Source organism: Schistocerca americana, chromosome 3 (assembly GCF_021461395.2).
Source record: "Schistocerca americana isolate TAMUIC-IGC-003095 chromosome 3, iqSchAmer2.1, whole genome shotgun sequence".
Taxonomy (NCBI): domain Eukaryota; kingdom Metazoa; phylum Arthropoda; class Insecta; order Orthoptera; family Acrididae; genus Schistocerca; species Schistocerca americana.
Genome location: NC_060121.1, coordinates 686,434,692 through 687,519,543, shown reverse-complemented (window position 1 = coordinate 687,519,543; position 1,084,852 = coordinate 686,434,692). Strand labels below are relative to the sequence as shown.

Below are 1,084,852 nucleotides of genomic sequence, written 5' to 3'. Positions count from 1 at the left end.
CATGGATGTGTGTGATGTCCTTAGGTTAGTTAGGTTTAAGTAGTTCTAAGTTCTAGGGGACTGATGGCCTCAGAAGTTAAGTCCCATAGTGCTCAGAGCCATTTGAACCATTTGAACTCACTGCAAACTGCCAACATTCCCCGAACCATTCTTTTAAAATCCTTGACGATATTTCCAATTGAAGAGGTGCACGTTTAATCGGGCGCCACTGGGAATTTGTTGGGAAGGAGCCCAATGAATCTTTATAATATGGCACTATTTGAGAGCCATTCTGTCCGGATTTTAGTATCAAAGTTCTCCGGTTCTAACTTTGATTTATCGAGCTCCATGAAAGTTCACAGAAATATCTCCACGCGATTTTGAAGACAGTACGATAAAAGCTCAGAATGGCTCCACATGATTTTTGTATCCTTTGAGATTGAACACGAACGTTTCCCGGGACTGATTTAAACTTTAGTTCACTTTTGATAATATGAAATAGCCACTCGTATGAACAACACATGGTGTCTGCCCTAAAGTTTGTTCTAGACTGACTGATGAGTTAGCCTAACTGTTTGTGATTGGTTGGTTCAGTCCTCAGTGGTTTATAACGTTAAATGAAATCCTTAATTAAGCCTTCAGCGTGACTTCATAATTAGTGAAATCATCATTAGAAAGCCACCAATGTGGATAACCTCATCACTCTAGTTGGAACTCTGCACAAACATTTAAATATATGGCAGCAGACAGAGTAAGTATTAGATATATTCCACGCTACCAATGCCGCTCACGTCGGGGCCTATTAAAACCCTGTGAGTTCCCCTTGCCAACTGTGTAAATCCTATAGCCCTGTATGCCAAGGGAAGTGCGGTTATTATCTGAGGCGAAATTAGTTCTTAGAAGATGCCTAGCGCGTGTTGTAAAAATACTTACTCCAGTTTAAGATAGCTCTCATCGCAGTTTTATATATTTTGAACTGCATTTAATAATGTAGCGATCTGAGTTGCAATGTGATAAGAAAAGCCGGGTTCTGAATGAAGTCAATTTGCTGCAGTGGCTGTCTCTGGTTTAATTACATCCTTTTACTTTGTAATCAGCACTATTAGACAGTTTCGGTTGTGTAGCCATTTCGAAGTGAGTCTAAAATACATAACCTTGTAACATAGTTAAAATACAAAATATAAAACAATCATTTGTTCTTTTGTCGAAAGAATAAAAAAAATATGACAATGTATTTTCATAGCATAACCAATCAAACGGACAGTTTAAATGTTCATCTAGTCATACATTGTAAAAATGTAGTAGTTTGGCTTAGTACGAAAGAAACTTAAACACAAACAGATTTTTTAATGTTAAGCACTCAATGAGGCAGTATATCGTATAATAAAACATATTACCACATTAATGAACGTTAAAAACAAAAATATAACACCAAGTGTTTCCTAAATAGCAGTGGCGTAACATGACAATTAGAAGTCTAGCAGAGCACTGGGTTACGTATAGTGCTTGACATTAAACCAGGCCGTCAGCTGGCCACAGCAGAGACCAAGTCCCAGTCATTCATGGAAGATACCAATAAAACTGGTCGCCTCTCACAATTATAAGTCCGGTCATCTGCGCGATTTGGCAACACTGTATAATGCTTAAGGCGTTACCGTCTGCTTGACCTGTTCCTTCCTTTATTTCCTTCGAAACCGGTCGTGGTGTAAATGATGAAAATTCCTAGCAGCTGAAGCGGATTTTTATTCTATAAATATTTAATACTGCGCATTTCGTCTGTATGCTAAGAGTATCGATTTGATGGAACCTCAGAAGATAATTTACTCCACTTTCTAACGCACCAGTACTAGCAAAACCTTACAGAAACATTTCCGTTAAGGAGTATGTGGCTGCGTCAAAATCAATACATACGAGTTTCCTCGCCAGACAGCTGTCACCGGCCATCGGCTGCCTGACGCCAGCCGGCGTCCGCCCAAATGAACGCGATGCGATGCAACTTCCGGACGTTTGTGCTCTCCCATCCTTAAGCATGGAATAGCTTATTATCATCATTCAGTTTTCCGTACAAAGTAACTTCGATAAATCGAATGAACACTGTGCAGTTAAGCAACGTGTGTAGGTTGCTACGAGCCTGTTGTGTGTTTGTTAAATATCGTTTTTTTATTTGAAGTTCTAGTATTTGTCCCGTTGTTGCGTACTGGATTTCGCCACTTGAATCTCGTGAATTTTGTTCAAGCGTTATGAAACAGAGTCACAAGTAGAAAGAGGTCTAACGTTTCCGACATATTGTTTACCTTTGGTTTGATAGAGGGCTGAAGGCAGAGGGCACAGCTCGAGACATTTGTATTTGTGATAATGCATTTATTTAATTAGGGAATTAAGCTGTAAATAAAAATAAAAATAAACCGTGTGTCCTGATTTCCTGAGTGTGTCCGTGACGAGGGTGGGATGGAAATCACACAATATGGTTCACACTGTACAGAAATAATTATGGGCTAGGTTAATTTTAAGGCGACGTCTTTCATGCTGTAATTATGGCGGTTACCAGGTGCAGTAACGATTAGAGAAGTTCCATGGTTTAAACAAGACATTCAGGGAAGGTAGTTGGTGGGTAGGACCTGCCGGTAATGGCAGACTAACAGATCTGGCGAGATTCCTCACAGCTCGTTGCCGTTTAGGGCGTCAATAGAAAGTATTTAGTGCCTGGACTGACAGCCGTCTGCTTTCTTGCAAGGACCGAGTTTTTAAATAGGACCTAGCAGGATCACTCAAAAGTAGTTCAAGTGGCTCTGAGCACTATGGGACTCAACATCTGAGGTAAACAGTCACCTAGAACTTAGAACTACTTAAATCGAACTAACCTACGGACATCACACACATCCATGCCCGAGGCAGGATTCGAACCCGCGACCGTAGCGGTCGCGTGATTCCAGACTGAAGCGCCTAGAACCGCTCCGCCACACCGACCGGCACTCAGCTTCACTTTTGTCGGTGTTCTGGAGCAGTTAACACGTAACGATATGTATCCCAGAGGACCTCGTGGACAACCGCCTACCACAGCCGGTTCAACACGGCGAGATGCTATCGCGTACAGACCAGGTAACGCGCCATCGTGCTCCACTGTTGCTCTTCATTATTAGCGTTTCTCTGTTTCACTCGTCTCAGCCTTATAGGGGATTCATTAATTACATATTTGTAACTTTTATTTTAATTTCTGCTTGATAGTATCTGTATATGATAATGAACAAAGGTGAACTCTTCCCTTCCGGCTTCAGTGCTTAATAGTTTTCTGTTGCCTAGTAAATCTTGAATGTGGAACACATCCCAATTAAGGAGTAGAATTTGGGCTCTACCCGTTGCTATGACTATAGATCTGCCCCTCCTGTTCACCTACATTCTCACACCCCCTTGACTAGCTTCAGCTAATGAGTGTTCAAAGTAGGAACGAGTCAGTTGCTACGAAGGCTACACAATGTAGCATGAACTTCGTAGATTTTACCCCGGGGTGGGATAAAGGTAACATGAAGTATGACACAGTTACGTATGACCTGCACTTAATACCATAATCAACACAGGGCGAATAAGCGTCTTAGTTAATTGCAGGCATAAAGCATGCACTGAACCAAGAATCATGGCTCATCAGATATTCCATCCTGATCGCTGTCGCTAGTCAAATGGTTCAAATGCTCTGAGCACTATGGGACTTAACTTCTGAGGTCATCAGTCCCCCAGAACTTAGAACTACGTAAACCTAACTAACCTAAAGACATCACACACATCCATGCCCGAGGCAGGATTCGAACCTGCGACCGTAGTGGTCGCGCGGTTCAAGACTGTAGCGCCTAGAACCCTCGGCCACCCAAGCCGGCTTGACGCTAGTCAGAGAGTTTTCTCTCTGCGGCAGCCGTTGTCACAGGCGGGCTCCCACAGAACACTAGGGGAATAAATAGCCGGGGAGCGCTTCCTTTGCGATCGTCTTCACGCCTGTGTGCACGACCAACCGCACCATGGCCTGCTGCAAAGGCGCGGTTGGACCATTTCTTGTTGAACAGGGGGAAGGGCTCGATAACTTCGATCCCATTCCGTGGCATATAGATGCTATTCGTAGCAGTGCGGTGGAGGTCGGCGAGGTCGCCCGTAACGAGTAAGATCGATGATGAGTGTCGACGGAACGGCGCTAGAATGTGAGCGTGGCGAAGCGGCAGATGCGGTGACATCAGAATCCATAGGATTGGCTTCAAGCCATCGTGATGTCCTGGAGACCGTGATGGTGACGAAGTCTTCAGGCGAGAGTCATGATATGATTTCGGCTGTGTCCACGTCACTCAGCATTTTGTTAACTATGAGAGAAATGTCGGGTGATAAGTATGTTCACAACGTAACGTTCCTCTAACCACGAGGAAATCACTGACTAGTTTGACCTAAACGTGGACCAGCAGAAAGTGCTGTGCGTCTAGTTTGAACATGAAGGTATTGTCCGTGTTCGAACCGGGCGACGTGTTATCAGACTGAAGGGACCGAACGACCGCATCAATCCGAGTGGTTTATATGTCGTTGGTATGGGTGACGTCGCCTGAAGTCCAAGCTGGTTTTAAACAGTTGACCGCCACAGAGGTAGGCTTACCATGAAGCCGTATGTCGAAAGTGTTAATGGCTCGTCTGATGACTCCGCGAGGACTGGTATAATGCGGCTGTAGCGCAGGGCAGATAGTGTCATCCCAGGACACTAAATAGACGCAGCCTGATAGTGCCTTACGGACGAAAATTTTTGGAGAACTGTGCGGCTGTGGAGGCGGTATCCTAAGCCGTGTGGATGTGCTGTTTGAGTAGTGTGACGAGGTAGGGGAGTTCCGATGCAGAACAAAGGCTGCAGGCAGGGTGAATGACGCACCAGAGAACACTTATATAATTGCATAGGCTTCCACGGCCAGATAACATGACATAAAATAGTTCTAAATATTGTACTCCGTCATAATGTAAAAAACTATTCTGGATAAACCAGCGTTTTGGCCACAGTTATACTGGCCTTATTCTGAGCCTACGCCAGTAGCCCAGAAGAAGGCCCCAGTGGACCCAGAAGGAGGTCACTGTAACTGTGGCCGAAACGTTGGTTTTTCCTGTATAGTTTTTTTTTTTTTTCCATTATGACGCGTCACGGAACTCGGAAAACTTTTGTCATAGAGGAGTTCCGCGAGGGAGCTATGGACGTGGTCCTTGGGAGCGATGCATACAGCTAATAACACCCAAGGTAATGCCTCCGTCCAGTGGCCGCCGTGACACATAAGGGCGCTTTAAGTGTACAGTGCCATCTTTCCACGAGAGTGATGCTTTGTGGATGGTAGGCCGATGTCCGGAAACGTCATACACTGCAGAGGTTGCATAATTCGTTAAAAAGGACTGATCAGACTCGCTCACGATCAGCAGTTATAGGGCTCGGACAACGGAAACTCGATATCCATGTGTCGACAAATGCTCTTGCTGTTATCTGTATTGTAGTGTTCTTGAGGAGAATGGCTTCCACCAGCGTGTCACGCGGTAGATGACGGAGAGTGTATAACGATAAGGCTCAGGAAGAGAACCTGCCAGGTCTAGGTAGACATGTTGAAATCGAACTGACGGAATAAAAAACGACCCAGCGGCAGCTTTGCATGACGACTCACTTTGCTGTGTCGGGCAAGCCGCGCACATACGTGTCCAGTCTCGGCAATCCTTTCTGATGTTAAGCCTTACGGACTACGCTGCGACAAGTCGTGTAGACGGGATTATTCCAAGGAGCGATAGGTTGTGGAATTGGTCAAAAATGATCTTCCTCATTGAGGTGTAATTCTATTTTGCTAAACGTCACACAGTACCTCCTTACTGGGCCCAGGGTTGGATACCGTTATATACATAAGTTGACTGTAGAATCTTGAAGGAGCAGAGCGACGAATTTGGAGTGTCGTCCGAGAGGTGATCAGAATGCACTCAGTGATTGCGAACCACATAGCTGGGTGGTCCAGGTGGTATGGAGGCTGCTTAAATTGTGAACCAGTATCGACGGTGGAGTCGTCGGTGCTTGGGTGTGCTGATGGCTAAGACGATGTTCTGAAAAACACGACAGATGAGTTGGAGGGTCCTATGCCAGAGTGAACCAACTACAAATTACATGTTTCGCGATATTCAGCTCTAAAATTCAACTACAGAAAAAAAATCTGATAAGATATTGAGGGCAGTAAATGATCTTCAACAGATGGCTAACATATACTGAATCTTGTTTATTGGCTTTTCAATCAAAATGCACCTATTACAGGTCTGAAAAAATGATGGTGATTATAAAGAAGTGAAATAAAGTTTGAATAAGTATATTGTCTCAGCACAGATGTAACTATTAAAGCATTTTTGTTTCGTCACACATGTTATGTTTACAGCAGTCTTGTTTCATTCTTCAACAGAAAACGTCATATACTATAAAGAAACTGTGTCTGGTACATTTTATACAGAATTTTTGGGAATTTCATTCATCTCCAGATGACCCATCTTCACTGGAATTTCCAGCTATCTCTGCAGCACTTCTCAAGTTCTTGTAAAAATCATGGTAGATAGGGGGAATGAAGCACAGCATTGACTCAAGATCTTTCTTCTTTGCACTCGTAAGTGGTCTTCCTCTGGGATACTTGAGATTCAGTGCTATATTGTGAAGATTGGGTATCCGACCTCTAGCTCGTTTAGAGAAGCTAACTTCATAGTACTCCACATCATCATTGTGTGTGTACTTGAACTGCATTACGTTGGGGTGCTCTTTGCTTATTCTGATGCATCTTATTTTCATCCAAGCTACAGTTAGTCCATCAACTTTTTTCCTGTTTCTTAAAACTGACTTTCAGCTGTCAGAGCTGAAGAAATCATCACGTTTCATTTCCACCATACCGAACTTTTGTTTCTTGACTCTGCACGTTTTCATTATGTTCTGAATTTCAAGCATATGGTAAATGTTTTGGTTGCATCTCATCTTGTTCTCAATATGACTGTAATCAGTGTCGCTGGGTAGATAACTGTGGCCTGGGATTAAAAATTTTTGAATGATTTCTTTGACATGCTGAGCAGGATCTTGAACGATACGCATTAGTATTGTTACCAGTTTGAAATTTCTATTTTGGCCACCACATGAGTCTGACCAAAACACAACAGTTTCTTTCGTAGGATTAGCATTTAGGTGTTTCGTAAGACACGATCCTATCTCATCTGGTCCTCGACCTACTATTCCCTCATGCCAAAGGTGCATAGTTCCTTTGGATGTACCCATATCATGGATACCCAAATTGAAGCAAGAAAGTTGACGTTTGTAATACACAACACCAGTGGGAACTTTTGGGAGCGAAATTGTCTTTTGCAGATCAAACGCAAGGACTGTGCATTCACCATTTATTGCTTTCTCTTTGTCTTTTCGTAGTGTTGCCCTTGCAAGGTCAACCTGTCGATGATGTAGCTCTCTTTCCATGTTTACATCTCCAAGAGCTTTCACATTGTCAGAAGTGTTCTCTAGTGCTTTTAGAGAGTTGGTTTTAATTTGAAAGATATCACATTTTTTGCATGTGTCTTTGTGTGGCAATTTAAATGAGAGGTTGAACTTAGTTTTGAAAACTTTTTCATGCAACGATTGTGACAAAATGTCAGAAAAAAATGGCTCTGAGCACTATGGGACTCAACTGCTGAGGTCATTAGTCCCCTAGAACTTAGAACTAGTTAAACCTAACTAACCTAAGGACATCACAAACATCCATGCCCGAGGCAGGATTCGAACAAAATGTCAGACTCTGCATTTTCTGCTATCAGTTGCTCTTTATACAGCCTGTACATCAAGCTCAAATTGAGGTGACAGGAGAGATACTTCTTATCGGGACTATCCTTCCGACAATAGTAGCATGGAAATGAATTAATATGATCTCTGATGCGACGAATTCTTTCTTCAGCAAATTTATTATGCAGCTCATGTTTTCCTCTTCTGTCTTGTAGTTGACCAAACTTCCCTTTCAGAAGAGCTCTGTGAATCTTTGCACTGTTAACACAGAGTGTGTTTAGGAACATATTTTTGCAAACCTTCACATCACCTGATGTGGTAGGAATAAAGTAATGTCGAGTAAACGTTCTTAGGGGATCTTCAGCATTTGATCTTCTGTCCTTCACAATGAAGGACTTTACAGGCCGTCCAATCAAAGCTGTTTGTGTTTCATACCGTCCATCACTGTAATACATATCAAAAATTAACTGTCGATCCTGCAGTGAGACTTTTTCATAACATTTGCGACGACATGTACAGCGGTAGTCCTTTAACGTTTTTCCCATTACTGTTTGTCCCATCGATGATGTAAATGCGTTTCCATTGTTTTTGCGAGTCTTCCGAACATTCTTTTTCCAGTTACCTGGATTGCTTTTCTTGCGCTTCACCCTAATTGGTTCTTTGGATTCTGCACAAAATAAAAATGTTTCTTAATGTAAAACTATGGCGTACATGTTCTCCACTTATATCATTACGAATACAATTTAGCAAGTAAAATAGTTAAATAAAAGTTGACAACAGATGTGCAGTCAAAACGATGCGTTTTCGCATATTTCATTTGCCAAGGTGTACCAACTACGTTCCTAACCCTGACGGCGTTCTCGATGTTCAGCGACTGTAATAATCGATCAGGAACATGTCCCTATCGGTAGTTGTGAGTATTCCACCACGTAGTTCACAGTTTACTCCCTAGATGGTAGCACAGCACATCATCATGTAGTTAGTTCACTTTTGCATATGACAGTAGCCTTCAATAATCGCATGCAACGAAGTAATGTTGTACACCATTCTTAGCCAAATTTATGCACTTTTAAGTATAAAACATACCTCCACTACTTGATTGACGTGAGGATGGCACATATTCATCACTGGAACCACACTCAATGTCAACATTACTGTCATTTGACTCTTCTGAACTCCTGCATGCAACTTCGTCTGCCATCTTGTTACTGGATTTAGTTCACTCTGGCACCAGAGATAAATGTAGATCTGAGACACTCCAGAAGTGCCAACATAAAAAAAAATCGCCCAGTGTCCCTCAAGAGTCCTGGTTCGTTTTGCCATATGAATCTTCATAATTTTCTGCACCATTATCAATACCTAACCTAAAATGTCAAAATTTGTAGTTGGTTCACTCTGGCATAGGACCCTCCAGTTCACAGTATCAGTATGCGGTGCGGGCTTAAGTTCGGTGGCAATTTCCAAAAAATTTCCAACTAGTTGGACCACATCATACGACACAAACAGGTTGATCGAGGTTGTACACTGCACGGTAAGCACGTCTACATCGGTGAATATTTGAGAATTTGCATGTCCAACAAGCTGGAGTACTATATTCGAATGATAAGCAATGCAGAAGGGCTTCCCAGTGAAACTTCTGCAGCCTACTCGAAAAAACTTTGGCAACATCTCGGCGGGCATTATTCTGCAAAAGATTGATGTCGTTCGTCAACACCCTGGGCTTTTGAAGGCGCATTTCAGTTTTTGCAAAGAGTCCACGTACCATTTTGCATTAACTGTGGCGCCATGTTCCAGAAAGTCAATCATTTTTGACTACTCTGCAGAAGTTTCACTGATAAGCCCCTACACTTCTCCATACTGTCCCGAACACTCCCTATGCGATTTCCATACACTGGGAACGCTGAAGAAAAAAAATTTGTAGTCGTCGATTTTGCTTCGGGCGAAGAGATGCACGGCTTGGAACAGTCGTAAATCCGTAGGCAACCACAAACATATTTCCATGAAGGTATTGACCGTTTTGTCTCACAGTGGGATAAATGTATTAACAGGCGATTACTTTTGAAATATTAAAGTTTACTTATTTTTTCCATCTGTCTCATTTTTCTTTGACTGCCCCATATAATAAAGAAAGCAGTGCCATATTGAATCCTCCAATGACTTCCTATAGTGGCAAATTCAGTTACCATCCCGACATTGGCCTATTAAAACTGTTTTCTGTTAAAAGACTACTTGAAAAATTGACTATGATAAAATCCGCTACGAATGTACAAATTATTTATTTCTTAAAAGGAAAGCATTGCCCGGGTTTAGGACGTATGTCCCGTCTTCAGGAGCATCTGCAAAATTTTAAAAGAATAATAATACCTACCCACAAGGTTAATATAAACAAAGCTAAACAGAACAAACAAAAATTTTAAGGAAAAAACCTCACCATACGTACAAGGATGCTTACCTAAGGTTAAAATAGGACTCACACTTTTGATGTACGTATAGTGGGGGTTCTTTTTTAGGAATAAATAATTTGTACAGCTGTAGCGGATTTTATCATTGACAGCGAATAACAGTGTGGATGCCTCGTGTTTCGAAAAATGGAATCCGAGGTATGATTTGCACAGAACGAACTGAAAACATAAACGGTACACACTAACGCCATGTGGCTAGTTCACGAACCTGTGTCGACACCTCAGTAGATAATCTTGCCAAACCGTCAGTATTCGAACTCACACTCGCAGTACATATTGACAATATTGAGAATATTTTTGAGGTCATCAATACCTCTCGTTAATATTTCTCGTACTGAAAACACACCAATAAGCGCTCTCAGACAGTCAGTACAGAGACACTTTGACAATATTAGGGTACTGAACATGCGAGGGCCACCTGATTTGCCCCTCCAACCTGTACCTTTGCTGGTCCCAACTTTCAGTTGGTAAGATAAAATTTTCAAATGTGTGTGAATTCGGTCCGTAGGCTTACACACTACTTAAACTAACTTAAACTAACCTATGCTAAGAACAACACACACACACCCATGCCCGAGGGGGGACTCGAACCTCCGGCGGGAGGGGCCGCGCTTGGTAAGATACTGTAGTGTAAACAAAAAACAGTTAAAAGGTTAGCCTTCTGTGAATGATTAATAGTATTACGGAGATCGTTAGTCGTTGCGCATGTAGACAGTTATACTCTGTTCATCTAACAAAAAATTTTCAAATGTGTGTGAAGTCGCCGGCCGCGATGGTCTCGCGGTTCTAGGCGCTCAGTCCGGTGCTGCGCGACTGCTACTGTCGCAGGTTCGAATCCTGCCTCTGGCATGGATGTGTGTGACGTCCTTAGGTTAGTTAGGTTTAAGTAGTTCTAAGTTCTGGGGGACTTATGACCTAAGATGTTGAGTCCCATAGTGCTCAGAGCCATTTGAACCATTTTTTTGTTTGTAATTTTCGTCATTTCATGACTTATTTAGATGCTTGTTAATTCTCGTGCCTTTTTGTAATAAACTAAAGAGTTTACTAAAATCATGTCTTTGATTCAAGTAGTCTCTCCCTGGTTATGGATAATATTCTTCAATGATAAAATGCGTGTTCCGCACTAAGATTCGCTGCTAGGGCCACTACCCCTCAGAGCGTTAACCATTCCGTTGCGTACATTTGTTCCAGCGTTGTGTCTTAAGGGTGTGTCTGCATCACAATTAATTTTGATGCAGTTAACTTCACTCACTCATACACACACACACACACACACACACACACACACACACACGCACGCACACAAGCGCGCGCGCGCGCGCTTGGGGTTAAGCAAGATATCTCCAAAAAAATGGTTCAAATGGCTCTGAGCACTACGGGGCTTAACATCTATGGCCATCAGTCCCCTAGAACTTAGAACTACTTAAACCTAACTAACCTAAGGACAGCACACAACATCCAGTCATCACGAGGCAGAGAAAATCCCCAACCCCGTCGGGAAGATATCTCCCACTGAGTCCAGGACAGCTGGGCATCTCGTCCAGTCAACAAAATTATACGATTAAGAGACGAGACAAATTATCTATGTCCTGCTTGTTGAGAGACTGGTTCTAAGCGTGTGCAGGAATTTTGCGCCAAATTGCTTCTCTTTATAGTCTGCATTGTTACTTCTTGATTGGTGATCCACAAACTTCAGAAGATACATTACAAGAAAGCAAAGGATACAAGTTAGACATATATGGGGTGTGTTGTCTAGAGTGAAGCCATTTGTAAAACAAGACGTAAAAACAATTCAAACGATAGATAATGTGATCTAATTATAATGGCACATTTATAGGTTCAGTACACTTGTGCTGTTTTGTTGTGATTTTTGTTCATATAGTTATGCTGTTTGAAACCCATAAACATACACTGATGAGCAAAAGCTTTACGATTTTACTTAACAGTGTGTTGATCCATGCAGTAGAGTAACAATTGTGCGTGGCATGATTCTACAAATCTCTGGCACGTTTCCGGAGGTATGTGGCACCAGATAACGGGATGATGGTTTGTGTGTGTGAGCTAGTGGCTAATCGAGTCCCAGATATATTCCATTGGGTTCAGATCAGGGCCGTTTGGTGACTAAGACGCAAACGTGACTTCATTATCACGCTTCTCAAAGCACTGTAGCACAATTTTGGTCTTGTATGGTAACTGGAATTGGAGACGGCCAGGAGACGCCGACCAACTGGCCGAGGGCGTCGACGGTGAGTCGCCGAAAACTATAAAAGACAACAACAGGGATTGACGCACAATAAGACAATACGACAGAATGACCAGTCTGGAGTGTAAACCAAAACGTGAACCTAGACGTAGTAATATCTGGAACCAAGGCACACTGCGTACGAGGAACGATACAAGAGCGCAGAGGGAACACGAGAGAGATCAGGGGCCTTTTTAATTTATTTATTTTTGGTAGTTTGCGTTACAGCGTCACCGGTGTACAGTGGCCTAATTGTGTTGGTATAGATGTAAAACTTTTGTATCTTAGAATGACATCACTGTATTGCTCATTGAAGCATGTGTGGTGGTGGGACTTGAGGTCCTGTAAAACCCTCCGGTCAGAAGTGACACGACTGAATAGGTAGTTGTAGTGTTTGTCGTACCAGGGATTGTACATAATGAGTGGCCGTATCAAAACTGATGCCGCGGATATCGTTATCCATGGCCCGAATCTGAGTCCTCGAGGATAGTAAGAGGAACAGGATGGCAGTGCCAGAGAGTCATTGTGCCAATGTGTTAGAAGCTATTGACCATGCCACATAGGACATCCACGTTGTTGTAGAGTCGCCTTGCCTTCTCTTGAGTGGGCGTCTTCAGAAGGAACATGTTTGTCTTCTCATGTAGGTTAACAATGCTCATGAGTGGAGGGACATGCAGGTTCCACCGAAGCCCCTTATTCTAAAGACGCTGGGAGGGGGGGGGGGGGGGTGTCTACACCTGAGAGGCACTAATCGTGGCCCACACAGGGAGCCATAGACGAGGGAAGGGTGGACAACCATATAGTATCGTCAGAGCGTGGTGTCTAAGTTCAGTTCCCTGCTGTTTTAGAGCAGATGCAGTGCTTTTACCAGCTCCTGCTCCTTTTTCTTTTTGGGTGGCATATGTCGGTAGAAGAGCAGATTGTTATCGATCCAGACTCCTAGATGTTTTGTATCTGGGAACCATAGGACCTGGTAACCTGCAGTAGTAATGTTGTGGCGGAGGATAGGGCGCCATTTGGCGAAGTAGACAGGGGTAGTTTTGGCACCATTGAGGGCCATCTTGTTTGAACGACGCCAGGTGACTGATGCGTCCATCTGCCTCTGGAGAGGAGCAATGAGCTGGTCAGTGTTGCGGCCGGTCATATAGAGTCCTATCATGGCGGAAATCTCCACGATATTGATGTAGGTTTCTGGGGTGGTCGTCTGTGTCACCATTTTTGTCGTGGCAAATTCTGTCGTAATCGTTTTGCAGGTTCAGGAAAACCACTGCGTCGGCATGGTGGAGTTAAGCCGTCGATAACACGTTCTCTGATCCTAAGAACTTTAGAGGTATGAAGTGAAACCGAACTGTTCTGGATGGATAGTCCCAGCTGCTGCCAGAGGATGGCAATCAGTTTGACGTGCTTCCATTTTGGAGGGGGAGGGGGGGGGAGGTTATTTGTGAGACAGCGGTTCAGAATGTTTGTGAATAACACCAGTGACTTCCATGGGAGCTGACAGTGGTGTTCATTCCAGATACCATCCAATCTGGCAGCTGACTTTCCACACTTCCTCTGGAGGATCCGTTGGACTTTGGCCTTGGATGTAAGTTGAGGGGCACTAAGAGGTGGTCTGTTTCTGAAAGAAGTAATGGCTGGCAGAAAATCGAATTCATCCCGAAGTTCATCTGGCAGGAGGTCCTGGATGAGCAGCTAATTCTGGGCCTCAAATTCATTGGCCAAACTTTCCACCACACTGAGGGCACCAAAAGTTAAATCATCCATCGTGCAGATGGGATGGTTGGTACTCACCATGGAGCGCCTGAAGGCTTGGACAACAGCGTGTTCCGACTTACTTTGGAGGAGAAAGATGAACATCTTATCCTGTCATTGTTCCGTTTTCCAGTCGGCGAGGCAGTGGCAGAATTTACGTTGGAGACACCTCATGCAATGCTTATCCCAAGCGTCACAAAACTGCTTCCACTGTTTGCAGTAGCATTTCTTTTGGATTTTCAGTTCCCACAATAGGGGAGACAAGTCATCCAGTGGGGTTAAAGCCCTGGGTACAATGTTAGTAGAGGCCTTCACTCTTCCTGATTTTTTGTGGTTAGGTAATGGACGGTGCTGAGCAGACTGGCAGGCGTTGTCAGGTTGAAGTTTTACCAAGTGGTGTTGCAGAGGGCCCTGGCAAATTTGTTCCAGTCCCTGGTGGTCAAAGGAGAACGAATGTCAGGACAGAACTACATTGGTAAGGTGCAGGAGCACCAGGTGGTGCTTGTGATCAGATGCCAGTTCATGGAGCATTTCCAATCAAACTGCACCGTAATGTTCTTGAAAATGGCCACATCCAGAATGTCCACACTGGTAAATGTATGGGAGTGTGGGTCTCATAGACAGGCAGTGCCAGAGTATCTTAGAGTTCGAAGAGGAATCTGCCCTTGTGATTAGCGACACGAGAATGTCAAGCGAGATGCTTGGGACTGAGGTCAGCCCTAACAATGAGCCTGTTAAACGAAGTCAATGTGAGGAGTTCTGCTTCGAGAAGTGGCAGGTTAGGGCTCAAATACGCCGCAGCAGAAGTGATGGCTCCAAGGCAGGTAGACACAGTGACCACTATGGCTTCTATATGTTCTAGTGGTTGGACAGCCCTGTGATTGTGGACGAGTGTCTTATGTAGGAACTTTGCTGTGCTCCTATCATGGTGATGGAGCTGGTCTGTGTGATAACAAACCATGTTGCAAAGACGAAAATCGTCTGCCTGTTTGAGACGGAGTTTATGTAACAAGCAAAATGTCCACATAGTGGTTGTAGAGGAATATGTTCAATTCAGTCTTGATCTGTTTAATGCCATTAGCATTAAAAATACTGATGACTGTATCCCAAGAGTGCTAGTGGTTGTGTGGTGGGCGATTTTCCATTATAACAAAATCTGGCTAAGCCATTCAACCAAGTTCATTGTGAGCCCATCCTTCGACCGACGGATCTTCTGAACAGTTTTGTGAATGACAGCTGGGGCTGCGTGAACACGAAGATGACCTGGAAAATCTCTTGCATGTCACCCTGAAACGAAGCATCTGCCTCAATCACTGGGGGGGGGGGATATTCTAGATGGGCTGCTTGGCCCTTTCGTGGGCAATGGTGCATGTTGTGACAGGTGGAGAAGGTGCAGCAATGGAGGGTAGGGCGCTTCAACTGGTGGGCATGAGGAGGCTGCAGATGGCCTTTCTGTTTGGTGGGTGTCGGTATTCGTCACATGAGATGGATGAACAGGAGGAGACAGAGCTGCAGTGACAAAGGTAGTCATAGGGGATGGAGCTGGAGGAGGTCCCTGTGTCACAGATGTGTTGGGTGCTTGGGCATCTGCACTTTGATGATCGTTGTGTTGGCCCTGTAAGACAGAGAAAAGGGTGCAGTCCCATGGTGGCGGTTGCGGTCAGTTCGTCCTTAGTTTCCTTATTGGAGGGGAAAAACTTCACTGCCTTCTGGTATTTAGGAAAACCTTTCCAGGAGGCCAGATGGCGGAGGTCGTGAGAGGTCCCCAAGCATTGGGCGCATGTGAGTTTTTCTGAGGCTGGGAGTCTGCTGTCTTCTGATGCATGTGTGCCGGCACACTTGACACACTGCAAAGACATCTACATTTATACTCCGCAAGCCACCCAACGGTGTGTGGCGGAAGCCACTTTACGTGCCACTGTCATTACCTCCCTTTTCTGTTCCAGTCGCGTATGGTTCGCGGGAAGAACGACTGTCGGAAAGCCTCCATGCGCGCTCGAATCTCTCTAATTTTACATTCGTGATCTCCTTGGGAGGTATAAGTAGGGGTAAGCAATATATTCAATACCTCATCCAGAAACGCACCCTCTCGAAACCTTTACAGCAACCTACACCGCGATGCAGAGCGCCTCTCTTGCAGAGTCTGCCACTTGAGTTTGCTAAACATCTCCGTAACGCTATCACGGTTACCAAATAACCCTGTGACGAAACGCGCCGCTGTTCTTTGGATCTTCTCTGTCTCCTCCGTCAACCCGATCTGGTACGGATCCCACACTGATGAACAATACTCAAGTATAGGTCGAACGAGTGTTTTGTAAGCCACCTCCTTTGTTGATGGACTACATTTTCTAAGGACTCTCCCAATGAATCTCAACCTGGTACCCGCCTTACCAACAATTAATTTTATATGATCATTCCACTTCAAATCGTTCTGTACGCATACTCTCAGATATTTTACAGAAGTAACTGCTACCAGTGTTTGTTCCGCTATCATATAATCATACAATAAAGGATCCTTCTTTCTATGTATTCGCAATACATTACAGTTGTCTATGTTAAGGGTCAGTTGCCCCTCCCTGCACCAAGTGCCTATCCGCTGCAGATTTTCCTGCATTTCGCTACAATTTTCTAATGCTGCAACTTCTCTGTATACTACAGCATCATCTGCGAAAAGCCGCACGGAACTTCCGACACTATCTACTAGGCCATTTATATACACTCCTGGAAATGGAAAAAAGAACACATTGACACCGGTGTGTCAGACCCACCATACTTGCTCCCGACACTGCGAGAGGGCTGTACAAGCAATGATCACACGCACGGCACAGCGGACACACCAGGAACCGCGGTGTTGGCCGTCGAATGGCGCTAGCTGCGCAGCATTTGTGCACCGCCGCCGTCAGTGTCAGCCAGTTTGCCGTGGCATACGGAGCTCCATCGCAGCCTTTAACACTGGTAGCATGCCGCGACAGCGTGGACGTGAACCGTATGTGCAGTCGACGGACTTTGAGCTAGGGCGTATAGTGGGCATGCGGGAGGCCGGGTGGACGTGCCGCCGAATTGCTCAACACGTGGGGCGTGAGGTCTCCACAGTACATCGATGTTGTCGCCAGTGGTCGGCGGAAGGTGCACGTGCCCGTCGACCTGGGACCGGACCGCAGCGACGCACGGATGCACGCCAAGACCGTAGGATCCTACGCAGTGCCGTAGGGGACCGCACCGCCACTTCCCAGCAAATTAGGGACACTGTTGCTCCTGGGGTATCGGCGAGGACCATTCGCAACCGTCTCCATGAAGCTGGGCTACGGTCCCGCACGCCGTTAGGCCGTCTTCCGCTCACGCCCCAACATCGTGCAGCCCGCCTCCAGTGGTGTCGCGACAGGCGTGAATGGAGGGACGAATGGAGACGTGTCGTCTTCAGCGATGAGAGTCGCTTCTGCCTTGGTGCCAATGATGGTCGTATGCATGTTTGGCGCCGTGCAGGTGAGCGCCACAATCAGGACTGCATACGACCGAGGCACACAGGGCCAACACCCAGCATCATGGTGTGGGGAGCGATCTCCTACACTGGCCGTACACCACTGGTGATCGTCGAGGGGACACTGAATAGTGCACGGTACATCCAAACCGTCATCGAACCCATCGTTCTACCATTCCTAGACCGGCAAGGGAACTTGCTGTTCCAACAGGACAATGCACATCCGCATGTATCCCGTGCCACCCAACGTGCTCTGGAAGGTGTAAGTCAACTACCCTGGCCAGCAAGATCTCCGGATCTGTCCCCCATTGAGCATGTTTGGGACTGGATGAAGCGTCGTCTCACGCGGTCTGCACGTCCAGCACGAACGCTGGTCCAACTGAGGCGCCAGGTGGAAATGGCATGGCAAGCCGTTCCACAGGACTACATCCAGCATCTCTACGATCGCCTCCATGGGAGAATAGCAGCCTGCATTGCTGCGAAAGGTGGATATACACTGTACTAGTGCCGACATTGTGCATGCTCTGTTGCCTGTGTCTATGTGCCTGTGGTTCTGTCAGTGTGATCATGTGATGTATCTGACCCCAGGAATGTGTCAATAAAGTTTCCCCTTCCTGGGACAATGAATTCACGGTGTTCTTATTTCAATTTCCAGGAGTGTATATTGTGAAAAGCAGTGGTCCCATAACACTCCCCTGTGGCACGCCAGAGGTTACTTTAACGTCTGTAGATGTCTCTCCATTAAGAACAACATGCTGTGTTCTGTTTGCTAAAAACTTTTCAATCCAGCCACACAGCTGGTCTGATATGCCGTAGGCTCTTACTAGGTTTATCAGGCGACAGTGCGGAACTGTATCGAATGCCTTCCGGAAGTCAAGGAAAATAGCATCTACCCGGGAGCCTGTATCTAATATTTTCTGGGTCTCATGAACAAATAAAGCGAGTTGGGTCTCACACTGTGAGCAGTAATTACTGGAGTGTCGCACTCATTGACACCTACAGCACACGGATGGTCCACTGCAGCGTTCATATGATTCAGTACAGTTTTTGGTGCACAGGGCATATGTTCGATGTCTTCTCTCCAATTAAGGGAGACAACATGGATTGGTAAAGGAATTAACTTTTATGTCTTAGGATCCAGGAACTTGAGACAGGGTAATTCATGCCTGACATCTGTTTCTGTAACTTTGGAGGGAAGGTCTTTGATCATGATTTTTATTCTTCCATTGCCAGAACACTAATGTGTGTAGTAATTCGTGACCATCGACTTCATAAAGTTGATGACTATGAGGTAATCGTTCTTTGTGCCAAGCAGGTACTTGATGTGGTCTTTCTAGTAAACTGCCCACATTTGACCTGTAATAAGGTGTTGCAGTTCAGTGTTCATTTAATGTAATTCATGGGACTGTAAACAACAATAGGAGGTATCTTCTCCTTCTTCGGTGGTGTTGGCGACGGGTTCTGAGAAGTGAGGTCGGGATGGGAACCAATGTCCTGGTCCATGCCACCAACATATGCCCCTGGTAGGGAGGCGTCGGAATCCAAACCATAGCAACTGCAATGGGCACGAGTGGATGACCATTTGGATGTTCGGCCTTGGGGAGGGGGGGGGGGGGGGGCAACAGGGGCAGAGTCCCAAGAAGGCCCAGTGGGCTGACGAGATGCCGTAGACGTAACAACACTTGAGGGTGTGTCGACATGGTGGTTAGTTGCATCTGCTTTTGGTGCTGACATGGTATGACAGTCAATGGGTGAGATGTCTATCACCAGGCAGCCATGGAAGTCATCGGATATCGGATGACTAGGTGGAATATTTGTCCCTACTGGCTGTGGAGAAGGGTCGCGTGAATTGATGTCACTGTCAGTGGTTACTCGTGACTTGGGATGGGAGGCACAGCGCTCCATCATTAGCCCATTCTGTGGTGCAGATATCGGCGCCCCCGGCATCATGCCGTGATGGGCGTCATTGGTCAGGTGTCAGATTGCTGTGTGGAGGGACAGTGGAAGATTCGCCTAGCTGTGGATTCCTGTCCTTCTCCCTATTCACGTTTAGCCTCGACCTGACACATAGCCAGGGCTCCAGCCGACAAATACCCTAACTCCTATCATCTACAAACCCTAAGCAGTCTGGGACACTTACCAAAAACAACAGCACCTTAGAAGGCATGTCGCAGACTTCCTGGGATTTATAGGCGACAGGAGCTAGGGTATTTGTCGGCTGGGGACCTGGCTACGTCAGTAAGGCCGAGCAAAAAGTGAATAGGGCCAAGGTCAGGCGTCTCGTCAGGCTGGGATACCAGTCCTTATCGCATGGATAATTATCATGCTGCAAGGTGCCATCGCTGTCAAAGGAGACATTAAGCATGAAGGGATCCATATGGTCTGGAATAATTTTCCCATTGTCCATAGCTGCCATGGCGCTTTCGATTACAACCATAGGTCACGTGGGATGCCAGATGAATGTCTACAAAAGCATCTATCAGCCTGCAGCCGTGGTGTGGTGTATTTTGCAAGCAGGCATTTGCCTAGATGACAGCGTATCCAGGCATGACTATCAACCTGATGTAACAAGAAACGTGACTCATCTCATTGGCCGACATGTTTCCATTGATCCATAGTCCAATTTTAATTATCCCTCACCCACTACAATCGTAATTTACGCCGTTGGGTCAACATGGAAGAAAGTAGTAGTCATGTGGTGCAGAACCGCTTGTTCAACAATATGTGCTAAACAGTTTACTCTGAAACACTTTTTCCAGTATCAGCGTCTTGCTCTGTCGCCAGATTTGCCGCAGATCGCCGCCTATCATACTTAATGCACAAACCTCCGTTCCCAGGGTCTGTAAAGATGTGTAGACGACCAACACCTTGTTGCCCACATGTCATTTCACTGCCCTTCAATTAGTTTCCATAGACGCTCACCAGCGTAGCAATTGAAAAGCTGCCGTCTTCAGCGTTTCCGAGATGCTCGTTCCAAGACACGGGACCGTAACATTCTCCACTACATCGCTACTAGGCTGACCCCCATTCGTGTCTGGTCTGCTTATAAAGGGTGATCCTGTGATGATGTTATGAGTTCTGAGGAATGATGCTGAAGAGTAAATGTATCAATTTGAGGTAAAGGACCCTATTCCAGACTCGACTGAGTCGAAAGGTATAAGCTAAAATCCACTCCAGTTCCGCCTTAGCCTCGCACGGCGTTGAAGCTAAGGGGTCCATCTCCCGAATCCTGATCATGACGTAAAGAATTCCCGCTGTACACTACCCAATACTCTCAGATAATTTCCCCTGTTTATGGACTAGTAATGGCAAGTGTAACTTGATGTCAGAGAGACCGAAAATCATAAGTATACAGTATAGCAATAATGAATTAAATTTGTCTGCACAAGTTGCTAAATTTACTGCAGTTGTTCTAAATGGCGTCCCCCAGCGTAAACGTATGTATAGCATTGTCGCACGAAGTTCTGTCGTACCTATTTTAATGGCCCCAGAATCGTTTGAACTGTGTCACAATGAGAATTCTTGCCAGGAGATTCTTTTCAGCCTCGACAGGCATCTCGTACACAAGAACTTTTCACAGGGCCCCACAGGAAGTAATCAAGTGGGGTGAGATCAGATGAACGTGGTGGCCACGAAACAGGACCTCCTCTGAGTATCCATTTTCAAGGGAATGTCTGACCCAGGTGTTCGTGGATCCTCTGTACAAAGTGAGGTGGGGCTCCATCATGTTGTAACCGCACCCACTGACGAATAACAACAGGAATATGTTCCAGGAGCCTGCCCACGCGTTGACAGATAATTTGTGTTAATGCCTCGTCACAACTGTAGCGTGGGGATTCTCTTCGGTCCAGACATGATTATTGCGACTACTTAGCCCTCCATCTCTGATGATACACGCTTCATCCGCGACAAGTACATACGCAGGAAAGTGTGGATCGACTGTAAGCCGGTGCAAGAACCATTGGCTGAATACGACTCTCTGGTGATGGTAGGAATATAGCTGCATTTCCCGTAATATTCCTCACTCAGTACTCTGCGAAACATCCATTTTACTTGAAAATATTCGAGTACTGATCACAGGCGCCTCATCCACCTGAGCAAGCGCTGCATCTAATAAGTCTGGAGTCCGTGTAGTTCATCATTCCTTCTCGGTCGTTGTACTGTGGTGCCAATAGAAGCCCAATAGCCTACTTAATCGTTGGAGCAATCTTGGAATCATGGTGTGAGCCGAATGTCTTCTACACGATATTTGGGCTGGTACAACCTTTCCGCTTCTCTACTGCTTCCATTTGCTAGCCAACATATGAAAAACATGTCTGCAAGTTCCGTCTCTGGCTAAAAATCCGTTTCGTTATAGCTGATCGACGTTAGTACTTGTAAACACAGACTGCAGTCTATCACTGTACAGTAATTAAACCTTCACTACTTGAGCCACTATAGACGTAAAGCCATTTACCTTATGGGTTCCCAACTACCCAACTTAATAGGAATGATTTTTAAGACTGCGCCCCGCAGGATTTGCGTTGTTAGTAGTGTTAGTGTCATGATTTGTTATTAGGCGCCGCTAGTGGTACGGCGACGTAGGATTGAACGGCAAGCATCAATGTGCATTATAGTTGCAGTCAACGTGGGTCTGGACAAGTGAGCAGGGCTTTACCCGTAAAGCTGTTTTATCAAAACAAGAGCAGTACTGTTGCTGCTCTTCGCGAGTACTGACGCATTAAAGGAATACCTGCGTTGAAGAACACACTTCGGAAGATCGAATGAACTGGCGATTTGGGAACTGCTTGTGGGAGAGGGCGACGGCCAATTGCAAAATAAATTGATGATTGCTTAGCTGATGACCGAGAATGCTGGACGCAGTGTGCCATCTTCAAGCAGTGCACGAGCTGTGTCACGACAGCTGAACATTCCATAGTCCACCGTTCGAAAACTGCTGCGAATAGTTGTGAAATGGAACCTATAGTGCGGATCCAGGCTGTCGTGGATTGTGCGTAAATGCAACTCGTCCTCACATTGAGCAACATTTGTAATCTGGAATGTAAACTTGGTTCACAATTAACAAATGTTATCCTCTCATGTGGAAATGAAAACGTGTTTCTTTCAATGGTTTATTCGTTATTCCTCCTCCGAACATATCCTTAAAAATGTCTCCCGCAAAGTTTCATTGTCCTACGATCGCTCGTTCCCCATGGGAGCCCTCTCATGGAGCGAAAATTTAATTATAACCACACTGTACATCAGGATTGCTCATACCAGTAAACAGTACGCCCTTTGTATTGGATTTTTGAGTTCTGATCCCATCTACACCCAAGTGCTCGTCGGGGTTGCCTACCCTACAACTTAACCAACAAAAGTACCAGTACATACACTCCTGGAAATTGAAATAAGAACACCGTGAATTCATTGTCCCAGGAAGGGGAAACTTTATTGACACATTCCTGGGGTCAGATACATCACATGATCACACTGACAGAACCACAGGCACATAGACACAGGCAACAGAGCATGCACAATGTCGGCACTAGTACAGTGTATATCCACCTTTCGCAGCAATGCAGGCTGCTATTCTCCCATGGAGACGATCGTAGAGATGCTGGATGTAGTCCTGTGGAACGGCTTGCCATGCCATTTCCACCTGGCGCCTCAGTTGGACCAGCGTTCGTGCTGGACGTGCAGATCGCATGAGACGACGTTTCATCCAGTCCCAAACATGCTCAATGGGGGACAGATCCGGAGATCTTGCTGGCCAGGGTAGTTGACTTACACCGTCTAGAGCACGTTGGGTGGCATGTGATACATGCGGACGTGCATTGTCCTGTTGGAACAGCAAGTTCCCTTGCCGATCTAGGAATGGTAGAACGATGGGTTCGATGACGGTTTGGATGTACCGTGCACTATTCAGTGTCCCCTCGACGATCACCAGTGGTGTACGGCCAGTGTAGGAGATCGCTCCCCACACCATGATGCCGGGTGTTGGCCCTGTGTGCCTCGGTCATATGCAGTCCTGATTGTGGCGCTCACCTGCACGGCGCCAAACACGCATACGACCATCATTGGCACCAAGGCAGAAGCGACTCTCATCGCTGAAGACGACACGTCTCCATTCGTCCCTCCATTCACGCCTGTCGCGACACCACTGGAGGCGGGCTGCACGATGTTGGGGCGTGAGCGGAAGACGGCCTAACGGTGTGCGGGACCGTAGACCAGCTTCATGGAGACGGTTGCGAATGGTCCTCGCCGATACCCCAGGAGCAACAGTGTCCCTAATTTGCTGGGAAGTGGCGGTGCGGTCCCCTACGGCACTGCGTAGGATCCTACGGTCTTGGCGTGCATCTGTGCGTCGCTGCGGTCCGGTCCCAGGTCGACGGGCACGTGCACCTTCCGCCGACCACTGGCGACAACATCGATGTGCTGTGGACACCTCACGCCCCACGTGTTGAGCAATTCGGCGGTACGTCCACCCAGCCTCCCGCATGCCCACTATACGCCCTCGCTCAAAGTCCGTCAACTGCACATACGGTTCACGTCCACGCTGTCGCGGCATGCTACCAGTGTTAAAGACTGCGATGGAGCTCCGTATGCCACGGCAAACTGGCTGACACTGACGGCGGCGGTGCACAAATGCTGCGCAGCTAGCGCCATTCGACGGCCAACACCGCGGTTCCTGGTGTGTCCGCTGTGCCGTGCGTGTGATCATTGCTTGTACAGCCCTCTCGCAGTGTCCGGAGCAAGTATGGTGGGTCTGACACACCGGTGTCAATGTGTTCTTTTTTCCATTTCCAGGAGTGTATATTCCACGGTGAGAGGTATAAGAACGATTTTCGCTAATAACTGTCGACTCAGTCATTTTCGGATGGAAGACCCTTACCTCAAATTGATACACTTGCCCTTCTCCTTCATCCCAGAGAGTTTCTAACATCATCATGGAATCACGCATTATGTAATCGCAACGCCTTTGAATCTCATGGTGGGCTGTGGTCATAACGTTCCAGCTCGTCTGTCTTTTATCCGATGAAACAGTAATTTTATTTGCCTGCTTGACATAAACACGAAGTATTTTTTTCTCTCACATATGTCCAGGAAGGACCACGAAATATAGAGTTACACAAAATATAAATATGTAGTACAAGTGGTAACGGTCGAAATTCGTGGTGAATAACTATAATATTTACGAAATTAATTGTATTGTTCGCTTGTTTTACAGGGATCAATTATGAGGAAAGAGACGTCCTCGAATGGTTGGTCCGATACAGAAACTCGAGTGTTTTTGGTAAGTTTCTAATACTGAAATTTTCCATGATTCCTTTTTGTGGACAAGCTCTGGCGTTCGCAATTACTGGGAGCGCATATCCGTTCGGTATTGAGCGGTAATATTGCTCTGCTGACAGCTGAACGTGATTGAAACGTTCATAGACACAAAAAATTAAAGAGTATAGCTCGTCAGTATGTATTTATTGAATAGCTTTGATTTTAATGATCTCGGAATAATGGCGAGGGTATATTTTATGATATGGTGCTTACTTGCTTCCTTCGGTATCGACACTTTCGAGTCATGGGTCTTGGCCTCCCCCATCTTTCAGCATTCGTCTTTTGGTATGATTTTTAGGTTAACAGTTTTCGCATAACAACCATACCAAGCCACTCGCGGAAAATGTAGCTAACTGGGCAGACGAGTAGTTTTGCTAAAGAGACTATCGGTCATATGTTCACTTCGAATCCACAACTCTTATAGATATTGGCATCCTTCTCTGTAATATATAAATTACTATGAACTGTGCGGCAGCTGGTATTATTTTTATTATATAACGCTACACAAAGAAACGGCGGTCGACAACGCCTATATAAGACAGTAAGTGTCTGGCGCAGTTGTTAGATCGGTTACTGCTGCTACAGTGGCAAGTTATCAAGATTTAAGTGAGTTTGAAACTGGTGTTATAGTCGGCGCACGAGCGATGAGACACAGCATCTCCGAGGTAGTGTTGAAGTGGGGATTTTCCCGTACGACCATTTCACGAGTGCACTGTGAATATCAGGAATCCGGCAAAACATCAAATCTCCGACATCGCTGCGGCCGGAAAAAGAACCTGCAAGAACAGGATCAACGACGAGGATCTTTCAACGTGACAGATGTGCAACCCTTCGTCAAATTGCTGCAGATTTCAGTGCTGGGCCATCAACAAGTGTCAGCGTGCGAACCATTCAACAAAACATCATCGATATAGGCCTTTGGAACCGAAGGCCCATTTGTGTACCCTTGGTGACTGCACGACACAAAGCTTTACGCCTCACCTGGGCCCATAACGCCGACATTGGACTGTTGATGACTGGAAACATGTTGACTGGTCGGACGAGTCTCGTTTGAAATTGTATCGAGCGCATAGACATGTACGGGTATGGAGACAACCTCATGAATCCATGGATCCTCCATGTCAGCAGGGCACTGTTCAAGCTGGTGGAGGCTCTGTAATGCTGAGGGGCGAGTGCAGTTGGAGTGATATGGGACCTTGATATGTCTAGTCACGATTCTGGCAGGTATGGAAATGAGCGTTTGGCGTCCTTGGCCGGGAAGCCCCTTGCGGGTCAGGTCCGGCCGCCATGGTGCAGGTCCATTGTTCATTCCAACGGACTGAGGCAATTGCAGCAGGACAATGCGGCGCCACACACGTCCAGAATGGCTACAGAGTGGCTCCAGGAACACTCTTCTGAGTTTAAACACTTCCGCTGGCCACCAAACTCCCCAGAGCATATTTTGAATGCCTTGCAACGTGCTGTTCAGAAGAAATCTCCACCCCCTTGTACTTTTACCGATTTATGGACAGCCCTGAAGGATTCATGATGTCAATTCCCTCCAGCACTACTTCAGACATTAGTCGAGTCCATGCTACGTCGTGTTGAGGCACTTCTGCGTGCTCGCGAGACCCTACACGATATTAGGCAGGTGTACCGGTTTCTTTGGCTCTTTAGTGTACTATTATATTTTTTACTGAACGAATCTACGAGATGATACTGTTCTTGTGAGTCATTGACCTGTCATCCGACCATTGCTTCACTCACTAGCTGAGGCATCATTGAATCGCTGGATGCCAACTTCAGGGAATGACATGTAATCAGCACACCGTCGTGCTCGTCATTAATATCGGATTTCACTACAGAATCCTCTGCTCTTTCAGGTAGCTCTTTCTTTTACTTCTAAGGAAGTCCTCATTTGTCTTCACGGCACTAAATGGATCCCTTACCAGTCCTTGCAGCAAGGAAAAAACCATAACTACTTTAGGTAACAGCCCAGATCACGTAAGAAACAGATTGCCCGATCGCTTGGTCTAGCAGGCAACGCTTGTCAGGGAATGGCCACCAGGCGGCAACAGCGTCACACCCTTACTTGTGGAATCAACCACTAGATGGCACTCCGTTCTGTGAAATATGTGGCAACATCGGCCGAACGAATGCAGCTTTCCACTATTTGGCGTCTGTGAAGTACAGCTGTTTCTGACATACCGGTGGTACAATGTTACTAAATAATAAGGTTGGGCAGTAAGCGCTCTGCTCTGCCATTGGCTGGCCTAGTGGCGTCAGCGTGGAAGCAAGCGCTCACAAGCGGACGACACGCCATGCACGTTTACGTCAAGTTTTTGGCGGAAGATTTTGTTTATACCAGAATTGAGATGTCTAAACTGCTTTTCTGCTGCTAAAATATTACAGTTAAAACTGATGAGTTATATTCTTTCGCAGATTATGCCTTACACATCGGTAAAATATCGGATCACAACGACACTGACATATACTTGAAATTCGAAACCTCGGCTCCAATAAATCAGAAACTATTCATTTAATCGCATTGAAATGAATTTACTTAAGAGCTCGAAGTTGCACACACTTGTTTGTAAGAACAGCATTCCTTCTTTCTAATGCCGCTATAGTATTCATCAAAGTAACTTTATCTGTGCCTGAAAAAAAACTGTCATCTGTACATCTGCTCTTATTATGATGTTTCTTACTTGGTGACAGCTTTTCCATAGTTTCCGGAGATCTCTTATTTAGTTCTCGTTTCTTATACCGTTTGGTTCTGTCTCCTGTTGCGGGTGACACATTGACAGTCGCACTACTGCACGGCAAATTGCACGAAGGAACTGCACCTGGCTAGAGCATTCTTTCTCGGGGCAAATCAAGCAATTCAGACTGTAAATCCCTTAAGTAATCTGTTTCCGCGAAATGTCGAGAGCATATTCGTCCATGCGCAACATTTACACTGTCTTTCCTACAACATTTCGAAAACCATAGTTTTTATAATGTTTCATTACGCGGGAAACTGTGATACATTACGTCAGTTCCCTTTGCGCTCCGGTTGTAGGAAAAACAGCCCGTAACAGCACAGCCTGGCATTGTAAAAATTAATTTTCCCACTCACTTGTAGTTTCTCCAATAAGAATTTCACAGGACGAACCATAAACTATAGAGTTGGCGAGCACAATGTTGATCCCGCTGTCCACTATCGCTAACTATTTCAGTTCCGAATCAAATATCAATTACAGCAAAAACCGTAACACCCCCGAATTCCGAATGTTTCCGCTGTTGACTGAGTACCTAAGAAGAAAGAACTCAATCAAAAATACTCCTTCAAACACAACACAACAACTACAATCACACACTATTCGAACTGTGTACTGTTTGGCACAGCTGCTTCCATCGTTACGTCATGCGCACAACTGAGAAAACATGTTGCTTTCTGCGCATCGCTTTCTGCGCCCCCCTGTGGTGGTAGTGGATCGAGTCGTCATGCCGAGGGCCTGCGAGTATGTCAACTGCGAAAGGAGTAGACGAACAAATCCTGAACTAAAATTGTCCAGATTTCCCGCCAAAGATAAAGAAAGGTTACGCGAGTGGATTTTAAATTCAGGTAAATCAATAAATTAGTTACGAGTAAGAATTAATAAAGAGCCCTAAGCATTCGATCCTATCTAAATTTTGTCGATCTTATATTCTGATATAACGTGGCAGCCCTTCCTGTACAAGAATCATATCATATAATTTTTAAATGAAATCTTTGCTGAGATTTGGACTTTTTTAAACTGTTTATTCACTTCACTATCGTAATTTTGGCTGTAGAGACATTTTTGTGTGCAATGTGAAAACTGAAACCAATATAAGATATGGATAACAAAATGCAGAGCATACTGTGGTAACATTTGGTAAACAATTTAAGAAGCATTACCTTACAAGGCCTTTCCATTGGTACTTGAAAATGGCTCTAGAGCTGAAATCGCAACAGTGAAATAAATGAATAATAGCCGTCATCTAACTGCTAGGTCATCGGTCCCTCTAAATCTGGTAAATACTAGAGTGAACGAAGTGAACGAGTGTAAAACCTCGTTTACACTGCTGCAAATGAGTATTCATAAATAATTCGCCAATGTTCACTGCCATTCGTTTATACGTGTGAACAAGCGTTTATACTGGAATGAATGGAGGAGAATAGAAGAGAACGAGCATAGCATGCAAACTATAGACGCTGCCGATTTTAATTTTTTTTATCTGTGCGCTAATAATCCTCACACAGCTTTCACTCGAAAACAACACTACTTATAGTAACAGGTCTGCGCGAGTGCGGATATCCCCGGTAACATCTGTGTAGCAGATATAAGCGTACGTCTGTTGCGAATATTTGCGGGTTATCTTTAAACTATACAAAGTAAATTTTTAACATAATTATGGTTTGCCGTCTGTGACTCTTCAAAGTTGACACTGCCAAAATATGCTCGAAAAACACGCTTTCACTTGTATATTACCGCGTTTGCAGCCCCTTTCAACAACAATCCAAAATTCACCGTTTTGTGCCACTCTTATATCATTTACGATAAGTTACATACAAAGTAAAAGAATTTAAATTTGAAATGACTGTCACTGAAATATGTCAAGCCTTAATTCGCATCATAACCAAGTGCGGACATCAGCAGACAAAAATTCAGGCCAGGCACAAGTCTCTTTTCAAAGCAGTGGTGAGTTAAACTGCTTTACAAAACGTTAATGTCTCAGAATGCGGATAAGCAACTTGGCAGATGTGGATAATGATCCTGTGGATGCGGTGGACATACGGACGGCGGCATTTTTACTGTCCGCGCTGACTTCTAGTTACAGCTACGATGTACGAGGGCGGTTCAGAAAGTAACCTCCGATTGGTCACAGTGCGGGTTGTGGGGGGAGTAGCGACGCCATCTGTGCGTTCACGCACTCAACAGGTCAGTCGGCATCAAGCCGTGGTCGAGTGAACGTCGTACCTGCGCTAGTTTAGTTTTTGTGGCAGTTTGAAATGTGTGCTGCAATAGAAAATCCCGCCAAATGTGAAGTGCGTGCTGTCATAAGGTTTTTTACAGCCAAAGGATATTCTGCAGCAGCTATTCATCGTGAGCTTTGTGCCGTGTACGGACCAAGAGTTATGAGTGAAGGAGTTGTCCGTGAATGGGTTTAAAAGTGGACGAGAAAACGTTCATGATGAAGAGAGGAGTGGTAGACCATCATTGGTGACTGACGAACTCGTTCAGACAGTTGATGCAAAAGTTCGTGAAAATTGACGTTTCTCAATGTCGGAGTTGTCTACTGGTTTTCCACAGATTTCTAAGACTCTCTTGTATGAGATAGTGACAGCAAGATTGGGTTACCGTAAGTTCTGTGCACGATGGGTGCCCAAAATTCTTACCGACCACCACAAAACTCAAAGAATGGCCTCTGCATTAGACTTTCTGTCACGTTATGAGGACGAAGGAGAACCATTGTTAAACAGAATCGTGACCGGTGACGAAACCTGGATTCAGTACGTGAACCCTGAGACAAAAGAACAATCAAAGATGTGGGCACATTCAAATTCGCCTACCAAACCAAGAAAAGCCTCGCAAGATTTTTCTGCCAGAAAACTGATGGCAACGGTGTTTTGGGATGCCAAAGGGGTGTTGTTGGTTGAATTCATGGAATGTGGTACGACCATTAATCAAGACGTGTACTGTGAAACAATAAAAAAGTTACGACGGGCTATACAGAACAAACGCCGTGGTATGCTGACTTCCGGTATCGTTTTTTTGCACGATAATGCCCGTCCTCACTCTGCTCGCAGAACAACGGCCCTTCTTGAGTCCTTCAAGTGGGACGTTATCAACCATCCACCTTACAGCCCAGACCTGGTGCCAAGTGATTATCACCTCTTCATGCATTTGAAGAAATGGCTCGGGTCACAGCGGTTTGATGACGACGAAGAGCTCAAAGATGCGGTCACAGGCTGGCTCCAGGCACAAGCGGGTGATTTTTATGCAGAAGGAATTTCAAAGCTTGTGAAGAGACACGATACGTGCCTCAATTGCTATGGAGACTATGTAGAAAAATAGTGCAAAGATGTAGTTGTAAGATGTATATGTTAAAATATTTTTATTTAACTTGGTGTATTTTTTTAAATCAACCGGAGGTTACTTTCTGAACGGCCCTCGTAAATCTTTGATACTGATATAAGATCACTTTGCCCGCTTGTTTTGACAAAGCAAACAAAGTGGCGTAGGAAAATAAGTATGTTGGTGGCTTAATTTGTTACGTAGATGTGAAACACTTGGAAGTAGTGCCAGTGCACTTAACACTGAATTGCAGCTCCAGCCTTCTTTAGATTTATTCCAGAATTTTGCACGTATGTCGGCTGACGCCTTTCGCTGGCTCCTCATTACACTTGACGAGGAAATTTACTAGTAGCAACATAAAGCAGTTCGCACGAAGACGAGTACCCTCCGTGCTGGTAACGCCAAAGGGGAGACGATGCAAACTTTTTGCTCAAAAACCGACAGCCAGCTGAACACTAACGAACACTACCGAATGCGTACCTAAAAAGACTGAATGTTATTGTCTCGCAGTGGTGAATGGAATTGAACACTACAGAATCAGCATTTCATCAAGCAAACACTTGCAAACATTGATGTTATGCTTTCGCTACTTAATTGTTTCTCACTGTGAAAAGCTACGCACTAAAGGGGAAACAACATTATAGGCAATGTTTGTTTTAATTACGAAGCAAGTAATGTCACGCAGAAGAGATTAGAAATAACGTGTTTCTTAACTTTTGCAGGAACTTCAGAGGCACTGTAGGCACCGAGTAAAGTTTACGAACCAAACACGACTGAATGTCGTTTGCTCAAATTCGTCTACACATATGAGAATGTAGTTTTTCCTGTTTTAGTTCGCTCAGTGTCGACCAGGCTTAAAACGCCATAGGACCACATTCCCAGAATTTTAATCATAATATTTAAAGTTCAAAAAAGGTTGCACACAAAGATCTCCCTTAGCAAATACTTAATGAAAGATTCCTTTCTATCATGCTAATGTAGACTGAGCTACTAAATGTGTTAGTGGTATATACATATATTGTATTTTTCTGATAGTTATTGTTACAGGCAATGTCAAACTGCTGGATATGGACCCAGAAAAACTGCACAATAGACTGCTGTGTGACGTCCATTTTGATGAAAAGTCATTCATGAACAGTACGAAACAACGGCTTATACACACAGCCTGTAAAATTTACATCTGACACTGGTTCTTCAGCATTATGTCAGGGAACTAGTGATAAGAATAGTTCGTCATCACTTTAACGGAAAGTGAACATTCCAAGGAGAACATACAGTGCCGGCCGGTGTGGCCGTGCGGATCTAGGCGCTTCAGTCTGGAACCGCGTGACCGCTACGGTCGCAGGTTCGAATCCTGCCTCGGTCATGGATGTGTGTGATGTCCTTAGGTTAGTTAGGTTTAAGTAGTTCTAAGTTCTAGGGGACTGATGACCACAGATTTTAAGTCCCATAGTGCTCAGAGCCATTTGAACCATTTTTGAACATGCAGTGCAGCTAGTCACCTTCTGGTAGAAACAAATGCACCACAAAACTGTGAACCATTTCCAGACCTGAAAGACATCATAGAAATGCCTGCAAGACAAGTTGAAAGAAAACCCTGTGTGCTACGTCATGATGATGAGGATACTCCTAGGAAGCAAAAACTGAAACAGGAAATACATAATATGAACAGATCACTGAAAAACAGAACTTCCAACTTGTCAAAAGTTAAGAGTAGATTATTGCATTGTAGGAGCTCAAATAACATTGCCCATGTGTTCAGCAGTTTCTGCTTCCCATCTGATTACTCCAGGGCACTGGCTGCAATGCAGTGCAAGAGCAAAAAACGTGTGTGGTCTTCTATCGAGAAAAATCTCTCTCTGATGTTGTTTTACAAATCTCCTGCAGCATATAAATTTTTGCGAAAATTGGGCATCGTATTACCTGGACTGTCCACAATTAGACGATGGATTGGCGTTACAAAATTTCTACCAGGGTTTAACAAAAACCTTTTTGCTCAACTTAGCAAGAAATTTGAGGCACAAACTTTTTTAGAAAAGGCATGTGTAGTATCTTTTGATGAGATGTCGATAATGCGTCATCCGGAAAATGCAAAAGATCTCGATTTAGTAGAAGGTCTAGAAGATTTCGGTGATAGGGAAAGGAAACCACTTCCTGCAAATTATGCACTTGTTTTTTATGATTAGAGGCATCTACAGTAACTGGAAATTGCGTGTTTCATATTTTTCGTCTAATTCAGGAGTAAAACATGCGGACTTATTGGGACTATTACAGAAACTAATTATTTTATTGCAAAATGGAAACCTAGAGCCAAAATTAGTCGTTTGTGATCAGGGAGCTAGTAATCGAAGTGTTGTGAAGCATTTACATGTTACGCCTGAAAAACCTTATTTTATTTTAAATGGACAGAAATTGTTTTATGTTTATGATGTCCCACATTTATTCAAAAGCATACGAAATAATCTGCTTTGTGGCGACTTCATTTTCAACAATGCTGTTGTTTCTTTCGAAGATGTCAGGAAAACATATGACATTGATAAGAAGAACAAAAAAAGCAGAATGTTGGTAAAACTCACTGACAGTCATTTGCAACCTGATTCATTCCGGAAAATGAATGTAAAAATGGAAGTCTAGGTCATCAGCCACTCTGTTGCTGCAGCTATCAGAACTTGTGTAGCGACTAAATGGTTCAAATGGCTCTGAGCACTATGCGACTTAACTTCTGAGGTCATCAGTCGCCTAGAACGTAGAACTAATTAAACCTAATTAACCTAAGGACATCACACACATCCATGCCAGAGGCAGGATTCGAACCTGTAGCGACTAAAGAATTGCAGAGTGATACAGCAGGGAGCACAGCTACTTTTATAGAATTTATGAACAATTTGTTTGACGTTTTGAACAGCAGGACAGCATTGTCCTCTAATCCATATAGGTGTGCATTATCAGAACAATGCCCAGTAGTAATGGAAACGCTACAGAATGCAGAGGATGTCTTAAGTACCATAAATAAAATTGAAAAAAAGACAGATAAAATAACGACACCACCATGCATTACGGGTTTAATCCAGACTGTGAATGCTATTGCTCAGTTTTTTCTTGAGAAACAAACTGTCGGCATTAAATTTTTACTGACCAGAAGATTGAATCAAGATGCTCCTGAGAACTTATTTTCTGTGTACCGTCAGAAAGGAGGCTACAACCGTAATCCAACAGTTAGAACACTAAGGTGCTTGTTCCGAACAAGCACTATTAACTCACTAATGAAGCCTTCTGACGCTTCAGATTGTGAGAATGACACTGACAAGATGCTGTTACTGAACAACTGTGTGTTGCAAAAAGAAGTACGGATGAAGAAGGCAGTATCATCGAGGCCGACGAGTATTTGTCTTCCTCACAGCAAGACCTTTCCTCTGAACAGTGCTCAGTAGCATATTTTGCTGGCTACTTAGCACACATATGCATCGAAAGGTATGGTTATTTGAGATGTAAGGAGACACATGTAGCAGTGACCTTCAAGAGAAGAGGGAATTATTTATTCTCCATAAAAAAACGCAACGGGGAATTTGAGTTTAGCAACATTATTTAAATGTCTTTACAGGCATATGAGTCCTGTTTTTTACAGTTTATTTATAAGAGAAATATAAAGTTTAGGATTGTTGATTACATCAAATCAAAACTTGAAAACTTTCACTGGTTGGACGATGAGGAATGTGGAGAACACAGACTTTTCATTTTGAACCATCTTGTGAAATGCAAATTGTATTACAGTTGCAGAACAATGTTCAAAGACAAGTGTAGTAGAACTGTCTCCAAACTGAAAATTATAAAAAAATATGTAGTTTATTCATATTGTATTTAAGTACCAAATAAAGATTGTCTGTTAAACTGCACAAGTAAGTTTCGTTGCCTTTTCTTGATCACTCTACCACGTTTAACTAGAAAGAAGTAATGTGTTAAAACTGAGCAAAACAGTACTGCTTGTGACAATAGTAGATGTGCTGACTGCAAAGTTAAGATGTTTACCATCGCAGAATTTTTTTTTACTCACGATATTTAAAGTTTCACAATATTTATTTTTTTCGAAGATAGTCAGGTTAGTTGTTTACAACTAACAGTAATCAAATGCAAAATGTGGTTAGGCGTATACTTAAGAACGCTTACAGAAATACTTAGAAAGGAAGCAAAACCTGTTTATTAAACTTATTTACAGTCTCAATGTGAAAAATATATTGTCGTTATAACTCACCTAATCCCTATACATACTCTATGCAAAATAAATAATAATGTCGGTAATGTCAGGGCGCGAAACCCACTGCTCAGTGCAATATTTGTCAGTAAATTAACGGATTATATTTCAAAGACGTTGAGAAGATTTTGAAAACTTTCTAGTGTTGACCTGCACATGGAGATCTTTTTTACCACTATAATCCGTATCAGAAGAGCTGTATAACAAAGAGGAAATAGACGGCATGGAAGGCGAGTGTAAACCTATGCGACTGCAACACAGTCTGCATTTAAACAGTAACTCACGAGAAATATTTGTGTGTTACTTTTCATTTATTTCATTTCCCATATAAACTTGGTTTGTAGAATTACAGGAGCTAATCTACATTCTTCGATTGAAAACTCGGGAAAAAGCATGGCCAATCGTGGTCTACAGTCAACTGTGTGACGAATGCATTTCGAGGGCAGCGCTCTAGCCGAACACAAATCAGCATCATTCACGTCACCGAAGATACAGCGTTGCCAATTCCGCGACATGGACAGGTCAGTTAGCATTGTAGCGTCGCCTGCGACATCTGTTGATCCACGGGAAAACTGTTTTTACGGTTGCCTGTTCCGCCGTAAGGACGGTCAATCTGTTTCTTACGTGATCTGGGGTAACAAGTCGTCCGCCTGGCGGATAGGCGGTGTCCTAGGTAGGTAGGTGGACATTCTCACCTGTGTAAAATGTAAACTTTCGTGCTACAAATTTCACATTTATTACATCATTCCGGGCTATCTTCTCGTGGTTGGGTGAATTTCTTGTTGAAACCCTACGTTTCGGCCCCGTCAGTGGGAGACGTCTTCAAGGGAGGTTGTAATTTCTTCGAAGGTCCGATGAACACCCTGGCTAGCTACTAACTGCAGTAAAATTCCGTTTCCGCGTTCTCCCATATAGTGGGGTGACATATGTTTTGAAAACTCGAGCGCGATTGGCCGTTGTCGATTGCTGTCGCCCACTGTTCCTGTCATTTCATGGTGGTACAATGGTATACAGATTATTCAGCACCGGAATACACATACTACTTAATTTCACACACTCTCCCTTCTGATTAAAATTTCTACGGTGTTTAGTAAACTCTGTGGCTTCTCTGTATGGCTTTTTGTAGTGTGCACTAGTTAGCTGCCAGCATCTGATGCTTTGAGCCATATCAAATTGAATACGGTCGTCTCCTAGTTACAAAGCATGTGCCGCAACAGCTGATCAGTTTCTCCCTTCCCTTCTACAGTTTCTTTTGTGTTCTTGATCGCTCTCTTAGTACCCACGTGCGTATCTCCTTTTTTTTCTTTTTTCTTTTTTTTTTTAGACACGAAAAAAGCTTAGGGTTGTAAGGTGTCTGCAGAATTCAAGGTCTTGTACGCCCAAGTATCTGGTTTTTAAATTTTCATTAACCTACAGCCGCGCGGAGTGGCCGTGCGGTTTAAGGCACCTTGACACGGATTTCGCGGCCCCTCCCACCGGAGGTCCGAGTCCTCCCTCGGGCATGGATGTGTATGTTGTTCTTAGCATTAGTTAGTGTAAGTTAGTTTAAGTAGCGTAGCGTAGGGACCGATGGCCTCAGCAGTTTGGTCCCTTAGGAATTCATGTACATTTGAACACATTAACCTATAGCTGAACTGCACGAAGACAACATACAGTCATTTAAAAAAAATACCCTAGTGTGTCTTGTACATTATGATCCAAGATGTGGATGTTTCTGGCGTGAAAGGATTAGTCGTCGTTCTCAGAAGTTCCCCATGGTACGACCGTGTGCTTTTATTGTCCTGATCACAAGTCCTCACAATCTTCGGGAAGGCTTTTTTCCTGTACCCCAATATCGTCAGGTATCGATCGGGAACACTTGTAAAACGCAAAATATCTAGGGATGACTATTGATTGATATCTTACTTTCAGGAAGCGCTGCGTGTACTGCAAGTCAGAAGTTGCCACCAGGAACAATCGTCTGTAGAAACTGGCCGGATCACAGTGGGGTAGTCAACCTGAAACGCTGCAAACCTCTGCAATGGTACTATGCTATTCTGTGGTGGAGTATGCCAGTCCTCTGCGATATAATCTAACACAAGCCAAACAGGTGGACGTAGCTCTCAATGACACCTGCAGGATCATAACATGTTGCTTGAAATGCACTCAGGTCGAATGGCTTTACCACCCCGCTGGAATAACAACATCACTTCCTGTTTGAAGAGAAATAGGGGCGAATCAGGAAATAAAGGAAGTGGAGCAGGAGAGAACGCATCCTCTGATTGGGCACGAACCGCATCCACAACGACTGAAGTCAAGTAGGAATTTCCTTAGAACTTCGATTGCATTTAGAACCACTGCTGGAAAAGCTAGGTTGCAACTATGTATGACTACGACATGCCTCCTCCCCCTCCCCCCCCTTGGCTGGAAAAGTGTTTCAGAAACTCTATCTCCTGGATATGATGAGAAATGGGCGACTTGGAAGTCCCTGGATGGACTGAGGTTTGGAGTTGGCAGATCAAAGGTTAATTTGGGAAGGTGGGGCTACACTGATCAAGACGATATTCAGTGTGACTGTGGAGAAAACCAGACTGCTCAACATATGCTTCAAAGCCGAATGTGTCCACTCTCCTGCACAGAAGATGAACTTCATCAAGGAACAGAAAATGCCCTGGAACTGGCCAAGTTTTGGGCAAAGGTGTTATAGTCATAATTTTATACTATATGTATGTTTCTGACACGAGAATAAATAAGTTGTCGTTTGACAATGGTGTCACTCCAGGGTTAAACCTGAGATTAGTTTCGGGAATGAGCAGGTCACTCTTGACGTATGGTGCCCTCATGGTGCAGGTAGTTGGTCGTTATGATCCATCACATGAAACTCTAATCCACATCCCTATAGGCCGAAGTCATCACAGTACCCCTAGGAAACACAAAGCTCTTCGAAAATGATGCCGCTCTAGAAATAATCACCGAAGCCGCCAAGCACATAGCTTGTCAGTAGTATCGTATCCTTGGGATTCACCAGATGAATAGGCGAATCGTTCTCGAGGCTAAACTAAGACTCATCTGTGGCAGGATGATAATACTCTCTTCCTGATCAATTCACCAAGGGTTATGTCACAGTGCTGAGCCACTCTGTACCTTTTTGTGGGACGAATTCATTCAGAAAGTAGCCGAGCATGCAAAGCAACCTCTTGAATCCGACGATACACACTCTGGCATGAGATGTGTGACCAGCAGCTGCTGCTAGATCTCTTGGCCACAGCAAGGGCTATATTAGTAAGACGTTTTTAGGCACTTCCGGCAGCAGATGGTCGGGCATGTCCACACTGTTTTTCCTGCCTCCAGGTTTTCTCCACAGTCGTGAAAAAATTGGCGTGGGTGAGGTTCAACTAACGGACAACCCTGCTTTGACTTGGACTCTCCTCTAACGCAGCCACACGCAATGTCATCCAAGTGTGTTTGTTGTATCATTCTGTTTTCTTATCGTATAAAGTGTACGAAACACGAGCAGCACACTGTAAAACCAACAGTGCCCAAAATCTCTGTCCATACAAAGTTGTAGCGTCCTCACACTGGTGTGTGATATTTTTCACATGCTTCAATGTTGCGTCGCCAAATTTTAAGCCACACAGTGCTACCATGAAACTGTGTTTTTTTTTCATTCCGTAACTTACGGACGTGGATGTATAACGGGTTTTGTTTTCCTGGGAAGCATATGCCAGCAGTTTTTAATGTGGAACATGAAAATAATCAAAAGTAAAACAAGAGTAATGCAATGTAGTCCAATTAAATCAGGAGCTGCTGGAGGTCTTAGATTAGGAAGCGAGACACAGACAAAAGTAGTAGATAAGTATTGCTATTTAGGCACCAAATCAATTGACGGTGGACAATGCGCGAGCTGTGTGACACGTTGCTTTCTCCTTCTAGTAGATGCCATCGTGCCGAGGAAAACATACTGCATGAACAGGTGGACGTAGTCCCCAAGGATAGCTGCTTAGCTGTGTTGATTCAATGTGCCTTCCAGAATGAAGAGATCGCCCACGGAATGCCACGAAAACATTCCGCAGGTCATAGTGACCCTTCCTTGTTTGCTTTCAGACGTTTCACGCCGTATACACAAACGGCCATCCGTCCAATGGATCAGGAAACGTGATTCATATCAAAAGGCCACCTGTTGCCACTCAGTGGACGTCTAGTCGCGGAACTGCCATGCAAATTCCAGCCTTCGTCGCTGATGAACAGCAGTAGCATGGATGCATGAACCAGGTGCCTCCTGCTGCAGGGTCTCATACGTACCAACGCTCGCAGAACTGTCGTCAAGGAAACAATTTTGATACCCCTTGGCTCATCTGGACGGTCAGTTGCTCAACAGCTGCACCTCTATTCGTCCATACATATCTCCATAACCATCATTCACCCCTGTCATCTGTGCCCTATGGTGCACCGCAGTTCTGGATAGCACCATTTTGCCACGCTTGGTATACTTTAACCACGGTTGTGCGTGAACAGTCTACAAACTCAGCCGTTTCGAAAATGCTTCGACCCTTGGCCCGAAAGACTTTGATCGAGCCATTGTGGACGTCAGATGCATCGCCCTTTTTTCGTTTACGACAGCGACTGAACTGTTCGTCGCGTCACCCAGACACGCTTTATATTCCTTCTACTCCCAGTGCTGCCATCTACCAACTATGAGTGTTTATTGCACGTTGATGTCGAACGTAGGCGGTGGTCACACTGACTGGAACATGTAAAAGCCAAACTTGCAATAGGAAGAGAAACTCTCCTGAAAAAGAGAAATATGTATGGTGATATCTAAAATAAATTTGTTATGAAGTCTTGCGTGGTGGTATTTGTCTGGAAAGTAGTCTTGTGCGTATGTGAAACGTGATCGATATACAGTTCAGACAGAAAAGAAAGGAAGATTTTGAAATGTGGTGTTACAGAAGAATGTTGAAAATTAGGTGGATAGTTAGGATAATTAATGAGTAGGTACTGAATCGATTTGGTGAGGAAGGAAATTTCTGGAACAATGTGATCAAAAGTAGGAATCGGTTGTAGGATACATCCTGAAGCGTCAAGGAATCATCAGCTCCGTATAGGAGGTAAGAGGGAGAGCTGGATTACAGAGGAAGACCACGCTGTTATTACAATACTGTTAAGCAGGTTTAAATGGATGTAGGATGCAGCAGTTATACAGAGGTGAAGAGAATTGGGTAGGATAGTCTAGCATGGAGAGAATTGGGTAGGATAGCCTAGCATGGAGACTCTTCAGACTGAAGACCACGGCAACATCACATTTTTCTTTTGTCATACTGCAGACAGTCCGTATACATAGTTTCAGTTTCAGGTAGAAAGAAGGATCCTTTATTGTATGATTATATGATAGCGGAACAAACACTGGTAGCAGTTACTTCTGTAAAATATCTGGGGGTATGCGTGCGGAACGATTTGAAGTGGAATGATCATATAAAATTAATTGTTGGTAAGGCGGGTACCAGGTTGAGTTTCATTGGGAGAGTGCTTAGAAAATGTAGTCCATCAACAAAGGAGGTGGCTTACAAAACACTCGTTCGACCTATACTTGAGTATTGCTCATCAGTGTGGGATCCGTACCAGATCGGTTTGAAGGAGGAGATAGAGAAGATCCAAAGAAGAGCGGCGCGTTTCGTCACAGGGTTATTTGGTAACCGTGATAGCGTTACGGAGATGTTTAATAAACACAAGTGGCAGACTCTGCAAGAGAGGCGCTCTGCATTGCGGTGTAGCTTGCTCGCCAGGTTTCGAGAGGGTGCGTTTCTGGATGAGGTATCGAATATATTGCTTCCCCCTACTTATACCTCCCGAGGAGATCACGAATGTAAAATTAGAGAGATTAGAGCGCGCACGGAGGCTTTCAGACAGTCGTTCTTCCCGCGAACCATACGCGACTGGAACAGGAAAGGGAGGTAATGACAGTGGCACGTAAAGTGCCCTCCGCCACACACCGTTGGGTGGCTTGCGGAGTATAAATGTAGATGTAGATGTAGATGTAGTACGGGTATGGGAAGGGAGGCTGGCAAAGCTTATAGGTGACATTGTCGTGGGTGGTGGTGGGAACACTCATGGAAAAATTCCTGTAGTAGCTGGTGTTAGAGGTGCACCATTTTTAGGTTGAAGTCGGCTGATAGGTATACATGCTTAAAGGAAGTGCCTTTAACTATGGGCTCACCTTCAGAGGATGTTATGTTTCCAAGTAGAGAAGGAGTTAGCATATTTCATTAATATATAAGAGGAATTAGAGATAAAGTTAGTGAACTGCTTATAGACGTTGACTCTGAAATTATTGGTATGTCGGAGCACCACTTAAATCATTTGACAATTCAGGGGCTTCCTTTACCAGGATACGGATTAGATGGCTGTTTTTCAAAGAGTTCCTTGCGGGGTGGGGGAGTCGCTATGTACGTAAAAAACAGAGTCGATAGACGTATCACGGCACTGTACTGAACAGATATATGAATGTTGTGCAGGGGCAGTTGAATCTAATGAAACTAAATTTCTAATTGCAGTTCTTTATAGGTCCCCTAATTCTTGACTTCCGAGCATTTCTGCTCAAGCTAGAGAGGACTCTTGATTCACATTGTAGGAAGTACCAGAAATTAGTTATACATGGTGACTTCAATTTTAACTTTGTGTATGATGGTGCAACAAAAAGAATGTTGGAAGATCTCCTAAATTCATATGATCTGATGCAGACTGTGTTTTTACCAACTAGGGTGCAGGGGAATGGTAGCACAGCCATAGACAATATTTTAATTCATTCTTCATTACTACATGGGCATTCTGTTAGTAAAAGGGTGAATGGCCTTTCCGACCGTGATGCACAAATTTTAACAGTAAAAGGCTTTTGTACTAAAACAAATGTCACATGTAATTACAAACTATATAGGAAAGCTAATCCAACAGCAATATAGAATTTTTTAAACGTTGCCAAGGAACAAGAGTGGCAGGATGTTTATAGTGCCCATAACATAGATGATAAATGTAATGCTTTCCGTAACACATTTCTCACGCTCTTTGAGAGTTGCTTTCCATTTGAAGGTTCTAAACGGGGTACTAGCAGTAATAAGCAACCCGGGTGGCTGACTAGTGGGATAAATATATCATGTAGAGCGAAGCGGGAATGATATCAAAATGTTAGAAGTAGTCACAATCAGACTGCAGTAGCCCATTACAAACGGTATTGTAAGGTGTTTAAAAATGTTATTAGGAAGGCAAAGAGCATGTGGTATGCAAAAGAATAGCTAATTCACAGGATAAAATTAAAACCATATGATCAGTTGTGAAGGAAGCGTCTGGTCAGCAGCAGAAGGTCGACGATATAATATCAGTTCTAGTAAAAATATTTCTGTTGCTGATAAAGCAGATATATGTACAGTATTTAACAATCATTTTCTGAGCATTGCTGGTGAATTAAACAAAAATTTAGCTTCTATGGGGAACCATGTAGCTCTCTTGGCAAACGCCTTTTCGAGATTGATGTCTGAAATACTCCTCTGTGATACAGAAAGGGAGAAATTGAGTCAATAATTAAATCACTGAAGACTAAGGACTCTCATGGTTAGGATGGAGTGCCTAGCAGAATATTAAAATTACTGTGCTGCACATGTTAGCCCTGTATTTAGCCATATTTGCAATTTTTCCTTTAGGAGTGGTCAGTTTCCTGAACGATTAAAGCACTTAGTAGTAAAGCTGCTTAATAAAATGGGAGGAAGGGATAATGTAGACAATTTTAGACCTACTTCTATGCCATCAGTGTTTGCTAAAGTTATTGAAAAGGCCGTGTATGTAAGGATAATTGATCATTTTATATCACACAATTGCCATCAAATGTACAATTCGGCTTTAGAAGCTGTTTAACAACTGAAAATGCTATATTCTCTTTCCTCTGTGAGGAACTGAATGTGTTAAACAAAATGTTTCAAACGACTAGGCATATTTTTTTTTATTTAACTAAGGCGTTTGATTGTGTTGATCACAAAATATTGCTCCACAAGTTGGACCATTACGGAATACGGGGAGCAGCTCACAATTGGTTCACTCTTACTTTAGCAACAGACAGCCAAAGGTCTTTATTCACAGTGCTGAGAACGGATGTGATGTGGGGTCTGATTGGGGTACAGTCAAGTGGGGGGTGCCCCAGGAATCAGTGTTCGGGCCACTCCTGTTCCTTATTTATCTAGTATTACGGGTAACTCTAAAATAGTTGTGTTTGCTGATCACACTAGCTTGGTAGTAAAGGACGTTATGTGTAACATTGGCTCAGTTTCAAATAGTGCAGTTCATGACATAAGTTCATGCCTTGTAGAAAATAAACTAACGCTAAATCACATTTAGACTCAGTTTTTACACTTACTAACACACAATTCAACCAAAGCAGACGTTTTAATTGCACAGAACGGGCATGTGATTAGTGAAACTGAGCAGTTTAAATTTCTAGGTGTTCAGATAGATAGTAAACTGTCGTGGAAAGCCCACGTTCAGGATCTTGTTCAAAGACTTAATGCTGCCATTTTTACTATTCGAACGGTATCTGAAGTGAGTGATCATTCGACACGAAAATTAGTGCACTTTGCTTATTTCCAGTCGCTTATGTCGTATAATATTATGTTTTGGAGTAACTACCATTCTAAGAGGAGATTTTTGGCTCAGAAACGGGCTGTCAGGCAATAAGTGGTTTAAATTCACGAATCTCTTATTGACCCCTGTTCACGAGTCTGGGTATTTTGACATTAGCCTCTCATATATATATATATATATATATATATATATATATATATATATATATATATATTTTCCTTACTGTCATTTTTTGTTAACAGTATTAGCTTATTCCCAAGAATAAGCAGCTTTCACTCAGTTAATACTCGGCAGAAATCAAAACTGCATATGGATCGGACTTCCTTAATTCTTGTGCAGAAAGATGTGCATGCAGTATACTGCTGCATCCATTGTCAGTAAGCTACCACTCGAATTCAAAAATCGTAGCAGTAATCCACGTGCATTCAGATCGAAAATGAAGAGTTTCCTCATGGGTCACTCCTTCTATTCTGTCGAGGAGTTTCTTGAAAAAGTAAGCTGATTCTTGTTGTATTGTTGATTGACATTTTTCGGGTTCATAAACATTTTATTTTTATCTGTTATTACTTTTATGTTGTAATTTGATGTACTGACACGTTCCTTGACCTTGGAGATTTTCTCCGTAATTTGTCCCTACGGAACTTGACGTGTAAACAAAATAAAATAAAATAACGATGGGAGAACCAGACTGTGAAAAAATGTCTTCATTGGCCCTACCTTGTACAGACACTATAGGATTTACTGTGAGTATTTTTTGATAACTTACTTGTTGAAAGTATTATAAACAACAGGCTCCTCTGTTCCATGTGTGCTCTACAAAAAAGGGTAGGAAGATTCGGGTTTAACTTTCCGTCGACAATGAGCCCATTAGAGACGGAGCACAAGCTCGGTTGGGTGCAAGGAGTGGGGAAGGAAATAGGCACCGCCCTTTCAAAGGAACCATCCCAGCATTTGCCTGGACGATTCAGGGAAATCACGGAAAACGGAAATCCGGATGGCACGAAGCGGATTTGAAACGTCAGCCTTCCCGCCCGGATTCGAGTCCAGTCGCGTTAACCACTGCGCCACCGTGCTCGATATAAGAGCCACACGTATTGCTGTAATTGTAACACCAGTTGATCTAAATACTTCTAGGTGTTGACAAAAAGACGGTAAATAAAAGCTGACGAAGTACTTCTTATAGAAAGGCATCATGATTGCGCATTTCTTTGTGTTTCCCATGTGTAATTGATAGAACATGTACGGTAATTAACGATATCCAACCGATCAGCCAACCCGGCGCGCCAGAGGAACACGCCAAACAACACACGTCTTACTGTTTCAGCGGAAGCAGTATGACAATTGAGACCGTGAATTTGCACGTCGCATGACGGCGTTGCAGGCTCATGACGCGGTAAGGGAAGTACACAAAGCGGAGCAAAAACGACTAGGAAATCGTTCTCGCGACGCTACAGGTCGTAAATGGGAAAATCTGGCACAAGCGTCTTTGAGACAGGGCAAATTGCGATGGCCCAACGTCTGAGAACGGCCGCCTCGTAAATGCCGAAGTTGATCCTCTGTTCGCGTGGTACTGTCGTGAAAATCTGTGGCGAGTTGTCGGAGGACGATGACACCACCAGTACGAGGCAAGGTGTTGTATGTTATAACAATATGTTTACTTTTGTGCATTAACATACAGCTATAAACGGCGGTGGAAATATATTTGCAGAGAAAAGCTCATAATGATATACTGTACATTATACACTCCTGGAAATGGAAAAAAGAACACATTGACACCGGTGTGTCAGACCCACCATACTTGCTCCGGACACTGCGAGAGGGCTGTACAAGCAATGATCACACGCACGGCACAGCGGGCACACCAGGAACCGCGGTGTTGGCCGTCGAATGGCGCTAGCTGCGCAGCATTTGTGCACCGCCGCCGTCAGTGTCAGCCAGTTTGCCGTGGCATACGGAGCTCCATCGCAGTCTTTAACACTGGTAGCATGCCGCGACAGCGTGGACGTGAACCGTATGTGCAGTTGACGGACTTTGAGCGAGGGCGTATAGTGGGCATGCGGGAGGCCGGGTGGACGTACCGCCGAATTGCTCAACACGTGGGGCTTGAGGTCTCCACAGTACATCGATGTTGTCGCCAGTGGTCGGCGGAAGGTGCACGTGCCCGTCGACCTGGGACCGGACCGCAGCGACGCACGGATGCACGCCAAGACCGTAGGATCCTACGCAGTGCCGTAGGGGACCGCACCGCCACTTCCCAGCAAATTAGGGACACTGTTGCTCCCGGGGTATCGGCGAGGACCATTCGCAACCGTCTCCATGAAGCTGGGCTACGGTCCCGCACACCGTTAGGCCGTCTTCCGCTCACGCCCCAACATCGTGCAGCCCGCCTCCAGTGGTGTCGCGACAGGCGTGAATGGAGGGACGAATGGAGACGTGTCGTATTCAGCGATGAGAGTCGCTTCTGCCTTGGTGCCAATGATGGTCGTATGCGTGTTTGGCGCCGTGCAGGTGAGCGCCACAATCAGGACTGCATACGACCAAGGCACACAGGGCCAACACCCGGCATCATGGTGTGGGGAGCGATCTCCTACACTGGCCGTACACCACTGGTGATCGTCGAGGGGACACTGAATAGTGCACGGTACATCCAAACCGTCATCGAACCCATCGTTCTACCATTCCTAGACCGGCAAGGGAACTTGCTGTTCCAACAGGACAATGCACGTCCGCATGTATCCAGTGCCACCCAACGTGCTCTAGAAGGTGTAAGTCAACTACCCTGGCCAGCAAGATCTCCGAATCTGTCCCCCATTGAGCATGTTTGGGACTGGATGAAGCGTCGTCTCACGCGGTCTGCACGTCCAGCACGAACGCTGGTCCAACTGAGGCGCCAGGTGGAAATGGCATGGCAAGCCGTTCCACAGGACTACATCCAGCATCTCTACGATCGTCTCCATGGGAGAATAGCAGCCTGCATTGCTGCGAAAGGTGGATATACACTGCACTAGTGCCGACATTGTGCATGCTCTGTTGCCTGTGTCTATGTGCCTGTGGTTCTGTCAGTGTGATCATGTGATGTATCTGACCCCAGGAATGTGTCAATAAAGTTTCCCCTTCCTGGGACAATGAATTCACGGTGTTCTTATTTCAATTTCCAGGAGTGTATTTTAGGCCAATAGACATAACTAGTAGTGATTTTGAATACCTTAACTGGTCAGGAATTTTACGCCGACTGTGTGCGACTGTTTCTTGTTGAATCGTCTGATTAGTCGGAAGTTGCTTTGCAGCGGAGGGTAAACAACTATTGAAAATATAATTGTTTTTGGATAGCTCAACATGAATTTCCTAAGGGACCGAAGTTTATCATGCATTTACCAGTAGAATATGGTGCGGAGAAAATATTTCACCGTATGCAACTTCCGTCCGATTTCGACCAAACAATTCGTGACTGTGAACCATCAAACTTTGCAGAAACATAAAAGAAAATCGAATACATATGATCATGAAGTAGTGAGACATAGATTCTATACTAAATAAATAGTCCATACACAAGTTCCATTTAACTTTGAATTTATGACAATCAATAGACAACGAACTTAACAATGCTCTGAAGGATTTGACATGGGCCGGCCGGTGTGGCCGAGCGGTTCTAGGCGCTTCAGACCGGAACCGCGCGACTGCTACGGTCGCAGATTCGAATCCTGCCTCGGGCATGGATGTGTGTGATGTCATTAGGTTAGTTAGGTTTAAGTAGTTCTAAGTTCTAGGGGACTGATGACCTCAGATGTTAAGTCCCATAGCGCTCAGAGCCAAGCCATTTAACATGGATGCCGTTTCGCCTGGCACTTCTCATAATGAAAATAAATCCTTTGACATTTCCAGAAACACGTCGCACAATGTAGCTTCTCACATTAATCTACTCCTATGCAGTATTGCACTTCCACATTACACTAAAATAATATTGTTAAACAATATTAGTAGGTTGGCAAGACATGCGTGTGCGACACAAACTACAAGAGACAGAAGAGTGAGTAACTGTTCATCGGCAATATCTCATACTTGAAAAGAATGTGTAAAAGTGTTCTTCTTTTGCCCGTCTTTCGCGCAGTGGCTTTCAAAGTCATCTCTGACGGCGCTTCCACAATAAACACGTCGCGTCACAGGACGTTCGTTTTTTACATTCTCGCAACGTTATTTGTTAACTGAAGCTGTTGCCGAAAGGCTGCTCGGTTAGTGAATGATTTAAAAATGGTAGGGCAGTCACATAATGTTACATTGCCTTCCACGGGAATCTTGGAAATCAAGGAGATTACCAAGATTCACATGTCGCCGTTAACATTATGTGATTGAGTACTTTACGGATTTACATGGATCAAACATAGTATTTCTGTCATGTGACTATTAGGATTACACAAATATGGTGACCTCTCATTCTAAAACAAAAGACAATTCTTAAGGTAAAGATACACAGAAAAAATTTAAAAACTAAGGCAGTATATCTACAGAGTTTGCAATGGAGATTATAGGCTACATTATGCTCATTATATTCCTTTTACAGAGTTCATAAGGACCATCTTTGTGGCCTCAAGTTATTGCCCAGAGCGCATAGGCTCTTTGCTCCTGAAAGAAAACACATAGACATTCATCTTTTTTATACACATATAATTCTCAAACATGGAATTTCTCACACGTGTCCATCTTCCATTGCTCACTAGTTGTCATAATTCTTACGCTATCATTATTTGTGTATTTGACTGATAAGTTAAAATTGGTTCCTCTCCAGATGAAGCTTATCCCTTGAGAAGTTGGATCGCTACTTTGCGTTCTCCGAGAAGAAAACTTTTCATCAGCTCTGGTGGGCGAGTCTCGCTCGCACGTTAGGTACACACGTCACATGTAACAAAAAAATATAAATACCTGTTAGTGTAAGAACTAAGCTTAACTCTAATTTTAGGACTTGGGATTCATAGGAATCTGTCTTTGTCACTATTTGCGTGGGGTTTGGCTGTTCGCATTTCAGTATGTGATATGTTATGAACCCATATAAGACTCTTTTTTTTTTGGGGAGCGGCTTTCGTTGAACTACAGCGGAAGTGCTGTGCTGGTACATCACTTTAAATTTAACGCGTTAGTTGCGCCGATGGGCGTTGGCACAGGCAGATTGTTAGTGCGCTCACTAGCCGCTACGCTGTATTTCAGCTTTACCGCGCTCTGTTCAGTGAACAAGTTGCGTGTGATGGTGTTGTGGCACTTTGTGGCTTGCTGAGCTGGTGCGGAGAGACTACGATTACCAGGGCAGAGACTCAATTGAAACCATCCCTGTCTCCACATTTTCCAGCCTATTTTGAAGATTGTAGGGTAGGCTAGCGCTCGCACTTTGCAAAGCAGCTAACACTCACACGTGGGTGCCGATGCACTGCACTTAATCACATCACCGCCTTCGGTTACACAACCGGAGTGTCACTGTCCGTCGGCATATCTGCGCGTTTAACATTTATTATTTTCATCGTGGATGAAATTATCACTTATTTACAACAACGACGTATTGCTTCACGTCTGAGACAGACTTCCACAGCATTTTAAGCCTTCACTTATACACTACTATGTACACAATTTTTTTTTTAGATTTACAGTTTATAATCAAATAGTTTGTCTCACTTTGAAGCTTGCTAATTGAGAGCTTCGATTATCATGTCCATTTCAATTTCTGTTGCTTTGTTGGTAACCACCTTAAAATTTCGCTTTACATTATTCATCTTTTTCTAAGACTACGCTATCAATTTACAGTCACAATACATTAGTTTCTCCGATTTGTTAGCAATTATTTTTTTTATTCATTTGAATCGTTCTTCCTATTCATTACATTCATTAAAGTTATCACTGTCATTTCGATAAAAATTTCATTTTTGCTAGATGCGAGGATCAATCAGTCACACTTGATCGCCCTCTCACATGAGAACAGAACACCATTGAAGAAAATATTCAAATTCATTATCGCGATCGCGGTTTGCATCTCGGATTGACTTCAAAAGAAAAAGTAAAGACATTTCAAAACTAGCTTTCCCGGTTTCGAACACGCGTTTCCTTTTGAAAATCGTTTTGTCAAACCAACCTTCCACGTTAAACGCATTTCTCAGTCTGTGACGTTAAGTCTACGGGACGGGTTTAGGCGGGTTAGGATATTTACACTAATTCAGAAGAAAGACATAGATATAATAGTACATAGAAGAAGAAAGAGAACAAACGACTCCTTGTTCCTTATGATTTAGAAATTACATTTCTTTCCGTCGTACGCCTGCGTACGCGCTGTAATTAAGAACTACCTACTTTGTTTTACTGGCCGTTTTCATTGTCATTTTATTCTCGCTTTGACGCCTGCTTGCGTTGGCTCCATTGACCTCTATATATGACCTTAAGTCATCATTGCTTTCTCCTTGTCACTTACTGTCTTATGCTTGGCATTTTATTTCACTTATAGCGTTAAATGTACCTGACCTGCGTATTGCAAATACCATTAATGCTGCTCTGTTTATCTAGCTGAAGGATAGCGCTTCCGTTGTCATGTTGGTACTTACAAGTAACTCACATGCTTCGTAAGCATTACGTTATTTTAATGCAGAGATGAACTTGTTCCAGATTTCTATGTACATTAGAACTTAATCTAGACATCGCTGGCTTAGAAACTAGTTACTTATTTTCCTTTTTAGTGGCATCATGAACCATCAATTGTCAAGCGATCCTTGTCCTTGACGAAAATAAATTTCCTTTTTCGAACATTGCTCCTAGAAACTTACAAAAAAATTCTCACGTACTACGTTTTATTTTCATTTGTTTATCATTTCATATCGCAGTAGCCGGCTTGTTAGGCACATCCTTCGCTTCATATTTCATTTTTCTCTCATAAATATTACATGCTTAAAACTAAATCTTAAAAAAGTAGAGTTCTCGTAGTTGATCACTTTCTTTGTTAAACAAGAATATTTGATTAATTTGTTTGTACATAAATTATGGCTCAAGATAACATATTTTAAATTCTGTGCTGTACAGCAAGACGGGCTCACTGTCGTGTAGTTTATTCCAAGCATTTTAACGAAGTCAGATCAGTTTTCACTTAGTTACCAGCGGCTAACCTTCTCTTGCCATTAAAAGCTTTCTCTTAACTTATTCTAAGCATGATACTTTTTAAGATCAGAGTGATGGTATAATCCTTTTATTTTTCCATTTGCGGGATCAGAAATCAGGTAACAACCTGTGTGCGGTATACAAAGGATCTCGTAAGGTCCCTCAAAAAGACTTCCCCATTTTCGATTTTTGCGTAAGAGCAACGATGGTTTAAGGTGCGTTTTTAGCAAGACCTTTTCGCCTACTTTATAAGTTAACACGTTATTAATATGTTTGTCATACGCCTTCTTCCGTAAATTGGCTTGGATGGTCAATGTTGTTAGAGCTTGTCTTATTCTGACGTCTAAACTAGCGCTTATGTTGTTACACTTAGCAATTGAGCCATTCATTTTTTTCTTGGTCAGAAGACATCAACTCACTCTGAGTGAAACCAGTAGACAGGTGTGGTAGATTATTCACAATTTTCTCGAAAGGTGACACGAAGTCAACCCAGCGAGTCTGCTGATTTGGTACATAAGTACGAATGAAACGATTACACTCGTTTAGTGGGGGTTGGACTGGGGCCTAAATTTTGAGATAAGGATTTGCCTAATTTGATGACTAGCAAGGAAAAGTCTCCATCTTTTGCAAACAAAGTTAGACCCATTGTTTGAGAGAATTGATTCAGGTCTTCCGAATCTAGGAAAGTAGTCACGTTCTAAACGACTGATGATTGGTTAAGTGTTCGCAGATCTCATAGCGTACAATCTCAAATGGTTGGTAAATAGATCGATGACAGCTACAAGGTACCTTAGTCCTCCAAGACCTCATGGGAGTGGTCCTGCCAAATATATGCCTAGGATTTGTCTAGGTTTCTCTGTGATGATAGGATTCGAAGGCAGTATATTCGAAAGATTAAAAGGTTTTGCCTTTTGACAAATGACACAGTGTTTCAAGAGCTTGTGAATTCTGCTGTGAAGGGTGGGGATGTAGCAGTACTTGGTTATTTTACGCTTACAATTTTCTGGACCAATGTGTCCCCATGAAATATGTGTATACCAGAGTAAGTGTTCTACATATTCCTGTGGAATGCATACTAGCCAATTTTCTGATGATATGATGTTCGGTGGAAAAGAACTTGATTATGCAATTTGTAATATTTGCACTTGCGATGGGTAGTATTAGTTTCGAGGATCTGTTTCACACCTCTCCATTTTGGACCAGTTTCCTGCAATTGGACAATCTGGTTACAATGATCAAGAAAATATTTGCGATGTATCGGATCCTTCATCAGAAGAATTCTGTAATTTGACATTTATTCCAAAAGTTCAGTACTGTCAGAAGAGCCTTAGACATGCGAGATAGAGTATCTGCAATAATGTTATCTTAGCTTTTTATATAGATTATTTCGAAATCATATTCCTGCTAGAAAAGACACCACCTCGTTAAGCGAGGATGTAGGAGTTTACGCGTCAGAAGAAAACTAAGAGCCTGATGATCAGAGTAAACTTTGATTTTCTGGCCATTGATGTAGTAGTTGAAACTTTTGAAAGTCCAAACTACTGCAAGAGCTTCCAATTCAGTAACAGAATAGGATCGCTCAGTTTCTGTAAGAACCCTACTAGCAAAACTAATTACTCTGATTTCTTGTTTTCCATTGGCTTCATGTATCTGGAAGAGACAAGTACCTAATGGTACCTAATCCTTGAAAACTTGCGTCAGATGGCACACAAAATTCTTTTTCCATATCTGGATGATGAGTTTCGCTATTTAACAAAGCTTCTTTGATATCGAGGAATGCCTTTTGACAGTTGTCAGTCCAATGCCACGGAGTATTTTTCTTTAGCAATTTCAATAAATCACGGTTGTTCATTACTTGCTTTGGTAAGAATCTTTTGAAGAACGAAGTGAGTCCGAGATAACCTTTAAGTTGTCGTTTTTGATGTGTCGACAGAAGTGCCGACACAGTGTTATTTTGAGGGGGCCGATAGGCACGCTATCTAACGCAGACGGGCGTGAAGTCTGGAACAGGATAACTATTGAATGGTAGCAAGAAAAGTACGTAGCTGGAATATACTTAACTTTATTCACTCCTTGTGATACATCTCTCTTGACTATACAAATGAGACTCGTAAGATACATGCACTGTTACAATTGGCGCCTTGCTAGGTCGTAGCCATAGACTTAGCAGAAGGCTATTCTAACTGACTCTCGGCAAATGAGAGGAAGGCTTCGTCCGTATTGTCGCTAGCAATGTCGTCCGTACAACTGGGGCGAGTGCTCTATCGTATCTCGAGACCTGCCTTGTGGTGGCGCTAGGTCTGCGGTCTCACAGTGGCGACACGCGGGTCCGACATGTACTAATTGGACCGCGGCCGATTTAGGCTACCACCTAGCAAGTGTGGTGTCTGGCGGTGACACCACATTCCTCCCCCGCAAATCGGCGAACGGTCGTGTGATAAGGCTTCCGCCCGCCGTGGGGAGGACCCCATGTTGACGTATGCGATGAGGTGGGGAGCCTAACAACAGGCGAGGCTGTGCCACCCGCACCCGGCCATTCGGTCCGAGGGGATCTAGGAAACGCCTGAAAACCTAGTCCAGGGTGCACGTCAACATGCGGTGTATGCGCCCGTAATGAGACAGGAGGGGCCGAAGGGTCGACCTCCATTGCGTCGGGGTACCCAACGCGCGATGACGTCATGTGGTCCGGAGCGGGCAAGAGGTCCATGGCGGAGGACGGCTGGTCACGGGAAGCGATCGGCGGCGCGTGACCCAGGGAGGCGCTTGGCGGCTGCAGCGAAGCGTCGAATGCGGGCGGCGCCGGCGGGAGAACAGGCGGCGGCGGCTGCTGCGGCGGCGCGTCGCCATGGGGCAAAATGGAAGGCATCGTCGGTAACACCTGGGGATGAGGCGAGCCAGTAGATGGGTCCCCAGGGCGCTGACCGGACGGCACCGTCGCTGAAAGCAGACGGGGAGCGGCAGAATCCGTGCGACGACAGAGGCGCAGCTGATTGAGATGCCGACGCACCTCACCAGAGGCCCCCAAAACCAAATACATCGCGCGGCCGAGGCAGCGAAGAATGCGCCCTGCGAGCCAACGCCGTGAACCGCGATAGTTGCGATAAAATACAACGTCGCCTGGAGCAAAAGCAGGAGTCTGCCGCTGCACAGGAACCTGATGCGGCGGATGCAGCAAAGACATCAAGGTGCGATGAGGACGACCGTGGAGCAACTCAGCCGGCGAGCGACCATCTCGGGGCTGAGAGCGATACGAAGACAAAAAGAGCAACAATGCGTCCTCCCGAGAATGCGACTCTTTCAATTTCAACATCTGTGACTTGAAAGTCCGGACCAATCGTTCAGCGTCACCGTTTGACTGAGGCGAAAACGGCGCGGATGTCAGATGTTGAATACCGTTGGCCTGGCAGAATGACTGAAATTCTGCGGACATGAATTGTGGGCCATTGTCGGAAACAATAGTCTGCGGAAGACCTTCAATGCAAAAGATAGCAGACAACGCTTGGATGGTGGCGGAGGACGTCGTGGAAGACATCCGGACAACAAAAAGGAAAATTACTGAAGGCATCTACCAGAACCAACCATCAAGCATTCCAGAATGGACCAGCAAAATCAATGTGCAAGCGTTGCCAAGGGGAAGTGGCTTTTGGCCATGCAAAGACTTTCCGCGGCGGCGCGGATTGTTGTTCGGCACACGCCATGCAAGAAGAACACATATTCGTAATCGCAGCATCTATGCCGAACCAAGTACAGTGCTGACAAGCAAGTTGTTTCGTTCGCACTATACCCCAATGTCCTTGGTGAAGAAGCCGTAAAACAGAGGACTGTAACGAACGTGGGACCACGACTCCGGACTGATCATTATCAGAACGCAACAACAAAACACCACGTCGAACAAAAAGTCTCTCCTTGTGAGCAAAAAATCGGCGAACCAACGGATCCTCGATCCGAGACTTTGACAAAGGCCATTGCGTAGCAACAAAACGCAAAACAGTAGCAAGGACAGGGTCAGCAGCTGTGGCTGTAGCTACACGACGAAAATCAATCGGAAACGATTCGACCACTTCATCGGTTTCCGAATCAATGAACATGCAAGCAAGTTCGGAAGAATCGAATGCTTTATCCTCAGCAACAGGCAAACGGGACAACGCATCGACGTTTCCGTGCTTAGCAGTGGACCGATACAAGATATCGTAGCGGTACTGCGAGAGGAAAATAGACCAGCGAATGAATTTCTGCGCTGTACGTGGAGGTACAGGCTTGGTCGGATGAAAAAGCGATGTCAAAGGTTTGTGGTCCGTGATGATGGTGAAGTGACGACCATACAAGAAATCATGGAACTTAGTAACACCAAACACGAGAGCCAAAGCTTTCTCTATCTGGGAATAATTTCTTTGCGCAGACGAGAGCAATTTGGACGCAAAGGCAATAGGGCGATCATGGGAGCCAACTTTGTGCGCAAGCACAGCACCGATCCCGAAATCCGATGCATCTGCCATCAACAAAAGGGGTTTCTGGGGATCGAAAGGCGTGAGGCAAGTATTAGAAAGCAACGCCGATTTCAACTGGCGAAAGGCGCGTTCGCATTCCGTCGTCCAGACGAACGGAACACCTTTACGGCGTAAGCGATGAAGCGGAGCTGAAATGGAAGAGGCATTGCGCACATATTTATGATAATAGTTAATTTTACCCAACACACTCTGTAGCTGTTTCACATTGTGAGGGGAAGGCAATTCTTGTATGGCACGGAGGTGCTCTGGACTCGGATGTATGCCTTGGGCATTAATGACATGTCCCAGGTATGGTAAGTCACGAGCAAAAAACACACATTTGTCCTTCCTCAAGCGAAGACCATTTTGTCGCAAGACCTGAAATAATGTTCGTAGGTTCGCAAGATGATCTTCTTCTGTCTGTCCGGAGATCACTATATCGTCCAGATAGTTTGCTGCAGTAGGGACCGACGCACAAATAGTTTGTAAATATTGCTGAAACAATGCAGGGGCGGATGCACACCCGAATGGCAGTCTTTTGAACCTGTACAATCCAAGATGCGTGTTAACCACCAATACGCGCTGGGATTCGTCGTCCACCGGTATTTGCAAGTACGCATCGGCTAGGTCCAACTTTGAAAAATATTTTCCCGGGCACAGTTTAGCAAAAAGATCTTCCGGGCGGGGCAAAGGAAAAGTAGCAGTCACTAGTTGTGGATTCACTGTGGCCTTGAAGTCCACACAAAGTCTCAATTTTCCGGAAGGTTTTGGCAAAATTACTAAGGGTGAGGCCCAGAGAGAAACTTGCACACGTTCAATTACACCCTGTGATTCTAGATCGTTTAATGTTCTTGCGACCTCATCACGCAATGCGTGGGGAACATTGCGCGCTCTGAAAAATTTCGGTTGCGTGTTTACTTTCAGTTCCAAATGTGCTTCATAGTTTTTAGCGCAGCCTAAGCCCGGTGCAAAAATGTCTGCAAATTCGTCACATAGACGAGAAACACTGTCTGTAGGCACAGTCTGATTCACTGATAGGACCTGATTTACAATAGACATGTTAAACAACTGAAATAAATCTAAACCAAACAAGTTCACTGCAGCAGAAGAACGAAGAACGTAAAATGACTTAAGTTTTGCTTGTCCCTTGTATGTGGCAAGAAGGCTGCACTGTCCTAACACAGGAATGAGCTGTCCTGAATAACTTTTTAGCGTAACATTTGCGGCACGCAACGGAGGTGCGCCCAGTTGTTTGTACATGTCGTGATTGAGCAATGAAACTGCAGCTCCGGTATCGAGATGGAATGGTATGATCTTGCCATTAAAGTCCAAATCTACTAAAAGTTTATTGTCCTGTTGACGACAAGAGCAACTGTTTTGTTCAATTTGAACAGACACTTGTACAGAATCACTTGCTAATTGACGTGATTTCCGGCGACGTCGACGCACAGTTTTTGTGGGACGAACACAGTCACTGTTAGAGAAAGTGTCACTGGACGAAGTGGAATTAACTACATGAATGTCCATGGGCGAAGGTCCACGAGCCTGAGTGTCCTTGGTTCTATTCCGGCGCGAAGCGAAGGGCCTGGAATGACTGTGATTGTCTGATCTGAGCTTTTTCTGGCAAACACTTTGAACATGTCCTTTCCTATTGCAGAAAAGCAAATAGCTTGGCGTGACGGGCAATGTTCACGCGAATGTCTAGTAGCACACCACGGGCATGATTTCACTGCATTTGTGTGCTGGCGCGGCACACCTGGCTTAGAGCGCGGCGGCAGCTGGGTCGAAGTGCGCGAGGCCCGGTGTCCAGCGGGCCGGTTAATGTTACACACGGCTGGCGAAGTTTCAAAAGATTCCTGAGCACAGTCAAGTGTGTCTTGTCTATCCAATATGTCTATCACTTGTTGAAGGGAGGGATTAACTAGTTTCAAAATTTGCTCCCGTATGCGAACATCAGAAACGTTCTGTGCAATTGCATCACGCACCATTGTATCTGAATAAGAAAGGCCACAGTCACAGTCAAAAGAACACTCCCTAGTAAGTCCTTGCAATGTTGCTATCCACTCCCTATTAGTTTGACCGGCCGTACGTTTTGTACGAAAGAACGTATACCTTTTTGCAACCACATTAACGGTTTCTTTGAAATAGGCATCTAAAGCAGACAAAATTTCCTCGTAGGACAGAGTTGCTACGTCGCGTCGGGGAAGCAATTTCACTATCACACGGTAGGTGGACACACCGACACAAGAAAGCAAAAACGGCTGCCGCTCATTACCTTGAATTCTGTAGGCGGCGAGGTGAAAGGCAAACTGGCGGGACCATTCCTGCCAAGTCTCGTGGGTTTGGTCAAACTGGCGAAACTGCGGTGCAACTGCATGTTGTGGCTGCGGTAGCGGTGAAGCGGCGGCTGCCGCATCGTGTTACAGTGCACGTTGACCCTGGACGAGCTATCCAAGGGCATCCAATAACGCCTGCGTCTGCTGATTCTGCAAGCGATAAAATTCGGACAGTACATCTGGAGATTGTGGCGAAGCCATGACACAAATAAATGTAAGCAATCAGAAAGAACTCTTTACTCGTCGCCATATGATGTGTCGACAGAAGTGCCGACACAGTGTTATTTTGAGGGGGCCGATAGGCACGTTATCTAACGCAGACGGGCGTGAAGTCTGGAACAGGATAACTATTGAATGGTAGCAAGAAAAGTACGTAGCTGGAATATACTTAACTTTATTCACTCCTTGTGATACATCTCTCTTGACTATACGAATGAGACTCGTAAGATACATACACTGTTACAATTGGCGCCTTGCTAGGTCGTAGCCATGGACTTAGCAGAAGGCTATTCTAACTGACTCTCGGCAAATGAGAGGAAGGCTTCGTCCGTATTGTCGCTAGCAATGTCGTCCGTACAACTGGGGCGAGTGCTCTATCGTATCTCGAGACCTGCCTTGTGGTGGTGCTAGGTCTGCGGTCTCACAGTGGCGACGCGCGGGTCCGACATGTACTAATTGGACCGCGGCCGATTTAAGCTACCACCTAGCAAGTGTGGTGTCTGGCGGTGACACCACAGTTTTGAAGATGGGATAGGAAAATTTTTAATTGCGCTTAGCTTAGTCGGATCAGGACGGATTCCGTCAGATGAAATGACGTGTCCTAATAATTTTATTTCGGCTCATCCAAAGTGTGACTTTTGCAGGTTGGCAGTGACTCCGTATTCCAGTAATCGCTGAAATACTTTCTGAATTAGTTCAACGTGGTATTCCCAGGTTTTATTAGCAATTAAAAGATCATCAACGTAGAGAGTGACTTCATCAAGAAGATCTGGACCAAGAACATGATCTAGGGTAGAGATGAATACTCCAGAACTAACATTTAATCCAAAAGGCATGACCTGATATTGATAAGCTCTGCCGGCGAAGATCAGTGCCGTATACTTTCATGAGTTAGAACTTAGTCTCACTTGCCAGTATTACATCTTCAAATCTATGCTACTCAAATATGTAACTCTGTAAAATCTCTGCAGGTGTTCTTCAATCGCTTCTGGTCTCGTTCGTACTGGTACAATAATTTTATTTATGTTTCGCGGGTCAACTACGAGTCGTATTGTGTTATCCTGTTCCAAAATCGTCAACAAGGGGCTGCTATATGGCGAATTAGAATGCTCTATGACTTTCCATCTCAACATCATAATTTCATTGCCAACTGCTTCCCTTCTTGCATACGGTATGGGGTATGTCGTGCGACAGAAAGTTTGGTGCGGCACCACTTCCATAGTATATTCATAGTCCTTTATAATACCAGGTCGTTTGGAAAATACGTCGATATATTGTGGCAACAAATTGAATAATTCCTGTCGCTGAGGTTCGGATAACTCTGTTGATTCTGAGGTCTTATTGGTTATTTCCTGCGGAGAGGGTAAGTCACTGACTGTTATGGTATATTAAATGTATCGCAGTTACCATAGAACAAATTGAAATGATTAAGACAAGGTGGTCTTCTGCCTATCCTTTGTAATCTAATGCTATTACAAGTTCCAAAGTTTTTTACTCTTTCTTTCACTAACTCCAGTGCTATTTCTGTCTGCTGTACTAAGAGTGTGCAAATGCCAGTGTAAAGGTCTATTCGGGCAATATATCGTCTTAGAAAATCGATTCCTATGAGACATGGCACTGCCAAATTCTTGACAACGCGGAAAATACATTTAATGGGTACTGATTGAATCTCCAGTGGTACCCAAGCTTGTATACTGACCTTTTGTGTCTGGGAGCCTATGGCTCATGCTATTGAACATCCTTGGACGGGTAATGTTGGAATTTTAAGTAATGTACTAATTTGCTTATAGAAAAATAAGGACGTAGCATTAATATTTGCACCTTTATCTAGGATTACAGTCGTCAAAATTCCTACTGTAGTCAGTTTTGTCATAGCTTGCACTTGGTCATCCATCGGTTCGTCACCGTCAGTCGTCTGTTCCTCTTGTAATAATTCTCCTCTCATGCCAATTCCGTCATGTATCTCAGTACAATTACATCATGGTTAGTCTCTTTGTCGAAGTTGTCGCCCCCATTCTTTCTCACAGGGAGCTTTCAGATGCTGAAATTAGTTTTCCTGTTTGCGTGGTTTTGATTGGCCTTCATTATTAGGAAGTTCGACCAATCTGACATTATGAGAACACTGAGGAACAAAATTACTATTATGTACAAACCTCGTGTCAAAGTGTTGTAGCGTTTGTTCTGGTGTCCAATATGTGTTACTGTCTTCCACGTTCGTGAGAAATACAGGAGGATTGTACTGCCTTCGCGGGATCTGATGATTTTTATTACCATTATGATTTCCGGAAATGTTACGGTGAAATTCACCTTCACACTGTGGCTTGCCGTTAAACTGTGTGTTTCTATACATTCCCTGCGCTTGATTTTTACTAGGTGCGAAGGTGTGTTGGTATGAGTGGACGTTACGAGCTGTTTGTTGCTGCCCGTTAAGTGTTGGCCGTGCGAGTAGGGTGCATTCCATTGGAATCCGCTCTGCTGTTTCCAAACCTTTCGACTGAAACCATTTCCAAACTTCCGCTTCTACGGTTGAGTGCCGTACTGGTTACCAGTTGTGTTATACACGGGATTGAATCGGTTGTGCTGATTTTGTCGATTCCTTTTGTACAGATACCCATTGCCTGTACTTCCGTTTTGCCAATCGTTACTATTTTTGTAACCATTCCCTGGCCTTTCATGGCCGTTACTCTCATAATGTTGTGGCCAAGAATTGTGTGGAGTGTTCCGCGGTTTGTTAGCTCTCATGTTCTCGTAAATCAGGTCTAGGGAATCTAATATAGACACAAAGGTATCTGGATCATCATCTGGTATGGCTACCAACTTTTCACGAATTGGTATGGGTAATTTAGACTTGAGGATCATAATTACACCTTTACTATTAATAGGGGTATCCCAGTACCGGATTTTGCCAAGATATTTTTCGAAGTACTTTCTCCGGCTGCTATTCCTGGGGTCAAATTGTTCTACGTTATAAACGTAGGCGCTTTTGAACACCTTCGCTCGAAAATTTGCTCAGGAAACAGTGCTCAAACTCCTCATATGTTCGACACTTATCAACCATTTCGGTTCCCCATATTGCCGATTCGCCACCTATATAAATTTGATACGCTGTCTATCGGTCCACGAATTTGGAAAAATGCCAGAGAATCCACGAAGAAACACAATTGGGTGTATATTTCGTTTTTCCGGGTTAAAGGCTTGAAAAATACGATGTTTTCTCATGCTTTCTTCCTCCATAATTTGCACTACTGAGTCAGATTCTTGGTTTCGGTGACTAACTGAAATATGTGATGGTGAAATGTGTTCATTAGATACAACAGGTATTCGGAATTGCCGAAATAATTCATCTTCTTCCTCTGAGGCTAAAGAGGTAGGATAATTCGGTCTCTGTATTCGGGAACTACTACTCACTTGTGCTTTCAAGTTATTTAGTTGTTCCGTTACCTCTCGCTTCCAATTTGGTAATTCTTTCTGAAAGGTACGCCTAATGCTACCGAGTTGAGACAGTACGGTATCTCCGGAGTGTCCAGGAGCTGCCAAGATACTAAGAGTGGTTGCTTTCACAGTCTCTACTAAGTCTTCGTTAATTTTATTTTCGACAAATTTGTCCTTTCCAGCAATCCAGTTCACATACTTTTCTCTAAATTCTCTCTCATGACTGTCTAGCCTCTCTCTTACTTTTGTTTCAGTTTCCAGAGTCAAATTTGACATTCCCTCGGTTAGTTTTTCTATATGCGTAGTTACTCTGTGTAATCTATGATTAACCGTGGTTACAGAGGAGTCAAGATTCTTGGTTATGTCTCGGATGTCAGCTGTCTCCCTCTGCATAGTAGCTAAAGTGTCATTCAGTTCGCAAATTATTCCACTTTACGTTTGAGAAACTGCATCCTTAACTAGATTTGCTACTTCGTTGGCTACGCCTTCTCTAAAAGTTTTTATTTCTTCGCTTACTGTGGAAAGTTTTATCTTCGAGCGAGCCTAACATTTGTCTATTTTCCTCCATCAAATCTTCTCTCATTTGACGGTTTTCGTCTTTCAAATCATTTTGAATGGAACTCACCATTTGGCGATTTTCTTCTTTTAAATTTTTTTAATGGAATTCACCATTTGTCGATTTTCTTCTTTTAAATAATTTTTAATGGAAGTCACCATTTGGCGATTTTCCTCTTTTATTTGGCGATTTCCGTCCTGCATCATTTGACTTACTTGATTCAGTAGATATTTCAATACATCGTCTGTCACTACCCCTGAATTACTTTCAGCTACCTCCCTTGTACCTGGTATATGGTGAGGAATACTTATGGCAGAAACTGTGCTGACATTGTCTAGTTCAGTAACATTATGGTGTGAGGCACCAAAGTCCATAATATTTCCTACTTCACTTTCTATAGTTGTTTCGATTGGTATCTCAGCCTTACTATTTATCCTGTGGGACCGTAAGCGACGCGACACTTCACTCGTTTGAAACTAGAGGCGACAATTCATAGTCTACCACAGCTCACTTATTTACAAACAGTAAGTCGATGAAGTTTGTTTGAGCCACGGCCGTCAGCTGTCGACAGATGTAATTTACTGGTAGCGAGTCGGTTGTCACTGCTACGTCACAAGATCGATGTCGGGAGCGCCCGGGTTCCCGGGTTCGATTACCGGCGGGGTCAAGGATTTTCTCTGCCTCGTGATGACTGGGTGTTGTGTGATGTCCTTAGATTAGTTAGGTTTAAGTAGTTCTAAGTTCTAGGGGACTGATGACCATAGATGTTAAGTCCCTTAGTGCTCAGAGCCATTTTTGATGTCGGGAGTTGCACATCACGAGAAAAGGTGGTTATTCTGGACCGTAAAGAAAGTATGGCTGCACACGGATCAAAATAAATGAAAACTAATACTGGTCAGCTCCGTGAACAGGCAGCGGACATTTAAAAACAACTGATACACAATAAACAACAATGTAATTTAAGCAATAGTTAAAGAAATGGCCACTCTACCAAATGCAAACTACTGGATTTGAAGCAAATTTTCCACTGCAACTACTAAAGATCGTCACAAATTGATTAATGAAGGCTGAAACTAAGGAAGCTTGGCTACGGCTGACAAAATTTTAACTTACGTTGCTGATGGCTGCCTTCGACGAAGCAACAAGATTTTCCCGCAAAATCTGTTCCCAAATATTTCTTTTCCGTAATTTTCTCTAATTGCCTTATCTCGTTTATTCGCTCGATTGAAATTTAGTTGGATGGTGTTTGATGCATGTAACAAATCGATAGCACAAGATAAGCTACAATTCTTTATGAAAATTTCCACAATGCGTATCTTACTAAAAAATTTTTAATCCTTTGATCAGTACACGAGTTTTTTAATTCATGTCCCTGTTCGGAGGCGCCAATTATAACAATATGTTTACTTTTGTGCATTACCACACAGCTATAATCGGCGGTGGAAATACACTCCTGGAAATGGAAAAAAGAACACATTGACACCGGTGTGTCAGACCCACCATACTTGCTCCGGACACTGCGAGAGGGCTGTACAAGCAATGATCACACGCACGGCACAGCGGACACACCAGGAACCGCGGTGTTGGCCGTCGAATGGCGCTAGCTGCGCAGCATTTGTGCACCGCCGCCGTCAGTGTCAGCCAGTTTGCCGTGGCATACGGAGCTCCATCGCAGTCTTTAACACTGGTAGCATGCCGCGACAGCGTGGACGTGAACCGTATGTGCAGTTGACGGACTTTGAGCGAGGGCGTATAGTGGGCATGCGGGAGGCCGGGTGGACGTACCGCCGAATTGCTCAACACGTGGGGCGTGAGGTCTCCACAGTACATCGATGTTGTCGCCAGTGGTCGGCGGAAGGTGCACGTGCCCGTCGACCTGGGACCGGACCGCAGCGACGCACGGATGCACGCCAAGACCGTAGGATCCTACGCAGTGCCGTAGGGGACCGCACCGCCACTTCCCAGCAAATTAGGGACACTGTTGCTCCTGGGGTATCGGCGAGGACCATTCGCAACCGTCTCCATGAAGCTGGGCTACGGTCCCGCACACCGTTAGGCCGTCTTCCGCTCACGCCCCAACATCGTGCAGCCCGCCTCCAGTGGTGTCGCGACAGGCGTGAATGGAGGGACGAATGGAGACGTGTCGTCTTCAGCGATGAGAGTCGCTTCTGCCTTGGTGCCAATGATGGTCGTATGCGTGTTTGGCGCCGTGCAGGTGAGCGCCACAATCAGGACTGCATACGACCGAGGCACACAGGGCCAACACCCGGCATCATGGTGTGGGGAGCGATCTCCTACACTGGCCGTACACCACTGGTGATCGTCGAGAGGACACTGAATAGTGCACGGTACATCCAAACCGTCATCGAACCCATCGTTCTACCATTCCTAGACCGGCAAGGGAACTTGCTGTTCCAACAGGACAATGCACGTCCGCATGTACCCCGTGCCACCCAACGTGCTCTAGAAGGTGTACGTCAACTACCCTGGCCAGCAAGATCTCCGGATCTGTCCCCCATTGAGCGTGTTTGGGACTGGATGAAGCGTCGTCTCACGCGGTCTGCACGTCCAGCACGAACGCTGGTCCAACTGAGGCGCCAGGTGGAAATGGCATGGCAAGCCGTTCCACAGGACTACATCCAGCATCTCTACGATCGTCTCCATGGGAGAATAGCAGCCTGCATTGCTGCGAAAGGTGGATATACACTGTACTAGTGCCGACATTGTGCATGCTCTGTTGCCTGTGTCTATGTGCCTGTGTTTCTGTCAGTGTGATCATGTGATGTATCTGACCCCAGGAATGTGTCAATAAAGTTTCCCCTTCCTGGGACAATGAATTCACGGTGTTCTTATTTCAATTTCCAGGAGTGTATATTTGTAGAGAAAAGCGCATAATGATGTACTGTATATTCTATTTTAGGCCAATAGACATAACTAGTTATTGTAGTGCTTTTGAATACCTTTACTGGTCAGGAATTTTACGCCGACTGTGTGCGACTGTTTCTTGTTGAATCGTCTGATCAGTCAGAAGTTGCTTTGCAGAGGAGGGTAAATGACTATTGAAAATATAATTGTTTTTGGATAGCTTAACATGAATTTACTAAGGGACCGAAGTTTATCTTGCATTTACCAGTAGAATAAGGTGCGGACAAAATATTTCGCCGTATTCAACTTCCGTCCGATTTCGACCAAACAATTCGTGACTGTGAACCATCAAACTTTGCAGAAACATAGAAGAAAATCGAATACATATGGTCACGAAGTAGTGAGACATAGATTCTATACTAAATAAGTAGTCCATACACAAGTTACATTTAACTTTGAATTTATGGCAGTCAATAGATAACGAACTTACAATGCTCTGAAGAATTTAACATGGATGCCGTTTCGACTGGCACTTATCTTCTCATAATGAAAATTAATTCTTTGACATTTCCAGAAACACGTCACAAAATCTAGCTTCTCACATAAATCTACTGCTATACAGTATGGCACTTCCACGTTACACTAAAATAATATTTTTAACAATAATAATACGTTGGCAAGACATGCATGTCCGACACAGAGTACAAGAGACAGAAGAGAGAGTAACTGTTCTTCGAGAATATCTCGTACGTCAAAATAATGTGTAAAAGTGTTCTTCTTTTGTCTGCCTTTCGCGCAGCGGCTTTCAAAGTCAATAGCTCACTGCATTTCTGACGGCGCTTCCACAATAAACACGTCACGTCACAGGACGGAATATCAGACCAGCTGTGTGGCTGGATTGAAGAGTTTTTAGCAAACAGAACACAGCATGTAGTTCTCAGTGGAGAGACGTCTACAGACGTTAAAGTAACCTCTGGCCTGCCACGGGGGAGTGTTATGGGAGACATTACTTTTCGCAATGTATATAAATGACCTAGTAGATAGTGTCGGAAGTTCCATGCGGCTTTTCGCGGATGATGCTGTATTATGCAGAGAAGTTGCAGCATTAGAAAATTGCAGCGAATGCAGGAAGATCTGCAGCGGATAGGCACTTGGTGCAGGGAGTGGCAACTGACCCTTAACATAGACAAATGTAATGTATTGCGAATACATAGAAAGAAGGATCCTTTGTTGTATGATTATATGATAGCGGAACAAACACTGGTAGCAGTTACTTCTGTAAAATATCTGGGAGTATGCGTATGGAACGATTTGAGGTGGAATGATCAAATAAAATTAATTGTTGGTAAGGCGGATGCCAGGTTGAGATTCATTGGGAGAGTGCTTAGAAAATGTAGTCCATCAACAAAGGAGGTGGCTTACAAAGCACTCGTTCGACCAATATTGAGTACTGCTCATCAATGTGGGATCCGTACCAGATCGGGTTGACGGAGGAGATAGAGAAGATCCAAAGAAGAGCGGCGCGTTTCGTCACAGGGTTATTTGGTAACCGTGATAGCGTTACGGAGATGTTTAGCAAACTCAAGTGGCAGACTCTGCAAGAGAGGCACTCTGCATCGCGGTGTAGGTAGCTGTAAAGGTTTCGAGAGGGTGCGTTTCTGGATGAGGTATCGAATATATTGCTTCCCTCTACTTATAACTCCCGAGGAGATCACGACTGTAAAATTAGAGAGATTCGAGCGCTCACGGAGGCTTTCCGGCAGTCGTTCTTCCCGCGAACCATACGCGACTGGAACAGGAAAGGGAGGTAATGGCAGTGGCACGTAAAGTGCCATCCGCCACACACCGTTGGGTGGCTTGCGGAGTATAAATGTAGATGTAGATGTTCGTTTTTTACATTCTCGCAACGTTATTTGTTAACTGTGGCTGTTGCCGAGCGACTGCTCGGTTAGTGAATGATCGAAAAATGGTAGGGCAATCACGTAATGTTACAATGTCAACGCCTCATCATAGAATATAGATGTCTCAGGGTTCCCCGTTTGGTAAAGCAGGATTGGTGGCGAACAGTGCGATCAGTGGGAGGTCTGACAGACTGCAATGCTATTGCAGGCACAAGTGTTTCGGAGCACACCGTCCAGTGCACAATGCTGAACATGGGGCTCTGCAGCAAACGGGCCCTGCGTGTTCCCAAGCCGACCCAGTGATATCGTCCATTGCCGGTACTATTCCAGTCGGCACGGGATCATCGAGAATGGACAGTGGATCAATGGAAACATGTCGTCTAGTCGGACGAATTACGTTTCTCGTTACACCGGGTCGATAGCCGTGTCTCGACTCGATGTCATCCATGCGAACCGGTGCTCGGAACGTACACCGTGCCACGGAAGCAGGCCGTTTGGGGCGGTGTTATGCTATTGGGGACATTCGTCTAGGATTACAATTACCCTAAGGTAGTAATCGAAGGCACGATGACAGCTGTGGACCATGTGAACATTATTGCGGACCACATGCATCCTTTCATGCTTGATGTCTTCCCCGATGGGGGTGGCATCTTCCTGTGGGTATTTCTCCGCCTCGAGGCCAGAATTGTGCTACACCATCAAATTCTCCCCATCTGAACCCGACGGAACACATCTGGGACGCCATCGGGTGCAAGCTCCGCACTCGCAAACCACCAGCCCGTAATTTACGGGAACTGGGTGTCCTGCGTATTGACATCTGGTGCCAGATGCCTCCGGAAACCAGATAGAGACTTTTTAAATGCATGCCATACAGAATCTGTGCAGTACTGCTTTCCAAAGATGGACAAATACGCTATAAAACAGCTTGTCATATTGTTTTGTCTCGTCAGTGTAGAGCTTTCAACTTATATGGACACTTGGAGATGTGCCTTGATCAGTATCTTATCTCGTGTGGTATTTAATACCACTAAAGTCACCCATACACCATAATTTAAAATGATAATTTGGAACATGCAGATTAGTTTCATGCGCTTAAACTCAATTTAATTCAGTACAGTTGCTTATAACACTTTTTCAACATTATTGACTGTTGAGCCTTGTAAAGGGACAAACGAACGAAAAAATGAATGGATAACAAAAAGAACATGCGTTTTAGTGATGTAACTTTCAGGGTAATACAGCTGTTTAATAAAACGATCCGGTTCTATTTTGAATAACAATACAGAAACAAAGTCATGTTATAGAAACACGACTGATGAGTTAACAGCTCGATTTAAAGGATATTTAATAGTTTATGAATAACGCAGCCAGCCACAAGTAATTTTAAAATGCTTCATTTTATTGCCATAACTGGTTTCAGTCTACCTTGTCCATCCTCAGATGGATAACATTTCCAACTTCATTGATGTTTTGGTAAGCAGCATATCGTAATAGTAGTAGTGAAACGTCCCCTTTGAACAATTATACATGACTGTGCTTAAACTGACACACAATATTTTGTTAGCGCAACGCAATCTGACTTTCAAAATTCCCTACAAAAGAATGGCCCTGACTAACATTAAACTATACCTTTCACAAATCACTTACCTCACAAAAATCTTCGCTGCTCAAGCTACTGCAATACAGCGAGCGCCACTACTGCCAGCTAAATAATAGATTCAAACTATGGAAGGCACTAACTACTGATAGGGGTAGTTAGCAAATGAAAGATATTAATAGAGAACAAACAATTTATTTACCTTGATATCATCATATATAAATATAGCAGTTCATGACAAATTTCAAAACTCCGCCATCTCTCTCCCCACATCCACCACTGCTGGCGGCTCACCTCCAACTGCGCAACGCTACGCGCTGTTCACAGCCAGCTGCCTAACACTACAATGGCGAGTATTACAACAATGCAAAGCAGCCACAGACTGCACACAGCACAGCCAGTGATTTTCATATTGAGCGCTATGTAACGTTGCCAATAAGAAAACATAAACAGCCTACTTACATAGCCCCCATGCTCCCCACAAAAAATTTTACAAATTTTTTTTTTGGGCAGTGGCCAATAATGATTTGATAAAATTTTTCATAATTACAATAACAAAGAAATCAAATGCACACACTTATTGATACAATGTTGGTCAAAAGCTAAAATTTTCTCACAGTCCATAAAGACAGTCCTCATCATTCGTCACAGTAAAATTGCAGTGTTTTTCTCAAAGTCTGAGCAGTAAAAGAAAATGCACACAGAAGTAGTGGATTTCCATGCAGTCTTGAAGAAGTAGTGTTGTCCTTCCAACGGAAAGACAGTGCTGACTCTTGACATGCATACAGGTAATGGGCCACAACAGAGCAAACCCACAGCAGAGTCAGTCGAAATTTTGAAGAGTATTGGTAGGTAGGTCATCACAGAGCAGACCCACTGTAGTCCTGGTAGAGATTACGGTATTGGTGGGCCACCAGAGGTGCAGACCCACTGCAGTCCTTGTAGAAATAATGGTATTGATGGATCATCGAAGATGTAGACTCACTGTAGTCCTTGTAGAGATAGCCAGCAGCCATCTGTTGTGACTGTGCAGGTGCACAATCACCATTGAAGAGTCTTGCGGATAATATAGCAAGTCCATAAACCACCACTTGTGCACTCACAAAGTTTTCGGAACTGTCCTTAGAACCAACAATGCTGTTATCCAGTCCCTTGCTGAATTATTAACACACGTGCAAACACTAACAGTCCCTACTTCTCACATATTGTCCATATACTATGACCAACAGAAATGTGTGCAGTGAAATGTAACTTAATTTGAAGAACTGGTGTCTATACGATTATAAATTTACAACATAAGAATACAATAACAAAGGTACAATATACATCATTAAAAACATAACAATACAGATAACATTTGTAGTACAGCCTTTACAAAAGAATAGAAATAGACATATACATCAATGTTACAGGAATTATGACATAAGTAAATATATAAAAGATCAGAATAACTTTTGAAACATCAACTTCAAACATGAGCATTAAAACAAAACAGAATAAATAATGTCTAAACATCTTTACAAAGAAAATAACATATTATAAATGCAAATTATGTTTGAGGATAACAGTATTCCTCATCATAGTGAATGTAGCTTAGTATTAGAAAAATTCTACAACATAAGTCTTATCAGATAAACATATAACTACAGGAAAAACATAAATACCCAAGGGTACACAAACATATAGCGGAATAATACAAGGAAAGGACAGGGTTTGTTTTACTGCAGTGTTTTGTGAACAAAACTTTCTTTACTTCTTGGAGATCTCCCTTCATTCATCATTATTCCCAAAAGGTCCTATCTATACCTCCTTCCCGTACTTTTCTCGTATAGCCTCTCAGTGCATTTCTTCAAATTCATCGCAACTCATTCTCTTATAGGGTACCCCCTCTTAAGCTAACTTAAATCTACTGAGCTCAGATGCTAAACTAAGGGATGAGGCAATGCAGCAGCACATAAAACAATTAATATAAACAGCAATGAAAAAAAAAATGGAAAATCGCAAAGCAAGCTACAGTAAATCTAAATTACCAAGCAATTCAACATTACAACTAATATGAGGCAATGCGCAGCAAACAAAAAAATAAATCTGGCTTAGCAGAGTAACACAAATTAAAGTTCAGTAGCACTATGCCTGGCAAACAGCAGCTTATATCTAAACATGACATAGCTCAAGCAGAAAAAATAGTACACTAAAGATAACAATGCAGATAAGGGAAATGTATAATCACATCTTAATGTCTAAGTAATTAAAGTGGTGCACCACAACAACTTATTGTAAAAGAAATATTACCATGTACTTGAAAAGAATGTTATGTATGCAGTTACTGTTACTAGTCCCTTCTTATTGTTCTTTCCTTTCCAAGTGCTCCTTTTTTGAAGAATGTGGATCACAAAATTATTATTTAATTGATCTGTTGACATTAGCAAATACATTTAATTTTATTTTATGAAACCAATGCTGCAACACAGCTGGAAAACAGATGTCAAATGAAATAAGCAATTACGCAAACCAAAGCATAAAAACATCATTCAATAGCTATGTGGCATTTCGTAAGTCAGTAGCTCTCAACTCTCGTAGAAAGACACTTGTCATTATCGTGTCGTTTTTGCGATGCTTTCTACAAAGGAACGTCAATAGCGAGGATAATGGCCTCCCCCTTTTTTTTCTACCTGTGGCGCTGAAAGGCTAATGGCTTTTTTTTCGGGCGGCTGTCGCCCAGGTGGGTGCCCGCGACGCATTACGTGCAGGTGGTCACTTAACTTTCTTACGGAAATATTTACGACAGCAGTTTCCGCTACAGTGACAGTCTCACATAAAAATATTTCACAGGTCAAGAATTAGCGTTGCAAATCTGTAGAAAGGAAATCCTATAAATATAAGTGTCCAAATAAAATATTCGTCAGCATTGTGATACAGTCACGCATTTACGCACATTTCATAACTCTTAAAGTACGATTCTTGGTTTCCAACATACTTCTTATTCCTCATATGCAGTAGCATCATCTTATTGATCATAAACATATCTCAACAGCATAGTACACATCGCCGTCGTAATAATAACATCATAACACCTCAGTCAAATCTCAAAAACGTCGTAGCTTTCTGCAATAATTTCAAAACCTAAAAAAAAATTCTCTGCTCATTTCACTAGTGTCATCTACCTCAAACGTACTTTAAAAATCATGATCCCATAACAAATACGACATTCAAAGCTCTCATAGTATCACAATGGTTCCGAAAAAATATGAACATTTCACAAAGTACTGACAAAATACAATTTCATAAGTGTGAAGTTATCCAACTGTGTAATTACTTAAACATCTGTCACTGATGTAGTAAAAAAAAGTTTCTTTCTCTGTTAAATGATCAGATAGCTGTGTAATTTGTGTGTTAGAGAAATATGGTACCGATGTGTAAAGTTGTATAACCAAATACCATATTAGCTAGGGTTCCTTGTGGTTGCCACACACATGGTACACAAAGTAAGCGTGTACCCCCTGAGGATTAATGTAATTATACCCTCAGGTGTTACAGATTACAGCAATTGAATGAAATGTATCACGGAAAACTTTCTTTGTAATTCAAAAATCTTTAAAAATAAATGTTTTAAGTACAAAATTAATCACTCAAATACGTGTACTGTAGCGCTAAATGTGCGTCTTGTTGCAACATAATCTGTGTGGAAGTGTCGTAGTTATCGTCCTCCGAAAGCTAAGTTCTGCAGAAGTCAATGTACTTACCTCATGATACACAAAAGTGAAATGCTTTGCGTATAAATGTCTTAGTTATTACGCTTATTGCCGTGATGAGGAAAGTACTGTGCTGTAACGTATTGTTGTGCTACAGAAAAGGCAGTCTCATTGTAGCTATACCACAAAAGTTACTACTAAAACCTGTTTTACTTTCCAGAATAAAACAGAAAACTGTGCAGATATAAAACAGAAACACTGCAAAAGCAACATTGTAAATTGTCACTCATTAGTAGCGTCGTGATAAAATCGTGTAGCTGTCACATAAACTAACCACTGAGCCATCTGGTATCTCACTGAAAGTACTTTAAATCCAGAATATATTTTCAAGTAAACCACAATGTTGCATTAAAATCTCATTAGCAGTACTGGCAAATGTTCTAAGTATGTAAGCCTTATAGTCGTTCCATAATCGTGCAACTAACAAGCAAGAATGCACACACACAATAACACTGTGACGTCTGTTCACTATAACAATGCATTCGTCATTTCTGTTTCAATAAGTTCTCTTGGTTCTTGACTGGATATTTAACTTCAAACATTGTTGCATGTTAACAGATTCTAAGTCTGACAAGCATACTAGTAATGTAAAGTGAAAAATTTGTGGGAAAGACAAAGTTAAAAGGCAGATTATCTTTCAATAAACGGTTTTACATGTGAAATGTGGTACAATCTTTTACTCTTCAAAGTACTCAGAATTTCAGCTTGAACGCAATTATCATGCAGTATACGTCAATAAAGAATACTGGAATTTTTCACAAGGTTAGCGTCTATGTTATTTTTCTCTGAGCCACCTGGCGCACGCGGCTGCCTGCGGTGCGAGTCATTGTCTGTTCCTTTGTTGGCGCGCGCCATTATTGGGATTAGGAGACCGAACTTCTACAAATTCACCTTGACGAGAAGGCTCTGCCCTGTTTGAAGCTCGCCAGTTCTGATGGAATTCAGGTCTGTCGTTTTGTCGGTAGTTTACATAGTTTCTTGTTTGTCGGTCATGTGGTGGAGAATTTCTCCGTGAATCGTAACTGCGCGCTGAACTGTTGCGTCTGAAGTTATTCTGTCTCCCTTGATAGTAATAGTTCTGGTTACCATATTGTCTGTTTCTATGATTGTCTCTGTCATATTCATTACTACGGAAATGCGATCTTTCCCTGTAGTTATTACTACTCTGCCAACGGTTGTCATACGGGTGGTGTCTGTTTTGGTCACGATTTGTGTTGTGAGAATAGCCTTGTCGTGTCAAGTTATTACTTCTTTCATCGCGGAATTGCGACGGATGTGACCTGTAATTGCTGTGTTCCTGGTTTCGCGTTCCGCAATTGTCAGTGTCAATTTCTAATTCTTGTAAGAGTCCCTGAAATGCTTCAATGTCGTCTTTGCAACGTCCTGCCAAAATAATATGTCGTAAATGTTCAGGCAGTTTGATTAAGCAAATGCGGATGAGTTCTGAGGGGCTGTATGGGTTTGAAAGATACTGATTCTTATGCAACATGTCTTCAAAATATTTCATAAGACTGGAAAGTTCAGATTGTTCGAAACGTTTCATCATTATGATGCTATGTTTTACTCGGTCTTGTGTAGTTTGAGACCAATATGCTGAGAGGAAGGCATGGTAAAATTCTCCTTCACTGTGGCAATCGTGAATTACCGATCGCATTCTTACAGCTGGTTCATTCTCCAAGTAGCCACACATAAATTCTAATCTGTGTTCTAACGACCAGTTGGGAGGAAAACAATGCGAGAATTGATGGAGCCATGCTTGTGGGTGAATGTCGTTGCCAGAATTCTTAAATGTTTTGTATTTACGTGTAGTAATGAATAGCTTATAGTCAAAATCATCATGTCGGCGAGTCGCATATCGGTCATTGTTAGGTCGTGTCGGCCGTTCCATCTCAAAATTCGGTGCACATTGCCAATTTCTTTCATAACTTCCGAAATTCCCTGTGTTATTATTTTGTGGCTGTTCCGTATTTCTGTGTCCCTCTTCCCGTACTGGGGCGCGAGTATCCTCTGAAATACGTAATTCTTGTATTACCTGTGTCAGCTGATCTTGTACTTCCCGGATTTCTCTTTTGTACTGTGTATTGATTTGATTTTGATTCTGTTTGAATTTTCTAATTTGTTCATACTCTTCTGTGTCAGTGAAGGCTACAGGTCTTGTGTCATTCAGATCATCATCTACCTTTGTAGATAAGTTAGTGACCTGATCCGAAAGTTCGGCTACTTTCTCCGATAGTGAACACATTTCCTCAGTGTGTTTTTCTGAACCAAGTTTCAGAGTGTCCATTTGTGTTGAAATCGAATCTACTGTGTCCCTCAAGTTTTCCTGAGTTTTTGCAAGTTGCGTAACTGAATCGGTAGATGCAACTGAGTCAATTTTAGCCCACAAGGTCTCATGATTTTCATGAACAATGGCTTGCAGTTCTTTTATGGCTGCTTCGTGATTCTGTAATGCATTTTCATGCCGCGAAAAAATAGGTTGAAAATGCTCACAAATTTGTGTTTTTACGTCATTACAGACTTTTTGACATTTCGATTCAATGTTATGTAACTCAGTAGTTAAATCTTCACGTGTTTGTTCAAGTGTGGTGTCTAACTTTTGAAGATTTTGTTTCATTGTGTCTAACTGTTGCTGTGTTTGTCTCTGGTGTTGTTCCATTGTGTCTAACTTTTTAAGATTTTGTTCCACTGTGTCTAACTTTTTAAGATTTTGTTCCACTGTGTCTAACTTTTTAAGATTTTCTCCCATTTGTCTCTGATTTTGTTCCATTTGTTGCATTAATTGTAATAATAATGTATTAGTGTCTGGAATCTGTTTCTCTACGCTTTTTGGCAGTGCATTTGCACCGGCAACATTCACATTTTGACAAGCAGAAAATGTGTCTTGACTTATTTGAGAAAACGGTGATGACCCAAAACCTGAATCTACAGTATTTGCGAAATTGTGTCCTGTCATTTCGGATTCCTGAGGCGAGCTGTTGCCGACCGATCGATCGATAATGCTTCCCTGTTCACTACCTGTTTCAATGTCTACACCATTGTTTGCAGCCCGCTCCATTTCCCTATGCACAATTACCAAATTACTACTTTGAACATCAGTTAATTCATTACTCGGTGGCGCTAACACACTGCTTTCATTTTCACTGTCATTTCTCAGTTTACTTTGGAGCCTAGTATTACGTTTTTCACACGCCATTATTGTCACAGTATTTCACACGACAACACAGAAAAACACAATTTGAAGATCAAAAATAAGAGAACACATTAACATAGCACTGAAAATAATATCTAGTTAATTGCAGCTGCGAAATACTTGGTGCAAATCTACATGCATGCCACAACTGTTTTACTGTACAACAATGAAAGACTGCAACTACAAAGGAGATTTTCTCTACAATTACGTGCTAGCAATAAACAATAGCTACACTAATTACACAAACTACAAGAAAAAAATCAGAAGATTCCAGTGAGGTATCCTAGGCTAAGGGTCGACATATGAAACGTCCCCTTTGAACAATTATACATGACTGTGCTTAAACTGACACACAATATTTTGTTAGTCTAACGCAATCTGACTTTCAAAAATCCCTACAAAAGAATGGCCCTGACTAACATTAAACTATACCTTTCACAAATCACTTACCTCACAAAAATCTTCGCTGCTCAAGCTACTGCAATACAGCGAGCGCCACTACTGCCAGCTAAATAAAAGATTCAAACTATGGAAGGCACTAACTACTGATAGGGACAGTTAGCAAATGAAAGATATTAATAGAGAACAAACAATGTATTTACCTTGATATCATCATATATAAATATAGCAGTTCATGACAAATTTCAAAACTCCGCCATCTCTCTCCCCACATCCACCACTGCTGGCAGCTCACCTCCAACTGCGCAACGCTACGCGCTGTTCACAGCCAGCTGCCTAACACTACAATGGCGAGTATTACAACAATGCAAAGCAGCCACAGACTGCACACAGCACAGCCAGTGATTTTAATATTGAGCGCTACGTAACGTTGCCAATAAGAAAACATAAACAGCCTACTTACAGTAGTAATAATAGTAGTAGGAGTTTTATTCATCCGTAGACCCTTTTTACGAGGATATTGCATATGTCGCCCTGCTCCTGCACTGCTTTAGAAAATTGCAATATTAAGAGCCACTATATGCTGTTTCATTAACAAAACCATGCTAATGTGCCTGTATTTATTTAGATGCAAGGTGGAAAAGTTGTATACACTCAACCTACATATGTTACAGTGGAGGCGATTTGTTTTATTGTGGTTCTTATGTCTTTACAGGTCGATGTATAAGCTGTTGCGTTGCAAATTGTAAATAAATCATTGGCACACTTCATAATATTCTTAATGGTATTTAGGGAGTCACACATGTGTTTTACAGTCGAAGCCTTTGTTTAAGATACGAAGGCTATATGTTACATCTACATATACATGATTACTTTGCTTTTCACACTTAAATGCCTAGCAGAGGGTTCATAGAACCACCTTCAAGCTTTTTCTCTATCGTCCACTCTCGAACAGCGCGCAAGAAACACGAACACTAAAACCTTCTTTGGGAGCTCTGATTTCTATTATTTTATTGTAATGACCCTTTTTCCCTATGTAGTTGGGCGCCAACAAAATATTTTCTCATTCTGAGGAGAAAGTTGGTGATCGAAACGTCACGAGAAGATCCTACCGCAAAGAAAAACGCCTTAGCTTTAATGACTGCCACGCCAATTCGCGTGTACCATACCCGTGGCACTCTCTCCCCTATTTCGTGATAATACAAAACACTCTTTCGGTGTCTTTCGTCAATCCTATTTGATGCAGATCCCACACTGCATAGCAATATTTCAGAAGAGGACAGATATTGTAGGGATTCTCTTTAGCAAACCTGTTGCATTTTCTAAGCGTTCTGTCAATAAATCGCAGTCTTCGATTCGCTTTTCCCACAACATTATCTGTGTGATCGTTCCAGTTTAAGTTATTCGTAATTATAATCCCTAAGTACTTAGTTGAATTCACAATTTTTTAAATTTGTGCGATTTATTGCGTAACCGCAATTTAGCGGATTTCCTTTAGTACACATTTGGATGATTTATTACTTTTCATTGTTTAGGTTCTAAGTGCCACTTCTCGCACCAAACATATAGCTTATCTAAACTGTTTTGCAAATGGTTTTGATCATTTGATGACAATACAAGACAGTAAATGTCAGCATCATCTGTAAACAGTCTAAAAGGACTGCTCGGATTGTTTCCCAAACCGTTTACATAGATCAGCAACAGCAGAGCGCCTATAACAATTCCTTGGGGAACGCCAGATGTTACCTCCGTTTTCCTCGTTGACTTTCCACCAGTTACTACGAACTGTGACCTTTGTGATGGGAAATCACGAATTCAGTCCCATAAATGAGATGACACTTCATAGTCATGCAATTTGACTAGAAGTCGCTTGTGAGGAACGTTGTCAAAAACCTTTTGGATATCTCAAAACTGAAATCACTTTGACAACCGCTTTCGATAGCGTTCATTACACTGTGAGAATAAAGAGCTAGTTATGTTTCACAAGAACGATATTTTATGAATCCCTTTTGGCTATTTTTCAATAAATCGTTTTCTTCGATGTGATTCATAATGTTCGAACACAATATATGTTCCAAAATCCTACAGCAAATCGATGTTAGCGACATGGGTCTGTAATTCAACGGATTAATCCTATTTCCTTTCGTGAGTATTGGTGTGATATGTGCAACCTTCCAGTCCTTAGATTTAGATCATCCGATGAGCGAGTGGTTGCAAATGATTGCTAATGATGGAGCTATTGTATCAACACACACTGAAATGAACCTGATTGATATACAATCTTGCCTTCATTAAGTGATTTAAGCTGCTGCGCTAGCCTATACCGAGGATATATACGTCTAAGTTACACATGTTGGGAGTTGTTCTTGATTCGAATTGTGCAACGTTTACTTCATCTTCCTTGATGAAGGAATTTCGGAAAACCGTGTTTAGTAGCTTTGCTTTAGTGCCACTGTCATTGGTATCGCGCAGTGAAAGTATTGATTACGTCTTGCGTCTAGTGTACTTTACAAACGACCAGGATCTCTTTTAGTTTTCTGCCAAATTTAGAGTCAGAGTTTCGTTGTGGAAGCTGTTAAAAGAGTCTCGCATTGAAGTTATTACTAAATTTCGAGCTTCTGTAAAATGTCGCCAATCTGGGGGATTTTGCTTTCTTTTAAATTTGACAAGCGTTTTTCGTTGTGTCTGCAATAGTAATCCGACCTGTTTTATGTACCAGGGGGTCAGTACCATCTCTTATTAATTTCTTAGGTGTATATCTCTTGAATGACGTCCATACTATTTCTCTGGATTTAAACCACTTCTGATCTACGCTTGCATAGTTAAATGGGAATGAGTAGCGGCTGCCTCTCAGGCAGTCGTCAAGCGACTTTTCATGTTTTTTTCAACAGATCTATTTTGCATTAAGCAGATATATAAACGTATCATTCGTTTTCTATTGAGAAAAGACGTAAACAGAGCAAGTAATATACGTGGAATGTGCAAATGTTAGTAACAGAAAAATGCTTTTATTCTCTGAGTGAACTTATTATTAGTGGACTATATGACAAGTTGTTTTAGCAGGATTTTTCGCAGGAACAGAGAAACGAAATTTTAACGAAATTTTATAAAACCAGCAAATTGTATACTATAATGTGTAGACTTGATTATATATACACAACTTTTGATGATCGTTACAAGTTATAATTTAGCTACAGGTAATACAAAATTTAAAAAGTTAATTATTGGATGAGGGCAACACATTTGCTCAACATTAGAGTTTAAATTTAAGTAACTTAATACTAGTATCATTAACAGGTTACTTAAAATATAAGTATATGCAACTTACATTGCAGCATGTTTCACGAAATGTTAGAAATTAAAAGATTTGTATCAGGCTGCTCTGAGTTTGTTGATTTTGGTGTCTATTCCATTTCTTTTGTAATAGTCGTTAGGATATAACGTAGCGCGTGTGTGGAAATTCTTGTACAGTTTTCTGACTGTTGGGGGTCCATGTTCTGTTTAATTTGCGTGAACAGCCAAAGAAAATATATAGCAATTGTTTGTTAACTAGCTGCACTTTCTTATTTGGAATGCATAGGGGTAGTCCATTTTCCTGCCTTTGTTAGTAGGAGGAAATATCTGTTTTGTTAGTTGTGTGTAATATCCGTAAGTTAACTTTGAAGTTGGAAACAGTGTGTCCATGCTGATCTACGTGAGTGGCTATGACAGATTTATTTAAAACTTTTAGTCTAAAGGCATCCATGCGTTCCCAGTATCTTTTAGTGAAGAACCTTGCGGTCTGGGCAAGATCAAAGCTGAGGTAGTTGTCACAAACAATCTTGTAAATTCGGGTGTAAAACACATCCGTGACTCTCTGTCATTACGAGTATTACGAAGTGTGTCACTGTGATTTACTTACAATATGTGTCTGTTTGCAACGCAACATGTTATACATCGACCTGGAAAGACCTAAAGGACCATAACAAAACAAATCGCCATCCACTGCAACATATGTAGGGTAAGGGTACACAACTTTTTCACCTTGTATCCAAATAAATGCACGCAGGTTACCATGTTTTTACGAATGAAACAACGTATAAAATGGCTCTAAATATTGCACTATTGTTAGGCAGTGAAGGAGCAGACGACATGTCTAATACCCTTGTAAAAAAGATCTACAGATTAGAACTACTACTACTACTACTACTACTACTACTACTATTACTACATGCTGCTGACCAAAACATCAATGCAGCTGGAAATGTTATCCATGTGCAGATGGACATGGTAGCCCAAAACCGGTTATGACTTTGAAATAAAGTATTTTAAATGATTTGTGACTGGTTGCGTTATTCAGCAACGGTATTAACATTCTGCATCTTCAGTCTCCATGTCTACATATTTATTTCTCAACAGAGTCACCTTAGCAACATACACATTTCTCCCAGTGAGAGGTTAATTTGATGAAACCGTCACTGTAGAATGTTTGTTGACAGACCACAACATTGCCTCTGTTTTCATCACTTCTTCACTATGAGAATGAAGTCCTTGAAGACGTTCCTTAAGTTTTGGAAACAGATGAAAATCTGATGGAGCAAGTCGATGACTTTCCATCAGTGTTCTCTGCTTCAACTCCTGTATTTTGTACATGTATGCATATTTATCAGTCCATCTTTAGTATGGATAGGAACTGTGACCGTTGCATTCAGATGCGAGAAGAGTTGATGACCCCTTGCTCACAGCTCCAGGTGGTGTTGGCTTCAGTCACGCAGTTACGAGGCTGTTGCTAATGGACATCACTGTGTGTTGGTGGGGGGGGGACAGGGCGATCCGAGGGACATCCAGTACGACCCATGTGTCCACTGATCGGTCCACTACTGTGGCCACCCTAGATACTGACCACATGGAGACTGATCTCTCACCTGTGGTCGAGTGGGAGGTCGTTCAAAGATGTGGCCAGCAGCGAAAGACTTTCCAAGGGGTTGATCAGAGTGCCTTCCCAGTTCATCTGACGAACAGGTATCGGACACTATCAGTGGCTGACAAAGTGACAGTCAGATGAATTCTCTCAGTCTGCAGGGTCTGTTCATTGACAAACTGTGGGATTACTGGTAGTTGGGAGCTCCAATGTTAGGCGCATAATGGGAAGGAATCCAGTGTGCACTTTGTGTGTATACCGAGACGTGTCATTCCAGATGTGGAACGGGTACTTCTGGGTGCCTTGAAGAGCTCAAGGTGCAGCCAACTGTAGGTGGTGGTCGCTTTGGATCAGAAGAGATTCTCCCTGGTTTCGGGCGGCTGTCTGAAGTAGTAAAGACTGCCAGTCTTGCTTGTGGGATGAAGGTGAAGCTCACCATCTGTATCATTGTCGACAGAAGCGACGGTGGTTCTTTAGTATAGAACTGAGTGGAAGATCTGAATCAGAAGATCAGAGGGTTCTGCGACGTTGTAGATTGCAGATTCCTCGTCTTGTGCCATAGGCTGGTGGGTTTCCAGATTCAGCTAAATATGTCAGGAGTTCAATACACGTAGAAAGCGACTACACGGATAGCGGGGGACATAGGAGCAATCAATACTGTAGTTGTAAACTGTCGTAGCCGTGTTGGAAAAGAACCAGAGCGCCAAGCGCTGACAGAAAGCACTGAATCTCAAATAGTTATAGGTACGCAAAGCTGGCTAAATCCGGAAATAAGTTCAGCCGAAATTTTTACAAAGGACCTAACCGTTTTCGGAAAGGACAGATTAAATATACGGTAGTTGTTGGTGGAGAGTGTATTGCTGCCAGAAGTAGATACTATTGTAGTGAAATCGAAGTAGATAGGTTCTGTGATTTAGTATGGGCCGAGGTTATATTAGACAACGGAATACATTAATAATTAATTACTTTTACCGACCCCTCGACTCAGATGATACAGTTGCTGAACAGTTCAAAGAAAACTTGAGTGTCATTTCAGATAGGTGTCCACTAATATAATTATAGTTAGTGGTGACTTCAATCTTTACCTTCGATATGTTGGCAAAAATACATGTTTAAAGTCACAAAAACATCGTCCGAAATCGTAATGAATGCCTTCTCAGAAAATTATTGTGAGCCACTAGTTCAGGAGCCCATTCGAAATGCAAATGGTTGCGAAAACCATCAAGAATAAACTCAAAATATATTTACTTAAAAAAGCAGATAAAAATTCGCTTGACACCTTCTTAAGAGATAGTCTCCACTCCTTTTAATCTACGAGTATGGCAACTGAGAGATATGTGCCAGATAAATTAACAAGAGATGGTACAGATCCCCCACGGCACACAAAACGGGTCAGGACACGGTTGCAGAAGCAACGGAAAAACATGCCAAATTTAAAAGAAAAATAAATCCTCCAGATTGGCGAAGTTTTACAGAAGCTCAAAATTTAGCGCCAACTTCATTGCGAGGTGTTTTTAATAGTTCCCACAACGAAACTCTGACTCGAAATGTGACAGAAAACCCAGAGAGATTCTAGTCGTATGTAAAGTACACCAGTGGCAACACGCAATCAATACCTTCACTGCGTGAAAACAATGTTGATGTTATTGATTACGGTGTCGCAAAAGTAGAGTTATTAAACACGGTTTTTCGATATTCCTTTACAAAAGATGATGAAGCAAATGCCCCAGAATTCGAATCAAGTGAGAAACTTAGACGTAGATGTCGTCGGTGTAGCGAAGCAGCTTAAAACACTTAAGAACGGCAAGGCGTGTGGTCCAGATCGTATACCAGTCAGGTTCCTTTCAGAGTGTGCTGAAACAATAACTCCGTACTTGAGAGTGATACACGACGGCTCGCTCGTCGGGAGATCCAAAGCTAAAGACTGGAAAGTTGCATAGGTCACATCAGTACTCGAGGCAGGAAATAGGAGTAATCCGATAAATTGCAGAGCCATGTCACTAAAGTCGATTTGTGGTAGGATTCTGGGACATATGCTGTGGTCGAACATTGTGAATCACCTAGAAGAAAACGGTTCATTGACAAATTGCCCTCGTATTTGTGGTTTGATGCGTTATTCATCCAAATTCGTGACCGGCTGCGTAGTTCACAAGATCCATCATGGATAAAGTGATAGTGGATATTCAGTAGTTGTTAGAGTCACGCGGTGCCATAGCAGCTTTCATTTTTCACGTGACCAACACTATACGAAAGTAATGCAACCTCCAAATTGTACTTCTAGAGTTGGTAATTGTTAGGTTGGTGCATACGTTTGTAGCGTTTTTGTTCTAACATTTTGGTATTCGGGTCGCTATGGTTTTTTTTGTCGATTGTCATTTTTTATTTGTAGCTCACTGTTGCTATTTGAGTTTACAGATTGTCATTTTGTCATTTGGAGATAGTGAGTGGTGCCATGGACGCTAGAAAACGAAGTGACAACTGGAGAAACCGGAACGTTTCCGACAAATTTTTCTGTTTGAGTCCAATAGAGGAATAACAGCAGCGGAATCAGCCGGAAACGTTTACGTCATACATGGGGATTACGGCAAGGAAATGGTTTCCTCGTTTTAAGCAGTATAGTTTTGACATTCGTAGCTCTTCTCATTCAGTAAGATCTTCGGCATTTGATGAAGATCGTTTAAACACATAAATCCACAATGATCCACTCCCGTGTACTCGATAACTGGCAAATGTGATGAACTGTGATCATTCCACCATCGTGCGACATTTGCATGCATTGGGGAAGAATAAAAAAGCGGCTACACGGTTACTGCATGCTCTAAGAAAGACTTCTTGCTCCACGATATAACACCCGCCCGCGTTCTTTTAGACTGACAAAAAACGCTGTACCGGGCAGCTGGGTTGGGGAGCTTCCATATTCCGCACCCACATTATTCACCTCATCGTATTGTGTTGTGTTTCGCATCGAACAACCTTCAAGGAGCATACTTTCCGGATGAAAATGCGCTCTGAATACGGCTCCACAAGTTCTTCGCCTCAAAACCAGGAGATTTCTAGAGTCGCAGAATCGAAAAGTTGCAGCAGCGCTGGCAGACTGTTGTAAATGGTGAAGGTATATCTATTATTGATGACTAAAGGGAAAGCAGAAAGGTGGAAGGAGTATATAGAGGGTCTATACAAGGGCAATGTACTTGAGGACAATATTATGGAAATGGAAGAGGATGTAGATGAAGATGAAATGGGAGACACGATACTGCGTGAAGAGTTTGACAGAGCACTGAAATACCTGAGTCGAAACAAGGCGCCGGGAGTAGACAACATTTCATTAGAACTACTGACGGCTTTGGGAGAGCCATTCCTGACAAAACTCTACCATGTGGTGAGCAAGATGTGTGAGACAGGCGAAATTCCCTCAGACTTCAAGAAGAATATAATAATTCCAATCCTAAAGAAAGCAGGTGTTGACAGATGTGAAAATTACCGAACTATCAGTTTAATAAGTCACAGCTGCAAAATACTAACGCGAATTCTTTACAGACGAATGGAAAAACTGGTAGAAGCTGACCTCGGGGATTCCGTAGAAATATTGGAACACGTGAGGCAATGGTGACTCTACGACTTATCTTAGAAGAAAGATTAAGGAAAGGCAAACTTACGTTTCTAGCGTTTGTAGACTTAGAGAAAGCTGTTGATAATGTTGACTGGAATACTGTCTTTCAAATTCTAAAGGTGGCAGGGGTAAAATACAGGGATCGAAAGGCTGGACGATAAACAGTTTGGACAAGAAGAGAATAGAAGCTTTCGAAATGTGGTGCTACAGAAGAATGCTGAAGATTAGATGGGTAGATCACATGACTAATGAGGAGGTACTGAATAGAATTGGGGAGAAGAGAGGTTTGTGGCACAACTTGACAAGAAGAAGGGACCGGGTGGTAGGACATGTTCTGAGGCATCAAGGGATCACAAATTTAGCATTGGAGGGCAGCGTGGAGGGAAAAAATCGTAGAGGGAGACCAAAATATGAATACACTAAGCAGACTCAGAAGGATGTAGGTTGCAGTACGTACTGGGAGATGAAGAAGCTTGCACAGGATAGAATAGCATGGAGAGCTGCATCAAACCAATCTCAGGACTGAAGACCACAACAACAACAACAAAATGTCTGTTATGCGTCTGTGTTGTGTTTATTAAACTTATGGATAAACGCTACGGATTTATGCACCAACCTAAGCTCTCTTTCTTACAACACGGACCATTGTGTTAACGCTCGGAACTGAGCTTGTTCATTGCGGTAGAGTCATACAGCTTTCAGCACACGCGTACCTCTAGCCTCGCGCGCTTGCATTGCGGGAGGGTGAGCATCGCGGCCGTGTGGCCAGGATGATACTTCGAGGGGTAGGCGGGCAAAGGCGGCTATCGATCGCGCGAGTTGGAAGGGGGCGGAGGGCGGACTTCGATCCGTGCTCCAACATGTGCCGCGTGCGTATAACAGCTGCAGGCCTCGGCGCCAGGCCGTCTGACGCGAGTGCGCCCTCGTGCCAGAGCCAATGCCACAGTCTAAAGTGACAGTAGCGACTCTCCGTCTCGCCTTTGTTACTCACTACGATAGCAGCGCGCCAAGTATCCAGTAAGTGACACTTCTCAGTAGGATATCGGATGAGTGCGAATACTGTCTTTTATATTGATTTGTAACATAGTTTCTACAATGGGGAGCGTATGTAGTGCCATAAAAATCGACAATAACTAAAAAATGACACCTTATTTGCCTTTCTTTAGTTTCCTAAGCATCCTAGGACATACAGGACAGTTTATTTACGATTCTCTTGTAACATACAGATATTTACTGTCGAAAGTTGTACTCTTTTGAGAAAAAAAAAGCTAGTACACAGCAGAAGAGCTGTCCTTTTGCAGAAACATGTCGTATATCTATCCTAAAACGCTAAGTTTTGTTCGCTACACTTACAGCCAAATTAGTGAAGGGGGCACGCACGAAACCTGTAAGGAATGTAACACCTGCATTCTTTAACGTACCAAAGAAGCCATCACGACTATTGCTAAAAGAAAAACCACACAGACGTGATAATAAAACGTCAAAAGCAAGAAAACTGTTCCCCAACACAGAAGAAACCAATTCCACAATTTGTGCTAAATCTGACCTACAAACTTAGTATTAAGAGAACAGTCTTAATCGCGTTTCTTATTTATTTAGTGCCGACCGGTTTCAGCCCATCGCAGCGGCCATCTTCAGGCCGAACATATGGCCGACTGCTGGTGGCTTCACTTCTACCAAGGTGTGGCACACCTTGGTAGAAGTGAAGCCACCAGCAGTCGACCATATGTTCGGCCTGAAGATGGCCGCTGCGATGGGCTGGAACCGGTCTGCACTAAATAAATAAAAAACGCGATTAAGACTGTTTTCTTAATACTAAGTTAATTTATATCAATCGCTGCTACTCCACAACCATGTTGTCCAAACATCTGAGCAACAAACGACAAGAAGTAGGGCTGTTGATAAAATATCGATATATAGACATTTTTTCCAAAAGATATCGATGTACATCGGCGATACCTATTCCACCGATACATCGATATCGAAATGACAATAGCGAGTGGCAGTATGTTAATTTTATATTTTTTCGCAATTTTCGATAAATATTTGAAGCTGTTCTTTTCAATTTGTAATAGAACATAATTTTAACTGGGTGAAAAAGTCTTACTACTTTTTGAGCTTTCATCACGTCCAGTCTTTCTCCTTGTGTGGAACAAGTACTTGTATATATGGCAACAAGAAGCTGTCTGATTACCTTGAGGCTGGCGGTGTGAATGGAATAACAAGATATCCGATGTGGAAAAACTGCACACTAGTGTGCTGTTACTTCACATCGCTGTTCTTCAAAAACAATTGTTAAACTGATGAACAAAAATCTAAATGACAAGATTGGTCTTCGCGATGAGCAGAGACGTGTGAGGGGGAGTGCTGACGTAATCGTCGCTCGGTGTCACCATCAGGGAGTGCAACGTTTAACATCACCACGCAATTTTGACACTGCAACTGCTACGTCACTGGCGTTTACAGAAATGAAAAAAACATGGAAGGTGACATGAACTATCCAGACAATTCGATATGTAACAAAACCGAACGACGGACCCACCGGACACCTTTCTTGCATCACTTACGTGCAGTTACCATTGTTAGCAAAGTGGTTATCGCCAATCGTGAACGTGCATCGCTTTCCTTTCAATTCTTGTTCGAAGGAGGATAAGCAGGCTGCTAGTTCCTTGATGTACAGAATATCTAATAATAAATAAATACGTAGATAGTACAGCTCTAAACCTGGCAGTATATTTACAATGTGCAGCAGATATTTTTGTTTTGGTCCATACGTCGAAATTCGAGGGCCGATTTTGTTATTTATTTTAAATATCGATGTATCGGACTTTAACACGGCCACTTTTGAAGTAGAAGAGTTTACATTCACGAAAGTATTCATGTATTAGGAATTCAAGTGAAACATAAGAATAGGTGAATCATTAAAGTTCATAAAAAATTTTTACATGTCAAGGAAAGTGCCTCTCATAATAAGAACAGACAACAACAAAAAATTCTCTTCTCATGCTTGAAATATGTGTTTTTATTCTCTTGCTGTCAGCGGTATAAGCTCCAATTGCACACGTCTTCGAAAATATTTCTTCATAAATAACTTGTGGCTTATGTCACTGAAGCAGTGAGATGTGGCCGTTTCTATACTGCTTATATCACGTAGGTATATCAAGTAGGTAAAAAGGCGAGGGCTTGGGTAACAGAAGATATATTGAATTTAATTGATGAAAGGAGAAAATATAAAAATGCAGTAAATGAAGCAGGCAAAAAGGAATACAAACGTCTCAAAAATGAGATCGACAGGAAGTGCAAAATGGCTAAGCAGGGATGGCTAGAGGACAAATGTAAGGATGTAGAGGCTTATCTCACTAGGGGTAAGGTAGATACTGCCTACAGGAAAATTGAAGAGACCTTTGGAGAAAGGAGAACCACTTGCATGAATATCAAGAGCTTTGATGGAAACCCAGTTCTAACCAAAGAAGGGAAAGAAGGAAGATGGAAGGAGTATATAGAGGGTCTATACAAGGGCGATGTACTTGAGGACAATATTATAGAAATGGAAGAGAATGTAGATGAAGATGAAATGGGAGATGCGATACTACGTGAAGAGTTTGACAGAGCACTGAAAGACCTGAGCCGAAACAAGGCCCCGGGAGTAGACAACATTCCATTAGAACGGCTGACGGCCTTGGGAGAGCCAGTCCTGACAAAACTCTACCATCTGGTGAGGAAGATGTTTGAGACAGGCGAAGTACCCTCAGACTTCAAGAAGAATATAATAATTCCAATCCCAAAGAAAGCAGATGTTGACAGATGTGAAAATTACCGAACTATCAGTTTAATAAGTCACAGCTGCAAAATACTAACACGAATTCTTTACAGACGAATGGAAAAACTGGTAGAAGCCGACATCGGGGAAGATCAGTTTGGATTCCTAGAAATATTGGAATACGTGAGGCAATACTGACCTTACGACTTATCTTAGAAGAAAGATTAAGGAAAGGCAAACCTACGTTTCTAGCATTTGTAGAGTTAGAGAAAGCTTTTGACAATGTTGACTGGAATACTCTCTTCCAAATTCTAAAGGTGGCAGGGGTAAAATACAGGGAGCGAAAGGCTATTTACAATTTGTACAGAAACCAGATGGCAGTTATAAGAGTCGAGGGGCATGAAAGGGAAGCAGTGGTTGGGAAGGGAGTGAGACAGACTTGTAGCCTCTCCCCAATGTTATTCAATCTGTATATTGAGCAAGCAGTAAAGGAAACAAAAGAAAAATTCGGAGTAGGTATTAAAATCCATGGAGAAGAAATAAAAACTTTGAGGTTCGCCGATGACATTGTAATTCTGTCAGAGACAGCAAGGGCAGTTGAATGGAATGGACAGTATCTTGAAAGGAGGATATAAGATGAACATCGACAGAAGCAAAACGAGGATAATGGAATGTAGTCGGGTGATGCTGAGGGAATTAGATTAGGAAATGAGACACTTAAAGTAGTAAAGGAGTTTTGCTATTTGGGGAGCAAAATAACTGATGATGGTCGAAGTAGAGAAGATATAAAATGTAGACCGGCAATGGCAAGGAAAGCGTTTCTGAAGAAGAGAAATTAGTTAACATCGAGTATAGATTTAAGTGTCAGGAAGTCGTTTCTGAAAGTATTTGTATGGAGTGTAGCCATGTATGGAAGTGAAACATGGACGATAAATAATTTAGACAAGAAGAGAATAGAAGCTTTCGAAATGTGGTGCTACAGAAGAATGCTGAAGATTAGATGGGTAGATCACATAACTAATGAGGTATTGGATACAATTGGGGAGAAGAGGAATTTGTGGCACAACTTGACGAGAAGAAGGGACCGGTTGGTAGGACATGTTCTGAGGCATCAAGGGATCACAAATTTAGCATTGGAGGGCAGCGTGGAGGGTAAAAATTGTAGAGGGAGACCAAGAGATGAATACACTAAGCAGATTCAGAAGGATGTAGGTTGCAGTAGGTACTGGGAGATGAAGAAACTTGCACAGGATAGGGTAGCATGGAGAGCTGCATCAAACCAGTCTCAGGACTGAAGACCACAACAACAACAATATATGACGATAATTCATGTCTCTTCGTAATTTCTAATGCATGGAATGCAAAAGTATAACAAGAATTTCGTTAATTAAGTTTATCGTAACCTTCACTCATCTCAAATTTTCCATAAAAGACTTTGCTTATTGTGGAGAATAACTGGAATTAGGAAGGAGGGGGAAGATTACAAGTTCCAGTATCTCCAACTGTACGGCTGCTGTATCGTTAATATTTCGTAGTGAAACGGGGTAGCTGTCTTCCACAACATCATCAAGGTAAGGATTTTCCAAGAATGAAAATAATGGTTTAAGTGCCCTCAATTCATTAAATCTGACATTTATTTCTTCAGCAAGGGCAGACATTGTTGTTAAATAGTCTTGTATTTGCACTTGAACTAAAGGTAGACATTCAGTAATTATCTTCAAGCATATGGATTGAAAAAATGGTTTCTAAATCAGAAATAGGTATATCTCTTTCCCGTAATTACGTGTTTAGTGTTTGTAAATGCTGAACATCAACAAAAAGGCCATATCTAACAGCAGCTGTGGATCCAGTAACTGAAAAAATCTGCCTAGAACATTACCTACTGATAGCCATGTTACTAAACAATAGCAAAACACATCATCACGGAGGTCATCATTGCTGATTTCCTCTTTGAAGGATTTGAAGTGAGAGTGAGTTTTGACATTTGGGCGAATGTAGCTCACAATTTTAGCACCACCTCGTACTGTGTGAATAGCGAAAACATTTCGAAGCTAAATTTTCTATATTGATGGTGCAGTGGACAGATAGGAATTTAGAGCACGAAGTGTCAGCGTTTAAGCCCCACAAGGCCTTGGTTTCCGCCTGTCATAGATGGTGCATCAACGGTAGCAATACTGACAATGTTCCCAGTAGGCATTGAATATATCACTAAAACATCATCCAGGGCTTCTTTTATGTCACAACACCGAGCAGTATCCTTCAATGTAACAAAGTGTAAGAGCTCTTCCACCATCTCCAAGTCATTTGATGCGTATCTGTTTGTCTTGGATATCTGTAGAGGCATCCAAAGATAGACTCATTGCAAGTTACTTACAACATCATCACTAACAGCAGAAACTCGCCTCTTTATTATACGTCTAGAAGCGAGCATTTGGTCACCTAGTTTGTGTAGTTCCTTTTTTTCGGGGACCGAAATAAACAACAACTCGTGCAATAACGACGTTTACAAACTCGCCTTCTCTGTAAGGGTTCTTTGATTTTGCAGTATTAAAAGCCAAGCCAAACCTGTTACTCTGGTAAACATGGTCATAACCGTGATCTGCTCTTGAAGTGTTTCATTTAACGACCACAATTTACCTTTCCTTAACTGAGAACCAAGAGGAAAGTCTTTCCTGAAACGACTGTGGTACGTGTCATGATGGCGTATGAGATCGCTGGCCTTGTACTGTGACAATGTTATTTGACACAAAAGACATTAGTTTACCGTTCTTCTGCAAAAAGGAATTTATCCTCACACTCTTTATTAAACACTCTGTTCTTTTCTTCGTATTTTCGCTTCTTAGATAACACTGCAACTGTTAGAATACCAGCCAGTAATCACAAGTTTACTTAATGTCGCTGCACAGAGAAAAGTAACCAAGTTATTAGCTACGAACGTGACAAGCTACTGGTTGCTGCACTTCTATCCGCCCATGGACGGCGCGGTGCGGCGTAGCGTTATCAGATCGCCAAGAAGGTTGTACAGTTGAGAGGTTAAGCGTGGAGTCACTTTTGTACTAACTACAGGCTAAGCGCAAATCGAGAACGTATAGCACGTGCGACGTAACACGACACTACAGCGCTACACGCACGTTCCACACATGCCGCGCTGGTCCTGCACATATTGCGACGCGTACAGATACTTCGCACGCGTCGACTGCCGACGCTTTGCGCTGACAGAGCCAAAGCACGCCCACTCTGTTGTCTTTCTCAAACAATTTTACAGAAACTATTCACTGAAAATATTTGATTTTTGCCTTACTTGTAGCGTTATATGTCAGCTTCGTGACGAAGTGCCCATCATCTCGCTAATGGTCATGCTTATTGTGATGTACACCTTTTAGTAAGACACTACGCAAAACTCAAAAAGTTTGCAATGAAAATTAGGGGTCGCTGTGATTTTGCGTTTGGTGCATATTACACAATATGTTGCTACGTATGAAATTTAGCTAGCATATTGAATTTTTGCTTAGACTTGGTAGGAGATCTCTCTCTGTCCCCGATCTCAAGAAAATGGATCCAATGTAGCGCATTCACTCCCGATCTCATGCCCACGCGAATGAAATATTCTTACATCCCTCATATCTCCTAAAACGCTCGAGACATCGAAACGAGATTTTGGCGAATGATGATACACAATGTGGAAAGTTCTTTCCCAGTTCGTAAACACACTGAACTTTCTTATCTATAACGATATATCAGAAGCTGTACTTTCTATTTTGTGTTTTTCATTCCATTGACTGTAATACTTTAAGAGTTATCGACACCTAGTGATACAAGAGTTTCCTAGTATGAGAACAAAAATGAAATTTCTTCTCTTATGTTACCACAAACCGACACAATGAGGTTTTTCGTAAGCTATTGTGCTCTCTGGTCGCCAGTTACTCGTTTAATGAGACACTGTGTTTCAGAATTCTGCCGCAATAGCTGCTGCAAAAATGAGTTTGTGCAAATTATATTGTGTTTTGGCAAAAGAAGTACTATCAAAGCTGTCAACAAGAGAAATGTGGCCGTTACTCATAAATAGTGATGCTTCTTCGAATGAGAAAAGGTTAACAATTCACAATATCAGTTCAATAAATCGCCAATTCTGTTAGAATTTTGGTTGAATCCCATAACCCATGATATTTTGAACACTGAGCGATTGGAATGGAAACTTACCAAACGATTTTATTCCTGAAACTTCTGGCAGATTAAAACTGTATGCCCGACCGAGATTCGAACTCGGGACACTTGCCCGCGAAAGGCAAAGGTCCCGAGTTCGAGTGTCGGTCGGGCACACAGTTTTAATCTGCCAGGAAGTTTCATATCAGCGCACACTCCGCTGCAGAGTGAAAATCTCATTCTGGAAACATCCCCCAGGCTGTGGCTAAGACATGTCTCCGTAATATCCTTTCTTTCAGGAGTGCTAGTTCTGCAAGGTTCGCAGGAGATCTTCCGTAAAGTTTGGAAGGTAGGAGGCGAGATACTGGCGACAGTAAAGCTGTGAGTACCGGGCGTGAGTCGTGCTTCGATAGCTCAGATGGTAGAGCACTTGCCTGCGAAAGGCAAAGGTCCCGAGTTCGAGTCTTGGTCGGGCACACGGTTTTAATCTGCCAGGAAGCTTCGTATCAGCGCACACTCCGCTGCAGAGTGAAAATCTCATTCTGATTTTATTCCTTTTCTTCATCTGAGCAGTATTAAAGTAATGACCAGTATACCCTTCAGGCGGAATGACACGCACATGCCTGAAGCTGGGTTCTCACCTCCGCGTTGCCAAACTGACAATGCGTGATTCGTGAAAAAAATAGTTGTTATTGATAGAAGTAAACAATTGATACGTGGCACAACACAACGGTCAGAGTATCGTCAGCAGCCGAGAATAAAGCGCCCGACAGGAATGCGGAAGCTAGCCAAGTGTGCTTTGTGAGAGGAAGAGTTCACGTCGTTTGAAAAACATTGTCATGAAAGTAGATCTGCCTTTGTCAGCAATACGTTTCAACAAATTAAATATATCAAATAACCACACTCTTTCACGATACTCACTCTTTCGTAATAATACCATACACTACTTCATTTGTGCAGCCTGTTATATAATTAGTTTATTAATGCTGACAGTGTGTAAGCGACCACTGAAATGCTTTTTCTCGGCGCGACGATCCGATTAAAACATTGTTATTCATGAGGACTTCTCGGCTGTTTCTAGCTTGCAGTGGAACTCTGATGTCCACATGCACGTAGCATAATGTCTCTTATTACATCCATATCCAAATAATGATAGTGACACTTATGTGCTTCATATCTCGGACGCTTTTTACCAGGAGCAAAAAGGGAACGTATTTGTGGAAATTACGCCTTTTCGACTTTTTGTAACAGATTGTAGAGATACGCTAGCAGAACAGGCAGCGAGTATATAACCTTGTTTTACTTACCTGCCTTGCTTCTAGATCACATGATTTTATAATATTCCTTACTTCCTTATTCACTACCCTCACGATGAATCGTTTGCCCATTCTTACGATCTGATAACATTGTGGAGGCAGGAGGTACTCTTCCAGTAGCTAATGTTCACCAGTTATTGAGCTGTGCGTTGTTCTTGACAAAAGAATAAACAAAACAAAAAGTATACTGATATATGTAACTGAAAACTATTATGAATTAACGAAAAGAAAGGGAGCGATTAAACGGCGGAAAACGAAACACTACTTCAGGAGCTCTGCGCAAAAACGGATAAATTCCGCGCAGTGTCGGCACATCAGGGGAAATGGTTCGCTGGTGCGCAACTCTGACGGCATTTTCCGTTTCCCATTTTTAATAACGTCCGCGCGCATACCCACAGGAACATTGCTGCGTGTACATACTAGTATACAAATCGGGAGAATTTATATCAAGACAGTGTCTCCTGTTATTCTCATTGTGACGTGGGAAAGCTTCGTAGTTTTTTTTTATTATTTTTGTTCTGTAGGCTTTGCAACCGTGCAAGACTCTTTTGTGTACAAAAAAAAATGTGGGAAGACTAATAAAAGAAGTTTGTAAATTTCCCGTGCTTTACAAGCAGCCTCCAGAAAGTGTCGTTTTTACCCAATTTTGGTTGTAGTTTGATTAAAAGTTGACAGAAGGTATGCTCCGTCATCTTAAAATATTAATAAGACTTTGTTTCACCATCCGTGACATGAGGAAATAATATTCAAAACTCTCCCTGTACTGATCATGTTTTCCAAACAATATGGAACCACATTTTTTTTCTTCTTCCTATAAAGCAAGTGCTATAAGCCCCAATTCACTATTACGAAAATTAGCGGATATATTTACAACTTTTACAAACAGAAACACAGACCACCGTTTCCGAGTCACTACTAGGAAAAACAGACATGCGGACGAGCCATGGTTAATCGAGAAAGTGTTGCAGCTTACAGAGGATTTTCACACGGCATCATGTCTGTTTCACATGGCACCATGTTTGTGGGAAGTTAGTAACCTCTCTATGCGAAAGGAAATGTCCAGTGTGACAAACTGACTGATTCTCAACGCCCAGCCCAAACCGCTAAGGGTAGAAACTGGAAATGTGGAGAGGGTAAGGAGTCGTGTAAGAAGAAATTTTTCGAAATTACATCCCTAGGGCGTGGGGAGACGAAACTGGAAATCAAAGTTCTTTGTTATTGTAAAAAATAGTTAAAGCTGTATCTATGAAAACTGTTGTTTGACATCTAAGGAAATATATACTAGAAAAACAAATAAAATATTTACAGACCATACAGACTGTGCGAGGAAAGCAGCAGGTGCTGCGCTAGTTCCGAATACAAAAGTCACAACAAGAAATTGGCTAAAAATATTACATTTCAATGAATGATGTTGAAAAAATCATGCTATTTTACCTTCAGCGCCATAAATAAATTACAGCCAAAACGAGGACCTTCCACAAACAACTTTCCACCACCGTCTCCTCTTCCGATTTCTCTCACTGTCCATTATATCATTGCACAAGCCGCGATCCCAGCAAGGTCAGCAATATTGACAAATTTTGGGGTACAACGCATTCAGATGTGTGCACGAGACAAAGTATCTAGACTACCTGTGTACAATGTGTGTCTATGGATAGTCCCTCTGCTCTGTCTGCAGACAATCGCTCGATTTTGTGTACAACTTGTTCTTAACCTACAGACAGCTCCAAAGTGCGCTGCTTTGCTCCGGTCAGTGCTGCACTGCGCTGCGCATTTTTCTTCTTCTTTTTTACTTTTTTAAATTTTATTATTTTTGTACGTTATTTATTTACATACTTTATTTCAAGAGCAGCATTACACTGAAGCAAGAGCCGCATGCGGCTTGCGAGCCTCGTTGTGGCCGGTCCTGCTGTACAGTAATGATCTTGGAGACAATATTCCTAGTAACCTAAGGTTCTTTTACACATGATGCATTTATTTATAATGAAGTACTGACTGGAATAATATTCAGTCAGATCTTGATAAGATTTCAAAGTGGTGCGAATATTGGCAACTAGCTTTAAATGCACATAAATCTCAAATCATGCACTATAAAAAACGAAACATCGTATGACTGCAGTGCACATGACGTAATGCACATTTAAAATCAGTCAACTCATACAATACCTAATTTGTAGGGAGGGATACGAAACGTGTTATGAACTTGTCTCAAAGACTAAGTCGCTGGTAAGACTGGTTGCAGACATCGGCTCACTGGAAGGATACTGGGAAAATAAAGTCAATCTACAAAGGAGACTACTTGCAAATGAGTTGTGCGTCCCATTTTGGAATATTGTTCAGGTATGTGGGACCCGTATCAGATAGGACTAACAGGGGATATTGGACATAACGATATACTAACAAGGGAACCTCCCCATCGCACCCCCCTCAGATTTAGTTATAAGTTGGCACAGTGGAAAGGCCTCGAAAAACTGAACACAGATCAATCGAGAAAACAGGAAGAAGTTGTGTGGAACTATGAAAAAATAAGCAAAATATACAAACTGAGTAGTTCATGCGCAGGATAGGCAACATCAACGATAATGTGAGGCTAGGAGCGCCGTGGTCCCGTGGTTAGCGTGAGCACCTACAGAACGAGAGGTACTTGGTTCAAATCTACCCTCGAATGAAAAGTTTAATTTTTTGTTTTCAGATAATTATCAAAGTTCAGGCACTCACACATAATCAACTTCGCTCTCCAAAATTCCAGGACATGTTCAGATTTGCTTGCACATATGCAAGATTTGACGGTCTACACACGGAAAATTTTGAAAACGTTAGAAGCATATGTTTTGACAGAGCACAGGGAAAACTGCGACTGTGAAACTGTTGCATTCATTTGTTGCAGTTTACGCGACAAACTCTTATGTTTTCATCACTTTTTGGGAGTGATTATTACATCCACAAGAAAACCTAAATCGGGCAAGGTAGAAGAATCTTTTTACCCATTCGCCAAGTGTACAAGTTACGTGGGTCGACAACATATTCCTGTCATGTGAAGCGCATGCCGTCACCAGTGTCGTATAGAATATATCAGACGAGTTTTCCTGTGGAGGAATCGGTCGACCTATGACCTTGCGATCAAATGTTTTCGGTTCCCATTGGAGAGGCACGTCCTTTCGTCTACTAATCGCACGGTTTTGGGTGCGGTCGCGAAAACACAGACACTAAACTTATTACAGTGAACAGAGACGTCAATGAACGAACGGACAGATCATAACTTTACGAAAATAAAGAATTAAAATTTTCACTTGAGGGAAGACTTGAACCAACAAGGACCTCTCGTTCCGCTGGTGCTCACACTAACCACAGGACCACGACGCTCCTGCGCTAAAAATTAGCCTTGATGTTGCTTATGTTGCACATGGACTACTCAGTTTGTATATTTTGCTTTTTTTCATAGTTCCACACAACTTCTTCCTGTTTTCTCGATTGATCTGTGTTCAATTTTTCAAGACCTATCCACTGTGCCAACTTATAACTAAATCTGAGGGGGGTGCGATGGGGAGGTTCCCTTGTAAGAAGGAAAGCGCAAATGGTCGCAAGTTTGACGCGCAGAGGAGCGTCACGGAAATCAAAAAACTGAACTAGCAAATTATTAAAGACGACTTAAATTCTCCCACGAAAGTCTACCTACAGCATTTCAGGTGAAGAATTTAAGTAAAGAATCTAGAGACTTTCTTGAGCCCCCTACGTATTCCTGCCGTAGGGACTGTGTGAGCCTCGGAAACAAAATTAGACAAATAGCAGCATCCAAAAAAGAGGCTACCAGCGTATTTTCCATAAAAAGCATTACCGGAGTGTGCGGAGGGGGCGGGGGGTGGGGGGGGTGGGAGGGGGGGGGGGGCAGTGTACTTTACGCCCACACAAACAAAAAGGAATATGCATAAGATTCGATGGCGCATTACATTTAGTTATTGTTCCTTACGTTCCAACGCATTGCTGTAATTCTGAACTTCGTTACATTATTGTTGGCCTGTTACTGGATAGTATGTTTGCATTAAGGTGGTCTGGTCACACTAGGATGTCCATTCGTCCCGCTTTTCCCGGGACAGTCCCGTTTTTTTACCAAAATGTCCCGCTATCCCGAAAGTTTTTTTGGGGCCCCTCAAATGTCCTGTTTTTTCATGATTCCGCTTGGCTAGAGTATTTTACGCTACTGGTTGTTTGACTTGCTATTAACTGCGCAATTATTTACGCTAGGAAGCGTGTGATGACTTTCAGCATACCCCAAACATGCACCGAACTGTGAAAAATCGCAAGTAATTTTAAACCCACTATAGGTTACGAATAACAAAGAAGATTCTTCTCTTCTAAATCGATCCACTGAATCCGTCTTTTCGGTCCAGAATACTCTACACCACTGATACTTGCTCTCTGGCTTTCGTCACCACACTGTTAATGTTTTGCATTGTGCGATCACTGTTTCATTATGCCAAAATGAAAGTGTAATTTTAACAGCAATATTAAAAGCAAGTTTCCTCTATCACTGGTAGTGGAGAAACTGTAAAGTGTTCGTTGTGCAGATCAAAATTTGCTATTGGTCATGGTGGAAGATCTGACATTGTGAATCACATTAAGACGAAGAAACATCACATGAGTGATCAAACAAAAACAGCAAATAAATGCGTGGGTGACTACTATGTAAGCTTAAAATCAGTAACAGTAATGGATAGGCAGTTGGCAGCACAAGAAGCTACGTTTGCATAGCACAATGCAGTGCATAACCATAGCTTTAAGACAATGGACTGTACTACAGCAGTTGTTAAAAAACTTTTCGATCCTAACTTCACATGTGGACACACAAAATGTAATGCAATCATTTCAAATGTTATTGCACCGTATGCAACTCAGCAGGTTTTAAATGAACTGAAAAGTACTCGATTCATTTCTGTAACGATTGATACATCGAATCATCTGGATTTGAAGTTGGTTCCTCTCCTTATCAGGTATTTTCACCCTGAAAATGGCATCACGGTGAAAGTGCTCGAATTGGTTAATTTAGATGGAGAAACTTCAGATGTACTTCAGAATTATGTGCTAGAGGTTTTAAAGAAATATGATCTTGAGGGAAAGGTCATTGCAGTTTCTGCAGACAACACTAACACCAATTTTGGTAGTAAGCAGAGGGAAGGAAAAAACAATTTGTTCTATAAACTGCAACAGAACACAGTGAATAATATAGTAGGTGTTGGCTGTCCAGCACATGTGGTGCACAGTTCCTTTCAGACTGGCTCAGATTGCCTACCCATCGATTGCCAGTTAATTGTAAACAAAATCTACCAGCATTTCCACATATATACAGTAAGGGTTGAATCTCTGAAGTCATTCTGTAAGTTTACTGAAATTGAATACAAAACTGTACTTGGGCACAGCAAGACAAGGTGGCTTTCCAGTATTGGAAATAATTGTAGCGATATTTCCTGCATTGAAATCATATTTCATTTCTCTTGATAAGTGTCCTGTTTTCCTTAAACAATTCTTTGATAACCCTGTGTCTATTGTTCTTCTACATTTTCTTGTTAGCCAGCTAAAACCTTTCTCCACAACAATTAAATGTATTGAGAAACAAGAAATCACAATAGTGGAAGTTTATCAAGAGACAAACAAATTATTGGGTAAATTACAATGTAGAAAATCTGAAAGATTACTCACATCCTTTGTACATGAGACTCTAAGAAAGCTGGAAGAAGAGGGTGAAATTACAGTAGAACAATTTCATATTTATGCTGACATCTTCTATGTCTCTTGCACTGAATATATTAAAGAATGGTGTTTACCATTTCTCACACCTTTTAAAGCATTTGACTGGGTTAATACTGAAAAGGGGCAGCTACAATGGAAGGATGTTCAGGACTGTTGTGTTTTTGTTAAAAGCATTGTACCAAATTTTCCTGTTGATGAAGACGAACTGTTCGATAAATTTTCATGTGCACAGAACTTCATAAAAAGTGAAGAAGGAGACAAAGAAAGTGTTAGTGCAACGTGGTGTAAAATATTTGCTTATTTCAAAAGTAAAAACATTAACATGAGAAACATGATTCATTTGGTGGAGTTTTGTCTGGCAGTTCCTGGATCAAATGCTGCCATGTAACGTGTGTTTTCGATAGTGAACGCATTGTGGTCAGATGAAAAAAACAGAATGAAAGTTGAAACAGTGAGGGCCTTGCTCATTGTCAAAACACAGTTTAATGGTGTATCGTGTACTGACTTTTATGATAGAATTTCAAACGAAAATGCACTTCTTGATAAAGTACATAAAAGTGAAAAGTACGGTGGTAGTGTGGCAGAATAATTGTAAAAAGTGATTTGGGATCATCTGAGTGCACGTTGTAAAGGTAAACTTGTATGTGTATTAAATTTAGTCAATACAATATTTATGTCCTGTTTTTTTTCTTCATTGTCCCAGATTTTTCTCTAATGTATTTTAAATGTCTCCGTTTTCAATGAAAATGAAATGGACACCCTAGGTCACACATGTCCGGGCCGTGTGAAGACCAAGCTTCGGACAAATGACGCCAGTGCTCCGGCCTGTTCCTCTAGGAAACACACATAACCGAGACTCGTCCGCATGTCTGTTGCTCCTAGTAGTGACTCGGGAATGGTGGTCTGTTTCTGTTTGTAAAAGTTGTAAATATATCCGCTAATTTTCGTAATAGTGAATTGGGGCTTATAACACTTGCTTTATAGGAAGAGGAAAAAAAAGTGAGTCCATATTGTCTGGAAAACAAGACCAGTACAGGGAGAATTTTGAATATTATTTCCTAATCTCATGGATGGTGAAACAAAGTCTTTTGAATATTTTAAGATGACGCAGCACAACTTCTGTCAACTTTTAAACAAACTATAACCAAAATTGGGAAAAAACGACACTTTCTGGAGGCTGCTTGTAAAGCACAGGAAATTTACAAACTTATTTCATTAGTGTTTCCACTTTTTTTGTGCACAAAACAGTCTTGCACGGTTGCAAAGTCTACAGAACAATTCTAACATGGCGTCGTCCGTCACGTAAAAATTGAAACAGAACAAATTCCACCCGGCACGCTCTCGGCTCCTTGACGTTCCTCGAACACAGTCCGGTCATATCTGGACCGCTACATTTATTGTAATGGTATTTCGTCCTCCGGGTGACGGCAGATACTCGGACGTGTGTCGCCACGGACATGGCCCGGACGCGTGTGACTGGACCCTTAGGTCATATACTTTGGCGGATAAGACGACCTTCGGATAAGACGAAGTACAAATTTTCGTCAAAGATATGTGGTTTTGCTGTATGCCCGTCCTATAAGACTATCCCCAAGCTACCAACGGCCAGAAAATTTAGTTTAGAACAGTGTTCATCTGGATAATAATACACGCACTGAGTTGGGTAATAAACCTTGTTATTTATAAAAGCGTCAGTCAGGTATATAATAGTGTTTTCAATCATCATCCAGTCTGGGGTTTCAGATAGCGTAATCCAATCAAATACTTGATATTTTAAAAGAAATAGCCGATTTCTCTAAGTGCTAAAATCCTATGGCATAGAAAGCCATTGTCTCTTCCTCAAATTTCAAAATCAAATTAATTATTTCTTGATTAGTGCTCTAATTCTTTAATTTGTTCAAATTCATCTTGGTTTGCATGCCAATAAAATTGGCAGTCTCCCTTTCACTCAGACTTCTGTGAGTGTCGATTAATATATTTCTTATTTCAATTTTCGAGACTTTATTCGTCTCCATGCCTCTTATATTTATTTTCAAACATAGCCGAGTTTGACTGTAGAAACAAGATCGAACTACTGAAGAAACTTGAAATTATTTTAGGTGGCCTGTCTTCGGCGTCAAAAATTGTTTTTATCGCATCCAAAGCTCAAATTCTCTTCAACCTTTCTATAGAGAAAGTGATTCGAGAGAGTAAGTTATAGCTATAAAATGGTCTCCGACACGAACACAGTGAAATAAAACTCCTGGAATACGCAGGTAATCTAGTGTTACTCAATAAAACAGAAGAAGAGCTGAGGGACACGTACAGATCTCTCAGGCACAGTGCCAACAAAATGCAACTTTTGATAAGCCAAGAGAAAACGGAATATATGGAAATAGGTCGAGTCATAAACCCAAATCCTCACTTTGAAACTGACCACCATTCTAGATTCAGAGAAGTTCATCAGTTTAAATACCTTGGATCGCGCTTCAGCAGTAAAAATATCGTAACACTCATAACACTGGATATAAATGACAGAATAGTTCAAATGGCTCTGAGCACTATGGGACTTAACTGCTGAGGTCATCAGTCCCCTAGAACTTAGAACTACTTAAACCTAACTAACCTAAGGCCATCACACACATCCATGCCCGAGGCAGGATTCGAACCTGCGACCGTAGCGGTCGCGCGGTTCCAGACTGTAGCGCCTAGAACCGCTCGGCCACTCTGGCTGGCAAATGACAGAAGAGCCTCAAGGTCAAGATGTCTGTACGCTCTAAGCAGCTCAGTTAAAAGTAAGATATATAACATATCGTCTGCCCAGTAGTACTATATGGTTTGGAAAGCTGGACACTTACCAAGAAAGAAAGAGAAAAACTGAATATTTTCGAAAGAAAAGTGATGAGAAAAATCTGGGGACCTGTGTTGGAGAATTACATCTGGAGAGTTCGAAAGAACACTGAAATTTATCAGTTAATGAAGCAACCAAGTAGGAGGCTGCAGTTGCCTGACCATGCAGCTCGAATGGAAACCAGCTCAATTCTTAAGAAGGCATTGGGGGGCACTGTCCAAGCAACAAGATCATTGGGCCGATCTCGCACACGGATTATTTATAACGTGTGACGAGAGCCTCCCGTCGGGTAGACCGCTCGCCTGGTGCAAGTCTTTCTATTTGACGCCACTTCGGCGACTTGCGCGTCGATGGGTATGAAATGATGATGATTAGGACAACACAACAACCAGTCCCTGAGCGGAGAGAATCTCCGACCCAGCCGGGAATCGAACCCGGGCCCTTAGGATTGACAGTCGCGCGCTGACCACTCAGCTACCATTTTGTTTTTGAGTGAGGTGGAAGCGTCTGATGATATACATCAACGTATAAGCAGAACTCTCTCAGTTTCTCTATCCTTACCGTGTATATTGAAAGATAATTAAATATTTTCGTGGTGATTATTTCAAGCCGACAGTTAAGACTCCAGCAGCGTTTGATATAGCATCGGGGAGAATGTGAATAAGGTACTCAATTCCTTCTACATGTTTTCCTAGTTCGTCTTTAATTTGGTGAAACACATTCCCCTGGCTGCGTCGAAGAAGCCTTCCGTTCGGTTAGTATTGGTACCGGCTCCACAAAAAGCGACTAATTTATCTAATGAAATTTGCAGTTCTCATGAGTTTCTGTTGGATTCCATCAGTTTCAGTAAAGTATTAAACAACTAAAGGAAACACCTTTTCATGCTTTTAGTTCGATGCATTGGTGCCTATGCCGTAAAATGAAACTTCTTGCAATTGTTTTATGCATTCGGACACGAGTGTGGTGTGAGATTATTTTTAATAATCGCTGTCTCAGGTAGCACCTGAAGAAGACAGCGAGGCACGCTGTTGAAATATCTTGCAGAACGACGCGAACATCCCGCTGGATTCCCGAATATCCAAGACGCCAACAGATCGCCGGGAAAGCATGAAGAATTACAGCTTTATAAGCTGTCATTAGTTAAGCAGCAGCAACGAGCAGTTCTTCCTGGGTATCTTCTTTAATCATGAATGTCGAAATAGGCTTTGTTGTCGATGCTACCGCTAATCTGTTTGTATGGTTTCTTGTAGAAGTGCGATGCCCCACATCTACCTTACCTCCGCGCGTTACTGAGATGAAACAGCTACAAATCTCACACAGCGAGCCCTGATCCGTACGTCCTTTCTTAGCAAAAGACCACAGACCACTGTCTCTTTTGATACTCAGGCATTTTCGTAAGCTATGATTTGATAAATCCATTAGACGCAAACAGTCGCCGATATCGCTTTAGTCATCAAAGTACACGTCACTCACTACACTTGACTCTCTAAATACCTGCAGTGAACAGACTTCAAACATTATATTAACTTGCACTCGTTCGTAGTACGTTTAGAAAGAATCATCTTATCACATTGCTACTCAAATGGGAACTGCCCGATTCTTCCGTGTGGCCCTTCAGCACAGTCCTTGAAGTATGGTATTTTCTCGAATAATGGCGCTACACCTAGGAGATACGTGCATTGTGGATACAATATGCCCAACATGCAACGCCGTCAGTGAGACATTGTCAACATACACTTGTTGACATAAATAAAACTAACTGTGGAAAAAATTGGGTCTTGTCGGGACAAGAAAGTCTATAACGGTGATAGCTCCCATATTTCGGGACAATCGGCAACCCTATGAGAATAACAAAAATCACATAGCACGAAGCAGTACTAAGACTGCTGTTTTATCGGGGTAGTTTGACTTCGATGCTACAACCTTTTGACGTCCCTCTGAATAAACCATTCAAAGACCACATGTTGATCGATGGCAAAAGTCGTTTACGAAAGGTGGAGCTATGCTGGCGGCATCACTTGATATTTTGTGTGATTTCGTGATCAGATCACGGAAAAAGCGAAGGTGGAAGCAGTGATCAAACCATTCAAGAAGTGTGGGATATCCAAGGCTATGGATGGCACTAAGGACGATTTGTTATGGGATATTATAGACGAAGCGGAAATCGATTCACAAGGTGCCGAATGGGCCCCAAATGCCGGGCTTCTTAAAAAAGTAATTGAGGATGTACTTGAGGAGCTGCTTTCCTTCGATGTCGAATTGTATTTTGCAGCGTTTTGAATCAATTGGTGTATGTTTTATTTAATTCTACAATGGTTTTAATTTATATAAATTTCAATCTATATTTTACGTCTGTTGTAAGACGACCCCGATTTTGGGTGCATTTTTTTATGCTGCAACTATCGTCTTAGCAGCTGAAATATGCGGTAGTCACGAAACAGAAAGCAAGCAGAGAACATCGTATGATGCTAGTTTCAAGCGCAAAGTAATTCTTTTTACTGAAAAATACAGTAACAGGAGAACGGGACGAAATTTATGTTTAGCTGAGAATAACGTTCGCTTGTGGAAGAAACAGAAATTGACATCATTTGCAACTACCGCTACTAGAAAAAAATTCACTGGTCCTTGCAAAGGAAGACGTCCTAACGTTGAAGTAAAAGTTTTGGAGTCTGTCCGTGAAAGGAGCAAGAATGGGCAATCTGTGATTTGTGACACCATAGAAACAAAGCGAAAGAGATGGCAGAAGTTATTAATATACCGAGGCAAGAGTTTTCAAGGCTAGCCGCGGATGGGTTGATCCCTTTATGAAACGTCGGCCTTATCTCCACGACGCCGTACAACAGTATGCCAAAAGCTACCATACGATTTTGAGAAAAAACTTTGAGAGTTTCAGCGGTATGTCATCACACTTCGTAAAGAGTAGAATTTTTCGATGGGCCGAATACGCAACGCTGATGAGACTCCAATTTAGTGTGACGTGCCATGTAATTACATGATTGACGAAAGGGAGCAAAAGAAGTTACCAGTAAAATATCAGGTGTGAAAACCAGGGCATAACTGTAATATTGGCAATTACAGCAGATGGACGCAAATTTCGACCTTTCTCAATCTTTAAGCGGAAAACAAGCCCCAAGACCCGTAAAAAATTAATAGTTATTCCCATACGACGTTAACATTCTAAATCAAGAGAAGGGATGTTCAAATGTGTCTGAATTCGTAAAGGACCAAATTGCTTAGGTCATCGGTAACTAAACTTTCACACTACGTAAAATAACAAAAACTAAGTTATTCTAAGAACAACACACACATATGCATAAAGTACGAAGAAGAGCAGATAGAAGAGGTTGACAGTCTTAAATTCCTGGGATTACAACTTGATAATAAATTCAGTTGGGAGGAGCACACCACAGAACTGCAGAAATGCCTTAACAAATATGTATTTGCAATTCGAGTGTTAGCAGACATAGGCGACATAAAAGTGAAAAAACTTGCATACTTTGCCTACTTTCATTCCATAATGTCATATGGTATAATATTTTGGGGTAACTCTTCAAGTCAAACAAAAGTTTTCAGAGTCCAAAAGCGTGTAATACGTATTATTTGTGGAGTAAACTCACAGACATCTTGTAGACTTCTTCAAAGAACTGGGTATACTAACTACTGCCTCTCAGTATATTTACTCCTTAATGAAATTTGTCCTAAATAATATATCTCTTTTTCTAACAAACAGCTCAGTTCATACATACAATACCAGGAACAAAAATGATCTGTACAAGGACTTAAAAGCACTTACTTTAGTTTCATGTATGACTAAAAATGTGTGACTTAAAAGTTGTTGTTTTGATAAATCATTGTTGTGGAAAATAAATGTAGCCTATCAGTAACGCACCAACAAAATCTTTTTTTCCTGATTTTAATTTTTAAAATTGAGGTGCACATTACACTCGATGACACATTAGAATCACCTAAAGTAGTAGTATAGATGTGCGGGTTCGGTTAGTGGCAATATTAATATTCCTGTGCTTTGGTGCAGGAGGGACGAAGTTGTGGTGCCTTGATCATTTTTAAGACCATACCTTTAAGAAAGTTCCAGATAAATCATCATTTGCTTTTCTCTTGAACGTAGAGTCCTAACTGCTGCAGGAACATCCGCTGTATGGTCTGGGTGTGGAAGAGACGTTCTTTAATCTATTCTTTGTACAACACCATCTGCCTGAGTAACATGAAATAAATTTCTTATCATACCGCATAGTTGTTTCTGGTCTCTCAAAACTTAAAGTTACGATCATATTATCTGCGCGAACAAGTTCTTATTTGCAGACTCATAGATTCATCCATGTCTCTAGTCACTGCAATGATTAGAACACTGGTATACGTGTTTATTTTCAGTCGCTACGATTTAAAGTCGTTACTTACCTGACAATGAAAGAAAACTGCCACAGTTGTGGAAACGCACCAAAATGTAAAATACGAACAGCAGTCACACAACGTAAATACCAGAGAGGTGTCTGCAAATCTAGAAGGACCCCTTGTTTTTTAAACAGTGAAAAACTTTGTTTTACTGCGGAGTGAATAAGGAATTACATGAAGTGAATGTGGAAAGGAAAGTTTTATGCAGAATTTGGCAAACATCTTTCAGTGGTGATGACTCGTGCAAAAGGACAAATGAGCAAGAGGAATCGTCTCTCATTGCTGTGAAGCAGGAATAGACATTGTTAACAACTTACAATTAGTATCAGAATATAGTGGCAGTAGTTCTCATAAAGTGTTGTGATAATATAGTGACTCTGATCACTTCATAGAGGTAGCAGGTATAGTTTTTGGATCATACTTGCTGCCAGTAACTTAATTTGTCTGGTATGGGGGTGGATGCTAATGCAGTGTGATCTTTATACACAAATTCGTATTTAGAGAAATTACAAAAACAGTTTTAAATTGCACTGTGAAATCTATTTTATAGTAACTGGACTCAATATTGGCTATAGTTTTCTGTATGACATTACTAATCCATTGTAACAGTGGTATCAGGCATGAGGTTTTGGCACTCACAACAGGAATAAATGAATGCGGGAGCCTATATCAAAACAATGAATTAAACCTGTAGTACAGGTATATTTACAGTACAGAACAACCATCTTGTAAAGAATTAATGTATATTAGTTGATCATAATATTATTATAGTCATTATTTATTCATCTGTTTTCATTTATTACATACTTTAATAGCAGGACCTTTATTGATTATAGGACAAGTCCGGTTTAAAATGTTAGACATTGATGTTTGTTGTATACTGTTAAAAGAATGTGTGCCACTTCTTTTCGCATTTCGTGTGATCTGGCTTTCTCCTACGTTCCTTCCTATTTCTCGTCCCCCCCCCCCTCCCCCCTCCCCCCTGTCTTTTTTTGTTAAATGTTGCAAAATTACAGTTACATTATGTTGAAGGTGGAGAATTCAAATTGACTAGGTCTGTGTATAAAGTGGCTCAAGCAACACAAGTGGCCACTTAGGGCACCAAGCTGAGAGGAGCACCTGTATTACCTCTAGCACAAAACTTATGCACAGGGTTTACTGTAATTAGTAGTGATAACAGCCAATTTCTGAACTCACTAGATTAGATTTTTAAAGATCTTACCAAGAGCCCAAGGAATGGTACCTAATGTGTGAGGGAAGAGAGGGGTGGCAAATGATACTTCACATGCTTGGAAAAGTGCCAAATGATGTGTTGCATGTGTGGGAAAGTGTTGTCAAACCAGCTGTGTATGTGTATCATCTGTTGGTAGATTTTGTTACTGAACAAGATATAATCTACAAATTAAAGAAGAATAATTGGATCAGTAAATTTACAATGTGCAGGTGTTAAAACCTCACAGTTTTAAACTAAGGCTCTTTCATAATGCAGTTTTCTTATGATCACTTTTATTTATTTGTAAGATCACTATGTTAACACATTAGTGGATTGCAAGCTTTGGCAATATAAATTGCCATTTCAAGTCTATAAAAGAAAATATGGTCTGGTTACAGACTTGAAGCAATATAAAAGCGCAGTAGGGCATTCATGAAAACTCAAAGTGAGAAAATTACTTACCCATAAAACTGCCCAGTGCAAGTTGCATTGTAAAATGATTTGAACCACATCATCACAAAAAGAACATACAATGTGCTGTCAGATAATAAGTCTCATAAAATTCTGTTGATATGCACAGATGCAATCCAAAGTTCAAAATACAACAATAAATACACCGAATAAGTAAAATTAAATAAAAACATGCTATTATAAAGTAAAAGCATTACAGCAATATGCCAGATGTGCAACCATAATGTATGTACAACTTCGAATTTGTAGAACATGAACAAAATAGATACATGGCATATAATGTTGTTTCATGGGTTTGATGCTATGTTGACTATAACAGAAGAACTGAGGTCCATATGAACAGAGTTTTATGGGATTATTATCTTACAGCACAGTGTGTGTTCTTCTTGTAATGGAGTGATTTAAATTATTGTGTGATGTAACTACCACTGCCTGGTTTTATGGGTACATAATTTTTTGTCATTGAGTTTTCGTGTATGCCCTATTGTGTTTTAATACTGGTTTAAGCTTGTAGCCTTGGCATATTTCCTTTTACTAGTAGTCCACTAATGTGTTAATGTAGCAATCTCGGCAAATAAATAAAAGATTTCATAAGAAGATTCTTAAGATTTATGGATTGTCTCCTGCACAAACTGATTATGTCACGTAACCACAGTACAGGGCTGTTCCATTTGTGGTACACACACATGTGCAAAACCTAGTCAGTGTTGTTAATCCCCATCCTGCTAATCATAAAATTAATTAACTCTAAGTTTATTGATTTAGGTTTTCTGTGGTTTCCCTGTGTCACCCCAGGCAAATTCTGGAATAGTTCCTACTATAATGTCATGGCCAAGTATCTATCCCATCCTTCCCAGACTATGACCTGTATCTAGTATGTAAATGCTTGTATATGTGAATGATGTCTTATGTTAAACTGTAATACCATAACATGTCCAATAAAAACTGCCTCTGCTAGGTAAATGACATTATTCGTTGTTGATTTATGTCTGTAATAAAGGAGGCCTCAAAATAATACCCTACTCATACATTTTGTTACTCCTTATGAAGAATTTGTAAGGAAGTTTGGACAGATAATGAGTAAATGGTCATTTAATTAACTCACCTGCAACTCAGTTTTTATTTGTGGATTGGTTTCTGATTTCCAAAGAAATTAGTATAAGACAGTCAACTTCAATTAGAGAATAGAGGATAATTAATTTGATGGACTCCCATGAGGCATGAACAAATATAATCTGAAAAGGAACTGCTTAAGTTCCTGGTAACTGCCTTTACTTTCTCTTTGTCATGAATACTTTTCTGTAATTATCCTAAAAATGTTTTACTATCTGATAAGATTCATTCTCATTACTCTTAATGAATAATTATTACTGTAGTAATATTATAAGTGACTACAAATAACAATTTATTCATTTTACTATGGCATTTATATATAAGAAATGCTCTCGAATTGTACCTGGCTTTAGTTCTACAATATTTTCCTTAATTTACCTCAGTTTACATTTTCAATACTGTTTAACACATTGTTATGTGATGAGATTATAAATAAGTTGCTTTGTTTTTAAAAATGTAAGTCAGATGTGGTGTGTGCAGTGGATCAGTATTTCAGCATGCAAGAGAGCTGCAAGCAGAAGCTACCAGATGGCAGCATACATTCCAGCCCCAGATTGTATTGATTGGTGGATAAAGGAGCAGGCTCAGAAATGGGTCAACTCCCTGATGCCTCCAGTGGCTCTCGGGCACTAGGAAGGTTGTCATGTCTCCTGGTATTTTATCCGCAAGACACATATGCCTACCTCTTCTTTTGTACAATTGTACTTATCTTTCTCCATAGTTTTGCATTCATAGAGAGAGTGAAACATTTATATAATCTTATCTCAATTGAAAGAAAATTCTCTTTGAAATTTTAGTGGAAACCTATGTGTAAGTATTAAGAATCTTTTACTGTGCTGCAGAAATAACTATAAATTGTGCTAGAACTCAAATGTGTAGTCATGTATATTGCAAGGTTGCTGTATTAGCTGTTGACTGTGTTCTGGGAATTTAAACATAAAATTAGTGCAGACATAAATAGAATATTTTTTTCCCATTTGTGATGTGGTTTTTTTCCTCCTTTGGCTTAATTTTTTTTCTGTTTGATCAATTTATTTCTAGTTTCGCTACTTTTTTTTGCATTCTCATTTCAGTAAGATTTTTTATGTGGTGTTTTGTGGGTCACATGATGCCAGTAACTTTCTAAAATTTGTATGGTGCTTTAGTTATTTGTAAATGTACCATATTTATCAATTAAATAATGTATTAAATAATTATCTTAAAAGTGGTACTCATTATTGTGCTTTATACTTATTGGTTTGACTTTCTTAGTACTTATATGGTACACAGATGATTTTCTCCGTCATTGGATGGCTAGGGATTCAGCTGACTCCCTCATTAACTGGAGGATTTACCAGTTGTTGGACGTTTTGTTGCCTTTCCTTGAACTGGCTAACTATGTGTTTTCCGATACCTTAAAATGTATGTGTTGTGAATGTTTCCAATTAATTCATGCAGCCCTGATTCTGTAAGATTTTTCTTGGCATTTTCAGAAACAGTAGCAGTACATGAAATATCAGTTCATAGCATCAGCAGTGTTACTGAGCTACTTCATTTCTCTTGGAAAGGGAGTTTTTGAAATGATGGTCTGCCATATTAATGAACATAACTAATCCAGCAAAGAAATACTTGAAATATAAATAACAGACACTCAAATTAGGGACTAACCACAGCTGCATTTCTCCTTTTCCCTCTCTCCCATCCCATCTTTCATAAATAAGATACATAAATCCAATAGAAATAGGGAACATGAAGTTAGAGTGAGATAGTTTGGTGGTGCCATAGAGAGAGAGGGAGGGATGGGTGAGGGGGGAGTGATTCTGTTTATAAATTACCCAATTAAATTTTATTTTCAACTTTTTAGTGTCACACCGCTGTTCACAAAAAAATCTTTTACAGTAAGTCTGTGTGCTAGAATCCCCAAAAAGATCTAACTTATTCCTTACAGTTTTTTGTTTTTTTCATCCATTGTGTCTGCTATATCTAATTTACGTTTATACCATTTTGGACAGCTGCAATTAACAGATTGTGTTCCCTAATACATAACGTGGAGGTTGATGCTTCATGTAGAGTGAGAGTCTTTGTTTTAAATATGGAAATTTTAATGCAAAATAAAATTTGGATTAATTTGGTACAAAGAATTGTGCAATCTATAATATCTTGTGACATGCTTTTAAGACCAATCTTTGCAAACTGCATGAACATTTGAAGCTTATGTTTAAACCAAACCATTACCTGATAATTCCAGGTCCAAATATTTTCCTATTTCCAATAAAGTGCTTCTATGTTGCTTAGTTTGCAAATGTATGGCAGTTGCAAATTCCAAATATATCTGGACTAGTTGTCTGTAGACAGTTGTGAATTCTTCTGCCATTATGTACTAAATTGATATATTAAAGACTTCAATACATGTTTGTGCTGGTAGTTGGGCATATTAGACATAATTGTGTAATTGGTGCAAAATTTCAGTTCTTTTGTGTTCCATTTCTTGTAATTTCCATCGAAGGAAATTATCCTTTGGATAATTGAAGACATTTTCACTGCTTTCTTTGGAAAGTAATTTGTAAGAGTTGAGCTCATTGCTCTGAGGTCCCTATTCTTAGGCATTAGAATGGATTCCTTGCTTTTGAACCACTATCACAAGAAAAACTAGCATAAGCTAAAGCTGGTCACTTCATAGTTGTGTACAAAGTTAAAGGAGTGGTATAATGGGCTCCCCACCATTTTCCAGGCATTAAGCTCATAATTATCAGTGACTTTTCTGTTTTGTTCATAATGTATGTGTTATTTTCATTCTGAGTAGATGTATAAAATTGAGTACTGTATAAATCAGTTAGTGTGTGTGTGTGTGTGTGTGTATGTAGCTTTATCATAGGCATACTGCAGTAACAAGAGCAAAGAACAATTAGAATTCTCCTTCGAGTTGCTCTTTGAGGTTACCTTTGCATCATTATTCTGGCACCAATCAATATATTTTTGTATCTAACTTATATTTTTCTCTCATAAAAATAACTTGATGCCAAAGACAAGGCAGTTAGGCAGGTTGAAGTTTATCAGTTTTTATAATAATATAAGAATTACCATGGTTTAGTAGTCACCATCAAATAATGGTGACAGACACTGGATTTCTACATGCAAGTTGCCCTGACATTGATGATTTATAAATTGTCCTGGGTACCTGTGCTCTTTTGGAAACCATTTTGGTGTTAGGACAGGAATATCTGTGTTTCCAACTTGTTCATTATCATGTCTTCAAATATCTCTCACAGAGGGATTCTGAGGGTAATATTAGGATAAATACTGCATGCACAGAGGCACTCAAGCAATCGTTCTTCCCACACTCCGTATGTGAATGGATCAGGAAGAAACCTTAATAACTAATACAATGGGATGTAGCCTCTGCCATGCACCTCACTGTGCTTTGCAGATTGTAGTTGTAGATGCAGATGTTTTACCAATGCAGGATGAAAGTGCTAGAAATTTACACAATTTTGTATGTTGTAGTTAGGTTTAGCAATTGTGATTTGTAAGGTCCACTCAGAAGTCTTCCTCTTTCATCAAAATACTAGTCATTCTTGTATGATGGGGACGAATTGTGTTTTGAATGATGAATGTTATCCACACTAGGCAATGTATTTGTAATTGTTTTCAGCAATTTCTGAATGCTTAAATTTTGATACAAAAAATTTATCAGATTTTTTTGACTTATACTAAATTTTTATATGCTTGGCAATATGAGATTGTCCACAAATTTTTCTAGCCAGCTATCACCAGCTGGTATCTGATTAGCTTCTAAGTACAAGAAACATCTTTTCATCTCCTTTGCACATTTACTTGCAACAGAAATTGAAATTCCTACCCAGTCCTGACAGAACTTCAGAACTGCTTACTACTTGTGTCTACTTCATATTTGTTCATGTATTTTGTTTCTTTCGGAAATCTGTAGTTTCTGAGTGCTAATCCCTAGCTTGCTATTGCTTTAAAGTAGCATAAATTACACCATCATGCCAAAGTGTCTTTATGAGTTAGTGTAATATATTGTACAACTCGTTGAATAGCATAGTTTTGTATTGACTAGAGTACTCACACTTTTTCTTGCACATTGCTGTGCACACTGCTACAATATCAATGCCTCTGTACAGCTTACATTCAACTGGCTTGTACTATAAGAAGGTTTCATTTTTTACAAACAAAGAAGTGCTGTAATTGAAGGTCTTCAGCTTTATTGACATCCTGCTTATTTGTAAAATTTAATATGATTCTTCAGTTTCTCCTGGTGTACTTGTTAATTGAAACACTCTTGAATGCACTGCCAGTTAATAGGACCTAACTGGTGCAATATTTCTGCAATTAGACGTGTCATCTTCGTCAGATGTGCTGATGAACTGTGCACCTGATGATAATGGTGACATGTCTGATCACCGAAATATTGTGCCTGTTGTATGCTATGACCTGGCAGTACACCCTTGGACTGTTTGATCATAAAAATTAATTGTTATAAAGTCTCAAGCAACTTTAGATCTAAAATACAACATATGAAGTGAGGAATATAGACTGCTAGAAATGAAGGCTGGCTTGCTGAAATTTGAGCACAACTTGATTATAGCACCTTGTGCCAATTTCAAAAATTTTATAGTATTTGTATTATTAGCTTCTCAGTGCTTCAGTTATATTTTCTAATTATTAATTAATCCATAAAAATGTAATTGCAAACTCCTTTCTGTTGTCTTTGGTAATAAATAAAAACACGTTTTTTAAATTTTTTTTACTTTTTTTTAATTTTTTTTTACAGTGGCATGAAAAAGATGGAACTGGCAACACTAGACATCATAATCAGCTGTCTGACTGAAGATTTTATGCACCAGTGCCATTAACAGCTCACTTTTGTGCTGTGAAATGAATCACAGTTGTGATTATCTAGTTCACAAAAGCTGCAGAATACTCAGTAAGAAAACACTTTGGATTTTAAACAATTTCTTGAGAACATTAAGATGACCAGGAAAAGTGGAGATTTAATGTTGCATATTAATTAACAATATCCTCTTGTAAATAATAGAATTAACACAACCATGTGCTCATCGCTGCACTGTGCTGTCATACAAGAGCTCCGTCATCAAAAATTTAGCCAACAAGTGACGTGACAAATTCTGTAGACAATGTGTGATATTCAAAAAAAGTTTCTCTGTCCCCGTTTGGTGGACTACCTCGCCATTGTGGGAGCACGCCCACCAGGTCCGGGACCAGGCTCAAGAGTGGGCTCCAGTGGCAGTACTCCTGCAGTGCAGACTCCAGAACTGTTGCGCAGGTATCCAATGGAAGACCACAAGGATTTCCCTTTGCCTCTTGACATGGTTTACTTTTGTCAGCCGGAAGGCTGTGTCTCTGTGGGACCACGCCGTACTGCTCTACGAGAAGCAACCTCTTTTGTCTTCACATTAACTGAGAAGGATTCAGGTCAGTATTAATCTCCTGGTAACATTATCAAGATTTAATTCCATGAGAGTAAAAAAAAAAAATGTTTTCACTTTGAAATTGTGTTGTAATTTCTATGTAATGTTAAAAAGGTGCTGTGAAATAAGTGGGATATAGATGAGTGAATTGATGTTTCCATTTTATCAAATTGGTTACTTGTCCATCAGTTTTAAAGTGCAGTTACAGGGCATATGTGTGGCAGAATACATACAATTATCTATTCTGTTGTATTGTTCTGAACATATTAATTAACCTCAACACTGAAGTTTAGCCTGTATGTTGCAAGCTGCGTGTGTTCTGAATATTAATAAACAATGGGCTTTTAAGAAATCTGCAACTTTCAGGAATAACCTGCTTCGACAACATTAACTATTTTTCGTTATTTTTCAAATTAGGGATTAAATCTTGAAAGATAATTTAAAAATGACAAATTTTGTTGATTATAACAATAATGGAAATTCTTGAATGGAACAAAATGTAAAAATAAGGGAAAGATAACTACCTATAGTGGACTGATGTGTAGAGCACAGAAACATGTAATAGAATAAGTATTCATGGTAGCTTTCAAGAACTTGCTCTGTTTCTAGTAAAAGTACACACATTCACAGAAAAAACCACACCAATACCCAATTGTGCACTCCCAGTGCCTGAAACAGAAATTCCCAAGAGTAATGTATAGCATATTGCCTTCAAATTGCATTTCAGTTAAGTATGTATTGTGGTGCACATTAACATAAAACAAGATCAACTGCTTCACTGTAAATTAGGCTGAAGCAAAAAGGTTGGCAATCTCTTTTATGTATTATTTTAAAGGATTTTGGGGCAGTATGTTATTACTAGCACATAAGAATCATAATACTTTTGATACAAAAAGAACTGAAGTTCTGAAATTGTTCATATAAATAATCAGGCTTTTTAAGGCTCAGGTTTTACAGATAAAATGGTTTTATGATTCTTTCAGGCTTCCATGTCAGTAATTACTAACATTTACCAGATGCTTATTTTCCATTTTTAATTTTCCCAGCATTTTTTAGGATGCCTGGCTGACAGGCCAACCACTAAATGGAATAATAATTATAAATTTAAAACTGTAACAATATTAGTGCCAGTCTGTGGGCAACACTAACCACAACTGTGAGTAAAATATGGAGAAACAGCTACGCTGGTTGCCTGACAGTAAACTGATTTGTAAGCTGCCAGTGTAAATGCTTTCACCTGCAGTGAGTGGTGAGGAGTTCTCATATAAATAGTCACATGGAACTTGATGATAGCACCCATTTTGATGCTGCAGTGTAATTAGGATCAGGTCATCTCTTCCAGTGGCATAATAGCATGAGAGCACTGGTCCATAGCTACTGCCTCTGATCTGACAGTCTAGTATGTGCTACCCAATGTCAGGTAATCAATTTGGCAAACCCAGTGCTCTTCTCTCAGCCTCGCAACACTAACCACCATTTTACTAGGGAATTTGTTGGTTTAGTTGTGACACACAATAATTTTTGCATCCAATACTTTCTCTTTTTCACAAAAATTTCTTTATAGTAAATTTTCCATATTTTATAAAAACCTGCATTGGTTGTAACATAAAAATATGTTTCTCAGTGAACTGATTTATTTAGTGGTGATTCTGACAAAAGTTTATGAAAACAATGTTGAGTCACTTATCAGTTGAGATTTCTTTTTAAACACTTTTATCAAATTAATTAGTGTTGCAGTTATTGTCAGACAGTGGTGAGCGAGAACAAGTAGAAGAAAACACTGGGGAGGGGGAAGAGATAGAAGGAGAGAATGAGAGGGAACTTCAGACCAATGTATCCTGATAGAATTTACATGACAGGCATCAGATTACCCAACATGGGAAGTATGTAATCCAAATTATTCTCAAATAAATTTTCTCTGATAATATATATTTTATTTGAAGGTAAGTGTTTACTTTAATCTGTATTGATCCATTACTTTTTATCAAATTGTACAATTTCTGGTATAGCAATTTTTTGATGAATTTTTATCAGCTTTGTGCATTTGATGCCATATAAACTTGTGTTGGACCGATAATAACATTTCTGTAGATTAAGTTTCAGATAAAGCCACTCTATCAGTAGTATGCTAGTAACAGACTACATTAAATACAATGTCACAGCTACTGATGCTCAATAGCTCCATCCTACCATTTATGCAAAATCACAGCAAATAAACTACTCAAAAGGTTCCTCATGATATTTAAAAATCATATTATGTATTATAAACAAGATATGGACATTCATCATTGATCCTTTTACTAATACAGGCAAGAGTCGATATGGAATCTGCGTTAATTTCTACCGCCCAATGGAACGTGTTGCACCACCTGCTGGACTTGGTGGATCTCGCCGAGACCGTCGCTCGTCAGCATTTAGAAGAGAATCCTGGAGAAAGAGTGTTGAGAAAAGCTCAGATTCAGCTTTTTCTAGGTGTGTATTGTCACCTTGTTGCATCTACGTTTTAATAAAGAATTTGTCATTTGTAACTGTAGGAGACATTTAACTAAAAGATGTTTTTTGTGTGTTGCTCACTGCAATAAGCATGTGTGAGTTATGAGCATGTTAGTTTTGGTATATGTGGTACAATAATGATGAAACTAAAATTTATGTTTCAAGCCATATTTTCCACGAGAAACAGCTTATTGACTTTATGTATGAATTACTTGGTACAGTCTTCAACAGATTTCTAAATTATTGTGCATAAAATAAACCTTTTCTGCACAGTACAAGTAGCAAGGGAAGGTAGTGCAGATCTTTCCACTTAATTATTTGTATAAAGATCCATAGGCCATGTGATTGACATTAATAGCTTAATTCAGTGTTTGGAGTGTATCTTCGATCATTGATTAGTAGAATTTCTCCATGAACTAGCAAACAATTTTTCTGTGTGTGCCACCATTATACACTTCAACGCAAACAACTTACTCTGAAAAAAAAAAAAAAAAAAAAAAAAAAAAAAAAAAAAAAAAAAAAAAAAAAAGTGTAATCACTGAACATACAAAAAATAATTGATGTGCTTGCACATTTGTAGCGATATCTGATGGTAATATTTTTGATAGTTTGCCAAGAGGACTCTTGTTTGATAAACCTATGCCCATCCTTAGTATAGCTTCTAATCATTTGCAACCAAATTATGTTTTTTGCATATTCCACAAAAATATGGTGTAACCATAAAATTTTGGGAGAACTGCTGGATGTCTTCAACTTGCTGTCATGATATTTCAGTGCAGAGTCTTCTGGCCACCTTCAGGTGAATACTGACAGTTAAGGCACTGAGCTTGTATATTTAAGACCCTGCCAGCACTTGCAGGTACCAGTGGGATCATAAATACGTGAGCTCAGTGCTTTCCCTGTCAGTATTCAACTGAAGAGGGCCAGAAGACTGTGCCAAAATATTGTGGCAGCAAACTGCAGACATCCAGCAGTTCTCCTGAAATTTTGTGGAACGATCTGTACACCAGGAAAGTTTTAAATCTCAAATGATGTAACCAGTTTCAAATCTTGTCTACCAATGCTACTTTCAGTGTTCCATTTCCTAATATAATTTCTTCAACATCACCAGATATGTTCTATTGCTTGTTTTTTACTTTTGTTGGAGTTCATATTATAATCACTTTTCAAGACACTATCCATTCCAGTCAATTGATCTTCCAAGTTCTTTGCTGTCTCTGGCTGAATTACAATGTGATCAGCAAACCTCAAAGTTTTTATTTCTATTCCCTGAACTTTAAATCTGTTTATAAGTTTCTCTTTGAGGTCCTTTACAGCTTGTTCAATGTACAAATTGAGTCAAATGGGTGGACAGGGTACTACCCTGTCTTAACTCCCTCACCAGCTACTGCTTCCCTGTTCTGTCCTTTCACTTAGTACAGGGGTCACCAAACTATGGCCTGTGAGCGGTATCCAGGCTGAAACAGCTTTTCATTCAGTTCCACCAATGGTACCTGAATTTGCTTGATAAAACATACAGAACATGAGACGTTTCTTTCATAGCACTGGTATTGCTAGGGCTATGAGCAGCACTGAATCCTAACAGTGGAGCTTCTGCAGCACAATGTGTGATGAACTACCCTTCGGTATTTTTGGGCAACAACTTATCTGCCCATCACATGAACCTTCAGGTCAAGAGTTCCATCTGTAACTTTTGCCTGTTGCCAGCATCCTGGCAGACAGAGCTGGATATCTTTGCGCACAAGAATCTACAGTCATGTTCGCATGTCTTGTTTCATACAGAACTGTCAAATCACCATTACAAATGTCATACAGGGGCTCTTGTCCTGTGTCTAATTCATTCAGTGACACACACTCATTCACCATCAGTGCCAGGGTTTCCTTGAAGAAATTGATTCTGAATTCTGTGACTTGGCTCATCACTCTGCAGTGAGGTGGCTTAGATGTGGTAAAGTCCTTCTTTTGTTCTGACAGTCTTTGAAATAAAACATATGTTTTTCTTGCCAGAAAAGAGAGCTGACCCACAACTGTCAAATCCTGCCTAGCTTTCAAAGGTGTCATTTTTGATTGACATCACGTCCCACCTGAATGAACTGAACTTGAAACTTCAGGGAAAGGATAACCTATTCTGTGACCTCTAAATGATGATCAAAGGATTTCGGTGAAAGCTGTCACCATTTAAAACACAACTGGGAGAAAACTTTTCTCATTTTCATTTCAGTCCCCAAAGATTTCAACTTTAATTTTCTAAAAAAAATTATCTGTGACTTGAAGAAGCATTTTTTCAAGAGATTTTCAAGTCTTGACAGAACGGAGAGTGACGTTCTTCTGTTCCACAACCCATATGGTTGTAACTTTGATGATGTGTCTGTTGAGCTACAGCTATAGCTCATTGATCCCCAATCACACGACTTGTTGAAAGAGAAGCACGGAGAATGAAAACTTCTTGAATTTTATTGGTGCTTATCTGATGTTGAGTTTCTGAATCTTTTGGCTCTGTTATAGGACTGGTATTTGTAACAACTTATGCCTATGAGCATACATTTTCAAGAACAAAGTATATGAAGTCAGCATAATGAATGAGTATGATCCCAGTCCGGCACAAATTTTCATTGTCGTCATTCCATTATACAGCTGATAGTTATCAATATTCTCAAGTGCGAATACATTTAATGTGTAACAATCAAGATTGACTGATGGACATTTGAAAGCAGTTCTCTTGACTGTATTCAGCAACTTCAAACCAAACATTGATGATATTTTGAGAGCTAAATGTCAATTTCACAAATCACACTAACACTGCTGCCTCATTTTTTGTGATTCAGCTGTGTAACTGTCTTTTTGTTAACATCACCTTCTTTGATAATGTTTTAGTAAATAAATGGGTTGGCTGTCATTGTTTTTTATGCTTTGCATGCCACTCATAACTGCAATGAGATATTTGTTTAAGTTGTAGATAACTTTTTGTTCCCTGTGTTTTTATCCCTGACACCTTCAGAATTTCAAAAAATATATTCCAATTAGCATCTTAAAAGGCTTTTTCTAACTCCACAAATGTAGGTTTTACATCTTTCAATTTATGTCTGAGGTGAATTGTTGCATCAATATTGCCTCAGGCATTCCTACTTTTCTTCAGAACCCAGACTAATCTTCTGTGAGATCTGCCTGTACCAGTTTTTCAATTCTCTGTGAGTAATTCATATCAGTATTTGCAACCATGACATATTAAGCAGAGAGTATTGTAATATTCAAACCTGTCAGCATCTGGGACTATTGAAATCTGAAGATATTTTACTTGCCTCTTATATCTTGCATATCTGGCAGAATAGTTTTGTCGTGGTTGGTGCTCCTAAGGTTCTCAATAATTTTGAGAGAATGTCTTGCATTTAAAGTGCAATGTTTAACATATGAGGAGTGATTGGAAAGTTTTAAGAAAGGGCTTGTAAGTGTACAATGGTGGTACTTACATGCTACTGTGTTGCATCTCCTTCAAAATAGTCCCCTTCTGACTGAACACATTGACTCCAATGGTGATTGCACTTTTGGAAACATTCCTGGAAATTCTTTTCCTGAAGTGTGTCAAGGATGCTCTCTGGATGTCTTCAATCGAGTCAAATCGCTTCCCTTCCAGTGAAAATTTCAATTAAGGAAATAGGTAGAAGTCCGCAGGGGCCCAATTAGGGGAATATGGCAGTTGTGGAAACACAGGAATTTAGAATTTGGTCAAAAGTTCAACAATGGAGAAGGCACAATGAGCCGCAGCATTGTCATGGTGTAGCACCCAACTCCTGTCTTTCCACAGTGCAGGCCTTTTCTTCAGTACCTTTTCGCACAAATGCTTGAGGATACATTTGTAGTATTCCTGGTTAATTGTCTGTCCTTCAGGGATAAATTCATCATGCACAACACTGGTGGTCTTGAAAAAAATCACCAACATCGTCTTCACCTTCAACCGACTTTGCCGTGCTTTTTTCAGTTGTGGTGAACCTGGAGTCTTCTACTGCGAAGACTGCACTTTGGTTTCAGGATCATATCCATATACCCATGATTCATCACATGTAATTACCCTATTTAACAAATCTGGTCATTTTTAGTCTGATTAATCAGTTCTTGGCACACTTCAAGTCAGTATTGTCTCTGATCACCTGACAAAACTTTTGGAATGAATTTTGTGGACACTTGACGAATTTTCAGATCTTCAGTTAAAATAGACTGAACCAAATAGAAACTTAAATTAAGCTCATCAGCCATCTCCCTAATAGTAAGTCTATGATCAGAGCGCACTAAGTCACAAACTTCCACAACATTTTCATTCGTTTTTGAAGTGGAAGGACAGCCAGACCATGGTTCGTCTTCAAATGATTCACGGTCATTTTTAAATCCATTGAATCAAGCAAAAATATTTGACTGTCTCATACAATTATCTCGAAAAGCTGTTTTTAATAATTCATAAGTATCAGAAGCTGATTTCCCGGTTTTAAAACAAAATTTCACGCAAACACATTGCTCCATTTTTACGTCCATTTTCATGCAGACAGAATCCGGCAACAAGCCCTAACAGACCTGCACTCAACCAGCTGCCACAACAAACTGAATGAAGGAAACAGCTTCCTGTCAGAGGGCATTCAAGGACAAGACAATGACTCACTCCCCACCCTCCATGTACCTGCCCACCAAACCAGTAAGCAGTAGCGTATCCATTCTTAAAACTTTCCAATCACACCTTGTAGGTGTTTCAGTGCCATGTTAGATTCTTCTCACAGTATCATATCCTCCATCTCATATTCATTTAATTCACCTACCCTTTCCATAATGTTATCTTTAAGTTGATTTTTGTTGAGTATACTCCTTCCACCTTTTAGCCTTCTCTTCTTTGCTTTGTAATGACTTGTTATCCAACCTACACACCTGTGGTCTAGGGGTAGTGTCTTTGATTAGCAGTCCTCTGTCCTGGGTTCTAAATCTGCCATTGCTTAAATTTTGATTAATAATCAACATTGGTGATCGAAGGCTTCCGTTATAAGAAGACATCCCATTCTGTGAACGACCTTGGAGGAGCGGACAGAGGTTGAGGGCACTCACTTGTCCTCAGGGTGGGAAACTGCCCCTAAAGCTGGAAGAATTAGCAATGATCGACTGCGTGAGGATGCAGAAGGCAATAGAAACAACCACTGGTTTAAAGACATGTAACATGATCCACAGGACATGTGGCCTTTAATTGAAAAAAGTGTCATGATGATCTCTCCATTGGCAAAAGATTCCAGAGTAGTACCCCATTCGGATCTCTGGGAGGGGACTGCCAATGGGGAGGTGACCATGGGAAAAAAACTGAATAACCAACAAGAGGACAACATTCTACAGGTTGGGGCATGAAATGTCAGAAGCTTGAACATGGTAGGCAAGCTACAAAATCTGAAAAGGGAAATGCAAGGGCTCAGTTTAGATATAGTAGGGTTCAGTGAAGTGAAATGAAAAGAAGACAAGGATTTCTGGTCAGATGAGTATAGGTTAATATCAACAGCAGCAGAAAATGGCATAACGGGAGTAGGACTCATTATGAGTAGAAAGATAAGACACAGAGTGTGTTACTGTGAACTGTTCACTGACAGGGTTGTTCTCATCAGAATCGACAGCAAACCAACACTGAAAATGATAGTTCAGGTATACATGCTGACATCACAAGCCAAAGATGAAGAGATAGAGAAAGTATTTGAGGATATTGAGAGGGTAATACAGTACATATATAGAGATGGAGAACTGGAATGAAGTTGTAGGGGAAGGAATAGAAGTAAAGGTTACAGGAGTATATGGGCTTTGGACAAGGAATGAGAGAGGAGAAAGACTAATTGAATTCTGTAATAAATTTCCGCTAGTAATAGCTCTATTCAAGAATAACAAGATGAGGAGATATGCTTGGAAAAGGCTGGGTGATATGGGAAGGTTTCAGTTAGATTAGATCATTGTCAGACAGAGATTTTGAAATCAGATACTGGGTTGTAAGGTGTGTCCATGAGCAGATATAGACTCAGATCAAAATGTAGTAGTGATGGACAGTATGCTGAAGTTTAAGAGATTAGTCAGGAAGAATCAATATGCAAAATAGATACAGTAGTAAGGAACAGCTCAGTAGGAAGTACAGTTGAAGATGAATGGACATCTCCAAAAAGGCCAATTACAGAAGTTGGAAAGAAAAATATAGGCACAGAGAACGTTACTGCGAAGAAACCATGGGTAACAGAAGAAATACTTCAGTTGATCAATGAAAGAAGGAAGTGTAAAAATGTTTAGGGAAATTCAGGAATACAGAAGTACATGTCACTGAGAAATGAAATAAATAGGAACTGCAGGGAATCTAGTAACTGGAATCTGACATGACCGTGAGATGCAGGGCGACCAGCCAAGGTCATCGATGATGAGTTGCTAAAACCACAGAAAGACAACAGCTATGGGCAACAGTGAAGACAACAATGACAGATATTGATGGATATGGCAGTCTGCAAGTCCAAAGTGTAACCCAAATCTAGAGGCCAGACATAGGAAGATCAGGAACCAACAACGATGTGTACGATAAAGAATACAATAGTGCAGTCGGGGCATGACTGACTGTTGAGCCCCCATGCTACCAGCTTTATAGGGCCCCTGTGAGTGCCGATAAGCTGTCATGGTGGGTGTGGCTCGTGCCCAGCGCTATGGAGGCGACAGCAGCACTCGCAGGTTATACGGGTGCCACCTAGCAGCTGTTATCTATGTCCATGCCTTCTGGCAGGTTGTCCAAGTTGTCAGAATGGGATACCAGAAGGAGTCTAAGACGAAATGGCTGCTTGAATAATATGAAAAAATTGGAAAAAATTATTGTTGGAAGGACTGATGCAGCATATAGGAAAGTCAAAATAACCTTAAGGTAAAATTAAAAACAAGTGTGGTAACATTAAGATTGCAACAGGAATTCCACTGTTAAATGTAGAGAAGAGAGGGGACAGGTAGAAAGAGTACATTGAAGGCTTCTGTCAGGGGAAGATTTGTGTGATGTGATAGAAGAAGAAACAAGAGGTGATTTAGAAGAGATAGGGGACCCAGTATTAGAATCAGAATTTGAGAGTGCTTTGGAGGACTTAAGGTCAAATAAGGCAGAAGGAATAAATAACATCACATCAGAATTTCTAAAATCATTGGAGGAAGTGGCAACAAAATGACTATTCATGTAAGTGTGTAGAATGTATGAGTCTAACGACATACCATCTGACTTTTGGAAAAATATCATCCACACTATCCTGAAGACTGCAAGAGCTGACAAGTATGAGAATTATAGCAAAATCAGCTCAGCAGCTCATGCATCCAAGATGCTGACAAGAATAACATACAGAAGAATAGAAAAGAAAATTGAAGATATGTTAGATGATAATCAGTTTTGCTTTACGAAAGGTAAAGGCATCAGACAGACAATTCTAATGTTGTGGCTGATAATGGAAACAAAATTAAAGAATAATCAAGACACGTTGATAGGACTTGTTGACTAGGAAAAAGTATTTGACAGTGTAAAATGATGCAAGATGTTTGAAATTCTGAGAAAAAGAGGGGTAAGTTATAGGGTGAGACGGGTAATACACAATATGTACAATAGCCAAGATGGAATATAATAGTGGATGACCAAGAATACAGTGCTCAGATAAAATAGGGTGTAAGACAGGAATGTAGTCTGTTCAATCTGCACATCAAAGAAGCAATGATGGAAATTAAAAAAAAAGGTTCAGGAGTGGAATTAAAATTCAAGGTGAAAGGGTATCAATGATAAGATTTGCTATCCTGAGTGAAAGTAAAGAAGATCTGTGAAATGGAATGAACAGGGTAATGAGTACAGAATATGAATTGAGAGTAAATCAAAGAAAGACAAAAGTAATGAGAAGAAGCAGAACTGAGAAGAACGAGAAACTTAACATCAGGTTTATGTTCATGAAGTAGATGAAGTTAAGGAATTCTGCTACCTAGCTAGTAAAATAACCAATTATAGGTGGAAAAAGTAGGACATCAAAAGCAGACTAGCAGTGGCAAAAAGGGCAATCCTGGCCAAGAGAAGTCTGCTAATATCAAGTATCAGCCTTAATTTGAGGAAGAAATTTCTGAATATGTGCTTTTGGAGCACCGCATTATATGGTAGTGAAACATGGACTATGGGAAAACTGGGTCAGAATAGAATTGAAGCATTTGAGATGTGGTACTACAGAAGAATGTTGAAAATAAATTGCACTGATAGGGTAAGGAATGAGGAGGCTGTGCACAGAATTGGAGAGGAAAGGTATATGTGGAAAACACAGACAAGGAGAAGGGACAGGATGTGACAGGACATCTGTTAAGACATCAGGGAATGACTTCCAGGTACTAGGGGGAACTGTAGAGGGCAGAAACTGCAGAGGAAGACAGAGACTGGAATGCATCCAGCAAATAATTGAGGATGTAGGTTGCAAGTTCTACTCTGAGATGAAGAGTTGCCACAGGAGAGTAATTTGTGCCAGGTTGCATCAAACCAGCTGGAAGACTGAAGACTCTCTCTTCTAGGAAATCTGGTAACATGATAGAAGAATCAGCAGGAGATGGAACAATCAATTGATGAAATGATGGTATTTTTATGACTTGCTTCATGATATCCGTAAGGGAATGCTGACCATCTTGTTGGAATAGGAGAAGTCTTTTGGAATTAAATACCACAGAAGTGAGGTCGTGATTGTTACAACTACAGAAAGGAGAAAAGTCTGACTTTATAATAGCAAGATGGGTAGACAATAAGGTTGTACACCTAGCTAGCTCATCCTGTGGCAATGAACCCATCAGTGCTGTGAAAAGATGGAAGTCTGTAGAGAAGAAAAAAACTGATGTTCCATGTCCCAGAATTGTAACACATTACAACAGATACATGGGTGGACTGAACTTAGTTGATGTGCTTATAGAACTGTACAGAACACCATTCAAATCAAAAGGCTGGTATCTGTGCCTTTTGGTTTGTGTTGGATCTTCATGTTATAAATGCTTGGCTTCTATATGTTGGCAAACTGGTGATGAGAACACATGTCTGAAGCTGTTCTGAGTAGATATTGTGGATGGTTTGATTCCAGTGGGAAAAGAAAGAATGATAGGCCATTACTGAATGCAACATGATCTGTTGAGAAGAAGAAAGAAAGAAACAGCTCCTTTACCTGCCTGTGACACTAAATATGACAATGTAGACCACTGTCCTCAATGTGGAGCTAAAGGGAGGTGCCAATTTTGTCAACATGGATATTCAACAGTGAGATGTGGTACATGTAATGTGTTATGGTTTGTTCCACAGCGAAATAGTTTTAAAGTTTTCCATGAGAAGCAGTGAAATATTTGTACAACAATGTAGGGAAAGACAGATTGCTACTTATCCTAAAGAAGACACGTCAGATTGCAGACAGGTGTGATTAAAAGACACTTACATAGTGAAATATTTATGAATTACAACGAAAAAGAATGGAATACAAATTTTTGTTGCAGTGGCTGTGTTGGTGAATACGCACCTCAAATTGGCAATGTTGCTTACAAGCAACAACTTGTATTTTCCAAAAATGAAAATAAAATCAGAAAAAATCATATCACATTGTTCATATAAATAATTTTTCCTGTAGGTGTTTTTGGTTTGCCAATTAGAGGATTAAACCAAGTGTTTGCAATGATTAAACTGTGGTGTGTACAAAATTTTACCAGATAGGTTCCCCTCTTTCCCCCAGTCCACATTCTCCTGTCCCTTTTCCGACTATAGAGTTCCAGTCCCCACCAAAATTAAAGTTTATCTTCCTGAACAAACTGATTAATTTCTTTCACCTCTTTATACATTTCTTTTTTAAATTTCGTCATCATTTGTGGAACTAGTAGACATATACGCTTGTACTTTTATAGCAGGTGTTGGCTTTGTGTTTGTCTTGGATATGATAATGCATTTACTACACTGTTCATCCCAATTCCCACTTTCCTATTCATTAGTAGACTGACTCCTGCATTAGCCCTATTTGATTTTGTGCTGCTTGCCTTGCACTTGACAGACCCGGAAACCTGTCTTCCTGCTGTCACACTTCAGTAATTCCCACAATATCCCTAACTTCAGTCTACCCGTTTCTCTTTGCAAATCTTTAACCTTCCTACCCACTCTAAAGTGGCCTAACATTTCACGTCTGCAGAATGCCAAATTTGGTTTTTCTTACTACAACATCCTCGTGAACAGTCCCTGCCCAGATATCTGAAGTGGGTTCTGTTTTATCTCCAGAATATTTTACTGAGGAATATACCATCATCATTAAGCCAGCAAAATGGAGCTACAAGTCATCTGGAAGTACAGTAGCATTAGTTTCACCTTGATTTTAGTCATCTGCTGTACCAACATAGGAGGCTAATGTTACAAGTGGCTAATGTTACAAGGAGAGATCAGTCATACATGCAGATTGTTATTCCTGCAACTACTGAAAGGCTGTTACCTCTCTTCAGAAGCTATATGTTAGTGTAGACCCTCCACAGATTCCTCTCTACTATGGTTGCACCTATTTGTATATTTGAGGCACCTGTATATGTTTGGTTGAGACATCATAAGTTGTTCATAAATGTTCATATCATTGTAAAAAATTTTGCTGAATCTAAATGAATTTTGCTATAAACTTTATAGATGCTGACTCTTTGCTATAGTCATTAATCTGAATTTTTCCCTAAGCATTTGAAAAGGTTCTTTCATTCCTTGAGGTCATTTCCAGTGATGCAACTATACTTAATTTGCAACAAATAGGAGGAGGATACAGATATTTTCATTTCTGACCCCTGTTCCACCACATCATTTTGTTGTCACCTTTCTTTACATGTTTAGAAAAGAATATTCTCTGTATGAACATGTGAACATGTCAGTCTGCTCTTGTTGACCTGAATGTCCCTGTAAAAATTCTTGTGGCCTTATGTAATGTCAGTTTTGTGACTGATGTTATAGATGTGGTGACAACAGCTCCCTAAATTTTTCTGGAAAACCTTTAGAAAAGTTGGCATTTCTCAATGTTTGTGATTTAGTGGTGCATCAGTAAGAAGCTACAATGATCTGTGGTTTATCTGTCTGTGTAAAAGGTAGAAAAGTAAAAACTAGAATTAATATTTCATGCTGAAGGATAATATTTATTGTTAAATAATTTTGTGAGAGATGAAAATTTTATACCGGTCTACACTTGATCCACACCCCTTCTTTTCATAGGTGTTCCTCTTACTGACTGAGTTACCCAGGCGTGTCCCATTACTCAAGTCAAAGCTTCAGTTTGTCAATACCACTTCTCTACTTTCCAGCCTCAAGAGATACTCTCCAGGGTGGTGATTCTTCTGGAAAACCTGGAATTCTCAGGGAATTACATTTTACCTGGAAAAATCAGGGAAATCTCAGGGAATTTCAGGAATTTCATAAAATCTCAGGGGATTCTGTGTTTAACCCAACATTGGAATTTAATTTTATTGAGCTTTATAAATCACAAATTGTAAAGTACTTAATATTTCAAAGTGTGTCACATATTTGAAAATTACTACATGTAAAGTATCTGTGTTTAAAAATTGCAGTTAAACTACAGCCAAGAAGAAAGAAAAGTAGTTATTGTGAGATGCTCAACACCATTCCCTCCCCCCTCCATTCACCATTAATTCTCAGGAGCTTCTTATGACATCACCTTCCTCCCCACATCTGGAATTCTCAGGGAATTTCCCACTCAGCTCTAATGTTCTCTATATCTTTCTGGACAAACAGGAAAGAGGGAGGCAATCGCAGGAAGACAATGGCTCTAAACCATGTCAGGAAATGTGTGTGGATAGTTCATTCATGAAGAGAGCAGCTTGTGAAAGATGAGGGCTCAGATTCAAGAACTGACCTGTCAGAAAATCTGAGTTTAAAATTTTTGATAGAAAGAAAACAAAATATTTGCATGTATCAAAAACACAGTTCGAATGCAGCCCAGAGCATTTTGGAAAATGAATATGTGAGATGGAGGGAGTACTGCAGTGTTCTGTAAATTCCACCCTGCAGAAGAGTTTTTCATCTGATACTACAGTGAAACCTCTTTACAACGTTCCTCCACATTATGTTTTCCTCTATGCTACAGCCATATTTTCCAGTCCTGACCAAAAGCACATATGCACAATGCTAAAGTTTCCTCTGTAGTATGTTTTTTCTATACAGTGATTTCCTCCATGTAACACTAATATTTTTGGGGCCCTAACCAGTTATTTATTTCCTTCTTTATAGCATTTAAGCCACTGCTGTAGATGCTTCATTTGCTGTTCTGTGCATCTGCACAGGCTCCAAAAGGCTGTGCTCAGCATGAGTCACATGTCAGTGTCAGTGCCCGAGTCAGGTGAGATGTGGTGCACATCGTGCTTGCCGTTTGTCTCGTTGGCACTATTTTCTTGTTTTTCACATGAGCAAATGGTGAACATCTGTACAGTGTGTTTAACACTGTGCCCCTATTACACAATACACTGAGGTGCATCCCAAGCTACATGTTTGAAACTGCAAACTGGTTCACGTTGACTGATTACATGGTTCACTTGGGATATCTGCGCATTCATGCTAGATGTCTACATCTACATCTACATCTACATTGATACTCCGCAAGCCACCCAACGGTGTGTGGCGGAGGGCACTTTACGTGCCACTGTCATTACCTCCCTTTCCTGTTCCAGTCGCGTATGGTTCGCGGGAAGAACGACTGTCTGAAAGCCTCCGTGCGCGCTCTAATCTCTCTAATTTTACATTCGTGATCTCCTCGGGAGGTATAAGTAGGGGGAAGCAATATATTCGATACCTCATCCAGAAACGCACCCTCTCGAAACCTGGCGAGCAAGCTACACCGCTATGCAGAGTGCCTCTCTTGCAGAGTTTGCCACTTGAGTTTGTTAAACATCTCCGTAACACTATCACGGTTACCAAATAACCCTGTGACGAAACGTGCCGCTCTTCTTTGGATCTTTTCTATCTCCTCCGTCAACCCGATCTGGTACGGATCCCACACTGATGAGCAATACTCAAGTATAGGCCGAACGAGTGCTTTGTAAGCCACCTCCTTTGTTGATGGACTACATTTTCTAAGGACTCTCCCAATGAATCTCAATCTGGTACCCGCCTTACCAACAATTAATTTTATATGATCATTCCACTTCAAATCGTTCCGCACGCATACTCCCAGATATTTTACAGAAGTAACTGCTACGAGTGTTTGTTCCGCTATCATATAATCATACAATAAAGGATCCTTCTTTCTATGTATTCGCAATGCATTACATTTGTCTATGTTAAGGGTCAGTTGCCACTCCCTGCACCAAGTGCCTATCCGCTGCAGATCTTCCTGCATTTCGCTACAATTTTCTAATGCTGCAACTTCTCTGTATACTACAGCATCATCCGCGAAAAGCCGCATGGAACTTCCGACACTATCTACTAAGTCATTTATATATATTGTGAAAAGCAATGGTCCCATAACACTCCCCTGTGGCACGCCAGAGGTTACTTTAACGTCTGTAGACGTCTCTCCATTGATAACAACATGCTGCGTTCTGTTTGCTAAAAACTCTTCAATCCAGCCACACAGCTGGTCTGATATTCCGTAGGCTCTTACTTTGTTTATCAGGCGACAGTGCAGAACTGTATCGAACGCCTTCCGGAAGTCAAGAAAGATAGCATCTACCTGGGAGCCTGTATCTAATATTTTCTGGGTCTCATGAACAAATAAGGCGAGCTAGGTCTCACACGATCGCTGTTTCCGGAATCCATGTTGATTCCTACATAGTAGATTCTGGGTTTCCAGAAATGACATGATACGCGAGCAAAAAACATGTTCTAAAATTCTACAAGAGATCGACGTAAGAGATATAGGTCTATAGTTTTGCGCATCTGCTCGATGACCCTTCTTGAAGACTGGGACTATCTGTGCTCTTTTCCAATCATTTGGAACCCTCCGTTCCTCTAGAGACTTGCGGTACACGGCTGTTAGAAGGGGGGCAAGTTCTTTCGCGTACTCTGTGTAGAATCGAATTGGTATCCCGCCAGGTCCAGTGGACTTTCCTCTATTGAGTGATTCCAGTTGCTTTTCTATTCCTTGGACACTTATTTCGATGTCAGCCATTTTTTCGTTTGTGCGAGGATTTAGAGAAGGAACTGCAGTGCGGTCTTCCTCTGTGAAACAGCTTTGGAAAAAGGTGTTTAGTATTTCAGCTTTACGTGTGTCATCCTCTGTTTCAATGCCATCATCATCCCGTAGTGTCTGGATATGCTGTTTCGAGCCACTTACTGATTTAACGTAAGACCAGAACTTCCTAGGATTTTCTGTCAAGTCGGTACATAGAATTTCACTTTCGAATTCAATGAACACTTCACGCATAGCCCTCCTTACGCTAACTTTGACATCGTTTAGCTTCTGTTTGTCTGAGAGGTTTTGGCTGCATTTAAACTTGCTCTCTTTGCTTTCGCAGTAGTTTCCTAACTTTGTTGTTGTACCACGGTGGGTTTTTCCCGCCCCCCACAGTTTTACTTGGCATGTACCTGTCTAAAACGCATTTTACGATTGCCTTGAACTTTTTCCATAAACACTCAACATTGTCAGTGTCGGAACAGAAATTTTCATTTTGATCTGTTAGGTAGTCTGAAATCTGCCTTCTATTACTCTTGCTAAACAGATAAACCTTCCCCCCTTTTTTTATATTCCTATTAACTTCCATATTCAGGGATGCTGCAACAGCCTTATGATCACTGATTCCCTGTTCTGTACATACAGAGTCGAAAAGTTCGGGTCTGTTTGTTATCAGTAGGTCCAAGATGTTATCTCCACGAGTCGGTTCTCTGTTTAATTGCTCGAGGTAATTTTCGGATAGTGCACTCAGTATAATGTCACTCGATGCTCTGTCCCTACCACCCGTCCTAAACATCTGAATGTCCCAGTCTATATAGATGGAATAATGCTTGAAAATCAAAGGGGAATGAGTGATATTTTGTAAAGTTGTTCATTTGAATTAAAAATTTCTGACTAGTGAGAGCTCAAGGCTCCTATTTTTTTTTTAATTTATTGTTGTTCTCTTATGTAGCCATCACAGGAGTCAGATATTACTGTTCTGAATGCTTATTTTGCATTATAACACTTGTTTGCTCAAGGATATTTCATGTAAATTTATAACAATAATGGAAATTCCAGGATGGAGCAATACATAAAATAAGGGAAAGGTAACTACTCACCTTATGTGTAACAGATTGACATGTGGAGCATAGAAACACTTAAAAGAAGCAGCATTCATGCTAGCTTTTGATTCTTTGTTCTTCTTCCAGCAGTAGTACACGAAACCACACAGATCCTAAATTTACATGCACACAGCATTTAGCAAATGGTGGACGTTATTGTTTTTTGAATATTTCCGTGGCAGAGCCTATAACCATTAGGATTAGGGCAGGATGACAGTGACAATGAATCACACTTGCAGCTCAACATTTTACAAGCTATGAATTTGATAATGTTTTCATGGAGGGAAGTGAGTGCTGAAACTATTAGAAACTGTTTGGAAAAAGCAGGATTCCATGAGATCACAACAGTTTCTCCTATGTAAAAAGCTGGATGTGAATTGCAGGAGTTCCATGAATTAGTAGGCAATAATTCTGTCACTTTTGAGGAGTTTGTGATCACAGATGATCATGTGGCAACTACAATGATGATGCGTATTGAGGAATTAACTGCTGAGAGAAGTGTTGTGGGTGGATGCCAGGAGATGCCATATTAAAACTTGGCGAAAACTTTCCAAAGGATTTATTTGTCTCCACTACACTGCTCCATTCACCTTGGTCTGCGTCACAGACCCTGCATTGCTGAGGTAGCACCCCAGTGACCTGTGCAATGCAACACTGTGTTGTGCCGGCCTTGTCCGCCAGCTGTAGAGTTTCGATTATGTCAGGAGGGCTGCGCCAGCACCTGACTCACCCACCACTGTCCTCATTGTCTCCACGCTGCTCCACTGGGACCTGTAGGCTGGCCCCGCTGCTGCTTCTTCCTCGCTGGTGTAGCTGAGAATGCCGCGGCAATGACCACCCCTGATCCAGCATCCAAATTGTGGCCCTCGCCTCATGAGTCTCCGGCATGTGTCGGGAGCCAAGGTGACTGCCCGTGGTAGTGAGCTGAAGAGGGGCCTGCCCTGGCTGGCTGCGGACCCTGTGTCGGCCTCAGAGGATCAAACCAACGACCCGTCGTGGACTGGGATGCTGGCACCCCATCTGTTGCTGCATGTAGCCTGCGGTGTGACACGCCTTGCTGTCCAGGAGAGCTGCCACACTTGAATGCCCCGCGTTGGCCTCAGAGCATCGAACCAGTGACCCGCCATGGACTGGAATGCTGGCACCCCATCTGCTCTGCCTGTAGCTGGTGGTACGACACGCCCCACCGTCCAGGAGAGCTGTCACACTTCAGTGAATCTCATTAGGAAATGGCACCTATTTATACTTGGCTGCATGCCTCTGTTTTGTTAACGTGCCGCTCCAAGTCACGTACACCCCACATCCCGGTTGCACCACTGGGCCCCTTCTGCCTATAGCTTGCGCCATGCGAACTGCTGCGTTTACTCTTTTCAGCAGTTCAATGGCCCTGTGGCCTTCATTCCACTTCGCAACCACTGGTCAGCGTAACTTACTGGAATCTGGCCTGCGCCTGGCTGTAACTCGTGCTCCAAATATCGCATAAAACTAACTTTCCCTATCCTAAATGTTGGTGTCGCTACAGAAGAATGGAACCTGGAAGTGAAAATGGAAGTGATAGTGAGGTGGAAGATGAACCTGTGCCCACATTTACAAAGGCAGCTGAAGGATCTGACACATTCAGAAGGTTAATGATGGCCCATAAACTTGAGGCTATAACAATAGCAGAACTTTCTCATTTGGTGCAAGAAATGGTTCTGATACAATTCAGAAGAAATAGAAGGCAAACATGTTTGCTTGACTACTTCAGAAAATTCTAGGTATGTGAAGTTCAAATTACGCCAGTTCATAGATTTTTATGAAAATTTGACTGAAGTTGTATTTTACATGTTTGTTATTAAAGTAATTGCTTACAATTAATTCTTTTTAATTTTTACCATTTACTGTTTTTTTCTTCCATATTTCCTCAGTAAAATTTGACTTAACTTTTATAATTATCAATTGGAAGTCTTCCTCTTTATAGTGTATTCGCTCATACAGAGTTCAGAATTTGTGGTCCCTCGAAAAACGTTGTATAGAGGTTTCACTGTACACAATAATTTTAATAATGAGATATGGCCAAGATAGAACATAAAGGGACTTATTTGTCATTGCAGTGGATCTTCAATAGTTTTTTTAGTCCATAATTTAGAATTGACATTTTCTAAATGTTCTTCAGTTGTTAAAAATAATTATTTGTCTCCTAAAGAACTTAGTTCAATGAAACTAAAATAACAAAACCATGAGAATGGCCAAGAGGTGCTTACATAGAATATTGCTAACAGTGTTACAGTTTTAAGTTCTGAGCATGGGAAGTCAGTGGTTTGAATTTTTGTGTTTCTGCCTGTTTTAGAATCAGACAGGGAGGGGGGAGTGAAAAGACAGGTACTTTTCAGTCTGGTGGGATATCAAGTGCTTTCTTTGCATTTGACAATAATTTTCTGTTGAAGTGACTTCTGTCTATACAACTGCATTATCTGCAAAGAGCCTCAGAAAGTTTTAGCAATAACAAATTATGGGCATCACTTTTTAAATTATTGGCAACACTTTTTGTAAAAAGCCAGTTTCTTGATGGGTAAAGCTGAAACAGAGCAAAGAAGCATCTTCTGTATGTTTGATATTAATCGTTTAGAGTTAGGAAATTATAACTGTTGGTCTCAATATTTTCATGGTACACTGAAATATTTTTCACTAGTCTGTTCATAAGAGCTGCAATGAGTGAGCATTGTAATAATTTTATAATACATCACAGCACAGGCATGTTATCTTAAATAATATACATAAAATGGTTTTCTCTTCATAGCAGTGATCTAGTCTGAAGTAGAAGGTAAATGTGCTATTAAAGGTTTGTCATTATGCAGTTATTTTATAGTAATTGATGTAAAAGACTAATGTTAAATATTTCAGGTCTTAAAACATATTGGATATAGTATCTGTATATATTGGGAAGATGGAGATTCGATTTAGTGTTACCTTGAAAATTAGTATGAGCACTAAGTACTTATATGGAAAATTGCAAAAAAATGAGCACTAAATACTGATTTGGGAGGGGAAAGAAAGCTCTGTGACATTGTAGAGTATAGAAGTGGAGTGCCTTCTTAGCAGGCTATGAATGAATCACAACTGGAGCATGGCTGACAGACGTATTCACTTCATGGGCAATTGAATTAGTTTAAATGTTTCCAAGACTAATGGAATAGCTGTGTGTGCTATATTAGCAGGATTTTGTCAGTCCTTGTCCTGGTCACTGATGTGATGGCGGATCGCCAAGACATGTGGTACCTATTTATTCGAACATTGCCAAATTGTGGGTGCCCAGTGTTTGTGTCACTACAACTCTTTTGTTATGCAGGCATTGGACTCTTCAAGTGACAATGGCGAGATAGTGCAATGTGTATCTCAGTTTGCAGAAAACCACTGCTGCCAGATCCAACTGCTCTCTGCAGTAAATTGCTAATGAAACAATGGAAACTCAAGGTTGGAATATCAACAATATAAGGAAAAGATAGATTGCTACTTACCTTAAAATGAAATGTTAAGTTTCAGACAGGCATATCGAAAAGACACTTACACATTATCGTTTGGCCGGAGCCTTTGTCTGAAAAGGAAACATATTCATTCACTCAAGCAGTGCCATTCTGGTCCATGTTGCCGAAGATGGCAGTTATGTCTTAGCAAGGTGTGTTTATTTGAGTGAATGAATTGCTAATGATAATGATTGCTGCTAACAGTCACAAGTTTTAACAGCAGACAAATGGGCACAATGCAGCAAACCACTTGCTAATTCAGTTCTAGATAATAGCAACTTGTGAGCAGCAAAACCATTCAGAACAATCTCCTTGATGTGGATACAGATTCCCCTTGTCCACCACCCACCTCCCCCTCAGTCATGTATCTGCTTTCATCACATTTCCTGGAACCAGAGCTCAGCATAGGCTCAGGAACATTACCACTGAATGCTCAAAGTTTGCAAAGAATGGAGGAAGATCACCTGAATTGATGACTTACAATATATGTTCATACCTCTGATGGTATGATATAAGTGGTGAAAACCAGAAGCCAAGAATCTTGCTTATCAACAGGATAATGTTTAAGCTGTCGGTGGAAGTAATCAAGTGTGAGACATATCGATATGGAGTGAAATGGGGTCCAAGATACATATGCTATTGTTTCTAATTGACAAATATATGGGATCCCACTATGTAAACGTGTGAATATGTTTGTTTGCCTACAGCAGGGCTTCTCAGACTTTTTTCTCATTGACCCCCTATCGTACAAGTGCATTTCTTTGAAACTCCCAGTCACTGTTATAAATGCTATTAGTCCTAACAGCTTATACAGACAACCAATAAACTACTTTACATGTGTATTTTTCTGCATGAACTCTGTCTCAATATCCCTCTTTATCGAGATCCTGATGGATAAAATTCTTATGTGAGAACTCTATTTGAGGAAAAAAAATTGAACTAAACAAATATGTCATTAAGGAACTACATTAAAATAGTGGATTGGACATCAATAATGAAATGAACAAAAAGAAGGACATAATAAAATTTAAAAAGACACTATTAATTAATTTATCATCTACAATTTTAACATAACATAAGATATTTTATAGAAGGCTGGAAAAAGATAAATTTACCTTTAACATGATGAATGTGACTGCTAACTCTGACACACCATCTTGAAATGTGACTTAATGTCCATCACTATTGGTCTCATGCCACTCTCAATGTTCTGAACACTTGAGCGATATTTTGAATTAATGACCATAATTATGAAAATTATTCACACAGATAAGTGGCAGAAGAATTGTGATTGCTACATCTGGCAGTACTCCAAATCCTACCTTAACACCAAGATAGATATTGTTCAACTGCATATTTGAAAATTAAGAGATGTTTCACCTGTTTCATTTGTATGGTGAAAGGATTTTGAATCCAATCTGGCTGAAGTACAGGTAGAAACTTATGTTCATGATTAAGCCCACCAGTCAGAACATTAGTCTCTCCTTTTGAAGAGCGCAGAGTGCGCTAGATGCTTTGGAACACTGTAGTTGTAGTACTGGTACTAGGTGGTCTTGTGCTTCTCCACCTTTGACATTAGTTGTGGGTGTGAAATGCTGTGTATTTGCCTGTTGGGTACATGGGATAAGCTCAGTAAGACGTGTTGCAGTGGAGACATCACAGAATGGCAGCCCTGTGAATGAAGTTGCCTAATATGTTGATATATTGAATGTGATCTGTTTTTTTTTTTAATTTTTTATTATTATTATTATTTAAAAAAAAAAAATAATAAAGGACCACCAGCAGGAATTCCTGCTGTCAGTGAATGCAGGTCCATCTACCAATTTCCAAGTGAACATTGACAATGCATGCAATGGACATTTGAAGTTTGGTACCTTGTAAAAGGCCATTGTTCACAGTGGCTCATAAAGCTACATGTTTCCAGTGGGAGAAACAATGCATAAATTGGACAGTAGCTTACTGGACATGTACTATTTTGCTTGCTTTTGAACAGTGCATCGGTAGCCCAATTAAGCACTTAATTGGTGTGTGAGAAGGGCGTAATTCAGGCGGGATATGGTACTTTGTTTTTTGGGACAGTTTTTACTACCATGACTTGGTGCTATTCAAACACACTACCAAAAACATTCTTGGTGATCAGGTGTTGCCTTTTCTTCTACACCTTCTTGATGAGTCTGCCATGGAGACTCCTGCCTTTCAGGATGACAACAGCCATTTTCATTTGGCAGTGCACATATGTTCTTGGATTAATGAATACACAGGCACTCTATCATGCATCAACTGTCGTGCTAAATCACCCATTCTCAATCCCATAGGATATGTTTTGGGCTACCTGGAACAGCTGAACAAATATACAGTCAAGATCACTGTAGTTTGGTAGTTCAAGGGGATTTAATCATCAGTGAATGGCTCCAGCTGGGTATGCCATATGAGTTCATTATCAAGGATAGAGTTGACATTACACAGTATTAGTGAGGTGCCTCTAGGCATTGTTTAATCTTTTGTCTGGTGTGCTGAGTTTACTGCATTTTACCAAATCAAAATCATACTTCTTTTCAACAATAAAGTCATCTGTACATAAAAACAATTCAAGCTATCTATTTTCTACCTTATACTTAAAATGAAATTTTTTCAAAAGTCTGAGTTTTATGTTTCATTGTAAACATATTTCTGCTTTTCCGTGTAGCTCATGAGTTCCTCAAATATATCTGATAAATGAAACTTCCTGGCCGATTAAAACTGTGTGCTGGACCGAGACTCGAACTCGGGACCTTTGCCTTTCGCGGGCAAGTGCTGTACCAACTGAGCTACCCAAGCACGACTCACACTCCATCCTCACAGATTTACTTCTGCCAGTACCTCGTCTCCTACCTTCCCAACTTTACAGAAGCTCTCCTGCGAACCTTGCAGAACTAGCACTCCTGAAAGAAAGGATATTACGGAAATATGGCTTAGCCACAGCCTGGGGGCATAGGTCCCAAGTTCGAGTCTCTGTCCGGCACACAGTTTTAATCTGCAGGAAGTTTCATATCAGTGCACACTCTGCTGCAGAGTGAAAATCTCATTCTGGAAACATCCCCCAGGCTGTGGCTAAGCCATGTCTCCACAATATCCTTTCTTTCAGGAGTGCTAGTTCTGCAAGATTCGCAGGAGAGCTTCTGTAAAGTTGGAAGGTAGGAGATGAGGTGCTGGCAGAAGTAAAGCTGTGAGGACGGGGCATGAGTCGTGCTTGGGTAGCTCAGTTGGTAGAGCACTTATCCGTGAAAGGCAAAGGTCCCGAGTTCGAGTCTCGGTCCGGCACACAGCGCACACTCCACTGCAGAGTGAAAACCTCATTCCTGATATCTGATAAATACCATGATTTGCACATACAATTTTACACATGGGAGAAATTGACATATTCAAATTTATTTAGAGACAAAAACAATATTACTTAATTTTTTGACCATAAGAACTGTTTCTGAGCTGGTCGCCTTTGTGGCCATCATACTCCGTACAATAAAAATTTACTGAACCTTGATTCCAGTTTATCACATTAATTTAGATAAAGATGACTAACAAGTGCTCAGATCCTGCATATGCTGTTACCTTGTTGGCATAATATGTGGCATACGTTGCCATTAGTTGCTGACAGTGGTCGCTGCTAATTTCCAGAATGTGTTTACCTACTGTTTCATTACACAGGAGTTTTTTTAAGTTATTTTGCAAAATGTGAGTAATTTCACTCATTCATATTGCTACAAATAAAATGAGGTCTTTGCTATAGTATATGATTTCATATCTTTTAAAATTAACTGGGAGGTTTAATAGCATGCTCGTATCAACCAATATATGGGATTAATGGACTCTTTTAAATTTCCAAGTATCCCAGTAGCCCTTTGAAATTAATTGGGAAGTTTAATAGCATGCTCTTATAATCAGTACATGAGATTGATAGACTTTTTTAGTCTTTAGAAGATCCCAGTATCCATTCAAGGTGTAGTGGAATAGGAAATATATTTTGCAAGTAGATGTCCTTTCAGTTTTTTGGGTTTCAGGTATTCACTTGCTAAGTGTTTATTATCCTTTGAGATTTAAGTGAGAAGTTTCATCGGATGATCTTATCAACAAATTTATGTGATTGATAGACATTTATTTAGATTTTTCATAATTCCATTAAATGTTTAAGAAACTTAACAGGTGTATTGCAATGGAAAACATGTTTTGTAAGTAGATGTCTTTTCAGTTTTGTAGGGTTCAAGCTTTTGCTTGCTAAGCATTCATTACAAATCAAACACATGCCTATGTCTTCAGTAATTGCAGAAATAGAAGTATCCATATTGCAGAACTGTTTCAGTGCATTTTCACTTTTTTGCCCGCAAAGGCACAATGTCTGCAGTTTCATCTATCTGCACATATAATTTATAGCTGTGTGATTCCAGTGCTGCAAGATCTGTAGCTTCAGTATCCATTGCCAAGATAGTTTGGATTATTTGTGGCTCTGAAACAATGCCAGCCTGTAGACTGATGTTATTCAGTTGCTTAGTTCCATCATTATATGCCAAAGTTGATAAAAACACTGGATTCTCTTGTATAGAATTCTATATGAATGCACTATACTTCTAAATAGATAAAGACTGAAACTGAGAAAATTGTTGGCTGATGGAACATAGCAGGTTACAAACTGTTCCTAACCAGTTGCACACCTGCTGTAAACTTCAGCACAGATACTCCACAATTGCAGTTGTTAGAACTGAATGGGATTTCTTCACACACTGGGAGTCAAATGTTCACCAGAGTAGAGGCAACAGGGTGGCCAAACACAACAACAAACGTATTTCAACATTTATCATTACTGCCAACAGTGACTCCATGCTATAAAATACGAAAATCTGTAACCAATATCTGTAACCAGTGAGTGATACAGTTCATGTTATACTACACAACGAACAGTGTCAACACTGTTATCTAAAGCAAGCGATACAATTAAAAATGAGGAAAAACTATTTTCCCCAGCTTATTAAACACTCCCAAAAATTATCACAGGTCCCCCAGGTGGTGCCTCCAAGAAAACAGTTTGCCGCCTAATCATTCATGAATTGTTTTATAAAGCTATGAGGAACTCTCCCCACACATACCCCTGAGTTACCTAACCCCTACTTAGTACACCTCAAATAGCATCAAGTGAGACAGTGAACCTCAGAGTCAGCTGCAATCAATGCCTGTGACCTGTGGAGAGTAGTTGAGTAGTCATAGCTGAGAGTGATTTCCCAACAATAATTTTGTTATCTTGTGGAGATCATGGTGTGCCTTGTCACTATTGACACTGGGGTTAAAGGGTTGCTGTATGCTATTTTGTTAGTGTCTCTAATTCATTTGCCCATGAATGTAAATAGAAAAGAAATATTCATTAAAATTCAGCTCTCTAGACTTCTAATCTCAGCTGTTACTGTAGTCAGTTCTTTCTGCATCTAATTTTATGCTTAATTTTGACTCCATAGCTGTGTATCCTTCCACCTGTCACCAATGTGTCTTCTCCACAACTTCTTCTGTTTCCTTCTTCCCTTAATAAAGAAATTGCCTAGAAATCTAATGATTAATTCATTTACTCCAGGAGGGTTTATGTTATGAGAATTGTATCTGTTTTGAGATTTTTCTGTTTGTGTCTTATCAGCCCTGCTCTGATTGTTCATACTGCTGCATATGACAAATGGGTATTCTGTACCTATCTCAAACAGTGTTGGTTTTCTTATTTCAGATTTCAAAACTGTAATCTTAATTTTTATCAGATATTAGGAGGATTATGTTTTTGAGGTAGTAACTTTCACCTAATTGTTTGTGCTGCTTGTTTCTCCATGACTCTTAATATCTTTTATTGATATTTTGGTTTAATATATGTATGTGTTGTTTCTATTCTAATGAGACACATTGTTTTTTTTAGTAACAATATTTCAGATATATTTCAAATAAATGATAAGTTTCACAAACGCAGTTATGGTTTACCAGCAACTTCATGGAGACACAAACATTCAGGTTAAATCACCAAGTCACTGCTCCACTTCTGAGCTAGTCCCCGTAGTAGTGTTCTATATCCTGCATTACAGTTTAATTCATCATCTTGAAAGTTGGCTTGCACTTCTTGTATGTCATAGCATTTTTGCACAAAATAACTGTGAAAATATGAGCCATGCCTGATGTCACCAGCTTGCTGAACTCAGCTGTATGGTTGGCCTGATGTTCCTGCATTTGTTTGCAAACCTGTCCTATTTCTGAAATGACAATAAAGATATTTTCCCATAATGTCTGAAATAAGGTTGCCATAACTTATATTAAATGGATAATGCTATCAGCCTAATTTCATTACTCTCTTCCAGTCTCTTTGTTAGCTGAAAAATTATGCTATATGTTTGTGTTATGAATAAATATGAACAGCTGTAACAGAAGAAGTTTATGTGAACTTTTGCCTGTGAAAAATATTTACATTATACACTGAAACACTACAAGAAAAAATTATTTTTAATTTCTGGTTTTAGAATAGTCATCAGCATGTCAAAATGGGAACAGTTGCTATTTTTATAGTTAAATATTCTGTTATTGGCTGCCCTTAAAGTTATAAGTTAAAATAAGGGTCAAGCCATAAGTTTCTTTGTCTACATGTTTATTAAGTAGCATGCACTAGTTGTTTGCATAGTGATGTAATTTTTATGTTCACCTTTTTCTTTCATAATTTTATTCTTGAATTCAGGTGACTGTTACCTATGTCGTTTTATAGTTTTTGAATATAATAGAGGTAAACATTCCACGTGGGAAAAATATATATAAAAAATAAAGATGCTGTAACTTATTATACGAGAAAGTGTTGGTCTGTTGATAGACACAATAAAAAACACACAAACACACACACACAAATTTCAAGCTTTCGCAACCCAAGGTTGCTTCATAAGGAAAGAGGGAAGGAGAGGGAAAGACGAAGGGGTGTGGGTTTTAAGGAAGAGGGTAAGGAGTCATTCCAATCCTGGGAGCAGAAAGACTTACCTTAGGGGGAAAAAAGGACAGGTATACACTCGCACACACACACACACACACACACACACACACACACACACACACACACACACACATCCATCTGCACATATACAGACACAGGCAGACATATGTAAATGCAAAGAGCTTTCGCATCGCGCAACTACCCTCCCGACCTGGTACAGAAACAAATAGCTAGAGCCACTTCTTCATCCCTTCAAACCCAGAACCTCCCACAGAAGAACCCCAAAAGTGCCCCACTTATGACAGGATACTTTCCGGGACTGGATCAGACTCTGAATGTGGCTCTCCAGCAGGGATACGACTTCCTCAAATCCTGCCCTGAAATGAGATCCATCCTTCATGAAATCCTCCCCCACTCCACCAAGAGTGTCTTTCCGCCATCCACCTAACCTTCATAACCTCTTGGTTCATCCCTATGAAATCCCCAAACCACCTTCCCTATCCTTTGGCTCCTACCCTTGTAACCGTCCCCAGTGTAAAACCTGCCCCATGCACCCTCTCACCATCACCTACTCCAGTCCTGTAACCTGGAAGGTGTATACGATCAAAGGCAGAGCCACGTGTGAAAGCACCCACGCAATTTACCAACTGACATGCCTACGCTGTGAAGCCTTCTATGTGGGAATGACCAGCAACAAACCGCCCATTGGCATGAACGGACACAGGCAGACAGTGTTTGTTGGTAATGAGGATCACCCTGTGGCTAAACATGCCTTGGTGCATGGCTAGCACATCTTGGAATAGTGTTACACTGTCTGGGTTATCTGGATACTTCCCACTGACACCAACCTATCAGAACTCCAGAGATGGGAACTTGCCCTTCAATATATTGTCTCTTCCTGTTACCCACCAGGCCTCAACCTCCACTAATTTCAAGTTGCCGCCACTTGTACCGCATCTGTCATTCAACAGCATCTTTGCCTCTGTACTTCTGCCTCGACTGATATCTCTGCCCAACCTCTTTGCATTTACATATGTCTGCCTGTGTCTGTATACGTGTGTGTGTGTGTGCGACTTTATACCTGTCCTTTTTTCTTCCTAAGGTAAGTCTTTCCACTACCAGGATTGGAATGAATCCTTACCCTCTCCCTTAAAACCCACATCCTTTTGTCTTTCCCTCTCCTTCCCTCTTTCCTGATGAAGCAACCTTGGGTTGGAAAAGCTTGAAATTTGTGTGTGTGTTTGTGTATTTTTTATTGTGTCTATCAACAGACCAACACTTTCTCATTTGGTAAGTTACAGCATCTTTGTTTTATATATATGTTTTATAGTTTTTGAAAACGTAAAAGTGGAAGATGAAATTAAAATCACTTTGGTTTCCTTGTGAGTAGTGAGTATTTCATATTTCCTTGGAGGATTAAGTACTACAGTAAACAGTTATTAGAGTTCACAGTCACATGAAAATAATGCAACCTGTTTTGTGTGTAAAATTCAACAATGGAAAATCCAGGATGGAATGTAACAATATTATGAAAAGGATAGTTGCTACTCACCATATAGCGGAGATGCTGAGTTCCAGATTGGCACAACAAAAAGCTTCCAGCTACAAGGCCTTTGTCGGCAATAGAACACACACACACACACACACACACACACACACACACACACACACACACGTGTGTGCAAACGCAACTCACACACACATGAACACGCTGTCTGCTGAGGCTTTGTTGGCCAAAAGCTCATTTTATGACAGTCTTTTTATTGTGCCTATCTTTCTTTGACTCAGAATCTCTGCTATGTGATGAGCAGCAACTATCCTTTGCATAATACCATTTTGTGTTTACACACTTTTGTAAAATGGAAGTCTTCTCATACAAATTATTACAGCAAAAGGCATGAGAGTTTTGAGAGCCCCTAGAGAAATAACTTGAGTTATTCTATGAAATGGAGAAATGACATATATTAACTAAAACTCACAACCGATGTTTCTCACTTCACTTGGAGTTTGCATAGATGCATATCTAGACAGAGTTGGGTTCCAGATATCTGTCTGTAAGTGTTGCTTAACTACTATAGTGCACAAACTACAAGTCAACTGACAACAATCAGAAAAGAGTGAATATACCAACCAAAATTCATTGATAACAAAATGGCAAAAGTAGTCAAGCCAATGCATCTCCTTTTAAGAAGAAAAATCATCAGAAAGTTCTGTACTTTCAGGCTACTAACAGTCATTTGTTAAACCACTTATAGTTATTCATGATATTTTACTGGCATGCACAAATTTACCACCAGGAAAACTAACTTGAAAATTAAAACTAACAGCATTTAATATATATAAAAATACCAAGTGTAAAAATTACAGTTTTTTCGTATCCTAATACAGATTTCACACCCATCTGATTTGTGATGACAGAAATACAGTTGTCTCTTTAAAGTACATGTATACTCAAATGAAGGTTACATAAGCGATTACCATATTGAACTAATTACTATCGACATCTTTACTGTCCATATTTGATCTACATCCACAAATTCTTCAATCCACTATACTGTGCCTGTTGAGGGAATTAGCTTAGTTGTTCCCTTTCCTATTCAAATCACAAATGGAGAGGTGGAAAATGAATGCCTGTAAGTCCCTAAATAAGCCCTTATCTCTCTTATTTTGTCTTCAACATTCCTTACATGAGCTGAATGATGGAGATAGTAAAATCATTTTGCAGTTTATTAAATACTGTTTCTCAAAACTTCTGGAACGGTATTTTGTGAAAAGGTTGCCTTCTCTTGGAGGATTCCCATCTGAGCTTGCAGAGCATTTACGTAGCTCCCTCATGTTGATCAATGTAACTAGAAAAATCTAATTGCAAGTCTCTGAATTGTTCTGTGTCTTCCTTTACCTAACATGGTGAGGATCACAAACACCCAAGCCATACTAAAGAATGGTTCTGAGTGTGATCTCCTTCATAGGTGCACTACACTTTCCTTGAACTCTCCCAATATATACACATCTTACTATCATGTTTTTTGCATGATTTTATGTATATCTGTTTATTATGTGGCTTGGACACTGCTTATACCCATTTGAAATTCAGAATAATGGCTCTATTTATGCCTATTTGCATTTGTAATATTTGCTTGAAAATTATGAGTGCCCAAAATTAAATCACAATAAACAATAATGTGTAACAGCCTCAGCTGGTAATTACCATGTTTAACTGTTAAAACTGTGTCCTGAGCAAGAAGTTAGATCTAGAATTTTGTATCTCGAGGACAATGCCCAAACATTGGAGCTCTTAGTATACATGAGAAAATGACTGACTCAGTATTTGCACCTACCAGTATAAAAAAGTACTGTGTTGTTGAAACTTTTGATGTAACTGTTTCAGTTATATGGGAGAATATTCCTTGTGAAAAGCAAGTTCTGATCCAGCATGCAGGTTATCTATAAGGATTACTAAACTTTTCTCTTCTTCCTGTTTTATTTCACTGTGGCTGTCCTTGTTATTTGTTTCTCCTATTTCTCTTAACTTTTCCCTCAAATAATGTTTGAAACTTCACAGTCAGTTGGCATCCTCCCTTAACAGGTACCCTACATTTTTTAATTATGAATAGTTGTATTCTAATTGTATGTATGCAAGTAGTTGTTGCTGATAGGAGAGTGCAATGATAGGTCATGAATTGAAGTGACATTCTATGACTATAAGTCATATCAGCATCTAATTTATTCTTTCTTGTTGTACTAATAGTTTTTAACTTTGTGGCTTTTCCTTGTGTCTTCTTTTCACAATAGTGTAGTGCACTTGGCTGAATTTTCACAGTTTAATAGAAATTTTGTTAAGTGTACGTAGAACAGTGGGAGGGGGTCATTTGTCCCCTGGCATAACTCCTTTTTAGAGTATAGTTGTTCTCATACACATAAACGTATTTGCATTGCATTTTGCTTTGATCAACAATCACTGCCTCGAATGATGATACATTGTTGGAAATGTTTACACTTAAGACACTGTAGTGTAATTTTTCAGTCATATTTCATTTGTTGCTGCAGTTACTTGCCTCGTCAGTTAGGTAGAAATTTTTTTTTCTTTTACATGCATTTACAGTTATGTCACATCAGTGTGGCCCTACTAATGAAGGGATTTGTGTATTCTGGAGAACTCAGAAGATATTGAGTCAGCAAATGACTTTTCAGGTTCAGACTGTGATTTTCTGCCACAGACAGCTGACAATGAAGCTAGTGAGAATGAGAAGAAGTTACTGTCAGTAAATGTCTACCCACCTCAGTTTTTTCCACCACTGTCTAAGGAGTCAACTGGCACAACAGTGAAGATATCAGCTCAAGATGGAACGGAAGATCGCTAAAACACCATCGCCTGGAAGAAGGGCTGCTTCGAAGATCCTGAAGGAGAGAGGACAACTCACTACAAATGCCTGCCACCAAGTGGCTGATTCCATCATCACTGCCGTATGACTTCTTTTTGATAATCACTGCTTGAAGTGAAATAAAAAACACCACTTGGACTGTATTGTTGGGGAAATTGAAAGCCAGTGATTAGTATTATGTACACCAGAAGTGTTTTGTGCTAAAAGTGTTTCCTTGGATGACCTTTGATTGGATTAGTTGCAGGTCTAATGTTAGCAGAGGTAAAATTACAAAAACAATTCTTCCACTTCGGTGACACATCATCTCAAGTTCAATGGAAATATGGAACTAAATCATGCAGAACTGCTTCCACTTTTACTGCAACTATGAAAATATTAGAATTTACGAACAGTTACTTGCGAGCAAAACAAGGTGCAGGAATACCCAGTTAATGTGAAATGAACCTCACAAATGTGGACTGAGGTTCTGGATAGTGCAGACATGGCTTCTTAGTTCATCTCCAGTGGCTTTCCATACCTTAACAATGAGGAAGGATGATCAGACAAACATCTATTGGGAAAGTGTGCCATACTTTGCCTGATGGAGCCATTCCTAAACCAAGGAAGTACAGTGACAACAGACAACTTCTTCACATCGCTTCAGCTTGCCAGGAAAATTCAACTGATGAAAATATCATTAGTGAGAACAATGAACAAGATTCACTGAGAAATCCCCAGCTGTGTGAAGAAGAACAATTCAGACTAACATTCCACCATCATCTTGAAAAAGACTGATTAGCCACAATACACCCTGACAGAGTACCAAGGGAAAAATAATAAGAATATCATTATTCTCAGTGTGCTACATCCAGGTGTACCACTGAATGAAGATGAAAAGAGGAAGCTAGAAACTGTTAGTTTCTTAATGCTGTGAAGTACAGAGTGGACATGACTGATCAGATGAGTGGTAAATATTCAGCTAAGGTTGCTTGCAGGAGATGGTCACTGCATTTCTTGTACAATAACCTAACAGATCAAGTAGAAATAAATGTGTGGATCATCTACAATCAAAATAACCAAGATTAACCTGGAGGGGATGGCATTCATTCTTTAGCTGAAAAATGAGAAACGAGAAAGAGCAGAACAGGTGTAAAAAAGCCAATAGAAAGAGGAAGCAGTCATAAGACTGGAGAAATTACAAAAGGAAAGAAATTACAACTTGGAACATGCAAAGGAAATGAGACCAGTGACATCTGTGAGAAATACAAGACAACTTCCAGAGAAAAAATGTGTACTGAAAGCTCCATTAATCTGCTCAAAGGGAGACTGTAATATTAAAAACAAAAAAATGAAGTAATTGAGAAATCCTAGGAACTTATGAACGAGGTCACATTTCTGGGTAGGCATGCAATGTTGTGTATCCAAAACAGTAGTGTTGCGAATTTGATGTATAACTTTGACTAAAATGTGTACATGATATAAACGTGAATGGAAAAAATTAACTCTTATTTAACTGTATTGTGAATTTTTAATGGTAATCTCATTAGGGTTCAAATGTTCCATTCCCACTGTTCTGGAGGTATCACATTTGCCGCTGTTCTGGTGTTAAAAATTTCTCAGTACTACGCTATGCCAGCCGACTATGTCAGTTAAGGATGTGTATCAGATCATTTAAATATTGATGCACCTTTGTAGAATTGAGTGTATCTCATTGGTTTTGCGCTTATGAAAACATTAAATGGGGAATGGTATGAACATACGTAATAGCATTATGTGCATATAGTAGAACAGTTCAGAGATGATGATTGTATTAGCTTAACAATGCACCAAGTCATAAATCAGCATCTTTGGGGCTGGCCTGCCCATAGTACAAACCTGAACAAAGTGAACACTTTTGGGATGTTTTAGCATGTTGCCATTACTCCAGAGCCCAGCATCCAACACTGCTACCTTTTCTGGCTTCAGCTTTTTAGTAAGAATGGGATTTCCTTCAATGTCATTCAGACACCTTATTGAAAGTCTTCCCAGCAGAGCTCAAACTGTCATAATGGTGTAGGGTAGGCACAGCCCATATCAGGGCCGGTCAGAAATTCTGCACGCGTGCGGTGCTCCTGCACATGTGCAACTTCCGGGTCACAGCGTGCACGCCGCAGCCATCAGTGTTCATGTAGTGAATGTTTCTACACACAGATGTCACTTTATCCACTTCCTGGGATACTCTGTACCAGCGCATTCTAGTGCTCTTTCCACAGCTTGCAAGCCAACCATGGGAAAGTATTTCGCGTATTAAACATTTCAAATACTGTCACAGTGTACTCATTGAGACGTCTACTTTTAAATTAACAGTTTAACCCAGTAAGACAAGTAATACAGTTAACAACCATGGGTTTTTATTAAGGCAGCTTGACTGACAGCACGTAAATACGCTTAATGTTTTTGATCTAGTATTTAAGAAAGAGAGCACTTAGCGACTTCCAACGAATCTTATTCATGATTTCAAATAACATTAAACTAATGCAAGGTTTCCTGTAACTAATTCTTGGTGTCCTCAGTTACACCCACATAATTTCTGTCTCACTGACCTCTGAACAGAATGATAACCTCAGACCTCTTGATGATCACCTGTTATTTCAATACCATTATTGCTATATCTTTCATTAGTTCCATCTGAAATCTGCATAATAACCGACAATTAGATGAATGTTATGTTTTATCGACTTCAGCTGTGCGTATCCCTTCACACATTTAAAAAAAAAAAAAAAACCCTAGATGTAAGTATACATTGGAACAGTCGGTTTAATGACCAATTTTCCTGATAATAACATAATATGGAGCAAAATGAGGCAATAATGCACAGTTAGTAAACAATAATTTTTAATTATGAAAGGAATAAATCCAAACACATTTATCACTGCTCATGAGAAATGATATAGTTAATATCGGGCACAAAAGCACAGCTCATTGACAAACGCAAGAAGTTGTGAAGATTTTCATCACTTATGCTTGATTGAAACCTTGATTTATTCATTTTCATCACCGAGAAAAATCTTTCACAAACGTATGTCAACCCGAACATGGACATAACTCTCGCGGCTTCTTGGTGCAGGCGTGGAAGTTCTTGTTGTGAAAAATTTTCATAGAATTCTTTTGTACTCTGCATTGCAAAGAACTTGTCCTTCAGTCTTGTATTGCACTGTAGGTCGATCAGTTCCATCTGTAGATCATTCGGAGCATATTCAACTGATGACGAGAATGGTCAAACAAAGAGGCGAATGACAGGGGGCAAACTCATAACATCTGCAAATCGTGCTCGAAATTGTTTCTTAATTTTTACAATTATTGACACGTATTCTTGAAATCTAGCACTTTCATGGACCAGTCCAAGAGTCGGGAAATGTGCAGTGTTTTCTGTCAATAGCAGGCTCTCCCAAAGCACAAGTTTCCTTTCAAAGGTATTTACTTTCTCCAACATGTCAGATATTAAATTATTTTCACCTTGCAAACTGATGTTCAGGATGTTCATGTGAGATGTAATGTCCACAAGAAATGCAAGGTATGATATCCAACAAGGATCTTCCAACATAGGTTCACTTTTTCCCTTCTCATGTAAGAATGTTACTATGACCAAACGTAAATAAAAAAATATTTTCAGTATTTTACCTCGATTGAGCCAGCGTACTTCAGTATAGTAAGGTATGTCGCCGTACTCCGCTCCTAATTCCTCCAAGAACCGCCGAAACTGGCGATGCGTAAGCCCATGTATCTTCATATAGTTTACAGTATGCACAACAATTTGCTTGATGTTTGCTAACGTTACTGATTTTGCACAAAGCTCCTCTCGATGCAGAATGCAGTGAATTCCATACGTCGTCTCATCTGTGCACCCTAGCTTTTTGCGCATCCATGCTCTGAGTCCTCTCTGATGGCCTTGCATTGATGGTGCTCCATCTGTGGTCACTGAGACTAACTGATTCCAGTCCATACTGACCCCATCAATCGCTTGCTCGACAGCTTGGAGTAAGTCCGCACCTGTAGTAGTCCCTTTCAAAAGTACTAAGTCCAAAACGTCGTCTGTTACGCAAAGTGCGTTATCGACACCTCGTTTGTATATCACAACCTGTGCTGTATCTGTAAGATCTGTTGCTTCATTGAGCGCAACAGAGAAAGCAACGAAGTTTTTAGCCTTATTTATTAGCTGCCTGTGCACATTGCTGGCCATAGCACTGATACGTCTTGTCACTGTTTGTTTGGATAGACTGATTTCTTGAAACCTGCTAATGTTCGTGGGACACACAAGTTCTGCAGCATCAATCAGACACTCTTTCACAAACTCCCCTTCGGAAAAGGGTTTCCCAGATTGCGCAATTCTTAATGCGATTTTAAAACTTGCTTGAAGTGAAGATTTAGTGTGGTTCTCATTCTGGAAAATTGAAAACAGTGCATTGTACACAGCATACAGTGAAATAGACATAAGTGTAACACAAGAAACTAAGAGTTCAAGAAGTATCAGTTACTTTGAGGTACAGTAAAATCGAGTTATTGTGTCTCATCCATTTTCTTAAGGACTAAGGACATTTAATTTTGCTTACCATTCTTCACTGTGGAGTACGCGACACTTGTCTTTGTGATATGTATTGTAGTGTCTTTCAATTGAAAACTTACGCTGGCCGCCTATTATTCGGTGGCACAGCAAACACTGTGAGTTTTTGCCAATGGCTACAAAAAAGCATTGCAGTTCCCAGTCATTTTTAAATGACTAAGAACATAGATCTCCTGTCCTTTACTTTTTCACAGTACCTGCCATTTCTCAGTACTTTGCTGCTAAGGTTACGGTCATAAGGGGTAAACGAGACATAAACAGGGACGTGGAGCTGCCGCCATTCATTTAGGACACATGTCTAATAACAGATGTCGCTGTCGCACACGTGCGCACATGTGCAGCACTTCCGCACGTCTGCACACTGTGCAGTGTTTGGCCGGCCCTGGCCCATATTAATGTCTGCTAATAGGTGTGCGAATACTTTTGAGCAGATAGTGTATGTAAACTAAGACAAGATGCAGCTTCAAAGTCTGTTAATAAAACTATTATAAAATGCCAAACACTATTTTATCTATGTAGGCTAGATTTAACAGAGTAAATTTAGCAGTAAAGCCACAACTTACAAAAATTAATACCACTATTGACTTGTATTAAATAGGTACTATTTATCTACTTCTGCTTGCATATTATTTATATTCTGACACTGATATTTATCAAGAATAACAAATACCTACATCCTCAAAGGGTAGAGGCCTATTCACAATAAACACTGCCTCTTGTTACGAAGCTAACAGGAATCATCAGTCTTTGAATCTATATAAATTGAATTAAATTGTTGAATGAGTGAAAAATCAAACAATGGAAAATCCAGAATGGAATGTAACAACATTATGAAGAGGATAGTCACTGCTCACCATATAGTGGAGATGCTGAGTCACAGATAGGCACAACAAAGAGATTGTCACAAAATGTGCATTCGGCCAACAAGGCCTTTGTCATAAAAGACAACAGACACACACACACACACACACACACACACACACACACACACATGCAAACACAACTCACACACACGTGACCACAGTCTCTGGCAGCTGAATCCTGACTACAAGCAGCAGAGCATAATGGGAGAGGCTTCATGTGCTGCTGCTCGTAGTCTGGCTTCAGCTGCCATAGACTGTGGTCATGTGTGTGTGAGTTGCATTTGCGTGAGTGTGTTTGTGAGTGTGTGTGTAGTCTTTTTTTGACAAAGCCCTTGTTGGCCGAAAGCTCATTCTGTGACAGTCTTTTTGTTGTGCCTATTTGTAGCTCAGCATCTCTGCTAAAAACTCTGTATCAGAAAGCAGAACTTCATCATATTCTTACATATGCTGCAAATTCCTTTGAAGTGTATGGGAAGAACTTCTTCCTATAGTACCATTTATTAGGTTTTCTACCTGATCCATTTGCATTTCACTTCTTCAGTGCCTCTGTGCACAGTGTAATGAGTCTATTGTTGTATTCTTGGTCCCTTTGGGAATGATATGTAAGGTTCTGTAATAGATACCTATATTGCTCACTTGATTTCAGTTCTTGGTAATCTGTAAGTAGGCTTATGAGGGTTAGTTGGCATCTGTCTTAAAGTGTCTGACAATTTGGGTTCTTCCTCATTTCTGTGACCCTTTCCCATGAGTCAAACAAACCTATCACCGTTTATGTCCCCTTCTTTGTATATGCTCAATATCTTCTGTTAGTCCTATTTGGAGAAGGAGGGAAAGGGGGAGGGGGGGAACTCCAGTTTCTTTTAAATCTGTCAGTGGCTTCATCCAAGATGACATGCTGCATCCTCCTTACCAAGATATCCTCAATCTGGTCACAAATTTCACTTGATACTGCGTACGATTTTACTTTCATTAATATGAATTGCTGTGGTACTGAGTTAAATGCTCTTCAGAAGTCAAGAAATACTGAATGTGCCTATTGCCTTGATCCCTGACTTTCTGAATGTCCATGTGAGAAAAGGACAAGTTGGGTTTTGTGTGACCATTGTTTTCGGAACCCATGCTGCTTTGTACAGTGATGTCACTATGTTTGAGCTCAGAATATATATGTTACTAAGCAACTAACCCGGAGCGTAGAAACCAGACTCCATTGGAGGTTGCCTGTCTAATGGCTTTGATTTTCAGTATTTCATAAACATGTGACCAAATTTAAAAAATTAAAATGCTGACATATTCTACTCATTAAGAGGTACAGTCTTATGTGAAAAGTTCAACACAGTAAGACAAGTATTACAGTTACAAGCTTTGTGTATGTCTTGAGGCAGTGTAACTCCCCATGTGCAAATACCCAGACTGTGTTTATCCAATAATTGAGAATGAGAGCACTTAGTCACCTACAGCAAACTATACACATAATTTCAAATGTTTGAAGCACTTTATCTTGCTGACCCCCCCCCCCCCCCCCCCAAAAAAAAAATGATGAAACCTAAAAATATTTATCGCTTATTATGTTTTTTTTTGTTCATGCAGTAGAACTGCCACATCAGGCATGACATTTTAATTTATTTCTTCTTTACTACTAATCGCAACACATTTTGTAGACATTACCCACTCATTCCAACTGAATGTACCTACAAAATTGTATCATTCTGTGACACAGAATTTAGGAGATATGATGTCATAAACATTGAGAGACTTGAAAAACTTGCTTTTGCGTAAAACAGAGCACAAATTACCCAGGATATACTCATACAATGTTTGATAATGAGAGTACTTAGTGGTTTACAATGAACTTTAAATATAATTTCAAATCTTTTCTAAACTTTTTCATGCTTAATGTCAAATATATTACGCATTAACACATTTGGAATGTAATCAGAAGTTGGAAGCCGTTTTAGAAGCTGTATTTGATTCTGTAAAGAACCAGTGTTTTACTGGTTTTATGAAATTCTACAACAGGTGGATGCCAAAGATATTGGATAGTAGTTAGTGGGCCACTTAATGCTACCCTTCTGACAGATGGATGTAACCTGTGCTGCCATCCAACTACTGAGCACAGCTTTTTTTCTCCCAGAGACCTAGTAGGATTAATAAAGGAGCTAACTCAGTTGAAAATTCTGTGTATAATCTGATACAGAATCCACCAGGTTCAATTTCAGCAATTTTTAACTATTTCTCAGTGCTACTGGCACTAATAGCTATGTGGCTTACCTGAACAATGGTGTAAAAATTAATTTTTAAAAGAACATTTGAAAACAGAGTTCAGCTTATCTGTTTTTGCTTCTCTACCCTCAAATGTAAGTTCATGTGCTCTCCATGAGTGTCTGGAGATGAATCGTGGTGCCACTGACAGCCTCTACATGAAACCAGAATGTTTTTTGTGTTTTGTTAGAGGTATTTCAATAAAGCTAGGCTTTGGTAGAAATTGAAGACTTCACACATTACTCTTTCTCAAGCCAAATCCTTCGTTTTTACCTGTTGTGCAGTAGTTACTGTTTCTTTTGAACTTTTTTGAAGAGACTATACTGTATGCTGGGGGTTCTCCCATCATTACATGTTGTGTGTGTGTGTGTGTGTGTGTGTGTGTGTGTGTGTGTGTGTGTGTGTGTCTATATATATATATATATATATATATATATATATATATATATATATATATATATATACTGCTTGATTAACTATTCTTCTAAGCCTTAGGCTACATACTCCCCCATTCTGAACACTGAAGAAAGAAGGCAGTATAAACATGGAACTAATATTTGTGTCTTTTATTGTGGTCTTATAAATCTCATTTCACCTACAACTCATTATAATCAGAAGTTAATACACTATGCAATGAGTGTAAGAATTCCATGGTAACTGAAGAGGCCTCTGCAAGGAGTGTGTTACTTATTTTACACTATTTTCTCACATTGCACATGTACTGAATTATTACTTTATTTGCTGTTGCTGTATTGTTTGAGAAGATTATTCATTAAGACAACAGCAAGTTTAAAGTATACTGACACCTTAAGGTCAAAACAATAAGAAATACTTCTAAAAACATGCCAAACTGAGCTTTTTGATTAGTTTCTCTGTGTTGATTTTATTTTAACTTGCTATCCAGCAGAAACACAGGAAGTTTTCTAATTGTGTCTCGATTATTGTTGTCGTTAGTGTCTACCTTATATACTGAAAGATCATTTTATTTGTTTGAAGTCATATAACATCAAGTCATACAACATCAGTATTTGTGGGATTAAGACTTGAACTGTTTGCTTTGAACTAGTTGTAGACCTATTCAGCTGTATTACTTGCTGTGTCTGGTATTGTTGGGTCTGAGACGTGATAAGTACTTTCGCCATCAGCAAGTATTAGTGTTTGTGAACTGTCCTTCAGAGTCACTGAAAGGTCAACTACTTATGTGGAATTAAGTAGCATATCTAGCACCAAGTGCTGTCGAACTTCATATATTATGTTTCCACATTCTGTGATTAGTTTTATTCCTGTAGTGCGATATGTCAATGTGACCCACTGCTTTGTTTTATGCAAGAGGTAAATAGTGAACCATTGCAATGATAATTCAGTGTGAGACTGATTTTGTGGTAACTATGCCCAGTTCACAAACCTGAACTTCTCAAGTCCCTAGAAAGAGTTTCATTAGTCAGCATTCTCTTCCACTGTTCTATTACTCTCTCCACTACCATTATTTTATGTGTCTCTAAATGTTATCCATTTGAGTACAGTTGTGTCTCATTTACAACTGTTACATTTGCTTGAGATTGCTACTAATTCCATGATAATACTGTTGTATACCATGGCTGTTCTTGGAAATTTTATTGTAATACAACAGTTGTGAAGCTCTATTTATGTCACCTAACTTTTCATTATGATGTAATAGTGGTGACTGTTGGTCTGATGGAAAAGAACAGCTCAGTCAGGAATTCCATGCAGAACCTTGAAGCTATACAATTAGAATTATTTGGTCATTACATCTTGAAAAAGTGCTTTTAATTTAGGTTATATTTTTGTTCTACATTAACATTTGTAGTTGAAATTCTAAGAACACTGAAACAAAACACATTTAACTGTGTGAAATATTTATAGTATTGTATCTGATTGTGTCTCAACCATATGCAACAATAATTATTCCGCATGCATGTGTTAAGTTGACAGACATACTGCATGAAACCTCAGAAGTTTTTAGAAGGCTGATTCACAAGAACTCAATTCATTGTTCCCCTGTTGGAAGTATTCTTGGAATAACGATAACTTAATATATGATTTGGAATTGCAACACATCCATGCTAATGAACATGTAGTAACAATTTTGCATTTATCTAATATTAGAATCTATGTGTTATTGAAACAGAAACCTTTAATTTACTAGCATTGTTGTTGTACATTCACTTTTTAGTGATTTTTTGTGTCTGAAATGTAATATTCAGTTACCAACTTATTAAAAAAAAGTGAGTAGAATTTTGCCTCTGGATGGGCCATGAAAATTCAGTTTACAGACACTTCTTATTTTTTTATTTAAAGGTTATGTAAGATATGGTGAAAAAATTATTGTATGCAATACATTGTGTAACTACTAGACACTTCAGGATAATCTTGGGTAAACACAGCATTTATGTCATCTACTGTTAACATTCTGTGTTGACTTATTCATCAGGCAATTAAAGTCACTGCACAAAAGTAGTTTGCATCCTTTGTATGGACCAGAATATATGATGATACCAGCCAAATTAAAGAAAATGACTGTGTATTTGTCTGATATATTGGATTTTTCTTGGACTGTAGTGCATGTCTGTGTTAACATGGATGTAATTGCTATGTGTAGAATATTATGCAGCTTCTTTTATCTGTGCATCTTTTTAAAAGAAGTTTCTCCCTTTGTGGAAACAGAAAAAAACCACTGCAGAAAATATGAATGAAACAGTTACACAATGAAATGTTATTCCAACTTTAAAAAGAACTTTCACATTTTTTGTTTGTCAGAGAGAACATACTTGGGTCAGAGAGAACATACTTAGATTTGCTGATGATGCAATAGTGCCACAATTTATCAAAATATTAGGTCCACTAACAAATGTTATCAGTAGTATGAGAAATAAGAGCGAAGATTTGCTTTGTTGCTAAAGTTATCACTTCTGACAGAAGTTTCATCATAGTGATATAGTGATAGTAAGGATAGTTCACATAGAAAACTAACCTGTCCAAAATTTCCTGTTGAAGATTACTGTCTGTATGTCTTCTCTTCCTCATTCTTCTTTCTTGGATGGGTCAATTAGGACTATGCAGTATCAACCTTTGTTGGTCTTCGTTTTGGCCCAGTATTGTTTTATGCACACTGAATGAGTGTGTTTCCATTACTCCGTCCAATCTATCATTTAGTCCTTCTGACTTCGTCCTCAAAAGCTTGTGTTTCTATGAGTGATTGCGCCTTGGTCTTGTAAATTTGGTGATCCTAATTTTATAACATCTTTTTCTGTTTGTACCAGTTGGATCTAGTAATCTTATTTTTCAAGACTGCATGAATCTAATTGATTAGCTCCTGTGGGTTGATTCTTTCTTCATGTCCCATGAATTGGATTCTTTTTATTCACACTGAAACCATAATTTTATAGATTAACCTGTACATCACTGCATGGAGTATTGGAAGGCATATTTCATCTTTTATTCTTCGTCCTAAGATTTTTCTCCTGAGTTTATGTTCTTTTGCTTCCAAATGCTTGGACAGTAAGGGCCTTTTATGTGTAGTGCTTCTGATTTGATCACAGTTGTATAACAGTGGAATTTATAGTTCCAGGAAAGGCATTTTTTGTGAACTGAAATATGGTTTCTGTTTTCTGAAGTCTCAGTTCTTTGGCTTTCTTTTTGTTACCATTTTCAGTGCTTAGTATTTAAATTCTTTAATATGGAATAGTCTGTTATTGTCAGGCTTTGTCACCATCAATTTTAATATTTGTTTGTCTATAATATTACAGTTTAGATTATATTTATTTCTTATTAGTGATGTCAAAATTAGTTATTTTGTGGGTATTACTTTGCCCTATGTAAAGAGCTGTGAAATGGAGGGAAAACAAGCAAACAGATAATTGAAACACATCAAAATATGTCCTGCGATGAAGAGAATGCACTCCTTATTTTCCTTGGTAGGTTGTAGTACTGCCACAGCATGGTGACCTACCCTGTATAATTGAGCCCTGTATTTCTCTTGAATTTTACCCAGGAATGTATTTGTGCCTCTGTATGTATGGGTGCATGGCATGCACCCTGACCTGAAGTGGAGAGCGCTGTGACAGTGGTGTTTGTTGATGACAGTGATTACCGGAGCAGTCAGGTGGCCCCTAGTGACTCTGACCGGGATTGTCCCAGCAGCAGCAGACGGGATTCTGACAGCCAGCATCCAGGTAGCCTGCGACTGGGGGTGGCCGGAGCTGGTGTACCTGGCGGGGGCAATGATTCGGAGAGTGGTGGTTCTCATTCCCCTTCACCTCGTGCCAGCCGTCGTGCGAGACAGGTACATTGCTGATCTCTCATTACTTTAGAGTTGTAAATTTCATTGTTGTACCTTCCAAATTATTTTATGTTTGTGTATTACTTCCTGTTCAGATACATTGGTAAAGCATTATTGTAGGCAGCACTGGGATAACATTGTTATAAATCATATAAGTGTTTGGAAATATAATTTTCTCACTCTGTTTTCGAATTCTTTGATGATCTTTACGTGTGATGAGGTCAGAACAGTACACTAGTGACAATGTAACATACTGTGATATTTTCCTTGAATCAAGATTTTTGTATATTGCTGCAACACAAACCAAACTTTCTTGGAAAATGTATAAAGTAATCCTTCATGAAGTTTTACTTTCTGAACCCTATTTCTATGGCCTGCAATTCTATGAGATTTCTTGTTATTGGGCTGTGCTCTCCTGTGCACTGTAATGTGATCTCTAAAATTTGTAATCTTTTTCCTGGTATGCATGGAAAATTATAATTCCCTGTTAATTACGTTTTCTCTGAAGGAAGTTGAATGAAATATATTAAAATGTTGCAGACGTTTATAAGTATCATATAGAAGCTTGAGAAACAGTCATTACTCTTGTGTCTCTTCTCAGTTTATTGCACCCCACAGACAACATTTTGCATGGGAGATTCTTTATATCATGTTTGAATACTCAAGTCACAGTCCTAGTTTTACTAATTTATTTTATAATACAAGTAGTCATGAAGTTTTAATTATCACCTTGGAAAGCTAAACTGTGACAATGAAGTTTGATGATAACATTTATAACTCTCTTCATTTTTACCCTTCACTCTTACACATTTTTCTCAATGGTGGATGACTTGATGGAGACATTGGCTATAGATACATGCAAATTTGTTGTGCAGTAAATATCCCACCTTGAAAATCAACTTGTCTTTATTCTGGAATGCCTGCTGTGCAATTTTTTCATCAAATGAGAAAAGAGCAAGAAGTCATTAGGGGCCATGTAAGGAAAACATGGAAGGGTGAGAGAAAATGATAGACCACAGAAGTAGCATGTGTGACTGACTGCCTCCTGCACATAATGAGTCGGGGTGCTGTCATGGGGAAAAAACACCCCCTTGGACATCTTCCCACGCCACATCATCTCGACAGCCTGTCATAACATCAACAGGTGTTTTCGGTAATATGCTCTTACGACAGTTTGCAAGCATGATAATTAAAACTTCATGACTGCTCCTCATATTTACTATTTCCCTCCTGAAAATTTTTTGTTCCATGGCAGAAGTGAAAGACAGATAATTAATTGAGAGAAGAATCCCTTAATTGTCAAAACTGGAAATATACATACCATTTTACACTTTTTTTTGTTAATATGATGCCTTGTGCATATAGCATAAGAAGTAAAATTCTTTTTGCTTCAAAGTTTTTTTGTTTTTAAAAGAAAAGCTCCACTCAAAAAATGAGCAATACATGTTTCAGACAAATAAAACTGTTCATGCTTTTACATATTGAAGTATATGTATTACTGTGTCTTTCTCTTATAAATTATACGTAACTGCCTGCCTGTGTTAACTTTTAGTATGCTTGTGGTTTGCAGTTTTTCCGAAGTTTGTTATACTGACATCAGTTCTTTGTGTACTGCGACATTATAGTTGTAACTTCATTTCATTTGGTGTTTGCATGTAAACCTGTGATATATTACTGGTCATACAATAGTTTGTTAATAATATGAGAATTCTGAAGCATTCCCATAATACAGCATGAAGCAAAAATGATCAATACCACAGGAGAGACAAGTTTATATTATCTATACATTGAAGTTTCTCACTAATAGTGAAGGGTGAAATGATTGAGGGAAGGTCACGAAGTATTTGATTTTAAGTTCTAATTGAGTCATCACAAGAAATGTAAAATTTATATAAACTCTTAATAATGCTTGATAATATTATTTAATCTTTGAAATAGTAGAAGTTTCAGTTACAAAGTTTCTTGCCAATGGTAATGTGAATCATAATGTAGAAAATCATAACTTATTGGTAACTGATTTAAGCTGTGTTGGAACAGTAAAAGAATGTAGTGCTATGGATATGAAACTTCATACAAATACAATAATACTTATTTCTTCTACAACTACGCTGGCTTTGAATGACTCTTCATCATGCAAAGATCTCAAGATTGATCAAAATATTTACCATTTGATCGCCACTGGTGATTTTAAAGCACAATTAGATGTTTTCTATTCTGTGTGGTGCACTGTTTGCATTTTGTGTAGGAATATTTCCACATGCCACTGACATTTTATACATACAGTGTACCATTTAAAATGTTTATGCTACAAACACTAATTGGTGACAGATATGTAGACAGGATCTTGACAACTTTGGTTGAGTGTTCTTTACTCTACTGCAGAGTTCCGCAGCATCTTATCAAAAGTATTTCAGCAGCTTTATGTATTTCAGAAATTAACTGCAGTTGCTTTATTAGAATCTGGGTCCTTCCTAGTGAATGATAATGGGCCATTCAGAATGCAGTAGGCAGCAAAATTGAAATATTTAATTCCAGTTGCGATACATGTCACAAGGATAGGCTGAACAGCAATGCTGGTGGCATATTTATTGCCATAAAGAAGCTGATTATCCCTAGTGAGGTTATTACAGATACCAAAAGTGAAATAATTTGGGGTGATGATAAGTGTGAAAATTGGATGGACATGGTAGTTGCATGCTTTTACAAACCTCTTTTCCCCAGAGAAGTCACGGAAGAATGGTTCACAGAAAAATTAGAGAATACCATGTATATATAACCTGATCATGCTATGGTAACAGAAGGAGTTTCAAACTTGCAATCTGCAGACTGGGAAACTCACATGTTTAAATCAGGTGTCAAGGACAAGTTTCCATGTGAGATTGCTGTAACTGTCTTTTGTAATAACTGCCTTGAGCAGTTAGTCAGAGAACAGAATATGTGAATGCAACATAGTAAATATCCTGATAACTGATGTAGCTGAAGATCCCAGTTCAGTTAATGTAAATGAGGAAGTCAGCGACTATAAGTTTGCTGTACTATAAATGATGACAGGTGTTAAGAAAGGTAGGAAAATATTTTTGCACATTTAAACACTGTCAAAACCATACTAATAAACAAAAGTTGATCAAAGGCAAAATGAAGTGGATTTAAAAAAAAGTAGGCCTAATTGATCTAACAGAAATTCCTACGAATTTTCAGGCTTAAATTCTGTAAATGGATCAAAATCATTTATATAATTGTGCACCTTCATATTTTTTTTAATTCTCTGACTGATAAATTAGATTTTAGATGTGTGGCTGCAGAAACTTCATTTCTTCAATTAATATTCTGGCCATATACAAGGTCCAATCCAAAATTTTCGGGACTGGTGCTGCCATATGGAAAGTAGGGGTAGTAGATCTTTGCACTGCTGGGTGGCGATAGCTGCATTTCTGATGAGTCAGTGTGTGGAGTAGCATTCAGCTGGGAGGACGTGTTGCATGTCCGCAGTGATTTCCATAATACTCTGTGTGTGGTGTGTGGCAATTTTATGATGGATCCATGAACAGAACAGCGCGTGTGTATCAAATTCTGTGCGAATCTCGGGAAAAGTTCTACGGAGACCCTTGCAATGATTCAACAAGTGTTTGGGGGACAGCTTGAGCCGTATGCGTGTGTTTGAGTGGCATGCTCAGTTCAGGGCCAGCTGTACAGATGTCGAAGATGATGCTCACACTGGAAGGCCCGTTAGCTGTACAACGCCAGACATTGTTGCCAAACTTCAACAATTGGTTCATGCAGATTGACGTCGAACCGTTCAAGACTTTGTGGATGAAGTGGGTATTGTTTATGGGACATGTCAACGAATGTTGACTGATGAATTGGGCATGCATCGTGTCACCGCAAAATTTGTGCCAAGGATCTAGACTGCCGATCAGAAGGCACAGCATGTTGAAGTGTGCATGGACCTTAATCGGACTGCATCTGATGATCCAACCTTCTTGTCATGGGTAATCACCAACAATAAGAGCTGGATTTATGGTTGTGACCCAGAGACAAAGCAACAATCGTCCCAGTGAAAGAGCCCGGGCTCTCCAAGACCCAAAAAAGCAAGATAGGTGAAGAGCAAAGTGAAGAGCATGATCATCATTTTCTTTGATACGAAGGGAACTGTACACAAAGAATTCGTCGCATCCAACCAGACAGTGAATTCTGTGTACTATTGTGACATTTTGCAACAGCTCCGTGAAAACATGTGGCGATGATGGCCCAAACTTTGGCATCAAGGGAACTGGCTGCTGCATCACGACAATGTGCCCTGTCACATGTCCTTGCTCACCAGGACCTTTTTGGCAAAAAACAACGTGGTGGTTGTACCCCACCCACCGTACTCACCAAATTTGGCACTTTGTGACTTCATGCTATTCCCAAAACTGAAACTCAAGTTGAAAGGCTCTTGGTTTGACACTCTAGAGAGGATTCAAGAAGCATCGCTGGTGATGATAAACAACCTCAAAGAACATGACTCCCAGAAAATGTTTGACCTGTGGCAGAAGTGCTGGGATCAGTGTGTACGTGCAGGTGGGAACTAGTTCGAGGGTGATGGTGACCATTAGTCTGAAGATAAGGTTTTCAACAGATGGCAGCACCAGTCCCGAAAATTTTGGACAGCACCCTCTCAGCCAGCTTCAGACTGAGCTAACATACTAAAGCTACAACACTCACATCCATTATGTTAAATGTGAGGGTATTATCACTGCACTTGTGGCCACAATACACAAGGACTAGAGATGTTGTTCAGCAACAAAAAGCTTTGTATGAGTGGGAAGACACTCAGTCTATACTGGGATACTGGTTCATCAATAGCATCTGCACTGTAGTGACCACTTTTCAAGTTGATCAAAGAAATTGCTTTGTCCAGGCTGTAACCCCTATCTCTGTGAGTCAAATTCTTTCCAACATGAATTTCCCTGCTTCTTTCAGCACCGAGTCCCAGAATGATGATGTCATTGCTAGAATTTTGACACTGTCATATAGCATAAAGTGACTACTGTTGATTCCATGCTTTGTCATAGCCAATTTATTTGTCTGTAAAAGCTGGGTGTACCTTTGGTGTTTCATGCACCTCTCATAGATTTTACATGTTGTCTTCCCTATGTATAAAAGGCCACATTTGTATGGTATCTTGCAAGCCTCAGCATTGCATAGGATCAATTCATTTTTGGCGGAACCCGGAAGTGCTGCTGCCTTTTGGTGGAGGAAGAAAGATCACTTTAACTTTATTCTTGGTGATGATATACAGAAAATGCTCCCATTGCTGATGTAGACATCTTATAAATTCTTCTTATTTTTTTCGTTTTTTGTAATGAAAGAATTACTTAAATTTTTTGTAGCCAAAGAGCTACAATTTTTAATTTATGTGTCAGCAGTGATGATTCCCCATTTGTCTCTGCGCTTCTTATATACTGTCCTTAGCACATCATTAAACCTCAATGATACTAGATGGCATTTAATCTCATGGTGTGCAGTGGAAATAATGTTTTAGCTCATCAGTGTGTATACAAGGGTTAGTATGAAGTTTTAAATTTCAGCCTACAGGTGGATGCCTGGAGTCCTGGAAAACATTGAAATCCATGGCCACAGTACTGTAGCAACTGCTACAGGAGCCAAAACAGCATAGCCCATTGATAAACTTGAGTATCATGTGGTAATTTGATTTTGCCAGCAGCGGAAATGTTGCAGCTCAGTGAAGCCAATCCAGACAGCTAAAAGGTCATCCGGATTGGTCTGACACAGTTACAAAATTTTGTTTTGGTTGTCGTAGCGGCATGCTATGGTACTGTGAGGTGAGAATGTTCGTGTGTACCAGGACTGTTAATAAATACCTACAAACAAATGAAAAATTATGTTGCACTAGAAAATTATCCCAGACCGCTTACCTTAGGGGATTTGTGTCACTCTGACATCAAGATCAAAGCTTCTGGTTTATATATTCTGTGCATAGTTTTAATTGTTTACTTATGAGTCACATACTTTCATGGCTTGGCTGTTCACACTTGTGCCTGCACCAAGTCTTGCTCCACTGGTTGATGTTGGTCACCATAATTGTAAACTATGCCATATCAGAGAATTTTACCTGCCCATGAGCTATTTGGGTGTCAATGTACCGCATCTGACAGTACTTACAACCCGGTCTTTGCTCACTTGCTAGGAGGGGGTGGTCTGTCCTAATCCCCTAGAACTATCATTGCCACCTTCCCCTGGAAGATTGTGTGGAAAATTTTAGTCTGCCCATGGCATGAGATCTGTCAACACCGCGTACACTACTGATATTATTCTGTAGCCAGCTACTTTATTTTTCCAAGAATGAAGAATAATACAATAATGTGGCTGCTTGGTCATTTTGTACACTTTGTGGCTGCTGTTGATGGGGAAGACAATCACCTGGCATTTCGCTAGTATATGCATTCTCCATACTGATGCAAGTGGCACCTGCCTTCCCTTCAGTACATCTTTGCCAACATGCTCACCCTTCGTTTTACCAGTAAAGTATTGGCTGATGCCAGATGTGAGTGCCAGAAACTTGGGATGGCATCTTATGTTGCATACATGCATAATACCATTCAAGTGAGAGAGCATGTGAGAGAGGCTAGACTTATATAATGGCTGTACAGAACTGAGGTTATGTTCCTAAATGTTGAAGGACTTTCTCATGAAAGTAATACAAATAAGTTGTTCAGTATAAAGAAAATAAGTCTGATCCTAGTTTGATAAGTGCAAGTATAGATTCTAGTCACACTTCACTCCTCCATTTTTAACAGACATGAACACATCTGCCTTCATCTCTCATAACACCAAGTGAAGAACGTCAGGTTGCACTGGAGTTAAGAAACTGTATTAAACGTCACATCCCTTCACTACCAACTGGGACAGAGCCAATTTAAGTTGGGCCACTACAGTGGGGGAGGGGTGGGGGTGGGGAGTTATAAAGGAGACCTGGGCTTGATTCGTGGTACTGCCAGGGATTTTTCCTTTTTGGGAAAACTGGTATTGGGCGTATTCAGCCTCTCAAGGCCAACTGAGGAGCTATGTGACATATTAGGAGCAGTTGAGAGGTCAAGAAACCCAACAACAACCAGGAGAGTGGCGTGCTGACCAGATGCCTCCCCATACCACATCCAATGACACCATTGACAAAGAGTGACAAGGTGGTCAGTCAGGCCTCATTGCCTCACCCACGGGCAGAAGCCACTTAAAAACTGTGGATTGCTTAGTCGACAACAGAGATACATGCTGACAATTACAGAAGAGAATGACAAACACACAAATAGATGAGAGAACAGTCTGGAATAGAGTGAAACTGCAATTATAATGAAAATGAAATGAAAGTAGGTGGTCACATAGCCAGAATGGTAGATGATAGATGGATCTAGGAAGTTCTTTCCTAACATAATGGAAAGTGAGTAGATGGCTTTACAGAGCATGCAGGAACACAGAAGCTGAAAACAATATTCAACTGGAAAGTCTATATAAGGCCTTTATCAAGCAACAGATGTCAAACTGCTGCAGCTGATCATGATGATCAAGATATCAATACACAAAAAAATGACACCTCTTCATATAGCACAACTGGCTTTTTGATGTTCAAATCTGTATTAAGAGAGAAACTAGCTACATTGTTTTCAGTACTGTTGCTCTATATGATTCATCTCCATGTTGCTATTCAATTATGTGTGTCTTCAAAAGTCAACTCAAGTTTAGTCTGATTGCCACATATTTCGTGACAGACATTAGGGAAATTAGATTATAAATCTCCATCTACATATACTCTGGAAGCCACATGATGGCACATGGTGGAGGGCACTTTGTATCATTAATAGTTATTGCCTTTCCTGTTCCACTCACAGATAGGGCAAGGGGAAGACGACTGATTATATGCTTCCATACATCTTATCTTGTCTCACAGTCCTTTTACGAGATGCAAGTTGGTGGCAGTAGAATCATTCCGCAGTCTGTTGAATGCCAGTTTTCTAACTTTTCCCAATAGTGATTCACAAAAAGAACATCATCTTCCTCCAACAGTTCCCATTTGAGTTCATGGAGCATTTCTGTAATACTCGCGTGTTGATTGAACCTACCAGAAACAAATCTAGCAGCACACCTCTGCACCGCTTTGGTATTTTCCTGTAATCTGACCTGGTTGACATCCCAAACTCTTGAGTAGTACTCAAGAATGGGTCACATAAGTATTGTGTATGTATGAATTACACTTTCCTTGAACTCTCGCATTAAACCAAAGTCAAACGTTTATCTTCCCTATTATCAACCTTACATGCTTCTTTCATTTCATGTTGCTTTACAGTGTTATGCATCGATATTTAATCAACATGACTGTGTCAAGCAGCACACTACTAATACTGTATTTGAGTATTACATGACTGTTTTCCTTCTCATCTGCAGTAACTTAGATTTTTTCCACATTTAAAGAAAGCTGTCATTCATTACCCCAATCACTTATCCTGTATCCTGCAGTCACTTAACTATGACATTTTCCCATACATTACAGTGTCATCCACAGACAGTCACAGATTGCTGCTCACCACATCCAGCAGATCATTCGTGTATACAGAAAAGAATAGTGGTCCTATTAGAGTTCTCTGGGGGACTTCCAACAGAATTTTTGTCTCGGATAAACATTCGCTTTCTAGGATAATGTACAGGGTTATATTATCTAAAAATTCTTTGAGCCACTCATATCTGAGGACCTATACCATGTGCTCGGACCTTCAGTAACAGTCCTCAATGTGACACTGTGCCAAATGATTTCTTGATATCTAGAACAATGTGACAAATTCTGAATTATGAGTTATGCTGAAGTAAAGCACATAAAGAGAGTATTCTTCTCTGGGGGAGAAAAGGAAAAAGAAGAAAAAGAGCTGTTACGATTTTGTGCACTCTCAATAAATATTTAACTCTCAATAAATACGTAACATTTCCATAAAAATCGCCCAGACAATTGCTGCAATTTCTTTGCCATCATCATAGACAGTGGGAATGATTATTCACTGTAAAATTCTCTACACAACACATAAGTATCCAAAGTACGAACTTTTCAGATAATTGTAACTTGGCACCATTTGTGATCCAGTATGGCCCCCTGGATTTTGTCAATTACAGTTTTCCAATTAAGTGTCATGATCGACAGTGGCCCCTGATGACATATGCTGGTCTATAGCAGTGACCCAGGAATAGAAATCTCATCGAAACCCCGAAGTGTAAGAATTTTACTTTTGCTCTCATTCAGCAGTGTACCAGAGATTCAACAATATTCATCTAACACCGCCTTTACAAGGGAAACTCCTCACTATGGCAGAGAAGAATCATAGTGTTGTCAGCATATACTGTAACCATGAGGGTCGTACTAGTCACAGCAAAACAACGGTTCCAGAGAGGGAACAAGTAAGAACATGGAAAGCGGGCTGCCCTGGGACACACCCAAACTAATCATGATCTGTGGCATCAGCTGACCATTAACAAGTATCTTTGCTGGAATGCCATGAAAATGTAGGAAAGAACTATAAGAACCACAGGAATGAAACTGAGTATCTCTAACACAAGGACCAAACAGCTATGAGAAACACACTCAAATGGCTTATTAAAATTGAGAAAATCAAGAATGCAGTGAACAGAATTGACTGAAGCACCTGAAATCACATCCTGGTACTTCACTGTTGGAGTCAAGTTGAGTGACCAGGAAGGCAACTTTGATGTTCTCCAATCACATTTACCAACAGAGAAGATAACCTGCTATTGATTGCCCTAACAGGAGTTTTATAATCAAAATTAAGCAAAGTGAGAAGGTATAGAGAATCTACAATGACACAGCCAGAGTCTTTCAGTATTAACACTATCTTTTCTTCCTCAAAGGCTGTGGGCACAGTTTTCCCCTGAATAAACTTGTTTAACATTGCTATAAGCATCACACTCACGAGGGACCAAAAGCAGATATAAAGCTCCTTATGGAGACCATCCATACCAGGCAATTTACAGGAGTGAGAACCAACAATAAGTCTAAAACTCCTCATTCATCTGAAAGGTGGTAAGAAATTCAACATTCTGAGCTGGCATGATCCTCCCACTTAGGATTCCATGGACATCATCGGGAAGGGGCCTCACATTTTCATTCACTGCATATAGTTCCATGTATTACTGGTAGAAAGCACAAACGACATCATGTTGTGCAGCCAGTTGGTGGCCTTCAGCATCTGTGAGAATCGTAATGAAGGAGTGACGACACCACGACTGATGGCAAAGCAGTTGATACAAGGATGTCAGTTCCCCTTCAACAAGTGACCAGGGTCTAGATTTGATGTGTAAACCCTCCACCTGGTGCTACTGGAGCTGCAGATGCTTTGTTTTAACACGACAAATGTTTTGGATCTGTAGAAGGATCCTTATTTTGCTGGGACAAAATCACACCTGACAAGGTCTGTAAAGCTGTTTCCAAATTGTCCAATTCCAAAAGTATGGACTGCTACTGGATGCCCATTTATGTTGTTAAAAGAGCAGTTCAGTTGATAAGTGAGCCACTATGCAAGGATTGTCTTAGAGAACACTGTCGTCCTCTTTTTACCAGATTAAGTTGCTTACAGTTTTGAACCTGGACGTCTATGTCTCTGTGCTCTTTTTCAAGATCAGCTTTAAGGAAGGGAAACAATACACAAACACGACACCAGAAATAAGGCAAATATTGACATTCCAAGGCACATGCTAGCTACAACAGGAAACGCCCATGAAGTAAATGCCCTCAAAATTTTTAACAAGCTGCCTCTCACTGCTCGATCCCTGCCATTCAAAAACTTCAAAATAAATTGTGTGACTGACTGACAAAAATCCCATTATATAATATGAAAGAGCTCTGTGATAAGGACAATATTGACATTAATATTTAAATTATAGCTGTGTATAAGATAGTTAATCTGTGCATGAATTGTAAATGTCAATGGTAATAATTTAAGTGCAACTGTAACTTCATATGATTAAGATATTACCTAATATTATTAAGAAAGCCTATTCTATTGAATGTGGTCAATGGCAATGAAAGATTCTGATGTTGATTCTGAGGGGTGAGTGGTGGTGGTTAGTGTTTAACGTCCCGTCGACATCGAGGTCATTAGAGATGGAGCGCAAGCTCGGGTTCGGGAAGGATTGGGATGGAAATCGGCCGTGCCCTTTCAAAGGAACCATCCCGGCATTTGCCTGAAACGATTTAGGGAAATCACGGAAAACCTAAATCAGGATGGCCGGAGACGGGATTGAACCGTCGTCCTCCCGAATGCGAGTCCAGTGTGCTAACCACTGCGCCACCTCACTCGGTCTGAGGGGAGACACTCACTTGTTTGTATAGTGCAGTTAAAATAGTGTTATAAAATACATAAGTTTTCCTGAAGTTCCTCGCTCAAGCAGCACAGAGTGGTATTAAGGACTGATGAAGCTACAGCTTTGCTAAATCTGTCCACCAATCCAAAAGCGAAGAGTAATGCACAGCAAAGTGGAGGCAATGCTTCCACACAATTCCAACCATTTCACCTAGTGCGCTATCCATGAGATAGGAGACATTCAGCATCCATTGAGTCTGAAACAGTTTTGTACATTGCTGTTCAAGGCTTACAGTGGCCCCCACAGCACAGTGGTCAGAAAAAGAAATGGGTATACTGTCAGCCACAAGAACCCTATCATGTTAACAATCAGATAATTAAAATCCATTGATATTCCTACAAGAGGTGGCAGTAAAAATGTATATGAAACCAAGGTGGATATTCCTGCTCCCACATGTCATACAAATGCATTGAATTAACCAATTCACTTAAATCACTACAAAAATTGTAATGTGGGTGCTGATTGCTAGTATGTAAAACACAATTAAAATTGTCACCTAACATGAGACACCGAGGACTCTTTCACAAAAGATAGACATACTCTTCTTTGTAAGACTGCAAATGCACCTCTGTATGACCCGAGCTAGATGATACATATAAGAAAAATAAGGTAAGGTAAAAAAGATGACGGCCCATCCGCCTTCCAGAATCATGCATTTCAATATCAGTAGTGGGAATACCCTCATGAGTGACAACATTAAAAATTGCCTAAAGTCCAGGGAGAGCAAACTGCTCTACAAAACTTATTATAAAAGTGCAATATTGGCACAAGAATCATAAATTAATTGATGTAATGAAGCAAAACATAGATCTGAGTCAGTTCTACTAACATTTAGGGTAATTAAGGTGTAACCTTGGGCTATCAAACAAAATAAGAAACAGATGAAAATGGCAAAAAAGAAACATGACTTATTCCAGCCCTTGACCATCACAATCCATCGGCACATCCATCAATGAATCTGAGGGAGAGCAGCTAGTGTTGCATTCTATCCAACCTTTATTATTATGTTTTGCAGCATGATGGAGATGGATTCATTATTTATACCAGCTGTGTGGCAAGTTATACACTGCCGCTTGTGAGGTGGGAGACTCATTCACCGCTTCCAAACCAATCATTGTCGGGCCTTAATTGGAATCTGTCTGCGCAGAAAGAACCCCCAGTGAAAGTGACTGATCCACATTGGGAGTACTCTACAAGGAAGTAGGGGGCTGCTGTGTTTCAATAGGTTGAATACATGGAACAGGCAACAGGGATATCGACACGAAGTGTTCTGACCATTGGTGAGGTTTCGAGTAAACACCTGCAGAAAGCGAGGGAGATCCAGAACACTCTGTCTCAACTCTTGGCTTATTAGTGCTGATTCCATCCTCACCATCTGTCCAGAGGATCAGCAGAAGCATAAGTTGTGGAGAGAGGGTGAGGGTTGCCAGACAGAGGGAACAGTATCAGCAGTATCCCCATCTCGTGTATGGCACCTATTATTTTCAATCACTTGAGCTTCTGTGTGTCCTCAGTCATAACAGCAGAAAATCATGCACAATGAAATTTAAACACATCCAGTGGTCATCATTAGCCCGTGATTTAGTGCCAGTGGGGGCAAGATCCACAACTGTTAACTTACGCCACTGTTCAGGGGAAGATCACAAACAAAAGCCCTTTACAGACACTGTTTGTAATGTGTATACAATAACCACAGACTTCTAAATAAGATGGAATATTCTGTTTCACCTGCATTTCTATGGAATGAATCCTGCTGTGCTGTCTGGACCATCATCAAGGGAAATGTTTGTGACCTCACCATACTTCAGCAAAGTGTGTTTAAGGTAAATGTTATCTACCTTGGGAGGCAGGTTGAATACATGAGCATTTGTGTATTCCATGTCAGTGTTTGCAAGTAGGACTGTAGTAATTGAGACATCTCTGTGAGAGACACTAACTTGAGAATCTAAGTAGTGATTTTTCGACCTGTGAGGGATTCACAAATTTAACAAAGAAAACATAGTGTTCGGTGTCGGAATAAACTGTACATACCTGATCAAACAGCAAATCAAAAGTATCCACCAACTAATCGTGGATTTCCGTGGAATAGACCTGGATGCCATGGGAAAAAAGAAGCAGACAAACTGCTGCCAAGAGAACACTTAAATGGACACAAAGACGAATTCAATGTAGTGAATCTTCTCACAAAACACAAAAGTCATAAAATATCAAACTTTGAATACGTGCACCACAGTGACGGAGTGCAAGTAAACAGCATCCTAATTGTACAGCATCATGAGCAGAACTGCTGCAGAGGCTGACTTATATACGAGTGCCGTTCAGAAAGTAACCTCCGGTTGATTTAAAAAAATACACCAAGTTAAATAAAAATATTTTAATATATACATCTTACAACTACATCTTTGCACTATTTTTCTACATAGTCTCCATAGCGATTGAGGCACTTATTGTATCTCTTCACAAGCTTTGAAATTCCTTCTGCATAAAAATCACCCGCTTGTGCCTGGAGCCAGCCTGTGACCGCATCTTTGAGCTCTTCGTCGTCATCAAACCGCTGTGACCCAAGCCATTTCTTCAAATGCATGAAGAGGTGATAATCACTTGGCGCCAGGTCTGGGCTGTAAGGTGGATGGTTGATAACGTCCCACTTGAAGGACTCAAGAAGGGCCGTTGTTCTGCAAGCAGAGTGAGGACGGGCGTTATCGTGCAAAAAAATGATACCGGAAGTCAGCATACCACGGCGTTTGTTCTGTATAGCCCGTCGTAACTTTTTTATTGTTTCACAGTACACGTCTTGATTAATGGTCATACCACGTTCCATGAATTCAACCAATAACACCCCTTTGGCATCCCAAAACACCGTTGCCATCAGTTTTCTGGCAGAAAAATCTTGCGAGGCTTTTCTTGGTTTGGTAGGCGAATTTGAATGTGCCCACATCTTTGATTGTTTTTTTTTCTCAGGGTTCACGTACTTAATCCAGGTTTCGTCACTGGTCACGATTCTGTTTAACAATGGTTCTCCTTCGTCCTCATAACGTGACAGAAAGTCTAATGCAGAGGCCATTCTTTGAGTTTTGTGGTGGTCGGTAAGAATTTTGGGCACCCATCGTGCACAGAACTTATGGTAACCCAATCTTGCTGTCACTATCTCGTACAAGAGAGTCTTAGAAATCTGTGGAAAACCAGTAGACAACTCCGACATTGAGAAACGTCGATTTTCACGAACTTTTGCATCAACTGTCTGAACAAGTTCGTCAGTCACCAATGATGGTCTACCACTCCTCTCTTCATCATGAACGTTTTCTCGTCCACTTTTAAATAAACGTACCCATTCACGGACAACTCCTTCACTCATAACTCTTGGTCCGTACACGGCACAAAGCTCACGATGAATAGCTGCTGCAGAATATCCTTTGGCTGTAAAAAACCTTATGACAGCACGCACTTCACATTTGGCGGGGTTTTCTATTGCAGCACACATTTCAAACTGCCACAAAAACTAAACTAGCGCAGGTACAACGTTCACTCGACCACGGCTTGATGCCAACTGACCTGTTGAGTGCGTGAACGCACAGATGGCGTCGCTACTCCCCCTACAACCCGCACTGTGACCAATCGGAGGTTACTTTCTGAACCGTCCTCGTATATAGAAAAATCACCTACACACCAAGCAGTGGCAGGAGAAAACACACAAAAAGATATGGAAATGCACACGTTTTTGGAGTCAGTGGCTCCTTCTTCTGGCAGAAGGTTTAAAGGGAAAGAAAAGAGGGAGGAAGGAAAAGGACTGGCGAAATTTGGGAAATGGGGAGAGTTATGGAAAAGTCACCCAGAACTCCAGGTCATGGAAGACTTAGAGGGTGGAATGATAGAGAAAGACTGAGTATTGGTGCTGGCACTGGACTAAGATTTGAAAACCTGAGAATTTAAAGGTGGAAGATAGAGTAGTAAGCAAGACAGATATAATTGAAAAAACATTGTGAAAGAGTAAATAACAGCGGAAAGACCTACCTTGTAGACTGGGGCAGGAGAAAGTAGACAGATGAAAAAATAAAAAATATAATAAAATAAAAGCAAGTGAAGAAAAGTTAGGGTTACTGAAAAGAAATACTGAGACTACAGAAATTAACATAAATTTAGGCAGGTGGTTGGTGAGAATCAAGCACATTTTGTAACGAAAGTTCCCACCTCCAGTTCTGAGAAACTTGTGTCAGGAGGGAGAAATCAGATGACACATTTGGTGAAATAGGCACTGAAGTCATGACTGTAATGTTGTGCAGCATGCATCGCAATCGGGTATTGTGTGTTACCAGTATACACCATGTGCCCTGCTCATTCGTTCTTACTGATAACTCGGAGGTATTCATACCGATGTAAAAGGCCAATTAGTGTTTGCGTAACAGCTGATACATGATATGTGTTGTTTCAGAGGGAGCTCTCCCTTTGATAGTATGGGTTTTCCAAGTTACAGGGCTGATATAGATGGTAGTAGGAGGGTGCATTGAGCAAGTCTTTCAGTGGGGACAATCACAGGAGTAGGTACCATAGGGCAGGGAAATGGATGCATAAAGAGTATAGGGTCTGATCAGGCTATTGCGGAGATTGTGGTGGGCTCAAAAAACTATTCTAGGTGAGGCTGGCAAAATGTCAGATGGAATGGACCACATTTCACTGCATGACGTAAGGAAGTCCTAACCTTGTCTAAGTTGCTGATTAATATTAGGTTGGTCCACAAGTTCGTAGTGCTTTTGTTTTACATGTTGTTCTGAATGCTATGGGTTTAATTACCAATTGTCATTTCTTATTTTTAGTTCGCTGTTGGTATTTGAGTTTACATATTGTCATTTTGTCATTTGGAGATAGTGAGTGGACCTGTGGATGCTAGAAAATGGCGTACCAAGTGGAGAAATTAGAATATTTCTGACGTATTCTTCTGTTTGTATTCAGTGGAAGGGTGACAACTGTGGAGGCAGCCAGAAACATTTGTGGCATGTTTATGGATAATGCCATTGGACTGAGCATGGCAAGAAAATGGTTTTCTCATTTTAAGGTTGATCATTTTGACTCTCCACATTCCGGAAGACTTTCGAGGTGTAATGAAGGTTGTTTAAACACATTAATCCACATCCAAAATGATGTATTGGAGAACCGGCATATATGATGAACTGTGGTCATTCAACCATTATGCGATATACACATGCAGTGGGGAATGTTGGAAAAATTGAGTGTATGGATACTGCACGCTCTATGCCAAAATCACAAAAATCAGATGGTGGCCATATGTGCATCTTTGCTTGCTCATCATCAATTGACTTGTGAACTACACAGACTATTCCTATTCTGTGTTGTTACTGATGATGAGAAATTGTGTCTTTACCTGCACAAAAGATAATGTTATGCATCTGGTGGAACAGTGACAGTGTGGTTTACTAAGAATTGCTTCCCAGAGTTGTGAGAGTTCTTACAGATGCAATGCAAAAACAATGACCAGGAAGACTGCATCAAGTGATGCTACTCCACGATAATGCCAACTGGCATTCTGTTAGACTGATATTAAACACTATACAGTAGTTGGATTGGGAAGTCATTCCATACACACCTTATTCACCTTATCTTGTGCTTTCAGACTTTCACCTTTTCCGCTCTCTATCAAACAAAAATCAAGGACCTTCCGTCCTGGATGAAAATGCATTCCAAACGTGGTTCAGTGGGTTATCTGTCTCAGAACCAGATGATTTCTACAGTATTTGAATCAAAAAGTTCCCCAAGTGTTGGCAGACTGTTGTAAGTAATGGGGAAGAATATATTATCCGTGACTGAAGTCTCTGTGGATCTGTTGGTTTATTAAATTTATGGAAAAATGCTACTTACTTATGCACCAACTTAGTATATTCAATCCCAGGACAGTCCTCAGTGACAAAATGTGTATTTCCTTGTTGTTTTTTGAAGAATCAGTAGTACTAGGATTGGATGTGATGGCCTGGGCAATCTGCTACTGAGCTAGGCTGTTGGGGTAATGGTATACAGTGAAGGCTGACGTACTGCTGTGAAGAGTCTGCATCCAAACAAATATATTTGGCTCAAATGCCAAGGCTGTATAGGTGGAAACATTTGATGTGAAAAAGATGGGAACTGTCAGAGTGTTAAAGTACTGTTGTTTGCTTGTAGCATTAATTTGAACGGAAGAGTGTAGCTGATCATCAGTGAGGATGTGGTTAACATCAAGGAAAGTGATGTGATGCTCAGAATAGGACTACATGACATTTAATTGGGGGAATGTATTTAGAGATTCCGAAGATTTTGACAGGGCAGTCTCACCATGAGTCCATATGGCAAAGATGTCATCATTGTATGTAAACCAAACCAGAGACTGAATGCTTATTGGTAAATGGAAAGCCCCCTCTAAGCAATCCAGGAAAAGGTTGACATGGGAGGACCATCATCCACACCATTGTAGGGAGGAGGTTCAGCATGGTGGACATTGAATTTTTGTACACTCTATGAAATGTATAACGAAATTACCTGATATCCACGTGATCATGTAGTATCATAGAGGGGCCTGATGGTGGTATATGATTGCAAGTAAGACCTAGAAATGCACCTGAAAGTGTCGTTCCTGCTGCATAAAGATATAATAACAGTCGTTATTTATCACACAAAGTTAAGTTGGATGTACGCAAATCGGGATATTTAATCTGACATATGTTTAGCTGGTGAGTCATAGTACTGTCCATTCTCCTAAAATGTATAAGGTGGTCTAGTCTCAGTAGAGGTATGGAAGAGGGCACCTAGCGATTCTAACCATACTAATCCTCTGGACTGTGTCTGTTCCATACGTGTTACTCTGGCCACTGAAGTGCAACATGATTTTAACCTCCAAGAAATATTTACTCTGCTGGAAGAAGCGTCATCCATACATAAAGTCGTTGTGTTGCAGCCTCTAATGTATATTTTCTTTGGGAGATAAAGAGGCCAAACTATATAGCACATCCAGAAAATAGTAACACAGCACAGCATATTGTTAAAGAGAGAATGGTAGACTAGTCAGAAAGGTCATAATGAATCTTTTATCCAACATATGAAGGAATGACTAATACACTCCTGGAAATGGAAAAAAGAACACATTGACACCGGTGTGTCAGACCCACCATACTTGCTCCGGACACTGCGAGAGGGCTGTACAAGCAATGATCACACGCACGGCACAGCGGACACACCAGGAACCGCGGTGTTGGCCGTCGAATGGGGCTAGCTGCGCAGCATTTGTGCACCGCCGCCGTCAGTGTCAGCCAGTTTGCCGTGGCATACGGAGCTCCATCGCAGTCTTTAACACTGGTAGCATGCCGCGACAGCGTGGACGTGAACCGTATGTGCAGTTGACGGACTTTGAGCGAGGGCGTATAGTGGGCATGCGGGAGGCCGGGTGGACGTACCGCCGAATTGCTCAACACGTGGGGCGTGAGGTCTCCACAGTACATCGATGTTGTCGCCAGTGGTCGGCGGAAGGTGCACGTGCCCGTCGACCTGGGACCGGACCGCAGCGACGCACGGAAGCACGCCAAGACCGTAGGATCCTACGCAGTGCCGTAGGGGACCGCACCGCCACTTCCCAGCAAATTAGGGACACTGTTGCGCCTGGGGTATCGGCGAGGACCATTCGCAACCGTCTCCATGAAGCTGGGCTACGGTCCCGCACACCGTTAGGCCGTCTTCCGCTCACGCCCCAACATCGTGCAGCCCGCCTCCAGTGGTGTCGCGACAGGCGTGAATGGAGGGACGAATGGAGACGTGTCGTCTTCAGCGATGAGAGTCGCTTCTGCCTTGGTGCCAATGATGGTCGTATGCGTGTTTGGCGCCGTGCAGGTGAGCGCCACAATCAGGACTGCATACGACCGAGGCACACAGGGCCAACACCCGGCATCATGGTGTGGGGAGCGATCTCCTACACTGGCCGTACACCACTGGTGATCGTCGAGGGGACACTGAATAGTGCACAGTACATCCAAACCGTCATCGAACCCATCGTTCTACCATTCCTAGACCGGCAAGGGAACTTGCTGTTCCAACAGGACAATGCACGTCCGCATGTATCCCGTGCCACCCAACGTGCTCTAGAAGGTGTAAGTCAACTACCCTGGCCAGCAAGATCTCCGGATCTGTCCCCCATTGAGCATGTTTGGGACTGGATGAAGCGTCGTCTCACGCGGTCTGCACGTCCAGCACGAACGCTGGTCCAACTCAGGCGCCAGGTGGAAATGGCATGGCAAGCCGTTCCACAGGACTACATCCAGCATCTCTACGATCGTCTCCATGGGAGAATAGCAGCCTGCATTGCTGCGAAAGGTGGATATACACTGTACTAGTGCCGACATTGTGCATGCTCTGTTGCCTGTGTCTATGTGCCTGTGGTTCTGTCAGTGTGATCATGTGATGTATCTGACCCCAGGAATGTGTCAATAAAGTTTCCCCGTCCTGGGACAATGAATTCACGGTGTTCTTATTTCAATTTCCAGGAGTGTATATAAAGCATTAATGAGATTGTTAAAATGGGTATAAAGACAAGTATTCAATTGAGTGGTGGCACAACGACTTGAGATGAGAAAAGCCCCAAAATGGCCCTGAAAACACGGCCAAACAAAGGAAGTTTACATGATGACAGAAGGTCACAAAAAAGTCTTACTTGATAGAACAAAAGCTTGTAAATTTACTCGAAGGTAGACTGTTGTTATTCTTTCCAATATTTGGCCAGCAGCCATTATAAGTATATCAAATGCATGACTAAAACCTTTTTTGTTTTAAATAAATATGAGGCAGAGGTCCAACTATTTGAATATTCAGTAAAAAGCTTTGCAGTCAAGTATTATTTACTTATCTGTGCAATGTTTCGTAAATTCATAATTGGACAGACATTTGCTGCTTGTCTGAATTTGCAGAAACAGTGTCTAACTACACTTAAATGATCTCAATAATGTGCAATATTTGTTTCTGTTCCTTTTGGGAAATAAAATCTTGCATAATTCAATTTATTTAAAAACTGAATGAGGTGATACACAGCGGACCATCAGTTTGATTGTGCTTTATAATTTCCTTTTATTTCTTATGTCATAACTTAATGACAAAAATCAATCATTTCTATGACTTCTTAGTCCCCATACATTACATTACAATATTACAGTCTTTAGTTTCATTTATTGTCACTGTGATTGATGTTTTGAAAAAGAAAGTTACTAATTCATATCTGGCTATTACCCATGCAAATTAGGGAATTTCAGGATTATACCCAAATTTGGTAAGTACCGGTGTTATGTGGTAGCTTTACAGAGAATGTTTCTGAGCACATTTAAAATATTATGCCGATGGCATATACATCTAGCAGTGTAAAGAGCTTATTTTGAATAACATCTTTGTTTTAGTGGTTATTAATGACCATATTTTACGGGTATTAAAGAATTTTCGTGGTCTTGTTTGTTTTGCATGCCTTGATAGCACTGATATTTCACTACTCATTACTCAGAAATTTTATTATGACCTTTGTTATGGGAACATTGCATTGATGTAATGCACTACACTTATCTACTATGGAATATAGCCTCTAATGCCTTCATTTGTGAAATTGAAAGAGATATTATAATATGTCGCAGAAGGAACAAGTAACAAATTGTAATTGTATGTAAGGCCTACTCTCAAGCAAATATTATTGCAGTTACAAAGTACATGATATGTAAAAATTAAGGACATCCCCCCATTTGCTCATAATATTTGATACATCAAAAATTGCAAGGTATTGTGCATGCATATGTCACAAGCTGTAACAGCTTATAAGAGCATAAGTATGCAGAAAGTATAATGTGAAGCAAAATTAAAAATGGATGACTGACAACTGTATCTTGGTATTTGAATGTGCAATATTTTGCACTATTACACTGTTGTGATATGACTTAGCTATGATTACATCAGTTCAGTTTTTTTTATGGAAGCCTAGAGACAGCAGTAAAATTTTGTTGTTCCATCACGTTGCTTTGTGGAATCATTTCTTTTTCTGGTTGGTTAGCAAAATCACAGCCATTGTGTTGTGCAAAACCATTATTTTTCATTTATTGGACTCCATGTGAATTGAATTTGGATCTTTTTGCGTCAAGAAGGATGGCTCATATAACTTGTTCTTACTATTGAGACTTTTCAGCCAGTGTGGCAGTGAGAGTTGAAGCTATAATTTGGCAGCACAATACCTTACTGTTTATCTTAAACATCAAAGCCTTGTTCACATGTGGATAAACAACATTTTTTGTTTGATTAGGAATGTGATGAAGTTTTATGGTGCAGTGTTACTAGAGCTTTATTACAGCATTTGAAGTTTGATGTGTGCATTCTCTAGGAATTAAAAGAAAATGTGTAACTCTAATTGTTAGCCAGTAATGAAACAAATCCAACAAGACCTTCAGGTATTGTTCATAAGTCATTGTGAAATTAAGAAAAAGGTCAAAGATAATAGATTTTTATTATTGTATTCATTAGCTGCTCATGCACTCCATAATGTTTGGCTGATTTCAGTTTCTGCCATTCTCTGATTCTCCCCACATTCATTTTTGAGTTAAGTGTCATATATTTGCTCAAGAGAGTGATAACATGGAGTAACAGGTGAAGAACATTTGTGTATAAATTCTGGTGTTACCATTTGGAGTATGAATTTCAAGTGTACAAGGAGATTAGAAATCGGTTACTAGCATACTAAAGCTATAGAAGCTCTTTCTTTTCATTTATTCACTTAAAATAAAAAAAAATAAAAAAAAACCATAGGTGCCATACAACTCAAAATTACAGGTGAATTGTGAAGTAGTGTCTTTTTTTAAAATCAAATACTTTGTTTTTAATTTGAATTGAAATCATAAATTTAGAGGCTGAAGTAGTGATTCCTTGATAAACAAGAGTGAGAACATTTCTGAACTTTCAGATCAGTCTTTCTTTGGAGCAACAGAATTTGAATTGAAAGCACAAATTTATAAGCTGAAGTAGTGATTCCTTGATAAACAAGTAAGAACATTGCTGAACTTTCAGATCAGTCTTTCTTTGGAGCAACAGAACGCACGTACAAATACACACATACACCTGCATGGCTACATTCTCCCAGATGATTACATTGCTGATTACACTGCAGTTTGACTAGTGTGCAGAGGGCAAGGGAAGAAATGAGAGGGGGAGCAAGAGAGAGCTTTGGGAGAGGGTGGCTGATGGCTGGGATGGAGAGGCAGCAGGTGCAAGGTGTAGGGATGTGGCAGCACAGCATTCTCAATACAGGCTGAGGGAGCAGTGGCCAGTTCACAATTTTTGTGGAGGAGTAGGCCTGGAGGAGTGGGGGAGGGCGAAGGGGGGTAGGGGGAGGGGCAGAGAGCACAAGAAGAAACAGACTGCAGAAAGGATGATGTAAGTGCAGATCTTCAAAGACAGTCATTTTTACTCAAGTAAATTCCATCTTCTCTTTAGTCATTTGGGAGCTATGTTTGTTAGCTTAAATCCTATTGGGCAGGATAAGTTAGTTTTAAGACAGACTAAGACACATTTTGAATTTACATATTTTGCTCAACAGCATGCTTCTAGTTTAAAGGGGCACAAACCAGTTGCACCCTGGTGTCAATTGATGTGAGATCAGTTCCTTCATATCTGCATATAGCAAGAAGTTTAAAGGTGTTGAGTTGGAAGACCATGCTGGCCATAAACAGAGTCCATTTTCTCTGTACAATACTTTCATTAGATATTTTCCAAATGTGCTCACATAACTTTGCTGAAACGCATTGTCATCTATGGTCCAGCACTGTAGGTATAAATGCAAACCAATTACAAGTGTATGTGCTATATGTCTTAAATGGAAACACAACAGCATGTTTCAGACAAACGTGAAAAATTCCATAGCAATACCCTGAAAGCCATGCATTACGTTACAAAAAATTCTCACATTTTCAATTCTACCATTGTGTGGACTTTGAACCAAATAAACACAAAAAGGATAGCTTGAGCTTCCTAAGTTACAGTAGACATAGGCAAACATAAGGAAAATGACAAAAACACTAACTTTCAGAAATAAAGACTCTTTCACCTACAGAGAGGGGAAATTATGTAGGGAAGTCATTCAGCTTATGAGAAGCACATCAGGACATAACTTGATGGAAACATATTGCTTTCTCAATTTGTTTTACATATCCTATGTTTTTCACTCATCTGCACTGTGTATGTGTGGGAAGAGAGCTAAATTACAAGTAGAAAACAAAGATTTGTTGGTCAGACAGAGATTACTAACAAAAATTTCAACAAAGTAATTGAGATTATTGCTTTGAGATATATAAAATAGGAATTGAAAATTAGAACTTAAATTGTTTTCCTTTTAATTTCAATCAAGATTATTATATAAGGGGCGTTCACAAAAAGAAATGAGCCGGAGTCCGGAATGTGCAAACCGGTGACTGGGGGATAATATCGTGGCATTTGTAATGAGGTATGGTTCTGACCAGAGCGTGGAAGTTCACAGCCCATTGCTAGAGGGCACGCGTGCACGTCACGTGACTATACAGAGCTAGCAGCAGCATGGATCAATTGTCCAACGCTGCCAGTCACAGGTTATGCTGATGTTCTTCTTTGACCAAGGTGGCCCCCTTCTCATTCACTCCCTGCAACATATGACAACAGTGAATGCCCAGCGTTACTTGCAAAACTTGCCCACCCCTTGTCAAGCGATCAAATCAAACCGACCAGGCAATCTCACCTGTGGGTTCATTCTGCTCCACGACAATGCAAAGTCTCATATGGCCAACACAGTCGCGGCACTCCAATAGAAATTCAAATGGGAGATTCTTGGCCACCCTACATACAGTCCAGACCTCTCTCCTTATGATTACACCATTTTTGGTTCCCTTAAAAAGGCTCTGAGGGGCAAACAATTCACCTCTGATGATGACGTCCAGCTGTACGTGCGGAAATGGTTGACATTGCAGCCGCAGGAATTTTATGAGACAGCCATTCTTCACCTTGTTTCACAGTGGGACAAGTGCCTCAACAGCCGGGGTCAGTACTTCTAACATACAGGTACTGGTTTCTGTAATTATGCCTCTGGCTCATTTATTTTTGAACGCCCCGTATAATAAATTATCTCTTTTTGATTCTACTTAACACTGGACATTAGTTTACACAGAATGAGGGTATTATAATGCATCATTAAATTTCACAGAAGGACAAATGCTGGCACTCTATTCCCAAATTGTATGCCAGCTGCATCCTAAGTGTTTCATATTGGCAATGTACATACTATAACTGTTAAGTAACTCTGACATTTAGCTCTTACATTCATTTTTGTATGGTTGCAAATAATTTATTGTGCTCTTGGGTGAATAAAATTGAGCTTGAAGATTGAAAAAAGGCTAATTGTCAGTTTGTGCAGGTACTGATATGAATCTTGTTAGACATATTGGATCATACTCTTGCCATCCAACATCTCCGTCTTGTTATAAGGTTCCACACTATGCACAAGTTTTCAGGTTTGGGGGCATTGCATTGTTGTTATCAAAGATATGATGTTGTGGCAAGTATCCTGCACATTAACAAGTGCTAGGAGTCATTCTGCAGTCTTCATGGGATATAAATATGTTTTCAGATAGCACTAGGCAAAGTTGAATTAAGTTTCACAGAGAAACTAACTGCAGCTAGAGTTAAAATGTGAGATGTATAGCATTTGGAGAACTATGCCTGTTTGAAACAGCAATCAGATAAGTACAAATTTCAGTACCATTCCTCCATTATTGAGGCTTGTGAAGAGCATGGATTGAAGAACAAGCATAATACATGAAGTTCGTAGAAGTATTTCATGATGAAAAACTCCAAAATTCGCCAAGTCAGTATTTTTCATGTAAGGGTCCATTGTTTGGAACATAATAAATACTTCCATTGAATTTAAAGAACCTTTTGTTATGTCCGTATCATGTGGAAGCTAATAACTGCACTTAAACTATGTATCAAGTATGCCACCTCCAACAATCTGTTGCCAATGTGTAATTAACAAAGAAAGGAGTGAGTGTTACAGTTGGTGACACTTGTCTTCACTCATTTTTACTGGCACATAGCAAGTTAGGTTAGAAAAAATTTATGGTTAGTGCAAGAAAATGACCCAGACTCTGAGCCAGCAGCACAATCTCACAATAAGGCAGTTATCTATGTCATAATTAGTAATCAAATAAGTGATTGGCAGGTGTCTGATTCAACTGTTGTGTTTAATGCATTTGAGATAGAGTGCTTACAATGTGTGCACATAATGTAGTAATTATTTCTGATTCTCTCACCACACACTATGTATCTCAATAACGACTGAAGTACAGTGATTAACCCTTGAGTGTATAAAGTGTGCTACTCACAAGTAACATTGTTTTGTACTGTTCCATTTTTGTTTTACAATTGTGAGCCCATCCCTTTTCCTTCGTTATTTCTGTGGATAACACAATAATAATTTGTGTTGTCATATGTACAAGTGAGCAGCAGTAATATAAACAGCAAGTTAGGTGAGAAAAAAATTATGGTTAGAACAAGAAAATGACCCAGACTCTGAGCTAGCAGCACAATCCCACAATAAGGCAGTTATCTACGTGATAATTAGTAATCAAATAAGTGATTGGCAGGTGTCTGATGCAACTGCGGTGTTTAATGCTTCAAGTCGGTCATTACTGTAGGGTAACACTTGTGTGTGGCAACAGAGTGATACAATGAAAGCTTTTTATTATTGTTTAATTAATCAGTGATTTAGCTCATATAACATTAGTTTATTTTATTGATGTTTAATTAAACTAAGAGTAAACTGTAATTTAGTTCATGCACGTTTACCTTTGTAACATAGAGATAGCTATTCCTTACACGAGTACAAAGTGCGCTGTGAACCCGCTCGTGTAATGAAAAATGGTGCACCAGCTTGAGGGTTAAATATTGTGTGATTCAGAAAGGTACTAATGTAAGAAGAGGTTACCCAACTTCAACTGAAATGTTTATTGCTTATTTTGAAGAATATATGCTGAACGGTTTTCTAAGTGTCATTTATATGACAATTAATGGCTTGGACACTTTCGGAGTTTCTCATTCTAAAATAGTTTTGAGAATATTTATGAAATGGTTCTACAGTCAGAGGATACTGAAAGTTAATACTGTTTTCATGCCTTAAAGATGGCAGCTTTGGCAACAAAATGTGGACTTATCTGCTTCCATCTTGAATAAAGCATAATTCACAAAATGTGACACTTCCCATCTGTAGATTTGCCATTTGTCTTCCTGATAGCTGGTGATTCCTCTACAAAATTCAGCTTTGATAACTTTCTTTACATTTCTCTAGTGCTGCCTGAAAACACACTGTCATTCTGTCATAACTGTTCAATGAATGCCCTGTGCGAGCTAGCTGTCACAATCCTGTATTGTTGGTAAAGCACCACAGTCCTCCCACAATCAAAAACTCGTGCACAGTGTGGAATATTTTAGGAAACAAGAGGTGCTGGCATATAAGATGTGATTCAGTATGTACAACAGGATTGAAAACAGTAGCCTTACAAGTTTCTCAGTGTAGTTGCACATTTTTATAAAATGGGCTTCTTACTAGTGCAGTAAATAGTTTGATTTTGATCTGATTGAGAGCTTCACTCAAACTTGAAATATAATGATGTATTTCTGGATAAAACACAGAACTGCAATTTCTAAACCCTATTTATGTAGGTGTGTAGACATTTTGAAACTCTGACACATCATGGGGTCCAAGAAAATACTAACAATGTTTAATATTGTACAACCATTCAATTGTAATTTATAATTAATCTCTATATTTGAAATAAAACTCTAAAAAGGTTCTTATTTAATTAAAGCATGTTTAATATATTATTTTAAATATGAGTAAGTTTATGCAGCACATCCTAATGACATTCAGGACTTGTTACACAATCATTTTTTCCTCTGCACTTTTCCAGCCTCTCAAAATTTATTAATCTTATTTCCTTGTGTGCTGTATGATATAAGCATTGCAAGATCCCATTTTTACATGATGTGTATGTTTATCGTAGTTTGCAACACCACCACCGTGTGTACTAAATGATAAAGTACTTCAGTAATTGCATGATTCATTGTTAATTTATTGATCTGTGTGACATGATGAAATATTTGGTTGTCGACTGACATTTCTTATTGGCACCTCTGTAAATGTATGAGCGGTTATACTGCAAGTATTGTATTGTTATTGCATGTTTATATGCACCAAAATTTCCAATTATTTGTAGTATCTTGTCATTTCATTACTTATTTATCAGAAAACATTGCTCTATTAAACTTGTTGAAATAGTACATTCTAACAGAAATCTGCATGTTTGTGAACAATGAGTTAATGTCTAAAAATTTAAAATTATCATTGTGAACAACAAGTGAATGTTGTAACATTTAGAAATTGCAATCACATTCCAGCTGAAATAATTTCCAAGGTTACATTTAATTTTCTTTAAAAATACAATGAATTATTTGTACTGTAATGTCACTGAACTGTTGTCCTCTTGAGGAAGATGGTTCAGTACTGTCGCCGACCATCCAGAGTTAAGTCTCCCGTTAGTTCCTGCTCTAGGCAAATGCTGGAATGGTTCCTTTGAAAAGAGCATGGATGATTTCCTTCCCAGTCCTTTCATAATCCGCCCTTGTGCTCTGTCTTTAATGACCCATTTTTGATATGATGTTAAACCCTGATCTTCCTTCATTCTTCCTTTTTTCATCCCATAGATAATCAGTGAAGTATTTGTTATGTAAGGAAAAAAGCAACTTTTAGATTTATTGCTTTATGCTCCTTCGTGTAATATGTCTGTTCTCTTGTTGGGATTAGAATCACACAGCACAGCATGATAATTTGTGCCTTTACATAATCAGATCATATATTGTTTCAGCTGAATTAAATAGAAATGATAGTTCTGAAGGAAGTAGAGGAACACTGAGATGTAATGGAAGTTCAGTAAAACATGTAATATAGAAAATAATATTAAAATGGATATCAACTTGTTGGGGGTGGGTGTGGGGCCATTGGGGAGGTGTGGAATGTGAGTGTACATGTAAATGCAAGCACTTTTGATGTGCTTTCTGTCATAATTCAAAATAAAGGGGAAGTCCCATTCCAAGCCACAGATTACCTGCTCATTCGCAAATCATACATTTTGTCATATGTGGTGTTCTGATAGTTGTAACCCAGAAGCACTAAACACTGACAGGTCTTTTCAGTGGAGAAGAAAGTTCCTATTATGAATGAATGATTTTTTTTCAGGTGTCAACAAGACCTGACGATAATGAATTAACGAGATGTAATTAATATCTCTGAACCTTTTGTATTCAACAGATAGGTAGCTGTATGCCTTACTTATTTTTGCCTCCAAATGTTCACATTAGAGTAATTGCTGGACTCATTTCTGCCTATAATCCGATCTTGGTCTAGTTGTATCATTATTTTTGTAAGTAATACACATATCATGAAGTTCTGAATCTCATTTGTCGTTATGGTAACTTTTATGTCAAAGAATATAAGTTTTTTACCTGGATATGCTGTGCTCTGTCTCATCTTTTTACTTTATCTTCTCCTTACATCGCTGTAATGCTTAAAGATTACTGATACCAAGAATCTTCTTTCCCTTTGTTATTGTTTTACAACATTTATATTAGTAAGTTGCATTTAAAATTCCATGTTAGCACTTAAAACCCTCCAAAATTAAGACAGTATTGAAATTCATGCAAATACAATGTGAAAATACACTCAACTATAACATGATGTTGAAATTGTATTTTCTTCAAACACCTAGTAAGTTGACTTTTTTAGAGACCTAAAACATTCAATACTCTCTTCAGCCATTGTTGAGATTTTCTTACTTTAGAGTACTTTTATGTATACATGAATTTGCAAAATGACTTTAAGTCCCTAAAGGTAAATTTTCAAAAACAACAAAGACTTGTTTATTATCTTACTGAAGTGAATAGTGCACTAAATTATTATATGATATGTGTAAGTAAATTACATAAAACTGTCTTTAAAGTACATAACCTTGGATCCCTTTATATGTTCAAAATTTTAAAAAAGGCAGGGCTTAAGCCATTTTTCAAATTAACCTAAGTCAAGCTTCTTATAAATAAATTTCTTTTATATAAATGGATAAGATACACATATTGCTTTTTTAAAAGTACATTCAGAATACACATAACAATAAAGCACTGGAGGATTTAAATACATAGAAAAAATTTCGAAAATTAAAATGCAATTTTACTCATTTATCATTGTTTCCAAAACTACAGTTTTTTCATAAATTTCAGTAGATTTGTCATTGTTTGGAATGTTTTTGAGGATTTTGGTTGTGGGTCTCTTTAACTTTGTTTCATTGATTGGACACATTGTTTAGTTAGGCGTGTCTGGTAGGTGGATCTGGGATATGTGTATATGTTGGCCTAAGGACAAGAGTATGTTGAATTCCTCCTGCAATGAGTGGTTTCTTCTGTTCAGTACCACAAAGTCACTATCCGGTTGCAGAAAGGAATTTCCTCTGATAGGGAAAAGAAGCCTGATGTTAAAAAAATGCATCTGAATGCATGTAGCCATTAAAAACCTGATTACAATGTTCTTATTCTGGCCCATCCAGCTGTCACCAGAGTTATTTAATAGTAGGTGAAACAGACATTAAAATAATGGAGGAGACAACTTCATACTTCATCTGGACTTTCTTTAGCTTGGCTCTCATGGTGGATATAGAAGGATGTTGTATTAGTTTTCTTATTATGCACAGAAAAAACTGCAACATTCAGTTGATGATAATAATGCATGTCCTAAACTGGTATCTGTTGGAACCATACATTTTGCGTGTAGTCAGATGTTACAGAAAGAAAATCCTCCCTCTCAATGTATAACTTTATTGCATCTTGCAGTGTTGTGTAGAATGTTGTGCTGCAACATTTATGAACTAGTAGTTCTGCTGCAGCTACACTTTTAGCATAACCATTACGTGAATTGCTTTTCACTTCATCATTCACTTCTTCACATGTAATGCATCTGTGTACACATGGCCTACCAAATCTTAAATATACATGGTTACTGTAATATCAGTGATAATAGTGGTAAGAAACATTGTTATTAGGTTATTTGTCAAGGAGCATGTATTTTTCTGCAGTTCACTGTTAAAATAGTAAATTTCAGGGTTTCCATATTGGGGTTTTTTAGTTGGAAATGAGACAGTATAAGCACATATAAAAGCAAGAGTATAAGCCTCTTTTGCATTCCCTGGTTTATGTTTTCTACACTGATCTCTTCACCATGGGTCTGGTAACTTCAACTTTTTATGACAGTGCTTACAGATTGCTGCTGTAAGAATGTGTGTTATTCATTCTGAGTTGTATGCTCATTCATGTAATTAACTGCTTCTAATAATGTGTTTTCAGTAATGAAGTTGAAACATTTTTTCCTTCATATGAAGAATAAGAAAATACATTATTAATGTCATTACTGGCATTAGTAAGCTAAAACAATGTGTAGCTCTTTTGCATTGTGAACTTTTTTAAATTCCTTTCTTTCTTTTTATCACAGTTTTCTTAATTTTCCGTAACACTAGTATGTAAATCACCACTGATAGGCACCATTGTCATTTTTAACTTACCTGTTGCAGCTCTACCACACAAAAAAGTAAGCTAGGCATTTTACCTACTTAAAGGTGTCCGTGAATACAGTAAAAATTATACTTACCTGACAAGCAAAACAACTTAAGTCCTGGACTAAGGTTGTGTAACTGATAAACATGAATATTGAGTTACTGGAAATACTGTACAGAAGATGTGGACTAAAAGTCTTTTTGATATTAAAAGCTGCAAGTTGGACATTCGAACGTGGCTGTAATGGTCCTCAAAAATTAATTTATATTGGCTGGTTAACAATAATAGTGAACTGCGTATCTAAGAATTATAACTGAAACAAGGGAAAATCCAGCATGGAATGTAACAATATTATGAGAATTAAAGTTGCCACTCACCATATAGCGAAAATGCTGAGACACATTTAGGCACAACAACAAGATTTTCACACTTAAGAGCATTCAGTGCAGTTTGTAAGACAACAAGAGAAACACAGGAAAGAAGAGAAAGAGGACAAACATAGAGTATAGTGATGCAAAGGAAAATAGTAACAAAGGAGAACAGCACTTGTCACCTTACAAACCGCACTGCATGCTCTAAGTGTGAAAATCTTTTTGTTGTGCCTATCTGCAACTCAGCATCTCCGCCATATGGTGAGTAGCAGTTTTCCTTCTCATAATAAGAGTTATACCTCAATTTCTGTTCCTATCTTGGAAGCTTCACATACTTTTGTCTTTCAGAATACTTAAAACTCATTCATTAATGACTTAAGTTGATTTACTTGTGTATAGCATCACACTCATTGGCAGAAGACTAATGTAGATTCCAGATTGTGGGTGTTAGATGTATTTAGAAATTTTCTCATGCAGAGGCATTTCTGTACCATCTGTGATGCACTCCCATAGCTGTCGCCAAGGGGATCTCTTTGTAGTCATTAACACATGCACATTTATGAAAATTGTAATTATTCATGTGTGGCATTGTCATTTTTACACATGCATGTATATATAATGATTTCTGCAGTGTATCCCAATGACTGAACAAATTTTTTCAGCCACTACAGCCTTGACTGTAAAGACTTTGCCCTCCACAGTGAATATGACAGTCACTCATAATTACCAACTAGCAGAATATTTAAATGCCTTTGGTATACTTGACCTGAAAATATTAGCTCAATTTGTTATGAGCCACTAAGTGGAAATAGCTTATGTTGTGGCATGCCAACTTGCAAACTGCTGATTTTAGATCCATTTTTATTGTCATTTAGACAAAACATGGAGAATTTAAATGCAGTGCCTTAATGTACATTTCTTAACATGAGTATTGTGATAATCACTGATGCCAGCTTTTGAGTACTTTGTTTGCTTCAGTTAATCTACCAACATCAGTAAATATAGACAGTACATAATGTATAACATACCGATAGACCAATGGGACCAAAATCTTTCATTCAATTTGGTAATGTAAACACTAGGTTTGGAATGCTGGTTGTAATAACTTTTTTTGACTGCTTTAATTACCTCATTTTACAATGACAACATAAAAAAGTCAATTACTGTCAGAGTATTTATGGGTATTTTGTATCATTTTTGTAGAGAAATGCAAATATTTCCGAACATGATGATGGAATGAATGGAGAGATGGCGTGACAATAGTAGCATTAAATATGTGTGAGACAACATATATGCACTGTTTCTGCTCATGCCCATAACAGTAGAAATGATGTGGTTGGTATTAAACATACAAATCAAATAAGAATGTCACCCGTAGTTGAGGAGACTAATATCTCTCTTTCGTAAGGGAATTAAGATTCTTTGTTCACCAGTTTTGAAAAATTGTCAGGTTTATTTACTTGTCTAACCAAATGGCCCTCAATCTGTAACCAACATTTTTAGTTTATGATGCCTGTGTGACTTACCCATCAGGTTTCTTATAGTAACCCAAAGCGAACCCAGGATCTGATCTGGGATGCGTGACAATTCAGTTCTGTGGATGGAGATGAGATGGAGAAAACAAATCATAATTTCTTATAAAATAAAACTCAAAACTGTTGAAAAATGGTGTTTTATAATCTCCAGACATGGTAGTGGAGCAATTTATAATAGGGATCTACTACCTACAATGTGCTTAACAGAATGAATGTAGGTTTCATATGATTTGTACATATTATTTTGCTGTCACCGAGTAACATTCAGATACATGCAAATACTATCAATATTCTCATTTTAATTAGTTTTTGACATTCATTAGTAACTCAAGAGGGGGACAATCGAAGTTACAGTGCTATTGGAAGCTTTTAGAATGTGGGGCCATCTGGCAATTTCAGGTTTAAGAAGAATAGTGGCAAACTGCAAAATAGTTTTGAAATTTAATGACAAGTGGTTCATGGTACCCCTAGTCAAAACTCCACCACATGTTCTAGCATTTTTCAGACTAATACCTGATTGGTACATCTGTCTGTGAGTCAGATAGGATGTGAGATTGGTTTAAGAAGAGAGGAGCAACCTCCCTTGCTTCTTACTAGATACATTCTTAATTGCAACCTTCTTGATAGATTATTCTAATGAGTACTTGTGCAGTGTTGTGATTATGTTGTAAATGTGATGATAGAAGAGAGAGATCGGAACCTCATGCTCCCAACTAATCCAATGGATGGATCATCAGCAATATAGTACAGCATGCCTTTCACTTTGTTGTAGTGCAGGACGCTAGTGTAAAATTTGGTGATCAGGAATTTTAAATGGCCACCCCTCATGCACCTGTCTGACAATACAGCCAAAAATTTTTTCACCACCAAGATTTAACGAGCTACAATACTGCGTTGAGTGTCTCCACATACACTGATCTGCTAGGCCATTGTTACCACATATCTAATAGCTGGTGTGCCCACTTTTGGCATAGATAACAGTGGCAGCAGGACATGGCATGGAAGCAGTGAGGCCTTAGTAGGTCGCTGGAGGGAGTTGGCACCACATCTACACACACAAGTCACCTAATTCCCGTATATTCTGTGGAGGGGGACGATGAGCTGTGATGTCACAATCAATCACATCCCAGATGTGTTCAATTGAGTTCAGATCTGGCGAGTTGAGGGGCCAGTACATCAAATGGAACTAGCCACTGAGTTTGTTAAATCACTCCATCACACTCCTGGCCTTGTGACATGGCGACATTATCTTGTTGAAAAATGCCACTGCCGTTGGAAAACATGATCATCTTGAAGTGGTGTACGTGGTCTGCAAACAGTGTACAATACTCCTTAGCCTGCATTGCACGAGCTCGACTGGACCCATGGATGCCCATGTGAATGTTCCCCAGAGCGTAATGAAGCTTGTCTCCATCCTGCAGTTGAAGTGTCAAGGAGCTGTTCCCCTGGAAGACAATAGATTATTGCCCTCCCTTCGGCATGATGAAGTTATCGGGACTCATCAGGCCATGCAGTGCCCTGCCACTGTGCCAACAGCCAGTGCCAATGGTCACATGCCCATCTCAGTAATAGTTGCCACATCATGGTGTCAACATTGGCACTTAAGTTTTTTGTCAGCTGTGGCACCCATCGTTAGTGGTGTTTGGTGCACTGTGTGTTCAGATGCACTTGTACTCTGCCCAGCATTAAAGTCTAATGTTAATCCACCACAATTTTCCGCCTGTCCTGTTTTACCAGTCTGCCCAGCATATGATGTCTAACATCTGTAAAGGATGGCTGCCCAAACCTATGATGTTTGGACATGGTTTCACCTTGTTTTCACCATGTGTTGAAGACACTCACCAAAGTACTCCTTGGACTCGTAACAAGTCATGCAGTTTCCAAAATGCTTGTGGTGCATCTCCGGGCCATCACAATCTGCCCTCAATTGAATTCAGATAGATTGTGCACCTTTTCCATTCTACACACAGACAGCACACTCTGATACTACATGCACCGTATGTGTGTCTGCCTAGTAGTCATTCCTCACCATGTGATGCTGCTGTTGTATGGCTGGGCCCGTATCCACAGTAGGTTGGTGATCATAATGTTCTGCCTCCTCCATGTACATGTATTATTGCAGTACTGAAATTTCCTTCCTGAAGAAAAGTACTGGCCTACAATTCTTTTTCACAGTGTTATAGTCTTCCTGAGTGATTTTCCATTTGATACAGTTAAATATATGGTTTCAGACTTCAAATTTGAAATGCAAGTATGTTGCATGAGCTCACAACTTTTGAAGAACTGAAAATTAATTTAAACAGAGGTGAAATATATATTTAAAAATTACTTGCATGATGGCCACTGGATTTGTGAATGGTGGTATGCGTAGTTTGTTAATGTTTGTTTTTGGATTCCCCTGTAGTGATAAGCATAGTTTGTTAATGTTTGTTTTTGGAAAGAACTTATGTCATCTTGTTTGCCAATTATGTAATTCATTTTGTGTGTTAACTGTGTTTTTTTTATATTCAAGAGATGAATTCTTTATCTGGAAATGAAAGTTTAAAGCTAGTGTAGTGTTACTCCAAATGTCTATGGCAAAAAAATGTGAAAACTTACATATGTTGGTTGGCTATCCACACATATGCTAATTTCCTGAATGACAGATTTCAATTTAAGCTGTCTATCATCTACAAAATGATTACTTGTCACTCATAGTTATGCCAGTAATTTAATGAATTATTTCAGCAACCAGAATAATCTGGAAAATATTGACATGATCTGTATTTCATTTGAAATCATTGGCTGTTTAAAAATTCAACACTTATCTTTCAGTTAGTTTTATTTGCTTAATGCTGTTTGTTTGTTTGTTTGTTTCAACAGAGGGTCCGGAATCATTCTCTGACTTCTTTGTGCCTCTTATCTCATCACCCATTTTTCTCAATATTTCGCGAATGTTTATTCATTCTCAAGAAACTCATAGATGCTTGCAATGAGAATACATCACCAAGACGTGTTGGGGCTTCCAGGCAAATTTCAAGGTACATTTGCAAGAAAAATTAGTTTCATAGTTGGTCATTGTATTTCATATGTTCCATATAATTAAACTGTGTCTCATTTCTGTAGTGGTTTCTGTAAACAAGAATAAAAAACTTGAAATATATGTTTGCAATGTGGCTCATCTAGGTAATTATGGCAAGTGAAAGCATTTTTTGTAAACATTGCATGTCATGTGGTATGAAGCACAACAGATTTTTTGGACAAATATGTAAAGTAAGGGAAAGGCAGATCAATGCATAGTGCACAAAAACACTAGCTATCAGGCACTCACTCTTTTTCTACAAAAAGTACACACATCCACGTGCATGTGTGCACATGCACACACACACACACACACACACACACACACACACACACACACAAACGCACACACACACACGAGCACAAGCACACAGACACCCAAAAACACAATCCCATGTCCATGACAAGTCTGATTATTGATACTTGATTATTGTTGCCTGAGCTGATGGAGATGGTGAGGGGTAGAGACCGATGCAAGGAGAGGATAGCGGCAAAGGGGCAGGTCTTTGGACAGATCATTATGCAGTTGGACAGTAAGATGAAAAGAGTACAGAGGGCAGGGCAAAAAGAGATGTAGGAAGAAAGAGAGGAAGGAAGGGGGGGAAGAGAGAGAAAGGTGAAGATGAAGGTGAAGTGAAGTTGAAAAGGATGAAGGGAGGGGAGAGAGAAGGGAGAGGGATTGAAAATGGGGGAGAAGTGGCAGAGGGAGAGGGAGAGGGAGAGAGAGAGAACCTGCATGGAGGGGGGGGGGGGGCAGTGGCTGGAGGAGGCAGTACACAGTTTGGACAGAGTGAGGCCATAGCAACAGGTTAATGGAGTTTGAGACAGGAGGATTATGAGAATGTAGGATATAATGGAGAGACAATTCCCACTGCATAGTTCAGAGAAATTTGCACTGGAATGGAATATTAAAATGGTCGGCATTCTGAAGCAGCAGTTGAAGTAATTTGTGTTGTAGCATATAACATGTTTGTCAAATGGATGATCATTTTTGAGGTTTGCCACAGTTCGATGGTGGCCATTCATATGAGTAGACAGTTGGTTACTTGTCATCTCCATGCAGAATGCTATACAGTGATTGTAGCATAACTATTATATAACATGCATGCTTTCACACATGGCCCTGCCTTTTATTGGGTATGAAATGCCTGTGAGTGAGTGGACTATGGTAGGAGTTAGTAGGACAGGTCTTGCAGCTGGTCTGACTAAAAGAGAATGACCCATGGGGTGCAGAATAGGGAATAAGATTGGAATGTGGATGGAGAAGAATATTCTGTAGATTGGGCGGATGGCAGAAAATTATTTTGGGGAATGTGGATAGGATTTTGGGTAGGATATCTCTCACCTCATGGCACAACAAGAGGTAGTCGATGCTCTGGTGGAGTATGTGGTTGAGTGCCCTGAGATGAAGGATATCCTACCCAAAATTCTAACTACATACTGCAAAGTAGTTTCCCACTGCCCACCCAACCTACAGAATATCCTTGTCCATCCATGTTCTGATCCTGCTCCTCGTCCTGCACCCCATGGGAAAAAATTGTGTTTCTCTGAATCTAAAACTATGTTGTGGTCAGCCCAGGTGCAAGACCTTGCACACCATATCTTACCACTCTCCACTCATAGGCATTTCCTATCCAATAAAAGGCAAGGTCACATGTGATAGCAGCCATGTTATGTAACAGTTATGCTGCATTACTACAAAGCTTTTTTTTCTTGTTTTGTGGCCATGGAGTCTTCTGACCAAAGACCTGTATCTTTCCTGCACTCATAGCCATTTCCTATCCAATAAAAGGCAGGGTCACATGTGAATGCAGCCATGTTATGTAACAGTTACGCTGCATTACTATAAAGCTTTTTTTCTTGTTTTGTGGCCATGGAGTCTTCTGACCAAAGACCTGTCTCTTTCCAGCTACCTCCCTCCTTGCATCTTTCCCTACCTCATCCCCACTTCCACTGACTTAGATAACTGCTTTCAATAATCAAGTACCAATAATCATTCTTGCCATGGACATATGAATGTGTGTTTGGGTGTTTCTGTAGTCATATGTATGTAGGTGTGTGTACTTTTGCTAGAAAATGAGTGAGTGCTCAAAAGCTAGTGTGAGTGCTGTTATCTGTTACATGTTTACATACTTCACCCATCAATATGCTGTAGGTACATGGCTATCTTTCCCTTATTTTATGCCGGCCGGAGTGGCCTTGCGGTTCTAGGTGCTACAGTCTGGAACCGCGTGGCCGCTACTGTCGCAGGTTCGAATCCTGCCTCGGGCATGGATGTGTGTGATGTCCTTAGGTTAGTTAGGTTTAAGTAGTTCTAAGTTGTAGGGGACTGATGACCTCAGAAGTTACGTCCCATAGTGCTCAGAGCCATTTGAACCATTTGAACCTTATTTTATGGTTCCCCCATCCAGGAATTTCCACTGATGTTATACGTCAAAGATTTTCTGGACACATGTTCACTGATTGTAAGACAGCTAATGAAGATAACTGTTGCTTCTTTGAAAGCTTAATCTGAATGTAAGTGTTATGAGTGAAAGCGGGAGTCAACAATAACACATAGTATGAGTTGTGGAGAGAAGCCAGCAGAATTTTGTAAAAGGAAGGGAAATTGTCACATAAAATGAATAATTAGATTATGGTGTATCTAGGTAGCAAAAATTGTGTTTCTCTGAATCTAAAACTATCTAGAAATTATGAACACAGATATTTCAGTAAAACTGTTTCACATTCCAGAAATAGCACTGTCCATAAAAGACTTATATGCAAGTTCAAATGTTAGTCTGACTCATAAATTTAAATTGTCATTAATGTTAAGTACAGTGTACACTATGCTAAGTGTAGGAAATCATATCACAACAAATATATTGATATAGAACACTCATCCTTACAGGTGGACCATAAAAATTAAGTTATTAATGGATTCTGATTCCAGAAATGAGCAATTTTTGTGTGTGTGTATGTGTGTGTGTGTGTGCGCATGTGTGTGTGTAAACAGGCATCCTCTGAAGAAGAATGGGAGTTTACTATCATACAGTCAACAAACTTTTCATGTGTCTGTCATATGTCCTCTTAAAGCTCAATGGTTATCTTTCCTGTGAGCTGTATTTATTTATGAGGGATAACTTTTTATAATTGACAAACTGAACTTAATGTTCACCTGACTCTGTTGTAAATTAATTAATACATCCAAGTAGTGCAGTTGTATCTTTTTTTACACATTGACGGGAAAGTCCAAAATAATTCGTTGCTCCCAGAAGTCTTGCTAAAGGGTTCATAAAGTTTAATTTGTTATCTTATTTGCAGCCTATTTACATAATTGAAACCTAATACAAATATTTCTGGTGGAAAAACAGAATTTCTGAGTTTTATCTTCGTTAGCATCTGTAGTAGGAAGTTCTGCTCAGATGCCAACAACATGACAACCTGTTATCAATGATCAGTCTCCTGCTTGTGTGTTCTGAGTTGTATTTGACAATAGGGTACTTGTCTTTTTGTAATTACATTAGTAGCTGTTCCGGTTTTAATTGATGTTTATCATTAATTGTGGCCAGTTTTACCTGGAATGTGTCTGATGTAGAATGTGAACACTTAGCTAACATTAATGAATCATAGTGAACTGAGTTCGTGGATGGTGTACGTGTCTATGAATCATCTTCTAGTGAGCATTATATTGAGGATTCATTCACAGATGAGGCAATGAAGATGGTAGTGATGTGTGCAGTTAAACATCCCAAGACCCACCAGTACTTGTATTCAATGAGAAGGAAGGGTAGAAATAAGATTTCAAAAATTGTGAACATTAATTGAAAGTTTCCACTGCCACACTGTGGCACCCTATTATGGGTAGGAATAAATTTCAGCTGTTGCTGAAATATCTTCACTTCTCAGACAAAACATTGCAACTGAATGACTGTATCTATGAAATTAGACCAGATGTTGACTGTTTCAATAGCAGTATGATACATAATTACATTTCATACAAGAATCTCTTCACTGACAAACTAAAAACTCTATATAAACTTTGTTAATCCAATTACTGAATATCTCCGAATCTAAGATTACTTTGAATGCAGGATGATCCCTTTTGTTTAACAAGCAATTACGGAAAAACATGTATACACGTACTAGGTATATTTGGAAAACTTACAAATGCTTATCTTATTTAAGTAACTGAAGGAGACAGTGAAAGTACCAATACACAGAAAATAAAATCATATAAAGGTCTTCTAGTCAGATACAGATGCGTCTTAGTCCTCCTCACTGGAATGGTCCACAGAATATGCAATGTCAGTGTCACTGCCATGGTTATTTTGCATTTCTTCCCAAAGCAGATCATCTTCATTCACATCTAATGCATTTGTTGCACAGTACTTCCTAAAACAAATTCACAATTCATGCACTGGATATGGGTGTCCAAGCAGTCTGGATCCATTATGCAATTAGAGATACTGAACCTTCATCAACTTCCTGGTAACCAACAGCTGCTTCAGATGGTCTTTCAATGGCTTCTTCACCACTCCATCTAACATTTTTAGTTGTGAAGTCACACATCCTGGAATGACGACAAGATCTGTGTTTAATTTCAAGATTTTTGCCTTCACTGCTAGTGTCAGATACCCCTTCAAAACGTCCAGGGTCAGAATTCCATGATTCTTTACAGGAGCACCTGGTCTCATGCTCCAGACTGTGTGGAGCCAATCTATAACAATCTATCCTTTTCAGTTGCAACAAAATATGGTACCAGGTGGCACTTTCCCTTTGGCATAATTTTACGATTGAGGGTGATACAGGGTCACATCTTTGTTACTTTGTGATGTCTCACTGTCCCTTCCTCTTCAACCTTGGTACTGGATCGCATACCAAAGTGAACAGGATTCTTGTCAGTGTTTCCAATTTGCCATAAGAGGTTCCAATTTGTCATAAGAGGTAAGCATGTTCTTTTCTCAATCTCCTAATGCATCACTGATATCAACTAACTTTTCTAGATGCGATGCTGGAAGATGCAGAGAAAGGGATGTTCAACATCACAGCACAAGTCCATTGTGTCGCATGATGCTTGTGCACCACTTAGTGCTGGCTTTAAGTTGGACACAATGTTCCTGTACCAATTCACATGCTTTATTTCGTATGACGTCATGGGGAACTGCTATTCCTTCTTTAAGTTTCTTGTACACAAATGCCACTACTTGCATTCAAGTATTTTTGAAACATCTACCATGTGGGCCACAGAAAGCATTCCTAATTGGCTTTGCATTTTTCAGATATCCTTTGTCCTTTCACCACCTCCAAACATTAGCTTCTGTGACCACCCAATTGTTTGTTGCTTTTGCATGCCAACAACCACAATTTTCAAATTTCTACCATAGTAATGCATGCATCATGTTGAAAAATTTGATGTTTAACTACAATGTTCCATTAAATATTTAACTACACATTTTAGAAGGGGGATCTCTGAAGTCAAACAGCAACAGATAAAAGAAAAAATTATTGTGACAAACACTTCCTGCTATTGAACAACAATGCTCAAAGCACACCATACGTTCACGGTTAAAGCAGTAGGTATGCCACAGAGTAGAGTTAAAGATTACTGAAAGCTTGAGGTTGTATTTGGTAAAGAAAAGAAAAATTCCGCATGATGTGCTGTGAATGTAAAATGACCCCCGACTTCTGGGCATGATAGTTTGGGGAAAAACCTCGTCTTGAATTCGGAGGTATACAGTATATGGAACTCAAAATAAAAATCAACTGTGGCAAGTCAGGGGAAAGGGCAGAGATGGGTGATGCATCTGGATTTTGTTTTACACCTGATTGAAACCTACTCGAACAAAGCATATGAGCATTTTCTATTACTTTGTAGCTGTGACAAAACTGTTTCTAAGTTATGGATTGTGATGTAACAATAGAAGATATAAACCAAAACTGTCAGTTATGTGGAAACTGAAGAAACGTAAAGTGGTATTTGAAAGAAACAGCTGTGTAGTTTTTTGCAACTGAATTGGCATAATAGAAGTCACTATTTCAAACATGTAAGTTGGTGAAATGTCAAGCTTTGCAGTCAGAGTCTAATAAAATCAGTGATTACCGTAATGGAAAGTCACACATTGATCACTCTGATCAAGTACTTTCCCATTGTTTAACTCTTTGAAAAACAATTATGACAGCCAAAAAAGATCATTCTAAAATTACAGTAATTGGCATGTTTTGTGGTTCATTTTCCCATTGGGGGTGATAGGAGTGGGCATTGAAACAGTCCAGTAGTTGATATGCAACTCTTGTAATTTACTGGATTTTCCAGTTCTCTTACGTTATCTGTTGGTCACTGTACAGTATCAGTGCTGTAAGGGTCCTGTTATGCAGTACCCTTGATCTGTGAACCAGCTTCTCCTCCATGGACTTCAATCCACAGCCTCAATGATGCTGAAAGAGACTTTTTTTATTGTCTAGTCAAATAACACACACAAGGAAATTCAACTTCATATTTCCTAGAACATACAATCCTAACTTCTTCTTATTGATAGACTACATAGGTGTAAAATCCCGGCTAGATGTTTGAACGAGCATGTCTCAGAAGAGACTCTGATCAATTTTATAGTAAAATCTGAACATCAGTTGTCTTTCAGCGATCATTTCTTTGATGTGATGGAGGTCACATGCACTACTTGCCTTTCACTTGTGGCCCCACAGAGGATACAACTCCACTGAGCAGGTAGAAGCGCCAGTCCAAAGCTGTCATCGCTGATAACGAAGGATTAATACAGCTCTGATCTGCACAAATTATCAGAAACCTGCGAAAAGTGGGTTGCTGCCTACTTACTAATTACCTTAACCCACAAATATCTTTCATCGGCCATTTGCAGTTCTACATCTACATCTACATTTATACTCCGCAAGCCACCCAACGGTGTGTGGCTGAGGGCACTTTACGTGCCACTGTCATTACCTCCCTTTCCTGTTCCAGTCGCGTATGGTTCGCGGGAAGAACGACTGTCTGAAAGCCTCTGTGTGTGCTCTAATCTCTCTAATTTTACATTCGCGATCTCCTCGGGAGGTATAAGTAGGGGGAAGCAATATATTCGATACCTCATCCAGAAACGCACCTTCTCGAAACCTGGCGAGCAAGCTACACCGCGATGCAGAGTGCCTCTCTTGCAAAGTCTGCCACTTGAGTTTGTTAAACATCTCCGTAACGCTATCACGGTTACCAAATAACCCTGTGACGAAACACACCGCTCTTCTTTGGATATTCTCTATCTCCTCCATCAACCCAATCTGGTACGGATCCCACACTGATGGACAATACTCAAGTATAGGTCGAACGAGTGTTTTGTAAGCCACCTCCTTTGTTGATGGACTACATTTTCTAAGGACTCTCCCAATGAATCTCAACCTGGTACCGGCCTTACCAACAATTAATTTTATATGATCATTCCACTTCAAATCGTTCCGCACGCATACTCCCAGATATGCCACTTATTACATGGAAAAAAAAAAAAAAAAAAAAAAGTACGGTTTGGGTAAGAATTCAGCCATCTCCTATTGGGGTGATAGTGATAAACATGGAGAGAGCAGGGGTTAGGAGATGGACAGACAGTGAGTGGGAAGGAGGAGATGGACACAGATAGGGTCTAGGAGGAGATGGACACAGATAAGGTGAAGGAGGACATGGATTCATTCTAAAAACGAGATGTTACACCTCAAAATGAGTTCACATAATGCACGTCTGTTTTACATTTAAGTAACTGGTAACTGTATGAAGTCTCTATCTGTTAGAGAAAAACTTATTCAGGCATGGATAAGGAGTAAGATGATAGAAACCTGGAATAAGTTTAGGATACAAGGTAGCTTTCATTATGTAGAGCTCTTACCTGCTATGGAGAAGAAAGCGTAAAATGTAAAATGTAATTTATTCATCACATTACATACAGTTTTCAAACATTTTGATTTGTGTGTATATATTCAATCTTCTCTGTGTCCATCTCCTCCTCCCCCTTCTCTGTGTACATCTCCTCGGCCCCCTCTCTCTGTCCATTTCCTCCTCCCCCATCTCTCCCTATCCATCTCATCCTCTTTTTCTTTCTCTTTCTCTTTCCATCTCCTCCTTTCCCCTTTCTCTGGCCATCTCTTCCCTTTCTCAGCCCATCTCTTCCTTTTATCTATCCATTTCCTCCTCCTCTTCTATCTGTCCACCTCTCCCTCCTGCCCTTCCTCTGTCCATTTCTTCTTCCTCCTCTTCTCTGTCTTTCTCCTCCTCTTTCATTTCTGTATCCATCCCTCCTGCCCCTCTCTCTGTCCATTTCTCTTTTCCTCTTTTTCTGTCCATCTCCTCCTTCACCTTATCTGTGTCCGTCTCCTCCTAGACCCTATCTGTGTCCATCTCCTCCTTCCCACTCACTGTCTGTCCATCTCCTAACCCCTGCTCTCCCCATGTTTATCACTATCACCCCAATAGGAGATGGATGAATTCTTACCCAAACCATATTTTTTTTTCCATGTAATAAGTGGCATATTGAGATAGATCCAGGGGTTTCGAGGGACTTTTTACCTGTGGCTTTGCTCTGTATGTGCACAAGTCACATGTATTTAAAATATGTTTAATCTATTTCACATATATTTGTGCACATAGTTCATGTGTATCTCTAGCAAATTTTGAACTGCAGTTTTGTTTTCACGCAGATCAATGTTGATGATATTGTACCTCCTGAACAATGTGCCATACAATGATAGAATTTTGTGTGCACATTTAGCAGTATATATGAATACTGTCTGTGAAATGTATCATGATTAGAGTTGTAAGAAAGGAGTAAAAACTTTAAACATCATGCATGATGCAGGAGTTTTTCATGTATCTCAGTGTTTATTACATCATACCTCTTGAAATATGTGTCACACTTACACATAATTTTGCTGATACATTCTACATCTACATTTATACTCCGCAAGCCACCCAACGGTGTGTGGCGGAGGGCACTTTACGTGCCACTGTCATTACCTCCCTTTCCTGTTCCAGTCGCATATGGTTCGCGGGAAGAACGACTGTCTGAAAGCCTCCGTGCGCGCTCTAATCTCTCTAATTTTACATTCGTGATCTCCTCGGGAGGTATAAGTAGGGGGAAGCAATATATTCGATACCTCATCCAGAAACGCACCCTCTCGAAACTTGGCGAGCAATCTACACCGCGATGCAGAGCATCTCTCTTGCAGAGTCTGACACTTGAGTTTATTAAACATCTCCGTAATGCTATCACGGTTACCAAATAACCCTGTGACGAAACGCGCCGCTCTTCTTTGGATCTTCTCTATCTCCTCCGTCAAAACGAGTGGTGTATGCCAATAGTCTGAAAAATGTGTTGTGATTACAGTTGGTAGTAAGGAATTAGATCAAAATGTCATGCCTGAACAGCAAAATTGTAGTAAACAATAAACATTTCTCCTTTCATTATTTTGTGGGACTTATTAGAAAGAAAGAGTTTTGTAACAGTTTGAAATAATGTGTAAAGGTTGTTGCAAGCCAGTAAGCATTCTCATTCTCAAATAATGCATGAATAAATTGTGCGTTATGGTCTGCACTTCTTTTGCAACTTGACATGCACCACTTCAATAGATATGTGTTTCTTACCCTCACAACAGCTCTTTCCTGACACTGAGTGATATGTGTACCAAGTTTGGTTGAAATCAGTCCAGCGGTGTAGAAGATGTGGAACATACACACATACACAATATACAGATACATACATACAAACATACATACATACATACGTACATTTATTATTACATCCATTTTTATAATGTGTGTGTTGTGTGTGTGTGTTTTCATATTGGGAAACCGTCCTCAACGGATTTTTCAACCGAATAATAATACGGTTCCACCAGAAGAGTAAAGAGCTATCTTTCAGTGAACTAAGCTCCATATTAAATATATATTATTGTCTGTTATTTTTAACCCATACCCTGTGGTGTGCAGTGTGTACACTTGACAGAGTAAATGTCATGAACATGCTACAACTATCTAAGTTGCGAGGTAGGCTTCAAGCTGTATCATCAGTAAAAATAAATTGAATTTTTATTACCATATGCTATACAATGTAACACTTTATGTCTAAAACTATATTACTCATATGAACTTTTGTATGTACTATTAACTCGCTTTTTGTCCAGCATGAAAATAATGATTATATTCCACATGTATAGACAGTTTATTATACCTGTTAGATGCCCACAACCAGTAATCACACTTACTTGCTACAAGCATTTCTACACCTGACTGTAGTTGGAAATGTGATTTATGTGACTTAATTTGTAGTTGATGTCAGCAGTTCGAACATCAATGACAAGATAACTGTTAGTTATATAGATCAAATTCCACTATCATAAATTTTGTCTATAATATCTAATTTCTTTAGGTTTGATTGAACTTGAAAGGGTTAGACAAGTTCAACAGCTTTTGGTGTAATTTGTTTGTTAGTCATTGTTTCTTTGGTAGGACCATATACTCTTTTCATTTTTACACTATAAAAACGAGTTCCCCCATAATGAAGTCTCATTCAAGACACATAATACAATTTTTAAATGAACTTGCAGTCCAATATTTTTTGGTCATCATGTAAAGATGACTATTCTGTGTTAATATATTTGGCCTTTGATTAGATTTTTTACACTTGGGATAGTGTATGCAGCATTCATCATTTATGAAAGTTTTGAATTGGGTTCAAAAAAGGATTTGAGCTCATAAAAGGTGTGTGAGAGAAGTAACGAGACTGAAACACCGCAAGTGATCTGGCAGCACTGTGTTGTTCTGATTACATAGACTGATGTGTTCATCTCCCATTTCCATCACAGAAGTTTTGACCTCAAAAGACATTGGTGTACCTGAGTCCTTGTGACTTTTTCCTTTTCCCAAAATTGAGAAATGTTTTAAAAGGATGTCATTTTGAGACCCTTGAGTACATTCAAAAGAATGTGGCTGACATGTTAAACGTCTTACCAGTTGAAGCTTTTCGGCACTGATACCAAGACTGGGAACAACGACTCTACCAGTGTATCGCTGCCGGAGGGAACTACTTTGAGAGGGACAATATTGTCGTTAAAAAAACTTTAGTAGACAAAAAGTCAGTTTCATTACTTTTCTCCTCCACCTAGATACCTATCTTTTATGACAGTGCAATTGGAAGTTTAGTGCCTCACCCCACACTTTCCATGAATTTCTAAATTGTAACTTTACATTAGCTTCTCTGTATTCTCTGTATATTTGTCAGTATCTCTCCTGTATTGCTGTGTGACCAGTACTTTCTGAGGAAAGTTTTAGCTGACTAAATTTTTTTATTCAGCTTGTATCTCTCTAAACAATAAGACATTTCTCTCAGTAATAATCTGTGGCTGTAATGACATCAAATTTTTATTTTGAGGGTTCCTCTCTCACAGCACTGTTTTACAGTCTGTCGAACTGGAAGGCCTAAAAAGTTAAAACAGGAAATTAATAACCAGATGACTGAAACTGTTTTACACTGTCTGCTCTTTTTACATTTGCTCATATTTCTGTTCCATTTGCCATAAGAACAATACTGTGACATATTTTGTAACATACACTAAGTAATTTGTCTTTGTCTATCATTATATTATTGTGCAGCTGCCCATTGTATGCCTATTTCGGGTGTATTATAGTATTTGAGAGTTGTAGCATCACGTTTTAGTACCTGAATAGTGTAAATTCGCTTAGTCGACAGTCATCTGTTTTTGTTTTGAATGGCCAGTGTCGGTCGGTCGCAACCAGAGAGCCCCCTGCTGCCATCACATAAGAAGCAGCCAGCAGCAAGTCGTACTCCTAGCTCATTTATTTGCTTCATAGTTTAATTCTTAATTTCTTTGCATGTTTTTGGGTACTTGCATAGTTTAATTCACAAATTTTGGGCGTATTATAGTATTTGAGAGTTGTAGCATCGCGTTTTAGTTCCCGTATGGTGTAAATTGCGTAGTCACCAGTCATCTTTTTGTTTTGAATGGCTTGTGAGATAAAAGAGACGAAAAAAATTGTTAGGGATGGATAGGGACTGCACCTGTGGTGTACAGATTCAGGGGGAATTGGCCACCATCCGTAAATAGCTGGAAGCTGTGATGGCCTTGGTCGACAGGCTCCAGGCTTTTGCCCTGGGCCACGGTAACATTTGGACACCCGAGGTGAGCACTGTGGTGCCTCTGGAACCTGTAGCATTGCCTGGCATCTCTGATGACACTGTGCCCTCGGATTCAGACATCCCTGCGGGTCGACACTTGCCTGATGGTGACTGGCTAACCATGGCGGGGTTGCGAATCCCTCGGTGGAATGCGAAAGTTGGTGCTGGCCACAAGGCTGTACCCTTACACCTTCGTAACAGGTTTGAGGTGCTGCCCACTGCTGAAAGTACTTCTGAGCCAGCAAGGGCAGCCTCTCCTGTTGCGGCAGTGGCCGGTCTTTCTGAGAGGTCCGGACAAGTGCAGAGGGTGGGATTACTTGTCATTGGGAGCATTAGGCAGGTGATGGAGCCCCTTAGGGATATGGCAGCTAAGGATGGGAAGAAAGCCAATGTTCACTCTGTGTGCATACCGAGGGGGGGGAGTCATCCAAGATGTGAGATGTGGAAAGGGTCCTTCCGGTTGCAGACCTTTGGTACAGAGCCGAGTGGAGGGTCTGAATCAAGGCTCAGACAGTTCTGCAATCGTGTAGGCTGCAGATTCTTCGACTTGTGCCGTAAGGTGGTGGGGTTTTGGGTTCCGCTAAATAGGTCAGGTGTCCACTACACACAGGAGGCTGCTACGGGGGTAGCAGGGACTGTGTGGCATGGACTGGGCGTTTTTTTAGGTTAAACAGTCTTGGGAAAGATCAAAAAAGGGCTCCAATCTCAAAGGGTACAGGGCAAAGAAACGATTAGATTCAACCAAGCAACAGTTGGTATTGTAGTTGTAAATTGTCGTAGCTGTGATGAAAAAGTACCAGAGCTTCAAGCGCTGATAGAAATCACTGAAGCTGAAATCGTTGTAGGAACAGAAAGCTGGCTAAAGCTGGAGATAATTTCTGCCGAAATTTGTACAGAGGCACAAACCGTGTTAAGAAAGGATAGATTAAATAAAGTAGGTGGTGGTGTGTTTGTGTTTGTTGGTAGTAGTTTATTTTGTAGTGAAGTTAAAGTAGAAAGTTCGTGCGAATTGCTATGGGTAGACATTATACTCAACAATCATGCCAAAATAATAATTGGCTCCTTCTACCGACCCCCGACTCAGATGATATAATAGCTGAACGCTTTAAAGAAAACTTGAATCTCATTACAAATAAGTACCCCACTCATACAGTTATAATTATTGGAGACTTCAATCTACCCTCGATTTGTTGGTGAAAATACATGTTCAAAGCTGGTGGTAGACAGAAAACATCTTTCGAAATTGTACTAAATGCTTTCTCTGAGAATTACTTTGAACAATTAGTTCATGAGCCCACACGAATTGTAATTAGTTGTGAAAACACACTTGACCTCTTAGCCACAAATAATCCTGATCTAATAGAGAGCGTCATGACAGATACAGGGATTAGTGAACACAATGTCATTGTAGCAAGGCTTAAAACCATATCAACCAAAACCACTAAAAATAAACACAAAATTCATCTATTTAAAACAGCAGATAAAAATTCGCTTGATGTCTTCTATTCCTTCCAAACTAATTATGTAAGTGTAGACCAGATATGGCTCAAATTCATAGATACAGTATTGACAGCAATTGATAAATTCATACCACATAAGTTAATAAGAGATGGGAATGATCCACCATGGTACATAAAACATGTCAGAACACTGTCACAGATGCAATGAAAGAAGCATGCCAAATTCAGAAGAAAGCAAAATCCTCTAGACTGGCTAAGTTTGAAGGAAGCTTGAAATTTAGTGTGGACGTCAATGCGAGATGCTTTTAATAGTTTTCACAATGAAATATTGTCTCAAAATATGGTAGAAAACCCAAAGAGATTCTGGTCATATGTAAAGTGCACCAGTGGCAAAAAAACTGTCAATACCATCATTGCGCGGTAGCGGTGGAAATGTTACCGATGATGGTGCCACAAATTCGGAGTTACTAAATACAGTTTTCCATAATTCCTTCACGAAAAAAGATGAAGTAAATATTCCAGAATTCGAAACCAGAACAGGCTGTTAGTATGAGTGACATAAAAGTAGATATCTTAGGTGTTGCGAAACAACTGAAATCACTTAAAAAAGGCAAGTCTTCCGGTCCAGATGGTGTACAAATCGGGTTCCTCTCAGAGTATGCAGACACAATAGCACCTTTCTTAGCAATAATTTACAACCGCTCACTTGACGAAAGATCTGTTCCTAAAGACTGGAAAGTAGCACAGGTCACACCAATATTCAAGAAAGGAATTAGGAGTAACCCACTGAATTACAGACCCATACCACTGACCTCAATTTGCGGTAGGATTTTGAAGCATATACTGTACTTGAATATTATGGATCACGTGGAAGAAAATGACTTATTGATACATAACCAACACGGATTCAGAAAATATCACTCTTGTGCTACACGGCTAGTTCTTTATTCCTATGAAGTAATGAGTGCTGTGGACAAGGGATCTCAGATCGATTCCATATTCCTAGATTTCCAGAAGGCTTTTGATACCGTTCCTCACAAGTGACTATTAATCAAATTGCGTGCATATGGGGTATCATCTCAGTTGTGTGACTGGATTCATGATTTCCTCTCAGAGAGGTCACAGTTCATAGTGGTAGACGGTAAATCATCGAGTAGAACAGAAGTGATATCTGGTGTTCCACAAGGTAGTACCATCGGCCCGCTGCTGTTCCTGATTTTTATAAATGATCTAGGTGATAATCTGAGCAGCCTCCTTAGGTTGTTTTCAGATGATGCTGTAATTTACCGTCTAGTAAAATCATCATATGATCAATTACAATTACAAAAAGATCTAGATAGAATTTTTGTATGGTGCAAAAAGTGGCAGTTGGCACTAAACAAAGAAAAGTGCGAGGTCATCCACATGGGTACTAAAACGAATCCAATAAATTTTGGGTATACGATAAATCGCACAAATCTAAGGGCTGTCAGTTCATCTAAATACCTAGGAATTACAATTACAGGCAACTTAAATTGGAAAGACCACATAGATAATATAGTGGGGAAGGCGAAAGAAAGACTGCGTTTTGTTGGCAGAACACTTAGAAGATGGGACAAACCCACTACAGAGACAGCCTACATTACACTTGTACGTCTTGTACTGGTATATTTCTGTGCAATATGGAATCCTTACCAGGTACAATTGACGGAGGACATCTAAAAAGTGCAAAGAAGCGCAGCTCATTTCGTGTTATCGCGCAATAGGGATGAGAGTGTCACTAATATGATACGTGAGTTGCAGTGGCACTCACTGAAACAAAGGTGGTTTTCTTTGTTGCGAGATCTATTTACAAAATTTCAATCACCAACTTTCTCTTCCAAATGTGTAAACATTTCGTTGACACCCACCTACGTAGGGAGAAATGATCATTATAATAAAATAAGAGAAATCAGAGCTCGAATGGAAAGATTTAGGTGTTCCTTTTTCCCAAGCGCCATTCGAGAGTTGAATGGTAGAAAAGTAGTATGAAAATGGTTCGCTGAACCCTCTGCCAGGCACATAAGTGTGAATTGCAGAGTAACCATGCAGATGTAGATATAGATATACAGAATTCATAATGGCATTCAGTAGTAGTAAAACATTATTTCTTTGTATTGTCTGGAGATGAAGCTGATTGCTAGAATAGTTACAGATGTTCTGTACTTACCAACAGCATTACACTTACCTTTCACTTTACCCTTTTTGACCATCTCATACTTTTACTTTTAAGTAAAAATTGAAACCTCTGCATAATTTGAATTGTCACATGGAAAATACATATCATATTGTGAAATAATAAAAATCTCATACCAATTTCCAGCACAGGAAGACCATGCATTGTCACTAACAGTGTTGCTGATTTTCACAGAGTGGAATTGAAAAATAAAGATAAAATAAAAACATTTGTATGCAGTGCTGAAACATGGTGGAGAAACTGATTATAATCTACATCTACATCTACACTCTGCAAACCACAATGAAGTGCGTGGCAGAGGGTACATCTCATGGTACCAGTTATTAGGGTTTCTTCCTGTTCCAGTCATGTGTGGAGAGCGTAGGAAGAATGATTGTTTGAATGCCTCTGTGTAATTATTCTAAACTTATCCTCATGACCGCTATGTGAACAATACGTAGCAGGTTGTAGTATATTCCGTGAGTAACCATTTAAAGCCTGTTCTTGAAACTTTGTTAATAGACTTTCTCAGGATACTTCACATCTATCTTCAAGAGTCTTCCAGTTCAGTTTCTTCAGTATCTCTATGACACTCTCCCATGGAAGAAAGAAACCTGTGACCATTCGTGCTGCACTTCTCTGAAAACGTTCAATATCCACTGTTAGTCCTATCTGGTACAGATCCCAAACACTTGATAGTATTATGGAACTGATCGTATGAGTGATTTGTAAGCAATCTCCTTTGTAGATTGGTTGCACTTCCCAATATCCTACCAATAAACCAAAGGCTGCCACCTGCTTTACCCATGACTGAACCTATGTGATCATTCCATTTCATATTTTTTGTTTTGTGAAGTGGACAATTGTGCATTTCTGAGCATTTAAAGTTGCCAATCTTTGCACCACTCTGAAATCCAGTCAAAATCTGACAATGTTTATGCAGCTTCTCTCAGGTAGTACTTCATTATAGATAACTGCATCATCTGCAAAAAGCCTCATTTTACTATTAATATTCTCTGCAAGATCATTAACACACAAGATGAGCAGCAATGGTCCCAACACACTTCCCTGGGTCACACCTGAAGTTATTTCTACATCTCATGATGACTCTCCATCCAAGATAACATGCTGTGTCCTCCCTACCAAAAATTCCCCAATCCAGTCACAAATTTCTCTTGATATCCCATATGATCATACTTTTGAAAATAAGCATAGGTGTGTTGCTGAGTCAAATGCTTGTTGGAAATCAAGAAATACAGCATCTACCTGATTGCCTTGATCCAAAGCTTTCAGTATGTCTTGTGAGAAAAGTGCGAGTTGGGTTTCACGTGATCAATGTTTTTGAAATCCATGCTGGTTGGATTTGAGGAGTTCATTCTGTTCGACATAGCTCATTATATTTTAGTTTCTGTGTGATAATTTTACATATGGTATTGGTTGTATTGTAGTGTATTGTATCATCTGTATAGTTCATTCATCAAACATGAAACTAGTGCATTTGGCTTCAGATGGGGTGAATTTATTTACTGTTGACAGTATGTCTCCATTTTCTTTATTTATAAAATTAAATAAATATTTCTAGTGACAGGATTTCAGGTACTGTATTTGATATGTCAACAATATTATGAAAAGGATAGACTGCTAATCACTGTAAAGATGACACTTTAAGTTTCAGACAGGCACAATGAAAACACTATTACATAGAAGCTTTTGTCCAAAATCTGTACGTAACAGTCTTTTTGTTGTGCCTGCAACTCACGCTGTCATCTTTACAGTGAGTAACAATTTGTCCTTTTCATAACATTGTTGATATTTGAAGCTGGGTTTTCTACTGTTTGTAGTTAAACTAGCTTACCTGATTTTCTGTTTCTTACTATAGGCTTATCCCTATTGTGTTAATTTGTGGATGAGATTTACTTACTTAGGACTTCAGAGGTTTATGTTGCCCATCACTCTGTATTAATTTCTCATTTATTATTTGAGCTATAATGATTCAAGACACTGCAGTTGTTTCATAAATATTGCTGAAGCAATGCTCAACCAGACACATTTTCTGAATAAATGGTTTATTTCACTGTGGAAAGAATGTGGTTGGTTGCAGTTTTTTCTTCAGTAATATTTAATTAGTATTATTTGTACATTTGTAAACTGTTTGCACCCATTCAGTATCTAAGCTGCAAGTGGATCATGGTAAATTTTTAGCTTTGATTTTTTAGCCTGACGTTCAGCTTTCAAACAACCACCATGATTCTTTCTTAGCCTGCTCTGTGTTGTAGCACATCATTTTATTCACTAACGTTGTTATGATTTTGGTAGGGATTCAGTGTGGAGTGTGCTGACTGGTAGGGCCTATGATGGTACACCATCTATTGTTTTACATGATGTACGTGAAATTGAAACATGGATCCTGCGGTTACTGAGTGCACCAGTTCCAGTGCCTGGGAAGACAAGAGTGGAGGTAAGCATGTACTATATTTATTTCAGATTAAATAAATAAATAAAACTAATGAAATACATGAGGGAGAGCTGTCTTAAAATCAGAAGCGGTGCAAAATGCAGTAGAAATATAAGATGCAAATTGGAAAGAGAAATAGAAATAAGTTTACTGACTAAAGAATCATACAATAAGGCATATGTTATTTCCCTGATTGATAAAGAGCTTATGGGCTTTAATATTCATATGTAAAGCATAAAAGTCATGGTTTGACATTATATTCAAATTGCATCCAATTTCTAATGTTCCCTTGCAAACAGGTGATATCATATTCAAATACTTTTTTCACTTAGTACTCCATTCATTATTTCAAGTGGTAAATGGACTTAGAGTTCCCAGTTACGTTATTTCTTTACTGTGCAAAAACTGTGTATAGAAGCAATACCATGCAGCTTAATAGGAAATGACAGAGAAGAATGAACTTGATGGATTTCTTGACCTGTATTTCCTGTTGTACATTAATTTAAGTGGGTATTTGCTTGATTTTCTTTGGCCTTAACTGTGAAGAAAATTATGTTTTGTGAAATGTGAGAGAATATGTCTGTCAGCTGACTTTCAGCTGTTGTACTGATGATAAAAATCAATGAAAAGAAATAGTACTACAGCTATTGAAAATATGTAAAAATCAGTAATACTGAGTCAGATCTTGGAATTTTCACACTGCTTCTGCTCCAGAATTTATTGTGATATTAGCTGCAATACTTAACATTGAAGTTGTTTTTGTGAACAGAAATTACACAAACATACAGTAAATATGCTGAAAAATGTAACAAAAATAACTTCTGTTTTTTTTTTTTGTGAGTTGAAGAAATTACTTTGTGTATGGAAACAGTATCACAACATATCAACAGAACCACAAAACCATTCTGGAAACACCAGAAAAATATCAATATACTTTGATTCCTTGTTTTTAAAAATTCTGACAAAATGAAGACTTGGGTAATCTTTATGGAGAGTCTCTTTGGAAAGGCACGCGTTGTAAACTTAAGGTCTGTAGGGAACACACTGAAAATTTCAGCTGGTGGGTTCTTTCCTCTGCCTGGGCAGACAGTGCCCTTGTTAATAAGATAAATATGCACACTTTTTCTAAGGTCAAATTCAGTCAATTACTTATTATGTTCAAGAAATCTCATCATGATGGAGAGAATTCAGGGATGTGGGATGAGTCAGACTATACATCAAGATAGAAGCAACTACTGCAGGCCACATCTGAAAAGTATGCTAACAATAAGTTACAACTAGTGCTAATCTGTTCACACTAATAATTATGAGAATCACTTCTGTATTACTTTCTGTAAGTATGGTAGGAAAAAAGCAACTGCATTGTTGGTAAAGGGGGCTGTTAAGATTGTACTACTCCTCTTAAACAATTTAGCTCCTGTTTTTTATCTTACACTTCAAACAGAGCGTATGTGAAAATTTATACAGAACACTGTCAGGGTTTATATTATGAAAATGCCAAATCTGTATAATACACATACTAGTTCCAGTGGAATTTACATCCTAGAGCCCAAATCTGACTGCCTTTTAAGAAGGTATATACGTGTGTTCAACAACTACTCCTGAGCTGCTGATTTCAGCCAAACTTTGTACACCTGTTACTTGCTATCTTGAAAGAAACATGGTTGGGATAAGAACCCCTACCTCCCACAGGGGTTGGGAGTAGAGATGAAAAAGAAGCATAACACAATGGTATGCAAATAAACAGACTGTATTCATCCAATATTTGAGAATAAGAGCACTTCGTTATTTGGAACAAACTTTAAATGTAATTTCAAAACTTTATGAGACTTTTTCTTGCTTATAGCACCCATAAAACGATGAAAGGAAAAAAGTTTACTGATTGCTACGTTTTCACTGTTTGTGCACTGAAACCGCTGCATCAGCCTTGATCTTATAATTTATTACTTCTTTACCAATAATTCTATTCCCAACAAATTTTGCATATGGTATTGCCATATACTGGTAAATGTATGAGCAAAATTGAGGACCATTTGTGCAAAACTCACTTCATGCAAAGAAATAAAATTTTACAGGAGACACATTTAGTTAAGAATCAAGTTAAGAGGGAAAAATTTTTTACATTTAGCAACTTTTGTACAGTTCTGAATATGTTTTAAGATAGTCTTTGCATATACACAAAGTTTTTATTGTTTATCAATTGCTGGGAGTGGAAAAACAGTCTTGTTTTTTAAAACTTGCTTTATGGTCAGACTAGATTAGTGATACTTGAATATTGAATGCCTGTTTTTTACATTAAAGTTTTAAGATAATATTTCTTTTTTCTCTTCTACACAACTTCAGGGATCCCTTCATCCTCATAAATACTCTGTGAAATGTCATGATCTTGATACTCTTCACCACTTGCAGAGAGTATATCACTGCAGAAACTTGCTACACCCTATGGAATAGTAAAGAAATGTATGACTTTCATTACATCCTTATTTTTTCTGCACTCACATGAGTTATCTCAGGAATAATAAGAGCACATTTCATGGGTTTGAATGGAGGACTGCTCTTCTTGGAACATCACAAAGTATTTCTGATGCATATAAATACGTCATTTTAACATCACCTTGACCCTTACCATTCTCTGTGGGTTACTGCTTGTACATACATCATTTTGTGCATAAAAGACTTCTCCAATAGAGAGCTTTTGCAGAGATTGACAATTTTTACAGTGTCTTCAGAGTAAATATTCAGGAATACCTCTAATGGCTTTGGGAAGCTAAGTTGTGTAAAGTGAATTTGTGTTGGATGATGATGATGATGATGATGATGATGATTATGAGAGAAGGGACAGGGTGATGCCCTGTGGCAGCCAGCACTTAGCCTACTCCACACAAGTAGCAGCAAGGGGGCTGCCAAGCTTAACAGTGTCATATGCCTTCACTTCATGACACATGGAATAGAGGTTTGGTACTTAAACAAGGATACTTGCACAAAGTCTGGTGATCAGGAACTTCATGCCACCACTTCTCCTCCCATTACTGGCCAAATACAGGCAGTGAAAATTTTTTCCACCACCAGAATTCCAACAGGCTTACCCCCAGGTCAAGTGCCACTGCACGAGCGAGCATTAGTGACATTAGCCACAGAGGCAGTTGAGAAGCATTTTAATTTATCAATTCTTTTGCACTAATACTTTTCACAACACATTTTGCAGACACTATACATATATACCACTGAATGTATCTGCTTATCATTGCATATGGTTCAGGAGATATGACATCAAGAGCACTGAGATGTGCGAAAAACTAGATTTTCTTAAAACGGAGTGCGAATTACCTGGACTGTACTCATTCAGTGTTTGAAAATGAGAGCAGTTAGTGACTTCCAAAAATTTTTATCATAATTTCAAACCTTTTATAAACTTTTTGTTGCTTACAGGCCTAACATTGAATATTTAACAAATTTACCCATTTGTAAAGTAATCAGAACTCTGGAACTGTTTTATACAGGATGGTTCAGTTCTTTAAAGAATTGGGTGATTACTGGCTACTTACAATCTGAAAAGAAGCACTCTGGGGTTAAGAATCACCTACATCCTGCAGGGATGGGAAGGAAGAAAGGGGATGACACGGAAGCACAACTCAGGAACTCCTAGAGCAATTCAACCAAATTTGCTGGGCACATGGCTTCTTATTTGCATAATAATACTGCTGGAGTAAGATTCTCCTTTATCACTAGGAATGGGATTGTGAATGAGAAGGCGTGATATAAAAATGTTTGAAATTTTCCTGTTGGTATTTATTTCGTGTGGTTAGTTGATATGGACTGCTTTCAAAAGTATGAAGTGCAATTTGTCTCTTGTTTGTGATGTTCACTGTATCAACCAAGTACAAGAATAAGCACCACAGCAAGCCAATAATTTTGTCAGCATGTTTTGTGACATAAGATCAAGCCATGTGGCTGAATAACACAGGTAAATTTAATGCCCTTTCTTGGTTGTGTGGTGTAAAGGAGCAGAGAATCAGACATATGTGTGCAATGCATATGTGACATACACATATGTTCAACCTCTCCTCATAAGCCCCTAGAACGATTTCATTCAAACTTTGTACACATGTTATTAACTATCTGGAAAGAAACACTATGGGGTTAGAACCGATCATCATCCTAAAGATGGTGTTGATGGATAGAGAGAGATGAAGCAGGAAGTGGGTAAAGAAAGGGGGAGAAAACATGGACAGAGAGAGGAGGGAGAAGGAGATGGACTACCCTGGGTTTCTCAGTTAGTATTTTCAGAAGTATGGGAGCAGCTGATAAGGTATTCTTGTACTTTGTTTGTGATTATCCTGGAATTCTCAGTTCTCTGCCTGTTGTCTATCAGCACCCTGTTACAGACTTTTGCACCCAAGTATAGAACTCATTTGAACTGGGCTATTTATTTTTTACAGGTATCAAACTACTATTTTCACATAGTAGTTGCATTATTATCTTAAGGCAATCCTGTAAATATCCCTGCACAGTGACTGCATGTTTAAGTACAGGAGCACAATTTAAGTAACCGGTACAGACACAAGTATTTCTCCAGCAAGAAAATCATGCATCCAAAAATTCACCAACATGTGTATTAAGTGCCCTAGACATGATTAAGTATAATGACTATTGTTCTACGCTAACACTTGCACCATTACTTGCATAAATCAAAATATCAAATGTAATCCCCAAAGCTTTCTGTGGAGCACCCAGTTCCTTGCAAGTGGGAAATGGTCCTACACTGATAGTGAAACTACATGGTAGAGATAACATGCAAGCATCCTCAAGAGACAGTGTGTCAAACACAGTGAGATTAACCTTGGCAACATGAATGCAACAAGGCATTTGCTTGATTAGTATCCAAGGTCTGTTTGGAGTTACAACCTATTACCTAGATAGATCATATGGTGTTTGCCCCTAAAGTTGTCTGTGGACTGCAGTGTTTCACACAAGGGTAGTGTGTGTACACCTTCAATATATACACTCCTGGAAATGGAAAAAAGAACACATTGACACCGGTGTGTCAGACCCACCATACTTGCTCCGGACACTGCGAGAGGGCTGTACAAGCAATGATCACACGCACGGCACAGCGGACACACCAGGAACCGCGGTGTTGGCCGTCGAATGGCGCTAGCTGCGCAGCATTTGTGCACCGCCGCCGTCAGTGTCAGCCAGTTTGCCGTGGCATACGGAGCTCCATCGCAGTCTTTAACACTGGTAGCATGCCGCGACAGCGTGGACGTGAACCGTATGTGCGGTTGACGGACTTTGAGCGAGGGCGTATAGTGGGCATGCGGGAGGCCGGGTGGACGTACCGCCGAATTGCTCAACACGTGGGGCGTGAGGTCTCCACAGTACATCGATATTGTCGCCAGTGGTCGGCGGAAGGTGCACGTGCCCGTCGACCTGGGACCGGACCGCAGCGACGCACGGATGCACGCCAAGACCGTAGGATCCTACGCAGTGCCGTAGGGGACCGCACCGCCACTTCCCAGCAAATTAGGGACACTGTTGCTCCTGGGGTATCGGCGAGGACCATTCGCAACCGTCTCCATGAAGCTGGGCTACGGTCCCGCACACCGTTAGGCCGTCTTCCGCTCACGCCCCAACATCGTGCAGCCCGCCTCCAGTGGTGTCGCAACAGGCGTGAATGGAGGGACGAATGGAGACGTGTCGTCTTCAGCGATGAGAGTCGCTTCTGCCTTGGTGCCAATGATGGTCGTATGCGTGTTTGGCGCCGTGCAGGTGAGCGCCACAATCAGGACTGCATACGACCGAGGCACACAGGGCCAACACCCGGCATCATGGTGTGGGGAGCGATCTCCTACACTGGCCGTACACCACTGGTGATCGTCGAGGGGACACTGAATAGTGCACGGTACATCCAAACCGTCATCGAACCCATCGTTCTACCATTCCTAGACCGGCAAGGGAACTTGCTGTTCCAACAGGACAATGCACGTCTGCATGTATCCCGTGCCACCCAACGTGCTCTAGAAGGTGTAAGTCAACTACCCTGGCCAGCAAGATCTCCGGATCTGTCCCCCATTGAGCATGTTTGGGACTGGATGAAGCGTCGTCTCACGCGGTCTGCACGTCCAGCACGAACGCTGGTCCAACTGAGGCGCCAGGTGGAAATGGCACGGCAAGCCGTTCCACAGGACTACATCCAGCATCTCTATGATCGTCTCCATGGGAGAATAGCAGCCTGCGTTGCTGCGAAAGGTGGATATACACTGTACTAGTGCCGACATTGTGCATGCTCTGTTGCCTGTGTCTACATGCCTGTGGTTCTGTCAGTGTGATCATGTGATGTATCTGACCCCAGGAATGTGTCAATAAAGTTTCCCCTTCCTGGGACAATGAATTCACGGTGTTCTTATTTCAATTTCCAGGAGTGTATGTGCTCTAGACTTAAGGCACTGATAAATTGAGTACTGGGTTTCAAACCTTCCTTGAATTGTATCCTCAATCCATGTTCATAAGCTTTTATGGCATCCATATTTTCATGGACTCCTTAATTATGTAGCCATAGAAACTTGGAGCATGTAAATCAAAATTGATCTTTGTGCAACTAATTTCAAGATTATACTCCACACAATACACAAATTATGGCTGAACTCTATAAAACAAAAGTGCATAAGACCACCTGAAGAAGATGCATGGACTAGTAATGAAAATAATGTGAACAGAACTTGTCAACACAGCAGAAAACTATGAAAATCAATGAGACTGTTAAACCATCAAAAGCCAGTATTTATGTTACTACCTAGTTGTAACTTACATGAGAATGCTGTATCATGATATGTTTTATTATGGCTAAGGCTGTGTTTGAACACAACCTGAACTGTTCAGGCAGTATACATCACAGTTCTGGAAATCTCAGTATGAACAGTTTATGTTACAGTTACGGAAGTCATGGGTTCTGTTTGAACTTATTCTCTTTTGTGAATATGGATACTCTTCAGACTCATAAGTCATAAGTATATTGACAGTATATTCTGCATTCTTTTAAGGTTAATTGTGTTTCTGAGAAGTTACTGTACTAAACACTAGAACAGTAATAATCCATAAGAAGCAGTCTGTTTTTGATGTAATACATGGCTTTTAAATAATTCATCTTTGTCCAAGATAAAAATGAGAGAAGTTGTTCTACTTACAATTTGTGGTGTTCCTGTCTGAGACACTAAACATGTAAACTGTTGTGTTATGTATGTTCTGTATGAGTGTGTAAAATGATAGTGATAGTGAGGAAGATAACTGATTTCACCTGATTACACACACAACTTTATTTCTCCTTTACTTCCATCAGTGCACTGAAATAATTACACATTGAGTAATGGTTATTCAAATGATTTTACTGACATACTGTCAACTACTGCAATTTCACATTAAATTTGTCAGATGCATTCTTTATATTGTTTTCACAGGTGGAAGTCTTGTCACCAAGTGTTCGTCCACCACTCGTATTTGCTCTTCCTGATCACACACGCTTTTCCTTGGTGGACTTTCCATTGCATTTGCCATTAGAATTATTGGGTGTTGATATATGTGTGAAAGTCCTTACACTCATACTTCTTGAGAATAAGGTAAGTTGCTGTGAAATATTAATGACAGTGCAACAGAATGTATCAATTTATAAGCACCATGCAATTGCACCTGAATAATTTCTACAAAGTTAACAAGCACCAGTCTAGAATAACTTTTTAGCTTTCATTTTCATCATTGTCTTGGCTGCAGTGGCTAACCTAAGGTACTTTCAGAACATGAAATGTACCCTGGGTGTCTATTCTGTTGATTAATGTTTCATTTCTGTCTCAAGGGTCTAATTTTTACTGGGGCTGTAAGAATTATGAATTCTATGATAATGTAGCTATACTTATTCGTTGTTTTGACAAACAATTTGTGGACAGTCTTAAGACGTTTTTCAGCTTATCTGTCCCAAAAGAAAATGTAATTACAAAAAATGCATATCTATTGAGTAATATTCTATGGAGGATAGATGTAGATTATAGTTGTATAAGCATTAGCTGAGTATCATACATAGTACATACAGGGTATTTAAAAAAAAGTGCCCCTTATTCTTACAGGAGATAGCAGAGATAGTACTGCTCACAAACTGAAAGAAAGATTCTCTAAATACGTGTTCATAAACAAATACATTTTTAAGATATGGATCATTTGATCCTATGATAGCCCCTGTTGACACTATAAGGAATGGTCAATGCAGTTACCCCTTTAGAATATGATTTGTGCTTCCACTTCTTCACACACTTGTTTCAGAATCATCTTTAACTCATTCTACCGTATCTAGTGTGTGACCTGAGTGAAGTCTACCATGATCCCCTGTCTTTGTTACAAATGCCCCTGTGCCTGTAAGTTTATAAGCACTGTATCTGCCACCCCTGTGCATGCAAGTTTATAAGTGCTTTGTCTGCCAACATCATCACACTCAGAGGATTAAATACAATCACAAACAAAAAATGAGCAATGAATGTCAGCAGAAAGATAGCTTCCACCATTTTGTACCAAATATTCTTGACGCAAGTATTGTGGTCCACATCTCAACAAGTATTTTTTTCCATACAAGTGTTTATGTGGCTCTTTTTGGGATTTTGTCCAGTATTCTCTCTTGTAAGAATATGGGTCTCTTCTTTTTAAGATGCCTTGTATTAAGCACTTTTCCCAGTGGAATTTTCTTTGGTGCTGATGATCATAAAACTGAGCAAAGTGCTTTTTAAAATAAAGAATAATGACAGGTTTGTAATTATATAATGCACTTTCTAAATTACTCAAAAGCTTTTCAACTGCACCTACATAAAATTTGTGAATTGTTAGTTGGGCTGTTTGTTTCTTACAAGGTACAACAGATTTTTATTTTTTTTTATTTTAACACATTTCATTCATTTCTCTTTCTGCTTCTGATTTTAGGTTTTTCCAGTGTAGGAAAATCTTGAATAGTTCTTGGGTATTAGATGACGTCATCTGACTGAATATCCGAGGACTATGCAGGATTTCTGTTTTCTATAACTTTGGTCACAAATCTATCTTTAGACTGTTTTGTTTCTGTAAACAACAAGAAGCATGGAATTAATGCAGTGTCAACATTGGGCAAGAAAAATACGTTTGCTGCATTTTGAAAGTAAATCATGTTGCAAATCTTTTTTCTTGCCTATTTTATGGCAGGTATTTATTCCCTGGATTCAGTAGTATCAAAGGAAACTTCTATCTAGAAAACTAATGTATATGAGACAGAACTGCTGGACAGTACTTACCTGTTGGAGGGTGAAATGTTTAGAACTACCAATAGACATCTGCAAAAGTAGAGCTGAAGACCTTATCCTAATTTTTGGAACTATTAGTTTCTTCATCATGGGGGAGAGGTGTAGAGGGGGGAAGTTTAAAGAGGATAGGCAGGTCACTTGGACCCCAGGATGAGAGGAACACATCTATAGTGAGAATGGAAGCCAATTATTGAGTATGGTTGCTGACCAGAGACTCTTCCCTGGTTATGTTCACTAAGAAGAGAGAGAGAGACAGGCAGAGAAAAGATTGAAAAAAGAGATGTTTCAGACCATAACAGAGACACTCAACAGATTCCTATAGGGGATTTTGCAAGAATGGCATTATATTCAAGAGAACCTTGCTCCCACAGTGTTCCAAGAACCCATGTTCAAGTGCAAGTCAAGAAGCAAAGGAGGAAAATGATTCTTGTAAATAGTGACTGCTTTACTATACGTCCTGCTGTGGCTTGTGGCAAGCAAAAGTAGTTATAAATGTTACCAGACTATGATCTTATATATCACACCTTTCCAAACAATGGAAAATTTAGGATGGAGTATTGACAGTATTATCAAAAAGATTGGTTGCTACTCACTGTGTAGGGGAAATGTTGAGTTGCAGATAGCCTGCTATTCCACTAACACTCCCTCAGTCTTTTTTCCCCCTCCTCTATTTCTCTCCTTTTCCACTCTGCTCCACCCCGTTCACCCCACCTCCTCCCATCTAGCCATCCGAATATACCTAGTTGCCCTGTCTGGTCCCCATTAGATCCCTGCGTGCTCCCACAAGCAACACCGTAGCCTCCCTGACCCTACCCTTCTATCCCTCCCCCTCCCTGCCTCAGCCTCCTCCTTACCCCCACCACCCAGATTGCTTCTCCCATCATGTGCAGTTGTTCACAGTCCATCCTCAGAGGCCGGAAACAGCATATGGCCTTTTGGCCGAAAGACCACATGTTTAGCAGTCTTTTGTTGTGCCTGTCTTTGACTCAGCATCTCTTCTACTTCTACATGGTGGGTATCAGCCTACACTTTTCATAATATTGTCATCATATCATGCCATCTGAAAGAATTCTGATGTTGTAAGGCTGGCATCTGTTATTGTGATTAAACTGCTTTGGCTTTAAAGCTATACTGAGCTATTGTTCGTATTTGTACTATTATTCTATTGTGTCTAATAGTTCCCCAATGGTAGATCATTTGGTAATCTAAATTTAGAACTGGTAATTGACCCTTGCACTCTCTCTACATGAAGAAAAAGAATATTGTTTTCTAACCAAAGAAAGCAATGCCTACAAATTTTTTATGTGAAAACTCTTAAAGCTTTTAAATAAAACAAACATTATTTACATTGTGTATCTTTATTCTTCATGTCTACATATCTGTTTCTCAACATAATCACTCTGGTGATGAACACATGTCTCCCAATGAGAGACCAGCTTGTTGATGTCGTCATTGTAGAATCTTTGACATCGTTGATGGAGCCACACCCTCACCTCTTCTTGCACAACTTTATCACTATCAAAGTGAAGTTCTCAAATGTGTTCTTTAAATTCTGAAAATTGGATGGGCCCAAGTCAGGATTGTATGGAGGATGATAGATGACAATGAACTCAAGGCATCAGATTTGTTGCTGAAGTCACAGCACTTAGGTGTCATGCTGAAGGAGAGTGTGCTCCATGTGTGGATGAACTCTTCAAATTCAAAACTTGATTACAGCTTGCTGTTTCTAATCCACTGACATAGTTACATTACACACCACCATGTTACATGCTTCAATTTGAAGTCCTCTAGTGGCAGAGGGCTGCAAATATGTAGATATGAAAAATAAAGATGTAGAATGTTAATAACATGTGTTATATTTAAAAAGCATTAAGAGTTTTCACATAAAAAAATTGAAGGCATTACTATTCAGCACACCATCACACAATACAGTGCTTTTAGGGATGCATCCTGTAGCAGCACATCAGATGTTAAATAACAGTAATTTAACTTGCAACTATGACCTTACATCTAAGAAATTACCAGACACATTGGAGGAAAGTGCATCAGTTGTAGCTTTTATTGTATATTCTGAAGCCCTGATTTTGAAATTAGGTATCAAGAAATGCAAATGCATAATAATAGCATTCTCTATCCTAATGTTGTTCCCTGTTTGTTTAATTTTAGTGATTTTTGTGAATATAATCTAATATTGGTTTTATCCTGCAGCTGGTGCTACAATCACGAGATTACAATGCCTTGTCCATGTCTGTGATGGCATTTGTAACAATGATTTACCCATTAGAGTATATGTTCCCTGTGATACCTCTCTTACCAACATGTATGAGCTGTGCTGAACAAGTAAGTTATAATCAAATGTTGTAGTAGTTTGATGCTTAGTCTCTTAACATATTCCTGTAGCTGACTCTGTACTGACTTATTTCAGCTATTACTTGCACCGACTCCTTTCGTCATTGGTATACCAGCCAGTTTTCTAATGTACAAAAAGAATTTTAGGTAAGTAGAAAACTTATGTTAAATACTCTTTGTGTTGAAATTTTATATACTGAGTGATCCCTGAATTTTTATCAGAGATTAACGAAGTGCCACCTTTCATTTTATTGTCTTGCCTACATCAACAGTCCTATTTGACACTGTTATAATGGTAGTTCCCTAGTAATCTTGTGGTATGTTCATCCAGGCTATGTAGAATGTGCCATTGATTATCATTGTGCAGACAGGGACTGCTTCAGTGGCAGGCTGAGGTGTTACACAGGATCTGATGAGTGCTGTTTGAGAGTGAGTTGGAAAGTTATAGGCTTGGAACACTGAGAAAGTGCATCATATAATACTGAGCAATTAGCCAGTGGAAGCTCTAAGATAGCTGATGACATAAGGTACGACAGAGAAGGATTTTGATATATTTTACATGTAGAATCATCTCCAAAATCATCTCCGACAAATATCTACAGCAAATGGATGCCACATTTAATAAATGATAATGGAACCCAACAGGAAAATAAATTTCAATTTTTGAAAGAATCGAACAGTTCTTATTCTCTAACTTGTTACTCTAAATCAGAAGTGGACTCCCCACCCCAAGTGAGAGATGAAAGAGCACTCAAATAATAATAATAATAATAATAATAATAATAATAATAATATTGTACTTCATCAGGAATTTGCATCTACTTACAAATGTGCACTGATAACAAGAAAACTAAGGGATCTGAAGTACAAATTGTTGGAGTATTCACTGTCTTCCCCATATCAGATATCCTTTGATTTCAACTTTTTCCCACATCTAATTAAATTTGTGATCAGAAAACATTTTGAGTTCAGTGAAAAGGTTGTGACATGGGTATTTTGTGGACCTTCCAGAACCACACTTGAAAAATGGGATCTGCTCACTGGAAAAAATTTTATGAAGTCTGTTGGCCTAGAAGGAAAGCACAGCCTCAAGGAAATAAATGTTTGTTTTTAATCAGAAAATACAGTTTTTCTCTACCAGATTGAGAATGTTTCACATTGTCCTTGTATATGACTGAAAATTGATTGATGGCTATGGGTACATGCAAGACAAATCTGATGACAAGATTCATTGTTGTATTGAAAGGTACAATTGTTATTTGGATCAAAGTCCTTAACTGCCAAATTAATCTGGTCCATAATGAAATCACAGGACCAGAGTACCAGTTACATGTTGTTCTGTATGCACCAGCGAACATCGCTCTTGCACACAGACACACTCGTGTGTGTGTGTGTGTGTGTGTGTGTGTGTGTGTGTGTGTGTGTGTATTTGCACATATATTATTCTTTTGGAGATTTTACTGATTGTGTCAAACAAGTTATAAAGTGTAATAATTCATTAATTTGTTTGTTCACACTATTTCCACCACATCAGTGTGACAAATGCCCAGCGTGTAGTAGGGGAAAACAATAGCGAGATATTGTAAGGTAAAGAAATTTATGATACTGAAACTATTACAAAATAAGATTAGCAGCTGATGATTAGAGAGTTGGTGTCATATGACGAATCATTTCGAGTAAAATACTCACAAATAATTCCTGAACTTCATGATTCTAAATTTATAAATAGTTTTCTCAAGTATCTCTGCAGTATACAGTGTGTAACGAAAACACAGAGGAATAAAATATGTTGAAATGGGTGTGGATCTGGAAATGCTTTAGTTCCATGTTAGAGTTCATTTTCTACTTCTCTTCATGATAGTCATTGTAGGCTTAAACTTATTTGTGTTCATTCAAAATTTTTGAAAACAGTAGGCCTATCATTGTTCAAAACAATCGTTCTCTGATTTCACTGTATAATAACATGAGATATATGTTATGTTTTAAAATTTTTAGATGTTTACAAATCTATATTTTTGAAAATTTTCATAAGTTATGAGTGTTGTGAATAACTCATTTCATAGCTAATCAATGTTTGTGACTCACAGTTACTGCTAATGAACAGATCAACCCAAATTTCATTGCATATCAACTCAAATAAATGTGCATTTTTGAGAATTTTCAGAGATTACCTTTGTTGTGTGCATTAGTCAGCAAGCTTAGTTTAAATTTACAGGGTGTATACGACCCGGAACAACCGGGAGATCTGGGAAAAACCCAGGAATTGTTTAGAATTCTGGGAATGTTTCATTGTTTTAGTTTCCAGTTAAATTTTTTTGATTTTGGCTGGTAGGAACCAATACTCCAAGAAAGGATATTACTGTATCCCACTATTGCAGAATAATACTGCAGCAACAAAACATGAATGAGAGGGGGGGAGGGGGAACAACTTAAGTTGCAAAGGAAATGCACCATATACAACAAGAAGACACAGTGCTCATACTAGCGTCTGCCAACACCAAAGTGTGTCAAAGGCTTTAGGAAGACTGTGCAATGCTTCATAACAGCAAATTACTCCAGTGAGCATGACGTGACAACTGTTTAAATTAGATTTGTTTGAGCAGTTGTGGGCAGGCTCTTGCGCATGCGCATTTGAGTTGAATATGAGTAGTACCTTCTTTCGCTTCTGGTTACAGAAGTATGGCTGGGCGCCACTACTTAATATTGCCCCGGTTCAGAAATATAGTAAATCTGGCGCTGATGCCCAGAGCAGTGTTTACGTTCAGTGATTTTGTTGTTTCCTCTTCGTTTATTGCTCTCACGTTAAATGATAACAAATAGATTTTTGCGGCCGGGAGTTATCAAATGAATTAAAATATGTTCGCATAATTACGGAAGGCTAAAATATGTTATTAGTTTTAGGTTTTATTTCCACCTTGCTGACAGTCAAACATTAATCGCCTTGCAGTGCAATGAAGCTATTTTTGTCGGTTTGCTAAAGAGATTTGGCTTTCATTAATCTTTTGTGCTTTATTTGAAACAATGTGTTTAATTTCACACTATTGACTAGTTTCAAATGTTTGTTGCATTTCAAGTGAATGTATGGCATTATGCTATAATAAAGAGCCAAACATGAGATAATACAGTACTGGTACGAATCTGGACATATGAATGTGCATTTTAATTCGAATTATGCATTTTAGTATGGTTCACAAAATTTCAATGCTCATGAAGTATCCTCTGATGTCTTGTTTCTTTTATGACATAATGTAAGATCCTGTAATGTTTTACATGTACGAACATATGGGCTTCCTGCGTCATTGTAGCTGCGTAAGCACGGTGACACCTATTATCTGGTGCTCTCTTCCAACTACTGAAACAAACCTATTTCTAACAGGTCGCAGGAAAATATTGCGAATGGTGGTTTGAAAAGTGTTACATTCAAACCAAATTTCCTTTTACGCAAGATGAACTATGTAGGAGAATGTATGATGAATTTCTTAAATCACTAAGCGTTTGACTCTCATTTAAAAATCAACTCTTTGAGGACGACCATTTAGAAGAATTTTGAGCCCAGAAGATCAGACATTTATGTCGTTATTAAAAATTTTACTGGCACATTTGTGTCATGTATCTTCAAGTGTAACACGCGCAAAAAAGATCAACATTATATGTGGAAGCTTAGCTTCTCCTCCAGCTTATTAATCTTCGAGACCAATATTATATGTGAATGCTATGTATATTAATTTAAACCATTAACTTTTCTTATTTGTGTGTTCACACTACTTAAGAGTGATCTTGCTATTGCCTGACTACATCACGTATCCTATGCTGCCATCAGCTGGCGAGATCACATGACGTGAGCTATGACTGGCTTACGCAATCTCAATTTCAATGCTTCAGAAAGTGACATGCGGTGTTTGGTGGCATTCAGATTTATACCTTTGTAATATGGAAGTATGCAGCGTACATGTTGCTGCACATCAAAGGTCTTTCAAAACGTGTTTTCCCCCCCTGAGTTTCGTTTTCTAAAGTGCAGGGAAATTCTACATCGGTATATAAAACCATAAACATTCAAAGAATTGATGAGTTTTACAGTGCCGAGGAAGAGTATACTGCCACTTAACATGGAAAAAGTGTATTTTCACCCAGGAGAAAGTGTGTTTTTAACCGGGAAATCTGGGAAAAATCCGGGAGTTTTTTTTCCGTGTTGACGTATACACCCTGACTTATCTCTTCACTGCCCTAAAAAACAGCACCACCCACAGTGCAGCCCCACTGTGAATGCTGTTCTTGAACATGGGATGAGTTACTTGATGTTCATAAGCAGGTGGAAATGCCACAGCTACTGCCAAACAGTTGGCAGCTGCTGCAAATTGATCTGTTGGAAGAGCTCCTGAGAGCCATGACCAGTACTCATGGTACCAAAGGCACTTTCCTCTGTGGGAAATATGGGACCTGTTATTACTCATCCACTTGACTGTGAGTGGCATGTCAGTGGTAGATCTAGGCATCCCTTAACTAACCAACAAGTTTGAGGTGCTGCCTATCAATGAAACTGAAACTGAACCAGTGGGATTAACTTCACATGTTTTGAGGAAACATGCTTTGAGGAAACATGCTTTGAGGAAACATGCTTTGTCCTGTGTCAAGAAGAGGCAAATGGAAAAGGTTGAGACTCTATTAATCATTAGCAGGTCAAAAGTACAGCAAATAATGGCACCACTTAGGTAAATGGCAGCAAGGGTGTATACCTTGGGTCCCCATTCGGCATGCTGAAGAGGCTATTCCAGCAATTGTTGACAAAACAGGGTGCAGCCAACTGCAGGTTGTGGTCCACGTGGGAACAAATGATGCCTGTGTTCTAGGCTCTGAGGTCATACTTTGAGTATTCCAGTGACTAGAAGAGAAGGTTGATCAGACCATGCTTGAACACAGAGTTTCAACAAAGCTCACATTTGGCAGCACTGTCCCAGAACTTCTTGTCACCACATGGTACTAAGTCAAGTGCAAGGGTTGATTCAATGACTTCAGAGGTTCTGTGACAAGCAAGGTTGCAACTTCCTGCACTTGAGCCTTAGGGAACTGTTATGTTCCCCTAAGTGGGTCAGGTGTGCAATACACATCAGATGCTGGAATGCAGGTAGCTGAGTGTATGTAGGGTGCACACAATGTAGGAGACCCAGAAGTATCAGTGTAAGGTCCAATAGAATGACCCTCACAGGTGAGAGTATTAAAATCCTAGTAGTAAACTTCCAGAGCATTCACAACAAAGTGCCAGAGTTTGAAGTGCTCCTGAAAAACAGTGAAGCTAACATAATACTATAGTCTGATCCACGAATGATGACAGGTCACATATGTTGAGGCACAGACACAGATTGCATTGTTGACAATTCCAAGCAGCAGTTGCGGTGTGCCCATGTGCATACTGTCAACTTGAAGAATGCATTTATTCTGCAAATTATCTCTCTCGCTTGCTTAGGCACTTACCACCACAATCAGCTATGACAGCTTGCAACAAATGGAATTGAAATTCACTAAACAACTTGCTGTGAACACGTCTGTTGCTCACATTAGCTATGGCAGTCACAACAGAGTGCTCAGAACATGCTGAAAGCTCATTGGCTGTCAGAGAATGCATGATGTAGGTGCACAGATCAAGCCTAAACTTGACCGTCATCATTCATGACTCCAACTATAGGTACAGAAAGCTGATTGAAACCTGAAATTAGTAGCAGTGTGATTTTTGGAAAAAATTTAAGCTTGTGTCAAAAAGTTAGGCTAAAGGGAAATGGAGGTGTATTTGTCACAGTAGATAAGAAACTGAAATCCACAAAGATAGAAACAGTAGCTGCATGCGAGATTGCGTGGGCAAGGCTAAGTATCAGAGGGAGGCATAAAGTGGTAACTGGATCCTTCTATTGCTCACCTGACTCACTTGCTGATGTAACTGAAAACTTGAGAGAAAACCTCTGTTTGCTTGTATGCAAGCTCCACAATCATACTATAATAATTGATGGAGACATTAATCATCCAACAATCAACTGGAAAAATTACATTTTTGTTAGTGATGGGCATGGTAAGATATCCTATGAAACATTTTTAAAAGCCTTCTCTGAAAACTACCAAGAACACATAATTTGGAACCCCACTCATGATGGAGATATATTAGATCTAATGGCAGCAAATAGACATGACCTCTTTGAGTATGTTCACATCAAAGCTGGTGTCAGTGACCATGATGCAGTTGTGGCAACAATTATTACCATAGTACAAAGGACAACTAAAACAAGTAGAAAGATACATACTGTATGTTCAGTAAATTCGATAAAATATCTGTAGAGTCATATCTCAGTGAGGAACTTGAAACTTTCAGCACAACACAGGAGTATGTAGAGGAACTATGGCTCAATTTCAGAAGAATAGTTGACTATGGTCTGAATAGGTGTGTATGACAGAAGGGAGGGACACTCTATGGTATACAGCCACTGTAAAGAAACTTCTAAATCAACAGAGACTACTCTGTGAAATTTGGCATCCAATCTTCGTCGTGTGTGGCAAATCCTCTCTTTCTTGGATGTGCTAGTTAGACGGAAGAGTGATGGCTCTCTGGGGCATTCGGTTTATTGAAAGCCCACACATACTGATTTGTATTTAAATTCGTCCAGCTGCCATCACCCATCGCAAACAATGAGTGTACTTAAAACACTTGTACACAGGGCTGATGCAGCCCTGGAGAAGGGCGTATTGTATCACAGCCGTCCACAATACGAGCACGAAGAGTCTCTACATTTGGTACCAGGGTTGCGTAGACAAGAGCTTTCAAATGCCCCCATAACTGAAAGTCAAGAGGGTTGAGGTCAGGAGAGCATGGAGGCCATGGAATTGGTCTGCCTCTACCAATCCATCAGTCACCAAATCTGTTGTTGAGAGGCGTATGAACACTTCGACTGAAATGTGCAGGAGCTCCATCGTGCATGAACCACATGTTGTGTCACACTTGTAAAGGCACATGTTCTAGCAGCACAGGTAGGGTATCCCGTATGAAATCATGATAATGTGCTCCATTGAGTGTAGGTGGAAGAACATGGGGCCCAATCAAGACATCACCAACAATGCCTGCCCAAACATTCACAGAAAATCTGTGTTGATGACGTGATTGCACAATTGTGTGCGGATTATTATCAGCCCACACATGTTGATTGTGAAAATTAACAATTTGATCACGTTGGAATGAAGCCTCATCCGTAAAGAGAACATTTGCACTGAAATGAGGATTGACACATTGTTGGATGAACCATTCACAGAAGTGTACCAGTGGAGGCCAATCAGCTGTTGATAGTGCCTGCACATGCTGTACGTGGTACGGGAACAACTGGTTCTCCCATAGCACTCTCCATACAGTGATGTGGTCAACATTACCTTGTACAGCAGCAACTTCTCTGACGCTGACATTAGGGTTATTGTCAACTGCACGAAGAATTGCCTCGTCCATTGCAAGTGTCCTCATTGTTCTAGGTCTTCCCCAGTCACAAGTCATAGGCTGGAATGTTCCGTGCTCCCTAAGATGCCGATCAATTGCTTCGAATGTCTTCCTGTCGGGACACCTTCATTTTGGAAATCTGTCTCGATACAAACGTACTGCACCACGGCTATTGCTCCATGCTAATCCATACATCAAATGGGCATCTGCCAACTCTGCATTTGTAAACATTGCACTGACTGCAAAACCACGTTCTTGATGAACACTAACCTGTTGATGCTATGTACTGATGTGCTTGATGCTAGTACTGTAGAGCAATGAATCGCATGTCAACACAAGCACCGAAGTCAACATTACCTCCCTTCAATTGGGCCAACTGGCGGTGAATCGAGGAAGTACAGTACATACTGACGAAACTAAAATGAGCTCTAACATGGAAAGTAAGCGTTTCCGGACATATGTCTACATAACATCTTTTCTTTATTTGTGTGTGAGGAATGTTTCCTGAAAGTTTGGCCGTACCTTTTTGTAACACCCTGTATATCCTGATTTCTGAAGAGCATTTGACTAAGTACCATATCCACACTTATTATGAAAACTACTATCATATGGGTATCAAGTGAAATTTATGGCTGGATTGAGGATTTGTTGGTAGGAAGTTTTCTTGGATGGAGAGCCAACAGCAGATTTATAAATAAATAACTTCAGATGTGCTCCAGAGAAGTGTGTTTAGTCCGTTGCAGTTCATGTTGCTTATCAAGAACCTTGTGGACAGTATTAATATTAACCTCAGACTTTTTGCAGATGATGCCATTATTGTCTGAAAGAAACTACATAAATTTTGTCAGATCTTGATAAGATTTCAAAGTGGTGCATAGATTGGCAACTTGCTTCAGTAATCTAAAATTATGCACTTCACAAAATGAAAAAAAAACACTTAGTTTCCTATGACTATAATATCCATGGGTCACAACATTTTGTTGGGATATGAACTGGAGTAATCACATATGTTCAGTATTTGGTAAAGCAGAGGGTAGACATTGATTTATTGGTAGAATACTGTGGGAAATACAATCAGTCTACAAAGGACATAGCTTACAAATCACTCATGTGACCCATTCCAGAATGTTGTTCAAGTGTGTGAGACCTGTGTCAAATGGGACGAACAGGGGTATTGGACATATACAGAGAAGGGCAGTATTGGACATCTACAGAGAAGGGCAGCACAAATGGTCACAGGATTGTTGGACCCATGGGAGAATGTCAAACAAATGCTGAAGAATGGAACTGGCAGACTCTTGAAATAGAAGTAAACTATCCTGAGGAAGCCTGCTTACAAAGTTTCAAGAACCAACTTAAAATGACTACTCTAGGCATGTTCTACAACCCACTATGTGTCACTCATATAGGGGTCGTTAGGACAAGAATTAATTAATTACAGTGTGCGCAGAGGCATTCTATCCATACTCTGTATGAGGACAGAACAGGAAGAAGCCCTAATAACTGGTACAATGGGATGTACCCTCTGTGATGCTAGTCATAGTGGTCTTCAGGTTATAAATGTAGATGTACATATAGGTTCGCATTAATTATGGGGAAACACAATTGATTTGAATCATTCTTAACAAAACGAATGCAGAGAGCTATGCTCACTAATTCAAATAAAGATGGAAGGAGAAAAATGTTTGTGATAAGGGCGAAATCACGAAGGGAATCCCACTAGCATCAGTTTTGGGTCCATTCCTATTCCTTATTAAGAGGTGTTAAGGACCCTCATGAAATTGTGCAGTCACATCATAGTGTCAACATTTGGGCCAGCATTCTTGCTGAGTGTTTGTTAGGGCCTTATGTTCTTCCACACAAGCTCAGAAGAGAAACTTACCATGTTTTCTTAGAGAATACTCTACATTGTCTGGTAGAACATGTGCCTTTAGAAGTGTAACAAAGTACAGTCCATGAATGGTGGAACTCCTCCTCATTTCAGTGTTAATGTTTGCAGGCATCTAAATAACAGATTCCATGACAGATGGATAGGGAGAAGTGGACAAATTCCTTGGCCTCCACGCTCTCTGGACCTATACCCACCAGACTTTTATTTGTACGAGCATTTGAGAGTTCTTGTGTACTGAACCCCAGTGCAAGACATACAGTGTTTTCATGCCCATATTGCAGAATACTGTGAAACAATACACATTCCTCCAGGGATACAATGCTGCATCAGGGATTCAATGGCAGGTTGATACATGTAACCATGCTAATGGAAGATATTCTGAACATTTCATCTGGGAAAGTGTTACATACTCTGATAGTATATTATTTTCCTATGTGTTTACCATGATTAATGTGTTTAAGAGTTGTAGAAGCTGACCTCTAACATGTACAATAAGTATTTCCAGACCAATGTCCACATATTTTGTTCCTCTACGTGTGAAGAATGTTTCCTGAAAGTTTGTGACCATATCTGTTGGTAACAACCTGTACCTACATTTCTATTTTTATGTCATGGCATGAATTACCAACACTCTAGAGCTATAAAAGCCACTAAGCAATCAAGAAATTTTCACCAGTTGCACTTATGGCAAGTATTTTTATTCACATATTTGTTTATTTGTAGAAATTTTGGACCAGTGTTTTTGCAGTATACAATGTCCCATATCAGTTGTTTTGTATTTCAGCAATTACAACTTTATCAGAGACATTTGTACAAACTCAATTCTGTCTCTAATAGTTATTTAGCCAATACTGACTGGACTTGCCATGACTTATATCCTATTCACAATCAGAGTCCGCTATCAAAGTGCACAACAAATGCAAGTTTCCACCTTGCTGGATTCCTGGAGATAATCGAAATTGTCATTGATAATCCATCCACAAGCTTAGTCCTGCTGGTATCCATGGAGTGAGCTGAACTGGTAGTTTGTGGTAAGGCAGTACTATTTACTTCTGATATCGCCCCTGATGTGTGGTGGAGATATCCTTGAAAGTAATGAATAAGGCCATCAAAAAATTAAATTTTGTAGTCTCAGTTGTTATGCCAGCAATATGAAATTGTGCTTCAGCTTGGAAAAATCAAATATAAGGTTTTGCTTCTAAAAGTACTGCTGGTTTAACACTGGCATTGCTCACTTCAATTTGATCTTTAGCAGTTTTGTTGGCAGTGTTCTGCTGTTTTACTTTTTCATCATTCCTTCGTGATCATGTTGGATTCGCCACTCAGTGCAATTATTTCTTATGTTTAGCAATCTGTTCTAAGTAATTTGATGAGGAAAACACCGTTCCTTAGCAACACTTTCCTATTTCATAGTAATATACAGTTGTTATTCTCATAAAACAAAATATAGACTAGGTAACACAATTTATGGATATTTGTTCTTTACAAGTTCATGTATAGCTTTTTGAAATTCATGAATAGGGATTGAATCTCCTCTTCTGGCACCATGTCTTAATTTTTAATCAGCCTAATTTATTTGAGGAACTTTAAAGTTTTTTCCAGCTATTGTTTCAACCAACTTGCCATACCCCTTGCTTCTACTGCTCAGTTAACTGTCTCATTTATAACCATCATGCACCTCACTTTTTGGTGTCTAAAATGATTGTTTACTAGCTGATATGCAGCATCTACATAGTCTGTTTCAGTTTTGTGTCTCATGTCAGATTTCCCTCCATCCTTTCTTCTTTAGCATTTCTATATGCCCAATTAACTTCATTTCTTGGTGACTAACATATTTACATTTCTGTTGTTTATTTATCAATCGTAATGAAGTACTAGTATGTTATCTGTTATCCAACACTGACTCCTTTTCTGCCATTTTGAATCTTACTTTGTTTTTATTACACCTTTTGTAAACCTACTACTTTAATTTTCTACAGCAATAACTTCTTGAAGTGTCATTATTTCTTTGTTACATATTCTTGCAAGGCATCCTGAGCCTGTAGATCCTTGAATTTATCTACATTCCAATGTTTTGGCTGCTTTCCCTTGAACTCTTTGAATTTAATTTGACATTTAATTAATATTAGGTTATGCACCCTGTAAATGTAAGCTTGTGGCAAACTCTCCTTAACTTGATTCCAGAATCTTTTTATTTCCCAAAGTATACACAACTGAGTATCATTCTTTGATCCCCTGACATCTTCTGTGTATTATTACTTCTCAAGGCATTCTTAAAAAGAATATTTGTAATGACTAACTAGTGCCAAATACTAACTTCTATTAATAATTCTCCATTCATGTCGCTTGGGGAGACCAATTTCTCCCTTCATTTTGTGCTTTCTACCTTTGCATTTCAGCCTCCCAATGGCCTTGCCGCAGTGGTAACACCAGTTCCCGTCAGAGCACCAAAGTTAAGCGCTGTCGGGCTGGACTAGCACTTGGATGGGTGACCATCGGGTCTGCTGAGCGCTGTTGGCAATTGGGGTACACTCAGGCCTTGCGAGGCACACTGAGGAGCTACTTGACCAAAAGGTAGCAGTTCTGGTCTCATAAACTGACATATGGTCAGGAGAGCGGTGTGCTGACCACATGCCCCTCCATATCCGCATCCAGTGACGCCTGTGGGCTGAGGATGACATGGCGGCTGGTCAGTACCACTGGGCCTTCCAAGGCCTCTTCGGACGGAGTTTAGTTTAGTTTTATTATGATTAAACCCTCACTACCATTGATATATTTCATGACACTGTTAATATTATCAAATTTTCTTTCAATTTCACTTCCATCAACTTCTATGGATGCCATATATAAGTAACTTTTAAAGTGTTTGTTGAACATCCATTCAGTTCCATTATCACTGTTCTTTCTGCTTATTGCTGATAATCTTTTGCTGTTCTCCCTATTCAGTACTACTACTCCTAATCTTGTTCTACCATTATCTGGTGAAGTATGGATAATGCTCTGATCTTCATTCAAAAAGCCCCTTTTCTGGCCTTTGCATCTCACTCTTCCCTAACAATATAATGCCATTTCATAATATTTTCACATTCCATCCTGGATTTTGCACTCTTTCCTAAAGTACCTCTATATATATCCTTTCCATTTCTACCATATTTTTTATGATTTTCTGCACTATATTACATTTATAGCATTCCACATGCACATCTTGATTATAACAATATTTTTGTATGATAGGACATCCTGCCCAGAGATCTAAGTGGAGAATAATTTCACTTATGGAATATTTTATCTACAAGGAAACCATCATGACTTTTTAACAGAGAACTTTATATGCTAGCAGCCATTGAAGTCATCTGAATGACGCCAGCAGGTAGCATAACACTAACTATACCAATCTTCCCTTGATGTCCACCAATGCTGTTACTAATGGATGGCTACATAATGAAGTTTCTCTGCATACTAGCTCCATCAGTGAAGGCTGCAGCTCTACTCTGTGAACCACATTGATGAGTGCCTGGGTCCATTTGCCTCACAGAGCATTGTAATCTTCACTGTAACTTTGTCAAGAGGCCCTCACAAGGTCTATAGGCTGTCTAATAGAGTGGTGTCAGCCAACCATACACCGTAATTACATGTGCCTTAGTTCAAATTATTCTTTATATAATTTTAAACTGAGCTGCAGACTAGTTTTATCCAAGATTAGCAATATTAGGAAAACTCAAACTATGGAAGCTCCAGGTAGGAATATCAACAATGCAGGAAAAGATTGATTGCTTCTTACCGTAAAGAACACAATTAAGTTGTAGACAGGTACAATTAAAAGACACCTACACAAAGCTTTAGGCCACAGCCTTCGTCAGCAGAGGAGAAACACACACCACTCTGAGTGCTGCTGGAGCTGGTGGCCCTAGGTGCATGAGGTGTGCTCACTTGTGTGTATGAATGGTGTGTGTTTCTCAGCCACTGATGAAAGCTGTGGCTGAAAGCTTTGTGTAAGTGTCATTTAATTAGGTCTGTCTGAAACTTAACATGTCTTCTTTGCAGTAAGTAGCAATATATCTTTTCACTGTGAAGGGGGAAAGTGTGCAGGGGCTAGATGGGGCAAGACAAGACTTCCAGACACATCATTGGGAGGTTATGAGGTTGTGAAGCAGCAATTGAAATCAAATCTTTTATGTTTAGCTGCTTGATGTGCCATTGGGTGGTCTACCATGGTCTTGACCACTGTTTGGTGGTGGCCGTTCATCCTTGTGGACAGCTGGTTGGTAGTTATACCAATATAAAAAGCTGCATAATGATTGCAGCAGAGGTAGTACATCACTTGGCTATTTTCACACGTGGCCCAACCTCTGATGGGGTAGGATAGGCCTGTGAGAGGACTGAAATAGGAAATGCTGGATGCGTGGTTTGGGCAGGTCATGCACTTGGGTCTTCCACAGGGATATGATCCCTGCAGTAAGGGGCCGGGATTGGGAGTGGCATAGGAATGGACTAGGATGTTGTGGAGGTTAGGTGGGTGATGGAACACCACTTTAGGAGGGATGGGAGGAACTTGGGTAGGATATCCCTAATTTCAGGGCATGATGATAGGCAACCAAAACACTGATGAAGCATTTGGTTCTGTTGTTCTTGTCCATGGTGGTACTGGGTAACGAAGGGGTCACTCCTTTATAGTATGTTCTTGGGGGTTGTGGGAGGATTGGGGGTATGAAGGGAAATAGCACATGAGGCCTGTTTGCTTACTAGATCTGGGGGATAGAGCCTGTCTGTAAAGACCTTCAGCATAATGGCAAGGGATTCCTTGTGACAGCAGATATGCCATCCCAGATGGCCAAGCTGTATGGCAGGGATTCTTTGGGGTGGAAGGGATGGCAGCTGTCAAAATACAGGTGCTGTTGATGGCTGGTGTACCGAATGTGGATGGAGCCATCAGAGATGAGGTCAGCATACAGGAATGTATGATACTAGGTTGAGGAGGACAAGGTGAAGCAGATGGGAGAGAAAGTTTTGAGGTTGTGAAGGAATGAGGAAAGGATGTTTTAGTCTTGAAACCATATCAAGAAGATATTAATGAACTGGACCAAATCGAGGGTTTGAGGTTTTGAAAGTTGAGGAAGGTTTCCTATAGATGGCCCATAAACAGGTTGACATAGCAGGGTTCATCCAGGCGTCTATGGCTGTGCTGCAGATTTGTTTGTATACTTACCCTTCAAAAGAGAAGTAGGTGTGTTAGGATTAAGTTTGTAAGGTGTATGAGAAAAGAGGTAGTGTGTTTGTAGTCAAGAGGACATTGGGAAAAGTAGTACTCGATAGCAGCAAGACCATGGGTATGAGAGATGTTGTGTCGTATAGGGAAGTGGCATCAACAGTGATGAGTACAGATCTGGGTGGTAAAGGGGTGGGGACGGTAGAGAGTCAATAAAGAAAGTGGTTGGTATCTTTGATGTGAGAGGCTATATTTCAGGCATTCGGTTGGACGTGGTGGTCAATGAGGGTTGAAATTCTTTTAGTGGGGCAAAATAACCATCTACAATAGGATGTCCAGAATTGTTGGGTTTGTGGATTTTGGGAGCATGTAGAAGGTGGGTTGCATGGTGTCATAGAGATGAGGAGGGAAATGGATCCAAGGGAGAGCTCTGGGAAGGGCCTAAGGCTCTAAACAGGGATTGGAGGTTATTTTGGGCTTGCGGGGTGGGATCACTCTGGCAGAATTTATAATTGGTAAGGTCTTATAGGACCAAACTGCTGAGATCATCGGTCCCTACAGAATTTATAGGCGGAGGAACTAGTTAATTGGCAGAGGCCTTCCACCAGGTAGTCATTTCAATTCATAATGACATGTCTGTGTGCAGGATGATTAAGTCAAGATTTGTTTTGAGGTTGTGCTGGCTGCCCTTTCTTCTGCTGAAAGGTTGGTGTTCTTAGGAAGGAACCTGCGGAAGGAAGAATGATAAGATGAAGTTGGAGATAAGGAATTCCTGGAAGAATACCAGCGGTTAGTTAAGTAGGAGGATGGGAGGTTAATGGTTGGATGGTCCTATGAACCGGGAGAGGCAGCGTTCAGTATTAGGGTTATGTTTGCTTTGCTTGGAGGGAGTGGTGGGAAAGAAGTGTTTCCATTCCAGGGATCGGAAGAAGGAGAGTAGGTCATTGATAAGTTCAGTGTGGTTAAATTTGGGTGTAGGTCTAAACGCGAGGCCTTTGGATAGGTCGGAAACTTCTGTGGGGCTGAGGAGTTTGGTGGAAAGGTTAACAACGGTGTTCCAGAAACTATGCATCAGACCTAGTTAGCAATCATCTCCCATGCCATTTTCCCACACACTCCCAATCCTCCCACCATCCCCAGGAACCAGCTTCAAAGGAGTGCCTGCCCCCATCATCACTCAGTACCACCCTGGACTGGAACAACTGAACCACATCCTTCATTCTTGAAATGAGGGACATCCTACCGAACAGCTTTCCTACTCCTCCTCAACTGGTATTCCATTGTCCACCCAAACTCAATAACATCCTGTGCCACTGCCAATCCCAACCCCTTGCCACAGGGATTTCTTTCTTTGTGGAATTCCAAGTTGTGTGACCTGCCCAACATACCCATGCAGCACTTCCTATTCCAGTCCTCTCCAGGCTTATCCTACCCCATCGGAGGCTGGGACACCTGTGAAAGCAGTCATGTCATATATCAGCTCTGCTGCACACATTGCAAGCTTTTTATACCGGTATTAGGAGGAAGTTGCCCAGCAGGATGAATGACCACCGCCAAACAGGGGCCAAGAGCATGGTAGACCACCCTGAGGTACAACATGCATTTGAACATAACACACTTGATTTCGTTGGCTGCTTCACAACCTGGGCTCCTCCCCTCCACCATCAGCTTTTCTGAACTGCATAGATGTGAGTTATCCTTACAACACAACCTTCATCCCCAAATTATGGTAACCTTTTGTCCCTGCACCCTCCACCCGACAGTTCCTGCCCCCTCTATCCTGTCACCTCTTCCCTGTTCACACCCCCTCATCCTCATTGTGTGCTCCCATCTGCCAATTCACTCATTCACCTTTTTCTTCCCTGCTCCTCTTCTTTCTCCTTCCCTGATCCTTGCCTTTCCACTCCACAGTCCCATCCTCCTTCCCCCTATCTCTCTGCTCCACTGTCTCCCAATCATGTGTCTGGCAGTCTTGTCATGCCTGATATAGTTCGTGCACCCTCTGACAGACAGTGCTCCTCCCTCCCCACCTTTACTCTGCTATCTCTCTCCCTTCTCCACCTAGCTCCAGATTGCTGCTTCTGCTGAATGTGACCATTGTATTCCGGTCTGAGCTGCTGGAGATGGTGATCATGTGTGCATGAGGTATGCTTGCTTGTGTGAATGTGTGTGTGTTTTTTTTTCATTTCCTGATATTCCATCCTGGAGTTTCCATTGTTTGATTTATCCAAGATTAAGTACCGGGTGATCAAAAAGTCAGTATAAATTTGAAAACTGAATAAATCATGGAATAATGTAGATAGAGAGGTACAAATTGACATATTTGCTTGGAATGACATGGGATTTTATTAGAACCAAAAAAATACAAACGTTAAAAAAATGTCCGACAGTTGGCGATTCATCTGATCAGAATAGCAATAATTAACATAACAAAGTAAGACAAAGAAAAGATGATGTTCTTTACACGAAATTCTCAAGATGTCCACCATCATTCCTCAACAATAGCTGTAGTCAGGGAATAATGTTGTGAACAGCACTGTAAAGCATGTCCGGAGTTATGGTGAGGCATTGGCGTCGGATGTTGTCTTTCAGCATCCCTAGAGATGTCAGTCGATCACAATACACTTGCGACTTCAGGTAACCCCAAAGCCAATAATCGCACGGACAGAGGTCTGGGGACCTGGGAGGCCAATCATAACGAAAGTGGCGGCTGAGCACGCAATCATCACCAAACAACGCGCGCAAGAGATCTTTCACGCGTCTAGCAGTACTTTGTTCTTTTTTTTGTGTTCTAATAAAACCCCATGTCATTCCAAGGATGTGTGTCAATTTTTACCTCTCTATCTACATTATTCTGTGGTTTATTAAGTTTTCAAATTTATACTGACTTTTTGATCACCCGGTATGTAATCTCTCACAGGTAGCCAGTTCTGTTGGTGTGCCAGTGTATGGCAATTGAACTGAGCTGACGTGAAGATAGGTGGGCTCAAAACATGCAAAAAAAAAATCACTAGAAAATAAAAATTGAGCTGAATGTTGTTATGGTGCACATCAAGCAACCACATTCAATTTGAGATGTATTAAACTTGAATCAGATATTGTCAATACAAAATATTTTGTTTGTAATTATTTTTTCAATTAACTGATATTAATTAAAACATTCTCTTATATGTGAAACTACATATATAAATCAAAGTATTAGAATATCCTGCTTTGATTGAGATATCTATTGTTTTTATTCATGCAAGAACAATATGGAAAGGATAAATTGCTACTCACTACCCCTGCATGGCGCTCTATGGCTGATGATGACATGGGACTGGTCAACATTGCTTGGGCCATCTGGGCCTGGACAAGGAGCTCATTTTCCATTTACTTTTGTCCCTTTCTCCCATAGCCTCCTAACACTGCACTTAGTAGCCCTATGCTCTCCCTATCATGCCCCTGTATGCTCCCACAGATAGCATCTTCCCCCACCCCTACCTGCTGTCCCTCCCTCTGCCCACCCCATGCCTCCTCCTTACATGCACCAATGCCCACAACTTATTGCTGCTTACAACAGATACAATCACAATTGGACCTCAGCAGCCAGAGACAGTAGAAATGTATGTGAGTTGCTGTTGTGTGAATGTATGAGTGTTCTACTTCTGAGAAGGCTTATGTATTTCTAGTATATTTTTCATTATATCTTTCTGTGAGTCAGTGTCTCCTCTATGTGGTGACTAGCAATCTATCCTTTCCATATTGTTGTTATTCCATCCTGGAGTTTCCATTATTCATCCATTTGAATCAGAAACAAATACATTACATTGTTATTACAATTAAAGGCAAATACTGTGAATCAGCCTGACCAGCCTTGCTTGTGATGTTAAATACCCTTGCTGAACAGATGGCCCCTGTAGGTCCAAAATAATAATGAAAATGTCCCATGTATGTTTAACTGAGAGAGTAACTGGCCAGTTTAGATGTCCTCATGTTGAAGATACATAAAAAAGCAGATAGTGTTGCAGAGTATCATCCCTTTAGACCTCAGGTGCCAGGGTACCCCTATAAAATGTATACATTATTTACATTTGGTTAACATGATATTGTTCAGGACAAGAAAACCGACATTGTTGTATCACTCCATTTCCATAATACTGGTATGGTTTTAACATCTCCTTAGGGCATTTCATGAATACAACACTATACAGGAAGTCTTTGTCCAAAGGAGCTGTTGAATTCATACTTAGCAGTTTCATAACAGCATGACACTTGCGAGGTTTATTCAAAAAATACCAATGGCATCCCTGTGTTTCATGTGTAACTACCGCAAGTTTCATTGTCATATGTCTGTTAATTATTGTTCAGTGCTGTATTGACTAGAACATTGGTTCACACATTTTGCAAATTTTGAGATGGCCTAGTTAGAGAAGCAACATGTCAGCATTAAATTTTGATTGAAACTCATGAAAACCATTACAGAGACACCCCAAATGATACAGGAAGCCTAAGGTGATGAGTGTGTATGCCATACTCAGTGTTGTTAATGGTTTACACAGTTTAAAAATGACCAGATGGAAGTTAAAGATGACCTTCCTTCAGGCTGCCCTTCAACATCTACTGACAATGCTCATGTCAGGAACGTTAATGAAATTGTGTGTGCCAATCGAAGACTTACCCTCTTAGTGACAGCAGAAGAATGTAACATTTCTGTTGGATTATGTCATGAAATTGTGACACAGCGTCATTGAATGCATCATGTTGCCATCAGTTTTGTCCCACAGTTTTTGAGTCAAGACTGGAAAGACCTTCACCTCACAATCTGTGAAAAGCTTTTGGTTTGCCTCAATCAGAACAAGATGTTCCATAAGAAAGTCATAATGTTGATGAGATCTGGGTCTATGGCTATGATGTTGAGACCAAGGCTCATTCTTTTCAATGGGTTGGGAAAGGTTGTCCATAGGCTATAAAAGCTCATCAGGTTAGGTCAAATGTCAAAGCCATGCTGATAGTTTTCTTTGACTTTGATGTATTAGTTTTTAATGAATTCACGACTCTCAGGACTGTGTCGTGATGCCTGCGAGAAAACGTGAGAAAGAAACAGCCTGAAATGTGACGAGACAGTTCATGGCTCTTGCATCATGATAATGTGTCTGTACATTCATCCCTGTTGGTGCATGACTCTTGCACAGAAAACAAAATCACTGTGCTGCCTCATCCTCCTTACTCTCCAGACTTTTTTTATTTATTTCCAAAACTGAAAACCCTGTTGAAAGGACAAAGATTTGCAGTAATAGATGAGGTAGTAAACAATTGACAGAGGCACTTCGTGCGATCAAGTAAGAGGCATATCAAGACTGTTTCCAGAAATATGAGACACTATTTTATGGCTGTGCTTAAAACATCTGAATTTTAGAACATGCAAACCATTCAGCATCCTTTTTTCTTTGTGCCGGGACATTTGATGTGAGCGACTGTAGTAACACTTTCTGGTGCATGAAGTTTTCATTTTGTGCCACCTATAAACTGTGGATTTTAATATCTTATACAGAATAAATCATGAAGCCTTTGGCTTTATAACAGGAACTTTTAAAGGAAACAATAAAACAGCATTTGTTGGGGGTTGGTCAGCCATAAATTTGTGCATAATTCAATAGATTTTAAAATCAAGTGCATTCCACATCTATATGCCATGTGGTGTGCATGAGTGTTTTCACATAGAGCAGGAGTACACCACCATCTGGTTACTCATAAATATAGATACAGTAGCACCTTAACTCTGTGTTATGCTTGTAAACAAATACCTTTCACTATTTTCCTGAACATTGTAATTGTGTTATTTCTGTTGCATTGATTGAACAAGATGGGGCACTGTTGTCAGCTGTGCCCTTTTCCTCTACAGTATCTTCAAAAGAAGTTACCAAATGAATGTATTGTATTTCAGACAAGGCTCTGAGCAATCCTTCAAGCACTAGAACAGAATGGACCATCTGCAATAGAAAATTTGTCACTTGTCAGACAACCATCATTTGTGCCCAGCTTGGAACGTTCACTGGCATAGCCTTGTTATTTTGTGAAAGCACATCATAGTAGTTATAGCAACACAGAGAAATATCAGCAAAAGATTAGCTTAGTATACCACTCTATTGATCATAGTTGTTTTCCATTTTATCAAAGTTATTGATGTAAATTGAAAGTGAACATAATTTAATAAAATCAAATACTCGACAGAAAAATCAGTTCTTTCAATGGCTAAGAATACATGAGATGATGCTAATTCTTCTCCTTATAGAACACTGCTATATTGTCGCATAGAGTCCAGGCTCTAGTATCAATTAAGATAGAAGGGTCATCAACAACAACTAACACTTCATACCAAAAGCATATTTATCAAGCACTCATGAAAATATAGATGGAGCTGAACTGCCTGCCACAGCACAGAGATTCTCTGAATTACACAGAGTGTCCATAATTAAAGTTCCAGTTTCAAAACACTGTAGAAAGAGAACCACTGCTCTGATTGATGTATAATTTAAACAGTGTATTATTGATGCACGAGAAAAGTCATGGATTTTTCTTTTTTAAGTAAACAAATATTTTGCCAATAGATTGTGCTGTAACCGTCTTAATGTAAATGGGGTCGGCTACAAATGACTAATGAATCACAATACAGCAGCTATGGTTTGAGTTGCACATTACACCATCTGTAAGATTCGATGTGCATGACTGCACAAATTTGGCAGTCAACAGTTTGTTGCACTATTAGTTAGTTAAGACCATCCACCATGGCAAGGTCATACCACATCGGATGAGAAAAATCGTTTTTTAATTGTCCTGAGGCAAAAAAATGCCTATTAAACAAAATGACATCAGTTTTTAATTGTCCTGGGGCCAAAAGCTGCATAAAAAGCAAAATGACATTGGTTTCTAACTGTCATGAGACTTGCTTGTGGCATGTTCATTATGCCCTCTACCATTTTCTGCCACAGGTTGAAATCGACGAACGGCGTATTCCACAATAGATTGGAGTGTTTCAGGGGTCTTTTTCAGAATGCGTTACACAGTGCACGCCTTCAATTCAGCTACTTTAATAACTGGAGCACTGAACACATCTTTCAGATGACCCCAGCCAGGAGCCACACGGATTAATATCAGGTGATATGGATGGCCAGACTGTGGGGAAATGATGGCTGATAATTCTAATATTTCTGAAATGCCTCTGCAGCAGCCACTTCACTGGATGTGTAATGTGCAGAGGAGCACCATCGTGCATAAAAATGATCCTATCCACACATCCATGGTGTTGAGGGGTTGGAATGATGCTGGTGTACAAAAGACTCTCATTGCATTTACCATGGCCGTTTAACAGGGCCTGGATGACTCATCTCCTTGAGAAAATATGGCCACACAATAAACAATACCATTAATCCACACCACACATTCATCTTTGTAGAATGAAGTGATATTGGTTGATGTGTGTGCAGATTTTCCATTATCCATATTCGGCAGTTCGACATATTGATATGTCCTTGGAGATGGAAATGGGCTTTGTCTGTCAACAGAATGTTCCATGGCCATTTATTGTCCACTCCCATGTGAGCAAGAAATTCCAGAGTCAACATTTGTCTTACTAGCCGGTCAGCAGAAAACAACTCCTGAACAAGGGTGATTTTGTATGCATAGCAATGCAGGTTGTTTCATAGGATTTTATGTGCTGTCTTGCAGGTATGTCCAGTGTTCAGGGAATGCCATGTGCACTGCATGTTTACACACAATCACTCAACCACTCCTGCAATGCTGTGGCCATATGTTCAACAGATTTCAGATCAGCTGCTTTCCTCTGTCTGCACATTACACTTCAAATGAACCTGTATCTTCGAATTTCATAATCATTTCCCCAGATCCTTAACCAACATTGGACCAGTGCCCTTCTTAAAACTGTTGAGTATTTGGAACTTCTGCAGAGCTACTGGTTCACTCACCATTCACCATTCTTGTAAAACAGCTTTACCAGTAGTGTGCAGTTCTTTAAGACAGCAACTATGTTGCTCATCTCGGACACATTTGTTGGTGAACATATTCCGACACTTACAGCACCCTCTATTGGTCAAATTTTTGTTATATGTTTTTCATTTCATCATGTTCCTCCTGTGTCAACAATATGATGTTCAAATTTGTCATCATTCTGAGCTGCAATTCTCTTTCTACAGCATTTAGAAACTGGAACTTTCATTACGAACTCCCTGTACATACACAGAATCTTCATTTTCTTTTTCTTTCGCTAGGGGACTGCTTTCCCAGTATTTGACCTTTTTTATTTGGCTATGTGGCCTATTATGAGGTGGAGGTTGAAGACCATCCCAACATTTGCCTAAATGAGTGTAGGAAATTGCCAAAAACTGACACTCACGTTGCCTGGTGAACCAATCTACAGTCCTTAATCTGGCCCACCTTCCTGTCTCATTAGTTAATATGCTGTGCATCACAGTATATGAGCAAGTTATTGTGCATACAAGGTCCATTCAAAAATAACCAGGAAAGTAATTAAAAAAGAAAACAACTGTAACAAAGTGTGTGCCTCTTTGTTATTTTTTGGTGTCATCCTAGAACTATTATCAGGTGGGGCTGGCATGCCTGCCTTGTGAATGAGATGCTGGGAATTGGTGAAACAAGATGGTACCCTTGCATGTTTGCACCAATACAGAGCAGCGGAGTATCATTAGGTTTCTTTTAGCTGAAGGGTTGATACCAATCAGAATTCACATTATAGTTCAGATCAGCCCACCATGTGTTGTTGTGGTCTTCAGTCCTGAGACTGGTTTGATGCAGCTTTCCATGCTACTCTATCCTGTGCAAGCTTCTTCATCTCCCAGTATGTACTGCAGCCTACATCCTTCTGAATCTGTTTAGTGTATTCATCTCTTGGTCTCCCTCTACGATTTTTACCCTCCACACTGCCCTCCAATACTAAATTGGTGATCCCTTGATGCCTCAGAACATGTCATACCAACCGATCCATTCTTCTTGTTAAGTTGTGCCACAAACTCCTCTTCTCCCCAATCCTATTCAATACTTCCTCATTAGTTATGTGATCTACCTATCTAATCTTCAGCATTCTTCTGTAGCACCACATTTCAAAGGCGTCTATTCTCTTCTTGTCCAAGCTATTTATCGTCCATGTTTCACTTCCATACATGGCTACGCTCCATACAAATACTTCCTGACATTTAAATCTATACTCGATGTTAACAAATTTCTCTTCTTCAGAAATGCTTTCCTTGCCATTGCCAGTCTACATTTTATATCCTCTCTACTTCGACCATCGTCAGTTACTTTGCTCCCCAAATAGCAAAACTCCTTTACTACTTTACGTGTCTCATTTCCAAATCTAATTCCCTCACCATCGCCCAACTTAATCTGACTACATTCCATTATCCTCGTTTTACTTTTGTTGATGTTTATCTTATATCCTCCCTTCAAGACACTGTCCATTCCTTTCAACTGGTCTGTCTCTGACAGAATTACAATGTCATCATCGAACCTTAAAGTTTTTATTTCTTCTCCATGGATTTTAATACCTACTCTGAATTTTTATTTTGTTTCCTTTACTGCTTGCTCACTACACAGATTGAACAACATCGGGGAGAGGCTACAACCCTGTCTTACTCCCTTCCCAACCACTGCTTCCCTTTCATGTCCCTCGACTCTTATAACTGCCATCTGGTTTCCGTACAAATTGTAAATAGCCTTTCGCTCCCTGTATTTCACCCCTGCCGCCTTCAGAATTTGAAAGAGATTATTCCAGTCAACATTGTCAAAAGCTTTCTCCAAGTCTACAAATTCTAGAAACGTAGGTTTGCCTTTTCTTAATCTAGCTTCTAAGATAAGTCGTAGGGTCAGTATTGCCTCACATGTTCCCATATTTCTACGGAATCCAAACTGATCTTCCCCGAGGTCGGCTTCTACCAGTTTTTCCATTCGTCTGTACAGAATTCACGTTAGTATTTTGCAGCCATGACTTATTAAACTGATAGTTCAGTAATTTTCACATCTGTCAACGCCTACTTTCTTTGGGATTGGAATTATTATATTCTTCTTGAAGTCTGAGGGTATTTTGCCTGTCTCATAGATTTTGCTCATCAGATGGTAGAGTTTTGTCAGGACCGGCTCTCCCAAGGCTGTCAGTAGTTCTAATGGAATGTTGTCTACTCCGGGGTCTTGTTTCGACTTAGGTCTTTCAGTGCTTTATCAAATTCTTCACGCAGTATCATATCTCCCATTTCCTCTTCATCTACATCCTCTTCCATTTCCATAATATTGTCCTCAAGAACATCGCCCTTGTATAGTCCCTCTGTATACTCCTTCCACCTTTCTGCTTTCCCTTCTTTGCTTAGAACTGGGTTTCCATCTGAGCCCTTGATAATCATACAAGTGATTCTCTTTTCTCCAAAGGTCTCTTTAATTTTCCTGTAGGCAGTATCTGTCTTACCTCTAGTGAGGTAAGCCTCTACATCCTTACATTTGTCCTCTAGCCATGCCTGATTAGCCATTTTGCACTTCCTGTCGATCTCATTTTTGAGACGTTTGTATTCCTTTTTGCCTGCTTCATTTACTGCATTTTTATATTTTCTCCTTTCATCAATTAAATTCAGTATTTCTTCTGTCACCCAAGGATTTCTACCAGCCCTCGTCTTTTTACCTACTTTATCCTCTGCTGCCTTCACCGCTTCATTCCTCAAAGCTATCCATTCTTCTTCTACTGTATTTCTTTCCCCCATTCTTGTCAATTGTTCCTTTATGCTCTTCCTGAAACTCTCTACAACGTCTGGTTCTTTCAGTTTATCCGGGTCCCATCTCCTTAAATTCCCACCTTTTTGCAGTTTCTTCAGTTTTAATCTACAGTTCATTACCAATAGATTGTGGTCAGAGTCCACATCTGTCCCTGGAAATGTCTTACATTTGAAAACCTGGTTCCTAAGTCTCTGTCTTACCATTATACAATCTATCTGATATCTTCTAGTATCTCCAGGGTTCTTCCATGTATACAACCTTCTTTCATGATTCTTGAACCAAGTGTTAGCTACGATGCTCTGCTCAAAATTCTACCAGGCAGCTTCCTCTTTCATTTCTTAGCCCCAATCCATATTCACCTACTGTGTTTCCTTCTCTCCCTTTTCCTACTCTTGAATTCCAGTCACCCATGACTATTAAATTTTCGTCTCCCTTCACTACCTGAATAATTTCTTTTATCTCATCATACATTTCATCAATTTCTTCATCATCTGCAGAGCTAGTTGGCATATAGACTTGCACTACTGTTGTAGGCGTGGGCTTCATGTCTATCTTGACCACAATAATATGTTCACTATGTTGTTTGTAGTAGCTTACCCAAACTCCTATTTTTTTATTCATTATTAAACCTACTCCTGCATTACCGCTATTTGATTTTGTATTTATAACCCTGTATTCACCTGACCAAAAGTCTTGTTCCTCCTGCCACCGAACTTCGCTAATTCTCACTATATCTAACTTTAACCTATCCATTTCCCTTTTTAAATTTTCTAATCTACCTGTCCGATACTGTCCATACTGTTCATGATGTTCTGATATTCAAGAAAGTTTGTGTGAGGTGGGTTCCAAAACATTTGACTCAGAAATGAAAGAAAGGTGCATGGATGTGTACAGGGAGACCTGAAGTTCATGTGCTTGCCCCAGCCCTTCCCCCAGTTCCCTGGATCTGGCATCATGATCAGATTATCATATTTTTAACCAAATGAAAGAAGCCGTTAGTGGTTCAGTGTTCACAGGTGATGAGAAACTCCAGGCAGTAGTACATGACCGGTTACATATGTGCTCCCAGGAATTTTTTGCACATGGAATATTGAAGCTAGTCTAGCACTGGCAAAGTGTGTAGTAAATTAAAATGTTCTGTAAGTGACAATGTCCTGGAACCTTCCAGAAGTTAATAGTCTCAAGTGATAAAGAATTACAGAATGCAGTAACACCACACATTTCCAGCTACAATTGCTACATCATGCAGATGATGTACAGCACGTACCACCAATTACCCTCCTCGCAAAAGAGCTTTGCTGTTTTGGAATGGAATACAGATTGCTGTATCTGGATCTCATCAGTAATCCTGTATGGTGGTGATCGTAGAGCCTCATGCTTTGGTTATGTTGTCGCATCTCATGGTCATTGCGATGTTCAAATGGGGAGACATCCATCACGACATTACAATTGTTGAACAGATAACTATGTTCCTTGTATCAGAAGCCCTTATCTTTGACCTGCCCCTCAGGAATATGAGTGGGATTCATGTGAAGTATGTAGATGATATCTCTGTGCTTTTGTCATTATCTTCATCTTCTTAACAAACACCTGACAAGCAACATATGATTTGATGTAGACCATATGATTTGATGTAGACCATAGTGTAACAGGGTGCATATGGCCCGAGAAAGCAGGAAATCTGGGAAAAACCCAGGAATTTTTTCATCCGGTTAAAACAGGGAAATCCTGGAAAATTTTTTTAGAATTCTGGGAATTTTTCATTGTGTTAGTTTTCAGTTCAATTTCTGTAATTTTAACTGGTAAGAACGGATACTCTAACAAAGAATTTCACTTTATCCCACTACTGCAAAATGAAACTGCAACAATAAAACATAAACGAAGGAAAGAAAACCAAAATAAACTTAAGTTGCAAAAAAAATGTGCCATTTCCAACATCAAAACACAGTGCACACACAAGTGTCTGCCAACACCAAAATGTGTCAAAGGCTTTAGGACAAAGACTATGCAATACATTATAACAACAAACTGATTCCTATGACTGCGACATCACAACGGTTTACATTAGGTTCATTTGATCAGTTGCCAGTGGGCGGTGCGCATGTACAGTTGAGTCGCATATGAGCAGTACCTGCTTCTGTCTATGACTACTTGAAGTACAGCTGTTAGTTGTATCAGCAGTAGTAACAAGCTGCCAGATTTGCGCATGTGCAGAGCAGTCTAAGTTGTAGAGGGCTTTAGTCTCCACAGGACCTGTGTTTAGGTTTAGTGATTTTCCTGTTTCTTCTTCATTTACAACTCTCACCTCAAATGAAAACAAAATGGATTTCTGTGGCCAAGAGCTAGCAAGTGAATTAAAATACATTCACACACTTACGGAAGGCTATAACTAGTTTGACAACGCATGAACCTGTGTTCAGTGTATGCCGCCTTTAGCATCTGAAGATGGTCATTATATGGCCGAAACCGGTTATGACTGTGTCATGTATGTGTTTGTGTCTATAAATAAACAAAAAATTTTAACAAGAGGATCAATCACACATTCCATAGACAAAATGTCATTTTTTCCAGAAAATATTCTGTCACTTAAGAAGGGAAAAGTGTATTTTCACCCAGGAAAAAGTGTACTGGTATTTTTAACCAAGACATCTGGGAAAAACCCAGGAATTTTTTTTCCTCGTCCATGGATACACCCTTTATAATTAAGTTGTATAATATCCAAATGTTATGTGTAAGTGTAAAAATTCATACTAGATCCCCTGGATTATAGGTTACAATTGAATGTTTGGCATTATATTGTTCACAGTTCTTATCCTGGGGGTGCAAGGTCTATATTTGTGTCAACTATCTTACTTCTTCAGGTGATGGACTGTTTTATGCAGTCATTCTAACAATGATCAGGCTGTAATGGAAACAAGGTATCTATCATTGTTTCAGTCTTTTTACTGCGTACTGAGAAAACTAATGTGAAACCTGTAGTATCAAGCTGTGCCCTATTGGATTTAAATGTGCTGAGAGCATGTCTTCCAGCATCTTATTAAAACTTCTATGGGACATTTTGCTTGCAGGTGAAAGTCATCCTGTAGATGATTTTGCATCATGAAGTTATTTCAAACAGCAGTCTTGCTTGAAACACATGTCCAAAATCAGAGATCATTACAGGTGGCTCTCCAAGCTTCAAAATGAACTTTAATACAAGACACCTGTTGATTTCCAGAGCTTTGGCTGTTGTTACAATCTTGATGATGACAGAGTAAGGCACAGCATAATCCAATTATTCTTCTCAGTTGACTTGGGTAACCATCCCAAAAGGTCAGCCCCCACCCAGTGAGATAGAGCAGCTGCAAGAAGTGTTACTACCAATTGTCTTGTTGGTAACTAAGGCACACACTTAACATCATTAACATTCCATACAATGACTTACATAATGTCTGACAGATCAGTAGAGACCTGCCCAGTGAAACTAGCTTCTGGTTTCATCAGAAGCCATTGCAGACCTCAGATGAGCTGATGTTGGAGCTTTGCAAAAACACTTCAGTAAATCTAACTGTAAATGAACTGGGATGACAAGAAATCATTTCCATCCAACTGGGTTGTGATACCTTTTTACAATGTTCCAGCTTTTAATCTGAATTTGCCGTGGACAGATTCTTCCTCATCTGAGGCCTTTGTGGTCTTCTGTAATACTGGCTTTTCCTTTTGTTAAGCTGCAATTTTTGTTGATGTAGAGATGACTGGGATCTTGCCAGTGTTTGTGATTGTGTCCAGTTTTCTATATTACTACACTATAATATTACTAAAGCTCTAAGGCAGTGTTCCATCATTGATATTCACACAACACAAGTTACTATTGGCTGGACGTATTGCAGCTTTCAGAACAGTGCTTTTAAATTTGTGAACATAATCTATTTTAGTTGACAGTGATAACCAGTGAAAGTTATGGCCCAGAATTTGCTCGTGCCTTGACAGGTTGGTCTTTGATAATGACGTCCATGTGTTTTCCCGACATTTCAGGAAATCTCATCCATGGAGGATTTTCATCTGTGATGACCTTACCTCCATAGATGGTCGTCTCATTTATTTTACTGATTTTGGCAGTTGCGTAAGCAGCTGAATCCTCTGTACTGTGACACTGAACAGCTGGAGAGCTACCTTGACCAGGGTATGGCAATGAGCTTCATCCAGCAGATCGGCTGTAGTCTTCTGCAATTACATGCTATACATAGAATTACCTTGTTGTTTGATGTCTTGTGGGACAACAATTGTTGAAAATTCTTCTTGTCTCTTTACAGTTGTATATAATGTACCCAGAGTGTATGCAGTGGAAAAATAATAGTGCATTTTCCACAACTCACCAAGTGTCCATTTCTCTGCATGGTGACTGAAGTGGTGTGGGTACCAGTTGCTTTTATGTTGTCGAGAACCTTGGATGTTGTATGACCACTGCAACATAAGTTACAGAGTTTCCAATTTCATTCCTCAGTGTTAGCATGTCTCGTAGATATTGATGCAGATGATCAACAAACCTCTTTTTGAATTAGTCCTGGATTATAATGGAGCTGTGCATGGGGCAACTGCCACACTTCTGCTTCATTCCCAGGTCCATTGTGGCCAGGAAACAGTGCGGCAGCAGGCAGGCAAACACACAAGCTTGCCAGTGTGCAGCATTTCTCAAACTTTTTAAAAGAAACTACTCAGTAAAAACAAGTTTATTCCCATGCATCACAAAGTTTTATTTTTCAGCTTCATGATGAACTGCTTATAGTTTCATTAATCAGCATAGTTATTGTGATATTTCAAAATTAAGCAAGCCACTTCAAAAAAATAAAATAGTTAGCAATGAGAAATAGAGATCACTATGAATTTTTGTTTGGTGCACATTAGGTCATATGTTGCTGCGTACCAGGTGCAGTTATCATTGAACTATTCTTTAAACTTGGGATGGGGTCTTTAACTCATTCCATTCTGAAGAAAATGGATTGTATATAGTGCACTTCATTCCACTCATGTGTCCATATGATAAAGCAAGAATGAAATATTCATAACATCCTTGTATCTCATAAATGGTTTGAGATATAGAAACAATATTTTGGCAAATGATAGCGTGCAAAGAGGAAGGTGGTTTGCATATGGTTACTGTGTGTAACTTCCTTACTAGTGCAATATAAGGTAACTACAGTACAGATTTTTTCAGCGTAATAATGTAATTTTTTAAGGGTCACCAACAGCTGATGAAATGAGAATTATTACAAGTTCATGGAAACCAGGAGAAGTTTTCAAGACTTGGCTGTGACATTCACAGTAGGATTTATAACCATTCTAAGAATTGTGAAGTTGTGGAGCCAACTTCCAAAGTATTGGGATCGCCTCTGGCCACAATACATGAACACCTTCTGAAGATGATTTTGTAATTACAGTAAATGTTGTATATAACATACAGAATTTTCCAAATGCAGTTGGTGATGTTGACAGAAAACACATTTGTCTAAAATGATCAGAAAATTCTGGTGAAATGATTATGAAACATTTTTATTGTGTGATCCTACATCAGTTGCAGGTCCTCACAGGAAACTCATTATAATTAATGTTGGGTGATATGGGAAGGAAAACGAAAGTGGTAGATTTCATTCTTATAGTGTATTTCAAGGCATTTTATCAACTCTTATAGTTGATGGGTTTTAGATCCAAGGAAAGAATATTTTGACGAAATCTTTTCTAGATTATGATGATTAATGGAATGTGCTTTAGGAATAATGACCCCTAACTGGAGCATATTTTGTAAGCCAAAACAAACTTTGCCAAAATTTGCAGACAATATTGTGAAATGTACATGTTCTCCACAACACTGTTATTGGCCTATAAGGATCCCTTAGCGTCAATAAGCGACATACAGTAGAATTTGAGTGTTTTATACAAGGCACTTAACGAACAATATGAGATTTCAACAGAGCTTCAAATGAAGCTGTCCACATAGGATAGTTTTGAAAACATTTTTCACACAATGAAACATGATTTTCAAGTATTTATCAGCTGTGCTACTTCAGTTTTATTATTGCCTATCATTTTAAGACAGTGAAAGAAATGAGAGAATACGGAAATGCATTCTGTACTTGTAGATTGTAGTACTGCTGTCACATGTAGATGTTTCTCTTGTTCCATAATAGACACTGAGTAGAAACAGCTGCTATTATGGCTGTTGCTGATACTACTTTCTTAAACAGTACAACAAAAGAAACACAAGCAGTAACAACACTAACAATAGTAGTGTCTGTGCTACCCGCTGCAACAGTGAAATGCTGCTAGCATTGCCTGAATGCAGCCGGAGTCACTCAAATGCTCTGGTCATCACGCTCAGAAACAATTTTTTTAGTCCGCACATAGCCTCTATGTGCCACTCCTCTCTGCGCAGTAGTGCTTGCAGCACCACTATAATCACATGCACTGAGCAGCACTGGTTTTGTTTACCAGTGCTGCTGTGGTCGCTGCACCATGCTGCTCTGATTGTGCCATGTGGCTCCACTATAACTGCAGCTTTAGTGATGCTACCGATCTGGCTGTGTTCAACAGTCAACACTGCTGCTTCTGGCAATGTAGTTTTGGTCTTAGAAGATTTCATAAAATTTCATATCTCTTCTCTCACTATTTGCCATATTGACAGTGCAAGTTCCTAAGAGTCTTCTATGATTGCCACCAGTACGATGCTCAGAAAATTGTAGAATACCTCTTGGTCTACTCTTTTTTTCTGCTGCAGTCCCTCAACATACAGGTGCTTCTTGGTGAAGTCCTCTGCCATGCCCTTCATTAGATGTGAAACTTTGACAGCTACCATCATACTCAGTTTCACTGTGTGACACAGATCTGGAAACTGTGTATGTGACTTCATCATTTCCCTCTGTCATTATGCTATGTTGTCCAGTTGTTTTCATGCTATGCAGATCTGCTGCTGGTTGTTACCAAATGTTTCTTTTATTTCTAGCTTTGATCACCTCTTGAACTTACCCTTGTTCTCAAGCCGCTGCTGGACTATATCACCCAAGTGAAAGTAGACACTGGCAAAACACATCATGTTAGTAACATGTTCGAATTCCTATAGTCATTTTGTTGGATTCTGGTCACCATGTACAAAAAATACAACTGAATGCCTGATGGGCCTCTGACTCAATTGGGCCTCTGACTCAATGATAATTTTTTATCCATTGATACCTTGATGATTCAGACCATAGGAGGAATTTACAGTTTTTTGCTTTATTTAATTTAATTCTCCCCTCCCTGGGTCACTGCCAATGAAGCTGACAACTTTCACATATTTTTATTGGAGCCATAGTAATGTTGATGTTAGGGCTACCTGGTGTCTTCAGCAAACTGTCAGATAGAATCTGGAATTGTGTTCAGCTAACACTTCAAACTGAAAGCATCTATTGCAAGCAAGCATGAAAGAACGGACAGCTGGAGTTAAGATTACTGACCTGGATTTTACCTTTGAAGTAGTGATGCTACACGTTAATTTCTTGCTTCTTGCTATAATTTTGTTTTAATGACCAGTTATTTAATGACAAACACAACACTATATCAGTTGTAATATTTTCGCATTTATTAATATCAATAAAACATAATTAATGAGTTTGCAAGTAATAGTTTTAGTAGCTCATGTATCACAGGTCAGCACTTGTACTATGAAATTCTTTGACAGAGTGGTGTAATTTTTACATTATACTTGACTGTCATAATTTTGCCTGACTCACAGATTAATTGTACATTTCGACCGAGAGATGATATCAATTAGATTACTTAGTACAGACTACCATAGCATTTTTCCTGCCCATCAGCTTACAGGTGAACAAGATAATAAAATTAAAAATTGTTGTTAAACTGATAGACAGTAAAATCAGTGTACAAAAATTATAATGAGCAGAAGAACTATTTCCTTTAACTAAGAGTTGGTTAATAGAAAAATTAACAAAAGTTTAGGAACTGGGTTGTAAAAACAATTTCTACCTCTTTGGGAATTACTGTAGCCCTTCAAAACTTGTTTAAAAAAGAAATTATCAAAATCAAATAATTAACAGACTAACAAGTTATTCTAGTGAAAGTGGACATTTTTAGAAGCAGAGATACAGGGCTAGAAAACTAAGGGACTGAATTTTGGGAACAATAACAAGTTAAGAATGAAACATTCTGGAACACAAAAACTTTAATTCTGAATAATTATTTAAATAGTAAGATGCTCATTGAGAAGAGGAAAATGAGGGATTTTCAATGAGCTGTATCAACTAACCTGAAAACATCTATTAAATCACTGCAGATTTCACCTGTATGTGTTCTTGACCAGCTTTAAATTATGACTGCTTCTATATGGCAGTTAAATCCAGCAAATTAACTTTATTTTTGTTGTTAATATTTAAGAAAATATGTCTTGAACAATTAATTCTGTGAAATAAGACCTGAGTATATAATATTTTGATAATATTATGAGAAGGATAGTTGCTACTCATCATATAGTGGAGATGCTGAGTTGCGGGTAAGCACAACAAAAAGACTGTCAAAAAGTAAACTTTTGGCCAAAAAGGCCTTCATTGGAATTAAACAACACACAGATATGCAAGTGCAACTCACCCACACATGACCACAGTCTCTGGCTGCCGAGGTTAGACTGCAAGCAGCAGTGAATGATGGAAGAAGAAGCAACTGGGTGATAGATGTAAGCAGGAGGCTGGGATGGGGAGGGGGATGTATAGCAGGGTGGGAGTGGGGGGCACTAGATTGGTGCTTGTGGGAACACACAAGGGACTGCTCCCAACCCCTTGCCACATGGGTCATAACCCTGTAATAGACCTAGATGCAAGACCTCTTACATACATCCTCCCACCCCCACCTATTTCAGTCTGGTCACAAGCATCACCTATCCCATCAAAGACAGGGAACCCTGTGAAACCAGTCATGTAATCTACAAGCTAAGTTTCAACCCATGTGCTGCATTTTATGTAGGCATGACAGTCAACAAGCTGTCTGCCTGCATGAATGGCCACCAACAAACTACAGCCGGGAAATAGCTGGGCCACCCAGTTGCTGAGCATACTGCCCAACATGACGTTCTCCACTTCAGGTTTCACAGCCTATGTCATGTGGATCCTTCCCACCAACACCAGCTTTCCTGAATTGTGCAGGTGGGAACTCTCCCTGCAATATATCCTATGCTCCTGTAACCCTCCTGGCCTCATCCTTAATTAGTCATTGTCCTTTACCCACCTACCCCCTTCCCTGTTCCAATTCCAGCACTACACAGTTCCCTGTTCCACACCCACATTCTTTTTACTTCTCTCCTTTTCCACTGCATTAACATCAAGATGGTTGAAAGAGCAAGGAAAAGGAAATAATACAATAAAAAACTGTCAATCAAATGGTGGGTCAATTAGTAGTTGCTTAAAATTATAAATCAAAATCTAGAAACAGGTTTTATAATTTGAATTTATTCTCAAATCAAATATTTGTTGCCACTCTTAACTTGGTTTGGTTAAACATTATGGAGAGCAATAGAATGACATGTTATGCACTTGGTTCTCATTATAAATTATTATTCCAATCTGAATATACTTTTAAATTGTTTATTGGTGCATGATCAATGATTGATTATAAAATAAAGTATTAATCATAAATGTCATAGCAGATTTAAAGACACATTTGACTTTATGAATTAAAGGCTTCCTGATGACATCTGGCTGGTCGACTTGGACTCAAATAAGATAACACCGCCATCTGGAGCAACAGATGAACTACCACCATTACCAGAACCTGAGGGGACAATTTTGAAAAACCATCTTAAACAGGTAAGAAACTGAGACAAATGTTAATGTTAACAGCTTTACACACACACAGCTTTGTACATATACTGACAAAAGAAAAGCTCATGAAGTGTGTAAATAATTAATGAAAAGCACATCAACACAACCATCCAATGTATTTGTGAACATTCAAGTATTGAAAAATACATGAATAAAGGTAAAACTGTGCTCCAGAGTAGCATGTACTGTTTTCAGGTTTTATTTGTACTTTATAATTGTGTTTTTCGTGCACAGAAAACTGTAATTAGGCTAGTGCATAATTGTAAGTTATTATTGTTGGTATACCCATAAACTCAACAATAGGCAGACCTTGCACAACAAGTTATGTTGAGTTAGTGTTTATAACTTGCTTCTACTCCTCGTGACAAAAGAACCCATTCAATTATTTCCTGCACCAAATAGTCTTAAAATTTAATCATTTTTGCTAACCAAAGGTATTATAATCAGCAGAATGGCAGCTGCATAAAGAAGTTGATGTTTTAATTTGAGCTCTCACGTATGAAGTATATCACTTCAGAATTTAAACTAGGTTAAGAAAAAAGAGTTTTTCAATATGACTTGAAGAAATGGCATTTAGAGGATGTAAGGGTAATCCAGCTGTGGAGAAATTACTCTCTGATTTTGAGTGGCAAATACAGTAACATATATCAAAGAAAAAAGTACTAGGAAAGACATACATAATGGTACTTCTTTACACATTAAGTGTAACTGATTGTGATACATATTTGAATTGACAATGTCTATTGTCTGGGCTCCAAGGTCATACTTAGAGTATTCCAATGGCTGGGAGAGAAGGTTGAGATCAGCCTTGCTCACAGAATGTAAATGAAGCTCACACTCTGGAGCACCATCCCTAGAATTGATATGGTTCCGAGCCAAACATTTAGTCCCCAAATGTTACTCCACATATTTTATAACCTTCTGAATACTAAAAGGCTGAGGTCTAGGTGTGTTACTGTTGAAAATGAAAAGGAAGTGAAGTGGGAAAAATTTACTGACATTTGACTCATGTTGCACAATATCCGTGAATGTATTCAGCAGTGCATCATCACTAATGGCTACCAGTGGAGTGACGTTATTGTTTAAAATTGGCTGAAAAAATATTATTACCACCAAAAACAGAAAATAGTTCTGTTTCTGTTTTGTATCTCCAGTCATTCCAAAAATTTGTAAGTAATTTCCAAACAAAAGAATTCTTCTTACCCAGCCATATACCAGGATGTCCCAAATTTCTAGGATACAAGTTATACAAATGGTAGAAAATCCTACACAAGTATTTTACAATGAGGAACTGTTGAACGTTCATCAGCCACTTACATTTTATAGCAGCAACTTAAGCTCAAAGCAGTTTTTCTGACTGATGATTACCAGTCTCTGGTTGTATTAAAATGGCCCGTATAATTTTGGTTTAAATGCTCACATATACCTGTTGTCTGCTGTACAATAAGACAAACCTCTGCTGGTTTTACTTGGTTTTCATGACATTCAACTTTTCATAACCAACAGGGGGAAAAAGCAACAGAAGTGAGGTACGACGATCATGTTGGCATCAGCCAAAAGCCACAGTATGGCTAATTGTTGTCAGACGCTCCCAAACATTAATAATAAAATGGCACAGTGTACTGCCATGTTGAAAACACTCTCTCTCATGGTCAAGAGATACAGTTCTCAACAGTTAAGCCCACACATCTGAAAGGAACATGAAGAATAGGTTGCACAAGATACGGTGGCCGAGGTGCAGTGACCAGTTTTTGTCCAAGGCTCTGGGTGAGTTCATTCGTTTGTTCAGAAGGGGAGGTTGACTAGCGTTTGCCATTGCTCGGCCTGTCGGCAGTGGCAGAAACGATGTACAAGCCCAACAGTCATACGATTTTACAGAAACTATTCGGTAGAAAATTTAAGTTTTGCTTTACTTGTTGCTTTATATGTCAGGTTTATTATGATGTGCCCATCATTTCATTGAAATTTTCATTAGACTTGGGTGGAGGTCTCTGTCACCAGTCTTGAGAAAATTGATCTGATGTAGCGCACTCATTAGCAAATGCACCACTCCAGCATAAAGCCAGAGTAAAATATCCCCAACATCCCTCATATTTCATACACAGTTTGAGGTATTGAAATGAGATTTTGGCAAATGATGGTACACAAAGGGACAGTATTTTGCAAAACTTCATTATCTACCTGTTATTCCCCAAACTACAGACTTTTCTGAGGAAAGAATGTGGTTTTTAGGGGCCATCAATACCTGGTGAAATGAGAAATGCTATGGGTTTTTTAACAACATACATGAAGTCATTACACATTTGTTTTGTACCAAGGATGTGCTTTTTCATAAAATGCTGACCTTACTTTTCCTCAGTTCCTCACTTAATAAAGTTAATAAACCACTATTTCAGAATTCTCATGTAATTGCATCTGCACACCATGTTAGTGAGGTGGGACTCTGGAGTGTAGGTTTTACTCAAAATTCCCTATTGTGACATTTCTCTGATAGTTACAAATGAGTGCCCTGCCATGTGTGCATCTGCCGGCCACAGTATTCTGCATGCGCTATAACATGCATAATTCAAGCCAGGTGAAAATAAATCACTGTTTTTGGCAGAATTCTGTTTAGATACTAACCAAAGAAGAGGTGACAGATATTTTTGAATGGTCACCATGCAAGTGTGGACATGAAGGGTCCCCATGTAAGATTTACAAAAAATGTGAATGTAAGCTTTAGTTTTACAATGGCACTTCCCCTCCTGGGCTCGGCATTTCCCCTATAGCATCTGCCCGCAGCCCCCACCACTACCACTCTCCCCATGAGTGCCCTGCCATGTGTGCATCTGCCGGCCACAGTATTCTGCATGCGCTATAACATGCATAATTCAAACAGTGTGGCAGCAAGTACAGTGATTTAAGTTCACAATGTACAATTACAGCCCACAGCTTGATGGAAAATCACTGCTGGTGAACTGAGATCTTTGTGGCACATGGATTTTCCTCACTCCAGATGTGACTATTGTATCAGTTAAAAAACTTGCTTCTGATTGAAAGAGGCCTCATCCCTGAGCTGCGTAAAATGTTTGAAGTTTGTTACTGTAGTACTGTGCTGGATAATCTATTATTGTAATGGATCTGTGGGTTCAGAAATATTTGGCCCATCATTGCCTGTATATGTTAAATATGATATTCATGTAATTATTGCTCCATTAGTACTCTCAACACCGTTTTCTTTTTTAATTGTGCATTTAATGGACAAGTTGATGAGTATTTATTGATGAATCTTCTCCCACATAGTGCAGCACCATATCTTCAAATTCTATTTTATTAACTATTCTTTGGTGAGGACTTTGGCCCTGTGTCTGTGGCTCATATTTCTATACATTGCAATTTTTTCCAAGTGTTGCAAAAGTTTTCTCTGTACATTTGTTGTCTTGCTGTGTATGGCGTCTTGTTGCCTTATACATTAAAATGGATGTCTATAAGCTCCTGTGATGAGTAATGCTCCCATCTTTTGTAAACAGTGATGACTGTGAGCAGTGGTAAAATCTATTGCGGACATGTTACAGACAATCTGTATTGCCTTTGATGGTAACATTACCAACAATGATGAAATAGGATATTGCTTGTTGTGAAACATAAGCATTTTACTCTGAAGCACCAAAGAAACTGGTATACGCATGCATATTCCAATACAGAGATATGGAAACAAGCAGAATAGGCACTGCAGACAGCAATGCCTGTATAAGACAACAAGTGTCTGGCACAGTTGTTAGATCAGTTACTGCTGATACAAGAGCAGATTATCAAGATTTAAGTTAGTTTTAACATTGTGTTCTAGTAGGTACCTGAGCGATGGGACAGAGCATCTCTGAGGTAGCGATGAAGTGAGGATTTTCCTGCATGACCGTTTCATGAGTGTACCATGAATATCAGGAATCTGATAAAACATCATGTCTCCTACATCGCTTCGGCCGGAAAAAGATCTTGCAAGCATAGGACCAACAACAACTGAAGTCTGAACATAGACAAGTGAAATGTATTGCAAATACATAGAAAGGAGGATCCTTTATTGTATGATTATATGATAGTGGAACAAACCCTGGTAGCAGTTACTTCTGTAAAATATCTGGGAGTATGCGTACGGAATGATTTGAAGTGGAATGATCATATAAAATTAATTGTTGGTAAGGCGGGTGCCAGGTTGAGATTCATTGGGAGAGTCCTTAGAAAATTTAGACCATCAACAAAGGAGGTGGCTTACAAAACACTCGTTCGACCTATACTTGAGTTTTGCTCATCAGTGTGGGATCCATACCAGGTCGGGTTGACAGAGGAGATAGAGAAGATCCAAAGAAGAGTGGCGCGTTTTGTCACAGGGTTATTTGGTAAGTGTGATAGCATTATGGAGATGTTTAGCAAACTCAAGTGGCAGACTCTGCAAGAGAGGTGCTCTGCATCGTGGTGTAGCTTGCTGTCCAGGTTTCGAGAGGGTGCGTTTCTGGATGAGGTATCGAATATATTGCTTCCCCCTACTTATACCTCCTGAGGAGATCATGATTGTAAAATTAGAGAGATTCGAGCGCGCATGGAGGCTTTCCGCCGGCAGTCGTTCTTCCCGCGAACCATACATGACTGTAATAGGAAAGGGAGGTAATGACAGTGACACATAAAGTGCCCTCTGCCACACACCATTGGGTGGCTTGTGGAGTATAAATGTAGATGTAGAAGAGAATCATTCAACATGACAGAAGTGTGACCCTTCTGCAAATTGGTGCAGATTTCAGTGCTGGGCCTCGACAAGTGTCAGCGTGTGAGCCATTCAATGAAACATCATTGATATGGGCTTTCAGAGCCAAAGGCCCACTTTTGTACCCTTGATGATAGCACAACAGAAAGCTTTACACCTTGCCTGGGCCCATCAACACCGACATTGGACTGTTGAGGACTGGAAGCAAGTTGCCCGGTCAAACAAGTCTCTTTTCAAATTGTGTCGAGCAGATGGATGTGTAAGGGTATGGAGAAAACCTCATGAATCCATGGACCCTGCATGTCAGCAGAGGACTGTTCAAGTTGGAGAGACTCTGTAATGGTGTTGGGTATGTGGAGTCGGAGTGATATGGGACTCCTGATATGCCTAGATATTACTCTGAGAAGTGACACTTATGTAAGCATCCTGTCTGATCACCTGCATCCATTCATCTTCATTGTGCTTTCTGACGGACTTGGGCAATTTCAGCAGGGCAGTGCAACACCCCACACATCCAGAACTGCTACAGAGTGGTCCTAGGAACACCTTTCTGAGTTTAAACACTTCCACTAGCCACAAAACTCCCCAGACATTAATATTGTTGAGCATATCTGGGATGCCTTGCAATGTGCTGTTCAGAAGAGATCTCCAGCCCCTCGCACTCTTACGGATTTATGGACGGCCCTGCAGGATTCATGATGTCAGTTCCCTCCACCACTACTTCAGACATTAGTCAAGTCCGTGCTGTGTTGTGTTGCGGCACTTCTGCGAGCTTGTGGGGGCCCTACACGATATTAGGCATGTATACCAGTTTCTTTGACTCTTCAGTGTACAAATATGTTCCTCATTTGTATAGCACTGCCTGAAATTACATTTCAAACCATCAGTTTCTTATTTAAAAATAGTCAGTTTAGGATCCACAAATGTCTTGATAATTTTTACACTAAAAATATAAACCAAAGGGGTCTATTGGTAACCAGCCATGCATTGTGCACAAAGAGGTAACAGAATTCTAAGAACAAAAAGAAAGACAACATGTATTAGAGGAAATAATATCATTCTTGAGTGGAGATAGTATAAAGTTACAAACATTTGAGATTACTGCGATGTACAGGAAAACTGGACAGGCAAAGTATGGGGCTGCAAGCCAATGTTTTATTTGAAAGATTATAGTGGAGAAGTATAGGGGAGACTGAAGAGAACAAGATGACAGGAATTGCTTTAAAAACTATGAATATCATTTAAGAATATATGTATGATGAACAAGAGTCATCTAAAGAGAGACTTGATATGCGTAGTGCCACTGCTTTGTTGCTGTGCATTGTGTAGCAGAATTATACCTTTTAGCTAAACTGGAGTGAACTAGAATTTCATAAGTTTGCAGAGCTGTTGGACAAATGTGCTGTTTGCCTTGCGTTCATCTCAGACTTCTGTATTATTGTTACAAGCAGTCAACTGTGTGGTCTTGTTCGCTTCCTGTGTCTTCTGGTCAGTTTCTTCTTCCTCATATGAGTATTATGTTCTTTTTATCATTTTTTTTTTCATATAGCTCTTGCTACTGAGTGCAAGAAAACCTTTATCATGGCTCAAATTAACAGATATCATACCATATGTAGAATCGCTTGATCAGAATACTTCTGCTTTATATCGGAGCACAGGTTTTTTTGAAACAGAACCGTGAACCTCATATGAATGTTTCCCCACCACTTCATTTCTGGGAATACATTGCACAAATCAAATCTGCAGAACAATAAATTAATTCCATCATCTGAAGGAAAATTCATGATAACAATGAGAAAAATAAAAAATAAAATAATTTTTTTTTAGTAGGTATACCCAAATGAAATGGCATAATTTCATTGTCGATAAAAATTATTTAACTATGATGAATTAAAATAATACATTGACATCTCATATAAAATTCTTGTGAACTATTGGAAAAGATAGCTTCGTAGATTTTTATTTATGTTGTAAGTAACTTAGGAGTAAATGTAACAGCTCACCGAGTAATAGAGGCACTGAGTTGTCAACAGGTACACAGAGAAGACTGAAAACTACACTACCTTGCAGACAAATCCTTATTTTGAGCTACAAAACACAAACACCCACACACAAACACACACACACACACACACACACACACACACACACACACACACACATGACATATCTGTGTATCTACATTGTGGTACAACTACGTTGTGCTACTGAATACACAATATTCATTGTTGATGTACAGGTGTTTGTGTTTGTATGTGTGTGTGTGTGTGTGTGTGTGTGTGTGTGTGTGTGTCAACACCTATAGTACTTATCGAGTTGCTACCTTTACTCCTAAATTATTTATGTAGTGCCAGAACTTTCAATTCCACCATATCATTTAAGTTATTTACTCACAATCAACAATTATTAATGTTCATAATAGAAAAATAATTTATCACATACGTATGAACATTGCTGATAAGTGAGTACTTGTTTGTTAAAATTTGACAGGTTCTTTCATGAAAAGAGAGTGAGACCTTGCTATAACTCTGTTACTTTCAACTGTAAATTTGTGAGGCATTATCAAGAAATGTATGAAGTGGCTCTAAGGGCAGATGAGGAACAATAGCTGAATTATTGTTTTACCAGAATCTCACTACCTACCCGGATAGTTCTGGTGTTCAACTGCCAGCATCCGGCACATGGGGAGGTGCGTCCATCCTGGATCGAATCCACTTTGCAGGTTAACAATTTGGGCCAGTTTTCTGACTAACCTGGATATGGTTTTTAGGCAGTTTTTCACATCAACCTATGTAAATATTGAGATGGTACCCAAATCTCACGTCAGATACTCAATGAGTAAACACTTCAAAAATGATGCACATTTGACAGTGCAATTGCACTAGATGCAGACACTTCTATACAGTTATGATCATTTCTCCATGAAACTGGAGAAGTTCCGTACCAGTCCAGTCCCAGTATTGGCAGAATACAGGTCACTGGGAAGGAAGGAAGTAATATCTCAGTAGAAATCACTGGCCACTGTAGCCACACTGAATCATTTTAAAGTGATAACTGTTATAAAAATTCCAATAAAATGATAAGATACAGAAAAGGTAAAAATGGAAGAAAATAGTAGAATTGATCATTTACCCTGTTTTAAGGAACAAGAAGTGAACATCTAAAGAAGCTCATGCAGTAGACTGTATTAAAGATAAATAGCATTGACAGAGGGACCAAACCAAAACAACATGAAATTTTAGAGATTTTGAAATCAAATGAGCTTCCTTCAGAGGCTAAGATAAAACAGGGTGATTTATATTAGATTAGATGTACTTTTCATTCCTATAGATCCATTGTGAAGAGATCCTCCAGGATGCAGAATATGCCAGAAAAACAGTAATACACAATTAATAATTACAAAGAAAAACAAATGTGCTAATGTGCCTTCTACAGATCCCAAGTGAAATGGTCCAAATAGTGAAAAAAAGCTTAATTTTTTAAAAAAATCATCAGTCTTCTGATGTTGGATGTATCCCAGTCTCTTGTCTTCATCTACAATTTTTACTACTTACTGCTCCCTCCAGTACCACACAGGTTATTTCCTGATGTCTTGACATGTGTCTGTCATCTCATCCCTTCTTCTTGTCATTGTTTTCCATGTGTTCCTTTCTTCCCCAGTTCTGCAGAGAACCTCCTCATTCCTCATTTTATAATTTCACCTATTTTTCAACATTCCTCCACAGCACCACATCTCTGACACTTCTGTTCCAGTTTTCCACTGTCCTTGATCTGTTACCATTTAGTACTGTGCTCCAAACATACACTCTCAGTAATTTATTCTTCAAAATAAGGCCTATGCTTGATACCAGTAAACTTCTCTTGGTCAAGAGTGCCCTCTTTGCCTGACTTTCTATGTTACCTTCGATTCACCCATCATGGGTTATTTTGCTTCCAAGGTAGAAAATTTTCTGAACTTTGTTTGATTCTTGACCATTAATTTTAATGTAAAGTTTCTTGCTATTCTTATTTCTGCTGCTTCTAGTTATCTTTGCTTTTTCTGGTTTATTTTCAATCCACATTCTGTACTCACTCTTTGCTTTATTCAGCAGGTCCTGTAATTCTTCTTCATTATCACTGAGGTTAGTAGTATCATCAGTGAATCATCATTGATAGCCTTTCACTCTGAATTTTAATTCCACTCTTGAACCTTTTTTTGTTTCCATCATTGCTTCTTTAGTGTATGGATTGAATAGGAGAGGAGAAAGACTGTGTACCTGTCTTACACCCTTTTTAATTCAACCACTTGATTCTTTGTCTTGTAATGTTATTGTTACCTCTTAGTTCCTGTACATATTGTATATTGTTCATCATTTCCTATAGCTTAATCCAATTTTTCTCAGCATTTCGAAAATCTTGCATTGTTTTACATTGTTGAACCCTTTTTCTAGGTTGGCAAATCCTATGAGTCTCTCTTGATTTTTCTTCAGTCTTGATTCCATTATCAAGTACAACATCAGAACTGCCTCTCTGTTGCCTTTATGTTTCTTAAAGCCAAACTGATTATCATCAAACAAATCTAAATCTTCTTTTCCATTCTTCTGTATATTATTCGTGTCAGCAGTTTGGATGCATTATCTGCCCTTGCTACATTAAGAAGGATGTAGATGATACTTTTCTGTACACCTGATAATACATCGTGAGTCTCATAGATTCTACATACCAACTCAAATAGTTTTGGTTGCCCCCCCCCCCTCCCCCCCCCCCCCCAATGATTTTATTTGATTGCATTTCTTCCAGAGCTGTTTTAAATTCTGACTCTAATACTGGATTCCGTATGTCTTCCATATCTTCTTCTACATGTAATCTCCCCCTCATAGGAGCCTTCAACATATTCTATCCAACTCCCCATTCTCTCTCCTCTGCATTTAATAGTGGAATTCCCTGAGCACTCTTAATGTTACCATCCTTGCTTTTACCTTCAAAAAATGTTGTTTTGACTGTTCTATATGTTGAGACTTCCTAATGATCATTTCTTTTTCAATTTCCTCACATATTTCCTACAACTGTTTCACCTTAGGAGGCATGAATTTCCTATTTATTTGTTTCCTAATGGACTTATATTACTGTATCCCTGTCTTTCCCTGAACATTTTTCTGCCTCATCCCTTTATTGATCAGTTTTGTTTAAAAGGTAATAAATAACTCGAGACAAGACATGTAAATGTTTAGTACACTGAGGTGCATATTATAATTCTTTGGCTATTGTATCCATGCATCGTTAACTAATCCAGCAAAATTTTTGTCAAGAAATAAAGTAGGGAACAATACAAAACCAGATCCATAATTTTATTATTTCGTTACTAACAAATTAAGTCATTGATTAATCATCCTTAAATGTTGGGAAGAAAAAGAAATTGTGAAGGAACATGAGTCAGTGGTAAAATATTGAACTTTTCTTTGGGATTAACTACCTAACTGCTGTGGTTTAGATTTGCTTTGAGACTTGAGACAATGACTTATTGCTGCCTTGGTTAGGCTAATACTGTTTCCTTCTTCAGTACCTGTGAAAGTTAAGCTAATGCTTTTAATAAAATGATTTTTTTGTTAGTAGTTGATCAGACAGTAGCCACAGGCTATCAGGAGAGAGGAAAAGACTGTGACTAAACAACTGGAATTCTGGAACACTGCAGAGACAAAGTTAGCAGATTTTTGTTGGTTAGCAACATCATCATTCAATTAACAGATGTCTAATGAGTACATGTGTCGGTAGACATTTAACATAATAAGGGAAGGTGATTATAGCACTGGAACTACAAAAAGTGATTGGTGCAATATAGGATGGCACCCAAAGAAAGGAGATACAATAGTTGGCCTTTCTTTATAATGTCAAAAGAAAGACTGTCCTCTAAAAGTGTAATACAAAGTAATAACTACATAGAAAATTACATATTGCCTATCATATACTGTTGTTTGTTGTTTGTTCTACTGGAGGTGTGTGTCTGATGTGTTTGAGGTAAGATTTAGTGTGGGAAATGAATTTACTCTGTCTTAAAATTCAGATTTAATTTACTCTATCTTAAAATTCAGATTTCTAAGTTGTAGCCATCAATTTTAATGAGTTCATATCATTATTATTTTCATTTGGTTGCATTTTTTCTACTTAAGTTTATTCTTACTGTTAATGTACCTGTTTATCTAATGTGTGTTTATTCGATAGAAAATACTTTGATATTGATAACTGTTTATCATCTGGTGATTAAAGAATGGAAATAATATGAAATTAATCACTTATTGTTTTATTCTATGAGATATAGAGATGTTTCAAACAATACATAGATTAGTATTTTCTTTTTGAATTAATGCAAAATGAAAAATTTTATCACTGAACTCCACCTGTCTTACCCTTGGCACAGTTTCTCTTTATCTCTTTCTTCTTTAATCTTAAAGGCTATGCAACTGATGGATCAAGTTGGCGCAGGCGTAAATATTCTGCTTATTTCATCTCTTGTTGCTTTTAAATTTCATTCATAATCACAATTTTTATAACTAAAGATGTAGTGAAGTGTCACTGTTTTACAACTTTACGAGTAGCAAAATTCCACTATTTTAAAATTTTAGGGCCACTGATAGTTTGAGATAGACAGAGTATTTTTTCTTATATGCTTGTAGACTTTGAATGAGTTACGTATATACTTATGTACATTTGGCTCTTTTTTATCATTAAAATTATTTTCCATATAGCATTTTGTATTACAGAAATTTGTTTCAACTATTTTTGCAATCCAGTGATGGCTTAAACATGCATGCTGTTGCTCGTCTCTAGAAAGAAATTGCCGTAGTGGATTCATAGGCATTTAATTAATGTCTTTCTCATAACAGTGTAGAATCTTATTTGAATTGTTTGTAAAACCTCATTTAGTTCCACATGGTTTTGCAAAGGGAATAATTTGTAGTTAATTTAGTGGTGACTAACTCAGAAATATTCTGTTTTTCCTATTATATAAATGTAACCAGCATGTTTTTGTTTTCTCATTAGAACTGTCATGACTGAGTTCTTTTATCCATGTCATTTGTTCTCCATATTCATGAAATAAAAAAAAAAAAAAACTTGTGTGGTTACCATACAAATCATGTCATCCATAATATTTCATTTGCTAAGATACAATGAAAGGCCAGTTAAAATATTGCCACTTCATTATTTTTATATACAGTTTTTTACCTTCATCATTCTGATGTTCACACAATAGTACTGAATTCTCATTCCAATTTTAAGTTTTACTATTCTTTCTGCAACTGGAAACATTGTTCATAATTCTGTGGTATTACTGAATTAATGTTTCACTTCACTTTATTTGAAACAGAGAAAGTCAAATGCCATAAGCCCTTACTGAAACTGTAACATTTGTCATAAGGAATTGTGCTATCGGAAGGAGGCGTAATGTTCTGTTTGATAACATTAAATAGATATGGATTGGAGAACATATGCTAAGACATTCAAGACTGGATTATTTGTCAAAGGAAGAAGCAATGAAAGTACACATTACAGAAGATGACAAAGACTAAAGTATGTTAATAGATGTTCAGCTATAGCAGATCAGCACAAATAATGTGACAGGTTCAGGATGTAAAAATGTATAATTCCATAAAATATTTACAGCACAGTTAAACTTACAACGCTATCATGAAATCTGGGATAATTTATGAGTAATAGGATATATTTGATGAATCATACATTTCCCTGAGTTGCAGCCAGAAGGGGTGCTTATTTGAAAATGATTAATGTGACTTATATATTTTTAGTTGTGTTGTGTATTTAAAATGATATGACTACACTGTGGCTCTTACAATTATCACTGCTTTGCATACCTACTACTGCCTTTCCTGCTACTCTTTCTCACACATTATTAAAAAAAAAACTGTGTATGGGAGGTGCTTTTGAAATTCATGCAACTCCATCAAATCACGCAAAATTTCAGAAATGTGATTCACACATTGTCCTCTGGTTCATCAGCCATAAAAATAAAATCTAGATTACCCAGCAAAAATGTAAGAGTAGTATATGATTATTTTAACCAAATTTTAGCAAAAATGTATCAGTTTGTTCTTTGACATGTAAAATTTGTGGTAATCCCAAAAGTAACACATAAAAATAAGAAGGTAGAGTTTCTTCCTTTTGGAACTTGTATATTCCTTATATTTCTTCCTCAGAAAGGAAGTGGAGATGTGTTTAGGGTAGGTGAGAGGAACACACCTTTTGTGAGAATGTCTTACAGTTAACACTCCTCTTTTTGCATGATATTTTATTCCTTTTACCTGAATTTTTAGTTTGCTCCATTTACTTCAGCTCCACAAATTTTTTGTCCTATGTATTATTGTTTCAAGTAGCTGCAACTATAGCAAATGTACATTATTATACTTCAGATTTAACAAATTGTGTTTAAAGCAATTGTTAGGTTCACTTATTTGCAGTGGATATGATTACAATGTTTGACATAACTTGCAGGAGCTGTAGACTGTCCAATTTCAATTCATCATGGGTATCATTTCATAGAGGTTAATTGCGAAAGCATATTTCATGCACAAAAAAACTAATCTGTTGTGATAATCAGAGACTCAGTCATGATGTAAACAAATTTTTTTCGCATTCCTGATTTTTTAGGTTGTGCAAGGAATTTGATTTGTACATTTGAAATTGTTGACACTTAATCCCACTCCCTGTCAGTATTTCATAACACCACCATCATCCGAACAGGCCTTAAAGGCTCAGTGGTACCGTCCAGCTACCATGTTGTCCTAGGTCCATAGGTGTCACCGGATGTGGATACTGAGGGGTATGTGGTCAGCACACCACTCTCCCAGCCTTTGTCTATTTTTGTGACGGGTGTCGCTACTTCTCAGTCAGGTAGTTCCTCAACTAGCCTCACAATTGCTGAGTGCACCCCGCTTGCCAACAGCACTTGGCAGACCTGGACGGTGACCCAACAAGTGCTAGCCAAGCCTGACAGTGCTTAACTTCGGCTATGTGAAGGGAACCATTGTTACCACTGTGGTAAGGCCATAGGTGGTATTTCATGATACAGGAAATTAAATCTACCTGAGATAACAGATATTTTACTCAAACTTCTCTCAATAAAAGGGGAGTAAGCAGAATTTGCTTTTGTCAGACTGGATCTGCTGGTATATGTTTCTCGCAGTCTACTGGGTTTTCAGGTTCTTTGCCTTTATGCATTTATAATGTGAGTAGTCCCTGCCTGTAAAGATAGGACTGTATTTGGAGTTTCTGAAACACATGACATACTTGACAAATAATATTCAGAAAACCACAATTTGCTTGTAAATAGATCAAGCCATGCATTCATTCAAATGAATACGCAGAACACCAACAGCACTTACATCACTTAATATATTATACTGAGGTGACAAAAGTAATGGGATAGTGATACGAACATATCCAGATGCCAGTAGTATGGCGCATACAAAGTATAAAAGAGCAGATCATTGACAGAGCTGTCATTTGTACTGAGGTGATTCATGTGAAAAGGTTTCCTATGTGATTATGGCTGCATGATAGAAATTAACAGACTTTGAACATGGAATGGTAGTTGGAGCTATACACATAGGACATTCCATTTTGGAAATTGTTAGGGAAGATCCACAGTGTCAGGAGTGTGCTGAGAATACCAAATTTCAGGCATCACTTCTTACCACTTTCAATCTAGTGGCTGACAGCCTTCAGTTAATGACTGAGAGCAGCGATGTTTATGTAGAGTTGTCAGTGCTAACAGACGAACAGCACTGCATGAAATAACCACAGAAATGAATGTGGGACATACAACAAATGTATCCATTAGGGCAGTGTGGCGAAATTTGTGTTAATGGGCCTTGTCAGCAGATGAATGATGCAAGTGCCTTTACTGACAGCACGACAACACCTGCAGCACCTCTACTGGGCTCGTGATCATATTGGTGAGACCCTAGATGGCTGGAAAACTATGGCCTGGACACATGAGTGCTGATTTCAGTTGCTAAGAGCTGATGGTAGGATGTGAGTTAGCACAGACCCCACGAAGCCATGTACCCAAGCTGTCAACAAGGCACTGTGCAAGCTTGTGGTGGCTCCATAATGGTGCAGACTGTGTTTACATGGTATGGACTAGGTCCTCTGCTTCAGCTGAACCAATTGTTGACTGGAAGTGGTTATGTTCGGCTACTTGGAAACACCATTTGCAGCCATTCATGGACTTCTTGTTGCAAAACAATGGTGGAATTTGTATGGATGACAATGTGCCATGTCACCAGGCCACAATTGTTCGCAATTCACATTCTCAACAGGCTGAGCAAATGATTTGGTCACCCAGGTCACCCAGCACTAATCCCATTGAACATTTACGGGGCGTAATCAAGAGGTTATTTCATGCACAAAATCCTGCACCTGCAACATTTCCACAGTTACGGATGGCTGTAGAGACAGCACAGCTGAATATTTATCCAGCGACTTGTTGAGTCCATGTTACATCAAGATGATGCCGTACATCAGGCAAATGGAAGTCTGACCCAATTTTAGGAGGTATCACATTACTTCTGTCACCCCAGTGTATGTTAATGGTAACAGTGGATACATTAATGGAAATATCTTCATATAGAAACCTTTATACAGCACTGAAATGCTAAATTTAAGTATCCCTTTGTCAAACATTTTATCTATTTTCTTCTCTTTTTTTCTTATCATGTTAAAGAAGAATTTGTGAAATCTATGCAAAACATTTATGCAGTGCTGAAATTTTCTGAGTCATGAGAGACAACATATAGCTGTTGAAGAATTGCAGTCCAGCTTTCTTTTGGTCCTTGTTGACAAATTACCATGAGTGTGATGAAATATTATTATTGTAAATGCAAATGTGAATACATGTTGGTATAATGTAACCTGAAACTTGAAGTAACTGCAGGACATTGTCATATAGGCTACTGTGGTTTTAATGAGTATGTTATGTGCAGGAATGCACGTTAGTTTAGAATTTCTCATATAGAGTCTTACTTTCCAGTTACTATGATAATATGAACATCTTTGAAAACTCAATATTTGAATTCAGCAGTATTTAATCTTCTGTGAGAGCATAAGTAGTTATTGGGATATAGAAGTAGTAATATATTTTTTACATTTAGTTTATTAGTTAGATTTGTGAGAAAATACATACAATACATGTTCAAGAATTTATAACTTTTTAATTACGGTATGTATAAAGTAACTTACATGAACATATACAGATGAGTGATCATATCCACTTATAGTGACATTTTAATGTAGAGAAACAATAGTCATCTTTCAGACCCACACATCTCATTTGTGCTCTAATGAAAGAAGGACAGGTAGATATTTGTAGAAATTATTGAATAAGGCACAAAGATCTCAGGGAACAATTAAGATGAATGTAGTACAGCTTACAAACTAATTACTGAAATGCTGCCATGACAAAGATGTAGTCTGAAAATTATTGTGTTCAAATAGCAGAAGGGGTAAAAATAACTCTCCCTTCCTCCTTGTCTTTCTCTCTAACACACACACACACACACACACACACACACACACACACACACACACATTCTTCATTGTGCAGAGAACTCTAATGATGTGCAATTAGTTTCTAGTTTCTCTTATTTGGAGATAAAAAAACTACTGCAATTCTGTCCCTGTGTTTGTGTTGTTGCAAAAAGAAGGATACAAAGTAACAGTAGAAGAATAAATTACTCAGAGTATGGAAAAACCGAACATAAATGAAAGACCCAAATACAGTGACCTGAAAACAAAGCAGTAATCAGAACTGAATCTCACATTAGTAGTGCATCAAGATGACACTTGTTACTTGGCTAAGACTTCATTAAACTTGAATCTGTGATGTGTGATAGCTTTAGTATGCAATACCAATAATGAGTCTCACTCCTCATGAGTCAATATCTGCTGTCTCATTCATGGAATCAATGTCTTACTGTGTCTTTTGATGTGTTGTTGTTGTGCGTCATAGTGCACCATAGCATTAAAAATATTTTTACATTTCCAGAGTGGGTCAAATTTTTTGTGTTAGGACTAATAAATCCCAGGAAATCACTCAGAAAAACAATGCTAGTTGGTAGGATGTTTATTTGTTGTAAATGTTCTTCCCTCTCTCTCTCTCTCTCTCTATCCTTTGATGATTTACTCTTCAGTTAAAAATTTAGGCTATGAACTCTCCATCAAGCTAAACATAATTAAATGTGAATATTTCTCAGCTGTATTTTGGTTATTTTTAGGCAAGATATTTGCATGATCCTTTTATATTTTAATCTCAGGTCCTTAATTTTTTTCCATCATTCATTTCATATTGTATATTAACTTTTTGCATAGATTCATCAACAGTTGATATATTTCTTTTGACAGGCACTGTCAAGTATGTCACTGGCAGCACCAACAGTAGTGGTTCCGAGAGAAGAATCCATAACCACAGAAGCACATCAGCAACATCCCTCTCAGGGCCAGTGGCAGGGTAGCTCTGCTGCACCACCCCAGCAGTATTATCAGCCTCACCAAGTTCAACAACATCATCAACAACCGCAGCAGCAACGGCAACTGCAACAGCAACAACAGCAGCAGCAGCAGCAGCAACAGCAGCAACAACAACAACAACAACAACAAATGAGCTCCATCCCTAGGCCAGGAATGGGAGCTCCTAGTGGCAGAAAAGAATCACATGTTCCAGAACCTTTACATGCTACAACAGGATTCAACCCATTCATATATGGAAATGATGTTGACTCTGTTGATGTTGCGACAAGAGTAGCAATGGTAAAGTAACAGTTACAATTCACTTCATATTAAAACAATTTAATACAGTTTTCAAAAGTATGTCCAACCATTTAGGCACTCCTCTTTTGACACACAATATTTCAGTGTGTGAGATAGCCCTCTTCATCAAGTGCTAATTGATGCTCCTAGATGTGATCACTGCCTAGACTACAGTCAGACTGCTTGATGTCCAGGCAACACATCTAAGACCTTAACTCTCAATACCACATGAAGGTCTCTCAGTCAGTTGTCAAAATATTGGACATAAAAATTAAATTGAGGCAGTAAGCACATATGAAGGGGTTTATGGCATAATGGTGGAAGTCCATTTTGCTCATTTTGAAAATTGAACATTTTGTAAAACATTGTACAGAAAAGTCAGAAAAACCTAAAATAAGTACATAGTCTGTCATATAAGGGATAGTACTAATACTGTAGTGTAAATTATGTGTAGCTGTATTAATATTGTTACCATAATTATTATATTTCCCTGAATTTCACTTTGAATTAACAATACTTGAGCACAATTTAGTGTAGTAATATTAATATTATCATCATAATTGTGTATAAATTGCATGACTTTCAGTTTGAATTAACACAAAAATGCAGCTCAGTCATCTTTGTCCTCAAAAGTTTCTATCAGAAAATGAGTTTAACATCTCCTTTTCCTTCAAATTACTGACTAGTTGTTTTTTACTGTATAGTGCATCCTGTTTTATAGTGTTGTCCTGGACTGGATGTCTCTTCTTTCCTCTTTGTATGACCAAGGTGAAAAACTTCACGTCAGCATTCATAGTTGTCTTGTAATGTATCTTCGTAGGTTCAGCTCTTCTGTGCTGCAACCACTGAATCTGTAGCCAAGATACTGGACACTTTAATTCATTAATTTTGCAGTAACTGTAGCCTTCTCCAAAGTTATTGTTGGTACAAATTATTCTTGCTTCACCTGTACTACTTTGTACTGTACTGTAAATAGCTACTTTCTTTGTGACTGAGCAATTATTTTTTAACAGTCTGATGGTGTGCAGATAGGTTTTCCGTTTACCTGAAGGTCCATGGAGTCAAAATCAGCATCATCTGGCAGAAAAACATGGTCAATAACATTGAAGTAGAGGACCTGTCATAAGTTTCAGACAGAAAAGTGCTATTTTAAAATTTATATTTTGCCCAGGTATCACAGTAAGTTATTATGTGTTTTCTTGTACTAGCGACTTCTGTTAAGTTTTTCACTGTGGATGATGAAATTTCATGTGATCCTCTCAAAGCTATAGTTTCATCCCATATATACATGAAAGCAGAGTCAGTTCTGAAGTAATGTCAGCCAAGATTATATCAATATACTGTAAGACCACAATAATCTGGCATTTGATAATCCAGCAGAACCAATAGTTTGGCACACATCAGAAATTTTCTCATATTTTTAGCTTGGTGTGGCAGTATAATTGGACACCTTTGAGGAACCTGAGAACTGGTTGGGGTGGTGCCTCGTCAGTAACAATTGTGTGCTTCACTGGTTGAAGAAGTTGAGATGGAAAATGACACAAATGATGATCACTCATCAACTGATTGCTGTAAAACTGTACCAGTGATAATTTTTGCAACCAATAATGAACTGAGCATTATTTTCAGCTGAAGAAGTTGACAAATGGATTGATATTGACAGAAATTCAGCTATCAAAAATAGCTGACTGGTGATGTGATGTTACAAAGTGTTTTCAACACACAGGAGTCACCAGAAGCTGAGAGTGAGGGAGAAGAAATTCCTGCAACTCACATCTCTTGGGTGGAGGATTCAGATGTGTTGAACACTTTTATGAAATTTGCTGAGATAGGCAACAATACAACACTTCTGAAGTTATTGATCTGCACATCATACAAAACAATTTTTGTCAAAAAAGTTTTCTATTCAGGATGCAAGTTAGCATTTCTGCAAAGTTTCAGACAGCTCATAATAAAACTTTGGCTTAACCATCAGTGGTAGACACCAGCCCAGATATTCCACACCATGAACAATGTCAGATATCTGTACTATTGCTGAAGACAGTGATTCCATTTAAGCTGCACAAAATTCTTGGTAGCAATTTTTATTCATTACCTTGTTCTTGGATCTTTTCAAGTCAGCTTGGTGCTTGTTTTATTTTGTAACAGGCCTATATAAAATTATTTGTGGGTACTGAACTTTATTGTGATCTCTCCTGTCAGCTACCTGATTTTGCACATTAAAACTACAGGTCTAACTTACAGCCCTGTTTTTAAACCAGGTTTTTAAAATGAAATTGATAATCTGGCATAATTGATAATATGGCATTGTCAGATCCCTGAGCATGCTACATTATCAAGGTCCTACTGTAATTCTGTTTATAATATGCTACTGAATACGTGAACTTTGGAAATGCCACAGCTTTTTCCAAATCAAATACAAAAGCATGAACGTCTTTAGATTTAGATTTTGGTACTTCCTTATGCACTTTTATCAAATTTCATGCAGATTCAGTTCTCCTTAAATGTAAGTCATGTTACACTTCTAATTTGTTTTTTCACCTTCAGCAACTGATAACAGTATCTGGTACTAACCACATATTGTGCACGTTTCTCTTCTTAGCAGATGGAAACAGATTGAAATTGCGATGGAAAATTGTCCTACACAAAGCTTCAGACACTGGTTTAGTATTATCTTCAACAACTTTTTCTTTATATAAATTGTACATAACCCTGATGTTAAATTCAGGACTCACGTAATGTCTCTTAGGGTTTCCTGATCAAGATAATGTGACTGATGACATGGAAAACTTTTAATACGGGAATAGATGTGACTAGCTGTACCTTCTCGAGCTTTATTGCTGACCTCGTAAGTTGCGTTCAGGCTCCTCTCCTTTCTTGAGTGACCCTGCCATCAGAAGTTTGAGAAGTTAAACAAAAATACTTTTTTCAGATTTTAACTGAACAGTTCTGAACATTAAATTGTATTTATTAATACAAGCCTTTGGAGGGTGAGGTTCTGATCATGGTCTTCTTGCTCCAGAGGATTCTGATTTGATTAGTCCATATAGATAGCCATTTTGAGAATTAAAAGGTTCCATTTGCCAAAAACTATTATGAATACCTTTGCTTTCTTCTTTAGTTATTTTTGAAGCACATTACATCCACAGTGGTTGAGCATCATTACAAAATATTTTAGTAGTAATGATTTTAACTTTTCTAATGCTGTATGTTTTACCTTGATTCCTATTCAGTTTCACCTCTTGTCTTCCATCTTCTCACTGTCATTTTCTTGTATGATTGCTGTTGCTCATCTTCTTCATTAGTCTCATGATATTCTGAAGCGCAATACAAAATTTTTCCCTCTTCATTCATGATTTCTCTAAGCCTCTCTGAATCAGTCATATTATCATAAACATAAGCTCATACAAACAGCAGTAACAACTGCCAAATAATTAAGCTAATTGTTTATACAACAATGAAATAATAAAATAGTATAAAACTTTTCTACATGAAAACAATTTGTTGGATGATGTTATAATACAAAACGTCACATGAAAACAGCTTTGGTAATTTTAAAATGAAAAACTTTTCTGCAAGTAGTTGTTAGTAATAATAATAATAATAATAATAATAATAATAATAATAATAATAATAAACAGGAAACTTCCCAGTGGTGGAACAAATGGTTCAAATGGCTCTGAGCACTATGCGACTTAACTTCTAAGGTCATCAGTCACCTAGAACTTAGAACTAATTAAACCTAACTAACTAAGGACATCACACACATCCATGCCTGAGGCAGGATTTGAACCTGCGACCGTAGCGGTCGCTCGGTTCCAGACTGTAGCGCCTAGAACTGCACGGCCACTCTGGCCGGCAAGTGGTGGAACAGAAAACTAATTTAGTTTCACAGCATTATGGTGTAAGTCAGATTTAATTCACTTTGCCATGAAATGTAAATAGAAAATCTAATTTTGTTTCATGGTGTTGTTGTGCATGTCGAACGGACTTCATTTTATCATAACATTTATCATGCAAACCATTTCACAGTAGAACTTGTGATGCCATCTGTGATGCTATTGCACATACAAAGACATGCATCACTATGCCATCCAAAAGAAAAAGGAGTACTTAACTCATTTTTGTCAATATGTGACTTATATCGTTATATTGTAAATCCCTTCACTGCTTCCAGCATCTGATGGAGATGATGAAGAGTGTTGTGTATAAGTATGAACTCATCACAAATATACCACCTGTTTTCTTACTTATTATTTATTAAATGTCTGTGTCCTCTTATAAAACCAATGAATCATGATTGGAATCCAGATGCATCATGCTGTCCAATTTTATATAATCACAAATCGATGCTCTAAAATTCTAATCCATCAGCATGACATTAAAAAAAAATGAGCATGTTAGTGTACATAAACATCTGTTGACAAAAGTGAAGAATGAAACCATGAGTGATAGAGTGTTAGACTGCAGCTGAATTACACCACTGCAATAAGTTTGAAGAAATGAAACCATGAGTGATAGAGTGTTAGACTGCAGCTGAATTACACCACTGCAATAAGTTTGAAAAATTAACTTTCATTACAATGACTATTCACAATATGAGTAGAGTTGACAATACCTCCAAAACTTCCAACCACCACTTGCTCATTTTTGTGTCTGCTGCTGCCCTTGGTTCCCCAGTTCTGCACAACAGTGGTTGTGCGGTGGTTGCTGTTGTGGTTGTGGAGATATGAGTGTTTGGTTGGGTTGACGTCATGTTATGGTGCTCACCAGGACTATTATGTCTCCTCTGCATCACAGTATTTTTCAGGGAAGAATTTGAGATATTATATGTTGTTCTTGAATGTTTAGGGATATTCTCAAATGTTCACAAATAGTCTAGAATATTGCCAAATGTTTTAGATGGAAACTGAGAAATGGCATATATCACATTGCTCCACAGTCTGCCAAAATCATCTTAACCTGGATCGTGCAACATAGTAAAGACAGAGAACCAATTCAACAAAAAAGTATTGCCACTGATGGATAAAAACTACATAAATGAAGAATGGTTATGCGACTAAACAGTTTTAACAAATGAAGTAATTCGATAAGCAAATCATCGAATGCAGAGTATGATTCCAGGGGAAGAAACACATTTAAATCCATTGATACAGCATTAACCAATGAAATTTACAAAAGAACTCTTACATTTGCACTATGTTCCTGATATGCCCGCACTAAACAGCTTCTAAATAATGTCATATAAGTGGAAATATGAACTAGAAAAGAAAATGGCAAGTCAGTATTCTTACCACGAATTCAGTTCATTTCATCTACCTTACAATTCACTTTTAAAATCTACCCATAAGATACTGATGGCCCCACCTTTGATGATCCTTGGGCATGGCCACCTTTTGTTTATCTGTTGTTTATGTGCCATTCAATAGACTTTGATTTGTTACTGAGACTTAATAAGTGTTGTACCTTTTTATTCCTGTGTCTGAATTTCGATTCCATGAACCCTAGTAGGTTACAGGCCTAGTTTATTCACAAAATTTCAACACAGAAGTTTATTATGTCTTTTATTTGATATGTGATTCAAGTTACCTCATGTGTCATTTTTTGTAGCATGTAGAATAAAGGAGTTTCAAGAAGCATTGTGAAATTTGATAGATCGAATTTCCAGTAATGGAAATATCAAATCTGGGCTTTGTTCAACACCTACAGCATTTGAGATGTGGTGGATGGTGAGAGAGCATAACCCAAGATTTGATGACATCTGCTGGAAAACTGTGGGTAAAAGACAGTGGTCATGCCATGTGTTGCATTTCACCTGTGATCGAGTACTTGCAACTCAAATTTTTGATAAGGTGCACTACTGCTTGCGAAATGTGGAAGAACAAACATCCAAAGTGAACAAACTCTGTGTTATGAAGAAGTTTCATGATTAGCAAATGAATGTGAGTGATTCATTATTGCGACATATCGCAAAAATCATGAACATTCTGAGCCATGTCAATTACTTAAAGGTGAAACTGTGTTGGACTTAGTGATCATGGCCAAGATCCTTGGAAGTCTTATGATGGAGTTTCATGCCATTGCCATGACCTGGGACAGTGTGTCCAGGGCTCAGCAAATGATTCTGAATCTCCAAGAGTGACTCATCCCTAAAGAAAAATGATTGAATGACTTGGAGGAGGCATCCATTATCCTGGCTGCAACTTCATTTCAAGGCTGGAAGGAAGAGCGTACAGATGTGAAGAAGAAGAACCTGAATCAGGCAGATTCAAGAGGAAAATTTACTTGCTAGACATTGGGGAAGGAAGGCCATCTGTAGAGAAATTGCCATTCTAAGAAGAAGAAAAATAGGGAGCAAAATAGAGGTGATGTAAATGCATTCATTGTTACTGACAGAGGATCATGCAAAACAGGTCTGCATGATAAAGTGGTTTGTGAGAGTATGTTGAGTGCTGATATGAGTGAAGTCTTGATTACTGACTGTGGGGGATCGTGGCACATCATTTTTCCATGAGAATGGTTCAGTGAAATTCATGAGTGTCAGAACATTGAAGTTTCAAGTGTAGATAATGGTAAATGGAAGTGAAGACAATCAGATCAATTAAAATAAAGAAATTCACAAATGAGTATGGAGAAGATGGACAAACTTATAATGCAGTCTACATCCTAAAAACGAGGAAGAATTTATTATCTGCCAGTATTTGCATGACAAAGGTTTTGGAGTGAGATTTGTAGCTAAGTTCTTTAACATTTCTTGAGAGGGGGATGTGTCATTATTGAAGGAATAAAACAAGGAAACTAAATTTGCAGAATTTTTTTGGTATCAAACACCCAATGTGATGTGAATTTATCATCCACAAATAACCTCAAAACTGACACAAAGGATTGGGTCTTGTAAATGTCAAACTGATTGTGAATTTGATCAGAACAGATCTTATCAATGGAATAAACATGTCTGATGCAGCATCATTCTTTTGTTAAGTGTGTAAATATGCAAAGTGTCATCGTTTATCTTTTAACAAGAAAATCAGAGCAAGACATTTGGGAATCAGCGATTTCATATACAGTGATGTGTGCAGACAAATGGTGACTGAATGAGGTCAGTGGTGCATACTATTTTGTAACATTTACAGATGATTCATCTGGTTTTTGTCATGTCTATTTCTTGAGAAATAAGTCTGATATTTTTATCATTTCAAGGAATTGGGATGACAATGTTGAACAGGCTGTCCAGAAGTGTGAAGACCCTGAAGATTGATTGAGGGATGGAATACTTGAACAAGAACATGAAGAGCTATCTCATTGAATGTGGGATAGAATTTGAGACAATGGAATCATATACTTCACAACAAAATGGGAAGGCAGAACACAAACACAGGACCATCATTGAGTCCACAAGGCCCATGCTCATTGGGACGAATGTTCTGAAAATTCTGTGGATGGAAATGGTTGACACCACTGTTTATATGTTAAATCAGACTTCAATCAAATAGGGAAGAAATGCGACACCATGTGAATTATGATCAGGGAAGTGAATTAAGATCAGGGAACCCCAAATCTCACAATGTAAACTTTCAGTGCAGAAGCATTTCTCTCTATTCCTAAATTTTTCTGCAAGAAGTTGGATTCGAAGGCCAAGAAAATGATTGTGGTTGAATATCAGGGAGGATCTTGCAGTTACAGACTTTTTTAATCCAGAAAACAATAAAATCATCAAATCCCAAGATTTGAATTATAGTAAGCATGCCCTGACCATCCATAAACCCATTTCAAAGCAGCATTTTCTCAGTTTATGTAATTTTGTTTGCTATTTGGTCTCCAAAACTGAAGAATCTGAAGATTAAGATGGAAAACACAATGTCAAGCCACCAGCTGAGGATGTGAGTAAACTACAAAAAGGTGTGCTCAAGATCCCGGACAACCACATGAAGATTAATAGCAGTCTTACAAGTTACCTGACATGAGCAAGATTTGACCTCCAGCCAGATATATTGCAAGCTATGTAGACTGTCTTGAGCCAAACACCTTTGAAGAGGCAGTCTTGGGTCTAGACAAAGGAAAATGTAAACAAGCAATTGAAGAGGAACATGAAACACGTCAAATGAATGAAACTTATGTCATCCTGCTATAAAAGGACCAATGGATGATAGATTCAAAGTGGGTTTTCAAAACTGAGCCACCAAAAATAAAAATTGCCCCTGGTACAACTGTAGACTTTTTGCTTGAGGCTTTACTCAAAGCTCTGGACTGTACTACTAGGAAACTTTGTTGCCTGTCCTGCGATACAACTCACTGCACACGGGGGAAGCTGCCAATTATCTGGACTTCTTGGATTTGTTTGTGGATGGTGGGCTGTTGATTAGAGAAAGCAAAGAATCTTTCAAGGTAATTGCAGATGGAATGAAAATGTATATAATAACTGTTTCTGAAGTGAAAGTCTTTTTCAGAATGGAAATTGAATGAAATAACAATTTAAAACATTGTTTGTCCACCAAAAAATGTATGCAATGCAAATCTTGAAATGTTTTGACTCAGAAAATTTGAATCCTGTATCTGTTCCAGTGGATCTAAATGTGAAATTGTGCTCAGCAGATGAAAATGTGCCAGTTGTAGTTAAATTTCCATTCCTGGAAGCAATTGATCCACTTTTATTTCTTGCAACTATTAGTCATACAGATCTGGCCTGCAGTGAGCAAATATGTAAACAGTTATGAAGACAGTCATTGTCAAGCCATCATACACATTTTCAGGTATGTGCAACGCACGAAGGATTTCAGTATATTGTACAGAAAGAGCAAAGAGAAGATGGTTCTGTTCAAGTGTAGCAACTTGGATTATGCAAGAGATATAGGAATAAGGTGGTTGACCTCCAGTTTTGTTATCCTGTTATCAAATTTACCTACAATGTTCCTCCCTGGGTCAAAGAATGGTAACTTTGCCTACCGCAGAAGTGGAATATGTGGCTGCCAGCATGCTGTAAATATGTGATATGGTGCAGAATCTGCAAAGTTATTTTGGAGAGCAATGCAGTCAAGCAACAAACCTCGTTATGGATAATCAGAGTGCGATAAGACTCATAAAAAATCCCAAACTTCATAAAAGATCAAAACATATTGATATCATTTCATAAGAGAAGAAGTATGAAGAGGGAGGAATCATTATCAAGTATGTTCCAAGTGAAAGGCAGTAAGCAGACATTTTAACAAAACACTTGACATTTTAACCAAATCCTTGAGACCCACTTCTATATCAACACTTACTTTGATTCTTTGGACTCTCAGAGATTGACATTTTAATTCTACCAGGATTTGGTACTATCTCACATATTGTATGCCAAGAAAGAGGGAAAATTGAATCATTTGGAATGTTAGGTGTTATTTATGCCATACTATCAGTTGGATTAATAGGATTTATTGTATGAGCACACCATGTATTCACAGTATGAATGGATGTTGATACATTGACATACTTCACATCAGCAACAACAATTACTGCCGTACCAACAGGTATTAAGGTATTCAAATGACTAGCTACATTATATGGAACTAAATTCAAGTTTAACCCGCCATTATAATGAGCTCTAAGATTTGTTTTGCTATTCACAATTGGCGGTTTAACAGGCCTAGTATTAGCAAACTCATCTCTTGATGTTCTACTCCATGATACATACTATGTAGTAGCACACTTCCACTATGTATTGTCCAAGGGGCAGAATTTGCAATTATAGGAGTTGTTGTTGTTGTGGTCTTCAGTCCTGAGACTGGTTTGATGCAGCTCTCCATGCTACTCTATCCTGTGCAAGCTTCTTCATCTCCCAGTACCTACTGCAACCTACATCCTTCTGAATCTGCTTAGTGTATTCATCTCTTGGTCTCCCTCTACGATTTTTACCCTCCACACTGCCCTCCAATACTACACTGGTATCCCTTGATGCCTCAGAACATGTCCTACCAACCGATCCCTTCTTCTAGTCAAGTTGTGCCACAAACTTCTCTTCACCCCAATCCTATTCAATACTTCCTCATTAGTTACGTGATCTACCCATATAATCTTCAGCATTCTTCTGTAGCACCACATTTCAAAAGCTTCTATTCTCTTCTTGTCCAAACTATTTATTGTCCATGTTTCACTTCCATACATGGCTACACTCCATACAAATACTTTCAGAAACGACTTCCTGACACTTAAACCTATACTCGATGATAACAAATTTCTCTTCTTCAGAAATGCTTTCCTTGCCATTGCCAGTCTACATTTGATATCCTCTCTACTTCGACCATCATCAGTTATTTTTCTACCCAAATAACAAAACTCCTTTACTACTTAGAGTGTCTCATTTCCTAATCTAATTCCCTCAGCGTCACCCGATTTAATTCGACTACATTCCATTATCCTTGTTTTGCTTTTGTTGATGTTCATCTTATATCCTCCTTTGAAGACACTATCCATTCCGTTCAACTGCTCTTCCAAGTCCTTTGCTGTCTCTGACATAATTACAATGTCATCGGCGAACCTCAAAGTTTTTATTTCTTCTCCATGGATTTTAATACCTACTCCAAATTTTTCTTTTGTTTCCTTCACTGTTTGCTCAATATAGAGATTGAATAACATCAGGGAGAGGCTACTACCATGTCTCACTCCCTTCCCAACCACTGCTTCCCTTTCATGCCCCTCGACTCTTATAACTGCCATCTGGTTTCTGTACAAATTGTAAATAGCCTTTCGCTCCCTGTATTTTACCCCTTCCACCTTCAGAATTTGAAGGGGGTATTCCAGTCAACATTGTCAAAAGCTTTCTCTAAGTCTACAAATGCTAGGAACGTAGGTTTGCCTTTCCTTAATCTAGCTTCTAAGATAAGTCGTACGGTCAGTATTGCCTCACGTGTTCCGATATTTCTACGGAATCCAAACTGATCTTCCCCGACATCAGCTTCTACTAGTTTTTCCATTCCTCTGTAAAGAATTCATGTTAGTATATTGCAGCCGTTACTTATTAAACTGATACTTCAGCAATTTTCACATCTGTCAATGCCTGCTTTCTTTGGGATTGGAATTATTATATTCTTCTTGAAGTATGAGGGTATTTCACCTGTTTCATACATCTTGCTCACCAGATGGTAGAGTTTTATCAGGAGTGGCTCTCCCAAGGCTGTCCGTAGTTCTAATGGAATGTTGTCTACTCCGGGGGCCTTGTTTCGACTTAGGTCTTTCAGTGCTTTATCAAATTCTTCACGCAGTATCATATCTCCCATTTCATCTTCATCTACATCCTCTTCCATTTCCATAAAATTGTCCTCAAGTACATCGCCCTTGTATAGACCCTCTATATACTCCTTCCACCTTTCTGCTTTCCCTTCTTTGCTTAGTACTGGGTTTCCATCTGAGCTCTTGATATTCATACAAGTGGTTCTCTTTTCTCCAAAGGTCTGTTTAATTTTCCTGTAGGCAGTATCTATCTGACCCCTAGTGAGATAAGCCTCTACATCCTTACATTTGTCCTCTAGCCATCCCTGCTTAGCCATTTTGCACTTCCTGTCGATCTCATTTTTGAGACATTTGTAATCCTTTTTGCCTGCTTCATTTACTGCATTTTTATATTTTCTCCTTTCATCAATTAAATTCAATATTTCTTCTGTTACCCAAGGATTTATACTAGTCCTCATCTTTTTAGCTACTTCATCCTCTGCTGCCATCACCACTTCATCCTTCGAAGCTACCCATTCTTCTTCAACTGTATTTCTTTCCCCCATTCCTGTCAATTGTTCCCTTATGCTCTCTCTGAAACTCTGTACAACCTCTGGTTTAGTCAGTTTATGCAGGTCCCATCTCCTTAAATTCCCACCTTTTTGCAGTTTCTTCAGTTTTAATCTACAGTTCATAACCAATAGATTGTGGTCAGAGTCCACATCTGCCCCTGGAAATGTCTTACAATTTAAAACCTGGTTCCTAAATCTCTGTCTTATCATTATATAATCTATCCGAAACCTGTCAGTATCTCCAGCTTCTTCCATGTATACAATCTTCTTTTATGATTCTTGAACCAAGTGTTAGCTATGATTAGGTTGTGCTCTGTCCAAAATTCTACCAGGCGGCTTCCTCTTTCATTTCTTACCCCCAATCCATATTCACCTACTACATTTCCTTCTCTCCCTTTTCCTACTGACGAATTCCAGTCACCCACGACTATTAAATTTTCGTCTCCCTTCACTATCTGCATAATTTCTTTTATTTCATCATACATTTCTTCAATTTCTTCATCATCTGCTGAGCTAGTATGCATACAAACTTGTACTACTGTGGTAGGCATGGGCTTCGTATCTATCTTGGCCACAATAATGCGTTCACTATGCTGTTTGTAGTAGCTTACCCACATTCCTATTTTCCTTTTCATTATTAAACCTACTCCTGCGTTAACCCTATTTGATTTTGTATTTATAACCCTGTAGTCACCTGACCAGAAGTCTTGTTCCTCCTGCCACCGAACTTCACTGATTCCCACTATATCTAACTTTAACCTATCCATTTCCCTTTTTAAATTTTCTAACCTACCTGCCCGATTAAGGTATCTGACATTCCACGCTCCGATCCGTAGAACGCCAGTTTTCTTTCTCCTGACAACGATGTCCTCTTGAGTAGTCCCCGCCTGGAGATCCTAATGGGGGACTATTTTACCTCCGGAATATTTTACCCAAGAGGACGCCATCAGCATTTAACCATACAGTAAAGCTGCATGCCCTTGGGAAAAATTACGGCCGTAGTTTCCCCTTGCTTTCAGCCGTTCACAGTACCAGCACAGCAAGGCCGTTTTGGTTAGTGTTACAAGGCCAGATCAGTCAATCATCCAGACTGTTGCCCCTGCAGCTACTGAAAAGGCTGCTGCCCCTCTTCAGGAACCACACGTTTGTCTGGCCTCTCAATAGATACCCCTCCGTTGTGGTTGGACCTACGGTATGGCTATCTGTATCGCTGAGGCACGCAAGCCTCCCCACGAACGGCAAGGTCCATGGTTCATAGGAGGTGTCATTCAATTGTACCCATTATTTACAGGATTAACCATAAACAATACATGGTTAAAAATTCAGTTTACAATTATATTTATTGGGATAAACTTAACATTTTTCCCTCAACACTTCCTAGGTCTAACAGGAATACCATGATGATATTCAGACTACCCAGACACATATACATTGTGAAATGTAGTATCAAGAATTGGATCAACAGCCTCTATTGTAGCATCATCATATTCATTGTAATTAGATGAGAAAGAATGGTTACAAATTGAGCAATTATATTCAGAGCTAATATAAGCAAATCAACAGAATGGTTACAAAATAATCCCCCTGCAGAACACAGCTTGAATGTTGTCAGAAATAGATTTTAAAATGCTCAAATAGTGGGAGTATTGAAATGTTATTTTTACTTTTAAAATCTCCCCATGTATGATACTGATTACATCACAGTTGTATTTATTTTGATGTTCCTTGGATGTAGCCCCCTTTTGTTTATTTGTTGTGTGTCTGCCCTTCAGTACGCTTTGCTTTGTATTAAGATGAAATAAAAGTTGTTCCTTTGTATTCCTGTGTCTGAATCTGAATTACATAAAACTCAATAATTCAGCTTTAAGAGACTCCACTATCCAGTAAGATAAACGTACAGTGTGACCATCAGTAAAGCATAAGGGCAAACATTCCAACTTGTCGAGTGAATTTAAAAGAATTGTGTTGTTTTGTATGGACAACTGTTGTTGTTGTTATTGTGGTCTTCAGTCCTGAGACTGGTTTGATGCAGCTCTCCATGCTACTCTATCCTGTGCAAGCTTCTTCATCTCCCAGTACCTACTGCAACCTACATCCTTCTGAATCTGTTTAGTGTATTCATCTCTTGGTCTCCCTCTATGATTTTTACTCTCCACACTGCCCTCCAATACTAAATTGGCGATCCCTTGATGCCTCAGAACATGTCCTATCAACCGATCCCTTCTTCTAGTCAAGTTGTGCCACAAACTTCTCTTCTCCCCAATCCTATTCAGTACCTCCTTATTAGTTATATGATCTACCCATCTAATCTTCAGCATTCTTCTGTAGCATCACATTTCGAAAGCTTCTATTCTCTTCTTGTCCAAACTATTTATCATCCATGTTTCACTTCCATACATGGCTACACTCCATACAAATACTTTCAGAAACGACTTCCTGACACTTAAATCTATACTCGATGTTAACAAATTTCTCTTCTTCAGAAACGCTTTCCTTGCCATTGCCAGTCTACATTTGATATTCTCTCTACTTCGACCATCATCAGTTATTTTGCTCCCCAAATAGCAAAACTCCTTTACTACTTAGAGTGTCTCATTTCCTAATCTAATTCCCTCAGCGTCACCCGACTTAATTTGACTACATTCCATTATCCTCATTTTGCTTTTGTTGATGTTCATCTTATACCCTCCTTTAAAGACACTATCCATTCTGTTCAACTGCTCTTCCAAGCCCTTTGCTGTCTCTGACAGCAAATGGACAACTATAAGTAGCTTATTGAGCAACAGTAAAACTTATTTAGCTTTGCAGCAAAAAACAAGGCATCAAATGTAGTTTATTATCATCCATTTTGAGTAAGTTAGATGCTAAACAGGTTAGGTGATCAACATCCCCATTTTTCCCAATTCTGTAAATGAATGGAAAAAATACCAAAGCAAAATTTGTCATTTTTGGATAGTGGATAATAAGCCCTGCATGAGTGAGTTTCTTTGATTAGCCATAAGAGGAAGCTACACATTTTGTATCAGATACAGAGTTTTGAAGTGAAGTATAATTGATGGGTGATAATTTTTCTACTATGTGCAGTGGCTAGAAACTTATGAGGCCACAAACCACATGCTAAACCAACCGTTTTTGTGAGTGGGCTTTTTATCATCATTAGACTAATTTTTGTGCATCAGTTTCATTTAATCTGTTGATTTGTGTTTGTGAAATGATCCAGTGGTCCTTCAGAAGCATTTTCCGTAATTAACCTAAGCTCAAACATATCTATTGTCATGGTCTTGATGGCTACGATAAGATGTGTTTTCAGTTTATCCAATGATTTTGGACATAGAGGAATGGAAATTCATTGGTGAAACCCTGCACCATGAAACAGCAAATTGAGATATATGATCAGAGCAGAAGGTGATGATTGCAGCAGAAGCATGACTGCTCTGTAGACTTGGCTGAAGTTGAAATCAAGAAGATTTTGAAAACTCCAATTCTCTTCTTGTTCGTGCTGCTAATTACCCAGGATTTACTTCCATGCAAGACCACACTCCAGACACTACTTCCTAATATCTCAGTTTATATTAGGTACTAAAACACTTCTCTTTTTTGGAAATGTGTTTCTCACCATCACCCTTTTGCATTTTATATCCCTTCTACTTTTCCCATCATTATTGATTTTCCTGCTCCAATAGCAAAAATTATATATGATTTTAAGTGTAAGAAATATTAGGAAGAATTTCCTGAAAGTATTTGTATGAAGTGCAGATTTGTGCAAAAGTAAAATGTAAATTATAGATAAACTCTACAGACAATAAGATAATAGAGGCTTTTGAAATGTGATTCTGCAGAAGGATGGAGACAATTAGATGGTAGATCACATAATTAATTATGCAAATTGACTGAAAGAAAGGCTAGGTTGATTTGACACATCCGGAAGCATCAAGGAATAGTTTTTCTGATTATCAGGGGAATGGGGTGGAGGGTATAAAAATTGTAGAGGGGAATGAAGGTTTGATTACATTAACCAGACACAAGTGAATTGTGACTGCAGTAGTTATGTAGAGATGATGAGGGTTTCACAGGATATTAATTTCATTCATCATGATTGATGTTTTTGGAAAGCTGGCAACTCTGTCACTAATGATTTAAATAATGAAACTCTGCAAGAGTTACGTATGTTTCCATCCTTAGCGCAATGCATTTTGAGACCTTATTCACATTTCCAAATGCAGTTATATACATGATTATTATATGAGGTGCTTGAATGTGTGTTTTCTCACCTTCCTTGGACTGTATTCACATTTTTGGAGTTATACTGCAATCAGAAAACTGAGCAATATAAATCTTGGAATTTGTGTTTATGTGTGGATGTCAAAAATAGCATATTTGTTTGCCTACTTTCAGACATTGTGCCTTATGCAGAATATCACGCACTTGCAATTCATCACTCGCTGTTTGATGTTTAAACAAAATATGTTGCAAAGAGATTGTGACAGTATGGTTCCAGAGGAAATTTGGATACAGAGGTGCTATATTTTCTGTGGATTACATTATTTATTTACTTAAAGTTGTCACTTATAAAATTATTTTACCAATACTGACGATTACTGACTTTTAATTTATAATTTGTTATTTATTATTAATTATTGACTATACTTTATGTTTTATTTTGTTGCAAATATTGAGTAAAGTCTCAGAATAAATGAGCACATTTATGGAATTTACTGTAGCTGTTACATAGAGGAGAAAACTTTTCAAAAATTAATTGATTCACTATCTAGCTTGTCCCTGAGAATTTTTTCCCCTTGATTTTGGCAGGGTACAAAAATTTTCAGCTCCTCCATTAAATACATTGTTTGCAATTTCTTGAAGTGATGGATTATCATAAGAGCTTCTTCTATGTTTTTCAATGGGTGGCCAGTGTTTGTGAATTGGTTATGTGTGTAACAGTTGATTTGTTCAGTATGTCCAGTATGAAAGTTCCTGCCAGTCTGTCCTTTGTGGTAGTTCATCAAGTCTTACATGTGATTTTGTATATTCCTGAGCCTTAGGCTTTATTTTAAAGTATAAACTAATTTCTGTTGTAGTTTGCTGAGAAACGATACCTTCATATGGTATGCTGGCCACACATTTGATTGTATTATTTGTGCCCTCTAAAGAGATAGGAACTTCTTTCTTTTCTGTTGCTTTTTCTGTGTTTTGTCTATCACTGTGCTGGGAAAGTCATTAGCCACTGCAGTTTTCTTAATGATGTCTAATTCCTTCTCACTGTTCTCTTTGTTTGGTGGAATTTTGTTTTCTCTGTATATCATTGTTTTGTAAGCAGGTTTTTTATATGTGGCAGGGATTATGGCGTTGGACGTTGTCTTTTCTCTATAGATCGTGAAATTGTGTCTGTTGTTTTGATCTCTTATGCACAAATGTAGGATATTACACACTATGCTATTGTACAACGTCTTCTTCAGAAAAGAAAGGAAAGCAAACACACATTCACACAAGCAGACAACACTTCCCACGCACGTGACCACTATCTCTGGCTGCTTTAACTGGATTGGCTAAAGCAGCTGGAGATAGCGGTCATGTATGCATGAAGTTTGCTTGCTTGGTTTGAATCTGTGTGTGTGTTTTCCTCCCTTTTCTGAAGAAGACTCTGGCTGAAAGCACACTGTGTAACAGTGTTTTCATTGTGCCTGTCTACAAGTCAGTGTGTGACCTTTACAGTGAATAGCAGTCGATCCTTTTCATAACCATTAAATATATGTTGGTGCTGTATCACCCATAATCACAATTTCTATTGTGATAGGCACTGAAATAAAAATTTTCTAATGATCCTTTTAATTACTTTGCAGGTGAGATTTTTCAACTCCCAGAATCTTCTAGCAAATTTTGCTGAACACACGAGAACACTGAGACTCTATCCAAGACCTGTTGTTGCATTCCAGATTAATAGCTTCTTGAGATCCAGGCCTCGAACAACACATTTTCTTAACCGCTTTGCTCGTACTCAGGTAACATGCCTTAACATTATACTGTTGTATGACTCAGATTTTCATGATTACCGTAATTTTTTTGAGTGAATACATGTGTTTAACAGTATTGTCATGTATATGTCAACTTATCATTTAAGTACAACATACTGCAAATATGCAAGTACATCTGAGGTGATTAGAACATTTTAGACTTTAAAATAGTGTGGTTGCTACACATGTTACGATAAAATATCCTTGTTTATATGCAGAGGGTCCCTCTCATCCTGAGATCTGTGTGACCCACCCTTCCTTTTTGACCTTCCATAAACTTTCCCTCTCTCCTCCTGGCAGTACTGACCAGCAATTCTGTCTCATAATTTATTAGTTTTCTTGCTTGAATATTCATTTTGATACAATTCACTACATTTTATCTCACTGCAAGAAATTAAGGGTATTGAAGTATTCATATGTATGAAGTTTGTTTTGTTTGAATAATTGAAGTTTATTTTGTTTGAATAATTGTATTTTCTTGGTGATTTATTTTCAGGCTGTGGAATTTCTGGCAGAATGGTCTCTAACTCCTAGCAATGTCGCATTCTTGCGTGTGCACACTGGGGTGTTTGATCCTACTCTTATTGGAGATAAATCCAAGTGGTATGCACATACTCTGGAACCCATTTACTTCAGTGTGTGGGATGAGAGCAGTTCACTGAGTGGGGCATTGCGATCATTACGTCAGCAGGAGCAACCAACAGGTTAGGAGTGTTACAGAAGTTAATACAAGGATAGTACTATACAACTATGTAGTAAGTAACCCTTGAGAGACTTTGTCAGAGTTTAAAACTTTCTTTGATATATTTCATTTTTCAAAAATGTTTAACTATTGGTATCAAGCCATCTTACCACTTTACACCTTTGCTATCATTAAGAGTAGCAGCATCCCTTAATATGAATTGCATGACTTGAGTTAGTTCCTGTCGTTCCCCCTGGAACATAGGGCCGTGATGAAATTCCTCCGCCTAGTACAATTTCTAGCAAGTCTCTTCACTTCACTCCAGATTTTCCCATCCTCTGCAGCTCCTCTCTCGATCATCCTTTTCCAGGTCTATTTGGGATGTCCACATTTTCTAACTCCTTGAGGGTTCCAATCCAATGCCACCCTTTCAACAGGTCCATCTGGTTTCCTCAATGTATACCCAACCCAGTTCCATTTTCTTTCCTTGATTTGTATATTGATTGGTTACTGATTTGTCTCCCTCCAAAGATCTTCATTTGTCATTGTATCTGGCCATCTCACATTTAAAATATGCCGTAGACAGCGGTTGATGAAACTTGTAGCTGGTTTTTGATGTGGTTAGTCACCTTCCAAGTTTCACAACCATACAACAGAACAGCCTTCACATTGCTATTGAAAAGCTGGAGTTTGGTCTTCTTTGAAATGTTCCTATTTCTCCAAACAGGGTACAGTTGTACAAACACACCATTTGCTTTGCAGATGTGACTACGGACATCTACCTCAGTGCCTCCTGTAGTCGTTACTATACTTCCAAGATAGAGGAAAGATTGGACCTGTTCTAAGTCCTCTCCATTAATGGCCAGCTATTTGTGATGGTCAAATTTATCCACATTTCTTTGGTTTTGCGAACATTTATCTTGAGGCCTGCAACTTCCGCCTCTCTCTGGAACCTGGCCAGTTTCACTTAGATGTCTTGATATTGTTGTGCCATTAAGCGGATGTCTGTGAAACTAGATCTTTGAGCCTATCCCGCATCCCCCATTGCACATCTCTCTTCCTTTCCCCCATCACTCTCTTCATCATGTGGTCCAACACCAAAAGAAATAGTGTTGGCGAAAGAATACACCCTTGTTGTACTCACAAATTGACTTGGAATGGCTCTGTTAGTACTTGGCACTCATAGTCTTCATACATCTCCTTGATGATGTTAATATTCTTCATTGGAATGCCATATTTTGCAAGTGTATCCCACATGACTCTTCGATTGACAGAGTCGAAAGCCTTTTCAAAGTCAATGAAGGTACAGTGGAGGGTGTGTTGCCACTCTGCACTTTGTTCCAGGATCATTCTGAGAGTATTGATAAGGTCCACACAGCTTCGATGTTTTCTTAAACTCACCTGTTCTCTCTTCAGTTGTGCTTCCACAGAATCCTTAATGTGGTTTAAAATGATCCTTGAAAGAACCTTACTTGGTACTAACAATAGGGTAATGCCCCACCAGTTGCTGCAATTAGTAACATCTCCTTTTTTGCATATTTTCATGATAATACCTCGTTTACAATCTGTTGGCAGTTTCTCCTCTCCCCATATCTTCTTTAAGAGGATGTACAATAGCTCGACAGTGGTGTCCAAGTGTGTTTTCAGCATCTCAGATGTTATATTATCTGGTCCTGGTGCCTTCCCATTCTTGATCTGCTGCAGTGCTATCCTACTTTCTGCTTTCGTGGGTGCATTTACACCAATGCTGGGCCGAGGATCATTGTATTCCATTTGTTCTTGTTCTCCTACCTCACCGCCAAGGTCTCTATTCAGAGTTTTGTTAAAGTGTTCTTTCCACCTATGTGATTGTTCTTCACATTTAGTTACTATCTCCTCTTTCTCATTCCTTACTGCTCGGTTCCTCTGGAAGCTTTTCTTTGAGAGCATCTTAGTGATATCATATAGTTCTTTTACATCCCCCCTCCATGCTGCCTGCTCTGCTCTATCAGTCTGTTCATCTATCCATCTTCTATGGTCTCTTCTCACACTCCTTTTCACTTCCTTATCTGCTGCTCTATAATCAGCTTGTGTCTGTGCTTTTTGTTGCCTGGTCCTGCTCTGATTTACTCTTCCCTTGGCCTCCTTTCTATGGGCGATCTTCCTCCAGGTATGTTAAGACATCCAATCTCTCCACAGGTGACTTTTAAAGCCAAGTTGTCTCTCACTTACTTGCACAAAAGTATTCTTAACTTCTGTCCACATTTCCTCCATGTCCTTATCCTCAGCGATCTCTTGTTCCAGGACCTGGAATCTATTCCAGAGTTCCAGCTGAAATCCCTCACTTATCTGTGGATCTTTCAGTTTACTATGTTGAATCTTCTTTCTGGAAACCACAATCTTCATTTGGAAACTGGCAGTAACAAGATGGTGGTCGCTACTTGCGTCTGCTCCTCTTCTATTCTGCACATCTTCCAGGCTCCTACTGAACTTCCTGGATACTGCGATGTGGTCAATTTGATTTTCTGTAATATGATCTGGAGACACCCACGTTATCTTATGACATCTCCAATGAGGAAACAAAGTCCCTCCTATTACAAGGTCATGGCTTGCGCAGAAGTCACTAAATCTTTCCCCCCTATCATTCATTTCACCCAACCCATGTACCCCAATTATCTGTTCAAAACCCTCATTGTTATCTCCCACCTTAGCATTAATGTCTCCCATAACAATGAGGATATCTTTCTTGGTTACTTTCCTTACAATTCTCATAGCAGGTAATAGAACTCCTCCTTCTTCTCAATGTCTGATGTCTCTGTGGGGGCATAGCATTGGATGAGCATCATGTTTCAGACCTTCATCTTAAATCTGTCAGTCCTGATCCTACTGAACACAGGTTTCCATTCTAGAAAGCTTTCCTTTGCTGCCTTGGTGAACAATAGCCCAACTCCATCCCAATGTTCCTCTTCCTCTTAACAAAAAATGGCTCTGAGCACTATGGGACTCAACTGCTGAGGTCATTAGTCCCCTAGAACTTAGAACTAGTTAAACCTAACTAACCTAAGGACATCACAAACATCCATGCCCGAGGCAGGATTCGAACCTGCGACCGTAGCGGTCTTGCGGTTCCAGACTGCAGCGCCTTTAACTGCAGGGTCCTCTTAACATCCTGAATATAAAAATTTAATTCCATCTGATGTCTGCATTTCACCAAACTCTGGCCACTTCACTTCACTCAATCCCAGGATATGAAGCGTATAGTTATTCATTTCCCTTGTCACTTGTTTCAGCTTGCTACTCTCCCTCAAGGTTCGTTTATTCCAAAAACCAATTTTCATTTTCCTTTTCATGCCAAAGGTTGTTACCAGTTTATCTATCTGGTTTTGTATTCTTGTCTCAGTTTCAGTAATCCTTGTCATCCAGGCACTGACGATTTGCCAGATGTTTGGCATAAGGTATTGGCATTTCGTCTGCACCCCTATCAATATTTTAATCGCCAGCATCAGTTAAGTGGGGGAGATGGGAAGGAAAAGAAAAAGATTGGGCTAGGGATAGGAAAAGGATAGGAGACAAGTTTTTGATAGGTCGTTGTGGGACACACTTGGTCTGGCCCCTCCCCTTTAGCCTGTCTGGCATAGGTGGCCCTGCTGGTAGCTACACTACCACTGGCATAGTCCTCTGGATCCAGAGCACGCAAACCTCCTCACCCGCACAGACAGTGCTACATTAAGGCGGTACCCCCTGAGGAGGATGAATTGCATGGCAACCAGGTAAACCAGTGAATCTGAACAAGTCTCTGTTAATATAAATTGTAAATGCAAGAAAAATCTTCACAAAATCAGATTTTATCTTGGAAAGCACCACAGTAAAAGAAAGGAAGACTGATGTAGGCAAACTGAAAATTTGTAAAATTACTCAGAATCAAAATCATTAGAGAGATGCTAGAAAGAGAGTGAGATGGAATATACCTGTGTAATTCTGCAGGCACTCTTCTGTCTTTATGGCCCTAATTTCCTTTTTGTCAGTGTTTCTTTTTTTGCTGTCTTCTGCCTTTTCTATGCTGGATATATAGTCTTTGTGAATTCTCTTTGTGAGTATGTGATATCAATCCCATCAGTTTTTTCCCAGAAAAATGTGAGTGTGTGTAAGACTATTCTAGTGTTGGGGAAATCAAATTAAGCTATTTTTTGCATACATAACAGATGTAGAAAAATTTTGATAATTGTTTTGGAGACAAAATAAATGCTGTATCCAAGGTTCTCAGGTGTCCAGCAGATCTGGTCGTCGAAGTTCCACAATATTTCGGCGAATAACCGTTCCCCCATCATCAGCTGGTGCTGATGGAATTCCATCAGCACCACCTGATGATAGTGGAACAGTTATTCACAGAAAATCGTGGAACTTTGACAGTTGGATCCGGCTGGACACTCGAGAACCTTGGATACAGCACATTCACCAGGAAAGCCTCAGATCACAAAATAAATGCTATTTTGCCTGCACCATACAGTTTTAAGAGTTTATCTGAAATGTACTGTTTGGAACAGAAGAAATGTTAACTGCAGTAGCAAAGCTATTGGACACATGTATGGAAACTAAGATATCAAGTCTTTAGACTGAAGTATAAATAAAAGAGTTGTTTTATCTTAATAGAACTCATTTATTGCAGTGGTAGGCAAAAAAATTTGAACACACACCTTATATTGTGCACGGCCAACTTTCATGTCAAAAACAAATTGAATTCTCCTGTAAATATATTCTTACAAATCCTGAATGGTTTTCAATGAGATTTTATATGAAGTATACTGGGCTATCAGTTACTTTTCCAATAAAGACCTGAATGGGTTGAGAATATTCAAACCCAATTATTGTGGGTGTCAGAGAAGACCTGTTGTTTCACACTCATATTCATAAAAATATTGTTGTTATTTACAGCCTTCAACATCACTGTCATTATGGAAGAGGTGGTCCATTGTTAGGAATAATTTCTTCAAAACTGAACAGAGTCTATCACTTACATTTCTTCTGTTCTGAGTGGTGTACATATAAACTGTTTATCCTCACTTGCTTTGGTGGGTATCCAAACCACCAGGAAATGAATACATGTTGCTATAAGTCTTCAATAGATGGACTTCATGAAGTGGAAGTCCAGGAGGTAGTGAAGTCTGTGTAGCAATACAACAATCCCAGACTAGTAAACACTCAAGACAGAAAGACAGCTAGAAAGTACAGCAAGTGGTGTGCTGTGCCATGAGTCCAGGGCACAGCCTCAGCAGCAAACAGTTGCTAGTGGGTGGCACCATGTGATGTGCTTATCTTGGTGGCAACTACACCCAATCGCTCCTATTGCTTCTCAGTACCTACTTCCCACCAATGCTTTGCACTGGGGCAAAGGGCAGAGGGGGAAGGAGGAGGCCCAGAGGCTGGTTTGGTTTTGGGATGAGTCCACCATTGCTGCCCCATCAGTGCCTGAGGAGGATTCAGGGGTGACATGTCACACTGTGGGTGGAGTTGATTGCAGTGGTGGACCAGCTGCTCCTGGCCGATCACCACCTTGAACATCTGTTGCCCCTACTGCAAATCACGATACCCTGGGTCCACCTGATATTTCGGCTAAACATCATGAGAGCCAGCATGGTAATACAGTGTGGTGCAGGAGGCATGGAGCCTACAGTGAGCATGCAGGAGGTCAAACAATGTACATGGTTGACACTCAAGCAGAATCTTGGCCGGGCTATGTCCATTGGCAAGGGTGAATCAGTACATGACCAGGTAGCTGTTGAGTTCATCCATTGAGTTCGCCAATGTCAAAATTTTTGTCATTTACAACTTGAACATTCTGACCAACCACTTGGTTTCTGAATTGGATGCTGAGTGAAGCAGGGAGGTGTCAGGTGCTCAAAACAATTTTGCCTTCAGAAATCCTGGAATGCCGAAGCCATAAATTGTGGTTCTCGTCAACAAAATACTAAATTCTGAAGCCTCAAATTGTGGGCCATTGTGAGAAACCAATGTAACTGGGCCCCCTTCTATAGCAAAGATTGTAGATAAGGCACAGGCCTTAACCCTGGAGGATGTTGACATTTGCACTACGAATGGGAAATCTGAAAGGGCTTGGGTGTCAGGATGGGGCTGTAAGCTAAAATGCTGTGCTGAGTTCAACACCTTGCAAATGCAATAGGTTGTTCACACTGTTAACAAATCTAAGTGACATGATGGGACCAACAACACAGTCAGACGCACCTGTGGCCAGTATTAATTGTTCGCCTGGTTGGAACGTTGCCAAAGAAGCGGCTTATCTAACACACTTTTTAAGTTTCACAAATGCTCTTGTACACTTTTCTGACCACACAAATGGAGCACCCTTTTTTACATAACTACTTAAGGATGTGGGAAATATGAGCAGCATTTGGAATGAACTTGGCATAATAATTGACTTTGCCCAGAAAACACTGCAATTCTTTTAAGATTCTTAGGCACTTGTAAAATAATAATGACAGTCACATGGTCATGTGTGGGTGTAAGCCTGTCCGTACTTAATAAATGGCCCAAATAGTTGCCAAGTAAAATAAAAATGGTAGTCTCATGAGCTTGTATGGGTGTAAGCCCATCTCCGCTTATTTTGTGGTGCAAATACTTGACTCTCGGCTGAAAGAAACTAAATTTGGTGAGACGACTGTGTAGGCCATTGGCTTGCAGCCACTCAAACAACACATGTAATTGCACAAGTGCTGCTCCCATGTGGCCCCATAACTAACAAATCACTCAAATAATTGTCACAATTAGGGATGCCCTGGATGAGCTGTTCTAGATACCTCTGAAAAATTGCAGAAGTACTAGTGACCCCAAATAACTATCTGTTATATCTGTACCTGCCGAATGTGGTATTAATCACCAGAAACTGTTTTGTAGACCCATAAACAGGTAACTGAATTTACACATCAGTGAGATCAACTTTTGAAAAATACTGACCTCCAAGCAATTTAGTTAAAAATACCTCTTGCCTAGGGACTGGTACAAATGGACATTTGTTTGGGCATTAATGGTACACTTAAAATAACCACAGGTCCAAAGTGATGCATTAGGCTTTTGTGCAATAACCATGGACATTGCCCATTAATTAGACAAGACAGGAGAGATAACACCTAGATGCTGCAGTCTGTCCAGTGCTGCCTTAACATGTTTGCACAAGGCAAACGGTATCAGATGAGCCCTACAGAACTTAGGTATTGCCAAATGGTTCAAAGAGATGTGTGCCTAAGGTAGGTCCAAATAGTTGTTGAAATTTTTGCACCATGCATCTAGCTTTGTTAATAGTATTGCATTAGAAATTAGATTTACCTGATTCTGAATTTGGCACCCAAAAAGTGTGAAAGTGTCAAGATAATAAATGTTAGTAGTCATCCAAGAATTAACTACAAGCAAGGTTAATTGCTGAGCTAAGTTTTTGTACTTAGCTTGCACCCTGATTTGATCCTGCAGTAGGACTGACTGGCTGTTGTACGTCAACACTTTGTGTGCTGGTCCACACAGCGGCAGGGAGCCTATGTGCCGGTAAGTATCCCCATTAATTAGGGACACAGCTGAGCTGGTGTCCAGCTGGAAGTCTGCCGTCACCCTACTGACATCCAGTTGCAACATGATATGCTGCATCCCATCAGCTGTTGTCCCTGGCAGTGGTGGGATAGCATGCAGCTTGCTAGTAGCCAAAGTTGACACCTGCTTGCTGAAGCAGACACTCGAAAGGTGTCCTGGCTGATGACAAACAACACAGATAATGTTACAGTACAGGCAGTGATGCTGTTGATGATGAAGGCCACACTCTGGACATGATTTTACAGCATGGCTTTTGCTGGAGTTCTCATACAATAACGGAGAGGAAACTTTGTCAGGAGCCACTGCTTGCTTTGCGACACATTGATGGTGAACAAATCACTTTCAGCTTTGCGCATTTACTGATGTGGAGGGTGAGGAAGCACCAACCACTGAATCTATTGGCATTAGGTGCACAAGAGCTTGGTGAACCAGATTATGGCCTTGACTGAGAGTCATTAGTTGAGTTACAAGTGCAATGGTGATTAGCTACTGAAGCCAGTGTCACCTGACTACTTGACGCTCAGATGATGACCTTGACTGGGAGTCATCAGGTGATCATTGGGTGTGATGACAATTAATACTCCTATCAATGTCGAAACCATAACAATCATCAAAAAGAGCTTGTGCCAAGACAGTAACTTTGGATGCCTTAGCAATTTTCAACACACCACTCGAAGTTGGATGTGAAGTTTCTAAAACCTTTACACTAACCCCATGATCTGGAACCTGGCAGATTATAAAGTCCCAAATTAACAAATGTATGTAAGATGTGTCACACTTGTGAGAGGCAAAATCACACTTGCAAGTGCCTTATAAATCAGCAGCCCATACCTTAGTTTCCTTAACACTGCGATTCAACCTGAACCTAGCTGCAATGAAGTGCATTTGGTGACTGTAGTATTCAGTCAGCAAACTACAAACTTCAGAAAACTTCAAAGTTTTGGGATCCAAGACTGTGTGTAATTTTTGCACCATTTCATACAATTTACTACTAGATCACAGTAACAGTACATTGTGGCGTGCAGGATCATAAGTTTGATTTGCCGTGCTGTGCAGTTCAAAACACTATTAACAGACCTCCCAACTCTCACTTACCTCATTGAAAGAAGTGAATGGTAGAAGGAGAGGTGCAGACACAGCAGCTGCCTTCTGTTGTTGATTCTAGAGAGACTGTAACAGCAGTGTGTGCTGTTCCTGCTGCTGCTGCTGCTGCTGCTGCTGCTACTACAACTTGACAAATTCAGGATCTGTGGTTCACTACACGAAATGGCATTGTGAAAAATTCCTCATTACTAGTTTTCTATCATGTGTGGTGTTGGTAGAAACATGTATATCGTCACTTGGTCTGGTGGGTAACAAACACACATTCCTATAACCCTGCAGTAGACTGAGTTCATGAAGTGAAGGAAACACTAACAAGACTGGGACATAGCAGAGTTGATGAATCAGTACAACAATTACAAATTAGTAACCGTTTGAGACCAGAAACAAGCTACATCAACTTGGCTGCGCAGTGGTGTGATACGAACAGCTACAAATACAGCAAGTAGTGAGGGAGCCATGAGCCTGGACACAGGCTCAGTGCCAAATGGTCGCTACCAGGTGGTGCCACTTGACACTCATATCTTGGCAGTGACTCCACTTATGGCAGCAGCCTGCAGCTGCTGATAAGTCCACATCTGTGCTAGGCAGGGAATCCAAATCACTGATGGTTACAAAAACATTGGTCTCATAAATGTTTCTAGGTAACTTTCATGTAATGTGATTGCAGGACTCAGTAAAAGCCTTAAAGAGGCTTAGTAGCAGGTGATGGCTAAAGTGAACAGTGGCTCTCTTCACATATTATTCCCAAACATTACTCAGATAGTTGTAGACTCTTGTTCTGAAATTACTGCAGCTGCCATCAGTGACCAGTTTACTCAGCACTGCATAGCATCTCTGGTTGGGGGTTGTTGACACACAATTATTTCACAATAATTGATCTTTTTCCTTCTTGTATCTACGTTGTTAAAATTGCTAAATCATGATGGTGGGGTGGTATTTACTTCTATCTCTACTTACATGTTTCACAACCCACCACACACACACACACACACACACACACACACACACACTTGCAGTATTTTATGACACTGACTTTTTGTACATCTAAGTCTAAGTCTTTGTAGGTTACAGTCACTTTGTAATGAAATTAATGATTTCTGGGCATGGTGTGGAGTAGAGTCTTGACTGTATGGCTCATGACTATCTGGCTTCAGTTCTGTATGACCTACTTCATTAACCCTTTAACTGCTCTGGACATGTTAACGTGCATGTCTTTGTACCTGTCCCTGTGTGCTCTGAACGTGTTTACACACGACACCAGTCCTTCTACCTAGCATACGTTCAGAGTACCAGGTAGAAGGACTGGTGACATGCATAAACCCATTCAGAGCACACAGGGACAGGTACAAAGGCGCGCACGTTAACACGTCCAGAGCAGGTAAAGGGTTAATATCATAATAATACTTTTCCATGATAAAATGAAGATTAATTTATTATACATGCTGTAATTTTCCAAAACTTTAGCAAGTGGCACCAGCTACAATGTTATGTGGCCTATCAAAATGTATTGTGCATCTTTCATGCTTGTACCACATCTGAAATCACAGCTGTAAGATTTTATTGCTACTGAATAAATTACCAGAACCACTCTTCAACAAATGATACGAGGGCAGTTCAGAAAGTAACCTCCGATTGGTCACAGTGCAGGTTGTGGGGGGAGTAGCGACGCCATCTGTGCGTTCACGCACTCAACAGGTCAGTCGGCATCAAGCCGTGGTCGAGTGAACGTCATACCTGCGCTAGTTTAGTTTTTGTGGCAGTTTGAAATGTGTGCTGCAATAGAAAACCCCGCCAAATGTGAAGTGCGTGCTGTCATAAGGTTTTTTACAGCCAAAGGATATTCTGCAGCAGCTATTCATTGTGAGCTTTGTGCCGTGTACGGACCAAGAGTTATGAGTGAAGGAGTTGTCCGTGAATGGGTACGTTTATTTAAAAGTGGATGAGAAAACGTTCATGATGAAGAGAGGAGTGGTAGACCATCATTGGTGACTGACGAACTCGTTCAGACAGTTGATGCAAAAGTTCGTGAAAATCGACGTTTCTCAATGTCGGAGTTGTCTACTGGTTTTCCACAGATTTCTAAGACTCTCTTGTACGAGATAGTGACAGCAAGATTGGGTTACCATAAGTTCTGTGCACGATGGGTGCCCAAAATTCTTACCGACCACCACAAAACTCAAAGAATGGCCTCTGCATTAGACTTTCTGTCACGTTATGAGGACAAAGGAGAACCATTGTTAAACAGAATCGTGACCGGTGACGAAACCTGGATTAAGTACGTGAACCCTGAGACAAAAGAACAATCAAAGATGTGGGCACATTCAAATTCGCCTACCAAACCAAGAAAAGCCTCGCAAGATTTTTCTGCCAGAAAACTGATGGCAACGGTGTTTTGGGATGCCAAAGGGATGTTGTTGGTTGAATTCATGGAACGTGGTACGACCATTAATCAAGACGTGTACTGTGAAACAATAAAAAAGTTACGATGGGCTATACAGAACAAACGCCGTGGTATGCTGACTTCCGGTATCGTTTTTTTGCACGATAATGCCTGTCCTCACTCTGCTCGCAGAACAACGGCCCTTCTTGAGTCCTTCAAGTGGGACATTATCAACCATCCACCTTACAGCCCAGACCTGGCGCCAAGTGATTATCACCTCTTCATGCATTTGAAGAAATGGCTTGGGTCACAGCGGTTTGATGACAACGAAGAGCTCAAAGATGCGGTCACAGGCTGGCTCCAGGCACAAGTGGGTGATTTTTATGCAGAAGGAATTTCAAAGCTTGTGAAGAGATACGATAAGTGCCTCAATCGCTATGGAGACTATGTAGAAAAATAGTGCAAAAAATGTAGTTGTAAGATGTATATATTAAAATATTTTTATTTAACTTGGTGTATTTTTTTAAATCAACCGGAGGTTACTTTCTGAACGGCCCTCGTACATGGAAGCCTTCTTCCAGCACTCACAACCAACAATGAACACACTTGGAGAGCGGCTCTGTTGGCAGCCCAGTGTTCTTTGTTTTGTTTTTGCTAATCAGACATTGAGAGTCTGTGTATTGTTAAATTGTTGTTTTGTGTTGTCCTTTGTGTTTTAGTTTTAATTAAAGAGCCAAAAAAAAAAAAAAAAAAAAAGCTTGTTGTGACTGTGTATCAGAAACTATGTGCTGTAATGAGACCAATTTCTGGGGTAGAACCGAAAACTTTTTCTTTGGAGTTAGGGCTAGGAAAAAGTGCTGTTTGGGACTGCGAGAAAGATGTAGCATAAATTGAGATATTGTGTGTTTCCCAAACTAGGAAGACAATGTTGAAAGGCAAGCATAAAGAAGCTTTGTTTTTGTGGCATGAATATTTAAGAGGAAAAGGTGTGCTCATTACTGGTCCAACATTGAAAAAAAAAAGGATAAAATAAAAAAAAAAATTGCAGTTTCAGTACCAAATAGAAGGAGAAAATTCAGAATTTACTGCCAGTGATGGATCGTTGGCTCCATGGTAAAAATAGTTACCATTATCTACTGACAAAGAGGCTATGCCATTCTTTACAGACAACCTTTTGAAGTTAATTGACAAAGGGGAATTACTGGCAAACAGATGTACAACTGAAATGAGACTAGTTTAAATTACAAGATGCTCCCTATGAAAACACTTGCTTCAGAAAAGGACACTGCAGCACCCAGATATGAGAAAAGTAAAAAACGGGCTACCATATTGGCTTGTAGTAATGCAACGGGCAACCACATACTTAAGCTTACATCAATAGGGAAATCACAGCAACCTAGTGCTTTCAAAAACCTGAAAAATCAGGAATCACTGCCCCTATGTTACATTCACCAAATGAAAGCATGGATGAATTCAGAAATATTTTATACTAGCTCTAAAGAAACATTTGAGAGACAACAGTTTACTGAGGAAAGATCTGTTGCTTTTTGATAATGTGCTATTGTGTCTTGCCAGTGACGAACTCAGAGCTGGAGATATCAAAGCATTATTTTATCATCAAATGTGACAGCTCTTTGTCAGCCAGTGTAACAGAGCATCCTTGAAATGCTAAAGAAGTAGTATCGCTGCCATCATACTAGTTTGCTGATATGAGCAATTGACAATAATAAAGACTGTGTAACCATTCTGGAGACGATTGACTGGCTAGACGTCCCCTAAGGTGGTTTGTCAAAGTGTGGGGAGAGATTCTCAACGTATCACTTTTAAGGTCCTGGAGAATTCTTTTAGATCATGAAGATGGACATTTTAACTTTGAATTCATGTGTGAAACTGAAATCAGAGATGGAAGTGATGGTACTTCATTGCTCAGAAGTGTACCAGACTGTCAGGATGTTGATGCAGATAACCTCACAGAATGGACAGCGACTGATGAAGTTGATGAACTAATTGGCAATGATATTGTAGAAACAGTGATGCAGAGGGGAGTTATTCATCAGGAAGAGGTAAACTTAGGTGACAGGAGAAATCCCATCCCAAATTCAGAAGGGTTCTAGACAATTGTGTTAGTGCTGCAGTACATTAGTGAACAGGAGGAATAATCGCCAGCTGATTACATCTTTTTGTGTATGTGGAGGGTTATTGCACCACAGAAGAAGGTTGAAGGAGGGAAACATTCATCTATCAAAGCCTCTCTCTCTCTCTCTCTCTCTCTCCTTTTTTTTTTCTTTAAAAAAAACCTGTAAGTTTCATCTTTTCTGTTTGGCTTGGCTTTTCACATATGTATGATCATACATTCATACTTGCAGATCATTTTATGTTTCCTATAATAATTTTTGAAGGGTGCAGTATGTACATAGCAAACATTGCTTGTACTATTATGCACTATTTTAGTTTTTGGATGTGTGCTTGCAAAGTTGTTTCATACACTTCATTGCCAGTTTGAGTGTCACAGCGAATTTATTGGCTTTCATAAGCGACTGTAGAAACAACTTGTTATTATACTACAATTAATTTTATTGAAATATTATCTGATATTATTCTCGGAGACAGCACAACATAAAAAACATAAAATAAAAACATAAAAAACTGTAATTATTTGATAGTTTAGTTGTGTCTTATTTGTGCTGAAACTGTTTGTTCCAGATGAAAGTGGTTCTGATTCAGAAGGAGCTGAGAGCACAAGCTCATCATACTCTTCTCTCAGTGACTTTGTATCAGAAATGGTATCATCCGACTTATCACCAAGTAAGTGTGTCACCAGTTAGGCAACATTCTATACTTTTCACAAGCTCTACTGTGCATTATAAGTTTTAAATAAAGTCAGTGAGTGTAGATTGTGAATTTGATTATAAGTGTATGTGAAAAATATGTGTTTCAGTATAACAGTTGAACATAATGCTCATCTACTTTCAAATCTAAACTATCATCCTTATGCAACAACCAATCCAGTGATTTATAAGCTATTTTCAGTCTCTATCTCTCTCTCTCTCTCTCTCTCTCTCTCTCTCTCATTTTTTCTCTTTTATGTACAATAGGGATTTATTTTTACTTTTAATTCAACAGTACATAGACAGCTTATCAAAAATCTCCAGTCATGGAACTCTACATATTTTATACATAGTACTCCTCAATCTACTCTTATTAAATTAACAAATTTGTAAATAAACGATAACTGAAGTAGTGAAACAGCAATGTATGTAAAAAGACCAATATACCTATTAATGATCAGATTATGGAGATGTTACTCTACTTACTTCAAAACAACTTCCAATATACAGCTTATATAACACCTCTTTCATTGCTCCCTTGTTGTCTTCTTTGTGTTTCTCCAGACTATTCTTCTTCCCATCACCAAAATCTACATGCTACTTCTTTCAATAGAGAGCATGCAAAAACATTGCACAAAAATCCCCATGCCCAATAGTCCTGTCATCCTTTAGTCAGTTAGTTATTTGCATGTTATTTGGATTTGACAACATGCTGACCAGTTACACAATTTAGTAAGGCTTTCTTTTCTCATTTTTGCCTGTGCATAACACTGCTTTATGTTTAACTGTGTTCAATGTCTCTCTCTTCATCTCTTAAAAAAAAAAACAACAAAAAAACACTCTTTTTGCACAAGACACATACACACACACACACACACACACACACACACACACACACACACACACACACACACACCAAACTAAACACGTTCAGAAATTATTCTGTAAAACAGAAGTACTTTTCAAGTGGATATGACTTCAGTTTGTGTTTCAAGTTAATTTTAGTATCAATTGCATTCTTTACATCACTCCATAGTTGGTCAAAGACTTTTACATTTGAATACCTCACTCCTTTCTATGCTGCACTAAGGCTGAGTCATGAACAGTGTAAATTGTTTCTCCTCTCAGGTTTATATTCAGAATGTTACTGTTTTTTCAAGTCTTTGGTTAATCATTGACAAGAAACTTCATAAGGGGCACTTGTCGGTATGCTCAACAGTGTAAAGAGCTTCTGCGAAACATACTCTCTAAGACACACCAGCTAAAAGTCTTTGATGAATAATATTACATCTACATATACATGGCTACTCTGCATTTCACACTTAAGTACCTCACAAAGGTTTCATCAAACCATTTTCATACTACTTCTCTACCATTCCACTCTCGAATGGTGCGTGGGAAAAAGGAACACCTAAATCTTTCCGTCTGAGCTCTGATTTCTCTTATTTTATTATGATGATCATTTATCCCTACGTAGGTGGGTGTCAACAAAATATTTTCGCATTCGGAAGAGAAAGTTGGTGATTGAAATTTCGGAAATAGATCTTGTCGCAAAGAAAACCACCTTTGTTTCAGTGACTGCCACCCCCAACTCGCGTATTGTATCAGTGACACTATCACCCCTATTGCCTGATAACACGAAACGTGCTGCCCTTCTCAGCACTTTCTCGATGTTCTCCGTCAATTGTACCAGGTAAGGATCCCATACAGCGCAGCAATATTCCAGCAGAGGATGTACAAGTGTAATGTAGGCTGTCTCTTTAGTGAGTTTGTCACATCATCTAAGTGTTCTGCCATCAAAGCGCAGTCTTTATTTCGCCTTCCTCACAATATTATCTATGTGGTCTTTCCAGTTTAAGTTGCTCATAATTGTAATTCCTAGGTATTTAGTTGAATTGGCAGCCCTTAGATTCGTGCGATTTATCTTATACCCAAAATTTATCGGATTTCTTTTAGTACCCATGTGGATGACCTTGCTCTTTTCTTTGTTTAGTGCCAGTTGCCACTTTTCACACTATATAGAAATTCTCTCTAGATCATTTCATAATTGGCATTGATCATCTGATTATTTTACTAGACAGTAAATTACAGCGTCATCTGCAAACAATCTAAGGGTGCTGCTCAGATTATCATGTAGATCATTTATGTAAATCAGGAACAGCAGAGAGCCTATGACGCTACCTTGCAGAATGCCAGATATCACTTCTGTTCTATTCAGTTGTTTACTGTCCATCACTACACTGTGACCCCCCTGAGTTTATCGCAACATAGAAAACATAAATGAAACACTACAAAAGAGGTGACTGCTATTTTTTGGACATTTATACAGAATGAACAGCAACAGGTTAACCAAAGGGACTTTTAAATATCTTTGGGACAAGAAGCCAACGATAGCCTGGATTCAAGAAGATAGGAAATATTTGCAAAGAAACAACCTAAGTGAAAAAGATGCAACAGAAAGAGAGATTTTCAAGAGGAAAGTGTTAAAAATGGAAGGATTTCAAGGCAAGAGAGAAGGAGAAGAAGACAGGCCCAAAACAGTCTGAGGAGAGACAAAGGATACATAGTGAAAAGATGAAACAATACTGGAGGAAAAAGAAAGAACAACAAAGATGGAAGCATTGAAATTTGTGCATCGTCCTTAAATGACCCAAACGAAGAAAGAAGAATAATAATTGGCAAGTTGTGAGTAGAACTCTTGCACTGAGGGTTCTGTACAAACTTAATTATGTATATAGACAGTTCATCCATTCCATCTCGACCATTGATACTTGGAAGATATTGGTCCCAGGGATTCTAAGATTTTCGAGAATGTTTTAATTTTTGCAATATATATGTAACATAAAGTCATGCAGGAGGCGGGTGACCATTATGATAATCAGTAGTTCTCCATTCAGGCTGACTGGGTTGCAATGGTAAAACTCATTTCCTGCCTGACGTTTGACTTTATTGCTCATATGATGCGTTTCAGGATTTATCCCTCATCAGATATCCAGTAGTGGTTAATGCATGTAGATATGGCATTTCAAGTTGTATATGAAACAAACATGCACAGACTTCACCATTGTGATCCTGTCAGTGTCAATGGAGAACTAATGATAGTTTTAATTTCAGTATGATGGCAGATAACAAATGAAAAAAGAAATATTTTTTCCTTGTGTTGTAATTAAAAGTTAACAGTTTTCAGATTTTTTTTCCATTACATGGACCATGAAACTTCACTTCTTGCCAAATTTCATCATTGTTGATCAACGGGAAGTATGGTATAGGTTTTGATGAGTGAGCTTCCGAGTATCAAAATATGTAACATAAATGGCCATACCTTTTGATTGCATTGACTTAGAAGCTAACATTTATTCTTCCGCCAAGGGACCATAAACATTAGCATATGGCATAAATTTCAACTTGATATATCTATCCTTTCCTGAGTGAAACAGGTCTTAACAGGTGGATGAACAGACAGACAGTCTGATAACAAATGACAATTTTTTTTCATGTGATATAATTACAGATTTACAGTTTTTGGAATTTTTTGCTTTGGTTGTACTGCAAAATCTTTCTTTGAGCCAAGTTTCATTATTTTAGGCTAATGAAAAGTATCCTATAGATTTTAATGAGTGAGTTTGCATGTATCAAAATATGTGACATAAATTGCCATATATTTTGAATGCATTGACTTAGGAGCTTCATTTTTTTACACTGCCAAGGAATCATATGCCTTAGTGTGTGGCATAAGTTTAAACTTGATTTGTGTATGACATAAATTTCAGCTTGATATGTTTACTCTTTCCTGAGGAAAAGGGATTTTTACAATCAGTCAGACAGGCAGACAGACAACAAAGCGATTCTATAAGGGCTCTGTTCTTATCTATTGAGGTACAGAACCCTAAACATGCACTTTTTTATGTAGCTCTGTTTTAGGTTGGTGCATTTTGTACAGAGTTTTTCCAGTATTCTATCACAGAATTGTCAGTCTGAAAAATCTATAAAATACACAGTTAATGCTGCCCTAACTACTTCTTTGGAAACAAAACATTGTCCTGCAATGAGTAACATTAGATGTGGCAATATGCCTACCAGATCTGGTGAAAAGATCATATTTTTCAATAATTTGTACTTCAATTCCCTCAGTTTTCCCCTTCTCAAAGCACCTTTGTGGAAAAGTTTATTGACCTGATAAATGTTGATCTTTTTTATACAAACAATTTTTTCTATCTAGTAAGCCCAAAAGACTTGTGTACTACTTGCCAAGTGTTGTTTTACCAATGAACAGTAATCCAAAAGAGCAGCCTCATTAGCATTCCTAAAAGTGACCATAACCTTTTTGGCAGATTAGATTGATTGTCCTTTGTTTTCTGCGGGGCAGCCAGCTTCTGCCAACGGATTTGGTTGTTGTTTCATTTCAGACTTGTGTCTGTGGACCCTTGTCTCATCCACAGTAACAAACAGGCACGAAAAAGCAGTTGAATTCAAATGGTCTGAACATAACTGATAAATTCATTGTTTCATTTGTTTGTTGTCGGCTTTCAGCTAAAGTGGCTATCATCTTCCATAAAACTGTCTCATATTTAATTCTTCATGTAAAAGGTGCCTTAGTCTTTTTTCTGTTACCATATGCCCTTGACATTATTCTGTACACATTTCATCACTGACTGTCAAAACTAACCAGGATTAGTTGCCCAGTTCTTATCAAATTTGAATGGGTTTATGGGTGTTAACCAGAAGAACACTGGAGTTAAATGCAAATGGCAGCTGTGTCAACATCAGAATCAACCATGATTGTACGCAGGGTGGCAGTAATCAGTAATCATACAGCTCGACAGAGGCCAAGGAGAATCCACAATAGTCACATTCCTTACATAGTAAAAGTTGAGACATTCAGGCATCAATATAAAGTGGCCAACCAAAACATTATGACCGCTGACCTACGATCGATATAAACCTGCCCAGGCAATAGCAACATCACCTGGTGAGGAACGACTGCTAGTCAGATACAAATGCGGTGCATGTTGTATCAGTGAGTGTGCTGTCCATGTGTACAATGGGGAAGGCGTGCAACCTATCTGAGTCTGACTGAGGGCAGATTGTGATGGCCTGGAGACTAGGCACAAGCATTTCAGAAACTGGACAACTTGTTGGGTTTTCGAGGAGTGCTGTGGTGACTGTCTTCAGCACATGGTAAAAGCAAGGTGAATCTATGTCCATACATCATGGGGTTGGGCAGCCATCCCTCACTGCAGATGTTGGATGTTGTAGGCTGGGCTGATTGGTAAAACAGAACAGGCAGCGAACTGTGGCAGTACTAACATCAGACATTAATGTTGGGCATGATACAAATGTGTCTGAACACACAGTGCACTGAACTCTTCAAACGATGGGCCTCCACTGCCAACGAGCCAGGAATATGCCAATGTTATCAACATGACATCAGCTACCGTGTCTGAAATGGGCACATGACCATCAGTACTGGACGTTGGTGCAGTGGCAGAGCATTGTATATTTGATGACTCCCAATAACATCTTCAACATGCCGATGGGAGAGCACTGATCCATCATCTTCCAGGGGAACACCTCCTTGACGCTTGTACTGTGGACAGAGACAAGCTGGCATTGGCACCATTATGCTGTGGGGAACATTCATGTGGGCATCCATGGGTCCAGTGGAGCTCTTACAAGGTGCCATGACAGCAAAGGAGTATTGTACACTGATTGCAGACCACATACACCCCTTCATAACAGTCATGTATCCTGATGGCAGTGGCATTTTCCAACAAGATAATATCACCATGTCACAAGGTCAGGAGTGTGGTTCGAGGAACACAGTGGCGAGGTCCAATTGATGTGCATGTCTTGCAACTCGCCAGATCCGAACCTGATTGAACATGTCTGGGATGTGACTGAACCTGGTCTCAGAGCTCGTCTGCCCCCTCCCCAAAATTTATGGGAATTTGGTGATTTTTGTATGCAGATGTGGTGCCAACTCCCACCAACAACTTACCAAGGTCTCATTACTTCCATGGCATGATGCATCACCACTGATATCCATGCCAAAGGTGGATACACTGGCTATTAGGTAGGTGGTCATAATGTTCCACCTGATCAGTGTATTTGATTGTGTAATTCATGAATCACATGATAAAAGTCATACTTACTCTTATGTTATTACTGAATGCAATACATTACCATATTTAGCTGTGTGTGTTGTGTTTTCCATTTTCTTTACTGATTTCATATGAACTGGTTCCTCGCCCTTACATCTTTCAGGATTTTAGTAATATTATTATGAAATAAATTGTATGTAACCCACATGACTGTAAAATAATTTATGTAACAGAGGATTGTGTATATGACAGAGTAATCTTCCATTCAGAATGGAATAATTCCTCTCCTTTCTTCTCTTTAAAGATTTTTTTCTGAGATCCAGAATCTCCTTCAAAATTACTATTGACTTTTCTCCCACAGAGATCTGTAAGCTCAATGTGTAAGCAGTCAGGTAAAAGGATAAACAGAATGCAGTAAATATACATGAAAAATTCTGAAAGTCTTAAATTTCTGAGTGAGACATTTCTTGTTCTGCTAGACAATTCCTCCTCTTGTAAAATCAGTGTAGTATACACACTTCCACTTATAAAATGTATCTTAATTAACTGGACTGATCTACATCTATCCAAATTTTCCTTTTTTGCTTGGATCTACAGAAGATAACGTGATGGTTGTGTTCATTTCAATGTGCATACTCAAGTATGTATCAGTGAAGTAAGTGATAAAATAATATTTAAAACAGTTCTGACTGAATTATTTGATTTTTATTGAAATTTCATACAACAAAATTGGAAGAAACATTTGTGCCACAGTTATTCCCTGTAACTCACATTAAGCACACATGATCTGTATTTACTATATACATCAGTCTCAGAGACATGCTGTATAAGATCAGTTTATATATTGATTGATTCATTTGCACATTTTGCCTCTTATTACTACAGGTTTCCCACCAACATCGGTTGATCGTACAGAGCCACCACCAGCTGCACTCACCATTCAGCCATTAGCTCTGTGTAGTGGCCTTGACCACCGCACTGTATATAATCCACCAAGCAGTCTGCAGTTTCCTGGTTCCATGATGCCTGCTGTCAGTGCTCCAGCAACATCACCTCCAGGCTCAACCTCTTCTAGCAGAAGTGATCTCAGCTCGCCTTCCCTGAATCGTGATTCTGAACTTGATTTTGCTGCAGCTGTTGCTGTTGCAAATAGTAGTCAGGAACAATTACCAGCTGAATCATTGCAACCTCAGCGACTGGGAACACTGGTGAGTAAAACATCTGGGACATTCAGTGGAGCATTTAATGGTAGGTGTACAGGCTCTGCATGTGGGGCCCCAACCACTGGGTGAGGAAATGAAATTTTACCAGTTTTGTTCAAGGGTGACTCCATGATAACATACATAACATTTGTACAATTGGCATTGAAGTATGAACATGAAAATAATAAAGATACGCCAGAATATGAACAACAGACAGCCGAAGTTTGATAAAGCAAGCTGTGTTCGCTTGCCTCTAAACAAATGAACAGGAAGTATTACAGACATAGCTGAACCTTCACTTTTCATAGAATAACTTTCAAATTTCTGGTTTAACTCAAATTCGACTAAACCACTTCCATGGCTTTCTCAGTGAGGCAGTGAGGCTGTCTTTTCCTTGCCACCTATGAGACTGCTCTTGACTGTGATTGTGTTTCTTACTGTAAAACAGTGCACTTTTTTTTACTCTGTCTTCAAACGCCACTGGTACATCATATCATAATGTTTGCATGAAAAAGCAGTGCAAAATATTGGAGAACACATGCATTTGTATTCCACAAACTTTGCAGAGGAGGGTAGTTGTGTACCATTTTCATTTTCCATCCTTTCCTGCTGAAGTCCTGAATGACCCAGGTGGTGGTAGTGGTAGTGGTGGTGGTGGTGGTGGTGGAGGGGGGGGGGGGGGGGCAGCAATCGACTTTTGGGGTGAGTCTTCAGATGAGTAAAAAGTGGTACTGGTGCCTTTTAATGAGGGTGGTAAATATGACTGTTATGAATGTATACATGGTCTTCAAGGGATGCTGTGAAGGGACTTCTCTTTCAGTGAAAGAATTCAGAAGACAGATTGTGAGAACATGCCTGAAGAAATGTCTTGAAATGAGGTTAGCTAGGGGGAGACCAACAAAACTCATCTCACCTTCCAGTAGTAATGTGCCAGATATATATGGTATGATCAGAAGCTACATGTCATCCAGAAGCATGAAAAGCAAAGGCAATGCCAGTATGAGAAATGCAAAGGAAAGCCGAGCACATATTGCGGGAAGTGTAAAGTTATGTCTGTATGGAATGCTTTCCCAAATATATCAGGCCTTAACGAAACTTCCATTTTGGAGAATTTTTAGGTTAAAAGGTTTGTAAATGTTTCTTATTGTAAAATAAATAATAGTTTTGAAAAGTTATTTTGAGTTTATTATCACCAATTTCTTTGTCCCTTGTCATTTTTCATAGTAAGCAGTGTAATGACGAAACAACTGCCAAGCACCCAGCATATTCAAATGAGAATGGCCAAAAATTTCACATTTAGGGAACAGATGATCAAAATTTCTTCACATTTCCATAAATGGGCTGCCATGACACAGTTTTCCAAAAATACAGAATAAATGTTAACTAAAAATAAATTGGGCATCAATGAGTTAACTGAATCAAAAGTTCAAGCTTGTTTATAACTAGATCTGAAGTATTACTCTGAGGAATTGGTCCTCTCAGTCACTATTCAATGTAATAAGATGTTAGAGCTATACCACACCAATTCTTGTTGCTTCCCTCCTGTCCTAATCATTTGAGTCTCCCTGGTAAGTTGAAATCTCCCCCCTGCTACTACAATAGGAAATTTATGTGCAGTCTTCTCCAAGTTTTCATGAAATGTTCCACCACTATGGCTCCTGAAGCATAGGGTTTATAAAAGGCTTCTGGTTATCAAATTTGGTCTACTTGTAACACTTACCTTCATTCAGATTATTTCACATTCAGAATCTGTACTATCCTCACTAAATTTTATCACAACAGTGGAAATTCCTGTACAGAATAGTACTTAAAATACATAGAAAGTGACCACTCACCTATACCAACTGATGTGTGGTGTGTAGAAACCCACAACAGAATACAGTACAGGGTGTTTCAAAAAGGACTTTACAACTTTAAAAATTCATATAAATTTATTGAAAGAAAGTATAGAGCTGGGTTTAGTGTTATTTTGTAGGGACACACATCAAATTTTTTCACCTTAAACTAAAGATGTTGTATGTGGCTTCCATTGGTTATCCTGCACACATCCCATCGGAAGTCAGTTTTTTCCCAAACTTGCTCTAGCATTGCAGATGTAACGTGCTCAGTGGCAGTGTAAATTGTTGTTGTAATTTCAGGTAGAGGAGCTGGCATGGGAGGTACAAACACGATATCCTTGATGAATCTCCATAAAAAAGAATCAAGTGGTGTCAAGTCTGGGGAACGTGGTGGGCATTCAATTGGAGCATCATGGCCAACCCATTGCCTTGGAAAGCAGTCACTGAGAAAATCCTGGACAGCAGCCAGGTAGTGGGATGGTGCATCATTTTGCTTGAACTAAACATTCATTCTTGGTCATCCTCATAGATCTGTGGCATCAAAAATTGTTGTAACATGTCCAGGTATACTATCCCGTTGATGGTTGTCTCACGGAAAAAAAAGGGGCCGTACATTTTGTTCTTGCTCAATGCACAAAAAACCTTCAGTTTAGGGGTATCACGAACATGTTCCAATGTTTGATGTGGATTTTCACTGCCCTAAATTGTGCTTAAGTGAAAAGTTGACTCCTCAGAGAAGATGACTAATTTGTCCAAGAAATGTTCATCCTCATGTAATTGATTTAACATATATGCACAGAAGTTCTTGTGAGCAAATTTAGCAGTGTCTTTTATTGCTCGTACAGTTGTCAATCTTTATGGTTTCAATTGCAAACAGTTTCTCAACACATGCCAAACAGTTGTATGTCAGATTTGCAGTTCACGAGGTGCACACTGGGTTGATTTATTCGGGCTATTGACAAAACGTTGTCTCACTCGCTCAACAGCGTCGTCAGATGTGCTTGGATGAACTGATGGTTTCCTGCATCTTACCGAACACCTTGTTTCTCCAAAACATTTATATCATTCATAACTTGTAGGCCTACTAGGAGCAGCTTTAGCATACTTGGTATGGAAATTACACTGAATTGTTGTCACTGACTTTGATTCTTCAAACCAAAACACACAGCTAGCACGCTCAGATCTAGTGAAGGCAGCCATCTTTAACGCAACTGCCACTAGTGCTCCTTATGGTGCAGTTTGGCACTAGCAAACTATGAGAGATGAAACTTGACATATTTCCCTACAAATTGACACTACAATCACCTCTGTAGGTACTATGAATTAATTTATACAAATTTTCAAAGTTGTAATGTACTCTTTGAAACAATCTGTATTTACACTCGTTTTTGAGCTCTTGCTCTTTCTCTAGCAAAAGTAAATACATTCATACATACAGCCACACAGATATCCAAATGCTCACACCTGCAGCTGTGGCAAGACTGCCTGTTTATCATTGATTATTGAGGGTAGTTGTCTGGGTCGATGGAGATGGGGAGGGGATAGAGAAGAATGCACAAAGCAAGGACCGGTTAGTGAGATGGTGTGAGGTAGATCTTTGAACAGATGAAACAGTGACAACACAACAAGATGAAAAAAGTTGAGAGTTTCGATCATATAAGTGATAGTGAAAGGGAGGGGGGCAAAAAGGAAGGGGAGGAAAGGTGATGAGGGTGGAGATGGAGGGAGAGAAAGGGAAGGGGAAAAATGGGGAGAGGGAGATAGGGAGATGGTGAGAGAGATAGAGATCAGAGGAATAGTACCTGAGAGAGAGAGAGAGAGCCTGCATGGTGGAAGGGGGAGGAAGGAGGTGGCAGCATGTGATCTGGACAGTGAAGGACAGAAAAGTGAAGGTAGAGTGTAATGTGAGGCAGTGGGAAACAGGTTAGTGGAGGTTTAGACCAGGAGGATTGTTAGAGTGCTGGAGAGACAATTCCCACCTGCATAGTTCAGTGAAACTAGTGCTGGAAAGGAACAGTAGATTCTCTGATCCCTTTGTGCCTCCTCGTCTTCCCCCCTCCTTTCTCACATTTTCCACAGCTCTCCCTTTCTCTCTTCCCTCCCTGTCTCTCCCTTCATCTTCACCTTTGCCTCCTCTCCTCCCCTTCCTTTCCGCTACCCTCCCTTCTCTCTCTTATATGCTCTACCCCCTGAACCCTTTTTGACTTGTTATGAAGCCCCTGATTCATCTGTTGAAAGACCTGACTCACACCATCCCACTACCCACTCCTCTATCATGTGCATCCTTCCCTACCTCCTCAGCACCACCATCGACTCAGGCAACTGCATTCATAAATCAAAAATCGAATCAGTCTCATGGTGGCTGTAGATGTGGGCATTTGGCTGTCTGTTTTGTTGTGTGTGTGAATGTGAATGTGTGTACTTTTGCTAGAGAAAGAGCAAGAGCTCAAAAGCTAATGTAAATACTGTATTCTGTTGAGTGTTCCTATGTGCCGCACAACAGTCAGTTATTGTTCTATGAAATTTTAGGAGAACTTCTGGATGTCAGTACCTTCCTGCCATCATATTTTGGTACAATGCCACCACAACATGAGCACTAGCTTGAAGCCAGTTGACTGTGGCTAAAGCTGCATCCTAGCTTTTCTGCACAGTGGCTAATTCCCTTTCCATCTGCACATAAGAGACCCCTTCCCTATCCACATTAGTAGTCCTTTTTATGCATGAGTCCATAGCATCAATAAATTTATCAAAATAAGTAATTTTCCTCTGTTGACATTTTAAATATTTTATGAAAAATACTTATTTTATTATTAGTGGTTAGCTGATTTCATCCCCAGTGCCATTATCAAGCTACTGCGATCCCCTTTGGCATTAAAAAGCTAAATACTGATCTACACAGCAGTATGGGGAAAAAGAGTTCAGCACTGTCATTATTGGTACTGACATAACTATCTCAAATGTGAATTGATAAGCAGAATGAACATTTTACATATGAATGTCATCATTGATAACTGTGCTTGTACCTTCCATGGTTCTGCTGAATTCATAAGATTAGTGAAACCACAAGTTGTTCTTTTTCACACGCTGCTGTGTGAATTATAAAATCTGTAAACATAACATAATTTTTGGTGTGATGTAGCTTGACAATTGCCAAGGGCACAAAATTAGCAAACTGCTAGACACAGTTAGAGTACTGCCGTTTTATTGCTCCTAGCTATCACTCACTTGTCCATCACTGGAGCACTATTGATTCTTGTCAGACACTGGAACACTACTGAATATTTGCTGTTCAAATTGAGTCACGTGACTGCGACGCATTTGTGTTGTGGAACTACAGTTCAAAGTCAGATAATGTCACAGTAATGCTCATAAAATACCCAAAAAGTTAGAGAAATGGGTACCACTACTCAGCCCAGCCAAGAAATAAATAGCTTCTGATCACTTCCAAGTTGAAGGAATAAAATGGCTGAATTGGCATTCTATGCAATGTAAGTACTGCTGTTGCAGGGTACTGCCTGCAAAAAGGACTATAGTACCACATTACTAAATCAGTTCATGAGATGCCAATGCAAAACATGCAAACTCTTGGATAAAAAATGGTATTTACTGATAGAGAGTTACTGTCCCCTTATTTTGCAGAATGGCATAAGGAAATGTCTAAATTAAAGGTTGCATACATTCTGGGTACAGCTCTGCTGATGACTGCTCACTGGTCTGTGACTGGACTAGTGCTGAATTGACAGTAGCTCCAAAGAATACACAGCAGCCTCTGTCCTTCTTAAACACTGAATGAATGTACCCTTCATTAAGTATTGTTTGAAAAATTCTCCAGTTACAGTAACAAGCTTTTGTAAATTTGACCTGACTGTGTGCTATATCTACACAGGAATAAAATGGGCTTAGGAACAGTATTTTGTTGTATATATTTGATTCTTAACTGCAGTCCTAATCTGCTTTTCTTCAGAGGTATGATAGATATTCTCATAAATGTTTCCTTCAGGGTCTGTGAGTGCAGAACATATGTCCTATGTACAGCCTGTGTGTGGATTCTGATTACGTGTTGGTAGCTTCCTTGGCTATCTTTATTACTGTATGTCCCTGCAGAAGATAAAAATGAAATTTTACTTCGCAAAGTGGCTACTTCATCAATATGGGTAATGAAATTCATACCATTAATGTAGTTATGATGACAATTTGTGTTTTATTCAATTTGATAACATTCCATCTATCAGTACACTACAATTTTTATGTATTTGACACCACTGGCAATCAAATTAACTACTGAGAACAATAAAAACTCCTAACATTACTATATTCTGTTTAAATGCACTTCTTGGAAATGCTGCCTCATGCCACCAGTCCAGCTTTGAAATGCTGAAATTAGTAAGAGAGTATTGTATGTCTTTTATAGCTCTTACTGCCCTTGATAGTTCAGTCATTTGTTTTATGATTTAAGCATTTTATTGTATGTGAGAGTTATCAATTTACAGAAATGTAATTGGAAAAGATTTCTCTTTGGTTCTTATCTTTGGCCTTTGATGCCTTTCATTAATATTTAACAGTCAACCTTCATAATCTTGGTACACAAATATAGGTTCCTACCCAAATGTTGAGAGTGAGCTTCAGTACATAAATGTCTGTAAAATATGAATCTGTCTCAAGAATGAACAACTCATTTTGTCAGAATTCTTTACTTTGCGATTTTTCTTCATGTTTTGGTAGCAGTTAAAAAGTTTTGAGGTGACAGTTCCAGATCTACTAGTCCATTGTCATGGTGAAAAAACAGGGCTGTATTTCTGAAAATTTCATGTCAGACTGGTCCAACATGTCATTGGAATATGGCCAGTGATCATTTAACCTTTTTCTAAGAACTCTTTGTGTGTAGCATCTTTGGGAAAAAAAATTACCTTTATTTTTCTGGCTATTGGGACTGTCTTTGCCTTTTGTGGAACAGAGTCACCTGAAGCAACCCATTGCTTAAATGTAGGTTGGTTTCTGGGGTAGCATGTTGAACTAGTTGTCATGGGCTAGATAACTTGGTGCAAAAAGGCCCTTGGAATTTAATTAAGTTGCTTAAATACAACTTTGAAATTGAAAGCAAAACCCACTTGTCAACTATTGTGGCACCCATTGAGCCAACAATTATTTCATTGCTAGCTTGCCATGTAAAATATTAATTGTCATTCCTGTTGACATACATGATCTGCTACTTAGCACAGTCAACAAGAATCGTGTCTTTGATGATATTCATCACCAACATATGTTTAAATTCATTCAATCAGTATCGACTATTGTCACTGATGACAAAAGTTCACCACAATCAACATCCAGTTTCAGTTCCATCTCTTCACACATTTTCCCATTGAAAAGTGGAGAGTGAATCACTGAATTGCACTGTACTTCTTCCATGTTGGTAAAATCCATTTAGTGCAACTAACTGGAATAGTTACCAAATTCAAACTATTGACACCACGTAATTCTTTTTAGCAGAAATGGAAAACAGTGTTAACATCACACTATCGACAACAAGTGTACATATTGAACCTCCCATATATGTATCAATTTGTGGACTACTATTCACACAGTATAGAGTTTTCCTACTATCCTTGCTTGAAGTTAGTGTAAGGTGTTATACTGTTTGCAGGAAACTTTCTCCCAAGGTAAGAATGACCAACTGCAAAGTTGAGATGTGTAAAATAATTTAATCTCCAACTCTAACCAAAGAACTAGAGGACCATCACTTCTCTTTCTTAAGCAACAACTTTCTGATTTCCAAATCTGTTATGACCCATTATCTCTTGTAATATTTAATAGAACTACAAATCACCATGAACATTATGAAAATCATTGTAAGATTTTTAAATAATACAGCTAATGCAGAAAGCCTGTTATCATCTGAGGAGGCAATTCAACATGAATTTTTCATGAAATCTTCTTTTAATTAATAAAATAGTTGTGGGTGCAATTTTCACCATTAATGACTACATCAGGTTCTTGTATTCTAGTCAAACTATGCAACAACATTTCATACACGCTAATTAGCTTTCCTCAGCTTAATCTATAGCCATCTATATAAGCCTAAGATTGTTGTTATCAAAGTTCAAATAATGCTTTGCTATCTATTAATAAAGAACATCCACTAAACTCATTATGTCAATAAAAAATACATTACTTGACACTGAGTTATCTGTAAATAGGTAAATTGGGAATCTCCTAAACATAAACTAGCAATTGGACCTTCTGCAACCAAGTTGCTATGGTCTTCAGTGACAGCAAGCAGGTTAACATGCTAGGAAAATATTCCCCAAATACTGTCAGTGTTATCTACTTCAAATATAGGATTTTCATTTGCCTGATAAGAAAAGTCTGATGCTGTTACGCACAGTGGATGGTGTAGTGTACTCATAATGACAACCAGAAAACATACCTGTCACTTTGCCATTCAGAAATAGGCAATCCTTATTGACTGTCCAATACTTCTTGGTAAAAGGAAACACATATAGCACTATGCTGTCCACTTGATTCATTTTCCCTCTGAAATACAAATAAAATGTTTCACTGGTGCTTACATTCAAGTGGGTTTCATTAAAATATTGAACAGTTTCATTTTTCACATCATTACAGTGGGTATCTAGTTCATTAAATGATTTCTTTTTACATATGGTGGAGGTATCATACACATACAAAACTACTTTAGAATTTTGAATGCAATGTTTTATGTCATTTACATAATCAATAACAGAAGAGCACCTGATACTGAGCCCTGGGCCACTCCATATTTTTATATAAGCATTTTTTTATTTGTGAATGCAACTTTTGGTTTTAAGTAGTACAAATGATTTTTGGTGACTCATGTAAGACTTTATTAGGTCATGAGCAGTGCCTCTTATGCCAGTGTTTGATAGCTTATCTAATAGGATAGTAGTGTTCACACAATCAAAAGCTTTTTTCAAGCTCTTGTAACATATTGCTTGTTTTCAATGCCATTATTACCTCTTCAATTAACTGGGTTGGTTTCCTTTTTAAGAATCCATTTTGATTTTCAAACATTAGGTTGTGTTTATTGAGGAAGTTTGATACTCTTTTATGTATGACTTTTTCAACTATTTTTGAAAAGACGGGACGTATTGAGATTGGTCTGTAGTTTTCAATTTTGAATTTGTCACCTTTTTTAAAGTTTTGTGTTACTTGGGCTATTTTTAGTCTGTCTGGTAAGGTGCTTGATTCTATTCTATTCTATTCTATTATTTACTGCTATAGACAGAGGTATAGACATTTTGTCTACGCACTTTTAATACATTAATATTGAAGCCATTTTGTCCTGCAGAACTGGAAGATTTTAAAGAGCTAATGATATTCATTATTTCTTTGCAGTTTGTGGAGGTTACATATATACTATGCTCAGATAGATTGCCTTTAAAATTATACTGCAAGTTATTATGTTTGATTCTTTAAAGTTGACCTATTTATGTTTGTGTCTGTTTTCTCTAAATCCATAACAAAACTGTTCTTTTCTTTCTGTAGGAGAAAGAAGACATAGCAAGCCCAGGTGGAGAATCAGATTCCAACTCAACGATGACAACAGCTACCCCTAAGACTGTACTAAGTCAACAGTCATCTATACCGCACCGATCTCCTACTCCCAGCCTTGGTAGTGAGGGCTCTGGTTCACTCTCACTAGGAGGTTCATCAGATAGAGAGAGAGATAGGCCTGGCACTCCAAGAGCACCTCATCGTCCACCACGGCCTGCCACACCAGTGAGTCAAATAATCTGTTAAATATGTAGCATTGTGGAATCTGAATTATTACATGCACTCAAAAGGTTATTGTGTCCTGTTTTGTAAGGTATAAATTTGTGAAATAATCAATTAAAAGCCTATTAGTTAGTTATGTTTCACACTGGTCTACAGTACAGTGTTTATTATTGATGTACAGTGCATCTTTTATTTTATAGAAGTGATTGTAAAGACACTCTTCTTAAGTGATTATCATTTACTAAGTTTGTTACGTATACACAACAGGAAAGTCAATTTTGGTCAAATGTAAAGTTGATTATTAATTTAACACCTTCACAACAGCAGACACACTTGTTAAGTGCAACAGCTGATGCAACTATTAGGTGCCACATTGAGTGCTGAGTTGTAATCACCTAACCAGGCTATCTCTGCTGAGTGTCTCGTATTGGGACTGCATTGAGTTTCATCACCAAAATATGACTACTGCAATTGTTTGAAACAGGTGCACAGTTGATGATTGTCTGTTAATTTTATTTATAAATGAACTAGCAGAGAAACCCTGTATTGCCCAGATATTTATTTATAGCTATGTATCCACACCTGTACCATGCAGCATCTGGCCTTGTGCTTAACGTTTATGACATTGTATCTCCCTAACTATATTTTGTGCAGTGATATAATTTTGTTGGTATATTCAGTGGTATATGTGGATACTGTCTGAAAAAGGTGTTGCATGTTGAGGTAGTAGCAATAGAGTAATAAATGCATGATGCAGCAGTTTTTCACACATCTGATTGTTTATGATGTCATATCTCCTGAACTTTGTGATGTACAGTGGTATAACTTTGCATTTACATTCAGTGGTATATATGCATACTGCATGCAAAGTATGCTGTGAATGTAGTTAGTAGTAAAAAAGTAATAAATTATAACGTCATGGCTTATGTGGTACTTATACTGCATGAACTGTGGAAAAGCGGTAAGCGATAAACATTTTTCCTTTCATTGTTTTGTAGGGATTGTCTGTGAGAATTTTTTTTTGTAATGGTTTAAAATTGTGTCTAAAGTTTTTTTACAAGTTGCTAAGTGCTCTCATTCTCAAATACTGGAAAGTTTGGAAATCCAACTCCACCCCTTTGATGGGTAGGTAGTTCTAGCACCCATAGAGATTATTGCCTGAAGTTAAGATATATGTGTACCAAGTTTGGTTGAAGTCAATCCACATGGTTTAGGAGGAAATGTGGAGTTTCTTACATTTTTATATAAAAGGCAGAAACATGAAAACAAGACAGATGGAAAATGTATGTAAACTGTTTAACAATGAAAAATTCAGGATGGAGTGTAACAATATTATTATAGACCTAGATGCAAGAGCTGTCCCACACATCCTTCCACCATCACCTATGCCAGTCTGGTCACAAACATCACCTATCCCATCAAAGGCAGGGCTACATGTGAAAACACTCACGTGATCTACAAGGTACGTTGCAACCATTGTGCTGCATTCTATGTGGGCATGACAACCAACAAGCTCTCTCTCCACATGAATTGCCACCGATAAACTGTGGCCAAGAAATAAGTGAACTACCCGGTTGCTAAGCATGCTGACAAACATGACATCCTTCATTTCAATGACTGCCTCACAGCCTGCACCATATGGATCCTACCCACCAATACCAGCTTTTCTGAATTGCACTTGTGGGAACTTACCCTGTAATGTATCCTACGTTCCCGTAGCCCTCCTGGCTTCAACCTTTGTTAGTCATTGCCCTCACCCAGCCAGCGTCCCTGTTCCTATTCCAACACTATACAGCCCTCATTGCACCCTCACACCCAGTCTTTTTTACTTCTCTCCATTTCTGCTACTCCGTCTTCCCACCTCTCCACTGCTCTCTGTCTGACCTCCTCACTGCACATAGCTGCCCTATCCTCTCCATCTCATCCCTGCATGATCCCCAGCAGCACTGCACTGTCCACCATCCCTATCCTACTATCCATCTCCCTCCCCACCTCAGCCTCCTCCTTACCTCCACACAGTCGCCACTCCCATCCTGTACTGGCGCTGCTGTTCACAGTGTGGCTACAGTTGCCTGAGACTGCAGTCATTTGTGTGTATGTGAGTTGTGTGTGTGTGTGTGTGTGTGTGTGTGTGTGTGTGTGTGTGTGTGTGTGTGTCTGTGTGTGAGTGTGTGTGTCTGTCTGTTGTCTGTTTTTGACAAAGGCCTTATGGCCCGAAAGCTTTATTTGTGACAGTCTTTTTGTTGTGCCTATCTGCAACTGGCATCTCTGCTATATGGTGAGTAGCAACTTTCCTTTTCATGATATTCTTAAGTAAATTGTTTATTATTTCAAAGGTAATTGCCATAACTGTAAATACATTTATCATACTGTGAGACTATTGTTGGTGCCTTCATGCGAAAATGTTTGAGGAACCATGATGGTACCCAGACATGAATCTCTTTGTCTGAAGCAAATAAGTGGGCATGAATGTCTTTTTTCAGTGCTCCAGAAATGTGTAAATTGCATGAGGAGAGATTGGGACTGTATGAAATGTGTAAGGGATTTCCAGCAAAACTTCTGCAGTCTAGTCAAAACAGCCTTGGAAACACGTGCAGGCCTATGTGTTAACAGTCATGGTGATTACTTTTGAAATAATAAACAGTTTAGTTACATTTTTCCATCTGACTCATTTTCATTTAACTGCCTCTTATATATATGAATAGGCAGTACTAAGAGTTTTGACTCCTGGAGGTAATACTGGGCAGCCATTCTGTCTCAGAACATTATTTTGTCAGTAAATGGTGTGTTCAAAAAAACGTATTGGGATCAAATATCACTCATTTTCAGCCTCTTTAGCTGATAAATGAGAAGAAAAATAGCAATGAACTGAAGAATTGCCTCATTTACTATCTCAGTTTATTTTGATTATCAGATATGTTTGTATGGATAAAAAATATACTCACCAAGAGACAGCAGGAGAACACACATATGAAAGTATTTAAATTTGCAAGCTTTTGGCACCAGTGCTACTTCTCCTGACAGAATGGCTGAAGGGGAGGTTTAGGAAATGGGGAGAGTTTGGAAAAGTCACTCTGGTCATGCGACTTATCAGATGGGATGAGAAGGAAAGACTAATTGTTGGGGACTGCACAAGACAAGACTGGAAAGTCTGGGAGCTTAAAGGTAGAAGATAAGATATGCTAGTCAGAGATTACTGACAAAACATCGTGCATGAGTTAATGTGAGTGGAAAGCTAAGTGCATTGTATGCAGTAAAGGTGAGGAGGTGGATAGGCAGGTCAGAAAATAAAAGATATAGGAAACTAAAAGGGAGTGAAGAAAGGAACAGCGACTGAGAAGAAATACTGAGACCGAAGAAATTAATGCTAAATAAGGTCAGATGGGTGTGCAAGAGCCAAGGAACTAAAGCCAACTTTTAAGCCAGTTCCCACCTACAGAGTTCTGAGAAACTGCTGTCTGAGAGAAGAACTCAGATGACACATGTGGCGAAAAAGCTTCTGAAGTCACAACTGTCATGTTGTAGAGCATGCTATGGAAGAGGATTTTGTCTGTTGCCAGTATGCACCCTCTGCCTATGCCCATACATCTTAACTGATAACTTGGTGGTAGTCATGCCAATGTAAAAGGCTGAACACTATTTACAAAACCATAGTACACAACATGTGTTGTTTTCCAGGTGACTCTCCCTTCGATTGTATATATTTTGCCAGTTACAGGGCTGGTATAGGTAGTGTTATGAGGGTACATAGGTCAAGTCTTGCAGTGGTGATGGTCACAGGGATAGGGGTCATAAGGTAAGGAAATGGGTGCAGAAAGAGCTTAGGGTCTGAAAGAGATGCTGTGGAGATTGAGAGGGCGACAACAAGCTATTCTAGGAGTTCTGGGCAAAATGTCTCATTTCAGGGCATGATTTTCGGATGTCATAGCCTTGTCAAACTAGCTGATTTATACGTTCAAGGCCAGGATAATACTGAGTGTCAAGAGATGTGCTCCTAAGTTGTTTCTGGAGAGATCAGCAGTGCCAGGATTTGATGTGATGTCCTGGAAAATCTGATTTTGGACTAGGATGGTGTGGTAATTATATCCAGTGCAGCTGAGATGTGGGAGTGGTGGAATATTGCCGTGAAGATTCTGCATCCAAACAAATACATGAATGACGAGGCTGCATGGGAAGGAACACTTTACATGGAAAGGATGGCAAATGCCAAACGTAAGTACTGTTGTTTGTTAGTAGGTTTAATGTGGATAGAAGACTGGCTGTCAGTGAGGATGATATCAACATCAAGAAAAGTGCTGTGAGATTGAGAATAGGACCATGTGAAGTTTAACTGGGAGAATGTATTGAGAGATTCTAAGAATTTTAACAGGTCAGCCTCAGAGTTGAAGAATTTTAACAGGTCAGCCTCACCAAGGGTCCATATTGCAAAGATGGCATCAATGTGTCTAAATGAAAGCAGGGGCTGAATGCTCGTGGATCCCAGGAAAGGCTTGTGCTTCCCAGGAAAGCCCCCTCAAAGTGACCCTTGAAAGATTAGCATAGGAATGAGCCATCCTGTTTCCCATGGGTGTGCCCCTGATATGTTTATATGTCTGCTCCTCAAAGGTAAAGTAGCTGTCGGTAAATATTAAGTTATATATGGTGAGCAGGAAGGACGTCATAGGTTTGTAATCAGGTGGGTACTGATTGAGGAAATTTTCAGCTGCAGATAGACCATGTACATTGTGTGTGTTGGTATAGAGGGAGTTGGCATCTGTGGTGACAAGCAGGAGTACGGTGTGAGTAGAATGGGCACATATTTCATACGATCTAGGAAGTGATTGGTTGATCAGAGTGGTTTGATGAAAAACAAGCATACATAAACATGAAAGAACTGTGTATAAGCAAGGTAAGTGGAGGGTGAGAAAGAAAATTGCTGTCAAATTTGCAAATAAATCAGCAGAAAACAGTCAGGAGAAGATTCTGTGGTGTAATGACCCGCAAACAAAATGTTAGATGCAAATTCATAAACAGCAGTGGACCCATCTATGTACACAGAAATCAGTACTAGGAAAGATGTGGGGGAGGATGTTGGTCAATACAATAAACAAGCAAACCAGCACATAAGCTAGAAAAGAGATGACAGTTTGAATAATATAGATGACAATAAAGACTGACAAAGAAGTTACATAAGAGGGAATGAGGCCACAAGGGCTAATATATCCATGAAAATAACCAATTTTTGAAAAAATAATGTAACTGGATAAATAAAAAATCTACTTACCAACTGGTGACAGGAGAACACAGATACAAAGATATTTAAATTTTCAAGCTTTTGGAGTCAGTGATTTCTTCTTCAGAAAGACTGAAGGGGAAGGAAGAGGGTGCAGGAATAGCACTGGTGACATGTAGAAAATGGGGAGTGTTGGGAAAAGTCACTCAAAATGCCATGTCAGGCGAGACTTATTGGATGGGATGAGATGCAAAGCCTGTTTGTTGGGGACTGTACTGGACAAGATTGGAAAACCTGAGAGCTTAAGGGTTGAAGATAAGTTAATGTGCAAGACCGAGATTACTGGTAAAACATCAGGCACAGATTGATAAGAGTGGAAAGCCAGGAGCACTGTATGTGATATAGATGAGGCAGGAGATAGATAGGTCAGAAAGTAAACGATATAGAAAACTAACAGTTACTGAGAAGAAATTCTGAGACTGAAGAAATTAATGTAAATTAAGGCCAAGCAAGTGACAAGAACCAGGGACATGTTGTAGTGCCTGTTCGCACCTCCTGAGTTCTGAAGAGTTGGCATCTGGATGAAGAATCCAGGTGGCACATTTGGTGAAACAGGCAGTGAGGTCAGGATGCTCTGCAACAGGATATTGTGTGTTGCCAACATACACCCCCTACCTCTGCCCATTCATCCTAACTGATAATTTGGTGGCAGTGGCTGATTAATACATTTGAGACCACAATAATACTGTGTGATGAAAGGTGTACTACTAATTTATTTTTTGGAGGATTCAGCAGTACCAGGATTGTATGTGATGGCCTAAGAAATATGCTTACATTAATTTCTTCAGTCTCAGGATTTCTTCTCAGTAAATCCTCTCTTTTAATTTTCTGTATCTTATATTCTCTGACCTGCCTGTTTTTCTCCTCTCCTATCATCCCACCTCAGCCATAAACAATGCTCTTAGCTTTCCACTCTTATTACTTCTTGCACGATGTTTTATTGACAACCTCTTTTTTGTGAATTACCCTATCTTCTGCCTTTACACTCTCAGGTTTTGCAATCTTGTCTGAAGCAGTCCCCAATTATCAGTCTTTGCATCTCATCCTCTCAGCTAAGCCTCCCTTGGTCTGGGGTTCTGGGCAACTTCTCTGTACTGACTCCATTTTGTAAACCTCACCAGCACTCTTCCTGGGGTTCTGGGCAACTTCTACGAGCTGACCCCTTTTCAGTAGCATTTTTCTGTCAACCCTGTTCCTTCCCCTTCAACCCTTCTGCCAGAAGAAGAAGCCTCTGGCTCTGAAAACTTGTAAAGTTAAATATATTTATATGTGTATTCTGCTGCTGCTGCTCAGTGAGTAGATTTTTATCTGTCTAATTACGTTTTATTTTCAGAAATTGATTTTTTTTTTGTAGATATGTTTTGATCATAATGGATTCACTAGTTTTGCACAGTTGCCATGGTGTGTGAATAACATGTATTAATTTGATTTGCTATAAATATCATCATATGTTGTATTAGAAATGACCTAATAGTTGACAGAATTCTTGTACCATTACCTAGTTGATACTTCTGCACTGAGACAAAATCATCTAATGCATATAGAAATGTATGAAAATTACCTTTTCCTCTCAGTTGTATGTGTCATAAAAGGCATGCTTTCTTCACAGGAGATTCACAATCTCTCTTAGATTTTCAGGAACGGTCAACTTGGTGTGTTTCCAGAATGAATTTTCACTCTGCAGTGGAGTGTGTGCTCATTTGAAACTTCTTGGCAGATTACAACTTGTTACTGGACTGGGGCGGGGGGGGGGGGGGGGGGGGGGGGGGGGATTCAGTCCCAAACCTTTGGATTTGTTGTCTGTTACTTAATGAATATCTATAAAGCCTTGCAGAGTAAAAGCAGTTTACATAATTCTGATTGACTTAAGTTCATATTATGAAGTCAAGATCTTCTTCCATTCTTCTTTCTGTGGCATTCATTTGTGTTCTTCTTTTTAGTCATATATTTGGTTATTAAATTCCATTATTGTGTTAACTGTAAAGTGGGATCTCATTAATTCATTTTAGAACTTCATTTGCATAGGTTCCTCCTTCAAGCCCAGGCCCACAGCGCCAAACAAGCTTGGGAAATGTCCTGGCACGTACTGCTAGTTTTGGTTCGGGAAGCAGCAGGGACAGTGGCAGTGGGAGTAGTGGTGTTCCACGACAGGGTAGCCAAACATCATTGCTGGAACAATTTGCTGTTTCTGCAAAGGAATTGGTGCGAGAAACTACGCGGCAGAGTAGTCAGGATGGACTCCTTGCACATATGGACAAGGTAAGCTTTGTCATTATTTGCTTATATTTCTGACAGGCAAGTAGTACACAGTTTTAACAGTGTGTTTAGATTTTCCATTATTTTAAGAATTTACCAGTGTGCTTCTGTCAGATGTAGATGTGGATTTGATTATGTACATACAGAGTGTTACATGCAGTATATTCCATAAACTGGGAGTTAATTATAACATCCAGAAAAATAGGAACAATTGTCATAATATCCTTGTATCAAACATTGGGGAGTTAGGTTGGAATAACAATATCAAACGGATAGATTTCTGATTACAGCTTAGAGAAGGCATTGGTTTGTAGACTGGTACAATGAAAAGCTTGCTAGAAATCTTCAGCTTTCAAATTACATCTTTTGCCACAAGTAGAAAACACACATTCACAAGAGCACATCTCACTCAGACATGGCCACACCAATCTCCAGGTGCTAAGACCAGACTTCTGCTGTGTCTGATGTGAACAGAAATCTAGCAGGGATAGGCAGTGGGGCCATGGAAGAGACATGGGTGGGGAGGAAAGGGATAGCACGATCAGAAAATTGTAGTTCTCCCTGAAGTAGAGTCAGAGACATGGTGGGGCAGGATATGGTTCCTAGGTGTAACATTGTGATGCTTTGCTGCCAGAGGGTAGAGGGAGGGGGCGAAATAGAGAAGGAGAAGGGACTACATACATACATTGATGGGATAGAAAGTGTGTGAGTACTGGTGAGTACTGGTGTGGGAGCAGGAGGGGTGGAGGGATGGCAGTTAGAGGACAGGGACTAGCAATGGCTGTGGCAAGGGGGGAGGGGGGGGGGGGCGGCTTACAAGAACAAAGGATACATTGCAGGGAGATTTCACAACTATGCAATTCAGAAAAAAAATCTGGTGTTGGTCAGAAGGCTCCCCATGGCACAGGCTGTAAAGCATTCATTAAAGAGTAGTGCATCATTGTTGGTGCATGCTCAGCAGCTAGCTGGTCCACCTTTCATACAGATTAGCCAACTGTGGTCACTATACCTGTGTTGATGAGCAATCCCTCTAAATATGGGAAGGATCTCCTGAGGCCTTCACAAATCAAAATCACTCTCTGACTCTTGTCCAGAAACAGATCTCTCCAACTACATACCTTCCTCCCCATGCCCAATGTTTGGGCACAAGAAGCATTTCTCTTGTGACTCAGTGTCACCCTGAAATGGAGCAGCTTTGAATACCTTTCATCATGCTCTGAAATGAGAAATAGCCTTCCCTCTATCCAACTCACTCCTACCACATAGTGGTTAGCACACTGGACTCGCATTCGGGAGGACGACGGTTCAATTCCGTCTCCAGCCATCCTGTTTTAGGTTTTCCGTGATTTCCCTAAATCATTTCAGGCACATGCCGGGATGGTTCCTTTGAAAGGGCTCGGCCGATTTCCTTCCCAATCCTTCCCTACCCCATGCTTGCGCTCCGTCTCTAATGACCTCATTGTCGACGGGACGTTAAACACTAACCACCACCACCACCACCATCCTACCACATCCTGATATTTCACTGCCCACTCAATGTGTGCATACCTGCGACAATCCCTAATCCACCCCTGCTCCCAATCCCTTGTCATGTGGCTCATATCTCTGCAGTAGATGTAAGATACAAGGTCTGTCCCATACATTTTCTGACTATCACCTACTCCATTCCTGTCACAGGCATCTCTGACACCATCAAAGCCAAGGCCACCTGTGAAAGTGGCCATGTGGTCTACAAACTTAGCTGCAATCACTGTGCTGCATTTTATATGGGTATGACTACTAACAAGCTGTCTGTTTTCATGAATGGTCACCTCCAAATTGTGGTCAGGAGACAAATGGACCACCTAATTGTTGAGAATGCAGCCCAACATAGTGTGCTGCACTTTATTGACTGCGTCGTTACCTGTGGTATCTGGATAATTCTGACAACACCAGCTTTTCTGTATTGCTCAGCTGGGAACTCTCTTTGCCATATATCCTTCGTTCCTGTAACCCCCCTCCCCCACCCCCCTCGTTCAACCTTCACTAGTCCCTGTCCTCCAATTGTCTATCCCCTTTCCTGCTCCCACTCCATTACTACACATGCCTTGTATCCTTCAGCGCATCTATGTACCCATTTCCCCTTCTTTACTTGTCTCCTGGCCCCCACCCTTCCCCTTCCTGCAGTACAACCTCCCAAAGTTACGTGTAGCAGCCTTATACTGTCCCCATTGTGCTCCTGTACTCTTTTATAGGCAGCACTAGCATTTTCCCCTACACCTGCTCTGCTGTTCCTTCTCTTCCTCACCCCATGTCTCTTGCATATGCCCACTGCCTATTCCAGCTAGATTGCTGCTCACCTCAGACACAGTTATATTTTGTCCTTAGCGTCCAAGACAACAGTGGCCAGTGTGTGTTAGTTGTGGTTGTGCAAATGTGTGTGTGTTTTTTACTTCTGATAGAGGTAGTGCAAAATCTGAATGTTTTTTGTATTCTTTTTCGTTGTGGCTGTCTGTGACTCTATGCCTTCTCTATGTAGTGAGTAGCAGTTTTATCATTTCCACATTGCTGATGTCTGAGTATGTTACCATAGATCAAGCTACCATGTGTGGGTCAGTCATGCTACAATCCAGTTGCAAAATATGTGGTTTTGAGACAGCTACATTTTTAGAACAGCATGGTGATTTATACCATGATAAGTTTGGGGAGATAATTAGGAACTTCATTGAATGATGCTGAAGCATCAGATATAGTATGAACTATCTTGGATAGCAAATTGGAGGCAAATTATACTTAAAGATATCCAGTTGGTTTGTTGTTTGCATTTCTGACATATACAAATTGTGACAACATTTTCTAACCAAAGTCAGTCAAGGACATGATGCATGATGCTGTCCAATATACCCTATTTTCTGTTGTAACTTGAAGGAATTTGCTGTCCAATATACCCTATTTTCTGTTGTAACTTGAAGGAATTTGATCACATTCTAATTAAAGTCTGGCCTTGCTGTTGCAGTATTGCTCACTGAAGGCTTTATGTACATGTTGTATGTGCAAGGCAAGAAGTAACAGGATAATACTCTTTGGAACACCAGAATCCAATATGATGAGCCAGTCTTTGTGCATGAGTTGTTATATTGTTAAGTAGACAAACCAACTTTCATATATTTTATGTGGAACTGTGTTTACAGTGGTTTATGCAGTGATACCCATGGCAGAATTGATGTTTCCATACCAGGGTTATAGTTAATGATTTCACCATAAAGGATAAAACTCAGTCACACCAGTTTCATCTGGTGGACAAACTTGTTCAACATAATACCTTGATTCTACAGATCATCTTTCGAATGTTCCCAAGAGGAATGTTTTTGCTCTGCAGTCTTTCTCCACAGACTGTTGGCACACTGAGAAATGTTTTGCAAGAAGAGTAGCTTACACTAGCATTACCATACTGTTTAACCTGTATACTGTAGAAGCGATGAAGAAAGTAAAAGAGAAGTTCAGAACTGGGTTTTATTTTCAGGGTGAAAAGATATCAATGAGTTTTGCTCGTGAAAATTTTGGAAAATTGTTTTCCTTGAATTTCTTGTTCACACTATAGTATTAGGGGAGATTTCAGTGTACCAAACTGTGAAACTCATGTGATCAAAAAAAGTGGAAGATTAGGGACTCATGTGATAGTATAATGAAAGTTGTATCCAAAATTCCCTCCATGAAATATTGTTCTTTCTGTGGTGGGGCAGCTTGTGTACCTCAGCAATACAAATAGCTAGCTATACATTAGGTGCAACAGCAAAGGAAGGCTATTTGCAGAGAGGCTAGATTAACAGGGCAGTGCCCTTTTCAGTAACTGTATGGGCAACAGTCTGGATAATTGACTGGTCTGACCTTATAACATTAGCCTACATGGTGTTGCTGTGCTAGTACTGCAGACAGTTGAAATCAAGGGAAAGCTACAGCTGTTATATTTCCTGATGACATGCAGTCTATTGTATGGTTTAATGATGATAGTATTGTCTTGAGTAAAATATTCTAGAGATATTGTGACAGGAAGTGCAGAACGTCCAGATAGATGAGTACAGGGTTATCAAAAAGAAGTGAGTCTAATAATGACTCAGAAAGTAGGAAGGTACTATGGACAACATAGTGAACACATTATCATAGCCAAGATAAATACAAAACCAACAACTGCCACTGTAGTGCGAGTTTGTATGCCTACTAGCTCTGCAGGTGCCAAAGAAATTGGAAAAATGTTTAATGAGATAAAATAATTTATTCTGATAGTTAAGGGAGATGAAAATTTAAATGAGGAAAATAAGTGAGAGAAAAATAGTAGGAGAACATGATACTGGAAGAAAGGAATGGGAGGGGAAGCCTCCTACTAGAATTCTGCACAAAGTGCAGTTTCATCATCAATAGCATTTGGTTAAAGAATCATGAAAGAAAGTTGTGTATGTGAAAGAGACCAATAGAAACCAGAAAGGCTTGCATAGATTTATAGTGGTAAGATTTTTGGAAACTAGGTTTTAAATACAAAACATTTCAAGCCCGTATATGAACTGTGATTGTAATTTATTGATTATGAACTGCAATTAAAACTGAACAGATTGCAGAAAGATAGGATATTCAGAAGATACAACATGTATAAATTAAAGAACCAGAGATTGTTGAAAGTTTAAAAGGGAGCATTAGGCAGTGCTCATAGATTTATTGAATATAACATGCTTGATATATGAGGGGTAGTCATAAAGTTTTAATTGTCACATCGAAAAAACAAGCTGCTACCATGGTGTTATTCCTTCTGCACTTATTCTCCCATCAGTGTTTTACAATTTTCCAAATGATAGATGACTTGGCAGAGACCTTGATTATAGAAATCTGTCTTTTGGCAGCTAAAGAAATGATCTGATGTGGCCCAACAATGCTACAACATTTCCACTGCTGCCTCAGTTTGGTAAGCTTTTTGAATATGTGTGAGCCAGTGTGGAACACAGTGAGTGGTGACCTCTGTCATCTTCAAAATGTCATGCAACATGTTGAAAGTTGATGTGACAATTTATGAGAGTTTTGTGATGTTCAGTATGCCATGAAAGATGTTGAAAACTAATTCATGACTTATCTTCACTTTTTACACTATTTCTTCAATTATGATACACCAATTATCAAGCACGGCGACCTCGTCAGACACAGAAAACGAGTATACGTAACATGATAATCCTCTTTACCAATCATCACCGGTAGTTTGTTTTGCCCCCTTAAGTGGTCTGCTACAGTGCTGTGGCACAGGGACGTCCCTGTACCAGGACTGCAAATATATACCTTCGAACAAACAAAAAATTGTATATATAATTTTATTTTTTGAGATTATAGAAAACTGTATAACTACCCCTCATAGTCCATGTAATGTACTGAAGTAAATGTATGTAGACCTAAATAAAGATGAATACAACAATGAGACTTGTATCTGAAATTCTCATCTTACTTTATGTTTTCTTATACTGGTATTCTAACATACTGCTAAAGAAGTATGTGATCTGTGTCTCAAATATTCTGAAGTTGTTTGTATTTCACATTCTCTGTTTCTGGTGCCTTCTAATTTTTTGATCACTGAAGTTGAAACTACAAGCCAAAGAAAAAATCAATGAGGCAACTCATGAAGAGGGAAGCTTATTTGCACCTCTTGAACAGGTAATGTAATTCCAATGCAAAGGTTCACTTTATAGCAATCATGGAATGTGCTTAATAGCACTGCCACACATCTGAATCATTATTCCATCTGAGTGGCAGTAGTGAGTTATATGATTTCCTTAGAAGGAGGAGTTAATATAGTTATCAAACACAATAATATTCCAAGTGAATACTGGTAGTGTGCACAAGTAGCTAGAAAAAGAATATTTGATGAATGATGTTAGTTAACCATTTATTTGGTTACATTAGTTTTTCTTTTGTTTTCTGTTGTAGTGGCAGAAGCAATTTTTGTAATTTTATGTCACTGTAACTTCAGATACACGTAAAGCGCAAATAAAATCTTTAGTACACATTCAGAAACCAGATTTCCCTTGAAGTGTATAATTGTATTGACATATATGAACCAGTATCCTTATGTTGGTTAAGCAAGAAGCCTTTTCTTTAGTACTGTGCAGTTAATTAACGTCTTATATGCCCTGAAACATGAAGATGTATAACATTTTTTGCTGCTGCTTGTTTTTATTTTATAGATAGTGAAAACATAATGATAAAATTGTGTACAGTACTTTACTAATACAATTGGGAACTGTCTGGATCATTAACAATATTGGCAATTATTAATACCCAAAATGATTATCTTTGATACAGAAATTCTTTGCTTTTACACTGATAGTTTCAAATGAAAAGAAGATTTTTGCATGCAAGCCTAAATTTAGCTTTTCTCTAGATATATCTGCAATAACTTCAGTTTGAAAGCATTTTGCTTGGCAGTAAGAAAACTAATGAATTGACATTTAAAAATATTTTGCTGCTAAAATAGGTTGAATTTATTTTCCATACATTACTTTATGATGATTGTAAGCTGATTAAAAATGGACATTGATGATACTGCATGCAAAATGTCTGCAGTTAAGCAGAAGAGAAAAAAATCATCTCACAATTGTTTCATTACAGTATTATTTTCTTTCTGTAATTGGGTTTTGAATTACTGTGATAAGTTAAAAGCTGACAGCTGATGATCAATAATTCAAATAGCATATATAAATTAAGGTGCATAAATATTAAGAAATGGCATATGATATTTATCAGTTGGAATAATACAGTCCAGCACCATTCCTTAAATACTGATGTGACACATGAGGAAATCCATTATCAGCATGTAACATTAATTACCTGCTAGCTTCATTTGAAGTGGTCTTTCGGCCTTGATCACTGATTAGTGCTTGATAATAGGAATTTTCAATGAACATATTAACTCTGCAGATACATGAAGTACTTTACAATGCATTTATTTCATCAACCACTCTAAAAGGGCAATCAGATTGCAGTTTCACATTTACCAGTGTTCATAAAAAAAACTTATAAGCCAGGGACTTATATAGACTCATATTAAGTCTGACATAATTCTACGAGTGGCAATATTAACATAACAATATTGTGAGAAGGAAAGTTGCTACTCACCATATAGTGAAGATGCTGAGTTGCAGATAGTCACAACAAAAAGACTCTCACAATGAAAGCTTTCAGCCACTAAGGCTTTGTCAACAATGTACACACATGCATGCACGCACGCACGCACACACACACACACACACACACACACACACACACACACACACACACACACACACACTCACGCAAGTGCAACTCACACATGACTGCAGTCTCAGGCAAATAAAACCACACATATTAATATATGGTCTTCATAGCACTTTGCTTAACCATGAGTAATTGGTTATGACTGAACGTATGGCTATGACTGACTGCTTGGAGGAAACTGAATGTTGTTTGGAGGAGACTCAATGTGACTGTTTGCTGTTGAATGTGTAATTACAACTACAGTGGCATTGTTTACTACACCTATTTATAGAGTATCATAGGAAATTGCCAACAAATTGTGCATCTTCATATTTTTGCGGCACAAAGACTGGTCCATAAAATTTCAGTGTGCAGCCACATAAATTCGACTTCTTCTTCTAATATTTCGGCTGAATACCATCCAACCATTTTCAGAGTGAGGCAAGGTGATTTGCCAACAAATTATTTACTGTATGGTAAAATGCAAATCAATTACATTTTCCATAATAACATAAAATACAATAATTACAGATAACATTCACACAAATTCAGAAATGAAATTATTTTGTTTAGCTATTGAGTCAGTACTCTATTCTTTGAACAAGTTTTTATATTGGATTTGAGCTGGAAGGGTGTATTTTGAAGAGTGGAAATTTCTCCCACATTTGGTACTAAAGCCTACCAAAATTATTCCAGAAACAAAGCCTTATAACTAAAGTCTGTCTGTTTTAGCACTAGAGATTTTGTGTGTTGGATGAGATACACTGCCTGATTAAAAAAAGTGAAGCACTCAAAAGACACGGTCAGATATCAATGTAACATCCTACACATACACACCATCAGCAAGTATGTAAAGGATTAGAGCTGCAGTTATCTGTGACAGATAGAAAGGCCACCAGAGTGCATTAGGTTTGTTTATGTTTAGTGTTATTACCAGATCTGGTAGGGTATGTAACAGACATAAATAGTGTCAGATATTGAGTGATCACTGCAAAGGACATAGAGATGCTACATACTCTTGTGAGACAGCATTATCAGCACCTGAAGAGTTTGAAAGGGGCGTCATTGTGGGTCTCCATTCAGCCAACTGGTCGAATTATCCAGTATGCAGATCTGTGGGGCATTCAGATGTGACAGTGGCCCCATGTTGAATTGCATGGGAACCTGAGGGAAGGCATACTTGTCATCAAGGTTGTGGTTGACTGCATTTGAACATAACAAAGGGAGATATCCATATTGTGCACCAAGCATTTGATATCTATGTGCACCATCTGAGAACAAGCAATGGACTCCCTGCAACGTTTTGGGTCATCCCACACAGTTGTTTGAGAATAGCAGCAGCCGTATAATGGAATTACTATTCCATGCGTAGATTGCCATTAACACTACAACACAAACAGCTTTTTTTTGGAGTGAAGCCATATCAGGGAATCATGAACTGCTGATTGTATTGTGTTCAACAATGAATGTCAGTTCTACACTACCATGAATGACCATCATTGGTGAATAATCCGCAACCTGGGAAGAGGACCTATTTTCTTCTAATGTTTTGGAGAGACATAGTGGTGTTACTTATGATGTCATGAGGCAGGGAGCCATTGGATATGACATCAGGTCACAGCTGGTAATGATTGAGAAAACTCTTGACAGTGCATCGGTATGTCACTGACATCCTGCATCCTCGTGTTAGGTCTCTATGAACTGTTTGCGTCATATTGAGGTATTTCATTGCCAGCAAGACCCATAGGTCAGTCCCCAATAGAACATGTGTGGGATCAGTTTGAACATCAACTCTGTCCCAGTGCTAGTATCGTGTGTGAATCCAGGATGGAGGAGGTTTATAACATCACAAGTGATCTCATGCTGCTAAGTTCTCTGTAAATTTGACTGTAATTTGTAGTCATTGAAATAACATCACATAATCTGTCAAACTGTGAAAATTTATTTAGATTTCTCTTTCCATTCTGGATGCTTAACTTTTTTTTGTCAAGCAGCATATTTTAATATACTTGTCATTTTCTCAGAATAGGTTTTAGATAGAAAGGTTTTATAGAACATTCCCACAAGTGTAAGAACATGCCAAAATTGTCACCACTTGAGATACTTCTGGAATTTCAGACAGCAGTATTGAATAATTGTAAACCCCTAAACAAAAAAAGAATTTACTCTCATCTTAAGACAGATAACTGGTTATAATATTATTAGTACAGGTTTCAGATTGAGCATTTACTATGAGAAGGATTAAAAGAAATTTAATTTAAAATAATATTTCATGGTCATTAAAGCAAAGAATTTGAATACATTGCTATATTCTGGATTCTACCCCCAGTCAGTCATATAATTTCTTTCTGTCTTTTATCTCTTATTTTACCTCTGGCAATGATATGTATGTGAACAATAGCAAGTTGCACTATAGTTGGGAGTCTACAGTAAACTATTGTTCCTCCTATAACTGGGCAGGTAAATCACTTTGAAAGTCACAGGAAGGCAGAAACATACCACCTCAAATACAACAATACCTTGTAAAGCAGTATAGTATTCAAACAAAACTTTTGGTTGAGGACATCTGAGTTGTATCATTTCATTTATGGAATTGATGTTGTAATCAGTTACTATTTTGAGCTTTTAGTGAAGTAATCTACCAGATGACAGAATTGGTCTATAGGAAATGTTCAGTTGTTGCTAATCTTGTTGTCCTATAAGTTGAAATAAAAGTAATACTAAATTCTGGAAAGGGGGGGGGGGGTATTGAACTCATTGTATGAAAACCTTTGAAAGCTATTTTCTATTTAGATAAATCACTTTAACATTCTCTCATATGGGTAAAAATATAGTGGTTGATTACTCCTATAATTCCCATTATTTGAGCATAGCAGTTTATTGAGTATGTGCTTTCAATTTTGTCTATAGTTGTATATATGCTATTGCTTAGAAGGTTCTTTGGTTATTTCGTTTTTTGTGGTTGGATATGATTTATCATCCCCCATTAGTACTTAAAGTTCTCATTATGTTTTATGATTTCATATGTCTCACTGATAATTTTCTGGAAGATTTGGAGCCTACCCCTAAGCATATTATGACCTTTTGGTTTCTGAATTTAACTAACATATTGATTTTGATGAATAATTTGTTTTTGTAAAAAAGAAACAACAGTAATTGATTCTCAGTCTCTATGATATACTCATTAACATTTTGTTATCAGTTTAATGTGATTGAAATATAATATGAATAAATAAAAATTATACTCACCAAATGCCAGCTGGAGAAAACACATAAAAGATGTGGAAACATGCAACTTTTGGAGCCAGTGGCTCCTTGTTCTGAAAGAAGGGTTGTAGGAAAAGAAAGAGGAGTTAAGGAGAAGGACTGGTGAAACTTAGGAAATGGGAAGAGTTATGGAAATGTCAACTAGCACCTCTGATCAGAGAGGACTTGTTGGACAGCATGAAAAACATTGAAAATATGATAAAAAGTTAAAAGTATCAGAAGTTTGTTAATATTTTTGACAACAATGAAAGCAAATTACTTGTAATTGTTGATAATTGGAATAAATTTGCTCTGAAAAATTTTTTTAAACACAAAGAGAACTGTGTAACAATTTTGCAACTGCCCTAGACCCAGTTTTGTAAGTTGTCTGAGGTTCCTCTTGTAACATTTGGAAAAGTGAATTGGGTTTACACCACATTTTTTACAGAAACTGTAGTTTTGTGCTCTTGCTAACAATAGCTTTTCATAATGTAGAAGGAGGCCAATGTCAACAGAAACAGAAAGTGTCTGAAGAGAGTTTGTGTGATATCACCCAACCATAAAGTCATTTTAAGCATTGAGTGAAATTAACCTCATTTTTCTCCATAGTGCAGATAGAAATAACACACTCAGTACGGAATATAAGAGTGCAGTATAGTGTAAAATAATAAAATACAGAATCAGTGTGCAATACATGTTTTACCAGTATGTACCAAGCAAAGTTGAGGGGTGAGAAAGACCCCTGTGGTTCAGTAACCATGAACAAAGAGAGATTCATCACAAATTTAACCGAAGTCAAAGCATAACTGAAAAACATAAGCTGAACATAAAAAATATGAGCTTAAGGAGATCAATGCAAGAAGCTTTCCATTCATTTGCAAATAAAATTTTGCAGTTTTTGTCTTACTTAAACAGATAGAAACCATACATTCAGTTTCTTAGTGCTATACTGTCTCCAAAATGCAAGATGATAGGAGGGTGAAATACTGAATTTGGTGTTCTAAAATTATTTTACTATTTTATATCATAATATGGTTACTCCTTTCACTCAACACACAAGTTCTAAAATGGAAGATATTGAGGTATGTGATTATGGAACAGAAAGTCACCTAAAATCACTAAACTGTGGCAAGGCATCTGAGATGTATAAGATACCTACAGGATTCTACAGGTTTTGTGCTAAAAAAACTTGCTACTTTCCTAACAGGACTTTATCATAGATTGTTGCAACAAAGTCGACTGCCAAGTATTTGGCAACACTACTCATTCCGATTTCCAAGAAGGGTCTTTGGACTGATGTACATAATTATATAAGCTCAATTTGCTGAACCCTGTCTGTTGTAGAATTATGGAAGGAGTTTCATGGTCATGCATTATGATGTTTTTAGAGAACAGAAATCCCCTTTATAAAAATCAACATGGATTCCACAAAAAGAAGGCTTTCAGATTTAATCTCAGTATCTGATTGCCCTTGAGAGCCGGGGTGCCATAGATAGGGCTGCCCATGTTGATGCCGTGTTCCTCTACTTTAAGAAGGCATCCATTGCAGTTCCACACTGTCATTTAGTGAACAAATTAAGAGCTTACTAAATGTAGGACTGGATTTGTGACTTGCTTCAGGACTACCTATCAGATACAATGGGCTGAATTTGTCTAATGGAAAGATGATTTCAGGAGTAGCCTACTTCGTCCATAGTGATGTAAAGTGGAATGATCATATAAAACTAATTGCAGGAAAATAAGATACCAGGCTGAGATTTGCTAGAGGAATCATATGGAAATTTAATTCATCCACTAAAGAAGTGGCTTACAGAACACTTCTTGAATATCCATGTTTTTGCAAGGGATTGTTTAATGAGCATTATGGGGATGCTCAGTGAACTCCAGTAGGAGACACAAGAAGAGGGGTGTTGTGCACCACAGGTAGTCATTCCACCCATGCATCATTCACAAATGTATCAGGGAAGGGGAGGTTCCTTAATAGTGGTACCAGAAGAACTCTCCACCACACACTGTAAGTGATTGTACAGTGCAATGTAAATATAGATGTGGACACATCAAAACAAAATTTGTGTTTTAAATGACTAGGATGTGAATAACAAGGTGACACATATTTAATTTCCCAGTGAGATGTTGTACAAGTAGATCTTAAAATGTACAGAATGTTTATTAAAGTGTAGAAATAAAATTATTAGCAGCATTGTTGTTTTATATTCCATTCTCATGATGTTTGTGTATGTGTATATGCAGTTTACTATCCAGGCCAAAAAAGCAGCTGAAGAGGCTTCAAAATCCGTCCAAGAAGCATCTAAGACAGCTCTGGAAGCCAGTAAGACTGCAGCTGGTGTCAGCAAGAATACATTTGAGGATTTGACATATGTTGGAAAGAGTACCTTGGGTGATCTAACAAAAAGTGCCAAACAGGCTGCAGCAAAGAAAGGATTTATTAAGGTAACTTTTTCATCTGGTAATCAACATGTATACACTGTAAATCAGGGTAGTCAACCTTTTTTACCTACTGTCCACTTTTGTATCTCTGTTAGTAGTAAAATTTTCTAACTGCCCACTAGTTCCACAATAATAATGTTTTATAGAGTACCATAGTGACGTATCTTTATAAAGTTTATAAAACCAGAGTTACAGCAAGTTAAGAATTTACCAAATAGTTTATGACAAGATTGTAAGAAAACCTAATGAAAATGTTTTTAAAACTTCTACCACCATCTGTCAACTGTGAAAGCTGGAAAACCCACTAGTGGGCACTAGGTGACCTGGTTCACTACCACTGGCGTAAATTATAAAAGACTATTATCTTTTTGCAATTGAAATGTAGTACACTCATCTTTAGACTTGTGTTTATATCAGACTTCCTACAAATTCATGAGCTTACATTCTATGTGTCAAGCTCTTCTGTGTCTAAATGGTTGAAAACAATTCTTCTGGCTGGTTGTGCAGTTTTCATTTTTAATTTATACTTTATAAATGAGTCAAGATTTTTTTAAAGGTCATTAGTATTTTGACTGTTTTGATGCTGGCCGCCCTTATTCCTATTGTGTTCATCTCTATGTGTAACTGCTCACAGAACATACACTAAAATCTTTTTTGCATATTCTAGTCTTTACCTGCCTCTGCCTTTTTCCTCCATGGTTGTCCTTTCTGGTACCAAGTTAAGTATTCCTTGATGCCATTGCAAGAACACCTAACCACACCATTAACTGGTCCCTTCATCACTCCTTTCCTCATCTGCTCTTTGTAGTATTTCTTTATCTCATACTTCATCTTCCCTCTTAATTTTTAACATACTTCAGTAGTACCACATTTAAATGTTCCCAGCCTCTTTTTCTCTGGATCCCCAACACTATACATCTTACTTCCATACAATGATGTACCATAAATGAACACTTTCAGTGACTTACTCCTTGTTTCCATATCAACAGGCCTCTTTTTCTATTTAAGCTTTCTTCATTTGTGTCAGTCTACCACTGGTTCTTCCTTGTTTTTGTGGCCACCCTGCCTAATATTGTTGCCCAGGTAAGTGAACTATTTCACTAATGTGTCATTCCATATTTTTTATGTTAGCTTGTTGTTATTCTTCTTTTTACTACTCTTACCATCTCCATGCTTTGTTTATCCTTGAACCATGTTGTGTGCTAGGCATGCTGCCAATTTCTTTCAACACATCAACCAATTCTTATCCACCTTTGCCCATAAGAGCTATGTTGTCTGTGAATCCTAACATTTGATTCTGCTCCTGTTACACACAAGATAAGAATTAATTTATTTTGTTTCTTTACTTTTGTCCGTAATGACTGTGTTGTCTAAGAATCTTGCACACAAGATATGAATTAATTTACCTTGTCTGTTCATTACATGTATAATGTTATGTACACACATCAAAAAAAGTTTTGCATCACCCCAGTTCCCAGAACTCCTGAAGATAGTTGTTGACTTTGGATACTGTATCACAGACACAGTCCCTTTGACTGTTCAGAGATGTCACTAAACCTGCCCAAAGATGTAAACAAACATGCATGAGCAGTGCCTATTAGGTGGAGGGGGTCTGACAGCTAGTCATTTCCAGTCATTCCACCAGGAAGGAGTTGGTTCTCAACAAGGGAAGTGTCCAAGCATCTTAGAGTGAACCAAAGCGATGTTGTTCAGACATGGAGGAGATACAGAGAGACAGGAACTGTCGATGACATGCCTTGCTCAGCCCGCCCAAGGGCTACTACTGCTGTGGATGACCACTACATACAGATTATGGCTCAGAAGAACCCTGACTGCAACACCACCATGTTGAATAATGCTTTTCATGTAGCCACAGGACGTCATGTTATGACTCAAACTGTACGCAATAGGCTGCATGATGAACAACTTTACTCCCGATGTCCATGGCGAGGTCCATCTTTGCAACCATGACACCATGCAGTGCGGTACACATAGGCCCAACAGCATGCCAAATGGACTGCTTAGGATTGGCATCATGTTCTCTTCACTGATTAGTGTTGCATATGCCTTCAACAAGAGAATCGGCAGAGGCGTGTTTGGAGACAACCTGGTATGGCTGAATGCCTTAGACACACTGTCCAGTGAGTGTAGCGAGGTGGAGGTTCCCTACTGTTTTGGGGTGGCATTATGTGGAGCCAACGTACACCGCTGGTGATCATGGAAGGCGCTGTAATGACTGTATGATACGTGAATGCCATCCTCTTACCGATAGTGCAACCATATGGGCAGCATATTGACAAGGTATTCATCTTCATGGACGACAATTCGCACCCCCATCATGCACATCTTGTGAATGACTTCCTTCAGGATAACGACATCACTCAACCAGAGTGGCCAGTATGTTCTCCAGACAAGAACCCTATCAAACATGGAATGATGGCTGTGTAATGCTGGAATGGGAACATGGTAGGGGCTGGATGGGTGAAGACAGTGACAAATGAAGGTAGAGGCCAGGAGTGTTGTGGGAATGTAGGATGTATTGCACAGAAAGTTTCCATCTGCAAAATTCAGAAAAGCTGGTGTTGGTGGGAAGGATCTATATGGCACAGGCTGTGAAGCAGTCATTGGAATGAAGGATATCATGTTTGGCAACATGTTCAGTAACAGGGTGGTCCACTTGTTTCTTGGCCACAGTTTTTCAGTGGCCATTCATGCAGACAGACAGCTTGTTGGTTGTCATAGCCACATAGAATGCAGCACAATGGTTGCAACATACCTTGTAGATCACATGACTGGTTTCACACGTAGCCCTGCCTTTGATGGGATTTTTTTATTTTATTTTATTTTATTTTATTTATTTCGTATTCCATTAATCCGTATTGTGATAAATCACAAGGATGTGGAATGAGTCATGATTACATACAACAGATATAATACACATATATAAAATGACAAAAATGTACCATAAGATTATGAATAAGTTTGTAGGTTAAAATCAAATCAAAGGTATAGCTCAAGTAATATAAAACAATACCTAAAAAGGAAATATAGTACATTTTCCAAATTAAACAAATAATACACATATATAAAATGACAAAAATGTACCATAAGATTATGAATAAGTTTGTAGGTTAAAATCAAATCAAAGGTATAGCTCAAGTAATATAAAACAATACCTAAAAAGGAAATATAGTACATTTTCCAAATTAAACAGTTAATGTGATCTATAGCAAACAAATTTTTATCAGTATAAAAAATCATTGCTTTATCTGTAGATACTCATCAAGAGAATAGAAGGAATTTACCATTAGGTATTCTCTCAATTTACATTTAAAAGTAGGTAAGACATTAATGTGATCTTTAATACCTGATGGAAGGGAGTTGAAAATTTTTGTGGCTGAATAATGAACACCTTTCTGAACAAGACTTAAATGTTTCAGATCCCTGTGTAGATCATTTTTAGACCTAGTATTATGATCATGACATTCACTATTAGTTTTAAAAAGAGATAGGTTGTTAGAAACAAAAATCATCAAAGAAAATATGAATTGAGAGGTAAGTGTTAATATTTGTAACTTATGAAACAGACTTCTGCAAGAATGTCTTGGATGAACACCACTCATGATTCTAACAGCTCTCTTCTGTGCAGTAAATATTTTTTTGGCTAAAGGCTTGTTGCCCCAAAATATTATGCCATACGACATGATAGAATGAAAATAACCAAAGTAGGCAGCTTTAGTAGCGTCCTCATCACCAATGGGGGTGATTACACGCAGAGCATAAGTTGCCACACTGAGCCTTCTATGTAGGTCTAAGATATGCTCAGACCAGTTCAGCTTGCCATCAATTAGAATCCCCCAAGAACTTAGATGATTCACAGTGTAGTATATTTTGGTTACCACAGTTTAAGTGGCATACTTCATTTTCTTGTTGAGATGTGTGAAATTGCATATACTGAGTTTTCTGAATGTTTAGAGTTAGTCCGTTGCACTTAAACCAGTGTAGGATGTCAACGAGTACAGCATTACATTTATTTTCTAGGTCACTGTTAGTTCGACTTTCAAGCAGAATAGTGGTGTCATCGGCAAAAAGAGTAAATTTACACTCGGTGTCTGTGCAAAGTGGGAGATCATTGATGAAGATAAGGAAAAGCAAAGGTCCTAGGATGGACCCCTGAGGCACACCACACTTTAATGTGCCCCAATCAGAAGAAATGGGACTATCATTGGCACCATTAATTATCACCTTCTGTTTTCTGTTTTGCAGATATGATTCTATCCATCTACCAATGCTACCTCGCAAGCCATAAAAATTAGCCTTATGTAAGAGAATGTTGTGGTCCACACAGTCAAAGGCCTTAGACAAGTCACAAAAAATTCCAATAGGTGACATTTTATTATTTATTGACTCTAAAATTTCATTTGTGAGAGAAAAAATAGCCTGCTCAGTTGATCTACCTTTTTGGAAACCAAACTGGTTTCTGTTGAGTATGTTGTGGCTGTTAAGATGTTCTACAATTCTTGTATACATTAGTTTCTCTAATACTTTTGAGAAACTACTTAGTAGTGATATTGGACGGTAGTTAGATAAATTAGTTTTGTCACCCTTCTTGAAAAGTGGTTTCACAACGGCAAGCTTTAATCTCTCTGGGACAACACCTTGCTGGATAGACTCATTAAAAATGTGACACAGGACTTGACATATGTGGTCACTACAATGCTTCAGTATTTTTGGTGAAATGTTGTCAATACCAGTGGAATTTTTATTTTTTAAGGCCTTGATGGTATTTTTAACTTCAGTAATAGTAACTGGGGCAATACAAATTGGGTCATACGTGTTAGGGTTAGCTCTGTGTAATAAATGCGTAGCAGCATTTAAGGAACCGTTACAACCTACTTGTTCTGCTGCAGTTATGAAGTGATTGTTGAATATGTTGGAAACTGTTACAGGATTATGAATAACCTCATCCTTATAGCTTATCTCTGTGGTATTAACATTCTTGTTACTCTTGCCACACTCTCTCTTTATAACATTCCAAACTGCTTTTATTTTGTTCTCAGATTTATCAATTTCAGACTTAATATACAGGCTCTTGGATTTGTTTATCACCCTTTTTAAAATTTTACAATATAACTTAAAATGAGACCTTTCAAGGGGATCATTTGATACTCTTAGTGAGGCATGTAACTCCCTCTTAGTCCTGCAAGAAATTTTTATACCTCCAGTAATCCATGGTTTACTGGAAGAAACCTCATTGTTCTTTCTGACAGTTTTTTTTGGGAAAGCCATTTCAAATACAGATATAAATTGATTTTAAAAAAGGTTAAATTTATCATTAACATCTGATGTGCTGTACACTGGCTCCCAATCTATCTGTGACAAATAGTCGTTAAAGGCAGACACAGTTTCAGTGTTTATACATCTATAGGACCTATAGGTGTGGGAGATTTTATTGCACAAACTGATGTTATTTACTTTCAGAAGTTGTCCATCATGGTCAGACAGGCCATAAATTACTTTGCTCACACTAGCACTGTTGACTCTATTCTTGTCAATGAAAATATTATCTAGAAGGCTCTTGCAATTTTCTGTAACTCTAGTGGGCCAGGTAACCATCGCAGCCAAGTTGTAAGAATTCATTAGGTGGTCCAGGTCAGTTTTGAGGTTGTTATCAGTTAAGAAGTTGACATTAAAGTCACCTACAATTATTAAATTTCTAGTTTTAGAGAACAATTTGGTCAAAAGAGATTCTAACTTATTCATAAAGATGCAAAACTTCCCTGCTGGAGCTCTGTAAATTGCAAACACAGTAAGTAACATGTCCTTTGCAGAAATTTCAGTCCCGCAAACTTCAAAATGTTGATCTACACAATACTTACTTAGATCTAAAGATTTATAAATGATTTTACTGTCTATATAAATTACAGCACCACCTTTCTCCTTACTTGTTCTGCAGTAATGAGTAGCTAGATCATACCCATCAAGCTGCAGCCCATCAATTCCAACTGTTACATGATGCTCAGTAAGGCATAAAACATGAGGACGGTCAACAGTGTCCATGTCCCCTAAATTTACAGATAAAAATTCTAATTTACTTTTGAGACTTCTGATATTTTTATGAAGAATAATAAGATTCTTATAGCTACCTCTACTGTCCTTCTGCTGGTCTGCTTGTCCATTAACACCGTTAGTCCCCGTTGCACTCAAAACTGTGTTGGATACATTAAGACCTATGTCGCAGCTGGAGATTTGTTCACTAGATGTCGTTGGCGAGGTCTGGTGGGTGCTGGCCATAAAAAATCACTGTTTCTTTTTGGAATTCTTCTTTCTCTCGTAGAAAATCGGGGATTACCTTTTATCCTTGGAGATACTGCATCGGAATTATTTTCCAGTCCTTGAAGTTCTTTGGGTGGAACTTCATCATATGGTATTAATATGTCATTGGCAGTGACAGGGTGAGACACAGCTATACATCTGTTTCTTGTATTCACATTGGTTCCCTGTCTATCTTGGCATGAATTGGTTTCTACAGTACCGGTACAAAATCTGACCTTTCTTGCAGAGCTGGTTGTAAGTGTTTTTACTACATCACACCGTTTCCATGGGTTTGATACTGATGAAGCAATGTTCCTGCACAGTCTGAGCTTTCCTGTTTTGTTCAGGTGTAGTCCATGATTAGTGTAATCAGGCCTTTGCAAGAATAAATTGACATCAATTACTTTCACATTAACAAAATTAGATGACAAATTCATTATATATTCATTAAATCTGTACACTGTTTCGTTGACTTCTGGCTTGTCATAACAGTAGGGAACGGTACATAACAATAGCTTTGTATGATCAAGTGCTGCAGTCAACTTTTCTAAGTCTGGAATAAAGTTGTTTTTCTTACGAATGTCATTTATTCCTGCAAGGATAATAACTGCATCGTCCAAATTGAAATCACTAGTAAGATCTGATGCCCCTTCAACTACACCACTGAGGCATGCATTTGGTTTAACAACAGATGATGTGTAGTACTTGGGTTTCAAAAATTCATTTAGCAATGATGCACAGTTTCGCCCATGACTGTCCGATAGTAATAAAATCTTATTCGTTGGCTGACTCTCAATTGGTCTTTTTGTCGCATTTTTAGGAACATTGTCTCGTCCTACCACCTGAGTAGATTTCTCTGTTTCATCAATTTTATCACTTAAGGCACTAAAACGGTTGCTTGTATTCAGATAATATAACTGCTGAGAAACGAGATGTTTTGGTATCTTCTTGGGCTGGTGACAATTTGTGCTCTCGTCTTGGGATTCACTTTTGTTCTGTTGACTTCTGGCAGACAATGTGACATTTTCAGCTTTCAGTCTTTGCAGTTCTTCTAACAACACGGAAATTATTTCTTCCTTGCTGTCTATAGTGCCCACTTTTACGCAATTATCACATTTCCATATCTCTTGTTTTGAGTCCACCTTTGCACAGTTATAATGATAAACAATTTTACACTTAAAGCACATAATACCTGTAACGACTTTCTTTCTGCATGAGCATAGTTTGCTGTTTGTTATTTCTTGAAGCGCAATTTCGTGGCTGTATGATGAAGTTGATGCTAAGCAAACACTGAGTTTCTCATTTTTTACTACCACCTTCATAATTAAATAACAAGAGATGCACTTCCCATCACTAAATACGTCGAACTTCTTACACTTCACACAAACTTCGGATTGTTTGCTTTTATTTGCGGAACTCATGCTGTTCTGTTTACCGATCGTCAACATGGTTTCTTTTTCACAGTTTATAGATGCATCACAGTTTTTTTCAGATACTTTTAACACAATATAACACGTAATACATAACTGGTCACAATACCAACCGACATTTCTGCAAAATGCACACTTTTCTTCATTAAATTTACATTTATTACTGGAACTAACACACTCGCGAATTTCATTCGGCGCCATCTTGGCCTGCATGTAATGTAAGTGACCGGACTGGAGTATGTGGTGGTGGGAGGATGTATGTCTTGCATCTAGGTCTATTACATGGGTATGAGCCATAGGGTAGTGATTGGGAGCAAGGGTTGTGTAAGGATGGATGAGTATATTGTGTAGGTTTGGTGGATGGTGGAATACCACTGTGGGAGGGGTGGGAAGGATAGTGGGCAGGACATTTCTCATTTCAGGGCGCGACAAGAGGTAGTCGAAACCCTGGTGGAAAATGTAATTCAGTTGCTCAGGCCTGGGTGGTACTGAGTTACGAGGGGAATGGTCCTCTGTGGCCAGATGGTGGGGCTTTGGAAGGTGGTGGGAGAATGGAAAGATAAGGCACAGGAGATTTGTTTTTGTACAAGGATGGGAGGATAATTATAGTCAGTGCAGGCTTCAGTGTGACCCTCGGTGTATTTTGAGAGGGACTGCTCTTCACTGCAGAAGCGACATCATGGGTGACTAGGCTGTATGGAACGGACTTCTTGGTATGGAATGGGTGGCAGCTGTTGAAGTGGAGGTATTGCTGGTGGTTAGTAGGTTTGATATGGACGAAGGTACTGATGTAGCCATCTTCGAGCCAGAGGTCAACATCCAGGAAGGTGGCTCGTTGGGTTGAGTAGGACCAGGTGAAGCAAATGGGGGAGGAGTTGTTGAGGTTCTGGAGGAATGTGGATAGGGTGTCCTCACCTTCAATCCAGATAGCAAATATGTCATCAATGAACTGGATATTTAGGAAGGATTCCTTTACACCCCTTTGCTCTTCTTTTGAAGCCTCCACTCCACTATTTTGAAAATGATTGAGTAGGTACAGTGGATGGTCGAAGTTTGGACATGCTCACTTTGTCTTCATGTGAGTTTGCGCCCATGTGCTCTTATAGAGACCATACTCTCTTCCATATGCAATAGCATTATGGTCCCTTTAACATTTTTCATTTTATAACCTCCACCTCATTTCTTTTTGAATGACCCTAATATATAAAACTGGATGATGGGTTAAATTTTTATGATAGTAACAAATGTACAAGATGTTATGCATATGGGCTCATGTTAGTTTATAGTTTGTGCTATGTGTGTGGGGACTATGAATTATGGTTCCATGGGGGGTGATCACTGTGGGCCAAAATAAAGGATTCTCATTGAGGCTCTCCCATGGATATGTACATTCTGTGTAAAAGATAGGAAGATCACAGTACAAGAGGCAAAGATTTGTACCCATCAGGTAGAAATTTAGACAGTGAAAATTGAATTAGAGGAGATAAGGGAGGAAAAAGGAAATTGGGATGTGGGAAAAGGTAACAGGAAAGGGATGAAGGTGGAGTAGTTTGCATAGTTCTGTAATTGTTTAACTAAAGAACATATATTGCCTCCTGCTGCTTTTTAAAGAATAGGAGCCTCATTCAGCTCTAGAACAAAACAGAGCACAACAGACCATTAATAAGAATTTAAGAGACAGATCAGAAACTAAGCTAAGTAGAAAAATATATTGCTTTCTGCTGCTTTTTAAAGAAGAGGAGCCTCATTCAGCTTTAGAACAAAACAGAGCACAACAAACCATTAATAAGAATTTAAGAGACAGATCAGAAACCAAGCTAAGTAGAAAAAAGACCTTTCTTCTGAGTAGCAGTCATGGGAGCAGTATGGCAGCACTCGCAGGAAAAAATTGTGATCATGCTACCAGATCACAAGCATTGTAAAACCTAGTGCTAGCCTTAGCCAGATAATGCAGGATATTAAGGTACTGACTTGGTGTCTGAGTGAAGAAGAGCAGGTATTGGTATTTAAGGGAGCTGGCTATAACCTGACCAAGAATAGAGAATACAGTACCAGGAGTGACCTGGAGAAGCTAAGTGCAGTAAAATCATGCTCAAGTGTGGATTCTGCAATAAATGGTAAATCTGGGAAAAATTTGGGAAAAGCTGGGAATTTTTTTTAGAATTCTTGGAATTTTTCACTACTTTTGTTTTCTGTTAGTTTTTTGTAATTTTTATCATTAAGAACTGATACTCTAACAAAGAATGTTACTTCAGCCCGATATTGGAAAATAACACTGAAGCAGTAAAACATAAATGAGAGCAGCATAATACCAAAATAAAACTTTAGTTGCAAAGAAAATGTGCCATTTACAACAACAAAACACAGTACACAAACATCTGCTGAGAGCAAAATATGTCAAAGGCTTTGGAATGAAGACTATGCAGTATTTTGTAACAACAAACTGCTTTTAATGAGCATGATATTGCAGCTGTTTACATTTCTAACATGTTGCAGGGAAGTATTGTGAATGATCTATTGAGAAGCACTATTTTCAAAGTAAATTTCCTTTCACAGAAGATGAACTATGTTACTTGTGAGAATGTGTGATATGTTTCTTAAATCACAGACTGCCTGAATCTCAGTCAAAACTTAACACTTTGAGGACCAAATGCTTAGAAATATTTTGGGACCAGAAGACTAGCCACTTATGCCATTATTTAAAATTTTAGTGGCACTTTTTTGTTTGTTATATCATAAAGGTACCAGACACTAATAAAAGGCAAAGATCCAAGGTTAGTTTTTCATATTTTTTTAGTTCTTTCATAGTGTACAAATCATGCAAAAAATGTATAATTATCCTTCAGAAAAAATTGCAAGGTCAGTTTTTCAAGTTATTTCACATGTAATTGGCTTTTCTATGGAAAAATTGAAGTGCTGTATAGAACATTTATCCAGTCAGATAATCAACAAAATGTTTGGTGCACAGTAGTGAAAATTATAACTGTGCTTGTCGGAAATATTCAGCTGGTACAATTTAAGCTGTACTCTTAGGATCTGCTTAACCAAACCCTCGTAAAAATATAGCAGAAAAATTTGATAACTAATATTATATGTGAAAGCTTAGGTTTTTGTTGAACCTATACTGTATGTATATTAATTTAAACCATTAACTTTTCCTATTTGTGCACTTACTTACTTTACTTTCTGTGTCTGGGTAAGAACATCTAAATTCTCTTCTTCTAAAACTCTGCAGCTTTAATTAACTTGTCATTGCACAAAAATAAATCTTCCGCTGTGCAAACAAACTCCATCCTTGGGCAAATAAGCAAATGTTTAACTGTCTGTGTTTCTCTACATACACTCTGGTCATCTTCAAAGTACCCTCACTTGACCATATTTACTTTGCATTTTGCAACTCATGTTCCCAATTTATTCGCTGCTCTACACGTACTATACTGTAGTTGCTGCTCTCAGGTTTGTATTTTGTAGGGGGTCCAACCATAAAGAAGGGCAGTGGGTCTCAGGACAGCTTTCTAGCAGTACTGTCGTGGGATAAAGCTCTTTCTAGACTTAAGACAAGTTGGAACTATTTGGTGGCTGTACATCAAGTGCCATGCATCAATTTGCTGCTTTTTCTTCTCTGTTTCACTGTCTACTTTACGTCTGATATTCATGTGTTCACACTACTGAACAGTGATGTTGCTATTGACTGAGTACATCTCACCCTATGCCATGAATATCTGCTGTCATTGGCTACTGAGATCACATGACTTGAGCTGTGACTGCCTAACAAAAGCACAGCACTATCTTGATTTCAATGCTTTGGAAGCTACTGTGCTATATTTGGTGGAATTTGTGTTTCTTCTTCTGTAATATGAAAATATGCAATGAAGATGCTGCTGTGTTTCAAAGATCTTTCCACAACACATTGTTTTTTTGGTGTGTTTCTTTTCCTACAGTGCCTGGAAGTTCTATGCAGGTGTATAAAACCTTTACCATGCAAAAGACTGATTATTTTTATAGCTCTGAGGAAAATATATTGTGACTTTGCACTGAAGAAAATGTACTTTCACCTGGGCTATCTTCTCTGAACTTTTTAAGTAGCGCATCGTCTTGGTTGGCATTGGTGTTGATCTCCACTCTTCAACAAACGCTCTCAGCAAAGTGAATCTTCTTTGGTGTGAACCATGATTTGGTCATAACTAAAGAGTGATCAGTATCATCATCAGCATTGTGATATGTACAGGATTAAGGATGTGATGTTGGTCGCATCTTCTGAATATCTGCTGTCATTGGCTACTGGGATCACGTGACATGAGCTATGACTAGCTAACAAAAGCACAGCAATCTGATGCCAATGGCCCGAATGTGTGTGTTTCCATGTTACTTTGTGCATGGCTCTGTTCCGGAAGGAAGTGTTAGTGATGCAGAGCAAAAGAGAGGTGCAATGTTTCAACAGTTGCTGCCCATTCTTGTTCATATTTTCAGTGCCATGTGGGTCAATGCAGTCAGGCCGCTTGTTCCGTGTATTCCCAATCCTTTCATTGAAGTCTCCCAGTAGCATGAGGTTATCTGATCCACAAACATTCTTCAAACATTTCCTTAGATCTTTGTAAAATTTGTCTTTGTCTTCAGGTGGCACTTTAATAGTGGGAGCATATGCTGAGATTAATATGATGGGGCCCGATGTCCTTAATCTGAAAGTTGTTAATCATTCAGAAATAGATTTTGGTTATTCACGGCACCTAAGCAGTCTGTTTTATTCTGCAATGCCAACCAACTCCATGCTCATATTTGTCTCCAATTTCTCTCCATTTCCAGAAAAAGGTGTAATTATCTTCACACAGGCTGCCTTTCTCTGAGAGATGAGTTTCCTGTAATGCAGCCACTCAGTGCAAAAATGCAGCAGTTCTCTGTCAATTATGGCTGTTTTTTTGACTGCAGGGGCAGTATCTGTAGGAGTGTCATGTCTGGGTAATATAGACATTCCAGGTGTCAAATTGTGTTATTGAATTATTGGTTTTATTCATATGAGCTGCTTTATTATGGTTTTTTCCAGATGTCTCAATAACCAACCTAGTATCAAGCACTGCAAGATGCTTGCTGCTCCATACACTCATATAACTACAAGGTGGGGAATGGACTAGTACCTTACTAACTGAGAGGTGGCCTAGTTTGAGGCAGGTGCTAAATAGTTAATTAGCCACAATGGACAATCCCACTGATGAGAGTTATCCTGGTGCATGCACACACATCCCTCAGCGCAGGGCTTAAAACCAGCAACTGTGAATCCCCATTATGTTGTCTGCACCTTTGCAGGAGAAAGTGGAGTATCCTCTCCATAGGCACTGCATCACCTGGGACTTATTTAAAAACCATGAACTTGCCCAGCATTCATGACTTTCTCTCAACCCAAACAAAGGTTTCCACAGGAGTGATGGATCACTAAGTGTGAAGTTGAGTGGGTTGCAGAAGTTGCCAACTTGTTCAGGTTGAACCGTGCTGTTGCCGTGGTACTCTGGATCCGTTGTCTTTTTCACTAAGCATATGCACCATACTGAAGCCCTCCTGCACCACTGCAGCTGCCATTGGGGAGTTCACCCACAAACTTAGGTTAGGGTCGTGCATCCAAGCCCGTAGAAATGGGATGAGAGAGTTAGGAAACTGAAAGTCACCCTCAGGTCTCGAAACCTAATTCTGTGGGGTTGAAAAAAAAAAAAAAAAAGAGTTGGCCAAGGGAGGCTGACAGGAAAGAAAACAGGAGGGGTCTGACACAAGAAGGTGGAAGTAATCTTAGACTCAGCTTGGGGCCCCACGAATGCCACCCGCAAACTTCTAGATGACGCCATCTTCCCCTCATCAGTTTGCCTAATGTCTAGCACATTAACAGATGCAAATTCTGACCCAAATTTCTCAAGCTGTTGGTTTTGTTTTTCTAATATTGTATATAGTGGAACATGCAATATCAAATCCAATCATAATAATGTTTCACTTCTCACCTTTCTCACATCTTCTAATGACGTCCAGTTTTTAATGGATTGTGAACGTCAAATGTTAGCATTTTACTGTTGTAGGCATACTTTTGCTCCGTTTGAAAAACAAATTCACAGTATGTATAAAAATTTTACTGTGCTATAGGCTATTTGATAGTCATACATTGAAATGCCAAAGCAACTGGTACAGGCATGCGTAATCAAATACAGAGATATATAAACAGGCAGAATACAGGACTGTGGTCGGCAATGCCTATATAAGACAACAAGTGTCTGGTGCAGCTGTTAGATCAGTTGCCGCAGCTACAATGGCAGGTTATCAAGATTTAAGTGAGTCTGAACTTGGTGTTATAGTCGATGCATGAGGAATAGGACACAGCATCTCTGAGATAGCAATGAAGTGGGGATTTCCCATATGGCCATTTCATGAGTGTACCGTGAATATCAGGAACCTAGTAAAACATCAAATCTCTGACATCACTGCGACCAGAAAAAGATCCTGGAAGAATGAGACCAATAACAACTGAATAGATTCCTTCAACATGACAGAAGTGCAACTCCTTGGTAAACTGCTGCATATTTCAATGCTGGGCCATCAACAAGTGTCAGCATCTCAACCATTCAACAAAACATCATCAATATGGGCTTTCAGAGCTGAAGGTCCACTTGTGTACCCTTGATGAGTGCATGACACAAAGCTTTACGCCTTACCTGGGTCCATTGACATTGACATTGGACTGTTGATGATTGGAAACATGTTGCCTGGTCAGACGAGCCTCGTTTCAAATTGTATGGAGCTGATGGACATATACGGGTGTTGAGACAGCCTCGTGAATCCATGTACCCTGCTTGTCAGCAGGGGTTTGCTCAAGCTGGTGGAGGCTCTGTGATGGTGTGGGACATGTGCAGATGGAGTGGTACGGTCTCTGATACGTCTAGATATGACTCTGTCAGGCGACATGTACATAAGCATCCTGTCTGATCACCTGCATCCATTCATGTCCATTGTGCATTCCAACAGACTTGGGCATTTCCAGCAGGACAATGCGATACCCCACATGTCCAGAACTCCTACAGAGTGGCCCTAGGAACACCCTTCTGAGTTTAAACACTTCCACTGGCCAGTTAACTCCCCAGACATGAACATTATGGAGCATACCTGGGATGCCTTGCAGTGTGCAGTTCAGAGGAGATCACCACCCCTTTGTACTTTTACGGGTTTATGGACAGCCCTCCAGGATTCATTGTGTCAGTTCCCTCCAACTACTTTAGACATTAGTCAAGTTCATGCCACATAGGGTTCTGGCACTTCTGCATGCTCGCAGAGCCCTACATGATATTAGGCAGGTGTACCAGTTTCTTTGGCTCTTCAGTGTATAAGTAGCTGAATATTGATGCAATACACTGACTTTATCAAAAAAACTATGAAATTAAATCTCACAACACTGATAAAAATGTAGAGTAGTGTAAATTTAGGTCTACTGAATGAAGAAGTGTTGATACCAACTAGAAGCTAACAGGTTTGTCTTGGCGAGAATACATTCATTGAGGCAGACAATAGTTACTGATGAGATGCCACACGAGTGGTTCTGATGTTTCTTAAAGATGTCAGATTGTGCTGTCAACTGTGCCAAAGAAAATTTCCTGATGCATCATAGACTGCCATGTCTGCCAGATTATATCGAGTGTCAGGTAGTCACGGTCTTAGTGTAGTTTTCCTGTCTGAGCACCACAGAATCACAGGAATGTTAAACACAGAGGACTGTAAAGCTGCAGCCCAGTTTTTGAAGGGAAAATATGAAGAAAGAAGTAGTTGTCATGTGTGTAACACAGTACAGATATATTGACATCAGTAGTATCTGTGTATATCAGCAATTTAAAGCCTGTGCTTGTGAATTGTTGTTACTGGAATAGTAATTTCTATTTGTTACAGTGAACAGATCCTGACTGGAAAACTTTCAGATATTATTACTGGAAACTGAGTTAACAGTCAAAAGAAAACAAATTATAGTCTTTGGGGATTTTAATATTAATTTTCTGAGAGATTCAAATAAAAAGAACAACTTGGAAATATTACGTAATGCTCATAATGTGTTTTGCATTTAATTTTCTCACCAGCATTGCATAGGAAAGCAGTATGCTAGTAAACACATGTCTGTAGGTGATCACCCAGTAGTGAATACTCTTTTAGACCCTGAAGCATGACTGGCTACAATAACCAACTAATTTGATTAAAATGAAATAGGATCATGGAAATGGAGTAATTAATGAACAGACAACAGAAAGTTTCAAGGCAGCCTTACAGTAAGCTGACTGGAATGATGTGCCATATATCAGTCCCAAATTAATATATTTATTAATGGATTTCAGTCAGCTAAGTATGGCACTACTAAAACATCAACTATGTTCTAGGTTGCATAAGGGATAAAAATATCATGTGCAAGGAAATGAATTTTTATGGAATGGCAAGGACAAAAAGAAAAGTAGAACTGATTTTGTGTTATAAGAAATACTATGCTGTTTTAAAGAAAGTGATGAAAAATTGAAAAAGCTCAAAATAACGTCTGAAAACAGTAATTCAGATAATAAAATGTAAATCTAAATGGGCAATACTGGAAAGAAAAACCGGGAAATCAGTTAAGAGAAGTGTGGTGTTTGTTATTAAAGGAAACAGCCAAATGATAAATGATGGCAGTCAGATAGACAACATGTTTAATAATTACTTCTTCAAAATAGCTCTGAAGATTGGCGTGGATAGTTCAAGAGATAAAGAAATTGAATATATACAAGAAGCAATGCCTCATACACTGAGGCAAATTACAATTACTCTATTCTCTGCCAAAGAAATTAAGAGTGTAATTAACTCCCTGAAAATTAAAAACTCCCGTGGAATTGCTAATGTCTCAGGTTTATTACTAAAATTTTGTTCTTCACTTTTATGGAATGTTTTCAGTCACATATTCAACACATAAGTGTCATGGAAGATGTTTCAAGACAGACTGAAAGGTATTGGTGTCTGCTCCATTTGGAAGAATGGTAGCAAGACTGATATTAAAAATTACTGACCATTGTTGCTACTTGTCTCTTCAAAGGTACAGGAAAAATTGTGTATGCAAAAACCACAAGACAGTTCTATAACAATACGAGGGAGAACCCAAAAATAACCTGTATTTCTTTGTAGAAAGCATTTACTTTATTGTTTTTCAAATCAACATTAATCATCTGTAAAGTGCTGTTATTAGCATTAATTCACTTGTCCTCATGTTCATGCAAGTGTTGGAGGCGCCTTTTTAATTCATTCTCTTTGATGTCGGCTAGCACCTTTGTGACATGTTGTACATCTTAAGTATCAGCAAAACACTCAACTTCCAAGTCTCTTTTCATCGTTGAGAACAGGAAGAAGTCTGTGGGTGCTAAATCTGGCAAATAGTGCTCATAGGTCAAGGTAGTTGTGTTTATTGAGGCCAAAAACTGGTGAACACTGAGAGCTGTGTACACGAGAATATCATAGTGATGCAGGAACTGCTTGCCAGACTTCCACACAGCTGGATGTTTTTGCTCTAAACTTCTGTGCAGCCATTTTATAACCTCCAAATAGAATGGCTGATTTAATATGTGATTTTGAGGGACAAATTCCGAGTGCAAGATCCCTTAGATGGGGGTGGGGGCTGCTGAACTGTTTTTGGATTAGGTGAGCCAGCTGACTTCCATTGAGGTGACTCTTGTTAACTTTCTGGATGATTCCTATAGCACTATGACTTGTTGCCTATTTTGTGATAGGCTTGAACACGACGATCCCTTTGATCTCCGGTGACAAGTGTCAACATGAACTTATCTGCCCCTCTTTGCATCCTCAATCCACAGTCAAAATACACTGAATTGAGTTCCAGGACAACCTGGATAAGTCCTCAAGTTGGTTAATTGTCCTGTATCGATCTTTGTTGATCAGATCAAGGATTTTTCTGATGTTGTCCTCACTTTGAGCAGTTGAAGGGTGAGCAGAATGGGACTGATCTTCACTGGCTACTTTTCCTTTTTAAACCAGGAAAACTGTGCATGCACTTGAGTTTTACTAAGAGCATGTTCTTTGTAAGCTGTTTGCATCATTTTACTGATGTTGTCTTCACTTTGAGCAGTTGAAGGGTGAGCAGAATGGGACTGGTCTTCACTGGCTATTGCTCCGTTTTTAAACCAGGAAAACCACATGTATACTTGAGTTTTACTAAGAGCATGTTCTTTGTAAGCTGTTTGCATCATCACAACAATTTTCGCAAAATTTTACTGCTGCACATTGTTCATAAGAAGTTGCCATTTTCTTATGTCACTTCTGCACTTTACACATACTCACAGAACTGCCAGAGAAACCACACTAGTCACATTTTGGTGATGCCTCCTGGTGGAATTACCTAGGAGAGATCCTGCAAGATCCCTCTTGTGGCACAACCTGCTGTTACAAGTAAACAGTGCACAGCATTACAATTCTGATTATTTTAGGGTCCTCCCTCATATTATTAGTCAGTCTCAACTAGGAATTAAAAAGTGTCTCTTCACAGTACATGCAATTTTTCAATTCACAAATCAGATGATGTGGAACTGAAATGACAAAATATTGACAATTGTTATATTCTTTGACTTGTTTAAAGAATTTGACTGTATAATTTACAGCAGATAAGTTGAAATATTATGACATCAGAGTTACTGTTAGTAGCTGGATTTCATCCTATCGAACTAAAAGGATTCAGAGTGTTGTGTTACGAAACTCGAGGAGTGTACACAATAAAACAGTTTCTTCAGAATTTGAATAATCACTATATGTGTATCACAGGGATAGACATTGGATCTGCTTTTCTTTTTGTTACATGTACATGATTTTACATCGTATAGTCAAGAAACAGAAAAAGTTGCTTTTATTGATGATGCAAGTATTACAATGAAATCTAATCAAGTCTAAATCACTAACTTCAGCAGATGAAATGTAAATAATTTTTTTTTAAATTATTGAGTGGATCTGTGCAAACAGACTATCACTGAATTTATATAGAACTCAATACATGCAATTCAGTACTGTGTAAGTCCTGAACACACCATTAGAATTAATACATGGGGGTGCATCTGTATATGAAGTATATGTTTTAAACAGTGGAAAATATTTTAACATTATTGTCAAATATATATTTTAAATTTATGGGTAGTTGTACTAGTAAGAACCTGAACTAGAAGTCACATGTTTCAGATCTTAAACATCTAAGCTCTGCAACTTGTACAGTTCATGTGTCAGAAAGTTGAATTATTTTTCCTGTTTTCATTCACTGGTATCTTATGGCAACATATTTTTGGGTAAATTAGCAATGAAGAAAAAAAAAATATGTTGGACAGAAGTGTGTGTGGTAAGGATAATGTGTGTTGTTTACTCTAGAATCTCTTGTAGACGGCTTTGTAAACAGTTGGGCATACCGACAACAGCCCACAGTACATTTGCTCTCTTATGCAGACCATTGACAACAATCAGTCACTGATTGGAAGCAAAATATTTTACAATGTATACAATATGTAAATTCAGATTATAAAACTGTTCCTAATAAGTTTATATCTTATTTCAGTGCACAGGGATTTCTGTTTAGTTCAGATACTCCCTCTTATGACTACTCTGTAGGCCCCAGACCACTATTAACCTTACTTGTGTTTTGCTACCTGTCTCATCAGATTGTCCCTCAATTCCTTGGATTTCCTTTGTCCATGTCCTCCAGAGCACTGAAGATGTAGTCATGTAGATGAAAGCTAGGAAGCCAACTGCATTTCGTGTCTGTTGCCTGATCTTGCAGTTCAACCACAGTCCAGTCATCTGCCCTATTTCTTATCTTACTACTGCCAGCTGCAGCTCTCAAATGTTCTAATTCCACCTATGCTCCTGCTAAGTCAGCTTTGAGTTTTAAATCAGCTACTGCTCCTCAAAATCTGTCGAATATAGCGTAACTACTCTAACACCATAGGCCAGCTATATCTCCTTCCAAACAGATTGCTCCACAGCCCCCAACTTGGAAAAAGCATAGACAGTCTTCGCATTGTCAGCCATTTTCACAGCTCTGTAGCAGTTTGTAAATTTGTCCATTGTGCCAATATTTATTTAGCCAGGACATATTATTAAATAGCTCGTGGTCTTGCGGTAGCATTCTCGCTTCCCAAGGCGGGGTCCCGGATTTGATTCCTGGGGGGGACAGGGATTTTTCCTGCCTCGAGATGACTGGGTGCTGTTGTGTCATCTAAATCATCATCATTCATCACCATTACAGCAGAGGAAGGCAATGGCAAACCACCTCCACTAGGACCTTGCCTAGTACGATGGTGCTGGTCTTGTTCATCGTCCCTTACGCTCCACAGAGTATGGGACATCATCATCATCATCATCATCTCATCACCTGCTCAACAAAAAGTTGTATTGCATGATATTTTGTTGTTATAGTTAATTTAAAATTACTGCTTATTATACATATTTTATATAAAACAGATCTAAGGCCCTACTCTTGCTTGGTGAAATAAAGAAAATAGCTGAGGTACCAGATATGAACTGTATTGCAACAATTTCATATAACATACATTCACAGCCCAACCAACAACAGCAGCACCAACAGCAACAGCAGCAGCAGGGAAATATCCAGACAGCTACTGGACAGCCGGGAGGTGGTCCAAACAACTTATTGGTGCAGCCTGATCTAGGCCGCACTGCAGGCAGAGACTTCTTCTCCAATGTCAGTTCAGAGCTGAATGGCATTGCAGCCCAGACCTCCAGCATGTTCAGTGGATTCTTTGGTTTGTGCAAAATTTCTACTATATAAAATAAATCCAGAACATAACTAAATGCTAGAAAATGAAATACAAAAGTTACCAAAAATCGAAATCCTAAGGTAAATGAAATGCAGAATATATTAGAATGATTTTGACAGAAGTGTTAATGAATGATGCTGGGTAGTGAGCTTTTAAATTACAGAAATGTTTAGAACACATCAACCAACATAAAATGAAGAGTCACAATAAATTCAGTTTTAGATACTCGCTAGGAGGAGGGTCAAAATAGTCCTCATGGTAATGTATGTTTGATGTGTAGACTATTTCTGTATGCACTTTCACATTTACTGTCAGCTCCATCATCCAGCCAACAGCAAGAAGGGATTCCCTTGATAAATAATATAGACAATCTCATGAACATTATTCTCTTTGATAATGCAATTCTTTTCACTGAGGCAGGTACAAGTAGCAAAGTAGCAGCATAAGATTGTGTAGAATAAGTTTTGAACTGATGACTGTTGCAGGGGTATGAACTATATAACATGTAAATGGGTTGCAGACATACTTAAAATCTGAACAGGATGGTAATGAGTATAGGATGATTCATTTCAATACTTGAGATAAAAGTTACAGCCTTAGTGGAGAAAATGATAGATGTGTTTCAGGAAGGAATACTAATAAGATCTACATCTACATCTTATGTTTGATATGACTTATTGGTTCTAGCTTAGAAAATATGCCAGAAGAAATAAACGTTATGAACATTGTGATGTCTGTGGCCTGTGCAAGAAAGTTTGTGCCTAGTTTGTCACTGTTTGTTCCAAGAGACAGTTTTTGGTATTTGTTGTAATAATGTTTTTAACTTAGGTGTACTTATTTATATTTAACTCTTCTGCTAAATCTGCTTGTTACAAGAAAACATTAACAAAATTATTTGTTTCAGGATCAAAAAGCACTTCTAGTCCTAGAAGCAGTAGCCCTGGAACGGCAGCTGCCACTGTCACCAAGCCCAAAGAAAAGGCACAGCCATTTGGTCCTTTTCCTAAAGGTAAAATGTGATAAATCTCTAAACTAGCATAAAATAGTGCTTTATCTAGTATCCTATGAAAATGTTTATTGATCTTGTTTTTGTCTGAATTTTTCTTATTCTCATAAAAGAATAAAATTAGTTTTTTTCTATCTCATAATAATATGTACTTCAAAATGTTCTAAGACTGTAAATTTTGTTGAAAAACTTTAATCTGGTTATATTTTTGACAAAAAAATAACTTTTGTAATTGTGTGCATATTATACCATGTCATAAAAATGATGCATTTTCATGTCCTTGCATAAAATTGTTGTTATTCCTATACAGAATGGGTTACTTTGCCAAGTGTTTCACAGAGAAGGTCTACTTCTCTTGCTATGACAGAAAACCTTAATCACTTTAGTTCTTAAATGGAACTTATAATCCTTGTAGCATGAAATATCCAGAAGCTATAAGGGAGTCAACAAGCACAGTTAAAGGTTATTTGTTTACTGTTCTGTGAAACAATGGAGCACCCACAATGTAACTGGATTGTGAATGCTATTGTTGAGCACAGGACAAGTTAGCTGCTGTTTGTAAGTGGTTGCAAATCACTCTGCTTCGAGCAATTTAAATCAATTGCAAGTGAATTACACATACCAGAGATAACAAAAGCACCTCAGCTACTATCCTGTCCTGTGGATATTTTCTCCCTTACAGGAAATATGGGATCTGTCATTACTCACCGACATACCAGTTACAGGTACAGGGATCCTGTACAGCAAATACAGGGACCAAGCTGAACTCAGGGTATTATATCTGTCCCACTAACCAAAACTTTCATGGTCTTACCTCCTACAGAAACTAAAACTGAGACTACTTTCACAATTTGGAAGCCTACAGTAACGTATGTCATGGGGAAGCAAGTGCAAATAAGTAGGGATCTGTTAATCACTAGCAGTTGGACGGTACATTGAGGGATGGCAACCCTTAGGAAAATAGCAACAAGGGATAAGAAGGATCATCCAGTGCTCTCAGTATGTATGCCTGGAGGCATCATTCACCACATTGAAGAAACTGTTCTAGCAGCCTTTGAGGAAACAAAGTGGAACCAACTGCTGATTTTGTTGTACATTGGGATGGACTACACCTGTTGTTAGGGATTGAGGTCATATTTGGATCTTTCCAGAGGCACTGGCAGAGGAGATTCAGAAGATATTGTAGGATAGGCCAATAGGAAATGAGATGGTGTATTTGCAAAGTAGACAAAAAACTGAAATCAGCCAAGACTAAAATTGCAGCTATAGGCTACATTGTTTTGGCAAGACTCAATGTTAATTATGGCCATAAACATATAGTTTCATCCTTCTGTGAAATACCATACCAACCCACAAGATGTTACTGAAAAGTGCAGGCAGAACCTCAGATTGCTGGTACATGTGTTCCACAATCATATTATCATCACTGGAGGAGACTTTAATCATCCAACAGTTGATTGAGATGATTCCATTTTATAAGTGATGGGCATGATAAGATATCCTGTGAAACAGTACTGAATGTCTTCTCTGAAATATACGTGGAATATATATTTTGGAATCACACTCACAATGGATATAAACTGGCAAAAAAGCAACACAAAGAAGAAGTTGTGCAACATACATGAAAGTTGGTAGGCACATTTCTACATCTGAAAGATGATGTCTATTCAGATTTTGTAGTAGTCAAATAAGAGTGGCACTAATGCCACCACTGTGAGGATGCAAATGAGGTTTGCTTTAAATACAAGCTGTAACAGTTGTGAGTGTTAGTTACCTTTGAGATTGGATGTGGTGAGTTGATGTTAGTCATGAATGCCTTTAAGGCAGCAAAGTGTAATGGGGCTACATGAAGCTGGATGTTTCTTCTGCGACACTGTGGAAAGACTCAGCAGGAATGTAGCCACTGTACAAGATTGCTGGGAGCAGTAGTCACAAGAATGTACGGTCACAAGAAGACAGGATCTGGACGACCATGTGGCACTGCAGAGAGGAAGGACCGTCATGTTTGGTGTATGGCTCTAGCACATCATACTGCACCTGCAACAGTAATTTGAGCAGTAGTTGGCACCGCAGTGATGCCACACATTGTTACAAATTGGTTATTTCAAGGACCAATCCATGCCAGGTGCCCTGTAGCATGCATTCCACTGACCACAAACCATTACTGTCTGTGACTTCAGTGGTGTCAAGAAAAAAGAGAGCTCATTGGAGGGCAGGTTGATAGTCTGTTGTGTTTTCTGATGAAAGTTGCTTCTGCCTCAGTGACAGTGACAGCTGTATGTTGGTTAGGAGGAGGTCAGTTGAGTGCCTGCAACTAACCTGTCTGCATGCTAGGCACCCTATAGTGTGTTTAAAATCTGTTGCAAGTTTGATGTTTGCCTCACCACAGGAGACGTGACACCATTGCCCAGGTAATATCATTGGTGAACCAGTTTTCCCTATCACACTGACAGCAGTTCGGTTAGTAAAGCGACTTTGTTGCTGCACCGTGGATAAGCAGTACCACATGATGTCACACATTAGAAGCACCAATATTCATTAGCTCTCATTTTAAAGTGGTATTTTCTGGCATTGAAGTATTCTGCTGTAGTCAGGTATTGTGAACAAATGTTTTGTGTTCATGTTGCCTTAATAATAACAGTACAGCATGTCTGAACGTGAGATTCACAATAAAAGTGGTTCTACAAGAACACATTCTTGGCTGTGAAGATAATGTTTTGCTGCAAAATATTTGACTGAATTCGACCATAATAATGGACAATATGCCATACCACTCTGTTGTGATGGATAAAGTTCCAACAATGCCTAGAGGAAAGTGGATATTTTGCTCTGGGTACAAAGAAATGTTCCATTGGATAAGGATGAACTTAGCTTATGTATGGTAGGGTTAATGGAACTTTTGTACAAGCCAAAGCTCCACGCTCCCAAGTCAACAAACTGGCTAACGCTAAAGGGCACAGTTTAATAACAAGAAATTTATGCTCAGTGGCGTTGTAATGCTGACAAAAGAAGCCATTTCAAATGTTACACCCCAGGATTGGTTTCGAATTGTGAGCCATACTAAGAAGCTAGTTGAGGAGACATAGGATCATGAAGGATTGTGATGAGTTTTGAATAAGATGTAACTCCTGATGTGCCATGTTGAAATCTACTTCTTTAGCATAAACACAGCAGAGTTTACAAATGTTCATCTCAGTAACATTCTAATGCAGTTGGAATTTCATCAAGATCCTGAAACAGTGTATTGTTAAACTAGCAGCTGAGGGCAAGACAAGACAATAGTTATGAGAAAGCTCATTCTCATTATAAAAATAAGCATGTAGCTTTTTCAGCAGTCTTTAAAAGTTATATTATTTCATTTAAAAAACTATAATTGTTTGAATATCCCAGTAGATAGGGAAGTCTCACTTATCACACATATGACAAAATACTCTCCTTTTTGCCTTCTATCATTTCCCAAAATCTTGTTTTAGTATCTCAGACCACTTATGAGTTAAAAGGGATTTACAAATATATCATTCTGGCTTTTTCCCCGGCACATGTGATCATTGTAGACTCTGTTACATACATACCATTTTCTCAACAGTGGAGACATAGAGCAATATCCTTCCAAGTTCAAGGAGTAATTTAATATGTTACCAAAAGCTCATATGCAGCAACATATGCCCTAACACACACCAAACTCAAATGCATAGTGACTCATATATTTCACTGCAAATTTAAAAAAATTCTGTGCAGTAGTTTACCTAATATCAGAATATCTCAATAACTATGACCATTAATGAAATGATCGGCACTTCATCATGAAGCTGACAAAAGATGCTGTAAGATGTGTGAGAATTAAGAGTTTATTGCTGAATAGTTTCTTTAAAGTCATTTGAGACAGATTTCAGATCAGCTGGCCTGTCCGGCTTGCTGTTTGCGTAGTCAAATGAGCTGGACAGCTTCCACGTGCAGCACATGCTGGCAACTATGCTACCCATCACATGCTCAGAGCTGAACTGTCAAAAGTTACAACTAATTTTAAACACACTGTAGACCTACAGCTAGAGTTTGGTCTGTGGAGCGATTTTGTGTGATAGCAGGAACACTCTCTTGGTTATCCCACACACACTGACTGTAAATTTGTATTCAGTTTGGTGATTTGACCTGTTATGCTGCCATTCATAAACAGCATTCAAAGTGGTGTTTTCTAACAGGATAATGCTCATTCACATACAGCTGTTGTAACCCAGCATGCTGTACAGAGTTAAGCACTTATAGTACATTATCGGACAGCAACTCCAGTGTCATCCACAAGCAGCATTAACCATCCCTTTATTGACCAATCAAGTACAGCAGGCATGGAACTCCATCCCGCAAACAGACATCTGGCACTTGTACAACACAATGTATGCATGTCTGCATGTTTACATTCAACATTCTGGCTATTAATGTACCAGCATTTCACATTTGCAATTATTTATCTTGCACTTACATTAACCTTTGATCTTGCAAAGTTAATCCATTGCACATGTTACCTATACAAATATATTCCCAAAACTCTACCTAAATTACTTTTTGGTGTGCTATTCCCCCTTGTCAGTGTATATTACATTTGTGAGAAATATGTACCTCACTGTCTTCCTACATATGAGTTCAACGTGGGTCTGGTCTAGCGGACGCACACTGGATCTGCAGAATGTAATAATGGGAAACAGAAATGTTCTTACAGTTCCTATATTGGAACTGGGCACAGCTACATACAACATATAGTAAGATTACATAGGATAATGTACTAACTTAAGCTGTTCCAGAAAAAACACTACTTCTCTCCTCGTGGACACTACTATTCTTGTGCACTTGGATCTGCTGTGCATTTCACAATGAAACTAAACAGTAGCTTGAAGGTGTCTGTAAAATTACCATATACCCTTGAGTGCACATATGTTTACAGGGGGTCTGCCTGAGCTTGGCTAAAAGAGGGCAGATGCCAGTGACAAACTGCAAATAAGTCATTGTGGGTGATACACAGTGGGTGCTGGCAGTTTGAAGTGTGGACACCATTTATCACACACAACCCCATCGACAAGCCATTAAGCAATCTATAAACTGTGTCCACACTCAGGGCACTCTAGACAAATACATCAGCATATAGTTATAACCAGACTGGACACACACAGTGTTATCGTCCCAACAAAATGCTATCATACATTTGTAATACAAGAGGAGACGGATGAAGTGACCATGGATGAATTTTCTCTAAAGTTAATTGTGCATGGCAGAAACAGTTAAATGCTCTTGCTACAGTGGTGAGGGAAATGACATGCTATCCCTGAGTACATGGTTATACACTAATACCATAACATGTATGAGTTATAAAGGAAACAGGAAGGTAAAAGACAAGCCATGTATGTATTTACTATATAACAATTACAATGTGAGCAAGGTAATACAATTAAATCCCCTCACTACTGTGTAGAAGGAAGTGACTGGTTATTGCTGAAAGGACAGTCCCTTGCTGGTGCACATGTGCACTCCTTTGATAATATGTATGGCAAGAGTGATTCAGTCCCTCAGGCAATAGGCTTTAACAGAAGGCATTCCTTGAGGCAGGGGTAGTAAGCTGCAAAAATGAAACTTGGTCTGTATGAAGAGTAATTGAAGCACTCTTCCACTAGCTCTCAATAAGGCTCGCAAATGCCACCATTTACAGTTCTCCTAACCATGCGGTACTGACTCACTGGTGTTATCTTTGCTTCATTCATACCTATCTGGAGCAGTGTTGCAGCAAGCCACCAAATGTTCATTATTCTAATACAGATCACTCCAGATTAACACTCAGAAAAATGTAATCCCATTTAAATGAAGATGTGAGTTGGCTGGCTTTGGCACAGCAACTGCCGGTCAGGCAGCAGTTCCTGCTAAGTGCCTCTCTGGAAAAAACCCTGAGCTCGTAGCAAGGAAGTGTATGGTGGAGAGAGACTCCAAGTCTTGGGTCTGCTTTTGGTCATGGCCCAATGTGGTGATGTGCAATGTGTCGCCTGCTGTTAACATCTGTTGAAGCAGATGGGTGGTGGGCATGCACACACTGCAGTGCATCGCCACACTTTTAATGGCATCAGATACACCTAGTCCCTTTGAGGATTTCTGTATTGAAACTGGGATCTTGAAGTAGTTATAGTGACAGTGATTATCTAAGTACAAAGGGCAATTAAAACAAGTTGAAGGATTTACATATTCAGCAAACTTATGCAGTATGCCGTATTTCAAAGAAGAACTCAGAACCTTTAGCTCTTGGAATGAGCATGTAGACTAACTGTGAACGAAATTTAGAAAAGTAATTGACCAGGCACTATATAAATGTGTACTGAGTAGGACTGTTCCTGCTCAGAGAAACCCTGTGTAGTACACAGTTTCTGTAAAGAAAATCTTACAGAAATAGTGATTATGGCATAATAGGTGTAAAACAGGACATAGACTTATATATATAAATGCTGAATTGAATGCATTTGACTGTCAAAATAACAGTCTGTGAAACGTTCATCATGTATCAGAGCAGAATCCTCTTGAAAGACTAATCCACAAAATAAAAAAATAAAAATAAAAAATCTGGTGACTTGTATGGACTGTCTTTGGTACCAAGGGTAGGTCCTAGACACTCACGGATAACACAGGAGTCGAAGTATATGGTAGCAAAGCAATGTTTAGGAATGCTGAACTCTGTTTCAAATGTTCCTGTACAAGTGAAAATGCAGGAGTACTGTGCCAGTTTAGTACACCCATGAGCTGGCACTGAAATAGCAGTGTAAGTATTTGCTACTTTCTGTATGAGTACATGTTTCTGTTTCAACATTCCTGCAGATTTCAGAGAGCATCATCCCTTCAGTTATATCTCCTCAACTTGGTAATGTTCCTTGCAACACAGGATCATTTGAGTCCAGAGTCTGTTTATGGTGGACATACAAATGCTGCACAAGGCTGGTTTGAAGCCATACCATTGCCAGATCACTTGTTTCATCTTGATGAAGATGAAGTAGCTGGCAACAGTAGAAGCTGGTACGTTCAATGACATTCCCTTACTGGATACCATCTACATCTCAGAGGTGCCAGCTGTAAAGGAGATGCCAGAGAGCCTATTCTGTGACACATCTGTTGGATGCTGTTGACAATGCTTGCATGTGGTGGATTCGTTCTTTATAATTTGTAGCCTTTAATAAAGGACATTGTGGTTGCAGTGGAATTTCGTGAAGCGTGATACATGTAAAAATATCTTTCTTTCTATGTGTTTTTGTTTACTTCATCATAATATCTAGAAGTAACAAAGGACCCCACGATTACCACCAATAACATGTAGACAAGTATAAATCGACCAACATTAAAAGTCATTCCTAAATTCATACAAATTTTTAATGTTCTATGCACAATGAAATGGTTTGTTGAACAAAATTTAACTGACATAAAGTTGTCCTATTCATTAGTTTTATTTGTTTGCCATAAATTAAATAGCCATTACCTTTCTTGTGTATTAGGGTTAAGCACATCTCCATTTAATATTGTATTATTGCATGTTTTCACAAGTATAATTGTTTGACATATGTGTGATCAGGATCTCTCAATGTGTTACTATTTCTATTTTATGTTATGTATGCCAGTTTGCTCTTCACTTATATAATCTGGAGACAAGACAGTAAACAAAACATGAATCATACGAATGATATGTTTCAGAACATAGTCACATTGGCAAAATGTTATTTACTTTCACTTTCCATGGATAATTTTGCACAATAGATTGTCATGAACCACAGACTTTGCCATTGGTTGGGAGGCTTGCGTGCCTCAGGGATACAGATAGCCATACTGTAGGTGCAACCACAATGGAGGGGTATCTGTTGAGAGGCCAGACAAATGTATGGTTCCTGAAGAGGGGCAACAGCCTTTTCAGTATTTGCAGGCCAAAGTCTGGATGATTGACTGATCTGGCCTTGTAACACTAACCAAAATGGCCTTGCTGTGCTGGTACTATGAACGGCTGAAAACAAGGGGAAACTACGGCTGTAATTTTTCCTGAGGGCATGCAGCTTTACTGTATGGTTAAATGATGATGGCGTCCTCTTGGGTAAAATATTCTGGAGGTAAAATAGTCCCCCATTCGGATCTCCGGGCGGGGACTACTCAGGAGGACATTGTTATGAGGAGAAAGAAAACTGGCGTTCTACGGATCTGAGCATGGAATGTCAGATCCCTTAATCAGGCAGGTAGGTTAGAAAATTTAAAAAGGGAATTGGATAGGGTAAAGCTGGATATAGTGGGAATTAGTGAAGTTTGGTGGCAGGAGGAACAAGACTTTTGGTCAGGTGAATACAGGGTTATAAATATGAAATCAAATATTGGTAATGCAGGAGTAGGTTTAATAATGAATAAAACAAAAGGAATACGGGTAAGCTACTACAAATAGCATGGCGAATGCATTGTGGTGGCCAAGATAGACACAAAGCCCATGGCTACGACAGTAGTACAAGTCTATATGCCAACTAGCTCTGCAGATGATGAAGAAATTGAAGAAATGTATGATGAGATAAAAGAAATTACTCAGATTGTGAAGGGATATGAAAATTTAATAGTCATGGGAGACTGGAATTTGAAAGTAGCAAAAGGAAGAGAAGGAAACATAGTAGGTGAATATGGATTGGGGGTAAGAAATGAAAGAGGAAGCTGCCTGGTGGAATTTTGCACAGAGCACGACTTAATCATAGCTAACACTTGGTTCAAGACTCATAAAAGAAGGTTGTTGACATGGAAGAAGCCTGGAGATACTGACAGGTTTCAGATAGATTATATAATGGTAAGACAGAGATTTAGGAACCAGGTTTTAAATTGTAAGACATTTCCAGGGGCAGATGTGGACTCTGACCACAATCTATTGGTTATGAACCGTAGATTAAGACTGAAGAAACTGCAAAAAGGTGGGAATTTAAGGAGATGGGACCTGGATAAACTGAAAGAACCTGAGGTTGTACAGAGTTTCAGGGAGAGCCAAGAATGGGGGAAAGAAATACAGTAGAAGAAGAATGAGTAGCTTTGAGGGATGAAGTAGTGAAGGCGGCAGAGGATCAAGTAGGTAAAAAGATGAGGGCTAGTAGAAATCCTTGGGTGACAGAAGAAATATTGAATTTAATTGATGAAAGGAGAAAGTATGAAAATTCTGTAAATGAAGCAGGCAAAAAGGAATACAAACGTCTCAAAAATGAGATCGACAGGAAGTGCAAAATGGCTAAGCAGGCATAGCTAGAGGACAAATGTAAGGATGTAGAGGCTTGTCTCACTAGAGGTAAGATAGATACTGCCTACAGGAAAATTAAACAGACCTTTGGAGAAAAGAGAACCACTTGTATGAATATCAAGAGCTCAGATGGAAACCCAGTTCTAAGCAAAGAAGGGAAAGCAGAAAGGTGGAAGGAGTATATAGAGGGTCTATACAAGGGCGATGTACTTGAGTGCAATGTTATAGAAATGGAAGAGGATGTAGATGAAGATGAAATGGGAGATATGATACTGCATGAAGAGTTTGATAGAGCACTGAAAGACCTAAGTTGAAACGAGGCCCCGGGAGTAGACAACATTCCATTAGAACTACTGACAGCCTTTGGAGAGCCAGTCCTGACAAAACTCTACCATCTGGTGAGCAAAATGTATGAGACAGGCGAAATACCCTCATACTTCAAGAAGAATGTAATAAGTCCAATCCCAAAGAAAGCAGCCGTTGACAGATGTGAAAATTACCGAACTGTCAGTATAATAAGTCATGGCTGCAAAATACTAATGCGAATTCTTTACAGACGAATGGAAAACTGGTAGCAGCTGACCCCAGGGAAGATCAGTTTGGATTCCGTAGCAATATGGGGACACGTGAGGCAATACTGACCCTACGACTTATTTTAGAAGCTAGATTAAGAAAAGGCAAACCTACGTTTCTACCATTTGTAGACTTAGAGAAAGCTTTTGACAATGCTGACTGGAATACTCTCTTTCAAATTCTGAAGGTGGCAGGGGTAAAATACAGGGAGCGAAAGGCTATTTACAATTTGTACAGAAACCAAATGGCAGTTATAAGAGTCGAGGGACATGAAAGGGAAGCAGTGGTTGGGAAGGGAGTGAGACAGGGTTGTAGTCACTCCCCGACGTTGTTCAATCTGTATATTGAGCAAGCAGTAAAGGAAACAAAAGACACATTCGGAGTAGGTATTACAATCCATGGTGAAGAAATAAAAACTATAAGGTTCGCTGATGACATTGTAATTCTGTCAGAGTCAGCAAAGGACTTGGAAGAACAGTTAAACGGAATGGACAGTGTCTTGAAAGGAGGATATAAGATGAACATCAACAAAAGCAAAACGAGAATAATGGAATGTATTCGAATTAAGTCGTTCGATGCTGAGGGAATTAGATTAGGAAATGAGACACTCTAAGTAGTAAAGGAGTTTTGCTATTTGGGGAGTAAAATAACTGATGATGGTTGAAGTAGAGAGGATATAAAATGTAGACTGGCAATGGCTAGGAAAGCGTTTCTGAAGAAGAAAAATTTGTTATCATCAAGTATAGATTTAAGTGTCAGGAAGTCGTTTCTGAAAGTATTTGTATGGAATGTAGCCATATATGGAACTGAAACATGGGCGGTAAATAGCTTGGACAAGAAGAGAATAGAAGCTTTCAAAATGTGGTGCTACAGACGAATGCTGAAGATTAGATGGGTAGATCACATAACTAATGAGGAGGTACTGAATAGGATTGGGGAGAAGAGGAGTTTGTGGCACAACTTGACTAGAAGAAGGGATCGGTTGGTAGGACATGTTCTGAGGCATCAAGGGATTACGAATTTAGCATTGGAGGGCACTGTGGAGGGTAAAAGTCATAGAGGGAGACCAATAAATGAATACACTAAGCAGATTCAGAAGGATGTAGGCTGCAGTACATACTGGGAGATGAAGAAGCTTGCACAGGATAGAGTAGCATGAAGAGCTGCATCAGACCTTTCTCAGGACTGAAGACCACAACAACAACAGATCGTCATGATGTGGAATGAGTCATTTTACATTCTTATTGCAAATAAATTTATAAATCTATTTGTACTCTAAACATTATATATATATATTTTTTTCCCCTCCCTGAAAAATTGTTCTATAGAATAGAAGGAGTTGTCAAGGAGAAACTTTTTCAATTTATTTTCAAATTTTAGCTTGCTGCCCGTTAGACATTTTATATTACTGGGTAAGCGGTCAAAATTTTTTCTCACAGTGTTGTGCACCCCTTCCTGTGATAAAGGCAACCTTACTGTTGAGTAATGAATGTCATTTTTTCTTCAGTATTGAAATTATATTCCTCATTGTTACATTTGAACTACAGTGGATTATTTACAACAAACTTTGTAAGGGAATAAATATACTGTGAAGCAGTAGTCAGGATACCCATCTCCTTCAACAGATGTCTACTAAAGGATCGCAGGTGAGCACCACATATTATTCTTACAGCACATTTTTGGGCAATAAAGACCTTCTTTCTTAAATATGAGTTACCCCCGAACATTTTTCCATATGAGATTACCGAATGAAAATAAGCAAAATATGTCAGCTTACTGATTTCTCTCTCCACAAAATTTGCTATGTTTCTAAGTGCAAATGTGGCTGAACTGAGTTGTTTTAGGAGTTCCAAAATGTGTTTTTCCAATTTAAATTCTCATCAAAATGGACACCTAAGAATTTTGAAGTTTCCACCCTATGTATTATTTCATCACCTTATGTTACACTTATCACTAGTGCAGTACCCCTAGAGGTGCAGAACTGAGTATGATGTGTCTTTGTGAAACTCAGGGTGAGACCATTCACAGAAAACCGGTCAATGATACTTCTGAGAACTTTGTTCTCCATTTATTCCGTTTCTGTGTTTATACTGGGAATGATTACAATACTGGTGTCATCTGTAGAAAGAACTAATTCTGCTTGTTGTACATTAGATCACTTACATAAATGACAAACAGTAGTGGATCTAAGACTGAGCGTTGGGGAACCCCATACATGTTTTCTCCCCAGTCAGAAATATGCCTCTGGGTTCCATTGGTTGAATTACTGCGAAGTACAACTTTCTACATTCTTTTGGTTAAATATGACATGATCTATTAGTTGGCTATACCATCAGTCCCATAAAACTTTAATTTATCTAGGATTATACTATGATTCACACAATCAAATGCTTTGTATAGGTCACAGAAAATACCTACCAGTGCTATTTTGTTATTTAATGCTTGTAATATCTGGTGTGTGAACATGTAAATGGCATTATCAGTAGAGCAACCCTTCTGAAACCCAAACTGTGATTTGCTAAGAATATTACTGTTGCCAAGGTGAGATACTATTCCAGAATACATCAACTTCTCAAAAGTTTTGGAAAATGATGTCAGCAGTGAAATAGGTTGGTATTTACTGATGTCTCTCTTATCACCTTTCTTAAACAGGCATTTAACAACGGCATATTTTAGTCTCTCTGGAAAAATGCCTTGAGTTAGTGGTGCATTAATACTTCGGACAATACCGGACTTACTATATGGGAACAAATCTTTAGTATTCTATTGGAAACACCATCAAAACCAGAAGAACTTTTATTGTTGAGAGAGTGTATGACTCTCTTAATTTCAGGAGTAGAAGTTGGTGGTACATTCGTATGACGTAATTTTATGAGAGTTACTCCTTCTCTTGAACTGCTGGTTCATATGCTTTCTACTATGTTAAGAAATGATTAAATACATTTTCTACCTGTGACTTGTCATTTATAAGTGTTCCATTCAATTCAATAGTAATGTTATCCTCTTCTGTGTCTCAGAATAATCATACAAAGGTGATACAAAGAAGAAAGAAAAAATAACAATTTGTGGATCATAAGAACAAAAATAGTTAAAGTGTAGCAAATCTACAATGGTGATAAAATGTGAAGTTCTTGTGTTGATATACCTCTGAAGCTTTAGGATTTGGGATTTCCAATAAGAATTAACTGTGCAATAAGATATTTATCACTGTGAAAGATTGAACAATAAGAATAATAACTAATTACTATAATAATAACTAATTACTATGAAGATGTCACACACATGTTTAATGATTTTAAATGGAAAATGTGCAAGAAGGATATAATTTCTCTCAAGAAAAGTTAAAATTTTGTCACAGTATCTAAAATGATAGAGGTGTTTCTGAAAGGTCTTTGGTATGAGACTTAGTGGACAAATGAAGAGAGATTGCAGTGGATACATACACATTCAGTATATTCATTTTGTGGGAGATCTACGTATGAAAATAACAGAGAAGGGGGAAAAGACTAAACCAGAAACCTTTTCTTATGAGTAAGGATACAGGTAGTTTTGCCAAATATAAAACAATGTTTATCTTATGGATGAACACAGTTACAGTTTTCGTAACATTACTTTCTGCTCTGTTCTGGGACAAATGGCAACATCATTAATTATTCCTCTTCATGTATTTATTCTCAGGGGTTCTGTTTTGTTACTTACTGTAAATGAAATATAGAGTACCAGTATCCTCCCCCCTCACCTCCCTTCCCTTCCAATTCTTTAAAGAATAAAACACTGAATGAGAATAGTGTTTGTAATTTTTGCTTTGTTTAAAGAAAAGCTAGTTTTACATGCATCTCAATGATTGTGATGTCATATCTGCTGAACTGTGTGTTATGGAATAGAGGTCTGCATCTGACATTTATACTCACTAGAATTGCTTGGAGCATTTAGTTCTGTGTAAGTCCGCCAGATGTTAATATAGTCACTCCAGACTGAGGAGCCAACTGCACTCAAGTTTTGATACTTCTTTGAGCATTGCTTGCTCAAATTCCTCGGCCGTCTGGTATAGTTACCCGAGTGCCGCTCAGTCACCCACAGTAGGATCATGGTGCATGAATTCGAGATGAAGGAGAGTGCAAATGCGAAAACTGATACTACATAATATATCCTGAGTGTGAAAGACAGTGGTTGTAACAGTGTTAGGGAGAGATTTTCATCAGTGACTGACAAGGGTGTTGGAACAACTACTGTTGCAAGTGCTCTGCTCTCCTGTCTTACAGACCCACCACCACACATCTGAAGGCACATGTCTGCAGACTATGATAAAGTGTAATTTCTGAAGCATTGACAGTTTCAGTGAAAGCTACAATAATTAAAAATGTGCATAGAAATGTGTGCCAAAGACCTTCAGCCATATACATTAATATTAGATGTAAGGTTTTGCATTTTATATCAGGAGCTTGTCAATGTCAATTCAGAATTGGGAGATGTAGACATTTCCAACATTTTGCCTCATCCTATGACAGTATGAAACACTGAAAAGCAAGCTGATGAAATACGAGCGAGTGTGTTAACTAGCATTACTCAGGATATAGTCGTGAATGTATGTGAATGTACAGCAGATATATGGACTGGCAGATATATCTAGTACTGTGGACTTTGGTTATTGAGATTAGGCACTGTGAAATACAGTGTTGGTGACAAATAACTGTTCTGTGAAGAAGAAAAAAATAAGGAATTGATTAAGAACTATATCAAGGAAACATTATTCAAATTGTTAGGAGTAAATCCTCAGCATTTTTAATAAGATTTCGCTTGGCAATGATGAAGGCACTAATGTATAGAAGGCAGTGCAATCCTTTCAGCATCATGCATGCATAACACATTTTTACACTGTCCTGAAATGTGTTAGATGACAATTATTTAATAAATGGACTTGGAGTAGTTTATTCCACAACTTATGCTGCTGAAGATAATGACCATATCATGAAGAGAACCGGCATACGTTTAAATTATTGTAGACATGCTGTGTGTCCAGCAAATGAAAATTGTGCTTAATTGCAAAATACCGCTTTCAGTGTCACTGGTATTTTGGCAGTACACTACAATGGTCATATTATCATCTATTAACTGTAAGTACTGAAGTACTGTAAGTACTGAATCACTGCTGTCTCACAGATGAGATTGTTGAAATTCCAGCATTGCATGGAATGGTAACAATTCTGTGGTCATCCATCTGATTATTTGTTTGTGACAGATATGAGATGTTAAATTCTGTGTGTCAGATGTGTGATGAAGTATCAGGTTCTGCAGTTTGGAACATTATCTCTGAATGACAAAGCAAACTTGCTCTGAAATGAGTCAGTTCATTGTAATTATGTCAACAGGAAATAATTCAGAGACAGTTTCGTTCTTGTTAGATTTCTACTTTCTTAGGTGGTCAAGTTCACATAAGTACATTTGAAACAATAAACCTGATGGTATTATAAAAAGCAGCAATGTGATTTTTCATTATAACACCGACAAAAGTTGGTAGATTCATAGTTTTCCTGTGAAATTACAGATTGCTCTTAAAATTTCATTATTGCTTAAAGCAAGCTGTTTCCTCTTATGGATCACAATGATGTCACGATTAGAAATTGCCACCCAGGAGTATACATCTACAGTGTAAACAAACCGATCATAGTGTAGTTCCATCAGTTGGTGGGAGTATTCCAGGAGCGACACCAGCCTGCTAATAAAATGGTGGCAACAGCAGTGCAGTGAGTGTGCTGGACTGGCAGGCCTCTGCCCTGCCCTCCCCATGGCATCTTGTCGACTGCTCATACTCAGGGAAGCCATGACAGGGTGCGCTACACTTGAATGACTATGACCAAGCGAAACCCCCAGTTGGCAGACTTCTATCATACAATGACATAATTTTGCAGGTAGTTCAGCAGTATACATAGATACCATCTCCAAAGTAGACAGCGGTTAGAGTTAGTAGGAAAGAAGTAATAAATTAAAATGTCTTGCCTGATGGTGCATGAACAGTAGAAATGCAGTAAACAACAACCTTTTTTCCTTTCATCATTTTGTGATAGGTGTCAGTGAGGAACAAGTTCCCAAAAGGTTTGAAATTAGATGTAAAGTTTGTATGAAGTTACTAAGTGCTCTCATTCTCAAATAATGGGTGAATACAGTCTGAGTAATTTGCGCACTGCGAGTTACACTGTCTGATGGCATATACAAAGTTTGTAACTTTAATATGTCACTTATTGTGTTAAACATTTAGTGTAAAAGATTATATCTCTTAATGAATAGTGTGTGACAGCATTTTAAATTCCATCAATAAATATATGAAATACTGAAAATCAAATATTTGTTCCTTCCAGAAGCCATTACATAAGCAACCTGCAACTGACACTAACTATTTGTAGCCACATAGAAATATAGATGGATAAAAGTACTTCTGCACACAAGTTGCTGAAACACAAACAGCTTGAACAAGTCTGACAAATACAAAAATTAGGGAATTTGTATCAATATGTTACTTCTCAAAGTTTTGAAGTATAGAAAGCTAGAGAGTCAGTTGTCTTTCTTGTCTCTGGTCTACAAATAATCAGTTATTCTTGTTGGGTGGTTGTTAAGTAAACATTTCTATTTCATTTCAGGTATTAACAACATAGATTTTCTTTCTTTCATAATTTTTAAAATATGTATTTCCTTTTCTTCATTAGGCCGTAAGGGATTGGTAGAAAAATCATCTCTGATACGACATACAACTACAAAAAGCAGGCAAGAGGAATTGCAAAGAATACAGAGTGCTGAACGTTCCACCACAAATTCTGAGAATCAAGCTTTCCTGAAGGATGTGAGTACTTGTGCAGTATTTTTCAGCATTTTTTTTTTAAACTAAGCCATAGTAATTATAATTTACTCTCAAGGCAGCAGAAAATATTTGTATATTTTAAAATTTACATCACAAGAGTTGTTACTTATTAGCAACATGACAGAAACTTTGAGATAAGAATAATCATTTTACACATTCATAATTTTTAAGTTGATGATCGGTTGGAAAGTGAGAGTGACTAGGCAACAAAAAGTCACAAATATCTTATGAGCATTCAGACAGGTTCAAAGGAAGTTGAAATAAGAGTAAATTCAATAGAGATCAGTAGGGCATTTACAGATAAACTGTAAACTGGTGAGTGAACTTGATAGAAGGCAAGATAATATGGAAAGAAACAGAAAGATACGAGGTGTGGCTAGAAAAAAACCGGACTAGCACTGGTGAAACAATAAAACGAATGCAATAAGGCTGAAAGTCGCGTGGCCTGTCACATGACTCTCGCTCCATCTACTGCTCGAGTTTCATCTGCCTCCTGCACTCAGCATGCCTGTGGCGTCTGTTTTAAGTAGTTGACGTTTTGTCTGTGCGTCGGAAAATGTTGAGTGTACAGAAAGAACAGCGAGTTAACATCAAATTTTGTTTCAAACTAGGAAAATCTGCAAGTGAAATGTTTGTAATGTTACAACAAGTGTACGGCGATGATTGTTTATCACGAACACAAGTGTTTGAGTGGTTTAAACGATTTAAAGATGGCCGCGAAGACACCAGTGATGACACTCGCACTGGCAGACCATTGTCAGCAAAAACTGATGCAAACATGGAAAAAATCGGTAAACTTGTTCGACAAGATTGCCGTTTAACAATCAGAGCAGTGTCTGAGTTAACAGGAGTTGACAAGGAAAGTGTTAGGCAGATTCTTCATGAAAGTTTCAACATGAACAAAGTGTGTTCAAAAATGGTTCCAAAGTGTCTCACAATTGAACAGAAGGAACGCCGAAGAATGATTTGTTCTGACATCCTGGAAAACATTGAAAGTGATCCCACCTTCTTACAAAATGTTATTACTTGCGATGAATCGTGGTTTTTTACTTACGATCCCGAAACTAAATGCCAATCGATGCATTGGAAAACTCCTGGTTCTCCACGACAAAAAAAAGCATGAATGTCAAAGTCGAAATTCAAGGCAATGATGATTGTTTATTTTTTTTGACATCAAAGGGATTGTGCACATTGATTGGGTACCAGAGGGACAAACAGTGAATCAGCATTACTACATTAGTGTCCTGGCTACCCTACGTGAGTGAGTACGGAGAAAACGGAACGATTTGTGGAGAAAAAAGTCATGGATCCTTCACCAAGACAATGCCCCAGCTCACAGTGCGTTGTCAGTGAAGACGTTTTTGGCAAAACGCAACATTCCCATCTTAGATCATCCACCCTACTCACCTGATTTGGCCCCCTGTGACTTTTTTCTTTTCCCTAAAGTCAAGTCAGCTTTGAAAGGAACTAGATTTGAGACTGTTGAAGCAGTAAAAGAAAAAGCGACGGAAGTAATGTATGGACTTACCGAAAATGATCTGCAGCATTGCTATGAACAGTGGAAAATTCGTATGGAGCAGTGTAGAGACCGAGGAGGAGAGTACATTCAAGGAGATAACATGAAATTGTAAATAATTGTAAATAAATGTTTTTTCCAGCATCAGCCCGGTTTTTTTCTAGCCGCACCTCGTAAATAATAAGGAAACTGGGATAAAATGGAGATGGAGGGTAAAAAACAAAATAAAAACAGAAACACACTATAACTATACATAATTTGGTAAATACTCGTACACTTGTTGTATTAAGAAAAAAGATGGAGATCATAATGGAGAAATTGAACAAAAATGCAGGGTTGAAATAATTGTCTCATCATAAGAAAAGTCATATGAGAGTTGACTTTGTGTTGCCAACCTCATAGTATTCTGAATGTATTCAGTAACTATATATTGCAGATAACTGGAGAAAACACATACTATCAGTTTAACAAGTATCTTGTTCAGAGTAATCTTGAAAATGAAAGGAGGGAGTGAATTTCAGAGTTGATACTGGCAGCTGGTACTTTCTGATAGCAGCAAGATGATCCACAAGTTTAATATTTGAAACTGTCAATTACTTCTGTGGGCAATCTCTCACAATCTTATTTGGTTACTCTGAGTAAAGTGATAGTGAAGTGCATGTGAGTTGTTTTCATGCAAGCTGAAGATTGGAGAATGTATGTCACTGTCTCTCTCACTTGGCCAAAGTATTTGAATCAATGTTATATTCTATGGCAGCTGCAGATTTATGATATGAGAACTAGTGCTCAAGTCCATAATAGTAGGTTGAAAAGGTGTGTGTGTGTGTGTGTGTGTGTGTGTGTGTGTGTGTGTGTGTGTGTGTGTGTGTGTGCGCGGGCGCGCGGGATGTGCTGGATATACCATTGAGCCTGCTCATGCAAAGGAGACATCCTACAATCTGTAGAGACTTACTGGATGAATAAAGAATTCAAATTTGAACTATGGCTGATGTCTGTTTTGAATTGGTGGGTGAGCTTTATTCATGACATCTCTTCATGAGTGTTCCAAGACATCCTTTTCGATGTTTTATGTATTTAATTATTTTTAGTGCAAATTGCTACTATTACATTCTTCCATTATGGTCATTCCATTTATATCTATTTTTATCTATTATATTCTTTAATCATCCAGCTTTAAACTTTTTCCTAATTTGTTGATTCTTTTTGTTGTACCTGATTTTGTACTTCGGCGGTATTATGGAAAGGATATATTGTTACTCACTATATAGCGGTGATGTTCAATTGCAGACAGGCACAATAAAAGGCTATTAATTATGTAAGCTTTCAGCCAGAAGGTCTTTTTCTGAAATAGACAGCCTGTGTCAGGCAGCCAGAGACAGTGGTTATGTGTGTATGACCTGCATTTGCAAGAATTTGTGTGTTTATGTTGTCTATTTCACAAGAAGGCTTTCTGGCTGAAAACTTACATGTCTAGAAGTCTTTTTGTTGTGTCTCTCTGTGACTCAACAACTCTGCTATATGGTTACTAGCAATGTATCCTTTTCATAATATTGTTATTATTTCATTCTGGATTTTGTATTGTTTAATTTTATACTACTTCATATGAATCTTGTTTCAGGCAGTGGGTTCCTATTTTTTTGTCTTTTTTTAAGAGTCTAAATCTCATTGCTTCAGAGTAATATAGGAATGGCCATACTTTTATAAACTTCATTTTACTTTCTTTCCTCATCCTAATTCTTAAACGTCTGTGTCACATGTATTTTGGATTTGTTTTAATCTACATATTAATCGTATAAACAATAGATTAATTTTTAAGATAGTTAAAATGTCCCCCCCCCCCTCCTCCAATGAACCATGGACCTTGCCGTTGGTGGAGAGGCCTTGTGTGCCTCAGCGATACAGATAGCTGTACCGTAGGTGCAACCACAACGGAGGGGTATCTGTTGAGAGGCCAGACAAATGTGTGGTTCCTGAAGACAGGCAGCAGCCTTTTCAGTAGTTGCAGGAGCAACAGTCTGGATGATTGACTGATCTGGTCTTGCAACACTAACCAAAACGGCCTTGCTGTGTTGGTACCACGAACAGCTGAAAGCAAGGGGAAACTACAGCCGTAATTTTTCCTAAGGGCATGCAGCTTTACTGCATGGTTAAATGATGATGGTGTCCTCTTGGGTAAAATATTACGGAGGTAAAATAGTCCCCCATTCGGATCTCCAGGCGGTGGCTACTCAGGAGGATGTTGTTATCAAGAGAAAGAAAACTGATGTTGTACAGATCAGAGCATGGTATGTCAGATCCCTTAATCAGGCAGGTAGGCTAGAAAATTTAAAAGGGAAATGGAGAGATTGAAATTAGATATAGTCGCAATTAGTGAAGTTTGGTGGCAGGAGGAACAAGACTTTTGGTCAGATGGATACAGGGTTATAAATACAAAATCAAATAGTGGTAATGCAGGAGTAGGTTTAATAGTGAAGATGAAAATAGGAATGCGGGTAAGCTACTACAAACAGCATAGTGAGTGCATTATTGTGGCCAAGATAGAAATGAAGTCCACAACTACCGCAGTGGTACAAGCTTATATGCCAACTAGCTCCACAGATGATGAAGACATTGATGAAATGTATGATGAGATAAAAGAAATTATTTAGATAGTGTCAGTCATGGGTGACTGGAACGCGATAGTAGGAAAAGGAAGAGAAGGAAACATAGTAGGTGAATATGGAGTGGGAGTAAGGAATGAAAGGGGGCGCCCCCTGGTAGAATTTTGCACAGAACGTAACTTAATCATAACTAACACTTGGTTCAAGACTCATAAAAGAAGGTTGTTGACATGGAAGAAGCCTGGAGATACTGGAAGGTCTCAGATAGATTATATAATGGTAAGACAGAGATTCAGGAACCAGGTTTTAAATTGTAAGACATTTCCAGGGGCAGATGTGGACTCTGACCACAATCTATTGGTTATGAACTGTAGATTAAGACTGAAGAAACTGCAACAAGGTGGGAATTTAAGGAGATGGGACCTGGATAAACTGAAAGAACATGAGGTTGTACAGAGTTTCAGGGAGAGCCAAGAATGGGGGAAAGAAATACAGTAGAAAAAGAATGGTTAGCTTTGAGGGATGAAGTAGTGAAGGCAACAGAGGATCAAGTAGTTAAAAAGATGAGGGCTAGTAGAAATCCTTGGGTGACAGAAGAAATATTGAATTTAATTGATGAAAGGAGAAAGTATAAAAATTCTGTAAATGAAGCAGGCAAAAAGGAATACAAACGTCTCAAAAATGAGATCGACAGGAAGTGCAAAATGGCTAAGCAGACATAGCTAGAGGACAAATGTAAGGATGTAGAGGCTTATCTCACTAGGGGTAAGATAGATACTGCCTACAGGAAAATTAAACAGACCTTTGGAGAAAAGAGAACCACTTGTATGAATATCAAGAGCTCAGATGGAAACCCAGTTCTAATCAAAGAAGGTAAAGCAGAAAGGTGGAAGGAGTATATAGAGGGTCTATACAAGGGCGATGTACTTGAGTGCAATGTTATAGAAATGGACGAGGATGTAGATGAAGATGAAATGGGAGATATGATACTGCATGAAGAGTTTGATAGAGCACTGAAAGACCTAAGTCGAAACGAGGCCCCGGGAGTAGACAACATTCCATTAGAACTACTGACAGCCCTTGGAGAGCCAGTCCTGACAAAACTCTACCATCTGGTGAGCAAAATGTATGAGACAGGCAAAATACCCTCACACTTCAAGAAGAATATAATAAGTCCAATCCCAAAGAAAGCAGCCATTGACAGATGTGAAAATTACCGAACTGTCAGTTTAATAAGTCATGGCTGCAAAATACTAATGTGAATTCTTTACAGACGAATGGAAAACTGGTAGCAGCTGACCTCAGGGAAGATCAGTTTGGATTCCATAGCAATATGGGGACACGTGAGGCAATACTGACCCTACGACTTATTTTAGAAGCTAGATTAAGAAAAGGCAAACCTACGTTTCTACCATTTGTAGAGTTAGAGAAAACTTTTGACAATGTTGACTGGAATACTCTCTTTCAAATTCTGAAGGTGGCAGGGGTAAAATACAGGGAGCGAAAGGCTATTTACAATTTGTACAGAAACCAAATGGCAGTTATAAGAGTCGAGTGACATGAAAGGGAAGCAGTGGTTAGGAAGGGAGTGAGACAGGGTTGTAGCCACTCCCCGACGTTGTTCAATCTGTATATTGAGCAAGCAGTAAAGGAAACAAAAGACAAATTCAGATTAGGTATTACAATCCATGGTGAAGAAATAAAAACCATAAGGTTCGCCGATGACATTGTAATTCTGTCAGAGTCAGCAAAGGACTTGGAAGAGCAGTTGAACGGAATGGACAGTGTCTTGAAAGGAGGATATAAGATGAACATCAACAAAAGCAAAACGAGAATAATGGAATGTAGACGAATTAAGTCGGTCGATTCTGAGGGAATTAGATTTGGAAATGAGACACTTAAAGTAGTAAATGAGTTTTGCTATTTGGGGAGCAAAGTAACTGATGATGCTCAAAGTAGAGAGGATATAAAATGTAGGCTGGCAATGGCTAGGAAAGCGTTTCTGGAGAAGAAAAATTTGTTACCATCAAGTATAGATTTAAGTGTCAGGAAGTCGTTTCTGAAAGTATTTGTATGGAATGTAGCCATATATGGAACTGAAACATGGGCGATAAATAGCTTGGACAAGAAGAGAATAGAAGCTTTCAAAATGTGGTGCTACAGACGAATGCTGAAGATTAGATGGGTAGATCACATAACTAATGAGGAGGTACTGAATAGGATTGGGGAGAAGAGGAGTTTGTGGCACAACTTGACTAGAAGAAGGGATCGGTTGGTAGGACATGTTCTGAGGCATCAAGGGATTACGAATTTAGCATTGGAGGGCACTGTGGAGGGTAAAAGTCATAGAGGGAGACCAATAAATGAATACACTAAGCAGATTCAGAAGGATGTAGGCTGCAGTACATACTGGGAGATGAAGAAGCTTGCACAGGATAGAGTAGCATGAAGAGCTGCATCAAACCTTTCTCAGGACTGAAGACCACAACAACAACAGATCGTCATGATGTGGAATGAGTCATTTTACATTCTTATTGCAAATAAATTTATAAATCTATTTGTACTCTAAACATTATATATATTTTTCCCCTCCCTGAAAAATTGTTCTATAGAATAGAAGGAGTTGTCAAGGAGAAACTTTTTCAATTTATTTTCAAATTTTAGCTTGCTGCCCGTTAGACATTTTATATCACTGGGTAAGCGGTCAAAATTTTTTCTCACAGTGTTGTGCACCCCTTCCTGTGATAAAGGCAACCTTACTGTTGAGTAATGAATGTCATTTTTTCTTCAGTATTGAAATTATATTCCTCATTGTTACATTTGAACTACAGTGTATTATTTACAACAAACTTTGTAAGGGAATAAATATTTGATATAGTACTGAAAGACCTAAGTCGACAACAAACTTTGTAAGGGAATAAATATTTGATAGAGCACTGAAAGTCCTAAGTCGAAACGAGGCCCTGGGAGTAGACAACATTCCATTTGAACTACTGACAGCCTCTGGAGAGCCAGTCCTGACAAAACTCTACCATCTGGTGAGCAAAATGTATGAGACAGGCGAAATGCCCTCATGCTTCAAGAAGAATGTAATACGTCCAATCCCAAAGAAAGCAGCCGTTGACAGATGTGAAAATTACCGAACTGTCAGTTTAATAAGTCATGGCTACAAAATACTAATGCAAATTCTATACAGACGAATGGAAAAACTGGTAGCAGCTGACCTCGGGGAAGATCAGTTTGGATTCCAAAGAAATATGGGAACATGTGAGGCAATACTGACCCTATGACTTATTTTAGAAGCTAGATTAAGAAAAGGCAAACCTACGGTTCTAGCATTTGTAGACTTAGAGAAAGCTTTTGACAATGTTGACTGGAATACTCTCTTTCATATTCTGAAGGTGGCAGGGGTAAAATACAGGGAGCGAAAGGCTATTTACAATTTGTACAGAAACCAGATTGCAGTTATAAGAGTCGAGGGACATGAAAGGGAAGCAGTGGTTGGGAAAGGAGTGAGACAGGGTTGTAGCCTCTCCCCGACGTTGTTCAATCTGTATATTGAGCAAGCAGTAAAGGAAACAAAAGACAAATTCGGAGTAGGTATTACAATCCATGGTGAAGAAATAAAAACTATAAGGTTCGCCGATGACATTGTAATTCTGCCAGAGACAGCAAGGGACCTGGAAGAGCAGCTGAACGGAATGGACAGTGTCTTGAAAGGATGATATAAGATGAACGTCTTCAAAAGCAAAACAAGGATAATGGAATGTAGTCGAATTAAATCAGGTGATGCTGTGGGAATTAGATTAGGAAATGAGATGATTAAAGTAGTAAATGAGTTTTGCTATTTGGGGAGCCAAATAACTGATGATGATTGAAGTAGAGAGGATATAAAACGTAGACTGGCAATGGCAAGGAAAGCGTTTCTGAAGAAGAGAAATTTGTTAACATTGAATATAGATTTAAGTGTCAGGAAGTCATTTCTGAAAGTATTTGTATGGAATGTAGCCATTTATGGAAGTGAAACGTGGATGATAAATAGTTTAGACAAGAAGAGAATCGAAGCTTTTGAAATATGGTGATACAGAAGAATGCTGAAGATTAGATGGATAGATCACATAACAAATGAGGAGGTATTGAATAAAATTGGAGAGAAGAGAATTTTATGGTGCAACTTGACTAGAAGAAGGGATTGGTTGGTAGGGCATATTCTGAGGCATCAAGGGATCACCAATTTAGTATTGGAGGGCAGCATGGAGGGTAAAAATCATAGAGGGAGACCAAGAGATGAATAACTAAACAGATTCAGAAGGATGTAAGTTGCAGTAGGTACTGGGAGATGAAGAAGCTTGCACAGCATAAAGTAGCATGGAGAGCTGCATCAAACCAGTCTCTGGACTGAAGACCACAACAACAACAGTTAAAATGTTTTATTATCTTTTGTGCCTAGGTCCCTTACATCTCATGTCACAAAAATAAATTATCACTTTATAAAAAGTTTCTTTTTTTTATCACACTTTGCTTGTTGTCTTTGAAGCCTGTCTGAGTATTCCTTTTGAAGATGTTCAGTTATTAATATGTTCTCATTATAGGAAACCATTCTGTAGCTGAATAAATCATATGATTGGGTTGCAATCATATGGTTTGTTTATTTTTGGGGTTGTTTCCTTCTAAGCCTTTGAAGTGGTCATCTACACCACAATAGAAACCTCTGCACTAAAAGCATTGGAAACGTATCCAGGCAGATACAATCTTCAAAAATTATCTCATGGTGACCAATTCCTGTGAAAAATACTGTGAACATTAGCTATATTACAGTTTGATTTATGATCAGCAGTGGGTTACCAACAGGATAATAAACAATACAGTGCTAATGTCCTATTAATTGGAACGTAGGATGCCAGAAGTTTGGATTATGGGGTGAACACGAAAATCTGAATAGAGGTTAGATAATTACATGGAGACAGAATGGTTGGACAGAAATTACCTAAAGATGGTGAAATTTGGAGTAATGCTGACAGAAACACTTAAAGTGGAAAATACTAAATCTAGCTTTCAGATTTTGTATATTTCATCTACTGGAAGGCAAGAGGGATTTGTTGGAAAGCTTGGAAAAATTACGTTTTTTGTCAAAAGTACTAAAAATTTCATCACATGCAGATAAGAAATAGCCAGCCATTCTGTCTCCATTCTTTATTGGCATTTCCCATTGATACAATTGAGTTGAATTATTAAAAAGAATTAATTAAGTGAAATGAAAAATCAGTCAGTGATGAAAGTCCAGATTAATTGTCATGTTGACAAGGTCATAAAAATTGTGGGCAATAAAAGTGATTTCCTTTTCAAAGAAACAAACCCAGCATCTGTCTTATGTGATTCAAGAAAACCATCTAAAACTTAAATCCTGGTGTTTTGATGGAGATGCATTGTAAATGTGAATGCAGTACGTTAACCTCAGTCAGTGGGTGAAGTACTGAGGTCAACTATAGAGTTAACATATAACTTTCTGATTGAAAGTAAGCGATAGTTAGAATTGTATCACACTGAGTGCATATGACCACTGGTGGAGGGGTGGGAAGGAAGGGTGGGATGACATTCTTCTGTTTGTATGATGGCATGGCTGTTCCCAACGTGGAGTGTTGGCTTTGAGCAATGGTTGTTAGGTTCAGGTTCTAGTTAGCAAGATCACAGAAGCTGAGTTGAACTCTTTTATTAACAATAGGACATTCAGTATATAGCAAAGAATGTGCTCACATCGTGCAAGTGCGGTCTTGAATCCACCTCTGAATTATGCAAAGTGAAGTGGTGGTAGCCCACTGCTCACAGAAAGAAGTCCAAAGCTCTGACATGAGCAGTATCACTAGGGTGGTGGTGTCTCACACAAGTGCTATGAGAAACTTCAGCTGCTGCTGGCTCAACAATGGTGGCTAAAACTGCAAGGGCAACTTAACATTGCAGTCTGCTCAAGAAGTCAATATACGATTAGCAACTAACAAACGAATGATGGCTCCTCAGTGGATAGTTAATTGATGGATCATCTGGCTGCACAGTGGCCAAAAGGCTTGACTGAATGACGTATGCCTTGACGGCTGGATGGGGTGTATAAATTGTGCCTTAGTGACTATTTACTTTGCTGCTGCTGTTGATGGTGCCATGTAGCAAGGTTATTGCAATACTCATTTTTCATTTGTAATTATAAGGCCAATGGTCAATCCTCTGGTGATGTCACATGTGAGGAAACTCCAGCAATATGCATGAAATGTGATACACTCCTCTTCCATTTAGAAAGTTAGGTCTACAAACTCTGCACCACAGCTGGTTCTGAAGACTTGTGGAAGGAACTGAGAATATGTCTCTACAGTCATACATTTGGACTACAATAGTTACCATAATCCACATTTTTCACTTTATTTCAATCATATATGTGACATATTTAAATTAATCTTAGCCCAATAAATGCTTAGTTCCTTCACGGCAATTTTTTGCATAAGCTACATTGTTGTTATAGACCTGTATGCAAAAGTATGGTGAGGGTGAGATTTAAAAAAATTTTCCATCAGTAGCAGATGTGAGCTCCACCAACCGTGATAAGGACCCACAAGTGAGCAGGTAACTGATGAGGAGATTCCCAGCACGATAAGTAGGTACTGGCAGTCTCTGCGGTAGTTGTCACATGCTGATACATTTATTTTGGGTAGTGCTTAATTGGTACAGGGAAAGGGGAAAGTTGGATATGGCATGGCAGTTATGTGAAATTTTTGATGAACAAGATTTCAGTTGGGGAAGTTCAGGGGCATAGAGCAGGGAGCGTGTGGTTTTTTTGCATTCTGGTTACCATTCAGTGTCTTCCCATATTTGCAATAGCATACCCCGTGACCGTAATGAACACAGAGGGGCATGTGTATTTGCAGGAGCAACTTGATTGCTTCACTGTGCCATTCGTCTCCTCTGTACCAGTTCCCTCCTCCCTTTTGATGTAGCTGCTAGTAGTGGCAGCAGAACTTCTGGAGCGCCTCTAAGAGGTCATATCTGCTCCACATGTACAATAGGGGTTTGAATCAGAAGCAGTAATTTAACATTAATCAGAGATGTCACTTCCATTTCATAGGAGGTTTACTGATATCACTTGTTAAACTCATTTGCTTTCGAGGTAGGAAAGTATGCACTAGTTAGTATCACTCACATACCAATGTGGAATTTTGGTAGTGTGGCTTTCCCTTGTAGTGCTCCTTCATGACATTCTAGAACATGCACCATATGGAATTTAACCTTTTCACAAACCCATCATTTCATTAATTCAGAAGGGGAGGGCCTTTTTTCATGTAGACTGCCTTGTAGCATGAAAGCCCCATTCTCTGGTGTACCCTGAAGTTATAGACTGCTATAACTTATGATGGCAAGAAATCCCAATTAGAATGATGGCTTTTCACATAGTGATTTAGTATTTTGCTTTCGGTTCAGTACACTCTATTCTTCCATCATCGAATATAATGCATTTGTTCTTAACTTCTGGATTTTCTGGAACCAGTACAACTGTTTCAATATTTCTGTCATAATATTAGTGTTTTAATCTGTTATAAGAGCCTTAGGTGTTTAGAATTTCAACATCGAATTGTTAACCATGACTTTTGCCACTTTTTCAACTTGCTGGTCGGGGATGGCAGTCTTTGTCAAATGGCGCAAGAGGGTATAGTGTGCTCAGAATACCATAGCTGGTACTTAGTGAAAGGCAGGATTCGGTGTGGACAGGGCTGAAATCAGTTACCATTGGTTGCTCAGTTTCTTTTTAAATCACGTACATTTTATTTGCAAGCAATTGCAAATAAGGTTGACAATAAGGAACAATTATCAAATTTGACTGTTAAGACACAATGTCTAATTAAAAAAATTAAGCAAGTTGCGCTCATGGCTGAAGGCCTTATTGATCAGAAATTCAAATTATTTGTCAGCTGAAGGCCCCAGTAGTAATAACTCAAAAAACAATTTGATGGCTGAAGACCTGAATAGCAAATTCTTAAGAACCAATTAAAGTTCTCCAAGAGATACTAGAATATTTAGACAAAAGACAATCATCAAAATTTCACTGTTACGAGACAATATCTAATTAAAAATTCTTAAGACCAATCGCATTCATGGCTGAAGGCCTAATTGACAAGAAACTCAAATTATTTGTTGTCATCAGGAAATTGACAAATCCATGCAAAGGTTCCCCTGCCGACAGCTGTTCCTTAACCAGTCGCCAAGTGGGGTCCTGATCCTGATGGTCGGCAACATCACTAAACAAAAGAGGAATACCACCTAACACGACAGAACTAAGATTGCCTTCCTCCATTTCTTGTGCGTGCCCACTAGATGGATGTTCAGTGAACATATATGACTGAGGACATCCACGAGCACATTCTCAGTTCCCTCAATGTGTTTAACCTCAAATTGAAATGCTGAAATGCGTACTGCCCACCTGGTGATATGGCCAGTTTTATGCGGCCCAGCTAGCACCCAGCTTAATGCTTGATTGTCGGTTTCTAGCTGAAGTACTCCTTGCTTGAGATAAAAGTGATACTTCTCAAGTGCGAACAAAACAGCCAGTGCTTCACGTTCGTAAACGAAATATTTAAGTTTGGCACTGGTTAACCAACGAGACACGAACTCTGATGGCTGCCTTTGACCCTCATACTCCTGTCGGAGGATGGCCAAAATTCCTGCATTAGATGCGTTGGTTTGTACAAGAAATTTTTTATTAAAATCAGGCACTCCGAGAACCAGAGGGTTGGCTATAGCTGCCTTAATGTGCTCAAATGCAGCCTCTTGGGCAGGTTCCCATTCAAAATGCACCCCTTTTTGACGCAATTCATTTAAAGGAGACGCCAACTGATCAAAATTAGGGACAAAATGCCTAAAATAATTCACCATGCCAATAAACCTGGCAATCCTGCATTTATCAGAAGGATGTGGGAGAGCTCTCAATGCCTTAGTCCACTCCTGGTCAATGCGAATGCCCTCACCTGATACTAAGTGACCTAAGGAGGATACCTGCTGCCTGGTTAATGTCACCTTACTGGGTTTAACAGTTAAACTGGCCCCCCTGCAACCTAGAAAAAACTTGTGATTCTTCAATTTTTCCAGCCGTATTTTATGACGAAATAAATCTCGGGTGAACAGCCTGGTATGAGTGTGCATAGGACACAATATTTCGGCAATCGACCACATCAGTGCACCTGATGATGGCAACGCGGTCGATTTCCAAAATATTGTGTCCTATGCACACTCATACCAGGCTGTTCACCCAAGATTTATTTCGTAGCAAAAACTTGCTGGATATGTTCCAGATGCTCATCAAACAAACAACTATAAATCACCAAGTTGTCCAAGTAATTGTAAACAAAAGACTAATTTCAAGTCTCCAAGAATATTATCCAGCAAACTAGTAAGAACGGCTGCGCCAGTAGCCAAACCAAAGGGAACCCTGTTAAACTCAAACAGATTCCAATCAGTACAAAATACTGTAACGTGTTTACATTCTTTTGCTAAGGGAATCTGAAAATAGGCTTGATTTAGATTGAGCACAGTGAACCAATTAGTGCCAGCAAACCAAGTAAAAGAGTTATGAAGATCAGGTAAAGGAACTGATTCGAGGACAACCTTGGTGTTCAGGCACCAGTAGTCAACAACAGGCCAAAAATCCTGCCCCTGATCCTTAGGAACAAGGAATATGGGGGAAGCATAAGCAGATGTAGTAGGCCTAATAACTTCTTGTTGGAGCATTTTAGAGATCTTTCCTCTTAGTATTTTCATCTTAGGCTGTGAGAGATGATATGGGGACTGCCTGATGGGAATATGGTAAGATAGACAAATATGGTAGTCAAGAATATTAGTAACCCCTTGTCTATCACAGAGAAGCTCAGGGAACCTCTGCAACAAATCCCTTAGTTCAGAGGCCTGCTGTGAAGACAAATGGGTGAGATCAAACTCATTAACCTTAGCATCAACAGCTAGCATGCCAGCATTTCGATGCCCCTACAGTTAGCACATTCACAGAACCCAAACTTGTGAACAGAAGTGAACTTAAAGAAGAAGGTGTACCTGGAATAATCCAAGACAAGACCAGTTTTACTGATAAAATCACATCCCAAAATCAAATCGACTGTCAACTTTTTAACCAAGGCCAAAGACAAGGTCCAGGAGAAATCTCCAACTGAGATATTCCCTCAGACCCAACCATGCAGAGACAACACCTGCCCATTGGCAACCCGACATCTCTGCACCAAAGAAGGGACCAACCTAAGTTTCGTAAGATGACCAAATTCAAGAAACCATTCCAAGATCAACAACTAAAAGAAGCTACCAGAATCCAAAAGGGCACAAATAGGTTCACCACCTACTCAAGAACAAATATAAGGCAGGGGAGGTGATGACTGAGCAACGACACGGGCACACCAAGGTTTAAAGGCTTGTTCCCGAGGTTGCTGCCCAGCCCGGCATCATTTGTTGGCACTGGATGCACGTGGTTGAACACAAGAACGAACTAAATGACATGTCTGACTGCACCTGAAGCAACACCGTGGTTCCCTTTTAGCAGACTCAGCTGATGTAGATAATCCGGAGTTCTCCTTGATAACGCCCGTAGGCTGAACCTTAACTTCATGGCATGGATTGTCCGCGAGCAGTAACGCAGATATCACTACAACCATGGCACAAAGTTCTTCCCAGGTGGAGGGATGACCACGGAAACTAAGTGTGACTTATCTGCCACTTGCATTCCCCTCAGAACAATAGAAACTAACTCCCGTTCTGGCAAGTTGACTAACAAGGCCAAGCCGGCTGTCTTGACTCTCTCCACACATTGATGTAACTCCTCTTTATCTTGCTGCATCTGCCAAATATAGTGACAATCAAGCTGTTTGTGAACTCCCATGGTCAATCTTTCATTAATTACAAGCTCCCTAAACCACTTCAAGGAAAACCCCTCTGCCATGGCTCTGGATATGAGGGTCCTCAATTCGCCTCTAGCTAACGGATACAATAGTGACAAAACTACTTGATGCTGTATGCCAAAGGCATCAGCGTGTTGCTCAAGGTGAACCAACAACCATAATAACCTTTCAATTTGCTGGAGTTGGTCTACAACAAATTCTGTGATGTCCTGAAAGAGATGCACCAGAGGATTATGCAATTTAGCAAACGGCATCTCTAACCTCTCAGGAGACATTAAGTGCATTATTCCTGGGTTGGCTTGCGCACCACCCTGAAGACAGCAAGTCCTGCTCCTCAGTCCTCTTCCCATCAGCTCTAAACATGTAATCTTAAACTGCAATTCATTAATCAAGGACCCCAATTCAGCGGTTGATTCATTACAATGATCCTCTAACTTTAATGTCCTTAAATCCGCTATCCAGTTGGTTAAAGCCTGTGTAACTGACTGCCACTAGGTTGAGTGCCCTCCAAAAAGCTGATGGTGTCCTCAAGACACCTAACAGCCTTAAACAAAAACTCAATGGCTGCTTCTATCTCACCCACAACATCTGGCATGACATCAACTGGCTGAAGAACAGTAGCACGCAAATGGGCGGCTAAGTCCACGACGCTACCCTTAGTAGGCTGGTGCCTTATTGCCAGCTCATAAATGAGGTGGTCCTACCTCAACAGGCCAATCCCAGGGCACTGCCTGACTGCCATTAGAATTGGTCACCTGAAACAACAAAATAGCAAAGACAGATATCGTATAGCACTGACAGAGTTACAATTTCAACCAACGGTAACAGTAATGGCAATATTATAATCGTAACCACGCTTTGCTACCACTGAGACCTGGTACTTAGGGAAAGGCAGGATTCGGTGTGGACAGGACCATAATCGGTTACCATTGGTTGCTCAGTTTCTTTTTAAATCACATACACTTTATTTTGAAACAATTGCAAATTGGGTTGACAATAAGGAACAATTATGAAATTTGACTGTTAAGACACAATGTCTAGTTAAAAAAAAAATTCTTAAGCAAGTTGCACTCACGGCTGAATGCCTTATTGACCAGAAATTTAAATTATTTGTCGGCTGAAGGCCCCAATAGTAATAACTCAAAAAACAATTTGGTGGCTGAAGGCCTGGATAACAAATTCTTAAGAAACAATTAAACTTCTCCAAGAGATACTAAAATATTTTTAAAAAAGACAGTCATCAAAATGTCTCTGTTAAGAGACAATATCTAATTAAAAATTGTTAAGACCAATTGTGTTCAGGGCTGAAGGCCTAATTGACAAGAAATTCAAATAATTTTTCATCTGAAGGCCCCAATAGTAATAACTCAAAAACCAGTTGGACAGCTGAAGGCCTGGATAGCAAATTTTTGAGAAAAAATTAAACTTCTTCAAGAGATATTTAAAGAACAATCATCAACATTTCAGTGTTAAGATATTCTGTCTAATTAAAATTTCTTAAGACAAGTTACACTCATGGCTGAAGGCCTTATTAACAAGAAATTCAAACTCTTTGTCGGCTGAAGGGCCAATCAGTAATAATTCAAAATTAATTTTTTTTAACAATCATCACAAACTGACCACATCAAGAGAGAAGCAGGCCTCAGACAGTGCTACAAGGATTGACCTGACAAAGTCTGGCAAAGTTGCTCAACTTTGTAAAAGATGAGAAAGGCAGACAAGAGTTGTATTCACTTAACCGAATGGCAACTCAAACTAGTGACAGTTTAAACACAGACTGACACCTTGCAAAATCTACCTAATGTCTGATAACCAATACAACGATGGAATAACCCAGGCAAGGCTGAACCAGCGGACAGCACTGTGTCTTCAGAATCTGTTGTTTAGAACATTCAGAAGCAGAAGGAACCACTATGACCAAAGTAGTTCAAAAGAAACAAAATATCCAAAACACAATCAAGGAGGCTGTTGAACTACGTGCCTTACCAGACAGCAGCGGCAAGGTGAGGGAAGGTACACTGCCATGAAAATACACTAACTGCCAGGGCAGGTAAATGGGGCATTAGTGTCCACTAGGCAGAAAAATACTGCTGGTTGAACTTCACCAATAATAACACAAGGAATTCAATGATTCACAATAAGAAGTGGAGGATGGCTAATTAATTTTGCCAACTCCAAACACCCCACTTGTTGGTCTTCGTCTCAGCAACCGTGCGAGTAGCAACGTGTGAACAAATGGTGGGATCTCAGAATAGTGGAGATTTCACTACTGGTTAATGTTCACTCAACTCAAACATCCTGGCTCCAGTGAACAACGAGGCTGTGGCCCTCACAACTGCAGCCACTCCACCCGGCAGTGCCTGCATGCTGCCAGCAGTTCTGACATGTCCTCACGCTGCTGGACCTCACTGATGCTCCGTCCCAACCGAACTATCCGACACTCCGACCCGGAGAAACACTTGATGTCCCTCCAAAGATAGTATCACCATACTAGATGTCAATAACCACTGTTGCTGCCACTCGCTGCCACTGAAACAGTGGTTTAACAAGTTTATTAAGTGAGGAACTGAGGAAAAAAATGTTAGTATCTTATGTCTACAACTACATCTACATGGACAATCTGCAAATCACAGCCGGCCGGAGTGGCCAAGCGGTTCTAAGTGCTACAGTCTGGAGCCGCGCGACCGTTACGGTTGCAGGTCCAAATCCTGCCTCAGGCATGGATGTGTGTGATGTCCTTAGGTTAGTTAGGTTTAAGTGGTTCTAAGTTCTAGGGGACTAATGCCCTCAGCAGTTAAGTCCCATAGTGCTCAAAGCCATTTGAACCATTTTGCAAATCACATGTAAGTGCCTGGCAGAGGGTTCATCGAACCACCTTCACAATTCTCTTTTATTCCAATCTTGTATAGTGTGCAAAACCAACGAACACCTATGTCTTTCTGTACAAGCTCTGATTTCCCTTATTTTATCATGATGATCATTTCTCCCTATGTAGGTCAATGTCAACAAAATATTTTCACATTTGGAGGAGAAAGTTGGTGATTAGAATTTTGTGAGAAGATTCCTCCGCAGCAAAATATGTTTTTGTTTCAGTGATGTCCCTCCCAAATCCTGTATCATTTCAGTGACACTCTCTTCCCCATTTCGCAATAACACAAAACATGCTGCCCTTCTTTGAACTTTTACAATGTACTCTGTCATCCTATCTGGTAAAGATCCCGCACTGCACAGCAGTATTCTAAAAGAGGACGGACAAGTGTAGTGTAGGCAGTTTCCATAGTAGATCTGTTACATTTTCTAAGTGGCCTGCCAATAAAACACAGTCTTTGGTTAACCTTCCCCATAACATTTTCTATGTGTTCCTTCCAATTTAAGTTGTTCATAATTGTAATTCCTTGACATTTAGTTGAATTTACAGCCTTTAGATTTGACTGATTTATCATGTAACCAAAGTTTAACGGATTCCTTTTAGCACTCAAGTGGGTGACCACACACTTATCAATTGCCAATTTTTGCACTGTACAGATATCTTTTCTAAATCATTTTGCAATTTGTTTTGATCTTCTGATGACTTTACTAGTTGATAAACAACATCATCATCTGCAAAAAACCTAAGACAGCTGCTTAGATTGTCTCCTAAATCATTTATATAGATAAGGAACAGCAAAGGGCCTATAACAGTACCTTGGGGAATGCCAGCAATTACTTCTGTTTTACTCAATGACTTTCCCTCTGGCAGGAAATCATGAATCCAGTCACATAACTGAGATGATATTCCATAAGCAAGCAATTTCACTACAAGCTGCTTGTGTGGTACAGTGTCAAAAGCCTTCTGGAAATCCAGAAAGATGGAATCAATTTGAAATCCCTTGTCAGTAGCACTCAATACTTCATGCGAGTAAAGAGCTAGTTGTGTTTCACAAGAACAATGTTGTCTAAATCCGAGTCGACTGTGTGTCAATAGACAGTTTTCTTCGAGGTAATTCATAATGTTTGAACACAATATATGTTCCAAAATCCTGCTGCATATCGATGTTAATGATATTGTCCTGTAATTTACTCCTACTACCTTTATTGAATATTGGTGTGACCTGTGCAACTTTCCAGTTTTTGGTTACGGATGTTTCGTCAAGCGATCAGTTGTATATGATTGTTAGGTACGGAGCCATTGCATCAGCATACTCTGAAAGGAACATAAGTGGTGTACAGTCTCGACCAGAAGACTTGCTTTTATTATGTTATTTAAGTTGCTTCACTACTCTGAGGTTATCTACTTCTACGTTACTCATGTTGGCAACTGTTCTTGATTCAAATTCTGGAATATTTACTTAATCTTCTTCTGTGAAGGCATTTCAGAAGGCTGCGTTTAGTAACTTTGCTTTGGTAGCACTGTCTTCAATAGTATCTCCATTGCTATCATGCTGAGAACGCATTGATTGTATCTTGTCGCTAGCAAACCTCTTGTATGACCAGGATATCTTTAGATTTTGTGCCAGGTTTGGAGACAAAGTTTTATTGTGGAAACTATTATATGCATCTCACATTGAAGTCCACACTAAATTCGAGCTTTTGTAAAAGGTCGCCAATCTTGAAGATTTTGCGTCTTTTTTAAATTTGGCATGCTTGTGTTGCTGTTTCTGCAACAGTGTTCTGACCCGTTTCGTGTACCATGGAGGGTCAGCTTCATTGTTTGTTAATTTATTTGGTATAAATCTCTCATTTGCTGCCAATACTATTTCTTTGATTTCAAGCCACATCTGGCCTACACTTATATTGTTGCTTTGGAGGGAGTGAAGATTGTCTCTCAGGAAGGCATCAAGTGAATTTTTATGTGCTTTTTTGAATAAGTGTAGTTTTCATTTATTTTTGGAGGATTTGGGGGTTACAATATTCAGTCTTGCTACAACGATCCAGTGTTCACTAATCCCTGTATTCATTTTGATGCTCATTATTAACTCAGGATTATTTGTTGCTGAGAGGTCAAGTGTGTTTTCACATCTGTTTACCATTTGCACACACTCATGAGCTAACTGCTCAAAACAAATTTCAGAGAATGCAATTAGCACAATTTTGGATGATATTTTATACGTACGTCTGGTATTAAACATGTATTTTCACCAACATATTGATGGTAAATTAAAGTCACCATTAACTATAATTGTATGAGTTGAGTACATGTTTGAAATCAAATTCAAGTTTTCTTTGAACATTTCAGCAACTGTATCATCTGAACTGCGAGGTCGGTAAAAGGATCCAATTATTATTTTATTTTGATTGCCAACAATGAAGTCTGCCATACTAACTCACAAGAACTATCTACTTGAGTTTTGTGGTAAGATAAACTACTTCTAACAGCAACAAACACACCATTGCCAACTGCATTTAGTCTATCCTTTCGGAGCACCACTAGGTTCTTCGCAAAAGTTTCGTGTGAGCTTATCTCCAACTTCAGCTGGCTTTCAGTGGCTATAATGATTTGAGCACCAGTGCTTTCTATTAGTGCTTGGAGCTATGGTACTTTCCCAACACAGCTACAACAATTTACAACTATTATACCTATGGTTCCTGTACCTACATTCTTCCTGTGTTCGGCCTTTTGTGAAAAAGCACATCCTCGGTGCAAAATAAATGTGTAATATCTTAACTTATGTTGTTCCAAAGCCCCTATCATTTCTTGTTTCACCCTTAAAATTACACTCTCTCATCGAAAAATTCTGTAGTTTGTGGAATAAAATGGTAGATAATAAAGTTTTGCATAATAAATATTTCACTCTGACTTTATCACTGGTGCGGCATGATCACAACTAAGTGTGCTACATCAATCAGTTTTCTTTAGATTGGTGACAGACAGGGAGACCTCCACTCAAGTTTAAAGAAAACTTCATTATTATAGCTAAATTTAATGTGCAGTAACATACTGTGTAATATCCGCCAAACGCAAAACATAGTGACCCTTATTTTTCATTGCAAACTCTTTTGAATTTGGCACAGTGTCTTACTTCCATGTAAATACCACAATAACTTTTACCATTAATGAAATGATGGGAATTATCATGATGCTGACATTATAAAGCTACAAGTGAAGCAAAAATTAATTTTTTTTTACCAAATAGTTTCTGTAAAGTCGTTTGAGAAAGTTGCAGGGCGTGTGCCTCGATTCTGTCACTGCTGACCAGCCAAAAGGTGACAGATAGTGTCAGCTTTCCCTACCAAGCAAATGAATTAACTCACCCAGTCCTTTGGATGACATTTGTCCCTGCACGTCAGCCACCCTATCCTGCATGGACTCTAAACAGAGACTGTCAAGATTCTCTTGTGTTTACCTAAAAGGGTCAATAATTTCCATACCAATAGTTTCAAAAGCTTGACTAGCTTCTGGTGATCTTTGCAAGGGCACCCACTGATGACTTAAGTTCTACCATTTGTGTGCTAGATACACAGTATGACAACTCTTAACAAAAATATTTACAGCTGTCAAAGATTCATGTAGTAGTATGACAACCCTTAACAAAAATACTTACAGCAGTAAAAGATTCATATATATATATGAATCTTTTACAGCTGTGGGCCACTTTTCTCTACATGAAACACAAACAAGTGTCTTTATTAGTTCATGAAATGAACTGAATGAGAGCTTCATATTACACTCCTCCAATGATTCAATGCTGGATTCTGTGTAAGATTCCAGTGCAGTTGCTTTCCTCTTGTCCTGTTTCTCAGAAGGAGCTTTTCTGGTTCCTGGTATCATTTTAGAAATATATGAAGGGTCATTAGGAAACTGGCAAAGAATAGCATTTTCTTGAGCTGTGGCTTGATTAGTAGTATGGTTAACATAACCTCAGTTTCAGGCTGTGGCTGGTGTTTCTCACAATATATCACCTTTGGAGAAATACAGGTGACAAACCTATGATGTGAAGAAAATTGTACTGTAAGCATATTGCTGAAACTTGTGCTGCAAACCAATGTTAAACAGCTAGATACTTTCATCAATCTATTGCTATCAGTGTGCAATGCTTAAAATCAAAGCTACTTACCACAGAAATCTTGCTAGAAATGAACAGTATTCCTATTGATTGCCGATAACCATATCCTATGTCTCTTCATTGGCTGGAAATTTATAAATATGAACTTTCTTCTTCTTGTCAAAATTACTGACACAATCATGAACACAACACTTATTCACCACCATGTTAAAGGTTACTGCCAAATTTATACAGACAGTAGACACCTCAGCAGCCCATTAAAGAGGAAAAAAGCAAAAAATTTCACAAATGAATTCACTTCACTAGCAATGCTGCTATTCATTGGCCATTTAAAGGCATTGCTACAGACAATCAGGTGGTGCTGCTACAGGCAGATGGGACTGTGTGTATGCCTAAAGTTGCAGAGAACTGTAAGGCCTTGTAATATTGGTGGTATTGGTCCAACAAAAATAGTTTTCTGTGACCTGTCATTCCATTATTCATTGTAGTCTGTGCCTTGCCAAGATAGAATCATAGACCTGCCTCAGCACTTCATTGCATAAACTTGCTGGTACGACTATACATTGTCCGTGCTTGGTTTGTTATACAGTATCGTGTCATTGTCACAGAATTGTGTTTTATGTTGTGAATCATGGACAGCCTGGATCAGGATCCTGTGACATTCACCATTCTTCAACAGAAATAGCAACACATTCTTTTTGTCACACGTTTCAGCTCAGGCCATTGGTGTTACTATAACTTTTCTTGAGGCGGTATATAACTTCAAAGGCAAAATCAGTAAGACGTAACGCCGTTTGAATCAGATGGCTAATCAGTTCCTTCCACTCATAAACCATTTCAGTACTGCATGAGCAGCTACTACTTTGAAGTGTCTCCCATATAAATAGTAATGGAAATATGTGATACTGCAAATCAAACTTAGCATGTCTTTTTCTGGGGTGGAATTTTTTGTCTCAGCCTTGTGCAGTTGCCCAGAGGTATAGGCTGTCAGGCATTCTGTTCTGTCTACCTCTTTCCTTAATATTTACCTTAAGGTGTGGTTGATATCATTGTATGAGAGTATACACTGCCTCTGGTAATCCAGAAAAAGCATGGATAGGGCTAGTGGTAAATAAATCTTTCAGCTGCACCCCATTTTTCAGAAGATATGTCAGAGATTTCACTATTTCCACATATTTTGGCACAAAGTTTCAGCAAAAACCTAAGAAGGACTGTAGCACCATATCTACATGTACATCTACATTTATACTCCGCAAGCCACCCAACGGTGTGTGGCAGGGGCACTTTACATGCCACTGTCATTACCTCCCTTTCCTGTTCCAGTCACGTGTGGTTCACGGGAAGAATGACTGCCAGAAAGCCTCCGTGTGCGCCTGAATCTCTCTAATTTTACATTCATGATCTCCTCAGGAGGTATAAGTAGGAGGAAGCAATATATTCGATACCTCATCCGGAAACGCACCCTCTCAAAACCTGGACAGCAAGCTATAACGCAATGCAGAGCACCTCTCTTGATAAAAAGCAAGAGTGGAGTAGGGATGTCTAATTGAGGAAAATTTACCAAATCAGTCAGAAATACCCCAGTGTGGTGCCTTGGGACTTAGAATAACAGCCACTCAGTGACATATGAAGAAGTGTGTGCATCAATCTTTAACTTACCAAAACATTTGTTATTACTAAAGAGTGACAATATTTCATTGAGGTAGTCAACATGAAGTACTGGGTAGGGGGGGGGGGGGGGGGGGGGGAGAGTAGTTACTGGTGATAAATTTGAGATGGACTTCAGACATTCAATTCATGGTGTATTTATTGTTAGTGCCTTTCCATGATTTTATTTATTTATTTCGATTCCCATAGATCCATATTGTGGTGAAATACAAGGATGTGGAATGAGTCATGTTTACATTATTATTATTATCATTATTATATCAATACAGTAAACAGTGTACAATAAAATAATGTAAGTTACTGAGAATATTTTAAGGCACAAAAAGGAAAGTATATTTTATATATTGTAAATTGAAAGTCTCAAAACATAAATACAAATGACAACACAAGTTCACAAAAACAATCACTGGTTAATCCTCACATACTCATCAAAAGTATGAAATGACTTGTCCATAAAATATTTTTGTGATTTAGCTTTAAGTGCTGGTGGGTCATTAATGTGGACTTCAGTATCTGATGGAAGAGAATTGAAAACTTCTGTGTCAGAATAGTGAATACCTTTTTGTGCAAGACTTAGATGTTTAAGAGCCCTATGTAAATCATTTTTAGACCTTGTATTGTAGTCATGGTATGCACTATTAGATGTAAAGAGAGAATGTTTATTACAGGCAAAAATCATCAGAGAAAATAAGTATTGAGAAGTAGTCATTAATATTTGGAGCTTATGGAAGAATATCTTGGATGAATGCCACTCATGATTCTAACTGCTGTCTTTTGAGCAATAAAGATTTTTTTGGCTAAAGGTTGACTACATAAAATAATTATACCATATGACATGATAGAATGAAAATAGATGGAATAAGCTGCTTTGATAGCATTCTTATAACCAACTGGGATAATTACATGTAGGTCATAAGTTGCTGCACTGAGTCTTCTTTGTAGGTGTAAATATACCTGGACCAATTTAACTTGTGATCAATTTGAATGCCCAGAAGCATTGCAGATTCACAAAGTAATATATTGTGGTTATCACAGTGCAAGTGGATTGCTTCATTTTCTTGTCTAGATGCATGAGATTGCATATATTGAGTTTTTTCAATATTTAGAGTTAATCTGTTCAACTTAAACCCATGTAAGATGTCTACAAGTACAGCATTGCATCTATTGTCTAGTTAACTGGTTGTTTGCCTTTCAAGAGGAATAGTGGTGTCATCAGCAAAAAGAGTTCTCAGTGTTTGTTCAATGTGAGAGATTGTTGATGAAGATAAGAAACAGTAAAGATCCCAAAAAGGAGCATTGTGGTACTTCACATTTCAGTGTGCCACAGACAGGAGAAACAGGACAGCCATCACATCAGTTAGTATCACCTTTTGCTACCTACTGTATAGGTGTGATTCAATCCACCTCCTGGTGCTACCATTCAAATGATAGAAATCAGGCTTCCCTAAGAGTATGTTGTGGTCTACACAGTCAAAGGCCTGTGACAAGTCACAGTAAATTCCAGTAGTTCACATTTTGTTATTTATTGACTTAAGAATTTCATTTGTTACATAGAAAATAGCCTGCTGTGTTGATTTGTGTTTTTGGAAGCCAAATTGGTTTTTGTTGAGGACGTTGTCTACGATTCTTTTATACATTAGTTTCTCTAATATTTTCGAGAAGCATCTTAGCAGAGATATTGGATGGTAATTGGATGCATTAGTTTTGTCACTCTTCTTAAAAACCGTGTTACTATAGCAAACTTTACTCTCTGTGAGACAACACCTAGCTGCAAAGATTCATCGAAAAAGTGACACAGGACTTGACATACATAACTGCTACAGTGCTTTATAATTTTGGATGAAATGTTGACAATATCTGTGATATTAAGGCCACTATTATATTTTTGACTTAACTAATAGTGACTGGAGCTACACAAATTGGGTCATGTAAGTTGTGGTCACCTCGTTCTAATCAATTAATGGTCATATTTAATGAGCCCTTACAGCCCACATATTACACTGCAAATAAGAAGTGGTTGTTAAATATGTTAGAAATTGATACAGGATTATGTATCACCTTGTCGTTATAGTTTACCTATATGGTATTTTCATTCTAATTGTTCTTCTTCACTCTGTCTTTGTGATTTGTTCCTAGAGTTATCAATTTCAGATTTAATATGTTAGCTTCTGGATTTATTTGTCACTCTTTTTAAAACTTCACAGTACAATTTATTATAGGATCTTTGAAGGTGGTTGTTTGATGCTCTTAATGAGGCATTTATTTCTCTCTTAGTGTTGCAAGAAATTTTAGTTCATTCAGTAATCCATGGTTTCCTGGAAGAAATCATAATGTTCTTCTCCATAGTTCTTTTTGGAAAAGTCATTTCAGATATAGACCTGATATCATTTAAGAAAAAAAAATTATGTTTGTCATTTACATTAGTTATCCTATACACTGAATCCTAATCGATCTGTGACAAATGACTGAAAAAGTTTCAGTGTTTATACATCTAAAGGACTGATAGGTGTGGGAAACTTTGTTAAACACGTTGATGTTGTTGACCTTAAGCTGTTGGCCATCATGATAAGGCAGACCATTTATGACTTACTGTTTGTTCTATTCTTGTCAATAAAAATATTATTTATAAGACTTCTGCAGTTATCTTTAACTCTCATGGAGAAGTTAACCATAGCAGCCAGGTTGTAAAAATTCATTAAATGCTGAATGTCAGAGTTGCAAGTGTCATTTGCTGAAAATATTGAGACTCTTTGGATGAAGCATCATGTAGCACTGATGTTTCTGCAGTTGGTGTTTTCAATGGAGTTATATCACTGTTGTCACAGGTTTTGAAGAGTGATGGACACAACTTTGTAACAGTAAATGCAATTAAGGATAAAATAAGTAAAGGACAGGGAATTTCAACTGCCATCCCTCCCCCTCTTCCAAACCAATAGGTTTTTTTATTTATTTAAAAGAATTACAGTCTTTCCAAAAAGTGCTCACATCTCGCCTCACAACACATACAGGTGCATTAGTTCAGGATCAGTTTGAAGAAAGTCAGAACATGTAATGGATATTGGCTAATATCAGCTGTATTGATATCAGATGTAACTATTTTACTGATGTTTGGTGTTGGTCTACTTGTAACTGAAAATGCCAAATGATTCTGGGCTCTAAAAGCTTCCAAAGGTATTTTACCATCAGTTTGCAATATTTGTTCTCATTCTATTAGCCAATGTGAAAAGCTACTAAGAGGACTACATTTTTGGCATGGGATACATTCAATAAATGATTGCAGATACTTAACTTTACCATCATTGTCCCGAGGTTTGTTTCTTGTGTTAACTAGGTGTTAATAATGGTCCAGCTTTTTTATCAGTTGCTTGAATGAAACACAGGATTTGTTTTTTGCTGTATTCAAACCAACAAAAATCTCTTCATGTACTTTTTACACAGATGATACATTCCATTCTCATCATAATTAAACTTTCTTCTGTAGACTCCAGCAACTGCCCACCCCTGAAAATCAACAAGTCCCATGTGACAAGGACGCTAACCTCATATTGTCCAATACATCACTATCGAACAAAGATCTTCCGTGCTTCCAAAATGAAAGATACACATCTACCAAAGATAGGCTATCAATAAGGACATTAGCATGAAAATATAAACTGTAACATTACTTTTGTATATTAAGAAAATAGTTTCATATATTATTGTAAAATATAATTTATATTGACATTAATAATTATTTTTGTCTGCTTTTGTTTTAAGTTGAAATTAAAAACATCTAGTTTTTTTCAGAATGCACATGTTTTCATATAAACAGCTTACTGAATGTACTCGTAATTATCCAGTAGGATAAAAGAAGCCCAAAAAGAACTGTTAATTATGCGAGTATCAACAAAAACTTGTACTGAGAGAGTCATTAGCAGTAATACTGCCAGTCTGAGGAAGAAAACAATTCCCTTGGATTGCTACAATCTGAATGTTGAAAACATGCATGTTTTTGCTCTATAGTCACTTAGTTTTGCTTACTGCGACTGGTTTTGGTACACAGTACTGTCATCAGGCCATACTATGATCAAAAAATTCCATTACATAATTACAACAATAATGTGTGAGAAATTTACAAAATATTATTCTCATGATGGCAAACATATGGTGTATAGTGTAACCTTAATACGCTGTGTCATTTCTAAGTTAATTTGTATGGAAATTAGCCAATCAGGCTGCTGCCCTCACAAATTCAAATGGCCCGCCAGAAACTGTGTCACAAAATGCGTTCTTCATTTGGTTTTCTAAAATTAAACAAGAGAGTGATACAAAAATTGGACATGGGACTCTAGTGAGGCTCGGACCTGAGCCAAAGGCTGAGCAGCGTCCTATGTTATGGTCTATGCTATGAGAACAACTGACACTAATTATATATGGGAGGCTGCTTGAATTTGCATATACTATGGCCTGATAGGCTAACATCAGTGCCAATTAACTCAGAAATGATGCAGTGTATCGAATTTTTTTTCTTAACAATTATTTCTCAGCACAATCTACCCTTGACCCGTTGCAAGCTTTTCAGACTTTTGCTGACCTTGCTGTGCATAGTTTACACCACTATAAAGTATCGATAAGACCATGATTTTTAAATCAAGCAAGTGTTGTCATAATAATAGCATTATATATTAAAAATACAAAATTATTTTTATTGAAAAGAAACGAAGTATCAAGAGGGTATAGTGCCGCAGTATGGCTATGTATTACTCTGCAACCGTGAGTTGATGATCAATGGCTGCATCTCCAGTTTCATGTTTGTCCAAGCAGTGTCCACATGTATGCTGGTGCTCTCAGGGGTGCTGCATCAAGCCTTCTCCACACTGTGTCATAGCTCACCGACCAGCCATGGCAGTGGTAACCTTGCTTGTAGGTAATATGCAGCTGTGAAAGGATGCATTAATCAGCTTTGATATTAGGTGATCAGGAAGGATCACAAAAAGTACATGCCACACTCTGAAAATTATCCTTTTGTGGCACTGTAGTCCAATTATTATGCTCTCAACCTGGCAGTGATGTATAAGTGATGAGACGATTTTGAGTCCATAGTTACCTTGTGCACCTATGACTTGTTGGATAGATAAAAAATCTACTCATCAAGCTGTGGTAGGAGAACACACATACAAAGATATCTATATTTGCAAGCTTTGAGAGCCCATGGCTCCTTCTTTTGGCAGAAGGCTTGGAGATGAAGGAAGAGAGATGGAGGACAATTGAGGTTTAGGAAACAGGGAGAGTTCTGAAAAGTCACACAGAACACTGTGTCAAGCAAACTTACAAGGCAGCATTATTTCTGGGGACTGCACTGGATAAGATTTGAAAACCTGAGGGCTTAAAGATGAAAGATACGGTAATACACAATACAAACATTACTGCCAAATCATTGTGTATGAGTTAATAAGAAAGGAAATCTAAGTTAATTATATAGGTAGAGGTGGTAGAGAGAAGAGAGGAGACTGGTCAGATGATGAGAGATATAGAAATCTAAAAGGGAGTGAATAAAGGAATAATTACTGTGAAAAAATGCTGAGATCAAAGAAATTAATGTAAATTAAGGCCAGGTGGCTGGCAAAAAACAAGGACATGTAATGCCAGTTCCCATCTGTGGAGTTCTGAGAAACTGGTGCCTGACTGAAGAATGCAGGTGGCATATGTCGTGAAGCAGGCACCGGGGCTACAACTGTCATGTTGTATAGCATGCTGTCAGGTTTTCAAATCTCATCCTGTGCAGTCCCCAACAATCAGTCTTTCCTTCTCACCCCATCTGGTAAGTGTCCCATAACCTGTGGTTCTGGGGTACTTTTTCTGAACTCTCCCCATTTCCTAAACTTCATAAGTTCTTTCCCTTCAGCTCTCTTCTTTCTCTTCAACCCTTCTGTTAGAAGAAGGAGCCACTGACTCCAAAAGCTTGCAAATTTAAATACCTTTATATATAAGTTGTGCTACAGCTTGGTGAGTAGATTTTTTATCTATCCAGTTACATTATATTTTCAAAACTTATTATTTTTTATTGGTGTACAGCTTCAAATAGTAAGTCAAATGCTTTAAAGTACCATAGTGCTAGAGCCCCTATCATCTTTACGTCAGTAATTTAAATAAAGTAAACAGTGGGATATATTAGACTAGGTATAATGAAACTGTAGATGCAGACAAAGATCATCAACTGATGGTTGCAAAGTAATAATATGTAGCCACATTGTGCCACTATTCCCTCTGGATTCTTGATTCCTTTTCAATAAAAATAGTTTTGTATTTTTGGTTTAAAAAGGTGTTACTATGATGAACTTGCTTAAATACAAAATGTTTCACCACATAGAAGGAAGTGTGGAGTGACAGAAAGGTACATTAGATGTTATTAGCTACTAGACAGAGCCCTTCTTTAGAAATAGAAATGCACACATTCATATGTGCACAACTCTCACATACATGGCCTCTGTCATCACCTGGCATTAATGCCCATCTGCACACATTGCACACATTGATGTTTTATAGTACGATAAACTGTATATAATGGCAAATGTAAAGTTGGCTAAACACATGTACTATTTTGCTTTTAATGTCTTATTGTAGTGGGGACTATTTTGTCAGGCATTTCTTAATTTCAAATTTTATGCTATTTTTAGATATCTTTTTACACAGTCACTTTTTTTAAGGATAAAATAAGTAATAAAACACTATACATAGGGGGCACTCTTATCATTGCTGGTCACAATTAACATCTATTTAAAGCTGAAGAGTGACCTTTTATTTTAATATTTGAAACATTACTTGGGAAATAAGCATGATGACTGCATGCCATGGGTAGGGGGCAGCCTGTGAATTTTATCGTCACTCCATATACAGTTTCTTTGCTGTCATACAGGATAATTTGTTGTCAATTTATTACACATTGTTATTGCAACTATATATATAATAGACTTTTTTTTATTATAGGATGACCCGAAGATGGTACTGTGTGCCAAAATCAGTAGCCATTAGGCAAAAATAAATCAACTGCAACTGTAGACAGAAACATATAATTTTCCAGTATTGTGTTGGTCATTGTTCCACCATCAGTATCTTGGGAATATGTATCTGAATGTTACCTAACTAATAGAAAAATAATAATGTTACAAAAATGGTAGATCGCTACTCACCATGCAGAGATTTTGAGTCGCAGACAGGCACAACAAAAAGACTGCTATAAATGTGAGCTTTTGGCCAAAAGACCTTCTTTAAATGTAAGAAAGACACATCCATCCATCCAAGCATAGCTCACACGTACTTGAGCACCCTCCCTTTTTAGAGTGGAAGGCACAAGGATATTTATTATGTTGTAACTTGTTAATGAACTTCAGTCCTTTGCATCTCATTTTCTTCAGGGACACTCTACCTGAACATTGAACAAGTTCATTCCAGTAGTGGTAATATGGAAGTAAACAAATCCACCTAGTGAAATTATAATTCTAAATATTAAAATTTGATTGTGTAGTCTTGAAAACAGGAGAAGAGATCGCCCATAGTATTAACAATATGAAACGGTATTGATTGCTACTCACCACATAGAAGGAAGTGTGGAGTGGCAGAAAGGTACATTAGATGCTATTAGCTACTAGACAGAGCCCTTCTTCAGATATAGAAACACACACATTCATATGTGCACAACTCTCACATACATGGCCTCTGTCATCACCAGGCATTAATGCCCATCTGCACACATAATATGGCTAGATTAAACCACCAGAAAAAGCTCCCAATTTTCAGATCATGTAAATTCTGGGCATTAAGCATCACAATGATAACTACCACTCCCAGAACCTAATTAACTGAAGTAATATTGAACAGAAAGGATATGAAAATACGAGTAAAATTAGTTATTCTAAAATTTGAGACTCTGAGGTCAGCCAGATAAATGAATACAAGAAATTCGTAGTGAAATGGTTCACTTCACTTTATTTTAGTTGTAACAGAGTCTGCAAGCATCACAAATTCTCTCAATGAAAAAAAAATTGTGCCACACTCATTGCCACTGGATGGACTAAAATGTCTTTCTGAAATAAGTTTCCTGGTCTGATGTAGGCTAAATAAACAATAAATTATTGAAGGAATATTTTAAGCCTGTCAATGACAGCTATATTTTCAGAATGTTATCACTCTTATTCAACATACTTTTATTTCACATTAATACTGCAGCAACTATATTGTGGTACCATGCTTCACTTCTAAGAAAAATACAGATTATAATTGTACAAATTTGTTTACTTGATTAATCAGTTATTTTTATCATTGTGTCTTGTATACATAATTGTGCAGAAAATGATAACTCATTAAAATGTTCTTTGATTGGGAAAATTTGACTAGTCTTCCTGTGTTTTTTTGTAAGCATTAGATAATATTTATAGTTTGTATCTTACTTCAGTTAAGAATTGTGTTTTAGGTTGTGAATCAAGTTTTAGATGGGGAAGGTGTTGGATGGTTAAAATTAAATCGCCTGAAAAAGCTTATGGAGGATGAGAGCTACAGAAACTTTGTAGTGAGCAAGTTGAATCGTACTCTGGAGAGAAAAATCAGTCCTGATGATCACATTGATGATGTTGTAAGCATATTTTCACTTCTTACTGTCATAAACAATTACACTTTTTTTACTTATACAGTGAAACTACGCTGCCTGTGTGTGTGTTTGATCATATGTGTGCGTGCGCGCACGCGCATGTGTGTGTGTGTGTGTGTGTGTGTGTGTGTGTGTGTGTTCATATAAAAGCTTGGAGAAACAACAGTATATGTTAACTCAAATAATTTTTACTTTCCTGTGAGTGTTTGTATTATGTACAAAATACTGAATAGTTTTTGATGGAATCACAGGTAATATATAGGTTTTTGTTTCATAGTGATCTATCATTTCAACACACTACTTACCTGGAAGTTCCTCTAAGAAACACAGATGACGCCATACACATTTTCAAGCTGTTGTTAAATAGTGAATCTTGATTACTGACTCTTTAAAATCCAAGAATTACCAGAAAAATAAAGATACAAAGCTTACTAAAATTTCTGAATGAAATATTTTTGCGTCAATTTGGTGTAGTTCGTGAAATATCACTACTTACTATCCCACCCATGTCCATCCACATATTCACCATATAGAGGAGGCATTGAGTCACAGGCAGGCATAACAAAAAGACTGCTATACATATGAGCTTTTGGACAAAAGGCCTTCTTCTAAAGTAAGAAACACACACACGTGACCACTGACACTTGTGAGGCTGGACTGCCTCAGTAGCCAGCATAACTCTCACACACATGACCACTGGCACATGTCCACTCTGTGTTGAATATCACTTCTTTCTTCTCAAAATTCATGGTACAGTTTTGGCACATGTTGTCCGTATGTAACTTACTTTCCACAGATGGCAAAAATAGGTTCTGAATTTTATGAGCTGTTTTCTGTTTCATGTGCCAAAAATGAATCACAGCATCAACTTCACCCTATGAGATTTGTAATCAGCTCAGTTATTCTGAAATAATTTTTCATGCTTAATGGTGCTTCCCTTCAGATTTACTTTGTACTACAGCAGATGATGGAATAGATTTAGGTAACATTTTTACTTCTTGAAATATCAGACATCTTGTTCATTCATTCATTGTGAAGGAGAACTTTCAGGGAAGTGGAATAGATGAATGTATAAATTAACAAAGTGAAGCACCTGTTGGGATCTGCATTAGTTAGGAACAATTTAACTGTGTAAATTTAGCAATAAAGTGCTTCATTGATATAAAAATGAAAAACTCACGTAGCTGTCTCAGTTCGTATTAAGAAGCTGCATTGTATCTCCTTCCAGACTAATATGTGCATGACCACATTGATATTCATTACAGACTGATAGTTACATATTTGGCTTAAGAATAAAAGTGTCTTTACAATGAAAACTCATACTCAATATGGAGGTAACAGGAATCGTCAATTGAGATGGATTCAGGTGGTGACTGCCACACCAGAAAGCAGAATTTCGCTCTGAACATAGACAAGGAGGCAAAGTCTACATGGAAATTATTTACCTGTCAAGTATTGTGATATAACTGAAAATTATTTTTATTATTAACTTAAAAAACCAATAAAAAGTAAAGGTACTGGGAAATGGCTGTATGAATTCCATCTAAAGTATGTGATGTTATTTACTTTATGTGGTATGTATGCACTATGGCATATGGCAAAGCAATACAAAAATAAGTTAATTCTATACAGATAGTGATACAGAAGCAAGTACTTCATATGAAATGAAATGATCATTTGGTGTTATTGGCCAGGATACCCCATCTGGGGTTGTTTGCCGACATGGTGCAAGTCTTTCTATTTGATGGGACTTCAGCAACTAGTGCTTTATAATTACTATTGAAAAATGTAGTGCTTGAGCAAGTACTTAAACCAGACTGAACTCATTGCTTAAAAGCCAAAAACCAGTTCATAGCAAATTACAAAATACACACATCAAAAAAAGTTTTGCATCACTTCGGTTCCCAAAACTCCTGAAGGTAGATGTTGACTGTAGATATTGTATCACAGACACGGTCCCTTTGACTATTCAAACATGTCACTAAACCCACCCAAAGATGTAAACAACCATGCATGAGCAGTGCCTATTGGACAGAGGGCTCTTGTTGTCTGTAGTTCAACCATGCCTAGATGGTCAATGCCATGGTTTGGTCATGTCCGTATTGTTACTTTGTGCCAGGAAGGGCTCTGAACAAGGGAAGTGTCCATGCATCTCAGAGTGAACCAAAGCGACATTGTTTGGACATGGAGGAGATACAGAGAGACAGGAACTGTCAATGAGATGCTGTGCTCAGGCCAACCAAGGGCTACTACTGCAGTGGAGACTGCTACCTATGGATTCTGGCTCAGAGGAACTCTGACAGCAATGCCACCATGTTGAATAACACTTTTCCTGCAGCCACGGGACATCGTGTTACAAATCAAATTGTGCACAGTAGGCTATGAGATGTGCAAGTTCACTCCTGATGTCCATGGTGAGGTCCATCTTTGCAACCATGACACGATGCAGCATGGTCCAGATTGGTCCAACAACATGAATTGGCATCACATTCTCTTAACCGATGAGTATCACATATGCCTTCAACCAGACAATCGTCAGAGACATGTTTGGAGGCAACTTGGCCAGGATGAACACTTTGGACACACTGACCAGTGAGTGCAGCAAGGTGGAGGTTCCCTGATGTTTTGGGGTGGCATTATGTGAGGCTGACGTACGCTGCTGGTGGACATGGAAGGCATTGTAATGGCTGTACAATACATGAATGCCATCCTCTGACCAGTAGTGCAACCATATCAGCAGCATATTGCCGAGACATTCATCTTCATGGATGACAATTCATGCCCCCATCATGCACATCTTGTGAATGACTTCCTTCAGGGTAATGACATCGCTCAACTAGAGTGACCAGCATGTTCTCCAGACATGAACCCTATTCAACATGCCTGGGATAGATTGAAAAGTCCTGTTTATGGACAACGTGACCCACCAACCATTCTGAGGGATCTATGCTGAATTGCTATTGAGGAGTGGGGCAATCTGGACGAACAGTGCCTTGGTGAACTCATGGATAGTATGCCACGACAAATACAGGCATGCATCAATGCGAGAGGACATGCTACTGGGTATTAGAGGCACCAGTGTGTACAGCAATCTGGACCACCACCTCTGAAGGTCTCACTCTATGGGAGTACAACATACAATGTGTGGTTTTCATGAGCAATAAAATGGACAGAAATGATGTTTATATTGATCTCTATTCCAGTTTTCTGTACAGGATCCGGAACTCTTGGAACCGAGGTGATGAAAAACGTTTTTTGATGTGTGTATGTTGTGGAACATCAGTACTGTGCATTTCAGTTTTTAATATGTCTTTATATGCCCAAGTACTGATGGAATATTCTGTAAATTCATATGTGGCAACAAACAAAAACCAACAAACACACCTAAACATGCACAGATGCATTATCACAGTGCTGCAGTTCTACTGAGGTAAGGTGTTCTGTTGCACGGAGTAGGTGAGAATGTCAAGTGGGAGTGTACAGGCAAGGCCACAGAATGCCACAGAAAAACTACCTCATTTCAGCTATGACCAAATAAAAAATAACAAATAGTTCATAGCTTGATAAATATCCAACTGAACACTCAATATTTATAGCATCCATATTGATAGTAAAGAGTGTGTAACTTAGTATGAAGAAAGCAGTGCAATTGGGATGGAAATGGAGAGACAACCATATCAAAGTGCCACTTAGAAAGTGGTTTATAAGATGACATTGCTTTTCAGAGCTGTAACATAACAGTGAAATCAACAGCCCTCCAGTATGATTTTTATAATGATTTTTAGTCATGGAATCAGAGTATCTAGTATTCTGTATAACGTCTAACTTTTTAGTGTTAAATGTTATAGAAATTATTATGTTTTTAGTGGTAAAAGAAAAATCTTAGACCAATTGCTTTTGTATGTAACTCTCGTACAGTGCGTCAGTCGAGCTGTCTGGAAAGGCATGTTGAAAACACTACAAGCTGTGATATACGGCTTGGAGCAAACATATTCAAACAATGGTTTGGGTGGCATGGCTTCAGCATTTCAAGTGCTGGAGATTGCACATACACACTACTGGACAAAAGATTTATCGGAAGCTCCAGGCATGGATCTTGCTGCTAGCAGTACCGCTGCGATGTCACAGGCAAGTGGAATTTTCCATTCTTTAAATAAATATTTTAAATTGTACATTATGGTGAGTTGTGGAGAGAGAGTTGCAGAGAGAGAATAATCTACTTGTAACAACTAAATTACTGATCTCTTTGGCTGAAGTAGCATCCTTAACAATGACTGACTTAAGACTAAGAACACATATAATGAACAAAGTAAATGAGTGTATATCCCTGAAAACTCTATGCTCCCACTGTTTTATTGATTTTGTTAATCTGTTTACAAGTTTTACATGCAGATAAATAAATCTCTCTTTGGTTAATGCTTTGGCAAACATATCAGTGAGTTATTCTTTGGTAAGTACCTATTCTGCTTTTATCTCTTTGCTTCAAACTTCTTGTGCAGAAAATCGTACTGAACATCAATATGTTTGGTGCACTTTCAATATTCAGAATTTCTTGATAGTCAAGTTGTGCTCTGGCTGTCAACTTTTAATGTTTTTCAGACTCGATCCCTAGACCATTGGGTAATTTTCTCAGCCAGATTTCTTGTTTTGCGGTAATAGCAGTGGCTGAGCATTCAGATTTGGCTCTACACAAAGCAACAATTTTTTGCCTCTGGGCAACCGAGCTTACTAGTTTGCCTGCCAAAAGAAATACAAATCTTGTTGCTGATTTTTGTCAAATAAGACCATTTACATAAACATCATCAGAAAAACCTGCTAATTGTACTTCACTACTGCTGCTGATGACTCTGTCCCATAATCTTCTGTTTCGATCAAATACCAGAAAATCCTCTTTACTGCTTGCCAGCCTGCATTGTTATGATTGCTCAAAAACCTGCTTACACTGTTCACCGCAAACAAAATATCTAGTCATGAGATAACAGACAGAAACTTAAGGTAAGGTATATTCTCAATCTTAGGTTGTTTTTCAGCAGGTAATAAATCCACTCCAAAATTTGCAATTCTTCATCTCATGTATGTGTGTTAATGTGTCAACATTTTCTGTACTACATAATCTCACTTGGTTTCCTCTCCCACAAAATAATGAAAATCTCTGATTGTAATACAAAGAAGTTTCTTCTAGGGATGTGACAACTTCATGAATCAATTTGCTTGGTTTTGATATGATAAACTCATCATCTACAAATAATGCTAACATTTTAGCTGCAAACAAAGTAAACACAAGGAGCTGCAGATCCAAATGACGAATGCTAACATATCAGCTTCACCACTGATTGTTCGATGTGCTAAACATGGGTCAGCATTACAGGGTGTTTCAAAAAGGACTTTACAATTTTCAAAATTCATATAAATTAATTCACAGTACCCACAGAGGTGAGTGTGTTGTGTCAATTTGTAGAGAAATACATCAAGTTTTGTCTCGCATAGTTTGCTAGTGCCAAATTGGACCATAATGAACACTAGCGGCAGTTGCATTAAAGATGGCTACCTTCACTGGACCTGAGCATGCTAGCTGTGGTTTTGGTTTGAAGAATCAAAGTCGCTGACAACAGTTCAGCATTATTTCCATACCAACTATGCTAAAGATCCTCCTAGTAGGCCTACAACTAATGAGTGGCATATATGTTTTGTAGAAACAGGGTGCTCCGTAAGACATGGGAAATGCACATCTGATGATGTTGTTGAGCAAGTGAGACAACATTTTGTCTACAGCCCTACAAAATCTAGCCGGTGTTAATCTCGCAAACTTGATGTTGTACAAACAATAAAAGACACTGATAAAATTGCTCACATGAACTTCTGTGCGGATATGTTAAATCGATACATGAGGATGAATACTTCTTGGAAAAAATCATGTTTCCTGAGGAGTTGACTACTCACTTAAGTGGCAATGTTAACACACGGGACTGTAGGATTTGGAGCAGAGAAAATCCACATAAAACAATGCAACATGTTCATGGTAGCCCTAAAATGAACATTTTTTGTACATTGAGCAAGGACAAAATGTATAGCCCCTTGTTTTTCCATGAGAGAACCATCAACGGGATAGTGTACCTGGATATGTCACAACAATTTTTGATACCCCAGATTGATGAGGATAACCAAGAATGAAATGTTTACTTCATGCAAGATGGTGCACAACCCCACTACCTAGCTGATGACTGGGATTTTCTCAGTGATCGCTTTCCAGGTCAACGGATTGGCCATGATTTGCCAATTGGATGTTGTGTTTGTACCTCCTGTGTCGGCTTCTCTACCTCAACTTGGAGCAAGAATTTGTGCCACCACTGCCACTGACCAAGCTACACCTGCAATGTTATAGCAAGTTTGGGAAGAGATTGCCTTCTGATGGGATGTGAGTAGAATAACCAATGGAAACCACATACAATGTCTTTAGTTTAAGGTAAAAAAACTTGATGTGTTTCCCTACAAAATAACACTAAATCCAGCTCTATATCTTCTTTCAATAAATTTATAAGAATTTTTAAAGTTGTAAAGTCCTTTTTGAAACATCTTGTATTTGCTTAAAAATTAAACTGCAGAAGAATGTTTAGGAACTTTGTTTCAGCCTGCTTGAGCCCATCTGGTGATTTCTCAATCTTACAGACTGCAGGATTATTTGTGTCAATACCAGCCACATGAGTATTCAATATTTCTTTCTTCTTCAAGGCTGTATATAGAAATAAAGTGAGTATATTGAACTGTTTGATTTCTAAATCTTTGTATGTGACAGTTGCCAGGAAAACTATAACTGTTGAGGTCTCATCCTGTTTGAAGCCGTGCCACAAAGCCTTGTTTTCTACCAAGTAATCTTGCCATTTGTATCAAGCACCCACTTTGAGTCAATAAGTTGCTGGCTGCTGGTTTTTGTAATGATCTTCCTAGTTTTGTTCTCCTTGTAAACTTTCAGTTTCTCAGCAATAACCTTTTTTAGTGTTTCAAGTCAGTTCCAGAAACTGTTTCCTTGAAACTATTAGGAGCATAATGTTGGATGAAATCAGCTTCGTGTCTTGCTGACTTGTGGCTTGTAGTTATGTCAACCAGACTTGACTAGGTGACTCTTCCATTAGCTGTTGTGTTACTGTTATATAGTTTTGAGGAGGCTCTTTCATTTTGCTTACTTGTAATGAGCTTACTTGCCATGAGACATTAATTCTTTTTCTTCAGCACCCAAGATCATCTATGATCTTTATCTTCTTGAGTTTCTGGTGTTGTGCTGCTGCTCACCCCATTGAGTGTGACATCTGAGGATGCTAAAGCTTTCAGCATTGTTGATAAAAAAATTAATAATTTGTCAGCTCTCCTTGGTACCCAAAAGCTTAACTTTTTGGGCTTTGGCATTGAACTTTCTTCAAAATAATTTTGGCTCTTGAGCAAAAGTATCAGGTCGAAAGATACCAAAATGTTCAACATAGGGTTTTTGTCTCTTCTACAGTTTAAGTAAAGTTTGCTGCAAATTGTGTTTTCTTGGAATCCTGTTAAGTATGCGGACAGTAGTGTTAACTGCTTCTGCTCATAGAAATGTTAGAAGAGTTTTGGCTTTAGAAGAGTTTTGGCTTTAGAAGAGTTTTGCACTTGCTTTCAGCAATTATTCATTTGTCTCGCTCAGATTTGGCATTCTGGTCTACTGTGTATGGAGCACTCACTTCCAGCTAGATTCCAAAGTTTCTGAGAAGCTGTTTCATGTTACAATTAATGTACCCAGTACTACTGTCTGCATGCAGTACTTTCATTCTTTGACTGAACATATTCAGCAAAAGGGCATTTATTTAATGAAATCAATCAATGAAATTAAATTTGTGTCTGAGAAAATAAGTGGCCCTATGTCAATTTGAGTCATCTTTAAATTTGACAAAAGAACTTTGCACCATGACTTATTCATCAGAAATTGGACTGCAGACATCCAAATGGATAAATTCACCTGGGTTTGTAGAACAAATTGTATCTTTATTGTTGAACTTGAGCCAATTTGATTGCTTAACTGACAGGGTTCAGGAGGGGAGGGAAGGGAGGGGCATCAACTTTTATTTTTAATGACTTTAAAATTATTGGACTGCAATTTTTTTGCATGCAGTAGTATAATAGGGTGTACACCCTGAGATAACCAGAAAATCTCAGAAAAACCTGGAATTTTTTTCATTTGGGAGACATCTGGAAAAAATGCAGGAATTTTTTAGAATTCTGGGTAATTTTCATTATTTCAGTTCTCAGTTAATTTTTTTAAATTTTGACTGTTAATAACAAAGAATTTTACTTTATCCTTTTACTGCAGAATAATGTTGCAGCAATAAAACATAAATGAGGGAATAACACCAAAATAAAACTTCGGTTGCAAAGAAAATACACCATTTACAACACCAAAACACAGTGCACACACAAGTGTCTGCCAACAGCAAAATGTTTCACAGCTATGCAGCACTTCATGACATCGAACTGCTTTCAAAGCATCTTTCTTGTGGCCCTCATTTTGATGAATGTCTCATCACAACTGTTTACATTTCAAACAGGAGGTGGGGAAATAATGCGAATGGTGGTTTGAGATGCACTACTTTCAAAGTAAATTTCCTTCTAAGCAAGATGAATTATTGTATGTGCGAAAATGTGTGATCAGTTTCTTTAATCATGGAGCATTACATTGTCATTCAAAATTTAACAGTGACTTAGAAAAATTTTGGGCCCAAAAGACCAGCCATTTATGCCATTAATTAAAATTTTGCTGACACATTTGTGTTTCATATCCTAAAGGGTAACGTACTAAAGAAGAACAAGTTTGAAGGTTAGTTTTTCATATTTCTTTTAATTCTCTCATACTGATAAAAATTATATGTGAAAACTTAGTTTTTCTTGTAGCTATATGTGTGCATATTAATGTAAACCATTAACTTTTCTCATTTGTGTGCTCACACTACTTACCAATGGCATTGTTATTGGCTGACTATATCTGATATCCTATCACGCTGAATACCTTCTGCCATTAGCTGGCGTCATTGTGTGACATGAGCTATAATTGGCTGACAAGCACGTCACAGTCTAGATTTCAGAGTTTCAGAAACTGTTGTGCTGTATTTGGTGGAATTTGTGTTTATACTTTAATAATATGAAAATATGCTCTCTAAATCTTGCCGCACATCAAGGATTTTTACAAAACGTGTTGGTTCTTGCTGGGTTCCATTTCCTAAAGTGCCAGGAATTTCTATGCTGGTATATAAAACCTTCACTATTGAAAGGGAAAGTATATTGTCACTTAAATGGAAAAAAATGTACTTTCACCTGGGAAAAAGTGAATTTTCACCCAGGAAAAAAAGAATTTTTAACTGGGAAAGCTGGGAAAAATTCAGGAATTTTGATTTTCTTATCCATGTATACACTCTGTATAACTTCATCTTCTGTGAAAAATGTAGTGATTTTCTTTAAAATACATGTCCCAACACTAAACAAATTGTTTTTAATAACTAATAAATACAATACATTTTTGAGACATGCTTCATTTCATGTGCCATCAGCTTCTACATTGACAATTCCAGTGGCTTCACATACTTTATTATCGCCAAGTGATATGTGTTCTGCCATTGTGGATCACACTCCTGTCAAAAAATCCTGTGATGGGCAGTCCATTGTTCATCATCCATACATCCGACTGATCATTGTCTAGTCATTTCACAACGCATTGTACTTTTACAAAAATGATGTGATGATTTTTGTCATTATGGCTACATCTGACACACTTTCTCCAACATTTCGGAGCTGAAGTGCCAGGTTGTCAGCTTTAGCTGCAAAATAACTGAATCATTCATATTCATCTGCTGATAATGAAAAGACTGCATTAATGTTAACTTATCTGCTTCTGATTGCTGCTTGTGCAGGAGAAACAGTTTGTTCCACATTGCATGTGTTGTCTCACAAACTAACAGATTTTGCATTTGATTTGTGTTTGCTGATGTGGAAATCAAGTACATAGACTTGGCAATTTCTTTTATCCATGTTTTCGTAACTGCATCATTTGTTTTAGTCAGTTGAACATGTGTTCCAATTACAACAGAATTGCATTCATCTGGAGTTTCTAGGCCTGATAATCCTTCCTGGCTAGTTTTGCAACTTGCCTCAAAGACATCTCTTCAGCCATTGTAGACTACTTTTTGTCTAAGCACCTCAAGATCAGCATAATGAGATTTTGCCTAGTAATGGTGTCTTACAATGTTTTCTGAGTAACTACTCATGATATAACTTGTCCAGTTCTCTCAGGCAAGCAGCAAAATGCCTGGCCTCATAACCTGATTATGTATTTGAAGATTTCCAAAGAGAAATAACATTTTTGTATCAACTATATTACTGATTTATTTGACTGAACTAGCATCTTTTACAATGATGGACTTAACCCTCTAACTGCATGCGATTTTTCCATACAAAATCATTGGGCATAATCAGAATAGTTGTAAAGATAGAATTAAAGAAATGTAACAGGAAAACAAAAAATTTCATTTATAGTTGATTTTTTATTGCCATTTTATGTAAATAATTCAGGAAATGCAAAATCTCATTCAATGTTATAAAAGCAGAAGAAACTTATTGATAATTTTTCTGAATGTTCTATCTCTTAAAGCAAGGTTCCATACACAAGCTTGGGAAAATGGTTTTGAAAAGTGCTGGCATGAAAGATGCATGTGTAAGTATGTGACTGAGACTGGAGAACATTTAAAATATGACTCCTGATGTTTTGGTGGCTTCCAATATTTGAGAGCAACAGAAAAAGATTTGATAGGAAAATACCATTCTATAGTGCTCCAGAGTAACAGAAAGTATTCAGAGTGAATACCATGACATCCAATGAGCAAACAGTGCAGAAATTACATATGGTGCGATAATAGCAGTGCCTGTGAAGTTGTCTGGAAGGAGCTGTACACACAAGTTTGTGTTGCTTGTGGCTGAAGGGTTAAGAGTAACAACATACTTATTGAAAAAATGGTAAAAACATTCATATATGAAAACTTAGAACTTTATTTGTAATTGCACAAGAAATAAATGCAAGCATGGAAAACTTATTCAACATATAATACTTACAGTGTTACTATATAAATCATGTATATATACCATTACTGCTTATGGTCACGGAGTTATTCCTGCAAGTTGTGCCTCACCAAAATATATTTCAGACAATTAATTATATCACTAACACATCAGACAAACTGTGTGTAGTACCAAGAGTCAAACTAAAATCTCTGCCTTTCACGGGCAACAGTCTACCAACTGATCTTGTCACACAGACCAGCACATAGTCACAACTTTCCTCTGCAGTTCCTAGCTCTGCTGTGATGCTGCATGACTCTCACTTCCAGGTGAAAAGGATAGGATGGATAATGACCTACATTGAGACAGGGTTTATTTCTGCATTGAAGCTCAGTTTGCCAGTAGAATGCTCCTTAAATGTCTGTAGTACATAATCATAGGAGTAGATTGGAAGTGAGCTACATATCTTGCAACTTTATCTGTGTCCTTAAGCATGAAATTTTCAAATGTGATGTAGCATGTTATCTTAATATAGGTCTAATAATGGTTCTTGTCTGAAAATATATAGGGTTCTGTGAGAGCCTGGAGCAGTTAATCTGTTTTTAAATGCTTTGTGAAAGGAACCTTTCTTCAAGATATTCCCCTTTTAACCATTGCTTAAGTTACATAATTTGTTTTTCTTTCTTTTGTCGTGATGTTACTTAAATTACAAATAGAGTTAGGAATCTTGTCTCTGCAATCCCTACAAGAGCAATATTCCTAGATTACTCACTTATTATTGGTTCTTGAATCTTGTGGGATAGTTGGTGTTTATCAGTTCATGTTTACCAGCATATCCAAGCTGCTCCTCTGTGGTGAAAACAAATCTGTGACCATTTATGCTGCATTTCTTTGTATATGTTCAATGTGGAAAGAATATAACACAGTAGAAAAATCTTCTAGGATGAATGCCATGAGTGTTTTGTAAGAAATCTGATTCATAGGCTGAATTTTACCAGTATCATAGCAATCATATAAAGTATGCCTCCTGTCTAATGACCACACTCTTGACAGGAGATTAAACTCTAATCTCCCTTTTTGTCTGATGTGTGCCACAATATGCAAACACTGGTGTTATTATGAGCATATGAAATAGTTTCAAGAGTAATAAATGAGTGACAGTTGTAAACAGGACATTTATTAAGACATTTTGAGCCCAAAGTTGTGTGGGACACATCATGGATAATGTTAGTGTAATATTTTTTCTAAGTTAGTTCCCCTGTTCAATTTAATTTATCATTTTTATTCAATAATATACTGCAACAAAAATCTGCATGTGGCAGGTACAACACATCAGGTACATGTTAATAAAACCTGATAAATTATTACCCCAGATTGATTGGCAATCACTCTTGCACAGAAATTGTGTTAAGAATGTTGAGACAAACTATTTCTGCTTCAATAATATTTAGAACGTACTGGAAAGTGTGTTGCACTTATGTCACTGTCTGAAAAAATGCCTCAAGTAATTTTTTATCTGTTGATATAATTCCATGAAGTATATGTAATGTCGACTTTTGCATTCAGAACTTGCTGGCCACAGATCCGCTTCTTCTTCTTTGCTAATAACCACATTTTTGTTGTGGCAAATCACTGTAATTGATGTCAGACAATGTGGAGAATGTCATTTTCACTTCTCACCACTGCAAGTAGTTCAACTAACTAGTGACGGGAGCTGGTGCAGGATAAATGTTCCAAGTGAACAGCTATCTGCTAGCACGAGGCATAACCTTCTGAAGAAGGATGGTAAGTGCCCAAAACCAGTAAAGAAATTAAATTTCTTTTATGCAACTGGGATGCTTGTTATTTCATTATATATTTCCGGAAGTGCCAATCAAAGATTATCCTCTTCACTCCTGACATAAAAAAGCATAAAAAATTTTCTTTTCATATTTTTTAGCAAACTAACAAACAAGCATGACAAAAATAGAAATGAAATATTATTTTGGTGGTTCATTAAGGCATAAATTGAGGTCAACATATGTTTACCTCAAGTCCTCAATTATTCTGAAAATGTGCTAGTCTTTGCTTTGTATTTTGTTTCCTCTTTTTTTAGTAAAAATATTTTTTCAACAATATATGCAGTTTATTTGAAACTTTAAACTGTATGTGCAAATGCACACAGAAAATAGGATTCTTAATCTTCATATTTTTGAAACATATGATACTGTAAAACATCCCCTTAAAAGCCTTGAAATAATAGTCATACAATAATTTCTTGGAGGTAATAATTTGCTACTGCCAGTACATAAATCTTTATGTTCTATAAGCAGCTTAAAAACAATTATTTTTGACAATACATAAATACATTCCACATTTGACACGTATGCCTCTTATTTTTGTATTAGAATTGCAGCAAGGTTTCCTGTATTTTGAGGCATTCCTTGCCTCAACAGATTTTGGTAGTTGATGAATGTTGTAAAACTGAACGTCTGAAATTGGTTGCAACACAGCTATTCTTGGCTTTTTATTAACCTTTTCTACATCACCTACATCTTTGCCATCAGAAGAGTTCATTGTACAATGCTGTACTCTTTGTCTACCTATTGACACATCATCTTAATATTATTATTGTTTACCATCAGTGCTCATCAAGCTCAGCAGAACCTTCTGTCAAAACCAAAAATTCATCATCTTTCCAGTCAGATAATTGCGCATTGCAGTCATTAAGAAGAACTTCTAATTGCTCATCAGTTGATATTTCATGCATTGCTGTAGAGTGTAGAAATAACAGTTATTTCAGTATTTCATTATCTAAGACCAAATAGAAACTAGCAAACATGCATTGTGACCTGAGGCCCACATTTGAGGACCATCAGAAAATGTTATTTCATAGTAATGAACAAAATTTATGCAAACTTGAACTAATTCTCAATATCAAGAATAGTTTGCAAATTTATGTGAAAAACATAGATTCTCAGTACAATATTTAGGCATAATAATTGTTCACATATAATTTAAATATGTAGAAGTAACAGATCTGTGTATTATCAGCTGTAAACTAACACAGAAATTGTTGTTTGCACAGTGTTGCACTGTGGTTTTAAAACTAATGACTAGAAGGTCCACACTCATGCACCATCAGTCTATAAGCAGAAAAGTACGCCTATTTGTGGAGAAAAAAATAGGGAATGAAGGTCCTTACATGTTGACTGAGGGAATGAAGAGGTTGTTCAAGTTAGTGTGTAGAATCTTTTATCCACACAATCCCAAAGGTAGCAAGGAGAACTGCTGCACATTCGGATTAATGACTGTGCATCCAAGCTGCTGTCAATAACAATACACAGAAAATTGAAGATCTATAAAATGACCATAAATTTGAGTTTAGGAACTGCATCTCTGCACCAGAGACATGGTTCTGATGTAGCACCTGATAATAGATGTTATACGTAAGAAAAATCAAGGCACGTACCACGTACATAAGATTTCTCAACCCAAATCCAACAAAATAAATTGGGGGGGGGGGGGGCGGGGAGAATTATGGAGGACCAAGAGAGAAGTTCTTGGGTTAAGAAGGGCATAGGCTAAGGATCCAGCATTGCTCCCAACTATGTACATCAAAGGGCAATGACAGATATAAAACAAAGGTTCAAGAATGATAATTAAAATTCAGGGTGAAAGACACTGACTATACGTTTTGTTGGTGATATTACTATATTCAATGAAAGTGAGGATGAATTACAGCAGTTGTTGGATAGAATGAATAGTCTAGTAGATGAACATTTAATCAATGATATAAATCATTATCCTGTAGTGAATAGCCCCTCTGACTCTAATGCACAACTAGCCATAGTAAAAGAACTGTCTGATGACAATGAATTGGGATCATGGAAAACATTTAGAGTAATTAATAAACACACAACAGAAAGTTTCAAACCAGCCTTACAGGAAGCTGTCTGGAAGTACACTGATGAGCCAAAACATTGTGACCACCTGATTAATAGCAGATGGGTTTCATAGGATTTACATCAGGTGAATTTGGTTGCTGGGACATCAATGTGAGTTCACTGTAATGCTACTCAAGCTGCTGTAGCATGGTTCTGGCTCTGCATTTGCTGAGACGACCATCTACCTAGTGTAGCAAAAATATGATTCACCTGAAGAGCCGACACATTTCCATTGACCAACAGTCAAATCCAGGTGGTCCTGTGCCCTCTGCAGTCATACAGAGTGTGCTCCATAAGTAATGCGACCAATTTTTTTTCTGATGCAACGGGACACCACAGCGTGTTGTAACTGGCTGGGCTAAGTGGAGGGGGATGTTAGCTTCAAAACACTCTTTGTCTCATTCGGCTGCGAGCTGCAGGAGAGTCAGGACATGCGTTTCTGTCAACCCTGTTTTGAGTTTATGTAACATGGCACAATGGATCATTCTGTAGAGCAACAATACACTATCAAATTTTGCATTAAACTTGGGAAGTCCACCACCAAAACGTTTCCATTACTTCAGCATGCCTTTGTGAATGATTGCTTGTCCAAATCACAAGTTTTCCGATGGCACAAGTCGTTCAAGGAGGGCCAAGAGGAGATCTCCGATGACCATTAGACGGCCATTAACTGCATCAGTCGACAAAAATGTGACGCATGTGCGTGATTGTTTGAACTCTGACAGACAGCTGAGCCTTCAATTGAGAGCACAAACTCTAAACATGTCAAAACAACAGTTTTCTGCATTGTGACTGAAGATTTGAACATCAGAAAGGTGTGTGCCAAACTCGTCCCAAAAGCGGTGACCGACGAACACAAGCACATGCGAGTGCTTCGGTGCCGAGAAATGTTGGAAATGTGTGAAAATAATCTTCATTTTTTAAACTCAGTTATCACTGATGATGAGTCATGGATATCTGAGTATGACCCTGAGACAAAAAGGCAGTGTTCATAGTGGCACACCCTATCGTCGCCCCGTCCCAAGAAGGCATGGCATGAGCAAGTCCAGGATCAAAATCATGCTCATTGTCTTCTTTGACGTCAGAGGCATTATCCACCATGAATTTGTACCTACTGGGACTACAGTGAACTCAGCTTTCTACTTGTAAGTGCTCAAAAGACTGAAAAGGAGGGTCTCATGCTGCTGAAGCAACATTAAGGACACGGGGAAACTTCACCACGACAATGCGCCGTGCCCAAGTGCCTTCGTTGTCAGTGACTTCCTGGCCAGGACCAAGACCCTATTGGTTCCCCAGCCTCCCTAAAGTCCTGACCTGGCTCCCACTGACTTTTTGTTTTGTTTTCTCTGTTAAAAGGAGTCATGAAAGGAAAACATTGGGACACGATTGAAAGCATCCAGGCGCATGTTACATTCCAGAAAAGGCCTTGCAGGATGCCTTCCAGGCATGGAAACACTGCCTCCAGAAGTGTATTGATGCAAGAGGGTCCTATTTTGAAAGTTTTTGATTATTTGTATGAATATATTCAATGAATGATTTTTTTATGAATTTGGTCGCATTACTTATGGAACACACCTTGCAATTGACAATGTCATTGAGTCAATATGTGAACACCTACTGGTGGTCTGCGCCAGAGCTCCATGTTCAACAATTTACAATGAAAAGTGTGCTCAGAAATGTGTGCATGCACCAACACTGGGCTCTTTTATCAGAGATTCCACAGATAGCCATCTATTGTACTTTACAGAGCAGACATGCCTCCAAAACCCACATTCTGTGAAGAGTTGTTGATGTCGAAACATTTAATGCCTAGTGGTAGTTTCAAAGTCCTTACACATCTTTTCATAGGTGGTTTTGACCTTAGCATGTGAACATTCGACCAACTTCACCGTTTTTGAGATACCTGTTCACAGGCTCTGCATAATGACAAACTGCCCTTTGGCAAAGTCTCTTACCTAAAAGAATTTCCCCATTTGCAGCCCATATCTTTGCCAGGGTGATCCTCTGTCTGTGTCGGCTCTGCTTACATTCTTTCGTTACTACATCACATGGCCACAACACCACCTTGCAGCATCCAACATCATGGTGGGCAGTGGTCATAACATTTTGGCTTATCAGATTACGTGTACAATGAGACAGATGTCAGTTCCAAATTAGTGTATTTATAAATGGGTTTCTATCAACAACATATGGAATTAATAACAAGTAGGACTGATTTTGTATTGCAAAAGATACTGTGCTGTCTAAGGAAGAGGATTAAAAAATCAAGAAGGATCTGTATAATGTCTCAAATTAGTAATTCCAATAAAAAAATTAAATATGTGTGTACAGTAGTTAAAAAAATAAATGAGGAAATCAGATAATATATGTGAGAACTTTCTTATTAAAGAAAAAGCCAAATAATAAATGATAAGAGTTAGATAGCCAACAAATTTATTAATCATTTCCTTAAAGTTGCTAAAAGATTGGCTTTGATATTTCAAGGATAGTGCAATAGAATACATGCAAGAAGGAGTGGTATGTACATACAGGCAAATAACAATTAATGCATGACCTATCAAAGACATTAAGAATGTAATTAATATGTCAAGTGAAGTTCTAAAACCCTGTTCTTCACAGGTATATAACGTATTTGTCATATATGTGATACATTATTGTCACAGGGGATATTACCAGATAGACTGAAATATTCTGTTTTCAGACTCTGTTTCAAGGAAGGTAATAAGACAGGTATGAATAATTTGTGAACAGTATCAGTTCTACCTTGTTTTTGAAGGTAATGGAAGAAACTCCAGGACTGGAAAATGAAAATAAAATTTTCTTCACTATTAATAACTGGTTCTTTGCAAATTGACTCTAACTGAATTTGGATGTAATGAATTACATACAATTCTATAATGTACAAATGAAACAGGAAATTGTAAACCCTTGGGTGTTAATATTCATAGTAAGCTGTACTTAAAGTCACATCTTAAAACTCTTGTAAAACATTGAAATTCTGCAACCTTTGCACTATGGATAATACCAGATCCTTGGAGGGGGATGGGGTGAGGGGGAAGAGAGAGATCAACAATTTAACTCTCCTGTTTTCATTCACTAACGACTTATAGCATTTTTCTGGGGTTACTTGTTATTGACAAAGAACCTTTTTGGTACACCGATGCATATAGTAATAAAAATATGTGGTGTCAACTCTAGAGCCTCTTTGAGATAGCCATTTAAATAGTTGTGTTTAATGGTAACATCCTCAGAGTCCATTTGCTTCTTTATGAAGTTTTAACAAAGAGATAGAGGGGCTGGCCAGTACTTACCTCAGCTCAGTACAGCCGATAGATACACAAAACAGAACAGAAAATTTACGTTCCTAGCTTTCGGAACTTTGTTCCTTCATCTGGCAGGAGAGAGGGGAAAGAAAGGGAAGAAGGGAAAGTGGGTTCAGTTACTCACAACCCAGGAACGTAAATTTTCTGTTCTGTTTTGTGTATCTATTGGCTGTACTGAGCTGAGGTAAGTACTGGCCAGCCCCTCTATCTCTTTGTTAGTATTTGTTTCACATCTCTATATGAGATTTTCCATTAATCTTGTAGATCTTTAGGAAGTTTGTTATTAAGAATCAAACACAATTTGAAAACAATAATAACATTCATAAATATAATATTAGAAGGAGAACTGACACTATCCACCACTCAAAGCGTGAGACACAGAAATGAATGAGATATTAAGTGAGAAAAATCTCTGACCACCCACCCGACAGTATAAAGGATCTAATAAAAAAAAAAAAAATTAACTTCAAACACACATATGATCAATAGTTCCTTCAATTCTACAACAGAATGTGTAATAAAATTGTGTGTGTGTGTGTGTGTGTGTGTGTGTGTGTGAGTGTGTGTGTGTGTGTTTTGAACAGACGGAGGGGGAGCCATTGAAAATAGTTATGTGTAAATCACAGCTAAACAGTATTTAACTCAAGATAATCATATAAATGGTCAGTACGTTGCTGTATTTTGGCTGAAAAAAAGTATTTCAACTGTAAAACTTAGATGTTTTGGTTGTCCAATTCTGGTGTCCATGTTCCACTAATTGGTACACAGATTCTTATATTTTTCGTAATATCAAGGCCATTTTTTAAATATGTATGTTTGTTAAGTATTGGGGGAACAAGAGGAAAATTTTAAGCCTACAATACATTCAGAATAAGAGTGACATAAAAAATGTATGTTGGAAATTCGGGAATCAGGTGAAAATTATTACAAGGAAACACCAGAAACAAGAGTGGGTAAATGAGAACTAAGAGATAATCCAAAGTACTAAAATTTGATTAAATCACTGCTTGTGTTAGGCAGTTCCAGCTTAGAGTACAACAGCAAGCCATGAGTATTTGATTTCAATGTTGAGACACTAGTTTTCAGAGTACTACAGTTCACACATGGCTTTATGTGCCTGTTTGGGGGAACACATTTCTAGTTTCTTAACTATGTTCCAAACACATGCTACACAACTATTTAAAACCTACCTGTATACATAGAACAATATCATAGTACTCAAGTAGGTAAAATGTTTGTCTTTTATTAAGTGCAACAAACTGGAGGTGGATAATATTTACTGCTGCTCATAGTGCCCAGTGGGTAACAGCATTTATGAAAGTAAAAACAAGGGATAAAATAGTAAGGGGGAGAGGGTGAACTATGAGGGTCTATATGCTCTGGGACAATTGGGAAATCTGGGAATTTTTCCACGCAGGAAAAATCTGGGAAAAACCCAGGAATTTTTTAGAACCGCATGAATTATTCATTGTTTTAGTTTTCAGTTAAATTTTTGTGGTTTTGTTAAATTTTTGTGGTTTTGACTGGTAAAAACTGATCTTTAACATAGAATTTTACTTTAGCCTGCTACTGTAGACTTATACTACAGCAATAAAACATAAACGAGAGAATAACGCCAAAATAAAACTTCCATTGCAAAGAACATGCACCATTTATAACAACAGAATGCAATGCACACACAAGACTTTGTTCACAGCCAGATGTGTCAGAGGCTTAAGGATGAAGACCATGCAATACTTTATAACAGCAAACTGATTTCGATTAGCATGACGTCACAACTGTTTACATTTCTAACAGGCTGCAGTAAAATATTGCAAATGGTGGCTTGAGAAGCATTACTTTCAAGATAAAGTTCACTTTATGCAAGATGAATTATGTTATGTGTGAGAAAGTGCAATGAATTTCTTACATCACAGAGTGTTAGACTACCATTCAAAACTAATAACTGTGGACCAGCCACTTAAAAAAATTTTTGTCCCAGAAGACCAGCCATTTATGCCACTATTTAAAATTTTTCTGGCATGCTAAAAAGAGACTAAGATCCAAGGTTAGTTTTTCATATTTACCTTTATTCTTTCATGGATTACAAATTATGCAATAATGATGACAAAAATATAATAACCCTTCAAAAAATGTACAAAGTGAGTTATTAAGTGGTTTCACTTGTAACTGGCTTTTCTGTGGGAAAGTTGAAGTGCTTGATGGATCATATATTCCGCCAGGTATCCCTCTAAATGTTCAGGACATAGCTGTAAAATTTATAATCCTGCTTCTTGGAAATATTCAGCAGTGATCTTAGGATCTTGCCTAACCACACCCATGGAAAAAATGGTTAAATCATTTTGACAACCAATATTATACGTGATAGCTTAGCTTTTGTTGTAGCTATACTGTATGGATATTAACTTAAACCATTAGCTTCGTCTGTTTGTGTGTCCGTGTTACTTCACAGTGAGGTTGCTGTTGGCTGACTACATAACATATTCTACTCTCTGAATACCTGCTGTCATTGGCTGGCAAGATCACATGACATGAGCTAAGATTGGCTGACAAAAGCACATAACAGTCTCAGTTTCATCACTTCGGAAGCTACAGTGCTGTATTTGGTGGAATTTTTGTTTATACTTCTGTAATATGAAAATATGCAGTGAAAATGTTGCCACTTATCAAAGATGTTTCCAGAATGCATTGTTTTTGTTTTTTTTTTACTCTGTTTTACAGCTCCAATGGAAAGTATATTGTCAGTTAACGTGGAAACAACATACTTTCACCAGGGGTACAGTGTACTTCCAACCAGGAAACAGTGTAAAAAGTGCATTTTCATCCCAGAATTTTTTTTACTGGGAAATCTGGGAGAAAGCCAGGATTTTCTTTAGTTTGACTGTGCATAGCCCCTGATAGTTTTCTTTATGTGACAATTATATAGTCTCAAATAATTTATGTTTTCTGATAAAATGTTATGCTAAAGTCTAGAAAGTAAATAAGAAATAATAGACATAAAGGAAACAGTGCTCTGTAACAGATGCTTGAATACTTCTTTCATTGCCTTTTGTATAATCCTCAGATTCTTTAAGGTAATGTCTGCTCTTAAAATGCTTTGACTGGTTGAATAAACTAACAAACTCAAACTGTACTCAGAACTAGCATTTGATGAGGCAGTAGTACTTTGTTATGACTAACAAACTTCCATTCTGTTCCAGGCATCAAGTCCATTTGGAAGTCATGAAAATCTGAAGTCCCCGCAGAGCCCGCATGGTTTCCAGCTTCCCCCTCACTCCGATTTTTATCCTCCAGACAGTTCTCGGAAATCATCTCAGGCTGGTATTTATGGTGAGTGGCATCCAATGCACAGCTTATTTGTCCTTCTTTTCAGTTTATCGATTATGAATTATTTTTGTCAAAAATGCCATCTCCCCTCTGTAGGGTTATTATGAGAGAATATTTTTCAAAAATGTTAATTTTTTGGCAATATTCATGTAGTACTTAATTGATTTGTTATATATATATCTTCATCACTTCTCTCTTTCTTTTCCTCAAATTTTTATATATATATATATATATATATATATATGATATCAATATAATGGAAGGAAACATTCCACGTGGGAAAAATTATATATAAAAAACAAAGATGAGGTGACTTACCGAACAAAAGCGCTGGCAGGTCGATAGACACACAAACAAACACAAACACACACACAAAATTCAAGCTTTCGCAACAAACTGTTGCCTCATCAGGAAAGAGGGAAGGAGAGGGGAAGACGAAAGGAAGTGGGTTTTAAGGGAGAGGGTAAGGAGTCATTCCAATCCCGGGAGCGGAAAGACTTACCTAATGATCCGACTCCTCAAGACACCATCCAAATTGAACCCTGCCTGGAACAGTTCCGTCCTCCGTCACAGCGGGACCCACCTCCTCTTCCTCAAAATCACCCTCTCCAAACCTTCCAGGAATTTCTGACTTCCAGCCTTGCATCTCAATCCTTCTTAAAAAACCTTAATCCTACACCCAACATCACCACTGCTGAAGCCCAGGCTATCCGTGATCTGAAGGCTGACCGATCCATCGTCATTCTTCCGGCGGACAAGGGTTCCACGACCGTGGTACTTGATCGTCGGGAGTATGTGGCTGAGGGACTGCGTCAGCTTTCAGACAACACCACATACAAAGTTTGCCAAGGTAACCCCATTCCCGATGTCCAGGCGGAGCTTCAAGGAATCCTCAGAACCTTAGGCCCCCTGCAAAACCTTTCACCTGACTCCATCAACCTCCTGACCCCACCGACACCCCGCACCCCTACCTTCTACCTTCTTCCTAAAATCCACAAACCCAATCATCCCGGCCGCCCCATTGTAGCTGGTTACCAAGCCCCCACAGAACGTATCTCTGCCTACGTAGATCAACACCTTCAACCCATTACATGCAGTCTCCCATCCTTCATCAAGGACACCAACCACTTCCTTGAACGCCTGGAATCCTTACCCAATCTGTTACCCCCGGAAACCATCCTTGTAACCATTGATGCCACGTCCTTATACACTAATATTCCGCACGTCCAGGGCCTCGCTGCGATGGAGCATTTCCTTTCACGCCGATCACCTGCCACCCTACCTAAAACCTCTTTCCTCATCACCTTAGCCAGCTTCATCCTGACCCACAACTTCTTCACTTTTGAGGGCCAGACATACCAACAATTAAAGGGAACAGCCATGGGCACCAGGATGGCCCCCTCGTACGCCAACCTATTCATGGGTCGCTTAGAGGAAGCCTTCTTGGTTACCCAAGTCTGCCAACCCAAAGTTTGGTACAGATTTATTGATGACATCTTCATGATCTGGACTCACAGTGAAGAAGAACTCCAGAATTTCCTCTCCAACCTCAACTCCTTTGGTTCCATCAGTTTCACCTGGTCCTACTCCAAATCCCATGCCACTTTCCTTGACGTTGACCTCCACCTGTCCAATGGCCAACTTCACACGTCCGTCCACATCAAACCCACCAACAAGCAACAGTACCTCCATTATGACAGCTGCCACCCATTCCACATCAAACGGTCCCTTCCCTACAGCCTAGGTCTTCGTGGCAAACGAATCTGCTCCAGTCCGGAATCCCTGAATCATTACACCAACAACCTGAAAACAGCTTTCGCATCCCGCAACTACCCTCCCGACCTGGTACAGAAGCAAATAACCAGAGCCACTTCCTCGTCCCCTCAAACCCAGAATCCCCCACAGAAGAACCACAAAAGTGCCCCACTTGTGACAGGATACTTTCCGGGACTGGACCAGACTCTGAATGTGGCTCTCCAGCAGGGATACGACTTCCTCAAATCCTGCCCTGAAATGAGGTCCATCCTTCATGAAATCCTCCCCACTCCGCCAAGAGTGTCTTTCCGCCGTCCACCTAACCTTCGTAACCTGTTAGTTCATCCCTATGAAATCCCCAAACCACCTTCCCTACCCTCTGGCTCCTATCCTTGTAACCGCCCCCGATGCAAAACCTGTCCCATGCACCCTCCCACCACCACCTACTCCAGTCCTGTAACCCGGAAGGTGTACACGATCAGAGGCAGAGCCACGTGTGAAAGCACCCACGTGATTTACCAACTGACCTGCCTACACTGTGATGCATTCTATGTGGGAATGACCAGCAACAAACTGTCCATTCGCATGAATGGACACAGGCAGACAGTGTTTGTTGGTAATGAGGATCACCCTGTGGCTAAACATGCCTTGGTGCACAGCCAGCACATCTTGGCACAGTGTTACACCGTCCGGGTTATCTGGATACTTCCCACCAACACCAACCTATCCGAACTCCGGAGATGGGAACTTGCCCTTCAGTATATCCTCTATTCTCGTCATCCGCCAGGCCTCAATCTCCGCTAATTTCAAGTTGCCGCCACTCATACCTCACCTGTCTTTCAACAACTTCTTTGCCTCTACACTTCTGCCTCGACTGACATCTCTGCCCAAACTCTTTGTCTTTAAATATGTCTGCTTGTGTCTGTATGTGTGGATGGATATGTGCGTGTGTGCGAGTGTATACCTTCCCCCTAAGGTAAGTCTTTCCGCTCCCGGGATTGGAATGACTCCTTACCCTCTCCCTTAAAACCCACTTCCTTTCGTCTTCCCCTCTCCTTCCCTCTTTCCTGATGAGGCAACAGTTTGTTGCGAAAGCTTGAATTTTGTGTGTGTGTTTGTGTTTGTTTGTGTGTCTATCGACCTGCCAGCGCTTTTGTTCGGTAAGTCACCTCATCTTTGTTTTATATATATATATATATATATATATAATGGAAGGAAACATTCCACGTGGGAAAAATTATATATAAAAACAAAGATGAGGTGACTTACCGAACAAAAGCGCTGGCAGGTCGATAGACACACAAACAAACACAAACATACACACAAAATTCAAGCTTTCGCAACAAACTGTTGCCTCATCAGGAAAGAGGGAAGGAGAGGGGAAGACGAAAGGAAGTGGGTTTTAAGGGAGAGGGTAAGGAGTCATTCCAATCCCAGGAGCGGAAAGACTTACCTTAGGGGGAAAAAAGGACGGGTATACACTCGCACACACACACATATCCATCCGCACATATACAGACACAAGCAGACATATTTAAAGACAAAGAGTTTGGTCAGAGATGTCAGTCAAGGTGGAAGTGCAGAGGCAAAGATGATGTTGAATGACAGGTGAGGTGTGAGTGGCGGCAACTTGAAATTAGCGGAGATTGAGGCCTGGTGGGTAACGGGAAGAGAGGATATATTGAAGAGTTCGGATAGGTTGGTGTTGGTCGGAAATCTCTGCCCAAACTCTTTGTCTTTAAATATGTCTGCTTGTGTCTGTATATGTGTGGATGGATATGTGTGTGTGTGCGAGTGTATACCCGTCCTTTTTTCCCCCTAAGGTAAGTCTTTCCGCTCCCGGGATTGGAATGACTCCTTACCCTCTCCCTTAAAACCCACTTGCTTTCGTCTTTCCCTCTCCTTCCCTCTTTCCTGATGAGGCAACAGTTTGTTGCGAAAGCTTGAATTTTGTGGGTATGTTTGTGTTTGTTTGTGTGTCTATCGACGTGCCAGCGCTTTCGTTTGGTAAGTCACACCATTTTTGTTTTTAGATATATTTTTCCCATGTGGAATGTTTCCCTCTATTAATTCATATCATTAATTACATTATTATTTTGAAGAGTTGCTCAGTGTAGGTGAAAATACGATCAGTAATGTTTCAGATTTCGAGGTATACTGGGGTAGGAATGATGATGGAAATAGGATCACATTTGAGGAAGTGGAGAAAATGGTCAATAGATTGCAGTGCGGTAAAGCAGCTGGGATGGATGAAATTAAGTCGGAACTCATCAAATACAGTGGACTGTCAGGTCTTAAATGGCTACACAGGATAATTGAATTGGCCTGGGAATCGGGACAGGTTCCATCAGACTGGACAAAAGCAGTAATCACACCAATCTTTAAACAGGGAAACAGAAAAGATTGTAACAACTACAGAGGTATCTCTTTAATCAGCGTTGTGGGTAAAATCTTCTCAGGTATTGTTGAAAGGAAAGTGCGAGTATTAGATGAGGACCAATTGGATGAAAATCAGTGTGGGTTTAGGCCTCTTAGAGGTTGTCAGGACGAGATCTTTAGCTTACGGCAAATAATGGAGAAGTGTTATGAGTGGAACAGGGAATTGTATCTATGTTTTATAGATCTAGAAAAGGCATATGATCGGGTTCCTAGGAGGAAGTTATTGTCTGTTCTACGAGATTATGGAATAGGAGGCAAACTTTTGCAAGCAATTAAAGGTCTTTACATGGATAGTCAGGCAGCAGTTAGAGTTGACGGTAAATTGAGTTCATGGTTCAGAGTAGTTTCAGGGGTAAGACAAGGCTGCAACCTGTCTCCGATGTTGTTCATATTATTTATGGATCATATGTTGAAAACAATAAACTGGCTGGGTGAGATTAAGATATGTGAACACAAAATAAGCAGTCTTGCATATGCGGATGACTTACTTGTGATGACAGATTCGATTGAAAGTTTGCAGAGTAATATTTCAGAGCTAGATCAGAAATGTAAGGACTATGGTATGAAGATTAGCATCTCCAAAACGAAAGTAATGTCAGTGGGAAAGAAATATAAACGGATTGAGTGCCATATAGGAGGAACAAAGTTAGAACAGGTGGACGGTTTCAAGTACTTAGGATGCATATTCTCACAGGATGGCAACATAGTGAAAGAACTGGAAGCGAGGTGTAGCAAAGCTAATGCAGTGAGCGCTCATCTATGATCTACTCTGTTCTGCAAGAAGGAAGTCAGTACCAAGACTAAGTTATCTGTGCACCGTTCAATCTTTCGACCAACTTTGTTGTATGGGAGCGAAAGCTGGGTGGATTCAGGTTACCTTATCAACAAGGTTGAGGTTACGGATATGAAAGTAGCTAGGATGATTGCAGGTACTAGTAGATGGGAGCAATGGCAGGAGGGTGTCCACAGTGAGGAAATCAAAGAAAAACTGGGAATGAACTCTATAGATGTAGCAGTCAGGGTGAACAGGCTTAGATGGTGGGGTCATGTTACACGCATGGGAGAAGCAATGTTACCCAAGAGACTCATGGGTTCAGCAGTAGAGGGTAGGAGGAGTCGGGGCAGACCAAGGAGAAGGTACCTGGATTCAGTTAAGAACGATTTTGAAGTAATAGGTTTAACATCAGAAGAGGCACCAATGTTAGCACTGAATAGGGGATCATGGAGGAATTTTATAAGGGGGCTATGGTCCAGACTGAACGCCGAAAGGCATAATCAGTCTTAAATGATGATGATGATGATGATTATGATGATGCATGAAAATGTTTAAAATTGCATGAAAAGTGTCGAAATATGCAAGATCAAATAATAAAAAAAGCATGGTAGTTACTGCGTGCATTATATCTCAAAGTCGAACCTATGCATATCACTTGTGAACAAGAGTGCCGGCCATGCGAAAAATCGGTACATTTAGCATGCTGATATCATTTTCAGAATACTTTCTGAGAGAGTTTTAGAAAGGGGCCTTTCTGGGATTATTTTCTGAAAATTTGCATACCATGTTTCAAGAATTGTTCCTTCTTTGCTATTGTTGTCGGTAACAAGTGGATGCGATGCGAGTGAGTAGCAGTGAAACAATCAATATGTACAGGACAAACTTTGAGATATATCACATGCAGAGGGGCATGCTCAAAAGCTCCATAACATTTTATTTAATAAACAACATATAATCATGAATTTTTTTGAACAGCATTAACTTTTAATTAATACTATTGGACCAAAGCATCATTTACAATTTATTTTACATTTCTCTATTATTGTAAACATAAATGATCAAGTACTGTTCCAAATGTTCAGTAGTAAGATTGTGTGTTCAGTACTAAAAACAGTTTTATAAGAAGAAAATATAATATAATATAAACCGGTCTCTAATGATAACATTATGCCAGCAGTAGCACATAATGCAAATATCAAAAGGAGGGATTTCGGTAGTTTGAGAGGGATCAACCAAAGAAATGTTTTGTGAGCACTTCATTTCACCATGTTTCATACCCTTCACATTTTGGTACATCTACAGTTTTATAACAGTGACCTTCAAAATTGGTTACAGTTTTCTGAATGTTATCTATGAAAAGTGAAAATGATGCAGCATGTCTCTTCAGAATTTCGTTTAACGGATAAGTATTGTTTACAAATGATGGGCAAGTCAATCTTTGCAGTATGCACCAATTGTCAATTGAAAATGCATACTGACTTCAAGAAATAGATAAAACATTTTTTTCTCTCTCTCAACATTCAGTGCTTACGTTTCTGGACACACACATAATTGGTCCCCGTTTTATTGATAAAATCTAAATACACTTAGGTATCTCAAACTTCTAAGACATGCTGCTGTTGCACTTACTGGAAGACATCCCACTTGATATAAAGCAATCAGTGTTATACCAACATGACATATGTCCCTCCTATTCCACATATGTTATGACAGACCCCCACTTTAGAGAACATTTGGAGAGCACTGGAATGTTTCTTCAGGAAACACAAAATGATATGGACACTCACCAAATGTAACACTTCATACTTTTATCTGTGGTGAAAATTAAAACAAGAGCTCTATTATGAAGGTAAAACAAGACCTCTATTAGGAAACACTGGCAACTCCTGGAGCCATGATTTGCCTTATAACATGGGCCTTTGTGCTGGTTAACTCCAAATGAAATTCTACACACAGTATTGTTTCTACAGAATCACTTTATAGTGTGCAGCAATGCTTTAGGCCAACATTTTGGGCACTGGCATGATAGCCATAATAATAAAGACTTAAACCTTGCTTGAGTTGTGTGTTTTCTGACATGTGGTATAATAGTACAGGTGTTTGTGGAACCTCTCCTCCTGATGTCAGGACAGTGGTTGGTGGTACTGTTATCTTGATTCTATGTGGCTATGTCCCATACATGTTAACTCATTGAAGTTAGATTAGAAGATTCTTTCAAGTACCACAGAAAAAAGTATGTAGTTTCAGTAGAAAAAAACAAAGTCGGTATCCTATTTTGGCATATATAAATGATAAAAGTTATTTGCGAATATCAGGGAATTCATCATATTTTCCACTATAACTTGGCAAAAACCACACCCATTGAAGTTCTGTTAGATTCTTTCAAGTACCACAGAAAAAAGTATGTAGTTTCAGTAGAAAAAACAAAGTTGGTATCATAATTTGGCATATATAACTGATAAAAGTTATTTGAAAATATCAGGGAATTCACCATATTTTCCACTATAACTTGGAAAAATCGCACCATGGTATACTTATTCATTCTTTATATTTTTGGGGTCGCATGTCTTAGCTCCTTCATCCTCTATTTCTGAAGGTATTATACCATATAACCCTCTGAGTGATTTATCTGTTGTCTAAATTATGTAAATCTCTGTGGCTGAACATTATATGGAATTCTCAATACAGATCATAATATACGTAATAAACAGTTCCCAAGTTTTCCATATACACATATATTTTACCATAAAGACTGATACACATGAACACTGCATGAAGTACAAAGGCAGACTGAATTAATCGTGGTGGCGGCTCGTCAGAGCAGTTCATGTTCCAGAGATTGTAATTTGCGTGGTTCACGTGACCTGTCGACGCCACACAGCCCCCCCCCCCTCCCCCCCCCCCCCCAATCCCCCTACACCACAGTACGGATTACAGTCTATGACCTATGACCACTGAGGGGAGGTCGTGTGGGTGTCAGCTTCGGCGTGAGTAGTGCAAGTTGGCAGGCATACGACCGGAAGCTCCATCTCCGTCGGGTCGGCATATGAAGGTGTGATGAGCGCCTGCCGGTCCAACTCGTAATCTAAAAAGCAGTGGGGAGGACTAATGCGTCAGCCAACTCAGGAGTAGCGGTATGCGAGAGGAGGCGGTGTGTGAGTGTGCCTTCCCCGAATGCATACTGAGCTGTCCGAAGAAATGAAAGCTCGAACACATGATGGGTCGCACTCCTGTGGGAGAGACAAGCTGTGCTCTATCTTGACGTTGAGTTCCTCAGTGAGGGCCAGGCCTGTGCTGTCGGTGAGCAGTACAAGAAAATGATTATCTAACACCATAAACGACATGTCATTGACGCGGTCAGGTGGTACATTGTGGCGCAATATGAAGGACGGGGTATCCGCGTCTCTAGCACCTGAAATGTCTTCAAAACCTGTGAGAGGGATGATGATGACATGCCTGAGGAACCCGTGAGCTGTGGTGGTGACTCATTGGACGAAGAAAACCCAACTGTAGGTTGCTTGGACTTGTTAGCGGGTTTGTCAAAAAAACATGTGCTCGGGCAGTCCAACTGGGATGGCAGAGGGGTGTCGGAGTCTACGAAGGCAGGCTTGAGCCTGTGTAGAGATCTTTTATCATAATGTCGAACGTCATCTCACCCCTCCGGAGTACTTTGAAGGGGCCGAGGTAAGGAGGTTGTAAGGGTTGTCTGACAGAGTCGTTCCTGAGCATGATGTGTAAGCAAGTGCTGAGTGCAGTCGGCATGTAAGTGTCAGGTGAGGAATGGCTGTCCGGGTGTTTCTAAAGTGTGCATGCATCCTTCCGATAAAGTCTGGGAAGGAGGGGAAATCTCCAGGATCTTGGGGGAGAATTAGTTCCCCTGGTAAAACTGGGTTTTCACCGAAAACAAATTCGGAAATTGTCCCATAAAAATCTGGTTTAAATGTAGAACATAGGCCCAGCAACACCCAAGGAAGTGCTGCAGACCAGAGACAGTTGTGACACCTGAATTCAGTTTTAAGGGTGCAGTGCCATCGTTCCGCCAACCCGTTGCTTTGTGGGTGGTAGGCTGTTGTATGGATCTTTTTAATACCACAAAGAATACAGAGAATTGTAAAAAGTGTAGATTCGAACTGTCGACCGTGGTCAGTTGTGATGGAGGATGGGCAGCCGAACCTAGTGATCCAAGAAGAAACGAAACCCTTGGTTACAGTTTCTGCTGTGATGTTGGGTAAGGGGATAGCTTCCACCCAACGAGACATTCAGCCTGTTGTGGACAGGATATACCTGTGGCCCTCCGATGGAGGCAGGGGACCGATAAGATCCATATGTACATGACGGAAATGTCACTTAGGGATGTCAAACTTGCCGAGTGGTGGAGAGGTGTGACGCCCTATTTTGGTTCGTTGACAGGAAATGCAGCTGTGTGCCCGTGTTTGACAGTCCTGTTTCACATCTTTCCACACTAAACGCTCAGTGACGAGGTGAGTGGCGGCTCAGATGCTGGGGTGGGCGAGATTATGCAAGGCGTCGAAAACCTGTCGGCACATTGTGGGCGGGAGCAAAGTCCACAGAATGCCCGTAGAAGAGTCGCATCACACTTCGTCTGAAATGCCAGGGAACTTAGCCTTGGTGAAGATGAGCGAAGACTGTGGGTCCATGAGCAGACCCTGAGTGTCCTCATCCGAAGCCTGTAGAGTGGTGAGGTCGGATAAATTGATGATACTTGAAACAGCATTGATCCGCGAGATGAAATCAGTGGGGATGTTCTTCGTGCCTTTGATGTAGCTTACGTCTGTAGCAAATTGAGAGACCAGGTCAAAGTCGCAGAAGCGTCGGGGAGGAAGATCCTCTGGCGGATTGCAGAAGGCGTCTGCCAGTGGTTTGTGATCAGTAAGAATGAAGTAAGGATGGTCCTCGATGTCAGTGCGAAAATGTTTGACAGCCTCATACACCACCAGAAGCTCTCTATCAAAAGCAGAGTATTTCTTCTGTGCTGTAGACAGTATTTTAGAAAAGAAATGAGGTGGTGAAACTGTGTCGTCTTTGCTCTGTTGTAATACTGCCCCGACCACGATGTCACTGCTGTCCGTAGTGGTGAACAAGTCGGCAGATGGATCAGGTGGGTGAGTATGACTGCGCGAGCTAAAGCTGCTTTAAGAGCCCTGAAGGCCTCTAGCATGGGTTCAGTCCAACGGGCTGGTTTAACGCCCAAAGTTTGTTTGCTGGAGAACGAGTCCATTAGCGGGGCCTGCATGGTGGCAGCAGGAGGTAGATAACAGCAGCAGTAATTTATAGTACCTCAGAAACGTCTGAGCTCTTTGTACGTAGCTGGGGGTGGCAATGACATGATAGCCTGCACGTAGGGTTTGGGAGGCTGTATTCTGTCTGCGGAGACAGTGTGTAATCCAGAAATGTCACAGAAGACTGACGCAATTGGAATTTTTCTTTGTTGACCTTCACATTGTTGGATGCCAAAGTCTGGAGGACTCGGGATAAATGATCTTCATGGTCTTCAGTCGATTTGCTGAAAATGAGTGTGTCATCCAGGCATGCGAAGCAGAACTCGAATCGTCATAAGATTGAGTCAGTGAAACATTGTCATGTTTGTGCCACATTCTTTAAACCGAATGGCATGAAGTTGTACTTGAACAAACCGAGTGGCAAGATGATCACAGTCTTTGGCATGTCTTCCGGCGCTTTGGGAATCTGCTGATAAGCATGTTTGCCATCAGTCACACTGAAGATTGTGGTGCCCGATAACATATGAGTGAAGTCATGTATGGTTGGCACAGGGTAATTGTCTATGACAGTGCGAGCATTTAAACTTCTGTAATCACCACACATTTGAACAGAACCATTGTGTTTGGTGATGAGGTGAATTGGTGAAGACCAATTGCTGTCTGATGGCTGTCGAATGCCTGCCTCCAGAAGTTAGTTAATTTGCTGCTGGGCTGCACACAACTTAATGGGGTTGAGGTGTCTAACCTTGTGTCTAATAAGAGGGCCGACAGTGGTAATTATCTTGTGTGTCATTCTGTCAGTGATTCAGTGATGGAAGAGACTGAGAACTGCACACAAGGCTGAGTACCATTCTGACATGGAGTTTTGGGATGAGTGGGCCGTGATGAGGTGTAGCCATTAGTGCAAGTGAGAAAAGGCAGCATGAAAGTCACATGCCTATTACGTGAGCACAGCTTGTGCTTGTTTGTAGAACTCAGCCGCGTGGGTGCTTGGGCAGTGCGGAGGTCACTGAACACAAATCGTCACACGCAATGAATGTTTTTGAACTAACCTGATGAGTGTTCAAACTGATGCTTGGCAATGAAGTCCGATCCAGTAAAGGAACTGCAGATTGCAGTTTCAACAGCAAGGTGCGGGTCGCAGTGAGCTCATTGTAAGTGTGAGCAATGCATTGTTTCAGCTCGTCGTTCTCCTGGCAGAGGTGCACTGCTGAGTCGTATTCTGAAAGTAGGTTAATGATGCAGGTTACAATCTTGCCCGCGAGTGTGGAACACTCATGGACTAAATCCCATGTTAAGTCGGAAACAGAATGAGGAGAGTGGGTGCCAGAGTACAGTATCTGAGTGTTAGACAGGTGGTGTAACACTGAACACTGGACTACATTTGGGGACAGCTTGTAGTGGGACAAAAAAATCCATACTGAGAATTGGTCTGTCGATGTCGGCGATGTAGCATGTCCACGGAAAATGCTGAGAAGGGGATAAGTGCACCATTACTTTCACAGAATCAACAGTTTGTAACATTGATGTGTTGACAGCTCGTAGGAGAGACTACATCAGTGAAAAGTTGGCAACAGCCAATGATCGAATTATGATAGGTCAGCGCCAGTGTCAATTAGGTGGACAAACTGCGACGAAATGTCTGTCATGTATAAACGACCGCTCAGCTGAGGGGACGAGTGGACGGAGTGCAAGTTAGGGGATGTCTGTGAAGTTCCCCGCAGGACTCGGTGTCACTTAGTTCCTGTGGTCGGCATTGGGTGTTGACAAGGTAACGTGAACTTCTTGGCCTCAGCCCCAAAAATCTTGTGGTACCAACAGTATGGATGAGCCGGATGTGGTGGCGGCAGTGACTGTGATAGCGGGGGAGGCTTGTCCTCGTTGATCTGTTCTGGGACATAAACCAGGATGTATGAAGCATGGGCGATTCTTGAGTGCTCAGAAAGAGGAGAGGGCAAATGAGTACTGCCTGGCGGCATAGAAGGTGTGGAAGCGGAATGGGCTCTGTCCCTGCCTGCAGAGGGGCAGTAAACAGGAGGTGTAGTGTCACACAGCGATGGTGGATGAGCTGGGTGTTTCTGGTGCAGGAGCACATACAGCTGATCTGTGATGTGTAGGCGAGAACCGATAGACTCAAAACAGTGCGGCAGTAGGTGTATCTGTAGGTCAGTAGGTAACTTGGCAGACCATACCGCCCACAGGGTGACATCTGGCATCATGTGTTCTTTTATGAGTAACATGAGGCAGCACCAAAGCTGTGACGGAGTGTGTTCTCCCAGGTGCTCTTCATACAGAATCTTGATTATCAATTCTTGTGGCAAGCAGGAAGTCGGTCCAATATTGTTTTCTTGGCGAACTCATACATCGGTGGTGGTGGAGGCGAAAGTAGGAGATCACAAATTAAATCCAAGTGGTCGTGAAGGTGTGTGACCAAACATAGGAACTTGGAGTTGTCATCAGTCACTTGATGCAGCTCGAAGAGGTGCTCCACCAGTGCGAACTATGAAACTGGATTGTCCTTGTGTAAGGGAGATAGCTAGGGTAGGCGGACTGGAAGTGGAGACGAAGGTTGCTTCAGCGTGTCTTGGAAGACCTGCAGTCCCGCTGCACAAGAGTTCATTCTAGGATCCGGCATCACCGGAGTGGAAATGTTACTAGCACACACGTTCAGAGCAATGGCTGGTTGTATAGTCTCTGAAGATGCCTGAAAACATGACACGGCAGGCATAGTTGGTACTGCAGAAGTGAACGGGCGAGCAGGGTGTAATGAGCGGCTGTAATTTGGACCAGAAATTGCAGGAATAGCACTGACATTGTCGAACTCGGAAATGACATGTAAGGCTGGTGTGGCAGACACAGATGGTGCTGCAGAAGGAGTGAGCGGTTGTGTGGTCAGAATCAAGGCCCCCTGTGGGGGTGGGGTGTGGCCTGGAGCTCAAAGTGGGAACAACGAGAGTTTTTCGCGCACTCTGGTTATGCACCCTTTGTGGTAGGATCATAAAACACTGGTGAAACCTGTTGGCTGTCGCACTGTCATAGTACTACATTGCTGGGTGAAGAGGCTATGTTGAGTGCACTCGTACCCACGTGGTCGCGAAACTGGGCTGCCGGTCCGGTGGTTTGTTCTGGCAAACTGAAGGCATAAAAATGTCTGTTACTGATTTGTAAAGAAGGCGAGGCTGGTGTAGATTGGTAATAGTTGAATGCATGTGCGTTTTGCACAAATAGCGGCGTTGCACACGGCACTACTGTAACTGACGTCGTGGTGCGTAGAGGATAGGAGCACGTGTGCGAATTTCGGTCCCTTTGAACTTTGTACAAGCAATCGATTGTCACACTATTTAATAGATCGTCCACTTCACTTTTCATTTATTCTTGTGCGTAATCTGGTGTAACAAAACCTGAGTCCATTGTCTGAGGTATCTGCGTAACACTTGGTTGTTGTGGAGTTGCTATTGTAGAGGTTATCCTCCTCGAAGATCCTAGATCATTGTCTGTTAGCTGCGAAATAACTGACAGCGGAGGATTGTGTTGGCTGGTTGTAAGAGGTGGGCCACCAAATCTTCGTAAAGAATGTTCAGTGGTGTAACCATGGCATTGTACATGAAACCTGTTGATTCTATATGACCAGTCGTGGAAGACGTAGAACTTTTTGCCCGGGGTCACCAATATGGGATTCTGGATATGGATTGTAATATATGCAATAAACAGTTCCCAAGTTTTCTATATACACATGTATTTTACCATAAAGACTGATACACATGAACCCTGCATGAAGTACAAAGGCAGACTGAATTAAACATGGCGGCTTGTCAGAGTAGTTCATGTTCCAAAGATTGTAAATTGTGTGGTCGATGTGACCTATCGACGCTACAACTATTTATCCTAACCAAATAAAAGCATCTGATGGATGTAATAAAGATGTTGGCATTTAATTAATTAATACAGAAAAAGTGGAAAATGCCACATTCTTTTAATAAATTCATTGCTATGGTACTGATTATGAAAGAGTAATAAAATTGTATCAGATTCCCTTGACTGAATTAGTGTAATTGAATTACTCAACACACCTCCAACATACAGCAGATTCCAATCATAAAATTTCTTGTAATCCACTGTGTATACACTGTGTGAGTGTGGATAGGACACCAGCAGTTTGCTATGGGGCCATATTGACAGTTTTTGTGCGTGGCCTTCCACTGTGCTGCTATAAATGACAACTCAGACTGCATGAAATAACTGATGATGCCCTACCTGTATCAAATGCATAATTTTTGAGCCAACAAAGAGCTTTCTGAAATCTAAGACTGTTTTTAATGTTAATTTAGATTAAAATTACTCATAAACAGTGAATGTTAGAAAGTACTCATGGTAAACAGGTACTAAGTAAAATAAAGGTAGTAAGTATGTAGCAGTTGAAAATTGATTATCTTTTGTGTAAATCTGGAAAATAATTGATGAAACTTTTGGCTACTTTCGATGAATAATGTCATCAAAATATCAGTTTCATTCCTAGGCATATTAACATTTGCTTCAGTAGAGACAGTGTGAAGTAAATGCACATTATCATTATGATGTGCCACATGATAAAATGGTTCTCTTTGTACACTAACTGATGGCCAAGTTAGTTCATTTAACAGACAACCTATATGCAGATTATGACCTCCTAAATATCATTCATTTTTATTTCTGGCTTTAAAAGTGAACATCTGAGGTTGGGCTTTACCATGGCTGTTATCAATATTAATTGTTATGTACGAATCATATACTGTATGGACAATTCAGGTAGAATGTGAATAATTTATGGAGTATAGGAAGCAACTCACTGAAATGTAGAAGTGCAGAACTGTTGAAAGGCACATGTAGGCACATATAATCTAAAGCGGCAAAGAAACTGGTATAGGCATGCGTAATCAAATACAGAGATATGTAAACAGGCAGAATACAGTGCTGTGGTTGGCAGTGTTTATATAAGACAACAAGTGTCTGGCGCAGTTGTCAGATCTGTTACTGCTGCTACAAAGACAGGTTATCAAGACTTAAGTGAGTTTGAATGTACAGCACACAAGTGATGGGCTACAGCATCTCCGAGGTAGCAATGAAGTGTGGATTTTCCTGTATCACCATTTCACAAATGTACCATGAATATCATGAATCTGTTAAAATATCAAGTTTCCAACATTGATGCTTCCAGTAAAAGATCCTGCAAGAACAGGACCAATGATGACTGAAAAGAACATGACAGAAGCGCAACCCTTCTACAAATTGCTGTAGATTTCTATGCTGAGCCATCAACAAGTGTCAGCATGTGAACCATTCAATGAAACATCAACTACACTCCTGGAAATGGAAAAAAGAACACATTGACACCGGTGTGTCAGACCCACCATACTTGCTCCGGACACTGCGAGAGGGCTGTACAAGCAATGATCACACGCACGGCACAGCGGACACACCAGGAACCGCGGTGTTGGCTGTCGAATGGCGCTAGCTGCGCAGCATTTTTGCACCACCGCCGTCAGTGTCAGCCAGTTTGCCGTGGCATACGGAGCTCCATCGCAGTCTTTAACACTGGTAGCATGCCGCGACAGCGTGGACGTGAACCGTATGTGCAGTTGACGGACTTTGAGCGAGGGCGTATAGTGGGCATGCGGGAGGCCGGGTGGACGTACCGCCGAATTGCTCAACACGTGGGACTGGATGAAGCGTCGTCTCACGCGGTCTGCACGTCCAGCACGAACGCTGGTCCAACTGAGGCACCAGGTGGAAATGGCATGGCAAGCCATTCCACAGGACTACATCCAGCATCTCTACGATCGTCTCCATGGGAGAATAGCAGCCTGCATTGCTGCGAAAGGTGGATATACACTGTACTAGTGCCGACATTGTGCATGCTCTGTTGCCTGTGTCTATGTGCCTGTGGTTCTGTCAGTGTGATCATGTGATGTATCTGACCCCAGGAATGTGTCAATAAAGTTTCCCCTTCCTGGGACAATGAATTCACGGTGTTCTTATTTCAATTTCCAGGAGTGTATATTGGCTTTTGGAGCCAAAGGCCCACTAGCGTACACTTGATGACACAAAGATTTACACCTTGCCCATCAACACTGACATTGGACTGTTGATGGCTGGAAACATGTTGCCTGGCCGAACAAGTCTTGTTTCAAATTGTATCAAGCAGATGGAAGTGTGTGGGTATGGAATCCAGAGATCCTGCATGTCAGCAAGGGACTGTTCAAGTTGGTGGAGGCTCTGTAATGGTGTGGGGCATGTGTAGTTGGAGTGATGTGGGACCCCTGATATATCTGGATAAGACTCTGACAGGTGACACCTACATAAGTATCCTGTCTGATCACCTGCATCTATTAATGTCCATTGTGTATTCCAATGGACTTGGGCAATTCCATCAGGACAATGTGGCACCCCCCATGTCCAGAATTGCTACAAAGTGGCGGGTATGTAATGTTTTCTTAGCACCTATCGACTTTTAATGGTTTCTGAGTCAATAAATTCTTGCTTGTTGAAATAGGTGCAGTCACTATTTCATTCAACTCAACATGAATTCAGCTACTCATTCTTCATTACATTCAGTGAAGATTTCATCAAGTATTTGTTTAGAAGTGCATAATGAACAAAAATGAAGAACGGTCAACATTCAGCTGTAGTTGATTTCAAAATAGAATGTATGCTGCTTGGAAATGATTTAAAAATAGAATTTATAGTCTGTGGAAAAGATTGACTATGTCACTGCATCCATAGGTAGGAGTGTTTTAATATCTGTGTTTACTAACTATAGGTGAGATGTGGCCTTGGCTCATTCTTGATTATTGATTATCATTTTCTTCCTGGAATTTCCATTATTGTAATAACAAACTTATTTAGACTTTTAGCAAATGGAAAATTCACTTGGGAAAACCATAAAATCCCAGGAAGACAGAATTGGTGACATACCTTACCTTCAGAAAGTGAAATTTTGAGTACTTCTGACAAACTCACATAAAATTACAAAGAACTATCATAGCTTTCAGAACAATTGTTTGCTTCCTTGGGAAGGAAAGAGAGATGGAGAGGAGAATTGTAGATTGGAGGGGCAGGTCACAACTACTGTTCTGGGAACAAAGGGAGACAAAGATGAGAAAGATAGAGAGAGGAGAAGATCAAAGATATTACATTGGCATTGTGGTGGCTTCTCTTCAGAGGTGACAGACGGATAGAATGAGAAGTAAAAATTGATTAAGACAAGGAGAAATGAAATTGGTGGTGCAATTAAGAATTAAGAAAGTGGGAAAGGAAATGGAGGAAAATCGAAGGGTTAGAAAGGTGGGGAGGAGGAGTAAGATAATGTATTTTGCCTAGGATGATTGTTGTACCAGTATATGTCTGTCTGATGCACACATGTAATTATAGTAAGTTCTTTTGCTAATCGGGTTTACCTTGTGTGTTATTCACATTGGTTTGTCGCATACAAGATTATGCAAGTTATTGCAAATGTAGAAGAATTTAAGCAACCTTTTTCATAAATATATTTCATAAAAGCAATGGAAGTAACGTTCAGTGATGCTAATAGAGTAAGAAATGTACTCACAGCTGTTTAAATATCTGGAACATTCCTTGTCCCCTTCACAAGTACTGAATAATTCTAAAACTAGGTCTAGAAATATTGTGTTCATGGTGTAGCCCTAGGCCTGATCACAGATGCTTTAGATGTTATGTATTTAAATTTTTGGATTTTGATGCCCCTGGTTTTTGAATTTCAGTTATTTTTCTGACAAGATTCTTTTTCGGTGGCACCAGATTCACTTCAACACATCACAGCACTCTGGCCACACCATTATGTAAATAGTTTCATTTTGTTTATACAATACTGTGTGCTTAGCAGCTTTGTGTCATGTGTACCAGTAACTGTCACATTCTTGAATGGAATTCTGTTTCCTCAATAATTCCGAGCCCCACTATTTTAAAAAAGAAAGCACTTGTTTGTAAACTTATAAATACAATATGGGGGACAGCAACTTGCCTATTTAAATTTGGCACCCTGAAGCAAGGTCATTCTGAGAAGGTGGGGGGTAGGCACATTCAAGAGGGCAGAGTGTAAAGTTGTAGATTCAGTGTTTCACTTAGTATCATGGAGTAGACAAAACTGTAATGTACGTTCACTGATGATGTGTACTTTTGTAATGGTCACTCTATCATTGCCATGCAATGAGCATCCCATACTCATTTCATTGGTATGCCTCGAGTCTTGTTCCTGGCTGGCAGTTGTATGTTTCATGAGTAAACAACTTCAGGGAAACTGGTGATGTGAAGGGGGGGGGGGGGGGGGCTTCCATGCCATGAACAGCAAGGTCACAGGTCACCCCAGAACATTGGGTAGGTAAGGGTTTCTGTTTTATGATCCTCCAGCGCTCTACCAACAAACATGTGGCTTCTGTTGGGTTGTCTTCTCATTCTGTGGGGTGAATCCTTTATGAAGAACTAAAATTTCATGCCTACAAGTTAGCTGTGGTGCAGCAACTAAATCTATGAGATTTTGTTGCTTGAGAAACTGCATGTCAGGTGCTTTTTTGCATGCCTAACAATGAACTTGTTCTCTTCAGTGATGAGTCTCACTTCCACCTTCTGGGATCTGTAAATAGGCATAACTTATGCTACTGGAGTTCACAATGTCTAACTATACATACAGTACTACAACTTGGAATAATTGGTCCATGATTTTTTTGAAGAATATTGATGAGCAGTTTTGGTGACTTCTGACCATTAAGTCCACATAATTCAGGAGTTTTTGCTGCCAACACTCAATGAGTTGGATGTGGGCAGCATATGGTTCAACAGGATGGTGCTTCAGCACACACAGAGTGTGTTTCAACAACTGTTTTGCTACACTACTTCCCAGGATACCTCATCTTCTTGAGAGGTGATCTGCACTGGCCAAGGTGGTGACCTGGTTAGCTCCATGTGACAGTCATGCTCCATGCCCCATGTGACAATGACTTTTTCATGGAATATTCCTAGTTCCCTTCCTCATATGAAGAACAACGTTCATCAAGATGTCACCAACATATTCCTTGATATGCTGTAAAGAGTTGAAGAAAACTTCTGAGTTCAATTAACACAATGTATTGAGAATAATGGACGTCATCTGCTTGATATCATCTTTAAAATTGTGCAGACAGAGAGTACTGAAATGTTGTACTTGGTGCTGTTCAAAGAATTAAATATAAACCTGCCTTGCTTTTATTTAAATTGAATTTTTAAATAAGCATGTTGCTCTGCCCTACTCTGTTCATTATTGGTGTATATTTCATAGAGTTTGAAGCGCATATAATTCCCTGAAATATTCATTTTATGTGTTTCTGTGGCAGTTCTTATTAATTTTGAACTTCTAAAAAACAACTACATTGCACACAATAAATTGTATCTGGGACCATAAATAAGAAAAAAATGAGAAATGTAATAGTGTATTTGTAGAGAATATTGTTCTGGAAAACCACATGGGTATAGTGATCTTTGTCGATTGATTTCAAATAAAAGATTAGTGAAGTGGTGTAGCGACTGTGGTTCAGAATACATGTTAAAATGTAGATCACCCATTTAATTGGTTGTGTAAATCAACTGAAAGGACAGAGACTAGTAAAGTAGTGCGGTACCAGGGCATAGGACCGTGCCTACTACAGTAATCCAGTTTTAAATCAGACTTCAGTGTGCACCACAAACAAACAAGAAAAGTTTTCATCATAATTTTACATTACATGTGAGAGGAAATGGAGAAAGTAGGGTGGGAGTGGAAAGGGGGGAGGGGTACAGTATTGGGTAAGTCATTCTTATCTTACAGGGCAGCTAGGGGTGGTAACAACATACACTTACCAGAGCTGAAGGTGGCACAGCCATGCATGTTGAGGCTTTCTTACATCTCATACTATTATAAAACTCCATAAATTGATCTCTGGCTATGAAATGCTGATTTAATAGGCAGCTCTGTGTGGGAAATAGTTTACAGGGAAGGACATTCAGAGAAAAAAAGCAAAAGTAGGTGTTTCTAGAATGAAATTTTCACTCTACAGCGGAGTGTGCACTGATATGAAACTTCCTGGCAGATGAAAACTGTGTGCTGGATCGAGACTTGAACTCAGGACCTTTGCCTTTCGTGGGCAAGTGCTCTACCAACTGAGCTACCAAGCACGACTCACACCCCGTACTCACAGCTTTAATTCCGCCAGTACCTCATCTCCTACCTTCCAAACTTCACAGAAGCTCTCCTGCAAACCTTGCAGAAATAGCACTCCTGGAAGAAAGGAGGAGAGCTTCTGTGAAGTTTGGAAGGTAGGAGACAAGGTACTGGTGGAATTAAAGCTGTGAGTATGGGGTGTGAGTCATGGTTGGGCAGCTCAGTTGATAGAGCACTTGCCTGCAAAAGGCAAAGGTCCCGAGTTCGAGTCTTCGTCCAGTACACAGTTTTAATCTACCAGGAAGTTTCAAAGTAGGTGTGTTTGAAAGGCTGCTGATTAAAGTACTGTATGGAATAATGTTGCAGAGCAAGGTGAAATAGAATGTCCATAAAAGAACTATTTGAATGTTAATTAACTTTCATACTGGGCGTTTTGTTCCCAGTGAGTTGTTCTGTACCAGCTATCATTTTGTTGCACACAGAAACTGAATACCCTGTGTGAGTTTTCTGGGTTTGAGATGCTGTAGAAGATTCAGCTGCCATTTTATGGTGTTCTGTTTCAGTATTTAGTTTATGCAACTAGTATTTGTCTCCTGGTGTCTCTAGGGTTATTTTCATGCTGCTAAAACACATGGAAATATAATACCAACAACATGTTTGATACATCAAAAAAAAATTTCACGTTGTCCGAGTCATTACTTTTTGTTTACATACATGCCAGATGAAAATGCAGTTACTGTTGTTCAGAGAATAAACTTTTTTTAATACATGTGACAGCTTTGACAGTATTTAAAACGTGAATTGTCAATATGTTTTGAAGATACAATGACTGCAGTAATATTTATGCCACACCCTGAAATGTGTCATATTGCTTTATGTGTTCATGACTGACACATCAACAAGTCATGCACATAAAATAATATTGAACTGGATCTTTAAACAGATTCACCTCCATCAGTGCGGTTGATTCAGGATCCTCAACAAGGAACAGAAGAAAGTGGTGATGGGCAGTCTACCACTGATATGCTCCGTGATTTGCTCAATCAGAAACGGCATTTGCTTTTATCTAAATTAACCTCCATGGACTCTGAGGTAAGTTACAAGTACAATGGTGTAGTGAGAGCAGGCAATTGTTCTGAATTTTGTCATACTTATAGTTTTAAAAATCCACAGAACTATAGGAGCATGTTGATCTCCAATTTTCCTGCAAGTGACTCTCCCACTACATCTCTAGACCATCCCAAAACCCGCATTACTTAGCTGCAAAATTAAACTGAGTTTATGATTTGGATTATTGCTTGCTTCCCACATAATTCATTTGTTTTCTTTGATGAATACTATATACCACATAATACAGTAATCATATACACAGATCATAGCTGCCCTTACGTTTTATGAAAGGCATGATTTTTTGGTTCCTTTCCTTTTTCTTTCTGTATTTGATGTAAGGCCATTACAATCACTTATTTGGTGTATACTACCCATAAAAACTTTGCACATGTTTCTGGTATTGATAAAACTCTGCTGCTCTGTTTATTGATATGTGCTCTTGATTTAATAAAGGAAAAAGTTACTACATGAAAATTTACCTTCCTTATTGCGAAGCAAGAAAAAATCCCTTTAGCTGTTGCTAAAGCCAAAGAATCTATGTAGGAGAGGAATGTTCTTGATTGACTAAAATGTAGTCAAGAAATTCCAATAGAAACCTATAAAGTTCCTGCCAAATGTTTGAACTCTACAAAAGTTCAGTGTTTGACGAGTATTGCGTGGCATTGAAGAATGTTCCAAAAGTAGATGCATGAAATTAAAAAGTAGAGACTTTTAGACACTGGTCTTAACTTTCATGTGTTAATATTAGCAATAAATTTGTAGCATATTACATCTGTCCATTGGTAGGCAAAAAATAAATGAATTTACATTTTTTTATGGACTATCCTTACAAATATTTCTTACTTTCCACCCTTCAAAAATTTCTGTGCTTATGTTTCAAAATATATATATTTGTAATCTAGTGTATTCATACTTTCCTTCCCATTATGTAGATTCACCCACCCCTTATCTTTTCAAGCTGTAGTAGAAGTTATAAAGCTACAGTATTGTAAATATTCATCTTATAATATCCTTTTTATCTTTAAGAATAGATTATTATGCCTATCCATTCAGTCCTTTTATTTGTGTCATGTGTCGCATATCCCAGTAATTCAGGAAAATTGTCAGGAACTTGAATGGATTAGTGTTGAGTACATGGGGTGTCTGAAAGTAAAACTTGGAACACTTATGTTGAATATCTGTTTATCATTCAAGTTTTCCTAATGTCAATATCAGAGATTCACAAATCATTGTGTTTATTGTGTTCTTATGTCTTCAGTTGGTTTTTTAGTTTGTAATATTTGATTTCTTGTGAAGTTTCTTATTCAGGCATTAAATAATCTTATATAGACATTATTAATTTAGTAAACTCAGTGTAAAGCATGATTCATGTTTTATGTGGTTTTTAATTGTTTCAAAATGAAACAGGTATATAGAGTTTTGGAATGACAACAGCTGGCTGGCCTATGTTGAAAGAACAATTTCATTTATTTGATTGTTGTCTCGATCTTAATTCCAGATAAACAATGAGTATGAAGCCAAGTTTCTGCATGCATGCTGTGTGATTATTTTATGCTGTCCATTTCTGTATTAATACATTATACTTATTTTGTGCTTTATTATTGGGGTACTGTTCCTTATATTTCACTATGAGTCTCTGTAAGCTTAACACAGTTTTACAGTCTGTGAAACAATTTTTCTAATTTTAGTTCTTTTGTCAATTTACTTTCAGTATTAATGAATTTTAAAGGAAAAAACCTTATCAGAAAATTGCAGTGGGTAGTTTTTTTTTAGATGATTTTAAGATCTTTGAATCCCACGGAACACTGCATATTATGAACATTTTTACATGGTAAACCTTTTTTGGTAACAAATTCAACAGTAAATGTGCAATACACAAGAGCTATGAGACATCAACACGCAAGTTTATTCTGTCAGGAAATACACCAATGGATGAGTAAACAGCAATTTACAGGAAAATAACATACACTTGTTTTTATTATTAGAACACATAATTACTGAAAATTTGCTTCATAATGGTTGGATATCCCTGTTATGTGACAACACTACAATAAAAAAAGAAATAAATGGTTGTCATCCCTGACATTTGTGTATTGTTATCTGGTGTAAATGCACTGTAATTCAAAGAGAAAGTGCACTATTTGGTGATCAAAGCACAGTTGTCGAGTTCTTACCTCTACCAGCTAATTCACATTACATCTCCGTTGTGACTCGCAGTGGCAAAAAAAAATTAAATAACAAGGTACCATGATAATTAATAAAGCATACCATCAGCTGAAAATTATTTATATAGGTTTATGTTACACAGATACAGTTGGAAATTATTAATGTGATTGTATATGATCTGCACAGTTTCATATGATTGATCTGGAGTGAAATGATATAACAATGTCCTTAACCAACTTAATAACTGTCTAAGGACTATGAGAAATAGATTAGTGTGATGCTCGAGATTCTCATCAACATAGATGAGAACATCATATTAGGCTTTGTTATATCAGAAATATTTGCCATTAAAATACTATCTTACCTACTGAATTTCACACTTTGAGCTATTCAGAACACTGGAATCACAAAAAGTCACAATAGCTCAAACCTATGGAAAGCAATTTGTAGCTGAAGACCAAATTCAAACAGCCCACTAAAATTTTACAATTTTTCTGCATAACAATGACTAATATAGCATGTTTTAAGCCACCATAATGAAAGCTTTGAGGAACGTATTCCTAAATGGAATGGTATAATGACAATATTAATCTACTTCACCGTTTTGAAGCCATTCCTTTTATAACAGATATGACTATATGAGAAATATTTTGAAATGTTGGGTGTGGGAAATCCAAAATAAATTTATTCAACAAAGTAATGTCAAGAAAGAATTCTGTCAATTTGTGTGATCTAAATGCTGGAAAAAAAAGATTAGCTACTGAGAAAAGAGCTTCAAATACCCAGACTGCAGTGAAGTTAAGTTACAAATGAGGTACTGTTCAAACAACAATGAACTGACTGTATAAATAGTGTGCAAATTTTCAAACCTTGTGGAATGTTTCCTACCTTGTATATATTTTAGTGAAGAAATCCTAGGCAGTGAGCTACGCTTTATATCAAGAATAGTATTCAAGTTTTCTATAATATTTGATGGGATGTGGAAAGTAGGGCCTCCAGATGAACTTGTGACATTTTATTGCTTTTTGTGCTATTTCTTTTGTTACTTTCTTCAAAACTTCCGTTTTCTTTTGTTCTTTTGTTTTTTAGGGTGGGACTGAGAACACTTTACATGGCTCAACTGAGGGTGTGGCTTCTTGCAATGCATCCGATGCTGGCAGTATCATCACAAACCCGGCATTCACAAGACAAAGGGCCGGTCACCAAGCTTCGTTCCGTAGTACTGTTTCTGATAGTGAGATAGAACAGGGCAATGTGAGTTTTTGCATTTTTGTATAGCCACATTTGCCACGCTTTTTTCCGTTGTTTGCCTGCTGAATGGCACCTATTTTTGCAGTTTAGCCTTTGGTTCTGCTGCATGTTGCATGATTTTTCTTTTTGTAAAGGGTCTATTCTGTGATAGTCAAGTTATTGATGCCCTGTATAGCTCTTGAGGAATAGTCTAAATCACTGGTTCCCAATCTACAGCAATAAAACCTCTGATTGATCACTTGCACCATAACCACTCTTTACTTTTAATGATTGTTAAGAATCAACAGTATTCTTGAATAATAGTCTGGGGAAGTCATAAATGTGTTGAATATTACTTTCCAGTACCAGATGAGTGGATAAGTTGCTTCTTCGTTCTTTATAGAAACCCTAAGGTTCTGTAGGCTAATTCAGAAAATTGGCTTTCCACTACCAGCTAAGTAGATAAGTTACTTTTCCTTTATTTATAAGAGACTTATGGTTCTGAAGGTTGCAGTTTGGGAACTGCTGATTTAGATTTGAGTTTTTATACATTGTGCAACTGAAATATGTGATTCGGAGTATTTTAAACTTGACTTTAAAAAAAAGAAAAAAAAAACATTTTAGCCTTGATAGTTACTATGAAGAGAACTTACTGATTGCAAATTTGTGTACTCCACATACTAAACTCATTAATTTATGTGATTTTCATTTATTAACGAAATTATTTACTCAATGTTGTGTACACTTCTGACCATTAAAATTGTTTTGACATGAAGGCAGCGTGCAACAGAAGTCAAACTAGCATGAAGTGTACAAAATGCTTAGATATGCAAATAATTACCATTGCAGTGCAGCTGTTCAAAGTAGGTAGGAGTGACACCATCTGTGTTATATATAAGACTATGCTATGGGTTTCTCATTCAAAAATTACATCTCAGTGTTGTTTGTTTGTGAGAAGATTATGTTAGGCTGCATCATAGAAGGAGAAACACATACTATCTTGTGACAGAATTTGACTATTGAGGCTGTAATTTATTATTCTGTGATATTGCTATTCATATTGGCCAAGATCTCATTAGAATATGTCATTGATTGGTTCAGGAAGGCCATAATTAATGCTGAGCAGGACCTCAGTGGTTCCACATGATAGAAATAAGGGTGCATGAAAATATAGTGAACAGGGACAGTGATTGCATCTCTGTGATGCTTGTGATGATGTGCTGAAAATGGACTGGACAGACTGGTGTCTCCAGAACACAATGTTTGGCCACTCCCCCAACAATTCTACCAGTACCGTTCAGGACTATCGCTTCTGACAGCAAGTTATGTCGAACGATAACATCCCCAGTCTTAAATTTTCAATGTAAATAAGTATTCTACAACAAGTTCTAGATGGCTGCAGATGACAAACTGTAAAAGGAAAACAAATGTAATGCAAAGTGTGAAAAACCACAAGATGTGAAATGAGGTCCCATGACCATGTGTCCGGAAATGCATCATTGCCACGGTAGGTGGTACTGACGAATGAAAGTTACTGTGACCATGTGCTGTGTGTTCCTTGTGTTTTGGGGTCTGTGAAATTGACACAGTGAACTGTAGGCAGCAGAACGTCTGATATTCATGTTGGGAACAAGCCGTAATGGTGTTTGTATACAGCCAAGCAGATGGAAATGGTCAAAAGGAGTATGATGCGATGCCCCATCCAGTTTTATCCTAGTGTGGATAATTTTTTGCTATTAAAATTGTCTGTGAGTGGCATTCAGATTCATTCATAAGTGTGGGGGACAACCAGGTGTAGTACAGTACTCAGTATACAACTAGAGTTCATCACTCTACCAATATCAAGGCAAGCATTCTACCAGTTTAAAATAAATGTTGCAAAAGGAATTACTGTTGTAAAGTCAATATCATAAAGATGTATGCACAACTACTTGTAACCAACTTTAAGATGATGACATTTACCTGTTTGGTGACTAATATGGATGGGTAACAGACATAAAACCATCCAATGAAGATTTCAGCACTGACATAAGTATCAAAACATATGTTTGATGCTAAAATACATTAATCATGCAAACGTACACTGCAGAATTAATGTAATATCCACTATGTGATCCAATGTATCCAGACACCCCCCAGAACATAAATATTTCATATTAGGTGCATTGTGCTGCCACCTATTGCCAGGTATTCCATATCAGTGACCTCAGTAGTCATTAGGCCTCATGAGAGAGCGGAATGGGGACTCTGTGGAACTCACAGACTTCGAATATGGTCAGGTGATTGGGAAACGTGAAGGGACATGTACAACACAATAGCGTACAGGCCGACCTCATCTGTTGGCTGACAGAGACTGCCAAGTTGAAGAGGGTTGTAATGTGTAATAGGCAAACATCTATCCAGATCGTCACACAGGAATTCCAAACTGCATCAGGATCCACTGTAAGTACTATGACAGTTAGGTGGGAGATGAGAAAACTTGGATTTCATGGTCGAGCGGCTGCTCATAAGCCACACATCACGCCGGTAAATGCCAAACAACACCTCACTAGGTGTAAGAAGCATACACACTGGATGATTGAACAGTGGAAAAATGTTGTGGAGTGATGAATCACAGTACACAATGTAGCACTCCAGTGGTAGTGTGTGGGTATGGCGAATGCCCGGTGAACATCATATGCCAATGTGTGTACTGCCAACAGTAAAATTCAGAGGCAATGGTGTTATGGTGTGTCGTGTTTTTCATGGAGGGGGGCTTGCACCTCTTGTTGTTTTGTGTGGCATTATCACAGCACAGGATTACATTGATGTTTTAAGCACCTTCTTGCTTCCCACTGTTGAAGAGCAATTCATGGATGGCAATTGCATCTTTCACACAATCGAGCAACTGTTCATAATTCACGGCCTGTGGTGGAGTGGTTACATGACAATAACATCTCTGTAATGGACTGGCCTGCACAGAATCCAGACCTGAATTCTATAGAACACATTTAGGATGTTTTGGAATGCTGACTTCGTGCCAGGCCTCACCGACCAACACCGATACCTCTCCTCAGTGCAGCATGACGAATAGTCTGCCATTCCCCAAGAAACCTTCCAGTACCTGACTGAATATATGCCTGTGGGAGTGGAAGCTGTCATCATGGCTAAGGGTGGGCCAACACCCTATTGAATTCCAGAATTACTGATGGAGGGCGCCATGAACTTGAGCCAGGTGTCCAGATACTTTTGATCACATAGTGTAAAAACCTAATAAGCATTGAGGATGTTTAGCCACTGTGGCTGTAAATTTTGAAAAGTGTACAACTGTTAGATATAAACTTATGAATCTCTTTGACATAATTTGCTTATGTTAGTTTGAAAACCTTTCATAAAATTATGTATGTAGATTCAGTATCCACCACAGTAATTAATTTTCTTAATACAAAAATATTCACTGTACGTTTTGTTGTCTTCATCTGCTACAAAGCATCCTATTCATGCAGCATGTTCTGGTGATTTTAGCTGGTAAACATCATTCACTTATCTTACGATTTTGTTCCATGTATTCCCCACTCACATTCAAGTGGCTAATGTATCTGAAAAATATTCTGCTATAAGTATACAGTTTAGGGAACAATTATTGATAGCCTAAGAACTTCTAATGAAATAAGGAAACTGTTAAAGCCATTTGCTTTGTATAAAAGACAGAAAAATATATTACTTAACTTTTATATTTTGTCAGTGATCATGGTTTTCACAACATGGATTCCTATCCCATGGTAAATGATACACTAAAGTTCACAAATGAAATTATACTTGAGTCTTTTATTTGGTGGTGAGCACAGTTTATCACCCCGAATGAGAAATGCTACATGAAGAATAAATTGCAGCAAATAATAGTGACTCCAACATTGTAGTATTTATTGTTACTATCCTAGGCTAATACAACATTTCTTGAAGTTGCACAGTATGTGCAGCAAGCCAGTATACACTTTTTCCAAATTGTCGGATTACATTAGCCACTTCTTCTTACTTGTAATTCTGCTGCTCAAAATTCACCGTAGTGGTGTCAATAGCTACTTTTAACTCATTCATCCAAGATGTTGTTCATAAAAGCCCATTTTACCACTAAACACAGTTTTACACATTCGCTCTTATAAAGCAATACTCAAACTGTACGAAGACTGTCCTCATAGGCAAAAGCAGCAGTAAACTTTCTTGCCGCCAATTCGTAGGTGGTGGTTCCCCTCATCTTCATAACTTAATATTAACGCCATGAACACTTACATAATTGTTAACATAGTCACAGTATATTTAAATATGGAAAAACTCTTTTACAAAACATATTATGCTTTAGACACCTGATTACTTAAAAAATAATGTTTCTACATAGTTGTCAGTGTTTAGATCACACTCTTTTCTTTAGGTGGCAGCACCCTTCAGCCACTTCTATTCATTTTGTTTAGTTCTATACTTCAGCCGCGAGATGGCAGATGACAACGCTAGGTGCTCACTGTCGCCTTGCTGCCTGCTACATTTCAGCATCCTCTGCTGCTTGGTGAATGATCTTGATTAATAAAGTTATAATGAAGATTTATTTGCATGGTCTGGAAGTATCTATTGGGTTGTAAGGATACTTGCATCATTATAACATCTGTACCAGAACAAGTACCCTCACTGAGACCAACCACATCACACGATACTTCAAGCCCTTTTTGGCTGTTTTTGTGATCCTGGATCCTTTCAGACAGACAAATGTGCAGGGAGGCAGTTGAATGTGCGTACATCAGATTTGGAGGATTGGGTGCTGCTTCTCAACTGTTTCCATCTGCTTGGCCATATACAAACACCATCCTGGCTTGTTCCTGACATGAATACCCCCGCTGCATCAATCACACGGCCTGCAACACACAAGGAAAACACAGCATATGGCCAGGGGAACTTTCATTTGTCAGTGCCTTATATCATAGCGTCAATGTGTTTCTGAACAGACATTCATAGGACATTTTTTCCTCCATTTCCAATAAGAAGTCTGTCCTTGCAATTTTATTAAGTTCATCCAGTATAAAAAAATCTTGTCTGTTTTCAAATTTGTAAATACATTCTTTGAATATCAGATTTTTATATGTGAAGGTAGTAAAGAGCATTTTTCCTGTTGTTTAATAGAAAGAAAATAAAAGTCACTGATGATACTGTAAATTTACTGAAACAAGTCTGGCTAAAGGAAGGAAAAATTATGTTTTACCCAGAGAAGATCCCATCTGAAAACAAACTGGGCCAGGGATATTGGAAAGTTAGCTATGCACTCTTCAAGGGAACTGTTCCAGCATTTATTTTAAGTGGTTATGCAAACCACGGAAAACCTATGCAGCATGGTCAGCAGGAGTATAACCCTTGACATCCTGAATGCAAGTTCAGCTCAGTGCTGCTGTGCCTACCAGGCTCAGTACTTTATAATGTTGTTCTCTCTGTAGCAGAATAGCACCTGGAAACTTAATCTAACACTCAGAATACCAAGCTTACTCTACTCTTTTCGACTTGGTCTAAATGCCTCATTTTATAATTATTAAAGAACTGATTCACACTACATTTGGGTTCTCCACATTGATCTGCTACACCATGGGCATTTACTGAAGTGGTGACTTGTTTCTCTCTTTTCAGTGTCTCCTTTCATGATGGTTGACTATACGAAAAGAACCACTACTTCTGCAGCCTCTGCCTCCTAAGTCATTTAGCCCCACTGTGTTCATTTGTTTCCTGTTGTTATGAACCCCCTGATTTTACCTGAAATCATGTCAACAACTATCTATGTACCATCTGTCAAATTCACATCCTGTCCTCAAAAAGTATCAATATACTCTTACTGCCCAATGTATGAGATGTTTTATGAACTGGCAGTTTCTCCATGAATGTGTCAACCATAGCTCTATCATCAATTGGTTGATCCAAATACTTCCAATCACGGAGTTAAATTTTGAAATTAGAATTATATTAATACCTTCAGCTGATGACGGGTGTTGATATATATCAACAGGGACAGGTGAAAATGTGTGCCCCAACCGGGACTCAAACCAGGGATCTCCTGCTTACATGGCAGATGCTCTAATCAGCTGAGCCACCGAGGGCACAGAAGATAGTGCGACTGCAGGGACTATCTCGCACATGCCTACCTCGAAACCCACATTCTCACCTTGTATGTCCACACACTACATTCGTAGTGGACATGTCCGAAAGAACAAACACCATATACATATAAGTATTGAGTGAAATTTTTGTTATATTCCTTCGTAGATCTCTCTATCTGCATATTGAAATTAAGCACACTTGTAAAAACTGTTTGGTTCTCTTTACACCAATATTACAATAAAAACCCCTTAGTAAATTCATGAGAACTTTCATTGCCCTCTGGTTGGTTTGAATCTCAACCAATACTGTCTCCATTCAGTAATTTTCCTGTTTGTCCAAGTTTACCCTTTTTGACTAGTTTTCTATTAATAAATGCCAAATAAAAATATGAACTCAGCAATGACAATGGCATCAGGTTTACCGCCTTTGCAACACTGAAAGATATGTGCACCAACAGCACAAATTTCTAATGAAAGGTTATACACAAAGGAACTTGGGCGTTACCAGAAGGTAAAACAGATTATTAGATATATTACATTACAATTGACATCAAAGCAAAGAACTATGTGATGGATGTAAAGACAGCATGGGGTGCTTAGTGTGGAAGGAGAAATTTCCTAGCAAAAAGCTGACTGCAAATACAACTGAAAGCCAAGAATCAGAAGCAGTCTTAAGAAATCAGTACACTACTGTGGATATACTCAAAGACATTGCACAGAAAGCTGAATTTCAGACCCACCTCTGCAATCACTTTGAAATCCTGCAGGAAGAGTGTCCTCAAAAGATCTCAGAAAAAGTATTGAAAAAAGTAGAAGATTCAGTAAAGGATGTGTCTGATGCGGCCATCAAGAAGCGGATCAGCAGCAAGAAGATTTTGTTTCGGGATAAATGCATTCAGGCATTAGCCAAGAGAACAGAAGCCAAGGGGAGCTGGCTATGAGGCACAGATTTTACACAAGGCGAAGCACAGTTTGGAGAAGCATGGAGAACTATCATTGCAACCCTGAGGAGGGTAAACAGATGTATGTCAAAGAAATGATAGATGAGGCTCAACAAGGTTTCTTGGAAAAGACATTCAAAAGATGGACCGTGAAGTTAACTTCTTTAAGAAGGGATTCCAGAAGCACCAAAAGTTTGTCAAGATAATGGGACCATACTTACAAATAAATTCAACATTCCTGAGGGATGAAAACTATATTCCAGGGAGCTCCTCAACTGTGATGAATTCCAACCTCCTGATGTAGATCTAGAATATCCACCACCTACACTGGAGAAAATAAAGAAACTGACAATGAAGCTGAAAGAGAACAAAAATTCCAGGCAGAAGTCATTCAAACTGGGAAAGGGAGAGACTCCACAAGGGTAATTGCCAACTAATCAAGAGAATATGGATTGCAAAGGAGAACCCAGAAGATTGGAAGACTGCGTTCATCAGCCCTATACAGAAGAAAATTGACAAAATGTAATGAACCAACTAGGTAGCCATTGTTGTCTGAATGTCCACTGTAAGATTTTGTCCAACTGTGTATTGGATAGAATCCAGGCATTTACAGAAGAAGTGATTGATGAATATCTGGATGGTTTCAGAAAGGGCCATATGACTGTGGTCAACATTTATGCACTGTGGAAATTCACCAGGAAGATGTAGGAATATGATGAAGGTCTTCATGGTCTTCATGTGCTCTTCATAGATTTTAAGGTGTATGACAGCATTCACTGGGAGAGCGTAATGAACTGCCTAACCAAGTTTGGAATACCCAAGAAACTTGCCAGCCTGTTGTGAGTTTGACTCACTGATTCAAAAGGCAAAATGAAGCTTGGGAGCCAAGTCACAGAGATATTTTTACTTTAACACAGGGTTGAGACAAGGAAATGATGTGTCACCAATATTGTTCAACCTTATGGTTGAAAAGGTAGCAAGGGAAGTTTTCCATAAAAATTTTGAAGGGATTGAGATAGAAGGTAAGAAAGTCACACATCTTGCACTTGCTGACAATGTGGCCCTGTTGTTCAACTCTAAGGAAGAACTGATGTAGATGAATGACAGTGTGAAAGACAGTAACCAAGCTTGGTATCCTTGTGAATGGATTGAAGACCAAGCACTTGAGTGATGAACAGAACACATGCTTGCTTAAGAAATGCACCCCAGCCACTAGTAGTTGGAACCTGATAATGCAAAAGGGTTCATAATTTTAAATATTTGAAGATAATCTTTACAGAGGACACATCTAGTGAGGCAGAAATCAAAATGAGGATCCAGGTATCAAACCAATTGTACTTCAGTCTGAGTCAGTTTTTTAAATTGCTGAGTCTGAGGAGAAATTTCAAACTCCAACTGTACAAAACAATGATCCAACCCATGGGGCTACAAGGTTGCAGAACTTCGAGTGTCTGGAAAAAGACTTAAATAATCTTCTCAGAAGATCTATGGTCTGGTACAAGATGAGATCACAAGGGATTTGAGGATACAACATAATTGCTGGGCAATATCTACAACAGACCAAATCCTGTAGGCCTGATGAGATCCAAACAGCATGTATGGGCAAGGCTTGTTAGATGGATAAACACAAATTGCCTTTGAAATTCATTGATTTACCCCCTTCCTCTGAAAGAAGACACTAGAAAGACCAAAGAAAAGCTGGAGAGCTGGAATCCACAAGGACTTGTGCAGGTCAGCATAGAGTGTGATTAGCAGCAGAAAACAGGAAATAAAATCCATTGGAAGCAGGGCCGTGTAGCTGCACACAGTCCTCTGGTCCTGATAGCATAATGTAAGATAAGTAAGTTATAAATGCATTTGAGTAAGAAAAATGGTTCTCCCTTACAACTATTACAGTATTCGTGGCGTAATTACTACCCCGATGCACTGTACTTTGTTCCCCAAGTTCTCTACTTGTACTGTTACCCCTGATGTAGCATCCCCCAATTCTTACAATTTTCCATGAAAACTTACAGTCTGTGCAAGGATCAGATGACCACAGAAATCTTTCATTTTATTGTTTCCTTTATTGTGCAGAAGAACCTAGTGACTTACGGTATTATCCATGGCTTCTGTTTTATTTTATTTAATTTTTTTTGGACTGTCTAAATCTGATTGTCTACTGTTAATTTCTTTTTTTTTATTCTTTCAACTGTTTAATTTTTTTCAGTTTGAAACTCAGTCAAGTTTTTGTGGACATTTTCATTTGAATCCAGTCACAAATATGGTCTGATACTCTGGAAGCACAAATTGTTTTCGCTAAACAGCAATTTGAGAGAGGGTCAGATGCCTTCCTGGAGTTGAGTAACATGACAGCAACCTTAGCATCAATATTTTCAGTGCTGTGGGTCCATGAAGGAACAGAGTGAGCTGAGCTTCACAAGATCTCTATTTGTAGGATCCATTTTAGTTTCTATAGAAGAGATTTTTGTTCTCCAAAAATGTCATATGAGCATTAAACATGGTTGATAATCTTACAACAGATAGGCATAAATGATATAGGTGTATAATTATGTGCATCCACCCTCTGACCCTTGTTGAATATGGGAATAACCTACACTTTTTTCAGTCACTAGTACCTTTCATCACTCCAGCAAACTGCAATAAACTGCTGCTAGAAGGGGAGCAAGTTAATTTGCCTATTCCCTGTAGAATATTACAGGTACCTCATCAGTTCCTGAAGCCTTTCCACTTCAAAGTGATTGTAATTGTTTTTCTATTCTGTGAACAGGTATCTCAAGATCTGCCATTTTGAAGTCCATACAGTAATTGAAGTGAGGGACGGTACTACAATCTTCCACAGTGAAATAAGTTCACCAGACCAAATTCAGTATTTCAGCTGTCCCTCTGTCATTTTCTGTTTCTGTGCTTATTTTACATAAAACTAAAACATATGATGGTAGTCCAATCAGTTGACAAAATTTTACTTTCAGATTCACTGAAAACTTCGCTTATTGCTCTCCTTATTCCCCTTATCATTTTGTCCAGCTTTTACTTGGCATCTAGGTTTTGCCTTCTCCTGAATCTGTAGTGAAGCTCTTTTTGTTTATGTAGGAGTGTTCTAACATGACTATTACTCCATGATTGGCCTTTCCCATCCCTTAAGACCCTGCTTTGAACATAGTTGTCTAAGGCATAATGAACAATGCTTTTGCATTTTTTTTCCATTTGTGCCCCCACATCTTCACCCGCAGCACTGATTATTTGATTTTGACTACTAAGATACTTTGCAATTTGTAACCTGTCACTCTTGATAAGCAAAAATATTTTTCTACATTTCTTAATATTCCTTTTTAATATCCGTAGTTATAGTTGATATCACAGCCTTATGACCAAGTGAGGTGGCACGGTGGTTAGCACACTGGCCTCTCATTCAGCAGGCTGGTTCAAATCCACGTTTGGCCATCCTGATTTAGGTTTTCTGTGATTTCCCTAAACCACATCAGACAAATGCTAGGATGGTTCCTCTGAAAGGGCACGTCCTAATTCCTTCCCTAATCTGATGGGACCGATGACCTCACTGTTTGGTCCCCTCTCCCAAACAAACCAACAAACAGCCTTATAATCACTGATATCTTCCTCTATGTTGACTGATTCAAGAAATTCAGGCCCATTTATTGTTGAGAGGTTTAAGACATTACCCTTATGTGTTGGTTCTCAAACTATCATCTTGAAGTAATTTTCAGGCGAGACATGCAGAATGGTATCACATGAATGCCTGTCTCTGACACTAGTTTTAATGGTGCGACTCTCCAATCTATACCTGGCAGGTTGAAGCCAGCCCCTATTACAATAGCATAATCAGGAAACCTCTCCCAAATATTCTGCAAGTTCTCTCTGAAGTGCTTTCCACTACACCTTCCGACACAGGTGGTCTATAAAAGCATCTGATTACCATTTTTGATTCACATTTTATAATTAATTTCACCCAGATTAACTCACATTTGGAATGTGTGCTAATTTCATTACATATATCAAATTCATTATGGTGATAAACACACTGCTAAAATTGGTGACTGACCTATTCCTACAGTAAATATTCCAATCTCTGCTTTCAACCAGCTTTCTGTTGCTAATACTATCCGGGCATTATAACCTTCAATAAGCAATACTAATTCTTGGACCTTACCTTGTACATTCCTGCAATTTATTAATATCATACTAACTTTTTCCATTTCCAATGTGCAGGGATGAGCATTCTCTGAGAATAAAGATGCTGATGTAGCTTTGATTCCAGCAGGCAATTCTTCCCTGATGCCAAAGGGGGGGTCTTCTAAACTAAAAAACCTCAATGTGCTTGTCACATGTACTTGGCTACCCTAATAGCTGCTTCCTGCATGTAGTGCATGCCTGACCTAATAAGGGAAACACTACAACTGTTAACCCAATAGCGGATATCGAGAAATTGTCATCTAATACCATCACAGAATTGCTGAGCCTCTGGTTTAGACCTTCCACTCTGTTACAAACTAGAAGACCCTGATCGACCCCAGGTACGATGCTACAAATCATGAGCTTACAGTGCACTGTGTGTGTGGCTAGATGTCTTCACCAAATCACCCACCCTTGTAGGAACTGCAAATGACCACAGAAACCAAGTGGCAGGTGTCATTCATGGCAACATGACCCTCGATTTGCAGCTAGCTGCACTCAGTGCCCTTGATAGCCACCAGCAGAGCCTCCTCCACATCCACATCTACATCTACATCTACATCTACATACATACTCTGCAATCCACCATACGGTGCATGGCGGAGGGTACCTCATACTACAACAAGCATCTTCTCTCCCTGTTCCACTCCCAAACAGAACGAGGGAAAAATGACTGCCTATATGCCTCTGTACGAGCCCTAATCTCTCTTATCTTATCTTTGTGGTCTTTCCGTGAAATATAAGTTGGTGGCAGTAAAATTGTACTGCAGTCAGCCTCAAATGCTGGTTCTCTAAATTTCCTCAGTAGTGATTCACGAAAAGAATGCCTCCTTTCCTCCAGAGACTCCCACCTGAGTTCCTGAAGCATTTCCAAACACTCACGTGATGATCAAACCTACCAGTAACAAATCTAGTAGGCCGCCTCTAAATTGCTTCTATGTCCTCCCTCAATCCAACCTGATAGGGATCCTATACGCTCAAGCAGTACTCAAGAATAGGCTGTATTAGTGTTTTGTAAGTGGTCTCCTTTACAGATGAACCACATCTTCCCAATATTCTACCAATGAACTGAAGACGACTATCCGCCTTCCCCACAACTGCCATTACATGTTTGTCCCACTTCATATCGCTCTGCAATATTAAGCCCAAATATTTAATCAACATGACTGTGTCAAGCGCAACACTACTAATGGAGTATTCAAACATTATGGGATTCGTTTCCTATTCATCTGCATTAATTTACATTTATCTATATTTAGAGTTAGCTTCCATTCTTTACAGCAATCAAAAATCCTGTCCAAGTCATCTTGTATCCTCCTACAGTCACTCAACGACAACACTTTCCCATACACCACAGCATCAGCAGCAAACAGCCGCACATTGCTATCCACCCTATCCAAAAGATAATTTATGTAGATAGAAAACAACAGTGGACCTACCACACTTCCCTGGGGCACTCCAGATCATACCCTCACCTCCGATGACAACGTACTGGATTCTACTACTTAAGAAGTCTTTGAGCCAATCACATATTTGGGAACCAATCCCATATGCTTGTACCTTAGTTAGGAGTCTGCAGTGGGGCACCGAGTCAAACGCTTTCCGGAAGTCAAGGAATATGGCATCCGTCTGATACCCTTCATCCATGGTTTGCAAGATATCATGTGAAAAAAGGGTGAGTTGCGTTTCACAGGAGCGATGCTTTCTAAAGCCGTGCTGATGCATGCACAGCAACTTCTCTGTCTCAAGGAAATTCATTATATTCAAACTGAGAATTTGTTTGAGAATCCTGCTACAAACCGATGTTAAGGATATTGGTCTGTAATTTTGAGGATCCGTCCTTCTAGCCTTCTTATATACAGGTGTCACCTGCACTTTTTTCCAGTTGCTCGGGACTTTACGTTGGGCAAGAGATTCGCGATAAATGCAAGCTAAGTAAGGAGCCAATGCAGTAGAGTACTCTCTGTAAAACCAAATGGGAATCCCATCAGGACCTGGTGATTTATTTATTTTCTGCCCATTCAGCTGCTTCACAACCCCAGGGATGTGTATCACTATGTCCTCCACACAGGAATCTGTACAAGACTCAAATGGCGGTATGTTTGTACGTTCCTCCTGCATGAGAGATTGCTCAAATGCTAAATTTAAAATTTCAGCTTTTGTTTTGCTGTCTTCCGTTGCCAGGCCAGACTGATCAGTGAGTGACTGGATGGAAGCCTTCGACACACTTACCGATTTTACATAAGACCAGAATTTCCTCGGGCTTTTAGCAAAATCTTTTGCTAAGGTATGACAATGGTAGTGGTTGTATGCTTCGTGCATCGCTCTTTTTACAGCAGCATGAATCCCTACTAACTTTTGCGTGTCCTCATTCTCCCGATCTTTCTTGTGCCGCGAGTGCAACTGTCTTTGCTTCCTGAGCATTCTCCACATTGCGCTGTTAAACCACGGTGGGTTTTTTCTGTCCGTAACCCACTTTTTCAGCACATACTTCTCAAGGATCTTGGATGAAAGCCCCCAGCAGACGTACTGAGTACACACTGGCAGTCTTTCTTGACCTGCCTGCTGTTTCTGTGAGGGGCTCCATTACCTGCCTAATGTTGGAGCTCCCAATGACTAGCATACCTGCCCTCCATACTTTTCAATACTGGTTAGGAAAATTAGTGACTAGCCCAACAGCAGAGACGTCCTGTGCTGGCTCAGAAGTGTCATCAACACTGGCTAGCCCCTCATACCTGTTGCTGAGACATAAGGAGTCGGCTGTATGGCCAGTACCCACTTTCACCTTCCACCCAGAGACATGTTGTGAACCCACTACTGTTACTCTTGAGAGATGACAGACCAGTCAGATATAGCTTGTCATAAGTTACAGTGACAACTGGATCACAAGTGGATTCCAATGGCACTAAATTTTTTTGCAGGTCTTGCCTCTGATGCCCAAATTTGCCACAACCATGGTCAATGCAGCTTCCAACTGATTAGATTTTGATGCTGCTGGTGTTGATGGTGAGCACAGAAAGTACACTGACACGGTGTCTCTGGGTATGCCAATATCCAGCCTGTCCTGATAAGTGTAGCACTGACAGTACACTACCGCTACCATTGTGACTCCGGAGTGTTGATGGCGTTTTGCTTCATGCAACCCATAGGGGATTGGCCCATCATTTCTGCAGTCACCAGGAACATGGCCTGTTACGTGTCACCACCTTAACATGGGGTGACGGTGTACCTCCTGGAAACCTCACAGAGGCAAGCATGGCTGGACACAGAGCCATGAAGGCAGCAGAGTGCTGAGCTGCCCAATTGCCCAGCTGGTCAGGCAGCAGACAGGGGCATGAGGCACAGTGATGGTAATGCCATCAATGTCATCATGATGGCACTGATCATTGTGATGGCATTAATCAGCACAGACTGGACATCATACTAAGCAATATCTATTACACCTAAGTGGCTCAGTTTGTGGTTCCTATAGTGTTGAGATGGCAATTATGTTTCATACACTACATTTCCACCTGGTCTAAAATGTCCTCCAATGAGATGCAGCCATTTTGCATAGATAACATCTAGAGAGATGAGCAGAATTGGCTCTAAAATGGTATTCAACTAAGTCAGGCTTTCAGCAGGTAGGATCTCAAAGGATTGGTTGAGTAGGTAAATTAATGTGTGACCAATATTTAGGGTGATGGTTCCAGTGATGGTGGTCGGTAGTCAAAAGCTTGGTCCAGAAATATCAAATCGGGTGCTATTAAGATACTATTCTTTGGAAGAATTCTGTTTTAACAGTGGTTATGTCTTTAGGACATTCTGTTGTGGGTGCAGAATATGATAACTTTTGTCTCCCAGGAATAGTATGTACCCTTTCTGTAGGGCAGGTACTGATTGGCCTGGCTTGGCAGCACAGTATTCCTATCTGGAGAGTAGGGCATGGGAGTGTCTATTTGGGATCATTACTAGTATTTCATGTACTTTCAGATACACAAACTTTTGAGGGGCTTCCCAGGCTCCTGGGTAAATATGGAAAGTGTTAAACTCAAATCTACACTCTCTGGGAGTCAATGATATTTTTATTTTGATTTTCAGCTGAATACCCTATTGTGTAATAGTGAAGGTGGCCATATGATAGCACAGGGGTAAATATTCTTCCCTCACTGCTGTTAATAATTTTAGTGGTGTGGGTAATTCTGCTTGAATGTAATGTAACTTTTAGAAACTGTTCTGCGCATAGGAATATCTGGGATAATGATTACTTCTATAAGTACAGTCTTAGACATAAAAACTGACCGCCGGCCGGCCGCCACAGTCCGAGTCGTTCACTCAAGGTGGCCAATAAAACTGACCACCCCTGACAACTCTAAGTCTGGCCATCTGCACAATCTGGCAACACTGTAAGATGGGGAAGTGTTAGGAGGAAGTGTTGTCTACTTCCGAGTAGATATGAATCGAGTGAGCCCGCGGTCTTGCGGTAACCTTCGTGCACTCTAAACCTAGAGTCGCGTGTTCGCGTCCAACTGTTTTCTTTTTTTTTTTTTAACACATTTCGGTCTAAAGTTATGAGTCTGATTGAACTTTGAAGACAATTTGCTTAACATTCTACCCACCCGCAATAACAAGTATTCCAGAAACAACTCCGCAGGACAGCTCGTGGCTGCATCGCGATCATAACAGCTTACGCTCGAGCGTTTCCTCGCGCTGCAGTGGCTACCGGCCACCGGCCAGACACCACCCACCGCCTGAAATCCGGTGCCGCCCATGTGAAGGCGGCGCCACGCTGTCAGTGTATGTATCAATGCCATTTTCGAATTTGAAGTTCTAGTTATCGTCTTGCAGTTAAGCATTGGATTTTGCATACATTCCTGGAAATTGAAATAAGAACACCGTGAATTCATTGTCCCAGGAAGGGGAAACTTTATTGACACATTCCTGGGGTCAGATACATCACATGATCACACTGACAGAACCACAGGCACATAGACACAGGCAACAGAGCATGCACAATGTCGGCACTAGTACAGTGTATATCCACCTTTCGCAGCAATGCAGGCTGCTATTCTCCCATGGAGACGATCGTAGAGATGCTGGATGTAGTCCTGTGCAACGGCTTGCCATGCCATTTCCACCTGGCGCCTCAGTTGGACCAGCGTTCGTGCTGGACGTGCAGACCGCGTGAGACGACGCTTCATCCAGTCCCAAACATGCTCAATGGGGGACAGATCCGGAGATCTTGCTGGCCAGGGTAGTTGACTTACACCTTCTAGAGCACGTTGGGTGGCACGGGATACATGCGGACGTGCATTGTCCTGTTGGAACAGCAAGTTCCCTTGCCGGTCTAGGAATGGTAGAACGATGGGTTCGATGACGGTTTGGATGTACCGTGCACTATTCAGTGTCCCCTCGACGATCACCAGTGGTGTACGGCCAGGGTAGGAGATCGCTCCCCACACCATGATGCCGGGTGTTGGCCCTGTGTGCCTCGGTCGTATGCAGTCCTGATTGTGGCGCTCACCTGCACGGCGCCAAACACGCATACGACCATCATTGGCACCAAGGCAGAAGCGACTCTCATCGCTGAAGACGACACGTCTCCATTCGTCCCTCCATTCACGCCTGTCGCGACACCACTGGAGGCGGGCTGCACGATGTTGGAGCGGAAGACGGCCTAACGGTGTGCGGGACCGTAGCCCAGCTTCATGGAGACGGTTGCGAATGGTCCTCGCCGATACCCCAGGAGCAACAGTGTCCCTAATTTCCTGGGAAGTGGCGGTGCGGTCCCCTACGGCACTGCGTAGGATCCTACGGTCTTGGCGTGCATCCGTGCGTCGCTGCGGTCTGGTCCCAGGTCGACGGGCACGTGCACCTTCCGCCGACCACTGGCGACAACATCGATGTACTGTGGAGACCTCATGCCCCACGTGTTGAGCAATTCGGCGGTACATCCACCCGGCCTCCCGCATGCCCACTATACGTCCTCACTCAAAGTCCGTCAACTGCCCATACGGTTCACGTCCACGCTGTCGCGGCATGCTACCAGTGTTAAAGACTGCGATGGAGCTCCGTATGCCACGGCAAACTGGCTGACACTGACGGCGGCGGTGCACAAATGCTGCGCAGCTAGCGCCATTCGACGGCCAACACTGCGGTTCCTGGTGCGTCCGCTGTGCCGTGCGTGTGATCATTGCTTGTACAGCCCTCTCGCAGTGTCCGGAGCAAGTATGGTGGGTCTGACACACCGGTGTCAATGTGTTCTTTTTTCCATTTCCAGGAGTGTACTTGAAAATCATGAACTACAGTTAAGCATTGTAAAATTGAGTCACAAGTGGAAAAAGGAGTAACATCTGCAACACAACGTTTACTTTTGGTACAACAGAGGGGTGAATGTAGAGGAGGCAGCTAGAAAGATCTGAACTGTGCGTGGAGCGAGTGGTTTTGGGAAAAATACGCCAGAAAAAGATATTCTTGTTTCAACAAAGATCGTTCTGGCATGAATGATTTTCCACATTAAGAAAGTCTCGACTACTGATATATGTGACAGATTACCATTTTACCATCATGCGACATTTGCATTCAACAGGCAAAGTACAGAAGTCTGGTGTAGGAGTACTGCATGCTCTAATTCGAAACAACAAAAATCAACGGAGTGACTATTATTGAACGTCATCAGGTCGCTCATTGAGCATTCCTATGCAGTACTGTTACTGGTGACGTGTTATGATGCCTTTATCGTTAACTTCCTAACAAGGGAAACTCCCCATCGCACCCCCCTCAGATTTAGTTGTAAGTTGGCACAGGGATAGGCCTTGAAAAACTGAACACAGATCACTCGAGAAAACAGGAAGAAGTTATGTGGAACTATGAAAAAAATAACCAAAATATACAAACTGAGTAGTCCATGCGGAACATAGGCAACATCAAGGACAATCTGAGCACAGGATCGCCATGGTCCCGTGGTTAGAGTGAGCACCTGTGGAACGAGAGGTCCTTGGTTCGAGTCTTCCCTCGAGTGAAAATTTTACTTTCTTTATTTTCGCAAAGTTACTATCTGTCCATTCATTCATTGATGTCTCTGTTCACTGTAATAAGTTTAGTGTCTGTGTTTTGCGACCGCACCGCAAAACCGTGTGATTAGTAGACGAAAGGACGTGCCTCTCCAATAGGAACCGAAAACATTTGATCGCAAGGTCATAGGTCAAACGATTCCTCCACAGGAAAACACATCTGATATATTGTATACGACACTGGTGACGGCATGTGTGTCACATGACGGGAATATGTTGTCGACCCATCTAACTTGCACACTTGGCGAATGGGTAAAAAGATTCTTCTACCTTGCCTGATTTAAGTTTTCTTGTGGATGTGATAATCACTCCCAAAAAAGTGATGAAAACATAAGAGTTTGTCACATAAACTGCAACAAATGAATGAAACAGTTTCACAGTCGCACAGTTTTCCCTGTGCTCTGTCAAAACATATGTTTCTTACGTTTTGAAATGTTTCCGTGTGTAGACCGTCAAATCCTGTATATGTCCAAGCAAATCTAAACATGTCCTGGAATTTTGGAGAGCGAAGTTGATTATGTGTGAGTGCCTGAACTTTGATAATTGTCTGAAAATAAAAAATTAAACTTTTCACTCGAGAGAAGATTTGAACCTAGGACCTCTCATTCCACAGCTGCTCACGCTAACCACGGGACCACGGTGCTCGTAAGCTCAGACGTTCCTTGATGTTGCCTACCTTGCACATGGACTACTCAGTTTGTATATTTTGTTTATTTTTTTCATAGTTCCACACAACTTCTTCCTGTTTTCTCGATTGATCTGTGTTCAGTTTTTCAAGGCCTATCCCTGTGCCAACTTATAACTAAATCTGAGGGGGGTGCGATGGGGAGGTTCCCTTGTAAGAAGAAATGAAAGGCTGAGCCCAACCAAAAGACGTAGACTAGAGTAAAGTGTAGTGTGAACATAATATTTTACATTTGATAGATCCATAAGTGTGTTTTGGACTACGAATTCTGCCCCAAGGGGCGTGTGCAACACAGCTGGAATTTGTTGTCAACAACTGAGACACCTTTCGGTCGCAGTGTAAGAAAGTCGAGCAACAAAACTGCATCACCTGCATGATAACTCACTCTGTTGATTTGAGAAACAAAACTATCCAGGAGATTGATAGGAAAGTCGTCTCTCAGGCACTTGTCCCTCTCGTCATATATTCGTAAAATTTTACCTTACCCGCTCTTGATCGATCAACCGTCAAGGCAAATATGTTCTAGATGAAAATACTTTTAAAACTACACTGGTTTAATGACATCGTTAGAACCAGTGGGTTTCTACAGGCGTAGAATTTGCTAACAACTACTGCATAGTCAGATTGTTGTAGATATGGTGAAAGGAAATTCAGTTGCTGATTAATTTCTCTTTGATGATTAATTTTGCGATTAGTAAATTAATGTAAAATGTAATCAAAATATTCACTGTACTAATACAAATTAAATTCAGCTTACTACAGAAACATCACGATCGCAATCTATCTTATTAAAGCATTATGTGTCTGTAAGACGATTGAGCCTATTTTAACACGAATTAGTAGAATATTACCGACTTTTAACTCCGAAAAAATCTGTATTTACTTCATTTCCTGTATCATTCGCAAGTATTATGAAAATGTGGCATTTCATAGATAAAATTATGTATTCACAACAACAAAAAATGTGTCGGCAGTAAACAAAAGCGGTAAGTAGCAGGCCGAATTTTGCTCGAACGTTATCTTACGTTTCCCATATTGTGTTGTATCTGCCTGCTTGTAGCTCAGCTACAAAAGAATTAAAAATCTGGCTTTCAGTGAGTCTCGAAAGGCAAACGAAAGCAGCTTGCACCTGCTAGCCAAGCATGTTACCTGGGAACTGGTTTTTTCTAAAGTGGAAAGACATCCTTTTGTAGTTGAATTGTTGGTAAATGTCAGTCAGACGTGTGCCGTTGACCCAAGCGTTTCGGTATGTTGAATTTGTACCAATGATTTTTCTACAGGTTTTCTCTGTTGCAAATAGAGAGTTGAAGTCTCCCATTAGTATTTTCACGTCATCTTGGTGAATTTTGGTAATAGCATTTTCGAGTGTGTTCCAGAGTTTTTCGACATTTTTGGTGCGAGCATGTGCATTGATGAGTGTATATTTTTTACTGGGGCTCTGAATGAGAAGTCGATTGTTGATGGCTGTGATTTCTTAGACAGACCTGATGATAGATCTGTGTTCGAGAAATGCCATGGCCAAGATTGGTATGCCTTTCGCTACCTTTTGTTGCATTTTGCTCTTGAAGATGCAATGGTTTCCGTAATGCAAGGTTTCATTGTCAGTTAGTCGTGGTTCATGAGGAGCAATGGTGAGAATTTTTTGTCGGTCGATTTATTCATCATCATCATCATCTTGGACAGTTTCCAGCCACTGGCTGGGTCTGTCGGGAACACAAGCCTCTCCATTGTGTTCTGTCTTTCCACCATTCCCCCTCTTCCGCCTTCGTCCAGTTCTCTCCTCCTCTCGTCACACATTCCTTCACTCCCTTCACCCAACTATCTCTTGGTCTTCCCCTGGGCCTCTTCCCCTCCAGTTGCAGATCGAACATCCTCTTTGGAATTCTTCCCTCATCCATTCTCTTCATGTGTCCATACCACTGCAGTCTTGATTTTTCTATCCCGTCCTGTAATGGTTCCTCCTTTAGTCTTTCCCTCACATACACATTTTGCAATCTGTCTCGTCTTGTTACACTCAACCTGCTCCTCTGGAACTTCATTTCACTAGCTTGTATTCTACTTTTGTCGCTTTTGTGCATTACCCATTTATTATGTTATGTTATTATATTAGATTATTTAGTTTTCGTTATTTGGATCAAAGTATTGATATTTTGTTATAAAAAAAGGTCTTATGTGTGTGAAATCTTATGGGACTCAACTGATAAGGTCATGTCCCTAAGCTTACACACTGCTTAACTTAAATTATCCTAAGGACAAACACACACACATCCATGCCCGAGGGAGGACTCGAACCTCCGCCGGGACCAGCCGAACCGTTCATGACTGCTGCGACCTCGACCGCTAGGCTAATCCCACGCGGCGTGTAGTTTTCAAATGCATGTTTTCTGCTTGTAGGGAAAATTTACAAGAGATCTTCAATTTTCTCTGCCGTGCTAACCTGGCCTCCCCAGAATCCGAAATTCCAACTGCCGCCTGTCGACAGTTTGCACAGTTCATGTTTGCTTGTGTTTCATTGGTTTGGCCTGGGTGATTCCAGAACCGGACAGGACCAGAGGGTGTTCAAGCCTTAGGAAGCAAATATTTTCAGCCGAGCTCATTGAGCTATCAGACGGTGACCAGAGTAGCGGTGGTTTTCACTCAGACGTGTGTGGATTTTGAGTTCATCGGTTTGAGTAGTCGTTGAGGATTGTGTTAGTATTTGGTTCACCCCAAGTATTTGATTTCCTTGGTAACGCCCATACGGGGGAGGGTTTCCCCTATCGGCCCCACGCGATTATTATTATTGTCATTACGTCATCAGCAAATCCGATATGGTGCATCTTTCCACCACTGAAATAGATGTGCATTGTTCGACTCAGTATTTCCATCACATAAATATGGGTTATAATTACGTTACATTGCTGCTAGTAGACATATTTCTCACTTTTTCTTGTGCAGTTGCTACCTGTTACTCCATCATAGGAATTTATGTGCGCAGCATTGTTGCAATACAGGCGTTCAAATTATCCAATTTCTGTAATTTCATTTCGATACCAGATCGTTATAATCGGATTCAGCCAGTCAGGCTTAATGTGGATATCCGAATACGACTCTCATCATTTGATAGACTGGGTGAACCACATTCTTAATTGGACGGTTGAATCTAGATCACTTATTTATGACAGGGCCAGAATTCTTAAACACTGTCAAAAATAATAATACAATGTGCTTATTACTAATATTTTATTTAAATATAAATATATGAACAAACGAGATAACAGTTTATTTACAGGAGCACAGCCCCATCCATCACAGCAGAGCAGTGCGAGATTGGTTTCAGGGCCAAGAGAGGATAAAGCTGTTGCCGTTTGTTCCACGATCACCGAAGATCAACCAGATAGAGGATATGTGGGCAGAGGTAACAAGGTCATTGCCATGTGGACCTACAAATGCAAGCGACCTTTGGACGAATATAGAAAACGTATGGTGGGAAGTAAACCATCACGCTACACTGTCGACGACTTAATGAAAACAATGCCCCTACGCCTTCGAGAAATCTTACGTAATGATCATGGGTGGGTTGGTTACTAAAACTATACTCGTCCACTGCACCCACGTAAACAATTATCTGATAGTCGGTCAAGCTTTGCTTTGTCACAGCTCTTTAGATACAAGTCGATTTACTTTCAGTCTCCTCCTTACAATTCTTGCAATGCAAGGTAGTTGAAAAATCTCATCCACTCGACGCCAACTGAGGAATTGACTGGTGCATGCATTGTTCAACACACAGTAGTGGTCACCCTCACTGGAATCAGTGACTGTTTGTGTGTGTGCGTTTTCGTGTTCACTCACAATCTGAATCAATACTATTAACATTAGAGAGACAACCAACAATAAATATTGCATCAAATATGACTATAAAGTATTTTAATGCGATGGGAAGTTACAAACTGAATTTTTACCCAACCCACGACCTGCATATTATGTTACGTTAAGTAAGATGTATTAACTCCATAGTATCGTTAGCAAAGAAGGTGCGCTCTTGTTGTCGAGGCTCGCAACAAGTGCAGCGATTAGCAGTGCCCAATGCCGCCGCGATTTGTTTATGTTGGCTGAGCGTGGACACTGCAGCAGACGCTTCACCATAAACAGAAAGAAATCACCTTGGCTCTGACTGCAGTGAGCGGATATCACTGCCTGCGTGTTCTTATAGTAACCAACGTGAGACTCTACTCACAGGTGCCATGGAGCAATTGCAACGGGTATCATGTCATTAGTCATCAGAATATTAACCAGTGATGAAATGTCCACTCTATTTGAATCCCAAGAAAATAGGAACCTTCTCACAAAGGAATTTGAGGTGATATCAAAATTTATCCAACATACAAAAATTAACTGCAGGCCTTTCATGTATGCAGTTGTAGCACACAAGGAAATATTATGTCTTGGAAGCGTATATTTCATTTCCTCTTCTCATATTAACGCCCTTGTTTTAGTATGAACTGAGAAAAAACCGTGAAAAACTAAAGTTCCTGAGAAGCATATCAGTCATTTCCTCTTCTCAGATCATAACTTTTATTTTAGTATGAAGTAAAAAAACAAAGAGTTTAAGTTTGTGAAGCATAATATGACACAAGATTCTTATCGTAGGCGCTATCGGAAACGCAAAAAGCAGAGAGCTGTCCATTCTTTTGTCCAACAGTCTGTCTCCTTTCATGCATTACTCCCGCTGGGAGATTCTTATTTAAGGACTTGTGGGCATCAAGTTCTTCATCAGAACAAGCCTTATGTTATTGTGCTAATTATGGTATGGAGAAAATGCAACAAAGACAATTTCCCCTAATATATTTGCAAAACTCTGTATTCAGCAATGACTGCCAGCTGCCATAACACTTGACAGAATCCATGCGATAGGCAACACAACTGTGCATGCACTTCAGACATCATTCAGTAAGATGTCAGGAGATGGATGGAAACGTCAAATTAACGTCGCTTTCCGAGTCATGTTCAATCCAGAATGAGGTGTTATTAAGGTAGTTGAGCATTCTAGCAATTACACTTTTATAATTCCCATATGAGTATTCCGATAGCCAAAAGAACCCGTTAGTGTGAAACTATCGGGAACTGCATTAATATCAAACTGCAAGAACTTGAGACAATATGTGGACTCTTCTCTTCGCTGGGTGACCTATTACTGTTATTCAGGATTCTCTCCGTCCTAGGTGTAATGCAAATGGAACTTCAGAGGCGCTTTCCGCTATTCTTGACAAACATCAGCAACTTGTAATCACTGCGAATTACAACTGCGTGATGATATGGCTCAGGTTGTCAGTAGCTGTGGTGGTGTTATGCTGTCAAACTGCTTACAGTAACGTTAATGGTGGCACATATAATTTAGCGCTGACTACCTACTTAAGTAAAGATAGTGTTGTGGCGTCGTCGCTTCTCTTTATTTGGCCTCACCTTGAGTAATCCGATTTAACGAACATAGTACTCCATTCGCGGGCTGCTAATGATACAGTATGACTACAGAAATCATTGTGCGGGTATTACATTAATTCTCCAATGAATTGCTTAACAAATATTATCCTCAGCTATGCAGCTGGAATGACTCATTACATAGGTACTCTATGTTGCACTTGGTTAAGGGATCAGTTCGCTGCAATCCTACTTCTACTGTTCGTGAATACTCATATACTTCATAAATGGTTCAAATGGCTCTGAGCACTATGGGACTTAACTTCTGAGGTCATCAGTCCACTAGAACTTAGAACTAATTAAACCTAACTAACCTAATGACATCAGACACATCCATGCCCGAGACAGGATTCGAACCTGCGACCTTAGCGGTCGCGCGGTTCCAGACTGTAGCAGTTCGACCACACCGGACGGCATACTTATTACTCACCATTCGTTATTTGACTAAATATGAACTACAATCTGATTCGCATGTATATGACATGGGTTAGCGCCGGCACAAAGCAATGACTAAGGGTTGGATGCCGTTGAAGTCCCGTTACACTGATGGCAAGACTAATGTTCGGAAATCACCTCTATTGCCTCAAGAAACAATTGCATCTTAAATGTCGAAGGACCGACGTCCACACTGTCACAGCGCGTTGAAATACAGCTAAGACGGCAGATGAATATTTGTGACCGACTGGGCATCGAACCTGCACCTCCTGCTTACTAGACAGACATGCTGATCACTGCACAATTTTTTTTTTTTTTAAAGTTTGAGAAGACTTTCAGCACCAGGTAGGCGGAGGCAAAGAGGGCAGGGGTCGAAGATCCGAGGCCTGCTGTCAATGCCTCCCCCATACCTGTCACTGAGCAGCTGCATTATTCCCATGTATTCCATGTTTGCACCTATATACACCTTTAAATTGTGGAAAAAATTGAAGTAGTAATTAAGGTAAAATAAATTACAGATTGCCGCCTCCAGTGGCGTGCGTTCCTTGTAGAACATAACTTATAACAGTGAAAATGGTGACGGAAAAATACATAACAAACATTCATTCAGAAATATATTCACAATTTAAGTTATTATGCTCTTAACCACAATCCGAGTTGGAGTCTCTCTTCAGTGACAGCTAACCAGTGCGCACCTATTGCACTATCGTAAGAACCTAGATGCAGTATTTTGGATTTAAAATTTTGAAAAATCGTTGTAAGAACTTTGAGACTAAGCTGCTTAGGTCATCGGTCCCTAAGCTTACGCACTACTTAATCTAACTTAAACTAACTTATGCTATGGACAACACACACACCCACGTCGGAGGGAGGACTCGAACCTCTGACGGTAGGCACTGTCAGGACGCAGCAGCCAACCTCTTTTCAGCACCTATCTACACACGCTCCTCGTCAGACGCGAATTCCCATCTTTGCCGCATACAACATGCGCGGCTCTTTCGGGAATGTCCGAAAGGAAAGACACTACGAATCCGGGTTCGAATCTGATCAGGCACATATTTTCATGTGACGCCGTTGTTCTGTTTTAATCCTGGACATCTATCCTTCAATCTTTAACTGATTAACAAGGCTGTCTATTTCGATTCGTAGTGTCTGTTCTTTCGGACCACACACACACACACACACACACACACACACACACACACACACACATACACATTTTTATCTTAAGTGCTATTCGGAAAACGTTTGGCAACTCAGTGATAGTGCCGGACTGGAGCTGCATCAACCTACTCATTTCACAAGATGCAGTTGTAATTTTCTGAACAATTCCTGTTTAATAAGTGACAGCGACAGTGTCTCTCGTCGTTTACTTTGTTGGAAACCTGCTTCTCTCTGCCCTAGCGTATACTATAGCACTGAGTGATCGCGCACATTCTTGATACCTCACTGGACGTGCTACTGCAACTGTAGCCAAAGATTCAAATCCTGCTGGAAAAGTATGTTTCAAGTCAGATGGTAGTGCTCCTCCCGTACTGTCATTGAAAACGATCACAACGAAATTAAGTATAGGTATCCTATGAAACCCTTGAGTTCAATTCATACTGTGGTGTTGTGAAGATGAAAAAAGTAGTTTTTCACAATTATCAGATGACAGATGGAATTTGTCAGATTCCACTAATTATGATTGCATTATTAACTGTTGATTCACAGGCGCTTTACTGCCGCTTATTGTAACTGTTATTTGAATATTAGAGCTGGAAGAATAGAAACATCAAATTTTCGCCATATGGAATGTTCGAATTCACCCTAAGTCTTCACGTTTTGAACAAAGGCGGAATATCCGTCAGGAAAGCTGACAACAATAAGCCAGGCCATCCCTGTCTTCATGTGGATGTGCCAATGACAAGTGATCTCAATAACAATATTCTACAGCAAATATACATTGCCAACTCAACCACTGGAGAAGTTCCAAAACTGTGAATCGCGTCTGGTGAATACGCTTTCAAGGTTTCTGTCCGATTAAGTCAGTAAAACACAAATAATTGCCGCAGTTATTAATTTATGACATTTAGTTTGCATTCAGTGCATCGATGTATTACAAGTAATTGCACTCTAGTCCCTAAACCTAGTTACAGAAATACGAATAAGACTGATTGACATATAATGAGGATCTTACGGCCCTTCCAACCCACAACTTTGAAACGAAGCTATAGTCACTTCCAAGGTCACTCACAGAACACATCAGCTGGTATCCTTCCTGGCGGTATAACTGAATGTTGGCAACAGCGCAGAATATGTTTGGCAACTCTGTGACCGACGAGTTACTTCCTTGATGGCACAGAACTATCCTGCTAAATTCACTTGATATTATCGTGTCATTTTAATTTAATACTGAGTGATTTTCGCTTGAGATGTGACATAAGGATATCAGTTAATCCTTCTGAGTCCACGAAAGTCGTTCCACATGGTAAATACAACTACTGTCGCCTCTTATGTTGCGGTTTATCTGCCACAGCGCTTACTGGGTCAATAAGTAAGTAGAAGACACCGCGCCCATTCGCTAGCTCGTAGGTAACGTGCTTGCCTGTCAGGTGCATGCTACCTCTGTTCGCCTTTCGAGCCTCGCCGAAAGCTATGTTTTAAATTGTTTTGTAGCAGAGCTACAAGCAGGCAGATACAAATTCAATGAAGGAATCGTAAGACAACGCTCTAGCAAAATTCGTCATGTTTCTTTTAGTATCCCTTAGTGTCAAAGCGAAAACCTTGAGGTACTGCTAAATTCATAATGCCACGTTTTTGTTTCTGCCAACATATTTTTTGTTGTTGTGAATACATAATTTTATCTATGAACTGCCCATTTTCATAATACTTGCGAAGCAAATCATGTGAAGTAACACTTCACCAACTTGTTGGGAAGGTGGAAAAAGCACTACCCTTTCTGGGCGCTCTCTGTCTCTTCCTGGATGTTGAGTAATACGACCTTCGTGTAAATGGTTAGAGATGAAGAACCTAGTAGTGAATGAACACAGAGATGGGCTGAATGCCAGGGACTACTCTTGAAAAGAATAAGTAGACGATCTATTCACAGTAAGACTTAGGAAATTTGTTAGTACTGTTAAACCTATGTGCACTGGACATTGTGAAAAAATATTTAAAGACGAGCCCCACGAAAACTGGTGTAGTATTATTTATGGGGAAGCATGTCCAGCACACATACTGAAAAATTATGTTTCTCGATGAAACTTTAGAGAGGGTTGTAGTGTATCTAGAGGTAGCCCTGGATGGAAAACTATTATGAACACCTCACATAAAGAATATTTTCCACTGCGAAAGATAATCTTACAAGCACTAGAAGCTGCTGTAGGGTAAACTGGGGTCTCAACCCAGTACTTACTGGATATACATCCCTGCAAAAAGACCAATCATAATTTATTGGCCTATAATATGAACAAAGTCGAACAGAAGGTGGCTGCTAGGGAGTCTGGCAAAGTGCAGAGACTGGCCTGCTTTCACAAACAGATGGAATTAGCAGGATATCCACTCTTGCAATGGATATTATGCTACATATGCCCGCCTTACACCTGTGGCTTAAAATGGAGGCAGCGGCAGGGACATAAAGGCTAAAAACTAGAAATAACTGGATATAGTTAGAATATACGGAATCCAAAATCAGTAAGGCGATGGCTGGGGAAATGCCGACTAATTACACAATAACTTCTAGCTGTTTCAATAAACTTTGCCATGTAACAGTTGGAAGCAGGGAGCAGTGGAAAAACGAACCAGAACACCGTGCAGGAGACATAATATAGTGGTTTACTGACAGGTCGAAAACAGATGAAAGTACCAGGTCTGGTGTACTGCCTAGAATCTCTTTAAGGAAGATGGCCACAGTATTACACGTTTTTTCTTCTGTCAGCATGTGCATGGAGGAAAATTAGAGTAGACCCTACAAAAATCGTAGCATCTACTTTTATTCAGACAGCCAAGCATCTCTGAAATCTGTATCAGCCCCTGCAACTAGATTGAAGGTCGTTACAGAATGCCATGAAGCATTTTCTTTCGGACATGTCCGAAAGAACAGACACCACACATATATCCATATACAGGGTGTTTCAGGAGGAATAGTACATATTTAAGCAGGTGGTAGTACAGACGAAAAAAATTCCATATAAATGCGTCCACTTTTTATTGATTACAGAGATACAGCTGTTAGTACGTAACGCTAACAAACTCAAAGCAAAGGCAAATGAGGACATTCAAAGTTGATTCTCAAAAATTCACCAACCAACTTCAATGCACATTTGACTTCTCTTGATAACACCACGTGTAGCCTTACTGAGGTCGTCTTTGCGTTCTTTTATGAGGGCTGCACTATTCATAAACCGAACGATCACATCGGCTCTTGGGTTTACCTTTTATTTGTAGACTTCGCCTTTAACCATCCACGCAGACAAAAATCCAAAGAGATAAGGTCTGAGGGCCTTGAAGGCCAAGAAAAGTGTCATATCTAATGATGCACCCTCCGGGAAATGTTGGGTTTGGATAATGTGTCACCTGACGACTAGAATGTGCAGGAGCCCCGTCGTGCTGGAGGAACATACCCATTCTTGTAGCCAAATGAACCTGCATCTCGGTTCAAATGGTTCAAATGGCTCTGAGCACTATGGGACTCAACTTCTGAGGTCATCAGTCCCCTAGAACTTAGAACTACTTAAACCTAACTAACCTAAGGACATCACACACATCCATGCCTGAGGCAGGATTCGAACCTGCGACCGTAGCGGTCTCGCGGATCCAGACTGGAGCGCCTAGAACCGCACGACCACTTCGGCCGCCTGCATCTCGCTTCTTACAATAGTGCAACAGGTGCGCACTGGTTAGATGTAACTGAAGAGAGACTCCAACTCGGCTTGAGGTTAAGGGCGAATCCCAAGCGCATGGCCACGAACAATTGGGAGTGGAAACTTAATGTCATCGGAACCTTGTTGAAGGACCATGACATGCGATTGTTAGACTGACTGCAGAAAGTTCACTTTATAAATACATACATACTTAGCAAAATATATCATGTCGCAGCAGTCTTACTGATACTGCAGGTTACTGCCCATAAAATATTAGCTGTAGCCTCTTGGTATGTGTGGAAACAAAATATCTTCAAAGTATCCCTCCACATGGCAAATTTACAGAGGCAAAATGGAAGACTTGTAATTAAAGACGTGCTTTTAAACTAATACATGCCATGAAGACAAGCATCACGAAACTTCTGTTCCTCTTGTTAGATCCTGGAGATAGGAACGCTCCTGTTAATGTAGCATGCCAGCCTAGATTACGTCCCAAAGCAATATGGCGATTAGAGCTGTATAAGACTTCCACCAGCACAAACCAGCACTAGAACCGTCTATGACTATATTACCACACATTGTCTTCACAAACCAATTCCGGTAAATTCACCTACAAAACTGGAGGAACGGCTGGAAAAATATCAACAATAAAATTCTACCAACTAGAGTCAGTGCCGTATGGTGCTACGTTGTAAACGAAACCATACACTCAGCGGAACGATTATGGAAAATCAAATTGAGACTATCTCCATACTGCGACAAATGTCGGCTTGTAGAAAGTGTAGAGCACATCTTCTTATGTGAAAATAGAATCAGAATTTGGAACCGGACTAGGAAGAAATTAGCACTATCAACAGAACCGCCGAGAGTCATATACCGATAACTGAAGCTTTACAACCTGACTGGAAATGTTTCCCGTCCGCAAAGAATAACAGTTATTCGTGGCTTCTGTTCAAATGGTTCAATTGGCTCTGAGCACTATGGGAGTTAACTGCTGTGGTCATCAGTCCCCTAGAACTTAGAACTACTTAAACCTAACTAACGTAAGGACATCACACACATCCATGCCCGAGGCAGGATTCGAACCTGCGACCGTAGCGGTCGCGCGATTCCAGACCGTAGCGCCTAGAACCGCTCGGCCACTCCGGCCGGCCGTGGCTTCTGTGACAGTTTGTGTTTTACGTCGTAACAAACAGAACTTAGAAGAGTACAAGTTTTATATTGCAAAAGAACATTTTACGCCAAAGAAGAATAACAAATATTAGGAATGGTTTCAAATTCTTTTAACTATTGCTTTATGTGGGCTACGAAGAGGTGGACAGTTTTTTTTTATTAGAAGCAGAATACTATTCTTTCACTGTTTTTTATTCCTGGAATATTCTTTTACGTTGGTTCTGAAATCAGAACTGTTCGAATTTGGCAAAACCCCTCCGGCTCCGAAATTTTTATCATTTGTGAAAAAAATAAGGCTTCCTCACAGACCTCATATGCATCCAGTGCAAAATAACTTAAATTGTGATTATATTTCTGAATGAATGTTTGTTATGTATTTTTCCATCACCCTTTTCATTGTTTTAAGTTATGTTCTACAAGGAACGCACGCCACTGGAGGTGGCAATCTGTAATTTATTTTACCTTAATTACTACTTCAATTTTTTCCGCAATTTAAAGGTGTATATAGGTGCAAACATGGAATACATGGGAATTGTGCAGCTGCTCAGTGACAGGTATGGGGGAGGCATTGACAGCAGGCCTCGGATCTTCGACCCCTGCCCTCTTTGCCTCCGCCTACCTGGTGCTGAAAGTCTTCTCAAACTTTAAAAAAAAAAAATTGTGCAGTGATCAGCATGTCTGTCTAGTAAGCAGCAGGTGCAGGTTCGATGCCCAGTCGGTCACAAATATTCATCTGCCGTCTTAGCTGTATTTCAACGCGCTGTGACAGTGTGGACGTCGGTCCTTCGACATTTAAGATGCAATTGTTTCTTGAGGCAATAGAGGTGATTTCCGAACATTAGTCTTGCCATCAGTGTAACGGGACTTCAACGGCATCCAACCCTTAGTCATTGCTTTGTGCCGGCGCTAACCCATGTCATATACATGCGAATCAGATTGTAGTTCATATTTAGTCAAATAACGAATGGTGAGTAATAAGTATGCCGTCCGGTGTGGTCGAACTGCTACAGTCTGGAACCGCGCGACCGCTAAGGTCGCAGGTTCGAATCCTGTCTCGGGCATGGATGTGTCTGATGTCATTAGGTTAGTTAGGTTTAATTAGTTCTAAGTTCTAGTGGACTGATGACCTCAGAAGTTAAGTCCCATAGTGCTCAGAGCCATTTGAACCATTTATGAAGTATATGAGTATTCACGAACAGTAGAAGTAGGATTGCAGCGAACTGATCCCTTAACCAAGTGCAACATAGAGTACCTATGTAATGAGTCATTCCAGCTGCATAGCTGAGGATAATATTTGTTAAGCAGTTCATTGGAGAATTAATGTAATACCCGCACAATGATTTCTGTAGTCATACTGTATCATTAGCAGCCCGCTAATGGAGTACTATGTTAGTTAAATCGGATTACTCAAGGTGAGGCCAAATAAAGAGAAGCAACGATGCCACAACACTATCTTTACTTAAGTAGGTAGTCAGCGCTAAATTATATGTGCCACCATTAACGTTACTGTAAGCAGTTTGACAGCATAACACTACCACAGCTACTGACAACCTGAGCCATATCATCACGCAGTTGTAATTCACAGTGATTACAAGTTGCTGATGTTTGTCAAGAATAGCGGAAAGCGCCTCTGAAGTTCCATTTGCATTGCGCCTAGGACGGAGAGAATCCTGAATAACAGTAATAGGTCACCCAGTGAAGAGAAGAGTCCACGTATTGTCTCAAGTTCTTGCAGTTTGATATTAATGCAGTTCCCGATAGTTTCACACTAACGGGTTCTTTTGGCTATCGGAATACTCATATGGGAATTAAAAATGTGTAATTGCTAGATCGCTCAACTACCTTAATAACACCTCATTCTGGATTGAACACGACTCGGAAAGCGACGTTAATTTGACGTTTCCATCCATCTCCTGACGTCTTACTGAATGATGTCTGAAGTGCACGCACAGTTGTGTTGTCTATCGCACGGATTCTGCCAAGTGTTATGGCAGCTGGCAGTCATTGCTGAATACAGAGTTTTGCAAATATATTAGGGGAAATTGTCTTTGTTGCATTTTCTCCATACCGTAATTAGCACAATAACATAAGGCTTGTTCTGATGAAGAACTTGATGCCCACAAGTCCTTAAATAAGAATCTCCCAGCGGGAGTAATGCATGAAAGGAGACAGACTGTTGGACAAAAGAGTGGACAGCTCTCTGCTTTTTGCGTTTCCGATAGTGCCTACGATAAGAATCTTGTGTCATATTATGCTTCACAAACTTAAACTCTTTGTTTTTTTACTTCATACTAAAATAAAAGTTATGATCTGAGAAGAGGAAATGACTGATATGCTTCTCAGGAACTTTAGTTTTTCATGGTTTTTTCTCAGTTCATACTAAAACAAGGGCGTTAATATGAGAAGAGGAAATGAAATATACGCTTCCAAGACATAATATTTCCTTGTGTGCTACAACTGCATACATGAAAGGCCTGCAGTTAATTTTTGTATGTTGGATAAATTTTGATATCACCTCAAATTCCTTTGTGAGAAGGTTCCTATTTTCTTGGGATTCAAATAGAGTGGACATTTCATCACTGGTTAATATTCTGATGACTAATGACATGATACCCGTTGCAATTGCTCCATGGCACCTGTGAGTAGAGTCTCACGTTGGTTACTATAAGAACACGCAGGCAGTGATATCCGCTCACTGCAGTCAGAGCCAAGGTGATTTCTTTCTGTTTATGGTGAAGCGTCTGCTGCAGTGTCCACGCTCAGCCAACATAAACAAATCGCGGCGGCATTGGGCACTGCTAATCGCTGCACTTGTTGCGAGCCTCGACAACAAGAGCGCACCTTCTCTGCTAACGATACTATGGAGTTAATACATCTTACTTAACGTAACATAATATGCAGGTCGTGGGTTGGGTAAAAATTCAGTTTGTAACTTCCCATCACATTAAAATACTTTATAGTCATATTTGATGCAATATTTATTGTTGGTTGTCTCTCTAATGTTAATAGTATTGATTCAGATTGTGAGTGAACACGAAAACGCACACACACAAACAGTCACTGTGTGTTGAACAATGCATGCACCAGTCAATTCCTCAGTTGGCGTCGAGTGGATGAGATTTTTCAATTACCTTGCATTGCAAGAATTTTAAGGAGGAGACTAAAAGTAAATCGACTTGTATCTAAAGAGCTGCGACAAAGCAAAGCTTGACCGACTATCAGATAATTGTTTACGTGGGTGCAGTGGACGAGTATAGTTTTAGTAACCAACCCACCCACGATCATTACGTAAGATTTCTCGAAGGCGTAGGGGCATTGTTTTCATTAAGTCGTCGACAGTGTAGCGTGATGGTTTACTTCCCACCATACGTTTTCTATATTCGTCCAAAGGTCGCTTGCATTTGTAGGTCCACATGGCAATGACCTTGTTACCTCTGCCCACATATCCTCTATCTGGTTGATCTTCGGTGATCGTGGAACAAACGGCAGCAGCTTTATCCTCTCTTGGCCCTGAAACCAATCTCGCACTGCTCTGCTGTGATGGATGGGGCTGTGCTCCTGTAAATAAACTGTTATCTCGTTCGTTCATATATTTATATTTAAATAAAATATTAGTAATAAGCACATTGTGTTATTATTTTTGACAGTGTTTAAGAATTCAGGCCCTGTCATAAATAAGTGATCTAGATTCAACCGTCCAATTAAGAATGTGGTTTACCCAGTCTATCAAATGATGAGAGTCATATTCGGATATACACATTAAGCCTGACTGGCTGAATCCGATTAGAACGATCTGGTATCGAAATGAAATTACAGAAATTGGATAATTTGAACGCCTGTATTGCAACAATGCTGCGCACATAAATTCCTATGATGGAGTAACAGGTAGCAACTGCACAAGAAAAAGTGAGAAATATGTCTACTAGCAGCAATGTAACGTAATTATAACCCATATTTATGTGATGGAAATACTGAGTCGAACAATGCACATCTATTTCAGTGGTGGAAAGATGCACCATATCGGATTTGCTGATGACGTAATGACAATAATAATAATCGCGTGGGGCCGATAGGGGAAACCCTCCCCCGTATGGGCGTTACCAAGGAAATCAAATACTTGGGGTGAACCAAATACTAACACAATCCTCAACGACTACTCAAACCGATGAACTCAAAATCCACACACGTCTGAGTGAAAACCACCGCTACTCTGGTCACCGTCTGATAGCTCAATGAGCTCGGCTGAAAATATTCGCTTCCTAAGGCTTGAACACCCTCTGGTCCTGTCCGGTCCTGGAATCACCCAGACCAAACCAATGAAACACAAGCAAACATGAACTGTGCAAACTGTCGACAGGCGGCAGTTGGAATTTCGGCAGAGAATATTGAAGATCTCTTGTAAATTTTCCCTACAAGCAGAAAATATGCATTTGAAAACTACACGCCACGCGGGATTAGCCGAGCCGTCGAGGTCGCTGCAGTCATGAACTGTTCATCTGGTCCTGGCAGTGGATCGAGTCCTCCCTCGGGCGTGCATGTGTGTATGTTTGTCCTTAGGATAATTTAAGTTAAGTAGTGTGTAGGCTTAGGGACTTTTGATCTTATCAGTTAAGTCCCATAAGATTTCACACACATAAGACCTTTTTTTATAACAAAATATCAATACATTGATCCAAATAATGAAAACTAAATAATCTTACATAATAAATCTACCGACAAATAATTCTCAGCATTGTTCCTCAAGTACCACGACTAACTGACAATGAAACCTTGCATTACAGAAACCATTGCATCTTCAAGAGCAAAACGCAACAAAAGGTAGCGAAAGGTGTACCAATCTTGGCCATGGCATTTCTCGAACACAGATCTATCGTCAGGTCTGTCAAAGAAATCACAGCCATTAACAATCGACTTCTCATTCAGAGCCCCAGTAAAAAATATACACTCATCAATGCACATGCCCCCACCAAAAATGTCGAAAAATTCTGGAACACACTCGAAAATACTATTACCAAAATTCACCAAGATGACGTGAAAATACTAATGGGAGACTTCAACTCTCTATTTTCAACAGAGAAAACCTGTAGAAAAATCATTGGTACAAATTCAACATACCGAAACGCTTAGGTCAACGGCACACGTCTGACTGACATTTGCCAACAATTCAACTACAAAAGGATATCTTTCCACTTTAGAAAAAAACCAGTTCCCAGGTAATATGCTTGGCTAGCAGGTGCAAGCTGCTTTCGTTCGCCTTTCGAGACTCGCTGAAAGCCAGATTTTTAATTCTTTTGTAGCTGAGCTACAAGCAGGCATATACAAACACAATATGGGAATCGTAAGATAACGCTCGAGCAAAATTCGGCCTGCTACTTACCGCTTTTGTTTTCTGCCGACATATTTTTTGTTGTTGTGAATACATAATTTTATCTATGAAATGCCACATTTTCATAATACTTGCGAATGATACAGGAAATGAAGTAAATACAGATCTTTTCGGAGTTAAAAGTCGGTAATATTCTACTAATTCGTGTTAAAATAGGCTCAATCGTCTTACAGACACATAACGCTTTAATAAGATAGATTGCGATCGTGATGTTTCTGTAGTAAGCTAAATTTAATTTGTATTAGTACAGTGAATATTTTAATTGCATTTTACATTAATTTACTAATCGCAACATTAATCATCAAAGAGAAATTAATCAGCAGCTGAATTTCCTTTCACCATATCTACAACAATCTGACTATGCAGTAGTTGTTTGCAAATTCTACGCCTGTAGAAACCCACTGGTTCTAACGATGTCATTAAACCAGTGTAGTTTTAAAAGTATTTTCGTCTAGAACGTATTTGCCTTGACAGTTGATCGATCAAGAGCAGGTAAGGTAAAATTTTACGAATATATGACGAGAGGGACAAGGGCCTGAGAGACGACTTTCCTATCAATCTCCTGGATAGTTTTGTTTCTCAAATCAACAGAGTGAGTTATCATGCAGGTGATGCAGTTTTGTTGCTCGACTTTCTTTCACTGCGACCGAAAGGTGTCTCAGTTGTTGACAACAAATTCCAGCTGTGTTGCACACGCCCCTTGGGGCAGAATTCGTAGTCCAAAACACACTTATGGAGCTATCAAATGTAAAATATTATGTTCACACTACACTTTACTCTAGTTTACGTCTTTTGGTTGGGCTCAGCCTCTCATTTCTTCTTAGGAAGTTAACGATAAAGGCATCATAACAATTCACCAGTAACAGTACTGCATAGGAATGCTCAATGAGCGACCTGATGACGTTCAGTAATAGTCACTCCGTTGATTTTTGTTGTTTTCAATTAGAGCACGCAGTACTCCTAAACCAGACTTCTGAACTTTGCCTGTTGAATGCAAATGTTGCATGACGGTAAAATGGTAATCTGTCACATATATCAGTAGTCGAGACTTCCTTAATGTGGAAAATCATTCATGCCAGAACGATCTTCGTTGAAACAAGAATATCTTTTTCTGGCGTATTTTTCCCAAAAGCACTCACTCCACACACAGCTCAAATCTTTCTAGCTGCCTCCTCTACATTCACCCCTCTGTTATACCAAAGTAAATGTTGTGTTGCAGATGTTACACCTTTTTCCACTTGCGACTCAATTTTACAATCCTTAATTGTAGTTCACGATTTTCAAGTATGCAAAATCTAATGCTTAACTGCAAGATGATAAATAGAACTTCAAATACGAAAATGGTATTGATACATGCACTGACAGCGTGGCGCCGCCTTCACATGGGCGGTGCCGGATTTCAGGCGGCGAGTGGCGTCTGGCCGGTGGCCGGTAGCCGCTGCAGCGCGAGGAAACACTCGAGCGTAAGCTGATATGATCGCGACGCAGCCACGAGCTGTCCTGCGGAATTGTTTCTGGAATACTTGTTATTGCGGGTGGGTAGAATGTTAAGCGAATTGTCTTCAAAGTTCAATCAGACTCATAACTTTAGACCGAAATGTGTTAAAAAAAAAAAAAAAAGAAAACAGTTGGATGCGAACACGCGACTCTAGTTTTAGAGTGCACGAAGGTTACCGCAAGACCGCGGGCCAGATTGTGCAGATGGCCGGACTTAGAGTTGTCAGGGGTGGTCAGTTTTATTGGCCACCTTGAGTGAACGACTCGGACTTAGTCTCTGTGGCGGCCAGCCGGCGGTCAGGTTTTATGTCTAAGACTGTACATTGGTAATATTTTCAGTGGGCACATGAAATAGCTTTGCAACCATTAACTGGGTGTCTGCATTACCCAAACAGTCCCTAAATATGCTGAAGTTGTGATTTCAAGATTGGTGAGCTGTGTGGTGTGTGGGTCCACTGTTCCTTGGTTGACTTCTACATCCACTTGTGCTTGCTGTAATGCTTTATTGATCTTTTCTAGGTTATTTGCCTCCTTTGAGCCAAAAATAGTTTTCAAGATTTGATCGTCTTCATCTAGCCAACCCCTTTGTGGTCAGACTCGAAGGACTTGTGTAGCTGCCTCTGTTGTCATGTAAAGCTGTCTGTAGAAACTGATGTTCTCTATGTGTATTGTTTAGCCTTGTCTGATTATTTTTACTTCAAATGAATTTGTACCAAAAGGTCATCATTGATGTAGTTAATGTTCATACAAAAGAAGGTATTTCATGAAAACTTAATCAGACTTCAAACTGAGATGTGGGTTCAACTTTTTAATAACAAGATAACTAATGATGATGTGCTTAAGGCACCTGATTGTTGCATCACAAGCAAGTTGCTTTCGGCTTGATTTAAACGTAACTGTTACTTGGTAGTCCGCAAGTAGGAAAATCATTATTCAGGGTTATTTAATTAGGTGAAAGAGTTCACCCATTGTTCTTTTTCAAAAGATATACTATGAAGGTAATGCTGGAAATGGAGGCAGCACCTCTAGGGTTCACTTAAAAGGGAGAACACTATTTGCAAGCACTATTAATGTGCAGGTTGGTAGTTGCAATTTAACATTAATGAGGAGTGTCATTTCTATTACTTGATAGGCTCCTTTGCAACATGTAACAGATTTTTTAGTCTTTTCTTTTGGTACGTAATGGTTGCCAAGCATCACCCATCATCCGACATGATATTTTGGTGGAGTAGCTTTTTTGTGAGTACTTTTCTGTCCTTCCATGGCTTTACTGCTCATCTTTTTATCTTGATAGCATTATTTGCAACTAAGACCATCTGCTTTTCTATATGGTTTACCCACTCAGTGTGTTACTAAAAATTCAAATTCACTTAGTAGTAACGCCTGTCTAAGTAAATGACTTGTTGGATCATGTACTACATATTCAATTATAACTTTGATGCATCGACCATAAAAATAACAGCAGAAGTAATTTTTTCCATTTACACTTCCAGTAAAAAAAGAAAAATGAATAACTATTAAGAAAATTAGTACACCTGGAAAGACCATGTTAATTTTATCGGATGATGGATTATGCTATCTGAGGGATAGTAGATATACTGATAATGGTTTCAACATTGTCTGCCAACAGGTAGCGTAGTGGCATAGCTACTAGAGCACCATCTGTGTCTACCCTTAAATAGGGAATGCTGACAGCCAGAAGGCTCAATGTGGTGCAGATGTGTGAAGCCAACAAGCAACCATGCTATGGAAATGCGCTCATGCTTCCTACAGCCAAATGAGTGAGTTTGAAAGGGGTAAAATTGTGGCTTTCTGAGTAGTGGGATGATCCTTTGGGAGAATTGATATGCAAGTTTGACATGCTGCATCAGTTATGCAAAGATGCTGGTATCAGCGATCACATGAACATTTTCACACCAATAGCTCCCCGAGGTTCTGGACATACAAGCAGCACAGATGCCCACCAGGATTGTCATATTGCAAGGGCACCAGTGGCAGATTGTACAGCTACCACAGCATAGATAAGAGGGTTTGTGAGCTCAGATGAGTCAACAAGAATTGTTGTGAACTGGTTATTAGCAGTGGGAGTACGGGCATGCACATCCCTAGCCCATCTTCCACTCACAACACAGCATCAACATGCATGACTTGACCTGTACTGCCACAGGATCACTTGGAAGATGGAATGGCATGCCATGGTCTTCAGCAATGAAAGCAGATTCTGCAAGCATGCAAGTATAGTTGTTTGTGTATATTATGTAGAGCGGTTGAATGCTGTCTCATAGAGTGCATTGATCCAAAACATACTGGCTGCATCCGAGACCTCAAGGTCTACAACTCTTTCACCTTTGGTGTTTCTGGAGGGGATGCTAACCAGCACTTCATACGTGCAGAATGTTGTTATACCTGTCGTTTTGCTGTTCTTCAGACAGGAAGGAGATGTATGGTTCCAACAAGATAATGCTCACCCACACACTGCCCATGAAACTCAACATGCTCTGCAAGACTTGCAGCAACTTCCCTGGCCAGCACAATCTCCAGACTTGATCCCAATTGAGCATGTGTGAAATATGATGGGACAAGAAGTCGCTTATGCGACTTTTCAACCAGCTCTTACAGAAGTACATGAACTGGTTGAACAGCATGGAATAACATAGGAGAGTATTCACCCTCTACACAGTTGGCTGAATGCCAGAGTCAGTGCCTGCATATCCATCCATGGAGGCTACACCATGTACTAATATGGGTGTTTCAGCACAGTTTGATTCCTGGTATCTAACAGCCACTTATGCTATTGATCTGCAAATGTGATCATTTCACATTCTCCATTTGCATTGTTGGAATAATAAATCTTAAGTGAATTGGGAACCTCTAAAAGCAGGTACTAATTTTTCCTGGCAGTGTATTAGCATTATTATTTCTTTCTCAGTAGTCAAATAATTTTTCCCTGCCTTACTAAGCTGTCTTAATGCATATGCTTTTAGATGTCCATAACCATTTACTTACTGGCTTAAAATGAAACCTGAAGCAAAAAACACTGGTGTCAGATGAAAGTATAATTTTCATTTGGTAGCTAGAAAATAGTTGAATGGACAGGTCGTTAATAACTCTCTCAGATTTACAAATGCTGTTCCGAAATCCAGAGAGCATTGAAATTTCACTCCTTTCTTTAATAAATGTCTGTGGGGTCACGCAATTTCAGTAAGTTTTGGAATAAATTTTCTATAGATATTAGTTAACTCTAAATATGACCGCAATTAGTTTTCAGTAGTGGGTGTCTGAAAATTTCTTATGCCATCAGTGAGTCAAAGATCAGCACATACACAATCCTGGCTGGTAATATGGCATGAGTAATGCAGTTCTTGTCATATGAAATGGCATTTTTCCAGGCTGAGAATTGTGCTGCACTTAAATGGATAAACACTTCGTGTAAAGGCATTACATGTCATCTAAACAGACAATGCACTGCTTTGGTTCGAATCATTCTAATACACCATCTAATAGGTAGTGGAAGGTTGACGGCAGATTTTACAGTCCAGATGGAATCCACTCAGAGTGAATAAAGAGAGAAGCAGCTTTTAGCAAAGGACATCATGTTCAGTTCAACTTATAGTCAGTATTCACAAACATGCCAGTAGACAAAATTGTTCGCACTGCACAAGAGCATGTCATACTAGACATATGCAACTTCACTGAGTTATGTTTGTCTTCAGTGTACATAAAATGGGAAGGAAAATACTACGAGCAGACAGACAGCATAGCATGGGATCTTCCTACGCCATTAGCATCCAACATATTCATGGTGGCCTTTGAAGCAGTAGCACTTTGTCCTTTTCCTTTTACACCTACAGTGCTGGCTCAGATACGTAGATGATATGTTCATCATATTGCCTCATGGTGCAACAGAGGTTCACAGGTTTCAGGAATGGTTGAATAAAATACGAGGGATGATATAGTTCTCTGTCAAGATAGAGAAGAATGGCGCTGTTCCATTCCTTGATGTGGAAGTGTACAGAACAACTGAATACATTCTAGGGCACAGAGTATATCAGAAGCCTACAACCACAGAGTCATGCTTCATTTACTGCCCATATGCACTGCCTAAGTGATCCTCAAAACATGATACAAGAGTTCAAAAGGCTGATTAACATTCTCGCCCAAAGTTACAGCCATAAATCAATCCAGACAGCCATAGCAGTGCACAAAAGAAAACAAGACACACAAGAAACAGACAAACTGCAGCTTCAGCATGCTTACACTATGTGAAGAATGTCACTGACAGGACTGACAAATATTTTTGCTGGGTTGGTGTCCCTACCAGTGTGCACAACATGGAATGTCGGTGTGGAGAAGTATGCATCGGTGAGACCAGCAGGCCAAAGGCGATGTGCATGCAGGTACACGAGTCCCACATTTGTCTAGGGTAAAACAGCAAATCTGCAGTGCTCAAGCACCAGCAAGACTGTGGGAAGGAAATAAAAGTTTAAAAGTCCTGCATGCTTGCCAAGCAGCTAGGTTTTATAAAACTGAGTTTCAGAGAACCCATTGAATACTAAAACACCCTAACAACAAGAACAGAGAGGATGAATTCAGGCTTACCCTGCCATGTCTGCCAGTCCTTAGAGTCCAACAGGCCACACTAACAATGCTAGAAATGAGTGCTAATTTTTTTTTGTGAGTAACTGCCTCCCTACAGCCTATGACTCATTCACCAATGACCACCAATCCTGGCACATAATGCAAGAAACAGTAGACAATGACAGACCCAACTTCCTCCATTGTAGTAACCTAATGCAATGAAGCTCCCGCTCTTTCTGCTGTTATATTAAGTGCAATTGAGAACTAGGTATTAGACATAGCTTGACCTGCAATAACTACTGTACTATCAGTTGTGTTTTATCTTGTCTCCATAAACTTTAGAGAATTTCAGTAATTTGCTACTAACAGGATCAAGAAAACATCAATGAAATTTTGTTTTCATAGCTGGATCTACTCTCAATCTACTGGACATCAATTTCTGTATGTCATTTTCCTTACCTCTTCATGAGTAAATTTTGGGTTATTCTCTTCAAGTTCTGCTGTTTCAATATCATCTAATGGCTGCTTATATTCATAATCCCCCCCACACACAGGGTGAGTCAAATAAGATGGAACACCCCTTTTATTTCATGAGTGGTTACACATATTGAAACGTGGTTTTTGGCAAATGTTAGAGCATTGAGGGGCATGTATGTTTTTGTTTGGTTAAGGTCTTTAGTGCTGATGTCAACTGAGGTATTGAAGTGAGTAAGTTTTTTTAAATGGAACTGTATACTTTTTATAACTGCGCTCGATAGCTCTTGAGAAGACAATCACAGTGATATAGCATTTGTTAATGTTTATGTTGAAACATGTCATAAAAAAATTAAGAAATGTCTGAAAACGTGAGACCACGGTGGCTGGAAATGGCATTTACAGTACAAACACTGCCAAGCAAGCATCTCAGACCAGGATGCGTAGTTGTATACCATAAGGTATGCCTGCACTATGAGAATAAAGCCTTATTTCCCCTTGAATCAACTTAAGACCCAGATGCAGGTTCACCTACAAATGTTGTATTTGGAAATACAACATAGGCTAGAATCTAGCATATCACGAAGGGCTTAAAAAAACTATTTCACATTTGTGTAGACTCCAAGATTTACGTGAGGTAATACGGATAAATCAACTGTTAATTCTTCAAAAATAAAGAGGTCTTATACTCTGCAAAAAGCAACTACTGCATTAAATATATAACTGTTAGCTTTTCCTGTACATGGCTGTGTGCTTCTTAGAGGTAAAATACATGCTGTCAGACAGCTATCTCTACCTTCACTGCTCTAAATTATATCATATGGGATACATTCATTGAACTAAACATTTTATTAAAAATCCTTTTTTGACCACCTGTACATCAGAAAATAAATACTCTTCTTAATGAAACATCGTTTCATGCTGAACATAAGCGCATAATTACAGTGTCTTCAGCGATGTGCAATACACACTATTGACTTATTTGACACTGGAGTTCAGTTTTGTACACATGTAAATGAAATAAACAATTTACTAACAATGATTTGGTAATCACACGAATCACATAAGATAAACTTTGTCTCCTAAAAAAATAAATTTATCCTTTAATTTAAGAGTGTGTAGACTTAAAGGCACATTGGCAGTTGCTGTTTGAAAGAATGATGAACACATGTAATTACATTGGTTGATATATTAGAGCATCCACTGGTGATTTGATGACACATATAGTCTGGCGTAATTGGGGCTTCATTATAGACTGCATCTTTGAGTGCTCCCCAAAGAAAGAAATCAAGAGGAGTCAAACTGGGGGACCTTGCAGGCCAGCTGATAACAGAATTTTGTTCTATCCAATGTTCAGGAAAGATCTCATTCAATATTTGCATTGCAACAGGGAATGAATGAGCTGGACAACCGAAGCGCCTCCTCTAGAAGAACTGACAGAATGTTTGTCAGAAAGTGTGCGTATGAATGTTCATTGTAATGCATAGATGAAGTAAGGTCCCACAATGTGATTTACTATCATGCCACACCATACACTCCACAGTCATTGTTGTTGCAGCTGGCAAAGTCAGTGTGGATTTTCAGCTGCCTAGGAGTACATATTATGCAAATTTACTTTAGTGTGATTAATAAATATTGATTCATCGGTAAAGACCACTATACTGGAAAAATGCAGGGTCATCCCTCAGTTGCTGAAGGGCAAACTGACAAAATTCTGTATGACATTCAAAATTACAATTGTCAGGTGCCTGATGTAGTGACAGAAGATAGGGATGAAAATTCTGTCGATGCAGGATGCAAATGACACTTGTCTGGTTGATTGCACATTCCTTGGCAGTATGTCTCACACCGCTGTGTGGATTCATTAGCATTGTAGCCAGAGCAGCTTCTTCATGATCTCTGTCAATTGCACTTTTCTTTATCGTCCTCTTTTTGACATTGAAGCAGCTTGTCCGCATTAGTGTCTTAATAATTCATGAACTTGCCTCACATGTCAGATGCTGGTGATCTAGATAGATAGCCCTATATTGCTGTATTATTTTTACAGCATTTATTTTACATATCCAGTTTCTCCTCATTGGTACCGAGCGGGGTGGCGCAGTGGTTAGACACTGGACTCGCATTCGGGAGGACGACGGTTCAATCCCCCGTCCGGCCATCCTGATTTAGGTTTTCCGTGATTTCCCTAAATCACTCCAGGCAAATGCCGGGATGGTTCCTCTGAAAGGGCACGGCCGACTTCCTTCCCAATCCTTCCCTAATCCGATGAGACCGATGACCACGCTGTCTGGTCTCCTTCCCCAAACCAACCAACCAACCAATCCTCATTGGTGTACATGTTTGCATGCAATGAATGTTGTAGCAGAAATGAGCAGCCTGCAGTGCAGACAAGTAAACAGGTAAATGTGTTGACATTCTGACACAGGATAGCATAAGAACTCTGCTTGGCATTGTTTGCACTGCTAATGCCAATTAGGACCACTGTGCTATCAAATTCTAGGACATTTCTTGAATTTTTGTATGTTAGGTTTCAGCATCAGTATTAACAAATGCTATACCACTGTAACTGTCTTCTCAAGCGCTATCAAATGCAGCTATAAAAAGTACAGAGTTCAATTAAAAAAAGGCTAAAAAACATACTTGCTTCAATATCTCCATTGATACCAGCACTAGAAACATTAACAAAATAAAAAAATACGTCCTCCTCAATGCTCTAGCAGTTTCTGAAAACCGTGTTTTGATACATGTAACTGTTCACGAAGTAAAGGTGGTGTTACATCTTACATGGCTCACCCTGTATATACCTTATGAAAACCTACGTGTATAGTATTCTAGTTGCTTATACATTACTGAGGTAAATTTGGAATAACTTCTAGTTTTCTCGATCTGTTTATTTATCTATCCTTGAAATCATATTCATGATATGGGATACATGTTATTGTAAAATGTGAAAAAGTGTCTTCGGCTTGCAATTATTTTTATGTTTACTTGTACTGTGAAGGACAGCATATACATGACAAGAAGAACCAATTGTAAATTAAGTCCCATTAATTCCTGGAGTATAACATTTTAAACAAAATTAAAATTATTTATGACATAAATTGGTCTCCATAAATTCAGCAACCCCCATGAGCCACAGACATTGTTGAGGTGGGTGACTTGAGCATCTCAGTTGTACATATAGCTGTACTGGAGTGCAATTATGTCAGATATGTATCTGTGGAGAGGCCAGACAAACATGAATCCCAAAGTGGTGCAGCAGTCTTTTCAATAGCTGCAGGGCCAACACACTGGATAATTGACTGTCTGGCTTTGTAACATTAGCCAACATGGCTTTGCTGTGTTAATAGTGTGAATGGCTGAAAGCAAGGGAAAATTACAGCTTTTATTTTTCCCAAAGGCATGCAAGTCTTCTTTATGGTTAAATGAAGATGGGATCTGTTTGGTTAAAATATTCTAGAGATAAAAAAGTTCCCCAGTCAGATATCTGGATGGGGAATACTCAGGAGGAAATTCTCATCTAGAAAAACAAAACAGTTATTCTACAGGTCAGATAATGGAATGATAGAGCCCTTCATCAGATGACAGAAACTTCACAAAGGGAAACCGGTAGGTTGAAGTTAGATCTAGTGGAAATTAGCAAAATGCAGTGGCAGGGAGACCAGGACTTGTAGACGGATGAGTACAAACTTATAAATACAAAATCAAATGGGAGTAATGCAAGAATTTTGATTTTGAAGCAGTGGAACTGTGAAAGAGATGATGATTCTTACCTTTGCTGAAGGCTTGCTGCTATGCTAAGATAGGCCCACAGTTTTAATCTTGACACAAATACTGAAATACAAATTGTAGAATCCATGAATACATGACCACATTTGTTTGCACTATGTGAGATGAACCATAGACCTTGCCATTGGTGGGAAGGCTTGCGTGCCTCAGGTGCAACCACAACGGAGGGGTATGTGTTGAGAGGCCAGACAAACGTGTGGTTCCTGGAGAGGGTCAGCAGCCTTTTCAGTAGTTGCAGGGGCAACAGTCTGGATGATTGACGCATCTGGTCTTGTAACACTAACCAAAACGGCCTTGCTGTGCTGGTACTGCCAACGGCTGAATGCAAGGGGAAACTACAGCCGTAATTTTTCCCGAGGGCATGCAGCTTTACTGTATGGATAAATGATGATGGCGTCCTCTTGGGTAAAATATTCTGGAAGTAAAATAGTCCCCCATTCGGATCTCCGGGCGGGGACTACTCAAGAGGACGCCATTATTAGGAAAAAGAAAACTGGTGTTCTACGGATCGGAGCGTGGAATGTCAGATCTCTTAATCGGGCAGGTAGGTTAGAAAATTTAAAAAGGGAAATGGATAGATTAAAGTTAGATATAGTGGGAATTAGTGAAGTTCGGTGGCAGGAGGAACAAGACTTTTGGTCAGGTGAATACAGGGTTATAAATACAAAATCAGATAGGGGTAATGCAGGAGTAGGTTTAATAATGAATAAAAAAAATAGGAGTGCAGGTGAGCTACTACAAACTGCATAGTGAATGCATTATTGTGGCCAAGATAGACACGAAGCCCACGCCTACTACAGTAGTACAAGTTTATATGCTAACTAGCTCTGCAGATGATGAAGAAATTGATGAAATGTATGATGAGATAAAAGAAATTATTCAGGTAGTGAAGGGAGACGAAAATTTAATAGTCATGGGTGACTGGAATTCGAGAGTAGGAAAAGGGAGAGAAGGAAACATAGTAGGTGAATATGGATTGGGGGGAAGAAATGAAAGAGGAAGCCACCTGGTAGAGTTTTGCACAGAGCATAACTTAATCATAGCTAACACTTGGTTCAAGAATCATGAAAGAAGGTTGTATACATCAAAGAGTCCTGGAGATACTAGAAGGTATCAGATAGATTATATAATGGTAAGACAGAGATTTAGGAACCAGGTTTTCAAGTGTAAGACATTTCCAGGGGCAGATGTTGACTCTGACCACAATCTATTGGTTATGAACTGTAGATTAAGACTGAAGAAACTGCAAAAAGGTGGGAATTTAAGGAGATGGGACCTGGATAAACTGACTAAACCAGAGGTTGTACAGAGTTTCAGGGAGAGCATAAGGGTACAATTGACAGGAATGGGGGACAGAAGTACAGTAAAAGAAGAATGGGTAGCTCTGAGGGATGAAGTAGTGAAGGCAGCAGAGGACCAAGTAGGTAAAAAGATGAGGGCTAGTAGAAATCCTTGGGTAACAGGAGAAATATTGAATTTAACTGATGAAAGGAGAAAATATAAAAATGCAGTACATGAAGCAGGCAAAAAGGAATACAAACATCTCAAAAATGAGATCGACAGGAAGTCCAAAATGGCTAAGCAGGGATGGCTAGAGGACAAATATAAGGATGTAGAGGCTTATCTCACTAGGGGTAAGATAGATACTGCCTACAGGAAAATTAAAGAGCCCTTTGCAGAAAAGAGAACCACTTGTGTGAATATCAAGAGCTCAGATGGAAACCCAATGCTAAGCAAAGAAGGGAAAGCAGAAAGGTGGAAGGAGTATATAGAGGGTCTATACAAGGGCGATGTACTTAAGGACAATATTATGGAAATGGAAGAGGATGTAGATGAAGATGAAATGGGAGATATGATACTGCATGAAGAGTTTGACAGAGCACTGAAAGACCTGAGTCGAAACAAGGCCCCGGGAGTAGACAACTTTCCATTAGAAGTACTGATGGCCTTGGGACAGCCAGTCCTGACAAAACTCTACCATCTGGTGAGCAAGATGTATGAGACAGGTGAAATACCCTCATACTTCAAGAAGAACATAATAATTCCAATCCCAAAGAAAGCAGGTGTTGACAGATGGGAAAATTACCGAACAATCAGTTTAATAAGCCACAGCTGCAAAATACTACTGCAAATTCTTTACAGATGAATGGAAAAACTAGTAGAAGCTGACCTTGGGGAAGATCAGTTTGGATTCCGTAGAAATATTGGAACATGTGAGGCAATACTGACCTTACAACTTACCTTAGAAGAAAGATTAAGGAAAGGCAAACCTATGTTTCTAGCATTTGTAGACTTAGAGAAAGCTTTTGACAATGTTGACTGGAATACTCTCTTTCAAATTCTAAAGGTGGCTGGGGTGAAATACAGGGAGCGAAAGGCTATTTACAATTTGTACAGAAACCAGATGGCAATTATAAGAGTCGAGGGGCATGAAACCTCTCTCCTATGTTATTCAAACTGTATATTGAGCAAGCAGTAAAGGAAACAAAAAAAAATTCAGAGTAGGTATTAAAATCCATGGAGAAGAAGTAAAAACTTTGAGGTTCTCCGATGACATTGCAATTCTATCAGAGACAGCAAAGGACTTGGAAGAGCAGTTGAACGGAATGGACAGTGTCTTGAAAGGAGGATATAAGATGAACATCAACAAAAGCAAAACGAGGATAATGGAATGTAGTCGAATTAAGTCGGGTGATGCTGAGGGAATTAGATTAGGAAATGAGACACGTAAAGCAGTAAAGGAGTTTTACTATTTGGGGAGCAAAATAACATGATGGTCGAAGTAGAGAAGATATAAAATGTAGACTGGCAATGGCAAGGAAAGCGTTTCTGAAGAAGAGAAATTTGTTAACATCAAGTATAGATTTAAGTGTCAGGAAGTCGTTTCTGAAAGTATTTGTATGGAGTGTAGCCATGTATGGAAGTGAAACATGGATGATAAATAGTTTGGACAAGAAGAGAATAGAAGCTCTCGATGTGTGATGCTGCAGAAGAATGCTGAAGATTAGATGAGTAGATCACATAACTAATGATGAAGTATTGAATAGAATTGGGGAGAAGAGGAGTTTGTGGCACAACTTGACAAAAAGAAGGGACTGGTTAGTAGGACATGTTCTGAGGCATCAAGGGATCACAAATTTAGCATTGGACAGTAGTGTGGGGGGTAAAAATCGTAGAGAGAGACCAAGAGATGAATACACTAAGCAGATTCAGAAGGATGTAGGTTGCAGTAAGTACTTGGAGATGAAGAAGCTTGCATCGGATAGGGTAGCATGGAGAGCTGCATCAGACCAGTCTCAGGACTGAAGACTACAACAACAACAACAACAACAATGTAAGACTGTCGAGCAAGATGTTGCCAATGCAATGAATGTAAGATCCGCTAGACAGTATTTACATGTGTGAAAGCACTGAAAATATAGAGTAAAGTGAAATATATTGTCATAGTTGAAGTTGCTGCAAATGAAAAATAGGTTTAAAATAGGTGATGGAAGTAAAACAGATGTAAAAAAATTAAAGAAGGAATAAGATATCTAATACATGGCTCCATCTGCTGACATCAAAAGTAATGACAAGAAGCCCATAAGAAATATATGAACATAATAGCTTCTTTACAAAACAAATATAAAATATGTAAAAAAATTCCATAACCCAAATGTAACATATATGGTTTCGAAGTAAATTAACGTCTTCATGAAGAGAATTATGCCAGTACTCAGCTGCACTCTTTGAAAAATTGTTGTAATGGAATCATAAAACATTTGATTCTTCATAATCAGTTGGCCGTTAAGACTTACAACTTTATCTACATGAGAGTGTTTCACAGTCTCTAATTTCTCCAGCAATGTCAATTTTTTGCTCTTGGTTGCACAATGCAAAATTTGGAGTGATTGAATACATGTCCTGCATGGCTGCTAGCTTTTAAATTCTGAGTGAATGAAGAACTATTTTAGTTGTATCTATTTTAGTGACAATATGCTTCAGATTCTGGCCTCAGTAGCCAGAGATGGTGGTCATGTGTGTGTCAGTTGTGTCTGTATGAATGTGTGTGTGCATGTAGTCTAATTCAGAAGAAGGCCCTTTGGCTGAAAGCTTACTTGTTTTGCAGTCTTTTTGTTGTGCCTGTCTGTGACTCAACATCTCTACAATATAATGAGTAGCAGTCTATCCTTTTCAGAAAATTGTCATTATTCTTATTTACTGTACATCTACATCTCCTCAAGTCACCATTCAATCCGTGGCAGAGGGTACCCTGTACCTGTATCTTTCATGTTCCACTCACAGATAGGGCGTGGGAAAAATGACAACCTATATGGCTTCCTATGAGGCCTAGTTCCTCACATGTTAAGTTCCATAGTGCTTAGAGCCATTTGAACCATTTAGAGGCCTAATTTCTCGTATCTTATCTTGGTAAAATGGAAATGAGCATACGGTGTCAGTGGACGGGAGTTCCCAGGCGGAAAGTTCGGCTGCCAAGTGCAGGTCTTATTGAGTTGCATGTAGACAATGGGGATGAAATGATGATGAGGACAGCACAACACCCAGCCCCTGAGGGGAGAAAATCTCCCACCCCAGCTGGGAATCGTATCTGGGCCCCCATGCGTGGGATTCCAACATGCTGACCATTCAGCTAATGGGGCGGACATCTTCATGGTCCTCATGTGCAATGTATATTGGTGACAGTAGAATTGTTCGACAGTCAGTTTCAAATGCTGATTCTCTAAATTTTCTCAATAGTGTTTCTTGAAAACAATGTCACCTTCCCCACAGGGAATTTCATTTGGGTTCTTGAAGCATCTCTGTAACATTTACGTGTTGTTTGAATCTACTGGTAAAAAAAACCTAGGAGCCTACCTCTGTATTGCTTCAATGTCTTCTTTCAATCCGGCCTGGTATGGATCCCAAACACTGAAGCACTACTCAGGAATAGGTTGCACCCACATCCTATATGCGGTCTCCTTTACAGGTGATCTACTCTTTCCTAAAATTCTCCTAACAAACCTAAGTCGACCATTTGCCTTCCCTAGCACAGTTTTCACATGCTTGTTCCAACTCATATTGCTTTGCAGTGTTACGCCCAGATATTTAATTGACTTGACTGTGTCAAGCAGGACACTAGAAATACTGTATCTGAGCTTCACAGGCTTGATCTTCTTTCTCGTCCACATTAACTTACATTTTTTCTCATTTAGGGCTAGCTGCCATTCATCACACCAACTGGAAATTTTGTCTGTCTTATATCTTCTGCTGTCACTCAACTTCAACACCTTATGGTACACCACGGCATCATCAGCAAACAATTGCAGATTGCTGCCCACCATGTCCACCAAATCGATTTATACATATGGAGAACAACGGTGGTCCTATCACACTTCTCTGGGACACTCCTGATGATACTCTTGCCATCAAGGTCAACATACTGAGTTCTTTTATTTAAGAAGTCATCAACCCACTCACAAATCTGTGAACTTATTCCACATACTTGTACCTTCATTAACAGCCAGCAGTGGGACACTGCGTCAAATACTTTCTGGAAATCTAGAAATATGGAACCTGCCTGTTGACCTTCATCCATAGTTCTCTGTACATCATGTGAGAAAAGGGCAAGTTGAGTTTTGCATGAGTGATACTTTCTAAAACCATGCTGATTTGTGCTCATAAGTTTCTCAGTCTCAAGACAGTTTATCATATTCAGATTGAGAATATGTTCAAGGATTCTGCAGCAAACAGAAGTTAGGGATGTTGATCTGTAATTTTGCCAGTCTTTACTTTTACACTTCATATATACTGGAGTCACCTGCACACTCCTCCAGTCGCTTGGGGCTTTGCAAGCTAGGTAAGGGGCCAATGCCATAGAGTAATCTTTGTAAAATCAAACATGTAGACACCACCTAGCAGGCCTTCAATCCACTGCGTCAGCAGTGCCGTGCATGCCAGTCTCACATTGTGCATACACATGCAGTCATATATTCACAGTGAGTACAATTTATATTCCAATATATGTGTCAAGATTATAAGTGTGGCACTATCTTAGCATAGCTGTATGCCTTCACTGAAGGTAAGAACTGTTGTCTCTTCCATGGTTCGATTACCAATTTGACCCTTTGGTTTTAGTCTTGGGCAATGTTTTTTTAAAAATCCTTTTACTTTTACATTCTATGTGCAATCCAAAAGTTTGGCTACTTATGACTAATGCATTATCCGCAGTTCCTAAACTGGTGTCATCTCTGGTTTTTTGTAGTATTTTAAAAAAGGTTTTACCACCTTCTTATGCTAGATAGAACCATACCCCTAGTTTGTTTTTATGTATTTTTTCCATATAGAAACTCTGAAGATGCCTCATAAAGGCAAAATGCATCAATAAATCTGGTATCATTGCAACTGAGACTGTCTTCATCCTGAAAATATATTATGTTGCTGCACCATGGCCATAGAGTGGAAGGATTTAGGTTATTGAGAAGTTCAGAGGGAGCAGTAGACAACATTTCATTGGAACAGAGGGAGGGACTTCAGTAGAAGAGAAATGAGTAGCTTTGGGAGGTGAAACAGTGAAGACAGCAGGTGGTGAAATAAGTAAAAATATTAGGACTGTTATAAATCTTTGTATAGCCAGGGAGATGTTCAATGTAACTGACAATTGGAGAAAATACAAAAATTCAGCAATGAAGGAAGTGAAAGAGTATACAGCCATATAAAATATGAGATTGCCAGAAAGTGCAAAATGTCTAAACAGTTTGCTAGATGTCAAATGCAAGGCTATAGAAGCATGTGTAACTAGAGTAAAGATAGATACTGACTGCAGGAAAATTAAAGAGCCCTTTGGAGAAAAAGGAATCAACTGTATGAATAGCAGGAGCTCAGATGACAACGAAGGAAAAGCTAAAAGGAAGAAGGAATAAATAAAGGGGCACTACAAGGGAAAGGAAGTTGAAGACAGTATTATAGGAAGGGAGAGAAAGTAGGTGAAGGTGAGGTAGGACATATAATACTGCAGATAGAATTTGACAGGGCACTTAAAGTTCTAAGCTGAAACAAACCCCTAAAGACCTTAACCATCTAACAATTAATTGGGAAAATTACAGTTTTGGTAGTAGTGGCTGTGATAAGACATCCTGTGAAACATTATTAATTGCCTTCTCTGAACGTTACCTAAAACAGATTGTCAAGAACCCCACTTATGATGGAAATATATTGGATCTAGTGGCAACAAATAGACATGACCTCTTTAAGGCTGTCTACATCGAAACTGACATCAGTGACCATGATATAATTGTGGCAGCAATGAATACCAAAGTACAGAGGACAACTAAAATAAGCAGAAAGATACATATATTCAGTAAACTAGATAAATGTGGAAATATGCCAGTGATACAGTTCAAACATCCTTACACATAGCCCTAACAAAAATGTGGATAACAGAAAAGTTTCCCAAACATCAGACCACAGCCATAATCCACCCATTCCACAAGAAAGGAGATAAAAGCAACGCAGATAATTACAGAGGTATCTCTCTCTTACACTGCACATAGAAGATTTTCTCCAGAATCCTATACAAGAGGATCAAAGAGCAACTAGAGGAAGAATTAGGTGAATACCAAGGAGGCTTCAGACCTTGGAGAAGCTGTGCAGAACAGATCATCACTTTAAAATTAGTCATAGAATATTACAAGAAACAAAATAAACCTCTTGTAATAACATTCGTGGACTTTAAAAAAGCATATGACTGCTTCCATAGACCTTCAATGTTAAAAATCTTAAGAAATTTTAGTCTCCATACAAAATTAATCAGATTGATAGAACTCACCTTAACCAACACTGTATCAAAAGTCAAGTTCAAGGGAGAACTCTCTGAGCCATTCATCATAAAAACAGGTTTAAGACAAGGAGATTGCTTGGCACCCCTGTTGTTCAGCTGTGCTTTAGAAAAGATAATGAGGGAATGGTACAAGACTAACCCAAAGAACATCCAAATTGGAAGACTCAAAGACAACATAAGTTTAAATTGTCTAGGATTTTCTGATGACCTTGCTCTCTTGTCCAACAGTATTCAGGAAACCAAACCACAAGTTATCTCACTACAGGAAATAGCACAGAAAATTGGTTTTGGAATATCCTTTGAAAAAACAGTCATCATGTTAACTGACACACCACTCATAAACAAAATTGCCATGGGAGACCAAGAAATACAAATTGTAGATAAATTTAATATCTGGGAGAAATCATAATATATAACCTCAATGAAAAGCCAACATGGCATAACAGAATAAACAAATTGACTAAAGCACAATATATCACCAAGAACACCTACAACAAAAAGAGCCTGTCAATAGCAACAAAATTAAAACACTACAAAACAGTCAATCAACCAGAAATAATGTACACAAATGAAACCATCTTCAAAACAACTGACACTGCACAAATAGACAAAATACTCAAAATAGAAAGAAGATTCATCAGAACGTGCATCAACAAATTGTACCAGAAAGATGGACGCTGGAGAGTAGTTACAAATGAAACAGTCTACAAGGAAATAGAACCAGTAATGAGCAACAATCAGGAAGAAACATATTATATTTTTTAGACATCTAATCAGAACACCAGAGAAAGGTTCATCAGGAGAACAATAGAAAAATTGTGGAATAGTAAGTGCAACATTAAGTGGATTACAGAAATCAAGGAAGATATGGATAAGCTACAGATTACATTGGAAGACCTAAGAAACAAAACTGACAAAATCAGGAAACTCACAGATAAACAAACCAGATTGCAAATGAGAATCAACAAACAGACAATAGGAAGGGTGATTTTCGATGAAGAAAGAAGGATGAGATCTGAGAGAATGAAGAAATACTGGGCTGAAAGGAAACTGAAAAATTTTTTGTATAAAGTTGGCTAGAGTGATCCAATGAAGGCCATAAAATTCAAATAATAATAATAATAATAATGATAACAAAACTAGATAAAAAAATCAGTAGTGTCATATCTCAGTGAGGGACTTGTAACTTTCAGCACAGGCCAGGAGCATGTAGAGAAAATATGGCTCAAGTATAAAAGAATAGTTGACCATGGACTGGATAGATATGTACCCAGCAGAACAGTTCATAATGGGAAGAAACCTCCATGGTAGATGGTCACTGTAAAGAAACTTCCAAACAAACAGATTACTGTGTGATAAGTGTAAAGCATAGTGTATGTCTGTAGATAGAGTGATGCTGAATGAAATGTGTTTGGCTGGCAAGAGAGCAATGTGTGATACCTTTAATGACTACCATAGCAGAATAATGTCAAGTGATCTTTCCTCCAAAACCCAAAGAAATTCTGGTCATCTGTAAAGGCTGTTAGTGGTGCCAAAATTTGTATCCAGCCGCTTGTGAATGAGACTGGAACTGAAATTGAGGGTAGCGAAGCAAACGTTAAAATGCTTAACTCTATTTTCAAATGTTTGTTTACCAAGGAAAACCCAGGAGAACTGCCCCAATTTAATCCTCAAACCACTGAAAAGATGAGTGAAATAAGTATTTATGTCAGTGGTGCTGGAAAACAGCTGAAGTCATCAAAATTTAACCAAGCTCAAGGGCCATATATAATCCCTGTCAAATTCCATACTGAATTTGCAGCTGAGCTAGCCCCCTCTCCTGACTATAATCTAGAGTAGATCACTCGAACAAGAAACCACACCAAGTTCTTGGAAAGAAACACAGCTCACATCCATGTACAAGAAGGATAGTAGAATTGGTCCACAAAACTACCCTCCAATATCCTTGAGATGGATTTGTTGTAGAATCTTAGAACATATTCAGAACTCTAACATAATAAGGTATCGTGAACCAAATGGCCTTCTCAGTGCCAACCAGCGTGGACTTCAAAAGCATTGATCATGTGGAGCCCAAATCGCAATTTTCTCACATGACAGACTGAAAGCTTTGGATCAAGGCAATCAGTTAGATGCAGTATTTCTTGAGTTCTGAAAAGCATTTGACTCAGTACCACACTTATGATTATTGTCAAAATTACATTTGTATGGGGCATCAAATAAATGGAAATGTCATGTGGCTAGGGCCTCCCGTCGGGTAGACTGTTCGCCTGGGGTATCAAATGAAATTTGTGACTGGATTGAAGATTTTTTATTAGAGAGGATGCTGTATGTTACCTTGGATGGCGAATCATCACATTTGGACGTAACTTCGGGTGTGCCCTAGGGATGTGTGTTGGGACTCTTAATGTTGATGTTGTATGTTAATGACTTTGCAGGTTATATTAACAATAACCTTAGGCTTTTTGTAGAAAATGCAGTTATCTGTCATGGAGTCCTATCTGAAAGAAGCTGCAGAAATATTGTCAGACCTTAATAAGATTTCAAAGAAGAGCAGACATTGGCAGCTTGCTTTAAATGTTAAGAAATGTACAATTGTGCACTTCACAAAACGAAAAAATGTACTATCCTCTGACTATAATATCAATGAGTCACTGTTGGAATTGGCCAACTCATACAAATAGCTGGGTGTAACATTATGTAGGGATGAAATGTAAGATCACATAGGTTCAGTTGTGGGTAAAGCTGGTGGTAGACTTTAGTTTGTTGGTAGAATACTGTGGAAGGCCAATCAGTCATCAAAGGAGGTTGCTTACAAATCACTCATGCAACCAGTTCTAGTATGTTGCTCAAGTGTGTAAGACCTGCACCAGAGAGGACTAATAGGGGATATTGAATTTATACAGAGGAGGGCAGCACAAATGGTCACAGGTTTGTTTGATTCATGGGAGAGTGTCACAGAGATATCGAAGGAACTGAACTGGGAGACTCTTGAAGATAGATGTAAACTATCTGCAGAAAGTCTATTGACAAAGCTTCAAGAACAGGCTTTAAACGATGCCTCTAGGAATATACTACAATCCCCTACATGTTGCTCACATAGGGATCATGAGGATAAGATTATTCTAATTACTGCACACACAGGGGCATTCAATCAATCATTCTTCCCACACTCCATAAGTGAGTGGCATGGGAAGAAACCTTAATAACGGGTACAGTGGGACATACCCTCTGCCATGCACCTCATGGTGCTTTGCAGAAAATAGATGTAGATGTAGGGATGTACATAGCTTGTACAGAAACCAGACTCCAGTTATAACAATTGTAGGACATGAAAAAGAAGAAGAAAACAAGTCAAAGTTATAATATATACCCTATATTATTCAATCTGCACATTGAGCAACCAGCAAAGGAAGCCAAAGAAAAATCTGAAGGAGAAACTGAAGATCAGGAGGAAGAAATATAAACCTTGTGGTCTGCCAATAACTTTATAGTTCTGTCTCAGACAGCCACAAACTTGGAAGAGCAGTTGGACGGAGTGGATAGTACTTGAAAAAAGATTCTGAGATGATCATCAGCAAAAGCAAAACTAGAGTGACTGGGTGTAGTCAGATTAAATCAGGTGATAGTGATAGAATTAAGTTAGAAAAAGAGACACAAAAAGTAATAGATGAATTTAGCTCTCTGAGCAGCAGAGCAATTGGTGGTGGTGTAAATAGGGAGGATATAAAATGCAGATTGTCTATAGAATGGAAAGCATTTCTGAAAAAGAGGAATTTTTTAATATTGAATATAAATTTAAGAGTTAGGAATTCTTTTCTGGAAGTATTTGCCTGGACTGTGGCCTTGCACGGAAATGAAACATTATCAATAAGAAATTCAGACAAGACAAGAACAGAAGCCATTGAAATGTGGTCCTATAGAAAAATGCTTTAGATTAGATTGATCACCTAACTAATGAGGAGGTTACATATCAAATTGGGGAGACAGAAATTTGTAGCACAAAGGGGATTAGTTGATAGGATACATTCTGAGGCATCAAAGAATTATCAGTTTGGTGTTAGAGGGAAGTGTTGGTGGTAAAAATTGTAGGGAGAGACCTAGGCACGAATACAGTAAGCAGTTTCAGTTATTGAAAGATCAAGAGACTTGCACGGGTTAGACTAGTGTGGAGGGCTACACCAAACCAACCTTTGGACTGAAGACTACCACAACAGCAATTTCAGTATTTATGGCATTCTTCTTGAACAAGTTCTTATTATTTTGATGGAACAAGGCAATCTGTTATAAAGAATGGTTCCTGTGTGCCTTACACTGGTATGACATTTAATGTCTTTATTTGTCAGATGAATGTTACCACTAGTATATGTTTAATGATTGAGCATATTTTTAAGTAGATGGAGAGAGTTATTTACAAATGACACAGTCTTTGGGATATTTGTTCATAGGATATCCAGTGTTTTGAGTTTTTTGAAAATTATGTTAGTAGTTGCATATGGTGACTATGGTGTTATGATCTTCATAACCTGTTTCTGCATGAAAATTTTTTATGTGTATACATACCCCCAGAAGGGAATTGATGGTGCTGTTGTCTTCAGTTTGAAGACTGGTTTGATGCAACGCTTTACACTAATCTATCCTGTGGAAGCCTCTTCATCGCCAAGTTACTACTGCAACCTACATCCTTCTGAATCTGCTTACTGTATTTGTCTTCTGGTCTCCGTCTACAATTTTTACCCCTACGCTTCCCTCCAGTACTAAACTGGTGATCCCTAAATGTCTCAGAATGTGTTGTACCAACCAGTTCCTTCTTCATGCCACAAATTTTTTTTCTCCACAATGCTAGTCAGAATCTCCTTATTAGTTAACTGATCTGTCCATCTAATCTTCAGCATTCTTCTGTAACATCACATTTCAAAATCTTCTATTCTCATCTCCTCTAAACTGTTTATTGTCCATGTTTCACTGCCGTATGTGGCTATACTCCACAAAAATACTTTCAGAAAAGACTTCCTAACACTGAAATCTATGCTCAGTGTTAACAAATTATGGTAGGCAAATCAGTCTTTAACTCCAAAATCATAGCAAGAGCTGCTTATTTTTCTTAGCAGTTTTTGTATGTTTTTTCCACTGTAGTGTGTCATCTATCCACAGCCCAGGGAATTTTGCCTCACTGAGCTCTTCGATAGCTTTATTTTCAATCACTGTTGGTTCTACAAATGCTGTATGGTTCTTGAATGGCCAGAATTTCATATGAGCTGTTTATCCTTACTAAACAAGAAACTGTTATCAAAGAGCCAGAACAAGAGCCTTTCACTGCTGTTCAAATAAACGGTTCTCATCTGCTGTGGAGAAATGTTGTGAGAGATGGTTTGTGAAATCAGTGAGTAATACAAGTTTTTCTGTGGGATCATTAGAAGAATGAAGAAGATTGAGCATGGGGTTGAGCCTTGCTGGGCTCCTGAAGTGATTGCTGTTATATCTGAATGAGTTGGTCTTCTATCCTGTGTTGTTACAGCTGCCAGCTGCCCTCTGTTTTACAGAAGTGACTGGAACCACTCATTGCACAATCCTCCTATATAAAAGCATTTAGTTTGTGTAAGAGCAAAGGGTAGCTGACTAGATTAAATGCCTCTGTAAGACCAATGAAAGAAACACAAAATTTGTGCTGTTAATTAATGAAGAGAACTTCACCGATAGTTTTCTTTCTCTGTAGACCTGAGTGTCATGCTGTTATTAAGGAGCTTCTTTAAAGAAACATTGTTAGTCATGAGTACATTACTTTTTATGTCAAATGGAGGTAGAGGGGGAGGGAGACACAGTTGACATCAATAATCCCTCCCCCCCCCCCCCCCCCCTCCCCCCTGCTCAATTTACATATAACAGATCGCAGCTGTGGATTCTGTTCTTTCAGACGTGTGGGCACCACACATTCGTGTAATACATTACTTTTTCTATTATTTTGAATACAATTTGGAGGAGGTGTATTAGTCAGTGGTTCTTTACCTCCTTTTTGCCTACATTCTTGTGCAATGGAATAATTTTGGAGGTCTTGAATGATTGAGTAAAATTGCCAGTGCCCATGGAGCAAAAAAATGGTTCAAATGGCTCTGAGCACTATGGGACTCAACTGCTGTGGTCATCAGTCCCCTAGAACTTAGAACTACTTAAACCTAACTAACCTAAGGACATCACACACATCCATGCCCGAGGCAGGATTCGAACCTTCTGTTCCATTTCTTGGTCTAAGCATGTTTTATTCATCTCATATAGTGTGAGCTAGGTGTATTGCCATATTCGCCAAAGTATAAGATGACTCTGAATATAAGACAATGCCCCTCCTTCCCCTTTTTTTAAGAGGCCCCTTCAGAAAAAAAATTATTTTTGATGTAATCAAAACTACAAACTGTTTTATTGATATATCTGCCAAAAAGTTTACTTTATACTTATTGTAAACTATTGCTTGTTACTGATTGTTTACATTTTGATAACACTAGGAGAAATAAAATAAACAAAAATAAATTGTGTACTGTAATTTTTGCACTGTTTTCTTTCCTACCTTTTTTGCTTACTGACTTTGTAGTCCTTGGACTCACTACTTTAAACATCATCATAATCTTCCTAATAACACATCTATGAAATTTATATCTTCATTGTCACAAATATTTGGTCATTTCTTCAGAATTTGTTGCTATTTCTGAGGTTGTCTTTGTGTTGAGATCTGAGAACACAGCTGTTATGTTCTGAATACATGTCAAATTTTGCTTCTGTACTGACATAAGAATGTTACAACAATGTGTCTTACTTCCGAACATATTGCCAGCCCTCCACTGTTTTGTTGGCTTGGCTGTGTAGAATCAGCTGACACACCCCCATTAATTCCCATCATACATCATGATGCCCCCCCCCCCCCCCCCATGAACCATGGACCTTGCCGTTGGTGGGGAGGCTTGCGTGCCTCAGCAATACAGATGGCCGTACCGTAGGTGCAACCACAACGGAGGGGTATCTGTTGAGAGGCCAGACAAACATGTGGTTCCTGAAGAGGGGCAGCAGCCTTTTCAGTAGTTGTGGGAGCAACAGTCTGGTTGATTGACTGATCTGACCTTGTAACATTAATCAAAACGGCCTTGCTGTGCTGGTACTGCAAACGGCTGAAAGCAAGAGGAAACTACAGCCATAATTTTTCCTGAGGACATGCAGCTTTACTGTATGATTAAATGATGATGGCGTCCTCTTGGGTAAAATATTCGGGAGGTAAAATAGTCCCCCATTTGGATCTCCGGGCGGGGACTACTCAAGAGGACGTCGTTATCAGGAGAAAGAAAACTGGCGTTCTACGGATCGGAGCGTGGAATGTCAGATCTCTTAATCGGGCAGGTAGGTTAGAAAATTTAAAAAGGGAAATGGATAGGTTAAAGTTAGATATAGTGGGAATTAGTGAAGTTCGGTGGCAGGAGGAACAAGACTTTTGGTCAGGTGATTACAGGGTTATAAATACAAAATCAAATAGAGGTAATGCAGGAGTAGGTTTAATAATGAATAGGAAAATAGGAATGTGGGTAAGCTACTACAAACAGCATAGTGAATGCATTATTGTGGCCAAGATAGACACAAAGCCCATGCCTACTACAGTAGTACAAGTTTATATGCCAACTAGCTCTGCAGATGACGAAGAAATTGAAGAAATGTATGATGAAATAAAAGAAATTATTCAGGTAGTGAAGGGAGACGAAAATTTAATAGTCATGTGTGACTGGAATTTGTCAGTAGGAAAAGGGAGAGAAGGAAACATAGTAGGTGAATATGGATTGGGGGGAAGAAATGAAAGAGGAAGCCGCCTTGTAGAATTTTGCACAGAGGATAACTTAATCATAGCTAACACTTGGTTCAAGAATCATAAAAGAAGGTTGTATACTTGGAAGAATCCTGGAGATATTAAAAGGTATCATATAGATTATATAATGGTAAGACAGAGATTTAGTAACTAGGTTTGAAATTGTAAGACATTTCCAGGGCAGATGTGGATTCTGACCACAATCTATTGGTTATGAACTGCAGATTGAAACTGAAGAAACTGCAAAAAGGTGGGAATTTAAGGAGATGGGACCTGGATAAACTGACTAAACCAGAGGTTGTAGAGAGTTTCAGGGAGAGCATAAGGGAACAATTGACAGGAATGGGGGAAAGAAATACAATAGAAGAAGAATGGGTAGCTCTGAGGGATGAAGTAGTGAAGGCAGCAGATGATCAAGTAGGTAAAAAGACGAGGGCCAATAGAAATCCTTGGGTAACAGAAGAAATATTGAATTTAATTGATGAAAGGGGAAAATATAAAAATGCAGTAAATGAAGCAGGCGAAAAGGAATACAAACGTCTCAAAAATGAGATCGATAGGAAGTGCAAAATGGCTAAGCAGGGATGGCTAGAGGACAAATGTAAGGATGTAGAGGCTTGTCTCACTAGGGGTAAGATAGATACTGCCTACAGGAAAATTAAAGAGACCTTTGGAGAGAAGAGAACGACTTGTATGAATATCAAGAGCTCAGATGGCAACCCAGTTCTAAGCAAAGAAGGGAAGGCAGAAAGGTGGAAGGAGTATATAGAGGGTCTATACAAAGGCGATGTACTTGAGGACAATATTATGGAAATGGAAGAGGATGTAGATGAAGACGAAATGGGAGATATGATACTGCGTGAAGAGTTTGATAAAGCACTGAAAGACCTGAGTCGAAACAAGGCCCCGGGAGTAGACAACATTCAATTAGAACTACTGATGGCCTTGGGAGAGCCAGTCATTGACAAAACTCTACCATCTGGTGAGCAAGATGTATGAGACAGGCAAAATACCCTCAGACTTCAAGAAGAATATAATAATTCCAATCCCAAAGAAAGCAGGTGTTGACAGATGTGAAAATTACCGAACTATCAGTTTGATAAGTCACAGCTGCAAAATACTAACGCAAATTCTTTACAGACGAATGGAAAAACTGGTAGAAGCGGAACTCGGGGAAGATCAGTTTGGATTCCGTAGAAATGTTGGAACACGTGAGGCAATACTGACCTTACGACTTATCTTAGAAGAAAGATTAAGAAAAGGCAAACCTATGTTTCTAGCATTTGTAGACTTAGAGAAAGCTTTTGACAATGTTAACTGGAATACTCTCTTTCAAATTCTGAAGGTGGCAGGGGTAAAATACAGGGAGCGAAAGGCTATTTACAATTTGTACAGAAACCAGAGGGCAGTTATAAGAGTTAAGGGGCATGAAAGGGAAGCAGTGGTTGGGAAAGGAGTTAGACAGGGTTGTAGCCTCTCCCCGATGTTATTGAGCAAGCAGTAAAAGAAGCAAAAGAAAAATTTGGAGTAGGTATTAAAATACATGGAGAAGAAGTAAAAACTTTGACGTTCACCGATGACATTGTAATTCTGTCAGAGACAGCAAAGGACTTGGAAGAGCAGTTGAACGGAATGGACAGTGTCTTGAAAGGAGGATATAAGATGAACATCAACAAAAGCAAAACGAGGATAATGGAATGTAGTCAAATTAAATCGGGTGATGCTGAGGGAATTAGATTAGAAAATGAGACACTTAAAGTAGTAAAGAAGTTTTGCCATTTGGGGAGCAAAATAACTGATGATGGTCCAAGTAGAGAGGATATAAAATGTAGACTGGCAATGGCAAGGAAAGCGTTTCTGAAGAGGAGAAATTTGTTAACATCGAGTATGGATTTGGGTGTCAGGAAGTCGTTTCTGAAAGTATTTGTATGGAGTGTAGCCATGTATGGAAGTGAAACATGGATGATAAATAGTTTGGACAAGAAGAGAATAGAAGCTTTCGAAATGTGGTGCTACAGAAGAATACTGAAGATAAGGTGAGTAGATCACGTAACTAATGAGGAGGTATTGAATAGGATTGGGGAGAAGAGAAGTTTGTGGCACAACTTGACTAGAAGAAGGGATCGGTTGGTAGGACGTGTTTTGAGGCATCAAGGGATCACAAATTTAGCATTGGAGGGCAGCGTGGAGGGTAAAAATCGTAGAGGGAGACCAAGAGATGAATACCCTAAGCAGATTCAGAAGGATGTAGGTTGCAGTAGGTACTGGGAGATGAAGAAGCTTGCACAGGATAGAGTAGCATGGAGAGCTGCATCAAACCAGTCTCAGGACTGAAGACCACAACAACAACAACAACAACAACAACAACATCATGAGTGTTGACAACATTGCAGCAAGAAACACTTACACTATGCGATCAAAATATGCTGTTGGCCCACCCTTAGCCTTGATGACAACTTCCAGTCTTGCAGGCATATGTTCAATCAGGTGCTGGAAGGTTTGTTGGGGAATGGCAGACCATTCTTCACAGAGTGCTGCGCTGAGGAGAGGTATCAATGTCAGTCGGTGAGGCATGGCATGAAATCGGCGTTCCAAAACATCCCAAAGGTGTTCTATATGATTGAGGTCAGGATTCTGTGCAGGCCAGTGTATTACTGGGATGTTATTGTCATGTCACTGCTCTGCCACAGGCTGTGCATTATGAACAGGTGCTTGATCACGTTGAAAGATGCAATCGCCATCCCCAAATTACTTTTCAACAGTGGAAAGCAAGAAGGTGCTTAAAACATCAACGTAGGCCTACCACGCCAAACTACAAGGGGTGCAAACCCCCTCCATGAAAAACATGACCACACCATAATGCCACCACCTCCAAATTTTGCTGTTGGCACTATACATGCTGGCAGACGACGTTCACTGGGCTTTTGCCATACCCACACCCTGCCATCGGATTGCCACATTGTGTACTGTGATTCGTCACTCCACACAAAGTTTTTCTAGTGTTCAATAATCTAATGTTTATGCTCCTTACACCAAGCGAGGCGTCATTTGGCATTTACCTGTGTGATGTGTTGATTATGAGCAGCTGCTCGACTATGAAATCCAAGTTTTCTCACCTCCTGCCTAACTGCCACAGTATGTGCAGTGGATCCTGATGCAGTTTGGAATTTCTGTGTGATGGTCTGGATAGAGTTCTGCCTTTTGCACATTACGACCCTCTTCAACTGCCAATGGTCTCTGTCAGTCAGCAGACGTGGTCGGCCTGTAAGCTTTTGTGCTGTACACGTCCCTTCACATTTCCACTTCACTATCACATTGGAAACAGTGGACCTAGGGATGTTTAGGAGTGTGGAAATCTCACATACAGATGTCTGACACAAATGGCACCCAATCACCTGACCACGTTTGTGAAGTCCGTGAGTTCCACAGAGCACCCCATTCTGCTCTCTCACGATGTCTAATGACTACTGAGGTCGCTGATATGGAGTACCTTGCAGTAGGTAGCAGCGCAATGCACCTAATATGAAAAATGTATATTTTTTGGGGTGTCCAGATACTTTTGATCACATAGTGTAAGTACACCATTGGTCCCTATGTAGACTTTTACTATTTCCTGCAGAAATGAATACTATTGTTAAGTATTTGTCCAATTTTAGAGTCAGTTCAATGACAACTACAAATGGATTCAGGCAAATTGCTGTTTAAACATGGCAAATGTGCACAAAAACCCAAAGTACATAGTATAGATTCACACACTTGGCAAAGGAATGAAATTGGCTGCTCACTCACTCCTCCCCTCCCCACAATCATCATAGCTCCCAGCCAAGCTGGTGTCATTGATTCCCTTCCGGTCCTTCCATAGTGCTGAAATAGAGCAATTGTGGAAAACAGACTGCAATATCTTCTAGTGTGTAAGTCATATATAGAAACAACAATGAACACATAAATAAAAGACCACAATTATGATTCAGTTCCATTCTCTAACCTCCAATCATCTGTGATCTACTGATGTTTGTTGGTACTATTTCCACAATAGATCTTGTCACTGTAATTTATTCTGAAGATGACAATTACATTCAGTTTAATATGATGTACTACCGTTGTTACACGTTTCATTCTGGATTAAATTTCCTTCTGTTGCAACTGAATGCCACCATCATGTTTGCAATCCACTTAGTAAATTGTTACATTCTCTCATAACAAAATAAAATATTGGTCTGGGGTTGTGAATGAAGGACAACCTTTCTATCTTTGAATTTTTTCTTTACTTAAAAAGTGGCATTAATGTTTGTATATGGTATCCATACAGGTATGAGAATGGTTATTGCAAACCTGTTCAAATACAGCAAAAGTTTGGAAGATGATAGAAGTGAATGCTATTTCCTCCTGTGTTTCATAAAATTGTCAAATTTTAATCAGGGCAGTAGATTGTTGTAGTGGTTAGTTCGAAGTTTTTTGCGTATCTGTTGCACTAGTGCCATGCTAATCAGATCACATGGTTGTTCAAACAACATCAAGACTGTATCAAGCCCTTTGGCATATCTGGAAAAGTTGAGACTGTTAGAACGTATCATTTGCTGAGCCCTGCCCTTCCAAATTCTTCAAAATAAATCTGCACATGAGGTCAATAAAGAAAGCTTCATCTTTCAATGTTCAGTGACCCCTATAAATGTTAGACTGCCCCTATATACTCTACTAAACAATGTAAAAATGTTGATGTCAGCAGCAATATTGTGAATTGGGAATATACTGTTTGCGCAAAATAAGTTGCCACTCAGCACTATGGCTGATGTGATCGACCGTAAGTGCATTCCCCATTTATGGTCACTTTCTTCAGCCACTATGCTGAGCATCAGTTTAGTCTGCATGAATAGTAAGATGATCCATAATTTTTCAAATGACAAATTTGGGGGAAAACCTTGTCTTATAACAGGCTAAATACGATACTTGCTTTCATCTCTTTTATATTAACATAAAATACGCTACTGTCTAGATTACATCTGTTACTTTACAAACATTATATTTAATATCTCAGAACCATGCTTGTCTAAATGCGACCGACTTTTTTTCTGGCACTCATTGCATGCATATATTTTAGGATTTATAAATATTGTGCTGAATGTGTCACACTGTTCACTTATATGATTACACATTTATTCTATGTGTTTATCAGATGCTGAATGTCTTTTTATGATCTTAACAACAATACAAGATTTTGGAAATCCATTTTTTGCCATCCTAATGAGATTATGGTTGTCTTTTATTAGTTATATTTTGCTGCCGTGTCAGAGTGAGTGTGTGGCCACATGAATGAAAACACATTGACAGTGTTTACTTATTTTGTGTCTTCCTACATGAGTGTTTTGAAGATGAGCTTTTAATTGATATGACATAATTGCTGGTTGTACATGTGCCTAAGCTTTATCGCAGTGCGCAACCCCACACAGCTGCCCAAACTCAACAGAAAATTCAGGAATGGTTCTGGACTACACTAGAACAACTTCCCTACAGTCCAGACTTGTTGCCCTGTAATTTTGATTCGTTTGCACTACTATATGAGGTAGTCGGAGGACACAAATTTGATGACAGTGGCCCTGTCAAAGTGTTTGTGCACAACTGGCTGCTGTCAGAGCCACATTTGTTTACAAAAATGGGGTCAGGAAGCTACCAATCCACTGTGTTCACCATCAACATGCTGAAGATCCATATAAATTGCACAATGAAGCCTTGCCTGGCTTCTGGTGAAAGGTGAACACGAGTGACATATGGCCTATATGTACATGCATTCACTGTAAACCACTGTATGGTGTACGGCATGTACCACTACTAGTCATTTCCTTTCCATTTATAGTACAAAATGGAGCAAGGGAAAAGTGACAGCTTATTTGTTTCCATATGAGCCCTGATTTCTTTTATCTTGCCTTCTTGGTCCTTATGCAAAATGGACATTGGCGGCAGTAGAATTGTTCTGCAGTCAACTGCAGATGCCTGTTCTCTAAATTTCATCAGTACCATTTCGTGAAAAGAATGTCATCTTCCCTTCAATTATTTCCATTGGAGTTCATGAAGCATTTCCGTAACATTTGCGTGATGGTCAGATCTACTGCTAACTAATCTAACAGCACACTTCTGAATTGCTTCGATCTTTTCCTTTAATGTGACTTGGTGCATATCCCAAACACTCAAACAGCACACAAGATTGGGTAACACAAGTGTTGTATATGCAGTTTCCTTTGTGGATGAAGTACACCTTCCTAAAACTCTCCCAATAAATTGAAGACGATTATTCTTCTTCCCTCTCGCCAAACTTATTCGGCCTTTCCATTTTATTTCATTTTGCAACATTGCACCTATGTATTTAATCAACATGGCTTTGTCAAGCAGTGGACCACTAGCATCATATTTAAACATTACATGATTGTTTTTCCTACTCATCAGCATTAACTTACATTTTCCTACATTTAGAGGAAGCTTCCATTCATCACACCTAACTGAAATTCTGTAAGAGCCATCCTGTATCCTTCTACAGTCACGCTACTATAATACTTTGTCATATACTACAGCACCATTAGCAAACAATTGTGGACTGCTGCTCATTCTATCTGTCAGACAATTTATGTATTTAGAAAACAAGAGTGGTCCTGTCACACTTCTGTGGTACACTCCTGACAATTCCCATGTCTCTGATGAACACTTGCCATCAAGGAAAACATACTTGCATCTAGTATTTAAAAAGACTTTGAAAGCCACTCACATATTTGGGAACCTACTCTGTATCCTCAGACTATCGTTAACAGTCTGCCATGGGGCACTGTGTCAGGCATTTTCCAGAGAGGTAGGAATATGAAATCTGCCGGTGCCCTTCATCCGTGGTTTGCAGAATATCAAGTGAGGAAAAGGCAAGCTGAAATTTGCACGACTAATGCTTTCTAAATCTGTGCTGATTTGTTGACAGAAGCTTTCCAGTCTCAAGAAAATTGATTATATTTTAACTTACATGTACAGGAGTTACCTGTGTTTGTTTTCAGCTGCTTGGGACTTTGTGCTGGGCAAGAGATTTGTGATAAATGCAAGATAAGTAAGGGACCCATGCCTTAGGGGACTGTATGAAAAGGAATTTGGATTCCATTCACTCATGGTGACTTATTTGTTTCCAACTCTCTCACTTGCTTCTCAGTGACAGGGACACATATTTCTATATGGGATTATGTGCAATGGTCAAATGATGATATGTCTATACAATCGCCTGTGTGAATGACTTTTTAAGCTTTTCGTTGTACTGTCTTCTATCAATACACACCAGACTGGTCGACATGTGCCAGGACATGACCCTGACACCAGCTTAGTGATTTCACTTAGCATCAGAATTTTATGGGGTTCACACCAAGATCTTTTGCTGTGTTATCACGATGAAAGTCATTGTATGCTTCGCACATCATTCTTTTTATAAATGCACATATTTCTACTAACTTCAACCACTTAACATTTCCATGCCCTCTTTCAATCTGAGGGAGCAACAATCTCTACTTTATCAGCATTTTCTAAATTTTATTGTTAAACAACAGTGGATCTTTTCCATCCGTAATCCTTTTACTCAGCACATAATTTTCCAGAGTGAGATATGCAATCAGTTTAAACTTTGTTCCTAATTCTTCAATGTAAATTTATAAGAAAATTATAAATAAAATTATTAGAGGTAAAATTATAAGAAGTCTGCTCCAACAATCAGATATAATGCATGAGTGACATAGAAGCTCCATATGATTTTGCATGGAAGATTGAAGTTTGGATGTAAGTTAATGTGGCTATAAGTCCTGATGGAAGACCCATTCATAGCGTACAGGTGACTGCCATTGGTATTTTGCTGTGGAAGAGGGGTAAACTGAGAGATCAGCATCTCTATCATTGAGGAATGTAGCTTGGTGAAGTTTTCTGTTATGAATATTCTATAGCTGTCTTGTTTGAAATCAGCTGCTGTTACTACTAATTTCCAGTGGCATTTTCCTTGTCACAGGATGGTCAACACTGCCAATCTCCACATTTTGTGATAACAGCAGATATTCTCCCTCATGAGAGAACATGTTGGAAGATCATCACTGTTGTGACATACTTATGGATCATTGTATTCTTAGGGCAACAACTTGCTTAGATAGTTCAGTTAGACCCATGGATAGATACATCTTAGTAGTTGATCAACAGTTTGAATGAGAGCATTGAGATAACCAGCACAAACTGTAAGTATTTTCTGTGTACTGCAGGCAAGTGTGACAACTGTATATTCTACAGAATATTATCATTGATGATCACATACATTTACTCACCCCCATGAGCAGAGGATACTTGGAATGGAAGCTTGCAATTGTCTTGTAGCACATTGGTTGCTAGGACAAGTCATGCCTCCTTCTTCCAAAGGAGCTGGATTATAGCTTATAAAAGAAACGAACATGTAATGGATTTATGTTTGACAGAGGTGACGCAAAAATTGATGGCAAGTTGCTAGAAGGACCAGTTACAGTCTCTTTGCACATTTATGTAAACACCATTAACAATCACCATGCACAACTCGGGACACAGGCCAACACCATATTCACAACAGTTGCTTATAGCTTCAGTGCACAATACTGTTATGTAACTAGGATTGGCAATGAGCATATACACTCATGAGCAGGATGAAGTGTGCAATCAGTAAAGTGCCTGCAAAGGAGACAACGTATTTGGGATGGTGTGCAGCCTCCAAGTCCTTCAATGCAGAACAATTTTTCGGGTTGGCTTCTGACTGAGAATAGCTGATTGAAAGCACATGTGTAAAAGATATGTGTTTCTCAGTGCTTGACAGTGAAGCTAGGATGTCTTTTACTTTGTAGCCATTTACTTGTTAAGGGCAGCCACTAACGAACTACATTTAGTTTCATCCAAAGTGATATGGGTCAAGACAAAAGGGATCTCAAGTTGGGCGAACCACAATACTGGATCTTCTGACCAGCAGGGTGGAGTTTCACTGCAGTTGGAGTTATAATCATGTTTGCATTGATAAGTGAGTGCTTAGAGGACTTTGTATGTTTGTCATGGTAGGCATTGATTACGAGACGTGTGTTTCACAAGTAGTTCTGCACAGCATGGTCAGTATGTTAAAAGTGTAAATGCCATGTGGCTAGGGCCTTCTGTTGGATAGACCATTCACCTGGTGCAAGTCTTTCAAGTTGATGCACTTTGGTGACTTGTGTGTTGATGGGGATGAAATGATGATGATAAGGACAACACAACACCCAGTCCCTGTGTGAAGAAAATCTCCGACCCAGCCAGGAATTGAACCCGGGCCGTTAGATATGACATTCCATCGCGCTGACCACTCAGCTACCAGGGGCGGATGTCAGTATGTTGTTCCAGAATGTCACTCAGTTTTTCTGGTGTGTGATGTGATCATTTCAGTGCATGATTGAGGAACTCAGGGCCGTCAGATGTCACGAGAAAATACAATTCATTCAACACAACATAAATGGTTAGTTATAATGTGTAAATGTAAACTGTAAAGAACATCTGCATATCAATCATTTGTTCAGAGATGAGAAACAACAAGAATGATCAAAGAATCTGAACTGCACATAAAATTTAACAGATGTTTTTCTGTCCACAATTCTGATGTCTGAACAGAGTATGGGGGTTAAACAAATCCATATTTGCACACAAAATATCCCACCTCAGGGATCAGCAATGACTGAAATACAGGGCTCAGAATTGCTGGCCAGTAGTTACCCTTGGAGGTGAAATATTTCATATTACTGATAGACACATATAAAAATACATGACACTGTCCTAGCATTCAGAAAAATTAAGTGCTTCCTTGGGGAGGAGCAAGGAATAGGTTGGTGAAGGTTAAAGATGAAGGTCAGATCACTCAGATCCCAGGATGTAGCTACTGCCCCTCCTCCCCTATCTTTTCATCTTTGTCCATGTTGTCATTGCACAACAGATGAAGAAAGAACCAATAGTTCCATAAGCTAGGACAGTGTTGTGTATTTCTATATGTGTCTATCAGTAGTTTTCCCTGTAGAAGGTAAATACTATCCAGCAATTCGGTCACATAATTGTAAAGTTTTCTTGACTTTATGTTATTTTTAATTGCTCACGTGTCACTGAGCTACCATTAGTAGATTCCCAAATGCAGAACTCTCATTTTGATGCAACTTTGTCCAGAGTTACAGGTTCATGGAATGTTTGTTTGTTCTTAACTTCCTGCAGATAAAAATGTATATTTGAATTACGTCAATATGGCTGCCATCAGTATTGTCACCATCCATTATTGAAAACAAAAATACTGTGCCATCTAAAGTGGCCCATAGTCTTCTAATGTCTGGCTGAGGCTGACAGAAGTGGTGCTTAAATTATCTTCAGATAGAGGCCACTCCTGTTGTGGTGCAGTCCTACTCAGTGTACTATTGGCTGACATCACCTCACAGCCTTCCCTGCAGTTACGTTCTTGCTCTTCTTGCTGGTGCTTGTCGTTACACTGGAACAGAATTAGTTCAGAGAGACAAACCCCCTGAAACGTGTTGTGTCACTCCAGATAAGATGTGGGTCTGACTTTAAATAAATGTTAGTAATGTTAGGCATAATTTCTAAAAATGGAATCAAAAGCAAAATCACACAATGAGAGCTGCCAAAGTAAATACAAATAAAAAGAAGAGCCTAATATGAAACGAGATTGATAACACAAAGTAATTTTTAATAATGCATGGAAAATTATGGTTGAAAATTATGAATTATTTATGAATAAAGGAGATGACTCAGCAAAAGGCAGAAGTGCTGCATCATCGATCTGCACACAAACAAACAATAGGTACAGAGTTTGGCTGGCTTCCTGAATGCACTTTCTTTTTCTGGCTGTAAGAAAAACAGAAAAACATTCACACAAACGCACACTCTCTTTCTCACAAGCACATGCCTTCTCCTTACAGTGTGTTTACTGATAAAGAGCTGACAGTTAACTGAGCATAATGTAGGGAGACAGGCATGTGCATGTGAATGAGTGTGTGTGTGTGTGTGTGTGTGTGTGTGTGTGTGTGTGTGTGTTTATTTGCATGTTTTTCCTACAGGCAGAAAAGGAAAGTACATTCCAAAAGCTAGCCAAGTTCCATACCTTTTGTTTGTTTGTGTGCCTATTGATGTCACAGTGCTTCTGTATTTTGGTGAGTCATCTCCTTCATTCCTAAATAATTCGTAAAGCAATTATTGGAAACCATAGTCTGTGTGTTACATCAGAATCAACATTTGTGATGTGAAAAAAAAAGAGCCTTCCATCTGGAGCAGTTGATTTGATGTAGACTGAGTGCTTTCAGATAGTCTTAGATTGACAAAAAGATTGGAGAACTCAGCAGAATTATACCACAGGTTCACAATCATCACGTGCCATATTATAGACAGTAATTTCTAGGAAGAAATTAGTTTCCTTCACTGACTGTTTTTTAATTCATTTTATTTTTGCTTTATGTATTACAATGTTTGGGTTATGTAGCCATTTTCAAACATCTTCACACAATTCAGAGAAATGTAATTATAATACAAGCTACAGAGCAACCATTGGTTATAATCACCAGAATAAAAAAGAACAAAAAGGGAATGTATAATGTTTAACCCTCTTAAATATATATGTTTTGGGTTACAGTCATATAATTTCACGGGCAAGTATGGTTGGCCTGACATATAACAGAGTAAAATAAACTTAAACATTATACAAGTGTAGGTCAAAATGGTAAGGAGGCAACAGTTCAAAACTTCATATAATACAATGGGTTACCAAATTATTATGCTTGAGAGCTGTAGCCATGATTTTCAGTTCTGTACTGATAGCAGCACACAGCCAAGCCATTTACTAGTGTGAGAGTGCCCTGAACCGTGCAACATCACCTCATCCCAAACAAGTCAGAGATAAACTTGTTGACAGGTAAAATCTATGTATGATCTGCATTATCTAAGACATTAATACATATGTTAGTAAGGAAAGAAAGCATGATTTTCTATTTACTCCATGCATGATGTTCATAACTATTACTTTTGAAATATGAATTTTTACAATAGTAGCATCTCTTTAACAGTTATTACACAGAGTTTACAATAATAAAAATGAAGTAAGCTCTTGTATAGATTCCCATCTTCCTTACTGAAAATAGAGCCATTAGGAACATTAATATAAAATGATAATATGCATGAGTATTTTCAAGACATTTTAGTATGACATCATATGCAATAATAAGTACAGACCAAGTCCATGCTCACTCTCATGATCAAGTCTTTAATGCAGCAGTCAAGAAATGATCTCTTGATAAAAGTATTGAACTATGAAGATAAAGTCGGGAGGGGGCAGAGAAGGGGCAGAGAAGGGGAAGGAATAGTAGCATATGAGTGGGGAGAGAGACAAATGCTGTGTAGTGGAGTGTGAAGGGATTAGATTGCCAACAGGCACTGCATTGGGAGGTTATATGGTAGGGAAGTGGGGAAAAAAGGAGCAAGAAAGGAGATGAATGGGGAAAGATGGGTGGATGAATTAGCAGAGGCCTGCAAATAAATAGGGTGGGAGACAAGAATGGGGAGGAGACAACAGGCAGAGGAGATGGAACCACACAGGTTTGTGTTTGACTTGTTTGCACAAGATGTTGCTACACACAGTTCAGTGCTTCCTTGCACTGGTAAATGTTTTGGCTGTATGCTGCTGTTTGTGCAGAATTGGATATCATGGCTAGAGTTCATAAGCCCAGTAATATGGTAAACCATTTTATTACATGAAATTTTTAACTATTGCCTACTTACCAGTTTTACCTGTACTTAAATAGTGTTCAGTTCTACTTTAACCACACATAGTCCATAAAATTATATGACTGTAACCCAAAACATGCACCTAATTGGTTAAATACTGTATGTGCACTTTTCATTTCATGTTATTCTTTTCTTTATTCTGGTTACTGTAACCAATGGTTGCTTTGTACTTTGCATTCTAATTACTTTTGCTGATATGTATGCAACTGTTTCAAAATGGCTACTCAGCCAAAGCATTGTAGTGTAGAAGAAGATAAAAATAAAATAGAAATAGATATAAAAACAGGCAATGCAGAAAACTAATTTCTCTGGTTAATATGACTGTGGTCCCCCTCCTCCCCCCCCCCCCCCCAAAAAAAAAAAGAAAAAAAAAACCCTGTCATTCTCCTAATTCTGAAAATATATATTTTAGGTATAGTACCCCATCATTTTTATGTTTAAATGACTTTCTAAAGCAGATGTGTTGTGTGAAAGCTTTGCTGTCGCACTACTTTCAAACACCAAACCTTGCATACAATGTCTCATTAATTAACTTTGGTGCCACTATTTCCATACCAACTTGACTGTGGAGGCACACTCACTGTATAGGGCTACAACATATAGGACATGTGATGAAGATAGTGGGAGCAAGACTTAGGAAACTCTGCAAGGATATGACAGCTAAAAATATCTCTGATGGTACAGCAATTGGCGGACAAAGCAGACTCACCAAATCAGAAATAGAAAACCTCACAGAGTATTATGATCTAGCCATCATGAGAAACAGCAAAAATGTCAGTGAGACAAGAAAAGTAATTTGAGCGACTCTGTTTCACAGAATATCCACTAACGAGCATCCAGACCATAGCCTCTGCCCAAAAGGAATTACTTAATTGGTTAAATACTGTATGTGCAAGTGTAATAGGTGTGAAGCAAATGAACAAAAACTTACATGTGCATATCCCATGCAGGAAACCGTTATGGTGGAACTAAAGTAAATGTATAAAGATTTTTCAGCTCCTAAACTTGTGGAAAAATGTTTACATGGTAAATTACAGAATATGACTGAAAGCTTCAGTAGTATAATTTTGGAATGCTTGCCAAAATCTTTTGTTGTCATGTCAGATTTTCAGATTGGTGTGATGGACACCATAATGTTTTAATGATGGAGTAACAAGCAGATTAAAAACCATGAGCAGATTAGGCATTGAAATGGGACAGCATGTAAAGTGGGCTGCTATTAGTGGACAGGAAACGTGTCGCTGAAGCTGAAAAGTCTACTGAAAACTTGACAAAAGAGGTCAGAATACCAAAGAAAAGAAAGAAAACTGAAGAAGACAATAAGGGCACTCAGAATAAACAAAATTATGGACCTGGAATGTTTTGGCATGTTTATAATTCAGAGTGAAATGACTTGCAAATCTTTTTTCAGTTTTGTGTAACCAACGTCTTTGCATGAGCTCATCCACTATTAAAACTGCAAAACAAAATTTTGCATGAATAATAATATAGTGCTTGCCTACACAGTGAACCACATTATTCAACAATGCATTAAATATTTGAAGATGGAGCATATCAAATGTTCTTAAATTATTAGGAAAAAATGACATCTAAAAAGGCTTTATTTTAAAATACACAAAACAACAAATTAGTAAATATTTCTGGTTTACTTTTTCAACAAGTTTAGTGAGTAAACGCTAAAATTTGTTTTGAAGTTTTATTTTGAATAGTGTGGAAGTAGTGTACCTAAAATAAAAATTGTATTTAATTCAGTATGTAAGATAAAAATCAATATTAATTCCACTATGTATTCCACAGTTTTTAAATTTTTTTTCATATTGAGCTGACAATACACTAATTATTTTGTTAATGTTTCGATCCAACATCTATTAAAGGTTTAGAGTTATTAAATTTCAAAATACTAGTAAAAACTACAGGCCCTGATTGCAAGGTCCCCTTAAAACACAGTAAGTATTGATATTATTTGGTTTCTGAGCTATTCCACAGGAACAACAAATGTCCCATGCACACACACACACACACACACACACACACACACACACACACACACACACACACACACACCGAATTTTTATATGTTTATTGTTTAGTTTAAACTGTCTAAAGTTGAATGTTTGTTTGCATTTAGTTTCCACGCCAAGCAAAGCAACGAACACCTAGTGTCTGGTCGAGCAAATCATCTCTTAGCACCGGATTTCGATACCATGGTGGAAATATGATCAACACTTCAACAACACCAAGTCCTGATACAGGAAGAACATATCTCTTTGAAGGTACATAAATTATATTCTATTATTAATTAATTATAAATTAATATATACCAGCCATCAGTTTATGACATAGTTATTTTATCTACTTGCAATGGTTTACACCACAGTAATACCTGTAGTTAAAAGCTATTCTTATTTTTGTATCACAGGACTTATTGGCAAGGAACGCTCCAGCCTGTGGGACCAGATGCAGTTTTGGGAGGATGCCTTCCTTGATGCAGTTTCACAAGAAAGAGATATGGTTGGAATGGATCAAGGACCAGGAGAGATGATGGAAAGGTAATTCAGTATTCTCATGATGATGTTAATAGTAAGGGAGCCATTGAGCTTAATGACTCATTTGACTGATGGATCAAGACCAACAGGATCATTTATCCTCAAAATACCAGACATTCTTAGCATATGTGTAATTTAACCCATGATGCTGATGTAAAGTCTAATGATAGAAAATAATTCAGAGTAGCATCTCCCCAACTTTTGTCAATTACAAGTTGGAATGTCGAATGTTGTAATTGAGATCATCTGAATTTTTGTGTGTGTGTGTGTGTGTGTGTGTGTGTGTGTGTGTGTGTGTGTGTGTGTGTGTGTGCGTGCATGCGTGGGTGGGTGGGTGGTGCGCATGAGTGTGTGCCTCTCTCAACAGTTCTTATGCACTGTGAGTGATTGTGTTTGCTCGTACTATAGTTTGTTTTCCACCCAGGTTATTGTAACTGATTTATTGTTTATTTTTAAGGGGACAAGATATTTATACAATAGATTTACCATTACCCAGATTATTTTGTATATAAGGGTGGCTCGAAAAGTTCTCAGAATGGAATAGAAAAAAAGTACTTACATCACTGAAACTTTTTTAATTTTTCAATTTAGTCTCCTTGTACATTAATTCACTTGGCCCAATGATGTACCAGTGCCCTGATCCCATCTCGATAATTAGTTTCCTCCAGGCCTGCAAAATAATTTTCAACTCAGGCTATCAATTCTTCGTTTGAAGTGAATCTTCGTCCGCCAAGGAAAGTTTTCAATTTTGCGATGAGATGGAAGTCTGATGGAGCCATATTAGGTGAATAAGGTGGATGTGGCAACAATTCATCATTAGTATCACGACACCCATCTTGCAAATAATTTTTTCATTTTTAATTCTTCTGTTAAAACGTGATATACCCATTCAGACGGGATCTGGCAAGCGTGAGCAATTTCACACACTTTCAATTGGCGATCCTCCATGACCATTTTGTGCACTTTTGCAATGATTTCTGGAGTAGTGACACATCTTGGCCAGTCACTGCATGATTCATCATCTAAGCTCTCCCGACCAAATTTAAGTTCATTTGTCCACTTGGCAGCAGTTGAATATGAAGGAGCAGAGTTCCCCAGTGTATTCTAGAAATTGACTTTAATTTTGCTTTGTTTTCATACCTTTCTTTATGAAGCACTTAACCACTGTTAGAATCTCAATTTTTTTCCATCTTTGGAAATCACTATGCAGGAATAACAACAGAGCCACGTCACTGCCTCAGCTCTCTTCCAAGAGCACTCACATGGCATGTGTTTACAGGTAACAGTCCAATGAATATCACCTCTCATTGTGATTCTGGGAACTTTTCAACCACCCTCGTATCTTTTGGTATATGGTATCAGATTTCTAAAAACATTATTACTTCATGCCTTTGATGCAAATACCTCACCAAAACACACAGCGTTTCAACTACATTTGATTGTGAAAGTTACACTCACTTGGCAAGGCAATGTGTCACAATCATTAGTGTAATTGATGTGATGGGCTCTGCATTGATGAGAGATTAATACATAGTTTTTTCTCCATTGTATGAATCAATAAGCAGCAAAGATGAACAACTCTGTCTGATGTATGACTTATTCGACAGACCTTAAGTAAAGATAATGGCTAACAATGAGCTGGGTTAGCACTTTCTTTGCCATGTTCAGTTTTTGCATCTCATAATTGATGTCTGAGACCAGTTTTGTTTGCCAGCTGATCATGCAGAGAAGGGCCACTGTGAAATTCTGTCTAAACATCTGTATGTCAGTTTCCCTTGTCTAAAATTTTATTCATGCACTACTTTATGGAACAAAAATAAGCAGTTATTTGTGCTACCTTTGTTTGTGCTTATTTTGCCAATGTGGTTGATTGATGCTTGTTATAACTTCAGCTCCTGACCTCTCCTTGATTTCCTCAAGCTTCATCCTGTATGTCCCCTTGTTTTTCCTCTTTTCTTTCTTTTTTTTTGTATGTCTTGATTTTTGTTTTGTCCTATTCTTCTCTTTTAGCACTCTATTTTATCTTACATTCCTCATCTTATCCTGTCTTCTGCTTCTTTTCCCCCTTTGTTTCATCCTCTGTCTCAAGTTCTTTGCATTCTTCTGTTTCCCCTCCTCCTTTATAGTTAGTGCATTTAACTTGTGTGTTTTCATTTTAGTTTTATGAAACATTATTTGGTGGTGTTCATAATTTATTGTAGCCTGCTTTACATGTACATCTACACCTGCATACATACTCTGCAAACTACCATGAAATGCATGGCAGAGAGTATGTCCCATTGTACTAGTTATTAGCATTTCTTCCCACTCAAGTCACTTATGAAATGTGGGAAGATTGATTGTTTGGATGCCTGTGGGCATGCTGTAATTATTCTAATCTTGTTCTCACAGTCCCTATGTGGGCGATCCATAGGGTACTGTAAAATATTCCTAGAGTCATCAGTTAAAGCTGGTTTGTGAAGCTTTGTCAATAGACTTTCTCCAGATAGTTTACCTTAATCTTCAAGTGTCTTCCAGTTCAGTACCTTCAATATCTCTGTGAGACTCTCCCATGGATCAAACAAACCTGTGACCATTATTGGTGCCCTTCTCTGTATATGTTCAATTTCCTCTGTTGGTCCTATTTGGTACAGGTCTCACACACTTGAGAAATATTCTAGAACTGGTTGCATGAGTGATTTGTAAGCAACCTCCTTTGTCGACTGATTGCCCTTCCACAGTATTCTACCAGCAAACTAAAGTCTTCCACCAGCTTTACCCACGACTGAGCGTATGTGATCATTCCATTTCATTATCCCTACACTGTGTCCGCCCCTGGTAGCTGAGTGGCCAGAGCGATGAAATGTCATGCCTAACGGCCTGGGTTTGATTCCCAGCTGGGTCAGAGATTTTCTCCACTCAGGGACTGAGTGGTGTGTTGTCCTTATCATCATCATTTCATCCTCATCGACACGCAAGTCGCCGACTTGGCATCCACTCGAAAGACTTGCACCAGGCGAACAGTCTACCCGACAGGAGGTCCTAGCCACACAAGATTTCCATTTCTATTTCCATCCCTACACAGTTTTACACCCAGCTATTTGTATGAGTTGGCCGATTCCAGCAGCGAATCATTGATATTATAGTCAGAGGATAATACTGTTTTTTGTCTTATGAAATGCACAATTTTGGATTTGGGAACATTTAAAGTAAGTTGCTAATGTCTGCACCTCTTTGAAATCTTGTCAAGGTCTGACTGAATATTTATGCAGCTTCTTTCAGATAGGACTCCATTACAGATAACTGCATCTTCTGAAAAAGGCCTGTGGTTACTATTAATATTGTCTGCAATGTCATTAATTTAAAACATGAACAACAAGGGTCCCAACATACTTCCCACGGGCTCACCTGTAGTTACAAATACATCTGACCATGACTCTCCATCCAAGATAACATGCTGTGTCCTCCCTACAAAAAAAGTCCCTAATTCAATCACAAATTTCACTTAATACCCCATATGATGAAATTTTTGACAATAACCATAGGTGTGCTATTGAGTCAAATGCTTTTCAGAAATCAAGAAATACTGCATCTGCCTGACTGCCTTGATCCAAAACTTTCTGTATATCATATGAGAACAGAGTGAGTAGGGTTTCACATGGTCAGTGTTTTTGGAATCCATGCTGGTTGCATGGAGGATATCCTGTTCAAGATACATAATTATGTTTCAACTTAGAATATGTTCTAAGCTTCTACAGCAAATCAATGTCAAAGATATTGGATGGTAGTTTTGTGGATCACTACCACTACCCTCCTTGTATACAGGTTTTATCTGTGCTTCACTTGGAAGTTCTATTGGCTTGCTATGAACGTTTTTCTTCTTTCAGCTTCTCATCACCAAGTTCTTCTTCATACTTTTTGATCTTTTTAAAATCTTCTCTCTTCCCCTAGATTTCTTCAGTTCTTGTTGGTGCAATCTCCAATTTTCTGCGGAAACCTTGTTTACCATTTGTATTTAATTTCTATGTTCATTTGTACCATATTTCATACTTCTCTTGATTCTTGATCATTCTAATTCTGAATTGGTAGACCTCAACAGAACTCAAAAGCACTTTAGGTGTTTGGAAATTGCCAGCATGATCACTTTTGCAAGATTGATAGTGTTTGTGCATTGTAGTAACCATTAGGTAGTGATTGTTGTGTTGTGCTATCAGTTTGTAAGCTTCAGCTAGAGTAAAGAAGCAATTTCTGATTCCTCATGGGATGGGTACTATGACTCCTCAGAGAAAAAGAGTTACAGTGCATAGTAAAGTTCCTGTCACTTCTGCATTTGTAGATATTCATTAAGAAGCCCAAAGTACACAAGTAATACTAGCACTGTATGAGGAACGCAGAGCTCGTTCACCCACACATTGCTCCTCTCCACCTGGCAGTTCGTGTGCTAGGAGGTGGTTGCATCTTATGCTCTATACACCTACTTCTGTTAGCAATCAAGGAAACTACCATAAATATTAATCTCTTTAAAAATGCCCATGCTGGTTTATTCATGTCAACTTTAACCTTTTTTTCCTTGTTCCATCTTCTGTTTGAATATTCTGGTGTAAACTACTAATTGCGTTCTTTTATGATTTTCTCCTATTACTTTGGAAATTTTATTTTGTATTCTCAAATAAGTTTACCTTCATTTCTTGTTTTATGTTTATCATTCTTTCAGATCAGACTAGAGTTGCTATAAATGTTTGTAGTAAAATTGGGACAAAGTCCACAGAAATCCAGTCACAAGATGTGTATGAGGAGGAACTTCAAATGCCTGGAAAAATGAACCTATATGTTACTAGGGAGAATTATGCTTTGGTATAAATATATTTGAAAATAACAAAGTATAACAAAAGTTACTTGTGTACACAATGTTTACACAGATTATTTGATGGGCCAGTCATACTTCTCAGATGATTTGACAGCTCTTAGAAGATCAGTTTCTTTACTTCATGATTATAAATTTCTGCACATCTCACTTGAAAGTACACTTTAAGACACCCTCAGTTGTTGATACATCCAAACAATTTCGTTCCGTAGTGCACTGAGCTCCCATTAGTGAAAAATTCTCAGCATTAGAATATGTGCTACAACTGAAAACATACATTGGCATGTCTTTTGCAATTCAGGCTTCTGAATGTTGAACTCTGTATTTCTGAAAAATTCCAACCATTCGTTCTGGGCAGGTAATACTACTGACTTCCAGTTATCCTCTGAAAGTTTCGAAGCCAGAAAATTCTCCAATGCACTTACTGATCAAAACATTCCTGACTCATAAATATCTACTTCCTTTCCTTTTAAATAAACCAATGACCTTTCTATGTCTTCCCATTCCACTAATTTAGTCGAAGACATCCAATCAAAAATGTCAAAACCTGACAGTTGAAGAGACCATTTTGCAAAATAAGTAATGGCAGTCTCATAAAAACTCTTTTAGGTCACTGTGAAATTTTTTTATGGTTATTTCAGAACAATGATCTGTATTTTTAACATTTCTTTAGCTTTCATACCCTTACAGACGAATGGAAAAACTAGTAGAAGCCAACCTCGGGGAAGATCAGTTTGGATTCCGTAGAAACACTGGAACACGTGAGGCAATACTGACCTTACGACTTATCTTAGAAGAAAGATTAAGGAAAGGCAAACCTATGTTTCTAGCATTTGTAGACTTAGAGAAAGCTTTTGACAATGTTGACTGGAATACTCTCTTTCAAATTCTAAAGATGGCAGGGGTAAAATACAGGGAGCGAAAGGCTATTTACAATTTGTACAGAAACCAGATGGCAGTTATAAGAGTCGAGGGACATGAAAGGGAAGCAGTGGTTGGGAAGGGAGTAAGACAGGGTTGTAGCCTCTCCCCGATGTTGTTCAATCTGTGTATTGAGCAAGCAGTAAAGGAAACAAAAGAAAAATTTGGAGTAGGTATTAAAATTCATGGAGAAGAAATAAAAACTTTGAGGTTCGCCGATGACATTGTAATTCTGTCAGAGACAGCAAAGGACTTGGAAGAGCAGTTGAATGGAATGGACAGTGTCTTGAAAGGAGGATATAAGGTGAACATCAACAAAAGCAAAACAAGGATAATGGAATGTAGTCTAATTAAGTCGGGTGATGCTTAGGGAATTAGATTAGGAAATGAGACACTTAAAGTAGTAAAGGAGTTTTGCTATTTGGGGAGCAAAATAACTGATGATGGTCGAAGTAGAGAGGATATAAAATGTAGGCTGGCAATGGCAAGGAAACCGTTTCTGAAGAAGAGAAATTTGTTAACATTCAGTATTGATTTAAGTGTCAGGAAGTCATTTCTGAAAGTATTCGTATGGAGTGTAGCCATGTATGGAAATGAAACATGGATGATAAATAGTTTGGACAAGAAGAAAATAGAAGCTTTCGAAATGTGGTGCTACAGAAGAATGCTGAAGATTAGGTGGGTAGATCACATAACTAATGAGGAAGTATTGAATAGGATTGGGGAGAAGAGAAGTTTGTGGCACAACTTGACCAGAAGAAGGGATCGGTTGGTAGGACATGTTCTGAGGCATCAAGGGATCACCAATTTAGTATTGGAGGGCAGCGCGGAGGGTAAAAATCGTAGAGGGAGACCAAGAGATGAATACACTAAGCAGATTCAGAAGGATGTAGGTTGCAGTAGGTACTGGGAGATGAAAAAGCTTGCACAGGATAGAGTAGCATGGAGAGCTGCATCAAACCAGTCTCAGGACTGAAGACCACAACAACAACAACAACAACAACCTAATACCAACAGTTTTATTTCTCTTGTAATGAAATTATTGTATTCTCAGTAATGACCTTCACTTCAGCCACAGATAAGTTACTACTCTCAATTTCCTTTATTTGTTTACTAAAAAACTCAACTGATGGTGAGTAAACCAATAGTAAATGTCACTTGAAGGGGCAAAGAAAAATTCTGCCGAGATCTTTGACGTTTTGTCTTCTAAGAAGAAGACAGTTGTAAGTTTCTCTTGATTGCAGGATTGAAAGCCAACCATCTAGTTTTAGAGTGTGACAAATGTTATCTGTAGCAAGTATGCACAAATACACAAAAGTCAACACATTCTGATGTTCTGATTGTGTAGACGGAAAAATAGTTAGAAAGTTTCACCACAATTTACTAGATACCTATACATATTATAAAAGTCGATGTATGTGCATATGTGTGTGCCACATCTCCTCCTCAACCACTAGACTAGTTTCAACCATCTTGTTTAAGATATCTTGGGTCCTTTGTTGTTCTTAATATACACTCCTGGAAATTGAAATAAGAACACCGTGAATTCATTGTCCCAGGAAGCGGAAACTTTATTGACACATTCCTGGGGTCAGATACATCATATGATCACACTGACAGACCCACAGGCACATAGACACAGGCAACAGAGCATGCACAATGTCGGCAATAGTACAGTGTATATCCACCTTTCGCAGCAATGCAGGCTGCTATTCTCCCATGGAGATGATCGTAGAGATGCTGGATGTAGTCCTGTGGAACGGCTTGCCATGCCATTTCCACCTGGCGCCTCAGTTGGACCAGCGTTCGTGCTGGACGTGCAGACCGTGTGAGACGACGCTTCATCCAGTCCCAAACATGCTCAATGGGGGACAGATCCGGAGATCTTGCTGGCCAGGGTAGTTGACTTACACCTTCTAGAGCACGTTGGGTGGCACGGGATACATGCGGACGTGCATTGTCCTGTTGGAACAGCAAGTTCCCTTGCCGGTCTAGGAATGGTAGAACGATGGGTTCGATGACGGTTTGGATGTACCGTGCACTATTCAGTGTCCCCTCGACGATCACCAGTGGTGTACGGCCAGTGTAGGAGATCGCTCCCCACACCATGATGCCGGGTGTTGGCCCTGTGTGCCTCGGTCGTATGCAGTCCTGATTGTGGCGCTCACCTGCACGGCGCCAAACACGCATACGACCATCATTGGCACCAAGGCAGAAGCGACTCTCATCGCTGAAGACGACACGTCTCCATTCGTCCCTCCATTCACGCCTATCGCGACACCACTGGAGGCGGGCTGCACGATGTTGGGGCGTGAGCGGAAGACGGCCTAACGGTGTGCGGGACCGTAGCCCAGCTTCATGGAGACGGTTGCGAATGGTCCTCGCCGATACCCCAGGAGCAACAGTGTCCCTAATTTGCTGGGAAGTGGCGGTGCGGTCCCCTACGGCACTGCGTAGGATCCTACAGTCTTGGCGTGCATCCGTGCGTCGCTGCGGTCCGGTCCCAGGTCGATGGGCACGTGCACCTTCCGCCGACCACTGGTGACAACATCGATGTACTGTGGAGACCTCACGCCCCACGTGTTGAGCAAATCGGCGGTACGTCCACCCGGCCTCCCGCATGCCCACTATACGCCGTCGCTCAAAGTCTGTCAACTGCACATACGGTTCACGTCCACGCTGTCGCGGCATGCTACCAGTGTTAAAGACTGCGATGGAGCTCCGTATGCCACGGCAAACTGGCTGACACTGACGGCGGCGGTGCACAAATGCTGCACAGCTAGCGCCATTCGACGGCCAACACCGCGGTTCCTGGTGTGTCCGCTGTGCCGTGCGTGTGATCATTGCTTGTACAGCCCCCTCGCAGTGTCTGGAGCAAGTATGGTGGGTCTGACACATCGGTGTCAATGTGTTCTTTTTTCCATTTCCAGGAGTGTATATTAATGACTTGCCATTCTATATTCATGAAGAGGCAAAGTTAGTTCTTTTTGCTGATGATACAAGTATAGTAATCACATCTGACAAACAAGAATTAACTGATGAAATTGTCAATACTGTCTTTCAGAAAATTACTAAGTGGTTCCTTGTAAATGGACTCTCACTGAATTTTGATAAGACACAGTACATACAGTTCCGTACAGTGAATGGTATGATGCCATTAATAAATATAGACCTTAATCAAAAGCACATAGCTAAGGTAGAATATTCCAAATTTTTAGGTGTGTCCATTGATGAGCGGTTAGATTGGAAGAAACACATTGATGATCTGCTGAAACGTTTGAGTTCAGCTACTTATGCAATAAGGGTCATTGCAAATTTTGGTGATAAACATCTTAGTAAATTAGCTTACTATGCCTATTTTCACTCATTGCTTTCATATGACATCATATTTTGGGGTAACTCATCACTGAGGAATAAAGTATTTATTGCACAAAAGTGTGTAATCAGAATAATAGCTGGAGTCCACCCAAGATCATCCTGCAGACATTTATTTAAGGATCTAGGGATATTCACAGTAGCTTCTCAGTATAAATACTCTCTTATGAAATTTGTTATTAACAACCAAACCCAATTCAAAAGTAATAGCAGTGTGCATAACTACAATACTAGGAGAAAGGGTGATCTTCACTATTCAAGATTAAATCTAACTTTGGCACAGAAAGGGGTGAATTATACTGGCACTAAAGTCTTTGGTCACTTACCAAATAGTATCAAAAGTCTGACAGATAACCAACAAGTATTTAAGAAGAAATTAAAAGAATTTCTGAATGACAACTCCTTCTACTCCATAGAGGAATTTTTAGATATAAATTAAGTAAAAAAAAAAATATTTAAAAAATAAAATAAAATAAAAACACAAAAAAATAAAAAAAGGTGTTATATTAACTTAAGTATGTTGTTAAATTAACTTAATTATGTCATGTATTGGAAAATTTGACTCGTTCCACATCCTTACGAAATATCGTATTCATGATCCATGGAACTAGTATTAATCTAATCTAATCTAGTCTAATTTCACTTACTGTCTGAAAATAATAGCTGTGTGTGCAAGAACCACCTGCCTATCAAGAGGATGGGGATGAAAAACCAGTGTACTCCACAATGCATGAACAGCCATACTTTATTTATCCAGTATTTGAGAATAAAAGCACTTAGTGGCTTGCAATAAGCTTTACGCACGATTTCAAACCTTTATCAAACTATTTCTTGCTGACTACCATCACAAAGTGATGAATGGAAAGAAGTTTATCAATTAATACGTTTTCGCTGTACCATACATGCAGCAAAACTACCAAATGGAGCATTATGTTTTAATTTATTACTTCTTTACTACTTAATATATTCATTACACATTTTTCTGACAGTGTTTACTTATACAACTGAATGTACTGGCAAAATTATTTCACTGTATGACACACAGTTCAGGAGATATGACATCATAAACTCTGAGATACTTGAAAAACTGTCGCATTGTACATGGTATTTGAATTTATTACTACTTTGCTACTACCTTTATTCACAACACATTCTGCAGACAGTAGCGACATATAACAATGTATGTAACTGCAAAATCATGTCATTGTACATCTCATTGTTCAAGAGATAAGATGTCATAAACATCGAACTCCATGAAAATGAAACTGCGGGGCAAAATTTGATATAGATGTCTACAAATACATGTGAAACATATTTGACATATACATGCATGTTCAAAACCATGGGTGAAAAGCTCATCCTAATTCTTGGAATGATTTCAACAAAATTTGGTTCACATATTCGATATGATCTGTAAAGAAATACTGTCTTGATAAGAACCATGAGGATCCTGTTGTGGTGGTGGTGATAATGTGGAGAAAGAAGGGGGGAGAAAGAGATGGATGGACAAAGAGGGAGAACAAGGAGATGGACACAGATAGGAGAGGAGGAGGAGGAGGAGGACAAGGACAGTGAGGGGAAAAGGACATGAACACAGAGGGAATGAGGAGGAGATGGACAGAGACAGGGGGATGAAAGAGATAGGCAGACAGAGGAAGGAGGAGAAGATGGACAGGGAGAAGGGGAGGAGGAAATGGACAGAGAAAGGAGAAGACAGGCAGAGAGATGGGAGAGGAGGAGATGGACAGGGACAGCGGGAGTGGATATACAGATGGGGGAGGGAAGAGCAAGTGACAGAGGGAGGGGTAGTAGGAGAAACACGGAGAGAGGAGCAGGAGGATATGAACATAGTGTGTGGGGGGGGGGACAAGGTGACAGAAGAGGGGGTGGAGGAGATGGACAGTGAGGGGGAAAGGAGGAGGTGGACAGAGGGAGGGGGGGGGGGGGGAGGAGGAGATGGACTGATAGATGACTAGAATAATACATATCTGGGCAATGCTGGCTTCTCAGGTAGTCACAGAAACTTCTGCAGCAGCTGAAAAAGTGTTACATAAAATGTGTGCTGGACAGCCACTCTTTCCAAGTTCTGTTTTTAAGCAACTGAATATGTTGTTTTCACCTGTACGGTTAAACCCTCTGAGACTGATGTTGCAGTTGGGAGTGCTGAAGTGCATAAGCTGGATATAGTTTCTGATGTTTCATTTTATACAGTATCCAGCTTAATTAGTTTAGTTTTCATCCCTTCACCTACATCAAAATACTGAACTACCATAGGAAATAATTTCATTGCTTTGTGATTGCCACTATCAGTTGCAAGTCTGTACAGTGCAGCTTTATCAAATCCAAGATGCAAGTGGTTACAGAATGAAGAACAAGAATATGTTTGATTAGTGCTGTGGCTTTTGTTCTTCCAACATTTTGCTTTTTAGCAATCGCAGGATTGGCATACATAACTGAACACAGTTTCGTTTTCCAATTAAGTGACTTAAATGAATTGGTGATGTTTACTGTTCTGAATGCTGTTGTCAGTTCAGCAGTAGTAGTGAGCATTTCCTCTCTTGTGTGTGGTTGTACAAAACAAGTTGAGAGTTTTGAACTGGATGCCTGTCATTGAGTAGGCCTGCTTCTTTGATATTTTTGGGTCTTAATGTCATGATTTATGTCAGATTTTACACTATGTTTAATTGAAAAATAACAGGAACAGAGTTTTGCAGAATGCTTACCCATCTGTGTTGCCTCGTTTTATGAAAGACCATATTTCTGTGTATCCATCACTAAAGAACACTTAAATTTTGCTTTTGGCACCACGAAACAATAACAATCCACACATTATAATTACACATACAGGCACTGCAACAGTAGACAAATTAGTATACCTCAAGTTAATTAAGTGAATAATGGTTGCTATACGAGTTACCAACTGCAATCAGATAAACTACACCTAGTATGAGAGTAAGCCCCAGATGGTCACATATATGTTATGTACCATATTTACCCGATTATAAAATGAGTTTTTTTCTCATATTCCTCATTTGATACATACAGGGTTGACTGATACTCACAGATTAAACTACTGCTGCTGAGGTCAAGGTTTTTACATTGTTTAGTGGAGTGTATAGGAGTAGTCTTACATTTATAGGGGTTGTTGTATATTTAGAGATGAATCTTTGGTTATTGAGTTCATGTGCAGATTTATTTTGAAGAATTCAGAAGGGCAGCACTCAGCAAATGATACTCGCATTCCAAGAGGCTTGTCATTTATGGATACACCAAAGTGCTTGATACAGTATCGACATTGCTTGAACAACTATGTGACATTGACTCACATGGTGCTAGTGCAAGAGATAGGTGAAAAATTATGAACTAGTCACTACAACAATCTATTGCCCAGATTAAAATCTGACAATTTTGTGGAACACAGGAGGAAATAGCATTAAATTCTATCATCTCACAAACTTTTGTTTACTTGAATAGGTTTGCAATAGCCATTCTTATTAATGAATGGAAACCACATAAAAACATTGACACTGCTGTTTAGATAAAGGCAACATTCAGATAAACGCAACATTCAAAAACGGAAATGTTGAAATAGTATTTGACTCGGAACTGGAACTAATATTTTATTTCATTATGAGAGACTGTAATGATTTACTAAGTGGATTGCACATGAGAAATTAGGTCACTGTTCATGCGTTAGAACACTGGGAAAAATGTTAGAACATGACAGTGACATTCACTTGAAACAGAAGGAAAATTAATCCAGAATGATATGTGTAACAGAGGAAGCACATCATATTAAACTGAATGTCATTGTTATCCTCAGAATAAATTACAGCGACAAGACCTGTCACAGAGACAGTACCAACAGATATCACTAGAATGTGAGATGATCAAAGTTTAGAGAATGGGACTGAATTGTAATTGTGATATATTACTTATGTGTTCCTTGGTGTTGTTACGTATGACCTGCATGCTAGAAGATATTGCCGTGTGAATTTGCACAGTTGCTCAAGCTCAGCGCTTTGAAAGGAGTGGAAGGGTATCACTGACACCAGCTTGACTGGGAACTATGAGGATTGTGGGGGAAGGGAGCAGTGAACGAGCAGCAAATTTCATTCTGTTGCCAACCATGAGAGTCTATACCATGTACTGTGGCTTTTTTATGAACATCTAACATATTTAAACTGCTGTTTGCCTGAATCCATTTGTAGTTGTAATTGAACTGACTTTAAAATTGGACAAATACTCAACAACAGTATTCATTTCTTCAAGAGACAGTAAAAGTCTAGATAGGGGCCAACGGCATACTTACGTGTTTCTTGCTGCAATATTGTCGATGCTCGCTGTGATGTATGATGGGAATGGGAATGAATGGGGGGCGTGTCAGCTGGTTGTACATGGCCAACAAGAGAGCAGCAGGCAGGGGACATGTTTGGAAGTAAGAGACAGTGTAACATTCTTATGTCAGTATAGAAGAAAAATTTGATATGTATTCAGATCAAAATACCTGTGTTCTCAGCTGTGTGCTCAGAAAGAGCAACATATTCACAAAAACAATCAATGTTTGTGATAATGAAGATTCAAATTTCACAGCTATGTTATTAGGATGCTGATGAAGATTAAAAACAGTGGTACCAAAAACTACAAGGTTAACAAGCAGAATAGGTAGAACAGAAAATGGTCCAAAAATTAATGTAATCATTTATTTTTCTTTATTTTATTTCTCTTTGTATTATCAAAATTTAGACAATCAATAAATGACATCCGTTTAAAATAGGTATAATGTTAACTTTTTAACAGATTCTGTATGCCAATAAACAGTTTGTGGTTTTAATTATCCAGAATTTGTTAAAAATGAATCTTTATCAATGAGTTTCTTTTAAAAAAAGGGAGGGGAGGGTCACCTTATATTTAGGGTCGTCTCATACTCTGGTGAATATAGTGTTAGTCATTTTATTCTACTTAGAAATCATTAACAGTGTTGTTTTTCTGAGGGATATCGTGCAAATTCTGTCCATATTTATGTTTGCCTGTTGAAATCCCAAGCTGGTTGGAGGGTCCTGCTCATAATGCTCTAAATGTTCTCAATTTTGGAGAGATCTGGCAACCTTGTTGGTCAATATAAGGTTTAGTAAGCATGGAGACAAGGGGTAGAATCTCTCTGTGTTCAGGCAGGTGTTACCTTGCTGAAATGTGAACCTCGATGGATGGCTGGCCATGAATGGTAACAAAACAAAAAAACAGGACATGGAATTTTGTTGATTTACTGCTATCTTGTAAGTGTGCTGCGGTTGAAAACCAAAGGGGTTCTGCTGTGAACTGAAATGGCACCCCAGGTCATTACTCTAGGTTGTCAGGCCATATGGCAGGTGATAGTCAGGTAGGGATCCCACCACTGTCCAGGGTGTCTCAAGATACATCTTTGGTCTGACATCTCATTGACTGGAGTAGAATTGATATCAGTGATGAGTCTTGCTTTCAAACGAGCTCCAATGACCAGCAAAGACATGTCTGGAGACACCGTGGCCAGCATTTGAAAACCAACATGACTGTTGTCCACCATACGACCTGACAACCAGAAGCAATGGCCTGAGGTGCCATTTCATTTCATAACAGGACCCCATTGGTTGTCATCCATGGCACACTTACAGTACAGAAGTACATCAACCATATTCTACACCCCATTTTGTTGACCTTCATGATAAGACGTCCTGGGCTTACATTTCAGCAAAGTAATGCCTGCCTGTTCATGACGAGAGTTTCTACTGCTTGCCTTCGTGCTAGTAAAACCCTACCTTGGCAAGCAAGGCTGGATCTCTCTGCAGTTGAGAACATTTGGAGCATTATGGGTGGGATCCTCCAACCAGCTTGGAATTTTGATGATCTGACACACCGACTGGACAGAATTTGCACAATATCCCATAGGAGAACGTCCATCAACTCTGTCATTCAGTGCCAAGCTGAATAACTGCTTGCATATGGGCCATGGGGGACCAATGCATTGCTAACTTGCTCAATTTGTGAAGCTTTATATCCTGAATAAACCATCAAGTTTTTCTGAAGCTGTTATCATTTGTTTGTCTGTACGTGTACATCACATGTGTCAATTTCCATGCCATTTGGAAATTCCTTCAGGGTGCATTTTTTAAAGGGTGGAGACATATTAATATATTGAAGCAGTAGAATATAAATATTTGATTCTCTTACTCGAAAACTGGGATATGTGGCATTCCAATTGAGCCCTTTTGGGACAGCGGGACAAAGAGTGAAAAATCAGAACACTCCTTATTAATTGGGACTTTTGTATATTTTCATGATTTACATCATTTCAAAGGCTGTTACAGTTGATTTTCCATCTCCAGTTTTTGTTGTCAATCGTATTGACCATTATTAAAATATATGTATATATATATATATATATATATATATATATATATATATATATATATACACAGCTGGTAACCTACACGCATCAAAAAAAGTTTTGCATCACCTCGGTTCCAAGAGTTCCAGAACCTGTACAGAAAATTGGTATAGAGATAACATAAAAATCATTTCCGCTCTTTTTATTGCTCATGAAAACCACACATTGCATGTTGTACCACCGCACAGTGAGACCTTCAGAGATGGTGGTCCAGATTGCTGTACATATCGGTGCCTCTAATACCAGTAATACATCCCTTTGTAACCCTACGCTACTGCGCACGATACTTATTAAAGCCTGTACTATGGTAAGTTGACGGGCTTCACCTTATAAGAAAGGATTTTGGTATATATGTTGACCGCGTGTACCTGAATGGAGGCAAAATCAGACTTCCACCCACTCAGTAACAACAATGATACGTCAAGCAAGTCTGATGTGCAACTACACGTTAGGACAGACAAAAAACGACACAGCAGATGCTACCAAATTGTTAATAATATGTTCGCCAGCCTAATTAGGCATTAACTGAGTTTCTTCCCAATACAAGTTGATGTACGTTCATACAAAACAACACGTAATGACACTCCATAATATGGTAAATTTTAGAACCAGAAAATCTACTGAACTGATAATTTCACTTTCTGTACCAATATGGACAAGCCATATTTACACAACATTACACTATAATGTTTACTACAAACTTCGTACTGTCTATTGATCTGATTAAAATCGGTCATAGGTTACCCTAGAAATAGCACTTTCGAAACACACATACAATGTCAATTTTGAAAAAGGTAAAACAATGATAAATTTTGGTTTTATATTGACTTTAACTTTACTGGTCAAATCAGTTCATTACACTTCAGAATTTAAATGAATAGAAAAGAAAAGGGGGTGGGGGGGGGGGACCCTGAAACTGTTATGATCACTATACTGAAATTTTTGATTATCGAAATCGTTAAGCTCTCAAGATTTCCAATATATGGTTGGCTGGTGGGTTTGAGGATTAAAGGGACCAAACTGCAGAGGTCTTCGGTCCCTACAATATATGAGGTACTACTCCGTTTGTCTTATTTCTTACTCATTTAACTATCATTATTTTTGTCTCAAATTGACTAAACTTCATTACTAAACCAATTTCAAAATTATCTTCCAACTTTGTCAGACCTATATTATTTGCCTATATATTCATTAACAACAAAGTTCTTTAAACATCATTCTAACATAATAGGTCTGCAGGTAATTATTATTGACATAAACTTTAAACCTTCATTTCGGGGCACTCGGATTGCACAACATGTGGAAAGGACCCTGTCTAGGTTAGTGATGAGGATAATTAAATGATAGGACAGTTCTGGTAAAAGTTAAGTTGTTATTGAACAGTCAGGAACAAAAGTAACACTGGTCCACACGAATACAGTACTATAAGTTTCAACCTGTTCGTATTGATGCGGCAATTGGCGGGCGGCGAGATGGCGAAGCACAGAGCACACATACAATCACAGCTATGGCTTGATGTATCGGCACTTTACTTCTTCATAGGGTCGCAATATTTTTCCATTTAGTGCCTATGGAATATTGCCATGCTGTATAGGCGTCGGAAATGGCACATCCGAGGCTCAACAAAATCACGTTTTCCAGGAGAGCCTGCTCGATCCAGAACGTGTTGCTCAGATCAAAGCCCAACTCCGACTACTACTGCTGAGCCCGTTATGCCGTGCCGCGCCCGTGTGCATTTTACCGCGCTCGCCTGCCATCCACCTTTTACCGCTCCCCTACAGACAGGGTATTCACCAAAGGTTTTGCATTCCACATATCCTAATACATTGCCTACGTATGGACCAGACGCACAATTACAACTTTGACATCTTACAACAGTTTCAACATTTCTTACATTTCCATTTTGTTATAATATTGCTTGCAATTTGACATAAACATTAATATTCACATCAAAAATTGTTTACAGTTTCTTTAACACAATGGCAAAAAAAGAAAAAGAAATGAAATCAGAATATCGATTACAGTAATTTATCGAAAATCAGAAGAAAAAATTATTTTATGTACAATAGCATAACGTTGTTGTTGTTACACATGCCCCTGTTTCCAGTAAATTTCACTAAGTGCAAATTTGATGGGAACACTGAATTTTACATTTATACAGTGGTTCTGAATCTTTATGTGAATGTCCCCAAAAAAATTTATAGCACAAACTTCCTTTCACTCACATTATATAGGTCTACACTTTTTTAACATATCAAGAACATTTACTTATCATTTACTTAAGTGCCTTTGGCACAGTCCAACCTCCTATCACAACATTATTTAATTAGCACATTACTCATTTTTACTAAATTTCTCAAAGAAATAATTTCTAATCTGGAACAGTAACACTTAATTACAAAAGCAAATACAAATACCTATATACACCATAAGACAATTTGATGCTGCTTGCATTGAATGGCAGTCCACTTCCTTATTTACTAATAACCACACAATAATATTCAGAAAATTTACTACACATATTTGCTGCCTATTATTCGGATTTGGGCAGTCCATTTCCCATCATTTTACCACATCACCTGTACCACACTTACAATTCTCCATTGACTATTTATCTGCCCTCATTGGTGTTTGGCAGTCCTTTATATTATGACTCATATACTGCCCACTTTGATTTTTGACAGTCCCATCTTTTATTTGGCTTGCAGCATTTACCCTTTCTTTTCAGCCCTTTTCTCCATACATCTTTACATTTACAGTACATTTGGTAATCTGAAACTCACATAAGTACATTAGCACACTGATATTGGTACACATATATTTACAAAGATTAGTTACATTTGGAATAAATTAGTTTCAGCATAAGATACATCACATTTACTGCAAATTGCTCTCTGAGTGTACTTAGGTCACTCACTCCTAGGAACATACAGTTTCAGGTCCACAACATTTCTTGCACCTAAAGGTCTTTTGGATTTTGGGTAGATCAGGTAGTAAGCATTATCGTGTGGAATGTTCTGTATTATATACAGTTCATTATAAATATATTTAAATTTGGAAATTTCATGGTTCAGTTCACTAGACTTTTCGTGGGTTTTTAAAAGAACATAATCCCCAATTTTAAATTTTGAAACTTTCAGATTTTTATCATATCTTTTAGATCTAGATTCAGCTTTTTTGCTTTGCCCTTTTTCTGACTAATTCTTTCTTTTGATTCAGCCCCAAACTTGTACAAGGTGGAAACTCTAGTTTTGCATCAATTAAACTTTTACTCCTGCTGCCTAACAAAATTTCTTCTGGTGGGAACCCAGTAGATTCAAGATGTAAGGTTCATGACATTCTCAAAGTCCAATATAAATCTGCCCCAAACTCTAAATCATGCCCCTTCCTGTTTTATCCACAACGCACCTTGGCCGACTGTGACATTGTCCCAAGATACGTTCCTGACCTGTGAACCATTTATATCTGGAGGCTTTTTCGGTTTCTGGAGTTCAGAGTCTTTACTTACTTGAACTCGTTGCAAAATAAACACTGAGTCATCCGGTGGCTCTTTCTTTCTTTGTTCAGTCTCAACATCTGGATTTTGTTTTGAAACTATGTCATCATTAGGTACAATATAGCAATTAGCTGTACCCCCATTATTTTCACTAGTACCGAAATATTCATCATCTGAACACTCGTCAGAATCCGACCATTCTGGCTCGCTTTCAGGTTCTAACATAAAAGCTTTTCTGAGACAGGCACTAAGTTCTCCCTCTACATTTTCGTCAGGCCTTAATTTTAATTCAATATCCTCTTTTGACACAACGGCCTCATTATCAGCTTTACTCACATCCTCTGTTACTTCATATTTAGTGTAATCCTCGTGGACTTCAATTACTTTTAGGTAATCACCTGCCTCTTCCCCACGGTGCCTTTCGGTAGCAGCTTGTACTGTTGGCGGATTGTTAACAGAAGTTACTTCCTCGTCAATGCTTAGGATTTCATCCTCCAATTCCTTGCTATCTTTAACCTTCGTCCTATCGGAAGCACGCGTACTTTGCGCAGCGCTATTTACTCTCTCCTCTTTAAATTCGGGCCACGTCACCTTATCGACGTCCCTACTATCTCCTTTTTCACTAATTAATCTCCTTGCCTCATTCTCCTTCTTAAAATCCTCCCAATCACATTGCTTTAGGCCCTTGTACAGATCGTCGATCTGCACATGCCAATCAGTTACTTCTGCTAACTCATTCTCGCCATTTACTTTATTGCTGATACTGCTAACCGCACCTCTCTGTGTATCCACTGTTTCACCTCTTATTTCCTTCGCCACGGAATTACCACTCGTAATGTATTCACCTGTTCTTACGGCAATGTTCGTATCTAATGCTGCCGCATTGCTAGCGGCTTCTCTCTGAACAGCTGTTCTGCTAGGCTGGGCCGTTGCCCCCTGATGCTCCACTCGCCTGTTAATATGTAGCACTCTGCGCAGCGAAGATGAGTCATCTGTGCGCGCACCTGACGCTTGTTCCGCAATGACACATTGCGTCGTTCCATGCCTGTCTCTAACCTGTCTCATAATTTTACTGTCAGTCCGGTAACATTTCTTAAATTGGGGCCGGTATGTACTGTCCGCTTCCGTTTGGCCTGCAACATTCGCGGAAATCAGTTTCCCGCATCGTTATTATTTTGCACGGTGTACCCTCTACCGTGACCTGAATAACTTCCTCTTCCTCTGCCTCTACCTCTTTGTATCATATTGACGCGAAACCCATCGCCGTCATTTCTCTCGTCGTGATTACGATTGTTTCTGTTACCAAAATTTTGATAATTGGCACGACTTTCGCGCCAGTGGTCTTCGTCTTCGACCCTTTCAAGAAATGCTTGGAAGTTGCGATGATTGCTTCCCATGTATCTCTTTGAATCTTCTGGAAGCTTTTTATATAGCTCCCAGATGATTTCTGAATCAGATCTTCTTCCTCTTAAATGCGTCAACTTCCGGTACCAATATTCACAGAAATCTTTCAAAGAATTCCTGCCCCTGTTATCATGAAGTTTGGCCATGATAAACTTGCGCCACAAATGATCCTGTTTTTGTTCGGACCAATATTCTTCCGTAAATTTTTGCTTAAATTCTCCGAACGTCATTCGTTCAGTATTTAAATTAATTCCCCAGCGCTTAGCATCACCTGCTAAGGCGCTAATTACTACGTTTATCTTTTCCTGACCAGACAAGTGTTCAGGAAACATTCTCTCGCAATTTTTGATGAAATCTAATGGATGCCATCCATTATGTTTCTTGGCGGGATCGAAGCGTTCCTCACCTTCTAACAGCTTCGTAAGTGGTGTGCCATTACAGACAACACCAGGTTTATCTTTAATTTTACTCTCAAGATCGAAAATTTTGCCTTGAATTTTCGAAGTATTTTGTTCACGTTTTTGTACACATCCAGTAACTTTCTCACCTAAATCTCTTTCAGTGTCTGAAACTGCCTTTTTCAACTGTGAGATTCCGTGTTGACATTTGTTTACGATCTCAGTTTTAAGACCGAAAACTTTTTCGTCTACTTTTGTTTCAACTAGAGGCTCTACTTTCTCTTGGATGTTGAGAATTTCGACATCAAACCTACTGTTAATGTTGTCAATTTCCCCCTGCATAATATCCATATTTTGATTAATTGTGTCAATTTCAAATTTCATAGTATTTACTACAGAGCTTAAATTACCCACTTTTTGTTCTAGCTGTTCTATTTGTTTACTAATTTTAATTCCTTGTTCTTCGACCTGTGCTTTAATCTGATCATTCTGTGTTTTGAGCTGATGCCTCTGTGTTTTAAGCTTGCTCATCAACGTGTCTTTTAATTTGATCATTCTGTGTTTTGAGCTGCTCGTCAATGTGTGTTTTAAGCTGACTAACCTGATTACCAACATGTTTTTGAAGCTGATCATTCTGTCCTGCAATTTGTTTGGTTAATTGTTCAAATAAGTCGTTCATGCTTAAAATTTTCACACTGTTTTGTTCTACGGAATCAGTGTGTTCCGATCCTACTTCAAAAGTTTCTTTCGGTCCTTTCTTTATCTGTGGAGAATCAAACATGTCAGTGGATTCATTCACATACCCACTATCATCTACAAAGTCACCCTCTACTCCCTGTTTTATTCCTTGCTGTGTTCGAGACGATCTCGACATTTCAATCTGTTCGTTAACGTGTTTGTGATATTGTATGTACGCCAATTGTCTTCCACTCATGCCATCTGTTATCTGGCAGCGTAAACTCCTGCTACTGCCAGCCGCATTTTCCATTACGCTTGGCACATCTACTGTTTCTACGTTCTTGTCCATGCTGAACGCAAATTACACCACACTATCGTACTTGACGTTCACTGCTATTTACTTTACTAATTATTATTGCAATTCGTGCCACTGAACATCCACTGTTCGGTAGTCACATTAATTTGTGACCGACAACAACTGGATGTCCTGTCACCGGGAAGCCACTTGTAACCCTACGCTACTGAGCACGATACTTATTAAAGCCTGTACTATGGTAAGTTGACGGGCTTCACCTTATAAGAAAGGATTTTAGTATGTATGTTGACCGCGTGTACCTGAATGGAGGCAAAATCAGACTTCCACCCACTCAGTAACAACAATGATACGTCAAGCAAGTCTGATGTGCAACTACACGTTAGGACAGACAAAAAACGACACAGCAGATGCTACCAAATTGTTAATAATATGGTCGCCAGCCTAATTAGGCATTAACTGAGTTTCTTCCCAACACAAGTTGATGTACGTTCATACAAAACAACACGTAATGACACTGCATAATATGGTAAATTTTAGAACCAGAAAATCTACTGAACTGATAATTTCACTTTCTGTACCAATATGGACAAGCCATATTTACACAACATTACACTATAATGTTTACTACAAACTTCGTACTGTCTATCGATCTGATTAAAATCGGGCATAGAATACCCTAGAAATAGCACTTTCGAAACACACATACAATGTCAATTTTGAAAAAGGTAAAACAATGATAAATTTTGGTTTTATATTGACTTTAACTTTACTGGTCAAATCAGTTCAGTACACTTCAGAATTTAAATGTAAAAACAAAGATGAGGTGACTTACCGAACGAAAGCGCTGGCAGGTCGATAGACACACAAACAAACACAAACATACACACAAAATTCAAGCTTTCGCAACAAACTGTTGCCTCATCAGGAAAGAGGGAAGGAGAGGGGAAGACGAAAGGAAGTGGGTTTTAAGGGAGAGGGTAAGGAGTCCCGGGAGCGGAAAGACTTACCTTAGGGGGAAAAAAGGACAGGTATGCTTACCCTCTCCCTTAAAACCCACTTCCTTTCGTCTTCCCCTCTCCTTCCCTCTTTCCTGATGAGGCAACAGTTTGTTGCGAAAGCTTGAATTTTGTGTGTCTATCGACCTGCCAGCGCTTTCGTTCGGTAAGTCACCTCATCTTTGTTTTTATATATAATTTTTCCCACGGGGAATGTTTCCTTCTATTATATTGATATCAGAATTTAAATGAATAGAAAAGAAAAGGGGGTGGGGGGGGGGACCCTGAAACTGTTATGATCACTATACTGAAATTTTTGATTATCGAAATCGTTAAGCACTCAAGATTTCCAATATATGGTTGGTTGGTGGGTTTGAGGATTAAAGGGACCAAACTGCAGAGGTCAACGGTCCCTACAATATATGAGGTACTACTCCGTTTGTCTTATTTCTTACTCATTTAACTATCATTATTTTTGTCTCAAATTGACTAAACTTCATTACTAAACCAATTTCAAAATTATCTTCCAACTTTGTCAGACCTATATTATTTGCCTATATATTCATTAACAACAAAGTTCTTTAAACATCATTCTAACATAATAGGTCTGCAGGTAATTATTATTGACATAAACTTTAAACCTTCATTTCGGGGCACTCGGATTGCACAACATGTGGAAAGGACCCTGTCTAGGTTAGTGATGAGGATAATTAAATGATAGGACAGTTCTGGTAAAAGTTAAGTTGTTATTGAACAGTCAGGAACAAAAGTAACACTGGTCCACACGAATACAGTACTATAAGTTTCAACCTGTTCGTATTGATGCGGCGATTGGCGGGCGGCGAGATGGCGAAGCGCAGAGCACACATACAGTCACAGCTATGGCTTGATATATCGGCACTTTACTTCTTCATAGCGTCGCAATATTTTTCCATTTAGTGCCTATGGAATATTGCCATGCTGTATAGGCGTCGGAAATGGCACATCCGAGGCTCAACAGAATCACGTTTTCCAGGAGAGCCTGCTCGATCCAGAACGTGTTGCTCAGATCAAAGCCCAACTCCGACTACTACTGCTGAGCCCGTTATGCCGTGCCGCGCCCGTGTGCATTTTACCGCGCTCGCCTGCCATCCACCTTTTACCGCTCCCCTACAGACAGGGTATTCACCAAAGGTTTTGCATTCCACATATCCTAATACATTGCCTACGTATGGACCAGACGCACAATTACAACTTTGACATCTTACAACTGTTTCAACATTTCTTACATTTCCATTTTGTTATAATATTGCTTGCAATTTGACATAAACATTAATATTCACATCAAAAATTGTTTACAGTTTCTTTAACACAATGGCAAAAAAAGAAAAAGAAATGAAATCAGAATATCGATTACAGTAATTTATCGAAAATCAGAAGAAAAAATTATTTTATGTACAATAGTATAACGTTGTTGTTGTTACACATGCCCCTGTTTCCAGTAAATTTCACTAAGTGCAAATTTGATGGGAACACTGAATTTTACATTTATACAGTGGTTCTGAATCTTTATGTGAATGTCCCCAAAAAAATTTATAGCACAAACTTCCTTTCACTCACATTATATAGGTCTACACTTTTTTAACATATCAAGAACATTTACTTATCATTTACTTAAGTGCCTTTGGCACAGTCCAACCTCCTATCACAACATTATTTAATTAGCACATTACTCATTTTTACTAAATTTCTCAAAGAAATAATTTCTAATCTGGAACAGTAACACTTAATTACAAAAGCAAATACAAATACCTATATACACCATAAGACAATTTGATGCTGCTTGCATTGAATGGCAGTCCACTTCCTTATTTACTAATAACCACACAATAATATTCAGAAAATTTACTACACATATTTGCTGCCTATTATTCGGATTTGGGCAGTCCATTTCCCATCATTTTACCACATCACCTGTACCACACTTACAATTCTCCATTGACTATTTATCTGCCCTCATTGGTGTTTGGCAGTCCTTTATATTATGACTCATATACTGCCCACTTTGATTTTTGACAGTCCCATCTTTTATTTGGCTTGCAGCATTTACCCTTTCTTTTCAGCCCTTTTCTCCATACATCTTTACATTTACAGTACATTTGGTAATCTGAAACTCACATAAGTACATTAGCACACTGATATTGGTACACATATATTTACAAAGATTAGTTACATTTGGAATAAATTAGTTTCAGCATAAGATACATCACATTTACTGCAAATTGCTCTCTGAGTGTACTTAGGTCACTCACTCCTAGGAACATACAGTTTCAGGTCCACAACATTTCTTGCACCTAAAGGTCTTTTGGATTTTGGGTAGATCAGGTAGTAAGCATTATCGTGTGGAATGTTCTGTATTATATACAGTTCATTATAAATATATTTAAATTTGGAAATTTCATGGTTCAGTTCACTAGACTTTTCGTGGGTTTTTAAAAGAACATAATCCCCAATTTTAAATTTTGAAACTTTCAGATTTTTATCATATCTTTTAGATCTAGATTCAGCTTTTTTGCTTTGCCCTTTTTCTGACTAATTCTTTCTTTTGATTCAGCCCCAAACTTGTACAAGGTGGAAACTCTAGTTTTGCATCAATTAAACTTTTACTCCTGCTGCCTAACAAAATTTCTTCTGGTGGGAACCCAGTAGATTCAAGATGTAAGGTTCATGACATTCTCAAAGTCCAATATAAATCTGCCCCAAACTCTAAATCATGCCCCTTCCTGTTTTATCCACAACGCACCTTGGCCGACTGTGACATTGTCCCAAGATACGTTCCTGACCTGTGAACCATTTATATCTGGAGGCTTTTTCGGTTTCTGGAGTTCAGAGTCTTTACTTACTTGAACTCGTTGCAAAATAAACACTGAGTCATCCGGTGGCTCTTTCTTTCTTTGTTCAGTCTCAACATCTGGATTTTGTTTTGAAACTATGTCATCATTAGGTACAATATAGCAATTAGCTGTACCCCCATTATTTTCACTAGTACCGAAATATTCATCATCTGAACACTCGTCAGAATCCGACCATTCTGGCTCGCTTTCAGGTTCTAACATAAAAGCTTTTCTGAGACAGGCACTAAGTTCTCCCTCTACATTTTCGTCAGGCCTTAATTTTAATTCAATATCCTCTTTTGACACAACGGCCTCATTATCAGCTTTACTCACATCCTCTGTTACTTCATATTTAGTGTAATCCTCGTGGACTTCAATTACTTTTAGGTAATCACCTGCCTCTTCCCCACGGTGCCTTTCGGTAGCAGCTTGTACTGTTGGCGGATTGTTAACAGAAGTTACTTCCTCGTCAATGCTTAGGATTTCATCCTCCAATTCCTTGCTATCTTTAACCTTCGTCCTATCGGAAGCACGCGTACTTTGCGCAGCGCTATTTACTCTCTCCTCTTTAAATTCGGGCCACGTCACCTTATCGACGTCCCTACTATCTCCTTTTTCACTAATTAATCTCCTTGCCTCATTCTCCTTCTTAAAATCCTCCCAATCACATTGCTTTAGGCCCTTGTACAGATCGTCGATCTGCACATGCCAATCAGTTACTTCTGCTAACTCATTCTCGCCATTTACTTTATTGCTGATACTGCTAACCGCACCTCTCTGTGTATCCACTGTTTCACCTCTTATTTCCTTCGCCACGGAATTACCACTCGTAATGTATTCACCTGTTCTTACGGCAATGTTCGTATCTAATGCTGCCGCATTGCTAGCGGCTTCTCTCTGAACAGCTGTTCTGCTAGGCTGGGCCGTTGCCCCCTGATGCTCCACTCGCCTGTTAATATGTAGCACTCTGCGCAGCGAAGATGAGTCATCTGTGCGCGCACCTGACGCTTGTTCCGCAATGACACATTGCGTCGTTCCATGCCTGTCTCTAACCTGTCTCATAATTTTACTGTCAGTCCGGTAACATTTCTTAAATTGGGGCCGGTATGTACTGTCCGCTTCCGTTTGGCCTGCAACGTTCACGGAAATCAGTTTCCCGCATCGTTATTATTTTGCACGGTGTACCCTCTACCGTGACCTGAATAACTTCCTCTTCCTCTGCCTCTACCTCTTTGTATCATATTGACGCGAAACCCATCGCCGTCATTTCTCTCGTCGTGATTACGATTGTTTCTGTTACCAAAATTTTGATAATTGGCACGACATTCACGCCAGTGGTCTTCGTCTTCGACCCTTTCAAGAAATGCTTGGAAGTTGCGATGATTGCTTCCCACGTATCTCTTTGAATCTTCTGGAAGCTTTTTATATAGCTCCCAGATGATTTCTGAATCGGATCTTCTTCCTCTTAAATGCGTCAACTTCCGGTACCAATATTCACAGAAATCTTTCAAAGAATTCCTGCCCCTGTTATCATGAAGTTTGGCCATGATAAACTTGCGCCACAAATGATCCTGTTTTTGTTCGGACCAATATTCTTCCGTAAATTTTTGCTTAAATTCTCCGAACGTCATTCGTTCAGTATTTAAATTAATTCCCCAGCGCTTAGCATCACCTGCTAAGGCGCTAATTACTACGTTTATCTTTTCCTGACCAGACAAGTGTTCAGGAAACATTCTCTTGCAATTTTTGATGAAATCTAATGGATGCCATCCATTATGTTTCTTGGCGGGATCGAAGCGTTCCTCACCTTCTAACAGCTTCGTAAGTGGTGTGCCATTACAGACAACACCAGGTTTATCTTTAATTTTACTCTCAAGATCGAAAATTTTGCCTTGAATTTTCGAAGTATTTTGTTCACGTTTTTGTACACATCCAGTAACTTTCTCACCTAAATCTCTTTCAGTGTCTGAAACTGCCTTTTTCAACTGTGAGATTCCGTGTTGACATTTGTTTACGATCTCAGTTTTAAGACCGAAAACTTTTTCGTCTACTTTTGTTTCAACTAGAGGCTCTACTTTCTCTTGGATGTTGAGAATTTCGACATCAAACCTACTGTTAATGTTGTCAATTTCCCCCTGCATAATATCCATATTTTGATTAATTGTGTCAATTTCAAATTTCATAGTATTTACTACAGAGCTTAAATTACCCACTTTTTGTTCTAGCTGTTCTATTTGTTTACTAATTTTAATTCCTTGTTCTTTGACCTGTGCTTTAATCTGATCATTCTGTGTTTTGAGCTGATGCCTCTGTGTTTTAAGCTTGCTCATCAACGTGTCTTTTAATTTGATCATTCTGTGTTTTAAGCTGCTCGTCAATGTGTGTTTTAAGCTGACTAACCTGATTACCAACATGTTTTTGAAGCTGATCATTCTGTACTGCAATTTGTTTGGTTAATTGTTCAAATAAGTCGTTCATGCTTAAAATTTTCACACTGTTTTGTTCTACGGAATCAGTGTGTTCCGATCCTACTTCAAAAGTTTCTTTCGGTCCTTTCTTTATCTGTGGAGAATCAAACATGTCAGTGGATTCATTCACATACCCACTATCATCTACAAAGTCACCCTCTACTCCCTGTTTTATTCCTTGCTGTGTTCGAGACGATCTCGACATTTCAATCTGTTCGTTAACGTGTTTGTGATATTGTATGTACGCCAATTGTCTTCCACTCATGCCACCTGTTATCTGGCAGCGTAAACTCCTGCTACTGCCAGCCGCATTTTCCATTACGCTTGGCACATCTACTGTTTCTACGTTCTTGTCCATGCTGAACGCAAATTACACCACACTATCGTACTTGACGTTCACTGCTATTTACTTTACTAATTATTATTGCAATTCGTGCCACTGAACATCCACTGTTCGGTAGTCACATTAATTTGTGACCGACAACAACTGGATGTCCTGTCACCGGGAAGCCACTTGTAACCCTACGCTACTGAGCACGATACTTATTAAAGCCTGTACTATGGTAAGTTGACGGGCTTCACCTTATAAGAAAGGATTTTAGTATGTATGTTGACCGCATGTACCTGAATGGAGGCAAAATCAGACTTCCACCCACTCAGTAACAACAATGATACGTCAAGCAAGTCTGATGTGCAACTACACGTTAGGACAGACAAAAAACGACACAGCAGATGCTACCAAATTGTTAATAATATGGTCGCCAGCCTAATTAGGCATTAACTGAGTTTCTTCCCAACACAAGTTGATGTACGTTCATACAAAACAACACGTAATGACACTGCATAATATGGTAAATTTTAGAACCAGAAAATCTACTGAACTGATAATTTCACTTTCTGTACCAATATGGACAAGCCATATTTACACAACATTACACTATAATGTTTACTACAAACTTCGTACTGTCTATTGATCTGATTAAAATCGGGCATAGATTACCCTAGAAATAGCACTTTCGAAACACACATACAATGTCAATTTTGAAAAAGGTAAAACAATGATAAATTTTGGTTTTATATTGACTTTAACTTTACTGGTCAAATCAGTTCAGTACACTTCAGAATTTAAATGTAAAAACAAAGATGAGGTGACTTACCGAACGAAAGCGCTGGCAGGTCGATAGACACACAAACAAACACAAACATACACACAAAATTCAAGCTTTCGCAACAAACTGTTGCCTCATCAGGAAAGAGGGAAGGAGAGGGGAAGACGAAAGGAAGTGGGTTTTAAGGGAGAGGGTAAGGAGTCCCGGGAGCGGAAAGACTTACCTTAGGGGGAAAAAAGGACAGGTATGCTTACCCTCTCCCTTAAAACCCACTTCCTTTCGTCTTCCCCTCTCCTTCCCTCTTTCCTGATGAGGCAACAGTTTGTTGCGAAAGCTTGAATTTTGTGTGTATGTTTGTGTTTGTTTGTGTGTCTATCGACCTGCCAGCGCTTTCGTTCGATAAGTCACCTCATCTTTGTTTTTATATATAATTTTTCCCACGGGGAATGTTTCCTTCTATTATATTGATATCAGAATTTAAATGAATAGAAAAGAAAAGGGGGGGGGGGGGGGACCCTGAAACTGTTATGATCACTATACTGAAATTTTTGATTATCGAAATCGTTAAGCACTCAAGATTTCCAATATATGGTTGGTTGGTGGGTTTGAGGATTAAAGGGACCAAACTGCAGAGGTCAACGGTCCCTACAATATATGAGTTACTACTCCTTTTGTCTTATTTCTTACTCATTTAACTATCATTATTTTTGTCTCAAATTGACTAAACTTCATTACTAAACCAATTTCAAAATTATCTTCCAACTTTGTCAGACCTATATTATTTGCCTATATATTCATTAATAACAAAGTTCTTTAAACATCATTCTAACATAATAGGTCTGCATGTAATTATTATTGACATAAACTTTAAACCTTCATTTCGGGACCTCCGATTGCACAACATGTGGAAAGGACCCTGTCTAGGTTAGTGATGAGGATAATTAAATGATAGGACAGTTCTGGTAAAAGTTAAGTTGTTATTGAACAGTCAGGAACAAAAGTAACACTGGTCCACATGAATACAGTACTAAAAGTTTCAACCTGTTCGTATTGATGCGGCGATTGGCGGGCGGCGAGATGGCGAAGCGCAGAGCACACATACAATCACAGCTATGGCTCTTGATTTATCGGCACTTTACTTCTTCATAGGGTCGCAATATTTTTCCATTTAGTGCCTATGGAATATTGCCATGCTGTATAGGCGTCAGAAACGACACATCCGAGGCTCAACGAAATCACGTTTTCCAGGAGAGCCTCCTCGATCCAGAACGTGTTGCTCAGATCAAAGCCCAACTCTGACTACTACTGCTGAGCCCATTATGCCATGCCGAGCCCGTGTGCATTTTACCGCGCTCGCCTGCCATCCACCTTTTACCGCTCCCCTACAGACAGGGTATTCACCAAAGGTTTTGCATTCCACATATCCTAATACATTGCCTACGTATGGACCAGACGCACAATTACAACTTTGACATCTTACAACAGTTTCAACATTTCTTACATTTCCATTTTGTTATAATATTGCTTGCAATTTGACATAAACATTAATATTCACATCGAAAATTGTTTATAGTTTCTTTAACACAATGGAAAAAAAAGAAAAAGAAATGAAATCAGAATATCGATTACACTAATTTATCGAAAATCAGAAGAAAAAATTATTATATGTACAATAGTATAACGTTGTTGTTGTTAAACCTTGCATTGATGCATGCCTGTATTTGTCATGGCATACTATCCATAAGTTCATCAAGGCACTGTTGGTCCAGATTGACCCCCTCCTCAACGGCAATTCGACGTAGAATCCTCAGAGTGGTTGTTCAGTCATGTTGTCCATAAACACCCCTTTTCAATCTATCTCAGGCATGTTCGATAAGGCTTGTTTCTGAAGAACATACTGGCCACTCTAGTTGAGTGATGTCATTATTCTAAAGGACATCATTCACAAGATTTGAACGATCAGGGCACAAATTGTCATCCATGAAGATGAATGCCTCACCAATATGCTGCTATTATGGTTGCACTATTGGTTGGAGGATGGCATTGACGTATCGTACAGCCATTACGGCGTCTTCCATGACCACCAATGGCATACGTCGGCCCGACATAATGCCACCACAAAACATCGGGGAACCTCCATCTTACTGCACTTGCTGGACAGTGCGTCTAAGGCATTCAGTCTGACCAGGTTGCCTCCAAACACATCTCTGACGATTGACTGTGTGGCACTCATAGGTGAAGAGAAAGTGATGCCAATCCTGAGTGGTCCATTTGGCATGTTGTTGGGCCAATCTGTTCCACACTGCACAGTGTCGTGGTTGCAAAGATGGACCTCAGCATGAACATTGGGAGTGAAGTTGTGCATCGTGGAACCTATTGCGCACAGTTTGAGCCATAACACTATGTCCTGTGGCAGCACAAAAAGCATTATTCAACATGGTGGTGTTGCTGTCAGGGTTCCTCCAAGCCATAATCTGTAGTTAGTTGTCATCCACTGCAATAGTAGCCCTTGGGCGGGCTGAGCGAGGCATGTAATTGGCAGTTCCTGTTTCTCTGTATCTCCTCCATGTCCAAATAACATCGCTTTGGTTCACTCTGAGATGCCTGGACGCTTCCCTTGTTGAGAGCCCTTCCTGGCACAAAGTAACAATGTGAATGCAGTCGAACCACGGTACTGACCATCTAGGCATGGTTGAACTACAGGCAACACAAGCTGTGTACCTTCTTCCTGGTGGAATGACTGGAGCTAATCGGCTGTCAGACTCTCTCTGTCTAACAGGTGCTGCTCATGGATGGTTGTTTACATCTTTGGGTGGGCTTAGTGACATCTCTGAACAATATTCACAGTCAACCTCTATCTCCAGGAGTCCTGGGAACTGGGGTGATGCAAAACATTTGTTGATGTGTGTGCAACAAATTCAAAGTTTCTCTTTCTCAATAATATTTCAAAGCATGTAGTATTCTTTAGTAATGGAAACATTAATACTTCCATTCCCATAAGCTGCTAGACTACCTGCAATTTCCTTTCTTTCTACCCCCACAAGGTAGGCAAGACAATTTCCGTGAAGTTTTGAAAGTAGGAGACTGGCTGTAACGGCAAGTCATGTGTTTTGCTATTGTGCAGTTGGTAGGGACATTATCCATGAAGGGCATGGTTCTAGGTTAGAGTCCCAGTCTAGGACACAGCTTTAATTTGACAGGAAGTTTCATAATGGTGTACACTCCACAATTAAGTGAAATATTCATTCAAATTTGACTGATATTAAAATATCATTATCCTTCTTGGATGCTTCCTATTAATTCTCCATCATTCTTCTACAGTGTCACTTTTGTTTTTAATTGTTATGATTGCTGTGGAAATTATTATGGTTTTCTATTCTAAATGTATGGATAAAGAAAGAATTGTTATTACTATTATTCCAGTCAGGTTTCTCACCAGCACACTCTGAGTTTCAAGCAAACTGTCCAGCTCTGCAGGATACGCACCTTGAATAATTTTCTAAAAGTAAATTTGGAAAATACCTCCTACTGAATAGCTGAGTATTGTTGTCATCAGGGTATGTTTCTTCATCCATTTCATAAAACTAGAAGTTATTTTCTCAGAGACAGATGAAACACTGTTATGATATTTTGTATCTACAAGGGACGGTGAGATGAAAACCACATACCCACCACAGTGGTACCATGGAATGATTCCATTCAAAAGTAATCATCATACACATTAAGACATTTATCTCACTGGCAGTTGAGATGATCAGTTCCTGGTTCATAGAATGTGGTCGGCCTCTGATGGATCCACAACCACACCCAATCTTGCCCTTCCTCAACTGATTGAAACTGATGTCCATGCTTGTCTCTCTTCTCGTCGCCAGTGAGGTGAAAATCACATGGTGAAATATCTGGACTGTGCAGAGGATGTTGCAGTGTTTCCCAGCCAAATTTCAGAAGCGTTGCCTTCATGTGATTGAAAGTGTGAGGCGGGCATTATCTTGCAACTGACAGCATTCTGAAAGCTCGAGGACAATTGGCAAAGCCAACAGTGGAAACATCCCACATCTCTGCCTCCAAAGGAATCTAAAGCTGTTCACACAAGTTCTGGTGAGATAATGATGACTTTCTTCTTCAAATGCTCTGGCCCTATGCATGTTGATTTCCTGAAGAAAATGAGTGCACAGGGCTATGAAGATAATTTGCAGAAACCACAACATGCTATGAAGTCAAAATGCCTAGGAATGCTGTTAGACAGAATCATTGTGTTGCATGATAATGCCTGACCCCACACTAGCAATCAGCTGAAGGCTACATTTCAGAGATTTGGTTGGGAGACACTGCAGCATCTTCCATACAGCCCGGATCTTTCACTGTGTGGTATTCACATCTTTGGTGAACTGAAGAAAAACATCCTTGGACATCGGTTTCAGTTGGATGAGGAAGTGTAAGAGCAAGTCCAGTTGTGGATCTGTCAGCAACTGATTGCTTTCTGTAAAACAGGAATTAATCATCTGATCTGTCAGTGGGATAAATGTCTTAATGTGTTTGCTGATTACTTTTGAATGGAATCACAGAAGTGTTCAGTTTTCATTTCACTGCCCCTTGTAGCTGTGGTCCAGTGAAGACACCGAGCATTTAAAATACATAGTTCATTTTGGTTGGCACCAGCAGAAGTCCTATTCTCTCAATACAGTGCTCTCCCATCATTAAAAATTCCGCTTTACAACATGTCCCACATTTAAAATTTTCTTTTATGTTATCATGACCATTAACATTGATTTTCATACATATTTCTGCAAAAAGTGCATCATATTCCTTCTCAAAGTCAGCTTCAGTACAAAGCAAAATCTGCAGACTATAAGCAAAGTTATTGATCATACATTTTTCATTATTGGCATGTTGGATCACAGCTGCCTGTAATATAAGTTTGCAGTGATTGGAAGGGTGGGAAAGTATGTTGAATCACTTTCATAATGATAATCCTGATATGATGACAGTGACTGTAGCAGCAACCTCCCTTCTGCTCATTGCACTGTATTACAACAGCTTTAATTTAATTTCACAGTCATTTATACAAATAAACTATGCTTATGAAGAGGACTGTCTTTATAATGGACTTTCATGAACCGCTGTTACTTCTGTGTGAAATGCCCTAATCTGAACTAGGTTTGAAGTCTTAGGTTGGTACAATTTGATGTCAGATGCAAACATTCCTCCTCAAGATGCTCTGTAACATGCTGGCAATTTCCACCATTTTTCTCATCCAGAACCTCCCTGAACTGAGTGATCTTGTCAGCAACAAGCCATAGATTTCACACCTATTGTCCCCATTTATAAAGACTGCCAACTTAAGTGTTTTAATCAATATTATGTTACAAGTTTTATTTACCATAATTTTATAATTATTATCAACAATAAGTACCACATTAGAATACAAATGTCTTTTTCATGTGGTTTCAAAAAAGGCTTTTGCTTCCATGGTTTATTTACACCATTGGACATGAGCAGAGCGAAGAGGGAAACCTGTGCATGTGTTTGCACGTGTCAGCACTCAGTCACTGTCTTTACACATAACTGCAAAGCCAGTGGCTGGACACATAATCGCAAAGGCAGTGGCTGAGTGCTAACATACACAAATGCATGTTTCCTTCTTTGTTCCAATCATGTCCAATGGTGTAAATATAACACAGAAAGAAAAGTCTGTCTGAAACCAAATTTAAAAGATATTGATAATCATTCTCAAGTTATGGTAAATAAAACTTGTAAACAACACTGGTCAAAACATTAAAGTTGGTGGTGTTCATAAACAGAGAACAATAGGCAAAAAATTTACAGCTTGTTGTGTTTGCTATGCTTTCCTGTAATTTTACACTTTCCTGCAGTTTACACTTTTTTGGGTCAGTCCGCTGAAATGTGTACTTGCATCAGTGTAAATAATGTTACTTCAAACCTCCTTATTGAGCATGATGGCACAGTGTTAATACATTGGCTTCACATTTGGGAGGATAATGGTTCAAATTCCCATCCAATCATCCCAATTGCGGTTTTCAATGATTTCCTTAAATTGTATGAGGCAAATACTAGGATGGTTCCCCAGTATAAGAGTGTACTCTGTCTCTCTCATGACCCCATTGTTGATGGGATGTTAAAGCCTAATCTTCCTTTTTCCAAACTTCTTCATCTGGACAACATACAAGTTGCCTGAAATATAGGAAGCCTTATAGATTTTCATCAATACAGAGATTTCGATACGGATGAAAAGCACTTTATCAATGAATATGCCTTCTCCTCTAGTGCTGTGAAAGTTGTCACAGATGTGAAACATTCTCAATAATAGCACATGCAATCCTGGAACATAATTTCATTCAAAACTTGTGTGTCTGAGCATGCATCTCGTGGCCAACAATTTCTCATTTTCAGCAATGAAAACCTTCGAAGCCTGTATCTTTCCATCTCAACTGTTGGTAATGCTCTGATTTTAAAGTTATTTGCTGCAGTCATGTATAATAAAGGTGGTTGGCTTCATCTTTTATGCTTTATGTACTTCATATGTCCTCCTCTCACCTGCCCTTCCCCCCACTCCCCATGGAAAATTATTGCACAAATGTATCGTAACTCCAACGTTTTGCTATTACATTTAGAGTCATGGATTTGTGATGTACATCAACTACATCTCCTGTACAAACATTACTTATACCTGGTATGTACACAGCTGACAGTGCTTGCTCCAAATTTATGTAGAAAATTCATCACTGTTAAAAGTGTCAGTGTGGGTGGGGGGGTTTGAAACAACTCTCTGAACTCTGTCCTGATGAGTGACGTGAACCAGTTATTGGGAAAAAGCATCAGAAATGATATGCCTCCAGCTAACTGAAAAACAGTCCACCTAAATATGTCTACAGCACTGAGGAATCTACTCAGCATCATGAGTAAACATGTCTTCAGCACAGAGGGAAGACATTCTGGCACACTATGATGACCCTACTGCTACCAAAGGTTAAAATGTCATGCGGTGCCTTTGTCAGTAATATGTCTTTTCCATATTACATTTCAGGTATAATTCTCTCAGCGACACAGAAAGGAAAAGGTTGGAACATGATGAAGATCGACTTCTTTCCACAATGTTGTATAACCTGGTAGCAATCATGGTCATGATGAATGTCAATAAATTAGATATAAAGCGTAAAGTGCGCAGACTGCTTGGAAAGAGCCATATTGGGTTAGTCTACAGCCAAGAAGTTAACCAGTTACTGGACCAAATAAACAACCTGGTAAGTACAGTATACAAATATATGCCTCAATTAAATGTAGTAGATCATATCATTAAATAATTTTTGAATACTCAGGAATTCTCCCAATAGAAACCTTGAATTTACACATTTTAATCCTTCCTGGAAGTACTGTCCAATCTAGTAAACAAGATTCTATCCCTATAACTTCAGATTGCCATTTTTAATGTTTGCTCTTCCGACAAAATGGTATCAGATTATGTTTAAGTTAATGCTCTTATAGACACATCATTTTAACAGGGTAAAGGGAGGTTAACACATATTCCTTCAGGGGAAAAGTTAACACTACCTTTCATACGTGCTAAAGTAATTTAGAAGTATAGTTTCCAAAATTTATTATGCTATATTAACACCCTCTATAAACTGCAGATAACCATTTCACTGTTTCCAGTTTCATACAAAGGTTTTTGGAGGAAATGGTCCATGATAGAATACTGTCACATTTTTGTGTGTAGGATGTATTAACTGCCTCTTATTTTGGCTTTCACAAAGGATTCTCTACTGCGAATGCATACTGGACTTTACAAATACATTTCTTGAAGATCTAAACAAGAAAATTATCCTGTTATTACATAATGCAACCATGACCTTGCCAAATACTTGAAATGTGTGGACCACAAAATGTAATGGCATTAGTAATATCCAAATTGCATGGATAAAGTGTTACCTTTGTAACAGAAAACAGGAGTCACAATAACACATCATTGCACAGGAGTGAAACTAACTTCAGAACAAGAGATTGTAACAAATGGAGTTTCACAAGGATACTTCTGGTATCTTGTTCTTATTACTGATGACACAAGCAGACTAATTAGTGAACAAAATTCAGCTTCAGCGGAGATGGCTCAGTTGTTAATTAAACAGTCCAACACCAGGTCACAGCAGGCAGTTTTATTTTTTTATTGCATTATTATTGTTATTCACATTTGGGTCATGCTGGACCACATGAGGCATTTCCAGCATCTTGTTTTAGCATTTCTTTGAGCCCATATTACTTTCATTCTCTCAGAATGGCCTATTTCCAGTTCACCAGACCAAATTTTTCTGGTCTTCTTGTTTTTTTCTGCCAGGCCAACTGTCCATTTGGGAGTTTTCTGTCAGAATATTTACCTGTCATGTATCTTACATTATGTTATTCCTTATTGTTTTGATTTTTGACTTACCGCAAGTTTCATAGAATTCCATGGCCTGTCCATACAATTTTATCCTCCTTTTTCCATATGCAAATACACATTGATATAATTTTCAGTATCTGTATTTATTCTTAGTCTGTATGTTCCTCCTTCAGTATAATTTGGAACTAAAGTTTTCCTGATTGCTTATTGTTTTCTCTTTTGGAATTCTTCAGTGTCTCTTTCTGTTTAAAATGGATGCCTCAGCCCCATGAAGATGTTCTGGTTTGATGACTGTATAGTAATGTCTCAGTTTCATATATTTTGAGATACATTTTTGCTGTAAATGTCTCATGTAAGCCTGATAACAAATTTCGTAACCTGTCTTTGCTAAATAGTCTCTCCTAACATTGCTTCTTCATTATTTGGTAGGTGTCGTACACATTTTTAAAATGTATGAAAGTACAAACTGCTATCTTGTTGTAAATTGTTTGATGGTTGAGAATTAGTTTCAGAACTAAAATTTGTTCTTGAAAAGATATGTTTGGTCTGAAGCCTGCTTGATACTCAGCAATTTTGCTTTTACGTTTTTATTGAGTTTGGTTCCAGAGACAAAGAGATAGAATTTTGTATGAGACAAGAAGAAGTGAAATCGCTCTGTAATTATTAACATCCATTCTGTCTCCCTTTTTATGCACCTAATGTATTAAGGCAGGTTTCCAACCTGAAATGTTTCAGTTTACCATAGTTAATGATTGATATAATTTTTTTAAAGGTTTGGGGTCAGCTGATTTCAGCAGTTCTGTAACAATTCCATCTTCACTAGATGCTTTATTTGAACCTCTTTTAATTTGTCTAGCATTTTCGTCTTCATTTGGTTCTTCTGCATTTGTTGTGGTTCTTAGGGCCACACGGGGTAGCTGCGCGATCTGAGGCATCTTGTCACAGTCCGCCTGGCTCCCCCTGTCGGAGGTTCGAGTCCTCCCTCGGGCATGGGTGTGTGTCATCCTTAGCGTAAGGTAGTTTAAGTTAGATTAGGGACCAATGACCTCAGCACTTTGGTTCCATAAGACCTTACCACAAATTTCCAATTTTTCTTAGGGAAATTGCTGGTGGGAATCTTTCCAAGGGCTCAGGCAGTTTAAAAGTTTTTAAAAATTTTTCCAAAATTCTTTGCAGTTTTCTTGGTTGTTAAATTCTAATTGTCCATTTCCCTTTTTGAAGCAAAGATTTTGGGACTGGTATCCATTTAAATTTGTTTTAAATGTTTTATGAAAAGTCCTGAGGTTGTTGTTGGCAGTAGTGGTCTCTCTCTCTCTCTCTCTCTCTTTCTCTCTTTTAAACTTCTTCAGTGTCACAGAGCTGATTATACCCATGTTGTCTTTTTGCTTGTTTAATCAGGTTCGAAACTTATTTTCCATTTGCTAGGAAAATGTTATGCACATTTTCTTATTTGTTACTAGTACATGTTTTGAATGCCTTGTGTTGAGATTTTACTGCCTGTTCTCATTCTTCATTTAACTATGGATGTTTTTTATGTCTTTGTAAGGGAATTTGGTTTCAGACCATTTTGATAAGCTTGTGTTTGAGCAGTTCACAATTTTGTGCTTGCGTTTTGTCAAATTCATTTTATAATAACAGTGATGGAATTTCTGGTTTCAAATTTAAAAATTAGTGACATCCTTTTGCTTGAATTTTTGGGCTTTAAATTTAGCTCCACTTGGGTTAGGTAGTGGCCTATGTCAAGATTTGCTCCTTTGTGTACTTGAGCATTGTGCATTGCCTGTTATCCAGTTGGCCACACTTTCAAACCCTTACACTGCCAGTTACACTGCCACATTTCTTGCAGCCTTTGTAAGGGGACCAAAAACAGCCCCCCTCTGATTCACTTCCTGCAGCACAGGACAACATTGAATGCCCAACGTTACTTGCAAACCTTGATCACCCTTCGCCAAGCGATCAAATCAAAACAACCAGGCAATCTCACCCATGGGGTCATCCTGCTCCACAACAATGCAAAGCCTCACATAGCCAACACAGTTGCAGCACTCCTGCAGAAATTCAAAGGGGAGGTTCTTGGCCACCATCCATACAGTCAGGACCTCTCTCCCTGTGATTACATCGTTTTTGGTCCCCTTAAAATGGCTCTGAGAGGCAAACGATTCACCTTGGACAATGATGTCCAGCTGTACGTGCGGAACTGGTTAATATTGCAGCCCTGGGAATTTTATGATACAGCCATCCACCACCTTGTGTCACAGTGGGACAAGTGTCTCAACAGCCATGGTCAATACTTCTAACATACAGGTACTGGTTTCTGTAATTATGCCTCCAGCTCATTTCATTTTGAACGCCTCTTACACTTAAGTTCGAATATCCATGCACTAAGCTCATTTTGTGTATTTGCCAGCTGAACAACATTTACAAATTTTCATAGTAGCCAGGACTTAACATCTTCTGAATAGACACTGTATTGAAGAGTGAGAGATGCATGACTCTTTTGTGTCTGTGTATGTTTCTGCATTCAGAGCTACTGTTAGTGACTGACGCTGTAACTACAGCAACAGAGTTTGGTATTATTTTTAATATTTGATATTAGATGTAGAATAAATTAATATCTGAATTCTCTGTTCATGAATGGCATCTGTTCCTAACTGCTGTATCCACTAAAGATCCACACAGTGCACTAGGAAGTCATAACGAGCATTTAATGTCTCCTTGTGATATGGGTAAGAGATTGCAGTTTGATCAATTTGGAATTCGCCTACATTCTTGTTGGCTGATTCCATGATTTTTTTATGAAGATTTTTCTTAAAATGGGTTGACATCATTTTAAATTGACATTTCTACACAGTTCTACTAGTCTCTTTCTGTTTTGATTGGTTCATTTATCCCCAGGAAAATCACCTACCATTTCCCTTATCTTCTCTCTTTCTCTAGCTGTGTATTTTGTAGATTTTTCACTTCCTCCCATGACTTATTTACTTTTTATAGGTTTGTTTTATTGTCATGGTTGAGCAGCACATTTACAAATTGTACTTCATACATTTTATTTGCATATTTTAAGGAAATTGTCATTAGTATGTTGTTCACATTTTTTGCATTGATTACTGAGCTGAGAAGGTCTTCTGAAACTTTCAATTCAACACCCAGATGGGGTGTATTTTTAAGGATACTTTTGTTTGTATTACTTTTGAACAGTCTGTAATTCCCAAAATCCATGGTATTCACATCTGGCAATCTTGTGTCTTACATGGATGAAATTTTAATTTTTTGTTTCTTTAAGTGTTTGTCTTAATTTTTAGAGATTTCCTGTGTTTGAGAGTGAGTTATTTTTTATTGTTCTAAAGAAGGTTTTGATTTTGAGCTTGGGTTAGCCAGAGCACTCTGATTTCCTCTGACTTGGGATATAATGTCTCAGCCTAGTCTCCCCAGAATCCAATAGTTGAGCCACTGATTGTGGAGGACTTGTTGCCCCCTGATAAATTAAGAAAATGCTCAATTGTTGAGCTTGGAATCACGTGTACAAGATCATAAGAAAACTCCATGGGCGTGGAAAGCTTAGTTCCAGTAGTTTAACTTCTGGCCATATATCTGGTGAATGGACACTAAACGTTCACTTTATCCAGGTCAGATGCAAAAGTGGGTTCTGTTCAGTGAGATGCCTTGTCTGGTAGTTTTGCTATATCTGGATCCATTCCCTCCACATTCACTATCATTGAGGTCTTCATTGTCACACCAGCAAGGGCCCTCACAGGATTTTGTCGCCAAGGCCAGGTGAAACATGATTTTTTTATTGAGATTGTTACTACTCCTTCTCCTCTTTCCTCACGATTTGCATGATGAGGCACTGGGCTTATTTATTTATTCATCCAGGAATCATCTCTCAATGATATTGGGTTTGTCATCATAATATAATGAAAACAGTAGCTCCAGTATGTATACAGACAGAATATATAATTAACTTTTTGAAGATAGGACAGATGGTCAGCCATGGTCTTGCTGAAGGAGCCATTCTAGCATTTGCCTAAAGTGATTTGAGGAAACCAAAGAACACCTAAATCAGGATGGTCAAACAGAATGAACTCTACCTTCATGAATACAAAGTCAGTGTCTTAACAATTCCACTGTTGTCTCATTTGGTTGATGCCTATTACACAATGTTCATTTTATCATACACAATTTGAACCAAATATGTTATAATATAAAAATAGTTTCGGGCTTCAACACTCTACACACTATGGTTGCCTGCTGGTGACTCCAGGGCCATGGACATGCTTGTTTCCATGTCCTCCCTTCATTCTGCCTGGAAAACAAAGTCCGCATTCCCTGGTGAGTGAAATGTTGAGCTCAGGCGAATGACAACAGATTACTTTCATGCACTATATATCTTTGAACATTTCCTTGTAAAAGCATCATATTGAGATTATGTATTTTTATGTGACAGAATGCCATAGTAGTCCCCTTTCATTACTAACCAGTACTGTGAATCCTCTAAATAATCTTAAATTGTGCAGTAAGCATTAGTCATGAAGTAATTATATTTTAAAGAACTGCATCTTTAACCATCAGCTGTATATATAAACCTTTATTGTCTACTGAGTTTGGTCAGTCAGATCATTTTCACTGGAAAAATACATTGGATGGAAAAGCAATTAACCTTTCTCTCAACTGTTTCAAAAGTCCTCTATGTCATAATATGTGATGCTCACCGACGATCATCTTGTAGACATCTGTTTAAGAAGTTGGGCATTCTGACTACTACTTCATGGTATATTCATTCCATCAAGAAGTTTGTTGTAAATCATATACATGACGGAGGTGTTGGTTGGGGGCTGTGTTGTTGTTTGATGACTGTGACATAAGTATGTATTGGTCAAGTCCGTTTTTCATGGCATGTCCAACTGGTGGCAGAGTTTGATGCTAAAGATTGATACATCACTTCCTCAATATTCTCTATTACCTCCTTTTGTGTAGGAATGATGTTCATGACTGCTATATCTTGTGTATCTGGTCTGACATTTCTTGCTGCTATAAACTGCTGTCTCTTCTCTTGCTGTCTGGTGTATGAGAGAGATGAGTTGATGGTGGTCTTCCACAACTGCCATAGGGACTGCATTCGAGAGTCAGTCATACTTCCTTCACCCTACTCTTTTTCTGTTGCATTTGCTTGATGTGCTGGCACCACTTGAAGCATTCCTCTGTTGTTATGATGTACTTTATCAGAAGAGCTTGGTACATGTCTTCTGTGACTCCTCTCATGAAATATGAGATTTTTTTTTTTGGCTTCTGTCATATTCAGATTCACAATGTGACATAGGGCGAAAATATTTTGTATATAAGTCTTTTGTCAGTTTACCATGCTTCAGTTGTATTTTTGCAAAGTGGACTTGTTGCTTATTGTCCCCAGATGTCTTCTTCAATTCAGCCAGCAATTTTCCCCAGCTGTCAAGCTGATCTTCACTGCTCAATGCTTGGCATTACCATCCAAGTAGGTGTACACTTCTGCCAAGCACATCAAGTCATTCCACCTGTTGCGTTTGGTGATTCGGTCGAATCATTTCATCCATTTCATGGCAACCTGAGCAACATTTCTGGAAATTAGTGGTGGATTTCTGGTGTACAGCTGACTTACTGCTGATTTGGATCCATTGATCTCTTCAGTATACAGACCTTGTGAGCGATTTATAGATTGTATTCCTGTTCCTGTTGCTGCTAGTGACAGCTTTTGTATTGCTTTATACAGACCACAGTGATGTAGATATCTTGAAGTGCCTGCTATCTGCACCAAACAATGTCACATAACCATAATCAATTCCAAATCTGAGAGCAGAGTCATCAGTGAAGAACAACACTTAGGTCTGTAAAACAGTGTATTATGTAGGCCAATATACAGACAGAACAGAACTGCATCCTGGGAAGAGAATATTGCTATTTATGCAGCCACCAAACTTTCCAGAATATGCAAACATTACAGGCATAAGAAATTTTGAGAACCTTTTAGAAAAGTTAAATACTAAATAACAAATACTTTTTGCTGATTGAATTTGAACTGGCAACTTGCAGCATGCCAGTGAGCATGCTAACTGCTACTCAACATTGTATGAAGTATAGGTCATAGCAGTGTCATTAACAACATCAGATAATGTAAGTGCTATGTAAAATTGACTTCTGCACATCTTCAGTGCAGTAATGTCATCACTGTAAATAAATGCTGTGAACTGCTTTGTGTTTGGTGAAGTCTGGCTGTAGTAGTGAAGTGTAAATATTTTTCAGTCTTTTTGACTTACAGTATTATATGCCCATGAGAATCATTTCTCTCAGGATCTGTAATAGATATATTAGCATCTCTCTCTCTCTCTCTCTCTCTCTCTCGCTCTCTCTCTTCTACAAGCATATATTAAGTTATCGTGGTATTCAGTCCAAATAATGATTTTACACTGTTCTCCACACTAATCTCTCTTGTGCAAACCTCTTCATTGCTGCATAACTACTGCAACCTACACCTATTTGAAGCTTCTTGCTGTGTACAAGCCTTAGACTTACACTACAATTTTTACCCCTTGCTTTTACCTCCATTACCAAACTGATGGTTCCCTGATGCCTTAGGATGTGTCCATCAAATCATCCCTTCTTTTAGTCAACTTGTGCTATAAATTTCTTTTCCTCCAGTGTCATTTAGTACCTCCTCAGTAGTTACTGATCTACCATCTAAACTTCTGCATTCTTCTGTAATACCATATTTCAAAAACTTCTGTTTCCATTTCGTCTAAACTGCTCGTCCATGTTTCACTTCCATATAAATTTGTACTCTAAATAAATCATCTGTAGTTTCCTTAGCTTTGTCTGATTTAATCTGACTATCTTCTATTACCCTTGTTTCACTTTTGTCAATGTTCTTCATATAACCTCTTTCAAAGTTGCTTTCCTTTCCCATCTCCTGTTCTTCCATATCCTTTGTTGTCTCTGAAAGAGTTGCAGTGTCAGCAGCAGTTTTTATTTCTTCTCTATAAACTGTAATTTCCTTTCGAAATTTATGCATGCTTGATCTACAAATTCAATAGCTTCAAAGATTACAAACTTGTCTTACCCCATTTTTACCCATAACTACTGTCTCATTTGTGTGCAAGTTGCAATTAACCTTTGGCCTCTATATTTTATCCCTGTTATAGTTGGAATTTGAAAGAGTGTATTCCAGTGAACATTTTTCAAAGCTTTCTCTAAATCTACAAATCCTATAAACACTGCTTTTACCTTATTGAACATATCTTTTAAGATATTTCTATAAAATTGTTTTCAAGTTCATTTCCCTTGCACAACCCTTGTGTGTATTCATATCATCTTTCAGCTTTCGTTTCATTGCTTAGTACTGGCTAACTATCTGAGCTATTTCTCTTTTCTCCAGATGTCTCCTTAATATTTCCATAAGCAGCATCTATCTTTCGAGTAGTCAAGCATGCTTCTACAGTTCTGCATTTGCCTCCAGCCATTCTTGCTTTGTCACTTAGAACTTTCTGTCAGTTTCATTTTTAGACATTTGTACTCCCATTTGCCTGTTTCATTTGCTCTAGTTTTATATTTTCTACTTTAATCGATCAAATCCAGTATATCATTCATCATCCAAAGATTTCTACTGGGCCTTGTCTTTTTGCCCATTTGACCCACTGCTGCCTTCACTATTCCATCACCCAGAGCTACCCATTCGTCTTCTATTGTATTCCTTTCTGTTGTCTCAGTAACATGCAGCATAGTGGTACCTATGAAGCTCTCAACAATCTCAAGTTTTTTTTTCCCTCAGTTTACATCTCATGTCCTTATTTTCCTGTTTTTCTACAATTTCTTCAGTTTCAATCTACAGTTCATTGCCAATAAACTATGGTCAGAGTCCACAACTGTTCCTGTACAAAATTCTGCCATACAGGCAATGGCCTTGCCATGTTGGTAACACCAGTTACTGTCACATCACGAAAAATAAGCAATGTAGGGCCCAGTTAGTACTTGGATGAATGACTGTCTAGAGAAAACCAGGTGCTGCTGCCTGAAGGGTATGCCAAGTAAATGAAGTGGTGTCTGACTGAAAGACTTGCATCAGGCCAGGGTGCCAAACAACATTATTATTATTATTATTATTATTACTATTATTATTATTACCACTACCACCACCACCATCATCATCATTTACCATAGGGTTTCCCCTTTCATTCCATTTCCCCAGTCTATGCTCTACTATTTTTTTCCTTTCTTCCTTTTCTTATCATCAAATTCTGGTGCCCAAGTCCAATCAAACATTCATCTCTCTTAACCATCTGCTTAATTTCTTTTATCATCTTTTACATTCATCAGTGTTTTCATCATCTAAAGAGATAGTGGACATATAAACCTGTATTTCTCTGGTGGTTATTTGTGAATATCTTGGTTACAATAAAGCAAGTGTTATAATGTTCATAGTAGCTCACCACCATTCCTATCTTCTGATTCATTATTAGACACACTCCTGCCATACTTTATTTGATGTTGTCTTTATTACCATGTACACTCCTGGCCAGAAGTCCTCTTCTTCCTTTCACCACATATTACTAATTCCTACAACACCTAAGTTCACCGTATCCATTTCCCTTTTTACATTCTGTAATGTAGTTGCCCAAATAAGGGGTCTAACTTACCACACTCCAACCTGTAGAATGTCAGTTTGTTTTCTCTGATGGCAACATATTGTTGTATAGTCTTTGCCCAGAGATATGGCTAGGGGACTATTTTACCTCTGGAACATTTTACATAAGAGGATGCCATTATCATTGAGCTTTACAGTAGAGGTTCATGCCCTCACAGAAATACAACTGGCTTAGTTTGCCCCTGCTTTCAGTTGTTGGCTGTAACAGCATAGCATTGTCATACTGGCTAATGTTACAAGACCAGGTCTGTCAGTCATACAGGTTATTGTGGTCTGTCAATCATCCAGATTATTTCCCCAGAACTACTGAACCACAGACACCCCTCCAGCATGGTTATCACTGCAGTGTGTCTTATCTGTATCACTGAAGCATGCAAGCCACCCCACTTCACCAAGCTCCATGATTCATAGGGTGAGAGCATTATGTATCCTTATTTTATGACGCGCTGTACATCCTTGGAGATTTCCTCACTGTAGATCTATGGAACAAAAAGTATATCTAAACTAATTCTCCATGGGTGTAATTTGATATTTATTTGCAGTCCATGGAGAAGGAGAATCTAATGGAAGTAGAGTGAGTCAATTATAAAAAAAGACATGCAAATTATAGAAACTTAATCTGTAGACTGTATTTAAAAAAACTGTCATCGTACTACTTAATGCCATTCATGATTATACTGGCTAAATATAATCTAATAAATTAGAAAGGAAGCTACTTCTTTGAGAAAAGGCTGCTACCTTGTCAATTGGTAGCTTAATATTTACTTGATTAAATTTATATTTTGCAAAGAAGATATGACTAAAAATACTGTTAACAGTACAGTACTATTTGTCATGCATTATTACCATGAACACTACAACTTTCCTTCAAGTTAACAGAATTTTCAATTCTTGAACCTATATGTTCAGGAAATTTGTAGAAATTTTGGCACGTAAGGTACATTTTTCATTCTTTTTTGAACTGGTTGGTATTCTCAGTTTGCTGGTCTATGCTAGATGGCAGAGTGTTGAATACATTTGCACAAGAGTATGACTCCAGGCAAGAACCCTAGGCAAGAAGCCAAAGTCTGCATGAAAATTATTTTTTTGTTTTGTTTTGTGACTTTGTAGACAATAGTTCAGCTGAAACTTTTTTATCAGCTACAAAAACCACTGAAGAGTAGATATTGTGGGAAGCAAATGTATGAAGTCCAAGAGCACTGACAAGGTTTCTGCTTGAGGCATCCCAAACTGGTGAGACTCATTCAGCTAACTTTAACTAACACAAATTCAAAGGTCAAGTTTAGAGGAGAAATGACAAAAGTTTTCACAATAACAACAGGACTCAGACAAAGTGATGGATTGTCCCCTTTGCTTTTCAGTGTGACCCTCGATTACATCATGACAATCTGGCAAAAAGAAAATCCATGTAAAATCAAAATTGGAGCAGCAATAAGGACAAACAGCCTTGGGATTGCTGATGATTTAGCTCTCTCAGCCCTTGACATGGAAGAAGTTCATGCTCAGATCACAAGTCTCTAGAAAATTGCTTCCAAAATAGGATTACAAATATCCTTTGAGAAAACTGAAATCGTGCCCATGAAACCTCTTTGCATAGATCAAATGTCATAAATGATCAAGCAGTTAACATAGTTCTACAATTTAAATATCCTGGAGAAATTATTTTGCACAACTTAGGTGAGAAAGCAACATGGATAAATAGAACCAACAAAATTTAAAAAAGCACAATTTATAATCTGGTCAACATATAATAAGAAATGCCTATCAATAGACACTGAGATCCAACATTACAAAACTGTAACTTTGCTGGAAGCAACATATGCTTGTGAAACCCTGTTCCAAATTAAAAATGAAAGAAGAACTGATGAACTCCTCAAGACTGAACAAAGAATTCTCAGAACATGCATCAATAAATAACACCAGGTTGATGGAGACTGGAGAATCCTCCCTAATGAAACTGTCTATTGTGAGGTTGACCTAATCACCAGCACAATGAAGAAGAAAAGAATCTCATATTTCTTTCATGTCTTTATGACTGCCTGACTACAGGATTTTAAAACAACTAGTGATGGGAAGTCTCGGGAAGAAGCCAGGAGGACAGTGGATCAAAGAAATTCGGCAAGATCTTGAAGCAGTCATACTCGGAATTGCTGATGCAGAGAACAAAAACAAAATTAACACTCTCCTTATGAATCATAAATTTTCAACAGAAATGACGCACAGAAGACCGGTAGAGATTTCAGATGAGTTAAGAAAATTGCGTTCAGAATGAATGAAAAAGTACTGGGCTGAGCACAAGAAGCAAGCAGTCCAATCTCCAAAGAGAAGGTGAACATGAAATGACTCAAGTGGTCCAATGTGGCCAATAAGTTAATAATAATAATAATAATAATATGATATTCGTGCCACTCACTTCTGTGAATAAACTCTTTGTTTACTTTAGGTGCACTGACATGGGAAGTAATTCCATAACACAATAAAGAGTGAAAATGTGTAAAATAGTGACTCTTGTCTTTAAGTCAACGTAATGAAAGATGATTTATAAGATATGGGGAAACACCTGACAAGTGTTAGTGCCCACTGTTGTTAATACCAGTATGCATTGTGACAGCATTGCAGAAACTGCACTATATTGGAATGAAGCAGCTGCACATCAAAAGTCTCCAGAAAATTGCTTCCAAAATAGGATTACAAATATCCTTTGAGAAAACTGAAATTATGCCCATGAAACCTCTTTGCATAGATCAAATCTTCATAAATGACCTGAAGATGATGAGCACCTACCTTATTGAAATTTTATGCTGTTCCCACAACACAATCTGACACTGTGCCCAAGAACACTTCAAGCACTTATTATGCCAGGAAAGCATCAAACAGCACAATAAGAAATGCTTGTATGGGTAAAATATGATGAACTAAACTCATTGATGAGTTTACCTATTTGTTGACTCCATTTAACTACTTATCCAAATGGACATCAACGAATTTTACATGCCGTGTTCTATTTACTGTATGACTTTCAGTACTAGCAGGTCATTGACTGCATTTTTGAAACTTTATAACATGAGTTTTTGTGAGATTACCACTTAAACTGTTAGATCTGAACCACTTGTAGGCTTGTTTAGTTGTCATGTGAGTTGTTTTCCTAAGCTTGAGTTTGGACTCTTGATTGTTGATTGATGCTTGTGTCATACACAGACATTACAGGTTCTGAATTGCCATTTAATGTCATCAGAAGATCATTTATGTAGGTCAAGAACAATAGCTGTCCAATACTGATATTTGTAAGATCACACTTTGTATGATTCCCCTTTATGAGATTAATTTCATTTTTGGGATAATGCCTGTCAAGGAGACACTATGCTTTCTGTTATGAAGATAAGAAATCACCTTTTGTATAGGGATGCCATCATGCATTAATACTTAATTTTGACAACTACATTTTTTTGGGCAGCACATTCAGCAACTTTGGAAAGGTCACAGAATACACCAACAGGATATTTTTTCTGGTTTGGCTTTGTTAGGACTTCAAGAGACGTCTTGCACTGCTGGATGAATGCTAGACTGTGATGCATTTAACAAATGCTACTAAGTTAAATGAGTCAGTATTCTAGAATAGATCTGTTTCTCTAACTCTTTTGAAAATGCTGGTATGAGTGACGTAGGTCTGTAATAAGAACGTGTTTGCTTCTATTTATTTTTGTAGATTGGGTGTTACTACAGAATATCTGAATCCGTAAGGAAAAATACCCTGACCCAGTGATTGATTACAAAGATAATTAAGGTTCATTTGTTGATTTAAAGGGGGGCAAACTGCTTGGTTATTGGTCCATAACGTAAGGCTAAGACTGTCAAATTTGCTCAAGATTTTAATATTCCGTTGCAAAAACAATTATAGTGAGCAAAATTACTGGTTTTTAGCAAACTGATGAATTTTGTAATCTCATTAGGAGTATTGTATTTTGTAAACTAATGGTCATTTGTGATGCATGCAATGTCTGCACAAGACAGTGTACATCTATTTGATTTTTTATTAGTGGGTGCAATGTTTGCTGCTATTGCGGGACAGTAATGATTGGTGGCAAATGATTTGAAAGTGCCACAATCCATGTCAGAACTACTGTATTTTCTGGAGGTTAAATTTCAGTTGTACTGATATTTTTGTTGGTTTCTTGTTTAACAATATTCCAAGTAGTTTTTATCCCATTCTTGGTGTGTTTTATTTTTTTGAGTATGGTACATGTGTATCACTTTCTCAGTAACAGACTAAAGGGTTCTACAACACTGGCGGCAATGGAGTTTTGGTTCTTGTCTACAGCTTGTTCTCTGAATATGGTAGAGCTCTCCCATCCCAGTGCAGGATATTTTAATCATAACCCTCTCCTTCATTCAATTTCGCTCTTGTTTGTGTTAGAGGTAAAGATGTCCCAAAGTGTTGTTGTAGTATGTTTGAGGAACAGTTCAGTTTTCCATCTGCTCTGTCTACCTTATAAATTTCTCCTCAGCACTTCTCCCATAGTTTCTCTCTAAACACTCTGACTGAGCCATTGTTTATGATTCTGGGAGCCAATGCTTTCCTTCTGTGATATGTACCTGACCAGTCTCTGTCTGTTATTGTTAACATCTGAGCATGGTCATAAAAAAATTGACTATTGGTTTCACAGTTAAGTTACTAATACTTGTTGGATCTAATATCAAATTGTCAATGGATGTTGGACTGTCTTGTTTTATGTATTAACTGCTTCAGTTTTTGGAGGGAATTAGTAATGGTTTTAGCTTAACATATCCGGGAACTGATAAAGAAGCAGCAGGCTTATTTTTAAAACTATTTGTTTACTGTTCTGTAAAACTTTGCACCAGCCACAATGCAGCCCCATTTTGGATGCTGTTCTCAAACACAGGATGTGTTAGTTGACATTCATATACAGTGGAAATCACCTCGACTGTTGTCAAATGTTTGGAAGCTGTGATGAATAGGTGGATTGTAAGAGCTCCCAAGAATTGTGTACCTGTGGTACCAAATATCTACAGTTCTATCCTCTGCTGTGGATCCTGTCACCTCTACAGGAAGTATAGGTCTATCACTGCTTGTCCACTACTCTGTGAGTGATGTGTCTTTGCAAGGGTTATACAGAGAAGATAGAAACCAGGAAGAACAGAGGCTGTCCCCCTAACCAATAAGTTCAAGATGCTGTCTTTTGCTGAAACCGAAACTGAACCACTGAGGCTCACTTTACTTATTGTGAAACCTGCTGTGTCCTTTGTCAAGAGGAGGCAAATGCAAAAAAAGGCCAGGCATCTATTAATTTTTGGCGGCTCAGATGTATGGTAAACGATGGTACCCATTGGGAAAATGGCAACAAGGAATGGGAAGGAACAGCAGGTGCACTCGTTGTGTGTGCCTGAGAGCTTCATTCAAAATATTTAAGAGACTGTTCTAGCTGCCCTTGAAGGAACAGGGTGCAGATAGTGCTGGATATTGGAACAAACAATGCCTGTCATCTGGGCTCCAAGATCATACTTGAATCATTCCAGCAACTGCCGGAGAAAGTTGAGAAGACCGGCGTTGCTCATAGATTTCCAGAGATGCTCACAATTTGCAGTACTGTTTCCAGTACTGATCATGGCCTCCTGATTCTGAGTTTAGTTGAAGAATTGAGCCAGACACTTCAAAGGTTCTGTAACAAGCTAGGATGCAACTTCCTGGTCTTGAGCCTTAGGAATGAGAACAGTAGAGCCTCCAATGGGACTGGTGTGCATGACTCATCAGATTCTGCTACCCATTTAGCTGACTGTGTGTAGGGTGCACACAAGGATTTTATAAAGTAGATGACTCACCATCCATCCCAGTTAACAATAGCTGTAAGGGACCTGGAAGTGTCAGTGTAAGATCCAAAGAAATGCTCCATACAGCTGATAGTACTAAAATCCTGGAGCTCATATAATACTAGATACAGAAAGGTGACTCGAAGAACTGTTGTTCAGGTTTAAAAGAATTGTTGACCATTGTAATGTTCCTGTTCTTGTGTAACACATAAAAAAATTAAGTCCAACAATTCTAATTTTAGACTGCATATGCCTCAGCTACTAACTGAGACATATAGCAAATCATACGATTCTTTGGGGAGGAGGGGGGGATCAAAGTTAAACCAAAGCTATACTTCTGTGGCCACAGATGGGCCAATTGGGGCTGACCAAACTCTGTGTCATCCTTAGCCAATGACATCATCTGGATGCTGTATGCAGGGTCAACACACCACTCTCCTGGCCATTGTCAGCTTTGCTGACCTTGGAGCCAATACTTCTCATTCAAGAAGATCCTCAGTTGTCATCATGATGATGAGTGAAACCTGTTACAGTCCTGTCACCAATGAAAGATCCATGGCAGTAACAGGAATTAAACCATAATACTTTGGATGGCAATCAGCCATGCTAACCACTCAGCTATGGAGGTGACTTGTACCAGGAAATGCTATTGTAAATTTTTTTCACTGTATGAGAACTGTAGTCTTTGCTTTTGAAACATGTTGGATCCTTTTTGTGATTCACAGAGGCTAACTTTTTGAAAGAAAAAAACTGACTTAATTTAACTGATAAGTCCAGCTTGCTGCCATTAACAAACTTTTACAACTGCTATTCTATCGTGCTGCTTTCTATGAGCATCCTTAACGACTGCCAACTGGCTGCCACTCTTTCTGCTGTTACAGCCATGGACACTTCGATAAAGCCTTACCAATGTAGTCAGTTTTAGGTATTATTACAAACAGAACTTTATGTCATTTACTGTGGAGAAAAACTTATACAGAAGCAGATTTTTTTGGAGGGGGTGCACCTTGAGCAAAACACAATTTTATATTTTCTTCTATTTCCCAGTCATGTTTTGCTGAAGTTTCTGCATCAGCATCATCAGTGGGCTCTTATTTTGTGTTTTCCAAATTTAAACTCCATAAAATATATGCAGTAAATTTCACTTAGTTATAAAAAACCAAATTTCTACTGAGTAATGCAATCTATTTGATTATTAGCATTTACACATCTCACTTAAGAATAACATTTGTTTTTCAGCAAGTTGCTTTGTACTTCATGTTATATGTTATTAAATGATCTTGATATTTGTATGCCCATATTCTGGAGATCTAAAAATGATAATTTTATATAAAGATAACTGCACTACAAAAGTTTTCGAATTAACAATTTTATTTTGGCTTACTCTAAACTCATAAGCACATTATTAAAAATTATTAAAATTTATAGTTCTGTTGAAGATGTGCTGTGTTCGGTGTCAGTAGGTATGTAATCTGCAGTTCCTCCACACAGCATTAAATATTGGATAATAATTGCGAAATAGTATCAAATAATGCATTAAAAGCTGTGTATCACACATTCCAAGAAGAGATTTGAGGCTGCTACATTACACCATTCACTAACTAGGTAACTACGTAGTAGAACAGTTCATGATAGGAGGGACCCTCCATGGTAAATACAATCCTGGAAATTGAAATAAGAACACCGTGAATTCATTGTCCCAGGAAGGGGAAACTTTATTGACACATTCCTGGGGTCAGACACATCACATGATCACACTGACAGAACCACAGGCACATAGACACAGGCAGCGGAGCATGCACAATGTCGGCACTAGTACAGTGTATATCCACCTTTCGCAGCAATGCAGGCTGCTATTCTCCCATGGAGACGATCGTAGAGATGCTGGATGTAGTCCTGTGGAACGGCTTGCCATGCCATTTCCACCTGGCGCCTCAGTTGGACCAGCGTTCGTGCTGGACGTGCAGACCGCGTGAGACGACGATCATCCAGTCCCAAACATGCTCAATGGGGGACAGATCCGAAGATCTTGCTGGCCAGGGTAGTTGACTTACACCTTCTAGAGCACGTTGGGTGGCACGGGATACATGCGGACGTGCATTGTCCTGTTGGAACAGCAAGTTCCCTTGCCGGTCTAGGAATGGTAGAACGATGGGTTCGATGACGGTTTGGATGTACCGTGCACTATTCACTGTCCCCTCGACGATCACCAGTGGTATACGGCCAGTGTAGGAGATCGCTCCCCACACCATGATGCCGGGTGTTGGCCCTGTGTGCCTCGGTCGTATGCAGTCCTGATTGTGGCGCTCACCCGCACGGCGCCAAACACGCATATGACCATCATTGGCACCAAGGCAGAATCGACTCTCATCGCTGAAGACGACACGTCTCCATTCGTCCCTCCATTCACGCCTGTCGCGACACCACTGGAGGCGGGCTGCACGATGTTGGGGCGTGAGCGGAAGACGGCCTAACGGTGTGCGGGACCGTAGCCCAGATTCATGGAGACGGTTGCGAATGGTCCTCGCCGATACCCCAGGAGCAACAGTGTCCCTAATTTGCTGGGAAGTGGCGGTGCGGTCCCCTACGGCACTGTGTAGGATCCTACGGTCTTGGCGTGCATCTGTGCGTCGCTGCGGTCCGGTCCCAGGTCGACGGGCACGTGCACCTTCCGCCGACCACTGGCGACAACATCGATGTACTGTGGAGACCTCACGCCCCACGTGTTGAGCAATTCGGCGGTACGTCCACCCGGCCTCCCGCATGCCCACTATACGCCGTCGCTCAAAGTCTGTCAACTGCACATACGGTTCACGTCCACGCTGTCGCGGCATGCTACCAGTGTTAAAGACTGCGATGGAGCTCCGTATGCCACGGCAAACTGGCTGACACTGACGGCGGCGGTGCACAAATGCTGCGCAGCTAGCGCCATTCGACGGCCAACACCGCGGTTCCTGGTGTGTCCGCTGTGCCGTGCGTGTGATCATTGCTTGTACAGCCCTCTCGCAGTGTCCGGAGCAAGTATGGTGGGTCTGACACACCGGTGTCAATGTGTTCTTTTTTCCATTTCCAGGAGTGTATTTACTATAAGGAGACTACTAAAGAAACAGAGACTAGTGCATAATAGGTGTAAAACAAAGCATAGGGTTATAGATAGGGAGATGCTGAATGAAACAGATTTGGCTGCGAAGGGGCAATGCAAGAAGCTTTCAGTGACTACTGTGGCAGAATATTATTGCAGGATCTCTCTCAAAATGATAAGAAGTTGCGCTCATCTTGAAAGACTGTTAGAGGTACCAAAGCTAGTGTCCAGACACTCATGGACAAGACAGTGATTGAAACTGGGATTATCAAAGCAAAAGCAGAAATGCCAAACTTGGTTTCTACATTTTCATTTACAAATAAAAATCCAGGGTATCATCCCAGTTTAATTCTGACACCACTGCAAATAGCCTATTATAAGAAGTGAAGTTGGCAGTGAAATGGAGAGAAAATGCCCCTCTAAATTAATGATAAATGGTAAAAGCTGTTACAGTCCCAGCGCTGTTTGTGAATCCTTCAATGGCTTCTTCATTAGTTGTAATAAAATTTGTGACTGCTTACCGCCAAGTACAAATCCTAGTAAGGCAGAGAGAAATTCCTCTGGTTTTAAGTTTTTCCCGTGTCTCCAGCTCTGATGATATCAAATTCAGAATGTACCAAACAAATTTAAACCCATTGGATTGGGATGAGATTCCCACTGGAACGATAAAAATAGTCTGTTATAATACAAGGTGTACAACTTTGCTTCCGCCATTTTTCCCCAACATTTGAGGCTTTAATGAAACAAATTGGTTACACATGTATCATTCAAAGTATTTTCCATCACTGGCCACTACTTTCTCCCATCTTTTGGGCAGTCTATGAATCCTGTGCCAAAAAAAAATTGTTCATCTTTTGAAGTAATCCACAAATTGATACAGTTTGTGACTTCTTCATGAGATCAGAAATGCTTATCAGCCAGGCCATGTGCCATAGATCTAAACAGGTGATAGTCAGAGGGAGCAACGTCTGGAGAATATGGCGGGTGGGGTAGGACTTCCCATTTTAATGTTTCCAAGTACATTTTGACCTCTTTTGCAACGTGGGGTTGAGCATTGTCATGCTGCAAAATCACCTTATTGTGCCTGTTGCTGTATTTCGGCCATTTGTCTTTTAATGCTCTGCTCAAATGATAATGAGCACCTGTGATTGTTTCACTTGGTTTTAACACCTCATAATACATGACGCTGAGCTGGTCCCACCAAATGCAGAGCATGATCTTGGAGCCGTGAATATTCAGTTTGGCTATCAATGTGGAAGGGTGTCCGGGATATCCCCATGATTTTTTGCATTTAGGGTTATTGTAATGAACCCATTTTTCGTCACCGGTCACAATGCGATGCAGAAATCTCTTCCGTTTTTGCATCTGAAGCAACTATTCACAAACACACAAATGCCCTTCAATCTCTCTTGCTTTTAGCTCACACGGGACACAAGTTCCTTCTTTCTGAATCATGCCCATAGCCTTGAGATGTTTTGAAATGGCTTTCTGTGTCACTCCCACTAATCATGCCAATTCATCTTGAGTTTGACATGAGTCTCCACTCAGCAATGTCTCCAATTCTGCATCTTCGAAAACATTCTCTCAACCATGCACTATGCCGGTCTGCGATGTTAAAATTACCATTCTTGAAGCATTGAAACCACTCACAACATATTCTTTCACTAATAGTGCCCTTACTATATGTACTGGAGAGCATTTGATGAGACTCAGACACTGTTTTCTTCATATTGAAACAAAACAGTAACACCTCCCACAAATGACAAGAAATAGGCTTGTAAACTGACATTTTCAATCAAGAACAACTTTATGATGCAGGCACAAATTGACTAATGTTTGAATGAGGTTATGTTGACTGAGGTCCAATCTAACTACGTAACATCTGCAATCTGTTTCTTTTGACCGCTACTTACTTTTGTTGCCACCTGTCGGCAAACGGCGGAAGCAGAGTTGTACACCTCGTATTGCAGATCCACTTTCCCTCTTAATCGACTAGTCTTTTGCAGAGGGATGTTTCCTAGATTGATTAAAATATGCTGAAGTTCGGCCAATTCATATAAAGGGCAAAGAAGATGAAATGTGAAGCTATAGGCCTATCTCATTACTACCTGTGGTTTTTTTCCAAAAATATGTGAAATTATAATTCATCCAAAAACATTCTTTTACACAGTCAGTAAACATTCTTTTACACAGTCAGTATGGTTTCAGGAAAGGCTGCAGCACAACCCATGCAGTAAATGGTCGTGAAAGTAGGCTTAGATCTATGTTACAGAATGTGCACATTGGACATCTTTTGTGGTCTTAGTAAAGCCTTCAACACTGTAAATCCTGACCTGCTGCTCCAAAAACTGACAGAATATTGTTTTTAAGGAAAAGCTCTTAGCTGGATGTTATCATACTTGTCAAATGGAAAAGAAAGAATGCTTGTTAATGACAGTAGCAAGAAAGTTTTGTCTGGCTAGCAACACACACGCACACGCACACACACACACACACACACACACACACACAAGCACACACATAAGGCATTCCACAAGTTTCAATATTAGGCCCATGTTCAGTCTGATATCATCCTTCCTGCAGATGACTCAATAGCGATAGTCTGCTGGAAAACCAATGAAGACTTAATCTGCAATATTGAGAAGACACTTGGGGAAGTAGGGATGTGGGTCAAAAATAATAATTTGAAATTAAATACTTTAGTTTAAAGGAGCCCTCTCACCAAAAATCAAAAGGATTGAGGCATACATAAAAGAAATAAAATGTGCTAGCCTTTAGAGCTATCCTTTGATGAGCTAGAGTAAAATACACACACACACACACCCACACACACACATGCACACACACACATGCACACACACACACACACACACACACACACACACACACACACACACAGACACACTCGTGCATTCACATGCTTATGCCCCTATGTGGTGCTGGCTAAACTAACAGTGCCAGTGATGTTTTGCAGCAGGCGAACTGTTTGTGCTGGGTAGGGATTGGAAGGCAGGGAGAGGGACTGTATTTGAGCGGCTAGCGGCTTGGAGGAAGGCAGTCGATTTTCCAGCTAGGAATGTGGGAGGGAGGGGCGGCAGGTATATGGGTTGCTATGACTGTAGCAGCCCATATACCTGCCACCCCTCCCTCCTACATTCCTAGCCGATAAACTGGCCACCTCCCTGCGAGCAGCTAGCCACCCACCCCCAGTTCTTCTCCCTGCCTTCTGCCTCCCACTATGCACCTCACCAACACTATCCCCTCCTCCCCTCACCAGAACCAGTCCACCTGCCACGAAATAGCATAGCCAGCACCACATTGGGGCATAGATGTGTGTGTGTGTGTGTGTGTGTGTGTGTGTGTGTGTGTGTGTGTGTGTGTGTGTGTGTGCATATTTATCTTGTCAAAGGATAACTCTGAAAACTAACAGATTTTATTTCTTTTGTGTACCTATCGACAACTCAGTGCCTCTGCTTTTTGGTGAGTGGTCTCTTTTAATCCTACAGTATCTACTTTCTGCAGGGAATTTCCTACAAAAATCTGAAATCAAACTTTGCAAAAACATAAGTTGTCAATTTCACCACAAAACAATCAACACAATGTAGAGATGAAATAAAGTATAGTGACAAAAAATTTGACTCAGCAAATTGTCCCAAATTCCTAGGTGTATTAATAAATGAAACTGATAAATTTATTTGTTTGCATATTCATCCAAGCAACATCCCACAATGATATAGGAATTGTCATGGTAATGCAATCAAAATCAAAAACTCAGAATACACACACACACACACACACACACACACACACACACACACACACACACAGAGAGAGAGAGAGAGAGAGAGAGAGAGAGAGTACATAAGTATGCTTTTTTTATGGGGATAAAACAGGTGGCCAGCTAGGGCCTCGATAGAGGAACCGTTTAGCTGAAATTATTTAGGAAAACTTAAGAAAACCTTAACCGGGATGGCTGGACAGAGCAAACTCCATCCTGCTGAGAATATGAGGTCAGTGTCTTAGCAGCTGAACTGTGTTATTCATTGATTTACATACAGTTGGAGTAAGATAACATATAGCACAAAACATTGTTTTTCTCTTCATCACTGCACACACTAAGGATACCTGCTGGTGACTCCTGCACAATAAACGTGATGCCATGCCCCTTGCATATTTGACTGATTTCATTGATTCTAATGGCTTACTTCTGTTGGCATATTCAGAGAAAATCATACTTTTTATCTGGTTATGGGCTTTACATTGCATTAACTTGAGAGTCAGATGCCAGTTCCTGCACACAGCAATAATCATTTGCAAGTCTGCATGTATTTTACAACAATTTTCTGCTAATATCACTTTCCTGTCTGTAGGGAGTCCCAGAGGCCATATGAATCATATACTGACACTTGTATATGTTGTGAACACTCAAGATACTGTCACAGGTTTTGGGAGACAAGTTGGCTTCAGGACACTTTTATTGTTTTGGAGGAGGATGTTATGGACATAAAAATTCTTTTTTACTTTCTTTGAAAACAGTGAACTGATTCTTTGAAACTGAGTATCACTCATCTTTGATGAAAAACAGTGCATTCTATTGCATTCTCCACAAGATTTGCTGCCTCACTTTCTCCATTAACAATTACCCTAAAAGAAAACTCATTGAATGAGGAGGAGACTACAAAATTTTCAAGTGTGGCCATTGACGGAGTTGAACTGAAAATTAGCTATGCAATGTCTGAAATACCAAGGTTCTATAATTTTGTGTCATGAGTAAGAACAGATTTTGGACATTTAAATGAAAAAAAATAGTTTTGCCTATAATATCACAGTACACTTGGGCCAACTCTACATTGAAAAAGAAATCATTTATTGTACAAAAATATTAAATCAGAACATATAGTGTCCCCACTTAAATTTCTTGAAATTAAATAAGTATTCTGACAACATCACTATACAATATCTTCCTTATGGCATTTGGAATCAATTATCTGTCACAGCTAAAGAAATAAAGAAACCTTCATATAGGCATAACAGTGAAAGGGAAAATGACTCATACTATACATTACTCATCCATTACAGAATGGGGTGATTGTGCAAAGATAAAGATCTCTGACCCTTTATATTGTGCTCTGTAGAGTTGAATAGATAATAAAATTTTCTACAACCAAATTAAAATGCTATCTGCTTGACAAATTCTTATACTTTTTAGAAGAAAATTAAGTTAAGTTATTGTTTAAATAAAATAATTAAGTCTTAGTATAACCTTGTAAATAGATAGAACTTAACTTTACAAACATGCAAGAAATGTGTGATATGAATTAATTGAACGTACAGAGTTGAAGCACTTTTCTCAATATTGCTTTTACAGCATGGCAATGACATTGATCTGAAGCCACTAGGCTCAAGGCAGATGCACCGACAAAGCTTTACAGTTCATGCAGGTGTAGATCCTTCTGGTGATTTACTGTTCCTTGAAGTTCGTGAAGATGGACTTGTCTTGCGTTCTGTGAATGGTACAATTGTTGAGCGGTGGTGGTTTGAACGGCTTGTTAACATGACGTACAGCCCAAAAAATAAGGTGCTGTGCCTTTGGAGACGAAATGGTGGTCAGACACAGTTGCATAAATATTATACGAAAAAGGTTAGTAGAAACTCAAACAATACTGTATTTAATATTAAAATGTAAGTTCCTGCATTTTAAATAAATATTAATGGTGAAACCTTAATAAATAAATATTAATGGTGAAACCTTAACAAACTGAATTGTAGGATCCCACAGTTTGGATATGGGAGCAATGCGCTACTGACTTACTGCAGTCACTTCTCAAAGGCTTTCCAATGTATACTGTATTCCATCTGATTATTGTAAACTACCTTTTCCGGTTGTTACAGTGTCTCACAAAGAACAAAATACAGATAAGGGGAGGTATTTTTGTCTGCAAAATAACACATACAGTATAAGTTAAAGTCTTACCTCAGTTACTACAGTAATTTTATTCTATTAGATAGTGTTCTTTTTTACTGTATCAGATGTCTTTGTCTTTTGTTGTTAAAAAGTTTTATCATATTATAAGCATGTGCATTCTGGAGAAAAGTGATATACTTTCCTCTGTAAAAATTATGAATTAAGAGGAAAATGGCTGTAAATTAATTTTAACACATCAACTATTAGTCCATTTTTAGTTAAATTAACCATGATACTATGATAAAATTGTAAATGTGAAATCAAGAGATACATGGACAGGCTTGCCATATTTTTTTGTGTCCAACCCAGGATATATTTTTGGAATTACTTAGAAATTGTAACAGTTTACTGAAACTTTAAACTTTACTTATTCAGAGCATGCAGTGCAGCTAGTCAATGAACTGTTCATGGGCTGCAAATCATGCAACGTACCCAGCTCTTGTCCAACATTTGTTGGCACTGGAGGAAAAGAAATTACTTCCTCTGAATTGTTTGACAGGAGGGGCATCCATAGTGGCCAGCTGAGTATCCTCATGTATGATGTGTTGTTGATTGCACATCGCCTTCTTTGGGGACACCACTTTTGGGAATGCCAGTCTGCAATGAAATGTGAAGAATATTAAAACCACACACTCTATTAAACTGTGAATTGAATACATGCAACACTAGAAAGAAGATACTCGCTAAGTAGGACATGGAATGCACTTGTGGGAAACCATGTATAAAAAGAAAACATGAGTTCAGAAAACAAAAATATTCTACACATCACTTTTTCTGATAGTCTTAGACTAATTGTGCTGCCACAATCTATTCAAATGTGCCTGAATAATTTGTCAATAACTGTAGAGCAGTTTACTAGCTGTTTGAGCGATATTCTAAGCATCTTTCCTAATGCACCACTATCACAAAATTCAACCTTATAACTTTATATATTTATGTCAAATTTCTTGGATGTGTCCTTCACATTGTAACATGCCCAGGCATCAAAATAATTAGAATTTTTGGTCTCTCATTCACAAATGCTGCACAAAGTTTCATAAGCATAGGCATAAGGATTGAAAGTTTTATGATCACATGTGTAAATCCAAAGTACCTAGTTTCCCTGTGGCAATTGTCCTTTTGCTTCTCCCACTGCCAGCTAAAGATAGAATCCTGTAATGTTATCAGTTATGGCAGGCTGGGAAACTACCCACACAGTGACAGCCACAAGCAACTGGCAGATATTCAAATATATTGTGCAATGAACCATTAAATAAGCTGCACCATTTACATTGATTTAACATATTATCTGTGAGATCATTTATTGGCACTTCAGCAATGTAGTTAAAATATATTGAAGTCTGTTGTTGAAATATTAATCACTCAGTTCAAATACTTGGAGCAAAAACACAGAAAATACTGTTCGAATTAGATTGGTAGTACAAATCTTTCAATTAGCATCATCCATTCTAGTGGCATTACTTATTATTTTCACACGTGTACACATGACTGTTTGTGACAAGGCAGTTTCAGGATTTAGCGGTATGAAGTCTGAACAAAAGGTATCTATGCTCGTGAGGTTTTGCCTGATGTGTTAGTATGTTCAACCATATCTAATCAAGTCCACATTACGTGTACTGTAACCATCATGATGCAGTTTATTGTTTTCTTGGAATTCATCACATAATTTCAGAATTGTAAATTCTCAAATAAATCACCAAAAGTGAGCCATCAGCACTGATGTAAAATACACAGCTTCCATGGTAAAAACTTTAATTGCTCCAACAAAATATTGTAATTTGTTTTCTGCATGCAATATGTCAGCACTAAAGCATATACACATTATGGAAGCCAAAAATGCCTCTCAACAATTGTGCTCTGCACTTCACAGAGAGGTGTTTATCAATATAGGCATGTGGGTAAGGTAGAGATACTACAGTATGCTTAGATTTCTGCATAGAAATGTTTTCAAATTCTAGAAGAGAACCAGGGAAAGCAAGAAACAAGCTCTCTCTGATAGTATTATTATGTACTTAAATGCCATGCACTAAATAAAATAAATAAATAGTAGGCAAGCAGGTAAGGGAGTGATACTACAGTGTGCTTACATTCTCACACAGAAATGTTTTCGAAGTCTAGAAGAGAATTGGTAAAAGCAAGAAATAAGGTCCCTGTGGTAGAGGTTGTTTCAGAGGGGTGGGGGGGTTTAGTCCATCTCACAGATACAGATGTAGATAGATAATGACCACATAGTAATATCATGAAGGTTAGAACAAAACATAATAGTCATAATATTGATCAGTTTTTACATCACAAAGACAAAAGATAGTGTATATAAGAGAGCACAGTATTATTTAAGTCCCTGGAAAAAAAAATCAACCATGCACGCTCACTTCAGCTTGACAGTTCTCACAAGAAATTTTTTTGCAATTCACAGTACTCCACCTTTGTGATGCTCATTAGATAGATAATTGGGGAGGGGCTGCTGTGTTATGGCACTGCCCACATGCAGTTGCAGGTTAAGCACCTGCTGTTACAGCATATGATAGCCACAATGCACATTCATCAGACTGTCCTCTCCACCTTATGGTAATCTATCTCTAGCACACATGAAACAATGCAGCTGTGCCCCATCAGTGCTGACCTGCTCTTGGCCTGTAAATCATTCATTTAGCTTATGTCTAGCAGTAGTAGTCCTTACACTGTACTCAGCTAATATTAAACAGGGCAAATGAAATTAAGTAGCTAAGAGAAATTGTCAGTGAGCCTATGAACATCACAGATATTGTGCTCATCATATATAAAAAATGCAGTATAAAAGTGGTTAATATATATGTCAGGGAAAAACCCTCCAAGGTGCCAACATATTGTGAGACTTTAGTTACAAAATGGAAACTTGAGCCATCTTGCTACTTCAGAGCAAAAATAAGTACATGAGACAAATTTTATTACCGTATGTATACAGAGTGTAGGCAGATTGTTGGATTATGTAGAATAATAACACTTATCAGTACTACAAAAAGTTTCACTATTTTTGAGTGTACTCATTTCATAGGTCTAAACACACAAAATGCTCTTACATACTAATAAATAACTGTGACTGCACAAAGATAGCTATCCACAGAGTGACATACGTCACAAAATTTTTTTACACTACATAGTGGTTAGAAACTGTGATCATACTAGTCACTCCATCTTCTCAATGATATGGCTTGATGGTCTCCACATGATGTTTTCTGTCATGTTTACCAGATTTCATGGCTTCCAGCTCAACAGTATTCTGACACTCAATGCCTATAATACAATACTAGTCTCTTATGCTCATGATGAACCTTCTGTATTTCTTCATTCACCACGCATGCAGAGATTCTTACAAATCTTTCTTTTAATTCAAAAAAATATACAAAATTTGTTTGCACCAAAATGGGCATTACTGAACATCGTCTACAATGCCAGCTTTCAGTTGTGTGTGATGGAATACACGGCCTCCAATCCTGTGATGACCAATTTACACACTGATAAAGACTATATGATGAATCAAATAGTACTTCCTCAATGTCTCTTACCCTGTACAGAGACTGATTTGATGCAGCTCTCCATGTTACCCCATCCTTTGCAAGCTTCTTCATCATGAAGTACCTATTCCAACCTACATCCTTCTGAACCTACTTAGTGTATTCATCTCTTGGTCTCCCTCTATGATTGGTACCCTCCATACTGCCCTCCAATACTAAATTGGTGATGCCTTGATGCCTCAGAACATGTCGTACCAACCTATTCCTTCTTCTAGTCAAGTTGTGCCACAAATTCCTCTGCTCACCAGTTCTGTTCAGTTCCTCCTCATTAGTTACGTTATCTATCCATCTAATCCCTGTGCAAGAGGATCGTTCAGTGTCCTGACCACATGTCATTGATACTACTAAAAACCTTCACCCCATGAAATTTCTGGAGTAATTCTTCTAAAGGTTTGGGTCTTTCACACTGTGCAAATGTTACCTTGTTCACTGTACATGCATCCAGTACACATCTGATGTCGGATTTCTACCAGAAATAATCAGCTATTATACTGTCTTGTCAACTGTTCAGTAATTCTCATCTGTAACTTCTTCTGAATCTCCTCTTCTATTGTTTCACATTTTGACTATGGGATTGCATATGGTGCTACAAAATAGGCCTCACGTTATCTCACTGAAGCTTATATTCTGCCTTCTTTATTACTTCTGGTTCACTTGACAAAAAATCTGCTTACGCCTTCTAGAAATCTCTGTCAGCTGTTTCAATTCTTCCCAGTTTTGATGTTACGTGATTTTTATTTTCTATCAACTACAAGTTCAAGATCTTCTGTGCCTGCCTTGCCTTTCTATCTTCATTGCTTCTTGCATAATGCTCTGCCTCTATGGGTTTCTGTGTTCTAACTGCAAATCATACAAACAATATGACATAGTGGCTCTTACCATTTCCCTAATATCAGGTCTCCCTTTGAAATCAACAACAGCTTCCTTTCCTTTTGTTTAGACCTCTACAAAAATGTCAAATGAGCTCTGTGATCCATCAAACTGTCAACACCTAATACCCAGGCTAGTGCTAACACAGGAACCACAAGTACCTATACATCATAATCTTCATTATATAGCCTCATTGTAACTAAGATTTGCTCTTTAATTACCTTGATTTTTGCACCTGCAGAAAGTGTAATACATATTACATTCCCTGGAAAGTTTGATATCCTTTTTTTGTGCTCTAACCATTTCATATACAGCTTCTGCGGCACAGCATTGACTTTTCTTCTAGAGTCAAATTAAACATCTTCTCTGGTTCCAAAAATATCTGCTTCTGTTATAGGCTGTATGGTCTCATCAGGTACTTCATTATTTTCCTGCATCAGTTCATCAGTTTGGGCAGCTGCATGTTCAATCTTGCATGTTGTTATTTCCACTGGTCCTACAATGTCTGTTCCTCATTGGATTGCCTCAGGACCCTGAGATTTAGTTTTACTTGTTCCCATCACGCCACAGCATGCCAGTGTTGTTTACATTCTGTTCCCTGCTGGCCGACTAAACTTACTGTGTAGTTGTTCGAACTGTTTTCTGGTGGCCATAGCCAGCATGCTGTCCGCAGTAGCCTCTGTGACCTTGAAAACATGTTAAAATTTTCTGTTGTTCTCTCGATTTGATCGATGGCCATTAATAGTGTGCCAGCGTTCCTCTTACTGTTTCCATACAGCCCTTTATCGTATTTGGATTTTTTGCTTCCTCGGCGTTCATACAACTTATCTAGTTGCCCCAAGCTGACTTTATAACTTCTCAATCATTCTTCGGAACTGCCAGCAACTTTCCAGAACTGTTATCAAGAATTTACTTATATTCAAAAATGCTGTTGCCTCTGTTTTGATTGGTTGATCTAAATACAGGTTCCTTCCTAACAATCTTGGGAAAACTTCATTAGATTCCAGTTGTGTCTTCTATAAAATCTTCTGCTTTGGTGTAGATTGTTTCATGCACCTTTTGGCTTTTGTATGGACCAATACTGTTTTAAGCGCTCTTTCTCACTGTCTCTGGTAGCTTCTGCAGTGGACTGAGGAATGCCAACAGTAGTTTGAAGAGATTAAGCAACAGCTGTGTAGCTCACAATTACTTTCACATCAAGACTTGAATAAAGAGTTGAACTTGGCATGCGAAAATGCAGATTTTGGATTGGGTGTACACCTGTACCAAGTGGATGAGGCTGATCATGATAATATGAAAACCATTGCATTTGCAAGCAGGACTCTTTAAGTGAGAGCGGCAGTACACCATAACTGAGAGAGAGGGACTTGCATTCCTTTGGGAATTCACAAAACATGATGTCACCTCTGACATTTCCTCAAATTTTAGTACTTTTACAGCCAAATGTCATATTGTAGTGTTATATGTTGCTGCTCCATCTGAGAACAAATAAACACTTGCATCAAGCATGTATGAAACATTGTCCATTACAACATTACCACTCATTACTTCACATAATTTGAATGTCAGCTGTTACATGGTAATATGTATCTTTTTTTCCCAATGAAATCATTTCAAGAACAACAAATTGCTGTATACTCAGAGAGATGTTCTGCAAAGCATCATTGTTACTGATGGGAGATAAAACTGTGTGAGAAAATCCTGCACTTGAACTTCTGTACAATGAAAGACAAGATGGAACTTCAAACAGATTTATTAACTGTCCACATTTGCAGTTGTGTACAAGCATTACTATATCAACAAGAGTCACAGAATCTCTCCAAAACAGAGTAAAAAACGCTCGGCATAAGGATGGTATTCTTCTTCCTTCATTTTGCACTGATGCGCGAACTTCGATGCAAGTGACAGTTGCATGTTCCGATTGTGGTGTCAGTGTGTAGTAGTCACTACAGGAGCCCCCTTGGCGAGAGCAGAGTGTGGTAAGTCTTCTTTGTAACTGGCAGGAAAATGAACGTATCTTCCTGAGCAAGTCATGCGTTTTGCTTCGTCTTGATGTTGTTGAGGTGGTGGTGGAATGGGAGACTGGATTGTAATACCTTCCTTCTCCTGTCTCGAAATCTTGGGCAGTGTAGTCAATGCCTCTTTGAACATGTAGACCAGCTTAACTCTATTCATTGAAATTGTAGCTTGTTTGCCACTAATGAGAATATCCATGGTATGTAAACTCCTGCACAGCACACCATGTGGTTGAGGTGGTGGTGGAATGGGAGGCTGGATTGTAATACCTTCCTTCTCCTGTCTCGAAATCTTTGGCAGCATAGTCAATGCCTCTTTGAACATGTAGGCCAGCTTAACTCTATTCATTGAAATTCTAGCTTGTTTGCCATTAATGAGAATGTCCATGGTATGTAAACTCTTGCGCAGCACACCATGCTCCCCCCCCCCCCCCCCCCCTTCCAATTAGAACTGACAAATGTAGTAGAAAAAAGCATATTTAAGATATGGTTTGTTTCAGAAATATTCAGAGTAGAGCACATGTCCTTCCAAACTTTTTTTTGCTTCATATGACAATATCTGTTATTTTTGCAAAACATTAATCTTTCCTTCTGTCTATTGTAGCAATTTGTTGATTTATTTCTTTTTTAGAATCATCCAGAAGGCCCTGTAAAACCAGTGTATTGGACCTTTATGACTCATACCTAAACAAATTATCTCCAACATAAATAAACCATTCCTTATGCTATGCAAACAGCAGTTGTAGCGTCAAATAACCCCATATGATATAATCTCTTTAATCTGTGGCAAAACATAACACACACACACACACACACACACACACACACACACACACACACACACACACACACACACACAAGATATGTAATGAATGAATTGGTACTAACACAGACAAAGTATGAGTGTACCAATGTTTACATTTGTTATTCGATATCCACTCCAAATTGCTTTAATTTCTCCTGTTCAGTGAAGTTCCAGTGTATCTTACTTTGTTACCTTCTTCCAGGATTGTAGAGGCAATTGTCACAGTGGTTTTGATTCTTTTAATTTTCCATTTCCACTGTCATTTGTCATAGACTCGTGTGATGAATTAAATCTTAATTTGCAATCCAAATCAAAAATGTTTAACACATACTAAGAAAATGTAGTCATAGAAATAATAAAATAAAATAAGACCACTTAAAGAACATTTTGAAATTTGAATGTTTTTGAAAAGTGCACCACAGAATACCAGTCCCAGTGTTATGTTCATAGATGAGCTAGCAGGCCAAAGCAAGAAATTATTGAGATTTAAAATGAATTTCGTAAAAAAAAAAAAAAAGAAAAAGAAAAAAAAAGCCTCTTTGACTATTAAAAAGAGGAAAGAAAATATTTTTTTATATTTCCATGTCTCCATTTCGTCTTTCATTTCCGAAGGACTACTGCATATGAATAAATGAAACAAAAAAGTTCATGAGATCACTTACATTTTATGTGAACTATAAAAAAAATTACATAATGGCAAATGGAAAAATTTTTGTTGTATTTTATAGCTATTATTTCTATTATGGTAATCATTTATTAACTTGATTTTACATAGTCTCCTCTTCAAAAATTGTTTATCAATTGGGACAGTCATGTCAGTTTATATTCTGAAATTACCTCTTCGAGTCAAGTTTTGTTGTCAGAGTATATGTTTGCAGTCACATTATTTTGCTCTGCTTTTCTTGGTTTACTATTCTAATGTGTTTAAGTAACAGTTGTATCTTATCATGAAATGTATGTTTTTTGTTGTAGTGTAAAGATCTCTACTATTGCATAAAAGAAGCAATGGAGCGGGCAGCAGCAAGAGGTAGTGGTGCTCTGGCCGGAGTAGAACTTGGAGGGGAGTTCCCAGTACAAGATATGCGAACTGGTGAAGGTGGCTTACTGCAAGTGTGTCTTGAGGGAGTTGGTCTGCTTTTTGCCAACAGCAAGGTATGTGCATAAAACAGAACATCAGTATTTTGTCATTTAAACTATGTGTACCAATGAATGTATTGAAGAGTTGAAGGGGAAAACACAGACAAAAGATTTGTTATTGTGAATTCCATTTACAGTGGTGACTGATAGTTGCTTTCCCAAGAAAAACTGAGTTCTGCAGATGTTGTAGACAAAAATGTATAACTTTTAATCCATTGACTTTCTAAAATTTTTCCCCATAGTCAACCCTATATTTACTGTTTAAATTTTTAATTTATTTTTATTTTTTTTTTTTTTTTTTTTTTTTTTGTCTTACACATCTATCCCAAAATTATATCATTTTTTATAGGCATTCTTTATAAATCTGTCCTTACTATTTATGAAGTGATATGGATTGAGTGTAATACTGTTTTAGAAATTTTTATTGGTGTGGTGTTCTTGGAAAAGTACAGGCATGTGCAATGTGACTGGGAATTTCTCACACTCATACCATGTATTACTTTTTGTCTTCCTTCCTTGACACATTACACAATTTCTGGAGGGTGTTTTCTTGATGGACTGATTGCTTATCACTCACAAAATATCAAAAGATATCAAATGTGTTATAAACCTCTAAATAGATTGATTTCTCAGCTTTCCAATGGTATATAACTTTTCATGATCGTGATGTCAGCTGGTAGTGGGTGTACTGTTACATCATCAAATAATGTGTGTGTAGTGTGTGCATTGCCCAGTATTGAGAAATCAGTGCATAATGTAGCACTATCTTTTTACATTATTGAATAACTTCTCTGCAGTGCTGTTTAATAAAAGCAATATTGTACACTATGGATGAACAAAATGTGGTTGCACTGTTTTAAACAGACTGGAGGCTGCATTCTCTGTCTGGTCACCCTGTTTTAGACTTTCTGTGATTTCATAAAATTATTGCAGGTAAATACCAGAATTGTTCCTACTATAAGGCCACATCCAACTACCTGTATATATCTTCTTAAACTGTGAGATCAAATGTCCAATATCCTTGTAAAAGTTTCCATACTTTAGTAAAATTAGTGCTATTAGCTACATCTGTAATACCATTACAGTTACAGTCTTTTACCGCATATTTGAAAACTCATTTCTTGATATATGAAGGAGTGGAGAAAAGCTTAATGAGCTTCTGTTTTCATGTCTATATTATATTTTTGCTCACAATGAATATTTCTGTATTGCCAGTAGTTCATTAGTACTCTGAAACCTTAGTAAAGTTTGCAGTCTGTGTATGACCCAAAAATGTGTTTATCTGTTATTGTATAACATAATGTCCCTCCATGATACAATTCATTACAATTCAGTTGGCACAAAACATGCCAGACATTCTTTGGATCACCATGTGATGCCAGTCAATCCTCTTTTACAAGTTGCTGGCCCTTTACAGGAAATGCCTGACATGGCCGTATTATTGTCATCAGAAAATGGACAAAAGCCACTGAAGATGCTTCATAAATTAAAAAAACAAAATACATATGGCAAAAAACAAACTGACTTTCATTTAATTACAAAGACAGAACATACATCTGTGAATCTGCATCTAGTGTCTAGGTACCATTTATCTCACAAAATTTTGTAAATAATTTTTGATAGCACTGTACCATGAACATCACCAAACTCATAGACAATTCATGATGCATTTGTAGCAAGTAATAGTCTGTTATTCAATGACAGTAACATCCTGAGAAACAAGTGTTCACTTGTAGGAATGGTCCTTTCTTTACAATAATCTTAAAAGTGATGATGTTTATGATAACCAGACACACAATATAATTCAGTATTTTTATTAGACCCCAGACTTCATACTTATTGTGAAGGAAAGGAAATGTAGAAAAGAAGGAAGATGGAAAGATAGGTGGAAAGAAAGAGGCAAGCAGAAAAAGGTTGCTAAACTACTAGGTACCAGCAGATTGATTTAAAAATGATTGTTTCAAATGTCGGTATTTAAGACATATATTTGAACTTCTTATTGGACTATATACATAGTACTACTGATAAACAAATAAAAGTAAAAATGATGCCCATATTCTAGCTTTTGGAACTATTAGTTATTTCCTCAAACTCGCTATAGGTGGATTCCTCTCACACTGGGGCCTGAGTGACCTGCCTTTCTCTTTTAACCTTCCCTGCTTGAGGAAGGAACTGATAGTTCCAAAACCTAGGATAATGTTATCATTTTTACTTTGATTTGCGTCTGCTAACAATGCCAAATTGTCACCTCCTGAAGGTAATGGCCAGAATTTCTGTCTCATAATTCCTCATGAAGCCCATACCCACCACAGTATTGCAAGTTTATATGCCAAGTAGCTCTTCAGATGATAAAGAGGTTGAAGAAATGTATGATGAGTTAACAGAAATTATACAGAGAGTTAAAGATGATGAAAATTTAATTGTGGTGGGGAGTGGAATGCGACAGTAGTTAAAGGAAGAGGACTTGTAGAATTTTGCACAGAACATAATTTAACGATCGCTAATTCTTGGTTTAAGAATCATAAAAGAAGGCCGTGTATGTGGAAGAGACCTGGAGACACTGAGGGGTTTCTGATTGATTATATAATGGTAAGACAGAGATTTCAGAGCCAAATTTTAAATTGTAAGACATTTCCAGGGCTGAATGTGGACAATCTATTGAACAGTGGTTTGAAACTGAAGAAACTGCAAAAAGGTAGGAAATTAAGGAGATGGGACTTGGATAAGTTGAAAGAATCACAGGTTGTTGAGTTTCAGAGGGAGCATTAGGCAATGATTGAAAAGAACTTGGGAAAGGAATACAAAAGATGATGAATGGGTAGCTTTGAGAGATGGAATAGTGAAGACAGCGGAGGATCAGATAGGTGAAAAGACAGGGCCTAATAGAATTCCTTGGATAACTCAAGAGATATTGAATTTAACTGATGAAATGAGAAAATACAAAACTGCAGCAAATGAACCAAATGAAGCGGAATACTAATGTCTAAAAAATGAGACTGATAGGAAGTGCAAAAAGGCTAAGCAGAAATGGCTAGAGTACAAATGTAAAGATTTAGAAGCACATATCACTAGGGGATGAGGCAATACTGTCCTATGATTTCCCATAGAAGATAGGTTAAGGAAGGCTAAAACATACATTTATAGTATTTGTAGACATAGAGAAAACTTTTGACAATGTAGACTGGAATACTCTCTTTGAAATTCTGAGGGTAGCAGGGGTAAAATACAGGAAGCAAAAGGCTATTTACAATTTTTACAGAAACCAGACAGCAGTTATAATAGTTCAGGGGCAGTTAGGGCAAGAAGTAGTTGAGACCATAGAGAGAGTCCAAGAGATGAATACAGTAAGCAGAATCAGAAGGATGTATGCTGGAGTAACTGTTCAGGGATGAAGAAGCTTGCACAGGATAAAGTAGCATGGAGAGTTGCATCAAACAAGTCTTAGAAGTGCATTATTGCTAAGGAAGTTATGGACAATGTGGTCCAAGCACCCATCCATGACCTCTTGCAACTATATTTTTCTTATAGATTTTATCCCCTGTCATATTCCGGCTTTGTATGAAGAAGAGCATGTAAAGAATTTGGAAATTAAGGGAAAGGCACTGACTTATTAAATTTTTATGTTAGACTGTGAGTTATTGTTATCTTATGCTGTCAGGAAAGGAATGAGCCCGGGAAGAAAAAGATGTAGAGTCAACTCATGGTGTACCACACAGCTTTAATTTGTCTGTAAGTAGATGTCTGAGACTTGAAACAATCTCTGTAATCATATAGTTTAATTTGATCAAAGCACCTATGCCTGGGTTTCAGGCAGGATCCCACATTTTGTTCAATGCCAAGATACTATTCCAATACAGTTGGAGAACCTCTGCAATGCTGAGGCATGAATGGGAATTTGGATTGAGGAAGGAGGCATGCTAGGATAGTCCATGCAGTTTTGCAAAGGCACTTGCCAGGATGCCATAGTGGTTAGTGCATCTGCCTAGTGAGCAGGAGGCCCAGTTAAAAAAAAATGGCTCTAAGCACTATGGGACTTAACATCTGAGGTCATCAGTCCATTAGACTTAGAACTACTTAAACCTAACTAACCTAATGACATCACACACATTCATGCTTGAGGCAGGATTCGAACCTGTGACCATAGCAGCAGTACGGTTCCAGACTGAAGCTCCTAGAACTGCTCGGGCACAGCAGCTGTCAGACCCAGTTACTAGTCTGGGTGTTGGTACAAATTTTCATTCACTGCTTCAATATTTATATATACATCATAAATGTTTAAGACTTTGAAAGGTCTCTAGAACCATATAGTATCATTTTTCTCATTTGTAGCTCTTTCTTTTCCTATTTACCCTTTTCTTCATCGTGCATTTTTCTCCACGTTTTCTTGAAATTTTTTGATTTCTGTGGCTTTTTTCATTTCTCATGTTGCATTTGTTTTGTAACCTGTATCATATTTTTGTTTATATTTATATATTAACACTAGACTGGTGAAGTTTCTGACCTTCCTGAAATGGCAGAAAGGAATCGTTTTACCTCACATACAATAATTTCACATGTGACTTAAAGTAGTCCTTTATTTTAATGTATGCTAATCTCTACATTTTTGTATTATAAAAATAATTTTGCAACATGATGATTACTATATTAATGACTTATTTCAACAACAAAATATCTTACATGTTTGTTGTTGTTAATGCTAACAATTTTCCTAGACTGTAAACTTTCCTTTATTAGCTATTCATAGAATGTCCTAACACGTTTGATATATATATCCATATTATACTCACATGTGTTCCATACATGGCTTTATTCTGCTTTTTACTCAAGTCATGGGAAACTGCTAAAAGCACTTAACCCAGGTTTTTTGTGCACATTTTCTGCACTTGGCCTTGAGGCACTTTACACAGTTGTCACTGGTATTGTTGCCCTTGCAGAGGCTGGTCTGGAACTTCTTCTGCTTTCTAGATAATTTTTGATGTGTATCCTTTTCCTTTGTCTCTTCTTCTTCTTCTTCCTCCTCTTTTATTCCCTTTAGTTCATTTGCCAGCTCTAGTACAAACTTCTTCTTTACTATTTTCTTGTTTGTTACTATTTTGAAGATGACCCATGCATTTATTGTCACCATGTCCAAGATGATGTAAAGACATGCCATCTCCTTACATGCAGTCTTTGTAATACATTTTCAGGTAATTAAATCAACCCGCTTTGCTGCATTGTACTATGTTATGTTTACTTATTGATACTTTAGCATGCAGCGTACTAAGAAGAATGACATTTTTATTCTTCTTTCCTTGATCGTAGTATCATAGTGCAGTCTGTGTTGCCAGTCATGCACAGGGTGGTGGTGGAGGATATTATATATTTGACGTCCTTACCTCATCAGGAATTTTGTGATGTACTGTATTTTGCTCACTGTACCAACTAAGGGAGTTTTCTTTTCTTCAAGCTTCTTAGCCAGGTGAAGAGATATGAAGAAGTTGTCTGTTGTCACATTTCTTCCTTGATTCAGAAATATCCCCATGAGACATGACATAATCTCCTATTGGTTTCTTCTCTGTATGCATTCCTCTTTTCTGAGTTATGGGGAAGCATTATGTACATACTTTGTTGTCACAGTGGCAGCAGTCCAGAATTTGAGACCATTTTTTTCTGGTTTATTGGTGAAAATTTGAGTGAACCTGCATCTTTTTTTGCTTGGTAATAGTTGCTCATCCACAGTTATATTTTCTCCAGGATGGTAAGAATGAATACTGTTTTCAGTAAACCTTCCCCACATTTCAGACGCAAGAGTTGAATTTGTTGGGTGGAGGCAGACAGCTCGGTTTGATTTTTCATCACAACAGAGAAATCCCAGATGTTCCTGAAATCTGTTTTGGAAATAATGTCCTTGATGAAAGTAAGCCCCCAAGGATGAGACCAGAGATTACCCACAGACATACCTGTTGTACGTATGACACCCTGAGCATGCATGATGGCTATCAATTTTTCTAGTTCCTCAAGCGACATGGTCCAATCATTGTTTTTTAGTAAGTTTCAAACATTCGATTCTTTGTTTTCTTTTTGCTTCATCAAAAATAAGACAGAAAGAACTGATTAAAGAGTCGTCAACACATTGAAAAGTGTAAGGAGTGGTATCACCTCTCTCCATTAGAAAGTTTGCAGCCGACGTTCATCCAGAATATGAAAAATTGTTGATCTCCCATTCAGTTCTACCATTAGTGACCATTTTTCTAGAGGAACTCACTTGGGCCTACTGTGGTGGATGAGATGAGGATTGGCATAGATCAGTGTCCTCCACTAATCCCTCTTCATTCACAATGTCTTCATCTCCATCTTCACTTGTCTGTGGCACAAAATCATTTTCATCATCACTGAAGTCAATTTCCAAATCAGTATCAAAATTCTCTAAGAGACATAACAGTTCTTCATCAGAAAGTCCACGTTGACAATGTTGTTGTTGTTGTGGTCTTCAGCCCAGAGACTGGTTTGATGCTACATGTTCTAAAATATCTTTCACAGACAAGTAATACTCAAGGTCTAGTGTGAGACTGATTTGTAATACAATATGGGTTGAAACCCTCAAGTTCGCAGGTTTCCTTAACAGAGAACAATAGTCAGGAAAGCTACAGCTTGTTGCCAACAAGGAGATCACTTGATTCACAGACATACTGGTGAGAAAGGGGCCAGAAATTGTCATCATGTTACGGAACATCTTGAGGAGGAATGTTTACGTCTGACATCAGCTTGTACCAGCCTAAGACTGCACGCCTATTATGGATTAGCATATTTCATGCAGAGTTAACAATTTTTTGTGAAAGTTCATTATAGATATAGCTGTCTTTAAAAACAGTGTTAATTTGTATAAAAGACTGTGAAATTAATTTAAAGCTGTTGTGATACAATGAAATGAGCAAAAGGAAGGTTGCTACTAGAGTCACTATCATCAGATTGTGATTGTCATTAAAGCAGTGACTCAGAATGCTTTTCCACCCTTGCAAACACTGCAAACCTTTAATGCAGGTGGCAATGACCCAACTCGCAGACAATGAAACTGCACTAACACTACGTTACATGATCAATAACTTTGCATACAGACTGCATATTCTGCTTTTTTCCAAGGATGATTTTGAGCAGGAATATGTTGCACTTCTGCAGAAATCTGGTTGAAAATCAGTGTTAAAGGTCTTGAAAATGCCAAAGTAAACTTAAAATTCAGGAAATGGTGTAAGATGGTATTATTAATGACAAAAAGGAGTTGTATTGAGAGGATAAGACTTGCATTGTGACTGACAAAAATGAATGTAAAAGTGGGAAAATGTAAAATGCGGGGACATAAGAAAGGGATTTTACTGTAGCTACTTCCTCATTTGTTGCCTCAGCTCTGACTCCATTCTTCCATACCTTCATCAGCATTTTAGCACTCTGCTATGAGACTACATTATTGTTATGGGCTGCAGTAAATAGTGTAAATAAATATTAATTATTCCCCCAGGGAGAAAAAGTGTCTGAGTGGTGGCAAGCTTGTGGATGTACTCAGCACCCAGTGCATGGAGTGGAATATGAACATATAGTTCAGAAGCTTACACATGGTGGAAATATTGTATATTTAATGGTAACAAAGAGACTTAATCTCTTTTACAGTATTCACGATGAAACTAGTATCAGTGCCCATGAGACAGTTGTAGCAACAATGATTAACAAAGTGGAAATGGCAGCTAAAACAATTATAAAATTTTACGTGTTCAATAAACTAAATAAATATGGAATAGTGTCATGTCTCAAGGAGAATCTTGAAACATTTACCTAGCAGGGCAGTTCATGAACGACCCTATATGATATACTGTTTCTGTTGGCAAACATCTTAAGAAATAGTGACCAGTGCACAATAAAAGTAAAACAAAATATAGGAATATTGATAGTGAAATGCTGAATGAAATGTATTTGGCTTTCAGAGGGGCAATTTGTGAACTTCCATTGACTTCCTTGCCAGAATCTTCTGACAAAACCCAAACCAATTCAGCTCATATGCAAATGATGTGAGTGACACCAAAGTTAATGTTCATACACACATGGATGACACAGGAATTTAAATTGGGAGGTAAAAATACTGAACTCCACCTTCAAATGTTCCTTTACAGAGAAAGATCTGAGAGTATTGCCCCAATTTAATTCTTGCACTGCAGGAATGCTGCGTGGAACACTTATGAGTGGAATACAGTCACTTACAATAAACAAGGGTCCAGGGCTCTATGGAACCTCTGTACTGGCACAAGCTGAGCCAAATGGACGTGAGAGCAGTGGTAGCAGCAGCATTTGTCTATACACAGTAATTTAGCTTTGTTTCTGTTTCTTTTGTGTGCTTCTCCAAACAAGTGAACTATACCTGTGTATTTTACTGTGTAGACTAGCGGTTAGCAAATTACTATTTACTTTTTATTTTTACACAAGTCTTCACGCATACCCTTGTGTAAGGCAGCTTTCTATTGTAATTGTTCCACTGCCAGAAGCTCCATGTCACACCACTAGGTTTAAATCTCATACTGGTACACAGTGTATAGTTTAGATCAGTGCATTCTAGTTTGCATACTTATCTCATACAGTAGCTTTTTGGTAAGCAGAATTTTTAGTAACAGGTAACTGTACATACATCTAATTCAGTAGAGAAATTTATTCTGTTTAAGAGCTTGCCATCTCAGGGTATAGCGAGAAATCTGCAGAGCAGTTTTTAGTGCTTCTTCATTCTCACCGTTCTGTTCTGCATACATTCCAAACTAGTAGCTATTCGAGATCTTATATCTATTTTTTACCCACTATGATATGTCTAGGGAATTTGCTTGTGTCGGGGGACACAAAGAGAATTAGCTGCTGTCCTTAAACAGCTGGAAGCTGTATTCGCTACCGTCAGCATGCTCCAGGCTAATTCTCAAAGTTGCGGTGACATTGGGACGTGGGTGATGAGAAGTGTGACACCTTTCGTGCAATTGGAATCCCCTGGTGACCCAGGTGTCACTGCATCATCTGATACACATCATCTGACTGGTCTGTCCTCACTTGAGAGTGAATGGCAGGCAGTGGTGGGTTCACATGCCACAGGACGGAAGGTGAGAGAGGGAGTGGGTCCTGCGGCTGGCTCCCTATGACTTAGCAACAGGTATGAGGTGCTACCCAGTGTTCATGACAACTCTGAGCCAGCACAGGATGCTTCTCCTGTTGGGCCAGCAGCTGATTTTCCTGCCCATTGCAGAGGTTGGATGTGCTTGTCATTGGGAGCTCCTATGTTAGACGGGTTATGGAACCCCCATAGAAATAGCAGGCAAGAAGGAAAGAGTGCCAGTGTACAATTGGTATGTTTGCCAGGGTGGGTCTCGTCTGTGTATGTGGAGGAGGCCCTGCCCTGTTGAGAACACTGGGCGCTACCAGCTGCATATAGTGGCACATATCAGTACAAATGACACCTGCTACTTGGGTTCTGAGGGCATCATTGGCACCTTTCCATGTGTAGTTGATTTTGTGAAGACAACTAGCATCACACACAGGGTGCAGGCTAAGCTGTCTATTTGTAACATTGTACCCAGGGTCGATCACAGTCCTCTGGTTTGGAGCAGAGTGGAAACTAGCAGGTCAGACGACTGTGCGACGGTATCAGATGTGAATCTCTCAACCTCCGCTATGGTGTGCAGAACTGTAGGGTTCCCCTCAATAGATCAGGTGTGCACTACACACAGAAAGCAGCTGCTAGGGTAGTCGAGTCTGTGTGGTAGGCACACGGGGCTTTTTTAGGTTAGAGGAACCCTCCCTTGGATTAAAGATGATTTGCCTGATAAATTAGTCACAATGTCATCAGAGTATGTTTGTCCACACAGATCAGAGACAGAAAAGGTTAATAGCATTTTAGTAAACTGCAGGAACATCCAATGAAAGGTCCCAGAATTAGTATCGTATACTGAAAGTTATAATGCACAGGTAGTATTTGGGACAGAAAGTTGGTTGAAACTGGACGTTCATGACAATGAAATCCTAAGTTAAGACTGAAATATTATCATAAGTATTGGTTAGTTGCCAGTGGTGGTGGCATGTTTATTACAGTAAAGATTTCAATAAAATATAGCAAGGTTATCACAGATTCTGATTGTGAATTAATCTGGGCGAAGTTAAGTGTCAAACATTGGTCAAAAATGGTAATTGGATGCTTTTATAGACCACCTGGGTCAGGAGCTCTACTCATAGAGTGCTTCAGACAGAAATTGCAGAATATTGTTAATAACTTTACTGATCATGCCATTGTAATACGGGCTGACTTCAACTTATAGATTGGGAGTATCATGCTATCAAAACTGGTGCCAGAGGCAAGGATTGTTCTGGATATCTTTTCCAAAAATAAGTTTGAGCAGATAGTTAGAGAACCAACTCGTGAGGGCAACATCTTAGACTCCTTCTACACAAACAGACCTGAATTTATCAAATCAGTTAACGCAGAGGAATGTCTCAGTGATCATAAGGCTGTGATAGAATGTATGACAATGGGTCTTACAAAGAATGTTAAGAAAGGTAGGAAGATATATTTGCTTAGCAAGAGTGACAGGATACAAATTTCAGAATATCTGAGCAGTGAGCATCAAATATTTGGTGATGAGGATGAAGATGTGGAGGACAAATGGGAAAAATTCAAAGGCATCGTGCAGTATGCTATAGACAAGTACATTCCAAGTAAGGTTGTAAGGGATGAGAAAGACCTACCATGTTAGGAAACTGCTACCTAAACAAAGAGAACTTCATCTCAAATTCAAGAGAAGTAAAAATGTAGTTGACAAAGAAAAGCTGAACGAAGTGAAATGAAGGTAAGGAGAACAATGAGAGAAGCTTTCAATGACTTTGAAAGTAAAACTTGGTCAACTGATGCGAGTAAAAATCTTATGAGGTTTTTGTTGTATATAAAATCAGTAAGTGGATCAAAATCATCTATTTATTCACTCAGTGACCATACTACACCAAAATGAAAGGTAATAGAGAAAAGACCAAAATACTAAATTTGGTCTTCCAAAATTTGTTCATTGTGGAAGATCATAACATGGTCCTTCATTTCAATCATTGTACAGACAGCAAAATGTCAGATACTGAGACAACCAGCCATGGAATACAAAAACAACTACAATCACTTAGTAGCAGAAGGGCGTCAGGACCAGATGAGACACCGATAATATTCAACAAATATTATGTGAAAGAACTTGATCCCTTTCTAGCATTATTTTATTGTCAGTCGCTTGAGCAATGAAGGGCACCTACTGACCGGAAAGCAGCACAGGACATTCCATTTTTTAAGAATGGCAGACGCACACAATTATAGACCTATGTCATTGACTACAGTCTGTCATAGAATTATGGAACATGTCTTGTTGTTGTTGTTGTTGTTGTTGTTGTTGTAGTCTTCAGTCCTGAGACTGGTTTGATGCAGCTCTCCATGCTACTCTATCCTGTGCAAGCTTCTTCATCTCTCCGTACCTACTGCAGCTTACATCCTTCTGAATCTGCTTAGTGTATTCATCTTTTGGTCTCCCTCTACAATTTTTACCTTTCGAGCTGCCCTCCAATACTAAATTGGTGATCCCTTGATGCCTCAGAACATGTCCTACCAACCGATCCCTTCTTCTAGTCAAGTTGCACCACAAACTCCTCTTCTCCCCAATCCTATTCAATACCTCCTCATTAGTTATGTGATCTACCCATCTAATCTTCAGCATTCTTCTGTAGCACCACATTTTGAATGCTTCTCTTCTCTTTTTGTCCAAACTATTTATCTTCCATGTTTCACTTCCATACATGGCTACACTCCATACAAATACTTTCAGAAATGACTTCCTGACTCTCAAATCTATACTCGATGTTAACAAATTTCTCTTCTTCAGAAATGCTTTCCTTGCCATTGCCAGTCTACATTTTATATCCTCTCTACTTTGACCATCATCAGTTGTTTTGCTCCCCAAATGGCATAACTCCTTTACTACTTTAAGTGTCTCATTTCCTAATCTAATTCCCTCAGCATCACCCGACTTAATTCGACTGCATTCCATTATCCTCATTTTGCTTTTGTTGATGTTCATCTTATATTCTCCTTTGAAGACACTATCCATTCCGTTTAACTGCTCTTCCATGTCCTTTGCTGTCTCTGACAGAATTACAATGTCATCGGTGAACCTCAAAGTTTTTTTTTTCTTATCCATGGATTTTAATACCTACTCTGAATTTTTCTATTGTTTCTTTCACTGCTTGCTCAATATAGAGATTGAATAACATCGGGGAGAGGCTACAACCCTGTCTCACTCCCTTCCCAACCACTGCTTCCCTTTCATGTCCCTCGACTCTTATACCTGCCATCTGGTTTCTGTACAAATCGTAAATAGCCTTTCGCTCCCTCTATTTTACCTCTGCCACCTTCAGAATTTGAAAGAGAGTATTCCAGTCAACACTGTCAAAAGCTTTCTCTAAGTCTACAAATACTAGAAATGCAGGTTTGCCTTTCCTTAATCTATCTTCTAAGATAAGTCGTAGGGTCAGTATTGCCTCACGTGTTCCAATATTTCTACGGAATCCAAACTGATATTCCCCGAGGTTGGCTTCTATTAGTTTTTCCATTCATCTGTAAAGAATTCGTGTCAGTATCTTGCAGCTGTGACTTATTAAACTGATAGTTCAGTAATTTTCACATCTGTCAACATCTGCTTTCTTTGGGACTGGAATTATTATTTCGCCTGTGTAATACATCTTGCTCACCAAATGGTAGAGTTCTGGAAGGGTTGGCTCTTCTTAGGCTATCAGGAGTTCTAATGGAATGTTGTCTACTCCTGGGTCCATCTTTTGCCTTAGGTCTTTCAGTGCTCTGTCAAACTCTTCATGCAGTATCATATCTCCCATTTCATCTTCATCTATGTCCTCTTCCATCACCATGATACTGCCCTCAAGTACATCGCCATTGTATAGACCCTCTATACACTCTTTCCACCTTTCTGGTTTCCCTTCTTTGCTTAGTACTGATTTTCAGTCTGAGCTCTTGATATTCATACAAGTGGTTCTCTTTTCTCCAAAGGTCTCTTTAATTTTCCTGTAGGCAGTATCTATCTTACCCCTAGTGAGATAAGCCTCTACATCCTTACATTTGTCCTCTAGCCATCCCTGCTTAGCCATTTTGCACTTCCTGTCGATCTCATTTTTGAGATGTTTGTATTCCTTTTTGCCTGCTTCATGTACTGCATTTTTATATTTTCTCCTTCCATCAATTAAATTCAGTATCTCTTCTGTTACCCAAGGATTTCTACTAGCCCTTATCTTTTTATCTACTTGGTTCTCTGCTGCCTTCACTACTTCATCCTTGAAAGCTACCCATTCTTCTTCTACTGTATTTCTTTCCCCCATTCCTGTCAATTGTTCCCTTATGCTCTCCCTGAAACTCTGTACAACCTCTGGTTTAGTCCGTTTATCCAGGTCCTATCTCCTTAAATTCCCACTTTTTTGCAGTTTCTTCAGTTTTAATCTACAGTTCATAACCAGTAGATTGTGGTCAGAGGCCACATCTGCCCCTGGAAATGTCTTACAATTTAAAACCTGGTTCCTAAATCTCTGTCTTACCAATATATAATCTATCGGAAACCTGTCAGTATCTCCAGGCTTCTTCCATGTGTACAACCTTCTTTTATGATTCTTGAACCAAGTGTTAGCTATGATTAAGTTGTGCTCTGCAAAATTCTACGAGACGGCTTCCTCTTTATTTTCTTACCCTCAATCCATATTCACGTACTACGTTTTCTTCTCTTCCTTTTCCTACTACTGAATTCCAGTCACCCATGACTATTAAATTTTCGTCTCCCTTCACTATCCAAATAATTTCTTTTATCTCATCATACATTTCATCAGTCCCTTTGTTATCTGCAGAGCTAGTTGGCATATAAACTTGTACTGCTGTAGTAGGCGTGGGCTTCGTGTCTATCTTGGCGACAATAATGCATTCACTATGCTGTTTGTAGTATCTTACCCACACTCCTATTTTTTTTAAACGTTATTAAACCTACTCCTGCATTACCCCTATTTGATTTTGTATTTATAACCCTGAACATGTTTTATGCTCAAGAATTATGACGTTTTTGGAGAATGAAAATCTCCTCTAAAAAATCAACGCGGATTCCACAAACAGAGAGCCTGTGGAACTCAGCTCACTTTGTTCCTCCATGAGATCTACAGCACCGTAGACAATGGGACTCAGGTTGATGCCATGTCTCTTGACTTCAGGATGGCATTTGACATCATCCCACACTGTTGTTTAATGAAAAGCATATGAGCTTATCAATTACTGGAACAGATTTGTAACTGGATTCAAGATTTCTTTGCACCTAGAACTCAACACATTGCTCTTAACAGAACAAAATCAACATATGTAAGGTAATTTCCAGAGTACTCCAAGGAAATGTGGTAGAACTGTTACCATTTACAATATATATAAATGATCTAGTAGAAATGTCAGATGCTCTTTAAGGCTGTTGCAGATGTTGTGGTTGTCTATAACCAAGTAGTGCTGCCAGAAGATAGTAAAGACTTGCAGAATGACCTCCAGAGAATTTATGGATGGTGCAGGCATTGCCATTTGACCCAGTTATACATTGCCATTTGACTATGTAATATATTGCACGTATACAGGAAAAGAAATCCACTACTGTGCTGCTACACTATTGTTGATCAACCACTGGAAACAGTATCTACTGTAAAATATGTAGGAGTAACCATCAAGAACAACCTTAAGTGGAATGATGAAATAAAACAAACAGTGGGAAAACCAGATGCCAGACTCAGATTCATTCGGAAGAATCTTAAGGAAATGTAACCTATCCGTGAAGAAAGTGGTGTATAAATTGTGTATTCGACCAGTTCCTGAGAATAGTTCATCTATCATGTAGGACTGACAGAAGAGGTAGAGAAAGTCCGACGAAGATTGGTGTATTCCGTCATGGGATTGTGTAGCCAGCATTAGTGCATTACGAGGGTGCTCAACAAACTCCATTGCAGACATTACAAGAGAGATGTTGTGCATCACAGAGAGATTTACTACTAAAATTTCAAAAGACCACTTTCTGGAAAGAATCAGACAACATATTACTTCCCCAATGTACACCTCGTGCAATGATCATGAGTAGAAAATTTGTAAAATTAGAGCCAATACAAAGGCGTACTGACAATCATTCTTCCCACATGATATTCACCAAATGGGACCAGGTGGAGGGCTCAGTTAGTGGTACAAAAGTACCCATCAACACACACCATTAGGTGGCTTGCAGAGTATGGTGTAGATGTAGATATAGATTCTAACCAGAATTTGCATATGAATTAGTTGTGGTTTTAACCACATTATATTGTAGATCACTCGAACAAAAATCTGTGCCCATTAGTTGGAAAAAAGCACAGGTCACACATGTCTACAGGGATGGTGACAGAAATCATCCATAAAGCTGCCATCCAGTATCTGTGATATACTTCTTTTGCAGAATCTTAGTATATATTCTGAGCTCATCTCTAGTAAGGTATCCCAAACAGTATGAACTTTTGTGTACTAACCAACATTGATTCCAAAAACATTGGTTATGCAAAATCCAACTTGCACTTTTATCACATGACAAATTGAAAATGAGGCATCAAGGCAGTCATGTAAATGTGGAATTACTTCAGTACAAGTGTTTGACTGTGTAATACACCCACACTTGCCAACAAAAGTGTGATTATGTTAGATATAAAAAGCTATGCCTTTGCTGTTTTATAGGTTCTTTGCCATTACATATTTAAGCATGTTCTGAATATTATGTGTGTGCATTAGTACAATAAAACATTTCTGTGTGCTGCTTCAAACTACAATTGCTTTACTTAACCACTTTACTGAATATTAAAGCAAAAAACAAGTTATGCTGTCAGTAAATGCAATTTACTAAAAATTACTAGGCAGAAAACAGCAGTCCTCTTTGATGCAGGCTTACCAAAAGCATATGGGTCAAGGCAGCAAAGCAGCCTCTATAGCTGCTTGCCTCATTAGTAGTTTACCTACAAAAATATTTAAAAAGCATGACACAAGAAGAAGCATAAGAAAACCAAATCTACGGCATTGAAGAATAGGCATAAATGGAATAAGAAAAACATTGAATGCATACTGACAGGTTACTGTGAGCAGAGTGAGGCATATCAGCTAGTCCAACCCAATCAGTGAAAATTAATGAAAGCAAGAGATGCGATATTTAAAGAAAATACTGCTCAGAAAAATGTTAATAATAGTGTCTAAAAAGTCTCAGGAACCAGTAATCATTTCCAAAATTATGCAAGATTTATTTTATCTAATAAAAGCAGCTCTGATAAAAGCAACTCAGAAGATTTAGATTCATCAGGTGCAAATAAAAATTCTGTATCCTTACAAACAAAGTCAAATGCATAGAAGATCATCAAGAAATCCAAAGCTTATAAGGATGAATGGTAGTATATCCTGTTATTCTTCAGAGACAGAGAATTGAGATCATGATGATTAGAAGAGGCTTTACAAAGTAAAGAACTACATAATTGGCTTGAGCCAATTAAAGAAGAATTGCAGTCAAATGCTGAAAATCAAAAATGGAAAGAAGCAATTCTACATTCAGATAGAAAATCGATAGACACCAAATATATTTATAATACTAAAAAGAATCCCCAAGGACACATTTTTAAGTAAAACACACATCTAGCATTACAGACTGTGCACAAATGAAGTGTGTAAAGTATGAAGTGAATTATGCCTCAATGATTCACTACAATTCATTAACGTATCTGTTTGGTGTAACTTTTAAACATGACCTACATGTAGATCAATTAGAAATTGTAACAGCACTCCTGCAAAGTGATTTGAGAGAGGAAATTTTTGTTAAAATACGGGACACCGATTTTAACACTAGAACTTTTAAGGACAAAACTATCATGAGGCTTAACACTTCGTAGACCAAGCATGAGCGTACTCAGGCCACAACCTTGTGGTGTAAAGACCAAACCCAAGTATAGCTTGAGCCACGAATTTCTTGACATGCAAGCCATCTGTTGCTCAAAAGTGGACTACTTGCATATGAGAACAATGTGTAGACATCTCGCTAACTTCTAGGTCTTGACGCACGAGTCATGTATCACTCAAAAATGGACCATTGCGTATGAGAATGATGTATGGACATCTCAATGACTTCTACGTCTTGACTGGTGCTGCCTTCTGTTGTCAGTTTCTAGAATTATTTTGGAAGAAACATTACTGAACGCAATGGTTGCTGTCGCTAATGGCTGAGTCAATATGATCATGTTGATGTAATTTCATTGGTGTACTCAATATGTTTCATAGTTTGCGTAATTCTGCTACAAATCCATTTGTTTGATTTTTGAAGCTCAAGAGGAAGAAGTTGCTCAATAACTCATATCGCACTTCCTTCTCCTCCTCCTCCTCCCTCTCTCTCTCTCTCTCTCTCTTGAGCGGGGGGATGATTGTACTTCCCGTCATCACGATTTTAAAATTTGTAATCTATGAGGCATCCAGAAAGTAAGTGGTCTGTGATTTTTTGAGGACTGGCAACTTTGCACAGTAGTGGGGAATCCCCTGGCCAGAGTGAGCATTGCAGGAACACAATAGTACATTTTAGTGTTCAGTTGCATGGAAGATGTCAGTAAGAGTGTGGCCACATGCCGTGATCCACTTACTACTCATAGAAGGAGTAACACCTATGGAAATTTTTTCGCAGCTCAAAGTGGTTTACAGTGAAGGTGTTATGAAGAGAACAAGTGTGTGTAAGTGGTGTAGGGAGTTTAAGGAAGGTGAAACAAATGTTCGTGATGAACAGAGGACTGGAAAACCTTGCAATTTGACTGAAGAGTTGGTGCACAAAATTGAGGAAACTGTTCATAAAGACTGTCATTTGATAGTGGATGAAATTTGTGCAGTTCCACCAAAACTTACCAGAATTCTCTTACACAATACACTTGCAGAAACACCGGGATACCAGAAACTGTGCACAAGACGGGTCCCAAAACAGCTGACAGAGCAGCACGAGAAAAATTGGGTCAGTAGTGCCTGCGAGTTTCTTGAGCGACTTGAATTGGAATGTCAGGATTTTCTGAGCTCTATTTTGAATGTAGATGAAATGTGGATCACTCATTACAAGCCTGAGACAAAAAACAGTTATCATAGTGACATCAAACCATCTGCCAAAAAATTTAAAAACCTCTAGTTTGGGCCAAAAAAATCACTGCCTCATTGTCTTGGGATTGAAAAGGCATAATGTTGGTCGAATTTCTGTCTCAGTGGGAGACCATTAAAGAACAACAATATCGTGAGACACACCCCCTCCTCAAAAAAAAAAAAAAAAAAAAAAAAAAAAAAAAAAAAAAAAAAAAAATGCAATGTATCACTCACACAGGGATTCTAAGGAAAAGATTTGAATAACTATAGCACACACCGTTCAAACAATAATTCTTCCTGCACTCCATACATGAATGGAACTGAAAGAAACCCTAATAACACATACAGTGGGATGTAACCTCTGCCAGTGCACTTCACAGTGGTTTGCTCAGTATGGATGTAGATGTAGACTGGTGTTCTTCCCCATTCCATTCATAATGCTTTACTGGCTTTGTGCATGTTGTGATTACTTTACTCCTATCTTTAGTACCTACAAGAGCAATAAGTAGGAGATGTAAACATATTCATAGGTATAATACATAATACTGCTTCCTGACACTTTTCAAACAGCTTTTATAGACTAATTGACATTTATCTAATCTGATTTCAGGTTACTCAGCATTTCCATAAAACTTGTCTGTTACTCAAACAAACTTGTGGCTATTACTACCACCCTTCTTTGCATATATTCAATTTTCCCTGTCAATCCTATAATGTATGAATATTCTAGATGGGTCATATTAGTGTTAACAGACTGCTTTTTCCCAGGATCTCACCAATGAATTGAAGTCTGCCACTTTCTTTACCTATTACTGAGATAGTGTGATCATTTTATTTTATACAACCAGAAACTGTCACATCCAGGTATTTGTATGACTTGACTGACTGCAGTTGTCACTCACTGATAATGTAATCATGTAGGAAATTACGTTTCTGCATGTCTGAAGTGCACAATTTAACATTTCTGAAAATTTAAAGCAAACTGCTAATCTTTACATCTATTTTAAATCTTTTTCAGATAGAGTTGCATACTTATGCAGCTTCATTATAGATAGCCGCATCATCTGAAAAATGCCTAATGTTACTATTAATATCATTTGGCAGATCATTAATGTACAACACAGGTTGCAACACACTTCCTGGGATACAACTGAAGTTATTTCTATGCCTGTTGATGATCCTCTATCCGACAAAAGAGGCTGCATTCTTCTTAGCAAGAAATTCCCAATCCAGTCACAAGTTGCATTTGATACCCAATAGAAACTGTTGTTTTCTGTTTTAATATTCAGTAAAATGATTAAGTAAATTGATCATGGTTTGAAGTAGCACAAAAACATATTTAATTGCATTAATGCACACATAATATTTACAATGTGCACATGAATGAGAAACAACATAAATGGAAATTAACATCAAAGACCTATATAACAGCAAAGTCATAGATTCTCATTTCTTGCACTCACACTAGAATAAATACCTAATAAAATAAAACTTCAGTCCACCTTCATTACTCATTTGATGATGTCTTGTTTTTGCAAATGAATCAGTTAACATATCAGCAAGCATCTGTTCCATTGGAATTTGTTCCCCTATAACTTAAGCTGAGTCTATATTTTCTGTAATAAAATGACATTTGATAATTTTCATTCTTCCACTGCAGCCACTTGTTGCATAAATCAACAGCATCTTTGTTATCACAATAAAGTTTAATGGGGTCACTTTTGGGGAATGGAGAGATCTCCTTTTTTATCTTCTGTGGCCAGGGTGCTTCCTGACAAGTTGAGGTCATCAGCAAGTATTCAGCCTCAGTAGTTGATGAACATAATGTGGGTTGTTTCTAGCTGCTTCAGAAAATAATAGCTCCTTTTGATTTAAACAAAAAACCAGTGATTGACTTCCGGTTCTCTTTGCCTCCCGCCATCATTATATCCAGTGACATTTTTATTCTCTTCCCTAGAAAATTGCAGCTTGTCCTTACCCACTTTCAAGTACCTTGGATTATTTGGACTGCCTGCCAGTGAGGCATGCCTGGATCATTGTTGAAGTGATTTACAACTGCAATAGCACACACAAGGTCATGTCTGGTTCCCAACTGCATGTGCATTGAACTGCTTATATTTTTTCTGTAGGGAATATTTCTCATTTTCCCCCATCATCTTTCTTGGGGCTCATATCACATGTAAGCATTTTATTGTTGTTGACACTGGATAACAATCCTTTATGCGTATTTATTTCATATTTGGTCTACGTAGCGAGACTGATCCATCCATAATAGGCCCCTTTTTTAATCTCATACTTCTTCTAGCTGTATCAATCTAAATTGCCCTTTAATTTTATTTTTGACGGTTTCCTTTTCTTGCATGTTATCACTGAAAATTAATATACCATCAACACAATTTGCAACAATCAATATGTTACTACCATTACCCTTCTGATAAACACATTGATTTGTGGTACTTGTAGAGTTCAAGGGTGCTTCAGTTAGCTTTATATTCCAATTGCAACTAGCTTATTTTAGTACACAAACTGCTTTATTGAAGTGTTCATCTACATCTACATTTATACTCCGCAAGCCACCCAACGGTGTGTGGCGGAGGGCACTTTACATGCCACTGTCATTACCTCCCTTTCCTGTTCAAGTTGCGTATGGTTCGCGGGAAGAACGACTGTCTGAAAGCCTCCGTGCGCGCTCTAATCTCTCTAATTTTACATTCGTGATCTCCTCGGGAGGTATAAGTAGGGGAAAGCAATATATTCGATACCTCATCCAGAAATGCACCCCCTTGAAACCCGGCGAGCAAGCTACACCGCGATGCAGAGCGCCTCTCTTGCAGAGTCTGCCACTTGAGTTTGTTAAACATCTCCGTAATGCTATCACGGTTACCAAATAACCCTGTAATGAAACGCGCCGCTCTTCTTTGGATCTTCTCTATCTCCTCCGTCAACCCGATCTCGTACGGATCCCACACTGATGAGCAATACTCAAGTGTAGGTCGAACAAGTGTTTTGTAAGCCATCTCCTTTGTTGATGGACTACATTTTCTAAGGACTCTCCCAATGAATCTCAACCTAGTACCTGCCTTACCAACAATTAATTTTATCTGATCATTCCACTTCAAATCGTTCCGCACGCATACTCCCAGATATTTTACAGAAGTAACTGCTACCAGTGTTTGTTCCACTATCATATAATCATACAATAAAGGAGCCTTCTTTCTATGTATTTGCAGTACATTACATTTGTCTATGTTAAGGGTCAGTTGCCACTCCCTGCACCAAGTGCCTATCCGCTGCAGATCTTCCTGCATTTCGCTACAATTTTCTAATGCTGCAACTTTTCTGTATACTACAGCATCATCCGTGAAAAGCAGCATGGAACTTCCGACACTATCTACTAGATTCATTTATATATATTGTGAAAAGCAACGGTCCCATAACACTCCCCTGTGGCACACCAGAGGTTACTTTAACGTCTGTAGACGTCTCTCCATTGATAACAACATGCTGTGTTCTGTTTGCTAAAAACTCTTCAATCCAGCCACACAGCTGGTCTGATATTCTGTAGGCTCTTACTTTGTTTATCAGGCGACAGTGCGGAACTGTATCAAACACCTTCCGGAAGTCAAGAAAACTAGCATCTACCTGGGAGCCTGTATCTAATATTTTCTGGGTCTCATGAACAAATAAAGCAAGCTGGGTCTCACACGATCGCTGTTTCCGGAACCCATGTTGATTCCTACATAGTAGATTCTGGGTTTCCATAAACGTCATGATACTCAAGCAAAAAACATGTTCTAAAATTCAACAACAGATCGACGTCAGATATAGGTCTATAGTTTTGCTCATCTGCTCGACGACCCTTCTTGAAGACTGGGACTACCTGTGCTCTTTTCCAATCATTTGGAACCTTCCGTTCCTCTAGAGACTTGCGGTACGAGGCTGTTAGAAGGGAGGCAAGTTCTTTCGGGTACTCTGTGTAGAATCGAATTGGTATCCCGTCAGGTCCAGTGGACTTTCCTATGTTGAGTGATTCCAGTTGCTTTTCTATTCCTTGGACACTTATTTCGATGTCAGCCATTTTCTCATTTGTGCGAGGATTTAGAGAAGGAGCTGCAGTGCGGTCTTCCTCTGTGAAACAGCTTTGGAAAAAGGTGTTTAGTATTTCAGCTTTACGCTTGTCATCCTCTGTTTCAATGCCATCATCATCCCGGAGTATCTGGATATGCTGTTTCGAGCCACTTACTGATTTAATGTAAGACCAGAACTTCCTAGGATTTTCTGTCAAGTCGGTACATAGAATTTTACTTTCGAATTCACTGAATGCTTCAGGCATAGCCCTCCTTACGCTAACTTTGACATCGTTTAGCTTCTGTTTGTCTGAGAGTTTTTGGCTGCGTTTAAACTTGGAGTGAAGCTCTCTTTGCTTTCGCAGTAGTTTCCTAACTTTGTTGTTGTACCACACTGGGTTTTTCCCGTCCTTCACAGTTTTACTCGGCACGTATCTGTCTGAAACGCATTTTACGATTGCCTTGAACTTTTTCCATAAACACTCAACATTGTCAGTGTCAGAACAGAAATTTTCGTTTAGATCTGTTAGGTAGCCTGAAATCTGCCTTCTATTACTCTTGCTAAACAGATAAATCTTCCTCCCTTTTTTTATATTCCTATTAACTTCCATATTCAGGGATGCTGCAACGGCCTTATGATCACTGATTCCCTGTTCTGCACATAGAGAGTCGAAAAGTTTGGGTCTGTTTGTTATCAGTAGGTCCAAGATGTTATCTACATGAGTTGGTTCTCTATTTAATTGCTCGAGGTAATTTTCGGATAGTGCACTCAGTATAATGTCACTCGATGCTCTGTCCCTACCACCCGTCCTAAACATCTGAGTGTCCCAGTCTATATCTGGTAAATTGAAATCTCCACCTAAGACTATAACATGCTGAGAAAATTTATGTGAAATGTATTCCAAATTTTCTCTCAGTTGTTCTGCCACTAATGCTGCTGAGTCGGGAGGTCGGTAAAAGGAGCCAATTATTAGCCTAGCTCGGTTGTTGAGTGTAACCTCCACCCATAATAATTCACAGGAACTATCCACTTCTACTTCACTACAGGATAAACTACTACTAACAGTGACGAACACTCCACCACTGGCACATATGTAATTGATGTATCTCCAAGAGTAATACATACTAAATAAAATACCAAGCTTCAAGATTTATTTTTCATGTTCGCTTCAGTTCTTTAACATGAGCCATATTCAGACAGTAAGTGCACTACATTTTTATAAATATTTTTTTTTAGAAAATGTCTACTTGAAGAAAATTACAGGATACTATAGATACACTTTTTGACTATATAATCACTATCCCATTCAATGCATATACCACATGTGGCACAAGCTTCTTTATGTTCTCCTCAAAGAACTCTCCTGCCAGCTCCTTTCTCCACTTCAGAACCTATTTCTGCAGCTGCTCGTTAGCTGAAAATTTAATTCCAATCACTTGTGCCTTCAGAGAGGTGAAAATATGACAATCTGAAGGTGCCAAGTCAGTGCCATACAGGGATGGTTCAAAACACCCCACCCTATGAGTCAGAAAGTGCCCCTTGGTGGCTAAGGCTGTGTGACTTCCCCTCCATTTCTTTATCACCACCACTGGTGATGCCCACTAAGATGCTGAAATAGGCCGAATGGTGTCAATGTCCTGTAGCCTACGCAATTTAACTGCAACGGCATCCCTCAGCAGATGCGGTACCAGTAGGCTCTGTGAAACGTAGGCTGCCCTGTTTAAGAGTGATAGGAACTTCAAGTCCCTTAGCTTTACCCAGTCCCTCTGGAAAAAAGTAGGAATATTTGTCACAAAGTCTTGAAATTTGGTCATGAAATTGCTGTGGGGGTATGTAAGAAGCTACCTGAAGCACATTGTCCACAAGAGAAAACCAAACATTTCAAATGCATCCATACCAATAATGTAGGTGACTCAAAAGATTCCAACACTGTAAAACAAACCATGTACATCTGACTTTTGCAGTGCACAGACAAACTACAAGTACCTAAGACTGGGATTGATCCACCATTGTATGCAGACAAAACTTTGATACAGGGAGACAACTGTGGAGAACTGAGGAGGTGATATGTGTGCTGGTTCAACAAGGTGGTAGTAGCTCCTGTATCCAATTGCCACTGCACCAGTAACCCTTCGATGAACACATCAATAAAAAATTTGTTTGCAGTCGACTAGACTGTAGAAAAACTGATGTCAGCTGTGATGGAACTTCATTTCGAAAGGACTGTGATGTAACTGTCGACATTGTGTACCCGACTTGACTTGTAAAAGGGTGTGATGATGCTGTCCACACTTGGAGCTTACCACATTAACTGCAAAACTGATGGCCTGATCTGAACCATTGCTACCTGACATTGACATAAATTCACAATTGAAAGCATTGTCTGGAGAATCATCATGGGAGTCTACACAACCACAACCAAGTGGGTTGGAGGCAGTGGTCTGGAACCCAGGACCTACCATGTCCCCTGTCATGGAAGATATGAGTTCTGATACTACTCACGGTGTAACTACTGATTGGTGTGTGGTGGCTTGTGACACGTTGGGGATATACCGGGGAACCAAATCCAAGTGCGGAAGTTCCAGCCCAGTTACTGACAACACATGGACATAGTTAGGGCTGGGAACCACTGAATTCACCTGAGCACTACTCCAAGAGACAGTATCGATGTCCATATGCTGCTGTGTGTGATTAGGCTTACTGGACTGACAACCAATTGAAACATGGCCCTGTTTTCTGCATGTAAAACACGTGTGTAGCATTACAGAATTGACAGTCCTTTCTGTTATGTTGGATGCCACACCATATACAAGATTTCTTATTGTCAGTACAGGAATTAGAGGAGAACCTAGACACTGTTTGAACTTGTTTACACGAAGTGCAGCGCGCAAGTATCACAAACTGGCGCAGTGTTTACTGCACTGACACTTGCTTTACATGCATGAGAACCACACCTTGTACTATTACATGACACACGGCAAAGAAATTCTGAAGACAGGTCCTGTTCCACATTGAAACTAACTTCATGACTGTCAGTAATATTTATTGCATCCTGGACGGAAGAATTTTGATGCCTTAGGATAGCTGCACATATTCTAGAGTCTGACAAGTTCTGCAGTATTGTGTCACGCAGCATTTGATCACAGAAATTTTTACCACAGTCATAATTACATTGACACTGTTGTAACAACCCATTTAGTTCCATGACCCACTGACAAGTCGAATGATTGGAACGTTTACGTAGATGAAAAAAATTGAACTGCGCAGCTGCTACTAACACTTGTTGTTCAAAATAGCTTTGTAGCAATAAGAGGATACGGTCCATTGACAGCTCTTCAGTATGGTAGTCAGGACTGAGTTTTAGACAAACGTACCACTTATGATGCATTATAGATGCCGAGCTGTGCCTCCAGCTGTTGTTTATATACATCCCATTCCTCTTGCTGTGGGTCAAACTCACGGAATGGAGGTATGACTGGAATTTATCATGAAGGCTGTGTTTGCTTTTGTTGCAGCTGAGTATTTAGGTAGACAGACAGTTTTAATGCCATAATCAACTTGTTGATTTGGTGAGCCTGAATTTTACAAATTTCAGTAACGGGAATGACAGGAACAGGTTCTTTCTGTTTTCACATTTTAATAAATCTCATGTGATGACTGTCACTAAGTATACTAGCATGAAAATTAAGAACAGGAGAACAAAATACACAAGCAACAGCAGAGAACCATGGAATAGGGCCTAAGTGCAATATGCTGTATTGAAAACGGAATATCTAAATGCCACACAAGAAGAGACAAAAACTACCATATCATTAGGAAAAAAAATCCAAATCCCTTAACTCATCACCAGAGGACTGACTAGAAGTGTGGGAAATTTATTGTGTCCCAGGAACAAACTACAAATGGAAAGTCAGAATCAATTACAAGTTAGAAGATTATTATGAAAACAAGGTGAAACATAATTCAGCGTAATCACTTGTGTCCAGGTCTGTAGCCCAAAGTTTATCTCCCGTGAACACTATTGAGTAACAGCATTGTGACTGAGAGGAGACCTGCTCCAAACTCCAGGAGGACCACCAGACGACCCCCTTCCTGGCCATGACAATGCAAATTAACCACATGGGGCTGCATCCTCATTGGCTCCCTCAACTCCAGCGGTATGACTGCTACATCCCTTGTAGTGCCCACACTGTGAGCACTTCGATGTATGCCACACTATTGCCACTGGAGCGTTGGTGCACAGTGCTCGAGAAGGCATGTCGTACATGCTGAGTCTGCACTGTATGAACGCATGATACAACAATTAATATAAAACATGAACAGAAAAGATCCCAGCACACTTCCCTGGGGCACATCCAAAGTTAGTTCTACATCTGATGATGACTCTCCATCCAAGATAACAAGTTGCTGCATCCTCCCTACCAAAAAGTCCTCAATCCAATCACAAAATTCACTTGATACCTCGTATGATCATACTTTTGACAATAAGCGTGGGTGTCGTACCGAGTCAAATGCTATTTGGAAATAAAAAAATACTGGATCTGTCTGATTGTCTTGAGCTAAAGCTTTTGGTATGTCATAGAAAAGTGCAAGTTGGGTTTCAAATGATCAGGGCAGCTCATTGATAAGGGCCAGAGGGGCCCAGCCCCACCAGAATTTTGTGATATAATTTTATTCTGCATTTTTTCCTCTTGAATATTACGTGAAACAGTTTGAGTATGACATGATTTTGGTGTAGCAGTATGAAATGATTTTGGTCTAGTGCAGGTGGCAGAGACTAGAGGTAATCAGATGCAGTTTCTGTAGCTCCGTTGCAGAAACACACAATGTTACTCTGTGGTGTCAGTAGCAGGGCCAAGTCTTGCTGCTGCTTTTCCTCACCACTCCCCCAGCCCATCATTCCACAGTGACAGAACTGTTTTCCTTTCCATACCCCACTCAGCCAAGAGCCAGTGCTCATGGCCCATATCCCCTCCCCCCACATTCCCGGCTCAGAAAACTGCAGTTGTAGCAACATGAACAATCCATTTCCCTTCCTCCACCTTGCCCCTGAAAGTAGAATGGCTTGGGGTCACCTCAGATGGGCCCAGAAGATGGACCGGCTCATGCGTACCCTCCTCCCCTGCACCTCAGTGAGCCCTGCTGTCTGGCACGTTACCAGTCTCGCACCTGTCCGCACTTTTACACAGTGCCTGGGGCCAACTGACATGAGCCTGTAACTAGAATTCTCATCTGCATCACTTAATGCACCTTCCTGTAGGCCAATGTGAAATGTCACAGACAGCAAATTTGACCATCTCTCAGTAGTGTTCCGTATTCTGGAGCTTTGTGGCTAAAAATGAAGTATTCATACAGTGATTTTAAAATTGATGGAGTGGATTGTTTGCTAAAAGAACCTTTAATTTATTAACAATGAAGAGAAGCTAGAAAGCAAGCAGTCATGTTCACATCAACCAAAAGGTTTCTTAATGTCTCAACCTGATGGAAAGAAGAACACGAGTTTCTGCAAAACACAGTTCTACAAAACTTTGCGTGTAACAGCGAGTGAAGAGAAACAAACTTTCATTTCTATTGTGTTTTATTTCAGGGTGGAAGATTGCGGACAACAATCAGCTGTAAGGATCTAAAGCATTTAAGCAAACAGATTAACGCACATGAAGAATACAGACTACATTTAGAAAATGCTTGTAAATACAAAATGTTTGGCACCATTAACATTGCTGCTCAGGTTGATTTAGCATATAAAATGTCAATTCAGAAACATAATGAACCATGAACCATGGACCTTGCTGTTGGTGGGAGGCTTGCATGCCTCAGCAATACAGATAGCCGTACTGTAGGTGCAACCACAACGGAGGGGTTTCCGTTGACAGGCCAGACAAATGTGTGGTTTCCAAAGACGGGCAGCAGCCTTTTCAGTAGTTGCAGGGACAACAGGCTGGATGGATGACTGATCTGGCCTTGTAACATTAACCAAAATGGCCTTGCTGTGCTGGTACTGTGAATGGCTGAAAGGAAGGGGAAACTACAGCTGTAATTTTTACCGAGAGCATGCAGCTTTAATGTATGGTTAAATGATGATGGCGTCCTCTTGGGTAAAATATTCTGGAGGTAAAATAGTCCTCCATTTGGATCTCTGGATGGGGACTACTCAGAAAGACGTCATTATCAGGAGAAGCAAAACTGGTGTTCTACGGATCGGAGCGTGGAATGTCAGCTCGCTTAATCAGGCAGGTAGGCTAGAAAATTTGAAAAGGGGAAATTGATAGGTTAAGGTTAGATATAGTGGGAATTAATGAAGTTTGGTGGCAGGAGGAACAAGACTTCTGGTCAAGTGACTACAGGGTTATTAACACAAAATCAAATAGGGGTAACACAGGAGTAGGTTTAATAATGGGAAAAAAAAGGTACACAGGTCAGCTACTACAAACAGCATAGTGAATGGATTATTGTGGCCAAGATAGACACAAAGCCCATGCCTACCAGAGTAGTACAAGTTTATAAACCAACTAGCTCTGCAGATGATGAGGAGATTGAAGAAATATATGATGATGTAAAAGAAATCATTCAGATAGTGAAGGGAGATGAAGATTTAATAGTCATGGGTGACTGGAATTCGATAGTAGAAAAAGAAAGAGAAGGAAAACTAGTCGGTGATTATGGAATGGGGGTAAGGAATGAAAGAGGAAACCGACTGGCAGGATTTTGCACAGAGCATAACTTAATCATAGCTGACACTTCATTTAAGAATCATGAAAGAAGGTTGTATATGTGGAAGAGGCCTTGATACACTGGAAGGTTTCAAATAGATTATACAATGGTAAGATAGGGATTTACAAACCAGGTTTTAAATTGTATGGCATTTCCAGAGGCAGATGTGGACTCTGACCACAATCTATTGGTTATGACCTGTAGATTAAAACTAAAGAAAGTGCAAAAAGGTGGGAATTTAAGGAGATGGGATCTGAATAAAACTGAAAGAACTAGAGGTTGCAGAGAGTTTCAGAGAGAGCATTAGGGAACGATTGACAGGAACAGGGGAGAAAATACAATAGATGAATAATCGGTAGCTTTGAGAGATGAAATAGTGAAGGCAGCAGAGGATCAAATAGGTAAAAAGTTGAGGGCTATTAGAAATCCTTGGGTAACAGAAGAGATACTGAATTTAATTGATGAAAAGAGAAAGTATAAAAGTGCAGTAAATGAAGCAGGCAAAAAGGAATACAAAGCCTCGAAAATGAGATCAACAGGAAGTACGAAGTGGCTAAGCAGGGTTGGCTAGAGAACAAATGTAAGCATGTAGAGGCATATATCACTAGGGGTAAGATAGATACTGTCCACAGAAATATTTAAGAGACGTTTGGAGAAAAGAGAACCACTTGTATGAATATCAAGAGCAAAGAAGGGAAAGCAGAAAAGTGGAAAGAGTGTATAGAGGGTCTATACAAAGGCAATGTACTTCAAGGCAGTATTATGGTGATGGAAGAGGACATAGATGAAGATGAAATGGGAGATATGATACTGAGTGAAGAGTTTGACAGAGCACTGAAAGACCTAAGGCAAAACAAGGCCCCGGGAGTAGACAACATTCCATTAGAACTACTGATAGCCTTAGTAGAGCCAGCCCTTTCGAAACTCTACCATCTGGTGAACCAGATGTATGAGTCAGGTGAAATGCCCTCAGACTTAAAGAAGAATATAATAATTCCAATTTCAAAGAAAGCAGGTGCTGACATGCGTGAAAATTACCAAACTATCAATTTAATAAGACACAGTTATGAAATACTGACACAAATTCTATACAGATGAATGTAAAAACTGGTAGAAGTTGACTTTGTGGAAGATCAGTTCAGATTCCATAGAAATGTTGGAATGCAGAAGGCAGTACTGACCCTGTGACTTATCTTAGAAGATAGATTAAGGAAAGGCAAACCTGCATTTCTAGCATTTGTAGACTTAGAGAAAGCCTTTGACAATGTTGACTGGAATACTCTCTCTCAAATTCTGAAGGTGGCAGGGGTCAGATATAGGGAGCAAAAGGCTGTTTACAATTTGTACAGAAACCAGATGGCAGTTATAAGAATTGAGGGGTATGAAAGGGAATCAGTGTTTGGAAAGGGAGTGAGACAGGGTTGTAACCTATCCCTGATGTTATTCAATCTGTATATTGAAGAAGCAGTAAAGGAAAGAAAAGAAAAATTCAGAGTAGGAATTAAAATCCATGGAGAAGAAATAAAAACTTCGAGGTTCGCCGATGACATTGTAATTCTGTCAGAGACAGCAAAGGACCTGGAAGAGCAGTTGAACAGAATGGACTGTGTCTTGAAAGGAGGATATAAGATGAGTGCCAACAAAAGTGAAATGAGGATAATGGAATGTAGTCTAATTAAATCAGGCGATGCTGAGGGAATTATATTAGGGAATGAGACACTTAAAGTAGTAGATGAGTGTTGCTATTGCAAAATAACTCATGATGGTCATAGTATAGAGGATACAAAATGTAGACTGGCAATGGCAAGAAAAGCATTTCTGAAGAAGATAAATTTGTTAACATCGTGTATAGATTTAAGTGTCAGGAAGTCATTTCTGAAAGTATTTGTATGGAGTGTAGCCATGTATTGAAGTGAAACATGGATGATAAATAGTTTGGACAAGAAGAGAATAGAAGCTTTTGAAATATTATGCTACAGAAGAATGCTGAAGATTAGATGGGTACATCACATAACTAATGAAGAGGTACTGAATATAATTGGGGAGAAGAGGAATTTGTAGCACAACTAAACTAGAAGAAAGGATTGGTTGGTAGGACATGTTCTGAGGCATCAAGGGATCACCAATTTCGTATTGGAGGGCAGTGTGGAGGGTAAAAATCATAGAGGGAGACCAAGAGATGAATACACTAAGCAGATTCAGAAGCATGTAGGGTGCATTAGTTACTTGGAGATGAAGAAGCTTGCACAGGTTAGGGTAGCATGGTGAGCTGCACCAAACTAGTCTCTGGACTGAAGACCACAACTAAAACAACAACAACAGCAATGAATTAGTTGCAAAGAACGGCATGTAGTAAGTATAGTAGCAGAGTGCTTAATTTTTTGTGGAACTAATGAGTTAACACTAAGGTTTCAGCTAACTCTTGCAATTTTTTAGATTTATCATCTCTTCAAGGAAATCTTGACAGTGTGTTAGGTGATGACCTAGACAGCTCTTGTACTTCTGGCTGTAAAGTTTCATTGCAAATTATACAAAATGAACTTGGAGACTGTATATATGAAGTTTACATTGAGGAACTGATTTAATTCAATAATGCTGCCACTTTTCTTTCTGTGTAGGCAGATGAAACAACACATGGTTATCAGGGATATTGGATGGTAGTTTTGTGGGTCTCTTCTACTACCCTTCTTGTAGATGGGAGTGACCTGTGCTTTTTTCCAAGAACTGGGCTCAGTTTTTTGTTGGAAGGATCTACAATAGAGTATAGTAAGAATAAGTGCAAACTGAGCCATAAATTTTGTATAGAATCTGATAGGGATTCCACAGGGCCCTGCAGCTTTGTTCAGTTTTAATGAGTTCAGTTGTTTCTCAACAACACTGACACTGATACTTATTTCTCTCATCTTTTTATTGGTATGAGGATTAAATTAGGGCAATTCTCCTGGGTTTTCCTTTGAAAAGGAATGTTTGAAAATGGAGTTAAGCATTTAAGTTTTTCCTTTGTTACCCTCAATTTCAGTTCCTGTCTCATTCACTAGGGACTGGATGCCATTAAAAGCCTTTACATGAGATGAGAATTTCTTTGGCTTTTGTGAAAGTTCATTTGACAGTATTCTTCTATGGTAATCATTAAAGGCTTCATGCATTACTTCTTGGCAGCCAAACATGTTTCATTCAGCATCTCTCTGTCTGTAGCCCTATGTAATGTGTGATAAATGTAAAGTACCCTTTGTCTTGTGTGTCAAAGTGTTTTACAGTGCATGGAGTATGGATTTAGATATAGTTGTAGATGTTATATTGTACCTCATCGTTAATTGACACACCCATTAAATCAACAATCATTCTGTAGCTTCACATTTTAAAAGCCTCTACTTTTTGTTTTCTGTATGTACTGTTTACTTCCACGTTTCATCTCCATATGAGGATACATTCTAAATGGCAAAAATATTCTGGTATTGTTAGATATGTGAGATGGATATGTGTGTGTGTGCGAGTGTATACCTGTCCCTTTTTCCCCCTAAGGTAAGCCTTTCCGCTCCCGCGATTGGAATGACTCCTTACCCTCTCCCTTAAAACCCACATCCTTTCATCTCTCCCTCTCCTGCCCTCTTTCCTGATGAAGCAACTGTGGGTTGCAAAAGCTTGAGTTTTGTGTGTGTGTTTGTGTTTGTTAGTGTCTCTATCAACATACCAACGCTTTTGTTTGGTAAGTTACATCATCTTTGTTTTTATATATAGTTAATGGAGATGAATTGAGATGGGGAACTGAAATTCAGTAGCAGGAAAAGGAAGAGAAGGAAAAATAGAAGGAGAATGTGAACTTTGGGGAGAGAAATAAAAGGGGAAGTCACATGGTGGAATTCTGCACAGATCACAGTTTAATCATGGCTAACACAAGGATTGAGAATCATGAAAGTATTTGCATGCTTTGAAGAGACATAGAGGCACTGTAAGATTTCAGACACATTACATTATCGTAACACAAATATTTTGAAACCAGATTTAAAACTTCAGAAGATTTCCAGGGGTAGGTCTGGACTCTGACCATAATTTACTGTGGAATCGTAGGAAGTTAAGGAGATGGGACCTGAATGAATTGAAAGAACCAGAGGGCACTGAAAAGTTTCAAATTAAGCATTGGCCAGCAATTGATTGAAATAGGGGGAAGGAATACAACGAAGACAAATGGTTAGCTTTGAGAAATGAAATATTGAAACCAACAGAGGATCAAATGTGATGTGAAGATGGGATGGTAGTAAGAGAGGAGGTGGGGATGCCCCATTGAAAGGGCGGTGATGGGGGAAGAGGTGGGGAGGCCCTGTTGAAATCTTTGGGTAGCACAAGATGTATTGAATTTATTGATGAAAGAAGAAAATGTAATTGCAGCAAACAAGCGAAATAGACATAAGAAAATACTGGTGTCCAAAAACTGAGATGGACAGAAAATGCAAGATGATTAAGCAGGAATGTCTAGAGTAGAATTGCAAGAAAGTAGAAGCACATGTGACACAGGAAAGGTAAATGCCATCTTTAGAAAAATTGAGGAGACTGTTGGGGAAAGAGAAGTACTTGTATGAATACTAAGACTTCATTGGCGGGTCTTTACTAATTAAAATAGTGAAGGCTGAAAGGTGCAATGAATATCTGGAAGGGTTGTTGTACAAGGGAAAAAAATCTGGGGGCACTACTGTTGAAAGGAAATGAGCATATGATTTTTTTATCTTAGGAGAGTAGTTGAAGAATATGCAGCTGAAATTCTGAGTGTATCATGGCTAAAATACAGAGAAGGAAAGATGTCTAGAGCTTGTACAGATTCAAGACTGCAGTTGCAAGGATTGAAGGTGATAATTGAGAAGAGAGTTTTAGCTTATCCCCAATGTTACTCAGTCTGTACCATGAGTACAATGAAAAGAAAACGAGAAATTTAGAAAGGGAATTAGAGTTCACATAGAAGAATTTAAAATGCGATGACATAGTAATTCTGTCAGAGATAGCAAAAGACTTGGAAGAGCAATTGAACATAACAGATAGTGTCTTCAAGGAAGGCCTGAAGATGAATATCAATACAATTAAACAAGGAAATACAGTTGATTTAAATTAGGCAGTGCTGACTGAATTAGATTAATAAATGAGATACGAAAAGTACTGGACGAGTTTAGTTGTTTGAGCAGTAAAATAACTGACAATAACTGAGGTTATAAAACCCAGACTTGTAACAGGAAGGAAAATAGTCCTGAAAAAGATAAATTAATTAACACATAATGTAAATTTAAATGCTAAGGAGTCAATTTTGAAGTTACATTTCCAAATTGTAGCCTTGTTCAGAAGTGAAATCCTGATGATAAATAGTTCAGACAAGAAGAGAATGAATGTTTTCGAAACATGGTGCCGCACAAGAATGCTGGAGATTAGATGGGTAGATTGAATAACTAGTGAGGAGATAGTGAATAAAATTTGTGAGAAAATAAATTTATGATACAGTTTCACTGAAAGAAGGGATTGGTTTATAGGACACAGCATAAGTCATCAAGGAATTATGTTTGGTAATAGAGAGAAGAGTGAAGGGTAATAATTTTAGAGCAAGACCAATGGTTAACTACAGCAAGCAAGTTTGAATGGATGTAGGCTGTTGTAGTTAAGTGTAAATGAAGAGGCTTGACCAGGTTAGACAAGTCAGGAGAGCTGCAAGAAACCAGTCTTCAAACTGAAAACCACAACAATAATAATAACAGGGGGAAAGGAATACAATATAAAATAAATGAATAGCTTTGAGAGATGAAATAGTTAAAGTAGCTTAGGAACAATTAGGCAGAAAGGCAAAGCACACCAAATTCTGAAGTAACATAACATATTGCATTTAACTGACAAAAAGAAAAAAAAAACTATAAAAATGAATCAGGAAAAAGTAAAAACTATGTCTAAAAAGAGAGAGTGACAGAGATGAGTAAAATGGCGAAGCAGGGACGCCACAGACAGGAAAATTGAGGAAACAGCTCGAAATAAAAATAAGATATGAAAATCAATAGCCCAGATTGCATGTCAGTACTAAGCAAAGAAGTGAAAGCAGAAAGCTGAAAGGAATATGTGGAAGGAATGTATAAAGAAAACAAATTTGAAGACAATATTATGGAAATGGAAGAGGAAATAGGTGAAGGTGATGCAGAAGATGTGATAACTGTAAGATCAATTTGACAGAGCACTGAAGGATTAAAGTCAAAACATGGCACCTGGAGTAACTGATATTCCTTTGGAATGATTATGTTCATTATGAGAACAAACCATGACGAAAATGTTTCACCTTCTGTGTGAGACATACTAAATACCCTCAGACTTCAAGAAGAATGTAATAATTACAATATCAAAGAAGGAAGATGCTGAGAAGTGTAAATATTACCTGAATATCAGTTTAATAAATCACTATTTACAGGAGATTGGAAAGCGTGGAATGAAAGAAGATCTACAACTTGTACAGAAGCTATGCTGCAGTTGTAAGAATTGAAGGACATGTAAGGTGTGCTGTAATTGAGAAAGAAGTGAGATGGGGTTTTAGAATATCTTCGAGGTTCTTTGGTCTTTTCATTGAACAAACAGTAAAGGAAACTAAGGAGCAATATGAAAATGGAATTAAAGTTTGTAGATAGGAATAAACACAAGAGTAACCAAATACATTATAATTTTACCAGTGACAGAATTAGACCTGGAAGTTTAATTGAGCAGAATGGATAATGTTGTGAAAAATAGTTTCTGTGATGAAAATCATCAAAAGTTTTGGCACAGAAAATCAGGTGAGCCTGAGGGAATTAGATTAGGAATTGAAACACTGAAAGTAGTAGACAACTGTGATGCTTCAGTCTGTACCTACAGTTCTAAAATGAAATAAAGTTTATTTTATTACATTACCACAACAATAGAATACAGTGCATGTATAACAATTCAATGTTTATGGCTCATCTAAGTCAAAGTGGTTTTCAAGTGCCACTGCATTTTGTTGCTGAAAATGTTGTTAATCAAAAAATTTAAATGTTTCTAAATAATTAAGATAGAGTTAATTTAAAATTACCATTGTCAACAGACATGAGAATTAAAGTTTAGTCAATTGTTTACTGTCCTCTGATGTTTGTGCAAAGTCTGATGGATCGTAGGACCAGTTGGACTTGACTGACTCACTAATCGTAAATTCTACCAAGTCCCATTGTAGACACTGAAACACCAACTAATGATTCTAAGTCCTAACAACTTTTAGTGTATAGAGCCCATGCACAGCACCATGTCCATTCAAAAGTTAAAGTACTATAAGTAGCTCATGATACACAAAACACGAAGACCCTGTGAAAGTTCAAGTCCTGGCTCTAACATTTCTCATGCAAATAATTTATCAACGTGCCTAAACTGTCCGTACCAACACAGCTAGCTCACACAGTTACATCTTGTAGAGTACATTTTTACAGCCTGTCTGGGTGCCACCATTTCTTCAAGTTTCTGGATTAGCTGAACGACATACAGTCTGCCTTTACTAAATTCTGCAAGTTTGTCACAATTATTAGGTAACTTAATGTTCTCACAGAATATACAGTGCCCTCAGATGTCAAACCTGTAGGGAATGACTTTGTTGATATGGAAAGGGAGACAGTTGACAATATGGAGGTGCTGTGGGTTGACACCGTATTTGAGGTGGGTAAATGTTTTTATGAGTCCACCTTGAAGCAGAGATCCCAGAAAGGTAGCTCATTCAGGGGAGACTTATCATAGGCCCATATCATGTAGCTCCTACTAATGTGTCTGAACCAGAAAAGTGGTTTGAGATGTTTCCTGAATAGGAAGAGTTCCTCTCGGAGACCCATTAATTATCCTAAGAGGGTTCCATACAAATATTCAAGGTAATTCAGAACTTTTTTCTTGATTTCAACTTTGAAAGTGAAACAATTATTAGTCACAAAGAGATTGTAACAGATTGTATTGCGTAACAGGATGTTAGTGTATAGGGATTCTGCATTTGTGAGGAGTTTAGTGGCAATGGTCCAGAAATGATGGGATGGCAGTGGAGAAGAGATTAGTGTCTTGGATATAAGAAATGAGAGTGTAAACTGACAGTTGCAGATGCTGGTCAAGCCAAAGGATCTTTCTCTGACTGTGCTATAGCCAACCATGTTGAGAAGACCAGGAAGGAGACATAAAGAGCTGATTTGTTGAGCTTTGGTAGCAGGAAAAATTTTAACGTACAGTCTGTAGTTAGTATGAGAAGGGAGGTGGATTCAAGTGGCTGGTTCTAGGATGTACTTAATGTTTCAAAATACCCTTAGCATTATTTTCTGATCTATTACATGTGTCAATGTGCCACCGATCATTTATAAGCAGATGACTAGTTGCCTTTCTTCTTTTTCATTTCTTGTTTGCTGTTGTGTCATAAGCACTGTATTATTTAATTTCATAAGCAGCATATAATGACTGAGAAGATCAAAGGCTTTTGATAAATTCAGAAAGAACGTACCTACAGTGTACTTATCATGAAATTCAGCATCAAGGACATGTGTCGGGAAGTTCCTGATGGTTTTTTCAGTTGATCAGCTTTTCTCAAAAACATTTAGATTCTTAGACCTAAAGGTATTTTATTGTTGTTGTTGTTGTTGTGGTCTTCAGTACAGGGACTGGTTTGATGCAGCTCTCCATGCTACTCTATCCTGTGCAAGCTTTTTATTCTCTGAGTAACTACTGAAACCTACATCCCTCCGAATCTGTTTAGTGTATTCATGCCATGGTCTCTCTCTATAATTTTTACCCTCCACCCTTCCCTCAAATACTAAATTGATGATCCCTGGATGCCTCAGAATGTGTCCTACCAACCGATCCCTTCTTCTAGCCAAGATATGTCACAAGTTCCTCTTCTCCTCAATTCTGTTCAGTATCTCCTCATTAGTTACGTTATCTATCCATCTAATCTTCAGCATTCTTCTGTAGCACCACATTTCGAAAGCTTTTATTCTCTTCTTGTCCATGTTTCACTTCCATTTATGGATGGCTACACTCCATACAAATACTTTCAGAAAAGACTTTCTGACACATAAATCTATACTCGATGTTAACAAATTCCTCTTCTTTAAAAATGCTTTCCTTTCCATTGCCAGCCTACATTTTATATTCTCTCTACTTCAACCATCATCAATTATTTTGCTCCCCATATAGCAAAACTCATCTACTACTTTAAGTGTCTCGGTTTCCTAATCTAATTCCCTCAGCATCAACTGATTTAATTTGACTACATTCCATTATTCTTGTTTTGCTGTTGTTGATGTTCATCTTATATCCTCCTTTCAAGACACTGTCCATTCCATTCAACTGCTCTTCCAGGTCCTTTGCTGTCTCTGACAGAATTACAATGTCATCGTCAAACCTCAAAGTTTTTATTTCTTCTCCAAATTTTTCTTTTCTTTCCTTTACTGCTTGCTCAATGTACAGACGGAATAGCATCGGACATAGGCTACAACCCTGTCTCACTCTCTTCTCAACCACTGCTTCCCTTTCATGCCCCTTGACTCTTACAACTGCTATCTGGTTTCTGTACAAATTGTAAATAGTCTTTTGCTCCATATATTTGACCCCTTGCAAATTCAGAATTTGAAAGAGAGTATTCCTGTCAACATTGTCAAAAGCTTTTTCTAAGTCTACAAACGCTAGAAACATAGGTTTGCATTTCCTTAATCTGTCTTCTAGGATAAGTTGTAGCATCAGTATTGCCTCACGTGTTCCAATGTTTCTACGGAATCCGAACTGATATTCCCCGAGGTAGGCTTCTACCAGTTTTTCCATTCATCTGTAAAGAATTCGTGTAAGTATTTTGGGTATTTTATTATGATAAAATAAATCAATACAAACATTACAAAATGCTTAGTTGCAGTTTCTTATAAAAGTATTCTACATGGTGGTCAGAAAATGTCTGAAACCCTTGAAGGGATGTTGCAGGGCAGGTTGTACTGAGACATAAATGTTAAGAAAAAAATTTGATACATCGCACCACTTCGGAGTTATTTAGAATTGAAGTTAGCCAACCAAGTCTTTGCACATGCAAATTCAAGTTTCAGCTAGCCAAACAAAACACTTGTTGGGCAACATTACCTCTGGCAGGTCACTTGAATGTGAGCTCACGATGCCCTGATTGGCTAAAAACACACATGTAATGCTAACTCAAAACATTGTGTTGCTTCATGACAAAGTCCCATTCTGCTAGAGTCAATCAGAACCATGTCCAGCAGTTTCGTTGGGAGCATTTCAATGGCCCACCATACAACCCCAATTTTTCACCATCTGGCTACCATTTGTTCTTGATCCTGAGACATGCTTTTGGAGGTAGGCACTTTGATAGTAATCATGACACAAAAAACAGTGTTCTGTAGTAACTATCTTTACTGGTGGCATCTTGCTATGAAGAGGGCATAGAAAGTTGGTTTCTCATCATGAGAAATGTCTGAACAATTGTGGCAGCTATGTGGGAAACTAGCTTAAGAAATGCTCTTTCTTGTAAAAATAGATTTTGGTTTGAAAAAATTATTTTTATAAGTTTTTTCCAAAACGTTACTTACTTGCTGGAGATGCCTCAGATTATGTCAGGATTGGCAATGGACTTGGAAGATCATTTGAATAGTGTCTTGAAAAGAGGTTGAATGATACATATCAACAAAAGTAAAAATAAGATAGAAGAGTGTAGTAAAATTAAGGCAGTGCTGTGGTAATTAGATTGGGATGTGAGGCATCAAAAATAATAGGAGAATTTTCCCATTTCAGCAGCAAAATAATTGATTGTGATGATTATGGTGATGATCACTGAAGTAGAGACAATTGCAAGAAAAGTGTTTCTGAAAAAAAAAAAAAAAGAAATATAAATTTAAGTGGATGGAAGTCTTTCCTGAAAGTATATGTTGGGGTGTTGCCTTAAACAGGAGTAAAATGTGGTTGGGAAACAGTACAGACAAGAAGGTAATAGAAATTTATTAAATATGGCACTGCAGAAGAATACAGAAAATTGAGAGGGTAAAGGGATAACCAACGAGGAGGTCTTCAACTGAACTGGGGAGAAAAGAAATTTATGGAAAAACTTCATAGAAAGAAAGAACTGATATACAGAACACATCAAGGTATGGTCAGTTTGGTGACCAAGGGAAGTGTAAGGGGTAAAAATTATAGAGGGAGACAAAGGCTTGACTGAACTAAACAGGTCAAAATGAATGTGGGTTGTAGTAGCTATGCCCAGATGAAGACAACATCATTGTGTGGCAATATTTCTCAGGTTTTGATCTGTGCCACATAGTAACAAACCCAGTATTCCCTTGTGTAAAAACTAAATGAATGGGCTACACCTCATTTGTTCTTCACTGATATTTAGTACATGTATAGCACACACTTAACTGCCATATGCTGTACAGAAGCACTGTCTCAGATCTGGTTGTCACAAAATATCTGATCAATTAGTCTTTCACACATACAAGTATGTTCATATTTGGTGGTCTTATGTATAATTAGTGGCCCAAATCTATTTGTCACTAAACATCTGATCAGTTGTTCTTTCATACAAACGAGTATGTTCAAGTTTGCTGATGTTATGTATAATTAGTGGCTGTCGTATGAGATGAATAGCTTAAACATTTAATCCAGTTTTGTACTTCGCTTTTTAAACAATCAAAGATATTCTGCTAACATGAAAGGCTGTTAGAGGCAGTGAAATTAGTGTCCAGGCAGATAGGTATAAGACAAAAAATGATATTTAGGACAGCAGTAGAGGAATTTTGCAAAGCAGAAATAATGAACTCTATTTTCAAATGTTCTTTTTCAAAGGTAAATCTAGGTGTACTGTTCCATGTAAATTCTCACATCACTGCAAAGATATTGGTGGCAGCTGCATAGAAAAACTGCTAGTCACTGAAATGAAATAAGATTTCTTGGCTTGATGGAATTAGTATCCAGTTCTAAACTGAATTTGCATCTAAATTAGTCAGTCTTTTAACCATTATACTCTGTAGATCACCTGAACAAAAAACTAATCCAACTAGTTGGAAGAAGGCACAGGTCATGCCCATCTACAATATGGGTGGCAGAAGTTACCCAAAAAACTACCATCCAGTATCTTTGACATCAATCTCTTGTAGAATCTAAGCACATATTCCAAGATCAAACATAATGAAATAGATATGGAATGATAACCTCAATGCTTGTCATCACAGATTGTGAAAACAGTGGTTGTGCAGAACCCGAACTGCACATTTTTCACATTACATTCTGAAAGCCATGATTCAAGGTAATGTGGTAGATGCAGTATTTTATTGATTTCTGCAAAGGATTTTAATCAGTACCACACTAATGCTTATTAAAAAAAGTACAATCATGTGGAGTATCAAACAAAATTTGTGACTGAGTTGAGTAATTTTTAATTAGGGAGATGCAGCATGTTGTCTTGGATGGAGAGTTATTGATGTATAAATAAAGGAAGTAGTTTGGTACCCTTGCTATTCATGTTACATATTAATGACCTGGAAAACAATATTTATAAACTGAAGTGACGGATGTTATGGGATAGCGGTGACATGCACATATACAGATGGCAATAGTATCATGCACGCTGGGTATAAAAGGGCAGTGCATTGGCAAATCAGTCTTCTAAAATCAAATGATTCATGTGAAAAGGTTTCTGATGTTTTTATGGCTGCATGACTGATTTGACAGACTGTGAACGTGGAATGGTAGCTGGAGCTGGACGCATGTTATATTCCATTCTGGATATCATAAGGGAATTCAATATCTGGAGATCCACAGTGTCAAGAGTGTGCTGAGAATACTAAATTTCAGGCATTACCTGTCACCACAGACATTGCAATGGCTGATAGCCTTCTGTTAAAGACTGAGTTTAGCAGCATTTGCATAGAGTTTTCAGTGCTAATGGACAAACATCACTGTATGAAATAACTGCAGAAACCAGTGTGGGACATATGATGAACATTACCATTAGGACAACGCTGTGCAGGAAATTACCGACCTAAGTACCTTTGCTAACAGCATGACATTGCCTGCAGCACCTCTCCTGGGCTCATGACCATATTGGTTTGACCCTGGATGACTGGAAAACTATGGCCTGATCAGATGAGTCCTGATTTTAGTTGATAAGAGCTGACATTAGGATTTGAGTGTGGCATAGACCTCAGAAACTCCTGTACCCAAGTTGTCAATAAGGCACTGTGCAAGCTGGTAGTGGCTCCATAATGATGTGGGCTGTCTTTACATGGAATGGACTGGGTCATCTGCTCCAAATGAACCAGTCATTGAATTGAAATGGTTATGTTCAGCTTCTTGGAGACCATTTGCAGCCATTCATGGACAACAATGATATTTTTATTGATAACAATCCACCATGTCACCAGGCCACAATTGCCCATGATCAGTTTGAAGAACATTCTCAACAGTTCAAATGAATGATTTAGCTGCCCACATTGTGCAATGTAAGTCCCATAGAACTTTTATATGACAAAATTTAGAGGTCAATTTGTGTGCAAACTTCTGCACTAGCAACTTTCGCAACTGTGGATGGCTGTAGAGGCAGCATGGCCCCGTATTTCTTCAGGAGAGATAGCCCATGACTTTTGTCACATCAGGGTAGTAATGCCAGATCTTTTCCAGATGATGCAGTTATCTATAATGTAGTAGACATACTATCCTGGAAAACAATGAAAAAAAAACCTGGACACAGTCTTGATAAGATTTCAAAGTGATGTAAGGATTAAAAACTTGCTTGAAAAGTTCCGAAATTTGAAACTATCCATTCCACAGAACACAAAAACATAGTATTCTATGAGTACAGTTGTCTGTGGGTCACTATTAGATTCTGTTAATTCCTACAAATACTTATGAGTAACAATTTATAGTGATACGAAGTGGGATGATCACATATGTTCAGTTGTAGGTAAAACAGGAGGCAGAGTTTGGTTCATTAGTAGGAAACTGCAATCTGCTAAGAGAGTTATATACAAAAAACTTCATGTGATCCATCCTAGAATATTATTAAAGTGTATAGTATATGAAATAAAACTTTTTTCTTGACTACAAGGTCTTATTATATTCTTTAATCCATACACTTTTCAGCATTAAACAATTTTTGGTGTAATTAAATCAAAATAAAAAGCACACATTGAGGAGCTTGTGGGGAACACCAGTTGAACACAATATGTACCAGCAAAATTTGCACATACCAATATACTATTGATTGAAAGTATTGTGCCAAAGTTAATCACATGATGCATAAGAGCAAACTGGCTTATGTTTGGAATGATAAAGAAAACAGCTCTAACAAAGGGCAGTACCACACAAAGATGACATTCTCTTACAATGAATAATTTTTTTTTAATTTACGGAAATAAGAGTATACATTTTACAATAATATACACACACTAGCATATGTGTATATACTTAATGTCATATAGAATGTTTAAGAACAAAAGACATTACATGAAGTAGACATTTGCATAAAAATTACATAAAAATATAAAGAATATTTAAAATATAAGAAACAGCTTTAAAAGAACTAAAGCCAATCCTTATAAAATGTTAATTGGGAGCCACTTTGAGTACTTTTAGTATGTCACATTACACATCAATATGTAGCACCTTGCACAACCAGAGCTCATGTAGCTCCTAACAACATGAACAGTGTGAAGTAATGCCTAAAAATTAAGATGAGTTAAGATGAATGGTAGAAACAGAATCAGAGGCTAGCTGTCACTGTTTAAGGTCACACCATCAGAGGATTACATTTTCAATCATTATTCAGTCACTGTATCCACTGATGAGGCAAACAACCTAGTGTCCGTAGCTTAGCAAGCTGAATTTACAAAAATAATAAGTGTGCATTCTATGGTCATCTAAACACAGTAGCATATATGCATTCACTCAATGTTGTGTGTGTGTGTTTATATTTCTTTTTAAAGAATAAAGGGAGGCACTGTGGGTATTTCTGGTGTGCTGCATTGATCCTCAGTATCTAAAGGCAGCCTGCTAACTGAGGACACCATATGGTTTGCCTCATCAGTGAGGTAGTGGCCAAATAATGACTCAGAATGTAATCATATGGCTCCACAACCTTACATAATGACAGCTAGCTGTTGATTCTGTTTTATCATTCATCTGAATCTTTAGGCATTGCTTTAGGCCTCATGCTGTTGTTATGATTTTTGTCTGCTTTGGTAGTTCAAGGCACTACATATTGAAGTCAATACACTGTACCAAAAATGCCCCTAGTGCCTTCCAGTTATCACATTGAGTAGATCTGCTTCTGTTTTGTTTATAGCTAGCTGTTCTTATATTTGTTTTTGTGTTATTTGTACACAAATGTCTACTTCATACAGTGCCTGTTGTTCTTTAAAAGAAAATTTTTATGGGTTTTAAGAGAATGTATACATGGTACTATGTGTAGATCATTGTAAAATGTACACTTGTTATTTTTGTAAAGATGGCTCACTAAGCTATGGTCACTGGATAGTTTGCCTCACCAGTGTGCCAGTGGCCAAATAATGAGTAATAATTTAATACTGTGACAATGTGACCTTAAATAGCAACAACTAGTATTTGATTCTGTTTTTACCATTCATCTTACTTTTCAGGCATTGCTTCAGGTGATTCATGCCATCTTTAGGATCTATGTGATGCAACACACTATGTTCTAATGTGTAACACAATTACTAAAAATACCAGTAGTGGCTCCCAATTAATATTTTATACAGATTAGTTTCAGCTTTGTTTATAGCTGTTTTCATATTTTTATATTTCTTATACTTGTATGTAATTTATACACAGAGTAATCACACAAGAAAATGTCTACTTCATGCTGTATATCTTACTCCTTAAAAAAATCTATATGACATAAACATATACATGTATACTACTGTGTTTATATGATTATAAAATGTATGCTTATTTCTTTGTTAATTAAAAAAAATGTATTTCTTCTAAGACAATGTTATCTTTGTTTGTTAGTGCCATCTGGCAGGGCTGTTTTCCTTATCATTTCATGGTCACACATAAGCCAGTTTGCACTTATGCTTCACGTGATTACTTTGTACCAATAGCATTTTTATAGGTGCAAGTTCTTCTGGTACATATTCTATTCAGTTGGCATTGCAAATTTGTTCTCAATGTGTGCTTTTTCTTTTCATTTAGTTCCTTTGAAAATAGCTTAATTTTAAGTGTGTAAGGATTAAAGAAAGATAATAAATGCTTGTGGTCAAGACAAGAGTTTTATTGTAAGTTCAGTCTGTGAGCGTCATGTCTCACATAGCTTTTAAGCAGTAGGTATCTGTGTAGGATGTGTATTAAATAAGAATTCCAGGGGACGTTGAATGTGTACTAAGAAGGTCAGCACAAATTGTTACAGACGTGTTTTATACAAGTCAGTGTGTCCTGAAACTCTGAAAAACCTGACTTGGCAGACATATGAAGATAGACACTAATTATCCATCAAAAGCTTACATATAAAGTTTGAATAACCGCTGTTAAATAAGGAAACTAGGTATATGCTAGACCTCATACAATGAAAGCTTTCATGACCTGATATTTCAGCTGCTGAGAATTCTTCCGGATTGTATGGCCGTGGTCCATGAAACTCTTCTATCCCTGATGTTTCATCCAAAGCTACATTGGACATCTTCGGAGGTGCTCCTGGTTGTGCTGATCTTTCGCAGTTGGCAAGACTCAGCACAACCAGGAGCAGCTCCGAAGATATCCAATGTAACTTTGGACAAAACGTCAGGGATAGAAGAGTTCCGTGGACCACAGTCATACAACCTGGAAGAATTCTTGGCATATGCTATTACTCCCATTTATTGCTCTCATACTTACCTCAGAGGTAAGGTTAGGCTAATTACAGTGTAGCTGAGGCATTCAAGCAATCATTCTTCCCTCTATCCAAATGCGAATTAAATTGAAACACACCCTAATATGTAACACAAGGAGAACTACTCTCAGCCGTAAACTTCACATTGGTTTACAGAATACAGATGTAGATGTAAAAATCACCAGTCAAAATCGTGCAGTTTGATGGACTTTTAAGCTAATTAGAAGCCATTCTTCATTTTTTAAACAAAAAACATAAATATTATTCTACGTTTACATCTACATACATGCTCTGCACACCTCTGTTGAATGGTGGAGGGTACCTCGTACCACTGTTAGTCACTCCTTTTCCTGTTCTTCATGCAAATAGAGCAAAGGAAAAATGACTGTCAATATGCTTCCATATGAGCTCTAATTTTTCTCGTCTTTTCAGTCCTTTCACCGACATACACTGGTGACAATAGAATCACTCAATAGTCTATTACTAATACCAATTCTCAGAATTTACTCAGTAGTGTTTGACGAAAGGAACATCTCACCACCAGGGATTCCCATTTGCGTTTTCAGAAAATTTCCACAATATTCACATTGTATTGACTGAACATACTGGTAAGAAATATAGCAGCACACATCTGAATTGCTTAGACGTCTCTCTTGAATCTGACATCGTGGGGATCTCGAACATTTGAGCAGTACTCAGGAATGGATCATACAAGTGTTCTGTATGGGGTTTCCTTTATAAGTGAGCTATACTTTCCTAGAATAATCTCAATTAACTTAAGTCAGCCATTTGTTTTCCCTAAAACCAACCTTATGTATTCGTCTCAAATCACGTCCCTTTGCAACATTATGCCTATATATTTAATTGGCATTATTGTATCAAACACCATGCTAATAATACTGCGTTTGAACATTACAGATTTGATTTTCCTACTTATTTACTTTAATGTAAATTTTTCCATATTTAGAGCAAGTTGTCATTCAACATACCAAATAGAAATTCTGTCCTGTATCCTCCTAGAGTCATTTAACAACAACACTTTCCCATACACTACAGCGTCATTAGCAAACAGTGTGCTCATCTATACATCAAATTGTTTATGTATATAGAGATCAAGAGTAGCTCTATCTCATTTCCCTGAGGCACTCCTGATGATACCATTGTCTGTGATGAACTCTCACTGTCCAGGGCAAAGTACTGGGTCCTACTCCTTAAAAAGTCTTTGAACCAGTCATAGAATTGGGAACTCATTCTGTGTGCTTGGACCTTCATTAACAGTCTATAGTGTTGCACTGTGTTAAATTCTTTCTGGAAATCTAGTAATATGGAATCTGGCTGTTGCTCTTCATCCACTGTTTATATGGTATTATGTGAGAAAAGAGTGAACTGAGTTTTGCATGAGCAGTGCTTTCTAAATCCATGCTGATTTGTTGACAGATGATTTTCTCTCTCAAGGACATCTATTACGTTATTACGTTTGGACTTAAAATACACTCAGGAATACTGCATCAAACTAACATTAAGTAATTCTGGATGTCCATTCGTTTACGCATCATATACATATGAGTCACCTATACCTTTTTCAATTCACTTGGTGCTTTTTGCTTAAGAGTACTCTCTGTAGAACTGAATTGGGATTTCATCTGGATGTTATGATTCATTTGTTTTCAGGTCTTTCAGTCCCCTATCTGGACAAGAAGACTTGCATTTATAAAGTGATTTTAGTGATCAAGGATAGCTGTTTCTAAGTTACTCATGTTGGCTGCTGTTCATGATTAACATTCTGGAATATATACTCCATCTTCTTTGATGAAGTAACGTCTGAAAACCGTGTTTAATAACTCCACTTTAGTGGTGGTGTCGTCAGTGGGTATAGCACAATCAGGATATTTATTGTTTCTTGCTACTGGTGTACCTTAATGCAACTGGAATCTCTTTGTATTTTCTGTGAGATTTCAAAACAGAGTTTTATTGTGGATGCTATTAAAAGCTTCTCGCTGCGGATTTCATGCTTTGAGTTTCAGTGAAACATAGCTAATCTTGGATACTTCATGTTCTTTTAAATTTGGCTTGCTTTTTGCGTTGCTTCTGGGACAGATACCATCCTTTATCAGTTTATTAAGTATAAATCTTTCAATCACCATGGGTACTATATCCTTGAATTTAAGCCACGTCTGCTCTACACTTACATAGTTGGGAAGGAGTGGCAACTGTGTTTTAGCAAGGCATCAAGTGAATTTTTATCTACTTTTGTTTCAGTAGTTATATTTTGAGTTTACTTTTGTTGGATTTGGGTCTTGCAGTGGTCAGTCTCACTGCAGTGACCTTGTGGTCACTGATCCCTGTATCCATCATGATGCTCACTATTTTTTCAGGATTATTTCTTGCTAAGAGGTCAGTTACGTTTACAAAACAGTTTACATTTTAATTGTGCTCCTGAACTAATTGCTCAAAATAATTTTTGGAGAAAACATTTAATACAAATTTTGATAATGTTTTATTTCTTCGATAGACTATGAACATTCATTTTTGCCAACATATGGAGGGTCGATTGAAGACACCACCAACTATAATTGAATGAGTGGGGTATTATTCAAGACTATATATTGCAATGCTTTCCACTAGCACTTGGATGTCTGGCTCTTTTTCAATGCAGCTATGACGATTTACCACTATAATCCTGATTGCTGCTATGTCTGCTCTCTTCCTGTGTTCATCCTGCACTCTTTGGGAGTAAAGCCCTTCCTGTACTTCCCAAGACCCTCTAACCTAAAAAACCACCCAGTCCATTCCACACAGCCCCTAATGCTTGTGTAGATGCCTCCTGTGTAAAGTGGATGCCTGACCTGTTAAGCAGAGCCATAAACCCCACCACTCTGTGGCGTAAGTTGAGCAATCTGCAGCCTGCATGGTCGCAGAATGGTCTGAGCCTCCGATTCTGACCCTACACTCAACTCTGCAACAAAAGTGTGCATTTGGTCCTGTCTGCAATGTTACATATTGTGAGCTCTGCCTTCATCTCACAAGGCAGTTTTTACCATTTCAGCTAGCTGCCTGAAACCAAGGAGAAAGAGAGAACCTCTTCCAGTCCAAAGAGACACACATCTTTAGTACTGACATAGGCCACCACTGGCAGGTGGCTGCATCCTGTGCTCTTCATGGTATCTAGAAGCACTCATTCCACATCTGGAATGACTCCTCCTGGTAAGGACACAGTGTGTGCACTGGATTTCTTCCCCTCCTTGGCAGCCATATCTGTAAGGGGATCAAATTGAAATACTATCATTGGAGTACTTCTGTGCTGTTGACTCAACAGTTACAATGAAATCAGTTGTCTGGTGAAAGCATCTGATGATTAGATTCATCTGTTTCACCCTGTATATTTATATATCATACAGTGCGAAGGAGTTCTGCTGGTTCATAGTGTTCAGTGGACACAAGATTTTACTGATTAGACCTGGCATCATCAGATTCACTGACAAACTTTCCTCCCAAGGCACATGGCTTATTAATATCTTCTCCCCTGCAGTCTTCTTTTTATGCAGTCTGCATACAAGGGCAGCTGAAGATGCGACTGCATCTGTGGTTGTGGCAGCAATGCTCAGCAGCACGTTTGGCTGCAGCAGGACGGATGTAGGAACTCCATCTACCCTGGCTTCCAGCTTATGAGTGCCTTCTCCCTAATGAGGCCCGATGCTTGGAAACCATCATAGTACTATAACCTAAATGAAATTAATAACTAAAAATGAGCCCTGTTGTCTTTTAGACAAAAGTTTATGACTACCAAACTTCTTACATTCCAAATGTATGCTGCTAGAAAACACGGAGCCTGTCTCTGAGACTAGTTCAGTGTACATTTGCCAACAAGAAAATGCGAGTGTGAGTGGTTATGTTACTCTTTTCAAAACTATGTGACTTTGATGGCACAGACAGTCCTAAGTTACACTACAAAACTAAGAGCTACAAAGAATGCAAACAATAAATGAAAAACAAGCCCTGGTGTCTTTTTGGACATGGATTACACAACTAAACTTCTTAAAATCACAAATGCTAACTGCTAACATAGGACTGTCACTTACACTAGTTCACTGAATGATGGCAGGCAAGGAAGTGACTCATGCACTGTTGTAAAATTTTGCTTTCAGTAGTTTGTGATCAGAACACAGTTGTTGTGGTTTGCTATGTTCAGTTTGATTAAATCACAGGGTGATAACTGTACCAGAACAGCTTATAATGCCATTAGTATCATTCTATTCTTGACCTTTTCAAATTTTTATTATCGAGGTGGAAATTGATGTTAATTGTAAGACACATTGACAATAATATAACTATTAATATTTTCTCTTCGGGTTTGTGGTCTTAGATTAATAATCAAGTTTTTCTAATAACCACCAGATTCAGACACATAGTCATAGCCTCACTTAAAGATAAACTCAATAGGGTGGAAATACCCAAAACATACTGTAATAGTAGGTAGTGACTTTAACCTGCCCAGTACTGGCTAGGAAAACTATTCACTTATTATCTGTGGTAAGGAGAAACAGTCCTATTAAGTAATACTGCAGAATGTGACTGCTAACTGTCTCAAACAGTTAGTCAGACAATGCATGCATGAAAGAAATATTGTAGACCCTAGCTACTTTTCAAGTGTGTCACCAATCAGAGGGGGATTGGTTCAAATGGCTCTGAGTACTATGGGACTTAACATCTATGGTTATCAGTCCCCTAGAACTTAGAACTACTTAAACCTAACTTAACCTAAGGACATCACACAACACCCAGTCATCATGAGGCAGAGAAAATCCCTGACCCCGCCGGGAATCGAACCCGGGAACCTGGGCGCGGGAAGCGAGAACGCTACCGCGCGACCACGAGCTGCGGACAGAGGGGGATTAACAACCACAATGATATTACAAGAACAATGGTCACCAAAGGAAAACAGGCCATCGAGAAACCTAGAAGAGTATTTGTGTTTGGTCAAACTGAAAGAGAGTCATTATCAACTTACTGAAAAGGTGAACCCAGAACATTTAGTTCAGATGTGAAAAACACAGAATTATGGTGCATAAAGCTGAAGGACATTATAAAGTGCAGTGTGGATAATAATGTTCCAAGTGAAGTAATAAAAAGTGGCAAAGGCCCACCTTAGCTTTATGGTACCATTCAGAGAATATTGTGAAAAGAGAGATTACTATAATTGTATTGCAAAAGAGAGTGCAGGGAGACTGACAGACGAAAGTTAACAGCAACTAATGCGTCTATAACAAGGCCCATACATGGAGCATAGAGTAATTTTTGCAGTCTTATCTTGGTGAAAGATCTATTAGAAAATCCGAGGAAATTCTAGTCACACAGACATCATTGACTTTTACTGTATTTGGAAATTATAGATTGTATTTTATGAAGTGGTATCTCTCCTGAAAGTGAAATAATGACTGTAGTTGCAGTCACAGTAATAAACATTACTGTTACCAAGATTATCAGTCACTGTTGTTATCATTTGTGTCTGGACATTCATTAGATTAAGAGATGAATTAAGATGCCACTTATTAAGGAAATAAAAATAAAATCTTGACAGATTGTATCAAGTAAAAGAAATCAGTATTTAAAACACCTATTGTAATACAGAAAAATTTACCTTCATACCATTTACGACTACATCTGATAGAAGAACAAACACGAAATAATGAGGATAATGAACGTTAGGCTTTGGACTTGCTATTCTTCTTGTCAGTTGCTGATGGCAGTGCAAGACTGAAACTTAAGTTTCAGGAAATGATACTTTCATGCTCTTAGGCTTCAGCGATATCATCCCAATTTGTACATGACACATTCAGAATTAAAAAATAATTGGCTTTAGAAGCTTGTGATTTATCATCATTTGAAATTGTATGTTTTTTTTTTTATTTTGTCATTATTTCCTTAATTTAGGTTACAGGTAAGTAGACATTTTTCTTACATTTTCCTCCACTTTTTATTTATGTATTTGGAATTTATAATTGCAGTGTACCTGTGTTCATGTCTGTGAAACATGTATTTTAATTTGTTGCTATTAATGAGTTGAAGTCAAGTGCTATCTGATAGTATGATGTACGTATCTTGTTGATTTTCGTGGATGAAACTTGAATTTTTCAAAATGACTAACATGCTGTTTGATACTAATAACAAGAGTGACATTTATTTTATTTTATAGATATACCTTCAACTCTTCAAATATACATTCATATGAATTGCACTAAAACTTTCATTTTACATTATGAGGAACAATTGTCATAATTGCTCTGTGTGAAACTGGAGTTCTTTATTCTTTTGGGGTTTTTGGAGTTTTGTTGCTGTTGGTAATGAATATGTGTACTGGGAAACAAATAATTGTGTAACTTAGATTGAAATTAATTTTGGAGTTGTGATACTTGTAATGATAATAAAAAAGTAGCTTAACATACTGGCTATATGACATGAATTGGTTTTTCAATATATATACAAAGTATGAACATACTGGGTGTATCATATGAATTGGTTTTTCAATATATGTATACAAACTAAGAACATTCTAAATGTGAATAAAATGTTACACTGGTACATTTATTGAGCTTGTTAATAAATTAAAAGTTCACACATTAAAAAAGTGTGCTATGTGGATAAACAGCTTATGGGATTGAATTACACAATCACTTCCCTATCAGAATTAGAGGCAAAGCAATTGGGCTTGGGGGAGGGAAACTATTTTAAAATATGCACCTTAAATCCTGAAAAAAATTCTCTCTGATTCATGTATTACAATAAAGTAGTGGTACATCATGGCTACAGTATTTTATCCTGGAAAGTTAGTGACTAATAGTAATAATAAATATGTCTTCAGTCAATATTCTGATTTTTGTTGCACTGGTTTCCAGAATTACCAGAAAACTTAGAAAATTTCAGATAAACATCCAGTCTTGCAGGTTTCAAATATATTTAATAATAAAAAAAAGAAAAACAACTATGGTATGCTATACGGAAATAAAACAAATTTGTGGTACTGTGAATGTTGTTGTATTACAGCATGGATACATTAAGTTTCACAACAAGGCCTGCACTGAACATTCATTTTGCGATGAAAGAAATTACAATACCTTTTCAAACTGTGTATCTCATACTGACTGAAGACTTTTTGGCTTGGGGTATTTGTGCAGCCTGTCTGATATGAGCAAAATACATTTTGTCAAAAGGCTCAGTTGAAGCTTATTCTGTCTCTGTCTTTCTGTCTATCTCTTTTTATTATAAATTTTTTAATTGCCTCATACATGTGCTGGCCTGGACTGTTGGATGTTTCTCTACTGGATGTCACAGATAATTGCAAGGACCTCTCAAAACATTCCTGCTACTCGCTATATTAACATTACTGTGTTTACTACTACTACTGCTACTAGCATTGACTGAATGTTACGTATAACATTAAATTATGCTAATACCTCATCCAGGATCCATAATCCAGACCTCTATTCCAACTTTCTTATGAATTTGTTGATTTATTTGATTTCATCACATAACATACATCGTCTTAAAACAGACAGAAATTTTACAGTTTACTGGGAACAATGAAAAATTCTCAGCCCATTTTAAGGGAAGGTAGTAATTTTTCATTAATTCATATAATTATATACACTCTTTATTTTTATAGAAAAATTTATTTCATATCATTCATTTCAGTTCACTTTTGATTATTTTACTTGATGGTTTTGTATCTGCATGATATTTTCACTAATGAACTTTTTCTAAGCTCCATGTCATGAAAAAAGTCTGTAAATTAAGCTATTATCTCATTTCCACCTTTTCATTCTTTCTCTTTAGTATGACATTTTTATTTTATAAGATCATCCACTTACTTTTGAGTTAACACATAAATTTTCTTTAATCCTCTCTTTTGAATGCCGTATTTCCTGTCTCTATCTATCTGTCATCTATCTCTCTCTCTCTCTCTCTCTCTCTGCCTGTCTCTCTCTGTCTGTTTCTCTTTATTGAGTGGGAAACGTATTTTATATATATATTTATTATATATATTACTATCATAAAAAGACAGCTTAGGAACTTTTGAGATGGTCCTTGAATACAAGAAAGCAGTAGTAGTAACCGTTTGCCCATGTTGTTGTTAATCATAAAAAGAGAAGAAGAAAACATACTATATATTTTCTTCTGCCTACTAATTGAAAATCTACTTTGGTGGGTACAAAATACATTTATATAATATGTATTTTTGTTTCCTTTTAATTATATATTTTTTCTTATCTCATCTTTACACGCATCCATACATGATGCCAGGATTTCGAGGTATTTTGAAAAAAGAAAATATAAAATCACACAGTTGTGTTCATTCTCACTGCTTCACCTACTCTCTAGTTTGCTATAGATCTGTTTAGTATATTATCATTGTTTATAAATCAGTAACAGCAAACATTATTAGTAGAATTGGTGTTCCTGTGTTCATATATTCTTTTTATGTCAATTTATAGAAAGCATATCCTAAAATATGATTTACATTTTTTTTAATTTATGAACACATGTGGTTATTAAGTAACTGAACACATTCAGTTTCACAGCATGGCACACTTATATATTATATTTCTAGCAAAATAATAAAACTACATAGGTATGCACTGTTAGCTGTACACCATATATGTACTAATCTGATAGTGAATATTTCTAAAATATAATGATACTTTGTAGACCGACCATCTCTTAAGTTACCTATGCAGATATGTTTAGAGTTCTGTAGCAGTGTGCTCTTAAATTGGGTGTTCTAAAATTATTTTCATATTCTGTATTTGGTCTTGGATCACCAGTTGTTTGATTTATGTTCACAGTTGTTTTTCTTCTAGTTGCATGCCCTTGTACAAGTACTGCTTGCATGAAAGTGGTGCATGAACTGTCATGTTCAATTTGTTGCTTTGTTTGGCTTACTTGGAATTTTAGTGACTCGTAGACATTACATTCTGTCATTAAACTGTGTTGAATTAAAGTGTAATCATATTTGAAAACAATACATTTCTGACACAGCTTATCATTATCATTTCAATCTTTATCAGTTAAAGTGACATAAAAGCAGAGTACTGTTTCACATAATACATACCAACAATATTCCTGAGATATAGATGACCATTGCTGAAAGATGTGTTGGGTTTGGCAGTGTAACAAATTAGTGAAATATTCAAAGTAACACACATTTTCTGGTAATGGAGTGATCTTATGGGTCTTTGTATTGCCTTATGTATGTATTGAAAGGCAAAACAGAATTACTTTACTTGGGTGTTTTATATATGAGACAAAAAGCTTAACACATAGTCAAAACTTGATTTGAGGTCTATAATTGAGGGACAGTTTCATAAGTTAAATAATCATATACCAGTAAAATTCCTACATCTGTAAAAAACAAGAAGTACTAAAATTATGCATACAGAGATATGAATATAGACTTGATGAGTTTCTGTAAATTATTTAAAAAAATGTGGATAATGATGAGTTTCCGTAAGTTATTTTAAAAAATGTGGATAATAACTTTCATCCAGCAAGACAAATGAAAAGTGGCATTAGTGTTGGTATGTAGGTAATCACTGCTTGCAATTGAATGTTCAGGACTTGTTATTTGTTCACTTAATACTCCCTGAAATTGACAGTGTGACTTGTTGGCTTGCAAGGTACATTTTGAATCATTTGTGGATTTCCAATGCCAATGGCCTTGCCACAGTGGTAACACCAGTTCCCATCAGATCACTGAAGTTAAGAACTGTTGGTCTTGGCTAGCACTTGGTTGGGTCACTGTTCAGGTCTGCCGAATTTTGTTGGCAAGCGAGGTGCACTCAGTCCTTGTGAGGCCAGTTGAGGAGCTACTTCACTGAGAAGTAGTGCACTGGTCACGAAAACTGACAGTGGCTAGGAGAGCAGTGTTCTGGTCACATTCCCCCTCTGTATCCACATCTGTTGATGCCTAAAGGCTGAGGATGACATGCCAGCCAGTCGGTAACGTTGGGCCTTCAAGGCCTGTTCAGATGGTGTTTTTTGTGGATTTCCAATAACTAGATTTATTTCCATTAATGGATGTGCCTCTTCATGCCAATTATGCTCTCTTACAAATTAAGAATGCCAACCTAACAAATACAAACAGGTTTCCACCAACATAGTTTACAGAAGTGATGTGCTTTATGGGATTTACACTGTCAGAGCAGTATTTTAAATTCAACAGTAGATTCTAAAAAATAAAAATAAAATAAAATAAAATAAAATGAGGCAACAATGGGGACCAACTTGTCCGGTTTGCCATGTGAACCATATACCAACTACATAGAAGACAGGACATTTTAAGTCCTGATCAACAACCTCTAAAAATTATTTATGATTGTATATATGTAGACTGAAAGTGAATTTCAGACAAAGACATGGAAGATGAGACAAAAATTTCCTCGAGAGCTGCCTGAATCATGCAGGTATGTGCAACCCCCCTTTTCCACATGCAAGCACGATCCCCCCCCCCCCCCCATGCGCACACACACAGACACAGACACACACACACACACACACACACACACACACACACACACACACACACCACTGTGCTGATACTCACTAGCCTTTGATCAAGTACCAGGACAGTACCATTTCAAATCTACTGACTTTCTAACTCCACCATAACATTCAAGAAATACAGACCACAGCTGTAGGGTACCATTCAAGTCATCAATTTTTTCATGACTCTTCTAAATGGCTCAGAAGTGTTATCAAGCTGACCCTGTACAAATCTAATATCTTTTAGAGAGCTCTTTAATTTGTGGGTGAAATTTACCTCCTACAGGAGACCCCTCCTCTGCAGAGTGAAAATATCATTCTGGATACTATATATAGTTCTGAATCAGAACTCATGTAATCTTAACTGGCTCATTATTATTCATGTGTAGAAAGTGCAGTATGGGGTTGATGTATATCTTGTGTACCACAAACCATTAAGTATCATATGGCTATGACACCCTATCTGAAAGCACCTCACCTCTCTCTTCCACTCATCATTCTCTCTCTCTCTCTCTCTCTCTCTCTCTCTCTCTCTCTCTCTCAACCACCCCTCTCACCGTCTTCCATCCATCCCTCTTTTCTTCGTTGCTCTTTCCCTCTGTGTCCACCTCTTGATAAACCAACTTACTCTGTCATTCAATCCCAGAGCCTCGCACCTCCCACCTGCTCTCCCACATAATATGCTAAAGTAAAAAATGTTTGTTATGTGTAACTTATTGACACTACTCTTGCAAACTTTTAGTAAAGAATCTCTGTATGTCAGTTCATGAAAAATGAAGCTTGTAATGTGGATGCAATTGGATAAAGAGCCTGTAACCATTGTAGTGTATTTACACACATCAAAAAAAGTTTTGCATCACCTCGGTTTGGAGAGTTCCAGAACCCGTACAGAAAATGGGAATACAGATCAACATAAACATAATTTCTGCTCTTTTTATTGTTCATGAAAACCACACATTGCATTATGTACCACAATACAGCGAGACCTTCAGAGGTGGTGGTCCAGATTGCTGTACACACTGATACCTCTAATACCCAGTAGCAATTCCTCTTGCATTGATGCATGCCTGTATTCGTTGTGGCATACTATCCACAAGGTCAAGGCACTGTTGGTCCAGATTGTCCCACTCGTCAACAGCAATTCAGTGTAGATCCTTCAGAATGGTTGGTGGGTCACATTGTCCATGAACAGTCCTTTTCAATCTAACCCATGTGTTCGATAGGGTTCATGTCTGGAGAACATGCTGGCCACTCTAGTTGAGCGATGTCGTTATCCTGAAGGAAGTCATTCACAAGATGTGCATGATGGGGGCAGGAATAGTCATCCCTTAAGATGACCTTGCCAATATGCTCTCGATATGGTTGCACTATCGGTCGGAGGAGGGAATTCATGTATTGTACAGTTGTTACAGTGACTTTAATGACGACGAGCGACGTACATTGGCCCCACATAACTCCACCCCAAAACAGCAGGGAACCTCCACCTTGCTGCACTCGCTGGACAGTGTATCTGAGGTGTTTAGCCTGACCAGGTTGCCTCTAAACAGGTCTCTGCCAATTGTCTGGTTGAAGGTATATGCGACACTCTTCAGTGAAGATAACGTGTTGACAATCCTGAGTGGTCCATTTGGCATGTTGTTGGGCCCATCTGTACTGCACGGCATGGTGTCGTGGTTGCAAAGATGGACCTCACCATTGACGTTGGGAGTGAAGCTGCGCATCGTGCAGCCTATTGCACACAGTTTGAGTCATAACACGACGTCCTGTGGCTGCACAAAAAGCATTATTCAACATGGTGGCATTGCTGTCACGGTTCCTCTGAGGCATAATCCGTAGGTAGCAGTCATCCGCTGCAGTGGTAGCCCTTGGGCAGCCTGAGCAAGGCATCTCATTGACATTTCCTGTCTCTCTGTATCTCCTCCATGTCCAAACAACATCACTTTGGTTCATTCTGAGACACCTGGACACTTCCCTTGTTGAGAGCCCTTCCTGGCACAAAGTAACAATGCAGACATAATCGAACCATGGTACTGACCATCCAGACATGATTGAACCACAGGCAACACGAGCCGTGTACCTCCTTCCTTGGGGAAAGACTGGAACTGATTGGCTGTTGAACCCCTCCATCTAATAGGCACTGTTGTTTACATCTTTGGGCAGGTTTAGTGACATCTCTGGACAGTCAAAAGGGACTGTGTCTGTGATACAATATCCACAGTCAATGTCTATCTTCAGGAGTTCTGGGAACTAGAGTGATGCAAAACTTTTTTTGATGTGCGTATATTGCTGTTTATCTATGTGACATAACTATAAATTTTCAGATCTGTGCAGTAAGCAATGTAGTTTTCACTTCTGCATCCATAGAGTGCGACAAAAAGGCCAGGAGATAGAACATATAAAATCAGTCTCTGTGCCATATTAGTTTTCATGGAAGCTTTGGATGCAATCTCCAAAGCAATAGTGGAATCATAAAGAAAGTACCTGCTTCCTCATATTATGTTTTTCAGTTGTATGTTGAACACAATTATTTTTGTCCTACAAATAAAGATTTAGTTTTGAAAGTCATAGAATATTTGTTATTTTCTTGATGTTTACAGAAATGATGTGTAGAACGTTGTTCAGTCACAATACTTGCGAAATTACTTAATAAGGTGACAGACTGAAATACATGGAAGTAGAGTTACATTTTGGTTGCAAAAAGAGACAACAGCAACTTATTAACCAATCTGTAAAACACATTGTTCAGACATTTCTTGTATTTACCATAACAGAATATTCAGAAGTAGAAAACTCCACATACAAAATTAGGAAATGTGGCTGTTTCCTCTTCTTTATTCTTCACTAATTGCTTGGCCTCCTACAGAAAGTACATTTCAACCAAAAATTAAAGAGCTCTCTAAAAGATAATAGGTTTGTACAGGGTCAGCTTGATAGCACTTTCAGCCATTTAGAAGAGACAATACACATATTTTGATATTTCTTTACCTTAAGTTTCATAAATAATTGTCTTTACATATTATTGTCAAATCAAAATTCCGTGCAGCACACAAAATGAATGGAAGAAACTTACACAAATTATTTAATGGCCCCAATGTCCAGCATTTACACATGATGCTTTTCATTGGCTTCATGCCGAGGCAAAGAAAGATACTATGGTTGAAACTAGTGCATGCCTTGATTCAATAAATCCAATCAAATAAGTGACAGAAAATGTGTCCAGACTGGAAGATTGTCATTCTATATGTTTCTATTGTTTAAACTTTCTGATTGACTGTATTTAGAGTATACCACTACAGTAGCGGATATACTATGAGGTTTCTGGTGCTAGGATGTTTGCTTTGGAAAACTGGTGATCAGAATAATTGACAGTGAATTGTGGTCATTCATCCCGTGATGTATATTTGTGTGGTTTGTGTACAGAAAACATGTCAAAAATTTACATTACAGTTACAGTGATACTAATAAATAATAATAATAAATAATAAACAATGTAGGAAAGATGGATGATAGATTGCTACTTACCACAATGATGACTGTTAAGTTGTAAACAGGCACAATTAAAAGACCTTACACAAAGCTTTCAGCCACAGCCTCGATCACAAAAAGAGAAACACACACCATTCATACATTCATGCAAGCACACCTCATGCACACATGACTGCCAACTCTGGACCTTGGGCAAATTGTGCCTGTCTGCAATTTAACATGTCTTCTTTATGGCAAGTAGCAATCTATCTTTTCCTACAGTGTTGATATTCCTATCTGGAGTTTCCATTGTTTGATTTTATGCACATACAGGGTGAACATCAATGAAACTGACAAACTGCAGGGATGGATTCCTGACTGGAAATGGTGGAAGAAAGGTCCTATGCACATATGCCCAGAAAGGCTTCATTGCCATGGTAGATGACGCTGACAAATGAAAGTTTCTCTGGCCGCATGCTGTGTTTTCCTTGTGTGTTGGAGGCTGTGTGATTGATGCAGCATACTGTAAGTAGTGTAATGGTTTGGTATTCATGTCAGAAACAAGCCAAGATGATATTTGTGTACGATCAAGCAGTTGAAGAAAGTCGAGAGGCAGAACCCAGTCCTCCAAATGTGGTGTATGACCAATCCCCCGCCACTTTGCACATTTGTCGGTCTGAAAGGACCCATGATCACACAAATGCCCAAAAAGGGCTTGAAATGTCTTGTGATGTAGTTGGTGTCTGTGAGGGTTCGGGTTTTGGTGCAAGGTCCTGCCTCTCGATCATATCCTTCTGCTTGGCCGTGCACAAACACAATCTCAGCTCATTCCTGACATGAATACGGGACCATTCTGTGGCTGTCAGTATGCTGTGTCCATCACACAGCCTGCAGCACACAAGGAACACATGGCATATAGTCAGAGGAACTGTCATTTGTCAGCACCATCTACCATGGCAGTGCTGCATTTCTGGACACATGTTCATAAGAATTTTTCTTCTCCATTTCCACTCAAGAATCCGTCTCTGCAGTTTGTTCGTTTTATTAATCTTCACTTTGCATATGTCTACAATGTGTGATCATGCTGTTTTGAGCAATTCCACAAGAAATATTTGTTGACAGATCCCAACAGCTTTACAACAAATGCCAGAAGTGTGTTGTAACTAATGGTAATCACTGTGAAGGCCATTAAAGGTATTCTGTTTAGAGTTTTCTTTATTTTCTGAGACCATTCATTAAATTTTTCAGATGCACCTATGTAGGTGGGACTGAGAAATTCAATGAATGGTCTTCATTAGCTACAGCACACTTCTGACACTGGCTGTAATGCTTTGGACTGTGTCAATAAATGCTTCTTATGGAATTGCTCAAAGCACTATGGTCACACATTGTTGGATATCCACTTCATTACAGGAGATGAGACCTGATTCTACCAATAAAATCCAGAGACTTAGTGACAGGTGTTCCCCATCTTCATCACCTCCCAAAAAATTCTTCTGGCAAACTCCAAGATGAAGACAATGTTGATTTCCTTTTTTGACAGCAAGGGCTTGATCAATCATAAATTTCCACCTGAGGGCAGTAGGGATGACATGAACACCATGCCATTGACTGTTGTTGGGTCTCTGGATGTATTGGTAGTACCTAACACCACATAGAATGCAAAGGCTGATGGCCTTGATGGAGGAAATCGATGTGGTACATTCGACAAACATATGTTTAAGGACAGTGTGATTAAATTTGACTGTTAATGGGCTATGGCAGCAGATGACCAATGCAAGTGCCTTTGTTAACAGCAAGACATGACCTGCACGCCTCTCCTGGTCTCATGACCCTATCAGTTGGACCCTAGATGACTGGAAGACCATGACCTGGTCAGATGAATCCCAGTTTCAGCTGTTAAGAGTTGATGGTAGGTTTTGAGTGTGATGCGCACCCTAAGAAGCCTTGGACCTACGCTGTCAACAAGGCACTGTGCAAGGCAGTGATGGCTCTATAATGGTTTGGACTGTGTTTTCATGGAATGGACTGGGTCCTCTGGACCAACAGAACTGAACATTGATTGGAAATGGTTATCTTCAGCTTCTTGGAGATCATTTGAAGCCAATCGTGGACTCCATATTCCCAAACAGTCATGAAATTTTTATGAATGACAATGCTGCAAACTTTCATTGGGCTACAATTGTTCATGACTATTTTAAAGAACATTCTGGACGGTATCAGTGAATGATGTGGCCACCCAGACCACCCAACGTGAAGCCCATCAAACATTTATGGGATATAATCAAGAGGTCAGTTCATGCCCAAAATCCTGTGCTGGCAACACTTTTGCAATTGTGGACAACTGTAGAGGCAGTATGACTCAGCATTTTTGCAGAGGACTCCAGCAGCTTGTTGAGTATATGCCACATCAAGTTACTGGGCAAAAGGAGATCCAACATTAAATTAGGACGTATCTCATGACTTTTGTCACATCAGTGTATATTGCTGTACCCAGCTTGAAATACCAGTTCATCCTGGATGAATTCATCCACTGAGTAATAGCATTTCAGTATCACTGCCTCATACAGCTTTCTTTTGAGTAGATCTAAATTTATCTGCATTAACTTGTTCCCTTTAAATTTACTATCAATTGTCATAGCCATGTATTGAGGGGTGTAGGCATACAGTTTGAGGCTGTAGGTGGGAAGCATGAACTTTCCTTTGTTTCTTGTATCACATGTGTAAACAAAATGGTTTCCCTCAAACAATTCATGTTTAGTACACAAAAAAATAATAAACTCAAAAATACATAGGGATGGCGAATTAATATTTGAAGTTTTCAAAGTAATGGGCAATAGGGTACTTTGTGGTATACAGTACACATGTTCTAAGCAATGTTTTTGTGTCTGTATTATCTGCATTATGTTAACCAAGTTTCCCCAAAAATATACTTAATAATAAAATATACTTAATAATACATTCAAAGTAGCAGAAATAGAAATACACGTTTTCTCTCAAAGAAGAATTTTTTCTGAGAATTTTTTTGAAGTAGTCCTCATTAGAGTTAATAGAGGTGATTAATTGAATGATGATGGTTTCTCAGGTATGCTATCACCTCTAAACGTTGAATGCTCATCGTACTTTGGTGAACATCCATTTGACCGTCAAGTTATGAACATTGACGGAAAAACAGTTGTTTGGTGAAACATTATTGACATGTAATGTCTTACATTGTCAGCATATAGGGAGCAGTTTAAGCAGCAAGTGATATGGTATATCACAAAAAGGTTGCGAGTAGAAAGTTAAACTGTAAAGTAAACAAAGACCAGTTCAGCTACCGAAGGAGTTATGGGCAGGAATTTCCAGGAGGCAAGTTACGATGAAAAGGATAATAACAACTTACAAAGAAAATTGTAAGCTCATAGAGCGTCAGTAACTTATAAAAATATACCAGTAACAATGCACTGATTGAAAGAATAAACCAAAGAGACAAATATAAAGGAAACAAAGAGAGTTGTTGCTAAGAAGAAGAATGGAGAACTGAAGAAAAACAAAAGTAATAAAATCAAATGTGAATGAGAGAGGAAAACTGAAACATTGAAGGAAGATTTTATCAGCTTGTGATTTTTCGTATTGCCATTCGTACCAGTGGTGGATACAGAAAAACCTCAAGGAGGGGACACTAAAGTTATCTTGAGCTACCTTTACTTTTACTGTAATAAAAAATAATCAAGTCACAGGCAAGGTTTAAGAAAGTTTTATTTTGATTATACACATATACAAGACAATGCCATCTTTTGATATATGCACCTGTTCATAAATATCAACATATGATATTTATTGCATCACCATATGAACAATAACAACATGGTTGGGAATGAAACTGAAACTTTGTGGCAGATTAAAACTGTGTGCCAGACCAAGACTCAAACTCAGGAGCTGCAGGAGAGCTTCTATGATGTTTGGAAGATAGGAGACAGGGTACTGGTGGAATTAAAGCTGTGAGGATTGGTCATGAGTCATGCTTGGGTAGCTCAGATGGTAGAGCACTTGCCTGCGAAAGGCACAGGTCCCAAGTTTGAGTCTCAGTCTGGCACACAGATTTAATCTGCCAGGAAGTTTCATATCAGTGCACACTCTGCTGCAGAGTGAAAAATTCATTTGAGAATGAAACTGTTTACTTTACTTTGAAAAGACAGTATCACACATCAAGGGACCCAAGATGTCCTTGTCCCAGTAAAAAATACCTCACTGATTTATGTATAAAAATTGCAATTTAATACATTTTAGTTTCATGGATAGTTAAGTTTTAATCCTGTGGATCATCTTCAGATACTCTTGGTTTCTTATTCACTGGTTCCATATATGCTCGCTCACATTTAACATTCAAGTTCATGAAGAAACACTCACATGATGCAGCTTACAGTATAAATGAGTGTACTCTTAAACAAAATGAATGCATCTCAAATTTTAAAAAATAAATAAATAAATACTATTTGGGGTAATTCATACTGATGCTAATGGAGGTGAACTGGAGAAATCAATGAAAATCTACTAGGTACAGATACTAACATTTAACAAAGAATTAACTGTCTGTGTATGGCATTGGTGGATTCTCATTGATTTATGTATGTGTTGACAACAATAATCATTTTGGTGTAGTTAATAGATTTAAGATGATTGCTAGACTGAGCTTATTGTGGGCAATGCATTGTATTGCAGATGGGTCAACTTTTTTGTGGGAATTCACTGGTATTATTGAGTGCTTTATGACTGTGAAAGCCTGAATCCAAAAATATTTATATGGCAGATACATCAACATGGAATGACAGGAAATTTTCAGGTGGATTGTGATTGCTTGTTATTACATTTAATGCCCCAAAACCATAATGGCTCCACTTTTCATCCAAATAATGACAATAAAAAATATAAAATATAGTTGTTGAATGACTACATGGATTTGTTCTTGGAAGTCAGTATAGAAAGTCCCTAGATACAGTTTGAAGGCAGAGTTATTAAAAAGCCATTGTAATTAACTTAAAATCCCGGTAGGACTAGCCTCTAACTGAACCAAAAACCAGATCTCCATGCCTCTGAAATGTTTGGAATTGTCACAGATATTTAGGTAAGTATAAAAATGAATAATGCGGTAAAAGAGTGTTTCACGTGTTTTATTCTAGTGAACATTTTTATGCTGTAAACGAGACTGGATATTTGTTACTAATGTGCTGGATAGTGACATCTTTGCTGAAAAACAGAAAGTTATTAATGATTGTGATTAATTTACTACTATAATGAAATTAGGAAGAGATAGATGCCAGACTAGGATGATAGCTAACATATTTGAACATGAAGTGAAATATCCTGACAAGGATAGAAGACAAAAATCATCCTCTGAATTTATTATGTGTATGTGCTGCCCTCCTTTCTGCTACATATCTATAATCCAAATATGTGGTTCATTTAGTATAATTCTTTTCCTCATGTCACTACCTGCATGTTAGAACCCAGAGATGCCTTTCATCACTCTTTCATCTAATTTTAATTTTTTCATGAATATTTCATTTGTTAACTCCTCACTCCACAATAGTATGGGGACAACATAACAAAAACAGGAATTCTCCACAGTTCTGCCAATAATATCACAATGTCTCTGACGTAGTGCTCAGAAGTTCTTGTTATTGACCAACCATATGAATTTGACATATGTTCAGTGAACTCTTGTGTGCTGCCTTTGTGGTCATTTTAAATTTCTCTGTGTGTCTGAGTCACTTAATTTTACTTTGGCTGTTTGAGTTTTATGATTCCATTTGTTTTCATTTCTCCTTTTGCTGTACATTCTTGTGTAGCAAAACTCAAGTTCATTATATGCAACTGATGTAATTTTTCAACTTAAAAAAAAAAAAAAAAAAAAAGCTTTTATTCAATTTTTGTTGACGTCTATGTCCTTATGCCCTGCTATATTCAGCGCTGTCATCTGCTCATATATTTTAAGCTTGATCCATATTCTTCTTACAAGTGATCTGCCAGGAAGTAAAGTAAGATAAAAAAAAATCTTTGGGCAGTAATAGTGAAAGCAAATTGCAGCAAGAATGTTGCCTCATTCATTCTGAGTAGCTTTAATATGATTTTATTGCTTAATTCATGGTGGTAATTACCAGACAATGATAGTATCATCCAAAAATCTAAGATTCTTCATACGCATTACATGAATCTTTTTATCTTCTTATACGGTGTACTTCTGTATTTACATTTGCTTCTTGATTAAAGAATTGATGTGATTTAGCAAGACTGAAACACAAAAATATGCATTCATACCTTCATTGTTATTTCACATGCTATAATCAGAATCTTTTGTATCATTAGGAAATCAGCTAAAGAAAGAAAAAAAACTACAAAAGTGAAAACTGCAGTTTGACATTGGAGCAAGATTTCAGTAGAATTCAAAGGGAGAAAAAATGAAAATTATTTCATGTAGTGATGTATCCTATGCATCTCACTCTATTTGGTGTGTGCTATAGGAGGGAACTTTACACTACTATAAATGAATTATTGTAAGTATTGTTGTGAGTACGAGGCACATCCAGGAAGTAAATTTCCTGATGTTGTTTCCTTTAAAGTAGATGCATTTAGCTGGAAAAATTGCACATGCACAACTGATGTATGACGTGACAATCAAATGCTGGCCAGACTGCTCCACCTGGTGCCAGTATCGTGGCAGCAGTGACTAAAAATGGCATCTCTTATTCATTCTCCCACTGCCTGCAAGGTTCAGTCGGTGATAAGGTTTGTTAATGCACAAAACATAACACCCATCAAAATTCATCACCTGCTCTGTCAGTCTACAGGCAGAATATCATGAGCTGCTGTAGGCTTTTTTCCGAAGGCCATCAAAGTGTCCATGATGAAGAGCGCAATGGTGACAGTCCCTCATCAATGATCACCTGGTTGAGCTGGTGTGGCAACACATCCTGGAGAACCATTGCTTCATGATTACCGAGCTCAGCAGCTGTTTTCTGCAGATATCGCTATCCTTGTAGCAATGAAATTGTCACTAAGCACCTTCTGTTCAAGAAATTGAGTGCCAAGAGGTTGCGAAAAAACCTGACACCCGAGCACAAAACGAAATGCTTTGGAGCAGCACTGACATTTCTGCAGTGGTTTCATGATGACAGGGAAAAGTTTGTTGACAGGCTCATCATGGGCAATGAGACATGGATTTCTCACTTGACCCCTGAAAGCAAGCAGCAGTCATTGCATTGGCATCACAGTGGATTTCCAATCAAGACAAAATTCAAACAGACTGTGTTGGTGCAGAAAATGATATACATAGTGTTTTGGGACAGGAACAGCATTTTTCTCATTGACTTCCTGCTCAGAGGTGAAACACTGACTGCTGATTGTTACTGTGAAACAATGTGGGAACTGCACAATGCCATTCAGAACAAGAGGTGTGGAATGCTTACTGCAGGTGTTGTGCTGCACCATGACAATACTCATCTCCATACGGCTCAATGCACAGCAACTGTTTTGCAGAAGTTCAGCTGGGAGCTTTTTGTTCATCCAGCATACAGTCCTGGTCTTGCTCCCAGTGATTTACACCGTTTCTTGCATCTCAAGAAATTCCTGTCCTCCAGCCAGCATTTTGACAATGATGAAGAGCTGAAGACAGGTATCACAAACTGTTTCTATTCACAGGTGGCAGATTTCTATGACACAGGAATATAAAGTTGATCCCATGATATGACAAGTGTCTCAGTTCTTTTGGTGGCTGTTTCCAAAAATAGCTAAAATATCACTGTACCTGTTGCCAATAGAGTTTTCCATATAACTTTATTGTCTTTGTTTAAGAAAAGATGGGGAAACTTACTTTCTGGATGTGCCTCATACTTGCAATTTGAGGAAAAATATGATGATGTGAATTATATGTAATGAATACACTTTAAAAATATACACAAGGAAATTAGATAATTTTATGTCAGATGAAGCATTGCCATACCGTCCTTACCACGCTGGTTTGCTTCGAGTTTGGAAACAAATGTGTGAAAGAGTTTCAGAACTATTTTTACACCATACTAAGCTGTTGAGAGAAATACATGAGAGTCATATTGAAAGTGATGCATTCTAATTTTTCACGAAAGGCATAAAGGGTTCTCTAACTAGCATAACACACTTAAAAACAAAAATAGCAGATTTTTAGCCACTTGTAGCTGTTTTTGCATGTAATCACCACTATTTGTACACACTTGTTCCAGCAGTTAATGAGACACTATGTGCTGCACTTGCTAAACTGTAATGCAGCTGACGTCAACTACTTCCTTGAAGTTTCATAGATGGTATTTCATTGAATGTGTTGCTCAAGTGGTCAATATATCAGAGACATGAAGCAGTGAAAGTGTTAACATACTAAATACTGTTTTTATGCTGGATATTGTAGAACAGTTCAGCCTAATTTGCTAGATGTTCTATAAAGGCAAAACTTATTTTATCACGCTGCAAGGAAAAAGTGCTCTTGAAATGTAGTTCAATCAGAATTGAATTTCCACTATCTCTGTGCTCAAATACAGCTCAGAAAATTACACATTGTCTACCTGTACTCTAGACATTATTTTTCATACAGATGCCTGTACCTCAGAACTTCAGTTTTGTGAAAATGTACATGGAGTTTGGCTCTTGATGATGACATTTCATCCACAAAGACTATTCTAGCCAAAACCTTTGTCCCCTTTTGGTAACAGGTGAAGAAGGACCTTCATTCAGAATTTTTTTACTTGTGTTTAAACCTCTGTATTATCACCTTTACAAAAATAAAATTAATTCAAAGTTTTCAACAACCTCACAAAGTGTTATAGTCTACACTAAGGTGAGTACAAAGCTCCTTGTCAATCTGCACATATTACTTGATTGAAAAATTCTTCACTGTCTGGAGTTAAAAAGGCTGAGCAGGGCACCCCAAACCTGGTTCGTCATTAACATTATTTTCCCCTTTTAGGAAATTCACTATACACTGTCCAACTCAAATCCATTAAGTAAACTTTATATCCACAGCAAATATTTGTGGATATCAGAGACTGCAATTTGTCCTTGCAATGAAGAATTCAGTGATACACTTTCCTATGTTGGGTATAATTTTGCTACAGTAGCTTACTGTTACTCTCTGCCACATGATAATGAAACTAACAGTCCAGAGAAAAGAAGGTTCAACCTCTCCTATAAATCAGCAAACATTAAATTTAATTGTTATGGGTGAACACAAAAAATGTCAAAGCATTACTTTTGAAGTGATCTTCATACACTCTTAAGTGACTTATTAGTAAATTTTTTGACAGAATGTCCAGGTGATTGTGTCTGATAAGTTTGAGTAAGCAAGCAAGACTACTGAAAATATATTCTGCCAATTTTGGCGACAGTGTTAGAATAGTGACTAGTATTTTGGAGGAGTGGCCATCTAGGTGTGTTTTGTGGTTGCCTTAAACTGCTTTAGGCCAATGCCCTGTTGATTCCCTTGAAAAGCCAATGGCCAATTCCTTTTTCTATTTGCATACATTTGAGCTATTGCTGCATCTTTAATGACCTTGATTTTGATGCTGTATTGAAGACTGGTGTAGCCTTAAATATTCTTCATAGTTTGTAATCATTGGAACTCATTTTATAGGCAAAGGTTTCAAAATAGCTTACTTAGTCATGCAAATTGTTTATTGCTTCTTGCCAGTAACTCACTATATGCATTTATCACCTGTTTAATATCACCCAACTGACTCCACACATGAGACCCCTTTTGACCAAATATTAAAACAAATTTGTTTGGATCAAAAGTGAAAAACTTCTTTGGAATTGTCTATAATTGTGAAACATTTTACAGATGTATCTTATCTTTGGTCATGTGGTATTCATTTGGAAAAAATGCAAACAATTATTACTAAAACTTACTGTATAAATACTGTCATAATTTGGCAGATTGGCAGAGTTTCAGCATTGATTACCTTGTACCTACCTACATATATACACCTGTAGAGGAATTGACATGAAATGCTTTGTGACAGGCACTATCCATTCTCTCTGAAATTAGGTTTTATAGTTCCATTCATGATGTCTGGTTGTAACCAATGCTTATATTAATTTATAGGAAGTGTAATGAAAGCATACTGTTGTATCTTGAACATTCTTCTGCTGACTCATAAAATGGAGGTGGTTCAATTATTTCTAGCCTTTGACAAGAGATTGCATTTGAATCATAGGTTTCTTTTGCTGCTGAAGTTCTAAATATGTTCTGTATATGACTGCAAAAATTGTTATTATCTGTTTTGTAGAAGCTTGCTGAGAACATATAGAACAGTCATTGTGTGTTGGTTGGTTGGTGAAAATGGAAGAGAAACGAATTTCATGTTCTAATAAAGCATTACTTTTTGTGTGGTAAGATAATGAAGGAAATGGAAAAACAGCTGAAAAAATTATGGGGGTTCTACTGCAACTCATGGCATGATCCACAAGTAGTTCATAGAACTCTGATGTAGGTGTTGAGAGATGCCACATGCACACAGTGCCAAATTAGGGTTGCAACAGAAGAAATTTTAACCAAGTCTCATGATATTGTTATGGGATGCCACCAAGTGAAAATTTGTAAGACAGCCAAGACCATAAACATCTGAGATACGGTATGAGAAAGGTGTCAGCAAGATGACTGCCTTGAATGCTCACAGTTGACAAGTGGAAATGTGACCATTTCACAGGATTATTTGAATATCTTTCAGTGAAATTCAGATGAGTTTTTGACAGTTGGTGAAACATGAATACATTACTTTCAGCCTGAGGTAAAATAACAATTCAAGCAGTGGCATTTACCTAGTGTACATCCTCCAAAGGAAACAAAAACTATTTCATCATGACAACTGACTTTTGGAATTCCTAGGGCAAGATAGACTACCAGGCAAAGGATATAATGATTATAGGTTCATAATATGCTGCGTTACTGGATCAGTTTCACAATAAATTGTTAAGGAAACATCTTCATTTGATAAAGAGAAGTCTTCTCTTAGACCAGGACAGTGTGCCTTGGAACTCCACTAAAAACTGCTATCTCTTTCTCCCTTTTCACCAAAACTGAAGAACTGGCTCAAAGGGAGTGTATGTAAGTCCAGTAAAAGCATCATGACAAAAAGAAATTTTACAGACCTTTAAAAATAAAGGGTTAAAAGTTTTTGAGAAATTTTGAGGAATGTGTGGTGAGCTGAAAGGAGACCATGTTGAGAAATAAAATTGCTATTTTTGGAAAATAACGCTAACCTGTATAAAACGTCACAGACTTATCAACTTTCCCTCATATATGCCTCCTTTCAGTATTCTCCTGAGTAAAAGCCAGATACATATCACACATATTAAAGCAATGTTATGGAATAAGTTGTATATGAGCTTTGTACACAGTCTCTCTACTAGAAAAATTGTAGTTTATCCACTGATTAGTCAAGACTGCCATCAGACTTACATATAAGTGAATGTGTATCACAGTACCACTTGATATTCTTACTCCAAAATATGTTTTTAAAGACATTACTGTTTCCTGTTATGACTCATTAATTTCATTTTCAAATTCAACTACAAATAACATTTAATGAAATTGACAACCGAATTTTCCTGCATAGTTTCTCAAACAGCTCTTTTTCATTGGACTTGGGACAATGAAGCAGACAACAATTGAGGTCAAAACTCGATTATAGCAAACACTTATTACTTCAAGAAAAGTTGGACAAAATCTTTTCACTAATAGCAGCTTCAGTGTTGGAAATCTTTTCTATACATCCAGCTCATTCCCACCATTATTTTTACATTAGGTACCATGGGCCATTTTTTTGATCAGAGAGGCTTTTTGAAGCCCAAGATGGATCAAAAACAATGAAATTCATCATGTTGATTTTTATGTTGCAATGACACCAGAAATATTTGCAGTGTTCTGGTATGTACACAACACAAAAATTTAAATTTGCGCCTATAAACATGTGATAGTGTAGATAGGTAAAAGAATTACATATTGCTCAAATAATCCATGACAAAAAGGTTTAACACTCTCCAAGATAACAACAACAAGTGATATGTATGTTAGACAGTTCATCATTGAAATAATGCCAAAATGAACACAACTGTCATGATTAGATTTGTGTACTTTGATTGTTATCAACATCAACTACCCATTCTTGTCTGAGAGCAGTTTTTGCAGTGTTTAGGATAGGACCTGTCGATTATGATTAAATGATCTGTAAATGCTGAATGCCAGCATGCTTCCAATTATTCAATAATTTTTTATGCATGTGCTATGTAAAAAGTGAGTATGTTTTGATAATTTTGGAAATGTACAGAAGTTTTTAAATTTTTTGCATGCTACATAAGAAAAACACTCTTTTTACTGCAGAAATATTTTTATTATTAGTATGACTGACTTATTTTTACTAATATATGTTAATTTCATTTTACTTTTCGTTTTGTTAAGTTGCTTTCATTTTTCTCCTAGAGCCAATAGCCATTTCTGTTTACCTAACTCATCGAAATGAAAGCATGATACAAATTCACATTCAGTCTGTTTTCCACTTCATACCAGTAGAAAATATTTGCAATGAATGTCAAAAGACATTTACTGCAAATCACACCACACAAGAGGAAATTCATATTTTACATAAACGTGGTCCATCTGAAGTTAGGGAAAAAAATATTTTTTGTGTAGTACCCTGAAACATGAAACTTTTTTTGCAGATAGATAGTAAATGTGCTTGTATCCTCATCTTGTCTCACAATAATGGATGGGAATTAATGAAATGAATAAAATTTATCATTAAAGATCTGTTTTATGAGATTGGTTGTAAATATCAAGATCTGAGAAATGGCTTCAGCAAATCCCCATATAAGATTATTCACAGGGATATATTGTATACACACATAATTTTATTTTCATATCTTTAACAAAGTTTTGTGGTTTTGCGCACCACTAAGTAAATACTGTACCTTTAAACATGAGAACATTAAATGAACATATTCCTCCAGCAATTGGAAGAATCAGTGAACTGCTTCACAAACCAATGTAGGCTTTTGTCGCCCTTGTCCTGAATTCTGATACTGTATCATTCTTTCCATAATTTTTGGATCTGACATGTCTGCCCTCTTGTTGAGGCCTTCTTCTGGGAACTGACTGCACATTATTGTACACTGTTAAACATTAACAAATTTAAGGAGAGTATTTATCATGTTTATTGCAGTAAATATTCATTATCAGCAGTTGGAGAAAGTGTTCACTGGTTACTACTGAGTGAACTATGGGGAATGAGCAGTGCTTGGCTTGTGTTTCTGTTGATGGCTGCATATGCCTGTGGACTCCTTGCGGAGGTGGCAACAGCTTCATGTTACCAATGGCTTGGTTGACAGCCTTCAGTGCCACAAGGACAAGACCTATACAAAAATAAATGCAAATGCAAACAAGGTGCTGATCAGACCCCACCACCCAGCTTGTAATACACTGGGTAATCTTTCTTCCAGTCATGGAGCATTTATGAACACATTGAACATTTATGGTGATAATACTCTTCCAAAATTTGTAGAAGTTTAACAGGGCACAACAGTGTGCAGAAGTTCACAGAAGGAGCCTGAATTGTTCTGTCTGAATGTTATGAAAAGAAGGATATGGTACAAAAGCCCAAGAACTTTTAACTTCTTACTAAACACTACTTATTCATGTCTTTGTAATTTGGTAAACTGGCTCTTGTTAAGGCAAGTGAGAAACATAAAAAATGTTGGAAAAGAACTGTACTGTAACAGTAGTACTAAGAATGATTTTGAAAGGGGCAAGATGAGGAAGAAAATATGTGTGGAGTTAAATAGTATCAATAAATAAATTGACAGAGATAATCAGTTTTTCTAAATTTTATGTAATTGGATATATAAAAAAAATCTACTGACCAAGTATCGGCAGTAGAAAACGCATATAAATGTATTGCTCTTGGAGCCAGTGGTTCCTTCTTCTCACAGAAAGAATGACGGGCAAGGAGGGGTGGGGGGGGGGGGGGTCAAGGAAAAGGACTGATGAGGTTTATGAAAAATGGGGAGGGTTTAGAAAAGTCACCCAGAACACTGGATGGGATGAGAGTGAAAGACTGATTGTTAGGGACTGAATCAAATGAGATTTGAAAACTGAGAGCTTCAGCGTGGAATACAGGGTAATATGCAAGACAGGGATTACTGGCAAAACATTGTGCATGAGTTAATAAGAGTGGAAAGCTAAGTGCATTGTATGTGGTGGAGGTGGGAAGTGGTAAAAAATAGACTGGTCAGAAAATGAAAGATATAGAAAGCTAAAAGGAAGTCGAGGAAGGAGTAGTTACTGAGAGGCCAAAGAAATTAACCTAAGTTAAGACCAGGTGGGTGGCAAGAACCAGTGACATGTTGCAATGCCTGTTACCACCTGCAGAGTTCTGAGAAACTGGTACCTTAGGGAAGAGTCCAGTTGGCATGTGTGGTGAAACAGGTGCTACGCTGTAAGCTGTAGTAGTTTCTCTTAGCAAGTGACATGACAAGATGACCAATACACCTATGTGGCATTGATGTATATTAAAATAATTTTTAGCCTTTCCCCTTATGTTTTAATATATATATATATATATATATATATATATATATATATATATAAAATAGAGGGAAACATTCCACGTGGGAAAAATATATCTAAAAAGAAAGATGATGAAACTTACCAAACAAAAGCGCTGGCAGGTCGATAGACACACAAACAAACACAAACATACACACAAAATTCTAGCTTTCGCAACCAATGGTTGCCTCGTCAGGAAAGAGGGAAGGAGAAGGAAAGACAAAAGGATATGGGTTTTAAGGGAGAGGGTAAGGAGTCATTCCAATCCCGGGAGCGGAAAGACTTACCTTAGGGGGAAAAAAGGACAGGTATACACTCGCACACACACACATATCCATCCACACATACACAGACACAAGCAGACATTTGTGAAGGCAAAGAAAACTCTTTGCCTTCACAAATGTCTGCTTGTGTCTGTGTATGTGTGGATGGATATGTGTGTGTGTGCGAGTGTATACCTGTCCTTTTTTCCCCCTAAGGTAAGTCTTTCCGCTCCCGGGATTGGAATGACTCCTTACCCTCTCCCTTAAAACCCATATCCTTTTGTCTTTCCTTCTCCTTCCCTCTTTCCTGACGAGGCAACCATTGGTTGCGAAAGCTAGAATTTTGTGTGTATGTTTGTGTTTGTTTGTGTGTCTATCGACCTGCCAGCGCTTTTGTTTGGTAAGTTTCATCATCTTTCTTTATATATATATATATTCCTGGAAGATCTTCATTTATGGTCAGAAAGTGTATGAAATGTAGTGTTTAAAGGCCTAAATCAGGCTTCTAATTTACTACGCAATTACTGTTAGCCTCTTCTCGAGGTTAGCAGCTATGACTTAGGATATCATAGCCTTGTCACAGTAGCTGATTAATACATTCAAGACCAGGATAGTAATGAGTGAAAAGAGGTGAACTCCTAAGTTGTTTTTTGGAGGGAAAAGTAGTACCAGGATTTGATGTGATGGTCCAGGCACTACTGAACCCTCCCAAAAGCAAATTATCTCTTGTCAATCAGTATTATCTTGGTCTTGAATCTGTTAATCAACTGCTTTAACAAGGCCATAACTTTCTAAAATTGTGCCCTGAAATGAGAACCCACCACACCTAGAGCAGATTTTCATTGTCTTCCCAATCTCTGCAACATTCTTGTCAGACCCTATGCTCCTTCTGCATCCATTTCCCTGCCCTATGGCTGCCACTCCTGTGACTGTCCCTGCTGTAATACTTGCCTTATGCACCTTCCTACCACTGACTATACCAGTCCAGTAAGTGGCAAAATAAATATTATCAAAGGGAGAGCCAACTGTGAAATGACACATGTTGTGCACCTGCTGTTACGTAAACACTGTTCAGCCTTTTGCATTAGCATGACTACCACTAAGTTATCAATTAGGATGAATTGGCTTAGGCAGAGGGACAGAGGGTGTGTACTGGCAACACACAATATCCTGTTTTAGAGCTTGATCTACAACATATATTCGTGACACCAGTGCCTGTTTCACCACACGTGCCATCTGTGTTCTTCTCCCAGACACCAGTTTCTCAGAATTATGCAGGTGGGAACAGCTGTTGCAACATGTCCATGTTTCTTGCCACCCACATGGCCTTAATTTATGTTAATTCCTTTGGTCTCATTCCTTTCTTCACTCACTAGTCCTTTTCCTTTGCTCCTCTCCCTTCTCCTTCAAACATTCTGCCAGAAGAACGAGCCACTGGCTTCAAAAGCTTGCAAATTTCATTATCTTTATATGTGTGTTCTCCTATCGCTCTGTGATGAGTTGATTTTTTATATATCCAATTACATTATATTTTAAATAAATAAATCAGCAACTGGAAAACATCAGTATGATGCTGTAGGGAAATCTAGATGTCTGCAGTAAGTGTAGGAAACCAGTTAATGAAAAAACAGCATTTTAGAAGATAGATCATAGCAATCCAAATTATTCCTGTTAATAATTCAGACAGCAAATGGGTCGATTATAAGTTAGGCAGCAGGGGAAAAAGTAAGTGACTTAAAAAATGAAACAATGATTCTTTGTCATTGACATCCTGGTTGTCAGATAAAAACAATGGGTGTAAATGAGGTAGTGCCTTACAGTATAGTTATTCCACAGTGGAAATCAGTTAAAATAATTAATTACTCCAGAACAAATGTTTTTGAGAATAGTTTACAAGAGATCACCTGGGATGAAATTTATAATGAACTAAACACTAACATAAAAACTGATCTATTACATGTTAGATTCACATCATTATTTGAAAATATCTTTCTGCTTAAGCTAATCAGAAAGGACATTAAATGGCCAGGTAAAGAAATAATGGATCACTAGAGGGATTAAAGTATCATGTGAAAGAAAAAGGGAATTGTATCTGTTGGCAAGAACATGTAAATATCATGCACTAGTTGCAAACTACAAAATCTACACAAAATTACTAATAAAAGTTGTTACAAATCAACAAACATGCACATTATGCCATAAATTAGTAATTTTGTCAACAGACTGAAGGATCTATGGAATATAGTGAAATAAGAGGCAGGACAAGTGGCCAAAGAACAGGATAATATAATTTTGACTTAAATGGAAGGACTATAAATGATGAGTCACAGGTAGTAAATGTGTTTTTAATCATTTCTTAAATATAATTGAAAGTATAGGGACAAGCAGTTTAAGAGAAAAAGAATAGCAGTGTGTTGAATAAGCAACTCTCATAAAATTCAGTCATATGAATGTATCACCAACTTCTACTTTGAAATTAAGAAAATTTTATATTCCTTCACAGATAAAAGCTCATATGGATTTCACAGTGTTTCAAGCATAGTACTAAAGAATTGATCCCATGTAATAAACTCTGTCTTGTCTGAAATAAAGAACACAGCAGTTACTCAAGATGTTTTTCCAGAGAGCTTGAAATATGCAATTGTTAAACGCCTCTACAAGAAGGATGATAGGAGATATACCAGTAACTACTGACCTGTTTCACAACTGACATCATTTCCAAACTTTTTGAGAAGGTGTTGTATCTTGGAACAGTATAACATCTGAGCAACAATAAAACCTCAGTAAAGCACAGTTTGCGTTTCAGAAGAGTTGCTCAACACTTTCACTCAGAAAATTTTACAAGTATTAAATAACACACTAACACCAGTTGTTATTTTCTGTGACATATCTAAAGCATTTATCTATGTGAACAATATACTCCTGGATAAACTGAGATTTTATGGAACTGGTGGTAGAGCCAAACAGCAGATAATGTCATACCTAACCAAAAGAATGCAGAAAGTTGTACTTCATAATTCAACTAATGTAATCAGGGGAGATTCCCCTTAGTGAAGAGAAATCACATATGGCATCCCCCCCCCCCCCCCCCCCCCCCCCCAAGGATCAGTCTTAGGTATAAATGATCTTCCATTTAATATACAACCAGCAGAATTAGGTCATTTTGCAGATGACACTAGTTCTGTAATCAATCAAAGCACATGCATAGCAACAGAATAAATGGTAATCAATGGTCTTAACATGTCTTCTACTTTTTCTTTTTATGACGGTACAGCCCTCCATGGATCTTAACCTCTTCAATAGGTTTCCTCCATCCTGTTCTCTTCAACACAGTCCTCTGCCATCCTCTAACTCTGAGTGTCTTATGTCTTCTTCCACATCATCTATCCACTGATTTCGTGGCCTTTCTCTCTGCCTTCTTCCAGTTGGCCTCCATTTAAAAACCATTTTAGTTGTTCATCCAGCACCCACCTTAAGGGCATGTTTAAACCAGGCTATTATGCTATTTTTATTGTTCTTACAATGTCAGCTTCTTGTATGAGATTATCTAGCTCAGTGTTCATTCTAGAGCTGTAGACACCATTGTTATCCTGAATTCCCCATAGATCTTGTGCATAGATCTTGTGCAGAATCCTGTGTTCAAATGTCCTAAGCTGCTGCTCATAATCACTCATTAATGTCCATGCCTTAGCTATGTCCTTAAATGGTTTTATTTGAATGGTCTTGCTCTCAGTTTTAAGAAAACGTAATATATACAGTTCTGGACATCTAGAGGTACTACACCAATGAAAAGGGTAACACATGGTGAGGAAAAAATAAATAGGATACACATCAATAATTTTAGGTGTCCATATTGATGAGAATTTACTCTTGAAAAGGACATTTTAGAACTAAAACAACTTAGTTCATCCACTTTTCCACTTAGAATCATTGCAAATTTTGGGGAGAGACAAATCAGTAATTTGAGATATTTTGCATATATTCATTCAGTAATGTCATATGGAATAATATTCTGTGGTAACTCATCTTTAAAAAAGAAAATACTCATTGCTCAAAAATATGCTGTAAGAATAATATGTAGACATCTGTCTAGGGAGTTGGGCATTCTGATCACTGCTTCAAAATATGTGTATTCTCTCATGAAGTTTGGCTTCAAATTAATGATATGAATATAATAGAGGGAAACATTCCACGTGGGAAAAATATATCTAAAAAGAAAGATGATGAAACTTACCAAACAAAAGCGCTGGCAGGTCGATAGACACACAAACAAACACAAACATACACACAAAATTCTAGCTTTCGCAACCAATGGTTGCCTCGTCGGGAAAGAGGGAAGGAGAAGGAAAGACAAAAGGATATGGGTTTTAAGGGAGAGGGTAAGGAGTCATTCCAATCCCGGGAGCGGAAAGACTTACCTTAGGGGAAAAAAAGGACAGGTATACACTCGCACACACACACATATCCATCCACACATACACAGACACAAGCAGACATTTGTAAAGGCAAAGAGTTTGGGCAGAGATGTCAGTCGGGGCAGATGTACAGAGGCAAAGATGAAGTTGAAAGACAGGTGAGGTATGAGCGGCGGCAAGTTGAAATTAGAAATTAGCGGAGATTGAGGCCTGGCGGATAGCGAGAAGAAAGGATATGCTGAAGGGCAAGTTCCCATCTCCGGAGTTCTGACAGGTTGGTGTTAGTGGGAAGTATCCAGATAACCCGGACGGTGTAACACTGTGCCAAGATGTGCTGGCCGTGCACCAAGGCATGTTTAGCCACAGGGTGATCCTCATTACCAACAAACACTGTCTGCCTGTGTCCATTCATGCGAATGGACAGTTTGTTGCTGGTCATTCCCACATAGAACACTTCACAGTGTAGGCAGGTCAGTTGGTAAATCACGTGGGTGCTTTCACACGTTGCTCTGCTTTTGATCGTGTACACCTTCCGGGTTACAGGACTGGAATAGGTGGTGGTGGGAGGGTGCATGGGGCAGGTTTTACACCTGGGGCGGTTACAGGGGTAGGAGCCAGAGGGTAGGGAAGGTGGTTTGGGGATTTCATAGGGATGAACTAAGAGGTTGCGAAGGTTAGGTGGACGGCGGAAAGACACTCTTGGTGGAGTGGGGAGGATTTCATGAAGGATGGATCTCATTTCAGGGCAGGATTTGAGGAAGTCGTATCCCTGCTGGAGAGCCACATTCAGAATCTGATCCAGTCCCGGAAAGTATCCCGTCACAAGTGGGGCACTTTTGGGGTTCTTCTGTGGAAGGTTCCGGGTTTGAGGAGATGAGGATGTGGCTCTGGTTATTTGCTTCTGTACCAGGTCGGGAGGGTAGTTACGGGATGCAAAAGCTGTTTTCAGGTTGTTGGTGTAATGGTTCAAGGATTCCGGACTGGAGCAGATTCGTTTGCCACGAAGACCAAGGCTGTAGGGAAGGGACCGTTTGATGTGGAATGGGTGGCAGCTGTCATAATGGAGGTACTGTTGCTTGTTGGTGGGTTTAATGTGGACGGACGTGTGAAGCTGGCCATTGGACAGGTGGAGGTCAACGTCAAGGAAAGTGGCATGGGATTTGGAGTAGGACCAGGTGAATCTGATGGAACCAAAGGAGTTAAGGTTGGAGAGGAAATTCTGGAGTTCTTCTTCACTGTGAGTCCAGATCACGAAAATGTCATCAATAAATCTGTACCAAACTTCGGGTTGGCAGGCCTGGGTAACCAGGAAGGCTTCCTCTAAGCGACCCATGAATAGGTTGGCATACGAGGGGGCCATCCTGGTACCCATGGCTGTTCCCTTTAATTGTTGGTATGTCTGGCCTTCAAAAGTGAAGAAGTTGTGGGTCAGGATGAAGCTGGCTAAGGTAATGAGGAAAGAGGTTTTAGGTAGGGCGGCAGGTGATCGACGTGAAAGGAAGTGCTCCATCGCAGCGAGGCCCTGGACATGCGGAATATTTGTGTATAAGGAAGTGGCATCAATGGTTACAAGGATGGTTTCCGGGGGTAACAGACTGGGTAGGGATTCCAGGCGTTTGAGAAAGTGGTTGGTGTCTTTGATGAAGGATGGGAGACTGCATGTAATGGACCCACCTCCTCTTCCTCAAAATCACCCTCTCCTAACCTTCCAGGAATTTCTGACTTCCAGCCTTGCCTCTCAATCCTTCTTAAAAAACCTTAATCCTACTCCCAACATCACCACTGCTGAAGCCCAGGCTATCCGTGATCTGAAGGCTGACCGATCCATCGTCATTCTTCCGGCGGACAAGGGTTCCACAACTGTGGTACTTGATCGTCGGGAGTATGTGGCTGAGGGACTGCGTCAGCTTTCAGACAACACTACTTACAAAGTTTGCCAAGGCAATCCCATTCCTGATGTCCAGGCGGAGCTTCAAGGAATCCTCAGAACCTTAGGCCCCCTACAAAACCTTTCACCCGACTCCATCAACCTCCTGACCCCACCAACACCCCGCACCCCTACCTTCTACCTTCTTCCCAAAATTCACAAACCCAATCATCCCGGCCGTCCCATTGTAGCTGGTTACCAAGCCCCCACCGAACGCATCTCTGCCTACGTAGATCAACACCTTCAACCCATTACATGCAGTCTCCCATCCTTCATCAAAGACACCAACCACTTTCTCAAACGCCTGGAATCCCTACCCAGTCTGTTACCCCCGGAAACCATCCTTGTAACCATTGATGCCACTTCCTTATACTCAAATATTCCGCATGTCTAGGGCCTCGCTGGGATGGAGCACTTCCTTTCACGCCGATCACCTGCCGCCCTACCTAAAACCTCTTTCCTCATTACCTTAGCCAGCTTCATCCTGACCCACAACTTCTTCACTTTTGAAGGCCAGACATACCAACAATTAAAGGGAACAGCCATGGGTACCAGGATGGCCCCCTCGTATGCCAACCTATTCATGGGTCGCTTAGAGGAAGCCTTCCTGGTTACCCAGGCCTGCCAACCCGAAGTTTGGTACAGATTTATTGATGACATTTTCGTGATCTGGACTCACAGTGAAGAAGAACTCCAGAATTTCCTCTCCAACCTTAACTCCTTTGGTTCCATCAGATTCACCTGGTCCTACTCCAAATCCCATGCCACTTTCCTTGACGTTGACCTCCACCTGTCCAATGGCCAGCTTCACACGTCCGTCCACATTAAACCCACCAACAAGCAACAGTACCTCCATTATGACAGCTGCCACCCATTCCACATCAAACGGTCCCTTCCCTACAGCCTTGGTCTTCGTGGCAAACGAATCTGCTCCAGTCCGGAATCCTTGAACCATTACACCAACAACCTGAAAACAGCTTTTGCATCCCGTAACTACCCTCCCGACCTGGTACAGAAGCAAATAACCAGAGCCACATCCTCATCTCCTTAAACCCGGAACCTTCCACAGAAGAACCCCAAAAGTGCCCCACTTGTGACGGGATACTTTCCGGGACTGGATCAGATTCTGAATGTGGCTCTCCAGCAGGGATACGACTTCCTCAAATCCTGCCCTGAAATGAGATCCATCCTTCATGAAATCCTCCCCACTCCACCAAGAGTGTCTTTCCGCCGTCCACCTAACCTTCGCAACCTCTTAGTTCATCCCTATGAAATCCCCAAACCACCTTCCCTACCCTCTGGCTCCTACCCCTGTAACCGCCCCCGGTGTAAAACCTGCCCCATGCACCCTCCCACCACCACCTATTCCAGTCCTGTAACCCGGAAGGTGTACACGATCAAAGGCAGAGCCACGTGTGAAAGCACCCACGTGATTTACCAACTGACCTGCCTACACTGTGAAGCGTTCTATGTGGGAATGACCAGCAACAAACTGTCCATTCGCATGAATGGACACAGGCAGACAGTGTTTGATGGTAATGAGGATCACCCTGTGGCTAAACATGCCTTGGTGCACGGCCAGCACATCTTGGCACAGTGTTACACCGTCCGGGTTATCTGGATACTTCCCACTAACACCAACCTGTCAGAACTCCGGAGATGGGAACTTGCCCTTCAGCATATCCTTTCTTCTCGCTATCCGCCAGGCCTCAATCTCCGCTAATTTCTAATTTCAACTTGCCGCCGCTCATACCTCACCTGTCTTTCAACTTCATCTTTGCCTCTGTACATCTGCCCCGACTGACATCTCTGCCCAAACTCTTTGCCTTTACAAATGTCTGCTTGTGTCTGTGTATGTGTGGATGGATATGTGTGTGTGTGCGAGTGTATACCTGTCCTTTTTTCCCCCTAAGGTAAGTCTTTCCGCTCCCGGGATTGGAATGACTCCTTACCCTCTCCCTTAAAACCCATATCCTTTTGTCTTTCCTTCTCCTTCCCTCTTTCCTGACGAGGCAACCATTGGTTGCGAAAGCTAGAATTTTGTGTGTATGTTTGTGTTTGTTTGTGTGTCTATCGACCTGCCAGCGCTTTTGTTTGGTAAGTTTCATCATCTTTCTTTTTAGATATATTTCTCTCATGAAGTTTGTTGTAAATAATCCACTGGAGTTCAAAAGGAATAATGATGTACATAATTATAATAACCCATGGAAAAATAACATTCATTACTCCACATTAAGGTTGTCACGTGCACAATGCTGCAACTAAAACTCTTGATATGGATAATGACCGACGGAATGTGGAACTATCTAAATAACTCCCACAGAAGCTTGTGATTTGGTCAGCCATGCACCCCTCTTGGCAGAACTGAGAACATGCATATCATGAACACATCTCTTGAACTCCTTTCAGTGTACCTAAAAAGCTGTAAACAATGCACAAATATAAATTATCAAAATGGAGTGAGAAAGACGAACATTCAGCGTATCAGACTGAAATAGTGATGCAGGGTGTGCCACATTGGTCAATACTGGGATCATTTATTTTTCTTGTGTATGTATGTGATATTGTACAACCTCCTTATTCCGAATTAATTACTTATGCTGATGACAGCTCCATGCTGTTTCATGTTGACAATGAGGTGGACATAACATTTTTTTCAACACATGCGCTGTCAGAAGTTACTGAATGTTGTAGTAACAAGGGCCTAAAAATCAATACCACAAAATAATAGCTACTGGAGTTCAAAGCAGGCAACCCTTGCCATAGATGTGTAGAAATATTTGTGGAATTTCATGTGCAGACAAATAAGACTGTACGTATCTTGGTCTGTACTTACCTGTTAATCCTTGATTGGAAAACAATGTTAACAGTGTATGCAGGAAAATAATAAGCGTATTGTACTTGCTTAGTCAACTCACCAGCATTGTGTGTAATAAAATGCTGAAAACAGTATACTGTGGGACAGTTTTCCTATTTGTAAGGTATGGGAATAAAACTGTGGAGCTTTGCCACTGATGCACACTTGAACAGAATATTCGTGCCACAATATTCTCTCTCTCTCTCTCTCTCTCTCTCTCTCTCTCTCTCTCTCTTATACAGGAGCTGCTGAGTCACGGAAACAGGCAATTAAAAGACTGTGATACATTTAAACTTTCGGCCAGAGAGTGGCCATGTGTGTGTGTGTGTGTGTGTGTGTGTGTGACAGAGTTGTGCTTGTGCGAATGTGTACGTGTCTTCTGTTGTAGGTGAAGGCCTTTTGGGTGAAAACTGAAATGTAGTAGTAGTCTTTTCATTGTGCCTGTCTGTGAATCAACTTCTCTTTCATATTGCGAGTAGCAATCTATCTTTTGATAATATTGTTAGTATTCCAAGTGGACTTCTCATTGTTTAAAACAAAATTAAAATATTTTCTTATAAATGAATGTCTGTATTCATGTTTGGACATGATTTGTTATGTATTAAATGTTTGCACAAAAATATGATACATACTATGCCTTTGTAAACAGTATGGCACTTCCAAAAGTCATCATATTATTACTATATTCGACAAGGAAGGTGAATAAAAATAAAACTTTAAAAAATGTAGACTGTTGGGAAACTGGTGTGTTGCAGATGAACTAATGAGAATATTTTGCAGTGAGTTCAGTATAAGCTTAGTAAATTTTATGCTATACAACATGAAGTAAATATAGAGAAAAATATTACTCCTGAAGTAGCCTGCATGAATTATTTGAGGAGAACTCATTTCAGTGAACTATATTTGTTAAACTGTTACCAGATTCTTGGTAAGAATGTGTAGCAACAAGTTAACACAGTATGTACTATTCCGAACACTATTTACAACATAATAGCATGATCCTAATTCGTATGGTTTAACTTGTGGAATACAGTACACAAATTTTTGACAGTTCTGTATAACGGTTCAAAAATGGAGAACATTGTCTTTAATAATATCATGTACTTATAAATATGATCAAACTGTTTGTACACTTATTTCATCTGCTGATATGACTTCCCTCATTCAGTTTCTCTATCTGCATCTTAACTGTTGTTTACCTCTGTTTCATACTCTTCTGTATAGTAATCCCTCTTCTGCATACTAATCCATCTGTATGACCGTTTTCTTGTATCCTTAAAATATATTATGCTGCTGGTTAGTCATTGTCTTCAGCAGAATTTTGTTTTCCTTTGTCCTCCCAAGACAGTTCCATTATATCTTTCTATATTTTTCATATTATTTAATTTTACTGTCTGAAGTAAGTAGCTACTTTTTCAGAAGTTTTTGTGAAGACTGTTCAAGCACTGTGTTTTACTCCATCTTCCTCTGTCCTGAGTGTCATCTACATTCAACATTTGTTTTACAATATCAAGAACCCATATCATCTCATTGTTTGATGTGTGTCAGTGGTTCTTTATTTTTCTCGGGGTTATTTTCAAGAGTAGAATTATCAAGTTCTGATAGTTTCAGCAAGGAAATTGTTTCTTAATACTTTGAGCATATCAGTGAGCTTCATCTTTGTTGAGTGAGATTCCTGGCTATGAGTGTGCCTTCATTGTCATTTCCTTGACTTGGAATTTAACTTTGTGTAACAAAAGAAACATTCTGCATTCAACACAAGTAGTTTTCTAAATGCCTTTAGTGAAAATACCCCAAAGCTGGTATTGTTTGTTCATGTTTGTTACATGGATTGTCATCTAATATGTTTTGTGGCTGTAGTACAACAATCAGTACCAAAGAAAAAAAAATCTCATGCTGATTAATAAATGCTACTTTATCCAGTCAGAAAAGAGAAGTCATGTAATTTTAATGAATATCTCAATGAGTTCAGAGGCTTTCTTACATACATCTCATTCTCATATATGTAGACCACCATACAGTTCCAGTTGTGGCAAAGTCTTATGTCTACTAATTTGAAAGGTTTGTCAACCTTCCCATTGTCTTTTTTATCCTTTACTTCGTATCTTGTTTTAGAAATACATGACTGGAAATATATGATAGATTTGTTTTTAATACACATGACATTGATCTATGAGGCAATCACTTCTGCCTTCTAAGCAATATCTTTATTACATTATAATACCAGAAACTTAAATGCTTTAAAGATTGTTATGATATCTCAAATACATTAATGTTGTTATTGATTAAAAAGCTCCCATCCAAAAACATATGTGCAATAAAAATTATACAGGATGTAAAAAAAAGTTCATAAACACTTTATTTCTGTGTACTTCCCTTCATAATCACAACTAGTTTGAATCATACTTAACAAACAGAATTTAAAACATGTGTTCTGAATAATTTAAATAATGTTGGAAAGAGAAAAATTTTTGTGACGAGGGACAAACCATGAAGAGAGTCAACAAGGTTTAAGTTTGGGGCCACTCCTATTAATTATTATGGGATTATGAGAATCTTCATGAAATCGTGTGATCACGCCATCAACAAAGTTTTTCTGTCATTATTTGTGCGGGAATTGTTGGTGACTGCCTGTTAGGGTCTTGCGTTCTTCCACCCAGGATCAGTGAAGAAACTTACCATGCATTCTTAGAGAACACCCTACCTCTTCTGCTAGGGCATATTCCATTAAGAATACGACAATATGTACTTCATACATGATGGAGCTCTTCCTCATTTTAGCATTAATGTTTGTTTGCTTCTAAGTAACGAATTCCATGATGGATGGGTAGGTAGAGTGACATCAGTTCCTTGGCCTCCATGTTCTGCAGACCTAAATCCACTGGACTTTTTATTTATGAAGGCATTTGAAAGCTTTTGTGTTCAGAACACCAGGACAAGATGTACAGAGTCTTTGTCCCTGTATTGTGGGAGGCTGTGAAACAATACATAATTCTCCAGGAATACATTATCACATCAGGGATTCAGTGCAATGGAGTGTTGACACACATATTCTTGCTAACAGAGATCATGTTTAACATTTCATTAAGCAAAGTGCTTCATACTTTGCTGATACATACTTTGCCTGTGTTTCCCATAATTAATGTGTTGAAAAGATGTAGAAAATGAGCTTAACATGGAAATAAAGTGTGTTCTGGACCCATGCCCGTATAACATATTTTATCACTCTTGTGTGAGGAAAGTTTCCTGAACGTTTCTGTTACACACAGTATACAATTACATGCATGCACAGAGTTGGGATGAGTTTGCATTAAGTGAGTTCATGGTGTAAAAAACAATGCTTAGTAAAGATACAGACAGATAGTTAATAGTTAGTATAATTACCCATAGATAGTATAATTGATTTAATATACTTTATGATAATAAAAGAGAATGGAATGAGAATGGTATAAAGTTAAACTGAATACATTTTCTGCTTTTCCATGTGAGTGAAAGAAAAAAAACATAACAAAAAAGATTGAGAGCTTTTTATTAGTTTATACTCTAACTATTAATCAAATCTTTTCTCTAGTAATGTGGTTAGCAGGAAGTCAACGTAATATCAGTACTCATAAAATATGCAGCTATTTTGAGATTTGAAACTTATTATAATATTGTTTGGGAATGTTATACATGAATAGACCTTGTAAAAATATTGGAACGATCTAAAAAGAGAGTCATGTTGACAAGTTCGTTATACCTATTCTGAAGTGACATAAGGAACTGATTCAGTTCCTCATTTACATTCACAGATTGGGAAATTAGCAGAAATTAATGTGTTAGCTTTTGCAGAAGAGGTAGGAGGGATGAGAAGGAACACAATGAATAGATAAAATGGGAGCATGAAAGCGAAAGATGAGGTAATGTGGAGAATGAGCGAAAAAGGTGAAAAAAGAAGAAGGGGCAAAATGTGAAATATACAAAGAGGAAGAGAGCAAAGGATGAGATGAAATGACAAAAGAAATAAGGAAAGAGATGTGATTTATAAGAGTTGATAGCATGTAAATATATATTAAATTCAAATATAACTGTTTAAAAAACAGCCAGAAGGATAGCCACATTTGAAAGTCAAAAGAAATAGCATAATAATGCCTCTATTTGTTCTGTATATTAGTTCCCACCTTTCTCTTTACATCACTTAGAACATTATTTCTTTAATTAACAGGAATTTTCTGTGCCCTGAAAAGAATAAATAATACCATGTATCAACAAAAATGTTTGTTGTGAATCTGCTTCTTCCAGACTTTTCATGACTGAAACATATAGCAATTTTTATACAAATGCAAAATGATTGTCCTAACCACAGTTCTGTGAGTGACAAATACAACTGAAGGGTGCAATATCTTCTATGTTGGGTAGTTGGTCTGAAGTCCTGCGGTATTTTGTTGTGGTGAATTAATAGTGGAGGCTAAATCTTAACCTATGCATTCTTGAGCACATAGGAAAAATGTAAATATGTAAACTTACTTGTAACAGTGATTTCTGATTTTTTGGCATAACTGAGTGTGATATCTTTTTAGACTCTATCTAAGTTGATGATTCCATTTTCATGTACAATATTTCAACTAGGTCAGTCAATGAAATATTGTCCTTAAAAATGACATTGTAAACTTTATTGGAAATTCTGAAACATACCACCTGTATTTGTAATTGTTGTTTACTAAATTACATAAACACACATTCTTGGATAAATCCCTAAGTACAGTACTCTGCATTTATTACACTCTACAAAGTATCTGTTATATCTGACTAGAGATAGTCAATATCAGTAGTTCGAATCATAACAGAAAATGTGTTAGGTCACATGGCTAAATGCTCTAGAGTTTGTTGCAGTGAATCTATACACATGTAGCTCATTATGTGGTTCAATGACTACTTCAGTTTATCATACTGTGGACTAATAATTTGTCTTTTGCCTGCACCATCTAAAGTTGCTATTGATTAAGACTGTTTCTTGCAATAAACTGATCTTCCTCTCTTTTTCTCCTATCCAGTTCTTTGTACGGTTGGATCACATTCGCAAATGCTTCACTCAGAAAGGTGGAATCTTCGTCTTGGAAGAATATAGTAAGTGCATTAAGTTGTAGAAACATCCAAAAGACTGGCTTTGCTTGCCATTTCAAAAACATGTGCCGATTACTATGTTTTTTCATCATGTTAAATACTGCTATTCTTCCTGCTTGTGTATCTAAAACAACTGTGTATCTGGAATATTGATTAATTTTTTCAAGGACTCTGTTATTTCATGTGTGTTATGGATAATCATCATATCTGTTTTCGGTCTATGTTGACAGCATGTGCTGATTTTGTTGGTAAAAATATCATTTATGTTCTTTAATACATTGTAATAGCATACATAATAAGTCATTTGTTTGCTCTCTTCGATTCACAGACCCCAAGACAAGACAGGTGATACAGAGGAGGTACAAGTCTTCAATGGTAAGTGACAAAAATATTCTTGCAACAACAACATGTATACTTTGATTTAGTCTCTTTTTATTAATCTGACTTACTGACCTTGACTTCCTTATTTGTGTTTAGTTTACATTTTAGACTTTTCATTCTGATTCTAGGATAGTGAATTGAACCTGGCTGTCCATCGTGTGATATCTGTAAAGGTTGCACAAAGCATGCTGCTCTCCGAACGACCCCTCGCATGATATATGAAACTGCTCTCTCATTGTCGTAAGCTTTTCTGTTTTTGTTGTTTATATGCACTAGCACTTTCTGTTTGAATGTATTATATTTTGTATTATTTTGCATAGTTTCTGTTTCTCCTTGCATTAACTTCAAAGAATTTTTATTTTCGTATATATTAATCAGGTTGGGGGGGGGGGGGGGGGGGGGGGGGGAAGAAAAAACCACAACATAAGGCACTGGTATTCCATTAATTACTGGATTTCCAATTGGTTTGCTCGAGTGTCAGTTAAACATGATCAAAAATACATTTATTGAATAATACAATATTTAAAAAATGCTTATGTGGAAAAATACCAAATGTAAGGCAAATTAGAATGTCACATAAACTTGAGAAAAATCTGAAATGAAAGAAGGGAATGAAAGAAAGGAGACATCATAAATGCTTTAATTACTTTGAGCATGAATTTTTCGTGTATTAGTTTAGTTATTGCCTTTAGCTTATTCACACAGGCAATACACAGATTTGACGAACAATGTGGGTGTGTGTGTGTGCACCCACACAGAGCCAGATACAACGCACACACACACACACACACACACACACACACACACACACAAATTAAGGACATGTTAATGAATTAACCAAACAGTACAGTCAAGACTCTCCTTAATGTAAATTAAAATTTATGAAGGTACTTTCTTCATTCATTATGGTGGTGTTAGGTATCAATGTCTGCAGTGGCAATTCGCTTGAGGAATGCGTTGTACATTCTCTGATTCTGCATTACTAACAGATCCTGTAATATATATTGAAAATTGATGGCCATGCTTCGCAAGTTTGTGTATGACTCCCATAAATTCATGTCATTTGGGGCACCGAAAGAAAACATAATCTTTATTATCCAAATTTCTACAGGTTTTGCCAAATATGTCTATTTTGAGACGAATTATTGAAGAAACATGGTGCATAGAGACAACGTGCAAGGTTTTTCACAGGCTGAGAGCATTGGATGATTTTTTTTTAATTTTTTTTTTAATTTTTTTTTTTTAAATTTTGTTTTAGTTCTTTTCTTTGTGTCTAGTTGTATTCTCCCAGCCCCATTGCCAGCATTCTATGATGCCTCTAAACAGTGCCTGTCTGTTATCTGTACTTGTGTTCTCAGTCAGTCATTTCCACTGCTTCTGCAGGACACTAGCAAAGGAAGAACTATCCAAAAAATTAACCAGTGTTTCCTCATCCCACCAAAGCCCATCCACTGTACTGTGCATCTTAACCCAAGTAAAGTTACAGATTTTTCTTCTTCTTACATTGATTCCAGCACTTCAATAAACCTGGGTGCAATAAGGTTTTCAAGGTTTCTGACATGATACTGAAGTTTGTCTGAGATACCGTACTTACACCAGCTGAGATTGTCAAATAGCATTTGAATCTATTCATCATATTATGTGACCATGCTCGCCTTGGCCTATGCACTTAACACCCTTTATGATGACTCAGAAATGAGTAATACCCATTTTATGAATAAAGCCACAAAATGATTGGCAACTGGACTACTTGACAGTAATGAACATATAAGCAATAAATCCAGTCCTCTAAGGAGTGGCAGATCAACCATTCTCTCCTAAGCAAGACAAGATTTAGCAGGTTCTACTCATATTCTGATACTACTCTTAATCTAGCATCACATATGGTGATGTCCATTTCAATAAGGAACTTACATCGCTTCACATAACGTGACCAGACATCCTATATTTTCAGGATTGTTCCTTACTTAGCTTAAGTGTCCCATTGTCCTGACAAAATACATATGGAATGTATATTGCCCTGCTCTTCATCACTCGTCCCATATGTTTTGAAGTAGCATGTTTTCAAGTAACATGTAGGATAACCAAATGTGGTCATATGCAAAAGAAAATGCACTCTTTGATTAAGCCAAACTGGATTATACCTACCACTTTCAACTTTCTTGTATCTCAAGATATCTGATGTAAGAAACTGTAACCCATTACTGTGTTTGGGCTAGCCCTACCTGGCACTAATGCTGCTGCAGAAAGAATGTTCCTGTTACAAATGCTTTATGGACTGATGAAAAGAATAGTTTTAATGTGGAAACTCAAGGAAACAATTTCAGGATACTTCAGTTGTTGGTTTTTATAAAAGTGTGTTGAAACTATCAAACTCCTGAATGACATATTATTCTACAAAATATAATAAGAAAGATTTTTCAGGAACTACCCACAGCAAAACTTCCAGGCCAGTTGACGGTGAGAAATAAATAACCTAGGTAAATAATAATCATTTCCATTCCTAGTTAAAGATCTCATTATATTAAAGTGATAGATTGTGTTTTCACGTGACACGAACAAAACAATAAAATATTATCTCTATTAATAATGCAAGTAATTTGTTTTTTGTTGGTGTGAGTTTAAAGAAAAAGGTACGGTGATACATGTAGGTGCACCATAAATCAACACAAATCTACTATATACACACAGCATTAATGAAAGTTTCCACAAAACATATATTCATTTTAGCTTTTAGCTGGATTCCATATGTTGATTTTGGAAATTTGGTCACCCCAACTTCACGTTACATTTGTTAAAAATCGGAATGTTGGTCACTGATGGATGTAACTGATCTTTCATTAGATATTCCCATTTATATTATTCAGACATTTCTTTCAATGTATGCTAACAAAAACTGTCAAGTTTTGACAAATTAATTTAATTGGATGGAAAAAAAATCTACCCACCTAGCGGCAACAGAACACACACATAAAAGAAGGTTATAATTAGGCAAGCTTTCAAAGTCAGTGGCTCCTTCTTCAGGCAGAAGGGTTGAAGGGGAAGGAAGTGCAGTGAAGGAAAAGGCCTGAAGAAGTCTAGGAAAAGGGGTAGATTTTGGGAAAATCGCCTAGAAGTGCGGGTCACAGGAGACTTACTAGAAGGGATGAGAAGGAAAGACTGATTGTTGGGGACTGCATTGGACAAGATATGAAAACTGGAAGAAAGGGTAATATGCAAGACAGAATTTACTGTGTAAACGTCATGCAAGAGTTAATAAAAGTGAAAAGCTAAGTGCATTGTATGTAATGGAGGTGGGAGGGGGCGGTGGTGAAAAATATATATAGATAAGTGAATGAAAGATGGAGAAAACTGAAATGAAGTGAAGGAAAGAGTAGTGACTGTGAAGAAATCCTGAGACAGAAGAAATTAATGTCAATTAAGACCAGGTGGGTGGTGAGAACCAAGGACAGTTGTAGTGCTAGTTTCCAGCTGCAGAGTTCTGAGAAACTGGTGTCTTGGGGAAGAATCCATATAGTGCCTTTGGTGAAACAGGCAATGAGGTCACTTTGTCATGTTGTAGAACATGCTCTGTAACAGGATATTGCTTGTTGCCAGTATACACCCTCTGCCTATGCCCATTCATTCTAATTGATAAGTTGGTGGTAGTCGTGCTGATGTGAAAAGCCGAACGGTGTTTAAATAATAGCTGATATATGATACGTGTTGTTTCACAGGTGGATTTAGCCAGTTACAGGGCTGTTATAGGTGGTGGCAGGAGGGTGCATAGGGCAAGTCTTGCAGCAGGAAGGTCACAGGGGTAGGAGCCATAGGGTAGGCAGATGGGTGCAGAAGGAGCATAGTGTCTGACAAGAATAATGCAGAGATTGGGAGGGTGACGAAGAGCTATTCTAGATGTGGTGGGCCAAATTTCAGATACAATGGATCTCATATCAGGGCATGATTTTAGGAAGTCTACATCTACATCTACATCTACATATACATATACATATATACACCGCTAGACACCAAGTGGTGTGTGGCAGAGGGCACAATTAGCACCAAAGTCATATTTCCCCCGCCCCCTCTGTTCCATTTGCCAATAGCGCGAGGGAAAAACAACTGTCTGAATGCCTCAGTACGAGCTCTAATTTCCCTTATCTTTGAATGGTGATCATTGCGTGATTTGAAAGTTGGTGGTAATAATATGTGCTCTACATCCTCAGTGAAGATTGGATTTCAGAATTTAGTGAGCAGACCCTTCGGTTTAGCACTCCGTCTATCTGCAAGTGTGTCCCACTTCAAACTTTCTATGAGATTTGTAACACTCTCACGATGGCTAAATGTAGCAGTCACGAATCTTGCCGCTCTTCTTTGGACTTTCTCAATCTTTTGAATCAGACCCAACTGGTAAGAGTCCCATACAGACAAACAGGACTCCAAGACTGGACAAACTAATGTATTGTAAGCTATTTCCTTTGTTGAAGGACTGCATCACTTCAGGATTCTACCAATAATCCATAATCTAGAGTTTGCCTTACCGTTACTTGTGTAATCTGATCATTCCATTTGAGATCATTTCAAATAGTCACACCCAGCTACTTGATGGATGTTACCACTTCCAAAGACTGGGCATTTATTTTGTACTCATACATTAATGGGGATTTTTGCCTTGTTATATGCAGTAGGTTAAACTTACTAATATTGGGAGATAACTGCCAGTCATTACACCACACATTTATTTTCTGCAAATCTTCATTGATTTGTTTACAACTTTTGTGTGATACTACTTGCCTGTAGACTACAGCATCATCGGCAAACAGTCTAATGCTGCTGTCTATACCATCAACCAGATCGTTTATGTAAATCGTAAAAAGCAGCGGACCTATTACGCTGCCCTGGGGCACACCTGAAGCCACGCTTGTTTCTGTTGAAGTTGCCCCATTCAGGACAACATACTGCTCCCTGTCTGTTAGAAAACTTTTTATCCAACTGCATATGTCATCAGATAGACCATAAGCGCCCACTTTCTGTAGCAAGCGACAGTGTGGAACTGAGTCGAATGCCTTTCGAAAGTCAAGAAATGTGGCATCAACCTGGTATCCAGTATCTAGAGCCTGTTGTATATCATGCACAACGGGGGCCAGTTGTATCTCGCATGACCACTGTTTCCTAAAACCATGCTGCTTTCTGCAGAAGAGCTTCTCAGAGTCTAGGAAGGTCATTATGTCTGAACACAAAATATGTTTTATGATTCTACAACAAATTGATGTAAGTGAATTTGGCTGGTAATTATGTGCATCCGAATTTCTACCCTTTTGATAGATTACTATGGCCTGGGCCTTCTTCCAGTTCCATGGAACTTTCTGCTGTTCCAATGTTCTTGGTAGATGATGGATAAGTATGGTGCTATATTTGTAGGATATTCAACATATAATCTTACGGGGATACTGTCTGTGCCAGATGCCTTCCTGGTGTATAAGGATCTTAACTGTTTTACAATCCCAATATGACAGCAATCCTTTCATTTGTTCAATAATTGAAAGGAGGAATCACGCTGCAGTCCTCTAGTGTAAACAAGTTTTTGAAAGCTAGGTTTAGAAATTTGGTCTTCTGTTTATCATCATCAGTTACATTACATGCACTGTCAGCAAGAGAAGGTACTGAATTATTTGTAGCATTCATAGATTTTACGTATGACCAAAATTTTTTGGGGTTATTTTTAGAATCTGCAGATAAAATATTGCTTTCAAATTCGTTAAAAGAATCTCTCATTGTCCTTCTGACAGCTGCTTTCATTTCGCATAATTTCTGTTTGTCAGCAGGGCAGTGACTATGTTTAAAACAACAAAATTCTCTGCTTTCTCAGCAACTTCCTAATATATTTGATGAACCAAGGTGGATCCTTTCCCTCCCCTATATTTTTTCTAGGCACATACTTCTCTAGCACATCTTGGACAATACCTTTAAATTCCAACCAAAGATGCTGAATATCTTTATTAATGACACTTTTATTTGCTTTCCCATACAAGAAAACTCTATGCTGTCATGGTCTTGTCGAAGTGAGTGATTGATACATTGATGCGGTCCCTAACAATCAGTCTTTCCTTCTCATCCCATCCAGTAAGTCTCCCCTGCCCTTCTCCCTGAAGAATGGAGCCAATGACTCCGAAAGCTTGCCTAATTATAACCTACTTTTATGTGTGTGTTCTGCTATCACTTGGAGAGTAGACTTTTTATCTACCCAATTAAATTTCAATATATCCTGTTATGTTACGCATCTTAGTTAATGCAAAGACTACTTTGTCATCACATTCATTGTTTGCAGCTGTCCTTTGATGACATTTATTATTTATCCAAATGCTCATACTGTCACCCTTTTTTATGTTTCTGCGTAAATATCAGAGAAATCTTTCTCTCATCACCAGTACTGCCCTTGTCTGGAATATATAAGGCTTTGTGCCGTATGAGATTAGTCTTCTTTGAGTTTTGTAAATTCCAACACAACCTTTTTCATTACACTCCTGAAACCCATTTCACTGAAATTAACTGTTGTATTTTAGTGCAGAATGTAACTTATGTTTATTTTAGTTACTATGATCACTGTAGACACCTGACAAAAGAAAGTGAAGTACCCAAAAGACCTTGTCACATGTCGTTGTAACTCTGCACACGTATACACTATCAGAGAGTATGTGAATGACTAAAGTTGCAATTCTCTGTGAGAGGTAGTGACCACCAGAGTGCATTAGTGTTGTCCATGTTTAGTGCTGTTACCAGGCCTGGTAGTGTATATAAGGGTCATGAACAGTGGCAGCTGTTGATTGATCGTTGTGAAGGACACGGTGATGTGGTATTTCATGGAGACAGCATTATCAGCACCTGACAGAGTCTGTAAAGGGCCTTGTTGCAGGCCTTATATGGAGGTTGGTCTAATTGTGTGATATCCAGATTTTTGGAGCGTTTTGATGTGACAGCAGCCCAATGTTTGACTTCTTGGGAAAGTGAGAACAGACTCCACTCATCGTTGAGGTTTCAGCCGACCGTGTCTCCCCAGTACAATGGAGGTTTGCCATATCGTGTACTCAACACATTATAATCCTTCACATCTGCACTTTCCATTCAAGAACAAATAATGAAGCCACTGTAACATTCATTGTCATCCTTCACCGAGGAGACTAGCAGCAGCCTCTTTACAAATTACCATCCCGTGCATAGGCTGCCATTAACACCACAACACAAAAGGCTGTATTTGGAGTGGTGCCATGACTAAGAAGTGTGGGCTGCTGATAACCGGCATTGCACTGTGTGCAGCAATGAGTCATCGTTCTGCAAGACACTGGAGGACTTTCATTGGCGCCATGGTGGTGATCTCGAGAGGTTCTTTCTTGGAATGTTTTGGAAAGGCATTGCAGTGTTACTCCTGGAATCGTGATTTGAGGAATCATTGGGTGTGATTTCAGATAATGGATGGTAGTGATTGAGAGAACTGTGATGGCTCAAGGGTATGTCATGGACATCTTGCAAACTCAGGTATTACCTCTCATGCAACAGTATTGCGGTATAATTTTTCAACACACAGTTGCTCATCCACATGTGGAGTATTCTCTATGAAATGTCTGTGTAATGTTGAGATGTTTACATGCCCAGCAAGATTCACAGATCTCTCCCATAGAACATGTGTGGAACCAGCTCAGATGTTAACTCCATCCCAGTGCCAGTATCCAAGATGTCAACAACCAGTTAAAAGTTTGTGGGTCAGCTTGCCTCAGGAAAGAATATAACAAACTTATGGCACTCTTCCCAATTGAATCAGTGCATGCATCCAGACCAGAGGGGGTACATCCACAGGGGGTACTGATAACTGGATTCATACTGCCAAGTTCTTTGTAAAAATTTGTCTCAATTTTGTATGACTGAAATAACATCACATACCCTCTCAACCCATGAAGTTTCATTTCCTTCTCCCCTTCTGGATGCTTAATTTTTGTGTCAGGCAGCGTATTTTTTATGAGGGATTATATGGATGGACTAACGGAAAAAGTCAAAATGAATTAATCAAGCCAACTAAGTATGACCAGTGAATGTGTGTAAAAATTTTGTTTCATCTTATACTGTAAACATGAAGTACTGAAAATCAGTTTGAAAGGAAATTGTACCAGTTATAATGACCAATGAAGAGTGATGATGGGTACTGATAACATTGAACTCAGTTGTTACTGTTTCAGGATATTGTCCTCACCTCACTAAAGCAAGTAAATTATTTTTACAAGAAACAGAAAGAGATTTTTTAAAAATTTTTTAATCTTTCTGTCTTCCTGTGCTATATTATTAGCTGCTTTACAGACAAGAAACAAAGGAATCTTTACCTGGAAATGGAGATGGTCTATAATGGAATGAATAAAACTAGGCAAAGGGCTTAAAGAAAGTAAATGTCCTGAATGTCTATAGTGTTCTCTCCATCTAGCCATAAGACTATAGGCAGAACTGTAGTGTCGACACATGGTCTGTGCTATTGTGAGCTCAGTACTCTGACAGCAGACATGATAGGAACTGTTGCCATTCATTAGCCATAGCGATTTGCGGGAGACCATGTGTCATGATTTTACAATAGTTTGTTGTGGGTGGACCACATTGAGAAGGGCTTTTGAGGCATTTAATCTTGTCTAACATTCATGGTGCCAGGTCAGAGCATACATTAGCATAATTCCCAATGGTGGGTTTAAGCAGTGCCAATACCTGTGTGATCATGCATGGACACATAATTTCACAATGTTTGAATGTTCTTTGCTGAGAAGTAGGATGCCTGTGATAATTCCCAAAGGGCAGAATTGTTCAACAGGGACATGTCAGCTGTGTCCAACAGGAACATGTCAATTGTGATTAACACACCTGAGAATGCCCTCAAGTGTCCAAAATAGGGGCAGCTGGCCAGCTAATTTTTGCATGTTTTCAAAAAATTGTAGTCTTGTAACAGCAATTGAAATTATTCTGTATTGTGTGTAGGTGTAAGATTCAAGCTTGATTTGTTTACTCAAGAGGATATTGTTGTAGTATATTAAATCTGTATTCATACAATGTATTCACCATAGCATTTAGGTCATTTGCTGAAAATTTAATAAATAGTTCACACTCACTAATATATTTTATATGAATTGTTCAAATAAATGATGGAATATGGAAGATTGAGGAGAAAATGCTGATTCTGATAGAGGAAAAAAATTATCCATATAATAAGCATATTCCTTTTGTACTTAAAAATACTGTACTTTATCCTGACAAACAGTGCACATTAATTGCGGACTTAGTATGACCGCATAAATGCAGTGTACCACAAGCTTCCTAGTAACACTGAATGGAGGAGATCAGGTGCTAGAAGATGGATGGTCAGTGACTTCAACGGACAACAGGCTGTGCAATTTTGACTTCACATTCTCGCCAGTGGTATACTCAGGGTGTATACGACCCGGGACAACCGGGAGATCCGGGAAATACCTGGGAATTTTTTCATCCGGGAGAAAACCGGGAAAAACCCTGGAATTTTTCAGAATTCCGGAAATTTTTCATTGTTTTAGTTTTCAGGTAATTTTTTGTAATTTTGACTGGTAAGAACCGATACTCTAACAAAGGATATTACTGTATCCCGCTACTGCCGAATAATACTGCAGCAACAAAATATGAACTAGAGAATAAAACTTAAATCGCATAGGAAAAACGCCATAAAAAAAGAAAACAGTGCTCATACAAGAATTTGCCAACAGTAAAATGTGTTAAAATGGTTTTGGAAGACTATGCATTGCTTCGTGACAACGAATTACCTCCGATGAGCATGACGTCACAACTGTTTACATTAGATTCATGTAAGCAGTTGCGAGCGGGATCATACGCATGCGTAGTTGAGTCGCGTATGAGTAGTACCTCCTCCCGCTTCTGGCTACACAAACGTTGCTGTTGGTTGTGTACGCAGCAAACCGGGGTATCTGAGCCGGGCGGCAATTTTAGTGGTGAGGGGGGCCAATTCATATTGTTGAGGAAAAAAAACCTTGTTTCACAAAGCGCCAAGCAGTTAGCGCACATTAGTCTATCAATTATTCAAATGATGACAAAAGGGGATTGGGCTATTAGAGCTGAGCGGAATAAAGCTGAACGGGTGAAAGCCGTTTGTTTATGTGATTGATTGGGTATGCGAATGATTAGCGTTATTATAATTACTAGCGAAGTCCATAGATTCAGACTACCATAGTGGAAATAAACGACTAACAGGAATAACAGGTAAGAAAGATTACGTTATCTTCTCGGTGTATCCAAGAAAATGAAATTTTGACAGAAAATTTTTGACCAGATCGCTAAAGTAGAAAGGGCAAGTTGTACATTTCCTGGCTAGCAGCCGCTTAAGTTCTATTCTGGGAGAAGCGTGGGAAACACGTTGTACGAACACGTAATAACGCCTAACCGGAGAATAATCGCTGGATAACTAAACCGGTGATTCTGACAGGGTTAGTAGAGTTAACCGGAGAATGAATGAGCTTTGACAATGATAGGAATAGTTACAGAATTAGTGATGAGAAGACAGTTTGTTAGAATGAGGAAGGAGAAGAAATGGGGACATCACACGGATTATGGAATAATATGACGATTCCAAATTTATACAAAAATTTCGTACTACTACTCTTTGATCTCGTGCTTCAAAAACTGGAGCGTATGAATGAAATGTGAAACTATTTCCTAAAATAAAGCTTTTTCCTTGTAGTAGGCCAAATAGGCATTTCATATTGGTACTTCGCGAATTAGATTCTGTCATATTATAAAAATGACAATTATTTCCAAAACAGTCTCGCTTATTTGGTGTGTGTGTTACAGTTGCTGCAATATTAGAAAGACCTGTTTTCTTTTGTCTAGCAGACAGTCAGAAAATAGACGTAATCAGATCGAGAAACCACACCAGTCTTGGGTACTATTTGCATTAACAGCTTTTTCAGTATTAGACAACGACATTTAGAATTTTCATGTAGCAAAACGTTTGACGAACTTTGATGAGGTAATAGATTCTTTCGCAGAAAGGAAAGCACATCATGTAAAGCTGTACCAAGATTAGAGAGAGAAATAAAAACGCTAAGACTTAAGGATTGAAGAAATGTGTACTGTCTTGCTTGTCTCTTGTCGTACCTGGTTTTATGTATCCTGCATTTCACAGAGCGAAGTGGCGCAGTGGTACGCACACTGGACTCGCATTTGGGAGGACGACAGTTCAATCCCACGTCCGGCCATCCTGATTTAGGTTTTCCGTTATTTCCCTAAATCTCTTCAGGCAAATTCCGGGATGTTTCCTTGAAAAGGGCACGGTCGACTTCCTTATCCATCCTTCCCTAATCCGATGAGACCGATGACCTCGCAGTTTGGACTCCTCCCCCAAAACAACCCAACCCTGTATTTCATTTTATGACACACAGAACAGTAAGTTATTAGCTAATAGGCAATAAAGAGTCCAAATTTTCTGAAGAGTTCTTGTTCTTCCGGTTACAAATAATCCCATCCAGTATTAACTGTGAGTGTTTCTTTTACAAAAAAAAAGAGGGGCATTATGTCAAACCGGCCGACTGGGAGCAGGAGAAACACCTCAGGATATATTTTGATGGCATCCATTACAAAATATACACATTTGAGTTCCACAATGTGAAGTACAGTGACATGTGGTAGAAGAATGCTGTGTGAAGAGGAGTGGCACTGAACTTTGGCACACTTAAGACCAAATAACACTTCTTACATTTCCTCCAATTTTTGTGCATCAGACTCTTCAAAAAAGATGTGCGCTACAAAATGAACATATTTTTGAAAAGTCGTTTTTTTTTAATTTTTTACGTTCTGTCTCAAATGCTCGAGATGGGAGGGGGGGGGGGGGGGGCATCATCTAGTATTGCCCCGCTTCGAAATATCGTAGATCCGGGGCCGATGGGCAGAGCAGTTCGAGTTACAGTGGGGGGGTTTACATTTAGTGATTTTGCTGTTGCCTCTTCGTTTATTGCTCTCACATCAAATGAAAAAAAAGTGATTTCTGTGGCTGGGAGCTATCAAGGGAATTAAAATACATTCACATGATTATGGAAGGCTACAATATGTCGTTAGTTCCAGATCTTATTTTATTTCCACCTTTCTGACAGTCAAGCATTAATCACCTTTTAGGACAATGAAGTTATTTTTGTCGCTTTGCTAAAGAAATTCGCTTTTTATTTATCTTTTCCGCTGAGGCAGCCAGTTTGTTTCAAATGAAGTATTTAATTCCACACTATTGGCTAGTTTCAACTATTCACTGCATTTCAAGTGCGCATTTTCATCTTCTAGCACATATGGCATTATGCCATAATAAAGAAGCAAACATGAGATAATACAGTACTGGTACTCCAAGAAAATTTACATCCCAAAAATCACACTGAAAAGCTTAATATTAGATCGAGGCCTACTTTGCTGCAAATCTGGACATATGAATGTGCAGTTTAACGCGGATTATTCATTTCAGTATGGTTCAAGAAATTCCGGCTCTTTTGGAGTATTCTCTGATGACTTGTTTCTTTTATGACATAATGTAAGATCTTTTAATGTCTTACACATACAAACATATGGGCTTTCTACGTCATTGTAGCTGCGCAAGTGCGGGAACGCCTCTTATGTGGCACTCTCTGGCAAATGCTGGAACAAATCTATTTGCAGCAGATCTTGGGAAAATATTGCGAATTGTGGTGTGAAAAGCGTTATTTTCAAAGTAAATTTCCTTTTGCGCAAGATAAACTATGTGCGAGAATGTACGATGGATTTCTTAAATCACAGAGCATTTGACTCTCATTTAAAAATCAACTCTTTGATGACAAGCCATCTAGAAGAATTTTGAGCCCAGAAGATCAGAGATTTATTTTGGTATTAAACATTTTACTGGCACATTTGTGTGATGTGTCTTAAAGTGTAAAACGTGCAAAAAAGATCAACATTATATGTGATAGCTTAGTTTCACTAGTAACTTATTAATCTTCACGACAAATATAATGTATGAAAAGTTTGCTTTTCCTGTATCAGCACTGCATATATTAATTTAAACCATGAACTTTTCCTGTTTGAATGTTTGCGCTACGTAAGTGATGTTGCTATTGGCTGACTACATCACGTGTCCTATGCTATGAATATCCGCTCTTATCAGCTGGCGAGATATCATGATATGAGCTATGACTGGCGTACAAAAGCGTATAGCAATCTCGATTTCAATGCTTCGGAAAGTAACATGCTGTTTTTGGTGCAATTCGAGTTTATTCTTTCGTAATACAAAAATATGCAGCATATATGTTGCTGCACATGAGGGAACTTTCCAAAATGTGGTTTTTCCCCCTGAGTTTCATTTTCTAAAGTGCCGGGAAATTCTAAGCCGCTGTATAAAACCATAACCATTCAAATGACTGATAAATTTTACAGTTCTGAGGGAACATATAGTTTCACTTAAGACGGAAAAAGTGTATTTTCACCCGGGAGAAAGTGTTTCCCACCCAGGAGAAAAATGTATTTTTAACTGGGAGATCCGGGAAAAATCGGGGAATTTTTTTTCCTTGTCCACGTATACACCCTGATACTGGATGGGTAAAGTGGTTTAAATGCTTTAGAGATGGAGAGGAAGGTATTAAGTGTTAGCCACATTTGAGTTGATCATGTGCAAACACAATCCCAGACGAGACCAAATCTGTACAACAGATGTTTGTAGATGACTGATCTTTGAGAACGTTGAGAATGATATCAGAAGAGGTGAAGATAAGCAATGTCAGTGTAAGCACTATTGTTTATGGACATTTGAAAATCATAAGATTTGTGCTGTGTTTGTATCAGCACATGCTGATGGATGAACAGAAGGAGACTTGGATGGAAACTTCTGGAGATTTTGTCAACGTATCTGGCAAGAATCTGCAGTTTTTGGAAACCATCATTACAGAAGATGAGATCTGTAATTACCAATATGATCTGGCAACTGAACAACACTCAGTGACATGTGTTCATCATCTTACCCACCTCCCAAAACTAGTTGGCTGACAAAATCAAAGTTTAAGATGATATTGATCGCCTTTTTTAGAATGTGGGCTTGGTCCATCATAAATTTCTACCTGATGGTCAAACAGTCAACATGGAAGGTTGTAAGGGAGTTTTGAAATGCCTGCTGCAATGCATCTAGTGGGTACTCTACTGGAGTGGAAAGTGGAAATTTCTCCGCAACAACAACTATCTGCATGCTCAACTTTCGTGTTTAATGCAACACCCTCCTTATTCTCCAGATTTGGTAACAGCAGACTCCTTTTTGTTACCCCACCATAAATTAGCTCTGAAAGCCTTACACTTTTGCAGGTGCTGCAGATATTGAACTACATGTGACATCGTTGCTTCGAACAGTACCACAAGAAGTGTTACTGGCAGTTTCCAAAAGCTATACAACTGATGCCAGAAATATGTTGTAGTTAATGGTGATTACTTTGAAGGCTGGTAAAGATAGTTTGTTTGTAACTCTTGTTTTCTTTATTTCATGAGACCATTCACCAAAAATTTCAGATCCACCTTGTATGGATGTTCATCCCTGTATCTGTCAGTCCCATAGAACTGTGAAGGCAAAATTAGTCTAATAACTGCATCTACAGAGACACATAAGTCATCACTCTTTCCATGTTACAAGCATGAATGAAACAGGGAGAAATTATAAAACATGGACAATACTTTTTTTCATGTATTGTAGATTTGTATAAATTTGCCTGTAGATTTTTAAGCCCTCTACACATAAATTAAACAAGTTGTCTCACTAATGGGCATTTCTTATGCCACTGTAATTTGTTTGCTAGGGTGTATCCTTGAAATTGGCTGTTTTATTGTGTGTGTGTGTGTGTGTGTGTGTGTGTGTGTGTGTGTGTGCGTGTGTGTGTTTTAACACAGTAAGGAAAGAAACCATGAGAATCTCTATCAAAGTTATCTGAAATGAGTGAGATGTAACTGAATATTACTGAATGTTTTACACTTATTTTGACAGATGTCTTCATTCTTTTTCCCCTGGTACTATATATTCTATTTATCACTGGCATAGTACACCACCTCTCTTGATATAGTCTGTGCTAACATCTTCCAATTCGATGATGTAACATATATTTTCTGCCCCTTCCTCTTGCCTCTTGTTTCCATCTTTTGGATACTGTTTTTCCCACAGACTTTGTTCTCCTTCCTATTGTTTCTTTTCCATTTCACTTTTTCCATTTCTGTTTAGCATTGTTTACACCCTTATTTAATCTTACCCTAGTAGTAATTATTTTCCTGCTTTTGCTATGTGAATGTTATCTCAAATAAAAAAGTAGTTCTGGCTTCCACAGTTGTACTTCAATTTTTATAATTGTCTAATTTTTGTTACTATAATTAGTAGTAGTAGGAGGAGGAATAGGAGTAGTTTTAGTAGTTGTAGTAGTAATAGTAGTAGCAGTACAGAACTGGAACAGTTAAATTTTAACATTAATGTTCAGTTTATTTCTGCTCGTTAAGATAACTGAACAGAGAAAGCTTCTGCAGTTGTTAGAGAAAATGCAACTTCTGCTATGTAATATAAACTATAGTAAAGAAATTAAAATGCATATTCATGATTTCTCTTTTATTCTAAAAACTTTAGAAATATTTGTGAATTCAGTTATGGTCCCTAGCTGAGGCCCATTTATCTGCTTACAAGAATATTTTCGATGGAAGTACTAAAAAAATCGTTACAGGAAACTGCTAAAACACATTTTATGTATCCCATATAAACATCACAAACTATATGCACTTGCTGAGACAGTTTTGTCAACCCAGCATTTTTTATACCTGTAGTCACCAAGCTCACTTTTATCTTCTGCGTTCCCATGTGAACTGAAAGATGCCAAAATAAAACAATTTATTTTCTAGATGGATACTTACTTGGGATCAATAATGGATTTCCTGAAATATTTGCATGTTTGTGTGTAACGTTCCATGGGCAAGTAGGTACTGCAAATGATAATGTGCAAGAGGAAATATGATGTTCAAAGGATGGTCAAGTCACACCCATATAGCTTATAAATTATGACATAAGATCAGACGATTAATGAAAGCTGTCCAAAGTCTAAAAAAGAGTCCCCTTGTGCTACAACAAAGCAAGAGCTTTCTTGATTAAAATGTACATGGAACTATGAGTTACATTTGACTTTTTTCTGGAATGCTTTGTCTTATTGTCAGTCTATGCATTCATCAAACTTAACCCCTTTTGATTAACACATTTTTACTATTCTTGGAGATATTTCTAAGCAGATTAACTTTCATTGGTGAAAAGATCATTAACCCTTTATTTGGCAAATGGTGAAAATAAAAACAAAAAAAATTCAGTGCTTATATTTATTTATTATGCTTAAAGAAATACAATTCAGTCAGTTTTAGAAATTTTTGACAAAAATTATGAAAATTATGAAATGTTGCTTACAAGCAACATTGTCAGCAGTAGACCACATTTACACATATTATAGAAAAAAAGTGTTTGCCAATAACCTCAAGCAAAAGGTTGCCAGTACATAGAAAATTTAATTTATAAACACATTTATGCATTCCTGCTGTGTAATAGAACTGTTTCATTTTCCCTTCTAGTTCTTCTTGTAATGGAATGTTTGGAAACAGTTCCTCTTTGGAACGAAGCACGATACTAGATTGCATTTTGAACACATGACTATAGAATATCCAGATGGACAATAACGACAACAACCTTTGGGACCATGTACAGGCCAATGCTCCATATTATCAAATTGGACATCTTATGTAACAGTCGGAGCTGTTGGCTTCCTCCTCTTCTTTTGTGGTGCTGTTATGTCTATTGAGGGCCTTCTTACTTTCCTTTTCCCTGAAAACATCAAACCATTGGCAATATCTGCCCTGAATGACTTCAATGAGGTCTTCTTGTCCAGAGATTCTCTTTGAAATACCAGCCAGGCATCTACAACCCTCAGATCTAGCATAAATCCAAACAATCTCATGTACCAACACCTAGTTTTCATTGGTACTCTGTAGAGATCTATCAGCATACCAGCAAGATCAACTCCTCCCATATGCTTGTTGTACTGACATACAATACAGGGAAGGGCACATCAATTCTTCATTTTTCATTGCTGTCCCATCGTTTTACTGTTGAGAGTGGTTGGACACCACAAAATGAGCTTGCAAGTGTCACAATTTTATTATCTGCCCACCTTACTAAAATGAGGTCTGAGTGACTGTCCTTCCTGTAGTCATAGCTTCCTCGTCCTTGTTTCGCTTCTCGTATTGTAGAAGACAGTTCTTTATTCGGTTCTTCCTTATGGTGCCCATGGACTCAATGTTTTGATTTTTTTAAAGTATGTTATAAGTTCAAGGCTGCAAAAGAAATTGTCAAAATAAACTGTGGGAGAAATATCTCTTGAAATACTTTTGCAAAGTGTAACCACAACTTGTCCTCCAATTCCAAATACTTTCTCGTCATCAGCAAGATCAGTTATCATCCCCTTGCCACTATAGGGAAGAAAATCATAGACAACTCCAGGCACACCAGAACGAACAAAAATCTTAAAACCCCACTTGTGTGGCTTGTTTTGAATATATTGGCGCAAATTACCTGCTCTTGTACCTTTATATGGAAACATCATCTCATCTATAGAAAATTCTGACTCTTGTTTCTGCTCACGGCAGTTCTTTACAATTGACTCAAGAACAGGTCTTATTTTGAAAAGTCTGTCAGAAGAGTTCACAGCATTCTCATTGGTCGTAAAATGCAGGTATCGGTGGAGTTTTTGAAAGCGCTTCAAACTGAAAATGCTGGTGATTTTTTCACAGTTCATTGACTGAAACCACTAGTCAGTGTACGAAGGCATAGAAACAAGACGCATGTATATCATAACACTGAAAAATTGTTCCATTTCATTTATATAGGTGTTTACTGAAATGGTAGTTCGTTGCACAGAGTATAAGTTCGTTTCCTGCACAAGTTTGTCAATTAGTTCTGAATCAAAGAAATCTTCTGAAATAACCCAGTGGTGTATTGCCTTCATCAGAAAACACAGGAGAGAGACTTTCTGCCCTAGCAGTTGTATCTTCCTTTACCCACATGTAAGTGACTCCTTTTGTAATTTTCTTTTTCACTTGACTGGCACTTGCACTAGGATTCACTGCAGGAGGTCCTTGCACATGTTCAGCTTCTGAGATTTCACTTCCTGAATCAGAATCAGTTTCTGGTATAACTAGGTTGTGGAACTCAGATTGACGCTCTAGAATATAGTCTGGATCATCATCACTGCAGTCTGCCAAAACTTTGAGTTCAGAGTCTTCAGATTCGCTTAGATCAGACAAAGCCTGGTTTTCTATTGGAACTACTATTCCTCTTGCTTTTTTAATTCCATAAAATATTATGGAATCCATAGCTAAAAAGCCCCTGAAAATAAAAATGTCTACTCTGTCACGCTGTAAGCATATGTAATATACTAATGGCACATGTCCCAACTATGTGCAATGTTGCTCACAGGCAACATAAAAGTTTTATACTATTTACGTAATTCAAAACAATATTAGATTGAAACATTTCTGCTGTAAACTCATGTCTGGGTATTTATTGAAGAAAATCTGCTAAGATTACTGCCAATTTATTGAAATACACTCTTTCAGAACCAAAATAAGACACCCCTGTTGATCACACGAGGAGATCTCTGTAACACCATTGCACAAACTGCCATCTCGTGTGGAAAACCTTGAACTATTACAACAACTGGCATTCGCAGTGTGTAAAGGAACATTGCGAGGAGGCAACAATGCAGTAAAAGGCACTGGGAAGTGTTTGTTGTCCCATAAGGCCAACGTAAATTTGATGTTGCTTGAGAGCAACACTGCCAAATAAACAGTTAAAAAAGATATCCAGTACTTTTTGTAAATGACCCAAAAGTAATTAATGAATGTGAACATTATGTTGATAAAAAGATGACAAGAAGTTTTTGACATCACTATTGGATATTTGTGGGTCATATTCCTCTTTCGCACTAGATGACTGTATGTCATCACAGAAGACACTTTTAAATGTACTTATGCTTTGTAGATAGGTTATTCATGAAGACCGAAGTGAATGCTTTTAATGCCTTTATAAAATTTCTGTAAAAGATATATGGACATAAAAACATGTTCAAAGACCAGTGGACTGATCAGAGTGTGATAAGTTTAGTCAGAAGGCATAGCAGAACGAAGAACAAAAGACAGAACAATTGTGCATTAAGTTGAAAAACTGGAATTGTAAAATATATATGGGAGAGAAAAATGGACAGTTAGAGATCGAGAGAGAGAGAGAGAGAGAGAGAGAGAGAGAGAGACAGACAGACAGACAGACAGACATAGGGTGTGTGTGTGTGTGTGGGGGGGGGGGGGGGGGTTATGAGTGAATGCTCTGACATATAAACTCAGATACAGATGTATGTTTATGTCAGTCTGTTTACACATGCTCAATAACTCACTGAATAGTCTTTAGTAGTTTCATAGTATTATAAATCACGCCTCATCTATACTGTCTGTGAATGGAATAGGGAATAATTAAATCTCTCAATGTTTTTGAGCAGCGTTCAGTAAAAACCGTGTTAAGCAATTTGAATCAGATCCTCTTTCTTTGGAAATAACAGCTTAAAAATCATTTGTAACATTTTGCTAAGCCAGAGATAACCAGACAGCCTTGTGGAATAACAATGTTGTCTTTATTTCAATAATTTCTGTGTAGACTCTCGAAGCATCTCTTATCACTTTCACATTGATTGAACTCACTGATTATAGCCTTAGCCGTGTGTCTAACTTTCTTCAGTCAGTTCTGGAAATTCCAAACATTTCAACAGTGCTCATGAATAGATTTCTTTAGAACCTTGACTGGGGGCCTCTTCTGCAGACTCAGTAACCAGAACTGACACAAATTACATGTTCTAACAGTAGCTTGCAAGAAATTATTGAGAAGAAAGTAGACACCATCTGCCTATAAGCTGACAACATATGTGTGGACAGAGATGTGTATGCTCAAATTTATGTCAAGTCAGGCCCTGTTTGAATACTGAGTAGTCTACATAGGGATTTTTTCCTGCATATTGAATGCATATTAATCCAGTAACACAGTAATGATTTTGCTGAATTGAAGGTGTAATAGCATAGTTCATATCCAGTAATGATTTGTTTTTGTACTTGCGTGTAATGTGCTTGTAAAGTTTTCATACTTTTATTATTTGTTCAATGTGTTCCAGACTTTATAAATGGCAAATCTTTGCTTTAATAACTTTATTATCTGTGCTTCTTTATTGTGCATAACAAAATAAAACTAACTGTCTGATTTTTCTCTTATTTCAGTCAGATCAGATTTGCTACTCGGTGCTGTGTGTTTTCTCGTATATCGCAGCAGGACAAGAACACAGGCATTTGCAGCAAAGCCAAGGAGATGGGGTGTCTCTTCCATCACAACAACACTCGTCACACTCTCCGCAGCACCTTCATTGAAGTTCTGATTTCTATGCTACCTTGATTTCTTATTGATTCCAAAACTATGCTTTATTACAGTTTAATATTGGAAGCTTAATAACACAAATAAGAAGTTCAAGTTATGTACAAGTTTTGTATGAAATGTTCAGGTTATGCAAAATGAAATGAATGCTCAGTTTGAAAAAGTTGTTGTAGCTATTTATTTAAATTCTTAAATTGCATAAGTTTTGTGTTCTCATTACCATATAACCTACAGCTATGCAATGTTATATGAATATGAACTCTCTTGCAAAAAACAATGTTAAAATTTTGTGTTCTCCTTACCATGTAACTTACAGCTATACAATGTTACATGAATATGAACTCTCTTGCAAAAAACAATGTTTATCAATTAGTGCCCATACAGCTTTTGATGGCACAAAGGCTTCATTATCCAGAACAAATGTGAAATGCTAATTCTCATTTGACTTCATTTGGTCTTTAGTTTTGGTCCACATAGTTTACCCAGCAGCCTCTTAGAAATGTACTTGGATAATTTATGGGTCCACTGCATGTTATGGGCCAAATAGGGTATTTAAAATAAATACCAAGTGCAACTGATACAACACCAAATAGAATATTAATGATATGTTATGTAGTCCCAATATATTATTTCTTTCTAATGAACATAAATTCGGTATCTGCCTCTCTCTCTCTCTCTCTCTCTCTCTCTCTCTCTTTCTTATTTTTTTTTTAGAAAAATTGTGTTATGCCTCATGGATCAGATTCTTTTCCCTTGCACATAACAATTTAAGAATCATGTGTAGTATTTTGCTACTTGCAAGAGACATCATGATGTAAGAATACAGTTATGTAACACTGAAATTACCGAAATGTAAAACTGATTCATAAGTAAAGACAAATACGAGACATTGTGTACGTTGCACATTTGAGTTGTTTGTTTGTGAACAAAGTTTTGGAATTTGTGATTATTTAGACAGAAAAACTTCTTTTATGTCAGTAATATGTGTGAGACAGTATCTGTTAAAATGGTGTGGGGATAGCTGTGCTTAAAGCAATCCATATATGAAACAATTATTATGGCATTATTATGAAGATGTGACAAGGCAATAATATAGTTGTGGCATTGCATAAATGCAGGTGAAATGTTAGATACTGTTGTATATGAATAAACACAGGCTATGAAATTTTATACGAGACAGTTTGCATTGTTTTGTAATTCACTGTGACTCAGAGTGATATTAATTTTTGTAAATACAATGTTGCCATTAACTAAATTTTAAGATTTGTATATCTGGTTGTCACTGAACTGTATTGCATATATAGATCTGAGTGTTGGATATTATAGCCACAATTTTCTTTCCCAGAATTACAGTATGTATCACCAATAATTGTTGTGTCATATAAAGATAGTTTTTCCAGAATTTTTACAATAATTATTATAAAAAGCAATAACTGCAGTTCATTGTTGAGATAAAATAATCAAATGGTGATCATAGATCTGTTTTAAATTTTGAAGCTGTTTAATGTTAAATAAAATATAAATGTGTGGAACTGAGAAATTGTTTACACATTTGCCTGTTCTTTGTAAGCAATTTTGAACACCATGGTAGTGACCACTAGTGCTACAATTATAATTTGCACTAAATTCTTTTCTTTAAATGGATGTTGTGTAACTCAAAATGCCATAGACAGTCTTTAATACTGTTCATAAAATTCCTTTGTCTTGAGAGGCAAATGGGAAAATGGCTCTGTTTCATAATTTTGTTTGTTGCACAACCCTTTCGACTATAAATGGATTATGCTTATTGAACAAAATATAAGGTGCAGTAATTCAATGAAGACAGAAATGAACTTCAGCTTACTGAGTTACAGCAAACATAAAATGCTTAAAAAGTCATATTAACACTACCAATGAGCATTGGCAAAAGAGGTAATGTAGCTGTAGAACGTGAGGATATTCAGGACTTAGGAAGTGAAGTCAAAACAAGTATTCTGGGTCAAGAGAGATACAGAAAACAGGATGATGTCAAAATCAGTGCATGATGCATACCCCATTTTACAAACTTAGTACATGTTACTTTTTGTGCTTCCTCACATCATTTGTTGCCATGTCATACTATGAAGGTTTTTCTTTTTTGTCTGAAAAAGTGTCATTTTGTAAATGCTTTCCTTAAAAGTGTATGGTCTAAACAAAAATATTTTTCTTTATATCACTAATTTATTTTTCACAGATATTCATCTAATTCTTGAAGTTTAATGTGCATTATATATTGCAACAAAAATCATGCCAATACAGCCAGATGCTGTAGAATCAATGTTGTGAGGTACTTAAATAACATCAAACAGAATTATTGGGCTTTAGTCATAGGGCTCTAATCATATAGGCAGATTTAACTGCAACTATAATTAACAGTGAGTCTCAAACTATAAGAATTGGTTGGAACCCAAGAAAAACAAAATGCAGTATCTCTCACAAAGTAAAAATATTTCTGGGATCCACTATTTGTGGAAATAGTAATTATTGATTTTTATTGTCATTTGCAAGTAGTAGGCAATTTTTTTATTGCACACTTTTTATACATAATACCATACCAATAAATTATGCCTTTTCCGAAATCTTATAATTATATTTTTTCTTTTCTGAATGTCCTTAACTCACTATAAAAAGCAATATGGGGTTGTGTCACCTGATTTCTCAAAGAAAATAGTTTGTATCTCTACTGGAGTGCTGATAATGCTGTAGTATTGCCTTAAAAAATATTGTGTTTTTGTATCATGATTTGCTTCAAATTTCAGTGGTCAGTTGTAGTAATTACAAGTAATAATTCTTTGCTGGAAACAATTTCTTCACAGTAAACAGCTGCATTGACAGCAGACATAAATGTTATAGGTTCTTCTTAATGCTGTTTACTGGATGTCTCTTTCTCAAATTGTGAATGTGGTTATGTATTACATATGTGTTATATTTCTCCTGCATCTGTCAGTTGATTGAAACAATATTCTAATTATATGACAGAATGCTAATTGAACAATCAATGTACGTCTCACATTACCATGGGTGTTCCATCTGCTTCATACGCAGATTAAAATATTTAGCACATATTTGGTTTGAATCACATCTTAATCCACAGGTTTCTAAAGAAACCTTCATTTACTGCAAGTATTATTTTGTGAAGCTGTTCATCCTCACACAAACACAATTTTTTCAAACACTATTGATATTGTAATATGTGCCTGCAATTGTTACAGAAAATGTGCATGTCCATAAAGACACTCAAGACAATGTTATATTTATATTAAATTTAGAGTTTTTGTAGAAATGTGTGTGTTGGGAAACATGTAAGAACCATCTGTGGTACTGTAGTGAGTACTTGAGAATGTGAGTAGTTTGATTTGTAAATATGTATATAACATATTAGGAAATATTTTTTGTAGCTTTAAGACAGATTGTAATTTTCTACGTTTCTAGCACTGATGCTTTATTATTTGTTAAATCCATTTGTACTTCAGTAAGGAGTTTCATATCATTCCAGATAACATTCTGAATGTACTGTATGAGGTGCTTCCTCATTTTTTGTTGTAAATAAAAATCAGTATGAAATGCTACATACATCTGATGTAGATGGTGATGTACTGCTTTGCAGTTAAGTAATATCTTCAATGTTGTGCCTCCTGTTTAAAGTGCAAAAGTAGTGTGAGTGTAAAATAGCATTGCATGTTTGAATGACATGAATAATGAACTACTTTCTGTTACTTGTTTTTGTCAGAAATTAGAATTTTAATATATTGGTACTGGACTAATTGTTTGTATGTTTCTATGCTGACAAAGTTCAGGCACATTTTCATTTTTTTGTTAGTATTGTGATTAGACTTCTGTAGCATTAGTAGAAGCATTGCTTTACGTAAAACTTTTCAGTGCCATTACTTTATCTGAATTTCTGATCTTCACCAAATTTTGTGTGTTGTGGTAAATGAAGTTCTACACCCATTGACTGCTGATGAATACTGAAAACTGAATATTTAGTTTTTGAAGAAAAAGTTCCTTGTGTAGGAGATGATAAGAATCAAAGAGAAAACAAGAGATTGACATGGTAGGGAAATGTTACATGTAAATATATTGCACACAGAACTATGGATCAATGAAAGTATCTAAAACGAAGGAAAGAGAGGGTCATGAGAAGAATATTTTGTTTTCAGAAATATAATGCTGGTTGTTTGATAAAAAAAATCACTTTAAATTTCAGCTGTATTCAATGAGTGTGAACTTATCCACCATGTTACATTAATTATCCTACAACTTGTTTTCCCATCTCAAATTTTAAGCTTCATGGTAAACTTTGATTGTTATAATGAGGACTTAAAAAATGTTACACCTTACGTATGTAAAAATGTAACAGAGGACATGTTAAGTAACTGTACTGACAGTATACAAGAACATGGCCTGTGATGCTTAATGTCATAATACTGGAAATTCCTCCAGAAAATGTATTTAGTTTTCCTTATGGGATAACAATTTATACAAGGTTTGTAAGAAATCTTTGAAACCATAGCATGCATTTGTGAGCCATTCAAAATCATGTTGTGTACATTTTAGTTACATATTTGTGCAGCAACCAGAATAAGAATTTGGCTAAAATGTCCAATTTTATGGATTGTACTTATTTCCAAGGAGAGCCATAAAATATATTATGTATTCCAGTATTACATTTAATCTTGTGGTAAATCCTGAAGAAACACATGTTATCTTATTTAGAATCAAATTACCATGTATTAATTGTTTGACTCCCCATTTTAGAATTATGCTATTTTTCGAAAATAAAAGGCATGTTTTCCAACAGTTATTGTTCAGTGTTGTGATTAAACCATGTGTGTGCATTGACTTCACTAAACTGAATTAATAGTTGTACATTAGATCCAAAGATGCTCTTGCATGTAATGCATTAAATTATAAGTATTCTCTCACGGAAAATGGATCTGACTTAAAATTTTTATTCACTCATAAGTAACAGTGTATATTGAGTCCTTAAGAAATGGTTAGACAATTTAAAAAGGCAAATTCTGTAGCCATATACTTGAACTACTTTCATTTAATAAAACACATAAATAGTGTACAACGCATAAAAAGCACTAATCATATCAGCTGGATTTGGAAAATAATGTGATTGATTTGAAAATCATTGTATCTGCAAATACAACTTTGCAAGTTGCAGACCAGTATCCACGGTCATGCCATGTATCTCTATTGGATTGTACTTCACTGCAGCTCAAACTCCTTACAACTCTTGCAAGGTGTGAGTTCAATGGCATAGACTTCCTACTTCAAACACTGCTACAAAAAGCAGTCCCCAAGTGGATAGCCTAGGGTGATGTGAAGAGCAAACATCACCCCCATTGCAAACTACATGGCCCCATGGAAAAAATGTAATGGGAAATGCTCTTTAATACTTTTATTTACAGAGCACCACCTTGTTGGAATATTAGACATCATTTTGTAATATAAAAAAAAGTAAACTGTGTGATCAGACCCAGAAGACCAAACAGTGCCGAGAAGCCACTGTGTAGTCTTCTGCCATTGGGGAACATTAGTGGTAAAGGGTGGCAGGATGTTCTTCTGTCACCACCAATTTGCCCACAAGGACTGAATTTGTGTACTGCATCTTGTTTCATCTAATGCTGGCTTATGTGAAAGTAAGCCAACATTTTCTAAATATTTGCAGATCGTTTAACTGAGGCAGGATGTAGGTATCAGCCCAGTATTCATCTTGTCAGATCAGGGAAACTGCCTATAAACTACATCCATGCTGGGCAGCATACCAGCTCTCATTGTTAATGCAACAGGTGTATTTGATCCAGAGGTGGCGTGCCATCCCAAATCCCAGAAGTAGCATGTTAATGTGCATGGATTTCTGGGAAGATCACCTGTAGCTCAGACGCATGCATTGATTCAGTTAGGAAGTGTGCCGTAAAGCTGTTGTATCCTTTCCTGGGGCAGGCTGACCCACAGGTGTTGTAAATAGTTCTTTATGTAATGAGTACTTGCACTGGGATGGAGGTGATATCGAACCTGTTTCCACAGATGTTCAATCAGGGGCATACTGTGGGATCTAGCTGACAGTTCATAAAGACGTGCTGTGTGTGGACGAGCATTGTCTTATTGAAAAATGATACCTCAATACTGTCCCATGACCCAGGATGTTTGTGACATGCCATTGTGCCATAAAAATTTCCTTGGTCACTTTCAGCCATGTTGCATGTTCTGATGAAACCCAATACCTTCTTCATCATGTTGATGGGTGGGCGCAAATCTGTCATTTTTGAAGGGAACAACTCCTTGACACCTTACAGCAGGACGGAGACAAGCTGGTGTTGGCTCCATTACACTCTGAGGAACTTCAATGTGGGCATCCATGGGTGCAGTGGAGCTCTTGGAAGGCACCATGACAGCTAAAGAGTATTGTACACTGGTTGCGGTCCACATGCACCCCTTCTTGATGATCATGTTTCCCGATGGCAGTGGCATTTTTCAACAAGATAATGCTCCATGTTAGAAGGCCAGGAATTGCTGGAGTGGTTGAGTAACACAATGGCAAGTTCGAATTGATATGCTGGCAAGTTCCAATTGATATGCTGGCCACCCGACTTGCCAGATCTGAACCCGATTGAACATGTCTGAGATGTGATTGAATGAGGCATCAGAGCTCATTGCGTCCATCACCAGAATTTATGGGACTCAGGTGACTGAGTGTGCAGATGTGGTGCCAGTGATCTATCAAGGCATTGTTTTGATGCCATGACTAATCACCACAGTTATACGTGCCAAAGGTGGACACACCAGCTATCAGGTGGGTGCTCACAATGTTCTGTCTGATCAGTGGATGCTACCAAGCGTACTAACAACATTACATTTAAACAAAACTAACACAGTTTTGTGGCCATTCTACCTGTCCCAGAGAATTGCAGTTCTAATCTTTTACATGCCCTCTGATGGTGTGTATGTGCACAAAGTTACATTGACATCCAACAGTGTCTTATCAGTGTTTTAGCTTTTTTTTCAGGATGTTTATAATTCCCTTGTTCAATTTGTGAAGCTAGCAATATTTTCAGTGAACCAAGCGCATTGTTAAATATCATCATCACCATCATCATCATCATCATCATCATCATCTCAGGCTTTTCCCACATCATGTGTGGTCAGTGTTGATTTGCTGGATCCTTCTCTTCCATAAATGCCTATCCAGTGCTTCTTCCCTGAGCCATCCTTTCTCCCATAGGTCCCCTGCTACCTTGTCTTTCCATCTCAGTTTCGGTCTTCTTCTTGTCCTCGATCATTCAATTTCTGGGTCTTCAACTCTTCTCCCCACATAGTGCTCCCCTCTTCGCTGCCCATGTCCACACCATCTTAGTCTGCTTTCTTGGATCAACTTCCCTATGGGTCCCACTTTTACTGTTCCCCTGATGTACTCATTCCTTAGTCTATCCTCTCATGTCACCCACACATCCATCTTAACATTCTCATTTCTGGCACTTCCATCTTTTTCTCTTGGGATTTTGTAACTGGCCAAGTTTCTGCACTATACAGCACCACAGGCCTCACCACAGACTTGTAAAGCTTTCCTTTCATTCTGCAGCTAACCTTCTTATCACACAGTACTCCGCTCAGTTTCCTCTAGTTCATCCATCCACTATTTATCCTGTGCTGTATTTCGGCCTCCATGCCTCCATCACTTTTCATGTAAGAGCCTAGATATTTAAATTTCTTGACCAGCCTCAGTTGTTCTCCTTGCTTGTTAATATATAGATCTTTTGCATTCTTTGAACATATATACCCTGTTTTCACCCTGCTAATTCACATTCCCCTTTCCTCTAGAGCTTTTATCCACTGTTCAAGCTTGTATTGAAGTGCCTCCTGGGTTGGTTCATAGATTACAACATCATCAGCAAACATCATTCTCCAAGGTGCCTCTTTTTCACCTCTTTGACTAGTACATCCATGACAAGGTCAAAGACATATGGGCTGAGAGCAGATCCCTGATGTAGTCCTACTCTCACTGGAAATGCCTTTGTTGCACTTGCACTGCTCCTGACTTGTGTCATTGCACCTTCATACATGTCTCCTACCCCCCTGATATATTTTTCTGGCAGGCATTTACTTCTCAGACTTCTCCATATCTCTTGCCTTGGCACTCAGTCATATGCCTTTTCAAGATTGATAAAGGCCATATGCAGTTCAGCTTATACTTCTCTGTGCCTCTCCATCAGTTGCCTTACTGCAAATATTGTGTTGGTTTTTCCTCTTCCCCTCATAAACCCAAACTATTCTTCACATACTTCAGTTTCTAGACACAATCTCTTCTCAGTTATCCTTTCCCAGATCTTCATTGTGTGGGACATCAGTTTTATCCCTCTGTAATTGCCACAGTTTTGGTTATCCCCTTTCCCCTTATACAGGGTGGTCCATTGATCATGACTGGGACAAATATCGCATGAAATAAGCGTCAAATGAAAAAACTACAAAGAACAAAACTTGTCGAGCTTGAAGGGGGAAACCAGATGACGCTACGGTTGCCAAGCTAGATGGCGCTGCCATAAGTTAAACAGATGTCAACTGCGTTTTTTAAAAATAGGAACCCACATTTTTTATTATGTATTCATGTAGTACATAAAGAAATATGATTGTCTTAGTTGGACCACTTTTTTTTTGCTCTGTGATAGATGGCCCTGTAATAGTCACAAACATATGGCTCACAGTTTTAGATGAACAGTTGGTAACAAGTAGGTTTTTTAAATTAAAATACAGAATGTAGGTACATTTGAACATTTTATTTTGGTTGTTGCAATGTGATACATGTACCTTTGTGAACTTATCATTATCAACCTCAATGCATTTGGCAATAAGTGTAAGGACATTCCTCTCAACAGCGAGTAGTTCGCCTCCCGTAATGTTCGCACATGCATTGGCAATGTGCTGACGCATGTTGTCAGGCGTTGTCGGTGGATCACAATGGCAGATATCCTTCAACTTTCCCCACAGAAAGAAATCCGGTGATGTCAAATCTGATGAACGTGCGGGCAATGGTATGACGCTTAGATGACCAATCCACCTGTCATGAAATATGCTATTCAGTACCACTTCAACTGCACACGAGCTATGTGCCAGACATCAATCATGTTGGAAGTACATCGCCGTTCTCTCACGCAGTGAAACATGTTGTAGTAACATTGGTAGAACATTATGTAGGAAATCAGCATACATTGCACCATTTAGACTGCCATCGATAAAATGGGGGCCAATTATCCTTCCTCCCATAATGCCGCACCATACATTAGCCCACCAAAGTCGCTGATGTTCCACTTGTCACAGCCATCGTGGATTTTCCATTGCCCAGTAGTGCATATTATGCTGTTTTACGTTACCGCTGTTGGTGAATGACGCTTCGTCGCTAAATAGAATGTGTGCAAAAAATCTGTCATCGTCCCGTAATTTCTCTTGTGCCCAGTGGCAGAACTGTATACAGCATTCAAAGTCCTTGCCATGCAATTCCTGGTGCATAGAAATATGGTACAGGTGCAATTGATGTTGATGTAGCATTCTCAACACTGATGTTTTTGATATTCCCGATTCTCTCTGCTACTGATGTGTGGATTAGCTGCAACAGCAGCTAAAACACCTGCTTGGGCATCATCATTTGTTGCAGGTCATGGTTGATGTTTCACATGTGGCTGAACACTTCCTGTTTCCTTAAATAATGTAACTCTCTCGCAAATGGTCCAGACACTTGGATGATGTCATCCAGGATACCGAGCAGCATACATAGAACACGCCCGTTGGGCATTTTGATCACAATAGACATACATCAACATGATATCGATCTTTTCCGCAATTGGTAAACGGTCTGTTTTAACACAGGTAATGTATTATGAAGCAAATATCGTCCGCACTGGCGGAATGTTACATGATACCATGTACTTATACGTTTGTGACTATTAAAGCGCAATCTATCACAAAGTGAAAATAGTGGTCCAACTAAAACATTCATATTTCTTTACATACTACACGAATATGTTATAAAAAATGAGGGTTCCTATTTTAAAAAATGCAGTTGATATCCGTTTGACCTATGGCAGTGCCATCTAGCAGGCCAACCATAGCGCCATCTGGTTTCCCCCTTCAAGCTAGATGAGTTTTGTTCTTTGTAGTTTTTTCGTTTGATGCTTATTTTGTGAGATATTTGGCCCAGTCACTATCAATGGACCACCCTGTATATGGGAACAAGTATACTGCTTCTCCATGCATGCGGCATTCTTTCTCCTTTCCAGATCTTCTGCATTAGATCCCAGAGAATATCAGTTCTCTATTCTCCCAGATTTTTCCATGCTTCTATTGGGATCTGGTCTGCCCCTAGGGCCTTCACATCTTTCATTTTTGTCACCGTGTGTTCGACTCCATCCCTACTTATACTTTGGGTCATTCATTCATTTATATCTCCATCCTCATACTTCTCTCATACATTTTCCTCATTCAATAGCCTTTCAAAGTACTCTTACCACCTATTCAGGATTTTCTCAAGGTCGTGTAATACTACACCTGATTCATCTTTTATCTGCATCATTGATGTTATGTGGTCACCTTATCTCTTGCTTTAGCAATCCGTAGGAGTTGCCTGGTGTCCTGTCTTCTTTCCAGCTCTTCATATGCCTTTTCCATTGTCTCAGCCTTTGCTTTTGCCACTGCTCTTTTGGCCATCTTTTTTGCAGTCTTGTAGGCTTCCCTATCCTCCTGTATTCCTCTTAAGTCCCATTGTTTTTCTTTTCTTTTTTTTTTTTTTTTTGCAACTTTCTTCACTTTTGTCACTTTCTGAACCTCTTTATTCCACCACCATGCCTCCTTACCTTCTGGTGGTCCCTTTCCTTTTGTTACACACAGATTGTCTTTTCCAGCTTTTGCAATTACATTGCTATTAGAACTCCACCGCTCCTGTACATCCTCTGGTAATTTCACTTCTCTTAATACTGTTTCCTTGAATTTTTCTCACAACACCTCTTCTTTCAGTTTCCATCACTTTATTGTTTGTTCTCCTCACTTGATTCATTTACATCTTTTCCCCACCCCCATTTCATAATCGGCCACTATGAGTTTGTGTTGTGCAGCCACACTTTCCCTGTATATAATCTTGGTATTCTTTATTTCCTTTATGTATTTCCTTCTTGTCAACAAATTGTCTAACTGACTTTTATGGTCTCCGCTCCTGTACGTTATAAGTTGTTCTCTTCTATGATTGAAGAAGGTACTGGCAATCATTGGGTCAAAAGATACAGCGTATTCTGCAGTCTTGTGCCCTGCTGCATTCCTTTCTCCATAACTCCATCCACCATAAATTCTATCTTCCCCACTCCTCCTCTCGCCAACATGTTCATTTAAATCTCCCTCAATTATCACCCTTTCATTGTCTGGTATTTCCATTGTTATTCCATCTAGGATTTTTCAAAATTCGTCCATCTCTTCCTCCAAACACCCTGCCTGGGGTGCATACACACTTAGAACTGTGATGACATCTCCTCTGATAGTAAGTTTTATGCTCATGGTTCTGTCTTTGATTCCGTCCACTCCACAGACTTCTTCCTTAAGATCTTTATCCGCAATAATCCCTACTCCATTTCTAGACTCTTTTTCAGCACTGCTATAAAACAACTTGTATCCTTCTGCCAATAGTTTGGCCTTGTCACCTTCCACCTGGTCTCTTGTAAGCACAGGATATTTACCTGCCTTCTTTACACCATGTCTACAATCTCTCAACTCTTTCCCTTCAATGTCCCAATGTTTAAAGTTCTGACTCTGATTTTCTACTTCATTCCTTCTTTCGCAACCTCTTTTTTTGTTGGATTCTACACAAAAAACTGAGAGAAAATATGGAATACATTTCACATAAATTTTCTCAGCATGTTATAGTCTTAGGTGGAGATTTCAATTTACCAGATATAGACTGGGACACTCAGATGTTTAGGACGGGTGGTAGGGACAGAGCATCGAGTGACATTATACTGAGTGCACTATCCGAAAATTACCTTGAGCAATTAAACAGAGAACCGACTCGTGGAGATAACATCTTGGACCTACTGATAACAAACAGACCCGAACTTTTCGACTCTGTATGTACAGAACAGGGAATCAGTGATCATAAGGCCATTGCAGCATCCCTGAATATGGAAGTTAATAGGAATATAAAAAAAGGGAAGAAGGTTTATCTGTTTAGCAAGAGTAATAGAAGGCAGATTTCAGACTACCTAACAGATCAAAACGAAAATTTCTGTTCCGACACTGACAATGTTGAGTGTTTATGGAAAAAGTTCAAGGCAACCGTAAAATGCGTTTTAGACAGGTACGTGCCGAGTAAAACTGTGAGGGATGGGAAAAACCCACCGTGGTACAACAACAAAGTTAGGAAACTACTGCGAAGCAAAGAGAGCTCCACTCCAAGTTTAAACGCAGCCAAAACCTCTCAGACAAACACAAGCTAAACGATGTCAAAGTTAGCGTAAGGAGGGCTATGCGTGAAGCGTTCATTGAATTCGAAAGTGAAATTCTATGTACCGACTCGACAGAAAATCCTAGGAAGTTCTGGTCTTACGTTAAATCAGTAAGTGGCTCGAAACAGCATATCCAGACACTACGGGATGATGATGGCATTGAAACAAAGGATGACACGCGTAAAGCTGAAATACTAAACACCTTTTTCCAAAGCTGTTTCACAGAGGAAGACCGCACTGCAGTTCCTTCTCTAAATCCTCGCACAAACGAAAAAATGGCTGACATCGAAATAAGTGTCCAAGGAATAGAAAAGCAACTGGAATCACTCAATAGAGGAAAGTCCACTGGACCTGACGGGATACCAATTCAATTCTACACAGAGTACGCGAAAGAACTTGCCCCCCTTCTAACAGCCGTGTACTGCAAGTCTCTAGAGGAACGGAGGGTTCCAAATGATTGGAAAAGAGCACAGATAGTCCCAGTCTTCAAGAAGGGTCGTCGAGCAGATGCGCAAAACTATAGACCTATATCTCTTACGTCGATCTCTTGTAGAATTTTAGAACATGTTTTTTGCTCGCGTATCATGTCATTTCTGGAAACACAGAATCTACTATGTAGGAATCAACATGGATTCCGGAAACAGCGATCGTGTGAGACTCAACTCGCCTTATTTGTTCATGAGACCCAGAAAATATTAGATACCGGCTCCCAGGTAGATGCTATTTTTCTTGACTTCCGGAAGGCGTTCGATACAGTTCCGCACTGTCGCCTGATAAACAAAGTAAGAGCCTACGGAATATCAGACTAGCTGTGTGGCTGGATTGAAGAGTTTTTAGCAAACAGAACACAGCATGTTGTTATCAATGGAGAGACGTCTACAGACGTTAAAGAAACCTCTGGCGTGCCACAGGGGAGTGTTATGGGACCATTGCTTTTCACAATATATATAAATGACTCAGTAGTTAGTGTCGGAAGTTCCATGTGGCCTTTCGCGGATGATGCTGTAGTATACAGAGAAGTTGCAGCATTAGAAAATTGTAGCGAAATGCAGGAAGATCTGCAGCGGATAAGCACTTGGTGCAGGGAGTGGCAACTGACCCTTAACATAGACAAATGTAATGTATTGCGAATACATAGAAAGAAGGATCCTTTATTGTATGATTATATGATAGCGGAACAAACACTGGTAGCAGTTACTTCTGTAAAATATCTGGGAGTATGCGTGCGGAACGATTTGAAGTGGAATGATCATATAAAATTAATTGTTGGTAAGGCGGGTACCAGGTTGAGATTCATTGGGAGAGTGCTTAGAAAATGTAGTCCATCAACAAAGGAGGTGGCTTACAAAACACTCGTTCGACCTATACTTGAGTATTGCTCATCAGTGTGGGATCCGTACCAGATCGGTCTGACGGAGGAGATAGAGAAGATCCAAAGAAGAGCGGCTCGTTTCGTCACAGGGTTATTTGGTAACCGTGATTGCGTTACGGAGATGTTTAATAAACTCAAGTGGCAGACTCTGCAAGAGAGGCGCTCTGCATCGCAGTGTAGCTTGCTCGCCAGGTTTCGAGAGGGTGCGTTTCTGGATGAGGTATCGAATATATTGCTTCCCCCTACTTATACCTCCCGAGGAGATCACGAATGTAAAATTAGAGAGATTAGAGCGCGCACGGAGGCTTTCAGACAGTCGTTCTTCCCGCGAACCATACGCGACTGGAACAGGAAAGGGAGGTAATGACAGTGGCACGTAAAGTGCCCTCCGCCACACACCGTTGGGTGGCTTGCGGAGTATCAATGTAGATGTAGATGTAGAAAATGTCTCCCCTGGAGATCTGATTCGGAGACTATTACTCTGGAACATTTACTTTGAGAAGTATCCATCATTTTTTTTTTTTTTTTTTTTTTTTTTTTTTTGGCAGGATACCCTTCCTGATGCCAACCCTCCTCCTTTATCTGGGCTTGGACTGGCAACAACAGTTAACGAGCTACTCAATACACTCATTACCTGTTGCAGGCAGAGTTGCAATGTTAAATATATTACTGTCTTTAATTTTGTTGTAAATTTGTAGTCCCATGTGCTCTGGTGTTTGGTTGTGGAGATTTTAATGGTGTGTCAGAATCTTAAAATTCCCTCTGTGGCGAGTAATATCATGGTGAAAATGGAAAGTGTCAGGTATTTAACTTTTGTTGTCCTGTCATCCACAGTTGTCTGTGACATTACATTAAGAATTGTCACTTTGGGTTCACCTAATTACAGCTGAATTATAAGAACTTTTCATGCCATATAGACTTTGCCATTATTATTTGACTGTTGCAAATGTCATAGGTGCTTCTCTGCATCTGTTCTCGTTCCAGTTTTGTAGCTGTTCTTCTGATTATTTTCATTCTTAATTTCATTATCACAGCACTAAGAAATGAACTCCCATTTGCTTCATGATGTTTTGAATGTTGTATAAACTTGGCAATAACCTCTGAAACATCTACATTTCCTAGTACTGTGTGAATGAGATTAACAACAGCAGATGCAGAGCAGCATCTACAAAATTTTCCTCTAATCATGCCTTTAAAACAATAAAGGCAAAACATGTATGAAATGAAAGATTTGTTTCATCCAGTTGCAGTCAGATGAACACAAAGTGATAATTGTTAACATAATGTCATGTGTATTTTGGTTTTTGTATAAGAAAATGAACACTGCCTATATGTAAAGGGAGGGAATGTATAGTAGTTTTGAGTTTCTTAAAAGTGGTCAATAGGATATCTATTGTAAGTCAGCACACGTTTCCAATTAATTTATGTTGTAATATTAAACTCCTCATGATATATTCTGAATTTCCCAGAAGATAATGCCATAATGAATAACCAACTCAAAGTAGCAGTAAGACTACATTTCTGGTGTCCATGTTTATGGCACAGGACAAAATACGAATTGTAAATGCCAATCTTTTCAATTTATTTGCTAAGTAGTGTATATCAGTCGTCCAAGTTTTTGTCAAGATTTAGGCCTAAGTGCTTTACATGGTTTGCTTCTGTGCTATCCTGAGCATAGCAAATTATTTTTATTTTGTTCCATTCTAATGATTTAGTTTCAAATTGCATAATTCTGGATTTAGTTCATTTAGTTTCAGTTCATTTTGATGAAACTAACCATATTCTAGTTTTTCTAAAGTATTTTTGACAATTTCTGGATTTCTTCCAAGCATATAATTTTCAATGAGAACTGATGTATCACCAGCAAATAAAACCGAATGAATATCAATAGCAACCACTAGGTTATTTATGTCAGAAAAGAACAAATAGGTAATCAGTATCAAACTTTGCGGGATTACTTTCGAAATTGTTTTCCAGTTTCAGGAATATTTGCTTTAATTTGAAGTTACAATTATTCTTTGTTTCCTGACAGTCAAATAAGAGTCCAACCATTGTAAAATGGCGTTCCTGATTCCATATATTTGGAATTTGTGGAGCAGTAAGATGTGGTTCAGAGAACTGAATGCTATTATCTATGGGATATTGCTGTGAGCTTTTTATCCATATCTAATATGGATCATATGTTTTTAGCAAACTCATTGATGATATTTATAGAGTTTTTTCTTGTTGAAGTACAAACTAGGTTTTAAAATTTGTGTCATTTATAATAATGAAATTTGAATTTGTTTTGCTGCAATCTTTTCAAACACTATGGAGAAAACTGGAAGAGGGAGATAGAGCACTAATTTCCCAAATACTCTGTTGATTCCTTTATAAATGATGGTTTTATCTCAGCATATTTGAATAAATTTTGAAAGCATCCCTGCTCAAAGGATTGGTGTATAATAATCAACAGTGGTTGTGAAATCATGTTACACCACTCTTGATTACAGATGTAGGTATTTCATCCCACTCATATGAGGTTTAATTTTTTAAAAGCAAATATTTCATTTTCTACAACTCTTTGAGTGATTTTTTTTTCAAACTGTTTAGAATATCTGTTATGGTTGTTTTCTGAGCTTGTGAAATTTTTCATGTCCTTATAGGCAGCCATATACATGTCTCATCTTCCTACATTTAAGAAAAATTCATTGAAACAGTTGGAAATCTGGACAGGGTCTACTACATCATTTTCACCTTCTCTTGACTTTCAACTTTGGTTCCTGATTCTGACTGGACAACTGACACACTGCTTTTGTCTTATTGTTATGTTGGAGGTCTAACGTTTTTGATGACTAAGAGTGTGTGAAGTGTATGTGCAAACTCCCCACTTCTCTTAAACGAGTTGACTTACTTGGGAATGCGCAGCCAATATTCTTCTCTGGATAGCCGGCTTCTGGAATCTCTACAAACTTCTTCTCCGAAGATGATGCTAGTCACAGGAACCTTCAAGACTCTCTCTCTCTTTGTGAAAGAATGAGTTAGTCGAAGAATACTTTTCAACAACTATCAGTATGTTTGAACTTCCACAAAGAACAAAATTCACACTTCTTACAAAAACAATTTACGTCTTGTAAGTCACCCGTGTTGTCTCACATTAGAAGCAATTAAGTCACATTTACAGCAGATTTGGTTGCTAACCATGACTCTATTATATAGGAATTATACACGTCTTGCCTCTAGCAAATCCAAATTCAGAGTTTCTTAAAAGTCTTCTCAACTAAAATGTTCTTTTGTCAGTAACAATAGTCACAGTTACAAAACAGCACAGAATAACACAGAAGTTCCTTGGTGCTGCCGTGTGCGTTCATTACGACTTCCATGGACCAACTGACAAGTATTTGCCACTGCCGTTCAACCTCTGCGTCATCCTTTTGGTCACGACTGATTTCACATCTGCACACAGAGAGATGACGCGCAATCAATAGGGTTCCTTTCTCCTACTCACATCTAAAATATCGTGTGTTTGAGATGGTGGAAGGCCGAGTGGTTCTAGAATATATGCAGAAATTCTTGAAACACTACAGAGGAAGACCATGTTATTTGCCATTTGTAATACAAGTTTCTTGAGTACAGCTTTATACCATTTAACATACACTCCTGGAAATTGAAATAAGAACACCGTGAATTCATTGTCCCAGGAAGGGGAAACTTTATTGACACATTCCTGGGGTCAGATACATCACATGATCACACTGACAGAACCACAGGCACATAGACACAGGCAACAGAGCATGCACAATGTCGGCACTAGTACAGTGTATATCCACCTTTCGCAGCAATGCAGGCTGCTATTCTCCCATGGAGACGATCGTAGAGATGCTGGATGTAGTCCTGTGGAACGGCTTGCCATGCCATTTCCACCTGGCGCCTCAGTTGGACCAGCGTTCGTGCTGGATGTGCAGACCGCGTGAGACGACGCTTCATCCAGTCCCAAACATGCTCAATGGGGGACAGATCCGGAGATCTTGCTGGCCAGGCTAGCTGACTTACACCTTCTAGAGCACGTTGGGTGGCACGGGATACATGTGGACGTGCATTGTCCTGTTGGAACAGCAAGTTCCCTTGCCGGTCTAGGAATGGTAGAACGATGGGTTCGATGACGGTTTGGATGTACCGTGCACTATTCAGTGTCCCCTCGACGATCACCAGTGGTGTACGGCCAGTGTAGGAGATCGCTCCCCACACCATGATGCCGGGTGTTGGCCCTGTGTGCCTCGGTCGTATGCAGTCCTGATTGTGGCGCTCACCTGCACGGTGCCAAACACGCATACGACCATCATTGGCACCAAGGCAGAAGCGACTCTCATCGCTGAAGACGACACGTCTCCATTCGTCCCTCCATTCACGCCTGTCGCGACACCACCGGAGGCGGGCTGCACGATGTTGGGGCGTGAGCGGAAGACGGCCTAACGGTGTGCGGGACCGTAGCCCAGCTTCATGGAGACGGTTGCGAATGGTCCTCACCGATTCTCCAGGAGCAACAGCGTCCCTAATTTGCTGGGAAGTGGCGGTGCGGTCCCCTACGGCACTGCGTAGGATCCTACGGTCTTGGCGTGCATCCGTGCGTCGCTGCGGTCCGGTCCCAGGTCGATGGGCACGTGCACCTTCCGCCGACCACTGGCGACAACATCGATGTACTGTGGAGACCTCACGCCCCACGTGTTGAGCAATTCGGCGGTACGTCCACCCGGCCTCCCGCATGCCCACTATACGCCCTCGCTCAAAGTCCGTCAACTGCACATACGGTTCACGTCCACGCTGTCGTGGCATGCTACCAGTGTTAAAGACTGCGATGGAGCTCCGTATGCCACGGCAAACTGGCTGACACTGACGGCGGCGGTGCACAAATGCTGCGCAGCTAGCGCCATTCGACGGCCAACACCGCGGTTCCTGGTGTGTCCGCTGTGCCGTGCGTGTGATCATTGCTTGTACAGCCCTCTCGCAGTGTCCGGAGCAAGTATGGTGGGTCTGACACACCGGTGTCAATGTGTTCTTTTTTCCATTTCCAGGAGTGTACATAACAAAATTTGGATTTATGTCTGATTGTAGATGTGTGAGCTGTCTCTTTCTGGCCTTAATATATTTTTTCCCAGTGTATTCCACTTAAGTTTACTGCTTATTCTCTTTTTCCAAGTTCTGGGAGGAGCAGATTCCTTGGTAATCCACGAAACAGTTTAAAAATTTGTCATAGTTTCTGGTGCTTGAAATGCAGTGATCTGTGTGCCACCTTACGACATTTTACTATGGTCAAAATCAGTATCACTTTTGTTGAAATTCCTTTTTGCATACATTCATGGAAGTTTCAGTTTATCTGTTTTTGGGAGCTTGATAAACAAGGCTGAATGGTCTGAAATACCAAGGTTGAAGCAGTACTTGTTTACATCTAGAAACGTAAGTTATAATATTATTAATACAGGTCACTGATCCACAGTTTTCTCTTGTACCTTCAGAAAACTTCTATGGAAACCAGAGTTCTAAATTAAACTGTGAAATTTGGTGGATTCACTGCTTTCAAGTAACACATTTAAATTTAAATCTACCGCGATCACAATTTTTTCTCTCCTTCTTCCTGAAGCTGTTCTAGAAAACACTGGAGTTTTGCTAAGAACACAGAATATCCAGAAATTCTCTACAGCCAGAAGTTAAGCAAACCTAAATTAAAAAAAAAAAAAAAAAAAAAAAAAAAAAAAAAAACAGGGTGTACATAAAGTTCGGAAACACTTTCAATTATTTGTTGCACAAGAACCAAACATTGTACATATATCATATGTATGTCATTTTGAAGAGAAACCCTGAAAGTTTTTTCATGTATATTGCCACAGTATAGTTTGGTAATCTGCTGATAGTCAGCACTAGTCGCAAACATGGCGAGTTCAGGTGCGGAGCGAGCTTTCTGTGTGTTGGAGTTCGACAAAAATCCGTTGTGACAAATTTGTTGTGCCTGTGGTAAATGGCCTTACTTGTTGGTGGCTTCTTACCATACTTGGTTCTAAACATCCATTGGACAGCTGTAGCACATTTGTTTCTGTTGAACTCCAACACACTGAAAGCTCGCTCCGCACCTGAACTTGCGCTGACTATCAGCAAATTACCAAACTACGCTGTGGTGGTATTCATGAAAAAAAATACTTTAAGGGTCTCTCTTCAAAATGACATATGTATGATATCTGAACAATGTTTGGTTCTTGTGCAATAAGTAATTGAAAGTGTTCCCAGACTTTATGTACACCCTGTGCTTTGGTGGGAAACTGAGTTTCTTCCCAGCAGGAATGTTTATGTTGGTGACAGATGACCTTGTGAGAAAAGCATAGCACATGGTATCCAAGCAATTTCCTACCCTTTGGAGTCATTGTAGACTTAGGTGTTTGTGAACAACATGAATTTTTCTCAGGCTGAAGGTGTTTCATTCTTGCAAGTCAGGAAGATTAGCATAGCTTTTCCTGAAACAAAAGCACCTAATAATCAATAATTTTGTGCCTAGTCTCTCATTTCAGAAAAAAACTGGTAGTATAAATGAGTGTTTAATGCTCTGGCTGACCTACAGTGTTCAGTGATACCTCATTGGAAAAGTTGGTGCAAAAACTGTGTCAGCAAACTGGAATGTCTTACGGGAATGAAGAATCTGAAATTCTCTTTGTATTGCATTCACACTGTGCATGTGATTCAAGAACCTAATAGCAGGAAAACACAACATTACTGTCAATGGTTTCTGTAGTTTATTTGCTTGGGTATTGGATTAGGTTTTCTGTTCTGATGAACTATGGTTTCATGGAAGTGGCTATGTAAACAGCCAGAGCAACAGATATTTTAGTTCAGAAAACCCTCACATTTTCCATGAGACGCAACACTGACAGAAAGTTAAAATTTTGTGTGCAAATTCATGCAAAAGAATTGTAGGCCCAATTTTTTCTCTGAAATAACAGGTGACTGTTACCAGGACAGCGCCATACAATTCTTAGCATTCATAGTGGCTGTTGAACAAAACTGTTGGCTACCGCAACACATGATGAGCACCATGATCATACTGCATGAGTTCTTTGGGGGACACATTATTTCACATGCCCCGTGATCACCTAGATCTCCTGACTGACTTCCTTCTTTGCAGATATCTATAGGATAGAAACACAACAAGAAAGACAAAATATCCCACATAAGTGTCATAAGCATCTGATAAGAAGAAACATCTTGAGGCATGTGTTGCAGGATGTGAAGGACATTTGCAACATCTTTTATGAGAAAATGTATGTTGTGAGTGAACACAGCATAAATACATTAATGAAGATTCGAATTTTTTGACTTTGCTGTTGTGTAACTCCTGGCTCACCCTGTATAATCACTGTACTCAGGTCATTTAACTCTACAGAGTAACTCCCAAACCCTCTCTCTTCATTCATAGAATTAAAATTTTCTCTTATTATATAACTTACTGAAGAATCAACAAGAATGCAGGAGTCTGCACAATGTTTATTTTCATTATGAAAGCTGTTAGCTACTTTAAAATTATTAATACTATTTAAAATTTTCATACAATCTTCTGTTAACCAGTGTTCATTTATCAGTTTACTGTGATATTTACACATTCTGAGAGCAGAATTATGAGTTCATCAACTTCAGAATATTTAAGGTTTGGTATTTCTGCTGTTGAGCCATTGATATTCCAGTGCATCAGTAGAGCATAATTTGGCTTGTGACCTTCATTAGCAAAACAAGATTTGGATTTCAAAAGTACCACTGTATTGAATCAGCTGTTTATAAATTTACTCAGCACATTGCTGCTACCTAATATCGGAGCAAAAGCTATAAGTCTTTAGCAAATGTAATAAAAAGTGATGAAAAAACTGCTGGAGAATGTTGCATTAGCAGCCATGACTCAGCAATCACCAGTGTAATGACATGTGGGTCATAATAACAAACACACAGAGCATTGAGCGGCATGGATAGCCAAGCACAGCAGTAAACTGTATCACACAGCAGTAATCATGTAGCAAGTGGGGTGCTGTCACCACACCAGAGCAAGTCTCTTGTTATGAGCTATGTGAGAAGGTGCTAGGTTTTAATGAAACAAATGTGTGCAAGTGGCATATATACACTCATCAGCCAGAACATTATGAACACCAATGTATCGATATAAACCTGCCCAGGTGATAGCAGTGTCACCTGATGAGGAATGACTGCTAGATAGACCATGCCCAATGCATGTAATATCAGTCAGTGTGCTGTCTGTGTATACTATTGGGCAGTGCACAATCTATCTGAGTTTGACTAAAGTCAGACTGTGATGGTCCGGGTGCTGTGGTGAGTGTCGTCAACTTGTGGCAACTAGGTAAAACCACGTCCAGATGACTTGGGATTGGGTGGCCACCCCTCATTACAGATGTCGGACATTGTAGGCTGGGCAGACTTGTTGGGTGTTTGAGGAGTGCTGTGATGAGTGTCTTCAACATGTGGCGAAACCAAAGTGAAACCACGTCCAGATGACATAAGATTGTGCAACTGCTGCTCATTACAGTTGTTGGACATAGTAGGCTGGGCAGACTGGTAAAACAAGACAGATGGTAAACTGTGGCAGAACTAACATCAGACATTAATGTTGGGCAGGGCACAAGTTTTTCTGAACTCACAGAGTGCTGAACATTGCTAACGATGGGCCTTCATAGCTGACGACCCATGCATCTGCCAATGTTAACACCACGACATCGGAAACTACAGCTGAAATGGGCACCTGACCAACAGCAATGGATGTTCACGCACTGACAAAGTGTTGCATGGTATGATTAATCCCAGCACATTCTTCATCATGCCAGTGGGAGGACCATTGTCTTCCAGGGGAACAGCTCCTTTACATCTGTACTGTGGGACAGAGAAAAGCTGACGGTGACTTCATTATGCTCAGGGGAATATTCATGTAGGCATCCATGGGTCCAGTGAGCTTGTGCAAGGAACTATGATGGCCAAGGAGCATCATACACTGGTTGCAGACCACATGCACCCCTTCATGATGTTTATGTTTCCCAATGGCAGTGGCAGTTTCCAACAAGATAATCCCCCATGTCACAAGACCAAGGGTGTGACGGAGTGGTTTGAGGAATACAGAACCAAGTTCCAATTGATGTGCTGGTCCCCCAACTCACCAGATCTAAACCTGATTGAACATATCTGGGATATGATTGAATGTGGTGTCAGAGCTCATTGTCCCCCTCCCCGTAATTTACAGCAATTAGGTGATTTGTGTGTGCAGATGTAGTTCTCTGTTAGAGAAGAAAGTTAAGTTTTGATGGAATACATAGCTTAGCTCATGCCTGCTTTAGTTATTATTTAAGAAACAGAGAACACGAAGCTCTTTGAGTAATATACAGTAGAGGGACTCCCCATCATCTTGCGTTGTGAGAAATTACAATGGGTCTCTTACTACAACTGATCTTGTTTATGGTAATGGTTTACTATTTTATTTGAATCAGGAGGCAGAATTAGTCCTGTCTGCAGATGATACTAGCATTTTTGTGAAGCCAAGTAAAGAAGCATCAACAGAGAAAATAGTAAATGATCTTTTTATGAAACTTACTGAATGGCTTTGTGCAAAAGGGCTAGCTTTAAACTTTGAATGAAGCATAGCTCGTCCAGTTTTGTATTATCATAAATATTCCACCTCCTGTTAACAAGGTATATCAACAAGAAATAATAAACAATGTAGATAATTGTACATTCTTAGTTGTAAATATGATGAAAACTTGAACTGGAAAAACTTAGTAGTAGACTTGCAAAAACATTTAGGTTCAACTACTTTTGCCATAAGAAACACTGCCAACTTCAGTCATACTGAAGTGAGAAAGTCATCACATGCTGCACAGTTTCTTTCATTCTTATGGGATAATATTTTGGGATAACTCTTTGCTAGTATGCATAGTATTCATCATACAAAAGGAAGTAATTATAATTATGTAATTATAATTATAATTATGTATGGAGTTTGTAAATCTAAAATACAGGGCTGTTGTATGATATGTCAGTAACTGAGGGGGCCAAGAAAGACATTCAGATGTCTACAAAAAGGTAACATGCTAATAACTTATTTAATAAGTATTTATAATATGTACATTTAAATTAAGAAATAGCTAACTTTGATGTACTGTGAGCTGTTCTGTGGCACTATGTTAAATACAGAGAGAGTAATGTTCTTGATAGAAACAAATATTCTTTAATGCTGATACAATCTGACAATCTCTGACTAACAGAAATTTTAGTAGTGTCATGCTATGTCAATGTACTTTCTCATTTCAATCCTCCTTATGAAGGCCGATACAAGGGGGTTGATCCACTGAATCTGAGGTGAAGTTCTGAGTGCAGCTGCTTAAAAAGATGTACTGACCTGTCACGGTCACAGACAGGTGAGGTCATGTGAATACCGCATCTTCTGGTTGCATGTATGCGTAGCACGACCCACTGGAGGCAGCAAGTGATGAAATATTGAGCCTGCTGGTGGCATGCTGGTGGGGGGGTGAAATGTGCCACCTCCTGCAAAGCTGTGTACAGTTCATTGCACACTGGGTGCAGCTGACGATACCACTCTCTTCCTCCCGAAATTTCACGCTCTTTCTGCAGGCAGTGATGAGGGAGACGTTGGTGCTGTTGATGGAGGTGGCTATGGTTTAATCTCTGATGGTAACTGACCAAACTGCTTCCTGAATTGATCTTGTGAACCACCAGGAACAGGTGCTGAAAAACTGGAGGTAGGACATCCATCCAACTACACAGCTGGGATCAGCATTGATACTGCTGAGGACACAGAAGACTATACGGCTGATGAAGGTTCAATGCCCATGACTCTCGTCACTGTGAACAACGACAGGTGCAGTGGCTGCCAGAGGCAATTCTAGAAGATGGTCAGGTGGGGGGGGAAATGGAATACGACTTAACAAAAGGAGAGTTGGGGTCCTTTACTGACAAATTGGTAAAATTTGGTGTTGCTTAAAGTAGTTTTTGGTAACTGTTTTGGAGTTCAGAGTAAAAAATGTGTATTAATAAATAATAAGACGCCTATTTTAAGTTAAATTATATTTATTGGTTTAGGTAATAAGCTATATGCCGCTCTTACTGTTTTTGTTAAAATGTGTATGGAATACATTGCATCCTATATTGCTACATAATTATTAAAAAAATGATGAATCTGTTGGAGTTATATATTTGCTGATTTCTGAAGTCATTTTATCCAGTGTAATATGATACTCCATGGGGGAGGGGGGGGGGGGGGGAAGTTATAGCCTCCACAGCCCCCCTCCCGTTGCCACCACCCCTGGTGGCTGTAGAGGTGGCAGCAGCTATTTAGGATCAGTCTCCATGGCAGATTCGTTGGAAGACCTATGCACTTGGACGTCAGGCATCAGCAAGCCCTGCTCAGGGCAGTGGGCTGGGTTGCAAGCAGTATGCCTGCAAAATGAATATCTATGTCAGGATCACCATAATCACATAAACAAAGTTAGTTTTGGTACTGTAGATGAGTGCCCGATGTGCTGTGAGTGATATAATGAGCACAACCAGATGTGTCAATGAAATGCTAGATTTCCAGAAATGAGGTTTATTACAGACATGTTAGGAATCTTTGTCTTTCATGCAGAACTTCTTTGCAAAGTGTAACCTCTTGTTACATACCTGGTCTTTCTTGAAACTAAAATTTATTCGTTCTGGCCATGAATAATTCCCATATTTCATATACAATCACAAATTCCCATTTTAAGGCAGAGAAAATTAAATGAAAGAATAATAAGAGCCAATGGAATAGAGTATTATATGCAAAGTAGCAAGTGGCTTTATTCAAAGAGTTCCTAATGAAAGTCCCTTTTGTTTCACAAGTACCACATAAACCCAACGCACTTAGTGTTAATGTCTTTAATGTCTGGGTGTCTTTGGTGTCTGGGAGTTTTTAGCTTTTGAGATTTTAGTGTCTGAGCCTTTAGTGTCAGTGTCTTGAATAATTCGAGTTCATGCACCACTGTGTGAAATAGTTAACCTCATTGGAAGCCAAGCTAATTTAAAGTAATTTCGGTTCTTTTAATTTATTGTCTAAAATACAAAAACTGACAGAACTGAGATAAAGCTAACATTCACCGAACATATCATTAATTCCAATTTCAGAACTTCAGTTGTTGCCTTAGTTACTATTCAAACATCGCGTCACAACTTGACTTTCGATTATAGATGCTGTTTGGATATTTATTATCGGGTTCAAGTGTGACCATTCTTAGTAGTAAAGTGTATAAGAGAAACTGTGTTAGTAAAAACTGAATTAAGGAAAAAACTGTCGTGTCCTACGATTTCAAACAGAGTATCACGACAGGTGAACCGTGTACGGTATTGGATAATCTCTGGACTATAATTAAAATAGTTTATTTCATATCAATATTGAAGAGAATAATTTTCAACGGACAAAATATCGAGCTGTTTTAAGGGGAGCAGGAGGTGCCTATGCTGCCCATGATAAAATCACTAAGTTTGAGGAACATTTATGAATAAAGTACCAAATAGAAAAATTTGAATTTTTTTTTACATATAGAGTGGTTTAGTATTGCAGTTATGACAGAGGGATTTTGGAGTATCTTTTCTAGTTTTCTTCCAATTTTTTTTTATTAATGACCCAAATTTTTTTCAAATAATTGCTTTATAATTAAACTGAAATGAAACTACTGAACATATTGCCAAATGGCTTTGTTACAATGTAAGTTTGACCACTAAGAGTGCTGTATTAAAATTTCATCTCTCTAGCTTGATTGGATTTTGAGAAAATGTTCCTTATATTCGAAAAATTCTAATTTACAGGAAATAGCCATCAAAGTTTCTCAATACATTCCTGCACTATAGGATGGATTATCAGGGTCTTCTTCTTCATCCTCCAAAAGCTTCCTCTTCTCTCTTCTTTTCTGGCCTGTTGTTGCATCATACCTCATATGCCTTTCTCTTCTTTCTGCTCCTCTTATCCTTTCTCTGTCAATATTTCTTAGTGCTCGTACAGTGTTCACCCCAGCTGTAAATCCTAATGCCTTCAGAACTTCACACTGTTCCCTTGGTTGTAGGTTGCTATTGCATCATAAATGCCAAAGTGCAGTGTTTTTATGCTTACAAACACCCTTTTAGGAATCACTTTCCAAATCAAATTGTTTACGCTCTCATTAGTTTTCTGTATCTTTCCGTGTAGACATTTGTGTAACAATTCTGGCTGTGCTAAGTCATGAAAAATTGGTTTTATTGTTCCCTCCTGATTCTTGTACATACTGCATATTACCCGCTTTATACAAAAAATATAATACTACCAACAACAGACGCAACACTGAACTAATTTGAAACAGGAAACAGCAAAGAGACGATGTTCCGCACTCTTATTCATTGTAGTATCGCAACTTGGTATTAGTGTTAATTTTCTTTTCCCTACGTTCTTCCTCTTCTTATATACACGGTTACTAAACCAGAACAAAAGTGTACGACAATATTAAATGGAGCAAGATGTTGAAATTCTGAGGAAAATAGGAGTAAGCTGTAAGCATATACGGGTAATATTTGTCACAGAAAACAATGTAGCCAACCCTTTCACACTCGCTGTATGCGTAAAATAAGGCGCTGTATGCGTAACAGGCCGAGAAAATCCCAAGCAGTTCGCCAGGAAGTCACGAGAGGGTGTTAGATTCATTCAGCGGCCGCCCATTTCCCCTGCAGGCATGGGGGAAAATGGTAATAACTCCACTTCTATGGCGAGTAGAACAATAATTCAAAGTTTACGTTAAAGAGGAATGTTCCAATTAATTTTCGGTAGCAAAAAAAAAAAAAAAAAAAAAAAAAAAAAAAATCGTAATTTTTTGGATTTGACCTCCTCCGGCTCCACTTAAATGAATTCTGTGACCTTTGAAGGAATTAATCAGTGTACATGTGCTACGCAAATCAAACCTATCAATTCATTTTGAAATACTAGTCGGCCGTCTAATAACTGTTAATGATCATCTTTGGTGGCAACCACTAAACGACGCAGCTAGCCAATGGTAATAGTTGAATTTAAGCTTATTAATCAACAAATATTGACTACAATAACAGTTAATGTTGTGTCGCCCCACTTTTGCGTACCTCGACTTGGTGAAGAATACTGGCTAGGCTTAGAAAAAGGACATTACAGTTTCGCTGATCGTGGAAGTGCCAGTAGGCAGCAATAGGAGATGTCACACAATTTAGCATCAGAAACAGAGTAGTGAGGGTGAAAGAGATGTGGTAGAGTGCGGTGGTGATGGTCATGTAAGAGTTTTTCTGTTGGCAAAGTGTCATGAGAAGGCATAGTGCAAAGGCTGTTCAAAAGAGTGACAACGCATTTTCCCTTGAGTGCAGGGCTCTAAGTTTGGACATTTGAGCCCTGAAAATGTTCAGCTTCACCATTCGATTGCGTGGAGAACTTTGCCAGTGGATATGACAAATTCCCATTTGTTGACAAAATCACTGAAATTTCGATGAAGAAATTGATGAACTGTAGTCCAAAGCAATTGTTTGTGGTGAACCTTCTAAGCAAAAGACAGAAGCAAGTGCTTGATAATGGTAACACATACAGCCAAATGACAAAAGGATGTTTGCTGTGTGGATCGATGATAATGAGCCATCATATGTTCCAGAAAAGACCAGCAAAATCAACATGAATACTTTGGCAAGAACTGTTAAGTCGAAGACAACTAAAAAACTTCTGGCAACGCAGTGCCTGGTAATCCACTCATATGCGGCTGCAGGCAGTCGTGTCTTTTATGTATCTGTTTGTCAAGTCTAGCCATGAACAGTGCTGGGGCCACAGCAACATTCTAAAGATTCCAAGGGAGCCCATACTCAGTGGCGAGGGAGGCCGAGTCCCTGCCCTAGCTCTCGAGGAAAGAAAAAAATATAATGTTATGAGGTGTTTTTCTTTCAGGAAAAGATTTAAAAGTTGGTGTTATGCAGGTTTTTAACAGGATTTGAGCCGGAACTTTTTTGTGGCTACTTGGAAGTCTTCCATACAGCCTATCTTATGGATGCTCTTGAACGATTTCCCAATGTCCTTCATGCAATAATGTCAACACACTCTGTTGCAAAGATGTGGGGATTAAGACTTGCATTTGTTCATTAGGAGAGTGCAGTAAAATTATTCCATTCTGAAGAGAAAGTCTATTGCATTGTGCATGATATTGCAAGCTACAGAATCTGGGGCAATTGTAGTGATTGATTCAGTGGTCTGTGCAATCAGCCAAGTATCAATGGGAAAAGCTCTCAGTGCTTGCACATCAGAAAATTTTGATTTATAAAAATCTGGATCATTTCACACTGGCAAGTGAGACAGTGTGTTTGCCTTTGTATGCTGTGCTGTGGGATGATTAAGAATTTCATATTGATGTTTGGAAAGAAATAGTCACCAATGTTGCAGCTTCTTTGCTGTATGATTTGGTACATCTTTCACCAGATAAAAAGATTAGTCAGTGGCTTATGATCAGTCAAAAAAAAAAAAAAAAAATGTACCATGCAGATATTGATGACATTTTCTGACACCATAAATTATGGCTAAAGTTTCTTTTTTGAGGGGAATGTGGATGACTTGAGCCTGGTTCAACCTTCTAGATGGGAATGCCTTGGGGTGTTCCATGTTGCCAACCTTGTGAGAGAATACTGCCTCTATTCCAGGTGATGATGCATCAGTTGCAAACACGAGCCCTAGTTTGTGTGGGTCGAAATGCCTAAGACGTAGGTGACTAAGCAATGCATGTTACAGTTTCTGAAAAGATTGTTTGCATTCTCCAGTCCATTTAAAAGGAACATTTTTCATACCAGAGGCGATGCAGAGAAGTGAATGACTAGTTGCACTACATTTGGAATGAATCTGATTAAGGGGAAAGTGCCCGAAAGCAGATCCCTCTCCTAAAGTGGATCCCCTAGTCTCCTGGCTCTGCAGTCTCTTGAACTTTAGCGGCACCAAGTGTAAACACTAGCTTACGCTTCTACCCGTCTGTAGTGGAGTGCACCAGTCGCCCACTTCACTCATTGTTCGTCCGTCTGCCATTACGTGTTCTGACAGTGGTTGAAGTTTTCACATCATGCTACATTTTTCATTATTTCTGCAAGATATAGGAAGGTAAGCGTTTAGACCTGTACATATTCTTAAAGCCGGCCGGTGTGGCCGTGCGGTTAAAGGTGCTTCAGTCTGGAACCGCGTGACCGCTACGGTCGCAGGTTCGAATCCTGCCTCGGGCATGGATGTGTGTGATGTCCTTAGGTTAGTTAGGTTTAATTAGTTCTAAGTTCTAGGCGACTGATGACCTCAGAAGTTAAGATGCATAGTGCTCAGAGCCATTTGAACCAGCCATATTCTTAAACGGTAAAGTTCAAGGTCTTTGTTTATCACTAAACCAGTTCATTTAGATGTTTGGTCAAAAATTGAAGCCGTTAGCAAAATGTAGACTATAGTTGCCAAAACTGGACCCCACTTGGTTGCCTAAACTGGCCCCCTTATACTTTCATGTCTGAAGTCTACCTGTATTTGTGCACACTCTAATTCTCTTGGAATTGTGTTTCAGATCCAAGAGGACAATGGGGAAGGCTGACCAAAGAAAGTGGAGTCCCTCTAAAATGACTAAAGCTATTGACGCAGTTCGGAAAAAGAAGATGGGTTGGAAGAAGGCCAATAAACTGTTTAATGTCCCGAAAACAACATCATGAGGTTGTTCAACATAAAGTACGGCACACCTGAGGAAGTGGCAAAAGGCACAAGAGGTAGACCTACAGTTTTGGGTAAAAACCTTGAGGATAAACTTGTTCACTATTGTCTTGCTATGGAAGCATCTTTCTTCGGACTTACTTGTAATGATTTACGATGAATGGCCGTGCAACTGGCAGAGCGAAATAACAATAAACATCCTTTCAAAGATGAAACTGCTAGGAAAAAGTGGGTTAAGCTATTTCTTAAGCACCACAAAGATAAACTGTCAGAGAGGAAGCCTACTGGAACACCCTATGCTAGGGCTTGTGGATTTAGCAAGGAAAACACAGAGAAATTCCAAAACCTTCTGGATAATCTTTATGATGGGTTTAAATTCTCTCCTGACAGAACTTACAATGTTGATGAATGTGGCATTACTGTGGTACAGTCAAAAGTAGCAAAAGTAATTGGCCATAAAGGTAAAAAGTAGATAGCCTCCTTAACATCTGGAGAACGTTGAGCTCTTATAACAATTGCTGCTTGCATAAGTGCTAGTGGATCATTCGTGCCTCTTGAAAAAAGGTGCTCCAGCAGGAACAATCTTTGCAGCGCACCCTTCAGGTTGGATTCAAATCAACTTATTTACTCGGTGGTTTCGACACTTTATTGAATTCGCCAAACCTACAGAGGAAACACCTGTGCTGTTGCTCTTGGATGGCCATTTTAGCCACACACGGAATATTGATGTGATCGACTTGGCAAAATCAAATCATGTCACCATTGTCTCATTGCCACCTTACTGCTCACACAAACTGCAACCATTGGACAAAACTTTCATGGGTCTCAAACTTTACTACAGAGAGGAAATTAGGCAGTGCTTAAGGCACAATGAATGTGCTGTCAGTGCTTATGGTGTAATGGAAATCTTTGGAAATGCCTATATTAAATGCCAAACAGCCCAAATAGCAATTAATGGATTTAAAGCAACAGGAATATACCCGTTGGACAAAAACCTGTTCTCAGATGCTGAATACATTGAAGAAGTCAATAAAAAACGCGAGTCATCTTCCTATGAAGCTGCGCCAAGCAAACAATTAAAACGAAATCAGGGGTTTTCAGAGGGCAGAGAAGAATGTGATGACATAAATCAACCATCAACTTCCAAAAGCCTGGGTGTTCCTCTATCATCAGTTACACTTGAAGATCCTCAGGGCACCACATCTTCTGAGACAAGTCCATTCGACATCATCCCATTCCAAAAATTAAAAAGAGCACCTCGAATAGGGGACGAAAGGTCTGCAGTTCTACAGTCATCACATCTACTCCTTATAAAGCGCAGTTGATGGAAGCTCAACTAGCTAAAGAGGCCAAGGAAGCTGAACAGCAAGCATAGAGTCATGCTCAAGGACTGAAAAGCAAATCCAGTTGGGGGCGTGGTTCAGCAGCAAAGCCCTTGAATAAAGGGAAGAAACTCGTGAAAAAACGTTTAAACTTCGAGAAAATGAGAAGGATTCTAGCACTGAAAATGAAAACAGCGTGTCCCTTGGAACATTTGAATCGGAGTTTCTTCCAGGAGTTACCCCATCAAATGATGATGATGCATGATGTATGTTCTGTGACAGGAAATGTTCTGAAGATTCTAAAGGGGAACTTCGGGTTACGTGCATTATGTGCTCGTGATGGGCCCACGTATATTGTTCTGGGGCTGAAAAGGATGTGTACATTTGAGACTTTTATCGCTGAACTATCTCTTATTGTCATCTACATGTTACGGTTTAATTGTTGAATAATTTTGTAATTTTTAAAATTAGCTCCTGAAATTGTTGTGTAAAATTTATACTTTGAATCTAGTTTATGTTCTTATTGATATCATGCTCTTTTCTAATGTTGTTTACTGTTTTTCGTTTTTTTTTACAAGGGGTCCGCTTTTGGCAACTAGTTTTCCAATTCGCAAAGTGCAAGGATCTCAATTATATTTTTTTAAATACTAATTTTTAATTATATTTTCTGAAAGCAAACTGTAAATGGTACACAACATTACAAAGTATATAATAAATGCTTTTGAAAGATAATTTTCTATAGTTTTCTATCATTTAAAAGTTAGAAACAAAATGGGGGTCCGCTTTTGGGCACTTTCCTCTATTACATCAGTTTGCCAAGAACAGCATGTAGTTCTTGTACATTCGTAGGAGAAGATAATCTCCATATTGCCTTTAAATGCTTACACGAGGGATGAGCGCGATGAACATCCATGCCATGTCCCAAAAATTCAATTTCAGTATTAAAAACTGAATATTTCTGTAAATTACACTTGAGTCCCCAGTCAGTTAAAACTTGAAAGAGAAATTCCAAATTTTTAAAATGCCATTCTGATGTTTGGCTGAATAAAGTGATGTCACCAAAAAAAATTGTACCGTATGGAACTTTCGATGTCATTTGTTCAAAAAACTGTTGAAATAACCTAGGACCAGATATACTTCCGAAAGGAAGGGGTTTGTAATGCTACAACCAAAATATTTTTTTTTATTTCCTTCGCCGGAGGAAACTGAAGATAAGCATTAACTAAATCAGTTTTTGAAAAGAATTGTTCACCTGCTAGGTGATCCTGAAGCTTGTCAGTGCATTGAAGCAGAAAAGAGTCAGTCACTGTTTCAGCATTAAACGAGCTTTAAAGTCAGCACACGGCCTAATCTTCCAATTCACTTTTCTTGTGATCACAAGGCGAAATGCTGAATGGCTTGCGGAAATGCGTTTCAAAACTCCGATTTGCTCTAGTCTGTTGAGTTCAGATACAGCTTCATTGCGGATGGAATGGGGTACTGGATGAGCGCAGTGGAACTTGGAATTTCCATTGGTTTGAGCGTAATGGGTGCGTGAAAATTCTTCGCATGTACCAGAGTACCGCCAAACAAATGTTCATGTCATTAACACAACTGATGAATACTGATATGGGAAAGCTGCGTATCAATAGCACATACATTGTCCTGAATGTCTAAACTAAATAAATCCAAAGCATCCTTGACAAAAAAATTGTTTCTATGTGGCTGAACTAGTGTGAATGGCACTAACCATTTTCTATATCTTGCCTGCAAAGTGCACGTTCCAAGGACATAAACTTTCGCCATTGTTAATCTTGAAGCGCAGGGCTTGCTATTTTGGGCATTAAAAGTTACATTGGTGTGGTGTTTAACTGTCGAAATGGTTTCCTTCGAATCAAGTATTAAATTCAGGACGTTTTTAGGACAGAAGACACTAGAAAAGCCAACTAGGTGACAATAGGATTATGCTTGTGGGCAAAACTGGAAAAAAACTTAAATAGAATCAGTCAAATGTTTTGTGAGATGACTTTTGTAAAGGTAAGAAATAAAATAGATTAGAAAAACATTTGATGCGGCTTGGAATGATGCTCGAAATATGAACATCAAATGAGGTGTGTTATATGTTTTTCGAATCTATTTTTTTTCTTACCGTTAGAAAAATCATTTCACAAAACATTTGACAGCTCTTTTCTTTTTTAAAATATTTTTACGTCATTTTACCAGTATTTTCGCGTCACTTCAGTGATAATTTTCCCTGTAGTTTAGGTCATAGAACTCCAGGCCCTGCAGGTACAGGTCCCTTTTCACATTCGTGAACTAAACGGGTGCCCTGATTTTAGAAGTTGTAAGAACTTTTTGACGCTTGACAAGCATAAAGGAATTCGTATTTGGAAAACATTTAAACTGAGGGACCATTGTGTCTTACGCGAAGTATGGTACATAAATCGAATTATGGATGTTCACAAGTGCAGCTTGACCTGCAAGTTCGTTGCATAAGTATTGTGTTAATGTGTGTGAAGACACTTTTTACGCAACTGAAGTAAAGCTTTTTTTTTATTTTTTGCATGGGTCCATTCCAAGTGAAGGTTATATATTCTTTTGATACAGGAATACTGTATATCTTAGAACATGGAGTTGCTTTCACGTGCTTCAAGGGAAGGTTGTCTAATTCCACAGCTACACTGTAACTGGATGCTCTATTTTAATAACTGCTAAAGTACTGCGCTGTCATTTGTTGAAAAGTGATGGGGAGGCGATGGAGAGGTGGAAGGAGAAGGCGAAGTGTAGGGAGGGGAGGGTTTTATGGGAACGGGCATGATGATATCATTTGTTGGTCAGTCTGACGATTCAAGGTCGTTCTTCGTCCAGTGACGCTTACGTAACTTTTTTGAACGTGGTACCATTTAATATAAAGTGAAGGCTATAAGTGACCTTGTTTATCAGCTGTTGAAGAGTGAGAATTCCCTTGCCTGTGGGGGGGCCGACGCTTCCCTCCCCCTCCGCCAAGCGGAGAAAGAAAACAGAAACAAAACCAATGACACGCACTTCTCATCGCTTAAACTCGTTAAACTGCAAGAGCCCCCGACACTAAACCTGCATCTACGTTGTACCTATGCATATGTCTTTCAGATTTAGTTGAAAAATGGAAACTCGTTACAGATAAACAAAAGAACTTAATTTTTGCAATCAGGTGATCCTGTGAAACGAAACGTCTACAGAAAGGTAGGCCTTGGTTTCGTCGTATTAAATTCCTAAAAGAAATGCTATTCATAAGAGCTATGTACAGTTCGTAGAAAGTGGAGGTAGCGTGGGCCTAAAGCATGTCATTATTTAATAATTGTGTTACTACACTCTCCCAGAACTACGAAATCGAAAATTACATGAAGGAACATTTGGCTCTTTGAGTGTAGAAACATCCATGAATGTTATTGTATTTATGGTATCTGCTTTTATTGCAATCCATCCTCAGCGTTGTCTCATATTACATTAATTTATTTATGGAATATTTTCCACTTCTGGTTTCAAATATAGTACGTACATTCCACTCAACTGTAGGACCGGGGCGGGAATTAATTATCTGTTTTCCGTAATGGAAAGTGTGAGATACGTAAGAAGACAGCAGATGATTGAGCAATATAAATGGCTTTCCGAGGAAAATATTCACACATATACTTAAAATGTTCTACAGGTGGATGATTAACCCTTTCATGGTTGATGGGTCATACACTTCTGGAAATGGAAAAAAGAACACATTGACAGCGGTGTGTCAGACCCACCATACTTGCTCCGGACACTGCGAGAGGGCTGTACAAGCAATGATCACACGCACGGCACAGCGGACACACCAGGAACCGCGGTGTTGGCCGTCGAATGGCGCTAGCTGCGCAGCATTTGTGCACCGCCGCCGTCAGTGTCAGCCAGTTTGCCGTGGCATACGGAGCTCCATCGCAGTCATTAACACTGGTAGCATGCCGCGACAGCGTGGACGTGAACCGTATGTGCAGTTGACGGACTTTGAGCGAGGGCGTATAGTGGGCATGCGGGAGGCCGGGTGGACGTACCGCCGAATTGCTCAACACGTGGGGCGTGAGGTCTCCACAGTACATCGATGTTGTCGCCAGTGGTCGGCGGAAAGTGCACGTGCCCGTCGACCTGGGACCGGACCGCAGCGACGCACGGATGCACGCCAAGACCGTAGGATCCTACGCAGTGCCGTAGGGGACCGCACCGCCACTTCCCAGCAAATTAGGGACACTGTTGCTCCTGGGGTATCGGCGAGGACCATTCGCAACCGTCTCCATGAAGCTGGGCTACGGTCCCGCACACCGTTAGGCCGTCTTCCGCTCACGCCCCAACATCGTGCAGCCCGCCTCCAGTGGTGTCGCGACAGGCGTGAATGGAGGGACGAATGGAGACATGTCGTCTTCAGCGATGAGAGTCGCTTCTGCCTTGGTGCCAATGATGGTCGTATGCGTGTTTGGCGCCGTGCAGGTGAGCGCCACAATCAGGACTGCATACGACCGAGGCACACAGGGCCAACACCCGGCATCATGGTGTGGGGAGCGATCTCCTACACTGGCCGTACACCACTGGTGATCGTCGAGGGGACACTGAATAGTGCACGGTACATCCAAACCGTCATCGAACCCATCGTTCTACCATTCCTAGACCGGCAAGGGAACTTGCTGTTCCAACAGGACAATGCACGTCCGCATGTATCCCGTGCCACCCAACGTGCTCTAGAAGGTGTAAGTCAACTACCCTGGCCAGCAAGATCTCCGGATCTGTCCCCCATTGAGCATGTTTGGGACTGGATGAAGCGTCGTCTCACGCGGTCTGCACGTCCAGCACGAACGCTGGTCCAACTGAGGCGCCAGGTGGAAATGGCATGGCAAGCCGCTCCACAGGACTACATCCAGCATCTCTACGATCGTCTCCATGGGAGAATAGCAGCCTGCATTGCTGCGAAAGGTGGATATACACTGTACTAGTGCCGACGTTGTGCATGCTCTGTTGCCTGTGTCTATGTGCCTGTGGTTCTGTCAGTGTGATCATGTGATGTATCTGACCCCAGGAATGTGTCAATAAAGTTTCCCCTTCCTGGGACAATGAATTCACGGTGTTCTTATTTCAATTTCCAGGAGTGTATATGTCCCACTAACTTTGAGCACCAGTTCGAGTGTCGGGTTATATGTTAGCCAGCTCTGCACGGTGCTGCCATCTAGGGACGACTGTACTGAACCTGAGAAAAAATCGGGACTGCACTGCAAAGGCAGGAGTGCTAGTTCTGCAAGGTTCGCAGAAGAGCTTCTGTAAAGTTTGGAAGGTAGGAGACGAGATACTGGCTGAAGTAACGCTGTGGGGATGGGGCGCGAGTCGTGCTTGGGTTGCTCAGTTGGTAGAGCACTTGCACGCAAAAGGCAAAGGTCCCGAGTTCGAGTCTCGGTCCGGCACACAGTCTTAATCTGCCAGGAAGTTTCATATCAGCGCACACTCCGCTGCAGAGTGAAAATCTCATTCTGAGAACAAAAGTTGTTTGCACTGCTTGTGGTGTACCACTATGTGCCACACCATGTTTTTCCAAGTTTCATGGAATGTAAAGTTTTGTAAGTATTGGTCATGTATCATGAAAACTGAAATGTAATGAATATTTTTTACACTGGCTCTACACAAATAAAAAGATTACATGCATGTATAATTTGTAGTTATTTTATTCTACACAAACTCCAGTTTATGGCTAAAAAAAATAAAATTACAAAATCAGTCAGCAGCAAAGGTACCTCGGGTTGGTTCATGAGACATACGTGTCCCACTTCCTGTTGTGAGAAAATGGAGAACTTAAAAAATATTTTGGTGGTGAAAATATTATAATGGGACTGAAAAGAAAACGTTATCACCTTAATATTTTAAAAATCTGTAAAAAATGAATTTTATCCATGAAAGGGTTAAGATCATACGAGGTTACAAAACTAGGTTTACATCGATCAATATTTAAGTAGTTTTTCTCTCTTGCATAGTTTGATGTTACAATGACAATATGGTTTTCTTAATGTGCTTCTGTGTGAGTTACTGCTTCCCGTTATGGAATGATGTCACTGTATTTTAAATGTCTTAATAATGATGCAAGCTGTATAACTTTTTGGTGAGTATTTGAAATTATCTTAATTTTACTCTTTGCCTTGTGTATCTGAAGATGGTCGGTGACAGCCGAAATAGGTAATTACCTTTTGAAATTTTATGTGACTAGCAACGTCGGTAAAGCTTTGCAGTTGCTAAATATGTATGGAAATTGGATGTGTGACCTATCTCCCTCATACCCCTCTCTCTGTCCATGCCCTATTTCCCCCCCCCCCCCCCCCCCCACCTCTCTTCATCATCTTCTGGTTCTCCCTCTTTTACATGTATGTGGGATCGTAGAACCGTTGGCTTTACCTACCAATAATATCGCTGCCCTACTGCAGCAAGAACAATTGTATCTTTGCCAGATCAGCTCTCTGTAGTACGCGCTCTGTACTAAACATGTTGTGGGTAAGCTGTGAGAATAAAAGTATTCATAGTAAGTGACGGGGCTGCGAGTGATTATTTATCATCGTAATTACCACGCCCGCTCCCCACTACCTACAGTGGCGACCCTGTTATTTTCTTTTCAACTAGACCGCGAAGTACCGACTTATACTCGCGCCAGCATGCCGCTGATCACAGTGGGATACAAACTTCATTCTGCGATGAATGTGCCCCACGACGTTGTTTCATCGCCTGACATCACTATAGACGATTTATTTGTGCATCTATTTGGTGTTTTCGCCGATTACCAGACGATATAGCCAGTGCAACTGGGTTCTCGAATGGTTAATGTTCCTATTGTTTCTAAAAACCCCAAACCTGGGCATCGAAGACACTAAATCACAAATCAAGTACGATGTTATCAGTGACGGTGGTGAGCCAAAGCGTGCCACTCTATTAATTAACTGTGCTATGTCAACAGTGACCAAACATGGTGAACAATGGCTCCCTGCCACCATCCCCTCCTCCTTCCTAACCAGTGATTTTAAATACCGATCAGTGACAATGTTAATGAACTACACCACATTCTTTTCATCCTAATGACTCAACAAGTATCGACGTTTCCTGTGCAATGTACCACATTACAGACACCCTCCAGAGTACCGCAATTGTTGACAAACAATCGCCACCACATACGACTGCCTTCCACTGTAGAGAACCGATATTTACGGATTTCTGCGTAGAAATCCGCCCTACAGATGACATTCCTGTGCCAGACCATGTTTTTCTCTGACCTACGCCTGAACTTCATGTTCCGCGCGATGCCATACATCACCCGGGTGAGGTCACACTTCTTATGGCCACGCCGTGACTCATGTCACATCATCACAATGCTGTCACACTGACAACAGCCACACCACACTGTGGGCCATGCCTGCCGCACAGGTTCGTTGTGTCTAACAACAACTGTGCAGGGTTTTCACACCTTGCGACCACAGCCTATCAGTACGGCGAGCCTGATCCTAGATATGACCCATGCACTGTGGAAACACAAGGAATACCTACAACAGCCGCCACGTTGTGTGAGCTACATTGATGCGCCATCCACCACAATTGCCATCAACCACGACCCGTGTACCGCACTGCATTTCTCAGTACCCCACTATGACACTGTCCTCCACGACGCCGATGCACCAGCTGCGACACTCGCGACGTATCCTGTGATAATCGGTCATGACACCCGCATTACCGACACCCCTGCCGTGACTACCGTGCCACAACGCCAGCTGCCACCTCTATCTGCACCACCTGATTGTGTTCACGAACCTGTACCACATACTTTGCATGATTACAACAACCTCATACTGTTCCCGGTCCACACCAACACCGATCTTATCAGTGACCTCCTATTGCACGCACCAACCATTGACAGATATGAGACGGCAGAGACGCTCATATTACAGTGCCTGTCTTGTTCACCCGAACAACAACTCCACCTAGCCATCGCTGAGACGTCGCTGGGCCACAATACACCATCAGCTCTCTGGTGCAGGTCACACCTCTGAATCGACACAAACCTCTTATCAGATCGTGTGCTGTGGCCATTATGGCTTCTCAAGCTGCCTGAAAATGTACAGATGGCCACGTTAATGTATGAGGGCAAACCACTTGCCCTTGCACAACATCACACCTTCATAAACACTCGCATTGGCTCTGGCACCGACGTCAACACTGGTTGCATCTACAGCCAGCCTGGACCAGCCTGCACACTGGCTGTGCCCATGGAGACCACTGCACAGTGCTTACTGCGCCATGCCCAGCCAACCAACAATCGCTGAGGTGCTCCAGCCTCAGCTGAGCCCTTTCATGCTGTCCCCATAACACCCTCACAAGACTCTGCTGCAGCGAGGAACCAACAATCAGATACCACAACAACCCAGGCGCCGCATTTGTAGCAGAATGTAAACAACCACTTGCCACATTCATGTCCATCTGTTGACCCACAGCTAACTGTCACAACTCACCCAGCTAGGATGCTGCACTTACTCAACTGCATCAGGTCACTCCTCTGCTTCAAGCTGCCTCACTACGAAACATGAGAACACTCATCATATTGCACTTCCACATTCTAACGGCCCACAGCTCTTCATCTGTGACAACCATCTTAGAGCATACTTCCTAGTCAAATGGGCACCAAAGTTAGGACACTGCCACATCAGCTTGCACCTGGAAAAGGCACACCATCCACTACACAACTTCACACCGTGAACGATTCAGTGATTTCATGATAGCACAGCCTCTACAACAGTTCAACTGCCGGCCGCGGTGGCCGTGCGGTTCTAAGCGCTGCAGTCCGGAACCGCGGGACTGCTACGGTCGCAGGTTCGAATCCTGCCTCGGGCATGGATGTGTGTGATGTCGTTAGGTTAGTTAGGTTTAAGTAGTTCTAAGTTTAGGGGACTGATGACCTAAGATGTTAAGTCCCATAGTGCTCAGAGCCATTTGAACCAGTTCAACTGGACAACCACACTTATCGCCCATGGACTTTTTTCGTCGCCGCCACTGTAGAGCCAGTGTTGGGAACATATTTTTTGAGGCATTACAACCTTCTGCCGGACCTGGGTAGGGTCTTACTACTACATCGTGGGGACTACACATCGATCAGTGGAGTAAACAGTGACCACCTACTGATGGACGAGACTCCACTGCCTGCTCCTCCTACCTCTGAAACAGTACTGGACCTATTGCTAAAGTACCAGGCATTGTTCAAGGAGTTTAAAACTGCGATTACTGCGTACAATGACCTCCGCTGCACCAATGCCAACTCACAAGCAGCTAATGAACACATCTGCAACTGCCGCTCTGAGTCCATAGCACAACTGCACACCGCACAGCAACAGCTGTCGTAGCACCAACAACAACGAGAGCTGTCCCCCTGAGCCATCGCCAGGCATTCAGAACCACAGGTCAGTCCAGTGCCTTTTACTTCTGGTGATGATGTTCCCACGAGTGGGTCATGCATAAACAGTGATACTGCTCTTGCAAGTGGGTTGAGTGTAAACAGTGATATCGCCTCTACTAGCAGATCATATGCCTCATGTGCTATTTCACATCAGCCCCATAAAAAGATTAACATTGTATGTGACAGTACTGACGCTGGCCTCACCGCCTCGCCCCTCACAAACAAAAGGCGGCCAAGGCTGCAATCGAGTAACTGTTATGCAAGGGCACCTGAAAAAATATAAAACGTGGCGCCTGTGTGGGATTATAGAAATTTGAATGTGCACACCATCATTAATAGTCACCCCATGCCCAATACTCTGGACTTCTCCCAGGAACTGGCTGGTGCAATCGTCTTTAACGTGATAGACTGCAGAAGAGCTTATTTACAGATCCAAATGGCCACGGAGGAGTCGGACGCTGGGACTGAGCGGTTCTAGGCACTTGAGTCCGGACCAGCACGACTGCTATGGTCGCAGGTTCGAATCCTGACTCAGGCATGGTTGTGTGTGATGTCCTTAGGTTAGTCAGGTTTAAGTACTTCTAAGTTCTGGGGGACTGATGACCTCAAATGTTAAGTCCCATAGTCCTCAGAGCCATTTGAACCATTTTTTTTGCCTAGGAGTAAATGTCAAAGATGGCAATAATTACACCGTTTGGCCTATTTGAATTCGTCTTTATGCCCTTCAGACTACAGAACGTAGCCAAGACTTGGCAACGGTTCATTGATGGCTTGCTTTTTTACCATGACCATTTGATATTGTTACTTGGATGATAATTATCTTCTCACAAACAACTCAAGATCATGAGAAACACCTCCAAGCGGTATTCGACAAACTAGCAGAGTGTGGTGTTGTGTTGTGGTCAACAAGGACAAATGCCAACAACTGCAAAAATGTGTTACACTGGTAGGCCATCTCGTCAACACTTCAGGCATACACCCCACCCCTGTAAAGATGTAAAGATAGACAAAATCCATATCCTTACTCTTCCACCCCCACCCCCCATCCCCCCCCCACCTGACAGACTATCAAGAGTTGCGCCGTTTTTAGGGATAGTTAATTTTTACTAACAACACCTCCCTCATGCTGCAGAAACACTTCTGCCACTCACTGAATCACTCCATAGCAGCAAGAACACATCAAGCAAATGTAAACTCACTTGGACTCCTGATATACAAACAGCTTTCCAGACCATCAAAACTGAGCTCGCTCAAACCATCACCCTGGCACTTCTATGGCTGGACGCCCATGTGGCTATAAAGGCCAATGCCAGTGACCGGGCAATTGGGGCAGTGCTACAACAGGAACTCCTCAGTGCAACCCAGCTCCTACAGCTGGCAGGAGTGGCCGTGCAGTTCTAGGTGCTACTGTCTGGAACCGTGCGACCGCTACGGTCGCAGGTTCGAATCCTGCCTCGGGCATGGATGTGTGTGATGTCCTTAGGTTAGTTAGGTTTAATTAGTTTTAAGTTCTAGGCTACTGATGACCTCAGAAGTTAAGTCGCATAGTGCTCAGAGCCATTTGAAGCATTTTGAACCAGCTCCTACAGTTTTTCTTGTGTAAACTTACCGACTCCCAGAAAATGTGGTCAACCTTCGACTGTGACCTTTTGTTGATATATGAGGCAGTTCGGTATTTCCAAGATACCTTGAGGGCCGGCTGCCTACTAGCTACATAAACCCCCACCCTCTGGCTGAAGCTATTAAAAGCCCGCCACCCAATGCCTCTCCTTGACGATTCCGCCACCTGGACTTGATTTCACAATATGCTACAGACGTCTGCTATATGTGGGGAGCAGAAAACATGGTGGCTGGCTGTTTCTCATGGCTCGCTGCCACATCAGCAAACCTTAACTTCGACCAATTACGGGCAGCACGAGCAACTGACACCAACCTTCAAAACCTGCTATCTGGTCACACAATGGGCCTCCAACAGAAGCAGTGCACCATCGCAGAAACAACCAAATTAGTTTGGTGCGACGTATCCCATGGTAGGCAACGACCAGTCATCCTATAGAACTTCGGAAGACAGTTTCCGATCTCCTCCACAACTAGTCTCACCCCGGAGTATTCCCGACTCTGAAATTCATAATGGAATGTTTCATTTGGACTAACATTGAAAGAGAGTGGATTGCATGGATGAGATCCTGCATCCAATGCCAATGGGCCAATACAGGATGTCATGCCCTACCATCCTTCAGGAAATTCCCCATCCTGAAGGGCCGTTTCCAACATGTCCATATAGACCTGGTGGGACCACTCCCAGATTCAAACGAATACAAGTACATCTTGTCAACCATAAGCAGGACAATTCTGACTGTTACCTTGGCTGACACTGTCGCCTGAGCTTTCATCACACTAGAGATTACTCACTTCGGCTACCCACTGTCCCTGACAATGGACCAGGGCCAGCAGTTCGAGTCAACCCTGTTCACCAAGCTCTGCCGCCTTGTGGGTGCCACCAGTTCCACAAGACGGCCTACCAGCCTCAATCCAAATGACTTGAGGAACTGTAGCATCACACCCTCAAGACAGCATTCGTATGCCATGACCAGAGTGGATGGAGGCCCTCCCCTGGGTGCTGCTGGGCATACAAGCTGCCTACAAAGATCTGGATGCCTCGCTGGTGGAGGTAGTCTATGGGGAACCAATGACCCTCCCAGCAGAGTTCCTATCACAAACCACCAACCCCGTGGATGTCAACCTGTCAGACCTATTGAAACATGTCAGGGACCACATCTGCCATGTCTGAATCCCACTGCCATCCCACCACGCCAAACCAACCATCTTTGTGCATGAGGACCTCCAATTGTGTACACATATGATGCTGAAGACTGACGCCATCAAACCCACCCTCCACACGGTGTGAAGTGGCCTGTAAAGGTGTTGAAATGAGGACCAAACACTTTTGATATCTTTCAAGCTGGAAAGATGACAACAGAGTCACTGAACAGCCTAAAACCGGCGTGGACTTCAACAGACACACCCTGTGTTTACCCTCCAATGGCCTCAGCTCCAGGCTCCACAAGCCAGTTTACAGTTGGCCTAGACCTGCAAGACTGTCTCCAAGAAGACATTTCTGTAACACTGCAGGACTCACTACTCATGGTTATGGCCAAATTCGACAACAAACAGTCAGGCTACAGCACAGTCTCGAGGTCATTGGAGCACTCCACGACCCTTCCGCCTATGATCGAGACAGCAGGTCTGAAATGCACTCTTTCTTCAGACAGCTACCTGGTAGTATCGGCCCCGGGGTACTTCATAATGATGACTGACACCATAGACACTGCCAGCGGACAGACAGCCTCACCAACATCGAAAGGCACACCACCAGCCACCAACACCTCAATGGACACTGCCGCCACCTCATTGGCTCTACCATGGATGTCACGGGCTGGCCGCCCTTTATGACCACCCAGGCACCTGGAGGATTACGATATGTCGGCTCTTGCCATCACCTGGGGACAATGCATCACGATGTGCACCAGTCACTGTGTTCTGCACTTGGGGTGGGGTGTGCTCTGTGGGAATGTACTGGCTCTATCCCCCAATAATATCGCTGCCCTACATCAGCAAGAACTACTGTATTTTTGCCAGATCAGTTCTCTGTAGTACATGCTCTAAGCTACATGTGTTGTGTATACGCTTCAAGAATAAAAGTATTCATAGTAATAAGCGATGGGAGTGCGAGTGATTATTTATCGTCGTAATTACCGCATCCGCTCCCCACTACCTACATATCTTTCTTCTCCCCTCTCGCTGACCTTGAGATTTGTTAATTATTATTGCCAATGAAACCAGATGCGGCAGAAACTGAAATGACCGCACTTGAGAATATTGCTGTAAATAATGACTATAGATCTCAGTTGGTAAGACAGATGTATAACAAGAAAATAAATAAAAATAATATTACGTCTTCCACCCTAGGGGATGCGTTAGATGACAAACAGGTGGCAACGATATCTCTCCCTTACATAGGCAATATAAGTTACAAATTGGGGCGTTTACTCAGAGCCCATAATTTCAAAGTCGCCTATTCTACTAATAATAGTTTACATAGGAATTTAATTCACTCCTTGCAGAGTAAGAGCGATAAACTTTCCCAATCAGGAGTATATAAAATCGCATGCGGGGATTGTCCAAAATTTTACATCGGGCAAACGGGGCGAGCTCTGGGTCTCAGGTATAAAGAACATATTCCTACTAGAAGTGGTGACGCTACTAAGGGCTCTACTTATGTGGAACACCTTCTGCAAACGGCTCATGCGCCGAGCCCTCCAGTTGATATCGAGTTACTTCATGCCGAGGTTAAGAGCTTAAAACTGGATGTTTTGGAAGAAATGCAGATCTTTAAGCATCTGCAACATGTTAAAGACAATATCCTCAATGACCATCTCCTACTAAGAAATAGAAAAATTTTTGAAGGTTTCGCGCGTATACTTTGTTCTTCATACTTGTAAATCTGATGATCTTGGAATTATCACAAGCGCCGCTGATTGGCGAGCGTGGTTCGTCAAGCTGTTCATCTTCTTTCTTTTTAATCTTCATTTTCCTTTTACGATGAAGGTGATTTTAGCCCATTGAACACCTCACGTTTTATCCCTGTATCTATTACCATGACGTCTTTAGATTATGTCCCCTCAGCCCCCCCCCCCCCCCCCCAGGCTAACTACTGGCTTTAGGTATAGTTTTTAAGAGTTCCTCCTGTTGTCATAGGTAGCTTCATCTATAAGTTTCTTTACTAACATAAGCAACCGTGTGCAGTTATTTTTAGGTTTCATCTCCTATTTAGCTCGTCTCTTGTTCTTTCCATTTCATGTTTTGATATACGTTGATCCATGGTTGGGAATATATGGGCTATTTAGCCCCGACCCATGTATAAACTTTCTCGTATTCGTATGCGCATGTGCATTCAAGTAACTTCCCTTGTCTTGCGTATGTGCATGGATTGCGGGTCAGGCTTGTAAGTGAGCGACCGTTTGTAGCTGCAGTTTATGGCGGGTCATGGCCCATCGAACATGGCCGATGTGAGGTGGAGCGTGCACCATTAAGTTAAGCAGTGGTTTTGACTTTGTGCATATGTACTGTTTGTGTTTTTCTTTTCTTTTTGGTTTATAAATGTATAGCTATGGTGTTCTTTTAATCATTGACAAAGGTCTTCTTAGGCACTTGTGGGTTTTACTGTTGTTCTGAAGAAGGTGTAGTTATCTACGCCGAAACATGGGTTAACACTTAACACTAGGTGCTTTTTTCGCAATCGAGGCGCATTTTTAGTTTTTTAATATATTAACCAACGATTGCTGACGCGCTGCGATTTTGATGGTTCTTAAATAGTTGGAATTCACTGTGTGGGATGTAGTTTCATGCCTGTTGCACTTACTTGGTCAATACTGCTATGGTTATTACAGTTTTTGGATGCTGGTGGAGTTGTCATCTGAAGATGTCCCATATGCGCTCGATTGGAGACAGATCTTGTGATCTAACAGGTAACATGTCGACATTCTGTATAGCATGTTGGGTTACAACAGAAGTACGTGGCTGAACGTTATCCAGTTGCAAAAAAAAGCCCTGGTAAGTTGTTCGTGACTGTCAGCACAACAGGTCGAATCACCAGACTGACGTAGAAATTTGCAATTGGGATAACATGATAGCTAATGTGAGTGCTCCCACTGTCATAAGAAATTGCATCCCAGACCATAGCTCCATGTGTTTGTCCAGTGTGCCTAGCACACAGACAGGTTGGTTGCAGGCCCTCAGGTGGCCAGCTTCTTAACAGCACACGGGCATCACTGGCACCGAGACAGAACCACTTTCATCAGAAAACACAACAGACCTCCGCTCTGTCCTCCAGTGAGCTCTTTCTTGACAACAACGAAGTTGTGAAAGGCGGTTGTTTGGGGTCAGTGGAATGCACGCTACATGGAGCCTGGCTCAGAGCTGTCCTTGAAGTAGTGATTTGTAACAGCATGTTGTGCCACTGTTGTGCAGCTGCTGCTCAGCTTGCTGCTGCAGATGCAGTACGATGCGCTATGGCTATACGTCGAACGCGATGGTCTTACCTCTTGGTAGTGCCACGTGGCTGTGCAGAGGTCGGTCTACTTGCGGCCATACATTCTCGTGATTGGCGCTGCCAGCAGATTTATTTAGGACCCTAGATTAAATATATGAAAGGTGTACAAACCTAGAGTATTGCGTAACTTTACTCTCCTGAGTGTACTACAAAAAACTGTCGTATTGAACTGAAGGTAGAATGAGCGAGCTATCATTGTTTCTCCTTGTCCGCACACAAATAGTAAGCTACTGTTGTGAATCCACTGTGGAGCAAGGACATGGATGTTCTTTTGAGAGTTGCAGACGGACGACTGACATGTATAGTGCTGACACGTCTGTGATATGTTGGGACTCGATGACGGAATCCGTGCACCACGATGCTGATTCGTCCCCCTTATTAAGGGCTGAATGACAAAGCGACAGATAAAGTTTGAAGGCACTATTTCGGCACTGTTCAATAAAGATTTACATCCAGTTTGACTGCAGAACAGGGCAGTAATCGCAGTCGCAGCAGTTAATCAGCATAATTTCTCCTGGGCAGAGTGGCAACTATGAAAACCCTAAGATGTACAGGGTGAGGCAGTTGTCATAACACCCCTTGTATCTCCCCAACTGTAATAGATACAAAGATGCCGTTTGGACAGTGAATTGCAGTGGCAGGGGCTATTTGAATACATCACATTTCACGTTTGTACTATTTTTTATTACAGAGATATAAGGCAATCTTTGTTTTTTTAAATGAAACCCTGTGTTAAATTTTAGCGTAATAAGACGGGCTTAAAAAGACGGTTTCAAATATGTGTATATCATAATATTTAGGCGAATAGTTTTTGAGACACAGATATGGTCTCGTATCGTGTTCGTCCTTCGAAGCGGCGTTGTCCAATGCGATCTTTCCCGTTGACCACTGAGGAACTTAACAGGGAAGCCGTTGTTTTCCTGCTTCTCGATAACGCTGCAAGGTGACGCACGAGGTAGCTGGAGAGAAGGGTATAAATGTGCTGCTGGGATAATGAGTCATCGCATTTCCGTCACAGTTTCTTGGAGCAGACATGTACACCAACAAAGAAAAGTTAGATATGCTTCTAGTGTGAAAGCAGAAGAAATGCTGTTAGAGCAATAAAGCGATATGGAGAGCTGTATCTTGATCGTGAGCGTCCAACGCGCCAGCTTCTTGCACGTATTCGCAAGAAACTACTGGAATCGGGATCATGGAACGCCATACAGAGGACACCGCAACTGGCGAGGTACATGAAGAGGGCGTTCTAGCCTTGGCGCATAACGATCCTACTGTTTCGTTGCGACGTATCGCCTCGGAATGTGGTAAAAGCCAGAGAAGTGTTCTACGCATATTGCAGCGGCATAGATTTCACCCGTTTCACCTCTCATTACATCAAGCACTCACCGGTGTGGATTTCGAACGGCGCCAGGAATTTTGCCGGTTTGCTCTGCAGCGCCTACAAGATGATCCAACTTTTTTTCAACGGGTGCTTTTTACTGATGAAGCTACTTTCACCAACCACGGTAACGTGAATTTGCATAATATGCATTACTTGTCAATAGGAAACCCTCATTGGCTTCGACAGGTACAGCATCAGCAACTGTGGAGTGTTAACGTGTGGTGCGGCATCGTCGGCAATGCCATTGTGGGACCGTACGTCATTCCGGGTATACTAAATGGCAATAACTATGCACAGTTCCTGCGAAACGTTCTGCTCATTTTGCTGGAAGTGGTACCACTAACTACGCGTCAGTGCATGTGGTTCCAACATAACGGCTGTGTTGCTCACTCTTCCAATGTGGCCACAGAGCTGTTAAATGAAAAGTTACCGGATTGTTGGATAGGACGACGTGCTGAAGTGAAGCGGCCAGCCCGGTCTCCTGATTTGGCCCCTCTTGATTTTTTTCTGTGGGGAGCAATCAAGCATAACGTGTATGCTCAAATACCAACTACACCAGACGATATGAAGCAACGTATCCTCGAAGCGTGCGCTGGTATCTCACGTGACACCTTCGCAGCCGTTCACAAATCATTCGAACGGCGGCTACAAATGTGCACTGCAGCGGAGGGGAAACATTTTGAGCACATACTTCAGTAAAGTTTTGCATCATGTAGAGCATGTATTTTGCATCTTTGTATGTATTTGCATCGTATTGTGATCAATAGTAAATATTTTCGAATAAAAAACAAATACGTACGAAATATTTGTGACCAATAAGGGCCTCCTCATTTACATTTGTATTTCTTTTACTTAAAATGTATTAACATCTTGTAGTATTTTAATACTGTATGTTGTCTACTATTCTGGTATCACAGTTTTCAAATAACTGAATAATATTTGCGCGACATCATCAGTTAGTTGTTGAGGGAAATATCGCAGTACGTATTACTGTTGTCGGGTAAATGGGCGTGTTTGTGTAAGGACGGACTCGCGACGTTTACCATGTACTCTACACAACAGGAAAGGTCACATTGGACAACGCCGCTTCGAAGGACGAACACGATACGAGACCATATCTGCGTCTCAAGAACTATTCGCCTAAATATTATGATATACACATATTTGAAACCGTATTTTTAAGCCCATCATGTTACGCTAAAATTTGACATGGGGTTCCATTTAAAAAAACCAAAGATGGCCTCATATCTGTAATAAAAAATAGCACAAACATGAAATATGATGTATTCAAGTAGCCGCTGTCCCTGCAATCCACTGTCCAAACGGCATCTTTGTATCTATTACGGTTGGGGAGATACAAGGGGTGTTATGACTTAGCTGCCTCACCCTGTTTAATTATTACTAGAACTGCAGTATTTTCTGTCGTGGGTGGCAACGTTAAATCTTCGGTTTCCTGGAGTCGCAGTTAGTGATTACTAGAATTCTATAGAATTCTATAGTGAATAATAAGACTGTACCCAGATTCCAAGAGGGGTAGGTGCCACCACTTGCTACATCCCCTCCCCCTTGCGGACGCCAATGATTGGAAGCACAAAATTGATCTAAGTAAAAAACGTCTGGATTACCTAGATCAGTTTCAGATTGTTAAACGTTAAAGTCTGTTGAAGAAGCCAGCTCAGCAGCCCAGTGAACAATAAAAGCACTCTGAAAGCCGAGGAATATTATATTGCAACAGACGTCTCCATTGCGACTGATATATCGTTCATTCTATAATAAAACCATGGGAATCTCCTAAGCTTCGCCATATGGGTTACATAAATGCTAAATTTTACTTTGTTCGAGCTGTTTTAGCAATACTTTCGATAGAAGACGAAGGTATACCGTTATTTACATAGACGTCTCAAAGGAAGGAAACTGCATTATCTGTGCTGTACTTTCTTACAGAGCTCTTAGAGAATCTGCATACCCAATAACGTTTTGGGCTGACACTGAGTTATAGTGTACTCTGAAAGCAAAACATCAGCCAGATGAATTACACTGACAGAAAAAAATCGCAACATCAAAACATATTTAATGTAGAGTAATGAAATTTTAGGAATATATTTATGTAACGTAAGTACATAAGCGGAGCAGACGCGGACAGGGCGTCGCCTTAGCGAAGATATGGCCTGAAAATGGGGAAATCCACCGAGATAAGCGACTTTGACATTGCGTAGAGCTTGTGGACGTTGTCTCGATAACAGTGAAGCTGACCGAATATTCATGTGCTACTGTCGTGAGCATCTACGGAAAGAGGGAAAGAGATAGAAGGTTAAAAAAAAATGGTTCTGAGCACTATGGGACTTAACTCCTGATGTCATCAGTCCCCTAGAACTTAGAACTTCTTAAACCTAACTAACCAAAGGACATCACACACATCCATGCCCGAGGCAGCATTCGAACCTGTAACCGTGGGGGTCGCGCGGTTCCAGGCTGTAGCGCCTAGAACCGCTCGGCCACAACGGCCGTCAAGATAGAAGGACAGTGAAACTAGCAGTAAGCTCTAAATAATTGGACGTCCACGACTCTTTAACAGAACGTGGAGTTCGGAGGCTTGCCCGCTCTGTAAAGTAGAATAGATGGTGATCTGTGGCATCTCTGCCGACAGTGGTGGTGCACGCACAATTGCTTCTGAGCACACCGTTCATTGTACATTGTTGAACATGGAGCTCTACAGCAGACAAAATCTACGTCTTCACATATTGACCCAATGAAATCGTCAATTACGGTTGCTGTGGGTACAGGACCATCAGGATTGGACCGTCGATAAATGGAAACGTGTCGGCTCTTCGGGTGAATCACATTTCTGTTACACTAGGTCGTTGGTCGTCTCCATGAACGCCGTCATCGGGGTGAATGGCGGCTCTGAATGTGCAGCTCGCAATGGGCACAGGCTGGTGGGAGCAGTGTTATGCTATGGGAGACGTTCTCATGAGTTTGCATAGTAGTAATAGGAGACAGGCTGACTGCATGCTTGATGTCTGCCCCGATGTTGCATGTCGTCTTTCAGCAGTCTAACTGTCTGTGACTCAGAGCCAGAACCATGACGCAATGGTATGAGGAGCATTCTAGCAAACTCACGCTGATGTTTCGGCGACCAAATTCGCCTGATGTATATCCTCTGGAAACCATGTGGGTTGCTATCGGGCTATCATTGCGTACGCAAATCAGCAGCCCGTTTTTTACGCGAATTACATGTCCTGTGCGTAGACGTCTAATGTCACATACCTCCACAAATTTGCCAACAAAATGTCGGATCCCTGATACCCAGAATCAGTCATGTATTTCTTTCCAAAGACGGACAACAAGCTATTAAGGAGGTGTTCATAATGTTTTGCCTCATCGTTGTATGTTATTTATGAGCTCCTTCTCCTTGTCAAGTACCTTCGAGGAGGCCTGTGTCCTTTGGCTAACAGCTTTATCTTTTCTTCCTGTTACACAGAAGCAGTTATTCAGTGATGTACATTATATTATAGCTCCTTATTCCTTATACGCTTCGAAAGAGGATCGCTCGTAATGGCTGCAATAAATTCTGGCAGTTTATCAAAAGAATGGCCACGGAATTCTGAACTCTGCTCTGAGTGAGAGATTCTCTATAACACTGTATGTAGGGGGTGGCGTAGAGTGGCGTGGTTGAGACGGTGGGCAGAAGAGAGCGCTACAGGAAGCTGTGGGCTCATCTTATTTCGTGTGTAATTAATAAAACACGAAAATCGACCTATTTCTGAAAATTACAGATTTCGGAGAATATTCCATGCAGGTAGTACTCCGCAGCTTGCATGTAAGCACATATAAGTATACTGGAAATAATATTAGTCGCTCACTTAAAGAAAAGTACACTGGTAACCTTGGAGCGTTGTAAATATTGCTCAACTAGTACTAGGATGTCATGTGACCCTCCTCAGCTGACGGAAGTCATGATAGTGAAGTGGTGTGTACGTACCAGTGGGATCTTTTGAACCAGTGCAATAAGACATGTAGAGAGGGTAGATAAACAGGCAGAGATCGAGTACAGGGGCAAGGGGGATAGGCAACCTGACAACGCTGTAACTGATAGTTACAAAAGGTTACCAGTGAGTACTCTACATGTCATTGACCTTTACACTTTCGGTTTTGCGTTACACATTTGGCTAGCTATATTTAACGTCACTTCTCTCTATCGTCTCACCCCCCTCTGGGGAACCACTGACAATTGATAAAGGTCTTTCAGGGGCACCCCGTCCTGCCCACACACCTTAGGAAATTGTTTTATTTATTTATTTACACGTCAAGTTCCCTAGGACCAAAGCGAGGAGCAAATCTCCAATGTCATGGAACGTGTCAGTACATGAAATTACAACATAAAAGAAGTAACAGATAAAAATAAAATGCTTATGAGCCCGAAAAAAGTCAATCCATTAGTTTAAGTTAAAGCAGTTGAGAATACAACAAGAATCAACGTAATTTTTCAAGGAACTCCTCGACAGAATAGAAGGAGTGACCCATGAGGAAACTCTTCAGTATAGATTTGAAAGCGCGTGGATTACTGCTAAGATATTTGAATTCGAGTGATAATTTATTGAAAATGGTTGCAGCAGTATACAGCACCCCTTTCTGCACAAGAGTTAAGGAAGTCCGATCCAAATGCAGGTTTGATTTCAGCCGAGTATTAACTGAGTGAAAGCTGCTTATTTTTGGGAATAAGCTAATACTGTTAACAAGAAATGACTGTAAGGAATATATATATATTGAGAGGCCAATGTCCAAATACCCAGACTCGTGAACAGGGGTCGACAACAGGTTCGTGAACTTACACCACTTATTGCCCGAACTGCCCGTTTCTGAGCCAAAAATATCCTTCTAGAATGGGAAGAGTTACCCCAAACTACACTCCTGGAAATGGAAAAAAGAACACATTGACACCGGTGTGTCAGACCCACCATACTTGCTCCGGACACTGCGAGAGGGCTGTACAAGCAATGATCACACGCACGGCACAGCGGACACACCAGGAACCGCGGTGTTGGCCGTCGAATGGCGCTAGCTGCGCAGCATTTGTGCACCGCCGCCGTCAGTGTCAGCCAGTTTGCCGTGGCATACGGAGCTCCATCGCAGTCTTTAACACTGGTAGCATGCCGCGACAGCGTGGACGTGAACCGTATGTGCAGTTGACGGACTTTGAGCGAGGGCGTATAGTGGGCATGCGGGAGGCCGAGTGGACGTACCGCCGAATTGCTCTACACGTGGGGCGTGAGGTCTCCACAGTACATCGATGTTGTCGCCAGTGGTCGGCGGAAGGTGCACGTGCCCGTCGACCTGGGACCGGACCGCAGCGACGCACGGATGCACGCCAAGACCGTAGGATCCTACGCAGTGCCGTAGGGGACCGCACCGCCACTTCCCAGCAAATTCGCCGGCCGAAGTGGCCGTGCGGTTAAAGGCGCTGCAGTCTGGAACCGCAAGACCGCTACGGTCGCAGGTTCGAATCCTGCCTCGGGCATGGATGTTTGTGATGTCTTTAGGTTAGTTAGGTTTAACTAGTTCTAAGTTCTAGGGGACTAATGACCTCAGAAGTTGAGTCCCATAGTGCTCAGAGCCATTTGAACCCAGCAAATTAGGGACACTGTTGCTCCTGGGGTATCGGCGAGGACCATTCGCAACCGTCTCCATGAAGCTGGGCTACGGTCCCGCACACCGTTAGGCCGTCTTCCGCTTACGCCCCAACATCGTGCAGCCCGCCTCCAGTGGTGTCGCGACAGGCGTGAATGGAGGGACGAATGGAGACGTGTCGTCTTCAGCGATGAGAGCCGCTTCTGCCTTGGTGCCAATGATGGTCGTATGCGTGTTTGGCGCCGTGCAGGTGAGCGCCACAATCAGGACTGCATACGACCGAGGCACACAGGGCCAACACCCAGCATCATGGTGTGGGGAGCGATCTCCTACACTGGCCGTACACCACTGGTGATCGTCGAGGGGACACTGAATAGTGCACGGTACATCCAAACCGTCATCGAACCCATCGTTCTACCATTCCTAGACCGGCAAGGGAACTTGCTGTTCCAACAGGACAATGCACGTCCGCATGTATCCCGTGCCACCCAACCTGCCCTAGAAGGTGTAAGTCAACTACCCTGGCCAGCAAGATCTCCGGATCTGTCCCCCATTGAGCATGTTTGGGACTGGATGAAGCGTCGTCTCTCGCGGTCTGCACGTCCAGCACGAACGCTGGTCCAACTGAGGCGCCAGGTGGAAAAGGCATGGCAAGCCGTTCCACAGGACTACATCCAGCATCTCTACGATCGTCTCCATGGGAGAATAGCAGCCTGCATTGCTGCGAAAGGTGGATATACACTGTACTAGTGCCGACATTGTGCATGCTCTGTTGCCTGTGTCTATGTGTCTGTGGTTCTGTCAGTGTGATCATGTGATGTATCTGACCCCAGGAATGTGTCAATAAAGTTTCCCCTTCCTGGGACAATGAATTCACGGTGTTCTTATTTCAATTTCCAGGAGTGTATAATACCCTACGACATAAGCCAATGAAAATAAGCAAAGTAGACTAATTTTCCTGTCAAACGATCACTCAATTCTGATACCGTTCGAATTGTGAAAATGCTAGCATTAAGTCTTTGAACAAGATCCTGAACGTGGGCTTTCCACGACAGTTTACTACCTATCTGAACAACTGGAAATTCGAACTGTTCAGTTTCACTAATCATATGCCCATTCTGTGAAAATAAAACGTCAGGTTTTGTTGAATTGTATGTTAGAAACTATAAAAACTGAGTCTTACTGTGATTTAGCGCTGTTTTTTTTTGCTACAAGCCATGAACCTATGTCACGAGCTGCACTATTTAAAACAGAGCCAATGTTGCACACAACATCCCTTACTTCCAAGCTAGTGTCATCAGCAAACAGAAATATTTTAGAATTACTTGTAACACTAGAGGGCATACCATTTACATAAATAAGGAACAGGAGTGGCCCCAACGCTGAACCCTGGCGCTACCCCCACTTGAAGGTACCCCACTCAGACCCCACATCACAGCTATTCTCAGCATCGTGAATAATGAATGACCTTCTGCTAAATGTTGCTAAAGTAAGAGGTGAACCAATTGTGAGCTAGTCCCCGTATTCTGTAATGGTCCAACTTCTGGAGCAATATTTTGTGATCAAGACAATCAAACGCCTTTGTTAAAAAAAATGGCTATCGTTCGAAACCTTTCGTTTAACCCACGCAGTACCTCACAGAAAAAAGAGAAAATAGCATTTTCAGTAGTTCCTAAACGACTTCTACAGACAAACTGTACATTTGATAGCAAATCGTGTGATACAAAATGATCAATTATCCTTACATACACAGCCTTTTCAATAACTTTAGCAAACACTGATGGCATAGAAATAGGTCTAGAATTATCTACATGATCCCTTTCTCCCATTTTTTAAAGCGGATTTACTACTGAGTACTTTAATCGTTCAGGAAACTGAGCATTCCTAAAGGGAAAATTATAAATATGGCTAAGGGCTAACATGTGCAGTACAGTACTTTAATATTCTGCTAGGCACTCCATCACAGCCTCTAGAGTCCTTAGTATTCAGTGAGTTAATTATTGGCTCAATCTCCCCCTTGTCTGTATCACTGAGAAGTATTTCAGACATCAATCTCGAAAAGGCATTTGCCAAGGAAGTTATATGATTCCCTGCAGAAACTAAATTTTGATTTAATTCCCCATAAATGCTCAAAAAATGATTGTTAAATACTGTATGTATATCAGATTTATCAGTAACAGAAATATTTTTGCTACGAATTGAGTTTATATCATCGACCTTGTGCTGCTGACCAGATACTTCCTTCACAACTGACCATATGGTTTTAACTTTATACTGTGAATTATCTATTTTATTTGAATACCATATACTCTTTGCCTTCCTAATAACATTTTAAGCACCTTACAGTACTTTTTGTAATGGGCTACTGTAGCTTGATTGTGACTACTTCTAACATTTTGATATAATTCCCACTTTGTTCTACATGATATCCTCATCCCACTTGTCATCCACCCGAGCTACCTTCTACTGCTAGTACCCCGTTTAGAACGTTCTAATGGAAAGCAACTCTCAAAGAGCATGAGAAATGTGTTAAGGAAAGCATTATATTTATCATCTATGTTATCGGGACTATAAACATCCTGCCGCTCTTATTACTTGACAAGGTTTAAAAACACTCTATTGGTCTTGGATTAACTTTCCCACATAATTTGTAAATATATGTGACATTTGTTTGACTACAAAAGCCCTATAGTGTTAAAATTTGTGCATCATAGTCTGAGAGGCTATTCACCTTTTTACTAACAGAATGCCCATCTAGTAATGAAGAGTGAATATAGATATTGTCTATGGCTGTGCTACTGCTTCCCTGCACCATAGTTGGAAAAAACACAGTCTGAATCAGATCATATGAATTTAGGAGATCTACCAACATCCTTTTTGCGCCATAATACACAAAATTTGTATTAAAGTCACCACATATAACTAATTTCTGGTATTTGCTACAAAGTGATTCAAGATCGCTCTCTACCTTGAGCAGAAATGCTCTGAAGTCAAAGTTAGGAGACCTATAAACAACAACAATTAGAAGTTTAGTTTCACTAAAATCAAGTGCCCATGCACAACATTCAAATATCTGTTCAGTGCAGTACCGTGATACATCTATGGATTCAAATGGAATACTGTTTTTTACGTACATAGCCACTCCCCCACCCCGTAAGGAGCTCCTTGTAAAACAGCCAGCTAATCTGTAACCTCGTAAAGGAAGCCTCTGAATTGTCACCTATAAGCTTAGCCAGCCTCCCCTTCCCATACCTACTGAGGTGCAGGCCATGCCTAGTGAAACCCCATCTACTGATAGATCCAACTGGCACCACTGAAATGTGACCCATGCCCTCTACATCTACATATACATATGTACTCCGCTACTCACCAAGCGGTGTGTGACGGAGGGCACAATTCGCACCAAAGTCATATTCCCCTCCTCCCCCCCCCCCCCCCCCCCTCTGTTCCACTGTCGGATCGTGCGAGGGAAAAACGACTGTCTGAACGCCTCAGTACCAGCTCTTATTTCCTTTGTCTTTGAATCGTGATCATTGCGCGATTTGAAAGTTGGTGGTAATAATATATGCTCTACATCCTCGGTGAAGATTGGATTTCAGAATTTAGTGAGCAGCCCCTTACGTTTAGCGCGCCGTCTATCTGCAAGTGTGTCCCACTTTAAACTTTCTATGAGATTTGTAACGCTCTCGCGATGGCTAAATGTACCAGTCACGAATCTTGCCGCTCTTCTTTGGACCTTCTCAATCTCTAGAATCAGACCCAACTGGTAAGGGTCCCATACAGACGAACAATACTTCAAGACTGGACGAATCAACGTATTGTAAGCTATTTTCCTTTGTTGAAGGACTGCATCGCTTCAGGATTCCGATTTTCTACCCTTTTTATAGATTGCTATGACCTGGGCCTTCTTCCAGTCCCGTGGAACTTTCCGCTATTCCAATGATCTCAGATAGATAATGGATAAGAATTGTGCTATATTTGTAGCCTAGTCATCATATCATCTTACAGGGATACCATCTGGGCCAGATGCCTTCCTAGCATCTAAGGATCCAAACTGTTTTACAATCCCAGATACACTAAACACTATGTCACCCATCGTTTCGTTTGTTCGATAATTGAAAAGGGGAATGGTGCTGCAGTCCTCTACCATAAACGAGTTTTTGAAAGCTAGGTTTAGAATTTCGGGCTTCTGTTTATCATCATCAGTTACATTACCCGTACTGTCAGCAGAAGAAGGTATTGAGTTATTTGTAGCGTTCATAGATTTTACGTACAACCAAAATTTTTGGGTTATTTTTAGAATCTGCAGATAAAATATTGCTTTCAAATTCGTTAAAAGAATCTCTCATTGTCCTTCTGACAGCTGCTTTCATTTCGCATAATTTCTGTTTGTCAGCGGGGCAGTGTCTACGTTTAAAACGACTGTGCAAAATTCTCTTCTTTCTCAGCAACTTCCTAGTATGTTTGTTGTACCAAGGTGGATCCTTTCCCTCCTCTATACTTTTGCTAGGCACATACTTCTGTAGCACATGGTGGACAATACCTTTAAATTCCGACCAAAGACACTCAATATCTTTGTGTCCCGCGGTGAATGCTTGGAGCTGACTTTGAAGATATTCATTAATGACACTTTTTTTTTTTTGCAACTTCTGCTGACAAAGAAGCCACAACGACATTATGGTCGCTACCAGCGCCCTCCCCAACCCCATGTCAACACGCCTAACAGCCGCATTTAGATGAGGTCGATCATGACGCTGAAACAGTTGCACGAATTACACATTAGTGCCACCAGTTTGAGTTATATTCCAGGTCATGACGTAACTCGATCCTAGTCGCATGGTTTGCCTTGTACCACCCACGCACCGTATGTAAGTGGACTATAGTCCGTTTAAAATTACTTGATATTTGACGTGTGTCACTTGCAGCAACACGGTTGCCACATCAGCTGCCGGCTACAGGTCTATTACAGATAACACATGGCGCATCACTTCACAGGTGCTTGTAACAGTCCTGCACACGTTCATTATTTCTTGACAGTTCTAGTTTTTCAGGCCTTTATAATATTATTGCGACCCTCACTCCATCTATAATATTGTCAGTATTGTCAGTGTGCAACGCAATTTTACAAGATTATATATGCTTGACAGTATTTCATTCTGGGGGAGATCTATATTGATATGAAAATAGACGTAACACACTTAAAATTGCCACGATCTCCTCAGTGGAGCGTTTATTCAGATTTCCGATTTCGGCAAACCAATGCAGCCATAATCTGAATAAATGCTCTTCCAAAGCGATGGTGGTATTTTGAAGTTCGTTACTTCTATTTTCATCATTTTACAAGGCTAAGATATCGAACACGCAAAAGAAAACGTGCGCTGCAATTATTTTAGCTATAGCTGGTAAACAACAGGAAACAACGAAAATGGGGCAATACGTCCGAGAATGGTTGAAAAAGAAGCTAGTTTTTGTGTGTTAATTTACTAACTAAAATCTTAACGACGGAAACAGAAGACGTCAAACCATTTTCGTATGAGTCCTTCATCTTACGAGAAATTATTAGTGCCGATACGACGTAAAATGGGAAAGCAAATTTCGTCAGTGGGAGAGGCAATCGCAGTCGACGAGATTACGTGTAATTAACATTTCTGGCAACAGGCAGGACATTCGAGTGCTTGAAATGCAGTCTGTAATACCGTCAAACACAAATAGAAAAGATGTTATTGATACCTGTGAAGTAATTATATCTTTACTGCAGTGATATATTCAGGTAATTAACGTGAATAATAGGACGAGGCTGCAATGTATTTCACACCCATTGCATGTACAGTGCATGGCGAGGCCTACTATGTTTCCAAATTAAAGAACAAAATAATACCGCTGAGAATGCTCGATTGATCACTGTAAAGTGACCAGTACGACTACCGCGAAATTCTTTTACAAAGGTTATCTGTTAAAAGACTACTCCAAAAATTGCATCTGAGAGATATTATGCTCAAATACATGAAAAATGCGCATTATCGCTGTGTGGCTGGTTCATGAAGCTCTGCCAACACTTGAACGGCGAATAATGTCAAACCTTCCATGCTCGACCCCACACGCTCAGTACGCGACTAGAATATTTTTGGAGCCATCAATACCGCTCGTCAATATTTCTGGTATTGACAATACGTCAATACGCGCTCTCAGGCGGTCAATGTAATGACGTATTGATAATATTATTGAACGTGTGAGGCCCCCTTTTCTTAGTGTAATGCGAAGCAATGTTGGCAGCGGCCGTTTTAAGGTGTGATGGGAAACGGAAATGCTCTGTCGACAGCTGATTTTAACTGACTGAACTGCTATCATAACTACAACTTTGTGGTATGCAATGTATCCGAGGAGACGGCGGTCAATAACTTGTGGCAGAACTATTGATCACAGCGATTAACGGTAACCTCTGCGAGCAAACCCAAGAGAGAAATCGATGCCAAAAGCAAACTGCAATTTCTCGCTTTCATTAGTTATGTGGAACTATCCTCACACCGTTACACGTTATAGGCCACACAGGCACGGCACATAGATCTAAATGGTTCAACTGGCTCTGAGCACTATGGGACTTAACAGCTATGGTCATCTGTCCCCTAGAACTCAGAACTACTTAAACCTAACTAACCTAAGAACATCACACACATCCATGCCCGAGGCAGGATTCGAACCTGCGACCGTAGCAGTCGCACGGTTCCGGGCTGCGCGCCTAGAACCGCGAGACCACCGCGGCCGGCACGGCACATAGAAATAATGTACAATGTTTGAAAGTAAGTAAACTGTTTTGTGTACATAGCTCCACCGATTGCTAGCTGCCCTCAGCTGCGCTGTCCAGAAGGGGGTGGGTACCAGTCATGAGAGTCACTTTAACTTTCCGAAGTGGATGAGTAGCTGGAAGTAATAAGTTCCGTAACACTATCTTCGAGAAGACCTTCATTATTCAACGCTTTGTCAAATACTCGCTTCGTATGTATCACAACAGCCCTCCAGTCCATTTCGGTGACATTTTCCAGCCCCTGGATAGTCAGTTTCTCATCTTCACTCAGAGTAAACCTTTTATTTTTGCGAGCAACATCCCTTCACTTGCACCCAAATATGTTCAATAGTGTTAAAATGGAAGTGATAAGGTGGTAGTCTTATGAATCGTAGTCCACATTTATAAGCTACCGTCGATAACAAAGATTGAAAACTGTGGATTGTGAAGTGACACGAGTTCTAATAAATCCACTTTTCTCAATGAATCATCAACAGTTGCTCTGTGTTGCCGTAACCAATAAATAATTTCTACCTTTCCAGGCGCTAAGGTTGGAGTCTTATCCTTTAAAACTGAATGGTACGGGGTCATTGTCGGTAACCGTTACTGACAGATTTTCTAAACTTGGTAACAACGTATTTTCGAACCAATGTAAAAATGTTTCATGATTCATTTCCTGCCGGCCGCGGTGGTCTCGCGGTTCTAGGCGCGCAGTCCGGAACCGTGCGACGGCTCCGGTCGCAGGTTGGAATCCTGCCTCTGGCATGGATGTGTGTGATGTCGTTAGGTTAGTTAGGTTTAAGTAGTTCTAAGTTCTAGGGGACTAATGACCACAGCAGTTGAGTCCCATAGTGCTCAGAGCCATTTGAACCATTTTTGATTCATTTCCTCGTGGTACTCTGATGTTTTGTTGCATCTGAGAAGCGGTTGACAGCTGCGAATAACGCCATGGTAGGTTCTAGCATGCAAAAGAATAATTCTACCACCTTTTCCAGTGGGGAATGCCATACCTTCTATGTCGTCCCTCCAATTTTTCATAACATTATGATCTGCATTCCCCTATGTTCCATCGAGCCAAAAAATGTTCTCGAAATTAATATCATCCGTTTCACGCAAAAATCTGCGTCACCGTGCGGCTGTGTCTTCTCGTTCCATCAACATTTTACGGCCTGAAATATTTTTGTACCAGGTCTGTTCAAAAAATTCCGGAACATTCGTAATTTCGCCCCAATGGTGTGTTGCAGCGAAATGCGGTTGACATCCCTGCATACGACTGTGTTTGATGTGTAACTTCCGGAAGTTTCATTGTCTTATGTCTGTTAGTTATTGTACAGCGCTGAGTTGAGTAGAACGTTGTGACGCACAGTTTGCGAATTTCGAAACGGCAGAGTTAGAGCAACAACGTTGCATTAAATTTAGTGTGAAACTCAAGAAAACCTTTACAGAGACACACAAAATGATGCAGGGAACCTACGGTGACGAGTGCTTAACAAGGTCGTTGGCAGAACAAAAGTGACTTCCTACACCGGGAGTCTGCGCCAGCTGGCCGGTGTGGCCGAGCTGTTCCAGGCACTTCAGTCTGGAACCGCGCGACCGCTACGGTCGTAGGTTCGAATCCTGCTTCAGGCATGGATGTGTGTGATGTCCTTAGGTTAGTTAGGTTTAAGTAGTTCTAAGTCTAGGGGACTGATGACCTCCGATGTTAAGTCCCATAGTGCTCAGAGCCATATAAACCATTTTGAATTTCGTAACCACAATACAGGAACATTCACCAGCTCAAACCCTTTCAGAGTTCAACATGATGATTCACAAATTAAAATATGTGATGCAAAGAATAGTAACTCATACTCTGGCTGTTTTCAGTTTCGTAATTCAAACGGAAAAGGTTAGGGTTCCACTCTGGAGCATATTCAGCCCTCTCACATTATAAAGTCCTTTCAGAAGTATAACAGCGGCATTTCTCATTCCAGAATTAAAAACCTCCGAGATCAAACGATGCACGTTACCGCAGACAGATCTGGCTTTTACAGGAACTCGACATAAAGTGTCTCGAATCGCTCCCTTGAGCTCGTCACCTCGAAAAGTCCGAGTCTTCACTTGACTCCAGCAGTGTTCCGCCACTGTCCAACTCTCATTGGCTGAGAGCCATCCCCACCAAAAATACATCGTTCTAAAGTTCTAGAGACGTAATTTGAGTTAACATGCCCACTTCCCGAACTAAACCAATATGTTATAGCAATATTTATAAATGAAGAAATGTTATAAATATTTGGTTACATTCAGATAATTTACAATAATTGTAAATGAAGGTTTGTCCGTAAATAAATAAGACAGTATTCTTGTGCAGTTGCGTTCACAATAAATGACAACAGATTGGCGTTGTGTATTATTTGCACAATTATTTATGCCTTCTTGACAGAGGCGTCTTTTGTTTCTGTTTTCAATTATGGTATCCGCTAACACAGGTGATTTACCACTTTTACATTAGCACAGTTTATAAATAGCACTTGCAATCAACATGTAAATAAAGTTACTGCCAAAATAGTAAATCGTTCATTAAAAAAACGCAGGTATGAGAAAATATGAGGTATTCATGTTCATTCATTTGTAGTGTAAATGTGGAATACGATGTTCTGAGAAACATTTGCGTGATGAAAAAGATATAAAAGACATGATAAAACAATAAATGAAATAGATACAGATACGTACAAACAGATCTGGAACATATATTGTTTTCGAGATTATGAATCACGAAGAAAACGGTCTATTAACACACAGTGAACACGGATTTAGAAAACATCGTTCTTGTGAAATACAACTAGCTCTTTACTCGCACGAAGTGTTGAGTGCTATCGACAAGGGCTATCAAATTGATTCCGTATTTCTAGATGGTTCAAATGGCTCTGAGCACTATGGGACTCAACTGCTGAGGTCATTAGTCCCCTAGAACTTAGAACTAGTAAAACCTAACTAACCTAAGGACATCACAAACATCCATGCCCGAGGCAGGATTCGAACCTGCGACCGTAGCGGTCTTGCGGTTCCAGACTGCAGCGTCTTTAACCGCACGGCCACTTCGGCCGGCATTTCTAGATTTCCGGAAGGATTTTGACACTGTACCACAGAAGCGGCTTGTAATGAAATTGCATGCCTATAGAATATTGTCTCATTTATGTGACTGGATTTGTGATTTCCTGTCAGAGTGTTCACAGTTCGTAGTAATTGACGGAAAGTCATCGAGTAAAACAGAAGTGATTTCTGGCGTTCCCAAAGGTAGTGTTACAGGCCCTTGGCTGTCCTTAGCTATATAAACGATATGGGAGACAATCTGAGCAGCCGTCTTAGGTCGTTTGCAGACGACGCTGTCGTTTATTGACTAATAAAGTCATCAGAAGATCAAAACAAACTGCAAAACGGTTTAGAAAAGATATATGTATGGTGTGAAAACTGGCGATTGACTCAAAATACCGAAAAGTGTGAGGTAATTAATATGAGTGCTAAAAGGAATCCGTTAAACTTTGGTTACACGATACATCAGTCAGATATAAAGGCCATAAACTTAACTATATACCTAGGAATTACAGTTACGAACAACTTAAATTGGAAGGAACACACGGAAAATGTTGTGGGGAAGGCCAATCAAAGATTGCGTTTTATTGGCAGGACACTTAGGAAATGCAACAGATCTATTAAGGAGACTGAGTACACTACGCTTGTCCATTCTCTTTTAGAATACTGCTTAGCGGTGTGGGATCCTTATCAGATAGGATTGAGGAGTACATCGAAAAAGCTCAAAGAAGGGCAGCACGTTTTATTTTATCGCGAAATAGGGGAGAGAGTGTCACTGAAATGGTACAAGATTTTGGACGGACATCATTAAATCAAAGGCGTTTTTCGTTGCGGAGGAATCATCTCACGAGATTCCAATCACAAACTTTCTCCTCCGAATGCGAAAATATTTTGTTGACGCCGACCTACATAGGGAGAAACGATAACCGTGACAAAATATGGGAAATCAGTGCTCGTACGGAAAGATATAGGTGTTGGAATGACAGAGAATTGTGAAGGTGGTTCGATGAACCCTCTGCCAGGCACTTGCAGAGTATCCATATAGATGTAGATGTAAATGTAGATGTAGCTTTCAGGAATGATAGCTACAGTGCAACGCTATCATCTCAGATATCGTATGCTGAAATCACATGAAGTGTTTAAAAGTTGTTAATTCAAATGTTTATTACGAAAATGTTTATTCACTGTGAAATATTAGCTTCTGTAGTTTTAAAGATATTGAAATAATGTTGTGTCATGGGATGTGCCTCATTTATCTGAGATCGGAAATGTATTCAGATTTGTATTAATATTTGATGTGAATTACTGTCGAATCTTAAGGAGCTGTAACGTTGCGATGTTTAAAAGAGTGTCTGACACTCCGCCATTTCGTGGAGCATACGAGGTGCGGCTAGAAAAAAACCGGACTGATGCTGGAAAAAACATTTATTTACAATTATTTACAATTTCATGTTATCTCCTTCAATGTACTCTCCTCCTCGGTCTCTACACCGCTCCATGAAGAATCTGCCTAACACTTTCCTTGTCAACTCCTGTTAACTCAGACACTGCTCTGATTGTTAAACGGCGATCTTGTCGAACAAGTTTACCGATTTTTTCAATGTTTGCATCAGTTTTTGCTGACAATGGTCTGCCAGTGCGAGTGTCATCACTGGTGTCTTCGTGGCCATCTTTAAATCGTTTAAACCACTCAAACACTTGTGTTCGCGATAAACAATCATCGCCGTACACTTGTTGTAACATTACAAACGTTTCACTTGCAGATTTTCCTAGCTTGAAACAAAATTTGATGTTAACACGCTGTTCTTTCTGTACACTCAACATTTTCCGACGCACAGACAAAACGTCAACTACTTAAAACAGACGCCACGGGCAGACTGAGTGCAGGAGGCAGATGAAACTCGAGCAGTAGGCGGAGCGAGAGTCACGTGACAGGCCACGCAACTTTCAGCCTTATTGCATTCGTTTTATTGTTTCACCAGTACTAGTCCGGTTTTTTTCTAGCCACACCTCGTATTCTGCACAAAGGCAATGCGAGCGTCAGCTGTCCGAACTCCCAGCTGTAGGATTTACCCGTGGCCGGCAACGCGCTCATTGTCTCTGCATCTGAACTCAACTGGAGCGGAACCGGTCAACCAGCCGGACTGGCCGCGGCGCGCCCTGTGCCCTGGGCCCGCTAACTTTCAGCCGTGCAGTAAATTCACCTTACCTCGCAGCCACTACAGGTGGCCAATTAGCTCGCCTAGATACGCGGTAACGCTAAAACTATAAAGAGCTTTTACTCAAGATATAGTCTCCCGACATTTGAATCTGCTAAATGGTTACCAGAAAATTTCAAAAATTTAGTTATGGCTCACAGCCCGGGTGACAGAAATCGGATCACAGTCTACAAAGATTAAATCAGATATTGAGTGCAAGGCCGATGAACTGCAAATTGAACTTCTGCTATAGCTAATCGGAACCGGTTACTGGAGCACCCACCATACGAGCGACAAATTGCCCACATTCGAACTATCTCCGGCGTAATGCACAGATAATTGTTCTGACTTCTACTGACGCATGCAACATATTGAGGACACGGCACAGGTTCAGTTCATGTTCAAATACAACAGTGCAAACTGCAGGTTTGGCTGCCATCAGAGTTTACGTTCAAGCACGCGTTTCTCGAGGCGTTTCTAACTTTTTGTCTAAGCTCTGTAGTTCGATTTACGGAGGGTCAGTCGAGAAATACTTTGTATCTTTTTCCCCTTAAATAAAGTTAAAGTGAAAAATTTGTATTTGGCGCTATTCCGTGAAGTTTCTTCTCCAATCCATTCGCAGTGGTAACTTTATGCATCAGCGTCTGCCACTACTGCAATCGCTTGCGGAATGGTCCAAATCGATATTCGTATTAGATACCGTTGTGTGATAGAATTCTTGAAAGCAGAAGGAGAATCGCCCATTAACGTTCATGAAAGACTGAAATATGAGTACGGTGATGCAGCAGTGGATATCAACGCTGTTAGACGAGGGGTTCGTCTCTGTAGCGAACTTGAAGGGCAAATATCGGTGGCTCACAAAACGCGGAACAGCAGGCCGATGACTGCGGTGACTCCACACAACATTCGGCGAGTCGATGAAATGACTCGTGGTTACCGCCGTGTGACTGTAGATGGTTTGTACCGCACAGCCTCCCTCAGTAAAGGCAGTGTGAGGACGATTTATTCAACGGCTGGAATACTCGAAGGTTACTGCAACTTGGGTGCGAAGAATGTTAACCTACCGGAAAAAAAGAAGAGAAAAACAATTGCCCCCTAACGGTTGCAGCGCTTCCGTTTAGAGTTTCTGGAAAAAAACTGTGAAAATTGGATGTGAAGTCTTGCCTCATCCCCAGTACTTCCATCTGTTCACTCTACTAAAAGAAGCTCTTCGTGCAATTCACTTTGAAGATGAGGAAGCAGTGAAAACGTCCATGCGTAAGTGGCTTCCGCAGCAGGGCCATGCGTTTTATCACACTAGAATACATGCCCTTGTTAAAAGATGGGCAAAACTGTGGAAATGAACGGAGATTATATTGAAAAGTCATACACTCCTGGAAATGGAAAAAAGAACACATTGACACCGGCGTGTCAGACCCACCATACTTGCTCCGGACACTGCGAGAGGGCTGTACAAGCAATGATCACACGCACGGCACAGCGGACACACCTGGAACCGCGGTGTTGACCGTCGAATGGCGCTAGCTGCGCAGCATTTGTGCACCGCCGCCGTCAGTGTCAGCCAGTTTGCCGTGGCATACGGAGCTCCATCGCAGTCTTTAACACTGGTAGCATGCCGCGACAGCGTGGACGTGAACCGTATGTGCAGTTGACGGACTTTGAGCGAGGGCGTATAGTGGGCATGCGGGAGGCCGGGTGGACGTACCGCCGAATTGCTCAACACGTGGGGCGTGAGGTCTCCACAGTACATCGATGTTGTCGCCAGTGGTCGGCGGAAGGTGCACGTGCCCGTCGACCTGGGACCGGACCGCAGCGACGCACGGATGCACGCCAAGACCGTAGGATCCTACGCAGTGCCGTAGGGGACCGCACCGCCACTTCCCAGCAAATTAGGGACACTGTTGCTCCTGGGGTATCGGCGAGGACCATTCGCAACCGTCTCCATGAAGCTGGGCTACGGTCCCGCACACCGTTAGGCCGTCTTCCGCTCACGCCCCAACATCGTGCAGCCCGCCTCCGGTGGTGTCGCGACAGGCGTGAATGGAGGGACGAATGGAGACGTGTCGTCTTCAGCGATGAGAGTCGCTTCTGCCTTGGTGCCAATGATGGTCGTATGCGTGTTTGGCGCCGTGCAGGTGAGCGCCACAATCAGGACTGCATACGACCGAGGCACACAGGGCCAACACCCGGCATCATGGTGTGGGGAGTATAAAGTAAATAAAATAAATAAAAGAACGTTATTGTTAATTAAATATTAATTATTCTATCTGTATGATGGTGATTGTGATTGCAATTGTAATTAATATTTTGCTTATCTGGAACGTGGACGATTAATTATTCGGTATCAGACGCTTGACAATGGCTTTTTCGTAAAGGCAATGTTACTCGTAGTTGACCGTGAAATAAAACTGAATAATCGGACTTCGTAATTAAATCGTTTCCAAAGACTGCTGCGGTAGGTGCGGACTCATAATCTAAATCTCAATATTACATTAATTTGCCAGCCATGCCAATACGTCGTACAGAGGTGATTGTCTACTAAACATAAAAAGGTTACACAGTTAGTTAAATCAGATATATTCAATGAATAAGCCTACAGTTCATAATCCTACTTACTTTTATAAATATAAATTCTTTACAGAATCGAGTGCCTAGTGTGGTTGCAACTCGCAGTATTCTTCTATAACATGAAATATGGCGGTGTGCCAGACAATAAAATAAAAAACGTGCTTCTCGCACCACTTCAACCAGAGCTCTCTCTTTCTTAATCAAACATAAGAGTAACGTAATTGTGCTTTTGTTTTATCAGCGACACAACGCTGCAGTTGTGTGCCATAGGCTTTATTTATTTGTCACTGATTATTTATTTAATTAGTATTTCGCGTTTCCGCGGAAACTCACGCTCGGCATGCAAATGTGCCTTTATATTGCCCCCTGAATTGCGAGGCGAAAGGACACACCTGCAGGCGAGCAATTCACCTAAAGGCACAAGAAAATCTAAGTTATCTACAACTATTTACATGACTTACATTACACATTATACACATTATATACAAAATTTGAATGACGCGGGTGCGCCGTAAAAGTTCTAATGTTGGCAGATAGAGTGCGCGCATGCGCAGAAGCGTCTGTGTAACTGCGGCACTGCCGTTATATTGTACAGTTAGATCACGCGGCACAGTATTGCAGTTCATATTGTTCGTGTGCGCGCGTTTTTCAGTCGTTGCACAAAGAAAATATTCAACCAAGATTACATATGAAGACTACATTCTATGACAGGTAACTTAGTTTTAAATTTACAATATTTGTTATAACACAATACAACTTAGATTGTTGAATGTTCTTAGTTACATAGTATTGTTTTGAAATACTTCAAAGAAAAATGTCCGTGTTTTTCAGGTGCGTTGACCTATACACATCGTGTCGTTATTACAGTTCATATTCATCCGCTGCACAATAATTTTTTACAGGTTAGTATCGTCATGGTAAAGTTTTTTGATCACAGTAACATCGTTGTATAACAACGTGATTAATACATAAGCGTGTCCATTTCTCATTTCCATTATAGTCGTAGTGATGCAGTTGGTTGTGACTAAAAGCATTGCTTATTACAGATCAGACGTGACCCGTCGAGTAATTGGTCCACGTGCAGTTCGTTTTTTACATTCCGTGGAAGCTTGGTTGCAGAACCTCGGACGGCACATAGCTGGCGTCGATCCTTGGACAGTCCAGGTAAGAGTGTCCGTCACATTTCGAGAACATTTCATTCCCTGAAGTTCCAACCAAAATTCTTCCACCCGTCGTGTTGTTTTCTGGACAGGCACTTTGTGTCCATTTAATCCAGTTAACATCTTGAACTTAGGTACTGTAGTAATGTCACTAGACGATGCACGAATTATGCACTTCACATTTTCAGTTTTTTGCTGAATATAGCTCACCTAAATGTTCGTAGTTATTAATCAAGGAAATCGTTCATCGCGTTCACATAGATACGCTGCATAATGGATGGCATTAACAGTTTCTTTCACATAGGTTTCCGCGTAGTTGCAGAGTTAGTAATGTTCGTTAATGTCCGTGAACAGTGGTTCACTATGCAATGTCTTTTTGGCACTCGTTTTGTTCAAATTTTTACATAGTAACAGTTACACTATACATCAGTTTTGCTTAGCATAAACATAATATAGTTGCACATAAACATGTTTACATCATCATTACATCGCTATAGGTTATTACATTGTGTCACATTTGATTTCATGAATTGCAGATATTTACATCCTCTTTAGCGGTTTTGCTGGGATATTATCGATGTTTTTTGTGATGTCATCTGAAATTAAGATAGGTTAGACACAACATTCATTACATCAGTAGGCAAGACCAGGCGTTTTCACTACTCAATAAATATTCAAAATAGTAAGAGAGAGAAAATGTTCGATTCCTCGCGTTTTGTGCGTGTGTGTAGAGTGTCTGTGTGGCCTTGACTACTGATAGATGCTTTTCGTGTTGAGAGATGTGCGTCTAATCTATTTCTCAAAGTAAAAGATCGCTTCACAGATGACGTCTGTCAGTTCGTCAGGTGTCACACCAAGTCAGTGGTACCTTCAGTAACAAATGTTCCGTGAAAAATTAATATGTCATCCACTGCTACGTAATCATAAATTTTACTTTAATAGTCCGTCTTTCAGGTGGAGGCGCGCGCTGAAAGAAGAGTTCTTCTGTCTTCAACTGCGTCACTGGAACCGCTGAAATGAAAATTTCTATACTACTTATTATTTGTGTTGTAACAACAGAGTTTTTCGAGTTGCTTAGCAATATTTTGATGGGTATGACTTTGACATTATTCAGCATGAAATGCTCTAAGATCTCGGTGTGCGTATAGCCCAATAATTTTGTTAGTTCTAGGATGTTGTAACAGATACGCACCAGGATGCGGTATGTTAACAATTATATAAGGTCCTTCATATAGCAGACGCCACTTAGCGTTGCGTCGTTTGAGTGCTACAGATTTATGATGAGTACGAAGTAGTACAAGCATTCCTACCTCGAATTTTTGTTTTCTTTTTATTATGTTTCTGTGATGTTTGTTTCGTATTTGTGCGTGATGTGTCAATGTAGTCAATACTTCTTTTATTTTCTGTTCAGGTGTGATTTCCTTGTCTGACAACTTAGGTAATGGTTCTATCCACTGATCGTTCTGTTTGCAATTGAACATGATCTCGTTAGGTGTGTAATTCGTATCGTAAATATTTAAGCTATTGTGTACGTCTTCGAAAAGACTTAGGTTGGTTTTAATTCTTGCCACACAGCAGATCGTTGAGATAACGGTACGTTATATGTCTTATGGTAGAAGATCTTGTGAGGCTTAACTTCAATCTTGTACACATACGTGTTGATAACACCTAATCGTTTGGTAAAAACTTGTAAATATTTGGATAACACTTCCTGTAGTTTTATACGTTCATGTACACTGAGAGCTGTAGCTTCACTTATCTTATGATCAAGCAATGTTTTCAAGTCCATTAGCTCTGTGTCAGATGAGTGTGTTTGCATGTCTTGAATGTCATTGTGAAGTACTAACTGAACCTTGTACCCTGTACAGTGTTTGTCATGCTTTAGAGTTCTCCTGTCCAAATCAATAATAATTACACTGCCTTTATCATTTAAAATACATTTACCTTTGGAGAAGTCTATAATGCAGTCCTTCTCGCTCATAATATCTATTCCTAATATGCAATTTGTCACAAGGTTTTGTACAACCAGGAATGGCCATTTTACGGTTCCATTACCTATTTTAACGTTTACAAAAACTTGCTTCGTAACCCTACATGACTTATTACCTAGTGCAGTAGTTATTTTACAGTTTTGGGCAGGAAACTCAGGCACAGGTTCCAATTCACACATCTTTTTATAGAAATTAAAAGACAAAACGCTTACAGCTGCACCTGTATCTAGGATAATAGTAGTTGGAATCCCACCTACTACACCAGTAGTAGATGCTAAAACAATTTCATTTGTGTTTAAACGACATTGTGTACTGTCTTGTAAAAGTTCATCTGATATATTGTGATTGTGGTTGTATCTTATAAATAAAACAGGTAGTTTTTGTTTAGAATTACTCGGCATATCATTATTCTGTTGTTCAAGTGTGGTGTCAAATAACTGATTAACATTGAAGTCGCCCCCCAAGAATTCTTCAGCCACGACCTGGGGCAAAGTAGTGACTGTTTCTAGTTTGATGGATTATCATTCGTACTAGGTACTGACACAGATTGAGGTTGTGCATCAGGTGTCATTTCTATTATATTCACATTCGGATATTGCCTATTATGATCTCCAAACTTTTGCGATTGTTGTTGCTGTTGCGCATTATAACTTACCTGTCGGTCGTAAGGTATGCTCCAATTTTGTCCTGGTGGCTGCTGTGGTAAAGCAGAGTTTGAATGAAAGTACTGATCGTTACGAGTCCAACCTTGATGCTGTCTTGGCTCGTAGTTATTATTATTTCTATTTCTGTTTGTGTTTTTGTTATTACCTTTGTATCCGTTGTTACCGTTGTAGTTATTACCGCGGTGCCTTTTGTATGGATTGCCGCATGAAATGTTATTACTGTTGTAACTATTGTTTGTATTGGAATACGCGTGTTGATTTTGATTTCCGTACTGAGACGGCATGTGAGTTTGCTGTTTTTGTTGTACCGCGTATCCAACTGTGGGCGCGCCAGAATTGTGTTGGCAAGCCTGCATGTTTTGCATACCACTAGTGTAAACATTGTGGCTGCTGTTTTGCCGCGCGAAGCGCTGATCTTCAAGTAACATGTCAACCGAATCTAAAGCTGTTAAAAAATAATCTGAATCGTCATCCGGGATATGTAGAAGTTTTTCCTTAATGTTGAAAGGCAATTTGGCCTTCAACGCTCGGAGTATATCACGCGTTGCGACTGGTTCGCCTAAAAAATGTCCCATGTTCAAGTATTTTTCAAAATATCTGCGTAAGTTACCATTTTTACTGTTAAAAGTTTCAGGTTCTAAAATTTGTCTTCTGAGTCGCTCCTGGACGGATTGCGACCAGAATTTGTTCAGAAAAGCACGCTCAAACTCACTGTACGTGGTACATACGTCAGCTTGACTGTATGCCCAGACAGCTGCATCGCCTTGGATGTATCCGACAATATATGAAATCTTTTTCCGGTCACTCCAAGTGCGTGGAAATGCGTTACTAAAAGATTTAAGAAAAATCACCGGATGAATGGTTCGTTTTTCTGGGATAAAAATCTGAAATTGCCTGTGTTTCATTAAGCTTTCATCTTCCTTCGCATTGTGATATGGATTTATTCCACTGTAATTACTGGTATGTTCAGCTGGCGAGTAATTACGATAATGTTGCTGTGGTTTACCATGATAATAGCTTGTGTTTGTGTTTCCACATCGTGGTATGTGTTGTAGTCGTGGTGTGTTTTGTTCTTGTGTATTTGTCGTGTGCGGAATGTGTGTATCATACTCGAATGTATATTGGTTTCTGAACTGTACATTTTGACTGATATTTTCGTTACATTCAGACTGTAGTTGATCGGTGAATTGTCTCATGGGTGCAGTGACGGATTGTACTGCGTCACTGATCAGGTGTTTGTTATTAGTAATGTATTGCGCTACGGAGTCGTGCACAATTGTTGGTAAATTTTCACGTAAGCATCTATCAAAATGTTTGTCCTTGTTCTCAACCCAATCATGAAATTCTTTATTAATATTTTGAAAATGAGCTGTGGCATCTGATTGTAAGATGTCAGTCAGGTGTTGTTCAACATTGTCAAATTTATTCTGTACGTCAGTAATTCGTTTTTCAAGATTGTCATGTACTGAAGGATATGTTTGAATTTGTTCAGTAAGAACTTCACACGTGGCATTAAGGTTTTTTACTTGTGTCTGTAAAAGTGCTACGTCAGTTGTAGTCTTTTCTTGTCTCGTATTGAGCTGGGAAAATTTAGTACTGAGTTCGGTCATCTGTTTGGTCAGTGTGGCGTCTATAAGTTCCACACGCTTACATAAAGTGTCATTACCTATCTTGATTGCTATGAGATCAGATTTGATTTCGTCATTTTGTGTTTTTAACTGTTCATTTTGTGTCTCTAATTGTGCCTTTAAGGTTGCCATGTTTTCGGCGTTTTGTTTCATTAGCATTTGTAACATGTCGGCAATGTTTACCGTTTGCAAGGTCTCTGCCCCCGCCGCGTCATTAGACGTGACGTCATGCATTAACATGGGCTCTGATTGAGATTTTGAAATTTTTGTAGTGGACGGCCTATCGTCAAAATTTTCGTCAACACTTGCGTCAATGTTTGATGAATCGTCACTACCGGTTGCTGTCGTAAAGTCATTTTCTAACACTTGTCTCACGTCCGAGTCGGATTGCGTCTGAATAGTACGTCCTTGCTGTTCCATTTTTGCGTATTGTTTTCTAGTTATTACCATGCCACACGTGATATATGTTTCAAGAAAATTTTTGACACTGATTTTAAAATAAAATGTAGTTGAGCATGAATCGCTCGTAGCAACAATGGCTGTCTGTTAATTTAAAAATATAAACTGAATTTGAGATTATTGGTAATGGCTGCTGGCCATGTTACATGATATCGTACAGAAGTCGGCCATATTGTACACTCGTGTATTGGTATTGTTGCATACGTTATTGTTTAGGGAAAAGTACTGAGAATGAAATTTATCACTGAAACTGTTATGCAGAAAAGAAACACTACAGAATTTACTGAAAAGCTAATACACTGAATTATACGTCTGGTCAAGCCTACCAATGCAAAGATGCTGCGTCTTACCTTATTTTGCTGGAAGTTTCATTGCGTCTTCCCGCAAAATTTCAGAATTGGAAAATATCTTCAGATTTTGTTATCTCTCATACATTGACGTCCAGGTCCAGAAAGTTGATTTTTTACATGAAACAAAGAGAACAATGTAACAAATGACAAAATAACAAGTCCGACACGCAGTCGCCAATATAAAACAAAAAAATTAAAAAATAAAAATATATTGTTATTTAGATATTAATTATTCTATCTGTATGATGGTGATTGTGATTGCAATTGTAATTAATATTTTGCTTATCTGGAACGTGGACGATTAATTACTCGGTATCAGACGCTTGACAATGGCTTTTTCGTAAAGGCAATGTTACTCGTAGTTGACCGTGAAATAAAACTGAATAATCGGACTTCGTAATTAAATCGTTTCCAAAGACTGCTGCGGTAGGTGCGGACTCATAATCTAAATCTCAATATTACATTAATTTGCCAGCCATGCCAATACGTCGTACAGAGGTGATTGTCTACTAAACATAAAAAGGTTACACAGTTAGTTAAATCAGATATATTCAATGAATAAGCCTACAGTTCATAATCCTACTTACTTTTATAAATATAAATTCTTTACAGAATCGAGTGCCTAGTGTGGTTGCAACTCGCAGTATTCTTCTATAACATGAAATATGGCGGTGTGCCAGACAATAAAATAAAAAACGTGCTTCTCGCACCACTTCAACCAGAGCTCTCTCTTTCTTAATCAAACATAAGAGTAACGTAATTGTGCTTTTGTTTTATCAGCGACACAACGCTGCAGTTGTGTGCCATAGGCTTTATTTATTTGTCACTGATTATTTATTTAATTAGTATTTCGCGTTTCCGCGGAAACTCACGCTCGGCATGCAAATGTGCCTTTATAGGAGCGATCTCCTACACTGGCCGTACACCACTGGTGATCGTCGAGGGGACACTGAATAGTGCACGGTACATCCAACCCGTCATCGAACCCATCGTTCTACCATTCCTAGACCGGCAAGGGAACTTGCTGTTCCAACAGGACAATGCACGTCCGCATGTATCCCGTGCCACCCAACGTGCTCTAGAAGGTGTAAGTCAACTACCCTGGCCAGCAAGATCTCCGGATCTGTCCCCCATTGAGCATGTTTGGGACTGGATGAAGCGTCGTCTCACGCGGTCTGCACGTCCAGCACTGGTCCAACTGAGGCGCCAGGTGGAAATGGCATGGCAAGCCGTTCCACAGGACTACATCCAGCATCTCTACGATCGTCTCCATGGGAGAATAGCAGCCTGCATTGCTGCGAAAGGTGGATATACACTGTACTAGTGCCGACATTGTGCATGCTCTGTTGCCTGTGTCTATGTGCCTGTGGTTCTGTCAGTGTGATCATGTGATGTATCTGACCCCAGGAATGTGTCAATAAAGTTTCCCCTTCCTGGGACAATGAATTCACGGTGTTCTTATTTCAATTTCCAGGAGTGTAGATTAATCGCCAGTGGTATGACTTTCGATTTGTGTAGTAGCACTTGAAATTCTTGACAAATAAATAAAAAAAGACACTTTTTGACTGACCCTGATACAACTGTGACTCTACATCTACGCTGTCTAAAGTAAGATCAAAATGACAAAAGTTTTGTCTCTGTTGCGTAGATCGGCCGCGCGTTTTAGCCGCGCGGTCTTACGCGCCTTGCCACGGTTCGCGCGGCCCCCTCGTCGGAGGTTCGAGTCCTCCCTCGGGCATGGGTGTGTATTGTCTTTAGCGTAAGTTTGTTGAAGTTAGATTAAGTAGTGTGTAAGCCTAGGGATCGGTGACTTCAGCAGTTTGCCCCTATAGGACCCTACCACAAATTTCGAGTTGCGTATGTCTGTCTTTCTGCTGCACGTAACGACGGAGCCGAGCGTGGCGGACCTACTTGGCGATGTTTACACTACAATAGCACGTTTATCGGATACATTTACAAGAAGTTTCAACGTCTGCATCAACAAGCGTTATATCACTGCACTCGTCTTGTCAAGAGCTCCCTAATACTGTTAAAAAAAGTTTAATATTCCGATAAAAAAATGGTTCAAATGGTTCACATGGCTCTGAGCGCTATGGGACTTAATTACTAAGGTCATCAGTCGCCTAGAACTTAGAACTACTTAAACCGATCTAACCTAAGGACATCACACACATCCATGCCCGAGGCAGGATTCGAACCTGCGACCGTAGCGGTCGCGCGTTCCAGACTGTAGCGCCTAGAACCGCTCGGCCACCCAGGGCCGGCGATAAAAAAGATGCTTCAGCATTTGTTTTTACATCAGTAAGAGTGATAATTAACCTTATACTAGAATTGAAACACCTTCTGCGTACTATCATTTGCTGAATATCTCCTTTCGATATCTTGCGCGCTCACGAAATGAAAGTCACGTTACGTACGAGGGTAGCCCAGAAAGTAATGCATCGCATTTTTTTTTCTCTGCCGAAAAAAATGCTACGAATACGAAACGTTGCCTATGTACAATTTGAAGTCTTCTGAGTGAGCGCGCCAAGTTTCCGTCGCTTCTGACAGATAGCGTAGCTGCAGGACGGTTTCAAAATGGCGTTTACAGGTGATGTACGTTACAAGCAACGTGCCGTCATTGAATTTCTCAGTGCAGAGAAAGAAACTGAGGAATATTTAGGAACGCTTGTGCAAAGTCTGTGGAACATCTGCTGTCGACAGAAGTACGGTTAGTCGCTGGGCACGGAGGGTGAGGTCATCAGAAGGCGGTTCGGCGGAGCTATACGATTTGCAGCGGTTAGGGAGACTATCCACTGGTGTCACATCTGACAGCCCTGACCTAGCCCCTGGGACTTCCACTTGTTTGGGCCATTAAAGGATGCTACCGTGGAAGACATTTTGAGGACGATGAGTAGGTGATTCACACAGTGAAACACTGGTTCCGCCACTAGGACAAGTATTGGTACTTTTTTCGTGCTGGAGGAAGGCCATAAAACGTGATGGAGATTACGTGGAAAAATAGGGTGTGTAGATAAAACACAATTCTTTCGTGTGTGTAAATCTCATTATGTTCAACAGAGATCTCCTGAACAAAAAAAAAAAAAAAAAAAAAAAAAAAAAAATGCGGTGCATTACTTTCTGGACAACCCTCGTCTTATACAACTAGCCAGGTATATCTTAGAGTCGATCACAGGGAGAGTAGGATGCCCGTGCATAATGGGCGATAGTTTGCAACTAATCACTAAAATGGCTTACATACTTCTTGTAGATTTAGCTGTTTTACAAATTTCCCCATTTATTTTAGTTTATTGGTACATCAGTTACGTTTGTATTGTACTATCCTGGCTTTCGTTGATCACATCAGTGTCTGGCATGCTTCAGTTATTCGTTGTTGGAATTTTTGACTGTGAGAATGAAATACGAAACTCCAGAGCGATCAGCTTCGTTCCGCCCTATTTACTGTGCCAAGTACGAATTTACCTCCTCCCGCCTCGAACACTTCCCACACTTCACCAGCCGCTTTGTCTGTTCGTTTGTTTGCCCGTATGTAAGTCCGAATGAGTTTTGAAGAGAGCGTAACAGCTCCACTGTTGACGCCCGTGATTAGTCTAAGAACGATGTGGTTAGTAAAGAGTGTCCATAATTAAAGTTCCAGTTTCAGAACGCTGTAGAAAGAGAACCACTGAACAGAACGACGTCCAATTATTGACGCAGGTGGAAACGCCATTGAGCACAAAATAACTAACGTAAATTTGATCAATAGATGGCCGTTAAGCGTCAGGATATGCATGTTCAGGAGTCGCTTCCTGCGGATCTGCCAGCAAGACAAACGTTCGTTCTGGAATTTCTTGTCGGCCGGAGTGGCCGAGCGGTTCTAGGAGCTTCAGTCTGGAACCGCGCGACCGCTACGGTTGCAGGTTCGAATCCTGCCTTGGGCATGGATGTGTGTGATGTCCATAGGCTGGTTAGGTTTAATTAGTTCTAAGCTCTAGGGGACTGATGACCTCAGCTGTTAAGTCCCATAGTGCTCAGAGCCATTTGAGCCATTTTTGGAATTTCTTGCGCGCATGGAAGTGGACGATGAATGGCCATAAAACATTTTATGGACAGACGTTACCCATTTCCAAGGAGATGTCAATACGCAAAATTGTAAAATATGGGCACTTCAAGTGCTACCACTTCATTCTGCAAAGGTGACTGTGGTGCGGTTGGCGGCACCGTTTATCATAGGACCGTAGTTTTCGAGGAGAGTCCTGCAGGTCCTGTTACCTGCAGAGTCACTGGTAAACGCTGTGAGAGTCTTTCACGCAGCAATACATTGAAACCCTTCAAAAGGGTGGATGTGTGGGAAGCGTCATTTTTATGCCAGATGGCGCTCCTCCGCACATTTAACAGCCAGTGAAGTGGCTGCTGCAGAGGCATTTCGGAAATACTAAAATTAGCAGCCGTCGATTCCCTACAGCCTTGCCATCCATATCGCCTGATCTTAGTCCGTATGACTTACGGCTGTGGTGTATGGGTGAAAGATGTTGTGTGCAGTACTCCAGTTACGAACATAGCTGAACTGAGGGCACGGACTGCGTGACGCATTCTGAGCGTGACCTGCGAGACACGCCTTTCTGTTGTGGAATATGCTGTTTCTAGATTTCGTCTTGTGTCAGAAAACGATGGACTGCATACTGAACATGTTTTGTGCCATTCTTACGGCAGATAGAAACCGATGTCATTTAGTTTTTTCTGTAGTTTTTGGCCCTGGGACAATTACAAACCTTTTTTTCGCTTTGATTGTGGTACGACCTTGCCGTGGCTTACCTAGCTAACAGTGCCACAACCGCTGACTGTCGATTTTCTGCAGTCATGCTCATTGAACAGTACGGATGTGCAACTCAAACAATAGCTGTCGTTTTGTGTCTGTCATTTGCAGCTGACCATTTATGTTACGAAACTTACAGCGCCATCTATGGTAAAATTTTCGTTAGCACTTTTTGTTCTACGACGCTCCCCTGCGTCTGTAATATACTGTTCAAATTTGATTTCATTCTGAGCAGTGATTCTTTTTCTACAGCGTTATGATACTGGAACTTTAATTATGGACACCGTGTATTTCTGAACTAAACACTGTATACAACACAGTTAGGACCTCGTTAGCTTTCTCCCAGTCTCATTCATGATCACTCGTATTAATTCATACTTAAACACACAAAATGTAAAATCCTTAATACAATTTTTTTGATATTAAGGACAATATATTTAGCCACTACGAAAGGAAGGTTACATTACATGTCTTCTGGCATGCTTTTTTGACCTCGTCTTTTATTGTATTACCTCTTTGTAGAGGTACTTGAGGCAGGAGTCCTCCGGGAGTATTACATTTTTCATAATGGTCTATGGTCATATATACATGGTGGTAATAGTAGTAATAGTACAGTTTAAGAACAAGCCAATAAAAGCATATAAGGATTTGTGTACTTAAAGGTTTTGTTTGACAGGGGCAGAACAAGTAGTCGGCCGTAGCCTCATAGGAGGAACCATCAGACAAACAAAAATTACGCGAAGCGAAATGTAGTGGGAGGAAGGCTATGCGAGAGGCGTTCAATGAATTCGAAAGTAAAGTTCTATGTACTGACTTGTCAGAAACTCCTAAGAAATTTTGGTCTTATGTCAAAGCGGTAGGTGGATCAAAACAAAATGCCCAGACACTCTGTGACCAAAATGGTACTGAAACAGAGGATGACAGACTAAAGGCCGAAATACTAAATGTATTTTTCCAAAGTTGTTTCACAGAGGAAGACTGCACTGTAGTTCCTTCTCTAGATTGTCGCACAGATGACAAAATCGTAGATATCGAAATAGACGACAGAGGGATAGAGAAACAATTAAAATCGCTCAAAAGAGGAAAGGCCGCTGGACCTGATGGGATACCAGTTCGATTTTACACAGAGTACGCGAAGGAACTTGCCCCCCCTTCTTGCAGCGGTGTACCGTACGTCTCTAGAAGAGCGTAGCGTTCCAAAGGATTCGAAAAGGGTACAGGTCATCCCCGTTTTCAAGAAGGGACGTCGAACAGATGTGCAGAACTATAGACCTATAACTCTAACGTCGATCAGTTGTAGAATTTTGGAACACGTATTATTTTCGAGTATAATGACTTTTCTGGAGACTAGAAATCTACTCTGTAGGAATCAGCATGGGTTTCGAAAAAGCCGGTCATGTGAAACCCAGCTCGCGCTATTCGTCCACGAGACTCAGAGGGCCATAGACACGGGTTCACAGGTTGATGGCGTGTTTCTTGACTTCCGCAAGGCGTTCGATACAGTTCCCCACAGTTGTTTAATGAACAAAGTAAGAGTATATGGACTATCAGACCAATTGTGTGATTGGATTGAGGAGTTCCTAGATAACAGAACGCAGCATGTCATTCTCAATGGAGAGAAGTCTTCCGAAGTAAGAGTGATTTCAGGTGTGCCGCAGGGGAGTGTCATAGGACCGTTGCTATTCACAATATACATAAATGACCTGGTGGATGACATCGGAAGTTCACTGAAGCTTTTTGCAGATGATGCTGTGGTGTATCGAGAGGTTGTAACAACGGAAAATTGTACTGAAATGCAGGAGGATCTGCAGCGAATTGACGAATGGTGCAGGGAATGGCAATTGAATCTCAATGTAGACAAGTGTAATGTGCTGCGAATACATAGAAAGATAGATCCCTTATCATTTAGCTACAAAATAGCAGGTCAGCAACTGTAAGTAGTTAATTCCATAAATTATCTGGGAGTACGCATTAGGAGTGATTTAAAATGGAATGATCATATAAAGTTGATCGTCGGTAAAGCAGATGCCAGACTGAGATTCATTGGAAGAATCCTAAGGAAATGCAATCCGAAAACAAAGGAAGTAGGTTACAGTACGCTTGTTCGCCCACTGCTTGAATACTGCTCAGCAGTGTGGGATCCGTACCAGATAGGGTTGATAGAAGATATAGAGAAGATCCAACGGAGAGCAGCGCGCTTCGTTACAGGATCATTTAGTAATCGCGAAAGCGTTACGGAGATGATAGATAAACTCCAGTGGAAGACTCTGCAGGAGAGACGCTCAGTAGCTCGGTACGGGCTTTTGTTAAAGTTTCGAGAACATACCTTCACCGAAGAGGAGGAGGAGATCAGTGTTTAACGTCCCGTCGACAACGAGGTCATTAGAGACGGAGCGCAAGCTCGGGTGAGGGAAGGATGGGGAAGGAAATCGGCCGTGCCCTTTCAAAGGAACCATCCCGGCATTTGCCTGAAGCGATTTAGGGAAATGACGGAAAACCTAAATCAGGATGGCCGGAGACGGAATTGAACCGTCGTCTTCCCGAATGCGAGTCCAGTGTGCTAACCACTGCGCCACCTCGCTCGGTACACCGAAGAGTCAAGCAGTATATTGCTCCCTCCTACGTATATCTCGCGAAGAGACCACGAGGATAAAATCAGAGAGATTAGAGCCCACACAGAGGCATACCGACAATCCTTCTTTCCACGAACAATACGAGACTGGAATAGAAGGGAGAACCGATTGAGGTACTCAAGGTACCCTCCGCCACACACCGTCAGGTGGCTTGCGGAGTATGGTTGTAGATGTAGATGTAGATGTAGATCTAGGCATTTGCTTGAGGTAATTTGGGGAAACCATGTAAAACGTTAATCAGGATGGACAACTGCGTATAATGTGTACGTTTCCGATACGGGAATAAATAAATAAGTCTATAAGATGTTCTGAACTCTACGTTGTCGACATGGACAGTGTGAACTATTTATAAGTGATTGAAACTTCCTCTGGATGTAATGGCAATCCATCACATCTACATCTACATCTTCATTTATACTCCGCAAGCCACCCAACGGTGTGTGGGGGAGGACACTTTACGTGCCACTGTCATTACCTCCCTTTCCTGTTCCACTCGCGTATGGTTCGCGGGAAGAACGACTGCCGGAAAGCCTCCGTGCGCGCTCGAATCTCTCTAATTTTACATTCGTGATCTCTTCGAGAGGTATAAGTAGGGGGAAGCAATATATTCGATACCTCATCCAGAAAAGTACCCTCTCGAAACCTGGACAGCGAGCTACACGGCGATGCAGAGCGCGTCTCTTGCAGAGACTGCCACTTGAGTTTGCTAAACATCTCCGTAACGCTATCACGCTTACCAAATAACTCTGTGACGAAACGCGCTGCTCTTTTTTGGATCTTCTCTATATCCTCTGTCGACCCGACCTGGCACGGATCCCACACTGATGAGCAATACTCAAGTATAGGTCGAACGAGTGTTTTGTAAGCCACCTCCTTTGTTGATGGACTACATTTTCTAAGGACTCTCCGAATGAATCTCAACCTGGCACCCGCCTTACCAACAATTAGTTTCATATGATCATTCCACTTCATATCGTTCCGTAAGCATACTCCCAGATATTTTACAGAAGTAACTGTTACCAGTGTTTGTTCCGCTATCATATAATCATACAATAAAGGATCCTTCTTTCTATGTATTCGCAATACATTACATTTGTTTATGTTAAGGGTCAGTTGCCACTCCTTGTTAGCCGAGCGGTATAAGGCGCTGCAGTCATGGACTGTGCGGCTGGTCCCGGCCTGAGGTTCGAGTCCTCCCTCGGGCATGGGTGTGTGTGTTTGTCCCTACGATAATTTAGGTTAAGTGGTGTGTAAGCTTAGGGACTGATGACCTTAGCAGTTAAGTCCCATAAGATTTGACACACGTTTTTGAGCCACTCCCTGCACCAAGTGCCTATCCGCTGCAGATCTTCCTGCATTTCGCTGCAATTTTCGAATGCTGCAACTTCTCTGAATACTACAGCATCATCCGCGAAAAGCCGCATGGAACTTCCGACACTATCTACTAGGTCATTTATATATATTGTGAAAAGCAATGATCCTATAACACTTCCCTGTGGCACGCCAGAGGTTACTGTAACCTCTGTAGACGTCTCTCCATTGATAACAACATGCTGTGTTCTGTTTGCTAAAAGCTCTTCAATCCAGCCACACAGCTGGTCTGATATTCCGTAGGCTCTTACTTTGTTTATCAGGCGACAGTGCGGGACTGTATCGAACGCCTTCCGGAAGTCAAGGAAAATGACATCTACCTGGGAGCCTGTATCTAATATTTTCTGGGTATTATGAACAAATAAAGCGAGTTGGGTCTCACACGATCGCTGTTTCCGGAATCCATGTTGATTCCTACAGAGTAGATTCTGTGTTTCCAGAAATGACATGATAGGCGAGCAAAAAACATGTTCTAAAATTCTGCAGCAGATCCATGTCAGAGATATAGGCCTACAGTTTTGCACATCTGCTCGGCGACCCTTCTTGAAAACTGGAACTACCTGTGCTCTTTTCCAATCATTTGGAACCTTCCGTTCCTCTAGAGACTTGCGGTACACGGCTGTTAGAAGGTAAATCTGATAGTGGGAATACAAATTGAGCCCCCATGACTTCAGGGTATTTGTGCAGGGCTTACTGTATTTCACTGGATCATTGCTTCCTCCGCAGCTATCGAGTCGCATCGACTCATCGGCGATACGTCTGAGCTTCCTCTGACATAAGGAAGCTGGGAGACCTAGTCTACTCTGGATTGGGCTTCTGGATCAATGGGTGTTGAGCTCCGCTACCAAGTCAAGGTGAAAACCACAGAAGGGCCACCAACTTCGGAGATACTATAAGCTGAGTCCATAGCATGTGTTCCTATATTTTAGATGTCACTTTCTAGAAACGTTTTGCTCGAACTTTAAGAAGTAATTTTTACTATTGTCCATCCCACGAGTAAATGTTGCGCCACCACTCCTTGGTGCGCCGGAATTCTTTGTGATTGTATATTTCTCTAAAATAAGTTCTCAGTTAAATTGTAAATTTATTTTTACAACTGGTTTCGATTCAGTTATGGACAATTCGTAAGCACATGAAGTGATTGTGCCGACGACACGCGAAGTTGGAGCTGTGAACCGAAAGAGAGGCAAAATAAGAATACTGTTGAAAACGAGGGCAAGTTTTGCAGTATTGCCACACTTTCCCCCTGGTTTACTCAGGCATATTAAAATGGGCCTTCACACGTCCCTATTTCATGAAGTTCAGCTGCTTTGACATTTTAATAGTAGTGCTACGATTGATCGATCTGTATGCTACTCATCGACGTCACCTACGCAGTTTGCTATTTGCAAACTGCGAGTGATGTAGTCGTTAATTTTGAAGTTCTCTTTTTTCTGATGAAGTGTGGCTGCATTTATTGAGGTACCTGAACATGCAGAACAGTCGGTGGAATTCTGAAAATCCTCACCCGTTACATCTAGAGCTTCTGCTCGTTGTGAAAACAGGACTGTTGTGTGCGATTAGGGCAACAAGAATTATTGGACTTGTCTTTTATCAGCTCGCCGGAAACACTGTAGAGCTATGAGGAATGGCTCGTGGTTTACCTTCAATGAAAGGAAAACCCTGGATGTCTAGGGCAGTTTATTCACCTGTAGGTGCACACAACGTTAGCTAACGTATTTTGGCTGTTCTGCAATATTTCTCACGCGGTTTAAAGAAACGATTCAGTGCAAAAATTTTATTTAATTATTTATAGCGCAATATCAGCTTCATGGCGAATTGCCTGTATTTTAGTTGTGGTTATAGCTACAGTAATATTTTGAATTAAATAATCCACTGCACGAAATTCGAATAGACTGCAATTAACTGTATGTAAGTATAACTGAGTGTAAGTATAACTATACTGGAAAGTACTCTTCTCTTTGCATGCTATTATTTGCCAAAAAATCGTTTTGATTTATTGAATAATTTATTAAATACGATGGCTGTTATGAATAATTCACTATTGTACACGTGTGAGCGGAAGGGCGTACGGTGAATAAATACTGTTTTCTCAGATCAGAGTCAGAAATAGTCCTTCCACCAAATTAGCTACATTTCATAAGCAGCAATGTATGACCTAACACACGTTAAATGTAAACTCGTTGTGATCGCTATTTTTCAGTGCATTCTATTCAAATTTCATGCAGCAGGTTATTTAATTAGAAATATCGCAGTAACTATGACCATTAGCAGAATGACAGGCAGTTCATGATGAAGCTGATATAGGATACTTTAAGTAACAGAAGAATCAAATATTTTCACCGAATAACTTATTTAGAATCGTGTCAGCAAGCCAGGAAGCACAAGCTGCCTGCAGTGTACCCCATCGTCCACCTGCCACACCAGACTGGGAAAATAATGTTTTTTACATCCTGGCTAGGCAGGGTCGACATGGCTGTGCTCAACGTTGCCACTTGGCTGCCACTCTGCGCTGCCCCGTTCCGCGTTACATAACACAGGGATATTTTTTGTGCTGTTTCCAGCTGCCTCACGTTCTGCTATGAGGGTTAACCTGCGCTCTTTGTATGTGCACCTTAATATAGGTTGCGACAGAAAGCCTCCAGGAATACTCCTTGGGGCAGGAAACTATCCCAAATGGTAGTTGCCAGCAACAGCAAAACGGTGTCGAAAACAATGGAAACTTACAAAAAGAAAGATGCATTTTGATATCTCATGTGTATCAATCATGAGAGAAACTAATAATTTATGTATCCTTATTGATCATGGGTTTCAGATACCCAGGTTCATTTTTGGAACACAACCTACTACCAGCTTAGAGACAGAAGTGATGACACTTTCTGCAGGACCTGACTATCATTTTGCAGGACAATGCTCAGGCACGTACAGTGCAAGCTGTTGCTTATATGTTTGACCGATGGGGCAGCTAAGTGCCATACCACCTACTGCACTCCCCTGACTTAAGCCCTCGTGAGTTCACCTCGATTTATAAACTGAAGGAAACACTTCACGGCATTCGCTTCAGAAGAACTGCTACAAATTCGTCAGGCAATAGACCGCGCCACTCGAACTGTCAACACAACTGGCACTACTAAGAGTATCCTACGACTTTCACATTGCTGTCAGCGGGTTATACACAAAGCTGGTGACTACTCTGAAGGTCAGTAAAACTTTGAAACACGTGTCTATTTTGTACGAGCTGTACATAAATAGTTGCCACTATTAAAGTTCCAACCCTCGTAGTTTAAAATACCATAAAGCGATGGGTTTAAATGATACCTCTGCAGAGCTCCTATGAAACGGTAATGTCTACATCAAAAGAAATCTGATTAGGAATATATAAAGGTTTTGGAGAGCCTATCGTATCAACTGACTTTACAAATAATAGAACTGTAGCATTACACAAGAGGACAAATGCAGAGGACTGTACGAATGATAGAGCACTAACCGTCTTGTCACATGCATCGAGCAATTCCTGTCAATAATTAAAGAGGGGCTCAAAAAGAAAATAGAATGGAATTTAGCCAATGATTAACTCAGCTTCAAACCAAGAAAAGAAATGAGGGTAACAATATTGGCACTACCACAAATTTTGAAAAGAAGATTAGAAGTTAACAAGAAAACATAAACAGCATCATAGACGTAGAAGAGGCCTTTCATATCGTTGACTGGAAATTATTGTTTAAAGCAGTGCGCAAAATAGGATTTGACTGGAAGGACAGGCCAATATTTTTCAGTATAAATAAAAATTAAAGTACTGAACTGAATGTTAATGGCAGGAAGAAAGTAGTAAAAACCAGAAGTGGAGTGAGATAGGGGTGCCCTCTATCACGTATTTATGTAATATATTCATCAAGGAGGCAATAACAACAACGAAAGGAAAAATTAATGGTACGCATATTCACAGTAGCAGATTTGCCGATGGCATTGCAATAATGGCAGATTCAAAGAAGGAGGTAAATAAAATGCTTGGGGTCTTACAGCAAAAGATACCAAAAATAAAGCTAAAAATAAATACCATACGGTAAGTTTGTGTACAACCACTTCATGGAAAGTTTGTTGCTGTCACCATACATCATGGCTATCGGATATGTCACTTGGTATGCACAACACCTGTGCTTGTCTGTACTTAACGATTTACTCATGTTACATATATGAATTAATATCTTATATCTTCTCTTTCTCTCTCTCTCTCTTTCTTCTTTTTTATATAAAAGGTATCTGTCTGTTACGTTTGGAATCATGGATGAAAATATTTATAAGTCATGACATCGCGTAGGTTTTGCACATTTGTAGTAGCGGCTAGAATATACGCTAACAACCATTAACGTTGCTACGTAGGCAAACAATTCTGACTAAAGATACTAGGCTGGGTTGTAACAATTTGCTTATGTACTCAACACACGTAGCTACCTCAAAAATAAACGTGGTTTGTTTAAAACTGTAATAATTAATGCCAGATAAATAAATATTGTTGCACAGAGAGACACTATAAACTCACATACGTAGCTGCACTATTGTTCTCAATTACGTTAATTCTTTATTAAACACTGACCTTTTGTACTGTTAATTATTATTTAAATATTATTTATGGCAGTTAAAACAAGATTTTTACCAGTCCGCCATTTACTAATAAGCAAGCCTGTGCTTCGTATTTTTTTATTACCTTTGTGTTCATAGTGTATTTTTAATGAAAACTTTTCTCAAAAAAAATTTCTTTTCCTAATACCAAAAATATTTAAATTATTTTTTCCTATTATCTTGTCGATGAAGTCCGTAAATCATGTTTTTAATTATATTTCACATAATGTCTGCCACAGCGCCATACGATAAAAGAATGGCAGGTGCCAATGATAAAACTTGAATTCTAGAGATAATTAATTATTTCCACTTAATTATATATTCCGAAAAAACTAATGCACATTTAACAAAATCTTGCGTTCTGAAGCAATCTCATACAAAAGCGTCTAGTAAGTTCGAGAGCTGATACCAGAGTGATCATTTTATTCATCCAAGTCCTTATCGCACAGTTGTAAAGAAATTCCTTAACGTGGTATACTCATAGTCTTTGTTATTCTTAGTATTTGTTACACAGAAATATGTGGTATCGATAGCTACGATGCCACAATGTAGGTGCGCTCTGCTAGGTTGGCACTAAGACACCGACACCAGCGACAGCGCCCTCTAGCCGGTGCTGTGCAGCTCTACGAGCGCCGCTCCAGATTCTCCCCATTCGATGCCGAGGAGACGACCAAGCAACTTAGCTTCTACTTCATAGGGGGCTTGCCATTACAGACTTTGTTACTTCAATGATAGTTTGTCCTATTACTAGTGGCTATTAGGGTTGATGCCTATCCAGATTCGCACCTCCGTGCTCTTCAGTGCAAAGTTACGTATGTGATTGACTACTATTCTCTGTTAAATGTACTCTAAAGTTACCCACGAGCCGCCTCCCAGGCGGTATACTAGAAGTGTCGACGCGAATGGGTTAAATTTTTTTTTCTCTCCTATCATTTCCTTTTTTGCTCGGTACTGCTTTCTTTTCGTGCTAGCCAGTGTGAGTGCTCCCACCTTTGTCTATAAGACTTTCATTTGTGTAAACCATGGCTTCGCCACAGGAACGGGCTTCACTGTCCGATTTGTACGTTTTCAGGCTCAACAAATGACTCAACAGCTTGCTGCCATAAATGGACTGGTCACACTACAAACTGCAGCTACTTCGGCGCCTACGACGCCACCACCTGTACCGACGCCGTCACCGACGGCGCCGCCATTTCGTGCGTTCAATCCTGACGTTGAACGCTGGCCAGAATACATCGCTCAGCTCGAGGCACACTTCGCAGCATAGAACATACCAAGTACACAGCGGCTTGCTATTTTCATTGCCAACGCGGGTGCTGTGTTATACCGTGTGCTCGTAAAATTGTTTCCCACCATCTGCTCAGAAACTAAAACTTACGACGAAGCGATTGATGCTTTGAACTCCCACTTCCGTGACAGTGTAAATGTGGTAACTGCACGCTACAAATTCTTGAGCGCCCGGCGTGGCCCTACTCAGTCCAATAAATCTTGGTTAGCAGACCTTCAGGGACTCACTTCTGATTGTGACTTTAATTGCTCGTGTGGACGCTTATATGCGGATATAATGATTAGAGACGCTATTGCGCAGAATGTGGCGGATCACCGCATCTGCGAGTAAATCCTCAAATTTGAAAACCCGTCTTTGCAGGAAGTAGTGGATTTGCTAGACAGACAAGATACTTTAGACATGGCTACTTCCGCGTTCGACGCGGCCTCGGGTGTGTGTACTGTTATCGCGGCACGTGTGCCGTCCTCGCCCGGCCCCAGCTCGGCACACCACGCCGCGCCGCTCGCGCGCTCGTAAACAAGTTTCACGCCTGGCACCTACTCAGAAACTGAAACCATGTCAGAACTGCTTTCGTGCCCACCCACGGGACAGTTGCCCATACCGTCAATCACATTGGTATTTTTGTAATAAGCAAGGTCACCGTCCACCGTCCACCGTTGGTTGGGGAAGCAGACCAGACAGCGTGGTCATCGGTCTCATCGGATTAGGGAAGGATGGGAAAGGAAGTCGGCCGTGCCCTTTCAGAGGAACCATCCCGGCATTGGCCTGGAGTGATTTACGGAAATCACGGAAAACCTAAATCAGGATGGCCGGACGCGGGATTGAACCGTCGTCCTCCCGAATGCGAGTCCAGTGTCTAACCACTGCGCCACCTCGCTCGGTAAGCAAGGTCATGTACAAGCTGTGTGTATTAAGAGAAACTCTAATTCACACCATGTCTCCCGTTCGCTTGACTCGCGTGGGCGTCACCGCAACGGATACCGCCGTAATCATAATTCACATCAGCCTGTGGAAGTTAATGCCATTTATTCAAAGCCCTCTGCTTCACGTGCGTCTACAGCTCGTCGTGTGAATCAAGTTTTGCCAGACACTTCCTCTAACATTCAGCGCGATGCGAGAAAACTTTTTGTGACTTTGAACATTTGTGGACGTTCTGTTCGCATGCAGCTAGACACTGGTGCGTCAGTTTCTTTACTGAACAGATCGACGTATGACTTGCTTCGTTCGCGCCCGTTTCGTCGTTCACATTCCACACGGACTACATTTACTGGACAGGAAATCTGTGCTCGGCGTGTGTAGTTTACAAGCCACGTATGGTGCAATGACACGTACAGTGTCTTTGCATGTGCTCCGCTCTAGGGATGCTACAAACAGTTTTGGCATGGACGCATTTGATCTTTTTGGCCTCGCAATTCAGGACTATGTACTTTGCATCAACGCTAGTGACCTTGCAGACAGTGTTGCCGCACTATGTGATGATTTTGCTGAACTCTTGTCTGAGGGCCTTGGTTGCGCCGCAGACTATGCAGCGCATGTTGTAGTTAAAGACAATGCCATGCCTGTTTTCCAGCGCCCACGCCCGGTACCGCACGCACTGCTCGACGCCTAAGCCGCTGAACTTATGCATTTGCAAGACAGTGGTGTCATTGAACCTGTTTCTGCTTCGCCATGGGCTTCGCCTATAGTGTGTGTGAAGAAACCAAACGGTCGTCTCTGTACTTGTGCTGACTTTAAGTCTACAGTAAATCCCCAGGCAGTGATAGCTACGTTTCCCTTGACGAGCCCTGAAGACATTTTTCATAAGCTTGGTGCGGGAAAATTCCTTCCCACGATTGACTTGCGGGACACATACTTTCAAATTCTGCTCGACAAACAGTCGCAGCGCTATTTTGTGATCAACACCGCCATTGGACTGTTCACGTTTCGCGGTCTTCCGTTTGGTTGTGCTTCAGCTCCTGCTATTTTTCAGTCTTACTTGCTGCAGTTGTGTGCCACTGTCCCTGCTTGCTCAAATTATCTGGACGATATAGTTGTATCAGGTCGCACCCCTGCCGAACATTTGCAGAATTTGCGTGCCTTATTTACTGTACTTTTGCAGGCAAGACTAAAGTGCAACAGAGACAAGTGCAAATTTTTTCAAACTGGGATTCAGTATTTAGGACACATGATTAACGGACAGGGTATCCACCTCTCGCCGTCAAATCTCCGTGCGATTAGAGACCTGCCAGTACCCAGGAACTTGAAGGAACTTCAGTCTGTGTTGGGCAAAATCACGTATTACATTCGCTTTATACCAAATGCAGCGCAGATTGCAGCGCCTTCGTATCGCCTTCGGCGTAAGGACGTTCCTTTTGTTTGGTCTTCGGAATGTGACGCTGCTTTCCACAAGCACAAATCTGCTTCGTTGAGTGATCGCTGACTCCCTCGAAACCAGTTGTTCTGGCTGCCGATGCATCTTCTCATGGCATCGGCGCGATTCTCTCACATCGCATTAATTCTGTCGATCGCCCGATCGCTTTTGCGTCTAAGTTGCTCAATTCTGCCCAGCAAAACTATTCTCAAATCGAGAAAGAAGCTTTAGCTATTGTGTATGGAGTGACAAAGTTTAATGATATTTTGTACGGGCGAAAGTTCTATTTGATCACCGACCATAAGCGTTTGACGTCGTCGTTTCACCCGTCAAAGCCATTTCCGGCCTGTACTGCACACAAGTTGTAACGTTGGTCCTTGTTTTTGTCTAACTACAATTACGAAATCTTGTTTTGGCCCTGGCCCAGCATGACAATGCCGATGCTTTGTCTCGTCTGCCTGTCGGTCCTGACGCAGTGTTTGATTCTTCCGAATTGTCATGCATGTTTATTGGTTCGCAAGATAAGGAATTTCATCTTATTGCTTCAGCGACAGCCGCCGATGCTTCTTTGCAGATTGTTTTGCAGTATATTTGCACTCCATATGCTACGCAGATTCGTGATCCACTTGTTTGACGTTACTTTGCGCAACGTCACCACTTGTCTGTACACCACGGTGTTATCTTGTTGCGAACTGACAATGATCAGTCTCGTGTGGTTGTACCTCATTCGTTGCAGTCGGAAATCCTACTTTGAGACTTTGCTTGCTAACTGTCGCTCTTGCGCAGAGCATGAATCTGCTCCCCGCCAGCGCTTCTTAGCGTGGCCGACTCCTACTGCGCCTTGGCAGCGCGTTCACATTGATTTTGCGGGTCCTTTCTGGGACACCCGCTGGTTGATAGTCATTGATGAGTACAGGAGGTTTCCATTTGTTGTTCCTATGTCTTCTACTACATCTGCCAGTACTATTCGGGCTTACCTATTTTTTGCATTGAGGGCCTTCCTGAAGTTATTGTCTCCGACAATGGCCCCCAGTTTGTGTCCTCAGAGTTTGAAACGTTCTGTGCTGCTAATGTCATTCGCCATCTGACCTCCACCCCGTTCCACCTCCAGTCGAATGGCGAGGCTGAATGCTTTCTGCATACGTTTAAGTCGCAGATGAGCAAGCTGCGCTCCACACACTCTTGTGAGCGCGCGCTCTGGACTTTCCTTGCTTCCTATCGCTCCAAGCTGCACGGCACCCGTTCCCCAGCGGAATTGCAACATGGCCCCTCCCATCAGTCGCTCCTGCAACTATTGCATCCGCCACTGTGCGCTCCCGCTGCTTCGCCTCGTTGTGGCTTGATGCCGCATGATTTGGTGTTCTGTCGCGTTTTCTCTGACAGGCAGCGCTGGGAGCAGGGGCGCATTCTTCGCCAGCTTGGCCGTGCCTTATTTGACATTTCTGGTCTCTCCGGCACTGTCAAGCGACACCGGAACCAGATCTGTTTGTGCCGTCCTCGGATTTCTGCCGCTGGTTGTTTTCCGGCAGAATTGGAAGCTTCGCTGCTTCCGCCGCCTCAGCCCACGACTCCGACAGCGCCTCCACTGCTCGCGCCTCCGCCGCGGGCGCGCCTGCCGTCGTCGCCACTGCCGGTCCGGTCACGTGCACCAGACGGGCGCCTATCGCCGCCACCACGGCCCCCACAGTGGGTCAGAATCCCAAAAAGCTGGTCAAAATATAAGTAGTTGTTCAATTTGTACCAAACTTCGTATGTAAGGGTTTACGGAGTTTCTGATTAAGAATATGATATCAAAAAGTGAAAAAAACAAAATGGCGGACCCAAGATGGCAGGCTCTATGTACACTACTATCATTTTTTACGTATAAAAGTAATTTTTAGGGAATTATCGAGGTTACTGATGATGACAGAGTTCAAAAAATTTAAAAATGGTGGATCCAAGATGGCGGTCAAAATCTGTCTTTTTATTTATTTATATTTATATATTTTTATTCATATAAAAGTCAGTATTTAGGGGTTATTGTAGTTTTTGCTTAAAAAATAAACCAAAAAAGTGGAAAACTCGAAGAAAGGACCAAATATAGGTTACAACATGGTGTAAAATATTACAAAAAATTATTTCATTTTAATTACAATTATTTATTTTGTAAATTTTTTATAACTTAATTTACAAGTTTTCATTTTCTTATTCTTTTTCATCTTTGCTTCAACTGAATCGTCACCATCCTCAAACACTGTTTCCTCATTATCTGCATCTGCATCTGAATCTTCAGTGTCTTCCGCCAAGGAACTAAGAGGGCAACGGCTTCTGGCGACAAACTCTTCAGTTTCTTCGGCGAAGATTTGCGTAAGGAAGAAACGTAGGGGTCTGTCGTTGCCAACAATCTCCTGAACACGTCTTCCATAGTCTTAGCTCTTGAAAACTTTCGAGAAAAACTCAGGCGATATTGCTTTATCAACTTATTGGTTGATTCCTGAGCATCCTCCTATAGTTGACCGATGGGTAAAAAGGCCGAAGAAATTATGTCTGGACCGTGAATCAACAATCTATGGACTGCTGTTGGCATGTTGTACCAGGGGTGTTCTTTCACGTAGTGCCTGACAGTTGCTAAGGCGTAGGCTCGAAACTTTTCAACTTCGATCTAACGTCCGCTCGAAATCGTCTGCAAAATTATATGGAAACGGTGGATTAGTTCTTCGGAAACTCCAGTTATCAGCGCTGATGTTGGAGTGTTTTCAAAAAAACGTCGAGCGGTGTTTCCGTCATTCGTACTGCCAGACCCTTGTTTCGGCATGTCAATTACAATTCCAAGCTGCTCTTTGAAAGCTTTTTGAATGTTGGCTTTCAGTATTGCTTTTTCCTCTTTATCTTCTGCTTTACGTGCCTGCCACTTTTTTGTTTTCGTTTGGTATGCCAAATGAATACAACATTCAAAACATCGAATCCAAGCGTGAAGAGTTGATAGTCCGTACTGCAGATAATCGGCGGTAACTTGTTTTTTCAAAACATCGTCAATGTTATTAAATTGGGCAGACGTAGCCTTGCAGAGATAGCACCTTTGCGCAGATTTCGTGTTGGTGATAGCATTGCACACTTTACCATCTACCATGGTCATGCTTAAATTGTATTTAATGGAAATGTCTTTCCCATGAATAACTGTTTCGAATGACTGGAGTTGTTCGATCTGTTTGTCGTAATACGCTTTCTCATTTAAAGACGTTTGCTCTGTTTACTTTGTAAATTCTAACTTCAGTGGTCTGCAAAAGAGGGTTGAAGACGGCTTCGGATTAATCCATAAGATCTTTTCTTCTTTAGTTTCTTCATTTACACCTGCAAGTTTCAGTGGAACAAGCGAAGTGAAAAATAAAGCTGCATCTGAAATACTCGAATCTGAAAACTTCATTTTATACATGCTTTGCCTGGAGGTTCCGTCAAAGCCCCACTTACAAATAAGGGCCATATTAGATATTTCCGAATCACTCATATGTAAAATATCGTCTCGTTTCAGCAGTAGAACACGTTGAACAGTGTGGTCTAACAACGCTTGCAACCGTACCTCAGCTTTTGATTCGGTAAAAGTGAGGGCTACGTCTGGAGGGCAGCAAGCTTTTTTTGCTACCAAAACAGCTGAATACGGTGTATATAGTGTGTTTAAGCCTTTTCCTTTAGCCCCATTTCTCAAATCTGGTAAGATTCTTTTGACAATTTCAAGTCGAAAAGGAGTGCTAGACATTCATTTGCATCATATGAGGATGGCGATGATGTTAAAAATCGCAAGCCTGCCTTGTATTTTTTCACCTTGGATGGACTTGAGAGTGTGACGTCTTTCACAATCTTCGCAGCATCTGGGTACCCCGAAGATCGAAGACTCATTTGCGCGGCGAACGATAATTCGACAGGAATGAACTTCGTACGAATCTCCTCAGTTCTCCTTCTTTTAGACCTATCAGATAATGTTTCAAATTTTGTGGCAGGTCGGCCTGTTGATTTAGTCACACTTGCAGGTTTCGAATCAATCGGAATATATACTATTGTATTTAACCAGGTATCGTTCTTCTTGAAAAAATATCCTTGTCGCCGAGTTGCTTCCTTATACTTGCTTCTTAACTTTGTTAACAAAATCGAAATGGTAGGCCTCATATCATAGGGAATTTTAATTGCATGTCCACTTTTTTCTGTCAACGACCTTTCCAAATGTTCTATGAGCCCTTCCAAATCATTTGACAAATACTCTTTTGTTATTAGAAAAATATCTTTCCTCGAAAATCCGATTCTGGAATCCGCTGGATCAGATGAAACTGAAATAAAAAAAAAATCTGTGTTACACTTTTCGTCATTTCTCTGAATATTTTATTCTTTACAATGCTTCTACGCGTCGATTGTAATTTAAATTGTACAAATAAAACTCATAATTAATTGATTCTACTGTCATTTTTGAAGATGTCTGAACAATGACATTTTGCAAGTGTCGCTTAAAACGTGGCTCAAAGCCAGAGTCGCAACTAGTCGCAGGATTTGAAGCTTAATTTACAAAGGTAATAATATATACTTGCGTACACAGCGCAAAAGAAAGCGGAATGTCGTGGAATTCGTAACTTATCTCTATTTTTTAAGCACATTTTACGATTTTGTCATTCATTTCCCTGTAGTACGTTAATTGAAATGTAAACGTGCATAATTGATGATTTAATAGTGATATAAGTGTTTTTTCACTAGTACATACCTCCTGGAATACATTCCATATTCAAAGTATTAGTTTCACTTGCACAAAACATAAATAACTTCCTTCAACAACACGACTGTTTTTGTAGCCTGGCCAGCTGCGCGCACGCTAACTATGAACTGCCTGCCGCATTTGACCTGAGATATTACCGAACAAATGAACATCTGGTCGTCCGCACAGCCGGCATTCAGTTGTCCCAGCATTGCTGCTGCCAACCTGATAGTCCAAAATCCCCATCTTCAAACTTTTTTTTTCCTTTTTGGCCACGTTTTCAAGATTCTGGCCCACTGTGCGGTCCCACGTCCGGCCGCCGTCGCCGCCGCTGCCGCCGTGTTCCACCGTGGTGCCGGAAATGGACACTGAGGGTGCAGTCACGCCACCGCCGCCGTCGCCCATGGAGGTTGTTGCTCCACCTCCTCATCTGAGCATACGGGCAGTTTTTCCACGGGGCGTTGTCCTCGCCCCCTCGCGAGCAATTCGGGGATGCGGGTGGACAGCACACCCCGGCAGTTCCGCTGTCCGCCACATCAGTTGCGCCAACCGTCCAACCGTCATCGGAAGCCCTACTCAACGATAGTGCGTCGTTTCAGGGGGGATAGCTATGATACCAGAACGTACGTGCGCTCAGCTAGGTTGGCACTAAGACACCGACACTGACGACAGCGCCCTGTAGCCGACGCTGTGCAGCTCTACGAGCGCCGCTCCAGATTCAGCCCATTTGATTCCGAGCCGACGACCAAGGAACTTAACTTCCCCTTCGTAGGGGGCTAGCCATTACAGACTTTGTTACTTCAGTTACTTCAATGATAGTTTGCCCGACTACTAGTGGCTATTGGCGTTGATGTCTATCCAGATTCGCACGTAAAGTGCTCTTCAGTGCAAAGTTACATATGTCATTGACTACTATTCGCTGTTAAATGTTCTGTAAAGTTAAACGCAGTACCGAAGCATTTAACCTTTTCCTGATCCTACTCACTTCTTACATTCGGCCTACCCTTCAGTTTACAGGAGCAGACCCACATGCCGCCTTCCAGGCGGGATACAAAAAGATACATTTATTGTTAATACTTTTGTGGTCAAAACACTTAAAATAGGAGTTTTTCTCGTTCAAAAATAATATTTCACCACTGACAGCACACTCACATACATAAACAGCCGTAGTTTTGCTCGATATTGACACAGTTAACTTGTGGTTATCGTAACATTTTACTACGGTTTTTAGAAGGCTTTTCAGGTGACGGTACAACCTGACATTCGGTTGCGTTGTTAACAGTTAATTGACAAAGTGTCCTCTTATCTTAGACACTGCAGTGTATGATTTGGTTTGAAGATTTCCGATATTGGTCGAAACTAGTTCTAAAATTTCCTATATGCGATGTTGGATAATAGAAATTTTATTAAAAAAAAAGAGAAATCAACTTCCATTGAAAGTCATGTTTACAGACAAAAAAAAAGGGAAGTGTTGGTAATACTTTATAAATAATAGAACTATTGAATTACAAATGAGGGAAAATGCAAAGGACTGTACCAATTATACATCTCCTGCCCTCCTGTCGCATGCGTAAGAAATATTGCTGTCAACAATTAAAAAGAGGATTAAAAACAAAAAAATACTGAAACTTAGCTTTAGTATACGCAGGAGACACGACAATGGCAATATTCAATAGCGTTAGTGCAGGTACAGAGGAACGATGACTTGATAACAATTCGGAAAAAAACCACCTGACTGGAACAAATTCATTGTGCTAATTGAACTATGGAAAGTGAAGTCTCTGACACACGTAGGTACGCGCACGACTATATACTCAGCACACGGCACACATGGTTGGCTAATGACTCAGAACACAACTCCCAGCACAGTGCATCAGCCTAGGTACGCAGTGGTTTAACTTTGCAGGAGCACTGGTCTGCTCCGCTTAGTGCTGCTCTCAAGCAAACACTTCCATCAGTGGATCTGCCCTTATGACATGACCCCTGCGCCCTCCATGACAGGTTCTAGAACTACTCTGCAATTCTATCCATGTCGGCTTCCATTGTATCGTCCGCTAGCAGGGATATTAAATTCCTCCCCACTGAAAAGGCCATATAGGCCCGAAAACAACTGCCGACCTGTGTAGACCACCATGACACTAGCCAACCCAGCTACTGGCCAAAAGGCAAGTCCCAAATGGCAGCCATAGCAGAAGTATAGAAGGCCACAGTGGTCTGTTGCTTGCGGCTCAGGGTGCAACAAATGCAAGAGACCATGCAGCTAGCGCCGATGCTAACATTCCACCAGACTGCCAGAGTCGTCCAGAACATAGTCAGATAACTCGAAAATGCATAAATGGTGGAAAAAGGTAGACATGGGCTTCTTCATCTGGGACACGCAAAGTGCTCCACCTTCAAATTAGAAGCCAGCTTAAATGGGGCAATAGTCACATGCTGAATAGCACTGCGGATGCAAAAGTCTTCAAACTGCAATCACACAAACTGCCTACTATTCTTGGACATGAGGGTCCTAGGGGTGGCAAAAATAAATGACAACGCGTGAACAGAGGCACTCGATGACGTGGATGACAGGTTGGCTATGTATGGAAAATTCTACAATGTGTCGACCACCAATCACCACATACTGACCAGAAATGGGCCCATGAAATGGACATGCACCAAAGTTTGCTTCAGGACGGGCCAAGGACAGAAACTGCAAAGTGGTGCGACCTGGTTGTGTGCACAAGCCCCACAAGTTCACACCAGATGTTCAATGTCATGATCAATCACTGGTCAGTAGACGTGATGTCTAGCCAATGCCTTCATCCGAGTTATACCCCAGTGTGATGCATAAAGCAACTGGAGAATGTAACGACGCAACGCCAGAATGCCACCACTTGACAACATTGCTCCTCTACGGCAAGCGTGGGGACCTTATGGACAATGTTGAGTCGAGCACATAGGAGGAAGAACGTATGCCACGCTGGATCCACATGCAAGACACTCTCTGGTCAACCCATCTGGACTGCTGAAACGATTTTTGTGAAAAGGTCAGCAGCTGTGGTGGTCATGAACTTCCATGCTGTCAACGAAAAACCTGACAGGGTTTGCTGCAAGCACAGAGCCTTCTGCTGACAGAACTCTTGATCTGGCTCCACTTGCAGAAGCGAAAGTGTATCAGCACTGCTAGACAGTGGAAGTCATAAGAGTAGCTACTGAGAAATAGGACACACCGCTGCAACTGGTGGACAATCCTATATGGCATTTTGAATGGGGGCCCAATAAGGGAAGCATCAGCTTGTGGCTTGTTGTTAGTGATAAGGAACTTCGCCCCATACAGGATGATGTGGAACTTCTTAACCTCCCGAAAATGATAGCTACCGCCTCCTTTTCCATCTGTTAGTAGTTCCCCTCTGTAGCAGACAGTGTCTTCAGTGCATAAGCATTTGGCTGTTCAATGCTGTCCAGGTTTTGATGGGACAAGACTGAACCAATGCGATACTGGGATGCGTCACAGGCCATGGTTCAAGGTCACACAAGGAGCAGGGCACAAACGCTGCTAGAGAGACTGTAAAGCCCGTCGACAAGCCGCAGACCACACTTAACGTCCTACCGGCGAAGCTGTTTAAATGGCTGGCAGAGGCGTACAGCCCAGGGGAAGGAACTGAGCATAATAAGAAATCTTACCACAAAAGATTGGAACTGCTTCGAATTCTTGGGCACTGGTAGATTGACAATGGCCTTAATGTAGTTGTCTGTATGGATGACGCCATCTTAACTATGCACATGAGCCAAGAAATGTACCTTCATAGAGAAGAAACTGCATTTTTCCAGCTTCCAACGGATGCCATTCTCCAGGGGACGTTGGGAAACTGTTTGAAGGTTCCATAAATAATCCTCCCAAGTAAGGTCAATGATCCAAAAATGGCGCTAAGCACTATGGGACTTAACATCTGAGGTTATCAGTCTCCTAGACTTAGAAATACTTAAACCTAACTAACCTAAGGACATCACACACATCCATGCCTGAGGCAGGATTCGAACCTGCGACCGTAGCAGCAGCGCGGTTCTGGACTGAAGCGCCTAGAACCGCTCGGCCACAGCGCCGCCCTGTCAGTGATCCATTTTCATCAAGGTAACTGAAGCAACAGGGAGTATTCTGAATCAACTGCTCGAATTATTGTTGCTAAATTCCTGGTGGAGACGAAATTCCAAAAGCAAGTGACTAAACTGGTAAAGCCCAAAGGTTGTGTGGATGACCAAGATGGTCCGAGAAACTGCTTCCAGCGGCAGCAAGTTGAAGTGGGAAAAATAATGTCCACATCCGACCACCATCCACAACACTGCCAACAACTACGCCTGCTGCAGAATGGGATACGAATTCACGACGCATTGCGCGTTGACCGCCCGTTTAAAATCGCCACTGACTCGATGAAGCAGGAGAAACAACATTCTGATCATGCTAACACTCAATGCAGCCTTTACCTTGTTGTGGGTGGTGAAGGGAATGCAGTGGGGCGATACAATTTCGGGACCACCGATGGCTTAAGAAAAACATGTGCCTCGAAATTTTCTGCCAGGCCCAAGCTGTTGTTAGACAGGGAGCTGCAGGATCACAGAGTCCAAATCGTGGAAAGGAACAGATTAAGGCACTAAAAGCTCTTTGTCAATGACCTGAAAACCGAATATCGAAAAGGCTTCGAGCTCCAAGATATTTTACGCCAATGGTGAAGCGACCACTAACAATGTAAGCTGCCGTTCCACATTCTTGTATCTGTGGAGACGTAGAGTTGCCGTCTCAAGGGAATGCACTGTTTACTATAAGACATAATTTGACTGAGCGGCCGTTGCAAATCGGGGCACCCCAAGATCCTGTTCACTTCAAAGTTAATGAGGCTGACTGACGATCCCATGTCTACTTGAAATTCGATTGGCCGCCCATCCACAAGGAATGACAGCAAAATACACTGGGGTGGCACGTGTGGGGTATTAGAGGCAGCCCCAGAGTTCAAGGAAAAACACTGGGCATCCGACGGCTGACTCACAGCTCGCCGACTATCACAGTCAGTCGCCAATATGCCATCTGAGGACATACCCTTCACATGACCTACACGCACGAGCAGTCCCAGCGAACATGCAAATGGACTGGTGTCTTGCCCAATGCTGAGGACCGAAAAACTGCCACAGGCGGAAATTATGACACCGCGAGCGATGCGAACCTGCCTAGCTCGGCGCAGGTGGAGAGGGGCAGCGACGAGACACTGTTGCAACAGCATCTTAAACAGTGGCAACACACGGCAAGGCCGCCTGAGTCACATACGGTAATGATGCCATCTGCCAATTGTCAGAAAGGACATCTAAAACTGCTGCTGTACGCTCATACCATTCCGCAATTTGGGCAACGTCGGCTAAAAAAGAGTCAACCTCGGGATCAGGAGCCAACCGACCAATCACGAATCTGCATAAGAGGTAGCACATTTGTGACAGTCGAACCTCCACCTGTGCGAAAAGCCTTGCAGATCTCCCATCCAAGCCACATACGACAGCTCAGGGCGCTTGTGGTGGTAGTTAAACTGCAACCGTACTGCTACCACATGGGTTTAAAGGCCGAGATACTGCGTGAGCAACCAACAAAGCTCGTCAAAGGGAAGCCTCTTGCGATCAGTGGAGGGACGTCACAGAAACTAGCGCTGCTGGACAAGAAGGCGGCCTTATCAACCGGATCGGGGGAACGCCTTACCTGACAGTGCAGCAAGAACTGGTGCAAGTAAGTCTCTCGCCTTTCCATAGACTCATCGAAACCGGCAAACAGCATCGAGAGCGACGGGGATGGAGAAGAAAACTGCCCCGCGGGCGGGTGGATCTACGCACTGCAGAAACGCTGCGTCCATCGTAGAGGTGAGCACTATAAAAATAGGAAAGAAATTTAAAAAACTGGGGCGTCACACGTGTAAGAACGTCGTTCGTCGCAACTTCAATATCTACATATGGCGTGACGATGCCTCTCCACAACACAGTCGGTGTGGGTACTTTGTAAGTAGGCTGTTTAGGTTTTTCTATTGGTAACGCCACCTCTGTATAAAAATCACTGGCTGTGCTGTGTGCAGTCTGTGTTTAGTTTGCATTGTTGTCTGCCATTGTAGTGTTGGGCAGCGGCAGCTGGATGTGAACAGCGCGTAGCGTTGCGCAGTTGGAGGTGAGCCGCCAGCAGTGGTGGATGTGGGGAGAGAGATGGCGGAGTTTTGTAATTTGTCATGAACGGCTATATAAATTATGACTATTAAGGTAAATACATTGTTTGTTCTCTATTAATATCTTTCATTTGCTAACTATCCCTATCAGTAGTTAGTGCCTTCCGTAGTTTGAATCTTTTATTTAGCTGGCAGTAGTGGCGCTCGCTGTATTGCAGTAGTTCGAGTAATGAAGATTTTTGTGAGGTAAGTGATTTCTGAAAGGTATAGTTTAGTGTTACTCAGGGCCATTCTTTTGCAGGGATTTTTGAAAGTCTGATTGCGTTGCGCTAAAAATATTGTATGTCAGTTTAAGCACAGTCTTGTATAAATTGTTCAAAGGGGACGTTTCATATGTCGACCTTTAGCCTAGGATACCTCACTGGAATCTTCTGATTTTTTCTTGTAGTTTGTGTAATTAGTGTAGCTATTGTTCATTGCTAGCGCGTAATTGTAGAGAGAATCTCCTTTGTAGTTGCAGTCTTTCATTGTTGTACAGTAAAACAGTTGTGGCCTGCATGTAGATTTGCACCAAGTATTTCGCAGCTGCGCTTGCAATTAACTAGATATTATTTTCAGTGCTATGTTAATGTGTTCTCTTATTTTTGCTCTTCAAATTGTGCTTTTCTGTGTTATCGTGTGAAATATTGTGACAATAATGGCGTGTGAAAAACGTAACACTAGGCTCCAAAGTAAACTGAGAAATAATAGTGACGACGAGTGTAGCTTACCAGCACCGCTGTGTAATGAATTAACAGACATTCAAAGTAGTAATTTGGTAACTGTGCATAGGGAAATGGAGCGGGCGTCAAATAATGGTGTAGACAGTGAAACAGGTAGTGAACAGGGAAGCATTATCGATCGATCGGTCGGCAACAGCTCGCCTCAGGAATCGGGAATGACAGAACACAATATTGCAAATACTGTAGACTCAGGTTTTGGGTTCTCACCGTTTTCTCAATTGAGTCAAGAAACATTTTCTGCTTGTCAAAATGTGAATGTTGCCGGTGCAACTTCACTGCCGAAAAGCACTGAGGAACATGTTTCAGACGCCAGTGCATTGTTATTACAGTTAATGCAACAAATGGGACAAAGGCTACAAAAATTAGACACAATGGAACTAAATCTTCAAAAGTTAGACACAATGGAACAAAATCAGAGACAAACACAGCAACAGTTAGACACAATGGAACAAAATCTTCAAAAGTTAGACACGATGGAACAAAATCAGAGACAAACACAAATGGTTCAAATGGCTCTGAGCACTATGGGACTCAACTGCTGAGGTCATTAGTCCCCTAGAACTTAGAACTAGTTAAACCTAACTAACCTAAGGACATCACAAACATCCATGCCCGAGGCAGGATTCGAACCTGCGACCGTGGCGGTCTTGCAGTTCCAGACTGCAGCGCCTTTAACCACACGGCCACTTCGGCCGGCCAGACAAACACAGCAACAGCTTCAAAAGTTAGATTCATTGGAACAAACACATGAAGATTTAACTACTGAGTTACATAACATTGAATCGAAATGTCAAAAAGTCTGTAATGACATAAAAACTCAAATTTGTGAGCCTTTTCAACCTATTTTTTCGCGGCATGAAAAAGCATTACAGAATCACGAAGCAGCCATAAAAGAACTGCAAACTATTGTTCATGAAAATCATGAGACCTTGCAAGCTAAATTTGACTCAGTTGCATCTACCGATTCGGTTACGCAACTTGCAAACACTCAGGAAAACTTAAAGGACACAGTAGATACTCTGAAACTTGGTTCAGAAAAACACACTGAGGAAATAAGTACACTATCGGAGAAAGTAGCCGAACTTTCGGATCAATTCACTAATTTATCTACGAAGGTAGATGATAATCTGAATGACGCAAGACCGGTAGTCTTTAATGACACAGAAGAGTACGAACAAATTAGGAAATTCAAACAAAATCAGAAACAAATTAATACACAACACCAAAGAGAAATCCGGGAAGTACAAGATCAGCTGACACATGTAATACAAGAATTACGTATTTCAGAGGACACTCGCGCTCCAACACGGGAAGAGGGACTTAGAAATACGGAAAAGCCGCAAAATAATAACACAGGGCATTTCGGAAGTTATGAAAGAAATTGGCAATGTGCACCGAATTTTGAATGGAACGGCCGACACGACCTAACAATGACCGATATGCGACTCGCCGACATGATGATTTTGACTATAAGCTGTTCATTACTACACGTAAATTCAAAACATTTAAGAATTCTGGCAATGACATTCATACACAAGCATGGCTCCATCAATTCTCTCATTGTTTTCCTCCCAACTGGTCGTTAGAACACAGATTAGAATTTATGTGTGGCTACTTAGAGAATGAACCAGCTGTAAGAATGCGATCGGTCATTCACGATTGCCACAGTGAAGGAGAATTTTACCATGCCTTCCTCTCAGCATATTGGTCTCAAGCCACACAAGACCAAGTAAAACATGGCATCATAATGATGAAACATTTCGAACAATCTGAATTCTCCAGTCTTGTGAAATATTTTGAAGACATGTTGCACAAGAATCAGTACCTGTCAAACCCATACAGCCCCTCAGAACTCATCCACATTTGCTTAATCAAATTACCTGAACATTTACGACATATTATTTTAGCAGGACGTTGCAAAGAAGACATTGACACTTTTCAGGGGCTCTTACAAGAACTGGAAATTGACACTGACAATCGCGGAAAGCGAAAACAGGAACACAACAATTACAGGTCACATCCGTCACATTTCCGCGATGAAAGAAATAATAACTGGACGTGACAAGGCTATTCTTACAATGTAAATCGTGACCAAAACAGACACCTCCCGTATGACAACCGTTGGCAGAGTAAAAATAATTACAGAGAATGATCGCATTTCCATAGTAATGACTATCACAGAGACTACCAGAGAAACAGACAATATGGGAACCAACATAATTATTATCAAGGGAGACAGAATAACTTCAGACGCAACAGTTCGGCGCACAGTTACGATTCAGGGAGAAATTCTCCACAACGTGACGGACAAGGAAGAAACTACGGAATCTATCGACATGACGACAGACGATATATTCGTAACGACAGACCTGAATTCCATCAGAACTGGCGGGATTTAAACAGGGCAGGGCCTTCTCGGCAAGGTTAATTTGTAGAAGTTAGGTCTCCTAATCCCAGTAACGACGCACGCCAACAAAGAGGTAGCAGACAATGACTCGCACCGCAGGCAGCGGCGTGCGCCGGCTGGCTCAGAGAAAAATAACATAGATGCTAACCTTGAGAAAAATTCCAGTATTGTTTACCGACGTATACCGCATGACAATTGCATTAAAGTTCAAACTCTGAGTACTATGAAGAGTAAAGGATTTCACCACACTTCACATATAAAACCGCTTATTGAGAGATAATCTGCTTTTTAACTTTGTCTTTGCCATATAACTTTTCACTTTACATTACTAGTATGCTTTGTCAGACTTAGAATCTGTTAACATACAACAATGTTTGAAGTTAAATATCCAATCAAGAACCAAGAGAACTTATTTAAACAGAAATTACGAATGCATTGTTATAGTGAACAGACGACGCAATGTTGTTATTTGTACATTCTTGCTTGTTAGTTGTACGATTATGTAACGACTATAAGGCTTACATACTTAGAACATTTACCAGTAGTGCTAATGAGATTTTAATGCAACATTTTGGTTTTCTTGAAATTTGGTGTATCATGAGGTAAGTACATTGACTTCTGCAGAACTTGGCTTTTGGAGGACGATAGCTACGACACTTCCACAGAGATTATCTCACAACAAGACGCACAGTTTAGCGCTACAGTACACGTATTTGAGTGATTAATTTCGCACTTAAAACATGTATTTTTTAAGATATTTGAAGTACAATGATACAAGGGTTTTCCGTGATATGTTTCATTCCATTGCTGTAATCTGTAACACCTGAGTGTATAATTACATTAATCCTCAGGGGGGTACACGCCTACTTTGTGTACCATGTGTTTGGCAAGCGCAAGGAGCTCTAGCTAATATGGTATTTTCTTATACAACTTTACACATCGGTACCATATTTCTCTAACACAGAATTACACAGCTATCTGATCATTTAACTGAGAGAGACAAACATTTTTTTTACTACATCAGTGACACATGTTTATGCAATTACACAGTTGGGTAACTTCACACTTATGAAACTGTATTTTGTCTGTACTTTGTAAACTGTTCATATTTTTTCGGAACCATTGTGATACTATGAGAACTTTGAATGATGTATTTGGTATGGGATCACAATTTTTAAAGTGCGTTTGAGGCAGATGACACTTTTGACATGAGCAGAGAATTTTTTTAGGTTTTGAAATTATTGGAGGAAGCTACGACGATTTTGAGAGTTGACTGAGATGTTTTGATGTTATTTTTACGACGATGAATATGTATATGTGTAATAAGGTAAGGAGTAACGAATAGTGGTTAGGGACTCTGACTTGCGAAAAAGGATGTTGGAAACCAAGAATCGTACTTTAAGAGTTATGAAATGTGTGTATATGCGTGAATGTATCACAATGCTGGCGAAAATTTTTTGGATGCTGTTATATTTACAGGATTTTGTTTCTACACATTTGCAACGCAAATTCTCGACTGGTGAATTTTTTTTTTATATGAGACTGTCACTGTAATCCAAACTGGTGTCGTAAATATTTCGGTAAGAAAGTTAAGTGACCACCTGCACCTAATGCGTCGTGGGCACCCAGCTGGGCGACAGTCGCCTTGAAAAAAGCCATTACCGTGTGCCTTCCAGAGGCACAGGTGAAAAAAAAAAAAGGGAGGCCACTATCCTCGCTATCGACATTCCTTTGTAGAAAGCATCGTAAATACGACATCCTCAAACTTGAAAACATGATAACACTGTGGAGCTCTTAATTTGTGATATTTACTAAAATGCCTAATGAAACGGAGAAACATTTCACGGCTATTGTCTTGCTAATTGAGAGAAATGCCATATGGCTTGCCTTTATGAATTTATTTACTCATTTTGTTTAATATCTAGCTTCTGGCTGCACTGCAGCATTGGTTAAAATAAAATTTTGTAGATGTACTAATATAAATATTTTCTGTCTACAGATCGAGTAAATAATAATTTTTTCAAAAAAAGTGACGGAGCACAAAAAGACATAATTTTCTTTTCAAGTACTTGGTAACTTTTTTGGTAGAATAACTTCTGGTGGTGCACAACTTTAATTACATAGACATTAAGATGTGAATAGACATTTCCCTTATCTGCATTGTTATCTTTAGTGTAAAATTTTTTCTGTTTGAGCTTTGTCATGTTTAGGTACTAGTTATATCATTTGCTTCTGCTGTTTGCCAGGCATAGTGCTACTGAATTTTAATTTGTGTTACTCTGCTAAGCCAGTTTACTACTGATTTATTTTTCTTGTTTGCTGCTCATTGCCTTCTATTAGTTGTAATTTATGCTGCTTGTTTCGCCATTTGTATTTTTGATCATTGCTGTTTGTGTTAATTGCTTTGTGCTGCTGCATTGCCTCGTCCCTTAGTTTAGCATCTGAGCTCAGTAGATTTAAGTTAGCTTAAGAGGGGGTAGACTACATTAGAAACTGACTATGGACAATAGGAAAAAAAATGCATTGAGAAGTTATACGAAAAAAAGTACAGAAATCAGGTATAGATAGGACCTTTGGGAACAATGATGAACCAAGGGAGATCTCCATGCAAAATACTGCAGTAAAACAAACCCTGTCCTTTCCTTTTGTATTAATTTGCTATGTGTGTATGTACCATTGTGTATTTGTCTTTTTCCTGTCTTTAAGTGTTTAGCTAATAAGATTTATGCTGTAGAATTTTTCAAATACTATGTTATTTACTTTGTAAAGATGTTTAGACATTATTTATTCTGTTCTGTTTTAATGCTCATGTGTGAAGTTGATGTTTCGAAAGTTATTCTGATCTTTTATGTATGTACTCATATATGTTATTTCGATTCTTTTGTAAAGCCCATATTACTACACATGTTATCTGTACTATTATGTTCTTTAATGATGTATTTTGTACCTTTGTAATTGTATTTTCATGTTGTAAATTTATAATTGTATAGACACCAGTTCTTCAAATTAAGTTACATTTCACTGCACACGTTTCTGTTGGTCATAGTATATGGACAATATGTGAGAAGTAGGGACTGATAGTGTTTGCACGTGTGTTAATAATTCAGCAAGGGACTGGATAACAGCATTGCTGGTTCTAAGGACATTTCAAAAAAATTTTACTGCGCGTTTATGGACTTGCTATATTCTCTGCAAGACTCTTCGATGGTGATTGTGCACCTGCACAGTCGCAACAGATGGCTGCTGGCCATCTCTACCAGGACTACAGTGGGTCTGCGCCTCTGGTGGCCCACCAATACCATACTCTCTACCAGGACTACAGTGGGTCTACTCTGTGATGACCTACCTACCAATATTCTTCAAAACGTCGAATGACTCTGCTGTGGGTTTGCTCTGTTGTGGCCCATTATCTGTCAGCATGTCAAGAGTCAGCACTGTCTTTCCATTGGAAGGACAACACTACTTCTTCAAGACTGCATGGAAATCCACTACTTCCGTGTGCATTTTATTTTACTGCTCAGACTTTGAGAAAAACACTGGAATTTTACTGTGATGAACAATCTGGACTGTCTTTATGGACTGTGAGAAAATTTTAGCTTTTGACCAACATTGTATCAATAAGTGTGTGCAATTGATATCTTTGTTATTGTAATTATGAAAAATTTTATCAAATCATTATTGGCCACTGCCCAAAACAATTTGTAAAATTTTTTGTGGGGAGCATGGGGGCTATGTAAGTAGGCTGTTTAGGTTTTTCTATTGGTAACGCCACCTCTGTATAAAAATCACTGGCTGTGCTGTGTGCAGTCTGTGTCTAGTTTGCATTGTTGTCTGCCATTGTAGTGTTGGGCAACGGCAGCTGGATGTGAACAGCGCGTAGCGTTGCGCAGTTGGAGGTGAGCTGCCAGCAGTGGTGGATGTGGGGAGAGAGATGGCGGAGTTTTGTAATTTGTCATGAACGGCTATATATATTATGACTATTAAGGTAAATACATTGTTTGTTCTCTATTAATATCTTTCATTTGCTAACTATCCCTATCAGTAGTTAGTGCCTTCCGTAGTTTGAATCTTTTATTTAGCTGGAAGTAGTGGCCCTCGCTGTATTGCAGTAGTTCGAGTAATGAAGATTTTTGTGAGGTAAGTGATTTCTGAAAGGTATAGTTTAATGTTACTCAGGGCCATTCTTTTGCAGGGATTTTTGAAAGTCAGATTGCGTTGCGCTAAAAATATTGTATGTCAGTTTAAGCACAGTCTTGTATAAATTGTTCAAAGGGGACGTTTCAACTTGACAGGCCGACGGTGACTCGGTAAGACTGGGGAACAGAACCCAGTGCGTGGGACGAGATCGCCGTGCGACCTGAACATGCAAGAACCCCCCCCCCCCCCAACTTGTACTAAACCTTGAGAAATGTCTCAGTTTAGCAAGTGAGTCCGCAGAGGATGGTGTAACAAGCGTGCAGAATGATTGGCCGTGCTTTTCCAACAGAATTTTGCGGAGATTAAGACAGCCCGACCTTGGACTAACTTAGTGAGCTCTCTCGTCGGATTCTTTCTACCTATTTTGCCGAGAAGGAGTATCAGCGCCGTCGGGCTCCCTGTATAGCGCAATTCTACTGCCTGTGATTCTAAGGGATGAAGCAGGAAGCTGTATCACTCGGAGTAGCGTTCAGAGGCAGGGACGCTATTATGATTTATTTATTTACTAAATACAATAAATTAATATCAACACAATTAATAACGAATAACTGGAAACTAATAATTTCCTAGGAGCATAGTCTTAAGACAGAACTAGATCGATGGTATCGGCGACTGACTAGTACGGCGCACAGCCTGTTCCCCTTACTTACATTCGTGATACTTCGTAGCTGTTTGTACATTTTCGTTAACTGAAATATTATTCATTTATTTATTGAGATTATCGATTTCTGACATTGTCATATTGTTGTAATCAAGTGCTTATGACCTGTAGGCTTCTCCTAACAGCCAGCCGGGGTGGCCGAGCGGTTCTAGGGGCTTCAGTCCGGAACCGCGCTGCTGCTACGGTCGCAGGTTCGAATCCTGCCTCGGGCATGGATGTGTGTGATGTCCTTAGGTTAGTTAGGTTCAAGTAGTTCTAAGTCCTAGGGGACTGGTGACCTCAGAAGTTAAGTCCCATAGTGTTCAGAGCCATTTGAACCATTTTTTTCTCCTAACATCTGTAATGGAAAAAACGACTTTTATTAGCACGTATTTTATGAGTAAGATTACTTGCTTCGCGCCACCTGACGCAACAGGCATTCTTATGTCTAGCCACAGCGCCTCACACCACCTTCCACCGGCAATATGGTCCACCGCCTACGTCAGCCAGCGAGACAACTGAAATCTTTCTCCCGACTGTGGCGTTCTGCAGTACCGCTTTACTCACTCAGTGCTACAGGACGTCTGCAGACGCGATACAAATGTGTAAAACTGGAAAACAAGGAAACAAAATGTGACTCGAACAGAAGGGGTACCATACAAACTACGGCAAGCGGAGCGTTCGATCCACATAGATGGGCGCACGGCAGTGTACTCGTACTAAGCACGCTGCTGTCGCGGGCGGCTAACGTCTTGCAGCCAAACCTGCAGGTGTCAGTCAAATCCGTACCAAACGTTGTATATCGGCAGAGTATGAACCAAAACTACGATACAGTTTCTGCTACGATCTGTCGACCAGGAGGACGTGCACAAACGGTAAATAATAAGCAACACAAGACCTAAGGAGCACACAAAAACCACATCTGTGAGCGCCTGTCGTGTAGAGCTTCCGTGGGGAAGTTGGTGCAGTGTTAGTTCGTCGTACCCATTGTCCAGGGTTCGAGCCATGCAGCTGCCAGTTTTTCTACTGCAGTACGTGTGGAAATGTTACATGCGACATCACGATCCTGACATTTAAAAGGACTGTTCAGAGTTTACAGCAATGTTCTATTCGCAGTCCGCTTTCGCTTCGTTTGTTTGGAGGAAGCAGACCTATAGAGCACATCTGCAGTTTCACAGAATAAACACAAACAGTCGGAATATAATAATAAAGAAGGAACTGCACCATATGTGCTGAATATTGATAATAATAACAGTGATAATAAGAATAATAGTCTGTTACATGGCAGCAATGCCACACATATATAAACTCTGTTAGTCCTTTCACATACCAGGAACATGCTGTCTCGTATACCAGTTTCACACATAGTATGGTACAAAAACTGGCATGACGCGGGCTCGATCCCTTCATAAGACTAATGCATTATCAACTTCCCCACACGACCGACGCTCACGGTTACGCTTCTCCTGTGCCCCGTGGATCATGTGGTACTGATTACATACTGTTTACGCACGTTCTCCTGGACGACAGTGCGTAGCACAAACTACACTGACAAGCCAAAACAGTACGACCACTTCCCACTGGGACGGCCGGCCGAAGTGGCCGAGCGGTTCTAGGCGCTTCAGTCTGGAACCGCGTGACCGCTACGGTCCAGGTTCGAATCCTGCCACGGGCATGGATGTGTGTGATGTCCCTAGGTTAGTTAGGTTTAAGTAGTTCTAAGTTCTAGGGGACTGATGACCTCAGATGTTAAGTCCCATAGTGCTCAGAGCCATTTGAACCTTTTTTTTGAACCCACCACGATGTTCGATGCCGCCTGGTGGCATTGCGGGCACGTGACGCGGTAACAAAAGTATGTGAGCGGAGCAGACACGGACGAAGATGTGCGCTGCAAATAGGGTAATACACTGAGATAAGCGACTCAAAGGGCTGATTATTATTACCAAGAGTATCTCGAAAACGGTGAAGCTGGTGGAATGGTCACGTGCTACTGTCGTGACCCTCTACGGAAAGAGGTGGAACGACAGTCACACTACCATTAGGCGCTAAATGGTTGGACGTCCACGACTGTTCGTAGAACATGGGTGTAGCATAGATGGTGGTCTGTGGCATCTCAGCCAAATGCTGGTGCACCCACAGTGTTTCAGAGCACACCTTCCATCGTACATTGTTTAACTTGGAACTCCGCAGCAGACCACCTGTACGTACTCACATATTCACCCAACGACATGGTTAGTTACGATTGCAGTGGGCACAAGACCATTGGGATTCGGACGTCGAGCAATAGAAACGGGTCGGCTCTTCGGGTGAATCACATTTTTGCTACACGAGATCACTGGTCGTCTCCACAAACGCCCTCTGCGGGGTGAACGGCGGTTGGAAACGTGCAGCGCGCCACGGATGTAAGCTAGTGGGAGCAGTTTTTTTTTTTTTTTTTAGCCGTAAGTCTTGTAACCGGTTTGATGCGGCCCGCCACGAATTCCTCTCCTATTCCAACCACTTCATTTCAGAGTAGCAGTTGTAACCTACGTCCTCAATTATTTGCTGACTGTATTCCAATCTCTGGCTTCCTCTATAGTTTTTGCCCTGTACAGTTCCCTTTAGTACCATGGAAGTCATTCCCTCACGTTTTAACAGATGTCCTACCTTCCTGTCACTTCGCCTTGTCACTGTTTTTTACATATTCCTTTCCTCTCCGGTTCGGCGCAGAACCTCCTCGTTCCTTGCCTTATCAGTCCACCTAATTTTCAACATTCGTCTGTAGCACTGCATCTGAAATGCTTCGAGTATCTTCTGTTCCAGTTTTCCCACGGTCCATGTTTCACTACCATATAATGCCGTGCTCCAAACGTACATTATCACAAATTTCTTCCTCAAATTAAGGCCTATATTTGATATTAGTAGACTTCTCTTACCCAGGAACGCCCTTTTTGATAGTGCTAGTCTACTTTTGATATCCTCCTTCTCCGTCCACCACTGGTTAGTTTGCTGCCTAGGCAGCTGAATTCCTTAACTTCATCTACTTTGTGATCATCAATCCTGATATTAAGTTTCTTGTTGATAATGAAATTATATTCCGCCAACAAGCATCAGATTCCCATCAGACCGACAAGAACTTTGGCCGTCGGCATTGTTTATAGGCCAGTGACCGATCTCAAAATTATGCAGTTTGGGTAATTACATTGCTCGGATACCGGTCGAAAAGATCGGTAAAAGAGATAAAGAGATCTCAGGGACGCCGAAATAAAAGTTTAACAAAATAAATGGCTATTGAACACCAGTAGCGTTCGGCTGTGATTAATGGAAGAGGAAAGTAGGTTCCTAGTTCAAACATGGCTATTGTAATTAAATTGGCGTAATTTAACCAAAAGTTACAGATACGAGAGCTATACTTACTTTTTGTGAAACAGCCATCGAAAACAAACGAGACTGAGAGAGAGAGAGAGAGAGAGAGAGAGAGCGAGAGCGAGAGCGAGCTCACAGCTCCTGCTTTTATATAATCCAAAAACAAATTACGGCGACTGCCTTCAACTAGCTTTACAGAGCGTAAAGTTAAAATACATAAACATTTCTCTGGAATTCTGTTCCGGTTTTCCCACAGTCCATGTTTAACTACCATACAATGCTGTACTCCAGACGTATGTTCTTAGAAATTTCTTTCTAAAATGAAGGCCTATGTTTGATACTAGTAGACTTCTCTTGGCCAGGAATGCCCTTTTTTGCCATTGCTTGTCTGCTTATGATGTCCTCCTTGTTGTGTCCGTCACTGGTTATTTTACTGCCTAGGTATCAGCATTCTTTAACTTCATCTACTTCGTGACCATCAATCATGATGTTAAGTTTCTCGGTGTTCTCGTTTCTGCTGCACCTCATTACTTTCGTCTTTCTTCGAATTCCACTCAGTCCATAATCTGTACTCATTAGACTGTCCATTCCATTCAGCATATCATGTAATTCTTCTTCACTTTCACTCAGGATAGCAATGTCTTCGGGGAATCGTATCATTAATATCCTTTCACCTTGAATTTTAATTCCACTCCTGAACCTTTCTCTTATTTTCATCATTGCCTCCTCGAAGTACAAGTTCAGCAGTAGGAGTCTTACGCCCTCTTTAATACGAGCACTTCGTTCTTGGTTGTCCACTCTAATTATTCTCTCTTGGCTGTTGCACATATTGTATATGGCGGGATTCGTACCCGGGACCGTGGACATTTTGATTATTAATCAAAGACGCTACCCCTGGACCACGGGTACCATCTAGCCTCTTGTACATATTGTATATTGCCCTTCTCTCCCTGTAGCTTACCCCTATTTTTCTCAGAATTTTGAACATCTTGCACCATTTTACATTGTCGAAGGCTTTTTCCAGGCCGACAAATCTTATGAACGTGTCTTGATTTGTCTTTAGTCTTGCTTCCATGAACCGCAACGTCAGAATTGCCTCTGTGGCGCCTTTACGTTTTCTAAACCCAAACTGATCGTCATCGAGCACATCCTCAATTTTCTTTTCCATTCTTCTGTACACTATTCTTGTCAGCAATTTGGATGCATGAGCTGTTAAGCTGATTGTGCGATAATTCTTGCATTTGTCAGCTCTTGCCGTCTTCGAAATTGTATGGATAAAATTTTTCCGAAAGTCAGATGGCATGTCGCCAGACTCATCCATTCTATACACAAACGTGAACAGTCGTTTTGTTGGCACTTCCCGCCGGCCGCGGTGGCTGTGCGGTTCTGGCGCTGCAGTCCGGAACCGCGGGACTGCTATGGTCGCAGGTTCGAATCCTGCCTCGGGCATGGGTGTGTGTGATGTCCTTAGGTTTAAGTAGTTCTAAGTTCTAGGGGACTTATGACCTAAGATGTTGAGTCCCATAGTGCTCAGAGCCATTTTTTTTTTGTCACTTCCCCCAATGAAGTTTGAAATGATGATGGAATGTTATCTATCCCTCCTGCCTTATTTGATCTTAAGTCCTCCAAAGCTCTTTTAAATTCTGATTCTAATACAGGGTTCCCTATCTCTTCTACTTTGACTCCTGTTTCCTCTCTTATCACATCATTCAAATCTTCTTCCCCTCCCCCCCCCCCCCCCCCCCCCCATAGAGGTTTCAATGCATTCTTTCCACCTATCAACTCTCTCCTCTGCATTTAGAAGTGGAATTCTCAATGTTACCTCACGTGCTTTTAATGTCACCGAAGGCTGTTTTGAGTGTCCTGTATGCTGAGTCTGTCCTTCCCACAATCTTTTCTTTTTCGATTTCTTCACATTTTTCGTGCAGCCATTTCATCTTAGCTTCCCTACATTTCCTATTTATTTCATTCCTCAGCGACTTGTATTTCTGTATTCCTGAGTTTCGGAACGTTTTGGTACTTCCTCCTTTCATCGATCAAATGATGTATTTCATTCTGTTACCCAAGGTTTCTTTGCATTTACCTTCTTTGTACCCATGTTATTCTTTCCAGCTTCTGTGATGGCCCTTTTTAGAGATGTCCATTCCTCTTCGACTGTACTTCCTACTGAGCTATTCCTTATTGCTATATCTATACCCTTAGAGAACTTCAAGCGTATTTCGTCATTCCTTAGTACAGCTGTATCCCACTTCTTTGTGTATTGATTCTGCCTGAGTAATGTCTTAAAGTTCAGCCTACACTTCATCATTATGATCGGAGTCTATATCTGGTCCTGGGTACGCCTGACAATCCAGTATCTGATTCCGGAATCTCTGCCTGACCATTATGTCATCTAACTGAAATCTTCCCGTTATCACCCGGCCTTTTCCAAGTATACCTACTCCTCTTGTGATTCTTGAGCAGAGTATTCGCTATTACTAGCTGAAACCTGTTACAGAACTGAATTAGTCTTTCTCCTCTCTCATTCCTTGTCCGAAGCCCATATTATCCTATAACCTTTTCTTCTACTCCTTCCCCTACAACTGCTTCCAGTCTCCCATGACTATTAGATTTTCGTCTCCCTTTACGCACTGTATTACCCTTTCAATATCCTCATATGCTTTCTGTATTTCTTCATCTTTAGCTTGCGACGTCGGCATATATACCTGAACTATGGTTGTCGGTGTTGGTTTGCTGTCGATTCGGATAAGAACAACCCGGTCACTTAACTGTTCACCGTAATACACTCTCTGCCCTACCTTCCTATTCATAACGAATCCTACTCCCGTTATACCATTTTCTGCTGCTGTTCATCTTACTCTATACTCATCTGACCAGAAAGACTGTCTTCTTTCCACTTCACTTCACTTACTCCTACTACGAGTATATCTAGACTGAGCCTTCACATTTGCCTTTTCATATTTTCTAGTTTCCCTAATACGTTCAAGCTTCTGACATTTCACGCCCCGATTCGTAGAACGTTATCCTTTCGTTGATTACTCACTCTTTTTCTCATGGTCACCTGCCGATTGGCAGTCCCTCCCGAAGATCCGAATGGGGGACTATTCGGGAATCTTTCGCCATTGGAGAGATCATTATGACACTTTTCAATTACAGGCCACATGTCGTGTGAATACACGTTACGTGTCTTTAATTCAGTGGTTTCCATTGCCTTCTGCATCTTTATGCCGTTGATCGCTGCTGATTCTTCCGCCTTTAGGGGCAATTTCCCACCCCTAGGACAAGAGAGTGCCCTGAACCTCTGCCCGCTCCTCTGCCCATTTGACAAGGCCGTTGGCAGAAGGAGGATGACTTCTTATGCCGGAAGTCTTCGGCCGCCAATGCTAATTATTAATCAGAATTTAAGCTGTAGCAGGATTGGTACCCGGGACCGAGGTCGTTTTGATTATTAAAGACGCTACCCCTAGACCACGGGTATCATCTAGCCTCTTGTACGTATTGTATATTGCCCGTCTCCCCCGATAGCTTACCTCTATTTTTATCAGAATTTGGTACATCTTGCACCATTTTACATTGTCGAACGCTTTTTACAGGTCGACAAATCCTATGAACGTGTCTTGATTTTTCTTCAGTCTTGTTTCCATTATCAACCGCAACGTTAGAATTGCCTCTCTGGTGCCTTTACAATACCTAAAGCCAAACTGATAGTCATCTAACACGTCTTCAATCTTCTTTTCCATTCTTCTGTATATTATTCTTGTCAGCTACTTGGATGCATGAGCTGCTAAGCTGATTGTGCGATAATTCTCGCGCTTGTCAACTCGTGCAGTCTTCGGAATTGCGTGGATGGTATTTTTCCAAAAGTCAGATAATATGTCTCCAGACTCATATATTCTTCACACCAACGAGAATAGTCGTTTTGTTGCCACTTTCCCCAATGATTTTAGAAATTCTAATGGAATGTTACCCATCCCTTGTGCCTTATTTGATCTTAAGTCCTCCAAAGCTCTCTTAAATTCTGATTCTAATACGGGACCACTATTTCTCCTAAATCGACTCCTGTTTCTTCTTCTATCACATCAGACAAATCTTTCCCCTTCATAGATGCCTTCAATGTACTCTTTTCACCCATCTACTCTCTCGTCTAAATTTAACAGTGTAAGTCCCTTTGCACCCTTAATGTTACCAACCTTGCTTTTATTTTCACCGAAGGTTGTTTTGACTTTCTTGTATGCGAGTCAGTCCTTCCGACAATCATTTCCTTTTCGATTTCTTTACGTTTTTCATGCAGCCATTTCTTCTTAGCTTCCCTACACTTCCTATTTACTTCATTCCTCAGCGACGTGTATCTCCATATTCCTGGCTTTCCCTCAACATTTTGGTATTTTCTCCTTTGATCCGTCAGCTGAAGTATTTATTATGTTACCCTCGGTTTCTTTGCAATTACCTTCTTGGTACCTATGTTTTTTGTTTCCACCTTATGTGATGGCACTTTTTCGAGGTATCCATTCTTCTTCGACTGTACTGCCTGTTGAGCTATTCCTTATTGCTCTATCTATGGCCTTAGAGAACTTCAAGCCTATCCCGTCATTCGTTAGAACCTCCATGCCCCACTTCTTTGCGTCTTCTCTTAAACTTCACCCTACTCTTTATCACTCTACCTTGTGATCACATTGTATATCTACTCTTGGGTACGCCTTACAATCCAGTATCTGGTTTCAGAATCTCTGTTTGATCATGATGTAATGTAAATGAAATCTTCCCGTATCGCTCGACCTTTTCCAAGCATTCGTCCTCTGCGATTTTAGAACAGATTATTCGTTATTATTAGCTGAAATTTATTGCAGAATTCAGTTAGTCTTAGCCGGCCGGTGTGGCTGTGCGGTTCTAGGCGCTTCAGTCTGGAACCGCGTGACTGCTAGGGTCGCAGGTTCGAATCCTGCCTCGGGCATGGATGTGTGTGCTGTCCTTAGGTTAGTTAGGTTTAAGTAGTTCTAAGTTCTAGGGGATTGATGACCACAGATGTTAAGTCCCATAGTGCTCAGAGCCAGCCAGTTAGTCTTTCTCCTATCTAATTTTTGTCCCAAGCCCACATTCTCCTGTGACTTTTCCTTCTACTCCTTACCCTACAATTGCGTGCCAGTCTCCCATGACTATTCGATTTTCATCTCCCTATATGAACTGTATTACCCTTTCCTTATCCTCATATACTTTCTCAATCTCTTCATCTTCAGCAGACTCTCGGCATAAAGTGCCAAGCTAGGTCCGCGGCGGTTTAACCTTGCAGGAGCACTAACCTGTTCCTTTCCCAGCACTCGCAAGTAGACATTTCCGTCAGCAGGTCTGCCCATGTGACACGACGCGCGGGTCCTCCATGGGTGATTTTCGAACTACTCCACTGTTCTGTCCATGCGAGCTCATTTGCCTCCATCGTGATGTCCGCTAGCGGGGATACTAAATTAGCCAATGATCAATTTGTCTTCAGATCTAGGAAGGAAATGAGGGGAACTATAGGCAACTTGGTTTTACATACAGTGAAACCAAGGTGTTAGCAATGCACGAGAACGATCGCCTCGAAACTGCCGAAATGTGGTTCTGAAGGAGAATTGCAACTACCTGGATTGACAGAAAAACGAATGAGATTGATCTACAAGAAACAAGAAAGAAGAGAGAACTACCGAAAGCTAACAGGCTTACGCAAAACGAAACTCAGTAGACTCTTAACTAGACACGATAATCTTTTACCATAAATTTGCGAAGCCGACATTGTAAGAAAGAAAATATGGGAACGACTGAGAACATTCTGTTTAAAAATGTGATTGGTCAGATGAGATGTTCTCCATTCGTGGTCACGGAGCGGACTGCTCGAGAGAGGAAGCTGCGGCTGCAAAGACACGGCTTAGCCTTTCGAAAGAAGACATTTCTTCTTCTTCTTCTTCTTCCTTCATCATGGTCGAGGCCATATGTCTGTTCCATCTTCTGAGTATCCAGACAAGTTTTTCTTGGTCATCCTATGGATCTTTTACCTAAAGGTCTGAAATTTAAGACTTGTTTTGGGTAGCATTGAATCTGACATTCTTTACAGATGTTTTAGCCGGCTTTATCGATTAGACAAGATATACGCTATTTATAGCATATATGCCAACCTCGTATATCTTCATTTCTCAGTCTATCTAATCTTGTACATCCTTTAGCCCTCTTAGAAATTTCATTTCTGCTGCTTGGTTTCTACTTTCTTGCTTTTTAGTAACTGTGCAAATTTCACTTTCAAATAGCAACGTGCGAGTGTCCATTACCTCACAAACTTGATTTTTGAGTTTTTCTCACTTTGTTTCTCAATGTGCTATTGATAGTTCCGCGTATCATTCGATATTTCTGCAGTTTGTTGTCAGTGTGGAGCTCATGATTGGAGCTTATATGTCCTTGGTAATTAAAGTGACTGACATGTTCAAGGGTTTTCTCTCCTATTATAATCTTAATCCTCAGCGGTTTTTTCCCTTTGAAAGCATTCAGTTTTATTTTTGGAATGGATATTTTCAAAGTATAGTTTTTGGAAATTTGGTTCAGTTTATAGATTGATCTTTGTGGCAAAATCTCCCTACCGTGTATGACGGGAAGATCGTCTGCAAAAAGCATATTTTTTCAGCAAGTTATAACTCCTGGTAAGTACGTGAACAGACCCGCCAGGGTAGCCGACATTGTTGATGTGCTGCTCCCTGGACTCGGGTAGGCGCGCCGGCCCCGATCGAATTCGCCCGGCGAATTAACGACGAGGGCCGGTGTGCTGGCCAGTCTGGATGTGGTTTTTAGGTGGTTTTCAACATCCCACTAGGTGACTACTGGGCTGGTCCCCACGTCCCTCCTCGGTTACACGACTCGCAAACATCTGAAAAAGTTTGCACTATTCCATTGATCACACTAACACACAGGCAATTGGGGTACACTAATTCTGTCCTGGGGGGTATGGAGTGGCGGCAGGAAGGGCATCCGGCCACCCTTTAACATTAACTTTGCCAAATCCAGCACTAACCATGCCGACCCAGCAAAACTGCGGGATACAAGCACAAGCAAAAACTGGAAATTTGTGGTAATGTCTTATGGAAACAAACTGCTGAGGTCATTGGTCCCTAAGCTTACACGCTACTTAATCTAACTTAAGCTAATTTAGGCTAAGGACGACACACACACCCATGTCCAAAGGAGGACTCGAACCTCCGGCGAGGGGAGCCGCGCAGACCGTGACAAGACGCCCTAGACCGCACGGCTACCCCGCGCGGCTACAGGTACACACAACCACACAACGCCAATGCTTTTAAGACAGTATTACGTGGTTTTTTGAGGATATGATAGTTGATTGGCCTCCTCCTTCCACAAATCCATTAGCTCTTACTTTATTTTTGGTCTGGTGTCCAAACAACCCCGACACTCTCGAAGAGTTAGAGGACATTATTTAGGCTGCCATTTTAATCATTTTGGCAGCGAAATTCGACGAGTATTTGAAAATGTGCTCTGAAGAGGAGAGGTTGCTCTTAACTCGTAGGGACGTCCATTTGAGCACCTGATTTAAATAAATGTAAGGTTAATTTAATCACATTACGTCTAAGTTTACAGTAATCAACAAATTAAAATACGCTAGAAAGTAGCTTTGGCGGAATAGAATGACGCTTTTTAAAACTATGTTAGTAAGATTCCGTTTGAACTCGATTCTCTCTATTTTTTTTGTATTGGAGGAAACAATATACTGTTTGACTCTTCTAGGAACATAGGCTCTTGAAGTTTTAAGGGCAAACCACTCCACGATGCACAACATCTCTCTTGTAGAGACTGCCATTGGAGTTTTATAAGATGCTCCATAACGCTGTCGAGCTTACTTTAACGGTACTGCAATGAAAAGCACTGCTCTTGTTCCGACTTTCTCCGTTTCTTCAATTAATTGTTTCTCCAAGCTAAATTCAAGTGTAAGTCTTCATGTCCGCTCTGCAGTTGCTGAGGATTCTTCTGATGAATCTGTTTTGCATCTACATTCCCTGAGATTAGTTTTAATTAGTTTTAATTAGTTTGATTAGTTTATTAGGCATCGCCTTTGTCACAGCGGTCTCCATTGGTTATAAAAACTCATAATCACAGTGTGGAAAGCAGCAAGATATTGCCTTGGGAAGCAGCTTTCGTCGCAGTTCAAATCAGTTCTTTTTTTTTTTTTCGGACAACGAGGAAATTGCTATGGTTAGCGTTTGTGACTGAAAAAAAGGCTGCCTTTTCTGTGTGATGCCCTTTTTACAAACGATCCAATTAACGTTATTTGGTATCTGAGTCTTTCTGTTGCCTATGTAGCTCTGTTGACCGTGCGTGATTAGTCTGTGGGTTTCCGATTCTCTGGCGTTGATTGGATTGCTTTTCATTACCTCAGCAAATTTTGAAAGTGGGTCAAAGGCATCCTGTTTACTGGCAACTCTTGTTTTCGTTTCCATTGCGTTTGCGCGACATCTGCTTATGTGCCTGCACAATAGAAAAAGAAAATCTCGCAGAATAAACATGTAGGGCATAACGTGTTAGAATAACTATTATATCTTTTACATCGCAGGTGTTACACCTAAATAAGGAAGCCTTATTTAGCTAGTAGTGTGATGAATGAATGAAATAAAAAGGTTACTGAAAGAACAAAATTTTCTTCATAATAAATCTCTCCAGTATTCAATTAAATTGTGACTTATTCTCACAAACGGTTTCAATTCAGTCACGAATCATTCTCAAGTCTGTTAAGTGGTTATGCCGAGGAGAGCATGACACAATGAAATGCATGCTGCTGACTAAAAAATTAAAACACCATGAGGACGGCCTGCAACAAATATCAAATTGGCATGAAGTGTACTACGTCTACGTCATACTCCGCAAGTCACATAACGGTGACTGGTGGAGCGTACTTCTGGTACCACTAACTGATCCTCGTTTCCTGTTCATTGGTGATAAGCGCAAGGGAACAGCGATTGTCGGTAAGCCTCTACATTAGCTCTTAATTTCTCGGATTTTCTCGTCGCAGGTTATTTCGCGAGATGTATGTGGGAGGAAGTAACCTGCTGTCCGACTCTTCCTGGAAAGTGCTCTCTTCAAATGTCAATAGTAGACCTCTCCTTGACGCAGAACGCCTCTCTTGTAGCCTCTGCCACTGGAGTTTCATTGAGCATCTCTGTAACGCTCTCGCGTCAGCTGAATGATCCCGTGACGAAACGCACCGCCCTTCGTTGGATCCTCTCTCTCTATCAGTCCTACCTACATGAACAGTACTCAAGGATCGGTCGAACTAGCGCCTCGTAGGCCACTTCTTTCGTGAATAAGTTACATTCCCTTAAGATTCTTCCCAAGAATCTCAATCTGGCATCTGATTTTCTTGTTATTTGCTTTATATGGCCATTCCATGTATAGCTGCTCTGGATAGTTACTCCTGTGTGTTTTACAGTAGGTACGGTTTCCAGCAGTTTGTCATCGGTAGTGTAGTTGTGCAGTAATGGATTTCGTTTCCTATGAATGCGCAATATGTTGCATTTCTTTCCGTACAAGACCAACTGCCGTAGCCTGCACCATTCACCAATCTTCGGCAGGTCTTTCTGCAAATCGATACTTTCTTCTGGCATTGCTACTTTCTTATAGACAACCGCATCATTTACGAACGGTGTTAAAGAGCTTCCGACGCTTCCTATTAGATCATTTATATACATTGTAAACAGTAACGGTCCTATCACACTTCCTTGGGCTACTACGAAAATTACATTTACACCTGTCGATTTTATTCCGTTGAGAGCGAAATGTTGAGTTCTATTTCCAAGAAAGTCGTGAATCCAGTTGCAAATTTTGGACTTGTAAATGATTAGGATTGCAGCACATCCGCACAAGTAGGTAGGAATAACAGTATCCATAGTCTGTTTATGAGGAACGATCTGACTGCGGATTTACCACTCAAAAATCGCAAGCGAGTGTTGTTTGTTGGTGAGAAGATAGTGAAGTGCCTTCTGTAAAAAGGAGACATGTCTGCCACCTCGTGGTAGAACTCAGCAGCAGCAGAAGCGTGGTCTATCGAGACTGCAGATAATACAGGGTACCTCGGAGGAGTGGTCAATATTCAGGGATATGGCAGGAACGATCAATCATAGCAAAAAAGTCTAGTAAACGTGGACTCCAAAATTCATACTTTAAGAGCTATGAGCCTTGTTCATTTCCGCTGCCGTGAAACGCACCTCTTCCACTGAACAAGCGTTCACAGCTCTTGCGTTATGCAATATAGAACCCATGTTTACTAGAAATTTTTTTGTTCTTTTGGTCCATACTACCACTGTTATGACCAGAATAAACTACACTCGTTAGGCCGTAACAATGGGTTCTTTTATTTCTCTGGGAGATAGCTCATGTTAACTACAACATATTAAGTAATTTTATTACATAAATGATAAAAAGTTTTAACTTGCTACGATCTGCTGCCACAGGCGCGCTTGATAATTTACAACTGCTATTGACTATTAAAGCATCACTTCATGCATGCAACTACAAACTCTTTTCTTGCAGTAAAATGTTTAACATTTACAAAAGTACATTTCCATCTGAGACTTGAATAACTCTTTAGTCGTACTCGGTTATGCGGACTGCTTCAGATGGTCATGAACTGGGGCAGAGCACTTACGTCCTAAGCCCTATATTGACTTGGGTGAAAGAGCGCTGCTGTGCTGAGGGAGAAGGCGTGTCTTCTTCAGCCTCTGCTATTCGTCGTTGCGAAGTGCAGCGAGACACTGCTGATGCCTTTGGTATCGATGCGCGTTCCCGACGTCGGTGTGACACCGCGATCTTTGGTCGATACCACAACATCCGCCAGAAATAAGGAAAGCAAAGACCTTGAAGTAGAAGAGATTTGTTTCACAGTACAGAAAATGAAGAAGCGCTTTTAGCTCTTAAGATATGCATTTTAGAGCCCATGTTAACAAACCTTTTTTGGTTCGAATGATTGTTCCTGTAATATGCCTGAATATTTACCAATCCTCTTGGGAAAGCCTGTATTTCAGCGATATTGCTGTTCGTGTTCGTCGTGATCACACAACTGTCATGCGAATGTGAAATCGATGGGTTCACTAGGACCATACTTATCGCCATGTACGATCTCAGTGAACCTCTAGTGATTAGTATCCGAGAGGACATATATGTCGTATTGTTTGTTTGGCTCTGTAGGATCGTCTAGCCACGTACCGTAGTCTACTCTAAGTCACGAAACGGGCTTGTTTGCTTCGAGACAAACATCTACGCAGACAATGTGACGGGTTCTGGAGTGCCACGGACTGTCAGTAAGGTGACCGTTGTCCAGATTTGTCTTGAAGCAGAAGCAGAACTTGGTGCGCCCAACGACAACACTATTACACGAGTGGTGCCACGTCGTCTGTACAAACGAGTCCCAAGTCCCAATTTGATTATTACGTAATTTGGTGGAAAATTCTGTAATGTTTCATCGTGTTCAGTTACATAAAGGAGGAGAATCGGTACCCATGCGCTGCCTAAGATGTTCCTAAACGCAGGGAATGAAAACGTGATGTTTACGTGACTCGTACCTCGCTCTATTGGCGATGGACAGGATGGGTCAAATGATTTGGTAAGTCATTAGGCTGGGGGCCATTTTTATGCCCAATAGAAGCGCAGTCTTACTGTTACTATTCTACGATATAGGGTCAAAATTAGAATATTACACTCTTCCTGCAGCTTAAGCAACTGGAGCAAATCCGCTGGTCCTTTTTACGTTATATGTAGTCTTCGGTGCGATTTAGGGGCTTACGGAGGTACCCATGTAGTTCGACGACAGTTCCTGAAGTCCAAAAAGCATGGTTTTCGGGTACCAAAACCGAGTCGCGGATTTCAAGGCGGCTATGCACAGCAGATGGCTATAATTCTTATGAAATATTGCTAAGACCACGATCTCGAGTATTCTTGAAAATGTTTTTGATATTTCACTCTGTTTCCAAGATACAGAGGTTCTAAGTGCCCTATTTGTGCATTTAAAATGCGCATGTAAAATCCGGTGTGAGGGAAAACGTACGTAGTTTATTAACATCTACATCTACATCTACATCTACATTGATACTCCGCAAGCCACCCAACGGTGTGTGGCGGAGGGCACTTTACGTGCCACTGTCATTACCTCCCTTTCCTGTTCCAGTCGCGTATGGTTCGCGGGAAGAACGACTGTCTGAAAGCCTCCGTGCGCGCTCTAATCTCTCTAATTTTACATTCGTGATCTCCTCGGGAAGTATAAGTAGGGGGAAGCAATATATTCGATACCTCATCCAGAAACGCACCCTCTCGAAACCTGGCGAGCAAGCTACACCGCGATGCAGAGCGCCTCTCTTGCAGAGTCTGCCACTTGAGTTTATTAAACATCTCCGTAACGCTATCACGGTTACCAAATAACCCAGTGACGAAACGCGCCGCTCTTCTTTGGATCTTCTCTATCTCCTCCGTCAACCCGACACGTAACACGGAGAAATATGCTGTAAAGTATCTCCGTTGCCATCAGAAAGATTATGGGAATCACATGTTTTAATATTGAAGCACGTGCAAGATTTTTTGTGCAAGTGAAATTCTTTCTAAGTTGTAAAATTGGGTTTGCCTTATTTCAATTTCACGCAAGTAAAATATCAATAATTTTACTGACCGATAAAGTTGTTTTCATATGAGTGAAAAAGAAGGGAACTAGTGAAAAATGTTGCTACTGGAGTACTAAAGAGCCGAATTATGCTTCTGTTTCAAAAGTCTCTAATTCAGAAGTGGGGTACCAGCTGCCTCGTTCAGCCTTCCTCAGCACCTTTAAAAATTTTGGCTTGCGAATATATTCGCGCTTTTTTATGCTGAGAGAGAAGGAGACAGTGGCATTGGGAAGGAGACAGAAAAGTGAAAAATATTGAAAAATAGCAGACGGCGGTCGTGGTTCGGAAAGAGTGAAGACAATAACAGAGGGACACGGTGTCAGCGGAACTTAGTTGATTGTGACAAAACAGTGCTAGGAAAAAAATGAAGGAGACAGTGCCAGTGGGAAAGCAATAAAGAGGAGGAGAAAGTGGAAACGGATGAGAGTCAGTGACAGTGAGGGACAGAGTATATGACAATGCCGAGGAACAGAGAGCTAGTGACAGAGAGAATAGATGATAGCAGTGAGAAGGAATAGATGACATAGTAGCAGTAAGAGAGAGCAAGAGGTAAACAGTGACAGTGAGAGGATACAGTAGTAGCAGGACAGAACGAAGTAGGCTGTGAGACAGGACAGAAGACAGTGACAGAGAGATACAAAGAGATAATGTCGATGAGTTGGGCCGAATGAGTGAAAATGGGCAGGTGGGATTGTACTGGTATGAGCGACTTGGGCGATGGACAAGTGGGTGTGAGCGGGTTACAGTCACAGGCGCTTGTGGGAATGAGACGTGACTTGCCTGTTAAAAAGACCAGAAATATATTCGCATGCCAAAATTTCTGGAAAAAAATCTAATGGTGCCGAGGAACGTAAAATAGGGTAGTTGGTACCCCACTTCTCAATCAGAACATATTCATCTTTCCTGTGCTGTGATAGTATTTTTGCGCTATTTCTTAGATGTTTCGTTATGTTCACTTCCTTACCGCCCTCCCTACCGGTAAGGCAGTTGATCTCGGCAGTAATAAGGCCGATTGCACATGAAATTGAGTTATAAGCCTACTTAGCAGTGAGGTCAATTTCGGGACAGGTCTATGCTCTGCAGAGTTTATTTTGTCGACACACTAACGGCGTCAACATCCCGTCGTTGGGCGTCCTCGGTGTGCTGTGCGTGGTAGTTGAAAAGAAAGGGACTTTATAGCTACAAAGTGAGGTGGAATTTTCCGACAAAATTAACTAGAACTCCGAGGATAAAACGATATGGAGAGTTGGTTGGTTGGTTTGGGGAAGGCGACCAGACAGCGTGGTCATCGGTCTCATCGGATTAGGGAAGGATGAGGAAGGAAATCGGCCGTGCCCTTTCAGAGGAACCATCCCGGCATTTGCCTGGAGTGATTTAGGGAAATCACGGAAAACCTAAATCAGGATGGCCGGACGCGGGATTGAACCGTCGTCCTCCCGAATGCGAGTCCAGTGTCTAACCACTGCGCCACCTCGCTCGGTGATATGGAGAGTAGGAGTGTAATTTGAAGTGGGTCTTTACAATTGATAAATTTAATATTGATGTTCGCTAATTTTATTTGTTACATATGGCTGCCTATTTTGAGTCAATGAGGCTAAAACTAAGAACAGTGCCAATGGCGGCCACGATGTGATGTCACATCATGCAGGATGTCAGACTATTATCGCCACATCAGAACTAACTAAATCAGAGGTTACCAGGCCTTTGAAGCCAACAACAATATTGATTAATTCTGACTATAATCTAATTAGTCCTTTTACGTGTATTGCGAGGACGAACGAGAGATCTACATCCACGTCTACATCAACATGATTACTGTGCAATTCGCAATTAAGTGCCTGGCAGAGGCACCTTCAAGTCATTTTTCTACCGTTCCACTTTCGAACAGCAGGTGGGAAAACGAACACTTAAATCTTTCCGTGCGAACTGTGATTTCTCTTATTTTATTGTGATGATCATTTCACCATATGCGGGTGAGAACCAACAAAATATTTTCACACTCTCAGGAGAAGGTAGCTGATTGAAATTTCATGAGAAGATCCTACCGCGACTAAAAGCGCCTTGCTTTAAAGATTGTCACCTCAATCCGTGTGTCATATCCGTGGCACTCTCTCTCCTATATCACGATAATACAAAACGAGCTGTCCTTCTTCGGACTTTTATGACGTCCCCAGTCAGTCTTATCTGATGCGGATCCCACACCGCACAGCAATACTCCAGAAGGGGCCGAACAAGTGTAGTGTAATCAGTCTCTAGAAGGAGATATGGAACATTCTTAAATACTGTACCTACACACATATTGCTGTGCCCTTCAATCCGAAGACTGATTTGGTGCAGCACTCCATGCTATTCTATCCGGTGCAGGGCCCTTCAGCTCTGAATAACTACTGCAACGTACATCCTTTTGAACCTGCTTAGTGTATTCATTCCTTAGTTTCCCTCTAAAACCCACCCTAACCCCTCTCCCCCGCCCCCTCCCCACACTTCCCTTCAGTACTAAACTGGTGATGCCTTGGTGTCTCAGAACGTTTCCTATCAACCGATCCCTACTTCTAGTCAAGTTGTATCACAAAATTCTTTTCTCCCCAGTTCTATTCAGTAGCTCTTCATTAGCTACATGATGTGTCCATCTAATCGTCAGCATTCGTCTATAGTACCACGCTTCAAAAGCTTTTATTCTCTTCTTATCGGAACTATCATCCACATTTCACTTCCAGACAAATACCTTCAGAAAAGACTTTCTAACATTTAATTCCTTATTATATTCTGTGTTAACAAATTTCTCTTCTTCATGAACCTTTTTTTGACATTACCAGCCTCCATTTAATATCCTCTATACTTCGGAATTGTCAGTTTCTTTGCTGCCCAAATAGTAAAACTCATCTACTACTTTGAATGTCTCATTTCCTAGCTTAATTCCCTCAGCATCAACTGATCTAACTTGACTACATTCCGTTATCCTTGTCTTGCTTTTGTTGATGTTCATCTTATATCCTCCTTTCAAGACACTGTCTATTCCGTTCAATGGCTTTTCCAAGTCCTTTGCTGTCTCTGACACAACAACAATGTCATCGGAAACCTTCAAAGTTTTTCTTTTCCCTGAACTTTCCTACCACAAATTTTTCTTCTTTTTACGTTACTGGTTGCTCAGTGTAGAGATCGAATAAAACATTGGCGATAGGCCACAACCTCGTCTCACTCCTTTCTCAAGGACTGCTTCCCTTTCTTGCAGTTCGACTCTTATAACTGCCGACTGTTGTCTGTACAAGTTTTAAGCCTTTCTTGTGTCGTATTTTATCTTTGCTACTTTCAGTATTTCAAAGAGTGTATTCCAGTCAACATTATCAAAGGCCTTCTCTTTGTCTGCAAATGGTATAATCGTAGATTTTTCTTCCTTAACCCACATTCTAAGAGAAGTCAATATTGCCTCATCTGTTCCTATAATTCTCTAGAATCCAAAATGATCTTCTCCGAGGACGGCTTTTACCATTTTTTCCATTCTTCTGTGAATAAGTCTTGGAAAATATTTAGCAACCATCACTTATTGGACTTATTCTTCCCTAATATTCACGCCTGGCAGCCTCCTCTTTCTTTGGGACGGGAGTTATTACTTTCTCCTTGAAATCTGAGGATATTTATCCTTTCTCATACATCGTACACACCAGGTGGAACAGTTTTGTCATAGCTGGATGTCAGTAGTTCTGACGGAACGTTCACTCTTAGAGCCTTGTTTCGACATAGATAAAATTCTTCTCGGAGGGTCATTTCTTCCATCTCATCTTCGTCTATACACCCTCTTCCCCTTCTGTAATATTGCTATCGAGTTCACTTCCCCTGTACAGCCCTCTGTATGCTCCTTCCACATTTCAGATTGCTCTTCTTTCCTTAGTATTGGTTTCCGATGTGAGTTTTTGATATTTATACTGCTACTTCTCTTTTCTCTAGAGACCATTCTAATTTTTCCGTAGGCACCATCTTTCTCATAGTCACATTTGTCGTCTAACGACCCGTGCTTACCCATTTCACACTACCTGTCAGTCTCATTTCTAGACGTTTGCATTCTCTTTCGTCTGCTTCATTTTTGTATTTTCTCCTTTCATCGTTTAAATTCCATATATTCTGTGATATAAGAGGGTTTCTACAAGACCTTGTCTTTTTACCTATTTGACCCACTGTTGCTTTGACTATTGCACATCTCAAAGGAATCTGTAGGTAATCTACCGTATTCCTTTCCCCTGTATTAGTCAATCGTTGCCTAATGCTCTTTCTGAAACTCTCAACAACCTTGCTTCTTTCAACATATCCAGGTTGCATCTCCTTAATTTTCCTCATTTTTGAATTTTTTTTTTAATCTACAGGTAGTAGCCAATAAAACTGGATCGGAATCCACATCTGTCTTTGGAAATGTCTTACAGTTTAAAATCTGGTTCCGAAATCTCCGTCTTACCATTTTATAACGAAACTGAAATCTTCCGGTGTGTGCAGGTCTCCTCCACATATAAAACCTTCTTTCATGATTCTTAAACCAAGTGATAGTGACCATTAAATTATACTCTGTGCAAAATTCTACCAAGCAGCTTCCTCTTTCACTCCTTTCCCCAGTCCATATTCATCTATTACTTTTTCTTGTCTTCTTTTTCCTGCTTTCGTGTTCCAGCGCCCTAGGACAATTAAATTTTCGTCTTCCTTAACTGTCTGATTAATTTCTTTTGTCTTTATCAAACATTTCCACAATCTTCATCATATGTGGAGCTGGTTGGCAGGGTTGGAGTTCACAGGCGCGTTAAACTTGTCAGAGCAATCTGTACACAGTAAGTTGTAAGGGCAGGTCATACCAAATCAGGCGAGAACATTCGATAATGGCAACCCTGCCAGGATTTATCTAACATACTCACCCGGTTTGGTGTGACCTGTCCTTACCACTTACAGTGCACAGATAGCTCTGACATGTTTAAAATTCCTGTGAACCCAGGCCCTGCCAGGTAAGAAGATCCCAGACACACTGACATCAAGACATCAGAATACTAACTGTTATACTTGATCAAAAGGTACGTCTATGAGGAAGTGGTAGTCTCTACTTTAGATCAAAGAAATTCATTTTTCAATGAAGGAAAATCCTATGTACTGAGGAAGATCTCATAAAACTAACACAAGAAAATCTTAATGAACCTAACTCCAAGTAAGATAAACACATGAAAATTTATCAAGAAAAATCTTACACTAGCGTAATCTCAACAGAAAACAGATACTGACGGAACTTCAGGCACACTTAACATAAGAAAATCTACTCCAATAATTTTGCACTGACAGTTTATAAAACCACACAACTGACTGTAGACAGATTACTCTATTGCAGCTACAATAACGCCTGTCTGCCGAATGCCTTCTTCGAAATTAAGCCCTTAGGACACACACTCAATACATGGCTGAAGTAGACACAAGGAGATGAGAAAAACTATACAAGTGAACTCCAATCTAAAGCAGATCTGAAATGAACGCACTCTAGTGACTCCCACACTTAGTGTATTTGCCTTGTGCAGACTGCGGCGATAAGGGCGGCCGTGGTTGGTTGTGACGTATATCAGCGGTAGATGCGTCGGCACTTTGCGAACTTGTAGGTCTGACAGTTCTGCTGTGGCCTTGACTGGATGTACAGTCCTAAACTGCCCTAAGTGTTTGTGAGGCGAAAAACTAAGTTTGTCCCAGGCTAAATCATCAGGCTGTGTCCACTCGCTAAGGCTGAGCTATGTGTACACTGTTGCCCTCAGATGTTCTGCAGAACTTAACTAACACAGCTTGTGGCTCATATTCTCCAGTCCAGAGATATTACGAGTCTGTTAACCCAAATATGGGTGATATCAGAGCCTTGTGAACACTGTTGTTCACAATAAAATGTCTCTTCCAGAGCCATGACAATGGGGGATGCGCTCCGTCCAGCACAAGGCCCTTCTAGGAAGAGAGTGACCTCGCTCGTAATTGCCTATATTATATCAGCCTTGCCCCACCGTATTGTGAGTTTGCCTCTTGCCACAATTTGTGTCCCCCTATTAGAGCCTTTGCTGCTACTTTCGTCGTTTCTTTGCCCAATGGGCTTCAGAAACAAACTGGGGCATTCACTGGTCCCACACAGTCCAATGAGCCTTCGCCAAACAGGAGATCTCCACGTGGACTTAATGCATTATTCACGCCCCTGTCATGTGATATGTTATGTTTACAAAAAGGATAGGTTCATAAAAATACCTGAGTGCTTTCTTAAGTTAAAAGGCATTGGCAGACCAGGTGCAGTTCTCATGCCTTCTACATGCGAGTGTCACGTGATGTCTTTTTTTCAACCTGATGACGCACTTGCTGCATTATTACATTTCTGTGTTCTCCTTTAAGAGCAACCAAAAGTGGACTCCCAACTGCGTTCAGATATTTACTTCAGCGCAGGTGAGATTCAGAAGACTCACCCAACTGTGAGTTATCTCGGCCAAAAATGCCAAGTACGGTCCACGCGTTGCATCCCTAATTGATCTCCCGTGGCGAGGGTTCGCTGGTTTTGTCTTTCCAAAGTTGAGTTCTGTGTCGCTGTGCCCGGGTTGACTGTAAAGTCTCGCTTAACTTCAGTCCCCTGCTACAGAAATGCTACTTGTCTATCAACATGCAAATTAGGTAGATTTTGTTAGTATCGAGTTCACGTGAGCCACACATGAATTAATTACTCTTTGTACTCTGCAAATAACGTGATTCTAAGTGAAGTGTGGCATGTGGGGTATCACACTCATTGGATCGATGAGTAGAATCGATTTCTCGATGTAAAAAAAAAAGTTAGATGGTAAAAATTATTCTGGCACATTACAGTCTTGCACACTTTTTAACCCAGGCATTTGACTCTTGGTCTTCAATCTCATTGTTACCTCTTAGTTCTTGTACATACTGCATATTACTTATCTTTTTGTAAAGGTTAATCCGATTTTACAATGTCAGATGCTTTTTCTAGGTCGACAAGGCCTGCGAGTCGCTCTTGATTTTTCTTCAGTCTTGATTTCACTGTGAAGCGCAACATCAGAACTGCATCTCTGGAGCCTTTACCTCTCCTAAAACTCAGGCTCCAGGTCTCGACTGATATGTGAGTGCCACTACAGAGTGGCAAGTTAAATGTTTATCTTTTTCTGTGTTTTACTCGTAGTATATTCATTAAATTTCATGCATGTTTCTCTGTTTATTAGGTTTAAATATCGCGTTTTTGTAGGTGTAAATTCATTTAGTCCGTAGTGCAGCAGCTGCTCATTTCTTTTGTTTTGAAAGCAACGTCCTTTCGTTTGGTAAGCCAGTCAGTGAGCCTCCAGCTCTGGGCTGATATACAACTATGAAGCAGGAAGCTAAGTGTTTATATTTTTCTGTGTTTCCCTCGTAGTAAATTTATTAAATTTCGTGTGTGTTTCTCTGTTTAAGAGGCCTAATCTCGCGTTTTTGTAGGTATAAATTCACCCAGTTTGTAGCGCAATAGTAGCTCACTGAGCAGCCAGTTGCATAGCTTATTAATGCATCAGCGTCCACTGGTGACACACCAGGAGAGTAGCAAGTTGCATATCTAGAACTGACTACTTTTATAGTTCACTTCTTCACTTAGTCTTGTTAAGACGGCTAGGTTGTTTGCTTTGTGCTGACGCAAGAGGAGCTGGCAGCAGTTTGCGAACAGCTGAATGTGCTTTTGGCTACAGTCAGTCACCTGCAGGTTGCTGCCTCGAGGTGTAGCGGCAGCGGAGAATGTGGCGTGTCGCATGGGTCACCTCAGGTGTCGCTTACTTTGCCCATGGGGTCTGCATCCGAGGCACTCCCTAGTGCACCCGATGTGGTGGATCTGCCCTCACAGCAGGGTGAGTGGCAGGTGGTAACACATGTAAGTCACTCAAGGCTCAGGGCCAATGTGGAGACTCGCCACCTGCCTCGCCCATTCACCCTGTGAGTGGACAGGTTGAATAGCGTCAAAGCCTTTCATGTTTATAATTAAGGAGACAATTGCTTTTAAAATCGGTAATTAGTTTGTTGCAATATACGAAGTGTGATGGAGGTGAATTATTGGCATTAAGCATCGGTAAAGGGCTATGGTTCTTCTCTTTGCAAACTTGGGACACTTTGTGCATGAAAGGAATTCTTCTGATGCGTTTCGAGCTGGGAAGTCCGGCGACCAGGTCGACACAGGTAGTGCCCACGGGAGAGCGGCGGTCGCGCGCCTATGTCGGCACGCTTCACAGAGGGCAGGCCCCCAAAGGATTAGCGACAGGCGAAGACGCTGCATACATCAACACGCTGCCAAGGGAAGCCGTGGACATTCGCACGTGTGCCCGAGGCAGTGGAAACTGTAAACTTAGAGCGATAAACAGCTTTGCCACGATTCTAGGTAACACGGACAGAGCGGTGAGTTGAATAGCAATAGCACGACTTGGGTGTCCAAGGATCTCAAGTGGCCCGGGGAATTCTGGCCGTTTCCCGCGAGCAGAACACCTGGGAACGTAGTGGCAGTACTCAAAGGGAGAAGTCTTGGTTTATTTGTATACTCTGTCTCATACAGAATATGGCTCTCTTTTCCTCGCGGAATGCGGCGGCAAGGAGGGAGGAAATTTTGAAAGGGACTTCTTCATTGGCAAGAATCTAACGTTGGCTTTGAAAAATAGTACGAGCTACGTAATTGGCGGAAGGGCGGAGACAAGACGCTGGAGGGGAGTGGCTCTCTCTCTCCAAGTGCGAGGAGCGCACTAGTGCGGTCATTCCGAATATTGCTTCTGAGGGAGTTCACTCTTGACTGCTTCCGATAAGTCGCAACGATTCTCTTATCGCTTGTCATGAGACGATTGCACTTTGCATTCGTCCAAACAACGTAGAGAGCAAAGTTTGTTAGATCCAAGTAGGCGAGCTTCACTCACTGTGCTCTTTATCAAGAGCTTAACTCAGGATCATTTTGATGTACTACACGTCCGATGACGGTAGTACTGTTAGAACAGTTTTGAGCTGTGTTGTATGCAGTTTCACATACGTTAGCACTTTCAGATGGACGCATACCGTCGTCCAGTAATGATAACTTCCAGTAGCAAGTTTCGGTCACTATTTTTAGCGTAGGGCACGTTAGACGCTATCGACTACGACGTCGGCAGAGTCTCGATGCAGCCGCACGGAATCATGCCGACTCCACCGCCACGCCGACAACGCTATGAACATGGTAATACAGAAAACGCCCGCTTTCCTAGCTGTGCATTCTTCTTTCGCTTTCTTCAATTTCCTTGCAATGTGTTTGATGCTCATAAAGACGCAAGGCACAGTATTCACCGTTTACGCGCTAAGAGAGTCATATGTTCAGCTGTTTTTCTTTTTTTTTTCCTTCCTCATTTAATACACCAGGTCAACCCGTCTCGTGTAAATTATTTATATGTTAAATTAGAATGAAGTCATACAATTCTCATGTTAAAAGGCAAATACCAGGACAGGCACCTTATATAATTCACTTGTTGTGAGCTGTTGGTGCCAATTCAATTATATTTGTTGTTTTTTATGATACTTTCTACAGTATCTGGCGACCCAAATTTTTTACTTTTTTGTATCATTATTTGAATAATTTGTGAGTGAATGTTTAATGAATTAGGTAAAATTTCAATAAATTATTACATATGCAGTTTCGCTGAATAAACCACTTATATCATGAACAGCCCTTCTTGCATTTCATTTATAGAGTTTAAATAAAATTCACATCTCTTTCTCCCTCTCACACGTGGTATTTTGCAAGGTGGCCGTTCCTTCAGCATGGTCTAAGGCGGCACACGGGAGGAAGGGTCTACTAGTTACTGGGAGCTCCAGTGTTACGCTTGTTGTGGAGCCCCTTAGGCAGATAGCGTTCAGGGCTGGAGAGAAAGCCAGTGTGCGATTGGTACGTCTGCTGGTAGGTCTCATCCGAGATGTGGAGGCGGCCTTGCCTGTGGCTATCGAGAGTGCAGGGTGCAGTCGCCTGTATGTTGTGGCTCACGTCGGTACCATCGACACGTGTCGCATGGGTGCTGAGGTGATCTTCAGTTAATACAGGAGGCCGGCAGAGATGGTGAAGACTGCTGGCCTCGTGCTTGGGTTACAAGCAGAGTTGATCGGGGTCCTTTAGTTTGGAGTGTCTCAGCCACAGACTTCGTCGATTCTGTGACGGTCTTGACTGCGGATTTCTAGTCCTGCGTATCGTGTGAGGATTTGTAGACCTCTCTTTGATAGATCAGGGGTGCACTACATAAAGGCAGCAACTACTCAGGTAGCAGCGTACCTATGGAGTGCGTTTGAGGGTCTATTAGGCTAGCCAGTAGTTTGAGATGCTCTGATGAACGCTCGTCAGTCGATATGTAGCAAGGGAGTCAAACGATGTTCAGAATAAAGCCACTTCGACTGTTACAATTTGATCAGTAAACTGTAGAAGTATTCGTAATAAGTTACCGAATTTACTGCCGTCCAGAAAAGTTCTCCCACTCTAATTATATTCTTGGGACCGAGAGCTCGGTGAAACGCGAAGTGGAAAAGTTCTGAGATATTAGCGAGTCGTGGAACATAAATCGGAAAGACAGGTTAGAGGCCACAGGACGGGAAGTGTTTATGCAGTTGGCAAAAATGTTGTGCCTCTTAGGTCGAAGATGAGTGTGACAGTGAAGTTATCTGGTCGCGTAAAACAGGTGTAGGTAAAACGAAGTTAATTGTTGGATGTTTTTACCGACTACGCGATTCTGCTGTGCCATTTCTAAAGGCATTCAAAGAATGTCTAGGCCATTAGCGAGCAAATACCCAGGCCATGCAGTACTAGTTGTAGGAGACGTTAAACTACCGGATATAGAAGACTTTAAACAACCGGGTGTAGACTGGCATGTCTATGGATTCATTGCGGGGGTACGGACAGAGAGTCACGCGAAATTCTTTTAAATATGTTTTCTGAAAACTGTCTTGAGCAGCTATCTCTCAAGCCCACACGCAGTGAAAATATCTTAGAACTTGTAACTACCAACAGGCTGGACCTTATCGACAACGTCAGTATAGAAACGGGGGTTTGCGATCATGATAGCAACTATGATTACGAAAGTTAATAAATCAGTAAGGAGTCTAGGAGAATTTTTCTGCTAGATACAGCAGTTATTAGCACCTCACTTAGACAGTGAATTGGTATGACTTATTTCCAGCAAGATGGATGTAGAGGAATTATGTGCAAAGTTTAAGCAGACTGTAAATCGTGCTCTGGAGAGTTATACGCTTAGTAAGTGGAAAAGGCTCACCATGGTTTAATAACGAAATTCGGCGGATGGTGAGGAAGCGGATGCTGTTGCACACCCGGTTCAAAAGGGAACGCACGAATGACGACAACCGAAGGTTAGTAGAGATTCGTGCGTCTTTGGAAAGATGTATGCGCGAAGCGTACAACAACTACTACCGTCACACGTTAGCAAAAGATCTGGTAGATAACCCGAGAAAATTCTGGTCTGAAGTAAAATCACTAAGCGGGTCTAAGGCTTCCATTCAGTCCCTTGTCGACCAGTCTGGTGTGCCAGTTGAAGATAGCAAAAGAAAAGCCGATATTTTAAATTTTACGTTCAAGAAATCGTTCACGCAGGAGAACTGTACAAACATACCGTCGTTTGACCATCGGACAGACTTCCTTGTGGACGACATAGTAATAAGTATACCTGGACTAGAGAAACAACTGAAAGGTTTGAAAGCAAATAAATTACCGGGTCCGGACGGTACCCAGTTCGATTTTATACATAGTACTCTACGGCATTGGCCCCTTACCTAGCTTGCATTTGTCGTGAATCTCTCGCCCATCACCAAGTCCCAAGCGCAGATGATTCTTGTATGTAAGAAGCGATAAAAGAACGGACTCACAAAATTACAGAGCAATATCCCTAACTTCTCTTTGCTGCAGAATCGTTGAACACATTGTCAGTTCGAATGTAATAAACATTCTTGAGGCTCAGAAGGTTATGTCTAAGAATCAGCAAGGTTTTAAAAGCATTGCTCCTGAGAAACTCAGCTTGCCCTTTTCTCACATGATATACTGCAAACAATGGATGAAGGGCAACAGGCAGATTCCATATATCTAAATTTACGGAACGCGTCTGACACGGTGCCCCATTACAGGTTGTTAACGAACGTACGAGCATATGTAATAAGTTCACAGATATGTGAGTGCCTCGAATATGTCTTAAATAATGGAACCAAGTGTTTTGTTCTCGACGGCGAGTGTTCCTCAGAGACAAGGGTATCCTCAGGAGTGCCCCAGGGATGTGTGTTAGGACCGCTGTTGTTCTCTATATACGTAAATTATTTGGTGGACAGGGTGGGCGGCAATCTACAGTTGTTTGCTGATGACACCGTGGTGTACAGTAAGGTGTCGAAGTGGAGTGACTGTAGAAAGATACAAGACGACTTAGACAAAAGTTCCAGTTGGAGTGAGGAATGACAGCTGTCACTAAATGTGGAGAAATGTAAGTTAATGCGGATGAATAGGGAGATTAAACCTGTAATGTTCGGATACGGTATTACTAGTATCCTGCTTGACACAGTCAAGTAGCTTAAATATCTGGGCCTAAACATGCAAAGCGATATGAGGTGGAACGAGCATGTGAGTGCTGTGGTAGGGAAGGCGAATGGTAGACTTCGGTTTATTTGGAGAATTTTAGGAAAGAGTGGTTCACCTGTAAAGGAGACCGGATATAGGATGCTGGTGCGACCTATTCTTGAGTACCGCTCGACTGTTCGGGATCCGTACAAGGTCATACTGAAGAAAGACATCGAGGTGGTTCAGAAACCGGTTGCTAGAATTGTTACCAATAGTTTCGAACAATACAGGGTGATTCAAAAAGAATACCACAACTTTAGGAATTTAAAACTCTGCAAGGACAAAAGGCAGAGCTAAGCACTATCTGTCGGCGAATTAAGGGAGCTATAAAGTTTCATTTAGTTGTACATTTCTTCGCTTGAGGCGCTGTTGACTAGGCGTCAGCGTCAGTTGATGCTAAGATGGCGACCGCTCAACAGAAAGCTTTTTGTGTTATTGACTACAGCAGAAGTGAATCGACGACAGTTATGGGGGTATGTTAAGGATATGGTGTTTCGGCCACCTCTCCCAGCCGCCATTGATGATTTGAAACGAGAAATAACAGCAGCTATCCAAACTGTTACGCCTGATATGCTACAGAGAGTGTGGAACGAGTTGGAGTATCGGGTTGATATTGCTCGTGTGTCTGGAGGGGGCCATATTAAACATCTCTGAACTTGTTTTTGAGTGAAAAAAAACTTTTTAAATACTCTTTGTAATGATGTATACAGGAAGGTTATATTATGTTTCTTTCATTAAATACACATTTTTAAAGTTGTGGTATTCTTTTTGAATCACCCTGTATATAAGTGTTACGGAGATGCTTCAGAAACTCAAATAGGAATCCCTGGAGGCAGGGCGACATTATTTTCGAGAAACGCTATTGAGAAAATTTAGAGAACCGGCATTTTAAACTGACTGCCGAACGACTCTGCTGCTGCCAACATACGTGTGCGTAAGAATCTCGAAGATAAGTTACGAGAAATCTGGGCTCATACGGAGGCATATACGAGGGTTGGAACTTTAATAGTGGCAACTATTTACAGTTCGTACAAAATAGATACGTGTTTCAAAGTTTCACTGACCTTCAAAGTTGTCACCAGCATTCTGTATAACCCGTTGCCAGCTATGTGGAAGTCGTAGGATACTCTTAGCAGTGGCCGGCCGCGGTGGCCGTGCGGTTCTAGGCGCTTCAGTCCGGAGCCGCGCTGCTGCTACGGTCGCAGGTTCGAATCCTGCCTCGGGCATGGGTGTGTGTGGTGTCCTTCGGTTAGTTAGGTTTAAGTAGTTCTAAGTTATAGGGGACTGATGACCACAGCAGTTGAGTCCCATAGTGCTCAGAGCCATTTGAACCATTTTTGAACTCTTAGCAGTGCCAGTTGTGTTGACAGTCCGAGCAGCGCGATCAATTGCCCGACAAATTTATAGCAGTTCTGAAGCGAATGCCGTGAAGTATTTCCTTCAGTTTAGAAATCGAATTGAGCTCACGAGGGCATAAGTCAGGGGAGTGCAGTAGTTAGTATAACACTTAATAGCCCCATCAGTCAAACAAATCAGTAACAGCATTGTACGTGCTTGAGCATTGTCCTGCAAAATGATGGTCCGGTCTTGTAGAAAGTGTCATCACTTCTGTCTCTATGCTGTTCATTTTTGGAACACAACCTACGACCAGCTTAGAGACAGAAGTGTTTGACTGATGGGGCTGCTGAGTGCTATATCAACTAGTGTATACCTGTCTGAATACCTCCTCCTCCTAGCTACCTTCTTGCCAACTGCCAGTTCCCCTTCCCAGCACCCTTCACCCTTCTCAACCTATCCAGTTCCTCCTTTGCGTGTTGTAACTGCACCTGAAAGGCACAGATCTTACACTCCTGCTCCTCCATCAACTTATTTCTACTACAGATTCTGAATTCCCAGGAGAGGATCTCGCTAGAATGCCCACTGGCCTCCCCACTGCATTCACCCCAAAGAAAATACTTTGAACAAATCCCACACCGTAACTCACTACTAAAAAACCTACGACAGAGCCCACACTTCTCACTCATGGTAAAATTTTGCAGTTACTGAAAAAAACTATATGTCTACGGTACGTAAGTTCAGTTACACCAGTAAAACTGTTTACAGAACTAACAATACCGGTCTCGAAATTATCTCTCTTCTAAGACAACAACTACCAATTCTACTGAACCACAACTAACACCAAAACGTACAAAACGTCACAAAATTACTAGCTAAAACCAAAAATTCAAGCGGCCACCGGAACACTCAACGAAGTTATAACACTGAATGAAAATTTTACTGAAATATTTCACTAGAAACAATAAAAAACATCAGCTGAAAATTAAACCACGAATTTTACCAAACGACATCAATGCACAGAAAACTGTAAGAAACGCAACGAGCGAACGCTTCCAAAAGTCTATTAGATCCTTATTTCGCCACCAAGAGCACGAAGCACCGCTGAAAACTATTAAATTTAATAAATGTATAACAGTGCACAAATAATTTTGTCGGTACTTAGCTTTATAACCGCTACAGCTGCAACTGCAAGCCGCAAAATGTAAACATACTACTGAGGCGTGCGGCTCTTCCTTATATTATTCTGGTCTGCAACTTGGATGCATGAACTGTTAAGCTGACTGTGATAAATCTCCCACTCGTCGGCTTTTACTATCATCGGAATAGTATGGTTCACATTTCTCCGAAAGTCTGGTGGGATATCGCCATGCATTCGATATACCAACGTGAATATTCGTTTTGTTGCCACTTCCTCCAACGATTTTATAAATTGTTGTAGAATGTTGTCGATCGCTTCTGCCTTAGTTGGTTTAAGTCTCTCAAAGCACTTCTCAGTTCTGACTCTAATGCTGGATCCCCTCAGTAGTAGGGCAACCTTCGTGCCAGCGCACTCTGCATTGTTGCCAAATTTATTCAAGATGGCGGCGATGTCCTTATCCAAGATGGCGGCATGTAGACTTGGCAACATCGCACGGCGTCATCCAAGATGGCAGCTTTTGGCGGGAGAATAGTCCAATTATGCTACGTCCACTAATGTAACCTCAAGAAAAAAATGGCGGGAATTTTGAATTTTGGCGGGAAAATAGCCCAATTGTGCTATGTCCACTAACATAAGCCACCAGAAGAAAAAATTGCAGGAAGTTATAATTCCAACAGGATAATGCATGCAAAAACCATACTTGAATTTTTATTATTGGTTATCATTTATTATCATTAATTATCATTTATTATTATTGACCTACCTGCACTAGAAAACTGCACCAAATTCAAATTCCAACACGATATTGTCTCGAAAACTGTACTTCTATTTATTATTACCATTTATTATTTATTCAAGATGTCCGATTTTCTCGGCGAGAAAGCCGTTTTACTCACATCCATAACAAAAATCTATCACAATTTCAAATCCCAACACCATAATTGATCACACGTGCAAGCTTTTTCCGTCACTTATCTTTTTTCACTGGCAGCCTATCATAATCACGTCAAATAATGAACTGCACTTATCGTAACGCAAGTCACGTCTTTTGATTTTGCAGGGGGGAAGGGACTGAAGACTTTATTTCAAGCAGTACGGTCATCTCTTGTTCTCCAACACAGTCAGCACATACATCTTTGATATCGCAGTACAGTCACCACGACGTCCACGCTCCAACTGAATTAGTTCAAATCTTCGCCACCCCCTGGCCAGCGCGTGGAGACACTGCCGACGCCTGTCACATGAGGCGGCCGGCCACTCTCACTGGGGGCGAGCCCAGCGATCGCCCCCACGTCGTAAACATGTTTTCGCTGGACACTCTGAAACTTGCCAAGTTTGACGTCACAGCGGCCCCTTGTCCGCTCACCACGTGTATTCGTCGCCTCCGCACGTTTCCCGCCAAAATTGTTTGCCTCGGGGCTGATTCACGCAACGGTCGACCGTTCCCTGGGTAAGTCCGAACCTGCAGATACCGACCTCACACAGCCATTCGCCATCCACCAGGTGTATTTCTCGGACAAAGAACGCATACAGAAAACAGAGCAAGCGCTCTCCAAATGTGGAGGTGACTGGATACGCCTTGGTTACCTTTAGAGGCAATTTTAGAACACAGAACGATAACTTATGTCGCAGTTGCATGGACGGATCTGACATAAAATCGAAGGAAATGCGAAAACTAATTAGCGCATAGATGTAAACTGACCTAATATAGACCAAAATGCGGTGAAAATGAGAACGTACTTGCTTATCTTCTGGTTAGCAGGGGGGAATTTGTACATGGAGTCAAGTATGTGGCAACAAGACGAATGCAGGAAAACGATGACATCGAAGTGAGCTGAATAAGGAAGACAGTCAATTTTTTCTCGTTGAGTTTGTATTATAGTGTATGTCTACTGAGGTAGCTGTGATACACGCGAGTTGAATACTGTATTTGATGCTTTTCAGGACAGAGAATCATTCACATCTAAAACTTACTCACATCTGTGTTAAATGATAACAGAGAGTGTACGGGATGATCAATTGAGATCGAGCTGTAACTTGGTACGATTTGAACGCTGACTCATTTATTCTAGGGAAGGACAAGTTGATGAAGGTCAATTTTTTTTCCAGTGTTCTATCTGGATGCCTTAGTCGCGTGATATAGCCCGCATTCTAGCCATATGCAGCTACAGTGCTTTACATATGATAGATTGGATGATTTACGTAAATATCTTTCGAACTACGTTGCGTATAAATATCACTCCGTTCTTGTTCTTCTTAACTGTATGCTATCAAATTAAGGCACTTTGAGATCTGTTACTATAGATCGATATGGTGTGCTAAGCTCCAATACTTGGGCACATCTCGAGAAATGTGGTGCACTTGGAGAGGTTAGGCCCAGGAAAGCTCTATCCAGACAAGAGAGGTGAAGTGTAGATATATTCCTCTGCTCAGTTGGGTAACGACGTTGCGGGGTAGAGTGGTCACTGCCAAAGTGAGGATGGTCTTTTAACGTAAGAGGGCAAGATTTCTCTGTGACCACCATAGGCAGAGAGATTGATCAAGTACTATGAGCGTGGTCTTAGATATATGTATATTGTTGTCTGGTATACTTTGATCGTTTTTATGTGTACGCGAATTAAGTGTGAATGGATGTACTCAGCAGTTCATCTATCAATGTTCGCAATGATACTTGCAAAGTAGAGGAGGTATGGTTTAGCTATGACATTGAAATTAGGAAAACATGCTCTCACATGATTGGCCAGTGTGCTTTATTACGAGGCTAGGTGCACGTCGGAATATTGTTATCATTGGTTTGTGTTTAAGTATATAATATTAAATGCCCTATCCTCAGTGAGAGGGGTGTGTATGTCGGTAAAAGTATTTGCTTATTTGACTACATGTATGTGCAATTTAGTACATTTAAGTGTTCACCGAATATGACTGTCTGTGGAAAAAGGAATTATTATGTTCTATTGAACTGGGCTGTATGAGGGGGCGTAAATGCTTGTTCAAAATTATTATAACAGGGTGGGTGGCATATAAGTAGAACAAGTTCTGTGAAAGCGTGTGTAGAATGAGTGAGCGAGTGGATGACACGACTCATCTACGACTGTATCATTAGGACATGTAAATAAATGTCGGATAATCTAAATTGATGTCTTTTTTTTCTTTTAATTATATGTATGACCTCTGCGTGGAGTTATGTTTGTCTATTTGTTCTAAATGAATACTCATCTTTGCTTAGAAAGTGAGTTTTGACAGAATTGTCAACGCAGCGTGAATGACGATGGGTTCGCTGGCTGGGGGAGACACTGTTTACATGTCGAGTCGGAGATGCAGGGGAGGATAGAGATCTGCGCTATTCAGAAATCCATCTGTGCAGTGTATGTCGTTAGACAATAGCTGGAGAGCAGGTATAGAGAGAGAGATCATTATGGCATGCTGGTCCTGGGGCTTAGTGGATGGCTGTTTAGATGGACAGATATGTGGCTTTGACATGCCGCCGGCTGCACTTGCATTTTAGGCGAATGGTCAAGACAAGGTCCTGTTGCAGTAACTGAGGTCATTCTGCTTGTAAACAGGGTGCAGAAGGTAATGGATATGTCTGTCTCCAACTTAAATTGCATATATCAGATGCGCAATGATCTGGAAATGGGATCAGCTGAACGATGTGTAGGGTGTGACTAAAGCCAAGTTGGAATTTTAGTGTAGCATGCAGGTACGGGAAAGGTGACACGTTTCGCACTGAGTGAAGCCGTCTTGAATAATGGTAAATGCACAATCAACTGACGTGATGACAGAGCGCTCTGGTGGTTGTCATAGGAGCTAAACACAGTTGAACTTGGAGCCATTTTCGTTATGTAACATGATATAAATGATAATAAATAATAATAAATGATCATAAATGATAATAAACAACTGGAGCAGCTGTTCGAATGCAGAGACCTGTTGGAGTGTATGGATCTGTCAGAGCGAACTTTGATGTCCTCTAGACGACCGAATAGCGAAGTAATGGTATGTGCTGGGCGGCTTTGGTGATCAAGTCAGAATTTGAGAAGATGATTGATTTGGGTTGGAGTGTTATTAGATGGGGTGTAGACTGTTCCGTTGACTACTTCTGCACATTGGCTTCCTTTATTTAGCTGAGTGAAGATCGACTGTGGTGTGTTGGATACATGCTTGTCTGTTCTCTAGACCTGGGACAGACCTAAGTTGATGTGTAAATTATAGCCATGACCTCGAAAATGTTACATGACTGAGACCGGTATTCGAGAGTGGAAATATCATTTTGCATACATTTGTTTCTAGTTAGTCAGTGGTTTACAGCATGCTGCACATAGATAAAGTTCGGCGTTTGTAGAGAATTAATTTGAAGTCTATATCTTGGGAATTATGATGAACTAGTGATCGGTAGGGTGTAGCCTAGTGCATGATATTGAGAAGTGCAGCTAAAATGGTGTAATATTATGGAGAGAGTACATGTGTTCTTGCAGTCTATGAGTCTGAGGATGTTTGTAGAAAAGCGAACAGATAAGGAAGGAGGGACAGTAAGGTGTTTGTGCTGAGGGAGAGGATGATACTGAATTTGTAAAAAGAGTTCTGATTGTGACTTAGGAGAAAGATTAGCTCTGAATGTCGGGTCTGTAGAGGGAACGGGTTGACGGTGCTTTCCTAGGATTGGGGGGCATTGCTGTATATAGACACTGTAGGAATATGATATTTTTTTCGCATGCTGTAGAGATATACTCGATAAGTGCACTGTTTTGTGTCAAATATGTATATACTGTATTGTGAAGTTAATGTGGTTTACATTGTGTAGCGTTTGTATATACTGCAATGTAAAGTTAATATTAACTATGTTATGTGATGACTAGAGAGGAAGTCGTAAGGATGGTAGAGATATTTCCAGAGTAACAGCGGTCAAGAGAGTATATTTCCGATACTTTGCTCATTGTGGAATGCCAATCAAATGAGACCGCCATCGTAAGATTTAACTGTATAAGTATAATGAGATCAACGACTTCGGTATTCGAGAGTGCGAATATAATTTTTTAGTCTGTTTGTTTCTAGTTATTCAGTGGTTTAAAGGTTGCTGTACTTAGAAAAAAAATTGGTGTGTTCTTGTAGTCTATGAGTCTGGATAAGTTTGTAGAACAAAAGCGAGCAGGCAAGGAAGAAGAAGAGAGAGGAACGTATTTGTGTTGAGAGGAAGCTATCGCCGAACTTGTGGAACAGTTCTGAGAGGGACTTCCGTCCGTTGGTGCACAAGGTCTGATTACCGCTGAGTGTGGCGTGTGTAGAAAGAAAGAGCACTGCTTCCTTAGGAATTGAGAGAATTGGGGCATGTAGTGGATATTGTAAAGTTAACGTGGCTAACATTGTGTAGGGTTTGTATATAATGGATTGTAAAGTTACTATTGCTTATGTTATGAGATGAGTAGAGAGGACGACCGCCTGCATCTCGTGGTCGTGCGGTAGCGTTCTCGCTTCCCACGCCCGGGTTCCCGGGTTCGATTCCCGGCGGGGTCAGGGATTTTCTCTGCCTCGTGATGGCTGGGTGTTGTGTGTTGTCCTTAGGTTAGTTAGGTTTAAGTAGTTCTAAGTTCTAGGGGACTGATGACCATCGATGTTAAGTCCCATAGTGCTCAGAGCCATTTTTTTAGAGAGGACGACCGTGTGTGTGTGTGTGTGTGTGTGTGTGTGTGTGTGTGTCTAGATTGAGGGGGCTGTGGAGGTAATTTAGCGATATCTGTAAAAGTAAGCACAGGAAGCCTCAGAAAGAAAAGCAGGATGGTTCTTCGATAACGGGTCCTTAGGAAATTACGCCAGTAAATTCGATAAGAAGGAATAAGAATGATTAATAGGTTGTGCTGGGATATCGGAGGGTTGAGAACATTTGCGTATGTTGAGAGCTGGAAAGGTAGGAGGTCGGGACCGCATTCAGTATTATTTTGGTGAACAAGTTCTGTTAGGGTAAGAATTTGAATTTACAAATAAGCTGAGAAAACACGAAAGCGAGCGTTAACTATTTTTGGGGGCACTATACAATTTCGGAGAGGTTGACTGGGTTCTTATTTTTTTTTTTTTTTTAAATTTTCAAATGATCGTTTTAGATTGTGAGGGGAGAGAAGCGCTGGGATGTGTGCGGACGGTGTGTGTGTGAACTCGCTCTCGGCTATTCTGACAACAGACGTGAAGGTGGAGATGTGTCGCATACAGGCCGGCAAGCAATGGAATGTGGCCTTAACATGTGTGTTGGACCGCACTGAATAAGGACGGTGACAGGCGACTCGCGTGGTCTGGCTTGAATAGTCATGTTCGGCGTGTTAGTGATAAGAATTTCTCAAGTGTTAGCTGTGAATGCGGCTGCCATCAATTCATGTTTGAGGGGTCGAACAGAGGCCTTTGAGCGAATTGAGAGCTGTTGGACGTGTGACTTAGTGTGGGACAGGTGTTTACAGTTATGTGTATTGCATTATTTAGAAGCAGTTTGATATTGTGCACTGAAATTAGGAGCTGTTTGCGTGTCTGTCGACTGTGCAACATGACACCAGGTATATCACGGCGAGTGTTTTTTGTATGAGAGTGGTAGGTATACTCGATGCATAAATAAAATGTACGTTAAGTATTTGTGGAACGATATAGAATATGAGAGAGTTCGAGTTGGTTGTTATTTTTTCTACTTGGTCGGTTTGTTAGATCGAATTGCTGAGGCGAGTAGATACGAGAGCGCGAGGGATATGATTGCAGCATATCTCCATCTCTCAGCGGTTAACTAAAGATGGGGCGAGCAATGTTCTCGGCTTAGGTACTGGGGGTGTGCTCTGGCCATGTGCTAGACCGTGTGGATTGAACAACAGTATTAGGGTCATAGTTTAGCTAGAATATTTATAGAGGAGGATGTCTGACGCGAGTATAAAGGTCCAGACTCTGACGTGGGCGGTCTCGCGCTCGTGGTGTGTGAGAGAGGCAAAGCGACGATTTAGAGTCATCACAGGTGACTTAGGTTAGTGGCTTCGTTTGCCACAATTTTCTTGTGTTTGGTAGCGAAACACGAACTGACCATCAGAATTGAAGCTTGGCTTATTTGTACAGACAGAATGTGACATAAGTTAATGTAGGTTAGTACACGTAAGTGCACGTTAGTAAACAGGAGCAAGCATTTGTATATGTTAGCCAACGAACATGGGTCGGTAAAAGGACGTGGTGGTCGGTAGGGACTTTAACTATTTCATTGCAAGTCCAGATGGGTGTGGCAGTGGCGAAAATTGATTCGTAGTCTAGGTGGACGTGGCAGTTTTCCGCATCGGAGAGGTTAATTAATTGCTGAGATTAATTAAATAGTCATGCGGACTTTGTCACATTCACTTGTGGAGGTACTGAGCTAGGTGTGTGCGATGGCTCATGTGTACGGACGTGTGTTTTCACCAAGGTCCTGGATTAGATAATCAAAGCATGTGGGCTGAATAATGAGAATCAGGTGATCAGTTTGTCCGACAGAGCCACATGGTCGATGGCGCGTTGTGACGTCAAGGAAGTTTCCAACTCGGTAGAAAAAACATTCCAGTTCGTGAGTGTTGGTTCCTGTCTATCGGTCTTGAATTGCAAAGTTTATGGGGGTGAGGGCGTCCTTTGTGCTCCATCACACGTGCTGGTGGGGCGGTATGTGGCATGAGGGTGGTTTGGACAGAGCAAGCATGTCGGTTCATGTCCATTGGTGCTGAGAATTTGCGAACTTTAGGACCGATATAGCTTTTGGTGTGTCACGTGATAGAACTTTCCAAACATCTCGGGCGGTTGTGTGAGGTAGGTATAAGCAAGTTCGAACCTGTTCAGAAAAATAAATTTGGGGTGGAACGTGTCCTTTGTCCAGCACATGGTCGACAGGTTCCATCCTGTCCAGCGTTAAGTGCTCGTAGGTGCGGAAAGATGTTTATGTAGTCGGACTCTGAGGCGAGTGTGGCTGACCGTTTGTGGCTGGACCCTGAGGTGCCTACCTGGCGCGCTGGCCGTGGGACTGTGCGGGCACCGCTGGTCACTTGACGTCAGCTGGCCAGGGAGCTGCCGATGGAGCGGGCTCAGCCGGCCGCGTGTACGCAGCTGCGCTGAAGAGTTTCGCTGTGTGAGCATGGAGAAGTCAGTTGGGACACACCTGCATGACCGTAATTTTTGAAATAAATAGTTATTTTTCAGATATTTACAGAAGTCTATGTCCGTCGCGTGTATGGAGGGTGTGTGACGTAAGCGGGGCGGCGGCGCAGCGATTGTACAGTTATTACACTCGCGCGAGAGCGAGTCAATTAGCGAGCATTCTAGTGCGGTCCAAATGTGCTGTTATATAGTCATGGCGGATTCCACTGTCGAGCAAACTCTGCCGCCAAAAGTGTAGCACTGCGTTCTCACTCGCACAGGGACATGTGGTGGACGGTGAGCGGTCGGCTTCGACAGGTTTGAACGTGCCCAGGAAAAAAAGCTTTGGCGCCAAAAGTGTGGCAGGGAACAGCCGACCATTGTGTGATTCAGCTCCGAGGCAAACAATTTTGGCGGGAAACGGGCGGAGTCGACGAATACACGTGGTGAGTGGACTAGAAGCGCTGTGACGTCAAACTCGGCAAGTTTCAGCGTGTCCAGCGAAAACAGGTTTACGACGTGGGGGCGATCGCTAGGCTCACCCCCAGCGAGAGTGGCCGGCCGCCTCACGTGACAGGCGTCGGCGGTGTCTCCGCGCGCTGGCCAGCGGGTGGCGAGGATTTGAACTAATTCAGTTGGAGCGCGGATGTCGTGGTGATTGCACTGCGATATCAAAGATGTGTGTGCTGACTGTGTTGGAGAACAAGTGATGACCGTTCTGCTTGAAATAAAGTCTTCAGTCCCTTCCCCCCTGCAAAATCCAAGGCCGTGACTTATGTTACTATAAGTGCAGTTCATTATTTGACGTGATTATGATAGGCTACTAGTGAAAAAAGATAAGTGATGGAGAAAGCTCGTACGTGTGATCAATTATGGTGTTGGGATTTGAACTTGTGATAGATTTTTGTTATGGATGTGAGGAAAATGGCTTTCTCGTAGAGAAAATCGGACATTTTGAATAAATAATAAATGATAATAATAAATAGAAGTACAGTTTTTGAGACAATATTGGGTTGAAATTTGAATTTGGTGTAATTTTATAGTGGAGGTAGGCCTATGATAATAAATGATAATGATGATAATAAATGATAATGAATGATAATGGATCTTAATAAATGATAATCAATAATAATAAACACAAGTACGGTTTTTGCATGCATTATCGTGTTGGAATTATAGCTTCCCGCCATTTTTTCTTCTGGTGGCTTAGGTTAGTTTACATAGCACAATTGGGATATTTTCTCGCCAAAATTCAAAATTCCCGCCATATTTTCTTGAGGTTAGGTTAGTGGATGTAGCACAATTGGACTATTCTCCCGCCAAAAGCCGCCATCTTGGAAGATGTCATGCGATGTTGCCAAGTCTACATGCCGCCATCTTGGATAACGTCTTCACCGCCATCTTGAATAAATTTGGCAACAATGAAGAGTACGCTGGCACGAAGGTTGCCCTACTACTCCCTTCTCTCTACCCTGTTGACTTCTGCTTCTCCTTTATCATGTCACCACACAAGTCCATCCCCTCATAGAGGCTTTCAGTTTACCCTTTTGGCCTATCCACTCTGTCCTCTGTATTTAACAGTGGAATTCCCGTTGTGCTTGTAGTGTTACCACCAATGCTTTTAATTTCACCACAGGCTTTTTTGACTTTTCTATAAGCTGTGTCATTCCTTCAGTCAAATATCTATTTTTCGATTTATTCAAATTTTTCATGTAGTCATTTCGCCTTAGCTTTCCAGTCCCTCCTATTTACATAATTCTTAAGTGACTTCTGTTTCTTTATTCCTGAATTTCCCTGAAGATTTTTGAACTTCCTTCTTTCGTCAATCAACTGAAGTATCTCTTCTGTTATCCATGGTTTCTGCATAGTTACCTTCCTTGTGCCTATGTTTTTCTTACCTACATCTGTGATTGTCCTTTTTTTCTAACCCAGTTGATCGATTATGCCATCTTAAATTTCACGCTGCGACTTGCAGAATGCCAGTTTTGTTGCTCCTGGGGACGACATCCTGAGCAGTCCTTGCTCAGAAGTCAGAGTGGGCGACTGTTTTATCTCCGGAATATTTTACCCAAGATGGTGTCATCATCATTTAAACATACAGTAGAGCAGCATATACTCGGAAGAAATTATGGCTTTCAGTCGTTATCGGTACCAGTGCAGCAAGGACATGTTGGCTCCTGGTACAAGGCCTATTCAGTCAATCATTGTCCTTGCAGCTACTAAAAAGGCTGCAGCTCATCTTCAGGAATCATATAATTTTCTGGCCTCTCAACATATGCCTCTCCATTGTGATTCCACCTAGAGTGCGGCAGTGGTACTGCAGTGCAAGTTCTGGATGCCCACACACTCCAACAGTACTCACAAAATGGTCTTATATGATAAGGAGATTAACAGATTGCACTGATAAGATAAGGACATCTGGTAACTGATGAGGCAGGAACTTCCAGGCTATCAGGTTACATAATGAGGCTGTTGGACAAGGTCAGCCCCCTCACACCCTTCCCCCTCCCCCCCCCCCCCACTCACAGGGAACAACAACCCAGCCCACAAACCTTAGGCAACTTGACGAGTTATCTTCAACACCACCCGAACCCACTCCCCACCCTGTACATTCTCCTCACCCCTCCCTCCTAGACCAATAAGATTCAAGATCAACTCTCCCCCTACACTTCCATTATAACTAGAGTAATGGAGAAGGATGCATCATTTGAGTAACATGCACTATAGGAAGAGGATCAGGATTGTTTCAGGCCAGAGTGTGGTTATTATTTGTTATAAGAAATAATAATGCAAAAATAAAATCTACTATTAATCCAATTATATGTGTTTTGTCATTTGAGGAGTCCGCAGAGACCAGCCATCGTGCTAGGGCAGAATAAGAAGGTATGTAAGTCATATCACATACTAAAATGTAGACTTTCACGGCCGGAAATATCATGTCCATTATAATTATCCGGACTGTTATGCCGTGGTCGGTTGATGAATTTAGTCTCAATTTCCAACGTTTCGTCTCCGACTGCAGGAGACATCTTCAAGGGGGTCCATAGGTCGATGGAAGGTCCAACACACCTTCCATCGACCTACGGACCCCCTTGAAGATGTCTCCCGCAGTCGGAGACAAAACGTTGGGAACTGAGACAAAATTCATCAACCGACCACGGCATAACAGCCCAAATAATTATAATGGACAAGTCATATCACAATTAATTGCTATTTTGGGTCAGTTGTTGATAGTTTTTCAAAAATTTTTAAGATATAGACATCTCTATTAGAAACCAAGTATGGAAGTGCATAATTTAACAACAAATACGCTCTTGCAAAATCTTTAAGCGAAGAAGATGCAGCACACTATATAAACATCGTTACATTACTAGTGTATGCATTAAAAGGAGCGCTTTCTCCTATTAGTAGAAATAATGGTTTCATGGCATATTATGCAAACTAGTTTTAAATATTAACGTAATTTATTACGTAAGGTGCTATGATGTCATTCTGACCAGTGATGTTATTTCTACAGCGTTTGAATGTTTAACTTTAATCATGATCACCCCATATTATGCAAAATGGCGGAAAATTTTGTCCATTAAGGGCTAAGAGCCAAATACATTCACTAGAAGCATGACATTATTTCCTAGTTTGATTCTTGTGAGGTATCAGATGTGTTTGAAAAAATAGCAGAAAATATTGGTCAATCTACTTCTCATGGTGAATTGTGAGCGATCACCACCTAGCTCATTTCACCACCAATGGAGGGAATTTTGCGTTGTTTAGACAATGTTTCTGTAATTTTTTTCCAACATGGCTGATCTGGTTGCTGGCAAAAGAGACATTGCTACTAAAATAAGCAATCAGAGACATGCTTCCAGGCAAGCAAATCTGTTGGAACCCGCTAGTAGCTACGAGTTCGAGAACAGAAATCTGTGGGCAGCTTTGCAGATAAGCATTGCTATCAGCCAAGCGATAAGCACTCCTCTCTGCCCCCCGCTTTGCCTCTGAACCAATAACAAGAAACAAGCTCGTCCCCCTCCCCAACTGTCCTGATTTTAGTACCAGAGCCTATGTGTTGCTAGCATCTTCCTTTTTCTGTTCACAATAAGGTGTAGATCATTATAAAACACCAGAAACAGCAGGAATCAGCGAGCACTTCCAGGCAGAATAAAAAGACACACAATTTCAATTAACCTGACACAAAACAATATTTAAACCAATAAACTCTTGCTACCCCCTGACATTATCAGTGTGTGACGTCATTGTAAGATTTGTAAATAACTGTGGAAAAATCTGAGTATGTACACTCCACATCGCTATAAACCATTACTGCAGCTCATTATTATAACAAAAGACGTCGATTTCGGCACAGCGTTATTTAGAAGCAATATTATCCACGTTGTATCTTCTGGAAGCTCACAGTGACGAAGATTTCAATCCTCCATTACTAACAACAATTTTATCGATTCTCCCTCAACACTACAAAGACTCACACATAAATATCAACCTGTACAATTAGCACAAGAACTGAACTTTCAGACAACATGTGCACATTAGCTGGAGAAATATCCTACACATAACTGATAAATGTAGACTCTCGGCCTTCCTGCACATACCCACACACACATAATCCACTACATACAGCTGTCTGGAGAGACACTGCCATTGCCGGTTGGGATGCAGATAACACCAGGTCGCTGCACAAGAATCTCTGACCATAAGGATGCCCCCTTGACCAGTCCACCTTAACTCACAAATCACAGAAGCCGTCCCCCCAGAGGGCTCACAGTTTTTTCGTGAGTTCGCGCGTGGCGCACACGGGGCACCGAGCTATTGCAGCCAAGTCTTCCTTCCCTGGCTACATTTCCTTCACCCTGCGCTCCTTCCCTATCTCCATACTCCTTCCCCATTGCCATCTCCTACCCCCCTCTCGGTGTTCTGATTTGTGCCTACCTGGCCTATCCACCTAGTTTCCTGTATTGATTGCAATTTTGTTCCTTTTGCCTGTTCTTTCATCCTCTTTGGCGTTTAGGTCTCCACTCGAGGTTTGACCACCACTCCAAAATTTCCTGTTTTTAGTGTTCGCCATATGGGGAAGAACTCCATCCCTAGCATACCCAGTGTGGATTCCTCTCCCCTCTTCCTTCTCCTCTCCCTTCACCACTGTAACCCCCTAACACCATACTAGGTCATTAGCATGTGTAGCTAGTCCATGTTGTTGTTGTTGTTGTGGTCTTCAGTCCTAAGACTGGTTTGATGCAGCTCTCCATGCTACTCTATCCTGTGCAAGCTTCTTCATCTCCCAGTACCTACTGCAATCTACATCCTTCTGAATCTGCTTAGTGTATTCATCTCTTGGTCTCCCTCTACGATTTTTACCCTCCACGCTGCCCTCCAGTACTAAATTGGTGATCCCTTGATGCCTCAGAACATGTCCTACCAACCGATGTGATGTGATAGTCCATGTAGTGGGGCTATTATATACCCAAATGGCTGAACCCCTGACAACATAGGGATCACACCACTGATACCTGAGCTGTTCCCTTCCCATGTATGCCAAGGAGTGGTTGCTTATCTTCTTGGAGCATCAGAACTCCTAGCAATGGCTGCTGTGCCAGACAGCCCTTGCTGTGGTTGCATGGCATCCATGGGGAGAGCCCCTGGTCGGAGTGGGTGGTATCAGGGCGGATGCTTGGCGCATGAGGCATATAAAGCTGCAAAAATCTGGCCATTCTCAAATGGCCGTTGAAAGGGTCCTGTAGCCACCTTTCATTGCCAACTCTCGTAGTGGTCAAGTCGGCAAAGAGGTTTCCGCTACTTGTGAGAAATCCACCTGCGTTAGGTTGGTGGCGGAAATGGCATCCTGGGGTTTTCCGGTCCACGCGGAGCGTGGAAGAGGCTGGAGAAGCGGGAGGCAGTCTGCCGCCGGTACGGGAAGCGTACACAGCTGTGCTCCAGTTGAAGAAGGGTGAGTTAGACTGACCGCGTGGCGCGTTGTCACATAGAGAGGGGAGCTTTTAGCGTTTGGTCTCGAATTTCGTCTTATAAAGATTTGCTTGCTGGGTTGCAGCAGGGAATGCAAGGCTTTTGTAGACTTTCAGTTTGATTCCCAATGCAGTCTTGACTTTGATCCGTGAGAGGAACACAGCACAAAGGAGTTGCATATGTTGAAGTGCCCTCGGTTCAGTGTGAATGTTTATGTGCCTACAACTGTGTGTGTATGCTTCTAATCTTTTCCGGATCTTGGTAATTTTTGTGTATTTGTGAATTTTCTTTGTCTCATGTGATTAAAATTTGGCCACGGTCCATAGAAATTGTCTCCGCGGACCGAGTGGGCACGCGAGTCTGTTATGAAACGTATAGTATTTCACAAGCAATTGTACATAGTTAGCATGCAACAGCAGTCTATAGATGCACTACATCAATGTTTTAAGTAATAAATAATTTTGCCTTCAATCTTATCTTGTGTACCGATGTTACGTCGCCGTTACCTTCGCCATTTACCTTGCAGTTTTCCTTGTTGGCCCACCTATAGCGTTTCCATGTGCACAGGTGTAGTGATTAGTGTCCCTTTTTTTATCTGAAACAAATGCTCTGGAATAGATCGTGTTTTCACGAATCTTGCTGCAGGCTGCACTTACGCATGGTGTTCACGACCTATTTACTTTACTCAATATTTGATTTACGGGAAGAATGCCTGGATCATATTAATAACTACATCCCATTCTCTATCAATGACTTTACAATGAATGTTCTTTTGTGAGTTTTTCTTATTAATAAATTAAGTAATTTTCCGACTCAGTGCTACTTCTTCTTTGTCGTGTGGCTAGAGTTGGTGGCGACCCTATCTTTTATATTGATTTCAGTGTCAAGTAGCATTTTCTTATTCTAAGTGCGCGTGGCTCTTTTAGCTATCAGGATACATTCAAAGGGCGCTTCATGCTTCTTGCACATAGCGTCCATTTATCCACGCTACTTACACCGTCTCTTTGAATGTTGAAGGATCATTGAATGCTGCTTTGTATGACCTGACAACCTTCCCTTCCCTGGCTAAGCTATGGCAGGAGGGCCAGGCTCACCATCTTGGAATGAAATTCTTTCCCAGTTACCTTGTCTGTACTAGGACGGATGGGGACACATTCACCGCCACAAAGCCAGTGTTTTTCATGGAAAATATCAAGGACAAGTTTGGTGAAGTGGAATCTCTTGGTAAGATGTGGTCGAGCTCCCTGTTGATCAAAGCTTCTTCTGTCACCCAATCCACTGCTCTTCATGCCTGTGATCGTCTTGGCAATGTCCTGGTGTCTATCGCTCCTCACCAATCTCTGAATATGTTCCAGGGAGTAATTATTCGTAGGGACCTCATCCTGCAAACTGATGAGGAAATCCGGCCTAATCTGGAGTGCGCGGAAGGGTCGCAAAGACAACTGCACCTATACTGTCGCCTTCATTCAGGCTTTTGAGGGGGATACCATCCCAGAGAATGTCAAGATTATGTGCTACAGATGTGATGTGAAGCCGTACATCCCTCCACCTATGTGGTGCTTTTGGTGCTTGCATTTTGGACATATGTCTTCCCACTGTAATGCAGACTCTTTGTGTGGTGACTGTGGCCACCCACTACAGGAGGGAAGCCCCTGGGTTCCACCATCTGTGTGTGTTAATTTGTGCTGACCACCACTTTCCACATTCACCGGATTGCCTGGTTTACAAGAGAGCAAAGTCCCTGGATAGCCTGCCTTATACTGAGGTTCGCCAAGAGTATGAGAGATTCCATCCAGCGTCTGTATTTTCAACTTTTACCTCTGCTACTTTATTTGCTCCTCCTCCCTCGTCCTTACCCCAGCCCCATCCATCTCTCCCCTCTCCCTCCCCTGTAGTTGCCATGACCTCGCATCAGGGAGCCGCTCCCACTCCCTGGCTGAAGAAGTACTGGTGATCGGGTCCCTCCCAGGGCCTCTTTCCCCCGGCATCTCTCAGGCCACAAGAGTCTTACCACCACTCAGCCATGAGGTGCACCATCTATGTGCTCATAGGTCGCCTGCTCTCATTTGGTTCCAGATGTTGCAGAAGCTTGTATTCCCCTGTGCCCTGCCCTCCTCCACCTCAGAAATAGAAGAAGAAACATAAATCCCAAGTGCAGCCATCTACCCCCTTGCTTCTTCATGTCCACAATGGACTCACTGCACATGATCATCCAGTGGAATTGCAACAGATACTATCGTTAGCAACGGGAAATACAACGTCATGTCTCCTCCCATTCTGCATTCTGTCTTGATCTTCTGCATTCTGTCATGTTCTTCAAGAAACACATTTCTGTGATGACCACTCTCCAACATTTCGTGGTTATCGGGTATTCTGTAAGAACTGTGCTGGTCCTGGGGTAGCACCTGGTGGGGTCTGCACTTTGGTTCGCTCTGGTGTCATTAGTGACTGGATCCCTCTATGTACCAACTTGGAAGCGATAGTGGTCCGAGCGCAAAAGACTCTGGCAATCACCATTTGTAATGACTACCTCCCTCCAGGTAGGCCACTTCCTTATGTTGCACTGTCTATCTTCATCCAGCAGCTTTCACCCCCATTTCTCCTCCTTGGGGACTTCAATGTCCACCATCCACTGTGGAGGAGTATCACTTTAATTGGTAGGGGTATCCTCATTGACCAACTTATCATGGACTTCGATTTGTGTCCGCTACCCACTTCAGTGCCACTCATGGCACCTTCTCTGCTGTTGATCTCCTGCCCTCATGGCTTCCCTACAATGGTCATCCCATGATGACCTTTGTGACAGTGACCACTTTCCAGTGATTCTATCGTTCCCCTGCTGCCACCAGGCAGACATTCTGCAGGGCCAATTGGCCTGTATATACGTCTGCTGTGCACTTTGACACCACCCTCTCGAATTCCATTGATGCAGTCGTGCAAGGCATCTCTGTCACTATTCTTCATGCTGCTGGCACTGCTGTCCCTCTATCCACAGGTCCCCCTCGTCGTCGATTGGTACCGTGGTGGACCAAGGATGACACAGTCAGTGTCCAGGACCGCCGAGGGGTGCTGCAGCGATTTAAGCGACACCCTTCACAGACCAGCCTCCTCACTTTTAAGTGTCTCCGTGCTAAGGCTCGTTACCTTATTAAGTGAAGTAAAACGGAATTCTGGGAGCGCTATGTTTCCTCCCTGGGGATGTATCTCTTTTCATCGCAGGTTTGGTCCGCCAACAGAAGTCAACTGTCCAGGGTCTGAACCTCCAAGTTGGTCTGTGCACTGATCCATTGATCCTCACAGAACACCTTGTGATACACTTCGTGATGACATTGTCATCCTCTTCCTACCCTACTATCTTTCTCCAGCAGAAACGCAGGGTTGAACAGACCCCACCTCTTGTTTCATCCCACACCACATTGAGCCCTTAATGCACCCTTCACTGAATGGGTATTGGTGCAGGCTCTTAGCTATTCACGAGACACAGCTCCAGACCCAGATTCCATCCAAAACCAGACGATCCAAGACTTGGAGTTCCTCAGAGGCAACAGCTCCTCATGTTCTTCAACAACATTTGGCTCATGGGTGCTTTTACATCACAATGGCGAGACAGTATAGTTATCCCTGTATTTAAGCTGGGGAAAAACCCAATGTCTCAAGGCAGCTACTGCCCAACTTGCTTGATGAATGTACTTTGTAAACTGCTCAAAGGGATGGTCAGCTTCAGATTATGCTGGGTACTAGAATCTTGGGGCCTTTTGTCCCCATATCAGTGTGGCTTCTGGGCAGGGCGATCTCCAACTGACCATTTACTCTGATTGGAATCAGGCATATGACAGGCTTTCATGCACTGCTGGCGCCATGTTGCAAAACTTCTTTGACCTAGATGAGGGGTATGACATGGCTTGGCTCCATCACGGTTTAGTTACCCTCCATGACTGGGGCTTCCATGGTCCCTTTCCGATTTTTATCCATGAGTTTTTATCTCGTCAACGCTTCTGGGTTCAAGTTGGCGCTTCACTCAGCGCCCCTCAGTTTCATGAAAATGATATCCCACAGGATTCTCTGCTAAGTCTCTTTCTCATTGCCATCAATGGGCTTGTGACTTCTGTTGGGCCTCTGGTTTTTGTCATAGACACAGAGTACACCCCGATCCAGAACTTTGTTTAGGCGACCAACACAGTCCTGTTTCTTGGGCCTTATTTTTGGTAACAAGCTGACATCGCTGCCCCACACTTGCCACCTAAAGATTACATGTATGCAGAAGCTTAATGTTCTCCATCTCTTGGCCCACATGGCTTGGGGTACACACTGTTCCACTCTTCTCCATCTTTACTGTGCTCTGGTCTTGTCCAGACTATAATGTGATAGTCAGGTTTATGGCTCAGCAGCTCCTTCCACTTTGAAACTCCTCGACTCTGTTCACCATTGTGGGGTGCCTTTCACACTAGTCCTGTTGATAGTCTCCTCACAGGAGCGCGGATTCCCCCTCTATATATCCGACAGAGCCAATTCCTTGTTCCTTATGCAATCGCCATTCGCCAATTCCCTGACCATCCTGTGTACCCAGTGTTCTTTGCCAACGAGGAATGTCTTCCTCCTATCACCACCCACAGGTGGGATTGCCAGTTGGTATGCATCTCACTCTCCTCTGTCAGGATCTCCATCCCCACTCACTAGTCACTGGACTGCACCCCGTGTCTTTCATCCCTCCTCCCATACCCCCGCCCCCCCCCCTTTCCTCGGATGGTGCCAGACCATGGATTAGGACCGATCCATTCCAGGGTCCTAAGGTCTCTGTCACTCCCATGGTTTTATGGCGTCTTGTATGTGCCATCCTTACATAGTTCCAGGGTGCCACCATCTTTTACAACGATGACTCTAAGACAATCGATAAGGTGGGATACCCTTTCACGTCTCCTACTAGCTTCGAACACCATTTATTGCAGTGTGTTCACATCAGAGCTTCTAGCTGTTCACAGGGCCCTCATTTTTGTTTCTCTGGCCTCTCTCCACAGTGTTTTGTTCGGTCTCTGCTATCCGTGACTTTCTCTCTGTTACTGAACGTGCCTCCCGTTCAGTCGTCTTTCTCTGAGTCCCAAGTCATATGGGCATCCCAGAGAATGAATTGGCAGACCGTTTGGCTAGAGAAGTAGATACTTACCTCCCCCCCCCCCCAATTCCCCCATTTACTTTCATGATTTCAGCTGTCGATATGCGGATCTACGTAAATTCTCTCTTTGCCCAAAAGTGGGATGCCATCTGGAGCGCTACTGCTCATAGTAATAAACTCTGCACAATCAAGGAGGCTACTGCAGTTTGGAGCTCTTCCTTCCACTCCTCTCGGAAGGAATCCACTGTTTTATGCCGTTTAAACATTGGTCATACACTGCTCACCCATTGTTTCCTCTTACGTAGCGACCCACCTCCCACAATGTGGTTGTGGAGCTAGACTGACGATATATCACGTATTAATGAAATGTCCGTTTCTTTCATCCCTTCGTGTTAAGTATAGTCTTCCCAAATCCTTAAATTTAATACTGGCAGACGATCTACGGATGGTTGAACTGGTCCTCAGTTTTCTCCGTGAAAGTCGTTTTTATTTCCAGATAGAAGGTTCTACTCTGGTGTTGGAGCAAGGGCAGGTTGATTGTGGTTGGGACTTCTTTTACGGTCTTCTCGGTCTGTGACCCCCTTTTTTCCAGTTTTTAGATTTGGTCTCACCTTTTATGCCTTCATTGTGCGTGTTTAATGTTCATTATTTTATAGTTTGACTTCCCTGACTGGATCCATTCGTTTTTTTCAGATCCTCTTTCTTCTGTGAGTCACTTCGGAATCGCGGGACTGATGACCTCACCGTTTGGTACCATAATAGTTTTCAATTAATGAATCAATTAATCGATCACGGAAGTCGTGTGTGTATGAGACAGATAAGAGTCAACCATTCCATATGAGTAACCCAGTTGCAAATTTAGTTATGTGACCAAAAATCGAAAATTGAGTTAGAGGCACTTTGGTGTACAGGTTTTCACGGTCTATGTAATAATGTATCGATCAGGCTTCAAAAACGGTTCTAAGTATTTTAAAATGATGTGCGAAAATCGCGTGCTGGTGCAAAGGCGGCTATGTTTTCTACGCGTTAGGTTGCAAAAGCGGCCAAATTCTATTCGGTTGCAAAAGAGGCAGAGTCCTAACGGGATATTGGCCGTCGACAAAGGTTACGGTTGCAGGACCGGACTTATCGTCTTGTCACACATAACACTTTTTAAAAGTTTCGATTTTTAGCTACATGTGACTAAAGTGTTTGGGTTGGCAGTACTGTGTAGATTCTCGTATGTTTCTGCTTCTATTGCTACATTGTAGGAAGGAAACTGCGAAAAGGCATTGTTATATGACAAAAAGACCTACCAGCACATTCGTTCTACTGTGTATTTTAAAACCACTTTGTAGGCAGTTTTATAGTAGCGCAGTTCGAAATGGACAAGGATAATGAAAAGGAAATTTCTACTACTGAAGTACATTTCGACGAACCCGGCGACAATAGAGCTGAGATTAGCTTAATGATGAGAGGAAAAATGCCACGAGAAACTCTGCTTCTAGGAACAGAAGATGGGATGTACAGCAATGGAAGCGAAACGTCGAGAAAAGGAAGAGATAAGGAATATTAATATTCAAGTATTCATTACAGGTTTAATGTTGTTGAAATTAGTGACCTAGCAACATTGCCTAACCTTTTATGAAACACATTTCTGGTAAATTCAACGCACTTGCAAATAGAAACACTGAACCTCTTATTGCATTGACATAAAACCACTATCAATTTGTTTTCAATTTCATTTTCCTTTTATCTGTAGGTACCAACCGAAAGGGTTTCCACAGATGGCAAACTGTAAACATCCTGCTGGAAAGCTGAAATGTAAAGAACTCACTATGCAGGACGTAAGATGGATCCATCAGAAATGTTACGAACAAAATAACCGAGAATGGCAGGGCAACTACATTCGACAGCATGTCACTTTGTCTTCTCCTCGAACATCTAAGCTTACAGGAGACAAAGTATCAAGAAAGCAACTAATTACGGAGTTCGTGCTCCCAAAAAAAAAGGTGAAGTAATTTCTATAAACATCAGGGTTTGCAGAGCGACTTTCATGGGGATTTTGCAGATCAAAAAAATGAGACTCAACAAAATTTTTCAGAGTATAATGAACGATTCCTCACCTGCAACCGCTGAAAGGAGAAGGTAACAGAAGAACGAAGTTGTACGTAGGTAGGAAAAATGCAGTTGTCAGACACATTGAACAATTCGAGCCGATGGAAAGTCACTACCCTCCAGGAAAAATGCTACATCGCCAATATTTGCCCAGTGAATTAAATGTAAAAATAATGTGGGAAATGTTCTGTTACAAACATCCTGATCTGGACGGAAAGTATGACTACTACCGGACAATATTCTGCAATAATTTTAATATTGGCATCGGAGCACCTTATATTGACGCATGCTCTACATGCTCGTCCCTACAAAGCATGTATTCCTTGGAAAATCGGCCAATGGAAAAGCAAAGCCGCGCGGGATTAGCCGAGCGGTCTTAGGCGCTGCAGTCATGGACTGTGCAGCTGGTCCCGGCGGAGGTTCGAGTCCTCCCTCGGGCATGGGTGTGTATGTTTGTCCTTAGGATAATTTAGGTTAAGTAGTGTGTAAACTTAGCGACTGATGACCTCAGCAGTTAAGTCCCATAAGATTTCACACGCATTTGAACACACTTGAAAAGCAAAATTTGGAACATGAGATTACTGCTCACAAAGTTCGGAGCGATGTCTTTTATGAAAGAATGAAGGAAGACATCGAAGGTCAACTAATTTTAAGTTATGACTGCCAGAAAAATTTAGTTCTTCCAAAAGTCTTACATCAGGCGGCTTATTATTCCAGACAGATGTACTTATATAATTTCACGGCTTGCCGAGGTTCCTCTACGATCAGTCAGACAAAAGACAATGTGACCTGGTGTGTGTGGATGGAGAACGAATTTGCAAAGGGGTTGAATCAGATTGCTTCACCTCTTCATCATCAACTGCTTAACATCAATTTGCATGGTGTCACCGAACTACGCCTCTTTTCGGATGGATGCGGTGGGCAAAACAAGAATGCAACAATGTTTGGGATGTTGATATACTGGTTCCTGTACGCTGCTCCAGTACACCCAGAGAGCGTTGAAGTGTGGTTCCCGATCGTCGGTCATCCTTTTATACCCCCTGATACAGTTTTTGGAAACATGAAGAGAAAATTTTCAAAACTGAGTGTAATCGAAATCCGTGCAGTAAACGTCGCATAATGGAAAAATTCGCCACAGTGGTGCATTTGGGGTCGGACGACTGCAAAGTGGAAGAAGATCGCCACTGAAGTCATCAAAGCTCCTGGATTCTGGCACTTACAGTTTCAAAAGTCGAAGAGAATATCACGAAGACAGAAAACAAAAAACTATGCCTTGTGGAAAGAGAAGCATTGTTCAGTTTTGAAAGTGGAGAGCTGAAATCTATTCTTAAAAGAGGCAAACGTATCACGAAAGAAACTCTTCCTGAGGAGCTTCCAAAAGGCGTCCCGCTTTAAAAATGGAGGGAAAGTTAAAATTCTATACTGATGTTTTTGAGCTGCAGGTCATGGAAACAGACGAATGTCAAATCGGCGAGGATGAAGGACTTGATTTTGAGCTCTTAGATGACGACGATTCCCCGAAAATAGCTTAAACGCTGTACACTTCATTTTACCTTGTGATCGTTTCTCTGCAATATTTCATTTTCCCAAGATTTGTTTCCAAAGATTTCTCACTTTCATGACAGGTGTTAAGACTAAATTCAGTGATGAATTCTGAGTAATATTAATATTGTACCCTGTAGTAGTTCATGTTTAGTTTTTTAATTTAAAGGTTTCAATCTTTTTAAATATTTAAAATAAAACAGTATTTCAGCACTTAGTTCGTTTGATTTTCTTCCTCTCGGATTATTTTAGTATACTGCTGTAGTCGGCCATTGTTCCCGACATAGCCAGATAAACACCGGAATTAACTTTTCGGCCGGTTTTGCAGCCGACTGCATTCCATCATGGCCGGCGATGCGGTTGCAGAAGCGGCTAACTAGCCCATTTAGTTGCAAAACGGGCTAAGTACAAATTTTTACATAAAAATACTAATAATGGGTTAATGTAGGGTTACAGAGACATTTATGATTTGGTCGCTATGTTTTTTTCCTTTTTTTTGAGTCATTAACCACCGTTGTAATATTTCTGTGAGAGCAAGGCTACGTTTTTCGGCGTTTCCCAAAAATCTTTTAAAATTGACTTAGTCGCTTTTGCAACTGGGCTACTCATATACTGATATGAACAGCGAATCTGGCTAATGCAGGTAACACTCACAACGCCTCTTAAAAGGACGGCCGCCCAGGAACATATCACACACGTGAACACAGAGACGCTTCTGCACTCTCTGAGACAGCCACCAAAAGTAGAATGCAAGCGACTTCAAAAATGTTCTAAAATTGTTTTTATTATGTGGTTCATATATGCCGGTGAGCTCTCTTGTGAGCTGCTGCATTTGTTCAAAAAGTCCTGCCTCTGACAGCGTCATTGAACATGAGGCACAAATCATTCTGTATTCGAGTCACAGGTAGATGTCTAACTCTTTCGATACATTGCATCAAATAGGTTTCGTGCTATATTATTGACAGAAAAAAATGTATACCAAGTACCCTCCGCTCTGCTATATGACTAAACAATTATGATGCAACAATCACTCTGTCTGACAGAACGTTGGGTTACAAGAAAAATGATTCACGTAGTCATTCAGTACAGCTGTCCAAAATAGTGTGAAAGGGTCCTGTAGCCACCTTTCATTAGTCCGGTAGCCCAGTTTCACTACCATTTCTCTTTCTTTTCCCTGTTTATCTTTTCTCATAACTCATAGTTGTGTGACTGAATGAATGTGGTTGTGTGTCACGCTGCTAGACGGTGGCGTAGTCTGCTGCAGAAAGTCTGCGACAGTGATACAGATTCAGCAGCAATTGTACAGAATAGCCAACTCTCGTAGTGGTCAAGTAGGCAAAGAGGTTTGCGCTACTTGTGTGAAATCCGCCTGCGTTAGGTTGGTGGCGGAAATGGCATCCTTGAGTTTTCCGGGCCACGCGGAGCGTGGAGGAGGCTGGAGAGGAAAAAGGGAGGCAGTCTGCCGCCGGTACGGGAAGCGTCCACAGCTGAGCTACAGTCGAAGAACGGTGAGTTAGACTGACTGCATGGCGCGTTGTTACTTGGCGAGAGGAGAACTGTTAGCTTTTGGTCTCGATTTTCAATTCTGAAAGATTGCTTTGCCTTGTCGCAGCAAGGAATGCAAAACTTTGGCAGATTTTTCTTTTAGTAAATTTCTATAGCAGACTTGGATCCACCGGAAGAGCGCCACGCAAAGGTGTGGATAAGAAGTGAGCACTCGCTTCTGTATGAATGTCTGTTTGCCTTCAGCTGTGCCTGTAGAAGCTTTCATCTTTCCAAATATTTATAGCTTTGCCTTCTCGTAAATTTTCCTTGCTTTATGTATCTTTCGTCCGTGGGGAGCCACCACGTGGTAGAGCATTATAGTTGTTGGGCTACCGGCATCACTAACTGTCCGATCTCATGTTTGTTTTAAATAATGTTAACTGTTCATGATTGTGTGATGTGATATTGTTGCACTATACCTAGAAATTGTGTCTGCACAAACCACGTGGGCACGCGGGTGTACTGCGAAACGTGTACCGTTTCACGAGTGATTGCGATCAGTTATCGGGCAACAGCAGTTGTATGAATGATTCACACAATAATTTTAGGTGTAGATTATAGCGGTGAACGTATCGACGCTTTTCTTAAATGTTATCAGGAATTGTGTACATGCCTCACATCCATGTCTTACAAATAAATAATGTTATCCATAATTTTCTCTAGTATTCCGAGGTTACGTTTTCGCACCTAAGCCACTCACCTCGTAGCTTTCCTGTTACCACATCCAACGCGTTTCCTTACGCACAGGTCCAGTGATTTGTTTCCCATTTTATTTTAAAACAAATGCCTTAGATTAAGTCTTATTTTCAGGTGTGTTGCTGGCAGCTGATCTTCTGCACAGTGTTCTTGCATGTGCTATTTTATTTTAAATGGTTGATTCTCGTGAACAGTGCACGGGCAGTACTAATTACGTCGCATCCTCTATGAGCGATATCACGACGTACGTATACTTATGAGTTTTTGGTCTGTGATCAGATTAATTTATTTTCCGACTCGGCCAAACCTTTGATTAGTTGTATGGTTAGAGTCGGTGGCGACCCTAATCTTCACACGTTAATTTCACAATCAATAGGCATTTCCATTCCCACTCTTAACGTAATAACCCGTAGTAACAGGTTACTTACAAGTGTAGTTTGATTTTCGTTTAATCGGCCTATTTTAACAGATATATTAGAAAACTTGAAGAATATCCAGTATCACCAACATAAAAAAAGCACGTAAACTTACAAGTCGATCCTTCTGTTACAACATCCTTATGTGGACACATATTATTCATCTGTAACCTTCGTATAATACTTTACTATACTCGACTTCAGTATTTAGACATGTAATGCTGAATATTAATGTAGGGAGACTGTCAGTCGAACCATACCTTTTTTATGGCTTTACAATTAGAACTGCTCCCTACTGCAATTCTTTTAGCCGGGAGCATTTGTTGTTTTAATTTTATATCTTATTTCCGGCATAATGATGTTCATGAAGTCCCATACTCTGCGAGAGAGCGTAAGGGAACGATGCGGGAGACCCGCACCGCCGTTCTAGGCAATGTCCTGACCCCGCCGGGAAGCGAACCCGGGACCCCATGCTCGGCAAGCGAGAACGCTACCGTGAGACCAAGAGCAGCGGACATCCTGCATAGCACTATTGGTAAATAATTCCACATCTTTCCGGGTGTACGCTGGCACTTCCGCCGCATATTAGTTGTGTCATGGTGATAGCCTGACCACAGTGATGGGATCATTAAAGATGTGCTTAGTTTACCCACACAGTGGTAAACTACGATCGTTGTTCCACACAACATCCTGCAAGAAGTGTCCGCACATGGTTCTTACAATGTACTGTGCAGCCCTGTTACCTACGAAGAAAGATGAAGGTCGAAATAAATACACTACTGGCCATTAAAATTGCTACACCAAGAAGAAATGCAGATGATAAACAGGTATTCATTGCACAAATATATTATACTAGAACTGACATGTGATTACATTTTCACGCAATTTTGGTGCACAGATCCTGAGAAATCAGTACCCAGAACAACCACCTCTGGCCGTAATAACGGCCTTGATACGCCTGGGCATTGAGTCAAACAGAGTTTGGACGGCGTGTCCAGGTGCAGCTGCCCATGCAGCTTCAACACGATACCACAGTTCATCAAGAGTAGTGACTGGCGTATTGTGGCGAGCCAGTTGCTCGGCCACCATTGGCCAGAATTTTTCAATTGGTGAGACATCTGGAGAATGTGCTGGCCAGGGCAGCAGTCGAACATTTTCTGTATCCAGAAAGACCCATACAGGACCTGCAACATGCGGTCGTGCATTATCCTGCTGAAATGTAGGGTTTCGCAGGGATCGAATGAAGGGTAGAGCCACGGGTCGTAACACATATGAAATGTAACGTCCACTGTTCAAAGTGCCGTCAATGCAACAAGAGGTGACCGACACGTGTTAACCAATGGCACCCCATACCATCACGCAGGGTGATACGCCAGTATGGCGATGACGAATACACGCTTCCAATGTGCGTTCACCGCGATGTCACCAAACACGGATGCAACCTTCATGATGCTGTAAATAGAACCTGGATTCATCCGAAAACATGACGTTTTGCCATTCGTGCACCCAGGTTCGTCGTTGAGTACACCATTGCAGGCGCTCTTGTCTGTGATGCAGCGTCAAGGGTAACCGCAGCCATGGTCTCCGAGCAGATAGTCTATGCTGCTGCAAACGTCATCGAACTGTTCGTGCAGATGGTTGTTGCCTTGCAAACGTCCCCATCTGTTGACTCAGGGATCGACACGTGGCTGCACGATCCGTTACAGCCATGCGGATAAGATGCCTGTCATCTCGACTGCTAGTGATACGAGGCAGTTGGGATCCAGCACGGCGTTCCGTATTACCCTCCTGAACCCACCGATTCTATATTCTGCTAACAGTCATTGGATCTCGACCAACGCGAGTGGCAATGTCGCGATACGATAAACCACAATCGCGATAGGCTACAATCCGACCTTATCAAAGTCGGAAACGTGATGGTACGCATTTCTCCTCCTTACACGAGGCATCGCAACAACGTTTCACCAGGCAACGCCGGTCAATTGCTGTGTATGAGAACTCGGTTGGAAACTTTCCTCATGTCAGCACGTTGTAGGTGTCGCCACCGGCGCCAACCTTGTGTGAATACTTTGAAAAGCTAATCATTTGCATACCGCAGCATCTTCTTCCTGTCGGTTAAATTTCGCGTCTGTAGCACGTCATCTTTGTGGTGTAGCAATTTTAATGACCAGTAGTGTTTTAATAACATGTTAATGTCATTCTAATAGGATCAAAATAATTTTACGTAGTCAGTCGATACAGTAGTTCGAGATTGGTTCAAGCGGTATATAGCAGAGCGCTAAAACACACATAGTTACATAAACACATACACATGAGCATGCACACATGCGCATGCATGCACGCGCCACTTACTGAGGAGTGATGCTTAAATATTAGCTTATATGTATATACACAATTCGGTGACATTAACGTGACCATTGCCTATGCTGACTATCACGTGCAATAACCATTTACAGAGTGCAGGTGACAGTACTAGCTAGCAGCGGAGGTTACGTGAAACATGTCAGGGGTCGCGGAGAACAGTGTGGTCGCTGTCGCAATGCGGAAAAAGAGGGATTTATCTATCTTTAGAATGGGCATGATCGTTGGCTTTCGAGGCAAGTGTAGCAGCATATTCGAAATAGCTAAGTTTGTCAACTGTTTGCGGGCTGCTGTGGTTAAAGTGTACTGTCCGTGGAAAAATGGCGCTATCTAAAACTGGCGCCGAGGCAAGAGTGGTGCATCACAGGCCATAAATGACAGGGGTGGACGACGGAGGCGGAGACGTGTACAGTGAACAGACGTGTAACTGTAGCTACCTGCTAGAACCTCAGTGACACTCTTTCTGCACGTCTGTGCTGCAAAATGTGGTTTTTAGGCTTTTGAGTGATGGTCGCATTAATGTTACTGGACTGTGCATGCAGCATTCTTGCTTTGCAAAGCTCAAATTTATATGCAACGGCTTCTCTACGATAATGGCCCCTCACAGGAAATTACTGGCTAACAGATGAAGTGTTCTGATGGGTGTGAGAAATGTGATCAGAATGTCTGCAGCTAGCAAATGGTCTCTTTGTTGACGACGACTGTCCGTACCAGTAGGAAAAAATGTCTGGGAAAGTATACCTGATGGCAGCCATAGTAGCCGGTCCATCACGACAATTGAACATGTTTCCCAGTTTTGATCAGTCGGCTACAGAACAAAGATCCGACCCTACTAAGGTGGCGACGAAATAAAACAAACTCTCGTTAAAGATAATAATTCCACAGGTTTAAAAAAGCCTCTACGACAAATTCCTACAGCTAATGACGGCAAGCCAACTTATTATCTCTAACATCACAGATAAACCCCGTTGTGAAACGTATGTACGGGGTGGGGTAATACGTTTTTGTTACACACACGGTTTGCTTCTAGCTGTGCTTCGTACTGGGACTGTCTAGCACAGTTAAGTAACGAGCGGGTTCTGATAAGTAATGGCTCCCAATTTTTTTTATCTGAAACTCTTAAAGCTTTCTTAAGATAAAACAAATGTTGTTAACATTCTACATCTTCATTATTCATGTCCCCAAATTTATTTCTCAACAGTCACCATGGCGACGAACATATTTGTGCTAATGAGAGACCAGTTTGTTGATCCATCGTTGTAGAATGTTTGTTGTCAACGGAGCCACAGCCTCGTCTCTGATTGTAATGCAGCTCTCGTGTGGGGCTGACATTGTCATGCTGAAGGATTAGATGCTCCATGTGAGACGGATATATATAGTATATGTAAACAATAAGTCGATGTATAAAACATCTTGATGCATTCAATACATATTTTTGCTTCTGAACTTCTAATACACACGTCAGCAGATAGTAGTCCCCATGCAGACCTAAAGAAATTTCTAGGTGCATTGCCTTACTTTATCACGTGAAACGAGCCTAAAGGACTTTGCTTAGTATTGTCCTCCATGACGAATGAACAGTGGGTGTATCTTTGACGGTTCTATATAATAGCTATATCGTCTTTGTTAAAAATCTCTTCTTCCTGCCAGGTTGTTATTGTTGTTGTTGTTGTTGTTGTTGTAGTCTTCAGTGCTAGATTGTGTGCTAAATACATTGTGTAGAGAACACTTTTATCCTCTATTAGCAAAGTATTCGCGGTTTAATCTTTATTAGCGCCAGTATGTGATCAATGTGTATCACTTTTTCATTTGTGGAATCATTTCACTTTATAGTGCACCCGAATGTTTTACAATCTCAAATTCATATGACTTGCAGCTCACGTTTATTGGGAGATAATGCTACAACATTCACAATTCAAATAAGAGGTTATCTTTCAAATAATACTCCACAGTAATAAAACGACTCGAGATATAATGACTTAGTGCATGTCAGCAACCTCTTTTCACCCTATATTCTTATGTACAGAACTACCAGTTTAATAACCGGATATTATAGTTGAAAACATATCGTAAATACTGCTAGGTATTCATAGTACACCTTGTATGATACTTATGTCACAAGTGTGAACGATCTTACCCTGTTTTATTGCTAGTGCGAATTCGGAGTAACATTACGACTTCCTTACGCACACAGATATTTTGAGAATATGACCATTTCGTCTTACCACCCTAACTCCAGACTACCCCTTTTTCCACTATTAATTCTCGTACACATAAAAACGATCAAAGTATACCAGACAACGATATACATATATCTAAGACCACGCTCATAGTACTTGATCAATCTCTTTGCCTATGGTGGTCACAGAGCAATCTTGCCCTCTTACGTTAAAAGACCATCCTCACTTTGGCAGTGACCACTCTACCCCGCAACGTCGCTACCCAACTGAGCAGAGGAATATAGCTACACTTCACCTCTCTTACCTGAATAGAGCTTTCCTGGGCCTAACCTCTCCAAGTGCACCACATTTCTCGAGATGTGCCCAAGTATTGGAGGTTAGCACACCATATCAATCTATAGTAACAGATCTCAAAGTGCCTTAATTTGATAGCATACAGTTAAGAAGAACAAGAACGTAGTGATATTTATACGCAATGTAGTTCGAAAGATATTTACGTAAATCATCCAATCTATCATATGTAAAGCACTGTAGCTGCATATGGCTAGAATGCGTCTATATCACGTGACTAAAGCATCCAGATAGAACACTGGAAAAAAAATTGACCTTCATCAACTTGTCCTTCCCTAGAATAAATGAGTCAGCGTTTAAATCGTACCAAGTTACAGCTCGATCTCAATCGATCATCCCGTACACTCTCTGTTATCATTTAACACAGATGTGAATAAGTTTAGACGTGAATGATTCTCTGTCCTGAAAAGCATCAAATACAGTATTCAACTCGCGTGTATCACTGCTACCTCAGTAGACATACACTATAATACAAACTCAACGAGAAAAAATTGACTGCCTTCCTTATTCAGCTCACTTCGATGTCATCGTTTTCCTGCATTCGTCTTGTTGCCACATACTTGACTCCATGTACAAATTCCCCCCTGCTAACCAGAAGATAAGCAAGTACGTTCTCATTTTCACCGCATTTTGGTCTATATTAGGTCTGTTTACATCTATGCGCTAATCAGTTTTCGCATTTCTTTCGATTTTATGTCAGATCCGTCCATGCGACCGCGACATAAGTTATCGTTCTGTGTTCTAAAATTGCCTCTAAAGGTAACCAAGGCGTATCCAGTCACCTCCACATTCGGAGAGCGCTTGCTCTGTTTTCTGTATGCGTTCTTTGTCCGAGAAATACACCTGGTGGATGGCGAATGGCTGCAGGTTCGGACTTACCCAGGGAACGGTCGACCGTTGCGTGAATCAGCTCCGAGGCAAACAATTTTGGCGGAAAACGTGCGGAGGCGACGAATACACGTGGTGAGCGGGCAAGGGGCCGCTGTGACGTCAAGCTCGGCAAGTTCCAGCCTGTCCAGCGAAAACAGGTTTACGACGTGGGGGCGATCGCTGGGCTCGCCCCAGCGTAAGTGGCCGGCCGCCTCACGTGACAGGCGTCGGCAGTATCTCCGCACGCTGGCCAGGGGGTGGCGAGGATTTGAACTAATTCAGTTGTAGCACGGACGCCGTGGTGACTGCACTGCGATATCAAAGATGTGTGTGCTGACTGTGTTGGAGAACAAGTGATGACCGTACTGCTTGAAATAAAGTCTTCAGTCCCTTCCCCCCTGCAAAATCAAAAGATGTGACTTACGTTACTATAAGTGCAGTTTATTATTTGACACGATTATGATAGGCTACCAGTGAAAAAAGATAAGTGATGGAGAAAGCTCGCACGTGTGATCAATTATGGTGTTGGGATTTAAACTTGTGATAGATTTTTGTTATGGATGTGAGTAAAACGGCTTTCTCCCCGAGAAAATCGGACATCTTGAATAAATAGTAAATAATAAATAGAAGTACAGTTTTCGAGACATTGTCGTGTCGGAATTTGAATTTGGTGCATTTTTCTAGTGGAGGAAGGTCTATAATAATAAATAATAATGATAATAAATGATAATGAACGATAATGAATGTTAATAAATGATAATGAATAATAATAGACAAAAGTAAGGTTTTGCAGCCATTATCGTGTTGGAATTTGAATTTGGAGGGGATTTTCTAGTGGAGGCAGGTCAATAATAATAAATAATATGAAATGATAATAAATAATAATAAATGATAATCAATAATAATAAAGACAAGTATGGTCTTTGCATGCATTGTCCTGTTGGAATTCAAACTTCCGGCCATTTTTTCTTCTAGTGGCTTAGGTTAGTGGACATAGCACAATTGGCCTATTTTCCCGCCAAAAGCCTCAATCTTGGATGACGTCATGCAATGTTGCCAAGTCTACATGCTGCCATCTTGGATGACGTCATCGCCGCCATCTTGAATAAATTTGGCAACAATGCAGCATGGCCTGGCACATAGGTTGTCCCACTACTTACGGTGGCTTGCAGAGTACACATGTAGACGCGAAACTGAGGTCCATCATCAGCTTTCCAAATGTTCATCTCGAGTAATTTCTTGCCATGCCTGGAAAGCATGCTAAGTCAGTTCAGAATATTCTTGGGTGGAGACTGATATGCTAGAAAGTCTTCTCATCGCATCCCGCAGATGCCCTATGGATGGCCAGTTAGTGGATCTGGCAGGACAGTCAAGGATCTGCACATTCCTCACTGTCTTTATGATGTGAACTGCAGTGTGGGGTCTTGCATTATTCCGGAGCAATATGCCATTTAGTACCCTGATCATGAAGCGTGTATCAACAAATCATTCTTGCCATTGGCATTTAGAATAGCTTCAACAATTACGAAATCAGTCCCGTTGTCATATCCAATACCTACCTGCACAGTAATTCCAGGATTTTGAGAGGTATGAGCCTCGAGAACAGCTGCTTCAGAGACTTCTTAACACTCTGTCTTTGGACATGGATCTGACAGAGGAAAGCAAGACTCTTCACTGAACACCATGGACCTCCATTCAGTCTCCCAGCTGACTTCGGTTGCACGCCATGCAAGTCTCTGTCGTCTGTGGTATGCTTGCATCGGTAAACTACGCATGGCAGTTCAAGATCGCGACCCAGAATCCAGTAATCTGTTCCTGGCGGGTCATGGGTTTCTCTGACTGTAACCTCCAACTAGATTTCACCGGCTGTCATCCGTCTATTCACCAGCGACTGTCAAGCAATTCTGCGGTCTTCCTGTGGTGCAATCCTTCTGGAAGGCCTCACACACACTGCTTGCCGCACTGTGGCTCTAAGTCCATCGCGTCCCCTTCCTTTCTATAGTCAATAGAATATAGCCAACTGTTGGAACTGTATATCGGTGTGATGCTCCCATGGGGCCCCCATGGCAAAGATTCGATCTTTCTCAAAGTCAGAAATATCACTGTAAGCCAACGAGTACATCCTCTGGGTGTACTGTTTTGCAAACTGCACCTGAAAACTTGTGGTAACGTTAGGTACTCATACCACTCTTCATATGTAGCAATGTCTTGTTTCTGTACTGAAAATACAACTGCAGAAAGATAATATTTTAATCAACATATCCCACAGATCCATACATATTATAAAAGTATATTTATATATGTGTGTATTTATGTGTGTGTGTGCAGCGGTGGCGAATTATCATGTGCTAATGTGCTAAAATATACTGTAAATATCGCTATTACTCCATTTCTCTTCGATCGCGAGCTAGAAATCAACTTAAAATTACGCCACTTCTCTTCAAATGTGAGTCGGGAATGGTACTAAAATTACGCCATTTCTCTTCCAGTGTATGCTGGTATGCAAGTAAAATAGACGAAAAACTGTTCTGTAGTACCCCCTCCACTATAGCTAGACAACAGTGTTTAGTGCTGAAATAGTGGTCACCCGCGCTGCGATCACCTCAGAGAAAGCACGCAGCTGCCTGCTTTCAACTGCGCATGCTGCGATGTTATCGTCATCCCTTGTGGCACTATGAGTCCTACGTCGCTCACAGCACCAGATCAGTGGTTTTCTTTGAAGCTGAATGTAATATACTGTGCAAGCATAGAGTATGATACGTTTTTGAGAAGCATATGCCATAACGACACAGTAGCCAACTGGTCAAGTGCACGGTTGTAACTTTGCAAGACAGCCAAGTCACAATGAGAGGAAGCCGAAAGGCACGCGTTAAGCTCACACAGATTGGCGTGAGGTCTGGAACAGTTAAAGGAATTAATAGTAGCAAATAAAGTACGTAGTTGATGTAATACTTAACTTTAATCCACAATTGTAGAACATCGCTCTTAACGGTACATGTTATAACCACAATATAAAATAATATCAAATGCTATGGCGCCTTGCTAGGTCGTAACAAATGACGTAGCTGAAGGCTATGCTAACTATCGTCTCGGCAAATGAGAGCGTATTTTGTCAGTGAACCATCGCTAGCAAAGTCGGCTGTGCAACTGGGGCGAGTGCTAGTAAGTCTCTCTAGACCTGCCGTGTGGCGGTGCTCGGTCTGCAATCACTGACAGTGGCGACACGCGGGTCCGACGTATACTAATGGACCGCGGCCGATTTAAAGGCTACCACCTAGCAAGTGTGGTGTCTGGCGGTGACACCACATGCACCAACTGTCATTTCAGTGGTACAGTTCAACTAGTACCATCTGCTTTCATTTTATTTTATTCCTCACAATGTTAAATGATTAATTATAAAATTAAAACGTGTCATAGCAGTTCAATTTATATAGGTAAAAGCAATACATTTTAGTTCCGTTTAATACCCTTGTAAGTCAAAAGCCTGTAAGCCAGCACATTGTAAAAGTTTGCACACGGCACCAATGTATGTATGTATGTATGTATGTATGTGTGTGTGACTATGTATGTATGTGCATCTATGGATGGATGTATGTAAGTCTGTTCCACATCTGCTCCTTCCTAAACCACTGGATCGTTTTCAACCAAATTTGGTACACATATCATTTACTACCTCTAAAGAACCACCATGGGGGTTATGAATCACATACCCTCAAAGGGTTGGGGGTGACTATAAAAAGAACCGTCGTTCACAAGTTGCAAATAGCCAGACTATATTCCTCCAGTATTTGAGTATGAAAGCATTTTGTGACTTGCAACAAATGTTACACATGTTACACCTTTACGAGACCTTTTGTTGCCTGACACTTCCCACAAAATGGTGAAAGTAAAAAGTTTATCGCTTGCTACATTTTCGATTTTCCTGCTGTAAAACTGCCGCATCAGACGTGACCTTTTACTTTACTTCTTCTTTACTAGTAACTATATCGTCAGCACATGTGGTACACAAGAGTCTCTTATACTGCTGAATGTACCTGAAGAAATATGTAATTATACTGAATTGTTCTTCACATCATAAATGTTGAGCTACGTGAAAACAAAACAGTAACCCGACATTCTCTAAGAGACACGTGTGAGGAAAAGGTAAGCTTGAGTCACAACACACAGCTGCTGTCACCACTCATATAACGAAACACCATGCTGTGACCACCTTTCTGCCTTGTGATTTGCAGTGCAGACGATATGAACTTACATAACAAGGAATTTATACAGCTGTCGCTAACGCTGCATCTATGCACCACGTATATTTTTACAATTGCTAGCTGTCCATTAACACATCGCAGATAATGTGAAAGGAACCTAACACATCTGTTTTATTCCTCCATGGGTGGAGAGACAGAAATAGTCTCACTCGCTTGGAACTACGACGTCATAGAATATTATTGATACAAACCGACATACGTTAAAAATACATGCTACAATAGCAATAGCTTATCATGTGGCGACCCTATCATAGGCTCTGTCAGCAAACAGCGACAGCTCCACCTTGCAACTTAAACCAGACCCACATAAAAAAATATGTAGAAGTGAAATATATATGTCTTGTTAATGTCCATAGTAATGGTTTGTTTAGTGTGGAAACATCTGATGATATAGTTTTGCCATGATTTTTTAAAAATTTATTACACAGTCAGATAATGAAAAGTATGGCGTCACACTGCTAGACTCTAACCACACTGTAGGGGGTAGCTTAGCGGCATAAATCTATGTCAGCCTAGATGTCGTCATAGTCCAGGGTGACTGCCTCTTACGTTAATCGCTGTTGTGCATTGCTATGACATAATAGCAAAAATGTCCTCACAGAGTCGTTCAGCCAGAACCTATAGATCTGAATACAGGGTAGGTGGTTACGTCGTGTTACAGTTGTGCAACTGAACTTCTCTTACAATCTATAGATGACGTCAGCCTTTCTAGATACTCGCATGTGAATGTTGGCTTCGACCTTTTTTTTTTTTATGAGTCATCAGGTTTTATCTTCTAGAGCTCTCTCTATTCCCTGATGTTTTAACATACGTCCTATCATCCTTTCCCTTCTTCTCCTTATTTTTATCAGTCCACCTAATTTTCAACATTCTTCTGTAGCACCATATCTCAAATGCTTCAAGTCTTTTCTTTTCCTGTTTTCCCGCTGTCCATGCTTCACTACCATAGAATGCTGTGCTGCTAACATACGTTCTTGAAAATTTCTTCCTCAAATTAAGTCCTTTGTTTGATACTAGACGACTTCTCTTGGCCAGGATTGTCCTTTTTGTCAGTGCTTGTTGTTCTCTTTGCTCCGTCTGTCATGGGTTTTTTGCTGCCTACGTAGCAGAGTTCCTTAACTTACTTTGATTTTTTCGCCGTACTCATTTCTGCTACTTCTCATGACTTTCGGCTTTCCTCGATTTACTCTGACGATAGCAACGTCATCAGCGATCTTATCATTGATATTGTTTCACCTTGGATTCTAATTTCAGTCTTGACCATTTCTTTTATTTCCGTCATTGCTTCTTCGTACAGAGTGAACAGTAGGGGACGAAAGATTACATCCTTGTCTTACACCCTTTGCCCGCATCTCGTGGTCGTGCGGTAGCGTTCTCGCTTCCCACGCCCGGGTTCCCGGGTTCGATTCCCGGCGGGGTCAGGGATTTTCTCTGCCTCGTGATGGCTGGGTGTTGTGTGCTGTCCTTAGGTTAGTTAGGCTTAAGTAGTTCTAAGTTCTAGGGGACTGATGACCATAGATGTTAAGTCCCATAGTGCTCAGAGCCATTTGAACCATTTCTTACACCCTTTTTAATCCACGCACTTCATTCTTGGTCTTCCACTCCTATTGTTTCCTCTTGGCTCTTCTAAATATTGTATATTACCCGTCTTTCACTATAGCTTACCCCTATTTTTCTCAAAATTTGGAAGATCTTTTACCATTTGACATTATCGAACGCTTTTTCCAGGTTGACAAATGCTATGAACGTGTCTTGATTTTTCTTTAGTCTTGCTTGCATTATCAACCGCAATCTCAGAACTGCTTCTCTGGTCCTAAAACCGAACTGATCGTCATCTAACAGATCAACAATTTTCTTTTCTTTTCTTCTGTACGTTATTCTTGTCAGCAGCTCGGATGCATGAGCTGTTAAGCTGACTGTGCGATAATACTCGCAATTATCGGCTCTTGGAATCTTCAGAATGGTGTGGACGATGTTTCTCCGAAAGTCAGATGATATCGCCAGACCTATACATTCTACTCACCAACGTGAGTAATCGTCTTGTCGCCACTTTCCCCGATGATTTTAGAAATTCTGATGGAATGTTATCTATCCCTTCTGCCTTATTCGATCTTAAGTCTGCCAAAGCTCTTTTACATTCTGATTCTAATACTCGAGCCCCCATCTTTTCTATATCGACTCCTGTTTCTTCTTCTCTCACGCCATCAGACAAGTCTTCTCGCTCTTAGAGGCCTTCACTGTATTCTTGCCACCTATTCGCGAGCTGTATATACCACTGAAAAATAGTCAGCTAGTGCACGCATTGCTACACTACAAAATCTCACGACGGACCGACAAATGATTTCTAGGACAGTCCATAAAGGATTGTCACAACGAGATCCCTGAAGTCGACGTCAGTGGTGTGGTAATTGACAGGGTTAAGAATGGATGTGGCGCCCGTGAAATGCCATCTGTCTGTCTGTACTGGGCACAGGGTAGACAAAGAAGCAGTTTCCTTTCTAATTAATTAATAACTGCACAATTTCAGCATCAGTTTTGAGTCAAATCTACTCCACTGATGTTGAACAAGTACACGAAAGAATCATATGCAATTACTCACTCAGTAAACGATACCTGATAGCAATCACCACGCAGAACGTATACATCGAAAGCTTTCTGCTTCACTATGTGTTTTACATTGCGTACGTAACATAAAGCGTTTACATTTGATACCCAAATGAAGACGTCCGACACACACACACACACACACACACACACACACACACACACACACACACACACAGAGCAAATCGTTGTATTTTCACGTCAATTTCTCATATAAGCTAAATGTAATCTTTAACTTCATAAGCAAAAATGCATGTTACATATTCTTCTGTCAAAGTAATAAAATATGCATGTCTTATGAAGTGTACAATGAGCGTTTGACATATTGCAATTATGTAAAAGTGACAATAACAGAAATCACTAAAGCGTCGATGGTGAATGTTAGTGACACTTTTTATTGTCCTGTTACCTATAAGGTTGGCCAATGTCTGGCCAGTGCTAACTCCTATGATTCTGTCGATTGAAGATGAAACTGTTCGATTACACCTTGTTGCTTGTATAAGCAACTGGCGTCCATTTGATGCTATGCTTTATACATTCGTACAAATATTTGCGGGTGTTTCACTGCACATGCTCTGTCAGTTGACAAGAAGCAGTTGATCGATTCACTCCTTGTTTCGTAAATAACCGTTGACGTTCTGCTGATTTCTGTTGTTGTCTCTTTTATGTACGGTAATCGTAATGTGTCAAATACCCATGCATACTTCATTGTACGTATTTTATTAAATTGACAGAAGAATATGTAACCTGCGCGTTTACTTATAACGTTGCGACTTACCATTTAGATTACGCAACTCCACTTTCATTTTACGACATATTACATATTTTGACCAACAGTTTAAACTTAATGTTTGTTGTTAATAACAGTATGCTGTTGTAAATGATGGCGACGCATTTGCCCGTTTATTTTAGCTTGTGTCAGGCCATCATAGATTCTATAACATCACTGATCGATAACAGTATGTATCGATTCCGGTTTCATCTGCTCACTTGGCGTCCTATTAGCCATCGTTGGACTACGCGTAGCTACTGCAACCTCTGACAGCGCGCAGGCCACGTTGAAATACCATATGTTACGGGATATTGCTTCCTTCCGATTCTCTATCGTAATAAGCTTTCTTTTCATTGTATAATTCATATACAGGATGTTACAAAAACGTACGACCAAACCTTCAGGAAACATTCCTCACACACAAATAAACAAAAGATGTTATGTGGACATGTGTCCGGAAACGCGTAATTTCCATGTTAGAGCTCATTTTAGTTTCGTCAGTATGCGCTGTACTTCCTCGATTCACCGCCAGTTGGCCCAATTGAAGGAAGGTAATGTTGACTTCGGTGCTTGTGTTGATATGCGACTCATTGCTCTACAGTACTAGCATCAAGCACATCAGTACGTAGCAGCAACAGGTTAGTGTTCATCACGAACGTGGTTTTGAAGTCAGTGCAATGTTTACAAATGCGGAGTTGGCAGATGCCCATTTGATGTATGGATTAGCACGGGGCAATAGCCGTGGCGTGGTACGTTTGTATCGAGACAGATTTCCAGAACGAAGGTGTCCCGACAGGAAGACGTTCGAAGCAATTGATCGGCGTCTTAGGGAGCACGGAACATTCCAGCCTATGACTCGCGACTGGGGAAGACCTAGAACGACGAGGATACCTGCAATGGACGAGGCAATTCTTCGTGCGGTTGACGATAACCCTAATGGCAGCGTCAGAGAAGTTGCTGCTGTACAAGGTAAAAAAAATGGCTCTGAGCACTATGGGACTCAACTGCTGTGGTCATAAGTCCCCTAGAACTTAGAACTACTTAAACCTAACTAACCTAAGGACAGCACACAACACCCAGCCATCACGAGGCAGAGAAAATCCCTGACCCCGCCGGGAATCGAACCCGGGAACCCGGGCGTGGGAAGCGAGAACGCTACCGCACGACCACGAGATGCGGGCGATGTACAAGGTAACGTTGACCACGTCACTGTATGGAGAGTGCTACGGGAGAACCAGTAATTTCCGTACCAAGTACAGCGTGTGCAGGCACTGATTGGCCTCCACGGGTACACTTCTGCGAATGGTTCATCCAACAATGTGTTAATCCTCATTTCAGTGCAAATGTTCTCTTCACGGATGAGGCTTCATTCCAACGTCATCAGATTGTAAATTTTCGCAATCAACATGTGTGGGCTAACGAGAATCCGCACGCAATTGTGCAATCACGTCATCAACACAGATTTTCTGTGAACGTTTGGGCAGGCATTGTTGGTGATGTCTTGACTGGGCCCCATGTTCTTCCACCTACGCTCAATGGAGCACGTTATCGTGATTTCATACGGGATACTCTACCTGTGCTGCTAGAACGTGTGCCTTTACAAGTACGACACAACATGTGGTTCATGCATGATGGAGCTCCTGCACATTTCAGTCGAAGTGTTCGTACGCTTCTCAACAACAGATTCGGTGACCGATGGATTGGTAGAGGCGGACCAATTCCATGGCCTCCACGCTCTCCTGACCTCAACCGTCTTGACTTTCATTTATGGGGGCATTTGAAAGTTCTTCTCTACGCAACCCCGGTACCAAATGTAAAGACTCTTCGTGCTCGTATTGTGGACGGCTGTGATACAATACGTCATTCTCCAGGGCTGCATCAGCGCATCAGGGATTCCATGCGACGGAGGGTGGATGCATGTATCCTCGCTAACGGAGGACATTTTGAACATTTCCTGTAACAAAGTGTTTGAAGTCACGCTGGTACGTTCTGTTGCTCTGTGTTTCCATTCCATGATTAATGTGATTTGAAGAGAAGTAATAAAATGAGCTCTAACATGGAAAGTAAGCATTTCCGGACACATGTCCACATAACATATTTTCTTTCTTTGTGTGTGAGGAATGTTTCCTGAAAGTTTGGCAGTACCTTTTTGTAACAGTCTGTATATCCTCATATTTATATTTTTTGTTATTACATCTATAATCATTACACTTTACTACAATCCTACTATGAAATTATGTCATACTCCTTAAAAATTGGCTGCAAATGACGTCATGCCGGAGACAATAGGCGAAGCTCAAAAAAATGGTTCAAATGGCTCTGAGCACTATGGGACTTAACTATTGTGGTCATCAGTCCCCTAGAACTTAGAGCTACTTAAACCTAACTAACCTAAGGACATCACACACATCCATGCCCGAGGCAGGATTCGAACCTGCGATCGTAGCGGTCACGCGGTTCCAGACTGTAGCGCCTATTACCGCACGGCCACTCCGGCCGGCTATAGGCGAAGCCTCCGGTACTTAAACCGCAGTGCGGCGCTACGGAGCTCAGTAGCGTTTATCTTTGCTACACAGCCGGCTGCCACTCGCCACTCTCTACAGCCGTCTTATGAGTAGATATTGAATCGTACGTTAAATTAGTTGTATTATTTACATCCGTATCTAAGTCTCGTCCTCTGAAAATTTTTTATCACTCTTTTCACAGTGTTTTAATGGTGCCACGATCGAAACCGGTCACCTAATTAATAAAGTTTAAATTTTAACGACTTGCATATGACCGTAGACTGTTTTACTTTAAAAACTTTTATTATTGATTTCAGATCAGCAGAACTCCAACATATTGCTTTTACCCCTATTGAGGTGTGGACGATTCTGAAGTTACTTTTTCTCATTAATGTTGTTTCAAGTGGCACCATTATTTCGGTAACAACATGGCGCCGAATTTGGAGAAAATCGTAAACAAATGAGAGTTCTGGTTCACATACACCGTTCAGCTTGAATAATTCTTGACTGATTCAATTTTAGCAACATCATTCATATTAATACGAAAACTATCTTTACATGCAGCATATAATCTACTACATGGTAGCTGCCCTCTCATGGCATGAATTTAGTTCTTCGTTCTTGGCCAGTAAAACACCCTTGCACTAAATTACCCTGACCAACTATTACACCATTACGTACGATACATCTTATTTCCGAAATCGCGCTACTTATCTACCCTTTCAATCTGCTTTTGCAAGTTAACTATACTCTGTTGAATTTTTCCTTCAGAAGTAGTTACTCTGCCGTTAATAGCTTAGATTCCTGACTGTATGATTTTATCCCACTGTTTACAGGTTATTTCATGCAACCCACTCTCCCATCATAAACATTCTTTGTTTCCACTTTCCCTTAAAATTAGTAACTCTGTCATGAATGCCCGTTAGTAAATCAGTATTTTAATCGCAAAGATCACGCTGTTAATTTTTATGTTATCAAATTTCTGGTCTGTGTTTCCCACATTACCTTTAACGTTTGGTTCGCAGCTCGTGGTCGTGCGGTAGCGTTCTCGCTTCGCCCCCCCCCCCCCCCCCCCCCCCGGGTTTCCGGGTTCGATTCCCGGCGTGGTCAGGGATTTTCTCTGCCTCGTGATGACTGGGTGTTGTGTGATGTCCTTAGGTTAGTTAGGTTTAAGTAGTTCTAAGTTCTAGGAGACTGATGACCATAGATGTTAAGTCCCATAGTGCTCAGAGCCATTTGAACCATTTAACGTTTCCCAATTTTGTCTCTAACATCGGACATGTTATAACATTGTATGAATGTTCCACGTCTCCTCTTATAGCATTGGACCGATTTCAAGCAAACTTGATGTATACATCCCTTACCGTCTAGAAATAATCGCTTTAGGGGTAATAACAATCTGCGTATCAAAGGAGCGTAGCCGACAATGAGCGAATACTCATACCGTATTCATCCAGTATTAGAATTAGAGCACTTACTTGCGTGCAACAAACTTTACCCATAATTCGAAACCTTGACCTGGACTTGCAGGATCTCTTTCCAGCCAGTGCAAACCGCAATCACTGTTAGACACCAATGCCAGTTCATACCATCCTCACCAATACGAAAAGGCATTCATCTCCATGATTCACCGGCTCCTTCGTCTACCTTTGGCCAAAAGCAAAATACGTCAAGAACTCAGCATTTTAAAGCAGATTGCGGTAGGTAACGTCTTTTCTGTAGATGACATCATGCGTCCTGACAGTAGGCTAAAGAAACGTGTAACAGGAAGCGCATACACACTCACAAAGACAACAGAACCAGTAAAGCAAGAAAGAAAACCATTCCTATAAAATTTAAGGGCAAAACGTCGCTGCAAATAGAAAAATGTTTTAGGAAATCTGGTGTCAGATGTCACTTTCAGGTCAACAACAGCCTAAAACTGCGAGTAAAACATAAACTGAAAAGAATGTATGACAAATTTAATGGATCTAGAGTATAAAGGATTGATTGCAGTAACTGTGACAAATATTATCTCGGTCAAATTGGCAGAGCGATTACGTGCCTAACACCTACTTTGCTTTGTTTGACGATGTTCTACTTTCATCATTTTTTTACTTTATTGAATTTAGATTCCCCCTATAGCGGGGGGAGGGGGGGCAGCAGCAGCTTAATACGCCGCTCTTTACCCTACAGGAGAGTTAAAAGCATTATGAGAAGATAACAGACAGTAAAAACAAGCGATAAAATGATGACTTTTTAAGAACTGTAAAATGGTGGGAAGGTTGTGTAATTTAAAATATAAAAACACAGGGCTGATAATGCTAATTAAAGCGAACAGACACGCACAATTAAATAAAAACTTGGTGACAATCTGGTTTCTGTTCGCAACATTTAAAAAAGGGGATGCACAACACTGAACACTCATGTAAACACTGTACTATAGACATAAAGATGACACACCATCGCCTAAGGCAGATGGGGAGGGGGGGGGGGGGGAGGATCCAGACAAATGAGGGGAAAAAAGGGGGTAGAAGAGGAAAAAGCGAAAAGGGGGGAGCTGATGGATGGAGAGGACACATAAAAAGGGGGGCAGGGCAGATACGAAAAGGAGTGGGGAAGGCAGTGCAGGGGAAAGCAAAAGGACTCGGGGGAGGGGCGGGGAGAGAATGGAGGCAAAAACAGGGTAAGAAACTTCCTGATGGATTAAAACTGTGTTTCAGACCAAGAGAATCGAACTTGGGACCTTTGCCTTCCTTGGCCAAAGGTCCCGATTTTGAGTCTTGGTCTGGCACACAGTTTAAATCTGTCAGGAAGTTTCATGTTAGCGCACACTCTGCTGCAGTGAAAATCTCATTCTCAAAGGAGAGGGTAGGTGGGGAAAAACATTATGGAAGAGGAGGGAGCCTAGGAAAAGGACTGAGGTAGGGAGGAGGAGGTGAGGATCAGAGTTGACAGGAGGGATAAATGGAAGGAGAGAGGGCATCATCTGGGATGGGGAGTTGACAGAAGCCACCTTGGGAAAGGAGATGAAGGGTGTAGAGGTGAAGGGTGGGTGGGACACAATGGTGAATGTGCAGCAGCAGGCAGGGGTCGGAGAAGAGAGGAGCAACCAGGGGATGGGAGGTATCAAGTCTGCAGGAGGTGCAGAGGACTCAGATAAGTTCGAGGAAAAGGAGCAGATGGGGACGAGGAATCATGTCATAGAGGATTTACTTTCATCTTTTTATGTTTTTTATTCTTTATTGTAATTTCATCCTCTGCCCCATATAGGCAGGGGAGGGCTGGCAGCAGCACAGTCCATCGCTCTTCAGCCAAATGGCCTTAACAAAAATACATGAAAGGGGAACTCTTACATAAAAAGGAGGGTAAAAGAGGGACATAAAAAAATACAGTAAATGGAGATGATGGGAGTTAAAATATCACTAATATTGGGACATGCACTGGGGGACAGTTAAAAGTCGTCGTAAAGTTACTATAATGCAGCTGGCAATTTGTTGCGCACTCAAAATCACTACAAGTTAAAAGTCGGCTACAGTACAAAAATCACACAGAGTGACACACTTAAAAAAAAAAAAAAAAAAAAAACACTGGAAAATATGGAACACTCATGAGGAATAAAAACCGCTGGGAGGAACCTGCTGAAGGACTGGAAGCTGGGGAGGAGGAAAAAGAGGTGAGGAAGATGCAGTGGGGCCTCTGTGGGCAGGAGAGGGTCAGGAGGCTCACCAAGGGTGGGGCAGCAGATGAAGAGGGAAGACAAGGCAGGAGGGAATGCAGAGACACAGAAAGGGTGGGACGGGAGAGGGAGGAGGTGCAGAAGGGGAAAACCACTCAGGGGAAGGGAGGGGGAGGGGTGAGGGAGCCCTGAGGAGTAGGGAGGAGGAAGGTAGGGTTAGAATTGGTAGGAGGGGTGATCTACTTTCATCATTTTTTTTCTATATTGCATTTCAAAGGACCCACGTAGGGCGAGCTGGTAGTAGCATAGGCACTGCTCTTCAGCCAAGAGACATACAGTAAGTACAGAACATGGAGACATTTAAACAAACAACAGAAAGGAGGAAATACGGCTAAATAGACATATAAAAGGGGAAACATAATGGAAGATAATGTAAGAATTAGGGATGACTGTAAAATGGTGATAAAAAGCTAAAAACTGTACACAAAAAACCGCACACTGTGATGATTAAAAGAAACAAAAGGCGAAGTATGGCTGGAGAATAAAAGCAGCTATGGGTGGCCTAGCATATAACAATCATTGACTGTAACACTACATACAAGTCTAGCACACAATTAAAACCACAGCTCTTGACATCTCAGGAGAACAGCACCAAATACAACATTGATGTAGCACACTGATGATGAAGAAATTGAGAGGATATGCCAGGGGGATAGAGACCAAGGAGAAGGTAAGAAAGAGGGAAGAGGGTGGAGATGGGCTGGGGGTGCACAGTAGGATGAGGGAAAGACATGGGAGGGAAACAGTCTAGGGGTGGTGTAGAGACTCAGGGGGAAGAAAGAGGAAAATCCCCTCTGGGAGAAGGTGGGGAGAGGGAAAAAGGCGGGGCCCTGGGGAGGGTGGGAACAAGGTCAGGCTACAGTTGGTAGGAAGGGTAGATGTCACAGCAAAGTTCAACATCTTGGAGGGGGAGGTGCTGGAAATTGCCCCGATAAAGGAGGTGGAAGGTGTAGAGTTGGAGAGAGGGGGAGAGACAGCGATAGAGGCACGGCATTGGGCAGGGGATGAAGAGGAAGGAGGAAACCAATGGGGGGGGGGGGAATCAAGCCTGTGGACAGTGTAAAGGATGCAGATATGTTGGAAGGAAATGAGATGGGGGAAGGAGATGACATCACACAGGAGTCGTGTGGGGGAAGGAAGCTGGATATGGAAGGAAAGGCCGAGTACATGGCGTTCTAGGGTTTGGAGGGCCTTATAAATGCGGAGGGGGGGGGGCGAGATCCAGGCAACCCTGGCATAACAGAGGATAGGATGGATGAGGGATTTGTAGGTGTGGAGGATGGTGGAAGGATGCAATGCCCAAGTGCAGCCAGACAGGAGTTTCAGGAGGTGGAGGCAGGAATGGGCTTTCTGCTGGATGGTCAGGAGATGAAGAGTCTAGGTGAGGTGACAGTCTAGGGTGAGGCCAAGGTATCTCAGGGTGGGGGTGAGCTGGATGGGACGACCATAAATGGTTAGGAAGAAATCATGGAGATGGAAGGAGTGGGTGGTGCAGCCTATGATGATTGCCTGGGTTTTGGAGGGGTTGATACAAAGGAACCACTGGTTACACCAAGTGGTGAACTGGTCAAGGTGGGCTTCGAGGGTGTGTTGGGACCGTTGAAGAGTAGGATAGAGAGACAAGAAGGCAGTGTCATCAGCATATTGGAGGAGGTGGACAGGTGGGGATGGCTTGCGCATATCTGCAGTGTACAGGAGATAGAGGAGAAGGGAGAGGACGGAGCCTTGGGGGACGCCAGTAGTGGGATAAAAGATGGTGGCGTGGAAGGTGACATAGGAAGGGCATCGTGAACGCATCTGTTTTATATACAGGGTGTCCCAAAATAATGTATACACTCTTTGAAACAGAATATCTCTTTAATTAAAGGAGACGGAAACACACTTTTATGGGTAATAATTTAGAAGGCGGTGAACAACATAACAATGCTTTCGTTTGTTTCAAGACTGTCAGCAAACATGGCGTTATCGTTTGGTCAACGGAAATGGGTGCTTAAGTGTTACTGGAAAACAGAGAATGTAAGTGCAATACACTGACGTTTGAGAGTAGAATTTGGAACACCACCACCGACAAGAGTAACAATTACAAAAGTCAGAGATAAGTTTGAAGTCGAAAGAATGGTGCAAGATATGAAGAAGGGACATCGTGGATGAAAGAGAAGTTCAACAGACAATGAGAGTGTTGATGCAGTAATCCAGGCACACGCACGACCCCCGAAGAAATCTGAGGCAATGCTCTCGTGAGACTGGGATCTGCAGAAGCAGTGTTCATAGAATTTTGCGGCCTCAGAACTTCAAGCCTTACATTCCAAGACTTCACCATGCTCTTAACGAGGAAGATCGTGATAGGCGAAGGGAATTTTGTGAGTGGTTGATTAACAGTTGTGAAGAAGAGCAACGTTTCCAAGATCGAATTCTTTGGTCAGATAAAGCGACGTGTAAAATTGATGGAACTATTAAACGCCAGAATTGCGTGTACTGGGCCAGGGAGAATCCATACATAACCGAACAAAAGCACGTTAATCTACCAGGAGTCACAGTCTGGTGCGGTCTGTCTTCTAGAGGGTTAATCGGGCCGTACTTCTTTTACAACGCTGCCACGGGTGACTCGTACCTTGAAATGTTGTGTTTGGAAATGAAGATTATTACTTTCTACAGGATGGGGCGCCACCTCACTTTCACCTCGATGTGAGGGCATTTCTCAAAAGCCAAATGGATGCGACGACAAGGGACTGTGGAGTATCCCGCTCGATCTCCTGATTTAACTCCTCTAGACTTCTTTCTTTGGGGTATTCTCAAGAACACAGTTTACGCTGCAAGACCACACACACTGCATGACCTTAGAGAGCAAATTGAACACACCTGTGATGCTATTCCGTTGGAAACAATAAAGTTGGCATGTCGCACAATCTAAAGTCGCTGTCGACGGTGTATTGCGATGGACGGACACCAATTTGAACATTTACCACCTTAAGTCGGACCATGATTTTTCAAAGATTGTATACATCATTTTGGGACAGCCTGTATTTTGCAAATCTTTCACCTAGTATAGAGTGCCTCACAAATTTACTTCCTTTTCTTATGTTGTGCACATAAGTCTAGTGTTTTCTTGTTCCTTCTATGCTTATATAATACGTTTCATTAACTAGATAATCTTGCTCATGCTCAGGTAAGGGATTTCATCATTCTTTTCTTGCAACGGCGTGCCGCAGGGTACGAGGGGCTCTGTGGCGATGAAGTTCCTCTTACTACTTCTCACCTCTGTGGCATTCTGGCGTTAACGCTAACAGAGGACGCTGATTACGTGCGGCAGTCTGTTTTCTTTTATTGTGCTTTCTTCAGCTATTTGTACTATCATTTTTATTTATTCTGTGCACTCTGAAGGCTGTTTATCATTTATGTCATTGTCTTTAATATTGCCACATGAGCGTATGTCAGTTGCTGTCTCTTAACTTTTTCCTTTTTAACAACCTGACTTTCGGTGTGTTTTATTTCATCGCTTGCAATTACTATAATGCCTCTTACACCTTATAACCGCATTACAGACTTTACTGATTGTATCCCCCTTTAGTTTACGTTGTACAATTAATCGTTGAAGAATATGTGTATGCCTACAGTGCCGGCCGGTGTGGCTGAGCGGTTCTAGGCGCTTCAGTCTGGAACCGCGCGACCACTCCGTCGCAGGTTCGAATCCTGCCTCGGGCATGGCTGTGTGTGTGATGTCCTTAGGTTAGTTAGGTTTAAGTAGTTCTAAGTTCTAGGGGACTGATGACCTCAGATGTTAAGTCCCATAGTGCTCAGAGCCATTTGAACCATTTTTGAGAGTACAGTAGCGGCATCCGGTGAACTTGCAACACAAACATTTTGTGGCTACTGTATGGCAGTTTGTTTTGAATAGTAGTGCTGCTGACAAGGTGACTCTAGCATATGCTGTTGTTTACATACATTTGACGATGCTGGTGCTGATTTTGGCTCTAGTATCTTAGGACATGTTTTTATAAAACAGGTATGCCTCTTCATATTTAAAGCGCGCAAATGCACATGTGTGTCAGTAATGCTTTTCATTATGGTCTATTTTATTGTTTTAAGCTGTATACAGTCTGCTAGTCTGCTTGTGCTTTTCTCATATTTTACTGCAGATCTGAAGATGTTCATCATAGTATGAAACCGGTAGTCTGATGACAAAAAAATTTGTGACCATAGTCATGAAGGAAAGGAACTACAACCCACCTGGCTAGCCGCGCGGTCTAATGATCTGCTTCCCGAGCGGGCAGGCGTGTCGGTCCCCGGCATAAATCCTCCTGGAGGATAAGTGTCGAGGTCCGGTGTGCCAGCCAGCCTGTGGATGTTTTTAAGGCGATTTTCCATCTACCTCGGCGAATGCGAGCTGGCTCCGCTTATTCCGCCTCAGTTACACCATGTCGGCGATTTTGACGACTGCTCCCCAAACACTGTCTCCACATACGTCTACACAATAATTACTCTACCACACAAACATCTGGGGCTACACTCGCCTGGTATGAGATATTCCTGGGGGGAAGGGGGGGGGGTGTCCACTGGAGGTCGAACCGCACCCTAACCCTGGGCTGGGTGTGAGGTGGCGGTGGGGTGGGTGGACTGCTGTGGCGTGTCGTGGGGTTGTGCACCACTGTGGGCGGGACGAAGCCTCTCCTTCGTTTCTAGGTCCCCGGATTAATACACAATACAAAGGAACTTCACTATTAGACATCTTAAACATTTCGCCCGTCCCTGAAGAATCAGACCAAACCGTATCTGGCGTAAGCCGCCTGTCCTGCTTCCGAACCCGCTGCGATGTATTGCTGCCGTTCAGGGCGGCTGCAGTACGAAGCCGCTACAGCCTGTGTGACGTGCAGCCGTTGCCTGCTGCTGCCCCTGTGATGTGGAGCCATCGCCCCTTACCACTTCTGCGGCGCGGAGCCGTCGGCGTGGCGGCGACGTGAAGCGAACCGACCCTCGTAGACTGCCCTCTCGATGTGAAGCGATGCGATCTATGCGCCCAGTAGCCCGCTAGTAGATTCGGACATGCCGCTGTCAGCCTCATCTGCTGTTCACGCTGCGGGTCTGATGTGTAGCGGCGGTCTAACGCCGCGCGTCTGTTGTGGACTGCCGTCTCGGTGTGAGCAAAGCGATGTGTGCGCCGCGCGGAGCCGCATGGCTGACCGAATACGCCGCTGCTCGCCTCTCATATCGTCTGTTGCTGCGTGCGTGCACTAGTTTCTAGTTTCCTCAACTACACTGTCTGCGCACTGTTCCTGCTGCTGCATTACTAACGGCCTCGGCCGGCCGTTGTGCCCGACGAATCTGTAGCAGTTCTGAAGCGAATGGCGTGAAATGTTTCCTTCAGTTTAGAAACCGAGTTGAACTCACGAGGGCTTAACTCTCGGGAGTGCAGTAGGTGATATAGCACTTAGCAACCCCATCAGTCAAACAAACCAGTAACAGCTTGAACTGAACGTGCTTGAGTATTGACATGCAAAATGGTCAGATCCTGCAGAAAGTGTCATCACTTCTGTCTCTAAGCTGGTCCTAGGCTGTGCTCCAAAAATGAACAGCATGGAGACAGAAGTGATGACACTTTCTGCAGGACCTGACCATCATTTTGCATGTCAATGCTCAAGCACGTTCAGTGCAAGCTGTTACTGATTTGTTTGACTGATGGGGCTGCATAGTGCTATACCACCTATTGCACTCCCTTGACTTACGCCCTCGTGAGTTCAACTCGATTTCTAAACTGAAGAAAACACTTCATGGCATTCACTTCAGAACTGCTACTAATTCGTTGGGCAATTGATCGCACCTCTCGAACTGTCAACACAACTGGTACTGCTAACAAGGGAACCTCCCCATCGCACCCCCATCAGATTTAGTTATAAGTTGGCACAGTGGATAGGCCTTGATAAACTGAACACAGATGAATTGAGAAAACAGGAAGAAGTTGTGTGGAACTGTGAAATAATAAGCAAAATATACAAACTGAGTAGTCCATGGGCCACATAGGCAACCTCATGACAATGTCAGCTAAGGAGCGCCGTGGTCCCGTGGTAGCGTGAGCAGCTGCAGAATAAGAGGTCCTTCATTCAAGCCTTCTCTTGAGCGAAAATTTTACTTTCTTTATTTTTGCATAGTTATTATCTGTCCGTTCGTTCATTGACGTCTCTGTTCACTGTAATAAGTAAAGTGTCTGTGATTTGCGACCGCATCGCAAAACCTTAGTAGACGAAAGGACGTGCCTCTCCAATGGGAACCGAAAACATTTGATCGCAAGTTCATAGGTCAACCGATTCCTCCACAGGAAAACATGTCTGATATATTCTATACGACACTAGTGACGGCATGTGCGTCACATGACAGGCATATGTTGTCGACCCACCTAACTTGTACACTTGGCGAATAGGTAAAAAGATTCTTCTACTTGCCCGATTTAGGTTTTCTTGTGGATGTGATAATCACTCCCAAAAAAGTGATGAAAACATAAGAGTTTGTCACATAAACTGAAAATAAAAAATTAAACTTTTCACTCTATAGTAGATTTGAACCAATGACCTCTCGTTCTGCAGCTGCTCACGTTACCACGAGACCACAGCGCTCCTGCGTTCCCTGTGTCCTTGATGTTTGATATCTTCCGATGAACTACTCAGTTTGTATATTTTGCTTATTTTTTCACAGTTCCACACAACTTCTTCCTGTTTTCTCAACTGATCTGTGTTCAGTTTTTCAAGGCCTATCCACTGTGCCAACTTATAACTAAATCCGAGGGGGGTGCGATGGGGAGGTTCCCTTGTAAGAGTACCCTACGACTTGCGCATCGCTGGCAACGGGTTATACACAATGCTGGTGACTTCTTTGAAGGTCAGTAAAACTATGAAACACGTGTGTATTTTGTACGAGCTGTAAATAAATAGTTGCCACTATTAAAGTTCCAACCCTCAAAGTTAATAAAGTGCATGGATGAATTTTGTAATATAAATAATGTTTTAAGAACAGAATAATTATTATTTACATGCAATAAATATTTACTGCAAATAATTCACACATTCTGAACAGTGGGGCTATACACAGTTCTGAATTAAAATGAAAACAAGCATAAATAGCTATGGGTGTAGTACAGCAGAGGAACAGAAACGGAACACATACGTGCAAAGTTCATTTAGCAGCGCATTAAACACAAAATTCGTACTCAAGCATTCAAAGTCCGATAGCACAGTTTCTCCTATTGATTACGGCAAAAAACCAAAAGTCATTGTCCCGGATAATCACTGCAGAAAGCCAGAAATAAATTATCACATTCAAGGCTCAACATTTTTTTTTTATTTATTTATTTATTTATTTCGTATTCCATTAATCCGTATTGTGATAAATCACAAGGATGTGGAATGAGTCATGATTACATACAACAGATATAATACACATATATAAAATGACAAAAATGTACCATAAGATTATGAATAAGTTTGTAGGTTAAAATCAAATCAAAGGTATAGCCCAAGTAATATAAAACAATACCTAAAGAGGAAATATAGTACATTTTCCAAATTAAACAAATAATACACATATATAAAATGACAAAAATGTACCATAAGATTATGAATAAGTTTGTAGGTTAAAATCAAATCAAAGGTATAGCTCAAGTAATATAAAACAATACCTAAAAAGGAAATATAGTACATTTTCCAAATTAAACAGTTAATGTGATCTATAGCAAACAAATTTTTATCAGTATAAAAAATCATTGCTTTATCTGTAGATACTCATCAAGAGAATAGAAGGAATTTACCATTAGGTATTCTCTCAATTTACATTTAAAAGTAGGTAAGACATTAATGTGATCTTTAATACCTGATGGAAGGGAGTTGAAAATTTTTGTGGCTGAATAATGAACACCTTTCTGAACAAGACTTAAATGTTTCAGATCCCTGTGTAGATCATTTTTAGACCTAGTATTATGATCATGACATTCACTATTAGTTTTAAAAAGAGATAGGTTGTTAGAAACAAAAATCATCAAAGAAAATATGAATTGAGAGGTAAGTGTTAATATTTGTAACTTATGAAACAGACTTCTGCAAGAATATCTTGGATGAACACCACTCATGATTCTAACAGCTCTCTTCTGTGCAGTAAATATTTTTTTGGCTAAAGGCTTGTTGCCCCAAAATATTATGCCATACGACATGATAGAATGAAAATAACCAAAGTAGGCAGCTTTAGTAGCGTCCTCATCACCAATGGGGGTGATTACACGCAGAGCATAAGTTGCCACACTGAGCCTTCTATGTAGGTCTAAGATATGCTCAGACCAGTTCAGCTTGCCATCAATTAGAATGCCCAAGAACTTAGATGATTCACAGTGTAGTATATTTTGGTTACCACAGTTTAAGTGGCATACTTCATTTTCTTGTTGAGATGTGTGAAATTGCATATACTGAGTTTTCTGAATGTTTAGAGTTAGTCCGTTGCACTTAAACCAGTGTAGGATGTCAACGAGTACAGCATTACATTTATTTTCTAGGTCACTGTTAGTTCGACTTTCAAGCAGAATAGTGGTGTCATCGGCAAAAAGAGTAAATTTACACTCGGTGTCTGTGCAAAGTGGGAGATCATTGATGAAGATAAGGAAAAGCAAAGGTCCTAGGATGGACCCCTGAGGCACACCACACTTTAATGTGCCCCAATCAGAAGAAATGGGACTATCATTGGCACCATTAATTATCACCTTCTGTTTTCTGTTTTGCAGATATGATTCTATCCATCTACCAATGCTACCTCGCAAGCCATAAAAATTAGCCTTATGTAAGAGAATGTTGTGGTCCACACAGTCAAAGGCCTTAGACAAGTCACAAAAAATTCCAATAGGTGACATTTTATTATTTATTGACTCTAAAATATCATTTGTGAGAGAAAAAATAGCCTGCTCAGTTGATCTACCTTTTTGGAAACCAAACTGGTTTCTGTTGAGTATGTTGTGGCTGTTAAGATGTTCTACATTAACTGCAGCAAAATGAACAAAGCTCTCAACTGCCTCAAGTACAAAAACAAAGTTAAACTTTATATGGATGCTCAGATTTAGTCGCCAAACATCGGCATCAGACATTGCAAGTCTAAAGGAAATTTAAAGTATCAGTGTGCAGCCAGCAAAATTACTTTGTGGAATGATGGACGCCCCAACAAAGTTACACTTTAACTAGTTGAGCTGCTGTGCCGCCCAGGCTATCTCGACTGCAGAATCAGTACAGCTTCCAAGGACAAAAGACTTCACACTAAAGATGAAAATATGGCGTACGCTCTGTTGTTTGCCCTTAAAAACATTCCATGACATCACACATTGCTGATGTTGAAAATAGAAACAACGACCGCCATTCAAAATTAAGGCTACTTGCACACATGCGCTTACTGTCAGAATAACTCCACAACTATAACAATCATTTTGTGAACTCTCATTACATAAGTCATTAACAAAATTCTTCAGCACATATTACTTTCATCTGCTTTTACAATCTGAAAGAGTTAAATTAAAATTACAAAACATGTAGGACTGTTTTGTAGACAATTCATCCTCCCACCTCCCAGATACATAATCTTACATGCAAATGTTTTACTTTTTGTTATTTACACCTTTAAATTGATTTGAATAAACTTTCATTAGTAGCAGCTTACATACACAATCATTTAAAGTATGCCTAATGGGAGACTGTAGTTAGTCGTTACCAGGGATTATTAGGTGAAGAACTATATAACTCGTGCTATGATATACTCGGCGTAGCTTGTGGAGTATTTGTGACTTAGGTGCATTTGCATATCTCACTTTCGTAAAATAGCCTGTAACTTTTTATTTGCATATAGAATTTGAAATGTAGCACTATATGGTGTTTGTTGATTTCATCAGCTTTCACTTGATACTTCAACAACTGTGATCACTCAGTGGGGTAGCAGGTAAATAATCTCTACTGATCTTTACTTTTTGTAATGTTGTTAACGTGAAAAGATCCATACGTTGTCTGTGCGTTCTTTACTTCCACTGTAGCCATTTACAAGAGCCTGAAAACTATCTATGTAGTCAGCCAGAAAGCGAGGGAGAACATACTGACGATAATTTCCAGTCTGCAAGTCTACGTAGCTCATTGTGCTAACTCAAAGAAAACTTTCCTACGTGCTATTTGTTCAGCGGGATCAGGAACAATGACTACAAATAAAAGTTTAGACTTCTAACGATTGACATATTCCTTAAAAGTTCAGATGCACAAAATATAATAGTATTCCTGATAATAATAATAATGTTGCTTTCGGAAACAGCACTATCAACAGTTCAGAGGTGACCTCTATGGGAATTTCCAGGTAAAATGGTCTATCCCCTGAGTTCTAATCACCAAAAGTCAATTGCCCACCTTGAAAGTTGAAAATAATCTCGCCACTTGCCACACGGCTTTGTCAACAATACGGGCGGCACGCAAACAGTTACTTCTGTGAAAGCTAAGCGTGACAGGCCGGTGTAGAGTCCTCGTGAGTTCACTTCTTACTTTACTGAAACCGCTTTTGGTAGCTACCTGGCTGTGACATCATCCGAAACACAGCGCACGCAGGCGTCTGATTGATGTGGACAGATTGATATCTTGGTGGGAAGTGTCCCTTGCTACTGCCTATGTGGCTATATTTATGTATGGCTGCAGTGGACGGCCGAACGAAACAAATGCTGTCAACCGTCCTAGGCACGGGTAGCAGCATCTAAATGGCCCCTTTCTCGGACCCTTAGTAATTAATATCTCTGTCGTTTAACAATTTACAGCATTCTTAATTTTTGTATAATTAGAGTCAAGTTGACTTAAGTTACTGAAAAAGTTTCAGTTCGACTGTACTTAAACTTTACCCGCTGGAACCTTTAGAATACAACTGACGGTAGAACATGGCCTCTGAACTGCCCCTTTAAGATTCCTTGTAATGATTGTTATTTAGAATAAAGTCTTGAACTTGGTGCAGCTGTATTATTTCATCAGCGTAACCGAATGCTGTAATTAGAACTTTCTATAATAAATACAAATGTTACTTAATCTATTATGAATAAGAATGGTTCAAATGGCTCTGAGCACTGCAGTGGTCATCAGTCCCCTAGAACTCAGAATTACTTAAACCTAACTAACCTAAGGACATCACACACATCCTTGCCCGAGGGAGGATTCGAACCTGCGACCGTAGCGGTGGCACGGTTCCAGACTGTAGCGCCTAAAACCGCTCGGCCACCCCGACCGGCTTTAGTTACAAATTTGGTTTTTAGCAAATAACTTGAAAAGGATAGAGGTAGCTTATTCGTGTCACAGACATAAGGTTTCCAGATCAAACTGAACTTACATAAGAAATTTCATCTTTCTGAATCTAATATTTAGCGCCTCCAATTTTTCGTAAAAAGACCGATTTTGGCCAAAATATTGCTCTGTTGAAGTTGAGACTTGTAACTTTTCGTTGTGACATACATTTGCACATCCTGAGCAGTTTTTTTAGCTTTCTAGCTTCATTACTTAGCGCGACTTACTTTTTTGCTAAAAAATATGTTTAGTGAAACATAATCATTTGATCATTCTAAGGCTTCACAGTGTTAACATGGATATACTAGAGCACACATAGGCAAAGTTTGGATAAGGTATTTTAATTTTTAATTTCACTCTTAGTTTACGGTGCAATCCTTTGGATGCTAAGCACAGGCGCGATATAATGACGTGGCGCTGCGAACTGGGATAAGCCCCAGCACACTCGCTCACCTCTCTACCTCTTACAATGTGTAACGTTCCCTGGCCGCACACACACTATTAATAAACTAAAATTTAATTGTGCTATATACGCTGCTATGAAGCAATTTGTATATACTGTAATTATTTAACAAAAAATATTATTTAATTTTGTGTAAAGGACATTCGTTATTATTGTAATATTTTCTGTAATAATATTCTCGATGTATTTATGATTGTAATATTTCTATACTCATAATGTAATTACGAAATGTGTCAATATCTGCGATAAGAAAAATGTAAAATACAGCCGCAGATTGCAAAGAGACAATAACGGTTGAGAGTCGTATAAATAGGAATACATAGTGTGCATTCTTTGTCGTCTTCCTCGAGAGCTGAGAGAGAGAGGAACCTGTGACGTAGCATTTTATGAATGGGTAGACTTCATCTGTCTGTATCTAGAGTTAGCCGCCATTAGAGGAGAAATTACAAACTAATGTAAGTTGAATTATTGTTGTGGTCTAAATACATTATAAATTATCAAAAGTGTGTATTACTAATGTAAATTAGCTTGCCCATGTCATCTATAATATTTCTTTAAAGAATTTTCAGCATTTTTAGCGGTGTTGCTGGGCTGTGCCGCGACCGAACGATTTGCAGCGGCGCAACATTTAAAAAATTGTTCCGCTAAGAAAAATTAACCATACCCGTAAATCGGGAGCAGATAAAAGATAGCAGTGAATTAAGAAAATGTTTTTCTTTTACAGCGATCCAGAGACTGACGGAATTTATTACTAGTTTCACATTTGTGCATTCATAGGCGGATAGTTAACGTTGAAATTTAACAATTTGTTGGTTCTTTCAAATAACTTAAATGTATAGTGAAGTGTGTTTTATCAATGATAATTAAACGTCGACTTGGCAATATTTAACCATTTTCTGCTAATAGAGACAGTCTTGTGTTCCATAGCTAACGCCGGGAAAGAATTCAGTAAATATTTAAAAAAAACCACTGCATTTAGAAAATGTGTGCCAAGGCCGAATTATGTAAAAGATTTAATTCTCAACTAAATATTCTTAATCAGTTAATATGAAGTTATCAGCATGAGAGGGTTGACTAAGTTCACGTAATTTTAAATGTACTTAATTCTGTCTAAATGAATTCTAGACACGTAAATAAGGGGTTCTACAACAAAGTTCGTACGTACAGAAAGAAAGAAAGAAAAAATAACAAAAACAATTTAAAAAAGGTAACATTTGAAAACAAAATCATTTCAATAACTATTTAATTTTTTTTTTAATTTCATTAAAAATGATAAAGCGCATGTTCCGCCTCAACTCCAGTGGTTCAGTTCTTATTAATTCTTACAGTACAGCATAATAATTATAATGAAAACGTTTATTAATTCATATACACTCCTGGAAATGGAAAAAAGAACACATTGACACCGGTGTGTCAGACCAACCATACTTGCTCCGGACACTGCGAGAGGGCTGTACAAGCAATGATCACACGCACGGCACAGCGGACACACCAGGAACCGCGGTGTTGGCCGTCGAATGGCGCTAGCTGCGCAGCATTTGTGCACCGCCGCCGTCAGTGTCAGCCAGTTTGCCGTGGCATACGGAGCTCCATCGCAGTCTTTAACACTGGTAGCATGCCGCGACAGCGTGGACGTGAACCGTATGTGCAGTTGACGGACTTTGAGCGAGGGCGTATAGTGGGCATGCGGGAGGCCGGGTGGACGTACCGCCGAATTGCTCAACACGTGGGGCGTGAGGTCTCCACAATACATCGATGTTGTCGCCAGTGGTCGGCGGAAGGTGCACGTGCCCTTCGACCTGGGACCGGACCGCAGCGACGCACGAATGCACGCCAAGACCGTAGGATCCTACGCAGTGCCGTAGGGGACCGCACCGCCACTTCCCAGCAAATTAGGGACACTGTTGCTCCTGGGGTATCGGCGAGGACATTTCGCAACCGTCTCCATGAAGCTGGGCTACGGTCCCGCACACCGTTAGGCCGTCTTCCGCTCACGCCCCAACATCGTGCAGCCCGCCTCCAGTGGTGTCGCGACAGGCGTGAATGGAGGGACGAATGGAGACGTGTCGTCTTCAGCGATGAGAGTCGCTTCTGCCTTGGTGCCAATGATGGTCGTATGCGTGTTTGGCGCCGTGCAGGTGAGCGCCACAATCAGGACTGCATACGACCGAGGCACACAGGGCCAACACCCGGCATCATGGTGTGGGGAGCGATCTCCTACACTGGCCGTACACCACTGGTGATCGTCGAGGGGACACTGAATAGTGCACGGTACATCCAAACCGTCATCGAACCCATCATTCTACCATTCCTAGACCGGCAAGGGAACTTGCTGTTCCAACAGGACAATGCACGTCCGCATGTATCCCGTGCCACCCAACGTGCTTTAGAAGGTGTAAGTCAACTACCCTGGCCAGCAAGATCTCCGGATCTGTCCCCCATTGAGCATGTTTGGGACTGGATGAAGCGTCGTCTCACGCGGTCTGCACGTCCAGCACGAACGCTGGTCCAACTGAGGCGCCAGGTGGAAATGGCATGGCAAGCCATTCCACAGGACTACATCCAGCATCTCTACGATCGTCTCCATGGGAGAATAGCAGCCTGCATTGCTGCGAAAGGTGGATATACACTGTACTAGTGCCGACATTGTGCATGCTCTGTTGCCTGTGTCCATGTGCCTGTGGTTCTGTCAGTGTGATCATGTGATGTATCTGACCCCAGGAATGTGTCAATAAAGTTTCCCCTTCCTGGGACAATGAATTCACGGTGTTCTTATTTCAATTTCCAGAAGTGTAGTACAGCATAATATTCATAATTAAAAACAGTTTTAACTTTTTTAACACTAATCATAGAATAAGGTTACATTTGCAATGTGATCATCTCATCACCATCCATTTTTTTACTGTATTTCTAGGCGCTACAGTCTGGAACTGCGTGACCGCTACAGTCGCAGGACTGAATCCTGCCTCGGGCATGGATGTGTGTGATGTGTGTGTTTAAGTAGTTCTAAGTTCTAGGGGACTGATGACCTTAGAAGTTAAGTCCCATAGTGCTCAGAGCCATTTGAACCTTCTATCCACACCGACCTCCTCAAAAAGACCTCCCATGTCACCTTTGGTCCCATGGCACCCTTACACCCTTCCTTTCCCCCTCCTCTCCTGACCAACCCTAACCTCCTAGCCATCCTCCAACCCTCCCTGCCATGAGCAAGAAGCTCAGCCCTATGGTCACTGAGGTGGGCGTGTCTTCACAGCATCCCCATCCCCCATCGACCACTTGTTCACCTCAGGGATCCCTTATTTATAGTTGCTGCCACCCTGTTGTCCCTTCCTTATCCTCTTCTCCCTTCCCAGTCCTACCAGTGCTGAAAATGACTGCTCTCTAATGATCACCTTACCTCTGCTTGTAAAAATCCTCCAACCTGCCCTTACTGCAAAGCCTCTCATTTCCCCATCAGCATCCCAACCTTGCCTCCCCTTCTTTCTGCAATACATGTAATGAAGCCCAGTCCACCTGTTCCTTTAATTGTACAGCAAGACCCTCTCCCACAAAATCAGAGCTCACAATCTCTGTATATCCCATTTATCAACCTCTCCACCACAGCAACTCACTCCACCCATCCCCACAGCCAAAGACATCATATGGTTCCTTAGAATAATTGTCCTTTAAAACATCAATCTCTCCAACGCCCACACACCCTCAAGGAGATCTTCGTCACCACCTCTTACGTTTTTCAGCGGAACACCTACTATACCTACTCCCACAACCAAGAAAACTTCGCCTGTAGTCACCTCAACACCCCACCTAAGCCTCCCTCGGCCCTCCTCCTTTCTCTTCCTCACTCACCATTCTGACATGACGACATTATTACCTCCTTTATCAAAACATCCGCCCCTTCCCTGCCAACAAGCCTCTATCGATGCAAACCATGTCCCAGCACCAGGTTGACACCTTCATCCTCATTGAAACCTATCTCCAACCTCACCACATTGTGCTCACCTCTCCCTATGTCCTTCACTGTACCGATAATCCTGGCCCCTCAACGTGAGATGTGATCGCCATTGGCTACCATAAGCATATCCCTGTCTGGCCACAATCCCTACTGAACATCTTATCATCACTGTCACCTGTGCTACCATCTACATCCGTGCTGCTGCCCCCATCCCCTATGGCTTCCTCTCCCATATTGACCACACCTTCTCCACCTACGTGACTGCTGCAACCTTATCATCTGTAGCCATGACCCTGCCATCCTCTGGCAGTGGCCATCAGTTCCTTTTCTCCCAACAAGGCGACCTTGTCCCCCTCCCTCAGCATACACATCCCGAAAGTAGCACCATCCCAAATGTTGTCCTCTCTTCCTCCAACCTCCTTGGGCATATCACTGCAGAAGCTCTAGATCCCATTGTCAGTGACCAACTCCAGTCCTTCTGACCATCTCCTTCGCCCTTCACCCTATCCTTCCCTGTTGCCCCTCTCAAGGTCGTTCATGACTATCACCATGGCGACTGGAACACCTAAAGGGAATCAATCCATGCCCAGGAAAGGAGGCACCGCCCCCCCCCCTTTCCACCATCCTGATGATATCGCCCACACCTCATTCTTCCTCCAGAAGACCATCTGTGATGTTGTGGTGGCCCATGCTCCGTCAAACCAATCCATCTCTACCATCCTACTCTTCCTCCATAGGCCATCCTCCTCCTTCACGAATTCCACTGGCTCTACTGTTCCTTCCTCTGCACTTGTGACTGGTACACACTCCTCCACCACCAGCAATTGTAAAGACACCTTCGAAACCTCAGGACTGGCGCCATACATGCATACAACTCAACGCTACCCTCACTGTCAGTTCCTCCAAGTACTGACAAGTACTGATCCACCTTCCACTGCTTTACTGGTAGCCATCCCAGCCTGCATTACCCAATCCTCCATGACAACCACCCATTTCCTGACAACCACCCATTTCCTGACAACCACAGCAAAGCTAATCATTTTGCTTCCCACCTCTCTGAAGTCTTCTCCATACCTGATGGTCCTCACTTTGATTACTCCTTCTTCTCCGATGTCCTTGACCGCATTGATACCACTGTCCTGCCACTTGCTCCCAGCTTCCAATACTTGAACCGATTACTGCCATCAGAATTGAACACTCCTGTTACAGTACATGACTTTAAACTCATTCTCTGCTCCAAACACAACACCAACCCTGGCCACAAATGCTTCGCCTACCACCATCTGAATGAATGCCCTCTCTTCTTCCTTGCTGCCCTTGCCACCCTGTACAACACCATCCTCTCCACTGGCCTTTACCCTGACCTTTGGAAGACATCCCATATCCTGTTGTTCCTTAAACCCAACAAACCCCCTTCCAACACCTTCTCCTATCACCCCATATGCCTCACATCCATGTTCGGTAATGTCTTGTAGTCTATCCTCTCCTGCTGTATCCATCACCTCCTAACTCAACATCAGTTTCTCCTGCTTACCCTCTGTGGTTTCTGGCCCTCCTTCTCTGCTGCCAGCCAGCTCCTTAACCTTACCCATCTCCTCTCCCTCCACCTTAACTCCTGTCACTGTGCTATTTTTGTTTCCCTCGACCTCCAGAACGCCTATGACCACGTAAGGCATTCTGGGATCGTTTCCAAGCTCCAGATTTCTGCTACTCTAGTCAACTTGATCTGTCTCATTGCCTCCTTCCTCTTCCACCTTCCTATGTCACCATCCATCTTACCTTCTACCCTATGGCGGGTATGCCCCAGAGGTGCATTCTTTCTCCTCTGCTTTATCTCCTGTATACCATCGATATGCCCAAACCACGCCCACCAGTCTGTCTGCTCCAATATGCTGATGACACCGCCTTCCTTGCCCTCTATCATACCCTACAATGGTCCCAGCACTCCCTCCGAAATCACCTAGACCAGCTTATCGGCTGATGCAACCAGTGGCTTCTTTGAATCAATCTTTCCCAAACCCAGGCAATTATAATAGGATGTACTGCCCCCTCCTTCCGGCTCCATGATTTCCACCTCTCCATTGATGACAGTCCTGTCCAACTTACTCTCACCTTGACCGTCACCTCACCTGGACCCCCCCCTCCCCCCCCCCCCATATCCTTAACATCCAGTGCAAAGCCCACAATAGACTCTGCTTCCTGAAAATCCTGTCTGAGTCGACATGGGTATTGCATTTTTCCACCTCCCTTCATACTTACAAATCCTTGATCCAACCGAACCTTTTTTACACCAGTGTCACTGGACCTCCACCCCTCCTAAATTCTACTCAGCAGTTTGGTCCCTTAGGAATTCACACATATTTGAACATTTGATGTAGATTGTATTCGACGGTTTGAATCTGCCCCTTACGCTTCTTTCCTGCAGCATAGCACTCCTCTTTAATACAGCACAGCGGCATCGCTGACGGGAATGCCCCGTAGTTCTGGAACGTGCGAATCGGCACCTAGAGATCAGTTTGCGGGAGACAGTGAGTCAGTCGCCCGCGAGCCATACCCGGGGTCATCATGTGAGCAGGAAGCGGATATGTATGAAAGCACGATCACGGGAACAGTCTTAAAAATATAAATTTGTTGATTATGAAATATTTAATACTGAAAAGGCGACCGTACAGAAAAGAAAGGCAATGGCTAACTCATTTTCCATCGTGAATGATGAATATATGCAAGTGCAGCTCGAAACCGTGTTAAAGACGTTTGCAATCAAGAAGCGTGTGTTACGTACAAGTAGTTATCTAGCTGATAACCTAAATCAGTGGAATTGTTTTGTGTTAGTGTGGACAAAGCAGATAGGGCATGTGTGGTAGACTATAGAGTTGAGACTCCACCGACACATGTACCTCGCGAGTACGTTTGCCCCTCAAAAAACTGGCTAATCTAGATGTCCGATGTCTTTAAAAATATCAAAAACTTCCAGCAACTGATATAAAAAGGGGGCAGTTTACATGTGGTGACATGTGAAAACAAAGACTGCAAGGCCCCTAAGAAGAACAAAGGAAGCTACAGCTTTTGAAACATTTCGGATACGACGAAACAGCTGTTGCAAGAAAGAAGAAGAAACCAGACTGACGAATAACGGGTCAAGCAGATGCCACATCACAACGATCAGCAGCCACCAGCAGCAGAAGTACAAAGCGCTAATGGTTGCGTAGGCCATAAAAAAAAATTAAAAAATCGGTGCAGCAGAAACTGTGTAGCATTGAGGCGGAAAGTATTCAGTGTTAGGCGCTGCATAGGCTATCAAGGATACGTAAAACTGCGTGAAATTTTAGAACTGCGAATATTAACAAAATTTGGGATAATATTCAGAAAAATATTAGTATATTTGAAATGTAAAATGGAGACAATATTGCATGTACAGGAAATTAAAAAGTAAGTATTTCAGATGATGCTGATTATCAGTCAAATGTAGAGGAACCGGAAATCTGGTTGGCTGGTTGTCAGGGATTGAAATGAAAAAAGATAATGAATCCGATGGGGAGGAAAACCCGACAGTTAACTCAACAAAATTATTCATTGAAGATAAGATGGAGCAGGGAAGTGCGGGAAGTCAGCCGAGACCCTGAGCAGAAAGGGAAAGTCGGGAAGCCGTGAGGGCAAGCAAAGATAGTGCGTAGGATGTTCTCGAAGAAGCACTAAAGCCAAGGGGAGGAACTGACTTTCATATCAAATTACTAATGAAGTCACTCAAGGAGTTAGATGAAGAAGCAGCTAGGCGAACGAGAGGAATGAAGTCATCAATACTAAGCGAACTTAAATCAGACATTACTGCACTTAAAAAAGATTGTAAGTAGGCTGTTTATGTTTTCTTATTGGCAACGTTACGTAGCGCTCTGTATTAAAATCACTGGCTGTGCTGTGTGCAGTCTGTGACTAGTTTGCATTGTTGTCTGCCATTGTAGTGTTGGGCAGCGGCAGTTGGCTGTTAACAGCGCGTAGCGTTGCGCAGTTGGAGGTGAGCCGCTAGCAGTGGTGGATGTGGGGAGAGAGATGGCGGAGTTTTGAAATTTGTAAGACTGGATGTGATGAACTGCTATATATATTATGACTTTTGAACAGTATTGAGGTAAATACATTGTTTTTTCTCTATTTAAATCTTTCATTTGCTAACTATGCCTATCAGTAGTTAGTGCCTTCAGTAGTTTGAATCATTTATTTAGCTGGCAGTAGTGGCGCTCGCTGTATTGCAGTAGCTTGAGTAACGAAGATTTTTGTGAGGTAAGTGATTTGTGAAAAGTTTAGTTTAATGTTAGTCAGGGCCATTTTTTTTTGTAGGGATTATTGAAAGTCAGATTGCGTTGCGCTAAAGATATTGTGTGTCAGTCTAAGCACAGTCATATATAATTGTTCAAAGGGGACGTTTCATATGTCGACCCTTAGCCGAGGATACCTCACTGGAATCTTCTGATTTTTTCTTGTAGTTTGTGTAATTAGTGTAGCTTTTGTTTATTGCTAGCGCGTAATTATAGAGAGAATTTCCTTTGTAGTTGTAGTTTTTCATTGTTGTACACAGTTGTGGCATGCATGTAGATTTGCACCAAGTATTTCGCAGCTGCGCATGCAATTAACTAGATATTATTTTCAATGCTATGTTAATGTGTTTTGTTATTTTGCTCTTCAAATTGTGCTTTTCTGTGTTGTTGTGTGAAATATTGTGACAATAATGGCGTGTGAAAAACGTAATACTAGGCTTCAAAGTAAACTGAGAAATGACAGTGAAGACGAAAGCAGTGTATTAGCGCCGCAGAGTAATGAATTAACTAATGTTCAAAGTAGTAACTTGGTAACTGTGCATAGGGAAATGGAGTGGGCTGCAAAAAATGGTGTAGGCAGTGAAACAATTAGTGGACAGGAAAGCATTATCGATCGATCGGTCGGCAACAGCTCGCCTCAGGAATCGGAAATGACAGAACACAATATTGCAAATACTGTAGACTCAGGTTTTGGGTCCTCACCGTTTTCTCAAATGAGTCAAGACACATTTTCTGCTTGTCAAAACGTGAATGTTGCCGGTGAAAATGCACTGCCAAAAAGCATAGAGAAACACATTCCACACACGAATACATTATTATTGCAATTAATGCAACAAATGGAACAAAATCAGAGACAAACACAGCAAAAGCTTCAAAAGTTAGACACAATGGAACAACACCAGAGACAAACACAGCAACAGTTAAATGCAATGGAACAAAATCTTCGGAAGTTAGACACCACACTTGAACAAACACGTGAAGATTTTACTACTGAGTTACATAACATTGAATCGAAATGTCAAAACGTCTGTAATGACGTAAAAACACAAATTGTTCATGAAAATCACGACTCCTTGCAAGCTAAAATTGACTCAGTTGCATCTACCGATTCGGTTACGCAACTTGCAAAAACTCAGGAAAACTTAAAGGACCCAGTAGATACGATTTCAACACAAATGGACACTCTGAAACTTGGTTCAGAAAAACACACTGAGGAAAGAAGTACACTATCGGAGAAAGTAGCCGAACTTTCAGATCAGTTCACAAACTTATCTACAAAGGTAGATGATGATCTGAATGACACAAGACCTGTACCCTTCACGGACACTGAAGAGTATGAGCAAATTAGAAAATTCAAACAAAATCAAAATCAAATCAATACACAGTACAAAAGAGAAATCCGGGAAGTACAAGATCAGTTGGCACAACTAATACAAGAATTACATATTTCAGAGGACACTCGCGCTCCAGTACGGGAAGAGGGACATAAAAATGCGGAGCAACCACAAAATAATAACACAGGACACTTTCGAAATTATGAAAGAAATTGTCAAGGCGCATTGAATTTTGAGATGGAACCGCCGAAACGAAGTAACAATGGGCGATGTGCGACTCGCCGACACGATGATTTTGACTATAAGCTGTTCATTACTAAACGTAAATTCAAAACATTTAAGAATACTGGCAACAACTTTCATCCACGAGCATGGCTTCATCAATTCTCTCATTGTTTTCCTCCCAACTGGTCATTGCAGCACAGATTAGAATTTATGTGTGGCTACTTAGAGAATGAACCAGCTGTAAGAATGCGATCTGTCATTCACGATTGTCACAGTGAAGGAGAATTTTATCATGACTTCCTCTCAGCATATTGGTCTCAAGTTACACAAGACCGAGTAAAACATAGCATCATAATGATGAAAAATTTCGAACAATCTGAATTCTACAGTCTTGTGAAATATTTTGAAGACATGTTGCACAAGAATCATTACCTGTCAAACGCATACAGCCCCTCAGAACTCATCCACATTTGCTTAATCAAATTACCTGAACATGTACGACATATTATTTTGGCAGGACATTGCAAAGACGACATGGAAGCTTTTCAGGGACTCTTACAAGAATTAGAAATTGACACTGATAATTGACACTGAAATTGACACTGAACAGGAACACAACAATTACAGGTCACATCCGTCGCAATTCCGCGATGAAAGAAATAATTACTGGACACAACGAGGATATTCTCACAACACAAATCATGACCAAAACAGACACCACCCATATGATAACCACTGGCAGAGTAATAGTTACAGAGAAAGTTCGCATTTCTGTAGTAATGAATATGACAGAGACAATCGTAGAAACAGACAATATGGGAACCAAAATAAATATTATCAAGGGAAACAGAATAACTTTAGATGCAACGGACCAGTGCGCAGTTACGATTCAGGGAGAAGTTCTCCAACACGTGACCGGCAAGAAAGAAACTATGGAATCTACCGACATGACGACAGACGATATAATCGTAACGACAGACCTGAATTGCATCAGAAATGGCGAGCTTCAAACAGGGCAGGGCCTTCTCGTCAAGGTGAATTTGTAGAAGTTAGGTCTCCTAATCCCAATAACGACGCACGCCAACAAAGAGATAGCAGACAATGACCCGCACCGCAGGCAGCCACGTGCGCCGGCTGGCTCAGAGAAAAATAACATAGACGCTAACATTGAGAAAAATTCTAGTATTCTTTACCGACGTATACCGTATGATAATTGCGTTCAAGTTGAAACTCTGCGTACTAGGAAGAGTAAAGGTTTACACCACATTTCACATGTAAAACCGTTTATTGAAAGATAGTCTGCTTTTTAACTTTGTCTTTGCCATAAAACGTTTCACTTCACATTTCTAGTATGCATTGTCAGACTTAGAAACTGTTACCATGCAACAATGTTTGAAGTTAAATATCCAGTCAACAGAAATTACGAATGCATTGTTATTGTGAACAGACGACACAGTGTTATTGTGTGTGTACATTCTTGCTTGTGAGTTGCACAATTACGTAACGACTATAAGGCTCACATAATTAGAACATTTACCAGTACTGATAATGAGATTTTAATGCAACATTTTGGTTTACTTGAAAATACATTCTGGATTTAAAGTACTTTCTGTGAGATACCAGATGACACGGTGGTTAGCTTATGTGACAGCTACACGATTTTATCATGACGCTACTAATGAGTGACAATTTACAATGTTGCTTTTGCAGTGTTTCTGTTTTATACCTGCACAGTTTTTCTGAATTATTCTGGAAAGTAAAACATGTTTTTGTAGTAACTTTTGTGGTATAGCTACAATGAGACTGCCTTTTCTGTAGCACAACAATACGTTACAGCACAGTAATTTCTTCATCACGGCAATAAGCATAATAACTAAGATATCTATACGCAAAGCATTTCACTTTCGTTTATGATGAGTTAAGTACATTGACTTCAGCAGAACTTTGCTTACAGAGGACGATAACTACGACACTTCCACAGAGATTATCTTACAACAAGACGCACAGTTTAGGGCTACAGTACATGTATTTGAGTGATTAATTTCGTACATAAAACACTTATTTTTAAAGATTTTTTAATTACAAAGATACAAAGGTTTTCCGTGATACATTTCATTCCATTGCTGTAATCTGTAACACCTGAGGGTATAATTACATTAATCCTCAAGGGGGTACACGCCTACTTTGTGTACCATGTGTTTGGCAAGCACAAGGAGCCCTAGCTAATAGGGTATTTGCTTATACAAGTTTACACATCGGTACCATATTTCTCTAAGACAGAATTACACAGCTATCTGATCATTTAACTGAGAGAGACAAACATTTTTTTTTCTACGTCAGTGACAGATATTTATGCAATTACACAGCTGGATAACTTCACACTTATGAAATTGTATTTTGTCTGCAATGTGTGAACCCTTCATATGTTTCGGAACCATTGTGATACTATGAGAGCTTTGAATGATGTATTTGGTATGGGATCATGATTTTTAAAGTACATTTGAGGCAGATGACACTTTTGACATGAGCAGAGAATTTTTTTAGGTTTTGAAATTATTGGAGGAAGCTACGACGATTTTGAGAGTTGACTGAGGTGTTATGATGTTATTATTACGATGACTATGTGTATTATGCTGTTGAGGTATGTTTATGATCAAGAAGCTGATGCTATATGAGGAATTTGATTATGTTACGTATTTATTATGATGAAATATTGAAGAAGTGTCGATGAATATGTATAAGTGTAATAAGGTAAGGAATAATGAGTAGTGGTTGGGGACTCTGATTTCAGAAAAAGGATGTTGGAAACCAAGAATCGTACTTTAAGAGTTATGAAATGTGTGTAAATGCGTGAATGTATCACAATGCCGGCGAAAATTTTTTGGACGCTGTTATATTTATAGGATTTTGTTTCTACAGATTTGTAATGCAAATATTTCGACCTGTGAAATTTTATTTGTATCAAATTGTCACTGTAGCGGAAACTGATGTAAATATTTCGGTAAGGAAGGTAGGTCACTGTAAGCACCCAGTTGCGCGACAGTTGCCTGGAAGAAAGCCATTAGTGTGCGCCTTTCAGAGGCATAGGTAAAAAAAAAGGGGAGGCCATTAACCTCGCTATTGACATTCCTTTGTAGAAAGCATCGCAAATACGACACGCTCAAACTTGAAAACATATGATAACACTGTGGAGCTCTTAATTTATGATATTTACTGAAATGCCTAATGAAATGACGAGAAATATTTTTATGTCTATACACCTGATTATGACTACTGTCTTTCTAGTTGAGAGATTTTTTTTACTGCCTTATGAAATGCCATATGGCTAATGAATGATGTTTCATGCGTTCCTTTGTACATACACTCCTGGAAATGGAAAAAAGAACACATTGACATCGGTGTGTCAGACCCACCACACTTGCTCCGGACGCTGCGAGAGGGCTGTACAAGCAATGATCACACGCACGCCACAGCGGACACACCAGGAACCGCGGTGTTGGCCGTCGAATGGCGCTAGCTGCGCAGCATTTGTGCACCGCCGCCGTCAGTGTCAGCCAGTTTGCCGTGGCATACGGAGCTCCATCGCAGTCTTTAACACTGGTAGCATGCCGCGACAGCGTGGACGTGAACTGTATGTGCAGTTGACGGACTTTGAGCGACGGCATATAGTGGGCATGCGGGAGGCCGGGTAGACGTACCGCTGAATTGCTCAACACGTGGGGCGTGAGGTCTCCACAATACATCGATGTTGTCGCCAGTGGTCGGCGGAAGGTGCACGTGCCCTTCGACCTGGGACCGGACCGCAGCGATGCACAAATGCACGCCAAGACCGTAGGATCCTACGCAGTGCCGTAGGGGACCGCACCGCCACTTCCCAGCAAATTAGGGACACTGTTGCTCCTGGGGTATCGGCGAGGACCATTCGCAACCGTCTCCATGAAGCTGGGCTACGGTCCCGCACACCATTAGGCCGTCTTCCGCTCACGCCCATACATCGTGCAGCCCGCCTCCAGTGGTGTCGCGACAGGCGTGAATGGAGGGACGAATGGAGATGTGTCGTCTTCAGCGATGATAGTCGCTTCTGCCTTGGTGCCAATGATGTTCGTATGCGTGTTTGGCGCCGTGCAGGTGAGCGCCACAATCAGGACTGCATACGACCGAGGCACACAGGGCCAACACCCGGCATCATGGTGTGGGGAGCGATCTCCTACACTGGCCATACACCACTGGTGATCGTCGAGGGGACACTGAATAGTGCATGGTAGATCCAAACCGTCATCGAACCCATCGTTCTACCATTCCTAGACCGGCAAGGGAACTTGCTGTTCCAACAGGACAATGCACGTCCGCATGTATCCCGTGCCACCCAACGTGCTCTAGAAGGTGTAAGTCAACTACCCTGGCCAGCAAGGTCTCCGGATCTGTCCCCCATTGAGCATGTTTGGGACTGGATGAAGCGTCGTCTCACGCGGTCTGCACGTCCAGCACGAACGCTGGTCCAACTGAAGCTCCAGGTGGAAATGGCATGGCAAGCCGTTCCACAGGACTACATCCAGCATCTCTATGATCGTCTCCATGGGAGAATAGCAGCCTGCATTGCTGCGAAAGGTGGATATACACTGTACTAGTGCCAACATTGTGCATGCTCTGTTGCCTGTGTCTATGTGCCTGTGGTTCTGTCAGTGTGATCATGTGATGTATCTGACCCCAGGAATGTGTCAATAAAGTTTCTCCTTCCTGGGACAATGAATTCACGGTGTTCTTATTTCAATTTCCAGGAGTGTATTTGCTCATTTTCTTTAATATCTAGTTTCTAGTTGCACTGCAGCATTGGTTATAATAAAATTTAATAGATGTACTAATATCACTATTTTCTGTCTACAGACCCAGTAAAGAATATGATGTACTTTCTTAGAAAGGAGAGCACAAATAGACGTTTCGCTTAACAGGAATTGTATAAATAATTTTTTTAATGACTTGGTAACTTTCTTGCAGAGTAAGTTTTTGTGATGCATCACTCTAGTGTTAAGATGTGATATAGGTATTAAACATGGGCATTTTTACTGTAATATTTTTTCTGCTTGACCTTTGTCATGCTTAGGTATAAGTTATTGCATTTGCTGCTGCTGCTTGCTTTGATAATTTCCATTTTTTTCATTGCTGTTTGTATTAATTGTTTTGTGCTGCTGCATTGCCTTGTCCCTTAGTTTAGCATCTGAGCTCAGTAGATTTAAGTTTGCTTAAGAGGGGGTAGACTATATAAGAAACTAACTATGATGGATTGGAAGAAATGCATTGAGAAGCTATAAGAAAATGGTTTGGCCAAAAAAGTTGTGTACAGTGGAGAAAAACTATTTTTGAAAGAGGATGTGAACAGAATACAGAAAGCATGCTTGGATAGGATTTTTTTGGCTGGAGCAAATGTTGATATAAGAGGGACGTTCTATGGAATGAAGTTTTGGGTTGGACTGCAGTACCAAATGTTACACTGAAAACAAACCCTGTCCTTTCCTTTTGTTTTATCCCACTATGTGTTTGTGTACCCTTGTGTATTTGTTTTCTTCCTGTCTCTGTGTACTGTTTCATAGAATTTTTTCTCTTCTAATACTAAGCTACATTCACTATGATGGGGAATACTGTTATCCTCAAATATAATTTGCATTAATAATATGTTATTTTCTTTATAAAGATGTTTAGACATTATTTATTCTGTTTTGTTTTAATGCTCATGTGTAAAGTTGATGTTTCAAAAGTTATTCTGATCTTTTATGTATTTACTTATGTCATAATTCCTGTAACACTGATGTATATGTTGGTTCGATTCTTTTGTAAAGCCTGTACTACAAACGTTATCTGTATTGTTATGTTTTTAATGATGAATTTTGTACCTTTGTAATTGTATTCTTACGTTATAAAATTGTAATTGACACCAGTTCGTCATATTATTAACTTGTAAGTTCCATTTCACTGCACACGTTTCTGTTGGTCATAGTATATGGACAATATGTGAGAAGTAGGGACTGTTAGTGTTTGCATGTGTGTTAATAATTCAGCAACGGACTGGATAACAGCATTGCTGGTTCTAAGGACGATTCCAAAAACTTTGTGAGTGCACAAGTGGTGGTTATGGACTTGCTATATTATCCGCAAGACTCTTCAACAGTGATTGTGCACCTGCACAGTCACAACAGATGGCTGCTGGCCATCTCTACAAGGACTACAGTGGGTCTGCATCTTTGATGACCCACCAATACCATTATTTCTACAAGGACTGCAGTGGTTCTGCACCTCTGGTAGCCCACCAATACCGTAATCTCTACCAGGACTACAGTGGGTCTGCTCTGTGATGATCTACCTACCAACATTCTTCAAAACTTCGACTGGCTCTGCTGTAGGTTTCCTCTGTTGTGACCCATTACCTGTCAGCATGTCAAGAGTCAGCATTGTCTTTCTGTTGGAAGGACAACACTACTTCTTCAAGACTGCATGGAAATCCAATACTTCCGTGTGCATTTTCTTTTACTGGTCAGACTTTGAGAAAAACACTGCAATTTTACTGTGATGAATGATCAGGACTGCCTTTATGGACTGTGAGAAAATTTTAGCTTTTGACCAACATTGTATCAATAAGTGTGTGCATTTGATATCTTTGTTATTGTAATTATGAAAAATTTTATCAAATCATTATTGGCCACTGCCCAAAACAATTTGTAAAATTTTTTGTGGGGAGCATGGGGGCTATATAAGCAGGCTGTTTGTGTTTTCTTATTGGCAACGTTATGTAGCGCTCTGTATGAAAATCACTGGCTGTGCTGTGTGCAGTCTGTGACTAGTTTGCATTGTTGTCTGCCATTGTAGTGTTGGGCAGTGGCAGTTGGCTGTTAACAGCGCGTAGCGTTGCGCAGTTGGAGGTGAGCCGCCAGCAGTGGTGGATGTGGGGAGAGAGATGGCGGAGTTTTGAAATTTGTAAGACTGGATGTCATGAACTGCTACATATATTATGACTTTTGAACAATATTAAGGTAAATACATTGTTTTTTCTCTATCAAAATCTTTCATTTGCTAACTATGCCTATCAGTAGTTAGTGCCTTCAGTTGTTTGAAACTTTTATTTAGCTGGCAGTAGTGGCGCTCGCTGCACTGCAGTAGCTTGAGTAACGAAGATTTTTGTGAGGTAAGTGATTTGTGAAAGGTATGGTTTAATGTTAGTCAGGGCCATTTTTTTTGTAGGGATTATTGAAAGTCAGATTGCGTTGCGCTAAAAATATTGTGTCAGTATAAGCACAGTCATATATAATTGTTCAAAGGGGACGTTTCAAGATCAGGGAAAACAATTACCAAGTTTTGAGGCAAGGTTGAAAGCGTGAGAGGAAAAGATGGATAATGAATTGAAGAAAGGGAAGAAAGAACAGAAGAAAGTAAACTAGGAAAAGAAATCGCAATTGGGGACACAGTAAAGGAGACATGAAACAGTAGTTAAGCAAATAAAAGATTAACAAAAACAGATGTAGGAGATTGTAAGGCCAGAGGTAAACGCAATGGCAGTTTTGGCAAATTTAAATTTACAAGGCCGAGTAGAAACTAATACACAGAAGATATCGTGAAGAAGATAAAAGTCACCAGGGGTATGGTAGCAAAAATACAGAAAGTACAACAAAATATTGAGCAATAGATCGAGCGGGTAGTAACTGAGAGATTAAGTAACGAAATAAAATCAAGTGGCCAAACTGCATTAGTTGACAAAATCATTGGATAAAAGGGCAAAAATTGCTTTACGTAATAAATCAAATGGAGGACGAAGCATATAATTGCGGTACGCATCAGATAAGGAACATTTAACCTAAGCATAATTGAAGAAGATGTTCCTAAATATGAACTGCTCCAAAAGCAAACAGGATGACATATTTATTTATCTCTATATGTAGCCGTCCATATAATAGCAGAATGGACGGAATTTACAGCGAGTTCTTAGAAAAAGGTATTAGAGAGGAACCAGTATCTTGATGTACTGTATGCTGAGAGAAAAGTCTTGCGATGATTGATACAAAGGCTGCCACGTGAAGTACGTAGTCACTCAACTCTTTTACGGTAGGTAGTACAACGAGTGTACCATCATTCCTCCTTGCTTAAATGCATGGTAATACAAAAAACGTATCACTTAAATGGAAATTCCGTACTCTTCCAACGTGAAGTATGTTCGTCGAACCACCCATTGTAGATGATGCGGTAGTTCCCACTACGACCGAGAGAAGCCAGAAGTAGCGTTGCTGCAATATTCCGTCTACGGCGATTGTTATTTCTCACGGTGTGCCCATCGTTGCTGGTTTTCACCCACTGCAACCGATGGCGTAATTGTTTCCGTCTTTACGTCATATGTTATTGATTCGGCTTTTTATTACGGGTATGATAACGACTTACATTCATTCAGAATTAACCTACTGTTTACGGTTCTTAGATACATTCTTCAGAAGACGATTATTTCATGAATAACTCAGAATTAATAATATGAACCACCATGCATAAACGTTCCTCCTCTACGTTAGATACTGCGTGGAACATGGAATAGTGTTACACGGTTGGTGCATTTTTGCGCTGTGGAATTGCATGAGGGGATAAATGAAATTCACATATGTAATATGAGACATTATTTTCAATTTTAGTTTTTAATGAATCGCTGTAGTTATGTGTTGAAATATGAGACCATACTCCATTCTGAAATACCCCCAGCCCAGTGTTCATCAGACGAAGATACAAGTTGTACGAATGACGAACCAGATTACATGCCGGCTGCATATCAAAGCAGGGAGAGAAGAGTTATGATAAGCTGTACACGTTACGACCATTTTTGTCTATGGTGGGTGACAGTTTCAGAAGTCGTTATCATCCAAGTGATTATTTTACGTCTCTTGTTGGGAAAAAGCTAGTCCTGCTTCCAAGCCTACCATGCAGAATGAAGTGTTTCACATGGCAGGTTTCTCTATTTCTTCAAGGATAAATGTTGAATCCAAACTGCCGAGTAACTGGAAGAAGGATGGTACACATAACGTACCACCAATGTTTTCGGAAAATTGTTTTGAAACACATAGTAATGTTTGCAAAACGTTTCACGAGTTTTTTATAAAATTTTTCAACAAATAAGTCTAATGCAGTAAGAGTCGAAAGTTGTCTCATACCACTGCGCCTGAAAGACTTAACTGGAATCATTATTGACTCCGAGGACCAGGCCATGGCTATATTTGCACAATTAGAGTGGAAGGATAGGCCTCCAGAAGCGAACAGCGACAATTTCAGTAGCGCAGCACCGCAGCGCGGGACACGCTGTGAGTAGGAGTGACGAAACGAACAGAGAGGCGGAAGAGGTCTAGGATGCGGCGGTTCATATCTCGCTATGAGCAAAGGACAGCTGGAAGAGGGGAAGAAGAGGGGAAGTACAGTAAAAACTCGATTAACCGTCGCTCTTTAAACCATCGGTTTCTGTTAACCGTCACTGTTGTAACGGCATAATAATACTGTAATAACAGACTGCTCTAAGGTGCAGTGACGCGTTCGCTTTGTTTATTTACTCTGTTTTAGTGGGAAGTGAATGTACCCGCCCGCCGTAGAATGGTACACAAAATATGACCTTCAGTTGACGTGCTAACACATCTCCCCCTTTTCTTGTCTTTGTCTCAATTGTGAGTCAACAATCACCACTGGATCGGTTTCCAGTTGTGGCGAGAAGACTGTAATTGTCGCAGTGTATCTAGCGCGCTGTGCCGTGTTACGTGTTTTCCACTTGAATAAGCTTCATTGACTAATATTTTACACTACCGTATTTAGTGAAGGTGTGTGTGATACAGTGACATGATAAAATGTCTGAAAAACGTAAACGTGTTGTTTTAGGACTTTATCAAAAACTTGAAATTATAAAACGCTTAAGAAAGGGCGAAACTGCGACAAGTGTAGCGCTGATTTATGGTATTGGAAGAACTACAGTTAACGATATAAAACGTGATGCTGATAAAACAGAACAACATGTGTCAACAATGCAGAGCATGGATGGAGATGTGCAAACAAGAAAGACAATGAAACTTACAAAATATGATGAATTGGACACTGCAATGTACCGATGGTTTATACAAGCAAGAAGTCAGGGGATTCCACTTTCAGGGCCTATAATAATGGCCAAGGCTGTTGAAATGAACAACAAACTTGATGGTGACTCGTCTTTTATAGCAAGTATCGGATGGCTCGCAAGTTTAAATTTCGTCATGGCATTCAACAACTTGATATCAGTCGAGAAAAACTCAGCGCGGATAGCTCTTTAATTGCTGAGTTCCAGAAACAATTTAAAGAAAAAATGGCTGAATTGAATTTTGTTAGGGAGCAAGTTTACAATTGTGATGAAACTGGGCTTCATTGGGAGGCTTTACCACTAAAGACATTAGCATCACTCTCTGAAAAAGCTGCTCCAGGTTTCAAAGTACAAAAAGATCGCATCACTGCTATGGTTTGCGCAAATGCGACCGGCAATCATAGGCTACCCCTACTTGTGATTAGGAAATCAAGAAAACCTCGTGCATTCAAGAATTTGAATTTGAATGCTCGCCCTGCACAATACTATGCCCAGAAGAGTGCTTGGATGGATCAATCAATTTTTTCTGACTGGTTTCACAAACAATTTGTACCTCAAGTTAGAGCACATTTGGTTGAAAAAAAGTTGCCACAGAAAGCGCTATTGCTATTAGACAATGCCCCAATGCACCCCACTTGTGAAATGAAAAGTGATGACGGCAACATAACATGTTTCTTCCTTCCAGCAAACACAACTGCACGTATACAGCCCATGGATCAGGGAATCATCGAAAACATGAAACGTCGTTATAGAAAAATATTTATCGAAAGTTTGCTCTCAACTGATGAATCAACATCTGTAAAACAGTTTTGGAGGTCCTACAGTATTAAAGATGCCATTTTCAATGTTGCCAGTGCATGGAGTGATTTGTCAGTGTCAGATCTCATGAACGGCTGGAATAAACTTTGGCCTCAAACTAGAGGTGAAGAATCGGAGGAACCTGAGTGTGTGACAGTTGACGAGATGGTCAATTTGTGCAATAATTTACAAATCAGCACAAATTTGACGTCAGAAAAAGTATCAGAGGGGTTAGAGTGTGACAAAGTGGACGGGGGTTTTCAAATTTTGGGTGATGACGAAATTGTTGCCAGCGTAAGTGCCACCAAAGAAGAAGAAGCAGGGGCTGGTGAAGACGAGTGTTCAAACCATGAAGAAAAACAAACTATTAGACATCCAGAGGCCGAAACAATGCTGTCCAATTGTATAGAATGGTTTGAAAGTCAAGAAGAGGCTAATGCAATGCAGGCACTACTCCTCCGAAAAATACGAAATATTGCCGTGGTGAAAGCTCGAACATCAAAAAGACTGAAGAAATTGACTGTCTATTTCCAAGGTAGATAAACTATTTCACCTGTAAGTTTATAGTCCAGCACAGTACTGTACATTACGTATTTTGCAACTTTTGTAGCTACTGTACGGATGTTTTTATCATGTACTAAATAGTTTTATTTGCTATTACAATCGTGCTTAATTTGTTTTCGCTCCGAAATATTATTATATTACTGTGAGAGTGATATGTGTCTGTTGTTGTTGTTGTTGTTGTTGTGGTCTTCAGTCCTGAGACTGGTTTGATGCAGCTCTCCATGCTACTCTATCCTGTGCAAGCTTCTTCATCTCCCAGTACCTACTGCAACCTACATACTTCTGAATCTGCTTAGTGTATTTATCTCTTGGTCTCCCTCTATGATTTTTACCCTCCACGCTGCCCTCCATTGCTAATTTTGTGATATCTTGATGCCTCAGAACATGTCCTACCAACCGATCCCTTCTTCTAGTCAAGTTGTGCCTTAAACTTCTCTTCTCCCCAATCCTATTCAATACCTCCTCATTAGTTACGTGATCTACCCATCTAATCTTCAGCATTCTTCTGTAGCACCACATTTCGAACGCTTCTATTCTTTTCTTGTCCAAACTATTTATCGTCCATGTTTCATTTCCATACAAGGCTACACTCCACACAAATACTTTCAGAAACGACTTCCTGACACTTAAATCTATACTCGATGTTAACAAATTTCTCTTCTTCAGAAACGCTTTCCTTGCCATTGCCAGTCTACATTTTATATCCTCTCTACTTCGACCATCATCAGTTATTTTGCTCCCCAAATGGCAAAACTCCTTTACTACTTTAAGTGTCTCATTTCCTAATCTAATTCACTCAGCATCACCCGACTTAATTCAACTACATTCCATTATCCTCGTATCGCTTTTGTTGATGTTCATCTTATATTCTCCTTTGAAGACACTATCCATTCCGTTTAACTGCTGTTCCAAGTCCTTTGCTGTCTCTGACAGAATTACAATGTCATCGGCGAACGTCAAAGTTTTTATTTCTTCTCCATGGATTTTAATACCAACTCTGAATTTTTCTTTTGTTTCCTTTACTGCTTGCTCAATATACAGATTGAATAACATCGGGGAGAGGCCACAACCCTGTCTCACTCCCTTCCCAACCACTGCTTCCCTTTCATGTCCCTCTACTCTTATAACTGCCATCTGGTTTCTGTGCAAATTGTAAATAGCCTTTCGCTCCCTGTATTTCACCCCAGTCACCTTTAGAATTTGAAAGAGAGTATTCCAGTCAACATTGTCAAAAGCTTTCTCTAAGTCTACAAATGCTAGAAACGTAGGTTTGCCTTTCCTTAATCTTTCTTCTAAGATAAGTCGTAAGGTCAGTATTGCCTCACGTGTTCCAATATTTCTACGGAATCCAAACTGATCTTCCCCAAGGTCGGTTTCTACTAGTTTTTCCATTCGTCTGTAAAGAATTCGCGTTAGTATTTTGCAGCTGTGACTTATTATTCTGATAGTTCGGTAATTTTCACATCTGTCAACACCTGCTTTCTTTGGGATTGGAATTACTATATTCTTCTTGAAGTCTGAGGGTATTTCGCCCGTCTCATACATCTTGCTCACCAGATGATAGAGTTTTGTCAGGACTGGCTCTCCCAAGGTCGTCAGTAGTTTTAATGGAATGTGGTCTACTCCCGGGGCCTTGTTTCGACTCTGGTCTATACATAAAATAATTGATTGAGGTTATGTTTTGGAGGAATACAGTGTTTCTGTTATCCGTCTATTCGCTCAACCGTCACGACCACGGTCCCGAAGATGACGGTTAATCGAGTTTCCACTGTAATACGCAGGTCGCACGAAGGTAGCTACAATTGGTGGAGGCAGAGAGGTGGAGGAAAACATGACGAAAATGGACGAACGGAACACGTGTGTACGTTCCAAGACCTGAAACATACATGTCGAGTCCTGTGAACATAGACTGAGAAGAAGGAAATATTTATGCAATAAAGGATGAATAATTAAAGCTGCACTTGCAGTGGCACCGACAACGGTCGTCAGTCGCTCTCGCCAGCAGTCGCCTGATAACATCTTCCGACAGTGTGGTCTTAGTGCGTCCGATCTCCTTCGCCCGTTTCTGGCAGGGTCAAGGAGGTTAGCCGGCAGCGGTGGCCGAGCTGTTACTGGCGCTTCAATCCGGATCCGCGCGACTGCTACGGTCGCAGGTTCGAATCCTGCCTCGGGCATGGATGTGTGTGATGTCCTTAGGTTAGTTGGGTTTAAGTAGTTCTAAATTTTAGGGGACTGATGACCTCAGATGGTAAAGTCCCATAGTGCTCAGAGCCATTTGAACCATCAAGGAGGTTAGGTTAGGTTAGAATCTATTCTATATATGAAGTAGGTGGGATTTTAACTTCCTAGGGTGGGGTCGATACCACGACGCTTCTGTGCTTGGATACGAGTGCTGCAAAGCGGATTCTTCTATTAAAGAGACGCCGAAGACATGTGAATAAGCTTTCCTGTCTCTTAAAGAACATGCCGAGCACTGTATTGGTCCTCAGTTATGAAAATAAATGGGAAGCCTTACGAATATACGAGATGACAGGAGAAACGTTCTGTTACGTTCTCCAGATGATTTGTGGTGACGTACAAAAGCAAGTTATGAACACACTCTTTCTCTGTATGTATTTAAAGTTGTGCATGCTTAGGTCAGTTAGCCGGCCGCGGTAGTCTAGCGGTTCTAGGCGCTCAGTCCGGAACCGCGCGACTGCTACGGTCGCAGGTTCGAATCCTGCCTCGGGTATGGATGTGTGTGATGTCCTTAGGTTAGTTAGGTTTAAGTAGTTCTAAGTTCTAGGGGACTGATGACCACAGATGTTAAGTCCCATAGTGCTCAGAGCCATTTGAACCATTTAGGTCAGTTAACCTTCAATGAGTGTAATGTAGCACACGAGTGAAAGACAAGCATAAACTGTAACATAACCTAAAGCATTTAAAAGAGGAAATACATACCGGACAACACATTTACAAGTCACTTCATATTAACAGAATCACTAACCTACTGTCATAAAACGCCAGTAAGCAGTAATAATAATCTGTAGACAACTAATGACAATCCCCAAAAAGAGCAGTAAACTAGCTACAAGCATATGAGATGCGACACCCTCTTCACTTGAACAAATTAATTTTTGATGTTATAATCTACACCTCCTCCCCACCATGGACCTTGCCGTTGGTGGGGAGGCTTGCGTGCCTCAGCGAAACAGATAGCCGTACCGTAGGTGCAACCATAATGGAGGGGTATCTGTTGAGAGGCCAGACAAACGTGTGGTTCCTGAAGAGGGGTAGCTGCGTTTTCAGTAGTTGCAGGGGAAACAGTCTGGATGATTGACTGATCTGGCCTTGTAACACTAACCAAAACGGCCTTGCTGTGCTGGTACTGCAAATGGCTGAAAGCAAGGGGAAACTACATCCGTAATTTTTCCCGAGGGCATGCAGCTTTACTGTATGGTTCAATGATGATGGCATCCTCTTGGGTAAAATATTCTGGAGGTAAAATAGTCCCCCATTCGGATCTCCAGGTGGGGACTACTCAAGAGGATGTTGTTATCAGGAGAAAGAAAACTGGCGTTCTACGGATCGGAGCGGGGAATGGCAAATCCCTTAATTGGGCAGGTAGGTTAGAAAATTTAAAAAGGGAAATGGATGGGTTGAAGTTAGATATAGGTGGGAATTAATGAAGTTCGGTGGCAGGAGGAACAAGACTTTTGGTCAGGTGAATACGGGGTTATAAATACAAAATCAAATAGGGGTAATGCAGGAGTAGGTTTAATAATGAATAAAAAAATAGGAGTGCGGGTAAGCTACTACAAACAGCACAGTGAACGCATTATTGTGGCCAAGATAGACACGAAGCCCATGCCTACTACAGTAGTACAAGTTCATATGCCAACTACCTCTGCAGATGACGAAGAAATTGAAGAAATGTATGATGAAATAAAAGAAATTATTCAGATAGTGAAGGGAGACGAAAATTTAATAGTCATGGGTGACTGGAATTCGGTAGTAGGCAAAGGGAGGGAAGGAAACGTAGTAGGTGAATATGGATTGAGAGGAAGAAATGAAAGAGGAAGCCGCCTGGTAGAATTTTGCACAGAGCACAACTTAATCATAGCTAACACTTGGTTCAAGAATCATAAAAGAAGGTTGTATACATGGAAGAACCCTGGAGATACAGACAGGTTTCAGATAGATTATATAATGGTAAGACAGAGATTTAGGAACCAGGTTTTAAATTGTAAGACATTTCCAGGGGCAGATGTGGACTCTGACCACAATCTATTGGTTATGAACTGTAGATTAAAACTGAAGAAACTGCAAAAAGGTGGGAATTTAAGGAGATGGGACCTGGATAAACTGAAAGAACCAGAGGTTGTGCGGAGTTTCAGGGAGAGCATAAGGGAATAACTGACACGAATGTGGGAAAAAGCCCGCATCTCGTGGTCGTGCGGTAGCGTTCTCGCTTCCCACGCCCGGGTTCCCGGGTTCGATTCCCGGCGGGGTCAGGGATTTTCTCTGCCTCGTGATGGCTGGGTGTTGTGTGCTGTCCTTAGGTTAGTTAGGTTTAAGTAGTTCTAAGTTCTAGGGGACTGATGACCATAGATGTTAAGTCCCATAGTGCTCAGAGCCATTTGAACCATTTTGTGGGGAAAAAAATACAGTAGAAGAAGAATGGGTAGCTTTTAGGGATGAAATAGTGAAGGCAGCAGAAGATACAGTAGGTAAAAAGACGAGGGCTGCTAGAAATCCTTGGGTAACAGAAGAAATATTGAACTTAATTGATGAAAGGAGAAAATATAAAAATGCAGTAAATGAAGCAGGCAAAAAGGAATATAAACGTCTCAAAAATGAGATCGACAGGAAGTGCAAAATGGCTAAGCAGGATTGGCTAGAGGACAAATGTAAGGATGTAGAGGCTTATCTCACCAGGGTTTAGATAGATACTGCCTACAGGAAAATTAAAGAGACCTTTGGAGAAAAGAGAACGACTTGTACGAATATCAAGAGTTCAGATGGAAACCCAGTTCTAAGCAAAGAAGGGAAAGCAGAAAGGTGGAAGGAGTATATAGAGGGTCTATACAAGGGCGATGTACTTGAGGACAATATTATGGAAATGAAAAAGGATGTAGATGAAGATGAAAGGGGAGATACGGTACTGCGTGAAGAATTTGACAGAGCACTGAAAGACCTGAGTCGAAACAAGGCCCCGCGAGTAGACAACATTCCATTAGAACTACTGACAGCCTTTGGAGAGCCAGTCGTGACAAAACTCTATCATCTGGTGAGCAAGATATATGAGACAGGCGAAATACCCTCAGATTTCAAGAAGAATATAATAATTCCAATCCCAAAGAAAGCAAGTGTTGACAGATGCGAAAATTACCGAACTATGAGTTTAATAAGTCACAGCTGCAAAATACTAACGCGAATTCTATACAACACCAATGGAAAAACTGGTAGAAGCTGACCTCGGGGAAGATCAGTTTGGATTCGGTAGAAATGTTGGAAAACGTGAGGCAATACTGACCCTACGACTTATCTTAGAAGAAAGATTACGTAAAGGCAAACCTATGTTTCTAGCATTTGTAGGCTTAGAGAAAGCTTTTGACAATGTTGACTGGAATACTCTCTTTCAAATTCTGAAGGTGGCAGGGGTAAAATACAGGGAGCGAAAGGCTCTTTACAATTTGTACAGAAACCAGATGGCAGTTATAAGAGTCGAGGCACACGAAAGGGAAGCAGTGGTTGGGAAGGGAGTGAGACGGGGTTGTGGCCTCTCCCCGATGTTATTCAATCTGTATATTGAGCAAGTAGTGAAGGAAACAAAAGAAAAGTTCGGAGTAGATATTAAAAACCATGGAGAAGAAATAAAAACTTTGAGGTTCGCCGATAACATTGTGATCCTGTCAGAGACAGCAAAGGACTTGGAAGAGCAGTTGAACGGAATGGATAGTGTTTTGAAAGGAGGATATCAGATGAACATCAACAAAAGCGATACGAGGATAATGGAATGTAGTCGAATTAAGTCAGGTGATGCTGAGGGAATTAGATTAGGAAATGAGACACTTAAAGTAGTAAAGGAGTTTTGCTGTTTGGGGAGCAAAATAACTGATGATGGTCGAAGTAGAGAGGATATAAAATGTAGACTGGCAATGGCAAGGAAAGCGTTTCTGAAGAAGAGAAATTTGTTAACATCGAGTATAGATTTAAGTGTCAGGAAGTGGTTTCTGATAGTATTTGCATGGAGTGTAGCCATGTATGGAAGTGAAACATGTACAATAAATAGTTTGGACAAGAAGAGAATGGAAGCTTTTGAAATGTGGTGCTACCGAAGGATTCTGAGGATTAGATGGATAGATTACATAACTAATGAGGTGGTACTGAATAGAATTGGGGAGAAGAGAAGTTTGTGGCATAACTTGACTAGAAGAAGGGATCGGTTGGTAGGACATGTTCTGAGGCATCAAGGGACCACCAATTTGGTATTGGAGGGCAGTGTGGAGGGTAAAAATCATAGAGGGAGACCAAGAGATGAATACACTAAGCAGATTCAGAAAGATGTAGGTTGCAGCAGTTACTGGGAGATGAAGAAGCTTGCACAGGATGGAGTAGCATGGAGAGCTGCATCAAATCAGTCTCAAGACTGAAGACCACAACAACAACAACAACAACCTACGCCTAAAATTTTCAATAAAGATTTTGCCCGTTTGAGGTTTCGAATAAACCTGAGTTTTCAGTCCATAGAATCCAAACTATGTCCGAATATGATATTCTCATCCTCAGGATGCCACAAACTCACTCTTTATTGAACTAAACTTGTCAGTTGCATACCCTCCATATTTCGTGTGCTAGGACGTCGGTTAGATTGACCGAAGAAAACAAACTGATTTGAATTTCACCGATTGTCGTCCGAAGTCTGTACATTCGGGTGATAAGATCGGCTATAGTGTGACCGCGCATGTAGTGTCGTACTGATTTGAAAAGAACGGCCGTCTCCGGTCTATGTCGATCGTCGGCGGGATCCACCGATATCGGAGCCACTGTGACCGCAGCCTAAGTGACAAACAAAAATATCTACAAGAAGAGCATGTTGTAGTAAAGCATAACGTGGTAGTTATTCTATAACTGAAATTAAAATAGAGGGGAATGCAACTAGATCTTAAGTCGATTCGGGAATCCAGCTGTGTGTCATACCTAACAACGTTTATAATGATCTTCTGGTGTTAGCAAGCGACACACAGAGTTTACCGGCTAGTGGATTCAAAACGGAAGGAGCTGTTGTTGAATACTGAGGTTGAGACTGAAGGAGATGTACAAAATACGGACGCAGTAATCGTGCCTAATCTGCAGTAGGAAGTCATTAGAGGGTCAGATTGGTTGACGTAACACTACGTAGAAATGGATTATGGAGAAAATGAGATGAGATTTTGTAATGGAGAAAAAGAGAAGATTAGTTTCAAAACGACAGTAGATAGAGGTTTTTCACACATATACCTAGTAAATGTGAAACTGTAATGGAAGAGGAAAATTTAGTAAACCATAGCTGGAAGAGTATAATTTCAGTCAGTACGGAGGAAGCAAGTCAGCTCACATGGGAAGAAGTAAGCAGCAAAATACTTGGGATTAGGAATACTGATAGAAGAGCAGCTGAAAGGTTATCCACATGGATCGAAAGACACAGAAAAGCTTTTGGAAACAGACTGGTTTTTATGATCACTTCCATTGTGCTCCTTTGGATAACGATTGTCATCATTTTTGCTGTGTGGAGTAATATTTATTTGATTGGATGGATGATCTGAGAATAGTTTGTGAATAAAAACCGGAAACTAGTCATCATCAAGTAATAAAAACAGCTATTTTGCAACTTTGGCTGTGTGTCATAATGAGACCAGGAATAATAAAAGGCCCACCATATTGTATAAAAATAAAGCCTGATAAGCCATATTTTGAAACACTTTATCCAATACCATTTGCAACTAAAGAAGCAGTGGAGAGGGAATTGCAGAAGATACCAACAACTGAAGTAACAGAGAGAGCTCGAAATCAATACAACAGCCCACTGGTTACTGTGGCTAAGAAGACTGGGAGGCTTGTGTTGGACGCAAGACAAGCCAACAAGGTACTTGAACCGGAAAGGGGCAGACCAGTGAACGCAAATAAACTCTTACAGAAATTTAAAGGAGCAAATATGTTTACGAGTCTGATTTTGCCGTCCGGAAACCAAATACTCTTGGACCTGCAGTCAAGGGTATTTACAGCATTTTCACTCGAGGGAAGACGTTATCAGTAAGTGCTCCCTTCAGCCCAGACATACACTATGTGATCAAAAGTATCCGCACACACCCAAAAACAAACGTTTTTCATAGTAGGTGCCTTGTGCTGCCACCTACCGCCAGGTACTCCATATCAGCGACCTCTGTAGTCACTAGATATCGTGAGAGAGCAGAATGGGTCACTTCGTGGAACTCACAGACTTCGAACGGGGTCAGGTGACTGGGATTCACTTGTGTCATACGACTGTTCGTGAGATTTCCACACTCCTAAACATCCCTAGGTCCACTGTTTCCGATGTGATAGTGAAGTGGAAACGTGAAGGGACACGTACAGCACAAAAGCATACAGGAAGACCTCGTCTGTTGACTGACAGAGACCGCCGGCAGTTGAAGATGGTCGTAATGCCTCGCTTGGTGTAAGGAGCGTAAAAATTGGACGATTTAACAGTGGGAAAACGTTGTGTGGATTGGCGAATCACGGTACAATGTGGCGACCCGATGGCAGGGTGTGGGTATGGCGAATGCCCTGTGAACGTATCTGCCAGCGTGTGCAGTGCCAAAAGTAAAATTAGAGGCGGTGGTCTTATGGTGTGGCCGTGTTTCCACGGAGGGCGCTTGCACCCCTTGTTGTTTTGCATGGCACTATCACAGCACAGGTCTTCATTTATGTTTCAAGCACCTTCTTGCTTCCCACTGATGAACGGCAATTTGGGGTTAGCGATTGCATCTTTCAACACGATCGAGCACCTGTTCATAATGCACGGCATTTGGTGGAGTGGTTACACGATAACAACATCCCTGTAGTGGACTGGCCTGCGAGGAGTCCTGGTCTGAATCCTATAGAACACCTTTAAGATGTTTTGGAACGGCGACTTCGTGCCAGTCCTCACCGACCGACATTGATACCTCTCCTCAGTGCATCACTCCGTTAAGAATGGGCTGTCATTCCCCAAGAAACCTTCCAGCATCTGATTGAACATACGACTGCGAGAGTGGAAGCTGTCATCAAGGCTACCGTTGGACGGCGCCGTGAAGTTGTAAGTCATTTTCAGCCAAGTGTCCGGATACTGTTGATCACGTAGTGTATCTATGTCTGCTTTTGTTAGAAAGTTAGACCGCGTGCTACGAGAAAACTTTCTGAAGAAAATTACGATCTACGTAAACGATACGTTAATATCTAGTGAAACGTGGGAGGAAGACTTAATGACTCTAAAGGAGATTTTAGAAATATGTGAACGTGCAGGTGCTAGGGTGAATTTTTAAAGGCAGAATTCGAAAGACCGGAAGAAAATTACGATCTACGTAAACGATACGTTAATATCTAGTGAAACGTGGGAGGAAGACTTATTGACTCTAAAGGAGATTTTAGAAATATGTGAACGTGCAGGTGCTAGGGTGAATTTTTAAAGGCAGAATTCGAAAGACCGGAAAAACTTTTCCATGGGCACCTTATCCGGCCAGAAGGAATAAAACCAGATCCAAAGAAGTTGACAGTAATAAGAAATTCTCCAATACCGGGAAACAGGAAGCAGCTGAATCGTTTCATCCCTCTCTGTGGATTCCACCGTCGATTCGTCGATGAGAAAATATGAAATAGCGAAGTACTGCGTAGGTATCTGACGAAAAGCAGTACACGGTCGTGGACAGAAGAGTGTACAGAAGATTTTGAAAAAATAAAATATAAACTTTATAATGTTTTGATACTAGCTCATCCAAATGTATCAAAGACGTTTTAATTAGTGTGGTACTCGTCGGATTATAGACTAAGGGTTCAATTACATCAAAAGGACGAGGAACAAGGAAAAGAAGTTGCTCTTGGTTGTCGGGTGTTGAATGTACTTGATAACAGTGTGCAAGGCGCCGGGGCTAGCAGTGTATTTAACACTAAATGCTTCGAGAATCTTCATATATAAAGGATGCCCTAAGCCCCCCCACCCCCCACCCCTATTCTAACTCCGACTTTTGCTGTTGCACATGGATTAAAAAAGAGACGCGAACTGACTGTAATCGACCCTGCAAGTGGAGTAGAAAAGAGTTTGGCACCTGCAATAATTTAATTTGATAAATAAGTTAAATAAAGGAAAGTTTCATTAACGTAGTGAGAAATGATAGGGTTGCTCTACCGATTAACAGAATGAAAGTTCTGTCCAAAATAACAATATGATTTATTATAACTCAAAATAATAAACAAAAACACATGAAACATTTTACAATGCATCAAATTGGCTCAAATTCGATACTCAAATAAATGCTGTGAAGGTGAAGTTGTCCCTAAACTAGATTGTGACTTTTATGACGAAGTGGTATGTGGAGCCAATTCCTTGCAACTCAAATCTTAAGAGACACACACAGCCAACCCAACATTAATTGCTGCTACAGTAGTGACAATTCAGACAATGAACACCCAAGACAGAACAAAGTTAGAAAAAGACGAACAGGCGCGCTCTGCTTAGCTCTGATTATCACCTAGGAAAATCCCTATCTGCCGGTGCTGCGGACATACATTACCAAACTGTCTTCTTAACTGCAAGAACACGATCTGGCGTACCGGAGGCGATGGCTGGTTGCTTCGACGTCCCGTCGTGGTGATGATAATGTCGCGAGCATAGCCCGAAACTAATTATCCTGGTCTGGTTGTTCCAGACTAAAGACTTCCTAGCAATACAAATGCGCCTCTGAGGGAGACGAAGAAGGCTCGCCACACAATCACTGACGGTACAGTGATTGATTTTAACAAGCGAAGTCAGACTGTAACTCCGATACAGTCAACTTTAGCCAAAACTGCTCAAGACAGACAACATAGGCCGCTTGTACGCAGAACGCTCAATTGCCAACTGTACTCGGGAAGTTACGTTGAAGTCGAAACTTCAGCAACTTCGTCAAACTGTTACAATTAAATAAAAGTATATTAGACAGCCAACGGAAGGCAGGCTGTCCAGAGCAGCGAGAGCTCAGTCTTGTAACCTACTCCAACCGAAAGGTGAGAGCCGACTCCCTACAAGAGCACCCGTACAAACCAAACACAGAACATTCCCGCCCCCACGACAGTGGCCATGGTTAACCGTTCCAATCAGCAACTCGAAAACCGGCGGAAAATTCCACTATATTGCCGGAGCACTACCATTCCACCAATGGAGATTCTTGGCGTCAATTTCTGCGCCGATTTTGCTACGTCACGGAGCTATGCCCTGAGCAAGCCAATCACAGTTACGATTTTGCAGAAATCGCGGACATTTTCCCGCAAAAACTGCCTGGGTACACAAGTCATTCCCACGCCTCGCTGGTAGCCCGCCAGAAAGTGTTTTCGCTAAGTTTCTGTGAAGTAACGGAACCTCTAGCCAAGCCGCTACTTCAGGCCCCTGCAGGCGTGTCTTTTGACAATGTCGGCGTCTGGAAAGCATTCACTCGACTCCCTCACACCCGTCGGCTTACCCTTTCAAGATCAGCAGACCCCGCCTGTCACTGGACCACGTGGGTGACGAGAGACGCTGCGTGGGAAGTCCACGTGTGAAGGAATAGCAACTTTTCACCTCATGCAATTAGAGAGGAAAATCGTAAGATAGAAATATGAGAGGGGGCTCATGCTACCTCTCATAGCCCCTACGCCATTTTAGATTGTAATTGGTGAGTGGTTGGCTCACTTAGGAGCCAAGTAGTGAGTCAATCGCCCAAGAACAATCTTGCAAACTGACTCCACATGCCGTGCTCTATAAAAAAAATCACTGCAACTGAAAAATGCCGCTCATAGAGGGAGGATTATTTATGATGTAGCCAAGTTCACCTTCCTAATATGGAACTCTAACACTCACATCACACATCCATACCCAGGGAGCCCCTTCAAAACACCGATTCACACAGACATTCACTCTCTAAATATGGCCCGGGCATGTGAGCCAAATATGGAGCAATTTATTCTTTACAATCAGAGTTGGAGTGCTCCGCAATTAAATGCCCAAGATGTTACAACAATTTGAATCATTAAACTAACCTGAACTCACTCACACATGATACTATTTAAGTTAACAATCTCTTTGTGAGCTTTCAGAATCTAATTACAACCTCCGATTCATTCTGTCTCCCTGCGGCAAGAATAACCTTTACAAAATGTTCCCTGAACTGATGGTCCATTCACAATGACAGTGGTGGCATTTGCTTCAGTTTATGGGGACTTCAGGCACACTGTTTGCATACACGCAACAATAAATACAAAATACAAACAAAAAACATGGTATGGAGAACAATACAGTAATTTGTAATTTGTGCGCCCTACTCTATCACTTACATAAGAATTACAGTGTAAAACAAAAACACATACAAGGTATAACATACATTACAAAAACAACACTAGAGAAAGAAATTTAAGAAAAAAAACAAGGTTCATGGGGTGTCAAGTTGTGCTTGCACATTGCACAATGTTTATGACTGTGCTGAGAATGAGACACTAAATCACATTGCTGGAAATATTCGAAGCACTTCACAAATTCGTTAGTTTCTCTGAGGGGGTTGGTATGTCGAGTCATATACATGGATGCACGTGGTTCCATGTCTTGAGCATCGGAGGGGGGCTTTTGGGATGGGGCCACAGTACTGACATCACATAGGGATAAGCGTCGGGTGTTGTTGCTACGTTGTTGCAACAGCAATAGGGTGTGCTGGAGCATCTGCAGTACCCTGTTGAGATTGCAGCAAGACCCACGCATATGATCACTGCAATACGGTAGCAAGACATAGGCTCTCCTCATGTCGATTAAATGTCTCTGAGGACTACTAGTTGGGGTGCATCACTAGTCCAGGTCTCTTCTCTCCCTGGACAGTACTTTAAGTTTCCCAATATTGCAGTTCGACGAGTGATGATGGCACGTGGAGTGACTCCACAAGTGGATGAGGTGATCCAGACAGGATCGAACAAGGTGCGACTATTCCTACAACCGCTCTCTAAGTGAGACGAGAAGTCAAAAATGAGACAATTCATTTGTTAGAGTTTGTGGCACGATACTGATTTGTGTATGCAGATCGGCCAATGCTAGTGAGTTGTAAACACTCAAATAGGTGATTATATAGCGTCCCTTTCTGTCCTGAGGCACATGAGGTGCAGGTTCTGACACCTTATGTGATCTTCGTGTACTCATGACAACGTGGTCTGCCACAGGGAATCCCTCCAAGCGGCTGCCGCGTGCAGAGAGCTAGCTGGCTGTTGCTTGCTGGTCGCGTGTCAGTGTCAATGGCCAGCCACACTTTCGCTTGTGGCCTGGCGAGGGCTGTCTGCCGCATAATCCCTCAGGTATACAGCCCGGTGACTGACAGCTTGTAGGACCGGATGCTCCCGCGCCCTTCTCGTCAGGTGGCGCGCTGACGCTCCCCTTCTTGCAGGTAGCCGATGACCTCTTGTTTTTGCTCCGCCTGGCCTCTGCATTGCCATGATTTCCGTCATCTGCACTGTTCTGACAAAAATCTTATGCCTAACTTTTTCTCATGACCTTCTATGGTATAATAAATTTACATAACGATACATTGATGGTCTGTCATTTCAGACACTCTTATTTTAATTTTATAGTTATCAATCTACGGCTATCATTATAACAAAATCTTGGTGTATATAATCTAGACAAGGAAATAATCTATCTTGATATTTGTGTAGACACCGACCTCACTACTGTACATGGTGTGTGACGCTATACTGGATGAACAACAAAATATGCAGGCCTGCACCAATATTACTATTACTTATATAGATCGACAGTAGATATGCTCAAGGATTAACCACCATATGCCAACGATCTACATTCTATGTTTTCTGAATAAGTTATGTTATTATGCAGGTTGAAGTTTTACTGAGCTATAAAGAACATGCAACTATTCTACGTTCGCTCGCTGGTCGTCCCTCCATCTTGGGTCTGTGATTTGACGACCTGAAAAATAACATCCCAACAGGCGCGCGCCAAACATTCCTACTTGTGGTAGAAAACCCCAATAATATTAATCTAGTTATTGTTAAATCCTACGGTTTAACTTATCCTAGTATATCGTATCTTTTTTTGCGTTATACAATACTCTTACATAATTCCTGTTACGTTGAGATGTCTCGATGCTCGCCGCTATTGACGACGACAGTGATGTGCGCGCCGTACGACATGGCCTCCGAGTTCTCACTACGCCTCACTGAAACTCCAGAGACTGGGTTAGCCATGGCTATACAAGACAATAAATTTATATTTGCAACTTCCTTCTCTATGTGATACGGTTTTCGCGATCAAAGCACACCTTTCCAGAGGCAATGTAATATGACCAAGCCAGGACTGGTTCCTGTTGCGGATTCAGTCGCCCAACACACGCCAGCTGCAGAGTATGTCACGAATCTCCAAGTATAATACCTTGGTTATTCATCTGTGACAGTCACGAGCAGCACGTTAAATCCCCAACCAGCACATTGGCATGGTAGGCTTTATGCCCGCCTTTCTACCGTCTAGGGCACCATTGGAGTCAAACGCTCACAGGTTCACCCCGACTTGCAAGAGAACGATGCTAGCGCATCACTGTAAAAACTATACTGCCCATATTCATACTCGAAATCACGCAATATACCACAATCTTGCAGCGCACTGACGCGTGCCTGCAAGCATTGGTATGAACGTCTCACGAACTGGTTGTGGCCGCTATGGAGCGTATCACGACTTCTCAGAACGCTTCTAAGAGCACGTTCTTGTATGCGCCCGTTTGTGCGACATCTCGTCACTCATCACTATCCTTTAACATGGACTCCAGATAGGAAAGGACAAAAACATTGCTCATGGAAAGGTAGTGCCTCTTATCGCATCGACAGTGGAGATCGCGAGCATAAACAAAAAAAAAGTTAGCAGCAGTAAATTCTTATGCGAGAAAACGCAGCGTGTTAATACTTTAACAATCTTAATCTGTTAATGCAACGATTATTGTTCCCCAAAGAAAGGTTCGTCTATTTGCCTATTCTACTACGTACACCACTTAAACCACTATTATTCCACGAATTTCTTTGTGTGAGGATGTGGTGGAGTCCTATGGACTAGCGCCAATCCCTTGTCAGACTCCCCCTCCTCTGACGTGCATTAGGATTTGCAGGTGTAATTTGAATCTCCTGGTTCTCCTGTTGTCCTTGGTTTCGCTCTCTCCAGTTACGGTCGCTTTGCCGTTCGTAATTCCTCCTCTCCCAGATTTCTTGTCTAGATTGACCCTGTTCCCTGACGTTCTGGTTTCCGTGTCTCTGGTTTCCATAACCTTGAATAGCGTAACCTTGATTTCCGTAACCCTGGTTTCCTAACTGACCAGTGCGATTATGCGATCTGTTGTCGTCTTCCCTTGCTGGCCAGTGGTATTTGTTATTTTGCGCCTTCTTCCTGTCCTTTGCGTCTTGTTTATCAAAGACTACTTCGAGTTCGCGCAATAGACTCTTGAATGCTTCTATGTCAGATATCCACACTTCCCGACAAGTGTCTGTTGATACTTAACTGGCAATTTGGAAAAGCAAAATTTGTTGATTTCTCCATTGCTATATGGACTATCTAAATACTGATTCTTCTTGAGTAAATCATCAAATAATTTGGTTGCGCTCCTATGCCCGGACACTTCCAGCTCAGGACAAAATATTATTTCCTCTTTAATCCTGTCTTGCGTTTCCTTTGGCCAGTAGGTCCGCAGGAATGCACCAACAAATTCCTCATAAGTCCGACACGTCGCTGCCACACCCCGCATCTTTTCCGCGGCTTGGCCTTCGATGTGTCCACACACGAATTCTAATTTTGTCTGGGTTGGCCATGACGACGGTAATGAATTTGTAAACTGCATCACCCAGCTCTTCGGATGCATCGACCCTCCATTATCTTTGAACTTCTGGAATTTTAGTATCGACAGGAAGTGATTCTGATCAAAATCCTGTCCGATCCTCGCACTGGTGTTGTCACTCGTTTCCGATACTTGCACGTCTGCTGAGTGTCCTGATCTATCTTGCTGATAACTGTGATGTGCTACCTCTGTATCACAGTGGAAGTGGCACTCCGAATTCACTCTCCTAAGTGGGCTACAATTATTGGAGCTACTACTAGGTGTTTCTGCGTGTGCCTTGAAGTTCCGCACTCTGTCACTGGGCTAGAGCACGGCGGGCTTTTCCTCGGAGACACAATTCTGTGTACTCCATCATTCGTATCCGAACGCGCAGTGCTCGTGTGCCCGTTTCGCTCTAGTTTTGCTATCCGACTCTCTACTTCTTTCATTCGTTTCGTGATGTTCGTAACCGCAATATTACCTTGAGTTTTTAAGAACGCTAGGGATTTTGAGTGGGCTTGTGTCGCACGTCGCAAGCGACCTGCAAGTTGAGAAGTTACTTTTGCGATTTTCATTGCCCCTGTTGCTGCCGTTTTGGCTTGGCCAGCTACTTTTTGTGCTACCATTCACATTTGTTTTGCTTCTCCACATTCTTTCTTTATTGTTAGTAATTCCCCACGAATTTCCCCTATATGCGAAATTATTGCCTCTGTGTCCTTCTTACGCTGTTTCTCATCTTCTTCCTTCTCCTTCTTACGTTGTTTCTCATATTCTTCCTTCTCCTTCTTACGTTGTTTCTCATCTTCTTCCTTCTCCTTCTTACGTTGTTTCTCATCTTCTTCCTTCTCCTTCTTACGTTGTTCGTCAGCTTCTTCTTTCATTGATTGTAGGAAGCTCAGTATTGGGTTTACGTCATCTTTTTGATCCTCTTCAAACATGGGCGATGTAACTCTGGATACCTGGGCGCTAGAGCTCTGACGTGGCCGAGCTGGCCCCTGTCTGCTCTCGTTCGTTTGATTATAAACTTCTGCTACCGTCTCGACTTGTGTGCCTGTCTCTGTTTCATCCTCTACCTCACTATCATAATCACGGCCGCGACGCTGCTCTAAGATCGCGTCCAAATCACCTTCCTCATCAATGACCCCGGCGTCCTGTCCTGCTAAAAATGTGCCCATCTCATCTCCGAACCTATCCCCGTCAGTAAACTGCCCCTTATCCATTATGCTATCCTCTTTCGCCTTAGCTTCGCTCGATAATAGTCGTGCCTTACTTCTCGTGATCGTTCATGAAAAACAAATTTATCTAAAAAATGCACAATAAAAATAATCTACTCCCAATACTTTTACACATAAACATAAAATTTCAACAACGTCGTTCCAACGCTATAATTACATGCACGATTTGTTGTGGTACAGAAACCGCACACAAACCCAACAAAGTGTAATGTGGTACGGACACCACATAAAAGAAACACAAAAAAACAATGAACAAACAAAAATATATACTTAAAACAAAAACTGTAATCATGCACTGCTACTTACAACTGATCACGGAACTATAAGAAAAAGAACTTGGGTGTTCATCATTAAAAATAAAAGTATAGAGAAAAAATTTGAATGTTCCTACTAAGAATACTGTTTGCTTATCAGTGATTCACAGGAAAGATCCGAGGCTAAGGGTCGCCATTTTATGCGAGGTGCCGGGGCTAGCAGTGTATTTAACACTAAATGCTTCGAGAATCTTCATATATAAAGGATGCCCTAAGCCCCCCCCTATTCTAACTCCGACTTTTGCTGTTGCACACGGATTAAAAAAGAGACGCGAACTGACTGTAATCGACCCTGCAAGTGGAGTAGAAAAGAGTTTGGCACCTGCAATAATTTAATTTGATAAATAAGTTAAATAAAGGAAAGTTTCATTAACGTAGTGAGAAATGATAGGGTTGCTCTACCGATTAACAGAATGAAAGTTCTGTCCAAAATAACAATATGATTTATTATAACTCAAAATAATAAACAAAAACACATGAAACATTTTACAATGCATCAAATTGGCTCAAATTCGATACTCAAATAAATGCTGTGAAGGTGAAGTTGTCCCTAAACTAGATTGTGACTTTTATGACGAAGTGGTATGTGGAGCCAATTCCTTGCAACTCAAATCTTAAGAGACACACACAGCCAACCCAACATTAATTGCTGCTACAGTAGTGACAATTCAGACAATGAACACCCAAGACAGAACAAAGTTAGAAAAAGACGAACAGGCGCGCTCTGCTTAGCTCTGATTATCACCTAGGAAAATCCCTATCTGCCGGTGCTGCGGACATACATTACCAAACTGTCTTCTTAACTGCAAGAACACGATCTGGGGTACCGGAGGCGATGGCTGGTTGCTTCGACGTCCCATTGTGGTGATGATAATGTCGCGAACATAGCCCGAAACTAATTATCCTGGTCTGGTTGTTCCAGACTAAAGACTTCCTAGCAATACAAATGCGCCTCTGAGGGAGACGAAGAAGGCTCGCCACACAATCACTGACGGTACAGTGATTGATTTTAACAAGCGAAGTCAGACTGTAACTCCGATACAGTCAACTTTAGCCAAAACTGCTCAAGACAGACAACATAGGCCGCTTGTACGCAGAACGCTCAATTGCCAACTGTACTCGGGAAGTTATGTTGAAGTCGAAACTTCAGCAACTTCGTCAAACAGTTACAATTAAATAAAGTATATTAGACAGCCAACAAAAGGCAGGCTGTCCAGAGCAGCGAGAGCTCAGTCTTGTAACCTACTCCGACCGAAAGGCGAGAGCCGACTCCCTACAAGAGCACTTGTAGAAACCAAACACAGAACATTTCCGCGCCCACGACAGTGGCCATGGTTAACCGTTCCAATCAGCAACTCGAAAACCGGCGGAAAATTCCACTCTATTGCCAGAGCACTACCATTCCACCAATGGAGATTCTTGGCGTCAATTTCTGCGCCGATTTTGCTACGTCATGGAGCTATGCCCTGAGCAAGCCAATCATCTTCATCTACATCTACATCTATACTCCGCGAGCCACCTTACGGTGTGTGGCGGAGGGTACTTATTGTACCACTATCTGATCCCCCCTTCCCTGTTCCATTCACGAATTGTGCGTGGGAAGAACGACTGCTTGTAAGTCTCCGTATTTGCTCTAATTTCTCGGATCTTTTCGTTGTGATCATTACGCGAGATATATGTGGGTGGTAGTAATATGTTGCCCATCTCTTCCCGGAATGTGCTCTCTCGTAATTTCGATAATAAACCTCTCCGTATTGCGTAACGCCTTTCTTGAAGTGTCCGCCACTGGAGCTTGTTCAGCATCTCCGTAACGCTCTCGCGCTGACTAAATGTCCCCATGACGAATCGCGCTGCTTTTCGCTGGATCATGTCTATCTCTTCTATTAATCCAACCTGGTAAGGGTCCCATACTGATGAGCAATACTCAAGAATCGGACGAACAAGCGTTTTGTAAGCTACTTCTTTCGTCGATGAGTCACATTTTCTTAGAATTCTTCCTATGAATCTCAACCTGGCGCCTGCTTTTCCCACTATTTGTTTTATGTGATCATTCCACTTCAGATCGCTCCGGATAGTAACTCCTAAGTATTTTACGGTCGTTACCGCTTCCAATGATTTACCACCTATGGCATAATCGTACTGGAATGGATTTCTGCCCCTATGTATGCGCATTATATTACATTTATCTACGTTTAGGGAAAGTTACGATTTTGCAGAAATCGCGGAAATTTGCCCGCCAAAACTGCCTGGGTACACAAGTCATTCCCATGCCTCGCTGGTAGCCCGCTAGAAAGTGTTTTCGCTACGTTTCTGTGAAGTAACGGAACCTCTAGCCCAGCCGCTACTTCAGGCCCCTGCAGGCATGTCTTTTGACAATGTCGGCGTCTGGAAAGCATTGACTCGACTCCCTCACACCCGTCGGCTTACCCTTTCAAGATCAGGAGAGCCCGCTTGTCACCGGACCACTTGGGTGACGAGAGACGCTGCGTGGGAAGTCCAGGTGTGAAGGAATAACAACTTTTCACGGCATGGAATTAGAGAGGAAAATCGTAAGATAGAAATATGAGAGGGGGCTCATGCCACCTCTCAAGTGAAAGAAGCGTTAGGAGTAGTATATGGTTTTGCCAAATTTAGGCATTATTTTACTGTAGTAACAGATCATAAGGCTTTGTCATTCATGTTAACTTGCACACCGCGGCGTAACAGATTAATGAGGAGGACACTTGCTCTGCAAGAATTTGATTTCGATATTCACTACAGGCCAGGAACTTAGCAGACAGTGCCAGAAATACTATCTCGGTTGCCTTCAGGATCAGAAAAACATTGTAATCTCTTTTGCGAATAGAAAAGGGCTTGCACATGAAGGGACCATACACAGAGTAATAGAGAACATTGGAAGAGAGCAAAAGGAGGATGAAAAGGTAGTGCTAATATGAAGAAATACAATAGTGCTGGAGAAGACAAGATCAAGGCGTATTAGCTCCTGCACAATGGCTTATTATACTATCAGAACAATTTTGACGAAGAGGAATGGAGAGTGTGCATTCCGGAACAAAGTATAATGATGTCGTATGGTATACCCATCTCAGATGCGTAAAAATATTATTATGAGGAACTGTATGGAAAAGTTGTGGTGAGGACGCTGGTCTTTCTACATGACAAGACGGATAATGTAACTGTTGAATTGGGAGACATGTCAGAAAACAAAGACTGCTACAGCCAGCACAAAGGGTTTATGAGCGCAGTACTGCTGAAGGAACTCAAGGAAGCAATTACGAAGGATCTCCTGGATGCACCCCCAAAATCTGGTGGTAGAATGACACACGTATTAGTGGCATTTGATGTATTCTCTGGATATGTATGGTTGTAACCTTTGAGGAAGGCAACAGGAAGCAAAATAACAGAAACGTTGCCTAATGATTATTTTTGTAATGTATGCCTGCCGAAGCGCATAATCAGTGACAATGAGGGACAGGTTACAAGTATGGCACGAACCATTCTGTCGAAGCAGTATAGTGTAGAGCCAACATATACAGTATTCCAGGTATAGGTCTGCTTCTAACCTGACAGAGAGTATGATGGAAGAGACTTAACAGATTATGAAAATTACAGGTATATTGCCATGTGGAGTAGGCGCTTGGTCTAGGGCGTCTTGACACGGTTCGCGTGGCTCCCCCCGTCGGAGGTTCGAGTCCTCCCTCGGGCATGGTTGTGTGTGTTGTCCTTAGCGTAAGTTAGTTTAAAATAGATTAACTGGTGTGTAAGCCTAGGGACCGATGATCTCAGCAGTTTGGTCCCATAGGACCTTACCAGAAATTTCCAAATTTTTTTCCAGAGCATGTTGTCATAACAGGCATAGTAAGTAGGCCAAGTGGATTAATACGTTTGAGTGTGTCATCAACCAAGTTCCTCATGATTCCACGAGATACGCTCCAGTAGCAATCTAATTAGAGACAAGATGGAAAACATATCCCACAAGTACTTGAAGTGGCAAGAAAAAAATCGAAAAGGCTAAACAAATGCTTATTACGAGGGCTGAAACATGAAAAGGACAATTTGACAAGATTGTGCACCCTGTAGCGTAGAGGGTTGGGGACCTTGGTTTAATACTTACCCATGTTCAGTCGGAAAAGGACGATAAAGGGAGTAAAAAGTTACATCCTGTATATAAGGGAAGCATCCCAATACTTTGGAACTTGAGAAGTGCAGGGTGGTAGGGTTCATAGTAATGATATTTTCAAAATGTAGAGAAATACTTTACCAGGAAACTGTGTCTTTCTGAAGAGAAAGAGGAGAAGAGGGGAGAAAATTATTAGCGTTACAAATAACGTTTCTAAAGTGTGATAGCTGTCTGTTAACTATAATTGGCAGTGAAACGTAGTTGTAATGAAAACGTTCTTTCAGAAAGACAAGGCTCTATGGAAATATTGTGATTAAAACAACAGAAGAAGCGTTAAATGTATATTGGTATAAAAGTGTGTTGTGAACATAAACTTATGCAGCCAAGTATTTAGACTGTTGCGTTTCAAAGCACAGTGTTGATAGTGTTAAGCGATAGGCGTTCGTTGCACTCGCGACACTTGCTAGGGTGTGCAGCAGGTGCGAGCATTATTGTCGTGCCACTTCACACGTGCTATACGTGTCTGTATTTGCGCTTAGCCCAACGGGGTGCGAACTGGCGCAGGGGCGTGTAGCGTCCTCATTGCGTCGCGTGCCAATTTGCGCGCTCCTATTTGAACCTGTGAAGTTACAAAAATGTGTGCCGTCCTGCGCAGCGCCATACGCGCTATACGCGTCTCAATTTGCGCCTAGGGTAAAGCGAGACGCGTACGTTCCGCACTCACCGCGCAATTCCTGCGCATATTGATATGCGTACACATACTTCACCCGCACCGGTTGGCGAAGAGCTGCGCTGACAGTATCGAAGCGCTCGACCTGTAAACATTCTTGAAAGATTTTACAGAAACTATTCGGTAAACATATTTGATTTTGCGTTACTTGTAGCATTATATGTCAGCTTCGTAGTAAAGTGTCCATCATCTCACTGATAATCATACTGATTGTGATATATACAAGTAAGACACTGAGCAAACTTCGGAAAGTTTACAATGAAAAATAGGGGTCGCTATGATTTTGCGCTTGGGTGTATTACACCATACGTTGCGGCATATGAAATTTAGCTATCATATTGAATTTTGTTTAGACTTGGGAGGAGGTCTCTATCTGCCTCCAATCTCGAGAAAATGGATCGTAGGTGACACTTTCACTCCCGATCGCATGCGCGCGAGAATGAAAGATTCACAACATCCCTCATATCTCCTCTAAACCGCTCGAGACATCGATAGGAGATTTTGGCGAATGCTAGCACGCAAGGAGGATAGTATTTCGCCAGTTCGTAAACACACGGAACTCTCTTATCTGTAACAATATATCAGAAGTTATACTTTCTATTTTTTTTTCCACTCCAGTGACTGCAGTTTTTTAAGAGTCATCGATAGCTAGTGGAACGAAAATTTCCTAGTATGAAAGTAAACACGTTACTGCAAACCAACACAGTTAGGTTTCCCGTGAGTTATGCCATCTCTGATGGCCAATTGCTTGTTTAATGAAACACTCTGTTTCAGAATTCTGTCGCAATAGTTGCTGCGAAATGAGTTTCTGCAAATTATATCGTGTTGTTGGCAAAAGAAGCACAATTAAATTTGTCACCAAGAGATATATGGCTGTTACTCATAAGTGGCGACGCTTCTTTGAATGACAAACGTTAACAACTCACACAAAAATAAATCACCAATTGTGTTGCAATTTTGCTCGATTCCCTGTAAGCAATCGTATTTTTTACACTAAACAATTGAAACGGAAACTTAACAAAGGATTTTATTCGTTTTCTTCATGGCGAGCGTACCCTTCAGGCGGAATGACACGCACGTGTCAGATGCTGGTTACTCACCTGCTGCTTGCCAAACCGCCAATGCGTGATTCGCGAGTAAAATAGTCGTTATTGAGAACAGTAAACAATTGACCCGTCACACAACAAAATGGTCAGCGTTATGTCAGCAGATGAGAATAATGCGCTCGACAGGAACGCAAAAGGTAGCCTGGTGTCCCTTGTGAGGGGAAGAGTTCACGTCGTTCGCAAAACATAGTCCTGGATGCAGGTCTACCTTTGTCAGCAATACATTTCAACAAATTAAATACATCAAATCACACTTTCAGAATACTCAAACTTTCGTAATTATACCGACGACTTCTTCGTTTATGTAGCATGTTATATAATTAGTTTATTAATGCTGGTAGTGTGTATGCAACCACTGAAATGCTTTTCTTCGTCACGAGCCAATTAAAACATTTTCATTCGTGAGGATTTTGTCGACTGTTTGTAGCCTGCAGTGGAAATATGATGTTCAAATGTACATAGTATAATGTCTCTTATTATATCCATGTCCAAGTAATCAGAGTGTAATTTCCGTACTTCAGATCTTGGACGATTTTTACCAGGAGCACAAAGGGGTCATACCTGTGGAAATTGCCCCTTTTCGACTTTTTGTAACAGATCGTAGAGATACACTAGAATAATATGCAACAAGTAGATAACCTTGATTTACTTTCCTGCCGTGTTTCTTGATCACATGATTTTATAATATTCCTTAATTCCTTATTCACTACCCTCACGATGAATTGCCTGTTCCTTCTTATGATATGAAAACATGGTGGAAGCAGGAAATATAATTGCAGTGGCTAATGGCTCGCCAGTCAGTATAATGTAAAGCCGTACTTTTCGGATGGGCAGTACTTCCACTGCCCATTCGCGAAATGCCGATGTGAGCATAAGGCAGGACTGCTTTCTCACTCCTCGCCTCACCCCTCTCTTAGTGCTAGCGTGGCGCGAGAAATAAATGTTATCCTCCTCTACGAGGCGTTTTTTTTACGTAAGTACCGTTTTGAAATTAAAAAAAAGACGTACTAAGATATATCAATAATTTTATTTTTACATGAAAGCCTGTACCTTAATCTACTTTCCTACATAATTTCCGTCAGAATTGAGGCACTTGTCATGACGTTGTACCAGTTTTTGAATACCCTCCTCATAGAAGTCTGGCGCCTGACTTGTTAACCACTGCATCACCACTGTTTTGACTTCGTCATCGTCTTGAAGACGCTGACCGCCCATGTGTTTCTTCAAGATGAAACATGGGTGGCCTACGTCAGAACAGAATCAAAGTAACAGCCCATGGAATGGCGTCATTCAGATTCACCAAGAAAAGTGAAGTTCAAGCAAACAATTTTTGCCCGGAAAATCATGTGCACAGTTTTCTGGGATAGAAAAGGAGTATTGCTGGTGGAATTTCTGCCTCGTCATGAGACAATCAATGCAGCAGCTTACTGTGAGACATTGCACAATCTGCGCCGTTCAATTCAGAACAAAAGACGTGGCAAGTTGGCCAAGGGCATCATTTTGCTGCAAGACAATGCCCGTCCGCATGTGGCGAATCAGACCAAAGATCTCACACATCTTTTCGATGGGAAATTCTAGATCATCCTCCGTACAGCCCCGATCTTGCGCCCAGTGACTACCATCTGTTCCTGCACTTGAAGAAACACCCGGGCGGTCGGCGTCTTCATGACGAAGTCAAAACAGTGGTGATGCAGTGGTTAACAAGTCAGGCGGCAGACTTCTGTGAGGAGGGTATTCAAAAACTGGTACAATGTTATGAAGAGTGCCTCAATATTGACGGAAATTATGTAGAAAAGCAGATTAAGGTGCAGGCTTTCATGTAAAAATAAAATTATTGAGATATCTTAGCACGTCTTTTTTCAATTTCAAAGCGGTACTTACTTAAAAAACACGACTCGTATGTTTGCTATGCATTGCGAAGTTATTCTTATATATGCGTAAAGTTGTTCTGTTTCGTGTATAAGTGCTGTTTTCCTTATAGCAAACTGGAAAATTTTTTGTTTCGGCTTGTCTGTATTGTCATTTATGTTGATCAGATTCCAATGGAAAAAATACGATTTTAAAGGCTCAGGATTATTCTTGTGTTGTTGATCACGTTTTTTTTTCTGGCAACACTGAAAATCTCAGAAAGGTTTTCAAGCTGCCAAATTTATTAATTTTTTTGAGAATTTGTTACGTTCATATGACTGATTGCTGTGGTGCAATTAATGCATTTGCCTACAAATGAGGTACTTTGGTATAAATACGAACAGTTTATAAGTTCGTTGATCTCATTTGTGATTTGATCCTGAATTTCAAGATTTGTTTTGTGCCATTGTTTTTCAGCTTGAAAGTGTTCCACAAAGAAACTAAGGCGAAATGGCTGCATGATAAAAGTGAAGAAATCGAAAGAAGAAGAAGTCGGAGGAACTGACTCGCATACAGCAATGTCAAAACAACCTTCGGTGAAAATAAAAACAAGGATGGTAACATTAAGGGTGCAACGGGAATTCGACGTTAAATGTAGACCAGAGAGTGGATGAGTGAAAAGAGTACATTGAAGGCATCCATGAAGGGGAAAGATTTGTCTGATGTGACAGAAGAGGAAACAGGAGTCGATTTAGGAGAAAGAGTGGTCCCGTATTAGAATCAGAATTTAAGAGACTTTTGGAGGACTTAAGATCAAATAAGGCAGAAGGTATGGATAAAATTCCATCAGAATTTCTAAAATCATTGGGGAAAGTGGCAACAAAACGACTATTCTCTTTGGTGTGGAGAATGTATGAGTCTGGAGACATATCATCTGACTTTTGGAAAAATATCATCCACACAATTCCGAAGACTGCAAGAGCTGACAAGTGCGAGAATTATCGCATAATCAGCTTAACAGCTCATGCATCCAAGTAGCTGACAAGAATAATGTACAGAAGAATGGAAAAGAAGATCGAAGACGTGTTAGATGACGATCAGTTTGTCTTTAGGAAACGTAAAGGCACGAGAGAGGCCGTTCTGACATTGCGGTTGATAATGGAAGCAAGACTAAGAAAAATAAAGACACTTTTATTGGATTTCTCGAACTGGAAAAAGCGTTCGACAGTGCAAAATGGTGCAATATGTCCGAAATGCTGATGAAAATAGAAGTAAGCTATAGGAAGAGACAGATAATGTACAACATGTACAAGAACCAATAGGGATTAAGAGGAGTGGAAGACCACGAAGTGCTCGGATTAAAAAGGGCGTAAGACAGTGATGTTGTCTTTCGCCCCTATTGTTCAGTCTTTAGATCGAAGAAACAATAGTGGAAATAATACAAAGATTAAAGAATGGGTTTAAAACTCATGGTGAAAGGATGCCAATGATAAGATTCGCTGATGAGAGTGCTCTCCTCTGTGAAAGTGAAGAAGAATTACATGATTTGCCGAATGGAATGAAGAATCTAATCAGCACAGAATACAGACTGAGAGTAAATCGAAGAAAGATGAAAGATGAGAACTAGCGGGAATGAGAACAGTGAGAAACTTAACATAAGGATTGGCGGTTACGAAGCAGATGAAATTAAGGAAGTCTTCTATCTACGTAGCAAAATAACCTACGACAGACGGAGCAAGGACATCAAAAGACGAATAGCACTGGCAAAAAGGACATTTCTGCTCAAGAGAAGTGTGTTGGTATCAAATGTAGGCCTTAATTTGAGTAAAAAAATTCTAAGAATGTCCGTTTGGAGCACAGTATGGTCGTGAAACAGGGACTGTTGGAAAATCGGATCAGAAGAGATGTGATGATTGACGAATGTTGAAAATTAGATGGACTGATTAGGTAAGGAATGAGGAGATTATGCGCAGAATGGTATAGGAAACGAAATGTGGAAAACACTGACAAGGAGCAGGATGATAGGAATCTGTCAATACATCAGGGAATAACTTCAATGGTACCAGAGGGAGCTGTAGAGAGGAGAAACTATAGAGGAAGACAGAGATTGGAATACATCCAGCGTATAATTGCGGACGCAGGTTACAAGTGTTATTCTGAGCTGAAAAGGTTGACACAGGAGAGGAATTCGTGGCGGCCCGCATCAAATCAGTGAAAAGACTTCTGATTCAAAAAAAGATTTTCTAAATTCGTCGGGAGGGATGCATATGGAGAGTATATGAGACAAACCTACTGTTACTGAAGAGAGATTTTGTCTAATGGCAGGGGCACCATTGCCATTTTAGATTAAATTGTTATTGGGGAGTTTCCTTTTCGGTATCGAAGGTGACGTTTTCTTTTAAAAATCCTTGTTGCACGCAGATTTTGAAAAAAAATGATGGGGGATGTAAGGGTACAGATGTCAATCCGCGCATTCGATGCATCGAATCTGCCCTATGTGATTCTTTGCTGGTGCACACTGCGCCTCTTCGATAAGGCGCAGCGGCAACGCTGAGGGGGACTTGCCATAGTTCTGGAGGGTGCGAATCGGCGCCTAGAGATTAGTTTGCGGAGATAGTGGGTCAGTCGCCCTTGAGTCATAGCCGGAGCCATCACGTGAGCAGGACGCGAATATGTATGAGAGCATGATCGCGGAAACAGTCTTAAAAATATTAATTTGTTGATTATGAAATATTTAATATTGAAAAGGCGACCGTATAGAAAAGAATGGCAATGGCTAACTCATTTTATATTTTGAATGATGAGTATACGCAAATATAGTGCGAGTGCGGTTAGAAACCGTGTTAAAGTGATTTGCAATAAAGGAACGAATAAAAGCAAGTGTTCCGTACAAGTGTGTTAGTTAATTTATAACCTAAGTCACTTTCATAGCTTTTGGATGGGACCGTTTTGTGTTGGTGTGAACTGAGTAGATAGGTCATGTGTCGTATGTTACACAATTGAGACTATAATTACCAACGCATGTACCTTGGGAGTCAGTTTGTTCCTCAAGAAATTGGCTAATCTAGATGTCCGATGTCTTTAAAAATATCAAACAGCCAGACTGAAACATTTCCAGCAGCTAATATAAAAATGTGGGGGAGGGGGACAGCTTACAAGATGTTAGGTTTACCATAAAGATACCTATCATGTTCGATGTAGTGCACATTTGTTGAATCAGTGCGGTTGATGTTTGAGATACGAACTAAGGAGAAACTTACCTGACCTCATTTCGTGATGGCTGCGTCTGTTTACTATCACCATCACTCGAACGACAGAGTGCGCTATTGGGCAACATCTTCCCTAAATTTCTCTAAGTAATCCTGTAATGAGTAGCTGTGCTAGATGAGAAACTATAGTTGTGTAACCTTGCTATATACGAATAGTCGCTAAAGTTAGAAGGGGCTTCGTTCTATAAAATGATGATCAGGGACCCTAGGCGGGTCAGCCAAATGTAGAGCGGGGGGGGGGGGGGGGGGGGGGGTTTAACAAGAATGCTTTTACTTGTTAACTTTGCCTACTGGATCGGGTCGTTGGCTCTGGCTGAAGGCCTGTTATGAGACCCAACCTGTTAATTAAAAGTGCCCCTTCACTAATTTTGATTAATATTTAGTAACTAAATAGTGTTCAGGGAACTGCTCACTACTAAACAAACAAGGATAGCATTGAACACATTTATTGAACACCAATCTCCCTAACATCAAACTGAACAATGACATACATTTATAAGAGATAAAATTACGCTAGTAATGGCAATGGCCCTTAAATTCCAAAACTAACACTTAAGGTCGGATAATGCATCTGTACTTGTTATTTTCTACTACCTCCCCTTGTCAGACGGCATAAAATACGTCAGACAAACCTACTGCAATTAACAAATTCTCAATAAGAGCGTGGCTGGAAAACTGAGCTCTGGTAATCAAAGGCGTGCGTAATATCGGATTAAATGCCGAAACTGAGCATCACGTTACCAAATGCAGCATCGTGGACAGGGCAGCAAGCTGCCGATGGCGTCTCCGTCGTCGAGGAGCCACAACTGCAACAAAAATGAAATGCGAACAGGCTTCCTGTTCGTAGACTCCTATTCAAAAGCTAATTCTGCTTTCTTTCCAATCGTCTCGCACTCGTTAAGACGGGACTCACCAGCCCAAAGGCGGAATCCAGTAACGCCTTTAATAAAGTGTGGCTGTCTGCTTCCTGTGAGACAGTATTCCCAACCGTAATTAGCGGAATCAGCCTGTCTCTAACAGTAAAACATGACAGTACCCCTAACTGAATACTAGTTTCAGTTGCAGCTGGCAGACTTATTCAAAGTTCTGCACAGCACACTGAAAAGAATTTACTCTCCTACAGCAGAGCCGAAAGCACGACGTCCGCTCGCTACAGGAGCTTCCCCTCGATAACAGCTCCAAAAGCTTCCCTCTGCAAAAATCAGCACCCCCACACCATTTTTCGAGCTGGCCAATCCCGTGGCTCTAGACCAGCATAGTTCGCTCCCACTATTATTTCCTGGCTTCTTCCAGCCAATTAAAACATTCTGCGCCTAGAATGTCCTGGAACAAACTGAAACGCCGTTCAAAATTGAACCCACCAATCGTGTCTCTATGTTCGCCCTCGCGCGGGTAAAGATCATTCATTGCACTAGCTTAACCGCGTTTCTTAGAAAGCCCCAGAAAACGTTGAGATTCGTGGGAAGGCTCCCTTAGGCGCCAGCTCATCTCGACATTGTGTCGTCGGCGTAACGCCCAGCGCCAACGAGGCGCCGTCCCTCGAAGGCCTGCCCGTGTTGTCCGCGCAATGGGTGCCTACCTGCTCCGGCGGCGCTTCTCCCCCAGTGGGACGCTTTCGCATGCCGACTCGTAATGGTCGGTTGTAAACTTCGGCGCCCCTCTGCCCTGCCTTTGAGCAGTGCCGCTCGTCCGCTCCAGCCAAACTCCGTGAAAATATCGCCTGAACCCCGACTTCATGCGACATGCGAATTTCTTGAAGTTAATACGAGTCTTATGCCGTCTGATACTCCCTATATCAATTTCAATAGGCTGATTGCCTGATAAATAACATAATAACCGATATCTTACTCGTCTTTGCAACAATTATTATATTACATAAGGTACAAAATACTGCTACTTTTCAAAGTCATAGTAGGAATTTTGTTAATGGGAAAGAGAAATGTGGCCAAATGAAGATACATAACATTTTTGAGTCTGTCACAATACATTTCACTTACGTTTTACGTGTGAAAGATCCCCAGTTGTTTTACAACTACAGAATCAGATCATTTTCCACGGATTTAATGTACTGCACAATTTAAGTATCATTTACAGGCCTCATTCATGAATCGCATGTCACAGCCATAACAAAATTGTTCTGAATATTAGCAAGTGCATTCTAGTCCTGGAGACCGTATGACGTTCGATTGAGAGTCTGTACGTAGAAAGTGCAAGGAATAGCTTCAGCTACCGAAAGAAGGAACGAACAATTCTGCTCGACAGCGCACAGGAGGCAGAGAAATGAGGAACTGCCAGGGGAGAGGAAAAGGACAGCGACCCTCTGGGCGAGAGATGTTTGTGCCCCTGCTTGTTTACTTAACAAGCTATAGGAAGCAGAAGAGCGGAAATCAGCAGCTGTTTGAGATGAAACTAGAAGTGCAACTTCGAACCTCCTCTCCTCTTTCAAATAGCATTCTACTACTGACTATTGACAGTTTATGCAACTGGAGAGATTTAACGTCATTAATAGTTAAGAAAGGTGAGAAATAATTTAAATGCAGCAATCGTCCAGAAACAAACAGAAGCCGTATATCGGGGCGGATGAGAGCGGGAGTCTATAGATCGTGAGAACGTCTTTGGCTCTCTCCGAGAGGTTACACATAGAACGTCGTCCTATATTTTCGCTTGTAAGGTGAGATTTTAATGTCAGCGTAGTCTTGTTGACGACTGTAAAACGTCATTGGTTTTTAATGCTAGTTTTTACAAGAGTTTGAGAAACATAAATCGATTTGAAGTTTTCTCTCATGCTTACTGTGCCACTGGCTTTTCGCTTATCTTTTTGTGATGGAGAATTACACAGTAAATCGTTCTGATACGCATTCCTTTCGAGAAGGACGAGGTCGACTTCTACGTCAAACAAAAAGGATATCAGCTTGATCGTCTTGCGGGCAAGGGTCTGCATCCTGCTCGGTATAGCGCCAAAATTGCCAGCTACACAGTGGTAGAAGCGAAAAACATATTCTGGTTTTATAAACGTACTGCACTGGCTCTACACGATTTGAAGATACCAACGAATCCACTGTGGAAGGTGAGGTTTGTAGGATGTTAGAAAATTTCTGCCCATACCTCCTCACGTATCCCGTGCCAGTCTATTCCTTATACTCCTTCTTCCCTTCAACGTATTTTACGATACACTGCACAATTTTTAACATTAGTGCTGCTTTATCTGCTTACTGAAAATGTCACGTTACCATATGCCATTGAACTTGCACGGTTATTTGTAAATAATGTCACGCTCGGAGAAGCAAGCGAGGCCGTCTACTACTGAGGAGTTCAGTAACGGAAACGTGCTGCATTTCTCTATAGTATTCATAAGCGGCAGTTGTCTTTCGTGGTAACCACGGAGAGCCAGCAAAAACTATGCCCTACCTGTGGTCGTCTACCGTCTGAGAGTAAGTTAAGCACTTCAGCAAATCCTGCACTTTATATTTCTACACCTACATCTACCTCCATACTCCGCAAGCCACCTGACGGTGTTTGGCGGAGGGTACCTTGAGTACCTCTATCGGTTCTCCCTTCTATTCCAGTCTCTTATTGTTCGTGGAAAGAAGGATTGTCGGTATGCCTCTGTGTGGGCTCTAATCTCTCTGATTTTATCCTCACGGTCTCTTCGCGAGCTATACGTAGGAGGGAGCAATATACTGCTTGACTCCTCGGTGAAGGTATGTTCTCTAAACTTCAACAAAAGTCCGTACCGAGCTACTGAGCGCCTCTCCTGCAGAGTCTTCCACTGGAGTTTATCTATCATCTCCGTAACGCTTTCGCGATTACTAAATCTTCCTGTAAAGAAGCGCGCTGCTCTCCGTTAGATCTTCTCTGTCTCTTCTATCAACCCTATCTGGTACGGATTCCACACTGCTGAGCAGTATTCAAGCAGTGGGCGAACAAGCGTACTGTAACCCACTTCCTTTGTTTTCGGATTGCATTCCCTTAGGACTTTTCCAATGAATCTCAGTCTTTCATCTGCTTTACCGACGTTCAACTTTATATGATCATTCCATTTTAAATCACTCCTAATGCGTACTCCCAGATAATTTATGGAATTAACTGCTTCCAGTTGCTGACCTGCTATATTGTAGCTAAATGATAAGGGATCTTTCTTTCTATGTATTCGCAGCACATTACACTTGTCTATATTGAGATTCAATTGCCATTCCCTGCACCATGCGTCAATTCGCTGCAGATCCTCCTGCATTTCAGTACAATTTTCCATTGTTACAACCTCTCTATATACCACAGCATCATCAGCAAAACGCCTCAGTGAACTTCCGATGTCATCCACAAGGTCATTTGTGTATATTGTGAATAACAACGGTCCTACGACACTCTCCTGCGGCACACCTGAAATCATTCTTACCTTGGAAGCCTTCCCTCCATTGAGAATGACATGCTGCGTTCTGTTATCTAGGAACTCTTCAATCCAATCACACAATTGGTCTGATAGTCCATATGCTCTTACTTTGTTCATTAAACGACTGTGGGGAACTGTATCGAACGCCTTGCGGAAGTCAAGAAACACGGCATCTACCTGGGAACCCTCTGAGTCTCGTGGACGAATAGCGCGAGCTGGGTTTCACACGATCGTCCTTTTCGAAACCCATGCTGATTCCTACAGAGTAGATTTATAGTCTCCAGAAAGGTCATTATACTCGAACAGAATACGTGTTCCAAAATTCTTCAACTGATTGACGTTAGAGATATAGGTCTATAGTTCTGCACATCTGTTGCACGTCCCTTCTTGAAAACGGGGATGACCTGTGCCCTTTTCCAATCCTTTGGAACGCCACGCTCTTCTAGACCTACGGTACACCGCTGCAAAAAGGGGGGGCAAGTTCCTTCGCGTACTCTGTTTAAAATCGAACTGGTATCCCATCAGGTCCAGCGGCCTTTCCTCTTTTGAGCGATTTTAATTGTTTCTCTATCGCTCTGTCGTCTATTTCGATATCTACCATTCTGGCATCTGTGCAACAATCTAGAGAAGGAACCACAGTGCAGTCTTCCTCTGTGAAACAGCTTTGGAAAAAGACATTTAGTATTTCGGCCTTTGGTCTGTCATCCTCTGTTTCAGTACCATTTTGGTCACAGAGTGTCTGGACATTTTGTTTTGATCCACCTACCACTTTGACATAAGACCAAAATTTCTTAGGATTTTCTGCCAAGTCAGTACATAGAACTTTACTTTCGAATTCATTTAACGCATCTCGCATAGCCCTCCTCACGCTACATTTCGCTTCGCGTAATTTTTGTTTGTCTGCAAGGTTTAGGCTATGTTTATGTTTGCTGTGAAGTTCCCTTTGCTTCCGCATCAGTTTTCTAACTCGGTTGTTGTACCACGGTGGCTCTTTTCCATCTCTTACGATCTTGCTTGGCACATACTCATCTAACGCATTTTGTAAGATGGTTTTGAACTTTGTCCACTGATCCTCAACACTATCTTTACTCGAGACAAAACTTTTGTGTTGAGCCGTCAGGTACTCTGTAATCTGCTTTTTGTCACTTTTGCTAAACAGAAAAATCTTCCTACCTTTTTTAATATTTCTATTTACGGCTGAAATCATCGATGCAGTAACCGCTTTATGATCGCTGATTCCCTGTTCTGCGTTAACTGTTTCAAATAGTTCGGGTCTGTTTGTCATCAGAAGGTCTAATATGTTATCGCCACGAGTCGGTTCTCTGTTTAACTGCTCAAGGTAGTTTCCAGATAATGCACTTAAAAAAAATTCACTGGATTCTTTGTCCCTGCCACCCGTTATGAACGTTTGAGTCTCCCAGTCTATATCCGGCAAATTAAAATCTCCACCCAGAACTATAACATGGTGGGGAAATTTACTCAAAATATTTTCCAAATTAACATTCAGGTGCTCAGCTACAACAGTCGCTGAGCCAGGGGGCCTATAGAGACATCCATTTGCTCTTCAATATAACATTTTATAAGAAAATAAGTTACTGGCACACTGTTGGTCTGTCGTGAATAGTAGAGGACCACTGCGGATACAAGACCAAGAGTTGCTGGAATCAGCATTCCTGGAATTAATGACATCAACAAGAGCAACCTCGGAATTGATATCAACATCAGCATTCCCAGAATTCTCTCCCCTTCCACCCCTCCTCCCGTTGCTGTGGCGTTACGCGTTACAAATGGCGTGTCCCAGTGCACTGAAGGCATGCAAGCTCCGCACCAAGTTTCCACAGCCAAACGGGACTCTGATCCAACGCTGATGGAACTGCTGGACCCGTACATGGATGTGTTCCGCAGCTGAGTACTGGCTGAACCATTGCAGCAGCAAACCTCTGCAGCCCAAGAAGCCTTTGACCCAATGCCAACGGAACAGCTGGGTAGGGTCTTGCAAGTGCTTCATGATGCACTATTGTCAGTCACAGCAGCAGAGGGACGAACAGCATACAAGTGTGGGAGACGCACAGCTGGATCGGACGCTTGAATACAATGAATGAAATGCATGAAATGTATTTGCAGATGCGAATATGGACAAGCGTCAGCTGTGTAATGGAATGGCGACCGTGAAAATTTGTGCTGGTCTGGGACTTGAATCCAGATTTCCCGCTTATGCAAGTGGTCGCCTTACTGTTAAGCTATCCGAGCATGATTGATGCCCAGCCCCTAACTTCCATATGCAGTCACTACATGTCTACAGCCTATACACATACATCCATTATCTATATTCCCATGCATGGGAGACATTTTAATTGAAGTCGTTTGCCCAATGTCGGTGGATAGGTAGAATACTGCAAAACCTGTGTTTGTTCCGACGTACGATGGAATTTTCCTATGCATGCACGTTCAAAGGAACAGCCACTGTGGCGAATACAGTCGTTGTGAAATAACTTAAATGTATTTGCAGGCGCAGACGCAAACAAGGACAACTATCAGCTGTATAATGGAATTGCCACAGTGAAAATTTCTGCGGGATAGGGACTCGAACCCAGATTTACCGCATATCACGATCTGCCACATAACTATTAGGCTATCCGAGCACATGTCATGGCTTAGGTGAGAGAGTATCGCCGACTGAGAGGTCTGTGGAGAGGCTCCGTGTTATTAAATGGTTTAAAGAAGATAATAAGAAAATTCGAAAACACTCGTGAGCTTGGTATGGTAGCTGCAAGAACAAGGCGTCCTATCCTGGTGGAAGTATTGACGAGGTTACTGTTGCTGTTACTGTTACTGTTGCTGTCAGTGACAATGCAAGACATACTCCGGATGATACTAGAGCTCGAGCAATGTCACAAGAAAGGTATATCCCATGGTAAACCTTAGAGAATGTTTTGCAGTCTTTTTTTACACTGGTATCCGTACAAGATACAGACGGTTCAGCAACTGAAACCTCATTATAGACAGCAACAATCTGTATTTGGTCTTCGGTTTCTGGCACGGGTCGAAGTTGATGACTTGTGGCCAGGCTGTACTCCGCTGAGTGACGACGCACATTTTATACCACAGGTTGCGGTGAATACACCGGACTGCCAAATTAAAGGTACTGTTAAGCAGCGGGTTTGCACGAATAGCCGCTGCATTCGCCGTATTTGACTGCGTGTTGTGGATTCACAAGCACTTTTATTCTAGGTACGGTCTTCTTTGAAGCGAATACACCCAGAGGGCCAATCAGGTTTTCCGTGACGTATGTGCGTTATTGAGGCCTCCTTGTACAGCATGTGGTGCTTGCTTCGGAAGAGCGCAACAGCGTGGAAACCACTGTTTTCATGCAAGAGGGGGCAACACCTCACGTCGATCGCCCAGTGAAAATCCTGCTTAATGCAACCTTCCATGAACGTGATATCTCCTGAGGTTTTCCAGATGCGTGACCCGCAAGATCACTTGATCTGAATCCATTTGACTTTTGACTCTGGGGATATCAAAAAGAACGCGTTTACCAGGGACACTTTCGGCCAATATACAGGAACGCGTTGCTCAGATTCCACTGGAACTGCTGCTAGCAACTGTTGATTCGCGTCATTGTGTAAGCGGCGGTCAGTAGTAAAATCAACATTATGCCTTTCTCACTTGATCGAAAGTTTCTGGTCTCGTCCCTTTTTTAATCCTTTACCTATGGAAACATTTCTATACGTCTTACTTGCATTCATAATGCCAGATTTGAATCTGGTGGCCAAAATTGGAACTAATTTTTTCCAGCGGTAACGGTTTCACATTAACGCATTAGAATATCTATCAAGTTTCGCTGCCATTCGGTAGTTACAGCTCGCACTGGACCTCCATGAGTAGCTGCAGTTTAATTATGACGACGTGGTACATTCAAGTTCCAAACACTTTTGTTCGAAAAGTACATCTCCAGCGAATCTTTCTATTTAATCACGTGTCAGTTTAAAAACTTTGTAATATTCCACCATATTTCGGGCGTTCATCTGGGACAGCAATACGTCATCGTCCGGTATTTCGGCTGTTAAGAGTACAGCCATCTCCAGAGTGAGTCGGTGACTGGATTAAAACCGTACAACTTTACTACACACAGCCATAGCCATCGAAATTCATGCTAAATTTTACTTGAGTAAAACCGCAAACAGAAGTTAAGAGATGTTTTAATCACGACCGGTTTCGCTGCGTTAATGCAGCCTCTTCATGGATGGTAGTGTTGCATACTCCTAGACCAGCACACGGAGCCGGTCCCAACGTTCGTAGTCACACGCGCCAATCCCATGAAGAGGGGAAGCTGTCAACAAATAACAACCGGCTGAGGACTGGGACGATCAGTGCACGGGGTGAGGCACCTGTAGTTGATTGTCGTGATGGTAAAGCACAGGAAGTGGCCAGCGGGTTACTATGTAATGATAACTTGTCCTCTTCATGGTGTTGGGTTGTAGGACTCGGCACGTTGGGGGCGTCTCCGTGTGTTACTTATGTAACACTACTAACCATCTGAAGGTGCTACTTTAACTCAGGAAACCGGTCGTGATTAAATTATCACTTAACACCTATTTGCGGTTTCATTCAAGTCTAGTTTATGATTAATTAAAACCATTTAATTCAATGATCTACTGTCGAGTAGCCTACAATGCGCATGCGTCATAGTTAAGGCAGTCGGCGCAGGAGTGGCCGCCATAGGTGAAACTTACGCGCCTTTGAATAAAATACGGAGAGTGTCGAATCAGCAAATCCACAGTGCTACAAATTTTGTGGTTAATTATTTAAATGAATGGAAGGTGTTGAAATAACAGGCAGCGAGGAACTAGAACAACACTTTCCCTGATAGTACAAACGAGAAATTAGTGCTTGCCACAAATTTTCAAGCCATAAACTCCCTCAGTTGAACAAGCTGTTTACCAGTTGTATTTCCACAGCTTCCACGACCACTGAATCTAAACAGGATGAGGCTGTGGCAGTGTGCTGCATCCGCGAAATGGCCGGTAGAAATTTCTTCGGTTGCAGAAGCCGGTGTTGCACCGAACCCCAGGCACCCGCCTAGCATTTATCCTCTGCAGTTCCATCAGTACGTTGGGAATTATTCGTTGCTGTCTTACTGCATGTCATCTCATACTGTTCATTAATCTTGCACATGTTTTCCGTATGTTCCTCTCGTCGTAGATATTTCCGAGATCGGGGTGGCCGAGCGATTCTAGGCGCTACAGACTGGAACCGCGCGACCGCTCGGGTCGCAAGTTCGAATCCTGCCTCGGGCATGGATGTGTGTGATGTCCTTAGGTTATTTAGGTTTAAGCAGTTCTAAGTTCTAGGGGAGTGATGACCTCAGAAGTTCAGTCCCATAGTTCTCAGAGCCATTTGAACCATTTGAGCCATTTTTCCGAGATCTTGTAATAAATCAAGACATGACGGGACATTTCTCGGTTACAGAAATCTGGCGATATCAGCTAAATCTCGGCCAGATTTGAACTCATTTTAATTTTTAAATTATGCAATCCATGATAGTGGATGTTTTCTGGTCCTCGGGAGCAAATTTGCCTCAAATATAATTCTTCGTTTCTATATCAATATTCTGATAGACTGTGGTGGAACACTATGAAGATTAGTTTGCAAATAATTGACAGAAATGCTAATAAAACAAAACTACATCGTTTATTACCCTTAAACGAATTAATACTTATGAAAGATAATAAATTAAATTTGAATTAACATCTCATAATACTAGGCGCTCAGTCCGGAGCCGCGCGACTGCTACGGTCGCAGATCGAATCCTGCCTCGGGCATGGATGTGTGTGATGTCCTTAGGTTAGTTAGGTTTAAGTAGTTCTAAGTTCTAGGGGACTGATGACCATAGACGTTAAGTCCCATAGTGCTCAGAGCCATTTGAACCATATCTCATAATGGAAGTTACATAAACAATGTTTTGGGTCATAGAACATGCTGGAAGCTTTGAGAACAATTAGCACGATTTATGTTATCCTTGATTGGCGCCAATCACGTCAGACGCGTTATGTTCATGAAATATTAACATAATGTGTGAAACTCTTTGGAGGTGTGGGTTTTAGAAAGTCAATGAAACTGTTCTCAATAATTTATGTTCGTTCTAAATATATATTATTTCTAGTGATGTGTTGGTGTTGTGGCCTTCAGTCCAGAGACTGGTTTGATGCAGCTGTACATGCTACTCTATCCTGTGCAAGCTTCTTCATCTCCAAGTACCAACTGCAACCTACAACATTCTGAATCTGCTTAGTGTATTCATCTCTTGGTCTCCCTCTTCGATTTTTACCCTCCACGCTGCCCTCCAATACTAAATTGGTGATTCCTTGGTGCCTCATAATGTGTCCTACCAACCGATCCCTTCTTCTAGTCAAGCTGTGCCACAAATTCCTCTTCTCTTCAATTCTGTCGAGTACCTCCTCATTAGTTAGGTGATCTACCAATCTAATCTTCAGCATTCTTTTGTAGCACCAAATTTCTAAAGCTTCTATTCTCTTCTTGTCCAAACTATTTATTGTCCATGTTTCACTTCCATACATGGCTACACTCCATACAGATACTTACAGAAACGACTTCCTGACACTTGTGGCGTTCGCTGTGTTATTCAGTGGTTTGTTATTTAACTAATTTGTAAATGGAAATGATAATCTTATTTTGTTACATTGAGTAATTACTAAATAATTTTTCTCCCGGCTAAAGATTTGATCAAGTTGCTAAAGAACTCCAAGCTAATGTCGTGTTAAAGTGTTGTCTGTAAGTTGTGTAAGTGTCACTAAATCACAGTTCATACAACAGATTCTATACAACTATTGATTAAGATGAAAGCAGTTATCTTCAGCAAAATGATCATTACAACCACCGAATATCAGCCGCGCACAACACTGACGTATGTTACCTGAAACAATATTCTTCGCAACTCGTGCGTAATTACTTTCGGCTCCATACATCAGCTAGAAAAGTTTGTTATAACGTTCGTGCTATGAGCACTGTTTTTTAAGAACCAATCTGATTCGAATTATTTTCATTAAAATGAGTTCGGGACCACCGGTGCACATTTATTTTTACACATTTGTATCACCTTCGGCATTTATTCTGCAGAGTTGCGTAATTTAAATTTGAATTTGCCGCTGAGATAATTGTTAAGATGGCGGCAGACAATTTATAGAGACTTTCTATTGATAGAACAAATAAGTAAATATTTAAAATAGTTATTATACGCTATAAAATCTACTTTCGTATTGTGCACTATTTAGACTTCATCAAGCAAACATTTGATTTGTTTCTAAGGAAAACACAGACAAACACGCGATACAAATCGCTATCATCAATGGCTGCGCTCGTTGCAGCTGAAAGAAATAATTAACACAGATAATGCTTACTGAGAGAGGAATTAGAGTTACAAATAATTAATTACTCATATTTATAATAATAATGAACTCTATTTTCAAGTAATAATTAACAAAAAATTACCATTTCTTAACAGACCTCAGTTTGATAAGCGTCCGCAACTTACAAAAGCCAACCAACAAACGGTAAAAACAAAGGAAGACAAATGCAGATCATGAAAGGAATTTACAATTATCATGGTCTTTGTATGATACACATCGATATGTCCAAAGTTACCCATTCTTCTTCTGTTGTATTTCTTAATCCCTTTCCTGTCAGTTGTTACCTAATGCTCTCTCTAAAACACTCTACAAGCTCTGGCTCTTTCAGTTTATCCAGTCCCATCTCCTTAAATTCCCACCTTTTTGCAGTTTCTTCAGTTTTAATCTACAGTTCATAACAAATAGATTGTGGTCAGTGTCCACATCTGCCCCTGGAAATGACATTCAATTTAAAACCTGGATCCTAAATCTCTGTCTTACCATTATATAATCTACCTGAAACCTTCCTAGGTCTCCAGGCCTCTTACCCGTGTACAACCTTCTTTCATGATCCTTGAACCAAGTGTTAGCTATGATTAAGTTGTATTCTGTGCAAAATTCTACCAGGCGGCTTCCTCTTTCATTACTTACCCTCATTACATATTCAACTACTGCTTTTCCTTCTCTTCCTCTTCCTACTATCGAATTCCAGTCCCCCATGACTATTAAATTTTCGTCTCCCTTCTTTAATCTCTTCGTCATTTGCACACCTAGTTGGCATATACACTTGTACTACTGTGGTAGCCGTGGGCTTCGTGTCTATCGTGGCTACAATAATGCGTTCACTATGCTGTTCGTAGTAGCTTAACCGTGCTCCTATTTTTTATTCATTATTAAATCTACTCCTGCATTACCTCTATTTGATTTTGTATTTATAACCCTGTATTCACCTGACCAGGTCTTGTTCCACCTGCCACCGAACTTCACTAATTCCCACTATATGTAACTTTAACCTATCCATTTTCCTTTTTAAATTTTCTAACCTACCTACCCGACTAAGGGATCTGACATTTCACACTCCGATCCGAAGAGCGCCAGTTTTCTTTCTCCTGATAACGACGTCCTCCTGAATAGTCCCCGCCCGGAGATCCGAATGGGGGAGACTATTTTACCCAAGAGGACGCCATCATCATTTAACCATACAGTGAAGCAGCATTCCCTCGGGAAAAATTACGGCTGTAGTATCCCCTTTTCTTTCAGCCGTTCGCAGTACCAGCACAGCAATACCGTTTTGGTTAATGTTACAAGGACAGATCAGTCATCATCCAGTCTGTTGCCCCTGCAACTATTGAAAAGGCTACTGCCTCTCTTCAGTAACCACACGTTTGTCTGGTTTCTCAACAGATACTTCTCCGTTGTGGTTGCACCTACGGTACGGCTATCTGTATCGCTGAGGCACGCAAGCCTCCCCAACAACGGCAAGGTCCATGCTCATATTGAACTGTATTTGTGATTATAAACTGACTGAGAATAGAACATCGTATTTTGAAAACAAGAAGTAGTTCTTCAAGCTTATCGTAACGATCAGAGTAGGACCAAGTCGGTGGAGTTAAAACGACACAGACCCCTAGATAGTGACATCATTTGCAACTTAAGTAAACTGCTTTTTATAAAATGTGATGATGTCTCTCTTACAATACAGATACATTGTCATTACAGAGCTGCTCACTCGCATGCAGTGTCAGCAAATGTAAAATTTTCTGCATACCATATTACGAGAGAATCTTCTCAACATTCTTATGTAGCACCACATATCAATTGCTTCGACTCTCTTCTTTTCCTGTTTTCCCACAGTTCCAGATTCACTTCCACGCTAATGCTGTGCCTCAAACGCACATTTCCAGAAATTTCAGCCCCAAATGAAGTCCAGTGTTTGATTCTAATAAATGTCTCTTCGCAAGGAATACCCTCTTTGCCCATGGTTGTCTGCTTTTTATATCCATCTTGCTTCGTCCTTCACGTGTCTGTAGGAGAATTCCTCCTCGTTGTCTGCTTCGTAATCCCAAATCACGATGTTAAGTTTATTGACAACCACATTTCTGCTACTCCTCATTACTTTCGGTCTTCTTAGATTTACTCTAAATCTGTATTCTGTACTCATTACACCTTTATTCCAGTCACCAGTTTTGCAACTCTTCATCCCTTTTACTGTGGATAGCAACGTCATCAACGAATTCCATCACTGAGACCGTTTCACCGTGAATTTTAATTCCACTCCTGAACGCTTCTTTTAATTCTATCATTCCTTCTTTAATGAACAGATTGAACCCTATCGCTGAAAGCTTACATACCTGCCTTATACTTTTTCTAATCCGAGTACTTTGTTCTGGGTCTTCCTTTCGTATTTTTCCTTCAGCACTACTGTAAGTCATCCATCCCTTTACCTTACACCAATTATGCTGAGAATTTCGAACATAATGCAACATTTTACATTGTCGGGAAGTTTTTCTTGGTCAACAAATTCTGCGAACTCTCGTCTCTTTTGTTGGGCCCTGAATCATGTATCAAGTGCAACGTCAGAACTCTCGTGCCCTAGCCTTTTCTAAATCCAGAGTGAGCGTCGTCTAATAGATTCTCAATTTTCTTTTGTGTTCTTCAGTAAGTTATTCATGTCAAGACGTATTAAACCGACAACGCGATGTCTCACTTATCTGCTTTTACTATTTTCAGGACTGTGGTCGTGATATTCTTCCGAAAGTGTAATGTGTTGCGTCATCGGCCACAGGCAAATTGTTCCAACCAATTGAGTGGTATGCAGGCTAATTCTGCAGCTGGGCACTAAAATAATATTGGTATAGCGTTCTACCATCAGCGGTAGGTGGTATTGCTGTGTGTCATCATATATACACTCCTGGAAATGGAAAAAAGAACACATTGACACCGGTGTGTCAGACCCACCGTACTTGCTCCGGACACTGCGAGAGGGCTGTACAAGCAATGATCACACGCACGGCACAGCGGACACACCAGGAACCGCGGTGTTGGCCGTCGAATGGCGCTAGCTGCGCAGCATTTGTGCACCGCCGCCGTCAGTGTCAGCCAGTTTGCCGTGGCATACGGAGCTCCATCGCAGTCTTTAACACTGGTAGCATGCCGCGAGAGCGTGGACGTGAACCGTATGTGCAGTTGACGGACTTTGAGCGAGGGCGTATAGTGGGCATGCGGGAGGCCGGGTGGACGTACCGCCGAATTGCTCAACACGTGGGGCGTGAGGTCTCCACAGTACATCGATGTTGTCGCCAGTGGTCGGCGGAAGGTGCACGTGCCCGTCGACCTGGGACCGGACCGCAGCGACGCACGGATGCACGCCAAGACCGTAGGATCCTACGCAGTGCCTTAGGGGACCGCACCGCCACTTCCCAGCAAATTAGGGACACTGTTGCTCCTGGGGTATCGGCGAGGACCATTCGCAACCGTCTCCATGAAGCTGGGCTACGGTCCCGCACACCGTTAGGCCGTCTTCCGCTCACGCCCCAACATCGTGCAGCCCGCCTCCAGTGGTGTCGCGACAGGCGTGAATGGAGGGACGAATGGAGATGTGTCGTCTTCAGCGATGAGAGTCGCTTCTGCCTTGGTGCCAATGATGGTCGTATGCGTGTTTGGCGCCGTGCAGGTGAGCGCCACAATCAGGACTGCATACGACCGAGGCACACAGGGCCAACAACACCCGTCATCATGGTGTGGGGAGCGATCTCCTACACTGGCCGTTCACCACTGGTGATCGTCGAGGGGACACTGAATAGTGCACGGTACATCCAAACCGTCATCGAACCCATCGTTCTACCATTCCTAGACCGGCAAGGGAACTTGCTGTTCCAACAGGACAATGCACGTCCGCATGTATCCCGTGCCACCGACGTGCTCTAGAAGGTGTAAGTCAACTACCCTGGCCAGCAAGATCTCCGGATCTGTTCCCCATTGAGCATGTTTGGGACTGGATGAAGCGTCGTCTCACGCGGTCTGCACGTCCAGCACGAACGCTGGTCCAACTGAGGCGCCAGGTGGAAATGGCATGGCAAGCCGTTCCACAGGACTACATCCAGCATCTCTACGATCGTCTCCATGGGAGAATAGCAGCCTGCATTGTTGCGAAAGGTGGATATACACTGTACTAGTGCCGACATTGTGCATGCTCTGTTGCCTGTGTCTATGTGCCTGTGGTTCTGTCAGTGTGATCATGTGATGTATCTGACCCCAGGAATGTGTCAATAAAGTTTCCCCTTCCTGGGACAATGAATTCACGGTGTTCTTATTTCAATTTCCAGGAGTGTATTATGCAACACTTCAAGAGGAAAACCACATCGTCTGCGATGGTTCTCAGGCCTGGTGTGATGCAAACGTCGGAGTTTGTACTCACGCAACTGGAGACGTTTGTGCCCTGTGTCGTACATCGTCGAACGGGTACGGCCAGGTCCATAGTAGCTTGTCTGATGAATTTACGTGAGTTTTTAGCGAATGATTCGCGCATACATTCCACGGTATCTTCTTCACATACATTTTAGGAGGTTTTCCAGTATGTTAAAGTAAAGTTCCTGTTTCCCAACGATTTCTGTCCCACTGGTAAATGGTTTTATGTGTGGGAGTATCTACGTTTCATTCCCTTCTTGCAAGTCGGCTGAATACGTGTTACCATGGCTAACTATACCACAGACTGCACCTCTCTTTGTGACGTCCACATGTTGACTGTCAGGACTACTTCTGCCTGCTGCGCTGTCAACATCTGTGCGAATGCGGCATACAACTCACCGCTGTTCATGAAATGGAGGGGATCACATTTTGGAGAGTGTCTCTACTGACTGCGTATTTACTCAACAACGTAATATGTCGATTTCTGCCGTTGCAAGCATTTGTTCGTGAAAGCTCCAGCCCAGACATCCTACATAAATTCTCCCACTCAGTCACTAACAGCACTTGGATCTCCGACTTCCACTGGCGCCATGACACTCTGAGTCAAGTACATGTCGCCAGGGACTGCCTGCACTGTACACCAGTCCAGCCACCAGCTAGCTGGATGCCGAACTGACTCCAGTGTTACATCAACCAGGCCACACACCCCGGCAGCTGTCCTTTCGCTATGATAGCGCACTGCTTCCTTAGAGTACACACCTGTCGCACCCTAAGCCATGGCTGGCTGCTGGGTGCAGTCGTTGACTTGCTGTATCGAAGGAACGATTAATAAAAAATATTTTTGATCATTAAAATTCTTCTGTGTCCGTGACCGCATTCTCAGTGTGTGATACTTCCCCCGTTTAGGTCACTATTGCAAGTGGCTTTCCTCAGGGTGGCCTTTTTTTCAAAAACAGGTGTAAGTAGGCTGTTTAGGTTTTCTTATTGGCAACGCCACCTCTGTATGAAAATCACTGACTGTGCTGTGTGCAGTCTGTGGCTGCTTTGCATTGTTGTAATACTCGCCATTGTAGTGTTGGGCAGCGGCAGCTGGATGTGAACAGCGCGTAGCGTTGCGCAGTTGGAGGTGAGCCGCCAGCAGTGGTGGATGTGGGGAGAGAGATGGCGGAGGTTTTTAATTTGTCATGAACTGCTATATTTATATATGATGATATCAAGGTAAATACATTGTTCGTTCTCTATTAATATCTTTCATTTGCTAACTATCCCTATCAGTAGTTAGTGCCTTCAGTAGTTTGAATCTTTTATTTAGCTGGCAGTAGTGGCGCTCGCTGTATTGCAGTGGTTCGAGTAATGAAGATTTTTGTGAGGTAAGTGATTTCTGGAAGGTATAGTTTAACGTTAGTCAGGGCCATTCTTTTGTAGGGATTCTTGAAAGTCAGATTGCGTTGCGCTAAAAATATTGTGTGTCAGGTTAAGCACAGTCGTGTATAATTTGTTAAAAAGGGGACGTTTCACAGGTACCCTGAGGAACGCCATCTGCAATAGAGGCGAAAACATCGGGTGTTTTACACATTGACAGTGCTGTCACAGACCCAGAAGGATTTTATTGGCTGACAATGTCAGCGGCACCCTACACTTATGTTATCTTATGTTAACGGGGGATCCAGAAACGACGGAGAGGCTCCGTCCCCGCCGCAGCCGCAGTGGTACACAACCCCATGACGACTACCGCAGTCCACTTCACCCTTCCACCGCCCCACACCGAACCCAGGGTTATTGTGCTGTTCGGCCCCCGGTGGACACCCCCCCCCCCCCCCCCCCTGCTCCCACTCCCCAGGGAACGTCTCACACCAGACGAGTGTAACCCCAATGTTGGCGTGGTAGAGTAATTATGGTGTACGCGTACGTGGAGAAAGTGTTTGCGTAGTGTAACTGGGGCAGAATAAGGGGCACTAGCCCACATTCGCCGGGCAGATGGAAAACCGCCTTGAAAACCATCCACAGACTGGCCGGCTCACCGGACCTCGACACAAATCCGCCGGGCGGATTCGTACCGGGGACCGGCGCTCCTTCCCGCACGGAAAGCCGTGCGCTAGACCGCACGCCCAACAGGGCGGGCTTTCAGCCTACACTTACAAGAATATTTTTGTTGAATTAGCGTTTTTGACTCCGCACTCGCAGCAGTACTGGAAGATCCCATACCATCCCGTCCCACAGACATCGCACGCGCCATTCTAGGACAGAAGTGTCTCTCTTCAAGCTCTAGTGTCAGCATAATGGACGACAAGCTCGCACCCGACCATTTCAATTGGCGCCAGACGGTTACCGGTTACAGATGTGTCTCCAGGCTTATTATCTACAAACAGCCGTTTGATTGCCACTTGCCCCAATGATTTTAGGAAATCTGAAGGAATGTTATCTATGCGTTCTGTTTTATTTGATGGCAAGTCTTTCACAACTGTCTTCAGCTCTAATTCTAATACTTTCATATACTGTGTGTGTCTCCTAAGAGTCGTTAGGTGCGTTTTTCTTGTGTTTCGGCAGGTATTTGCAACATCGTTCTGGCAGCGTGTAGCTGGAGTCAGCCCATACAAATGCTGCTCGTTACTTCTTTCAAGCGACGGCCAGTGTCAACAGAAAGAGCCTGCTCGCCGCCCATTGTAATATTTCTGGCTTATTCAGCCATCATATTAGGCTCCAGGAAGCTATTCACAGGGCAGTGGAGATGCAAGAAGCATAGAGATGGCGCAATGTGGGATGAGGTACCGGTGACGGCTGTTAGATTCGGTACCATTCCCGTGAGAAAGGCCGCCTGCATGATGCTGCTGCTCTGTGATTGGCTGCTGTGTTCGGCCGTAGGGCGCCAAAACGTTAAACTTTAGTTGCTATTATTAATTAAACCCGTCATCCGAATTACTTCATTTTTTTAAATAAACATCTCTCAGCAGCCAGCTATCAACTAGTCATTTCAAAATTATTAAAATCAAAGTATTACTAAAACAAAAGACTGACGATATTACTGCTGATGCACTTCGGTGGCTGACCGTTCCAGTAGACAGACATGTTGTCTGTGGCAGGATGTATTTCATGTTATTTTAGCCAGATATGATGACTGTGGAAAGATATGTTGAATACGTTGTGATCAAGAATAGTTTCTCGTGTCTATGTCAATAAAAACGCGAGTGGTATCCCAAATGATTTATAGTTTATTCGTAGCAGCAGTTCCTTGCGGAGTTAGTTTCAGCCTCAAGAAAAAGAATCCACGACCTGCGTGCTGTTTTCTGCGCTGGGGACATCATCATCATGAAGACAGCAGGTTAGTGAAGTGTACAAGAACTTATGTATTCAACACAGGGCAGTGGAAGCAACTAGACACCTCACGTGTACTGCATGCTTAGTACAAATGTGCTCAGTGACACGTCATCTGCAGTAATGCGGAGGAGGTAAAGAAGGATGAAAGTATTAACAGTATCTCACTTTTATTCCTTTTTCTTGCCATACCATTACAAACAAAATTATTTTTATATCGGAATTTTAGGTGCCCATTCGGTAGGCCACTGCCAAATTAGTCTAGTGCGATATTAGTTTCATCTTTATGTATTAACAAGACAGTAAAACACGAAGTATAACTAGTACTCCAGCAGCGACGCAGCGCTGCAAGCCTGACGGTAGCAGTCAGTACGGGCTAGGGTAGTGTTGTCGCTGCCGGAGTAACGGTTATTTTTTGAACTTTGTTTTCTCTGTTAATTCATTTCGATGAAAAAGTATCGCACTAGACTAATCTGGGATCGCTGTATCGAATGGGCACGTAAAATTCCGCTCTACTAGATAGCTTCATCAGATACAGGGCGGTTATGATCAAACTTTCGCCGAGAGATTTAAAACTTTCCTGGCGTACAGATTGTTCCAAAAGTGGTTCAAATGGCTCTGAGCACTATGCGACTTAACTTCTGAGGTCATCAGTCGCCTAGAACTTAGAACTACTTAAACCTAACTAAGGACATCACACACATCCATGCCCAAAGCAGGATTCGAACCTGCGACCGTAGCGGCCGCTCGGCTCCAGACTGTAACGCCTAGAACCGCTCGGCCACTCCGGCCGGCACAGATTGTTCCATAAAATTTCGGGCAAACTGCCGGATGTCTGTAACTTGCTGCCACGATATATCGGAGCAGAGTGTTCTGGTCATCTTCACGTGAACACTTACAGGAAAGCCACTGAGCTAACGTATTTAAGACCCCGTTGGCACATGCGTGGTGTGTGCAGTTGGCACTGCGCATACGCTGTTTGTTTGGAAGTCTGTGCGCCGCGTCGCGCGCCCTCCGGGGTGAAAGCTGGTTTCGTCGGTATCAGATGGATTATCTTCGCGTGCAAACGACGCCGGTTACGCAGTGCACGAAGTTTTTCTGTGGTGGGATTCCAAGCAGAATTTAACTGGAAACCGCCACCTCGATTAATAAGGGACTCAAACAATCGTATTTCCACTGATTCACTGATGATTGAGCTCCGAAAGTTTGACAAAAGGGCCGCAATTTTCGGTAGGACGTATTTCATCAAGTGACCAGTTCGGCGATAGCGTACTTATTGGCTTGGAGCAGGCGAGTATGCTGCTGATGTTCTACGATGCGTTCCTCCACTGCGCGCATCATTTGTCCTATGTGAGATTTGCCGCATTCGCACCGAGTTCTGTTGCCTTTAGCAACTCTGTGTGTCGTCTTTAACAGATCCCAATAGCGCCGAGATTTTACAAGGATTGTAGAGATTCTGCGTGGAATCCCTTCATAGAAAAACTTGGCGCTCTGCGTAATCGGCGTCGTTTGCCATGCGAAGACAATCGATCTGATATCGCTGAAGCCAGGTTTCGCCACGGAGGGCGCGCAACGGAGTGCACAGACTTGCAGCCCAACAGCGCATGCGCGCTGCCAACTAGACACACGACGCATGTGCCGGCGAGGTCTTAAATACCTCAGCTCAATGGCTTTCCTGTAAATATTCACCTGAAGATGGCAAGAAGACTCTGAGCCGAAATATCGTGGGAGCAAGTCGGAGACATCCGGCATTTCGCCCGAAATTTTATGGAACAAACTTTCGCTACTAGAGAGAGCCCCCATGAAAAACGAGTGATCGTAGGACAATGAAATTCTGTGCAAACATACATAAGTATATGTGGAAGAGAAGTAACGAATAACCCACCGAAAGAAACAAATTTTAATTTCCATAAGAAAGGGTAACATTTGTTAACTACGTACCCCGTTTACGTTGCAGACTAGAAATGTTGCTCAATGTGACTATCATTTCCATCTACAACAGCCTCCAACTGCAGTAGGGATGCCATTTCACAATTGTCCACAGCTGTTTTCGAACGGTCAACCATGGAATGATCAGTTGTCGTGACACAGTTCTTACATTGCTTGAACATCGCACATTACTTCCAGAATTCTCAGCCATGGAAACAGTTTCTTCGTCAACAATTTGTGGAGCAATTCCCCGTCGGCCTCTCGCAGGAACAATACCCAAAACGGCAAGTAATACAAATTTTTGAATCATATTATTCAGCCTCACTGCAAGAAGAGGATCTCTCTGTAATTCTTTAATGCCTCGACACTCGCTAAGAGCAGCAGAGCTATTGGTTTTTAATTATTAGAAGAGTAAACCGCTCTTTGACTGTGTATTGTTACATTTATCTTCCTCACTATCCACATTTCGACTTTTATCCTATTATCAAGAACATTGCTAAAAGTCGAAATGTGGATAGTACAAAAGATTATTACAACAATATACAATCAAATGGCGGTTTAATTTTTTGAAAGGTATTGCATGACTGTGGCTCAACGCTATCGAAAGCGATTGCTTCTGATTTGATAAAACAGCTTTACGTGTAAAACCCCAGTCGCCATGTCCAAACCGGTGATGATTGTCTGCAGCTGTAATGCACACTGATTCCTGTGTTTCAACCCTACGTCTCAGTACCGGTACCGGGGCATGACCACAAGGCATGAAATTAACACTTTTAACAACAACGCCAATCCTGCAGCTCATAGTTTGAACATCATTCCTATAATGTTGGGTACCCATCCGGTAAATAATTCTTCATGCACTCTGGCTCAAGTAGCGAAAGCTTCCCTATGCTTACTCATCCACGCATTTTCTATCTTCTCTATCGCCTGCACGTCTTCTCCTTCTTCTTTCTTTTTCTTGTTCCTCTGTCCAGCAGCGGTGCAGGGTCGACATGGCTATGAACAGATTTGGCACGGTTAATTTATGGGTATGAACAGATTTGGCACGGTTAATTTATGGGGGGGTACGGATGACCTCCCTGTTGCGACCCCTTTTAGTCCTCAGAGCCAGAATAGACATTTGTACCCCATCTGTCTGCGTGTGGTGTTATTCATGTAACAATAAGCAGAAGTTTTCTAAATGCTTGTGAATCGTGTAACTGAGGCGGGACTTGGGTGAAGCAGCCCAGCATTCACCTAGGGGGATGTGCGAAACCGCCTAAAAACCAGATCCAGACTGGCTGAGACACAGACCCCCTCTGGATTCGATCTGGGGGCAGAGTACCTCCCTGTCCGGAAACGGCACTTTCACACGCATAGCTATCTGGGTGGGTGCTCTCTCGTCTTCATATAACAGTGGATTTCCTCTTGCACTCTTAATATTAATGCTCTTGCTTTTAATTTCACCAAACGTCGTTTTGACTTTTAGACACGCTGAATCACTTCATCAGACGAGCATTTCTTTTTCGATTTCTTCAGATTTTTTTCTGCAGCCATATCGTTTTACCTTCCCAGCACTTGCTTTTTTTCTAAATTCGTAACTTATTTAAGTTCCTGTTATACTGCAGTTTCCTGCACGTTTTTGAACATCCTTCGTTCGTCAATCAGTAGAAGTATATCCTTCATTACACAACTTTCTTTCACAATTACCTTCCTCATAACAAGTAATTGTCTGTCCAACTTCTGTGATTTCTCTTTACAGAGATGTCTGTTTCTCTTCAACTGAACTGTCTATTGTGTTACCAAAACAAGAATTATACATCTGGTTTTTTACCGTAAAGAACGTAAGACAGCAACATAAACAGTTTTCGGACACAGGTTTTAAATTGATTTCAAATGAGCAGAATTAGCTCATACCAAGTTTTATAGATTAATGGCTTTCAGACCACAAATCCTTAACAATACCAAAGAAATTACAAAACAGGTTGACACCATAGTAGAGAACAGTTAAATAAGCTAAATAATGATATTGTAATGTAAAAAACCAAACTTGAGAAAAATCTTATTGAATTTTGAAGACCAAGTTTTTAACAGAAAAGTCTTATTGATTTTGAAGACCATGTTTTTAACAAACACAAATGTAGAATTAAGAGCAGAAGCTTGCCGTTTCCGTTGGCTGCCATTAATATCCAGCTTGGCACAAGACAGTGTGCCCACATACTGTATACATCACAGTTAACAACGCTATGATTTACATGAAACAGTGAAGTATTACGCACAGAACACAACAATACTTTATCAAAATTAATAAAATGAGTGTTGCCAGGCATGCAATGTCGCTGGTCGCATTAACACACTCAGTTATAACATTCAGCATTTAAGAGTTTACTAAACAATCAGGTATGGAGGTCTGTACCTAATAACAATGTTTCTATGACCTTTAGTAAAACATCAGCTAACGGTACCCGCTAGAGAACCGTTTGGTTTAGCACAACTAGTCATATTCACACAATGGTCATGCCATACCGTTCTGTGTCCAACACATGGTAGAAAACGCTGGGTCAACTCCAACCCGACATGGGCAAGCGGTAGACTCCATCACTCCCATTATGGGATCTGGTCGCTAGGCAACAAGCTAAATCCGCTGCGGTCGGCATCCTCCATCATCGACAAACCAGCTCCGAGCTCGCAGCAAACTTCACTACAGTCGGCCGTCATCCACAGTCGAAAAGCTCGCAACCCGGCTCCCTGTTCACTTTCTCCTTTCCCCACTTGGCGCCGCTTCATAATCACTCGTTCTGCCAGAGAGGGCATACCATCGCTGCCTAGCAACTTATCGAATTGAAGTAGTGCCAACTTCGGTATCAAAGGAAAGATACTGCTACCTTGCCACAATCGTCATTAAATTGCTATCTGAGTACGCATCTGCTTCTGGGTGTGCAGTATAGTCCAGTATCTTGTTTAGGAATTCTGTCTGACCGTGATGTAATGCACCTGGAATTTTCACGTGTTTCCAAGTCTTCTCGATGTATAACTCCTCCTATCGTCACTTTTCAACAGTGTGTTCATTGCTACTAGATGGAATTTATTGGAGAATTCTTTCTCCTCCTCCATGCATACTACCAAGCCCACTTTCCCATAAATCTGACGCTGTTTCTTTCTCCTACCAAGTATTCCATTCACCCATGGTTATTAAACTTTCATCTTGCTTTACGTACTGAATTACGTGTGGAATATCCCCATTTACCTTCAATGCCTCTTCATCTCCTGCTTGTGAGGTCAGAACGTTGAAAGGTGGCTACACTGAGCCACAGCGCCAGAGATTGCGCCAAAGAGTATTATTCAGCCGCCTCCACTGGCAGTGCTTGGGGAGAACTCGTAGTAGTCAGTGCTTGGGGAGAACTCGTAGTAGTCAGTGCTTGTTGAGATGTGCTAGTGAAAAGTCTGTGCTGAGATGTCGTAGTGAAGAGTGCTTGTCGAGATGTGGCAGTAGAGAGTTCTTGTTGAGATGTGGTAGTAGCGAATCGGTGTGGAGATATATTGTAATGATTAGAGTGATTTTCGTCAATACATGAAGGTAAAAGAAAAAAAATTTTCCTTTTCTTTTTATTATCTCAATGTCTTAAATAATGCGTCATTACAGGTTCAGTCAACAAAGCATCTGGCTTGTGTTCTTGTATTAGAGTGTAATTCTGGTTTTCTTGCGCAATTATAGTATTTCTAATTTATTTTTATCACGCCAGTATAAATGGTATTTGAGATTTCTTGTCTTATTGAAGAAGAACCGTGCCAGATGTGTACGTTGAGTCATACTTCCACACACAGAACAGTTATACTTGTGCTTTGGTTTGGTAGGTTTTATAGTTGCTGGGGACTTACTTAATTAATTGTGTTAACGAAAATTTTCATTTCATTCTTTGTTGTTGTTCTATGCAGTCAGATTGCGTAATAATACTAGTCAGGGCCAACCGTTTACGAGACAGCGTAATCGGACATACAGCCACGAAAAATAAAAAAAGATTTTAAAATTTAATAATAATTAAGCCCCCATGCACGTGGCGACCGCTGCTTCGGATCGTCCCTTGGAATCCTTTGATTGTAAAAATAGTAGACAGTAGTATTGTTGTAGTAATTTGTAGTTCAGTAATTGTAGTCTATTTTACATGTGTAGATTTGGTAATTGTCATTCTTCTAATGGTATTTTTTCTCAGAATTTGATTTGTTGTCTTGTATACGCGTTTGACAATTTAGTGCAGTTATTTCAATTGTTCGTTAATCGTGTTTGAAGGAAACATTTCGTGTGAATGGTATTGTTGGAGATAAAGTGTCATTGTGTGCAATTTTCATATAGTGACGAGTTTTGTATATTTTGTAAATGATTACGCGATCAATGAAAAAGGCAAAAATGATGAATAGTCAGAATGACGAAATTGTTAACATGGCGAACTCGCCGACACAGGAGAACAGTGTGATGAATAATGAAGTGGAAAACAATTTAATAAGTCGGGAAAATAGTCCGGAACCATTTCAAAATTTTTCTCAATCAGAAAATTCACAGAATACGAGATTAACAACAGAAGATTCTGTAATAGTATCGAACAAAGATAGCTTTACAGCTATGACAAAGAAGTCGATTTCGCGGGAAACGTTAGGGGTGAAAAGAGTTTCGAACCAGTTACTATGGAGCAGTTGATGAGTGCTATATTAAATTTGGGATCAAAAATAGGAACAATTGAAACCAAGATGAAAGCAATGATAACACGGTTAGGCTCACAAATAGGAACAAGTAAAACCGAGATGGAAACAATGGAAACACAGTTAGGCTCACGGACGGGGACATGTTTCAAAAACATGAAAGACGAATTAAAGAGGGAAGTTAGAGAGGAGGCGCAACCGATTTTGAATTCTCACAATAATAGATTAATTGCAGTAGAGGTTAGACAAAGGGAACAGGATAGAGAACAGGAAGAAAGAGATCGTGTGGTAGTGCAGAAATTTTCAGAGTTAAATTTACAACGTGCGAAAGATAAGGAAGAAATATTTGAGAGAATCGAGGAATCCGTACCAAATGACAGAATAAATAATCTAACGCAACAATGTGAACAGTTAACTACCAAATGTGTCAATACTGAAACGCGAGTCGCGACACTTACGGAAGACGTAAATAAACAGAAAGAACAAATAGGTGATTTATCGGAAAGAGTTGAGGAGATTTCAGACAAATTGACAAATCTTAGTTTAAATGGGGACAGAGATTCGGATGATACAGCACCATTGCCATTTGCAGAAACCGAAGAATACCAGAACATAAATAAACATGTTGAAAATCAGGGAAAATTTAATGAACGCGTTAAAAGGGAAGTTGAGGCATTACGAAAGCAAGTCAAACAAATTGAAGGCGAAATCGTAGGAAAAGACAGCAAAAGAAATATGGAATCACAGATAGCAGAGGGGTTTGAAGAAAGTAATTTGTTTCATGTACGGGATGCAACAAGAGAGCGCCAGGCGCGTGAATTTAACAATAATCGTCATTGTGACTGGGACAGACGCGGTAGGTCTTTGTCGCCACGAGGCGAAAACTTTGACTATAAACACTTTTTGACTGTTCGGAAATTTAAGATCTTCCGCAATTCTAAGAATGACATACATCCATGTTCATGGCTAGATCAATTTATGTACGCACTTCCACTAATTTGGCCATTAAGTCACAAACTAGAAATTATGTGCAGCTATTAAGTCCTCAGGGGATTCACTACTCTAAGTGAATATGTGCCGTAGCGAGCATAGGGCCCCGAGCTGTAGTGGTGCTATTTCACTTTTAGTTTTCTGCACCGCTGCCTACTCTTTTACTATTCTTTGCATCTGTCAAAACAACTCTTCGACTATCAATCTATCTAGAGAGTAAGTAAACAATAACCGGATATGACTATTTTACCCAAAAGTGATTTCGGAAATTACCGTTTGGACTTACTGTACCTTCAGCAGCATTAATTCCTAGTTTAAACGAAATTTTACCTGTTTATCTTCGTGACAATATTACTTCATATGTTGACGACATTCTTATTGCTAAACGTTCTTGGAGGAGCACAACAAAATTTTGGATTCATTGTTACGTATCTTTGCAAGAGTTGGCATTACTGTGAACTTGGAAAAGTCTGAATTTGGTCGTTCTCAGGTGAAATTTCTCGGTCACATTATTTCTACAGAAGGTATTCTTCCTGATCCAGAGAAACTAGATGCTATTCGTAATTATGCTGTTCCTACCACAAAACGTGATGTTTGTAGTTTCCTTGGTGTCTGTAATTTTCTTGGACGCTTTGTTAGATTGGACAATTTGGCCACACCTCGTTTTTGCGAACTATCTGGAAAGTTCTTTTTAAATGAAAATCGGTTGACAACTCTGGTTAGTTTGTATTCCTGATGAGTGGGTTAATAAGCTGATTTGGTATACGCATTTCAGTTATGCACACTTTGGTCCCAGAAAATGCTTTCATAAATTACGGGAAAATTGCTACTTCAGTAATATGGAAAAACGTATTCAATCTGTTCTGGCCAAATGCAAATTATGTCAAAATGCCAAGCCGCCAACAATTTCTCACAGAGCACCGTTGTTTCCTATCATTCCAGCGAAATTAAAGGACATGGCTGCAGTTGATTTGTTCGGTCCAGTGGTTCGTTCTACTAATGGTTTTGCGTACATTTTCGTAGCAGTGGAACTGACGTCAAAATATGTGTGTCTTACACCTTTACGCAAAGCAACAGCTCGTTCAGTATCTAATGCTTTCATCAAACATTTTCTTAAAGAAGTGGGTCATGTTGATAAGGTTATATCAGATAATGGATCACAGTTTCGTTCTAAAATTTGGCTTCGTACTCTACGGCGTCGTAAAATTAAACCAATTTTCATTTCACTTTTTCACCCTCAATCTAACGCTTCAGAGAGATGGATGAAGGAAATCAATAAATTGTGTCGTCTTTATTGTCATCAGAATCACAGAACGTGGGATCAGTATCTTCATATTTTTCAAAACATTCTGAATGAACTCCCTAATGATTCAACTTCTTTACCGCCTATACTGATATTAAAAAACAAAGCACCGACAAATCGCATATCTGAAATCGTTCCTTTTCCGCCTTCACGGAAACTGCGGCATTCTGAAGTTGTGAACATGGCTCTGCAAAATATTGCATCTGCGTCTGCTAGAAGAGAGAAATCAGCTAAACACCCCGGTCGTTTAAAAATCTTGTCAGTTGGTCAAAAAGTGTTAATTAAGTCTCATCGTTTGTCTCACAAAGGAAAAGGCTTGTGTCGCAAATTTTTTCTGCTTTATAACTTTCCATATAGAATTCGTAAAATTATTCATGATAACACTGATGAAGTAGAAACTCTTAAATCACGACGCTCTAAAGGAATACATCATATATCTAACGTTAAAATTTTTGTGGAATGACATACTTTTGAGAAACTAACAGCTACATGTAAACATGCAGAGAATACAAGGATACCGCGCTGTGTTTTGGCGGCGGCACATACTCAAAGCAACAGTCAAGTCTGCGCGCCGCACAAGGCAGTCGTTGACCGCAAACAATTGCTTCCTACGTCACGCGCCTACAGCTGATCGAGCGCTCAGTGCGAATGCACTGACAGCCGTAGACAAATACACAATCTAATTTCTCCGACTAAATTCAGTATAAAGCTATAGTGACTTGATGAATTATGTTATTAACGTTCAGTATTTTTCAGGATACGGTTGTATAAGATATTTAAGAACTTCAGGAAAATTCTGTGTGTCTCCGACGTTAAGAGGACTTGTTATCGAGAAAATTTCAGGAAGAATGTAATTTCCAAGAAGAAACTAATAAACCGAGAAGGTAACTGTTAATTGAGTTCATTTTTCAGGTAACATATTTCCACTTAGGTACGTACTTTAGACGTAATTTGCTGCTCGCGATTACGTGATTCATACTTTGTGCTAAATTTCATGTTCTATGAAATTACTTGTGAAGCGACGTGCTTGCGTACGTTAACTGATTTTGACAATGATTATTAATGAACTGGGTTGTTATTTGTATATATTATGCATCGCTTGGCTGCAATGCTTTTTCACTGATGTCATATTTTTCTATTATGTGCCTGCTGTGCTTATTTATTTAAATTATAATTGTAACCTGATTAATTGTGCTGATGTGGTTAGGTATGTAAGTTATACTTTGTGATTTATCTGCTTGCGCCTTCATGTTTACTTATTAAGATTACATATAAACATTTATTTGCTTATGCTGATATGATGCTAATGACCTGTTTATTATGTTAGATAACATATTTGCTGCCTTGCTTATGGATTGCATGTTTACACATTTCTGTTTTGTTGTCATAACTACTCTTTAATTTGGTATATAGAAATGCTGATATACTGTGTATGAACATAGAGTTTAGGTCACACTATTGTATTAATTATAGATTGTTCGCTTGGCAGAGCCTCGTTGTAAGAATTGTGCTGCATCCACTTGTTGACATTCTGTTCTCTACTGGTATATTTACTCGCTATTGCATGTTTTGCTTACGCTCAGTGCCTTATATTTTAAGATAAGAAACTGAACTGCTATAATTCGACGAACGACATTAGTACAAGAAACTTCATAGAAGTCACATGAGCTGGAGTTTTTATGGAAGCTGTAGAAATTTATGCTAATAGGAAGGAAGCTAACGACATGACATACCAAAACTAGGTTTAGACCATTAACAATTGTTACACTGCATTTTTCGTGAGCAATTGAAATAGGAAGTGACGCTTGACACAAAAAATACTCCACATGTTTGCTTCTGCCATGATTCTTGAAGTGGTGTACACACTGTGAAATATTATGATCATTCACACTCCGTAATCGTACTTAATTACTGAGAGTTATTCGAACTAAGTCTGTTAGAGGTCATGTACGCATTTCTTTTGTTTATAATTCATAATGAGTAGAAGATTTGGGTCAGATGGATTACACAGAGGTTGTGTGTTGACAATGTGTCTTCGGATTGCATGGGATGATGAGGTTTGCATTAGGATTTTATCTGTACTTGTTCGAGGAGACTGACTAGAGGAAAGAGTTGTTATGGAAGTGAAATGATATTGGCGATAAGGTTTATATGTGTCGACGTATTGAAGAGGTGTTATTGAGGTATTGAGATTATACGAAGTTGATGATTACTGGAGTTTTTGTGGACAAGAGGTAAGGTAAATGATATTGATGATAAGATTTATATGTATCGATGTAAGAGGTATTATTGAAGTATTGAGATTATGTGATGCTGATGATTATTGGAGTTTTGGTGGATAAGAGGTAAAGTAAGTGAGGTGCATTTTTTTTTTTGTTGGTCTATATGGAACAAGGAGGATGAAGATAGCAGACTAGAACACTCAAGTAGAAGGAAGATAGTCTATACACACACTTTGTTAAATCACTAAGCAGTATATACTTTTTTTTGACGAGAGGAAGTATTTGCATATCTTGGCTCACTGACAGTTGTTCAGCAACCATACATTTTGATCTGGCTTGGCAAACATTGGTCTTGACATGATGACTATGACGTTGACTTAACTATTATTGACTGTTACACATTGCTGCCACTCCTACTTGATACACATGTCGAACATCAAATCTTGGACAGAGTTACATTTACACAGTTAACACTATTCAACTACACAGTAGTACTTAATGTGGATAAAAGATGAGTGAGTGTGTTTTGTGTGTTTTCCTCTCCTAATCCTACCCACCTATCTCCTAAATTTTATTTTATTTGTTTGTAGTGGCTTGCACTGACACCTATAAATATTATAGGTTTACTGATATTTGTGTATTTGTAATAGTTAATATGACAATTATCTGACATCATTTGTGTGTTTGTTATGATTTATATGTTTAGTGTGTAAAAGCATTTGTATGTGTATTCAAACTATTGTTCATGCCTGAACTGTCTGATTAGTGATGGTGAATATTATGAACTGTTACCTGCACTTGTTCAACATTGATGGGTGCCACTTAGAAATGTTTAATTTCTGCTGATGAACTGTGTGATTAGTGATAGTGAATATTATGGACTGTTACTTGTACTTTTTCTACATGATTGGTGCCACTAGGACATGTTTAATTTCTGCTTATAAACTCTGATGAGCAGTGTGATCAGTGATAGTGAATATTATGGACTGTTACTTGTACTTTTTCTACATGATTGGTGCCACTAGGTCATGTTTAATTTCTGCTTATAAACTCTGATGAACAGTGTGATCAGTGATAGTGAATATTATGGACTGCTCTCTGGACCTACTCAACTTTGTTGGGTGCCAAAGATGGAACTGCTTCTACTGAAATAATGTCACTTGTTGGTGTCTGCACCTACTCAACATTGCTGGGTGCCACTGATGGACTGCTTCTACTGAAATAATGACTTGTTGGTGTCTGCACCTGCTCAACATTACTGGGTGCCACTGATGAACTGCTTCTACTGAAATGAAGTCACTTGTTGGTGTCTGCACTTGTTCAATACTACTGGGTGCCACTGTTAGAACTGTTTCTACTGAAATGATGTTACTTCTTGCTGTCCGCACCTGCTCAACATTGCTGGGTGCCACTGATGAACTGCTTCTACTGAGATAACGTCACTTGTTGGTGTCTGCACTTGTTCAACATTACTGGGTGCCACTGATGGACTGTTTTTACTGAAATAATGTGACTTGTTGCTGTGTGTACCTCTTCAACATTGCTGGGTGCCACTGATGGATTGCTTCTACTGAAATAATGTCACTTGTTGGTGTCTGCACCTGTTCAACAATGCTGGGTGCCACTGATGGACTGCTTCTACTGAAAAGATGTCACCTGTTGGTGTCTGTACTTGCTCAACATTGCTGAGTGCCACTAATGGAACTGCTTCTGCTGAATGATGTCACTTGTTGGTGTCTGCACCTGTTGACCATTGCTGGGTGCTACTGTTGGAACTATCAACTACTTGTTTTTTTTAATCATTGAAAGCATTTTATGTGAACATTTGTATAAACTGATTTTTTGTGTATTGTGTAAACTATTATGTAAAGTCACATGTATGAAAGAAGTTGTATTGCTTACTGTATTTCATATATTAGATTATTGAAAGGTCGGTGCAAAGCCAAAATTTTATCTAATTATGTGATATTTACGTATTAATATTATCTTTTATTTTTGTCTGTATTTTTGTGGACGAATTTGGTGGTATTTTCACCACCAATGCTGGCAAAAATACCATCAAATTCTGGCCCGTGGAGGAGGGGCATATGAAAGGTGGCTACACTGAGCCACAGCGCCAGAGATTGCGCCAAAGAGTATTATTCAGCCGCCTCCACTGGCAGTGCTTGGGGAGAACTCGTAGTAGTCAGTGCTTGGGGAGAACTCGTAGTAGTCAGTGCTTGTTGAGATGTGTTAGTGGAAAGTCTGTGCTGAGATGTCGTAGTGAAGAGTGCTTGTCGAGATGTGGCAGTAGAGAGTTCTTGTTGAGAATGTGTAGTAGCGAATCGGTGTGGAGATATATTGTAATGATTAGAGTGATTTTCGTCAATACATGAAGGTAAAAGAAAAAAATCTTTCCTTTTCTTTTTATTATCTCAATGTCTTAAATAATGCGTCATTACAGGTTCAGTCAACAAAGCATCTGGCTTGTGTTCTTGTATTAGAGTGTAATTCTGGTTTTCTTGCGCAAATATAGTATTTCTAATTTTTTTATCACGTCAGTATAAATGGTATTTGAGATTTCTTGTCTTATTGAAGAAGAACCGTGCCAGATGTGTACGTTGAGTCATACTTCCACACACAGAACAGTTATACTTGTGCTTTGGTTTGGTAGGTTTTATAGTTGCTGGGGACTTAATTAATTAATTAATTGTGTTAACGAAAATTTTCATTTCATTCTTTGTTGTTGTTCTATGCAGTCAGATTGCGTAATAATACTAGTCAGGGCCAACCGTTTACGAGACAGCGTAATCGGACATACAGCCTCGAAAAATAAAAAAAGATTTTCAAATTTAATAATAATTAAGCCCCCATGCAACGTATAGCTCAACTATTGTTGTTGGCAGTGATTTCCTATCGAATCTGATACGAATAATCCCATCACTGAACTGTTCACAGTTAATTACTGCGTAGCCTAGCTTTCTTTTCATGACGACACTTATTGCTGTTACAAAACTTTCTGATTCCAGAACCCCTTATCTTTTTTCCATTTCGCATCACTGATCCACACCATATTCAGCCCGAGGACTGAGCTTGCCTCCTACAGTCCTACAAGTACGTAATGGCTGAAAGCTGTATTTCCACTGAGCATGCTACTAATTATGAGAAAGTGTACTTACTGGCTACAGTCTCATCTTGTTGGGATTCATTGGTCAAACAAGCTGTGGAAATAAGATTGGCATCTACTTGCTTAACTTATACGAGGTTTCCTAGGACGACAGTTCTTGGAAACCTTTCCTTTCACGTCTGCGGTCTCTCAGGAATTATTATTGTGGGGCTCCGCTGCCTGGCATGGCAACATTTGCCATCCATTTTAATAATTAGCCACGTAGCTGGCGATCATTGTGTATTTGCTGTATTTTATTCTTACGCGCATTATTTTTATCTATAACTGGCACTGTTTTGCAAAGTGTACTATCGACTGCGCATTTTAATCCACAGTACATTATGGTGTCAAGTGGATGTAATTCAGTTGTCGATTCACCACGAAGATGACTGTGCGGTTAACAATGCGGTTAACAACCGAAAAGATGCTGCCCCATATGCATGTTCGAAAGTTGAAGAAAGATTGTATTCATATACATCTACATCTAGATGGATACTCTGCAAATCACAATTAAGTGCCTGGCATGGGATTCATTGCACCACATTCATAATAATTTTCGATTATTCGGTCTCGTACAGCGCACAGAGAAAACGAACACCTATATCTTTCCGTGCAGGCTCGGATTTCCCTTATTTTATTACAATCATCGTTCCTCTCTATGTTGGTCGACATCAACAAAATATTTTGGCATTTGGAGGAGAAAGTTGGCGATTGAAATTTCGTGAGAAGATTCTGCCGCAACGAGAAAGTCTTTGTTTTAATGATGTCCACCCCAAATCCTGTCTCATTTCAGTGACACTCTCTCCCCTATTTCCCTATAGTACAAAACGTGCTACCCTTCTTCGAACTTTCTCGGTGTACTCCGTAAATCGTGTCTGGTAAGGATCCCACACCGCACAGCAGTATTCTAAAAGAGGACGGACAAGCGTAGTGTACGCAGTCTCTTTAGTAGATCTGTTACATTTTCTAAGGGTTCTGCCAATAAAACCCAGTCTTTGGTTAGCCTTCCCCAACGAATTTTCTACGTGCTCGTTCCAATTTCAGTTGCTATAAACTGTAATTTCTAGGTATTTAGTTGAATTTATGGCCTTTATATTTGACTGATTTATACTGTAACCGAAGTTTAACGGATTCCTTTTAGCACTTATGTGGATAAGCTGACATGTTTCATCATTTACGATCAATTGCCAATTTTTGCACTATACAGACATATTTTCTAAATCGTTTTGGAAATTGTTTTGATCTTCTGATGACTTTACTGGATGATATACGACAGCATCATCTGCAAACAGCCTAAGACGGCTGCAGAGATTGTCTCCTAAGTCATTCAGACAGATAAGGAAAAGCAAAGGGTCTATGGCACTACCTTGGGGAACGCCAGAAATCACTTCTGTTTCACTCGATGACTTTCTATCAGTTACTACGAACTGCGATCCCTCTGACTGGGAAACACGAATCCAGTCACATAACTGAGACGATATTCCATAAGCACGCAATTTCACTACAAGCCGCTTGCGTGGTACAGTGTCAAAAGCCTTCTGGAAAACTAGAAATACGGAATCAATTTGAAATCCCTTGTCAATAGCACTGAACACTTTATGTGAGTAAAGAGCTAGTTATGTTTCACAATGAAGATGTTTTCTAAATCCGTGTTGACTGTTTGTCAATAAACCGTTCTCTTCCAGATAATTCATAAATTCGAACACAGTATATATTCCGAAATCCTGCTGCATATCGACGTTAATGATATGGGCCTGTAATTTAGTGGATTATTCCTACTACCCCTCTTAAATACTGGTGTGACCTGTGCAACTTTCCAGCCTTTGGGGACGGATCTTTCGTAGACCTAACGCTTGTATATCATTGTTAAGTATGGAGCTATTGTATCAGTATACTCTGAAAGGAACTTAACTGGTATACAGTCTGGACTGGAAGACTAGCTTTTGTTAAGTGGCTTAAGTTGCTTCACTAATCCGAGGATATCTACTTCTACGTCACTTACATTGTTGATTCGAATTGTGTAATATTTACTTCGTCTTCTATGGTGAATGAATTTCGGAAGGCTTTGTTTAATAACTCTGCTTTGGCAGCGCTGCCGTCTATAGTATTACCCTTGCTATCGAGAAGAGAATTGTGTCTTGCCGCTAGTATACTTCACATACAACCAGAATCTCTTTGCATTTTCTGCCAGAAAAAGAACATGACCACATAAGTTTGTAAGTTGGTGTATTGTAAAGATTTTCTATTATCATATAATCTGGAAATCATAACTCAGTTGTACGAGGAGCATTCAGTAAGTAATGCAACACATTTTTTTCTGAAAGGAGGTTGGTTTCATTCAGGACTCCAATACACCATATTATTTCCCACTATCCTGGCTACAAAACCCTATTTTTCAACAAAATCTCCGTTCAATGCGATGGCCTTACACCATCTTACTGGAAAGGCCTCTTTTCCTTCTGTGATCCGTATAGCTCGTGTGTGGTGTTATTAAAAACTATCACCCATGTAATTTATCCTGATTTTGTTATCTGGAACAATATAAAAGTCCACAACGAATTTTCAGTCCGTACAGAATGTACACAGATATGAAAGTTCCTGGAAGATTAAAACTATGTGTCGGACCGAAACTCGAACTCGGGTCCATTGTCTAGGTCCCGAGTTCGAGTCGCGGCCCGGCACACAGTTTTAATCTTCCAGGAAGTTTAATATAAAAGTCAGCTACTGTCTCTCTCGCAGTCAGTGTCAGATACGTAAGACCCGAACTTTCCGCGGTTGACTGGTCAGGAACACCAGAGAATTATTTGGAAACACTTCCTCTGGATTTGTAAACTTTCTTTTCCATTGCTTCTGCATGGGAAAATTAATGGAGCGAACACACGCAGTATTGAACTAGGAAAATTCGTTACTGTAGTAGAAACACTGTTTCTCAGTAATTTATGTGTCCTATATCATTTTTAATCATAACAACTTTAAATCTTTTGAATGTTGGGCTCCATAAGGTTCCCTTTCTGTGCAGCGACCGTGGAATATAAAATTATAAAGAATGTAGCAACCAGTCGCGGAAACATAATTTATTTATCTTGTTGCAAATCCATTTCGACTTACGGTTCTGGGACTGGTTTCTACATTCTTTACAATTTTAACTTTAATGCTATTTTTGAAAATTAATATTAATGGCTCAGTTGAAAAAGATTGTGCTACATTTATGATAGTAATGAGATATGAATGCATGTACAGAATATTTGTTGATCATGCCGGAAGAAATTTTACGTGAAAGAAAATACAGCTTGTAGTATTTCTTTTATCTACAGAGGGCTAATTTCTGAGTATTACACATCAAGTTAATAAATATAATTTCCCTTTTTAAAGAAGCAATATAGCAACTTGACTGAGATTAACAAAACCAGAACTGTGCTCAGTTCTAATGCAGAACCAAATGTTGCCTTATTATAATAAATTAATTCATTTCAAAATTAATTTTGTTGAGTGATCTCTATTACAAAAGCAGACACATTGACTGATATTATAGCTGACAAAAGAGAACGAGAAAGAAAATTGCGTTGTAGGCACTTTCTTGTGTATGAGATTCGATTAAACTGAAATCGACTTCTTTATCAGGTGAGGGTAGATACTGCTTGCAGTCGGTTTATGGTTTTTAGTCGAGTTTTTTATTATAACAGTGAAGAATGGCGAAACCAAAAAACATTAATTTGCGAAAAGAAGTAATACTTTTTTCGACAGATTAGGTCAAAACTTTGCTGACATATTTTTCGAGATAAACTCATTGTATTATAAGCCGAAGCCAATGAGTCGTATCATTTGTCGATGAAGGTTGTTGCATACGTCTTACAAAAACATAAAAACATCCGCAGAAGTATGAATAGTCAGGATACTGAGAGGAAACGTTCAGGTGCAATATTTTATGTATATAACAATTTTTTTTTTACTTCATACATCGTACTGAGAATCTGTGCAGACACATTGGATATACCTGTGTTCTTACATCCAAAAACTCAATGAATGACAAATCTTGAGGCGAGAAAATGTCGAAGCTTGTTATCTTAGTATTATTACAGTATCTGAATCAGATTTTGTAAATGTCACAAGATCTAAACGTCTATTTTGTTGTAAAAATCTGACATGACTGCTAAAACCGAAGGAAAAATAATTTTGTGTTTATCTTTCATAAATCGATGGAAAACGAAATGCTTTCTACCAAAATGATATTTCGTCTCCCAGTCACATGTGAACGTTGCATCGTATGATGTACAGTGCAGCAAAAAAGTGGAATCCTTAGACACCTCATAAATATGGGAATATCTCAGAAATTACTTTAACTGCTGTGCCACAAATGTCATTGAATTACTAATCAGAGATCACTCGGCCCTTGTATTTCAATGGTTGATTTGAAATGAAAATGAGAAAAGCTGCGTCAGCTTCAATTTTTCTAGCCAGTAGTGACATGGTCTCAGTTTTATTCCACCTGTCACATGGCTTAGATGTTGGTTTCAAAGTTCACCAAGACAGATATAGGTAATGATGATGATGATCGGTTTGTGGGGCGCTCAACTGCGCAGTCATTAGCGCCCGTACGAAGCCCCAATATTTTCGCACTCCAATTTTTTACGCAGTCCAAGCTAGCCACTATCACAAATTATGATGAAATGATGAGGACAACACAAACACCCGGTCCCCGGACAGAGGAAATCCCCAATCTGGCTGGGAATCGAACCCGGGACCCCGTGATCCAGGGGCGGCAACGCTAGCCATTAGACCACGAGCTGTGGACGTAGATATGGGTCCGTGCGTATTCTATATGTACACTATCTGGTCAACACTAATCGGGTATGTACTGGTGTCCATCTTTATGACTGAGTGAACTCTGCTGCGAACACTCAGTGAGGTGTCTGAAAGTGTGTGCTGAAACTGCAGCCCATACTTTCTCTGGAACCGAAACCAGAGATGGTAGTAATATAGGATGCTGAGGCCTGCAGTGATGTCAACGCTCCAATCCATACCGAATGTGTTGGGGTACGGTAGGGACTCTGGAAAAGCTAGCCTATTTAAGGAACGTTTTTGTCCACAAATCACTGGCTCACAGGTGCTGCTTTATTGTCATGCTGATAAGAATAATCCGAACTCATCCTCTGCTGTATCCGCATCTAGCATTTCCTGAAGCGAAAAAAGGGTACCAACCCCACCTACGAAAAAAACCGCCATCACGTAACACCACCTCCTCCGTAGTTCATTGTTGGTAGCACTCTGAAATTCAAGAGTGATTGCTTCCGCTGATTTCAAGCTATTTCTCACTTGTTCCACGGCCTCCATCCATCAATACTTGAGATCTGTCTGATCTTAGTTTAGTCTTGGATGTTCCTTCGTTTTTCCAATTCACTACCGCATCAACAACAGTCAGGCAGCTTTAGAAAGGTTGTAATGCCACCGATAGATTTTGTTACTGAGGTGACTGCTGACGACTAATCCACCTTCTTAGTCGGTGAGCTCCCCTGCTGTTAGTGCTTCTCTAGCGACAGCAAAATAATCCCTGCCTCCTTTATACTGGCGGGTTCACCTCTCATGACATATAGTGATCAGCTCAACATTACGTGTGGGTGGCCGTATACTTTTGATCAGATCGAGTACGTACGGTCGAAGAAGTATATATAGTGTATTCCCGTTCTTGAAAGTATCTTGCCTAGTGTAATGGATATACAAGCACAGGTTGTAGACACATGGCTGTCGACCTACGGAAGTTTGGGTCTGGCCGTGAGTTGTGCTCGGGTAGCCAAATGGTAGGACGACCGCTCGCGATAAGCGGGAAATCAGGGTATGAGTACCCGTCCGGCACAAACTATCGTTTTTGTGAGAAAATGAACGCCTACGGCCGTCCTTATAATCTTATTTATTGTGCGACATCTTCAGGCCATAGTTGCTGCTGAAAGGGTTAGAATGGAGGAAAAGAAAAAAGTCACCTTGTTACGCAAACTATCTGTAAACTTTGGTGTCGATACTCCAACCAAGTGCTGATACCAAAGTTTACAGATAGTCTGCTTAATCAGTTATGTTGGCCACTGATGCGGTGTCTATATGGATCCTGTTAACCCCTTCAGCATCAACTACGGCCTGAAGATGGTGCATGAAGCGACGAAACTGATATCTACAGAATAAATAAGATCATAAGGACGGCTGTGGAGTTTCATTTTCTTACAGCAGTGAACGGCCTTGGTCCGCAAGACTTCCAGTCAAAAGGGTGGACGTCAAAACGGTGGACATACAAAAACTATAATTATCGTCCTTTCACTACGCAACTGATGGTTATCCGTATTGACAGCTGCGAGTACATTTAATGTACTTCTTAACAGCTGTAGTCGACGTAGTGCCTGTTCCTTTGGACATGCATGCTTATCCGAAGGAACGTTTCATTGTACGAGGGCTGTTCAATAAAGAATTATCATAATTTTTTTGACAACATACCTTTAGTCATCCTCATAATTTTGATGGTCCTTCTCAAAGTAGTCTACCATGAATAGATGCACTTGTCCCAGCGTTTCTGCCAGTCTTCAAATACGTGCTGGAAACCAGTTTTGAGAGGCCCTTCAAAATCGCCTCCGCAGCCTTCACCACAGCTTCTAAAGATTGATAATTCCTCCCACGAAGGCGTTTCTTCATGTTTGGGAATAGAAAAAAGTCACATGGGCTAAATCCGGACTATAGGGAGGGTGAGGGATGCACTTCACGTTGATTTTTGCAAGATATTCAGCAACAACATTGGCAATACGCGGATGCGCATTATCGCGGTTAAGCATTCAGCCTGCTTCAAGTAAATGTGGTCTTCTGCCCCTGACATGGACTTCACAATGTTTTCAGTACATTCCTGTAGTATTGTCCAGTTACTGATGCGTGTGTAGCTACAACATGCTGATAAACCATTCCATGACCATAACTTTCCCAGCAGAAGTAATCACTTTAGCTTTTTTGGGGGTTGGTGATGAAGGAGATTTCCACATTGAGCTTTGCTGTTTGCTCTCGGGATCAAAATGATGTAGCCAGGTATCATGAGCAATAACTACATTTGACAGAAACTCCGGATCTTCCTCTAACATCAACTTTAACTGAATGCAGACGTGCACGCGAATGTCCTTTTGTTCGGGAATCAACAGTCTTGGAACCCATCGCACACAAACACGTGTCATGTGTAATTTTTCTGTCCCCAATGAAATGTTCAGTATTTCATAAAGTGATCTTAAGGTAATTCGTCGAGCCTCTCTCACAATGATAGCAGCAGTGCTGATGTTTTCATCCGTAAAGGCCCCCACACACCCTACTGCATGCTTGACAATCAGGCTTGCGCAAGCGTGCTTGTGCAAGCTTGCTTGACCGTGTGTAGGGTAAATTAGCGCAAGCATCAGGCTTGCACAAGCAGCTTGATGCTTGACCGAATTTCGATTATGCGTGCTTGTGCAAGCCTCCAAGCATGTCCATGCTTGCTCGTGTGTGCCTAGAGTAGGGAGGCTTGAACAAGCACACATCTGCCATTCGCACACAGACTGTAGAGAGCGCGCGTTTATTTAGATTTTTTGTCGTTTCCTTCTTCGTTCTGATGTCGGGCCGGCAAGTGGAGGAATTTATTAGGTGCTACGAAAGACACTCATGTTTATGGAATATTAAAAGTAAAGAATATCACTATAAAATGAAAAGAGATGCGGCATATGAGGTGCTTCTCACAAAGTACAAAGAAATAGAGCCATCGGCAACTAAAGATACTGTTATTAAGAAAATTAATACATTACGAACGAATTACAGACGAGAAAAAGGAAACGTGACAGCACTTACAAATCAGGAGCTGCAGCAGACGAAGCTTACAGACCTGTTCTGTGGTACTTTGATGTTTTCAGCTTCTTAAATGAACAGGAGACACCAAGATGCTCTTCGAGTAATTTACAAGAAGTAGAGGTAAGTGAGATAGGTTGGTAGTGGTATTTAGTTACAGTAGCACTGTAGCAATTAAGATATATGCCTAAGCTTTTATTTGTTTATACTATACTGCAATACACATTGTTTTCTTTTGCATTTTTCTTATTGCTAATACACAAAATTATGTTGCCAAGGAACTTGTCCTTCATTCACAAAGTAGTTCATAAATTCCTCTCTCACATGTTTGGCATCAAGTGGAATGTTTCCTGCAGTAGACCTTCGCAATTGTAGCATATTAGAATCCTCTGTTGTTAAGCCATTATGGAACAAGCCATGTTCTATGTCCTCCAAATCAAGAGTGTTGTGTCTAGACAAGACAGCCTAGACACAATGAGAGGAAGCCGAAAGGCACGCGCTAAGCTAAAGCAGGATGGTGTGAGGTCTGAAACAGGATACGTAATGAATGCTATAAAGAAAAGTACGTAGCTTCTGGAATACTTAACTTTAATCCATCCTTTTGGTACATCTGGAGATTGTGGCGATACAAGTGAGACTCTTTAGATACATGCAATATTACTAATGGCGCCTTGCTAGGTCGTAGCCATTGACTTAGCTGAAGGCTATTCTAACTATCTGCTCTGCAAATGAGCGAGGCTTTGTCAGTGTGCATCGCTAGCTACGTCGTCCGTACAACTGGGGCGAGTGCTAGTCCGTATCTCGAGACCGGCCTTGTGGTGGCGCTCGGTCTGCGATCACACAGTGGCGACACGCGGGTCCGACATGTACTAATGGACCGCGGCCGATTTAAAGCTACCACCTAGCAAGTGTGGTGTCTGGCGGTGACACCACAAAGAGAATCACGTGGGGCTTAAGTTTGATTCACAGCAGTCATTAAATAAGTAAGTGAAGCAACTGTTGCTTTTACCACCTTATCGATACGGCCGACTTCCAAATTAATAGCTGCGTGGAAAATCCTAAAGCGTGCTGCCACGATCCCAAATACATTCTCAACAAGTAGCCGAGCTCTGCATAATCTGTAGTTGTAAACTTTCTTTTCCATGCAGTTCAAGTCACTCTGCTGGAATGGTTTCAGCATATCAGTCCTCAAAGGAAATGCATCATCCCCTATAAATACATATAGTAGTTTTCGTAAACTGTTTGCTACTTTTTTCTCTTTTGGAATGTTGAGGGTGTTACTTTAAAGTCTCCTAAAAAATTCAGTATTTCGAAGAACATCGACATCAGATATTCTGCCATTTGTGCCAAAATGGAACAGAATAAATCTGTAATTTGGATCAGCTATTGGAAGTAGGACCATACTGTGTGTAGGTTTGTAACTGAAATAAAATGATCCACTTCCAGCTGGAGGTACAATCTCAACATGCTTTCCATCTATACCTCCAAGACAGTGTGGAAAATTCCACCTCCATTCAAAATCCTTTGCAACGCTGGCCCGTTCATCCACTGGTTCAGGAACCTGAAAAAAGAAAAACCCAATTTTAAACATGTCAGCTTAAAATAACATTATCATGAAAAGTAGTATATAGCATTCTTACACCTATTAAATTTTTTTGGGACCATAAACAGATCTATGTGACCTCTCCCCCGACCCCCACCCTCCCTTGCATGAAACATGTTTATCTACATGAAGGTAATATTTGCCCCTATTACTATATTTACATTATAATTGTAATCTCGTTTGATTTCCATCACTGCATGCATTGTTCTTTACTGTTTTATAAAAAAGATTATTTTCTGTAATATTGCTACTTCTTTGCATTTTCAATGTTCAGTATTCATGAGTGTTCAATATTATTTGCAGAATGAAATTACAACAGGACAACTCCCCATATCACAGTATATGGAGAAGAGTTGAAGTAGAAATTTCCACTGTCCCATCTACTAGTGATGGAGGGTCACCAGAAGTTTTTCTTTCAAAAAGTAAACAGAGTAAACCAAATAGTAAAATAAGGGGTACTGAAATGGACTCTGTTCTGGGAGTTGTTAGCGAACATTTCTAAAGACAAAAACAAAAGAAAGATGAGGACCGCCATGAAGTCTTTGGGAAATTGGCTGCTGCTAAAATGAGAGACATATTGGAGCACAAACAAAGACTGGTGGTAGAAAAAATTATAAATGCTACGCTATTCATGGCTGAAATGGGCCAGTTGAAGCCCACCCCCACTATTTGTGATGTGGGTGCAGACTCCACTCTGCTGTACAGCAGTTACTGTGCAACAGTGGGCAGAAGCAGTTCAGAGTCACTTGCATCATTTGTCAGTAATACCAGTGACAATTAATATGTAATTAATACGTAAAGTTATTCATTTTGTAATAAAAAACTAAAATAAAATACCGTTTTTCATTGAACACAAGTTCATTTGTGCTTTAAGAGTAAAATTTAAATTTTAACAATTTTAGAAAGTTACATTGTCCTTCTGATTAGCTTTTACCCAGTCTTCAAACATTATTTTTCCTATATGTAATGATTTGGGTAACTGCGGGCGGTGCCAAAAGAAAAACGAGTGTTAATAATAAGTAAAGGCATAGAGTATGTTTCAGTATTCAAGATTCGCTTTGAAATGTCAAGATATTTGCAATGAATGACCTGCAACTTTCCAGTTGAATTCACTTTCATCAAAGGCCTACCAAATAAAGGCAATGCAGTTGGGTACTACAACAACAATTTCAAACTAAAGCAAAAGGTACAGAGACAGCTCTTATCAAATGCCCATAAATAAAATTATGCTGTGTGGTACGACAACAACCATTTGAAACAAAAGCAAGACGTACACAGATAGGTGACTGAAAAAATGTTGCCATGAATGTACTGATGAAAAATAGTTTGCTAGCATATCACATGCTTTCAAGTCCAAAAAATGTGGAGTAATTTGGCGTGAATAAGGATTACAATATTTATAGAGTAGGGACTGTAAATGCTATGGGCTCAATAAGATACTGCCTTCAAGAAGTTAAAGTACATAAACCAAAAATACATTAAGTGGCCAGAGAACAACTTCATAATGAGAAAAGAGTGTTTCACTTAGCTTTAAGAAATTACTTTTGTGCACCTCATAGATAGCATGGCAGGTTTCAGGAACTATGACACTTAGTGTGTGGGGCGAAATTACAGACGTGTATTTGAGGTCTTCATAACTCCTTTCTGTCATGAGAAATCGTATTGTTGCTGTTAGCCTTTCGTGTTACAGGGGCCTCTCGGCCAACAATGCCATACGCTCATTTCGTTTCACAGCCTCCTTCATGACTGTATCTTGCTTCTTAATCAAAGGCGTCACGAGGGACAAAAGATTCAAATAAGTTTCCTCATTCAACCTGAGGTACTTATGCTAATCACAAGGTTATATCTTCAATTCACTCAGTAAATTTGTATGCTAAAACGATTTTCGTTTTTTAAGCCACTCTTTACTCCACATATCGCGTTTCCTCTTTTGTTTTTTCCATAAAACAAACAAAAAGGCTGCAACAGCAAGCGCATCTTCGTCTGTGCTCGACGTTTTCCAGTGTACACAAACTCATGCTCGTACGTGCGTGCTTGAGTCGTGTGGTGGCACGAGGAATTTGTGCACGCTTGGGCAAGCACGCTGGAGCATAGGGTAAACCTTCCTTTGAAATTGATTGTCTCCCCTCTTTAAACATTTTAAACGACCTTCGAGCTGTGCTGTATGGAAGAACAGACTCTCACAGGCCTCCTGTAACATTGTATAGGCCTCAGCTGAAGATTTGTTGAGATGAAAGCAGAATCTCAGAGCCGCATATTGTTCCTCGCGTGTCACCTTCGTTGCAGCGGTAGGCGATACTGAACGTGTCTGACCTTGCCTGTCTCTCACAGGCGGGAACCAGCAGTCCCAACAATGACCACTACGGCGTGTTTGTTGCACATTAAGCTAACAGAATATCATAAGATTAAATTTTAGCCAGAGAAATTATAACCATAAAAAATTATGATCACTCTATATTGAACAGCCCTCGTTATTAGGAATAACAGGGTCACTGCAATATCGTGAGAATAAATGAATGCCAAATGAACAGGTAGTTTTCAAGCTGTATCCCTATAATCATTAAAAACTGGACACATGTTATGTGGAATGCTTTACTCAAATTAGTCTATAGTATCACCTCCTAAAATATTAATCATTCTTCTGAAAATCCCTAAGTGGTGGAGAAGTCTCAATTGGATCTTCCACTCTGTGTAACGATTGTCAAATAAGTTATAATCTTATATACAGGGTGGTCCATTGATAGTGACCGGGCCAGATATCTACAAAAAACTACAAAGAACGAAACTCGTCTAGTCTGAATGGGGAAACCAGATGGCGCTATGGTTGGCCCGCTAGATGGCGCTGCCATAGGTCAAACGGATATCAACTGCGTTTTTTAAATATGAACCTCCAGTTTTATTACATATTCGTGTAGTACGTAAAGAAATATGAGTGTTTTAGTTGCCCCACTTTTTTCGCTTTGTGATAGATGGCGCTGTAATAGTCACAAACGTATAAGTATGTGGTATCACGTAACATTCCGCCAGTGCGGACGGTATTTGCTTCGTGATACATTACCCGTGTTAAAATGGACCGTTTACCAATTGCGGAATAGGTCGATATCGTGTTGATGTATGGCCATTGTGATCAAAATGCCCAATGGGCGTGTGCTATGTATGCTGCTCGGTATCCTGGTCGACATAATCCAAGTGTCCGGACCGTTCGCCGAATAGTTACGTTATTTAAGGAAACAGGAAGTGTTCAGCCTCGTGTGAAACGTCAACCACGACTTGCAACAAATGATGATGCCCAAGTAGGTGTTTTAGCTGACAGATTTTTTGCACGCGTTCTATTTAGCGACGAAGCGTCATTCACCAACGGCGGTAACGCAAACCGGGATAATATGCTCTATTGGGCAACGGAATATCCACGATCGCTGCGACAAGTGGAACATCAGCGACCTTGGCGGGTTAATGTATGGTGCGGCATTATGGAAGGAAGGACAATTGGCCCCCATTTTATCGATCGCAATCTAAACGGTGCAGTGTATGCTGATTTCCTACGTAATGGTTGGTTCAAATGGCTCTGAGCACTATGGGACTCAACTGCTGAGGTAATTAGTCCCCTAGAAGTTAGAACTAGCTAAACCTAACTAACCTAAGGACATCACAAACATCCATGCCCGAGACAGGATTCCAACCTGCGACCGCAGCGGTCTTGCGGTTTCAGACTGCAGCGCCTTTAACCGCACGGCCACTTCGGCCGGCCCTACGTAATGTTCTACCGATGTTACTGCAAGATGATTTACTGCATGACAGAATGGCGATGTACTTCCAACATGATTAATGTCCGGCACATAGCTCGCGTGCGGTTGAAGTGGTATTGAACAGCATATTTCATGTCAGGTGGATTGGTCGTCGAAGCACGTTCACCAAATCTGACGTCCCCGGATTTCTTTGTGTGGGGAAAGTTGAAGGATATTTGCTGTCGTGATCCACTGACAACGCCTGACAACATGACAACATGCGTCAGCGAATTGTCAATGGATGTGCGAACATTACGGAAGGCGAACTACTCGGTGTTGAGAGGAATGTCGTTACACGTATTGCCAAATGCACTGAGGTTGACGCACATCATTTTGAGCATTTATTGCATTAATGTGGTATTTACAGGTAATCACGCTGTAACAGCATGCATTCTCAGAAATGATAAGTTCACAAAGGTACATGTATCACATTGGAACAACCGAAATAAAATATTCAAACGTACCTACGTTCTGTATTTTAATTTGAAAAGCTACCTGTTACCAGCTGTTCGTCTAAAATTGTGAGACATATGGTTGTGACTATTACAGCGGCATCTATCACAAAGCGAAAAAAGTGGTCCAACTAAAACATTAATATTTCTTTACGTACTACACGAAATGTAATAAACAATGGGTTTTCCTATTTTCAAAAACGCTGTTGATATCGGTTTGACCTATGGCAGCGCCATCTAGCGGGCCAACCATAGCGCCATCTGGTTTCCCCCTTCAAGCTAGACAAGTTTCGTTCTTTGTAGTTTTTTCGTTTGATGCTTATTTCGTGAGATATTTGGCCCGGTCACGATCAATGGACTAATCTGTATAATGTGTGCCCTTCCAGTCCGTGTAATGTTGGTCAGATAAACCATAATTTTATATATGATCTGTGGTGTCTGTTCAGTTGGACATGTCCGACAGAACAGACACCAAACTATTGTTGATACAGCGGTTGTAAATATGAGATGTTGAAGGAATGACGCCAACCGTAATCGGGCATCAAAATAATTCCATAGTGATAGTTGATAATTTATGCCAGACCAAGACCCGCGCCCGGATCTCCCGCTTAGCGCGAGCTGTTGCCTTAATTGCCTTGACCATCCGGACACGCTTCCTGTTGGCCCAAAATTTTCAGCTCATCACACGCTAGTAGCGTCCACTATCCATTCGCTTCCTTGCTTGCAGCGACTCCTGTATTCCCGCAAGAGGCTTAAGCCGTCGGCACACGGACCGTACATCCGAGCGTTGAGCGTGGCGAGTTTTTGACGTCATGGCGTGGAATAGCACGTTCGGGAGTCTTTCGGAACGTGCAGAGCATGTCGGATATTCTGAGCGTGCGTCTGAGCGTTGACCAATCAGGTGGCACAAAGCCACATACGTCACATGTACGCCACCTCCCTTCAGCACAGAGCGGGGAGGCGCCATATTGGCATTCAGTTCAAACCTATACGTATATATGCCGTTTCTGAGCACCAGAAAACTGAGAATCACTTTCAAACCCATTGTTAACTGTGTGATTCGTTGCAATAAAGAGAAACATCATATTCGTGGCAAAAGAATTATTATAACTTGCGTATTATGAGAGAATGTCATTTGAAGGTAGCGACACACTGAGGATTCCATAAAAACAGGTTGTTCTTGGTACAATTTGTCATAATTAAATTTCTGTTAGTAACAGAGCTACGATTAAAGCAGTTAGCAAGTGGTGACATGTTAGAATTGTCCATGCTTGAATTGTTGTTTCTTTAGCGTAGTGAGCAGCGTTAATGTTCACGATTGCATGCGTGATATGATGACTGTTCGCGTTTTGCAAAATATAAATATTAACATAGCATATTTAATAGGTTCTGATGCTTTATTATTAGTTTAATGTAAGCATATACTAAAATATTTGATGTATGTAAATATAAGTTCACCTTTTTTTGAGGAGTGAGTTGTTCGATTGTCTTAATCTACAGGACATCTTGCGCTACTTGTATAAACACGTTTTGTTCCTTTTTCTTTTCAGTTTCGTAATTCACATATTGTAAAGATTCTACTAATGGGGAGGAACAGTGATCCAGTAAGAATGACGTTAGCGTTTTACTGAAATGTGGGAAAGATAAAATAATGTTTATCTTATCTGGAGAACTATTCGAATTTGTGTCGCACTGTTTGTAATGGAACTTTTATAAGCCTGTGTTCTTATTAACTGGAAATGGTATTTTCCTTTTTGTCTTAAACATGCACATCGATATTGAAGTTTTTATTTGTGTATATTACATAAAGAACGACGTGACAAGGATATGGACAGTGGAGGAAATGCGCGTTTTAATAGAGCTGACGTGGGAATTTTACGCGCGCCCGTTTAGTAAACAGTGCGATTTATGAACTAGAAACAGCCCACAAGTTCCGCTGGAGTGCGTTGCGATACCACGTCGGGACCCACGTACACGTGCACAAGTCGCATCGTTCCTGAGCGTTCAGCAGCACGTTGAACTCGGCACGCTCAATGTTGACGTTCAACAGCACGGACCGTGTGCCGACGGCTTTAGACCCTGCAGTCACGCCTTACAGATACTTAGTAACGTGAGCACCGACTATGATCGACGTCAACGTGCAATAACCTCTCACAGACGGCAAATGGCAGCACTAGCAGTGGAAAATGTATAAAGCTTATCGGGAGGGGAGAGGGACGCAGAAAACAGTACACTCATTGTCGCAATTTGGAACCCGACGGATTTCTCTGACGTGCAAAAGCGCATGGCTTTCGGGCCAAAGTTGGAAGCCTTTCACAACGGCTAAGTTTGTAATCCGTCGTCGTGCCCATAGAGTAAATATCTCTGGAGTGAGCATTGCGTTCTGCGCATGTTGTCAACATTAAACCAGGTTTGTCACGTGTTTTCGGGACTTCGCTGTGCGTGTGTGCTTTCCGCAGAGTTTAAAGTTTATAATATCAAGAGTTTTTGTTGTGTTTTCACCGTTTGTTGAGAGTGTAATAGCGATGGTGAATTACTGTTGTTCCTACGGATGCAAAGAAAAATATGTGAAAGGAGGGATAGTAACTTTTCATGGGTATTATGTTAAAAAATTTCGAGACGCATTATAATTAAGGCTTGATTCTGTAGACCTATTTTTGTACGTTTTTATGACTATATAATAGATACTATGGCTCGTACAAAAGCTTACAAACAATCGCTTCCTCTCGTAAATTTTCTAGTGGAACAGGAAAGGGAATGGTTAGTTGTTTCAGTAAATACTATCCTCCCTGCATTTATCAGTGGCTTGTCGATTATATATGTAGATTTGAAAGACGAGAGACAGATAAATTCAATAGAGTGGGAGTCTGTAATTGTCTTCGCATAATATGTGTGTCCAAACCTTTATGTTTACTATAAAGGTACAGTAGGAGACCACGTTAAGTGTGTCTAGGACACAGAGAATGATTATGTGTGATTTATATTTTAGTTTCCCGAAGGATGAACAACGAGTAAAGATGTGGCTCCAGAAAATAAGGAGGAGTAATTTTGTCCCCACAAAATATTCCAAAGTGTGTTCAAAACACTTTGAAGAGGAATGTTTAGAGAGAGAAAAATTTGGACGTGTGTGCCTGAAGGTAGACGCTATACCAACTATTTTTAATTTTCCACAGCACCTACTACCAATTTCTGCATTCAGCTGAAACACATTTTCTGCACAAATCAAATAAAAAACACAATAGTGTAGCTAATCAAAGTACTCATTCATCTTATTTGGTGTATTTTGCGTTCAATTTATTTGCTTCTCCATTTGACTAATAAGCGTAAAATATTAGTAAACATGTCTCCAAACTCTTTCATTTGTGTCAGTTTCCACTTCCCTTAATGGTTTTATATGGGTCGACTGTACATGACTAACTGTATTTGCTTCACAGTACATTTATTCTCCGATCACCTTTTCCCCCCCTTCTTACTCAGTCTACTATTTATTTAATAAACTGGGAGCAAGTACGTAAAATGCGTTAAGTAAACACTTCAAAGTGTCACCAGTAAGAAAAATTGTGCTTTAAGTCGCAAAAACGAGAAAATAAATACGCAGAAATAGCAGAAAAAAAGGACGAATTAGCAGGGATATAATCGCTAATGTGTGGCAAATTCCGTGTTTTTCGGACACTTGCAAAAGTACTAGCATACTGTCAAGTCGTTTTGCAAGACTATCACAGCAAAAATGTACGTCAGGCTCTGAAATACTATAAAGTGCCGTATCATACCGAAAACTACCAAAAAATCGAGTGCATCTGAACTGTGACACCTATCGCAAAGAAGGAGAATGCAATATCACTTGCCCATAAAAGTTACGTAGCTGGTTTATTCCGGGTATCAAATGGATACTGTTAAAATGTCTGCGCAACATACATAACTAATCCACAACACGTACGAAAAGAATCCGTCTGTACTAGGGATGTAGTGACATTCTAAATATACAGGGCGCTATACGGCCAAAACACACGACGTTCCGAGAACACGTGCCCAGGCCGGCAATGTATGTTGACAACACAAAATCTGTTCTGCGCATGTGAATGCTCACTCCAGAGATATTTACTCAATGGTCGTGCCGCCCTGGTCAAAGCGTACTGGACATGGCAAAATGGCGCTATACAAACCCGGCGCCGAGGCAGCTGTAGTGCACGATCGTTCTGCGAATGTCGCTGCTCACGGGCCTCGGCAGCAGGCGCCTGGTTCACGTACCCCTGCTGTTCATCGGCAACGAAGGCTGGAGTTTGCAAGCTAATGCTGCAACTGGACGTCCACTGAATGGTGACTGGCGGCCTTTTCAGGTGAATCACGTTCTATGCTCCATCGGACAGATGGCCGTTGGCATGTTGTTACACCCGCACATTTCTTCACGTACGGTAACAATGAATTCCATCTTAAAATTAGGTATCTCTCCTATCGGGCAATGCTTTGTTATCAAGTGTTTTTCAAATTACTTATTACTACCTTAATAGAATCAACATGAAACTTAAGTAGGCGGAGGCCGCTTGTAGTACTTTACTAAGAATTAAAGTGCCACAAGATGTGCCCTTTGCATTTCTCTAATTTTGCGGCCAGCAAGTTTAAGAATGGGCACATTACTTGTAGTCAACATTAGGTTCCTGAACGTCACACATGGCCCTAATTACGTACAGACTGATAAGTACCATCGTCACTGTAAATGGGTTCAGAACGAGTCACGACTTATTCTTCAGTTAAGGGAACGAAGTACTGACTTTTTTTATAGTTATACATGTGTAAAGAATCTGAAATCTGAGTTTCGAATAACACCACTAGACAACAGTGATTCACTTCATTTATGTGGTGTGCGTACTGTAAGACCTTCGGTACACACACACCATCAGATTATTTGACTTGTCGCTCTAACGAAGTAGGCGAGTGTCAGCGGTATGTCTAGTGAGTGGTCTTACCGTGTTTATCTTCTGCCGTTGGGTCAGACGATAGAAATGCCATTGGCACGCTTAGAGTAGCAGATTGACGGTGACCAAGTTTAAACAGAACTTGATTAATTTTCACACACGTTTATTAAAATAATAAAAATCATAGATATTCCGTAACTTGATTCTGGGTGCTGTTTGCAATTGACAATCTGAAGTTCCTTTGGGCTTGGTATGTTAATCTTATTCTCACTTATCTCTGATACTTGACAAAGTGTGTATACACTTCTCTTCATGGATATGTACAGGAATATGATAATCTTATTAGGCGCAGACTGAAACTTGACTATAGACTAATGCAGACTGATGCAGACTCGTACAGACTAGTGCAGACTGACTAATCGGAGGCGACGACGACGCACATGATGGAGGGCTGAACCCTCAGCTGGGAACGAAGTTCTAGCGCTTTTAATGCGCTTCTCCTTCTTAATTGGTGTGGTGAGTATGTGGGTGGGACATGACGGGTGTTGTTGTCCTTGACTGTTGTGCTGGTTTTTTTTTTTTTAAATAAAAGAAAGATTAAAGGATAGTGAGAGGGACAGTGAGAGAAATGGAAAACGAACGGCCTAAGTGACTGGCCGGTGGTAATAGTAATAGTGAAAGTCTCCGCTACGCCTGGTAATTGCCTAGCGTGTGTTCATTACTGAACTTGGCCCTGTAATTGCCCTTTCTGTCTAAGTTAGTCTCTGGCAAATATTTCATCGGGAAGCTTCTTCCTTCTCCTGCCCGACCGTAACTCTTCCCACACCCACGATTCTGTAACGTCGACCAGGTTGTCCCATTGGGAGGGCGTGAATATAGGGTAAGAGTTGATGATGGCTAACTCTTTGTCCGTGGCTGCTTCTGCTAATATGGCACGCCATCTATATGTCCGTAGGTCGAGCGGTTGATGGGGGAGGGGAGGCTTTGGCTGGCCGGGTGGGGTGAAGGGGTATGGGAGATCTGAATGGGGGTAGGACCCATTCTTCAGTGTCGCGGCGATGTTCTTCACGACGTCCTGTACGTTGCTCACGTTTGGGAATGGTAAGCTAAGTCTCCTCTGCTTCGTTGGCTTCTCGGCTTGCGAGGAGTCAGGAGGCGCCTTAGCGCCCTTGCTTGCGGCTGCCACCTTGGAGGGGGGCAGCCCAGGCGGCACATCCTCCGTTTCCATGGGCGCCACCTCTTGCATTGCTGCAAGGGGCGGAGCGGCAGTTGTTTGCGTGGTGGCGTCGACCCCCACCGGACGACTCACGGCGGGGGCGGCGGGAACTGCCGGCTTCTTCTTGATTGCCCGCAGCTCGTCGCGCAGCCGTTGGAGCTGGCGATGCACCGCAGCGAGCTCCTTCTTCAGTGCGGCCCTTTCGGCCGCGAAGGCGGCGTGTAAGCCGGCCAGAGCTTCATCGGTGGAGGCTTCAAGACGGCGCGGCTCGCACCCCTCGCCGGAGCGGGGGGGCGGGGCGGCGGTCGTGGCGCTTGACGCCGTCGCAGGACGTGGTGCGACGGGCAGCCGGCGGAACTCCCGAAGGTAGCCGCAGCGACGCGAGTTTGCGGCGTGTGACCCGCCACAGTTCGCGCATCTGCTGGCCATTCCACGGGGCTTCGTACAACTGCGGGTGTCGTGAGCCGCCGCGCACTTCAAGCACGCGACGGCGTTCGTGCACTCCCGCGCAGCATGCCCCAGCTGCTGGCAATTGTAGCACTGGAGGCCCTTCCTGTTCTGCTGCGTTCGCCTGCGCTTATGCTGACGTTGGTGGCAGCCGGTGAACCCCATCGCATGGAAGAGAGCTTCTAGTGCGGCGGCAAACTGCTTCACAGTCATGGCGTTACGTGCGCGCTGACAGTAGCAAGTGCGTCGCAGCGAGTCGAGCAGCGGAAACTAATCGGAGGTCTGTACACTCGTTATAATACCTCGTGCGTTCAGGTATCACTGCGCGAGTGTGATCCGCTAGGAGAAAAGGTTCTACGTTAGCAGCAGTCTCATTGGCTGCGTTACATATTAATACGCGGATCGGCGGAAGCAGCATTTGGTCCGTCTTTATGGCAGCGCCATCTCGTAGTGCGGAGACGGACGAGCGTTGCGCCTGCGCTGTTGTGCTTAGCGGGGCGCTCTCTAGTGGGAAAGTTGTATACGCGCTGACTACGCGGAACTACACTCCTGGAAATTGAAATAAGAACACCGTGAATTCATTGTCCCAGGAAGGGGAAACTTTATTGACACATTCCTGGGGTCAGATACATCACATGATCACACTGACAGAACCACAGGCACATAGACACAGGCAACAGAGCATGCACAATGTCGGCACTAGTACAGTGTATATCACCCTTTCGCAGCAATGCAGGCTGCTATTCTCCCATGGAGACGATCGTAGAGATGCTGGATGTAGTCCTGTGGAACGGCTTGCCATGCCATTTCCACCTGGCGCCTCAGTTGGACCAGCGTTCGTGCTGGACGTGCAGACCGCGTGAGACGACGCTTCATCCAGTCCCAAACATGCTCAATGATCCGGAGATCTTGCTGGCCAGGGTAGTTGACTTACACCTTCTAGAGCACGTTGGGTGGCACGGGATACATGCGGACGTGCATTGTCCTGTTGGAACAGCAAGTTCCCTTGCCGGTCTAGGAATGGTAGAACGATGGGTTCGATGACGGTTTGGATGTACCGTGCACTATTCAGTGTCCCCTCGACGATCACCAGTGGTGTACGGCCAGTGTAGGAGATCGCTCCCCACACCATGATGCCGGGTGTTGGCCCTGTGTGCCTCGGTCGTATGCAGTCCTGATTGTGGCGCTCACCTGCACGGCGCCAAACACGCATACGACCATCATTGGCACCAAGGCAGAAGCGACTCTCATCGCTGAAGACGACACGTCTCCATTCGTCCCTCCATTCACGCCTGTCGCGACACCACTGGAGGCGGGCTGCACGATGTTGGGGCGTGAGCGGAAGACGGCCTAACGGTGTGCGGGACCGTAGCCCAGCTTCATGGAGACGGTTGCGAATGGTCCTCGCCGATACCCCAGGAGCAACAGTGTCCCTAATTTGCTGGGAAGTGGCGGTGCGGTCCCCTACGGCACTGCGTAGGATCCTACGGTCTTGGCGTGCATCCGTGCGTCGCTGCGGTCCGGTCCCAGGTCGACGAGCACGTGCACCTTCCGCCGACCACTGGCGACAACATCGATGTACTGTGGAGACCTCACGCCCCACGTGTTGAGCAATTCGGCGGTACGTCCACCCGGCCTCCCGCATGCCCACTATACGCCTTCGCTCAAAGTCCGTCAACTGCACATACGGTTCACGTCCACGCTGTCGCGGCATGCTACCAGTGTTAAAGACTGCGATGGAGCTCCGTATGCCACGGCAAACTGGCTGACACTGACGGCGGCGGTGCACAAATGCTGCGCAGCTAACGCCATTCGACGGCCAACACCGCGGTTCCTGGTGTGTCCGCTGTGCCGTGCGTGTGATCATTGCTTGTACAGCTCTCTCGCAGTGTCCGGAGCAAGTATGGTGGGTCTGACACACCGGTGTCAATGTGTTCTTTTTTCCATTTCCAGGAGTGTATGTACACAACAATTTACTTAATACAGGGAGGTATGTTGTCGCAACAATAAAGTTCGAGTATGTCATATGATCGTACCAGCCAGCTATAGAGGGTGCCGAAGGGAAACAATCAATATTCCGGGATATGACAGGAACGAGCTTTCGATGCAAAAAAATGTAGTAAACACGGGCTCTAGAATGCGTACATGAAGAGCTATGAGTACTCCCTCATCTTTTGCTGTATGTTCTTTGCTTTCCTTATTTTGAGAGGTGGTAGTAAGAATGAAAACAAGAAAAAAATGCCCGGTAAATATGGGTTCTAAAGTGTATACCTTAAGAGCGATGATCACTTGTTTGTCTTTACTATTTTAGGTATGCATTCTAGAGCCCATGTTTACTAGAATTTCTTTTCTTATTTTGATCCATATCATCAGAAGGCGAAGAGCTTGCCGTAGAGGAGATTTGCTTCACAGTATCGAAGATGAAGAAGCGCTCATAGTTCTTAAGGTATACATTTTAGAGCCCATGCTTACTAAACTTTTTGCTTAGAATGATTGTTCTTGTCATATACCTGAATATTGGGCATTCTTCCAGGGGTACTCTGTGTAGGGATCACGACGACAATGTGCGTCTCCGTAAAGACTGTGAAACAATATGATTCTTAAAACTTCCTGGCAGATTAAAACTGTGTGCCCGCCAGAGACTCGAACTCGGGACCTTTGCCTTTCGCGGGCAAGTGCTCTACCATCTGAGCTACCGAAGCGCGACTCACGCCCGGTCCTCACAGCTTTACTTCTGCCAGTATCTCGTCTCCTACCTTCCAAACTTTACAGAAGCTCTCCTGCGAACCTTGCAGAACTAGCACTCCTGAAAGAAAGGATACTGCGGAGACATGGCTCTCATTCTGGAATATGATTCTTAGTTATCCGCCCCCGGTAGCTGAGTGGTCCTGCCGGCACGGTAGCTCAGTGTGTTCGGTCAGAGGGTTTAGCTATCCTCTGTAATAAAAAAAAAAAACTGAGTGAACGGATCAACGAACAACCAGAACAAGTGTCATAGGACGTCCGCCACGAACAAAATCAACGTACAATGTAGACCAAAACGAGAAAAACAAAAAGTGGTCAGCGGGACAGAATGTCAATCCTAAGGGCCCGGGTTCGATTCTCGGCTGGGGCGGAGATTTTCTCCGCTTAGGGACTGGGTGTTGTGTTGTACTAATCATCATCATTTCATCACCATCGACGCGCAAGTCGCCCAAGTGGCGTCAACTCGAAAGACTTGCACCCGGCGAACGGTCTACCCGACGGGAGGCCCTAGTCACACGACATTTACATTTATTTTTCTTTGTTGCGTTAGCAGAGATCTGAAAAACATCGTGAACCAGCATTCCACATGTGCAGCACAGAACTAAGGATTTGGTTCTTAGTTAGAGTCTCTACGCACTGTACAGTTTACTGTTCCATTTGCTGGATAGTTAGACATGCATTGCTTAGCAGCAATAACCATCTAGAAAAATGTTCCCTATTCGGAATTTTTCGCATTTTCTAAGATGATAGACCGAAATCACGGCCCAGAACCAGGCTAGCGTGAGACGACACAGAACTTTTTGCGCTCTCCAATTAAATAATCCCAGAAACAAATAAACCTTACGGCTTCAGAACGATGTTTACACCTACAATTAACAGATACTACTCAGTTTCTGGTTCGGTGAACAAAAACGTTCGACGATTATCATTCTCTCTTTCCTAGCCTTTACCTGTCGTGCGAGCTCAGATTTTATCGTGATATGACAGGTTTATTTTGGTTAACCTTGTGGTCGGATGTTTCTCCTGTCAGTTATTCCAATGGAGGGAAGTCGTGTTCGCCGTCTGTCGACGAATAGTATTAACTTTTCTGGTTTAACATATTTTAACTGTTTGTGCATCGCATTTTCTGAGGCGGAAACTGGGAGTCAGCCCAACATCCGACCGTTTTTTCTGAGTCTTCAGTCTTCTGACTGGTTTGATGTAGCCCGCCACGAATTCCTCTCCTGTGTCAAAATCTTAATCTCTGAGTAGCACATGCATTCCACGTCCTCAGTTGTTTGTTGGATGTATTCCAGTCTCTATTTTCCTCTACAGCTCCCTCTAATCCCACAAAAGTTATTCCCTGATGCCTTAACAGATGACCTGCCATCCTGTCTCTTCTTCTTGCTAGTGTTCTCCACATATTCCTTTCCTCGCCGATTCTCCGGAGGACCTCCTCACTCATTAGCTTATCAGTCCACCTAATTTTCAACATTCATCAGTAGCACAATATCTCAAACGCTTCGATTCTCTTCTTTTCCGGTTTTCCCACAGTCCATGTTTCACTGTCATTCAGTGCTGTGCTCCAAACGTATATTCTCAGAAATTTCATACTCAAATTAAGGCATATGTTTGATACTAGTAAACTTCGCCCTTTCTTTCTTTCTTTTTCTTTTTTTCCTTTTTTTTTTCTAGGTATCAGTCCACTGGACTTGTTTCATGCGGTGTTTCATGCGGCCCGCCACGAATTTGTCTCCTGCGCCGACCTCTTCATCTCAGAGTAGCACTTGCAATCTATGTCCTCAATTATTTACTGTATGAAATCCAATTTCTGTCTACAGTTTTTGCCCTATACAGCTCTCTCTAATACCTTGGAAGTCATTCCCTCATGTCTGAACAGATGTCCTATCATCCTGTCCCTTCTTCTTGTCAGTGTTTTCCACATATTACTTCCCTCTCCAATTCTGCGCGGAACCTCCTCATAATTTTCAACATTCGCCTCTAGCACCACATCTCAAATGCTTCGATTCTCTTGTGTTCTGATTCCCAACAGTCCAAGTGCTGTAAACGTACAGTCGGAAATTTCTACCACGAATTAAGACCTATGTTTGATACTATTAGACTTCTCTTGGGCAGGAATACCCTTTTTGCCAGTGCTAGTCTGCTTTTTATGCCCTCCTTGTTCCATCCATCATTGGTTATTTTGCTGCCTAGGTAGCAGAATTCCTTAACTTCATCTACTTTGTGACCACAATCCTGATGTAAAGTTTCACGATGTTCTTATTACTGCCACTTCTCATTACTTTCGTCTTTCTTGGATCTAATCTCCATCCATATTCTGAACTCATCAGACTGTTCATTCCATTCAGCACATCATGTAATTCTTCTTCACTTTCTCTCAGGATAGCAATGTCATCAGCTTATCGTGTCATTAACATTCTTGCACCTCGAATTTTAATTCCACTCCTAAATCATTGTTTTATTTCCATCATTGCTTCTTCGATGTACAGACTGAACACTAGAGGCGAAAGACTAGATCCCTGTCTTACACAGTTTTTAATCTGAGAACTTCGTTCTTGATCATCTACTCTTATTATTTCCTCTTGGCTCTTTTACATACTGTATATTAACCGTCTCTCCTTATAGATTACCCCTGTTTTTCTCAGAATTTCGAACATCTTGCACTGCTTCACATTGTCGAACGCTTTTTCCAAGTCGACAAATGCAATGGACGTGTCTTGATTTGTCTTTAGTCTTGCTTCCATTATCAACTGCAACGTCAGATTTGCCTGTCTAGTGCCTCTACCTTTCATAAAGTCAAACTGATCTTCATCTAACGCATCCTCAATTTTCTTTTCCATTCTTCTGTGTATACTGTGTATTATTCTTATCAGCAACTTGAATGTATGAGCGGTTAAGCTGACTGTGAGATAGTTCTCGCACTTGGATGCCCTTACAATCTTCGGAATTATGTGGACGATATTTTTCCGAAAGTCAGATGGTATGTCACCAGACCCATATGTTCTCCAACGTCAACAGTCGTTTTGCTGCCACTTCCCCCCCAATGATTTTAGAAATTCTGATGGAATGTTATCTACCCCTTCTGTCTTATTTGATCGTAAGTCCTCCACAGCTCTTTTAAATTCTGATTCTAATACTGGATTCCCTACCTCTTCTAAATCGACTCCTGTTTATTCTTCTATCACATCAGACAAATATTCCTCCTCATAGAAGCTTTCAGTGTACTCTTTCCAACAATCCGTTGTCTCCTCTGTCTTTAACAGTCGAATTCCCGTTGCGCTCTTAATGTTACTACCCTTACTTTTAATTTCACCGTAGGTAGTTTTGACTTTCCTATATGCTGAGTAAGTCCTTTGGACAATCATTTGTTTTCCGATTTCTTTACGCTTTTCGTGCACCCATTTCGTCTTAGCTTCCCTGGACATCCTATTTATTTCATTCCAGAACGACTTGTATTTCTGTATTCCTGAAATTCCCTGAACATGTTTGTACTTCCTCCTTCCATAGATCAACTGAAATATTTCTTCTATAACCCAAGGTTTCTTCGCAGTATCACAGTATAGAAGATGAAGAAGCTCTCATAGCTCTTAAGGTACGCATTTTAGAGCCCATGCTTACTAAGCTTTTTGTACCTGTGATTTTCTTTCCAGCCGGCCGCTGTGGCCGAGCGGTTCTAGGTGTTTCAGTCCGGAGCCGCGCGACTACTACGATCTCAGGTTCGAATCCTGCCTCGGGCATGGATGTGTGTGATGTCCTTGTGTTAGTTAGGTTTAAGTAGGTCTAAGTCTAGGAGACTGATGACCTCACATGTTAAGTCCCATAGTGCTCAGAGCCATTTGAACCATTTTTTTTCTTTCCAATTTCTGTGGTTACCCTTTTTAGGGACGTCCATTCCTCTTCAACTGTACTGCCTACTGAGCTATTCCTTATTGCTGTATCTATAGCCGTAGAGAACGTCAAGGGTGTCTCGCCATTCCTTTGTACTTCCGCGTCCTATTACTTTGCTTATTGATTCTTCCTGACTAATCTCTTAAACTTTAGCCTACTCCTCATGACTACTCCATTGTGATCTGATTCTATATCTGCTCCTGGGTACGCCTTACAATCCAGTATCTGATATCGGAATCTTTGTCTGACCATGATGTAATCTAACTGAAATATTCCAGTATCACCCGCCGTTTTCAAGTATACCTCCTCCTCTTGTGATTCTTGAACAGAGTATTCGCTTTTACTAGCTGAAATTTATTACAGAACTCAATTAGTCTTTCTCCTTTCTCAGTCCTTGTCCCAAGCTCCGGTAACCATTTCCTCTGCTCCTTCCCCTACAACTGCATTCCAGTCTCCCAGGTTTTATCTCCCTTTAGGAACTGTATTACCCTTTCAATATCTTCATATACTTTCTCTATTTCCTCATCTTCAGCTTGCGACCTCGGCATGTATACCTGAACCATCGTTGTCGGTGTTGGTTTCTGTCCATTCTAGTAAGAGCAACCCTGTCACTGAACTGTTCATAGTAACACACTCTATACCATACCTTCCTATTCATGACGAATCCCACTCCCGTTATATCAGCTTCTGCTGCTGTTGATAGTATCCTATGCTCATGTAACCAGAAGGCCTTGTCTTCTCTCCATTTCATTTCACTGACCCTACTACATCTAGATTGAGGCTTTGCATGTCCCTTTTCAGAATTTCTAGCTTCCCTACCACGTTCAAGTTTCTGACATTCCACAACCCGACCCGCAGATCGTCATCCTTTCGTTGGTTATTCAGTCTTTTTCTCACGGTCACCACCCCATGGCAGTCCCCTCCTAGATATCCGAATGGTTGACTGTCCCGGTATCTTTTGCCAATAGAGAGATCATCATGACACTTGTTCAGTTACAGGCCATATGCCTTGTGGATACAGTGGTTTTCATTACCTTCTGCATCCTGATTTTTCCGTCTTTAGGGGCAGTGTCCTGAACCTTTGTCCGCTCCTCCTCGCTCTTTGACAAGACCATTGACAGAATGAGGGTGACTTCTTGTGCCGCAAGCATTCGGACACCATTGCTGATTATTAATCAAAATTTAAGCACTGCCGGTTTTCGAACCCGGGACCGAGGACGTTTTAATTTTTAATCAAAGCTGCTACCCCTATACCACTGCACCCATAAGAGGTGGAGGGGGGGGGGGCGGCCTAATAACCACTCACGAGGTTCAGTGTACTAGATCAACGGTCGTTAATCCACCGCGCGTATTTGATCCATGATTGTCTCACCTCCGTTCTCGTAAGCCAACGTACTGTGCGATACGTTATACGAGCAAGTCACTCTCGAGGGAATAAACGAACAATTTTAAGAAGTATTTGGCTGCAGCACATCATTAATATAATTAACTAGTGCACTAGCGCAAATTAAACCCTGTCTCGTCTATGAGACCAATGTATAATTTTCTTCCTATTATGAAGTCGTGACGAGTGAATCGGCGATACAGGTTCTGCAATGGCATCCATAGCGCTTAAAGGTAATACTTTAACATTATCCATTTTGTCTAAATTAATAGTGATAGAGGTAATTTAGTCGAATTTACATACCGGATGTCTCTTCTATGGCCCTCTGATGTTTTGGCAGGTATTTGCAATTCCATTTTTGCAACGTGTGGCTGGAGTCAGCGCAAACAAATTTCTGCTCATCACGCCTTTCATGCGACGCCCATCGTCGACACAAAGCGTCGGTTTGTTTCCTATTATAAACAAACTGTGCAAGTAAAACTCCACTTTAAAAAGCATTCTGTTTGTAAAGGAAAACAAACCGACGCACTCCATCGACGCTTGGTGTCGGGTGAAAAAGCTACGCGTTGCAAAAAAAGTCATTGCAAACGTCCAACGGAAATTCGGAGAAAATGCGCTTGACGACTCTCGGGAGAGACTCTGTATAAATTCCGCTTCAAGTCTAAAATAAACGTTGTTTTAAAATACTGGATACTTCAAAAAGATTCAAGACGTTTTTCCAAGAATGTATCTATTCCATGAACGAAAGATAATGTTGGGCTGAAGTTTAACTTATGTATAGGTCTGAAAAGTTTTTATTTCCAAAGGCACCGTCCGTTTTTACAAAGGTATATTTTGTACACTTGTAGTACCACGTAAATGTTAAAACAGGAAGTTGTGCCGCAAGAATCCCAGACATCTAAAAGTATCAGGGGATTATGCTAGTATCGAGCGAGGAGGCGCAGTGGTGAGCACTCTGGACAAGCAGTCTGTGGGACGACAGTTCAGACCCCATTTGGACATCTACACTTAGGTTCTCCGTGATTTCTCTAAATCGATCCAGACAAATGCCGGGGTGGTTCCTTTGAAAGGGCACGGCCGATGTCCTCCCCTACCCTTGACATAATCCGAGCTTGTGCTCCGTCTCTAATGTCCTCGATGTCGACGGACTTTAAAGCTAATCTTCCTTCCTTTCCTTTAGTTATGCGGGCGAATTATGAAAATGATGTGCGCCTTCTTCTTTTTTGCGGCTTTAGCGAAAAATAGAAAGTATTATCCGCCATATTTTTCTATTCTCTCTTGTACTGAAATTGCACGAGTGTATAGCTAATAGACGTTAAGTGTCAGCAAACTGGCGCCATATTATGTTAAATCGTAATGTAATGAAATAATGTTATTTTTACCAGGTTTGCTCTCGTGAACTCCGCGGTCTTTAATCCTAGCAAAAGATTCGTTAATATTATTGTTGCTGACATATATTAATAACATACCTTTTAAAGACGTACTGCAGAGTAAGTAGATTCCAAAACATGAAAATCTATTTTAGCATACTCTTAGAATACCAACGCATTTTCAATAACGTGTACTATGAAAATCTATTTTAGCATACTCTTAGAATACCAACGCATTTTCAATAACGCGTACAACCAGGAGGGGGAGGGGTTACTTTATGACCACCACAAAAATTTTAAAAATACAAGTTTCGTTAATTGCTGTTGACTTTTACACACAACATACTTATTAATGAGATACTGATGTGTATATATGCTCCTGAGCCTGAAAATACTGAACTGACATTCATTGTGAAAAGTTACGTCTACTACTATGTCTCAAATTTTTTCTTTTAGTTTCACTGCAAAATTTAAATCATCTGTCGAATCTGCTAGAAGAGATCATTATAAACAATAAATATTTTTTTCTAATTTTTAAAATATTTTCAAACTGAGAGTTTATAGCACTCCCTCTTGGATATCTGGAGGATTAGTGATTGTTGGAGATTAACACGACCAGCCACAAATGCTTTAAAACTGCTTTATTTCAATGCCACAACCGGTTTCAGGCTACTATACCCTTCTTCACATAGCTAACATTTCTAATTGCGTCATGTTTTGTTTCGCAGCTTGTCGACCGCTCCTGCAACGCACAAGAATATTGAATTATTTAGAGACAGTTCGTATGTTGTTTCATTAATAAAACATGCTGACGTGCCTACATTTATTTAGATACAAGGTGAAATAGTTTTATACTGTTATACAGTTATATGTGTTGTAGTGGATGGCGATTATTACTGTTTTGTTCCTGCTGGTTATCAAAGGCAATGTATTTACACCCTTACTTCACCCAGACATACTGTAACTGAGCAACTGGAGCTAGCCCACAAACAATTTCTGCATAATTTTCTTGGGTTTTTCACACAAAGTAAACACAACATGGGCCCCATCAATCAGAAATCTGCACAAGAATATCTGCATTGAAAAGGAGGAACACTACAGTACATAAAATCCTAAAAAATGGTTCAAATCGCTCTGAGCACTATGGGACTTAACTGCTGAGGTCATCAGTCCCCTAGAACTTAGAACTACTTAAACCTAAGCAACCTAACGACATCACACACATCCATGCCCGAGCCAGGATTAGAACCTGCGACTCTAGCGGTCGCGCGGTTCCAGACTGTAGCGCCTAGAATCGCTCGGCCACGCCGGCCGGCTACAATCCTAACAACTGCTAAAGAAGAAAAAGAACAGTCACCAAAATCAGCGCACTCAGACTAGCGTAATAACAAATCCTTTAATTTTTAACTCTTTCTAAACATGCTGCAACGTAATTTGAAAAAAAAAAATTTCAATATAAATATGAAGTCTAATGTTAAGCAAATGAGTTGCCCTCATCCTACCAGTTTCTTTTTTATTTCGCTTAAGAAACTCATAAATTGCACAGATTATCAAAATTTCTCTACATATAGCTGTGTACACACACACACACACACACACACACACACACACACACACGCAGGCATACACCAAGAAGAAATGCAGATGATAAACAGGTATTCATTGGACAAATATATTATACTAGAACTGACATATGATTATATTTTCATGCAATTTGGGTGCATAGATCCTGAAAAATCAGTAACTAGAACAACCACCTCTGGCCGTAATAACGTCCTTGATACGCCTGTGCATTGAGTCAAACAGAGCTTGTATGGCGTGTACAGGTACAGCTGCCCATGCAGCTTCAACACGATACCACAGATCATCAAGAGTAGTGACTCGCGTATTGTGACGAACCAGTTGCTCGGCCACCATTGACCAGACATTTTCAGTTGGTGAGACATCTGGAAAATGTGCTTGCCAGGGCAGCCATCGAACATTTTCTGTATCCAGAAAGGCCCGTACAGGACCTGCAACATGCGGTCATGCATTATCCTGCAGAAATGTAGGGTTTCGCAGGGATCGAATGAAGGATAGAGCCACTGTTCGTAACACATCTGAAATGTAACGTCCACTGTTCAAAGTGCCGTCAATGCGAACAAGAGGTGACCGAGACGTGTAACCAATGGCACCCCATACCATCACGAAGAGTGATAGCCCAGTCTGGCGATGACGAATACACGCTTCCAATGTGCGTTCACCACGATGTCGCCAAACACGGATGCGCCCATCGTGATGCTGTAAACAGAACATTGATTCATCCGAAAAAATGACGTTTTGCCATTCGTGAACCCAGGTTCGTCGTTGAGTACACTATCGCGAGCGCTCCTGTCTGTAATGCAGCGACAAGGGTAACCGCAGCCGTGGGCTCCGAGCTGATAGTCCATGCTGCTGCAAACGTCGTCGAGCTGTTCGTGCAGATGGTTGTTGTCTTGCAAACGTCCCCATCTGCTGACTCAGGGATCGAGACGTGGCTGCACGCTCCGTTACAGCCATGCGGATAAGATGCCTGTCATCTCGACTGCTAGTGATACGAGGTCGTTGGGATCCAGCAAGGCGTTCCGTATTACCCTCCTGAACCCACCGATTCCATATTCTGCTAACAGTCATTGGATCTCGACCAACGCGAGCAACAATGTCGCGATACGATAAACTGCAATCGCGATAGGCTAGAATCCGACCTTTATCAAAGTCGGAAACGTGATGGTACGCATTTCTCCACCTTACACGAGACATCACAACAACGTTTCACCAGGCAACGCCGTTCAACTGCTGTTTGTGTATGAAAAATCGGTTGGAAACTTTCCTCATGTCAGCACGTTGTAAGTGTCGCCACCGGCGCCAGCCTTGTGTGAACGCTCTGAAAAGCTAATCATTTGCATATCGCAGCATCTTCTTCCCGTCGGTTAATTTTCTGGTCTGTAGCACGTCATCTTCGTGGTGCAGCAATTTTAATGGCCAGTAGTATATACACTCTTGGAAATTGAAATAAGAACATCGTGAATTCATTGTCCCAGGAAGGGGAAACTTTATTGACACATTCCTGGGGTCAGATACATCACATGATCACACTGACAGAACCACAGGCACATAGACACAGGCAACAGAGCATGCACAATGTCGGCACTAGTACAGTGCATATCCACCTTTCGCAGCAATGCAGGCTGCTATTCTCCCATGGAGACGATCGTAGAGATGCTGGATGTAGTCCTGTGGAACGGCTTGCCATGCCATTTCCACCTGGCGCCTCAGTTGGAGCAGCGTTCGTGCTGGACGTGCAGACCGCGTGAGACGACGCTTCATCCAGTCCCAAACATGCTCAATGATCCGGAGATCTTGCTGGCCAGGGTAGTTGACTTACACCTTCTAGAGCACGTTGGGTGGCACGGGATACATGCGGACGTGCATTGTCCTGTTGGAACAGCAAGTTCCCTTGCCGGTCTAGGAATGGTAGAACGATGGGTTCGATGACGGTTAGGATGTACCGTGCACTATTCAGTGACCCCTCGACGATCACCAGTGGTGTAAGGCCAGTGTAGGAGATCGCTCCCCACACCATGATGCCGGGTGTTGGCCCTGTGTGCCTCGGTCGTATGCAGTCCTGATTGTGGCGCTCACCTGCACGGTGCCAAACACGCATACGACCATCATTGGCACCAAGGCAGAAGCGACTCTCATCGCTGAAGACGACACGTCTCCATTCGTCCCTCCATTCACGCCTGTCGCGACAGCACTGGAGGCGGGCTGCACGATGTTGGGGCGTGAGCGGAAGACGGCCTAACGGTGTGCGGGACCGTAGCCCAGCTTCATGGAGACGGTTGCGAATGGTCCTCGCCGATACCCCAGGAGCAACAGTGTCCCTAATTTGCTGGGAAGTGGCGGTGCGGTCCCCTACGGCACTGCGTAGGATCCTACGGTCTTGGCGTGCATCCGTGCGTCGCTGCGGTCCGGTCCCAGGTCGACGGGCACGTGCACCTTCCGCCGACCACTGGCGACAACATCGATGTGCTGTGGAGATCTCTCGCCCCACGTGTTGAGCAATTCGGCGGTACGTCCACCCGGCCTCCCGCATGCCCACTATACGCCTTCGCTCAAAGTCCGTCAACTGCACATACGGTTCACGTCCACGCTGTCGCGGCATGCTACCAGTGTTAAAGACTGCGATGGAGCTCCGTATGCCACGGTAAACTGGCTGACACTGACGGCGGCGGTGCACAAATGCTGCGCAGCTAGCGCCATTCGACGGCCTACACCGCGGTTCCAGGTGTGTCCGCTGTGCCGTGCGTGTGATCATTGCTTGTACAGCCCTCTCGCAGTGTCCGGAGCAAGTATGGTGGGTCTGACACACCGGTGTCAATGTGTTCTTTTTTCCATTTGCAGGAGTATATATATATATATATATATATATATATATATATATAAAATTTGTACTATACAATCTGATTACTTTGTAATATTACGTTAAAATTTCTACAACCCGCTGTTACAAAAAAAAAAAATTAGAACAAATTTTTCCATAGTCCTTCAATAATAAGTTCATTCTCAGATTATAAACATATTTCTGTTATTAACATATTGCATGTTGTATATCTCACACATCTTCTTTTCTTAGTTATCATCTTTTCTCAATAGAAAATGAATGATTTCTTTATATCTTTGCTTAATCGAGACCCCTCGCAGAGTAAAAAAAAAAACGTTGATCGAGTGTCAAGCAGATACATGCTGCTCTAACTATGACTAAGAATATTATGAAGTGTACCACAGTGATTTATTCACAATAAGCATGTTGTCTGCAATGCAAAAGCGTATAAATCGCCTTTGATAACCATCAGAAGCAGTACAAAACTAACCGCCATTCGCTGGAAAATGTAAGAATATAAAAATACTTCACCTTATATCGAAATAAAAGCTGTCACATTATCATGTTTTTGCTAATGAAGCGGCATATAAAGTGGTTCTTAACATTCAAATATCCTTGTGCACTGCACATGCTGCTGACCAAAACATCAAAGTATCTGAAATGTTAGCTATGTGAAGATGAACATAGTAGTCGAAAACAGGTTATAGCATTGAAATAAGGCAATTTAAATGCATTTATAGCTGGTTGCTTTAGTCACCAATAAATTAGACAATCTATTCAATTTAAAGTCGACTTCAGTGGTATAACCACAATCAATTTTGCGAGTGATATGTATTTTAAACTTTATTTCTACTCAACATTGTAAATACTCATTTGTATAGTACCCGTAAGGAGAAAGAAAAAGTGAAGTCAGATAACGAAATATTCAGATGAAATATCCGGAGAGAAATGTTATATACTGTTTGATCTTACGCTATTGTGCACTTCATGGTGGCTAAAGTTTAATGTTTTCTTAGTGCTACCTCTTAATATGGTTTCAGTGCAAGAAAAATGAGGTTATTTGAACTCCACAGGGAAAGGGAAAGCCGTGCTCTTAGACCTCTATAATTGAAAAAAAAAACAACTGCGAAATCACAAGAAACCTCTTATCTCAAAAATATTACATGAAGTAGCTGAGTACTTTCAACAAAATTAATAAATCTGTTTTACTAACTTTAATAATGCAAGGTACAAAAGTATCGTGTACAATGTTTTTGAGGCAATTATGCAGGTTTCTTCTCGCATGCTTATTCTTTGATAGCTGCCTTTCTATGACCTAGAAAATTGTGGCAGATACTACCCGAGAAACATACTGCTACTGTTGCTCGTTTTTTTGTAAATAATTTATTATATTTATCCATGGTCTTGAAGCCTCTTTCTGCTGGCTCACATACAACTTTCAGTTTATTGACTAGTTCTAGAGTGTTGATGAAATATTCATTTTCATATAACTGTGAAAGATCCGTCTTATGGAACACATTACTAAAAAATAGTACTGTTTTGCTAGAAAAGAACTATTCGATACCATTACTGATGATATCAGATTTAAAGCAAACCCTACTTCAATCTGTTTAGTACTTTTTTTCTGATAGTTCCGCCTCATGATTCAATGCGTTGCGAAGTTCATTTTTGAATCAGAAGACAAATTAGGATCAAGGAATGTTATGATGGCAGTATCGGGAGACAGGCACGATAAATAATTTTTTCATTTTGCGAAAAGCCATGCGGGAGATACCATAATCGACAACCTGATATTTATGTAGCTGCGGAAGAAGTTGAGAACTACGATTCGTCGTACACACTTACTAAAAAAGTACCATAGTGGCACATTACATTCTCTTGTTGGCTTGATACTTTAAATTCATCCCTGAACCTTTTCAAGCAACAAATGGTTTTTGCCATCCAGTTCACGTGAAGAGTAACCTCTGAAGCATGGAAAGATACCCCACGAGATTGTGCTTCGCCAGGAAACACCTCAGTACACTGAGAGAACAGTAACACTGAGAGGATTATAGGGATTTTTTTTTTACAAAATATCTCGAACGAAATCTGGAATTCGTGACACATCGACTTGGTTGTAGTGTTTCTGAACTTTTCTGTATTGAATTACAATTTGGAATTTATTAACATTGATTACATACCAAACGTTTTGAAATTTTTTGATGATTATTGTAGATGGGCCCACTTCTCCTCAAAAACATTTTTGGGACTGAGTTCATACATGTGGCGCAAGTTTTCGATTTCTTGATGTAACGCATCGATTGTACCTATCATAAAGCTTACTGCTTCCCTGACGCTGATTCTACATTTATCAAAGGCAGCTACAAGAGTGGCAGTCATTACTGCTTGACGTGCTCTTCTCTTCTGTACCTCTCGTGATGGAATTGTCGAAACAGTGTCATCAGTCGATGTTCCTGGAACTTCCTCAATAACAAGTAACTCTGTCACACTAATTGTGGGTGGAGTCACCAATTTGACCTATTGATCTGAGAAAAAATGATAAAAGAAATCTGACTGACTGCAAGTCGAACAACAGAAATAAGAGAAAATTATCACTGTTGAATGAGCATTGGATTTTTCATTTTGTAAGCCTATTGTCATATCGCTGGCTTGGTTGCGGAGCGGCGGCGTTTTTGCTGAGTTGAGCACGGGTCACGGAACTGTTATGTTGTGTTGTGGGTAGCTCTGCATGTGAGAGGCATTGTTATTGTGGAAGTTCAGTTGTTACTAAAGGTGCTATTACAGTAAGGTGATGTAATAAGGAAGCGATTCAGAGGAAGGTGCGTAATGATGTAATTAAAAATGAGCAGTGACGCCGATATGTATTTGTGTATCCTTTCGTTGCGTGTCGCACAGCATCAATCATCCGCGCTGTGTTCGGTCTCTCAGAATGAACTAATGTGAATCAGTAAAAATTTGTTACCATAAAAGAGTGCAATCAAGTGCCAGTCCCTTGTAGCGAGCGTGAGAACGTGCGTTCGGTCATCGTGTTCCGCATCATCAACAATCAGCCACGCCGGCACTGTAACGCGCACGCTCGTACAATTGTGAACTGTGAACCGTAATTTAACTTTATGAGCAGTGTTATATCATTTCTAGTGGACTACTAGAGGACTGGTACCAAAAGAAATCTGTGTATGCGTGGCGAACGCAAGAACTTACGTTCGATCATTCGGCTTCCGCATCATTAACAATCATCCGTGCCGTGTTCACTTACGCGTACGCTCGTCCAAGTGATATTGTGGACAGATAATTATCTAGAAGTTGGCATAAACACTTGTGATTTAGAGTGTAAACAGTGCATCCTGTGATTTTCATATTGCCTTAGAAAATAGATGTTCATACCAGAAGTAGGGCAGTGTTGTGTTTGAAGTTGGGAGGCTCCCCTAACCAGCTGACTGCTGCCTGCACTAAACAGTTTCACGTACGAAACATTAAATAACTGTTCCTGTTCACATATTGTCGAACAAATGTGTTCCAGTGAGCAATGAATATGAAGTGGGACTTCGCTACTATAGTGTGGCTAGGGCCTCCCGTCGGGTAGACCGGTCGCCTGGGGCAAGTCTTTTGAGTTGACGCCACTTCGGTGACTTGCGCGTCGATGGGAATGATATGATGATGAAGACAACACAACACCAAGTCCCTGAGTGGAGAAAATCTCCGACCTAGCTGGGAATCGAACCCGGGCCCCTTTTCACAACATTCGGCCGTGCTGCTCAGCTACCGAGTCGGACTCTTCGGTACTGATATGACTTAAGTCCCCCCCCCCCCCATGAACCATGGACCTTGCCGTTGGTGGGGAGGCTTGCGTGCCTCAGCAATACAGATAGACGTACCGTAGGTGCAACCACAACGGAGGGGTATCTGTTGAGAGGCCAGACAAACGTGTGGTTCCTGAAGAGGGGCAGCAGCCTTTTCAGTAGTTGCAGGGGCAACAGTCTCGATGATTGACTTATCTGGCCTTGTAACACAAACCAAAACGGTCTTGCTGTTCTGGTACTGCGAACGGCTGAAAGCAAGGGGGAACTACAGCCGTAATTTTTCCCAAGGGCATGAAGCTTTACTGTATGGTTAAATGATGATGGCGTCCTCTTGGGTAAAATATTCCGGAGGTAAAATAGTCCCCCATTCGGGTCTCCGGGCGGGGACTACTCAGGAGGACGTCGTTATCAGGAGAAAGAAAACTGGTGTTCTACGGATCAGAGCGTGGAATGTCAGATCCCTTAATCGGGCAGGTAGGTTAGAAAATTTAAAAAGGGAAATGGATAGGTTGAAGTTAGATATAGTAGGAATTAGTGACGTTCAGTGGCAGGAGGAACAAGACTTTTCGTCAGGCGAATACAGGGTTATAAATACAAAATCAAATAGGGGTAATGCAGGAGTAGGTTTAATAATGAATAAAAAAGTAGGAATGCGGGTAAGCTACTACAAACAGCATAGTGAACGCATTATTGTGGCCAAGGTAGACACGAAGCGCATGCCTACTACAGTAGTACAAGTTTATATGCCAACTAGCTCTGCAGATGACGAAGAAAATGAAGAAATGTGTGATGAGATAAAAGAAATTATTCAGATAGTGAAGGGAGACGAAAATTTAATAGTCCTGGGTGACCGGAATTCGGTAGTAGGAAAAGGGAGAGAAGGAAACGTAGTAGGTGAATATGGGCTGGGGGGAAGAAATGAAAAGGAAGCCGCCTGGTAGACTTTTGCACATAGCACAACTTAATCATAGCTAACACTTGGTTCAAGAATCATAAAAGAAGGTTGTATACATGGAAGAAGCCTGGAGATACTGACAGGTTTCAGATAGATTATATAATGGTAGGACAGAGATTTAGGAACTAGGTTTTAAATTGTAAGACATTTCCAGGGGCAGATGTGAACTCTGACCACAATCTATTGCTATGACCTGTAGATTAAAACTGAAGAAACTGCAAAAAGGTGGAAATTTAAGAAGATGGGACCTGCATAAACTGACTAAACCAGAGGTTGTACAGAGTCTGAGGGAGAGCATAAGGGAACAATTGACAGGAATGGGGGAAAGAAATACAGTAGAAGAAGAATGGGTAGCTTTGAGGGATGAAGTAGTGAAGGCAGCAGAGGATAAAGTAGGTAAAAAGACGAGGGCTACTAGAAATCCTTGGGTAACAGAAGAAATATTGAATTAATGAAAGGAGAAAATATGAAAATGCAGTAAATGAAGCAGGCAAAAAGGAATACAAACGTCTCAAAAATGAGATCGACAGGAAGTGCAAAATGGCTAAGCAGGGATGGCTAGAGGACAAATGTAAGGATGTAGAGGCTTATCTCACTAGGGGTAAGATGGATACTGCCTACAGGAAAATTAAAGAGAGCTTTGGAGAAAAGAGAACCACTTGTATGAATATCAAGAGCTCAGACGGAAACCCAGTTCTAAGCAAAGAAGGGAAAGCAGAAAGGTGGAAGGAGTATATAGAGGGTCTACACAAGGGCGACGTACTTGAGGACAATATTCTGGAAATGGAAGAGAATGTAGATGAAGGCGAAGTGGGAGATACGATACTGCGTGAAGAGTTTGACAGAGCACTGAAATACCTGAGTCGAAACAAGGCCCCGGGCGTAGACAACATTCCATTAGAACTACCGACAGCCTTGGGAGAGCCAGTCCTGACAAAACTCTACCATCTGGTGAGCAAGATATATGAGACAGGCGAAATTCCCTCAGACTTCAAGAAGAATATAATAATTCCAATCCCAAAGAGAGCAGGTATTGACAGATGCGAAAATTATCGAACTATCAGTTTAATAAGCCACGGCTTCAAAATACTAACGCGAATTCTTTACAGACGAATGGGAAAACTAGTAGAAACCGACCTCGGGGAAGATCAGTTTGGATTCCGTAGAAATATTGGAACACGTGAGGCAATACTGACACTACGACTTATCTTCGAAGAAAGATTAAGGAAAGGCAAACTTACGTTTCTTGCATTTGTAGACTTAGAGAAAGCATTTGACAATGTTGGCTGGAATACTCTCTTTCAAATTCTAAAGGTGGCTGGGGTAAAATACAGGGAGCGAAAGGCTATTTACAATTTGTAGAGAAACCAGATGGCAGTTATAAGAGTCGAGGGGCACGAAAGGGATGCAGTGGTTGGGAAAGGAGTGAGACAGGGTTGTAGCCTCTCCCCGATTTTATTCAATCTGTATATTGAGCAAGCAGTGAAGGAAACAAAAGAAAAATTTGGAGTAGGTATTAAAATCCATGGAGAAGAAATAAAAACTTTGAGGTTCGCCGATAACGTTGTAATTCTGTCAGAGACAGCAACGGACTTGGAAGAGCAGTTGAACGGAATGGATAGTGTCTTGAAAGGAGGATATAAGATGAACATCAACAAAAGCAAAGCGAGGATAATGGAATGTAGTCGATTTAAGTCGGGTGATGCTGAGGGAATTAGATTAGGAAATGAGACACTTAAAGTAGTAAAAAAGTTTTGCTATTTGGGGAGCATAGTAACTGATGATGGTCGAAGTAGAGAGGATATAAAATGTAGACTGGCAATGGCAAGGAAAGCGTTTCTGAAGAAGAGAAATTTGTTAACATCGAGTATAGATATAAGTGTCAGGAAGTCGTTTCTGAAAGTATTTGTGTGGAGTGTAGCCATGTATGGATGTGAAACATGAACGATAAATAGTTTGGACAAGAAGAGAATAGAAGCTTTTGAGATGTGGTGCTACAGAAGAATGCTGAAGATTAGATGGGTAGATCACATAACCAATGAGGTGGTACTGAATAGGATTGGGGAGAAGAGAAGTTTGTGGCACAACTTGACTAGAAGAAGGGATCGATTGGTAGGACATGTTCTGAGGTATCAAGGGATCACCAATTTAGTACTGGAGGACAGCGTGGAGGGTAAAAATCGTAGAGGGAGACCAAGAGATGAATACACTAAGCAGATTCAGAAGGGTGTAGGTTGCAGTAGTTACTGGGAGATGAAGAAGCTTGCACATGATAGAGTAGCATGGAGAGCTGCATCAAACCAGTCTCAGGACTGAAGACCACAACAATGACTAAAGTATACGCTGTTCAACTTGAAGACCCATTTAATGCGAAATATTTGAATTTGGCACAAGCTATGATGAAATACGAATAAATGTGTCAGCAACAAGGAACATTGATGAAATGGTTAATTATTTTGTAAGTGTGGCTGATAAAGACCCTGTCAACAATCAGAGAAATGCTGGAGTTTCTCGAAACTTTAAATGTAGGAATTTCCCGAAAACTTCTTCACACAGCTAACGCTTCGCCAACATCCCGCTCGTGTCAGCTAACAAGTGGAACCCATCATAGGTCGCTGTCTTACGCAGGCAGAACTTCGCAGAGTGAAAGAAAGGTGAAAATAATGAAACATCTATTTCAGTTTAAGTACCGAAAGCCTGTACCTTCCAAGAGAAGGTTAAAGTTTCGATGCAACTTTATCAGTTCCCTCGTGCAGAGAAAAGCCGAGTGAATCGATAGCGTATTGGTTAACACCATAGATTCGTCTTTGTCCGCCCTCTGTTCAAATGCAATCATATGTTTTTTTCTTTATCTTTTGTTGTTGCCGAAGTATGTCGCTTGAACATTTTTTGTGATGTATGATGAATTGTTTGTCGATGAAATGGAATACTGACGTGTTCATTAACAGCAATTTCGCTAAAATACAGTATAAGCTGTTTAGTCAACCATGTGACGCATACTTTTACTGACAGATGAAAAATTACCTCACTGATTAAGAAGTTCCTCACATTGCACAGCGAAGGGAAATCACAAGCACGAGAGATGCAGTTCAGTTACACCCCTTGATCCATAATCAGTTGCAGGCTCCAGCTTTCGAGAAATGCTTCGATATGCATGGTGGTTTACCGTGAAATTATCGCGAGGCATTTAGGAACACTAACGAGGTTGCAGCGGTAACGTTTATAAGACAGATTGCTAGTGTGGCCAGTCTTACGTCGGATAACAATACGTATTGTGGGAGCAGGAAGGAGCATGAGTGGTTCTATAGCCTACGCTAATCCATTTAAATCCGGCAAAAGTGAGCATGCCTTAGAAAACGGACACCGGATAAAATCTGACGAACACCCGTCGTGGTTCGCACTAAAGGCTTTGGGATTGTGTAGTTAAAGAAGCTATTGAAATAAAAATCACCGATAACATCCTAAACTGTAGGCTGCAGCTGAGCACGGCATGGGATCCAACGATCGCGCAACTGAAGCGGACGCATCGAACGTCAAGTCAACGTATCCCCATATATGGAGATGCCGCAAACACCATTGACGTCACAGCCGGCAACTAGTTTATATACGGGGCACACCAGCAGACCACTGGCAGCCATACTACTTGACTATGGCCGAGGAGCACTTGGCCGAATGCTAGTGTAATTTTAATTAAAAAATGTGTGTGAAATCTTATGGGACTTAACTGATAAGGTCATCAGTCTCTTATCTTACACACTACTTAACCTAAATTATCCTAAGGACAAACACACACACCCATGCCCGAGGGAGAACTCGAACCTCCGCCTGGTAATTTTAATCACTTGACTGGAAATCGGAGACATTGTCTGTCGAATAGCTTATGAGAAAAAATGAACGATGCGCTAAATCTTTAAATACGAGTATCTCGTTGTTCTTCTTTGTCTGTAGAATAAGGAGAATTAACCTAAATCTTAAGCGATACAGATCTCGAACAATTGAATCTTCTTTTCGCCCCTTCCATCCTTCTTATCTTATTTGTCTAGTCTGATGGCTGGTGTGGAATTATCATGCTCCCTACCTCAAACGAACGTTCCCTAAAATTACCCAGCAGAGTTTTCCAAAGAACAATGTTCTTGCCGTTCCATGGAAGCCTATTTTAGTGCTGATATGAGAAACCAGGGATTGCATATGCATATGTCCGAACTACTATCAGACTGAACTATTAAACAGACAAACAATTTTTGAGATCCGGACGTCATCATGACCCAACTAATGTGGGGTGCGAGAGCTGCCAGCTTACGCCCAGGAAGAAGTGGAATTTTTTAACTGTAGTAGAGGAAAGGTGCCTAATATGAGACACACTTTTGTAAACCCATTTGAAAGACCTAAAAGTGAATGCAATGGTATTTTTTATGATGGTAATAAGATCTTGCATTATTTAATTTTATCATACAATTATCGTATTTGCAATAATAAACAATCTTTCAGAGTAGTTATTAAAACTTCACAAACAAGGCATTTCGTAGAAATGGTTTCCTAATATGAGACAGTAACAATATTTTGCTGTAATTATTTTATTACATAATAATGACATATGAAAATAAAATTTTTACATATTCATTCATTTCTGTTATCCTTCACTCATTTCACACTACTTAGGTTTATATTTACGGCATCCGGGGCAAACAAAATTGTCTTCTGTGACACCCCAATCTTCGTGAGCCCAGCGATAACATTTTGTGCACTGTGCCCATTTCTCCCCGTGTTTGCCTTCAGAAAAGCGCCCAGTACAAAAAAATTGTTCAAGTGGCTCTGAGCACTAAGGGACTTAACATCTGAGGTCATCAGTCCCCTAGAACTTAGAACAACTTGAACCTAACTAACCTAAGGACATCACACACTGTAAGTAGGCTGTTTATGTTTTCTTATTGGCAACGTTACGTAGCAGTCTGTGGCTGCTTTGCATTGTTGTAATACTCGCCATTGTAGTATATGACTATCAAGGTAAATACATTGTTTGTTCTCTATTAATATCTTTCATTTGCTAACTATCCCTATCAGTAGTTAGTGCCTTCCGTAGTTTGAATCTTTTATTTGGCTGGCAGTAGTGGCGCTCGCTGTACTGCAGTAGTTCGAGTAATGAAGATTTTTGTGAGGTAAGTGATTTCTGAAAGGTATAGTTTAATGTTACTCAGGGTCATCCTTTTGCAGGGATTTTTGAAAGTCAGATTGCGTTGCGCTAAAAATATTGTATGTCAGTTTAAGCACAGTCTTGTATAAATTGTTCTAAGGGGTCGTTTCATATGTCGACCCTTAGCCCAGGATACCTCACTGGAATCTTCTGATTTTTTTCTTGTGGTTTGTGTAATTAGTGTAGCTATTGTTTATTGCTAGCGCATAATTGTAGAGAGAATCTCCTTTATAGTTGCAGCCTTTCATTGTTGTACAGTAAAATAGTTGTGGCATGCATGTAGATTTGCACCAAGTATTTCGCTGCTGCGCTTGCAATTAACTACATATTATTTTCAGTGCTATGTTAATGTGTTCTCTTATTTTTGCTCTTCAAATTGTGCTTTTCTGTGTTATCGTGTGAAATATTGTGACAATAATGGCGTGTGAAAAACGTAACACTAGGCTCCAAAGTAAACTGAGAAATAATAGTGACGACGAGTGTAGCTTACCAGCACCGCTGTGTAATGAATTAACAGACATTCAAAGTAGTAATTTGGTAACTGTGCATAGGGAAATGGAGCGGGCGTCAAATAATGGTGTAGACAGTGAAACAGGTAGTGAACAGGGAAGCATTATCGATCGATCGGTCGGCAAAAGCTCGCCTCAGGAATCGGGAATGACAGAACACAATATTGCAAATACTGTAGACTCAGGTTTTGGGTTCTCACCGTTTTCTCAAATGAGTCAAGAAACATTTTCTGCTTGTCAAAATGTGAATGTTGCCGGTGCAACTTCACTGCCGAAAAGCACTGAGGAACATGTTTCAGACACCAGTGCATTGTTATTACAGTTAATGCAACAAATGGGACAAAGGCTACAAAAGTTAGACACAATGGAACAAAATCTTCAAAAGTTAGACACGATGGAACAAAATCAGAGACAAACACAGCAACAGCTTCAAAAGTTAGATTCATTGGAACAAACTCTTGAACAAACACGTGAAGATTTAACTACTGAGTTACATAACATTGAATCGAAATGTCAAAAAGTCTGTAATGACGTAAAAACTCAAATTTGTGAGCATTTTCAACCTATTTTTTCGCGGCATGAAAATGCATTACAGAATCACGAAGCAGCCATAAAAGAACTGCAAACTATTGTTCATGAAAATCATGAGACCTTGCAAACTAAATTTGACTCAGTTGCATCTACCGATTCGGTTACGCAACTTGCAAAAACTCAGGAAAACTTAAAGGACACAGTAGATACTCTGAAACTTGGTTCAGAAAAACACACTGAGGAAATAAGTACACTATCGGAGAAAGTAGCCGAACTTTCGGATCAGTTCACTAATTTATCTACGAAGGTAGATGATAATCTGAATGACACAAAACCGGTAGCCTTTAATGACACAGAAGAGTGCGAACAAATTAGGAAATTCAATCAAAATCAAATCAATATACAGTACAAAAGAGAAATCCGGGAAGTACAAGATCAGTTGGCACAAGTAATACAAAAATTACAAATTTCAGAGGACAATCGCGCTCCAACACGGGAAGAGGGACTTAGAAATACGGGAAAGCCGCAAAATAATAACACAGGGCATTTCGGAAGTTATGAAAGAAATTGGCAATGTGCACCGAATTTTGAGATGGAACGGCCGACACGACCTAACAATGACCGATATGCGACTCGCCGACATGATGATTTTGACTATAACCTGTTCATTACTACACGTAAATTCAAAACATTTAAGAATTCTGGCAACGACATTCATCCACAAGCATGGCTCCATCAATTCTCTCATTGTTTTCCTCCCAAATGGTCGTTAGAACACAGATTAGAATTTATGTGTGGCTACTTAGAGAATGAACCAGCTGTAAGAATGCGATCAGTCATTCACGATTGCCACAGTGAAGGAGAATTTTACCATGCCTTCCTCTCAGCATATTGGTCTCAAGCCACACAAGACTGAGTAAAACATGGCATCATTATGATGAAACATTTCGAACAATCTGAATTCTCCAGTCTTGTGAAATATTTTGAAGACATGTTGCACAAGAATCAGTACCTGTCAAACCAATACAGCCCCTCAGAACTCATCCGCATTTGCTTAATCAAATTACCTGAACATTTACGACATATTATTTTAGCAGGACGTTGCAAAGAAGACATTGAGGCTTTTCAGGGACTGTTCCAAGAACTGGAAATTGACACTGACAATCGGGGAACGCGGAAACTGTAGCACAACAATTACAGGTCACATCTGTCACAATTCTGCGATGAAAGAAATAATAACTGGACACGACAAGGCTATTCTCACAACACATATCGTGACCAAAACAGACACCACCCGTATGACAACCGTTGGCAGAGTAGTAATAATTACAGGGAAAGATCACCTCTCCGCGGTAGTGACTATCACAGAGACAATCAGAGAAACAGACAATTTGGGAACCAAAATAATTATTATCAAGGGAAACAGAATAATTTTAGACGCAACAGTCCAGCGCGCAGTTACGATTCAAGGAGAAATTCTCCACCACTTAACCGACAAGAAAGAAACTACAAAAACTACCGACATGATGACAGACGATGTGATCGTAACGACAGACCTGAATTGCATCAGAACTGGCGGGATTCAAACAGAGCAGGGCCCTCTCGAGGAGGTGAATATGTAAAAGTTAGGTCTCCAAATCCCAATAACGACGCGCGCCAACAAAGAGACAATAGGCAATGACTCACACCGCTGGCAGCCACAAAACGTATGTATGAAACTGACGACGCAACTGCCGTAGCTAGTAATTACGTAAAAGTGGAAGACATTAGGGACATCTTACTCCAGGAACACAACGTAAAACATAACAACATTGCATATCCTGTGATTCACATTACTGTAAATGACGTAAAATTTACGGCAGTACTTGACTCTGGCAGTCCCGTTTCAGTAATTAGTGAAACAGCTTTTAGCAAATGCAACAAATCGAATGATTGCCCCACACTTCCATTACGTAAGATTAAATTACAAGGTGCAATCTTTGGAAAAAGTGTAGATGTACGCCAACAAACCAATTTAGAATTCTTTTGCCAAAGCCACAGCTTCTCTATGAACTTTCTTATTGTTCCATTATTGTCGACGGAAATTGGGAGTAGACTTTTTGAATGAATACAAAGCAATCTTAAACTTTCACGATGCTGAAATAAGTTTAGAGAAGGAAGGTAAGTCAATAGCTTTGAAATTTGAAGATTGGCTCTCAAACCATGACGAAGAAATTAATCGGCTTTACCTTCTGTTGGACAACAGTTCGGAATTTTCTACGGAACTAGACACTAACAATCACTCTGCAAGTACTGACAGGGATGATATCGACGGCATATTTGAAATTAATGAGTTAATTCAGAATAAAATTCAAACAATTGAGAATTGTAGTGACACTGATAGGCAGGAGCTTTTTGAGATTTTACAAGAACATTCCGCAGTTTTTACTCACAAAACAGGAACAATCAAGGGATTTCAATACCAATTTCGTGTTCGTGAGCATACTAAATTTTCTGTTAGACCATACGTAATTCCAGCACATTATAGGGACCGTGTTAGAACAGAAATACAATCTATGCTTGACGAGGGCATTATTGAGCCTGCAGTAAGCTCGTACAACAATCCATTACATGTTGTTGAGAAGAAGAATGGATCGATCAGGCTTGTCTTATATTCGAGACAAATCAATACTATCATTATTCCTGAAACAGACAGACCGCAAACGTTGGAAGAACTTCTTCAAAATTTTAATGGTGTAAAAGTGTTGTCTTCCATTGATCTCAGATCCAGCTTTTATCAGATCGAACTTCACCCAGAATGTAGAAAATACACAGCTTTCCTTTGTTTCGGCGTTTGTTATCAGTTTCGGAAACTTCCTTTTGGTTTGAACATTTCTTCAGCAGCATTCATTCGCGGGCTAAATTCCATATTACCTGAGTTCTTAAAACGTCACATCACCTTATATGTGGACGATATTCTAATAGCAGAAGCTTCATGGGAACAACATAATCGCATCCTCAACAGTATGTTACGTATTTTTGCAGAATCTGGAATTGCGGTTAACTTGGAAAAGTCTGAATTCGGTAGGTCAAAGGTGAAGTTTTTGGGACATATTATTTCTTCTGAAGGTATTCAGCCGGATCCTGAAAAGTTAGAAGCAATCAGAGCCATTCCAGTTCCATCCACAAAAAGACAAGTCCGCAGTTTTCTAGGTCTCGTAAATTTTTACCGTCGTTTTCTGAACATGCAAATTCTTGTTACACCAAAACTTTGTTCTCTCACTGGAAAAAATACTATTTGGAACTGGGACGAACAAGCACAGTTGGAATTCAATTCTTTGAAAGAATCGCTACTTAACGCGCCAATACTAGCTCATCCAGATCTGTCACAAGATTTCTGCCTTAGCACGGATTCTTCTAAAGTCGGTCTTGGTGCCCATTTATTTCAAGAAGCCATAGAAAATGACACTACCGTTCAGAAAACCATTGCTTTTGCTAGCCGAGTGCTAACAAAATCTGAAAAAAATTATTCCGTTACTGAATTAGAAGCTTTAGCTATCGTTTGGGCATTTAACAAATTCCGTTTCTTTCTTTCTGGTAAGCACGTAAAAGTATACAGTGATCATCGTGCATTACGATTACTTATGTCTTCAAAATTAAATCATGACAGGTTAAAACGTTGGGCATTGTTTCTGCAAGAATTCCGCTTCACAATAGTCTACATTCCCGGCAAGGAGAACATTGTTGCAGACGCACTGTCACACGCACCGGCTGGGCTTGAGAAAAGTAACACAGAAGGCAACCTCGAAAAAAATTTCAGTATTCTTTACATTCAGAAAGTCGCCTTTGAAAACTTCATCACCACATCTTTAAAGGACATTGCTCATAAACAAGATAAAGATCCAATTTGGAAAGACATCAAGAGCAAATGGCATGGAAAGACACACACACAGATTCGGCATTATTATCTGGTTAGAAACAACATACTGTTCAAACGCTGCACTGTTGATGACAAGCTATGGGTACTTTGCATTCCTGACGATTTTGTTAATAAGCTCATTTGGTACATTCATTTCAGCTATGCATTTTGGCCCACGAAAATGTTATCATATTCTTCGAACGACTTGTTATTTTAACAATATAGAAAAGAGAATTCGAAGAGTCTTGCCTATTTGTAAACTTTGTCAAAAGGTGAAACCATCTACTAGCTCCAATGGTGCTCCGCTGTTTCCTATCATTCCTTCTAAATTAAAAGAATTTGCTGCTGTTGATCTCTTGGGACCGCTTGTCAGAACATCTAATGGATTTTCGTACGTTCTAGTCGCTGTTGAACTTACTTCAAAATTTGTTTCTTTCACACCGTTACGTAAAGCCACTGGACGGTCTGTATCCAACGCCTTTGTTAAAAATTTCTTACGTGAAGTTGGACACGTTAGCAAAGTCATTTCAGATAACGGACCTCAATTCAGATCTGCTGTTTGGTCACGCATGCTTCAGAATCATAAAATCAAACCTGTTTTTATTTCATTGTACTCACCACATTGTAACCCATCTGAACGGATTATGAAAGAAATCAATAAGCTTTGCAGACTTTATTGTCACAGAAAGCATCAGCATTGGGACAGATATTTACACTTATTTCAAAATGTGCTGAATGAAATGCCTCATGATTCCACTGCTTTACCACCCACTCTTGTACTAAAGAATGAAGAACCACCAAACAGAATCAGAGAGCTTGTACCTTTCCCGAATACACGTAAACTTCGACACAAAGACGTAATTGATTTGGCTCTTAAAAATATAAAATCTGCAGCAGACAAAAGGAGAAAATTACACGGTAAAGCAAATGCAAAGAAACTGTATATTGGTCAGAAAGTTCTCATTAAAGCTCATTCATTGTCACATAAGAAGAAACACTTGAGTCACAAATTCTTTCTAGTTTACAATGGACCTTATAGAATCTGACGTATACCACATGATAATTGCGTTGAAGTGGAAAGTCTTCGTACTAGGAAGACTAAAGGTTTACACCACATTTCACATGTAAAACCGTTTATTGAAAGATAATCTGCTTTTCAACTTTGTCTTTGCCATATAACTTTTCACTTTACATTGCTAGTATGCTTTGTCAGACTTAGAATCTGTTAACATACAACAATGTTTGAAGTTAAATATCCAATCAAGAACCAAGAGAACTTATTTAAACAGAAATTACGAATGCATTGTTATAGTGAACAGATGACGCAATGTTGTTATTTGTACATTCTTGCTTGTTAGTTGTATGATTACGTAACGACTATAAGGCTTACATACTTAGAACATTTACCAGTACTGCTAATGAGATTTTAAAGCAAAGTTTTGGTTTACTTGAAATTTGGTGTATCATGAGGTAAGTACATTGGCTTCTGCAGAACTTAGCTTTCGGAGGATGATAACTACGACACTTCCACAGAGATGATCTTACAGCAAGACGCACATTTAGCGCTACAGGACACGTATTTGAGTGATTAATTTTGCACTTAAATCATTTATTTTTAAAGATATTTGAAGCACAATGATACAAAGGTTTTCCGTGACACATTTCATTCCATTGCTGTAATCTGTAACACCTGAGGGTATAATTACATTAATCCTCAGGGGGGTACACGCCTACTTTGTGTACCATGTGTTTGGCAAGCGCAAGGAGCCCTAGCTAATATGGTATTTGCTTATACAACTTTACACATCGGTACCATATTTCTCTAACACAGAATTACACAGCTATCTGATTATTTACCTGAGAGAGACAAACATTTATTTTACTACATCAGTGACAGACGTTTACGTAATTACACCATTGGATAACTTCACACTTACAAAATTGTATGTTGTTTGTACTTTGTGAACTGTTCATATTTTTTCAGAACCATTGTGATACTATGAGAGCTTTGAATGATGTATTTGGTATGGGATCATGATTATTAAAGTGCGTTTGAGGCAGATGACACTTTTGACATGAGCAGAGAATTTTTTTAGGTTTTGAAATTAGTGGAGGAAGCTACGACGATTTTGAGAGTTGACTGAGGTGTTTTGATGTTATTTTTACGACGACGAATATGTATATGTGTAATAAGGTAAGGAGTAATGAATAGTGGTTAGGGACTCTGACTTGTGAAAAAGGTTGTTGGAAACCAAGAATCGTACTTTAAGAGTTATGAAATGTATGTAAATGCGTGAATGTATTACAATGCCGACGAAAATTTTTTGGACACTGTTATATCAATAGGATTTTGTTTCTACAGATTTGTAACCCAAATTCTTGACCTGTGAAATATTTTTATATGAAACTGTCACTGTAGCGGAAACTGCTGTCGTAAATATTTCAGTAAGAAAGGTAAGTGACTGTGACATAATTCGTTGTGAGCGGCCAGGTGTGCCAGCTGCCTTGAGAAAAAGCCATTAGGTGGTAGAAAAAAAAAGGGGAGGCCATTATCCTCGCTATCGACATTCCTTTGTAGAAAGCATCGTAAATACGACACCCTCAAACTTGAAAACATGATTACACTGTGGAGCTCTTAATTTATGATATTTACTAAAATGCCTAATGAAACAATGAGAAACATTTCACGGCTATTGTCTTGCTAATTGAGAGAAATGCCATATGGCTTGCCTTTATGTATTTATTTACTCATTTTGTTTAATATCTAGTTTCTAGCTGCACTGCAGCATTGGTTAAAATAAAATTTTATAGATGTACTAATATAAATAATTTCTGTCTACAGATCGAGTAAATAATAATTTTTTCAAAAAAAATGAGGGAGCACAAAAAGACATAATTTTCTTTTCAAGTACTTGGTAACCTTTTTGGTAGAATAACTTCTGGTGGTGCACAACTTTAATTACATAGACATTAAGATGTGAATAGACATTTCCCTTATCTGCATTGTTGTCTTTAGTGTAAAATTTTTTCTGTTTGAGCTTTGTCATGTTTAGGTACTAGTTATATCATTTGCTTCTGCTGTTTGCCAGGCATAGTGCTACTGAATTTTAATTTGTGTTACTCTGCAAGCCAGTTTACTACTGATTTATTTTTCTTGTTTGCTGCTCATTGCCTTATATTAGTTGTAATTTATGCTGCTTGCTGCGCCATTTGTATTTTTGATCATTGCTGTGTGTGTTAATTGTTTTGTGCTGCTGCATTGCCTCGCCCCTTAGTTTAGCATCTGAGCTCAGTAGATTTAAGTTAGCTTAAGAGGGGGTAGACTACATAAGAAACTGACTATGGACAATAGGAAAAAAATGCATTGAGAAGTTATACGAAAAAAAAGTACAGAAATCAGGTATAGATAGGACCTTTGGGAATAATGATGAACCAAGGGAGATCTCCATGCAAAATACTGCAGTAAAACAAACCCTGTCCTTTCCTTTTGTATTATTTTGTTATGTGTGTATGTACCATTGTGTATTTGTCTTTTTCCTGTCTTTAAGTGTTTAGCTAATAAGATTTATGTTGTAGAATTTTTCTAATACTATGTCATTTACTTTGTAAAGATGTTTAGACATTACTTGTTCTGTTTTGTTTTAATGCTCATGTGTGAAATTGATGTTTCGAAAGTTATTCTGATCTTTTATGTAGGTACTTATGTCATAATTCCTGTAACACTGATGTATATTTTTATTTCTATTCTTTTGTAAAGCCTGTATTACTACAATTGTTATCTATATTGCTATGTTCTTTAATGATGTATTTTGTACCTTTGTAATTGTATTCTCATGTTATAATATTGTAATTGACACCAGTTCATCAAATTAAGTAACTTGTAAGCATTCATGTCACTGCACACATTTCTGTTGGTCATAGTAATGCACAATATGTAAGAAGTTGGGATTGATAGTGTTTGCACGTGTGTTAATAATTCAGCAAGGGACTGGATAACAGCATTGCTGGTTCTAAGGACAATTCCAAAAACTTTGTGAGTGCACAAGTGGTGCTTATGGACTTCCTACATTATCCGCAAGACTCTTCAATGGTGATTGTGCACCTTCACAGTCACAACAGATGGCTGCTGACCATCTCTACAAGGACTGCAGTGGGTCTGCATCTTTGATGACCCACCAATACCATTATTTCTACTAGGACTACAGTGGGTCTACACCTTTGATGACTCACCAATACCATTATTTCTACAAGGACTGCAGTGGATCTGCACCTCTGGTGGCCCACCAATACCATAATCTCTACCAGGACCACAGTGGGTCTGCTCTGTGATGACCTACATACCAATATTCTTCAACTTCGAATGACTCTGCTGTGGGTTTGCTCTGTTGTGGCCCATTACCTGTCTGCATGTCAAGAGTCAGCACTGTCTTTCCGTTGGAAGGACAACACTACTTCAAGACTGCATGTAAATCCACTACTTCCGTGTGCATTGTCTTTTACTGTTCAGACTTTGAGAAAAGAAACGGCAGTTTCACTGTGATGAATGATCAGGACTGTCTTTATGGACTGTGAGAAAATTTTAGCTTTTGACCAACATTGTATTAATAAGTGTGTGCATTTCATATCTTTGTTATTGTAATTATGAAAAATTTTTTCAAATCATTATTGGCCAGTGCCCAAAACAATTTGTAACATTTTTTGTGGGGAGCATGGGGGCTATGTAAGTAGGCTGTTTATGTTTTCTTATTGGCAACGTTACGTAGCAGTCTGTGGCTGCTTTGCATTGTTGTAATACTCGCCATTGTAGTGTTGGGCAGCTGGACATGAACAGCGCGTAGCGTTGCGCAGTTGGAGGTGAGCCGCCAGCAGTGGTGGATGTTGGGAGAGAGATGTCGGAGTTTTGTAATTTGTCATGAACTGCTATATATATTATGACTATCAAGGTAAATACATTGTTCGTTCTCTATTAATATCTTTCATTTGCTAACTATCCCTATCAGTAGTTAGTGCCTTCCGTAGTTTGAATCTTTTATTTAGCTGGCAGTAGTGGCGCTCGCTGTACTTCAGTAGTTCGAGTAATGAAGATTTTTGTGAGGTAAGTGATTTCTGAAAGGTATAGTTTAATGTTACTCAGGGCCATTCTTTTGCAGGGATTTTTGAAAGTCAGATTGCGTTGCGCTAAAAATATTGAATGTCAGTTTAAGCACAGTCTTGTATAAATTGTTCTAAGGGGTCGTTTCAACACATCCATGCCCGAGGCAGGAGTTGAACCTGCGACCGCAGCAGTCACGCAGTTCCGGTCTGGAGCGCCTAGAACCGCACGGCCACCACGGCCGGCACCGCCCAGGACAGAACAGACACTCTGTGTCATCGTCATCACTGCTGTCTGAATCCCCACTGTCATCAAGATCGACATCGGATGCCGAGTCACTAGACGATTCCTCTGCTTTAGGTCTACGACTGGAAGATTTTCCATCCTTCTCCCCAAATAACTTTCTCGCCGCTTTCTTAGCTTCAACCTCTGATTTCTTCTGTTTAGATTCTTGCAATTGCTTCACATAAGGAGTTGAAGTTAGTAATGCGGCAGAGCACGAACGCGATGTTTGACCTATTTGACTAACTCCAGGTGGTTTTGCGATGTGTGGGAGAGGTCTGATGTCTGCCGGGTTGACAGCTTGACCATCACCATCAGTAGTTTCATTTTCGTTTTTGGCATCTCTTTCTTGAAGAGCGTTAGCATGGCGATGAGTTGAAAATTCATGTTCCCTAAAGATGTTTCTCTTGCATGGGATGAGACCTGTTTTTCTGAAGGCATTCACATATGCTTCCATTGTTGCTGCTCGGTTGTAAGCTGCCCCAAATAACTTGGCTATTAATAATGGGGTGATAACACGACCTGGGTTACTTGCCAACCACGTTTCTGTCTCTTGGACATAGTAGGTTTTCAAAAGCCCCATAAATCCGACGTCAAGTGGCTGCATTTTATTCGTTGAGCGAGGTGGAAAACATACTTCATGAACATTGTTTTCACGTTCTTTATCTAACACATCGAGATTCTTTGTGTGGGAATAATGTCCATCAAGAATCAAAATGACAGGGTCATTTGAAGATGGCTTTACATGACTCACAAAATGATCAAACCACTGAGTAAAAATGTGAGTTTGTATCCAGCCACTTGGATGACAAGCTGATATTGATCCTGCAGGTGCAACATCCATCAAGTTCCAGAAAACATTCCAATTTCTGATCATAAGACTAGTCAAAGTAATCCCTGTTTATCATAATTTAATCGAATTAAAATAAATGCAGTTGCCAAAATTTTACTACAATTAATGATGAAATATTGTTATCTCATGATAGTATTGCGTAAATTACATATAAAAATTCGTGAGAGAACGAGTTCCCCCAATATCCGACAGGTATTGTAATATGCGACAGTGTCGCATATTTGGATCCCCATACTATCGCATATTATGAATTTCGCCATCTTATACAAAGAATCACCTACTTTCTAACAACGTTCGTTGGAAAATGAACCTAATTGTCAATAATTATAGGTAATACCGTTACAAATAACAACAATAAAAGAGTACAGTAATATCCACTCACCTCTAAGCTGAAATATTGTCTCAACAGCGATGTCGCAAAAACTCCAAACACAAGAAATTTTGTATCAACCTCTACGTACTGTGTCCAGCTCAACTATGGCTTCCTACTCGCTGTGTCGTCGTCTGGCACACAATAGACGTGTTTAAGAAACTCTCCACCAGAGTGCAACCCCTAACATGAGCACAGTTGGGGTGTCTCATATTAGAGAACTATCGCATAATATTCACCTTTCCTCTATTATGAATGAAGTAAGAGGTAAAATTAAAAATCCCTTCAGTTACAAGAAGAATTTTAGGAAGGAATGGAACTAACTGTTAAGGCCATAAAACTACAAGAGGTACTTTTACAGAATAGGAAATAGATACATGTTGGAATTAGAGAACATATCTTCTCTGTACTTGTCAAATTACTGGCTCGGGAAAGAATTAAATGATTCTACTGTTGCTTTAAATTATAAGTCAAGAATAAGGTTGATGTCATTGAAATAATAAATAATGATAATGATATTAAAGTGATAAAGATTCTGTGTGAGAATATTTGTTATAATTATTTCCTAGCCTACCAAAAATCCTAAGAAGTTTCCATTTACATAGATCTACGTGCATTTCTTATGGAGCGGGAGGGGGGGGGGGGGGAAGTTGCTGGTTGGGTAACGAGAAAACTCCAATATATCTGTGTATGTGTGTGTCAAAGCGCTTCCAGGATTCCATCTCCATTCTCACCGAGAATTCTCTATAACTAAAAGGTTTTCACAACGGACCGTCTGCTACACGTGCATCGAAAATGAGGGATGGCTAAACAGTGACACACACATACACCAAATAAAATACCTCTCCATAATGCACAATGCCTCTCTCATTGTTATCACCGTTGACCGTCCCATAAAATTCTCGTGATCCCATAACAAAAAAGCAGGGCTAATTTATTAATTGAACCTGGTATAGGGCTCAGATCAACGAGAAAATACTCGTAGAAAGTTGCAGCTGCAACCGCTCGCCGGGCTACACCTCGCACCATTCCATGGCTGAGGTGAAATGTTTCCTGTGTATATGCAGATGTGTATCGAGTGTTTGCCCACCGCTGTTCACATCCTTGGTTGTTAGAGAGACACATAATAAAGTTATAAGAGCAGTTAATACAGACCGCTTTCTCCTCTGCTCAGTAATAATAATGGCGTGTGACGAGGGCCTCCCGTCGGGTAGACCGCTCGCCTGGTACAAGTCTTTCGATTTGACGCCACTTCGGTGACTTGCGCGTCGATGGAGATGAAATGATGATGATTAGGAGAACACAACACCCAGTCCCTGAGCGGGCAAAATCTCCGAACCCGGGCCCTTAGGATTGACAGTCCATCGCGCTGACCACTGAGATACCGGGGGCGAACCCTCTGCTCAGTGATTCAACTGGTCGCATCCTGCGTCTTATAAAGCCCCTCTCTCGGCAATTGGTGCTGCCGGTACATACGTGGGCTTTCTTGATCTTCCCTGGTTGATCTCTCGTTTTTAACTGTCATGGATCAACTATGTCTCTCTCGCCCACTGTCTGTGTGGTGTCTGGGTGCTGCTGGGACATGGGGGCTACTGGAATGCCATACAGTTCTTCTCTGCTGTAAGTAGGCGGTTCCCGGTGGAAAGCGTCCGTTGGCCGTGACGGCATTTTCCTCCAGCCAGCTACCAGGTACGTTGTGAGTGGATGGTGACATGTGGCACTCCAGTCACAGTCTTTAGGTTTTCGATACAGTGCTTGTGTAGCCCATTCTCATCCTACTCTAGTCGTGGTTACTGCTTACAGCGCGTATTTGGCGACTTCTTGTGAGTGTACATGCATGGATTTTTTTCCATCGTTGTTTACGAGTATACTATAATACTATAGTTTCAGACGCCTCTAAGGCATCCCTGTAGCGACGTCACACACTAATAATGCAGGGCCATGACTTGATACGTATTTGTCAGATTGTGGTAATTGTTTGCTCCCGCATTTACTTGTGCGTCTTTTTCAAAGTGGGAGAAATTTGGCGGCATTGCAACAAAATGTAAAGAGCTTCATAGTCTCGGTGTGCTTGCAGTAAGTACATAACGGGAGTGTGTTTGTTGTTGATTAATGCAGTGCAGAAATTGCTTAACATTTAAAAATTATTATTTACGTTTATCTTAGAATGGAAATGTAGTATCTTTAGAGAAAATCGACCACAGTTGTAAATAGCAGTCGAAGATGGTGTGCTTATGCCATTGTTTTCAACAAACTATGTCATCACACATTAATAACATAGCAACGGGTTTCTCGTAGCAAAAGTTTATTTGTAGCGTTGTGGTATTTGCATAATGTCGTGCTCAGAGTGGGTATTCGTGCAAAACTTGGTCAAAATTGTAAATAGCAGTGGGAGGTGAAATTTTTACCAGAAAATGCCCAGTACTTTGCTAATTGCATTAACTTACACACGGAACTTGAAGATGACCACCTGGACTATTAATTATGGTAATATAGGCTATCATTTCGAAGTGGGATTATACTCTGTCATATAATTCGCCTAGATGATTGTATGGTCTATCATTTTCCACCATTTTGCAGAATATACCAACAAGTCATAGAATTATAGTAACTTAATCACACACTACAACGGCAAAGTGTCTTACTTCATAAATGATAGTAATAAATTTGCCGCCATTTCTTAAGAAGGATAACTCTGATGCTGGCGCTCCAAGATCCTTCCACTCTCTACAACGCGCGGAACAAGAATGACGAGGCCCACCACATTCGCTGTAGTAATAAAAGGGGGAGGAATAGCTTGATTCTTATTGCCTAGAGAGAAGGGGGGTGAATGTGGAAGGGGACCTTGAATTACCACAAAGAATTGCTGCAGATGCATGGGTAGCCACATGACCAGCATCGGGTTACATCCTGACCTTGACATAACACATGAGATGTGACGGGTTTCCTAAGGGTAGGGGCAGTGGCGGAGTGGGGGGGGGGGGGGGTCCTTAAAGATAAATAGTACAAAGCCTCATGTGTAATATGATACCTTGGATGTGCTCATTCTCTTAAAGCAATGCTACTCTACATATGCAACATTAGTGCCATTGTGCCATACCAAACGCATTGAGTGAGAGCATTACTACTGGAAAAATATTGACGAAGACATTGAAATGGTTCTGGCAAAATGAGATTTATGTCAAGAATACCAATCAGCTCCACCTCAACAATTTGTTCAGTGGCGACAGGCAGTAAACTCCTGATCATGTCTGCATAATGATTTTGTAGGACCTTTTCTCAGAAGCTACTGGCTAATCCTCATAGATACCAAAGAAGCTATTTTTGATGCATATATCATCAATATCTTCAACAAAGGCTATTGTAGTTCGCTACGTAGCCTTAAGGAAAGCTTGTAGGAATTTGTAAGAAACCTACAGTGGAGAACTGCGTTAGCTACTGCTGGCAAGTAAATACAGTATGGCGGCATATAGGTTATAGCAGTTTGTACGCAAAAGAATTGCAAGACCGACCAGCCATGCGTGGCGAAACCTTCACCTTGCAGTGATAATAGCCACAGTGGGAAGGATGTTGGCCGGCCGGAGTGGCCGAGTGGTTCTAGGCGCTACAGTCTGGGACCGCGCGACCGCTACGGTCGCAGGTTCGAATCCTGCCTCGGGCATGAATGTGTGTGATGTCCTTAGGTTAGTTAGATTTAAGTAGTTCTAAGTTCTAGGGGACTGATGACCACAGCAGTTAAGTCCCATAGTGCTCAGAGCCATTTGAACCAGTTTTGAAGGATGTTGTCACAAAATCAGGGCAAGAAACAAGTTATGAGCTATGTGACTGGGAGCTGGGTAATACTGTAACAAATTCTCCGGAGAGCCGTATAATAGCTGCGAATTTCGAAGCACATTTATTTGGAATCCATGAAGCCCAGGTTACATTAAGGACAAGATGACTGGGCACCGCCCACTGCAACCGTAGGTTCGAGATAGGGTCAGGCCAGTTGTCTTCCACACTGAGTCCACACTGTGGTATTTTGTGTGCAGTGCAGTCTACTAGCCGTCGCGCTTAGCGTCCATAGACTCACGCCAGGGGACAGTGGGTCATGTTCCACGAAGGACAGTCTCCTTCATCTCCGAGGTGCATATGAGCTGGGCCCGAGTTGCCTGGGCTCGGGTATATCCCAGCGGAATGCAGTCTCAATACAAAGAAATTAGTGCTGCTGACATCAACTAACTATCAGGTTGTTGGTTTCTGCTAGCCTGATGTCAGTGTCACAGGGTGCTGACTCATGAATCTTTTCGTTGGGTAGGAGCAACCATCTGCTGGCCATTGCCAACCTGCCATGCCGCAGTGGTGTGTGTCTCCTTCGCGTATTCAATGACGAGATGTGTAACTCGACTCTAATAAGATATTCCGATCGACCACCAGCCTGCCAGTGGGCCCTACCGGCCCCTCATTCCACTGATCGCCTTGCGGAGTGGTGTCTGAAACTGGCGTCACTGCCAGAGAGTGGTGACAGCAGCCATCGTCACCCCCCTTCAGAGTGGCGTCAGGAGAGCTGGTTGACGTCGCTGCCAGTGGGCAGCGAAGGTTGAACCATCCCCTGCAGCATTACGTCTGAACCACAGACTGTAGTGTCTGTACTGTGGTGAGAGTATTGTTTGTGTTTTAGCGACAGTCAAGGAGTCGTAACTTTTGTGACGTCGTGGGAACCGGTGGATGTCTCCCAGTTTAAGAGTAATGGTAAGTGTCACTGGTTAGAGCCTGTGCTACGTGCACAGTGTAATTTAATCGGGCATTCTGCCCCTTGTGCCTAATCTGTGGCAATTGATTGTTTCAAGTACTAAAGGGTACAGCAGTCGGTCGCAACTGATGTTTAGTGAGTATCTAGATTTCCGTCACTGTGTAGTTATCTTCATTGCTAAAAATATGTGAAGAATCAGTTACAATAAGGTAACATGCATGCCTTATTAAATGTACAGGTTCATAAGCTTTGCATGTAAGTCTGTCATAAAACACGTACCTGTAAGTGTAATGTTGGCTAGTTAATTTGGAAAAGGGGAACAAACAGCGAGGTCATTGGTCCCATCAGATGAGGGAAGTATGTGGAAGGAAATCGGTTGCAACTTGTCGGAAATTGCGAATGAAGATATGATTCCAATTAAACTGTGCCTCAGAACATACCTGAAGCATAGTCTTTATCCTGCAGCATTTCTTCATCTTCAAGCATCCTCTTGGCATTCCTTTTAGCGCTTCTTGCTCCTTTGGTAACTTGAAGAGCGAATCTTTCTGCTTCATGTACCAGTTGTCTGTCACACGCAAGCAATTGATCTTCCATATTAGAGCGACATTTTATGCCTAAATTTCTCAGGACTTCCAACCTTCCTATCACCCCATCACTGAAACATATCACTGCATCTAGTACACCAACGTTTAATGTATTTAGTGCTACAAAAACATTATTGGATAATCTTTCCCATATGAAATACACTCCTGGAAATTGAAATAAGAACACCGTGAATTCAATGTCCCAGGAAGGGGAAACTTTATTGACACATTCCTGGGGTCAGATACATCACATGATCACACTGACAGAACCACAGGCACATAGACACAGGCAACAGAGCATGCACAACGTCGGCACTAGTACAGTGTATATCCACCTTTCGCAGCAATGCAGGCTGCTATTCTCCCATGGAGACGATTGTAGAGATGCTGGATGTAGTCCTGTGGAACGGCTTGCCATGCCATTTCCACCTGGCGCCTCAGTTGGACCAGCGTTCGTGCTGGACGTGCAGACCGCGTGAGACGACGCTACATCCAGTCCCAAACATGCTCAATGGGGGACAGATCCGGAGATCTTGCTGGCCAGGGTAGTTGACTTACACCTTCTAGAGCACGTTGGGTGGCACGGGATACATGCGGACGTGCATTGTCCTGTTGGAACAGCAAGTTCCCTTGCCGGTCTAGGAATGGTAGAACGATGGGTTCGATGACGGTTTGGATGTACCGTGCACTATTCAGTGTCCCCTCGACGATCACCAGTGGTGTACGGCCAGTGTAGGAGATCGCTCCCCACACCATGATGCCGGGTGTTGGCCCTGTGTGCCTCGGTCGTATGCAGTCCTGATTGTGGCGCTCACCTGCACGGTGCCAAACACGCATACGACCATCATTGGCACCAAGGCAGAAGCGACTCTCATCGCTGAAGACGACACGTCTCCATTCGTCCCTCCATTCACGCCTGTCGCGACACCACTGGAGGCAGGCTGCACGATGTTGGGGCGTGAGCGGAAGACGGCCTAACGGTGTGCGGGACCGTAGCCCAGCTTCATGGAGACGGTTGCGAATGGTCCTCGCCGATACCCCAGGAGCAACAGTGTCCCTAATTTGCTGGGAAATGGCGGTGCGGTCCCCTACGGCACTGCGTAGGATCCTACGGTCTTGGCGTGCATCCGTGCGTCGCTGCGGTCCGGTCCCAGGTTGACGGGCACGTGCACCTTCCGCCGACCACTGGCGACAACATCGATGTACTGTGGAGACCTCACGCCCCACGTGTTGAGCAATTCGGCGGTACGTCCACCCGGCCTCCCGCATGCCCACTATACGCCCTCGCTCAAAGTCCGTCAACTGCACATACGGTTCACGTCCACGCTGTCGCGGCATGCTACCAGTGTTAAAGACTGCGATGGAGCTCCGTATGCCACGGTAAACTGGCTGACACTGACGGCGGCGGTGCACAAATGCTGCGCAGCTAGCGCCATTCGACGGCCAACACCGCGGTTCCTGGTGTGTCCGCTGTGCCGTGCGTGTGATCATTGCTTGTACAGCCCTCTCGCAGTGTCTGGAGCAAGTATGGTGGGTCTGACACACCGGTGTCAATGTGTTCTTTTTTCCATTTCCAGGGGTGTAGTTGAAACTTACCATTCTATTCTGAGTGACCCCATGAGAATCTGCTCCTTTAGGGCAAAGTCCGTGAACAGGGTGGTCATCTGTGGACAACTTACGGAAGTAGGTGGCCCATACAGCTTTGCTCATTGCTGTAATATCATTCAGAGGTGCAGTCCGTCTAGTGGCCAGTCCATAACAACTCTGAAGAAGATATATTTCAGTTTCTGTCAATCTGCCTCGGCCAGACAGATATTTTTCATCAGATAGCAACTTTCCTTTCATTTCTCTTCGTAGCTTCCTCAATCTAGCACCCATCCTCTTTTGCTCATGCCCACAACACTCCAGTTTTGTTACCAAGGTATCGCCATAAACATTGAACTCATTAATTTTATTGAAAGTTTTAGAGTCCCCATGGCCTAGGTACTTCATATATCTAACGTTATATATTGTAGAGCTCCATCACACTCTATACCTCCACTGTAACCATCATAATTCTTAGAACACTGATGTTCAATATGTCCTTCAGTGTTACCATGGCAGGTGTGGCAGTACTTAGATAAGCACTCAATATCAACACTTTTCCATTTTCCAGAGGAGTAGCGCTTACAACACCATTCAAGGAACGATGCCCTCGACGTTGCCACGTCCCATCAAGTGCAACAGCAATGTCCCTGGTTCCACTAATATTTACAGTTTCTTCTACTGCACGTTTCATAATGCTTTAGACAAAACCGTCAAGGCACCTAAAATATTTTTATGTACTTGCCGAACCCACTGAGAGGAGGAGGAAGGTGCGTCAAACCACAAAACGTTTGGGCAGCCTTTTTTTCCTTTCCTATTGCACGCAATGCATACACTAACTTCAAATTCGCATCATATGAATTATGCACCTTGTTCGAAGTCATTTTCGAGGTAGATTTATTGCAGGATCTATCCAGAATCACTAATTCTGATTCGCCACTTCCTTTATCAAAGAAGATAAGATGCCAACATTAGCAACAACAAATCCACTACAAACAGAGTATTTGTCAACACAAAACTTTGAATCACCAGGAAGCGTGCCATCTGGGAGTTTTTTCTCTGAAGAACTGATACATAGGTTACTTTCAACAGTGTGGCTTGGTTTGTTTGTGAACTGGTTACCACGGAATTTTCTTTTATTGAATTTCTTGATGCATGGCATAGTTCGTACTTATTGCACACTAAAGGATATGTACTTCCACAAATATATGTAGCAGTTGGGCAACAAACATTCAGTAACAAGTGAACAAACTGCTTCAGCGAAACAAAAGTAAGTACTAGCAAAGAAAATAATTTACAGACACTAGAAAGTGCACTGTTACCTACATATACAAAGTATCATACGTATAATCTTTGGAAACAGGCAATCAAATTTACGCAGTGTGCTGAAGTGGTGCTTTATGTATGCTAGACCTGTAGTATGATCCTAGAGTTACACTTCCTGCACCAGCATCATGCAGTAATTGACCTTCGAATAGATGCAGTGGAAATTAGTGGGAAGACATTCCGGCCGGGTGAAGCTGTTGTCAATGTTGATCTACTGTGAGGAGTGTCTGTTGCACAAGGAAATCCCGTTAAACCATGTACAGCAACATTAAGGCTTAATTAGCGTGATTGTGTGTCCAGTGGCACTGGAAAGTCGCTGTTGGTAAGTGTGGAGCTTGACTTAACAGTTGATACTGGAATTGTTAGAGCATAGTAATGTATTAGATGCAGCATGTTGCTTAGCAAGATGAAGTAGTGTATGTGTGCAGGAAAAGTACAGAGGCAAGGTAATACCCATCAATGAGGATAATTTGGCGCCGAGGGATTAAGTTGGTAAATGGAACGTTAGCGGCAACGTCAGAAATTCCAGAAGAGGAAGATTGTTGCAGGGAACGTGTAAGCTATGAAAATGCATCGGGAGCCACTGAGACTGCATTGCATGACAAGGTTAAGCATCTGAGGAGAACTTTAAGTGAAGTTTCAAGATTTGTTCTTTCCACGGGGGAGGGTAGGGGTTGCGTTGCCGACGACGCCTATGACGCAACACGGGATACCTTCGAGGCAACACAGAATACCACGGCCTCTGCAGCCGATTTAAAAAAAAAAAAAAGATTTATTAATCAGCAGTTAGCATAATGGAAGAGACAAATAGCCTCTGGGGGCCAGGAACAGTTCAAGGAAGTATCGATATTGCTGTGACTACACGTATTGTTTGGAGAGCAGCGTGCTGAACAACAAATGCTTGCTTCGACAACCACCTAAGGAGGTAATGGATTCCACCAGAGCATCAAGTATAACTCTAAACTGAGATTTAGAGGTAGGTCAAGCACGAAAGGAAGTGTTGGGTGCGAGATTAACGCTAACAAGACTGTTGGAGTCACTAGGAGGCAGTATTTGGGGCACAAGAGAGGAGTTACCCAGCTTGCAGGCAGCCATTCATCAGACACTATATGGGCAACTGAATCTGATCCTATTGCCACTAGAGTAACATGCGACGGTTTTGAGGAAGGTGCTGAAAGAATTACCATCAGAACTTCAGATTGTATCAGAGCCTAGCCGTCAAAACCTGCCTTTCTACTACCATGAAGTAAATACAACTGTGGAAGTAAATATGGATAACGATTGGCTATACACGTCAATGAAGGTACCGGTAGTGAAGAAGCATGATTTTGTAGGAATTACACGGTGCACACCTCTCTAGTCAGGTTATAAACAATGAGGAAGGTTGAGGAGATACGTGAAAATGGGGTGTTATTGACAGTGGAAGACAGAGATTGCCATGTGGTAATGCCTGCGACAGAACTACTGAAATTCCAAATCAAGCTGGTCACCAAATGTACTACTCGCGAGATCCAGACGGGAGAAAACACATGCGCCCTGTAGTTGTTCAGGAGCAAAGCAGATATGTATTTCTCTCGACCACTAGTCTGTCACTGGGCCCAACCGGCCCATCACTCCACCGCTCACACTATGGAGTGTCACCTGCAATCAGCGTCACCCTACACAGTGGTGCCAACAGCTATCGGGCTGTTCAGTCTAAAGACATTGTGAAAGGTCTCCTCTACCGAAGAATTGCCGAAATTTGTTGCTGATTACAGCACCATACAATTTTCTTCTCAGGAATTTAAAATATTTTGAGACCCCAACGGCATTTTACACTTCAGAGCTGCACCGTTTCATGTTGAGACCAATAAAAGCCCTGAAAAATTTGTTTGAACATTCAAATCAAGCATTACAAAGCTTGTTACAATGCAGTAAACGCAATATTTTATTGAGCTTTCTTTCTCAGTACAGAGCCACTCCATACATCACACAGACTCCATCTGAGAAACTCCTTGGATGAGCACATTGAACATTAATATCAGTCTTAACACCATTCATGCAAACACAAGCGCAGCATCGATAACAATTTAAAAAAATTTTTTTTTTTTTTAAACTGTGAATCGTTGCGCGATGGATAGCTCGCGCCAAGTCTGCTGGAACACAATCTTTGGCGCGAGGGGCGCGTGGCACTTTTGCCGCCACTGAGACCGTTATTCCGGGAGAGGCAGCAGGCGAGACAGCATGGGCAACGCAGCTCTCCGGGGAAAGGGGCCAGGGTGGTCTGGCTGAGCATCTTCCGCACACGGGGGACGTGCATCGGAAACTAGAGTGGACTCATTAATCCTTTGGCTGACCAGTTCCGGCTGCGAGCAATGGGTTGTCATCCATACTCCTGGCGGCTCCAAGTTTTTCCATTGTATGTCATGGCACAGCGCCTTTGCATGCAAGATGAGCTACTTTTAGTTCGTTGCTTCGGCGCCGAGACCATGCGCCTACCATAATTTTGCTCCCCTATGTGAGCGCGATAATTGTGACCGGTTCGCTTCCTCCGCGTGTTTGTGCCCTGCTGCTTTTACATCTGACTCTCACTGAAATATTTGATAACATTGTTATCAGTTATCAGTAATTGTTGTTAAATTGTTTTAAAGTTGCTTTCCAGGCAACCTTGCGCCAGCAGTGCGTACCAAACTGAATGATCTGGTATTCATTTCTGTGTGAAAGTATAGGAAAAAGACATGGGCACCAACCATAGTCATACAGCAGCACCTCGACGTCATTCCTAAAGTCAATATTTTAAATGGACCTACAACAGGACATAAAAATTAGACCAAGCCGCACCGTGGTCACATGCATAAGGCAGAATTCATTGGCTGTTTTCTTTTACAGAAAAAGAAGACCTGTACACAACCACCTGTCCGACGGACCTTCCAACATAGCCGGCTACCGCCTCCAACAGCAGGGCCCAGCGGCATCCAGCCAGCGATAAATCGATGGAAGTGCACGTCATGCCTCAGGCCTCAGCTCAGCCTCTGGATGTCGAAATGGCAAACACTTGTACTTTTTCGTTGATTTCCCAAGGGGCCGCTTGTGAATTCCTGGATAAGCAGGTGCGCAGCCACCAAATACGCACCCTGGTAAGCTTGGAATCAGGACACTGTCATCAACTCCCCTACATCTCCCCTCCCCCTCCCCCGCCACAGGGATAGGATGCTGTGTAGTAGGATCATGAGGTACAAAACAATACTATGAGAGCCCTCCACCATACAGGCACGACCACATGCCAGGACCTCCCAATTCTGAGCAGCTGCCTCGTAGATGGCGCTCGCTGTTGTTATAGTTAAATAGTTATGCCAGCTGCCAAAGACGGTGCTGTCAACTGGGGACTATATTGCTTCTGCTTACTACTGCAAAGATAGCCGCTGACTGGCAGAAAACACGATACCACGTCGACACTCTCTGAATTTAGTGCCTGCAATCAGCTCTGTGCAGTACGTGCAATTACGCTACGGAGGACATTGCCACGAGTTACATTCAGAGGACAACAGTCTCGCTATTCATGGACTAACAGAATATTCAAACGAGTGTCTGATTAATTACTTTGAGTCATATTGACAGTATCACAGACTGCCAAGAGGCAGTAAAGTTATTTAGGTGACATTGTAGCAACCGTGAAGCAGGCAAGCGATCGTTAACCCTGCAGCGCGGTACACATATTTCCGTCATCGCTGATTCCGCATTGCCGGGTCGCTGCCCGCGCGAGTCAGCTAGCAACGCAGAATTAAAGTGGGTCTTTCTGTCGGCCGGGCGGCTGTTGTCATTAGACACCCTGCTGCCTCGTCAGACACCGGGCTTCCGCGTCGCGTTCGGGTCGGGAGGCTGCGAGGACACTGACTGCTTCTGAGTATGTATGTAACGAGTTTTTAATGAAAGTTAAAGTAAATTATTCGACCGTGTTCAAATGCTTATCACCGGCTCGCCCTAAGACCCTCACGCCCACCCGCCATCATCCTAACCAGTCAAATACCTTATAAAATGGTGTCAGGAGTGGGATCCTCTGGAAATCCTTTCCTGGGGAGAGAAAAAAACCTACCGACCTCCAATAGGGTATAGCGGTGATTGGCATTGTTCGCGAAGTTCGTGTTTCTTATCCACACGTGGAAGCAGCACAAGGCAGATTCCATCCTCCGTCGGAGCACATCTCTGCAGACGATGCAACGGAACGAGACCCAGCATTGAAGGTAGGACTGCAGCAGATACTGGCTTTGCTTGGCGTGCATGCGAACGGCAATGATGGCAATTTTTTTAATAAATAGAGTGACCGGGTTATTCAGTATGGCAGAGGCACAACAAAATTTGCAGACTGTTATAGCACAGTTACGAGAAGAAACTCAGCGATTGAAAACAGATGCAGAAAGTAGAAGGGATGTGGGACAAGTGAATAGTATCCTTCGGAATGTAGCCGATGAAACCACAACAGATTCAGCTGTAGTTAGAAATTTTTCTTTGATCCCCACAGTTCCGGTCTTTCGTGGGAAGTCTGATGAGGATATTCACGTGTTTTTTAGTAAACTGGAAAACGCATCAAGTTTAGGATCCTGGAGTGATTCAGATAAAGTAACCGTGGCGAAATTGCGAATTCAAGATGATGCACTCGATTTTGTTTCGTGTGATACCATGTGCACTCGAGCAGCTACCTACGACGTTTTTAAGCAGACACTGGTGCAACGGTACAAAGGGAAGAAGACAGCAAGATTTTACAGCGAACAACTGCACAACATGCGTATATTGGACGGAGAATGTATTGAGCATTTTGCTGATCGCATTAGAAAAGTTAACGCTAATACGTATGAGCTCAGCGAGAACGATTCGCACAATGAGGAAAAATTGTTTGAAGCAGGACAAAGGGCATTAGATATGTTTTTGAATTGGTTGCAGGGTGAAGTCGGTCGTGCAGTCAGATTGGCACATTGTGAGACATTTGAAGAAGCCATATAGACGGCAGTTCGATTTGTGGAAGAGCTACGGAGACCTCAAATGGACCCCAAACCGGATCGGCGTGTGTTCGAAGCTTATTCAGGAACCAGTTATCGTGGGAACGGGCAACAGGCGGCCAATACTCGTGGGAAGAAGATTCGGTGTTTCGTTTGTGGAAGGGAAGGCCACATAGCGCGGAACTGTAGAGGAAGGAATGCAAGGAGTACGTTAAACGACACAGGGGACGGGAGGGCCACCACTACTTCCGCCCCGAAGAAGCAATAGTTACTGCGAGCTCCACGAATGACAGTTCTGAAGGCCTGCTTGTTAACGCAGTTTACCGTGGACAGAATGTCCGTTTTCTAGTTGATACAGGGGCTCAAATTTCTCTAATGTGGTGCCATGTAGTGAAAGAGAGAAGCTGGAGGCAGCCGAGCTGTACCATTAAAGGGTTAAATGGCAACCAGGTGCACAATTACGGAGAAGTTGTGATTAACTTCGTGATGGCCAAGATGAATATGAGGCGGAATGCAAGTGATAAGAAGTAGAGAGAAACGCTACGAAGGTATACTAGGGTCGGATTTCCTGTCAGCTAACCACGCTCAGATCGATGTAGCAAAGAGAGAAATCCGATTCGGTCATAATGATTATGGCTGCAATGGGAACTGTAAGAGTCAGACTCAAAAGAATGTTAGTAACGCTGAGGTAATGCGCAAACCGAGTAGCGGCACAAGTATACCGTTCCGAGTCGACGTACATTTGACTGAAAGTGAGCGCATCCCCCCGGGAACAGGAAAAACACTGTATATCGACGTGAAGATATCGATTGTGGCCGAGCGGTTCTAGGCGCTTCAGTCTGGAACCGCGCGGCTGCTACGGTCGCAGGTTCGAATCCTGCCTCGGACATGGATGTGTGTGATGTCCTTGGGTTGGTTAGGTTTAAGTAGTTCTAAGTTCTAGGGGACTGATGACCTTAGAAGTTAAGTCCCATAGTGCTCAGAGCCATTTTTTTTTTTAAGATACCGAATTGCCGAGGAAGTAATTTGTTGTTAACAGAACCATCAGTAAACGGTGATTTGCTAGGCCAGAAGCATTGTTATGTAGCAAGAACTGTCAGTGTTATTGAGGACGAACCAAATGGGAAACTGAAAGTTCCAATGAACATTGCTAACATGAGTAATGCGGAAGCGGAATTACCACGCGGAACTACTGTGGCAACAGTATAGAACCTAGATCCACAAAACGTGATAGAAATCCCTACCAAGGAGAAAGATGTACAAGTAGCAACTTATGGTCCACCGAATGTCAATACAGGAGGGGCCATTCAAGTTCCTTGAAATTATCTCCCCGGTCAATTTAAAAGTCCAATTGCCGTTTCGCTCTATCATAGTGCACGTAAACCGTGTAAAGCCATATTTGAGCAATCCGGGGCCGGAACCAGCGGATGAACCGGAAGAACGACCCCGAGGCAGACCCCGGAAGCAGCTGAGACATCCGCAGAGCACTCCCGACGGTAACCAGCCGGTGTGCCGTCGACGCCGAGATCCACAGTTCAATGCTGAGGAGCCAGGTCGCCCCGAACGTGCCCCGGTGCGTCCCCGAGCTCCCCCTCGTCAAGGTATCTGCTACGGCCGAGACAACGCTAAGCGTGTGCTAAGTTCGTATACGTCGTTTACAGCACTGTGCAGTGTCTAATTGCCTATATGCAGAAATGGAAGAGTGTTATTCTGGTAACAACCAACTGAGTCAGTGTTAACATTGTTCTTATTGCAGAAGACTAGCTTCTTGCCATCATTATGTTAAATTTAAGGATAATGATTGTTTTTGCTTTGGTCACTTGCTTTTGTTTTAGGTTTTGTTTTCTTTCAATCTGGTGTTCTTTTCGAACCACGAACTAGTATGGTAGTAGCTAGTCGTAATTTTAAGATTATTTTGAATTATAACCTAAGTGAGGTAGAAGAGCAGTTTCAGAACATAAGTGAACTCATGAACCTTATTGAGACAATTCCAGTCAACCATACGATATGGGATCCAGCACTGTCATGGTTTCATAGTTGGTTTATGACTAAAAACCAAGTCAAGGTAGCCTTTACCGCGTATAGAAGGGAAACTGATTGCTTTTTAAATCTTTTACCCCACAATAATCTTGTTAGACGTAAGCGGGCTTGGTTTGAGTTTGGTGGCAATATACTCAGAACTGTCTTCGGAACATTAACTAACAGGGACTTGGTTGACGTGAGTAACAAGTTAGAGCAGCTAGGGGAAGAAGTACATTTTAATGCTAAAGAACTCTCTGAACATTTAGTGATATTACGCGGTATGCAGCAGACTCAGACATCACTTTCAAGTTTACCGCTTGTATACCTATCCAGTATTTAGGGCGCCCCTCCATACCTATGTTCAGTACCATCTGCGGGAGTACTTTTTAATTAGTCAGGACGGAAGGTATTTCTTAGCTTTATCTCAGAGCACTTTGCGCGAATGTGAGCAAACAAAAAAACTTGTTTGTCCTTCGAATATCATATTTTTCAAAAAAATGGTGCAAATGGCTCTGAGCACTATGGGACTTAACATCTATGGTCATCAGTCCCCTAGAACTTAGAACTACTTAAACCTATCTAATCTAAGGACATCACCCAACACCCAGTCATCACAAGTCATATTTATCGACAGTCGTGTATACAGCTGTGAGAGAGATCTTTTCATGAATGTTCAATCCCGGAACTAATGTCCCAGGAACCTGAAAACACTCACTCAACCCTTCCTACAACGGTTCGCAGAAAACTGTGAGCTGTCAAGTGACTTTTTCCGTGTACCCCAAATGTCCCAAGGCACCTTGTATGTAGAAGGCAAGTTATCTGTAACTCCCATTTCTACTGTATTCCACAATAATACTCACTTATTTGAGTCAATGAATTTATTCAACTTTAATTTAAGTGGGACAGTCGAACTATACAACCAATTAGTTCAGTCCATAAGTACTAGTGGCAACGATTTGAATTTGATTCAAGCTTTTAACAGTATTAACCAGTATCAACAAGCTACTCAGAGTACCATTACTTTAAAGCTTTCCATTGGACTAACTACAACTTTTGCAATAATTTTGTTATGTTTGATCACCTTTGGTGTTTATGTATTAAAGCGGTCAAGAGCTTCTGCACCTGCTGAGCTCAAACGCGTTACTGTCGGTGACATTGTAGTTGACTTGGCACCTATTGTGAATGAAGCCGAAGGTTATTAGAAGTTATTTGGTAGAGGATTGTTAATGAGCCACCAGGTAGCTCAATTTTAATCGGGAGGGTGGTGTAAGGAAACGGGTGAAGTAGGCAAGCGATCGTTAACCCTCCTGCGCGGTACACATATTTCCGTCATCGCTGATTCCGCAATGCCGGGTCGCTGTCCGCGCGAGTCAGCTAGAAACGCAGAATAAAAGTGGGTCTTTCTGTCGGCCGGGCGGCTGTTGTCATCAGACACGCTGCTGCCTCGTCAGACACCGGGCTTCCGCGTCGCGTTCGGGTCGGTAGGCTGCGAGGACACTGACCGCTCCTGAGTATGTATGTAACGAGTTTTTAATAAAAGTTAAAGTAAATTATTCGACCGTGTTCAAATGCTTATCACTGGCTCGCACTAAGACCCTCGTGAGCCCACCCGCCATCATCCTGACCAGTCAAATAACTTATAACATTTTATTAGGTGTAGGACACAAAGTACCACATATCAAACTGTAACCAAAGTAAAGTAAAGTTTGTAACATACTCTTAATAAATGTAATTGGTTGTTTATTATTGTCGTCCTGTCAGGCAAGCGGTTAGTTAGTGGTAGTACTAGTGCGCAAACTACCACCAATTTTAGTGGACTGTAGTAGAAACAACTGCTATCGTCGGTGTTTGGGCTGAATTAGTAGTAACATGAAGTTACAACATAGCAACAAAAATCGATATGATGATTCTAGCTATTTCTTTCTGTCATATGTTCATATGAATTAATGAGTGTATTCTAAGGTCATCTCTGCACGATAGTATAGACCTCCCTTTTGAGAACCCACATTAATAATAATAATAACCTACAATGATCTGTTTCTTTCTTAGCCCAAGTGGATCCTTAGAGCATTGTTTTTTGAGAACAAAGTCTGTATGCAGCTACATACCGAGAGCATCTGATACTGTATTAGGTTCTGCAAATCACTGAAGAGATTTGCAGACAGTGTAACCTCCCCACAATGATTTAAAATAAATAACATGAGTAAATATCCTCATTCAGTGTAACGTCCCCACAAAATTCTTTCCAATTTGTAGCCTCATTACAAAATTCTTTCTCATTAACCTATACACAAAAATTCTTTCTGATTTAATCTAAGCTCAAAATTCATTCACATTTAGCGTAACCTAACAACAGAAAAATTCGTAAATCTCTCAACAGTAAAAAATTATAATTATGTCGTTCACATTCAGTGTAATGTCCCAACAAAAAATAAATTCAGTAACCTGGTAATAAAACAATGTAACTAACCTCTCAATTAAATTGTCGCTCGCTTATGACTTTTCAATAATTCACTGTGAATTTAACCTGGTAAATTTTAGACGACAGCAGTGCTGCGTCATGGCCCTGAAAGATCATTCTGAATAAAAAAAGGAAAAGTTCTTACCTCAATGAAGTCGCCGGATATCTGCTCTTACAATAAATTTTTCCGGTACAGCTCTGTGCAATGCTGGCCGACCCATCTGTCATTTATGAAAGGAAGCAACTGATTTTTCTATTGCAATAATCGGGATGATCATGGATGGGAGAAATTAGTAAATTCTTTAAATTGAAATGAATGGTTGTTAAAAGTTACTTTTTATGAGGAAGATTATTATTACGAGAGTTTTAAAACATTTACATGCGACTTGAGATAACATTACTACATATGCGCAAGGCTGCTTTTTACCTTATACAATAATACTCAGGCTCCGGCATCGCTGCACCGTGACCGGGCCAGCCAACACGATACACCATACCAGACCAGAGCAGACTCCAGACTAGCAACAACTTACTGCTACAGCTACACAGCTCCTACTGCAGTCAACACTGCTCTGTGGTCAGAAACCTTGCATATCGCAGGCAGGGCATGAACAATACATCGAAATTACATCTGCTCGGACCTCTTACATAACCCTCCACTGTGGGGGCAAAAATTTGGCAGCGATGGTGAGGCAGTTGGACTTGCCATGAGCAACAAATTTTTCTAAAATCTACTTAATTAACTAAGTTTACAGTCACAGAGTATATACATATATATATAAGTGCAGAACATGAAATGAAATAGAGTGCACATGCACTGAGTACAGAACCTATCAAGCAATGACAAAATGTATGCGCAATGAGTACAAAACATATTAACAAATGACATAAAGTGCACATGCACTGTATATATAAGAAATGACAAAATGTATGCGCAATGAGTATAAAACATATTAACAAATGACATAAAGTGCACACGCACTGTATATATTTTTTTACCATTTTACCAGAACTAGGAAAGGAAAGGGAAGGATTGCATCATGGTTGTAGCACTGTAGGTTGCACGTAGCTGCACTGAAAGTCCATATCTTTCTACAGAAGCACAACACCAAGTAAGACAATCTGAAGTCCTCTTCCCTGAAGTATTAATTAGTGTAGCCAAGACACTGTAATGTCGTATTAACATTCAAAGTTATCATTTTGGTAGTATATTAGGTACACCAAACAGTGGGACCGTACTAACATCTCCATCGTTCAAGGTGGTGGACAGCATAATGTGTCAACACCACATTCCTGTAAGGTACACCAACGTAGAATTAGTGCAAAAACCAAATATAGTGCTCCATGATCATGAGGATAGACAGGACAAACGGATATTGCAGTAATTTCTGGTAATTAGGTCAGAAGGTGAAGGACATTAAGTCTTATGCTAGTCATCATTTAGAATTACACTAGTTTATCAACCGATTTGAGTAATTGTTGGCACTCATTGCCTATTTACTAAACATTTCTGTACTATGTATGGAGTAATACAGAACATGATTCATAAGTCATCTGATTACACTAAATATTCGCAGTCATTGGCCAGTTACAAACTGTATTTATGCATTGTTCAGAAGTCATCATTCAAAGCAAGAGTTAATTAATGGCATAGCATTAACATAATTCATCTAGTTATAGTAATCATTGGCACTCATTGGCCAGTTACAAACCATTTTTATGCATTATTCAGAAGTGGTTATTCAAAGCAAGAGTTAATTAATGGCATATCATTTACATAATTCATCTAATTATAGTAATCATTGGCACTCATTGGCCAGTTACAAACCATTTTTATGCATTGTTCAGAAGTCATCATTCAAAACAGGAGTTAATGAGTGTAGCATTAAGCTACTGGTATTCATATATGATATCATGTAAGTGATAAAAGACAAATTTCAAAATATAAAAAAGAGTGGCATTCATTGGCCAGTTACAAAGTATTCATATACTTTTAAAAAACATTATCCAGTATTATTCACAAGTCATCATTCAAAATGAGAGTTAATTATTGGCATATCATTTATAGAGTATAACAAAAATATTATTTACAGAAATCACTGGCATAGCATTTATGCATTATTACAAAACATCATTCAGCACTACTCAGAACTCATCATTCAAGTCTTATAGGACACACCCAAAATGCAACACACTGCAACTATTACTCTAGGTCCATGGTCGAATAATACATAGATATTATGGATTCAATACATCTGACAAATCTGCATTATATTTAGTACTGTAAATATCTCTTAAACTAGTAGCATTATTTGGGACTGGTAATACATTTTTTTTGTGCCAGCAATGCATTGCGTTGGGATCGATAATTAATTGCTGGGGCAAGAAAATATTTGCTTTTGACTTATTGCTGCAAATAAGGACTCATTCATCATGAGTCAGCTGTAGCAAGGTTATGAAACAAGTAGAGTATATGTGACCACATTCATGAATGACACACACAAATGGGTAAAAAAAAAAATGCAAGTACTAGAACAGGATTAATAACTAACTGCTTATAGCACATTAATTTCATGAATAGCTTCTCCTGGAAAGAATACAAAATGGATTATACAGCTGAAAGAAGGAACGCATACTATGCTGAAAAGTAGTGAACTTCGAATTAACAGGTAATGAAACGTGTACTCAATATATATGTACTCTAGCTGTCCTTTCCAAAACATTCAGTCATTATACCATGCGACATAAGACATACTGTCAAAACGAACTGCAACAAATACTTAAATAACTACATAGCATTTCTTAACTAACAGTAAATATAAAAACTTCATCATTATCCTCATCTGCAAAGAAAAACTTTATTATTCATATTACCATAACTTCATTACTACCATCACCTGCAAAGAAAAACTTCATTATTCATATTAGCATATTCTTCATATAACTATTCATCATCATTCATTATCATCTGCAAAAAAGACACTTCATTATCATTATTCATATTACCATTTACTTCATACAACTGTTCATAGTATAGAGTTTCTTATTTCTAGCATGTTTCATCACTAAAACTAAGATGTGTAGTTCTGTCTGACAGCCTGCATCAATCACCTCGTATTCTGAAAGAAAAAAAATTAATTAAGACTGCTATCATAGGATGTGTATAGTATATTCTTGTTAATGCTTGTTAATTCTGATCCATTTACTCTTCATCACATGGTATTCCATTTTCTTTCGTTTATTCCGAAGGTGAAATTCCCATTTCATAGTAATCCACTGTGGTTTGTTTAATTTATTTCTTTTACACGTTATTGCTGTCTGAAAATGATGAAAAAGGATTAATATCTTGCATTTAAATCATATACCCATTAAATAAAAACTGGTTTCTAGTGATACAATTAAGCATACAGCATAGCATGACAGAAAACGTATTATATCAAAAACATAGAGAGTGTTCAGGTGCAAAAAAAAAAAAAAGTACACAGAGTATCATAATTTAGTGGCAAAAAATGTAAAATAGTCAAGCTGTTGAAATATCATAAGGCAAAATGTCAAAGTCAACTGGTGTTTGTTATATCTTAAGGATTTCGTAGTGCATACAAACAAAACAGGAAAACAATTATACATACACGAAAAATCGAAAATGTGCACGGTCTGATATACAACGATAAGAAAAGCGACCTGCTAACCTTACCTTGCCGGGCACTTGCCAAGAAAAAATATGATAATCATCAGTAAGTGTTCATATAAATATCTGTAAATGGCATTACAGTGTGACAAATCATGAAGTATGTTCATTCAATAAAGGGTTTAATATTGGAGACATGGTGATTGCCTTTGCTTTTTCTGGTTCTCAAAGTTTCGACGTGTACTACATTGGGGTGAGGAATGTTGCGAATTCGATATGGGCCCGAGTAGAGAAGCTCAAATTTACTGCATCTACTCTTTCCTCTGTTGGATAAATAATGTGTGCGTACTAATATCTTCTGTCCAACGTGAAAGTCACGGCGTGTACACACCTGTTTTTGCTGTCTTCTCCGGCGCTCTGCGGCACGTTTGATATTCTTCAGCGCAATGTCAATTATTTCATGGTGTCGCAGTCGACGAGATGTAGAACAGGATACTAATTCTTTAATTTTGTTAGGTGGTTCAACATTTTTCAATATAACAGTCGGAGATAGCATAGTTGATTCATTTGGTATTGAGTTAATTACATCCTGGAATGACAGTATGTGTGTATCCCAATCAATATGTTCTTTATAGCAGTATATTCTACATAGTTTACCAATTTCTTTCACTAGTCATTCACAAGGGTTCAAAGAAGCGTGATACCTGGATATATAGATCGGAGAAATGTTTCTAGCTCGTAACATACGTGTCCATATAACAGATCGAAATTGTGGTCCATTGTCGGGAAGTACTTTCAATACATGCCCTACATGAAATAGAAAATGTTTTACAAATGCTTTCGAAACAGATTTAGCAGTAGCTTTGCGTAACGGAGTGAAGGTAACAAATTTTGAAGTGAGTTCAACAGCGACAAATATGTAGCAAAACCTCTATTAGATCTGGGAATCGGACCAAAAATGTCTACAGCGGCCATGTGTCTCAATTTAACAGGTACAATGGGATGTAACGAAGGAATATGTGAAGTCGTGTCTGACTTAGCTTTCTGGCAGATTTTACATGACGCTAAAACTCGTCGAATACGTTTCTCCATGTTGGCAAAATAACAGTTCTGTCTCAGTATAAGAAAACATTATCTGGCTCCGTAATGTCCGTAACTTAAATGAGTATACCAAATTAATTTGTTAACAAGCTCGTCAGGAATACATAACAACCAATTGTCGTTGTCAGGGTGAGAGCGGCGAAACAGAATGTTATAGCGTACAGTATAATGGTTTCTGATGGTAACATTATTCCTGTCTTGCCAAAGGTGTTTAATTTCTTTCCATACGTTGTCTTTATTCTGCTCTTGTACTATATCTCGTAATGACGACGAAATAAAATTTTCGAATGCAACTTGTTGAATATACATGACGCCAAAATTTGCTTGGCAGAAATTGGTTGCAATGTCTTGCTGATTGTTGCTGAGAGAACGGGACAGTGCGTCTGCTACAATATTTTGCGTACCGGGAATATGAACAATTGTAAAATTAAATTCCTGTAAATAAAGTTTCCATCTGCATAATCTGTAGTGCGTAAATTTTGCTGAAAGCAAAAACTGTATCGCTGTATGATCTCTGTAAACGATCGTATGTCTTTCATAAGGAAAATGCCGAAGTCTCGTAAATGCCCATACAACACATAATGTTTCAAGTTCTGTGACAGAATAATTGCGTTCAGTAGGTGACAGAATGCGACTCGCAAAGGCGATGTTTTTAATTACTGTAGAACCATCTTCTTCAATTTCCTGAAAAATGTGTACGCCTAAAGCGGTGATACAACTGTCGATGGCAATGGAAAAATTTCTAGTAAGATCTGGATGTGATAAAAGTGGTGCATTCAACAAACCTTGTTTCAGATTGACAAATTCAGAATGTGCTTGGCTATCCCAGGACCAAATAGTGTTTTTACCCGTCAATTGACATAATCTAGGGGTGTCTAAAGCAGAGTAATGAATAAATTTACGAAAAAAGTTAATTAAACCCAAAAAGCTGCGTAGTTGTTTCTTCGTCGTCGGAACAGTAATGTCACGAAAAGCTTGAAGTTTTTCCGGGTCAGGCGCAATGCCTTCTGCTGAAATTACATGTCCAAGAAATTTAATAGAAGTTTTGCCAAAGTGCGATTTACTGAGATTAACAGTGAGTCCTTGTGCACGAAAAGTTCGTAACAGTTGTTCAAGAATCAAATTGTGTTCAGGCCAGTTAGCTTCTGCAATAAGAATGTCGTCTACATACGTTGTGATTCTGTCTTTAAGTTCTGTCGGAAGTATAGTATTCAAACCGTGAATAAATGCTGCTGAAGAAATAGTTAAACCGAACGGTAATTTACAAAATTGATAACAGTCACCAAAACAGAGAAAAGCTGTGTACTTTCTGCAGTTCGGATGGAGCTGAATTTGCCAAAATCCCGATTTCAAATCTAACATGGAATAAATAGCAGTACCATGAAATTTCTGTAGAAGTTCTTCTAGTGTCTGTGGGCGATCTGTTTCAATAATAATAATGTCATTTATGTGACGCGAATCAAGTACGAGGCGAAGTGAACCATCCTTGTTCTTAACAATATGGAGCGGGTTTATGTACGCACTAACTGCCGGTTCAATAATTCCTTGGTCAAGCATAGCTTGCAATTCTTTCTTAACTTGTTCTGTGTGAATATAAGGAATGGGATAATGTTTGGCTTTAAATGTGTCGTGCTGTTTAACTTGAAATTCATAATTAAAATTGGACATAGTACCAGGGACGTTGTTAAAACCTGGAGCTTGATGTAAAAGAATTTTGCGTAGCTCTGAACGTTCGTCGTCTGTATTTGCACTGTTCTGTTTAATTTTATCAGAAATCATCTGTATAACGTCATAGTCGGCTTCGTCTGGAGAATTATAGTTGTGTACGTACGTATCTGTGAACAATGTCAAATGACAGTCTACGTTACGTGATGCAAAAATGACCTCTGTGCGATTAATTGTTTGTTCTTCTGCAGATAAAGAGTGCTG

General features: G+C 40.3%; 2 protein-coding genes across 2 annotated transcripts; one reads left to right on the top strand and one right to left on the bottom strand.

Moving 5' to 3' along the window:
* The first annotated feature begins 109,941 nt into the window (after positions 1 to 109,941).
* On the top strand, positions 109,942 to 722,565 carry LOC124606313 (MAP kinase-activating death domain protein). The gene is made up of 75 exons (XM_047138295.1): positions 109,942 to 110,090; positions 114,052 to 114,713; positions 117,019 to 117,181; positions 159,110 to 159,308; positions 179,986 to 180,012; positions 195,151 to 195,308; positions 213,486 to 213,627; positions 221,079 to 221,237; positions 225,141 to 225,272; positions 225,358 to 225,428; positions 260,311 to 260,437; positions 277,581 to 277,711; positions 277,853 to 277,985; positions 295,582 to 295,740; positions 296,249 to 296,456; positions 310,194 to 310,295; positions 317,305 to 317,627; positions 326,984 to 327,217; positions 334,512 to 334,745; positions 340,335 to 340,409; positions 347,484 to 347,730; positions 348,099 to 348,179; positions 353,110 to 353,177; positions 353,784 to 353,955; positions 354,214 to 354,318; positions 354,421 to 354,478; positions 354,596 to 354,692; positions 357,043 to 357,344; positions 357,410 to 357,543; positions 359,897 to 359,965; positions 360,044 to 360,160; positions 360,256 to 360,382; positions 360,468 to 360,539; positions 360,728 to 360,830; positions 360,900 to 361,021; positions 361,483 to 361,517; positions 366,067 to 366,170; positions 366,893 to 366,951; positions 367,907 to 368,208; positions 369,128 to 369,232; positions 385,766 to 385,899; positions 418,065 to 418,223; positions 422,157 to 422,417; positions 422,631 to 422,649; positions 422,785 to 422,858; positions 423,257 to 423,311; positions 424,429 to 424,526; positions 424,968 to 425,104; positions 425,908 to 426,116; positions 428,162 to 428,248; positions 428,406 to 428,476; positions 428,820 to 428,961; positions 429,128 to 429,234; positions 429,359 to 429,487; positions 429,632 to 429,728; positions 430,474 to 430,528; positions 430,625 to 430,638; positions 430,869 to 431,087; positions 432,311 to 432,556; positions 434,585 to 434,741; positions 436,816 to 436,921; positions 437,269 to 437,361; positions 439,273 to 439,284; positions 439,752 to 439,881; positions 461,196 to 461,344; positions 464,618 to 464,782; positions 541,956 to 542,100; positions 542,247 to 542,376; positions 578,719 to 578,935; positions 603,013 to 603,285; positions 611,826 to 612,005; positions 666,134 to 666,142; positions 700,937 to 701,009; positions 701,335 to 701,381; positions 721,752 to 722,565. The coding sequence occupies exons 2-75, from the start codon at positions 114,416 to 114,418 to the stop codon at positions 721,896 to 721,898; spliced, it is 9,900 nt and encodes a 3,299-aa protein (XP_046994251.1). The 5' UTR covers positions 109,942 to 110,090; positions 114,052 to 114,415; the 3' UTR covers positions 721,899 to 722,565.
* Positions 722,566 to 732,498: 9,933 nt separating this feature from the next.
* On the bottom strand, positions 732,499 to 733,344 carry LOC124606312. Its single transcript, XM_047138294.1, has 2 exons — positions 732,978 to 733,344; positions 732,499 to 732,881 (listed from the first exon to the last, which is right to left on the bottom strand). Exons 1-2 carry the CDS (start codon positions 733,342 to 733,344, stop codon positions 732,499 to 732,501), a joined length of 750 nt encoding a protein of 249 aa, XP_046994250.1.
* Between the last annotated feature and the right edge of the window lie 351,508 nt (positions 733,345 to 1,084,852).

Coding starts and splice junctions, on each gene's coding strand:
- LOC124606313 (XM_047138295.1), top strand. CDS start 114,416: ATGTGTGATATTCAAAAAAAGTTTCTCTGTCCCCGTTTGGTGGACTAC. Junction 423,312..424,428: donor TTTGCAATTCTTCATCTCAT/GTATGTGTGTTA, acceptor ACTTCATGCAAG/ATGGTGCACAACCCCACTAC. Junction 428,962..429,127: donor CTGGCATGAAAGATGCATGT/GTAAGTATGTGA, acceptor ACATCCAATGAG/CAAACAGTGCAGAAATTACA.
- LOC124606312 (XM_047138294.1), bottom strand. CDS start 733,344: ATGGAAATACCAGACAATGAAAGGGTGATAATTGAGGGAGATTTAAAT. Junction 732,882..732,977: donor AATGGGGGTGGGGAAAAGAT/GTAAATGAATCA, acceptor TATTAAGAGAAG/TGAAATTACCAGAGGATGTA.